This window comes from Lagenorhynchus albirostris, chromosome 1 (assembly GCF_949774975.1).
Source record: "Lagenorhynchus albirostris chromosome 1, mLagAlb1.1, whole genome shotgun sequence".
Classification (NCBI taxonomy): Eukaryota; Metazoa; Chordata; class Mammalia; order Artiodactyla; family Delphinidae; genus Lagenorhynchus; species Lagenorhynchus albirostris.
The window spans coordinates 186560823-187714255 of record NC_083095.1 but is presented as its reverse complement, the minus strand read 5'-3'; the positions used below and the strand labels follow the sequence as shown (position 1 = coordinate 187714255).

The 1153433-nt window shown below is 41.4% G+C and overlaps 8 protein-coding genes across 18 annotated transcripts; 6 read left to right on the top strand and 2 right to left on the bottom strand.

Moving 5' to 3' along the window:
- Nucleotides 1–82788: 82788 nt before the first annotated feature.
- ST8SIA6 (ST8 alpha-N-acetyl-neuraminide alpha-2,8-sialyltransferase 6) lies at nt 82789–214171 on the top strand. The gene is made up of 8 exons (XM_060121722.1): nt 82789–82889; nt 83343–83441; nt 157649–157738; nt 179555–179641; nt 205899–206043; nt 209887–209999; nt 212412–212504; nt 213703–214171. The coding sequence occupies exons 1-8, from the start codon at nt 82789–82791 to the stop codon at nt 214169–214171; spliced, it is 1197 nt and encodes a 398-aa protein (XP_059977705.1).
- On the top strand, nt 103972–104268 carry LOC132504356 (small ribosomal subunit protein eS26-like). Its single transcript, XM_060121708.1, has one exon. It carries the CDS (start codon nt 103984–103986, stop codon nt 104266–104268), a length of 285 nt encoding a protein of 94 aa, XP_059977691.1. The 5' UTR covers nt 103972–103983.
- Nucleotides 214172–273464: 59293 nt separating the features above from the next.
- Nucleotides 273465–281151, bottom strand: VIM (vimentin). The gene is made up of 9 exons (XM_060162650.1): nt 280430–281151; nt 279733–279793; nt 277244–277339; nt 276994–277155; nt 276354–276479; nt 275767–275987; nt 275266–275309; nt 274644–274729; nt 273465–273826 (listed from the first exon to the last, which is right to left on the bottom strand). The coding sequence occupies exons 1-9, from the start codon at nt 280990–280992 to the stop codon at nt 273785–273787; spliced, it is 1401 nt and encodes a 466-aa protein (XP_060018633.1). The 5' UTR covers nt 280993–281151; the 3' UTR covers nt 273465–273784.
- Nucleotides 281152–306917: 25766 nt separating this feature from the next.
- TRDMT1 (tRNA aspartic acid methyltransferase 1) lies at nt 306918–368547 on the top strand. Of its 6 annotated transcripts, none has more exons than XM_060121649.1 (11): nt 306924–307019; nt 340985–341094; nt 350610–350686; nt 353118–353189; nt 353780–353845; nt 354595–354664; nt 355148–355231; nt 356633–356991; nt 359813–359870; nt 360925–361054; nt 368049–368547. In XM_060121649.1, exons 1-11 carry the CDS (start codon nt 306956–306958, stop codon nt 368147–368149), a joined length of 1191 nt encoding a protein of 396 aa, XP_059977632.1. In that variant the 5' UTR covers nt 306924–306955; the 3' UTR covers nt 368150–368547. The 6 variants fall into 6 exon arrangements, with proteins under 6 accessions (XP_059977661.1, XP_059977632.1, XP_059977651.1 ...); XM_060121658.1 differs by lacking the exon at nt 306924–307019 and adding an exon at nt 340085–340125; XM_060121678.1 differs by lacking the exon at nt 350610–350686 and having other exon boundaries at nt 306918–307019.
- Nucleotides 368548–385843: 17296 nt separating this feature from the next.
- Nucleotides 385844–651186, top strand: CUBN (cubilin). Its single transcript, XM_060162639.1, has 67 exons — nt 385844–385957; nt 386436–386565; nt 388179–388274; nt 388825–388863; nt 391372–391473; nt 392122–392225; nt 398453–398579; nt 399534–399696; nt 402028–402159; nt 403330–403425; nt 405404–405522; nt 405957–406143; nt 407268–407380; nt 409921–410155; nt 414170–414351; nt 416204–416366; nt 417422–417609; nt 430681–430825; nt 431053–431231; nt 434461–434626; nt 434977–435193; nt 437973–438103; nt 447583–447775; nt 449259–449419; nt 449845–450026; nt 450775–450931; nt 453855–454042; nt 474930–475080; nt 497165–497346; nt 502013–502187; nt 503609–503778; nt 523641–523800; nt 526040–526153; nt 527876–527986; nt 529376–529504; nt 530496–530628; nt 546907–547112; nt 548343–548527; nt 550164–550356; nt 556231–556428; nt 559515–559661; nt 562153–562343; nt 562505–562688; nt 567012–567186; nt 568379–568557; nt 569713–569922; nt 570573–570713; nt 571400–571581; nt 574424–574595; nt 575690–575896; nt 577679–577828; nt 579655–579776; nt 580323–580548; nt 582062–582249; nt 587712–587868; nt 589300–589449; nt 601672–601872; nt 604514–604643; nt 608191–608408; nt 627516–627724; nt 637921–638083; nt 638447–638652; nt 640022–640169; nt 641080–641261; nt 644842–645007; nt 646710–646945; nt 650673–651186. Exons 1-67 carry the CDS (start codon nt 385845–385847, stop codon nt 650778–650780), a joined length of 10863 nt encoding a protein of 3620 aa, XP_060018622.1. The 5' UTR covers nt 385844; the 3' UTR covers nt 650781–651186.
- A 5080-nt stretch (nt 651187–656266) lies between these two features.
- On the top strand, nt 656267–1012542 carry RSU1 (Ras suppressor protein 1). 6 transcript variants are annotated; one of them, XR_009542922.1, is made up of 10 exons: nt 656267–656403; nt 656648–656759; nt 680065–680115; nt 699425–699545; nt 708171–708289; nt 710143–710225; nt 710498–710612; nt 762131–762263; nt 933830–933935; nt 1012016–1012542. XR_009542922.1 is itself a non-coding variant. In XM_060162590.1 (9 exons), the coding sequence occupies exons 2-9, from the start codon at nt 656651–656653 to the stop codon at nt 852261–852263; spliced, it is 834 nt and encodes a 277-aa protein (XP_060018573.1). In that variant the 5' UTR covers nt 656267–656403; nt 656648–656650; the 3' UTR covers nt 852264–852871. The 6 variants fall into 6 exon arrangements, 4 of the variants coding, with proteins under 4 accessions (XP_060018573.1, XP_060018599.1, XP_060018581.1 ...); XR_009542923.1 differs by having other exon boundaries at nt 1012110–1012541; XM_060162590.1 differs by lacking the exons at nt 933830–933935; nt 1012016–1012542 and adding an exon at nt 852161–852871.
- Nucleotides 916473–923468, top strand: C1QL3 (complement C1q like 3). The gene is made up of 2 exons (XM_060121639.1): nt 916473–917060; nt 923083–923468. Exons 1-2 carry the CDS (start codon nt 916473–916475, stop codon nt 923260–923262), a joined length of 768 nt encoding a protein of 255 aa, XP_059977622.1. The 3' UTR covers nt 923263–923468.
- Nucleotides 926199–955320, bottom strand: PTER (phosphotriesterase related). The gene is given in 7 exon segments (XM_060162577.1): nt 926199–926699; nt 933045–933071; nt 933073–933177; nt 953155–953174; nt 953176–953421; nt 954887–954979; nt 954982–955320. Coding segments are annotated over 7 exon segments (1041 nt in total). The 3' UTR covers nt 926199–926488.
- Nucleotides 1012543–1153433: the final 140891 nt, after the last annotated feature.

The following is a 1153433-nucleotide window of genomic DNA, read 5'->3' as shown; positions in this document are numbered from 1 at the left end:
GAAGTTTAAAGGGAAAAAAAGAAATGGAGAGAAAATAAAAATGTGAAAGGAATAACATGCACAGTCAATTTTCCTGGCATTGTTATAATCTTGAATAAGCATGCATAAAATGTATTTGGTTTTGAAAAATGAACAGCATATCCACAGAATGGCAAAAATATTGCAAATCATATATCTGATAAGGGACATGTGTCCAGAATATATAAAGAATTCTTACAGCTCAACAAGAAAAAGATAAATAACTCAATTAACAAATAGGCAGAGAATTTGAATAGATATTTCTCTGAAGAGGGTATGCAAATCATTAATGGTCACATGAAGAGAAGTTTCAACATCATTATGATTAGGGAAATGAAGATGAAAACCATAATGAGAAACCAGTTCAAACCCACCAGGATTGCTATAATTTTAAAAACAGACAATAACAAGTATTAATGAAAATATCTGGAAATCGAACTCCTCACACATTGCTGGCGGGGTTGTAAAATGGTGCAGCCACTTTGGAAAACAGCTTGGCAGTTCCTCAACATGTTAAATATAAAGTCGCCATGTGACCCAGCAATTCCACTCCTAGGTATACACCCGAGAGAAATGAAAACGGTTTCTACACAAACATTTGTACACAAATGTTCACAGCAGTATCATGCCTCATAGCAAGAAGTAGAACACCCTAAATGTCTGTCAGCTCATGAATGGATAAATAAAATGAGCTGTATCCATTCAATGGAGTATTATGGGACATAAAAAGGAATGAAATACTGATTCACGTTGTAATGTGGACGAACCTTGAAAGCGTTACGCTAAGTAATAGAAACCAGTCACGAAAGACCACATATTGTATGATTTCATTTAAGTGCAATATCCAGAGTAGGTAACTTCATAGACAGAAAGTAGATTAGTGGTGGCCAGGGGCTGGAGAGATGGGAAATGGGGAAAGCCTGCTAACGGGTATGGAGTTTCTTTTTGGGGTGATGGAAATGTTCTAAAATTACATACTGGTGATGCTTGCACAACTTCGTGAATATACTAAAAACCATGCATTTGATATTTACTTGAAAAGTGTGAATTTTATGGTACATAAAATATGTCAAGAAAGCTGTTATAAAAATTGATAACAATTAAATTCAGATTATAAACACAGAATTTCTAAAGAAATGGTGCTGTTAGGGTTCTCGATTCATATATCATGTTTGCCTTCTCTTTTACTATTATGAATAACTGTACTACCTTTGTCTACTTGACTGAATCATGGAAGTGAAGTGATACTCTTCCATCTGACCAAGCTAACCTTGGTTTTGCTTTCATTCATTTATTTCTGTCTCATTCATTAAAAATTAGGAAGGAACATGTTCTACTTATTTGTTGAGATAAAGGAAACGTATTTCCTATTTTTCCGTTTTAATTACTGTCTTTCTTTGTGTGTTCCTATGAATCTCAAATCTTCCCTCCTCCCCCGCCTAGAACATACCGTTAAAGAAAATGATTGGCTAGAGGTGGAATGGTGAAAGCATCTAGTATTATCCTGCTATTTTTACAAAACTTTTTTCACATTTAACCCTGATTGTCTACTCCATGTGTACATTTTTATATGCCATATAATTTCAGTTGCTTCAATTAATGTTGTATTAGGAATGCTTTTCCTTGTTTTGGCATAAATTTCCCGATGACTGAAGTCGGCAGAATAATCGCCACCTTCTCCTCTACTATGTCCATATCCCAATCCTGGACCCTGTGAACGTGTCGCCTTATGTGGCAAAAGGGACTTTGCAAATGTGGTTAGGTTGGGCATCTTGAGATAGGGAGATTGTCCTGGAATATCCTGGATTATCCAGGTGGGTCTGATATAATTACCATAGTCCTTTAAGGGAAAGGAGGAGGTGGGAGAATCTGAGGAGATATGACCTTGGAAGCAGAGATCAGAGTGAGCCAGGGGACCAAGAACAAGGAATGTGGGCTACCTCTAAAAGACGGAAAAGCCAAAAGAAACAGATTCTCTTCTAGAGCCTTCTTCCAATCCATTTTGGATGTCTGACTTCAGAATTGAAGATAATAAACATAAGTTGTTTTTAAGCCATTCAGTGTGTGGTAATTTGTCACAGTTACGATCCGGATCTAACACAATCGTCATTTAAAATTGCTTCCTGTTGTTGTCACAGTGGACCATAGCTTCCCAACTCATTTCCTTGTTTTGAAAGAGCAAGCATTCTGAAACAGCAGTGACATCAGTGTAGCCAGATCTGCACGAGGAGGTTTGGTCTGTGCAGACAGAGTGGTCTGTCCACTGCCACCATTTCTTCTCTCTGAGGGATGCTTAACAGTGAAGAGGACTACAGAGCACCTGGCCCCATTGCCATCAGAAACACTTCACTGCAGTCTCGGGTAGCATAACTCAGGTAATGTGCAGCTGGACAGTCGTGGGCCCTGAGTACAGAAACCATATTTTCTGAACCAAAAGTTGAAAGACAGAATATTGAAAATTGGGCTTTTAGGAAACTTGGAACCTGTGACTCTCAGATGTATGGCTCAGTGAGTGATGGTTTACGGTCTCTTTAGTTGGCGGATAATAACGTAAGCATTGCAGAGGGCAGAGCTCCTTCTTTTGTGCCTTCTTAATTAAGTACCATGAGACAATGCCAAACAATTTCTTGTTGAAACACCGGCCGTTTCCATTTTGTCTTTCGAAGTTAGCCTGAGTTCCAACAGATGGAAGGGCAACAGGGCAGCAGCATTTGCAATGGATGACCATGGAGAGAGACATAAACAGAAGCAGAGAACCAAGATTAAGTTCCCAACCGTGGAAAGCGCAAAGCTTCCTAGAATTCAACATTTATAGGGGTAAACAAAATTCATGAGGCGAATGTTCCATTAAAGTCCATAAACTTATGGGTGGATAGGGTAGGTTAGGCCACATGAGCTATAAACTGTGATGATGGTATACACTGTCCAGTTAAACTGAGTCCATCTGACATATGTGGTGGTCTAGATCGTTGTTAATAGGCAGCATGGTGGAAACGGCAATTAGGGAAAATGGCAATGCGTTCACATGAATGACTTAATTAGTATTATTTGTGCAAAGAGCCATTTTCAAACGCTTGTTTTCTTCTTTTCATTTTCTGAGTTCTCTTGCACCGGGAATCAGAATCACTGTTTTCTGTCAATCGAAGCTCCATTTTCCATCCAAATCATCATCCATGCCACTGTGCAGGGCAAAGTGCTGAGTTCCCCCAACATTTGCCCTGCATCATCACCCAAGGGCTGAGGTTCCCGACACTTTATTTTCGTGATTCCGTGCTCTACCCAGCACTTCTTCCATTCCCTGCACTGAATGTTCTGCACAGTGAAACTTGTGCTAAGAGGCTTTGACTTGCTTTCCACACACTGGGGTGGAGGGGGATGTCAAGGGACATTGAGACTAAAGGACAGGAGAGGGCCAGTAAACATGTTCTCTGAAGTTCAGGAGTTCGCCCAGGGCATGGCAGTGGGAGCAGCCAGCCCCGGAATAGGCAGTAAGAGGATGTGTTGTCTGTAGAGAAGTGGAAAACAAAACTGGCTAAAAGGGGAGAGAGTGCAGACAATCCCATACAGGATAAATCCAAGGAGAAACATGCCAAGACACATATTAATCAAACTACCAAAAATTAACTACAAAGAAAAAATATTAAAAGCAGCAAGGGAAAAACAACAAATAACACACAAGGGAATCCCCATTAGGTTAACAGCTGATCTTTCAGCAGAAACTCTGCAAGCCAGAAGGGAGTGGCAGAACATATTTAAAGTGATGAAAGGGAAAAACCTGCAACCAAGGTTACTCTACCCAGCAAGGATCTCATTCAGATTCGATGGAGAAATTAAAACCTTTACAGACAACCAAAAGCTAAGAGAATTCAGTACCACCAAACCAACTTTACAACAAATGCTAAAGGAACTTCCCTAGGCAGGAAACACAAGAGAAGGAAAACACCTACAATAACAAACTCAAAACAGTTAAGAAAATGGTAATAGGAACATACATATCGATAATTACCTTAAATGTAAATGGACTAATGCTCCCACCAAAAGACATAGACTGGCTGAATGGATCCCAAAGCAAGACCCATATATATGCTGTCTACAAGAGACCCACTTCAGACCTAGGGACACATACAGACTGAAAGTGGGACTGAAAGTCCCTCACTGAAAGTGAGGGGATGTAAAAAGATACTCCAAGCAAATGGAAATCAAAAGAAAGCTGGAGTAGCAATTCTCATATCGGACAAAATAGATTTTAGAATAAAGACTATTACAAGAGACAAAGAAGGACATTACATAATGATCAAGGGATCAATCCAAGAAGAAGATATAACAATTGTAAATATTTATGCACCCAACATAGGAGCACCTCAATACATAAGGCAAATGCTAACAGCCATAAAAGGGGAAATCGACAGTAACACAATCATAGTAGGGGACTTTAACACCCCACTTTCACCAATGGACAGATCATCCAAAATGAAAATAAATAAGGAAACACAAGCTTTAAATGATACATTAAACAAGATGGACTTAATTGATATTTATAGGACATTCCATCCAAAAACAACAGAATACACTTTCTTCTCAAGTGCTCATGGAACATTCTCCAGGATAGATCATATCTTGGGTCACAAATCAAGCCTTGATAAATTTAAGAATATTGAAATCATAGCAAGTATCTTGTTCGACCACAATGCTATGAGACTAGATATCAATTGCAGGAAAAAATTGGTAAAAAATACAAACACATGGAGGCTAAACAGTACATGACTGAATAACCAAGAGATCACTGAAGAAATCAAAGAGGAAATCAAAAAATACCTAGAAACAAATGATAATGAAAACACGATGACCCAAAACCTATGGGATGCAGCAAAAGCAGTTTTAAGAGTGAAGTTTATAGCAATACAATCCTACCTCAAGAAACAAGAAACATCTCAAATAAACAACCTAACCTTACACCTAAAGCAATTAGAGAAAGAAGAGCAAAACCCCCCCAAAGTTAGCAGAAGGAAAGAAATCATAAAGATCAGATCAGAAATAAATGAAAAAGAAATAAACAGTAGCAAAGATCAATAAAACTAAAAGCTTGTTCTTTGAGAAGATAAACAAAATTGATAAACCATTAGCCAGACTCATCAAGAAAAAAAGGGAGAACACTCAAATCAATAGAATTAGAAGTGAAAAAGGAGAAGTAACAACTGACACTGCAGAAATACAAAGGATCATGAGAGATTACTACAAGCAACTATATGCCATTAAAATGGACAACCGGAAGAAATGGACAAATACTTAGAAAAGCACCACCTTCCGAGACTGAACCAGGAAGAAACAGAAAATATAAACAGACCAATCACAAGCACTGAAATTGAAACTGTGATTAAAAATCTTCCAACAAACAAAAGCCCAGGACCAGATGGCTTCACAGGCGAATTCTGTCAAACATTTAGAGAAGAGCTAAGACCTATCCTTCTCAAACTCTTCCAAAATATAGCAGAGGGAGGAACACTCCGAAACTCATTCTGTGAGGCCACCATCACCCTGATACCAAAACCAGACTAAGATGTCACAAAGAAAGAAAACTACAGGCCAATATCTCTGATGAACATAGATGCAAAAATACTCAACAAAATACTAGCAAACAGAATCCAGCAGCACATTAAAAGGATCATACAGCATGATCAAGTGGGGTTTATCCCAGGAATGCAAGGATTCTTCAATATATGCCAATCAGTCAATGTGATAAGCCATATTAACAAATTGAAGGAGAAAAACCATATGATCATCTCAATAGATGCAGAAAAAGCTTTTGACAAAATTCAACACTCATTTATGATAAAAGCCCTCCAGAAAGTAGCCATAGAGGTGAACTTACCTCAACATAGGCATATATGACAAACCCACAGTCAACATCGTTGACCATTTCCCAATGGTGAAAAACTGAAACCATTTCCACTAAGATCAGGAACAGGACAAGGTTGTCCACTCTCACCACTGTTATTCAACATAGTTTTGGAAGTTTTAGACACAGCAGTCAGAGAAGAGAAAGAAATAAAAAGAATCCAAATTGGAAAAGAAGAAGTAAAACTGTCACTGTTTGCAGATGACATGGTACTATACATAGAGAATCTTCAAGATGCTACCAGAAAACTACTACAGCTAATCAATGAATTTGGTAAGGTAGCAGGATACAAAATTAATGCACCAAAATCTATTGCATTCCTATACACTAATGATGAAAAATCTGAAAGAGAAATTAAGGAAACACTCCCATTTACCACTGCAACAAAAAGAATAAAATACCTAGGAATAAACGTACCAAAGGAGACAAAAGACCTGTATGCAGAAAACTATAAGACACTGATGAAAGAAATTAAAGATGATACAAACAGATGGAGAGATATAGCATGTTCTTGGATTGGATGAATCAACACTGTGAAAATGACTATACAACCCAAAGCAATCTACTGATTCAATGCAATCCCTATCAAACTACCAATGGCATTTTTTGCAGAACTAGAGAAAAAAATTTCACAATTTGTTTGGAAACATAAAAGACTCCAAGTAGCCAAAACAATCTTGAGAATGAAAAATGGAGCTGGAGGAATCAGGCTCCTGGACTTCAGACTATACTACAAAGCTACAGTAATCAAGACAGTATGGTACTGGCACAAAAACAGAAATATAGATCAACAGAACAGGATAGAAAGCCCAGAGAGAAACCCATGCACATATGGTCACCTTATTTTTGATAAAGGAGGCAAAAATATACAATGGAGAAAAGACAGCCTCTTCAATAAGTAGTGCTGGGAAAACTGGACAGCTACATGTAGAAGAATGAAATTAGAACGCTCCCTAACATCATACACAAAAATAAACTCCAAATGGATGAAAGACCTAAAAGTAAGGCCAGACACTCTAAAACTCTTAGAGGAAAACATAGGCAGAACACTCTATGACATAAATCACAGCAAGATCCTTTTTGACCCACCTCCTAGAGAAATGGAAATAAAAACAAAAATAAACAAATGGGACCTAATGAAACTTAAAAGCTTTTGCACAGCAAAGGAAACCATAAATAAGAAGAAAAGACGACCCTCAGAATGGGAGAAAATATTTGCAAATGAAGCAACCGACAAAGGATTAATCTCCAAAATATACAAGCAGCTTATGCAGCTCAATATCAAAAAAAACAAAAAACCCAGTCCAAAAATGGACAGGAGACCTAAATAGACATTTCTCCAAAGAAGATATACAGATTGCCAACAAACACATGAAACGTTGCTCAACATCACTAACCATTAGAGAAATGCAAATCAAAACTACAATGAGGTATCACCTCACACCAATCAGAATGACCATCATCAAAAAATCCACAAACAGTTAATGCTGGAGAGGGTGTGGAGAAAAGGGAACCCTCTTGTACTGTTGGTGGGAATGTAAATGGATACAACCACTATGGAGAACAGTGTGGAGATTCCTTAAAAAACTAAAAATAGAACTACCATATGACCCAGCAATCGCACTACTGGGCATATACCCTGAGAAAACCATAAGAGTCATGTACCATATACCCTGAGAAAACCAAAAGAGTCATGTACCACAATGTTCATTGCAGCTGTATTTACAATAGCCAGGACATGGAAGCAACCTAGGTGTCCATCAACAGATGAATGAATAAAGAAGATGTGGCTCATATATACAATGGAATATTATTCAGCCATAGAAAGAAACGAAATTGAGTTATTTGTAGTGAGGTGGATGGACCTAGAGTCTGTCATACAGAGTGAAGTAAATCAGAAAGAGAAAAGCAAATACCATATGCTAACACATATATATGGAATCTTAAAAAAAAAAAAGGTTCTGAAGAACCTAGGGGCAGGACAGGAATAAAGACACAGACATAGAGAATGGATTTGAGGACACGGGGAGGGGGAAGGGTAAGCTGGGACAAAGTGAGAGAGTGGCATGGACATATATACACTACCAAATGTAAAATAGATAGCTAGTGGGAAGCAGCCGCATAGCACAGGGAGATCAGCTTGGTGCTTTGTGATTACCTAGAGGGGTGGGGTAGGGAGGGTGGGAGAGAGACGCAAGAGGGAGGGGATATGGGGATATATGTATGCATATAGCTGATTCAGTTTGTTGTAAAGCGGAAACTAACACAACATTGTAAAGCAATTATACTCCAATAAAGATGTTAAAAAAAATTAAAAAATAACAGTAGTAGCTACGAGTTTTTTATAAGACACGTTTTTTATCAAATTGAGAAAATTTCCTTCTGTTACGGGGTTGCTGTTGGTTTTTATCTATGACCTTGCTATTTTTATCTATGATCCAGTATTGACTTTTATCAAGGCCTTTTTCTTTATCTACTGAATTAATTGCATATTTTTGCTCCATAAATCTGTTAATGTAGTGAATTACACATTTATTTGCTTTTTGAATGTTAAGCCAATTTTGAATCATGGAATAAACCTCACTTGTTATTGTAGTACTATCGTTTTTATATATTGCTAAATTTGATTTGCTTATATTTTATTAAGGATTTTTGTGTTTACATTTACAAGGAATATTAGTCTGTAGTTTTCTTGTAATGTCATTTTTAGGTTTTGGTATCAGTGTTATAGTGAGTATATAATATGAATTGGGAAATGTTCTTTCTTCCTTGTAAACTGAAAGAAATTCTGTATTATTGTAATTACTTCTTCCTAAAAGTTCAGTAGCATTCACCAGTGAATTCTGGGCCTGGTATTTTCTTTCCAGGAAGGTTTTTTAATTAGGCATTCATTTTCTTTAACAGATATATTACTCTTTAATTTCTATTTCTTCTTGAGCTAGTTTTACAAAGTTGTATTTTTGAAGGAATTTGTTCATTTCTAGGGAATTTCTCAAATTTATAGAGAAAAGGTTTTTCATAATGTCCTTTTAGTATTCCTTTTATGTCAGAGATCCAGAGTGATGTCCTTGTGTTCATTCCTGATATTTTTCTTTCTAGGTTTTATAAATTTTGCTAATCTTTCAAAGGGCCAACTTCTGCTTCATTGATTTTCTCTATTGTTTTTTTTTCTATTTTAGGAGTTTCTTCTTTTATCTACTATTTCCTCCTACAGTGTTTTTGGTTTTATTTTCCTGTTCTGTTTCTAGCTTCTTCCGGTGGAAGCTTCCTAGATCATTGACTTTGAATATTTCATTTCTAATACATGCATTTAAGTTACATAACTTTTTTCCAAGCACTAATTTTGTTCCATCCTATGGATTTTGATATGTCATATTTTTATTATTATCTAGTCTGAAACATTTTCTAATTTCCACTGTGATTTGTTCTTTGATCCATGGCTTATTAAAAAGTATGCTTCACCATTTAAAAATATTCAGGGGATTTTCTAGTTACTTTATTATTATCATTATTGAGTTCTGGTTTAATTTATTGGAATCAGAGAACATAGTCTTATAATTTCAGTCTTTTGAAACTTATCAGGAAATTCCTTTGAAAAAGCATATGATCTATTTTGTTAACTGTTCTCGTGCACTTGCAAAGAATGCATATTCTCCAGTTTTTGGATGCAGTATTCTGTTGACTAGCTTGAGTTAGTTAATAGCGTTGTTCAGACCTTCTACATCCTTGCTTGTTTTTTCATCTGTTTATTCTATCAATTACTAGGACGTGTGTTAAAATACTCAACTATGTTTATAAATGTTTGTGTTTCTGTTACTTCTATCATTTTTCACCATGTTATTATGTACATGCAGACTTAGGATTGTTTTGTCTTCCTGATGAATCAACCTATTTATCATTATGAAATATCCTCTTGATCTGTGTCTTGAAGTTTACTTTTTCTGATATTAATATAGGCACAATAGCTTTCTTATGACTGGTGTATGCAAGGGATTTTTTCCCATCCTTTTACTATGGACCTATCTTATGTTTAAATTGTATCTTTTGTAGTCAGCAATGACTGGACTCTGTTATTTATCTAGTTTAACTATTTCTTACTTTAATTAGAACATTTAGTCCATTTATGTTTAACTACTGATGTAGTTAACGCCATCTTCATACTTGTTTTCTATTTATCCCACTTGCCCTTTGTTCCTTTTTTCCCCTGTCTTCTTTTAGATTAATCAAGTAGTTTCTAGTATTACATTTTATCTCTTCTATTGGCTTTTAGCGATGCCTCTTTGAATAATTTTAGGGATTACACAGAGGTTATAAAATGCAAGCTTTGCAAACTGAACATATCAAAATCCATCTGGAATACCACTTACTAGACAATGTAAGAAACCTTTGCAAACTATAATTTAACTTACTCCCCTTTGTGACTTTTATGGAATTATTGTCATATATTTGATTTTGCGCATGTTAAAAATCCCATACTACCTTATAGTTATGGTTGTTTTAAAGACGTTAAAGAAAAAATTTTGAAGCATTAAAAAGAATTTTACATCTTTACTTACATATTTACCTTTTCTGATGCTCTTCATTCCATCTAGGCTTTTATTCAGGATCATTTCTCTTCAACCCAGAGGACTTCTTTTGTATTTCTTATAGTGCAGGTGATGAATTCTCTCAGACTTTGTTTGCTTGAAAATTTGCTCATTTTGGCTACGGTGTTGAAGGACCTTTTCACTGAGTATAACAATCTAAGTTGACGGTTTTTCTTTTGGCATGTTAAAATGTCATTCCTTTGTTCTAGTTTTCATTGTTTTTGAATAGAAGTTGTTTTCTGAAATATAAAGTATCCTTTTAATCTGGATATTATTAAAGTTTTCTCTCTAGGTTTGATTTTCTCTCTATTATGTTTTTCAGCAGTTTGGCTATTACATGCGTAGGTGTAATGTTCTTTCTTTGTCGAACAATTTTTGTTTGGGGACCTGAGATTCTTGAATCTATAGGTTGATGTCTTCCTTCACTTTTGAAAAACTCTCTGCTATTATCTCTTCACATGTAGCTCTGCCTTGTAATTTTCTCTCTTCTCTTCCTGGGTCTCAAATTACATATCATTCCATAATTCTCTGAAGATCTGTTCGTGTTTTCACTTTTTTTCCCCATTGTGCTTTAGATTAGATAATTTCCATTGACCTGTTCAAGAACATTTATTCTTTTTTTTGCTGTGTCAAGTTTGTTATTAAGCCTTCCCAGTGAATTTTTCATTTTAGATATTATATTTTTTGTTATAGGATTTCTATCTGACTCCTTTTTAAGGCTTTTCATCTTATAATGGAAATTTCCTCTCATTTTGTGCACCACTCCTTTAAAGTTCTTTAGCATATTCGTGATTGTTCTCTTAAAACCCTTGTCTCTAATTCTAACATCTGGGTCATCTGGGGATCTGCTTCTAGTGATCATTTTTTTTCCTGTTGATTTAAAGTCACATTTTCCAGCTCCCCTTCATATCTGTAACTTTCAATTGCATATCATTCTGTGACAAAAGAGCATTAGAGGGGGCTCCCCTGGTGGCGCAGTGGTTGAGAGTCCGCCTGCCGATGCAGGGCACACGGGTTCGTGCCCCGGTCCGGGAAGATCCCACATGCCGCGGAGCGGCTGGGCCCGTGAGCCATGGCCGCTGAGCCTGCGCATCCGGAGACTGTGCTCCACGACGGGAGAGGCTACAGCAGTGAGAGGCCCGCGTACCAGAAAAAAAAAAAAAAGAGCATTAGAGATTGAAGTAGAGAATAATTTTTTTCCAGAAAAGCCTTACCCTTTAGGGTTAGAGGTTGATTTCTTTTCTCAGCAGTAATTGAGCAGGGTCAGGATTGCATTGCTGCTTTACTTACTTTCAGTTTATTTCTGGTGCCATTTGTTTTGAGAATGAGATCAGAACTGAAGAGTCTATTAACAGACTGCTCTCTGCCTTCCAGCCCCATTTTCATCTTCCCCAAGGTGCTGTTTACTCAGCATTATTGCTGAGGCAGGCAGGGACAGCTAGTTCTGTATCTGGAGAGCCTCTAAATTCTGCTCCACTAGACCAGCCAATGTAATCCTAGCTTCACTCACCTCTCGGCTACCGCTGTATCTCTACCACAAGTCTGAGGATGAGTGTTTCTTCAGTTCTGTTTTCATACTATATTGTTTACAAATGTATAAAGTCTGATATTTGCATTTCATGTTTTGTTCTGACTTAAAACCAGCTAGAAAACAAACTTACAGTTACCAGGGAATAAGGTGGGGGGAGGGATAAATTGGGAGATTGGGATTGACATACACACAGCTATATATATAAAATAGATAACTTATAAGAACCTACTGTATAGCACAGGGAACTCTACTCAGTACTTTGTAATGGCCTATATGGGAAAAGAATCTAAAAAAAGAGTGGATATATATATGTGTATGTGTAACTGATTCACTTTGCTGTACACCTGAAACTAAGACAACATTGCAAATCAACTATACTGCAATAAAAAAATTAAAAAAGAATACTTGCGGGCTTCCCTGGTGGCGCAGTGGTTGAGAGTCCGCCTGCCGATGCAGGGGACACGGGTTCATGCCCTGGTCCGGGAAGATCCCACATGCCACGGAGCGGCTGGGCCCGTGAGCCATGGCCGCTGAGCCTGCGTGTCCGGAGCCTGTGCTCTGCAACGGGAGAGGCCACAACAGTGAGAGGCCCGCGAACCGCAAAAAAAAAAAAGAATACTTGCATAATGAGGATGTTTAGAAAATGCTCACACCACCACATGTGTTATTGGATGCATAACTGTATTAACAGAAGAAGCTTACCTGGCTACTTTCTAATCATATTTTGAAGTGATATTAAAGTGATGTCTACACATTTTGGGGGTGTGTGTGCATGAGGGTGTTTCTGTATGAGATTAGCATTTGAGTTATTGGACGCAGTGAAGCAGATTGCCCTCCCCGATGCAGGTGACCAGCGCAGGTGAGCATCAGCAAATCCACTGAGGGCCTAAACAGAGCAAGAGGCAGAGGAAGGTTGGAATCACCATCCCTCTGCCTGACTGCTTAAGCTGAGGGAGGAGGGTCTTCTCCTCCCTGGGACGGGGAACTGCATCTTCAGCTCTTCTGGTTCTCAGGTCTTGGACTGACCTGTAACACCAGCTTTCCTGAGAGTCCAGGATGGCCGACTGTGGGACTTCCATAATCATGTGAACCATTTCCTCATAAGAAAATCTATCTATATACGTACATATCTTTATCTATCTATCAATCTATCTACCTACCTACCTATCTATCTATCTATCTATCTATCTATCTATCTATCTATGTCTTATTGGTTCTGTTTCTCTGGATAACCCTGACTAATACATGGTCATTACATGTATTAGTACTAATACATGGTAATCAATAACTGAAAATGAGAAGGTCCTAGAGTTACCATAGTGGAAGTGACAGAGGTAAGATGCCTGAAAAAATCAATAGAGAAGAGGTGTTCAAGGCAAATGAGAGGGGAGAGAATCGTCCAGGTGCAGCAGCGAGGAGCAAAGAGGACACTTAGCCCATCTGTACGTCCAGTGGGTCAAGAGCGAGAGGTTGAGTCCCAGTGGCCACCACTTGGAAGAGCTGGAGAGGACACAGCGTCCTCAGGGGAAAGGCGGCTTTGGGGTTCTGAGCAGGAATGGACTAGAGTCAGTTCTCCTGTAACACTTGTTCTGAAATGGGAATTTGTGCAGCACAGTTGACATGTTAGGGAACCATTTGAGTCTAAGGTGAATTGTGCATTTGCTTAGATGCAATTTCATCTGTGAGCAATACTAAGTGAAACTCAGAAGAGCTCGCCAGGGTGACTGGAGCACCCTAGGCAGACACGAAATGCATACCCTCCAGCCTCCACCAGGGCCTCGGTTTCCCACATGCGTTAGGATCCGCCCTCACATTAGGTGTTACAAATTCCCTCTGGTTTCAGCGGGCCCTTCTCCCACTGCCTCATGACCACCCACAAGCTGCAGCCCGTCGACATCCACTTCCACAGGCACCTGGAAGTCTTGTTCAAGGTAAAATGCCACGTTCTTTGGAACGTATATGACTTTCTTCACTATTTCAGAGGTGTCAGGTTGTGCTACTGTTTTTATTCGATTCCTGTGTTTTTCTAATATGTCAGTTCTTGAATGTTTTGCCCCCATGCTGTTTTCCCCATAAGCTCTGTGGTTTTTATAGGGCAGTGTTTTGGGTTTGTTTGTTTGTTTTTATTTATTTTTGGCTACGTTGGGTCTTCGTTGTGGTGTGCAGGCTTCTCACTGCGGTGGCCTCTTCCCGTTGTGGAGCACGGGCTCTAGGCACGTGGGCTTCAGTAGTTGTGGCACGTGGGCTCAGTAGTTGTGGCTCGCGGGCTCTAGAGTGCAGGCTCAGTAGTTGTGATGCACGGGCTCATTTGCTCCGCGACATGTGGGATCTTCCCGGACCAGGGCTGGAACCCATGTCCCCTGCATTGGCAGGTGGACTCCCAACTACTGCACTGCCAGGGAAGCCCTATAAGGTGGTTTTAAATAGCACAGTGATTTTTGTTGTGTTACCGCAGACCTGTGTTTAGAGATAGGCTGCCATTGAGTGGATTTTGCTGATGAATGGACCGTACGCTCCAGAGAGCATCGTGGAAGGGTTTTGAGGAGATAAGGAGGTGCAGGAAGAGAAGACAGTAAAGGGATTATGAGAATGCAGGGTGTAAAGTGTGACCTGGGAGTCTGGAGCTGCTTGGGGATTAAACAAAAGGCAAAGGGTACAGTGGGATTAGCGCTGTGGTCTCCAGGCTCACAGTGACAGCCAGGCTGTGAGTGTTGAAGTTGGCAGGGGGGTGGGGGAGGTCGGGGGGGTGTGGGGTGGATGACTTTCTGGGCTCCTTGTTCTTTCTGCCAAAGGAAGCAAAGAAGTGAGGAGGTGAGGGGGTCAGGGTGGGTGGGATCTCTCTGGGCACAAGGGGCTCCCTGAGAGAATCAGTACTTGAGTTTGAGTAAATTCAAGATACAAATGAGATAATACTCATTATTATATCTGTTTGGATAGGAGGAGGGGATTTTAAAGTAGGAAAAGTCAAGGCCTGAACATACAGGTGGAGTGGAGAAACTTATTCCGGTGCGAGAGGGAGAACGTAACAAAAAGAGGAGGTTGGAGACACACATAAAGAAAAATGATTTCACAGCCTTCCCGGTTTTGCCTCAGTTTATTTTCAGTGTCTGAGCAGGAATTGTGGTGAGGAATTGGTATCATTTCTGTCGAAACTGTCAGGTACTTTATGAAATGGTTTGAGGAGGGAGGATAACTTTTTGAATAGAAAACATTCTTATTTTATTTAAAAAACAAAGTTAATTGTTCTTCCAATGGAAAAGGGGGTGAAGTGCTGAAAGTAAAAGAAGAAATAAAAAATCTCATTCTCCACCAAGGAGTAGAACCACGTCTAATATTTTAGTGTATTTTCCTTTGAATATTTTCAATATTCCATCTTTAATGTGAGTGGACCCCAAACTAAAAGCATGTACTAAAAGCAATAGTGCATATTCTAATTCTAATTATTTTTAAAACACTGCTTTCTGATTTTAAAAACATTCATCTCAACATAAAAGTCATGACATATAGAAAAGTATGGCAGAAAACTGAGTGCTAAGAACTCCATCACTCAGAGTTTTATGTATTTTCTGGAAGGTTATTTTACTTACAGTTTAATTTCACAATATCCCGTGCATGGCATGCTTATCCCAGGTCTATTTATAAGTTCTACATCTGTGATTTTCAAGCTGTAGTCAGTGGGCCACCTGCATCCACAACTCCTGTGAGCTTGCTGAAATGCTGATTCTTGGGCCAGGAACCAGGACCACTTAGTTGGGATCTCCAGGGGGTGGGCCCAGGAGTTAGCATTTTACAACCTCTTCAGCTGTTTCTTACAGTAAAGTTTGGAAATATGATCTAGGTGGGGGACAATATAAAGAGAAACTTAGGTATAAATATCTGGTTATTAGCCTCTTGCAGTTAAAATTGAACCACTGGAGTTATAGTCAAGAGTGATAACACCAAAGTTTGTTAAGCTGTGATGTGCCAGGTATTTGACATATGAAACCCCAGTTTTCCCAGGACTCTGAGTACAAATTGAATCACATTAAAGATCTTGTTTCATGCATTTGTGCCCTTACCAGCATAATAGAGTTCAGCCCTTCTCCGACCTTCCCAGGCAGGTCTGGAAGCCCGTGTTGTGTGTCCTCCGTGCCCTGGAAGCACTCACTCATTGGTGGAGCTTTAGTAATTCCACTGGTATTTCTCTAATTTACTACTTCCCTTGCCTGGCCAGTTTCGCTGGTACCTGCATGCCTTAGGATTCTGCAGAGAAACAGAACAGATAGGATGTATGCACGTGTGTATAAAAAGAGATTTATAAGGCCTTGGCTCACCCAATTAGGGAACTGGTCCCAAGATCTATACGGTGAGTCAGTGAGCGGGATGCCCAGGGGAGCCAATGGCGTAGCTCCAGTCTGAGACCGAAGGTCTGAGAATCAGGAGAACCGATGGTGTGTTTCTAGTCTATAAAGGCTGGCAGACTCGAGACCCAGCAAGAGCTGATGTTCAGTTTGACCCAAAGGCAGAAAAAAGCTGATGTCTTTGTTTTAGTGAGGAGGAATTCTCTCTTCCTTGGGAGATGGTCAGCCTTTTTGTTCTATTTCAGGCCTTCGACTGATTGGAGGAGGCCCACCCACACTAGAGAGAGCAATCTGCTTTACTCAGCCTACTAATTTATTATTTTAAAAAATTTTTATTTTATATTGAAGTATAGTTGATTAACAATATTGTGTCAGTTTCAGGTGTACAACGCAGTGATTCAGTTTTACATATACAAGTATCTACTTTTCAGATTCTTTTCCTATTTAGGTTATTACAGAATATTGAGCAGAGTTCCCTGTGCTATACAGTAGGTCCTTGTTGGTTGTCTACATATCAATCCCAAACTCCCAATCTATCCCTCCCCCACCCCCTTCCCCCAGTAACCATAAGTTCATTCTCTATGTCTGTGAGTCTGTTTCTGTTTTGTAAATAAGTTCATTTGTATCTTTTTTTTTGATTCCACATATAAGCAATATCATATGGTGTTTTCTTTGTGAGACTTACTTCACTTAGTATGATCATCTCCAGGTCCATCCATATTGCTGCAAGTGGCATTACTTCATTCTTTTTAATGTGAACCTACCAATTTAAATGTTCATCTCATCAAAAACATCCCCACAGAAACATCCAGAATGATGTTTGACCAAATATGTGGGTGCCACGTGGCCCAGTCAAGTTGACACATAATTAACCATCAGGCTGTGTCTTTCGTATTCAATCCAGATGGTGCATGTGGTATTATATGAATAAGTTAAATAGTTTTTATATTACAACCTAATTATTAGAGATCACATATTGTTATGTACTAAAACGCTAATTCAGGGTTTTAAAATAAAACTATACTTTCACAAGCTAAATTTAAGTATCAATACAATAATTCAGTCTAATATGAAAGGAGAGGCATTGCAGTTGGGAATATATTCTGATCCTTAAATTATTTTACTTTTTTTTTAATGGAAAACATTATCTTTGCCTATTCTTTTATTATTTGCTTGTGTTATTTTATTTATATGGGTTTCTTGAAAATAGCATATTCATTCATTTTTGTTAACAAGTATTTACTGAGGTCTTTCCTATATGTAGTCACTGTAAGCACTGGAGAAACTCCTGTGACAGGCATGGAATTGCAGACCAATTGGGAAACACATATTAAACAAATCATTACATAAGTAACTTCTAGTAACACTTGTGGTCTGAAAGAAAAATGCAGGATGTGACATATAACGGGGCCTCTGTCCTAGAAATGAGGGTTTATGAAGTTGTAGAAATTTCCTCAAGCTGAGGCCATAAAGGATGATCTAGAGTTAGCTTCGTATTGGATGGAAATAAAGCTATTTCAGCAAACAGAACATGCAAAGCTTCTGAGGTAAGAAAGAGCTCAGAGCATTTGGACTAAGAGAATTCTAAGGTGGTGAAAGCCGAGAGGAGTCCGTGTGGACCCGTGCAGGCTTTGTTGAGGGTTTGGGATGTTTTCTTTCTTTCTTTCTCTCTATTAATTTTTATTGGAGTACAGTTGCTTTACAATGTTGTGTTAGTTTCTGCTGTAAAGCAAAGTGAATCAGTTATATATATATATATATATCAGTTATATATATCAGTTATATATATACATATATCCAGTCTTTTTTAGATTTCCTTCCCATTTAGGTCACCACAGATCATTGAGTAGGGTTCCCTGTGCTAAACAGCAGGTTCTCCTTAGTTATCTGTTTTATACATGGTAATGTGTATATGTCAATCCTAACCTCCTAATTTATCCCCCCGCCTTTCCCCCCTTGTTAACCATAAGTTTGTTCTCTATATCTGTGACTCTGTTGCTGCTTTGCCAATAAGTTCATCTCTAACGTTGTCCTAGATTCCACATATAAGTGATATTATATATTTGCTTAGTTCATCTGTAACATTGTCCTAGATTCCACATATAAGTGATATTATACATTTGCTTTTCTCTTGCTGCCCTATTTCATTCTGTATGACAATCTCTAGGTCCATCCACGTCTCTGCAAATGGCACTATTTCATTCCTTTTTATGGCTGAGTAACATTCCATTGTATATATGTGCCACCTCTTATTTATCCATTCCTCTGTCGATGGACACTTAGGTTGTGCTTCCATGTCCTGGCTACTGTAAATAGTGCTGCTTGGGATGTTTTCTTAAAACACATGGGAAGCCTCTAAAGGGTTTTAGGCAGATGCTGTGATTGGATGTGCAGTTGAGAAGATCACTCTGGATGCTCCCTGGAGGTTGGACTAGGGGGAGGGGGGAGCGGCTGTAAGGAGATGCTTTGGAAGCCATGGAAGAAGGGAAGGTGGGATGACGGCTGGACACAGGGTGGTGGTGCTGACGGGCAGCAGTGGATACTTTCAAGGGAGTTTGAAGACACAGAATTGACAGACTTGGATGTGGATGAAGGAGAAGGAGGAATCAAATCTTGCTGCCAATTTTCTAGGATCACTATCGGAGTGGGTGATTTTGCCGTTTGTTGGGAGAGGGCCCACTGGAGGGATAGCAACTTAAGGGGGAAGATTTTGAGCTCGCTCTGGACTTCGGATGTCAGCGGGATTGCCAAGTGTAGTAACATCAAATAGACAGTTTGGAGGGAGGGAGGAGGGTCTAGGCTACTGGTGTATAAATGCTTTGGTTTTGACCCGATCTGGGCAGATGAATTTTCTAGAATGAAAAATACTGCTTACAGACCTCCACTTACTTTTCTGCCCAGCTGAGTCTATGGTGATTCCAGTCTCCAAATGGATTTTGGAAGAGAGGAACCACTGGCACTGGAGTAGGGGGTGCAATGGAGGTGAAGAAAGGCCAGGAGTATTCTGAGTATATCAAAAGGGCACTCAGGCAGAAGAGTAGCAGCTGCCCACTGCTCTCCGTGGAGCAGAGCTTCTATCATCAAACCTGGCAAATGATCCTAAGGCAGAAATAAAGAATCTTTCCTTATTCCATTCAGTAGGTCAGGCTCCTTTGGTTGCAATTCCATTGGACTTATATTAAGTTGAAATTATCTCCAGTACTAGATTTTTCTGGTGGTTTTGGTTTTTATTTTCTTCTGTTTTTGTGTGGCATATTTTAAGGGGAGTTTGGAAAGCTAGGTCAGAGGTTGCTAGACAGACATCGTTTTTAACCAGTAGTCAAATTTCTTCTTTTCTTTTATTTTGATTTGTTTAAAATTTTATTGATGTATAGTTGATTTACAGTGTTATATTAATTTCTGCTGTACAGCAAAGTGACTCAGTTATACATATATATTTTTTCATATTCTTTTCCATTATGGTTTATCACAGGATACTGAATATAGTTCCCTGTGCTATACAGTAGGACTTTGTTGTTTATCTTATTTTCTGATTAAAGGAAATAATTTTGTGTTTAGTTGATTCTGTATAACGGTATCACCACTGTCTTGTTTGGGGCATATTCTTTTTTTTTAATTGAATAAAAGATTCAATTAAATTGTATAGTGCTTTGCAATTTTCAAAAGTTTCACACACATGATTTCTTATAATCCCATAATAACTCTTTTTTCCCCCTACACCTATATTGCCACTCCCAGTTTCCCTCTCCCCACTGGCAACCACTAGTTTGTTCTCTATATCTATGAGTCTGCTTCTTACTTGTTTTATTCACTAGTTTGTTGTATTTTTTTAGATTCCACATATAAGCAATATCATACAGTATTTTTCTTTCTCTGCCTGACTTATTTCATTTAGCATAATGCCCTCCAAGTCCATCCATGTTGCTGCAAATGGCAAAATTTCATTCCTTTTTATGACTGAGTAGTATTCCATTGTGTATGTGTATATGTATGTGTATATATATATATACCACAACTTCTTTATCCATTCATCTGTTGATGGACACTTAGGTTTCTTCCACACCTTGGCAATTGTAAATTATGCCACTATGAAAACTGGAGTGCATGTACTTTTTCAAATTACGGTATATTCTTTTGAATCTAATCAGAAATACATGAAAATGATACTATGTTTTAAGTAATTTCCCCAAATTTTTAAAGACAGAAAATGAAAGATAATACTTAGAACTCAACAAACTCTTCAGTTTTTAAAATTTCTAGTTTAATGGATCAATGTTTAGCATGAATCAGATGTTCCGTTTTATCCCATTGGATAATTTAGAACCCAGAATAAAAAATATAATAGTAAAATAATGGACTATTGTGTTTCCTTCAAATCAGGGAATTTGGCATTGTGTTTAGGTCTTGGTATTTATAGAGCAGCAAAAGAATTCTATCCTTACCTAAGGAATAGTTATTATTGTTATTATTACTATCATTATTATTATTATAGTTTTTAAAAATAATTTGTTTTATTTACATTTGGCTGCATCGGGTCTTAGTTGCGGCACACAGGATCTTCGTTGAGGCATGCGAGCTCTCTGTTGTGGTGCGTGGGCTTCTCTCTAGTTGTGGTGTGCAGATTTTCTCTTCTCTGGTTGTGGTGAGTTGGCTTCAGGGCGTGTAGGCTCTGTAGTTTGTGGCACGCAGACTCTAGTTGATGTGTGCGAGCTCGGTAGTTGTGGCGCACAGGCTTAGTTGCCTTGCGTCATGTGGGACCTTAGTTCCCTGACCAGGGATGGAACCTGCGTCCCCTGCATTGTAAGGAGTATTCTTTACCACTGAACCACCAGGGAAGTTCCTATTAGTATTATTTAGGCACTTTTTCTTTCCTACATATCAAGAGTACTGAGTGTAGCTTTCAACCTAATTCATAATTAGTGTCTAAGTCAGTTGGTTGGGAGATTGCAAAAGATGGCATAGGCTGAAATGAATCAGGGTTTCCTGAACAAAAACATAGCAGACATAGTACTTTATTCATTTTTCTTGTTTCCCTGTACTCTTTATTTTAAAACTCTTGAAAAAAATATATAATTATACCATGTAAAGTATTTTGGGGCATCAACAGAACATAAGCACTATTTTGATGAAATATCAAGTTAAGTCTTTTAGTACAAACATAAAGCCATCTCCCTCCCTCCCTTCCTTCCTTCCTTCCTATTAACTGCTAGGCACAGAGCATTTTGTCTAAATGTATGGAGAGTATGTAGCTGTCTACAGCATGATGTTGGCCTTAAAAGACTTAACTTCTTGTTTTAAAGGACAGATATATGTGCACCTAATAAAACAGGGTGAACTAAGAGGTGGAGTGAGCTGGATGTGCATTAAATGGGGAAGGAGCCAAGCCCTGCATTCTAAATGGAAAAACTGGGTTCATGGTTTTGGCGGGGCCGGGAGCAGGAAAACTGGCCAGATGGAAAGGGCTCTTTAAAATCACCTGAGTGACTGGATCAAGGGATTTGCTAACAAAATTCCCAATTTGGCACTAAAAATGAGGATGTTTTTTTTTATAAATTTATTTTTTAAATTTATTTTTGGCTGCATTGGGTCTTCGTTGCTGCGCGCGGGCTTTCTCTAGCTGCGGAGAGCGGGGCCTACTCTTCGTTGTGGAGCTCGGGCTCTAGGCGCGCGGGCTTCAGTAGTTGGGGTGCGTGGGCTCAGTAGTTGTGGCGCGTGGGCTTAGTTGCTCCGTGGCATGTGGGATCTTCCTGGACCAGGGATCAAACTGTGTCCCTTGCATTGGCGGGTGGATTCTTAACCACTGTGCCACCAGGGAAGTCCCCAAAATGAGGATTTTTATGATTGAAAAATTTTATGAGTAAAATTAGAAGCCATTAAAAGCAACATTTAGGCCCAGATGACTTAACTAAGGGCCAGAATGCCTTTGTGGGTCACAGTTGCTAATGTGAATAGTACTCAGAGGTGAATCTGGAGCCAGCACAGACCGAGGCCCAGTTGTTTCTTCTATAAAACCAGTGCCTCTAAGTGAACCAGCTGCTGTGCTCTGAGCCTCTAACGTTTTGAGCTGTTCTCAAGTGTAGCTGCAAGTAGGGGGAATTCAGACTCCCTATTGGCAGTGGTTCACTCCGCACTGTTAGGGACTCAAGGTGAAAATGTCGTCTGGGCAAATGAGCTTGGGAAACATTGAGTAAAACAAAGTTAAGCAAGGTTTTCTACGGCAGAACCTCTCTAAGATTTTAACACCCTTATTCGGACTGGGAACTTGCAACAATATTTCCCAAGTTTATTTGTCCAGCGAACTCTTTTTCCTAGAGCATCTTCTAAGAGTTGTGTTCCACAAAATATGCTTTGGGAAACATTTTATGGGACTAATCTTTGACTATAGACTGTAGCTGGGGTAACCATATAATTTACAATATTATCCAAAGTGGGAGTCTTTGAGAATAGGCAGGGAGTTATTGGTAATTATGTTTGACAGCAACATAAACTGGGACTGCCTTGGGCAAACCAGGCTGGATGGTCCTCCTGGATCATAGCTAATAGGGTGTGTTGCAGTGGCAAATATTAACCTCTGGACATTGCATCATAAAAGCAACAGAACATAAATAGGTTGGGTCAGTTCACATCCTCTGAGAAGCAGGTCTCAGGGTGAGCTTAGATATGCCAGAGATTTATTGGGTGACCCTCCAGGAAAGGATGCAGAGGGAGGGAGGGAGGAGGAGGGAAGAGCTTCAGACTGTGATTCAGGTCCGATCCCTGTGAAAGGACAGAGGAAGGAAGGGAAGGAGGGAGGGGGAAGGATTGGGTAGGAAGAGCCTCAGATTGTAACACAGTACTCAGAGAGACTTGATCAAACGGATGGGTCCCAAAGCAAAAGGTGCGTGTTGAAGAATTCCACCTCGGACAGGAACGGGCTAGCTCTGGTGCCCTCGCTTTCGGAACCAGACAGGGGAAACTTGGCTTCAGCAAAGATACCATGCCAGGTCCCAAGGGTGGCAGCTAGATGCTCCCTTCAGTAGGTTCTCTTGAAGGGGATATGAAAGGCTCATCTCAGTGGCCACCACCTAGGTTAACCTTCCAAACATCAAATACTGAATTACCATTATAACGATTTCAGTTCTATTATTTTGTCCAAGGACAATATCCAAGGACCTTGGCCCTTGGCCCAGATCCCCACAACCCTGTAGAAGAGGCTGACATTTCTTCATAATTGGGAAATCCCTTAGCTACTGAAAGACCCCTATCCCAAATGGGCATTCATTGGAGAAGCTTTTAGATGATTCCAGAAGATGCAATTCATCAGGTGGGGGGATTCCATCCTGGGCTTATTTGCAGTCTTGTTTCCAATGAAATGCTATTACGATAGATGTGCTGTATTGCAAAGGCAGCAGTACTGTCATCACTCCATGGTTTATGGGTGCGCGGATGATTCCTGTTCTTGGTAGATTCCAGCAGACAGAGGAGAGAATTTCAGCAACTTTGAATTCAAGGCTCAAACCTTTTCTGGCCCTGACTTGGCTGTTGAAACATGGCTCTTGGAGAGTTCCGTGCACTCTCTGAGACAGCGTGAGTGTATTATCAGAAGTGGTGGCCTGCACAATGGATTTCTCTGTGCTCCTCTGTGGCTGCTTCTAGGTGGAGATGGATTTTGACCCAGCAGACCAAAATGGAGCATTTGTCTATGACTGTATTTCAAAAACCCAAGCGATCAATTGTGATTATGCCTCTGTGACGGTTAATTCTATGTATTGACTTAGCTGGGCCACAGTGCCCAGATATTTGGTCAAACTCCAGCCAGTTTGTTGCTGGGAAGGTGTTTTTAGCTGTGAGGAACATTTAACTCAGTAGTCTTGAAGTAAAGCAGATGACCCTCCAGAATGTGGGTGGGCCTCATCTAATCAGTTGAAGGCCTTAAGAGAAAAAAGACAGAGGTTTCCTGGGGAAGAGGGAATTCTGCCTCCGGACTGCCTTTGGACTGAAGCTGCAATGTCACCTTTTCCCTGGGTTTTCAGCCTGCTGGTCTACCTACCCTATGAGATTTGGCGTTACCAGCCCCACGAGCCAATCCCTTAGAATAAATCTCTGTCCTTGTGTCTCTCTCACTTCCTCTTTCCCTCTCCCCCTCTCTCTCCCTCTCCCCCTCTGTCTCCCCCTCTGTCTCCCCCTCTCTCTCCCTCTCTCTCTCTCTCTCTCTCTCTCTCTCTCTCTCTCTCTCTCTCTCTCTCACACACACACACACACACACACACACACACACACGCACGCACGCACAGACTATTGGTTCTGTTTCTCTGGAGAACCCTGCTCGTTACAGCCTCTTAACGGAGAAGAGCCATGATACGCTTCATCCGAAATGGTGACCCATTCAAGTAGTTGGTATTTTACTTTGAAAAGCACTCTCTGCTCTCCCACCTTGTGTATCATCCTGTTGGCGAGGGAAACAGTAAATAATAGCATTGGCAGTGGGAGAGATCACGCTCAGAGTGCCCTCGTGGAGTCCTGAGTACGTGCCTGGTGGTGTTCTAGGTACCGCCCATGTATTAACACTTCGAGGTCACATTTAACAACCCTGTGAAGCGAGCGTGACTGTTCCCATTGTACACACGAGACAACCGAGGCACAGAGAGGTTATGCAGCTTGTTCAAGGGCCACAGCTGGGAAGTGGCAGAGCCAGAGTGCCGACTGGGGGTCCTGCTCACGAGCCCGTGCGCTTACCCACTGCAGGCTATGCTTCTCGGGAGGCGCTGCACACGGCATGGAAATCCTGCTACTGCAGCTGCCGGTCTCCTCCACTCAGCTTGGTCTCTTGGTCCGCACCCATCGAAGAGCCCCAGGCCTATGCGCTCCTCCCCACTTCTCCAGGGGCCCAGCACAGAAGCAGCACCACACACCTGCCCTGTCCGGCTCTACCTCTCCCCGCCCCTCACAGAAAGCTGTGCTTCTGTAGTGATGAATAGATGTCACTGCTCTTCTGTCCAAACCCATAGAGTGTGAAACACCAACAGTGACCCCTAATGTAAACTGTAAACCTTGGGTGAGGTGTCAGTGTAGGTTCGTCGATTGTAACCAGCGTACCACTCTGGTGGGGTCTGTTGATGATGCGGGAGGGGCCGGGTGTAAACGGGAGCTCTCTGTGCCTTCTCACTTTCGCTGTGAACCTAAAACTGCTCTAAAAATCAAGTCTTTAAAAAAAAGACATATTGAAGCCCTAACCTCAGAACGTGGGCTTATTTGGCAATAGACTTACTGCAGATCAGTTAAGATGAGTTCATACTCAGGTAAGATGGGCCCCTGAACCAATATGACTGGTGTCCTTGTGAGAGAGGAGAACACCTGCAAATAGAAGCATGTACAGAGGGAGGATGGTGTGAAGACACGCAGAAGTCGGCCATGGGACTGGAGGGATGCAGCTACCAGCCAAGGAGCACAAAGCACTGCCAGCAAACACGGGAAGCTAGAAGAGGCAAGGAAGAGTGCTGCCACAGAGAGAACATGGCCCAACCCATGCCTTGATTTCAGGCTTCTAGCCTCCAGACTATGAGACAATAAACGTTCTTTTAAGCCAAGAAAAAAGAAAATAAAAAAAAAAGAGAGAGAGAGAGAGAGAGAGAAGAAAGGAATGCTATACTTTGATTTCTAAACCTCAGGTTCTGGAACTTTCTGGGGGGACCTCCAAATTTGTTCAGCTCTTTCTGGACCCTCTGAATGGACCTTAAAGATGGACGATAGCAGCTGCTTCTTCACGGAATTAATGAGGCCAACTCCCAAGGGATGGGATGCTCAGAGATTGTTTGAAAGGGATCCAGGCTCTGCAACATGAGAGAGAAATGCATTTTATTTTATTTTACTTTATCTTATTTTTGGTCTGTACATGAATACTGTTGTATTTTTTATGTTTTTTATTTTGTATCTGAGTATAGTTGATTAACAGTGTTGTCTTATTTTCAGGTGTACAGCCAAGTGATTGTCATACTAAGGGAAGTAAGTCAGACAGAGAAAGACAAATATCATATGCTATTGCTTATATGAGGAATCTAAAAAAAATGATACAAATGAACTTATTTACAAAACAGAAACAGACTCACAGACTTAAAGAACGAACTTTTGGTTACCGGGCCTGTGGGGGGTGGGGGGGAAGGGATGGGGGAGGGATAGATTGGGAGTTTAGGACTGACATGTATACATGGCTATATTTAAAATAGATAAGCAACAAAGACCTACTGTAGAGCACAGGGAACTCCACTCAATATTCTGTAATAACCTAAATGGGAAAAGGACTTGAAAAGGAATAGATGCTTGAGAAATGTCTCTATGAGAAATATCATATCTATTCAGGTATCTGAATCATCTTGTGCCTGTGAATGTCTCAGAATGTTTCAAAATGAATTAAATATAAGATTACAAAGGACACCAATAATATTTTTACCAAACTATTAAATATGGTTACCAGACTGTTGAAAAATAAATTGCAATTTAATAATATAGGTGCTTTGTTATTAACATCATACCTCACATGATTTAGCAGTGAATCTCATAGTAGAATTTCAAGGTAGTAACTAGGTTAAGTGATCTTTTGGAATCTCTGAGAACTGTTGTGATATGAAAATAGATGATATTGCAACTGGTCACAGAGTCCCCAGTATTGCTAATACTATTGTCGATTGTTGCCCACATTTATACTTGATGAAAATATTAGATTTTGGTTAAAAGATAGTGAAAATAAAGATGCAGGTTTTTTTGTTTTGTTTTTGCGGTACACGGGCCTCTCACTGTTGTGGCCTCTCCCATTGTGGAGCACAGGCTCTGGACACGCAGGCTCAGCAGCCATGGCTCACGGGCCCAGCCGCTCCGCGGCATGTGGGATCTTTCCGGACCGGGACACGAACCCGTGTCCCCTGCATCGGCAGGCAGACTCCCAACCACTGCGCCACCAGGGAAGCCCAAGATGCAGTTTTTTTCCATGCAAGTTTCCGTGTTCAGAACTATTGTTTTAAAAGTTTCCAGATACTTCTTATCTAGGTAGAGACCAAAAATTCACCTTTGCTGGTGACTTTTCTTCTTTATTCTTGGAAGGGCTGGTTGGGTGAACTCTGCCTACTCAGACGGACAGGGGCTTAATTGCTCCGCAGAAAGGATCATCCCGTACATTTTGTTGCTTGACAAAGTCTCTGCTCTAGAACTGGTTAGGTATTGGGGGGCAGAGGGGTGGAGAGAGAGGGACAACCTTACCCAGGACTCAGGGAACTTCCAGGAAGCAAAGAAACTTCAATCTCTTCTGTTCTGATTTTAAATGTGATGTGGTTAAGAGCACAGAATCTGAGCCAGACTTTTAGGTTCAAATCCCGCTTCTTTCTAGTTACTAGCTGTGTTACCTTACTTCTCCATGTCTCCGTGCTTTCATCAGAAAAATGGGGCAAAAATTAATATTTACTTCATAGCATCTCTATGAGGGTTAAATGAACAAAGCGTTGAGAACAGACCCCAACTATTCATTATTATTATTGCTTCTGTTATTAAAGGTCAATATATCAGAACCTCTTTGAGGATTGACGGGGTGCTGACTGATGTCTGCTTGGCTTGCAAGGGTACCAAAGATTTCCAAGATGGAGCTCACATCAGGGAGAGGATGTCTGGAGTCGGGGCCACAGATTCCCCATGGCTCCTTGGGTACGGTGGGCTGGTTCCAGCACGACCTCTGGATGAGGCTACAAATCTCTTGCTGCTTCTGCTTGCCCGGGTGGGCTTGGGCCACAGTGGCAGAGAACATGAATGCAGATAAAATAACCACATTCATAAGAGCCCCGTGGTGAAGCACCATCAAGGGAAAGGGGTCTCTCTCATTGTAAGAAAACTTACGGCTCTGGATCCCCGTGGAATCATTTAAACAGTGATCATGGCACGTGACCTTTGAAAAACTGGTAGCAACAAAAGCAATGGTGATGAAGTAAGGACTGATCAGATGGATAATTCCCTCTACCTGCTATTTGAAAGCCAGACTGGATGTTTTATTGCAGTAAGATTTTACGGAAAAAAGCCCGAATGAACTTTTTGGCCAACCCAACAGAGTGAAGAAACTTCCAGAATTCTTCCACAATTCCGGGCAAGTCGGTATTTGAGTGATGAATTTGAAAATTACAGAGGTATAACCTTATCTGTTTCTGAAGGTAGCAAGATAGTCATGCTACCAAAAATATTCTTTTGATGGATATTATAATTAATTCCAATTCTATGAGTGTATATCGACTTGGAAGTGATACCCAGATTGGGAAATAAAGGAGGAATCAAATCTAAGGTTGAAAATATGCTTGAGACTTATTTTACAAATAATTTTGTATTAGCCATTGTTTTGAAATACTGCAAACCATTTTCTAGTCCTTTGCAGCAGTACCAATAGTCCAAAATTAATTCCAGTTCTCCCCTGCAACCTTCAGAAACCGATGCAGAAATTCAAAGCATAATAGATGCTTTCCAAAGTGTCAGTGAGTCATATCAGAAGGGCGAGAATCAGGAGAGGTGGGCTGAACAAATGCGTAGTCACTCATCTGATGGACTGTGCATCTGATCACGTTGAAGTTTGTCCTCCAAAGGGCATTCTTGTTTTCAAACTTATTTTAAAGCACATGGAAAAAAGCTGTCTCTTTTTGACTAGTCTGTGAATTGCCAGCATCCTTTATGGACCTTATATGTCTATGCTGGTTAGCTGGTGATCAGTGACTTCACCTGTGCATTTCCCCCAACAGGCTGTGTCCTCTCGCCCCACCAAGATTAAGAGGATGGCATCACATTGTAGAAAGGATCGGGGTATGTGGAGAAGAAAGAGACAGGTCTTGTTTACTCTGCACCACTTCGTGGCCATATCATCTGGGAAAGTTACTTACCCTCACTGGGTAAAAAATGCTGTAGCTACTCAAAGCAGGAACTGGATCAGATAATCTTAGGGTCCTTCCAAAAAAGGCTATTTCTGTACAGCTGTTAAAATTTTATACTGTATATCTGGGTATAATTATTGTCTTTTAAATTTTATTCTGGTTTTTGCATATTATGCAATGAGTATTTATTGCTAATTAAAACTATTAAAAAGAATTTGCACTATTAGTATTTACGTTTTCCCAGTTAAAAAATCGTTGAAATGTTATCATTAAACACTTAAGAAATTTTGCTGACATAACTCTGGTCTCTGTATGTTATTTTTAAATTGTACTGGAGTGTGATCTTCATCTTAAATCTTTAGCAACACTGTCAACCTGACGCTCTGGGATAGAAAAGAGGAAATTGTCTCTGGTGTTGCAAAGGTGACCAAAATTCTCATTTTGAGTTAACACTGTGAGGATAAGCTGAGGGGTCCCACATTCCTTGTTGGTTGTGAGACAATGGGCCATCTTCTTATTCTCTCTTTATTGCCATCTGTAAAATAAAAGTTGCTGTACAGATTAAATAATGATCCCAATACATTATAGATAGCATCACTCTGTAAAAAGTAGATGTTTATTAGCATTTTGTAAGTTAACTGTGCTAACAGAAGGAAATTCTGCTCTTCAGTATTTTTTGTTTGTTTAAAAGTATTTTTGTCATTTTTCAGTTACGGTGTCTGACAATGAATTGCCAAACGTAAGCTATTATTTAATATGTAACAAGTTTTAAGTTGTCTTGGGCTTCCCTGGTGGCGCAGTGGTTGAGAGTCCGCCTGCCAATGCAGGGGACACGGGTTCGTGCCCTGGTCCGGGAAGATCCCACATGCCACGGAGCGGCTGGGCCCGTGAGCCATGGCCGCTGAGCCTGCGCATCCGGAAAATGTTTTAAGTTGTCTTAAACTCATATCTCAATAGCACCATGTGTTTGTTTTGTTTTTATATAATTATAAATAATTTTTATTTATCTTATAATAGCAGGACATAAACATTTTCTAAGATAATTGAAACACTTAATGAACATATGATTGACTGTCATATTCCGTTGGACAGATATGCCATTATTTACTTAACCAGCTCCATTGTTGAATATTCTGTTTCTCAGTTGTTACTATTATAAATATTATTTTGATGAATATCTTTTTTTATTGTATAGTTGACATATGACATTATATTAATTTCAGATATACAACCTAATGATTCAATGTTTGTATTGATATATACTGTGAAATGATTACCACAGCAAGTCTAGTTAACATCTACCACCATACGTAGTTACAAATTTTTTCTTCCTGTGATGAGAACTTTTAATATCCTCTCTTAGCAACTTTAAAATATGCAATACAGTATCATTAACTATAGTCACCATGCTGTATATTAATTACATCCCCATCACTTATTTATTTTATAACTGGAGGTTAATACCTTTTAACTGTAAGCTCAGTTTTTTTTTTGTTTATTTTTTTAGATTCCTCATATAAGTAGGATTATATGGTATTTGTCTTTTTCTGTCTGACTTATTTCACTTAGCATAATGCCCTCAAGATCCATCCATGTTGCCCACAAATGGCAAGATTTCCTTCTTTTTTTAATGGCTGAATAATATTCCACTACATACATATATATGTAGTGTAATACATACATACACATACATACATATACATGCCATATTTTCTTTTTGTTTGTTTGTTTTTGTTTGGTTTTGTTTTTTGGGTTTTTTTGATGTGTTAATTTTTTTAAACATCTTTATTTAAGTAAAATTTCTTTACATTGTTGTGTTAGTTGCTGCTGTATGATAAAGTGAATCAGCTGTACGTCTGCATATATCCCCATATCTCCTCCCTCTTGCGTCTCCCTCCCACCCTCCCTATCCCACCCCTCTAGGTGGTCACAAAGCCCTGAGCTGATCTCCCTGTGCTATGCGGCTGCTTCCCACTAGCTATCTATTTTACATTTGGTAGTGTATATATGTCCGTGCCACTCTCTCACTTCGTCCCAACTTACCCTTCCCCCTCCCTGTGTCCTCTAGTCCATTCTCTACATCTGCGTCTTTATTCCTGTCCTGCCCCTAGGTTCTTCAGAACCTTTTTTTTTTTATTCCATATATATGTGTTAGCATATGGTATTTGTTTTTCTCTTTCTGACTTACCTCACTCTGTATGATAGACTCTAGGTCCATCCACCTCACTACAAATAACTCAAGTTCGTTTCTTTTTATGGCTGAGTAATATTCCATTGTATATATGTGCCACATCTTTATCCATTCATCTGTCGATGGACACTTAGGTTGCGTCCATCTCTTGGCTGTTGTAAATAATGCTGCAATGAACATGGGGATGCATATGTCTTCTTGAGTTAGTGTTTTGTGTTTTCTTTGGATAAATACCCAGAAGTGGAATTGCTGGATCATATGGTAGTTCTCTTTTTAATTTTTTGAGGACCCTCCATATTGTTTTCCATAGTGACTGCCCCCAATTTACATTCCCACCCAGAGTGCACAAAGGTTTCCTTTTCTCCACATCATCTCCGACACTTGTTATTTCTTGTCTTTTTTTATAATAACCATTCTAACAGGTGTGAGGTAATAGCTTATTGTGGCTTTGATGTGTATTTCCCTGATGATTTGTGATGTTGAGCACCTTTTCATGTATCTGTTGGCCATTTGTCTGTCTTCTTTGGGAAAATGTCTATTCAGATCCTCTACCCATTTTTAATCGATTGTGGAGTTTTTTTGCTATTAAGTTGTATGAGTTCCTTGTATATTTTGGATATTATCCCCTTATCAGCTGTATGATTTACAAATATTTTCTCCCATTCGGTAGGTTGCCTTTTCATTTTGCTGGTCGTTTCCTGTGCTGTGCAGAAGCTCCTTGTTTTGATGTAGTCCCAAGTGTTTACTTTTGCTCTGATGCTTTTGCTTTTTGCGTCTGATTCAAAAAAGTCATTGCCAAGACCGATCTATGTATCTGTCATCTATCTATCTATCTGTCAATAGATGAGCATATTCATCTAACTCTCTCACAGCTGGGCCTGCACCTGAGGTGATGTATTTTGTACCATTTCCCAGAGATTCCCAGTCTCCAGCTCTGGTAACTAACTTACTGACTGGCTGCCTTCATTCTCTGTATCAGTTTTCTCCCTCACCTGTCTGTGTTCCTTATACCACCTAGCAAACTGCTTTCACTCAAATCCTTGCCTAAGGGTCTTCTGTGGAAACCTAAACTAAGATGTCCTATAACTGCTTCCTTTTATTTTTCAGGCTGGCCTGAGAAACCTTGGGAAGCAACTGTTTCTGTTTAGTATCACTTAGATGTCTGGGATTCCACCACACGGCCGGAGTTTAACAGTGTCCAGGAAAATCTTTCAGCTCAATTCTAGTTTGTCCACCCTTGCTTCATCCTGTCAGAGCTGGTATCAGCCTTGTTGTTGCTTAGATTGTTAGCTTCTTATTTCCTCCCTCCAGCAAGCCACTTGCTTCCACAGAAGTTGTTCACATAAGTAGTTTTCTCACCAGTCCAGGCATGTATCCCTTCATGGTCACTGGGGACAGAGAGTCTGTCTCGGTCACCCACGTATTACTCAAAACTAGCTTGAAACAAGAGCCACTTATAATTTCTCACGATGCTCTGGGTTCTCTGAGCTCTGTTGAGATGCTCTGCTCTCCACTTGGTCTTGGCTGCGTTCAGCTGGGAGCTCTGCTGGCTTCTTTCACATCTGGTGCCTCAGCTGGACTGGAATGTCTGGGGCTGGCTGGCCTCTCTCTCTCTCCATCTGGTGCCTCATCATGGTTATAGTCTAGCCCAAGCTTCTTTATATGGTAGCTGGCTTCCAAGAAGGTGAAAGTAGAAGCTTAAAGCCTTGTCTCAGAAGTCCGAGTGAAGTCCCATCACTTCCATTGTTTTCTCTTGGTCAAAGGAAGCCATTAGGCCAGCCCAGACTCAAGGGGGAGGGAAATAAGAGTCCACCCCTTGGTGGAAGGAATGGCATGCACGTGGACAGATGGGAGGAATCGTTGGCGCCCGTCTTAGGAAATGATGTACACGGCACTTTTTTCACTTTCAGGGTGATACCATGAAGCTGTGGTCAGCATCATGTTTCACCTCCTGTACCGGTGATGTAGCCTCACCTGGCCAGAGATTTTCTTCCCATTTTCATTGGTTCTTCCATCTACCAATGCCAATCCTTTCTAGATAATATGCCTCTTTACACATATTCCACAAGGCACAGCAGAGCCAACAGCAGAGGTATCTCTCATGGAACAGTGTTGGTAGTACCCTTGGTAACACTTGCAATAGTACCTTTTGTCCTTAAGAGTCAAATTAATTATTTGAAAACAGAACTTTGCAAACATCTGTTCCAAATCTCTCCCAGTACCTGGAAAAACTGGCATGGCTCTTCAAGTGTTCTTGCCATATACTCCTCTTCTTGTTATTTTATAAGAGGCACATGGAACAGGAAGTCTGAGTTGGCTATTTGCAAACTTAGCCTCCTTTTCCTAGAATTGTAATGGGTGAGAAATCTAAGAAACTTACGGTTGTGCTTTCGGAGCTGCCACTTGAAGGTTGTTGGCCTTGTCCTTGGGGAGCCCTGTCAAGCAATTCTGTCTCATTATGTTCCAGAGTTTCTCCCAATGGAAAAGGACCACAAATCTTAACAGTCTGCCCTTCCTCCCCAGCCCCGCTCCTCAGAGAGTACTCGAATTAAAAACCAGCGTGAGACTAGTCTTTGGGTGAAAAGCTTTTCTTCCTCTTATTATCCTCCTTCTTTTTGTTATTTTTTTTCTGGTTCTGTTAAAAGATTGCCCTAGAGCCAGGAGAAATTGTGGACAGTGTTGTAGAGATTAAAAAGTCACAGTTTCTGGATCTTTAGTGTTAAATGAAATGAAAGTGTTTACAGTTTGCCCTCTTCTCAGCAGGGAGATCATTACTCCGGTGACTGAAAGCTACGTCCTTTCACCTCATTTTACAGATATTTTGAAGCCTCTTTCTGCTTCTCTAAGGAACAGTTCAAGGAGCAAAGGAATTTGCATATTTAATTTGTCATGTTATAACTGTAAAATAGAACCATCTGAGGAGGTTTTCACCCTCACATTGCTATTGTTTCATCCCACATGACTTGCGCAACTAGAACAAAACACGTCTCATCTGCTGGATGGGGCAGATGCTGGGAAAATTCCAGTTAGGGGCAGGATACAGTATTCTGAGGGGAGAGCAACCCAGTGGCAGGCAAATTATTAGTTAGGGGGTCTGGCAGAGGTGTTTGAGTGCTCCAGAAGGCTAGCTGGCTCAGTGAGGGAGAGCACGGACACAAATTTTGGAGCCCTAATTGTGGACCCTTAGAGTTAGGGAAGTCCATCACAGCTAGTAAGGCCTCCAGCCACTTCTCAGGGGTTTAGAAGGAGGTTAGAATTTTCTAAGCAGTCGATTAGGAACAGCAAGGCAGGACCTTAGTCCAAAAAGAGCTAAGATTTTAGGCAGGTTTTCTAACTGGGAAATGATGTGAAGACCATTGATCAGACATGGAACACAGACATTCTTTTTTTTTTTTAACTTTTTATTTTATGCTGGAGTATAGCCGATTAACTATGTTGTGATAGTTTCAGGTGCACAGCAAAGGGACTCAGCCATCCATATACATGTATCCATTCTCCCCCAGACTCCCCTCCCACGCAGGCTGTATGACATCCCTTATATGCGGAATCTAAAAAGAAATGATACAAATGAACTTATTTACAAAACAGAAACAGACTCACATATGCGGAATCTAAAAAGAAATGATACAAATGAACTTATATGCAAAACAGAAACAGACTCACAGACTGAGAGAAGGAACTTAAGGTTACCAGGGGGGAAGGATGTGCAGGGAAGGGATAGTTAGGGAGTTTGGGATCGATGTGTACACGCCGCTGTATTTGAAATGGATAACGAACAAGGTCCTACTGTATAGCACAGGGAAGTCTGCTCAATGTTACGTGGAACCCAGGCATTGGAATGCTGTCAGTGGCTGGGCTAGAGCTCTTCAGATTCCGTCTACGTAACATGCCTGCAGTGGTCATTTTGCTTCAGCCATGGGAAGGTTAAGACTTCACAGGTTAGAAGCTAAGCCAGCCTCATCCTCTCACCTTGTATTATCTCTTGCACCAACTGTGACAAGGTCTGTGAGAAATTAGGGATTGTTTTAATCCAATGTGATTTTGCAAATCAAAGCCTTTCTTACTCGTGATCCATATATCCCAAAATTCTAGGTGGGGTTTTGTCTCCAGAAAAAAAATTTTTAAATGGTTTAGGTACCGAAATTCCTCTGGAGAGTCTTTGACAATGAGAGGTAGTAAATGACAGTAATGGAGAGAGGATGACAGTGACAAGGCTGGATTGTGGAGAGGGTTTGAGAGTATGGGAGAGCAGATGAGGAGGGAGAAAACCTCACATAATTCAGAGTTGCAGTGAAGGCTGGCATAGATCTGGACCACTGCATTATCCATGTCCCTTATTTGCTAGCCGGTATCCATCAATCCATCATTTCCCAACTTAACTATTTATTTATTTAATTCAAGTATAGTTGATTTACAACGTTGTGTCATCATAGGATATTGAGTATAGTTCCCTGTGCTGTACAGTAGGACCTTGTTGTTTATCCATTCTCTGTATAATAGTTTGTATCTGCTAAGCCCAACCTCCCACTCCATCCCTCCCCCACCCCTCCCCATGGCAAACACAAGTCTGTTCTTTATGTCCGTGATTCTGTTTCTGTTTCATAGATAGGTTCATTTGTGTCATATTTTAGATTCCACGTGCAAGTGATATCATATGGTACCAAATTAACTATTATTCACTGAATGCAGGTACTTATAGTTTTCTTACCTTAGACTTAGTGGAGAAGACAAGAATTAAATGAATTGCACAATCTGATTTTTTGCTGAGATAAATTTTAGAATTTGATAGACTGCTACAGGGAAAATTATTTCTTTTGATAGCATTTTTAAAAATTTCCTCTCAGGTGAGGAAAATGAGGTTGTGATTTCTCTGCAGCTTCATCTTTTCTGTCCTCAACTCTGTAATCACTTCAAGTCAACGAGTATATATTAGGCATCTCTTATATGCTAAATATTTTTAGCAAAGCCCAGTAAATTGATGAGTTAGCCCTTGATAAGTCCCATTCACTGAGGGTTTATTTTGTCAAACACCAAGCTTGTTGCTTTATGTACACGTCTCATTTAATCCTCATAATAATCCTTTGAGGTATTGCCGTGCAACAAATAATCGCAAAACTTGGCAGCTTGAAGTGACCATTTTATTATGCCGACAGATTCTGGGTTAAGAATTTAGACAGAGCACAGAGGGAATGGCTTGTCTGTGATTCATGAAGTCTCAGGTCTCAGCAGTGACAACATGAAATCTGGGGCTGGAATCACCTGGACGTGTCCTTAACGTATCTGGTAGTTGATGCTAGCTGTTGGCTGGGGCACCTACACTCGGCCTTGCTGTGTGGCCTGGGTTTCCTCAGAGCATGGTTGTCTCAGGACCTCCAAAAGTGAGTGCCCTGGCTAACAAGGAGGAAACTGTATTGACTTTCATGAATAGCCTCCAGTGCCATTCATCACTATTTGAAATGCATTCTGTTGATTGCCAGCGAACTGCAGGTCTGCCCTGGATTCACAGAGAGGGTGCGTAGACCCCACCTCTTGAAGAGAGGGAGTCAAAGAATTTTCAAACATGTTTGTGAACAGCTACAGGCACAGTTTTTGCTCATGCACAATAGTGTCATCAGGCTTAGGCTTGAGGTATAGGGTCTCCTTATAAAAATCAAGTCCATACACGGATGAGACTCAAGTACAGTTTCTCAGGTGTGGCTCTTCAAGACTGGTTCCTCTTTATCTTAAGACCTGAGGACTAAAGAAACAAACTACCCAGGCCTTCCCTGGCGGTCCACTGGAGAGGTCTCATTCTCATTCTGCACAGAAAGACTGTATGCAAACTGGTGAACCACTCATTTTAAAACATTTTAGTGGGTATTTCATGTGAGTTTGTAAGTCTTTTGTTATGCAACATATTTAATTTATAACATGTAAGAAATTAAAGGACCTGCTGATTTATTGATTGACTTGGAGCATAGAACCCTATCAATGATGGTACCCTAGCTGCAAATTTGACTTTATAGTAGAAATCATTCCGAGGTCCATGGGAAGAGGCGGTTTGCTTACAAAACCAAGGGCGTTTCTGTGCTTGTTCTGTGAATCTTTGCCGGCAGGGTAGCTTTCATTAGTATTCATGCCTTATTGCTTGTGTCTTTACTTTTTTCAATAAACATCTTATTTTTGAAAAATAGTTATTCAAGGCAAATGGCCAGGGATAATTTTCAGGGAAACATGCTTAAAACAAGACCTTTGATGGCCCTGAGCTGAGTCGTAATGATTACGCAGTAGGTGGCACTTTGAGTCTCTTGATAGACAGATTTCTCTCATCAGAAAAACAGCCTGTATCATAAGCATCTAACCCAAACTTCATCGACTCTTTCCATTTGTAGCAAGGACAATTTGGTGCCTCAACTTATGGCTTGCATTAAAAGCTTAGGAATCTGAGATCCATAGTTTGAAGTGTACTACATCACTGTTAATATCTTTTTTTTCAAAGACTTCAAAGGAATGCTTTTTTCTCCCCCCCCTGTAATTTTTCCAGTACATAAAGTGCTTTGGGTTTGAGGTAGGAGAATTCAATTCTATAGGTAGGAGAATTCAATTCTATAGTGTATTTCCTAGATTCCTACCTGCCATGTGCAGGAAGCCACAGACAACAAAGCTGAGACAACAAAGGCTTTAGTTCAGGAAATGGATCGTCCAGTAAGAGCTGTGACAAGGACACGAACAGTCACACATCAAGGAGGGTACCAATGACAATGGACGGTGGAGGCGTGGAGGTGGTTGCTTGCATTCTAGGAAGATCCCATCCGATTGGCGTGAGGAGAATCAGGAAAAGTTTTCTAAAGGTGGTGAGACGTTTGGTATACAGAAACTTGAGGAAAATTGGCTTATCACACTATCAACACACAAAAAATGGGTATCTAATACTTAGGAAACATCTTCAGCTCTACTACAAACTTAACACCCGACCAAATTTTAGGTGAATAGTAGAAGAAATATTTCCTTGGTAGAGTTACGGAAGCCCATAAATGGAATGTCCCTTTGAAGTGCTGTTGGGGAGAAAATGTCGGATTCCTCTTTCTGGATCAACTTACAACTTTGCCTGGAAGAGAGTTCGGTTGGAGTCATTGTATCTGCACCTCCAGGTGTGTAGCAGCTCAGGAGGGCACTGCCAGGTAGTCATCTTTAAGTAGCAGGTCAGCGCTGCAGTGTTTAAAAGTCGGGAAGACTGTTGCAACGCATCTCTCGGCATCCATCTTTCTATTCCCCCCTCACTTCCCAGTACTTCCAGTCATGGTAGCTTTCAGGTGTTTCTTGATCATCTGCAATTCAAGTAACGATTATGCTAGGAATGACCCTACTTCGATTGAATTTTCAAGGGAAGATGAATTCACAGTCCAAGAGAGTGTGACCTTTTATTTCAAATATGTCATCCAGTTGAGGCAATTGCTAAGGGAAGCTTTACCGATTTCTTGAGAAACAGCTTGTAAAGAAAGCTTTAGCTCATAGATCCAAAGTAATAGAAGGATGACAGAAAAGAGAGTATGGTGCACATAAAAATGAGTAAGAACACTTGCTGGTCTTTATTTTAACAAGTCATTGACTGACAGGATATTCATAACCTTAACACTTTAAAAAGAAGGCTTAGCATGAGAGGAATAGCTTCTGTCTAAGTTCCATCTGTTGGAATAATAGGAAAAACCCAAAGGAAGACCTGAAATCTTAAGCTGTAAGATAAACAAATCTGGACAAGTCCCCAGTCTGTGTTAAGATTCCTTATTGGTTCGAAGGGAAGCTAAAATGGTCAGAAAAGTATCATGTGATGGGAAAAGGAAGGTTGAACAGGAAGCCAGAGACTCTTTTTTGCATTCATTTCCTTTGCCACTCTTTGAGTTCAAGTTTTCTCATTTGTAAAACAGAAATCATCTAGTGCCATAAATCTCACAAATCTCTCCCAAGGCTTTTGTTGGAATAACATCAGATAAAAAATGCAGGAGCTTCTTGGAGAAGGGTGAAGAATAAGCTAATAATAATCATTACCATGTATATGCAGAATGCTTCACATATACCAGACATAGGCTTTCAGTGTATTATCTTAGCCCCAGAACAATCTTGAGGCAGGTATATATATATCACTATTCTATCGACTAGGACACTGTGGTTAAGAAATACTAAGAATTTGCATATGATCATGGCAATAGTAAATGGTAAAGCCAAAATTCTCTGACCCAGTTGCTAACCAATTATGTATCTGGTTTAGAACTGGGAGCATCTGATGATGGGCTGCTTTGTTCAATTCTGTTTACAAGGTGTACCAGTTTTCATTCTAAATCCTATTTCTTCATTTTATACCAGCTCCGTTCCTCAGCACCACTGAACTTCATCTTGGTCCAAACACTCCCCCACTCTCCACTCTGATAATTCTTAAACATCTTTCCAGTCTCAATTCAAACACATCACCATGAGGATGTGATACTGCACTTACCACTGTATTCCTAGCGTTACCACAAAGCTGGTCGCCTAGTAGGTACGTAAATATCCATTCAATAAAAGATTGAATGAAGGAAACAGACGCAGAGAAATGAAATGAGTGGATCAGTGCCATGTGGCACAACGGACATCCAGACACCCAAATCTACTGTTCTTCCTTCTTTCCCACTGGGTAAGTTTATTTCCTGTCCAAAATAATGGATTTTGAAGCTGAATACTTTAATTATCATCCATTAATTAAAACTTCAGGGATTCCCTAAATTAGCCATGCACTGTAAAAATAGAATGAGAGGGCTTCCCTTGTGGCGCAGTGGTTGAGAGTCCGCCTGCCGATGCAGGGGACGCGTGTTCGTGCCGCGGTCCGGGAAGATCCCACATGCCATGGAGCGGCTGGGCCCGTGAGCCATGGCCGCCGAGCCTGCGCGTCCGGAGCCTGTGCTCCGCAACGGGAGAGGCCACAACAGTGAGAGGCCTGCGTACCACCAAAAAAAAAAAAAAAATAGAATGATAGTATTATTTTGGTTAAGAAAAAAATCAGCGGACAGGAACGTGGAGAGAGCTAAAACAAGATTTGGGACAAATTAATGAGATGAGAATGAGAAGCTAGAAGCAATATGCAGATATTAGAGAGAAGGCTCAAGGCTACTTCATATTAATTTTTGCAGCATATGGGATACTTCGTGTCAACCCAGTTTGAAGAATATAAAATTCTTCCTCCTACTTAACTGTGCAATGTTCAATTTCAGCTGCTTCCTGGCAGCACACAGTGCGGTGAAAATAAACAAACTGAAAGGTGAAAAAAATGCAAGAGTGAAAATTACCATGTAAAGAGAAATTTTAATAAATTACGTTTAGGTGAGCTTGTAATGCAGAGGCAGAATAAACAATTTAAGTGAAAAGAGGTATTTTTGTCTGTTAAGAAATGGGATAATTTCAAAAAGTGATGTCACCATGCCATAGCATTGATAGATGGTATTCTCCATGACAGTGGGACAATCCATTTCCTCCTTTGCCTCTTTAGTATAAAGCAATCACTATGACACCTAGTGTTTATTGAAATCGTTGACAAATGATATATGCCAGCATGAAAAGAAGTGTGTCACAACATTTATTGTATGATTTATTTTTTCAACTTAGGGCCATTTTCAAGTGGCTTGGTAACCTGAAAGTTAATCTAACATGCTCATTGTAGATGGACTGGTTCAGATGAACTTGGAATGAAAAAAAAAATGATGATGTGTGTTTTTTAAATTCTTCATGATGGAAAATTTCAGACATACACAAAAATACAGAGAATTATACAGGAACCCCCGTTTCATCACTCACTTTGAACAGTTATCAACTCAAGGCCCGTCATGGCCCATTTATACTCTTCTCTCTCAGTAGATTGTTTTGAGACAAGTTCATTTAAAAAAAATTTATTGGAGTATAGTTGATTTATAGTGTTGTGTTAGTTTCAGGTGTACAGCAAAGTGATTCAGTTATACATATACATGTATCTATTTTTTTCATATTCTTTTCCATTAGGTTATTACAAGATATTGAGGAGAGTTCTCTGTGCTATACAGTAGGTCCTTGTTGGTTATCTATCTTATATATAGTAGTGTGTGTACATTAATCCCAAGTTCCTAATTTATCCCTCCCACCCATGTTTCCCCTTTGGTAACTTATAAGTTTGTTTTCAAAATCTCTGAGTCTGTTTCTGTTCTATAAATCAGTTCATTTATATCATTTAAAAAACTAGATTTCACATATGAGTGATATCATATGATATTTGTCTTTCTCTGTCTGACTTACTTCCCTTAGTATGATAATCTCTAGGTTCATCCATATTGCTGCAAATGGAATTATCTCCTTCTTTTTTTATGGCTGAGTAATACTCCATTGTATATATTTACCACATCTTTATCCATTCCTCTGTTGATGGATATTTAGGTTGCTTCCATGTCTTGGCTATTGTAAATAGTGCTGCAGTGAACATTGGGGTGCAGGTATCTTTTATTAAAAAAATAATTTTTTTTTTTTGGCTGCATTGGGTCTTCGTTCCTGTGCACGGTCTTTTTTCTAGTTGCGGACAGTTGGGGCTACTGTTCGTTGCAGTCCACAGACTTCTCATTGCAGTGGCTTCTCTTGTTGTGGAGCACGGGCTCTAGGCACTTCAGTAGTTGTGGCATGCAGGCTCAGTAGTTGTGGCACGCGGGCTCTAGAGTGCAGGCTCAGTAGTTGTAGCGCATGGGCTTAGTTGCTCCACAGCATGTGGGATCTTCCTGGACCAAGGATCAAACCCGTGTCACCTGCACTGGCAGGCAGATTCTTTTTATTTTTTTTTTTAATTTTTATTTTATTTATTTATTTTTACAAAATTGTGATAGTTTTATTTACATTGATCTAAATGCCTTCAATAGACCAATATTCTTTAATACACACATTATCTTAAAATTATCTTGCATATAATACAATCTAGTAGAGTTTTACTTGCAGCATAACGATAAGAGTATTATTAATTAAAGCCATTATAGGTGTTGTGATCCAATACTGAGACACAGTTTAAAATTGTATAACGAGGGCTTCCCTGGTGGCGCAGTGGTTGAGAGTCCACCTGCTGATGCAGGGGACACGGGTTCGTGGCCCGGTCTGGGAAGATCCCACATGCCGCGGAGCGGCTGGGCCCGTGAGCCATGGCCGCTGAGCCTGCGCGTCCGGAGCCTGTGCTCTGCAACGGGAGAGGCCACAACAGTGAGAGGCCCGCGTACCGCAAAAAAAAAAAAAAAGAAAAAGAAAAAAAAAAGTGTATAACGAATGTCTTCTTTCAATACTGTCAGTGGTTGTATCAGTAAGGATCTGGCAGGTGGATTCTTAACCACTGCACCACCATGGAAGTCCCTCATGTATCTTTCTGAATTGTGGTTTTCTCCAGATATATGCCCAGGAGTGGGATTGCTGGATCATATGGTAGCTCTATTTTTAGTTTTTTAAGGAACCTCCATATTGTCCTCTATAGTGGTTGTACCAATTTACATTCCCACCAACACTGTTAGGAGGGTTCCCTCTTCTCCACACCCTCTTCAGCATTTATTTTTTGTAGACTTTTTTGATGACAGTCATTCTGACTGGTGTGAGGTAATACCAAACAACCCAATTAAAAAATGGACAGAACATCTAAATAGACATTTCTCCAAAGAAGACATACAGGTGGCCAAAAAGCACACGCAATGATGCTCAACGTCACTAATTATCAGAGGAATGTAAATCAAAACTACAAGCAAGTTCATTGTTTACTGAAGCAAATCTTCCAATGTTCTTGATATTCTTTGATCCAAAAGTATGTTAGTTGCATCCCTAAAGCATAAGGAGCCTTTTAAAATACAAGCAGAACATCATTAGTAAGCCTAAAAATATTAACAATAATTTCTTAATTGTATCAACTATTCAATTAATGTTCAAATTTGTCTGAGTCATAATTTTTGTACAGTGAGTTTGTATGAATCAAGAACCAAATAAGGTCCATACATTGCAACTTGTTGATACATTTTTAAGGTTTTTTAATCCATAGATTCCTCCTCTCTCTTTAATTGATTATAATTGATTTCTTAAGGAAACCTGTGTACTTGTCTGCTAAACTTCCCATATTCTGAAATTTTCTAATCACATCCCAGTAGTAAATGGTTTAACATCTTTCTCTTTCTTGCATTTCCTGTAAACTGAGTAATGAGATTTAGAGCTTTGATCATTCAGGCTCAAGGTTTTGATGGTAATACTTCATGAGTGGCTTTGTGTGCTTCCATCAAAAGGCAGCTTGTCTGGTTGGCCCTCTATGATATCAATAATCATTGATCATTGCCTAGATCAGTGATCAATAATTGGTGATCATTGCCTAGATCTAGATTCCTTAACTCATTAAGGTTTGCAAATGTGGTGGTATTCTAATTTTATCACTCTCTTCATTTCTTATCTAAAATACTTTCAAATTTCCCCTCTTTGATGATTGTCCTGAGACAACTACTTGGCTTCATTTTACCCTCATCAGTTTTCAGAATAACCAATTGATTCTTTCCAAATGTGACTGCCTTCCAAATGTGACCAATGAGATTTGTTTTAGTATCACTACTGACGAATAGATTGAAACACGTTTGACGTGTTTCAATTCATTGCAGTTAATATTTCTTTGATGCTCAAATTGTTCCCTTTTTGGCCAGTTGAAGACTCTTCAGTGTCGTTGACATGATGTTTTAGGCTCATTTTGGCATTACAAGATATTTTAGGCTCATCTTGTACATTTCTTTCCCTAGACCTGGAATCAGCCATTTATCCAAGAAGTCCTGGTTTCTTTTCGTACAAAATAGTATTTATAGGCTATAACCTGGACTCTAGGGATGCTCTTTGCTACCTTACTGCTCTTAAGCCCTTTTAATGGACAGAAATATGACAAATATGTGCATATGTATATATTTTAAAATTTTACTAATTGTATATACAGTAGTGCATTTCCAATCAAAATTTTAGATTATCGAGTTTTAACTTAATTCCTTTATTTTATTTTTTTTCTCATGCTGAAAATCTTGGATCCTAACAACATTCATAGAATTACTTATTAGATTTCTCCTATAGAATATAAAATAGCTGCAGAATATCAATACCAGGATTATTACTAACAATAGTTTAAAATTTATTTTGTTTGTTTTTAGGGTATATACCACGAGGGGTGAAGCACCAGACTGCCATATTTTAAAGTCACTTGAAATACTTCTTCTTTCTATGCTTTTACCATCAACTGGATGAACAGTTAGGCTTCATTTCGTTTCGCTTGGATTTATAGGGATTGCTTTTTTTTTTTTTTTTTTTGCGGTACACGGGCCTCTCACTGTCGTGACCTCTCCCATTGCAGAGCACAGGCTCCGGACACGCAGGCTCAGCGGCCATGACTCACGGGCCCAGCCGCTCCGCGGCATGTGGGATCTTCCCGGACCGGGCCACGAAGCCGTGTCCCCTGCATCGGCAGGCGGACTCTCAACCACTGCGCCACCAGAGAAGCCCTACAGGGATTGCTTTTTAAAGAAAGTTTTGAATTGTAAGTATTTACAGTTGTGCTGTATCATATGCCAGTTATAATCTACACAGTCTTCCTTGGCTGTCACTTAGTGTTAGTTTTACGTATTAATATATATTCGGTGCTCACAGCCAGTCACTATGCCAATTCTTCTTCAGTCATTTGGTCGTCAGAGTCATTTTCTAGTGGACTCTTCAGGAAGGGCACTTGAGAACCACACTCTTGAGTTCTTGCATGTTCATAATAGTTTGTATATGACTTTAAACTTGAATGTCTGTCTTACTGGATATAAAATCTTGGCCACATTTTCTTAACGTTTGTAATATAAATGTTACTCCACCGTACTGTGGCATAAAATGTTGCTATTGAGAAGTCTCATGTCACTTTATAAACTTTCCCTAATGAGGGGCTTGCTCATTTTGCTTTGATGTCCAAAGGGTCTTTTTTCTCTTTTATTTAAGTTTGACAGATATACTAAAATATGTCTCATTTTGGCCACTCTGGATTGATTTTCCAGGGTCCTCACGTGACCTTTAAATATGTAGATTCAGATCTTATTTATATCAGGAACGTTTTCCTGAATAATCTATTACTTTCTCTCCAGTCCTTTTTACCTTTTCCTTTATTTCATTTCTATTTTTATTTTTTATTTTATTTATTTATTTATTTATTTATTTTGGCAGTACGCAGGCCTCTCACTGTTGTGGCCTCTCCCGTTGCGGAGCACAGGCTCCGGACGCGCAGGCTCAGTGGCCACGGCTCACGGGCTCAGCCGCTCCGCGGCATGTGGGATCTTCCCGGACCGGAGCACAAACCCACATCCCCTGCATAGGCAGGCGGACTCTCAACCACTGCACCACCAGGGAAGCCCCCATTTCTATTTTTAATTTTCTTCCTATTCTAGCTTCTCTTTTCTTATGATGTTGATTTGTCCTTGTGCTCTTCTTACTTTTGTTCATTTGTGAGATTATTTCTTTGTTTTCTTTCTAATTCTTAACCTCCCTCAGCCCACTTTTCAAACTTTTCTTTTGTCCAATCATCTCATTTTTCTAATCCTGACTTATGGCACTCTTCCATAGCTTCTATCATTTTCTCAAATTCTCTTGGCTCATTTGGAAATATAAGGTTCAGGTATTTATTGTTTTATGGTCATGTCTTTATGGCATGATTTCATTGTCTATAGGAATAGTTCTCTGTCCGTTATTAACTTTCTTTCTTCTTAAAATAATATCACGTGGATTCAACCCCAGTCACTGCTGTAGATCACGTTTGTTCTGTGCTCTTCCAGGGGAGGGTGTCTGGAATATCTTTCCTAGATCGAACGCTCTAGGGCTCCATTTTCTCTTGTCCTTTGGTGTGTTCAGCTCTTTCTGAGCTATGTTACTTCCTACCTTAGTCCGACTCTTTTCTTCCCTTTGCCCTTAGCGTCCCTGATGTGTTCCGTTTACAGGCAACGCCCAGCAGTTTCTCTTCCGTCTGGGGATTTATCCTGTAGTCGCTTTAGGAAAGTGATGCTGAGTATTTGAGGGCAGAAATATCCATACCTGTCGTCCCTTCACTGTGAATGTTAGCTTTTAGAATTACAAAGACTTCTTTATCTTTTTAAATGCGTTGTGATCTGAGCTATCTGAGAGCTGGCAGGGCACCTGGAGCCTGCCTGCAGAGCCCCTTCATGGTTTGGGCTGCCCTTACCCGATGGACCTGAAGAGCTTCCCATGCTGAGAGGGACCTCTTCCTTTTGGGAGTGGGTACCTGATGGCAATCCGGTTTCTGGGCTGTTGGTTGGAAGCCCCTTGTCTCTCTGCTTCCTTCTGTAGTTGTCAGCACCCATCTTGTTGCTGCTACAGTTTTGACCCCTCCTGCTTATGGAAATACCTTGTCACTTTGGTTGCAGACGTTGGTTGTCTGTGGGTTTTTGTTTTGCTCTCTCCATTGTTCTGCCTATTTTTGTTGGGGGTAATTCAGGGAAATTGAAAAACTGTGATTGCCGCCACTGCTATCTTTCTGCCTCTGGGTGATTTGGGAGCAAATGCGCTGCTGTAGATATTTTAAAACACGTAATACCCGAGGTGAGATTTTACTTGTTTTTCTTTGTAATGGCTTTGTTCCTTTTTCCCCTTTAAACATATTAGATAATAGACATCATACTGTTTGAAAATACAATGAAAATCATTGATTGGGATTTGGAAAATATCAAGGATCTCAGGAGAAAATGCTGTTTTGTCTGTGTTTGTAATATTATGGAATAAATCATTCCAATCCCCTTCAAAATAAATACTGAGAATTATGACCTTTTTTCCTAAGCTAAGCCTCTCAGAAATTCAAGCTCACCGAATGTATGAATAATAAGCCAAGAACCACAGACTGGAGGAATTAAAAGGAAATGAACTTCCATTTTTTTTTTTTTTTTTTTTTTTTTTGCGGTACGCGGGCCTCTCACTGTTGTGGCCTCTCCCGTTGCGGAGCACAGGCTCCGGACGCGAAGACTCAGCGGCCATGGCTCACGGGCCCAGCCACTCCCGGACCGGGGCACAAACCCACGTCCCCTGCATCGGCAGGCGGACTCTCAACCACTGCGCCACCAGGGAAGCCCTGAACTTCCACATTTTAAAGATCTGCCTGTTGTTATTCTGTCACTGTGTAGTGTGGGACTACCAAAATCTTCTATCACTTATTTTTTATTCAAAGTGATTAATGGCAACTTCTAATTTCTTATCACATGGTATAACAATCAACTTATGTAATTGATTTCTTTTTTAAAAAAATTTCTTTGTCTGAAAAGGATCTGATTCATTTCAGGAAGTAAGTATAATATGCAACACACAGAGTATTTCAGACAGAAACAGACTCACAGACTTAGAGAACGAATTTAAGATTACCAGGGAGGATGGATGGGGGGAGGGATAGTTAGGGAGTTTGGGATTGACGCGTACACACGGCTATATTTAAAATAGATAACCAACAGGGGACTTCCTGGGCAGTCCAGTGGTTAATACTTTGCCTCCCAATGCAGGGGGTGCGGGTTCGATCCCTGGTCGGGGAGCTAAGATCCCATATGCCTCGTGGCCAAAAAACCAAAAACATAAAACAGAAGCAATATTGTAACAAACTCAATAAAGATTTATAAAATAAAAAAAGGGCTTCCCTGGTGGCATAGTGGTTGAGAGTCCGCCTGCCAATGCAGGGGACACGGGTTCGTGCCCTGGTCCGGGAAGATCCCACATGCTGCGGAATGGCTGGGCCCGTGAGCCATGGCTGCTGAACCTGCGCATCCGGAGCCTGTGCTCTGCAACGGGAGAGGCCACAACAGTGAGAGGCCCGCGTACCGCAAAAAAAAAAGATTTATAAAAAAAAAAATGGTCCATATTAAAATAGATAACCAACAGGGACCTACTGTATAGCACAGGGAACTCTGCTCAATATTCTGTAACAACCTAATTGTGAAAAGAATTTGAAAAAGAATAGAAACATATATATGTATACCTGAATCACTTTGCTGTACACCTGAAACTAACACAGCACTGTTAATCAACTATACTCCAATATAAAATAAAAAGTTAAAAAAAAGAATCATTTCAGTTAACAACTTCTCTTGTGTATGCAGCTAGTGCCAAAGTCTCTGACTTGTCAAAGGTTCCTTAATTTTTAAACCAAAAAGACTCCTTAAGGTGTTTTTTTTCCAATTAAAATTCCATTTCTCTCTAAAATACATGAGCAAATGGTCCCCCTCCCTCAGCACACTTCACCAGCATTCTTTCCTGAAAAAAAACTACTGATTTTTTTTCCTTTTTATGTATCAATCTTATATTTATTAGTGGTTTACTCCTTGCAAGGCACTATACCAGGTACATTTCAGGTATTTTTCTACATTTCCTATTCTCTCAACTATGCAATATAAGTATTACTATCTCCATTTTACAGGTGAGACACTTGGGGTTCAAAGACTTGCAGTATTTTGTTTGAGGTCATAGAACTAGTAAGTTGGTGAAAAAATTTTAATTCAGTTCTGACTTCCAAATCAGGGCACTTGACATTGCACCAAGTTGCCTCACTTAATTTAGCCTTTCTTGACTTCTTTATTCCCGCCCTTCCTCCTGCCTCTCTCTGTCTGTCTCTTTTTTCCCTCCCCCTTCCTCCCTCTTTCCTTCTTCCCACATTTACTCTAAGTCTGGCGCTGTTCCAGGTGCTGGGAAAACAGCAGGGAATACACCATCCCTGCCCTCGTGAAGCTTACATTTGAGTTTGGATTGTGCTTAGAGACAAACAAATAAGCAAATTTGTATATGTGTGTTCAGTGTATCACATGATGACCAGTTTAGCACTCTCCTTTAGCACTGGCCTACCACGCCCCATCCTCAAAAAAAGACAGCAGGATGTGAGAAGTAGAGTGCTTTGCAGTAGAAGGTTGCTGCTTTGTGTGAAGTTCACGTACCTCCATGTAGCATAAGACCCCACACATACACTATTTACAGCAATTTAAACTCCTCTCCCCCAGCTTCTCTTGCAGACATATCTTTACACGAGTGAAAAATAATTTGTTATTCATATCATTCTTTACTCAGAAAGTTCTAAGTGCTTTTAATGAACACGTAGCAATATTATTTATGTTATCTTCTGTTCAATGCTCCCTAAATATTGCCTAGGCAACCTGTTGATCAGACAAAGTTGACTGCTTACCACAGTTAGGGGCAACAGCATCTCAACAGAGTTTTTATAGGGTCTCAAGGGAGGGAGGGAAGACGGATTTTATTAAGAATCTGAAGCTTGGTTTAAGGTGGGGCTCTCAAAGCAGAGGCTTGATAAGGATCGTGATGTAACAGTTTAAGATTGGCGGGAACAGTGAAGCCAGAAATCTGAGGCAAGGACTTTAGAGTCTCTCGGAAGCAGAAGTAAATGGTGACGCTTCCTAGGGAAACCTTGATGGGTCTTTCCAGAGTTTCCTGTAAGGATCAGTCAAGTCATATCTGGGCAGAAGTGTCCTGGAATAGTAACATTATGCGAATAAAGTTATAAAGACCGGTGGGGAGTGAAATCTCGTTAAAGCAGACCCTCTGATTATATACGTTAAATACATAAAATCAGGGTTAAAAATCTTATGTGATTCCCACACATCATAATATGGATAGTTTTTTTTTTTTTTTTGCGGTACGCGGGCCTCTCACTGTTGTGGCCTCTCGCATTGCGGAGCACAGGCTCCGGACACGCAGGCTCAGCGGCCATGGCTCACGGGCCCAGCCGCTCCGCGGCATGTGGGATCTTCCCAGACCAGGGCACGAACCCGTGTCCCCTGCATCGGCAGGCGGACTCTCAACCACTGCGCCACCAGGGAAGCCCGGATACTTTTTTTTAATTGTTGAAAAGATGGATTTGAAACTTATATGAAATGTCCCTATTAGAAATGGTAGTCAGTTTCAAATTTGTTTTCTCTATTTTCTGTTCTGAAATTTCAGTGGTGTTTTGACATCCATTCTTTTCATCAACTCACCCCACCGTCTAAAATAGGGCAAGAATTTTGTTTCTGACCCATCTTAAATCTGTAGGGATAAATTTCATGGCAGTCCAGTGGTTAGGACTCGGTGCTTTCACTGCCGAGGGCCCAGGTTCAATCCCTGGTCGGGGTTGGGGGGGGAAGTTAAATCCCACAAGCTGTGCGGGGCAGCCAAACAAACAAAAGAATCTGTACAGACAGGTTACATGGAAATATATCGTTCGATTTGGCAACATTGGCTCTGGTTCCAACAGGGGAGATCCTAGGCCAAAAGATTTTTCTTTGCAACTTTGTCATTTGGTACTTGTTCATGAGGTCTTTACTTCTCATCCCCCACTCCCTTTATAAACATGGCCACAGTTTTATACACTGCTTCCTATAGATGTGGTCGGCAAGTTCCCCAAAATACTTTTAAGACGCTCTGGCCAATTTGGAGAAGTGGATCAGAATTCATGTGGTAGACTGGCTCATTCATCCTCTTTGATACATTTCAGCTACAGCACAGCTGTCAGGACAAGGGAGTTGTAAATCTACATGTTAGCATTCACATTTGAATTAATATTAATGGGCAAAGCTGTCTCTAGGGGCAGATGATACGATAAAGAATGAAGTCTGTCAACTTCAAATCCCCATACGTTCTGGATTGAAGTTGAGGTGGAATATGCTGAGACTGCCGCGAAAGCACCGAAAAGCCTGCTTCCATTGCCAGCGTCCTGTCTTTGTGGAGCAGGGTTTTCTGCAGGGACAGCAACCAAACCGAGATCACTGAGTAGATGGGACATAAGAAACGCACTTCGGATGTCACTGTCTCCCATCCACCCCAGATGGGACCATCCAGTTGCAGGAAAACAAGCTCAGGGCTCCTACTGATTCTGCATTATGGTGAGTTGTATAATTATTTCATTTTATATTACAATGTAATCATAATAGAAATAAAGTACACAATAAAAGTAAAAAAAAAAAAAAGAATGTAGTCTGAGAAGCAGATGATAAAGGTAGGGTGTAAAAGTATTATTTCTGAATCAATCCAGGTTGACTGCCAACAGTGTTACCCTGTGTTGATGTTGTCCAGATTTTGCTCTTTAGAATGGCCTTACCGTGGTTTGGGTTTGGGATTTTCTAATGTTTAAAAGACCAGACGTCTCTACCTTTCCGTTAGAAAAGGCAAGAGAACAAACTCAGACCCATCAGATTGCTCGGGCAAGATTTTAGAACTTTTACTCTCATCCCTGACATCCATCAGTTTAATTGTAGCCCCAGACAGTTTCTTTTGGGCATTGAGCTAAGACAGTGCCCAGAGGCTGTGATTTCTAAATGGTCCTTGGGTTCAAAGTCACGTGGACTCAGCAGCAGTGAGCTATGCAGGCATTAACTCATCCTGCACTTTTACATGTAAAAAGGCAGCCTAAATGATGACCTCCCTAAAATCCCTAAGACAAGTCTGTATTTAGATAATGAACAATCCCTGCAGATTTCAGGAGAAACAAAAGCAGAGCACATCCAGGACTGTCTTATTTCAGTTGTGTTTAATGTGCAATATTATACACTGATGGGCGGTAGAGAAGAAAGCTTTATTTAACTTCTCTTTTTAGCTGTTCACCACCAGAACAGTCAAAGTGAAGCCTGATGAGGTGACTCTCCAGGGAATTTCAAAATGTTGATCTACTCTAGGTCACGTCTTTCCCCAGAGACAGCCTCACTGATGATTTGAGTAAACTTGTACCTACCTATAGGGTATGAATAGACTGTTCCAGCCAGGTCCTATTTGGTTTAATTTATCTTTCTTTCCAGAATCTACTTAAAGTCTCTTCCCTTCCTTCCAGGTCTAAAAGTTTACTGTTAATAAGCCACTATCTCCCTAAGGCCATTAAAAACTTCCCATGTCTGATTTTGGCTTCCTGTTAGATGGTGAGCTAGGATGTTGGCTTTCTCTCTTCAAATCAACCTTAGGGAAACTAGAAAGGAGAAGAAATCATGGATTTGAGAAGCTAACAAAAATGGCATGAACCTTCTGGGGAGAGTGAATGAATGGTGTGGCGACTCCTGTGTGTGGGTGGGGTCAAGGTGGAGGGTGAGTTGGAGGGAACAGGGTTAGTTTGAGGAGGACATTTCAGAAGCAGTAAGAGGACAGGCTGGAGAAGAGCTCTTATGTTCTGTTCTTGCTTCTTCCTCACATGACCTTGGGTCACTAGTTGATGGATCCTTCATCAGAGAAATCAACTTCATCAGAGAAACCAACGCTTCATCAGAGCGCCCAGGTCTCTAGTGCCAGGGCCTTTGGAGTAATATCAGGGCAGAGCGAAATCCTTACAGAAGTGGGGAATTTATAAAAATAGACAAGGAGTGCCAGACGCAATGTGCAACTGTCTTCACTTCTGTGCTTCTAAACCCCCAGGGCTAGTAGATTACAGCTGAGGGAGATGATTTATCACACTGCCTATTTTTAAAAGGAGTTTAAAGACGAATCCCTGACCAGCACAGGTGCCTCATAAAGTGCCAAGTAGGATGTATACAATAAAAAGCAAACAAGAGCAAAGCCCCTCACACCTAGATGCTAGAGTCAACTTAAGACCACCAAAGACAAAGCGAATTATAACAGTTTCTAGAGATAAACAGAAGATCGCCTACAAAGAAACAAAAAGCACACTCCTCAGTAGCAACCCTGGATACAAGAAAACAATGGCTTAATATTTCAAAGTATTGAAGAGAAATGAACGTTGAACCAAGAATTTTATATTCAGCTGTTTTGGCATTTAAACTTGAGGGTATAAATAAACATTTAAGTACTTCTCCCAAGGATGTTGTTTGTGTAACAGCAGTTCAGGACTAGTAGGGCAATTTCATGGCTTCTGGGGGCCCAGGCTCCTTCCATCATGTTGGTGAGACACCCCTTAAGGTGCTGGCCTCAACTGTTTGATCCCTGATGGCTACTCCAGCCATCACCATTATGTCCATATTTCAGCCGTCAGAAATGAAGAAGGGAAAGCCATGCCATTTCCTTTGCTTTTTACAGTTACAGCTAAAAGATGAACACATCACTTCCACTCATATCCCATTGACTGGAACTTAGTCACGAGGTCATACCTAGCGGCCAGAGAGGCTGGGAAAGGCAGTCTTAATTCTGGCTGTACGTGAGTCCAGCCCAAAATTCAGAGGTTTTGGAACAAAATGGAAAAGGGGAAAAAGGAAAAATTTTTTTTCTGCCACCATTATATATCCCAAACCAGAAATACTCCTTTTAAGGTGGGGAAAAGACAAGAATGTCTACTAGCACCACTACTGTTTGACATAGTTCTAGCGAATGCTATTAAAAAAGAAAAAGAATTGGTTAAGAAAGAGATGAAACTTTCATTACTATAGGTGATGTGATTTACCTAGAAAAAAACAACAGAATCAATATATAAGCTACTAGAACAGTTAAGGGATTTTAGGATGGTTGCTGGATATGTCAATTTACAAAAATCAGTGATTTTTAAATGCTTGTGTTAACGGTCTAGAAAAATACAATAAAAAATAAGATGTGATTCTTAATTCCAATGTAATTTAAAGATACTTAGGTTTTAATAAAGAATACACAAAACCTTTTTGAGAAAAATTTTTAACTGAATAAAAGGCAGAAATAAATCTAAATAAACTTTTAATGTCAATGGATATTAATATTATAAAGATGTCCTCCCAAATTAATTCTATAATTCTTCCCCAATTAATCTGTATATTCAAGGAATCTCAAATCAAATTCTTGGTTGAATTTATTATAAAATTTATGTGAAAGATTAAGGGTCCATGAATGGCTATATTAGTCTTTAGAAAAGAGAGAAAAGAGGGGTTTCTCATCTGACCAGATATTGACATACTGTGAAACCACAGTAATTTTTTAAAATTCAAAATTTTAGAAGGCGATATTTGCATAAGAACAAGCAAGTAGATTGTTGGAATAGAACAGACAATTCAGTGACTTAATATACGATAAAGATGTTGCTAGAAATTAGTGAAAGGCTGCATCTTAGATGATATTGGGAAAACAGACTCCCCATATAAAGAAAAATGAAAATGAAACTTTCTAATACCACATGCAAGGGTGGGACTCCAGCTGGATTAAAGACCTGAATGTGAAAAGTATGCATTAAAATGTAATAGAAGATAATGTAGGAGAATATCTTCTTTTTTTAAAAAAATTATTTTATTGAAGTATAGTTGATTTACAATGTTGTTTTAATTTCTACTGTACAGTAAAGTGATTCAATTATACATATATATATATACATTCTTTCTCATATTCTTTTCCATTATGGTTTATCACAGGATATTGCATATAGTTCCCTGTGCTGTACAGTAAGACCTTGTTGTTAATCCATTCTATGTATCATAGTTTGCATCTGCATCTGGGAGGGATGTTGGAAGGATGAGAGTGGGAAGGATAAACAAAGGGAATCGATAGATGAAAGGAAAGAGGGGCCCGGCAGAGACCCCTACAGAAGCGTTTCTTTTGTTTTCTTCATGAAAACATTAGAATGGATGGGTCCCTCAAGGTTCCTGGCCCTGAAGGAGCAGGGCACAGAACGTTTCAGTGAGGATGGGCGGGAGAGACGTTGATTTGACACAGGTGGAAGGGGGAAGGGACCACCTGAAGAGGAAACTGCTACTGATGAGAATCTCAAAGGTGAGAGTCGGATGCCAAGGAGAGCACCATCTGTCTTCCTAGTTCTGTCTGCTCTTCCATAAGGAAAGTGCATAACATTTGGATTAAAAAAAGAAAATCCAAGGCCAAGTACCAAGCCACATGGGGGCATTTTCCTCTTTGAGAAAAAGAAGCTCAAGTGGGGTACACGGTGCGGACACCCAGGCTCACTTCACCGGGGAGTTTCTGACTCCACAATTAATTGGCTCCTACTGGACTGATATCCTCAGGTGTAATTTGTGTCCATAAGAGGCCAACCTTTAAACTCTCACAGTGCATCAAATGCGGCAGAGAAAGTGAAGTTGAAGAGGAAAAAAAGTCATCCAAATTTTAAAATCATCTGTTAAATAGTGGTAAATGGTACAATACTTGTGTAATGTTTTATCTGCTTCTTCAGATTCCTCAGAAATGCTTTGTGTTTATACTTCAAAACTATTTTAAATCTTGTCTCTCAAAAACCTCCCTAAATCCTAAGATGTTATATTTTTAGAAAGCTCTAATTTATTTCTTCCTAAAGCTGTGTTTTTGTTTCTGGTTTTGCTATTGAGAATGATTGCAAATTCTAAGTCACAAACAAATGGGATAAAGTAACATGATAAAAACATTTGGAGTATGGCTGCAATAGAAAGTACATTTAAAAACACAGTGGTTCTATAGGATGCATCTTATACAGAGATTTAGAAATACTAAAATCGATATTATTCCATTTACTATGAATAAAGATAGGATGGATGCTTTGTCTTGAATTCAGAAAAAGATACATCTTTAAAGTGAAAGTTTCAAGGGAAGAGTTGGTATTCAAGGTAGAATTTGAATAATGGGTAGATTTTAGGTGGAGAAAAGGGCACAAGGCAGAGGGAACCATTTGAACAAAAGACGAGGAACGATAAAAGAGGAGACATGTTTGGGAAATGGTGAGCGGTCCCATTTTTAGGTTATAAGGTGGGTTGTAACAAGAAACACCGATAAAAATACATACAAAGTGCTTGGCACTGTTCTAAATGCTTAATGTATATTAGTGCATTTCATCTGTTCACAACCCTAAGAGGAGACTTTTCAGGTGAAGACACTGAGGCTTGGAGAGAGGTGACCTGAGATCACCCAGGTAGTAAGTGACAAGCCCAGGATGCTGAACCCTGGTGTCCAGGTCCTGATAGCAACAGTAGAGTGTAGTTTGGGTGTTGACAGTAGAGTTTCATCTCAATTGGGAGGCACTTGAGAAATACTGAAGATTCGATTTTGGAACAGCAGTATGGGATGACCTACGTACAACAAGTTTAAAGAAAAATATTTGAGTAGTGACATAGGATAGACCAGAAGTGCAGCTAAGTGAAGTCAAGGAACGTCTTCTTTTTTTATTTTTAATTGAAGTATAGCTGATTTACAATGTTGTGTTAATTACGGCTATACAGCAAAGTGATTCAGTTTGAATCACATACATATATACATATTCTTTTTTTAAAATATTCTTTTCCATTATGGTTTATCATAGGCTATTGAATAGAGTTCCCTGTGCTCTGCAGTAGGACCTTGTTGTTTATCCATCCTGTATATACCTGTTTGCATCTGCTCATCCCACACTCCCATTCCTTCCCTCCCTCTCCCCCTCCCCCTTAGCAATCACCAGTCTGTTCTCTATGTCTGTGATTTTGTTTCTGTTTCATTTGTGTCATATTTTAGATTCCACACATAAGTGATACCGTATAATATTCGTCTTTTACTTCACTTAGGATGATGATCTCTAGGTCCATCCGTGTTGCTGCAAATGGCATCATTTCGTTCTTTTTTATGGCTGGGTAGTATTCCACTGCATATATGTACCACATCTTCTTTATCCATTCATCTGTCGATGGACATTTATGTTGTTTCCATGTCTTGGCTATTGTAAACAGTGCTGCACTGAACATATTTGGGGTGCATGTACCCTTTCAAACCATGGTTTTCTCCAGATATATGCCCGGGAGTGGGATTGCTGGATCATATGGTAATTCTATTTTTAGTTTTCTGAGGAACCTCCATACTGTTTTCTACAGTGACTGCACCAGCTTACATTCCCATGAACAGTGTAGCAGTCAAGGAACCTCTTCTGATGTTGTACTGGGGGAAGGGGGTGACAGTGGGATGGGGTTGAAGAGGTGGGAAGGGAGGGGAAGACATTGAAGATGAATCTGGGAAATCAAGGCTCAGCGGCCTGCCAGTGGCTTGATCTTGTCCTCACAGGGAAGAAGGAGGCCACGAGGAAGATGTGGTTTGGGAGGAGAAGCAGATAAACTTGCAAGAAATCAAAGGGGAGCTATCCAGCAGGCTTCCAGAAAGAGGACTTTTCTCCTGTTTAATAATGGGAGAGGACAACGCCCATCAAATTTAGGAGTTCGTTAAGGAGGAATGGAGCTAATCCATGTGTGCGGATGTTCCCTGAGGACCACGGTCCAGGGGAAAGGACCGAGGACTGAACATTAGGAGAAAAATGCCTGCTTTCTGCAATGTTATTGACCTTTCTTCCACCCCCAAAACCTGAGACACAAAACATACCCATGTCACTTAACAGAGCCTTTAACTGATTGTCCTGAGACTCACATTGGGTTTAAGATAAGGTAGCATAACCAGGGCTATCGTGAAGGCCAGCCACTCTTGGTTGTTGATAATTAAACCCTCTTGTTTCTGTATGAGAATCATTCCTTTTCTGCTTCCGTCTGCGCAGTGCTCAGGTGTGGTTGGCTGTGGATTCAACGGTGCGTTTGTTTCTCCCAGTGGTGGTTCTTTATCGTTTCTTCCAGTGGTGGTAGCCTTTATTTCCTACTTTCTGGCTTTCCTGTTCCTGAAGGAATGCTGCTGATACTAGTGCCACCACTTCTAAGACAGATCTTGTCTCATTTCCTCAGTAAAAATGACATTTTTGTCTAGCTTGCCAGTGGCCTCAGAAGAAAATACTTTGCTCTGTGTGTTTGCTGCTCTAGTGAATTCCACAGATCTGCTCTTTTCATATTCAAGAAGTCACTTCGTTTTGTAAAAGCTCAAGATAGTGTGAAATCTATTCATGCTTGGAAGACACCATAAGAATGCATATTTTGCAGGTGAACTCTTAATCTGTGTTTTTATATATGTCCTCTCATGTCATTCATTCTGCAAACATTTGCTGTCACCTACTTAAGTCACTGTGTGGTTCTCAGTGCCGGGGACAGAGGGTGAACAAGGCAGGTAACACTCCTGCCCTCAGGGAGCTTGGCCTTCCAAACAGAAAAACTATGGGCTTTATATATTTCCTTAAATGAAAAGCACTATTAAAAAGGACATAAGAAAAATCAGAAATTTTAAATTTCTTAAATATCTAGAAACATAAAAATCAGTGAAATAAGGTTAATTGGTCATTCCTGGAAAATAAAGTGTGTGAGAGCTATCATTTACTATTGTGTTTGGTGTAAATTAATTCATGTCAGTCCAATATCTGTATTGAAACATTATAAATTCTGAAAGTGTGCTTTATTAAAAATTAGCTGATCTGGGAATTCCCTGGTGGTCCAATGGTTAGGACTTGGTGCTCTTACTGCCGGGGCCCAGGTTCAAAGCCTGGTAGGGGAACTAAGATCCCACAAGCCACGCGGCCAAAAAAAAAAAAAAAAATTAGCTGATGAGGAATTTCCCTTCCCTCAGGTGTGTATTGTATGGTCTTGTTTCATAGCAGAGGAATCTTTCCTACCTGTGTTGGATGGTATTCATCTGTTCAGCTCCGCTTAAACCTGATGACTGACTATAAAAAGGTGTATTCTTAAAATGGCAACTCATCCTTCATCTGTCATTTTAGATTTTGCAATCTCTTGTATTAAATTTTACTTCTCTAGCCATCCTTGCTTTTAATTAAATACCTAGACATTTTTCGGAGGCACTGGCCTATATCTCTATCCCTGTATCACTGACAAATCCTTATGTTAGACCGACTTAAAAAAAAAAAAAAAACTCAGAGTAAAAATCTTTTAATTTTTAAGGTATTTTCACTGAAAATATAAGCTCCAGTCATGCCCTAATGTTTTTGTATGTATTTAACCTCTTTTCTGGAACAGATTTAAAATAATTAGGGCAAAATCAGTCCTTCCAAGGTGGAATGTAATCAGTAACTGCAGCAACATGCAGCTGATTTCAGGAAGGAGCGTGGAAAAATGTGTCCTTCCAACTCCATGGCACATGGGGTAATATCTAATGAGCACCCACGGAGACAGCAGAGATTCCTGGGTCCACAGCTGCTAATAACTTGCTTTGGGACTAGGAACTTGCTTTGGGACTAGGGAAAAATCATTTCACTTCCCACTGGCTGGGCTTTTGCAGCTGGAAGAGAAAGGATAATTAGGCTGCTATTTGGATAAAGCAGAAAAGAGAATCCCGGCTCTGCTGGCGGGGTTCCAGTAACCCAGACACAAAGCACGGTATTGGCTCCAATGACCTGAGTAACTCCTTCAAACTTATATTTTATGTGCACGTTGGAAATTTAACTGAGCAGACCAAAGTGGTCAAAGAAAACTGTTAAAGAGAAACAAAAGTGCCTGAGGAAGAAAAACAGTGAAGTTAATTGACTGCGAGGGTCAGAGTTAGTACCGCAAGCTCCTGGGAGAAACCACAAAAAGAAGACCAAGTTGTCTCGGCTCCATAATTTTAGTTATAATATAAATTTGATTAAATTTATATTTTAATTACATATCCATAAATGTCATTGAAAGGTCTTCATAGAGTTAATAAAGTGATAAAATAGCTTGCAAAACATCAGTGATGTGGAACATGTAAGGTCCATGATCAAAGTTAGTGAAATATAAGTGTATCCTTTCTCTAATCCAGGTAATCAACCTCTCAGCATCAGGTGCCTTTGAACACAGGTGGAAAATGGGACTCATTCAAATATGCAAAACATCATTAAAGGAACATTTTCCAAGGGAAAACTAATTAAGGTGGGTAAACGTATGGCTATCTCCTAATTTAAAGGTGAAATTACCATTGGCACATCATGTAGACTCTGAAAGAATAAGAATTCTAGTTTACAACGTCCGTGAGTTGGAATGGTACAGTGGTCCATGTATTTGGTCTGGAGCCATGCTAAGTCATTCCATGAATGTAAGAGAATAAGAAAATGTTCTCTTAAAGGATGGTGACTTAGAGGTGAAATATGAATATTAAGCAGGGGCCTTCCCTACCAGTGAATACTATTTCCATGTCCATATATAGCAGAATGGAAAAGACAATGACTAAAAAAAGAAAGAGTCTGTAATGAAGTGTTTTATTCATCAAGGATTTTCTTTGTTATCAGAAGTTATCAGAATGGTTTTGACTTAGAAATTTCAGTGCTGTTCTTGTGACTAGATCACAAGACCAAAAATGCTTCCAATTGGTAATTTTTCATCCCCTACTCTAGTAGAGTACAGAAGAATAAATACTTAATTTCTGTGCTATTTTCTAATCATACTAGTGCTATTTGCTAATCCCTAAATGACTACCTTTGATTTTTCCGTGGAGACGTCCAGTTTTTCATACATAGCTTTTGGAACAGTTAGGTCTCCTGTGTGAGTGTTGGCTTTCACTGAATTGTGCTTTCCTAGGACCTCAGGATTGCTTTTTAAAAACATTGCTAGTGATCCAATAAACCTATTTTACCTGCAGAAAGAAATGGTGAAATGTACTGGACTGTGAATAATTTACAGTATGTTTTTAGAAAAAAAAGTAAATATTTTATATACTTTACGGTAAATAAAACATGTATTTAGAAGAACAACATAAATACTTGATAGGTTCCTGGGTTTCTTACTTTGGAAGGCCTTTGCACAGGATGAGTTATATATTTAGATCCACAATAGTTCATGTATTTGCTTCTAATGAATATCTAACCTGGAGCGGTTTGTAAGTCACTGTGGCTTCTGTATTTCACTAGTTCCTCTAGGTGAATAGATTTTTCTTTTCCAAAGAGCTTTGCTTTCCACGCCACATTCAGTTTTTCCTTTCCCCTTTTGGTACTGGAGAAAGGAGCAAGAAGACATTTGATGTGGAGATTGGGTTAGTGAAAGGGCTGGTGGGAGCAAAGCGTGGAGAACAACGCGCAGATGTTAAGCAGGTGATGGTTAACGAGCTAAAGAAGCTATTACAGGCCGTTGTTCCCTAGTATGTAAAAATGAGGGCTATTCTCGAAGTACTGAAGAATTGCTTTCAATTTTCAGAATGATTAGCTCAGACTGGACCACCTGCACCTTGTCTATCAATGTTCAGAAATGGAAAGGGTCCAGGTCTCTTGTTCAGTATTTATTTTGCACTTATTAAAAGTTAAATTGTGGGCTTCCCTGGTGGCACAGTGGTTGAGAGTCCGCCTGCCGATGCACGGGACGCAGGTTCGTTCCCTGGTCCGGAAAGATCCCACATGCCACGGAGCGGCTGGGCCCATGAGCCATGGCCGCTGAGCCTGCGTGTCTGGAGCTTGTGCTCCGCAACGGGAGAGGCCACAACAGTGAGAGGCCCGCGTACCACCCAAAAAAAAAAAAGTTAAATTGTTACAACTTGAGGTATAAACATAAGCACCTTCGTACTTTATAACTTTTCTTTTTTTCTTCTTTTTTAAAATTTTTATTGGAGTATGGTTGATTTACAATGTTGTGTTAGTTTCAGATGTACAGCAAAGTGAGTCAGTTATACATGTACATGTATCCACTCTTATTTAGATTCTTTTCCCATATAGGTCATTACAGAGTATTGAGTAGAGTTCCCTGTGCTGTACACTAAGTTCTTGGAGATAGGCAATCTACCAAAATAGCTCTGTTTTTATGATAGCACTCTTCCCTTATTGTTTTCTCCAGAAATGCCTGATGCCACCCCCCACCCCCAATTCTCTCTCCTTTACGCCTCTCACTCACAATCAGAAATTCTTTTCCTAAGTACAGTCGACCCTTGAACAACGCGGGGGTTAGAGATGCCAACCTCTGCACAGTCGAAAATCTGCATCTAACTTAAAGTCAGCCCTCCGTGTCTGAAGTTCCTCTGTTTCCTATGTTCTGCACCCAGGATTCAACCAACCTCACATCGTGTAGTACTGTAGCATTTACTATTGAAAACACCCCACATGTCAGTGGACCCGTGAAGTTCAAATTCGTGTTGTTCAAGGTAAAATAGTTTTAAGGTAAACTATAAAATATTGGGTGATCTACCTGGAGAATGTACACCACCAGGGGGCAGAAGGAGGACAAAGACACCGCCCCCCACCCCGACCCCACCGTCTCCCGGGGCCACAAGGCGGGGCACAAGACCTTGGTTAGGTAATCACAGCTCCTCTTATGAGATAGGTGAGCTCGTGGCCCAAACTGGGTCCTGCCTGAGGAGTTTTCTAACTGCAGCTAATGTCAAAAGGGTCTCTTCGTGAGGCTGTAGTAAAAATGCAGCTATGGAGCTGCCTCTGACTGTGTTCCCCGTTCCCTGCTTGTGGAACAGAGTCCTCTGGCAAAAAGAGAGAAGGAAGTTTACATGCAAATGGGGAGGATTTTAGGCAGAGACAATAAAGCATGTCCAGAAGCAGGAGGAAACAAGCCGTGTTCGCCCAACGGCAGGAGGCTAAGTGTGGCAGGAAGGTAAGAGGAAGGTGGGCCGGTGAGCGTGCTCCATCCCAAAGCAATAAAGGGCGGGTGGTAACGCGAGGCCACCCGAAGTGAGAGGAGGGCTTGTAGGAGTTGGAGGGGCCACGTGTTTCGGGATGTGCCAGGCGGTGCTTTCGGTTGCCGGCATGTGTAATTGACACGGGCAGGGGTGGAACTGAGTGGAAGCATCTTTATCGGCTAGTTCTGGAAACATCAGGAGGACTAGAGAACAGAGCTTGGAAAATGGATATGAACCAATAGAGACCAGGAAGCAGGGACAGTCTTGCCAGGGCTTTGCAATCGATACCATTCCTCACGGATGCCACTGCCACCATGCTGAGTAATTTCCCAGCTGTCCCTGCAGCTTGGTATGACTTCCTCAATATGTCTTGGAGGTGAGTGTGTGATGGGCCAGACCTGGATCACAGGCGCATAAGAGGCTCCTGCAATAATCTAAAGAGAGGTGGTGGTGACCAGGGTCACAGAAGTGGCAGGTGGCAGCCTGAATGGAGAGAGAAGAGTGGATTCAGGAGATGTTCATAATGTAGAACTGAAACGGTCTATTGATCAGGGGCACGTGCGGTGGTGGTGAGGAAGAAGTGTGAAGGATGCCACGCGGTTTCTGGCTTGGGCAACTTGCTGGCTGATGGTCCCCTCCACTTAGAGAGCCCAGGAGGAGGAATAGAGTCCATATTAGCTTCGTTTACCCTACTTTCCGATGAAGCAAGCCAGAGCGGTTAAGTAGCCTGCTGAGAATCACCCCCAGTGAGCGGCAGAACCAGGATACACACCAGATTGGTTTGAATAAAAACCTCATGTTCCTATTCACAATAGCCAGGACATGGAAGCAACCTAAATATCCATTGACAGAGGAATAAAGAAGATGTGGTGTGTACACACATACACACACACAATGGAATATTAGCCATAAAAAAGAATGAAATAATGCCATTTACAGCAACATGGATGGACCTACACATTGTCATACTGAGTGAAGGAAGTCAGACAGAGAAAGACAAATATCATAAGATACTGCTTATATGTTGAATCTAAAAAAAGGGTACAAGCAAACTTATCCACAAAACAAAAATAGAATTACAGATGTAGAAAACAAACTTACGGCTACCAGCAGGGAAAGGAAGGGGAGGGATAAATTGGAGATTGGGATTGACATATACACACTGCTATATATAGAATAGGTAACTAATAAGGACCTACTGGATAGCACAGGGAGCTCTATTCAATACTCTGTAATGGCCTATATGGGAAAAGAATCTGAAAAAGAGTGGGTATAACTATATGTATAACTGAGTCATTTTGTTGTACAGCTGAAACTAACACAGCATTGTAAATCATCTATAATCCAATAAAAAATTTTTAAAAACCCTCATGCTCTTTCTCTTATAGCAGAGTGCTCTGAGTATCAGAATAGGAGGATCAGGGAGTGATCTATTAAAATGTTAGTTCTTTATTTACATATTGTCATCTTTTCCAAAGAAGTATTTCCAACTGAAATTTTTAACGGGAAGAAGTGTTTTCATAGGAAAATAACTTGCTGAAAAGTTCAGTCTGTGGCCAGTAGGCTCGAGGCTTTCATTATACTTTATTCTGCACTGTTTAGTACCTAAATCTTCTCCTTATATTTTGTACTTGTATTACTACTGTTATCGTGCCCAGCATTTCTAAAGACCACTGGAATTTTTAGCAGTAGTTGGGTTAGCTACAGAAAAATGTCTAGATACTCTAGAATTACATGCATTTATTTAACAAATATTTATTTTGTACCTTCTGTGTGTTCTAGGCACCTGGAATGCAGGAATAGGGCAAAATAAGCAACGTCTGTGCCTTTATGAAGCTTCTCTTGTAATTAGGAGAGATTGACAATCTACAAATAAATTATTATGTATTTGGTGGTGATGAGTACTGTGGAAAACATAAAGAAAACGAAGGAGGTAAGAAGTGCTGGTCATCTGGACCTGAGGGGTAGTTCTTATTTTATTAAGGTAACATTTGATCAGACTAAAGGAAGAGGGAGTCAGCCATGGGCATATCTGAAGGAACAGTTTTTCTGGCAGAGGGAACAGAATTGCCAGTGCAAAGGCACTGTGGCCAAATCATTTCATCTTGTGTTTCACAAGTGTATCGTGTGTACAGACGGTCCCAGGCTTACAATGGTTTGGTTAAGATTTTTTGACTTTACAGTGGTGCAAAACCTTCGAATTCTGAGCTTTGATCTTTTTCCCAGGCTAGCGACACATGGTAGATATTCTCTCATGACGCTGGGCAGTGCGCCCAGTCAGCCACGCGATCACGACAACCATTCTGGACCCAGACAACCATTCTGTTCTTCACTTTCAGTACAGTATTCAGTAAATTACATGAGATAGTCTACACTTCATTGTAAAACAGGCTGTGGGCTAGATGATGCTACCCAACGGTAGGCTGACCCACGTGTTCTGAGCATGTGTAAGGTGGGTGAGGCTAAGCTATGGTGTTTGGTAGGTTAGGGGTATTGGATGCATTTTTGACAGGATATTTTCAACTTAGGATGCGTTTATCCGGGATGTGACCCTCGTGTAAGTGGGGGAAGACCTGTGTCCCCTTCATCACGCTGCAGCAGAAGAGGGCTACAAAGGAGACAGGAAGGAAGTTAGTTGAAGTTTATTTTAAGCCTGATTCCAAAATATTTCTAAATATTTTCTCTCAATTTTGAATTATAAGACCATGTTCTAGAGACACGTCTGGGAGAAAGATGCCCTTAAGGATTCTAACGTGCCAGTGAAAATGAAAGCTGACTCACGTGCGCCAATACAGCTAGAAACATTCTACTACGTCTAAAATCTGCATGAACGTAGACAGGGATCAAACTGGTGATATAAATGAGTAGTAAGGAATAGCATTCTGCTTAATTGCTACTGACTGTAAAATCAGACTTATTGAAAAATTTTCTCTTCTCTAGTTTTAGAGATAGCTATAAAATCAATCCTAATGTTGAGTGCTAAATATCAAAATAGAACAACAGATAACTTGCCGTAGATACGGGTTTTTAAACTATGGATGAAAGTGTTGAGTATTTTTACATGGTTCCATTTGGGTTCAAAGTTTTTAACTTTTTTTTTAGCGTGTTGAGCAGTCAATTGACATGTCAAGAACCTGCACAGGGTCACAGATGTGCTTCACTCAGCAAATATTTACTGAGACCTTGTCTCATTCCTGATTAGAGAGAAATTGTTTTTATTAAACAATTAATAAACCATGAGGTTGCCTTTTGATTCATTTATTTTTTCTATCATTTTCCTAGAAGCTGCTGTCAAATCCTTTTACTAAGGGTTTTTTAAAAATCTCAGAAATGTTGCTAAATTTTATTAAATGCCTCATTTTCCTTGGCCAAGATGATTGTGACTTTCCTGCAATAATCGCATAATGTGATAAATAAAATTAGATTTTCCTCGTGGTGAACCATCCTTCCATCATGAGAATAAGTGCCAGTACTTTTCTGTAAAAAAACAGACTTCATATATGGATTTGTTTTTAAAAGACTTTTTTGTTAAAGCTCTTTTAGGTTGAGAGCAAAGTTGAGAAGAAGGTACAGAGATTTCCCACATACCCCCTGCCTCTCCCATTATCAAAATCCCCCACCAGATGGTATATTTGTTACAATTGATGAACCTATATTGACACCATTATCACTCAAAGTCCAGAGTTTACATTAGGGTTCACGCTTGGTGTTGTTCATTCTATGGGTTTAGTTAGACAAATGTGTAATGACATGTATCCATCATTATAGTATCACACAGAGTATTTTCACTGCCCGAAAAGTCCTCTGTGCTCTGCCTGTTCATCCTCCCTCCTCACTAACTCCTGGCAACCAGTGGTCTTTTTAATGTCTTTATAGCTTTGCCTTTTCCAGAATGTCATAGAGTTGGAATCATACAGTGCTAATGGTTCTTTTAATGTAGTTCTTGAGATTTATGGTATGTTGCCTTGTTCATTCATTTTAATTGCTGAATGAGTAACTGACAAAATATTTATCATTCTCCTCCTGAAGGGCAATTAGGCAGTTTCTCCTTTCTTACTTGGTATAAAATCCTAGGTTGGAAATAGTTTCGGCTCAGAATGTTGAAGCTGTTAGTCCGTTGCCTTCTAGCTTCCTTGGCGGCGGCTGAAAGTGTAATACCAAACACATAGCGAGTGTGTGATACGCCTGGCATTCTCCTAACGTCTTTGCATAATATAGCTCATTTAAGCATTATGAAAACAGGCTGACGTAGATACTATTATTATTGTTTTAATTTATTTTTATTTTTGGCTGCGTTGGGTCTTCGTTGCTGCACGCGGGCTTTCTCTAGTTGCGGCGAGCGGGGACTACTCTTCGTTGCGGTGCGCGGGCTTCTCATTGCGGTGGCTTCTATTGTTGCAGAGCACAGGCTCTAGGTGCGCGGGCTCAGTAGTTGCGGCTTGCAGGCTCAGTAGTTGTGGCTCGCGGGCTCTAGAGCGCAGGCTTAGTAGTTGTGGCGCACGGGCTTAGTTGCTCCGCGGCATGTGGGATCTTCCCGGACCAGGGCTCAAACCCACGTCCCCTGCATTGGCAGGGGGATTCTTAACCACTGCGCCACCAGGGAAGTCCTGATACTATTATCCCCATTTGAAATAAGGAGAAATTGAGGCACAGAAAGACGAAGTGTCGTGCCCCAAATTCTGTAGCCGATGAGTAGGACCCAGGTAGTTCACCTTGAAAGTTGTTTCCTAACCACTGGATTTCATCACTTCGCATCACGGGTTAATTCCTGATCCTTGGATATGACACGGTTTGTTATCTGGCACCCGCTGCTGAGATTTCCATATCTGTGCAGGTGTGGACTTAGTTGCTCTATTGTTTCCTGTTATCTTCCTGGGTCGTCTGATGCCAGGGTATGTGGCCCTATTCCTGGGTCGTCTCTGACGCCAGGGTATGCGGTCCTATTCCTGCTGGAACCCACCTACTGCTCACTTCCATGCAACCCGAGAGGGAGCTTCCAGCTCAGGCGACGACCCTTGACAGACGGACGCAAGCTGATGAATAAACGCGTCCCGTGCCTGGCCTTCAGATGGACCATTCTCAGGTGCATCTCAGATGGTTCCTTAGAGAGTGCCTGCCGGGATTAAGCGCCAGAGTCCCGTAGAATGGACCAACCAAATCATGGTTTCTCTTTCCACATCCCTTAGTACTGCTTCTGGGGTCACTTCTCAAATAAGCTTCTTACTTGCGAGCCTTTGCCTCGGGCTTTCCTTCAGGTGGGCAGGATGGTGGGCAGGTCAAGAGTTGGCATCAAAAGTGGCCCTAGAAAACATGAACCACTTACTAGTCAGACAGTAGCAGGGACCCATTTGCTGGTGGTAGGTGGAGTGGGGAGCCCCCTTGACATCACAGTTACCCAGACACTCACTGCAATGGCTTGGAGCAAAGCACAGGTGAAGATGAAGCTTTCACTTAAGAGACAGGTAAGGCCTTTGAATAGTATGTGGCATGAATCACAGATGGGCTGGTTTGGGTTAATGCTTTAAGAGCTAACTGTCAACTTAGTGCAGGCTTTGAAAACTGGAGCACCTCATGGCAGGATTTAAAGAAGATACCATCGCATGCACCCCTATGTTCATAGCTGCAATAGCCAAGACATGGAAACAGCCTAAATGCCCATCAACAGATGAATGGATAAAGAAGATGTGGTACATATACACAATGGAATATTACTCAGCCATAAAAAAGAATGAAATAATGCCATTTGCAGCAACATGTATGCAACTGGAGATTATCCTACTAAGTGGAGTAAGTCAGAAAGAGAAAGACAAATACCAGATGATATCACTTATATGTGGAATCTCAAATATGACACAAATGAATTTATCTATGAAACAGAAACAGACTCACAGACATAGAGAACAGACTTGTGGTTGCCAAGGGGTGAGGGGTGGGGGAGGGATGGAGTGGGAGTGTGGGATGAGCAGATGCAAACTAGTGTATATAGGATGGATGAACAACCAGGTCCTACTGCAGAGCGCAGGGGACTATATTCAATATCCTGGGATAAACCATGATGGAAAAGAATATTTAAAAAATATATATATATGTATAACTGAGTCACTTTCTGAACAGCAAAATTAACACAACATTGTAAATCAACTCTACTTTAATAAAACATAAAAGAAGGTGTCATCCCTTGTGGCTGCAGAACGTGTTGGCCCAGGATTGAATCGTGTGGGTGGCAGAGCTGCAAGGAGGATTGGGTCCACAGCCCCGACAGGCTTCCTGTGCAAATGCCAAGCTCATGATAGGAAAGGAGTAGGACGTTGAAAGCTGAGAATCTTGAACCCCCAGGTTCCCCTAAACCCTCTGGGCTGGCAGAAGCAGTCCTCCTCCCCTGCCCTGCCACCCCAGTAAGAGAGGGGAGCTTCACCTTGCCTAGATGCAGGCGAAGACCTCGAGAGAGGCAGATACCTCTCATTATAATGTTCTTCCTCCTTAAGCTCTGCCCTTGCCCCCATCATTGCCTCCAGACTACTAACCAGGGTCGAGTCACAGCATGGCTTAAGCAAGAAAATACAAGTCTGTACTTCAGGAGGAAAGAGCATACATATCAAACAAATTGCAGTACCTACTGGCAGAAGCCAAGGGAACACATTTGGGAGTGGATCTTGAAAATGCCGGAGCAGACAAGGCAGAATATACAATGGAAGAAGGGAGAATTTATTAATAAGGGAGCACTCTCCTGTGATGTGAAGTCTGGTGGGGTCTGGGTACCACTGCAGGGCACCTGTCACTCATTCTGTGCAATCTGAAAGTGCACTGTGCAACAGGGGCTGATGGAGAAACGCCAGCCCTCCTCCAGGTGGACAATACAGTTGGTCCACATCTGTGGGTTCATGTATTGAAAATTGATCTGTATGAGGGACTTAAACATCGCATATTTTGGTATCTGTGGGATTCCTGGAACCAATCCTTCCTGGATACCGAGGGACGACTGTACTGAGACATGCTATGAGGTTCATCAGAAAACCCCTGGTATGATCCCTACATCCACAGGGGTTCCCAGTTCAGTGACGTACTTTTTTTTTTTTTTTACAGAAAGTATTTCTTTTTAATTTTTTTTATTGTGGTAAAAGTCACGTAATATAAAGCATACTATGTTAACCATATTTAACTGTCCAGTTCAGTGGCATTAAGTACATTCACATTGTTGTGCAACTCTCACCATCATACATCTCCTGAATTTTTCACCTTCCTAAACTGAAACTCTGTCCCCATTAAACACTAACTCCCCATTCCACCTCCCCACACTATGAAGTAAGTCAGAAAGAGAAAAACAAATATCATATATTAACGCATATATGTGGAATCTAGAAAAATGGTACAGATGAACTTATTTGCAAAGCAGAAATAGAGATACAGACGTAGAGAAAAAACATATGGACACCAAGGGGGGAAAAGGGGGTGGGATAAATTGGGAGACTGGGATTGACATATATACACTACTATGTATAAAATAGGTAACTAGTGAGAACCTACTGTATAGCACAGGGAAAAAAACAGAAGGTACAGTCTGTTTGTAGGACATATATTAAGTTAACCTTAAAAATGCATTCCAATATACATTAGGTGCAGACAAATACTATTTGATTCCACTTATACGAGGCACCTAGAATAGTCAAATTCATGGAGTCAGTGATATACTTTTACACTGGCTTTCTCACCTCTGCTTTACTTTCCCAAGTTTCTCCCTCCTGATCCCAGGGATTTATTGGGTTTTTTTATGAATACTTATTTTTTTAATTTAATTTTATTTATTTTTTTATACAAAAGGTTCTTATTAGTTATCCATTTTATACATATTAGTGTATACATGTCAATCCCAATCTCCCAATTCATCCCCCCCCACCACCACCCCCCACCACTTTCCCCCCTTGGTGTCCATACATTTGTTCTCTACATCTGGAATACAAATTGGAAAAGAAGAAGTAAAACTGTCACTGTTTGCAGATGACATGATGATACTATACATAGAGAATCCTAAAGATGCCTCCAGAAAACTACTAGAGCTATGAATTTGGTAAAATTGTAGGGTACAAAATTAATGCACAGAAATCTCTTGCATTCCTATACACTAACAACGAAAGATCAGAAAGAGAAATTAAGGAAACAATCCCATTCACCACTGCAACAAAAAGGATAAAATACCTAGGAATAAACCTACCTAAGGAGGTAAAAGACCTGTACTCAGAAAACTATAAGATACTGATGAAAGAAATCAAAGATGACACAAACAGATGGAGAGATATACCATGTTCTTGGATTGGAAGAATCAATATTGTGAAAATGACTATACTACCCAAAGCAACCTACAGATTCAATGCAATCCCTGTCAAATTACCAGTGGCAATTTTTACAGAACTAGAACAAAAAATCTTAAAATTTGTATGTGTTCAGACTATACTACAAAGCTACAGTAATCAAGACAATATGGTACTGGCACAAAAACAGAAATATAGGTCAATGGAACCGGATAGAAAGCCCAGAGATAAACCCACGCACCTATGGTCAACTAATCTATGACAAAGGAGGCAAAGATATACAGTGGAGAAAAGACAGCCTCTTCAATAAGTGATGCTGAGAAAACTGGATGGCTACATGTAAAAGAATGAAATTAGAACACTCCCTAACACCATACATAAAAATAAACTCAAAATGGATTAGAGACCTAAATGTAAGACTGGACACTATAAAACTCTTAGAGGAAAACATAGGCAGAACACTCTTTGACATAAATCACAGCAAGATCTTTTTTGATCCACCTCCTAGAGTAATGGAAATAAAAACAAGAATAAACAAATGGGATCTTATGAAACTTAAAAGCTTTTGCAAAGCAAAGGAAACTACAAACAAGACAAAAAGACAACCCTCAGAATGGGAGAAAATATTTGCAAATGCATCAACGGACAAAGGATTAATCTCCAAAATATATAAACAGCTCATGCAGCTCAATATTAAAGCAAACAACCCAATCAAAAAATGGGAAGAAGACTTAAATAGATATTTCTCAAAGAAGACATACAGATGGCCAAGAAGCACATGAAAAGCTGCTCAACATCACTAATTATTAGAGAAATACAAATCAAAACTACAATGAGGTATCACCTCACACTGGTCAGAATGGGCATCATCAGAAGACCTACAAACAAATGCTGGAGAGGGTGTAGAGAAAAGGGAACCCTCTTGCACTGTTGGTGGGAATGTGGATTGATATAGCCACTATGGAGAACAGTATGGAGGTTCCTTAAAAAACTAAAAATAAAATTACCATATGACCCAGCAATTCCACTACTGGGCATATACCCAGAGAAAATCATAATTGAAAAGGACACATGCACCCCAATGTTCATTGCAACACTATTTACAATAGCCAGGTCATGGAAGCAACCTAAATGCCCATTGACAGACGAATGGATAAAGAAGCTGTGGTACATATATACAATGGAATATTACTCAGCCATAAAAAGGAACGAAATTGAGTCTTTTGTAGAGATGTGGATGGATCTAGAGACTGTCATACAGAGTGAAGTAAGTCAGAAAGAGAAAAACAAATATCATATATTAACGCATGTATGTGGAACCTAGAAAAACGGTACAGATGAACTGGTTTGCAGGGCAGGAATAGAGACACAGATGTACAGAACAAACATTTGGATTTATTGTTAAACAAACTAGCTGCACAAAAGCTGCTGTCTCACCTTTGCTTTTGGAGATTAAGGAGAAAGACCTGGGTTAAGATAACCTATTATTTGGAGAATAGGTTCCTTTGATTGATCTATCAGTTTTCTCCATTTTGGCTTATATTTCACAGCCTTTGGGTTTACTCTGCTTTGTTTCCCCAACATCTCGATTTGGATGCTTAACTCATTGGTTTTCCTTTTTTTTTTTTAAACTTTTTAATATGTGCATTTAAGGCTGTACATTTTCCTGCTTTCACTACAGCCCACAATTTGGTATGTTGTCTTTCATTATTGGTTTTGTCTAAATATTTGGAAAATTTGTTTAAGATGATTCTTTGACCTATGAATTATTTGAAAGCATTTTTAAGTGTGAGGACAGTTTTATTAGTCTTTCTTTTATTGGTTTCTGATTTTCCTGATTTGCGATCAAAGAGAGAATAAGATCTCTGTAATACCCATTCTTCAGGATTTGTCAGGACATGTTTGGTGGAGTAGAATGTGGCCAGTTTTCAGAGGTATTCTGGATTAGATTGAGAAGACTGTATTTTTTCAAATTGTGTTGTTCAATCCATTTTTTTTTCTAATTTTTTTGTCTCCTTTAGAAAAAGGTGTGTTGAGTGTATCAAATTTGTTTTGCATAGTTTGAGGTTATGTTGCTGTTTGTTCTTTATAAATTCAGGATTTTTATTTTTACCTAGAGAGTTATGCCTTTTATTCTGAAACAACTTTCTTTTTCTCTAATAGTACTTTCTATCTCTGTGTCTGTTTTGTCTGATATTTTTAAGCTTTCTTTTGGTTAGTATTTCTTTTGTATATCATTTTACACACTGTTATTTTCATCTTTTCTGTGCCATTTTGTTTATTTTTACCTAATCTGTGAGTTTCTTTTAACTGGTAAGTTTTATTCTATTTATTTTAATAACTGATATGTTTGAATTTATTTATACCATCTTATTTTTGTTGTTGTTGTTGTTTTGTTTGTTTGTTTGTTTTTGCGGTACATGGGCCTCTCACTGTTATGGCCTCTCCCGTTGTGGAGCACAGGCTCCAGACGCGCAGGCTCAGTGGCCATGGATCACGGACCTAGCCGCTTCGCGGCATGTGAGATCTTCCCAGACCGGGGCACGAACCCGTGTCCCCTGCATCGGCAGGCGGACTCTCAACCACTGCACCACCAGGGAAGCCCTATACCATCTTATTTTGTGCTTTATTTTTGACTTCTAGTTACTTTTTCTTCCACTCCTTTTCTGTCCTCTGTTGAATTAGATGATTTTTCTCTATTCTCTTTTCTCCTCCACTAGTTAAGAGTTATCATATTTTTACTTTATAATGGATGTCTTTTTTCCCCCAGCTTTTTTTTTTTTTTTTTTTTAATTTATTTATTTTTGCTGTGTTGGGTCTTCGTTTCTGTGCGAGGGCTTTCTCCAGTTGCGGCAAGCAGGGGCCACTCTTCATCGCGGTGCGCGGGCCTCTCACTATCGCGGCCTCTCTTTGTTGCGGAACACAGGCTCCAGACGCGCAGGCTCAGTACTTGTGGCTCACGGGCCTAGCTGCTCCGCGGCATGTGGGATCCTCCCAGACCAGGGCTCGAACCCGTGTCCCCTGCATCGGCAGGCAGATTCTCAACCACTGCGCCACCAGGGAAGCCCCCTCCCCCAGCTTTATTGAGGTATAATTGACAAATAGATTTGTAATATATTTAAAGTGTACAACATGATGATTTTTAATATATTTTACATTGTGAAGGATTCCCACAATTGAATTAATACCTCATGTACTACAGTGGGTGTCTTAACATTTAAAAAATGCATATTTGACTTAACAATGTATAAAAGTAGTTACTAATTCTACTGACCTTCTAAATGGTTTAATTCTGGTAGCTCCTGTTCTTTCTTGTTATTACTGTCTATTGTCTTCATTCAATCTCATTTTGTAGTTTCTTTCACAGATGAGTCATCATTATTTTGTTTTATATAGTCACTGTTGGTTTGCCATTTTGCTTCTTCACCATTATTCTTCATCTCCTTTCTTCTGGGGTCAATTTCTTCTTTTCTGGAATATACCATTTACAGTGTTTTGTTTTGTTCCCAACAAAGGTCTGTGGGTGGTAAATTTTTTCAGTCTTTTAAAACACTTTTTAGTTTATCCTCATCTTTGCATGATAGTTTAGGCAGATATAGAATTTAAGAATGACAGTATTTCCCCTGGCACTTTGAAGATTCAGTTAGCTTAGGTATTTATTTTTGCTGATAGGAATATGCTGTAATCTAATAACCATTTCTTTGTAAGTTACATGTCTTTTCTCTTTGATTGCTTCTAAGACTTTTTCTTTGGGGTTCTGAAGTTTTATTACAGTGTATCTAGATTTGGTTGTATTTTTAGTCATCCTGGATGGGGGCTGGTTGCCAGGGGAACCAACCACGTGATTGGAGGTCTGGAACTTTCAGTCTACCTCCAACCTCGGAAGGGGAGAGATGATAGAGGTTGACTCAATCACCAATGGCCAATCATTTGACCAATATCACCTATGTAATAAAGCCTCCATAAAAACCCAACGGGATGGGGTTTGAAGAGATTCCGAGTTGGTGAATGTGTAGAGGTTTGGGGCAGAGGGGTGCACTCAGACTGCATGGAAGCTCTGTGCTCCTTCCCACATACCTTACCTTGTGCATCTCTTCCGTCTGGCTGTTCCCGAGTTATATCCTTTTATAATAAACTGGCAATTTGTAAGTAAAATGTTCCTCTGAGTTCTGTGATCTGCTCTGGCAAATTAATCAAACCTCAGGAGGGGGTTGTTGGAGCCTCTGATCTATAGCCAGTTGGTTAGAAGCACAAGGGACAACATGGACTTGCTGTTGGTGTCTGAGGTGGGCAGTTTTGTAGGCAGTCTTAACCTGTGGGATCTGATGCTGTCAGGATCTGATGCTGTCTCCTGGTAGACAGTGTCAGAATTGAGTTAACTGCTTGGCGGTGTGGAAAAAAGAACCACACACACACATTGGAGTTGGTGTCAGAATTGGTTAGAGTCTAATTCCTCTCCCATTGAATATATGCTAGGCTTGGGAACTTGTATGACCAATAGAATCCAGCAGAAGTAATGTTCTGACACTTATGAGACTAGATCCTAAGAAGCTTGCAGCTTCTGCCCAGGCCTCTTAGGACATCTTTGATGGGAAGTGTTGGCCACCAAGTAAGAAATCTGGCTGCCCTGAGATCACTGTGCTAGAGAGATTAAGTATGTGGGCACTCCAGCTGACAGCCTCAGCTGAACGCATCCTTTGAATTATCCCCATCAAAGGGCAAGACGTGAGTGAAGCCACATTGAACCCTTCAGACCACATTTGACACCATGTGAATCACCCAGATGAGAACTGTCTGAATTCCTGAGCCACAAAATCTTTAGGTATAATAAAATATTATTGTTTTAAACCACTAGGTGTTGGGATGGTTTGCAGTGCAGAAGTAGGTAACAGCAATATGGGTCTTCTTAAGCTTTTCTAAGGTCTTTTAATTTCTGTTTCAAGGTTTCCAACTCTTCATCTTTCAGTGGATAATTTTATCAGAATGGTATTCCGGATCATCGATTCTCTCTTTAGCCATGTATAATCTTGTCACTTGACCCATCCGCTGATTATTTTGATATCAGTGACTATACCATTGACCCTTGAACAACTCAGGGGTTAATCTAAGTATAACTTATGGCCGGCCCTCTGTATTGGAGGTCTCTCCAGATCCTTGGATTCAACCAACCATGGATTGTGTAGGACTGTAGTATTTACAGTTGACAAATATCCATGTTTAAGTGGATCTGTGCAGTTCAAACCTCTGTTGTTCAAAGGTCAACTGCATTTTTTCCCTCATAGTTCTACTGGTTCTTTAGATAAAAGTTTACTTCATTTATCATCACTCTTTTCTCAGTGTCTTGATTCACCCTTTCATGTCCTTCATGATGTTAAACTTGCTTATTTTATGTTCTCTTTCTGATTATTGTTTAATAATCCTTCCATTAGTTGTACCTACTGAGACATATTCATGGTGGATTCCTCAAGTGTTTTGCAATTTTTAATTTTATGCTCATTCTTAGTGAGATTCCTTTTCTTTGAGATTTTTATGGAACTAGAATAGCTAGCACTTTCCTGCCATGTTAGCAACATTAGCCAGGGACCAAGCTTTATCTTAATTTTAGTACCACTTAGGATGGGTAACATTTGGGTAAACCCAAATGAAGCAATGGTTTTAGATTGAAATTCTTTCACCCAGATCTCAGGCAGAGACAAACAATTGCATTGTGCAGGTGTGTGGGTCTTTGTTTTTCTAGTTCACATATTGAGTTTTTAACAACAAAAAAAGCTTTATGCAGGAATTCTAATTCCAACTCTGTCTCTCTGGGAACCCAGTGTGCCTCTTTCATTCCCTGCTTAGAAGTCAAAAGCAAACTTCTAGGTTACCAGGATGATAGTGTATTACAGGTGAGCTGCTTTCAGTCAGAGCACACACTTCCTGCTCTTTTTTTTCAGTATGTTCCTCATTTCTGGTAACTGGGGCTTTCCCTTTCTTTACTGAGAACTTAGCTATGCATTCCTTTTTTATCATTAGATTTTATAAAACATTTCTAAGTGTTTGTAACAGGTTCAAGTATTGCTTGAATAGGTATTCTTTCTATCTTTAGCTAAAAGGTCTGAGTTTCTTTTTCCCTCCTTCTTTGGAAAACATTTACATATATATTCTCTTTTTAATCTTGTTTTTGTGTGTGCAAAACAATGATTATTTCACCCTGAAAGGCAATGAAAGTAATGTACTTTTACTACATCCTTTACTCTTCTTATTTTATATTTTCCACAATCTGCCATGAACTGGAATTTTCCTTCCCAGGTTTATAATATATTTATAATATTTCTGTAGCAATTTTTAAAGAAAATGTAACAGTTTTATTGTGGAATTCTATTATTTAGGCTCAATTCTATTTTTAAAATGATCTGTTGCTTATCTGAGTTCTTTCTGATTACAACTTCTTCATTGTGAACTTATTTTGATTCATTTTATGATCTGATTATAGCTCAAGTTGATTTTTTTCCAGGATACATATAGAAATATTATATATTCTGAGTTCTTAAATATTTGAAAATTGCATGTGCTTTTATATATAAAACTATCTTAGTTGGGTATGGAATCTTGGGGTCACATCTTTTCTGCTCAAAAACACAGTAAATATTGTTTGTTCTTTTGAGTCTAATGTTGTTGAGGGGAAGTCAGAAACAAGATTAATTTTTACCTGTTTCTTCTGTCGGGATGGTTTTAGAATTTTTTCTTTCTTTTTAAATAATCTCTGCAAGAGGATACATCATAAAGTTAATTGTTCTCTATTAAATTTCTCTGGATCCTCATGAGTTCACATAATGAGTTCAGACAATGAGAACACAAAACATCTGCGTATTTAGATGTTTCCTTATTTTGGTAAAGTTTTCTTCTATTATATCCTTAAATGTTTCAATACTTCATTTTTATGCTTTTAAAAAACAACCCCTAATCTCTGCATGATATATATCTAATATCTGTCTTTGATACATATGTTTTCCTAATCAGTATATTTTCCTTGCCCCTTTCCTTTGTGTTTTCTGCAATTTTCATCAGCCTAATCTCTGTGGCACTAATTGAGATTTTTGCCACCTAAATTCTCTTCCTCAGTCTTCTAAAGGTAGTTCTAAATTCTGCAATGGTTTTTTGTGTTTTGTTTTTTACTGTCGTCAGCTCACTTTCCTTCCTATTGCCTTGTTATCTTGTCTTTCAGTTTTTCTTCTTTGGGTTCTTCTTTCATAGTGTTTATATTATATTTCGTTTCCTGGGGAGTACAGAGTGATCCTTGCTTAAATTTTCTGCTGTTTCCTGCAGTAAGACTTGTTTCAACATATATTTCTCATTTGCTTTTCTGTTGGTTACATTTCTTTCCATTCGTCAAATATTTTGCAGAACTTTTGCATAATTATTTTTCTGCTTACTCATCTTTGAAATAAGTTAAGCCTGTTTCTTTCTGCTACTTGCCAGAAATATTATGAATGGAAAATCTTTGGCAGTTCTTCCTTTTTATTTGCCTACTTGTTGAAATTTAGTTTTGCATTAAGGACTTGCTATTGGATATTTTTGTTTCATTATTTATCTGCTTATAGTCTAGGTTGTATGGAATGAAGAGGTGGGGAAGAGAAGTTGAGGAGAGAAATATGGCAGGCTCGGGTATATTATCTTAGCACACACAACACCCACCCTCCAATTTTGTTGAAACAACTGGAGTTCTAACCAGTCTTGCAAACTCTGGAATTAGGCAGGATAGTCTGGGACAGGCTATTTCGGTATAAAAACCAATGTATCAAGGGCCATTCGTTTATTGAATAGGTGCTCATTTTTCTTTAGTAAATTGACTTTAATCGTTAGCTGGAAAATTCTTTAGCAGCATCTCTCTTCAAGATTAGCAGTATCTCTAGGTCATCATTCCTAAATGGAATGGCTAGAAAGCTGTATTCAGTGAAAAGCAGAAATATTGGTCACCATGTTTCTTTTAACATGGTAGCCCTGGCCGTTCCCACTGATGGCTACTCATCTTTGCTGGGTCCTACTCCCAGCCTTTGCTCTTCCAAATTGAGTGTTAGTTGGACCTTCAAAAACTTTTCCATTTCTTTTCCACAAGTCTAAGTCATAAATAGGGGAGATGAGTCGTGAACTTGGTACTCGCGTCTAATTAGTTCATCTTTAGTAGGCATTCTGGGGGCTTGTGGAACGGGATTGTGGCCATGTTTTAGTTTCAGGATAAATGCGGAGTTTCCATCTCTCTTTTTTGGTCCTTTATGATCTTTTAAGTGGACTTCAGGGAAAGGAGATTTAGACGTTAAGATGTTTTATATATTAACGTCTATTTTATACTGTGAATAATAACTTTATTTTTTTGTTTTATAATTTTAGTTATACTACCAATTGTGTTTTATATATATATATATATATATATATATATATATATATATATATATATATCCCAAATGGAATTTGTATATCATCCTAGGTGTTCTTATCTTTAAAGTGACTTTATACATGGAATTTCTTCAATTTTTAAAATATTCAATTAGTAACGGGAAAAATCTGTAACAAAACATATTTGAAAATGTAGCTCCCCCCCCACAAGGTTGTTGCTTTCTTGAAGTTATTTCTAGTTTTATTTATATCCTCTGATTTACTGAAAATATGTAGCCTTGGTTACACTATCCTTATGAATTTCCTCCCCCCCCAAGGAGTAGTTTAATATTTATGAATGTGCCATCGTCCTGCAGTCCTCACAAATCTCTAATATTACTAAAACCAATCAAGCAGGCTGAAGACATCAGAAAGCATTCTTTCTAGACATGTCACCCAAATGTCACCCAAATGCATGAAGAATTCTTTGGTGCATCAGTTTTCTCTGTTTCTCACAGTACTCCTTCCTTTCCCTGTATTGAAAGTTTCCATTTGGGTATTCTAGTAGATATAGTAGACACTTGATATTTGGGATTTTTCATGAATCCTCCAAGCCATGCATTTGAAAATATTTAAAACCTTATACCCCAAAAGTTGAGAAACCCCAACTTCCAGGAAGATTTTCAATGACTTGGACATTTTTTATATATCAAAACTTTCCAGTATTCTTTTGGTAAGTTATTTGATGAAAGTAAAGGCACTCCTGATGACAAATAAATAACAAAGGCAAAATGAGAGGCAGATGCTGGGAAAACTGGGAGAGTTAGGTAGGTTCACACACCAGATGGGGCTTCTGCACACCAGCCTGAGTTTCTGAGGGTTCAGATATTTGGGGCTGCTGGTCAAACCTATGAATGTTAAGTGACCAAATGCACATTTTCCCAGTATTGGTTCTGTGGCTGATAATATTTAAAGAATCCTGTTTTCGTCAGGTTCTTTGATCTCTCAAGGATAAGCAAGATAATTCTTATTTTACCAACCCAGGTCTTCAATGACAAACCTTGTGGTAAAGATCCCTACTGTCAGATTTTAACACTGGGCTCAGAATTCCCATTGCAAATTTACACTTGGTTTTCCAATTAAAATGGGCTTTTGCGAGTCCCCTGCTGCTAGCCATTGGCTTGATAAAAAGGAACTTCATTTGTAGAAAGGGTGTTTAGGGAGCCCAGTGCAAGGCTGACTCTTCTGCTGTTGCCTTGAGCCCAGTTGTGCTGAAAATATGAAACTTTGGTAAATTAGGTGAAATTGCAGCTTCCTGGCTGATACAATAATGCCCTTTACTTTTTTTCTGGAAACCATCTTCAGCGTGAGTTGTCTGCACAGTGCTTCAGCTCTAAGAGAAAGCAAATCCAGACAACCTTTCCATTTTCAAGATAATTGTGTCCTATCCCACTTATCTAATAGTGCTTGTACTTTCAAACACATAGAATTGGATTACTTTATTATTTTAGCACCAGCTGAAGATAGCATTACTTTATCATACCCATCCTCAGATAAGCGGCTGGATCCCTAAAAATGTCAGTCTTAAGGAAAAGTAGCAACTTTTCCTTTATTGATTAATACATATTTTAATAGGAATAGTGAGCTATGGAAGGAAATCCTACTTCTAGTCACGTTTATTTTCAGGTTTTTTTTCTTTTTCTCTTTAAGAAGAGCATTAATTCTGAGGCGTTTTATTCACTGACCAAACATTTATTGATCAACTGCTATGTGCAAAGTTCTGGTGCGTTTTCACCCAAGTATTTTAAACTGGAGTAAATGCAGAATTAGTAGAAAGGAATTAGGCAGCCTTGCATGTCTCTTCTTGATATATGCTGTGATTTCTTCTGAGATGAAATCACTGGCGACAGCTTTATTGAGCTGTCTGGGCTGCTGGCTTCTCAAAGGCTCTCACATTGGTTTTTCAGGTTAAGACCTTATGCGTCTAGGAGAGTTCAGTTGAAACATATTTTTGTTACTAAGGACACTAAAACCTTTGAAAGCACCTTTACCAAGGTCTTCGCAAGGTGGTAGAGTCCAAGGGTTGCTTTTGGAAAAATATCTACAAAAGCAGATGGAATAGTCCAGTGAGCCCCCATATAACCACCGTGGAGTTTAGGGTTTATGGATGTTCCTCCAGGGTTCAGAGGCAGGGGCAAAACCCAGGGACGTTGCACAGTGAGCCCTGGGGCCATGCGCAGACAGAATAGCTTAGGGCCGAAAGAGGGGAGGCCCACGCCCAGATAAATAGCTGGGAAGCCAGACTGTATCACGCTGTCATGGGATCACTCTCCTCTAGTATAATACATGAGATACTAACTAATCAATGAGATGCTAACCAACATGATCCAGCCCAATATGAATTAGAGCAGGGGTCTGACAGCTTGTTCTGGAAAGGGCCGGAGAGTCAACATTTCCGGCCCTCTGATCTTTGGGACCACGACTCAATTCTGTCCTTGCAGCGCAAAAGCGGCCCTAGATCAATAAATAGAGCCACACGCGGCCATTGATAACACAGAGGAATGGGGCAGGCAGTTGGTCCAAGGAAGCTCTTCACAGAAACGGGCAGGGGACGAGTTCGGCCTGCGGACGGTAGTTTGCCCGACCCCTAGGGACGGCCTGGCCCCCGGAAATCCATTCGCCGTCCCTCTGAATCTGCCTTCAAGCAAGGGGAGGTGCTCGGAAGTCCCTTGCAGCCTCTGCGCGTGGGACGATCCAGCAGAGCGACTACTCCGTTTTCAAAGTTTTGGAAGTGGGCCCTTCCCTCCCTGTTCTTCCGCCTCTCCGAGCCCTCGCTCTCCTCCGCAGGGGCGCAGAGCCAGGTGTGGTCCGCTTGGGTGGGCTGCGTGGGCTTCGGGGAAGAGCGCGCGGCCTCCCAGGGGCAGGTGAGGGCGCAGGAAAGTTGGAGCCCAAGCAGCACGGCGTCCAGCGCCCGAGCCCCAACCTTCAGGTGACCCCGCGCGGCGGCGGCGGCGGCGGCGGCGGCGACGACGACGACCAGAGCCCGCAGCAGCGCCGAGCGCCTCCGGGAGGAGAGGAGGCGAGCTGGGCGCCTCGCCACCGCCAGCCGGGCTGCCACAGCGATCCGGGGCTGGGCGGGAGCCGGGGGAGAGAGCCGGGCCGCGGCGCCTACCTCTGCCCGCTGAGAGCGAGCGGGCCGGGCCAGGCCGGGGGCGCGCGCCGCCGCCGCCCCTCCCCGCCGCCTTGAACGCTGGAGGTGTGCGTGGCTGCGGCGGCGGCGGCGGCGGCGGCGGGAGCCGCCAGTCGGGTCCGCCCGGGCTGTGCTTCGCCGGGGCGGCGGCGGCGGCGACGGCGGCGGCGGCGGCGGCGGCGGCTGCGGCTGCGCCCGTGGCTCAGGATGCGGCCGGGAGGCGCGCTGCTCGCCCTACTCGCCAGCCTCCTGCTGCTGCTGCTGCTGCGCCTGCTCTGGTGCTCGACCGACACGCCCGCCCGCCCCAGGTAACCCACCGCCGCGCTCCGGCCGCCCCCTGCCCCCGTTCCTCTCGGGCGCGCGGACTTTCGGCCGCTGCGAGGACGAGCCGACGGGCAGCGGCGGCCTGAAGGTGGGGCGGGACGGGGGCGTCCGGGAGGCGGCCTGGGTGAGTGGCGGGTATCGGAGGGGCGACGCTAGCCGCGGCCAGGCACCGGCTGGGGCGCCGGGGGACCGGTCAGAGCGGAGAGGGAGCTGCGGCGCCGGACCTGCCGTCGGGTTCCCCGTCGGTCACCCGGGCTCTCCCGGCGGGTCCGCGCTTTCCCTTTCTTCCCGCCCCGAGCCTCTTCGCAAACTCCGGGGTTTGGGAGCTGCGCCGGGAGCCAGGGCGCGCGAGGATGTCCCGGCCGCTGGGCTGCGAGCGCGAGGCCGAGCCTGCCAGCCAACTGCTCCCCAACTTAGTTTGCTTCCCGGCTGTGCAGGTTCTTCGTGGAGGAAAGCAGGGAGGCCATCCACGGCACCCGCGCCGCGCCGAGGACGCCCGGGAGCCCGCCGACCCGGCCCCCGCGCACCACGAACAGGTACCCGCAGCGCCGGGCGGCCGGAGGGAGGGCCGGAGGGAGGGGGCGCCGCGGCTCGGGGATGGGGCGCGGCTGCACCGCGGGGCTCGCTTCGAGTTGTCTGGTTGGGACCACACGATTGAGTGGATTTGAGAGAGAGAGAGAGGATGTGTGTGCCTACGCGCGCGTGTCACTCTCACACTCCCTCAACCTCCCCTGTAAAGCCTGTCCCTCGATGTGGATGGTCTTCGAACCAAGGGAGATACGAAAGCAGCTGCACTTTGAAAAAAATGGGTGCTGAGTTCCCCTCGCGATAATGGTGTGCTGGAAACCTCGAGAAGCAGCTCAGCCTGTCTCTCGAGAGGTTTGGTTGGTTTGCTTTGTGTCTTTATGCTTTCAAGTGCACCGGTGTAAGATTCACGTTTGGGAGCGTGGAATTCTGTGCTCAGTGTTGAGAATGTTTTTGTCCTTACTGAATGGAGACAGATTTTTTCTTCGTCACTCCTAGGAGTATTTATCCATGTGCAATAATTATTTGGGTTTTATCTTTTCTTTTTAACCTGTCGTAAAAGTAATCCATTCTTAGTGCAGAAAGTTAGATGATATGAGAAATGGATTTAAAAATATTCACTCGGAGTCCCACCACCCAGAGATCATATTAAGGTTTTGGTTTATATTCTTCCAGGAGTTTTTCCCATGTACATGTATTTGTGAAATATACTTAAGATTGTACATTGTATTTTGTTCTGCCTTTTATCTCTAAAAAATCAGACATATATGTGTTATTACAATTTTTTTTGCAAAACATTGCTTTTAATTGTTGCATAATTCATCGTATGAATGTGCTATAATCTATATAACGTTTTATTTTTGGACACTTAGATTGTTTCCTGTTTTGTTTTGTTTGCTATTAATAATTCTATGAAGTATATCCTTGTATGTAAATCTATCTGCATTTTCAGTTCTCCGAGGTGGATTGATAGAAGTTGAATGATTAGATCAAAGAGTATGTACATTTTAGGTACTGAATACATTTGGCCAGTTGCTTCCTGGATGGGTTGAATCAGTTTACATTTTCACCAGCAGGATCTACTGCTTTGAGCCTCAGCCTTGCTACTATTTTTGCTTCCTTTAATAAACTTATTTTATTTATTTCTTTTTCGCTGCATTGGGTCTTCGTTGCTGCCCGCGGGCTTTCTCTAGTTGCGGTGAGCGGGGCCTACTCTTTGTTGCAGTGTGCAGGCTTCTCATTGCGGTGGCTTCTCCCATTGCAGAGCACGGGCTCTAGGCGCGCGGGCTTCAGTAGTTGTGGCTCACGGGCTTTAGAGCACAGGCTCAGTAGTTGTGGCGCACGGGCTTAGTTGCTGTGCGGCATGGGGGATCTTCCCGAATCAGGGCTTGAACCCATGTCCCCTGCATTGGCAGGCGGATTCTTAACCACTGTGCCACCAGGGAAGTCCCTGTTTTTCCCATTTTGTATACTGTCTCTTTTCCTCTATGTCTTGTGAATCCCTTTTCCCCTATGTATCTTTCCGTGTATTCTTGGATCTTGGACCATCTTAATTTTCTGAGTGCATGACTTAAGGCTCTGGTGTAGTTCCTGCATGACCATCAGAAGGGTTTGGGGGATCCCAGAAGGAATCTTGAAGTACAGCACGACATTGCCTTCTGCAACCTCCTACTGGTATCTCACAGCGTATCAGGGGCACTGAGAGATCCTGGGGTAACAAAGCTTTAGAGAAAAATATTAGCCTGTACTTTTACTTTATGCAAAGTTGTGTATTATAGGTAGTAGTTTTCCAGTGAATTGGGGAGCATTGCATCTTTTTCCAAGTCCTGGTACTGTTATACATTCTGGTGTTGTCCCTTGGGAAGACTTAGAAAGAATGTACTAGTTAAATTATCTGGTCATAGGCCTTTTTGGAGGTAATTCTTGGATGAATTTTTCAGCTTCTCTTGGCGTACTTCTTTCTACTTGGCGTACTTCTTGAGCTAATACAGGTAATTCATATTTTTTTCGGAATGTGGTCCATTTTCTTAAGGTTTTTAATTTTGTACCATTCTGTTGTATTTTTCAAAACTTGTCTTTTGATCTACTTTATATCCCCTTTATCATTGATTATTTATGTGGCAGGGATACAAATTTTAATCCATACCACTCGGTTGTGGAGAGAAATTATAATTTTGATTTTTCTGTAGCTGGTCTGATCTTCTTCCAAGAGCCCCAGCTGTAGGTAGAAGGTATAAGTAATAGTATAATAACAATACTAAAAGCAATAAGGATAGGCAGCACTTACTGAATGCTTACTGTGGACACTGGTCTAAGTCCTTTACATCTATTAGCTCGCTTAATCTTCAAAAAATACTAAGAGAAACTCTTAAGATCCTCACTTTACCGATGAGGAAATAGGCACAGGCAGATGGAGTCAACTGCCCAAAGTCACGGAGCTGACAAACTGTGGACCCAGGAGTCAGCCCCAGGCCATGTGGACCCAGAATCCCACACTCTTAATCTCCCTGCTGTGTAGTCTTCCACAGGTGCTGGGCACGGTGGAGCGTGTGTGTGCGTGTGTGTCCAGGTTAAAGCTTAGTCAGATGTGCCAACTTAAGCAGCTCTTCTGGTATGTTTATTCTCTCTGGGAGCAAATGCTCACTCTTTCAGATTGTTTCCACCATCTTTTCTGACTTTCAGATAATACCCAGATCTAAGGGGGAGAGGGGCTGAGGTGCGGTGGTAGAGTTAAGCGGTGGGGTTCATGATCATGGTATCCTTTGACCCTCTGCTCTCCAAGGGGATGTTTTCCATTTCCCGTCTGCTGGGTGGGTACCCTGGTGATAGCCAGCGATGGATGCTGCCTTTTGTGGCTCATTCTTCTCCCTCAGGCCTTCCACCTGCTGGTAGTCTCCACTGTCTTGGTCTCACCTGAGGTCCCATTAATGCTACATGTCAGGGATCTGCTGAAGATTCTCTTTGAGTTCCATCCTGAGTTGTCCTCTGCAACATTTGCTACAATGCTACTTCACCCAGCTCTAGCTGGCTAGTTCCAGTCAGTCTGCCCACTATTTTGGGGCCCTGTCTAAACATACACGGACCAAGGCTGGTTCAGGAAACTTAAGTATCAGGACCTCCCTCTATTTGCCCCACAAAGTGGATGTGACCCTGTGTTAAGTTAGTTTCACGGTGGAACACTGCCCAAGAAGTGATCTTTTTCTAGAGTCCTAACTGGGGGAGGAGACAAAGCCCCATCTACCCTTGTTGTTACCCTCACGTTTCTCCAAGCCAAAGCTCTCTCTTTCCTTTCTTTCTCCTCTTTCCATCTTTGCTCTAGGCTGGAAATGTGCAGGCTTCCCCTGCATCATAGTTTCTTTTTTTTTGTCCTGACTCAAACCTGAGCCTTAAGGGTGCATTGTGGGGACTGGGATTAAAAAAAAAAAAAAAATTGGGAAAGCTCCAGGAGCTGAGTCTTGCAGGTAAGGTAGTTAATGTGCTAAAGAGGCATAATGGGAGGAATTTAGAGAATCTTTTCTTGGGGCTGTAGCAAATCCTATTTCATTTGTCCAAAGCTGAACATCACCTTATTCTTTCTCTTTGCATTCTTTTAGGAAAAAGGCTTTATCTCTTTATACTCCTCCAAAGAATGCTTCAAAATAACTAGGGAAAAGTCATGTCAAAGTCAGAAAGACAAAAGAGAAAAATATACTAACAATTCTCAAAATATGACCCCATCACAATGGATTGTTTCTCTTTCTAGTAAACTTTGTCAATATGCGTCATTGGTTTGTTTGTTTTTCAAACAAACAGCTCTTGGATTTTATTTCTCACTTCTGATGTATGTCCGTGTTTTATTTCCTTTATGTGTTTTTTTTTTTGGTTTGTTTTTATTTTCTTTGTGTTTTTTTAATCTTAAAATATCATTCCTTTTTTTCCAACTTAATGTTTTGAAGTGAATGCTTCATTTATCGATTTTTCCCTTTTTCTTTGTAACAACAATATTTAATACTATGCATTTTCCTTTGAATGCAGCTTTGCACCTGTTCTATAAATTTGGATACGTAGTGTTTTGGTTTTTGAAAATATATTCTAAATTATTTATAATTACATTAGAACATTTTAGTTTTACGTCCATAGTTCTTTAGGAAAGTAGTCTCCCCCACCCCCAGAGTAGCAGTTTTAACTTTCTTCAAGAACTTTTCCTTTGCATTCACAGCTTGTCTGTTTGGTGCAAGAGGCCTAGCTTTCAGCCTGTCTTTTAGGAGAGTACTTGTAAATTTCCAAGTGGTTGGAATTTTTAAATATTAATTTAATATGTGTTCTTAAATAATATTAATTTCATTTTTGATTATAAAAGACACCAAATAAAATCCTGCCATAATGTTATAAGTGAGCTCCCAAATATTCAGTCATTAGACATGAGAGATTGGATTATTGTGACATTAATGACATGGCCAGAGCAAGTGTGTGTAACTATCTGGCTTGGAATTCCAGGGTCCCTCCATGGGAATTATCTAGGTCTCGGTTATGGTTTGCCATCTTTTAGTGGCAGTGTCCATTTTGGCTTTAATATCCATGGTGATGATTCAGGATCCTGTGGCTGGCTGGGACTTTCTGGATAGAAGCCACTGTTCTTTGAAGGTCCTGCTGAGTTGGTGCCCCTTTCACTGTCCCGTCTGGAAGGACTGGACTACAAGTCCACCAGAGTTGTGGTAATCCCACCTCCACTTCTCTGCTTTCCTAGAGAGGTTCGCCTGCTATTTCCATTAATGACCTTTCTTTCCATTCCCTGTGACCCTTTCTCCCTGCAGTAGAACTTGATTTGTCTCTCTTGAGAACTGGGGTTCAGTAAAGGGCAGACCTCAAAAGACAGTCATGTTATATCCCAACTCATATTATTGTAGGGAGCATTACTGCAGAGATGTTATTGTATGTTTTTAGATGAACACACTGAAAAGGAAAACCACCTGTCATTTCAATGTTGAAAAAAATGCTAGTGTTCATATTTTCAGTAATTTTATATGCACATATCTAGTAATTTTGCTATGCATATTTTGGTATGGATTAGTAACTTTTTTTTAACAACATCTGAGCTTTTCTTCATGTCATTAGTATTCTTCTGCAACATAATTTTTAGAGCATGGTGTTTGAACGTATGCACATACTGTAATTTATTTATTCTTCCCTTTGGTCACTTCCGTTGTTTATTATTTTTGATTTTGATGTGTATTCTAATATGAACAAATTTATAGCCTTACACACAATCTTGATTATTCAGATAAATTCCTAGAAGTGGAGGGGCTTGATCAAAGAATATGTGAAAATGTTAAAATGTTGCTATGACTTGTCCAAGAACAATAGTTGTTCCAATTTATTCTTTTGTAAGCAGTATATGAGATTGACCATTGTCTCAAATTCTTGCCAGTTCTGTGCATTAGAGTTTCTTTTCACTTTTTAAAATTTCATACTCAAGAATAGTATTTCACTATTGTCTTAATATGTGTTTTTTGTTTACCATTGTGTTTAATTTTTAAGATGTTTGTTGACCATTTACATCTTCTTTTAAATATTTTATTGTTTAAAAATTTTTTAAAATTGAAGTATAGTTGATTTATAAAGTTGTGCCAATCTCTGCTATTCAGTAAAGTGACTCAGTTTTACACATATAGACATTCTTTTTTTAATATCTTTTCCATTATAGTTTATCCCACTAGATTGGATATATTGATAGTTCCCTGTGCTATACAGTAGGACCCTGTTGTTTATCCATTCTAAATGTAATAGTTTGCATCTAGCAACCCCAAATTCCCAGCTCATCCCTCTCCCCACCCCCACCCGTGGCAACCACAAGTCTGTTCTTTATGTCTATGATTCTGTTTCTGTTTCGTAGATAGGTTCACTTGTGCCATATTTTAGATTCCACATATAAGTGATATCATATGGTATTTATCTTTCTCTTTCTAATTTACTTCATTTAGTATGAGACTCTCTAGCTGCATCCATGTTGCTGCAAATGGCATTATTTTGTTCTTTTTTTATGGCTGAGTGATATTCCATTGTATATATGTACTGCATCTTCTTTATCCATTCATCTGTCGATGGACACTTAGGTTGCTTCTGTGTCTTAGCTATTATGAATAGTGCTGCCATGAACATAGGGGTGCATGTATCTTTTTGAATTATAATTTTGTCTGGGTATATGCCCAGGAGTGGGATTGCTGGATCATAGGGTAAATCTATTTTTAGTTTTCTGAAGAACATACTGTTCTCCATAGTGGCCGCACCAACTTACTTACATTCCCACCAACAGTGTAGGAGGGTTCCCTTTTCTCCACACCTTCTTCATCTTCTTTTTTTAAATTGGCTGTTCATAGCCTTGTCTGTTTTACTATAAAGATATTCTAGTTACTTGTTGATTTACAAGAGGTTTATAAGCATCAAAAGTATCAAACTTTTATTTATCTTGCATTTAAATTGGCTTTCTAATATAGTTGACATTTAATTATGTCTGTGGTTATTTAATCTGTAGAAGTTTTCAACTTTTCTGTATTCGTGTCACTTATACCTACTTTTTATTGTCAATTCTGCTTTTGAATTGATTAATTTATTGATATATTTAGTACCCCGAGATAAGTGGACATCTCTCACTTTAAAATATTTAAATCTTTCCTCCTTCTAGAACTTCTTTTAGCACATGGCAAAAGGGCTGGGCTTTTTTATTAAGTTACTATTATTCTATTATATACTTTCTCCTTTGGAAATGACTATTTTTTAAATTTGAATTAAACGATTGCTTACAAATCTAAAAATACCATTTAGATTCTCTTTTCCGTGGTTGACATTTGTCTCTAAATGATCCTCTCCTCATTTCTTTAGTTCTTTGTTTCCATTCCTTTCTTGGTCAGTTGGCATGTCTGCTTTCTTCTAATAGTTTTAGCTATGGAATGTGGATAGTAGTGTTTCTGAAACTTCAGATATTTAAGAATGCAGTTCTTATTTTTCATCCATGAGTCGTGAATTATTGCATCACAACTCCACTTTTTAAACATTTTCATCTTAAAACTTTTGTAAGATGTTCCTCTATTTTCTGGCTGTTAGGACTCTGAGAGAGAAATGAAGGTAATATTATTTCTTCAAAAGTAACCTATTTGATTGTTTTACTGGATCCTGTCAGGATTTTTTCTTAAACTGAAAATTTTAAAAATTCACAGTGCTATCTGTGTCTTTGCAACTACCTCTTTTGATTAATTTTGTGTATAAGCATTTTTAATCCACTGACCAGGTTATTTTTAAATTTTAAAAATTGTGTAGTATACCTTTGATTATTCGATGTGTTCCACAGAGAAGAAGACACTTCCTATCTTCTGTCACTATACCTCTTACCCACCACTATTTTGAGAAGACACTTCCTATCTTCTGTCACTATACCTCTTACCCACCATCCCTGTCCTATGTAAACAACTTCACTTCTCTTTCTGAGTCTGCTTTTCTCTTTGTCCTTTTCCTCTGCTCTCTGGTATGGCTTCTCAAATTTGTCCTCTACATTCCTGAATTATTTTTCTCTTCGTGTCAATTCTGTTTTGCCCTGTCTGAAACAGTATATCTATTACATTTTTAGATGTTACAATTTTTTCCTTCTTCCAGCCTGCTTCTTATCAACTCAGTTTATATCTTAGAAAGCATCTAAGTCACATTTTAAACCCCACCTTCCAGTTCTTCATATTTTCTTGTATATTCTTGAGAACATGAAGCAAATGCTTTCTAAAGGTTTCTTCTAGTAAATGTTTTTCTGAAGTATGATTTTTCTCTGCATCTTAAGAATAATGTTCTATCCCTAAGTTAGAGAATCTTTTAATAAGATTTATAATTTGGGAGGCTTTTTTTACATATGTTAATTTATTTATTGCATGCAATAGAACGGATGAGGTAGGTATTATTCTAATTCCTATTTTTTTAGCTGAACTATAGTTGACTTATAATATTGTGTTAGTTTCAGGTATATAGTAAAGTGATTCAGATATATATATATATATATATATCTTTTAAGATTCTTTTCCATTATAGGTTATTACAAGGTATTGAATATAGTTCCCTGTGCTGTACATTAAATCCTTGTTGTTTATCTATTTTATATATAGCGGTGTGTATCTGTTAATGCCATCCTCCTAATTTATCCTTCCTGGGGGGCTTGCTTTTTAATTTATATATCCCCAAATGAGGAGTCCTTTCTCTGGCCTTGTGCTCATCAGAAAGAATGCCTTAGAACCCCTAGTGGCTCCCACCAAGGGCTGAAAGATCCTGCTTCTTAGAGTGTCCACCAGATGAGAGACTGAGCCATTTAGCCCTTAAACAAATGTCTGATTTTTTAAAAATTTGAATTGAAAAACAAATCTGGCAAAATACAGGTAACATAAATTTTACTAATTTGACTTTTTAAATACTGGACCTTAAAGCTATCTCTTGCTCCCATGTCTTGACCTCATGACTGTCAAAAAGTGTATATTCCTGAGTGGTCCTAATCAACCTGGACTTCCGCGGCTGCCAGGGATGGTGGGTGACATATGTCACTGGAAATCCAGAAATGGCCGGGCTCCTGGGGCTCTCCCCATATCTGCCACCCCCTTCACATTCCAGGGTGTGTGAGATGGCTGATTCCCTTTCTATCCCCTTCCATTCCCTCAGTGCTGCTTTATAAATGATACAATATGATATGATATGATATGGAAATGATATGGTAATGATACGGTATAGTATGATATGATAGAGTGCGGAATGATGTGATATGGTATGGTATGATAGGGTATGGTATAATATGGTAATGATATGGTATGTTATGGTAATGATATACTATATGGTATAGTACGATATGCTATGATATGCTATGCTATGATATGATGGTGGTATAATCTCAAGAGGCTGTAGAAAGGCAGCAGTGCATAAGCAGTGGTACAGCAGCACCCAAACCAGTTTCTGCTGCCTCAGGAAGCAGGTCCTTCCTGTGTGGGAGCAGCCCCCTGATTCTGTGGTTGGGGCAGGCTCTCCATGCTCAGGTAGATAAAGATAGGCAGTGGGAGGAAGATCAAAACCGCTCTAATTTTTTTTCTCCCTAGACCTGCTCTGTTTCAGGGGTGAAAATTTACATCAGCTGCTGGTAATTTCTCCATGTGATGCCCTATTACTAATAACTTTTCCTCTCCCAACCTGACACATTTCTAAAGCAGCTATCTGTTGCCATCAAAATGTGTGGCTGTCATTTTGTGTAGACTTGTGTACTTCCGTAAGAGTGTAAATAGTCTGGAAGAGGGAGAATCAGGCCTTGTGGACTCGCTCCTGTCACACTGGGCTCATAACTGCGAGCTTCAGAAAATTCAAGATGAGCATGAACTAGAGGTTGTAGAAAAAGGCTGTAGAGCTACACATAACTCTGGAACAGCTGGTTTTCACCCTTTTACCCCTTTCCTCTGCACCCCGCCCTCCAAGTAGATGAAGGCTATTAAATTTTACTTTTGAGAATTGGTATCTTTGCTTCTTTGCTTTTAGAAGTAATGGTACTCTGTGTGTCCTGATGTTGAAAATTCAGTATGTTTTAAAGTTGCTTGGAGTCCGCTTGCTGGGTTCATTTGAAATGAGGCTTTACATCTTGCATTCCGCCTCCTTCCCTACTTCCCAATCCTATGTGTTAATTGCCCCTCTTCTTTTAAAAGTATACAGGGGGTTCTCCTCCATTTCGGCACTCCTGGTGTTCGCTGTTTGAAAATGGATGTATGGTGCTTCCCAGCTTGACATTTTTTCAGTCCCTTCGTTCCCTGGTGCCTGTGTCATGTCTTTGGCTGCTCTGGTCTGGTGTAAGCTGCAGGGCACAATTGTCCAGGGGGAGGCAACCCAGAGAGAGGGCTTCAGAACACAGCCGTTAGTCCCTGCCAGCCTTCTGTGGGCACATTGACATGTGGACAGCAAAGCCAGGATGAACCTGCAAGACATGAAGAAATGTTCTGCTCTTTCCTTTGCTTTGTAGGGTAAGTGGACAGGGGATCAGGAGTTAGGAAGAAATGGCGTGTGATTGGCCCAACTCTCACTTCAGAGGTGGTTGGAGATGAAATTTAATTTTCTGTTTCATATCACTCCATTGCCTGCTTGGCAGGGCCTCTCTTCACCAAGCGCCGGGGTGTTTCTTTTAAGACTTCAGAGCTGACATTAGGCAGTCAGCAGACAATACTGTTTGCACCCGGTGGTTCCATTGCAATGTAAATCAAGGTGGCCTTAGCGCTGTCTGGACTTGTGTATTAATTCACTGTGCCCTTCATAGACATATTCCTTGAACCAGCAGGCATTAGGATGAAACAACAGAAAAAAAGCCTCACTGCCTGGGGAAAGAATAAAGTTGTTTTTTTTTTTTTTTCAGGAGTTATAGAGAAGCACAAACATTTTGAAGGATTAGGTGCTAACAGAGGAAATATTGAGAGGTGAGGCTAGGACACAGCAGAAGGGATGTGACGAGAAGAAAAGGAAATAAATATATCTCCTCATCTGCTAGGAGAAGTTACTCTTTTTAGAGCCACTAGCAGAAGCTGCTCTGTGGTTTCAGGGTGCAATGGTTCTGCGACCTCTCATTTGGGTGCCGAAAAAGAGGCTCTTTAAAGAGCGCTCGATGCTTTGAGTAAACTTTAGGGAAGTGTTCTTGCATCCTGGTATCTTGTTTCATGTCTCCTTTTGCCATTAAGAAGATGGTTATGGCTTTAGCATACTTATCTGTACTCAGTAAGAGAGTTAGCTTATCCAGGGCAGTTAAATCTATCTTGTCTGTACTTTCAGATTTAAAAAACTTTATTTTGTTCCACGAAGTACTAATAATACATGCTGTAGATAATCAGTCAGTAATTTCTTGGGAACAGTCATATCCATGGGCATATTATTTCTAAAGATAATTTTATAGGGCATAACCTGAGCTTCTGAAATTATTGAAGAATAATTTCCTTTATCTTGTTAGTTACAGTTCTTGGTTCTAAAAACACTAGAATTCTCTAACACATAATTTTTAAACTGTGGTATTCCAGAAAACTAAGGTTGTAGGTTGTAAAGACCATTAATTTTGAAATTGATTAAAATCTCTCACTGGTTCCTGGAATCTTAGTTGGATTCAAGTGGTACCCTCACGTGCTGTCTCGGGAGGATATACTCAATATTCCATATATTCTTTTTGAGATTATACCTCATTATTTCCTCACTCTGGGGGATATAATGTGTGATCCAAAATTTTGTGTCTGGCGTGTATTTTTTTATAGCATATGTGCTACTTTGTTATTTCAGGGGAACATCCGTATTTTACATGTTTATATTTGTCACCATAGCGTTACTATTTGCACATTAAGTTTGTGGGCACCTTTTTGTGTTTCTGATTTGGGAGTTTATCCAATGCTCCCTGTTTATTTTGGGGCTGCAAAATACTCATGTTTTCCATGTCTGGGGAATTTTATTCATGAGATAGATTGGAGTTCGGTGAGGTCTGTGTCTTGTCTGTTTCCTTCACCACAGGTATCTGGAACCCCCAGTGTGTTAGGATTTGAGTCCTCTTGCCTTGTGTCAGTAGTGGTACTAGGTTTCTGAAGGTACATGTGACCATGTTGCATTGCAAGAGAGCCATTTCACGAGCTTCCCTTGGTAAAATACCAATGTTAGCAAAACCTGATTTATAATTGTGTGGTTGTGTGTGATTATGTCAAATAAAATTTTGTAATTGGAGGATGGATTAAAACTGGAGGATTGAAAACTCATATCTGCAATCATTTCTTAAAGGGAGAACATACTGATACATTAACAAAGAATTTGAATAAGTAGACGGGAACTTTTATGATACTTGTACTCTTAGGAGAATTTTTTTCTAATAAAAAATGTAGAGATTAGTGATCATTTATCTCTGCAGTCCATCATAGAACTGCTACTTCTGTGGGGTTTTGAGAACTCTGAAAACTCACAGAGCATTGGAAACTTTTCATAGAAATGTAACTTTAGGTAAATAATGATTTAAAAAAATGCATGGCCAGAGCAAAGATTTAGCGTTCCTCATAGTTATGCTGGACTGCTGATGGAAGATCCTTTAAAACCAAGATGCATATTCTAAGCTAGAAGGTCGCCACATAAACATTGATTGTATAGTGTATTAACTACTCAAGTTTGTGAACTGTAGGCTGGTTTCTTAGTAAAGCTCTAGCAATCTGAAAAAAGTGTAGATTTTACAGAATTTTGAACACTATAGGATTTCCTCCATTTTTCTCAAGAGTGGTGAGAATAAGACATGTATCACGTTTAAAAGATTGTTTTATATCATCTTTACTATAAAAACAATAAAGTAGAGGGCTGGTGTTTGGCGTAGTTTCAGATGTGGAACTTTCAGGGTTTTTTTAATAAATGTAATTAATTTTGTAAATGTAATCTAGAAATCTATGAATTTTATTCAGTGTAACAGACTCTTTAAAATGAAACTTATTTAAATTAATTAACAAGTTTAGAGGCGGGACTTCCAGATGGTGGAGTGAGGGTAGTGTCTACATGCCCCTGGATCTCTACATGCAAAAAAATGAGTTTAGACTCTTACCTGACACCGTACACATAAAATTAACTCGGCATGGGTCATAGCCTTAAGGGCTAAAACCATAAAGCTTCTAGAAGAAAACACAGAACATTTTCGTGGCCTCGGATTAGGTAGAGTTCTTAGATACAACACCAGAAGTGTAATCAATAGAGGAAAAAGTTGATAAATTATATTTTATCAAATTAAAAGCTTTTGTGCTTCCACATACACCGCTAAGAATATTAAAAAGATAACCCACAGATTGGGAGAAAATATTTGTAAATTGTATATCCAATAAAAGATTTGTATGCAGACTATATCAAGAGCTCTCACAAGAAGACAACTCAATTTAAAAATGGGCAGAAGATTTGAATAGACATTTCACCAAAGAAGATATACAGATGATAGAAGTGGCCAATAAACATATTAAAAAAATGTTTAACATCATTAGTCATTAGGGAAATACAGATCAAAACCACAGTGAGGTCTCCACTCCACACCTTTTGTGATGGCTCTTCTAGTAGTTCCACCATGAGTGGGGCAGCTCCCTCCTGAAGCTCATGACAGTAGTCCTTGTTATGACCCAAGAAAGGTTTATTACACAAAGTGGGATGTCCCGAGGTGGGGGAGGGGAGGATGGCTCTCCGGGAAAAGTTCAGGAACAGAGAGAAAGAGAGGGAGAGAATAATGAGTACACAGGAGTTTTGTAGACGCCTTATGAGTCCACAGGTAATCCTAAGACCCTGAAGCAATTTACATTTGAGGAATTATTACAAGAGTGACTGAAAATCAGTATCCCTTTGGCTCCAGGAGTTGTAATTTCTCATTTTTTCTTATTATGAAAGCCATGAGCTTTGCCATCCTGAGTCCTGTAACAATCCCTCATTCAAATTGCCATAATCAGTGGAGCCAGAGCTGACCTCCTATTGAAGAATGTTGGCGCTGGGAACAAAGTTAAGATCTTTCTTTCCTCATAGAAAGACACACACAGTGACAGGGAATGTTGAGCCTGTGTTTTACAGTTGAAAATACGTAAACGTGTGTCTGTTATACCACAGAGTATGATGAGACCCACTGTTATAGTTTAAAGGAAGGCACCAAGACATCTGTTTCCTACAAAGGGGGACCTGTAGTTAGCTAACCTTTAAAAAGGTCATATCGGGGACGGGGGAGGCAGCAGTCTTTGGCAGACAGCTTTCTTAAGGCATATAGAATAGTCTGTTTAGGGGGGAAGGTCCCTCATTTTCAGCAGGTCCCATTTTTTAATCTGCCTTCATCTGGGCTCCAGGTTTGAGAAAGGATGGCAGAATGGGCAGGTGTTATTAAGTGGGAAAGGGAATTCTCCTTGGGTTTGATAGATCTGTTAGGTGAGTAGTGTTCGCTTTTATGGCTGGAATGAGGAGAAGAGGGACCCTTGTTATATTTTGGTAGGATGTCATAAGACTTAAAAGTCAAGAGTTCCAGGTAACTATGGCAGAGGGCAAAAGAGATTTATCTGGGAGACCACTGTCCATTTTGTAATATCATGAGGGTGTCTTTGAATAGGTCATATGCCTCTTGATTAGGGCTCTTTATTAGGACTGCTGCCTGTAGACAATAGGAAGAATGGAATTCCCAGTGATGCCTGTTGTAAGACACATGACTACACTGAGTGAGTAGCGTGTACCCCGATCAGAGTGGATAATATCTGGGGACCCAAAGGGAACTAACAGAGTTTTGGTGAGACCTACAGTAGTGGTGTCAGCAGTAGCATACTGGGAAGGATAAACCCAAAGTAGGCCCACATAAGTATTAATCACTGTGAGGCCATAGTGACTTATGCCCACAAACTGGGGCAACAGCTCAATACAATCAATTTGCCAATGAATGAAGGGACATTGGCTCCTTTGGTGTAATCCTCATTGGCCACGATGCCAGGACAGAACAGGCCACAGAAATCGCATTGGGAGGCTAAAGTTTTGGTTACAGCCAGTGGCATTGGGATACCATGGTGTTTGAGACCATGTTTAAGAATCCAAGGTCCACAATGACTGGGCCCTTAGAGCCAAGGAAATGGGAGTGCTATATGAGTTTACTTAATAAATGTGAGCAAGTTGGTAGCTATGGCATTAAAGTGAGCCTTTTCCATGGGACCTTTAGAAAAATGAGCTGAGTCATGGGAGACTTTAATGTAGTATATTAAAGCAACAGTATATTCCCGGTGTGGAAGGCCCCATAGGGAACAATCCTGAATATGAAATCTAGTTTGTGCTTGTTGGTTAGCCCAAAGAGTGGACCCATTAGCTACCACCAAGGAGTCTGTAAAAATATGGACAATAAGCATACATTTATTGAGGGACTCCTCCAGTGCCCATATGACTGACCTTGTGGCCCATCCTTTATCTACCATGTCTTGGCAGTGGGATGGAAAGAAGTAACTCTCCGGTGGATTCCCATGGGATGGTGGTGCTCTTGTCCATAAAATAAATGGATTCCCTTTCTCCTGGACTCAGGGGACCTTGCAAGTGGCCTGTGGGGCCAGGTGAGGGGCCATCTTTCTCGGGCAAGGAGACTCCAGAAAGCATGAGAATGAGTGTGTAGAGTTTCCACAGTAAAGAAGCCACCAGATGCCACTGGTGGCATTGTTAGCTGGGTGGCTTTTGGGGCGGCCTCCAGGGCCTGTCATTGGGGTGGCCTCCATTCAGATTGACCTGATTTTCTTGTGATTGCCTAAATAGATCTTAATGAAATGAGTAGATGGGATGTATGTTGCTTCCAGTAGCCAAATAGGCAAGTAGATATTGGGCTTGAGAGGCCGGGAAGTAGGGTTATTGACTGGAAATGGTTTGGAGCAGCCTTCTGGGGACCAAATGATGCCCCCAAATTAAACTGACGTGGTAGAGTCTTGGATCTTTTGGGGTGCGGTGACCCAACTGTGGTTAGTCAAAATTTGGACCATAGTTTGAATGTCTTGTGCAGTAACTTCATGAGTTTCTGGCCTCGGTAGAATATTGGCAGTCAAAGGTCATAGCTGGTGTTTGAGAACAGAGCAAACCCATGAAGGTCCTGTCTGCATACGTGGTGGGGACATATATATATATATATATATATATATATATATATATTTTTTTTTTTTTTTTTGGCTACACCCTGCAGCATGTGGGATCTTACTTCCCCGACTAGGGATTGAACCTGTGCCCCTTGCAGTGGAATCGTGGAGTCTTAACCTCTGGTCCACCAGGAAAGTCCCCCATGGTGGGGATATTGATGTAGCCCACAGGTAATTGAGTGAGGGTATATCGGGGCACCGCATAGATAGATGCAAATTGCGACTGTGAAGCTGGAGAAATGGGGGCAGAATAAACTGTATTAGTGAGATCAGTAACTCTGGGGATCTACCTCACGGAGGGTATCCTACCACCCCTCTACCCACCGATGATATTTATAAACTTTCTTGCCTAAGGAGTCTTACTCTCAATTGTCGGGATTTGAGGTTTCACCCTGGGGCTTCTCTTTAGTGCAGAATTAATTTGTGAATTTTCCTTTTTAGGGTTTAATAAGGCTGTGACATGTTGAAATGCTAGAGCATTAAGAAGGATTCATAGTCTCTGTCGATGACCTTTAAGAATGCATTAGGTTTTTGTTTTTTGTTTTTTGGGTCTTTAGGAGGTGAGAAGATAAAGCTGGTTAACATTTGAGTTTTAGCTCCTGGATGCCAAAGGCGAGTCCCTCTGTGCCCCTGAAGGTCAGGATCTTTATGGCAAAATCAGGAGCAGGAACAGCTGCAGATGTACTTGGTGTTCTGAGTGTTCTAATTAACCATTTCCCGTTGGGAAATGAGCCTCAGCAGGCCACAGAGGGATAGCTCTGCATCCCAGCTCACCTGGGGCCCCCACGGCTCACTGGGGCAATGGTGGGGGTGGAATCAGCGAGCACCATCACGGTTGTGCGGGAGGCGACAGACGCAGGTGGGAGATGTGACTTGGAGACTGCTGGCACTAGCCAGTGACCAGCGGAAGTGCAAGTGCTATGACTTTGAAAAAGAGGTTGAGGGGGACCTTTGAGATGGCAGAGGAGTAAGACGCGGAGATCACCTTCCTCCCCACAGATACACCAGAAATACATCTACATGCGGAACAGCTCCTACAGAATATCTACTGAACGCTGGCAGAAGACCTCAGACCTCCCAAAAGGCAAGAAACTCCCCACGTACCTGGCTGTGTGGCTGAGAAGGTCTTGGTGCTCTGGCTGGGTATCAGGCCTGAACCTCGGAGGTGGGAGAGCCAAGTTCAGGACATTGGACCACAAGAGACCTCCCAGCCCCATGTAATATCAATTGGCGAGAGCTCTCCTAGAGATCTCCGTCTCACCGCTGACACCCAGCTCCACTTGACGGCCAGCAAGCTCCAGTGCTGGACACCCCATGCCAAACAACTAGCAAGACATGAATACAACCCCACCCATTGGCAGAGAGGCTGCCTAAAATCATAATAAGTTCACAGGCACGCCAAAACACACCACCAGACACAGTACTGCCCACCAGAAAGACAAGATCCAGCCTCATCCACCAGAACACAGGCACCAGTCCTCTCCACCAGGAAGCCTACACAAAGTGAACCAATCTTACCTACTGAGGGCAGACACCAAAAACAACAGGGACTATGAACCTGCAGCCTGCGAAAAGGAGATCCCAAACACAGTAAGTTAAGCAAAATGAGAAGACAGAGAAACACACAGCAGATGAAGGAGCAAGGTAAAAACCCATCAGACCAAACAAATGAAGAGGAAATAGGCAGTCTACCTGAAAAAGAATTCAGAGTCATGATAGTAAAGATGATGCAAAATCTTGGAAATAGAATGGAGAAAATACAAGAAACGTTTAACAAGAACCTAGAAGAACTAAAGAGCAAACAAACGATGATGAACCACACAATGAATGAAATTAAAAATACTCTAGAAGGAATCAATAGCAGAATAACTGAGGCAGAAGAACGGATAAGTAACCTGGAAGATAAAATAGTGGAAATAACTACCACAGATCAGAATAAAGAAAAATGAATGGAAACAATTGAGGACAGTCTCAGAGACCTCTGGGACAACATTAAACGCACCATCATTCAAATTGTAGGGGTCCCAGAAGAAGAATAGAAAAAGAAAGGGACTGAGAAAATATTTGAAGAGATTATAGTTGAAAAATACCCTAATATGGGAAAGGAAATAGTCAATCAAGTCCAGGAAGCGCAGAGAGTCCCATACAGGGTAAATCCAAGGAGAAACACGCCAAGACACATATTAATCAAACTATCAAAAATTAAATACAAAGAAAAAATATTAAAAGCTGCAAGGGAAAAACAACAACATACAAGGGAATCCCCATAAGGTTAACAGTTGATCTTTCAGCAGAAACTCTGCAAGCCAGAAGGGGGTGGCAGGACATATTTAAAGTGATGAAAGGGAAAAACCTACAACCAAGATTACTTTACCCAGCAAGGATCTCATTTAGATTCGACGGAGAAATTAAAACCTTTACAGACAAGCAAAACTAAGAGAATTCAGTACCACCAAACCAGCTTTACAACAAATGCTAAAGGAACTTCTCTAGGCAGGAAACACAAGAGAAGGAAAAGACTTGCAATAACAAACCTAAAACAATTAAGAAAATGGTAATAGGAACATATATATTGATAATTACCTTAAATGTAAATGGATTAAATGCTCCAACCAAAAGACATAGACTGGCTGAATGGATCCCAAAACAAGACCTGTATATATGCTGTCTACAAGAGACCCACTTCAGACCTAGGGACACATACAGACTGAAAATGAGGGGATGGAAAAAGATATTCCATGCAAATGGAAATCAAAAGAAAGCTGGAGCAGCAATTCTTCTATCAGACAAAATAGACTTTAAAATAAAGACTATTACAAGAGACAAAGAAGGACACTACATAATGATCAAGGGATCAATCCAAGAAGAAGGTATAACAATTGTAAATATTTATGCACCCAACATAGGAGCACCTCAATACATAAGGCAAATGCTAACAGCCATAAAAGGGGAAATCGACAGTAACACAATCATAGTAGGGGACTTTAACACCCCACTTTCACCAATGGACAGATCATCCAAAGTGAAAATAAATAAGGAAACACAAGCTTTAAATGATACATTAAACAAGATGGACTTAATTGATATTTATGAGACATTCCATCCAAAAACAGCAGATTACAGTTTCTTCTCAAGTGCTCACGGAACATTCACCAGGATAGATCATATCTTGGGTCACAAATCAAGCCTTGGTAAATTTAAGAAAATTGAAATCGTATCAAGAATCTTTTCCAACTACAATGCTATGAGACTAGATATCAATTACAGGAAATAATCTGTTAAAAATACAAACACATGGAGGCTAAAAAATACAGTAGTAAATAACCAAGAGATCACTGAAGAAACCAAAGAGGAAATCAAAGTATAGCTAGCAACAAATGACAATGAAAACACAACGACCCAAAACCTATGGGATGCAGCAAAAGCAGTTCTAAGAGTGAAGTTTATAGCAATAAATTCCTACCTCAAGAAACAGGAAACATCTCGAATAAACAACCTAACCTTGTACCTAAAGCAGTTAGAGAAAGAAGAACAAAAAAACCCCAAAGTTAGCAGAAGGAAAGAAATCATAAAAATCAGATCAGAAATAAATGAAAAAGAACCGAAGGAAACGATAGCAAAGATCAATAAAACTAAAAGCTGGTTCTTTGAGAAGATAAAGAAAATTGATAAACCATTAGCCAGACTCATCAAGAAAAAAAGGGAGAAGACTCAAAACAGAATTAGAAATGAAAAAGAAGTAACAACTGACACTGCAGAAATACAAAGGCTCATGAGTACTACATTTAGCTTTTTAATTAATTTATTTATTTATTGGCTGTGTTGGGTCTTTGTTGCTGCGTGTGGGCTTTCTTTCGTTGCGGTGAGTGGGGGCTACTCTTCGAGCAGGAGCTACTCTTCATTGCGATGTGTGGCTTCTCATTGCAGTGTCTTCTCTTGTTGCGAAGCGTGGGCTCTAGACGTGCGGGCTTCAGTAGTTGCAGCTCACAGGCTCTAGAGCGCAGGCTCAGTAGTTGTGGCACATGGGCTTAGTTGCTCCAAGGCATATGGGATCTTCCTGGACCAGGGCTCGAACCCGTGTCCCCTGCATTGGCAGGTGGATTCTTAACCAGTGCGCCACCAGGGAAGTCCCAAGCTTTCTTGAGGCCCCAGGAGGGCTTTTGGGGCCCGGAGTTAGGTCAGGTTGGTTAGGTGCTCTCTCCCTTAGAGCCTGAGCCTGGCTTGGTGTCCAGGAAGTACTTCATTGCTCTCCATATTTGCTACCACTGAGGGAAGACTGATCTCCAGAGGGCCAAAGGAGCAAGTTGGTGGATTCAGTATATGGTTGCCAAACCGATTTTCCAGAGTGAGGCATAGAGATTTTTTCATCTTGAGCCAATTTTTAAAGCTATATTAAAGTATAATTTACATGTACTAAACTGCATACGTTTGAAGTATTACAAGTTAATAAGTTTTCACCTAGGTATGAACCTCGAAACCATCATCAGAGTTCTGTTAATGCCTATATTTACCTCATGTCCTATTATTATCTCTTCTTGCCCTTCCCACCTCTCCAGGTAACCACTGATGTCCTTTCCCTTAGAATAGATACGTTTGCATTTTCTTGAATTTATCTGATTGGACTCATAAACTGTTTACTGGGTTTTTCTTCTGGTTTCCTTTGTTTCATAATTATTTGAGATTCATCAGTGATATAAACGAATAGCTCATCTCTTTACTTTTTGATGAGTAGCATTCTTATCTGGATGTACCACTGTTAGTTTACCTGTTCATCTTTTTATGGACGTTTAGGTTATTTCTAGGTTTTCACTCTTGAAAATAAGCTGCTACAAAAAAATATATATATATATATACACACACACACATATATATATATCAACAATATTTAAACCTCTCTCACCTCCTCGCTTCCAAGATGACCAAGAAAAGAAGGAATAATGGTCGTGCCGAAAAGGGCCGTGGCCACGTGCAGCCTGTTCACTGCACCAACTGTGCCGGATGCGTGCCCAGGGATAAGGCCGTTAAGAAGTCCGTCATTCGGAACATTGTAGAGGCCGCAGCGGTCAGAGACATTTCCGAAGCGAGCGTTTTCGACGCCTGTGTGCTTCCCAAGCTGTATGTGAAACTGCATGACTGCGTGAGTTGTGCCATTCTCAGCAACGTAGTCAGGAATCGTTCTCAGGAAGCCCAGAAGGACTGAACACCTCCACCCTGATTTAGACCTGTGGGTGCCGCCCTGTGACCTCCGCCAAAGCCCATGTAAGGAGCTAAGTCCTTGAAGACTGAAGAAATACTGTCCCTGGGAAGACAATAAAGTGGAAATTATACTTTAAAAAAAAAAAAAGATAGGTACTGTCTACCTTTTTTTTTTTTTAATTTTTCAGATCTTTTATCTGTTATGTAAAATTCACATTTTAAAACTGTGGATACAGGAATTACAATCACAATTCCTTGGCACCGTGGTAGCATTACTGTGGTAGTGCTCCTAGATGAGGGAGTGGTATGTGAAGTTCACAGAGTACAAATTGACATTTCTGTAACATAAACTCCAACATTAGTAAAATGATTTTTAGATGAAAGTCAAAACAAAATGGAGCAACTTGTGTTACTGTCATAGAAGCCTGCCTACCAGAAGCCCAAATCAATGGCGATGACGAGTTTTGAGTGGCCAAGAATTTAAAGGGGGACTAAAAATCATGGTTTATTTGTTGAATGAAACCAGCCTTGGAATTTAAGAAAATCGCATTTTAAAGTTCAAGCACAGTTATAAAAAACAGTCTTTGAAAATTTTCATTTTTGCTTATTCTCATTTTCAGCAATCATAAAAATGTGAATCCAATCCCATCAGTACAAGACAGTTCCAAGAATATAATTCATGTCTCAAATATTCCTATCAGAGCATTAAGGACCACCCGTAAATCGGTATGTCAGTTCTAACTGAAAACCGAAAACTGGATTAGGGAGAAGATAAATCTGAAAGTAAAATAATGGTTTCACACTTTGGCAGTTTAGAAAATTAAATAATTTTAAACCTCAATGGAAGAATGTACCGCGAGGAAACAATCCTAACAACAACAACAACAACAAATCAATATATTTTTTTTCACTTTTACGATTCAGTTTATTTGCTGTTTTACAACTTATATTTCCAAAGGCTTTACAATGTCATGTTTTCTTGTTTTTTGATATAATGCTTTAATAGTTCAATCAAGAGAGATACCATATGATGCAATATTTAGCTCTTCCTTGAAGCTGGAACTCGGCAATTTGTTTCCTCTAGAGCTGCTGGGTATTGCCTAAACTTTATAACATCTGCCTCGAATCTCTGTTACTTTGCAGGGGAACTTGGTTTTTGAGCTCTCACAGTTACATTCCAATGATTTGTGAGAGGCTCTCCTGGACTCCAGTCCCTCTGGCTTGGTCATAGTGTGTTTTCTTTGGAGGCTGTCGTTTCAGCTGGTAAACCACAGGGATGACGCGCTCATATTCACCACCATCTCGTAATAACCTGTACTTATTTCTGGTGGGCCAGACCATCATCTGGGGAGGGACAGAGCACCCAGGTGGCATCCTGATTATCCTTCCAGCCTTGTGGTAAGACCTTCCTTTGGAAGATGTCAGAGGGCCCTGTGGACTCACTTCTTCAAGGAGGCATTCTACCTCATCCATTTCATCTTCAACTTCCAACTCAAGAGTCTTCTGAATCCTCCGCCACCCCATCAGGAACATCAGCGACACCAGCTCCTGCCAGGTCAGTGTTCCACAGAACCAAGTCATTCGGAAGTCAGAGCTGAAAACGGACGCTGGGGAAGAGTGCTGAAGACCCCAGGGGATGGCAGAGTGCTGCCATCTGGCTTCACTTTTTGGACCAATTCTCCCCGCCTCCAAGGGCAAAAGGGTATGATGAGTTTTCTGAAAGGTTCTCACTATTCGAGACTGGCCTGACTTGAAGAGCAGATTCCAGTGCCAACAGTGACATAAATGTCTCTGTTTACCCACAGTCCTACAAATGCTGAATTAATTTACACTGACCATCTCAACAGGTGTGCTGTGCCACCTCAGCTTTCACCTGCTGCTCTCCTTTCTCCTGACGTTGAACCTTGAACCTTCCCTCTGAAGTGCTGTTAACTAAGCCCTGTGAGGGCCCCTTGGAGCCCCTTCCTCCCTGACAGTGTCAGCTCTCAGTTCCGCTCCCTCTTTTCCTCCTGTATGAGTTCCTCTCCTAAGTGCAAGCCTTTCCCCAACTTCTGTTCTCGGCCATCTTTCCTCTCGAGATCCCGTGCACATCGACGATTTCAGCTGTCTTCCTCTGGAGAAAGCAGTGCGGTCAAACAGAAGGTAACTGTCAGGTCGGAGGTGAACGTTCTGGGTTGAAGCCCAGCTTCCCGACTTCCTCCTTGTCTGCCTGGGTCAGGTCTGGCATCCTCTGTGCCTCAACTTCCACATCATTAAAGTGGGTTTGTACTCTCTAAAAAAAAAATTAAGTACTTTTAAAAAATTTTATTTTATTTTTGGCAATGTTGGGTCTTTGTTGCTGTGCGCGGGCTTTCTCTAGTTGCGGTGAGCGGGGGCTACTCTTCGTTGTGGTGTGCGGGCTTCTCATTGCGTGGCTTCTCTTGTTGCAGAGCACGGGCTCTGGGCATGCGGGCTTCAGTAGTTGTGGCACGTGGGCTCTAGAGCGCAGGCTCAGTAGTTGTGGTGCACGGGCTTAGTTGCTCCACAGCATGTGGTATCTTCCCAGACCAGGGCTTGAACCCGTGTCCCCTGCCTTGGCAGCAGATTTTTGACTACTGCACCACCAGGGAAGCCCCATAAATGAGTTTTTAGAAGTTGATTTTCCTGAACTTCACTGACCTTCATGGCTGTGGATTATTCTGAAATCCATAGAAGTCCTGGCAGCATTTCCTCTAAGCTCAGAACACAGTGGTGAGGTAATAACAACCGTACCTTTGCTACTTTTGCAACAGTACTCTGGAATTGAGCATAATAGGTGGAGGAGGTGGTAGGGGAATCACCTCTTCTGCCTTCTTAGTTTGCACAGTAAAGTGGAAAATCCCGGGCTCAAATCCAGGACGGTCTGACTAGAGCCCACTTCAACCACTGAACTCCAATAATTTGTTTACACGTCTTATTTAAGTCCGTGTAAGTCAGTTGAGAATCATGTAGTACCTTTGTCCTACTGGCGCAGCCCAGCACAGCGTAACGCCAGGTGAGGAGCTTAGCCACGCAGCCCAGCACCTTCCAGCATTCTCAGGACCAGGTGCTCGCTGCTGCCCTTGCTCTGGCTGCCGAGCAAAACACAGGCACCCCTGCCTCCTACACGCTTCTCATCTTTCCCGTTGGAGGAGGTCGCCTGAAGATCCAGGCTGGGCCTTACAGGCTGCCCAGTTGGAGAGTCAGTTGTGGGTTGGGCCCCACCTCACCTCTTTCCTGCTGTCAGCTGGAGTAGGTAAACAGCAGATGGTCATCAGAGCAGCTAAAGCCTCAGTTTCCTTAACTGTTAAAGAGAAAATTTTTGATGGAGCTCATCCTCCAGTAGCTTCCTGAAAAAGGATGCATAAAGTGTTCCAGTGAAGGACCTTTTCCAGGACACTCAACGATGACAGTTGCCAAGTCCTGTAGTAGGTCCTGGGTGAGGAAGCCTTGACTCATGGGACATAACAGCATTGCCGGATGCCTGGTACATTTAAGAAACCTGACTGCATAAGAAGCACTCTACTATGGGCACAGGATGTTACCTGGAATCAGAGAACTAAATGATCCTGACTTTTCTTGATTTTAACTGGTAAAAAGTCTAACTACTTTTTGTAGCAGTACTCTGTACTAATGATGGTCAGCTATTTATTTTTATTTGTATTATTAATATTCACAACTTATTTCCTAATTAAATATTTAAAAGTTCTCGTGCTAATTCTGGTGTTAAAAACTTTTAAAATCTCTATAAATCTGGTTTTGAGACAATTGATAGTAATTGACTTTGTTAGAACCAGTTGCTGAGTAATAAAATGCACTTTTCAAAACAAAACAAAACAAAATCAAGAGGTTTAAATCTCGGTGATAACGCAGTTGTCTGTAGAAGCAACTCTATGCCAATAAAATGGACAACCTGGAAGAAATGGACAAATTCTTAGAAAAGCACAACCTTCCGAGACTGAACCAGGAAGAAATAGAAAATATAAACAGACCAGTTGAGACTGTGATTAACAGTCTGCCAACAAACAAAAGCCCAGGACCAGATGGCTTCGCAGGCAAATTCTGTCAAACATTTAGAGAAGAGCTAAAACCTGTCCTTCTTAAACTCTTCCAAAATACAGCAGAGGGAGGAACACTCCCAAACTCATTCTACGAGGCCACCATCACCCTAATACCAAAACCAGATAAAGATATCACAAGGAAAGAAAACTACAGGCCAATATCTCTGATGAACATAGATGCAAAAATCCTCAACAAGATACTAGCACACAGAATCCAACAGCACATTAAAAGGATCATACACCATGATCAAGTGGGGTTTATCCCAGGAATGCAAGGATTCTTCAATATATGCAAATCAATCAATGTGATACACCATATTAACAAATTGACGGAGAAAAACCATATGATCATCTCAATAGAATGCAGAAGAAACTTTCGACAAAATTCAACACCCATTTATTATAAAAGCCCTCCAGAAAGTAGGCCTAGAGGGAACTTACCTCAACATAATAAAGTCCATATATGACAAACCCACAGCCAACGTTGTTCTCAATGGTGAAAAACTGAAACCATTTCCTCTAAGATCAGGAACAAGACAAGGTTGCCCACTCTCACCACTATTATTCGACATAGTTTTGGAAGTTTTAGCCACAGCAGTCACAGACGAAAAAGAAACAAAAGGAAACCAACAGTGACAGGAGTAAAACTGTCACTGTTTGCAGATGACATGATACTATACATAGAGAATCCTAAAGATGCTACCAGAAAACTACTGATGCTAATCAATGAATTTGGCAGAGTAGCAGGATACAAAATTAATGCACAGAAATCTCTTGCATTCCTATACACTAATGATGAAAAATCTGAAAGAGAAATTAAGGAAACACTCCCATTTACCACTGCAACAAAAAGAATAAAATACCTAGGAATAAACTTACCTAAGGAGACAAAAGACCTGTATGCAGAAAACTATGAGACACTAATGAAAGAAATTAAAGATGATACAAACAGATGGAGAAATATACCATGTTCTTGGATTGGAAGAATCAATATTGTGAAAATGAGTATACTAACCAAAGCAATCTACAGATTCACTGCAATCCCTATCAAACTACCAATGGCATTTGTCACAGAACTAGAGCAAAAATTTTCACAATTTGTATGGAAACACAAATGACCCCAAACAGCCAAAGCAATCTTGAGAAAGAAAAACGGAGTTGGAGGAATCAGGCTCCCTGACTTCAGACTATCCTACAAAGCTACAGTAATCAAGACAGTATGGTACTGGCACAAAAACAGAAAGACAGATCAATGGAACAGGATAGAAGGCCCTGAGATAAAACAAATACTGTATGGTAACACATATATATAGATCTATAAAAAAAAAAGGTTCTGAAGAACCTAGGGGCAGGAAAAGAATAAAGATGCAGATGTAGAGAATGGACTTGAGGACGCGGGGAGGGGGAAGGGTAAGCTGTGACAAAGCGAGAGAGAGGCATGGACATACATACACTACCAAACGTAAGGTAGATAACTAGTGGGAAGCAGCTGCATAGCACAGGGAGATCAGCTGGGTGCTTTGTGACCACCTAGAGGGGTGGGATAGGGAGGGTGGGAGGGAGGGAGACGCAAGAGGGAAGAGATATGGGAACATATGTATGTGTGTAACTGATTCACTTTGTTATAAAGCAGAAACTAACACACCATTGTAAAGCAATTATACTCCAATAAAGATGTTAAAAAAAAAAGAGTTTGACAGTTTCTTAGAAAGTTAAACGTAAACTTGTCATATGACCCAGGAGTTCGACTCCTATGTATCTACCCAAGATCAATAAAAACATAGGTTCACACAAGTGACTTGTATGTCATTGTTTATACCAACATTATTTATAATATTCAAACAATGGAAACCATCCACATGTCCATCAACTGGTGAAAAGATAAACAAAACAGTGTATCTGTACATGAAATACTGTTCAGCAATAAGAAGGATGAAATACGAATATAATATAATACGCTACAACACAGATGAACCTCAAAAACATTATGCTAAGTGGAAGAAGTCATACACAAAATAACATATGAAACAGACACAAGTAGATCAGTGGTTACCTGGGGTGGAAAGTGGGGTAGAAATTAGCTACAAGGAATCTTTTGGGGGTGATGGATACATTCTAAAGCCAGGATGTGGTGATGGTTGTGTAAATCTATACAGTTACTAAATATCGTTAAATTGTGATATTTAAATATCATTAATTGAGGTTTTTATGTTCAGGAAACTTTGTGAGAACATACATGTTTTCATCCACAGTGCTTTGCGCTATGTGTAAGCTTTATGTAGTGTGTGTGTCTGCCTGGGTGGAAGCTGACGCATGTAAATAATGCTGTACTGTTGGAATGTGCAGAGAAGTATTTCTGAAGAGCACCAAGTTTAAAAAGTCTTCTTAGGTAATCTACGTAGTTACCCACAACATTGAGAAATAGACAGATGTGCAAAGTTCCCCCTTAGTGGTGGGGGTGTGTGTGGGAGGTACAAACTATTGGGTATAAAATAGGCTACAAGGATGTGTTGTACAGAACAGGGAATATAGCCAGTATTTTGTAATAACTGTAAATGGAGCGTAACCTTTAAAACTTGAATAAAAAGTAAATTAAATAAATTAACAACAAAAAAACTCCAAAGTTCCCCCATTAGCATTCAGATTTCCTACACTTTTTTTCATGTTTTCTAAATAGTTCATCAGGTTTGAAATGCTGTTTATTTAAGATAGAGAATAATCACCCAGATGTGAGTATGTATGATGCGTAGGTTGTTGTATTAAGCTCCACAAAATCAAGGAGGATTTTTAAAAAATTATAGAACAGCAATTATCGGGCTGCTCCCAGGTGATGGTCTTGGCAGCTTTATCTGTACGACTTCACTGAATTCTCACAGGGACACTCTTCTGGAGGACTCTTGCTATTCTTGTACAGAAGGAGACACTGAGACCAGAGGGCTTAGTCACTTGTCCCAGGCCACGTAGCCAAGAGGGGCAGCTGATGGACCTCGGAGTCTTTGCTCCAGATGGAGAAACGGGGGCTGGTCACACTGCGTCCCATGTTGAGTGCAGGGTGATCTTTCCAGAGATTTAAGGGACTGTGGGAGGAAATGTCAGGGAGTGGTCATGAACGACTGAGACATGTGGGGACGAAGGGCCTTGGGGACATGTGGGGATGAGAGCCTGGGAGGCAGGGGACCAGCCCAGAGGGGACCATTGAATCCCTCCAGACCGCAAAGGCAGAGTAATGAGCAAGGATGCAAAGTAGACCAAGCACGGAGAGTGCGGCTTTAACAGCTAGCCAGAGGCCCATGTCCCTGTGCTCCAGGATGCTAAGCCAGGGCCCACGATGCTAGACCCCAGGATGCTGATCCAGGCCCCAGGGTGCTAATCCAGGCCCCAGGGTGCTAATCCAGGCCACTCTTGAAAGGAACCCGCCCTCCCCCAAGAGCTTGTTCAGCGTGGATGGGAGATTAGAGCCAGTTCCGTCTGTGTGGGTGAGCAGAGTCTGTGCCGACCTCAGGGACGGAGGCTGTCTGCCGGTGGCCACCTCCAGAAAGTAGCCCTCTCAGTTTACAAGGAAAACCACAAACCAGGTCATAGAAAGTACACTGAGACTCCACGATTTACTTTACCCAAGTGGGAACTAACCAACACAGATAGCTTACTTCTCCTCAGGTTTATTTAATTGTGTGTGTGTGTGTGTGTGTGTGTGTGTGTGTGTGTGTGTGTGTGTGTGTGTGTGTGTGTGTGTGTGTGTGTGTGTGTGTGTGTGTGTGTGTGTGTGTGTGTGTGTGTGTGTGTGTGTGTGTGTGTGTGTGTCCCACCTGGTACATCATGTTTGCGAGACTGTACTGTACATTGAGGAACATCCGAGGAACACACACACCCACCACCCTCACCACGCATTTCATTAATAGCAAGTCTCCTAAGAATGAATTGGTATCCAAACGATTCTCTCCTGACTCACCCACAAAAATATTTCAAAGAATCCTTTGAATATTTGAAAATATTCTCCCTAGCAGTACTGCTTCTGGAACCCAGTTGAAGGTTCCTAATGGCTTCCTTCATCCATCTGGCAGATATTCACGCTGTAGGAAACTTCTGCTCTTATCTCAGAGCTGGATGGATATGCAGGTGGTACCTAATTTGACTTGGATGAAAACAGCCTGCTTTCCTTAGGGAACAGTGGCTAAGTCCAGCTCAGCGTTTGTGGCAAAGCACATCAATCCTCTAATTCCAGGTGTTTTCTGAGGCTCCACTTTGGTCAACCAGGGGTCCCGGATCTGTGACAGCCCTGAATAAGCATCAGTCTCTGCTCTCAAGGAGTCCTCAGCCCAGGGGGAGCGGCAGCCACCTGTGATGCCCATCCAGTGTAAGTGCCGTCATGGAAACACGTCCGGGGCAGCGTGGCAGCCCAGGGACGGTTGGACAGGTGAGGGTGTCAGCGTGGAGTCTTGAAGCCTAAGTAGAAATCCCACGAGCACGCCAAAGGGGAAGAAGACATTCATGACGTGTGAAGGCTTGGGGGTGTACAAACAAGATGTCTTTGTGAATCGGAAACTCTTTTAGGGAGGCTGGCCCCGGGGGTTTGAGCTGAGGAGTGGTGGGCAGATGCTAGAAAGCTGGTGTGTGCTTGCCTGTGGGCATACCGTCCATCCTTAACCGTTAACTTCTCCCTCCTGGTGGGGCTTTCAGTCTCTGCGGAACAGCTCGGAGATACTGCTAAGTGTATCCCTTGACGGGGAACCAGGACCCTGCCCCAAGGCTGCACAGTTGTTTCCTGGCTTCTCCTCCCTTGTCCCTGCATCCCCTCCCTTCCCTGATGAGCAACTGTTTGAACCTGCTCCTTGGAGCTCAGGGAAGGTCATGGAGACTGAATGAAGCCTATTTGCTGTAATCAAAGAAATGGGGGACACAGAAAGGCTTTCGTGCCCAGGAACCCCACAGGGTCCTGCTCGGTATCAGGAGGACCACAGCGCTGGCCCCCTGCCCTGTCTCCCAGGGACACCAGAGGCGGGTTACCTGGTTGAGCAGGTGCCTGCACTGTGGGGACCTTGCCTGGCGCCAGGGGCCCAGCATCTGTGTGGTTGGGGTCTATTGTGAACATCCCCCCAGCACCGTGCACATGATGGAGTGAAAGGGGAAGGAACTGAGAAACAGGCAGGAGACCATCAGGGCCTGACCTAAAACCCACGTGATGGGAGTGGATGGGAATTTAAGGAGAAACATGGTAAGTTTGGATCCTTGGTGTTGGTGATTGAGTAGAACTGGGGGGTGAAAGGAACCTGGGCAAGGTCACGGGTGTGTGCAGTTATGGACGGTATTAGTCTGCTGCGGCTGAGGTAACAAAGTACCACAGACTGAGTGGCTTAAACAACAGACATTTATTTTCTCTTTCTTTTTTTAATTGAATTTAGTTCTGGAGGCTAGAAACCTGAGATCAGACTTGGCAGAGTTGTTCTGCTCTGAGGGTGGTGAGGGGAAGGGTCTGTTCCAGGTCTCTCTCCTTGGCTTCAGGTGCCCATCTTCCCTGTGTACCAGTTTCCTCTTCTTGGAGAGACACTGCTCATTGCTGGGTTAGGGTCCACCTGACTGGCCTCAGTCTCACTTAATTACTGCTTCAAAGGCCCATCTCCAAGTAAGGTAACATTCTGAGGTGCTAGTCAGGACTTCAGCGTATGAATTTGGGGGTGTGGGGACACAATTCAGCCCATAACACGAAGACGTAGACAAAGCTGTGAGCAGTGTAAAGTGTGAAGTTGTTCATTCTGAGGAATCATATAACGAGGTTTGCCTGTACTTCCAGTGACCTGAATGGGTGTGTGTTATCTGTGAGGTGGAAGGGCCTCTTCCAGGGAAAGAATCCCCTGACCTGAATGGAGGCAGCAGGCCTTTTTTTTTTTTCCAATATTTTTTTAAATTGAAGTACAGTTGATTTACAATGTTGTTAATTACTGCTGTAGAGCAAGATGATTCAGTTATACATATATATATATATATATGTTCTTTTTAAAAAATATTCTTTCCTATTATGATTTATCATAGGATATTGAATATAATTTCCTATGCTATACAGTAGGACCTTGTTGTTTATCCATTCTCTATATAAATGATTACATCTGCTAATCCCAACCTCCCACTCCATCCCTCCCTCAACCCCCTCCCTTTTGGCAGCCACCAGTCTGTGCTCTATGTCTGTGAGTCTATTTCTGTTTCATAGATAGGTTCATTTGGGTCATATTTTAGATTCCACATGTAAGTGATATCATATGGTATTTATCTTTCTCTTTCTGACGTATTTCACTTAGTATGATAATCTCTAGTTGCATCCATGTTGCTGCAAATGGCGTTATTTCACTCTTTTTTATGTCTGAGTAGTATTCCATTGTATATATGTACCACATCACATCTTCTTTATCCGTTAATCTATTGATGGACATTTAGGTTGTTTCCATGTCTTGGCTGTTGTGAACAGTACTGCTATGAACATAGGGGTGCTTGTATCGTTTTGAATTATAGTTTGTCTGGATGTATGCCCAGGAGTGGGATTGCCGGATCATAGAGGCAAGCAGGCCTTAACGTAGTTCTGGAAATTTAGATTTTCTCAAGGTGAGTGCAATTCCTCTGGCTTCTCATAGCTGATGTCTGGGAGAGACTAGCTGAGGGTCAGTGGGTTTCAGCAGGATATTTCAGGAGTGGTCATGGTCTAGTGGTTGGAGCTCTGGATGGGGTGTGTGTGTGATAGATTATTTTGAGCCAAAAGGAATAAAACTGCTTAAGAGGCAGGGTGGAGTCAGACAAACCCAAATTTTCATCTCTCCTCAGCCCATCTCTCTTAGTCAGCTCAGGCTTCCGTAACAAAGTACCATGGACTAGATGGCGTAAACGACGGAAATTTATTTCTCAGAGTTCTGGAGGCTGAAGTCCAAGATCAGGGGCCAACATGGTCGGGTTCTGATGAGGGCTCTCTTCCTAGCTTGAAAACGGCAGCCCTTCTCACTGTGTCCTCACGTGATAGGGAGATAGAGATAGAGACAGAGTCTGAGACGGAGAGAGAGAGAGAGAGAGACAGAGTCCGAGACAGAGACAGAGTCTGAGACAGAGAGAGAGAGACAGAGACAGAGTCCGAGACAGAGACAGAGTCTGAGACAGAGAGAGAGACAGAGACAGAGAGAGAGACAGAGTCTGAGACAGAGAGAGATAGAGTCTGAGACAGAGAGAGAGAAACAGAGACAGAGTCTGAGACAGAGAGAGAGACAGAGCCTGAGACAGAGAGAGAGAGAGAGACAGAGTCCGAGACAGAGAGAGAGAGACAGAGACCGAGACAGAGAGAGAGACAGAGAGAAAGACGGAGTCAGAGACAGAGAGAAAGACGGAGTCAGAGACAGAGAGAGAGACAGAGTCAGAGACAGAGTCAAAAACAGAGAGAGACAGAGTGCAAGACAGAGAGACAGAGTCAGAGACACAGTCAGAGACAGAGTCAGAGACAGAGGTAGACAGAGTCAGAGAGCTCTCTGGTGTCTCTTCTTATAAGGGTACTCATCTCATCAGAGGGTCCCACCTGCATGAACTCATGTAACCTTCACATGGGAAAGGGGCTAATGGTCTCTCTGGAGCCTCTTGTATAAAGGCACTGATCTGTTTCCCAAGGGCTCCACGCTCATGACTTCATCACTTCCCAAAGGCCCCATCTCCAAAGAACATTGCACTGGGGGTTTGGGTTTCAGCATATGAATTGGTGGAGGGAACACAAACATTCAGTACGTAACAGAATCCTAAATGTGTGACTTTAGACTTTTACCTGCCTTGTCACTGACACCCTACATCTATCTCTCAAGGTGGTTGGAAGGTTAAATGAGATAACGCGATGCACTCAGATAATGCATTTATTCTACCACATTTCATCAGAGCCTGGCATAGAGGAAATATTCCATCAGTGAGTCTCAGTTTGTATCACGGTAGAACTCACAAAGCCAGTTCTTCCCCATTATTATTTGTCTGTGGTGTTCCAGATTATTAATGCCATGTGCTCTAATAAGAATTGAACTTTACCTTATAATTTAGAAACACCTAAATCCTGTGTGTAATTAAATTATATAGTTTGAGAGCCTCTGTGCCCTATTTTTAAGTCAGTTTTTATTGTTTTCTAAGTTGGGTATTAAATAGTTAGAAAACCAAAGGGGTTCTATTAAATAATTTTTCCTAGAAAAAAGTATATGTGTGGTTTAGACTACTGTTAGTGTCTGGTACCTATTAAGTGCTATTTATGTAAGTATTATCTATCAACACTAAAAGACACAATGAAAATTAGCAATTCTCGGCCCTATTTTCCCCACGCCCTGTGGCAATAACTTCCAATCTATTAGCTATTTTTCTTATATTTACCTCCATATTTCTTCATAAAGTGCTTCAACTTCTGCTTCCTGATTTTTAAAGTTTAATGAATTTTTAAAGTTTTTAAAGCGGCATTTCATAATTGAACTTTTACATTTAATTATTTCTTTGAAGTCTATTCATGGCAGAAATAGATTTAATCCTCTTATTCTCCATGTGCCTCACCAAAAGACAGACAGATGGACACACGCACCTCTTTTTTTTAAGATTTATTTATTATTTTATTTTTTGGCTGTGTCAGGTCTTAGTTGCGGCATGTGGGATCTTCGTTGAGGCTTGAAGGATCTTTCGTTGCGACGCGTGGGTCTCTATCTAGTTGTGGCGCACAGGCTCCAGAGCGTGTGGGCTCTGTAGTTCGTGGCAGGCAAACTCTCTAGTTGAGGCGCGCAAGTTCAGGAGTTGTGGCGCATGGGCTTAGTTGCCCCGCAGTATGTGGGATCTTAGTTCCCCGACCAGGTATGGAACTCGTGTCCCCTGCGTTGTAAGGTGGATTCTTCACTGCTGGACCACCAGGCCAGTCGCCACACACACCTCTTCACAGCTCATTCCCCCACTTCCGTAGTAGAGTTGAATCCGTTTTTCAGTTAATTCTGTATTCAGTTTACATTATCATGAGTTTGTAAATATAAAGCTGAGCTTTATTCTGGACTGTGATTCCATTTCCTTTTTGTTCCCCTTGTGCGTGTTTTAAGTCTTTATTTTTTAAGAGGAGTTTTAGATTCACAGCAAAGTTGAGAGGAAGGTACAGAGATTTCCCATATACCCCTTGCCTGCCCTCCCCCCAACACACACACACACACACACACACACGCACACACATGCACGCACACACACGCGTGCACACACACAATCACATGCGCACACACGCAACCACACACGCACACACACGTGCACACACACGCAGCTTCCCTCATTGTCAACATTCCCCACCAGGTGGTACGTTTGTTACAGTCAATGAACCTACGCTGACACATAATTACTGAAAGTCCACAGTTCGCATTAGGGTTCGTGCTTGGTGGTGTACGCTCAGTGGGTTTGGACAAGCATGTAATGACATGTATCCAACGTTATGGTGTCTTACAGAGCATTTCCACTGCCCTAAAGATCCTCTGTGCTGTGGCTGTTCATCTCTCCCTCCCTCCCCTCAACCCCTGGCGACCACTGATCCTTTTACTGCCTCATTATTTTTGCCTTTTCCAGAATGTCATATATGTAGTTGGAATCATACAGTATGTAGTCTTTTCACATTGGCTTCTTTCACTAGAAATATGCATTTAAGCTTCCTCTTTGTCTTTTCATGGCTTGATAGCTCATTTCTTTTTAATGCTGAATAATATTCCACTGTTGAATGTACCACAGTTTATTATTCATTCACTTACTGAAGGAGATCTTTGTTGCTTCCAAGTTTCAGCAGTTATGGAAAAAAACACTGTTAACATCCACGTGTAAGGTTTTGTGTGTCTTCTTGTTTTTTCTGTTCCTGCTTAATTTCTGTTTGCTTAGTTTTGTGAATAGCTTTCATAAATTTTACTCCACATTCTCCAAAGGAGCTGTAAAGTCTCACTCAATATAGTCCAACCATCAGCTAATCTGTCACATTCATTTCTTTTTCTAGAAAATTTACCTCTTGGAGCTGCCTGCTGTCCTACTCCAGTCAGGACTTATCCCTCTAGGCCTGCTGCCCCGTTGTCGTGCTAGAATTTCATTTCAGGATCATTCTGTGAATTCTCCTAGTTGCTGCCTTAAACGGGGGTCCCTGTTTCCTGAATCTCAAACTCTTTTTTAATATACTCCCTCATTTTGGTAGATACATCCTCCGATAGATTCCTCAGAAAGGGTTCACGAAAGATAAACTCTTTGAGACTTCGCAGGTCTGAAAACATTTTGATCCTTCCTTACCATTTCATGAAAGTTAATCTAAGACTAGAATCTAGGTTGGAAACCACTTTCTTTTTTTTTTTTTTTTTTTTGCGGTACGCGGACCTCTCACTGTTGTGGCCTCTCCCGTTGCGGAGCACAGGCTCCGGACGCGCAGGCTCAGCGGCCATGGCTCACGGGCCCAGCCGCTCCGCGGCATGTGGGATCTTCCCGGACCGGGGCTCGAACCCGTGTCCCCTGCATCGGCAGGCGGACTCTTAACCACTGCGCCACCAGGGAAGCCCTGGAAACCACTTTCACTCAGCCTTTCAAAGGCATTGCTCAGTTGTCTTCTAGCTTACAGTGTGTCATTGGAAAATCTGGTGTCATTCTGATTGCTGAATCATACATTTATTCATGCATTCATTTTTTTTTTCATTCAACAAGTATCTCTGGGACTGTTTCTACACCTACTATGTGCCAGGCTCTCTTCTAGGTTATGGGCAACCAGAACAAAACAGATAAAAGTTTCTGACTTTATTCCAGAGCTTACATTCTGATCTTTTCTATTTTTTTTTTCCCTCACCTGAGGATACTCCAATCCCCCACTCGGGGGGTATAAGCTTGGCGGTCAGCATTCTGAGAGTCCAGTGGAGGGAGGGTGTATATATGGTATATATACTTGGTATATACTTGGTATATATACTTGGACTTTCACTTCATCATCCCTATTTCCACTATAGTGCCTGACTGCACCCTCCTTTGTCATGGATGTCTTCAAGTTTGTAGATTCTCTGGCTCCATTTATCCAGAGACCATCAGTCACGTATCTTGCTGGTGTGCAGGACGGATGGGTAGAGAGGAGCTAGGGTCCTCCGGTGTCACCTGACCCCCCGGTATACAGGGCCCCTCTCTGCTTTCTGGGGTTCCTCATGCTCATAATTCCTGTGCCTTTCTGAGGTTCTGTGCTTCAAACCAGCATGTTTCTTATTGGTATTCCCCTCTGTAGGCATAGGGGTTGGAGGTTTTTTTGCTTCGCGAAGTCCGTTATGATTCACCCATCAACTTTTCATCTTCCAAGAAATTGTTTAAATCTCATTTTCTGTCTTTTAATCTCTTTGTGCTTATGGATTTATTCCTTTGTTACTTTGTTATTTCTTTTGAAAAAATTAAATGGGAATTTAGAAGGAAGTGGAGAGTAAATATAATGCATTTATTCCACCATGTTTGATCAGAAATTGTACCATATCTTTCCAAAATTTTAAAGTAAATGAATTTTCATGTTAATACATGTATACTGTTTTAATTTCAGAAGGGATTGTTGGGCCATTCCAAGTTTTTAAAAAGTGTAACCTTTTACACATTAAATTTCAAATTACCTGGTGTGTATATGTCTGAAATCATCTCAGAACAGCAACCCTCATTTCATTATTTTAGTTTTCCTGATGGGGAGGTATACAAGGAGGTATGTGTTTGCAACTGAAGGCTTACTTTACCCACTCCAAGGAGACTGTCCAAGATACAGAGAAATAGTATGATAGAACTTATACTCAAGGTTGATCCCTTTTCTTTTATTGCATTCTATGTTCTTATATTAATTTTAACATAGATGTTGTATATTCATTTAACATCTAAGACTCAAATGACTTTTCCACTCTGTTGGATGATGTGTCACTACTAGTCTCTTTTGTTGCCACAGAAAATGTCAAAAGTAGCACTAGCTGCTCCAATCAAATTTGTCTTCTTATTTTATATGTCATTTCAGACAAAGGGTGGTGCCCACACAGGACAAACTGGGGGCTTCATAGTTAAAAAGAAAACCAAACATAGAAACAGAGTAAACCATTCTCTTGTCTGGAATTTCCTCCCTGTGACATCAAGAAGGGCTTGCCCTGGGGTCTGGAGCAGGGAGCAGCAACTTCAAAGTGCTGGGGGGGCTTCCCTGGTGGCACAGTGGTTGAGAGTCCGCCTGCCGATGCAGGGGACACGGGTTCGTGCCCGGTCCAGGAAGATCCCACATGCCGCGGAGCGGCTGGGCCCGTGAGCCATGGCCGCTGAGCCTGCGCGTCTGGAGCCTGTGTTCCGCAACGGGAGAGGCCGCAGCAGTGAGAGGCCCGCGTACAAAAAAAAAAAAAAAAATAGATGTTTAGTGTTTTTATTTTGTTTGTTTGTTTGTTTTTAGCTGCACTGTGTGGCACGTGGGATCTTAGTTCCCCAACCAGGGATCGAACCCTGGCCCTCAGCAGTGAAAGAGCGGCGTCCTAACCGCTGGACCGCCGGGGAATTCCCATAATTAGATCTTTTAAGTGACTGCTCTTCCCTTGGCTAAGACTTCCATAATTGAGTCATTGTCTTTAATTTCTATTTTTCACTATTATAATCCTGACCTCCATCTTTTCACTTTCATAATACTTCCCAATGTACGATATGTTATATATTCTATTTGATGATTGACTGTCTGTTTCACCCTGCAAAATGTAAGCTCCAAAGGGGAAGGATTTGAAGTTTAATCACTTAAACTTCCACCCCTATACTCAGTACCCAGAACAGTATCTGGAACAGAGCAGATATTCCATAAGTGTTTGTTGAATGAATAATGAATGAATGAACAATGCAGTGAACATATTTATGCCCATACTTTTTTCACTTTACGGATTCTTTTCTCTGGGGTTGATTTTAGAAGGATAATCCCTGTCAGCAGATACTAACAATTTTAATGCTTTGATACCTATTGATATTTTGTCAAGTCTGGAAAGATTATGCCAACTTAGACTCCTATTCCTATAAGAGTTCTTGTTTCATCAGACCTTTCGTACCCTAAGTATTATTATGTTTTTATTTTTGTTAGTTTGGTGGATGAAAATGATATCTCTTTGTTTAATTTGAATTTCTTTGATGATGATGATGATGATGATGATTATTTTGCGGTACGCGGGCCTCTCACTGTTGTGGCCTCTCCGTTGCGGAGCACAGGCTCTGGACGCGCAGGCTCAGCGGCCATGGCTCACGGGCCCAGCCGCTCCGCGGCATGTGGGATCTTCCCAGACCGGGGCACGAACCCGCATCCCCTGCATTGGCAGGCGGACTCTCAACCACTGTGCCACCAGGGAAGCCCAATTTCTTTGATTATTAATAGTTGAATATTAAATCTATATCTTAAAGCTTCAACCTTATGAACAAATTGATGATGCCCTGTGATTTTTTTTTTTTTTGGTCATTGGTGTTCAACAATTATTAAATTAAGCAAGTTTTTCTCTGTGTGTATGTTTAACAAATTGACGTAAAAATGTGGTTCTTTCTACATCATAGAGAAAAGGCAGAGGTTATTATTATTTTTTCTAGATGTAGAATGTTCATTAGTTTCTTCTTATTTTTTAAATTTTTTATTGAAGCGTAGTCGATGTATAATATGTTACAGGTGTACCATATAGCGATTCACAATTTTTAAAGGTTATACTCCATTTCTAGTTCTTATAAAATATTTTCTATATTTCCCATGTTATACAGTATATCCTTGTAGCTTGTTTTATACATAATACTTTGTATCTCTTACTTCCCCACCCCTGTGCTGCCCCTCCCCCTTCCCCACTGGTAACCACTAGTTTGTTCTTTATATTTGTGAGTCGGCTTCTTTTTTGTTACATTCACAGTTTGTTGTATTTTTTAGATTCCACGTATAACTGAGATCATACAGAATTTGTCTTTCTCTGTCTGACTTATTTCACTTAGCATAATGCTCTCCAAGTCCATCCATGTTGCTGCAAAGGGCAAAATTGCATTAGTTTCTTGAGTCATATGAAGAAGCCAGAAAAGTTGGGATGTGACCATGGTCTCAGACATCTGCTCCCTTGGGCCAGTAAGCCTGGTGTCCATTCTTTGACAAGCTGAAAAGTGCATCTCCATCATTGTTTATGAGCTCATAATACGAAACTGTATTTGTTGGCTGTATTTTTTTCTGCTGGCATGTTTTTAGCATACAGGTCATAAACTGACAACAGTAATAAGCCGGAAATGCATGCGGGGTTTTGAAACCGAGGCTTACATGCGTTGCATCATGGCAAATTGGTGGGGTAGAAAAGGCCCACATCCACCCATCTGTCTGGATGGGTGTAATTGCCCAGTGCCCAGTGCCCTTCTAGAGCGGAGTCTTAAAACAATGAGCTGAGGGGTCCTTTTCCCTGTAAACCCTCTCCGCATCTCGCTCAGAACAAGAGGCAAAGTCCTTGCAGTTGTTCATGAGGCATCATAAAACCTGGCCCCGTGGCCTCCATGACCTCATCCGTTTCAAGTCTCCTCCCAGCTCACTGGGCTCCAGCCACACAGAACCCCCGGCTATTTCTACAGAACACGCTGTGCTCTGGTGCCTTCTCCCGACTGCATCCTCTGGCTGGACCGCTGCTTCCCGACCCTCACCCGCAAATATCCACCTGTCCTGTGCCTTCCCCTCACTTAGACCTTCTTCCAAGTTGGCTGCTCGCAGAGCCAGCCCTGTCCACCCTGTTGGCCACCGAAGCCTCCACTTGCTGACCTCACTCTCCTGTCGCTCTTTCCCAGCCGTGTTGGTCTCTGTGCCGCTTTTCACCAATGGCCTGAGGTACGTTTTCCTTCAGGTTTTGTCTGTCTTCTCTCGCTCAGAAGTCAGCTCCCCGTGGGCAGGGCTGTGTGCCTCTTTTCCTTTCCAGCCAGGCCTGGAATAATAGAGGCTGACTCAACATTTGCTAGTCCATTCCTGTTTTACAGCTGAAGAAAACGAGGCCGGTGGAAATGACTTTCCCACCATGACACAGGGAGTGTGTGTGGGGGGGGATAAGCCTGGAGATCTGAGTTGGAACCCCTGCCTCCAGGGCTGTACTTAAGGCTGAAAGGGGCACAGCACTGGCTTTCTGAATTCTTCCTTTGTTTTTACAATGGGCTTTGCTGTTGTAGATTCTCCTTGCTTCCTGGTAGCCTGGATAGCCTCTCGCTGTCAAAAATCCAAAGAAATCTAAATTACAAGCCCCTCCCCCCTTTAAAACTGTCATTGTTTACTAAGACGACCGCCTTGAAGGGATGTGCTTCAAATACCTTTGTAACGGCACTGGGAAGAAATCCCTTTTATGGAAAGGTTGTAGATGTGCTTTAAAATAGATGCCCCGACTTGCTTTTCTTTATCCTCCATCTCCAGGTGGAATCTACCTGACCTTCAGAACCACAAAGGTTTCCCCTCATTTATGTGTCATTCTGTGAAAGTCACATGTCTTCACTGGGCTGGAATTAAGAGGCCACTTGGCCTGTGATGCCAGGACCCTCAGGCGGTCTCAGAGGAAGGTGATGGGGTGAGGGGATCCCGTGATACTGCGGGTTCCCCACTCTGTTTCCGCCGGAGATGTGTCTCTTTCATCATTTCATGTATTAAGCATTTGTATTCAATCTTATTAGCAAAAAAAACAAAAAAACAAAAAAAAACAAAAAGAAAAACGATGTTTCACAGCAAAAGAGTTTGAGAACCAGGTGGTTAGCCATTTTACAGCTGAGGTCCAGAGAGGCCCCACAGGCAACAAGCTTCCCCAGCACTCAGTCCCGGCTCTCCTTCACCAGCTCGCAGCTTTTATGCCCTTCAGCAGTTTTAACACTGGGAACCACATGCATAATTTTCACCTGAGGCGCTCATTGAAGATCAAAAGTCCTGGACCCCACTTCGAATCTAGGGCATCAGAATCCTGGGTCCCAGGAATCTGCATTTCTAAACAAGCCAACTGCCCATGTTTGTCCTGGGGCTTTCTCTCAACATACGCCCCCCCTCAGCACAGCCTCAGGCTGCTTCCTTGTTATCAGGGCCCCAGGACCCTGCCTGCTCTGCACTGGCCACTGTTAGACCTTGATTTCCCTCCCCTCCCCTTACCCCTCCCCTACCGGCCCCCTCCTTCGGTAACTTTATATTAATAGGGGGAGGGGATAAGCCCTCTTTGGCAGGTGTGACCCATACAACTGTATACTTTCTCACCCAGGGGAGTGTCTGGGTCCTTCTGTGGTTTTCACCCGGAAGTCAAGAGTATCCAGAAGCCGTCCAATCGGACTCCAGGGTTGTCGGATCGGAGGGCTTCTCAGCAGAAGCTGTGGGCGCACTCAAGGCAGCAACAGGGCTTTATGCCCCTCGCTTAGCAAGAAGCCCTGGGGGAGCAGACCAGACTGGTGTCACAGCTCCCCAAGCTCGCAGAGGCCCAGGGTCCTTCAGCCCCTCCTTTCCACCATCCTCAGCGTGTGTTTCTCATCCTCACGTCTGCAAATCGTGGCTGTCCCTGGATGGTCTGCATTTGCAGTTGGGATGAAGACGGAAGGGCTGAGGGCAGAGAAGGCTCTCCTTTCCTAATGAGGCTTTGCCTTTATACTTGGAAAGGAAATCCCTGCCCGTAATTGTCACATGCCCAGCCTGGCCGTAAGGAAGTCTAGAAAGATACCCGTTCTGGCTTTCCCACCCTGAGTACTAGAGGAAGACAAAGGAAGGGGCTTGGTGACTGGCCGGGGAGCTGTCAGTCTGCTTCCTGCCACAAGGGGGAGCTCCCAGTGGTTGGAGCAAGTATTTTGTGTAACCCTATTGATACAAAGTATCTACAAAGAGTACAGGTGCTTGGGAGAGGAAGGGAGTACATTCATAGATACTTTGCTACAGGAGCAAAGGATAAGATGCTAAATGAAGCCTCAGTAAGACGTGAGGTCCAGATGAAAGTGGAACAAATACACAGGAGTATGTGGAGGTGTGGATAGTGGGGTTAGCGGTGGTAGTGGTATAACTCTAAAGGGGAAAACTGGTTGAATAAACGTGTAAGGGGTCATAAATTGCAGTGGCAGGAGATGTACTCAAAATATGGAATATGGATGCCAAGGGACCTGTCTGCAAGTCTCTAAGCCAACAGCGGTGCACCTCTGGACTTACTATTTGAGATGCTTGTGAAACCATGACTTCCCCACAGGACACCAGGTGGTGGGGTGGCAGTGCAGCTCGGGTGACAGAAGCCACAGAGCACATTTGGGCTCTGCTCCAGTTCACTTGCCAAGTTACCCCAGACTCACTTTGGCCCCTGCGGCTCTCTTTTCGCCGAGATGATCAGCAACGACGTAGCCAACGAACACTTCTCCATCCCTGGCTTACTTGCTCCGTCAGTTTGCCCATTCCTTTCTCCTCTGGATGGTTTTCGCCTTTGACTCCCATGATGCCAGCGTGGTGACTGTCCTTCCGTCATTCAGTGAATGTCTGTCGTTCAGTGTTGCCTCCCAGCCCCTTTATCGAGCCTTCAGAGGCATCCTAGCTCTGCCCTCTGTGCCTCACTCTTGCTTTTCATTCCGCTCCCTCGTCTGCCTGGCTGATTCCTCAGCTTTTCCCGGGAGACCTAGCTCAGCTGCTGCTTCCCCTAGGAAGCCCTCCAGACTGCCTTTCCTCCCTCCGTGTTTCTTTGGCATAACTTGTTATCCCTGGGGGAAATTGACTCTATTTGTCCATTTGTCCATCTCCTGGGTAGACTGAGAGCTGTGTGAAAGCAGGGGCTGGCCATCGTGTTTGTATCTCTAGCATTTACTGAGTGTCATCTCACAAATGTTCGTTGAATGAATGAATGAAAGTATTAGGATCTATAAGCACTCTAACTCTACAGAGAGCAAACAATCATCAGGACAGCTAATGAGGGGGACAGGATGTGAGAGGGGAGGGAAGGGAATGATGGCAGGTCACACTCAGCTCCAAGGAGACAGGCCCAGCTAGATACTTTTTACGTATTGTTACCTTTATCACTACAACAGCCTATAGAACGCATGTTAGAGCGTTTGTGTTATGGTATTTAAAGAAATGGGCATTCAGAAAGATTGAGTCACTCAGCTAGTAAGTGAGGGCAAACTTGTAGGGATAATACTAAAAGTTAATAGAGCTTAAAATGAAGTCACAACAATGCCTCGAAACACTGACAATAAGCAAAATGATCTTGTACAAGGAGAAGGGTGTTTCACAGGCATAGAGAAAACACGCCCCACTGATTCCATCCCTAGTTGGGTCTGCCTTTTGTTTATTTTGTTATTATTTTTTTAAAGTTGTAAATTGCGTGCCATTCTTTTTTATTTATTTTAAATTAATTTTTATTGGAGTACAGTTGATTTACAGTGTTGTGTTAGTTTCTGCTGTACCACACAGTGACTCAGTTATACATCTACCTATATCCACTCTTTTTTAGATTCTTTCCCATATAGGGCATTACGGAGTATTGAGTAGAGTTCCCTGTGCTGTGCCTTTTGTTTAGACTGACCTCCTAGAAGGTGTCTGGCTTTGCCTCTACGGGGCCAGGCAGCAGGAAGATGCACCCTCGATTTAGAGGCAAGGTTGTGAAACAGACCATTCAGAGACTTCCTTCCTAGCTGCAAGCACCCTGTGCTCCGTGGCCTACCTACCACCCCTAGGTGGTACTGTTTCCAACTGGTTTTTCGGGTTCTGCGCTAAAGTACCTCACCTAATCCTGAATTCTCACTGCTTCTCCTCGTGTGTTGTACCCCATGTTCCCCACCATCAAATTTCTTTTTCCATATCAGACCCTTATGGCTCTGTGCTGAGCCATCCGTCACGTGGCAAACTGTATCATATGTTAATTTCCACCGAGGGGTTCCTGCAGGATTCTAGCTCAACGTTGGGCATACTTGCCAGCCGTATTACAGTCACTGGGAATCTCTTCAAGACCCAGTGCCTCACTGGGAAGGAGTGACTCTGAAACTAGAATTTCAAAAGGGTTGGCGCGGATCTGCTTGGATATATAGGGCACTTGCAAGAGTTTCTCAACCCTAACAGGCTGTGTATTCTGAATACACTCTTGAAGAAGGCCTGATTTTTTTTTTCAAATTTTATTTTATTTATTTATTTTTTATACAGCAGGTTCTTATTAGTTATCTGTTTTATACACATCAGTGTATACATGTCAATCCCAATCGCCCAATTCATCCCACCCCACCCCACCCCCCACTGCTCTCCCCCCTTGGTGTCCATAGTTTGTTCTCTACATCAGTGTCTCTATTTCTGCCCTGTAAACCGGTTCATCTGTACCATTTTTCTAGATTCCACATATATGCGTTAATATACGATATTTGTTTTTCTCTTTCTGACTTACTTCACTCTGTATGACAGTCTCTAGGTCCATCCACGTCTCTGCAAATGACCCTATTTCATTCCTTTTTATGGCTGAGTAATATTCCATTGTATATATATACCACATCTTCTTTATCCATTCGTCTGTCGATGGGCATTTAGGTTGCTTCCATGTCCCGGCTATTGTAAATAGAGCTGCAGTGAACATTGGGGTGCATGTGTCTTTTTGAATTATGGTTTTCTCTGGGTATGTGCCCAGTAGTGGGATTGCTGGGTCGTATGGTAACTCTATTTTTAGTTTTTTTAGGAACCTCCATACTGTTCTCCATAGCGGCTGTATCAATTTCCATTCCCACCAACAGTGCAAGAGGGTTCCCTTTTCTCCACACCCTCTCCAGCATTTATTGTTTGTAGATTTTTTGATGATGCCCATTCTGACTGGTGTGAGATGATATCTCATTGTAGTTTTGATTTTCATTTCTCTAATGATTAGTGATGTTGGGCATTCTTTCATGTGTGTGTTGGCAGTCCGTATGTCTTCTTTGGAGAAATTTCTATTTAGGTCTTCTGCCCATTTTTGGATTGGTTTGTTTGTTTTTTTAATATTGAGCTGCATGAGCTGTTTATATATTTTGGAGATTAATCCTTTGTCCATTGATTCATTTGCAAATATTTTCTCCCATTCTGAAGGTTATCTTTTCATCTTGTTTATGGTTTCCTTTACTGTGCAAAAGCTTTTAAGTTTCATTAGGTCCCATTTGTTTATTTTTGTTTTTATTTCCATTACTCTAGGAGGTGGGTCAAAAAAGATCTTGCGGTGACTTACGGCAAAGAGTGTTTGAAGAAGGCGTGTTTTCTCTCCCACTAGAGGCTCTCAGTAAGCATTTGAAAAATGAAAATTGTAGGTATGATGAGACTGGCCTTTGTGGCCCATGGTATTAGAAGCTAGAGCTTTCAATTCTTTGGGGACTGAATTCTGAGTTTCAGTAGAGATTTTTGGGGAGGAACGACTTCCTTTTCTCACCTCCCTGAGAGCTTTGTGATGGGCTTTTGTCGCCTGATGGTGAGATTTCAGGGTTTTGTTGTTCTTTCTTTTCCAAACAGTAGTTGATCTGGGAATAATAGCTTCTTTTTTTTTTTTAATTTTATTGAAGTATAGTTGATTTACAATGTTGTGTTAATTTCTGCTGTACAGCAAAGTGACTCAGTTTTACATATATATATCTTTTCCATATTCTTTTTCCATTATGGTTTATCACAGGATACTGAATATAGTTCCCTGTGCTCTGCAGTAGGACCTTGTTGTTTATCCATCCTTTATATAGTCATTGGCATCTTCTCATCCCAAACTCCCAATCTAGCCCTTCCCCACCTGGCACCCCCTTGGCAACCACAAGTCTCTGTGCCTGTGAGTCTGTTTCTGTTTTGCAGATAAGTTCATTGGTGTCGTATTTTAGATTCTACATGTAAGTGATGTGATATGATCTTTGTCTTTTTCTGACTTACTTCACTTAGTATGATAACCTCTAGGTCCATCCATGTTGCTGCAAATGGCATTATTTCATTCTTTTTTCATGGCTGAGTAGTATTCCAGTGTGTGTGTGTGTGTGTGTGTGTGTGTGTGTGTGTGTATCTCACATCTTTATCCATTCATCTGTCAGTGGACATTTAGGTTGTTTCCATGTCTTGACTATTGTGAATAGTGCTGCTATGAACATAGGGGTGCAGGTATCTTTTTAAGTTATAGTTTCGTCTAGATATATGCCCAGGAGTGGGATTGCTGGATCGTATGGCAACTCTTCTTTTAGTTTTTTGAGGAACCTCCATACTGTTTTCCATAGTGGCTGCACCAATTTACCTGATTTGGGAATAGCTTCTTGAGCACTGGAGTTCAGAGGCAAAAAGACGAAGCGCTAATCAGGGTTATCTTCTTTCACGAGCAAGTGGGTTTCCATGAGACCAAGACACTAGGCTAATTCCAAAGGCAAAACCAGACTCTTGTTGGACTAAAGGGATAAAGGCAAGTGCAATGTATCCCCTTATCAACAGATAAATTCCCACTGGTTGCCTGGGAAAGTGGTTCCAGTTGTCAGTGGTGTCTCCTTTGGAAACCCCTTGTCACTTTGTTCATGGAGAGAAGGTCCACGTACACTGGGACCTTGGGTGAACGCAGGTTCAGCTGCTGTCCTATGTGCTTTTCCCTGGACTGTCTCCTTGACCTCGATCTATATAAGGGAAATCATCACCTCCTCTAACAACAATACAGCAAAGACAAAGCTGTTGATTCTTTTTCTATTATTTAACCTCATGCTTTGATGGTCCATCCTATTTCTGAAGAGGTCTGTTCTGGCATTATTTTGACTATGTCACATCCTTATCGCTCAGCACAGGTCTCCATAGCTCCACACCTGAGGACCTGTGGTGGCAGAGCCTTGGTCTCGAGCCCGGTGTGGTCTCTGGACCTGCAGTGTCAGCGTCACCGGGGAGCTCGTTAGAAGGGCTCACCACGTAATGAGAGACTCTGGAGTTGAGACCCAAACCCTCCACGTGGCGTGGATACGTGCTAAACCCTGAGCCCCGCCCACCCGGGATGCCTCCTTTCTAAATGCTCGAGGTGAAATGAATTGGCATCATACTTTATCAAACCATGGCATTCAACACTTTCCTTTTTGTCCTTTAAAACTCCTCCTTTCTTGCATAGAACTTTGTACTAAAAGATGGAGTCTTTTGTGTGCAAATTAATAAATTTTGTGGGAAAAATTGGGAACTGACAGGATTTGGGCATGATGGACCATCTAGCTTTCACACTGTATGCCCTCAGGCCTTACAGCTGTGGTACCTGTGGACCCACTTCCATCTGCAGGCCTCGGTCTCTCAGGCTGAGGGCTGTCTCTGGCGGCTTCGTCTACTTCACCCATTCGTAACATGCCAGCTCTCAACTGGTGACGGACAGGTGGCTTGAAAACACCCAGTTCCTGTACACACGGGGTGGGTATCTCTGAAGCCGGCTCCGCACTGGCTCCTAGAATTCTCCAGAGGGTTTTTCCCGCAGTTACCCAGTAGTCACGGTAGTAATTTGCTTGACAATGCACACTTTATTAGATGCGTTCCCTTCTGTCTCCGTTTTAATTTTCTCCTATTGTCTTCGCTGGCGAGGCAGGGATGCCTGCCCTAGGGTTATGGAGATGACCGGACGCACATCACCCAGCGCCATACAGATGAGGTCACCCGCGTTTATGAGCCACCTGTGCTCCCAGCCCGGGGGGGACGCTGCGTGCCACACAGGGTGGCACGGAGGCTGCACTCTGGAGCGCTGTGACCAGGCAGGGGCTCTGAGGCAGGCTCTGTAGTATCAAGGGGGTAGGGTGCCTGCTGGCTCTCACGGGATGATGAGGTCTGTGTGAATAATTCTGCGGGCTGGCAGGGGACTGAAGCCCGCTGATAAGGGATAAACAGGAACGGACCCTGATCCTGTGACGACGAGGGCTCTTTGGCTAAGGGACCTTACGTGTGGGGACAGAGTCGGGAGGAGAACGTACGGTCAGGCCATTCAAGGCCCCCAGTTGCCCCCCACACATTGAGGCGCACAGAATGCTGGGCTCCGTCTGGGGTGATAAAGCACAGTATCTCACTCCCCTCCCATCTTCCCTGGGGTCATCTCCCCAGCGCACTCTCTTACATTTGAATCTTTATCTCAGGGTCTGCTCTGGGGAGAACCTGAGCTAAGACAACCATGTGTGGACATCAGGCATGTCCTGCTACCAGAGCATTAAATACTGATCAGCGGTTTCCAGAATTTCTGCAAGTCATCTTGTTTTAGCACACATTCCTAGGTCATTACCCCAGTTTTGAGTCTCCAATAACTGGTGCAAGGAAGCTAGTTCTGTAGAGCACGGCACATTTATGGTAACACTGGGGATGTTATATTTCTTTCTTTCTAAAAGAAAAACAGTAAAAATTAGTTTGATGGACACAAGCTGGGGGTAAAAAGGAAGATACTGAAATAACTGTGAGTAAATGGAATGAGAGTTACTCTCAGGTTAGACCTGTTGAAATGTTTGCAGAATGAAAATCCATTTTTCCTTTTTCTGTAATTGACAATAAGGCAAAGTCTTAAAGTGAATAAATCAATAGATGACAGATACACACACATTTCGGGGGTACAGGCAAGACTGAAATAGAGTGTTAGAATGACAGTCAGGCAAAAGCAGAGCTCGCAAATGATGCTGTGAAGGTTGTTAAGGGTAAGATATCAGCGTAAAGCGTGAGGGGATGGAGGGGATGTTGCTTCAAAGCAGAAAGGTGGAAAGTGTGAGAATGACCGTCACTGGACCAAAGAATCCACTAACAATTTGTTAGATCCCTGTTTGTGATTTTGGATAATTTTGTAATAATTGGCACATAGCAGGTACTCAGTTAATACTTGTGATTTTGGCATCACTTAACTGTAGAGGCCTAGTAGAATCTATATGGTGTTGCTCTGAAGATAACTTCAAGCAAAGATGTAGTAAGATTATTGCTTATGGAAATCAGGACCCATCATGGGTGCCTGAATGCGCGTGGAACAGTGGTCTGTTTTCAGTGTGCAAAGAGGTGGGAGAAGTGGGCCCCATTCCTGGACATGTCATCTTGTTTTCGGGATGCTGTCTGCTGTTGTGTTCTTATCACAGTGGTAGCAGAAGAGAAAGTGAGAGTGTTGACAAAGCTAGCAACAACCAAAAAGAGACAAAATAAACCACTGATGTGTCGAGAAGATTATACACTCATTTAAAAAGTGTATTTGGGGGGCTTCCCTGGTGGCACAGTGGTTAAGAGTCCGCCTGCCAATGCAGGGGACATGGGTTCGAACGCTGGTCCGGGAAGATCCCACATGCCGTGGAGCAGCTGAGCCTGCGAGCCACAACTACCGAGCCCGCGTGCCACAACTACTGAAGCCCGCGCGCCTAGAGCCTGTGCTCCGCAACAAGAGAAGCCACCGCAATGAGAAGCCCACGCACCACAACGAAGAGTAGCCCCCCGATCGCCACAACTAGAGAAAGCCCGCGCACAGCAACAAAGACCCAACGCAGCCAAAACTAGATAAATAAATAATTTATTTAAGAAGAAAAAAGTGTATTTGGAGAGGTACAAACTACCAGTTACTAAATAAATAAATCACAGTGTTGTAATGTACAGCACAGGGAATATATTCAAGATTTAATAATAAAAAAAGGTTTTTTTGGTAGTGAGCACAGCATAGCATACAGAAGTAGAAATATAGTGTTGTACAAGTGAAACATGTCACGTTATGAGCCAGTAGTACTTCAATTAAGAAAAAGGAGGAAATTAAGGTACAATGAGGTCAGATGGGTGGATCCTAACCCAATAAGACCCTTATAAGAGGAGAGATTAGGACACACACATTTGGGTACTCAGAGAAGGGATCATGTGAAGAGAGAGAGAGAGAAGATGGCCTTCTACAAGCCAAGGAGAGAGGTCCCTGAATGAAACCAGCCCTGCCCACAACTTGGTCTTGGACTTCTAGCCTCCAGAACCATGAAGAAATAAACTTTTGTTGTTTAAGCCCAAAAAAACTCTATTTACACTATAGTGTAGTTTATTACATGTGCAATAGCATTGTCTAAAAAAGCAATGTACCTGCCTTAATTTAAAAATACTTTATTGCTAAAAAATAAAAATACATGAAAAGTACTTTTGGAGCACCCGTACGGTATCACACACCCCGCTAGGCATGCAGGGAACCAAACAGTGATGGGGTCTCTGGCCTCGTGGAGCTGACAGTCTGCTTGGGGGAGGGAAACATTAATCACAGAACCCCAGCACTATTAAGTTATAAGAAGGAGAAGAAAATAGGAGGCTGTGAAGACGTAACAAGGGGACCCACTGTGGAGGATTCCAGAAGATTTCCTTGAGGAGGTGATTGGGATTTGGAGAACAGGAAGGAGCATTTGTAAATATAGTAAATTTCACAAGCTTCCACTTACCTGTTTTACATGGTTGGACTTTGTGGGATGGCTTCTGCTTCTGGTGTGGTTTCAGTATTTCTAATTACCTGCTAATTTGCCTGCATAATATGTCAGGCACATATTTTTTGTTATCAAACACCCTCTGAGTGTCTCGTTGGCTTTGATGCTGCCAAATGAATGGCAACAATATTCTATTAACAGTTGCTCCCATGCACATTTATTTTCTGTTGGGTTGAAAGGGATTTTCATCACTTTCCAGTTGGCTCTATTCAATGTGAAATTACAATTGTCTATCATCCTGTCTGGTCCATATTGTTAAACAATTTCTATATTTTCACTCATTCCCTTCTCTGTCTCTTAGCATGCTTAATCTTGTCCCATATTTGTTTATTTTTGGGGGGGAAACTTATAGCCAAATTTAGTGGATTTAAGTGGTGTTGAATCCCTGAAACCTAGGCATTTCTGATCATTTTCAAGTCCCCTTGTCTGTAAAGATACAGCACTGCCATTAAAGTAGGAGAAGATAAACTGTTGTCCCTGAGAGTCAGTAAAATAGGTTTTTTTACAGTCCATTTCACTAAGTGTTTAGAATGTGTATTACCTGATTAATCAATGTGTTGCAAGATGTCAGGACCTCGATGTATTTCCCTGTTCCGCCAGGGGCGGGGGGTGGGGCCGGCAGGAAGGAGGAGCAGTATTATTATTATTTTATTTTATTTTATTTTTTTCTGTACGCGGGCCTCTCACTGTTGTGGCCGCTCCCGTTGCGGAGCACAGGCTCCGGACGCGCAGGCTCAGTGGCCATGGCTCACGGGCCCAGCCGCTCCGCGGCATGTGGGATCTTCCCGGAGCGGGACACGAACCTGTGTCCCCTGCATCGGCAGGCGGACTCTCAACCACTGCGCCACCAGGGAAGCCCGGAACAGTATTATTTAAGGCTCTGTTTGCCATGGAGCCGTAAGTTATCTTCTGTTAATCACGAGAGTAGCTGTTGGCTACCCTTTGGTAATGAGAAGATCAGTATCGTGGGAAGACAGAAGGCGATATATACATTTTGTCTTCGTGATTCACAGTAATTGCCTCTGACTGGCTAAATTCTGTCCCATAAAACAACTCTTAATTACTACTTGTGAGGAGTTTCTTTAGGGAAAATGATAACCCAGAGCATACTTGGAATATTTTGGAGATTAAAAATGATATTTCCTAAAAGTTTAGAGTGGTTGACCCTTTCAAATACGAGCTTTCTCCCAAAGTTTTTTTTTTTTCCCCATTCATTTTATTTTTAATACCAAACTTCTTCTCTTGTGGCATGATTTGAGACTGTTTCTGTTGGCTTAAAGACTCTTGGTCTCTTGATTAATATCATTGTTAGGTGCTCTTACTTCCTGTAAATAGATTTAAGATGGAAATTATCGATGTGCATGAAATTATAGATTCTGAAATATTAAAATTAATAAAATATCTAATAGATTCTGAAAAAGAAGGTATAAACCAAGCATTCTCCGCGTCTTTAAATTTCTCCACCTGTTTCCTTTTTACTTTAGGGGCTGGACACCCAAAAAAGGAAATAAAATTCAGTTTAAGACTTGTTCTAACTTTGTATGCATCCTTTAAATTCTTGAATCTTGCTTATTCAGGTCTAGTTAATTGGACAGTTTATATACATGATTTTTTGTGCATACCAATTAGAAGCACAGATGAATTAAGCTACATGCTACATAATTTTTATCCTATTAGGGATCGTTGGAAGTTGGGTTCCCTGGGAAATAGACTCTGGGATGGGGCTTTGTGTATAGCAAATTTATTAGGAAGTGCTCCCAGGAACGATGCCAGTGAGGGTGTGAGGGAAGCAGCGGCAGAACTTACACTTTAACGCTCCTGCAACGAAGGTGTTGGCCACAGGGAATGGGAAGCTGGAGTGTCTCCTCTGAGTCGGGCTGAACTTAGGTGAGGTAAGGGGTCAGACCTTGATCAGTCATTGAATGCAGGCCACACCTTTGAGAAGGCAGCTTCTTCACCCGAAGATGGTTCCTAGGGAAGGACCCATGTGGGCATCAGCAGAGTCCCAGCAGCTGGAGGGATGCATGTGCTGGTTCTGAAGCCATCGCATCCTCTAGACGTGTGAGCACTAATTTCATAGCATCTGAATATTTAAGCATTTAGTTTTTGTAACATCTTTATTGGAGTATAATTGCTTTACGATGGTGTGTTAGTTTCTGCTTTATAACAAAGTGAATCAGCTACACGTATACACATGTCCCCATATCTCCTCCATCTTGCGTCTCCCTCCTACCCTCCCTTTCCCTGAATATTGAAGCATTTAAATTGGTTCCAAGAAGTATTCATCAGTATCTGTTGGCAACAATATTCTGTTAATATTGTTGTTCCCCCAATCAACAATAGAGGGTCTTGGGGGATGATCCCAAGTGATTCAAGTAGTCGCATGATTTCATTCAAGTAGTCACATGCTACCTCTTTACAAAGCATTTCAGAGTCCTCTGTCTTTGAGATGATAATTCTTAAAGAATGATCTATCTCACGGTTATCATTTTATAACCTCATCTTTATCTGTTTGGAAAACATATGTGTCTATTTAAGGCTTGCCAGGTGGAAAAACTCTTTAAAAATAAGATGCTGATGATATAGATGCAAATGAGAAAAATTGGGCGGCGTCTTGTAACGTAGTGTGAGTGCTGATCTCAGGTTCAGAGAAGGGGCGTGGAAAGTTAACGTCAGGGTGTGTAACAAAGATGCGTGCAAGAGAGTGGCGTGTGAGAATGTTGTGGAAGAGGCTGAGAAGTAGAATGAACCTCTGATGTTTTTCAGCAAAACACAAACAAAAAACCAGATATGCTTGTTGCAAATTGGGTATTGTTCCTTGAAGTTGGGGAAATCGAACTGCTCCATTTCTATTTTGTTTCTAACTTCCCTTTCAAGAACAGTGATCTCTGAAAAGGAAACATCTGGCACAGGAAAGAGAATGGAAACCCAAGACAGGTAAAGAGCGAGTCAGAGATCACCTTGTCACTGCAAGTAAATTCTGTTGTCCAGATGGAGACAGTTTATCCGCCAGGAACTACGTGTTCCTTATCCATGTAATTGTGTACCCACTACTGGTCATCTTTAAGGGATTTCAGAGAAGAGGTGATAGAAAACTAAGAAAGGAACAGATGTTATTTTGATATTTGAAGAGCGCATACAGATATATTTTGGAAACCATCAATTGGTGAGTTTGACTCACATTACCCCAAGCAATTAGAAGGGAAATGGTAGGAAATCTCCCGGCAGTCCAGTGGTTAGGACTCAGTGCTCTCACTGCAGGGGGCCCAGATTCAATTCGTGTTCCAGGAACTAAGATCCCACAGGCCATGAGGTGCGGCAAAAAAAAAAAAAAAAAAAAAAGGGAACCGGTAATAGAAGGTGCATTGTTTGCTGGAAACAAGACATGGACAGTTAACCTCCTTTCTTGTTTTGGAGGAAAGCAGATGTGTAGGAATATAAGCCTAGGCCCTGCAGGCAGAAGTCCTGGCTCTGAATCATCATTTTGTCACAATTAACTGAATGAGTGTGGTTATGTCACATAATCTCTCAGAACTTCAGTTTCTTCCTAGGTACATAATAACCCTCTTGGAATCATATGGGCCCATAGAGGTCAACCTTAGGCTGGTCCGAAAGGAAGCACAGCTCAGAATGCAAAAAAGAAATAAAAATTGCATTCTTATTTTCCTTTTTTCTTAAAATACATAAAAGGGGATCCAATTCAGAACCCTCAGCCATGCTGTTCATATCCCGTTTACTCTGCTCAGTTTTTTGTCCCTCAGCCGCTCCAGAGACTCAGACTTGACAGGTGCTGAGAGAGCTCTCTCCCTTACACCTAGACCACGTGGATTTTCTCCCCCTTTTCAATGCTGCCTCTCCTCATCTACTCACTCAGACCTCTATTCTTTATTATTTCTGGCTGACAACCAATTTCTCCAAGTCTTTCCCTTCCGTAGCCTTTCAGATCTATCTCCCTCTGTTAATTCTCTGTCACTCTCTGACTCTGATGTGCGAAGAGCCCAGGACCGGTCTGGCTGAGACAGCCCTCCTTAGGAGACAGATGGGGTAGGGGACACATGGGCGATTGGGGAAAGCCATTAGGGCAGCCTGGCGGAGGGAGAGGGTCAGTGATCAATTTCACTCTTTCAGTGAGTTTTTAGTATATACCAGGCAGGTGCTTGGTGCTGGCGATAGAGCAGGGGGGCGACAGACGAAAGCTCTGCCCTCTTGGGCAGATACGTAGTGATAAGCAGTTTGCAAAAACAGAAGGTCGATGCTAGAAATGAGAGTAGGAGAAGTCACTTGGAGGGGCTGACATTTGAGTTAAGACCTGAAGGACAAGAAATAATGTTCCAGGCAGAGGGGACAGCAAGTGACCAGACCCTGAGCTTGGTGTGTTTGAGAAGCAGAAAGAGTGGAGCATGGGGAGGGAGGGGGAGATTTCTCGGAGCGATCTGGTAAGTCAGGTCACATTGTAGGACACAGGCTGTGGTGACAGTTTTGAGTTTTATTCTAATAAGTGAAATCACTGAAGGGCTCGAGCGAGAGAATGACAAAATATGATTTACACCTTTGAAAGCTTCCTCTGGCGGCTGCATAGGGAGTGGATGGCCGTGGGGCGAGGTGGAAGCCCAAGGACCATTCAGGGAGGCCCTGGCTCCAGTCCAGACAAGAGAAGGTGTGCCTGGAACCTGAGTGATAGGAGTCGAGATAAAGAGAAGTCGATAGATTTGGGGCAGAGCTGCTAAAAGCCTGGATGGGGGAAATGAGCAAAGGGGAGAAAGCAAGGATGTTCCATTTGGGGCATCCACTGAGATGGGGAAGCCTGGAAAGGGAAAAGGAAGTCAAGGGTTATGTTTTGGATATGCTACATTTGACAAGACTATTAGACGTCCAGGAGGAACTGTCAGCCAGGCATTTGGAGCATATAAATGAGTCTGGAGCTCAAGGGGGAGGTCAGAGCTGCGCGTATAAATTTGGGTGTCATCACCAGAGAGACGGGATTCAAAGCCAAGAATCGGGATGAGCTCACTTAGCATTAGAAATAGCTGGAGAAGAGGAGATGAACCGGCAGCAGACAGTTCTAGGGCACGCCGGTCTTTGGAGGTTTGCGAGAGAGTCGAAGCAAGCGTTAGGAGACCGGGAGAGTATGATGTCATGAATCCGATAAGAGGAGGGTTTTCAGGACAGAGGGTGTTCAGTTGGGTCACGTGTTGCTGAAAAATCAAGTAAGATGGAAAGAGAGATGTGTGCATTGAATTTGGAGTATGGAAGATGTTTAAAAGCGTGAGGCAAGCAGTTTTAGCCAGATTTGAGTGGTCTGATGAGTGAATAAATTGTTGAGGAAGGGGAAGCAGTGAATTTAGAGAATTCTTTCGAGAATTCTTGTCTCCAAGGGAGGTAGAAAAATGAGTTGGGAGGTGGAGAACGTGGAGTCAAGGGAGGAGGACCTCTGAATTCTTGGAAGAAGGATCCGCAGGAGGCTCTGTTTACACAGAAGGAAGAGATGGGTGGGTCAGTGATTTCCTTAAGAAGGTGCTAAGGGCTGGGGACCCAGAGCCATGGGGGGCTACCGGCTTTTGATGGGAGCAGAGACTTGGTTTCTGTTGTGACTCATGGTAACCTGAAGAAGATGGGCAGTGTTAAGGACTGATCTGTGTCTTCACCAAAATTCATATGCTGAAGCCCTAACCCCTCAATTTGACTGTGTTTGGAGACAGGGTCTCTAGTGGGGTAGTTAAGATTAAATGAGGTCATAAGCTTGGGGCCCTCATCCAATTGGACAGATGCCCTTATAAAAGGTGGAAGAGATGCCAGAGAGCTCTCTCTGCACGTGTGCATGCAGGAAAAAGTCCACGTGAGGGCACAGTGAGAAGGTGACCATCTGCAAGCCAGGAAGAGAGGTCTCATCAGAGACCAATCCCAGTGGCCCCTTGATTTTTAGCCTCCCAGACCGTGAGAAAAGAAATGCCTGTTGTTTAAGCCACCCAGCCTGTGCTGCTGAGTAGACTAATGGAAGCCCAGAAGGCGAGAGGTTTTAGATATAGTGGAAGATGTACGAAGGTGTTGCCCTTTGTGGGTTTCTGTTTCTGCAGTGGAGTACGAGGTAAGGCTATGAGGTGGGAGCGTAGGGGTTAGGGAGTGTGGGAGGTTGGTACAGAGGGAAAAAAGGAAGTAATGCTTTTGAGAGAGGAGAGTGAAGATTATTAGGGAAACATAGTAGACTTGCCAAACTTCAATGCCCACTTGAAGTTTGCAGAGCTGAATTTATTTTCACTTTATCATTTTTTTATTGAGATGAAATTCACATGCCGTAAAATAATCACGTAAAACACTTAAAATGTACAATTGAGGGCCTTCTAGTACATTCAAAACGTTGTGCAACCATCGGCACTGTATAATTTCAGGACATTTCCATCTGCCTCAGAAGAAAAATCTGTAGCCATTCATCAGTCCCCGTTCCTCCAGTCCTTGCCAGCAGCTAATTTGCATTTTGGTTCAGTGGATTACCTGTTCTGGAGATGCCCTGTCCTTGAAATCATATAACATGTAGCCTTTTGTGCCTGACTTTTTTGTTCTCCTCTTTCTTTTTTTTTATTTTTTAAATTTTGTATTGGAGTATAGTTGATTAACATTGTTGCGTTAGTTTCAGGTGTACAGCAGAGTATCCCTGTACAGTTCATATACATATATGTATTCTTTTTCAAATTCTTTTTCCCATTTAGGTTATTGCAGAGTAATGAGCAGAGTTCCAAGTGAAGTCATTCAGCAGAGTTTGGTGATTTTTCTCCAGTATTTGGCTGGTCCAGGGTTGGCCCAGATGGCAGAGAGTTGGGTGCATCCAGGGCCCCACATTTGCCGGGCAAGGGCGACAGAGAGAGAGAGTGTTTTTGAGGGTGGGAGCTGGGGAAGGAGGGAAATGAAGACAGGAGTTTGTGTTGGAGGGAGATCACAATGAGATGGTCACTGCAGAGAGAAATACTGGAGGAAGTGAGCTGGGCAAGTAGAATGTATTAAGTTAACAGCGGTCAATTTGATTTATTATGTGAAACTGGTGGTTAAGACCCTTCCTAGCATTACAGTAGCAAGGTCATGGGAGCAATGTAAATGCCCATCGACAGAGGAATGGTTAAAGAAGATGTGGTACATATATACAATGGAATATTACTCAGCCATAAAAAGGAACGAAATTGGGTCATTTGTAGAGACGTGCATGGACCTAGAGACTGTCATACAGAGTGAAGTAAGTCAGAAAGAGAAAAACAAATATTGCATATTAACGCATATAGGTGGGATCTAGAAAAATTGTACAGATGAACCGGTTTGCAAGGCAGAAATAGAGACACAGACGTAGAGAACAAACGTATGGACACCAAGGGAGGAAAGCGGCAGGGGTGGTGGTGGTGGTGTGATGAACTGGAAGGTTGGGATTGACATGTATACACTGATGTGTATAAAATGGATGACTAGGGCTTCCCTGGTGGCGCAGTGGTTGAGAGTCCGCCTGCTGATGCAGGGAACACGGGTTCCCAGTCTGGGAAGACCCCACGTGCTGTGGAGCGGCTGGGCCCGTGAGCCATGGCCGCTGAACCTGCGTGTCCAGAGCCTGTGCTCCGCAACGGGAGAGGCCACAGCAGTGAGAGGCCCGCGTACGGCAGGGAAAAAAAAAAAAAGGATGACTAATAAGAACCTGCTGTATAAAAAAATAAAATAAAATTCAAAAATTCAAGAAAAAAAAGGATCCTTCACAGCACTATTCCAAGGATTAAATGTAAATACTTGGTAAGCTGTAAAGTGAATTATTAGGCTGGTAAAGTAATATCATAGATATATCTTGATTTCCTTAAGGTACTCCACTGTAGCTGTCACTCACAAGCTGGATTGATGAGTGACTAATTGCATTGTTGCAAAAACATTTTTGATTCTGCTTGTTTTTAGCTCTGGGCCAACTCCCTTGGCAAAATGGTCAGTACTTCCATCTCAGACAACCCTTAAGTAAGAAGTTTCAGGTGGGACATTGGATAAGTAAGGCTTTTTGGTGTTTTCCAGAAGCCAGAAATGACTAGATGGAAAAGATATCAAAGAATCATAATATTAATTTCAGGAATCTTAAGTGAAAAGTTGCAGGAACTCTGAAGGAATACATGCAGACAGTACCTTTTATACTTAGAATTGCTCAGGCAGAATGAGAATGTGATAGGACTTGTAAATTCCAAATTACATTCAGTTGTAGGTAATAAAGAGATTTAAGAAGTTGAGAAAATACGTATTATTACTGGGAAAGAAATAGAAGAGTTGAAAAAAATGATAATAAGTAGTTGGATCAGATGGACGCATTCGTTGCCTAAGGAAAACCCCACAGCTTTAAGAAAACTAATCATTCTGAATATTATATTTCTTGAATTAACAAATGTACTCATGTTTGGATAGAATTGAAAAAAGAATGTGAGATAATAAAATGCTAGCACTGTGTGTGCATGTATCTCAGCTTTTACTGGATTCTCTTAATCAGGCAGACCTCATTTTATTGCACTTCACAGATACTGCATTTATTACAAATCAAAGGTTTGTGGCAACTCTGCGTCCAGCAAGTCTGTTAGCACCATTTTCCCAACAGCATCCACTGATCACTTCATGTCTCTGTGTCACATTTTGGTAATTCTCGCAGTATTTCAAACTCTTTCCCCTAATGTTATATCTGTTATGGTGATCTGTGGTCAGTGATCTTTGCTGTTACTACTGTGACTCGCTAAAGGCTCAGATGATGGTTAGCAGTTTTTCGCAATAAAGTATTTTTTAGTTAAGGTGTGTACATTGCCTTTTTAGACATAATGCTGTTGCACACTTAACGGACTACAGTATAGTGTCAGCATAACGTTTATATGCGCTGGGAAGCCAAAAAATTCGTGTGACTTGCTTTATTGTGATATTCACTTTATTCGGTGGTCTGAAACCAAACCCACAATGTCTCCGACGTGTGCCTGTATTCATATGCACTTAATTCCTGTAAAATTCTTGTAGATAATGTTCCCAAAAGGTCTATATATCAGAAAAATGCAGGTTCAGACCAAGGGAGGATACCTCGACGCAGCTGTTTTGATGTCACAGTGCTTGGATTTCCTAGGCTCAAATTAAGGATTCACAGCAAATTGGTCTTCACTCAGGGTCATCCCTGTGCGTGATTTTCTTAGGTCACACCTTAGCCCCCCACGTGGCCTGACAGTTATGCAAGAACGGGGGGTTGCATGGTGTGGCTTGAAGAGCCCATTTCTCTCCAAAACTTGGGGCCTGCTTCAGATGCCAAATCCCTATTTAGGGCCTCTGCTTGGGTGACTCACCCTCTCTGAATCCCAGTTTTGAGTTCCTGGGGCTGGCTTGGCCAGTGGTCAGTCCGTGGGGTGTGGGTGAGGCTCTGAGCAGCCGGAGCGGGGGCTGGGAGAGGGCAAGTGTTGTCCAGGGCAACAGAAGCCAAATCTCGGTGATGTGAGGGCGCTCACAGTGATTGTGCACCACGTCCAGGAGAGATCCCCAGGGTGAAAACAGGGAAAGGCAAATCTATCCAGTGGGAATCGGGTGGGAAGTTGAGAATTGGGTAGCTGTATGTACCCCCAGGGGAGTAAGAGGGGCCAGAGCACCTCCAGAGGCTCAGTGATTCAGTCCTCAGTCTAGACCAGAAGGGGGCTGTCTTTGCCACCAGGGTTGGGTGATGAGGGCAGAAAAACATTCCTTAAAGACTTCTCAAATTTTTTTTTAATTGAAGTTGATTTACAATGTTGTGTTAATTACTCCTGTACAGCGAAGTGGTTCAATTATACACATATATACATTCTTTTTTTTAAAATACTCTTTTGCCTTATGGTTTATCACAGGATACTGAATATAGTTCTCTGTGCTCTACAGTAGGACCTTGTTGTTTATCCATCCTATAGATACTCGCTTACATCTGCTGACCCCATCCTCCCACTCCATCCCTCCCCGATTAGAGATTTTTTTTTTTAACACAGGTATGTTCATTGTGAAGTGTGGTCCATTAAAAACTCATTAGAACTCATTACCACGTATGATCCTACTCCCAAACTCTAGTTTTCCAGATGCGTAGCAGATGGGACTAGGAATTAGCCGAAGAGCGAGAAGGACCATCCTCCAGGGGGAAGGTGTGTAAGGGGGACATGAGATGATGCAGGAAAGAGGCCCTGTGACGAACAGAGGCACAGAGCGTGAGCCCTGCTAAGTGGCAGAAAATCCAGAACCAGACCCAGTAGCTCTGACTTAACAGGATTCGGATTATTCCAAATCTCCGTAAAATAACATCAGGACATTTTATCAGCTGGGAAATTGTGAATATGCAGATATGAGATTAATACACCATAATGTAATCAAGAGTTCAGTGTTGTTGAGTATTGCTCCTGAGTTTCGTGAAATGAGACTTGATCGACTACACTGCTCAGAACCCAACACCTCATTGGAGTAATCGTATTTTCTCTTTTCAAGGATTGTTACATTGTGCTGTTTCCTTGTTGAATTTCATCTGTGATTACATTGCTCCAGTTTGAGATGGATCGGTCTCCAAGGACACTGTCATAACCCTTCCTAATTATGATTTCCCTAAGCACAGTACATTTGGTGAGCCAGCTCTCTGACACTTTCATTCATTATTAATGAGAGCATTTTGACATCATTTTAACTGCAGTAAAATCTCAATTAAAGAGAATGGACAGAGACTGGGTTCTTCTGGTTAATTAAATCTTATTATTATCTGGGGGTTAATCAGAAGATCCTTTTGGTTCTAATTCTTCCTGTTGACTTTTATTTTCCTAGAATTTTATTTTACTTTTCAGTCTGATCAGCTCTAGAATCTCTTTTTCCCTGGATAAGTTATCATCTTCAAGTACCTCAGGTTCCTTGATCATTTATTCATTCATCCATTTGCTCAAATTTATGAGGGAGCTACTAATAGGTAAGGAAGACGAAATCACGTCAAAGGCAGACATAGAAATGTGTCACAGGGAATCAAGGGAAGATTCTGGAGGTTGCTTTTTGAACAAATTCTAGTTTATAGTTTTTTTTATGAGAACAAAGGGAGCTTTAGAAGATCAAATAAAAAGTATAAATAGTGAGTCAGACAGCACATGAAGTGGAGATTCCAACATTCGTTTTTTGCTTATGTTGCTTTTAATGGCATTTGAGATTAAAGGTCAAATAGAATTCAACACAGTAACCCTTGTAAAGCTTAATAATCTATATTTGAAGATTCTAACTATTCATCTCTTCACCCAAAACGTCACTTCTCAACAAGATGTGTCTTTATTGCACTTTTCATGTCTGTTTACCTCAAATCCTAACCAGCAAAATGGGTACTTTAATTTTTTTATTTTTAAATTAATTTTTATTGGAGTGTTGTTGCTTTACAGTGTTGTGTTAGTTTCTGCTGTACAGCAAAGTGAATCAGCTAAATGTATACATATATCCCGTCTTTTTTGGATTTGCTTCCCATTTAGCTCACAGAGCATTGAGTAGAGTTCCCTGTGCTATACAGTAGGTTCTCATTAGTTATCTGTTTTATACATAGTAGTGTATAAATGTCAATACCAATCTCCCAATTCATCCCACCCCCTCCTTCCCCCCTTGGTATCCATAAGTTTGTTCTCTACATCTGTGTCTCTATTTCTGCTTTGCAAATAAGTTCATCTGTACTATGTTTCACATATAAGCATTAATGTACAATATTTTTCTCTTTCTGACTTACTTCACTCTGTATGACAGTCTCTAGGTCTATCCACATCTCTGCAAATGGAGCTATTTTGTTCCTTTTTATGGCTAAATAATATTCCATTGTATCTATGTACTACATCTTCTTTATCCATTCCTCTGCTGATGGACACTTCGGTTGCTTCCATGTCCTGGCTATGGTAAATAGTGTTGCAGTGAACATTGGGGTGCATGTATCTTTTTGAATTATGGTTTTCTCTGGGTGTATGCCCAGGAGTGGGATTGCTGGGTCATACGGTAGTTCTATTTTTAGTTTTTTAAGGAACCTCCTCACTGTTCTCCATAGTGGCTGCGCCAATTTACATTCCCACCAACAGTGCAGGAGCGTCCCTTAGTTTACAGTTTTTTCATCATTGCCTTACACAACATGGGTCACAGAAAAAAATCTTTATTGACAGCCAGATTCCGGTGAGCTTTCTGTTGACTGAATGAAGTAGTTCCCCTCTTTACATTTCAGAATTTCAAATATCATCATTATTCTGTGATAGGGCCTTCTGCCTCGTTTCACATTTATAAAATTGCCGCAGTGAGATGACATTCCACTTGCTATTTTATTTTATTATGACACACTCTTCTCATAATTTTATTTCGTATTTCAGGTGCGGCGAAATGTTTGGACATGATTTCTGAAAGATTTTCTGCACTGATTTTCATTCTGATGACACTAACCTGAATTCCACAACTAAGCCCAGACAGCCTTTGTAAGATCCACCAGTTTTGATTAGATCAGTAAATTAAGATTTTGCTCGCCGACCAGATGTGTTCAGCAGCCAGCCTTTGGGGTATTTCTGTCTTGACAGCATATATTTCCCTGGAGCCTCCGCACTGACTGGGTAGCTTCTCCATACTGGAGTCCAGTCTTGGCATCAGTTTTCATTGCTTCAGATTTCCCTTGCTCTGCTGATCGGAAACCATCGTACCACCCTATTAAACTTTGTTCATTTTGTTATTTAAGAAGATTCCATTCAGTTTTCTACACGAGGTCCCCAGCGTTTGACCCTGATGTTATCAAACCAAACTTGGGTCTCCTCGCCCGCCACGCAGCAAAGCCAATCTGCTGAGACCAGGTTGTGGTGGAGGAAAATACGGCGTTTATTGCAGGGCCCAGCAAGGAGAACGGACAGATAATGCTCAAAAGACCTGAACCCCCTGATGGCTTTCAGGGAATAGTTTTCAAAGGCAACATTTGGGGGAGGGCTGCAGGGTGCATGACTCTCTTCTGATTGGTTGGTGGTGAGGTAACAGGGTGATGTTTCCAAAATCTCAGTCATCGACCTTCTGGCTCTAGCCAGTCTGGGGTCTAGTGTTTGTGGTCAGTATGTAGTCACCATCCTCCACCTGGGTGGGGGAGAGGTTCCTGAGGAAGCCCACAAAGATGTGCAGCAGACTATCATGCATATCCCTTGAGGAGGAATTAGGACTCTGTTTTATCACTGGACTCTCGTCATGACTTTTCTTGTTAAACTGCTCTTCCTTTGTTTCTGCGTTCGCTCACTTTCCTAATTAGTAACTGCTTGTGCCTGCTCTTTGGAACTCAGGGAAGACCTAGGAGACTAAAGCCTTTTTCTACAAACTAGTAATGGGGAGGAGGGGCAAGGAAGGGCTTTTGTACCCAGGAGGGCCCTGCAGGGTCCTGCTCGGTTTCACTAATGCTTTCCTGAAAATGAGTATGAAATACGAATATATTAAAATGAGCTATGAACTTACAGGTTATAAGAGGGTCTTTGCTCTTTGATGACTAAACGTTTAACAGTGGTTATGGTTCTAATATTTAAGTATTTTTAAATTATCAAGTGGTGTCTCACACAGCACCAGAGAGTCAGTACGGAATGTAAATAAAAGTTATTTTCTCATTAAAGGTCTTATCTCAGAATTCACTTCTACAAGTTTTATTGAAGAGATATTTAGTTGCCAGAGGAATTTCCTCATTTGTTTTTTGGTTGGGACAAAGAACTTCATGACCGGGGTTGCATAGCTGATATGGACACTTAAGTGTGGATTTTACGGACATTTTAGAGATGTTTCCAACACATGTCCATTGGCCTTTTTTCAGAAGACATTGCATCCTCCAGCTACATCCAGTTTGCTTGAATAATGCCCGTTGGAGCAGTGTGTTTGACGGGCTGGTTAAGCCTGAGTGAAGGTGTTAGGGATGGTGGGTGTGTGTTCTCTGTTGCAGAGCTCCCAGGAGGATGAACACTGGGTCTGACTCAGGAAAGCAATTATGTTAAATATTCTCAGTACCGTACATCTCCTCTTACAATATTTCCTTGGTTGAGCTCTTCAGCTGAAAAAGAAAAAAAAAAAACCTCTTCTTTAGTGACCTGGTAACTTAGCTCATTTTACTCTTGTAATTCTGTCAAGTGTTGCATTGGTTTCTCCCCACTCATGCTTCTGGCCATAGGACAGGCCCACATTTCTTGAAAGTCTTACTCTAGACTATTATGAAAAATCTATCAGAGCAGATGAACTTGATCCAGGAGGCTTATAATGCTTTGTGAAAGTGTGATCCTCAGTCTGGCAGGATTGGCGTCACCTGGGAGCCGGTTAGAAATGCAGACTACCAGGCCCCATCCCAGAGCTGCATTTTAGTAAATTTCCCGGGTGATTCATGGGCACGTTGCAGTTTGAGAAGCCCTGCTTCAAGAGCCATCCCGTGATCTTGACGGCCGCCTTGAGCACTCCTGCTGAGCGCTGCCTAAGTGGCTCTCTGTTCCAGTCACTGCTGAGCGTTCTTTATGCATTCTCAGTTACAAACTTTGCATCAGATCCGTCAAAGAGATAGTATCACCCCCGTTCTGCACACAAAGCTGAAAGCACAGAGGGGCTAAATAATTTTTAAGGGGCTAAGCATCGAGTGTGTAGCAGAGTAGGCATCTGAACTGTGATGTTTGCCACCAAAGTTTGTCCTCTCTATCAGGTAGTGTTTATTCAATTTGCAGATGCTTCCAGCACGCTCATTCAGAGTGTTAAAAGATAATTTTAAGAAAAAGGTAAAATAGTGGCTCTCATACAGATATGAAAATGAACACTTTTAAAATTTTATTTAACTCATCAGTGAGGAAGCTGGTATGGGGTGACAGCCAGTCCAAAGGAACAGACGCATTTATAGGTCAGCAATATTGAGATGAACAGGGCAAGGGAGACAAAACAGATTTTCCCACTGTGGGGAAGGGTTGTCTCTCCACTGGACGTAACGCATTTGCATGCCCGTAGACAGGAATCGTTTTATGTTGCTATCACTTAACTTCAATACATAGAATTGCAAAATAGCTCTGTTAAAGGACAGGCAGCAAGGCAGATTTTATTCAGTACTACTGAAATGGGTGTAGGGACCCCTGCAGTGGAGTTTTGCTGTAGGGGAGAGAGATGGGACTCAACTCTGAATCCAACAAGGAAATGTGGGAATTTATAGCCAAGGAGCAGGTGGGGGTCAGTGGAGGGAACGTCAAGGGGTAAGGGATGATTCTCGCCAAACCAGCCTGCTAGGAATCTTGCCAAAGGCAGACCAGGGTGATTGGATATCGCCTGGAGGATGGTGGAGGTTGAGGAATTTGGTCAGATAGCAAGGGTGGTCACACCTGGAGGATGGGGGATTCTGGATGAGCTGACTTGGCAGGGTTCTTGTTAAAACTGGTCTCTTAAGGACATGCCCACAAATGGGTCCTAGTTGAAAAAGACCTCAGAGGAACTTGACTAGAGTTTGGTCAAGGAGAGACCATTTGTCAGTTCCTGTAGACTCAGAATCAGGTAACCTGGAGTGACGAGTGCTGTAGACAATGAATAGCTCTCCACTGAAGAACAAATTTTTCCTTATGAGGGGAGGTAGAAGAGCACAGTGCCTAAGAACACAGACATGTAGTGGTCTGGGTTCAAAACTCTACTCCAGTTCTAACAGAGTGACTACGTATGTTCTTTAATCTCCAGTGTCTTATTGCTCTCATCTGTAAAATGGGCACAGTCCCTACCTTGTATATTCATTGTGAGGAGTATATGACACGTGAATAAAGTTGACAACAATAGATAGAGTTGCTGTTATCGTCTTCATGTCTAACCAGGAAAGCATATCAGAATTTTTGCATCAAGGAATGTGGATCTTAGTATCAAAAATATACTCAGTTTATCCAGGGTTTGCAAAATCAAAGCACATTAAAGAAAGGTCAGAATAATCTTGGCTGTATCAAGTAAGAAACTATTGTTGGAGGTGGGTTTTAAAAGACTTGGAAACACTGTACTGAGAGCAGTTCCATCCTGTCTACACTTTTGAGTTGATCTCAAGGCCCCGAGGATCTCACACTTCAGGACCAGTGAAAAGAGGCACGGCTGGTCCAGCGCTGGTCACTTGTTTTCTTCCGTTTGTTCTCAGTCTGCTCCTATTTTATTTTGCCTCTCCTGTGACCCTCCTCTTGCCCATCTGGACTTGAAGTTTCAGTTAGCCTCCATATCAGACTTGTCCTTCTGGTAACCCTTACTTCAACCTGCTTAGGTAAGGCGGTGCTCTCTGTGTGCCTTGGAGGACTTAACCAGGTCCACCTGTTCCCCTTGGGCAAGCTGTGGAGTGGAGGAGCCTGCAAGTTACACGGAGTGAAAGTCTTTTAGGTTCAGTACTCTTGATCCTTCCTTTAACTCTATAGTGGGAGGCAGTGATACTGTTAATGGTTTAGGGGAAATTGCGTGCTTCCGTGGATACGCTGGCATCGTTCAGATCACACACCTCTGCGTTAGCTGATGCCGATCGCCTGGGAACAATTTTACAGCTCTGCAAGCTGTAGTTAGCTCAGAGCCACACAAACTAATTCTTATCTCGAAATATGCAAATTACATCCTATCTGGTAGCAGTCCAATGGACTTCCTTCTATTTGCACATTCGTTTCAGTACTTCTGATCTATAAGTCTGTGTGTTCTGTGGCTTCTGCTTTGAACTGGTTCCCTCATGGGGAATAAAAGAAAATCTTTAACGCATGTTCATGTCACATCTGTATGATATTGATGATTGTCCATTTTTGAAAACTATCTTTCCACAGTGGTGGAGGGACCAGAATACCTTAGGGTAACTGATTTAGTAAGAGAGTTAGCTGATTAATCGTTGTCAAGGGCAACCAAAGACAGGTAAAAGTCAAAGTGAAAAAGCAAGTTAGCAGGGATTACTTGTAGAAATTTCTGCAAGTTAAGGTGGCTGCAGTGTTCCTGTATAAGAAAGTGAAATTCTAATGTAGCCATTTTCATAGCAGTTCTTAATATTTTGAATTAAGTGATGTCCACCGAAACACAGATTCATGGTTTCTTGAAAGTAACGTGATGGTGGGAATCCACCAAGCCAGCATCCATTCTGCAGACTCAGCATGGTAAGCGTGTGCTTGTCTGTCCTCTGCACCAGACTCTTTGCTCCAAGGCGACAGGGACACGGTCTTGTCCCCGTCCTTCCTCCAGTAGCCATAGTTCTCTGTGGCACAGATGCCTGGTGAGTGACTGAACAAAGAGGTTGGCCAGGGTCTTCCCCTCATCTCTGTAGACACCAAGACTTGATTTCATCAGTTCTTGGGTCTGATTTCACAGGCAGACTTGTGTTCACCACCCGCGTAAGCCAGAATATTAATTTGTCGGTTGAAAAGAGTAATCAGACTCTCCCGGTAGGCTGGGATGCTTGCCTCTCTCCCTCGGGGAGCTTGCATGGCACGGGGTGCACATGATAGTCGGGTGTGTGCTTGATGACCTTGAAGTGAGCACAGCTGACCCCTGCCCCCTCTGTCCTAGAGCTGGCAGGCCAGCTGTCACACCAGTGGACGGGGGGGTTTCTGCCGATGGTCAGGACGCACTCCTGTCTCATCAGCATCTCTTCCCAGGAACGGGGAAGGAGTGTGCAAGGTACGTAGATAGAACGATTCCTATTCTTTGGACTTCCCATTTTTAGGCTGTGTTAAGAAATTCTTTCTTCAGAGAGATAAAGTTGATTCGGTTTTAAGCTTTTCATTTAGATTCACAACTCAGTTTGTGCCCCCTTTCTGGCCACTGTGAATAGAATTTGGATGTCCCAAGAACTTGGGACTTCCCTGGTGGTCCAGTGGTTAAGGATCCACCTTCCGATGCAGCGGACATGGGTTCAATCCCTGGTCGGGGAACTGAGATACCACATGCCACAGGGCTACTGAGCCCGTGAGCCACAACTAGAGGGAAGCCCATGCGCCACAACAAAGAGCCCACGTGCCACAACTAAGACCCAACACAGCCAAAACTAAATTAATTAATTAAAAAAAATAATAATTTGGATGTTCTTGGCACTCGTCAGTAACTTACAAGCAAATTATTCTTTGGGATGTTTTATTTGTCCGGGGACTGAATGCATATTGCATTAATTAAAAGTCTTTAACTCTGTGTTTTAGTGGTCCTTGTGGATACTGACTAAATAATGATGACAGGGCTTCCCTGGTGGCGCAGTGGTTGAGAGTCCGCCTGCCGATGCAGGGGACGCGGGTTCGTGCCCCCGTCTGGGAGGATCCCGCATGCCGCGGAGCGGCTGGGCCCGTGAGCCGTGGCCGCTGAGCCTGCGCATCCGGAGCCTGTGCTCCGCAACGGGAGAGGCCGCGGCAGTAAGAGGCCCGCGTACCGCAAAAAAAATAAAAGATAATGATGACATTACTTTGTAGGGACTGAATCACTTGTTCTGGTTAAGAGATATTCTTTGCATTTTCAGAGCCTTAATTATTATTAGTTTTCAGTACCCATTGTAGTCTCTAAGCTTCTTGCTATATTGTGAAATCTTGCCAGTTGGTTTTCAACTCAAGTCTGACTTATGAAGATAGAATTTCAGATCAGCCACATAGATAACAATGATAGCAGAAATGCTTGTTTTTGTGTATCTTTCCCCTAATCTTATTAAAGATTTTTTTCCCCCGTGACATACTGAAGTGATGAAAACGTGCCTGAAGGCTTGGTTGCCGGTACCAAAAAAATAAATCCTATAATTAAGTAATAAAAGCAATCAAAATCCATAATCTAAGACTCGCAAGGAATGGAAAAAGAGGAATTTGTACCACTTAATGGTTAGCAAACAGTCAGTAAAAGATGAGACTGGAATTACGGTCCTGGATGGCTCTGTGTGTCCCTCTGAGGCTGAGGGGGGACACGGAAGGGAAATGACACGATCAAATGTGTTAGCAGGACCACCCACCTGGGGACCATGAGGATGAATCAGAAGGGAAAGGGCCTAGCTTACTGGACACCATGTATTTATCAAGGCACCAACCCACCTACCTGGGTGATTTTGTTCCTAGCAGTCCTTGGGGGCAGGTATGGGAATGCATTAGGCCAGATGCTGTATTGCTCCATTATGGCAGATTTGCAAGGTGGATGTGACAGAATGTTGAAGGAGCAGGAACTTGGGCATGCTGGTGAGATGCTACCCATGCTACTCATGAGCAGACAAGCAATCTTGTCTAGTGACGTGCAAGCAGAGATTGTGATCTTGTAATGGAGCAATTAAAGAGACGTTGGCAGGGCAGTTGTTAGAGCCATCTCAGCTCTCTGGTCTGGGACGCCTCAAGCACTAACTTGGTTCATCAGGTTCTAGCAGATCTCCAGGAGGATGGCCACCGTCCCTCCATGACTTGTCCTGGGAGGCTGTCTCCACTGTGTATTTGGCAGATGGTATGTGGGGTGATTCTTTTCTCTTCTTTGGCTAATTCTGGTAAGAAGTTCTTTAAAAGGGCTTTCACCAGCAAATTGAAATTAAAAAAAAAAAAAGAGCTATCAGAGTTGATGGAAAGATAATTATTATCTTTATAATAGATAATTATCTATTATCTTATTTTGAACCCATGAGAGTCTGGCCCCAGAGATTTTGGTTCTTAGAGGTTTTTTTTTTTTGTCTCCCAGACCCAACTGCTCAGACCGCCAAATTGAGTTAGTTTGTGGGGGGCAGGGGTCCCTCTCCGTTCATATCCTAGACTTCTACCTACAGCAGCTCTGATGTGCTTTCTCTGCTGCTTTCTTTACCATTTCAAGTTCTCCCTGAACATCCAGTCCTTTTGGATGGGCCATTCCAACCTGATCCCCAGTCATCCTTCCTCAGGTTATAAATCAGCCCACACGACTTGTAGCCATCTCATCTTCTGCCAGGTTACTGTGACCCCAGGTCTTTGGATTTCCTACTTTCATCTCTTTGTATTTCTCTCTGTCCCCTTTGCCTTGTCTGAGAGATGCCCCCAAATCAGAAGTTGAGGAGGATTTATTCTAATGTCTTCGTCTGTGGTGGATGCCATCTTCTCAAATAGGATCATGACCTCTCTCAACTCAAACCTGGGAAGGTTTCTTCTTTTCCTCTCTCAAGAGCAAGTAACTCCCTTGTGGTTTTCCTCATGAGCTCAGATCTAAGGAACGTCTAATTCTCACTTATTCCCACAACGGAGAGGACTGATGGTCTAGCCCTCTCCCTGGAAGGTCTAATGCCTTCCACTTCTCCACGGGTCCTGGCATCTCTTACGGTGTCAGGTCTTCAGGCATCTTAAAACATGGCGGTTATATTGTTAATTTGTATTTCTGTCACTTTGAATAACAAACATTGTTGAAAACAGCATGAACTAGGAGTCTTGTCTAAGAGGCAGTGAAAGGGGCTATATTGGCCAGATGCCTAATGTAGACAAACATTTGAAGTTTATGGGTTCCACAGGTCAGTGTTTTAGCATTTTCCTAGGAAGATTTTAATGACATTAGATGAAAAAGAAGAAAACTAGGAAGATCCTTTGAATGAAAAGGGGGCAGGAGAGAAAGAGAGAACTCAAGGGGCTCCCCTTTCTGTTCCTTTTACTGTGAAATGACTTCTGTGGGTGGGAGAAGTATTACCATACCATCCCCTATTGTAATAACAACAACTGAGGAAACAACACAGAATGCATTTAGGAGAACAAGAACACAACATTTATTCAGTAACTTTTGTGTATCCGCTGTTTTTATACCCATCCCATGTTATCCCTTGTCTTGGTCCATTCAGGCTGCTAGACCTGGACCAGGTGGCGTATAACTACCAGAAATTAATCTCTCACAGTTCTGGAGGCTAGAGGTCCAAGGTCATAGGAGGCTAGAGGTCCAAGGTCATAGCATGTACAGGTCTGGTGTCTGGAGAGCCCACTTTCCCATAGACAGCCATCCTCTCATTGTAACCTCACAAGGCGGTAGGGGACCAGGAAGCCCTCTTGGGCCAATTTTATAAGGGCACTAATCCCATTCATGATCGCCCCCTCCTCATGACTTCATCACCTCCCAAAGCCCCACCTCCTAATCCCATCACCTTGGGGGCGAGGGTTTCAACCTATGAATTTTGGGGGGACACAAACATTTAATCTGTAGATCCCTATAAACTATCTTATTGAGTAAATATTTAAAAAGGAAACTCTTGGATTTAAAGGCCAAGGTCAGAGAGTGGAGCCCAGATTCAAGGCTGGCCCTGCTGGCTGACACCTAAGGCCCCTTTTGTCCCTCCGGCTTCATTCTTCACTCTCTCACCTCCACTTCCCCGCAGGTACCCTCATGTGCTTTCCATGGGCCTTCTGTGATTTCAGTTGGGCAAAGCTGTTTGGACTTTTTATTAACAAGGATACTCTCCGATTTAAGGAAAGTGCTCTGACACCAAACCCTGGGTACCTGTTTGTCACAGTTTCACAAATTCAGTCTTGCGAAGCCATCAGAATTCAAAGCACTGCTGGCTCAGTAATTCACTTCATTAACGGTGCTGCCTGAAAAAAATACACAGCAAATTAGAAATAAACAAATCCTTGGAAAGTACGGTAATACATTCAGAAAGCACAGAAGGTGAGGCACGTAGACAGAAGGAGGACGGAAGTGGGGAGGGGGGGACCTCCCTGGTGGCGCAGAGGTTAAGAATCCGCCTGCCAATGCAGGGAACACGGGTTCGAGCCCTGGTCCGGGAAGATCCCACATGCCGCGGAGCAACTAAGCCTGTTCGCCACAACTACCGAGCCTGCTCTCTAGAGCCCGCGAGCCATAACTACTGAGCCTACGTGCCACAGCTACTGAAGCCTGCATGCCTAGAGCCCGTGCTCCACAGCAAGAGAAGCCATGGCAGTGAGAAGCCCACTCACTGCAACGAAGAGTAGCCCCTGCTCACCGCAACTAGAGAAAACCCGCGCGCAGCAACGAAGACTCAATGCAGCCAAAAAAAAAAAGATAAAGAGGGATTTTGTGAGCCCATATGTATTTTGTGCACTGTCTTTTTTAGACAGCACTTCCGGAGGATTAATTATGAATCTCTCTTGTTTGTATCTTTATCTTGATACCTCCTGCCACCTCACCTCCCATATCCAACTTATTATGAAGTCCTGGCAGTTTTACCTCCAGAATAGATCTCAAATCTGTCAGCCTCTCTTCCTGCCGATGGGCAAGTGGATGTGGGCTTCTGGTCCACTCTTGGATCCTGATTGCCTCTTTCTCTGGCCACAGAGGATGATTGCCCTTTTCTGACAACCACTGTGCAGTCAGGTCGGGCATGCAGCTAGTTCTGGCCAGGCTGAAGCATCCGGATACAGAGGAAGACCTTCCAGCACTTTCTTCTCCTGCCACAGCGATTATGGAAGTGGGTTGTTGAAAGGAAGGTGCCCCAAGAGCGCAGTACGCAGTATTCCTAGATCGCGGGGAGCACGGCCGCCCTAGAGAGCTACCCAGTGTCTAGTGGGCATTTCTTGAGTAAGAAACAGACCTTTGTGATGCAAAGCAACTGCCGTTGGGGGATGTCTGTGAGCGCATCATAGTCTGTTCCATCCTGGCTGGCAAAGCAAGTTGCCGTCCTCTCTCTCCTGGAGCCCTGCAGAAGCCTCCTAACTGTCCCACCTTTTCTGTAGTCCTGCTTCCTCTCGTTTCATTTCTCAGTCAACTACTTAAAGCGCACCTGAGGCCAGGCCCATCCATCACTCCCTGCCCCTAACCTATTGCTCCCTGTGTCCTTAGGGTCCATTCTAAACCTGGTTCACCAGGCCTGTGTGCTCTGGCCCTTACTTACTGCTCCAGACACCCATTAGCCTTTCAGCCTTGAGCCCCACCGGCCTCCTTTCAGCTCCTCACACATTCTGGGGCCTTTGCACATGCTTTCCCCTCTATCTGGAATGTTCCCCCCTCTTCCCAAAGTAACGCCCTTGGATTACCCTGGGGATCTGCACCCAAATGACACTTTCTCAGAGGCCCCCCGCCCCCAGGGTGCAGGCAGCTCCCCATGGTACCCACTGCTGTCTTCAGGATCCTAATAAGCACAGATCAGGATTCGGTATTCATTCCTGTGGTTGGTTGGTTGATATACATCGTTCTCTTTAACCGGACTGCAGGCTCCACTAGGGAAAGGGACTGTGTGCTGTGTTATCCAGCTCGGTATCCTGAGTCTCCTGTGCGTGGCTCCCAGCACATATTAGATCCTCAGCAGATACCTTCAGGATGATTAAATAGACGCACTACCAGGAAGTTGGAGTTGTGTGCATGTTTTCGAAGTGTAGGGAAAGTGGTGGTTGATATATTTTTGAGCATTTACTGTGGTAGGCGTGGTACCAGGTGCTTTTCATTGTTCCCTCTATCGTGTATATATCATGACAATAGCACTATGGGGTAAGGACTAGAGATGCAGAAACAGAGGCCTCAATCAGTTCAGTAGCACACCTGTCCGCAGGGCTCGTTAGGCAGCCCGACTCCATGACCCATTTCCTTAACTCGCTTGATTTGGTTTTGTTCCAACTCCAGTTCTTCCAAGTTCATAAAACAATAGCAACAGACCCTTATATCACAGCTACTGTAATAATCAAAGGCCAGATTTATCTTGCCTTCTTTTGGGAGAGCATTACAGATGTCCTGTGTCTGCATGCTTCCTAGCTGGAGACATCTTTTAGAAATAAAGCCTGCTTACACACACGATGATTAAAACTATTCAATAACTTGTTCATTGTACATACTAACCTAAAGTATGAGAACATGAAAATACAGTCCCCCATGGAGTGTTCTTTTCTGTTTGACTTTATCATGTCAAAAAAAACTTTCTTTTTTCTTTTTTCATTTAGACCCATTGTTGCAGGTGAAAATATCAATTTCCTTTTCCACAGAGAAATCCAATAAAGGGATGAAAATCAGACCTCAATTGGGCCCCCATTATCAATTCAATCTGCTTTTTGTTAACCGTATCTCATAAGCTCTCCTTTTAAATCAATCTCTTTTTGAATCTCTTTCACAAAACAGCACATATCTGAACGAGAAGTTCCTCCCACCGACAGAGAGATGCCAAAATCTTCAAGCCGGCTTGGAGACTTTATCTAACAAGACGAGAAAGTAAGTTCTATTCTTTGCCTTGAATGTAATTTTTTTTAAAAAATGGAACTTTATTTATTTATTTATGGCTGCACTGGGTCTTCCTTGCTGTGCGGGCTTTCTTTAGCTGTGGTGAGCGGGGGCTACGGGCTCTAGGCGTGCGGGCTTCAGTAGTTGTGGCTCGCGGGCTCTAGAGCACAGGCTCAGTAGTTGTGGCACACGGGCTTAGCTGCTCTGCGCCATGTGGGATCTTCCCGGACCAGGATCGGCAGGCAAACCCTCAACCACTGCACCACCAGGGAAGCCCGAAGGTCATGACTTTTGTTAAGTGTCTCTCACTCTCCTTTTTCACTTCATTCCCTCCACTGGACTCTTCAGCCTAGGGGTGAGCTCTTAATGGTTCCCTGATACTGTATTTGGATTTTCCTACATCCAGCCCAGGACTTTGGGAAAAGTGCCTTCTTTAAGCTTTTCTCAAATGACTCGGTTTGAGCAAGCCACTGTTTTTGCCGGGACCCTGGCTTATGGTAGATGGGCCAGAACTAGCAGTTGCAAACGCTTCTTTTCTTGCACAATAAATACATTGAATTTTGAGGTGGACGTAAAGCAGCTCACGCATTATAGATGGCACTGCACGTCTGTGTTGATCATATTCGAGCCATTGTTTTGCTTGTTGTTTGCTGGAAGTTTTCCTGAGGGACTCAAATTCCACATGTCTTGCGGCACCACGCCTCGAGAGTAGAACTTGGAAAAATTGGTCCTTGCTCCCCATTCCCTGCGACAAGCCTGTTGTATTCCTTGCCCGACATGTGAGTCAGTGTGTGAAAGCTTCAACTGACTCTCTTCATCTCTCTCTCTCTGATACGAGCTGTCTTTGTTCCGCAGAGTGACAAAAGTGCTTAACGTAACCATGACCCGTAGCTGTACTTGGGAGCAAAGCGCTTGAGTCAGCGTGGCGGAAGGTTCTTTCATCACGGACGTCCACAAACGTGGTTAACTGCGGCACGCGAATGAGATGGCCTGGGCATATGGTCTCACGTTTGCTCTCACTTTGTTCCTATTGGTTTGGATTTGGCGCTAAGACCTTTTCTCGGCTGTTCTTTAGAGAGATGCCTTTTCATGACCTGCACCGTTTTCAGCCAGCTCGTGCAATTAGCCTGCACTGTTATTCTGTTCCGCAGAGGTCTAGAGAAAGTAGGCATGAATTACCCATTGTTATGAAAGTGTTATTTTGCACTCAGGAGACTAATTTGTTCAGTTGTATTGTCTATTGTCCGGAACCGTGCGTTCTGCGACCACTGTTGTTACAGACGTACAGGGGACAATCAGGAAAGCTATTCGGTGCGTGGTGATAAAAGGCAATTTCATTTTCTTAGAAATAATGATTTAACTCTGTTTTTTTTTTTTTTTTTTTTTTTTTTTTTTTTTGCCTCTGTGTGGCACGTGGGATCTTAGTTCCCTGACCAGGGATCAAACGGGCGCCCCCTGCAGTGGAAGCATGGAGTCTTAACCACTGGACCGCCAGGGAAGTCCCTAGCTCTGTTTTTTTCATGGTCTGTTAAAGAGTTAGAATTTTCTCTTTCCCCAGCCAATTTGTCCATTTCAGATGCTAAAATGGAATTTAGGAAGAGGGCACTAGAGTGGGAGGGAAATGGTGCTCTGTCTCCCACTGGTCTTGACTTCATTTTTCAATAAAAGGAAGTTAAACAGTTGCCATTGGGAAGACCATCGAGATGGGGTACCTTGTATCACAAGTCTTTATTTTCTGTTTAAGACTCTGAGCTCCAAGACCATGAGTTTGTGGTTCTGTCCATGGTGCCTGTCACAGGGCTCAGCACATAGTAGTTGCTCAGTAAGTATTTGTGGGATTAAACTAATGAATAAATAAATATACCTCTTAGATCCTCAAAGCATTTTCTCTACCATATCTAATTTGTAGCTCTTAAAAAATTATCCATAAACTTCAACTCATTTTTGAAACCTATCTTTCACTTCTCTGGCTCTGTCTCTTACTTTGAATCTGAAGTTTTCTGGTTTTTCCTATCTCATTCTTTCTCCCTGAATGTTTCTCTGGGTTTCTCCATCCCAAACCTTTTTTTACCAGGTGTCTCCCAGATAAAATATTATCATGAACTAAAATGCTACCTAGCCGGGGCTTCCCTGGTAGCGCAATGGTTAAGAATCGGCCTGCCAATGCAGGGGACACGGATTCTTGGTCCAGGAAGATCCCACATGCCGCGGAGCAACTAAGCCCGTGTACCACAACTACTGAGCTCACGTGCCACAACTACTGAAGACCACAAGCCACAACTACTGAGCCCACATGCCACAACTACTGAAGCCCACACGCCTGGAGCCTGTGCTCTGCAACAAAAGAAGCCACCGCAATGAGAAGCCCGTGCACTGCAATGTAGAGTAGCCCCCGTTCACCACAACTAGAGAAAGCCCGCGCGCACAGCAACGAAAAGTAGCTCACCGCAACTAGAGAAAGCCTGCGTGCAGTAACGAAGACCCAATGCCGACACAAATAAATAAATAAATAAATAAATTTATTTTCTAAAAATCTGTAACATACTACCTAGCCATCTTATCACTGCTAGTTTGCATTTTTCAGTATGGCAAAGATTATTTGTAATCTTTTGTGCTATGTGTATATGATTGTAAAGTGTTGACCGTATGAATATCCAAGTTGTCCGTCTTAGTTCACATTGTTTCAGACCAATGAGCTGGTTTTTCAAGAGGAGATGCTTCAGAGGGGCTGATCCCAGGAAATGAACTCATTCCTCCCCATCTTAGGTTTTGCTGCCTCTGTTCCTGTGCCTTTTTCTTCCTGTGTTCCTCTTCCATTTTCCCAGATGATCCTGGATCCCAAGAAAATGTCCATCTACATTTCTTCAGTTTCCACCACCTGGTCAGGGTAGATGAGCTACTCCAACAAAATCTCCCCTAACGCAGTGTCATAACACAGTCTTGTATTCTCTCTCACGCAGCATTCAGTATAGATGTTCCTTCCTGGTCAGGCAACTGTCCTCTGAGTACTGACTCAGGGATTCTGGCTCTTTCCATCCTATGATGCAGGCATCTTCAACAGGTGACCCCAGGGTTGCTGCTGAAGGAGAGGGTGCTATGGAGAAAGCACACCCAGCTTGGAGGGGACACACATCACTTCCATTCACGTTCCACTGGCTGGAACTAGCCTACCTAGATGTTTCGGGTCATGTGACTGGGCTTGGCCAATAGAACGTGAGTGGAGCTGGTGCGTGCTTGGCGTGGGGGAAGTAGTTTCTGGCTGGGATGCCGCTTACAGCAAAAGCTATGCTATGGAAACGGAGCGCCAATCAGTGACGTCAACCAGATATTTCTGCGCCATATGTATTAAATAGCTCTGCCGTTCCCATCATTCTGTTGACTCTAGGCCCTTCAGGTCTTCCTTAAAGATGGAAGGAAACATTTTTCTTAAACAACCGCAATCTCTTATATCTTCTGAACACTTGAGTAGTTTAAATAGTACTTCTAGGGAAAGGAGATATTTAGAGCTCTTCTTAGGGACAGAGTGTAAGCCACTGCCCTGTAACTTCCTGCGCAATCACCGGGGCATGAAAAAGTTGCTTGTGTTCAAATAGCTTTTCTTGGTAAGATTCAGATTCTCAGAATTAAGGTTTGGAAGCCAGGCTTGCATAGGCTGGGTGTGGCTTGAACCATACACTGCTTGGTGAGTGTGTATGTCTGATGAGCTACTTCATGCCGTACCATTTAAAATTACTGAGAACAAGAGAATTTTCTGAAAGGATCATCTTAATGGGGCATCCTAAAGATGTCTGTTCGAAGGCTCTGTTTTGCAGGATGAAAGGCAAAGTGAATTGAAGGCTGGCCCCAAGCGTTCTTCCTGTTTATTATCTCAGAGAGCACAGCATGACCTGAATTGCAGCTTGAAAAGAAGAAGTATAAATTATGGCAGATCAGGCTTCAAAAAACCTGACTCTGAACATACCACTTGATAGCCTGTTAACAAAGCAAGTATTCCTAAGTTTTCACTTGTCTGTCAGGAAAAACAGCTTGTGGTCATTTACAAGATTTTCTCGGCATAGAGTGATGTATGACTTGTTCACCTAGCTTTAAATCTATGGTGCTTTCTTTGCTTCTTAAAGAGATACCCACAGTTTTGTCTGTCTTTTCATCTCTGACCCTTTAACTTGCCTTTTGTGGTCAGCTTTTAAGGACTAGCCCTTAAAATCTAGCCCTACTTCCTTTCCTTGGTATTGAGATCAGAAAGAAGAAGTTAACACAAAACAGCCGTTCATACCAACTTGGTATGTTCTTAATATCTTGTGATGTATCTCTTGGTAACCAAAGGAGTGGCTGTGTTTGCTCGTATAAACTTTTAAGTTGGGGCAGGTGAGCTAACATCGAGGCTATGATAGAAGTCTCTGAAAAGTTTTTTTTTTTTGCAGTTGTGTCAAGTCTATCAAAAGGTGGTTTAGCCATCATTCTGTGCCTCAAAGAATACATAAGAAATAAACCATCATACAATTTAAGAGCTTGAAGGAATAGTCTCTTAAATTCTTCTAATCTGTATACTTTTTTATGTGTAAGTTTTGTTTTTCTAAAAAATCTAATTTCCTCAGTTTAAAGATAAAAGTGGGATCATGCCTTGTTCAGAGTGAGGCAACCAGTTAAAGACAAGGTGGGAAATAAAATATTTTGTGTGTGGTTGTTGATGCTAGAAGGGAACTGGAGGAATTCTAGTCTGAATTGCTTAGTTAATACGTGGCAAGAGTTGCTTAGTATCGTTTGTTACCATGCTGAAGATTGGAATCGTGAATTATTTGATTATAAGTGTTTGTTGGTGGAAACAAAACCGACTTTTCCCTCAGAGGAAAACTGAAACACTGACTTTCTCGTTATACTGCAGTCTTGATTATGTATTCACATTAGGCATTCTTTCCAATTTTAGAAGTGGGATGGAGAAGGAAAGCAAATCTGTCATTGATACTTTTGCCCACCACTTTCAAATACGTTAAAGGTATCGTTTCTTTACTATCTGTGGTAGCCAGACTTCCAAGGTGGCACCCAATGATCATTTCCTCCTGGTATTTACTTGCTTCTCCCCTGCCTCACTGAATAGGGCTGCCCTGTGTAAACAATACGATACCGCAGAAATAACGATGTGGGATTTCAAGGCCAGGTCTTAAAAGGATTTGATAGTTCTGCCTTGCCTGCTGTTGGATTGCTCGCTGTGGGGAAAGCCAGCTGTCGTGTCATGGGGACACTGAGAGGTCCACATGGCAAGGAACTAAGATCTCCCACCAACAGCAGCACCGCCTATGTCAGTGAAGCTCCTTGGAAGTAGATACTCCAGCCCCGACCAACATCTTGACTTTACATCCTAATGAGCTGCTGGGCCAGAACTATCCTGCTAAGCTACTCATGAATTCCTGACCTACAGAAACTGTGCAGTAATAGTTTATTGTTGTAAAGCAACTAAGCCACTAATTTTTTTCATAATTTTTCACATAACCACGGATAACTAATTGACTACTCAATTCACAATCTTTATGATATTATATTTTTATCATAATGACAATTATTATGATTACCAAAATTATCAATAGTGGTAATAACAACTACCATTTTTGTGGACCTACTGTATGCAAGATAATTTAAGTATATCTACAGTCTTTGCAGTATTTCTTCAGAATAGCTTTTGTTATTCTAACTCCACAAGTGAAAGAGATGAAGTCGGAGGGTTAAATGGCTTGCAGAACATCAGACAGTTAGAAGAGGCAGAGCCAGGGCTTGGATGACATTCTGACTGTTTTTTTCTCACTACTGTATGGTTCGAACCTTAATGAGAACAGAATTACAAGTCACAAGTACAGGAAGAGAAAGGCATTTGACTTTAAAATGCGAAGCTACTTAAAAGCAATCTTCCTCCAACATACCATATACTTTCCTCACTTTTTGTTACTTATTTTACTTAAACATCCGTAATGTAAATATACACAGGTAGCTTTATCGTGTACAGCAACCGCTGTACCCTGATTGTAACTCGGGGACCAGTGTGGCTTTTCTTGGTAAGATCACGGCGGATGGCTAATTATTGTCATAGTTCAAAACCAATATCTGAAACCTTTGGGTGTTTCTACATTCTGATCATATATTAATTTTCAGTTTCAGAAACACACAGCAACTTCTCTGTGTCCAGCACTATGAAAGGCACAGAGACAGTTATTCTCCACCTGGAGGTGTGTATCATACTCCCTGGGAGCTTTTTCAAAGGATGCGTGGTTAAGAACGGGTTGAGAATTCTTGCTTAAGGAACACAATGATAAAGAAATTATTTCTACTCTTTTAACAGCTTGCAGTATATTAAGAAAGTCAGGGACTTCCCTGGCGGTCCAGTGGTTAAGACGCAGCACTTCCACTGCAGCGGCCGCGGGTCTAAGATCGGGGAACTAAGATCCCGCATGCCACGGAGCGCAGCCGAAAAATAGAAAAGAAAACAAAACCAATGCAACAAAAAAACAAGTCAGATAGTTACAATACTTTAGTTTCTCCTTCTCAGTCTTTGTAGATTCCTCCGCATCTCCCCTCACTTTTGACACTGGAGTGTTCCAGCGCTCAGTCTTCAGACCTCATTTCTTTTCATCCTCAGACCTCAGGGGCCTCATTTAGTCTCATGGATTTAAATACCGTCTACATACTGATGATTCCCAAGTTTGTATTTCCGGCCTAGACCTCTTTCCGGGTTTCTATGACCTCTGCCCAGTGATCACCTCCCTGGGGTGCTCGTGAGGAATCTTGTGATCCTTATAAATCTCACGGGATCTCCTGGATCCACCCCCCGAACTTTGTACTTCAGCACTGTTCTCCATTTCAGTTAATGGCAAGTCTATTTTCCCAGTGCTCAGATCTAAATGCTTGGAGTTATCCTTGACGCCTTTCTTTTTATCCATCCCATTGTCTGTCATTAAATCTCACTGGCCACCTTGAAGTCATACCCAGAAGCTGATCATTTCTTACTCTATCACTTCCAGCCTGGACCGCGCCATCTTTATTCCACTCCTGGGTTGTGGCCAACATCTCTAAATTGCTCTTCCGGCTTTCACCCCTGCTCTCCTAGAGACTCTTCTCAATGAAGTAGACAGTGGGAACCTTTCTAAATGTAAGTCAGACCAGGTCACTTTTCTGTTCTAATGTTTTCGCATTTCACTCAAAATAAAAGACAAAATTCTTAAAGCAGCCTACTACAAGGTCCTTAGAGCACTTCTCAAATATACATGTAATATATTTGCCAGCACAAAGGAGCTGTTATGTGTGGGAGCAGAGTTGCATCAGGCTAAGGAAATGACTACAAATGGTAAAGTAATAATTATAACAATGTGTAATTGGGTTTATAACATTAATAGATGTAATATTGTATAACAAAAATTCCACAAAAAGAAGAAAAAGGGGAGAGACTGATATAAGAGTAATATTTTTATATATTAGAGCAATTAAGCTAGTATAAACTGAAAGCTGATTCTGATAAGACGTGTGTGGTAAACCATAGAGCAACCACTAAAAAGATAGTTAAAATTATTAAAGATGTCAAAATGGTACATTAGAAAAATTCACTTAAGGCATAGGAAAGCTGTAAAGGAGGAATAGGGGAACAAAAAAATACATGAGACGTAAAAAAACAAAAGTAAAATGGCAGAGGTAAATGTAACTGTATCAGTAATAACATTAAATATGAGTGGACTAAACCATGCAATCAAATGGCAGAGACTGTCAGACTGGATTAAAAAGCATGATCAAACTATGCTATCTACAGAAGATACATTTTTGTATTCAAATACACACACAGATTGCAAGTAAAAGGATTTTTAAATGTATATCTTGCAAACAGCAACCACAAGAAAGCTTGAGTGGATATATTGATATTAAAATAAATAAACTTTTAAAACAAAAAGTGTTAGTAGAAATAAAGCAGATCCTATCATCATAAAAGGGTCAATCCAGCAGGAAGATATAACAGTTCTAAACACATATACATCTAATAACAGAGCACCAAAGTACACAAAGGAAAAACTGACAAAGGGAATAAATAATTCAGCAATAATTGGAGATTTTAAATACTCTATTTTCAGTAGTGGATACACCACCAGACAGAAGATCAACAAGGAAATAGTAGAATTGAACAACACTGTAAACCAGCTAGACTTAACAGACATCTATAGAGTACACCACCCATCAACAGAATGTACATTCTTCTCAAGTGCACACAAAACATTGTCCAGGGTAAATCATATGCTAGGTTATAAAACAAACCTCAATAAATTTAAAGAATAGAACTAACACCAAGTATGTTGTGTGACCACATTTTAATGAAATTTAAGATGAATATTCAGGAAAAATAATTGAGAAACTCACAAATCTGTAGAAATTAAACAACATACTCTTAACTGTGCAGTGGGTCGAAGAAGCAATAGAAAGGGAAAACAAAATACTTCGAGATGGATGAAAATGAAGACACAGTAGGCCAGCGTTTATGGGATATGCAGGAGGTGATAGCTAAAGTGTACAAGACGTCTTTTTGAGATGGTAAAAATGTTCCCAAATTGACTGTAGTGATGGTTGCACATATCTGCGAATACTCTAAAACCCACTGACTTCTCTGCTTTAAATGGGTGAGCTGTATGGCATACTAATTATACCTCAGTGAAGCTGTTAAAAACTTTAACAGGTCTGCAAATCTTTTGAGGATTTTATTTTAAGACAGAGTCTGATTCTGTAGGTGTGAGGCAGGGCCCGAGAATCTGCATTTCTAATAATCTTTCTATGTGATGCCAATACTGCCAGTCTGAGGTCCACACTTTGAATAGCAAGGCCTCTACCATCAGATTTCCTGCGACCTTTCTGGCCTCATCTCCTGCCACCTTCATGAGTGGATTCCTGAGTGACTCGTGTGTGATTTCCAACCAACCTGACCATCTTGCTGTTCCTCAAGCATACCGTGCCTACCTCTATCTCTGGCCTTCACACTTGTCCTTCCCTTTGCATAGAATGTTCTTCGCATTCCCAAACCCCCATATGTGTATTGCTTACTTAATCCCTTTCTTCAAGTCTCTGCCCAACTCTTACCTCCCAGGGAGATCTTCCCTGACCACCCCACTTAGATTGCAGCCCTATTTCACATACTTTCTTTCCCTCTATTCCTGCTTTATTTTTCTTCACAGTACTATAAATACATTATACTTCAACATGATTTTAATTTATGTATTATTTGATGTACAGTTTCTTAGGGCTGCCATAACAAATTACCGTAGACTAGGTGGCTTAAACAAGAAAAATTTATTTACTCACAGTTCTAGAAGTCTAAGACCGAGGTGTCAGCAGGTTTGGTTTCTCTGAAACCAAAACCAAGTCTCTCTCCTTGCCTTCTTGCTGTATGTATGAAGCGTACATACATGGTCTTTTCCGTATGTATGGTCTTTTCTGTATGTAGGCCAGCCTCCTGGTATCTCTCTGTAAATAAAAACTTCCTTTTCTTATAAGAATCCCAGTAGATTGGACTCGGCCCACCCTAATGGTCTCATTTCAATTTAATCCCCTATTTAAAGGCCTTATTTCCAAATATAGTCATATTCTGAGGTACTGGGGATTAGGGTTTCAACGTATGAGTTCGGGGGAACACAGTTCAACCCATACATTGGGTTTATTGTCCATAATCCCCTATTACAATATAAATTTCATGAGAATGTGGATTTTTTTAAGAAAATTTATTTTGTTCACTATTTTTATTATTGGTCTCTAGAACAATATCTTGCACGTAACAGATGCCCAGGAAGTACTTATTGAGTAAATACATGAAAACAAAAGGTAAGTGCTATAGAGATATTTAGTGGATTTAGGGTGGTGCAAAGGACATGGGAGAAAGAGATCAACTCTGCTTATGTGAGTCAGAAGAATTTAAAAGGCAAAAGGTTCATAGCCATTCATATATGGTTTAAAAATCTTACCAGGTGTAATATCCATGCTAGCTCCTTCACTCTTGTAACTCACTCTAACTATATAATGTTACTCTTTAAGAGATGGAGAACACTCAATTTATTGGTTCTTTCTGATTCCTTGCAACATATAGGATCCTAGTTCTAAAAATTGATAGTATAAGATCACTAAACTGTTATTTTCAACTCTGGATATCATATGTGGAGATTTCTTTCCATAAACTTGAAAAGTGGGTCATCTTTCTTTCATCTTCAGAAATCATACAGCAGTAGTGTTGTGAGGGAAAACGCGGGAATCTTCAATAGCAGCCTCAGTCCTTGTTTATTCATTCTTTCCATCCTGGTGATGTATTTGCATGTTGCAGATATTTGTGAAGGGGATACTTTTTAAAAAAAATATCTTTATTGGAGTATAATTGCTTTACAATGTTGTGTTAGTTTCTGCTGTACAGCAGTGTGAATCAGCTATATGTACACATATATCCCCATATCCCCTCCCTCTTGCGTCCCCTCCCACCCTCCCTTATCCCACCCCTCTAGGTGGTCACAGAGCACCGAGCTGATCTCCCTGTGCTATGCAGCTGCTTCCCACTAGCTATCTGTTTTACATTTGGTAGTGTGTATAAGTCCATGCCACTCTCTCACTTCGTCCCAGCATACCCTTACCCCCTCCCTGTGTCCTCAAGTCCATTCTCTACATCTGCGTCTTTATTCCTGCCCTGCCACTAGGTTCATCAGTACTGGTTTTTGGGGATTTTTTTAGATTCCATATATGTGCATTAGCATACAGTATTTGTTTTTCTCTTTCTGACTTACTTCACTCTGTATGACAGACTCTAGGTCCATCGACCTCATTACACGTAACTCAATTTCCTTCCTTTTAATGGCTGAGTAATATTCCATTGTATATATGTGCCACATCTTCTTTATCCATTCATCTGTTGATGGACATTTAGGTTGCTTCTTAAAATGATATTTTTTGTTGGACTGTGAGGTACTGCTTGACTTTGGCATTATATCAAATTAGTCCAGTGAAGTAAATTGTTACCCCAAAATAATTCTGATGAATAGCACCATGAATAGCTTTCCACTTACGCTACGTATTCCTATTTCACCTTCCAGATCTACTCTCTACCTTTTGCATTCTTGCTGTGTGCTCCAGGAGGCTGATTTCCTTGTGCTACGTTGGTTGGATTCTCATAACTTTTGGCTTCTGGTCAGGGTCACTTTCTGGAAGTCATTGGTATGAGAGTAAAAAATGGGAAGAGAGAAAGTTTGGGGTATTTATTCCCCTGGATCCCTCTCTGCGGGAGTGGTTTAGGGATGACTTCATCCTCTACCAAAGGTCACCTCTGCAGTCTTGTGACCTTCTTCTACACCTCTAGCCATAGCTCTTTCTGGCTAGTGTATGGACTTAGGGTGGTAAGCTTTCCTCCTCTACCCCTATTGTAGCCTTAGTGTGCTTCACCAATCCGTGTAGCCTTTCCTTTACCACGTCCCACCCCTTTGTAAATGGAAACCTCTTTCCCTCTTGGTTGGCTGAAGTTAGTCACTGCTTGCAGTATTTCCTAGCACGTGTCTTAAACATACAGTTACTGTCCAAACCCCAAAAGTTAATGATCCAGGACAGAGAAAGTGTTCTTTAAAAAAAACAATCAATATCTGACTTTTTCAAATGTGGCAATTTGGAGATTTCAGTGGCACTGTGAGGAAGAACATTGGCATCTTTAGGAATTCATTCCTAAAGCTGTTTTGGAATACTTACCTTGTCTGAGGGACACTAAAAGGTATGCAGAGAATAAAAGTTTGAATCCCTTTCTCCTATGCCAAGTGACAATAATCACAGCATTCTAATTAGAAGTTACCATCACGCAGAGTTAAAAACGATGTAAATAGAATTCTCCTGCTTCTAGTGGTTGAAATGTCAGTAAGTCAGTACCATGTGTATCTCAGTTCAGTCTGCTTGCTACATATTTCTCTTTTTTGGCTGCCACACATTCATCAGCCATTCCTTTAGCATTTGCCTTACCTATTGAGGTGCTCCTATGTTGGGTGCATAAATATTAACAGTTGTTATATCTTCTTCTTGAATTTATCCCTTGATCATTACGTAGTGTCCTTCTTTGTCTCCTGTAATAGTCTTTATTTTAAAGTCTATTTTCTCTGATATGAGAATTGCTACTCCACCTTTCTTTTGATTTCCATTTGCATGGAATATCTTTTTCCATCCCCTCACTTTCAGTCTGTATGTGTCCCTAGGTCTGAAGTGGGTCTCTTGTAGACAGCGTGTATACGGGTCTTGGTTTGGGATCCATTCAGCCAGTCTGTGTCATTTGGTTGAAGCATTTAATCCATTTACATTTAAGGTAATTGTCAATATGTATGTTCCTATTACCATTTTTTTAATTGTTTTGGTTTTTTTTTTTTTTTTTTTTTTTGGGTTTGTTTTTGTAGGTCTTTTCCTTCTCTTGTGTTTCCTGCCTGGAGAAGTTCCTTTAGCATTTGTTGTAAAGCTGGTTTGGTGGTGCTGAACTCTCTTAGCTTTTGCTTGTCTGTAAAGGTTTTAATTTCCCTGTTGAATTTGAATGAGATCCTTGCTGGTTAGAGTAATCTTGGTTGTAGGTTTTTCCCTTTCATCACTTTAAATATGTCCTGCCACTCCCTTCTGGCTTGCAGAGTTTCTACTGAAGGATCAGCTGTTAACCTTATGGGGATTCCCTTGTATGTTATTTCTTGCTTTTCCCTTGCTGTTTTTAATATTTTTTCTTTGTATTTAATTTTTGATAGTTTGATTAATATGTGTCTTGGCGTGTTTCTCCTTGGATTTATCCTGTATGGGATTCTCTGCACTTCCTGACTTGAGTGACTATTTCCTTTCCCATATTAGGGAAGTTTTCAACTATAATCTCTTCAAATATTTTCTCAGATCAGCCATTCCTTTAAAAAGTATTGCCCAGTGGAAATGATTGGCTGTACTGACTGAAAATCTTATACCGCCGTATTGACTTGCAGAATTTATTTCCATGTAGACCTGAGCTCTTCAGGGGTTTTATAGAAACTAATTACAAAAGACTGTTTGATCTACACAGGATACCACTTAGAAGCCTAGTGACTTAATATTATTGGGGTGTCTCCACCCATTTCAGTAGACAAAAAGATTGGCTTTCACCATGAAGAGATGTTATAGGAAACTAAATCAGTACCTCAGCTGTTTACATAGGACTGATAAATGAATATCTTCAAGATAAGGTCTAGGCATCTAATAAGTAACCAGTAAATATTTAATGGTTAAGTTAACTAACCATAAATTGTGCCTTTTGAAAAGTCCTGTTTATATCTTAATTGAAATAAAACTGGTCATAGCATGTGGGTCTTCATCTCCAAAGACACGTCTCTAGAAAAACATTTTATTATTATTCTTTATTGAGGTATAGCTGATTTAAAATATTATGTTAGTTTCAGGTGTGCAATGTAGTGGTTCACAATTTTTAAAGGTTATGCTCCAGTTACAGTTATTATAAAAGAGTGGCTATATTCCCTGTGCTGTACAATATATTTTCATAGCTTATTTATTTTATACACAGTAGTTTGTACCTCTTAATTCTCTACCCCTGTCTTGTCTTTCCCCCTTCCCTCCCCTCACTGGTAGCTACTAGTGTGTTCTCTATAGCTGTGAGTCTGTTTCTTTTTTGTTTCTTTTTTGTTTTTTTTAGATTCCACCTGTAAATGATATCATACAGTATTTGTCTTAGAAAAATATTTTAAATTTTAATATTATATTTACCTAGTATCATTTTTATATGTTATTTATAATCTGTACCTCATTTTGAGTATTATTAATAATGACTGAAATAGATATTATTTATTCTTTTGAAAATAACTTGCTGCATTATTTAGTATGATTTATTATATGTCTTGGTACCAGAAAATACTTCTGATGGGACTGATTTTCAGTTTCATTCTGAAAATAGATGAGATGCAGCATGATATATTGGAAAGAGAGCCAGAGTGTGAATTAAAAGATGTGAGTTGAATTCTTAGTTCATCTGCTTACAGTACAACATTGAGCAAGCTGTTTATCTTCTCAGAACTTTTAGTTTTGTCATCCATAAAAATGGGGGTGATATCATAGGGGTGGCTGCCTCTCACAATTTTGGGGTGAAGACCATACTTTGCAACTGAAAACCAACTGTAACTGTAAATTTGCAGAATGTATGATGTGATTCAGAGCATTTTACTCAACAGGAAAATGCTATAGAGGCACGTTTCTTTCACAAATTGGCCCACACTCGTAGCATCCATGGGATTTTTCCTTCTCTAGCCACGCTTCCACCTTACAAATCATGATGGTGCTGTGGTAGTCTTAATTATCTCAAAAAGCTGGTTGGTGATTTATTGTTCAGTAGAAAAGGACCAGCATATAGGGGAAAAAAACTCTCTTTAACTTTCCTTATTCTTTAGTCTTCCCCTTTATAATACCAGAGGATAATGCTTCATTTCTAGACATAAAAAAACATTCTTTGAACACAGCAACTCCAGGAAGTAAGTAGCTTGAGTACTGTCTTCTGATTATAAAATGGCCAGGAGTATTTCTCCTTTTAAAATATTGATACATATGTCTGCTGTAATGTGTTTGACTTGGTTTTAAGTATCAGGGACTATAAAGTCAAAAGCCCTTCTATGCAGCTAACTTACTAGTAAAATCAGCTACATTATGATTGGCGTCTTTCAATATTAAGTTACATTGGAGCCAGCTACAATTTATTGGGAGACATACATCATGAAAACAAAACGTTTTTAAGACTATACATCCTTTACAATGAACTTTTATTCTAACTGGCAGTGGGTGACAATTTTAATGTTCTAGACTAAGCTTGATATAATGGGAAGGATGATTGTCAAAATGACACGAACTCTGCTTTTCAAGTACGCCAAAGTTAAAGTATAATATACATAAGAGTGCTTAAAACCTTTGGAGAAATAAAGTCATCTGTAATTTCCCAAGCTTGTAGTTGCTCCTTGCATCTAATATGATAGTTTTGTTTCACTGAGGCTTAGGACCCCTCTGAATCAGTTTTCTTGATGAGTCAGGTGTGGTAGCAAACTCTTACCTGGCCTTCTTGGCCAGCCTCCATAAGGCTCAAACTGGGGGAAGACTGGAAAGTTCTGAGCCAGTCTCACAGGTTGTGGAACAGGGGTGGAGAAGGATAGGGGCAGTGGTGTGCTCATGTTTAACAACTAGCTTGTGGAGAATGCCCTGACTTGTCACATTTGCTGCTTCCAGTGATGTAAATTGTCCCACCTTGCCTAATTTCAAGCTACCAGTGGTTTAACAACCTGCTCACAACGTTGCTGGACATGTACCAGGCAGTTCTTCCAAGCTTGTATGAGCCAGCTCTAGTACAATAATGAGAAAGAAAGTATGGAGCTAGGAAGAGAGTTCCCCACACCCATCCTGTGGCAGCAAAGAGAGTTGAGAAAAGAGCTTACTCTCAAGTCCAAGAGTTGGCCAAAATGAGATAGGGATTTACTGTGTTTTTTGCTTTTAAAAGTTGCACAGGTTAGATCTCTCACAACATAACCCCTTTCCTCTATTTCCTGTGTGAAATCTCAGCAAATTCTGCATTGAACACGATTGAGGGAGTTCAGAGTCGAAGATGGAGGCAGTCATGGGTTATTCATTGCAAAAAGGGTAAAAGTGTAACCAGATACGCACACGTGCACACTCATTTTATTTCATGCTAAGAAATTGGGGGGCTTCCCTGGTGGCACAGTGGTTAAGAATCCGCCTGCCAATGCAGAGGACACGGGTTTGAGCCCTGGTCCAGGAAGATCCCACATGCCACGGAGCAACTAAGACCGTGTGCCACAACTACTGAGCCCGTGTGCCACAACTACTGAGCCCGTGTGCCACAACTACTGAGCCCGCGTGCCACAACTAGTGAAGCCCGCAGGCCAAAAGCCCATGCTCCTCAACAGGAGAAGCCACCGCAATGAGAAGCCCGTGCACCACAGCGAAGAGTAGCCCCCGCTCGCCGCAGCTAGAGGAAGCCCGCGCACAGCAACAAAGACCCAGTGCAGCCAAAAATAAATAAATAAATAAATTTATTAAAAAAACAAAAAGAAAAGAAAAGAAACTGGGAAAGTAGGAAGGATGAGTTGGGTTAATGGACTGGCTGAAGTGACTGACTAGCTACTGAGCTCTAATCTGAGGCTCTTCAGGCAATATGCTGAGGAAGGGGTAGGCTTTAATATAGGGGTAGGTGAGTTGTGAACAGGTCAAGGGAGTGCAAGTCAGCACTGGGGAATGTTACTGCGTAGAAGCCATAATCTGTGGAGTAAGGAAATATTGCTTTGAACTTACAGTAGTTTATGACCTCATTACATTTTGTATTTATAATTAAATTACTCACGTATTTCCTGGGTTAACAAGAATAATCAGCTTGGTCTGGGATTGTGTTAGTCTAGAAATGCTTAGCCATCGAGGTCCTATGGGGAAAGGCATGGTCTAGAAAGGCAGCCAATGTGTAAACACGGAATGAAATTCAATGTGAGAAAGGCTATTATAGAAGTATTGGTCTAAGGACTCTGAGAACACATAGGAAGTAGCAACTTCTCAGTTCTTTAAAAAGCATATTCAGGGCTTCCCTGGTGGCGCAGTGGTTGAGAGTCCGCCTGCCGTTGCAGGGGACATGGGTTCATGCCCCGGTCTGGGAAGATCCCACATGCCGCGGAGCGGCTAGGCCTGTGAACCATGGCTGCTGGGCCTGCGTGTCCGGAGCCTGTGCTCCGCAACGGGAGAGGCCGCAGCAGTGAGAGGCCCGCGTACCGCCAAAAAAAAAAAAAAAAAAAAAAAAAAAAGCATATTCATTTAAATATACTGTAGGTTCAGCGTGACTAGAATTTTGAATTTTAGATATTTGGTCCTCAACAATGGCCGATGTATAATGCTCATTATCGTATTTATATCACCATGGAAAATACAACTTTTTAGCCCAATATGAACATTTTAAAAGTTTTTTAAGGGGTAAATGATGTACAATATACTGTAACTTAAGTGTGCGGTGTGAGGAGTCTTGGCATATGTGTGTACCATTACTCCAGTCAGGATTAGGAAGGCATCCATCACCCACCAAAGGTTTCTCATGCTTTTTTGTCATCCGTTCCTCTCTACCACTGCTGCCCCTCTCCTGCCAGCCCCCATTTCCAGGCAACTCCTCACGGGCTCTCTGTCACTGTAGGCTAGTTTTCATTTTCTGGAATGGAATCTACGTTGTGTACTCTTTTTTTGTCTATATTTTTCCATCCTTTGTAAGTAGATGCCACCATCTGTTCATCCATTCACCTCTTATGGATGTTCACATGATAGTTACTTGGGGCTGTTACACATAAAGCTGCCATACAAGTCTTTTTGCGGCTGTAAGTTTGCATTCCTCTTGGAATACCTAGCAATGGAACGGCTGGGTTGCATGGGGTATATGTAGGTTTACCCTTTGAAGAAATTACCCAGTGGTTTTCAGAAGTAGTTGTAGATTTTCGTTCTCACCAGTAGTGTAGGAGAGTTCCACTAACTCTGCTCCTTGCCGAACTTAGTGTGGTCTGGCTTTTCAGTTTTAGCCACTCTAGTGGATGCATAGTAGTATATAATTGTGATTTTAGTTTGCAGTTCCCTAGTAGCTAATGTTGTTGAGCATCTTTTCATGGGTTGATCTGCGACCTGTTTATCATCTGTCGTGAAGTGTCTGTTCAAATCTTTGGCCCAGCTTTTAACTGGGCTGTTTGCCTTATTGAACTTTGAGTTCTTTACATATTCTGGATAGCATTCCTGGTACTGCAGATTTGCTGGTATGAATTCCTTTAGCCTTTTTATACCTGAAAAAGTCCTTATTTTACCTTCATTGTTTGAAAGGTTTGCTCACTCTCGAATCCTAGATCGACAGTCCTGCCAAATCCTGTACTGTATTTTAATGACATTGTTCCACTGCCCCTGACTTGCATTGTTTCCGACAAGTGTGCTGTAATTCTTATCTTTATCTCTGTGTACATAATGTGTCTTTTTCCTCTTTTAAGATTTTCTCTTTATCACTGGTTTAAAGGAGTTTTTTTTATTATGTGCCTTGGTGTAGTTTTCTTCCTGTTTCCTGTGCTTTGGGTTTGTTGAGCCTCTTGGATCTGTCGGTTTACAGTTTTCCTTGAATTTGGAAAATTTCCCACCGTAATTTTTTCAAAATTTTTTTGGTTTCTTCTCTCTTTCTAGGACCATAATTTCTCATTTAGGCCCCTTGAGGTTGGCTCACAGCTGAATGATTCTCTACAGCTTTTTCATTCAACCTTTTTTCCCCTTTATGTTTCATTTTTAAGTTCCTATTGCTGTGTCTTCAAATTCACTAATCTTATTTTATTATACATCATGAGAAATTAAATTTCTTTTTAATTTAATAAATGAAATTTAAACAAAACTTTAGACTCTGACACATTTGGTTTTTATGATAGGATAATAATTTCTCATTTACTGTACTTTTCATGATATGTTTTATTTTGATGACTTCAGATACAGTTGCAGTTCTCATTGGTTTAATTAGATATTTGTATTTGGCCCTTCCCTTTCCATTTCTCTTTAGTTGAGCTTTGTGAGACAACAACTCTTTTATAACTTTTAAAATTTTTTAATTGAAATGTAGTTGATTTACAATGTTGTGTTAGTTTCAGGTTTACAGCAAAGTGATTCAGGTATATACATATATACATATACAACATACATATACTTTTTCAGATTCTTTTACATTATAGATATTACAAGATGTTGAATATAGTTCCCTGTGTTTTATCTATTTTATATAAAGTAGTGTGTATCTGTTAATCACAAACTCCTAATTTATCTCTCCCCCCCCACCCTTTGGTAACCATAAATTTGTTTTCTATGTCTGTGAGTCTGTTTCTGTCTTGTAAGTTGATTTGTATCATTCTTTTAGATTTCACATATAAGTGATATCATACGATGTTCGTCTTTATCTGACTTACTTCACTTAGTCTGATAATCTCTAGGTCCATCCATGTTGCTGCAAATGGCATTATCTCATTCTCTTTTGTGGCTGAGTAATATTCCAGTGTGTGTGTGTGTGTGTGTGTGTGTGTGTGTGTGTGTGTGTGTGTGTGTATCTCACATCTTTTTTATCCATTCATCTGTTGATGGACACTTAGGTTGCTTCCATGTCTTGGCTATTGTGAATAGTGCTGCTATTCATTGGGGTGCATGTATGTTTTCAGATTAGCATTTTTGTCTTTTCTGGATATATGCCCAGGAGTGGGATTGCTGGATCACATGGTAACTCTATTTTTAGTTTTTTGAGGAACCTCCATACTGTTTTCCATAGTGGCTGCACCAACTTACATCCCCACTAACAGTGTAGGAGGGTTCCTTTTTCTCCACACCCTGTCCAGCATTTGTTATTTGTAGACTTTTTAATCATGGCCATTCTGACTGGTGTGAGGGGATACCTCATTGTAGTCTTGATTTGCATTTCTCTAATAATTAGTGATGTTGAGTATCTTTTCATGCGCCTATTGGCCATCTCTATGTCTTCTAGGGAGAAATGTCTGTTTAGTTCTGCCCATTTTTTCGATTGGGTTATTTGGGTTTTTGTTGTTGAGTTGTATGAGCTGTTTGTATATTTTGGAAATTAAGCCCTTGTCAGTTGCATCATTTGCAAATATTTTTTACCATTCCATAGGTTGTCTTAGGTTCATTTTGTTTATGGTTTCCTTTGCTGTGCAAAAGCTTGTAAGTTTGATTAGGTCCCGTTTGTTTATTTTTGCTTTTATTTCTCTTGCCTTGGGAGACAGACCTAAGAAAACCTTGGTATGATTTATGTCAGAAAATGTTTTCCCTATGTTCTCTTCTAGGGGTTTTACAGTGTCACGTACTATGTTTAAGTCTTTAAGCCATTTTAAGTTTACTTTTGCGTATGGCGAATGGGTGTTTTCTAACTTCATTGATTTACATGAGGCTGTCCAACTTTCCCAACACCCCTTGCTGAAGAGACTGTCTTTTTCCCATTGTATATTCTTGCCTCCTTTGTCGAAGATTAATTGACTGTAGGTGTGTGGGTTTATTTCTCGGCTCTCTATTCTGTTCCATTGAGCCATATGTCTGTTTTTGTGCCAATACCATGCTGTTTTGATTATTGTAGCTTTGTAGTATTGTCTGAAGTCTGGGAGGGTTATGCCTCTTACTTTGTTCTTTTTCCTCAGGGTTGCTTTGGTAATTCTGGATCTTTTATGATTCCATATAAATTTTAGGATTATTGGTTCTAGTTCTGTGAAAAATGTGAGATGACAATTCTTTTGTTACTTTGCATGATGGACCCTGGTACACACATTGCTCTGATGGTTGTCCTGTTTCCAGGGTGATCAAAAAACCATGCCTTGGTGGTAGATAAGACTTCTCCAGGCAGGAGAGGATAGTCACAATGTCACGTCTCTCTCTTGAAGAGCCAGAAATTGAGAGAGCCTTGAGTAGGCTGCTGAATGTGCATGTCTTCTTTTGTTTTCTTTTTTTTAGCTTAATGCTGTTTTGCAGAAGGTCTTTAGATTAACTCTCACCATGTGGAGGCAGGTGATCCTCACTTCAGCTGGGAAGTGCCACGTCTAGTCAAAGCTTTGGGGCTAGAGTATAGATCTCTCGAGTCCCTTGGTGACAAGACTTGGGGCCCATGAGAGTGAGGTTAAATGGTTGAGGTTGGAAACCTGTATGCAAGTCAAACTATTTTTAATCTCTCCTGTGGTAGCTCTTTGCTTTGTTCTCCTTTAGTATTTTGCAAAGTCTTTCAAGATTTTCAGCTTTTCTTAGCTGGTCCAACGGGAACCAAGAGAAAATATTTTCGATTAATCTTGGTGGCAACATTGACAGGCGAGATACCCAAAAGGTAGGTAAATTTCAAGGGCAAAGGAGTTGATTGGTTGACTACCTTCCCCACCTATAAGAAATACCTCCTTTTAGAGGCAGACTTTGGAGCATCTGCATTATACTGCATGGGGGTGGATGGAGAAGGTCCTTTTCTGACAAGATTCTTTACTGCCTTCCCCAGACACTCATCAACATATACTCTATCTTTTTATTGCAAAGCCTTGATCTCAAGTAGCTGGCAACTAATGACTATGCTATTAACTGAAAGGAAATTTAAGGGTTTTTTCACTCAAAAGGATATATGCATTTTAATTGATAACCGTTAAAGACTAGAGGCTGTTTTGTGATTTAAGGGAGTTGTTACTTAATGATGAAATTTCAGGTAGAGGGAGATCTACCAGGGACTGGGATCCGGCCAAACTGTACCACTATGCCTGTAGATTTTTATGCCAGTATACATCTCTTTTAACCTGGCCCAATCTGGTTTTTTAATGTACTGTTCAGAATTAAAATTTAAGATGATTATTTTGTGGAAATGTTATCCATATATCCCAAGGTAAATCTATCAACTTAGAGTCTGAAAAAGATGGTAAACTATATATTTATGGTAAGTGTCTATAAAAATGTATTTATTTGTTAACTAGCCATAAGATACGCACGTGAATTAATGTGCTGTCGTGGTTGGTTCGTAATACTCCACTGGACTTATGAATGTGAAAATTACATGTTCCTAAATCAACATAATGATTCTTTGTGAGTCGCATGCTCCTAGAAGTTTTGAAATGGCTGTGATGTTTACTTCCTTCTACATCACCTTATTTCAGAAAAGATTTAGAGGCTAACATGAGTAGATCATAAGTGTCCTTTAGAAGACTTACATATTCATTTAGCAATAAGTGAGATCTTTCTTTTCTAATTTCATTGACATTTGGCTTGTAGGTATTCAGAGGATGACTATCTTCAGGTCGTCACTAGTATCCAGAGCTGTCCATGGAAGCGACAAGCAGAAGAGCATGAGAAGTTTAGGTAAAAAGTTTCTTCATAAATAATATGAGATTCGAAAATGTTTTGTGCATTCGCTTTGTCGGTAAAATAAGCAATGCGCTGTTAAAAAGAAGCGTAGAAGGGGCCAAGTGACCATGAGGGACTTTTCGTTCTGAGATCCTCTCATGAGACACAAGGCCCTGTATCCCCAGCTCTTAGCTAGAAATTTGCGATTATGTTGCTGGAATTAATTACAGAAATCCCAACTTCAAAAGGAAGGTTTTTGTTGTACTTTTTATCATACTTTAGAGGATGCTGCTGCTTCTTCGTACCATTTGTATTTGACGTGTATTTGTAACTAACATGTAGCAGTGTAAAGGAATTTTGGAAAACATAGAAAGAAAAAGAAATCACCTGTGGTCCCAACGCTCTAGAACAAAAACTATGTTCCTTTCTGCATATTCCCTTCCCGTTTTTCTCATTAGCTTTTTAATCTCAGCACCATTCAGGAGCATGAGATGCTGCAGGTCATAACCCAGGAGGCGCCGTCAACCTGACAAGACCAGGTTATCAGTGGATGGTTACAGAGCTGTCTTGTGCTTGAATACCTGGGAGCCCACCCAGACGGAAATAAATTGTGTCAAAACAGTGCCCTGCGGGGGATGCCTGGGTCGTTCTCTGGCACTGCTTCCTCCCATTATCTGCGCATAGGGTGCAGCCAGGCATCTCTGTGCCTGCCTGGGCTACCTTGCTCTGCTTTTCTTTGCCACATTCTGATTCTTTGCTTTGCATCAACACAGGTTTTGTCTTGTGCCAGGTTATTACAGTGCGGTAATATGTTTTTATCTTTACTGGTTCCTGTTTTCAAAATTTACGTTAAGCATCGACTCTTCTAAAAACCTTATTAAAGAGACTTGGCCTTCGCCTGAGATTCTCTTAATGCTGCTCAGTTCTGTTTGCTGTAGGAAGCCAGTTCTTCTGCATGCAGGGTCCTTCAGTCAGTACATGCTGGAGTCATTGGACCAGCTGTCTTTGATCCTGGTGCCACTGGAGACGGGTTGTGGGCAGCTCGCATTGGGTAAGAGAGAAACTTCCTGATCGGGTTAAAGCTGAAAATGAACATCTTTCCTCCACTGGGTAGACGCATGGTTGTCATGACCTCCTGTAGGACTCCACTGTCTTTCCTAACTGGCAGTTAAGAGTGTGGGATTCCTGTGTAACTATTTCATCTCCAGGACATTTTATGCTAGGTCGTCCACTATAGACTGAACTTGTCCCCTCCAAAGTCATAAGTTAAAAATCTAATCGCCAACAGGATGGTATTCGAAGGTGGGGCCTTTGGGAGGTAGGAGGTGATTGGGTTATGAGGATGGAGCCCTCATGAATGGGATTCACGACCTTATAAAAGAGACCACGTACTGCTGTCGCGCCTCTTCCATCATGTGAGGACACAGCAAGGAGACAGCTGTCTGAGAACCCAGAGGTGGGTTCTCACCAGACACCGAATCTGCCAGCACCTTGGTCTTAGACTCCCAGCCTCCAGAACTGTGAAAATAAATTGTTGTCTATAAGCCACCTGGTTTATAGCATTCTGTGATAGCAGCTCAGATGGACTTAGACACAATCCTACCGAAGACTAGATTTGAGAGATTCTCGTGACAGGAAGACCTGATAGAAAGTTGCAAGGGCAATTGTAACCTAAGCGATCACAGGGTCAATGAGTAGCAGAAGAGTCTGGTTTTGAGAGACCTTTCTACAAGTGCAGAGTAGGCAAAAAAAGAAAGAGAGACCTATGGAGGTATTGAACTATTGAGGATTAATCCCAGATAATTAGCTGGAAGGACTAGATGAGTAGTGACACCAACAATTAAAGTCGGGATAAAGGAGCTTCCACTTCTGGCGGTAAAGTTGATTCAGGGCAAACCTCCTGAGAATAATACAAACAAAACGAAGTATATGAAACACTTCTTTTGAGGGCAGTGGAGAGCTACCAAGGCAGGGGGAATTTCCAGGACTAAGGTCCAGAAGAAGAGAGAAGCTGAAGGAGAAGAGACGCCTTTGGAGCTGCGTTCCCTCACAAGGAACTTGCTGGATGCCAAAGCAGAAGCATGGAGGAGAGGTAGAGACATAGAGCAGGGCTTCCAGCATGCCCTAGAAGAGACCCGTTCTCTAAAAGACTGAAGCCCAATCGAAGTCATTTCCGTCCTCCCTTGGATTTAGGTCTGCCCTCAGCCTAGATGCCTGATAAAAACAAAATAATCCTGGGGCATCATTTAATCCATTGAGGGTCCCAAATAGAACAAAAAGGTAGACAGAGGGCAAACGTGCTTCCTCTGCTTGAGCTGGGACATTCATCTTCTCCTTGGCCATCAGCCTTTGGACTCCTACTGGGACTTACACCATTGGCTCCCTTGGTTCCCAGGCTTCGGATTTGGGCTAGAACTATGCCACTGGTTTCCTGAGCCTCCAGCTTGCAGACTGTCTATCGTGGGACTTGTCAGCCTCCGTGATCATGTGAGCCAATCCCTCATAATCAACGTTCTTGCTACATATCTAAATTACAAGAAAGAATCCTCTCTGGAAGAAGGTAACCTCCTTCTGAGCCTCGAATGATCTCTGCAAGTTTTTACACACAACGTCTAGCTCAGTTAAAAAGAGAATTCTTTTTAAAGGTTTTTTTCCTTCTTTCCCTCGTGTGTGTGTGTGTGTGTGTGTGTGTGTGTGCGCGCGCGCGCGCGCGCACGTGCACGCACTAAAAATCAGGAGTCTCTTTGAATCCAAAGCCGTATGAAAGTCACTGGTGCAAGTGATAATGGATAGATGCTGTACAGATGGCTGGTATGCAGATTGGCCACTTCTCCCTTAGAACCATCTCAGTATAAAAAGTGCATCCGTAACTGTGACGATTACCCCATGGTAATCATCTATCCCTTCAGGGCCAATTTAAGTAAACATCTGGGACCGTAACACTTATTGTTTGTTGTCTTTCAAGAGAACAGTCATGGTGACATTTATTTACTTGAATATGTATTATATTGGTACATTCTTTTTATGGACGTATTTGTGAACTAGATTATATAAACCCTCATCAGAAATCTGTGCAATTAAATCATAGTAAGCCATTCACTCTCCTCAGTTTTTACTGATATAGCTGGCCAAATCTGGGGAGTTTCTGGCTTATTTATAAAGCTGGCATTATAGAAATGTCCCCTATTCTTATAGATTTCAAGTAACTAAATAGTATTCTATTTTATTGTATTTATTTATAGCAGTCTATACCAAATTGAAGAAAAGTGAAAGGTGGTAATATTCTTTTAGCAGGAATAACAAAAGTTACATTAAATTCTGAAAAAATGTGAGCAAGTGAATATATTCTAAATCCAGCTGTAGCCTGATTGTTGAAACTCCCAAAAGTTGACACCTAGGGGCTATTTGAAGATTATGGGACTTCGTGGCCACAGGATCTCAAAATCAGCTTTTAAAAGCTTTCCTTAGATAAATAAGCTACTTGCTAGCATAGGGCATGCATTTTATTTATCAATAAATATTTGTTTCGGGATTACTCTGTCAAAGCACAGTAGACTTAAGCCTGTTACACAGGCTTAAAGTAGAACCTCAAACACAAACCTCAGGCACAAAGCAGAACCTCCGTAAATATGTGTTAAATAAATGGCTGCATGGAAACCAACAAGGGAATGGAGGGTTTTCTTACTGATTTCAAAGGAATTGAAACAGTTTGGAGAGACAAGAAATAAAAGTGTGAATATTTATGATTTAATGTAAAAATGAGTGATGTATACAAATACCGTAGTATATCAATGCTCGGTCACTGTGGGATGTAATTTCTTGAAACGTTTTGTGGAAAGAGGCAGGGCTTGAGCTGAGAGAGGGAGAGACCAGGAGCGATGGGACCAGGAATAAACATGAGTGAGTTTCAAGGCCAGCTTCACCGTTGCAGTGAACTTGTACTAGAGGGTGCTTGGGATGTAGGGGAGACTTATAGGTAGATGGGGTCGGCCTGATGATGCACAAGACTCTGATTATCAGAGTAAAATCCTTCCACAGGCTTTCTGTAGATACCAGGAACCCAGGAGGGATATTGCCAGCAAGGGAATTACGTGATGAATCTATTATTTTAGGGAATGCCTTCAGTCAGCAGAGTCTTAGGAGGGAGTGAATAGACTGAAGGAAGCCAGAGCAGTCAGGGGCAGAAAGATGACTCTGCAATATGACGAAGATCTAAAACATCACTGGTAGCTATAGAAATAACGAGGCAAGGACACTTGGCTGTGAGCTCCTTGAGGACATGTTTTATTGTTTTTAATCTTTGTATCTCCTGTGACCATCACATAGATGGTACCCAATAAACAGCTGTAGTAAACGAGTGAAAAAGGGGCAGGACTTGGTGGCTTATTGATTCCTAGTTTTCTAATTGAAGGAGAAAGAAAAATAGAGTCAAAGACCCATGAGAAAATGTGGGTCTGGTCGATTGGGGTAATAGTGGTGCTAGTGACAAGTAGAAAGATTTCAAGGGGTAATTGCTTTATGAGAAGATAAGCCTATTTGGGGCAGGCTGTGTTTGAGATGACTTTGGGACAACCAAATGCAGAAGATGTTTCCTTGGTCTGGGATTAACACGGAAAGTGTTGAGAGAAAATGGGCTCTCCCAGAAAAGAAAGTTTGAAAGCTACGTTACGTAAGAAATATGGCCCTGGAGAAGCCTATCTTCTCAGCAGTCTTAATTTTTTTTCCAATTAACAATGTTTGTCCTCTTTTCATAGATTCTTAATGTCATTCAGTAATTTAATTGTGAGTCTGAGAACTTGTACCTGGGGTCTGAGTCCCTAACTTCCCTCAACCTTTACCTGGAAACATCTGAGATCTATATTGGTGGTTCCATGAAGCCCTTGAAATTGTATGTGACACTTTGCACATGTTTCTGGGGAAAAGATCCCTAACTTTCATCAGACTCTCAAGGAGCCTGGGAGCCCCAGAGTGGACTAAAATATTTCTAAGAACTCTTCCAGACCTGAGGCTCTGTTTGCTTTGGGGTTTGATCGTTTGTTTCACCTTCCATGCTAAGCATGATTATCGTTAAGTTTAGGTGTGGCTATAGCTCAGATATATCCATACTTGTAATTCAGTTAATTAATTAAATTAATTCTAGACTTCAGTTATGAATTGTTATTTCCGTGAGATCCTCAAGAGGGATTTGAGTAAGAGCTGAAAATGTCCTACTGCCTTTTTTCTCCCTTGGCGTATAATTTCATTTCCGTATAACTGTACAAAGTTAAGAATGTCAAGCTGTCTGCCTTCTGCTTTCAAAATCATTAATTAATTTTCCTATTACCATTATTTTCCCCAAGCAGGAGTTGGTACACGTATACTGATTTGTGGAAAATCTAACCTGGATTTCAGTTTAAGAAATTATAGATGGTCCCCCATTTACGATCGTTGGACTTAACAATGTTTTAATTTTATAATGGTGAAGAAACAATAAGCATTCATTCGAGACTGTACTTCACATTTTGAATTTTGATCTTTTCTGTAGTGTCTGAGGACAGAGGGAACAGAAAGTGTCCACCGAACTGAGAAGGTATCTTGAGATTGAAGAATGAGGCAGGCAGCGCCGTATAATCGGTGGATCCGTTTCTTATATGGTAACTTACATACAGGGTAGGATCAGGCAGACGTTGATCCAGAGCATATGCAGCTGTGCTCTGCATCTCCGGGGGGCAGTTGGGACAATTTTATAGTTAACCTAGGGCATGGGGGTATGTGTTTGCAGACAGCAAGTGCATTCCTACGTCAAGATTTATGATGGGGAGCTAGTCTCATGGGTGCCAGGAATATGTCCGCGGACGAAGGTCTTTACCACTGTTTGGAGACTAACACAGCACAGAAACCACCTGGACCTAATGATGATTAAACAACATCTATGAACTACAAAGCCCTTGACAACAAAGAAGAGATTTACCCCCAGTGCAGTCCTAGGTAAGGTCATTGGAAGGACAGGAGGAACCGAACAGGCCTGGATGGCATCAGTATGCTAACAGCCATGCACCAGGATAGCAATACATACCTGATATTATTCCGTGATGCTGGGCAGCTCCCAGGCAGCCTGGTGGTCACGAGTGTGAATAACCCACGCGCTGACAACCATTCTGCTCTTCATCTTCAGTACAGTATTCAATAAATTACAGGAGATATTCAACACTTTATTATAAATGAGGCTTTGTGGTAGATGATTTTGCCCAGCTGTAGGCTGATCTAAGTGTTCTGAGCACGTGTGAGGTAGGCGAGGCTAAGCTGTGATGGTCGGTAGTTCAGGTGTATTAAGTGCATTTTCAACTTAGGGTATTGTACACTTCTGTTGGGTTTACTGGTGTAATCTCATGGTAAGTGGAGGAAGGTCTGTATTGGTTTCCACACTGTCTCCCTGTCACGTTTAGAGATGGATAGGTAATCATTTGCTTGAGCAGGACGCTTGGATGTTTGAGAATAATGTTACCGAGTCCAAGTTTGTACTTCTCGCCATGCAACAGGCCAGTAAAGTGAGAGATGAGTTGTTGCAGCGAGGACGATCGCCTTTATTTGGAAAGCCAGAAGGCTGAGAGGATGCTGGACTACTGTCCCAAAGAACCGTCTTGCCCGGGTTTGGACGCTAGTTCCTGTTATTGCTGCAAATATTTTCTGGTTCCTTCCAGACTCGGGAGGGGATGTGTTAATCCCTTTTTTCCTGCAGCCACTCACAGGTGGGCCTGGTCAGGATGTTTCCTGTGAGTGAAACAAAGGTATTTTAGCTTAAGCCACAGGCATGCGAGGCAGGGTTCCTAGAGATGGGCCATACTTTTACATCCCTTTAGTGATGCTCTAGCAAAAGCAATAGAGCAATGGAATACAAAGGTTGAAGTAAAAGAAACAGATCCAGTATGGAATCAGATGTGCTTTTCCCTATTACAATAACATCGAAATACTTAAATTTAAATTAAACGTTTTACGAAAAGCTCCTGACTCCTCTTCCTCGTCTTCCTCTGCTTCGCCCTTGAAAACTCTTTTGTGAAGCTCTGGAAACTTTTGGTTAGCAGGTTTTATCCCAGCAGAAGATCTTTTTTTTTTTTTTTTTTTTTGCGGTATGCAGGCCTCTCACTGTTGTGGCCTCTCCTGTTGCGGAGCACAGGCTCCAGACGCGCAGGCTCAGCGGCCATGGCTCACGGGCTCAGCCGCTCCGTGGCATGTGGGATCTTCCCGGACCGGGGCACGAACCCGTGTCCCCTGCATCGGCAGAAGATCTTTGAGCTTCAATAATCAGTCTTGGATTCCCTCGGTAACTTGCATGGTTATTACTGCATTAGCTTTCATGAATTGTTTTCTAACTTAAAAGAACTGTGTTCATTTGTGTAATCAATTATAGAAAGCTAACAGGTATACAAGCAACAGAGCTTAATTTTTATTTTACTTTCACTTTTTTTTTTTCCAGAAACAGTTGCACAATTATTTTGTTTGGGGTTTCTTTTTGAACCTCTAATACCATTTGATTTCTTGAGACATCCCTGTGTTTCATGGACGTGAGTTTGAATACAAAAATGACTGAACATTATCGGTATTTACTGAAAACATAGTGGCAGAAAATGGTGCTATTGTATAAAGGCACATGTTTATTTTAAGGCTCATGCAAATGAGATGCGTTTCAAATTACTTGTAAAACAGGTATTTTGTACCTGATTACTTTGTTACAGATAACTATTACATGGTAGCAATTTTAATAAATCTCAAATTATCCCCTCAGGTTTCGTTCAATTAAAATTTCTTGAAAGTAACTTTGTCTTTCTTTGTGTTGGATATAAAAGATTCCATTGCTGTCTTAGTAGATTCTTTGATATTTCTAAAATAACAGCCGATGTGTTGCTTTCATTTTTATTTGAGCTCCTTGGACAAAATACAGTGTTAAACAAAAGAAACTTACAGACTACATATCCCATACGTTAATTTTTTTACTGTGTGACACTTACATGTTTGATGATTTAGCTATGTGAAAGCCTATAAATTCTGCAAATAAATAGATGGATAACTTAATCAATATTTTTCAAGAAATCGTAAAACTGAGCAACCACACTTAGTTTGACCAACAAAGTTTTGAACTATTTTCTAAAATATGTCTCCAGAAGCAATAGCTATGGTTTGATTTCGGATAGCATGTGGTGAGCTTACTCCCTTTTTTTTTTTTTTCATTCAGTCAACAACACTTAACATTATTAAGTCCCAGACATTTTTGTCTTGTAGCATAGATTTCTTGGAGAAAAGCAAAAGTCATCTCTATCAGGGGCTACTTTTGATTATACAAAACCATGTTCATTTTTCTGAAGCTCCTCATACCCTTTAAATTGTCTGCTGCTTACGATTCATGCAGGGTGACTCTGATGACAGCTCAAAGCAATACATATTTTTTAAAAAATTTAACAAGATGTTTGCACTTTGTGATAGGTGTTTTGGGTCAGCTGTCAGATTGAAAAAGCTGCTTTCCCTCGTTTCCTCTGCCTCGAGACCATTTTTCAGTGTTAATATTCTGTCATATCATTTTCTATTTGTCATGCCATACAGCCTGCCTGTGCATTTAGAAAAGCAACAAAACCCACACCATGTCATTACACCTGCTGTATTTAATAACAGAAACTGTCTCTGTACATTTAGGGACTAGTTCCTGTCTTAGTCTACAGAATATAAACTTCGCCATAAAAGTGCATCAAACCGCATGGGATTCACTGATCTTCTAAATTTTATTTCAAAAACGTATCTCCCAAGTTGTACTCGGTATTAACCATATTGCTTTATGCTCCTAGGTCGGAGAAGTCTTCTCGACCGCCCTGCCTTTCAAGCCCTCTGCTCCTTGTTACGTTGCTTGGGGTATCTTCATTGGTACATTACGTTGTTTAAACACTGGTGCAATGTCCCTGTATACGCAGAGGTCTTTCTCCAGTGTTTCAACATTATCTCCTTCGCTTCTGAGTTAACATTTCAGTGGAGTTCCTGTCCTTTGCTTTGACAGTCATAGTCTTTCATATTCTAGTTACCTTGTTTTACTTATATTCTACTCAAATAGATGAGCTGATCTTTCATAAACGTCAAAATATCAGTGTACACATATAAGGGGAAAACTCAGTCATCTGAAATGCGGATGGAATTTGGTCTTTATTCGTTTTCTTCCTTAACCTGAAACCTGTGTGAATCCCACATTGAACAGGGAATCACACACCCTCTTGGATCTTCCTATGGCTGCCAGGTTATGAAGCAGAACCTTGAGTGGGTTGAGGTAAAGCTAAAATTGTGACGTGTGTGAAACTGTCCATTTATTGTATATTTCAAAACGTATTGAACACCCAGCTCTGGGTCGGGTGCCTGGGCTTCCTTCCAGCCCGCCTTTTTGATCTTCTGTAAATTATCCCAGTTCCTTCCTCATTTCTCTCTTGCTTCTCAATGCGATGCCTCAGGGTCCGGAGACACGATGGGATGTCAGGTTTCCAGGTTCCCAAATGTTTTCTCCCTCATCCTTCCTCAAAACTCCACTTTCTCTGTGCTAGACCACCCCTGCCATGGGACGTACTAATTCATGTGACGATGTGAATGATGAATGGGTGGATGTTTTGAACGCCATGCCTCCCATTCTGTATCTAACTGGATTCGTTAAGGACAATCACCAATGTCTGACTTTCTAATTCCAAATGTCTAGGCCGTTCTGCCATCGTACTTTTGTGAGAGAGCCAAGAATTGGAAAGTAACACTCTGTGTGATTAGTACCATGAATTAACCTGAATCAGGGAGGACTGTCAATTCTCCCATCCTGTCTTTCAGTGTGATGCCAACCGGATAATCCCACAAACTAATAACAGATCCACGCTGGGTTGCTGGAATTTCTCCCAGTGGTCTGGGAGGCTAGTTCAATCTCACGGGTGGTTCTGTTTTAATTTAGGTATAGGCATATTGCTAAAAGAGGTAGTGTCTGTTTGAAGCCCTTAGTTCTTTTGATCTGTTGGGGCTGAAACAGAATGTTTTCGTGCCTTTTGAATCCCTGCGAAGCCCTGGAATTCTTAGATCATTGTATTCTTTAAAAGCAGCCTGTTTTTTGGACTTCCCTGGAGGTCCAGTGGTTGACTCCACGCTTCCAGTGCAGGGGGCGTGGGTTGGATCCCTGGTCGGGGAACTAAGATCCCACATGCCGCATGCAGCCAAGAAATAAAAAAAGGAAAAAAAAAAAAACAACAGCAAAACCAATCAATGTTTTTAGTGTGAAACGTATATTCATTGTGAGCCAGTTGATTCTAAAATCACGGTATTTTGACCCGCCATCTTGATTTGAGTTTTCATTTCACTTCTTACCCAAAGCCCCTTCTCCACTGCATAACCGAACCCTGGAAAGAGTTGTCTGTACTCACTCTGTCTTCCACCCACATCCTTAACGACAACATTTCACCTATGTCAGCAGTGACCCCACATGCTAAATCCAAAAGGCATTTTCCCTTCCCGTTTTGTTTGAGCTCTCACCTCTTACCAGGATCTGGAAATGAGAAACCGTTCCTCGCTCCTTGAAAGATTCTCACCCTGGGTTTCTGTGTTGCTCCATTTGTTCTTTTGGCTCCTTCCCCCTCATCCCCATATCAATCCATCCCCGAGTCCTGTTTGTATTTTAGAAATGTCTCTGTAGAATATGGGAATCTTTGCTGGTGCATAGGAGACACTCTATGGCTGACTGTGGTCGGGAGGACTCTGCTTCTTCGCTGTTTCTCCTTTCGATTACTGCAGTGACCTTCACAAGGGTCATCGTCCATCATGCTGGTACCCTTCTCCTCCGTTCTCCATACAATAACTGGATGGCTTTTTCACAACGTTTTATTGGAGTGTGGTTGATTTACAATGTTGTGTTAGGTTTGGATGTACAGCAAAATGATTCAGTTATACATATATTCTTTCTTTTTCAGATTCTTTACCCACATAGGTTATTACAGAATATTGAGTAGAGTTCCCTGTGCTCTACAGTAGGTCCTTGTTGGTTATATATCTTATATATAGTGGTGTGTGTACGTTAGTCCCAGGCTCCTAATTTATCCCTCCCCACCACCTTTCCCCTTTGGTAACCGTATGTTTGTTTTTGAAATCTGTGAGTCTGTTTTATAAATAAGTTCATTTGTATCATTTTTTAAAGATTAGATTCCACATGTGAGTGATATCATATGGTATTTGTCTTCCTCTGACTTACTTCACTTAGTATGACAGTCTCTTGGTCCATCCATGTGGCTGCAAATGGCATGATTTCGTTCTTTTTTATGGCCGAGTAGTATTCCATTGTATATATGTACCACGTCTTCTTTGGATGGTTTTTTTTAATGGAAATTGGGTGATAATGGGGGGTCACAACTCACTTCCACCAAGCCTACCCCTGCCCCAACCTGTTTGGAATCCGCTGAGTGTTGTTGTTGTTTTGCGGGGCCGGAGGGGGGGGATGCATTCAAAACTGAGACTTAAACTCCCTTAAGGCCCTATATTTCCTGGCCACTACCTACTTTTCCGGCCTCACCTCGCACCACACACCCCGCCTGGCTCTTTTTGCTCCATTGCGTTCGTCTTCTGTCTCATCAAATGTCCAATACTTGCTTCAGCCCCGGAGGCTTGACAGCTCTGTCCCTTCTGCCCCTCATGCCCCTGTTCATGTGCACCAACCTTTCAGATCCCACATCCACCATCTCTTGTTCAGGAAGGCCTTCCCTGAACACCCTGATGAAGTCATTGCTGCTGTCCTGTGATGAGATTCTCCTTCAGAACACTGATCACAAGTATGGATTGGAATTTTGTGTGTGGGATTAATTTACAGCCCTGGTTACCTGTGATCCACGTATTCTATAGAGTGCAAAATATTGATGGGAAAACACTTTCATCAGGAAGAACCACGAATCTTTCTAGATGGTTCTAAAATGAGTCAGGGCTCAGTATAGGAACCAGGAGTTGGAAATTATACTCAGGTTTCTGGGACTGAGCTTCCCATTGGCTTCATGTGTCTTATTTGATTGACCTTTTGTTTGTTTTCCACAGTCATTGATTTTATGTTATATTTGATCTCCCTGTGAATGCTGAGTTCCCACTAGGGACCATTTTACCTTGGACAAGAGGCACCTGGGCAGTCGGTCATTTGTAGCCTCATTATCGTTCTTATTAGGTTAAGTCACTTCTCCCGGCCCGTCTCTTTATCAGTTTGATAAAGATGAGTAATACCTTCTTTCATGAGTTTTTATGAATTTTCAATACATAGAATGTTCAGTACAGAGTCCGTTATATGTTAAAGTCTCAATACTTGATCACTATTATTATTATTGTCAGTTTAATATCATTTTCCTAGCTTACAATGAATATTTTACTAAAAATAGTAGGTTGCAGTCTTCCTGTGCACCGTCTGCAGTAGAAAAGGACTTACCTTTACAGGAACTGTCTGTGGCTTGTCCCTCCCTTTCAAGACGGCTGGTCAAATCGTGTTTGGCAACACGCTTCAGAGGTCCAACAAGGAATGACTTTGAGTTGCCTGAAAATTAACCAGCCTAATTCTAGGCAGTGCACAGAGTTCTGCATCCCGTTCTTTCCCCAGATTACTTAGCCCCTCAATGGGGACAAAACCCTAACCGTAACGCTAACCCTAATCCTACCCTGGCAAGTTCAGGGTAGGATGCCTTATCTATTGGGCAAAGCCTGAGGGCAGAGATGAAAAGTCAGGATGTGGAGGGAAACCAGAGGCCAAAAGCAAGAAAATAAGTGCCCAGGTCCCGGAGGCCAGGCAGACACAGAAACTGAGCTTGGGGCTGTAGCCAAAAAAAGCAGAAGATGGTGAATTCCTCAGTGAGCCATGGGGGCTGACCTGGAAGAGTGCCTGAGAGGTGAGCCGCTGTGGTGGCTGCTGGGAGCCCTTGTGGCCCATTTGTCCACGTGAGTCAGGCTCAGAAATGATGATGGTCAGAACTGGCCTCCTACCTGTCCCTCCATGTGTGCAGGACGGCGACTCCCATCCCTAGCACAGAAGGAGCCCTTTGCCAGACACACGCATCGCTTGTCACTGAAGCACACGATTAGGCCTTGGTCAGTTTAAAGGTCATGAAATAATGGGACCTTTTATAAAAGAAAGTAGTGTCAACACAAAATATACGGGCAACAGTTTCCTGAGGAAATGCTTCACAGACCAGCACGCTGGTGCAATTACGCGTGAGATCGATTCAGCCTTGTAACGCTAAAACTCTGTCTTCGTAGGGTTCAGAGTGTTACTCCGGGATCTTAAATACATTGCCAGACGGTGTCTGCAACAAGGAAAAAAAAGTTTCTTACTCCTTTTTTTCCCCCCTCCCAAATATCTAACTAAATAGAAGTAGAAACGAATGGCTTATTTGCATTTTCTTCACACACTGAGTAATAATGACTCTGACCTGGAGTTTTTCTTGTTTTTTCTTTTTTGGTCTGCAAAGTAAAATATATTCCAAAATCTTAACATTCACCTTAACAGCTGATTCTGTATTTTTGGAACTTGTGTTTTCCACACTTACGTAATTGGCTGTTAACGTTAATAGAACAATGTTTGAAAGTCAGGAGCCAGTCCCGCGATGGGGCCCTGGGAGAGACTTGGGCAAGTTCATTTGGTCATAGCTTTGTGCTCATTCAGAACGGCCTCTGGACCAGCCAGACGACTGAGTCTCTCTTCTGTTTTCAAAGGCTTCGCAACCCTCCTTCTTCACAATCTAACTTCTCATTCCACTGCTGCCTGCCATGTGATCTCATTCTCTCCTTAATGAGACCTGGGATGAGTGAAAACAACGACAGGTTACTACAATACCGCATGATGCAAAGGCCATCCCCCCATCTTGCTTTTGTTTAAGCTGCTCCCTGTGTCGGGAAAGGCATCGCCCCCTCCCAGTGGCCCCCATCAGCCTTGACATCTTCCCTTCAGTGCCCATTTGCCGTTCATCACCAAACTTTCACGGTTTCACATCCTAAGCATGTCGCAAAGCCATCTCCTCTCTCTCCTCCACCAGAACTTGGGGCTGAATTACCGGGCTGGTTAATTTTCTGTGTCCCCTTGACTAGGCTGTAGTGCCCAGTTATGTAATCACACGTGAGTCTAGGCATTGCCGTGAGGGTGTGACTTACATCTACCCTCAGTTGACTTGAAGTTAAGATGATGACCCTTGACAATGTACGTGGGCCTCCTCCAATCAACGGAGGTCCTTTAGGGCAAAAAGTGCGGTTTCCCAGAAGAGAAGAGATTCTGCTTCAAGACTGCAGCATCACCTCCTGCCGAGTTGCCATCCTGCCCGCCTGCCCTGCAGATTTTAGACCTGCCAGCTCCCCTGACTGTGTGGGCCAATTCGCTAAAATAAATCTAGATAGGTAGACAGACAGACATCAGTATTGATAGACTCCTGGTTCTGTTTCTCTGGAGAGCCCTAACTGATAGAGCTGCTCTAATTATCTCTTAACTGTTACCTAGTTATTAACTGGTGTTCTGGTTATCTGTTGCTGCCTAATAAACTGCCCCAAAACCTGATGATTTGGGACTTCCCTGGCAGTCCAGTGGGTAAGACTCTGCGCTTCCACTGCAGGGGAGCACGGGTTCGATCCCTGGTCAAGGAACTAAGATCCCACATGCACGTCCAAAAAAAAAACAACTTGATGACAAACGCGATGATTTCATATTCTCTCACAGTTCTACTGGCTGACTGGGCTGAACTGGGGGCCTCTTCATCAGGGGCTTTCATATGGTTTGTAGTCCAGTGGGGGGCTGGACTGGACCTCCAGGATGGCTCCCTCCCACGTCCGGCAGTTGACATTGGCTTTTGTAGGAGCTCAGGTCGGGCGGCCAGCGACAGCACCTGCAAGGGAGCCTCTGCGTGTGACTTACGCGTCTGACAGCGTGGTGGCTGGATTCCCTGTCCAGAGAGTGAATGTTCCAAGAGACTCAGGCAGAAGCCCCAGGACTTTTATGACCCAGGATGCCACTTGTGCTGCGTTGTCTCGGTCACGGGTCACAAAGTTCAGCCCAGATTCAAGGGAAGGAGCTTTAGGTTTTACTTCTTGACGTGAGGAACACCTCGCGTGCGTGGGGAGAGGAGGAGGAGGTAGCGGGCATCTTTGGAGACCATCTCTGATACTGGGTCACTGCTGTATCCTCCCAACTGATGGTACCGGCTTATTCAAACCCCCCCATCTGTCCTCCCCACTGAAGCCAGGGCACACACCCTAAAATCTCATTGTAACGCTGCTGTAACTAGACCTTCCCTGACTCGTCCTTTCCCACAGGAGGAAGCTGAGTTGTTCGCCCCGTCTTGCTTCTAAGACTTGTCATGGTGCAGTTCTGCAGCGTTGCCCGCCTAGTACACCACCCACCAGGCCAGACAGAGTTCCTTTCAACATTTCGCGCGTCCCACGTTCTCTCTTCTCCCAGCTTGCACACTCCCTGTTTTCTGTTTCTCAGTGTCTTCCTCCCTCTCTTTCTCTTGCCTTACCTGGCTCCCTTTATTCACCTTTTGGTTCTCAGCTTAAACTTTGCTTCTTCTAGGGGCGCTGAGTCCTGACGCCCCAGGTTCAAATGGAACACCTTCCCCTGGGCTCCCGTCCGCAGGGTCGGCCCAGATCTTGGTTTTGCCTGAATGTGGACTTGGACTCAGTTAGACTCGCTTTCACTTTGCTTTATTACTGAATCAGCAAAATGTAAACACCAGGTTAGGGGATTCAGGTGAGCGGATTGTCCCACTCAGAGCAGCCCCTAAAGTTCTTGTAGTTTATACAACCCTTGGGCGGTGAGTAAGCTCACACCACAAACTGTGGGCTCCCTACCTTACGCTGACAGCGGGCCAGTCTCAAAGGTTCACGCTGTTGTCACAAATGGAGGTTCCATTGGGCTACAGTCTCACCCTTCCAGGTTCCTTTTCTTACGCATCAGTGGTACGCGGCAGGCCTGGCATCAGTGGTACGCGGCAGGCCTGGCTTGGCCTATCCCAGCTCCTGACCCTCTGCTGCCCTCGTCACAGGACTAATGTCACGATGCTGTCATTGTTTGCTATCATCTCTGTCCCACTAGATTACAAGCTCTTCGTGGGCATTTACTCTTTTCTCTGTTATATCCCTGGTACTGAGAACAGTACTCAGAGCTTGATTTGCTAAATAAATATACCTGTGAATGAATGAAATCTTCAGTTTACCCTAAACACTGTTCCATGTCACTAAACTTGATTCCTGACTCTACCCTCTTGGTATTGGCTGTTCATATCTGTCCTCTTTAGTGTCAGACCCTGCCATTGTCTTAGCAGTTCTGTTTTGGTTCCCAGCCCTAAGCAGTCTGTTGCCTGGGCAGAAATTTTGACCTTGGCCTTGACTCCATGGACCCCAGTTCCCAACCCTCAGTGCTTTAACATGTATCCAGCTGGGTTTGCCCCTGAGGAAGGGAATTGGATGCTGTTTCATTCTTTTTTGCATAGTTGTGGAAATTCAGCACAGTTTAAAAATATTTAATCATAGTTTACAAAACATCTTGAGTTGTATATTCCCATGAAGGTCATGGAATTTATCTACATGTCTTGTGACAGTGGCTGTGTGGGCTGTGTCAGTGGCTTTATTCCCTCTGTGTGTCTCTTTTATGGTTTATTTGTGTATAATAAGGTGACATTTAGCGAGAGAATAAGGCACACAGACATTAAGACTTAGGTTCAAATCTCAGTCACCAGTTACCAGCTGTGTGACCTCAGGCAAGTAGCTTAGCCTCTCTGTGTCTCAGTTTCCACATCTGAAAAATAAGAATAAAAAGTAGTGATGATCATAGTGTTCACCTCATGGCACCTTGATGAGGATTTTATAAGTTACTATGTAAAGTGCTTCAAAGAATGTCTGGGACAGAAATAGAGTCACAGATGTAGAAAAGAATTTTATGGTTACCAGGGGGGGATGGGGGAAGGGATAAATTGGGAGATTGGGATTGACGTATACACGCTACTATACATAAAACAGATAAGCAACAAGGACCTACAGTATAGCACAGGGAACTCTACTCAATAGTCTGTAATGGCCTGTATGGGAAGAGATCTAAAAAAGAGGGGACACAGGTATATGTGTAACTGATTCACTTTGCTGTACACCTGAAACTAACACAACATTGTAAATCAATAAAACAATAGAAGCCCCGCCCCAAAAAAAAGAATGTCTGGGACATAGTGGGCACCATGCACGTGTTTACTATCATTTACGCAGGAATATTCTTGAGCCACAAACTCACGTTTTGCTTTTTATGTTCCTGTCGGGGCCTCTGTCTTGTGGCTCCTTCTGACCCCTCTTCTGCCGAATGTGCTGTCTGTGAACCCGGGTTTCTGCATGATCATGTGAGCACGTTGCTCTCTGGATCCTTACGGGTCTTGATGTTCTGGTTGTTGGCACGTGACTGTCTCTCACTTTCTGTCTTCCTCTCCTCTGCTTTCCCCGGATTTCACGTGTACGTGTCTGTCTCTCTTCTTTTCCTTCTTGGTCTCATGCTCTGTCCATGTCTTTCTCTTTTTCCCTTGGCTTTAGCTTCCTCTTTCTCATTAACCTGGCTCCCTCTCTTCTGCAATTACCTGTCACAGGAGAACTGAAAATTGAAAAATATTGTCTGCATTGATTAAATAGCTTTCCATTCTTTTTCAGGAATTTAGAAGCTTAGGAATACGATATTTTCCTTGCTCTCCAGAGGGGGCATTACATTGTCCTTTGCTTATACAACCTTCTGAGGACAGACTTTCCTTGCAATTCAGTGACACTTAATACAAAAAAGACCCCCCTCTTGAACAGAGGTGAGCAACTGTTCATCACCTCTATTGCTTTGCCTGGAAGGCTTCTTCCAGGTTCTACTTCTGTGCTGCTCCAAGTTCCAGATGACAGCAGGGACAGAGTCTCTTTTATTCCTTGAGCTGTTCCCAGGGTCTAGCGCGGTGCCTGAAACACAGGATGCTCTCGACGAATAGTTGTGAAATGAGTGAATTCCCCTGGGGAATGTTGAGGGTTAGGGGGAGACCGACAAGAGCATCGTGTGACGGAGTCATGGTTCTGTCTCCCGTCAGCCTTACTTTAATCTCTTCGCTTCGTTCTTTCATCTACTCAGTAGATCTCAGTAGGTCTCACATCTCCCCCACCCCACCCTTTGCACCCTCACATCACTTGCTTTCTGTGGGCCCTTTCAGTCTTTCTTTTTTTTTTTTTTTTTTTTTTTTTGTGCGATACACGGGCCTCTCACTGCTGTGGCCTCTCCCGTTGCGGAGCACAGGCTCCGGACACGCAGGCTCAGCGGCCATGGCTCACGGGCCCAGCCGCTCCGCGGCATGTGGGATCTTCCCGGACCGGGGCATGAACCCATGTCCCCTGCATCGGCAGGCGGACTCTGAACCACTGCGCCACCAGGGAAGCCCTCGGTCTTTAACTAGGTGAACTCTAACAGCAGTTGGCTTTCCTCCCTCTGGTCTCCTTCCCTTACTGTCCAGTGACTTGCCCCAAACGTGGGTTTCGTCACTCACTGAACACATATTTATCCTGTGACCCCTATGTGCTGGGCATGTACTAACACCTTCTTGGAACCTTCCCCTTGCCCCCAGGCTGGTTCAAGCGCCCTTCCTCTGTGCGCTTAGCACAGCCTCTTCTGATGTCTATCTGTATCACGTTGAAATTATATTGAAGTACCAGTCACATTTAGTGTCTGTCTCTCCTGACGTAAGTAAACTCCCAGAGGGCAGGGTCCATCCATGCTTTCCTCATATTTAAGTTTTAGTGCTCATGACCTTGAACTATGGCCATTTCTCAGTGGGTGTCGGGTAACTACGGGCTGAATCGTTCTACGCTTTGGTCCTGGTTCGGTATCTCGAAGTTACACAAATCTAATTCCTCCCAAGTCCGTACAGTATTTGAAGAAAGCTACTGAATCCCTTCTTCTCCCATCTGGACAGTATTAGTTCCGGACAGGCCCTGGTTTCTCAAGGTGCCTTTGGAAGCAGAGTTTCTACACCAGACCCAAGCACAGTGAGTGTGGCCTTGAGCATCAAAGAGTAGAAGGCATCTCTCCCCTCTCCTCCCAGGTCACTATTCTTTTATTATATTGTTCAGTTCACAGTGGGCTTTTTTAGTGAGCCAGTGTTCACTGCTGAGTTATACCAAGTCAATTTAAAACCTGGGAATCTTACTCCTTAAATGGCTTATGTCCAGGGATGACTTACTCCCAACTTCCACCACCAAATTATTCTTCCTCTCCTCCCTTCCCCCGGCCCCTACACCACAGAGCTGCACACACAGGCCCACGTGCAAACACACGGACTCACACAGAGTCCAGTACGGTCGCTGGGGCGTGATGACTGTGCACGGAGGCTGGGCTGGGGTCTTGTACATGACGTGACATCAACACCTACACGATAGAAAGGGCCCTTTGAGTCCATTGCACCCTCTTGTGTTTTGTAAGTGTGCTTTCAATTTTGAATTTGTAGATTCTGTAAAAATCTTTTGGGTAGTGAGATAGGGTGGCTCAAACGAGGACATTTTACTCGTTAAGATCATAAACAGCGCAAAGGCAGAGACAGCGCTTATTTTATTCACCAGTGTGTAGACGGCACAGTGCTCAGTGCCTGCCTACATGCTAAATAAATATGAGCGAATGAATGAATGGGTGAGCGAATACATGTGTGATATGTGACCGGCTTACCTTTTACAAGCCTGAGTTGTCCTCAGTTGGAAGGTATCAGTGGAACCTATTTTGTAGGATTATTGTATCGCCTGAGACAATATATGTAAAATATTTAGCACATAGCGAGAAGGCACTAAATATTTGATATTGTTACGATTGGTCCATCAATAAATTATATAGTGTGGGGTAGGGACAGAAGAAGGGCAGAAAAGGGAGCGTCCACAGAAGAGAGGCGATGGGTGTATTGCTTGGCCCAGGTATGTTGTGATTTTGGTGACAGAAGAGAAATGTGGCCACGTTAGAAAACACAGGAGGGTAAAGTAAGTCCTTCGAATTTGTGCAGGTGCTTAGGTTTTAAAACCCCTTTTCCTAGGACCCTCATTAGAACCTTAGGGAATGGATGCCAGAAACAAGGCAGCTCTTTAGTAATACTTGGAAAGTGCCTTTAGCCTCTGCCGCACCCTGACTGCCACAGACTCATTGGGGAGTCTCCGGAGTTTGATAAACAGGAGAGAGGCCTGTGAGCCCTGGGCTGGGACGCTTAGGTGGTTAGTATTCAGAGTGTCCTGTGGTGTCTTGTGCACTGCAAGCCTTAAGCCGTCCTTCACATTTCATGGAAATCCAGGAAGCATCCCGCTCAGAACTGAAGAAGAATTTTGATCTGGGACTTGAAATGAATCAGAAAGAAAAGAAACAAAACAAAAAAAAAAAAAGCAAAGATAAAAACCGAGGAAGCACTCAGCACCTAGGGTGGCAAAGAAAAATGAATTTCTACAGTGTGAACAAAAATCTCTCTCAAAAGTACTTCATTAGACCAACTGTGATGCAAAGATGACTTTGGACATCTTCAGATTCTGTCTTTATAGATCAGGGCTAAACGTATTAAGCCAGATTCTCCCAGGACCAACCTACTTTTTTTTTTAAATAGATCTTTATTGGAGTATCATTGCTTCACAATACTGTGTTAGTTTCTGTTGCACAGCAAAATGAATCAGCCATATGCATACACATGTCCCCATATCCCCTCCCTCTTGAACCTCCCTCCCACCCTCCCTATCCCACCCCTCTAGGTGGTCACAAAGCACCGAGCCGATCTCCCTGTGCTATGCGGCTGCTTCCCACCAGCCAGGTATTTTACGTTCGGTAGTGTATATATGTCCATGCCACTCTCACTTCACTCCCATCTACTTCTTGAGAGTTAAGCGCTTTTGAAAGAATGTGAACTCTTTCCGGTTCTGGAAATCAATGCAGTACAGAGAGTCCCCATTCATTTCTGGGGGGGTGGAAGGGACTAGATTTCCTTTTGGAACTGGATTGCATAGAGGAAGTTGCTGAAGGTGTGACACAGCAAGGGTTAGATCATCAGTAAACCAGGGGTTTCTTTTCCATTAAATCCTAGGACACATTGTCTGGACCACTTGACAACCTTGATCCCATCCATCGGGAATCATGTAACCCTCCATGTAAAATAAGAGCCTTGAATGTCTCAGTTATATAGAGGGTTTGGAATATTCACATGTAGAATTTTTTGCAGCCTTTGAAATATGCCTGGACAAGCTGTCAATGGGGTGCTACCAGCATAATTTTGGGAACTGCTATGTTGTTTGGTGCCATTATGGAAAGCATCCCAAAGGAAGAAGCTCAAATGGCAGCATTACCCACCCAGGATACTGTAGTGTAAACTGCAAAGAAGTGAATGTCAAAAGACATAAGCTGGAGTCACGAACAACCTGGGCGCCTTGGTTCTAACCCATACACTCTCTCAACTCCAGTTTTCTCATCTCTAAAACGGGAATGGGGGCTTCCCTGGTGGCACAGTGGCTAAGAATCCACCTGCCAATGCAGGGGAAAACGGCTTCCCTGGTGGCGCAGTGGCTAAGAATCCACCTGCCAATGCAGGGGAAAACGGGTTCGAGCCCTGGTCCGGGAAGATCCCACATGCCGCGGAGCAGCTGAGCCCGTGCACCACAACTGCTGAGCCTGCGCTCTAGAGCACGCGAGCCACAACTACTGAGCCCACACGCCACAACTACTGAAGCCTGTGCACCTAGAGCCCGTGCTCCGCAACAAGAGAAACCACCGCGACGAGAAGCCTGAGCACCGCAATGTAGAGTAGCCCCCCGCTCACCACAACTAGAGAAAGCCCTCGCACAGCAACAAAAACCCAACGCAGCCAAAAATAAATAAATAAGACTACTTACTACTTTAAGAAATAAATAAAATGGGAATAATTGTATTTTCTCTCTCGCTGGTTGTTGTGGGCATCAGATGTCATAATAGGTGTGGAAATGCTCTGGAGAGTGTACAGTGCTTTACCAGGGTGCAGTTTGTGAATGCTGGTCTGGTTGGATATTTACTATGCATTGGAAAGGGTGAGCTTTTTGACTCCATCTACCGATCCAAATGCTAATCCTTCCTGAAACATCCTCACAGACACCCCAAAAATAGTTTTACCAGCTCTCTGGGCATTGACTTGGCTCAGTTGACAGGTGAAATTCACTATCACATCTAGCGAATACCAAGTGTCCTTCATTTCTTAATGTCTCTTGCTCTTTTTACACAAGAAGGGGGAAATGGCCATGCCCATCATTGTGAGCACATCTAGTTGACTTTGGAGTCACCAAGGATTAGAACTCACTCTGTTTTTAGGGATGATGGGAAATGGAATAATAGAAATAAAATTCCATTTTGTTTTGTTTGTTCTAAGCATCTCAGCTCTATACTAACACTGGCTATTATGGGGATCTTTACTGCAGATGACCTGGGAAATGACAAAGAGCATAAATTTATAATTCTGCCGCTAACTATAAAGGCTTAAAATGTCCCATTAGTCAGTGACCCAACATAGGCTGCAGAAATGACATTTTGGATAATTATTCCGATGTTTTTCCTGGGATGTTATTAGGAGTGATTAGGTATTTAACATTGATTTTTGATAGTGATTTCTTTAAAAGTGCAGGGTGGGGGGGCTTCCCTGGTGGCGCAGTGGTTGAGAGTCTGCCTGCCGATGCAGGGGACACGAGTTCGTACCCCGGTCCAGGAAGATCCCCCATGCCACAGAGTGGCTGGGCCCGTGAGCCATGGCCTCTGAGCCTGCGTGTCCAGAGCCTGTGCTCCGCAACGGGAGAGGCCACAACAGTGAGAGGCCCGCGTACCGCAAAAAAAAAAAAAGTGCAGGGGGGATGGCTAAATCAATTCTGGTACATTCAGACAGTGCAACACTACTCTAGCAATAAAAAGGGATAAATTACTGACACACATGGCAACACACATGAATTGCAAAAACATTTATGCCAAGTGCAAGAAGCCTTACACAAAAGCGTATATACAATATGATTCTTTTTTAAAAAATTAATTAAATTTTTAAAAACATTTTTATTGGAGTATAGCTGATTTACAATGTTGCATTAATATGATTTATATAGATTTATATTTATATAGATATATGTATATGTTTATATAGATTCTGGAACAGGCAATACTAATGTTTGGTAAAAAATAATCACACAAGTGGTTGCCTTGAGGTGGGGGTTGGCTGGAGGTGGACTGGGAAAGAATTTGAGGGAATTATCTGGTGGGGTTGGTAATAGTCTATATCTTCACAGGGGATTGGGTTACAGGGGTATATGCACTTCTCAAAACTCATTGAATGCACTTGGGGTTTTATTGTATGTAAATTCTACCGCAAAATACAAAATAGTGATAAACATGCTGAAGTATTTAGGGGTGAGGTGTACTGACACCTGTCGTTTATGTTGAATTGCAATAACTATAACAACAAAAATGGATTGATGGATTAATACACAACAAGGCAAATATAGTAAAAACTTACTTGTAGAGTCTAGCTGGTCATTATTCAAATGCTCTTGTCCAATTCTTTCAACTTTCCTGAGGGTTTGAAAATTTTATAATATAATAATTGAAAATAATTTCAGAAAAAAACAATTTTTTAAAAAAATTTTGGCCACGCTGCACAGCTTGCAGCATCTCAGTTCCCTGCCCAGGGACTGAAGCCGGGGCCACAGTAGTGAAAGCGCCGAATCCGACCCACTAGACCACCAGGGAACTCCCAGAAAGAAAACTGTTTAAAAACCCACAAACGGTACTTTGCTTAGTGGTTTTTTTTTTAAATAATTGCATTTTTTAATTTTTATTTATTTATTTTTGGCTGCGTTGGGTCTTCGTTGCTCGCACGGGCTTTCTCTAGTTGCGGCGAGCGGGGGCTGCTCTTCGTTGCGGTGCGCGGGCTTCTCATTGCGGTGGCTTCTCTTGTTGAGGAGCACGGGCTCTAGGTGCACGGGCTTCAGTAGTTGTGGTGCGCGGGCTCAGTAGCTGTGGCTCACGGGCTCTAGAGCGCAGGCTCAGTAGTTGTGGTGCACAGGCTTAGTTGCTCCGTGGCATGTGGCATCTTCCTGGACCAGGGCTTGAACCTGTGTCCCCTGCATTGGCAGCCAGATTCTAAACCCCTGCACCACCAGGGAAGCCCTGCTTAGTGGTTTTTTTGTGTGATGCAATATTCTTTCAAGCACCAAATATCCTTAGAGAAATTAAGTTACTTGTAAAAGGTAAATGAGAATCTATTCCATTGCCTTTCTCAACATGCTGCATAAAAGAGACATTTAAAATTATAAACACATAAGGATTTCTGAGTTTGCAATATGTCACATGAATTGTTATGAAATTAAATTTATAATTTCAAATACTTAGTATCATGTTTTTGACTACACATCATTTCATTTTCAATTTGTTCTTTTGTTGGTCTGGTCTCCATGAGCTATTAGAAATGGTAGGTTCTGAAATACAAAGAGAAATAATAAGCAGGTGATAGAATTCAAGTAAGAATGTACTATTTTAATAATATCAGCTAACTGATATGAAGTAATTTGAAAATCTTGATTTTTAGGGTACAAATATCACAGCACTGACTTTTCATACCCTGAGAATTACTGGCATTCACGGAGACTGGAATATAATTCAAAATGACTATGACAGCCTAGAGCATTGTATTCTTTCAAAAGAACCAAATTCAGTAGGAACATGTATAAAAGTACACCCTTCAGGACCAAAAACCAATAAAAAAAAATATGCGATGGGAAAGGACCAGTTAGGAATTCAGGGTATCAGTACTGACCACAGTCAGCTCTGTCTGCTGAAAAGTCACTGTTCCTTGTGCTATGGTGGGATCCAACTTTAATATATATTTTTAAGTAAAATGGAGAAATTAGTAAAGGTTTAAAGATGAACAAGGTGACCTTAATGAAAAAACTGGTCTCATGGAGAAAATCTGAGAGAAGAGGAAATTCTCTAAATGCTTCAAAATTGAAAAGGTTCAAGTTGTGCTTGATGATTACCGCTTTCAATTACATGAAGTGTTTTTTATGGAGAGATTCTATGAAAAACTAACCAGGGAGGTGGATTTAACTGAAGAGAGTTCAGTTGTGCAAATCAAAGAGTCTCTTGACTTCCAGGTTGATTAAACTGTGGAATAATTATCAAGAGACGCTATGGAGTCTACACCCCCGGAGAATTACATAAGCAAAATATAAATTCTGAGTGGTTCTGAATTCACCTGCCAGAGGTTGGGGGCAAATTCCAACAACCCCTGGCAGGACCTTTCTGGGTCTGCATTCTGACAATAAGGTTTCACTCCATAGGAATAGTTTGGAAATAGAGTTCAGTACTAAATTACATTTTTCTGGGCTTTCTGTAAAGAATGGCAACTTGAAATTCACGTCATTTAAAAATTCGGTCCTTAAAGTACAGCAGTGTAGTTGTCGTTAGCAGTACTGTATTGCATACTTGAAATTTGCTAAGAGGGTAAATCTCAATTCTTACTATAAAAAGAAGAAGAAAAAGGAAAAAGATAACTATGCGAGGTGATGGACATGTTGATTAGCGTGGTTATGGTGATGATTGCACAGGATGTATGCATATTAAACCATGAACATAAACAATTTGTGAATTTTTTTTTTTGCCCGCACCACGAGGCTTATGGGATCTTAGTTCCCCGACCAGGGATAGAACCCCAGACCCCCTGTTAGGAAGCGCAGAGTCCTAACCACTGGACCGCCAGGGAATTCCCCATACGTATTTGTGAATTATACCTCAGTGAAGCTCAAAAAAAATGACTGTGTTGAATGATGCTTCTTTTCATTGAACTTGTCTCATAATAAATGATTACATATTGTTTGGGTGATGATTTGTGACACTGGTCTTAATTTAGCTTCTGTACTGTTTAATAAAATAATTAGAAGGTATTCTGTCATTTTCTCTGTTGTTACAACATTATCATGAGAAAGAAGTCTTTGTATTTAAACCATTATATAATCAGTATTTCCTATGGGTGACTCGGTCCCTGCCTGAGTGTAAGTACGTTAATGTTCTTTGCTATTTAGTCCTACCACAGCACTCTTGCACCATCCAGGGACAGTTAGAATGGAATGAGATAAAAATGTCATCTTTGCGAATGAGGTATCTTCTCTCTGAAAGTCAGTATGGCAAAATCCTCTTCTGCGTTTTCCATCGTCGTCTCTATTTTGGGTTTCTTAATCTCATTCCTTGACTCACTTTTATCCTTATGCTTTGCAGAGTGGAACTTGCTTCGTGTTGTGATGCCGTTCAAAACTTCATTGTTTCTCAAAATAACACTCCCGTCGGGACTAACGTGAGTTACGAGGTGGAAAGTAAAAGCAAAATCCAAATCAGAGAGAACATTTTTGATATGTTGCCAGTGGTGAGTGAGAATTTCTTGTGGTTTGTGTCAACATTTAAGGTGAATGTTGGCTCAGATTAAGATATAAGAATGGGGGCTTCCCTGGTGGCGCAGTGGTTGAGAATCCGCCTGCCGATGCAGGGGACACGGGTTCGTGCCGTCCGGGAAGATCCCACATGCCGCGGAGCGGCTGGGCCCGTGAGCCATGGCCGTTGAGCCTGCGCGTCCGGAGCCTGTGCTCCGCAACGGGAGAGGCCACAACAGTGAGAGGCCCGCGTACCGCAAAAAAAAAAAGATAGAAGAATGGAGCAGTTAATTCATTAAAATGCCACACTCTGTTGTGTTGTGTAAGATACGTATGGCAGTCCAAGGCAGTTTTGAATACTTGTGGCTCTGCGGGGAATGGTATTTATATCTTAAATGATAAGCTCTTCCAGCCCATGAGTCTTCATGACTCATTCTTGAATGAGATGAGGTACTTGGGCTTTCTGCATAGTAATTACCAGGACTTGGGAAGATGCCCATTTTTCACCTGCAATAAGACTCCTCCAGTTGTCAGTTTCCGTGACTAAATCAATTCCTTCACAAAGAACTGTAGGTTTATGTGACTAGTCTTTGGGAAGTAAATACATAAGAATTTGCGGTCCGTAAACATAACCTCCACAAGAGAGGGATTTTTATCTACTGTGTTCTTATGTATCCCAGGCTCCTAGGGCGTTCCCCAGTGCACAGATGCATTCATTACATATTCGTTATTTAAACTAATGAGTAATGATACTGTATCATTACACTATAAATCCAAACTTGGGGGGAATTTTTCTCCTGAAAATATCCCACTGCTGATGAACTACACTCTCAGGCATCTTTTTTTTTTTTTTTTTTTTTTTGGTGGTACGCGGGCCTCTCACTGCTGTGGCCTCTCCCATTGCGGAGCACAGGCTCCGGACGCGCAGGCTCAGCGGCCATGGCTCACGGGCCCAGCCGCTCCACGGCATGTGGGATCTTCCCGGACCGGGGCACGAACCCACGTCCCCTGCATCGGCAGGCGGACTCTCAACCACTGCGCCACCAGGGAAGCCCTCAGGCATCTTTTTATGATTTGATGAAAAGCAATTAGGCCAAGTCAGTGGTCAAAACGGGATCGCTTTATATATGCTGTTTACCAACTGTAGACTATTCAGTTCTTACAATTATTTCCATTTTGCTGGACCTTTGACTTGTTTCAACTATTTTATTGTCATGTACGTTGTTCCAATTTTTTTTTTAATATTACAATTCAAAGGAAGTATAATTTTCTGGGAATGAACGAAAAATCAATACACAATGTTAGAGAAAAAATATTGCAGATTTTCCGGAAGGGAACGGGGACCAAAAAAATAACTCCTACGGCATTCTGAAAATCCCCTCGTGATGCACCGAAATTACCAATAGCTGAAAAGATAACAACTAAAGAATATTTCTGTCCCTTATCAGGGAAGACCTTCCACAGAGAGCGACTCTTTCACTCTTGCCATTGTTGCTAGTGTTGTCCTTGCCTTAGGCTGGTCAGAACAGAGGAGCTGCAGGTATTTTTTTGCTTCTGATTTGGCCCCTTGAAAAGAATAACTTAGCAGCATAGGCTTGTTAATTCTGGATGCAATTAGCAACAGCATCCACTTTCCAAATTAATACTGACTTTTTAAAACTAGGGGGAGGAAATTCCGAAGTTAATACAGTAACAGCTGCAAAGCAAGGTCACTTTTCTGTGTTTCTTCAACATCCCCTTCCACAGACACAGCATCCGAGGTTGCTTCCCACACCCCAACCCTGCTTTGTTCTGTGGGGCACACAGCGAGCAGATCGCAATAGATGCTTTGGGTGAAATGGTGTGAAGTCACTTACTCCGAAGGTTTGCCTAGTTACTTGAAAGGAAAACAACGAAGCTGGTTTTCAACCAGAGTTAGCAACAAGCAGGCAGTTAAGTGGCCCAGATTTGCGTTTTCTTAGGACCCTTATTTTAAGGAACGTTGAAATTGTCATTTATTTGAACTCTTACTGAACGTAAGATAGCAAAGCATATGGACTTTTTCCTCCCAGTTGACCAAGAAACCAGAGAAAAACGTTCGTTATTTTGAGTGCTTAATTGGAGATACGTTCCCCTCAGTAATCTTTTGTACCATAAAGAGCCTATTTGCATTCTGCCCTGTCTGTAAAATTCAGAATTTACTGTGGTATCGGTTAGTAAACACGGTCTGAAAATATCTTGCGCTAGGAGTTCAGTGATTTGAAGTAGCCCAGGGTCTGTGGGAACCATTCATTAAAGAGCCAGACACTCTGCTGGGGTCACATCTGTGCAGGGAAATAAGGCACATCCTTCAGTTAACCTTTTACCCCTTGAATGACAAACAGCACCTGTATAATGTGTTGTGGTTAAGACCATGGACTCTGAACCAGACTGCCTGGTTTTGAATCCCAGCTCTGCTGCTTTCTAGCCCTTCCTTAAACTCATGCCTCCGTTTTCCCATCTGTAAAATGCTCGCAAGGTTGTTGGATGGATTCCACGTGTTAACAAGTTACGACTCGGGAAAGCGCTTCTTGCACCAGCAGCGCAACATGAGTTTTCATTTTCATGGACAAACGCAGACGTGCTGGAAGAGAGTTCTCGTCACTTGCTTGGCATCTCCCAGTGCAGATTCAGGAGCACGCGGCAGTCAGGGTGATTCAGGATCTGCTGGGCAGCTCAGAACCACACTGGTCCTGGGGCGTTGCCAGTGGGGCTGGTACACTGGGCAGGAGGGTTCCCTGATTCGTAGCAGTGTAAATATCCCCATCGTGGCGATTGTAATTTACCAGTGGTTTCACAATCGGCTCACAAAATTCCTGAATATTTACCAGTTGGTGCCCATAAGCTGGTACAGCTGGGTTCCAACGTGGTGCTGGGGGTTGCACCCAGGTGGCCATTGGGCCAGTCGTCACCCATCAAAAAGCAGTGGTCCTCTAGGCGAGGTCTGCAGTAGAAGACAGGGGAAATGAAAAGTAATAAACATGCTCTCTGCCCCTGAGGACCTACACTCACGTTCTGGAGGCAAAGCAGGTGAATCAGGACCTCATCATCGCGGAACTCTGAGCTGACACCCTTGCTGCTGGTGAAGGTCACATCCTTACTTCCGGAAAAGTGACCAGCAAAGGCAAAGTACACTATCAAATTGAAAAGTTATGTTTCAGACCGCGGAGGATTTGGTAAAAGTGGGAAGCCTTTTGGGATCGGCCAGTTGGGTCCTTGGAGGAAACAAAAATGATTCTGGCCTTAGAAATGGATTTGAAACAAATCAGCACAGAGTTACTGGGCCTCCCTGGAGCACCCTGGCTGGTCATGTACAGAGGTCGCAGGCATAAATCTGTCATCACTGAGCCTGAAGGTCTACCTGCTTAGAAGCACAGAGAACTTTCACTAAATTATCTATTAATTTTATGGCCAAGAATAGAGAATTGAATGCTACTTTGGAATTGCTTTCTTTTCTATTTTTGGCTGGAAATGGTCCTGTTAGTCCGAAAGGCCCATGTGGGATTTTCTCATCCTCAATTTATTTACTTAATTATGTGATGTAAAATACGTTAAAGTACATTTTAAGAACAAGTGTATTATATTTTGTATTATTACATTATGTTTATCTATGATATGCTATATATTCCTCTCGAGAAATGAAACAGGTTTACAGGATTTTTTTATGATGTCGTAAGTTGATTAACATGCTGTGGTATTGCTTCTTGTTCTTTTTCTTTCCTTAGCATGTGTAAAGATTAAGCTACTTGAATTAAGCTGATGATGTTTATGGTTCTAAAACTAAAGCTATTTTATGACAGTTTTTCCCTTTCTCCTGATAGACTCAGCCTTTTGTGGGGTACCCTTACAATCAGTGTGCGGTGGTTGGAAATGGGGGGATTCTGAATCAGTCTCTCTGCGGAGCCGAAATCGATAAATCTGACTTTGTTTTTAGGTAAGCTCTGTCGAATTGGTTTCTTTGACATCCAAGATCAGCTGGATATTTTAAATGAATAGGCTAAAGATACTCTGTGTAAATTTTGACCTTTGAACTCTGTTGCTTAAGCCTGCAATTTATCTAGTGTGTTTCCAAAAGTGTTAAATGGATCATGAGTTCCTCTGAATGTTGCTATGGTCACTTAACTTTCCAGAAACCCTGCATGAGATCATAGTCAAAGAGGGTCTTCACTGCAGGACTTGTCAGAGCCTTCAGTATATTAAGGATACTTTTTTTTTTCTTAAACAGAGCATTTCAAGAACACTTGGTTCTCAGGTAATACTTGTGAAAATGCTGACTTAGATATTGTATAGCCACACAACATTGATGTTTATTTAGGTTTCTGGGCTGAAATTTTTAAAAAATGTGCAGCTTCTAAATTCTGATCTTTTAAAATGTTTATATCTCAATACAAGCTAGCTTGCCAAAACAGAAACAAAAGTAGTTTCTCTGTGTGTCTGAACTAATAACACAAGCCACAGAGCATCTCCACTTTCAGAATATGATGGAAAGAGGATTCATCCCTGTGAGGGTGGATTTCAATTGAAATGCACCTTTTTATAAAGTCAGTTGAAATCCGTTTCTTCCTATTTCAGGAGCACAAATTGCATACATCAGAGGAGATCCTTTGAGCTTTATTGATTTAATGCTGCCCATGAAAAAGAAACATGTTTCTGAATCAGTAGCTCCCCCTCACTTTAATCTCATTTAGAATTTTATGCTGAAGATAATAACAGAACAACAGACCTGGCAGTCCAACCATTATTGAATGTGTTCGTCATGGTGAATGTGAAAATGGCCAATACCTGCATGATTTAGCCATTTTGTTAAAGTACTCAGTATGGAAAAACCATAAGGAAGATAAATAATTCTTCTCGTAATAGACATTTTTATAGACTGAAAATTCCCAAAACATCTGGGGTGAATATTATTCCTAAACATCCACTTTACTTTATAGCAGATATAAGAAATACAAGTTTAGGTTTAACAAGCAGGGGAAAAAACCCAAAAAACTCAACAGCTACTTAATTTATAACTCTAAAATAAATGCGTGTATTTCTAGATTCTGCATTTGTTGATGCCAGCCATTTTTCTGAATATAGAGTTCCTTTTGAAGTTAGCCTTCCAAACTGAAAGGTCAAATTGGGGCTGTACATAGTTGGTGTCATTAAAATTTATTTAATTTTTAAGCCTATGTCTGTTTTGGTTGTACATGTTTCATAGTTTATAAAACCATCTGGAAGCTGATTCTCTTTTTTTTTTTTTTTTTCATTTCAGAAGATTGGGAGCTGTCAGTTAAGTGTGTAAGGAGCAAAAATAGGGGCTGAGTGGCTTTACTGTACTGTGTATATACAATACCCAATATTTCCCCTAGGGGTCTCCAGTGATACCATATTGGAAAGCATCTCTGAGTCTTCAAAAGAATATGAGACTGTTCTAGAAAGTAGATTTGTTACAGGAAGCCCACTAATGAAGACATTTCTGTGGCCTCTTATCTAAATTAATATTTATTTTTCCCAAGGTGCCATATTTGTTTTCTGATGTATCTTTTTTTTATCAGTGAGAGAAGTACATGTTTCATTTATCCATATATTTCATAGAGCATGGAATAGAATATTTCAACCTCATCTTACAGAACACATCAAGTTTAAACAGCCTTCCTCAGAGATGCTCCCTTTGTATGTATAGCTTTAAAGAAATGGTCTACTTGAAATTCTGAAATGATACTTTCTCTTTTCTGTGTGACAAGAATACACGTACTCAGAATTACAATTCTTAATTTGTTTTCCAATTTAAAAACAAAATAGTGCTCAAAAGAGGATGAGAACATCAATATGAAAACATCATTGTAAGAATGTTAAGGCTTTGTTTATTAACAGCTTAATTTGTTGGAAAAACAGTCCATATGGGAATCAGGAAATTTTGATTTTTTTTTATATAGTCTTTGCTTCTGGCAGACATTATAACCTTAGTCGCAGTGCCTCAATTTTTTAAAATCTGTAAATTGGTGATATGCCTCTGTGGGAATCTAATTAATATAAATAATAATTTTAATAAAAGGAACATGAACTCTTCAAAAGCTAGGCAAGGTGTAATTGTCATTTCTAGTTTTGTTACTTATAAAGGTCTTACATAGTACTGAAAGCATTTATCAAATTCATTTATTTTATCCAGTGTTGAAATGCCAGCTAAGAGTTCAGTACTTATTGTTTTTCGATGGAAATCAGATGAATTCTGAGGGTCCTCTTAACAACAATAATTTTCTCCAATAAAATGAGAATGATCACATGTATATGTGTGGATGTATGTGGATGTACATTTTTTTTTCACAAGTTATATTTTGAGAATAGTTTTCCTTCCAAATTTCAGGTGTAACCTCCCCCCAACCACAGGAAATGTTACCAATGATGTTGGCACTAAAACCAACCTGGTGACTCTAAATCCCAGTATCATAAGACTAAGGTAAGTACCTCAAATTACATAACTGTTCAAGAACATTTTTCTTATTATTTAACCTGTTTCTTAGTCTGAGCACTAATCTTGTTGCTGAGACTGACTTCTGATACAGCTGGAATGGCTTTTTAGGAAAATATATAAGAATATTTGGTAATTTAGGTTGTGGCTCAGAAGAGGTATGTCCAGTTGTACTTCTGATGTCATAAGCTGAATGTTGCTAATCCAATGAGAACTTTTTAATAGTGAAGTTCCTTTTTTAGATTTCCTTTCAGAATTTTAGTGTTACTCTTGTCTCGATAGCGCTTTCCTGAAAAAACGTAGTCTATTTAGAAGCTTCAGAGAGTAACCCTTAGGAGAACCTGGCAAAATCAAGTTTTCATTTCGGGCAGTTTATTACTAAAAAATAATTCGTGTATTTTATTTTCCACAGTGTAACTACTACAAAATGTTGGCTGTTTAATAAAAATCCTATATATAGTTTTATTCAACTATTTTCATCCGAAGTGACTAATAATTGTTATTAGTAGAATACACCCCTCAAATAGTTCTAGTATGGCTTAAGAGAATATAAAATATTGTACCTGTCTCCCCAAGGCTTATTTTCTAAACACACGCGGTCATGCACACCAGTATATTTACTGAGGTATTATTTAAATTAAACACATAGAGCTGTCACAATCCATGGAGGAAATTTAAGATGTGTGTGTGTGTGTGTTTTTATGCATATAGATATTTTAGACTTTCTAAAGGAAACTGTTATTTTATAATAACATGTATATACAAACGTACAGCTCAATGAATTTTTTTAATGTACAGATATTTTAAGAGTGTGTTATGTTTGAGAAAACATTTCAGCATTATACATTTGGAAGGTAATTCATCATTAAAAAGCAACCTTAGGAAAAAAGGACTGAGTTGGAAGATAAAATAATATAAAAAATGTATGTCCAGTAAGGGTATTGCCCCATAAGAAGGTAGGAATGAGAGCCTAGATGTGCCAAGAAAGAGAAATGAAGACCTCGCCCCTGATGTTTACAAGATGCTTACTTAATGTGCGTTTTTTCTGAGTCTGCAGTTTGTCTCTTTTAGATACAGTGATATAAATGGTTCTATTTTTTGGCCAGTGGTGCATTCAGCCTCATGTTACCAAAACTGCTCCTTTGATGATTACTGTTAAAATCATGATGTTTTAAAACTTTGGCAGATATGGGAACTTAAAGGAAAAGAAAACAATATTTCTGGAGGACGTTGCAACCTATGGAGATGCATTCGTCCTTCTGCCAGCATTTTCCTTCAGGGCCAACACGGCGGCCTCTTTTAAGGTGTACTACACACTGAAGGAGTCTAAAGCAAGACAAAGAGCCTTATTTTTCCACCCCAAGTACCTGAAAAACCTTGCCCTCTTCTGGAGGACTAAGGGTGTGACCGAGTATCGCCTGTCCTCCGGCTTGATGATCACAAGCGTGGCAGTTGAACTGTGCGAGAACGTGAAACTCTATGGATTCTGGCCCTTCTCTAAAACTGGAGAGAACACACCTGTCAGCCATCACTACTACGACAACAGGTTACCTAAGCGCGGTTTCCATGAGATGCCCAAGGAGTACAGACAAATTCTCCAGCTTCACGTGAAAGGAATCCTCAGATTACAATTTAGCAGATGTGAAATAGCCTAAACCAGATGTCTTTAAACAGGAATCATGTTCACACAATGCAGTAGGTGAGTGTCAGTGTTCCAAACACCGGAAGAGGGGGTTGTAGGGAGTCGTAGGAAGGGTCCCGGAATTTGGTTGGATCAACGCTCCGGCACTAGGTTTGCAATCTCAGCAACTCATTTCATTGTTCTGATCTTCAGTCCTCTTCCTGTAAAATGGGGACCATGATCTCTAACTCATATTAGGAGAATCTGATAATCTGTGAAAACTTTCCGCAAGTATTTAGCCTGAGGTAGGGACTCCATAAATGTCTCCTCGCTGATATTTTTAACAGCCGTTTTCACCTTCACCAGACATAATAAAAAGGCAGGCTGTCTTGAAGCCTCTTTCTGAAGAGAACAGCTGAACTGCCAGTATCCACTGGAATTCTTTCTCTGTCAGGAGCCTCTATTATCCGTAATATCGTTCCCACCTTGCTTCCTGTCTTAAAGAGGGCATATAAGAAAACTGTGTAATTGAACAAGAAACCCGTGGTTATGCAGGAATGAACGCCTTACGCCTCTAATTACATTCACTTGTGTCTTGAGCTGTGCCGGTGTCGTGGTTGGATTTAGGCCAATCCTTTTCCTCCTTTATCTACACTTAAAGATCACTCTTTAATATACGTATTAACTTCCTGTCTCACTCTTAAGCCTTTTCCTCTCCCACTGACAGGATTTACTTCAAGGGCAGGAATAGTTACAATTCTACTTACCTGTTGTCTGTGGCGGTCACTCATACAATTTACTTTGCTAAGGTTGTTGAACAGCTGCTTCATGCTAGACCCTTTCCCAGGCTCTGCGAGAGGGATATAAAAATGACTAAGTCCTGGGGACTTCCCTGGTGGTCCAGTGGTTAAGACTCCACGCTGCCACTGCAGTGGGCCACGGGTTCGATCCCTGCTCGGGGACCTAAGATCCCACAAACCGTGCAGCGCAGACAAAAAGAGAGAGAAAAGAAAAAGACTAACTCGTGCAGGAATAAACAGATGTGTGTGCTGTGAACAATGAAAGGGTGTGCTCAGTATTCTCACAAAAGCTATGGGGAACAGAGGCAGGAATCATTCAGTCAATTTCAGTGGAGTCTGTTTCAGAGAAGAGCTGGTTTCTGAATTAAGCCTAGAAAGGGAGTAAGGCTTTACCAAATGAAGAAGATTCTAGGTAGAGGGAATATGATGGGGAGAAGGCTGTCCCCTTGATTCTTGTTTTTGGCTGCGTTGGGTCTTCATTGCTGTGCACGGGCTTTCTCTGGTTGCGGCGAGCGGGGACTGCTCTTCATTGCGGTGCGTGGGCTTCTCATTGCGGTGCTTCTCGTTGCGGAGCACGGGCTCCAGGCGTGAGGGCTTCAGTAGTTGTGGCACCTGGGCTCAGTAGTTGTGGCTCACGGGCTCTAGAGGTCAGGCTCAGTAGTTGTGGCGCACGGGCTTAGTTGTTCCGCGGCATGCAGGATCTTCTCGGACCAGGGATGGAACCCGTGTCTCCTGCATTGGCAGGCGGATTCTTAACCACTGTGCTGCCAGGGAAGCCCTGTCCACTTGATTCTGATTCGTGAAAACGAAGCTGTTTGAAGGTAAATCATGGTCTTTGCCCCACAATCTGCCCTGTGAGGGTAGGATATAGCACATGGCGGTGGTGGCTTAGGCCCACATATGTGAAATGGGAATAATACCAAGCTGGTTGATTTCATAGGAAAGTTGTAAGAACTAAAGCACAGAGAAACTTAATTCTCATAAGGAAAAGTGTACATTTACATGAGAAATAAGACATCAATATAAAATAAAGCTTAAGGAGACATTGAACATTAGCATTTTGCAAAACTCCCTTACATCCTGATGATACATGTTAATACAGGTCATAAGTGCATCCATTGCATAAGGTATTTGACTTAAATAAGTAATCACGTGCACACTTCCGTGCTCGTCTTTGTACCAGCACGAGAAGAGCAGAAATAGGAACAGAGCAGACTGAGCATGGCAAATTAATCACAAATGTAATTCTGAATTCTTACCTTAGCCAGATTATTGTTTTATTCAGGGTTCACTTGTAAGAACACTCTGCCGTAAATTGCTTATTTTGATAAACTACATCTTTGATTCAATTGTAGTTGCCGTTTGTGATGCCATTCTTAATTTACATTTTCATTTGTTCTTCTTTAGCAAATGAAACCTATTACCACCATAAATTGATTTCAAAATTCACATGTGGATATTTTCTAAAAGGAATGTGTTTTTAGTTACATAAAGTCTAATTCATTTTTCTTTCTTTCTGTAGTGACGAATAAATGACTGCTTTCTACTGATTCTAATGGGTTTAATTAATTTCTGAAAATCTGCTATCAGGATTGATAATGTTTCTATCATGTTACTAGCAATGATTATGAAAAATAGATTGGAACACTCTAATATTTTATAGTATAGTAAAACGTTTCCCTAAAAATGTTTTCTGCTGGGTAGAGACATAAACTTTGCTTTTTGATGACATGGGAAATATATGATTGATGAGTAAAAATAATAGAATATAGTGAACTAAATCATTAGATATACAATATGGAGACTTTATAAGTTATTTAATAAAAATTACATATGATTAGGACATTTAGAGCCTACTTAAGTTTTTCCCATATAACTTCCCATTTTAACCTTGGATATTTTGTCTAGAGTATCAAAACATCAGTAAAATTTTCAGTGTCACTGATAAGGATTTGGGAAATATTCAAAATGGTGGGAGAGCAAGGAACATTGTCCTAATGATACCCATGTTCCGGTTAAATGTCAGTAGAAAAACTTTTAAGTTGTGGAGAACATTTGTAGATCTTTTCCCATGGACACAACCAAAGTTGGTTTCTTGTTTAACATTTATATTAATGTTTGTGTTGCCAGCCTCAAAGCATGTTGACGTTTATACAGCCGTCCCAGCTAGGTTCACATTAACCAAAAAGCCTAGGTCACAGAGAACACGTGCGCTCTTTCCGTCTCTTTCCTGAGTTGAAATCACAAGAGCTTGCAGTTACCTGCCATTGCGTGAAACTCTCCTTCACCATCTGTAGTGTCCCCAGGGTTTCTTTATTGTGGAGAAATAAAAGGAGTGGGAGGATAGAGTTCATGTGACATTATCAAAATTCATGTTCTATTATATTTTAGAAAGTAAGAAACAAAATCTGTTTTGGAACAGAAGAACATTACTGGTGCATCACAATGGAACACGTGGAAGGTCATCCTCCAGCAGAGAGGAAATGTTATAATGTAACCTATCAGCTATGTGAATTGGAAATAGTAAGTCACAGTTCTTTAGATCCAAACAAAAAGAGAAACTCTGAACTCCATCCTGTAGATTTAGAGATTAACCAAGTCTAAGCATGACACTCATGAAATCCCTGGGTGTAATGAGCACGGGTTAAATCTTGTTACATGGATGGATTTGATCTTCTGCTCTTTAACTTCAAGTACATCTATAGGCATGGAAAACGGAATGTTTGAGTACGGGTGCTAGCCAGTACTAAGCTCTTAGTTAGGACTCCAGCTCGTAATACCACCCGCCACCAGTTTCTAAGGGAAATACTGACTTGCGTGATTCCATTTTCTACTTGTTGTTTAGAATCAATGGGGCAATGTAAGTGAATAACAAGAGTGCAAAATAGTTTCTATTGAAATCCAAGGGTAAGGCAGAAACATTTATTGAAGCATATAATAATGCTGTATGGCCCCGGGAGGGGCTCCATGAATAATTGCATGGAGTTAAGTTTTATACACTATAATAGTCCTTGAAGTCTCTGATGCTTTTTCCTCCTAACGAAAGGCAAATGCAAATAGATCATGACTTTCACGAAGGAAGATTTCCTTCTGCTTGTAAATTCCAACCCAGGGAATATGTGGGCACTCAGCCAGGTAGTCAGCCAAGGACATTGTTTTGAGGACTTACTATGTATAGAATACTGAAGTAAGCCGTAAATCAGACCCGTTTGGGACAAGATTTTTCCTTGCTTACAAAAATGTACCAGTTAAATACTATATCATGTCAAGCACCCTAAATCATTCCATGAATTTCCAAAAGCTTTGGGAAAATTGGAAAGCTTTGTGGATAACAGGTCTGCTCACATTCTAAACAGCTAAGTGTGATGCAATATGTAGTATAGTTATGACACTAAAAGCATTTTATGTATGTAACATGACACGGAAACACATTGTTTTGCTACTAAACATTGCAGGAATTGCAGGAATTCACAGGAAATATCTGAAGCACTTGACCTAATAAGACTATTTCTTTCTTTATTCTTGTTTTTTAAAAATCCCTTTAGAGCCCCTGGGTGAGTTCAAGGTTTCCTACTTGCATGTGGCTTCAGAAGGCTGAATCCATAGTGAGCAGTCACCATTGCCCTCCTGAAGATGGAGGGCCAGGGATATTTTTCTTGCCCATCTCATCTGGGTCATCACCCTTCCAAGAGCATTCTTCTTTTTACCAAAAAAAGTGTGATATATGATAGAGATGCATCACTTCATTTTATATAATGGAGAAAAGATCAACTCTTTAGCAGATGGTATTGCAACACTGGCTCATAATAGGGAGAAAACCAAATTCCTACATTGCACCATAGAACAAGTTGGACTCCAGGTAGATTAAAGAGGGATTAAAAGATGACTGCAAAGCTAATAGAACAAAATGTAGGTAAGGGGCTGTACCCCTTAAACATAACCCCCAAATAATGTCTTAATCAGGTTGAGAAATGATGGCTATGGCTACATTAAAATGTAGAATTTTCTAGTCAGTGAACAACATCTTAAAGCTAATTGAGAGTAACAGACTAGAATAGCTTTTAGCAAAGCATAAAATTCATGACGTTACTATAGAAACATTCCCAGGAACTACAAATCAACAAATGAAAGACAGGAAACTCAATATAAAAATGAGCAAAGAATAAGAATGTGATCTACAAAGAGAAAAGCTGAGTAGCTAACAAGAATAGAAAGTGATGCTCAAACTTACTAATAGCTGAGAAATGAAAATTAAAATGAGATATATTGCTAAGAATTCATAAGATTGTTAATTCCAAAAGCCAGTAGAAGTATAAACTGATGGAGCCATTTTGGAAAGCAGTCTCGAAGGACTGAGTTAGTCATGTTAATTATTTGGCCTATGGCCCAGCAATCCCACCTTCATACCTATGTCCCAGAGAACTTTCTTTGTAGGTCCACAAGGAGACAAGATTTAAGATATTTATTTCATTATTGTTTGCGGTAGCAGGAAGTTGGTTACACAGGTACCCATCTCTAAGGGAGTCAATGAGGTAACATTGGTAAACACATAGTGTGGAATACATCAGTTAGAAGTAACTTACTGGATGTGTATAGAGCTAGGATGAGTCCTTAAAATACAGCAGAAAGGGGAAAATAAGAGCTATAGCATAATGCCATTGAAATATACGTTAAAGCATATATATATATATATATACTTACATATACACATGCATACATGTGTACATACGTATTAAAGGGCATATATTAAATACTAGAAGAGTGCCAATTTAGGAGGGCGTAATGGGAGTGGGTTTAGAGATAAAGGAATAAGTAAAGGGATAAAATGAATAAATAATTCAAGAAAAGGAGACTCACTCCTGTTGTTTGTGCGTCAATAGTTTATTCCCCTATTTACTGAGTAGAAATCTGTTATATGGATGTACCATGATTGGTTTATCCATTTACCCATTGAGATACATTTTAGTTGTCTCCAGTTTTTGGCTGTTACAAATACAGCTATCATGGACATTCATGCACAAGTCTTTGTGTGGACGTATATTTTCATTTCTTTGGGGCCAATATCTAGGGTTGGAACCACTGGGTCACATGGTCTGTGCCTGTCTAATACTTTTTAAAACTACCAAACTATTTTCCAAAGTTGTTGTAACATTTCATGTTTCTATCAGCGGTCTATACCAGTTGTAGTTACCCCTCATCTTTGGTAAAATTTTGTATGGTCAATCTTTATTAATTTGAGACATTATGTTGGGTGTATAGTTGTTTCTCATGATTTTAATTTGAATTCCCCTTTGATTATCTTCTCAGATGTTTATTTGCCTTCTATGTGTCTTCTTTGGTGAAGTGTCTATTCAAATTTTCTGACTATTTTTGATTGGATTGCTTTATTATGGAGTTGTAAGAGAATTTTTATAAATTACCAATACAGATCTTTTGTTAGATATATGTTTTGCAACTATTTTCTCTCAGTTTGAGATTTGCCTTTTCATTTTCTTAATAGTGTCTTTTGAACAACAAAAGTTTTTAATTTCACTAAAGTCTAATTTATGGATCTTTTAATTTTATAGTTTGTACCTCTTGTTTCAAATTTAAGAAATCTTTGACAAACCCAAGGTCACTAAGATCCTCTCCTGTGCTTTCTTAGAAGGTTTTACATTTAGTCTTATGAGCCACTTTGAGTTAATTTTGTGTGTCTGTTTATGGTGTGAAGTAAGGGTCATTGGATTTCATTTTTATAGTTGCTTAAGGTAATTAATATGAGACTTTTTTTTTTTTTAGAAGATGTTGTGGGTAGGAGTTTATTAATTTATTTATTTTTGCTGTGTTGCGTCTTCGTTTCTGTGCGAGGGCTTTCTCTAGTTGGGGCAAGTGGGGGCCACTCTTCATCGCAGTGCGCGGGCCTGATTATCGCAGCCTCTCTTGTTGCGGAGCACAGGCTCCAGACGCGCAGGCTCAGTAGTTGTGGCTCACAGGCCTAGTTGCTCCGCGGCGTGTGGGATCCTCCCAGACCAGGGCTTGAACCCGTGTCCCCTGCATTAGCAGGCAGATTCTCAACCACTGCGCCACCAGGGAAGCCCCGAGACTTATTTGTGTTTTTAACATGGGAGTTTAATGCTGTAGATTTTCCTCCAAAAGCTGCTTTCCACAAATTTTGATATGTTATATTTTGTTCTTCATGCAGTTCAGAATACTTTGATTTTGTTTCTTGTTTGTACCAAAAGTTATTTAGAAGTATATTATGTACTTTCAAATATTTCTGAATTGTTCCAGATATATTACTGTAGATTATTTTAAATTAATTTCAGTGTGGTCAGTGAACATACTTTGTATGATTTTAATCCATTTAACTTTATTGAGACTTTTATTTTTATGGACTAGACCATGGTCTTTCTTGGTAAATTTTCTGTGTGCACTTGAAAAGCATGTGTATTCTGATGTCACTGGGTGCAGTGTTCTACTAATGTCAGTTAGGTCAGGTTGGTTGATATTGTTATTTAAGTCTTCTGTATCTTGTGATTTCCTGTAGCTTGTTCTGTCAATTAATGAGAGAAGAGTGTTAAATCCTTGACTATAACTGTGGATTTAACTATTTCTTCTTGCAGTTTTATTCATTTTTGCTTTGGTTCTCTTGATAAATGACCTCATTATCATTCTGAAATTATCCTCTTTATCCCTTGTAATATTATTTTTTTTTTCTTTTTTTTTTTTTTTGCGGTATGCGGGCCTCTCACTGTTGTGACCTCTCCCGTTGCAGAGCACAGGCTCCCGACTCGCAGGCCCAGCGGCCACGGCTCACGGGCCCAGCCGCTCCACGGCATGTGGGATCTTCCCGGACCGGGACACGAACCCGTGTCCCCTGCATCGGCAGGCGGACTCTCAACCACTGCGCCACCAGGGAAGCCCCCTAGTAATATTATTTTCTCTGAAATCTACTTTGATATTATAGCCACTCCAGCTATTTTTAATTATATAATTAGCATATCTTTTTTAGCATATCATTTTACCTTGAACTTATTTGTTTCTTTATACTTAAAGTAGTTTTCTTATAGGCAGCAAATAGTTGGGTCTTGCTTCTTTATGTAATCTGAACATCTGCCTTTTATTGATGTGTTTATATCATTTAGATTTAATGTCACACATTTTACTTCTACATATATTATAAACTGCACATATTATATTTTTGGTTTTAAACTGTCAGTTACCTTTCTGAAATTTCTTAAGGAAAATTTTTTATATTTACCCACATATTTAATAATTTTCAGTACTCTTTATATGTAGATCTGCATTTTCATTGGGTATTATTTCTCTGAAGGATTTCCTTTAATATTTCTTGTAGGGCTGGACTGCTGGTGATAAATTCTTTCTGTTTTTATATGTTGGCAAAAGTTTTTATTTCACCATCTTTAAAAAAATGTTTTTTGCTGGATTGACAGTATGTTCTTTCATTACTTTGAAGATGTTGCTCCACTCTCTTGTGACTTAACATTGTTTCCAATGAGAAGTTTGTTGTCATTCTTACCTTTGTTCCCATGTACGTAATGTATCTTTTTTTTTTGACTAAGAGCTATGTAGCTAGTTTTATTCATAAACACATTTCATATCACCTTCACAAATTTATTTTTTTAATTAATTTTTATTGGAGTATAGTTGATTTACAATGTTGTGTTAGTCTCTGCTGTACAGCAAAGTGAACCAGTTATACATATACATGTATCCACTCTCTTTTAGATTCTTTCCCATATTGGTCACTACAGAGTATTGAGTAGAGCTGGCAAAAACTCCTCCATAATCAACATTATCTGAACTCATCTACACACCTGATGATCCGTAGCCATTTAAAAATGTATAAGAGCTAATTTTAGTGACCAAAGTTTTGTATCAAAAATATTATCCAAATATTCTTTATTAATTTATTAAATTGAAAAGTTTAATTTAAAAATTTTAAAAAGTTAAATTTAAAAATTTTAAAGTGCCATGGTCGAGCTTCCCTGGTGGTGCAGTGGTTGACAGTCCGCCTGCCGATGCAGGGGACGCGGGTTTGTGCCCCGGTCCGGGAAGATCCCACATGCCGCGGAGTGGCTGGTCCCGTGAGCCATGGCTGCTGAGCCTGCGCGTCTGGAGCCTGTGTTCCGCAACGGGAGAGGCCACAGCAGTGAGAGGCCCGCGTACCGCAAAAAAAAAAAAAGTGCCATGGTCTTTTTTTTTTTTTTTTTTTTGCCATGGTCTTAAAGTTAACAAAATATCTATAAATTGCACATTCATTCAGTTAAACACAATTTTTTAAAATGTCTTTATTGGAGTATAATTGCTTTACAATGGTGTGTTATGTTAGTTTCTGCTGTATAACAAAGTGAATCAGCTATATGTATACATATATCCCCATATCCCCTCCCTCTTGCATCTCCCTCCCACCCTCCCTATCCCACCCCCCCATCCCACCCCTCTAGGGGGTCACAAAGCACCGAGCTGATCTCGCTGTGCTATGCAGCTGCTTCCCACTAGCTATCTATTTTACATTTGGTAGTGTATATATGTCCATGCCACTCTCTCACTTCATCACAGCTTACACTTCCCCATCCCCGTGTCCTCAAGTCCATTCTCTACATCTGTGTCTTTATTCCTGTCCTGCCCCTAGGTTCTTTAGAACCTTTTTTTTTTTTTAGATTCCATATATATGTGTTAGCATACAGTATTTGTTTTTCTTTCTGAATTACTTCACTCTGTATGACAGTCTCTAGGTCCATCCACCTCACTACGAATAACTCAATTTCACTTTTTTTTATGGCTGAGTAATAGTGCATTGTATATACGTGCCACATCTCCTTTATCCATTCATCTGTCGATGGACACTTAGGTTGCTTCCATGTCCTGGCTATTGTAAATAGAGCTGCAATGAACATTTTGGTACATGACTCTTTTTAATTATGGTTTTCTCAGGGTATATGCCCAGTAATGGGATTGCTGGGTCATATGGTAGTGCTATTTTTAGTTTTCTAAGGAACCTCCATACTGTTCTCCATAGTGGCTGTATCAATTTACATTCCCACCAACAGTGCAAGAGGGTTCCCTTTTCTCCACACCCTCTCCAGCATTTATTCTTTGTAGATTTTTTGTTGATGGCCATTCCGACCAGTGTGAGGTGATACCTCACTGTACTTTTGATTTATATTTCTCTAATGATTAGTGATGTTGAGCACCCTTTCATGTTGTTTGTTGGAAATCTGTATATCTTCTTTGGAGAAATGTCTATTTAGGTCTTCTGCCCATTTTTGGAGTGGGTTGTTTGTTTTTTTGATATTGAGCTGCATGAGCTGCTTGTATATTTTGGAGATTAATCCTTTGTCAGTTGCTTCATTTGCAAATATTTTCTCCCATTCTGAGGGTCGTCTTTTCTTCTTATTTATGGTTTCCTTTGCTGTGCAAAAGCTTTTAAGTTTCATTAGGTCCCATTTGTTTATTTTTGTTTTTATTTCCATTTCTCTAGGAGGTGGGTCAAAAAGGATCTTGCTGTCATTTATGTCATAGAGTGTTCTGCCTATGTTTTCCTCTAAGAGTTTTAGAGTGTCTGGCCTTACATTTAGATCTTTAATCCATTTTGAGTTTATTTTTGTGTATGATGTTAGGGAGTGTTCTAATTTCATTCTTTTACATGTAGCTGTCCAATTTTCCCAGCACCACTTATTGAAGAGGCTGTCTTTTCTCCCATAAAGTATCTTTTTTCCCTCTGGTTCCTTTTAATTTTTTTTTCTAGCACTAGTCTTAAGCACTTTTATTAGTATGTGACTTGGTATAATTTTCTTTAAGTTTTTTGTACTTGAGTTTCTTTGAGTATCTTGCATCTGTGGACTTATAGCTTTCATCAAATTTGGAAAGTTCAGGCAATTATTTTCAAATATTTTTTCTGTCTTACCTCCTCCTTTATTTTTCTGGTCTGTTTTTCATTTTCTGTAGTTTCTATTCCTGCATCTTCAAAGTCACTAATTTTTTTGTTTTACAGTGTCTAAACTGGTATTAATCCCATCCAGGATGTTTTTCATTTTAAACATTGTAGAAGTTCTGTTTGTGTCTTTTTATACCTTCCATGTCTATATTTAGTATGCATATATATTTATCTTCTTGAACATGTCAGATATACTTATAACTGTTTGTGTCTTTTTGTACTAATTCTGTCATCTGTGTGATTCTTGAATCTGTTTCTACTGATAGATTTTTCTCCTCAGTATGAGTTGTATTTTTCTGCTTCTTCAAACATTTGGTGATTTTTTAATTGAATGTCAGGTATTGTAAATTTTACTTTGGTGTGTGTTAAATATTTTGCGATCCTGTAAATATCTTAAGATTTGTTCTGGGAAGAAATTGAGTTACCTGTAAACAGTTTGTTCCTTTTAGAGGCTTACTTTTAGTCTTTGTTAGTTGGAATCATAGCAGCGCTATCCTAGAGCAAATTTTTTCTCACACTGAGGCAATACCCTTATGAACACCCTACTCAGTGTCCTACGAATTACAAGATTTTCCTTTATGTTTGGTGGGGACACGAATTATTCCTGGCCTTTTTAAGTTTCAGGAATTTTTCCTTCTCTTTTCTGGTGATTCTTTTCCCAGATTCAGGTAGTTTCCTCACTTAAATGTGCTTGTCATTCCTCAGCTGAAGACCAGAAAACACCCTGCAGAGATTTCTCTCCATGAAGCCTTCTCCACTCAATATGTACCTTGGCATCCCCAGACTCCTAGATCTATAACCTCTATTCTCAGAGACCACTGGACTCTGCCTGGGTTTCCCCTCCCTGTGCTGTGGCCTGGAAACCATTTGGCAGTAAGTTAGGGCAATTGTAGGACTCAACTCATTTGCATCCGCTTTTCTCAGGGATCACCATCCTGAGTTGCCTAATGTCCAGGTGTCTGAAAACCATTGTTTCATTCGTGTCGTCTGCTTTTTTTTTTTTTTAAGTTGTTTCAGGTAGGAAGCTAAATCCAGTACCTGTTACTCTATCTTATCCAGTAGGAGTAATTCGATATGATTTTATTTCTATAATGTTTGCCACCTGTCTTTTCTTGGAGTTGCTGGAAATGTCTTTGAGGATTTCCCTTTGCCCATCTGAAAATTGGGCTGCTTTTTAAAACCCAGTATTCTATAATAGACTACCAGATGTCAGTGAGATCCCTTGGAACTAATTTTATTATGTGAATGCAATTAACATATTTAATTTAGGGCTTACTATACACTGGGCACCTATACAAGAAATTGGCTTACGTTATCTTATTAAAACCTAAGTCTGTGAGGTAGATTATATTATCTCCATTTGATATATAAGAAAACGGGCTAAGAGAGGCTAAGAATCTTGCCCAATGTTATATAGTATACAGGTGTCAGAGCCAGTTTTCAGATTTAGGTTGTATACCCAAAGCTTGTATGTTTAATCAATATTTTAACCTCTCTTTAGCTTTATTATCGTTGATGTTGTTTTGTTAGGGGAAATAAGATTATCTAAAATTTTTAGATTTTAGAATTTTACCTTCATTACATTGGGTCATTTTTAACTGTCTTATCCTTCTCAGTGAATTCTAAATTTTAACTTTTCTAAATTAAGGAATTATGATTCAAGCTTACATTATAAATTTTTATATATTCTACTATATTCATTTTAAAGTTTATTGAGAAGTATCCAGTATGTTAAATTCCCCTGAGTTCTTTTTGAAATGAGCATTTAATGTGATAAATTAATTTCTTTTATCAGCCTGATTCTGTTTTCTTTGTTTTGAGATATGTGTATGTACCTGTGTTGTGAAATCCAATAAAGTACCAATGGCATTATTATTCTATTCCTTGTCTTTTGGGACCTCAAGGAGATTCAGAATCCTTACCTCAGCTATATCATTGGCAGAGGGAATAAACGGGATTCAGGGTTAACCTTTATAATTAGTCCTATCCCTGAGAAGCATGGGCTTCAAGAGGGACAGGTGTGTACCTGAGCAAATTCAGGGTTTTGTTGGGAAGGAGGAAGAAAAGATTTTGGATGGGCATCTAACCGTATTTGCTACAAGCAATTTTCTCTGTGTCACTCACCTACTAAGTGATTGAACTAGAGTATGAACCCAAGTAGTTGTGACTCCAAATTCTATGATCTTTCTCTCAAGCCCTAGAGACTTTTAGTATGCCATTCTGTTGATCATAGAGAAAATACACTGTGACATTAAAAAAAAATTTTTTTTTTGTATAATCAGTTACTAGGGATTGAATGCATTCACTTCAGAAGCAACTCTTACGTTAATGACTCCTTTTCCATTTTCGTTTTGGGCACTGATCCGTCTTCTCTATTCGTCAAAAAGTAATACGGAGGCTCCCGTACTCTTATTTGTTTTACTCGTGAGACAATGAATTGATTCATGTTCATCAAATACGTGAAATGAAATGTTTCATGTGTGAAGTCTTAGCAATAGCTATGAAGACTTTTTACCTTAGAGTAGACTTTCTGTGCTTCCTGATCTTTGGGTAAATAGAGTGATATTTTAACAATTTTGTCTAAAGAGCCCAAACCTGATGGTTTCCCAGAAGGATATTTACCCATTAATTATTTACCCAAGTTGCTCTTCTAAGAATCATGAAATTCCCTAGATGGTAGTTATGTTCATAGAGTCTAGTTATAAACATCTCTGAAGAGAAAGATTTCTTCCATTTAGCATCTGAGGCAATGAACTAAGGCAATAGTTCGTTGAAAGTTTATTCTTAATAATAGTATGTCCTGGTTTGCCCAGATGGTCCCAGTTTATCCCCCTTTATTCTCAGAAGTGTCCAGTTTGAATGGTAACATAGTACCAGATTCTTGGAAATTAGAATTTCTTACACAGGATTCGGTGGGGCTGTAAACCATATACTTTAGTCCAAAGTTTAAAGTTCAGGTTTTAAAATCTTAGAGGTGTAATGTTTCCACCTCTCTGGAATATTATTCCAGTGACAAAAAGGATGGCGCACATGTTCCGGAGCAGACATTAGAGGGGGTTATGTAACACTGTGAATGTACTTAGTGCCACTTACATGGTACAATTTAAAATAATCAAAGAGTTAAATTTTAAATGAACATTATAGCATAAGCAATTTAGTATATGTAAGAAAAAACACATATTAAAAATGGGCTTGGAGAGGAGGGAAGGGATTCTCCAGGGCTGCTGCTAGCACTGGGGCAGCTCATCACCTGAGAGTCAAGAGAGCCATGGTACCTGGTCCCACTGGAGTGTGAAGTTCACAAGAATTGCTTGGCTTTTGAGTGCTTGTTGTCTCCACGGAGAATGGATTTTGTTTTCTGCATGTGTAGCGCGCTCTCTAGACAAGGACATAATTAGAAGGTTATGCTGTCATTTGCAATAGTCCCTGAGTCCATTCTAATACTAGCTTTCTTTTGGAGCTGTGAATATATTTAATCTCCTTTTCCTGTGCTAAGAAATGTGGATAGAGGTACCTGTCCCATCATAGATTAATGGAATACTGTTAATGGAATACCATCATAGATTAATTTGCTCAGTGTTTTAAAGGCAGAGAACCTATGCTTTTAACTTTTTAACATACTTAACTCTCGTCAGTTTGTCAAAATATTTCTAGGTGGGATTAAAGGTAGACATTGAAGTTGCTCTCATGAGGGTAAGGAAAATGATCCATTGTATGAAAAAAGCACCGGTCTTAAATATAATGCTGGTACCAGCTTACTCAAGAGGAGGTGTTGATACTATTTTCCCCACTACCTTTTGACACAGTGATAGCAGTAAATGGCTTCATTGACAGTAAATGCCAAAAACAATTATTAACATTTCGACTGTATCTAGGAAAACTTAAGGAAACATTTCGTTGCTTCCTGTGTGTGTCTGTCTCTTCTGTTTTTGTTTTTGAGAAACTGCTAAAAATTCCACAGTTTCGAAGTAAATTTTAACGTCTGTTAAATTTCCAATGCATTCAGTCCCATTTCGTAAGTATCTTTGGATGTATGTAGTTGTTTTATAATTAAACAGAGCACTTCAATGGTAGCCTGCTTTATAATGTTTGCAGTTACAAAAGTTGGATGTCGTTGAGCACTGATGATTTTTTAATAAGGATAGCATCAGCATACTTCATTATCATAGTGGATGGCATGTACTCAGCTACTTCCAGCTGGCCAAAACCAAAATGCGTGATCGAGCATGAGCAGAAAATAACTTTTAAGATTTGTGTCATTACTGCCTTTTTTGAGTTATCATTCCATTGAGTTCTTTGACGTTCTTACCAGTATCATTCTCATTTTACAGATGAGAACACTGAGGTTTCAAAACGGCAAGTAACTTGAACTAGATTATACAGCTGAGAAGCAGAAGACTAGAGAAACTACTTTTTAAAAACTTTTTATTTTGAAATATTTCAGTTTACAGAGAATTAGCAGAAATAGTATAATGAGTACCCCAGTGACCCTTCACGTGGAATCAACTGTTGATCTAAGGGTAAAGTGGAGATCTCATGATCCTTTGTCCCGAGTCAGCATGTATTTTGTAAGAACCAGCACAAGTTAATTAGTAATGGACTTCAGGAAACAAATTTCCTTCTTGACTAATATGCTAGATTGTCTCCCCAGTCTCGATGAAGAATAAGACTGTTATTTACATATACCGCCACTGAGTCTGTGCACAGATTTTGTTCCTTAGAATAACGTTTTCTAGTCTTGTTTTCTAGTTTTTGCTGTCCTTTGGCATATTTATAGTCAAACAGTGAGTTGTCAGTAAACGCAGTCTAACAACCGATCACAAAGTTCTTATTATTATCATTCATTTTGAGTGGTTTTTTAACAGCCTGTGTGGCCTTTAGATGCAAATGAGGAGACAGAGTAAGAGAGGGGAGTCCTCAGCTTTCCTCTCCCACAGTTTTATCCAATAAATTTACTGCTGTGGATCCAAACAGAATCCCTGAGTCTTCAAACATCTCCACCTCCTCTGTGCCTTCAGAAAACGTTACCGTCGTTCATTCGGTCACAGGCTTTCTGAGGGTGATGACGAAAGACTGGAAGGTTTTATGTTTCCCCCATCTTCACTCCCCTGCCAGAAAGGTGTGCCTCCTTTAAATATTTCCTTGAGCAGGGAACTCTGAAAGCTCTTAAGGCATGTTCTGGGATGTTTTCCTTCTGCTCTGTAGCATATGTTGGAACTAGTGAATTGCGACCCTTGTGACTTCATACAATGTCCTGAGTCAGCCACACACTTACTGCATTTTGTGATCTCTTGACATTGGCACCATGGCAAAGGCAACTCCCCGCAGAATTCATCACAAGTGACAAATTTGGCTTTTATTTCAAGATCCTCAGTTGATACACAGTAAAAGTGCCTGTATGATACCAGATGCTTGGAAGTGTGAGCTGTCAGTCTCTGAGATACATGGGATTGCAAAGCACCTTTTGTTTAATAGTGCATAGCATGAAACGGCATTTTTAAGAAATATTTTACCGAAGTATAGTTGATTTACAATGTTGTGTTAATTTCTGCTGTCAGCAAGTGATTCAGTTATATATATATATATATATATATATACTTTTTCATATTCTTTTCCATTACACTTTATTACAGGATATTGACTATAGTTCCCTGTGCTCTACAGTAGGACCTTGTTGTTCATCCATCCTATATACACTAGTTTGCATCTGCTAATCCCACACTCCCAATCCACCCCTCCCCCACCCCTCCCCTTGGCAACCACAAGCCTGTTCTCTATGTCTGTGAGTCTGTTTCTGTTTTATAGATAAGTTCAGTTGTGTTGTATTTTAGGGTCCACATATAAGTGATATCATGTGGTATTTGTCTTTCTCTTTGTGACGTACTTTGCTTAGTATGATCATCTTTAGGTCTATCTATGTTGCTGCATGAAGTGGCATTTCTGACACTAAACGTAACATCAGTCTTTCCTCAGACACTTCATACAAGGTAGATTCCTGAGGAGACAGTGATCTGACATATTTTTCACATATGTAAGATCTCAAAGCTTAAAACTGTCGCATTCTTTGAGTTTCCAGTGTTTCTGTTCTATATCAGGTCCACTGAAGTTATGGACGTGACTCCCTCCCCTAACTGGCAATCTGCCAGGTCTCAGCAGAGGTCTCAGGGATGCATGCTTGTAGGGGTTTGCTGTCCTCACTCTAAAGTTCTTTACTTTATTCCCCCCAAAATCAGCAAACCAGGGAAGAGTATTTTGTCCAAGACAAGAAGAAAGAAACCAACCCAAAAAAAGGGACATTTTAGAAGCAAGATAGCACTTGGAATAATTTTAGATACAGCTAATTATTCAAGTTGCCTTTAAAACTTTTGGAAGTAATTGGCTCTAAGCTGTAAATATATATTTTTTTCTTCAATATTAAATGATCTAAGAGCTAAAATTAGTCCAAACTTGAGGAAATGAAGAATTCAAACTAAAATAAGAGAGCATATTGTTTTTTTACTGTTAACTTTGTCTTAAGATGAGACATGTGATACTGTTTCATGCCAAATAACCATACGTAGTTCAACTCCTGGGACTTCATGATAAGGACACTCTTTTAGAAAGCTGTCTTTGATGGTCCATTTTCCTCCATTTCCTATCAGCTGACTTCTGAAATGTGTTGAGATTTTGGTTCTCAAATGTGATTGATAGAAAACAAGTTTTTTGTGGTTTTTTTTGGTGGTATGCGGGCCTCTCACTGCCGCGGCTTCTCCCGCTGCGGAGCACAGGCTCTGGACGCGCAGGCTCAGCGGCCATGGCTCACGGGCCCAGCCGCTCCGTGGCATGTGGGATCTTCCCGGACCGGGGCACGAACCCGTGTCCCCTGCATCGGCAGGCGGACTCCCAACCACTGCGCCACCAGGGAAGCCCGAAAACAAGTTTTTTAAACGTAGCATTGTTTTATAAGAGAATTAGTGTCCCTTTCACTAATTTGCCAGAAACTAGTCGAATGTCCGTTATGGGCTGCTTATAGGGATAGAAATATGGGACAGTTTGTTCTTTAAAAATTCAGGTTCTAGCAGAAGGACTAACTTGTTAAAGAATTACAACATAATGCAGTGAAACACTCAGAGAGCTCTAGAAACGCAGGAGAGGTGCCCTAACTATGCCTGGTTGCTGGTTAGTAGCTGAAGGTCTAAAATCCATGGAAAGGCACATGCCCAGGTATAGGCAGAGGTTATAGACTCTTGCCAACCTTAATTTTACTTCTTTAATACTTATTAGTGGCACAGGTGTTATGTGTCTTTTCAAAATGAATTGATTTTAATCCTACCCCATAAAGAGAGTCTCTGGTATAGGTTTCACTTTCTTAAATTATTTTTTCTCCTCTCCCTTTATGACCCTCAGTTTCCTTATCTCTAATGTGAGAAAAATAAAAGTCAGGACCACCACGTATGGCTTTGGGCACCATTTACATGGACCAATGTGTGAATGCTCCCCCTGGAGTTTGCAGCTGTTATTAATAGTACTCACAGCGCTGTGGGGAGGATTTTTTTTTTTTTTTTTTAACCAAGGTGGAATCCAACTTTTTAAAATTGAAGTATTGTTGATTTACAATATTAGTTTCAGGTGTATAGCAGTGATTCAGTATTTTTACAAATTATACTCCATTAAGTTATCACAAGATAATGGCTATAATTCTCTGTGCTGTACAATATATCCTTATTGCTTATCTATTTAATACATAGTAGTTTGTATAAATCTTTTTTTAAATAGCTTGCTTAATCCCCTACCCCTATCTTTTCCCTCTCCTCTTCCCTCTCCCCACTGGTAACCACTAGTTTGTTTTCTATATCTGTGGGTCTGTTTCACTATATATATTCTTTTTATTTTTTAGATTTCACGTATAAGTGATATCATATAGTATTTGTCTTTCTCTGTCTGACTTATTTCACTAGGTATAATACTCTCCAGGTCCATCCATGTTGCTGCAAATGGCAGAATTTCATTCTTTTTTACGGCTGAGTAATATTCTGTTGTATCTATACAACACATCTTCCTTATCCATTCATCTGCTGATGGACACTTGGGTTGCTTCCATATCTTGAATCTTGTAAATAGTGATTCTGTAAACGTTGGGGTGCATGTATCTTTTTGAAGATTAGTGTTTTGATGTTTTCCTACCTACCCAGAAGTGGAATTGCTGGATCATATGGTAGCTCTGTTTTCAGTTTTCTGAGGAGCCTCCACACTGTTTCATGGTGGCTGCACCAGTTTACATTCCCACCAACAGTACACAGAGGATCCCTTTTCTCCACACCCTCTCCAGCATTTGTTATTTGTGGTCTTTTTGATGATAGCCATGCTGACAGGTATGAGGTGATATCTCACTGCGGTTTTGATTTGCATTACTCTAGTGACATTGAGTATCTTCTCATGTGCCTGTTGGCCATCTGTATGTCTTCTTTGGAAAAATGTCTATTCAGGTCTTCTGCCCATCTTTTGTTTGGGTTATTTGTGGGGGTTTTTTGATAATGAGTTGTATGAGCTCTTTATATATTTTGGATATTAACCCCTTGTCGGTCGTATCATTTGCAGATATTTTCTCCCATTCCAGAGGTTGTCTGTTTGTTTTGTTGATGGTTTCCTTTGCTGTGCAGAAGCTTTTAAGTTAAATTGGATCCCATTTGTTTATTTTTGCTTTTACTTATTTTGCCTTAGGAGACGTATCCAAAAATATCACTGCGATTTATGTCAAAGATTAAATGATCTATGTAAAGTGGTAAGCAAAGTGGAGAGCACATAAAGATTCAATATGTGTAGCCATTGCTGCTATCATTATTATATTATTATTATTATTTCACATACGTTCTTTTTATATCCTTTAAAGATGTGAAACGGAGATCTGTCAGTGAAGAAATCCTGAAAGCTGATGATACGCAAACATAATTTCTAATGAGATAAAGCCAATATTATGTATTTAAAGAGGTGTCACTGCAATTATATTTTCATTGCAGTTAATCATGACAACATTGTAAAGTGTCTTATACCTTTTTTGTGGTACATAAATGATTGTCTTCTATTCTTTATTTCCAAGTGGAGGAATTTTAGTAGGTACCCTGAGCTTCTCCTACACTATTTTTGTTACGGTATAATCGACCCTATAATAGCTGCTTCTCATAGGTTTTAGAAATCTATACTTGAATTAAGTTATTTTTCAAAATAAATGAATAGTAACTCGCCTCAAAGACATATTAGGATGACTGGGTTTTTAAAATATTAATGTTTTGTAAGAGACAAAATGCATCAGCGCTTGCTTTTAGAATATAAATCTGATATTGTTAAAATATTTCAGTAACTATGCTTTGTGTGTAAATCCTTGAAGAGCTATGAAAATGCATTTGCTTTATTATTGATCATTTCCTTACAACTCTGTACCCATTATTGATATTTTAGTATCTGTGTTTCATAATAAAGATATGCTGAACACATTTTCGTGCTTTCATTTTTTGATGTAAATTCTAAAACAGCATATTTGTCTAATGAATTTCTCCAGGTATTTAATTTCAGGGACTGTTGCTAGGTAGAATTTACATTTCAGGAAATTTCTGACATGAAGCACATTCGCTTTTATCAGAAAATTATAAGAAAACGTTAAATGAATTGGGACTATTAAATACTGATATAGGGTAAAGATAAGCAAGTACAATCAACAAACCTCAAGATGTGTAATGGTTTAAAAAATACTGAAGTTTATTTCTAATGTTTTGTAAAGTCAATAGTAGGTGTTCCTTCCTACACTGTTGGTAGGAATATAAATTGGTATAGCCCCTACGGAAACAGTATGGAGGTTCTTCACAAAGCTAAAACTAGAGTTGCCATATGATACTTCAATCCCACTCCTGGTCATATACACTGAGAAAACCATAATTCAGAAAGACATGCACCCTATGTTCACAGCAGCACTATTCACAATAGCCAAGACATGGAAACAACCTAAATGTCCATCAACAGATGACTGGATAAATATGGATAAAGAAGATGTGGTACATATATACAACGGAATACTACTCAGCCATAAAAAAAGAATGAAATAATGCCATTTGCAGCAACATGGATGGACCTAGAGATGATCATACTAAGTGAAGTAAGTCAGAAGGAGAAAGACAAATGTCATATGATATCACTTATAGGTGGAATCTAAAATATGACACAAATGAACTTATCTGTGAAACAGAAGCAGACTCACAGACATAGAGAACAGACTGGTGGTCTCCAAGGTGGGGTGGGGGAGGGATGGAGTGGGAGTTTGGGATGAGCAGATGCCAACTGTTATATATAGGATGGATAAACAACAAGCTCCTACTGTACAGCACAGGAAACCATATTCAATATCCTGTGATAAACCACAATGGAAAAGAATATGAAAGTGAATGTATATATGTATATAACTGAATCACTTTGCCGTACAGCAGAAATTAACACAACCTTGTAAATCATCTATACTTCAATAAAATAAATTCTACAAATATAGCAGGTGTTCCTGATTGGTAGGAAACTCACCTCCAAGTGGTAATTCTAAGACCCTGACTCACTGCGTTTTGTGTTTTGCTGTCTTCAACACATGATATCTAAATTTGTCCATCTACATATATTCAGCAAAAAAGAAACAAACATGGAGAAGTACAGTTTTGAGTATTTTTTATGGGCCAGATATAAATATGGTGCCCAGCACTTTTGCTCACGTATCATCCGATGGTGACCTGGTCATACCTAACTGCACAGAAGGATAAGAAATGTCATCCTTGTTTTTAGGAAGGAGAGAGGTTGAGGTGAGCAGCAGAAAGTCCTTAAAAATCAGACATCTTTTGGGCACACTTTTTTTCCACATGTGGAACACACGGTCTCCCCAAAGAGGACAACCCAAAGCATCATATGTATAGTGGGTACTGTGGAATTCCTCTTTGGTGGTTGTATTGCTTTTTTAAAAAAATTAATTAATTTACTTATTTATATGGTTGCACCGGGTCTTAGTTGCAGCAGGCGGGCTCCTTAGTTGCAGCTCGCCAGCTCCTGAATTGTGGCACCTGGTCTCCCTAGTTGTGGCATGCAAACTCTTAGTTGTGGCATACATGTGGGATCTAGTTCCCTCACCAGGGATCGAACCCGGGCCCCCTGCATTGGGAGCATGGAGTCTTATCCGCTGCGCCACCAGGGAAGTCCCAGTTGTATTGCTTCTGTAGTCCACTTCCTACTTGTGTAAATTGAGGAGATGAAGGACAATGTTAAGGAACGAGCAGTCAAGGGCATTCTTTTATTCTGGGCTCATAATATTCCTCTGGCACTGTGATTCCTTCCAAAACTTAAGAAGCCTCTGATTTTTTTACTTCCATTCCGTTTTTTGTGTTAGGAACCAAACCCACATCTTTCCTCGATGTAATCATCAAGACTAATTCTTTTCGCTTCCTCTGTGGCCTCTTTCTCTCACCTTTTTGGCGTTCCCTGAAGGCCATGAGAAGCAGATGTAGCAGGCTGGAAAGACTTGTTAGGCAAAGCTGATACTGCGTCAGCTGGGAAAGCAGACCAAGTACCTGCTGAAGGCCTGGCTCCAAGGCAAGAATTAGGAAAACAGTGTCAGGAGTGTTGGTTGTTGTCACTTATATTTAGCAAAGGATCACGAGAAAGAGGGGCGTTCCCGTGAGAACTGGCTGGTTTGAGACACAGACGGCAGGGATAGAGTGAGATCATACATCTGGTGACTCGAACGATGGGAAAGCCCCTGCTTTGGGACCCTGTGCAAGCAGTGATAAGGCCCAAACATTTTTTCTGCAGTTGCCACTAGCCAAACATCATGGTTTTAAAGTATTGAATGCAGCTGCTAGCTTCTCAGTTTTAGGTGAAACTTGTCACATTCATAAAAATAACTTGTAATCCCCAGTTTATTTAGTGATTGTATAAATAGCATAAGCATATGATGAAATCTAATGTAATCTTCATTAGATGATATTCAACTGCCCTTATTAGTAATCTAAATTCGATAAGTGATGAAAGTGTATTATCTTCATCTACGCACACACACACACACACACACACACACAGACACACACACACACACACACACACACAAGATCCCAATGGCCCATTAGCTGGACCACTGAGGAAGCATATTCTGGGTTACTAGGAAAGTATGTTAGCATAAATTAAAACAACTGTGTTTTCTACCAATTTACTACTGTTTTCCTCTAGTAACATACTTTAAAACCTCTCTCCAGTATTTGTCTTTACTGCAAGTGTATTCCCATTTTACTCATAGGGAAAGTGACAGTAACAATGGCCATGATTTATTGGACGTAATTGAGCTGACGTTTTACTTAAATCACAATGCTCACAGTTCCCTCATATATAGCTACTATTATTTCTATAGTGGACGTAGTTAGTTGGATTTTATTGGCAGGAAATTCACATTAAATCTAAAACAGAAGAGGGAAAATGACTGCAATGTACCGTCTCCCTCAAGAGTAATTTGGACGCATGTGAGATTTAAAGTAAGAAGCGGAAAGCCGTTGGGTACCCAGACAGCCATTTCTTCAGTCTTTGCTCCCTGGTTCTGAATGACATTGACTTGATATTCCTCTCCCTGGCTCCTAGTTTCCTTCCTCTTTGCTGTCTTTCTCCGCTTCCCCTTGCATGTGCTACCCCACCATTCTCTGGGTCCAGCCTCAAGCAGAGACTTGTTGACTGGTACTCCATCTGAATGATAACTTCTAGAGTGGAAATCTGATGGTCCGGGTTTCGGTCAAGTATCCACTCCAGGCATTAGCCCCAAGTATGACCACTGATGCCCCAGTTTGAGGAGGGGCCTTGAAGTGGGGAGGGGTGTGCTCTGGAGAAGAGTGCTGTCCGGTGCTAGCAGACACCGTAAAAGATGTGCGCTACAATAACGTTCTTAAAATAAGGAAACTGAGACACCGAGAAGGTAATGATTTAGCCAGAGCTGCTAATAAGAGAAGCCAGCAGGATTTCAACTCAGGTCCTTGTACATCCAGATCTCATATTGTTACATTTTGCTACCAGCTTACTGTGTAGAGGATGAATCGGCAGTTCTTTGAATCACTGTCTCTGCTTCCACTGTCTTTGTTCGGGTGTATATAAATCCTTAATGAATAGATAGTTCATTATGGTCATAATAATAATCATTAGAGATCTTAATCATTTTCAATGACCTGGTCTTCTCCTTTAGGATATCTCCAACACTAATACATGCTGAAGATATAAAGTAACACCTTCAAGTCTTTCTAGTCATTTATTTTCCCATTAAGTTCAGTTTATTTCCCAGAAATTCAGTGCCGACAATGTTTAATTCATCCCTAGGCAGAAATCTGAGACTCCTCGAGTAGATGATGTGGTTCCCCATGAGATGACACTTTTATTCTGGAGGCAGGTTGTTGATTATTGTTGGAGCCTTGTAATTCTCTTTTACCACCAACGTGAAGGAATGCACTTTGAACCATCTGGTTTCCTAGTTAGGATACTTCTGTTCTGCAAGGGAAAGTCAAGGTGAACAGAGGGTGACATATTTGCTGTCATCAGCAAACAAAGATTTTATGATTCTGGGAACACAAAAGTAAGAAGGGGAATACCAGGTAAAGGATTGGGTTCACAAACGTTTGCACTTTTAATCTAACGAGGAGAGAAGTGATTCTGCTCTGTGGTGCTTAAACCTGTCTAAATGGAGAAGACTGTCCTATAAAATCAGCACCAATTCATATATACAGTGGCTTTTTGATACGGATTTACTAGCCTGTAGGGCCCTCTAGGGACTGCACTGTCATCTCCAAAGCCCGATTCAATCAGACCCATGAAGGAGAGGTGAAACAATGTTTCAGGCCACGCAGGTCTTCACCTCAATCTTGCCATCAAGAGATTTTCTTCAATATGTTATTTGACTTCATTCACTAAGTGCATAACAAATATTTGAGGGGTGAAGGAAGGGAGCACAGTCATATCTTCTTAAAGGATGATTATTTTTTAGCTGAGAATAGCTATCAGGGGACAGACTTTCATAATCACCACCATCTCCTCATGCACTGTGGCTAAATCAGATTTGCTCTCCTGAAATAAAGGATTAGCAGAACTGCAGGTGCTGAAATAGCAATTTGATGTCAGCTTCAATTTTCTGCAGTTTAAAAGAGGTGAGAGTAGGGCTTCCCTGGTGGCACAGTGGTTAAGAATCCGCCTGCCAATGCAGAGGACACGGGTTCGAGCCCTGGTCCGGGAAGATCCCACATGCCACGGAGCAGCTAAGCCCCAACTACTGAAGCCCGCGTGCCTAGAGCCCGTGCTCCACAACAAGAGAAGCCACCGCAGTGAGAAACCCGCGCACCACAACGAAGAGTAGCCCCTGCTCGTCGCAGCTACAGAGAGCCTGCGTGCAGCAACGAAGACCCAACGTAGCCAAAAATAAATAAATAAAATAAATTTGAAAAAAATTAAGAGTCATGTACTTAAAAACAAAGTGAGGGTGAGAGTAGTTGGCACTCTACAGAACACAGGGTGTCCAGTCAAATGCAGAATGCTGACAGCTGTCTGGAAACGGATCTGCTCTAGTAGATGATTCTTTCTTGAACACAGAATGCTACTAACAAGCTCCAAACTCAGATTGTCTAACAATTGGCACAGCTACTTCTTAGACTGCCATATTGGGACTCATTAAGAATTAAGCCATGCTCTCCAGATTGCAAACTGGAAATTGCAGCTTTTGATTTTCAGAGATTTCCGAAGATGTTTTGCTTTGCTCTGGGCTCAGTGCTCCTTTGTGGTTCACAGGAAAATGACATTCTCGCCTCCGAGAAGTGGGGACAGTTTTACACCCTCAAATAAACGTGCACTAGTGCTTTGGCTTTTATAAAGCCTCCAGGATTCATAAATTTCAGCTCATGTGATTTTTACTGTAGACAATTAAGAAAATTCTAGCCTGGATCTCTCTTATGAAATGGGTATTCTGTGTTATAAATGATTTACTGGGAACTAAAAAATATTTATTGATTCATAATTTCATGATGGGATGCAAGTGATGGGGGAAAATGAAAGAATACGTGTTTCTTTTTAAATAAAAGAGCCCTCAATAAACAGTTAGTTTTCTTTCCCTCCTTTCTCAGGCTGGACATTAATTCTATGATGCTCCTGTCATTCTGAAATACAGTCGTTCAAAATAAATCTTTCTTTCCGTGCATATATGTGTGTTTGAATGTATGTAAGCCACCATCTTTGTTTTTAACTGATTCTAAATGTTACTGGCAAATCGGTAATAGTACATGCTGCAGACAGCCCTTTGACCAGAGTGAGTAATATTGACACCAGATTATAAAAAAGAATAATCACTTCTTATCCTTTAATTCTTTCTAGGAAGCCTTCAGGGTGGCAGCTCTTAGTAGTTAAAAGAACAACTTTTATATTTTGGATTAAAAAGGAAAAACTAACTCTATACCACAGCAATACTGACCCAATATTATTTGAAAGGACTGTTGACAGGGCAGATCATTTAGACTTGCCCAGTGTACGCAGCAGCAATCTGTTCTTGCAGACTGTATTTTGCGCCTACCACGGAAGTATGGGCATGCCTCGTTTAATTGCGCTTCACTTTATTATGCTTCGCATGATAGATTTGCATTTTCTACAAATTGAAGGTTTGTGGCAACCCTCCATTGAGAAATTCTGTCGGCACCATTTTTCCAGCAGCACTTGCTCGCTTTGAGTCTCTGTGTCACATTTGGGTAATTCTCAAAATATTTCAAACTTTTCCATTATTATTTTATTTGCGATGGTGATCTGTGACCAATGATCTTTGATGTCACTGTTGCAAAAAGATTACAACTCACTGGAGGCTCAGGGGGTGGTTAGCATTTTTTAGCAATACTGTGTTTTTAAATTAAGGTATGTACTTTTTTAAAAGACATATTGCTGTTACACACTTAATAGACTACAGGAGAGTATAAACGTAGCTTTCTATGAGCTGGGAAAGCAAACGATTCCTGTTACTCACTTTCTTGTGATATTTGCTTTATTGAGTGGTCTGGAACCGAACCCTCGATGTCTCTGAGGTCCGCCTGTACAAGAAAAAGTTGAATTTGGTTTATTCAAACTAGAAATATTTATCAAGTACCTTCTGTAGTCTGCATCAACTATATATACATCTAACTTGAACTCAACCGAGTTTATCGTGTTGAGGTACCTATCTTCTCTTCCTAGTGTGCTGAGAGTTTTTTTGGTGAGAGGATGTTGAATTTTGTCAGCTTTTTTCTGCAGCTAATTAGATGATCGTATGATTTTTATCTTTCAGTCTGTTAATAAAGTGTATCACATGAATGGGTTTGCATATATTGAACTATCCTTGCATCTGAGGGATAAAACCCGCTTAATCATAGTATGTGATCCTTTTAACGTACTACTGAATTCAGTTTGCTAGTATTTTGTTGAGGATTTTTGCATCTGTGTTCATCATCAGGGATCTTGGCCTATAGTCTTCTTTTCTTGGCGTGTCTTTGTCTGGCTCTGGTTTCAGAGTAATAATGGCCTTATAAAATGGATTGGGAAGTGTTCCCACTTCTTCAGTTTTTGGAAGCGCTTGAGAAGGGTTGGTGTTAATTATTCTTTAACTGTTGGGTGGAATACACCAGTGAAGCCATCTGGTTGTGGGCTTTTCTTTGTTGGGAAGTTTTTGATTACCTTTATCAATTATTCAAGGTTTCAATATTCAAGTCTATTCAAGGTTTCTATTTCTTCATGATTCAGCCTTGGAAGGTTGTATGTTTCTAGAAATTTATTTCTTCTATGTTATTCAATTTATTGGTGTATAATTGTTTGTAATAATCTCTTAGAATCCTTTTTATTTCTGTGACATCAGTTATAATGTCTGTTCTCTTTCTTTCTTGATTAAGCTCATGAGAGTATCTGTTTTATTGGTTTTTGGAAGAACTGGCTTTGGGATACATTCAACCTATTATCACGTATTTTTTTTCTATATCATTTTGCTATCTTAATTCCTTTTTATGCTCTTTTGTCTTTGATTTTGTTTCCAATTTCTTAAAACTAGCATTACATTTCCTTAATTTAATTTTTTCTATAATTGTGGAGGTATTTGTGTAGGAAAGTGGTAACTCAGCAGGTCTGGCCGCTTAAGCTCTGCACATTCCCAAGAAAGATCTGTCTTCAGGACTGGCCCTTGGCTGGCTGCTGGGAGATGAACTCTGAGCCTTTAGAATATTCTACCTAACCAGAATGTTTTTGCATATCTGGAGCCTTAGGCCATGCAATACAGTTCCATCAGTTTATTCTAACTGTGATTTTTTTGTGAATGCCTGTCTTTGCTCTGGGAGGTTGGAGTCTGAATAGCTGAGGTCAGTCATGCAGACACTATGTGCCTTTGTTTCTGACCTTGAATAAAACCCTGGACACCAAAGTTCAAGTGAGCGTCCCTGGTTGACAGCACTTTGCATGTGTTGTCACACGTCAGTGCTGGGAGAATTAAGCGCATCTGTGTTACTCTACAGGGAGAGGACACCTGAAAGCTTGCACCTGGTTTCTCCTGGACATCATCCCATGCACCTTTTCCCTTCGCTGATATATATTTTTTAAATAAATAAATAAATTTATTTATTTATTTTTGCCTGCGTTGGGTCTTTGTTGCTGCACATAGACTTCCTCTAGTTGCGGCGAGCGGGGGCTACTCTTCATTGCGGCGCACTTCTCTTTGTTGCGGAGCACGGTCTCTAGGCATGAGGGCTTCAGTAGTTGTGGCTCGCGGGCTCTAGAGCGCAGGCTCCATAGTTGTGGTGCACGGGCTTAGTAGCTCCGCAGCATGTGGGATCTTCCCGGACCAGGGCTCGAACCCGTGTCCCCTGCATCGGCAGGCTGGTTCTTAACCACTGTGCCACCAGGGAAGTCCCCCTCTTTGCTGATATTAATCCCTATTTTTTTCCTGCAATAACTGTGAGTATGATAGTTTTCCTGAGTCCTTCTAGTGAATCATCAAGCCTGAGAGTGGTCTTATGGTTCCACCGAATACAGTTTTCACTGTGTCCCGGAGGGTTTAGAATGCAGTGACCTTGCTTTCATTGCTTTCCCTATCATTCATGATTTTGTTTTGATTGTTTTCTTCTGTCCAAGATATATTTAGAAGTTTCCTATTTTCTGAGTCACAGAGGCATATTTCAATCTTTTATCTCATTTTACTGGATGGTGACCAGTCAACGTGGTCTTTCAAATTTCAGCTTTGGAAACTGTTAGGTTTCTTTCTCTTTGTAAAAAGTATATTCGTGGGGCTTCCCTGGTGGCGCAGTGGTTGAGAGTCCGCCTGCCGATGCACGGGACATTGGTTCGTACCCTGGTCCGGGAAGATCCCACATGCCGCAGAGCGGCTGGGCCCGTGAGCCATGGCCGCTGAGCCTATGCATCCGGAGCCTGTGCTCCTCAACGGGAGAGGCCACAACAGTGAGAGGCCTGCGTACCGCAAAAAACAAAAAAACAAACAAACAAAAAAAAAACAAAAAGTATATTCGTAATCAAACATCATTTCTTTACTATTATATGAAAATAGGATATTATTCCTTTATACTTTGGATGCTCTATTTTGCCACTGTTTTGCCCCGTGCACCAGAAAGATGATAATTTTTGAATACTTTTAATTTTACTTAACCCTCTCCTGTCCTCACCTCCTAGTTTTGTTGAATTCCTAACTTTTTAGCATCAGGTTGTCATTAGCATGTTACTCACAGTTTGTGGAAGAAAGAAACTCTGCTGTACGTGGATCAGCTCTATCAGAGGCAGCTTGAATGATCTCTGTAGCTGTTGAGGAAAGAACTGGTTGCGGGGTGGGTGAGGCTAGCTTTCTGAAAAACAGGAGAACAGGCAGTGTCATGGATTCATTATCACAAGGCCGGAAAGTTCACCTCCTGAGTGGTAGGTGGTTTTTCCCAAGTCTGATGAGTTAACTTACAGCCGAAGTGAACGAAATCAATTTCCTATAACAATGTTTTCAGGCTTTGTGGTTAAACCATTGTATTTACAAGCCTGCTTGTCAAATACTTGTATTTCTCAAGGAGTCTTGTTTTTTCTCTTAATTATCAGTAAATTTCAGGACAGCATCTCTTCCTGAGTTAGTTTAATCTCAAAGACCATGGACCCTTCTAGGTAGTTTCCAGCACTGTTGGTTTGTTTATTTGTTTGTTTAGAGCCTCTGGTAGTCACCAGGATGTAAATAGTTTTCATCATTCTCCTTCTTGTCTTCCTAAGAAAAGCAATATCAACACAGCCCATGAAGACTTACGTCATCAAAGACCACTTTCCTCTCAAGGATTCTTATCAATTAAAATCATAAATCAGATTTCTATAATTAAGGTCAGTCAAATAAATGAAGCCTCTAATTTCTAATCTTCATATTCTACCACTCTTCCTTTAGATTGAATGATTTATAAATTTCAAGGTTCATTACTGATCACCATTTTCTCTTTTTATCTTTCTGATCTCTATTCTGAACATTTGGTTGTGTGGCTAAAAGTTGTTTCTCAAATATTGTCCTTGGATGAGGTTCATGGAATATATTTTTAGAATCCTTGCATATTCATAAATAATTTATTTTCCTTGATAGGTGAATGGTATCTTAAATGGACATGTTTCTTGGATTTCAGGGGTTTTCTTTTTCCCAAAAGTCTATGGTCATCTCCCATGTTCATTCTACGGACAAACTAATGCAAGTCTGGGGTGTGTGTGTGTGTGTCTGTCTGTCTGTCTGAGAGAGAGAGAATTACTATATTTCCTGTCTAAAATCTTGTAAAAATTTGTTTTTAGTTTTAGACTTCAGGAATTTTGACAGGATACGCATAGGGATGCCTCCAGAATTCTAGACTCAGATAATGTGGTAGGTAGAAAAAAGGCCTCTCAAAGATGTCTTAATCCCCAGAACCTGTGACGATGTTATCACATCAGAATTAAAGTGGTAGATGGAGTTAAGGTTGCTAATCAGTTGACCTTGAGTTGGGTAGATTATCCTGGACTGTCTGGGCGGTCCCAGTGTAACTGCAGCAGCTCTCTTAAGTGAATGAGGGCGGCAAGAGGGTCAGAGTCGCAGAAAGACTGAAGACATTAGTACACTGCTTTGAAGATGGAGAAAGGGGGCCGTGAGCCAGGGAACGTAGGCAGCCCCTAGACGCTGGAAAAGGCAAGGGCACGGCGGATTTTCCCCAAATGCCCCCCCAACGGTTTTTGGGCCTGCGACTCCTTGATTTTAGCCCAGTGTGACACATTTTGGACTTCTGATTTCCAGAGCTGTAACATATTCATGTTGCCTTTAGCCACTAAACTTGTGATCATTTGTTTCAGCAGCAACAGGAAACTAATACAGTTGACCTCTCATCAAGAGGAAAAAAACCCTGCCTAAGCTTTTTCCTGTTGGGCTGGTCAGAGGTTTTGTTTATATCCTCCAGGACTGCTCATGGATAACAGGCTCTGGAGAAACAGCTGGAAACTGCAGTTAGGAGGGGAGGAGACCAGGAAAGCACTCAAGTTCCAGCTTGCTAAACTTCTCACCATTTACCCTTTCAACCTTGTGTCCTGCCACCTCAAGCACAGTACCTTCCCCTTAGGCTTCATTTCTCTAGTAGAGCTGGGCTACTTACTGTTCTTTTGTGTCCTTTGTTTGAATTTGAATGTTCTATTAGGTTATAAATGTAGAGGTTGCAGACGAAAGAGAGAGAGAGAGAGAGAAAAGAACTAGATCTGAGAAACAAACAAAGCCATGGTCAGGGATAGCTTTCCTTGTCTGGGAGGTATAACACTAGTAGAACTATGGGTCAGAGAGTGTGACGTTCCCTGAACTCTACAGACTAAGAGGTCCTCTACCTGCAATAAATGCATAAGTTAGTGAGAATAATTAACCTGACCTATAGTACAACTGAGATGAGACTCAAGAAAAGAACTGACTGGATAGGGATAAAGCCAAGCCTGAGACTTCCAATCGGGGAATTAAAAGGCAACAGATCAAATTAAGTAATCCGTCACACCATTTAGAATTTAGACTTTGCTTGCTAATTAGAAGCCTTGCTCTATTTGGCAATAATTACTCATGACTGGAAAATTTACAGGTATAGCAGTACTCATTTAATGGAGGAAATGGGCTGTCACTTAGGAAATGCACTTCTCTAGTGAAAGTGTGAAGATAGAAATAAGGGGAGAAATAAGATAGAAGACAGAGGAATATGTTCCATGATATCAGACTGGAGGAAAACAGCCATTTAAGACATGTAAGTAATGTAACATCAGATGTTCAGGAAAGAATGAAATATGTATTGGGGAAGTTTTGTTTGGAGGAGAGAGGATGGTGTATCGCATAAAAGGAGAGAAGGCCACCAGAGATGGGCCAAGACGGGCTGAGCTGGGGAGGGGTCCTGTCTGAGTCTGAGAAAGGGTTAAGGGCTAGTTAGAGCCCCTGGGCCTGATCCAGCCTGCTTGTGGTTATAAATAAAGTTTTATTGGAACACAGCACGTTCATCCATTTAGGTATCGTCTACGGGTGCTTTTGTGCTACAGTGACAGTTGAATAGTTGCCACAAAGACTGTACAGCCCAGAAATGTGAAAATATAATTTGGCCCTTTACAGAAGAAGTTTGCTGATCCCTTGGTTAGAGGAAGCTCTCAATGGACATAATGGAAATGGCCATGAGGTGCATTCTGAGTTGCAACTCGTAACAGTTAAATAGCCCAACTTGGCAAAGGATTTACTTTTTAAAAAATAAAGTGGAGTGTATTCAACGTTATCCCATGAACAGCTCTGGTGTGTTGTCTGTGGGAAAGAAAGAGTTACGGTCACCAAGCAGATTTCATGTTTCCCGGGTAACCCTGCGAGTGAGTGGCATGAGAGACAAGACTCACATCTATCACAAACATCAGTTGGAAAGATGAACTTGAAAACTGCTGGCCTAGAGAAGCCTGTGTTAAGAGATTAGAGATTTTTAAAAATGTTTTAAAGATGTCAGTGATGAAGAGACCCTGCATCTTTCTCCTTCAGCAACGCAGCCTGGAATATGACTCTACCAGCGCCCAGCCCCATCCCCATCCCCATCCCCATCCCCATCCCCATCCCCATCCCCATCCCCATCCCCATCCCCATCCCCATCCCCATCCAGCCTCCTTCAGCTCTTACGGTGGGGGAGGGGCGAGGGGGAGGGGTGGGTGGGGGATGGGTGGGGAGTAGTCCTGAAATTGCCTTTTTGACAGTCTCCTTCCCTAGTGGTCCATCCAAAGTTCAGCATCAGGTTTTCCTTTAAGCCAGTAGAAAATGCCTCATGTGATTTCAGGAGTCCCTTGGATCCTGAAAATGTTCTACCCCCCACTTTTTTTTTTTTTTTTTTTTTTTTTTTTCCGATTTGCGGGCCTCTCACTGTTGTGGCCTCTCCCATTGCGGAGCACAGGCTCCGGACGCGCAGGCTCAGCGGCCATGGCTCACGGGCCCAGCCGCCCCGCGGCATGTGGGATCCTCCCGGACCGGGGCACGAACCCGTGTACCCTGCATCGGCAGGCGGGCTCTGAACCACTGCGCCACCAGGGAAGCCCTGTTCTACCCTTTCTGTTGGAAGTTTTGGGAGGGGAGGACGGTAGGGAGGTTAGGGGTGGGGGGAAGCATAGGGTAAGAGATTTAAAGAAAACGTAGTGTTGAGTGGAGCAAACATTTTCGAGTGGATTGCTTTCAGCCAGAGTCTCTGTGTGACTTCATGGTGGAACCTTCCCAGTTTGGGCGGTAGGGAGAAAAAGATAAGAAAAACAGTACATGAAATGCCTGAAAAGTAGAATATCACGACGTTTCCCAAGGCGCCGTGGGTAGGTGCTGAGGGCAGAAACCAGGGAGAGAGATTTGGAGCGCTTTATACGATTATATCATATATTATACAATATATAATAATAGTATAAAGTGCTGGCCTATTTATTGGCCCAGGGCAAAGAGAAACTTTATGTCGAAATATGTCATTTATCTACAAAGCAGACCCTCTGCTTTACATGACTTAGAAAGATACTTGGCTACGTATCTTCATCTACTTCAGCACTGTTTGTTTTTCGTGAAAGTGTATTCTAAGTACCTTGAAGGCTAGGGATGCCACCTTTTCTCACATTCAGTGCATCTCTTCTGGTGTTTGTATAGCACTCCGTGAATTCGTTAATTGCCGTTAATCACAGGAGCCTCACAAATGATCCTTTAAGCAGAGCCAGTAATGCTTGTCCAGGTGGTTACTATAGAGAAAACTTTTTATTCCTTAAGCAAGGGGGAGATTACTATTTCATTTGTAAGAACTGGAGTATTTTTTGGTGTCTGCCTCCGTAAAGGTATTGTTCCAAATTTTCCCTTGAATTTATAGCCTAAGAAAGCAAAAAGTAAGAATTCAGTATATATATATATTTTTTGAGTTCATGTTAACAGTATTTTAAGTGACCTTGGAGGGCAGGGTCTTTGTCTTGTTCACTGGGTATCCCCCCTGCACTTAAAATATTGCCTAGCGCACAGTAGGGACTAAGTATTTTTTGAATTTTACTCATGGATTTTTTTCTTGTGATCATCTTTCTATAGCTTTAAATTTTTGAGTCAAATATTTTGATTTTCGAACATCTTCCTATGAACATCTTCCTACAACCACAGAGAACTGTTTACTGGATATTAATATGCATATCAAATTTCAGATACTAATGAAACAAGATTGGAGTAGACTTTATATATTTTGGGGGGGTTTACTAAATAGAGCATTTATTCTTTTTTTTTTTCTCTTTTTACATCTTTATTGGAATATAATTGCTTCACAATGTTGTGTTAGAAAAGACAACTGAAGCAACTGGCAAAGGATTAATCTCCAAAATATACAAGCAGCTCGTGCAGCTCAATATCAAAAACACAAACAACCCAATCCAAAAATGGGTGGAGGACCTAAATAGACATTTCTCCAAAGAAGATACACAGATTGCCAACAAACACACGAAAGGATGCTCAACATCACTAATCATTAGAGAAATGCAAATCCAAACCACCATGAGGTATCACCTCACACCGGTCGGAATGTCCATCATCAAAAAATCTACAAACAATAAATGCTGGAGAGGGTGTGGAGAAAAGGGAACCCTCTTGCACTGTTGGTGGGAGTGGAAATTGGGGTTGTCTTTTCTTGTTTATGCTTTCCTTTGCTGTGCAAAAGCTTTGAAGTCTCATTAGGTCCCATTTGTTTAGTTTTGTTTTTATTTCCATTACTCTAGGAGTTGGGTCAAAAGGGACTATATATTTGATGTCTCAATGAAGCTTTCATTTGCTCGCTTTATGTTTCATCTTATTTTTATTCGTTTTCTTGTGTCAATTCTAATATACCTTTTCCAGTGTTTATTTTCATAGGAGAGCCCATGGGGTTTGGGTAGTTATTGCTTATTTAGGGAACAACAATCAACAACAACTACAACATATTCCTTAATTTACACAAAAATCTGGTGTAAAGAGAAAGTAAGTAACATATCTGAGGGCATTTATATAACTCTTGGGGCTGAGGTCCTAAAAAGTAATTTTCTCAGGCTTCCAAGGAATCATCACTTTAACAGGAAAAAGTATATAAAAGTGGAATCTATCATAAGGTTAGTATTTTAGAAGTATTGTGATCCCATCTGTTTGGTTAGAGGGGAATAGGACCACCTTTCACATTTTAAAAGTCCTTTTGAAAGGACTTGAAGTGAGTGCAAGAACGTTAATGGACTTCGTAACTTTGATCTACTACAAGTAATAGACATTTTAGGGTTCTGTAAGAGGAATGACGTGTTCCAGGGCCAAGTGTGCGGAAGCAAAAACATTCTTTCACAGTCATATATAGTGCTAGCTTACCTCCAAATCGGAGATACCCATCAACCTGTTGACCGTTCAAGATAGCTGGAAGGAACAAGAATCAACAAAAAGATGGAGATAAATATGGAATGACTGTCTTATGTTTAGACCAATGAGTGGTTAAGACCTCAGATTTGAAAGTAACCAAACCTAATGTAACCGAAAGTGGGGTCTGGCTGCCCCCCCTCAAAAGGTGGAGAGGAGAGGTTGCTTTATTCTGGATGCCAGCCAGCCGACTCCCCACCCTGATCCCCCCACCCCGACAATTAGGAGGCAAGAGCTTCTATAGGCGGAGGGAGGGGGCTGTGTGCAGAAACAGCACGGTCAGCTCTGCCAGTCATCTTAACATTGGTCATCGGTGGTCTGACCAGCGTCATCTTGATTGTCTTAGGTACAGTTAATCTTCAGTTCCAGGGTCAGTTTGTTTCCATTTCTTTGCAACCAGTTCTCAGAATTGTGGCAGCTTAGATCATCGCTACAGTCTGGTCACCGTGGAGTTCACTTCTTCCACCTGGTGAGGGTTTCGGTATCTGTACGACAGCTCACAGGGTATGGCTCAGATTAGTATCTATAGCCCTTGAGAAGGAACTAAAAGGCCTTGACTATGCTTGATGACTAAACTGTTATTATTTGGTCTCCTTTGACTGTTTTCCTTTGTTTCTGCATTTTCTCACTCTCCGATTAAACTTATTCTTTGGCCAAAGTTTTTCCACAGACAAAAGGCAGGCAGAGGACCTAGGGGGCAAGCACCATAGGGTCCAGCTCTGTTTCACTAAGGCTAATAGGATTTATTTATTTCTTCTTTTCCATGATGGTTTATTACAGGATATTGAATATAGTTCCCTGTGCTCTACAATAGGACTTTGTTGTTTATCCATCCTATGTATAATAATTTTCATCTTCTAAGACTACTAAGATTTAAATGCAAAATTGGAGAACATAGGATGAATTTTAAAGAACAGAGTAAAAGTTCTCATTTCCTTTAATAAGTTGTAAAATGCTTACATTTCTAAATAAAAGGTTACATTGTTATTTTACTTGGAGTTTTTCTGATTGATCATCCCCAACTGAACTCTTTTTGGGGTATCAAAATAAAGCGGGAATTTGAGTCCTAGATAAGCCCAAGATACTGGGCTTTCTCCATTTGCAAAATAAAGAGTTCAAAAGAATTGTAAAGATCATCTCATTCAACCTTTGAGATTCATTTCATTTGCAAATCAAATGGATCTCAAGTTTAAGGGAGCGATTAGAGGGTCTGGAGGAGAGGCAGGAAATAGCTGTTGTGACTGAGCCAGATTCTTTCTGAATAATGCCATCCTCTGGATTTAATCTTCTGGCAATGTAGTTTATTATGCAGTAGGCTTTAAGGCTTTCTCAAAATATTGGATATTTTTATGGAGTTCTTCATATGCTAACTATAGATTGTATATCATGGTAACATGGTTTTTATTTCTTAGGTTAAAATGAAACTCTTCTTCTTGAAGAAAGAAAAATTCATCCTGTTGATTCTTTTTTACTCCTGCCTTAAGCCCTGCACCATCATAGTAAGACATGCCTGCTTCATTTTTTAATATCAGGAATGTTTTGCTATAACATGCCTTTAATTATCCAAGTAATAGAGCAGCAGTGGGTTCTGACTGGAAATGAGGCTGCCCAGCTTTCTCACGTGCGTTTGATAGGAAAGAGTTGCAGACCCTCCCCATCACCTCAGCTAAATGGATTTTATCTCATTTCTGGGATGCGTTACATACCACAATCACATGGAACTTGAAAGGGACATAAAAGTTTACCTGCACTGGCAAGTCTCTCTGTCCTTGGGTATTTAAGTCTCTCTTCCTCATTAATTTCCTTCTGTGAGTTTTCACTCTTCAGGGCATCATAAATCAGTCTTTTCTTTCTGATTTACTAATCATCAATAATAATAAGATATTATGGGGTGTGGAACATTGTCATTTTGGTGATTTTCTGTATATTGTCACCTCAGTGAGCCCACTGCTGTGCCCTTCTCCATTTTGCAGAAGGGGAAGCTGCCCCTTGTTGAGGTTCAGTGACCTCCATGTCAATGCCAGAGGTGATGGATGGCAGAGCCAGGACCAGTGCTGAGTTTTTAAGATGTCCACTAAAAAATGCCTGCAACGATCGTTGATATTAATCACTATAGACGCTGGTCTGAATCTTTCTTTAACTTTCTAGTAGCCTTGCCTCCAAAGGAGCACTGCTGTCTCGTACAAGAGGGTTCTATTTCATCTCTCAGTTGTAATCCAAGAACCAGAAGTCTTCATCCTAGAGATCCTCCAGAAGATCCGAAATTCTTTAAATCACAGGAAAGCTGTCCGGAGAGAGCCACCAAGCCACCTGAGAGATGAGTCTGATGTCGAAAAATAACAGCGTGATTTGCTGTATTGAAATGACCACATTAGCAAACCAGGTACAAAGCTAAGAAAGCCACTAGCACCATGGTTTACTTTTGGAAATTGGGGCTCTTGACCAGTTGTCTGATTTCTATCCTTCTGAGTCTGCATTTCTCCCAATGCAGGGGTGGACCGTTTCCTCTTTGGGAAGCCAGCCAGCGTCTGCCATCATGCCGTGCCCTTTTGTGCTATATAGTCCCATTAAAGGGACTCCCTGTTTCCTACCACTAGACTGTCTCTTTTCTTTAGAGGCATCTAATACCTTAATTGTTGTGATACATGTGCACTTTGCCAATGATGAACTCTGCATTTTTCAAAACAGATGTGTCACCATTGTACACTCCCTGCCCTGCTCTGTTGTTCCTCACATGTAGTATGGGTAATAACTGTCAGCTGACTGGTGATTCATCTAAGATTTTTCCAGCTCCTAGTGTCAGGCACAGACATAAGAAAAGTTTTAGAGATTGAGGGGGAGATAATCATTCTGACATCAACTCTGCAGTCAGTGAAAGTGAGGTCAGGAGAATCCAGTTCACACAGCTTTCTTCTTCTCCAAGAATCATTTGTTGACTCATTCATGAGTGTTCTTCTCACAAAGGATCCATCCATCGGAGATGACTGTCCTTGATACTTTTAACTTGGGGGAGCACCTTTTGCAGAATTAATGTCTTGACATTAATTTCTAGGAAATATCAGCTCTGAGCCTGGGTGCACCCCAGACTCTGCACAACAAAAGATGAGTAAAAATGAAAGAAGCAGTTGAGGAGAGGATTCCTTGAATAACCCATGTCATAAATCATCCTGCGAGACACCAGCTGAACTTCGAGACCTGAAAGCTCTGAAGCTGACCTCTACACAATTAGATATTTCTACCCCCTGGAGTCCTCTATTAAAGCAGAAAGAATGGAAAAGAAACCAGATGAAGATGAAACTCTGGCTAGCTCACCAGAGGTAGAAAACCAACCTTTTTTTATCTGATTATCCTTTTTGAAAATCTTGAGCAGAATTTCTTTTCAAAATGATCATTCCCTTCTGACAAAATCCATTTCCAGGAACCACAATACATGATACATCAAGATCATGAAATTCAAGAGTCCCTAAAATTTCCATGAAATTCAGAGATGAACTTTTTTTTTTTAACCCTCAGATTGCAGTCACAGGATTTACCCTTCCCTTTAAGGGAAAGAAGAATGGTGAGGAATCCCATCTATGAAGTAAGGCCTCAGTGAGGCTGGCCGTGTGCTGAATGCTTTCATATGCCTTTGTTTTTAAGGTGAAGAATGAGGCTTGAAGGGATAGAATAAGGAAAAATAACCAGGGTGCAACATGCCTGCTTGAGTTTATGGCTTTATTGCAAGGTACAGGGTATAATCTTAAACTAGAGAACAATCTTTCATATTCTTCCCCTTTCTGAAATACAATTTCTATTTAGACAACTAATGGTCCTTAGGATGTCTCATCAAGGAGGCTGCACAACATGTTTCAAACGTAGGGTTGTTTTCCCGTTCTTTTTTTCCAGGTAATAAACACTTGACATTTAGGAAATGCCGTTCTAAATTTACGAAGCGCATAGCACTTCTCAACTACACTCGCTGTATTGTAAGTCACGTCCATAAATATGCCTCATCGAACAGATTTTCATTTATCAGCGTGGTGGTACATTTTTAGAGAGGGACGTGAACGCCTGACTCACAGAGAGTGACGTAGCATTCAGATTAAAATGTTTATAGGAAGGGGAGCTACATTTTAATTCTTTAGCCAGCCCTTCTTTGTGCCTTCTGTATATTGCACAATTGTGAACGATGGTGTGAATTGTGTTTGCTCAGCGCATCACAAGAATCTTGGCAGTAGCTTTAGCAAAGAAGAAAATGTTAAATGGATGTTAATTTCTCCTGTAGTTAGTCTGGGTGTTAGTGGCAAGCAGCAGAGTTTAATTCTGGCTTTCTTCAACATAAAGGGAACTTATTGGGATGACAGCGGAGCTGGAGGACCAAGCTTGGGAAAAAAGCCAAGAAGCACAGAAGCGTGAGGAAACTAGACAGCAGGAACCATACAAGAGGTCACACTGGAGTCCCGTCCACCATCATCAGTAATGAGGCTGTGCCTATGAAGTCCAGCCATCCCTCTGCTTTCCTAACCCTCACCGAGACCCTGAAGGCCAAGGAGAGTCTTGGTTCCCTGACTGCTTTGCGGTAGAAAGAGGAAAGATCTGCTCGTGTAGGCTTCAGGAGAAAGATTTCCATACTATGGGAGATTTCCTAGAAGGGGGAATAGGGACTTCCCTGGCGGTCCAGTGGTTAAGACTCCACGCTTTCCCTGCAGGGGGCGAGGGTTCAATCCCTTGTCGGGGAACTAAGATCCCGCATGCCAAGTGGCATGGCCAAAAAATAAAATGAAAAATTTTGAGAAAAGGGAGGATCGGGTGGTAGAAGAAGGGTCATGTGAATGTTGGACAACCGTTTGGATGGCATGAGTCCCCAACATTCAAGGACAAGCTGATCTAAAATGGAGACTATAGGGCTTCCCTGGTGGCACAGTGGTTAAGAATCTGCCTGCCAATGCAGTGGACACGGGTTTGAGTCCTGGTCCGGGAAGATCCCACATGCTGCGGAGCAACTAAGCCCGTGCGCCACAACTACTGAGCCTGCACTCTAGAGCCTGCGAGTCACAACTACTGAGCCCACGTGCCACAACTACTGAAGTCCGCGCGCCTAGAGCCCGTGCTCCGCAACAAGAGCAGCCACCGCAGTGAGAAGCCCGCGCACCACAACGAAGAGGAGACCCCGCTCGCCGCAACTAGAGAAAGGCCGCATGCAGCAACGAAGACCCAACACAGCCAAAAATAAATAAATATATTTAAAAAAATAAAAAAATTAAAATGGAGACTATAATGTATGCTTACATTCCATCTTATCTCTTTTCCTCTGCCAATGGCTACCACCCTTATGACCAGTTAGAAAGAAAAAGAAAAAGAATCAGCTATTATCCAGCTCAAAGTCTCCCTTTTACAGCTCACGTGAGGCTCTGAGAGAGGGTGACTTGCCCAGCGTCACCCCCAGAAAGTAGCAGTGCCGGGATTTAAACCCATGTCCTTCGAGGCCACCAACAGTACCTTCATCAGTTGGTCGTGGTGATCAAAAGTCACAACCATCCAATGTTAGGTTGCAATTTTAGTGGCGAAAACATGAAGCATTTTCATGAGCTCACTTAAATAGTACTTTTTGCTTCCCAAAATCTCTAGTATCATTTCGGAGAGAGTAAGGACACCTGAGTTTATTTATTTGTTTATTTGCCAACTCCACGGTCTCAAACAAGCTACTTTACCTTTCTGAACCGCTGTTCTTCTATCTGTAGAAAATGCAAATATACCCATCCTTATGACATGGTTGTACAAAATAATTGTGATAATACATAAGGAAGGCATTCTGTGTACTTTAAGAATTGGCACGGGACTAAAAATATTTTAAAATACAATTTAATGGGTTACATTAATTAACTGGTTAAAATAAAAATAATTTTAAAAAACCTGACTCACACAGTTACCTTGTAACCAACAGGTAGGGCCACAATTCCTGTCTGCATCTGTAGTTTACTAGCCCAGGGATATTCATTGCTTTGACTAAAATGCTGTGTATTGAGGTAGGAAAGTCAGAAAAATGAGGAATTCTAGAACCCAAGTCTTCTGATTCAGAATACGGTGTTTTTCTCCTTGATATTAGTAACAGTTGGTTTTAAGGGCATTTTATTATGTATAATAAACTAACTCAACTAACATCTCTAATTCTCAGACCACCCAAGTAAACTATAATTGCGTATTGTGCAGTTGGACCCTGAGGCCCAGAGATGTTATATTACGTTGCTGGAACTTATCCCAGCTGGTGGTGGAACTGGGATTTAAACCAGCGTCTTACTTTCTCCAAAACCTCATTCTGTGATGTCCCACTGACTTTTCTAACATCCACTTCCCCACAGTGGCAGCACTATATTTAAGAAACAAGAGGAAATGTCAGCTGTGCAATTTTGTCATGAAAACAATAATAACACTATCATTTATTGAGCGGTGTATGTGCTACAGTCGTATCCGTATTATCTCGTTTAACTTTCACAGTATACTCTGAGAAAACTACAGCTTAGACAAGTTTAGGAACTTGACCGAGACCTTGCAGATGGCAAAGCCAGGATGCAAACTCCTTTGTGACTCCAAGGCCCATGACCTGAATGACTCACTGAGGCCAGATTCTGCAGAAAGCCCAGAATTGCAACATAACAAATTAACTGCTGGGCTTTAATTTGCCAAACCCCTCTTATGGGGGTAATTTGATCAGAAGCAAATGCCTTGTCTCTCTTACGAGAAGTGAAATCCATAAACTGGAAAGGCGTGAGGATGAAGTTTTCAGTTTTTCTACATCAGCCAAATTCATCTCCATCCAGAGTACTTTAAGGCACTCTGTCCATGTATTGGAATGACTGAAGTTTTCAGAGATACTTACCCCCATCTTAAAAATTCCCTCCCACCATATATGAAAATAAACTCCAAATGGTTTAAAGACCTAAATGTAAGACCTGAAACCATAAAACTCCTAGAAGAGAATATAGGCAGAACACTCTTTGACATAAATCATAGTAATATTTTCTTGGATCCGTCTCCTAAGGCAAAAGAAATAAAAGCAAAAATAAACAAACGGGACCTAATTAAACTAAAGAGTTTTTGCACAGCAAAGGAAACCATCAACAAAACAAAAAGACAGCCTACAAAATGGGAGAAAATATTTGCAAGCGATGCAGTTGACAAGGCGATAATATCCAAAATATACAAACAGCTCATACAACTCAGTATCAAAAAAACCCAAACAACCCAATCAAAAAAACGGGCAGAAGACTTGAATAGACATTTTTCCAAAGAGTACATACAGATGGCTAACAGGCACGTGAAAACATGCTCAACATTGCTAATTGTTAGAGAAATGCAAATCAAAACTACAATGATGTATCACCTCACACTGGTCAGAATGGCCATTGTCAAGAAGAACACAGATAAATGCTGGAGAAGGTGTGGAGAAAAGGGAACCCTCATATACTGTTGGTGGGAATGTAAGTTGGTGCAGCCACTATGGAGAACAGTATGGAGGTGCCTCAAAAAACTGAAAACAGAGCTACCATAAGACCCAGCAATTTCACTCCTGAATATACATCCAGAAAAAATGAAAACACTAATTCAAAAAGATACGTGCACCCCAGTGTTCAGAGCAGCATTATTTACAATAGCCAAGACATGGAAGCAGTGCAAGTGCCCATCAACAGACGATTGGTGGATTAAGAAGATGTGGTGTATTTACACAATGGAATATTACTCTGCCATAAAAAAAGTGAAATAATGCCATTTGCAGCAGTGTGGATGGACTTAGGGAACATTATGCTTAGTGTAATGAGTCAGAGATAGACAAATATATGATATCACATATGTGAAATCTAAAAATAATACAACTGAATGTATATGCAAAACAGGCTCACAGACATAGAAGACAAACCTAGGTTTACCAAAGGGAAGAGGGAAGGGCAGAGGGACAAATTAGGGGTATGGGATTAACAGATATGAACTACTAGGACAGATAAAGTAGATAAGCAACAAGGATATAGTGTATAGCACAGAGAATTATACCCATTATTTTGTAATTACATGTAATGGAGTAAAATCTGCAAAAATACTGAGTCACTTTGCTGTACACCTAAAACTAACACAATATTGCAAATCAACGATGCTTCAATTAAAAAAGAAGAAATTCCTTCAGAGAAGAAGGCAATCAATAGAGGCGGTCTCAAAACTCCTGACCACCAGAGGGCGGTAGACCCCATAGATCCTTGCTACTCTGTAGCGTCCTGGACCAGCTGCACCATCACCTGGGAGCGCGCTAGAAATTCGGTATCTCAGGCCCTGCTCCTGACGGATTGAATCAGAATCTTCGTTTCAGCAAGATTTCCTGACTATTCGTGTGCAAGTTAAAGTATGAGAAGCGCTCTCCCAAATTGCAGCTTGGTCAGTCAGGAACCAAATGGCCCCAGAAAGTTTCCTGTTCTTAAAATACGATAACATCTCCATTATTGAGTATTTAATGCGAGCGAGGCACTTCGTGTTAATTGCCTCTAGTTGTCATTCCAGGTAGGTGTTCTTAATCCTCTTTTTCAGCTGGGAAGACTGAGATTCGGAGAGATTAAGTAAACTGGTAGAAATGACAAAGCCAAATGGAGCTGCCTGGATTTGAACGCAGGTGTATCTTCCAACTGAGCAATATTCCCGCTGTTCTTGCTGCTCTTTGAAGCACTGTTTTTGAAGAGGTATGTTTTGGGATCATGAAAAGATAGAAAGGGGTTTGGTTCATTTGACTCCTGACTGGGCTTCTCTTTAGCTTAATGTTTCAAGTATAGGGGTTTCTATCTAGCTGGTAGATAAAAGGACTTTAATAAATAATAGAAAAATTCAGAAATAGTCTTGATGGTCATAATAAATTCATCTTTTACTTAGAATAGTTCTGAGCTGTGTCCAGTAGATATTAATCCGTCCACTTCCATACCGCTCAGTGTGGCCCTTGGGAAAGCCCTGTGATTTCTAGACCTACCAGTAGATGTCAGTATGTCTTTGGGCACCACGATGGCCATTTAGGTATTTGCCCTGCTGTTCTCTGTCAGCAGTCAATTGTCTTGAAGAATAGATGGGTTTTGTTGTTGTTGTTGCTTGTTTGCTAGCTTGTTTTTACATTTTCACGTAGTTGGAGCAGTCTTCTTAGCCTAGTGTCTTCAAAGGCGTTAATGAGCCAGAAGCAATTTTCTCTATTCCTCTCTCTCTCTCTCTCTCTCTCTCTCTCTCTCTCTCTCTCTCTCTCTCTCTCTCACACACACACACACACACACACACACACACACACACACACACACACACACACACACACACACACCTTTTTTATGGAAAAAGATTCAAATAAAGGATTTTCTCCCAAGGAGATCTTTCTGTGAAGAAGTTGGGAAAAGACGTTGGAGGATACCAAAGCCAGATTTCATCAGGCCTCTGGCTTGTGAATCAAACACACCCCACTCTCCAGGAATTAAGCAACTACCGCCATGTTCACTGCCAAGCCCAAAAGAACTGCCCCTTGAAGAAAACAACTCAGAAATCAGCAGGACAGGTGGCTCACTTTGTATACTTCCATCAGAGTCACCTCGGGTAAGAGCATAGCCTCCAACAAGGCTTTATTTATTTCTCAAATTATATTTTATTTGCAAATGTTTTCTGGGACCTGTTTTCAGAGCTTTATTAAATGTGTAAGAAGGCTGAATAATTTATCGGGTTAACAGAAGACTGAAAATTTAGGTTGACGCGCATTTGATTTTAGAAGCTGGTGTTTGATTTGTGTGGCTTTTTCATGGTCCTGCCAGCAGGGGGTGTGCTAAGAACAATTAGACTCTTCCCAGCTGAGGGCTTTTTCTTGTTTGCTTTCCAGAATGAGATGGATCCTTTTTTCTAACCTTTGCTTTAGATTAACCACAAAAAAATCATTTGACAGGTATCTGAAGAGACTAACTTCACTGACCATGGAGGTTATTTGTAGCTTCTTGGTAAGGAAAAAATCCTGAGAGGGATTAAATAAGAGTAACTGAGTCATTAGGTGCTAGACAGGTTAGAATACCAGGAAAATACGCTGAAGCATTCAGTCTGGCACCAGGTAATGACTCAGTGATTCTCTGGATTTTCGATATTCTGTGTGGAACATTTAAGCCCTTCTGAGGCCTGATAAGTAAACAGTTTTAGTTCACTTTGCAAAAGAGGACGTAATCAGCTGTTCGTTGGCAAATTTCGAAGTGCTTTAGGGTTATTTCATGACTCCTCTTTTGTGATTTAGCTATTATGTATCAAATTGATGGTGAGAGTCATTCTGTTCAAGAAGTTTGGAAGTGGAGCTAGTCTAGTGTTTCTCAGAACTCATCTATTTACAAGCTAGGTTTTGGGCTTTTGTTGTTGTTCTTAGTATTCTATAGTGGCTGAGAGCACACACTTTGGATTTGGATTCAAAGCCCACCTTCATAATTTACCAGCTGGATGACTTTGTATTACTTAACTTCTGTATAACCTCAGTTTACTCATCTGCAAAATGGGTATGATAATCCTTGATTTATTATGATATTATTGTGAGATATCCATAATACAACTAGAAGAAGACATCTTTTCTCTGTCCCCATCCCCTACTCCAGGGACTAGTTTTAGACGTGTCTGGGGAGGTTGGTCTGCCTAAGATTTGACGTACTCATTTAATCGTCATATATTAAGCATGTACTGTGTGTCAGGCATGTGTGTGCTGAGTACTAAAGATATGACAGGGAACAAGACAAAGGGGGTCCCATCTGTCATGGAGTTTACATTCAAACAGGGGACACAGAAAACTGAACAACAAACACACAAATACAGAATAACATTAAAGACAATAATAAGTGTTGTGGAGAAAAATATGGTAAAGGAACGGAAAGTGAAGTTAAGGAAAGAAAGTTAAGTCTCTTTGAGGAGGTGATCTTAAAGGAGAATAATCATTTAAAAACTTGAGCAGGGCCTTCCTGTAGCTAAAGAGAGGCCGTCAGGAGATGGATGAGTAAGCGATGGGTTTCTTTTCTCAAATGCACACAGAGCCAGGACACCGTCTGAAAAACAAGAGAATGAAAGAGGGGCAGACACTGCTCTGTCTAATAATGTAATCATTTCTCCTCATTGGAGGGTGAGAGGAATCTTTGCAGGTTATGTTGCCTCTAAGGAAATATCCTTTAACAAGAATTGCTGCGTGGTCCTGGGTGGGGTGACCGCAATGGTTCAAAACTCCCTTGGAGAGAAGCCACTGTGGAATGCAGCTCGTTGACTGTCTCCAGATGGCACTTTTTGGGGTCCACCTCTCCATTCATTCTCAATCAGTGCTGCCATGAGACCATTCCCAGCCAACGGCTGAGCATAGCGTGTGTGCTAGAATAGGACCATTTGTTGGATGCAAGTTTCTCGAAAGGATGCCTTTTGCTCAAGACTCCCCATTGGTCTGGCCAAGAATTTTCTTAGAGCAGAGCTGTAATCTGAGCCTCTTCCTATCCAATTCTTCCTTCCCTCTCTCCTTTCACAGACGTCAGACCTGCCCTGTGGTCTGAAGCTTCTCCCTCCCTACTTCTCTAGCTCCCTTTGTCCTTCATAGGTATTTCATCCAACAAATCTTTTTTTTTTACAATGTCTTATTTTATTTATTTATTTATTTATTTAATAACGTTGTGTTCCACGCTGTGTGGCATGTGCTATCTTAATTTCCCGACCAGGGACTGAACCCACGCCCCCTGCGATGGAAGTGCTGAGTCTTAACCACTGGAACACCAGGGAAGTCCCTCATCCAACAAATCTTTTGTATAGCGATTCCTTTTTGGCTTCTACTTCTTAGAAGACCTGAACAGACACAGTTGGGACCAGGAGTGGTCAGAGAAAACAGGTGGTAAGATGAATCTGCCGGCCAGTGCTCTGTGAGACAGACACAGAGCTGGGTTTGTTAACAGACGTAAGGACGGAGCCAACGTTCAGATCTAGAACACTTTGACTCTAGAGGTGGCCGTGCCCCTAGAGAAAGAACCCTGAGATGCTTCAGCAGTAATTCGTGCAATTGTCCCCAAGTCCTTCCTCTAAAAGGACCTGCAGTTGTTTACTTGAGTGACTGTACTCCGGGGGAAGAGGAGTAACCAGACTTTTTGAGGGCTTTTGGACACAGGGCGTGCATTGACAACTCCATGGCCTCCTTGCTGGAATGGAGGATTATGGGGTCCAGGAGATGCATAAAGTCCTGGATAAAGTCCAGCTCACAGTGGGTCCACTGTGTCTACAAGAATCACCCACTGGTCATTCTCCCAGCCCCTGAGTGTGTAATGGAAATGGACATACATGACAGTTAGAGTAGTCACCTTGGGACTGTGGTGTACGAGGTGACAGCTGTCATGGTTGGGAAAGGCCAGATGGAAACTACCCCTCTCCACCCTCCCAGTCAAGATATTAAATCACAAACGATGTCGTTTCCCAGGGGGCTGGCAAACGTAAATGCAACCATTTAAGACCCAAAGAATACAATGGTGGTGGTTTCTAGCATATCTCCATTTAATTTACCAGTATGAGCCCTGCAGAAACTCGCTGGATCCAGGAAGATGACTAAAGACTACCGCTTGCTCAGCCAAGTAGCACCCCCAGTTTCATCTGTACTGGATGCTGCATTGTTGCTAGAGCAGGTTAATAAATGCCTCAGGGAAATGGCATGCAGCCTTTGATTTGACCCAAGCGTAGTGGGGCTATTTTCTATTCTTATCAGAAACAATTTGCATTCATATGGAATGGACAGGAGCAGTCATTTACAGTTTTGCTCCAGGCTTCTATGCAGTCTCCCACCCTCAGTCATGATGTAATCCAAAGAGACCTGGAGATCCCTAGGACCATCACGTGGATCCCCTACATCAGTGCCGCCATGCTGATCGGGCCAGGAAAGGAAGACGTGGCTGGTACACTGGAGACCTTGGTAAGAAATGTGCGCTCCGGAGGGCGGGGGGTAAACCCTGTCAGAGTCAGGGACCTGCCGTTTCAGTAAGGCAGTGGGCTCCAGTGGTCAGGGACAAGCCTGGATATTCCCTCCAAAGTGAAAAGCTGTTACTGCATCTTGCATCTTTTTTCCGGAACAAGAGGGCGCATTACCTGTTAGATTTCCTTGGATCATTGAGACATATTCCACATGGGAATGCTGCTGTGGTCCAAACACCAGGTAACACACAAGGCTGCCGGCTTTGTGGAGCCCACAGCAGGAAGAGACTCCGCAGCAGAGTACCAGACCGTGGTACAAGAGCCTTGAAGCTTTGGCCCTGAAATCCAGCCGACTCTCTCGTGTTGGAGGAGGCTGTAGTTTATGGAGAGCCCTGGTGGGAGAACTACTACACAGACCCCTGTGTTCCAAAGGAAGGCCATTGCATGTGCAATGGAGAATTATGTCTTCTCATCATGGACCCTAGAAGAGCTGGAAATGGTACATCCAGGGTCGAGCAGGAACAGGAGAGCACAGGCAAGCTGCAGGAGCTGGCAGCCCACACACCCACGTCGCCGTCTGTGCTTGTATTAGTAGGCCTTCCCCTGCTCACCTGTGGCCATCTGGGGGCGAGGTGCCGCACAACCAGCAAAAACTTGCACTTGGTGTGCAGACGGGTTGGCTCAGTGCGTGGGCAGGCGCTGAGCTCCTTGGTGCTCTACTGCAGCCATGTTCAGGCGTGGCCTTGAAGGCTAGTGGCGAGGGCAGAGACCTTCCTAATGAGCAGGGGTGCAAGTGACGCACCCGGCATAGAAGGTGAAGCAGCCCGAGATGAGACTGTGTAGAGATTCCTGGGCCGAGACCCCCAGCGCGGCAGGCTGGCCAAGTCCCTGGAAAGAAAAGGACTGGACTGTTAGACACAAGGAGGGCTGGGGTAGAAGCATAGGGACAGGAATGTGGGAGATGCACGGTGTGAAGTTTTTTGTGTCAATTAACACCGACCAGAACACATCCCAGTACAGGAGAGACACCAAACATACCAAGTAGACAGAATGACTCTGCAACTGACATTAGCCAGCCATCGTTAACCTCTGTCTTAGAACTGGAACAATAGTCACATAAATGGAGTGGCCACAGTGGCAGACTCAGAGGCTACACGCGTGACTAATGGTGTGGACACCCATTTACCAAAGGTAATCTAGCTACTGCGGATTCTGGTTAGTACATCCAGGCCATGTTATAGCTTTGCGGGTCCTCTGCCCTTAAAATGCATGCTTCTCGGTGCAGCTACTATGGAGGACAGTATGGAGGTGCCTTAAAAAACTAAAAATAGGGTTTCCATATGATCCAGCAATCCCACTCCTGGACATATATCCAGACAAAACTATAATTCAAAAAGATACATGCATCCCTATGTTCATAGCAGCATTATTTACGATAGCCAAGACATGGAAGCAACCTAAGTGTCCATCAACAGATGAATGGAGAAAGAAGATGTGGTCTATATATACAATGGAATATTACTCAGCCATAAAAAAGAATGAAATAATGCCCTCTGCAGCAACATGGATGGACCTAGAGATTATCATGCTAAATGAAGTAAGTCAGACAGAGAAAGACGAATATCATGTGATATCACTTATATGTGGAATCTAAAAAAATCTAAAAACAAGGACCTACTGTATAGCCCAGGGAACTCTATTCAATATTCTGTAATAATCTAAATGGGAAAAGAACCTGAAAAAAGAATGGATATATGTATATGTATAACTGAACCACTTTGCTGTACACCTGAAACTAACACAACATTGTAAATCAACTATAGTCCAATATAAAATAAAAATTAAATTAAAAAAATTAATTTTGTTCATAGACAGTGAACTATTAGGTATGGAATTTGTGAAGTGTCAAAGAAATCTTTGACAACTCATAAAGGGACATTAAAACCATCCAGTTATCATCTCTTTTTCTCAAGGAGATGTTCATTGCTTCAAGTTCAGGAAGGCAATAGCTGAAAGAGAAGATTGGGTCTCTATTACAGAAAGGCTTCAGAAAAAGTTTTGGATATACAATGGTGCATCTCCCCTTCAAGGGTCCTTCTCAAGATGATTTTCCAATTAATGTATGTTAGAACAGTGCTCACTCTATCATAAAGCAAATTTCCATATACTTGGTGTTATGAACTGAATGTTTGTGTCCCCTCAAAATTCATAGGTTGAAAGCCCTAAACCCCAATGTGAAGGTATTTGGAGGGGCCTTTGGAGGTAATTAGGGTTAGATGAGGTGATAAGGATGGGGCCCTCACAGTGGGACTAGTGCCCTTATAAGAAGCAACCAGAGAGCTAGCTTTCAATCTCTCTCTCTGTCTCTGCCATATGAGGACAAAGGAAGAAGACGGCCATCTGCAAACCAGGAAGTGGGCTCTTACCAGACACCAAATCTACCAGCACCTTGATCTTGGACTTCTCAGCCTCCCAAACTGTGAGACGTAAACGTTTGTTGTTTAAGACACTCAATCTATGATATTTTGTTATAGCAGCCCAAACTAAGATCCATGGGTTTATTTGGGGGTACTCTATATAACAATAAGTCCCCTACATACTAACCTTCAAGTTGCGAACTTTCAGTTGCAAACGTGCTGTGTTCACATGTCCAGTCACGTAAGTTAGTTCACGTGTCTGCCTGTTCACTCGATGCCAGCCCCTGGATGCCGGCTTTTGTACTGTACTATTGTACCTTTCAAGGTACTGTACTGTAAGATTAAAAATGTTTTCTTTATTTTTTGTGTTTGTTTTTTATGTATTATTTGTGTGAAAAGTATTATAAACCTATTACAGTACAGTACTATATAGCTGATTGTGTTAGTTGGGTATCTAGGCTGACTTTGTTGGACTTACAAACAAATTGGACTTAAGAATGCATTCTCGGAACAGAACTCGTTCGTATGTAGGGGACTTACTGTGTATTCTCTTGATGTCTATCTCTACACCAATACTACACTATTGTATTTTACTATAGCCCTATCTGGTAAGACATGTCTTTCTAATGTGGTGGTTATTTTATCTAAAAGAGTACCTTATTTCTTCTCAACCCTTTGCTTTTCTTTGCACATAATTTATCTGTAGATAGTTTTGGGTTTTCCAAATAAGCAATTATATTATTTGCAATTAATGACAGTTTTATCTTTTCTTTCTATTGCTATGTTTTAAATTCTTTTTCCCTGTAGTACAGTATTGAATAGGAGCAGGGATAGTGGATATCCCTGTTTTTCTTGATCTTAAAGGGAATAATTATATTATTTCGCCATCGTTTTTTATGTTTACTTTTGCTTTCTTATAGCTACCTCATATTGAGTTAAGAAATATTCTCTATGTTCTTAGATTTATTTATTTTTGGCTATGTTGGGTCTTCATCGCTGCGCGGGCTTTCTCTTGTTGCGGCGAGCGGGGACTACTCTTGGTTGCGGTGCACAGGCTTCTCATTGTGGTGGCTTCTCTTATTGTGGAACACAGGCTCTAGGTGTTCAGGCTTCAGTAGTTGTGGCTCGCGGGCTCTAGAGCACAGGCTCAGTGGTTGCTCCGTGGCATGTGGGATCTTCCCAGACCAGGGATTGAACCCATGTCCCCTGCATTGGCAGGCAGATTCTTCACCACGATGCCACCAGGGAAGTCCCTCTATATTCTGATTCTTCTAAAAGTTTTTATATTAATTAGGTGTTGACTTTTATGAAACTTTTTTCTGTGTCTATTAAGTGAATCATATGGTTTTCTCCTTTCATATGTCAGAATGTTAAATTATGTTAATCAGTTTTAATATTAAAATACTCTTGTATCCCTGAGCTATATGCAACATTTATTATTCTTATATGTTTAGAATACATAAGTATTGTTTTTAAATATATTGCTTGATTTGTGTTGTGATAAGGAAGATACATCACTTACATCTCCTGTTTCAGGAAACATAATTGACTCATGGCCCTACTGTCATCCCTCTGGATTCACCACCACATTTGGGTCAAGGACACACTTCCCCTGGGATGCTCCCAAACCAGTGACTGAACTTGTAGTACTGACCCAAGATTGTAGTACTGACCCATTCCTGTGGGACATGGGACTCTTCTAACCAGCCACTGACTTGAGGAACTTCCATAGGCTTTGCTGAAACTTTCGTAAATCAACACTGCAGTCTGAGGCTACTCCTACGATTCCGTCCTTCCCTCTCTCCTTTCACTGGTGTCAGACCTATACTGCAGCCTAAAGGCTCACCTGTCTCTTCCTATGTCTTCCCGTTCATACATCAAAATAAATCTCTTGTGCATCTAACTCCATCTTTTGCTGTTCAGAGAACCTCAGCCACACAAGTTGGTGTGCTGATGTTTTGTGAGGGTATTTGCATCTCTATCCGTGAAGAGCGTTGACCTGCCGTGTTCATCTCCTGCTGGGTCCTTGTCTCGTTTGGGGAGTAAGGTTATGCTTTCTTCATATAATGAGTTAGAAAAGGTTCTCTCATTTTTATGATTTGAAAATGTTTGTGATGATTTGGAATGTGTACATTCCATATTTGGTGGAATTCAACTGTTGGGATATCTGTTCTTGATATTTTCTTTTCTTTTTTTTTTTTGACGTGGACCATTTTTCAAGTCTTTACTGAATTTGTTACAATATTCCTTCCGTTTTATGTTTTGGTTTTCTGGCTGCGAAGCATGTGGCATCTTAGCTCCCTGACCAGGGATCGAACCCGCACCCCCTGTATTGGAAGGCAGAGTCTTAACCACTGGACTGCCGGGGGAGTCCCCTGTTCTTGATAGTTTCTTTTAAGAAAGACTATTCAGGTTTTTTTTATAGTCTTAAGTCAGTTTTGATTGGGACTTTTGATTTCAGCCTCTGTGGCAATGTGTATTTTCCAAAGATGGCCACAACGTTCACTCTCATTCCCACAACGTTCGCTCTCATTCCCACAACGTTCGCTCTCATTCCCACATGCTCTTCTGTAATGTGACCTTGCCACTTCCACGTGGAGAGGTAGAGTCTAATTCTCCACCCTTGAATTTGGGTGGTCTCTGTGGCCGGTTTGACGGATAGAATGCAGTGGAAATTACGCTGTGTTATTTACAGACATAGCCCTTATCAAACCTGGATATTTCTGCTTCCTGCCTCTTAGCCGTGGGTCACACTGTAAGAAGTATAACTATCCTCAGACTACGCTGCGAGAAACCTAAGCCATGGATTATGAGACAATATCTGGAACGTGAAAGAAGGCAAAGAACACTGAGGCAAGAGACTTAAGAATGAAGAAGTCATCTTCTTTGTCAAGTCCAGTGAAGGCTTCAGAGGACCCCAGCCTGAGCTACCGCCTGACAGCAACTGCATGAATGATCCCAAGTAAAGTCTCCCCAGCTGAGTCTGGTCAACCCACAGAATCATAAATTGTTGTTCTAAGCTGCTGAGTTTTATAATTGTATGGTTCATAGTGGTAATTGATAACTGAATACCTGTGTACTCCATGAAAATAACTATAATAGCTGGAGCACACACATACACGCGCGAGCAGACACAAACATGCACACAACTGTGTAATTATTTTGAGAGCAACCAAGACAGTCAAGAATGGAGATTAAGGGCTATATTCCTTCGGAGAAGCAAAGACTCCAAGGTGAAATCCACATTCGCTTGGTTTTTCCCGTGAGGGCCGTTTCTAAATGGGGGAGAGAGCTCAACATAAAATGGTGTTCTTCCTAGGCTAGGTTGACAGAGAAGCATCCAAATTGTTGGCCATCTCCTGTGCTGTATATGTTCAGTGTGAGACTCCAGGAAACCCAGCAGAAAATAGTAGCAAACAGACTAAAAGCTGAGCAGGCTAGAGTGTCTGCCGAAGTGGAAGGGCTTTGATAAATGCATCCAGGCCATAGCTGAGATCCAGAAATGTCCTATCCTGGGGCTAAGGAACACATATGAAAGGTGAAGACCAGTACTAAGATAATGGAGTTAAAATAGACAAGACCTAACAAGAACTGTAACTAACCCTTACCAGGATCAAGGTGACCCACTGGTACTCAATTTGCCTGTAAAAAGAAAACTATTCTTCCTTTTTAGAGAATGAAGACATTGCCCAGAGCCTAAACAAGCATTCATTTAAAATGTTCAGCATGCAGTAAAAAACTATGAAGTGTGCTAAAAAAAAAAAAAGGACCCAATAATCAAAAACCAAAAGAGAAAACAGACACTATAAACAAATTCACACGTGATTCACATATTGACCTGAGCAGACAAAGACCTTTAAACAAACATTAAGAAATAATAGGGACTTCCCTGGTGGTCCAGCAGTAAGGAATCCGCCTTCCAACGCAGGGGACTTGGGTTTGATCCTGGGCCTGGGAACTAAAATCCCACATGCCACCAGGCAACTAAGCCCGCGCACCACAACTACTGAGCCCACATGCCTCAGATGAAAGCCTGCGTGCCGCAGACTACAGAGCCCATGTGCTCTGGAGCCCACGCACCACAACTAGAGAGAGAAAAACCTGCACACCACAGCTAGAGAGAATCCCACATGCCGCAACTAGAGAGAAACCCGCGCACCGCAACTAGAGAGAAACCCGCGCACCACAACTAGAGAGAAGCCTGCACGCTGCAACGAAAGATCTTGCATGCTGCAACAAAGATCCCGTGTACCTCAACTAAGAACCGACACAGCCAAAAAAATAATTAATTAATTAATTTTAAAAAATTAAAAATAAAATAAATATTTTTTTAAAAGAAATAATTACAATTAATGTGATAAAATACAGGAAAATATATAGAGAATTTCATATTCTGGAGAAACAGGGGCCCATTATTGAATTCTGATCATCGTCAGGACTAGAAGCCACGGTCTGAATGCCAAGGACAGAACAGGAACTTTCTCCACCTTAGGTCAGCCTGAGTAGAGCTGAATTGACCTGAAGTGACCTGTGTAGCCTCTTTGCAACATTTGGGAAGTAAGATGCCTCCAGCACCTCATACACAACATCCCCTGTTTGCCTTAGTTCAGGCTGCTGTAACAGAATACCGTGGAGTGGGGGGCTTTAACAACAGAAATTTACTTCTCACAGTTCTGGAGGCTGGAAGTCCAAGATCAAGACGCCAGCAGATCTGGCGTCCGCTGAGAGCCTGCTTCTCTTTGTAGGCTTCTCGTGGTATCCTCCCAGGGCAGAGAGCAGAGCAGAGGGAAAGCAGGTTCTCTGTGTCTTTTTAAAGGGCACTAATCCCATTCATGAGGGCTGCACCTCCTAATGCCATCACATTGGGGGTTAGGGTTTCAACATATGAATTGGAGGGGGACACAAACGTTCAGTCCATAGCACTGTTCTTCCCCAACGAGACTGGTAGACTATGAACTCAGTAAAGGAGCAGACTGTGGTTGTCCAGCCAACACCCAGCACAGTGCCTGATACATACAGGGAACTCGAATGTTTAGACTGGTCTTCTTGGACCGTGGAAAATCTTCATCTGAGAGCAGCCTGTGACCCTCCCAGAACCTTCCATGGCTGTCTCCTCACCTCCTACCGTGCCCTAAAAGAAATACTTGCCTTACAGGGTAGCTGTGTAGAGAAAGTCTCCAGAGCATTTGTCTCAAAACTGTTCTCTACCTTGAGAGGGGAGTTAAGAAAACGGAGAAGTTGACCAGTCACGAATGGCCACAAACCTTTAAGCAGCGTATTAACCTTCAGTGACTTTGCCAACTTACGGCCTTTTGAAAATCTCCATCACAGACCTAGTTCAAGTACAGACAAGGAGAATGTTCTCCAAATGTTTAACTATGACTACTGTTGTGGGCTGAATTTGTGTCCCTTGCCCCCATGTCCCCCATACCCCCTTCCCACACCCGTGTGTTGAGTCTTAACTCAGAATGTGACTGTATTTGGAAATACATGGGGTCTTTAAAGAGGTGATTAAGGTACAATGAGGTCATTTGACCTAATCCAATATGACTGGTTTCCTTACAAGAAGGGATTACCTAAGGGGAGAGGCCTCAGGAGAAACCAACCCTGTCAGCACCTTGATTTTGGACTTCCAGCCTCCAGAGCTATGAGAAAATTAACTTCTGCTACTTAAACCACCCAGTCTGCGGTACTTTGTTATGGCAGCCCCAACGGATTTATAGAGACCCTTTGTTTAGCTGAAGCCTGGTAGGTTGGGGAGAGAGCCTTCTCTGGGGCATAGGGTCTGCTTCAACCTCGTTTTCTTCAGGAGAAGACCAGGAGAAGCTGATGTCCTCCCACCCGTCCCCCATCACCACACACAGTTCCTCCTTTAGTCCCACAGCCTTGGAAAGGAGAGTTCCTTTCCCAGCGCCTTTGTCAGAGAGGCTGGTCATGGGAAGGCGGACCTCACGATAGACACGCTGTAACTCAGTCAGACGTTTGTCTCTGTCACCAGCCACCTAGTCCATATATCACGACGGTGAGAGACCGTAGCAGGACTTAATTTTCACATTATTTCCACAGACTGCACTGTCCCCTTGGTAACTTTTCCTAACTTCACACTCTATGCCATTGTTTTCTTCTCCCCATCCCCTACTTTTTTTTTTAATCTCTTTTAATCTGGGATTAATGTTGTACATAAAAGAACCAAGCATTTGGGCTTCCCTGGTGGCGCCGTGGTTGAGAGTCCGCCTGCCGATGCAGGGGACACGGGTTCGTGGCCCGGTCCGGGAAGATCCCACATGCCGTGGAGCGGCTGGGCCCATGAGCCATGGCCGCTGAGCCTGCGCGTCCGGAGCCTGTGCTCCGCAACGGGAGAGGCCACAACAGTGAGAGGCCCGAGTAATGCAAAAAAAATAAATAAATAATGAAGGGTTATATGCTTGAAGAAAACTAATATGGGGCCAGTGTCTCGATCCTCCTAAGCCAAAGGCAGGGTAGAGGTGAAGAGACAGGAGTCGTAGGACTGGGAGGCTGAGAGGAATGTGGTAAAAATGACCAAAGAACAAAAAACAAACCCGAAAATCAAATAGAAGAAGTTTCTTCAGGGCCCAAGCCTCGGGATGGATGTTTGCTCTGGCAATACTGATTATGTAACTTAGCACATCAGTGTTCAGATATGGGGGTGGAGTGAGGGTGGGGTGCAGGACCACTCAAGGAGTCTCAGCAGGAATGTCCTTTCCTATAAGATTATGCTAAGGGTAGGTACTCAGTGCTCTGTGGTGAACTAAATGGGAAGGAAATCCAAAAAAGGGGATATATGTATACATAGAGCTGATTCACTTTGCTGTGCAGCAGAAACTAACACAACATTGTAAAGCAACTAGACTCCAATTAATTAAAAAAAAAAAGATTATGCTAAGGGTAGGATGACCAGATAGAAGCTGTTGTTCAAATTCGTACACTTGTGAGTCTGAAAGGGGCATTATTAACAAGTAAGCATAAACCAATACCATCCTACGCAAACTGGGATGTAAATCACCTGACTAGGGGTCACTTCCCTGGGCCAGTTCTTTCTTTACTCATGTGGTACCCACAGTATCAAAAATGATGCAAATCACAACTAATATTACTTAGCACAGTGTCTGGCATTTAGTTAAACGAAGTGTAAACCATCTTACTTTCCCCTGAGCAACTCTACCGAGAGGTAGATGCAAACACTTAGAAATTACAAGGAGGGACTTCCCTGGCGGTCCAGTGGTTAAGACTCCATGCTTCCACTGCAGGGGGCTCAGGTTCGATCCCTGGTCGGGGAACTAAGATCCCGGGTGCTGCGTGGCTCCCCCCCCGCAAAAAAAACACAAAAAACAAGGAATGCCTACCACATCATTCCTGGAGGAGAGGGAATCCTAGTAATACAGGAAATTGGGACTCAAGTCTAGGAACTTCTTACTCAAAGGAAATTTCCCTCCAGAACATACATTGGGCCATTACAACTCTATTGCTTCCAGGCCATACCCTCCCTCTTTCATTTATTTGACTTTCTCTCTCTTCCTAAACTCTGCTCACATTGTGTGACCTGTAGGAAGGTTTTCATGACCACAGCACTTCATTCTCATTGCTCCAGGTTTTAAAAGCTGATCAGAGACAAGCATCATTTTACCACATGACTCACGTGTTAATTTCACCTCCCAATGAACAGGTAAGGATTTTCCTTTATTTTGTGTCTAACATCACTCCCCCAAAGCACAATTCTTTAAAAATATCTGTAGGTGGATATATAGATTTAGATATCACATATAGGTATAGATATACACACAGAAAAGCAGGGTAGTTTCCCATGTTGGAACTAAATGAACTTGTCCCATTTCTCTGCATCTTGCTAATGGAAGATGCAGCCGTTATATCCTGGATGTTGCCCTACACCTTAACCCCCGTAGTGGAGTTTGTGCCACGTATCTGCTGCACATACCAAAATGCAGTTTTCATTTTAGTCAGTTTTTTTAATTTTAGGAGGTCTATTTGTTAGAACTGAAATCACACATGGACATGGACCCAGCTGGATTCATTTTATGAAAAGACCTATCACCATTTTGTCTACAAATTATATAACATCTATTTATGAATTTTAAAAATAACTTGATTGAAAAGAAGCGAGGTCTATCTAAAATGACCAAATTAAGAGCTACGCTTCAAGCATAAAGTTGAATTTCTCAAGTTAACCTAACCTTGATTTTGTGGGAACTTGACCAATAAGACCAAAAAATATTTAACCCAAACATATATTGTCATAAAATTTAGAGAATTGTTTAGATATCAAATAAGCAAGACACCCAAAAGAGTTTTCCAAAGATTTATTGAAGCAGAAACAAGTTGGTCAGATACGTGATGGAAAAAAGCAGTTTTAATGGTATTCAAAAATACTTCTTAAAAAGTATTCTAGCACAAGGCGTCTTCGGTAAACTAGATTATGTTGTAAACTTTTTTCTAAATCTTTTACGAGTGTTGGTTCTCAAGAACTAGAGCTTATTCCTATTTCAAATCTATCTTGCACTCCTGAAAAAACTGCAGAAAGGCACTTGAAAGCTGTTTCTTTAAGATACGGATTTCTTTTTTATTCTCACTGGTAGTATTTTGCCGCATGGAGTACGTGCAGTTTTTATTCCAGGTCATCGTGATGCTGGGAAGTTTCGTTGATGACCTGTTGAGAAAAACAGAACTCAAATCAAATATAATACTACACACCAATGGTTAAATTACCCCATAAAGCCTGTCAAAGAAAAATCCTAGCAAAGGCATATCATTTATTGTGAAAGTTGGAAGATCACGTTGGTTCTGCGTGACCAAGGGTCACAGCGAGCAGGGACAGATACATAGGTAAGACGTGCTTCACCTGTAGGCAAAATATGTATCTGATAGAATGTTATGACTTAAAAAAATAAACTTGAAAAATACTGTGTTTATGAAGAAGAATGCTGTAATAATCATAGGCAGCAAAGTTTAAAAGCAATTAACACATATTAAAATGTACAGCAAGTACATTTTATGTGCAAGGGAAGATTACGATACATTTTGACCATTTCTTTCCTGGCATAGAGAGGTAATGAGAAACTACTCGATCGTATGGCATGTCCTTGTATTACATCATGACAGGGTCTAGCAGTGTCCAGGGAAGGCCATTATGTCCAGGATCAAAACATTCCTGCTATTGAGGCAGTCTAATGAAACTAGTTTAGGAAGTAACTTACGGAAGCGGTACTCCTGTTTCAAATCAAGCACCAAAGGAAATCACTAATTTTAGACAAAGGCAGACTACTGTCCCACCTTTCCATCTAGGAGCCAAATAATTAGATGGCTGTGTGTAGTGCTGGAAGAGGTCGACCTATTCTCTTTTTAGGAGGCACGAGTGAAACTGAAACCTCCCAAATTAGCTAGCTGTATCTGAGATAGACTTAGTGATCTAAAAGTGTATCAATGCCTGTCTGAAATTACTCCCATTTTGATTTAAAGATACCAACCTGTCCATCTCTGGTTTCAACCGTCTTAATCAGAAGTGTCCTTTTTGAATGGGTGTCAACCAGAGGGAGTGAATCCAGATTGGTTTCTGAATAAAGAAAACAGGTCCAAAATGAGTAAAAATGAAACTTTTTAAAAGGCAAGAGATGATTTTGTCCAAAGAATTATGATTTTTTGTTCATGATTGTTTAAAGCACTATTCCCAAAATAATTCTAAAGACTATCACCTGTTTTAAAACCCAGAGGCTAACAACACTAGCATCAGGATGAGACGGACTACTTCAGTGTATACTCCCACAGGAGGGAAAAAAAATGGAATTTCACTTTAACTGGACATAGAAAATATAAGACAGTACTTGTTTGAAAATTATGCCTATCTTAGAGAATTTTCTCTTGTATGGCATTTTTCAAGTATCATTTTAAAAATGAGTGCTTTATAAACAGAATGGTTACAAGCTGCTAACATTTTTCATAGGGACTTCCCTGGCGGTCCAGTGGTTAGGACTCCGTACTTCCACTGCAGGGGGCCCGGGTCTGATCCCTGGTGGGGGAACTAAGATCCCACATGCCGCGCAGTGCAGCCGAAAAAATAAAATATTTCATAAAGGAGAATCAAATGCTTACCCCTCAGGTTCAGGGAAGAAAAGTTTGGAAGAGGCAGAGCAATCCTAGAAAGAGTTTATGAAGAAAAACAGTAACCTTTTCGGAAAACAACAAGGAATACATTTATACACTTCGTATTTTCATCAAATAAGAAGATTTACAATCCACAGGTGAGGGATTTGCTTCAGAAGCATCTACCTATGATCGGTCTCATTAGTACATTTAAATATTTTACTCCAAGCATTTTCTCCAAGGGGCTGGAGGTGTGACAGAGTGACTCTCGGTTTTCACAGAATCAATCGTAGGTTGAAATCCCAGCTCAGATATTGATTAACTGACTAGGACAAAAGAACTCAGATCTCCAGATCTGAACGAAAGGTTCCTCATCTGTAAAAAGTGGTAAATAGCTACCTTGAAGCAAGGCTCTGAAGATGAAATGAGATGATGCATGGAAAGCAAGGGGCATAATACCTCAACACAGGGCAGCTTGGCATTCACTCCCACGAGCCCCCCGTTCCCCACCTGCTCTCCTCTCCTTCCAGCAGCTTCCTGTAGGTGGCAATCTCGATGTCGAGAGCCATCTTAACATTCAGCAGATCTTGGTATTCACGCAGGTGACGAGCCATCTCTTCCTTCATGTTCTGAATCTCGTCCTGCAGGCGGCCAATAGTGTCTTGGTAGTTAGCAGCTTCCACGGAAAAGTTCTCTTCCATTTCACGCATCTGGCGTTCCAGAGACTCGTTCTGCAGGAGAGATGAGAAAGGCTGTTTATTTCCCAGAAACAAACGAACAAACAGAGCTATCCCCCCAACCATTTCCAGACCATTTGCAATCCCTTTCCCTAGCAGCAAATGGGGAACGCTCCCATTTTCAGTGGAAAATACGAGTACCGAGTCCCCTTCCTAGTGGAAGCAATAATATAGGTAAACTAAAACCTTGGGATCTCCAAGTTCTTTTTGAAAATGTCTTGACAACTCATTTTAGTCTTTGGACTAAAATGTAAACTTTTCTCCCTTTGAGCAAAGTTTTCTTCCGATAGCACCCTGAGCTTGGCCACCTGAAATGGGTCCAAGCTGGCGATTGGCCCTCTCTTGCGCTGTGATACTCACGGTGCCTTTGAGGGCATCCACCTCGCAGGTGAGGGACTGCACCTGCCGACGGTACTCGTTCGACTCCTGCTTGGCCTGGCGCAGGGCATCGTTGTTGCGGTTAGCAGCCTCGGAGAGGTCAGCGAACTGTCAGGGAGGAAGCAGAAACCTGGGTCACCCACGTGCCTCGTCCACAAGTCCCCTGAGGTTCTACCTGGCCCGGATAATGGAGACGGCTTAAAGACGGCAGACAGACAAATACGTAAACAAGGCATGATACCAACCAACTTTTACACTCAAAGCTCAAATTGCAACATGTTCCAGGATACGCCTAATTTGTTTTGAAAACCAAAGGAAATGAGGTGGAAGGCCAATGTTGAGATTTCCAAGTAGAAATTCCCTCTGTTTCCCTCGTTTTCAAAGGGTGGAGGTCAAGGGCAAGAGGGTGACCTGGAAGTACGGTGACAGTGGGGCAGTGGCAAGGGCGTCTGCTATCCTAACGGAGGGGGCGTGAGTTGCGGGGAGGAGGCAGCAAGAGATAAAACTCGCGCAGGAGGAAAAGCCAGCTAAACGTGGCAGTACTTAGGAATCACAGACAGGTACAGCGTTTTCAGAAAAGAATGCTTTTCTTCCGATCCAGCCACACTTGCTCGTTTCGCACCTTGGACTTGTACCACTCCTCAGCCTCCTGGAGGTTCTTGGCGGCCACGCTCTCGTACTGCTGGCGGACGTCACGCAGGGCAGCCGTGAGGTCGGGCTTGGAAACATCCATATCGATCTGGACGTGCTGTTCTTGAATCTGGGCCTGCAGCTCCTGGATTTCCTGAGGAAAGAAAAGGGAGAAGGTCAGCCGTGCCAAGTACGGGGGGCAGCTTCACCCACAGTGGTTCACACACTGTGATTCCTCTTACCTCATCGTGTAGTTTCTTCAAAAAGGCAATCTCTTCTTGCAAGGATTCCACTTTACGCTCCAGGTCCAGACGTGCCAAAGAAGCATTGTCAACATCCTGTTTCCAAAAGAGAAAAGACAGGGCATGAAGGAGGATGCTAACGTCTGTGGCCTATCCCATGTATTCATTTCAAATGAACTCTATGAACTTATGTCTCTTTATTATAAAGAAGGGCACTGACGAATTTTATACCCTTCGAAGAAGTTTGTAAATCACCCCCATGCTACAGCATACTGTTTTTTTTTCCTTCAGTAACAAATTTGAATTGCGGTCTGCTGAGTTGTACTCAAGGTGACCAGTAGACAATTTTAAAATAAATAAGTAAGTGTATGCCAACATGGTAGGCTGCGGTCAATCCATTATTATTGAATCCACGTTACATCAGTGAAGTTTCTATTACTTTTTTAAATCTAGGAAATCAATGCCACAGCATTTGGGGGGTTCACATCATGGAACAGTAGGATGATGGGAGTCCGTCAGGTTTCACAACTTCGCGTGTACGTGAGAACGTGCAGAACAGAAATTAGTGCTCCAGAAGTGTCAGCAGATAGTACATAAGCTCTTTTATCCCCGCCTCTACTCAAACCTTTTGAAATTTATCCTCGGGATCCCAAGCAAGTCATCTGGTACTCAAGCTACAAGGCTAGATTTATACTCCAATTCAGGATGTGCTCGGGCACAAACGCAGTTCAGGCAAATAAGGAACAAGAAGTGTAACCCCGAACTGTATTTGCTTTGCTTCCTCTGGTAGATTTTTCTCCTGGAACTCCCCTATCTCATCCCACAAGGGTGTGGCCACATCTCTTTCACTTAGCTCTGTGTCAGTTTGGTTCCTCAGCTTGTTTCAGAATGACTGATCAAAATGCATACGGTGTTAACTGTATGTAAAATTTTTGCTGCTCTGGTCTCCTTCTCTGTTTCCACAATCTGTAAACTGCTACAGCCCAAAGATTTAATTTCCTCTGAAGGGAATGTCATGAGGATTTTTATACCTCTTATCTTGTAAGCAGTTATATTTGGAGTACAGTTTATAGCTTTACAGTCTTAAAATATTGACATGCTTCTATCACCTTCATGGAAAAATGAGTGAGGAGTAAGTGATAAAAAAAGATCAGCCTTGGAGAAAAAATTTCATTTTTGCTTGCTGTTAAACCCTACAAAAGATATACAGGATGATTTACTCTATAGAAAAGTTCAGTGGGTCACATTCTACTTCTTCGAAGAGAATGTGAGGGGTCTTACCTCATCCCTAAATAGGGACAATTTATACTAATATTGTTTTACATGAGGTTGCTACTGGGGGTAGAAAACACTACAGACATGATGATCAGAAATGCCCCACGACTAAAATAAACTACTCATTGCTGTGTTTAATTTGGTAAATGTATTTCTGCCTCAAAATGTTATTCTAGACTGTTCGTGTGAAGGAGCTTTTATAGCCGTCCCAGTAAGTGTTCAGGAGAATGCAACTATGCTGGCGACTCTTCCTGCTTTGGGATTCCAATTTTAAGTTAAAAATCATTTAAGGCCATCTATCTTTGGAGCAAGAAAACCTTTTACTTAAAACCCCATTCTTCATTTTCAGGTTTATGCTTTATGGAGAGGACATGCTAAGGAATACAAAGGTTCAAAGAAGAAAGGCCTTTCCACATGTGAGGTATGACTGTAGCTTTAAGAAGTCTTCACATCGCATACTTGGAGTCTGGGCCAGATATTAGATAACGGATGTTAGCAAATACTTGTGTCCAATTAGAACGGTGCTTGCATCATTACATAGTCAGTAAGAATGCAGCCTGTTGCAAAGCGTCTCTGGGAACACAAAGACTCCTATTCTTTCCAGCCAGAACGGCCCCACTTGCCAGGATGTCTGTATCTACATTCCACAGCGAAGCCTGTAGAAACCATTAATACCTTTCAGCCAATAGTTGTGCATAGGGATACTGCTATCTAAGCTTAGGGCCACAGTAGAACTTGCAGCGAAGCGAAGAAAAGAAACTTGCTGGCTTAAGTCCAGTTAAACTAAGTTTCTTATCCTCCAATACATTTTACATTTGAAACTACAGGGCAGAACTGCGCTTTTGGGGGCCTTGTAAAAGGAAGCCAACTTGACTTTGGCAAACCGCCATCTAAATCAAACTGTAACTGTTCGAGATCAGAATATCAACGTGTTGCAAAAATGAAACGGAAAAAATGATTTGTTTGGGAAAAAAATCTTGAAACAAAGTAAAAAGTTAAAGACTTCCCTTTATGTCCTAGAGAACGGTTTGATTATTCAAGGGTTTTTGTCCGGAGCAGCCCGAACTGCGGTCTTTCTGCCACTAGGGGGCTTGGAGCGCAGACGTGAAGTTTGGCACGATTTATACTTGGGTTAAAGCAACTTTTAGAACTGCTCGTGGGGCGCGTGGGTGGGTGGCGTCCGGTGGCTGCGAGTGGGAACAGAATCTACAAACCTGTCTGAAAGACTGCAGGGTGCTCTCGGCTTCCTCCCTCTGAAGCATCTCCTCCTGCAACCTGAAACAGGCGCGCGTTAACCACAGGGGCACGGGGAAACCGCCAGGGGCGGGGCGACCACACCCAAACACCCCGCCGTGGCCGCCAGACCAGCGCTGCTGCGCCACCTCCGCGGGCAGCCAGCGACCGCGGCTTTTGGGGCTGCTGCCCTCGGCTAGTTTGAGCGGGGCCTTGGCCGCCGCGTGGAAAGGCAATCACGGTTGCCACCATGACCTGCGAGACGACCGCCACCACCCCACCCCGGAGGAGACTCTGCAGTCCCTTTGTCTCGCTCCCTGCACGGCCCCGTGGCTGGCAGCCCGCCGTGGGAGGGGTGGGAAGGGCGGGCAGGAAACTTTCTCAAAGTTTGGGGAAGTCGCACGCATCGTTTGCAAGGGGCTTCGAGGACAGACAGAGCGGTAGTTTTAAGAAATCTGAAACTTTCTGAGACAGGCGTTCTTGGGCAAATGAGTGGGGCTAGAGAGGAAACGCTAACTTGCAAGATCTGGGTTCAGGGCGGGGCCGCGCCGCAGCAGTCACAGCCCTGCTCCCCCGCTGTCCCCCGGGCAGCCGCCGCCCGGGCCACATCCCCAAGGGCGTGGCGGCTCCGCTTCCCCTCTCCTTCCCTCCCGCGGCCCCGCGTGGGCGCCTCCTTACTTCTCCCGGAGACGCATGATGTCCTCGGACAGGTTGTCGCGCTCCACCTCGACGCGGGCTTTGTCGTTGGTGAGTTGGTCCACCTGCCGGCGCAGCTCTCGCATCTCCTCCTCGTAGAGGTCCCCCAGGCGCGACTTGCCCTGGCCCTTGAGCTGCTCGAGCTCGGCCAGCAGGATCTTGTTCTGCTGCTCCAGGAAGCGCACCTTGTCGATGTAGTTGGCGAAGCGGTCGTTCAGCTCCTGCAGCTCCACCTTCTCGTTGGTGCGGGTGTTCTTGAACTCGGTGTTGATGGCGTCGGCCAGCGAGAAGTCCACCGAGTCCTGCAGCAGGCGCACGCCGGGCACGCTGCTCCGCAGGCGCATGGCCGCGGAGCGCGTGGCGTACACGCCGCCCGGGGACGAGGCGTAGAGGCTGCGGCTGGTGCCGGGGCGCAGCGCGCTGCCCAGGCTGTAGGTGCGGGTGGCCGTGGTCACGTAGCTCCGGCTGGAGCTCGGCCGGCTCGCGGTGCCAGGGCCGCCGAACATCCTGCGGTAGGAGGACGAGGACACGGACCTGCTGGACATGACTGCAGAGGGCGGCGGTGGGCTGGGCGGCTGCGGTGGCGCGGGCTAGCTCCGGGAGGAGAGGCGCGCGAGGGCGCGGTGGGTGTGGGCAAAGGGAGCGCTGCTGAGTCTCTGGAGCGGAGAGCCCGGAGCGAGAGTGGCAGAGGACGGGACCCCGCCGAGGGCGCAGATTTTATAAGCCGGTTAGGAAGCAGGGTCCCCTCCCACTGCCATCCCGGAGGCAGAGTGCGCCAACCAATGGGGAAGGCTGGGCGGGGGGTTGGGGCGGGGGCGCCCTGGAGCCTTGCTCCTCCCCCGTCCTCCGCCCTGGGGACTGGGTACAGTCTCGGTTACTTCATGGCTGGGCTGGGGATTTCGGGGGCTTTCCTGATGGTGGCCCGGGCTCTGCTCACCTCTGGGTGCTGAAAAAGGCGGGGTCGCTCAGTGGTGGGGGGACCCGCCGGGGACTGGACCGGAGGGGTCCCGGGCACCGAGCCAGAGCGGCGCGGGAGGGGCGCGCAGCAACGGGGCTGCGGTCCGCAGGGAGCGGGTGGGTGGGGAGACCCGCGGGAAGAGGGGGAATGCGGGTTCCAGCAGATCGGAAGGCGTGGACAAAGAAACAAAGAGGGTCTGGGATTGGAGCGCGAGGTGGGAGCGCGCACAGCCCGGGACGCAGGGCTCGAGCCCCCCGCGCAGCCTTGCGCACCGCCTGCTGCGGAAGGGGCGTCGGTCGGGCCCCATCTCTCTTCGCCCTCTAGTCTTGGAGAGCCCTCTCCGGGGACCTGACGGGCTGGGTCCGGCTTTGGGCGGCGGGAACTGCGAGGAAAGCCCGGGGGAGATGGGTGGGGTCGCTGAGTCACTGGCGGCGAGTCATTGCGCCGGGCCGTCCCGCCGAGGTCGGGGGCTGCTAGCGGTTCAGGGAAACCGTTAGACGAGGTTGACCCAAGTCTCCCCGGGCGCGCGCGCGCGCGCGCATTTGTTGGAAGTTTTACACAACTTCGAGCTGGGCCTGCGCTTTCTTGTGTGCAGTTCGCCTGCGTGGAGACTAGGACGCCCGTAAATTCTTAAGAACTCGCCAAAGTCTGTTGATTTTGCTCCAATGTGCAGACTTCTCTTTAGTAAGAAACTTCGGCCTGGCCTCTATAACCGCCAAACGCGGGTCTGCGGCATCACAAACGCACTCCGGGAAGGTTCGTCTTGCAAAGTTCCCTCCCACCCTTCCCTCCGGTCTCCTCTCGGCCTACCCCTGCCCCCATAAAACCACACCCGGCTTTTAACGTGATGTGGAAGTTTGGGGTGAAAGAGGAAACTCAGCGTCTGCAGTGGCAAAATCAAATTGTTCAATGGTTTTTCTGCTGTAGCGGAAGTCATTAAAGGTATAATCTGCATCAGTTATAGAATTAATTAGGTATTACTTTAAATGCTGAATTCGATGCATGAAAGGCGATTTTATACCTCAAATGATAGAATGTTTGAGGGAAGTAGATTTATGTGTTCGTTTTGGCTCGATTTGGCATTGTTTTGAGCGATGGTGCTCACTGCAGGATTCTGGTGACTTGTCTGGGAAATGTCACTGGTCCCTTGGCCTGTTTTCCAGAAGAATTCTTGCAATTGGTCTCGGAGTGAGGGAGATAAAACTTGTCTACAGAGCAAAAAACTTTTGGTCTAGGGCACCAAGAGAGTGTTCAGATTCTCACACCAAAACCTTCCAGGTAAATCACTCAACAGGGTTTTTGTTGCGATATTAGTAACATGCAGAGCAGTGTGGTTACCCCCAAATGGAGACGAAGAGAGCCGATCCAAGCCAGTCTTTTAGTGATATCTGTAGCAATGTAAAAATCAGAGGGTTGTGTTTTCTTTTGTATTTACAAGACCGAAGGAGTATTGAGAGGATTAGCCCCCAAACCACCGTAAAAATAAAAGCATCTTGATTCTATAGTGAATGGGGGTGGGAGGGTAAGGAGGAAGTAAAAATTCTTCCGTTTTTGTTTTGTGTTTTGGAAAGGGGGTGCTGGAAGTTACCTGGCATTTAAGAAAAGTAGTTTAGAACCAAATGAAGGGTTTATTCCAGCTTCTTTGTACAAGCCTCTTTTAGGCAATATTTTGTTTACTGCATTTCAGTTAGTTCTGGCAAATGGGGCTGCCAAGGTCGAAAACTGCAGGACCCCTTGCGGTACAGCTCCCCTGCTGTGGACTTCCTTAATTCTCTCCTTCCCTGGGAGGCTGCGGGTCCCTCCCGAGCATTCCTGGGGCGTGGTGCCCTGGCAGACCAGCTTATGCTCCATGTTACCGTCTTGCTCTCAGAGCGCCCTTTATTCAAGCCACTGCTCAACAAATGTCACCATTGTGAGTTTGCCTGGAACCCTTAGGAGGAGAAAAAGCCATCTCCCTCTAGGGGGAAGGGAGGGTGGACCTTACGCCCACCTAAAATGCTGATCCCAGGGCAACAAGCTGGTGCTGTCAGAGGACTCTTGCTGACTGACTCACTACGGAAAATGAGGGCAAGGCTCTGGTGCGGTGTGGCAGGGTGCCCTGTTGGTGACCACAGCAAATTCCTCAGGCCTGTAGCGACTTCCTCTGGGATGGATGCTGGCCCTCATCATCATCTGGGGGTATCCCTCCTCCTTTCTAACCTGTCCCCGATCTGTATTCTCAGGACTGTGATATGTTCACTTGCTGTCCTTCCTAGTCAGCCTAGGCTGCTATAACAAAATACCATAGACTGGAGGGCTTAAGCAACAAATGTTTGTTTCTCCCAGCTCTTGAGGCAGGAAGTCCAAGATCAAGGTGCCAGCTGATGTGGTGTCTGATGAGGGTCTGCTTGCTGGTTTGCAGATGGCCACCTTCTTGCTGTGTCCGCACGTGGCAGAAGGAGTGCATGTTCTGGTCTCTTCCTTTTCTTATGAGGACACTAATCCCATCTTAGGGGCCCCACCCTCATGACCTCATCTAAATCTAATTACCTTCCTAAGACCCCACCTCTGAACAGCCGCAGATTAGGGCTACAACATATAAATTTTAGGGGTCACAAACATTCAATCCGTAATACTTGCTATACACCACGTGCACACACACACACACACACGCACACACACACGCACACACAGACACAGTATCCGATGTGTCCTTCCTATTAGAAATTGCCATAGCTTGGGGTGCACTGTAGAGTGTAGAAAAGCGAAGGTTACAAAAACACTATTACTCATTCATATAGAATGCATGAGATTTTGGAAAGAATTCATTTGATTCTGAGGTAAAGTATACACCAACCAGGACAGTGCCTCAACCAAGGAGGACTAGTCATCGATGAAGGAAATCAATATGTCTGAACTAACATCCTTGAGCATGATAACTAATCCTTCTCTGTCTGTGCCCCCATGTTCTTAGCTACCTTTTGGAAGTAAACAGTATGTAGACATAGATTTCTCGGTTTTCATATTTATTTTTTGATTGATGTGAAAACCTATTTCCAGAGTGTTTTCGAACGCTGGACCCTGAAGCATCTTCAAACACTGCCTACTGCAAGTTGTATATAAATAAGGACACAGTGGTACAGTGTGTAGGCCAGGCGTAAACATTACCAAATCTAAAGTACTAACAGTGATTTTGGAATTTGCAAGCTGTGGTGATGTCAGTTGAATCAGGCGATTTGAACTGACGGACCAGCCAGCCATGCGGAGAGGAGCTTAGTGGCCTGTGGAGGCTTTAGGAGAGCTGGTTGGCAGGAGGTCATGCCAAGAGGACAGCTTCTAGCTGGATCGCCTGGACAGAATGTCAGCAATGAGAAGGTGGATAAAGTGAGAGGGTGAAAATCATGGCAAAATCTAAAGGGCATAGTATTAAAGATAATAATAATAATCAATAATAGAAGTGCTTTAACTTCTGTGTCTGCTGGAGGACAGGAAACTTGTATGTGTTTAGTTTAACCTAATGCTCTCCTAGCATCCTGCGGGATAGATGAGATCATCCATTTTAAACACTAGGCAACTAAGAAGCAGGCCAAAAACCTGCCCATGGTCATATAAGTAGCAGTGGAGGCAGGAAGGGTGGAAGCATTTGAATGGAGCCCTTTCTGATTCCAAATGCACGTTTCTTTTCTCTTTGTCTTGATAAAATTTTGCTTGCTATTAAGCAGTTTAATTCACAAATATCATTTAGGGGCATACTGTGTTTCAAGAGCTGCAGAGGGAGGATAACTGCCCGATGGTGTTGTGAAGGAGCAGATTCCTAAAGGAATTTGGGGATAGAATATCATGTTTTAAGTTATTCAAACAGTGTGATTCATAATAGATAAGAAGGGAGTTTGGTTTTTACCTGACTCTAAATCCTTACTTCGAGAGTGAAATATTTTCACCTGGACTCCTTTCTGTCTCTTGAAAGGAGTTATATCCAAGGTTGGACTTAGCTCATCTCACACCCTAAACCCCACCAACCACAGGAGCTTCCCCTTCAGAACTCCCCTGTCTATTTAAGGCAACATAGCAAACTAACAAGATTGGAAGCTTTCATCATCCTTGCCACCTCCTTACCCTTCGATGGCTCAGATCCCGTGTGTGTCCTGTCCGTTGCTTTCTGCACACACTCCTCTGTTATGTTGCTGTGACTCACATCCAAGCCATTTTTTACCTCATCCCAGCAGTACTGCAATTGGCTTCCCTTCTTCCAGGCTCTGCTTACCCCCACCAGTGTGTCTGACTTTGAACCAAAACCTCTTTTTCTTAACAACTGCATGCTTGAGACTCCCTAAAGATCCAAAGTGAATCACTCATTCCCTTGTGAGAAGGTTAAGTTCCAGGAGGGTAGAGACTTTTCTCTCTTTTGTTCACTGGCCTATCTCCAGTGCCTGCAGAGAAGCCTGGTGCATTTGTTGAATGTATGAATTAGTGCGTTTGCAGTTCATAAAGGGAGGGAGGGAAGAAAGAGGAGACGAATATTTACTAGTGTCTATTATGTTCAAGCAGTGTGCTAGTCATTTTAAACATGACGTCCTCTAATCTTTAAAGGGTATTATGATCCACAGCTTTTAGTAACTGACTCAAAACACATGTATTGAATATTTACCATGTTCCAGGCATCCTGCTAGACAGCAGGGAACGTGAACAAGGCAGGTATAATCCATGTGCTCTTGGGACGTAGAGCTGAGTCCATGTGTATGTATGTGTGGTACAGAGAGACAATACTTAAGTAAAGGAACAAACCAAAGAATTGCAGTTAGTACAATTACAAGTAGAAATTTTGCTTCAGCGGAAGTTGAGGCTCATAGTTTGACAGTGGCCTTTGAAAGCTAGGCTAAGGATGTTCCCATCCATCCTGAGTTCCCACTGCTCCCACCAAGACAGCAACTTCAGTGGGGCCCTAAGTTCTTTTCTATTCCATGAATACACCACATTTCCCCCACCCTCACGTCTTTCCTCACATTCCGTTCATCAGGCAGGGGAACTCGTTTTCTGCACTGCCTGCAACACTTCTTAGTATACTCAGGTAAGTTAAGAAACTTTTCATGCCTCTGGGGAGCTCACAGCCTTGAAAAAATTAGGAACCACATAAAAGAGCTGTGATACATAGCAGAGTCTGGTGAGTGAGTGCGCTGAAGGGTTTAGATGGAGAAATGATCATGTGCATTTGGGGGAGATCAGAAAATGTATGCAGAGAAGGTGGTATTTGAGCAATGAGTATGATTTCTACAGCTTATCCTAGAGAAACGATGCTCAAAGTTGATGAAACAGTATAAGCAAAAATTGCGTGTGTCCGACTTCTAGGGACATGTAGGTAATAGTAAGAATCCCAGTGTGGCTGATTATGGAGCAGTTGTAGGGGAGAAAGGGAATGGAAAGCTAATATGGGATCATGTGTTGGAGGACTAAATGCCAAGGAGAGGAGTTTATAATTAATGTGGTGGGCAGTGGGAATTCACTGTGATTTTTGACTAGGAGAAAGACGTGCTTGTGGCCGTGTTTCAGGAAGATTGTTCTGGCCTGTTGTGGAGGATGAACTGGGGAGACCCATCTGAGAGCTGTTTGCAGTAGATCACGTGAACGGTAAAAGCCTGATCTTTCGGGAGTCTTAAGCATGCAGTTATTAAGAGAAAGAGGTTTTGATTCAAAGTCAGACACACTGGTGGGCGTAAGCCAAGCCTGAGGTTGGAGAGGAGGAACAAGTCGAGGGCTCTGAGCTTCCCGGACAGACTAAGAGAATGGAATCCTCACAGGTGGAAAACAATTGTTTCTTGGTGGAAAATTAATCTGAGATGAAAGATAATTCACTCAGATCCATTTCCCTGGAAGTATCTTCCCTCCTCTAGTCTATATAGAGCAAAACCTCATGAAGAAGGTGGGGTATAAACCCAAGGGGTCATGCAGTTTTACTCCCTACAGCATTCTAGTCTGTTCACATAAATTAATATGGATTGCTTTAGATTGTTCCATATGCGATTTGCAGGTGTTGGTCTGGTTTTCCCCAGTTGGTGCAAAATCAGGGGCTTTTTCAGTATCCTCTAAAACAGTTTTGAAAAGTTCAGAGACACGGAACACTTACATGCCCATCATTTTTGTGTCTCAAAAAAAAAAAATTCAGAGAAAAAGAAGCTTAAAGACAAACTTCTAGAATTTTCTTTGATACTTTTGTGGGGAAAGCAGATGATAGTTTCCCCTGAAACTACATCTGCTTCAACAATATTATGGAATTTGAGCTTAATATAGATTAAATATACTTTTTTCATATCACAAATTATGAAAATTTGTTCTGAAACAATATTGTAATGTATTCATCTGTCATCTCTAGAACTTTAGATTAGCATATATATAATTTATCTTTTCATCAAAGTCTAAGGTACTGTCTCTGACTAAGGAAAGAGAAGGTGGTGAAGATGTAGGAGGAACAGGGAATATTAATTAATATACTGAGGGAAAAACCTAGTGCAAAAAAGAAACCAGTTCGAGTCCATGTTAGACAAAGACGTGAAGCTACATTGTCATTACTGGTTCACTAGATCCAAAAAGCAAGACAAAAGCAGTCCAGTTATAAAAACCAGACCTTATTTGAAAGAGAGCTAAGTGATACCGTCACCGTTCAGTTACTAGCCTAGTGAGACCTTAAGAAAACAAGCAGGTTTTGCCCTGTGTCCTATAATGTTGTTTTTACCATTTTCAGGATAGAGAAGAAAGTCATGCCAGTGCCAGAAAATTTGCCAAGTGCTTTGGCATCCTGGGAATTTATTCAGCTTATTTTGAGGAGGTCATCAAGTTCCCAAGGGGCAGACTTTTTTTTTTTTCCAGAAGATATTTTGGTAATGGGTCTAATTATAATAACTCTGTTTAATAGCATACTTTTCTTTGAAAGAACTGAAGAATTTTTTAAAAATAATATTTGGTTTCTTTATGGTAACCTGTGAAGTTGGGAAAGGGATATTGATTATCTTATAGCCATAATCTCTTTTCTTTATATTTGGGAAAAATAAAGGAACCCCATCCCACTTACCTCAAAACTGACTAATGAATCGACCAATCTTTCCAAAAGTCTGGAGAAGCTTTAGCTCTGCTGTATCACATTCATTTAGCCAGTGAAATGATGTTCTTCAGAATCTTGAATATTAAATTTAATTTTGACTGTATTTGATAAACTCAGAGTTGAAAATATACCCCATCAAACTTTGGTCTCTGTGTATATGCTGACAGAGATCAAGGTGATTTGTAGGGGTTAGAGATGGAAATCAAAGACATGCTGAGGGAAAAAAAGTCCAATACAAAAGATGTGAAACCATGTTCTCCTAATTACAAAAAACAAGACAAAGTGTTAGGAAAAAAAGTGAACTTATAAATCAGAGTAGCCCTAAATGGAGCTATGTGGCCAATGAAAGGACCTATAAAATGGCATGAGGATAAAACTAAGCAAGGCAAAAGGATTAAGAAATTTCATTGGAATGGGAAGTAAGTTAAGAAAGACCATTCTGAGTCAACTGTAGCAGAATAAAGGGATTGGCAGCCCTCTCCGTGATTCTGCTGCAATGGTTCCTAAAATATTGAGTAAGGCTTTATGATTCTAATTAGCTAAGTACTAGAAATATGCCTTCTAATGGGACTCGTATGGCTATATGGAATAACTGCAAAAATATGGGGTTTGAGCTTAATATAGATTAAATATACTTTTCACATCATAAATTATGAAAAACTGTTCTAAACAAGATTGTGATTTATTTATCGGTCATCTCGAGAGCTTCAGGGGGTTGGACATGTGTGCACAGGATACAGTGCAGTGCTATTTGCATGTCTAATCAGGGTTTTCCTTGTGCTGACTTTGGGTTGGTTTTCACAGTCCTTGATTAGTGAACTCTAAACAATGGTAATGATAACCAGGCATAACTTTGATGTTGTTCCTTAAGTTAGCGTGTGGCCCAGATAGGAAAGCTCATGGTAATCGTAATGATAGCCTATGTATATTGACTGCCTGCTGTTTGCCATGTGTTAACTTATTTAATCCTCACAACAACCCTACTAGACATATGAAGAAACTGAGGCACAGAACAGGTAAGTAACTTGCTCAGGCTCACACAGCCAGGAAGTGGCAGACCTGGGATTTGAACCCAGGACTTCTGGCTGTAGGTCCCACACTCCAAACTCCACTGCAGTGCGGTATTGCCCATGCTGTGGTATTTTTTGTACTGCTGCTGGTGACATCCCCAGCTCTCTGGAATTCTAACCATGGTGTCTTGTCTATCTCTTTGGACTTTTTTCCCCCCCTGTTCTGATACAGCCACAAGACCCCTTATGATTCAGAGAATATGGTGCCCTTCATGAATCATCAAGACGTCCATGGGCATTTTGGGGCTTTTCTGTGGAGATCTCATTTCTTAATTCTGACTCAGCCCATCAGAATGATTTGATGGTTATGACATATCATCCCTGCATGCAATTAAATGAATAACAATCCTTTACCCACACGTGCTAGTGGAAAAGAAAGAAACTGACCACATTTTTGGAACACATTGCCTCTATAAGTAAGAACAACTTCTCCCCGTACTTACTCTCTCTGAGTTTGAATTTTAGAGAGATTTGTTAACATCTGGAATACTGATATTACATAGTCCAAGGATAATGAGAGACGGGTGGTTTAGTGAATGTGTGAGTGAGTGAGTGTGGTTTAGAAATGAGAGGTTTAGTGAGCTATCCGACCACCAAGATTCTTGAGGCCAAACTCAGGCAATGTTACTGATAACACATTTGACCTTACTACCCAGTTTTAAACATTTCTTGCCCAATACTAATCTCATTGCCATTTCATCTCAGATTGTTCCAAGAAATGCTCCCTTGTCCCAGCTCTCTGTTAAAAAAGAGCATTGGTAAAGTGCTTCATATGAGTACAAGGGCAAGAGAAACCAATATCACAGCCCCGTTGTAGATAGATGGGGAAAAGGATGCATGAAGACATAACAGCCTGATGAAATCCCAACTCAGCAGCAGTGCTATTACTTAATAGATTGGAATATTCTTAAGAGAAGCAGTGACCCTGTTCAGTCAATGCATTTTGAGTCCTCCTGGGGGCCAGGCTCTCTTCTGGGCTCTGAGGACCCAGAATTGAATAAAGCACCTTCCTGGCCCTCAGAGGGCCCCTTAACTGACTCATCTCTTCTCTGTTAAATCCTTTTGTCTCTAAGTCTTGCATAATCATGCTGTCACACTGAGATCTAGTTCAGTAGTTTCATGATGTCCCCCTCAAGTCAGAGTGAAATAAGAGCGACTCTTCCTCTGAAATCTATGGAAACGTTGAGTTTGCTGTTTTGTTCTCCTTGATAAAATAGAGCATAATAACTAGTTGCTGGGTTACTACAGAAAACTCAGGCCCCAAACGGCAGCCGGGAAGAGCAGTTAGCAATTAAGTAAAGGAAATGATTAGTGGGTTTGAAACCCAACCCACTGCCCATGTACTTCTTAGCAGAATCAGGCATCTAGGTTACTTAGGCAACTTTTATCACTAAGGAAGTAGTTTTGGTGACTCATGCTCAAACAGGATAATTTCTTTTCAAATCTGTGTATTCAGTGACCTTACCATCATCCTTATGTTTTTCCTTCTCTTAGCACTGGGACATAAAGACTACATTTGGATGGCTTTGGTTCATCACTTATTAGTGTTATCCTTCACTGGCTGGCCCGTAGTTTGAAATTTAATGGACTCATGGTGATCAGAGTAAAAGGGCAGTAGTTCCTGCAATATATTCCTATATTAAAGGTAGAACTAACAGCTTCTTTTCTAAGCAGAAATGTTGTATCTTGTAATAACAACGTTTCTTGTCAGTTTTTATTTATGGAACAGTGCTGTTTAAAATACTAGCCACACTTTTGAAAAATAAACTAAAATACTGAAGTATTTTATACCATAACATAAAATGCCTTCATTTTCCCCAAAGAGATGCAAAATGGAATGAAAATCTCCCTGAGAGCTGTCTAGAGATGATGATCACAAAAATAAAGGAAGCTGAAGAAACCTCCTTTGCCAGCTTCTCTCTGCAGATTTTTGATCTACCTGATGGATGTTCCAACAGTATCTGTTTGTGGACAGTTAACATTTTTTTTCTGTTAAAAGAATAGTAGAGACGGTGTAGAAAAAAATGAGTAATGAAAAGTGTTATAGGTTGATGATGTGTTTGGAGAATTGTATGCAAGAACTTACTATTGACAGAGAAGAACAAAACCAAACCAACTTGGAAGCCAAGTGTCTGAGATGATTCTGGGTTAGGACAGGAGCAGCCTGGCTTGGTCTCCAGGTTTTTCTGGTAGCCTCAGTGGTGACAGCTTTCAGTGTGGTCAGCCTCAGGATCACGTGAGTCGTTATTAGGTTTTTTTTCTTAACCCCAGAAACCATGCCGTAAGTCAAAATTTAGACAGTTTAGCTGTTTTCATTTTGCTTTCAATCTAGTCGTTTTCTGTTTTTAATTTTGTGCCTGGAAAAACTTGAAAAAGGCCATGAGTCATGACAACTGTTTCCTTTTCCTCCAAATAGAAGCCTTAGCAACTGAGCGGTTTTCAGTGGGGACCCTTTAAGGGAACGTTTGGGAGAAATACGTATCCGGGGGTTCTCCCAAAGTGTGGTACCCAGACCAGCAGTGGCAGCATCCCCTGGAAATCTGTTAGCAGTGCCCACTGTCAGGCACCACTCCAGATGTGATTGAATCAGAGGCTCTGGGGAAGGAAGTCTGTGTTTTAACCAGACATCTAGATGGTTCTGAGCAACGCTCAAGTCCGAGAACCACTGTGTTAGTGAATTGTTAGTAGTTATGGCTATTGAGAGTGTGAAAAATATAGTGGTTGGAAGGTGGGCATGTTTATGAGTCTTTGCTTGTGAGGAGATGAATCATAGAGAGAAAAGAATGCTTTAACTTTTGGAATTCAAAAAAGAAAGAGAAAGCCTGGAATGTAATTAGCAGGACTAATTGCTTGCATGAAACTTTGCTCTCTCAGAGAACAGCGATCCAGATGACTAGGTTACTGTGAAATATAGTGGCATGGTTTTGAAGTTCTAGAAGAATCTCTCTAGTGAGAAAAGGCATGCCTTTCCATATTAGGACATAAATTCAACTCAGTTTGGTAGAATCCTATAAGATTCTTGTATCCCAGTGACTTGGCCAGCTCCTTTACTTCTTGAGGCCCTACTTTCTACATCTGAAAACCATATGCTTCGTTAGTTGCCATGAATTATCTCATTGGAATGAAGTGAGGGATTCATTATATGGAAGAGGATTTGTGAGGCATCTTGATTACTGAAAAATGGAAACCATAAGGATCAAGAGTGATTCATATAAATCTTGATGCAGCTATGAGTTGATATGTCAACTTCCCTTTGATATGTGCTCCCCCTTTTAATTTATTTATTTATTTTGGCTGCACCGGGTCTTAGTTGCGGTGTGCGGGATCTAGTTCCCCGATCAGGGATCGAACCCAGGCCCCCTGCATTGTGAGCTCGAGTCTTCCCCACTGGACCACCAGGGAGGTCCCTGTTCTTTGCTCCCTTTAGTCTTGACTCTCATGTATTCATTTTTGGTGTTAAACAAATCACAGTTTTTAAAAGCTTTAATCTTCATCTCCTCATGGAAAACTTAGTATTCATGATACCTACTCCCAGGATTGTTGTGAGAAGAAAATTAGATTAAAATAGGAAAAGGCAGTCTTAAAGCTGAAACATTACAAATTTTAGGTATTGTTGTTTTGATTGCAGTTATTTCATGTCCAGATTGAGAAAGCTTTGTGATTGTTGACATAATGATATCATCCAGGAGTTTGGAATAAGTGTGTACATCAGCGGATTTTATGATTACAAAAAATAGCTATGTTTACTTTTCTACTAATTCTCCTTCAGTGGAATGTTCCCATTTTCTCATGAAGTGGGGGGAGATCCACGTATGTTTTATTAAAGAAAGCAAGCCTCGTATTTTTTATCCTTTGAACTGAGAGGATACAGGTTATTCATTGTTTTCGAGTCAGGCTACCTGGGTAAATTCCCAGTCCTCTACCTACTTGCAACCATGGATAAACCTCAGTCTCCTCATATGTAAAATAGGGGTGGTAATAATACAGATTCGTATGAAGATGAAATGGGAAATGTATGTATAGAATACATAGCAGAGTGCCTGGCGCAGAGTAAGCATTCAGTAATGTGGGCTGTTGTTGTGACTATCATTATTAAACTGTAGCATGAAGAAGAGGAAAAAAGGTTGTGTGTGAAAGTCAAGGGCAGGAGGGAATAAAAAGACAAGGGGGACAGCTTTGAAAATGGTCTGATCATCCTGCAAGTGACAATCCAAGCAATTCCCACGACTTTGAAAATCAAAGACTTCCCTGTTGCTTCCAATGAGAAAATGAACCATAGTCATTTGTAATGTCCACGTTCCTGTAACAATCAAAATCACAATCTTGCTTGAAAGTTACATGTCTTCCCTTTCCCAGCATGAGCACGCAGAAGGCAAAGAGCTGTAGGAAATGGGAGTCCTCGCCTCTCTCTCTCTCTCTCCCCCTCTCCCTTTCCCTCCTTCCCTTTCCCTCTCCTTCTCTCTCTCCCTCTCTCTCTCTCTCTCTCTGAAGTGCTCCTACTTCTTCTCTATCTTGGTAACTGAAGTTTCTTGCTGCTCTAGGGCTAGAGCTCATAGCAGAGAAAAGGTCGGGGAGATAAGAAAGTTCTTACTTGACAAGGACTGTTGATGATGCAGTACTTAAAACTGGCCCTCTCCATTTGGTCTGTGTTTAAAACTGTCCCTTCTTCTAGCAGGTGCTTCTTTGTTTCCCAGAGCTCCCTTGACCTGCAGAAGTGCATTTGTATTTGGTCATTCACAGTCTCAAGGAGTCATTCTGAAGTACACCCCTTGCTGCTTTTTGCTCTGATACCTACTTGCCAGCGGATGATCCTGAACAGGATCTAAGACAGCTAGCGCTATCTTGCATGGCTCAGATCTGGTCCAAGGGAAATACTTTACCTTCAAAAGCTCAGAGGATAATGAGGATACAATTTTCAATCCCTGGGTAGCCCTTTGAAGCTCTTTGCCTTACACTTGCGGTAAGCAAACAACCCCATAGATCTTCTGGTCAGATTCACACAGCATGCTGGCAACTTGCTCCCAAAACCTTCATCTTCAAAAATCTCCAACTCTTTTTGCCTCTGACATGGATAAATGGTTATAAGAGTTACATAACCTTCCTGGCATGCTTCCTTTGAAAATGTTGCTTTATACCGTTGTATTTCCCTTTGGAATGTGGTGTCTAGTGTTCAGTACTTGAGTCAAAACTTGCACTTTAATTCAAGGTAAAAGGGGGAGAGGACCGCTTTGGGGATGCTTTGATTTCACAGACCATCACCCCAAAGGTGGTGGTGCTGCAGAGGAAAAGATGGTTTACGCATGCAGGTGTTATTGGGAGTCTCATGAATGCCCACCCTAATCACAAAGTAAAGGTGTAAAGGTGAGTAGTGGTTTTTCCTCATAGGCAGTTGTTTTGGTTGTGGTGGTTGTTTTTTTGTTAAAGCAACTGACATAGCACTTGGGACTGATTTATGTTATGACTTTGGGAGATAAAATGTGTTTAAAAATAGTGTTCCCGTGAAATTAAAAAATGGTTAACTTTCATCAGTTGTAGGATGATCCTAGACTACCATGTGTGTGAAACTTGTCTCAAGACAAATTAAACAAAATATATTATGTACTGTGTTTAAATGTGTTTTTTTGCATTTCAGGTATAACTTTTTAAAATGTGAAAACACACATCAATAAATGTGTACAGATATCTACAACTCTGAGCTCATGCCAAAAATGTGTGTGACTGCCTTGTGATAGTTTTGGAGGTGGGTATCTGAATGATATGAATCTGATATGAATATGGGCTTGTCACTGGAATGCCATGGAAGCCTCCTGTGCTTGTTTTTGTAGATCCTAGATACTATTGTGAAAATTGTACAGACCTATCAAAACTTGCTGAGAATTTGAAAACTTGATATATTATACATTTCTCTAATGATTCTTGATGTCAGTTTGGTTGTTTTTTAAACTATGCTTGATTGGCATGGCAGATTTAGGGTAGTCAAATCGTGAGATAATAAAATACCTATCTACGCATCCATCCACTCAGGGGACTCCTGAAATATTAGAAGTTAGTACTAAAATTGCCCTTAATTAAAAATAAATAATAACAATAATAAAAACCGTGGCATTAATTTGAATTGAAAAATAAAGTCTGTATTTTCGTTCCTAATTAGGAAAAAGGAGAGAAAGATTTTGTCTTGAAATTTTTTCTGTTTTATTACTTTTTTTTTTTTTTTTGCGGTACGCGGGCCTCTCACTGCTGTGGCCTCTCCCGTTGCGGAGCACAGGCTCCGGACGCGCAGGCTCAGCGGCCATGGCTCACGGGCCCAGCCGCTCCGCGGCATGTGGGATCTTCCCGGACCGGGGCACGAACCCGTGTCCCCTGCATCGGCAGGCGGACTCCCAACAACTGCGCCACCAGGGAAGCCCCTACATCTTTATTATAAGTATATGGGGGCAATATTAGTGAGGCCAGGGGCCTTACACCTTAGTGATTTTTTTTTCTTTTCTCTCCTCTCATTTTGTCGTCCCTCCCCTCCACGCTTCTCCTTTCCTTATCTTTCCTGATAGCGGGTGATGTGCTCCAAAGAGATGAAAATACCTGGCAAGATTCTGTGGACCAGTCAACTCTGAGCCAACTTGAGGATATGGGGGCAAGAGTCCAAAAGGAAAAGAGAGAGAGAGAGAGAGAGAGAGAGAGAGAGAGAGAGAGAGAGAGAGAGAGATGGATTCTTCTAAATTTTGTGCAACACCCATTAACACCCATGTAAATAGGATTTAGCATTTAAACACATAGCATGGTGCACCAAGGTTGGTGAAAGGACGGTGTACCGGTAGGTCTGAAAATGGGGGAAGTGTGTAATAAGTGCTACATTAGATGAAGCAAGGTTTAAAAGGATGTTATTGAATTGGAAGCATCAAAATGGACTTATGACTTTAAAAAGCCCCCCTCTAAAGCTGAAAGAGTAGAAACGGTCCCTGGCATCGCACTACCTACAGCCACAAGGTATGTGGGAAAATCTAACATGTCCTCTAGGCGCTGGGTTTTGATCTCTTCTGCTCTTCTCACGGAAAGGAACTCAGAGGATAACTGGTACCAGATCTTGGGAAAATATTGAAAGGAGCTAAGAATGGGAAGGCATAGCTAAGAAATGTTTGCCAAAGAAGAGGAATTGTGATGCTTCCTACCAGATGTGAGAATGTATTATGAAGCTTGAGTACTTAAAAGTGTGGTTCCCCAGCAGACTTTTCCAAGAAGGGATACCCCGCCCCAATGCAGATCACACTAAATTAGAACATAGTGTGTAGAACCGGAAGTATTAAAAAGCAATGTGAAAGGGGAAACTAGATTTTTAGAGGAAAGTTGGGTTAAAAACCTCACCTTGCATACTGTATCAAAGTACATTTCAAAGCTGAAACATAAGGGAAAGAAGAACATGGAGATGAATTTAGCTTATTTTTTTCTAAGTAAAGGACTCTCTAAGCCTAAAAAGATACAGGGTAAGTCACAAAGGAAAAATATGTGTATTTGGCTGCAGAAAATTAAGTACTTTTGTGTCATAAGATATTATAAACCGAATTAAATGGAAAATGTGGAACTGGGAAGTGTTTTTGTAATACATGTGGCTGATAGCTTTAGAACTAACAACAAAAATCACATTTGTGATAATTCAATAAGAAACGCATATTAACCCAGTAGAAAAAGGACAAATGTCACAAATAATTGACAAAAGAAAAAATTACAGATGACTAATAAACATATACTTAACCCTAAACGTATAAAAATTTAGGTTTTTATGTTAATCAAAAAAAGGGAAAATAAAAAGGCCCTACTCATTTGTGACCAACGAGATTGACAAAGGTTACAAATGGCAACACTTCGTAAGGATACAGCAGGAGAGCATTCCAGCCACTGCTGATGGGAATATGGGCTCTGCAGTCTTTTTTGGAGATGACTTTTGACCATCTGCATAAAGGACTTAGGTCATAATTATAAACTTTTTACCCAGTAACCCCATATTAGACTCGATCTGGTAAACATAATAAGAGAACGTTTGAATATTAATATGCAAGAATATACATTACACTCACCATTGATGTGAAAAACTAAAACCTCTTAAGTGTTCAATACTGAGAGAACAGAAAAATAAATTATTGTTTATGTACTTATGTATTGTTAAGGCAGGAAAGGTTCAGTAAAGTGTTAAAACTGGTTGTGTTTTAGGGGTAAGGATGGAATCAAGTTTTATAGAAGGATGTATCTTTTTTCCTTTTTATACTTTTGTAATTTGTTTTACCTCTCAAAATTAGTGTGTATTATTTCTAAAATTCATAAAAATGTATATCTTTTTATATATATAATGAAGTGCAGAATTGGTAATGATAAAACGTTAGGTGAAAAAAATCAGGGTGTAAAATACATATGTGAGGGGCTTCCCTGGTGGTGCGGTGGTTAAGAATCTGCCTGCCAGTGCAGGGCACACGGGTTCGAGCCCTGGTCTGGGAAGATCCCACATGCCGCGGAGCAACTAAGCCCGTGCGCCACAACTACTGAGCCCGCGTGCTACAATTACTGAAGCCTGTGCGCCTAGAGCCCATGCTCTGCAACACGAGAAGCCACCACAATGAGAAGCCCTCGCACCGCAACAAAGAGTAGCCCCTGCTCGCCTCAACTAGAGAAAGCCCGTGTGCAGCAGTAAAGACCTAATGCAGCCAAAATAAATAAATTTAAAAAAATACATATGCAATAAAATTATGATTTTGGTAAAATATAATTTGTGCAAAGACTAGCAGGATAAACATCAAAACATCAGCCATAGTTCTTTCCTTCTTTTTATGTATATTTGCCTATTTTCCCAATTATGCTTTAAATATTTTATTTATTTATTTATTTATTTTTGGCTGCATTGGGTCTTCATTGCTGCACGCGGCCTCTCTCTAGTTGGGGCGAGCAGGGGCTACTCTTCGTTGTGGTGCCCGTGCTTCTCATTGCAGTGGCTTCTCTTGTTGTGGAGCACGCGCTCTAGGCATGTGGTCTTCAGTAGTTGTGGCACATGGGCTCAAGTGTTGGGCTCGCAGGCTCTAGAGCACAGGCTTAGTAGTTGTGGCGCACGGGCTTAGTTGCTCCGCGCCATGTGGGATCTTCCCAGATCTGGGCTCAAACCCGTGTCCCCTGCATTGGCAGGCGGATTCTTAACCTCTGTGCCACCAGGGAAGTCCCTCTCTGGGTATTTCTAATGTATGTTTATCAGGTCTCTTTCACTTTTGGTGATAAACAAAAATTTATTTTCCAAATAATAATGTCTCATCTCTAGGGAACTAGTATTTTGATGAAACTGCAATTTGAAGCTTTTGGATTTTAAAACTGTAAACTCTACAAGGATATATAAAGACTGCTCTTTGTTGCATTCTTCTCCCACCCTATTCTAGGATTTAAACCTAAAATGAATGGAGTAAAAAAAGATATGACATGTAGATTCCAGACATTCTTTCCTAACTAGAATGATTTTTAACTGCTAATGTGAATTTTTCCTCAAAATATGCCAACTCTCTTATTTATTACTTGATGCCTTCCAGACTTTTTTTTTAAATACTCTTACTATCTTCTAATTTCTCTTCCTTTAAAAATGTGCTTCTGTGATTTGTAAATTAATCTGTTAACCCAGAGAATATTGTTTTATGTGACACTGAGCAAGTCATGTGAAGTTTTCTCTTTTTTATTCTTTGTAATAAAGCAGAATATTAAAAAAGAAAATCTGGGGCTTCCCTGGTGGCGCAGTGGTTGGGAGTCCGCCTGCCGATTCAGGGGACGCGGGTTCGTGCCCCGGTCCGGGAAGATCCCACATGCCGCGGAGTGGCTGGGCCCGTGAGCCATGGCCGCTGAGCCTGCGCTTCCGGAGCCTGTGCTCCGCAATGGGAGAGGCCACAGCAGTGGGAGGCCCGCGAACCGCAAAAAAAAAAAAAAAAAAAAATCTGATAGTTCTAAAATAGATTAGTAAGCATTTTAAACATTCATAAAGTTCTTTGAAACTTATAAGCCTATGTTATCATGTATTATTGATGTTATCCTATTATTAAAACATACTTTTGCCATCTACTGAAATATAATCTATTTCAGTCATTCCTATTCTCTGAATGACTAAACATAGAACAAATCCCTTTGGGACTTGTACTGTATTTTAACTTAGCAGTAATTACCTTAAATGGAAATGAAACACTAATAGTCTTGATCTGCAGGAATCAGTTTAACTCTAGAATGCAAGGGTTAATGGCCTCTGGTGCATCACAAGTGTGAATAGAAAGTTTGGGGGATAAGTTGGGCTTGTGTTGTATAATATTTATGGAAGTGACTTTGAAAGCTAGTAAAGTCAATTTTAACCATTTTAAATAAATACGAAGTTGATTTTTTTCCTTATACAGTGAATAAATGTAGTAAGTGCAGTATTATGGGACTGTTAAATTTCATTTATTTTTATCACTATTGGATCATATAAGAATGATTCTAAGTTCTGTCATGCATCTAAACCACTACCTAACTAGCAAGGGTAAAATGAAAAATCCTTGTATATGATTCTTCTCTGGCTTTTAGTTTGTCAGTATTGATAATTGTAGCAACTTTTGAAAAAAAGACTATGAAGAATAATAAGGGCTTTTATGGAGTGTGTGTGTGCATGCAGGTGTGCCTGTGTATGTCTTTCCCCTTTTCCTCTTCCTGATACTTCTGGTTTGTGTGATTTGGTTGTGCCTCAGACAGTTCTAGATATTCAGGTAAATTACTAGGGAAAAGGAGCAAAGTAATAACAGCTCTCAAAGGCATTACATTTTCATCTCCTCTATTCATTGAAGGCTGTAATAGAAGACGATGAAGACATCTTGTTGGATAATAGGCAAACTAGTCTCCTGGTAATATAACTTTTTTGAAAGCACACTAGGAAAATAATTCTCTCTATGTAATTGTTAGAAAAGAATGGCTTATACCTTACGTTATAATTTGTAGTTCAGCTGTTAACTGAACAAAGCTCAAACGGAACAAAGTGGAAGGAAATCAGTGTCTATTGTTCTAGGCATATTACTGAGTTTCTCTCTCTCTCTCTTTATATATATACATATATATATACACTCACATATACAGATATGTATATATGTACAAATTAATAATCGATTGGATACAGACGACTACCTTGCTAGCAAATATTACCCTTCTTTCATAGATAAAGTGAGTATTAGAGTCAGGATTCACATTAACCAATTTATTTATTTTTCTAAAATAAGCTTTGGGACCTCCCTGCTGACTCAGTGGTTAAGAATCCACCTGTCAATGCAGGGGACACGGGTTCGAGCCCTGTCCGGGAAGATCCCACATGCCGCGGAGCAACTAAGCCCGTGTGCCACAACTACTGAAACCCTCATGCCTAGAGCCCATGCTCCGCAACAAGAGAAGCCACCGCGATGAGAAGCCCGCGCACCGCAACGAAGAGTAGCCACCACTCGCCGCAACTAGAGAAAGCCGTGCAGCAATGAAGACCCAACACAGCCAAAAATAAAAATTAATAAAAAGAATAAGATTTATGTATAATTGTGCAATAAAATTAATCAATTCTAATGTATAATTTTGACAAGTGTATACGGCTAAGTAAGCATTATCACAATCAAAACATAAAGCTTGGGGACCTCCCTGGTGGTTCAGTGGTTACAACTTCACCTTCCATGGTAGTGGGTGTGGTTTGATCTCTCGTTGGGGAGCTAAGATCCCACATGCCTCGCGGCCAAAAACCCAAAACATATAACAGAAGCAATATTGTAACAAATTCAATAAAGACTTTTAAAAATGGTCCACATCGAAAAAAAAATAAAGCTCTTTGTATCACCCCCAAAAATCCTCCTATGACCCTTTGCATTCAGTCTCTCCTTTGCGCTGGCCTCAGGAAACTCCTGATGTTTCCATGGCATTAGTTTTGTCTTTGTCATATAGCACGTAGTTCTGTGTGTCTGGCTTCTTGCTCTTGCATTATTCATTTAAGAATCATCTATGCTTCAAGTATATCAGTATTTCTTTTTGTGGCTGAGTAGTATTCCTTTGTATAGTTATACCATTTGTTTATTCATTTGTTACTTGAGGCACATTCGGTGTGTTTCCAATTTTAACCAATTTATTTTAAGGACCGTGTTCCTTACCCTGTATCAAGCTGCCTTTGCAGGAGTGACTGGGCGGGGAATCTATTATAAATGTTAGTAATGAGTCTTGAGATTGATCCTCTTTGGTGAAGCAAAATTAACCTTTTTGCCTGACCTTTAGAACATGCATCGCTGTATGGGTTCGGGTTCGCTTCACAATTCTCCAAAGTTGCCTTTATTCCTCAAGCCAACCTGTTCTCAGGAAGCACCATATTCTGGTGACTAGGGCTGCTTTTGTTTGGACCCCTGGGCTTTTCATCTGGGGTTAGGGGCCTAGCAGGCATGGGACAGCAGAGCCGATGAAGTATCTTTTGTACTAAGTTATGGACTTTCCAGTGAGTTGCAATTCCCTGTTCTCCACCTACCTGTGGGCCTGGGCAAGTTACCTAATCCCTCTGGATCTCTGTGTCTTCATCTCTCAAACTGAGGTTGGATGAAATCAGTCGTTTACAATCCATGTCCCACCAGGTCACTTAGACGCAGCTACGGAGACCAATGGTAGTAGGAGAGGTGCTTCTGGGCTGCTTACCATCCATGCTTCGACAAGAGGACAGCTGTGTGTGTGTGTGTGTGTGTATGTTTGTGTATGTGCGTGTGTGTGTGTATGTGTATGTGTGTGTGTGTGCGCACACCCTCACTCTACGTCTCCCTCTCTGCCCTGATTCTATACTTTTTTCTTTTTTAAATTTTTTGCCTGTGCCACGTGGCATGTGGGATCTTACTTCCCTGACCAGAGATCAAACCCTGAACTCCCTGCAGTGGAAGCGCAGAGTCTTAACCACTGGACTGCCAGGGAAGTCCCTGCCCTGATTCTAAATGAGATTTTGTTTGAACAAAATATTCTACATCTAAAACTAGTTGGAAAAACACTGGACCAAATAGTCCTTAAGGTTCCTTCCTGCTCTAACTTTCCATGAGCACATGAAAGCAGTTTTAAAGATAGAGAAACTCACTGTTTTTAAGTTAATTAAAATGTAATCTTTAAAATTTGCTGCAAAACATTGTTTGATTTGAAATTTCAGAAAGAGCCTCAAAGAGAAAAATCCGGGTCAAAATCTATGACTGAGTCCTTGGAAATGGCAAAGCTATAAGGCACGCTGCGTGGCTTCTATGCTTTTCAGCAAAGAAAATCTATCATGGGGCTTCCCTGGTGGCGCAGTGGTTGAGAATCTGCCTGCTAATGCAGGGGACACGGGTTCGAGCCCTGGTCTGGGAGGATCCCACATGCCGCAGAGCAACTAGGCCCGTGAGCCACAACTACTGAGCCCACGTGCCACAACTACTGAAGCCTGCACTTCTAGAGTCCGGGCTCTGCAACAAGAGAAGCCACAGCAATGAGAAGCCCGCGCACCTCAACAAAGAGTAGCTCCCGCTCGCCACTACTAGAGAAAGTCCGTGCACAGCAACGAGGACCCAACGCAACCAAAAATAAATAAATAAATAAGTTAAAAAAAAAGAATGGCCATCATGGAAACTCAAAGATGGTTGCAATAAGTATTTTAAGCATTTGGCAGGCTAAATCATTCAACTTATACAATGAGCCCTTAAATAATTCAGAGTAGGCTATTATTATTATTATTTTTTTTTGCGGTACGCGGGCCTCTCACTGCTGTGGCCTCTCCCGTTGCGGAGCAACAGGCTCCGGACGCGCAGGCTCAGCGGCATGGCCCACGGGCACAGCCGCTCGGCGGCACGTGGGATCCCCCCGGACCGGGGCACGAACCCGTGTCACCCGCACCGGCAGGCGGACCCCCCAACCACCGCGCCACCAGGGAAGCCCAAGGCTATTCTTTTAATATAGCCCTTGGTATTATATTGTACCCCTTAATTATTTCTGATATACTTCATATGTGCAAAGTGTTAACTAGCATTTTGGTTTTTTAACAAAGTGTATTTTATGTTTTGAAGGAGTATGCAGTGAACATCCTAAAGTTCAACTCTTGATGTTTGTATTTTCAAAAAGTGTGTTGAGCTTCTCTGATTAGGATATCAGCTCTATTGGACATATCATTGAGGATAACTTTATGGGAAACTATAGGATTAGAAAGCCCTTTTCCTCCTGAACGAACATTTAAGAAGGAATAATCAATATACATCTCTTTTTTTTCTTTATCTGCCCTGCCCACATTCCTCCTTGGCTACTCCCGATTGGGGCACCCCCAGCTCAACAGCTTGTGCCGGGGTTTGGAAGAGAACGTATACATAATCTGATCCAAGGGGGCTTAGTGTCTTACAGTTGCTTCCATGGAGAGAGCTGTAAATTATGATTATGGAGCAAGTTTCTGTTCTTGAAATGATTATCACGCATGGTCAGTGTTAGAGAGGAAATACCAGGTAAAGAGAAGAAGTGGCGTATATGAGGTGACAACTGGGCTAGAGCGAACTGAAAGCATTTAGTGATAGGAACAGGTGGGATTTGTATTTCCGAAGACTGGGAGGCAAGTGGATTGGGGAATTGAAACAAGTCGTGGGTTTCCAGCCTGGGAGTCTAGAAGGAAACTTCTGCTCGAAGTATGGGTCTTGAAGAAGGTTAGGATTTCTAGGCAGGGTAAAGAACAGAAGGGGAACCTCAGAAATGAAGGATGTTTGGGGGATTCCGAGTACTCTAGTTTGTAGCAGCATTAAAGAAGGGGAGAAAGCAAAGTTAAGGCAGAAAAATGAGTCTGGGGTTACATTGTGAAGACCCTTAAGTATCAGAGTGAACCGTTTGTAATCATCCCGTGTGGGGATGGGGCTCTACTTCTCTTCCTCTCAGGAAGCTGGTATTTTTCATGAACTCTTCCGTATATTTGTCTTGTCTCCTACAAGGTAAGATCCTCGGTCATATTTATTTTGATTTATAGCACTAATGCTAAACAGATGCTAGATTTATTTAATGTATTGGTTCTTGACTATATATAAATCACTGTGACTACATAGCTCCTTTTATATTGTATGTCCTGATATATATTTATGGTACTAATATTATGCAATAAATATTAAAAAATTTTGTTTCATGCATTATATACATGATGTTAGCGTGTGTATGATTTCTATAGTCTTAATTGGTTTAAAAGCATATTTGCTTAAAGCAGATTTTTAAAATGTCTTCTTTCAAGATCATTTCAATTTGAGCTGGTAATTAACATGTGGCCCAATCAGGACTCATGTTTTCAAATACTAATTCAGCCTCAGAATCTTAGAGCCACAGGGCCCTCAGCAATCATTTCCCCTTCTTTCTCGTGCTTTCTTTTACAGATGAGGAAACCAGGCTCACCGCCAAGGCACACAACTGGTTACTGGCAATGCCAGGGTTAAGACTCCCTTCTCTGGTATCTTTCTACACACCACCCCTCTTATCTGAAATAAGTGACCAATAAAAAAACATTCAGGGACTTCCCCGGTGGCACAGTGGTTAAGAATCCGCCTGTCTATGCAGGAGACACGGGTTCGAGCCCTGGTCTGGGAAGATCCCACATGCCCGGAGCAACTAAGTCTGTGCCCCACAACTGCTGAGCCCACATGCCACAACTGCTGAAGCCCATGCACCGCAACAAAGAGTAGCCCCCGCTCACCACAACTAGAGAAAGCCGTGCGCGGCAACAAAGACCCAATGCAGCCAAAAGAAACCCCCCAAAACAAAAAAACAAAAAAAAACATTCAAGGGCCAATACACATTTACTGTTAAAAAATTTCACAGGACACATCAAAATGGATCAGTCAGTTCCATAATGGAGACACAGTAGGCATACTTTTATTTGTTAACAGCATTACATTAGCACATGTGAATGTTTCTATCAGTTATTATTACAAGTGGTACTCCACAATTTCTCCCAACAAAAGTGAACATGTGTGGGACTTCCCCGGTGGTCCAGTGGTTAAGGCTCTGCGCTTCCAATGCAGGGGGCCTGGGTTTGAACCCTGGTTGGGGAACTAAGGTCCCACATGCCAAGAGGCCAAAAAAAAAAAAGTGAACGTGTGGTGGTAACCGGAACAATAGAAAAACAGTTCACAATGAGACCATTTCTTCTCCTGGGTATGACCACGTTTTCTTAGTTTGTAATCCAGCTTCTAACAATTTGGTCAGTGGATCATCTTGGAGAAGCAAGGCCCTAGCACTTGGAGGGCCATAACTGTAACCGAGCAGGACACTATGGGGCCTTCCTGGGACAGACCCCCTCCCCCATAGCTTCTGCTTTAGTTCCTCTCTGAAGTACCCAGATATTTTGTATCTGATGCGTATTTCCTGAGTCTTTCAGATGCTAAAACCACTACCAAATGGAAGAAATTAACTACTTGATGATCAAGAGCATTAGCTCCAGACCTTCTGGCACCTAAGGATTGATCACCATCAACCAATCAGAGAACTGTGCACGAGCTGATCACATGCCCTGGGACACCCCTCCCTCACCTGGCCCTTACAATGGCTTTGCTACAGTCCTTTGGAGAGTTCTGGGTTTTTGAGCACGAGCTACCTATTCTTGATTCACCCTGCAATAAACCTTTCTCTGCTCCCAACTCAGACGTTTCAGTATCATTTGGCCTCACTGTGCGTCAGGCACATGTACTTGCATTTGGTAACTTAGTTTTATGAACAGCATATCCAATCTTGGGGGTATTTTCCAAGCTAAAACAGAATGAACCTCGCTAACAATTAAGCAGGCGTCCTCTGTGTTAGTTCACACCGGATCTCTGGGGCACGTGTGCTGACTTCTGCACTTGTAACTCTGGGCGAGAGGCTGATTTATCTCCATCGCTCAAGCTAAGGCCCAACACCAGGCGGTACGTGCTCAAGGCTAATGGAAGAAAGGTTTGGACGCTTTAGGCTTCCAAGGGACAGAAAAGCAGCATGCCTGAAAAATAAGTTTTTCTGGATTCTAACCCGTGTTAATTCACTTTGAGGCAAAGGCAGATTTCGCCCCTCTACTGAGCCCCAGATTTTCTTTTTCCCTCCCAAGGCTCCTGAATACACCTTAAAAGGAAGATGGAGCGTAAATCAGGCCAAGGAGTGGCTGCCATTCACTTGGGAGGCCTTGGTGCTTTCTGCCCTTTGTCCACCTGCTTATCTCTGCCAGCCTCGGGCCCCGCGCTGGCCTGTGAAGCCGTGAGCCTGAGCTTTTAAGAGGAGGGGGCGGGGGGGGGGGGGTGGTACTGAAAAGCGGCGGAACCAAAGGCGAGGGAGCGGCGCTGCCGGGGGGGAAGGAGGAGCCAAGGGACCGGCAGGCCTAGTTCCGAGGCGGAGGCGGCGGCGGCGGCGGCGGTGGCGGCGGCGTAGGGATGGAGCCCCTGCGGGTCCTGGAGCTGTACAGCGGCATTGGGGGTATGCACCAGGCGCTGAGAGGTAAGGGGGCACAGGGCGCCTCCTCCCTCGCGCGTTTTTGGTGGTCAGAGCTCGGGCTCCTGGGAGGGGCGGAGCGGCGAGACACTAGGGGCGGAGACTGCAGGGGAAACTGTGTATGTGTGTGTGAGTGTGTGTGTGAGTGTGTGTGTGAGTGTGCGTGTGTGTGTGCGCGCGCGCGCGCGGGGGAGTTGCTCGGTTGTCATAGAAACCGTCGGCTCGGCGCCCCAGCCGCCCCTGCGGGCGGAGACTCCCTCCCTCCCGCCGCGAGCCTGGTCCCAAGGGAGGGCGGGGCACCTGCCAGGACCCAGTTTGTGAGTCCAGATCCGCAAGGCTTGGATGTAAAGTCAAACCAAAACGGTACCGCCAAAGGGGGAGGGGTGAGCCCCCTGCCCTGTGCCAATCCCCAATTCGGTATGGCTGTCACCAGCGGCGTGGAAACTAGGTCCTTCACCCTCGAGGAGGTCACAGCGGGGGAGGGGAGGTCACTGGGCTGGGTTCTGCAGGTGAGGGACGAATCTTCAACGGGATAACTACAGTGCCACAGAGAAGTTAGTGAACACTCAGCAGAACTGTAGGGGAAGCCTGGAGGAAAATCCCGGTCAGTTCTGATCATTGAAAAGAAACATCTTGTCTTGTTACTTCATGTCTGGGTACATTTAGGCGCCAGAAGCCCTGAGTTCAAACTTAGTTGCAGTGTGACCTTAACATTTTTGAGCCTGTTTCCTAGTTTCACAACGTGAAAAGTAATTCAGAGATGGAGAATTATGAGGATTAAAGAAAAAGTGGGTAAAACCTTTAATAATGCCTGGTACCTTGTAGCCACTCACAATATTATAAAGTATTGTCACGATTTTATGTATCTTTTCCATGTTGAGGTTTTTAAATTTCTTTGGTCCTAAGTTGGAACTGCAAGGTTTATTTTCAGTGACATTCACTCAAAAATATTTATTGAGCTCCTCTTATGTTCCAGGTACTGTGCTAGGCACTGGAGGTATAGAGTGACAAATAGATTTGGAACGCACATGTTTATTCTTAAATTACTATGACAACCGCAAAACTGAAACTTCCCTGCTTCCTTTTTTTTAGTACCAAAGATAACAAGAGACCAATACCGTAAGATACGGACAGTATGTAATGAGTTGAGCACATACATTTTCTGAGCATATATATTGAGTTTTGATTCTAGAAGAGGTTAGTGATTATTAAATTTTTCTTGCCTACCAATTATTTGATGACTCTCTATGTTCAGTTCGCATTCCAAAATTTACCAGCAGGAAAACAAAACAAAACTTTAACATTATTTGCTCTCTTAGTTAATTTTCTAGGATTGTATAATGTCAGCATTTTCTCCATATCTTGAAACCCCTTAATGAACATGATTTTAATGGTTATGTAGTGCTTTATCACAAGCTATAATTCAGCTACTCCTTAAGTGTTGAATGTTCGATATTTGCCCCCATTTTTTTGCAAGTATAAATGTGCTGCAATTAATTATTCAGCATAAACCTTGATTTTTCTCTTTAGTGTGTTTTCTAGAAGTCAAATTAATTAATAAAAGACTATGTGCTAGGTACTAAGTCAAAAATTATGAGAATATTTAAAGACTTTTGATAACGTAGCAAATTGCTTCGCAGAGGTTTCTGAGTGCCTCCTCAAACTACATATTCCTCAGGGTTTGTATTATCCATTTTTAACCTTTGTGAATTTGATAGGGGAAATTGTATAATTTTAATCTGCATCTTTTGGGGGGTTAATTAGTTAGATATTTTCCCTCGTACTAGCCAATGCAACCTGAATTTGTACACATATTTCTATTACTATTGCTACCATCTCGAATCTAAGCTATATCATCTTTCACTTAAATTATTAAAACTAGTTTCCCAACTGCTCCCCTGCTTCCTTCCCAACTGCTTCCACTCTGCTTTCCTACTCCATCCTTTCTCCACATAGCAACAAAGTGATCTCTTACCCAGTAAACTGGATCGTGTCACTTTGCTTCAGTGGTTTCCCTCTGAGGTTAGAATCACAGCCCCCTCTTCTTAGTAGGCCTGTGAGATCTGGCTTCTGTCCACCTCTTCAACCTTATCTCTCCCCTGCTTCTCTTTTCCAGGCTTGCATGTCTCCTTTCTCTGTTTCTCAAACTCTCAAAGTTCCTGTTATGTTCTGGCCTTTGCTTGTGCTGTTGTCTCCACCCAGAGTGCTTTAACTGTAGACTTTTCCACTGCAGCTGCATTTCATCTTCCATGGCTTAGTTCAGAGGAGCCTACCTTGACTGACCCTGTGATCCAGAGTAGCCTTCCTGCTGCCTCTCTACCTGGACTCTCTCTCATCTTTTGCTTTGAGGTCGACGTACGTACTAGGGATATTGCGTCTTAATCACCCTGCATGCTTCTCTTCCAATGTTCATTTATTTTATTATTATTATTATTATTTTTGGGTTACGCGGGCCTCTCACTGTTGTGGCCTCTCCCGTTGCGGAGCACAGGCTCCGGACGCGCAGGCTCAGCGGCCATGGCTCACGGGCCCAGCTGCTCCGCGGCATGTGAGATCTTCCCGGACCGGGGCACGAACCCGCGTCCCCTGCATCGGCAGGTGGACTCTCAACCACTGCGCCACCAGGGAAGCCCCAATGTTCATTTATTTGATGTGCCAAAGTTTAAAATTTTTCTGTAATAAAATGCATTGCTGTTTTCCATGGGGTTTTTTATATAATAATACAAACTAATAACAATGCCGATTAACTGCAACAATTACGTCAGGCCCTGTTTTCAGTATGTAATAAGCTAGTTAATGGTAGAGCCAGTATTATAACCTAGGTCTCTCTTTTTTTTAATTAAAAAAAGTTTTTAAATTTTTTGCCCACGTGGCATGTGGGATCTTAGTTGAAGCCAGAGTCCTAACCACTGGACCACCAGGGAAGTCCCTGTAACCTAGGTCTCTTAACCCGACCTCTTAACCATGCTATCTATGTTGCCATTTTTCTAGTTAGATCCACTAATTGAATCTATATCTTAAATAATAAGAAGCAGCCAACAGGAATAATACTGAATTTAAACTTTGGCAAATTTCCAGATAAGGTTTATGACTGAATTTTTTCTGCAGTAGAATATGCATAACAAAATGTGCCATTTTAACCATTTTCCAGCGTATTCGGTAGCTCAAGTACTACATTCACAGTGTTGTACAGTCATCACTATTGTCTGTTTCCAGAACTTTTTCATCATCCCCAAAACAGGAACTCTATTCTCTAAATAACAACTCCCCATCTCCTCTCCCCCAGCCCCCGGTAACCACTATTCTGCTTTGTCTCTACCAATTTGTCTTTACTGGGTACCTTATATAACTGCAATATACAACATTTGTCCTTTTGTGTCTGGCTTATTTCACTTAGTGTGATGTTTTCAAGGTTCATCCATGTTGTAGTATGTATCAGTACTTCATTCCTTTTTATGGTTGAATAATTGTCCATTATATGCATGTACCATATTTTGCTTATCCATTCATCTGTTGATGGACCCGTGGGTTGTTTCCACCCGTTGGCTATTGTGAATAATACTGCTGTGAACATTGGTTTATATGTATGTGTCTGAGTCCCTGTTTTTAGTTCTTTTGAATATATACCGAGGAGTAGAATTGCTGGATCATATGGTAGCTCTGTGTTTAACTTTTTGAAGAACCAGTAAATTGTCTTCTTTAGTGGCTGCACAATTTTATATTCCCAAGGGCAATGCATGAAGGTTCCAATTTCTTTATTTCCACATTCTTGACTTGTTATTCCCTTTTTCTATTTTTTTTGATAATAGTTATCCTAATGGGTGTGAAAAAATATCCCATTGTGCTTTGATTTCCATTTTCCCTAATAACTAAGGAAGTTGAACATGTTTTCATGTGCTTATTCGCCATTTGTGTATTTTCTTTGGAGAAATGTCTAAGTCCTCTACTCATTTTGGAATTGGGTCTTTTTGTTGTTCTGTTGTGTGAGTTCTGTATGTATTCTGGATGTTGATCTTTTATGAGGTATATGATTTATAAATATTTTCTCTCACATAACTGAATTCTAGTAGTTATCAAAGGTATATTTAATTTCTTTGGCAGCATGACAGATTTTCTTCAAACCCAATAGACCTTTTAATACATCAATAAACATTTTTCATCCTTAGCTGTATAGGCAATATGCTATTGTATTGTTGCAGTAACTACATAGATGCTTCTGTATCTTCTAAGTTTCTTTTAACTTTATTTTATATCTTCATGTCCATGTGTTAACTTAGTCCTCGTTCTGTGGTATTTTTCTTTGTTCCTGTACCACCTGTAGCACAGAAGCACACTTGTGACAGGTTTCTCTGTAGCAGACTATTGAGTTTATTATTGAATTGGTATTCACTCTACCATCACGTTGGTAAAACCATAGTTTGCTTAGTCCAAATTTTTGTATGATATAAAATTCGTAGTTGCAAACCACAGAATCCACTCTCTAGCTAACATCAGCAGAAAAAACAATTTTAAAGGGCATTTGGAAGCCCACAGAATTTACAGGACACCCAACAAACAGGTCAAGAGAATGGGAGCACCACTCGAACCACATTCCGGGTACCGGCCCCACGAGTCCTCATACTGACATCACAGCTTCCACCAGTAATGCTGGGGACTGGAGGTGAGAAGTGCTGTCACACTTTTGCCCTGAAAGGGGCATCTTTACCACCTCTCTTACCAAAAAAGATGAGTTTTCTCATTTGCTTTCTTACATTGCTATTTCTGAATTGAAGTTAGGTGAGAATGCAGTTGGTTGGTGGCCATTAGATCCCATTGCTAGACTAAGAAAGCTGGGAGAGTGAGTTCTGACTTCAGTTTTGGGAAGAAGGGACTCGTAAAGTGGCAAAATTTTGAACAACAGGAAACGTAGGCAAAGATTCTAGATGGCCACAAGCATAGTAAATGTCATTGCATTCTTTAATACATATTTGCCCCTGTACAGGAACCACTTATTACCACTTTGATTTTATTTATGCCTTCATAGCCTGTAGAGTTTTGGCTAGAGAATCTTCCAAGTGAAAACATTTTTCAGAAAGTAGTGGAAATAGTAGTTTCATGAGTTAAATAGCGGTGGAACCTGCAAGGACACCTGCAGATATGAATGGTTAGCAAATAAGAATCTGCTTTTCTCATAAAATATAATACTAGAGAAAGAGTAAAATGTGGTTTAAGGTGGTGAATAAGGGAAAGCTCTAGCTGATTACTATTATATATCTAGTCAACTATTGGGACAGCCTTAAAAGCAAAACGTCTTGCCCTCCCAAATAATTTTGAAAGGTCTTTCAAGGTGTTGGTTTTGAGTTTTAGCCACATAATACTTATTCATATTTAGTAAGAGTTACCCAGCCTTAATATTTTCTGTTAAAAGGATAGGCCTGTCATAGTTATTCATTTTCTGAATCTCTTTTGTCTTTATTTCTCAATGATTTATATTCCAGCTTGGGATTCTACCAAACTACTTTGTGTGCTTATAACTGAATGGGATAAGTACATTATGATGAAATGTAGAGCTGAATGTCACCAGGGGTAGTTTTGAAACACCAGTTGTAAGGGGCTGAAATTTGAACTGCTTAACTTTTTTTCTTTTATATTTATCCTTTGAGGTTGTAAAAATGTCCTCTTTATGCCTATTTTCCCACAGTTATTCTTGTATGACTTACTGTCAGATTTAAAGTAAAGCAAGGCAAAAATGTGTCCCATTTAAAAATATGTATCATTTGTTGTTTGGTATCTATGGGAGTTATTAGATTGTTTTTTCTCTGAACTTGAAATACAAGGAAGAAATATGTAGAATGAATTTTTTGTATTCAAAGAGGAGCATCCCAACTTTCCATTGGATGACAGAATTACCTTTCTTTTATGTGATGAAAAATGAATGCATACTTCACTGCAGAGTATTTATTACAGTAAGTCCTCTACCTACAGACCTTCAAAGGTGCAAGCTTGCATTCACATGTCCAATCAGGTAAGTTAGTTCACGTCCCTGGCGTACATTGTCACGTGTGTGCATCCTCTACAAGTGGTTGTGCTTTTGTGTACTTTACTGTACTGTATAGAGTACAGTAGTGCAGTATCTTTACTTCAGGCCCAGGATGTCTGGAAGCAAGTGTGGAAGCAAGCGTAAAAGCAGCGGTGTTGTAGCTGGTACTGCTAAGAAGCGCCGAGCGATAACAATGGAAACTGTACTGTAAGATTAAAAATGTTTTCTTTATTTTTTGTGTTTGTTTGTTATGTATTATTTGTGTGAAAAGTATTATAAACCTATTACAGTATGGTACCATATGGCCGATTGTGTTGGGGGGGTACGTAGGCTAACTTTGCTGGACTTATTAACAAATTAGACTTACAAATGTGCTCTCGGAATGGAACTCCTTCGTATGTAGCGGACTTACGGTACTATATTCTACACATCAAATTACTTCTCCCATGTTAATGAATAGATGACCAGTTTACTCTGTGTTAGGACCTATCTATTGGGTGTTTTTAGGGAGCTCAATAAATAGTACCCCTCTTCTTAATTCTGAACAAAAACAGAAACAAAACAGAAGAATAAGGCAAATAGGAAATCAAAATCTATATGATTTTTATTACGAATGAAGGCTGAGTTGGAGCATGTAGCTTAGTGAGAAGGCCAAGGGGGTCAGCTCATGTGCAACCAGAGAAGTCGGCAGCTTACCTTCCGGGCACAGCTGGAGAAGCAAGCAGAATGTGTGTTCCCTGTGGGTAGCGCATTCCCAAGAGGAGGGGGGTTCTGAGCAGCCCTGGCCAGTTTATTCTTCCCAAATTAGCCAGTTGGAGAAGTCAACTAAGAAGTCCACTGAAGAGAGCAAAAGGATAGGATAGGGGAGGAGTTTAGAGTGAATAGAAACCACTCACTTGGAGGAAACAGCAGTAAATGCCTCCCATTTTACATTAACTTTGCCAACTGCTTTTAGGAATCCTTCAGGTATTATAGTTTTTAAAAATTTTGCAAATCATTCTTTTTAATATTTGATACTTCAACTCTTTCTGGCAGTCATTTGGTAGTGTCCAATCATTTGAAATTGGATAGCTTGTTTTTACAGCAGCTTGGTCTTAAGTCCTTGTTATTTGGCTCCATGGGAGAGTAACAGTGGACAGTGTTTATGTAGGAGCGGCTCAAGGAGAAGCCTCTCATTAGGAGCGCAGTTCTGTCGTCAGAAGGGCTTCCTAGCTGCGTGGCCTTGGGGAAGAATGAAGCTTTCGGTGCCTCAGTGTCCTCTTCTGTAAGAGGATAATAATAACACCTACCTCGAAGGGGAATTGTGAGGATTGTGAATGAATAAAAATAAAGAAGTAAATAGTGCTTGGAACACAGGAAGTGCTCAGTCAATGTGGGCCACTATTCTCAGAAGTCATAACGTTATAGAAAGTTATTACATGTTGTTAAAAATGGCCTTTAGAAGAACCTGATTATTAAATGTTTGAAGTTGTCAAAGAGCTTTCAGACTAGATTTGAATTATACAGGAATAAGTTGGTGAAGGAAAGAATCATTTACAGCTACTATAGATGATACGGAATGAAAATGAAGATTAAAAGAGAAGGGCATTGAAGAGAGTGGAATATTCCGTTTTGCCCTGTTGACTCCCTAGGAAGCTTACCTTCTCTACTAGAGAACAGATTTCCTAGCCTGGATCCACTTCACGTTCGTTTTCGTGGCACCTGTCCCAGTGTTTTCTGAAATACTCCGTGTGTTTCTCTGAGTGATAAAATTAATGCCATTATTTAGGAATAAGACAGGTCTGTCACATACTAGCTGTCTAAATATTGGAAAATTATTCAACTTTCTGGGCCCAGGTACCCTGTATGTGAGATGGATATAATACCTCCTCATAGGGTATTATGAATGTAAAATGAAACAGTTGATGAATGAAAAATAATGTGGGTACTCAGTAAATCTTAGTTCCTTTTCTTATTCCCACATTAATTGTAACTAGCCTTTTTCTTGTAGTTGTGTTGGATTCCCTTATTGATAAAATTGGGATAACAATACTAACTTTATAGGCTTGTTAGGATTTAATGAAACAATGTATACATAGAGCTAGTATAGTTCCTGGTACATAATATATAAATAGTACTGATGTTGTTACTTAGGAAGTTGAACATTTTCATATGCTTGTTATTTGTGTTAATTTTGTGGCTTGTGTATGTTTCCATTGGTATATTCTTTTTTATAATTGGCGTTTGTGGTTCAATTTTGTTATGATATTTTTACCAAGCAGGATTTTGAAGGATGATTGGGAGTTTTCCAGAGAGTAAAAAAGGGAAAGTATGTACCAGACAAAAGGAGGATTCTGTACAGACATACAGGCATGAAATAGCATGGTCTATGTGGATACATACAAGTATTAAGATATTATTGCAATATAAATGCTCCAAGACAGTAGAAGGTGTTTACAGGCTACCAAATCATGAAATGCCATGTATAACCTGATAAGGTGCTTGGATTTTTATCTTCTAAGTCTGATTAGTGAAGGAAGGTTAATGAACCTGTTGGGGTTATGTTCTAGAAATTTTACCCTATGACCACAGGAGGGGTGAGGCGATTAGAGGCAAGGTGGTCAGTTAGGAGGTGATTGTTGAGAGATGATGAATGTAGGCAGAGCCAATAAATGGAGAAGACTTTTACTCACAAGATATATAAGATCTGAAAGGCAGCAAAACCTGGTAGTTATTGGGATGTTAGGTACCCAGATTTCTGACTTGGATGATTTAACAGATGGTACAGTCAAGGTTGGGGAGAAATAATAGGTTCCATTTCAGAGTTACAGAGTTTGAGTTTTCCTTGGGACCCATGGAAATTGTGCATTTTGGGCTGAGGGAGAGAGGACTGGAGACGGGGATTTATTTCTCTGTATATGCGAGTATACAGAGAAGAGGACCAACAAGATGGAACACCGAGGGTGCTGTTTTTTTGTGGCTAGGTAGATAAATACAGGAGGTCCCCTACATACGAACGAGTTCGGTTCCTAGAGCATGTTCGTTAAGTCCAACAAAGTTAGCCTAGGTACCCAGCTAACACAATCGGCTATATAGTACTATAATAGGTTTATAATACTTTTCACACAAATAATACATAAAGGACAAATGCAAAGATAAAGAAAACATTTTTAATCTTACAGTACAGTTTCCATTGTTATCGCTTGGCGCTTCCTAGCAGTATCAGCTACATCACCTCTGCTTTTACGCTTGCTTCCGGACATCCTGGGCTTGAAATAAAGGTACTGTACTACTGTACTCTATACAGTACTGTACAGTAAAGTACACAGAAGCACAACCACTTATAGAAGATGCACGTACATGACAGTGTACGCCAGACACGTGAACTAACTTACGTGATCGGACATGCAAATTCACATGTTTGAAGGTTCACAACTTGAGGATTTGTGTGTAGGGGACTTACTGTAGTAGTCAAGGAGAGAAACTGAGCAGGAAAATTAGAGAGCAAGAAGTAGAACCAAGAGAACATTGTGCCATGAAAATAGAGAGAGGAGGGGATCTAAGGACTGATCGGATAATACCAGCCAAGTGAAATAAGGATTAAAATGAGTTCTTGGATTAGTTGCCACTTCCTGGCTGATATCCTATGCACCAGTCTTCTGAGGAATTAATCGGTGTGCCTTGATGGTTAAGTAAGTTCAGAAAACTTCTCATGACTTTGGCCCTTGAATCATTCTCAGGACGCATTAATGTATCCCAGATGTTGAGAAGCCCTGCAAAAAAGACGCTGTTTGGCTTAAAACAGCACTTCCTCACACATATGAGCAGGGTGTGCTTTTTTTTTTTTTAGCGAGAAAGGGGAGCACCGTTAGCACCCTGTGTAATAGCATTCCTCAGCTGTCTTGGGAAATGCCTGATGGGCAACAAGAGGGCACCGATGGGGGGAGATGCCGGTGAATGAGAAGGGCTAGGGCTGTCTGATTATATCGACAGCTTTGACTAAGTCTAAAGTAAGCTTCTCTGTAGTTTTTCTACGTGGCGGGATGTGTTAGTGTTCCCGTTACCCCTGTTTTGTTGTAAAGACGTGCAAAACTGAGCTCTTGTTCTCCTTACTTCTCCCAAACGTGCCCCCCTTGCGGCCTTCCTCATCCCAGTGACAGGCGTCCCCCTTCTTCCAGGGGCCCAGCCCTAGGTCTTGGAGTCATCTCTGTGTCTTCTCTTTCACTCACATCAGCAAATTCCATAGGCTCTACGTTCAAGCTGTATTTATAATTCCATCCTTCCTCTCCGTCTTCATCTGTACCACCCCATCTCTGTCCTGTTTCGTCAGTCTCCTGGGCCCTGAGCTGCGTGTTCAGTGTCGCCCCCGATTCTCCTGCTCTTGCTTCATCCCGAAACACTGCCAGGGGGTCGGGGCTTGGCTCTCATCCTCAGGATGCTCAGTTTCTCTGCAGTGTCTGCACTCAGATGAAGCACCAGGCTGTGGACCTGGGATCTAGGTGCTCCAGCAGCTGTCTGGAGGGGTTGGATACCATGACTCTAAGTGGAGAGGAAGGGAGGGTCATACGTGTGAAACAGTAGGGGGGAAAAATACACACACACACACACACACACACACACACACACACACACACACACACCTAGTTCCTAAAATCCTTGTAATTTCCTCAGTGATAAGAGCACTAGGGGCATCTTTTGTTCTAATATTTGGTCTTTGACTCTGGTTCCTGACACAGAGCTCCTAAATCTCTTAGAATTCCCTGGGTGACAGGAATGTCTTTTGTACTAACAAGATGGCTCTTGTTGGGCTCCTGGGTGGCTTCAGAATGGGAACTGGTCACCAGAAAGATCAAGTGATAATTAGAAGCTTGGAACTTTCAGTCCTACCCCCATCCTCTGGGAAAGAGAAAGGGGCTGGAGATTATCACTGACTGATCATGTTTCCATGATAAAGCTTCCATAAAAATCCTAAACGTATAGGGTTTGTAGACTTCTGGGTTGGTGAAGGTGTCCACGTGCTGGGAGGCCTGTGCACCCCAATCCGTGAGAACAGAAGCTCCAGCACTCGGGACCCTTCCAGAACTTGCCCTACGTATCTCTTCATCTGGCTGTCTATCATCTGTATCCTTTAAAATATCCTTTATTATATAATAAACTGGTAAACGTTAAGTAAGTGTTTCCCTGGGTTTTATGAGATGTTCTAGAAATGATCAAATCCAAGGAGGGGGGTCATGGGGACCTCTGATTTGCAGTTAAGTTGGATAGAAGTTGTGGTTAACCTGGGGATTTCCTATTTGAAACTGGTGTCTGAAGTGGGGCAGTCCTGTGGGGCTGGGCCCGGAACTGGTGGGGTCTGAAGCTGTCTTCAGGCAGATACTGTCAGAATTGAATTGAGCTGTGGGCATCCTGCTGGTGTCACAGAGAACTGCTTCGTGTAGGGAAAAAACACATCTTGTGTCAGAAGTGTTGTGAGTGTGGTCGTAGTCTGCGACTAGAGGGGACACAGGAGTACTGTTCCTGGACACCCTCATGGGGTGACTAGACCACAAAGAGAAAGGCTGAGGGAGGGCTCAGCAGAGGCACCGCCTCGCCTTCCTCCCCCACCCGTGTCCCCGCCCAAGTGCAGATGGGCGTGTGGGACGTGCTGCTTGGGGCACGTTGCGTCTTCGCTGCAGGGCTTCTGTCCCCTGTGATGCGTCCCTCCCCCAAGACAGCCTGTCTTACCCAGGCCTTCTGAGAGCGCGGTTGGCTGGGCTTTCTTGTGAAGCTGTGACATTTAGTAAAGCACTGCCTTTTTTTTTTTTTTTTTTAACATCTTTATTGGAGTATAATTGCTTTACAATTGTATGTTAGTTTCAGCTTCACAACAAAATGAATCAGTTATGTATATACATATATTCCCATATCTCTTCCCGCTTGCGTCTCCCTCCCTCCCACCCTCCCTATCCCACCCCTCCAGGCGGTCACAAAGCACCAAGCTGATCTCCCTGTGCTATGCGGCTGCTTCCCACTAGCTAACTACCTTACTTTTGGTAGTGTATATATGTCCATGCCTCTTTATCGCTTTGTCACCGTTTACCCTTCCCCCTCCCCATAGCCTCAAGTCCATTCTCTAGTAAGTCTGTCTTTATTCCTGTTTCACCCCTAGGTTTTTCATGACATTTTTTTTTAAATTCCATATATATGTGTTAGCATACGGTATTTGTCTCTCTCTTTCTGACTTACTTCACTCTGTATGACAGACTCTAGGTCTATCCACCTCATTACAAATAGCTCAATTTCGTCTCTTTTTATGGCTGAGTAATATTCCATTGTATATATGTGCCACATCTTCTTTATCCATTCATCCGATGATGGACACTTAGGTTGTTTCCATCTCTGGGCTATTGTAAATAGAGCTGCAATGAACATTTTGGTACATGACTCTTTTTGAATTATGGTTTTCTCAGGGTATATGCCCAGTAGTGGGATTGCTGGGTCATATGGTAGTTCTATTTGTAGCTTTTTAAGGAACCTCCATGCTGTTCTCCACAGTGGCTGTATCAATTTACATTCCCACCAACAGTGTAAGAGGGTTTCCTTTTCTCCACACCCTCTCCAGCATTTATTGTTTCTAGATTTTTTGATGATGGCCATTCTGACTGGTGTGAGATGATATCTCATTGTAGTTTTGATTTGCATTTCTCTAATGATTAGTGATGTTGAGCATTCTTTCATGTGTTTGTTGGCACTCTGTATATCTTCTTTGGAGAAATGTCTATTTAGGTCTTCTGCCCATTTTTGGATTGGGTTGTTTGTTTTTTTGTTATTAAGCTGCATGAGCTGCTTATAAATTTTGGAGATTAATCCTTTGTCCGTTGCTTCATTTGCAAATATTTTCTCCCATTCTGAGGGTTGTCTTTTGGTCTTCTTTATGGTTTCCTTTGCTGTGCAAAAGCTTTTAAGTTTCATTAGGTCCCATTTGTTTACTTTTGTTTTTATTTCCATTTCTCTAGGAGGTGGGTCAAAAAGGACCTTGCTGTGATTTATGTCATAGAGTGTTCTGACTATGTTTTCCTCTAAGAGTTTGATAGTTTCTGGCCTTACATTTAGGTCTTTAATCCATTTTGAGCTTATTTTTGTGTATGGTGTTAGGGAGTGATCTAATCTCATAGTTTTACATGTAGCTGTCCAGTTTTCCCAGCACCACTTATTGAATAGGCTGTCCTTTCTCCACTGTACATTCCTGCCTCCTTTATCAAAGATAAGGTGACCATATGTGCGTGGGTTTATCTCTGGGCTTTCCATCCTGTTCCATTGATCTTTCTGTTTTTGTGCCAGTACCATACCGTCTTGATAACTGTAGCTTTGTAGTATAGTCTGAAGTCTGGGAGCCTGATTCCTCCAGTTCCTTCTTTCGTTCTCAAGATAAGCACTGCCTTTTGTTTGCTTTCCCTCCTTCCCTTCCTCATTACCTTCACTTTTGCTACTTTGAGGTTTTACCTCCCAGAAAAAGCATTTGAAGCCAAACTTTGCCTTGGGTTCTTTTTCAGGAAACCTGACAATTATTGCAGTCGCCTTTTTACTGGTCTCCTTGCTTCTGCTCTATCACCTCTAGTTTATTTTCAACACAGTGGTCAGCGTGATCCTTCAGAAATATGTCACAGAGGGCTTCCCTGGTGGCTCAGTGGTTGAGAGTCTGCCTGCCAATGCAGGGGACACAGGTTCGTGCCCCGGTCCGGGAAGATCCCACATGCCGCAGAGCGGCTGGGCCCGTGAGCCATGGCCGCTGAGCCTGTGCGTCCAGAGCCTGTGCTCCGCAACGGGAGAGGCCACAGCAGTGAGAGGCCCGCGTACCGCAAATAAAAAATGATGTCATAGAAGTCACTCCTCTGATTAACACTTCTGAGAGGTGTCTCATTTCACTCAGTAAAAGCCAGAGTCCTTAACCCACAGACCTCCTTGATCTGGAGCCAGCCCCGTTCTCTTTGCCCGCATCCCCTGCACCTCTACCTGCTCACTCCATTCCAGGCTTGCCCGCCAGCTGAGTCAGTCTGAGCAGCTCTAACAGAGTACCAGAGACTGTGTGGTTCATAAACAACAGAAATTAATTTCTCACAGTTCTGAAGGCTGGGAAGTTCAAGATCCTGGTGGCAGCATGGTTGAATTCTGGTGAGGGCCCTCTTCCAGGTTGCGGAGTGCCGCCTTCTCATCATGTCCTCACTTGGCGGGGAGCAGAGGGGAAGCAAGCTCTCTCATGACTTTTTAAAGGCACTAATCCTGTTCCTGAGGGCTCCACCCTCATTCACCTACTCCTAATTCTAATGACCTCCCAAAGGCCCCACCTCCTAATACCATCACATTGGGAGGTAAAGTTTCAACACATGGATTTTCAGGGGACATAAACATTCAGTCCCTAATAACAGTCTCTTGCTGTTTCTCCTACAATACAAGCATGCTCCCATCTCTGGACCTTTGCAGTATCTCTTCCTTCTGTTCTAGAAAGTTCTCTCATATCTGCCAGACCTGCTCCCTCGTTTTCTTCAAGTTGCTGCTAGTGAGGCATTCTCTAACCAACATATATAAAAATTGAACCAGTTCCTTCTCCCATACTGTCTGGCTTAACTCTGCTTAATTTTTTCCCATAGTACTTTTCATTGTTAGGCATATTATATACTTACATACTTATTTATTTGTTGTTTGCCCCCGCACTAGAATATAAGTTCCATAGTAGGATAGATTTTGTCTAGAACATCACTTACGCGTATTTGTTGAATGAATGAATAAATGAACAGGGGTCATGTTTGCTATGAAATATGTATAGCTTGAAGTAGACACCATTATACTGTGACAAGCTTAAGCTTAGTTATTAAGTCTGAATCATAAAGGTCTCTCTCTCTTTTTTTTTTTTTTGGATGAGCTAAGTCAGCATTTCCCAAAGTTGGTCCATGGGTAGTGTTTTGAGGGATAATAGGTGTTATGCAGGACACAGAACAAATGTATATATGTGTGTGTGTATGTTTGTGTGTTGGAGAGTGGCCAAACAAGTAGAATCATGAAAGTTTTTTGTATGCATAATTATATGTGAAATTTTAATAGATAATAGAGAGTTTTTTCTGTACCACATGATAAAACATTTCTCAAAATAATCACATCTATTGAGAATAAGTTGGTTTTAACTCAATGTAGAATTTTAATCGTGTGTTAATAATGAGATATGGTGAAAATAATGAAGTTCAAGTGTTTTATTTTTATCCTTTTATTCCTGTCAAGAAATGTTACCTCTTTGTATGGAAAGTTGAAAGGAAGAGTTGATTTGTATGACAGCAAATCTATAAGTGATTACAGAATGATTGTTATCATAAAGGTGTATGTGTTTAATGTTACATGTAGAATTTGGTGTTTGTTGGTGTCTAGAGCCTTCTTAGGATTTCTGTTGGCTTTTTGCTTTGCCCTTGGAAAATTATCAGGAATATTTCTAAAACGTGCTCTTCAGAAATAGTGCCAATCAGCTTTCATCCTGCCTAAAAGCTAAAAAAAAAAAAAGAAAAAAAACATACATCTCAGTTTTGGAAAATAGGTAGATTGTATGTTGAGATTAAAAAAATACTATAAATACCATTAGTTTACCTGGTTCAATAGTTGCTTTTACTTTTATCCACTAGTTATTTTCATTCGGGGACTTTTAATCACCACAAACCTAGCAAAAAACCTTAGACTAAAGTAAAACAACTCTAGGGCTTCCCTCGTGGCACAGTGGTTGAGAGTCCGCCTGCCGATGCAGGGGACACGGGTTCGTGCCCCGGTCCGGGAAGATCCCACATGCCGCGGAGCGGCTGGGCCCGTGAGCCATGGCCGCTGAGCCTGTGCGTCCGGAGCCTGTGCTCCGCAACGGGAGAGGCCACAACAGTGAGAGGCCTGCGTACCGCAAAAAAAAAAAAAAAAAAAAAAAAAAAAAAAAAGTAAAACAACTCTATTAGAGAGTTAATCATAACAGTTCTTAAGCATCTCTTAGTGATTTTTGTTCAAACTTAATAGCGAATTTAATAATCCCTTTGTACTCAGTGAATGAGACTTAATTTAAGCAACAAATGCCAGAGCCTTTTAACACGTACATGACCCTCATAGGCTCTGGCATGTGCCTTAATTATAGGTGAATTTCGGTCCAAAAAGAATCCATAATTCAAAGGCTTTACAGTTACACAATTCTAGTTAGAAGTACTTCAAACTTTAATAGATCAAATAAGAGATACTAAATAAGTAATTTTACCTTATTTCAATTTTTTTCCTAAAATCCCTGAGATTCAGATGGTAATAAAGTTCCAGAGTAATTTCTCTGTTTCTTCAGAAGGCATTTTATTTTTGTGGCCTCATTTTACTTTTGTGGTTATTATTTGCTGAGTTGATTGTTAAAAAAAAAAAATGTTTGTGGATTTTTGCTTACTACTGATCATTTATCTCTGCTTTACTCTCCATCCAATGAGATTTCCTCCAGTTAATTTTGAACTGTCAGAGTGTTGGTGACCATGCTTGAGGGGAAAAGATGTGAATCTATAATTTTACAGATTTTTTTGTGGGTTGGCATTTCAGTATCTGGCTAGGGAAACATACTTAAAATCCAGAGGTCTGTTTCTAATACGAGAGTCTTTTGCATTTCTCCCATGATTGTAACAACAAAGGGCTTCTGATTTCATTATTTAAAATAAAACCGAAACCAAAACCCAAACATATATACATATGCCCTTAAAGACATATTTGTCATAAGACACATTTGTCTTATGACATAAGACATATTTGTCTTCAATGCAATATATTCATTTTTCCCCCAAAAATTATAGTACTCCAAAAAGAGGATGTGACCTTATATTTTAGTTCTCATGAAGGATCTTCATATTCCTCAACTACTGTATTTCGAACAGCAAAGTAATAAAATGCTGCTTGGATAAGTTACATTAGCCTGAAAAAACGTAATACCAGTTTAGGATGCTTGTTGAGGTCACTTGATGGAATTGATGAAAAATCATACAGCTGAATTTAGAGGTAATTTTTGGGAGGATGACCTGACCATTACAGGTATTAGATATCCTTGTAAACAGACCTTCTAGAAATTACATTAGAAAGCAATACAGTACAGGGTTACTTTGTGGAGATCACAAATAGCTAATGGGTGTTTGTGGTTGGCATGAAATTTCCAGGGACATTATCATACATGAATTCAAAAAATGCTGGATCTTAAGTAACTCTGAACAGAAGTTGATGTGCTTCTGAACACTGTGTTAGATAACTTGAAAAGTGGCTTTATGGATGATAAAGACCATGATTTCAAAGATGCATATAGAATAAAATTGTTTCATGAAATTTGAGTGGAAAAAGTAATAGTTCTAAATGAACATAATAAGACTGTTATTTAAAATATGTTTATATAACGAAATTAATAAATTATATAATATGAAGTCATTTCCTTTCATTGTCTATATAATGGAAATGGCTGTACATCTAATTTTGGATATTCTCATGTGGAAAATGGGCAACTGGCTTTTATGCTAGTTGTCTTATATTCAGGCACGTACGTACAGTATGTGTGTGTGTGTAATGTGGATGAATGTGGACACAGAAATAGGTCGGGGGGGATGCACATTGTCCTGCTGTCAGCATGAGCTCCCGGGAGTGGAGTGGGGATGGTGGTCTTGCTGTCCTACGAGCACCAAGAACATTCCTGTTTCAGTGCGGTTGCACTTGCTGCTCCCTTGCCTGGTATGCTGCTCCCCACACAGACACACACCTAGTCCTTCGTGTTTACTCTAATGGCATCTTCTCAGGGCTTCCCTGGCCAGTATCCAAAACTGCACCCTCTGCCCTGCCTCCCTGTACCCCTTTCTGTTTGATTTTTACCCTCAGCACTAATTACTGCCCATCGTACTATCTGTTTTACTTGTTTATGTTTTTAATTGCCTCGCCTTCTAAAACGTAAGCTCTATAAGGTTGGGATGTTTTGTGTCGGAATTTTGTTTTGTGTGTGTAAGGATTTGTTTGTTTTGTTCTATTTTGTTCACTGTTGTATCCCTGGCATCAAGAATAGTGCTTGCACAGAGCAGATGCTCAATTAATATTTGTTGAATGAGTGAATAAGTTATAGGGCATGAGCATTTTAAAGATTGATGATATTGTCAAGTTCCTTTTTAAAAGGACATACCAGTTAAATCTCATAGTGTTTGTGTGACCACAGATATGCCAATATAGTATTTAAGACTATAGAATTTACTAGGTGAAATTGTTATTTTAATTTTTTGATTACTAGTGAAGTTGAATATTTTGAAAATATCATTTTGAAGGACTTCCCTGGTGGTCTGGTGGTTAAGACTCTGGGCTCCCAATGGAGGGGTCATGGGTTCGACCCCTGGTCGGGGAACTAAGATCCCACATGCCACATGGTGTGGCCCCAAAAAAAAAATCATTTTTACATTTAGTGCTCTTTTTATTTTTAACTGTATCTATAATACATTTATTAAAAATTGGGAAGTACTGAAAACATACTCATTTATTCATTCAGGACATAATTATTGACTGGTTTCTGTGTCGGTTACCGTGCTGTGTGACGGGGATACATATAGACATGCCGTATTCTTTCCTCCAGAGATTATGGTCTGCGCAAGTACTGATGCTACACAAATGAAGAAGAAAATTAAAAAATAAAAATCATATGTGATGTTCATGCAGGGATAAACCCTGCTGAGGATTTAGATGATATGTTTTCAGTCTGCATTCTGCATGTGTCCATGAACATTAAATTATAGCTTTCTTTTTTCACTTAGAATATCTTGAATTTTTCCTTGCCATTAAATGTACTTTTGTAAACTTGTTTTTTTTTTTGCGGTATGCAGGCCTCTCACGGTTGTGGCCTCTCCCGTTGCGGAGCACAGCCTCCGGATGCACAGGCTCAGCGGCCATGGCTCACGGGCCCAGCCGCTCCGCGGCATGTGGGATCTTCCCGGACCGGGGCACGAACCCGTGTCCCCTACATCGGCAGGCGGACCCTCAACCACTGCGCTACCAGGGAAGCCTGTAAACTTGGTTTTTAATGGTTGTGTGATATTCCATTTTATGGAATTTCCACAAATAGGTTGCTTGTAATTTTCACTATTATAAATAAAATAACATTTATGCTTTATGTGAACCTTTTCTCTACATCTCTGTATTGCCTTATATATTAGTTTTCTATTGCTGCTATAACAATTTACCGTAAACTTAGTGGCTTAAAGCAACACAAATATATTATCTTACAGTGCTGGAGGTCAGCTGTCTTAAAATCAAGGTGTCGCCGGGGCTGGTTCCTTCTGAAGGCCATAGGAGAGAATCTGTTTCCTGGCCTTCTCCAGTGTCTTTGGGTCACCCTACAGGTGGCTTATGACCCCTTCCTGCATCTTCAAAGCCAGAAGTGTAGCATCTTCGAATCTTTCTCTCTGACCTCTGCTTCCCTCATCACATCTCCTTCTCTGACTCTAACCCTCCTCCATCCTTCTTGTGATTACATCAAGCCTATCATCTTAAGCCAGGATAATCTCCTCTTTTCAATACGATCCTTAGTCATATCTGCAAAGTCCCCATTGCCATGTAAGGTAACATTTCACAGGCTTCAGGGGTTAGGATGTGGACATCTTTGAGGCGTCAGTATTCTGCCTGCCATATCTTAGGATATGTGCCCAAAGATAAGATTGGTAAGTCCAAAGCAATTTTTAACACTTTGGATACATACTGTCAAACTACTCCTAAAACACTGAATCCTCACTTGATGTTCATATCTGTAGTGAGAATTCCTATCACACCTGGTTTTTCTTAGCATTTGATATTCTTACTTTTGATAATAATAATAGCAAATGTTTACTGAGTGATTACTGTATGGCCAGCACAAATGTAAGAGCTTCATAGGTATTAATTAATTTAATCCTCAGAAGACTATGACGTAGATACTTTATTATCTCTGTTTTACAGGTAAAGACACTGAGGCATAAGGAGGTCAAGGAACTTGTCTAAGTCACACAGTTGGAAATGGTGGAGCTAAAATTCAAACACAGGCAGAGAAAGAGCTAACTCGTTAGATATCCATATTCTAAATCGTACTTTCTCGGGACACATAAAAAGACGCACACGTGTGCACACACACACACACTTTGAATAAAAGATCTCTGTAGGGTGTGCCTGTGACAGCCTTGATTTAAAAAAAACAATGATAGATAATATTTGTCAACTACTATGTGACTTAGTGGAAAAAGGTTTGCATATACTAGCCAGGAGGAGTATGGAGGAGGAAAATGAGGAATGAAGTAATTGAAGTGCATTTTCCTTTGAGGTCTTAGGACCAGCCTGTACTTTCTGGGCTAGTGCAGAATTCTGAAACTTAATTCTTCATTTAGAAGTGCCTATAGCAGAAATTCAGGATAGGGTTTAAAACTTCATAAAGTTTATAATGATGAAAAATACAGTATAAGCTTTCAAGGAGGGTTTACTATAAAGTAAAGAGGAGCTCAATGGCAGGAGAGACGTTTCTAGTTTAATCTTAGGGATCTTTATGATTGATAACATAATTATATTTTTACAAGTCTTTTTTTTTCATTCACAACTAACTAGGTACAGGGTACTGTTGCTTATATCACTTGTCATTTTTTCATTGACTTTGTCAGAATGACCATGTCAGAAATTGTCATCTTTTAAATTAGGAGAAAGCATCACTAAAAACTTTTCAACATTTTATAGTGATGAACCATTCATAGATGTTCATCTACTCACAGCAAATTTATGTAAAATAGTCTTTGTTGTTTAAACCTGTAATAGGCTGGATTACATGTGTTTATTTAGATAAATGTGTTTGTGCCCTTAATTTAAGAGCTTAAGGTGAAGGTCTTAAATGTCATGAGAAAAATGGAGAAGACAGTTTTCTATCCCTTGAATTCTATTAAGTATTTAAATAGGTAGCTTTCAACTCATATTTTGGGCCATGTGCTAATTCTTGTTGATCTCTAAAAAAAACTATGTCAGTGTAGTTTAATTCTTATTGTTTTTTATTCTTTTGACTATTGTGTTGATGGGACAAAATAATGCATTGAGTTACAACTGTTTGCTGGCGCACACCTCTACCATCAAGATACAGCTCCTGTCAACATTTGCTGTTTTTCTTAACGTGCATACATATACATATACTTTATACTTACTTCGCTTAGTATGATCATCTCTATGTCCATCCATGTTGCTGCAAATGGCATTATTTTGTTCTTTTTTTTTTTAACATCTTTATTGGGGTATAATTGCTTTACAATGATGTGTTAGTTTCTGCTTTGTAACAAAGTGAATCAGTTATACATATACATTGTTCCCATATCTCTTCCCTCTTGCGTCTCCCTCCCTCCCACCCTCCCTATCCCACCCCTCCAGGCGGTCACAACCGAGCTGATATCCCTGTGCCATGCGGCTGCTTCCCACTAGCTATCTACCTTACGTTTGTTAGTGTATATATGTCCATGCCTCTCTCTCGCCCTGTCACAGCTCACCCTTCCCCCTCCCCATATCCTCAAGTCCGTTCTCCAGTAGGTCTGTGTCTTTATTCCTGTCTTACCCCTAGGTTCTTCATGACATTTTTTTTCTTAAATTCCATATATATGTGTTAGCATACGGTATTTGTCTTTCTCTTTCTGACTTACTTCACTCTGTATGACAGACTCTAGGTCTATCCACCTCATTACAAATAGCTCAATTGTTCTTTTTTTATGGCTCAGTAGTATTCCATTGTATATATGTATCACATCTTCTTTATCCAGTCATCTGTCGATGGACATTTACATTGTTTCCATATCTTGGCTGTTCTGAATAGTGCTTCTGTGAACATAGGGGTGCATGTATCTTTTTAAGTTATAGTTTCGTCTAGATATATGCCCAGGAGGGGGATTGCTGGATCACATGGCAACTCTATTTTTAGTTTTTTGAGGACCCTCCATACTGTTTTCCATAGTGGCTGCACCAACTTACATTCCCACCAACATTGTAGGAGGGTTCCCTTTTCTCCACTCCCTCTCCAGCATTTATTATTTGTAGACTTTTTAATGATGGCCATTCTGACTGGTGTGAGGTGATACCTCATTGTAGTTTTGATGTGCCTTTCTCTAATAATTAGTGATGTTGAGCATCTTTTCATGTGCCTGTTGGCCATCTGTATGTCTTCTTTAGAGAAATGTCTATTTAGTTCTGCCCATTTTTGATTGTTTTTTTTTTTCGTTGCTGTTGTTGAGTTGTATGAGCTGTTTGTATATTTTGGAAATTAAGCCCTTGTCAGTCGCATCATTTGCACGTATTTTCTCCCATTCTGTAGGTTGTTTTAGGTTCATTTTGTTTATGGTTTACTTTGCTGTGCAAAAGCTTGTAAGTTTCATTAGGTCCCATTTGTTTATTTTTGTTTTTATTTCTGTTGCATTGGGAGACTGACCTAAGAAAACATTGATACGATTTATGTCAGAGAATGTTTTCCCTATGTTCTCTTCTAGGAGTTTTATGGTGTCATGTCTTAACGTTTAAGCCTTTAAGCCATTTTGAGTTTATTTTTGTGTATAATGTGAGGGTGTGTTCTAACTTTATTGATTTACATGAGGCTGTCCAACTTTCCCAATACTGTTTATTGAAGAGACTTCCCCATTGTATTATATTCTTGACTACTTTGTCGAAGATTAATTGTCCATATGTGTGTGGGTTTATTTCTGGGCTCTCTGTTCTGTTCCGTTGATGCATATGTCTGTTTTTGTGCCAGTGCCATGCCATTTTGATTGCCGTAGCTTTATAGTATTGTCTGAAGTCTGGGAGGGTTATACCTCTTGCTTTGTTCTTTTTCTTCAGGATTGCTTTGGCAGTTCTGGTTCCATATAAATTTTAGGGTTGTTTGTTCTAGTTATGTGAAAAATGTCATGGGTAATTTGATAGGGATTGCCTTAAATCTGTAGATTGCTTTGGGTAGTATGGCCATTTCAACAATATGAATTCTTCCAATCCAAGAGCATGGAATATCTTTCCATTTCTTTGTATCATCTTCAGTCTCCTCTGTTAATGGTTTATAGTTTTCAGCATATAAGTCTTTCACCTCCTTGGTCAGGTTTATTCCTAACTTTTTTGTTTTTGTTTCTTTTTTGGTGTGTGTGTGTGTGTGTGTGTGTGTGTGTGTGTGTGTGTGTGTGTGTGTGTGATTTTAAAAGGGACTGTTTTTTTACATTCCCTTTCTGATATTTCATTGTTAGTGTAAAGAAATGTAACCGATTTTGTGATTTTTGAAATGCAACAATCTTTAAAAAGAAACAAGTAATATACTTCGGTAATTATTTTAAACTCAGAATCCTTGCATGTCTGTTTTTGTTGAATACTTTTATTCTTAATTAAACTATCACGTTGAATGAAAAGAAATAGACATTAGATGTATTCAACTGATCTTCCATTTCACAACTAGATGTCAGTGTTAACATATCTGATTAGATGTTTCAGATGTGATTATAATGAGGTAATTCAAGAATTACTCACCTATATGAGATACAGTTCACAAAAAAAAATAAAGAAGGAAAAGAAGAAAAAAAGCTACTTATTTCAAAGTAGGCCAGTTAATTTTATATTTACATTTAAAAATATTGATTTTCTTCCCCACCTTAGCTATCCATGAACAATTAAACTGTTTGATGCATTTGGTTAGGAAAGGCAGGTAGCGTGTGAACTTGTACCTTTTTACTACTACCAACCAGATGTTCTCCCCTTCAACTTTTCCAGAAAGTGTGATCAGAAAAAGAAGGAAAATAACCATTATTCAAAGGTGGGGTGTGTGTGTGTGTGTGTGTGTGTGTGTGTGTGTGTGTGTGTGTGTGTGTGTGTGTGTGTTTCTTGCTCACTTTAATAAGAAACATATTTAAGAGCAGGAATTATGCATGTATTTTCAGTGACATTTCTTTTTTGTTTTTTGGGTTTTTTTTGTATTTTCTCTATCACTTTTATTTTTTAAAAAATTTATTTTATTTTTTATACAGCAGGTTCTTATTAGTTATCTATTTTATGCACATTAGTGTATACATGTCAATCCCAATCTCCAAATTCATCCCCCCCCCACTTTTCCCCCTTGGTGTCCATATGTTTGTTCTCTAAATCTGTCTCTATTTCTGCCTTGCAAACCCGTTCATCTGTACCATTTTTCTAGATTCCACATATATATGTTAATATATGATATTTGTTTTTCTCTTTCTGACTTCACTCTGTATGACAGTCTCTAGGTCCATCCACATCTCTACAAATGATCCAATTTCGTTCCTTTATATGGCTGAGTAATATTCCATTGTATATATGTATGACATCTTTATCCATGTGTCTGTTGATGGGCATTTAGGTTGCTTCTATGACCTGGCTATTGTAAATAGAGCTGCAGTGAACATTGGGGTGCATGTGTCTTTTTGAATTATGGTTTTCTCTGGGTATATGCCCAGTAGTGGGATTGCTGGGTCATATGGTAATTCTGTTTTAGTTTTTTAAGGAAGGTCCATACTGTTCTCCACAGTGACTGTATCAATTTATATTCACACCAACAGTGCAAGAGGGTTCCCTTTTCTCCACACCCTCTCCAGCATTTGTTGTTTGTAGATTTTCTGATGATGCCTATTCTAACTGGTGTGAGCTGATACCTCATTGTAGTTTTGATTTTCATTTCTCTAATAATTAGTGATGTTGAGCAGCTTTTCATGTGCCTCTTGGCCATCTGTATGTCTTCTTTGGAGAAATGTCTATTTAGGTCTTCTGCCCATTTTTTGATTGGGTTGTTTGTTTTTTTAAATATTGAGCTGCATGAACTGTTTATATATTTTGGAGGTTAATCCTTTGTCCATTGATTCATTTGCAAATATTTTCTTCCCATTCTGAGGTTGTCTTTTCGTCTTGTTTATAGTTTCCTTTGCTGTGCAAAAGCTTTTAAGTTTCATTAGGTCCCATTTGTTTATTTTTGTTTTTACTTCCATTGCTCTAGGAGGTGGGTCAAAAAAGATCTTGCTGTGATTTATGTCAAAGAGTGTTCTTCCTATGTTTTCCTCTAAGAGGTTTATAGTGTCTGGTCTTACATTTAGGTCTTTAATCCATTTTGAGTTTATTTTTGTGTACAGTGTTAGGGAGTGTTCTAATTTCATTCTTTGACATGTAGCTGTCCAGTTTTCACAGCACCGCTTAATGAAGAGACTGTCTTTTCTCCATTGTATATCCTTGCCTCCTTTCTCATAGATTAGTTGACCATATGTGCGTGGGTTTCTCTCTGGGCTTTCTATCCTGTTCTATTGATCTATATTTCTGTTTTTGTGCCAGTACTATACTGTCTTGATTACTGTAGCTTTGTAGTATAGTCTGAAGTCAGGGAGTCTGATTCCTCCAGCTCTGTTTTTTTTTTCTTAAGATTGCTTTGGCTATTCAGGGTCTTTTGTGTCTCCATACAAATTTTAAGACTTTTTTTGTTCCAGTTCTGTAAAAAAATGCTATTGGTAATTTGATAGGGATTGCATTGAATCTGTAGATTGCTTTGGGTAGGAAAGTCATTTGCACATTATTGATTTTTCCAGTCGAAGAACATGGTATATCTCTCCATCTGTTTATATCATCTTTGATTTCTTTCATCAGTGTCTTACAGTATTCTGAGTACAGGTCTTTTACCTCCTTAGGTAAGTTTATTCCTAGGTAATTTATTCTTTTCGTTGCAGTGGTGAATGGGATTGTTTCCTTCATTTCTCTTTCTGATCTTTCATTGTTAGTGTATAGGAATGCAAGAGATTTCTGTGCATTAATTTTGTATACTGCAACTTTACCAAATCATTGATTAGCTTTAGTAGTTTTCTGGTAGCATCTTTAGGATTCTCTATGTATAGTATCATGTCATCTGCAAGCAGTGACAGTTTTACTTCTTCATTTCCAATTTAGATTCCTTTTATTTCTTTTTCTTCTCTGATTGCCATGGCTAGGACTTCCAAAACTATGTTGAATAATAGTGGCGAGAGTGGACGTCCTTGTCTTGTTCCCGATCTTAGAGGAAATGCTTTCAGTTTTTCACCATTGAGAATGATGTTTGCTGTGGGTTTGTCATATATGGCCTTTATTATGTTGAGGTAGGTTCCCTCTATGCCAACTTTCTGGAGTGTTTTTGTCATAAATTGGTGTTGAATTTTGTCAGAAGCTTTTTCTGCATCTATTGAGATGATCATATGGCTTTTATTCTTCAGTTTGTTAATATGATGTATCATATTGATTGACTTGCATATATGGAAGAATCCTTGCATCCCTGGGATAAATCCCACTTGATCATGAGGTATGATCCTTTTAATGTGTTGTTGGATTCTGTTTGCTAGTGTTTTGTTGAGAATTTTTGCATCTATATTAATCAGTGATATTGGTCTCTAATTCTCTTTTTTTCGTAGTACCTTTGTCTGGTTTTGGTATTAGGGTGATGGCGGCCTCATAGAATGAGTTTGGGAGTGTTCCTTCCTCTGCAGTTTTTTGGAAGAGTTTGAGAAGGACGGGTGTTAGCTCTTCTCTAAATGTTTGATAGAATTCACCTGTGAAGCCATCTGTTCCTGGACTTTTGTTTGTTGGAAGATTTTTAATAACAGTTTCAATGTTATTACTTGTGATTGGCCTGTTCATGTTTTCTGTTTCTTCCTGGTTCAGTGTTGGAAGGTTATACCTTTCTAAGAATGTGTTCATTTCTTCCAGGTTGTCCATTTTATTGGCATAGAATCACTTGTAGTAGTCTCTTATGATGCTTTGTATTTCTGTGGTGTCTGTTGTAACTTCTCCTTTTTCATTTCTAATTTTATTGATTTGAGTCCTCTCCCTCTTTTTCTTGTTCAGTCTGGCTAAAGGTTTATCCATTTTGTTTACCTTCTCAAATAAACAGCTTTTAGTTTTACTGATTTTTGCTATTGTTTTCTTTGTTTCTATTTCATTTATTTCTGCTCTGATCTTTATGATTTCTTTCCTTCTACTAACTTTGGGTTTTGTTTGTTCTTTCTCTAGTTCCTTTAGGTGTAAGGTTAGATTTTTTATTTGAGATTTTTCTTGTTTGCTGAGGTAGGATTGTATTGCTATAAACTTCCCTCATAGAACTGCTTTTGTTGCATCCCATAGGTTTTGGATTGTCGTGTTTTCATTGTCACGTCTCTAGGTATTTTTTGATTTCCTCTTTGATTTCTTCAGTGATCTCTTGGTTATTTAGTAACATATTGTTTAGCCTCCATGTGTTCGTGTTTTTTACGTTTTTCACTTGTAATTTATTTCTAATCTCATAGCACTGTCATTGGAAAAGATGCATGATATGATTTCAATTTTCTTAAATTTACCAAGGCTTGATTTGTGACCCAAGATGTGATCTATCCTGGAGAATGTTCCATGTGCACTTGAGAAGAAAGTGTAGTATTGCTGTTTTTAGATGGAATGTCCTATAAATATCAATTAAATCTGTTTGGTCTATTGTGTCATTTAAAGCTTGTGTTTCCTTATTAATTTTTTGTCTGGATGATCTGTCCATTGGTGTAAGTGAGGTGTTAAAGTCCCCCACTATTATTGTGTTACTGTTGATTTCCTCTTTTATGGCTATTAGCATTTGCCTTATGTATTGAGGCGCTTCTATGTTGGGTGCATATATATTTATAATTGTTATATCTTCTTCTTGGATTGATCTCTTGATCATTATGTAGTGTCCTTCGTTGTCTCTTGTAACATTCTTTATTTTAAAGTCTATTTTATTTGATATGAGGATTGCTACTCCAGCTTTCTTTTAATTTCCATTTGCATGGAATATCTTTTTCCATCCCCTCACTTTCAGTCTGTATGTGTCCCTGGGTCTGAAGTGGGTCCTTGTAGACAACATATATACGGGTTTTGTTTTTGTATCCACTCAGCGAACCTGTGTCTTTTGGTTGGAACATTTAATCCATTCACATTTCAGGTAATTATCAATATATATGTTCCTATTACCATTTTATTAATCGTTCTGGGTTTGTTTTTGTAGGTCCTTTTCTTCCCTTGTGTTTCCCCACTTACAGAAGTTCCTTTAGCATTTGCTGTAAAGCTGGTTTGGTGGTGCTGAATTCTCTTAGCTTTTGCTTGTCTGTAAAGCTTTTGATTTCTCCATGGAATCTGAATGAGATCCTTGCCAGGTAGAGTAATCTTGGTTGTAGGTTCTTCCCTTCCATCACTTTAAATATATCATGCCACTCCCTTCTGGCTTGTAGAGTTTCTGCTGAGAAATCAGCTGTTAACCTTATGGGAGTTCCCCCTGTATGTTATTTGTCATTTTTCCTTTGTTGCTTTCAATAATTTTTCTTTGTCTTTAATTTTTGTCAATTTGATTGCTACATGTCTCGGTGTTTCTCCTTGGGTTTATCCTGCCTGGGAGTCTCTGCACTTCCTGGACTTGGGTGGCTATTTCCTTTCCCATGTTAGGGAAGTTTTTGACTATAATCTCTTCAAATATTTTCTCGGGTCCTTTTTCTCTCTCTTCTTCTGGTACCCCTATAATGCAAATGTTGGTGAGCTTAATGTTGTCCCAGAGGTCTCTTAGGCTGTCTTCAATTCTTTTCATTCTTTTTTCTTTATTCTGTTCTGTAGCAGTGAATTCCACCATTTTGTCTTACAGGTCACTTATCCATTCTTCTGCCTCAATTATTCTTTTTTTTTAAATTTTTAACATTTATTTATTTATTTTTGGGTATGTTGGGTCTTTGTTGCTGCACGTGGGCTTTCTCTAGTTACGGCAAACGGGAGCTACCTACTCTTCATTGCGGTGCGCAGGCTTCTTGTTGAGGTGGCTTCTCTTGTTGTGGAGTATTGGCTCTAAGTGCACGGGCTTCAGTAGTCATGGCACACGGGCTCAGTAGTTGTGGCGCATGAGCTTCGTTGCTCTGTGGCATGTGGGATCTTCCCGGACCAGGACTTGAACCTGTGTCCCCTGCATTGGCAGGTGGATTCTTAACCACTGTGCCACCAGGGAGGTCCCTGCCTCAATTATTCTGCTATTGATCCCTTCTAGTGTATTTTTCATTTCAGTTATTGTATTGTTCATCTCTGTTTGTTTGTTCTTTAATTCTTCTAGGTCTTTGTTAAACATTTCTTGCATCTTCTCAATCTTTACCTCTATTCTTTTTCTGAGGTCCTGGATCATCGTCACTATCATTATTCTCAATTCTTTTTCCGGAAGGCTGCCTATCTCCACTTCATTTAGTTGTTTTTCTGGGGTTTTGTCTTGTTCATTCATCTGGTACATAGCCCTGTGCCTTTTCATTTTGTCTATCTTTCTGTGACTGTGGTTTTCATTCCACAGGCTGCAGAATTGTAGTTCTTCTTGCTTCTGCTGTCTGCCTTCTGGTGGATGAGGCTATCTAAGAGGCTTGTGAAAGCTTCCTGATGGGAGGGACTGGTGGTGGGTAGAGCTGGGTATTGCTCTGGTGGGCAGAGCTCAGTAAAACTTTAATATGCTTGTCTGTTGATGGGTGGGGCTGGGTGGGGCTGGGTTCCCTACCTGTTGGTTGTTTGGCCTGAGGCAGCCCAGCACTGGAGCCTACCTGGTTCCTTGGTGGGGCAAATGGTGGACTCTGGGGGGGCTCACACCAAGGAGTACTTCCCAGAGTAGTTACTTGTCCCCACGGTGAGCCACAGGCACCCTCGCCTCTGCAGGAGACCCTCCAACACTAGCAGGTAGGTCTGGTTTAGTTTCCTATGGGGTCACTACTTCTTCCCCCTGTGTCCTGATGCACACATTACTTTGTGTGTGCCCTCCAAGAGTGGAGTCTCTGTTTCCCCCAGTCCTGTTGAAGTCCTTCAGTCAAATCCCGCTAGCCTTCAAAGTCTGATTCTCTGGGAATTGCTCCTCCCATTGCCAGACCCCCAGGTTGGGAAGCCTGATGTGGGGCTCAGCACCTTCATTCCAGTGGGTGGACTTCTGTGGTATAATTGTTCTCCAGTTTGTAAGTCGTCCACCCAGCGGTTATGCAATTTTATTTTATTGTGATTGTGCCCCTCCTACCGTCTCACTGCAGTTTCTCCTTTGTCTTTGGATGTGGGGTATCTTTTTTGTGAGTTCCAGTGTCTTCCTGTCGATGATTGCTCAGCTGTTAGTTGTGATTCCAGTGCTCTTGCAAGAGGGGGGGAGCGCACATTCTTCTACTATGCCATCTTGAACCAATCTTCATTTTCCATGACATTTCTAGCATTTCACCTAGGACATAATTAAATCTGCTGGGTTTTAGTTTAGATCTCATATAAATGGGAGTATGATACCCCTTAAACTTTCCTTGTAGATCTAATCTGACAATCCTTTAAAATCATTTATGTTGCATTTCTTTTTTCTATTTTTTAAAAATTTTTATTTATTTGTTTATTTATTTATTTTTGACTATGTTGGGTCTTCGTTTCTGTGCGAGGGCTTTCTCTAGTTGCGGCAAGCAGGGGCCACTCTTCATTGCGGTGTGTGGGCCTTTCACTATCGTGGCCTCTCCTGTTGCGGAGCACAGGCTTCAGACGTGCAGGCTCAGTAGTTGTGGCTCACGGGCCTAGTTGCTCCGCAGCATGTGGGATCTTCCCAGACCAGGGCTCGAACCCGTGCCCCCTGCATTGGTAGGCAGATTCTCAACCACTGCACTGCCAGGGAAGCCCCCAATGTTGCATTTCTCTAACTGGAATGTCTTAGTATCTATGCTTCTTGTTGATAAATATGCAGTCCAGAATAATAACTGAAATACCGTGAATAAAATCCAGGTAAAGCAATAGATCAAAGTGTTGAAAACCCATCCTCTCCTTCTACTTCCCCAGAAGATCCTATGGGTCCCATTTCCCCAATTCTCTCTCCCCTTTGAGAATTACTACTCCTGGATCAGTTAAGTGATGGAGCTCACTTAGGCAAAAATCTGTTGAATTATATTTTTTTGGTTATTTTTAGTTAAACATTTTCAAAATCTGTGTGTACAGCTTAACAAAGATTTTTGGAGGCTACAGATTTAAAGTGTACAGTAAGAAATATCCAAACAACTTGTCTTTGGAGCTCAATTTAAGATTTTGATAGAATTGAAAGGCTTGATTTTAAGAGTATTATTTATAAGTTCAACTTTTTCCTTGGTTACACACTCATACCCCAAAACAATCTGTTTTGAAAAGGCAGGTTGAATTAGTGTCAGTAAGGGCTTAGTATGTTTATTTTTCGTCATGGAAATAACTTTTTAGGTCATGCGGTAGATCCTATTTTATAACAGTCTAAAATATGTGCAAACAGTGCACTTGTTTATTGACTTTAAAAATCTATTGTTTCCTGAGAAAGAATTTTCGGTTCATCAGTTCTTCCATCACCACATAAAGCACTCATTTGGCAGTTGAGTTTTATCAGTTTTTATGTCTTCCAGGCACTTAATGCAAGAACATAAAATTAATTATTGATTACAGTAGAGATTTGGCACATCACTGTGGATTTTCAGTCATCCTGAAAAAGGAGAAAAATCATATCAAATCAACTAACTCCAGGCAATCCCAGCTTGCTGTATATATAACAGAAAGACAAGCATCATGCTAATTACAACATATCTGATTTAGCAGAACAGTAGAATAGTTCAGTGAAGTTATTTAATTCTGAGCTGTCTTAAAATGATTAGTAGTTGTATAGTTCTTGACCTGGATTATAAGGTTTGTGATTTTGCAAATTGATCCTTATATACTAATTTTTTTTAGTTTGTTTAAAAACCTTGATTTATGTTTCAAGATCTCTCTGATGCCTTTGACAGAGAGATAATTTAGAACTTAAATTGACTTTATACAAAGGCAAGTAAACTAGTTATTGAATTTAAACTCACTTAGAGGCAGCTGCCTATGATATTACTAACTGGACCTTGAAGTTCCAGTGACCTACATACAAGGCAGCAGGGTACCTAGAAGATAACTGATCCTAGCCCAGGGTCTTGAGCCTAGCTAGTAGTATACATGAAGTAAATATTTACTTGGACACATTCATCCCCTGTTTTCTGTCTGGCATTATCTTTTGTAGGCCTCAGTGTAGGGTCGTGATTGTTTCCTGAATGTGTGTGCGCTTCCCTCCTTGCCCCATCTTCTGAGATCTGGGTTTTATTTCCAGGTACCTGCTGCATGAAGCCTAGCTCCTCACATCCTAATATTTTCCTTTTTCATTTTTTGATATTTGGGCTGCCTAATTTAACTATGAACAGAAATGGTTATTAAAGAAATAGCTATTTGGAGTTACTATGTAATTTTGTAACATTTTCTCTGATGATTTTCCTAAGATGTCTCAAATACTTTTATTTTAAAAACTCTTCACATTTTCTACTGATTTGGGACAGGGTTTACACATAATTGGGTTTGTATGTGTTTGGGGAAGAAGTGCAAAGAGGGTGATAATTGCCAAATATAACAGCAGCTACGTGTACATGGTTGAAATTTTGACTGCCATTTAAAGACTATGACAAAATTTTCTGAATCTGAAAGCATTATGAAAAAATGCCTTTCTTTAGCAGCAAGACAGATGGGCAGTGAAGGAAGACATGCCCTTGTAATTATTTCTCTTGCTCTTCTCACCTTCTCTCTGTCAAAATTTTTAATTTTTAGTCTGTGAGCTTTCTACATTTGGACACCAATTAATTTTTCATCTTCTTTAAAAACTTACCTAAACTTTCAACAGGTGAATTTTGTGATATATGAGTTGCATGTCAATAAAGCTATTTGAAAACAAAACAAAACAAATTTACGTGAAACTTAGCAAAACTTACCTAAAAGCATTTTCAGTGGTATTGGGAAGCAGCATTGTATTAATGTTAGAAGTTGAAGAACAAATGTTAGTTAATTTATTTATAAATTTCCAAGTGATGTGGCTTTTTTTTTTTTTTTTGCGGTACGCGGGCCTCTCACTGTTGTGGCCTCTCCCGTTACGGAGCACAGGCTCCGGACGCGCAGGCTCAGCAGCCATGGCTCACGGGCCCAGCCGCTCCGCGGCATGTGGGATCTTCCCGGACCGGGTCACGGACCCGTGTCCCCTGCATCGGCAGGCGGACTCTCAACCACTGCGCCACCAGGGAAGCCCAGTGATGTGGCTTTTAAGAATATATAGTAAGTCCCCTACATACGAACCTTCAAGTTGCGAACTTTCAAAGATGTGAACGTGTGTTCTCATGTCGAATCCCGTAAGTTAGTTCACGTGTCTGGCGTACATTGTCACATGTGTGCATCCTCTACAAGTGGTTCTGCTTATGTGTACTTTACTGTACAGTACTGCATAGAGTACAGTAGTGCAGTATCTTTATTTCAAGCTGAGGATGTCCTGAAGCAAGTGTAAAAGCAGTAGTGATGTAGCTGGTACTGCCAAGAAGCACCAGGCGACAATAATGGAAACTGTACTGTAAGATTAAAAATGTTTTCTTTAGTTTTTGCATTTGTTTGTTTGTTATGTATTATTTGTGTGAAAAGTATTATAGTACAGTACCTATTACAGTACAGTACTATATAGCCGATTGTGTTAGTTGGGTACTTAGGCTAACTTTGCTGGACTTACGAACAAATTGGACTTACGAATGTGCTCTCAGAACGGAACTCGTTGGTATGTAGGGGACTTACTGTACTTCACTTTTCTGTTTTTGGTTTGTTTTAATTTAGGAAAACTTTCCATTCGACTCATAAATGTGTATCTTAATGGAGGAAGGAAAGAAAATATGAGATAATGACTACAATATTTAAATCTTATTTTTAGCATGAGAATGCTGTTGAGAGAGATGAACCAGAGGCACATAAATATTCTACTTCGCGCCTAGCTCCTCCTGGCTTTGTTGTCCACTGACAACCTGAGATCTGGCCAGATAATTGAGGAAGTGAGGAAATGTACTACAAAATTCTGTTTTTTTGGCTTCTCTCTATGATGAACAAATTGTTGTTAAGGACTTTACCTTTTAAGTTATTCCACTTATCATTACAGAAAGCTGTATACCTGCACAAGTGGTGGCTGCCGTTGATATAAACACTGTCGCTAATGAAGTATACAAGTATAATTTTCCTGACACACAGTTACTGGCCAAGACAATTGAAGTGAGTAACAATATTGTTTTAATAAGTCTATATATAGCAAGGAAAATATAATTGAATACTGTAAGATACTGGTTTCTGGTGTCTTCATTTGAAGATAAGTCATATATAAATGAAAAAGTTTAGGAGAAGGGAATTAAATTAACATTTTTTAATTCTGTCAGAAGATAGTGTGTTATTTTTTGCCTTTTTTTAAATTTCTAGCTTTAGAAAAAGAGGATCAATATTTTGGTCTCTGAGAGAAAGAATTGAAATGTAAGAATATGCTTGACTTCTAAATTCTTGGTTCTGTAATGATATTAAACTTTACTTAATTCTTTATTTTTAAGCATTACTTGTGTAATATATATATAGCAGGAGTGAAAAAAAGAGAGTAAAAAAAGTAATTGGATATTACTTGTTGAATGCTTCTTGTTGAAGCCCATCAAAGTTAAAGATACCGTTTTGCCTGTGATGCACTCAGCAGAAGTGTTTTAACACTTTTGTTATTTTTAAAATAATATGAAATTATGTTTTTCTCCCAATTTCACGTCGTAAAAAATTTTACACACAAATTTCTCATGAAGCCATAATTTATATACAATAAACTGCCCTCATTGTAAATGTGTAGTTTGAGTTTTGACCAATATATACTGTGTAACCACAATTGAGACTTAAAACATCCATCCATTAAGGAACACCCTAAAATGTTCCTTAATGCCTCGTTTTACTCAGTCTCTGACCCCAACCCCAGGCAACCATTGATCTGCTTCCAGTCATTACAGATTAAATTTTCCAGTTCTAGTCATATCCTAAATAGAATCTTGAGTGTAATTTTTTTGAGTATGACTTCTCTTGTTTAGTGTAATGTTTTTTTGCATTTACCCACATTGTTGTTATCTATCAGTAGTTGGCTCTTCATTATTGTTCAGTGATATTCTAAGTACAGTGGAATATTTCATACTACAAAATGTATATCCATTCACACAATGTTTGACATTTAGATTGTTTCCAGTTTTTGACTGTTATAAAAAAGTTGCTATGAATATTCATGTACAAGTTTTTGTGTGGACTTTGTTTTTACTTCTTGTGGATATATACCTGGGAGTAGAATTGCCATATCATATGGCAAATTTCTTTAACTTTATGAGAAAATGCCAACTGTTTTCCATAATGTTCATACCATTTTACAGTCACACAATCAATGTTTAAGTGTTTCAGTTGTTTCACATCCCTACCAACAATTGCTGTTGTCAGTATTTTAAATATTAGCTGCTCTTGCGAGCATACAGTGGTATTGTGATTTTAATTTGCATTTCCCTGGTGACTAATAATGTTGAGTATTTTTTTCATGTGCTTATTATCCATTCTATGTTTTTCGTGATGAAATTTCTTTCCCAGTTTTTATTTGGTATGTTTGTGCTATTATCATTTAGTTTTAAGAGTTGTTTAAGTTTTCTGGATTGAAGTTGTTTGTCAGAAATATGTATGACAAATATTTTCTCCAAATCTGTAACTTGTCTTTTCATTTCCTTAACTGTGTTCATCAAAGTGCAGAAGTTACTTATTTTTTTTTTTTATGGGACACTTTTTTGTGTGTCCTAAGAAATCTTTGTTTACCCCATTTTTTTCCTGTTTTCTTCTAGAAGTTTTATAGTTTGAGCTTTTACATTTAGGCTTATGACCCAGTTAAAGTTACTTTTTGTGTGTAGTCTGAGGTAGAGGTCATTTTTTTTCCTAAGTGTATATAAAACTGGTTATTATAGCTTTATAATATGTATTGAATTCAGGCAACGTAAGTTCTCAAACTTCTGATTTTCTTTTTCAAGATTATTTTGGCTACACTCTCATTTACATTTCTGCGTAAATTTCAGAATCGGCTTGCCAATTTCTACAAAAAAAAAAGATATTTTGATTGTAGTTTCACTGATTGGTTTTGGAAGAACTGATATCTTCATAAAAGAGAATCTTCCAATCCATGAACATGGTATCACTCTTCACTTATTTAGGTCTTCTTTAATTTGTATCAGCTATATTTTGTAATATTTATTATACTAGCCTTACACTTATTTTTATTTATTAACCTAGTATCCTGTGACTTTGCTGTATTTACTTATTAGTTCTGGTAACTTTAATATTGATTTTTTAGGATTTTTTAACATGTACAGTTATATTCCCTGAGAAAAAAAGAGTTTTACTTTTCCCTTCCAACCAGTGTGACTTTTTTTCTTGCCTTATTGCATTGTCTAGGACGTTCTTTATAATGTTGAATAAAACGTGTGACAGTGGGCATCCTTGCCTTCTTCCAGATCTTAGGGGAGAACATTCAGTCATTTATCATTTTGTAGATGTTAGTCGTATATTTTTCATAGATGCCTTGTATCAAGTTGAGGAAATTTCCTTTTATTTCGTTTTCTGAGAATTTGTATTATGAACAGGTTTTGAGTTTTGTCAAATGCTTTTTTTTTTTTTTGCATCTTTTGACATGATTATATCATTTCCCTTGTATTCTGATAATATGGTGATCATATCAATTCCTTTTTTGAATGTTAAGTCAGTATTGCATTCCTGGGATAAATCCTACTTGTCATGATATACCATCAGTTTTATGTTATGCTACATCCCACTTGTTAAAATATTGTTAATTATTTTTGCATTTATCTTTGTAGGTGACTTTTGTAGTTTCCTCATAACATATTTGTATGGTTTTTATATTTATACATAGCCTTATATTTTCTGTAAGAGTTTGTGAAGAACAAGTATCAGTTCTTCTATAAATGATAGAATTTCATCAGTGGAGCCACCTGGGCCTGGAGTTTTCTTTGTGGGAAGGTTCTTAATTATGAATTTAATTTATTTAATTGCTATAAGACATTATCATGTTTCTTAGCATTGTAGTAATTTTTTATGAGGAGCCTAACATTGTAGGTTTTACATTTTTGAGTGTTGGAGTTTACTGTAATCTTTTAAGGACTGTTGGATATTGTCCTCAGAGGCAGTTAATTTCAGATCATCTTGATTCTTTTGAGGCTTATTGTTAAGCATTTCAAACTGGATCTGGAGTAGCTTTTACTGTAAGGCTAGTCTAATCTTACTGTTAATATATGACCTTTCTTAGATTGCTATTAAATGCCCCATGTACTCAACTAGGTCTTGCTACTCTGGATGTTAACTCAAATGATTGCTAGCCCAGAGATCTGGGAATTTTTTGGCTTGCAACTTCCCAGTAATTGTTCCTTTTCCAGCAGTTTTTCTTTGCCCTCCCTCAAGGCGTTTTGCCTGATGCATGCACAGGTTGATACTCAGCAAGACACTCAAGGGGAATGTTATGCAGATTTCTGCATCTCTTTCCCTGTGCAGCTTCTTTTTGTCTGGCACTCTGCTCTGCAAATTCTAGTCACTTTGATCTTGAGCTCCAACCTCTGTCTTCAACTCATCTACATTACCAGGTACAGTTTGGATTTCCTTTCCCTTCACTGCTGTATGGAAATTATCTCTAGGCAGAAAGTTGAATTATCTTCAAGTTTTTTTTTTTCCTTTTCTAAGGAACGGCAGTCCTGCTCTGTCTGTGGTCCAATTCCAATATCTGAAAACAGTTATTACATTTCTCCCAATTTTCTAGTTTATTTACACAACTCACAGGCAGAAGCAAAAGTCTCACAAATGCTTTTTTCAGTGAGATACAATTCACGTCCCGTGAAGTTCACTGTTTTAAAGTCTACAATTCAGTGTTTTCTTGTTTTTTTCATTTACTTACAAAGTTGTGTAACCATTACCACTTTCTAATTCTAGAATGTCTTCATCCCCCAAAAGGTAATCCTGTAGCCATTAGCAGTCACTCTCCATTTCTCCTTCCCCCCAACCCCTGGCAACCACTAATCTACTTTCTGTCTCTATGGATTTGACTATTCTAGACATTTCATATAAATGGGATCATATGATATGTGGCTTTTTTTGGTCTGGATTCTTACAATTAGCATAATGTTTCCATACATCCATGTTCTAGCATGAATCAATGCTTCATTTCTTTTACTGGCTGAGTAATATTCCATTATATAGGTATATCACATTTTGTTTACCCAACAGATTTGTTTTAAGTTTTCTTTCAGCCAGTATGAAATGGGAACATTTCCTAGCTCTATGATTGGGTATCCAAAAGGTAGAAATAATCTACTTACGTGTTGAAGAACGTCTATCCCTCGTATTGAGAACAGAATATCTTTCCCCCTGGGCATCATAGAGAGGAGGACTATGGGGACATCATCATCTTTCCAGTCACTGGTAGCAATGCATTTCATAAACTTCATGGCAATGTACAGTCAGTCTACCTGTCTCATCATGGACGTAGGGCAAAAATAAATTCGGGGTCAGAAGAAAGATACCTACAAGAAAGTAACTTTGACTTGACTCTAATAGGCAGATGATATGCATTTAGGTTCCAGAATTTCTCTGACATACAGTATGATAGCAAAAGTTATTTTATTAGAAAAAATTAATCTAAATTTAAATTTAATGTAAATATTTAAAAGTTGATGCAGCCAAATGTCCAATTCAGCAAGAGTTTTCTTCCACTAAACAAAGTATAAAAAAACAACAAAATCTCAGTAAAGCACCCATTATGTTCACCAACTTAACCTTCCTTTCTGATTTACCTTCTAAGAGAAACTGTGAAATACTTGACATATTTGGGGACGGATTGGCATTCCCGGCTACATGCCAATAGAAATTTGGGGGCATTTAGAATAATACATCTGTGTCCATTTTTCTAGTGGTAATTCTATTTCAGTACCAGTTTTAATAGGTGGTAATAAATTGTATTATCTGCATATGATATAAGAACACTAGGGAGAGGGAAGAATGGAGGTACCTCCAGGTCATTTGAAAGGAGAGAATCAGTTCATTAAAATGGTGTCTATAAGACAAAAGACAGTCTACCTTCCCACGGCTTTTAGTCTCTTCTAGGATGTTCTCTTCAACCCTGTTCTGATGTGGAAAGAGTGTACCATGTCCAGGTCAAATATATCAGAACTACCTTGGGGGTCATGTTTAAAAAGGGGGTGGAAGGTTAATGGAGAACTTGGGAGTAATGAGAGACTTCAGGGATTTTAAGTTTCATGAAGCAACATATTCTGATCATTTGAACATTTACTTCATGCAAGTTATTGAGCCCTTAGAGGGAGCACAGATATGACTGAGAGATAGTCTTTACCTTCAGGAACTTACTATTTAGTGCATAAGTTGGACTTGTAAACAGTTTTCTTTGGGACCTCTGATTGACTGTGGCATAAAAAAGATATTTCTTTTCTAAAACTCTATTTCTTTTCCTAATAGAAATAAGAAAAGAAAAGAGGGGATGGGAAACCATTATGAATGAAAATAGGATTTAGCCATAAACCAAAGCAGAAAAGGAAACTGGGAAGAGTAGTGTCAAATGCAGTGGTGATGAGACACAAGTGAATGAGGGTGGTAGAATTTCATGCAGACCTCTCTGTGTCCTGTGCAGAATTGAGAAGGGAAGAAGGACAAGGGAGCAGGCAAAGCAGACCCAGCAATTGCTTGTTCAAAGTCAAGAAGAGACAGTAAAGAATTCCAACTCACTGGGCTGAAAGCATCATTACAACCTCTGCAGACTTCCTGCTCATCCTAAATGCGAGAGCATGGGTTAGGGACAGAGGCATGGTCTTAAGTTAAAGGCCTTTGTGGGTTCTTCCCAGAAAGTGTGGTGACCAATACCTGAATAGAGCTACTGCTCTTTCTTTCGCCTTTTTAGCAAACTTCTAGATTCAAGTGATCTCCATTAAAAAATGAATAATTAGAAAGGAGCCAGTTTGAGACTCTCTTAGTATAGTACTTTTAAAAGGAAGTAACATAAACAAAAAAGCAGAATATACACAGAAAAATCATATTAAGAAGCAGAAGAAAATTACAAAAACATGTGCTTGAAACCTTAAATAAAACTCAGTATCTTTAAAACAAGAACTCAAATAAATGTATACATGAGATCAAAAAACAATAATAAGACAGTAGATTTGAAGAGTGTCAGTGGTCTGGGAAAAAAAAAACAGATGAGAAAAATAAAACCATTATAGAAATGAAAGTCCTGTCAGAATAGCAAACAGAAAATAAAACAAACAGGACAAAAATATTAACAGAAGTAGATGAAAAAAATTCCTAAAATAAAACCTCCAACAACTCATGAACTGTAGTACCCATGAACCCTTACTGAAAGAATGACTCAGTCACTTAATCTAACTAAGCAAGAGATGAATCAAAGTGGAGAACCCAGGAATAAAGCTGCCATGTTAGGAAAGAAATAATGGTCGGGAAGCAGGGTGAGAACGTTATAAATCTTTGCAGTGTAAGAATAATAATATAATTGGAGTAGGAAGGAAAAGTGAGACTCAAAAAATATGTCTGTTCTTTGAAAGATAAATGAAGCTATAGATTTTTAGGACATTATTTAATGTTGTTGCCAGGAGCTCAGCTGAGCTGTCAGGGATCAGAGTAGCTGATTAAAGCAACAGGGCAAAAATAAAAGAGTGAAGCCTTAATTACTTCCTGTGGTGGGAAAAGCAAGTCTCTAAAAAACAGAGAAAACGCCAACGCCCCCTGTTCCGTTTCCCCAGGGGACAGCATCCTGCTGGAAGGTGGGGTGATCAGCACAGACGTGGGGGTCAGCTCACTGTTGAGGAGCCCCTGGCATTGGGGGAGAGAGTGCGGGCAGTGGTGAGAAGGCTGGGAGTGATAAGGGCCAAGCGTTAGTCATAGCGGGGGAAGTATCTTCAAGGGTTCCCCTCTTCCTGCTAGACGGAGGCCTTGGCAGAAATAGATGGCGCCTGAAGAGGGCTTTGTGCAAGGCCTCAGATAAAGAGACCTAGGAATGCAAATATACGAAGAACATGAGCTGCTGGGGGCCTGAGAGCTCGCACCCGCCCTGCCCTCGGAGACTGCAAGGTGCTGGCCTTGCACCAAGTCTGGAGCCGGGAGGGTGCTTTCCCCTGACACCCGCTGGGTGAAGCCCTCCTCGTTGCCTATAGTCAGGCCTGAAAATTGTCTTTGTTGAATTTGTTAACAATATTTCTTCTGTTTTGTTTTGGTTTTTTGGCCCCAAGGCATATGGGATCTTAGCTCCCTGATCAGGGATTGAACCCGCATCGCCTACATTGGAAGGCAAAGTCTTAACCACTGGACCGCCAGGGAAGTCCCTCATGTAGGTTTTTAATCAGGAGCAGGATTCACCAGTTACAAAGATAAATAGTAATAAAACTAAAATCTGTAATTTATCTCTGAAGAAAATGGAAAATTACTAGACACTACAATATAAATATGTGAGCAGAAACCTTGTCTGGTTTGTTCATTGTTGTATTCCCAGACTAGCACAATGCCTGGTGTGTCGTAGATGCTCTGAAATATTGGTGGATTAATTAGGAACCTTGTTTAATGAATAACACATTGTGCCTAAAAAATGAAAAAATGTCAGGCAAATCATAACAAAGGATAACAGGGGTTTCAGAACTGATATGTATTAGGTAAGATCTGTCTGAAAACAAAAAGCATTTACGAGTCATAGAAAATTACTTTATAATGATGATTCGTACAGTGATCAAGAAAGATCTGATTGTCATGAGTATTCATGAACAAAATAACATCAGAGTTCATAGGGCAGGAAATGGTAGGAAATATCACTAACTTTTTACTGAAGACTTACCTTTTGCCACAAAATTTTATTTCTCTTTAGATTAACAATAAATTCACTAAAATAGTCAAAAGTTGTTGTTTTCTAATCTACCAAGGTCTTCCTAAAGTTTAAATGAAAATTAAGTATAAGAATAACCAGGAAGCTTTTTGAGAAAAGAAGTAATAAAACAAGTAGGGGGACAAACAAAGTTGCTCATCAACATGTGATAAACAGTGTTACCACATCGAGTGGATCTAAGGTTCTCTGAAAGCAAGGATGTTTTTATTAGCTTGAATGGCCTGTTTATGGAAACAGAATTTGATTTCCATTAGTGTTAAAATATCAAATTATTAACGTTAATCCATGCATCTCTGTAACTACTTTCTTGAATCCCAACACATTCATTGACCTAGAATGCTAGGTTAAAGACAGTTGTGAATGGTTTAATTGAGCGATTATGTTTTGCATAACTGTTCTGTCATTTGGGTTGTACTGTAAAAAAAAAAAATCACTCTTTCCTAGAATCCTTTAAAATTGTAAATTTTTTTACGTCTAACAGTATTGGAGGCATTAACTCTGTTTACTTCCTTTAGATTCTAGACTTAAGGATTCTCCTTATGTAAAAGATTGTTGTTTGATTTTTATTTTCATTTTAGGAATTCAGCTTTAATCTGTTCACAATCAGTTGTGAGATAAATAAGTTGCTTCTCCTAATAGTCCTGTGCTGACCAGCTGTGTAACTTGAGTATGTGTGCTAATCTTACTGCCCTGCCCCAGGGTTCCTGACAGACTGTTGAGTGTATGATTTTCAGATTGTTTTCTTTAGAACTCTGGGATCCAGAGGTGCTTCAGGAACTTTTCAGTATTTAATTTTTATTTCTTTTTACATATATGTCTTAAACTACTTAAAAAACTGTGATTTAAAAACGATAGACATGTACATTCAAACTTACAATACAGTAGAGAAAACTGATGTGTTCCCCAGGTTAAGTCACTCTTTTCAGAACTCAGAATAAAGCTTTTCCTGCTTTATTCACGAACTCAAACTTCTTAGAAATGTGTTGTAATTAGGAACGTTGTGATTCTGGGCTTATGGCTTTAAATTCCTGGGTAAGAGTGTACACTAAGAGAGCTTAATGAGAATTGGCAAACCCATGACTTGTATTTTTCTATGTTTGTCTTCTGATAGTGTATATAAAATAGGAGCAAAACAGTACATTTTAAAACTATTCAGCCCAATAGGGATTATTTTGATTAATCTTATCTACAATCTTTTGAGGTCCTTTGACTACCCACAACTGTAAAACAGTATAGTAATTGTGGATATCTGAAAATGGGACCTTTTTCCATTTGGTGATATATTGACAGAGACATACATGAAAGGGATGGTGACTGGTCAATACATCACGTTTTCTAAATAAATAATATTAATAGAGAGGTATTAAAAAATTCCCTAGATCCTTTGCAAATCATTAATTATAAAATAAAGTTTTCCATGTTTGATTCCAGAAATCACAGCAGTCTTGGACTTGAGGTGTCATAGAGGCACAAAATACTTAGCATCTAGGAAACTAGCTTTCCAGCTCTGCTTTGGCTGGCTCTCGAGTTTGGGGGAAGTTACTTAATTTTTTATAGCGTCAGCTTACTGCTCGACTTTCTTCACAAAATTGCTTTGGAAAATGAGTTTAACTAAAGTTTATTTAAAAAGTAGTAGGTGTTTTATAAACTTTTAAGTGTTATAAATGAAGTTAAGTGTCACAATTTCTGATGTATTTACTGGTAATTACTTAGCATTTTTCCTCTGCCCCCTTCTACGCATGTTTTTATATTTTTTCTTTCCCCCCACATGTTCGTTCCTTAGGGTATTACACTAGAAGAGTTTGACAGATTATCTTTCAATATGATTTTAATGAGCCCTCCCTGTCAGCCATTCACAAGGTATGTATAATAAATATTTCTCTGTTAGGAAGAGTACTTTTGAAGGACTCGTTCAATCAAATCACACTGTAATTTCAAGCACAGACACTTTGAAGTCCATCAGCTGCATTTCCCTAGTCTTGAAACTTTTCATCAATAATTCCTTTTCTCTACACACGTTTATAATTCAGCATTAATCATAAAGAAAACAGCAATTACTGCCAGATGAACACAGTAATTTGGTCAATAGTAGGTATGCAGAGACTATATGGTACCTCCTTAATACCTACCAAAGAAACAGTATTTATTTCTGACCCAAATTACCTTTAATTATTAAACTAATGAGCATTCAGGAATATCTTCCGAACACTGATTAATCAAAGTAAATTTCCATAGTTAATATTCAAATCCTAAATTACTTACCTGTAAAATTTTAAGGCTAGTCAAGAATGCATTTGTAAAAAATAAAAAAAAAAAAGAATGCATTTGTGAATTTAAAATTTCTCGAATTGATAGGTACATTTAATAATACATACAATTAATAAAATGCCTTTTTAAAGCTTTGTTCCAAGACAGCTTTTTATTATATGGTGTTTATTTGGCTATGTATTTCAGGGAATTATATTTTAGAGAAAATCTTGACTAATCCCTCTTCATTTAGATACTCTAAATAATAATATTTCAATTATTTTAAGTAATAATGATAATAGTGGTAACCCTCTGAGTGTCTTACTGGAGTATGTCATTTAATATAACAAGCTTATGGGATGGACATTAGTATCATCATCATTTTACAGGTGAGCAACTGAGGCATAGAAAGGTTAAGTAACTTTCCCAAGGCCATACCATTAGAAAATGTCAGAGCCAGGACTTTTTGATTATTTTATAGTCCTATTAATATATAGGACTATTAATATATAGTCCTATTTAAACACATAATGTGATTTTAAATGGGATATAACATGTAGTAAAAATTCTAATTTAAATAAATATTCTCATGCTTAATTTCCATCCAAGTTTTGATTTATATCAAGTTTTCTAGGAAATTAATTCCCCAGGGATTTATTGTGCACCTACACGTGAGGTATTGCTTTTGATGCTGTAGTTCCCATCCTTATAGAACTTATAGTCCATGGGGAATGACTGACAAATAATTATCTTATAATGTGATTTAAGGAATATAATAAATGAATGTTGAAACTGCCATGAGAGCATGGAGGAGAGAGGTGTTATGTTGCTGCATATACCAGGAGGGACGAATTCTTTTAGAGGTGATATCTGTATTGTGTCTGAAAGCAGGTTGGGAATTTATCAGTGAAGGAGGACGTTCCACGTAAAGATGGCTCCTAGCCTGTGCAAGTGTATTATGGCCTTTTTAACCACAGTAAGTGGGAGGTTCAGGACAGAATGCAGCCCCAGTGCTGTGATGCCTCAGATATCACTGCAGTGGGGCCCCTGTGTCTTCCCTACTGCTGCTCCCACTCTGTATTAGCCCAACTCCAGCTGCTGACGGCTGCAGTGTCTGATCCTGTAGTACGATCATCTTTGGAACTCTGAGAGGAAAGGGACAAAATGAGAGGAAACCAAGATTTCTGAGGAATCTATTCAAGTCCACTCTAATCTCCCATCTGAGCCTCAGATCCACTGATGATTTTGGTCCTGCTGTCAGGTGTGAGGAAACTGATAACTGATGTCAAGTAACTTATTTTAGACCACGAAGCTAGTAAGTAGCAAGGCCTTAAACCCTAGTCTTCTGTTGCTACGACTCATGCCCAATATAAGTCTTTTCTGCTTGCTTCTTGATCATATCGAATGTTACTTGCAAGATTTAACTGCTAGTCCAAATTCTGCCTGTTCACGTGACCTGTTTTGACTTACTTAGTCTAGCCAAGTTGCAACTCCTTCGTGTAGAATCAAGCCTTCAGCTTCAGTCTCTCCTGTTTACATTGGACAAGATAGTTCTAGTTTTACCTGCTACCTTCATCTGCTTAGCTGGTGATTACTTACCAATGCCATCAACTCTACACTGCCACCCTGCCCAACCAGCTCATTCATCTGAACTTCTGTTGTCTCACCTGGGGCAGGGCAAAAGGTGTCATCAGCTAATTGTGTGTGTGTGTATGTGTGTGTGTGTGTGTGTGTGTGTCTTTCCTGAACAAAGTGATTTTAAGAGGATAATTGATTTTATTCTTTGTGGACTTCTTGTTCTTCTTTGCCTCATGCAAGTCATCTGGACATATTATCTTGTATTGATAATAAGTGTATTTATTAGACAGGCAAGGCTTTTTTAAACTAAATGAAAAAATATATTTTTGTTCTCTATAGCAACAGAGATGATCAGATTTTTTGTGAGGACCAACTAATTTTAGTTCTCTGTTTTGACTTTTTAAAAGTGATTTGATACCTTTATGTAAGATTCTTGCTGAACTTATTTACTCTCCTTACCCTTTAGAATCGGCCTGCAAGGTGATGTGACTGATCCAAGGACAAATAGCTTCTTGTATATTCTAGACATTCTCCCAAGGTAAAAACTTAAATTCCGGTACAAGCTTACCTTAAATGTAAAACTTTACATCTGGAAGAACGTGATGTTTGTCATTTTATAGAGATTAGCATCTTATACAGGTTCTGTGCGAATCATTTATCTTCTGTCGTGACTGATAGAGTAACTGCAAATGTTTGTCGGTTCCACAGTTGCCGCTAAAAGTGAGTGACAGGGCGTTACAGCCTAATAGCTGAATTCTGTTGCCTCTGCTCGGTATTTGTGCGAATGATGCTAATGTTAGTGAATGCTGTTGCCCATGGCCTGGAAACTTGTGCTGCCAACCCTAAAAGCCTCCATTCTATGGAAATGTCAGCCCTTTGAGCTGTGCAAACCTGTTTTCATTAAACTTCAATGGAAATTAACATTTCAAATGTTAACTTTATCAGGTGTGCCTTGTTTATGGGGGAAAGGAATAAAATATGAGTTGTCTCCATCCCTTATAAAATTCTTTCATAAAAAGAGTTTGGACAATTACTTACCTCATATTTCCCACAAGTAAGGATTTTCTTTACTTCTTACTTCTTAGTAATGAGATGTTTAGAATTCCATTTGTTTTTGTTTTTTTTTAGGTTACAAAAATTACCAAAGTATATTCTTATAGAAAATGTTAAAGGTTTTGAAGTATCTTCTACAAGGTAAAAAAATGTATTTGTCCTGTGTTCATCTTAGACTTGGTATATTTTATAATAGGAGCTGTTATGAAATGAAGATCTTAAAAATAAATGTGTATATTCCGACATTTTATATATGTTATGAAGTTTACTCGTTAATATTGATTTTGAATAGTTAGTAACGTGAAGTATCACAAAGTTAGGTTCAACTGATTCTTTCCCATTTTGATATGTTTGAATTTTTCCGGAATGATTTCTCAATTTTAGCTGCTTACATTGGTGCCTGTTTCTTTAGAAGTAGGAATGTTTTCGGTAAGAATTTGTCCTATTGACAGGCGTTTTCTGTCCTACAGTTGGGTTGAAGAAGCAAGCCCTGTGTCAGGCCCCTTTCAGACAGTAGCCCAGCTGGAGAGAATGCATCCAAGTCCTTGACTGACCTGCTGTCTATGACAGTGTTCCCCCGTCTGATTGGCTACAGATATAGTTCCATTCCTATAGTAAGCTTATCATGAGAGGATTGGCGATTCTAACTCACTAGTTTTATAAATTATCTGGTAGCTTTATTTATTTATAATAGGGATTATCTCTTTTTTGAGAAATGTAATTTTTCAAGTACTGGACTTAAAATAAGACCTAGGATTATCCTTTTTCTAAACAACTTAAGTGGAGGTACAGTTTTCATGTAAAATGAAGTTTTAGGTATAATATTTTATATAAGAACCCTATTTTGAACTGTAGAGTGAAAGCTTTTTTCTTTCCCTTTGCCTTTTCAGAGACCTGTTAATACAAACAATAGGAAATTGTGGCTTTCAGTACCAAGAATTTCTGTTGTCTCCAACCTCTGTAAGTACTGCAATTGTAAATTCTTATACAAATTTTCCCAAAGGGAATTTGATTCAGTAAAAAGAATGGCTCCATTTTGGATAATATTATAGGTAAATCTTGCAGTTAGTTCTGACATGGTTATTACTTTCTCTATCTGAATTTTATAGCTATATGTGAATTTTATTTTTTTATGATTACTATACTATTCATAATGAATGTAAGAATGTCTATTTGACTTTTTACCTGGGAAATATAAAATGAAAGTGACTCATAGACATATGATTCATCTGATTCTATCTTTATTTCATTCAAATAAAGGTACAGAGTGACAGTTTAAAAGGTTTAAGAACTTGCTACAGAGAAGTCTTCCACAAATTGATAATAGAATTTTGTCTGGCAGAAACTAATGTATAACTGTATGAGTTTTTTTACTAGGTGCTAAAAGTTGACACAGATCTCTTTAATATCCTATAGCAGCTAACTGCCCTGTTTCACTTGCAGCTTGGCATTCCAAATTCAAGGCTACGGTATTTCCTTATTGCAAAGCTTCAGTCAGTGCCGTTCCCTTTTCAAGCCCCTGGTCAGGTATTATTATTATTATTGCTGTTATCATCATCATCATTATTTATCTGTTGTAAATATATCTCAGTCTGCTAATTTATTTTCAGGAACTACTTTGCAGAGGTTTTTTTTTTTTTTAACATCTTTATTGGAGTATGTTTACAGAGGTTTATGTGTGTCCTCTTGTGCCTGTAATTTAGACTATGCCTGAGGTCTGTCTTGTAGGCCTTTTCACCCTCCTGATGCCACTTTAATTGCTTGAAACAAAACCAGAAACTTTTCTTTCATCATTAGAAAAGAAAATAAGTTAAAAGTAAAAAAAATTACCATTAGTGTTGTTATCCTTCTTTTCCTCCTATAATTTCTCTTCTGACCATTGACTCTTTTGCATCTATTATTTTTCTCCCTCAGTAGAAGCCATTGACTACTTTTGATAAAATGTATACTATCTTAAAAATGGCTTGAGTATTTTCACACATCAGTTGCATTTTATTTGAAATCTATGCTATTTAGCCTTAATTGATTAAAAAATGGTAATGATTAGCACAAGCTAGAATAAAATGCTCAATTGCTATATATAGGATCTCTCATTATGCTAACAATTTTATATGCTTCTGCTGAAAATTGGTGTGGATAACAGAGTTTCAGTGGTCCAGTGAAGCTCTCTATAACCCTCACAGGTAAGAACTCAAAAGTCATGTCCTACTAACAGGGCTTCAGTAGTATCATTTGAATCCCCCGTAATACAATATCAGTATTATACAATACTGTGTTATATAATAAAATAGCAATATATCTCCCTTTAATAGTGGGCAGTTCCAAAAACGGTATATAAAGTGTGTGAACAAAGACGTCATCATTAAAAATTCCTGGAACTGTTTTTTCTTTCCCAAAATAGGACTTTATAAATGGTTACCTGTTTTGCAGGAACAAGTTTTTCCTGTGGGACTCAGGGATAGAAATAACCTTTCAGGGTGAAGAGTGCTTTTCATTTTTAATTACTAATTTTCCTTTAGATCATGGGTATGTTCTAGTTTTTTTTTTTTTTTTAATTGAAGGGGAATGGCAAACTTTGATCAAAAAACACATTTTCTGGAAATGTTCCTGTTGCTTTTTCAACTTCTTTTCCAAATATAATGCTGTCTCTGTATTCAACATACTTCCTATTACTTTGTTGAATGGTTTGTTAATTCAGAAAGCAGTAATTTCATGAAATAAATCATCTATAGCCTGATGCCTAACACTATATGATGAAAAACTTGTAATAACTTGTATAAATACTAGTAAGCCTCAATTTCTATCTTTTTAATGACAACTCAGTAAAAGTTAAAGAATTTTTTTACATAATGTTGAATGGATGTTATTAATATGTCTTTTATTTTTAAGAAAGCTTTTGAGAGTTTGTGTATTTTTACTTAATGCCAGGTACTGATGGAGTTCCCCCAAACTGAATCTGAACATCCACAAAAACATGCGATAGATGCAGAAAAGGAAACTGAAGAAAAGAAAATTGAAGAAAAGAAAATTGAGCCAAATATTTGCTTTGATAGCAGCACACAATGTTCTGGAAAAGAAGCCATTCTTTTTAAGCTTGAAACTGCAGGAGAAATTGACAGGAAACGTCAACAGGACAGTGATCTCTCTGTGCGAATGCTAAGAGATTTTCTTGAAGATGACGTTGACATAAATTCATACTTTTTACCGCCAAAGTCATTGCTGCGATATGCTCTTTTGTTAGACATTGTTAAGCCCACATCCAGAAGGTCCACATGCTTTACGAAAGGGTAGGTTTTAAAGAGTCTCTGTTCGTGGCATATCCAAAATAACCAGGTTTTCATAACTATTGTTTCTCTTAGTTCTTCTCAAAACAAGGAGCATTTTATAAAATGTTTCTGCTAGAATGATTTTTTTCACCCTTAATCGCCTGCTTCCGTGTTCCAGTAGAATGCACAAGTGAAAATTCCTTCTGGCAGAACGTGATGTGCACAGCCCACAAAAGTGCTCATAGAAGACACTGCCATCGTTTGGTGACCTTCGTAGGAGCTTAGTTACCCACAGTGGAGACATGGTTTCTATAGATGGTGAATTGCTAATTGTTTAGCACCTTTCTTTTTATGGTACCTCAAAAATTTCTGTCCACTTTCATGATCAATGTACAAGAAGAAATTAAATTTTAATATGAAGAAATAACATTGAATGTCCTGGAGCACATTATAGCATATTTAACTTTTATTTAGTTTTTTGAATTAGTAGTATATTCTTATAGTTCAAAATTCAAAAGGAACTAAGATTGTAAGACTCCCTTCCAATTCTGCCTCTTGTTCATCCAGTTTCCCTCCCTATGTGCAACCAATGATTTCAGGTTACTCTCTAGTCTTCCAGAAGTATTGCATGTGAGGTGTGTTTAAATATACATTATATTTTTACCCCCTCCTTTAAGTAAATGGTAGCATACTATATTCATTATTATGTGCACTTTTTTTCATTGTGCAGTATAATTTGGATATTATTACCTATGGGTGCTTAAAGAACTTTCATATGTTCATAGTATAGGTATATCATAATTTCTTTTACTGGTTACCTGTTGATGGACATTTAGGGGACATCCTTTGGATTATTTCTCAAGAAATAGTGTTTTTCAACTTTTTTTTTTTTTTTTTTTGCAGTACGCGGGCCTCTCACTGCTGTGGCCTCTCCCGTTGCGGAGCACAGGCTCCGGACGCGCAGGCTCAGCGGCCATGGCTCACAGGCCCAGCCGCTCCGCGGCGTGTGGGATCTTCCCGGACCGGGGCACGAACCCGTGTCCCCTGCATCGGCAGGCGGACTCTCAACCACTGCGCCACCAGGGAAGCCCCTCAACTTTTTTTTTTAAACCTAGGAAGAAGGGGGGAAATTAGACCCTTCAAGAAAAATTTGTAAAAGGTCCATCCCTACCCCTGTTTGTTAATTTCACTGAAGCGCTTTTGATAGGTAGTTGTATGATTTAAAAATTCAAGCCTTCGGGCTTCCCTGGTGGCACAGTGGTTGAGAATCTGCCTGCTAATGCAGGGACACAGGTTCGAGCCCTGGTCTGGGAGGATCCCACATGCCGCGGAGTGACTAGGCCCGTGAGCCACAACTACTGAGCCTGTGTGTCTGGAGCTTGTGCTCCGCAGCAAGAGAGGTCGTGATAGTGAGCGGCCCGCGCACCGCGATGAAGAGTGGCCCCTGCTTGCCACAACTAGAGAAAGCCCTCGCACAGAAACGAAGACCCAACACAGCAAAAATAAATTAATGAATTAATAAACTCCTACCCACAACATCTTCTTTAAAAAAAAAAAAAAATCAAGCCTTCTCTCTTTACCTACTAGCTAGTTGTCTTACACAAGACACTATGCCCCCGACGTAATCGTACCAGGCTCACCCTGACTTTATCATACCCTGCCCTTGTACTTTCAGGGGAATGGGTTTATTGCTTTCCATTACCTTAAAAGACTTCACTCAGCTGTTGTATATTTCCAAGTCTGCTAGGTTCTGTTTAGGACTCTCATAAAACAGGGGTTATCAATTTTGTAATAAAAAACAAATTTGAAATTCTTTTATAATTATAAAAATGGTATAAAAGAAGCCTTATTGTAGAAGTCTATTTTAGTGTAGATAATATAAGCGCACACACACACACACACGTGATATATAAGAAAACAGCTTTTCTTTGATGGTGACTTTCTCTAATTTCTATTTTAAATTCATCTATTAGGAAAAAATGTCAAACAGCCAGGTTGGCAGTGATCTTAGGGAAAGAAATATTACTAATACCTTGCATTTCTTTAGTGTTTGGTATTTTTAATATATTTTTAACAATAGTCTGATTGTTTTGTGATAAAGAGTAAAAACATACAGTGTTACAGTAAGAGGCAGATGCACGTTTGGTGGGCCAGAGTTTGTCATGAGACTGGAGAGTACGGTTTTGGGTTCATGAGAAGAAATGATGGTTCAGGCATTATAAGAAAAGAGCAGCAATTTATTTTCACCTACATAACATTTGGTCTAATGTGGCAGGGATGTCAGTATTGAATAGCGTTTAGATATAAAGTCATAACAAATGCATACTTTCTGTGCATTTAAATGTGATGAACATTTAAAAAATGACAGTAGGGCTTCCCTGGTGGCGCAGTGGTTGAGAGTCCGCCTGCTGATGCAGGGGACACGGGTTCGTGCCCCGGTCTGGGAGGATCCCACATGCTGTGGAGCGGCTGGCCCATGAGCCATGGCCACTGGGCCTGCACGTCCGGAGCTTGTGCTCCACAATGGGAGAGGCCACAACAGTGAGAGGCCCCCATACCAAAAAAAAAAAAAAAAAAAAATGACAATAATGTATATGCAGACTAGTATTTATACAACAAAAACTATGCCAAGTTTAGTGTCTGAGAATTTTCAACAGACTGATCTTATGTCTTTCACCTGGTAAGTTTTTTAATTACAAAGCATATTTATGTGATATTATTTAGAATATTTCAGAAGAATGTATTAACAACTATGTAAGATTGATTCATTCAAGAAATATTTAAGAAATTTAGCATTAGCAAATATATTAGATGCTACAAAATATTTGTGTTAATTTTTTAGTTATGGACGCTACATAGAAGGGACAGGATCTGTGTTGCAGACTACAGAGGATGTGCAGGTACTATGCATGCTGCAGAACTAAAGTATTTGAAAATTATTTTAAATAAAATTATCTTTAATACTTAAAATTTGAGAATGTTAAAATAAGTTTACATGTTCAACTGGGATGAATATGTGTATATAATAATTATTTACTATAGAATAAATCTTCTTCTTGTTGCTAGATATGAGTATATGTACAAAAAGTGTTTTATGTTTTTACTTTCTTTTTTTCTTCTTACCTTTTGTTTTTCTTTCTATTCCATAAAGAGTAATTTGAAATGCAGAGTACAGTACTTAATGTTCTCTAAAACTATGCATAAATATCTTAGTATTGGAGCCTTCCTTTGGAGCACATACTATAAAAATGCCTGTTAGGGAAAAAAATCTATATTTTAGGAAGGCTTTTTATTAATACTTCAATTGCTAATTCTTTACGGTATCATGGTTGAATACAAGCTTGATACATTGAAAGTTTTATATACTTCTGAATAATTTTGAAGTGAAATCACATTATCTTCTTTTATGCTGATTTAAACTCTTACTGTTAATAAAATTTACCCTTGCTAAAAACCCTATCAGAGACAAATGAATGTCTGGATTTGAGAAGTCATATTTATTAAATATATTTTATCATTTTAAGAAAATATCTTAATTTGATAAAGTTGGTCATAAACAGTAAACATTTTAATGGCTGCTTATTTGCTTTGTAAAGTCGACTTATTGGTTGACCAAGTTTCTTTTTTGTATCTTTCACTACATTTCTTTTATGTTATATTGTCATTTATTATTTCTATTCTTATGAGTTAATTTTTGAGGGACCAAAAATGACAGATACACTGAGAGTATCCTGATCTATTCAGCATTAAGGTTTTGTTTGTTTTCTGAGTTTACCTGGCCCTTGATGAGCCAGTTACACAGTTCATTGCACAGAGATGTTTTTACCCTGTGCTGCCATGTGTTACAGAAGACTATGCGTCCATCATTTTTAAACTGTCTCACAATAGACGATATTATCTTAACGAGTCTAATTGCACTCTACTTTATTAGTTATTTTGGATGTTTTCCTACAGATTGAGAATATCTACAAATCCCTTACCAATTTGTCACAAGAAGAAAAGATAACAAGATTGTTAATGCTTCAACTTCGATTTTTCACTCCTAAAGAAATAGCAAATCTCCTTGGATTTCCTCCAGAGTTCGGTATGTGGGATACATGCAGACCCCAGCTTTCACTGATTAAAGGTCTCAAAATTCATTAGGGACTCGTGCACAGTTTATGAATAAACCCTTGCCCAGGCGGATGTGAGAGCGCTTCCTTTCCTGATTGTGCCATCTTTGACATCTTCCTTCCCTCCTGTGTCTGCTTTCTTCATAACCTGCCCCAGTCCATTCCCTTCAGACTCAGTTCCCCTTCTCCTTTCACTCCAGTAATGGTTCCAGGTGCTTTGCAGGAACAGAAGGTCCAAATCAGCAATTCCTCACTTCTCCCTACAGATGGTTGTTAATAGCATCTCTTTCTCGAGTTTATTTTTTTGCTTCTAGGAGTACTACTCGAATAACCTCACACTAGATCTTATGAAAGAATGCCTAGAATTGTCTTTGTTTTAATGAAGAAATTAACAGGCAATTGAGGAATTTATTTTTGTGTGGTGGGGAGGTATGTATTTGTACTTCTACTCCTCGGAGATAACACTCTTATCAATTATATAATTGATATAATTGATTCCTTCCCTACAAGGTTTCAGTGGAGAAAAGAAAAAGTGGAGAGGTGGTCTAGAAAGGAACTTTCCTAATGGAAAGTAAGGGTGACTCAGGAGCACAGATGCCAGAATTGACACGAAATTAGGGAATCTGAAGATGGACTCTCAAGAAAAATGAAGATACCACTGCCAAGGGAGAAAGACAAGTAATGAGGAAAGCCAGGGATTGTTGCTATTAAGAGACTGGACACAGCGCTTTGCTTCTTAGAGCACCCCGCCCCTCCCTGGTCCCGCTTCCTTGGCGCTGCTGCTCTTGCTGTGTGGATGCCATCGGTTTCCTGGGCTGCGGTGGGTGTGTTCCTAGTACCTGGCTCATGGGAAGGGAGAGACACAGACCTCCCTCACATGCTTCCAGGGCTGCACAAGGAGGAAATGTGCTTTGGATAACTGATTGGGAGCTTGAATGCAGAAAAGCCAAACTTCACTAAATCTAATGTTGTTGTAATATTAATACAGTCCTATTCTTGAAGAACATCATGGGTTAAATAGACCATGTTTTAAAATCTAAATAATGGATTTACAGTTGAGGTTTGGAAAGCATCTTTTTGTACACTGGGAACCAACTGCCAACAGAATTTGACTACCCTCTTGGTAATTGATTCTCCAAGCATAGTCACAGCAACCAGGTTTATTTTGTACTCTCTGCCTTTTTCTTGGTGATCTCTTTCAGTCTGAAACATCCCGGGGAGTGTGTTTTAAGAAAACATAGACTTTCCGTGTCTTAGTTTATGTCACAAAGTGAGTGAGAACATCAGTAAAACAAAGAACTGAGAATTGGACTCAGGAATTTAATTCCCAGTCTACTGTCGTGGTTACTTTTTTTTTTTTTTTCATATTTTAGGATGAGCAATCAAAGGTATTTTCTGTACTACTACAGAGAGAAAAGAGATTTACTGTCGAGCAGCAACTCATTTCTAAGTTTTATTTGAGTGCTTATTTTTTCAAGCAGTAGCAATCACTTTGGTAATAGTGAAATTTAGCATAGACCCCAGAGTCAGACTGACCGAGTGTGAATCCTAGCCCTACTGAAGCCACTCTCTGCCGTAGTTCATGCATCTGTAAAATGGGGATAATTATAGCACCGACTTCATAGAGCTGTTGTAACAGTTAAGTGAGTTAACGTATGTCACATGCTTACAACCTATCTGACACATAGTATAAAATTCGTGCTTTTATATTTTAAATGATAGATGTTATAGCCTTTACTTCATAAATATTTTTTCTCAGTATTTAAAAACATCTAAGGGAAAAAAAAAAACATCTAAGGGGTAAAATAGGATTTTTCGAAGTTCTCTGAAAATATATGTATAATACATGTGAGAAAGCCTTTTTCATTGCTTTACCGTATTTTATTTTATTTTATTTTTTTTTCGGTACGCCGGCCTCTCACCATTGTGGCCTCTCCCGTTGCGGAGCACAGGCTCCGGATGCGCAGGCTCACGGGCCCAGCCGCTCCGCAGCATGTGGGATCTTTCCGAACCGGGGCACAAACCCCTGTCCCCTGCATGAGCAGGCGGACTCTCAACCACTGCACCACCAGGGAAGCCCTACCTTATTTTAATATGTGACATATGTGTATAGTCAGTGCCCTGCTGTCACCACTGAGCAGCCCTGTGACAGAACTGTCCTGCACGTGTGCCTCTGACGTCACGGACCCTGGGTCCAAAATGGGCATTCTTTGAGTTGCTTGTCCACCGGCCATGATGGATTTGCATTGATTCTCCCACACATTTTGCCCTGGTTCTCTTTGTGGCCAGTGGCACGCATTCATGAGACAGCAGGCTTTGGAAGAGACAGACACTAACCGACACTTACTGAATAAAAGCTGCTCTCTTGACCTTGTTAATTCTAGGTTTCTTTGCTTTTGAGGATTATTATTTTTAATGTACCTAAGTTTTTAAAAAGTCACCTTTTAACTTTACAAAATTATGTAATTCTTTCCACAAGTGAGTTTAGATTTTAATATCTATGTATAAAATACACACATGCATATGTATATATGTGTATATATGTATTTGTATATATATATAATTTTTACAAATCTGACTTGTTTGTTTTCAGACATCTCTTCCCCTCTGATATAATCTTGGTATCTCAAGGCATCATCCTAGGGGTAGTCTAAAAGTTTGTAGGTATTTCTGCCTCTGGCTACTTTGAAGTAAATAATTTGAGATGACTAATGTGCTTGCCTAAGACATATTATCTTTATAATAGCAATTTTATGATCATGCTCAATTGCAAATATCATTTTATTATGGTAATCACTGTTATTTTATTGCAGTAAGTATAATGTCTAGTGTTGATGAAGCAACTTTATCAGGTTTTGAAATTTTGCTATTTCTAATTCTCTTTAATTATTTCCTTTATTACCTGATTTGCTTTTCCTATATTTAATTGCTATGCCAAAGGATTCTGAATGTGAAATTCTGGAATTGTAACTAAGATTCTGGCATCCACTCTTACGCATGGACAGTCTTTTACGGTGGTATGTGCAAGATTTTATTCCAGCAAATATAGTATCTGTGGGCCCTTTTGTTTTGCAAAAGAATGTAGCAAATTGAACTTCAGTATGAGAATGTCAGTTTGTGGAAGCAGAATGTAAAAAAGCAACTCTGAGGGACTTGTATCCAGAATATATAAAGAACTCTTATGACTCAACAATAAAAAGAAAAATAATCCAGTTTAAAAGTGGGCAAAGGATTTCAATAGACATTTCTCCAAAGAAAATAGATAAATGACCAATAAGCACATGAAAAGATGTTAAACATTATTAGATATTAGGGAAAGGTAAATCAAAACCACAGTAAGATACCACTTCACAAAAAGACAGACAATAACAGTGTTAACAAATTGTGGAGAAATCAGGTCCCTTGTACACTGTTGGTGGGAAGATAAAATGGTGCAGCTGCCTTAGAAAGCATTCTGGCAGTTCCTCAAATGTTAGACACAGAGTTACTGTATGACCCCACAATTTCACCCCTAGGTGTATATCCAAGAGAACTGAAAAAAGCTTAACACATACATATATACGTACGTACATGTTCATAACATCAATGTTTATAATAATCAAGAAGTAGGGAAAAAGCCCAGATGTCTATTAATGAATGAATGAATAAATAAAATGTGGTATATCCATAAGATAGAATATTATTCAGACAGAGAGAGGAACGAACTATTGGTGCATGTTATGAGCCATTTTTTCCCTCGGATCAGATAATTTTTACTGATGTGCTTGATGTTTGAGTTACACTATATTTTATAGTCGTATTATACAACATACATAATATTGTTAATACATAATGTTATTATAAGGACTAAGATATTAAACATAGAATACTTTGCTTTTAAAAAACATTCCAGAATCAACACGCATGAACCTTGAAAGCACTACGCGAAAGCAGCCGGAGACAAAAGACAACATATTGTATGGTTCCATTTGTATGAAGTGTTCAGAATAGGCAATCTCTAGAACGGAAAGTAGATCAGTAGTTGAGGGGCAGGGAGGGGACATGGAGAGTGACTGCTAATGGGTGCCAGCATTCTTTTTAAAAAAAATTTGTATTGAAGTATATAATTAACATATAGCATTGTATTAGTTTCAGATGTACAACATTACAACATAATGATTCAACATTTGTATACATTGCAAAATGATCACCCACCATAATAAATCTAGTTAATATCCATTACCATACATCGTTACAAAATTCTTTTTTCTTGTGATGAGGACTGTTAAGACCTCTCCTAGCAATTTTCAGATATGCAACACAGTATTGCTAACTATAGTCACCATGCTCTACATTATATATCCCCAGGACTTATTTATTTTTATAACTGGTAGTTTGTACCTTTTGACCCATTTCACCCATTTTTCCCCCACCCGTGCAACCACCAATATGTTTTCTGTATCTATGACCTTGGTTTTTTAAATTTGTTTGTTTGCTTGCTTTGGTTTTTAGATTCCACATATAAGTGAGATCATACAGTATTTGTCTCTCTGACTTCGCTTGGTATAATGCCCTCAAGGTCCTTTTCATTCTTTTTTATGGCTGGGTAGTATTCCATGGTGTGTGTATGTGTGTGTGCATTTTCTTTTTTCATTTACCCATCGATGGACACTTAGGTTGTTTCCATATCTTGTCTGTTGTAAATGATGCTGCAATGAACATGGGGGTGCACATATCTTTTCTACTTAGTATTTTTGTTTTCATTGGATAAATACCCAGGGTGGAATTGGTGGATTATATGATTGTTCTATTTTTAATTTTTTGAGGAACCTCCATACTGTTTTCCATAATGGCTGCACCAATTTAAATTCTCACCATCAGTGCATAAGAGTTCCCTTTTCTCCATGTTCCTTCCAGCTCTTGTTATTTCTTGTCTTTTGGATAATAGCCATTATAACAGATGTGAAGTAATATCTCATTGTGGTTTTTATTTGCATTTCCCTGATGATTAGTGATGTTGAATATCTTTTCATGTGCCTATTGGCCCTCTGTATGTCTTCTTTGGAAAAATTTTTATTCAAGTACTCTGCCCATTTTTTAATCTGATTATTTATTGTTTTGCTGTTGAATTTTATGACTTCATTATATAATTTGGGTACTAAACCCTTATCAGATCTATGATTTGGAAATATTTTCTCCTGTTCAGTAGATTGCCATTTCATTTTGCTCATTATTTCATTTGCTGTACAGAAGTTTTTTAGTTTGATGTAGTCTAAGTTGTTTATTTTTGCTTTTGTTGCCTTTGCTTTTACAGTCAGATCCAAAAAACCATGGACAAGACTGATGTCAAGGAATTTACCACCTACGTTTTCTTCTAGGAGTTTTATGGTTTGAGGTCTTATGTTCAGGTGTTTAATTCATTTGGAGTTAATTTTTGTGTGTGGTGTAAAATAGTGGTACAGTTTCATTCTTTTGCATGTATCTGTCCAATTTTCCCAACACCATTTATTTAAGAGACTTTCCTTTCCCCATTGTATATTCTCAGCTCCCTGTCATAAATTAATTAACCACATATGTGTGGGTTTATTTCTGGGCTGTCTATTCTGTTCCTTTGATTTCTGTGTCTTTTTATGCTAATGTCATACTGTTTTGATTACTTTAGCTTTGTAATGTAGTCTGAAGTCAGGGAGCATCGTGATGCCTCCAGCTTGGTTCTTCTCCCTCAAGGTTACTTTGGCTACTTGGGATCTTTTGTGATGCCATAGGAATTTTAGGATGTGGTTTCTATTTCTGTGAAAAATGCCATTGGAATTTTGATAGGGATTGCATTAAATCTGTAGGTTGCTTTGGATAATATAGACATTTTAACAATATTAATTCTTCTAGTTCATGAGCATGGAGTACCTTTATTTGTGTCTTCAATTTTTTCATCAATGGTTAAATTTATTCCTCAGTATTTTATTCTTTTTGATGCGACTGTAAATGGGATTGTTGTCTTATTTTCTCTTTCTGATAGTTTGTTGTTAATGTACAGAAATCAGCAGATTTCTATATATTTATTTTGTATACTGCAACTTAATTCATTTATTCTAACCATGTTTTGATGAAGTCTTTAGAGTTTTCTATGTATAATATCATGTAATTTGCAGATGGTGATAGTTCTACCTCTTCCTTTCCAATTTAGATTCCTTTTATTTCTTTTTCTTGCCTAATTGTTCTGGCTAGGACTTCTATACCATGTTGAATAAAAGTGGCAAGAGTGGGTATCTTTGTCTCGTTCCTGATCTTAGAGGAAAATTTTTAGCTTTCATTATTGAGTATGATGTTAACTGTGGGCCAGCTTTCTTTCTGAGGTGATGAAACTGTTCTGACATTAAATAGTAGGGATGTATGCAAAACTCTGCAACTATACTAAAAACCACTGAATTGTACCCTTTAAAAAGGTGCACTTTAGGGAATTCCCCAGTGGTCCAGCAGTTAGGACTCCTCGCTCTCACTGCCGAGGGCCCAGGTTCAATCCCTGGCTGGGGAACTAAGATCCCACAAGCCATGTGGCATAGTCATAAATGAATGAATGGATAAATAAATAAATAAATAAGTCTCCCTTTAAAAGAAAAACTGCATTTTATAGTATGTGAATTCTGTCTCCTGAAGGCTGTTATTAAATAACTGAAATAATGGTAGCCACTGCTTTTCCTAAAGTGTACTAGTGCTCAGATTTCTATTAGTTCTGTGGATGTTACGTGTGTACATGTGTGTACTGAGCAAATATGATAAGTGATATGATAATATCACGTTGTGTAAGCAATGAAATGTTATATAATATTTTTGGCTCCAAATTCTCATTTGTTACTTGAACTTCATGGATACCTTAGGGACTTATTTATGTAAATAACCACGCTGCTTTTACCAAAGAATACATCCTTTTATCTCTGGAAGTTAATATTGCAAGTGATTGTATTATAAATTGTTACCTTTCTTTTCTAGGATTTCCTGAGAAGACAACAGTCAAACAGCGTTATCGTCTACTTGGAAATAGTCTCAATGTGCATGTAGTAGCTCAACTAATCAAAATCCTATGTGAATAATTTTTAAGTAGCTCTGAAAGATGGTGGCAGTATTCCATTATATCCAGATAATAACTCTGAAATTCTTTTTTGAATTAATTTTGACAAAATTCAACTAAATTATCTTATTCTCTCGTTAATAAGAATTTGGATTTATCAGGAAAATGCCGTTTTGTTTCCTTAAGTTTATATTACTGTGTTTTGTAAGGTGAAAATTATTGTTATTCTTTAGGAGAATATCTTTTTATATGAAATTGTTAAATATATATGTAAAATATTCCCTTTATAATATTACGGTATAGACAAATTGGGGAACATTAGAATTTTAATGTCTACATGAATATTTTGTAAAGTGTCATAACAAGTGTACTATATGAACTTGAGAAACTGTATATTGTGTATGTTAATTAAAGAAGTTGCTTTATGAATCTATTACTTTTTTAAAATAATTCTTCCTGTTTCTAAAATGATGATTCTAATTCTGCCCTGTTTAAAATATTGAGTGTTTTACTTAATTTCAATTTTTTAAACATTCCTTTATTTTATCTAAACAAATGTGTATAATATTTTAGACCAAATTATCATCATTTACCTTATACAACAGTCTGAAGAAAATCTCAGAAATAGTAATGCTAATTCTTGATTACCTCTCCATCGGTATGCCATAGAAAGTGTAGGTGCACATTATTTAATTATCTTTAATTCTACTTCCTTCTGAAAGACAAAACTCACTGTCCCTTTTTCATTTATACGTACCTACCTGTAGTTTGCTATCTTCAGAGCTTGCTTTTGTCTTCCTTTTCAGCTTCTTGTTGTAAGTTGAATTTGCCATCATGATCTAAGGAATGTAGCACAGCATTAAGATTTTAGGGAGGGAACTCTGCCCTCTGACCCCATTCCACATACCTATTCTGTGAATTAACTTTTATAACTTTAACTTTCTCTGACTCTCCCTCTCCATAGACTTCTTGGAATTAGGACTCTAATCAGACTAAATCTTGCATCATAAATCCTGTGGTTTTGATTTTGGTGATAAGATCAAGTGACAAATAGAAGAGAAATGAAAAGAAATAAGATGAGAAATTTTGTCACAAATTTTAATTCATATTTTTATTCTTAAAAAACAATCATCCTGATATGGAAAAATTGGAACCCTATGCATTACTGATGGGAATGTAAAATAGTGCAGCCTCTATAGAAGATAGATGATAATCCCTTTAAAAAAATTAAACACAGAATTACCATATGATAAAGCAATTCCACTTCTAGGTATATACCCAAAAGAATTGAAAAGAGGGACTAAGATATTTGTATACCAATGTTCATTGCAGCGTTATTGACGATATTCAGCTGTAAAAAGGAAGGAAATTCTGACACGTTACAACATGGATGAACCTTGAAGACATTATATTCAGTGAAATAAACCAGACACAAAAGGACAAAGTCTGTATAATTCCATTTATATAAGGTATGTACAAGAGTCAAATTCATAGAGATAGAAAGTAGACTAGTGGTTACCAGGGCTCAGGAGACCAGGGAAATGGGCGTTCATGTTTAATGGGTGTAGAGTCTCTGGGGGAGGTGCAAAACTTCTGGAGGTGATGGTTGCACAACAGTGTGAACGTACTTAATGGCACTGAATTGCATGCTTGAAAATTGTTTAAATGGCAAATTTTATGTTATGTGCGTTTTATCACAATTAAAAAAAAAAAACATTCCCCACCACCATTTTTTCAGAAGAACTCATAGATAAATATGGGAATAGGGAAGCTGTAGGCCAATGCATATATGTATAACTGTCACTGTCTACATTTTGTGTATGTGTTTAAAGATAAACCTTAGTACAAGTCTCATAAATGATAGTATACAGCTATCTGAAATCACTTTGGCACACTTTCTCTGTTTTCCTCACTGATGAAAAGATTCTTACCAATAAGAAGGTTCAGAGTTTTACTATGATTATGCTATAATTATAGTGTCCTGTGCCCCACTGTGCAATGATACAACAAAATGTGTTGAGTTACAGTGCACCAGGCAGAAACATATGAAGGCTCTGTGGCGACATGTGCGTACAAACTAGGAGATAAAATACAGCTTTGTGAAAAATTTTTAATTATTGAAGTACATCCATGGGCAGATTGTGATTCTTGCCCTTAATTAATTATGTATAATAGCAAGCACAAAGTTCATACATTAATGAAGATATATTTACCGGAGTATCCCTTAATTAGCATATATACACATCTTGGAAATTCTGATATTTGGACTTACTGTAAGCTTATTCAACATTTTGGAAAATATAGGCTCTCCTTTTAAAAAAACAATAATTAAATCTTTGCCATTTCTAACAGGAAACTGATTTTTTGTTCTCCCCTTTGTGTCGCTTGTGCTCTTTTATTTCTTTTTTTAATTTTTAAAAAATATTTATTTATTTATTTTGCGCATGGGCTTTGTCTAGTTGCATCGAGCAGGGGCTACTCTTCGTTGCGGTGCGTGGGCTTCTCACTGCTGTGGCTTCTCTTGTTGCAGAGCATGGGCTCTAGGCGCGTGGGCTTCAGTAGTTGTGGCACGTGGGCTCAGTAGTTGTGGCTCGCGGGCTCTAGAGCTCAGGCTCAGTAGTTGTGGCGCATAGGCTTGTTGCTCCACAGCATGTGGGATCCTCCCGGACCAGGGCTCGAACCCGTGCAACCTGCATTGGCAGGCGGATTCTTAACCCCTGCGCCACCAGGGAAGCCCCCACTTGTGCTCTTCGAAATGGTTTGCCAAATAATCATAAATTATCTATTACCCTGCTTCATATTTTTAGTAAGTTTTCCATACCTAAATATAATGCATGAGACAAATCAATTTAAGCCGAATGAATCATATTGGAAAATGATTTTGAAGAGGAGTTATGTAGTCATAGGAGAAAGAGCCAGTGCTTGATCATCTTAATCCTTAGTGGCAGGCAGTAGAGCCAAATGATGAGGGCGGTGAGTCACCCTGTTACTGAGGGATCAGCTGACCCTCTGCAAGTTCAGAGTCCCCTGAACATTGTGTTCTGGCTAGTAAATCAGACCTGCACGGTAGGCACTGCCCTGTGCCTTGAAAAGTGAGAAAATACCACTGACTATCAGCCAACTTGCTCCCCCTCACAAGACAGAGCCTTTTAAGGAGACGAAACCAGTAGTTGAGATTGTGAAAGTTGATGGGCCACCTAGCACTAAAATTATTTTTTTGAGGTATTGGGCAAGATTCTTTAACAAAAATCACAGTTTGTCTTTTGTTCTAACCTCAACCTAATTTGGGTCAGAAGTTGTTAAATTGTAGGAGGCTCTTGAGGATAGATGAGTGAAGCTAAGCACCAATGAAACTGGTTTGATTCTAGCTCTAGCAGTACACAGTAAAGAAGCATCCGCCATATGAGCCAGCCTCAAGCACGTGCTGAAGGATGCGTTCTGTGGGCCAGCTGCCGTGTCTGCACCCAAACTAGAATGGCTCTGGTTGCTCGTTGTTGTTTTTTTTTTTTTTTGAGGTACGCGGGGCTCTCACTGTTGTGGCCTCTCCGGTTGCGGAGCACAGGCTCCGGACGCGCAGGCTCAGCGGCCATGGCTCACGGGCCCAGCCGCTCCGCGGCATGTGGGATCTTCCCGGACCGGGGCACGAACCCGCGTCCCCTGCATCGGCAGGCGGACTCTCAACCACTGCGCCACCAGGGAAGCCCTGCTCGTTTTGTTTTGATAACTTTATAATTTAAAATCAAAAGTTAGAATCAACAACTTCCCAAATAAGCCAAGATAACACAATAAGCCCATATAGGTAAAGTAGTTAAAGGATGTTTTTCTGAGTTGGTTATGTTGTTGAAAAGGTTAACTTTTCATAATTTGGTTTTCGGCTTGGAACTATGCCTGTTTGAGGCCACCAGTTGTAAACTGACTTGCTAATAGCGTTGGGCTTTGAAATTGAGTGAGTGTTGTAGGTTTCAGCAGTTTCTTATAGACTGTGATTGACCTGGTTATATAATTTTTCAAGACAGCCTTGGAACTTCCCTGTACTGGAATTCTCTTCTTCTCAGGTTCTACTGTCAAAATGTGCTACATACAGCTGTCATATCACCTTCTTAACATGCATCTTTTTTGACCCACCTCCAATCCAACCTATTCTTTCTCCATTCATCATACTCACCAGGATGTCTAGTTATGCCTATAATACCTCACTTGGCAAAGTTCCTTTGCATATTTTATTAAAGAGCAGTAAGAATTCCACATATGTTCTTCAACTTCAGATCATACTGGTCAGTCTTTCTTTACCATTTTTCCTCTCCTGTCATTCGTTCACTTTGCTGCTAAAATTTTAAACTTCGTTGTTTTTTTTTTTTAAATCCATTTTCCTGACCTCTCTCCTTGACTTCTAAGAACATTTTACACTAAAATACTCATGCTCTTCAAAATCTTACACAACCACGACCCAAACTACATTACTATTTTTGTCTTGATTTTTGAGTTTATTCCTTTTAAAATTTATTTGTTCAACAAATACGAGCATGTGCAAAGAACTTTTTTGGCTTCTTATTCCCCAAGTTCTCAAATAAATTTGTCATATATTTACCGTAGGTTCTGAGTGTTATTTTCAATTACATCCAACACTTATAACTCTCCCTCAAGTATACCATACTTGATTCCTAAAGCTTCCAAAATCTTGTTTTTTCTACAAATCTGAATTTAGATAGAAATTTTCAGAAAAACTAGGAGATAGGAAGTTACTTTTCTGATAGAACTCTTCTTTATAGCCCTAGGGTGTTCTCATTTATCTTCTTATACATACTATGGTTTCACTGTTTACTTCAAGTATTTGCTCTGTATTTTATTTTGTTTGTATCTTTATTCATATCAGGGCAGATTTAAATTATGAGTGTAAATATGGAACATGTTTATTTAGCCAAGCTGGCTCTATAATCAGATGAGATCACCTAAAGAAGAGTCTAAAGAGAGAACAGAGAGTGGTTTGGAGCTGAACTTTATCGGTTCCTGAAGATGCAGTCCTCAGATTTCTCTACCCTTCAGTGACCAAGCCATTTTTCTCAGAGATCTCACCCTTTTCTGTAACTACTTTTTTGCCCACAACACCCAGAAAATATAATTTTGACTCAAATAGTTGTTATTTTGCTTACTTAGCTACTTAGGAACTTAGCTAGTTCCTTACACAAGTACAGTTAAATTTTACACACAAAAAAAGATTGAAAATACCTACTGGAATGTGATACTCCTTGTATAGTAGATACAGGTTGAGTTTGCTATTTGAGAACTCATCCTATCGATGAATAGACAATAAGCTTGATAGTTACTATACTTTGAATTGGTTTAAAATGAAAAATATTCCATGGTTTAGAGAATGTAAACTTCCAGGAGGGCAGGGATTTAATTTTTTTTTTTTTTTTTTTTTTTTTACTGCTACCTTCCCAGTGACTGCAACAGTACCTGGTGCAAAGTAAGCACTCAATAAATATTTGTTAAATGAGTGAATATAGTCACTATACTGGATCGATATAGAAAATTCCAAAGGCTGTCATACTGTGGAATTTAAAGTGTCTTTAAGTCACTTTAATTGGTGTTATCGCCACTTCCTCTATTAACAGAGGAATAGCCAAATTTACTCAAGTTCGGAATATATGATTTAAAAAATAATTCTAGGATAGAACTTGGGGTTTTGGCTTTGAGGGAAGCTGTGAAGATATAAATTTTTTAAAATACTGTATTCTGACTTGTCCAGACAAGAGGGAAGACTCATTTTTCCTGCTCCTTCCTGATAAGTACAATTATCAATTCTGGATAAGTATGATTATAAAATAATGCAAGAGACATCAGAAAGAAAACTCTGAAAGGTGTAAGGAAGAAAACAAACCAGCTAAGTACTCCCACAAATGGAGGGGGAACATAGTTACAGGATGTCTTATCACCTCCCACCCAACAGAAGAAGGTAGCCCAGGCTTGGTGTTTCCTGACCACCAAGCTAGCAACATAAGGGAGCCCAGGATGGAACAGGGGTCCTGCTGACAACACCAGGTGGGTCTGATACAACCCTCAAGGGCGTTGTATAGGGATCCCCACTGGCAAGTGTCCAGGGGAGGCATTACTCCCCTGGCAGGTCCAGGCTCCTCTCACTTGTTGAGAGACACTGAGCAACCATGGAGCCCTGACAAGGGGCATTCTGCTACAGGAGTGTCTGACCTAGAAGTTTTCATCACCATGGGCAGGGGGCTGTCTTTCCCCAACCTAGAGGTACCAGGTGACTCGTCTTGGGGAAAACTTCTTTCCCCTAAAGTAACACCATCAAGGACCACTTTGAGCTCCACCAGCACCAGATGGACCAAGTTAACACTGCAAAGGCTCTGAAATTTAAACTGCCACTGGAATCATAGACCAAAAGGTAGGCCAAGGCCTGCATGCTAAACATAAACATAGTGACTGCCTGCTTAAATAAAAGATTAAAATAGAACCCAGACTCTTCTAACATAATAGACGAAGTATCCAGGATATAATCTAAAATCACCTGTCATACCAAGAACCAAGCAAATCACAACAAATAAGAAAAGACAGCCAACTGATGGTATCTCCAGGATGAGCCAGGTGTTGGATTTATCTGACAAAGATTTTAAAGCAGCCATCATAAAAATGCCTTAACAAGTAGTTACAAACTCTTTTGAAGCAAAAAATAGAAAGGCTCCCCAAGGAAATAGTTAACAAAGACTTTTTTTTAACGTTGATAAAAAAACCCACTATGATGTGCATTTTTGTCCCAGTTTTTTTAAAAAAAGAAATAAAGGCAATTATATAACTGAAAAATACAATAGCCAAAATAGAAAACTCATTGGATGGGTTCTATAATAGAATGAAAATGACAGATGATAGAATCAGTGAACTTGAAAATAAGCAATAGAATTAGTAAATCTGAATAACAAAGAGAAGACTGGGGAAAAATGAGACTCAGTGACCTCTGAGACAGTAATAAAGAGCCAACATTCATATATTTGGAGTCCAAGAAGTAGAGGAGAAAAAAGAATAGAGCTGGATGAATGTGCAAAGAAATAATGGATGGAAACATCTCAAATTTAGCAAAGAATAAATATGCAGGTTCAGGAAGCTGAGTGTACCCCAAACAGGATAGTCTGAAAGAAATCCATGCAAAGACACTTTATAATTAAACATGTGAAAACTAAAAACAAAGAAAAAATGAAAGCAACCAGAGAGAAGGGACACATTACCATAGCAGAACACAGTTTGAATAACAGCAGATTTCTCATCAGAAACCATGGGGGCTAGAAAGAGGTGGCACAACTGTGCCGAAAGAAAGAAACTGTTAACTGAAAGTTCTGTGTCCAGACCGTCCCACAGGAATGAAGGGGAGATAATGGTATTCTCAAATGAAGCAAAACTAAAAGCGTTTGTTGCTAGGAAACCTACCCATAAACAATGGCTATTGGACGTTCTGCAAACAGAAATGAAATGATAAAAAAAAGGCATCTTGGAGCATCAGGAAGGAAGAAAGAGTAATGGAAAGAGCAGAAGTATGGATACTTACAATAGACTCTGCTTCTCCTCATGAATTTTATAAATCACATTTGATGATTGAAACAAAAATGATAATACCATCTAATGCTCGAGACAATATTTAAAAGTGGAGAAATTCAAGGAACCTAAATGGAACTGAGATTTCATTTCACTTAAAGTGGTGAATTGCTGATAGCAATCAACTGTGATGTCATGTACGCACAGTATATCGTTATGCCCAGAGCAGCAGCCGCTGCGAAGACTGTGCAAAGAAATGCACTCAAAACCACTACCAGTAAATCAAGATGGAATCCTAAGAAATATTTAAGTAACCCACAGGAAGGCAAGAAAAGAGAGAGGAATGTGAAGCAGAGGAAACAAACAAAAATGATTAAATGGCACAAAAGCTCTCCCAGATCGATAAATGTCTTAAATATAGTTGGTCAAAATACAGTATTTAAAATACAGAGATTGGTAGAGTGGATTAAAAAACATCATTTAATTATATACTTTGATAAGAAACCTGCTTCAAATGAAATGATTTAAGTAGGTTGAAAGTAAAAGATGGTGAAAACAGACCCACCATGGGAATCTGCCTTAATAATGTAATTCAAAAGGACGGCAGTTTATAGGGATGAAGATATTAAACATAGTGAAACTGGAAGCAGATTAAATGTGTTACAATAAGACAATGCTGAAATACAAGATTGTGAAACCAATCAATAAAATATGCAACGAGCAGCTCCTTTGACAAACAGTTTGGTAGTTCCTCAGAACATTGTGTTACTATGTGACCCAACAAGAATGCTCGTAGGCATATTCCAAAGAGAACTGAAAACATATCCACACACAAACTTGTACATGAATGTTCATAGCAACATTATTCATAATAGCCAAAAAGGGAAATGACTATTGTGTTCATCAGTTGATGAATGAATAAACAAAATGTGTATATCCGTACAATAGATTCAGTCATAAAAAAGGATGCAGTACTGATACATGCTACAACACAGATGAACCTTGAAAACATCATGCTAAGTGAAAGAAGCCAGTCTTTGAATATTCCATTCAATGTAATATAGTTATATTACTTTTATAATTAAAAGTATTCTTTCTATCAAAACCAATACTCTATTCCACCTCTACCATGGGTAATCTAGCTTTCAAGTCACTACTTCATTTGCAGCCTGATGGCATATAATACCATCTCCTCCCCAGACTTCTTTCCTCCAGGACAAAGGCTGTATCTTACCCAGTTCTGTCTCCTCAGTGCCTCTCTCAGATGCTGACAATCAGGGGGTACCTAACAAATAATTGTCCAATTAATCTGACTTGAATATGAATATGCTGAGTATTGTAGCAGAATCATTATGTCTTTCATGACTTGGGGAATTGCTGGAATAATTCTATCTGTCAACCTAAACAAGAATAGCACATTAGATGTTATAAGAAAAGTATTTAATACCACAATTGTGTGTAACTCCTAGGGGATTGTTTATGCCTTCTCTAACACAGTTTAGCAATTGTTGGCAAAGCCTGATTTAGTAGTACTTCTGTAATAAATACAGCCCAAGCCGCTATTTTAAAAAAGAAAAATACAAAGGGACAAAGGCTTTGGTTTTTACAGATCTTAGAATAATGGCACTGAGTGAGTGAGAAGTGCAGTCATCCCAGCCTTCTTCCCGCCCTTGGTGACAACACCTTACATGTTCCCACAGGTCTGCGTGGCACTCCAATTAATGCATCCCCTGGGAATGATGGCCCTTTGTAAGGCATCAGCCTTGTTAAAACACTCCTCCTGTCATCGATCACATCAGTGGAGCAAAGCCTCCCACCACCAGATAAAGATGCCTCTGTGAGCTGCTTCTGTTTGTATCTCTCCAATTAGAAGTTCACCACAAGAGGCAGTTCTGTAGCTGCCAAGTATCCCTAGACTCTTTTGTTTCCCCTCATTTTACCATTCTCTTTATTTTTTTAATAGATCTTTATTGGAGTATAATTGCTTTACAATACCGTGTTAGTTTCTGTTGTATACCAAAGTGAATCAGCCATATGCATACATATATCCCCGTATCCCCTCCCTCTCGAGCCTCCCTCCCACCCTCCCTATCCCACCCCTCTAGGTGGTCACAAAGCACCGAGCTGATCTCCCTGTGCTATGCGGCTGCTTCCCACTAGCTATCTATTTTACATTTGGTAGTGTATATATGTCCATGCCACTCTCTCACTTCGTCCCAGCTTACCCTTCCCCCTCCCAGTATCCTCAAGTCCATTCTCTATGTCTGCGTCTCTATTCCTGGCCTGCAACTAGCTTCATCAGTACCTTTTTTTTTTTTTTTTTTTAGATTCCATATATATGTGTTAGCATACAGTATTTGTTTTTCTGACTTACTTCACTCTGTATGACAGTCTTTAGGTCCATCCACCTCACTGCAAACAACTCAGTTTTGTTTCTTTTTATGGCTGAGTAATATTCCATTGTATATATGTGCCACATCTTCTTTAGCCATTCGTCTGTTGATGGACACTTGGGTTGGTTCCGTGTCCTGGCTATTGTGAATAGAGCTGCAGTGAACATTGGGGTGCATGTCCCTTTTTGAATTATGGTTTTCTTAGGGTATCCCTAAACTCGTCTTCCTTCCCTCCCTCGCATCCCCCGCAGTGGTGAATTTTCAGTTGCTCTCTTCCTCTCATCAAATACAAAATACTGTTACAAAAATGCATTTCCCCCTTTTCAAAAGGTTAGAGTAGCAACTATTTGCCCCTACATGGCTACAATCACTTACATGATAGTGTTAATACAACCTGGCATTTTCTTTGATTATAGTATGAAAGGTGTCTAAATCTTTCACTTCATTGCCTTGTTCAGGGAATTTTAGGAGTCACAGAGTAGAAAACTTATTTTGTTCTTTTTAGGTTACCTTGGAAAGGGATATCAGGTGGGTTTACCCGTGGTGCACATCAAAGATAACCTCCGCTTTATGGCTTCACACCTTCATGGAAATCAAGCTTGAATTCATCCAGCAGAGGTGCTGCAGTCCTGGGGTCTTGAGCTGTGGGAGGTAGGGAAAGCTGTATTGTGTCCCCCCTGGCTTTTGGAGCCATGAATTCTAGCAATGTATGCCCTCTGCTGTGTGCTCTGTCTGTCCTTAACCAGTCTCTGTCTCACAATGACACAAGACTCCCCAGTACACAGACGCTGTGTGTGTGTTTGTATATATGCCATTAGCAACCTCTGTTCCTTATGTGAAGCTTTGTTCCTCTATTACATTCCTCCCTCTGGATATGAATTTTCTGATTATATCCTCTTTGTTTATGTAAGGATTATTGCACTTAAAAAAAATTCTGAAAAAGAAAAGCAAAGAAGTCCTCCAAACTCTCAATAATGAATAACAAGATCTACCTCCTCAGGAAAATCTCTGCCAAACCTGAATTATTCAGATGGTAATGATTAACCCATAATGCTTTTTCATTCTGCTCAAGGATAATTGCAATCATTGTAGTAATGAGCATGGAGAACAAACGTCTGGATTGTGTTCCCTGAGTCAAGACCACACTGCATTCAAAAAGGTCAGTTTTTCGCAGGAGTGGATTTGGTAATTTACTAGGAGGTAATGCATTTTCCATGAAATGAGCAAATGAATAGTTTTAAACTTACATCAATTTCCGTAATTATTTTATGTGATCCTTCATGGGAAATGAATAGACAATTGGAACAATATTGTATTGTTCAGACATTTTGTAGAAAATCACAAAAATTGGTGTATGTAAATGTACCTTTCAAGCAATGTGAGTTCCCTGAAAAAGAGAATGAGTTAAGTGTCATAAAGGTTGAGAGAGATCATTATATTCACAGATGTTTCCATTAATGACTAAAACACAGATTAATTCCACAATATTCTGTTTTAAACTGATGTAAAAATGAAAAGGGACCAAAGAAAGCACCAAAGCCACACTGAAGCTATAAAATGAGATGGGAGCTAGAATATAGGGTATGAGAACCTTGCCATTCTTCCTCCAAGGCACCTCTTCATGTCAACCCTCTCTCCCTCTTCTCATGACTCCTCCACTGATCCAGCCCTCCAGATAAGTTCAGCTGGCCTTCTGGAAATTTCACGTAAGGATTATTTAACTCAAAATACAAGAGCAGCTCCCCATTAAGTAAAAAAATTAAATCAAAATTCTTCAACGGGCCACTTAAGGCCCTTCATCAATGCTGCCACCTTTACCCAACCACCTCTCTCCAAAATGACCCTCCTGGATTTGCAGAACCACTACAGTATGCCCAGACTGGGTTCAGGACCTCTTTTTCAGTTTGGTTCGTGCTGTTTTCCTAAAAGCATTTTAGTATGCACTTTGTCTCGTGTGTCTTACCCATCTTTATAATGTTGCCTTATCACAGTGCTCTAGATTTGTACATATGCCTATATTGCAAGCCAGAGAAAGTCATGACGTTTACTTCTTTGAACTTCCCTCATTGTTGAGGATGTCATATGTCTGCAGTAAATGCTTATTAAGACTGTAAAACCATGGGATTTAGATGAAACTAGTAGGAATGAAAAGTAAACCTTTGTATATGAAATAAGTTACAGGGATTATATTAATACAGAATTGAGGTACTCTCCAAGAATTTGGAAAAAAAGATGGAAGACAAGGGGCTAAATAAAGTCTACACACTTAGCATTAAAATTTCCAGCAAACTTTCCTTATCCAGGTAGAAAACTGGTGTATTTTTTTTTCTGAAGAAATTGTATGTCCCCAGGGGAAAAAATATCTTCAAAAATTGACAGTTGGTGTTCGCCCAATGGAACTGTCAGCTTGCCATTCAACCACCCATGATAAAGTTTGCTAGTTACGAACACCGTCCATCACCGTCCATCACACAGAGCTTATCATCCACTCTTTAGTGTTTTATTCTTAAATTTAAATGAACACATAAGGATAAATAGGTATTTGAGGAGAGCCTCTGATATGAAATAGAAAGATCTAAACAAGCAAACAGAAGAAGAAGAACTTAGAGAAATCAGAGACCATGCAGTAAACTTCAAAAAGCAGCTATAATATTTTTAGAGTAATAGGAGGAGATGTTACAATACAAAATAAGAATGAGTTTTTGAAATTAAAAATATGCCAAAAATTAAAAAAATCAATATACATTTTAAAAGATAAATAACAAAGATTTCTTAGTAGAACAAAAGAAGATAAAGAAATAGGAAATAGAAAAGGAAGTTATGGAAAATTAGAAGACCAATCTAAGAAAAAATAGAAATACAGATGCACTTGTGGAGACCATGTGACTCTTTTCTGGAGTGAAGGTGCCTTCACCCCCTGGGTCAGAAAGAGAGGGTCTTTGTAAAATGTAGATGTGGATTCTGTAGGTCTGAGGTTGAACCTGAGATTTTTGCATGTCTGACAAGCTCCCGGGTAAAGTCTGTGCTGGGTCCATGGACCACACTTTGAGTAGCAAGGCTGTGGTCTAGGCCATCTCTGGATCTTCCCTACACCCACCACTGATATCTAAACCATTTGCAGAGTGGGGCCTTGAGGCAGCGGGGCAGGACAGGGGCGGGGTGGGGTGGGGAGGAGGTGAATATTCCTCAGATCTCTGTGCACCCAAATCTGAACTCTTTACCTTTTCTCCAGAACCTCCTTCCCTTAATTATTCTGTCTTAATCAATTATTGACACCTCTATCCTTCCAATTTCTCAAGCAGGGAACCTGTGCATCACTTCCCTCCTCTCTCTTAACTGCCCTAATCTATTTTTCTGTAGATCCTGTTTCCTAAATACCTCTCTCACTGTCTCCTGCTCTCTCTGCCACTGCCTTCAAACAAGGCCTCCCCAGGTCACACCTTAGCTGTACCACAACTTCCTCACTACCTCTGGGTCTGAGACTTGGCTCTGCAGGGATGCTTGTAGAATGCAAACATGACCTCCTATGTAAAATACCCTCATAATTCTCCATTATTTAAAAATAAAATAAGATCTAAACTCATTAAAATAACATTTCCTGGTCCTTCTGGACCTGACTTCCTTTCCCTTTAAAAAATTTCATCTCCCACAAACACACACTGTTGCAGCCACGTTTAGCTCTCTTGTAATTGGAAAGCTTTGGATGTACCATTTTCTCTGTCTGAGACTCCCAATCCCCCTACTTTGCCTGGAGAACTCCTATACATTCTGTAAGACTCAGCTGGCTCTTGGGAAGCCTGCATTGCCCTTCCCAGGCAGAGGTAATTCTGTTCTCTATTGCTTTTGTTGTTGTGTTTTTGTTTTGGTCCTTATCAACGTTCTGATTACAGTGACGCCTTCTTACCCAGCAATTCCCCTCATGTGAACTTCTAGTATACTGGAATTTACTTTCGTATATACTTTTGATGACCACAAAATTTTCCTTTGTGAACTGAGTCACTCATGAATTTCGTTTGTGCATTGTGTTGAGGATTATTAGAAATGGTGGGGGCTGAGGATTCAAATAGAAAAAGGAGGTGAAGTGAATGGTACAGAAGAAGCAAGGGGTGTACAAAGATGTCTTAGAAAAGTTAAAGGAAGAAGAAAGGAGAAGATAATTCTGATTCTTTTCTGTAAGGAGGGAAGGAGGAAGAGAAGGGAGCTGATAGTTCTGTAAGAAGAGCTAAGAAGCTGGGAGGAAGAGGAGGGAGGAAGGTGACACCAGGGGGCAGGGTTGGGAGCACAGGTCAGCAGGCCATGCATTATTGATTAGTAACACACTGCCCATGCAGATGGAGAAGCAGAAAAAACCCCAACTCCACGTACCATGTGTAACATCTGCAACAAAGCAAAACACATTGGCATGCACCTTGTTGTAGATGCCAAAGACTGGAAACCAAGAGTGCAACAGACCTCTTGACAAACTTAAGATGTGTAAGTGTCATGGATATTATTAGTGTTCTGAATTAATAATTTTATTTTAATGAATGCAAAAAAACCCGTGTATTACGGCTTTCTTAGGTGTACTCTCACACTCGGTCCCCTCCCATGGAGCAGCTCCTAGAGCAAACCCTCCCTTTCTGTTTTCTCAGCTCCACCTCGAGGAGGAGTTTGTTCCCTTTGGCTTGCCTGCGCTTGGAGACTCTAGGATTTAGATCGAATCTTGCTTCCCACCCATCCGTGGGGAGCTGTTCCCTGCTTCCTGGCACGACCTTGCCTGGTTCTCAGACATCAGTTTGCTTTTGCCTCACATCCCCAGCTGCAGGTCAGATGTCCCCTTCCTCACTCAAAGTCCTCAATGCATGTCTCTGTTCTGGAATCCTCTTCCATAAAAGGGGAGATTAGACACCCCTGATATTCCTGGTGCCCATGGTTTTTAAGTCAACTGTGGATTCTTCTATCATTTCTTACTTTAAGAAACCCAAGTTCAAGTGTAGAAGAAGAAGGAGGGTTATACTTATTTACATGATAACCACAGTTTACATTTAGTGGACACTTATCAAATGCCAAAGACCGGATGTGTTAAACATTTTGTATACTTTCAGTGCTGTTATTATTATCTTTCTGCGATGAAGAAACAGGGCCACATGGTCAGAAAGTGATGGAGCTGGATTTTGAACCCACATGAATGATCTTCCCTAGACCTGACTTTGGAGGGGAAAATCTGCAACGTATTTCACTTTGTATTCCTACCATTTTGTAGAATGGCTAATATGTAAAGGGCACATGAAGAATCTTTGTGGAATGCATTCTGAATTAGGGAGGAAATGGGAGCTTTGCCAGCCAATGAAAGACAGGGTTTCAGGTTAATAGAAGATTTACTCTGGGAAAAGGAGAGAGGAGAATATTCACCTTCTAAGTCTGAGGTCATGGATTCTAAAACTATCTTAATTTGTCTTTGCTGAAGAAATTCCGAATAAGGCAGGTAAACAGGATGAGTGATAATGGTGTGGAAACAGCGACTGATTTTTATATTGCTTCCACCGAATCACATGCAGACTGTCTGACTTGTCTATTGATCTCAGCTAGAGTTGAGCAGGTGGGCTGGATGTAAAATTCCCTAACTCGTCATTCCAAAGTCAGTCAGACCTTGAAAGCACATTTCTTTCTTTTCCTTCTAGCATGAGGGACAATTAGGAATTGGATGGCTAGATTGGGAGCAGAGAAATTATCTTTACTTTGTTTAATAATAAACACATTAGTAACACAGGAAAATTCTGTTAAAAAAAAGTAAGTTCTTACTGAAATCATGCTGGAGACATCTGTTATTGCACTTAACAAATTTGCTGAGTGCAAGTAACCTTTAAGAAAATAGAATCATGAAAATAGTTATGTTCAAAGCTCAGAGTTAGAATTGTCCTTTGTGTTGGAGGATTCTAACCCATCCTATTTTATCCTATTCTTAAAGTTGACAAATATTTCACGAAGACAAGATTTCCCTCCACCGCCCCCCCATACCAAACTGTTAAGCTTTTAAACAAAGCTTGAACTAATGAAACTTTAAAAAAATGTATTCAACTTGAAATGCGTTGTGGTATGACACCTGTTTCTTAAAACGAATAACAGAATAACAAAAAACTCATCAGTTGACTTCAGTATCACCTCAAGAAAATAGCAGCTTGCCCGCTAGTTTTGCTAGTTTTGTTCTTGTGGTTGAATAGAACAGGTGTAAAACAGTGTTACATCTCTCCATAATATCAAGTTGCAGAGCCTACTTAAGGGAGTAATTTTTAAGTTCAATGGTATTACATACCTTCACATTGTTGTGCAACCATCACTACTCTCGATCTCCAGAACTTTTTTTCATCTTTCCAAAGTGAAACTCTGTACCGATTAAACAATAACTTACCATTCTCCCTACGCTGCATCTCTGGAGACCACCATTCTACTTTCTGTCTTTAGGGTCTTCATATGAGTGGAATCATGCAGTATACGCCCTTTTGTGATTGGCTTATTTCACTTAGCATAATGTCTTCAAGGTCCCTCCACGCTGTAGCATATGTCAGAGTTTCCTTCCTTCTTAAGGCTGAATAACATTCTGTGATATGCATGCAACACATTTTGTTTTTCCATTCATGTCGGTCAGTGAACACTTGGCTTGCTTCCACGTAATGCTGCTATGAACATAGTTGTACAAATATCTCTCTGAGTTCCTGTTTTCCATTCTTTCGTGTATATACCCAGAAGTAGAATTCCTGGATCATATGGCAATTCTATGTTGAATTTTCTGAGCAACTGCCACTGTTTTACAGTAACTGTACCATTTTACATGCTCACCAACAGTGTACAAGCGTTCCGATTTTTTCACATCCTCACCCAGTACTTACTATGTTCTGCTTTTGTTTGATAGTAGCCATCCTATGAGTGTGAAGTGGTGTCTCATTGTGGTTCTGATTTGTATTTCCCTGGTGATTAGTGATGTTGGGTATCTTTTCGTGTGTTGTTTGGCTATTTGAATATCTCCTCTGAAGAAATGTCGATTTTCTTTGCCCATTTCTTAATTGCTTTATTTGTTTTTTGCTGTTGAGTTGTAGGAGTTCTTTACATATTCTGCATATTTAACCTCTTCTCATATATATGATTTGCAAATTTTTTCCCATTCTTTGAGTTGCCTTTTCACTCTGTTGATAGTGTCCTTTAATATACAGAAGTTTTTCATTTTGAAGCAGTCCAATTTATCTATTCTTTTTCTCTTTTGTTGCTGTGCTCTTGGAGTCACATCAGAGAAATCATTGCAGAATCCAATGTGATGAAACTTCCCCCTATGTTTTTTCCTAAGAATGTTATGGTTTTATCTCCTATATTTAGGTATTTGGTTAATTTTTCTATATAATATAAGGTCAGGGTCCAAATTTATCCTTTTGCATGTGGATATCCAATTTTCCCAGAAGCATTTGCTGAAAGGTGGCTACTTCTTAAGCAAGAATTGTTTTAGTGGATGTTTCCAAAGCAATTTCTTACCATTTCAAAGGTCAAACAGATAATGATTAAGTTGTGCATCACTTAGAAGTAGATTTTGACCTCTCACGAGTTGAAGAGTCCTGAAGATCTAAGATCATTTACATCCCTCAGGAAGAAGAAATAACGTAGCCTTCTAGGGCAAAGAAGGAAGATATGAAAACTGCAGGACATCCCACTGGTCAAAGTACGTCTGCCTGGTTTGCTTTTTCCAAACGGCCACACTCAGTTGGGTAGAGCGGCCTCCCTCCTACCTGACAACCTTGGAGGTTGGTGAGGAAGATGTCCTCACTTTTTCTTTGGAGTTTGGTTATTTTATTGACATTTGCTGAATCATATGGTGAAGCTGGAGGACTTGTGCTGCAGAGACAAAAAAGAAATACTGACCTCCAACAGTAAGTAGACACATGGATTATTTCTGCTGATGGACTAGGGTGGGTCCTCATCCGTTTTCACAAATAACCAGGTAAGCAAAGGTGTAATTTTTCTTGAGGAAAACAATGATGTTAAAAACAGATAGGGGAAAACAGTTGTATGGATGTATGGAAGTATCTTTTTATACACAAACGTTCCATTTATCATTTTGCAAATTAGGCAAGCATACAATTCCTAGGAGATATCTCCAGGAAATTTGCAAAGAAAGAAATGGCAGATGGGCAGGGAGAATTTGGGTGAGTTAACCACAAAGCAAAGGAGATGTCTCCAGGAAATTTGCAAAGAAAGAAATGGCAGATGAGCTGGGAGAGTTTGGCTGAGTTGACCACAAAGCAAAGGTGTATGCAGTCTGTAGTTAGTCGCTGAGAAACTCTGTTCTTTAGACTTCAAAGCTGTGTGCCATAGTCACCAATACATTGTCTGGCTTGGATTATGCAGACCTCGAATGACTGCAGAGAGAGGGAATTTAGTGTTTCTTACTGGAGCAGCTCAAAACATTGAATTTAGAACTGGATCCCGGGGGAAAATTAAATTAAATGATGAAGACCTTGGCGAATGTTTACATCAGGTAATACACTGGAAATGCCTTGAAGTAGTTTTGTATATTTGTATATGGTTACTTGATTGAACAGGCCTATGGGGTTGTTTTGGTTTTTTAAAATTTATTTTATTATTATTTTTTATACAGCAGGTTCTTATTAGTTATCTATTTTATACACATCAGTGTATACATGTCAATCCCAATCTCCCAATTCATCACACCACCACCACCACCCCCCGCCACTTTCCCCCCTTGGTGTCCATACGTTTGTTCTCTACATCTGTGTCTCTATATCTGCCTTGCAAACCAGTTCATCTGTACCATTTTTCTAGATTGCACATATATGAGTTAATATATATTTGTTTTTCTCTTTCTGACATACTTCACTCTGTATGACAGTCTCTAGCTCCATCCACGTCTCTACAAATGACCCAATTTTGTTCCTTCTTATGGCTGAGTAATATTCCATTGTAGATATGTACCACATCTTCTTTATCCATTTGTCTGTCGATGGGCATTTAGGTTGCTTCCATGACCTAGCTATTGTTAATAGTGCTGCAATGAACATTGGGGTGCATGTGTCTTTTTGAATTATGGTTTTCTCAGGGTATATGCCCAGTAATGGGATTGCTGGGTGATATGGTAATTCTAATTTTAGTTTTTTAAGGAACCTCCATACTGTTCTCCATAGAGCTGTATCAATTTACATTCCCACCAACAGTGCAAGAGGGTTCCCTTTTCTCCACACCCTCTCCAGCGTTAATTGTTTGTAGATTTTCTGATGATGCCCATTCTAACTGGTGTGTGAAAGAGGCCTATGTTAATCTGTACTTTGAATCTTTAGCACAGGGAACATATCGGAGGTGAAACAAGTCCTTGGAAAGAACAGTGCCCTAGGGTTAATGAGGGGTACAGGTAGTATTTCTAGCAGGAAGTGGCTCACTGTGTAGGCTTATTTGCACAGAAGGTGCAGAGGGTGATAGTGGGGCCTCTTTACAAGGGGACCGAGGATGGAGGGGGACCATAGAAAATGGTAGATGTGACCAGTTTACTTTTGCCACACAACAGGCTTGGCCAGTTATTCTCCTGTCTTACTGAGTGCTTTCAGTGCTCATTATTTTCTGCATCACGCAGGCCTGTCCGTCATAATGTTAGAAGTTGGTATTTAGAGCTTATTATGGGCTATCCACTGTGCTCAGCACTTTATGCGCATTGTCTCCTCTAACCCTCACAGCTGCCCCATGAGGTTGGCGTTACGATTACCCCTTCAGTAAGGGAGGTAGAGGATCTCTGCGGCCACATGTCCAAGGACATACATTAAATGGCTGAGCCAAGATTTAAAACCTGAACAGTCTCATTCCAAGCCAGGCCTCTTTACGTGCATTCTAAAGGGAAAATATGCAGATGGAAAATTCCTTGATATATTGTCACTGAAAGGGTAAATGGAATTATGCCACGGCCATTTTAGTCCAATGTTTATTATACGTGGCATTGTTCTGGTTTTTCTAATAATGGGCAAGACCTCGGGGCTTAAAATAGAATATACTACTCAAATTTTAAAAATGTTATTCTTATATACATGATTCTTTCACTAGCGTTCTCTTCCTCCTCCTTTTTCTTCTCCTCCTTTTTCAAATTAGATCCAGGAAAACAAAGATGATATTACGAACTTAAAAAGAGGTGCAGTTGGTCTGCCTCAGAATATTTCCAGTCAAATCCACCAGCTCGATTCCAAGGTGAGTCTGACCTCCCCACCCTCAGAGCAAATGGGTTCTCCTTAATTCAACCTTGTAAATAATTCTTTTTCAGAAGATATACCAAACGTGTATCCTCTTTAGAAATGTAGTGCTGTGATCGTGGGCTTTTTGGTTAAATGACCCAGCTCTAGTAGAGGGTGTAGAGGTGGTGATGGACCGCGGTTGGAAATTCTGTGACCAGAGCTTGTGGAGTAAGTTGGCTTTGCTCACGTGCTGATAGCACAAGGTGGTTGGATCACTGTCACTTAGGAAAATTCCCAGAGTCACCATGCACAGAGAATCAACGAAGCAACTTATCATTGGGTTGTACTTCTTAAAAAAAAAAAAAAAATGCATGCCGTGGAAGAGAGTAGGAAGGAAGGGAAGCCTGGAGGGGAGAGAAAGGAGGAGGGAAAAGGCAATAAGAAAAGGAACAAACAGATAAAGAAAGTCCGCAGCAGAAGGTATTAGGAAAATATGTCACAGGCTAACATTATATGTGACGTGCCTTTGAACCAGCTAACGGATGTTTTCTCCTCCCCACTGCTAGCTCGTGGATCTTGAGAGAAAATTTCAAAGGTTACAGCAGGTGAGTCCCGTACCTACTAGAGAGCCAACATCTTTCATTGAAAATACACTAGAATCATTGATGGAGCTGGTATTCTTAAGGTGGATGGAGAATCAATATCAAGGACTTTGCTTTTTCCATGATTTAATTCTCATCACAATTAAAAAAAATTTTTTTGGAGTATAGTTGATGTACAATGCTGTGTTAGTCTCTGCTGTACAGCAAAGTGACTCAGTTATGCATCTACATATATCCACTCTTTTTCAGATTCTTTTCCCATATAGGTCATTACAGAGTATTGAGTAGAGTTCCTTGTGCTCTACGGTAGGTCCTTATTAGTTACCTGTTTTCTATATAGTAGTGTGTCTATGTCAATCCCAATCTCCCAATTTATCTCTCCCCCGACCTTTTCCTCCTGGTAACCATAAGATTGTTTTCTACATCTGTGACTCTCTGTTTTGTAAATCAGTTCATTTAATTCTCATCACAAGTCATGCTTCCCAGGACACAGATGAAGCAAAGTGAGCCTCAGAGAGATGAAGGTCGCTGGGCATGTGAAGTCCTCTGACTCTTGAGTTTAGCCGTCCATGTGCTCTGCCTCTTCTGGCGCTTTTTAACCGTGCAACTTCAGGCTGAAGCTGGCCAGCTAGTGACCACCCAACTTGCCGATTCTGGCATCCAGGCCTCGGCTTTCCAAGGCCTTACATTTTCTCTAACGTTAAACTTAGAAGTCTAGGATGTATCTCAAAATATTCCAAATCTTAAAAGTATATTTGCTGGTAATTAAATCTGAACAATTGATTAGAATAAACCTTCCATAACTTTACTACATGCTTGTAAACTAGTCCTTGTGATTTTAGACTTCTTATCCCTTTTGTAGGGAGCTGACATTTTTGAGACTTTCATGGGAGCTGTAAGCTTCCACGCAGAGAAACGCATAGAAGGTCTCCATATTTTAAATTTTGAAAAGAAGCAAGGGAATTCCAGGTTAAGAATCCCTGCTCCAATATTCTTGGTCTGTTTTTGATTATGCTTCACATGTTGTCCTCTACTTTGGTGTTTTACATTTGGTGAACAAGTTCATGTATTCTTTTTGCTGGCTTTGGTAATAAATTGCCCTCTCAGCCTTTTATCTTTTTATGGAGTAGCTGAGGAATTAGAAATGAGCAGGGCACAGCACGAGAGTTTTCAGTCTCCTAGAGTGCTTCTTCATTCCCACCAAAGGTCAAGAACTGGAGGCCATGGTCCAATTAGCTCAGACTGTCCTCCCTCTGCCCATCCCCCTGGGAAGAGTTTTTAATGATTTAGGAATGGAGGTGCCTGCCTGCCTTTGGATGGGGCAAGTGCGCTCTGGGCACCACAGTCCCCCGAGTTCCCTATTGTCTTCCTCCTGACTGCTTGAGGATCCCACTTCCTGCTGGGCCCCCGTGGGCTTTTGAGTTTTTCATCCTCAGCGTTGTCTTGTATGCCAGAAAAAACTCTAAATAAGTTTGTGGTTAATTTTTAATAGTATCCTGTGATGAACAGAGCTAATTGTGGTACTGACACAAAGATAGACAGAATAATGCAAGAAAACAGAGGCCAGAAAGAGACCCCCAAAGGTATGGGCACCTGACTTATTACAAAGGTGGAGAGAGAATGGGCTTTGCACTAAATGGTGCTGAGTCAGCCTGCCATCCTCTGCTCTCAGTTTCATCTGCAAACGGAGGGAACAGACTTCATTTTCTCTCTGAGTCACCAAATATTTTTTTTTAATGTGAAGAATAATTTGCCCCTATTTTAATTTTTAAAACAGAATTAGACAAAGATTAGGTGAAATTAACGGGATAGCTTTCCTTGCATAATCACTTGTCCTCTCTAAAGAAGTTTCCTCTGCCCCCAAAGGCATTACATATCTTACAAGACTGGAACTGGTAGCTGACATAGGGTAAGATTCCCCAGGTTCTATAGACAAAGGCAGGTCTGTCTGTGACTCTGGTCTGAAAGCAGTCATGTGAGCACGAGACTGGAGGGTGTATCTAACAGGCCACATTTCCAATAAAGGGTCCTGGAGTGAAAAGAGTTCAGTTATCTTAACCCAGGGGAGGAGGGGTGGCAGCAAAAGATGATCCTATTTCAAATGCTTATCTGGAGGCACCAGAGGTAAGAACAACAGCAGCAGAACCGGAACAAGAGGAACGTCCGTGTGATTCCCACAGCTGAAATCTGGACCCGTGTCCACCAACGTACGTTTGTCAGGTGAACAATGCTTTTCCAAAGAGTAGAGTGAGAATCCTCGCCTGCCACTCATGCCTCATCCCATCCCTGGTTAAATGCACGTTAATAGTGAAGGAATGTGAATAGGCCTGATGATATCAAACGCTTTGTTTTTTCCTAAGAGAGTTGATATGAAGAAGAATTTAAGTAATGGATTGAAAGTCTGGAGGAAGACCCTCCATTGATCAGGAGTAAAATGTAGTTTTATACACATACCCGCTCTGGAACACGGAAAGCACGATTGTCTCGCTGACCCTCCTGTCTTTGTTTCAGACACATGACAGAAAGGTCTGCAGCAGCAATCCGTGTCAGCACGGGGGAACCTGCCTCAATCTCCAGGATTCCTTCTTCTGTATCTGTCCCTCACAGTGGAAGGTGAGTCACTCGGGCTTTGGTTAAGGATGGTGAGTCAGCATCGGTGGTTTCCTTGGAGTCCTTCAGACATATTTAATTCTCCATCCAAGGTTTCTAGGATTCTGTGGTCTCCTGAATCAGAATGAATGACACCATGTACGCCAGCATCCAAACAGCGGCGGGCATGATTCTATCCCCCACTGAATACTAAGCCATCTTAAGGAGGGTTCACTGGATTGGATACTACATGTTATTCGGGCTAGCATGAATTTAAATTGTTCAGCCTTGAAAGTACTGAACAAATCTTGATATAGCCTGTACATTTTCCTGCCCTTTTCTATTAATGGTGAACATGTTCCTGACATGTGCATTAAAAAGAAATTATGTGACTATTCCCAGGCAGAGCTCCATAGTGAAATGAGGGTTAGCCTGTATAAGGATTCTTCTCTTGTGACTGGTGTGATCCGCGAAGAGCTCTTTGTCTCTGTTGGGCCATACCTGAGTTCCAGAGGAAGGATGACTGGAGACCAGTCTCAATTTTAATGTATTTGGCTCGACCAAGGATTTCTTTCCTGTCCGTGTTTAAATCCTTCATCGTATCCTGTGAAGACTGGCCCCGGATGCCTCTGTGACCTGCGACACTTGACTTTGTTCTTTGTCTGAACGCAGGGTCCTCTGTGCTCCGTTGACGTTAACGAATGTGAGATTTACTCAGGAACACCCTTGGGCTGCCAGAATGGAGCCACGTGTATAAATACAGAAGGAAGTTACAGGTAACTTTTTTTCTTTCCTTTTTTTTTCTTAAACCAGTAAGTATTTATTTTTCATACTCACAGGTCTGCATATTAGCCACGGTGGCTCTGCCTCATTTCGGTTTGGTCTGCAGGTCTCGTTCTTAGGTGTGGGCTGGAGGTGTCCCAGCTGCCTGAGAAATGTCCTTCTCATGGCCAAGGTCAAAAGCCCCCAGAGAGTTAAACAGAAATATGTAACGTCTCTTAAAGCTTTAGCTCAAAACTGTCACTTTTGCCTGTTTTTTTGTTTTTTTAAAAAAAATTAGGGTGTGTTTTTTAAGGACTAAGACATCCCCTGGTTAAAAGTGTCCAAGATTAAGTATCTGTATTACCAGCAAAATTAGGTGCTCCCTGGGGAAGTCACGTGGTGCTCATTGAACATACACATAGCTATTGACTTAGATGGAAGAAAGCTTGTGTGACCTCAGCTCTCACCCCATGAAGAAATTCTTTCTCTGGAATCTCTGAGGAATGGGAAGGAGGCCACCATGGCTGGGGTAGAGTGAGGATGGCCCGGGGCAAGATGAGGCTGAAGGGTTAGTAGGAGTCACAGCATCAAAGCGGCAGCCACTGAGGAGCCTTACATAGAAGAGGGAGGGACCCCCCCCACCCCCCGCATACCAGCGAGCCCCTGCTGCCCTCACTCCACAGAGCGGAGAGCTGACAGATCACATCAGGACATCTCCATTCAAGCGCTAAGTGCAGTGTTAGCCGTAACCAGAGCAGAGATTGAACCGAGGTTTTCTTCACGCGGTTAGCGCTCACTGTCTTTCTTCAGTTGGCCATCAGGCCCTCACCACAGTCGTCAGGCCTCCCCCATCTTCTCTTCTGATTGCCTCTGTCACATGGCTCGTCCGCAGCACTGTCGAGCTCCACTGAGGCATCGCCCTCTGCAGGAAAACTCCCCTTCCCTTACGAAGCCGACTCAGGTATCCCGATGCGTCCATGTTCCCATCAAACTCTAGGAATGTTGGTCTTTAAAGCTACACTGGCTGATGCACTATCTTGTTAAATAATCAAGTCCAAACATGTATGGCAGGTCAATGTCAGACTGTTTCTGTAGTTTCTTAAAAATCACTTTAAAAAACCCTCAAACCTCTAGACATTATCTTTCCCTATAGTTTGGTGGATCTCCTATATTCTGTGATTATTAAAAGATAAAGAAATTGGTTCTGTTATGACAAAATCTCTGGGTGTGACCTCACTGGAGTAAAGAGCAATTATTTACTCTCTCGCTAGTGTCCCTGATGTCTTGTTCTTCAAGTCCCTTGTAACAATCCATTCTGACCTTTCCAGCAAAAATGAGCACAGTAATTTTGGTTTTGGCCTTGTCATCTGTTAACACATGATTTTCTCAAAGAGCAACCGCAATCTTCCTCTTTTTCATTTAGTTGATCCTTTTGTTCTTTTGACCTGATGTTAAAAATGTTTGCTCATTGCAAGTTACAAACTTAACTCATTCAGGCTTCTGGTGGATGTGTCTGTGAGTTTAAGTGTCACGCACATTCTACCGCCTGTGATGTAAATGAACTATTACATTATTAAAGAGCCTTTTGCTCTCTGGATTTTGTTTCTCATTTAAAGGAACCCCCTGATCCCTGCTTTTATAAACATTCAAGCTTGGGCCAGATCCAGAATGCAGGTCTAATCTTTCATTGCCTTGAAAGCATTATCTCCTCATTTCTGTTTATGGGCATTTATCAATGAGAATTGCTGCTTGCAGATATCAGTGGCAAATCACTCCTAGCATGAATCATCCCGCCTTCCCGTTACTGAGGAATGTCCTGGAGATTAGTTCTCACTCTTGATCTTGTGTTATCATCACTGTCTTCTGGAGTCTTGCAAGTCAACACAATAACAGATGTGTGCAGCAGGGAGTGGAGACCCATAGACGAAGCCAAAATCGTTTTTTTCCCCCCAGGACAAACTTGTATTTTTACCCCTGCAAAATGGAAAAGAAAAGAAAAATTTTAACACAAGTATTTGCTGCATGTCAGAGGTTAATTTTTCCAGATACAAACGAGAAGGAGGGAGGGAGGGAGGGAGGGGGAGAGAGAGAGAGAGAGAGAGAGAAGGGAGGGAGGCCATTGTATTTGTTGAGAGCTGCCTAAATGGCAGATTCAACTGGATAGGGCAGCACTGAATTATTTCCTCTTGCACCGTCCTATCAAAGAAAGCCCGGGGCCTGATTGTGCTGACCCTGGGAATGGTTTTGGTTTCTAGTTTCTGCCCTTCATAGCGTTGCTGGAGTACGCTAGGGAGCACAGCACTTCACTCTGGTTTCTTCTTGCTGTGGGGATGCTTTATGAAGCCTCACAAATTCCAGCTGATTATCTGTGACCTAAATACTTTCATTCAGGCATATGATGAAGTCTTTCTGAAGGAATAAAAGAGCATATATCGAAAAATGTACATGAGCATAAGATTAAACGCTTGCTCTGTGGAATCTATGTGGAATGAAACAAAGATCCTTTAGATATTTTCTCGAGTTCTACTGATTACGTGAGGTGAAATCCTTGTTAATCAGTAGCTTCCCTGAGACTAGAAGCCCCTTCTGGAAACTTCTGTGGGCAGTGGATGAAGGCCAGCTTGAGACCCTGTCGGATAATCTGGGTGTGCAGACATGTGTCTGTGGCGAGCAGGGTTTGCTCTGGATTTGCAGGCTTCTCCATTCTCTGACTCTTAGAGCCCACTCACTTGAGGGAGACAAAGGAGTCTTTATTTACGGGGATTAATAACTTTTAATTATAAAGACCTTTGAAAGACAAAGCGCTATGCAAATACTAATTCATTGGAAGCCCCATTTCACAGAAAAATTTCTGGTAAAAATTCTTTCTTGGAGTAACGAAAGTAGAGCAGGAAAAACCATCGTCTGTTTCCCCGACTCCTGTGGCTCGTGGTCTTGTCCCAAGCGCTCAGACAGCTCACAGGTAATGTTTTGCCAGTTCTCGATACTGTTATTGCCTCTTTATTCTGAAGAAGTGATTCCTATTGTTTCCTGCTGACTATGGGTGTAGGACAGTCCGTGGGATCCACGTTTGCCATGGACGGTGCATGTTATATACCTCAGGCTCAGATCTAGAAGGCTTTCTAGGGCAAAAAAAAAAAAAAAAGTTGAGTTTTTTGTTTTTTCTCCAAGAACACAATGGTGTTTATCATATTTTATTTTACTTATTTCCATTCTTATCACTGGTAGATTTTAAAACAGGCAGAGCTTATGATGGAGGATCATCTGGTTTTAGCTCAGATTGTAGTTAAGTATTAAACGTATTACATCTTTTAGTTAGTCAGTTATATTAATATTGAACCACGGAACCAACACAAGTTAAACTATGACCATGAAAATATATGTGACCTCGTCTCACCTGCCAAATGCACCTGCAGCGTTTTTGAAGATGGAAAAGCCTAGTTTTTCTTCTGCTGGGACCAAATCAGCCATAGAAGGTCGTTACAAAAGTGACTTCTTCAGGGAGGCATATAATTCACTACTCTTATCCCTGTACTATTGTTTTTCCACATTGCATTCCCATGTTCTGAAAGGGACAGTTAGTTGAAGACTTTCCATTTTTACATGTCTTTTTAACGTAACAGTGTTTGCATGCAAAATGTATATTCTCAAGGTGTCTGGATACACCCTTAAGGAAAAACACTGACCTATGTTTTAATTCATCTTCTGCCAATTGCTAATTCTGTGCCTTGGGCAATTTGAACCTTGCCAATAAAATGGGATTAAAAATATTTGTCTTTGAGGATCATAGTAAGGAAATTGCTCTTGTATTTGGCTTCCTTCCTCCCCTTAGGCTTTCTTCTTCTCCTCATGTTATCTAAACTTAATGAAAGAAGTATACGTTGTAGCTCATTAGGGAAGTGCTGTAGGATTAAAATATATTCTTCTCCAAATGACAATAGCAAGGGAGAAGGAAGAGAGAGGATTTAACTGCAGCTCTTCTCAAATTTCAAGTCCTTTTCCAATAGTAAAGCACTTAGTGATAAGATAAATGCACACTTTCCTGAGCACTTCCTACAGGAAAATGCCTTTAGACCCCAAGGTGAAAATAGTGTTCATAGATTGGCACTTATATTTTACAAGAAACAGAGGCAGAGGGAGTTATTATTACATGGTCTAAGGTGAAGAGTTAACAGGAAGGGTCAAGACCTAGGCAGTCTTGTCCCATGGGTTCCTGAATACTCAGACTTCTCATACATCACAGACTCAGAAAGCTAGTAATAGTTGGTTTAAAGATTAAAAAAATTTTCTTTTGGTGGGTGGAGGTGCTGGTAAAATAAACTTTTAGCCAGGAAGCCACCTGGATCAGATCCTCAAATGTGTGCAAGAGATGGTCCAAAGTCCTGCCATCTCCAAGAGTCTAATTAAATTGTCTGAAAGAATATTCTGTGTAAGGCTGGGAGAGTGAAGAGGAAAGGGAAGAGAATATGAGAGGGGAGTGTGGAAAAAGAGAGATGAGAAGACGATAAACAGCTATGGGTAAGGAATGAATAATTGAATTTCTTTTGAAGTTTAATCATATATTGCTATCAATCTATGACCTTAATGAGAAAGGCAACCTTGGAATGCTCAGAAATGTGATTTATTAATGGAACAGGTTTTACAGAATTAGATATTGATGTTGCAAATTGCATGGGACACACTTATACCAAAAAAGTATTTATCTGAAATGCAAATTTTAAACCAGGCATCCTGTATCTTTATTTGCTAGGCCTGGCAACCCCACATGTGAGTGCCTGAATGGTATTCTCCATACTCTGACTCTCCATCTCTGGCCACATTCGTTGGTGTCTTTCTTCCTTAGAACCCACTCGAAGGTGCCACCACAGCAGTTGTTTCTGGGGCCTCCACGGCTACACAGAGTACTGTGCCCAGAGTGTGGCTCCTAGAGCTTCTCCAACATCCAAGCTCCCCTTTCCCTCACTGCCAATCACACATTTGTTTTTATCCATGGACATCAGCTGAGCTCTTTGTGCCTCAGCACGTATCGCTAAAAGAGCTTCCTTAGGGCTTCCCTGGTGGCGCAGTGGTTGAGAGTCTGCCTGCCGATGCAGGGGACATGGGTTCGTGCCCCGGTCCGGGAGGATCCCACATGCCGCGGAGTGGCTGGGCCTGTGAGCCATGGCCGCTGAGCCTGCGCGTCCGGAGCCTGTGCTGCTCCACAATGGGAGAGGCCACAACAGTGAGAGGCCCGCGTACCGCCAAAAAAAAAAAAAAAAAAAAAAGAGCTTCTTTACCAGGTAGACTGGCCCCTTTTCCAGAACACTCAGAAACTAGTTCACGGTCCATGGCCACACAGGTCCTCCTTGTACCTTGACTCTGCCCTCGGCCCCAATGGCCAGCATGGCTCAAGTCAGGCAAACAGTGCCCTGCGGGCCTGGCTCTCACTCCATCAGCTGTGCTCAGACCTGTGTAAAGAAGTGTAGCTCAGTGATTCCTCTACCTCCCCCACCCACTTCCCCCAGCCATCTCACACCGTCCATGTCCACGTTCCCTCTGAAGCTGCAGGACAGATATAAAACTAACTCAGCAACTTTAAGATTACATAGCTTAAAACAACTTTGCTTATTTGATTATTACTGAACTGAAATCTCATGACAAAACACCCACAGCTAGTTTAGGTAATATGTGTTAATTACATCTTGTGAGTTACAATGTGACAATGAAAGAAATGTTACTATGTTAACTCCTGTCTTAGGGATAGAAGTGTTGCCCTTGTAGTATAATCATCATCATCATAGACTCTGAGATGTGGATATACCACTGTCCGTGAGGTTATGCAAGCCTAGAGAATATTCGGGAATTTATCCGTTCAGTCAAGGTCACCTGTGCTTACTGGCGTGTCCAGCTGGTTGGCCTATGAACGGCTGCGATGATCTCTCCCTTTACCGTCCTGATGAACTCCGTCCCCCTTAGTTTATAGATGGCTGACCTTTGAAAGCACTGTTTGATGACCTGATAGCAGAAGAATTTATAGTGGTAGTCGTGCCCTCTCACCCCATATTTGAGATGATAACACGTTTACTCAATCTGCCACTTAAAGAAGCACACGGTGATTTTCTCCCAAGACGCCAGCCAGGAAGTCTGGTTTGCTGGTTTATGATTCCACGTGAAGATCACTGACCCGCAATCGGAATTACTGCTATTTTTTTTATTGACGCTAAGAAACAGGTCCTGACGTTGTGCTCTGTGTGACCAACAGTTGTCTCTGCTCGCCTGACACCCACGGCCCCCAGTGTGCATCCAAATACGATGACTGTGAGGGGGGTTCCCAGGTGCGCTGTGTCCACGGCATCTGCGAGGATCTGGTCCGAGTGCAGGCTGGAGAGGTGGGTGTCTTCCGGAGCGGGACCCCTCGGGAGAGGCCTGGGTATTAGTTCCTCGCTCTGCGTAGCTGTGTACAAGCTGGACCATGTGGGGCTGCAGAGGGGAGCCACGTCCTGCCCTTAAGCTGGCCTCAGATGAGGAAGGTTGTGACCGTTGTCTATAAATAAACAGAAAACGGGACCCAGAGGTTGATTTCATTATATAAATCCGAGCTTTCTTTTTTTATGATTCGTCCATGAATCTCCCTGTGAGGCATGACCTTCTCTTGGCCTTGTGAGTTTTAACGTTGACAAGACATGGCAACGCAAAAGGCCTGCCCTTGTTTGCAGCCATTTTAAGGGGTCTGGCTTTTTCTGGCCCCTGAGCCCCTGTGACGGCTGCAGACTCCACTTCCCTGAGCGTCCCCTGTGCTCTGGGTCCGGGCGGCCTTGATTCCTGGCCTGCAAGGTCACCCAGCCCTGGCCCACTTGGCCTTGCTGGAGACCTTCCGGTCTTTATTTTTAGTTCTATTTTTCTGCCCATGTGATGGAAAATGGTTCCCTTCCAGCCGTGGTGAGAGGGTTGGTGGTGGGTGGAACCTTCAAAAAGGAAACAAACAGAATTGACTTTCCAAGGTCTGTGCCTACATGGGTGTTTTTCCCTCTAAAACCAGAGCAGCCTGAGTTGATTGACTTTAATTATATTGACTTATAGCTCTTGATTGTTGTTACTCTTTCCCAGGCATCTCTGGGGGCAAATGACAGGTTTCCCTTATTCTAAAATAAAGCCGTTTCTCTTTTTTTCATGGTCTGGTCTAAATGCTTAATCATATGGGAAGAAAAAGAGAAGCCACTCGATTGGTCTCGTGGAAATGAACGTTAGAGGAAAGATCAGCTGTGGGCTCGGAGAGATTTTCAAAGGCTTTTCATGCTCATTTTCCTTGATTGCTTTTTCTCACACCCTTGTCGTCCTGCCAGCCCAAGTACAGCTGCCTCTGTGATGCCGGGTGGACGGCCCCGTCGAACAGCACGGCCTGCACGCTGGACAGAGACGAGTGCAGCCTCTGGCCTCCGCCCTGCTCAGCGCTTGTGCAGTGTTTCAACACGCCGGGCTCCTTCTATTGTGGCGCCTGTCCCGCAGGTATATGGACGTGTCCCCACCCGGCCACAGATGCCTGGCAGCCAGGCAAAACGCCAGAACCAAGTTCCTTCCACTGCCGAGGGATAAGAATGCCATTTTCAGGACAGCTTCCGATCCAGTTTCATGTCCTGATGCACTAAATCCCGCTCCAGGCCATCTTACTGCTGCAGCAATTCAACAGAAGAAATGGGGGGTTTGTCCCAAAGTGTGCCGGAGTCAGATCTCGGGGCCAGGGTTAGCCATAGAGTTCGGGAGGTCAAACGTTTGGTTGCTATGTCTGTGAACCGATTAGACTTGAGATCAAAAGACATGTGCTCTGGTCCCACGTTTCGTATGAACCAGATGATTGTAGACTTGGGCAAACTGAGCTCTGACTGTGTTCACTGGAGTCCAGTAGTCCTCACCTGGGTGTGTCGTTAGAAGACCCTGGGGCCTGGCTGTAAATAGGGTCGTCCAGCTCCATCACAGGCCCAGAGAGACCGAACCTCCAGGGTAGGTCCCTGAGAATGTGGACTCAGGGCTCAGAGACTGCCTGGGTTTGAGTCAAAGCTTCATTTCTTACTGTGAGATCACCATCCTCCCTTCAAGGCATGCTTGCAGAGCACCTACTGTGAGCTGAGCACTGCTCTGGGTGCACTGGTAAGCGATCGACCAGACCCCAGAGAGTTTACAAGGCCCGTCTGCACTCCCTGGGTGTTCTTAGAAAGCGGAACCCAAGGAGAATATAATAACGGCAGCTATTCCTTATGAGAATGTCATTAAGGCACTGTGCTAGGCAATTTCTAATTCATGCAGCTACAACAGAAACAAGAAACGGTAGGAATTAGTATTATTCCCATTTCGAAGTGTAAAAACTTGAACCTCAGAGAAGGTAAATAACTTGCCCAAGATCTAAGAGCTTAGCCTCAGTCAGGATCCAAACCCAGGTCTGCTTGGCTCTGGGTGAGAGCTGAGCTGCTGGGTTCTCCCTTATCCTCTCTTGCCAGGGAGCCTCACATGCCTGTTGGTTCACTTAGCAATGTCTGGTTTAGTGACTTTCTTCATCTTACATGTTTAGATCTTATACAACTAGAAAGACACCGAAGAAAACATGTCAAGACCTTTTCCTTCTTAGTTCTCAGGGGCAAGCAAAATGTGCAAATAATCATGTTCTTGAAGGTAATTTGCCAATGACAGTCTTTAAAAACTAGAAATCAGAAAAGTAAATCATTTAAAGTATAACCTGGGCAAAGGTGTTCTTACATTTTTCTTTTCATTGTTGGAGAGGAAAAAGAGAAACACAAACTTTTTGTTTTCCTGTCAGTCACCTTAGTTTTCCCTGAATATCAAAGCAATATATGCTCTTAAAAAATATAAAGAAACTATAAAATTATGAAAAAAACAACAGAAAAAAAATATAGTCATCACTCAGAACCACCACTAATGTTTGAACGTATTTCCTTCCAGCTTTTTTCTATGCATTCAATTATTCACCCACAAATACGATAATTTTCTTAGGTAGATTTTTAGAAGGGGTCCCTACTTAGATCAAAGAAAATAAATATTTTAAAGGATTTAAAATGTTTTAAAAATTCTTATAATTTTAAATCATTTCAATTGAGTAATAAAACTCAACAGTTGAATAAAACAGCTGTGTCTCAAGTAACATGATAATCCCTTCCTTCTTCAAGCCCCTTCTCCTGATGAGACCACTCTTAGCAACTGGTTCTCTCCTCTTCTGCCTTTTCCTTCACTCATACAAACACACAGACCTATATGCAGGTTTAAAAACAATTCTTTCCCCAAACTGGGATCACAGCTCTGCATATATTTCTAAAATTTGGTATTTTCAATTAAAATACATAAGGGAAAATTCTTTCAATGTGTGTGCACATGTTATTAAAATAGCTTTTAGCATCCAGTGGTATAGATGAGTCATAATATTTTCAGCTGTGCTCCTATAGACCATTGAGAGTTTTTTTTCCCATTAAACAATGCTGCAGTAGATACCAGCTTACCTACATCTTTATGTACTGACAGTTTTATCATTGCAGAAAAAGTTTTAAGAAGTGGAATTGTTAGTCAAAAGGTATGTATTTTAAAATTTTAAATGAATACTCCTAGATCTCTTTCCCGACAGGTTTTATTAATTTAACTTCTGACTAACAGCATATAAGACTACCCCATGTGCCCACCTCTTTGTCGGAATTTGATCGTAAGTATTTAAAACAAGTTTTGCCAATCTGATAGGTAGAGTATATCTCATTTTAATCAGTGGTTCCTTACACAGTTAAGCAGGTTTTCATGTGTTTTTAACTATTGAAGAGCTAATTTTCAAACCTGTTTTTCTAGGCTGGCAAGGAAATGGATACATTTGTGAAGATATCAATGAATGTGAGATAAGCAATGGCGGTTGTTCTGTGGTTCCACCTGTTGCGTGTATAAACACACCTGGCTCTTACCACTGTCATCCCTGTCCACCAGGTGCTACACCAAATTTCCTGATACCCTTACAGGCAAAACATGCATTTGAAAACAGGCTCTTGTGTTCCGTTGTAAATATGACTTATGTCTAAGGAGACAAACTGAATAGTGCAAAAAGTTTTACTTAACTTATGGATCCAGGGCACATTAGTTCAGCTATGTTATAAGAAAGAAAGAAAACATATTTTGAATATCAATGGAACACAATAAGCCTTTACAAACTGTGAAACAGCCTCTTGAGATAATGCAGAACTTGACAGATTTTCTCTATGGATCACAGACGTTACCACAAATAATTTATTAATATAATGAACTCATGAGATGTTTTCCATATAAAGTTTACTTAATAACAGACATAATAGTAGGCATACCATACATGTGAGTTTCCCTTCTCTTCCGGAAAGAAGTCATGACTCCTATTCTCTAATCTAAACTGAGTTACTATCCAAGAAGTTCAGGGAGTTCTAAGGGGTAAACTGAAACCCTGTATGTTTTATTAACATGAAATAACAGTACTTTGGACTTTTAGAATAATTCAGCTCCAAGATCTTCAAAGTCACTGTAATTAAAAAATGTCAACTTCCTTAGTGTCAGCACTTTCTAAGTCTCCCAGTAGTTTCATTTGTCTTCTTAGTTTTATTTGTGTCATTAGAAACAACCCTGAATGTTGTTTCTGAAATCAGTTTCCTAATTCTTGTTGTCCATTTTATTTTTTTAATATTTATTATTTTATTTATTTATTTGGTTGCACTGGGTCTTAGTTGTGGCTCGTGGGCTCCTTAGTTGTGGCTTCAGGCCTCCTTAGTTGCGGCATGTGGGCTCCTTAGTTGTGGCAGGTGGGCTCCTTAGTTGCGGCTCGCCAGCTCCTTAGTCATGGCCTGCGAACTCTTAGTTGCGACATGTATGTGGCATCTAGTTCCCTGACCAAGGATTGAACCCAGGCCCCTTGTATTGGTAGTGTGGAGTCTTATCCATTGCGCCACCAGGGAAGTCCCTGTCCATTTTCTTAACTATGGAATTTTATTTATGACATATTACATTTACATTTTCTGTTTTGATGGTAGAAGATCTGTGGTTGGTCTGGTTCCTGTGATACTTGATTCTCAGATTGGGATTCTTCTTGCATATTCCTGACGTTGCTTTTCATGCCCCTGCTCTTGCTGTGATCAGGGTACCAGGGCGATGGAAGAGTCTGCGCCCTCATAGACCTCTGCTCGGTCAATAACGGAGGCTGCCACCCACTCGCGTCGTGCTCCTTGGTTCTGGGTAATGACTTATCTCTCCCTCTGGTTTGGGGTATTTTAATATGACCTTCTAAAGCAAATCAACATTTTAAAATCAAAATCCTCTATTTTCAAAATTCTTACTTTGGTCTTCAAACCAAAAATTAATCCATGTTCTAAAACTATACATTTGGATTTTAAAAAATGCAATAGGCTATGCTCTTTTATTATCTGGTCTAATTTTTGCAATTATTTCCCAAGATAATTAAGCCAGCTGATAGATGCATGACTGTATTCCAGCAGGAAGGAGAAAAGGAGGAAGGAGGACCTGTCCACTCTCTTTAAGGACTCCCCTTTCTGGGCCTTTGGCTCCACTGAGCCTGGCTGCAAGGGAAGCTGGGAAATGTAATCTTTATTTCAGGTGCCCATGCCCCCAGTTAAAATAAGGAGTTCACTACTAAGGAGGGGCAAATGGATCTAGGGTGAAAACCAACAGGGTCTGCTGTGCTGCATAAAAGAAGCTTCACCTCCTACAATTTAAAAAATACATACATATTACTAAATTTCCTCCCAGAAAATGTATCAGTTTATATGCTCATTTAACAGTGTGTGAAAATATACATTTACCCCACCCTTGACAATAAGGGGTACTATTGCTAGTTTTCGTTTTGGTCAATTTTATAGGCAAAAATTGCCTTCTCATTATTTTAATTTTGATTAAATCAAAAAACTTTCTGATTACTAATAATTCATAATGAATACTTTTTAGATATTTACTGGCCCTTTAAAACTTTTCTTTCATGTCCTTTGTTCATCTGCTTTCTTATTGATTTGTAACATTTCATTAGGTACTATGAGGATATTATCTCATTATCTTATGTTTTACATGTACTTTTCCTGGATGTTGTTTTTATTTTAATTTTTTGGTTGTATTTTCTATTTAGAAGTTTAAAATTTTTATGTAGTCAAAAAGGTAAATGTTTTCTTTTGGGGTCTTCCCTAAAGACCCCAAGAATTTGGGGAGAATTTGGTCTTCCCTACCAAACTCTTTAAAAATAGTCAAGTACATGTACTCTCATTTATTTTTAATATTAAAATCTTTGATCTTTTTAAGATTTGTTTTTATCTTTAAATTTGGGGAGAATTTGGTCTTCCCTACCAGACTCTTTAAAAATAGTCAAGTACATGTACTCTCATTTATTTTTAATATTAAAATCTTTGATCTTTTTAAGATTTGTTTTTATCTATAGTGTCAAATAGAGGTCTAATTTGATATTTTTGTCCAAATAGGTGACCCCAACTCCATTTATTGAATAACGTATCATATCTCTCGTTATTTCAAAATACTACTTTTACTTTTGCTAACTTGTCATATCACATATATGCAAGAATATATGTGTGTATATATGCATGTATATATGTGTATAACTCTTTAAGTGTTTATTAAATGACTAACAGCCCACTGAAGTGGTTAGGAGCATGAATTCTAGAAGACTGGATTTTACTTTTCCCGTGGCTCCACCATGTTCTAGCTGTGTGTCCCTGATGAAAGGCACTTGATCTCTCTGTGCTTTGTCTTCATCTGTAAATGGAAATTATAACAGTACCTATTTATAGGGTTCTTGAGAGGATCAAGTTAGTCAGTATGTGTACAGTGCTTGCAACAGACACTGTCCTCAGAGGAATGCTCTTTCCTGCTGTCAAGCCCTCCATGATAAGAAACTCCCCTTTTCCTTGGCATGCCTCCCATTGGTACACAACTCAGGACCATGACATACAGGCTGACAGCACCAGTGTCAACCTGCAAATAAATATTGAAAATGTGTCATGTCTTTCTTATTCTTAAGATAAAAACTAGAAAAAAAAAGATTCTCGTATTTTCTCTTCACACCTCGCCTTGTCTGCCCCTGGGGACGTGTAGACTTTGACGACTCCTTGTTTAGAGGACAGAGCCTGAGCTTTGTTACTGGGTCAGAATGGAGGGGACCTGTATTTACGCGTCCATTTGTATTTCTAAACAGGTTCCTTACCTGTCTGCACCTGTCTCCCGGGATATACTGGAAGCGGTTATGGGCCAAACGGATGTGTGCAGCTCAGTAACATTTGCCTGAGTCACCCCTGTTTAAATGGACAGTGCCAAGTGAGTCCTTTGCTCTTCCTGGGGAAACTGCGTACTGGAGAGTAATTTTAGTTTCACTTCTGAGAAATATGTTTTCTATGATTCATAGATTTTAAGGTAATGATTCAAACTTAAGATAAAGAACTGTCAATAACTTTCGGGTAAAAGGTAGGTAATAACTTTAGTTCCCAGGAAAAACCAATGAGTTCATTTTTTCTCTCAGTGATTTACAAAGTGGTAAAACAAAGCCTGCAGTTTGACCCAAATACATCTGATTTCTTATACTTTGCAATTACCGTTTAAATGAATCAGTACAAGTTAGGCTACTGGAAGATGCTTATGGTTTGACACCTTCTACACAGAATACACAGCACTGCTGTTCTTTATCATTTGGCTTGGTTCAAGTTTATTGTCTATCCCTTTGTTCTATGACATTATGTTTCTTCTTCCCTTAGGAAACAGTCTCTGGTTATCTTTGTAATTGTGAATCGGGTTGGGCAGGTATCAACTGCACAGAAAACATCAATGAGTGTCTGAGCAACCCCTGTCTGAATGGGGGAACCTGTGTTGATGGCGTTAATGCTTTCAGTTGTGAATGCACACGTTTCTGGACTGGATTTCTCTGTCAGATTCCCCAGCAAGGTATGCTCAGCATTTCTTGTACGACAGATGCTCACAGGTTAGAAGTATCATCCTTGAGTGTGTCCTGCTACAGATTTTGAACCTGCTTTCTTGTTCCGTTGCTCAAAGGCTTAGAACTAAGTCTTCCCTTGCAGAAATGGTATGAAATTCACAAGGTAAATATATATTTCAATTTAAGCCATAAAAACCTTTTCATCAAAGGAAAATTTAAATCCATATTTGCCACTTTCATTATGTCCATTTTGAAAACAAAATATGCTAAAGGTATTGTAGTTCTCTAAGAGAGTTTTCTCTATAGCAGCCGTTTTATTTCCCGGGAATATTACACGTAATCATGTCATGCTCCCGCTCTCAAATACACAGTGGCTCCCTCTTGTCTGTTAAATAAAGTTTGGGACTGTTTTTCAATCATCCTCTATAACCAGGCCTCACCCTATCCATCTAACCTTATTTTTCACTGGTTCCCTAAAAATACACCTTTCGAGCCAGACAGATTTCCTTCTCTCTTGACCCCATATGCTAGTGCATTTCGGCTGTGTTCCTTTATCTGGGGAATTTCTCTCCCCAAACCTCTCCAGATTCTTCTTTGCTTCCCATCCAAATGTATCTGTCCCTCAGGAGTACTTCTTATTCAGCCTCCTCCGTAAAACCTCCACCCCTCCCTCATTCCTCCTGATTCTGAATCGGGACATTTATTGAGACTGCTGTGTGTTTACAACTCTAGTAGAGCCTGTGGAGAAATAAGCAAGCAGAAAATAAAATAGTCTCCACCTATTATCAGCTTACCTTCCAGTTGAGGAGACAAGACGATACACAACGGCCGAGGAGAGACGGGAGCTAAAGATAAGAATTAAAGTGTGTCAGGTGTCACAGAGACAGAGGGAATGGGTGCCGGAGAAAACCCCAAGAGGCAGGGAAATTCAGGCGGAGATGAGGAGACATCAGCTGGGCTTTGAACACGAGGTGGGATTTGGGTGGATGTTGAAGGGAGACGGGGGAGAAGAAAGAATGGCAGGGCTTTTGTCTCCAGCGAGAATTACTCAGAGTTCTCTGAAAGCTTCGGCAGCAGGGCGAGCCTCTCCAGAGCGTCTGAAAAGCACAGTTCATCTTCTTTTCCTTTGCAGTTTGTGGAGGGGCCCTCTCAGGGATGAATGGAAGCTTCAGCTACATGAGCCCTAATGTTGGTTATGTCCATGACGTTAACTGCTTCTGGGTTATCCGAACTGAAGAGGGAAAGGTAAATACGGTATCTCCCATCCAAATGTACACTTCATTCATATGATGAACATGTAGTATGTGTATATATTACATAAAATACACATAATGATACTTCAACTATATGGTAGTTGAATTATCTGTACTATATATATATACTAATTATCTACAACTATCATCATACCTTATATTGAGGACTTTCTAAGTATCAGGCATTGGGCTGAGTATTGTGCAAACCTTTCTCAAAACTTTATACTAATTCTTTGAATTAAAGTACTAGTATCCTCATTTTATAGATGAAATAATGGAAACTATGAGAAGATAAGTAATTTTTTAAAAACATTCCTTAGCTGGTAATTGGACTAGTTGGATTTCAAAGCCAAGTTTGTCTTTCAAAGTCCATGCTTTGTCCACTACGGATGCTACATGGGTTGGCCGACAGCAAGCCAGTAATTTGTACAGTCATGTTGCTACCGAGACGGTAGCAATCACTCAGTGTTATGTTGATTATTATTAAGGTGGTTTCCTTATCCAGGTTTTCTCTGTGGCGTTGCTTGTGCCGATGTGCTGTGCTAATTGCTTCACATACAGTTAATCATCGCAGTGTAACTCTCATAACCCTGAAAGATAAGAATTCTTATCCTCATTTTACCCTTGAGCAGCTGAGAAATCTGTCCAGGGGTGCGCGGTCTGTAAGTGGCCTGCAGGGACTTGAACCCGGGCCATTCGACTCCAGTGGTGGAACTGCCGTGCAAACACTCTTCAGATTAAGATCCGAGCCCAAGGATTTTAGTGCTTTTATCCCCAATAGTAATTACTCAGACTTTTCCAAATATTTATTTCTCAACCAACACATGGACTCGTTAAAATAAAGTTGTATGTCTGAATAGCTAAGGCTTTCCCTTGAAATCCTATTAATTTTTCCCAGCAAGCTAATGTTACAGAGGTCATTGTACAAGGTCAGAAATATTTTTTCCCTTGAGGAGCAAGGATTCTTTGGGGCCTGGTGACCCCACAATAGAATAAACTCCAAAATCAGTCTCCCAGTGGGTATGTTATGTGAATTTCCTTCCTTCCATTTAGTTTTCATGAATTCTGTTTCCTGACATTGAAAACATCTTTCTTTCAAGAAAAAATCACTTTGTGAAAAAATTTTAATGCATTTATTGTGAATCTGTAAAACACTTCATGCTGTTTTTCTTGATTATTGTGATTTTTATATCTTCTTATCCCCATCAAAGTTTACATAATACAGTTTACATAATATTGAAATAAGGGTAGTTCAATTCATAAACATTTATTTGATTTTCATTGAAATTGCTTCAAGGACAAACATGATGTAATGTTGAGTAACAAATCTTAAAAATACCCTAGCACAGAATTTCAAAAATATCCTGATACCCTTTTCCATGAGCTGAACGCTGTTGTGGTTTTAGATCATAAATTAGATTCAACAGCCTCCTTTTGGTAGTTTGGCTGTTTTAAATGAGGTTGTCAGCACAAAATCTTTTATGGTTCATTAATTATATTACTATATTTAAGTCTGCACATTCTAATATTTTAACTTGAAGATACATTTGTATGTTTATTCTCACCTACTTGCATACTCAAAACTTTTCATGGTGCCTTTCCCATGATGTCCACTCTTGGTATTACCCATCTCTCAAAGACACCGAACCACCAAAGACTAGCACACTTTACACTTGCCTACACCGTGTCTACTGTCTACACCTGAGGTCGTCCATCCAGGCTGGGCATCAGTTGAGAGGTTCAGAGACCCCTGAGGAATCAGCATCTCTGGGGGTCACTGATGAACTGTGGGTATGCTACACGCTACAGGTTATGAGTCAGTTAAATTTAATTCAAGGTAGATGTTTAAATGTTATATTTTACTGATTTGGAAGCACTGTTAGCTATACATTTGGAGTGCCTTTGTTTAATGAAGTTGACAGTTTACTGAAATCTATTTCATTAACCCATTGAATAACAACTCAACAGGTATAAAGTTTCAGTTACAGTAAGTGAATAAGTTTTAGAGATCTGCTGTACAACATAGTGCCTCGAGGTAACAATACAGCATTGTGCACTTCAAGATGTAAGAGGATAGATCTCATGTTGTGTTCTTACCACCGAGAGAGAGAGAGAGAGAGAGAGAGAGAGAGAGAGAGAGAGAGAGAGAGAAGGAAACTGGAAGGTGTTGGTTATGTCTATCACATTGACTGTGGTGATGGTGTCACAGGTGTTTACATATGTCTAGACTTCTCAAACTGTACACATTAAATATGTGCAGTTCTTTCTATATCAGTTATACCTCAGTAAAGCCGTTAAAAATCTATTTCACTAATATTAATATTTTTGACATTAGCTCAAGTTAGGTCTAAGCAATTTTTAACACAAGTCATTTTAATACATAGAATTGTCATATGTATTTGTGAATACTTAGGAAATTATAGATCCAGCTCTTGAAAGGGACTCTATATAAATGCTTCCAACTAGTAGGAGAAACACCTTAGAACTAACATAGACATGAAAAATAGTCTCTTGCGACCTTTATATTTTTAGGTGCTGCGGATCACTTTCACTCTTTTCCGATTAGAATCAGTGAACAATTGTCCACACGAGTTTCTTCAGATTCATGATGGGGATTCCTCTGCGGCATTTCAGCTTGGAAGGTTCTGTGGCTCCATCCCCCATCACGAACTCCTCAGTAGTGACAACGCCCTCTATTTTCATTTCTATTCTGAACATTTAAGAAATGAGAGAGGCTTTACAGTAAGATGGGAAACACAGCCACCAGGTAAGTGTAAACATGGAGAGAAATAAAGCAAATTCTTGAGGTTATTAAATTTTCTTGATCAGTATTAGATTTTTGGATACGTTAACTGTTTGTTTGTTTTTTTTCCGGTACGCGGGCCTCTCACTGTTGTGGCCTCTCCCGTTGCGGAGCACAGGCTCCGGATGCGCAGGCTCAGCGGCCATGGCTCACGGGCCCAGCCGCTCCGCGGCATGTGGGACCTTCCCAGACCAGGGCACGAACCCGCGTCCCCTGCATCGGCAGGCGGACTCTCAACCACTGCGCCACCAGGGGAGCCCATGTTAGCTGTTTTGAGATCTAATGATATATGATTTTTATAATTATTTTAAAATCAAGTAAATCTAAACTGAACTGGACTTTCATTTTGTGTTCAGAGATAATACAATTCAGATGAATTGAAAGAGTTTAAAGTACATGCGTCTTTAAGCATCCCCTGTGAAACTACTGAACATTATCTTTATAGCCCCTGCTAGTATATACTGTGGGCGTTGGGGACATTGTCTCCTCCTTCACTTAGTATTTTTTATCTTAATGTCACATGATGATTTGTTCCTTCTGTTGTTATTTGGGTTTGGGTACTCTTTTTTAAACTTTTTTACTATGAATTTTTTAAGCATATAAAAAAATAGAGAGAACCACACAGTGAACCTCCGGTTCGCCCATCAGTAAATCCGTGGATCTATTTCTGGAATTTCTCATCTTTTCTGTTGGCTTATTTATCTATCCTGTGCCACATTGGCTTCGTACCGACGCTTGAAATCTGGTAGTGTAAAACCTCTAACTTTGTTCTTTTAAAATAAGCTAGATCCTTTACATTTCCATATAAATTTTAGAATCAGCCTGTTAACTTCCCCCAACAATCTACTGGAATTTTGTTGGCATTGTATTGAATCTATAATCAATTTGGGAAGAAATGACCTCTTACAAATGTTGACCCTGACAATCCATAAACATAGACTGTCTGTATTTACTTAGTTCTCTTCTAATTTAGCAATGGTTTATAGATCTCAGTGCTTAAGCATTCCGCTGCTTTTATTAATATTTTCTCTAGCTATTTGATGTTTTATGCTATGTTCAGTGATATTATTTTTCTAAAATTTTATTTTTCATTTTTTGTTAATACATAGAAGTATTCTATGTATAAATATTTTAAAATATTCTGTTTTGAATCCAGCCGCATTGCTCAATTCATTCGTGAATTCTAATCATTTTCTTTGGTAGAGTCTTTTAGAATTCTCTACATACACAGTGATGTTACCTACGCATATGTTATTTGTTTTCCAACTTCCTTGCCAATCTTTGTTAACTGTTATTCCTCTTCCTTGACTAATTTATCTTCTTGGCTAGGACATCTCATATAATGCTGAATAAAAGTGATGGAGTGGGTATCATTGTCTTGTTCCCAACCTCATGGGGAAATGTTCAATATTTCACCTTTAAATATAATGTTTTAGCCGGAAGTTTTTGTAAAGAACTTTTATGACATTAAGAAAGTTCACTCTGAATTATTATTGCTGGATAACAAATTACCCACAAATTTAGTGTTGTAGAGCATTCATCATTTTCTTATGTTTCTGATTTTGTGGACCAGGAATTTGGAAGGGTCCCAGCACGACAATTATCACTTGATCTCTTAAGCAGTTACAATGAGATATTGGCTGGGACTGTAGTCATCTAAAGGCTCAGTGAGGCTGGAAACCCAAGATGACTCACTCATAGGGCTAACAGCTGAGGCTGGCCTCTGGGTGAGAAGTCAGCCAGGCTGCTGACTTGAGTGCCTACGTGGAGCCCCTCTCCTATGGTGGCCTTAGAGTAGTGCAACTTCTTTCATGGCAATTGGCTTCTCTCAGAGCAAGCATTACAACAGAACCAGGCAGGGGCTGCATAGCTTTTATTGACCTATCCTTAGCGGTCATATTATGTTATTTCTGCCATATTTTTCATTGGTTGAAGCAGTCACGGGAATTACCTGGCGGTCCAGTGGCTAAGAGTCCACGCTTTCACTGCTGGGGGCGTTGTTTCAATTCCTGGTCGGGGACCTAAGATCCCGCAAGCTGTGCAGTGCGGCCAAAAAACAAAAAGAAAAACATTTGTTGAAGCAGTCACAAGCCAACCCAGATTCAGGAGGAAGAGACGTAGATCCCATCTCTCAATGGGAAAAGTGCCAAAGAATTTGTGAACATTTTTAAACCATCACGCCTTTTATTCCTAGCTTGCCGAGAATTTTTATTATGAATGGATGTTGAAACATTAAATACTTTTTCTAAGTCTTTTGAGATGATCATGTGGTTTTCTTCTCTGCTTCTGTCATTTCTTCCTCCCTCCTCTCCTGGGACTCAAATTACACACAAAGGTTTTGGCTTTGTCTCCTAGTTTCTGTTAGTCTGCAGTCTTCCCCTGTGTGTGCACAGCTTAGCATTCAGCTAAGGACCCAAGGACACTTGTGTAAATTTTTTTTGGTGCTATTTTCATGCAGCTGATTTCTCTATAATACCCTGCTCCAAAATCCCAGCCACTTTAGTAGGCCCAAATTCTGAGTTCTGTTTCTTTCACCCAGCAAGAGTATTGCTACTCTTGTTTGGGCCCCGCTGCCCTGCACTGCAATTTGAGCAATGCACACAGAGAGAGTTTGATCATATTCAGTTTTGTTTTGTTTTGTTTTTGCAAAAATAATTACATCAGGAGGTACTTTTCACTTTGCGGTGAACTCTTTGTTTATATCTCTTCTTTTTAGAAGCTCTTCGTATTTTAGAGATATTAACTCTTTGTATTATATACTACACTTTTCCCAGTTTGCCGTTAACACTTTACTTTGCTTATGGTATTTTAATTTTTTTACCCATATGATAATTTTTTTTAAGTACTAAGTTTTAAAACCCTTTTCTTCCTCTGAGCAGCTGAGATGTTTTCTCATTAGGAATAGTGAGAATCATGTAGCTAAATGTGTTTTACTTTTCGCCTTGGTAGCAAAACTTGTTTTAAATAACCTGCATAGCTATGTAAATATCATTACCTGCACATCTAAAATGTCACTTCGTTTTATTTTTTTTCTAATGTATATTTACTGCAGTCTCTTATATCTAGATTTCTGTTTTCCTATTTTACAGTAGCATACAGTAGCCGCCCCAGATGGTATGCAACTTCAGGGGGCTGGCGGGTGGTGGTGCAGTGGGTGTCAGAAAGCCTGGCCCTATCCTCCCCTCACCCCATTCCTGGGAAAGTGGCTCAACCACCCATAGATTTGAATTTCTTCATTTATAAAATGAACGGTATAACTATATCACAGTGTTAAGAAACCTTCTCAAATGAACATTACGTCACACTTAACTCTTCTAATGTATAAAATTACCTGGTTTGTTGAAAGGCATAGTGGCTGATAGAAGTTCCATAACTTCTTAAGAGTTAATGTACAATGGGGTAGGGGAGGGATAAATTAGGAGTTTGGGATTAACAGGTACACACCACTGTACATAAAACCGATAAACAAGGATTTACTGTAGAGCACAGGGAACTATACGCAGTATCTTGTAATAACTTACAATGGAAAGGAATCTGAAAGAGAATATATATTCATATATTCTGAATCACTTTGCTGTCTACCTGAAACTAACACAACATTGTAAATCAGCTATACTTCAATATAAAAAAAGAGTTAATGTACAGAAATTAATCTCCTTCAAAGCGAAAAAATAAATCTGTCATCCATTATTCATCTTTCAGACAGTGCAACACTGCCTGTTGAACCATGTCACCATGAGATGGCTAATAAGCACGGAGCCCGACGCATGGGTGATTCACTTATTTATCAGTCGGTACTCCTGGATTTATAACTTTATCAAACTGGAAAGTAGAAAGTCTTGCTTAACTTATGTGCGTGTCCAAAACTGCACATAGTTATTTAAACACAGCTTTTCTTCTTACAGTAAAGGCTGTGGTAATTCTATGTGAATTATAACTTGTATGCCAATGTAAAGTTATTTTTTCCTCTTATTTCAGAGTGTGGAGGTATACTGACTGGAACTTATGGTTCTATTAAGTCTCCGGGATATCCTGGGAAGTATCCCCCAGGAAGAGATTGTGTCTGGAAAGTGATAACTAGTCCTGGTCTCCTGATAACATTTACCTTTGGGACCTTGAGCCTGGAGCACCGTGATGATTGCAGCAAAGATTATCTTGAGGTAAACAATTGTATTTAGATAAAATTTATCATGATGTGATTAGAACTCGGAACGACGATTGGTGCTGCCCTTGGATGACCACAGTTTATTAGCAGTAGTTAGATGTATTCTTCAAGAGGCAGGATGCCAACTCCCTATTCCCTCAGCAGTGAAAGCACGGAGCTCTAACCACTGGACTGCCGGGGATATCCGCTAACTCCCTATTCTTAACTGTTCCAGCTTGTTGCTTCTTGTGGGTTCCATTTAAATCTGGGAAGCAGACTGCCCTGCCTTCCCCTGTCATTTCCTGGAAGCCCAGTCTCCTACCATGGGAACAGCAGAATTTACGAAATCAACACCCAGGAATGGCTGTCTTCTCCAAAGCAGACTCAGATCTTCAGTTGTCTGTTGTAAACTGACAAGGTGTTTCACAAGTTGCCTATAGTGTTCCATGAAGAAAAACAACTTAATAGCAATTGTGTTGAAATGGATTGCTAAAGGGTGTGGCTCACCGGATGTATTGATAATTGTCACTGGAAAGAGAGGAGTCACCCTCTGCCCCCCCCAGTTTATCATTAGTAAAAGATTAAAATGTGGAAGAGGAAAAAAGACTGTTATATTCAAATGCCATAAGCATGTAGGTCTATCAAAGATGCTGCTCTCCATTTGCAGACTGAAAATATCATTGAGAAGATGGAGTTCGTATGTTGTTCCTGTCTTGTTTATCATCATAAATCTCACTACCCCTTGCAGTAGTGATAAAAGACAATATGCGCTCCCAAGTCTATTAGAGAAGAATGGAGTGCTATGGAATTATTCAGAAAGGATGGAAGGGTATTGCTGTCAAACAGAAATCTTCACAAGTTAAAGTCATTAGTAATTTAACACGTGTAATGGATTTGAAACCTTTGGGAATGACTGGAAAATCTTCCTCTCTGGAAAATATCAGGAAGATAATCCTTTAAATGTTCACATTAAAGTGAATTTTCTTGAAATTAATTTCAGTATATTCTATCAAATTAAAATTAGAGGCATTTTTTTCATTCCTACATATTAATTCCTGGATATGTATAATGGAAAGAACCAATCATTCCAATAATATTGAAATGCCTCTCACCTCTCAAGAGTATTTCAAGGAGCTAGTTAAATTACAGGAACAAAGTCATGCTGCCCTATAACTTGGCTTCCAATAGAACCATTAACTTGAGTGGACAAAATTGGCCATATTAAAATATTATTAGTTCATTGGTACCTTGGTGTTCTATGCAGTACAGAATTTGCAGTTACAATAGAATCATAGAGTCGTTGGCACAATTATTTAAGAGATTAAAACCCAACAATTAAAATGGTTTTCTAAGGTCACATCGTCATTATTGCAGTACTTAATTACTATCAAAGTTTCGCTTTTTAAGTTCATAAAACTGTTTTCTTGTTGTATCTAATCTAACTTTACTTCCTTTTCCACTTCTGATCCTCCTGAGTATTTAGACCAAGCTGTGCATCAGTGACATTGCTGTCATTCCTTTTCTGTTTTCTTTGCATATATCCATTTCTTCATCTAGATCATTAGGAATGTATCATTCCAAAACAAACATCTGGGGCAGGGGAAACCTAGGAAAGGAAATATTGAGAAAAATTCAAAGTGTACACCCAGCCTCAGAGTTAAAATTCAGAGAGAACGGAAGGCATCAGCGATGGGTGGGAGGAGATTACCGTTTTCTGAACCCCAAGCATGTGATAGATACATAGGTGACAGGAGAGCCTCCCAGAGTCGTCACTTGTAAAGATGGGTTTTCTGACGTTACTGTACAAAACGACTGGGTTTGTTAAAATCTGACCACTTTGAACTTAATGATCCCTTCTCTTGTTTTAGATTCGAGATGGTCCTTTGCATCAGGACCCGGTTCTTGGGAAATTCTGCACCACTCTGTCTGTCCCACCACTCCAGACTACAGGTCCCTTTGCCAGGATTCATTTCCATTCCGACAACCAGATTAATGACCAAGGGTTTCATATCACCTACTTAACATCACCTTGTAAGTAACTTGGTAACTGGGAGCTTAATATAAATATGAAGGACAGTGCTATGCTTATAGTTGCCTTGTACTTTAATGTGAGGCTGCAGATGACTGACTTACACTGATAATGTGTATTTATAAATATTTCTCTCATTGTTCCAAATTTTTTCCTTTTTCTTCCCAGAGTTCTATTATTAATGCTATAATATCCCTTGGTCTCTAAATTCTGGGGTCCACATTATGGTAGATATGTGTCAGGTCCCTAAAATTAAATAATTCAGACATCAGTTCCCTAGGGGTTATTCCGTGTTTTGTTGGGAGAGATAGGAGAGAAACGCAATCTATCTTGAGGTGTGTCAGATTTTATAGCTATCATGCCTTTAACTTGCACTGACACCTTAAAATAAACCAACAAATGAACAAAAAACAATGAAATGCTCTGTGACTTTTATTTTAGGGCTGTAGCGGATTTTGTTCTCAACATACATCATTGTGCCCTGATGAGAATTCACAGGAAAAACACTTTTTAAGTCTCAATATCAGGAAAAATAACAATAACATCTTTTCACTAGTCTTCTTTCTCCATTTATTTCGGCTTCAGGGTGAATCTGCAGCCGACCTTCTGTAATTTGTGTAGTCACACCTGTTCTCTCTGCATAGCAAGTTTCCCCTGACTGCGTCTTGCTATTCTGTATTCATTATTCCTTTAATCTGATTCATTTTTCTAGTCATATATTTTATTTTGTTACATGTATTTTATAAACTGCCTCAGATCTCTTTGGAATGAAGGAGAGCATAAATGCATTTAAAAAGCAATTTGTCGAAAAGGATGTCAGATTGGTAGTTAGATCACACATTTCTACAGCTATTTCCTTAGGCACTACGTGGACGTCCCACAAATAAGTGTCAAGCTGAAAACTCTTGTCACAAAAGGCATAAGCCCGTAGAGGGTGAATAGAGTGGGTGTGTGATGGTGTGTGTGTGTATAATTTTTAAAAATTGTATCTCATGCCTGGGAGCTGGAGGAACGGCCATCCACGTGACCTTTCCCTTCGCTTCTGTGTTCTCTTCAGTGGATCTGCAGTGTGGAGGGAACTACACAGACCCAGAGGGTCTCCTCTCTGCTGACTTGTCTGGACCTTTCACACACAACAGACAGTGCATCTATACCATAAGGCAGCCGCTGGGAGAGCAAGTCCAAGTCAACTTCACCCACGTGGAGCTGGAAGGCCAGAGTGGCTGTTCTCAGAGTTACATTGAGGTAACTTTTGCGACTTAGTGGCCCTCAGATGATGTTTATCAACATTTTTCATATTCTGTAGAGCAGAGGTCTTCACACGATTGCTGGGTCTGCAGCATCCAGATCTCCTGGATGACCTGGATGCGGGTAGTGTAGTTCTGGGTCCTCTCCCAGACATACCGCATCAGAACCTCTAGGGCACAGGCTCAGCAATCTGTGTTTTAACAGGTCCTCTCCTCCTCCCACCCCGCTGATTCTGATGCAGGCTAGAGTCTGAGAACACCTGTCCTAGAGAATATGAAAGAATTTGCCAAAAATAGATCTACAGATGGTGAAACAGGAGATTGGTAATAGAATAACAGAGGACAAAAATGAAAGCTGAGTCTAGAAGCTCATAATAATGATAAATTACAAGCTATTAAACTGAGTCCCAATAATAAGCCCTAATAACTAAGGTGAATACAAATGAGTAAGACTAATAGCATTTACTAATAGGATACAGATTTCAGAGATTGTCCAGGACAGTTATATATGTGAGGGAACTCACCCCAGAGAAGTAAAAGGATTTGCCCGGGGTGAGCTAGCTAGTCAGTGGCAGGGAGTTAAGTTAAAGCATTGAATAACCCTTGTTTTAGAGTTTAGGGATTTTTTCCCTTCATCAGTTCTGCTTGCTCTCCCACAGAAAACTTTAATTTAAATGTGTGTAATGGTTGTAATAAGAAGAATATCTGAGACAAAAAGGCAGTTTTTATCTGCCTCCCCTGGTATTTCATTTGTTTAACTATTGGTCAAGCCACAAATTAAAGTGTTGAGCAAGAGAAACAAAATACTTTTTGTTGGGTGCAATCATTTTGTATAAACTCAGGGAGGCATTGACAATTTTGTTTGCTCATGTTAAGTTAGACCAGTTCATTTTTCCAGGAAAAACCCATGTAACCTCTTACCCTCTTCCCTCCTTCACATGTAGAGAGAGGAAGCATAGAATTTTAGCATAAGGTCTGAACCTAGCTCAATAATGGAGCAGTGCATTGACCATGGTACCACAATAATATATTTTTTTAATCCAGAAGTTTTAAACTCAGATGATAAAGTAAATGTGTATATTCATTCAGTTTATGTTTTCTAAAGTCTCTCATAAGGTACATTAAAGTTTTTCATTATGAAGCAATTTTAGATATTTTTATATAAATAAAAACTAAATTTCCAACATCTGTTTTTCTACTTTGAGAATAATAAAAATAGCTCACACTTAGAGAGTACTTACTATGCACCAGGATTTTGAGTCTTTTTTTGTGTATGGTGTTAAGGAATGTTCTAATTTCATTGTTTTACATGTAGCTGGCCAGTTTTTCCAGCACCACTTATTGAAGACACTGTCTTTTCTCCATTGTCTTGCATCCTTTGTCATAGATTAGTTGGTCAATATAAGTATGGCTTTGTTTCTGGACTCCCTTGTCTGTTTTTGTGCCAGTACCATACTGTTTTGATTGCTATAGCTTTGTAGTATAATTTGAATCCATGGAGTGTGATACACCTAGTTTTGTTCTTTCAAGATTATTTTGGCTATTCATAGTCTTTTGTGTTTCCATACAAATTTTAGAATTATTTGTTCTAATTCTGTAAAAAAATGCCATTGGTATTTTGATAGGGATTGTATTGAATCTGTAGATTGTCTTGGGTAGTATGGTCATCTTAACAATACTAATTCTTCCAATTCATGAGCACAGATATCTTTCCATTTGTTTTTGTCATCTTCAGTTTCTTTCATCAGTATCTTATAGTTTTCAGAGTATGTCTTTTACTTCTTTAGTTAGATTTATTCCTAGGTATTTTATTCTTCTTGATGCAATTGTAAATGGGATTGTTTCCTTAATTTCTCTTTCTGATAGTTCATTGTTAGTGTATAGAAATGCAACTGATTTCTGTATATTAATTTGTATCCTGCAATTTTACTGAATTCAGTTATTAGTTCTAGAGTCTTTTGGTGGTGTCTTTAGTATTTTCTATATGTAGTATCATGTCATCTGCAAACAGTAGCAGTTTTACTGCTTCCTTTCCAATTTGGATTCCTTTTATTTCTTTTTCTTATCTGATTGCTGTGGCTAGGACTTCCAATATTAGGTGGCATAAAAGTGGAGAGAGTGAGCATCCTTGTCTCACTTCTGATCTTAGAGGAAATGTCCTCAGCTTTTCACTGTTGAGTATGATGTTGACTGTAGGTTTGTCATATATGACTTTTATTATGTTGAGGAATATTCCCTCTATAGCCGCTTTGTTGAAAGTTTTATCATAAATGGGTGTTGAATTTTGTTAAAACCTTTTCTGCATCTATTGAGATGATCATATAGTTTTTATTCTTAAATTTGTTAATGTGGTATATCACATCAATTACTTTGCAAATATTGGACCATCATTGCAACCCTGGGATAAATCCCAATTGATCATGGTGTATGATCCTTTTAATGTATTGTTGAATTTGGTTTGCTAATATTGTCTTCAGGAGATCTATTATTTTTTTTTTTTTTTGTGGTACGCGGGCCTCTCACTGTTGTGGCCTCTCCCGTTGCGGAGCACAGGCTCCGGACGTGCAGGCTCAGTGGCCATGGCTTACCGGCCTAGCCGCTCCATGGCATGTGGGATCTTCCCGGACCGGGGCACAAACCCATGTCCCCTGCATTGGCAGGCGGACTCTCAACCACTGCGCCACCAGGGAAGCCCCAGGAGATCTATTCTTTTTAGTCTTAATTTCATTTATTTACGTCCTGATCTTTATGACTTATTTCTTCCTTCTACTAACTTTGGGATTTGTTTGTTCTTCTTTTTCTAGTTCCCTTAGGTGTAAAGTTAGATTGTTTATTTGAAATTTTTCTTATTTCCTGAGGTAAGCTTGAATCGCTATTAACTACTCTCTTAGAACTGCTTTTGCTTTGTGTCCTACATTTTGGATCATTGTGTTTCCGTTTTCATTTGTCTCCAGGTATTTCCTTATTTCCTCTTGATTTGTTTAGTGACCCATTGGTTGCTTAGTAGCATATTTTTTAGCCTCAAAGATGTGGATGTTTGTATTTCTTTTTGCAAGGTTTTTTTTTTTCCCTGTAGTTGATTTCTAATCTCATACTCTTGTGGTCAGAAAAGTTACTGATATGATTTCAATCTTGTTCAATTTACTGAGACTTTTTTTGTGGCCTAGCACGTGATCTATCCTAGAGAATGTTCCATGTACACTTGGAAAAATGTGTATCTGCAGCTTTTGGGTGGAATGTTTTATATAATCTATCTGGTCTAATGTGTCATTCAAGGCCAATGTTTTCTTATTGATCTTTTATCTGGATAATCTGTCCTTTGACATAAGTGGGTGTTAAAGTCCCCTACTTTTATTGTTACTGTCAACTTCTCCCTTTATGTTTGCTAATATTTGCTTTATGTATTAGGTGTGCCTATTTTGGGTGCATATATACTTGTAATTGTTATATCTTCTTGTCAGGTTGATTCCTTTATCATGTAATGCCCTTCTTTGTCTCTTGTTACAGGCTTTGTTTTAAAGTCTATTTTGTCTTATCTAAGTATTGCTACCCCAGATTTCTTTTCATTTCCATTTACATGGAACACCCTTTAACATTTCTTATAAAGCTGGTTTAGTGGTGCTGAACACTTTTAGCTTTTGCTTGGTTGTAAAACTCTCTCTCTCCTTCAAATCTGAATAATAGTCTTGCCAGATAGAGTATTCTTGGTTGTATGGATTTTCCTTTCATCGCTTTGAAGATATTGTTACTCTCCCTTCTGGCTTGAAAAATTTCTGCTGAAAAGTCAGCTTATAGTCTCATGGGAGTTCCTATGTATATAACTAGTTGCTTTTTTCTTGCTGCTTTCAATATTCTCTCTTTATTTTTTTTTCTGTTTTAATTACAGTATGTCTTGGTTTATACCTCTTTTGTTTCATCTTGTTCGATACTCTCTGTGCTTCCTGGACCTGGCTATCTGTTTCCTTTCCTGGTTTAGGGAATATTTCAGATATTATTCCTTTAAATAAGTTCTCTGCCCCTTTCTCTCTCTCTTTTCCTTCTGGGACCCCTTTAATGTGAATGTTAGTACACTTGATGTTGTCCCAGAGGTCACTTAAACTATCCTGATTCTTAAAAATTCTTTTTTCTTTTTTCTGTTCAGCTTGGCTGATTTCCAAGTTTGCTAATTCATTGATTCCTTTGAGTGTATCTTTTATTTCAGTTATTGTATTCTTCAGCTCTTTTTGGTATCTTCTCTGTATTTTCTAACTCTCTGTTAAACTTCTCACTGTGTTCATCATTCTTTTTCAGAGTTCATTGAATATTTTTAAGATCATTACCCTGAACCCTTTATCAGGTAGATTGCTTGTCTGCACTGCATTTAGTTCTTTTTCTGAGGATTTGTCTTATTCCTTCCTTTGGAGCATATTCCTCTGTCTCCTCATTTTGCCTAATTCTCTGTGTTTATTTTTCTGTATTAGGTAGGTAGGTTACATTTCCCAGTCTTGGAGAAGCAGCCTTATGTAGAAGATGTCCTATGGGGCCCTGCTGCGTACTCGCCTCTGGTCACCAGAGCTTTATGCTCTGTGGGTGCCCCCATGTGGGCTGAGTGGCCCCTTCTGTTGTGACAGAGCCAACTGCTGTGGGCACACTAACAGGTGGGACTGGCCCCTGATCCTGTTGGCTGTGAGGCCTGCCTCTTGAGATACTGCCAGCCCACTGGTGGCCCACTGCTAAGCCCCAGTGTGGCTGGTCACATGGCCTGGGGCATCCTGGGGCGGGTGCTGGGCCCACTGGTGGGTGGGGCTAGGACCTGGCATGGCTGGTTGCATGGTCTGGTGGGGGGTGTCTCAGGGCCGGTGATGAGCCTGCTGGTAGGCAGGACTGGGTCCTGGAATGGTTGGCCACATGGCCTGGGGGGCTCCTGGGGCTGATGCTGGCCTTCTGGTGGGTGTGATTTAATTACACAGGATAATAACTGTGGTATTACCCATACTCAGTGTAGCATATCTTTCTTTTTGTTTTTTTAACACAAGAAACACACATTTATGTATTAATTCTTGGATTTATACAGCTCTCTCAAAGTTTCTACTTCTAAAAAGATTTGTCACCCATGGGTGATGTGATGTGGCTGGTAACAAAAGAATAAGTATAGGAAGAATAGATCAACTGTTCATCCATCTGTCTTTGTCTAAGAGAGCTTTTAAACTGTAGAGAATAGTTCAATGAATGTGACAGAACTATCTTTCCAGAATAAAAAGCAGCCCCTCTCATTAATATTTCATAAGTGATTTAAGCCGTCAGAACTCTGAGTGAAGGACACATAAGGTAGTAATGAAAGTTTAATTTTTAATCCCAGAGAATGTGAGTACTAGGCTGAATAATAATTTCAGAAGCTTATGTGATACTAAGGCCAGGGCTTGAAATAGGATGTGGAAGGAAATGAACAGAATTGTTCACCCCACCAGATCTCCTCGACCCATCCCACATCATCTGTCCCACCCCACCAAAACTGGGGAAGTCGAAAGGGAGCACAGAAGAGAGACTAGTAAGGGAAGGGGGAGGAGAGGGACCTTGTGGGGAAACAGGAGAGCTTCTGGGGAAGTTGTTCCCTCTTAGAAGAGGAAAGAGAAATAAACAGCAGAGAAAGATTGGTAACTATAATTAATAAGATAGGGAGAATACATTACACTAAATTTGGCTTCTGAAATCTAGGGAATGTGTACCCATTCTACAAGTCTCATTGAATGACAAATTAATCATATTTTAGACCTCTTGCCAATCCCAGTAAATTCACAACAGAAATTGTACACACATCTCTTTACAATGCGATGCAAGTAGAAATTATAAAAAATTTTAAATGTCCAACTTCTTGGAAATCTGTAAACTTTCTCCTAAATAATTACTGGGTTAAGGAAGGAACTAGAAAATGAAATGAAAGACAATGTAGGAAAATGCTATATATCAAAACCAGGTAAAAGCTCTAAGATTTTAAAGAAAGAACCAAAAAAATGGGAAAGCTGGAGAGCACAGTAAACTGGAACACTGAAGATCTTTCTTCCCTTGGAATCTGGGGTGGCGGGGGAGGCAGGGTGCTGCACAGCTCTCCCACGTCCCCACAGGTCTTTAGATGAATTCAAATTCACACAGTACTTCCTTTTGCTCTTTGTTAGGCAGTGAAGCTGTTCAGCTCCAGCCTTGGGATTGGGTGAGAGAGGGCTGTGACTTCCGGCCTGCCTGAGCACACTTGGTACCCTCAAGGGGACGTGTTGGTCAGAGTCTCATGACTGTGATTCACAGAAAAATTCTTAAGGATATAAACCCAAATGGCAGAGAAAGAATAAGCCCTCTGACAACTGAAGCTGGAATGTGGCTGCAGGAAGCACGCTCACCAGAGTAGCCTGAGGAGCATTGTTTTCCAGTTAAGCACACGTTGGAATTAACTTTAGTTCAAAGAAATGTCTTTCTAGAGATGGCAGGAAAAAAGGGGACATGGTGAGATGTTCAATAGTTTTCATTCTTAGCATATTGGATTTGGAGTCTGGGCAGAGACTAGAAACATTTGGTTAGTTTCTTAGCACTTGTTGTCAACACAGTTTTTCCAAAATTCCTCTGCCATCCTGATGCTCTTTAATGAAGTGATAAAATGTGCTATTGCTCAGGTGAAATTATTCTATAGATTGGCGTGGTGGGGGCCAGGAGATAGAGTGAGGTGGTAGAACCGCCTAGCTTTGGAGTTGTGAGGATCTTATAGCGTAGATCCTTCCTGTGTGTAAAGGAGTTGCATGTTTACGTGGACATCACAAACCCCATGGAACAAGTGAGACGGAGAGCAGTGAGTGAGAAGAGGAAGCTATGGAAATCGGGGTAACCAAGAATGCTCCAGACTTCTGGGGCAGATCGAGAGGATGACCCATGCTCTCTGGTATAAATGAGAACAATATTGCATGAAAACATGACAGAGGACTTCAACTCTCTGTTTCACTGAAGGCATGATGTTTGACATCAGTAAGCCTCGGTTTCCTCATCCATAATAGGAATAGTAATACGACTACTGTTTACAGAAGGATTAGAAGAGGTCGTTCACTCATTTATCTATTCATTCTCTGAATATTTATCAAACAACTTGGATGCCAGGCACTGTGTTGGGGATGGGTACGTAAAACACAAGAGATATTAAGTAAGCACACAACTACGTAGTTTCAAGATGGGAAGAGTATTGTGAAGGAAAGAAAGTACGTGAAAGAAAATAACAGTGCTGATGACTTTGGTTGAATGGTTAGGGGTATCTTCCCTAAGGATGTCACAGTTTGAGTCTGAAGATGAGAAGGGTTAGCAATGCGAAGAGCTAAGAGAAGGAGAATTCCCGCTAGAGGTACCAACATAGCCTTAGACACTGAACTGAGAAAAAACATGGCAAACATGAAGAATTGAAAATAGAGTAGTGCGGCTGGAATCACAAAGGAGAGGAGAGAAACAAGAGTTAGGCAGGAACTAGATCTTGTAGGGCTCTGTACATGGGGGTAAAGAAGCTAGCTTTGCTAAATGAAAAGAGAAACAATTAGAACGTTCTTAGCACAGTGCCTGGATCACCAGGAATGGTTGGTAAAAGTTAACATGACGGTGAGTCCGATGATGATGATGATGATGGTGGGGGAGGAGAAGAGAGGTGGAAGCAGGTGACATACTGGAGTTGGCAGTCATGTAGGAACACACTTCTAGGTAAAACTACACCTGTAGTCCTGATCTGAGAAAAGCAGATTTTTTTTAAAAAAGCAGATAAAGGATAAATTTACTCTATTGATAGAGATATTAGAAGCACCACTGTTTCCAGAGGCATAAAAAGCTTTAAAATTTTGACTATGAAATCATGAAACGTAATAATGAATAAAGAAGGATAACAACCTAAGAAGATAATTTTTAGTCCCTGTGTGGCTTCTCTCACCTCTTACCCCTCACCCTTTAGTCTCTCATTTGGAATGGGGCCACATCACCACCCCCCTTTCCCCCACCCCGGCTCCTGTGTACCCAGATGAACCCAAGGCTGGTCTCCAGGATCAAGTCTTTGTTTAGCTAAGGGGCATTTCAACCCAACACTCACTTCACAAGAAGCCACATGTTAAACATTACTGTATGGTAAGGTTCTGTTTTCAGCCCTTGGTTGGACCAAGCCTAAGTGCCAAAGTATTTCGTTTGCTTTGAATTATGATTTAATACTTAATCAAATTTTTGACATTGTTATATAAAAACAAATCTGTGTATATAGCAGATATGAACAAATGAGCACATATATTAAGTCCTGGCTTTAGGACCTGATCCATTACAGATGTTAAAGCTTACTTCTGACTCGGCTTCAGATCCACCTAAAATTTCAGATAAACTGTGTTTTACAGCCCAGTTAATTTTAGCTCTTTCTACAGGCTCCTTTATAAGAACTATTTTTCATTTAAAAAAAAACTTCTGTATGAGTAGTTTGTCTTCAGGAACCAGATCCATCTGCTGATGTTAAAGATCGGAAGCATTTGGGCTATTCCATAGGGTTAAAAACCATGGGTCACAGATTATCAATTGGATCTCTGAGCCTGAAACCATCAGTGTTTGCTGAATGAATAAAGCAAACAATGAAAAATCTGGGCCTGGTCCCCAGAACACTAGAATTTGGAATGGTCCTTGTCATTTCTTTGCAAATGTGATCCACAGTAAAGAATGAATTTGGCGTGGTGATGCAAGTGACCATGGCATGAGTTCAGCTGACTTCTTAAGAAACAGTACAGACCAGGCTGAAATATGAGTCATCTTTCTCGATTACACCGCAGTAACAAACAGTCAATAACAAGAAAACAGATCAAAAGCAATAACAGAAAATTTCTGTGGCTTACAGTGACATATGTTTATTCTCCACTGGTGTTAACATGCTAGTCTGGTATCAGTGGCAGTTCTGCTGATCTGGCCCCTGTCCCATCTGTCCCTGGGACCCCAGCCCTTGGTCTTGTGAGAGCAGAAAGGAAAAGACGGTTGAATCGTGCAGTGACCCCCAAAGCTTCCACTTGGAAACTGCACATCACCTCTGCTCACATTCTTTAGGGCAAAGCGAGGCCTGTGGCCAAGCCCAGAGTCAACGGGAAGGATAAATATTAAGTCTCCATAGGGAGACAGCACAAGTCACAAGGCCATGAGCTTGTGAGATATGCAGTCTCTTACAGGAGGAAGTTGAATAGGGAAAACGAAAGAGGTTTTTGTTGCCGCTGAGGGGGCGGAGGGAGGCATGCAAATTCACAAGCCCTAAGATGGTGAATACAGGATGCGCTGCCGCATGATCTGGGGTCACTTTGGAGCACTGAGGGATTGTGATAGTATTGCCATGCCTGGGTTCCAGGGAGAATATAGACTTTCAGAATTAATAAGGTTTCATTTCCACCGGGAGAGAGAAACATAGCCAAAATCAATTGTACCTTCTAGGTTTAAAGCCCTCGAGCCCTATAAGTTCCTCTTAAAACATTTGGACTGCAGCTGCCTTTCTCCTTGCTGGAGTCCTTGAATTTCATTAGTGAGGCCCAGGGGAACGGCCTGCTTTAGCGTTTGCTCTGCTGCTTTTGGACTGTGTTTCTTCCTCCTTGTCATCTGCTAATGGGCAAAATAGAAAAGAGAGATGCTTGCTACGGTCTTAGCAGAAGCGAAGGGCACCCCAGAGGGTTCAAGAACAGGAGGACATCTTACTCCGTGTTTCATGCTTTCCGGTTTCCAAGAACTGTAGCATGCCTGCGTCTCTAGCAAAAACTGAACCGTCATACCACGCCTTAAAATTAATGAATCAACAAGTGTCTGTCCGACACCTATTTGCAAAGTTGTTAGATGCTGAAGGTGATATGGAAATTTTCTCTTCCTTCAGAGATTTGCTGTTTGGTTGGAGAGCTGTGTAGCATAACTTTACGGCTGTGTGTGAAATTTGCGTTCAGCTCGTAGAAAGGAACTGGTTTGGGATGAGTCAGTGGAGAGGCATGCGATTGCCAGTGTCTGTGTAAGACTCTGTCATATGGCTGTACCATGATTTATTTAATCACCCTCCTATTATTAGACGTGTGGAATATTTTCAATTCTTGTGTCTATAGAGCATACGCTGATGTGGAACCTTGTGTGTCTTTGTCTGCATCTTGAATGATTTCCTTATGACAGAGTGTGAGAAGTGAAGTTACCGGGTCCAAAACTATGAACATTTCCAAGACTCCTGATACATATTGTCCAATTATTTTCCAGAAATTTATACTTCCAACCAGTTATGCATGGGAGTAATATGTTACCATATCCCTACCAGCTTTGAGGATTATACTTTTAAGCTCTTCCCTTTACTGCCCATTCCCTTTGACCTGGATATTCTTCCAAGTTTCAACTTAAAAGTTACTTCTGCTGAGAAGTATTCCCTCATTCTCTGTAGGAGTTCAGAGTATTTGGTTAAGTTAATGGTTCTCTACACTTTAAGACCTTCTTATATCAACCTTATGCTATTCTGAAATGAAATTCATAGATAATATCAGCTCATATTGTATACATACATTATATAAATAAAAATAAAATTGTAAGTGTAAGATTTAGGAGAAATAAAGCAAAGTAAAAAAAAAAAAAATTATGGGGACTTCCCTAGTGGCACAGTGGTTAAGACTCCATGCTCCCAATGCAGGGGGCCTGGGTTTGATCCCTGGTCAGGGAGCTAGATCCCACATGCATGGCACAACTAAGGAGCCCGTCTGCCACAACTGACAGGGCGCAACCAAATAAATAAATTAATTAAATGAAATTTAAAAAGTTATGACAGTATGTTAAAAGCCTAGGCAAGCTGCACGTGAAGACAGAATGAAGTCGTAACTTGTTTGCCCCCTAAACCCTCTCAACGCCGCACTAAAAACGCAGGCCGACATGGCTACGTAGGTTGGTGAATTTTCTGAAATGGCGACCAATTCTTGGCAGATTTCCAGGAGGAAAAAAAGAACTTCTTTTGATTCACACTCTACTTGTAATCCTGGAAAATCGGGTGTGTGTTAGAATTGAGCAAAAGTATTTTGCACTTGGTATATAAACCAGAGCTAGATTTTATACTTGTAACTGTCACTGCATTGAAGGTCACATAGGAGAGAGGAGAATCCTCATTGTGTGTGACTGTCTCTCACATTTCAGGGTGTTTAGTATCTTGGGTCCCCAGCCACTAAATGCCAGTAGCGCCCCACCCCCATCCTGTTGATAATGAAAACAAAACCAAACATGCCTTCACGGATTTCCAAAATGCCTAACTGAGGTACCCGTGGAGCCCCATTGTGTTAAGTAGTAAAAGAGCATATTCTCTACTTCCCTGAACGTGACGCTCACGCTTTTGAAAAAAAAGTGCTTGCTTCTTGTGAGTTCCTGTGAGCAGTGACTGTCTTTCACAGCAATATCGCCAGTACAGGCCCTGGTGTTTGTTGATGCCTTGAAGATGTTAGTCGAGGGAATGGATTAGTAGGTGGATGGCTAGCTCTTCCAAAAGAATTCTGTAGAACAAAGGTAGTATGAATATCCATGGAAGAATTCCTGATTTGAGTGAGGAACTTGAGAAAGGTCAAGAATAACGATAGCTATTCTTCAGTCCACCTTTTCTAGCACTAGGCATTTCGCTAAGGAATTCACACGTTTGTTTCACCTGTTCGCTCCAACTGCTTGAGCTTGGCTTAGATTTAGTGACTTGTTCAAAGTTACTAAGTGTGGAGGTTTGTAAGTGACAGAGGTGGGAATTGAATCCAGTTGACATGACTGTAGACCATGCTCATGGCCACCACACTATAAGATACTGACTATTGATTTAAAATAGGTGGTCTTTATAATATGAAGGAAATTTTCTTTTGCTCCTGACTTTCTAAGAGTTTTGTTTCTAATAATAGGAATGCTAACAAACTTTTTGACATCTATAGAGATAAATAGTTTAGCTTATTGGATCTATTAGTGAGCTTAATTTATAATTTGAGAGTTATCTGTAGTGAGGTGGATGGACCTATAGTCTGTCATACAGAGTAAAGTAAGTCAGAAAGGGGAAAACATATACTGTATGCTAACACATATATATGGAATCTAAAGAAAAAAAAGTGGTTATGAAGAACCTAGGGGCAGGACAGGAATAAAGACGCAGATGTAGAGAATGGACTTGAGGACACAGGGACAGGGAAGGGTAAGCTGGGACGAAGTGAGAGGGTGGCATGGACATATATACACTACCAAATGTAAGATAGATAGCTAGTGGGAAGCAGCCACATAGCACAGGAAAATCAGCTCGGTGCTTTGTGACCACCTAGAGGGGTGGGATAGGGAGGGTGGGAGGGAGATGCAAGAGGGAGGAGATATGGGGATATATGTAGATGTATAGCTGATTCACTTTGTTATACAGCAGAAACTAACACACCACTGTAAAGCAATTATACTTCAATAAAGATGTTAAAAAAATATATATATAATTTGAAACAATTCTTGCATTACTCTTAACCTCATGTTTTATTTGATATATAAGCCTAACAATGGAGAGAATTCATTTTTCTAGAACTGTGTGTAGGATTTTTATATCTATATTAATAGGTGAGATCTACCCATAGTTTTCCTTTGTATTATCTATGTTGGGATTTGGTGAGATGGTTCTGAGACAAATTATTTGGGAATTGCTCCATGTTTGAGGGTTCCTTAGAACAAATTATATATGGGAATTATCTTTTCCTTAGAAGTTTAATATAACTTACCAGGTAGAGCATCTTCTAGGAGTTTTTTTGGGGGGAACTAATTGTTTGTATTATATTCAATTTTATCCATGGCTTATTGCCTATTCAGATTTTATTTTTCTTCTTGAGATAATTTTAGTAATTTATATTTTTCTGGAAATAACCATTTCAAACATTCAACTATATTAACATAGTGCTGTACATAGAATTATCATATTAAACAAGTGTTTCAGTATCTGTGTATTTGTATCATGTTTGTCATTTTTAATTTTTTGTATTTGTGCTTCTTTTCTTTCTTTCCTTTTCTTTATTGATTAGGATTCTTGATTAGGATTACAGATCAATTTTCTTCTTCTGTTTAGGTTCGAGATGATCAAACCTTACTTGGAAAAGTCTGTGGCAGTGAAACCCTCTCTCACATTAAATCCATTACTAATAGTATCTGGATCAGGCTTAAAATAGACGCTTCTGTTGTAAGAGCTAGTTTCAGTGCTGTTTATCAAGTCGGTAAGAAAACTCATGCCTTAATTTTTAAATGTCTCATTTGCCTGATTATAACATTTTCATTTCTTGAAATAATTGAGTAATTTTATGTCCTCCAGTGGTAAGGGAAAAATTCTAATAGTAGTGTTACATTCCATTATGTCCTTCTGCGGAGTGAAGCTTTGCAGTAAAATTGAGGGCAACGGTCATTTATCTCTGGACAAACACTACTGTCTTTTTCATACTTACAGCGTGTGGAGGTGAATTAACTGGAGAAGGGGTCATCCACTCGCCCTTTTATCCTAATGTGTATCCAGGAGAAAGGATCTGCAGGTGGACCATCCACCAACCCCAAAGCCAAGTGGTTCTTCTCAACTTCACTGCCTTTGACACGGGAAGTTCTGCCCACTGTGATACAGATTATATTGAGGTGAGAGTAAAACACTTTGGAATATTTGCACTTGATTGGATATTATTAAAAATATTATGTCACGTTTTCCTCAAATCAGTTACATGAAACAAAACTAGTTTATAGGTGCAAAATTCTCAACAAAATTCTAGCTAACTGAATCCAGCAGCATATAACGAGGATTATGTACCATGACCGAATGGGATTTATCCCAGGAATGCAAGGTTGGTATCTGTCCAAAAATCAGTCAGTGTAAAATAAAATAAAGGAAAAAAACACAAAAACACCCACATAATTACCTCAATAGATGCAAGAAAAAAAAAAGAAAAGCATTTGATGAAGTTTCATACCTTTTCATGATAAAAACACTCAACAAACCAAGAATAGAAGGGAACTTCCTTAATCTGATAAAGGGCATCTGTAAAAAAAACCCCACAGCTAACATCATATTTAGTGATGAAACACTAAATGCTTTGCCTCTACGGTCAGTAAAAAGACAAAGATGTCTGTTCTCACCACTTGTATTCAACATTATACTGGAGCGGAGCAGTGGGGCGGCCTCGGGGTCTCCCGGCCCTTCCCGGACTCGGCTCTGGGCTGACAGTGCCCCGCGGCCACGTTAGGGGTTCCCTCTCGGCCGTTTAGGGAGGGCCGCCGGTGCCCTCAGCTGCCTCACCTGGACACGAAGGCTGACCTTCTTGTCTTGACCACGAAACCAGGAATAACCAGGTGACATGAGTTAGTCCCTCCTTTCAGAGGAGTAACCTGCCGTTGCTAGAAACCGCAGGACGGTTCCTACGCTGATGTGGACCCAACCCCAGGAGACACTAAGTGAAAGAAAGCGAAGAGTGGAAAAACGTGTGAGGATGTGCATTGGTGGCAGGTTTGGGGTGTTTTTTTAAAAGACCCACGAGGGTAGAGATGTCCACGAGCTCGCACAGGCAGAGTCCCTCCCGAAGGGCCAAAACGGGCAGTGAGGAAGCCAGCAGAGATGGGAGGATGGGGACAGGGGCGGGGGAAACAAGTTTGGGCATATTTGAGTGTGTGATCTAAACACACAAAGTCCTTTTATGAGGTTATCACATCATAAAGCGAGGAGGCAACGTTAAAAAAAGAAAAGTGGGCTTTTTCAGCTGGAACCGTGATAGTTAATAGATTCATGAGATTGAATTTGTGAGGATAAAATGTTAAAGGTCAGTACTGGAGTATCAATATCTGCTGCAAAGGTTTCGAATCGATGAGACGACCTGAGTCTTGGAAGCGAGATTGTTTTTGTTTTTGAGGGGAGGAGGGGGAGCCCGGCAAATAGAAGGAGCTCAAGCCCCTTTTGTTGAATGAATAAATAAATGCCTTTCTGCTACAAGAAAAAACAAACAAACAAACAAAAACCTAGAAATTCTAGTTAGGACAATTAAGCAAGGAAAGGAAACAAAATGCATCCAGAATGAAAAGGAAGGAATACAATTATCTCAATTCACAGATAACATGATGTTGTATATAAAAAATCATAAGGAATCTATACACAGACACACACACACTTAAACTATTAGAACTAATAAACAAATTCAGCAGGTTGTGGGATATAAGATCAAAATATGAAAGTCACTTCTTTTTTATATACTAGCAATGAACAATTTGAAAATGAAATCAAGGAAACAATTCCAATTACAATAGCAAAAAAGAATAAATATTGAGGAATATAGCTTTAAAAAGACATGTAAAATTTGTACTCTGAAAACTACAAGATGTCATTGAAGGAAATTGAAGATCTAAATAAATAGAAAGACATCTCATGTTAATGGATTAGAAGACATAATAATGTTAAGATGGCAGTACTCCTTAAATTTATCTAAAGATTTAATTCAATCTCTACCAAAATCCCAGCGGGCACTTTTGCAGAACTTCACAAGCTGATTGTAAACTTCGATGGGAAATGCAAGGGAACCAGAATAACCAGAAGCATTGTTGAAAAAGAACAACATTGGTGGAGTCACACTTACGATTTTAAAACTTAGAACAAAACTATAATAATCAAGACAGTGTGTTATTCAGGTGAGGATACAAATATGGAGCAATGGAACAGAATAGAAAATCCAGAAATAAATTCATACCTTTATGACCAATTGATTTTTGAAAAGGGTGCCAAGACGATTCAATGGGAAAAAGTAGTTTTTTCAAGTGGTGCTGAATGTGCACATGGAACTGGACTCCTTCCTTATACTATACACAAAAATTAACTCAGAATGGACCGTAGACCTAAATTTCGTAGCTAAAACTATGAAACTCTTGAAGAAAACATAGGAGTAAATATCTGTGACCTTGGGTTAGGCAAAGCCTTCTTAGATCTGACACAAAAAAATGCAACAAAAGAAAAATTGGACTTCATCGAAATTAAAAACAATCTAATTTTTTAAATGGGCGAAGAATATGAATATATATTTCTTTAAAGAAGATATACAAATAGTCAGTAAACACATGAAAAAGATGCTCAACATCACTAATCATCAGGGAAGTACAAATCGAACCACAATGAGATACTGCTTCACACCCGCTAGGATACTATCATCAAGAAGTCAGATAATAACAAGTGTTGAAATTGGAGCCCTTTTACACTTACACACTACTGGTGAGCATTTAAATGGTACAGCTGCTTTGGAAAACAATTGGTAGTTCCTCAAAAAGTTAAATGTAGAGTTATCATTTGATCCAGCAATTCCACTTCTAGGTATACACCAAAGGGAAACGAAAATACACATCCACACAAATATTTGTACATGAATGACTTCAGTCGTTATTCATAGTAGCCAAAATGTAAAAACAACCTAAACGGCCATCCATTGATGTGTATTAATAAAATGTGATATATCCATACAGTGGACTATTATATGGCATTAAAAGGAAATGAAGTAATGACACATGATACAAAATGGATGAACTTTGAAAACATTATGCTCAGTGAAAGTAGCTAGTTACAAAAGGCCACATATTGTATGATGATTTCATTTATTTGAAATGTCCAGAAGAGGCAATCTTATGGAAATAGAAAGTAAATTAGTGGCATCCTGGGGCTGGGGTTTGAGGGGGATGGAGAGCTGCTGCTAAGGGGGATAGAGTTTCTTTCCAGGAGACTAAAATATTCTAAAATTGATTTTTACTATACTAATAAACATTTTAGAAAAAATTATTTTTGAAGCAGTTTTCCAAAATAAATATCTAACAAAATAAATTTGAACATATCTTTTTTACTTAGATTGGTAGCAGTTCCATTTTGGGTTCTCCTGAAAATAAAAAGTATTGTGGCACAGACATACCTTCGTTTATAACATCCGTGTACAATTTTCTTCATGTCATATTCGTGAAAAGTTCTTCTGCTGAAAATTATGGTTTCATGGCTAAATATAGTACTGCGGCTTTGGGTAAGAGATTGATTCCCCTACTTTGCCTCTTGGACTTGTATCAGAATAAGTGAACAATGGAAATAAATTATTATAGAAATTTAATCTACACTACAGATGTGTAGTCATCTACACTGTAAAAAATTTACAGTACACGCAAAGGCAAAGAAAATATATATATTTCCTAATCAGCACATGTCAGTAATTAATTGATGTCTATTAATAAGAGAAAAACTAGGTTATCTTTGGTGACATAGAAGGAACCTTTTTCTTTTTGACCTTTTAAGGGATTATGATCAGATTATTTTATTTGAAATTATTTATTTGTTGGTTACTTGTTCTGATAATTATTATTATTTTTATTTCAACAGCATGTGGAAAAGTTCTTACAGAGTCAACAGGAAGCATTCAAAGTCCTGGCCATCCAAATATCTACCCCCATGGTGTCAACTGTACCTGGCACGTAATAGTCCAACCTGGTCACCTGATTCATCTGAGATTCAGGGAATTTCATCTGGAGTTTCATTACAATTGCACAAAGGACTATCTAGAAGTTTATGACACTGGTTCTCGGACATCTCTTGGGAGGTGAGATTATTTTTTTTTTCGATTATTAACACAAAAACTTCCTGCTTTCTTGCACTCCTGCTTCAGTGATGGATTTAAAGTCCATCATGTTGTGTTATAAAAACCAGGTGAGATCAACACACTTCTCAGTGACCATTTCTACATCACTACTCACTACTCTGTAGCCTTGGCCACTAGTAATTACCTTTCGGCATGTGGATATACCCACGAAGCCCTCACCAAAATCAAGATAGTGCACATATCCTTTACCCTCACACCTTCTTCCTGCCCATTACAATTCCTCACTTTGTTCCTCATCCCCAGCCCCAGGAAACCATGAAACTGCTTTCTATCACTGTAACTTAGTTTGCATATTCTGGAATTATATAAAAGTGGCATCATTCTGTATGTGCTCATTTTTCATCTGAGTTTTCTCAGTCAGGCTAGTATTTTGTTGAGCTCCTTTGACCTGAGGCTTTACAGTTTTATGAAATATGAAACATTTTGGACCACTAGTTCTTGAAACGCTTTTTCTGTCTCCCCTCCCCTTGGGACTCTGATTACATGTATCTTAGGCCATTTGATGTTGTCCCAGAACTCATTGATATTCTCTTCATTTGATTTTGTGTCTTTGTTCTCTGTGCATTTCCTTTTGGAAAGTTTCTATTACTCTGTATTCAAATGCACTAATCTTCTTTCCTACAGTGTCTATCTGCTATTAATCCTACCAAATGCATCTTTTCATCTCAGACATGGTAGTTTTCACTTCTGGAAATTCATCTGGGGCCATCTTTTATATCTTCCACATCTCTACTTTACACATTAATTTTTTGCCTCTAGCTTCTTAAATTGGTGGGATACAGTTATAACTATTTTTATGTCTTTGTCTGCTAATTCAGTCCTCCGTGTCATTTCTTGCTACATTTAGATTGATCAGTGTTTCTTCTCATTATGGGTCATACTTTCCTCCTTCTTTTCATGCTTGGTAATATTTGATAGGATGACACACATTTTCAATTTTGTGTTTGTGCACTGGACACTACTGTATTCTTGGGCTTTGTTTTGGGATGCAGTTAAGTTACTTTGATGCAGTTAAGTTACTTTGAAACAGTTTGATCATTTCCAGTTTTGCTTTTAAACTCACTTGTCTCCTGTCTCTGAAGAGTCATTGTCCTTCACTGCTTGATAGCCAGTGTCTTGAGAGCCATTGTTCTATCTATTTTTGTCCAGATTTTCAGTTGTTTCAGATACAAGATTATGTAAATCCAGCCCCTGTTATTACCTCTTTGTTGGAAACAGATATCTCCTGATTCCTTTTTCCCCTTCTTTTTGTATTTCATTTTCTTTTTCCTCATCCATTTTGTTGTTGTTGTTGTTGTTTTGTTTGTTTGTTTTTGCGGTATGTGGGTCTCTCACTGCTGTGGCCTCTCCCGCTGTGGAGCACAGGCTCCGGACACGCAGGCTCAGCGGCCATGGCTCACGGGCCCAGCCGCTCCGCAGCATGTGGGATGTTCCCGGACCAGGGCATGAACCCGTGTCCCATGCATCGGCAGGCAGACTCTCAACCAGTGCGCCACCAGGAAAGCCCTCCTCATCCATTTTTTAAACATTTTTCTTTATCCATTATTTCCTTGAACTTATTTTTTCCCCCAGTTTTATTCTCCCTCGTCATTTTTTGATCTTTCTTGTCTTAATCTTTAAGTTTTTAAAATTCCTTCTTTTTTTCTATTTCTTTTTTATACTTGACTTGTAATCACTGAAAAATACATAATTTTTGCTGAATGACATAAACTACAATGATCTAGTCCAAATTTGGCAGACATGGGCATATAGAGAGACATTTAGAATATTAATTAATTCATCTACCTTTGTTTTGATCAAGATATTGTCATTTTTAACACTGAAATGGTATTATACACCTTTTCTTCTCCTTTTTCTTTTACAGAAATTAACTCATCTATTTCCCATATTTAATACTCTGTCTTATTTTGGTTTCTATTTTTTTCCCCTGTCATTCCATTAAGGTACTTTTACCAAGTGTTCTCTGAATTGAGATTTCTGTTTCCTAGCCACTCCTTCTTATAAATGTTTCTCTAGATAAAACTCACGACATAATGTCTTTTAGCTTTACTACAAGAGTTTTTCTGAGTAAAATTGTTTTCTTCAACAAAAACTTGACATGGTTTAGTAAACAAACTCTTACCTCTGCATAGGCCAGCTGGGTAAAGACAATAGATTCCACCTGTATAAGGCTTACTCTTCCAGGCACTGTTCTAAGTTCTTTATATACAGTGTATTAACTCATACAATTCTCAGAACAACTCTATGAAGTAGGTGGTGTCATCACCCCCATTTTACAGATGGGAAAACTGAGGCATAGATGTTGAGTCCTCTGCCCAAAGTCATAACGCCTCTAAGAGATAGACCTGACTCTAGAGTCTGTGCTCTCTGAGTTTATAATACATGGTTTTCCTTTGTTGCATAAGTGTGTTGATTACATTTCTGTGAATAAGTTCAGTAATGTGCGGTATGGTGACTCCTATAGCTCGTAGTTTCTAATTTCATTGAACTTCTGTTACAAGTCACACAGCTAAGCACATACATAAAACCATCTAAAGGAAGTAATCATGAATTGGATGATCTTTAGCAACTTTGTAAATGGTTTGTGCTTGAAATGTACTTGTTTTTTAAGGTTAATAGAGGATATTATTGTTTTTTTTTTATATGTCCTAATTTGGGGTACATCATTTCAAGCATACTGAAAGTTTTTAAACCTGTGTTCTTTCTTGGTTTCAAATAGATATTGTGGAAAATCCATCCCACCCTCTCTTACCAGTAGTGACAACTCATTAATGCTTACATTTGTGGCTGACTCTGACCTTGCTTATGAAGGCTTTTTAGTAAACTATGAAGCAATTGATGCATCAGCAGGTAATAAAATAGCATTGTATGCTTGGTTTCACTTACTGCATTAAAGGGTAGTACTGTGAGAATACTTCATGCCAAAATCTGTGACATAATGAAAGATGCTTTTAGAATAAAGTGTAGTGACTTAAGTGCCTTCCATATTAAATATAGAGTAATGAAAAGGTAAGAGTATTTTATCAATGTTAAATTTTCTAGTTTTGGTAATTGTACTCTGATTTTGTAAGAGAATGTTTATGTTCTTAGGAATAATAAAGCGATGGGAGCAAAATATACGTATGTAGTAAATCTGAGTAAAAGGAATTTGGGAGCTTTTTCTTACAACTTTTCTGTGAGTTTAAAATTCTGTCAAAATTAAGTGTTACAAAAGAGACCAAACGCTTATTTTAAGAAATTAGAGAAGGGGAGGGTGGGACGAATTGGGAGATTAGGTTTGACATAAATACACTACCGCGTGTAAAATAGATAGCTGGTGGGAACCTGCTGTAGCGCACAGGGAGCTCAGCTCGTGCTCTGTGATGACCTAGATGGGGGAAAGGAGGGGAGGGAGGTCCAGGAGGGAGGGGGTATAGGTATACATATAGCTGATTCACTTCATTGTACAGCAGAAACTAACACAACATTGTAAAGCAATTTTAGTTTACTCCAATAAAAAAAAAAAGAAAGAACTTAGAAAAAGGACAACAGATTAAGAAACTACTACATGTAATTCTATGGCAGAAAATGAAAGATTTTTTGTCAAAATGTGCATTTCTAAATTTGACTTAATGAAATTGAATCTTTTCAGCTTCTTTCCTTTTAGTGTATTTTTCCTATTACTTAATTCTCATCATTACTCTGCTCTTTGCAAATGCAGTGTGAGAAACAAACACCCTTTGCCAGCAGGGTCTTTGAGCTCATGTATAAACCAGAGGTGCTCCCAGCCCCAGAACCTATGGGATTTAGGAGGGTGCCATGTTTTCTTAGGCTCCTGTTCCCACCTGGGATGTGTACCTTTTTAGGGAGTCTGGGTTTTCCTTTTGCATAATATTTAGAAAGATAGTTCATGGACCAAAATACTATGCAGTGTAGACATACAGGGGGTGGGGGGGGTGTGACTGAGCTTCCCAAGCATTTCACACCTTTGATTGTCCCAGAAATATGTAATTCTCAGAAGCTTAAGAAAGTACTGAGAGCGTTTCCCTGTACCAGATGTGCTCCCTCTGACACCGTCCTGCATCCAGAACTCCCCAGCCTCTCATCTTTTAAAGCCCGCACTCCCTTAAAAAAAAAAAAAAAAAAAGGTAAATTAATCTTCCCCTTGGAGTTTCCACCAATTTCTCACTTATTTCCTCTCAGAGCAGCTGGCCACTATTGTTCATTTCAGGCTGTTCTCTGTAATAGTTCAAGTTCTGTTTTGGAAGCGTGGCTTTAGATTTCTCCAGGATCCTGAGTGTGAGAAAATCATACACCTTTCTCTCCTGTGGGCTCCACTCTCGAGATAGTTCATTATCCAGCTCCAGCACCTGGGAAATTGGATCCCCAGCAGTTACAGTTGGTTATGTTATGTGATTGACATGTTTACTGGACTTCGTTCAGATTTTTCACATCCAATGACCAATACCGGCTTCTCAAGAAATTCTAGTTGCACACAATTTTCCATACTTTTGTGGTTTTATATGCCTCATATTTTTGGCCCAAACCACAGCTGAATATTAGATTAGGATTTGGAGCAAGTCACTTGAACTGTCTGGGCCATAGTTTTCTCATCTGTAAAATTAAGGGATTGGATCTGATGATCTTTGGGATGTCTTCTGCCTTTAATCAACTATGAACACAAGTTTAATTTGCTGCATGAATAAACTAGCTGTAACTCAGATAACAAACGATACAGGTGGGACCTCCTAAAATATTATGGAAATCTGTGTAACAATATGCAGTATCTCTGCAATGACTCACACAGCCTCGCTAAAACCACGCTGTTTTGTAAAGCAGTATCTAGTGCAATAGGAGTAATCTGGCAGGGAGGATGATAAATTTTAATTCAGAAAGATAAGATACAGGTAAAATAAAAGTAAGTTCTGAGAAAGGAAAGAAGCAAGGGGGACAGAAAAGAAAACTGACAAAGAAAAGACAGGTGATGAGAGAGAAGGGCATCCTGAGGTGGCAAACCCTAAAGGCTCTGCAATCCGCCTCCCCGTGAGGTCATCGCTACTCTGGCCGTGTTTGGTCCAGACAGGGCTGAAATCACAGACAAGGAAGCGTTTGCTTTCCACCCCTTGGCTGAGCCTGGCTGGTCTCTGTGCGCCTGCCCTTTGCTGGATGATTTCATCAGCCTGACTACCACGGTCAGATATTCTAAACAGCAATCTAATCACTGGATCCGGGAGGCCGTAGTACGGCACCCTCATCTTATCATTTAGGAGCCCGTCTCAGTTTCCCATAGAGGAGGACACGAGGGATGGGCTCTCATGAACTCCTGAGGGCGCCCCTGAAGGACTGCTCAGGGGAGGACGGCTCAGGAGACTGATGTGCAGGTCGGGCTGGTCACAGCCAGGCGGGCAGCCCGAGTCTTGAGTTCGCTGCCCACCTGGAAAGAGGGGGGTGGTGGGATGCTTTCTGTTCAGCTGTCATCTTATTTTTGACATTTTCTGCAGTGTTAGGGAAAAGTGTCAACGGACACTCAGTCACTGGCCCTCACCCTGTCTTACTGCTTTAGCAAAAGTTATCTTTAGGCACTAATGACAGTCCTGGGTTGTTGGCTTTTAGTCCATTGGCACCACAGGTGTGAGTTTCTCTGCTGTTTCCTGCCTTCATCTGGTAAAGGTTAAATTTCCTGACTTGAATCCAGTTACTTTTCCATCTGTAGTTGTCCCATGGGGCTGTGATGTCAGCCCCTAAATATGTGTGTGGGAGGAAAGAGATTGACTTCTGCTCCTTGCTTGACTCCCTCCCCCATCAGCGTTTCTGCTTTCATCCAGATGTGCCTGGGGCAATAGAGACAAAGACCTAACTAGAAAATGCTGGCGGCTAGAACCCCTTAAGAATTTCTTAGTAACTGATTTATGAACCCGGGGTTTACATGTTTGCTCATTTAACGTACAAAATATTTGAATTCGGAGACAATATACTTGATTAGTTAGCTTTAATTTAAACTGTAATTTTATTGTCTATCAACATCTACTGCATATATGTCAGTATACTCCTACCAAGAGGGGACTTTAAACGGATAAGAAAGAATAGAGAGACGTACCTGACACGCTTTCCACTTTAATATTAGAAGAAAACCTGTATAACCTCTAGTCTCGTGTTTTTCAAACGTTGAAGCATTCATGACTCCTCAGTGGGTCATGATATTATCTTATCAGATTGCTACCTACATTTGCGAAAAGTATGGAATAGAATAGAAAAGAATAGACTAGAAAGTATCAGAACGTACCATGCAGGCTTCGGTGTGGCGCCGTGCGACCTTGCAGGCTTCGGTGTGGCGCCGTGCGACCTTGCAGGCTTCGGTGTGGCGCCGTGCGACCTCTCTGCATGTGCGCATGTGCGCGCATGGCTGGTGTGAGTGTATCCCTGTGCTATGCCAGAAAGCTCCCAACACTGATCGAGTCCCGTGACCTTATCGAGTCCGCTTTCCTTACGTTTCAAACGAGGAAAATTGAAGTCCAGAGTTGAATTTATCCTCCCAAGAATACACAGCTAAGTTGCTTTAGAAGCCACACACAAGCAGTCCAGTTCAAACATGGAATTCATTTGTTTTACCAAACCTAGACTAGTTCTTAGAAAAGCTCTCGATGCCCTGCACATGGGGGTGGCTGGTAACATTCCATTCAGAGCTACAGTAGAACGGCAGTGGGCTTTTCCTATTTTTTGCTAGGGGAAGAGCTTTACAGTTGTTTAGGGAAATGTCCAGGAAGTATCAGAAGCACATCAACATTAGGTTAAAAGTCGGCCCTGGGCTTCCCTGGTGGCGCAGTGGTTGAGAGTCCGCCTGCCGATGCAGGGGACACGGGTTCGTGCCCCGGTCTGGGAAGATCCCACATGCCGCGGAGCGGCTGGACCCGTGAGCCATGGCCGCTGAGCCTGCGTGGGCTTTCGCGTCCTTCTCATTCCCCGCTCAGAGTTCCCACCTAGCCGGCAGTGGGTGTTTAGTGCTGTTTTTCATCCAGCACCCTGGATCTGAGCCCAGAAGAGGCATCTAAGACTGAGAAGTCAAGAAATGATTACCAGAAGGGAAAACGAGGGTTTCTTTAGAAGAAATGCATAGAGGGAGTCTGTTTCTATTTTAAAACTTCAATCCGGCAGAGCAGTGTTCTCAAACTCTAGTGTTCATTGGATGCTCGAGGTGGGGTTTTCTTGTTACAGATTCAGGTATCAGAACCCCACCCAGGTATTCTGATTCACGTAGGGCTAGGGTAGGTTTTCACCAAGCAATTCAAGTGGTTCTAATGAAACTTTGCATTTCATCAGAGACGCTGAAAGTCAAGTCCTAGCATATAAATTGCTGTAGAATTACAACTGAGGTGTAATGGTGGATTGGGCTGTAACTGCTCATGGGGGAAAGTACTTTCTATTATTCGGTGAAAGAAAGGCTGAAGGTGAAGTCAGAGCCTCGGTTCTAGTCCCAGCCTCGCTGCTAACTTGGAAAGCTTTGGGCAAGTCACAAGCCTCTCCGATTCTTTCTGTCCAACTTGAATTCTGTATTTTCTGCTCTGAGATATTCAGATATTTTTAAGGATTTTTAAGTACGTCTATTGATCTCTTAAAGATTTACTTTCTCATTGGTCAGTAGTTTCTCATGTTTTTGTAGATACGGGTTTCCCAGCACTTCCCAGCTCAGTAGATTTATCTTATTTAATTTATCACATTTCTCAGTTCTTAGAATAAAAATGCTAAACAGAACATTGTGATATTCTTAGTTTTCTACTCACCTTCATTTCTAAACTGACATTTCATGCTTAGAGAAACCAGGGATTCATAAAGACCACAGGATTTGGAAAGGAAGCACTTGGGGTTGAATTTTATCTTTGTCGTGTCTGAACTAAGTGATTTTCAGAGCTTAACCTCCAGGAGTCTCATATCCTTCACCTGTACCTTCATCTGTAAGAAGTGGAGGTTATAATGCCTGGCTGTTTCACATAGTTGGGGAAGATAAAATGAGACATTTTCTGTGAAAATTATGTAATAGGTGTAAACCGCCATGATTGTGTCAGATTTACAATAGAATTACTGCTATCCAAGTACAGTTTTACAATAGCTGCTCTAGTGATTTAGCTTATATTCATGTTCATTAAAATTGGTCATCGATATGGGAAAAGAAAAAGCCGTGACCGTGACCACCTAGCAGAAAATTGTAGGCAAATGTTAAATTTGGGTTAGGGAGGCTGCTTCTTTCCTCGTGAAGAAATTGAACCTGTGATTTTATATTCTCTCAAGTCTTCACTTTGAAGGTTGTTAAACCAAATATGCCAATAAAAGCAGATGGCGGTTCCGGGGTTCATTAGAAAATCTGAGGTCATAGGTATTCACGTAAACACAAGAAGTGATTTCAGAAAGCACCACCTATAGGTGGATCCCTAGTGTGATTGGCTAATCACAAAAGTTATCTCACAAGCCAAAGCAGGGAGGTGGTGGAGCAGCTACCCATAATCCAGGGTCTCCCTAGGAGACACATTCTTCTATCTACAGGGTCAGTTTATCCTACTCCCATCACCCAAATCGCATGGGGCGATACCATCATTGCTTTTTGAGTTGGAGGATTATCTGTGTTTTGAATTTTCCCTTGGATAATGAGCTGAATGCTATGTTACTAACACTTATTTAAAGGTGCTTAGTAGAGGCAGACACACCTTGTGATTTTTAGAAAAATACGGTTTTGTGATTTTGTAGTGGTCCACAGCAGATGTTTGTGTACTTCCTCTTTTCTTTCTTTTTTCTTTTGAAGTTGGTCAGAAAGAAAGATGTGAGAGGCCTACTAATAGCTGTCTTTGATCTTCGGAGATGTGTTTTTCCACTGCTAGTTCAGTTGAATTTAGTGGATGGAAGAAATCTACTTTTCTTCTTCGTCTCTTTGTAAATGTTGTTAGACCATAATAAAGGGCAAACTGCCATTGGATGTGAGTTTTCCTTTGGCTACATAAGATATAAACAAAAGGCATTTTTCATGTTTGTATCTTGTGTCGATGTAAGAAGCATCATGGCAACACGTGAATATCCTTTTATGGGAATATATTCAACTTTAGTTATTTGTGGTTTATTGCAAAGCATAAGAGGAAGCCAAAGTCTAGCGTATTCTCAGTATACTGCCTCAGCATAAGCCTACTGATACTTCCCAGTATCAATATTATTCTATAAACAGCAGTTTATACTGTCAAGGGAAGAACACGTGAACATTGTACAGATTTCAGAGTTAGATAAGAGGACTTACTAACCTTTCAAGAAACAAGTACATTAAGTTTAGAGAACCATTGTTTTTCTCTCTGTAATACAAATTAGATATGTGAAGCTCATAAAACTACAGTCAAATTTTCACATTAAATATTCTATCATTTAATATTTGTAGCAGGTGTACCTGCTCCAGCCTAGCAGGAGCTACCCTCCTCTGGCATGACTTTCGAAGTCTCACCCCATGCTTGCCCAGTCCAGGCTCTGGCAGGAGTTCACAGGGAACTTTCCGCACATGCCTGGTTCCCCTCTCTGTAAGTGTCTTCCTCACTGGAGCAGCGCCAGTGCCTTTGGAAGCCCTATGCTCTGATCCCTGCTTCCTCAGCTCAACAGGACTGTCATTCACTACTTTGGCTTCAGCTGTGGTCAGAAAATTCTTGGCCCAGATAAAAAGCCAAGGAAATCAAGACTCCTACCTCATGAATTTTCTTTCTGTCAAGGATTGCAGTCTTGGACTGCCTGTGGTCCAGTGCCTCCTATATTTTGTCCAGTTTTATAGCTGTTATGGAGAGGGGCTAGTCTAGTATTAGTTACTTGCCATGGCTGGAAACAGATTCCTATAACTTAAATTTAGTAAACATTATAAAATATTAAAGAATCACAATATACCCAGGAGAGAGGACAGGGGAAAATGAGGTGAGAAAAGTGGAAGGAGTAGGGATGGCGTAGAGACAAGGGTAGGAAGTTAGATACTTGTCCCCCACTTCTTAGTTTTCAGCACATCAAGTAATATAATTTTAACAAATATTTATTAGATGTGATCTGGGCCGGGTACTATGGTGACAATTAATAAAGGTTAACAAGGTCCCATTCATATCTCAATGAATGAGAGGAAAGGCTTAGTAGAGGAAATATACTCACATAAACACAATCACAGTAAAATATATATTGGGGGTTCAGATTGCAATTTGCATAAAGTTTTATTGAGCACAAGGACATTAATTCTGTTTGATCAGGAAATGTTTCACAGAGGAAGTGATATTTGAATTTGACTTTGAATGATGGGTAAGAGTTTATTTGTTATAGGTGTGTTGGGGAAGGAGGGCAGTTGTCAGATACAGCGTGTTAAACAAAGTGAACAGCGTGAAGATCATTTGAATACCTCAGGGACCGTTTTTTACCTTTGTGCCAACAATGGAAAAGAAGCGTGATGTGTAAACCAGAATTTCAGTAGGGATTCACACCCACCTACCCGTTACAAGTACTACAATAATCACTTGCATATGGACAAGGTACAGGGAAATTACTCAGCATTACCTCTCAAAATTTTTCATTAAAATTTCCTTTACTTGGGAACCTGATTATACAGACCATTCTCCTGCAGACTCATTCCAAGTTGCATTGAAAATACTCAGTGCAATTGTATCTCCCCTCTGGGGGTAGAGTGGGAAAGCAAGGAGCAGTATCATTTTAAGAACAAGTGAAACGGGCAGAGAATTCGCTCTCGATATTTGATTTATTGGCTAAAGCTATTTGACTGCAGGGGTGGTCAGTTAGTCTGTAAGTTCGTCAGCTCAGGGAGACTGGGTCACAGCCTTCACTTACTGTCCATTTGATCCATAAATTTTTATCTTAGTAATACTCATTAGTGGATCTGAAATACTTAATATACCATCTCTTCACACACATTCCTGCCCCTCTCCTGCTCTCCCCTGCTTTTTCTCTGCCTTTTCCCTTCCTTGTTTTCTCCCTTCCTTCCTCCCTCCCTCCCTTCCTTCTTTTCTTATTTGACCCTTGAAGAAATATCTTGGCAGACTGTAGAAAAGTATAGAAGTATATACAACATTCATCCCTCAAGTTAAATATCACTGTCAACTCCTTCAATAAATTAAGCCTTGATTACTTGCTGTTTAAAATCGAGTAAACCAAATGCATGGTGAATGCCAGTTCTCTGAAGGCTGTACATAGGTAGGAGAACCTGTAGTATTTCCTGTGCATCTCTGTGCTCTCAACGCCAGTGGTTCCTCTTTTCTTTTCTGAGTATGATTATACAGCTGCAACTGGGGGAAATAGCACACCTGAACATCCTCATTTTCTTTTTTTTATTCATCATAAAGTATAATAGTTTATTCTCCTCCAAAACCTGTCAGTCAAAGACCTGTGTCTACTCCTGGATCCTAGATTTATGTTATTACCGGATCCAATTGAAGATACATTAAGAATGCATTGAAACCAGACTTTCTTTGGAAAATATCTCAGATTTGGAGGCATTTGGAGTGGGTTGGTTAGTGACTAGAGGACTGAATAGGTCAACGGTTAAAGTAGAACAGTTAGTCGTTATCTAGGACATAAACGTATCCAGGTACTATCTAAACGTTTCATATGAGCGATCTCATTTATTCCTCACAGTTATGCTCTGCTTTTCTTACACTTTTCTGTTCTATTTCAAAGCATAATTATGGTCACTACCATTTACTGAGCACGTAGCACGTCCAAGTCCTTTAATTGCATTATATCTCTGACGCTTGGGTGTGCACTCAAAGATAGTTACAACTCCGTCTTAGAGATGAGGGTCAGAGAAGTGAAGCAACTCGCCTAAAGTTGTACAGTTTGTCATTGTTTGAGCTGGGCGTTGATTCAAGGTCACTCTGATCCCTGGGTCTCATCTCCTATTTATCACCCTGTGGCTGAGTACCAGCTTTGTCATTTCTCATAAATTCATGCTTTGACAAAAACCATTTTGAAAGAAGGGTGCAAAACGAAGAACAGAGCTGAATTATTGCTAGACCTCCCCCTGTGATTTCTGCACTTGAGCCTAATTTTTAATGTTTATGATAATTTGCATGGATTAAAAAAATTATAGCACTTCCAAGAACCAAAAAGTCGCGATTATATGTAACAAATTCCACTACACAGCTTAGGTTTACTATTAGTAATTGTTTCTGCCTTTGAGACCAAAAACTTTGTTCTGAAAGAAAATCATTCTTTGAACATCCCCGAATGGCCTATTGAAAATCAAGTATTTTGGCAAAAATTAATGAAGTGTATATTACTGAATGTCTGGTAAATGTAGTATAATATTTTTTATTTCCTCTCTTGTGATCTGTTTCTTTTCACAGCATGCTTGGAAGACTATACAGGTGAATCTGGGACTTTCACTTCTCCAAACTTCCCCAGTAATTATCCCAACAACTTAGAATGCATTTATAGGATCACGGTGAAGACCAGCCAACAGATTGCATTGCACTTCACAAACTTCTCCTTGGAGGAGGCCATCGGGGGAACTTGTGTAGCAGATTATGTGGAAATCAGGTGAGCACCTTTATTTCGTCATAATTTGTTCGTTATTTATTTTCATTCATAATCTTTCTTGGAAAGGTTAAGGAAAAAATATAGAAATTTTCTGTAAAGCTCCCTTTTGTGCTCTTTCTTGCAAGATAGACAGTTTGTCATTCTATCCTGCTGAACTGAATGAATAAGCATTTTCAGAACTCTAATGGAAAACTGATGAACTCATAAAAGTGCTAACAAAAGATCAAGATTAAAAAAATGAATTACATGGGACTGAGTGAACCGATGAGGACGATTATAATTTTTGTGACTTTCTGTTTGAATAAAAATAAATAAATAAAGAATAAAGTTTGTCATTTGGAACCTGGCTTAACAGTAGGAAAAGAGAAAATTGCATAAGATTCAGTGGTTATTTAGAAGTGATTATTTTATTGGGAATATTTAAAAATAAACTCTGAATTTTATTTGGGCAGAGTAAACAGATATACTACTGGTCTGAAATTAGACACTTGCAATTCAGGTACTGAATACCTACTTTATGTAAAATCAATTTAAGTTTTAGGCTGTTTACTGTCCATTTAGTTTAATTTGTCATAAAAGCGATGGTAAGATAAAGTTTTCACAAAGTTTTTTTGTGTTCAGATAATAAATTCTAGGCTTGTGAATTTCAGTGCAAGGCTTTATTCTTTAATTCTTTAGTGCTTTGAAAGAATGGGTTTTAAAAAGTTATATTTGCAGTAAAGGTGAGTTAAGTTATACATTAATATCTCCCCAAATCATTACATTGAGTTAAATTAGACTAATCAATTAGGTGTGCATCTGTGTTAAATTTTTTATTTGGCATTTCAAAAGCCTAGAATCTTATACTATTTTACAGTAAATTTTGTTCTATGATGTAAAGTAAGGTACTAAAACAATAAAGCATTATCATACCATGTAATGCTAAAACAACATAATTTTCAGCAATCATTGGACTTCAATGTTGAGTGAATATTTTTTTTCTAGGCTTGAAAAAGCTATAGATTATAAACTAGATTTAAGACCCTAAAAGTTCTTGGGGAAAGAATTATTTTCAAAATTTTGCTTAACTATGTCAAATATATTAAATTTTGAAAATTTTCAAATGAGAAGAAAAAAATTTAAGTTTTCTCTATAAAATTAAGCAAAATTCGTTTGTACTGTTAATAATTATGGTTTCTTTATCCTTTGTTCTCTGACCCATTTGCCAGATGCTTTATTTGAGAGGGAGAAGATTAAACACTTTTTCTCCATTTGCAACTGGTTATATAAAATGTCATGCCAACCATACATGATGGTTATTCTATGTTATTATTCATATATTATTTAATGAAGTGAAAACTTGAAATTGTTTTTAGAATATTTGAGAGAGAGGTTGACTGACAAACTGATCTGTTTTTGATCTCAAAGTTCAATTAACGTTAAATGTTTATATCGTAATATTATCAATACCCTAACAAATGATCACATCTGTATTTTGTCACAGGAATGGAGGCTATGAAACTTCACCACCCCTGGGGCAATACTGTGGCTCAAATCCACCTCCAAGAATCATCTCCCACAGTAACAAACTATGGTTAAAATTTAAGAGTGACTTCTTGGGCTCAGGGCCTGGATTCTCAGCTTACTGGGATGGGTCCTTAACAGGTAAATGGCCAAGACTTGTCTTTTATTGGAGAGTCCAGTCTAACTGGCATCTTGATTGTTGGATTGCTGTGCTCTTATCTGTTTTTTTTCCAGCTGTATTTTGTCAGTACTATTTATAATAAACTTCAACATTGTGAATATTTCTGAATTAACAGTAGCCGTTTTGTTTTTATTTTTGAAGGACAAAGTAAGGGAAAATGTTCTAGTTCCCTGGTATAGTTCATCAAGCTGTTCATCTTGGTTAGGAAAAGGAAAGTACATTGACGTGAATTAGGGTTACAGGCTAGCTACTCTCTGGTGGTGCAGTTTTGTTTTGCAACTTGGTTTAGAGGGGAGTGACCGTAGCACCAGTTTGATATAGACAAGAAGGTGCAGTTTTACCAGAAAGAAAAGGATGTGTGTCATCCCATGTCTCTCTCCCGTAGGTTGTGGAGGCAATCTCACCACTCCCACCGGCATGTTCACATCTCCCAACTACCCGATGCCCTACCACCACGGCTCCCAGTGCCACTGGTGGTTGAAATCCAGCCACGGCAGTCCGTTTGAACTGGAATTTGAAGACTTCCATTTGGAGTACCATCCAAACTGCACTTCAGATTATCTGGCCGTATGTATAAGTTTCACTTGTAGCCTCCACTGCTTCCACCTTGCCCAACACACCTTAATGCATCATTTTTTATTTTTGAGATTCGGGAAAGGGGAACATTTAAACAAAAGATCCATATTAAAAACTGAAACAGAATAAAAAATTAAAAGAAAATTTGATGAGAATAGCCTTTTAAGTACAGCATATATTAATGAATGTCTTGGTACACTAAGTACTTAAAATATATTGAATATGCACTGTTAAGATATGGTTAAAATCTCCTGAAAGGGGTTGTGAAATTTATCATAATTATTATCTACATAATTTCTATATATACACGGAAAACTAACAATCTAGAGGATGTATTAGAGGGTGAATTAGAGAAGATAATTGAAGTCATCGAAACAGAACTTTTTACAGTATCAGCAAATCACCCTCGTCCATTGAAAAACCATCTAAATAAAAAATGTATTAAAGTGCAATAAATTATAAACTATGAACTAAAAAAGCAAGGAAGGCTACTGATAATAGCTATGGTCTCCAAAACATGTAATCATCCTTCATTTTCAATCTTTACATTTCAACCTGGGTTCTGAGTTCATGGTTCAAGTTTATAGACATTTAAATATAATTTTAAAAGATATTTTGATTCAGGACTTTTCTTTTGTCATATCATTTTGTATTTCTTCCCCACTTCTTAAGAAATACAGTGTCCTTTAGATAGTGTTTATAGCCATAATCATCTGACATTTAAAACATTTTCTTAAAGGTATATGATGGGCCAAGTACCAGCTCTCATCTGCTAACCCAGCTTTGTGGGAATGAGGAACCGCCTGTCATCCGTTCTAGTGGAGACAGCGTGTCTTTAAAACTGAGGACAGATGAAGGTCAGCAAGGACGTGGCTTCCTGCTTAAATACCACCAGAGTAAGTGTGTATGCCGGTTGCTTGGTGCCTATAGTGGGTCTTCAATCTCTGGATGAATGAAGCAAATTGAAATAAGTGTAACCCATTGGTTTGAGCAACTGAAAGAAATCTTACCTCCTTATGAAAAAAATTTAACTCTATCTGAGGGAGAAACGCTTACGCCTTGAATTTAATGTCATGCAACTAAAGCACGTGGTAAGCTACAGAAACTTGGAAGCGGAATATGCTCAGACAGTTGCAATTCAGCTAAAGATCAGTGTAACAGGTTAGCAGCTAATGGGTTTTCATTTGGATTAAACATTACAAACTTCTAATTAGACATTATTCCATTGTACCGAAGTGTATCGAACACGATTGCTTTTGGCTTCTATCTCAAAAGGTACTTAAACTTTATTAAGGGAGACTATGCTTATGAATCATATGTGAAGTAGGCACATTCTTTGCTGTGGAAAAATCTGGTCATTGTAGAGATGCCGTTTTAAAATCTGCTTTCCCTTGAGGCAAGATGGTGGAACTAAAGGAGTATTGAACAAAGAGTCAAGGGTCCCGGGTGTTTGTCCTGACCCCCAAGTTCCTCGGAAGTTCACTTGTTTTCTCTGGGGTTACATGACTTTCTCATAAAAAAAAGATTACATTAGTTGATCAGGAAATCTCCCTTCTAGCACTAGAATTAAATACTTCCTAAATTTAGTTTCAAAATGAAAATTCAAGAAAATAAGTTTTCCTTTAATTTATGTTATTTAATAAACAATTTATTTGTGTTTTAAAAAGTAGTTCGTTGCCCCACCAAAGCTAAGTTTATCAATAATTTTGGCACAATTACCTAAAAATGGAATGAAAATTACAAGATCATAATCTGAACACACAGATTATACCCTTTGGATTAGTTGAAAGAGTATTAATATTTAACCTTGAAATGTGTGAATTTGAAGGCTCACATTCACTTACTTCTGAGAGTTAGGCTACATTCTAGGTAGTTTTGAATATTGAGTTTTAATGATACATGGCTTTGTTCTTCAGAAATTCATTGTTAGTGTATGAAAATCTCTCCCCAGTTTTATCAAGGGATGTATCTGTTTGGTTGAGCATAAAATCATTCTCTAATATTATTATTGCTGTGATCATTTGTTTCTTGATTATAGTCACATTGATTATTAAAGGTCCCTTCCTTTTCTTTGTATTCCTGTGATATTTTGTTTTTCTCTAATAATGTCAGAACACTGAAGGAGTAACGTAGTGCACATGGATATAGGTCCTTAACGGTAGAATCGGAGCTAACCGGTGAGATTTTCTGTGCAATCTGCCATTTGAAATTGGAGGTTTGCAGATAGTATGATGCCTGAGAACTGGGAGACAGCCCATAGGGTTTAATGGAATATATTTTCCCCTGCCCTGTTGTGTAGTCATTGAGGCCCATGGTACCTACCTGCCTAATAGATGTAACTTCTCGCAGGCACCCAAAACAACAAAATTCTTCTTTAGAAATCCTTGGTGGGCAAAAATGTGACCTAAATATTTTTAAGAAGAAAGAGTTTTATTCCCGTGTTCCAGCAAAGGAAGATTTTGAAGACCCACAAATGTAGGCTTGTCCATACCAAAGCTTACAAATGGTGTCCCAGCCACCAGTGGAGAAGCAGTGTAGTAGAAATGCATCTATGAACCACATTTTTCAGAGACAACGTTTTTGATGTAGTATTTATTTTCCCATTCTCTTTTATTGCACATCATACAATATGAAAAAGACTCGAGAAGAGGCCTGCACAGGCCTTATTCAAGCCATTAAGTCTGGCGGAATTTGGCGCTGACTCCCAGGACTACCCCGTACCTAGAAGTCCCTAGCATGGTTTTGTTGAAAATTCAGCTGACGGAAATGCCACCACTGGCTTGAAGACTTTATTCAGAATTTAATGTTTTTATTTCTTCTTCAAATCCTTTACATTGCTTCTTTTTTTTTGATACTTCCTGATGACTAACTGGAGGAATAACAGAGTCTTTATTATGAATTTCATGCTGACTTTTGAATGTTCAACAAAGCCATGTTGTTATTCATTTTTAGCCCTCACACAGGACTTTGTGTTTTTAAACTGTTGAATTTAAAGGCCAAGATTTCTGTCCCTTCCAAATGCTAAAGTTAGAAAAACAGAAGCATGGAATGTTTAATACACTTTTCTAAACAAGCAAATTAGACTGATGTCTGAGTCGTGCTAAGCTATTCTGCTCTGCACCAATTCACAGGAATCTGATGCCTGTTTTAACGCAGGCAATTTTCATGACACTTTAAGGTTTATGAATTCACTTAAGTATTATTTCACATTTGTTCTAAATGGCAACCGTTTCCCTATAAAGATGCTGTACCAACTACATGTATATATATGCATGCATGTGTGTGTGTGTCTGTATACTCACATACATATAGGTTTCTCACACTCACATACATATAGGTTTCTTTTTTTTATAAATTTATTTTTTTTTTTTATTTTCATTTTTGGCTGCGTTGGGTCTCTGTTGCTGTGCGCGGGCTTTCTCTAGTTGCGGTGAGCGGGGGCTACTACTCTTCATTGTGGTGCACGGGCTTCTCATTGCAGTGGCTTCTCTCGTTGCAGAGCACGGGCCCTAGGAGTGCGGGCTCAGTAGTTGTGGCACGTCGGCTCAGTAGTTGTGGCTCGCGGGCTCTAGAGCGCAGGCTCAGTAGTTGTGGCGCACGGGCTTAGTTGCTCCGTAGCATGTGGGATCTTCCCGGGCTAGGGCTCGAACCTGTGTCCCCTGCGTTGGCAGGCGGATTCTTAACCACTGCACCACCAGGGAAGCCCCATAGGTTTCTTTTTAACCTAGCTGTTTTCCTAAAGGAAAATCTCACACACATCTTGGAGCAATTATGATATATATGACGGTGGTTCTTAACAATCATTATTATTTTTTCCAGCATGTGAGAACGTGGTGATTGTGAATCAGACGTATGGCATCTTAGAGAGTATACATTTTCCAAATCCCTATTCTGTCAATCAGCGTTGCAACTGGACCATCCGAGCAACAACTGGAAACACTGTGAATTATACGTTTTTAGCCTTTGAATTGGAACGTCACACAAACTGCTCCACCGACTACTTAGAGGTATGTGTTCTGAAGCTAAATAAATCACTGCATTTTCAGCTCAAGTTAGCAAGCCAAGATAAAAGTCATCATGCTTTGTAGAACCGAATCTCTCACTCTGCCCTACATGTCTGTAGTATGCCAACTACCCATGGTATTTGAACAGGTATATTTCATGTCTCTTTCACTGCATCATCTTGATAGTAAGGATATTTAATCTACTAAATTATATTCACAAATAACTATGTTTTTAGGTTTCAGTGTAACTTCTGGACTGAGTAATCTCATATTACTTAAATAATGCAGAAGTAGAAGGATAGCTTCTGGTTTTTGTTGGTTGTTTTTATGTTCTCTGTAAACAAGAAATCAGAAAGTATTTAAGTATCATGGCTTTATTTAACACTTAATTTACCTGATACTGGGAATCATGATATTGATTCTTGTTTTTTATTTTAAACCTAAGTTCATTTCAGTTAATTTTTCTTTTTGTAAAATGGAAGTTTCTATGTGTTACAATAATGACCACCAATAACATTTATTGAACTTTCCATATACAATGCTATGTGATAAAAGTTGCTTGAGAATTAAGTAACCCAAAATATGAGGTAATCTGCTACTTTTATGATAAAATATTTTATTTACCAAAGCTTTTTTGCTAATTTGCATATGCAACTTTGTAGAGATATAGATTGAACAGGTAGGCAGCTACTTACTTTACTTTACAAATGTAGTTATACATTCATATATAAAATTATATATTTTATAAACTATTAGTTTAGAATATTATTTTCCACTTTCACACTTCATGAAACGATTTTACTCAGGCTATTTACATATATTTTGCCATCTAGTTTTCATCATTAATAAAATCACTTTTTGAGTCCTCTAACACGTCATCTTTTATCTCTGTCTACGTTGCTAATATATAATACTTCTGAATCTACGTATGATGTTTTCACTAGAAATCTTTTCTGAAGAGACAAGTACCCACTCTGATAACGTTAGGACATTTCCCCTCATCCCATCTATCCAAACACAATTGTTTAGTGTCTTTCTCTTTAAGATGGTCAGTGATTTTTGGAAGTCTTGCTTGCAAAGGCTTCCAACGGTCAGCACATGTAACTTTGAGGACATATTCCCAGGGAAAAAACCATTATCTTTGTAAAAGTTTCTTAACCCTCTTTTTTACCAATTCTTTAAAACAAACTAGCGTTGATCGAGGTCATTTGAGTTTGACATATTTTTTTCAAATTGTACTTTTGTTCAAAACGAAGAAGAGAAAGCTTCCCGTACTCTGAGAGACTTTGTGAGGTGCTGAATACACGGATTCCCTTTTTTGAAGGATACTTTCTTTGGGTAAAAAAAAAAATCTTGCTTTATATTTAGAAAAGCTCAGTATCATAGAAACAGTAAGCATAGTGTTTACCCATCAGAAAGTTATATTTACTAGTATTCAAAGACAATATGAGACAACGTAAAACAAACATAAAACAAGCATGAAACTGACAGTGGTTTAAAGTCTCCTTTCCTTGATCTAGTGCTCAGGTGGTCTTCACAAGCATAACAATGGCATGTTTGTCTCATTCCTTTACCTGCAGTGATCACCTTTTTCTTTTCTTCACATGGTGAGACACTGTTCATTCTTTAGGGAAAAAAAGGCACAGGTTGCTTTCAAAGCTACGTGTTCATACCACAAACCCAGCAGTCTATCATATCATGTTTGTACTTCTGTGACTGTGTCCACATGCCCTACTGGACCATGAGCTTTCTGAAGGTGTGAGCTGTCTCTGATTAACTTTGTAACCCAGGCACTGATTACAGAGTTGGGATCTTATAGGGGTTCAGTAAGTTCAGGTTAAACTGAATATCGCAGTCATATTTTAGCATCAGCTTAAGGAGAGCTATTAATTAATGAGAAAGGACTGAATTCCAAACTGGCCTTTTTGTATAATCTCTACACAGTCACTGCAGTTCAGCCACTTCAAGCACAACCCAAATACAATTCATGGGCGTGAAGAGTGTTGCACATTTAACAATCTGCTGGGTGCCTTACTTGATAAAGCACACTGGAGAGAGCAGGGAGGGGAGGAAGCTTTTGAACTGGGTTTTAAAGGAGGCTTTGGCAGAAAGAGTGGGGAGGAACTGAGCTGAAACCTTTCCAGGGACCAGACTCCAGTTCTTTGGACTTACTTGAGGGTGGAATGGTAACAAAAAGGCCCATCAGATAATCTTTGGAAGTGCTCGAAAACTGTCGAATGAAAAATACTTGTTCCAACAATGGCCGAGCCACTAATCAGAGGGCGTCCACAGATGATGTGTATCTTATGCAACATTGATGGTGAAAGCAGCAAAAACACAGAATGAGAACCAGAAGTTCAGCAAAGCCTTCCAAAGAATCGCACTGTTGCCAGAGAGAGGAGAGGTTTTCCATTTCTGTAAGCCAAGGGGCAAGACCAGAGCAATCGCTACAATGGCTGGTTTATGATGGAAATTTTAAAAGCACAAATAACCCCTTAAGGAGAGAAGAGCCACAAACACAAAATCTAGTTTCCATTATTTTAATAACTTCTAGTTCAATGGTTTTTTCAAGTGACTTAGCCAAGACCAAAGTGAGTAGCTATTACTGCAGCCAGAATTGAGTTATTTTGAATTAACAGAATTGAAACTATGAAAGGACTTGATTAGGTGCTGGTTGGACACTGTGCCCAGCCTTGCTGAGAGGTGTGGGTTGGTAAAGATCCCACTGGGAAGCGATTCCATCCTTTATTACTTTGTCCTCTGGGCAAAATGAAATGATTCATATTTGGAAATAAAATACTCAGTGGGAGGAAGGGTCATTTGCTTAAAGGAGTAAGACCATATTGCCCATGCAATTTGGGAAAGTCAACCTTAAGGATTTCTTTTGTATTTTATAAGTTGATTTCACTTTTTCATTTTTATTTTGAGTCTGAGACTCTATGTGGAAGAAGAGATTTTTCATAGGTATTGAATATACAAACAAAAGTGATGGATTTGGGAGAAATCAGCACAGAGAGGTACAGGAAATCCAGAGCCAGTGTTAGGTCAACTGGGAGCATGTGGGTGGGGAGAAGAGGAAGGAGGAAAACTGGGAGCATGTGGGTGGGGAGAAGAGGAAGGAGGAAAACTACGAGCATGGAAGCTGAGGGGAGAGACTGTGACACAAGGTGACAAGGAGAGATGCTGCCAAGACGTCCAGAAAGATCAGCTCTCATGGGATACCTTCCTCTTCGTGTTCTCTTGTATGTCAGTGTCTCTTAAAATGTGGCACTGGATTGGATTCAACGCTCCGACTAACCTGGCATTGGACCATATTATCTGGTTCTCGTGCTCTGGTATTGTAGGTTTTTTTGTTAGCCAAGTCGTAATGTTGGATGATATTAAACACCTGTAATCTCCAGGTCACTTTTACATGAATGGCAATGGCTTCATAGCCAGACATAGGATATTATTTCTATTAAGTTATATTTCACTATTTTGCCTTAGAACTCCATCTCATCATGATTCCTCTAAATCCTGATTCTCTGGTCTTTAGAGCATTATTCATTTGCATATAAACTCATTGGCCATTGGCCTATGACTTCTCCAAAAATAATTGATAAAAATATCAGAAAGATGCTACCTGTTTCAAATACTCTAAAATGATAGGTTTCTCAGATTAAAATGCATCTGTTATTGAACATTTTCGGGATAGCACTATTCAAACAACTTGGTAATAATAATAGCTGGTATTTATTGAACACATAATTTGCTAGGTAATTCTCGCAGCAACCGTGTGATGTAGGAAATATCATTTTCCCATTTGACAGGTGAGGAAATTGAGACAAAGCCAGGTTGTCTGTAGTCACAAAGGTTATAGTAGCAAAGCCAGGCCTTCCACCAGGCTCTGTGGCTCTGGACTGATGCTCTGAGCCGTGACACCACACATACTCCATGCGTGTTCTCTTCCGTAATTGTCACTTTCAGAGGTGACAAGAGGGGGTTTCCATGGAACCCTCAGGTTGACCCCTCTAGTGACACTGTCACCAAGAGGAATTCATGTTATTTAGCATGACATTTTCATAGGGAAGCAGTGGTCATTTGCTATACCTTTGCTACATACTGACAACTTACGTTCAGTGTCCAATTTAGAATTTTTCCCGAAATTACCATCAATCTTACTCATCTGTGAGATTCCAGGATAAATCTTTCCCACATTTTGGAAGTTGACACATTTTCCCTTCAGGCCTCTGGCAGTCCTCCTGTTCTGCCTTATACGCTTGGTTGCAGGTACACGCTCAAACTAACCCATGGAGGAAAGATGAGTGTTTGGGAAAGGGCTGTTCCTCTAAGAAAGGGAGACGCCTCATGACACACGGCAGCAACTGAAAAGCCGGGAGGGGGCGGGAACCAAGGGGGCTCAGCAGCGTCTCCTTTCTTTCTCCTTTCTTCTGGCTTTGTTGCTTCTCCCTGCGTACGTATAGTCCGTTTCTGCCTTTCGTCCCTACAGCTTCCTCTGAGTTTCTGCAGCCTCTCAGTTTTAGCTTAAATAAGGCCACCCCAGCCATGACACTACGTGACCGTGGACCTCAAGTGCTCACAACCACCTAGACTTGCCCTTGACAAATTACAAGGACGGGTGGTTCATCTTTTTCAGTCTGAGAGCAAGGCATGGATCTAGGCTGCCTATGGATGGGCGCCCCTCTGGGGGGCATGGCCAGCTCTGCCCAGGAGCGGTGAGGTCCGGCCCTCTGGCCTGCATTGCTCAGAGTTCACGTCTGTGGGAAGAGGCAGAACCTTCCAGCAGGGAGGAGGATTCCGCCAGCATGCTAAAGCATTGTTTTGTTCTTTTTTCTTTTCTTTTGTCCATGCCCTGCGGCTTGTGGGATCTTAGTTCTCTAACTAGGGATTGAACCCGGGCCCTTGGCAGTGAAAGTGCAGAGTCCTAACCACTGGACCACCGGGGAACTCCCCTAAAGTGTTGTTTTGAATTACCCATAAAGCAAGCAAGATTACAAAATCAGTTCTGCAATGACCGCACCTCTCAGTTCAATAGGATGTAATGCACTTGAACCTGGAAAAATTCAAGTAAAGGAATTGACTGTCTTATATTCTAAATTGGATTTCAGTGTTTCTTCTTCCAGTTTCAAAATCATACAAGGAATCTTTCTACTTCATCTTCACCACATTACACTATCTTCTGTAAGCACTGGTCCAACTCACATTTTCATCTTTCTTTTGCCCCAGTCATAGCTTTAAAAAATAGACATTTTTTTTTCTAATTGTACCATATCCCGAAGTTTAGCTAATTTGTATGTGTGCTCATAAAATGGTCAGAAGGGTCCTGGGTAGCCCCATGGTTTTTTTTCTTAGATTGAGTTCTTCTGAGGTTTTCCCTTTTACTGCTCCGCAAATTTTTCCTGACTTTGTGGACAGAGTTTAATTTTTTAAGAATTTGTCATTTTTCTTGAATTTCCTTTCCTTTATCTATTGTTTTTCTTTGTTCTTTTAAAAAAAATTTTAAAAGATTTTGGCTGTGTTGGGTCTTCATTGATGCATGTGGACTTTCTCTAGTTGCGGCGAGCGGGGGCTACTCTTCGTTGCGGTGGGCAGGCTTCTCACTGTGGTGGCTTCTCTTGTTGCAGAGCACGGGCTCTAGGCATGCAGGCTTCAGTAGCTGCAGCACGTGGGTTCAGTAGTTGTGACACATGGGCCCTAGAGTGTGCAGGCTTCACTAGTTGTGGCACACGGGCTCAGTATTTGTGGCTCACTGGCTCTAGAGCACAGGCTCAGTAGTTGTGGCACACAGGCTTAGTTGCTCTACAGCATGTGGGATCTTCCCGGCCCAGGGATTGCATTGGCAGGCGGATTCTCAACCACTGCGCCACCAGGGAAGTCCCTAATTTTTAAATTGTTTTTGGTCCCTGGGCTCATATCTCCTTGCAAAGTCTCAGTCTCTCAAACCTCAAGCTCATGACTGATGTGTCCCATCATCACAGGCTCTAGGGAAATTGATCGCTCTCGCCTAACGTTTTGGTCACTTCTACAGTAACAACCACTTCTCTGCTGGTCAGGATTAGTCCATGAGAGCACTTCTCGTCACTCTTTACTTTCTGACAGAGGACAGCATATAAAGAATTCAGCAAATGCTATGCTTTTTTTAAGAACAAGACACGAGAGGTGTCTGGAAAGACATCTGCCCGTTGCCATTCCTGTGTGTCTTTTTGCTCCACTAGTGTTGATATGCTTCCTTTGCAAAAAAAAAAAAAAAAAAAAAAAAAATTCTGCTGAGGGAGAAGCTGATAGTGGAGGATAAAGCCCCCATAACTGGCTGCTAAATCTGGCTGCCTTCGAGAATCACCTGGGGATCTTGTTAGAAAAATGTACTCACAGACCCCACCCCAGACCCACTCAATCAAAATCCCTGGGAATCCCAACAGAGCAAACCCCACCTAAGCCTTAGTCCAGGAGCTGAGGCCACTGTCTGTCATTCACTTCCATCGTGACAGCACATTTTATCCTCACTTCAAAGCTCTCTCCTGGGAAGCTGTAAGTATTTTAATAGGTATCTTCTTAACATATAACTTCGAGTGCTATTACATGTTTCTTTTTCAGTAGGTCTTACTTTTCCATTGCTACAGCTGAATTATATGCTTTGACTCACCAAGGCCTGGTGATACTGTTATGTTTATCTCATTACATAAAAATGTCAGATTCATTTTACCATGTGTGAATTCTGATTCTAAACTTTCTCCTCCACTTTCTTTATTTGGCATCTTTGCCACTATCATCTTGCATGACATCCTTTCATATCTTTCTGATGCCTTCCCCTGTCCACTTATGTCCGTTTCAAGTCCCCTCAGTTATGTCAGTGACTTCTGTCAAATGCATTTCCCTCTAGTCTTTATAAGATTCACTTCATGTCTTGCCAACTCCTCTTTCTGATGTCATCCTGTTCACCAGATGTTTATATCATTGCTTATTGCACTTCCATGTCCTCCTTTCAGTGACAAAATAAGCCTCTGCTAATGAAAAAAATGCATGAAAACATTACTAATGTCCCTCAGTCTTCCAGTGCTATATCCATGTTGTCTAAGTCTGCAGCCTGGGCAGCATTTTCCATAACTGCAACTGTGCAACATCAGACCCACAAGCTATTGTAATTAGTTAAGGAATACTAGCTGTTTTATGGAGAACTTGGAAATTCTTAGATGCTTAGTACAATACAAGTTTATTTCTCAATCATGTTACAGACCAATGTAGGTATTCCTTTGCTTTCCACATAGTGGTTCAGGAAGCCAGACAAAGGGGAAGTTGATTTGGGGAAACCACTTAGCTCTCTCTGCCACACGTGTTGACAGATGTTTTACAAACAAAGAGACCTAAATTCTAATAAATTTGGGAAATGCTGAATCAAACACAATGTAACAGGGTCAGTTGTTTTGTTCTGTTTTTGCTGTAGTACTTCCTCAGGCTATTACCATCCTACATATGCATCATTCATTCATTTATCCACTCATTCAGTCATTCAAGTATAATTTAGACCCATAGGCTGTGGAAATAAAACCGTTCTAGCATCAGTTTTTCTTGTTTTCATGGAGGAGGCAGATCTTAATTTATCACACAATACAAAGTTAGTCACAAGCCCTGTGAAGTGCTATCGGGGAATATTATCGGAAGCTCTAGAGACACGAAGCAGGAGGACCCGGCTCGCCGTGGGCCAGAGGAGGCATCCCTGGGGAAGGGTAACTGAGCAAGGTGTCAGGGAGCTGTAGGTTTCACTAAGGCAAGTTGTGTTTGAGGAACTGTCAAAGGTAAAGAGAACCAGACACTAGTTAAAGTGGAAATAACTTTTTTATTTTTTTTTTTTTGCGGTATGCGGGCCTCTCACTGCTGTGGCCTCTCCCGTTGCGGAGCACAGGCTCTGGATGCGCAGGCTCAGCGGCCATGGCTCACGGGCCCAGCCGCTCCGCGGCATGTGGGATCTTCCCGGACCGGGGCACGAACCCGTGTCCCCTGCATCGGCAGGCAGACTCCCAACCACCGCGCCACCAGGGAAGCCCGGAAAGAACATATTTTAATTAGCGTTGTGCTCCTGCAATAGGGAAGCAGGTCCAGCATGAACTGAACTTAACTTCAATTTGTACAGAGATGACCGGGTGTTTTAAAGGGAGAATCAGGGAGCTGGGAGGGGACCAGCGGGGCCTCGAGCAGAGTCAGGGATGTGAAAAACTAGCGAGCGTTGGTCACTATGAGCGTGGTTAGGCCTCTGTGTCTGTATCTGGCAGTGATGGAGGTAAGGATTCAATCCTCTCACAGAGACTGGGAGGCAAGGGGCCTGTCCTTCCTAATGGTTTCATTTCAAAGGAATGGAGTTTAGATCCTTGAGAAAGACACTGTGAGTTGTAGGAGATACATACATAATACATCTCAAAAGGACAGCAGAAGGAGTCACAATTTTAAGCCCTTTTTAGTATGTGCTCCAAGAAAGGGTGGTCCGGGGCCTATCCTCAGGTGTTGGCTGGAACAAACAGTAAATCCTTTAGGCGGCCTTGTGCTTTCTCAGGCGGGCACTTGGAGGGGGCCTGGGGTCATCCTGGGGATGTGACCTTGAGCTGTTCGTGTTTGTTTCGGTCCTTTGATTTGGGGAGAATAAGTGGATGAGATCATCTGCGCTGAGACTCTGCATTCCTTATAGGCCAAGGTTGAGGCTTAGTTGGGAGGAAGGCTCAGAGGAGCTTGGCTCGAGTCGGGTCGAGGAGAACATCTGTCAGAACCGAAAGGACACAGCGTGTCTGAGGCCAAGGCTGTGGCTCCCAGCCGGGCAGGGACCTGCAGGTTAGAGCCCTGTGCGCAGGTGCAGAGTTCCAGTGACCGCTTGGGGCAGCAAGAGATCTTCCAAGAGTGAGCAGAGACAGTGTGCTGGATTGGCACTTTGCCACAGTCTGGATTCGAGGATAAGTGGGAGGGTAAGAGGAACTTTGGAGATTCAGAAAGAGGATTGCTGCAGCTCGGGTGCGAGATGGCCAGCCCTTCACACGGCTGTGGAGGGAGAATGTGTCAACGACAGGGGATGTGAGAGCACCTGGGGGGTAGAATCAACCGCACTGGACGAACACTGGATGGAGTGGGCGTGGTAACACAACGAAAAGAAAGACATCAGGATACAGCCTGATAGAACTGCGTGCAGAGCAACAACCAGGAGAGGCAGAGGGGCCTCCCTCAGGGTGGAGACACACGGGGACACGAAAGGCAACATTCCAGATGGATTCCATCTTGGCCCAGAATTCTAACACCTATTGGACATTTGTAATCCACAGAACATTCTTAGGGAAACATTATTCTAGAGATGTTTTCCAAAATTTTTTTCCCATTTTTATTCTCATACAAAGAAGCAAAATGTTCAAGTTCATGAGAGATTATAAAATTCTCCTTCACATCTCAAACGTCTCTTTTGAGAATTACAGTAATCATAACACATTTTAAATCAGCTATACTCCAGTAAAAATTTTAAAAAAAAGAATCACAGTAATCAGTGTCTACTATGTGCCGGCCACTCTTATAGACACCTTGATAGATAATTATTGCTTATCTTCAGGATAATTTAGCAATTGGGTGGTTTTGTGATCATTTACAGACAGGAGGACTGGGCCGCAGGTAAGCAACAATACTCACTCTAAGATCACGCTGCCAGGAGGTGATGGACCCAGGTCGCAATAACCGGCAGGCTCTGAAGTCCACTTGGGTTCAAAGCTTTGCTCTTTCTCACTGGCTGTGACCTTGGGCACAGAAGTTAACCTCTGGCTTCCTCGGCTTCCTCATGTATTAAATGGCAAACATACTTACAACTACTCACGAAGTTGTTGTAAGATCAAACGAAGCGATCTGCACAGCTGGCAAGTATGAGTACTCCAGAAATGTTTATTATTCCTCCCCCATGCTCACCCCACAGAGAGGATAACTCCCTCTTGGCCATTCAGATTCTTCCTCCTACCTTTCAGGACGCTGTCTCTCCATCTCTTGGACGAGTCGTCTCCCTTCCTCGTGACTCGTCGGTTATGAGTGGCCGTTCCTCCCTCCTGAGGTCCGACTTCCACTCCCAGGCACAGCCTGGGTCTGTTTGGCTCCAAAAGTTCAGAGTCTGTTCTCTTTCTCTTCCAAGTGTCCTTCCTCCACCATTCAGCTCTTGGGAGGACTTTGACTTCTTTTATCCTTTTAAAGACTTTGCATCCTCTCTAATGAGCAAAGTGTCCACAGATGTCTGTGTTTTCATCACTGCTGGTCTCATGAAGACACAGCTGTTTCTGTACAGATCTCACACACAATGACCTCAGTTTCCCAACGTTTTGGTTTAAAGGTAAACCACAGTTGGAAGCGGCTCCAGACGCTGATCCTTCTGTTGTTCTTGGGGCGTTCCCTGGAATTTGAACTGCTCAGGCCAGCTCTCTTCTATCTGCAGGCTATTGTGGATGTTAATAAGAAACGAAGATTTAGCACCTCACCTTGCTCACTCACTGGAGGATGTCTCGCAGGCACTCAGTCTCCGTAATAGAGCATGAAATCTTGCTCAGTAGTCTCGGCACCTGTTTAGTTTGGTATAGTATAGACTCTGAGCCAGGTAGCCTGGGTTTAAACCCGGACTTCGCCACTAACTAGCCAGGAAATGTTGAGCAAGTTATTTAGCTTCTAAGTGGCCCGCTTTCCCCATCTGTAAAATGGGAGAGTCGGCACAGAAGAGTTTCTATATATAAAGAGACTGGCACGTAGTAAACACGTACGTAATGTCATTTTTTTTTTTTCCTTTTTTGCGGTACGCGGGCCTCTCACCGTTGTGGCCTCTCCCGTTGCGGAGCACAGGCTCCGGACGCGCAGGCTCAGCGGCCGTGGCTCACGGGCCCAGCCGCTCCGCGGCATGTGGGATCTTCCCGGACCGGGGCGCGAACCCGTGTCCCCTGCATCGGCAGGCGGACTCTCAACCACTGCGCCACCAGGGAAGCCCACATAATGTCATTATTTGCCCCAGCACCTTAGTTAGGTATAAAGAAATTCCTAAATAGAGAGCGTTCAGTTCTTTAGGCTGAGATATAAATAACGGTTCATTTCTCAAGACATTTAATTTTCCTCTTGCTTTCTGTCTACAGCCTGCTTCACTAATGCATTTGACAATTCTCACAAAGGGTAAATGATAAATGAGAAAGCCAACATTTTGGTCCACTTATTTTATTCCAAGCTCTATTAAGAAATATAGTGAAGAAAATGTTGATTCCATTGAATAACAGGAGTTTTGGGTATTATCACTGTTACTTAAAAAATTATTTGTGTTACTCTCTGTTATCACAGAGAATAAGGACTTTGCTGTATTTTTGAATTTAACAATTCTTTTTTTAAAAAAATAATTACCAAGGAAGGAAACAAGAACAATTCTTCTTGAGTTGTTGATGCCTTTCAAAATGCTGAATTACCTCTCTATACCTGTTTCCAGAATTCTAAAATGGGGATAAAAAAAGTTATCTGCATTATAGAGCTGCTAGGAATTTTATTTCATTATTTAAAAAAATTAATTTATTTATATATTTTTATTTTTGGCTGCATTGGGTCTTTGTTGCAGCACATGGGCTTTTCTCTAGTTGCGGCGATCGGGAGCTACTCTTTGTTGCGGTGCGCGGGCTTCTCATTGCTGTGGCTTCTCTTGTTGCGGAGCACAGGCTCTAGAGTGCAGGCTCAGTAGTTGTGGCGCACGGGCTCAGTAGCTGTGGCTCGCGAGCTCTAGAGCACAGGCTCAGTAGTTGTAGCGCACGGGCTTAGTTGCTCCGCCGCATGTGGGATCTTCCCAGACCAGGGCTCGAACCCATGTCCCCTGAATTGGCAGGAGGATTCTTAACCACTGTGCCACCAGGGAAGCCTCTAGGAACTTTAATTTTATTAGGTAATAACATGGAAAGGGCTTAGAGTGATACTCAGCACAGAGTAAGTGCTAATAAATATTATTTATCATTTTCTTCAACATAAACACAATTTCATGGGTTATTTGATTTCCAAAACAGCCTTCCCAGCGTGATTAGCGTAGATTGGCCCCACCTGTTGAAAGCAGGGCTCCCTTTCCCTGGCCTCACAGATTTCCTCCAAAAGCCACAGGGCCTGGGTATCCGAATCGAAGAGTGGAGTAGTTAAAATCCTGTTTGCTGGCTGGAGAAATGCAGAGAAGCAGAGGAGATCTGGTGTCTTAGCAGCGATTGATCTGCACTGACTCTGTTATCATAGCACTTCCACGGCACACTTCCTGGGCAGATGAGTCATGTTTCCTGGAACTGTCTGTCAGAGGAAGTTCGCTTCTAGGACGCCTGGCATTTTGCTTAGAATTCAGATAAGCTATTTCAATTCTAAGGACAACCGCTGTTCAAAACCACACGTAAAAAGTGAAAACAGTGTGCCAAACGATTCAGTTGAAGACTCCCTACCGGATATGAATCTAGCCTTGGACGAAGCAGGATCATGATTCACAAGGAGTTTAGAATGAAGCATATCCATTGGTTAATTAAGCCAGATACTTTGTAGTGTCACTAAGTGCAACAAGAAGCATTTTAGAAGAATTTTAAGACTCCCAAGTAAAATGCCCAAGTAACATGCGAGTTTTTTTAATTGCAGAAAATTTAAGGGAGAGATGTTTATCTCAGTGTGATCAAAATCCCTTTCCTCAAAGGCAAATGCTGATCACTTGTCACCATCCCTCACAATGAAGAATTTTCATGTGATATTGCATTAATTTGCTGCAGTTGAGGCAAATACAGCAGCCTTCAAAAGAGAGCCTTTGCTCTCAGATTCAAAAGAAACTGTGTGTTTCCCCTCTCAGTATCCTCTCAAACATGAAGGACAGGATCAGGTTAAATAATAATCAGACCTACCAATAATTTCCACACTACCCGCAAGCCAGTGAAAATTCCATTTGATGCTCAAAACTTGAAATTGCTCTATCCACACTTCCTTTCCTGGTGGTCCTCACCGAGCTCTGCTTCTCAGACCACAGGCATCGGGTGCGTGCAAGGTCTCTTCCATCATCCAACAGACACATGGCACGAAGCAGAAGGCTAAATTCAGAAATTGGTGGTCATTGTTGTGGATTTCAGTCAATTACACTGATTGACTATGTTTTACAATGGGAACAATTTCCACCTGCAACATTTCAGAATTTTTTCAAAAATGCCATCTTTACCCTTCAGTTCGTACATGTACTTATGTACTGAACAGGCTTTCTTCTCCCGCCCTCCCTCAGTTGGGGAAGAGTCTGCATGGCAGGGCTTTCGGTCCTTCCAGCTCCAGGTTCTAAGATTTCATGCTGTGCTATAGGTCCCTCCCTGTTTCTGAGTCCATCTGTAGCAGATGGTTAGGCTTTTAAGAGGCAGAATAATCTTTTTTAAATGTTGAGTGCTTCACATTAGCGGTAGAGTTGGCAGAGGGAAGGCTGCGGTTCATGGAATTAAATGTTCATGTATATACGAGGGAGAATATGCTTGGCTTTCAAAGCATTTCACTTCCCACTAGGGAGGGAATTAGGCACTTATTGGTCCATCAGTGACTATCAAAACTTATGTTTGTGAGAGCTTTTTAGTCCCTGAACATCTGAAAGAATGATTTTTTAATAACGAATTAGTCTAATTAATAATAAAAACCTAGTTATGATTAAAAAAGGAAGCATTGGGGACAAAATATGGTTTTAAATTAATGCTGGAGGAGATTACTTTATATAATAACATTTTAATGGGCTAATTTTCATGGATAATCTTGAGACACATAAAAATGATTATGGAGACAGACAATATAATATTTTTAGTAGACCAGCTGGGTATCTGAGAACCTAAAAGCGTATGGAATTCTGACACTGGAAAAACATTACCAGTGCACATCTACTTTGCTATGTCAGTAGGTCCCCAGAGACAATGCTTTAAAAATAAACTTACCTGATTACACAGGCATACAGTCATTGCAGACATTTTAGAAGATATAGAAAAACCTAGATAAAATAAAAATAACCTAAATTACATGATTACTGATAATATTTGGTGGTACTTATTTCCTGTAGTTCCATCCTATATATTTATTTTATTTTAATATTTGAAGGGGATCATTTTGTACATACTGTCCTATAATGACTTTTTTACATGTAACAGTAGCTTGCGAATGTTTCTCCTTGTTACTTATCTCCTTGTTACACCACAGCATTTGCAACATCGAATGTTCCACCATCACAATACAGCCACCCATTCTTGTTGTAAAACACATAGAATCTTTGCACATTTCTACTATTATAAACAATGCTGAGATAAAACATCTTTGCATACATCCATGATTAAACAATGATTAACCAAACAAACAAACCCAAATCGGCCTTTGTGGCTTCTAAAATAAGTAATATGTAGAAAGCAAAAATAAATATCAATGCGCTATTAAGAGGGGACAGCAACCAGCCACCCCAGGGAAAGGAGACTATATGGTCTGTGTTTGAGACAGACCTGTAATTCAGAGTGACACAAAATAACTCAGCATGTGGTCTTTCAGTGGTGTTTCTTTGTCTCCTACAAAGCCCAGCACTGAGTCATTGTTTCCTTTTAGATGGTACCTCATGCTTCCGGCTGCAGCCTGCAGCACATGGCAGTGCATTTCCCGGGCCGGGGGAGACGTGTGCCTCTGTATCCGAGGGCACTGTGAGAGCGCCCGGTGTCTCACGGGGAGGCTTCACCTCCAGGGCCATCACGGCGCCCTCTAGAGCCTACCGCGCTCTGCTGATGTGCTTTCCCTTAAACCTTTGCCTAGTTTACCTCCACAATTGGATTCCTTTTTTACCCCGAGGCTCTTCTCACCCACAGTGGGAGCCTTTTACCCTATTTGATGAATCTTGCTTGGCAATTTCTCCTATTGTTACAGGAACATTTCAGAGCCCTTCAAATTTAAGGTAAACTCTGAAAGCTCCAAGTTTATCCAGGAGATTTGTTTGTAAACATTGAATAACAATGATCTCAACAGCTGTTCTAATAAAGCGGTTCCCATAGTTCCTGGTACACTTGTTTTTTGGGTGGGGAAAATCGGAAGAGGTGCTCCAAGAATTCACCAGTTCCCACTCCTCTGGAGTTCCAGGGGCCAAGCAGCCAGAGCTGCAGCTGGCCGGACGGAAAGGGGAGAGGAGGCTGCAACAGGAAAAAACACAGGTAGAGCCACTTTGCTTACCGGTGGTCTCTCCCTGATCCGCTCACCAGGGCAGCCTTGACAGATTTCCCAGTGTCCTCTTCGCCACCAGCCCTGCCGTGATCCACCATCTCCCTCCACTCAGACACACACTCCATGGTCCATCTGCCCCACTGTATGATCTGCACTGGGCTCTGCACCCCACACACAAAACCAGGTCGTCATAGCAACACGCTGCCCCTGACGGCCATCCATCTCCTCGCAAGTGATTCATTGATTTGTTACTTCCCCGTCTGGTCTGCCAGGGATGATTTCTGAGAAATATTTTATGTGAGTCAGTTCAAGTTCTTTCTACCTACCCATCATATTTTTTCTCTCACAACTATTTCTGTTATGGTTTCTTTAGAAACAAGGTTGGTTCCCTTTGCCTCTGACCAAGAGTTAGAATAACATTTGGGGTACTTTCCATATGCCAGGACTCATCCTCAACCTATTACCTGGTTTGTCTCATTTGCTAAGCACAACAACCCTATGAGATAAGTACCATTAAGATGCCAAGTTTACAAAGAAATCTTAGCTTACGGAGGTTAAGTAATTTTCACAAGATTATATTCTAAGCCAATTTTAGTGCTAGACTGGACTTTGAATCTAGAGCCTGACACTGACCACATTGAATATACTCTAGTGTGTTCCTACAGTAAAATTACTGTCCGGCTCTCAGTTGAAATATAATCTTCTACTAGTGACATTGACTTCAAAAAGCCACTCTGTGAACTCACTGAGTATAGTTCTCAGAAATGTAACTATCTTCTTTACATTGACCAGAAGTTTTGCTCTGTAAATCTATCAGGGATTCTCTACTATACCTAGAATTCTCCCTCACGGCAGATGAATTATTTCAATTACATATTAAACTCTAAAGGATAAAGTTCTTTTGGGGTTTTTAGAGATTTGTTATAGGAACTGGACCAAGATTTTTTTCTGGAAGTTTCTCCATATTTTAATGATACCATTTCAAAGAAACTCTTGATTTAATTTCTTTATATGGACTATATTTAATTCTTACGATTAAACCTCCACTATAAAAATGTTTTTCTTCCAGAAAAATTTCAAGTAAATAGGAAAAACAGTAGTTAGAAAAAGTGTGAATTCGATGCTGATCTAAAATAGAAAGGGCTAAGTTTTAGTTGTTACTCACTGTGATTCTAAAGTGGGTTTAGAAAAGAAGTCTATCTATACATCCCAAACTGAGATAGGAGACAGTTATAATTTCATTCATTAGGATCACAAATTTTCAAAATCATAAAACCATTTAGCAACAAAGAGGCCCTTGAAAAGCACACTTTTGTTCTGAGAGTTCTTGCAGTTCATAAAGTTGATTCTTGCTGAGGGAACAGGTTACACATTAGCTGACCCTGGGTTTCTCCAGACTTGAGTTCCAGTGATTCGTAAAGTACCTACAAAAACCTTAATCTTAAAAAAATCTCACTCTGTCAGTGATATGTCTTTGGTTTTCTGTCTTCCATTTTGTATGCGTGGGTCTGTACTATTTAGGAGTCCACGGATCATTTCACGTTGCAACCGTAGTCAGAAATCTCTAATGGTCTCATCAACTCTGCATGCACCGAATTATCAAACCCATGCAAAGGAAGTAGATAGAAATTGGCAAGCGAGACTTCCGCAAGAGATTTCCTTCCTCTCCGAGTGTTGTAAGAGTGGTTGAGATGTCTCAGGGTGGCGCGGGGGTGGAAGATCTAAAACACAAAAACCCTAAACGAATCTTCTCCTGAAGAGGATAACTGAAAAGATTCTACACAGCAGGTTTTGTACATATACATATCCACATCTGAAGGTACATTAAATGGCAACTTGAAAATGTAAACAGCATTTCAATTATTAAAAAAAAAAACCAAACCTCTAGACACAGTTATACAAATTCAATCTTCATATTCAAAGTAAGAATCTCAGTCTTTAACTTCTTAATTTCTGCTAGTCCCCTTCCTATGGACTCAAGGCCTCAAATACTGTTCAGATGGGGTAAATCTTGGGGCTTTCTAAAAGCCGGGAATGGTACCCTTAGCGGAACCAAGCCACATGCTGGCCAGGAGTCCCAGTGAGTCACAGCTGGGACGGCCTGTGGTTAACATTCTGCTCTGAAAACAGAATCAGGAACAGAAGGCACCCACTGGTTTCCACGGTAACCGGTATTTGTGTACTTTGAAAAATGACTGTTCCTTTTTGGGTGGTAAATTTAACTAGGGAATGAATTGTTGAGGTGACCTTAGCCATCTGTGTGAGTATAAACAAAAACCCGTGATTTAATTAAGTGTAAATGTTAGAAAGACATAAAATTAGGGGTGTGGGATTTTTTTCTTCTAGAGAGGTATTTTTCTACACTAATTAAGTCATTAATTTATTTGACATTATATGTAAGTATTTTCATCAACGTCTATTTGATGTTTATTTCAACGTATCATTCTCTTCCCTCCAAAGGCAAAAAGAAACTACTTGTTATTCACCACTGTTCCCCCCAGACCCACTCCCTTTGCCCCCAACCCCCATTCCATCCACAGTGTGTTATTTAAGAGCCACTGGGATCAGGGGCTCTCCTTCAATGAAGTAATTCCATCCGAAGGAAGAAAAAAACATCCCCTGCAAGTCATGTGAAAGTGTCACGTTTCTTAACCTTACTGAGCTGGGAGGCAAAAGCACTATACTCTTTATGACCGTGCACAGCATCTAAACTAGGGCTCCTCAAAATGTTGCCACCTAGTTTTTCAGAAGATCCACGAAGCTTAAGGCAATTATAGTTCTAGAGAGATCTTACCTCATGTTTTGTTGGATAAAGATGAAGTAATTAAAGTTTTGGTCACTGCAGTACAATCCAAAGTTTAGAATGAGCCTTTTGGACTGGAAACCAGTAGAGCGTTTTCTTGTTTATTATGCTTTGGCGTGAGAACAGTATGTTTATTTTTGTACTAATTAGTCTTGAATTGGAATTCATACCCTAGGTTTAATAGAAACTCTGTGGCTGAAATAAATACCCTGCAGTGAAGCAATAGTTTAGGAATAAACAGGTTACCATACAGACCTTCTTCCCCCTCTACCTCCTGCAGTGGGTGGTGGGTCTGGAGACGGGGCGTGGAGGGCTGTTTTTGTTTCCTCTTCTTTTTATGTGGCTTTATTCTTTCTCTCATTTTTGCTCCCCCTTCATGTCTTCTGTCAACCACCTACAGTATTAGAAGTTTGATAATAAATACATATATCCAAAGCAGCAGTATTTAAAAAATTAAAAGGAAGCTGCAGGGACAGGTCTGAAAACTAAACCTCATCTTTATCATTTGCATAAAATGCTTAAGCTTAGTACTTAAGAGTGAGTGATATAATGGACTTCTGAGTTTCTCTTTTTAAATCTCAACTGACCTTCCCCGCGTCGCACAGAAATGTACGGCGGATCAGCTGCCCATTTTGAGAACTCAGTGAGACGACCCAAATTTAGAAATCTGTGATTTTTATTATGACCTTGAACAAGGCCCTTCTGCAGAGTGGCCACAAAGGATGCAGACCTTTTGCTGCCTGAAAGGAACATGCTGAAGTTTAGGACTGTAAGACCCTAACATGTATCTAACTGTGCAGCGTTAAAGTAACAATGCAGATTAAGTGCCATTAAAATCAATGCAGCTGTCGGGGAGATGGCTGTGTTCCTTCTCTGAAGCTGTTGTATTGGGAACCTGCCCTGGACAAAGCCCTGTGCTAGGCTGTGAGGGGATGTAAGAGGTAGTCTGGGCTCTAAGGAAACTCGTAATCAGTAGGGGAGAGAGACACACATGCCCATCACCAGAATGTGCCCATTTCCACAAAGAAGCACGAATGAAAAGCTGAGGGGTTTCAAAGGAAAACTAATTTATGACCGGCTACAGGGATTAGGGAAGGCTCCGTGGAGGGGCTTTGTAGAATCCGATTAAGAAGCTTTCCATCCTCGAATCAACATGCTTCAAACAGTATTTTCTATGATAACATTTCAATAAATAAAAATAATTTGGTCAGTGTGGAATTTACTGAATCCGGATGATACATTTACATACAGATACACACAAGCACATACACTCACACGTGTGTACTCGCCAAGAGAATAATAAAGGAAGTGCATGATCAGACATTTTCCATTTTTTTACAGTGGGCAGCTCATCCCAAGGGTAACTGGAACAAAGCATTTAATGTGGACATTTGGGGATTAAAAGAAAATGTAGTGGCCTGAGTCATGAGGAAGCCAATCCTTTTGGATTATCATTATTTTTACCAATTGAAGAGATACGGCAAAGGTGTTTATTTTTTTAGTTTGGAGATATGTATCTGATGAAATTAGGCAGATAAAAGGTACCCAACAGGATGTATAAGTACCTCAGTCGGGAAATGGGCAAAGACCTCAGCAGAAAAGTTGCAAGAAAAGAAAAAGAAATGCCCAGTAAACATGAAAGAAACTTCAACCCCAAAGTAACAACTTAAGACAATTACAAAAAGAAAACAAATTTTCACTATTAGCCCCAGTTTTTAAAATAATGGCAGTCATAAAATATTTCCATAAACTGCTGGTGAGAGAATAAATTGGTATAAACTTTCTGGTAAGAAGTTTAAAAATATATATCCAGAGCCATGAAAGATCATGGTCTTTAATTCATTCCCTTTATAGGAATCTTTCCTAAGAGAAATTTAAACTATCAGGCAAAGACTTATATTTATTGGCCCCCAGACTGGAAATATCCTAAGTGAACAACAGTAGAATTATAATGTAAATACAGCATATTCGGAACAGAGGGCTTCCCTGGTGGCGCAGCAGTTGAGAATCTGCCTGCCAATGCAGGGGACATGGGTTCGAGCCCTGGTCTGGGAAGATCCCACATAGAGCAACTGGGCCCGTGGGCCACAACTACTGAGCCTGCGCGTCTGCAGCCTGTGCTCCACAACAAGAGAGGCTACGACAGTGAGAGGCCTGCACACTGCAATGAAGAGTGGCCCCCACTCGCCACAACCAGAGAAAGCCCTCACACAGAAACGAACACCCAACACAGCCAAAAATAAAAATAAATAAATAAATTTATAAAAAAAAAAATACAGCATATTCGTAGTATTTTGTGCCACTATTAAAAATGTTTACATAGACTATTTAGTGAAAAGCAGGGAACACCATTAAATGTGTAGCCCAACTTGATACACACACATATTCCCCTGCACACATATGTGTATATGTACGTATACAAACAAATGAAAAAAATGTTGATAAGAGAAGCTTCTGGTATTAACAAAATATTAACTGTGGTTCTCTTCAGTGGGATTAATTTTTGTATCTTCCTTTCAGAGTTTTCCAAAATGTCTAATTGTTTATAGATAGTATTTATTTTAAAAATTTATAGCTTACAGTTACAATACTGTTATTCACTGAACATCTCTCACGTGTGATTCATATGTGAACCCATCTCCCCTGGCCCAGCATTTCCTTCTTCTGTGCCTGGATTATATTGGGTTGGCCAAAGTGAACTTTTTGGCCAACCAATAATTTGGAGGGACCTCTCTGTATATAATTATCTATTTTTAATTCCTGCACTCAACCCACCTCAGTAGATTTACCCGTAACTTTTGAAGCAAGGAACAGCTTTTGCTGCACGAGTGGACTTTGCTTTTTCCATCTGACAAGCCTTGTAGGTTTTCACACTGGGAGGTCTCTCTCTGATTGCAGCTGTATGATGGCCCACGGCGCATGGGGCGCTATTGTGGAGCAGACATTCCACCTTCAGGGAGCACCACGGGCTCCAAGCTTCAAGTGCTGTTTTATACCGACGGGGTCGGTTACCATGAGAAAGGATTCCAGATGCAGTGGTTCATCCAAGGTAAGCCCTCTGCTGATCTCAGTTGTATTTGGTAGTTGCTATTTGACCAAGAACCGTTCCCTTTGCAATTCTATATTTGGAAACAGTACCATTCACGAATAGTGGAACTGATCTTCGGTGGCTGTGGGGTGCCCATGGCTGTGGCAACTTGAAGCGGGATCTCAGTTCCTCGACTAGGGATTGAACCCAGGCCGCGGTGCTGCCCCGGCTCTCGTCTGCTTTGTAAAAAGAATTTTAACAAAGAGGTGGAAAACAGTGAAGCAGTTAAAGTGTTTATTAGGAGAGGAATACGTGTGGAGAAAGCACGGGTGGGCTTAGGTTGAGAGAGAGAGCTGTGCCTCTGGGGTCGTTTAAATCACTTATATGGGGCAGTTCTTCCGGGTCTCCTCTGGCCAATCATCTTGCTCTGTCTGGCTCTGAGTCCGTATTTGGTCTGACTCGGGGCCCTCCCCTGTGTGCGCCTGCACTTCTTAGCAAAGGTGGATTTCAGCTCAAGGGTCTCTGGGAAGTTGACATATTATGGTCTGAACATATTATGGTCTGGTGCCCCCTCCCTTCTCCGAGTCCTGAGGACCCTTTCTGTGCATGTGTAGTTTGCGAGGTCTCCTTGACCTCAAGAATGGGAAATAGGGCTTCCCTGGTGGCGCAGTGGTTGAGAGTCCGCCTGCCGGTGCAGGGGACACGGGTTCGTGCCCCGGTCCGGGAAGATCCCACATGCCGCGGAGCGGCTGGGCCCGTGAGCCATGGCCGCTGAGCCTGTGCGTCCGGAGCCTGTGCTCCGCAACGGGAGAGGCCACAGCAGTGAGAGGCCCGCGTACCGCAAAAAAAAAGAATGGGGAATATATGGTCTCTCTATCTTCTCTCCAAGCAGGGCTCAGCTCCTCCTTGCTCCTTCCATTCTCTTTATCATGGAGCGTCTGTCCACAAGGGACAGCTTCCAGCTGCTCAGCCTGGGGCCCATCTATCTCCTGCCTCAGAACCTGCGTGGCAATCTAGTGCCCAGCCTCAAAAAGTTTTCTCAGACGTTGGTGGCCCTTGGAGAGTTGAATCCTGTTGGAGTTAAGACCAGAAGTGAAGTCCACGTGGACAGGATTTGGGTAACTGCTTCAGGAGGTGCAGCCGTAAATTGCTTACGAGAAAGGAGGAAGCAGAAGGAAGTTTCTAGGGGGGAAGGCCTGTGCCTGGGTGTGGCAAGCAGGTCACAGGGTGCGATGGAGTCTCTCGGGGGAGTGGAACAGAATGAGATTTAAGACTCACCCTGACACTGAGCAGAGAAGGAGTGACGGGGATAGAAGGGAAGGAAGGAGGGTCGATCAGAGAGAGAAGGGGGAGGGAGAGGACTGGGCTGTGAGGGGGACCCGAGCAGAAAGCTTGAGCCAGTGATGCCGTAAGCCAAGGACAGGGGTCACATCTGCCAAACGAGTAGGGGCAGATGAAAGCCTGCCTACGACCTGGTGGTTCCAAAAACAGGTAGGGATCACCACTCCTCTGAGGATGAAAATTCGTTTTAAGCGCAAGTTCTGAAACTTCTAGACTGACCTCATGTGGGTCAGTCGAAAGGCAGAGGACCGCAGGCAGTGCTTCTCAAACCCTGGTCCCCCAAAGCAGCAGTAGAATTTGTGAGAAATGCAAATTCTCAGGCCCCATCCCAGAACTATGGAATGGCAAACTCTGAAGGGAAGCCCAATAATCTGTGTCTTAACTAGTCTCCCTGGCGAGTACAGTTGAGGACCACTCTCCTAGAGTGATCGAGACCTGAAAAGTATAGTCCTCGTGAATATTGCACAAGCAGTTCTAGGCCAGGAGCTTAGGGCTCACTACTATGATTCAGTCAGCTTGAAAGAGGAGCGGAGCTGCCGTGTTACACCTGGAATCACACACAGGCATTCTGAACGGTGGTCCTGCTGTCACAATCAGGGGCGAGCCCAGGGTGAGCATACGTGAATGTGTGTTGAGGGTTTTTAACGTCATGGTACAGGTATTATATGCATTGCAGCGCTTTACACAACTGAAGAACCCTATCATACACTTGAGAATGTGCAGCGTTCTATTATTATGAACTGGAGCCTGAGTATATTTCGTTAAAATATACGTATAGGGTTTTTCAGTATTTAAAAATATTCAGTGGTAATCCACAGCTACTTATAACTTGAAATACAGATTATAAATTCCCAAAGTGCACGAGCTTTGATAATTAAGCTTGTGGAGGTTCGGGATTGTCCTTTTCATCAAATAGGTAGATTTAACCTTGGAATGTCAATTTATTGATCTATGAAATGAAGGAGCTGGATTGAGTCGTCTCTGTAATACAGCCCGTCTCTGGTATTGTGTGATTCAGAAATAGCCTGACTCTGAGGGAACTGCAGACAGTGTGGAAAGACCTAGAAGAAACAGGAAAATCTTGGGACATGGCCCAGATTCTGAAGGGCAAAGGGTATTTTCCAGAACCGTGTTTCTCAAGCTTCCACGTGGATATGCGTCACTGGGGATCTTGTTAGGATGCAGATCCTGATGTGAGGGCTAAGGTAAGGCCCATGGATCTGCATTTCTGAAAAGCTCCCAGGTGATGCCGTTGGCGGGTCTCTGTAGACCACACTCGGAGAGCTTTCTCTTCTCTAAACTCTGAAGCGGTGAGGTTCTTTCTCACTGGGGCCCCAGCCCTTATCCTACTGACACTGAGCCACAGAGTGGAAAGTAAGAAATGCCAACCAGGAGACCGAGGCTCGGGGCCTAGGGGCACGGTCCTCAGCCCGAGATACACGCAGGAATTGCCTGGGAGTTTTCACAAGTACCGGTGCCTGGGTTCCAACCCAGGAGATAGGATTCCATTGGTCTGCGGTGGGACCTTGACTACTGCTAATTTTGAAAAGCTCCCTAAGTAATTCTGCCATGCCGCTAGGACGGAGCATTTTAGGAGAAGCGATTTATTTTGCTGGTGATATCTTTCTCCTCAGTGCGCTGCTTCCTCTCCCCTCCAGGCCGTTGTAGCCGTACTAGTCCAAGGCCACACTAAGGACTTCATGGTCATTATTGGCTACCCTGGACGACTGGGTTTCTCCAGCCAACACACTAGGCACGGCTTTGAGTTTTGGTTGGGAAAATTTTTTTCTTCCAGTCCCATTTGGAATCTGTTTTCATTTGGGAGAGTCAAAGACATCCTCTGTCTATTCTCGTAACCTGTTTACTATTTCAAAACTTACCCCCAATTGCTGAAAACTTGCTAAGCTTGGAACCAGAGTTGTGCAACAAAATTTTGCCAGATAGGACCAGAACTGAATAAATTTTTTTTTTAACTCTGTGCCACTAGATGTAAATTATGCTTGGGAAGAACCTTCTGGAGGGAGACTGTTAGTGGTCTAGATCTGTGCAAAATTAACTGTCATATACTATAGCCACGCAATGCTGAGTTTATACTCAGCGTCTGAACTACGTCTGTAACTCGAGACAGCTGAGAAGAGGGGCCGACAGAAAAGAGAAGGGTCAGGGAGGAGGCCTCCAATGGAAGAGGTTCCCTCACTTCTCACCTGTTGTTGGTAACCTGAAGACATAAATCTGATTTCTAGTCATCCCTGTGTTCCTTCCAGAGATACTAAGGAACTGTTAGTGTGTGACTCCTGCCCCAGGCCTGGTTCCTACACTCTGGGAGCTCACAGGCGACTGGGGGAAGGAGCCATCCAGCCAAGGGGCACATAAATAGGCATGAAATTAGTGGTGTGATGATGTCACAGGAGCATACAAAAGGGGATTCAACCTGCACAGGAGGCCAGGGCAGTCCTGCGTGAGGGTGCAACTTTTGAACTAAAATCGAAGAATAAGCAGGAGCTAAGGAGGCAAATAGGAGAAGGAAAAGGGTTCCTCGTAGAAGAAAGACCCTGTGGTGGGAGGGGGCATGGTGCGCGTGGGGATCCACACGGCCAGGGCGGCTGGAGTCCAGTGTCACAGGTCCAGCAGGAGGGTCCAGAGAGCGAAGCAGTGGCCTTTGGGTCTCTCACTGTTAGGGGCTCGGGCAGGGATGGGCTCATACCCTCTCTTTCCCGTAAACCCTTCAGATTTCAGAGAACTGTAAGTTTTTTCTTCTTTTTATGCATCTTTATTTGGGAGATTATCTGGACTTGAGCTTTGAAGCATTTATGACCTTGAAGTATCACATGTGCATACCAAAAAAACATGTTTACTTGAAATAAAATGTTGGTTTTCAGTTCCTTTTTTTTTCGTCATTTAAAAATTTATTTTTATACAATTTTAAAGTTTACTTTCCATGTACAGTTATTACAAAATATTGGCTGTCTTCCCTGTGTTGTACAACACATCCTTGAGCCTGTGCTACACCCAATAGTTTGTACCTTCCACTCCCACCCCTATACTGCCCCTCCCCCCTCCCCACTGGTAACCGGTAGTTAGTTCTCTCTATCTGTGAATCTGTTCTTTTTTGGTTATAGTCACTAATTTGTTGTGTTTTTTAGATTCCACGTATAAGCAATATTACACAACATTTGTCTTTGACTTACAGAGAAATGAGTTTTGAGTGGCATCTGGAAGCACTGAAGCAACGTGGCATGTTGTGGGATCTGAATACAAAATATTCAATAAGTAATATTCATAATAATATTCATAACTAAATATTAAACAGATACAAGGTCCAGAATACACTTAAAAATTAGTCTCAGTTTTAAATTAAAGAGAGATATTCCTGAATGTGCCTGTGTGCACACGCATGTGTGTCTGTGCAGGTAATTCAGAAACGTCATCTGAGCGCAGCCTCTTCAGATCCGCATCTCAGAGTCAGGCTCCAGCGCTGGGCCGGGACACCCAGGCTGACACTGGCCGGGAAGCTGCTCTTCCGCACGGGCCAGAGAAAGTGCCTTTAAACTCTGAGCCTCTTTTCACTAGAATCAAATCTCCTTTCAGACCCTCTTTCCCCTCCCAGTCTCTTCCAAACTATGCAGTGAGAAGTCCAAAAGCCTCTTCGTTGCAAGTTCAGAGTCTGCAGTGGCATCATTTCCTGACCGTTGCTGCCGAAGAGGCTCCCCACGTGCTTCGTTCGTGAGGCCAATTAATAAATAAACCCGCTCACAAAACGTGCCTCTCAGTCGCCCACACAGATCTTCTATTTGCTTTGAGAAAATGGACCTACAGTCGGGCTTTCTTTGTGGGTACTTCTTTAGAGTTGTGTTGCGGGTGTGAGATTAACCACACTGCGTCGCCTTTATGCAAAGCATCAAAGAGAATCCCACTCTGCAAAGGAAGAAATGGCCACAGTTGCCCTGTCTGGCTAAACGGTGTGCGGTATTCAGCACTGACAGCATTGTCTGGGGGCTGCATTTGGCCTGGCCTCGGGGACCTGCATCTGGGTTGCTGAAGGGAATATAGAACTTTCTGCGAGCTGCGTGAATAGGGCCTCCCGGCCAGCTGCACAAAGCCCTCGCCTCTTCTGATCACGCCTCCCAGGGGCCCTCTTTCACTTGGCAGTGGAATCCGGCAAAAAGCAAGGTCAAGGAGCTTTGTGAGTGAAAGGGTGACATTTGCAAAGGGAGAAAACCCCTGAACTGGGAACAGCAGAGGAAGGGCGAAGTGCATGGATCAGGGGGTGATGTCACCCTGGGCTTTCACAAAGGAGAGAGTGGCCTTTTCTCTGGGGAGATAGATGACATCAGCCTCTTGAATGGGGGCTGGTTCCATTTTCTCATCTTTTCAGCTATTAACGAGATTTCTCAAGCCTTGAGGGTTTTTCAGAGATCAGCTCGGGGTTTATAAAAACTGTATCCGGATCCTGCATGGCTGGCTTGGTTTGAACATGAGCCAGCGCTTTCTTGACCACCTGTGGAGACGCAGCACGGTATCAAAGCGCTTCTAAAAGATGCATTTTGAGAGCCCTGGCAAAGAACCTCCTTGAGGTCAGCAACATTTCTCGTAAACCTTCCCTCAGTTCTTTCCCTCCTCACATGGGCATTTCAGTAGTCTTTGCTATTGTTGGTCTTTCAGGGGAATTCCATCTAATTTGTCGTTTTTTATTCCTTTTGTGATTTAGAGTATCTGTGCTGGGGTTTCTGGGAGGCTCACCCTTTGAGGACAAAGGTTTTATCTTTTGTAATTCAAAGAACAGTTTGTGGTTCTGCATCTTGTGTTAGTGATTACTTGGGGCCTCTGTGATATGTATTGAGGACATGTTTTCATTCAGTCATTCATTCAACCAACCAACCAGAATATATTTATTCATGACCGGGTTCTGGGCTTGGCGTTTATGAAATGTAGAGAATGTATTTGTTTTCTCAGGCTGCCATAACAGAATACCAGCTTGAGTAGCTTAAACATCAGAAGTTTATTTCTCACAGTTCTGGAGGCTGGAAGTCCAAGATCAGGTGTCAGCAGGTTTGGTTTCTCCTGAGGCCCCTCTGTTTGGCTTGCAGACTGCAGCCTTCTCGCTGTGTCCTTACGTGGCTTTGTCTGTGTGAACCTACTGATGGCTCTGTGTGTCCAAATTTGCTATTCATATAAGGAGGCCAGTCGGATTGGACTAGGGTCCATTCTAGAAGCCTTATTCTGGCTTCATCCCTGCCGTAGTAGCCCAATGTCCGAATGCAGTCACATTCTGAGGTACTGGAGGTTAGGGCTTCAGTGTGTTAATTTTGGGGGAGACACAATTCAGCCCATAACAGAGAAGAAGGAGACAGCATCCTTGACTTCAGGGAGTTGGTCAGTAGTAGCGGAGACAGACAAAGCAAGGGCAGAATCCATGATCCGTGATGCTGGGGGGCCGGGGAGGAGACCTAGGCTGGCCGCAGGGACTTTGAGAGGCCCTCCAGGCCGATTTGATACTTGAGCCGAGTTTTAAAGAATAAATAAGAATCAGTCAAATCTCTGGGAGAGGGAGGCATTTCTAAGTAGAAGCAGGGAGGCTTGGGTTGATTATGGCAAAGGCTTTCAACCGTAAGTATTTCGGCTAAAGCACACGCTCCCAGCGCCCACACCAAGGGGGTGAGAATTGCTTCTTGGGAGGGTGAAAATATTTTATGCTTCATGTATAAAGCACTCATACAGAGAGTACACGGCAGATATATATTATATCTGTGATATTAAATTATTTGAGCAATCGGGAAAAAATATCTAAAAAGCCTCCTTAGAAGGGCAATAATGAACACGATTGAGAAATACGGAGCTAAAAGGAGGATAGAAGGTAAGGCAGGACAAGTTGTCGAAGACCAGTTGATGGGAGCCATCGCGAGAACTTGGCTTTTATTTCCCGTGTCTGTCCCGAGCCCTGCTCCTCACCATGCAAACATTCACGGGAACCTGGAGGCGCTCGCCAGGAAAGTGATTTATTTTATTTTTTATTTTTATTTTTATTTTTTTTTGCGGTACGCGGGCCTCTCACTGCTGTGGCCTCTCCCGTTGCGGAGCACAGGCTCCGGACGCGCAGGCTCAGCGGCCATGGCTCACGGGCCCAGCCGCTCCGCGGCACGTGGGATCTTCCCGGACCGGGGCACGAACCCGCGTCCCCTGCATAGGCAGGCGGACTCTCAACCACTGTGCCACCAGGGAAGCCCCAGGAAAGTGGCTTTTGAATTGTGGTCAGCAGAGACTCTGCGGCAGGCTCATGAGGCCAGGGTGTGAATCACGCAGTCTGGTCCTCAATCAGGCAGAGACCTTTCTCTCTCCTAGTGTCACTTCCTGCTGGGCAGTGATAGAAGGTCACAGAGAAAGAAGTGGTAAAACACCTCTCCCACTCTGCCTGTAAGGTAACTTCAGCTGCGATCAAGAATGTGCCCTTTGTTCAGTAAATCTGTAAGCAGGCTCTTGGTAAAGACAGATGGGGGAAAACAGACTCCTGTGATTGTTTTATGATGTTGTGTGATATGAGATAAAGAAATCTTGTTCAGTGTGGGTCAGAATTTCAGTAAAAGAGAAGCTTTTAAGAAACATTAGTTCTGTCTAATTTAAAAGTTACTTCCCTAACTGCTAATTAGGCTTTCTCTCACATGTATACATGCTCTATCCCGTCCTATTTATTCTGGCCACTTCAGCCTATTTGATATTTTGGACTTTCACCTTTGTGTTACTCTCAGAGAACGTTTAAGCCTGGAGACTGAAAGCGAGTACAGTCTTTGTGGAGAACCAAAGCACAGATTGCTGTATTATGATACTGTGTCTGATTTTTATGTATGGCGAGTTCTCACTTAACATCTTTATTGGAAAAAAGTTCTTAATGGATGATGCTAATGTAAAAAAAAAAAATCTGTTTATAAATTTGTAAAAGTGGGATGATCACGTACTAAGAAAATCCTGCAGTTCTTTTCGCCTTGGTTTCACAATTTTTCCAGCAAGGTCCTAGTAACCAGAGGCAGCATTAAACCTAGGCAGACATTTCACTATGAGCGGAAAAGCTAAATTCTGACATTATTTGCCTCCTTGACGACAAAGGAAAATACACACACACAGAGTTGACCTTCATGTAATGTTGGCTCTGAGTCTCGTATCCAGTGGCAACCTTTTAGGAGTCTGGCATCCCAATTCCCACGTCACTACCGTTTGCAGAGGTTGAGCTCTATTTCCATTGCTACTCTTTCAAACAGTTGTGAAAAGAAAAAAGTAACCCTCAAACAACCATGACCTTCCCAAATCATATATTGCACAATTTGTAATAGTCCTTGAGACTTGGGCCAAAAAGAAGGGCTTTCTCGAACCTTCTGTTTGTGTTCTGGTTCCTTAGCAACAACACCCCTGATAGATATTGCACATACTTTCCAGGGGATTCCACACTTTTCTGTACAAAGTGCAAAAAGAAACCACGTATTTTTTTCCACAGTTTCAAATTTAGCCCCAAATGACTAAACCAACACAGAATAAACACGATGTTCAGTGTAGAACATAATTTTTGTCCCCAGAGATTTCTCTTTTTGAGCGTTTACTTAAATAATGCCGTACTTATCTCTGACATTATGTATCCGAGGACTTGTTTTTTTGGATATGCCGCTGGATATTCAGAGAAACTAAAGCCAGCCTTCCGTGGCCTTGACTCACAAAACCAAGAATGAATCTCTGGTATAAGATAGTAATTACATTCTAGTAATTTAATCTAACCTAATTTAACCTAATTCTGTGTTCTCTGTATAAGTGATGACATTGATATACCTTATCCCTGATTTTTTTCTCCTTCTAGTTATACTTTCAGACTACTCATAGGCTAAATAATACAGATTTATCAATACTACCTAAATGCAATTTTACATTTATTTTAAGACGTTAATGGTGATAAAAATAAAACCACGTGACCATGTTAAGAGCGAACGAAAATATGATTTAAATGCTTGGTGCACTGACTTAATTGACACCTCATTTATTACTACTGGACCAAGTAATTATTTAAAATGTTGATATTATAATTTTGGAAAAGTTGGTGTTATCTTTCTGCCATGTGCTGGGCCTTTGGCCAGCATTTTAAAAATACGATCTCTTGTCTTCTCCTAATAATACTCTGAAATCAGCATCGTCGTCCACATATTATGGGTAAGAAAACTGAGGGAGGAGTCAGAGAAGTCAAGTAACTTCCCCAAACTCAAAGAGGGAATGAGGACACACAACCAAGTGTGTGGTGTCGAACTCCCAAGTGTTTACACAGCTGCACTCTGCCTACAAGCAAATGATTTTTCCCCACAATTTTTCATTGCAAAAAAGATGAGATGATATTGCAACGCAGAGAAGGTCAGAGCTTATAGCAGGTAATTTTGCAGCTAAATTCCCACTGAGGATAATGGCTGTTTTTGAAAGAACGTGTGCTGTCTTTCCCAAGTAAATAATGTTCCAGTTCCAAGGTCTCCCCGCTGAATTGCACAGCTCCTTCATCCATAGCAATGATGAGGGTGAAGCGCAGTACTTAGCCAACAACTAGTTCAAAATAGCTGAGTTTGCTTGTCTGTCCTTCAACACAGTATCTGCTTTATTCCTCATTCGTAAAGTGTTCTTTCTCTGGAGTGGCTACATATGGTTGCTGTAATCATACAGTTTGAGCTGGGATAGACCACAGAGATCATCTAATCTGTTACCATGGCTTAGTTATGCAAAAGAGCTTACAAGAGAACTGCTATTAAAGCGAAGGATAGCTACCCCATAATAGATTGGTTGGACGAGGGTGGAGCGCTTGAGGGTTTGGTTAATTCAGGACCCCAGTCAGAGGGGACGTGGGCTGACTGGACGCCCGAGGCATGTGTCCTGTGAGGGACCAGCACCCTTCCTATCGTCATCACAGAACATCGTCTCATGGCTCAGGCTCGGACAGAGCTTGGAGGGTCAGAGGACACCACGACCGTTGGCATGGTGCTGCCTACACTTGTCCATTGGTCCATCAGGGGCAACCTTTCTGTGGAAGAAAGGCTGGGGGTTGGGGGGGGTGAGAGGAGGAATGGGGGTGGGTGAGGGTGGGTGACGCAGAGCCCTGTGGGGAGGCGGTGAGCTTCTCTCCCTGCAAACACACTGTGTACCAAAATAATTAAATGGAAAGAGGGACTTCCCTGGCAGTCCAGTGGTTAGAACTCGGCCCTTTTACTGCCAAAGGCCCGGGTTCAATCCCTGGTCGGGGAACTAAGATCCTACAAGCTGTGCAGCATGCCCAAAAAAATAAATGAAATAAATAGAAACAAAGCCGGATTTGAATGAATACTTAGTATGAGTGTTGAACTTGGAAATCACATAAAGAGAACATGTTTCCTCTGTCTTTGCCTGTTTGGGGGATTTCATGAAGTAGCTCTTGGTAGTCTTATGCATGACTACTTACTTTAGGGGAAATTAGTCCAGCTGCCTTGGTCTCATTTCATTTCCTTGGAAGATGTTTTTATATATTTTGTTCAGAAACCTTCAATAATTACAAAAATGTATAAGAGAGAGAGAATGATTGATTGATTTCTCCTGAATTGTAAGCAAAGAATTTCTACTGGGAAACCATTTTTCAACTTGGTTGGAATGAGTAGATTAGATGAAAAAGGATATAGTTAATCAAAATGAAAAGATGCCAAGATCAACTATACTTGTTTGGGTCAAAAGGAAAGATTTTTAAACTTTCATATAAAGGAAATTAAAATTTATATTATGTAAAGAGTCCTAAAATATGGGTACATTGGGTTCATGTCTTTTTAATGGTATACTAAGGTGAAACACTTCAATATTCAGATTCAGAACATCTCAGAGAGTCTGATGGCTATGAAAATATTAATTTTGAATATTAATGTGACATCTTACATGGTAATTTAAAAGTCATTTTATAACTGTGGTTGGCATTGATTTTTGAGCTCCTTGCATCCTTATATCTATTTTCCAAGTCATTAACTGCATGTTATGACCTTATTCTTTCACTCTTTTTTTTTTTTTTTGTCCCTACCACTGAAAGATAGCTCTACTCCGTATCCATTACTGTATGGAATACATTTAGACAAAATGATTATCACAAAGTCTGGGTCTGGGATGAAATCCCTATGGAAGATGAAACTTTCTGAACCCTCACCCTAAACCCTTGAGTTGGCTTCTCCTAATGTGATACCGAGCTTAAGTTTGTCTCTAGCTTTCTCAACAATAGACTTTGTGCTGAGTCTGAACGTTTATGTCCCCTCAAAATTCATGTGTTGAAACCTAACCCCTAAAGTGATAGTATTAGGAATGGGGCATCTGGGAGGTGATCAGGTCATGAGTGTAAAGCCCTCATGGTTGGGATTAGTGCCCTTATAAAGGGAGCCCCAGAGGGACCCCTCGCCGCTTCTGCCATGTGAGGTCTATAACCCAGGAGAGGACCCTCAGCCCCACTTCCTAGGCCTACTGTAACAAAATACCACAACTGGGCAGCTTAAAACTACAGAAATTTATTTTTTCACAGTTCTGGAGTCTCAAAGTCGAAAATCAAGGTATCAGCAGAGCCATCCCTTCGAAGGCTCTAGAGAAGAATCCTTCCTCGCCACTTCCAGCTCCTGTTGGTTGCTGGCCATCCTTGGCTTTCCTTGGTTTGTCCATGTGTAACTTCAGTCTCTTTCTCAGTCTTCATATGGCCCCTCTTCCTTTTGTGTGTCTGTGCCCAAACCTCTCACTTCTTAGAAGGGCATCAATTATATTGAATTTCGGCCCCCTCTAATCCAGTGTGACCTCATCTTAACTTCATAACATCTGCAAAGACCCTATTTCCAAATAAGGTCATGTTCACAGGTTCCAGGCGGGCATGATTTCTGGGGGACACTATTCAAGCCAATACAGGAGGTTCTGCAGCTTTGACAACTTTCCCCTCTCCTGGAGTTACCTGCTTTGTCTTCTTTCTTTTTCCTCTGGAGAATTTCCCATTCCTTGGCCTTTACATTACCTGGTTTTCGTCTCTGATTTAATCTCCTGATTGCTCCAGCTGGTGCCCTCTCTGTCCTCACAGAATCAGTCTAGCCCGCAAAATCCCCCAGAATATGAATCTGCAAATCCTTAAGATCAGGTGAATTTGGGCGCCCCACTCATGGCTTTGTCTTCAGAGAGGGTGTTGACCTGACTTTAGTCTCCTCTCTTGGGAGGGATACCTATCACTTGCCTTTCTCCTATACCTCGGGACTGTGCCACGCACTTTTAGACTGTTGGGGGATTAACTGGTAAAACCAAACCAGGAATTGCTGACCTTTTGTGGTTCTTATACGTGCCATGGTCACCATAAGACAACTTTGTCCGTTTTAAGGAGCTCGTATCTGTCTCCACCTCCATTCCAACCTAACCTGAAAGTTTCTGTTCAAAATTGCTTTAATTACATTATTTGCATGTCTCATAGGTAAATCAGGCAATCCGACCCCTGGGCATATATTCAGAGAAAAACATTATTTGAAAAGATACACGCACCCCTATGTTCATAGCAACACTATTTACAATAGCCAAGGCATGGAAGCAACCTAAATGTCCACCAACAGATGAACGGATAAAGAAGATGTAGTACATATATGCAATGGAATATTACTCAGCCATAAAAAAGAATGAAATAATGCCATTTTCAGCCACATGGATGGACCTAGAGATGATCACACTAAGTGAAGTAGGCCAGACAAAGACAAATACCATATGATATTGCTTATATGTGGAATCTAAAAAAAATGATACAAATGAACTTATATACAAAACAGAAATAGACCCACAGACATAGAAAGCAAACTTATGGTTACCAAAGGGGAAAGGGGGGGGATAAATCAGGAGTTTGGGATTAACATAGACACACCACTATATATAAAATAGATAACCGACAAGGACCTACTGTATAGCACAGGGAACTCTACTCGATACTTAGTAATGACCTATAAGGGAAAAGAATCTGAAGAAAAAAATGTATATGTAACTGAATCACTTTGCTGCACACCTGAAACTAATACAACATGGTAAATCAACTATATTCCATTTAAAAAAAAAAAGTGAGGCCTGTGTACCGCAGGAAATAGTTGAACCTTGTTTTGGGTCGGGCTTTCCCAAATTCTGAGCTCCTAGTTACCGTTTCTCATTATAGCACCCCATGCCTGACTCCTATGAAAAGAGTCCTTACTGGTAACTCCTCCTCGGGACCCTGCCCCCTTCGCCTGCTGCCCTTTTGCATGTCAGAGGGGAATTGGACAGACCAGTGAGTCTCCTCTCAAGGTCCTGCAGAAGAGAAGGTTTTTATTTTTACATTATAGAAAAACTATTAAAATATACATCATTCATTTTGATGAGGCATCGTCATTTATTATTTAAAATTTATTCTTTTACTATACTTTGGCTTTTCAGCTTCTTTTTCACATTTACCCTGATCTCTCAGACATTTCCCTCCAAAATTAGAGGATAAGGCTGTGAGGATGTCCTGTTTGGGTCCGTTCTCTGTTCCTTTTCCTCCAGCCTCAGGGGGCTTTGGCCCAGAGTCACTTCCAAGCGGGCAGGCCCTCCCAGTGCTGTTGGTTTATGGAACATAGTTTCAGGAAAATGCCAAGTGTCAAGAGGTTTGAGCAATTGTAATTGCAAGAAACACAGAATGTGCTTTTAAAACTTTGGGCTTCTAATTCCATCTAGCCGTTTCATTGCTAATTTGCTTTTATTAAAACCAAAAAACAAAACAAAAAATCAACAGCCACCCTAAACCTTGAGGATAGAACATACGTAGACTATGCTTTTTGTTGTTGTTGTTCTGGAATTTTATAACTCGTTGCTTGTTTTAGATCAAACAAAAAGAAACCCAGAAAAAGTGTTAGCAAAGCTCTTTTTTTAATTTAATTTAATTTTATTTATTTTTTTTAATTAATTTTATTTATTTGCTTATATATGGAAAAGATTTAAGTTATCTTCACAAGTAAGCAGGTTTAGTAACAACTTTTTTTTTTTTAACATCTTTATTGGGGTATAATTACTTTACAATGGTGTGTTAGTTTCTGCTTTATAACAAAGTGAATCAGTTATACATATACATGTTCCCATATCTCTTCCCTCTTGCGTCTCCCTCCCTCCCACCCTCCCTATCCCACCCCTCCAGGCGGTCACAAAGCACCAAGCAACAACTTTTAACTCTTTCTCGTTATGAGTTCCCTAGATCAATGTGCTTCCTGCTGATAACGTAAGTGCTTCCTTTCAGTTGATGGCTGCGAGTTTGGAGGAAGGTAGAATCAAACAGATTATCAGTCACCAGCACTAAAAGTTTTATGAAGATTAACTAATTAAAACTGAAAAACATATGATTCTCTTCAGGACATTATTTTATTCCCGTTCAGCTGATATCTGATGATGTTAGCATATTAGATTTGTCAGATTTGTCTCAAATTAAATGGAAAAGCATTTTGCTTTATTTTTTTCTGGTTGCTATGGTGACTTTTTTCCTCAGTAGATGGACAGCACGGTAATGAGGGCGGTGTTCAACACTGCTGTTCCAGGGCCTTAGGGCTGAAACGCCCAACGAGGCACAGCGGAGAGAAGGCAGAACTGCGAGTAGGGGCTTGGGGGCAGGAGGGGCTGGCGGGGGGGAGGTTGGCCCCAGATCCGCCGTTCACTGTATGAGTTACAAGTCCAGCAGCCTTCTTGAGCCTCACTCTGCTCATCTCTAAAATGGGCCTGATATGATCACTCTTGCCTACCTCGTAGAGTTGTTATGAATTTCAAATAAGATTAACGTGCTCATTAGAAGCACATTGAACAACTTTGCACTGCCATACAGATATGAACTATCTTTATTGTAGCTTCGTGAACAATTGATTTCTTATGTCTTATCGGGTGGTCATGATGGCTCTTTAGCTGGTGTGGTAATTCCTCTTCCAGCTCCAGGTCTTTCTCTCGTGTTATCCCAGATCTGGATAAACTCCTGTTGAGTTGTAATACACAGTATATATGGAGTGATTGTCATATGCAAGACACTTAGCTAAAAACCTTACTTTGGACTTTTCATTTAATCTATATCACAACCCTATGAGGTTGAGTACTAACACTGTTACAGATGAAGACATTGGGGATTAGAAAGGTTAAATTAGTTATCCAAAGAGTAGCATAGCCAGGGCTGGAATGTTTTGTCTTATGCCATGGCCTATGCTTTACTTGGTATATTATTATATTTCCAAAAGTTTTGCAACTCTGAAATCATGTCTCCTCCATGAAAATCTTTTCTTACCAGTTGGTGCAAAGAGCCCCTATCTCTATTTCTTCTGAATATGTATCCCTCAGAGCTCTTTATTCATCACTCCGTGCTACTCCTTGGTTAGTATTTTCATCATTTAATTATTTTCTCCATGTAGACTTCTGAAGTGCCTTCCCAAATCATTGTCTCTGTTTAGGTGACTGAAGCCCAGTTACAGAAAACTTCTCTGTTTTCCTACATTTGATTATTCATTCAACCAGACAGGTAACGTGATGATGACGAGGATCTTGGGAGTCTACCCATCACCTCCTGTGTCATTTCCCATTGGCTCTTGGTCGATACAACTTCTTTCATCTCCAGCCTTGTCTGTCCTCCCTTTTCTACCCTTCTTGTGACCCCCTGGTCACTCATCCAAGGTCACAGACAAGACTGACAATGACATGATTTTTTTTAAACTTATTGCATAGCCTGCTAAACTGTGTTTTCTCCACAGTTTCATTTGTTTTAATATTTGCAGGTGTGTCTATACCATTATTTCTACTCTAAATAAAATGTCAGCACCTGAGATTTTCTGGAAGCCTTGTTGTTTCCATCTCCAAAGTAGCTGGTTGGATTTAGAAAGAGATTTTCTTCTGTGACTCACCCAGGAGAAAGTGTATTTTAACAAGAGACCATCAAGTCCTGAATCTCACACCAAGGGAGACAGTGCAGCAAACAAACAGTTTTTCTCTTTCCTGGCCCCAAGTAAGCTTAAATTTACTAGGAAATTAAAATTAGGATGTTTGTTTATGTGGAAAGGTTTTTAGTATTAGACATCAGAAACACTGGGGACCGCTCCATAGGTAAAGCAGCTTTTACCAAATAAGTAGACTTTTGAATTCCACAAAATAAATTTATTTATTTATACATTTATAATAAATTTGTTTATAAATTTATTTATTTTTGGCTGCACTGAGTCTTCGTTGCTGCGTGCGGGCTTTCTCTAGTTGCAGCAAGTGGGGGCTACTCTTTGTTGTGGTGCGCGGGCTTCTCACTGAGGTTGCGGAGCACGGGCTCTAGGCGCGCCGGCTTCAGTAGTTGTGGCACACGGGGTCAGTAATTGTGGCTCGCGGGCTCTAGAGCGCAGGCTCAATAGCTGTGGCGCACAGGAGCTTAGTTACTCCACGGCATGTGGGATCTTCCCGGACCAGGGCTCAAACCCTTGTCCCCTGCATTGGCACGTGGATTCTTAACCACTGCGCCACCAGGGAAGTCCCTGAATTCCACACTGTTTATTAAAAACAAAGCAAAACCAAAACTTGTTTCTACCACACAAGGTGCAGAAATAGTAAATCAGAGAAAATGAACAGCTTTGCTATTCAATGTAAACAAGATATTGTTGATGAGGCAGAATTAAATTATTTTGCTTTTGATTCATTTCAGCGTTTGGAACATGTTTTCTCTCCTCTAGAATTAAACACAATAGGAGTTTTTGGACTGTCTTGCTATTTCCTTTAACTGGCAGTGGGACAGTATGTGTTGATATAGGTTCCAAGTCACATTTCCTGTGTTGTAACCAGTCTCTTTTTCACAGCTAATTAAGTGGAAAATGATGTATAAATACAATTCAAAAGATTCACATTGTATACTCTTTAAAAATATCTACTATTTACTGTGAATTATAGTTTTTGTTTTTCATTTATAATTTTAAAAACTCAACTGTTGGTGTGAATTTATTATTTTTCATTTTTATCTATAATTATCCAATTCCAAATTCATATTCTAATGTTTCACTGTTAACCTAAAGATAGCTTGAATTGGGCTTCCCTGGTGGCGCAGTGGTTGGGAGTCCGCCTGCCGATGTAGGGGACACGGGTTCACGCCCCAGTCCGGGAGGATCCCACATGCCGCGGAGCGGCTGGGCCCATGAGCCATGGCTGCTGGGCCTGCGCGTCCAGAGCCTGTGCTCCGCAATGGGAGAGGCCACAGCAGTGAGAGGCCCGCGTACCGCAAAAAAAAAAAAAAAAGATAGTTTGAATTTATGAAGCAAATTATCAAATAAATCATTACATATTTCATTTTTTTTGGTTAATAGAAATGTTCTCAATTTTGTTATGAATATGTTGTCCCTTGTCCCTTAAGGAGAGCATAGAAAAAATAGACATTCATTTTTTCAGTTTTTGGGTTTTTTTAAACATCTTTATTGGAGTATAATTGCTTTACAATGGTGTGTTAGTTTCTGCTTTATAACAAAGTGAATCTGCTACACGTATACATATATCCCCATATCTCCTCCCTCTTGCGTCTCCCTCCTATCCTCCCTCTCCCACCCCTCTAGGTGGTCACAAAGCACCGAGCTGATCTCCCTGTGCTATGCGGCTGCTTCCCACTAGCTCTCTATTTTACATTTAGTAGTGTATATATGTCCATGCCACTCTCTCACTTCGTTCCAGCTTACACTTCCCCCCATTTTTTCAGTTTTTTAAAGATATATTTTGACATAAATTTTTGTTTTGCTTGATACCAAGTACACATTTATTAAAGAATTTCCAAATCCAGGAAAAAGAAATGATACCCAGGAGAGTGAAGCATAACTGCCTAAATGCTGATAAAAGTCTCTCATCTGTGGAATGAAATTAGTATCGAAAGAGAATTATGCCAACGCTGTACTATTGAAACTAGCAAATTCTAAAATATCTTTTGGCAACTCGACATAATGATTTATTTATTTTTATTTATAACTTACCATCAATTAGCACGTGAAAGATAAAATAGAATTCACTATTTTTTTTCAAATCAAAACTTATTAAAATTACTCTTTGCAAACTGAAGGAAAAGCAAAAAGAATTTAACGATTTGCAGGAGGGCATGTGGTAATAGCACTTTTTTTATGTCTACAGATGGATTTTTTTTTTCCCCAGGGACATTAAATATACCTGGCTTCTCTAGCACTGCCTGTACTATGGCATATGCTCAGTAAATATTGATTGAATGGATGGATGGATGAATGGGAATTGGAAAGTTATTTTATGTCGTTCAAAATTTAGAAATAGAGGGAGTTAAATTTCTACCATAATTATCAGAATTAACTTTATATTTCAGTACGTTATAGTTTTTACCATAAAATACCACTGAATTAATTTGTTCTATTTTGCGTTTGATGTGAACTGTTAAATCAAAGTTGTTACCTTTTGGTAAATTAAACTTCAGAGATAGTGAGATTATGAAGGAGAAAAAGAAAGCTGCAAAGAGTCTTCAAGCTCCAGCAGTTTCTTTGTCTCCTTCTCACAAGCACACAGTATTTTTTCCCAGTATGGTATCACTTTTAATAATATTGGAATTTCTCTTTAGGAGACGCACACATAAGTGCTATTCATGAGGAAAGAGCATGGCATACCTAAAAATAAAATTGTGCTTTGTTTTTTTATAAACCTTGTTTATGTTTATTTTAAACCTTAGGGAAAAGTACTCTATGGGTCTCCAGAGCTGTAAGTGGGTAAATAAAAAAGTACTGTAATTTTTCAAAGCGTCATTGACTGCCAAGAATCTGATATTATCATTCCAGCTTACAGCAACTCAGTTAAGGGTATTAGTATCCTGCTATTTGCAAAGGAATTTACAAGGAAACCTAAAACAATTGGAAAAGACAATGGAAAAATAGTATACAGACTTTTAGATGAATCGACTATGATTTTAAAAAAAGAATTAGATTATCTGATGAGCTGAATCTAAATAAAAATGCAGGTGAGGTATCCAAGCTTCCATTTCCTTGTTCTCTTTTATATTATGTGACCACAAAGTTATTTTCTGCCGAAGGTTTTTTTTTCATTGGCTTGCTTATTTGATACAACTGATACTAAGAACCATAGGAGCTGAAAATGTAGGTTGAAAAAAATGGGGGTAACAGACTGGCTTTGCTTACCTATCATGTATTTTAGTAAGAGATGCTTTCCATGGGCCACTGTGTCGCACAGCTCCAGGGAGCATCGTCTGATGGAATACACTGTGACTGGTGCCCCCTGGGGTTGTGCAGTGGTGCTGAGCACATATACAATCTGTGCTGATTTTGGCTTCAGGAATGTTTTCCATGGATGGTTGTAGTAGGAAAAATATTTTTGAATCTTCACGCACTTATGTTTTTTTAAACATTCACCACAGGCTACAAACAATGTCAACACGTCTAATTTTAAATAGCTTTTTCGCAGGACTTTAACCAGAAATAAGAGTAGAAACTTGATAGGAAAGATGCTGTCCTGTGCAACAAATTTAAAGTCTGAAAACACAGAGGTTTTTCAAATGGAAGCAGGAAACTGGCCATTCAAGAAGATGGTAGCGTGTTGAGCTGGAATCCGATTTCTTTACACAATCAGGATTCTTCTTGGAATTCTCAGCTCTTTTCAGTTAAGTGGAGATTCTGTATGAAAACTCTTTCTTTTGAACTTTTGTAACACTTTCTTCTAATTCCCTGTACAGACAAATAAATTTGCAAAGGTGGATAGTAGACATGACCTCAGCTTTAGTGTCTTAATGTGAAAATGCACATACATTCACAATGGAGTGAGGAGGCATTGTCGTTTTTAAACATGAGAAGCCTTGACTTGACGCTCAGTAAGGGAAGGTGCTTGGAAGAATTTACCAACTGGTAAGAATATTCTGGAAAATAGAAAAGGGAGATATGTTAACAGAGCAAACAATTTTTTTTTTTTTTGCGGTACGCGGGCATCTCACTGTTGTGGCCTCTCCCGTTGCAGAGTACAGGCGCCGGACGCGCAGGCTCAGTAGCCATGGCTCACGGGCCCAGCCGCTCCGCGGCATGTGGGATCCTCCCGGACCGGGGCACGAGCCCGTGTCCCCTGCATCGGCAGGTGGACTCTCAACCACTGCGCCACCAGGGAAGCCCCCAAACAATTTATTTTAATCACCAAAAATTGCTTTTGGAAAACAAAAGAAAAAAATTTAGAATTTTTAGGAAAAAAATGTATCGTTTTTTCTAATTTTATCTTTATTTTTTTCTAATTTTGTCTTTAAAATTTGAGCCTTCCTCAAGTTTTACTTCTTCCATAAATTTTTCTCTCCCTTTCCATTCTGAAATCTCTGAATTCTTACCAACTATGTGAGTCTGTGGAGTGTAGTAGTTAAGAACCCCACATTGCCGGATTGCACGGATCGGTTGATAGTGGGAGATTCTGCGCATGGGTGGCTCCACCCCTCACGACTTAGGTACCTTGGACAAACCACTTGACCTATGTTTGCATTGATTTGCTCATTTGAGAAATGCAGATAATAATGATCCGTGTGGTTGTTATGAGCGTTAAAATAGGAACTATCTGTAAAGTGCATCTATGCGCTCAGTAGGCAGTGGCAGTGTTTTACTGTATACCACGTGTTGTAGCATTTGATTATTTGTTATAATGACTTGCCTTAATTACTTTCTAAGGCATGATGTATACATTCATAAAACACATGCTAGAGTCTTTTTCCATGCTTGGGTTTGATACGTCAGTTTTTTGTTTGTTTGGTTGGTTTTTAGATGTACGTTTCCCAGGGCCAGGACCTGTATCATTTTTGTTGTTGTTTTTATTTATCATTCACTTTATTTTTATTTATTTATTTATTTATTTATTTATTTATTTTTTTGTGGTACGCGGGCCTCTCACTGTTGCGGCCTCTCCCGTTGCGGAGCACAGGCTCCGGATGCGCAGGCTCAGGGCCATGGCTCACGGGCCCAGCCGCTCCGCGGCATGTGGGATCTTCCCGGAGCAGGGCACAAACCCGTGTCCCCTGCATCGGCAGGCGGACTCTCAACCACTGCGCCACCAGGGAAGCCCTCCTCCATGTCTTTTTGTGACTTGATAGTCCATTTGTTGTTAGTGTTGAATAATATCCCATGTCTGGATGGACCACAGTTTATTTATCTAATTCAGCTCCTGAAGGACATCTTGGTTGCTTCCAAGTTCTAGCAGTTAAGAATAAGGCTGCTATAAACATCTCTGTGAAGGTTTTTTGTAGACATATCATATATATATATTTTTAAATTTTCTACAGTCTCTCATACAAAGGTAAGGATTTTTAGCACATAGAATTCCACATCTGAGGTCTGAAAGGACTTAGAAATAACGCATTAGATACAAGGAAACTGAAGACCAAGCGACCTGGTGTCGACTGCGCGTGCAGTCTATTGTACTTCCTGCCAGGAAATTCTTACCTATATGTAACGAAGAAGATCTAAAAATTAGGTTGACGTCTTGAAAATATTACCAAAGGTTTGATGTGGTGAGCATAAGAGCTGAGAATTATCGCCCCGAATGATATAATCAATTTTTTTTAAAGAGTGAATTTAATAAGCTGTAGCCATGGTTTTTTCTCATTGTTTTATAACTGATCATTATAACTTTATTATGACTTTATAATTTCTCTCCTAAGCTAGGCATTGTGCATTTTGAGTTATGTTTTGCGTAGCTGGCTTTTTGACTTTTTCCCAGCGGCCGATGCCCTCTTGGAACTGACTGAGCCTTGCTCTTTTCACAGGTTGTGGTGGAGAGTTGTCTGGGGACACGGGCTCCTTCAGTAGCCCCGGCTACCCTAACAGATACCCTGCCAACAAGGAGTGCATCTGGTACATTCACACCGCCCCTGGGAGCAGCGTTCAGCTCACCATCCATGACTTTGATGTGGAGTATCACGCAAGCTGCACCTTCGACGTCCTGGAGGTAGGAAATTAGATGGTTTTCCGCACGTTATAGGATTTGGGGGCTAGAACTGGAAATCACTCTGCAGAAAACGCTGAATTCTTTCCAGGGGCCAGCAGTGTTCTATTCTTAGACGTTTCGATGAGTATCAGCCCTTGGTGAATGATGCTTGCAGACAAATGGGGTTAATATCTCAGTTTGGCTTTCCCTAAAAGCAGTGCCCGAATGGCTGGGTGTAATTAGAAGGTGGTACCAGGCGGCAGAAGGGAGGGAACCATGGGGGGAGGCTGAGGAGAGAGAACCAAGGAAGGGAGCCCCTGTGGGCGACGTGGGCTTAATCCTGCTGCAACCCCCGAGGTCCTATGAGGTCTGCTGCTCAGAGCCATCCCTCTAAGGACACAAGGCATTGGTCCCCCAACTCCCATCCCCACTGATGGAACCTGGTATCATCAGTGCCCCACACTTCCAGCCTGAGAGAGCTCCCTTGGGAAAGGCAGTGGGCGGCAGAGTGTAAAGAAGACGTGGATACTCGGGGTAGGACAGGGCAGGGAGTTGAGGAAGGGGCTGCAACTTTTCCAACGCTGCTGCAATGGCTTTATCTTGGGTAATTAAATGGCCCTTGAGAATCGGTTATAATCAGCTGTTTGTTGCAGGAATCTAGTCATTAGATGATTTCCAAGTACACATGAAATTCCTATTGCCTCAGCGACAGGGACTGCCTCATGACAAGGTTCTGTATCTAGTAGAACTTAAAGTCCACGAAGGCTGGGTATTTGTGTGATTTTGTTCTGTTTTGTTTTGTTTCACTGCTATACCCCCAGAGCCATAGAGCACTTGGCAAATAGTAAACACTTGATATATATTTGTGGGATAAATGAAAGTGTCACATCTCCAGTTGTTGTGCAGTGATAATGTACGTTTATGGTGATTTGCGAAGGGATTTCAACATCCATTTTCCCGTTTGAATGTTAACGGATCCTGTGGGGTAAGAGGGGGATTTTACCGCTCCCCACTTCACTGTTGTCAGAACGGAGGCTCAAAAAGATTGCTGGGTTTTTCCACAACCATAAGGATAGTGAGTGGAAAAGCCGAGAACTGAATCCATCCCCGCCGCACACGCCACATCAGCCAGTGTAGAAGGACAGATGTGGGCAGCGTGCAAGATACTGAAAGGAGCGCCTTGTTGACAGGCCTGTATAGGAAACTTTAAAACTAAAAGCCTTATTTAATTACAAACCAAGTTGTCTCCTTGAAAAGAAATGGGGTTCTCAAATCATGTCCTCACTGAGTAGACGCAGCGTCACTAGGAGTCACATTGAGCAGCTCGAGTCTGCAAAGAAGGACGATGCTGCAGTAAGTGGGACTGGAGACAGAGCCGTTGAGTCCTTGGGTTCAACCCAAACCCTGTCTTCACGTAAGTCCGGCTGCCCAGGCGTGACTCCAGCTCAGAAGAGGACCAGTTTCTTCCGAGGAGAGAATAAGGTGGCTCCCGAAATTCACGAAACTCACGCGCAGCTCAGTCTGTGAAGCAGTAATGTCGCTCACGTGGGGAATGTCGAGATGCTCCCTCCCGCGGGCGAGATTCCTCCGTCGCAGGAAAACCCTTAACCCGTACAGAGGGCTGGCAGCAGAGTGTTCCACGGTAACGTGACACGTTCGTCACCCTTCATTTTCATATTGCAAAGCTCGTGTGATCGTTGCCTACTTGGCAACATGTAAATAGGGTTCATTGTGCTTTGGTTTTGTCCCACCCATTACGTGAGAGAGCAAAGAGCAGGCCTGTTCCCTGTGAGCAGCCCTGGGGACAGAGAGGCAGCACAAGGCCTCTGGGCAGCAGCGTTCAGACAGGGTCCTGCACAGAAAGGACCGTGAGAAGAGGCTGCGGTCTGCTTGGGGCTTATCTGTGTCAGGACAAGGTGGGCTCCCGTGTCCCATCCAACCAGGGTTCGAGGGAATATATTGAAGCCCTTAAATATTTGGGCAAGTTTTTTTCTTAAGGCTGAAGTGAGTTAACCCCCTGACTTTTTCCCTCCAAACCTTGTTGGACGTCTCTGCAAATACTCAAGAAGGTGCTGTCATCAATTTGGGTTAATGACAATAAAATGATTTTTTTCCATCCCTATCACATGGATGCCGATAACATGTTAACAACAGGTTTCACAATATTTTACCCCAGGTGGGTGTGTGGCCTGGAAACATCGCTGACTTTCTCCACCCATCTGTCCCCGTCCTGTTTGTTCATCAGCCCGTCCTACTCTGAGCCCAGTAGGGCCTCACTGTCTCCAGGTATCCGGTTTACCTGAGTTTCACCTGATCTAACCAAGAGCCCATCTATTTTTCTCTCAAAAAGCAGGTGTCCGGAGGGTGGCCAGCTGCATCAGGCAACAGCCGTTTGGTTACTCATAACCCTGGAATGCTGACTTGATTGTAACAGTAAATGGAGCTAACAGAGCAGAAAGAACTGTTCAAAACAGATTAAAACCATAGGCTTTGAAATGTTCTATATCCTGAGCATTGGCTAAAAACACATTTTTTAATCTCTGATCATCAGACCAATTCTTTTCCCCACAAAGTTGAGTCATATGCTGTAATCCAACGAAGCACACCCTGAAATTCTTTCCATCTTTTTCCTCTTTTGAAGAGTCATGTGCTAACTATTGGTTTTAATTTGTGGAAGCGGAAAGTACCATTCTATTGTTTGAGTGAGAGAAACGCTGGCTGATTTCACTTCAGTCCTTGAGAAAGGAGCCTGAACAGCACAGAGCAGAAAAGGGAAGCCAGTCCTCGACGCAGGAGACCCAGACGGTTGCCTGGTGCGGGCAGTCAGCCTCCCCTGGTCTCTCCCCCGCTGTCTTTGTGGAGGGAAAGCAAAGAACGTCAAAAGCGGCAGTGTTTACTCTTCTGGAGGCTCTAGGCCCGCCGACTCATACCCACTTTGTTTGCGATCTCAAGGGGACCCTGAGCAGGGAGACCAGAATATTTTGCTGACGTGCAAGTTTTCTTTGTTAGAACTAAACGCTTGCGCTCAGCGTTCTGTCCAAATATGTGCTGCTCGCGGGGTGGGCGACTGGGGCCCCAGGCTGTGGGTTTCAGGCTCTGAGCTCCACCCCAGGCCCGGGGGCAGGGGAATCTCAAGGGTGCTAAACCAGAAGCAGCCTGGTTTGTGCCATTTGCATATGTGTACCTGGGAAGGGCCACACAGGGCTCTTCCTCCAGTCCTGCCTCTGATGGGACTTGGGGGCCTCACACAAACAGAGCTCTTCCAGGTGAAAATCAGCTCGAAGCGGTTGGCTCGCTTCATTCCTTTGCAATTACAGCCCTTGCGCTCGGCCCTCCCGGAACAGTGGTTTCATTCATTTCGGCCTTTCCCGCATGGCTGGGGGAATTAATCAGACAAAGAAATCATTATGGATTCAGATCACACACTCCTCACCGAAAGTAGGCTGCTTGTTCTTGCTCTCCCTCCCCGGAGGACACTTGAGTGAGGTCCACATCAGTCATCAGTCGGCAGCCGCCCTGAGGGGGCGTGGGGGGGCAGGGGCTCGGGGCCTCAGGCTGGGGAGATGCTCGGGTGGGAGAGGGCGCAGGTCAGGGTGGGGAGGGCACCACTCGCACCCACTGGGCCACCTTTCCCGGGTCCGGTTCCAGCCGGGAGTGGGGAAGGGCACAGATGCCAGTGTGCCTGAGAACTGTCACCAAACTGGTCGTTCTTGCACTAACGCAAGTGTGGCGAGATTGACGGTCGGGGGTCTACACCTTCTGTGGGATTCTTATCTTCCCCCAACACCCCCGCACACGGGTTATCCAAGGGGCCCTTGAGAAACCTGTGTGTGAGGCATCCTGGAGGCCCCCGTGGGCTGGGCCAGACCTCCTGCAAGATGCTGGATGTGAGATCCAGGGGACAGTTGCCACGAGGAATGTGTCGCCGGGGTATCGCATCCAGCCAGATAGCTGCAAATTGCAGCAGCCTAGGAGATCTCGGGACAAGTGAGATGGGCCTAGCGGGGCAGAGTCCAGGGGGATTCCTGAGCAGAAGGTGAACGCTCTCCGTCTTGCTCCTGTGAGCGTCTGTGCCAGGAGAAGGTACAGAGGGGGCTGTAGGACTCCCTCCCTGAGATGCCGCAGAACACACTGATAGAGGCTACATTTTCACTCCCTCTGAAGGGGCAGAAAAATCATGTTAAATGCCTAATCTTGTAAAGCATTCGGGTTGCAAAGTGGAAAATCCTAAAAATGTAGCAGTGATCAGTAGCCTTCGGTGAACCAACAAAATAGCTTTATGCTAAGGCTATTCCTGTGCGCCCAGAAGAGTCAGAAAATCAGACCTGATACTGGATTATCTGCCACAGGCCTCTGCCAAAGAAAGCAGGGGATCCTATGTGGACTTGGAAGAGGGGAAGGGGAGATCGGGGAGAGTCTGGGGTAATCTACTCAGTTCAGCTCTGCAGCTCTGGCTGAGGGGACAAGCAGGCATTTTGTGGGCGGTTGAACTTGTGTGTTACGAGGGCAGAGGGAGTGCCTTGGAAAATCCAGCTCAAGTTTACAGTGTGCCCCCACATGGGGAGGCTGAGATTTCAATCTCTGCTGATGATAGGATCCAAACGCTGGTGCTAAAGGGGAATCAGCGGAAGGCTTGTAATTGCTTAAATCTCTCTCTCAAGTTCTTTTTTTCTCCGTCCCATCATAGATCTATGGAGGCCCTGATTTCCACTCTCCCAGGATAGCCCAGCTGTGTGTGCAAAGATCGTCTGAGAATCCCATGCAGGTCTCCAGCACTGGAAGTGAGCTGGCAATCCGATTCAAGACTGACTGGTCCATAAATGGGAGAGGCTTCAACATCTCATGGAGAGCGGTCCCTGGAGGTGGGTGAACCTAGGAGCTGTCTCAAAATCCTTAAGCTGAGCCCTCGTTAAACTTCATGAAGTGTTTAGAGAGCCATGTGACGGCTACATCCTCCGTCACAGCTCTGTGACTTCTCTAATGGCACATATGCTTCCCTGAGAAAGAGAGTTTAACTTGCAAAGAGTCACCTCGTATGTGAAAACCAGCCCATGCAAGTGTGCACATCCATGCTGAAAGCAGAAGCAGGGTGGTTGGTCAGACTCGCTTTCTGTCCAAGGGACTTCTGCCTGTTCACCAGCCTCAATTTGGGCATCAACAAAGCGCTAAATTACTTTATGCCACACATGTGGATGCTTGGCAAATACCCAAACTGCAAATGTTAAATTTGTGAATTTCAAGGAATTATTACCTTTTGTTATATACTGACTTTCTGCCCAAGATCTTTGGCTGTCTAAATAAATTACCTGTTGCAGAGTTTTAAAAATAAAGTATTAATGCACAAAATCTTTCAGCAGATGTTAATCTATACAGCTACTAATAATAGCAATGTTTATTGAACGCTTACTGTGTGTCAGGCATTTTTCTAACTAGTCTACAAAGACTCTCTCATTTAATCCTCACAACCACCCTCTGAGGGAAGGTTATTTCTTGTCCTTATCTTACTGATGAAGAAATGGAAGCTTAGAGTAGTTAGTGGCCTGTCCAAAGTCACACAGCTAAAAAATGCCAAAGTGAAGACATGACTCCAGGCTGCCTTACGGCCCCACTTCTGTAGGCCAAAGGTGATATAGTAAGTATACTAGAGCTTTCCTAAAGTTAATGGTGCATGAATTTAATGAAAATTATATTTACATGGTGTTTAGATTACCTAAAAATGATTCTCAATTATCAGAAAATAATACTGAATTTTCCCATTATTAGTTTATATTATCATAAACCCAAGAAATGATGAATCATAGAGTTAGACATTGATAGATATTTGATTACATCATAGGAATTAAAAAAACGGAATGACTGTACAATGTCCAGAATATTAAATTTTAAAAGACAGATGTTAAATAATTTATAGAAGCGTACACTACTGAATTATCAAAATTCTTAGAAGGAGATGTGTTATTCCTACAGTATGTTTTATTTTTAGAGAACAATGAAGAGGCATTTCATGGCTTTGTGAAAATATGATTTTATTTGCATTACTTTTCAGTATTTTTAAAATAACCTTTGACATCAGTATTTGAAGCCTTTTCCTAGGCATACTTCTTCATTTTGTTGGGATGCCTGAATTAATGGCGAAAATTCGGTTCTTCAGGATGTTTAGCACAGACTACATAAAAATGGTGGTCAAACAATGTAGCATATCGTTCTGTGCTCCCGGGTAACGGTGTAAAGTTTTGTGCATCAGGGATTCCTCTCATTATTGAATTGGGTCTCCCATCTGCAGGTTGTGGTGGCATTTTCCAAGCTCCCAGTGGAGAGATTCATTCTCCAAATTACCCCAGTCCTTATAGGAGCAACACTGAGTGTACATGGGTCATTCAGGTGGAAAAACATCACCGTGTTCTCTTGAACTTCACTGACTTTGACCTTGAACCTCAGGACTCTTGTATTATGGTAAGTGACACAAATCTCAAGCATTGTCTCCAGTCAAACCTGGGTCAAAACACTGCCATAAGAGCATGTTTAGTGGATGTATTAGTCATGAATGTTTTCTGTGTCAAATCATGGGAAACTCAACTATTAGCAACTTAAAATATAAGGACATTTATTTTTTACCTAAATATAAACCAGGAGGTTTGTTTAGCAACTCAGTCTCTGCTCTACCATTCTTAGTGAATTGGCTTTTCATTTTGTGGTTGTTACCTCATGGTCCAAAAATGGCTGCAGCAGTTCGGAACATCCTAAGTTCAGATCTGAAGAAGACGGGAAGGAATAGTGTTAGTTGTTTCTATTTTGTATTTTTTTAAAATCAAGAATGCAAAATTTTTACAGAAGCCCCCTTACAGATCATTGGCCAGAAGTGGTTGCAAAAGAGATTAGGAAAGTTTAGTGGATTATGATCATGGATTTATCATAACCACTTTAAATCAATTATTATTAACTCGCTGGGGGTTCTCACAGCGTTCTACTTTTCTTGAGATCAGGATATCTTGATCTGCTACTTGAACAAATCAGTGTCTGATAGAACAGACTAGATGGGGAGACAAGGGGTGGAGGAAAAGGGATATGACTGTTAGTTGGTTCAATGACAAAAAGTTTCCATCACTACCAACAGCTTTAATACATTTTCACCTGAAACTAATGCTATATGTTTAATGTAAGAGTGAATGAGGTTGTATTGCAAAATTTTCTTTTTTGTCTTTAATTTTTTTGGTTACCTGACTTTTTTTTTAGCACAAGGTTTTCCATCTTTCATTTGTATTTAGAGATATTTCATTCAAATATAAACCAGATCCTCTTGGCTAATGGATCTTTCTCTTTTAGTTTCCTGACCGTTTCTTATACAAATTCCAACTGGCTAGCTTTCAAACTTAACCCAGGAAAATTCAAAAGTTGTTTCATAATTTTCAAAGTAGTCCAGGCTAACAGTATGATTTCAAGTATTGTTTTACAAGATTAAATCATTAATCTACTTAAAAGTTCAGTTGATTTATGGTTCTGTATTAACCTTTTAACATGAATCTTCGGAGTCTAAATTGGCAGAGCAATATGTCCTACACCAAACCTAAGTTGTGGGGCATCCACTTTCCATGACGGTAACTCTGCTGACAGAGATGATTTTAAAACTTCGGATGATATTTTACAACACTTTCCTAAATGCAACAAGGAACTCACAAGGTAGTGTGAAATTTCTGAGTTAATATCCAAGAGAGATGTGAGCTTGGTACTTGGAATTGCTTTTGCCCGTGGGGCATTTGCCGATCCAGAAGGAGTTAGTGGCGCTTCTCAGAGCCTTTCAGGGCAAAGAGGAGCAAAGTTTGAGTCCAGGACCTGAGTAGGGTGTGGGTCCTGGTAAACTCTCCTGAATCCTAGGTAAAGTGAAAGTAGCAGCTTTCAGGAAGACCGCATCCAAGCGTCGATTCATCTGAGTGGCCTCCCTAAATCTCCAGCCATGGAATAATGAGGGGAACCTTGCCTTGCTAATGCATCTAGGCCTTGGACATCTGGCCAAAGCAATTTAAACTCTTCTTCAAAGGGAGATGAAATCATCCCAGACCTCACTTCTACCAATAATTTTCATATGCAACAGCAAGCACACTATGAAAGATATTTATATATAGGAGGAGAAGTGCAACATAAATGAGTTATAGCATGAGTAACAGACAATGGAAATAAACACTGATAGGCACAGGTTAGTAAACAACTATGGTTACTAAGCTTATGGAGATAAAAGTCAAAATTAAAACTTTCAGCAAGGACTGCAAATCATAAAAAGTGACATTGCAAATATATATATTTTTAAAGCTGAAAAATTTAAAGTGGATAAACACAGAAGCTGAAATTAATATCTCAGTGGAAGGGTTTGGGGTGTTTTGCTTGTTTGTTTTTTGTATATTAGGCAAATTAGACAGAGATGAGAGAACAAATGAATTGGAAGATATCAGAAGAATCTATCCAGAAAAAAACAAAAAAAAACAAAGCAAAAGAAGGGAGATTAAGACAAATATAGGACACATATAAAAGATGTAACATACATGTATAAATGGAGCAGGAACAATATTCGAAGAGCTGATGACTAAGACTTTTCCCAAACTGATGAGAGACATCAATTTACAAACACAAGAATCCCAAGGGACCCTGTATACAGCCAAGCAAGGTAAATAGAAAGACATACTTATCTGAAAAAACTTAAAGATTTTAATCTTTATCTAAAAGATAAAGAAAAAAATGTTACAGTCATCCAGGAGAGTAGGTGAGCGGGTGAACAAATTATCTTCTAGGAAGTGGCAGGCTGAGTGCTGACTTTTCAACAGTGAAAACTGGAAGGAGAAAAGACAGGAGTTGGTATCTTAAATTTGAAGGAAGAAAATAACTATCAGTCAGGAACTCTGTACTCTCCTAAAATAACCTTTAAACACGAAGGTGAAATAAAGCATTGAAGCAGTAGAGGTAACTTCAAGAGGAGGTCGAATGGGCCAGAGACAGCTTGTCTGCCTTACAGTTTTGCCTCTGGTGGGCAATTCTCCATCACTTTCTCCCAGTCTGTATGGTTCCAGGTATAGTTTCTTCTCTTTGGTAAAGTCCCTAATCCATAAGATTCAACATGCAAAGGTGTGTGAACCAAACAAAGCCTAGGTCAAAGCCACACCCAGCATGGCTGCATTATTTCCCTCCTGTGGTCATGAGTAGGATTTTCCACCTGCATGAGATATAAATACACAGACTGGGTTTTCTAGTAACCAGTGCCATATCTCAGCACACAGCTGGGCTTGACTTCACAAACCGTAGCCAGAGGAAACAGACAGGAGGAAGTAAAACCTCAAATATAATCTGGTCATTAGGCATGGAGATAAGAAAATAAACCCACATACAGGTGCCGGGAGGAGCCCAGTCTGGCAGATATGGTAAAATACAAAATGTAATCGTCCAAACAAGTTGCCAGGATCAGGGGATCCTGTGTGAGGTAGTTGGGGTAACCCCGCCTGCGGGGAGATGCGAGTATCAGAAGCAGGTGCTGCTAGGCCCTTGAGCAACACATGGATTCAAAAAGCGAACTGCACCAGCAGTGTGGGTCGCCACAGTGCCGTGGTTAAGAAATCCAGCTCTGTGGTCGGGTGGCCCTGGGGCCGAGCCTGAATTCTGCCATTTTCTGGTTGAGTCGCCTGGGAGAAAGCGAATCTTTCAGCTTTGGTTTCCTTAATTGTGAAATGGGGACAGTAAGAGTATCTGTGTCAGATTTGTTGTTGGGTTACTGGAGGTCATGTCGGTGACGTGCTTGTCACATAGGAAGCCCCCCATTCGTGCCAGCCCCTAGTCACAATGACACTGACGGTGAGCGTCCCCAGAGAGGCCTGTTCCGGGGGCAGTGGTGGAGGAGGTGCTGTGGAATACGAGGACGAACAACCAACTTAGGGTGCTGGGCCTCCGGGTCTTCAGTAAAAGAAGACCCTGTTTATGAACCTTTCTGCTAGCACAGCGCCAAGCATTTCGTGGACCCAGGACTCAATAAACTGCAATAATGATCACGAGGAAACAGGAGTGATTCATTTGGGCCTGGAAGCCAGAGCAGGTTTCACACCAAAGATGACATTTACGTGGCAGAATTTCACTAGTAGACATGTGGCACAGAAGCCACGGGAGGAAGCTCTGGGGAGAGAACAGGGTAGATTGTGTACAGAAGCGCGAGCGTGCACAGACATTTGGGCTGTAGCTCTGTGCTGGGGAGCGTGTGGAGACCCAGGGTCTATAGAAAACATCTGAACTGGACAAACTCTTGTGCTCTGTGAAGAATTTGAAATTATCCTATAGCCAGTTGGGGAGTTGATGAACGTTTTCTGTAATGTACTCAAAACTGTGTTTTATGATAATAACAGCAGCCCTGTGAGGCTAGGTTCGTCAGAGAAAGAGAAGGATGGTATAAAGGCTGATTGGAGAGCTATGGAAAAACCCTGGGCAGTGGCCTTCGGAGTGGAGAGAAAGGATGTACCGGCAAGCACATGTTGGTGTAGCCACCGATACCTAGAGGCTAATTACACCGTGGAGGGTCAGGGGGAGGGGTGATAGAGATGCAGGGGTTAAGATTATTTGCTTGAAGAATGGGTAAATAATAATGTCATTGACTAAGAGAGTACTAAAGGGATAGACTACTCAGATTGATTTGGAAACTTGAGTTTGAAGGTCTACACTGCGTCCCTTATAGAGTTCAACAAACGGGTTCAGTGCTCAGGATGGGGTCTGAGCTGGACAAATCCACTTGAGGATAATTTCTGTATACTTGGATGGTTGTTAAAACCACAGAAGTAGATGGAATCCTATATATGAGTATTTTGTAAAGAGAAAAGGGCCAAGTAAACTCTTGGCCCTAAATCACCATTTAGGGGGAAGATGGAGAAACAAAGGACAAGGAGACTGCAGGGTACTCAAGGAGATGGGTGGAGAAGCAGAAGAGAATGGTAGCATAGAAACCAACAGAGAAGTCAGTTTTAAGAGTGGGTGGGCAAAGGTGTCAAATCCAGCAGATGAAGCTGAAATGAAGCCACCAGATTCAGTCTTTGATGACCTCGTAAGAAGCAGGACCGGTGTGGGTAGTACCGGAAGACTCCAGATCACGATGGGTTAGGACATACAGGAGCTTCTCAGCTTTTCCCCAGAATTATGAAAGTGAATGGTATAGAGGGATAAAGGGCCATAACCTGTGATAAGTCAGGATCGAAGGAAAGTTGTTATTACTATTTGTTTTAGTGGTGAAGAAGCTTAAGCATGCCAGGAGAGCAGGGTGCTGGTGACAGAAGAGCAGCTGAGTGTAAGAGATCAATGGAGTAAATGATGAAGCCATGTTATCAGGGCAGAGACCTGAGGAAGGGCCAGATTGGTTTTATAAATTTCATATTTTCAGAATGAGAAATTTGAACCCATGGCCAACCATAAGTTTCCTTTTCTGATTTGCGAATGTCTTTATATTGAAAGTTGCATAAGTCATATACAAGCTAAGTCATTTTTGTTTGTACAGTTTGTAACTCACCTTTACTAAAAGATAAATAAATGCGAAAAAGGACTATTCGCATAAGTTGGGGTGGAGATCTGCTGTGTACGGTTGCCAAGTGGACCCAGTTATGGGGATGGAGGTCTGCAGAGGTTTAGAAACAGGCAGGCAATGCACTGGCGAGGCTGGGAGCTTGGCTCCAATTTAGAGTTCGCTGTCCAGGGGTTCATGAAGGCAGGCGTTGAGGCACCAGCCATCTATCTTTATAGCTGGATGGACACTGGATGCGAAATGCCCCCGAAAATCTAGTATCTTACATAAGATCTCTGCAGTTTAAGTTCATACAAAGCCAGTCATTCATTTTGGAGACATTCAAGTTGATTTCTTGGTCCTGCTACTTAGACAGAGTCAGTAGCAAAGAGAAAAACATTCAGCTGCCAATGCTGCTGCCAGATAATGTTTGTGTTCATGGGATTTTTAATAGAGCTCAAGTGTATTATTCAATACCAAGGTAAATTGTGCTTGGATAGGACCAGCCATCAGGGTTTTAAACCTCCTCTATCAGTTTAGATTGCAGAGTCCCATTAGAGACCCAGCCATCTCTCAGAATTATTTGTAAGGAGTAGGACAGGATGCAGGGAATAGTGTTAGGAAGATATGTGTGCATATGCCAGAGAAAGCCATCCCAGCCTTCAGTGGAGAACTGCAGACGGCTCATTGGGGAGTGGGTTGAGTGGACTTTACTCCCTGGCATGATTATTGATATTCGATCTCAGTATTTTGAGCCACATGAGAACTTAGATAACATCGCAGAAGCATGTTTTCTAGAATTTCATGCTGCTGTAATAAAAAAAGAGAGAAACTAGATTTTTCTGACTGCTATTGAAGTGGTGATGGCATCATCTGGAACTCATCAGAAAGCTCAATTTACACTCCGGTTTCAACTAATTTGGTAATACGTGTGCACTTTTTGCTCAGTCCCTGTGAGTGGCTGGCGGCGTTAACCTCTGGCTCTCCTGAAGGACACACTGTGACTGCTTCTTGCTACGGCAGCAGCGGGACCCACGGGCTGCACAGAACTTGTATGGTCAGCATGAAAACGGCTCCATTAGGTTTCATTTCACGAAGGCCTAGTATTAAAGTGACCTCCAACTGACAGCCTAATTGCTTAATTACAGGCTCTTTCCTGAGCCTTAAATTCACATAGCTCTGCGAGCTCTTATTGATCTAGAAATGCGGGTTCTAGCCCAGTGTGAGAGGGGAAGAGAGAAATCAGATCAGCGGCACGACTGGCCCCCAGAGACCCCGGGCCTCTGATTTCCACATCCTCTTTGCTCAGCACAATGGAATGTCTGCCTGGTGAGAATCAGTGAGAAACAGATAAAAGGAAGCAGACCACAGTCCTGGTCCAGCCTCTCATCTGGAGAAAGTATCCACTAGGGCAACAGGCCCTGCTACAAAAAAACAGGCACATCGTGAGTCACGGTCTTCTTTCTGAAGCTCTTCGTGCTGCTCTAGGAGAAGGAAAGCAAAGTGTTGGATTTGAACTGAAGAAAACCAGATTCCCCCCACGCCAAAGCTGCAGTGCCCGTTGTTCACACTATCTGTCAGCAAGGCACAGGGTGGGACAGGGCAAACGTAAAACACAGTATCCGTATTTCGTTTTATTTTTTTAAGACACTACCTATGATGTGTTTCCTTTTAAAACATTGATCATTTCCAAACCTGAGCAAATAGACCCAGGAATAATAGAAGTCAGTACTTCAAAGAAACAATTCTTAAACAGTTCTTCTTTAAATATGTACTGTTTTACAAATAGATCCATGACAGAAACCAGTCTCTTTCCCTCTCTTTCTCTCTCCCTCGCATATCTTCCCTTTTTCCTTTACTTCTCACCACAGAAAGCTTACCTTCCGTTTGATACTTGAGGAAGATCTCCGGTAATCTCTTTTAAATGTTTTATTTTGTGGCTTGCTTTTGGTAACCCCTTAGCCATTTGGCCTTCCGGTGCCAAGTTAGTTACCAAAAGCCACGCTGATACTTTCCATCCCCAGAGCAAAGAATCATTGAATTGGAGCCGCTGTCCGTAATCTGCGGACACAAGCTTTGTTTCTGTTTCAGCTCAGAATCTCCTTAAATGTATGTTTATTCATGAAAATAAAATGAACTTCTTGGATTTCTTTTCATACCAACGTTTCCAGTAATCTTTGGGTCCCTGCTTGCAACAACTGCAAATTATGAGAGTTTCTTGTCTCCTGTAAAATTTGGAACTGGAGTGCCACCCTGTAGAACAAAGAAACAGGAGTGACAAGAGTCCCGACACGAGATGTGTGCTGTGAACTGGGGATTTAATTTCAGAGGCCCGTTGCTGGAAAATATCACTGACGGAGGAAACCGATGCGTCCTCCACCCTCCGCCCTCCACCCCCAAGAAAAGCTGCTCTAATGAGCAGTACTTCCCTTTCCTTCCTTACCTAAATTTATGACTTTAACAGCTTGGATAATTTCCTGGTGGGGTGCGCTCCCTGTCACTTAGTATTTCCTCCGCCTGCAATTACCGTTCCAAACACGGGGGCTCCATTAGCAGCTATGCTGCCCTCCTCCCGTTTGCCACACGTGAATGCATTTCACGGACTCTCATGCTCCAGACGGACTTGGCAGCCTGACGTGAATGATGTCTTCTCTGCCCTGAGATCTTATCCACCACATGTCTTGACCCCGATACACTTCAAGGCAATCCAAGCGGTAGACACGTGTTGCGAGAATGAATTAAAAATGAAGTAAAGGGGAAAGACCAGGTTGAAAGCCAATAAGGCCAGGGGCGAGGTGAGCAAAGACGCCATGCTAGTCTAATGAGACTGTGGTTAGACCAGGAAGGGACAAGGAGTGGATGTATATCTGGATCCAAGACTAGAGCCGAGTTAGGAATCGGGGATTTGGGTGTTAGGTTTAGTGATTGGTCCTGGGCACTGTGCCCGCTTTGTTCCAGCCGGCTCAGTTAGCACGCTGGGAATCCCGTGCGTGTACAGTGGGGTGGAATGCATGACAGGTGCCAGCCACTCCAAAATCCACAAGGGCCCCAAATAAGACTTTCTGAAAGGCCACTGAGGATGCTTGCTTGCACGTCTGAAGAAGAGAGAGGTGACTTCCACTCTGTTTCCCCGGATTTTCTTTCCAGATGACGACGGACATGTCACTAGCTTCCTGGAATCATGATCTCCCAGTATTCTATTGTCAGTGAAGAAAACTTGATTTTATCTTTTTGGTTGTTTTAGTGATAATTGATCAGAGGCCAGACGGATGGGGTTCACATGCTGGCTCCACACCACCCAGTGTGTGACTGTGAACAGTGACTTATGTCTTCTGCGCCTCAATTCTACCAGCTGCAAAAAGGAATTGTAAGAAAGATGGAACTTTTTTAAAGACCTAAATGTAAGGCCAGACACTATCAAACTCTTAGAGGAAAACATAGGCAGAACACTCTATGACATCAATCACAGCAAGATCCTTTTTGACCCACCTCACAGAGAAATGGAAATAAAACCAAAAATAAACACCTAATGAAACTTCAAAGCTTTTGCACAGCAAAGGAAACCCTAAACGAGATGAAAAGACAACCCTCAGAATGGGAGAAAATATTTGCAAATGAAACAACTGACAAAGGATTAATCTCCAAAATTTATAAGCAGCTCGTGCAGCTCAATAACAAAAAAACAAACAACCCAATCCAAAAATGGGCAGAAAACCTAAATAGACATTTCTCCAAAGAAGATATACAGGTGGCCAACAAACACATGAAAGGATGCTCAACATCACTAATCATTAGAGAAATGCAAATCAAAAGTACAGTGAGGTGTCACCTCACACCGGTCGGAATGGCCATCATCAAAAAATCTACAAAGAATAAATGCTGGAGAGGGTGTGGAGAAAAGGGAACCCTCTTGCACTGTTGGTGGGAATGGAAATTGATAACAGCCACTGTGGAGAACAGTATGGAGGTTCCTTAGAAAACTCAAAATAGAACTACCATACAACCCAGCAATCCCACTACTGGGCATATACCCTGAGAAAACCATAATTAAAAAAGAGTCATGTACCACAATGTTCATTGCAGCACTATTTACAATAGCCAGGGCATGGAAGCAACCTAAGTGTCCATCGACAGACAAATGGATAAAGAAGATGTAGCGCATATATACAATGGAATATTACTCAGCCATAAAAGGAAACGAAATTGAGTTATTTGTAGCGAGGTGGATGGACCTAGAGTCTGTCATACAGAGTGAAGTAAGTCAGAAAGAGAAAAACAAATACCATATGCTAACACATATATATGGAATCTAAAAAAAAAATGGTTCTGAAGAACCTAGTGGCAGGACAGGAATAAAGATACAGATGTAAAGAATGGACTTGAGGACACGGGGAGGGGGAAGGGTAAGCTGGGACGAAGTGAGAGAGTGGCATGGACATATATACACTACCAAACGTAAAATAGATAGCTAGTGGGAAGCAGTCGCATAGCACAGGAAAATCAGCTCGGTGCTTTGTGACCACCCAGAGGGGTAGGATAGGGAGGGTGGGAGGGAGACGCAAGAGGGAAGGGATATGGGGATATATGTATATGTATAGCTGATTCACTTTGTTATACAGCAGAAACTAACACACCATTGTAAAGCAATTATACTTCAATAAAGATGTTAAAAAAAAAGAAAGAAAGATGGAATTTTAAAATATATGCTTAAAGCATTAATCACAGTGTCTGGTACAGATAAGTGTTAGCTGCTGCTCCTGGTGTTTCTATTACTACTATTACTGCTTCTATTACTACTATACTATGTTAAAGGTCTAAACTTATCTTTTTGAAAATTGTGAACCTTAGGTACACAGACCTGGATCCATGATCCTTAGTTCATTGCTATCATGATTAGTTTGTGAACAGGCTTATTTTATCTTAAAGTATTTTTTTTAATCTTAAATAATATATTATAAAAATTTTCACACACTGTTCGCTATATCATCTCGTTAAATTCTTTTCACTTCAGAAGTGGCTTGTTTTGATACCTTCTAGAAGATTCACAAGTGAGTTAAGAAGGAAAAAAGTGATAGTGCAGAAAATGAAAAGAAAAGCAAGTTCATATACGTTTATAATTTGTTTGCATGGAAAGCTTAGCTCTGAAGTTAAGGTGAAGCATTGGCATACTTTGGGGAATGTAAAACATGCTGTGTGTTTTGCTTTTGAATTGAAATGCTTTCTTCTTACTCCAGTTTATACTAATTTTAACCCACACATATAGTTGGTTTATTTTCTCCCTGAGCAAGATGAAACTTAGTAAAAGAAGAAGACAGTAGGAATATTTTCCCGCCTCCTACTCTCCAACGATCTGAGGGAATATATTCCAGTTTCTAGAAATGAAAATACAAACATTACTGAGGAAGCTAATGTTCGTTTTCCCCCTTCATCATGTGCTTTGGCCTGTGAGTGATGAGTGTTTCAGCGAGGGGACCATGAGTCACTCCATCACCAGGGCTTTGACCCTGGGCGAGGGGCTACTCGCCGCACCCCTATCAGCCACTCTTCTTGGTTCTCAGCAAGGCATCCGTGATGGCTCGTCTTTATTCAGTACAGTTTTAAAATGGATCGGGACACTCCACCTTCCTTTTGTATTGGATTTTACATTTTAGAAAGCTCCTTACTCAGGGGTAGTTGTTTGGAGACTGAATTAAAGGGGGACACAAATTCAGGCAGGGGAAATTTTAGGCTCCTTTAGTGACGTAGGCAAGACAGCATGAAGTCCCACAGCAAGACACTGCCGGGCAGGTGGAGGGAAGGGGTGCAAGAGACACGTCGGAGGAAGAGTTAACAGAACATAAGGATCCATTCCACTGGGGGATAAGGGAGGGATCTAAAAAGGCTTGGCAATTGGGTACATGCTCTGGCATTTACTGAGGCAAGAAATGAAGCTGGGGCTTCCCTGGTGGCGCAGTGGTTGAGAGTCCGCCTGCCGATGCAGGGGACATGGGTTCGTGCCCCGGTCCGGGAAGATCCCACATGCTGCAGAGCGGCTGGGCCCATGAGCCATGGCCGCTGAGCCTGCGGGTCCGGAGCCTGTACTCCGCAACGGGAGAGGCCACAACAGTGAGAGGCCCGAGTACTGAAAAAAAAAAAAAGAAATGAAGGTGCAGGAGGAATTAGGGGGAGGGGGCGATGATTTCAGTTTGAGACGTTGACTTCCAAGGTTGATGGAACATACCAGCAATGGTGTCTTGGAATGCAGTCAGATAGCTGAGCCTAGAGCTTGGAGAGAGGGCTGGACTAGGGTTGTACGTAGTAGCCAACTAACACGTGTCCTGGAAATCTTAAAACAGAAGCCACATCCTTGATACATTCCGTCAGGCAGCAGAAGGCTAGATTAAATGGCGTGAATAGCCACCTGGCTTAGATACTGCAGTACAGTTATATGAGTAGCATAGTTTCCTGTCTCTGTATGGGGTCATTTACATGTCTGTCTGGCTAAACACTTAAGCACTTTAAATATACATGTTATTTTAAATTTTTATATGCTCCTCATACTAAGCTTCTAAAATACAGAAAAGAAAAAATAAGAAATTAATGGCATCCATAATACTGCAATACAGAGACAAACTATTAACATCTTGGCTCACTTCCTACAGAAACACACACATGCACACTTACACACACAGACACGAAGAGAGTTAATATAAAACTGCGTATAGTTTTGTATCCTGCCTTTTTTCACTTAGCTATTTAATATGCTTCTTCTTAAGAAGAGTTTCTTTGGCCCTATAATCAGTTACATGGACACCGTAGAATTGAGTTAAGCACTAGCTTATCACTGATCACTTAGATTACTTCTCTTCTTTTCTTATTATAATAATGCTCTGAAGAGCATATTTATATGTAAATCTTAGTCTGTATTTCCCATTATTTCCTTTATATAGATTCTCTTTTTCTAATTGAAAACTCTATTATGAAATATTTTAAGTCTACAGAAAAGTATCAACTACACAACGCATGTAAAGTATAGCATGAACAAAAACATCCTACTTGCTAAATCTCAGTATTTGGCCATATTTGCTTCAAGTTCTTCGTTTGTTTTTTTTTTTTTTCCCCCAAAAGAAATGCATTCCTTTTGAGGCCCCATGTGTAGCCCACACTGTTCCATTCCCAGCCCCTGGCCCAGAGGAAACCAATTTATGAGAAAGTGTGTTTACAATTCCCATGGCTATTTTGGTACTTTTTCATGGTATGTGTGCATCTGTATACAGTATGTAATGTTATTTTGCATGTTTTACAAATGTGTGTTATGTTGTATTATGTACATCAAGTAAATGTATTATGTTCAAGTAAATAAATTATTATGTATAATTTATTTATCTGATGAACATAATACAATATAACACATATTCTTCCATCCACTCTTTTCATCCAACAATCTGTTTTGAACGTTTTTCTACGCTGCGGTGCATTCAGATCGAATGCATTCTTTTTGCCACCATACAAGATTCCACTTTATCAACATCCCATGAGTCACGTACCCATGTACTGTTAGTGCACATTTCAGTTGCTTCTGATATTGTACTATGGCAACCCTCAGCAAGGAACGTTCTTGTCCACATTTCTGAATGCAGTCATGCAAGAGTTTGTCTCGGGTAGACGCCCGGAAGTGAAAGAGCTAACTTTTACATTTCCTGTGTTGCCAAATTCCACTAAAAAATGTGTGCGTGAGCATTCCTATCATGAAACAGGAGAAACTTACCTTCATATTATCTACCCCCATTTTTAAGACGATGAAACTCATAACCAGAAGCTTCTGAAGTGCAGGAACAAACAAGTATCCCAGACGGATCCAGGACTGGAGTCTAGGTGTTCTGACTCTAGAGTGCTTCCAGGTGTTCCGATCACAAGATACCTGTGCTTCCCAGGTGTTCTGAACCTAAGATCACTGTGCTCTCCTCTGGGCCTTAGTCGGTCAGATGGAACATGTCAGATGGGCCGAATCCCGTATGTAGCCTGTCAGTGAAGGCTGAGCACTGAGAGGCCGTGAACAGTGCGGTTTGAGACGAGTGTGAGTGTTGACATCCACTTAGGCTCCGCTTTTTAGACATTTTTGAAGCTGTGCTGTGAAGCCGGGTTTGGTGTTGTAGGGAAAATGATTGGAGAGGAACACAGAGATTTTTTAAGAAATCACTGTTCTTCCTGAACTAGACCAGATACTTTGTCATCCCTAACTCAACCTGCTGCATTAACGATCTTATGAATTCTTGAACAAGCTGTGATAGCTTTACTTTCCAAAGAACTAAGGAAGAAACAAGGAAAGAAAACAAGGGCGTTCGCCATCAGGGTAACACATTCGCTGAATGCGCATCTCACGCCAGGCAGGTCACCGTCACCACGGTAGCTCCTCTGGGAGGGCCAGTGGTTCCAAGGACAGTGGAGATGCCGCTCTCTCTCCATTTCTTCCCTTTGTGTACACAACTCAGCCCACCCCCCGGCTGCCCCGTCACTACAGCCAGTCACCCCTTAGACCTCAAGTAATTTCCAAGTCACTAAGTTCCATGAATGACTTGTGGTCCCTTCAGTGGAAGGTGACACAGGGGGTCGCTCCAGGTGAGGGAAAGGAGACTCAGAGGCCTGGGAAACCCACCGTCCCATAATATTTCCAGGGACTCTTGTGTGGAGAAGTGAGGCGGGTGGGAGTGGTCACCCAGATGTCCGTTTCTTGTCACTGTTTACATTTCAAGGCCTCTATCTCTTGCTTCTTATGGCCGTTCCCTTTCTCTCTACCCCTTTTTAAGAAAAAGTTGGGATTTAGACCTCTTTGCTTTATTTCTCCAAAATACTACACACGTGAGGCTCTTTTATATGGTAGACTGCCTAAATATTGCAGGTGAGCTAAAATGTGATATTAGACATCCTTGCCCTAAAAATTCCAGTGTGCATTCCTTGCTCAGTCCCTCATTTCACACCCCCTGGATTGGTTATTTGTTGCTGCCTACAAACGTATCCCCAAACGTAATAGCTCAAAACAACAATAATTCTAGTTTCTGTGGGTCAGGAACCCTGGTGTGACTTACCACGTGGCCGTTGGCAGGATTTGGTTCTTTGCAGGCTGTGGCTAGAGGCCTCCCTCAGCCCCTCGCCACGCGGCCTCTCCGCAGAGCATCTCACAGCACAGCAGCTGCTTCATCAGGGCGAGCAGTACAGGGCGCAGGGGACAGTGCCAACAAGAGAGGCTGCCAGAAAGATGCAAGGGTCCATCTGTCCCAACCGAGCCATGGCAGTGACACCCCTCACTCTGACCTTGTCCTGTTTATCAGAAGCAGGTCGTTAGGTCCATGCCACCCTCCGGGGAAGAGGCTGCACGGGGCATGAAGCCCTGGGGGCCAGGTCAGAAGTTGCCACCCTGTGCTCACCCCACCACCCCAGCTGGGCAGTTTTCATGGATTATGTCTCCAACTCAGGCTCCCGTCGTGCCGGATGAACCCCCACCTTTGGACCTCTTTTTGCCTTTGCCTGCCTAGCTTTCCCATTCCCTCCCTACGATGTTTTGTCCATTTCTTAAGCAGCAATTTAGTGATGTCTTCATCCCACCTTAGTAGCAGAGGCTAATAGCTGTTCAGTGCTTGGCTGTGTGCCGAAGCGGCCCGGGGCGCCTGTAACTTACGCAATTCTGACCAACGGTGTGGACGATATTCTCACGTCAGTCCACTCTTACAGATCAGGCAGCTGAAGGACAGAGAGCAGAGAGACCCGTCCACAGTAAGTCACGTAGCATCTCTCCCCTGGCAGTCGTTCGCTGGGAGCCTGCGAGGGTGTTTTGCTAAATAACCACCTTCTGTTTTTTTCTCTTTAAAAGGAATTCTGCCACCTGCTTGAAAAGAATGCATGTTGTTAAATAATACATATTTCCATCATCAGTAAGTATATGGAAAGGCGAAAGGTTCCCTTTGCTTGGCTCCTTTATTTTCTCAAGTTGCCGGTCCCTGGACTCTGACCACTGGCCTCTCTAAGCATCATCAGGAAGGGGTGCTGGTCTCTCGTTTGAATGGTTTGCCTCCCCGTCACTTGGCGCTGAAGTTGACCCGTGTCAGCTTTGAAAAGGGGTTGATATTTACTCAGATCTCCTTAACATTATAAAGCATCAAGTATTAAAGTTCATAAATGTTTGGCTCAGTTCTACCCTCTGGCTACAGCTCAGGGTATATAGAGGGTCCCCGGTGGTACCGTAATGTCGTGTGTCCCGGGTACTCTGGGCCTTGGGGGTCGGGCCGGTGCCCCCCACCCACCTTCCGCCCTCCTCCTCCTCTCGCGGTCCTGGCGAGGGGCTGGCACAGCCCGTGAGAGGGCACCTGGCCGCTGCGTGTGTGGCCTGGCCCCTGACCTTGATGGGAGCCTCCTCCACTGCCCTCTGGGTCCGGAAGGCAGCTCCGCTTGACCTCTTTCCCACGGTGAATAACCTCTTCCCCGCCGTCATGCCTGCTGTGCGCTTGTGCTGCCCAGTCCACGAGACAAGAAGCAGCTTTCTTTCTTAACTCTGGGTTTTCCTCAGCCTTAGTCTGTTGTTCTCAGGGGTCATATACTCTTTATACACGATATTTACTTACTCATTTGTACGTCAGACGTTTATTGTCTGTTATGTGCCTGGTTCTGTTCTTTTAAAAAGTCTCCTATTTTTGTATGATAGAGGTAAATTCAGGTATTTTTAACGTATGTGCTGGTATCTGGAAATCTGACAGACTCTGAATACTTTGTAAAGACACTGATTAACTTTAGCGAAGAAATTAGATTACTGCTTAACTCCATCTGCCTGTCTTTAGAGCCCCTGTAGTTGGAACTCCCACGGATGGTGGCTGCTTTTTCTTTTGTGGATTCAATTTCAACATTTTATTTTACTGGAGTTATCTAGAAATGAGTTAGTCGCCATGTGCAGTTTTTTTTTTGTTTGTTTTGTATATTTCTCTTTTTACCACCTAAGCAACAGATCAGAAAATCAATTCCCAGGCCCAGGAAACTCTTGGCAGTAGACTTACATAAGGCTTATATATCTATAAGCTATGTGAATATGTTATGTGTATAGCCAGTAATAATATAATTTGCTAGCTCTGCCTTAGGAACTAAATGGAAGTAAAGGAAATGCATACTGATAATTTTTATGACTTTAGAATTTAGAAAAATAGCAACAAGATTTCTCCTATTTTCTTCCCTGCAGTTTTTTCCTTATAGTTTTTTTTTTTTTGCAAATTTTACATCAAGTTTATTTTCTTCCAGGTTTATTGAGATATAATTAACACACAGCACTGTGTAAGGTGAGGTGTACAGCATAATGATGTGACCTACGTACAGCGTGAAGTGATGACCCCAGTAAGTTTAGTGAACACCCATCATCCCATGTAGACACAAAAGAGAAGAAATAGGGAAAGTATTTGTCCCTTTGCAGAGAGCTCTTGGGATTGACAACTTTCTTAACAACTTTCCTGTATAACATACAGCAGTGTTGATTCTGTTTATCATGTTGTGCGTCACATCCCTGGTTCTTAGTCATCTCGTAACAGCAGGTTTGTACGTTTTGACCCCCTTCCTCACCATGCAAAAATACCACATTATTACTGACTGTGTTCCTCACACTGTATGTTTCACCCCCATGACTCATTTGTCTTGTAACTGTCCCTCTTAATCTCCAGTAGAGGGATTGCTGGGTCATATGGTAGTTCTATTTTTAGTTTTTTAAGGAACCTCCATAGTGGCTGTAGCAATTTACATTCCCACCCACAGTGCACCAGGGTTCCCTTTTCTCCACAGTATCACCAACACTTATTTGCAGTCTTTTTGATGCTGACCTTCATTCTGCCAGGTGTGGGATGATACCTCATTCTGGTTTTGATTTGCATTTTCCTGGTGATTAATTGTCTTGAGCATCTTTTCAAGGACCTGTTGGTAAAATCAGCATTTCAATGTGGGATTATGGCAAAAGAGAATCATATTGGGCTCGGAGCTTGATAACTCAGTGGAGGTTGGATTCCTTATAATTTTATAAATTAAAGCTTAAATTGATTTGATATTACTCTCAAATAAAAGGACTGCTATTCCAAACTGTTAAAAAAAAGAAGACCCCAGCTGTCTCCTTGATAACGTGAGGTCTTACACTTTCATAAAATGGTAATTGGGAACATATAACTTAATAACTATCATACACATTGTAAAGAGAAGTAACATGATATAATATAGAATTTGGAGAGAGAAGAATTAAGTTCCTGGTTCTGCTACTCAGTAGCTCCGTGATCTTGGGTCACTAGCTCCCATTGGATGAGACAATAGTTTAATAGCTAGCACACTTGTGAAGTCTCACTTTCTTCACTAAAAAAACGAAAAACATCACATGCTGTTGAGGACTAGTTTTAGAGATGTTTGCACTGGTGCTTGTAAAATTACAACATGCTAACCAAATGTAGGGTGACATTGGTATATAATTTTGATTTAGGGACATTGGAAACCTTCTATCTTGGATCTGTTCCTTGTGAAGTAATGCCCCAGGTGTATGGATTTCAGCCAGAGTCCTGTGATTCCAGGATCTCGGGGGTAGGAGGGGCTGGAAACATGTAGACCTCCTAGAAGATGTGTTCTTTTAAAGAACCTCCAGGGAAATGGTTCATTCATGGGACTTTCTGAATGACTTTCGCCTTCACTTTCTACCTTCCTTATTTTGCCTTAAGAGGATTTCAACCATTCAGAGAGAAAAAGACAACTTAGAAAGGGAAGGAACAGTATCTACTTACTCCCTAGCCCTCTGAATTTGGAGAGAGAGAAAGGAAACTAGAGGAGTCTTGGCTTTGTGAGTTCATGGACTTGTAAAAATCCTCTGCATGTGTGTGTATCGTTGGGTGTTGTTTGTTGCTTTTTGGGGGGCGTCTATAAACCTCATAGAACCCATGTTCCACTGAAGTTTAAGAAATGCTCTTTTAAGCAAACAAACCAGTCACCTTGAGAGAAGCAAGTGGTCTTGTACAAGCAGTCTTGACCAAGGGTCGGTTGCCATATTCCCCAGACCCCTGGACCCCAGATGTTCTAAGAGGGTAGTCTTTAAAGCAAGATAGTATTAATATAACATTACTGAAATCCTACGTTATTATAGCTATAACCTCAGGAAAGTTTAAAACCAAGTACAGAGATAAACAAATCTTGGATTAAACCCATGGTGGTAATACTTGCGAGTAGGTTGCAGTGTAAATGCAGTATAAGAGGTTGTGTAATGATGGCGTGTGTGTGGGTTTGGCTCCTATTCAAGGTATTCAGAAGAGGCAGTCACACTAGATTGCAAACTATATTTTGAATTGGTTGAGAATATATCACTTAGTTTTTAATCAACCTTCAAATGTTGAGTGAAAATCAGTTTTAACGTTTTATTGTATATATAGATTTAAAGATTAGGACATTGAGGGAAACAAAGAAAAAGAAAAAAGAAGTGACGCTCCAGAGCATTTATGTGAAATTCGTCATCGTAAAAGTTTTCGCCCCTCCTTAGAGTTAAAGGTCCTATTGATGTTTGACTCATGTGCTCATACAAATTAAACTGAGAATAGCCTCCCAGTCACACTTACGTGCTAAGGAGAACGCTGACTGTAATCACTAGGTATTCTAAAGTCACTTGTGCGTACCTTCCTTGTGTTAAGTTCCCGACTTTCTGTTTTCTCCCAGGGCTTTCTTATGAAACGTCAATAGCAGTTTATTTTGCCTGAAACAGTCATATTTTAACCTCATACTTTGACTCCCACCCTGGCGGTTGGCCAGCTGAGGCATCTATCTTGCTTAATTGAAATCTTGCATCGGACAAAACGGAAGGTTTAATTCTGGACTCCAGAACCTAGCTGTCTGGTTCACCGTGTCCTGCTCCCTCTTAGGAACTGTGTGTCTTGGTCACATCAGTGAGCTCTCTGTGCATCCGTTATCCTCTTCTTGAAAATGGAGGGAATCTGGGGAGGAGGAAGCTGGAGAGTATATGTGAAAGGCTGAATCCAGTTCCTGGCTCATAGTAAACGTTTAAGGAACTGTTGCTGTCATTATTATTATCGTCCAGAGACAAAGAACTCATTTCCCCCCAGTTTACACATTAGAGCATTCAAAGATTCACACCAGACACACAGAATCCCAAGAAAATGCGCAAGCTTCGAGTTCACACACCAGTACAGCAATTTTGGGGGTCTGTAATGTAAACCCTGTTCCACCGGCACATATGGAAGGAAGGTCAGCTAAGTCCCAGCGCAGAACTGGGCAGCACAGAGCCCAATATCTTTTTTAAACTAATGAGGTAATTTTCTAAATCAGCCTCACATCACTACGTCATTTGAAAGAATTCTACCATTTCTCTTCCTCTTGACCATGACCCCATGAAGAGCATAAAGTTCCAGCAAAGGCTGGGTTTCTGAAAATGAATGATTCCTCCTCATTATTTCTTATGTATTTGCTCCATGTTCATTCTTGTGTCAGCACATGTGAGCATGGCCCATGATGTAACTGCCCTGGAGTCAGGAGAGTTAGAAAGCAGAGAAAGGCCTGGCATTTATAAAGACATCCAGGGATCTAATGGCGAGTTTCTCGGGCACAGAAACTCCTACTGAAATCCCTAGTTTTCCTAGAAATGACCAAAGACTCAGACACTCCAATGGACCCGAGTGACAAGACAATAAAATGAAGCACTGGATTGCAGCAAATGTGTTTTCTACTAGGTCACCGATGTGCAGGTACTCCACGGAACAGGCGCCTTGTACAGGCAGATCTGAAGTTCTGAACCACTGTGTTCCCTGTTGTTTCTTTGTAGGCATTTGATGGTTTAAGCTCTGCAGCCCCTCGCCTTGCCGGTGTGTGTGGAAGACAGCAGCTGAGGAACCCCTTCACCTCTTCAGGAAACAGCCTCTTCCTGCGATTTCAGTCTGGCCCTTCCAGACAGAGCCGGGGGTTCCGCGCTCACTTCAGACAAGGCAAGTTCCGCGCGGGTCTCCCGGAAGCACAGACCATCTGTTCTTAAGTGCCCCTCTTGGTGCTGCAGTAAAATGAGACCGAAATCGGTCCCAGCTTTCTACTTAACATGCGACAATTTCAGTAGAACAAAGGAACCGTGGTTTGCAATGATTCCAACTGTTGATACTTTTAACTTTTCCTTTGTCTAACTAAGGTGACGTGAACTTCCTTGGGATTTCTGTATCTCTCAAGCAAATTTTCAGAATAACACTTAAAAGTGCCTTTAATATTAGAGACACTATTAAAGAAGTGTTTATCCAGATTCATTTATTCACAGATATATTATCTAGTATTTATCCAAAGTTTTATGCTAAGAGATACGCTACTATAAATTACAAGACTTTCTTGTAATATAAAGTCAGGTTCTAACCCTCAAGGTAGTGGTTGCCCTCCACCTGAAGAATCAGTATTGTTTTCCATTGATTTCTTCTTTTCTCTTTTCTTTTTTTTTTTTTGGCCGCACTATGCGGCCTGCATGGAACCCAGGCCACAGTAGTGAAAGCGCTGAGTCCTAACCACTGGACCGCAAGGAAATTCCCCATTTTTTTTTCTTAAAGCACCACTTCCTACTAGACCTTTTCACCCATTGCCTTTCATCTGGGAATTTTAGAGATTAACCCTTTATTCCACTGTCAGAGATGGAACCCAGAGTTGGGTGGGTTGTTGTCCCCTTAATACGCCTTTGATTTTTATTGGGAGGATCCTTGTCATTTCAAACAAGTGTGGTCTATTTAGTCATTTCATCTGTTTCAGTGGACTTGGCTTGCCCGGATTCTGCAGTAAAGAGCCCTGGCTAGGAAGAGTTTCTGGGTTGAGGTCTCCCCAAGGTGCACTGTAGGCTTTGGAGCAAGAAGACGGCGAAGTTCTTTCAAAGAAAGAACAGCTTCTTTTTTTTTTTTTTTTTTTTTCGGTATGCGGGCCTCTCACTGTTGTGGCCTCTCCCGCTGCGGAGCACAGGCTCCAGACACGCAGGCTCAGCGGCCATGGCTCACGGGCCCAGCCGCTCCGCGGCATGTGGGATCTTCCTGGACCGGGGCACGAACCCGTGTCCCCTGCATCGGCAGGCGGACTCCCAACCACTGCGCCACCAGGGAAGCCCAAGAACAGCTTCTTAACACTCTTTCTTTTCATTTAATTAATCACTTACGTTTTGCTTCATAGCAAAGAAGTCCCCAGCGGGTCTTCTCTGGGCTGCTATAGCAGCCTCCCGGCCTCACCTGCCCTTCTCCCATATTCCTCCAAAGTCAACGTGCAGTAGCGAGTTCTGATTCTGACCTTCAGTGCTCCATTGTCTGTCCTGCCTCCACACCGACCAGGGCGTGGAGCCCAAGCTTCTCCACACAGGCACAGAATCTGCCCTGCCCTTTTTCCAGCATCGCTCGACCCTCCTCACGCGCCCCATGCTTCGGCCAAGCGTGTGTGGCGCAGCCCGTGCCCTCCTCTGTCTTTGCTCGGGCTGCCCTGGGCCACTCTCCCTCACCCCCGAATCCTCCTTCAGCGCTGTCTGCGCCATGAGATGCCTTGTACACCACCCCCCCCCCCCCCCCCGTCTTCTACGCCCACAGGGCTCTGCACGTCCCTGATGACACACAGCCGCCCTCTTTCAACTGAATATTTATTTTCCTAAAAAAGAAGTCAGTCGTGGGGCTTCCCTGGTGGCGCAGTGGTTGGGAGTCCGCCTGCCGATGCAGGGGACACGGGTTCGTGCCCCGGTCCGGGAAGATCCCACGTGCCGCGGAGCGGCTGGGCCCGTGAGCCATGGCCGCTGAGCCTGCGCGTCCGGAGCCTGTGCTCCACAGCGGGAGGGGCCACAACAGTGAGAGGCCCGCGTACCACAAAAAAAAAAAAAAAAAAGTCAGTCGTAAAAGAGATTATCCCTATGTCTGTAATTTGCAAGCGGGCAGAGTAAGTGAATCAATGCCAGCGTTTTGTTGAATGATTCAGGCAATTCGTAGCCGTTTACTCTGTTGTTCTTTGCCACTCCCCACTTCCCGTAACTGAAGAATACTGTCACAGATGTAGAGTATGTTGCCACTTTCTCAGGGTTTATGTGCAGCTTTCTTGGCAGAGAACTTCCTTGACATGCCTTTCAGAAATAAGGAAACATCATTTATGCTTTCATTCTTCAAATAATTGTGTTGGAGAGTCAGCAAAAATCAAAAGTGTGTGACATTATGTGTGCGCTTGTGTGTCCCTCAGCCTGCGGCGGCTACATCCTCACCGACTCCGTTGATACGATATCCTCTCCCCTGTTCCCTGCCAACTATCCATACAATCAGAACTGCAGCTGGATAATTCAAGCCCGGCCTCCGTGTAAGTAACAAAGATAAAAGAGAATCCAGGACGCTTGGTGGCTGTGGGAAAGTCCAGCTGTGACTCATGTTCTTATCTCCTCGGTGGTAACAATTGATGGCCTTCCTCTCCTGCTTTTGGGAGCCCCATTTCCTGATGTGCACAAGAACAAGGGTTTCCTAATCTGGTAGGAAGTAACTTTTACTGTTTATTCTTCATTTAATTATTTTTTAAATTTCAAGGCCTAGCAAAGGAAACGAAACAAAGCAAAAAGCTGTAACCTAGTTGAAATGACAGGCGTGTGAGACTGGGGGTAAGCAAAAATAGTGGATAAATAAATAGTTTTTGACACCTGTGCCTTGAGTGCAGTAGATGCTCAAGGCAGTTGCTGAGTGAATAAATGAACAATAAGAACCATAGACTGGAAAATTAATAACTCCTAGTTTGGAGATGCAGTGCTATGAGCATATTGGTCTTCAACCAAGGTGGAAGTTAATTACAAAACCTGGTCTCTCCTGTGATGCACGTATTTAAAAAAAAATCCCAGCATAGGCCTTAAGAAACATGGAATCCGCGCTTACACTCTGTTCTTTTTAGAATCCTAGAAGCTTGTTTTCTGCTCTGGTAGTAAGGATTACTGTCCACATTTTACAGAGAAAGTGAAGAGTTTCCTAAAGACTCAAGCAGAATGACCGCGAAGAGGGTGATCGCAGGGCCGTTAGGAATCCCGTTCCAAAGGAGCCCTGCCCTTCCTTGAGGTTTTCAGGAAAAACGGATGATTTCAGACGTCCTGTGGGAATGGCATTAAGTTCTTTACTCCGCTCTCTGATTAATGACCTGTGTGGTAATAGGAAAGTCACTTACGCTGATGAGGCCCCATTAGCTAATCTGAAAAAAGAAGAGTTTGGCTTAAATATTCTCTAACATTTTTCCTAGGCATGTTAAGCATTAACAGAAGGGTATCTTGATTGCCCTGCATGTCATTTGGGGGTCAGTGATGTAATCCTTAGGCAAAGAAAGTAGCCAGGAACTTAGCCTTGAGTAAAGAAGTCCCCTGCCTCGAGTTCCACAGTCTGGCACCTAAGGGTAATTTCTAAACCATTCTGAAGCATTTAGATGAAAGAGGTCACTGGTATAAAGACAGCAATAGGGAAAGATCCTATTCGGAAGATTTGGGACCCTGGAAGAAAACAAAAGGAAAATGTACCCAGGCACATACCTTTCTGCAAGTAATTCAAAGCTCTCTTTATAAACGAATGAACTTCCGTTTCCCGGGTTCTGGCCTTAAAGTAACACCGAGAATGCTAGGATACGTGTGCCGGAGAGGAAAGTGTCTTATATACAAGCACAGGTAAAGAATTAGAATTTAAGGAAACTATTCTATTAAGAAAAATACTTCTGCGAGGAACACAGCAACAGTGGATGCATTCCCCATCGTCCGTGAAATAAACCCACCCAAGGGCCCTTCTCCAAGGGTTCTCTTCCCAGTACCAGCGTTTCAGAATCTACAGACATTTTCGAAAGCATGGATTCAATTACTCTTCAAAGGAAAGTTTTTAGCGGAGCGGTTGATACTTCTCCTCTTCACCCCCCTCCCCCATCCGTCCCCCTGTGCACATCTGCCAGATTCATGGCTCCCCTGCTGGAGAAACAGCAGGAGAAAGGATCAGAGGTGAAATAGCATTCCCTGTATGTTTTGTTTGCCAGAACGTTATTAAAGAGTCTTCTCTTTTTCCCTTTCAGTCAATCATATCACCCTCTCCTTTAGCCACTTTGGACTTGAAAGCAGCACAACGTGTACTCGAGACTTCTTAGAGATTTTGGACGGCAGTCGTGATGACGCGCCCCTCCGAGGTACTGCCGCGCTCACTCGCTCACATCTGTGGCCTTGGCTTTTTACACTTTCTGTGCTTACGTGTGTATGTGCTGTCATTCCGGGTTAGAATGTTTCCAATAACTATGAAGAGCGTCATAAGCCATGTAAAGATAACGAGAGGCTAAGAAAGCAGGATGTAATATGGTGTTCAAGAAACTCAGCTTGTTCATATTCAAGGACATGAATAGTTTATATATGTATTTTTTTAACTGAAAGCTGCGATTGCTTTAGACAGTAGTGAAATGCAGTGCGTTCCAGCATTAAGTAGCATTCTCTGAGAAATTTCTTATTAACATTTGACCACAGTGCTGGTATTCAAATTAAGCATGTTTCTTTTGGTTTTGTCCTCAGTGGAAACAAAAGAACAGATAGATAGAGAGATAGTAGATAGGTAATCTAGAGTTCTGTTTGTAAAACATCCCAGTAGAAATTAGGGATTGCTGCTAAATAGTTTCTGAAATGTTCTCAAGCAAAATAATCTCAGGTTATTTAAACATTCTCCATGAGTCACTCCTGAGTTAGGAGTAGTGTCAGGGCCTTAGTTAGGGACAGTGTCAGTGCCTGAGTTGGGAGTATTTGAGCTTTGTCATCCAAGGTTCTCATCCTGCGCTAGAAGACAAGCTCCATCAGAGAAGGGACTTTGTTTTGCCCATTGCTTTATTCCCAGTGCCCAGAACAGTGCCTGAGTTGATAACAGGCAATTGAGGAATACTCTCTGCTCTCTGCAGACTTCCGATTGTATTCCTTGAGATTTTTGTCTATAAGCACTTAACTGAGGTTGAGGCTATATTATTTAATGGACACTTATATAACACCTTGTGCTGAGTGCTATCCTAAGAACTTTATAAACAGTAACTCAATTAATCCTCATACCCTTACGATACAGGATTTCACTGTTATCAATGGTCCCCTCTCTCAAGTGGGGAAACTGAGGCACAGAGCACTTAAGTAACTTGACTCAGGTCACGTAGCTGGTAAGTGGCAGAGCTGGGAGTTGAGTTGAATCCAGGTGTTTTGGTTCCAACATCCACGTGCTTCTCTGCTCTTATATGTTGCTTTTAAGAATTAGCACGTTTATTTGCGCGAGTCCCTACTGCACGGGAGAGTTTAGCATTCGTTACATTTGGCGGTCATCTGTATTACTCTGCCTCCCCCTCACATTCTTTACCATGCTTATGAATCACCTCCCCTATGCTTGCGTTCATAGCTTATTTTGAATTATCAGGCATCATCCCCAACACTGACCCGGATTTAAATGTTTCTCCTAATAGTGTTTTCTTCTGTTTGCTTTGGTCTCTTGTGATGCTAGTAAAATACGTGTTTACTTGTCATCGTTCATTCTCCTTGTCATCGTCTTCATTATTTAGGCCGATACTGTGGCCCCTCCATGCCCCACCCGATCACTTCCTTCAGCAATGCTCTGACACTGAGGTTCGTCTCGGATGCTATAGCGAATTTTGGTGGTTTCCACGCCACGTATGCTGCATCAACATCAGGTAAGAAATGTTAGCAAATGGCGCTACTAGGTTAAGAGAAATGTGTAGAACATCCTTGGTTTATTATGTGGGATTCTTCTGCATTCAGCATTCGGAGCTAGTTTCCTAGATCACCTCTATGACTAACCTCACTATCTTTCATATTAGGTCAACACGCTTGTAAAGTCTAGCAGTAGTGAACTCTGTACCACATCTTCTTTATCCATTCGTCCGTCGACAGACACGTAGGTTGTTCCCATACCTTGGCAATTGTGGCTGACGCTACATGGATGAGCTCTGGAAGTGGGGAGAACTGGTTGGAATGATCTTGGGAGACTATCTTGTCGGTGTCTCCTTCATGATACGTTTGTTAAGGGAGCCCCTGATGGACAGTGTCTGATGGCATCTCTTATGGGGGGACAACTGCTGTTCTTTAGTCTCCCTGGCCTCACAGCTGCGCTCAGGCAGGGCTGGGTGTTGTCACTGATGCAGGATGGATGGTGGCTTATGGGGAGGAGGGGAAAGAGGGGCACCCAGTGCTGGGGCTCTGAGCCAGGAGAGTGCTGCTGGCTCCCTTGTTATTAGCAGCTAAAAGCCTTAGAACACCAAGGAGATGTGTGCATGTTCCTGTGCCCTCCTGAGAAGGAAAAGCTGAAATACTGCCTTCTGTTCTAGGCCAGGGGTGCAAGTCATCCTGGTCAGAAATACCGAGGGACTACAGAATTAAAATGAGTCTTTTATTACATAAAGTTAGAGTTCACAGGGAGAAAAGGCTTTTAGAAAAGAAACTACTGAGATTCCTTCTAATCCACCATACCCTGTGGCTTTTAGTTTTCAGGTTTCAGAATCTTTTCCTTATTATATATGATATGGATTTTTTTTTATTATGAAATGAAAATGGCAGATCCTTTGACGCTGCTAACAGCTGTTCTAGTGTTCTTTCTCCTTTATCTTATGGTGTCTTGTATTCAATATTTAATCTGCCACTCACTTCGTTTCTCTTTTCTTCTAGCTTGTGGTGGCATCTTCCACATGGCTGAAGGCATCTTCAACAGCCCTGGCTACCCAGAAATTTATCCCTCTAATGTGGAATGTGTCTGGAACATTGTCAGTTCCCCTGGCAACCAGCTCCAGCTGTCTTTTATGTAAGTCCTTTTTTATAGTATATTGTTTCAGGGAGAATGACTCTGCAGGAAGGAAGCAGTGTTACTAATAGGATGGACAACTAATAGCATATTTGTCCAAACAACTATTAGAGAATACGGTGGGAACTTCAGGAAGTCTGTTTCCATATTTCCTCTGTTTTAGTCATAGTTTAGGTTATAAATAGCATTAAAATTCTCTTGCAGTGGTTTTAGAGTCCTGCCTAACATTACCAAGAGTACATGCCTGAGCTCTCGCTACATTACTTTTTGGAATTCTCATTTTCAGAGAACATTAATTTTATCGTTTTTTTAAAAAAATTAGGAACATTTAGATTCTTTCAGAGCATCACTAACATTCTTTCTTCCAGGAGAAATCCCCATCTCAGTTAAGCCTCCTTCACCCTTATGTCTTATCCCCATGCTGATCCACCATTGTCAGAAAAGATGGGTTTATTTGGTATCAGCAGAGAATTGCAAAGATGAGTTTATTTAGGATCAACAGGAAATTGCAAAGATGAGTTTATTTGGGATCAGCAGAGAATTGCAATTTGGGGTCTGCAACCATGGCAAGACACGTGCAAGTCCCTGTATTGTGAGAGCAGGAGAACACTTCTATAAAGAAGAAAAGGAAGTTTAGAGGGTTATAATAAACAGAGAATCCAAGGCTTCTCATTGGTTGAGCCCTTCAGGAAAGAAGAGAGGCCTTTCTTCTTCCTGTTGGACTCTGCTATTTCTGCAGGGCATGAGAGCTCCCCTTTTTGGTATCCTGACTCTATTTAATTGAGGTTTCTGTTTATTAATTTTTTACATTTCCCCCTTTTTATCATAATCTTTCTCTGAAATCATTGCTGATCTAGAGTCAGGGTTTCTAGTTTCAGTGGATTTTTGTGTGTCAATGTCAGGAAGGACCTTTCCTGGTATAGTATTTCATGTCAGAGAGAAAGTGAACAGATTGAAAAATCTATTAAGGTCATGTCTGAGTAATTAGGAGGGCTAGGAGGGAGAACTCTCAGGTGCTTTTTATCTAAAGTCCATATGATATCAAGATCATAGACATTGGAGATCATCTGAAGCCTTATGTCATCCTCAAAAGTATATCTTGGGAAAGCTGTCTCGTCAGATGTCGTCTGCTTCAATTCCAGAAAATGTTTACTTTCAGGTCACCAGGTGATGTACAGGTACAGTCAGGGTTCAGTGATTTCTTTAGGTGTGCTACATAAATCCAATAGTCTGTTTCGCAGAGCTTGGTGTCACAAGGGTTGGTTAGCAGTCCCTGATAGGGACCTTTCCATGAGGTTGAAGTGAGTTCTTCTGGAGGACTCTTTTGCAATAGACAAAATCTCTAGGTTGCAAGATGTGGTGCTTAATGTCTTCATCTCCCAAGGGTACACTATGAAAAGATCGCTCTATTAAAACATGGTTATTTTTAATAGAGGCAATTAATCCTTTGCAATGTTGGAATATCTCTCCTTTTATCAGTCGTGTGTCAAAAGAAGTGGGAACCAAGTGCATTGGAAAGTATGTGACTATCTCAAATGGTAAGAGTTTATGAGTTCCAAAAGCAGAAGATCCAAGATTTAGAAGGACAGATGGCAGTGCTTTTGACCAAGATGTTTGGAGGGTCTCTATAAATGTTGCCAATTGAGTCTTAATGGTGCTGTTAGTGTGTTCGACTAAACCAGAGGAATAGGGGTGGTGAGCACAGTGAAAGTGTTGTGAAACGAGCCAAACAGAGCAGACTTGTCAAAGTACCTGGCCAGTAAAATGGATTCCTTGATCGCTATGAAGTTTGAGATGAGTCCCCAGGTAGGGATCATCTTTTCCAAAAGGACTTTTGCCACAGAAGGGACAGTAGGCTGTCTGCAAGGGCAGGCTTCAGTCCAGTGTGAAAACATATGGACCATGACTAAAACATATTTACATCCATTAGAGGAAGAAATTGTATGAAATCCACTTACCAGAGCTTGAATTGTCCATTAGGCAATTTACAGTGTCTGGGAGCAGTATGAACAGGCTTCCCTGGTTCTACTTTGGACAAGTGGGACAAGTGAGGGTTGGCACTTTTTTCAGCCTTGTTAATGTTTCTCCTCTAATATTGATTCATGAAGGCTATCATCTTGTCAGTAGAACAATGGTTTAATGCACGTACAGCAGTGAGGAGTGGGAGTTTTAGAGTGTTGGGTGGGAATAGGTTGTTATTTGATGCAAACCAGAGCTTTCCCTTTTTATCAGACCAACAATTATTGAATTTCCAATCTTTTTTTTTTTTTTTTTTTTGGTACACGGGCCTCTCACTGCTGTGGCCTCTCCCGTTGCGGAGCAACAGGCTCCGGACGCCCAGGCCCAGCGGCCATGGCTCACGGGCCCAGCCGCTCCGCGGCATGTGGGATCCTCCCGGACCGGGGCACGAACCCGTGTCCCCTGCATCGGCAGGCGGACTCTCAACCACTGTGCCACCAGGGAAGCCCAGAATTTCCAATCTTGTTTTCCTTTTTCTGAGGCTGATTGCTGGGCTTCTCTAGCCAGTTTTTCTAAATTTCCCTTTGGACCACGACAGAAGTTTGGCTGCTATTGGTCCCTTTAAGGGCAGCATTCCTTACGGAAATATCAGCAAGGTGATTTCCCTTCGCTTCCAGAGAGTCAAGTTCAGAATACCCCAGAATCTTAATAACAGCTGAAGTGGCAGGTGAAATTATTGCATCCAATAATTCCTAAACACAGGGGCCATCTTAAATTTTTTTTCCCACTGGACGTAAGGAAGCCACATTGCTTCCACAATATTCCAAAATTATGAGCTACTCTAAAAACATATCTACTATCAGCATAAATATTGGCAGTTTTGTCCTTGGCTAAAGTATAAGCCCATGTAAAAGCATGTAATTCAGTCTGGGCTGAAGTAACCATAGGTAAAGATGCTGCGTCAGCAACATCAAAAGGAGTCTTAATAGCATACCTAGAACTGTATTTGCCATTATCACCTTTTAAATGAGAACCATCAGTGAACCATGGGAAGTCAGCATGACCCAGTGGAATTCCCTGTAGGTCATCCTGAGGAGTCAGGAGGTGGTGCATCAGTGTTAAGCGCCATGAGGGACTTTGCTGGTGATGGAGGGAAGAGGAGTAGCCGAGTTAAGGTTATTACAATGGAAGAGAGTTATGTAAGGAGCAGTTAACCAAAGGACTTCACAGGAGGTGAGGTGGCTGGCTGGGAAATGTTGAGTGTGATGAGAAGTCAGAACTTCTACTGTATGAGGTACAAAGATGGTTAAAAGGGATCTCACAATAATTTTCTCGGTGATCTTAACCAAAAGGGGAGTGGTTGTAATGGCTTTAAGACAAGGGGGATATCCCCATGCTACAGGGTCCAGTTGCTGGCCATAATACCCTATGGGTCAATGGTGGTCCTTGTGTGTTGGGATTAGTACCCCAAAGGCATTCCCATTCTTTTCATATACAAAAAGGAAAAAGAGAATCTGATCATTGGGATGGCCAGGGGCAGGTGGATTCACCAAACTCTCCTTTAGGGCCTCAAAGACTATGTCATCTGTTTCTTCTCTTAAAATTGCATTGAGGTTTTGATTGTTGAGTACAACGTACAGAGGTTTAGCCATAGGAGAGAAATTTGGAATCCAATTTCAACAATAATCAACTAGCTGGAGAAAACGTTGCAGTTGTGCTTCGTTTGGGGTTTGGGGAAACTTAGGTCACCATGAAGTCTATCTGGATCTAGATATAGCCTTTGTTCTGATAGCAGATACCCTAAATATCAAACCTGGGTTTGGGCAAACTGCAATTTTCCTTTGGCTACCTTGGGTCCCTTTAAGGCTAAAAGCTTTAGCAAGTGGATGGAGTCTTCCTGTGAGGAGGCCTGAGAAGGAGCTCAAAGAAGCAGGTCATCCACCTATTGCAACGCAGTAGTTGAATCTCTAGAGAATTTTGTATCATCCAGGTCAGCCTTCAGGGTTCCTGAGAAATAAGGACTCTGAGTAGAACCCTGAGGCGTTACTGTCCAGGTTAATTGGTTTTCTTCCCAAGTAAAGGCAAAAAGGTATTGGCTAGCTTCCTAAACTGGAATACTAGAGAATGTACTACATGAATCAATTACAGGAAAGAATTTGCTTCCAGTTGGAATGATGTCAGTATCATATAAGGGTTAGGGACAACAGAATGTCAAGAGAGAACAATGCTGTTGATTGTTTTGAGATCCTAGATAAACCTTCACCTTTGACCTGTAGGTTTTCTCACCAGTAAAATGGTAGTGTTTCAGAGCACAGTACAAGGGATTATGAGGCCTTGAGCCTTATACTTTTCTATTAGGGGTTTTATGCCTTGAAGATCTTTTTTTAAAAGGTTTTTGATTAATTCTGGGAAGAGGTTTTGAGAGGCCTACTTAAATCTTGATGGGAGGTTTGTTGTGAATTTTGTTGTTGTGAATCTCCAGCATAAGTTGGAGATTTTGCCCATAAGGAAGGTGGTAGCTGATTCAGTGGAGGCAAATGATAAGTATTTCCAGCATCAGCTCTAGTACTATCAGAGGCAGAGGCTGCTTTATAGTAATGGGGTTGAGCGCCGAGAGTGTGGCTCTGGTGTCAGTTAGGACCGGAAGAGCGTCATCCCCGATCTAGAGAAATGTTCCTCCATGCCGACTAAGAGGGAGAATTGGGAAAAATCCCTGTAGAGCCCCATCAATGAGAATTGGGAGGATGTTGAAAGGCTGGTTAGAGGGCTGAAGGCACCTGAAGCACTTAAATTTGTAACAATCTCTTCCAATGTCCTGGCTCTTTGCAATAATAGAAATTAGTAGGGTTTTGGTTTCATTTAGGAGCCTTCATTTGCTGGGGCTGAAGATTAAGAATTCTGGCAGTCTTCCTCTGAGGTGCCTCATCTAGAGTTTGAGAGAGCTGGTTTGCCACATTAACTAAATCTGGAATAGATATAGTTTCCCATTCCACCCTGGTCCTTTTTCCTAGAAGGGAAAGGTCTCAGTTCAGCCCATTAATAAACACAGAGTTAAAAACTACCTGGGTAGAATCAACATCTAAAGGAAGACCAGAATTTTCTTTAAAAATAACCTGAAGTTGATTGTAATAATCATGAACAGTTTCATCAGATTTTTGTGTGTATGCCTGGATTTTGTTCCAATCAACAGGTTTTGGAGAAACCCTAGGAACTGCTTGATGAAGCTGCCTAGGGATTGGCCAAGCCTGATCATATAATAAGATAGCAGGCTGGGGACTTTCTTGGTGGTACAGTGGATAAGAATCTGCCTGCCCATGCAGGGGACACGGGTTCGATCCCTGGTCTGGAAAGATCCCACATGCTGTGGAGCAGCTAAGCTCATACGCCACAGCTACTGGGCATACGAGAGCCCACGTGCCACAACTACTGAGCCCACGTGCTGCACCTACTGAAGCCTGAGCGCCTGGAGCCCATGCTGCTCTGCAACAAGAGAAACCACCGCAATAAGGAGCCCGCGCACCGCAACCAAGAGTGACCCCCGCTCGCCACAACTAGAGAAAGCCTACGCACAGCAACGAAGACCCAACACAGCCAAAAAAATAAATTAGATTAAATCTTTAAAAAAAAGATAGCAGGCTGGTCTCCCAGCTGTAATTCTAGAGACCTTTTAGGATTTCCCCCAATTAGTGGTTTTCATCCAATGCTGAGCCTGGCCCTCACTCACCAGCATATGAACTAGCTGATATAAGTCAGAGAAGCCAGGTTGACAAGTTTGAATGACTATATTAAATTGTCCAGCAATTTGTGAGCATCTCCAGTGACTTTGGGAAAGCCTTTGCCTATGGATTGCAGTTCAGCTTTAGTCCAGGGAGTACAAAAAACTAAGGGCTTAGCCTCTGGGTTCTCAGAAGGCTTATGTTTATTTTTTTTAATAGATCTTTATTGGAGTATAATTGCTTCCCAATACTGTGTTAGTTTCTGTTGCACAACAAAGCGAAACAGCCATATGCATACTCATGTCCCCATATCCCCTCCCTCTTGAGCCTCCCTCCCACTCTCCCTATCCCACCCCTCTGTCATTGCAAAGCACTGAGCTGATCTCCCTGTGCTATGCTGCTGCTTCCAACTAGCTAACTATTTTACATTCGGTAGTGTATATATGTGGATGCAACTCTCACTTCACCCCAGCTTCACCCTCCCACTCCATGTCCTCAAGTCCATTTTCTATGTCTACATCTTTATTCCTGCCCTGCAACTAGGTTCATTAGAACCTTTTTTTTTTTTTAAGATTCCATATATATGTGTTAGCATACGGTATGTGTTTTTCTCCTTCTGACTTGCTTCATTCTGTATGACAGACTCTAGGTCCATCCACCTCACTACAAATAACTCAATTTTGTTTCTTTTTGTGGCTGAGTAATATTCCATTGCATACATGTGCCACATCTTCTTTATCCATTCATCTGTTGATGGACACTTAGGTTGCTTCCATGTCCTGGCTATTGTAAATAGAGCTGCAGTAAACATTATGACACATGACTCTTTTTGAATTATGGTTTTCTCAGGGTATATGCCTAGTAGTGGGATTGCTGGGTCATATGGTATTTCTATTTTTAGTTTTTTATGGAACCTCCATACTGTTCTCCATAGTGGCTGTAAACAGACATATTCTAACAAGTGCAGAGGAAACAGGAATGGGAAGAGCTTCAAATGGGGAAGCTCATTAAGAGAATTAGTATGGGGGAATTGGCAGTACAAAGGAGGCATAGGTGGTGTAGCAAGGAAGGAGGAAGATGGCCCCGGAGATGAGGTCTGACCATGAGGAGCCAATGGAGAGACCAGATGGTGCTGGAAGAAGAGCCTGAGGCGTTGGGGGCCATTTTATCTCATTAATTATGTTTGCCTCAGTAGCCTTAAAATCTTATTTTGTAGAGAGGCAATTCTAGGCTCCAGATAATGTTGGGAAGCCTCAAAATACCAAAGTAAGTAAGTATTCCACACATTTCTGGAAATTTTTGAGCCATTGTAGTCTACTTTGGTTCTAAGAAAGTTAAGTTTGGGGATTTCAAAAGTTCCCCACAATGGCCATTGATATCCTAAATTGCCTTTTTTTTTTTAACATCTTTATTGGGGTATAATTGCTTTACAATGGTGTGTTAGTTTCTGCTTTATAACAAAGTGAATCAGTTATACATATACATATGTTCCCATATCTCTCCCCTCTTGCGTCTCTCTCTCTCCCACCCTCCCTATCCCACCCCTCCAGGCGGTCACAAAGCACCGAGCAGATATCCCTGTGCCATGCGGCTGCTTCCCACTAGCTATCTACCTTACGTTTGGTAGTGTATATATGTCCATGACTCTCTCTCGCCCTGTCACAGCTCACCCTTCCCCCTCCCCATATCCTCAAGTCTGTTCTCCAGTAGGTCTGTGTCTTTATTCCTGTCTTACCCCTAGGTTCTTCATAACATTTTTTTTTCTTAAATTCCTTATATATGTGTTAGCATACGGTATTTGTCTTTTTCTTTCTGACTTACTTCACTCTGTATGGCAGACTTTTATTGGGTTGGTCCATTTAGTTAGGAATGTGCATAAGGAAGGACTTTAGTCTTAAACATCAGATCTGCCAGAGTCCCTGTTGGGGGTGTGGGTACTCTCAAAAACTGGGCTTCCATTTCTCAGAGGTTTTTCTCTAAAGTAAAAGAACAATTTTCAAACATTTTACAACACAAACAGCTCAATTCAAACAGCTCGGAAGCCTGAATAACAGCCAATTCTAAGGAAACGTCTTGGTCCTAGAGGAGCCAGGCCAAAGGTTTTTTCAGCCAGTGTCCAGAGAATAGCCCTTTGCAAAGGCATATGCTGAAGGCTGGACAAAAACTGGCACAGTTTCAGTGAAACAGCCCCTGCTCCTGAAGGAATGGGTCGAAGTCTAGCCAGTTTCAGTTGAAACCGCCTGATCTCAAATCAGATAGAAGTGCCAAGTGAATACTCATGTACAGAACAAAGCATTGACCAGAAAGATGAAGCTTTGAAACAGATTCCGAATAAAACCTGGAGAGCTTCAAACGCTAAGAGAGTGTGAGCTTGGATCCAGGAGAAGGACATACCATTAAACTCCAGGGCTGGCAAGAAAAACAGTGAGTGACAGTGGGCTGGATTTGTGGGTACCATACCTGTTTGCTTATCAAACCAATGCAATGTTGATCTGAAATAAATAGAATGCCAGATACTTCTCCATCAAAGATGGGTTTATTCAGGATTGGCAGAGAATTGCAATTCAGGGTCTGCACCTATGGTGAGCCCCTGCAAGTCCCTGCACAGCAGAAGAAGGAGGATGCTTTTATACAGGGAAAAGGAAGCTGGGAGGGCTTCAGTGAACAGAGTCCATGGCTTCTTATTGGCTAAGTCCATGCCAAGAAAGAAGAGGAGTCTTTCTTCTTCCTCTTGGGCTCTGCTACCTTCACAGGGTGTGAGAGCTCCTTCTTCTGGTTTCTCAGCTTTGTATAACTGAGGTATCTCTTTATTAATTTTTTACAGAATTTAGTGGTTGATTTGTAAAATCACTCTCATGTTCCTCGTTGAACTGTAAGCCTTTTTGAATATGAACTATGGACATGCAATCAACAGTAGGATCCTGCCACATTCTGAGTGGTCTTAGGTTAAATTAAACAACAATAATATATTTTCTGGAAGTTGTTAGTGAAAAGCACATGGTAAGTGAAATGGGACCTTTTAATCCCATCAGTAGAGAGATACTTGTGACATGCCACACTGGTAATGAGTGCTTCATAAACATTGGATGATAAGACATTGGTATTTATTTATTTATTTATTTATTTATTTATTTATTGGCTGCATTGGGTCTTCATTGTGGTGTGTGGGCTTCTCATTGCAGTGGCTTCTCTTGTTGTGGAGCACAGGCTCTAGGCGTGCGGACTTCAGTAGTTGTGGCTCATGGGCTCTAGAGCGCAGGCTCAGTAGTTGTGGCTCACGGGCTTAGTTGCTCCGCGGCCTGTGGGATCTTCCCGGACCAGGGATCAAACCCATGTCCCCTGTCTTGGCAGGCAGATTCTCAACCACTGCGCCACCAGGGAAGTCCCAAGACATTGGTATTTAAATTGCCATTTTAAATTAAAAATTATTTGTTTTACTGTGTCATAGATTATTGGGCTTTGGTTGGGGTTGATAATTCTGTCTTGAAAAGAATATAAGAAGTAACTTGCTTGGAGAGAAGAAGATTGTTTTGGAGACACTGCTCTGTTTATTCAAAAAAGTCTTGCGCCTCTTCTAGGCATGCCATTCTGTGCATCAAGAATGGATTTTTAAACATGAAAGAGAAGTCCTATTTGTGGACCACATTCAAACATCTCAAGTTACTTTGTTTTAGCCCATCGATCAGACAGTGCCTCTTCAGGGTCCAGCTGGCATTGTGTCAAAACAAAGACACCCTCTGAACACCTGAAAGGCAATACAAATTTAAGTTGCCACGTGGGAAAGAGGTTTTGTTTGCTTTTGTCTTTACTAAAAGCACAAAGTTTTATATGGGAAAAAAAATATATATGTGACCATATATATATAACTATATATATATAAAACTATATATATATATATTTCTTTGTTCAACAGATATTTATTAAGCCCCTACTTTATACACATAAGCACTGTTGCACCCTTGCTAGATGCTTCATATATAAAGCACATGTTACTCCCATAATTGATGTTTTATATCCAGTGATGAATAAACCATGAACATCGTTCTTATGATAAAGTTCAAAGTCCTTCACACGGCTTAATAGGCCTCATAATTGCTAGATCAAAGGGCTTTTCTGGTCTTTTTCCTCTTGGTCTTTACCACAGTCACATTCTTGAACAATCTGACGTTCAGTGGTTCTCAGGAACTGGGCCAGGTACTGGGAATGTTTAAGACAGACAACATCCCATTTCTTGTTAAGTTACTAATAAGTTAATGTCAAGAAGCTATTTGTTTAAAACCTAAAGAGATTCATTTCATCTATAGGGGATAATCATATCCATATAGGGCCATAGGTGTGATCAAAGATGTTAAATTTTAAATGTGTACCACAAAGCTGATGCACACCTGATGTTCAGTGAATGTTAGATTCTCTCACTCTGCCATTTCTAAAGTATCTTGTGTGGCAGTTCAGAGTCAAATCCAAATGAACAACACTGGGCTTTCCTCCTAGAGGGTGGAAGATAAACACAAAAAGCCAGTGTCATTCATTTTACTCTTCAATGGACAGTAAGTCCTGATTATTGCATAAGCAAATCTTAATGCTTCATCTTTTTCCTGTCTCATCCATAAGAAGTTAATTTTGATTAGTTTGTGTTCCTTGCTTGAGTTTTATTTTTAAAGTGTAATCTGTGGAATGCAAGATGCTCCCCTCTATGCAGATGATACTGAGAAGGGCTTTATGGCCAGGCCTCTGAGTTATTTCTGCCCTGGTCTAAACTATATCCAGATGGGTGCTTGGAAACTTCCCCTGGGGTGGGTGAGAAGCATATGAAAAACATATGGACTATGTCAAGTTCTAAAATATGGGGTTTGGATTGTGGACACGGCGGTGAAATCGAGTAGGGAGAAAAGCTGGAGAAATTATGGTTGCATCTATAACACAAAAGGAGGGGGGAGAAATAAAACCCCCAAAGACATTTTTTTATAAAACAGATATTTAAAGGAATGAACAGAAAATGTATTTTATGCTGGCAGAGTCCTTTTCAAATGCGATTGATCTAGGTTCAAGAATCAAAATGAGATAATGAGAAACAGTGACTGTACTATTTTTGTTCCACATCATATTTTTACCAGCAGATCTGAGCCAAAGTGTTTGGCAAGAGGATGGATTTGCTTATAAAATGAACCGGACTAAACGAAAGACTTCCAAGAACAACAAAACGTTTTAAAAAGTCTAATTTGATTCTTACAGGTATCATCCTACCATCCTTTCTGATGAAATGTCTTTTGTGACATCTAGCATTGGATTATACCAGTCTGGTACAAAAAACAGAAAAACCTTGCACTTAGTGATCTTCTCGACCATTGGACCAGACTTTCTTGTACATGTTGATCACCTGGGATCTTGTTAAAATTCATATTCCGATACAGTTGGTTGGTGGGGCCTGATGCTTCGTTTCAAACAAGCACTGGGGTGACGCTGATGCTGGTAAACCACGTGCAGCGTTTTGAGTAAAGATTTCGGGGCAATTTCATATAAGTCGCCTGCTGAGGAGAATGATCACCCCTTCTTCCTTCTTCTGAAAATCAGAAGAACACAGTTTTAGCATATGGTACCTTGTTGATAACGTTCTGATATCATAACAAAGCTGAGCCTGAGTTTAAGAGCCCAACTTGACAGCTATTCTAAGGGTGGATTCAGAACAATTATTTGCCAGAAGTGATGGTAGTTCTGAACTTTGTCTCATGAAGCATTAATTTGTCAAGGAGGACAGTGGAGGTAAGACAACTGTGTGGTTTGTTTAGCCTGATGTGGGTCTTCCCCGATCTCCTCTGTGCTCGGTTATCAGTCACAGCTTGCTGCTAAGACTAAGTCTGAACTATAGATCCAGAGGATCTACACTGTAGTAACCCACCTTGGTGGGATCGTGAGAGCCACAGACTCACCGTCTGGCTAGAGACCTACCGGTGCTAGTATATGGCTTGAGAAGCCAGTGGTAGAGCAGAGCTGACCGGTTGGCTCCAGGGCTCTGGTCGGCAGTGAAGGCTCAGAGGTGTGCCTGATACATTGATCCCAAAGTGAGCAGTGAGGTCCCAGAACCTCCAGGCTGGTCAGCTGTACCTTAAGCATCCTAACCTGTTAGCTGAGATAGAGCCCGGGGAGGGCGCTGTACTTACCATCATGTGAAGTCTTGCTCACGTAAGGTTGAGCAGTGACTGAAAGATACACAGCGAGGAAGTAAGTTTTCTATTCTCAAGACATTTTTTTCCCTTCCCAATGTTTTTTTTTCTATAGTCCTACTAGACCATTCTTTCTTCTTCTCTTTATCTTGTCCTTCTTCTTCTCAGCAAAAATTTCTTTCAGTTACTTCTGAAAAAAAGAATTGTTTGCACTCACTTCATTTACCTTAAAAAAAATTAAATTGCTTTTATATTTAAAAATTAATTTTAAATAAATAAAATATTACAGGGCAGCATCACATTCCCTTACCTTCTCATCACAGAGATGACCCATATTCTGAATTTTATGTGTATCACGTCTATGCATGTTTATATCCTTTTATTATATATATATCAATAATATATACATACATGTCTCCATACACACTACCTAATATTGCTTTCTGTTTTACATTTTACATAAATGCAATCATACTTACTGATTTTACTGGAAATACATTGAATTTATAGATTAATTTGGGGAGAATCTTTATTGACTCTTCATACTGCACTTGGAGTATCTTTCCGTTTATTCAGTCTTCTTTTATGTCCTTCACTAAAATTTCGTATTTTTTCCTTAAAAGTCTTATAGATATCATGTTACATTTATTCCTAGCCAGCTTATTTTTTGTTGCTATTAAAAATGGTGCCCATTTAAAAATCATGGATGTACCCTGTCCACCTTACCTAAAATAACCCTCCTTAATCACTTGGTTTTTTCCTCCTGGAGCATATCACTACCTCATTATATTTCTATTTATTTGTTTGTTATCTATCTCTCCTTCTAGAATGTAAGCTCCCCGAAGGAAGGAACATTGTCTGTTTTCTTCATTGTCCTGTCCCAGTGTTTGGCAATATAGTAGAGAGACAAATATTGTTGAATGAGTGTTGACTAAGTTACATCTTGTAAATTATCATTTGCTAGTATAAGGAAACCCTATTAATTTTTGCATATTATCTTTTTTTGTTTGTTTTGTTTTTTCACACACACACACTATATTTTATTTTTGCAAGAGATAAATAGACTGACACCAAGCATTGTAAATTTGCATATTATCTTATCCTGCCACTGTTCCATTCTCTAGAATCGCCCAAAATTTTGTCTCTTGTCTGCTACTCTATCTTCAGTGCCTAGAAAAGGACCTGACATGTTAAGGTGCTCGGTAGATATTTATGAATGAATGCGTGCTCTTGAATATTGATTTATAGCACTTCCTTTCCAATTCTTACAACCATTCCCCCTTTCCCTGTCTTATTGCCCTGGAGAACCCTTCAGTATACTGTGCAACAAAGTGATGAGCAAGCTTTCTTGTGTTGTTTCTTATTTAAATTAAATGTTTAAAAACTTTTACCTCTAAGTATATTTGCTGTAGGTGTTTGGTGGGCAGTTCTCATCCAGCTGAGAAAATTTCCCTCTATTCCTAATTTTCTAAGAGTTTTTGTGATGAATGGGTGTTCAGTTTTAGCGAATGCTTTACTGCAATTGTCACTGATTCTCCCTTCATATATTTTTCCATCTTTTTTTCTCTTTAAATCTTTGTGCGTACATGTGTGTGTTGAATTGTTGTAATAGATCTTTTCATCTTAAACCATTGTGAGTCCAACCTTATTAAGATTTACATATTTTACAGATTGATGGATTGATTTAGCTAATATTTTATGTAAGATTTTTCATCTGCATTAAGTGAGATTGACTTAAACTTTTTCTTTCTTTGACCTCCCTTGACTGATTTTGCTTCCAAGATTATATTAAATTCATTAAATAAGTTGGACTCTGTCCCCTCTTTTCTATTTTTTTTTTTTTTACAATATACACAAGATTAGGATTGGGATATTGACTTATTGAAGCTTTGGTAGAGTTCCTCTATAAAATAATCTGGGCTCAGGTATTTGTTTCCTTTTGTCTGCAGGCAATTTTTAATACTGACATTTTTTGATTTAATGGTATTTTTAGGTTTTTTCATTTTTTTTCTTCAACTAGTTATAGTATTGCATTTTTATAAAAATTGTCTAAGTTCAAATTTAGTGGCATAGGTTTTTAGTAAATTTCATTATAATTTTAAAAATTTCTAGTATATCTGTTGTTTTGTCCTTTTCTTATTAGTAATATTGCTCACTTAAGCTTTCTTCTGTTATTGGTCAGTCTTATTGGAGGTTTATACTTTGTTAGTCTTATCAAAAGAATAGCTTTTGGTTTCTTAATCTTTTCTAGTATTTTCTACATTTCTGTTTCACTAATTTCAGATGTTGTCGTGTTATTTCTTCTACTTCCTTTATGCGGTTTGTATGTTTGTTTTTTGTTTTACTAACTTCTGGGATTAGACATCTAGTCCACTTTTCTTAGTATTAGTTCTTTTTTACCATAAACATTTAAGGCTATAAATTTCCCTCTAAATAATGCTTTGACTACACTCCCTAAGTTTTATGGGCCCAGCACACTTCTACTGCTCAACTCTGCCTGTTTTAATACATAATGTGTTCACTCTCATTCAGTCCTAGATATATTCTAAATTGCCATTATGATTTCTTGTTTAACACATGGTTTATATAGAAAGTTGTTTTACATATCCAAATTGCGGGATCTCTTTGTTATCTCCTTATTACCCTGTTCTAATTTTATTCTATAGTGGTCAGAGAACATGTTTTTTAATAGTTTTAATATTTTCTGAGACTTGGTGTGTTGTCAACTATATATTGATACATTTTTATGCATGTTAATGGGCACATGAAAAATATAAATATAGAGAATTTATAAATTCTAATTGTTGGGTGTTATAGAAAGCTTGTTATTGTCTTGTTGTTATTGTAATTCATCGTCTTATGGAAATCACCAAAAATCATCTAATTTACTCCTTAATATGTGTGAAAAATAATCCTATAGTGGACCCTCTAAAACTGCTCCTTTAAAAGTTACTAATTTACTTTGAGTAACCAAATCCTATAGCCCAACAGTCCCCAACCTTTTTGGCACCAGGGACCGGTTTCGTGGAAGACAGTTTTTCCATGGACTTGGTGTGGGGGGGGTGGGGGGGGATGGTTCAGGCGGTACTGTGAGTGATGGGGAGAGATGCAGAGCAGCAGATGAAGCTTCATTTGCTCGCCTGCTCGGGGGTTGGGGACCCCTGCTATAGCCTGTTCTTAATCCTGGATCTTTCTGTCATATGACACTCTTCATCACTCTCTCCTTAATTTTCTCTTGGCTTCTGTGACATGACACTGATCTTGTTTTTATCCTACTTTCCAGACTATTCTTGGGTTTATTGCTTCCTCTTCCTTTCACTGAACTCAAAATATGGGTGTTCCCTAAGCTTCTGCTCTTATCTCTTCTCTCTCTCTCTATGTATCACTCCCCACTTTTTCATTTCTAAACCCCCAATCTAGCCATGTTTTCAGCTATTTTCATATGCGTACAGGTGATTTCCAAATACAGCCTCAGAGTCTCTTCTGAAGCCCAAACTTGGCACCATGAATTGGGTTGAATTGGCTTTATACTTGTGGATCCTTTTCTGGACCATCTCTTCTGTTATATTTATCTATTTGTCTACCCTCCCACCAACACCATATTACCTTGATTATATCCAATTTTTTTAAGCATTGAGGCCAATTTTTAAAGGCATTCATTGAGCATCTATGTGTTCCAGACTCTTTATATATGTGACTAATGACAATTACATGAGGTAGATCTTATTTCTCACCCTCCATTCCCCCATGTCATCATAATTGCAGAATATAAAGAAGTTGAATATGCCATGCTTGAACGCTAGCCTGTTTTAGTGCAAATGCCATATTTTTTCTACCTTTACAGAAATTAAGTACAGATGCCTTTGATTGGCATTTAAGCTCTCCCAAAATTAACCCATCATACTGCTCCAGCTATGTCTTCTAATGTTTTCTTAAAGGTACTCAGTATTCTAACCAAACGAGACCTCTCACAGATTTCTAAATATGTCCCACTCTTTCTGCATATGTGCTTTGGTTAGCACGCATTCCCTGCCCACCATTTTTGCACCTTAAATCCAGCTTATGTTTACATTTCCATCTGAAAAAAAATCTCTCCATCAAGCTATTACTGAACCTCACAATTGCATGTGATACCTCTGCCTCAAAATAACTCTGATGGCATGATATTCTGTCTTCTATATTCTGTTTTTTTCTATCTTGTTGCCCAATTTTCCCCCAGAAAGAAAACTCCCTGAAGGCAGTGTATTAATTGTCTTTTATCTCTTGAATCACCATTTCAACAAATTTGAGTGTAAGAAATGTTTTGAGTTAGCCAAAAGACACTGTGATTAAAGTTAAAGAAAAAAATTTAAAAACCAAACAGGTCAACCCAGCAAGTGATTCAGGATAATCCCCAAATTTATTTTATCAGTTAAATCCCTAATTTTGTTTTTTCCAATCAGAACTTTCCAGGTGGAGGAGTCTCAAGACTGTAGCAGAGATTTTGTGGAGATCCGGGAAGGAAACGCCACTGGTCGCTTGGTGGGACGGTACTGTGGAAACGTCCTCCCTCTCAATTACTCATCCATCCTTGGGCACATCCTGTGGGTCAGATTTGTCTCCGATGGCTCGGGCAGTGGCGTGGGCTTCCAGGCTGCATTTACCAACAGTGAGTTGGTTCTGTTTTAGTGATGGCTTCCAGAATGTGTCCTACAAACTAGAAGGATAGCAATGTTTTCAGTAATGCATTAAGAACAATTCCCCTATATTTAATGTCTCTGTGGAATTACTTTATTATATACTAGAAAAATTAAATTATATATGAATGACTCATTAAGAGCCAGGGAGAGCATTCTCAGTGGTTCTAACATTCTTTTAAAGCTCTAGTGTCTACCTAATTTTAAGTTAAACATTTTTCATGATATTGCAATAGAGAGTTTTCTAATGTATCATCGTTTCAGTTTGGTATACTTATATCAAATGTGTTTCATTTGATCCCATAATCTCTATATTCCTCAAGTTAAAAATGTTTACTCTGGTACAAATGAACCCATTTATGAAACAGAAATAGAGTCACAGATGTAGAAAGCAAACTTTACCAGGAGGAAAGGGGAAGGGGGGAGGGATAAACTGGAAGATTGGGATTGACATATACGCACTACTATACATAAAATAGATCACTAGTCAGGACCTACTGTATAGCACAGGGAACTCTACTCCAGACTCCATGGTGACCTATATGGGAAAAGAATCTAAAAAAGAGTGGATATATGTATATGTATAACCGATTCACTTTGCTGTACAGCAGAAACTAACACAAATTTTAAATTAACTAGACTCCAATAAAAATTAATTTAAAAAAACACAAGAAACGTTTACTATTACTTTAGGATATTCCTAAGTGCTCAGATATTGTAATAACAGGATATTCTTCTAATAGGATAAAATGTTAAATATTAATAGCTACTCTATATGTTGTTTGAAAATGTCAGTTTCTCTTACGTAGTTAAAGAAAAAAAAAAAACATGTTTCGTTCTTTTTTAACATGAAGTAAAATAGGTAAACCAAAATTATAGAACAGGGCTGGTGATACCCCTTCCCAAGTCACCAAGTTCCCTGGGGTCTGGGAACCCAATTTTACATGGGACGCAATTGCTTGTTTTCACACCATGTGGTCTTCTAAGGAGATGGAATTCCATTCACAATATCACCCTTCTCCAAAGAATTAATAGATAGCAGAGAAACCAAAAGGGAAGCAGTATTTCTTTCAGTGTTCAGAAAAGAAATTGCAGTCAATTAGAAGTCCGTCCTTTTTAACACCCCTTGGCTTTTGTTTCTTTCATTTGACTAAGGAGCTGTTCTAAGTAGGTCTGATTTACTACTCTGTTTTCCTTCCTAGTATTTGGCAATGACAATATTGTGGGAACTCAGGGGAAAATTGCCTCTCCCTTATGGCCCGGAAATTACCCCCACAACTCCAATTACCATTGGATAGTGAATGTGAATGAATCTCAGGTTATCCATGGTAGAATCTTGGAGATGGACATGGAGGCAACACTCAACTGCTATTATGACAAACTAAAGGTGAGTTTCCAAGAGCAACTGATGTTTATACATTTTGGTGACTTGCTATTGGCAACCATAGATCCAAGTTAATGTCTATTCAAGCATTTACAAGTCATAGGGGGTGGTCTACCCTGCATCACGAATACCCCTTCCAGGTTACCTGAACAATGGTGATTCTGGTAGTATAATTATTATCTTTGATTCTGTAACTAACTTTTTTTCCGCATTATTGTAATCTTTCTGTTGGGCTTTATCTAAGCTTGTGTATGTGTCTTAATTAAGAATTTATTCTATCTTATATCCCATTACCCTGTTTATTCTCCTGTTAGAGTGTTAAAAATTTGAACAATCATTTTAAAGTAAGTAAATATAAGTATATAAAAATTGTGGCGATCATTGCCATCCAGACATTGGCAACTGCATCAATTCCAGAAACACTATCAGATTATTTTTTATCCAGTTTTATTGAGGTATATTTGACAAATAAATATTATATATATTTAAGATGTACAACTAGGTCTTCTGATATATGATATTTTACAATTTTACATTGTAAAATAATAATCACAATCAAGCTAATTAACATATCCATCACCTCAAATGGTTACCATCTTCTTTCTTTGTTTCTGGTGTGGTGAGAATACTTAAGATTTACCCTCTTCGCAAATTTCAAGTATATACATGGTAATATTAGCTATAGTCACATTGTTCTACATTAGATCTTCAGGATTATTAATCTTGCATAACTGAAACTTTGTACCCTTTGACCATCTCCCTGTTCCCCACTCCCCCCATCTCCTGGTAAACACCATTCTACTTTCTGCTTCTATGGGTTTCACTATTTTACTCTCAGATTCTTGAGGGCCAAGATTCTGTCTTATTCATTTTAGGTCCACAGTGCTTCACATAGAACCTAGTCCTTGATAGATGCTCAGTAAGTTGGAAAAAATTATTAGCTAATTTGAAATCTGAGCTTATATAGTAGCTTCAATAGAGAAATATGTAATAACACTTATAACGAACTTGTTCAAATTATTTACAAGACGGAGGGAAGGATATGAAATGTAATTGGAGAGATCCATCCACATGTGAAGAAAAAGATAAACATGCTCAAGATTACGTATTTGGGAACTATCAGAAAATATGTCTCTAACTATGTAATCTAACATTTTCAACCAAATGAAGAGATTTCTTGCATGCTTTGAGTATGCTGAGCCCTCACAAGCTGTGATTCTGTTGCTGTTATTAATTCTGCTTCTTTACTTCTTTGGAAATGGGAACTCCTTCAGGATACCTGGCCACTTTCTCTCATTAGACTTTTCCTTTTTCTTGTGACTTTTCCTTTTTCTTGTGACTTTCCCCCTTTCTTCCTAATTCCTCCCTTTTGTGGCCCCAAAGCACATTTCATAGACACTGTTGTTGTGCCACTATCCTGGTTCCTACTTTTCCACCCATAAGTTTTACTGTAAATCGAATAATGAGCTATATCACATGGAGCATAGTTACTAATATAATTCTGCAGGGAAGATATAGATAATTTTAAAACATTTAATTACTTGCAATCATAGTTTATACTTCGTGGTTTTCTATTTATGAGGAAAAATGGAGGTGATTGCCTGAGTTCAGTGCTCTATTATCTGTCCCTTCCATGCAGGTTTATGATGGGGCTGGCATTCATTCCCGCCTGATTGGAACCTATTGCGGTACCCAGACTGGCTCTTTGAGCTCCACTAGAAGTTCTTTGACATTTCAGTTTTCTTCTGACTCTTCAGTCTCAGGGAAAGGATTCCTTTTGGAGTGGTTTGCAATGAATGCCTCTGTTGGACCTTTACCTACCATTGCTACAGGTGTGTTTGGTAATAAATGAAATTCTTTTTAGGGGCTGATATGTGCAGACTAATATTTCAAAGGTTCCTACTAATAAGGGCTAAATACACAAGTGAATAAGAAGAGTAATTACAGTCTCAAAACCCTTCCTCCATATGTTCAGGTGTCCTTTGAATTTCATAAATACTTAGAGATTAGATGTTTATTTCAAAAAAATGCTGGTTTCCCATTATATTTTCCATAATAGTTAAGGGTTTGATGTCCATAAGATATTCTACTTACAATTTCTAGAAATCGCTTTAGAGATCTCTGAAAGTTTGGTTTGTAAATACCACACACACACACACACACACACACACACACACACACACACACACACACACACACACACACACACACACACACACACACACACACACACACACACACACACACACACCCTAGGATCAACTAATGCAAGTAACTGTTTTTCCTCTATGTTACCTTTTAAGTGTGCCTTCAGAAATGCTTCAGTGTGTCCTTAGCTGGTTGTAAACTCTCATGTTTCAAGGTAAAGTTGGCCTAAATTTCAATCTTTCATTTTACTATTTTTAAGACATTTTAAATTCCCCCAGTAAGCTGTGTTTTGGGAGACCGCGCTTTTCTTTTGAAAATTTGTTTAAACACTTTTGAATGGCTCTTGTGAATTTGAGGGTTGACATAGAATAAATTCAGCAGATATTTCTCATGGCATATTCTCACTCCTTGAAATATTTGATTAGGACATATTATCATTGGATCTCATTGAAGAATATTCAGACTTTGAACTTGTTCTAAGACTAAACAGACCCTAAAAGATTAGAGTCTGTTTGCTTCTAGCTTCTTGGGAATTCTGTCCTAAGATGTTATTTTCACCTCTCTTGCAAGGTGCTTTCAAAACATTGACTATGAAACTCTTCCTTAAAATATTAATCTATTTATCTAAGAGCAAAGAGCCATCAGCAAGATTGCCAAATGTAATTTAGAGCTATCCATTTAAGACTGGATAGCTCTTATAAGTAAACTTGAGTTAAGCTTCTTTTATGTCCACAAATCTCAAGTTACAGAAGAAATCACTCATGCAAAACATTATATCAATAAGTATATTGTAGTACTCAAAAAAAAGTTCTCTCCTCATACATATATTCCATAATTATGTGATTGAAGTGGATGAGTGAGTATAGTATAGTATCATAAATCTCATTTCTCTTAATGAAAAACGAGCAAAGGAAAAAATAAAAGGATAAGAAAATTTTATAGTTTACTAGTTACCTGGTTGGTGCAAATGATTATCTCATGATCATAGCACATTCTGACACTTTCATTAAAGTGAAAAAAAAGCTTACTGTTTTAAATTGTATTAATATATTGAACACTGACATTAGCATTCCTTATGCGAACATACATTAAATTTAATTCAACCAATATTTATAGAGGGTTTATTATAGACATGCTGAGGTAAGTGTATACCAACTAAGAAAGGAAACCAAGATATAATCTCTACTCTCCAAGAGTTCAAAAGTAATTGGCAAAGATAAAGCATTCAGTTAAATAATGATATAGTAACTAAATGATTAAATGACAAAGCAAAAAACAGTCAAAGGAAAATAAGCCTAATGTGGACTAGGGTCATGTGAAGGAAATTAAACATGTCAAGTTGGAAAATATTAGCTAATCAGTCAGGACATATTTGGTTATGCTGCAGTAACAAATAATTCCAAACTCCGAATAGCTGAGAAACACAAGACTTCTTACTTGTTCATGTTACCCTCTTGGGTTAACTGGGTATTGGATCTGACATTGTTTGGGACATTACCTGTGATCATGGCAAGAGGAAAGAGAGCCCTGGCATGCCTCAGTCTAAAAGTGTTCAGCTTAAAAGTGACACATGTCATTTTGCTTATGATTCATAAACCAGAACTGGTCAAATGGCCTCACCCAACCGCAGAAGTATTAGGAAATGCAATTTCACCATATGTTTGGAAGTGAGGAAAAATGGAATATTTGACAAACAGCACTAACAGCTTATAGTTAGTATGATAACTGCTTTTTATAAATTCAAGATAAGAAGTATTTTATGTAAAGGAAAATCTTAACATTTGAAGATACTGGATAATATTCGGATCTTATACTTTGAAATTGTTTTTACTTTATTTTATTTTTAAACTTGTACAGCCTATATAGTAATAGGATAAAGTAATTAGGACCTAGTCCTATAAATTTTACATTCATTTCTTGGTGGCCCTAGCAAGATTCAAACATGTATTGTATAAGAGTCATAAACTTCTGCAATGGTGGAGTAAAGGCCTCTGAAAATCTGTTCTCGCAGAAAAACAATGAGAACGCTGGCAAAAAAATTTTAAATCAACTTTTGAGAACTCTGGAAATTAATTAAAAATTGCAATAATCTGTAGAGTGTTTATTCAAGAAAAATGGTTCAGTCTGAGTGACAGTAGACAACTTTCTGGCGTCTTAATTTTCCCTATTCCCATCTCTCTCCCTGTCCTAGCTTTGCAGTAACCTCACAATAGCCTCACAACCACGTTAGCCATGAAAACCAGCAGCCTAACAGCCACTGGAAGGGGTGGAGTAGATCTGGAACTCCAGAAAACATCCTATCCCTAAGGAATTGCTATTATTTAACCTGTCTGGCAGCTTCCTAGAAAAGCTCCATTCTCAGGACTTGTCTTCATCTGACCTGACTCAGTGTGCTCTGCGCAAAAGCCCTGTCTCTGGGGTGTTTTTTAGAAATCATCAGTGGCAAGTTATTTAATATCACAACTGCATGTGGCAGTGATTCCAGTTACAGCTAATAAGAGGCTGACCAAAAATGTAAAAAGAAAAACTGGGGAGTGATATATCCATAGGGGACTTTGAAAAGTTTTGACATATTTCTGGGAACATAGAAGGCTCCACTCATGTGCAGGGCTATAAACATGCCCAACATGAGACTCGAGAAGGCCCCAGTCTCTCACCTCTGTAGGATCTTGAGGCTCTGTGAAAGTAGAAAGTGAATTCTAGGGCAGAGTTATAAACTGTCTTCTAGAGTCATATAGGCATATCCCAATACACACACACACACACACACACACACACACGTGCACACACACAGTCACTCAGAAAAGTGAGAGAATTATTGGTTCAAGACATTTAAAAGGAATCTCTATTTAATCAGTTGTTGATCACTAACCTGAACACAGACTTTCAATGGTTACACACAACAATTAACACAGACATTACAGAATTAGTACACAAAAGCCACTGAACAAAGAGCAGTGACAGCAAACTTTGGGGGAGGGGTTGATTTCCAGAGTTGCCACATTACATTGTTTAAAATGTCTGGTTTTCAACAAAAAATTATGAGACACATGAAGAAATAGGAAAGTATGGCCTATGCAGAGGAATATAAGCAATCCATAGAAACTGTCTTGGAGAAAGCCAAAATGTCAGACTTACTTAACAAAGACTTTAAATAAGCTATTGTAAATATGTTAAAGAACTAAAAGAAATCATGTCTAAAGATTTAACGAAGAGTATGGGAATGATGTCTCACCAGATAGAGGATATCAATAAAGTGATAGATATTTTTGAAAGAAAAAGCAACCAACTAGAAATTTTGAAGTTGAAATTCACTGGGTGGGCTCAATGACAGATCTGAGCAGGCAGAAGAAAGAATCCCTGAATTTGAATGTAGGTCCTTTAGGATTATCCTGTTGAGGAAAAGAAAGAAGAAAATTATACAGAGCTTCAGAGACTATCATTTATACCAACATATGTATGCATAATGAGAGTCCCAGGTAAAGAAAGAGGGAAAGGGAAAAAAAGAATACTTGAAGAAATAATGTCTGTACACATCCCAAATTTGATGAAAAATATTAATCTACACATCCAAGAATCCCCAAAATTCCAGGTAGGATAAACTCAATGAGATCTGTACCTAGACATACTGCTGTCAAACTATCAAAGCTAAAGAAAAGGGGTTATCTTGAAAGCACGAAGAGAAACTCACTTATCTTGTAAAAACAATACTCACCAAGGTTAATATCTCATTTCTCATCAGAAACCATGAAGGTCAGAGCAGTGGGATGACATAGTCAATGTGCTGAAGTAAAAAGTCTGTTGATCAAGAATTCTATACCCAGAAAATGTATCCTCCAAACTAAGTAGAAATTAAAACATTCCCAGATAAATGAAAGCTGAGAGAATTCATTGCAAGCAGACCTATGCTACAGGAAATGCTAAAGGGGGGCTTTCAGAATGAAATGAAATGACCCTAGCATGTCTTTACTGCTAGATAGTAGGTAGTGAAGACAGCTACATATGTAAATATAAAGGCAGTATAAATGTATTTTCATCTGTAGCTCTTTTCTTCTGCTATCTGATTTAAAGACAGCTGCATAAGGCAATAATAATAAACTATGCTGATAATGTTTAAGTATATAATTTTATGACAATAATAGCATAAAAGATGGGGGTGGGTGGGAATGGAGTTATATTATAACCAAGTTTTGTATACTATTAAAATTAAGTTAATATTAATCCAAACTACAATGTCTTAAGATGTTAATTGTAATCCTCTGAACAACCACACAGAAAAAACTCGAAAATATACAGTTAAATAAATAACAAATGAATTAAAGTGATATAATAGAAAATATGTATTTAACACTAGGACGGCTATAATCAGTAAGACAGACAATAACAATTATTGACAAAGATGTGGAGAATCTGGGACCCTTGTACATTGCTAGTGGAAATGTAAAATCCTACAGCCACTTTGGAAGACAGTTTAGCAGTTCCTCAAATATTGAAACACAGGGTTACCATACAATCCAGCAATTCCACTCCTAGTTATATACCTAAGAACATTGAAAACATATGTCCACACAAAAATTTATACAGGAATGTTCATAGAAACATTATTCATAAATAGTGAAAAAGAGGAAAGAACCCAAATGTCGAACAGCTGATGAATGGAAAAACTAAACGTGGTATATCCGTATAGTGGAATACTATTCTGCCTCAAAATGAAAGAAGTATTGATACATGCTAGAATACAGATGAACCTTAGAATATTATGCTAAGTGAATGAAGCCAGTCACAAGAGGCCACATATAGTATGATTATATTTATATAAGATGTCTTAAATAGGCAACTCCATAGAGACAGAAAGGAGGCTAGTGGTTTCCATAGACTTGTGGAGTAGAGAACAGAGAATCAGTGGTAAAGAGTATCCAGTTTCTTTCAGGGTGGTGAAAATGTGTTCTAAGATTAGGTAGCAGTGACGATTGCAGAACTTTGTGAATATACTAAAAACCACTGAACTATTTAAAAGGGTAGATTTTATGGTGAGTGAATAATAACTCAACAAAACTGTTATTTAAAAAGCAAACAACAACAACAACCAAAAAAAGGCTGTTGTTATTATAAGCTCACAAACTTTTTTGAATGCTTCATTTCACCAAATTGAAAATTTTTTTCAAAATTGCCTAATATAAATTACATGATGAATAGCTATGCTAAAAAAAGGTGAAGACTAAAGCACACTGGAAACATGAACAAAGTTCTACCTTGGTAATGATAATAATAGGATCTTCCATATGGACTTACTTCATGCTTGACAGATAATAGGCACTCATTAATAATTGGGTTAAGTGGTAAAACTATGGTGAAAAAAGTAGAATACAGTGTGTTTTTCTTCAAAAAATTATGGAAATCACAGCTGTCTGAATCAGTGGATTTAATAAAATATGTATAAATTTCTTTGAGAAAATTGTTTTAATTGGTTGTTTCAGTATAGAACTGTGGCTTTCAAGTGAAATGCTACCTTCTTTTCTGCCAGAGGTATTTCAACGATGTTGCTTTTCATTCTGCAGGTGCTTGTGGTGGGTTCCTGCAGACAGGAGATGCTCCAGTCTTTCTTTACTCCCCAGGCTGGCCTGAAAGCTACAGTAATGGCGCTGACTGCATGTGGCTTATCCAGGCTCCTGATTCTACTGTGGAACTCAACATCCTTTCCCTGGACATTGAATCTCATAGTACATGCAGCTATGATAAACTTGTGATAAGAGACGGTGAGAAACGTTTAAAAAACAAGATAAAACAAAAAACTACCAAGTTTCAACCCTGACACACATTTAGTTACATTCAATTGTAATCATACTCGTTTACTGCTTCCATCCATTTGCATGGAAATGCACAGGTATTATGGTCAGTGAAAGCATGAGATACTAGAACTGGCCACCATTTCTGCAGAACATAAGGAAAGCATTAAATTGCCTGGAGCAAAATAATCCGCACACTATGTTAGGGAGAGCATTACATTCCCAAGAGGAAACACTCCCTGTGGTTTAAGTAGGAAATTATAATCTGAGTTTCCGGGTTGTGCTGCTTTCTCTTTGAAAGGCTATGGAAATAAATCTTGATATTTTATACCTAGGGCTTTAAGATCCAAGCGTGAAAAGTATTTAAAATTGCAATGTATTCAAGTTTCTATTGTGTACTGAATCTCTGGGTAGAATGGATAGAATTAAGGGCTAATATTTTTTCATCTTTTCCTCTGTACCCAGGTGTGGTATTGCTATGTGATGAGCGAGGGATATAAATAATGCTTCAATGCAAGATGCGCAGAATTGTGGTTCATGATTTGCATGGAACAGAGGAGAATAGGGAGGCCATATCCTCTAGTCAGTGTCTCTTACAGTGAGGTCCCCAGACCGACAGCATGAGCATCACCTGGGAACTTGTTAGAAAGGCAAATTCCATGCCCCACCCCAGACCAACTAAACTAGAAACTTGGATGGGTCCTACATCTGTCTCCGGTTAAGGTTAAGATCAGGGTGAGGAGAGTAAGGCAGGATTGGAGAAAGTACAGAGTCAGATCCTGTCTTTATTTAAAATTTTAATATGTTGTTCATTTTACATTAAATTTCAATTTTTGAAATATTGTACTGAAATATTTTTATCTTGATTTCTGAGGTCTCGGGCACCTCCTTAAGTTTTGCCCCCGATGTGACGTGCTCCCCTCGCCTGACCCGGGTCCCTGCCTCCCGGTGGTAGAGTCTCTGAAGCTGGGGACCCACTGCCCTGCATGACACATATTGCAACCCCAGTGCCTGCCTAGACAGCAGGTGACATCTAGTAAGGTGTTAACCTGGAGGACAGAATCAAAGGGGCAGCTACTAGGAGTGCAGGTTCGTTGTTGTGGATCTTATTTTCCAAGAGATATGAGAAGCATAGAGTTTTCTGTGAACTTCTCAGTTTGTTACATTTTGGCGATTAATGAAAAAAGCTTCAGAGCATTTTTTTTTTTTTTTTTGGACCAAAGCATGTGTTTGATTTTGGCCCACTGGTGGCTAATGGGCATTTTCATGTCCGCCTTATCCCCTTAACCCTAGACCCCCACTAAGTATAGTGAGAAAAATCAAATGGCAGAGGTGCTTTACTTTCCTTCTGTAGGAGCTGGGCAGTAAGTGAAGACTCAAGTCAGTCACACAAACGTGATCAGATGGTAAACCATAACTTTCCCCCTTTTTCCTATCAAATATCTGCTATCAGCACATTGCCCAGAAGAATTATCATCTTTCCTCTTTTTTTTCTTTCTTTAGGAAGGAAACGAAAATCAGTAGACCCAACTCAGTCTCACTGAGAGATAAAATATACACGTGTGAAATAAGTAACAACATATAATAAGCTTCAAAGCTTTGTGATGCAGTTAATTAGAGAATAAGTCAACAGATTTGGGGTGAAATGTGTAGCAAAATAGCATAATGAAGATAAGAATGCAAAAGGAGTCACAGATAAATTTTTGAATGATAAAAAATGCAAACGTTTCCAGAGGTCAGAACCCCTGTAAAGAATGCCTTTCCAAGCAGCGTGTGTTTATAGCTGTGCTGCTACATTTGATAACTTGTTTTCTAAACTAGTTAATAATGAGTAAGTTTTAGGTTGCGGTCAATGTCAAAAAAGAATCATTTTGCTAGTTGAGTGAAAGGACAAATTTCCTCATGTCTCATATTCTATTTTTGTCTTTTTTTAAGTTTCAAATTAATTAATTCTCTGCCTTAGGGAAAAAACAACATATTTTCCCAGCCAAGGAATCTAAGTCCTTGCTCCATTCAGGCTTTGACTGAGACAGTTGTTCTGATCAAAATTTATAATCAAGAGAAAAGCCAGAGGAAAAAGGGCCTTGGGGGTTACCCAGCTCTCATTGATGTCTCTGGAGGTGCACATTTGCCGACACTATCTTTTTTCATCCTCCACACATGGAGAGAAGTGTGTTCTTATAATGGCAAAACAAACAATGAACAACAAAATAATGAAAAGAAAAAAGAAAACCCCTCTGAAGGTGAAGGCAGATTTCGGGGCAAATGACCTTATAACATTAGCATCGGATCTGGGGCTGAAGAATCAAACCTTTTTTTTTTTTTTTTTTTTTTTGATACTTGACCTTCAGCAGTCAGAATAGTTTAGATCAGAATCTACTGCACATATCAGCACTGGTCCTCAGTTACTTCCCAATCTCACGTCCTCTCATTTTGAGTTTTCGTTCCAGGAAGAACTGTCAGCCAGTTTTTGGAAAGGCAGTGGGAACTGGCAAAGAAGTTGTTATTGAAAAGGTTAAAGAAAAAGACAGGCGGCACCGTTACAAACTGGAGACACAATGATGTAACCCCTGGAATGCCCCTTATTTGGTAATCCTGCTGCCTCCTAGGAACGGGGGTGTTTTGAGAATAATGTGTGAGGCGCTTTGGCTGGGTTGCAATGATGGTGGAGGATACTCTTTTTAAACAATTTTTATTGGAGTTTAGTTGATTTACAGTGTTGTGTTAGTTTCAGGTGTGCAGCAAAGTGCATCAGTTATACGTATGCCTGTATCCACTCTTTTTTAGATTCTTTTCCCATATAGGTCATTACAGAGTGTTGAGCAGAGTTCCCTGTGCTATACACTAGGTCCTTATTAGATATCTACTTTATATAGAGTAGTGTGTATATGTCCAGCCCAATCTCCCAGTTTATCCCTCCGCAGCCCCCTTCCTCCCTGGTAACCATAAGTTTGTTTTCTATATCTGTGACTCTATTTCTGTTTTGTAGATAAGTTGTGGAGGAGGCTCTTAAGACGTCATATCTTCACACTGACATTTCCTCTCTTTGGTCGTAGGAGACAACAGCATGGCCCAGGAGCTAGCAGTTCTCTGTGGCAGAGAGATCCCTGGGCCCATCCGGTCTACTGGAGAGCACATGGTGATCCACTTCACCTCGGACTTCAGTGTAACCAGGGCGGGCTTTAATGCATCGTTTCACAAGAGTAATACGTTCTCATGGTTCTAATTCATTTCATCTCATCTTCCTCTTGCTGTCTCCCTAACACACTCTGCTCATGTTTCAATGCCAGGACACAGGTTCTAAGTCAGAGCACACAGGTCTCTGCCCGGCCTCTGGGGATTATCCTGATGTCAGGTTTTAAGTCTGAAAAAAAAAAAAAAGAAAGAAAGAAACTGGCCACATTTGTGAATGGTCCCCCATCTTCAGTTCTTTGGGCAGGGCATCTTCCCTCCACGGTAGGCACAAGAGGAAGATGTTTAAAACAAAATTTCAGCCTAGCGGATGGCTGGAACCAGAAGACAATACATGTCCATAACACATCAAAGAAGCAGTAAGTCAGAGTTATCGTCAACCTAAGAAATAACCAAGGTAATGTAGGAGATATTGTCATAAATCCCTTGGTTGAAATGATTCATTTAAAGGTTGGCAGGAAGAGTTTGTTTGCTCCTGAAATATGAATTTGGTGAGTCTGACAATGTGCATCATATGTGGAAGGCTATCGTGTGGAGTATGATTGAGACTTTCAAAACTTGACAAAATGTGAAGTCCAAACAATCATTTTCAACCCACACTGGATTAAAGTTAAAAAGTAGCCCACAGAATGTGACATTTCTAAAGGCTCTCATATTTTTAACTGAAAAACCTAATTTTACAGTAGATTATCAATCTAGACATGAAAAACGAATGTTTTCTCCAGGATTATGTATGCCTTTTATAGAGTAGGGACCAACTGAAGATAAGCGGTCGTCCTCACAGTCAAGGGGGAGGCAACTGCAGAGTGGTTTAGGAGAATGGGCTTGGGGATTAGACCTAAGGTAAATTTCCACCTCTGCGTTTTAACGAGCCGTGTGAGCTCCCTGCCCTCAGTCACTGATGCTCTGGTCGGTCCCTGACAGCTGGCAAATGAGCGTCTGCTGCATCGCTGTCTTCTCAGCTCGAGCTTCTCCCTCTCTGTCACGTGGCTCGTGGACATGTGCGTGACAGCTCGCGCTGTATGAGTTAATATGTGGGAAACTAACTCTTGCCTCCCACCGTTTATTACCTCCCCCAGCCCCAGGCTTGTTCATTCCACATTCTTCTCGATCTTAGGAAGTGGAAAGTACATTCTTCCAGCTATTTAAGCCAGGAAGCTTGCATCACCGTTGATTCTTCTTTTCTGGCTCCATCAACCCCATTCATCAGCAAACCACAATGGTCCCACCCTCGCAGTATATCCAGAGTCCAACCACTTCTCCCCATTTCTACTGCTGCCACCCTAGTCCAGGCATCTGTCAACCCTCCTTGGACTCAAGAAGTCACCCCCGTACTGGACCTCTTGCTTCTGCTTTGCCCTGCCCTTCCTTAGAGTTTAAGTACTGCAGACAGAGTGAGTCTTTAAAGTGTTAAGTCAGATCATGCCATTCTGATGCTCAAAATGCTTCAATGTGTTCCTCTTCTTACTCAGAATAAGCCCTTGCAGTGTCCTGCGTGACCTACCGGGCTAACCGACTAGAGCTCTCATTTGGCCTCATGCATTCTGACTTCTGTGATGCACCACTAACACAGCAGTCTTCACGCCAGCTGTTTTCTGGACTGCAGTGCTCTTCTCTCAAACAGTCTTATGTTTTGATTCCCCGTCTCTCTTTTTCTTTTTTTAATTTATTTTATGGAAGTATAGTTGATTTACAATATTGTGTTAATTTCTGCTGTACAGCAAAGTGACTCAGTTATACAAAGACATACATTCTTTTTCATATTCTTTTCCATTATGGTTTATCACAGGACATTGACTATAGTTCCCAGTGTTATACAGAAGGACCTTGTTGTTTATCTGTTTTATATATAGTAGTTTGTATCTGCTAACCCCCAAATCCAAATTTATCCCTACCCGCCCCCCCCACCTTTCCCCTTTGGTAACCATATGTTTGTTCTCTTTGTGAGTCTGTTTCTGTTTCGTAGGCAGGTTCATTTGTGACGTATTTGAGATTCCACATAAACATGATAAATGGGATTTGTCTTTCTCTGTCTGACTTACTTCACTTAGGATGCGATCCCCCATTTCAATCAGGTCTGTGCTCGGATATGACTGCAGTAACGTGGCCTTCGCTAACTGCCTCAGGCAGTATAGTTCATTTTCCCTCTCCCCGTTCATCTTTCTTTGTAGAACTTATCACCACCTCACATATTAATTATGTAGGTGTTTGTTGTACGTCTGACTCCTCTACAAAGTAAGCTTCATGAAAGTTAAGGGATTTGTCTCCACTGCTTACTTCTACATCCGTATCTTAGAAACAAAAACAAAATGAGTACCGAGGAGCCTGTGCTCCATCCAAGCTTGTTGCGCTAATTGTTTCCAACATTTTTTGGTCCCGAGTGAGTTTCAAACCACATTTCTATCGCCTATACTTTGAAAATTCTCAAGACAAACAGAAAAAGCATCAAAGTCCAGTTGCGAGTGTTATTTAAATGTGCTGTCTTTGTTTCTTCCTGGGAAGGTTGTGGTGGATACTTGCATGCAGACAGAGGGATTATCACGTCACCCGGGTATGCAGAGACCTACACTCCCAACCTCAACTGCTCTTGGCATGTCCAGGTTCAGAGTGGTCTGACCATCGCTGTACACTTTGAGCAGCCCTTCCAGATTCCAAATAGAGACTCTTCTTGCAGCCAGGGGGATTACTTGGTGGTAGGTGTTGTTTGCTGCTTTCTCTAACTACTTTCTCTACATACTTCATTCAGAAAACAAAATGATGATGTTTCCCCTCCTGGGCTATAAACTGATAGAACTTGTATACCTCATCTTTATCAGTATGAAGGAAATTGTGCAATTTTAATTTGTCTTTCCAGCTAAAAAATGGACCTGATATCTCTTCTCCACCCTTGGGACCCCATGGAGGAAATGGGCGTTTTTGTGGCAGTCGACCTTCGTCCACTCTGTTCACCTCAGATAATCAAATGTTTGTTCAGTTCATTTCTGATAATAGTAATGAAGGACGAGGATTTAAAATCACATATGAGGCAAAGAGTTTAGGTAAGTATTTTCACTGAGAATAATGTCTGTACTTTTCCTGCAATTGCTTGGCCTTTTTTGTTTAAATAGATTTGAGAAAAAAATATGTAAAGTTTTTTTCTGAACTAACAATAATAATGTTAATAAGAGTAGCTACCTATTATCAAGCACTTACTTTACGCTTGATACATTTGATATCTCATCACGACTACATTTTCTTCATTGTGCCCATTCTTCAGATAAGTAAGATGAGGCTTAGGTTGTTCCAAGGCCATATATCAAGAGAATGAACAAAGTGAACTTCTCCATGAGTATAAATTGAGCTGATCTTAATGATTCCCCTGAAATTCCTTAGACTTTTCCATTATGCAATGTCTAATTATGTTACATACAGTTATAGAAACATTATAAGAATGACAATTACATTGTTTTGTAATCATCTGTATGCTTCTTTTTAAATGAACATATAATCCTCTGATTCTATTATTACCCATTTAATTATATATTACAGTAATGATCTTTACTTAATTACCTTGTCTTAATCATACTTGATTGTAATTATATTTAATTCTGCTGTAATGATTTGGTTTTTGTGACATTTATTTTTAGATAATGTTTAATTGCATAAATAAGTAAACAAGCATAGCCTCAAAAAAGGGAAGGAGTGGTGTCTGTAAAGAGTAAGTCTTCGTCCCCTTAAAATTAGATAATTGGGATTTCAGGATAACCCTATGACCTCAATGACAGATTCCTGGACATATTTCAAAATCTGTATCAATCCAAATGAGCCATATGTTTTATCTCACATTCTCCAAAATATGATATGAGAATTTAAAATGTCAGCAGAATGTCTTCATTTGAAGAGAGGAGAGGAAGTACGTCTCCACCAACTGACACAGAAAATCATCTAATGCCTCGAGTAGATTCCATGACTACAGGGAATGTCCTTTCACCACTTCCCAGACCACATAGGTCTGGCGCTTAGAAGGAGCCTTCACCAGCACAGCTTTGTGACCCCAGTACCGCTGCCTTATAGGCAGTGAGTTTCTCATCCTTCCCCATCTCCATTCTGAGCTTTGCTGCTGAGCTGTGAATGGGCAGGATTTCACCTGGTCCTGAGCCTTTAGAGAGCCTTATAGATTTGCAAACACTGTAACTTGTTGCTTTTTTGACCCTCTGTTCATGCAAGAATGGTATGGCCGTTACCATCTCCCCATCTTTCTGCCTCAATATTAGACTTAAAAGTCTTTTGATTTCAAAACCTGTTGCGATATGATCACTCTTTGTTTCTCTCAACTTTCTGATTCAACCATTTCCTATAACTACAGTCAGTTCTACTTCCCATCTATCTTTCCAGCACACCAACTTCTTTGCCACTTCAGCTTCTCAGCTCTTAACACATGTTATTCAGTGAACAACTTGTGGCATCGAATTAGCCTTGTCCTACACCGTCGTTCTCCAAGGACACTCCTTCAGTGCGGTTGATTGAGAGTTCTGTGTCCCTGTGCTCCATGCTTTTATTCTCACTGGATTGATCGACATTCTAATTAATTAATTGAACATTTACAAAGTGCTTCACACTGTGCAAACTACCAAGTCTGTTGAGGAGTTCAGTGCAGAGGGGGAGACATACAAGCAAAGGCACAGGTAGGACACGGTACGATGAGGCTAGAAGGAGGGGCTGTCGGGAGCTATGGGTGGGAGAAGGCTCCCAGAGGAAGGAAACTGACAGAGATTTGCCAGTCAGTGAAGAGAGGAGGTGACAACATATCAATTCTCGATGGCTGTGCAATAACAAGGCATTTCCGTGAATTTGAAAGAGTTCACAACTGCTGGAGAAGAGAGTCAAAAGGAGCTAAACGTCATGGTGGTGAGCAGGCAGGAATCATGAGGGCGGCACCAAAAGGAGTTCAGATGTTCACTGGAAGGCAGTGGGGGCCCTTGGAAGGTTTTAATCCAAAGCACGAATGGTATTATCAGATTAGAAACACCCGTGTGGCCACGGCACTGAAAACACATGGAGGGGGAGAGACTGAGGTGGAGAGAGCAGGTGACAGAGTAATTCAGGGAGGAATTATTAGGTCCTGGGCTAAGGCAATGGCAATAAGCATGCAGAAGACAAGGGATGTTGAGAGAGATTATAAATACGGAATTGAGTGGATTTGGATGTGGGACAGGAGGGTGCTGTAGATGGCCCCCAGGTTTCTGGCTGGTGGATCCATTTATCCCACAAACATTTATTAAGAACTTGCCGTGTGACAGACACTATGCTAGGCCCCGGGGATATAGCAATAAACGAACAAAATCCATGTCCCCATGGAGCTTAGTTTCAGTGTTAAAATGCAGATAATAAATAAGAGATGCAGCATGTCACATGGCAACAAGTATTAAGGAGAAAACGAGGTGGTCAGTAAGAAGATCATGCAGTTGTATACGGACTTCTGGGCGGCGGGTAGGTAGTAAGGGCAGTCTGGGACGTGTTCGGTTTGAAATCTCTGAATGATGTCCCCTCGGGATGTCCAGTAGACCCTGCACTGGACCAGGAGTCTGGAGGTCAGAACAGGGATCTGGGCTGAATCTAGAAATACGGGAACCGTTAGGAGACTGGTTGCAGTTTAAGTCACGAGGGTGGCTGGCTTTAGCCAGGAAATTATTTCTACTGAGAAGATGAAGGGCCTGCAGGGGGATTCCTGGGGACCTCCAGCAATGCCAGGAAAGGCCTGCAAAGAGGCACCCAAGGACCAGAGGAGAAATGGTGAGAGGGATGAAAGGAGGAGGAGAAGAGCTGATGTCCAGGAAGCTCAGGGGCAACAGTGTAGAGAAGGAAGGTGTGGTCAACACGTTAACTGCTGTGGATACAGAACAATGATTTCAAACGTCTTCGGGTAAAGTGACTGTGGGGTGAGGGGGGGCCAGGAAAGGAGTCCTTTCAGAGGGCTGACGAGCGAAGGGGAAGGAGGACGGAAAGAAAGTGGCTGTAAATTACTTGAGCTCGTGATATGTGGAAAGGTCAACGTATCACGGAGGAGAGAGTGGGGAGGGAAGGGAGAGAGAGAGAGAGAGAGAATGAGATTAAAAGCACAGGATAAATGGAGGGATTAAATAGAGCAGGGTCCCTAAAGAGACAGAATGGATTGGGACACCAACCCCGAGATACGTGAAGGCAGCGTACAGGGGAAAATAAAGGAGGGTAGAGATGTAGGTGAATTTTTAAGGATGGTAACAGATAAGGGGTAAAAAATGGAGGGACTTCTCATCTGACTTCTCCTTTCTAAAAGAGGACTCAGAGTAGCGTGCTGAGATGAGAGAGGGAATGGGGAGGACGAAGGGTTTGGGGAGTCGAGTTGGTTTTATATAGCTGTTGTCATCTATCTGATGAAACGGGAGGATGGCTTAGCAGTGTCGAGAGTGGAGAACATGCATGTGTTGTGGCATCAATTTCCATGAATGGTTTGAATGGAACACAACCACCGGATTGGGGTTTTGCAAGGAGCATCTGAAGGAAAGACCAGGAGCAAGGGAGTTAAAGGCAGTCAAAGGAGCTCAACGTCTAGGGTTTCAGAGATGAAGGAGTTCTAGGCAATGGCACAACTCAGGATGTGCCCATAAGCGGCTGAATGATGTTGGAAACAAACATCAATAGAATTTAGCAGATTCAGTATCTGTGAGGCTAAGTTATTGAACAGGTTAACTCCATTGGCATTGTAAGTACCCAGATTGTTCTTACTTGGTTTGTTTGCTGAGATTGCCAAAAAATAAATGTTTATTGATAAAAGGAAAGTATTTTACTTAACACTTTGGGCTTTTTCAAAAAGTATTAAAAGCTCATTATCTTCTCAAAAAAACTGGCTCATAAAATTTCTTATACCATTCATCTCTTGCTCTTCAAATGCACCTAAATCCCAAAGAAACATAAGGAGTGAATGTCCAGAGAGTTGTACAAAGTGTATATCTGTTTAGTCTTTTAAACATCAGTCTATTGACCTGAATGGGCAGGGGGCAGTTAAAGTGCTGGTGCCTTTACTGCTTATCGAAGTGGCGGGCATATCGTTATGCGTCCATGATGTGCTGCTGCACGCACCATGCGCCGTAACCTTTTGGTTGGCTTTAGGAAGGAGTGAAATTTCCAATGAGAACATACGGTTTGGCAAGTTAAAAAGTGATACATGTGGTAGCTCCCTTGATAGCAAATTCAGAATATATTTGCTTACAAAAGAAAAGGAGGATAATTCCAGATGAAGGGAAATTAATATTGGAGGTACAGATGAAGAGACCTTTAAAGATGGAGGTGGCAGTCGCCTGCATCCTCTCTCGGTAGGTTGATTTATCTGTGTTTCCTGACAGCCTGCGGGGGCAATATCTACATCCACGATGCGGATCCTGCTGGATACGTAACCTCCCCCAACCACCCCAGCAGTTATCCGCAGCACGCTGACTGCAGCTGGCTCATAGCTGCTCCTCCCGGGAAGCTCATAAGGCTGCAGTTTGAAGATCGATTCAATGTCGAAGCAACACCCAAGTAGGTCACCTCCGTTTAATTTTCCTCCTACCCAGAGTTAGTATTTTTCAGCTGTCACACCTCAGAACAATTTCCTCCTTCTTCGCTCAGCAGCACATACGGCAAAGGAAATCTAGGGACGGGGAAGGGAAATGCTTAACACCTGGAGCTTGAAAACCTTGCCTGCCGGACACTCACCCATCAGCTGAGCAGATGATGTAAACAGACACTGTCCCTCCTGACCCTGTGCACATCCTCCGAGAGACACGGAGGGTGGCTGGCTGAGATTTATATTATCCGCTCTTCCTCCCACAGGAAAAAGAGAGTGTCTCTGGTAGACGAATATTTATTCGGCCAGCCCCATACTCAGTGTCATAAATGATAAAGTATCTGTTTAACAAATGAAATTTGTGACACCCAGGGTCACCAGTGTCAGAAACAGGACGAAAGCAAGGACAGTACGATTTCCCAATCTCTGTTTAGTAAGACTCTTTAAAGATTACAAACCAGAGCGTTTGTCTGACTATGTTGAACACGGACGGAATAACTACATAGATTGAAAAAAATCTGTATCTTTCTCTTCATTTAACAAACGTGTGTATACATCTGCATGAATACATGCAGGGTGCAAAGCTTAGGTATGAGAGCTTTTGCTTTCCAGTTCTGGACTCCTGATATAATGCCACTCTCCCCTCACTGCGCATTAATTGGCTGGTTGACTTTCTCAAGAAATACTGGGTAAATACTTGTCCTCTTTTAGGGACACGGAAAATTCCAGCTGAGATTCTCCCTTAGCCCCGGTTACATAGCTATCAAGAGAGAGTTCATCTTTGTCATGTGAAATGTGTCATAACATCACGTGAAACAAAATCCTTGTGTTTTGACATTCCTAGGGGTTGATTCGAGAATGATCTTTACATTTCTAAGACCAACAGAATATGGAAGGCGAGTACATATTCTTCATTGTGGTACATGTAAAACCTGTCTTTTTCAGCTACAAACTGGAGTGTATAATTCAGAAAAATATGATATGGCCTTTTGAAGTGACACACCACCTACACTGACCCTGTCATAGTGTCTACGCTGTGTTGTGTACATAGCGCTAGAGAAATGACGATTTAATAATGCCCTTGGAGAAAGTGAAGTCTTTATTATCAAAATATGTCAAAGCCATAGACTTTGCAAACTAAACAGAATTTTCTTTCCACTGTAGCTGTACGTCCAATTACCTTGAGTTGCGAGACGGTGCTGATTCAAATGCACCAGTGCTTTCCAAGTTCTGTGGAGCTCATCTGCCCGCCAGTCAGTTGTCCTCAGGAGAGCTGATGTATTTGAGATTCCGGTCTGACAGCAGCCCCACTCATGTGGGATTCAAGGCCAAGTATTCCATAGGTAACAACATTTTTATATTCAATAAGAAAGTAGTGACAGAATAATTGCATTAAAACTTTTGAAATGATCATGCCATTTTTAAAGAAGCCTTTCTAGCTGCCTAATTTTCGCAGTTATTTTAATGATAGAAGTAAGTTAGGAATGTGGATGTTTAAGACCACAAAGTCATTTATCAATTTTAATTTTTACTTCAATTTCCATTTAAAAATACTCTTTTTAGTAAACTTGAATATTTTGTATTTTTCCCTAACTTGTTAGTGAAAAACATATCCAGTTAAATTCTTGTTTCTTCCTCTTGTCGTGAAATACGTACAATATTAAAATGTAAAACTCTTCAGTAATCAAATAACTATTTTTAGAACAGTGACTTTGACCTCCTCAACATTAATAGATAATCGAGATGTTTTTTCCCCTAAGTGTCTAGCGCCAGGTCATTCATTCAATGTTTTGATTTCCTTCCTTTAAAAAATGAGTAATAAATAGTGCATTCTGAAGATTCACTACAATATGGTCACAATTACATAGAATTTAGTATCTGTTGGGTCTGAACACTAACCAAACATATTTAATGCGTTCAAAACTTGAAAAGCCTAGTTGTAACAATATTTAACCTACCCCGTGGGTCATTTTATAGCCTGAAGCAAATTGTATATAATTCAATCTCCCACATCCAGCTGATAAGAAATAATTGGATAGTAATTTTCAAGGCCCTGAGATACCCATTACTACAGTAACACCTTTGTTTGATAAACCAGAAATGGCAGGCATGACTAATCGACCACAGCATTGTTTTCAGCTGAGCTAGGACTTAGTCTACAGAATCACTAACACAGGGTACTAGGCAGGCCCTTATCAATCTCTCAGTTAGTTCTGGAATGAAACCTCCTTGCAGCTAATAGCTCTTACATAGTGTCCCAAGAGAATTCATGAGACGTTACAGAATGTGCCATTCAACCTCTTTCCGTCTTCCCTTCCCCATTATTAGATTGGACTTGTGGTATCATTTCTCTGTACACCAATAGCAGATTTCATTTCATACCTTTTCAGTATTTTTAAAACTTCAGTTCATGTTCACTTGGCACCTAAAAGCTTTTAAATGTGCTGGTTGGATTAAAAAAAGAAAACCTGTGATAGAATATTGCTCTTTTTCTGCAGCTGAGTGTGGAGGAAGGGTGACAGGGCAAAGTGGAGTCATTGAAAGCAGCGGGTACCCAACGCTTCCGTATGCAGACGACTTGTTCTGTGAGTGGCATCTCCAGGGACCCTCGGGACATTATCTCACCATCCGCTTTGAAGGCTTTAGCCTTCAGGATTCATCTGGCTGTGAACGAGACTTCGTGGAGATCTGGGAAAACCATACGTCTGGTCAGTGAGATATGTCTGCTGTCCTTCGGGGTTATCTATTTTCACAGGTTACTCACTCAGCCTCTGAAATTTCCTCACTTCCAAGTAAGGCAAGACTTTTTTTTTTTTTTTTTTGTGGAGAAGTGCAGATCAGCCAGCTCTGGGCAGTGCCAGCTCCTCTCTCCCTCAGTTCTTACCCATGAAACAGCGGCGCCCAAAGCCCCGGTGTCGTTATATAGCTTATCCTGAGAGCACTGTGTCCGGAAGGCATCCTCTTCCAGGGGGACCTTCCAGGGCTACGCTCAGATGTTTGAGGGGCATCCTGTAAGGTAAGGAGGGAAACGGTAACATACCCTGGAAATATCATGAGGCGGATGCTTGTCACTCTGTCGCCTTGGACCACTTCACTGACCGCATGGGCAGCCTTCCTCGTTGTGCTGCTGCCCTCGGCTCTGATTGGTTGCTGTTTTTGTTACACTTCCTCATATACTTGAATATATTGATTTTTATTCATGTTTGACCTGCTTCTCTTGCCAGAGGTCACCATTTCTTCCTGGCCAGGGTCTTATCTATTATTGTTTTTTTCTTCGCACATGCAGAATTTCTCAAGTAGAGGTGAAATGAAATCAATCACCTGGACATATAAATACTTAATTATTTTACTCTCACAGGTAATCTATTGGGCAGATACTGTGGAAACACCATTCCTGACAGCATAGATACTTCTGGCAATGTTGCTTTGGTCAGGTTTGTCACAGACGGCTCTCTCACTGCCTCGGGATTCAGACTACGGTTTGACTCCAGCGTGGAAGGTATGTTCTTTGATTCATTTTATATATATATATATATATATATATACTTGAGCACCTACATTGGATAGACACTCCTCTTAGGCACTGGTGTGACAATAACTAAACAAAGACACCGTGACCCCTGTCTTCCTGGGCCTTACTAGTTTAGCGGAGAGGCAGACATTAATCAAATAGTCACACCAATAGATGAAAAATCACAACTGCAATCAGTGCTACAAAGGAACGGATCTAATGCTGTGAGGGGTGTCAGGAGGTGAGAGCCGCGTTCCTCATCTTAGAAAGCCAGTCTGTTAGCGCTCGAGTCACTCAGAATTTGCATTCCAAATTCCCTGACAAGCTCATGTGAAATAAAGATCTTGTCTTGAAAAAACTGGATGATGACTTTAGCCCTCTGATTTTCCTGACTCCGATGATTACTGCGCTTACTGGACTCTCATATTTCTTGGGCCATGATGACAAAAGGCTGCCAGTGAACTACCATCTATGGAAGCAGAGATTAAATATTAAATATCAGAGATAGTCCTTGTGTACATACAGTGATAAATAAGAGCACTGATTTTGTCTAGTGGGACAATAAAAAAAAATGCTTTACTTTTGAGAACATTCCTTACAGGATTGGATTGGAAGTTTTCTTAGGCTTTTGGGTTTTGTTTTCTTCTCTCTCTCTTTTTTTTCCCCCCCTTCAGCATGTGGTGGGGATCTCCAGGGCCCTGCTGGGACCTTCACTTCTCCCAACTACCTGAACCCAAACCCTCATGGCTGGATGTGTGAATGGAGAATCACTGTGCAGGAAGGACAGCGGGTGACCCTCACTTTTGACAACCTGAGGCTAGAAGACCATCCATCCTGCAGCAGTGAGCACGTGACAGTAAGTGTCCCCTGCCGTCAGGGATATTATAGTCCATTGTTTAAGGAGTTTATTGACCCATAAATCACAGTCAGAAAACTAGGTCAGGAATATTCCCCTCCGTGCAACTGTATCTCACACAAATTCTAAGTATTTTAGATAGAACAAAGTCACAATAAATGTTTGCCATAATTTTTATAAAAGCTGTTTTAAGAGACTGTTAGCTGTCTCAACCTATATCAGGGTCATAGGCAGGATAAATTTTCAAGCAAATGATCATTACACATGGAAAAACCTGTGTAAACCGAAAAGTTAAGCCTATGATTGGGACCAGAGTCACAGGACAAGCTGCCACCAAAAGTTTGAAGCAGATGGGTGGTCCTGCACCATTACTGTTCTCTGCTGGTTGTGCCGAGTGACTCCTCTGGAAGACCAAGGTCGACTGTCTTCCAGGTTGCCGAGCTCATGCTTTGAGATTATACCCTTAGTAGAATCTCAAATATTATATTTGAGTATAATATTATATTTAAGTATAAGTATAAGACCCTTAGTATTCTTAGCTTCCCTTAGCAAAAGAAAGCTAATGAAATCCGTGAGTGTTAACTGTGAATGACAGATATATATACGTTTATGCTGTATTAACTGTAGATGAATATTAGTATATTTTCCACCCAACTTGCCCTTTCTCCAGTCTTTGTTCTCTCAGTAAATAACTGTTCCAAACTTCTGGTTGCTCAGGTCCAAAGCCCTGATGTCTGTTTTGGAGTTCTTTCTTTCACATCCTTAAACCGTACCCATAAGCAAGCTCACTCGGCTGGACCTTTACAAGAGATCCAGAGTCTAACTCCTTCTCACTACCTCCACTGCGACCGCCATCACCACTCATTTAGATTTATTTTAATAACTTCCAACTGGTCTCTGCTTCCACCCTTGTCTCTCTGCATCTCAACACAGCAGCCAGTGTGATGGGTTTAAACCTAAATCAGACCATAAGGCTTTCCTTGAAAATCCTCTAATGGCTTCTTTTCTCACTCAGAGGGAAGTCCCACATCTTCATAATGGCCCAACTGGACTTACATTATCTGCTGCCCCTTCCTTCTTCTACCCATGTGTCTTATCTCAAACCCCCCTCCTCTTTTGCTCACTAGGACCCAACCACACTGACCTCTTTTCTGTTCCTTGACTGACACCCTAAGATGCACCCACAAGCACTTCCCATGTCGGGTTGCCTCTGTCAATGGGATAAAGGCCGTTGATCATGGGTTTTGCACATATTCCATCAGCCTTTTAGTTGTGAATAATCCGTTTTGATTCTGGCAGTGTGTTGCCCGTTCCTGTTTTTAGAATTATTGAAATACTTGTCACTTTCTGTTTCCTTATGCATTACTTCATGGTTTGGAATCAGGGATAATTTGAATCCCAATTTTATTACTACTGGCTCTTTGAACTTTGGCAAATTGCATAATCTTTCTGAATTCTAGTGTCTTAATCTGGAAAACAGGGGTAATATCATATGTCTGAGAGGTTGTTTTGCTAATTGGATAAGGTAATCCCAGTGGGTTATTAGCAGAGCCTGGCATTTTGTCCATGCTCAGTAAATGATAGGAAGCTCTGTGTCCTGTCCTATGAGCCGGAAGTCACTTTAAACCAGAAGCCCCCGAAGAACAAAATTTAATGATCAATTACAGTAAACAAAAAAGCGTACAGCTCTTGTTATGGAATACATTATCCTTCTCCATAGCTCTTAGTGTCCCACTCTGCCTCATTATTTCTAATTGTAAGCCATTCAAGTCCTTTTTAGAAACAGGACTATCACTCGCTCAATCTATTATTGTTTAGTTACTTCTGGATCTTTCTTGAGCTGTGCTGAAATATTCCCTTGGATGTGTAAAGAAGTGGAATAACATTTTGCCAATTATCATGACTATGTGCATGACTGGAGTTGTTGAATATTTTGGAGTCCACAATACTCTAGTCCATTAAAAAAAATTCAAACCAGAAAGAAAATTGAAGCTTTGAATGCATGACTAATTAGGAAAGAACTATTATATTGAGATTGATTTTTAAAATTACTTGGGTGGGAGGGAAGTCCAAGAGGGAGGGGATATATGTATACATATAGCTGATTCACTTCGTTGTACAGCAGAAACTAACACATTGTAAAACAATTATACTCCAATAAAAAAATGGCATTTAAAAATATTTGAGTTCTTGGGCTTCCCTGGTGGCACAGTGGTTGAGAGTCCACCTGCCGATGCAGGGGACAGGGGTTCGTGCCCCGGTCCAGGAGGAACCCACATGCCGCGGAGCGGCTGGGCCCGTGAGCCATGGCCGCTGAGCCTGCATGTCTGGGGCCTGTGCTCCACAGTGGGAGGGGCCACAACAGTGAAAGGCCCGCGTACCGCAAAAAAAAAAAAAAAAAAAATTTGAGCTCTTCTATACTTCAGATCATCAGAGATTAACATTTAAGCCTTCTTTCCAAATATCAAAGGTCCTGAGGGATTGTTAAACAAAACTGTTCCCCAGTGAACCGTGTGAACTAAGATGTGAGCGTGTTGGCATAGCTTCTTTACATTTTGATCACAGTTTCCAGTTGCAAAGAGCACAGCAGTTTTTCACTTGTCACCACATGGCAGGAGGGCATGACTGCAATACTTCCATTTTAGTGCAATGACCCTGAGGCCACAAAATGTGCTCCAGGTAACGTGGTGGCTTGTGGCACTGGGCTAAGTGCCCATGTTGTTAAATAATTCATTTTAGCACAGAGTTTTCTTAGAAGGAATTGTGTCTGGTCTGGGAATGTAACCTCCTAGGAAATAGTCAGATGGACTGTGTCTAAAGGTTAAACTATTTTTTCTGACAGGTATTTAATGGCATTAGAAGTAACTCACCCCAGCTAGAGAAACTGTGTAGCAGCGTGAATGGTACCAATGAGATCAAATCTTCGGGAAATACAATGAAGGTTGTTTATTTCACTGATGGATCCAGGCCATATGGAGGCTTCTCTGCCTCCTATACGTCCAGTGAAGACGCAGGTAATAGAGGATGTTACAAATACACCTGTGTTATCGTCTGCGCTGCAGGTGTCCCACAGCTACTGCCGACAGCAGTGGAGCCATGCATGTCCCCTTTAGAGATCAAAGTCACACCTCGGATCTTCCACAAAAGACAGACATAACCAGATAGAAAACCCAACCACAAAACCCCCAAAACAGAAGACAGAAACCTCTAGTTTTGGAAAGAAAACTGCTGTTGTGAATTAGAAAATTCAGAAAATGCTGTTAGAAGAGCTTCTAGCTCAGTTCCATGCAGTGTCGCCATAATAGTTGGTTGCCGGTCCCGCAGCCCTTGGTCAACTCTTTTATCCTGGAAGAGGATAACTACCTCTTGAGGGGCAGCTTACTCCCGGAGAGTAAGTAAAGTAATTGAAGCCACACGGATTTTATTGTTTCTTAGGCATCCATCCATCCTTATACAGATTTCCAGCGTACGTGACTGAGGGGTTCACAGACGATACAGAGCATTTAAAATTAGCAAGATGTGGTCTTTCTATTGTAAATATCCTCCTACTTTCTGGATCGTTGTTATTATCTAAGAGCTTTAAAATTTAGGAAGAGTGGAACTGAATATTTTTTTAAGACCTTTAAGTTATTTCATTGATACAAGGAGCATTCGTTCCCTATCAAAAAGGAACCAATTCACTGGAATGCCAATGTTATATTATCTGTTTTATCCAATTAAATTCTAAACTAAATTCTAAGCAATAGCCATCGGGACCACCATTATATTTAGATGTTGCTCTAAATTGAATGTTAATGAACAACAGGCTCACGTTAGGAGATACTGACACATCGCTAAACCCCACCCACCTAATCTACATCTTCAGGAAAATAAAGAAGCTGCTTATTCTTGTACATCTTTCTTTCTAAATCCACAGAAACCACTTCTGTAGGAGGCATGAGGAGGCAGCCCCTCACCCACAGCCCTGACCTGACTTCATCTAGAGAAACAAATCAAAGCAATAAGAAGCTGCTGTGGTTGCTGTAGTTATTTTTTTCTGTCTTCTTTGTATCTTCTGCTATGGCATGGATCTGACAACTACTTTCTCTGTTGCCTTCTGTTTTCTCAGTGTGTGGTGGGTCCCTTACAAATTCCGTTGTGGGAAACTTTACTTCTCCTGGCTACGATGGAGTCAGTAATTACTCAAGAAACCTAAACTGCGAATGGACGCTCAGCAATCCACACCAGGGAAACTCCTCCATTTACATTCATTTTGAGGATTTTTACCTAGAAAGTCACCAGGACTGTCAGTTTGATGTCCTTGAGTTCCGAGCGGGTGAGTCCCATCAAGGAGCACGTTCTCCCATTCACCTGCAGCCTTCTTCTTATGGCTGGAGGCCACCAGCAATGCAGGGAGACATAGGGCTGTAAATGTATGTATTATATATAAGATCCAGAAGAGCACTGTTCAGACCAAGCCATCATTCTGCACGTGCCCGGCTGGGGACAACATGCCTTATAAACAAGGAATGAGATGGATCAGTGTTTTCGACTAGACCCTGTGTCTCAGTTGATGTGACATTTACCCAGGAGAGATTCCGGTTTGTCTTTGCTCTGTTAATGCGTTCAAGTGGTCCCTTCAACTCTCATCTACTCAAGACTTCTTTCTTCAGAGACTAGAACGTAACATGGTCAGAATGTGTGCTGGTGGTTTCCTGAATTTACAGGATTCACAGAAGAGGCCGTGGAATTCTCCTTAGGCCTTAGAAGTCTAAAGAAACTTCGCAATGCATTAAACGGAGAAGCACATAGAAGCTGGTTAGGAAATTATCCCCGAAGCAGTCAAGTTTGTCTTTGTTTTCATAATAGAAATGGATTTATACCTGGTGAACTATAATCATCTTAAGAATTTTTTTAAAATCTGCATTCATGGCTGATAAATCCATTTTAGTTCTTTCCTATAGTGGAAGCACAGGTTATCCATTGAATTGTCCCCAGTGTTACATTGGCACTCTTTTCCCCCTAAAGAAAAAAAAAAAAGAGGGAGAAAAGTAACAGTATATCAATATATCAGCTATGCTGTCTAAGGCTCACTGGGTTCCATGTTATTGCAAAATTTAAAGAAAAGGAGGCTGAACGCTAATGCAGTTTGCTGGTGACAATGTACTGGGGCAACTGTAGAAATTGATGCTGGCTTTGGGAACATGGAGGGCAGAAAGAGAATTTGATAAAGTTTATGGTCACAGACCAACTGCCTCAGCAGAAGAATCATCTGGCCTCTTGGAGGTAGATGAACCTAGAAAAGGCTTATGAGGGAAATGGAAGTTGTAGTTTGAGAATGTTCTGCACGGGATTCTGATAAATCCTCAGCCCCTCTGCTTGGTTCAAAACCACTGGCTTATAGAATCAAACAGAGCAGCTATCTATCAAATTTCATTCAGTTAAATGCAATCTTCTCTCGATTCCCTCATTTTAGAGACAGTTAGAATACTATATTTTGTTGACTTTTAAGGTCAGTGATGTTGTCTGACAGACTAAACCGTGAGGAGATAAGTGTGAGCAGTAAATGATCATCAAATTACTGTGAAAATAATATTCACAAAAATACCTCCAAATCTGATAGTTCTTAGCTTGAGTATGGAATATCCCATTCATTTTAGTTGATTAAATACAGTGAAGAAATTATTAAAATTTTAGGTAATTATCACTTTTATCTTGCTGATGTATTTTGTCACTATTGGTATTGTGTTTTTTACTCCTTAAAAAAAGAAAAAAGCACAGCCAAAAGTTTTTTTTTAAGTTTTTTAACAGTTGTGTCTCTGTTTAGATATGCTAAACAATAATTATGAAAACATGAATTGGAACAAAATGACACCTATGATAGAGAAAGAGGCCCATACCGAAAAAAGCATTCTTTTTTACCCATTGGAGGCACTCTTTCCTTTGTAGTTGAGAAAGATAGAAAGGAGATTTGTGAAATGTCTGCTATTAAACCAGAATTTAAATGTGCATCAATGTAATAGCTTAAAATTTTTTTATTATTTGTTCCCACTGAATTCATTGGATATATTTTTCAAAAGATATATATATGGTGACACTGGTGTGTTATTCTGCTCAGGTAATGCTGATGGGCTTCTGATATGGAGACTTTGTGGGGCTTCAGAACCTAGCATGCCACTGGTTATACCTTATCCTCAGGTATGGATACACTTTGTCACCAACGAACGTGTAGAACATGTTGGATTCCATGCACAGTATTCCTTTACAGGTAAGACTTATGATAAGCTCTCCAACTCTGGCAATAACATAATACATAAATTTTTTAATGACATTTTCCATAAAGATCTCGCATATATTTTGTTAGATGTATTTCTAGGTTTATTTATTGGTTTTGTTGGTAGTGTCAATGAGACATTTTTAATTATACTTTCTAGCTGGTTGTGGCCTATATCTAGGAATTTTTAAATTTTAATACATCAATCTTTAGCCCACAGATCTTGCTAGACTCTTATTAGTTTTAGTGTTTTGTCTATAAATTACCTCTGGTTTTTCTGTGTAAACAATCATATCTTCTGCAAATTGATAGCAATTTTTCTCTTTCAATCCCAATTCTTGATTTCTTTTTCTTGTCTTATTTCACTAGCTAAGGCCACCATCATAATGTCAAATGCAAGGGATGACAGCATCTTGTTTCTGACCTTAATGTGAATGACTGTAACATTTCATTGTTAAATAAACTGGCTTCTCATAGGTTTTCAATAAATACTCCTTATCACATTAAAGGAAGTCTCTTCAATTCATGGTGTACAAAAATTTTTTTTTTTTTTTTTTTTTTTTTACTGTCAGATTTTAGCAAATGGTTTTTCTGCATCTATTGAGATGATCCTATTTTTTTCCTACTTTAATGTGTTAATGTGAAAAATTGTATTAAAAGATTTTTCTCTTGTTAAACCATCTTTTCATTTCTGGGATAGACCCTACTTGGCCATCATGTGTATTTTGGACATATTACTAAACAACATTTGCCAATGTTTTGTGCTAGATTTGTATCTGTGACATTCAGTTTGTACCTGAAAATTCAGCCCAAGACAGACAGTACTCCTCCTTGCTGCTTCTCTGGGCCATTAGAGTCTTCCTAGTCCATTTCACTAATATGGCAGTCCTTTTAGATTCCAAACTTTATGTAAAAGCCCTTGCTTTTGTGGAGGTCCAAGGCCATATGTTCTCTTTTTGCCTGATCATCAAACCTCAAACCACAACTCCTGGGGCCCACATCTTGATTCTATATCCTCTTAGACTGACACACTCTCAGTTTAAGATACCCCTTGGAATTTGAGTACATTTATTGTTTGTAGTTCTTAGAGATCTCCTTTCTTTCCATTAAGTTGGGCTGTGAATCAAATATATTTTGGTTATAATTTTATTTAACATTTCTTTGTGTTATAACCAAATGGTTGGTTGGAGAAAAGAGTGAGATTGATGATCTATTCAGTCAACCATGTTGCCAGCTGGTTTTTCTTTCTCAGATTGAAAGAAAAGAGTCAGATTTCAGGAAGCAGTATTATTTGTGTGGAACATCAGACCATACCATGCTTTGGAAATGTATCCATGTTTCAACTTGCTATACTAATATACACTTTGGTAGCTGATTACAATATATGTGCTTGTTGTCAAACGACAAAGTCTTTAGTTATGGTCCTCATCATATTCTTCAAGCTTACATTTATTTTCACAGGCCTAGTGTTTTGAAGAAAGGCAATGTTCTTTCCTTTGTCCCTAGTGCATTTACTGTCAGTTCTATGCTCATCTAATTATTCTCCATTTATGGTTCAGATAATCTTCCTTCTCCTTTGTATCAAACTTGAGCCTGCCTTCACTGTGTGATTCCATTTGATTAACACTATATGGGATTCTGTTTATTTCTAATCTTCCATCTAGTTTTACTTTGCTTTCATACGGTTTCATCTATTTGTTCATTTATTGTCCTTTTTTTAAATCATAAAGTACGATGGCTATAAGTAGTATTTACTTTGGCTTTACAGAATTTGGTGTTTTTTTTCCTTTCTTATTTAGAAGTTTACAATCTAATTTCAGACTGTGGTGGAGTACAGATAGGTGAAAGTGGAGTGATCTCAAGCCCCAACTATCCAGCCTCTTACGACAGGTTGACCCACTGTTCTTGGTTGTTGGAAGCCCCACAAGGCCACACCATCACTGTGAGTTTTGATTAGTGGGTAAAATAATTCTGAAATTATACAACAAAAGTACCATGTCCTGTGTGGAAACAGAGTTCTTTCAATAAGCAAGTGATTAGAATAGGCTTTGATCCAGGTCATCTTCTCCCTAAAATTCTCTGCTTAGCGTATATACATTGGCATCTACAAGTTTACAACTAATGAAGAATGAAATATCTTTCATTCTTTTTCAATCACAGGAGAAGCTCTCTATAGAAGACAGTTCCCCATTCAGAAAAGAGATGTATTTACATTCTTGATATGAGTTGCCATCCCAGCCCAGGGGACTGAGGGTGACCCCAATGACTCCCGTTCTGGGAGAAATATCCCTTCTCAAAATTTCCAAGAGAAACTTCAATGAGAAAAAAATAGAGGAGGACAAGGGAGAATGAAATAAGAGACATAAATACCAAATTATATAAATTAAAACAAAATAAAAGGGTGTGTAAGGACTTCAGTCGAACTCTACGTAGATAGGCTCACTTACAGCTCAGAGTGTTTCCTCATTTCTTCCCTTTTCTCCTGCAGCTGACATTCAGTGATTTTGACATTGAAGCCCATTCAACCTGTGCTTGGGACGCTGTCACGGTCAGAAACGGTGGTTCCCCCGGATCACCCATCATAGGACACTACTGTGGAAATTCAAACCCCAGGACAATCCAGTCGGGTTCCAACCAGCTGGTGGTGATTTTTAACACGGACCGTTCGGTGCAAAATGGTGGCTTTTATGCTACATGGAACACAGAGACTTTGGGTAAAAGAAAGAACATTCTCTGCGCTTACTGTCTTTTATCATCGATGTATTTTTAAAATTTATTAACTAGCCCAACAAGTATACCTTTTGTACCTACTCTCTGTCAGACTCAATTCTAAATGTTTACACATGACATCTCATGAAGCAACCTTGTAAGGAAGACACAGTATCAGTGCACATTTTCTCCACTTGCATGGGTGGAAACAGGAGAAATGGGTGGATAATTTGCCCAGTTCGTGGAGCTGACGATCAGCAGAGTCAAGATTTGAATGAAGACAGCAGAGCCCAGAAACTTTGATCTTAATACTTCACTGTGCTGTCTCCACAGGCAAAGGGCCATGGTACAACTAGGGAATCACAAGTAATAGAAAATATGTGTTGGAATCACAAGTAGTTGAACATATTTGGACCATGGAGGCAGAATGCTGAGTGGTGAGCTGAGGGCAGGAAAATAAGTAGTCCACATCCTGGAGAGCCTTGGCTTCTATATTATCCCTCGAGCAGTGGGGAGCTATCTGAAGAGTTCTGAGCAGCAAAGTGACAAGATAAGATTTGTGACTTAGAGTGAATGCTGTGTATGGGGCAAAACATGATAGATTCTATTTCAAAAGATTACTTGTTGTACCTGCAAACGATGACATTTCATGGAAATTTCATTTCATGGAAACTCCCAGAAAATATAAGCCTTGCATTGGACACTTTTGTCAGGATCTCATATAGTCTTGCAGCATCACACAGGGCAACTATTTCTAGAAGAGTCAGGTGTTTGGGGAGCTCTCTGAGCGCTGCTGAAGCAGAGGGGAGCTGAGGTGAACCATTGGTTTTCCAAGGGTTTAAAAGCAAAAGATACAGGGAATACTCTTTAACTTCATTTTGTTTTGAGTCCATATTTTTTTTTCTTTTGCCATCTCTTAAGAACATACTTTAATATTACAAAATAGTTCTAGATTTTTCTTTCTTTCAATCCCTGTAATTTATTGTTCATCCATCAGCATTTCAATATGAACGAACCAGGTTACTTAATGGAAGATTAAGTGATCTTAAGATTTAATCTTAAGATTAAATGATCAAAATCATTTTCTCCCGTCCAGGATGTTAGCATAAAATTGCAGATGAGTATAGACTTGTATTCTCAGGTGTTAGTGGCAATAAAACACAAAGCTTGAGATTGTTGGGCCACAAATACTACATAGCCTCAAGGGGAGTAAAAATTATTGCTCTTATTTGAAGACAGGATAGAAGTCTGTCCTCTTCATGGCAAGGATTAATGGTCTCAGGTGAGTTCAGTGTAGGTGTAACGAAACAGTAACAGCTGTAACCTCCTGTGGCTTCAGTGACCTTCCATTTGCTGAGAGTCCTTGTTGTGGACCTGCCCCGAAGGTCAGAGACTCATATGTAAGGAAAGACACGCTGATATCTCACATTTAGAAATGTGTCCTCTCCAGAAGTCTTCAGTTACCAAAATTGTTATTTTCATCACAAAGTAATGACTTTTTCCATGACAATTTTTCAGGTTGTGGTGGAATACTTCATTTAGACAATGGTACAATCAGATCCCCCCACTGGCCTCAGAATTTTCCCGAGAACGTCAGATGTTCCTGGACAGTCATTACTCACCAAAGTAAACACTTGGAACTCAGCTTTGACAACAACTTCCTCATCCCCAGCGGGGACGGACAGTGTCGGACCAGCTTTGTGAAGGTCAGTGCCCTTGTATATTTAATTGGAGCCAAGCTGGTTGCAGGAACGTAAACGTTTAGACTAGAAATGACTCACTGCCTCTCAAAGGAGGAGAAGGACAATTTTGCTGCTTGGATTTCTTGAATGAAAAAGTGAGAAACCTCAACCACTAGGAGTTAAAATTTGGACCACAACACACATTGCCCTGTGACTTTCATTCACTAATACATAAGCAAAGACACTTAATTTAGGAGATTGTCTCGCCTTATTAAATTCTCATGAGCATTTACGGTTCTTCCTTTCTACAGAAACTAAAGAGAGAAAGGCAGATTTCTTTCTTCCTCTCTCTTTCTTTCTTTCTTTCTTTTTCTTTCTTTCTTTCCTCCTTCCTCCCTCCCTCCCTCCCTCTCTCTCTCTCTCTCTCTCTTTCTTTCTCGTTTTCTCTTTCTTTTCTTTTTTCTTTCTTTCTAATAGACCCTCAAGGACAAAATGAATCAAAGTCACCATGACAGGCCACATTTAGAGTATCCTATAAAAATTACAGAAGGCTAGACATGCACTAGTGCCAACCTTCACCTGAGCCTTAAGCGCCCACAAGCTGACCAGACCGTGAGGGACCCATCCATGTAAAATCATGACCATGGGTCAGTCAGTAAGGCTCTCTTCCTCTCCAGTTGTAAATACTGCTCCTGTGGCACTGACATCACTATTCATTGACTTATGAGCGTGATAACTGTATTACAAATTTATTCCATCTGTGCTATTTTATATCTCATGTGTTCTATGGCTAAGAGGATATACACCTTTTAGGGGAAAGAACATTCACCTGGGCTCCGCATTTCTTGCATTTACCACCTGAATGTTTCTCTATGAGCCAATTACACATTTGGGCTTTAAATTACTCAGCTGTAAAATGAAGAGAATAATTCCTACTTTAGTAGGACTGTTTTTTAAGCATTAGACGTAATATGATATAATAACATAAATAGTGCTCAGTACTTGGAATATAAAACCACCTAATGAGTAGAAGTGGATTGTATTGTCGATGTTGTTATTATTTTACATGATCTCTCAAATTATGTTTTATATCTAACTGATCCATGCATGCTGTTTCAATAAAAATCCTAGACTTGTATATAATACATGTAAAACAAAACATCGTATACACTTTTCCTAATTGCTTTTTTCATGAAACAAATGAACTCTCTCAGGAATTGAGTCAACATCAAATATATAGACAAAGTAAAGTCTTTCAAGTTCTTCATTGGAAAAATGGAATGTGAAAAGTTATTCAGTCCCGTTTCTCCTCTGGATGGAATGGGAATCCCTCTGACAGCAGGCAAGGCTGAACCACTGGCGGGTGGGATCCATCTGGACCTCTGACAAAACTCAGTGGCCTGGGAAACACACTCTTTCTCTGCTGGGCCTGAGACTCCAGTTTTTGCCAAGAGATACTGAGGTGGGTAAACAAGACAGGCAAGAGGGGCTCAGCTCCAGCAAGCAGCCCTTAACCTCAAACCTTATATAAAAATTAACTCAAAATAGGGCTTCCCTGGTGGCACAGTTGTTGAGAGTCCGCCTGCCGATGCAGGGGACGCGGGTTCGTGCCCCGGTCCGGGAAGATCCCACATGCCGCGGAGCGGCTGGGCCCGTGAGCCATGGCCGCTGAGCCTGCGCGTCCGGAGCCTGTGCTCCGCAACGGGAGAGGCCACAACAGTGAGAGGCCCGCGTACTGCCAAAAAAACAACAACAACAACAAAAAAGTCAAAACAGACCATGAACCTAAATGTAAATATACAGGTATAAACTTTGAGGAGAAAAAGAACAGAAAATCTTTGGGACCTAGAGATAGATGAAAAGTTCTTAGACTAAACCTCAAAAGAATAATCCGTAAAAGGAAAAATTAATACATTTTACCATATCAAAATTAAAAATATGTTCCTCTGTAAAGAGATGAAAAGACAAGCTACAAACTGGGAGAAAAGATTTCCAAAGCACTTACCTGACAACAGACTACTATCTAAAGTATAGACAGAACTCTCACACCCAACAGTAAAAATACAGAGTCCAATTAGAATATGGGCAAAAGATATGAACAGATATTTCACCGAAGAGGATATTCGGGTGGTGAATAAACATACGAAAAGATGTTCAACATCACTACATAGCCATTAGGAAGAATGAGACTTAAAACCACAACGATTGCCACACACCTGTCAGACTGCCCAGAATAAAAACAGCGACAGCACCAAATCCTGCCAAGCCTGCAGTGAAGCTGCATCCCTTATTCGTTGCCAGTGGGAACGTACAATGGCACACCACTCTGAAAAACAGCTTGGCACCTTCTGATAAGACTAAACGTGCACTTACCATAAGATCCAGCACTTCTCCCAGAGTACTGTAAACTGTGTCTGCACAAAAACCTGTGCACACATGTTCAGAGCAGCTGTATAGGCAGTAGGCAAAGACTGGAATCCGTGCACATGTCCTTCAACAGGTGAATCGTTCAGTGAACTCCGGTACCTCCGTACCGTGGAGTACAAGTCCTCGGTAGAAATAAACTTTTGACAGGCTAACGATCTGAACAAATCACCAGGGAATTAAACCAAGTGAAAAAAGCCAATCCCCAAAGGTTACATACTCTATTGTTCCATTTACATAACAGTTTTGAAATGACAATGCTTAGAAACGGAGGACAGACTACCAGAGGTTAGCAAGATGTGAGTGTGGGCATGAGTCGTGTGTGGCTATAAAAGGGCGACTCCAGGGAACCTCGGTGTTGGACCTGCTTGGTGTCTTGAATGTGGTGGTATAAGCTTGCATGTAACCAAATACACACACACACGTGCGTGAGCCTGGGAAACTGAGTAAGACGGGTGGACTGTGTCGAGTCAGCGTCCTGGTTATGATATTGCATTACAGTTTTACAAGCTGTCGTTGTTGGAGGAATCTGGGAAATGGGTACAGGGGATTTCTCTGTATCTTACAACTGCGTGTGAATCTGCAGATACTCAGTAAACGTTCTTTTTAAATTGCTTGAGTGATAAAATATCACCTAAAGCCAGGCTGAATTGTACAAACCGTAAGAAACGTCAGAAAGTTTTTGACAGTTTTGTAACGTTTTGTAGGTCCGATATCATTTAAATGAGTTCTAGGTCATAGAACCAATGAAATGAGGTCTTGACTGACAGGTATTGATGAATATTTAACAGGTCTTTACCATGATTATCATTATAACGCCCGTGTTCTTGAGCCACAAGGTAGAGATGTCAGATCCATAATTAATGGCTTCAGAAAAGTATAAGCCCGTGAGGATTCTTGAAGTTCTCTGTTAAAGAACTGGAGATTCTTTCCTAAAAGTTTAAGCTCTTATCACTTCACCTCTTGAGTGATGTTTGTAGAAGTAGCATATGCAGATCTGTCAGTAAGTCATGTTTACAATTTAACAGAATGTGGTTAGAAAACTTCTGTATACTGTTTCCCGGGATAGTTAAAGGCAGGGGGTCAGGGGACATAAAGGGGATATTAGGGAAAACAGGGGGTGTGCACTTCTTTCCTGACCTTTTTGTTTGTTTGTTTGTTTGCGGTACGCGGGCCTCTCACTGCTGTGGCCTCTCCCGCCGCGGAGCACAGGCTCCGGACACGCAGGCTCAGTGGCCATGGCTCACGGGCCCAGCCGCTCTGCGGCATGTGGGATCTTCCCGGACCGGGGCACGAACCCATGTCCCCTGCATCGGCAGGCGGACTCTCAACCACTGCGCCACCAGGGAAGCCCCCCTGACCTTTTTTTAATCTTTTGATTTGGCAGAATATCTTTGCTTTTGTTCCAGTCCCAGGCACCTCCCATATCTCATAAATGGCAAATATAATTGGACTTCAGTAAGATGATTAACAGCAGGATTCGCAGTGTTTGAGAATCAATTGAAATGATACGACTTTAAAGAGCTGATGGCGCCCTGAACTGGCGTTACCTCACACCTCTTCCCCTGCGCTGATTTGCTCATAGAAACGTTTGTAACAGCTTGGTGTGTGATTGCTTTGTTTGAGGAATAGTCCTGAGAGTGATATGTTCAGAATGAGTAACTTGATGTGAAGGGAATGTTGAACAGTTAAGTAAGACTAATCCAAACCCAATTACCTTCTTGCCTTCCCGGGCTAGATAATTCTTAGTTGGGGGTTTGGGGAGGGGCATCACAGGGCGCTCAGCAGCTCCCCTGGCTCCTGCCCACTATATGCCATGCCCACACCAAATGTGACCATTGAAAACACTGGCAGACATCACCAAATGCCCCCAGGAAGGGCAAAATTGCTCCCGGTTGAGACTCACTGGTTAAACAAGTTTAACCGTCCTTTTCCCCCAATAATGTGCATTTATCACCTAATATCAGTATTTTCCTTGAGTGACTCAGCACTGTAGATACCACGATCTCTTGCCTGAACTACTGCACAGACTCCTGGCTGATCTCCCAGTGTCCTCTCTTTTCCTTCTCGTCTCCACTGTGAGCTTCAAGCCTCCTGGAGGCCCCTTGCCACGTTCAGGATGTGGCCCGGACCCCTGACCTGCCACGGGGCTTGCACTGACTGCAGCCCGCCTCACTCCTGACTCAGTTTTCGCTCTGTTTGAACTAGCCCTGCCCCTTCCTGCCCCTGGGCCTTCTTCAGGCCTCTCTTGAAGTCAGGCAAAGCCCCTCCTACACACTCAGCAGCTCCACAGCAGCTCCTTTCGCAGTTGGAATTTGCATTTAAACGTGATTCTATGATTAATATCCTTCCCTAGGTTGGTCTGGGATTGGTTTGATCAAAGTTGGAATTTTGATCCTCACAATCTATTCCCCAGCAACTATTTCTCAAATGAGCGTATCATCATTTGCTTCTTGTAAAGTGGCCAGGGTCTACCTGGGAGTTGGTGACGCAGTCTTTAGTGAATTGCAGAGAGACTGAATCTCATCCTTTCTTCAAAATGAACCTTAAAATCCAACAGTGCCAGGAAGTCTTCCATGATTTATCCCAATTCATGCCAATTACATGTAGACCTGGAATTCATATCCACTTTCTTCCCATGGGCTTCGTGCTTGGTAAATCTTCTCTACTTGCAACCCACAATTTGCCAGCCATCCAGGACAAATGGTAAACCCCACAGCAGCACACATGCTGCTCTGTTTCCCCCGGCATGTAGCAAGTTGAGCTAGATCAGGTCAACTAGGAAAAAGCAAGAGGAAACTGGGTAGTGATTGAGGGTTGTTTTTTTTTTTTAAATCACTGCCTAGATACACAAAAATGAACAGTCTCCTTGCAAGAGTCACGAATGGGCTATACTATAAAAAAGCAGCCTAAAGAAATGGTTCTCAAAAGAAAATATTGCTTTATTTACTATTACGTTTAGTCTGTATACACCTGAGTGCTATTATTTTCCAGCCTGAGCACAAATTAAACATTGACGAGGGAAAACCTGGAGCGCTAAGTCATGTTTCTGGCTTTGCCAGGTGTGGGCAGGCACTCAGGAGGCCGACCAGGCCCTGTTAGCCTCGAGCTGCGGGAACGTGGCCCCGGGTCCCGTCATCACGCCCAGAAACGCCTTCACTGCTGTGTTCCAGTCGCAGGAGGTCCCAGCTCAGGGCTTCTCTGCATCCTTCGTTAGCCGTAAGTAGCACCGAAAACCAAACCCAGGGGCCCATGGAAGGGCGTGGCTGCCACAGGCAGGCTTGGGGAGAAGGGGTCTGCTCCAGGGTTGGCTGGTCTGGAGGTCCATGGGGAAAGTCTGGGTGGGCCACCTAATCCTGAGTGCACCCTTCCTTGCAAATCAGCAAGAATGGAACCGAATCCAACTGTAGGTCAGTAGAGAAATGATGTAGAAGGCCTGAGTGCCCCTCGCTAATGTCTGAAATTAACCCTAAAATCTGCATGGGGCAGGAATTGGGCAGAAGCCCAGGAGGCCGTAATTAGTAGACAATCAGCAGGGCGGGCCTGAAGCCATTGCCTGCCTGCAGCCATTGCCTGCCTGCATGGAACTCCCCTGGGGCTGTAAAAACACAGTCATCCCCCCAGGCCTGTCGGAATGCAGGACTTGCACGTGTGAGCTCTCACCCAGGGGATTCTCACGGCTCAGTCAACCTTGGGGGCTGCTTTCTTCGGGTTTTCCCCTTCCTTCTCCAACGACTACTCACCAGGTAGAAGAGTGGGACGTGTAGTTTTCAAGTCTGAGACCCAGTGGTGTGTGTGCTTGTTGGCTGAATTAACTCAAGTAGCACCTATTTGCAAGCCACTGTTTAGGGAAAAGTTTGACGAAAGGAATCAGAGGAAATAATGCAGTGAACAGGTATTTCAGACGTGAATAAGAGGGTGGTGTAAAGGCAGTAACAAAAGACCACCGCAGACCTAATTTTAGGCCTTCACTTGGTTCGTTGTGTCTGTGTATGTGTGTGTTTTAATATCAGTTTAAAAGGATACGGATATTTTGTATCGATGTGATAGATAGGGAGTGTGTGGATTAACTAGTTAGTGGTTAGATAAAACAGATGTCATTTTAGTGGTAAAAAGGTAGTTCTCTTCATTTCTGACACCTGGGAATCATGTGAGACTTTTTTGAGTTGGGATTAGTAAATTCAACCATTTTTATAAAGCAGGTATTATTTTTATAGCCATATTACAATGGTAATGAAAAGAACATATTTTTCTATAATATAATGTTTTAAAACTGTTAAGTGTATTGACCTGGTACAGATCACTTTTCATTAGTTTTATTTCTTTAGCTACATGAATCCTCTTCAATCTTTGCTAAGTTATTCTTCCTTTAATATCTTAAAATTAAGTGATTTGCAATGGATTTGTGGTAAAATTTCTACTTAGCCCAAAACTCTGCATCATTTTTCTAAAAACTATATAATATTATGATTTTGCATATTTATTTTTAAATCAGAGCTCCATTCTTTTAGTTATTGTTACTTCCATTTGGAGTAGCTCAGAGAATATGTTTCTAGAGAGCTTAGGAAAGTTGAGGCTTTCCCTCACTGATAAAGAGAGATTTGTCTGGGAGAACAAATGTTCTAATAATGGCTTTTTCTTCCCCCTAAGGATGTGGAAGGAACTTCACTAATCCTTCAGGTTACATTGTTTCTCCAAACTACCCAAAGCAATATGACAACAACATGAACTGCACCTACATCATAGAGGCCAGTCCTCTGTCCCTGGTCCTCTTGACTTTTGTGTCTTTCCATCTGGAAGGTAAGTTTATTCTTATCTAAATTACACTTGGTTCTTAATAAATGAATGAGTGATAGATAAGCAGAGGCAGAGATTGTCTAAAATCACCATTTGAGGAAAATATTAAAAATGTTGCAGAGTGGAGTTGATGTAAACTTGATTAAAACTCCATCCAATATTTTAAGAACACAAGTATCATCCTATACATTCCATCCAGAGGTTAAAAAATAATGCAAGAGCTTTAAGAACATGAGCATCACGTAAACGGCCTAAAGAAAATAAGTCTGAAATCTATTACATGTTAATCATAGTTTCTAATTTATTCATTTGTGTTTATTCTACACATGTACAGGTGCTTTCACACAGTCTCACACACACACACACACACACACACACACACACACACTATAAACTAGCAAGAGAAACTTCACTTCTGAGTCAAAGTTAGGTGCTCCATAAATGTTGAATGAATTAATTAATAAAATTACTACTTTCATTAAATCTGACTGTGGGATACTCTCTCATCTTCTTTTTCATTTTCATCTTCATCAGTACCACAGGGACTGGGAAATCCCTAACCACAGTGCCCCTCTGGGTTCATTCCCTGCCTGTTGGCGAAGGGGACAGTAGAGCTGCTGGTCTGGGCTGGGTTCTGACTACACTGGACACAGCTCGATGTTTACCCAGGCGGTATCATATGGCAGAGAAAATTTCCCTTCAAGTGGATGGGCATCTCCAACCACTCAGTCATTTTAATATTTTTCACGAATTCACTTTTCATTTCTAAATTACAATTAACCTGTACGTTTGCCAAGCTTCATCTGCCCAACCAAAATTTCTTTCTATTTGGGCTGGTCTCCCATGGCGGTGAAAAGTTAAACTTAACAAAGTGTTCTGCAGTATTCAGCATCCAGGAAATTTATGTTTCATAAAAATAAGAATGACACATCAGTTCTCATAGGGTGATGAATTATATAAAGGCTCTCCCTGGGAGCACTTTCTGGGACCTCCTTTTCCTACATCTCTACATACTGTAGGTTTTGGAATGTGTTTGCTGGAAAATGCCAGGTATGGACTGATGTTTGTCACTGTACGAATGCACTATGAGGTCAAGTATAATCTTCTCAGCATTTGCTAACACAAACTTCCAGCAATATAAGAAGATGTTCATGATTTATAAAGTATTAAGGGAAGGTAAAACAGTTTATATAAGAGATCCTATTTTTTTATTTAAAATAAACTGTGAATAAAATCTGTAAGACTATTAACTGGTACTTAAAGACTTGTTACTACCGTGTCATAGATTTATAGGTGATATTTATTTTCTTCTTTATATCTTTTCTATTATCTTATAATTAAGGGAATGCTATTTTATTTTATTTTTTTATTTTAATTTTTATTGAAGTATAGTTGGGTTACAATGCTGTGTTTGTTTCAGGTGTGCAGCAAAGTGATTCAGTTATACATACATATATATATTCTTTTTCAGATTCTTTTCCCTTTTAGGTCATTACAAAATATTGAGTATAGTTCCCTGTGCTATATGGTAGGCCCTTTTGGTTACCTGTTTTGTATACAGTAGTGTGTATATGTTACTCCCAAACTCCTAATTTATCCGTCCCCCCACTTTTCCCTTTTGGTAACCCTAAGTTTGTTTTCTCTGTCTCTGAGTCTGTTTCTGTTTTGTAAATAAGTCCATTTGTGTTAATTTTTAGATTCCACGTATAAGTGATACCATATGGTATTTGTCTTTCTCTTTCTGACTTATTTCACTTAGTATGATAGTCTCTAGGTCCATCCATATTGCTGCAAATGGCATTATTTCATTCTTTCTTTATGGCTGAGTAATATTCCTGTGTGTGTGTGTGTGTGTGTGTGTGTGTGTGTCTGTGTGTCTGTGTGTGTCTGTATATCTCACATCTTCTTTACCCATTCATCTGTCAATGGACATATAGGGTGCTTCCATGTCTTGATTGTTGTAAATAGTGCTGCAATGAACATTGGGGTGCATGTATCTTTTCAAATTATAGTTTTCTCCAGGAACTATATGCCCAGGAGTGGGATCCGTGGATCATATGGTAGTTCTATTTTTAGTTTTTTAAGGAACCGCCATACTGTTCTCCATAGTGGCTGCACCAATTTACATTTCCACCAACAGTGCAGGAGGGTTCCCTGTTCTCGACACCCTCTCAAACATTATTATTTGTAGACTTTTTGATGATGGTCATTCTGACCAATGTGAGGTGATAGCTCATGGTGGTTTTGAATCATATTTCTCTAATAATTATCGATGTTGAGCATTTTTTCAAGTGCCTGTTGGGCATTTGTATGTCTTCATTGGGGAAATCTCTGTTTAGCTCTTCTTCCCATTTTTTGATTGGGGTGTTTGTTTTTTGATATTGAGTGAAAAAGTTATCTTAATAACAGGGGGAAACACGTGGCTTGGATTGTGCCTTTATATGTGCATTTGTCCTCACTACATTACATAAACACAAGAATATCATATGCCAATATTAATTAGACTGAAAAAGGAGATACTGGTAAATGTACTGTATAATATAGCCACAGAAAGCACTGCCTATACCAATGGTGCATGTATTATTAGAAGGGAACCTATACTGACACCGCACAGTAGCTCCCTGAGTTTAGTTGACAGGTGGGGTAAAGGGGCGAGCATATTCTAGACTACCTGACCTGGGATGGGGTAGGGCAGGCGCGGTATTTTAGGACTGGTCTCAATTCCAGATTGGCCACTTACTAGTCACATGACTTTGTACAAATTACTTAATCTTTCTGGTAATCACTATAATTTTTACAAAAATATTGATATAAAATAGTAGCTGTGAAAGTCAGATCATGCCCGTAGAAACATACCTTGTGAACCATTGTTTTGTTATTTTTGCTGCCACCAGTCAGGATCTCCAGACACGCCCTTTAACACAAGTCGGCTGTGAACAGATATTTGGTTTTGCCAGATTAAGTGATTTCTTTTTTTTTTTTTTTTTTTTTTTTTTTGCGGTAAGTGGGCCTTTCACTGCTGTGGCCTCTCCCGTTGCGGAGCACAGGCTCCGGACGCGCAGGCTCAGCGCCATGGCTCACAGGCCCAGCCGCTCCGCGGCATGTGGGATCTTCCCGGACCGGGGCACGAACCTGCATCCCCTGCATCAGCAGGCAGACTCTCAACCACTGCGCCGCCAGGGAAGCCCTTAAGTGATTTCGTTTTACTAATGGATTTGCTCGTTCTCACCCAGTTGAAGAGACTGATCTTTTTATAAGATAATATCCTTATGATAATATCTTGTGAAATTTCCAGTGTTACATGTACTCAGCGTTTTCAAACTGCTAAGTGAGTATTTTCTGGCTTAGATTAAATGAATCATGATGATTTCCTAAAAAGGGCAACATTAATCAGATTTATTTTGTGGTTAGATTCTTACCACTAATCATATCAGTGCCGTTCATGGAATACCATCAGCAAGTTAGAGATCCACTAGCTACAGTAAAAATCACCTTCCACCCCTTAAGTGAGCCTGAGGAATTCCTGTGCAGTGCACTGTGATAAAACCGAGTGAGAGTAGCGCTCGAGAAAAATCACAGCCTGTCTGCAGGAGCGTTGGTCTTCCTGGCTGCCAGAGGCCATAGACCTCTTTCTGAGAGATTCTGTCCAAATGACTAAGTATTTCTGAGCCCAAGCGGCCAGCAGACCCTGCGTTGACCTGGGTGGAGATGAAAGTTCTGGATCTGCTTTTTGTGGTGGGCCATTGGCACAAAAGGTGGATTTATCAAGAAGAAGATGGACTGATCCAGGCTACAGAATACTAGAGGGAAACACACTTGTCCATACACCGTGTTTACTAAACACTGACAACGGGTTAGGACAGGTTTTACTATTCAGGCTAGTTTATTGGTTATTGACCTACACACTGGTGCTCTTCCTGCAGGGAAGTTACAAATGTTCAGTGACCTACCTTCCACTAAATACGTTGCTCTGAAATTACGTTATGGTGTTTTATGTTGGCCTAAGTTTCTCTTTCTCCTTATTATTACATTTCCAATGCTAGTCATTCTATGAAATACAGACGTATGTTTCCTATATAATCCCTACTGAACTATACAAATTTCAGGGAAATCAAAAGTCATAGAAGGAAATTCCATTTGAGCGTCTACAAGACTTTTTAAAGTTACCTCAAGACTAAAATGGCTCTTGGTATTCTTAACAGCGTCTTCCAAAGTTGTGAAATAAAATAGAGATTTGCCAAATTCAAAATGTTACTTTGGTCAAAAACAAAATGGCAAAAATAGACAAAATATAAGGAGAAAGCATGGGGGAGAAACCATCACTGTCTCCAAAGTACTTATTCTGGAATCAGATGTCATCAAATAAATACTCATTTTATTTTCCCCAATATTGAACAATCTAAAAGTATATTTTTCTGTTTTCGTTATTCATGTGGCCAAGTAGATGCCTCCAAGTTACTGGGAGGATTAGAGGTCTTTTTTTTTACTTTATAGATAAAGAAAACACTTAACAGATGAGGTAACCTAAGACAAGCCAGTGCCTTCTATGCCTTGATTTTGCTATCATTAAAATTGGGTAATGGGGCTTCCCTGGTGGCACAGGGGTTAAGCATCCGCCTGCCAATGCAGGCGACACGGGTTCGAGCCCTGGTCCGGGAAGATCTCACATGCCGCGGAGCAACTAAGCCCGTGCGCCACAACTACTGATCTGTGCTGTAGAGCCTGCGTGCTGTAGCTACTGAGCCTGTGTGCCACAACTACTGAGCCCGTGCACCTAGAGCCCGTGCTCCGCAACGAGAGAAGCCACCGCAATGAGAAGCCCGCGCACCGCAACGAAGAGTAGCCCCCGCTCGCCGCAACTAGAGCAAGCCCGCGCCCAGCAACAAAAACCCAATACAGCCAAAAATAAATAAATTAATTAAATAAATTTATTTTTAAAAATTGGGTAATAACATTGATTCCCCCTGGTGATAATGAGGGGGTTAGAATTCTTAACTAAAAAATCCTACATCTAGGCAAATTCTAAACTCAGTTTTTCTCAGATCCAGAGTATCTCTTGATAAGAACTGGATAGAGAGTAGTCCCTTGGCACAGAAAATGGGGGAGAACCAATGCAAATGCATTTTGTTTACTGTCCTCTAGGGATAGCCTCAAAGGCCCCGAGAGGAATAGGGCTAGATTTTCAGAGCAGCCGCGTGGCAAGTCCTACGTAATATTTGCCTGAATTCTCCTTCGTTAACTTAGAAGTCCTGCTTTACAGGGTACGCCTAATATAAAGCTAAAAGGAAAAAAGGAAGAAAATTTAGTTTTAGATTTCTTTTTCCTTTTGCCCTTTTTTCCCACCAAGAAACATGATAACTGAGTTTTGGCGGTCTTAGTTCACATTTCCTCTCCATTTAATCTAAGTTGTTTTTTTTTTTTTTTAAGTGGCATCATGCAGCTACTTACCATTTCCTTTCTTTACTTCCTCAGTTGTTTCTCAAGAAATCAGAAGGTAGGCCCATTTTGCAATCCATTATTTTAGAAAGCACTGGGCAAGGGTTCTTTTGAAATAGTTCTTATTGATATTTTATTCAAATTGGCCAAGCCCCAGAGGAGACGATTTAGTTGTGTGAGATTCCTTGCTTGCCTGTGTTATAATACAAGACCTTGGCTTTCACACTCTGCAGAGCTTAGTTCTATATGAGCACCTGCTTCTCCCTCTCAGGGAATCATCCTCTACTGGGGAGTCCAGTCTCCAGGCTACTCAGAGCTGCCCCCCAATTCACATCCCTCTCCCTAGAACCCTTTGCTATTTTACTGAAAGGACTTTATCGTATCTGCAATATTAAAATATTTCAACCAAAAGGATTTCCCACTATTTCTAGTCCTCTGGCATCTTTGCCTCTCCATCTATGACTCTGAAGGAAAAGTGCAGTCGGAATCTAAATTCCACAAGTTTACATTATTTGCTGAATTGCTCATCCTTGGCTTCCCTTTCAATTCTCTCCAAGTTCTTGGAATCATGATGAAACCCAGAATCGAACATTGCTCTCTGTAATGAAGATATGTGAATAATGTGATAAAAATTATTTTTCACTATGTTGGATACAACCTTACCCATTTAAAATAATAAATGTGTCTTACAGTTTTTCAGAAGGATGGAAAATAGTCATAAAAACAAATCATGGAGGATTATTTTACACCTCTGAGATTTCAACAGTAAATATTCATCAAATCAGTTACTGAAGATAGGATTAAGAATGACTGTAGCCACTTGTCCCATGACGTCCGTGGAGAAAGTATTATTCAATTTCAGGGTACCGCTCTTCCTGACGAGTTCGCATGTGTCTGATTGAATGCTACCTCCCAGCCATAAACTCAGCTATGATACACATCTTGCTTCTTGAAGAACTTTTTTTAAATCTTGACGAAGTTCTTTTCTCTCCCTAGAAGACAATCATCCTAGTTGCATTTAATTATATTCTACTTGAGAATTTTGTGTATATTTTGATTGCAATATAAGATATCACAGTTGGTTCCCCTATGATTATGGAAAAGTGTTTACTATCATTATTTTCTTATGCCTGTGGTTTTGTCACCAAGTGTCTTCTCACTGAAGAATCAGACTGATATCTTTGGTCTAATGCAGTGAGGTGATGTGTACAGCTTGAGAAAAAGATGTATGTGTGTGAATTATTTGATGCCTGCTGACATATTTATAGCTCATTTTCTTGTGCATTACCTTGTTTATGCTAATCCTTGATATGTTCTTAGACTTTAGGTAACTTCACCAATTCTGATATTATGTAATGTTTGATTTCTTATGGATAACATTTGGAAGAGCATCCCACCTTAAAGAAATTACTACTGGAAATGACACGAGAATGTTTTAATCATTAAGCAACTTGCCAAATATCACAACTTTCATGATATATTGAGTCAGGCTTTGAAAATGAGCAGATTGTCTTGAACGGTTTGCTTAGTTATCTGATAATATATTGCCGTCTACAAAAAAATTAAAATACCCTCTCAGCTTCCTCTCTTCCCCTTATTGTTGATACAGACCTTTTATAAACAACTAGTGCATTTTGGCTATGTCTCAGTATAGATATACAACTGCTATTTCACGACTGATTTTTCTGCAATTAACTTAGTTCCTTTAATTTTTTTGAAACCTTAGCAAGTATATGACATACTTTACCTTACGTTTCACAGCCTTTCCATAAGTTTCTAAGACAACCACCACTGTGATAGTCTATATCATCAAAGAGTTAAAAAACGAACTCTTTAGTACTTAAAGGATATCTGCATAGCAGGTCATTCGACCAAAGTAGAACTGAGATTTTAATCTAGCATCAGCAATATTTCCTTTCATTCTGTGATTTTGCTTTTACAACTTAATGTATTGTTGCTGGCTAAAGATATTTTTATAGCTAATTCATACTATTTTTTGATTCTCACGTTCACCTCCTCTGAATGTTTTAAATTCCAATAGAGCTCTTGGAACAAGAAAAATTCTAAGGCTATAATTAAGGTACACAATTTGGCAGTATTCAAACTGTGAATCTGAGTTTAATGTATTTCTTTTTTGTCCTGTTTTTCCAACATCATATTGTTTCTTATTACATGGTAAGGTCATTAAAGTGAAGTCTTTAACATTTTTAACTTGTAGATTTATTCCCAATTAGAAGCATTTCTATTCCAGGATTTTCAAAATGAAGGAATCCTTTTGGCTTACTTTAATAAACATATCTTGAATTGATACCTCAAGATTTCTTCAGTTGTATAAAAACATAGCTAAAATGCCAAAAGTGTTCCTAAAATGACTTAAAATTTAAATTGCATAGATATTTTCTGATAAAAAATATCAATTTTCTTTAAGATAATACAATTAAAAGAGGAGGGGGCTTTTAATGTACAAATGTATTAAAAATGCACACATCAAGATTCTTTCAGTTAAAAGCGGTAGATTATCTTCAAGTTTGCTTAGATGTAGAGTTTATAGAAAGGATACTGGGTTATCTCATCTCGTCAAAGGAAGGTTTAAAAATAAGAAGGGGACTAATAGGCTTCCAGAACATGAATCCTTCAAAATGTACTGTCTTTCCCCCTCTCTTTCTGCACGACAGCTTCATTTCCTCCTGTTACAGCCTGGCTTCCTACCACAGTCAGGAGACCGCTGCTGCTGATTTCCAAGTTGAACATGTTTGGCTCCCACTGTTGACTCCTTCTTACTCAGTTACAGTTTGAACACATCTGATTGGCCTAGATAGAGTCTGAGATCCTACCTTGGAGTAATCAGTCAATCTATCAACAGTGCTCAGGACGGTGGGGTTCCAATAATTGCAACCATGATTATGATTATGATAATCCTTACTATATCAATTAGGAATTTTTATGGCACTATTAACAGGAAACTTAATTCAACCTGGTTTAAACATAAAAGGGCAATTTATTGGCTTTCCTTCTAGACAACCTCAAAGTTGGTGGTCCCTCATATCCGCTTAATCTAGCATTTTCATTTTGTCATCAAACGTTTTACTTTTTCTGTTCTCACTCTGTGCTACTCCAGTGTGAGTCTCACCCTAAAGCTGGCTTCTGTCTTGGCTGTAGGGTAGCTTCCCTCACAGTGGGGCTTGCATATCCCTCATGCATGTCTAGGAAGAGAGAGGATGTCTATCCAGTGGCATGCTGGAGTTGGCTTGCAAGAGACAGTCATGCTCCTCTGGTCCAAATTCTGCATCTAAGGACCTCGCGTTGGTAACTTGACATTGGCTATAGTGGGAGTATTTCTACCACAGAAATTGGAAAATGCTACAAATAAGGGTGTGCCTCTTTCCCTTGAAGAGCTGGTTGTCCTATTTACCAGCACACTACTGTCTATTCCAGATTCCAAACAGTTTACCTGAAATTTACTCTCAATGGATTGGCCTAGGTCACATGCCCACCCTTGAACCAAGATCTATGGCCAGGGGATTTGAAATTATAAAGTAAATGTATACCATAGTTTCTTTAATGTATAAGAATGTTCTAACAGCAGACAGGCAGTCTGATTGTAAAGTCCATTATGTCATAGTATGTGCTTGTATAAGAGATTGTAATGTAGTTTTGGGTAGTTCCGATGGGGAATTTTAAGTAGGTAAAGTGTGTGTGTGTGTGTGTGTGTGTGTGTGTGTGTGTGTGTAGGTGTTAGGTTCATGTTCAAGTTATCATCTAGATGAGATAAAAGTGTTTTCTTTTGCTTTTGTAAATGAGAACATGAAAAATATTCTATATCATTAGCCATCAGAACAATAAATTAAAGATCACAATGAGGTACCATTTCACACACAACAGAATGGCTAAAATGAAAAAGACTGACAATATCAAATGTTGGCAAGCATGCAGAGCAACTGGAAGTTTCATACATTCCTCATGAGAATAGGTACTGATATAACCACTTGGAAGAATTTGACTGGCAGTTTCTTATAGAATTAAATACATACCTTATTTATGACCCAGCAATTCTACTCCCAAGTATTTACCCAAGAGAAATAAAAATTTACGACCATTCTAGTATCTAGAATAGAAAAGAGCTCTTAGAACTGAACATTAAGAAACATATATCCCAGTTTAAAAATGGCAAAGGAGGGAATTTCCTGGTGGTCCAGTGGTTAGGACTCCTCGCTTTCACTGCCGAGGGTCTGGATTCAGTCCCTTGTTGGGGAACTAAGATTGAGCAAGCCACACAGTGTGGCCTAACTAAATATTTTTAAAATGGCAAAGGATCTGAACAGATATTTCTTCCAAGATATACAAATGACCAATAAGCACATGAAAAGATGCTCAACACCGTTACTCATAGAGACATGCAAATCAAAACCACAATGTACTACCATTTCATACTCAATAGTGTGGCTAAGTTAGACAATAACAAGTGTTGGTGAGGATGTGGGAAATTAGAACTCTCATGCTGGTTCTAATTGCTGTTGTGATGGCAGGATGGTGCAGCCTCTTTGGAAAACAGGCTGATAGGTCCTCAAAACATTAAACATAGGGTTACTCTACGAGTCTGCAATTATGCTCCTACTTATTTACCCAAGAGATTGAAAACACGTATCCACACAAAACCTTGTACGTGAATATCTATAGCAGTGTTGTTTATAATAGCCAAAAGGTAGAAGCAAAACTAATGTCCATCAACTACAAAATGGATAAACAAAAATGTGGTCTCTCCATACAATGGAATACTATTGAGCTTGGAAGGAATGAAGTACTGACACATGCTACAACATGGATGACCCTCAAAAACATTATGTTAAGTAAAAGCAGCCAGTCACAAAGGGCTGAATATTATATATATATATATATATATATATATATATATAATATATATATATATGATTCTGTTTATGTGAGATGTCCAGAGTAGACAAATCCACAAAGACTGAAAGTAGGTTAGTGGTTGCCTAGGATTGGGAGAACAGTAAAGGGGGAGGATGGGGCGTGACTGTGAATGGGTACAAGGTTTCTCTACGTGGGGATGAAAATGTAGAAATGGGGGAAATGTCAGATATCTAAAGTTCTGTGGAACTGTGAATTGGTAACACTTTTCCAAAGGACTGTTTGATAAATCTGAAAAAGAATTTTACCTTAGTACCAGTAACTCAACTTCTAAAAATTTATTCTGATGAAATAATGAGAAACTTCTGCAAATATTTATATATAAAAATGTTTGTTTCAACAGTATTTTTATCACAAAAGCTAGAAAAGGTAGAATTACTAAGCTGTAGGGGATGAATTGAACATAGCATGGCACATCTATATATTAGAGTTCGATAGATGCATTAAATTCAGTGTTTTAAAAGATATTTAATCATATTAAATGCATGATGTTATGTTATTTCATGTTAATAAAAATTAGGTTACAAAAGATCCTACGCAGGATGATTCCAATCAATGTTTTTGTTTTGTTTTGTTTTGGCTACGTTCGGTCTTCATTGCTGCGTGCGGGCTTTCTCTAGTTGTGGCGCGCGGGGGCTACTCTTTGTTGCAGTGCGCGGGCTTCTCATTGCGGTCGCTTCTCTTGTTGCAGAGCACGGGCCCTAGAGCACGCAGGTTTCAGTAGTTGTGGCTTGGGGGCTCTAGAACGCAGGCTCAGTAGTTGTGGCACATGGGCTTAGTTGCTTGGCTCATGTGGGATCTTCCCAGACCAAGGATCGAACCTGTGTCTCCTGCATTGGCAGGCGGATTCTTAACCACTGTGCCACCAGAGAAGTCTCCAATTAATTTTTTAACTATATGATTCACCCATAAAAATGATTGGATACATTGTAGTAACAGAAGTCTTCTTAACTATATTTAAAATAGATAACCAACAAAGACCTACTGTATAGCACAGGAAACTCTGCTCAGTATTCTGTAATAACCTATATGGGAAAAGAATCTGAAAAAGAATAGATATATGAATCACTTTGCTGTACACCTGAAACTAACACAATATTGTAAATCAAAAAAAAAAAAAAAAACCCCAAAATATGCAAATAGAAAACATCCCATCACCAAAAAAAAAAGTTTTTTAAATTTTTTGTTTTTCTGTTTTGTATTTCTCTTTAGAATGGGTTGGAGTATATATCTGTTTTATAATTAGAAAACAAAACAATGATATATATTTTACAGTCACTAAACTCTTAAGCTAATATTGTTTGTGTGAACATTTGTAACATTTGTTTAATTAACATTGAGATTTTAATGACGTCTCCGTGGTAGGAGTCCTTTATCTGTGGGTAAGCGTCACTGTTAAATGCAAGGTTTCTCACTAGCAGCACGTTGGCGTTTGGGGCTGGGTCATTCTTGTTGTGGTGGAGGGCAGGGGGCCTGGGGCAGCCCTGAGCATTATAGCACGTTTAGCTGCATCCCTGGCCTCTGCCCACTCCGTGTCAGTGGCACACCCCAGCATGACAGCAAAACAATGTCTTCAGGTACTGCCAAATGTCCCTGGGAGGCAGAATTGTCCCCAGTTTATAATCACTGAATTAAAGGAGTCATTTTATAGGGAAGAAAATTCTGGATTGTTTCAAAGTAGGATTCAACTGTTGTGAAGTTCTCCCTGTTTCCTCACCCCTGTGCTTGTTTTGTAACTAGGGTGAGGGTTGTTCATCAGGAAACCAAATTGCGTGAATCGTCCTCACATTTTCGTGTAATAATTTATGTTGCTTCTGATTATTACTTATGTTGCTTCTGGTTGTTCCGTGCCCTGTTCAGCTCGCTCCATTGTAACGGGAAGCTGTGTCAACGACGGCGTGCACATAGTCAGGGGTTACAGCTTATCTTCCACGCCTTTGGCGACGCTGTGTGGGGATGAGAGCCTGTCCCCTGTCACCACCTCTGGTCCCATGCTGCTTAACTTCTACTCAAATGCACACACCACGGACTTGGGATTCAAATTTTCCTATAGGATAACCCGTGAGTAGCCATAATGATGTAGTTTGGAATTTTCTTTTTCCCTTGAGCAATTTCCATAAGGAGATTTAATTGTATTCACACATCACCAAGTTGAAGACTCAGAGACCTTAAGGGAGAAAATTATTAATTAGGTGCATGGTCATAAAAAAAAAAAAAAGGGAGGCCCTTTTTCATGAACTTTGGCAGAACTACTCTTTGAAAATCAAATGGAAGATTGAGATTTATTTTTTTATTTTCATTTTTTATTTTTTATTTTTTGTGGTACGTGGGCCTCTCACTGTGTGGCCTCTTCCGTTGCGGAGCACAGGCTCCGGACGCGCAGGCTCAGCGGCCATGGCTCACAGGCCCAGCCGCTCTGCGGCATGTGGGATCCTCCCGGACCGGGGCACGAACCTGCGTTCCCTGCATCGGCAGGCGGACTCTCAACCACTGCACCACCAGGGAAGCCCTGAGATTTATTTTTGATAATTTAAGTTAGAACGAACTGCTACCTTCAGTTGTTCGTACATTGCGTAAAGTGACTTTTTGGCCTGGACTGTCCAGGTGACTGTTTCATTTTCCCAAGTCACTCTGTTGAAAACCAATCCTTTATACATTTAGAAAAAATGTAAGAGACTATCTTTATGATGTTCTGGTAGGAAAGAATTTTTTAGCAATATGCAAAAAGCACAAGTCATAAAAGAAAAGATGGATGTATTCAACTACATGATAATTTTCAGCATCTCTGTATCAAAATCAGGGTGAGACAAGCCACCGAGTGGACAAAGACCTTTGTAGCTACCCACATCGTTTCATTTTTTTGTAGAGTTTGATCCATGTTTGTTTGAAAATCGTAAGATTCTATTTTCCTACTTTGAATGGTCTTTTCTTCTCCTGCAATAAACTTGGCTGGTTTGCTGACAGCATTTTTTTTCACATCATCCCAACTTCAGTAACACGGGCAAAAAAAGATCTTGCAAAATGTTTGTTTGATCTTTACTTGACATAACCCATTGCTAAAGGTAGAAAGTCAAATTGTTTTCTTTCAAATAAATTATTGTTCCCATCCCCAGAAGAGCCTGAAAATGTTTATTGACTCATGAAACAGGCCTTCGTGGTTTGTGGACGTTAACTGCCCCCGAGGCCTGGCCCCGTTTGTAACGCATGATTCTGTGTGGCCCAGGAATTCTGTTAAGACAGACAGAACATTCCTTCCCCCAGCTGTCTGTTGGATAAAGAGAAGGGGTGACTTGTTTTATTCTTTTGGTACAACTAGTGTTATGGAGAGTTTCCTCCCCACTTTATATTATTTTACTCTTTAATCCCTCATTTTCCTAAAACACTGTATACAAGGGGCCACATTATCTACTATGAGAGTCTCTTTTAAAGAGGGTTGATATCGAAATTTCAACTCCTGACAATGTACAAATTTGGGAGTTATTTTAGGCATTGACAAGCTTTCAGAGACCACATTATTGTGAACAAGATGAAATAGAACAATGGCTACACAAATCTAACATTTAATTCACTGCAGATGTACCCAGGGGCCTGAGCACAGGAATGATTATGGGCATAGAGAGAATAGCTTTCCCTGCAATGTGGGCTCAATTGAGACAAAATAAACAAACAGACAAATAAAAAATTACCTTAATAACCTTAAATGGCAGCCACTATCTGGTTATCATTTCTAAGATATGTAAATGGAATATATCCATTGATAGTATGTAAACCATAAAAATATCATCAAAGTATACTCACGTTACTATAATTTTAGAATCATAAAGTAAAATAAATATAAACCTTTCTCACTGCTGTGAGAATAGGGCACTTTCCATCATTGCATGGCACAAAGTAATCCTCCTGATATGCAAAGCCAAGCGAAAAAATTAAAATTCTATATTTTGTATAATGGGATTTCATTCTCTTTTTACGGCTGTTGTTTTATTGACTAGTCGTAGTGACTAAGGGCTGTGGGCTGTTGATTGCTGGACTCGGGGTGGGCCTACCTTCCTCATGCTTGTTGAGGATTGGTAATAAAACTTGGTCAAGTATGGTCCTTACCAGTCTCACGACCAAATAGAAATACGCGAGACTCAAGAGCTATGCATTTGAGCCCACAGAGGGAACTAAACTCCATTATTTCAAAAGTGATTTCTCGAATTTCACCTTACAGTCGTCTATCATGGACACAGGAGACTCCAATCCATATTATTTAAGATCTTTAGATCACAGCCCTTCCTGGGTTCATAAGCCCACAATGTGCCTTGGATTCTGCTCACCTTTTCTAAACTTCCAGCAATCACTGTTGTCCCTCTGAATCTGTCACTGCTTTATAGAGAAAGGACAGTTATATTCCAACATGGGAAACGTTTTCTCTCATCATTTTCACTGTGGCCATTATTTTGGCTCAGACTTATTCCATTCCAAGAGGTGCCTTGAAACATTATTCCCTGCTTCTACCCCTTACTGTCTTTTCCCTCTACCTTGGTGGAAAAATCTGAAGCATTTGTAAGCACGGTAAAGAGAGGTTTACATTGCTTTAAGACAAAGAATTATCATCTCTCTTGGGGAAAAAGGTACCATAGTAAAGAATGTCTGGAAATGACTTTCCTCTGCCATGAGTCATAACCATTCTCTGCCTGTTCCCCGCCTTCTGTTGCAGCCTGTGGTGGTGTGTTCAACCTCTCCACCGGGGTCGTCAAGAGCCCTTTCTATTCCTACTCTGCGTACCCTAACAACATGCACTGTTTGTACACCATCACCGTCAGGGACGACAGAGTAATCCAGCTCAAGTACGTAAGGCCCATTTACCTTCTTAAGAAAATCCTCCCAGCTCTGTTTACAGAAAAGATGTTCATTTAATGATGCAGAGCACTGATTCTCATCAGAGGCACATACAGGAATCCGGAGGAAGGGGAAGTAAGCATGTGGTGTGATCCCGTTCGCCTGGGAAATGGGTCCCCTACCCTCCACGCAAGCCAGTGGTCATTCAGGGGAAAAAGAGGCACTCACTCCACCGGTTCAAACAATTGTTGTAGTTTTCCAACAGTTTTAGAGTAGCTTCATATACTGGGGTATAAAGTTATAAGCCTATCTTTAAATCAAAGGGCATGGGGAAGGCAAGAGAAAGTTTCCATTTGGGGGGCATGTATTATACACAAAGAACTTTAATGAACACTTCCACCATTCTCTTATTTAGTTCTTGAAACAGATGAGGTATGTATTATTAATCTCACTCTACTGATGAGAAAACTGAGGCTCAGAAGTGTCACATAACTTCCCCAAAGTGATATTGTATTAAATGAAGAGTCAAAATCAGAATCCGGATCAGACCGATCTCCTCCCCAAACCAGGTCCTTCATACTTCCCTATGCTCTCTCTCCATGGGTGAATTTTCTAAGTACTTAAGAAATTCCTTTTTATTCCCATATCAGAACACCTCTAAACTGGTGCTATATGAGATATCTTATATCATCAGGAAAATTCTCCCCAATCCTGCATACTTCCAATAAGACTGATGAAGGGAAAGCAACCTCCAGTTCTCTGAGTGACAGAGTTCACTATTGCTGTCATCTGAGATGATGTATTTCTAACTCCTGTGTTTCAGTGATATACAGCATATGGTGGAAAGCTCTGAAACTCAGCATATGGTGTAGTTTATGGCAATATAGAATTTTCTATAGAAGCTTAATGGGCTAGGACCCCTCCTACCTCCCTTCCTCCTATATGTCAGTGATCACATTCTCTCCCCCCAATCATAAACTCTCCATAATTTACCTCCAGGGACCTCATATGTAAATGGGTCCTTGGACTGTAAGACACATCTCACCAAGCCTGGTTTGCTTCCTGTATCAGACAGTGAGTGGTCTACAGGATGGACCCTGGAGAGCTCTGCAGGTCCCACCTGAGACTATTTGTAAAGGAGCTGTGCCCCAAAGCCAAAAAGTCCTTTAAGGCCCAGGAACAAAACAATAAACAAAAAGTGCCCGATGGCCAGGAGCAGGAGACCTGGGAAGGGATCACCTGCTCCGAATGGACACGTAAGGAACGGTTCTTGTCATTTGCTGTCGTGGCACAATACTTGGTTCTTACACGTGTAGGATTAGAGCATACGCTATGATATGTGTATATTTTTTGCCCTTGCCTGGGCCCTGGGGCTCACCATAGTCAAAGTTCACATCCACATGCTTGGAAAATTATTACATTCTTTCTAAGAACCTACATTCTGTGAAACAGATACTATTCTAGGTACTGAAGAAGTTGTAGACATTAGTAACACATAAATCCTTCTAGGCTCTCCAAATAGGCCGGCCTCATGACATTTTCTGTTAATGGGCTTTTGCAAATATTTTCTGTGCTGTCATGGGAAAATGACGCAAAGCCAAAACAGCTCTGAGTCCTCTTGGAAACTCAGATGTTTATCTTCATGGACTCACGTTGTGGAAAGTAAATGTGTTGTCTATAGAAAATAAAAATGAAAGTAGTGTTTTTGGAAATTAGCTATTGTTTTGCCTTCTTTTATTATAGGAACATTAAATGTTACATGTGGTTAAAGAAAATTAAGAAATTTTTCATCTTAACCTTTATCATCAGTTTGAAAACATTCAGCCAATCAAAACCTGTTTCAAAATATTGTATCATTTTTTTCTTAAGCCTCTTAAAGGAAATATTTTAATCACGAGATATTTTCAAATTATTCCATATTATATGTTATCTGTTACAGAGGCTAGCAAAAATACCAAAACCCAGAAAACAAAAACACCTGAGAAAGAAGAACCTAGAAAAATGATGACAGGACATCAAATAATTTAAACAGGTTTTTAAAAAATAAGCTATAATAAACCCACCATAAAAATCCTTAAGAAAATCCAGGTAGGAAGTCTTGCTTGTTTGGGAACTCTGGGAATAGTTACTTGAAATGACAAAGCATAAGACCTGGATTGAAATATGGTGTTAAGGAGCTATATTCAATATCTTGCAATAAACCATAATGGAAAAGAATATGAAAAAGAATATATATGTGTAATTGGATCACTTTTCTGTACACCAGAAACTAACACAACATTGTAAATCAACTATACTTCAATTTAAAAAAAGGAAAGAAAAGAAAAGAAATACTATGTTAGACAATGAAAGAAAAGTCAGGGATGTGTCTGTCAGGATAGGTTATAAGTGGTAACAAACAACCCCAAGGCACAGTAGCTTAACTCAACAAGTTTATTTCTCACTTGTATGAGTGTGTCCAACGTGGCCTGGCAAGGAGTCTCCTCTCATCATGGTCACTTAGCTGCCCAGGTTGATGGAATCTCATTTCTACATTTGCTTCCATGATCATCACTGCAGTAGAAGGCAGTGTGGCAAACTGAATAGTAGTTCTTAAAACTTCTTCCAAAAGTAATACGCATGACTCCCGCTTACATTTCTGTGGCCAGAGCATGTCTCAGGGCCACATCACACCTCAAAGTGTGCACAGAAAGACAATCCTAACAAACGTCAGGAAGGCTGAGCGCTGGGATGAGTGGCGACATGCCCGTGATGACCACAGTGACCTGAAATGTGAATTTCTGGTTATAGCAGTTAAATAAGACTCAAGAGAATTTAGTTCATTCTTTCCTACCATTGGTTTTTTAATATTTGTTATTTCTTTTATGAGGAATAACTATTTCTTATTCCTAGTTTTCAAAATCATAATAATAACGATCATTTGTTGGGTCTGTCCATTTTTTTTGAGCATCTACTGTATGCCAGTTACCATAATTTGGATTTTACACATTGTTTCACTTAACCTTAGAATAAACTCCATTTAAAAAGAGGGAAACAGACTGTGAGAATGAGAATAAAGCTCTGATTCTAAAACCAGCATTTCTTCCACTCTATTATATTAGCATTCTTCCCATTAATAAAAATTAGACTGATAGTACCACTTGATCTCACAAAAATAACAAGGGAACAGAGTAAACACCCTATTTTTAATGAGACTGAAAAACTAAAGTGTTGCTGAAATGATAAATAAATATCAGTTCAACTTATCAAAACTTTTATGTCAAGTAGATTTAATATATCCTTGACTGTAAACCCCTGGAAATCCAGGACTATATCTTACTCATCTTTATATCGCCAGAGCTTATGACACTCCTTGACATATTCTAGTCTCTCAAAAACTTTCCTCTAAACTTTTGAACTGATCAGTAAAATAGTATACTGTTTCTACGTTTCCTATCAAGTGAAACTTGGATGCTGTTGGCGTTTGTCTTGTCTTTTTTTTTGATAAGAACTAAATCTATAATTTAATGGAAACCCGAATGGAGAACATTATTATTAACAAGGTTCATTTCACAGGTTCAATGATTTTGATGTGGTTTCCTCCACCTTCTGCTCCCAAGACTACCTGGCAGTTTACGATGGTTCTAACATCAGTGATCCCCTTCTTGGCAAATTCTGTGGTTCCAGTCTTCCACCAGGTGTTAAGAGCAGCAGTAGTAGTATGTTCCTGGTGTTCAACACAGATTCGTTTCAAACAGCAAGAGGTTGGAGGATATCTTTCTGGCAGACATTGGGTAAGAATTTTGCGTGTGTAAATCTGTTTTTCATTACTGTTAGTTTTCTGCTTTGTTTAATTTTTTTCACCTGTCTAAAGTTGCTCTTCATTTAAGTTTAGAGGAATATGTCACATAAAATTTTGGTTTTAAAAATTACATATGGTGTATTTTGAGTAAAAACAAAAAATCACTCAACATATGTGTCTCTCTAGTATTTAAAGACAAAGTCTGTCTATACCACCATCTCAAATGAGACCTGAGTCTCATTTTATCACCCATGGAAATGGTGGAAGTTAAGCCTATAGGTAGCAAAGTCCAGATCAAGAAAGAAGGCCCTGTAACCTCTGTTGACTTTATCCTTAAAATGGTGAAGAGCCTGGGAGACTTTTAAGTAAAGAGTGCACAGCCCGACTGGACTTCTGGAAAGATCATAGTGGTAGCAGGGTGGAGGAAGGTGGAAGGAAGAAGCTTATCACAGAATTCCAGATGAGAAAGGTTGAAGGCTCAAACTAACAGAGTGGGAATAAAAATAGAAGAAGGGTGGAAATCTCAGAGATACTCAGAAGGTAGAATACCTTGGAAGTACAGTGTTGGGAACTTCATGCTTATTACATGAGGACAGGAGTTGAGGATGACTTCTATGGGTGACTTGTTGGATACTCATGCCTTAGGAGGCTAAGATTCAGGGAAGAAATATTGTATTTGGTTTGGGTCATTTTGGGTTGGAGGGCCTATGAGATATCTAAATGGAGAAATAGAGGAGGAAACTGAAGCTTGAGAAGCAACTTGGGCGGAGGAGGTGATCTGGGAGTCATCTAGAGGTAAAAGGAAAAACTGGGTGAGAGGATCAATCAAAAATAGCACCCCCGTTTATTCCCACTGCTTCTGAGAAATAATTATCTATATAGAATTAACTTGGAACTTTGAATCCTTTAAAACAGCAGTCCCCAACCTTTCTGGCATGGGGGACCGGTTTCGTGGAAGACGATTTTTCCACAGATGGGGGTGGGGGGATGGGTCAGGTCGTAATGCGAGCGACGGGGGAGCAACAGGTGAAGCTTCGCCCCCTCACCCGCTGCTCACCTCCTGCCGTGTGGTCCGGTTCCTAACAGGCCATGGACCGGTACCAATCCACGGCCTGGGGGTTGGGGAGCCCTGCCGTATGAGTTAGCTGGTCTGTTCTCTGTTTATCCGTACTCGTAGCATCAGTGGCACAGTCTAAGATAATTTGTATTTGACTCTGGGAAGTGTTTCGAGTCTTCCATTTGAATATAGAAGTGAATAATGTTCTGAAAACAAACCGCTCACACAACGAATCACTTACTGTGAAGACTCAGAGAAACCTGGGAGGTTTGCTACAATAAGAATCCCGACTCACTGTTCAAACTCTTTCTTCCTCTTTACCCCATGCTGTGGCTGACCTTCAGCCCTCTGAGAGAAAGCAGGGCTCACCTTCGCCTTCTTTACATTTGGTGTGTGATTCTTTTCATGCATTCCTTGAGGGGAACAATTAGACATTTGTGTTTTGACGGCTTCCCAATAAAACGCAGACATGGTGCAAATTGTATCAGAAAATCACTTTGCCACCTACCCTACTTAGCTGTATCAACAGTGACTTGAAAGCAAGTCTCATGGGCAGACAGAGAGCATTGCCTTAATGGAATTGCCCAAGTGAAGTGGCGTATAAAACACAGAGGGCTATTTTGAAAGAAAAATTAATTTTCCTTTGGAGACTTTTTGCACAAGAGAACTTGTTTATTCGTGCCGTTAGCACACTTTAGAATCAAATGACACATAATTGCATAGCTCTTGCTACCTGCTTTCAAGTTGTTTTTCTTTTTCCTAATGTATTCTCACATGATCATTGAAATGATCCTAAAGTACTCCACACGGCTGTCACCTACGTGAAAGCTTCCACATTAGCCAGTGTTCCCTAACCTCATTGATATTACATTTTTCTGAGCTACAAAAAGACATTCTCCAACTGAAGTAGCACAGAAGGAATAATCTTACGCCGTCAAAGGCCCCGCTCATCTATAAGCATTGGCCACTTTCAGTGAATAACTGTTTTCCTCTGGTCACATGCAGAGAGCAGAAATAGGGTCTCATTCCTTGCCTCCCAGTGTGCTACCCCTGCATGCCTCTCACCTCTTCTTCACGTATAAATGCTATTGGCCACTTGGGAATATTTAAGAAGTAATTTTAAGTGATCGTTAGTGGTATTTTTTTTTTGCTGAACAACCGATTGTTATAATTTTGTACTGTTTTGGTCTTACAAACCTTTCAAGACCACTCATATAAATTCACTGATCATTCTGCATAGCTTTTCAGTTTGGTTTGTTTTTTGTTGTTTATGGTGAGGAAAAGGGGAAGAAACAGTAAAGAGTACGTTGAATTCTAGTGTTTATAGAGTCTTTTTCTTACAGATCTGTACAAAGCACTTAAACTTGGCTAATAAGATGCACTTTTCCCCTCAGTCTTGTCCATTTTAAGCTGCCCTGGGCGTCCTGTAAAGAGAGAAGAAACAACTTTATGGGTGGGACAGTGAATTTTAGTTTCCAAAACTGTCACTTTAGCCTGGAAGACAGTATCTTCCCTGAATAAATAATTGATGTGAAGAGGAGACCATTTTAGTCTGTGACATCTGTTTAGCTTATCTTGACCTGAACACTGGAGTTTTATAGATTCGCTGTTTTGATTCCACACTTGACAATACTTTATGCACATCTGCTTTAATTTTTCCGAAGTCAGTGAAGAGCCGGCTCATACAATAATATAATTATTAGATAACTTCTCCTTGGGCATTTGTTATATTTGTATTGCTAAAGGCTCAGAACAAATTTGGGGAAAATATCCCTCTAGTTTGTCGCTAATGAATTATGTGGTGAAATCAGGTCTCCTCTTATATGGAACTTCTGCTATGAAGGGCCACCTGCACAGGATGGAAGGTAAGGAGAAAGCAAAAGCCAGCACTTCCCGGGAGCTGATACCTACCTGTGAAGTACACCTGCCTTCCCGCTTTCCCCATCTCTCCTCCCCTACATGAATAATTGATCCCCGATAACTGATAACCAGCGGAGTACTCGTCCTGGGGTCTGTGAAACTCTGAAATTATCTGCAGATCTCAGCGTTTTTCTGGAGAGTATGCAACTTTCACCCGATCGTCAGTGGTGTCCATGATCCTGTGAAGCTCAAAAAGCCTTCAGTCCTATGGATTTGGCCCAAGTGGGCAAGCTCCACGGTGCAGAACTAACACTGATGAGTACCGTTTATTCTACCCACTTCTGCTTGCTGAGTTCCTGCCCCTCCTTTACCACCAGAGTCTGCTTCAGCTCTGGCTGTGCTCATCTGTGTCACTCACAGAGCATTTCAGACCTGCAAACGTGTTTTTAAGCCATCAAAGCCCGCATTTCTTCTTACTGTACTGGTCTCACGCCAGAGTGCCTCTCAGTCAGTCTGTTTTTTTGTTTTTATTTATTTATTATTTTAAAATTTTTATTTATTTTATTTTATTTTTTTGGCTGCGTTGGGTCTTTGTTGCGGTGCACAGGCTTCTCACTGCAGTGGCTTCTCTTGTTGCAGAGCACGGGCTCAAGGCACGTGGGGTCAGTAGTTGTGGCACCTGGGCTCAGTAGTTGTGGCTCATGGGCTCAGTAGTTGTGGCACGTGGGCTCACTAGTTGTAGCACGCGGGTTCAGTAGTTGTGGCTCTTGGACTCAGTAGTTGTGGCTCACGGGCTTAGTTGCTCTGTGGCACGTGGGATCTTCCCAGACCGGGGATCCATCTCACGTCCCCTGCGTTGGCAGGTGGATTCTCAACCACTGTGACACCAGGGATGCCCCCTTTCCCAGTTCTGTTTCTCATGACAGCTTCCCACAGAGACACAGAACCTGAGTTAACCCCCCTTCCCCACCCCCAGCCAGGGGCACTTCCTGTCCTGGGCACTGCTCAAGGAAATAATAAAGCAGTTATTTCTTACTTGAAGCCGTGCATCTTGGAGGATGGGTGAGAGAGGAAAGAACATTTATTCATGCAGTTATGTTCCAGGCCCAGTCAGTCTGTTTTTGATGTGCTCATCCCATTAGATACGAAACTTGTAGATACAGGATTAGATCAGGGGTTTAAACTATGTTTATTGACTGTGTTGGACCATAGTAACTAAACTTGTTTTCTTAAGTAATTATCATATAACCCTTTAGCAGGGTCAAAAACTGAACTTGGCCCAGTTAGTGTTGAGGTCTGTGGGCATTTGGATCAGTGGGCTGTCAAGGAGAAAGTAAAGCATGTCTCCTTCAGGGTGACATGTCCCGGAAGGGCAAGGCCATCACCCTGGAGAAGATGGCAGTCTCAGGGACAAGAGGACGTCACTGACCAGAGGTTCACGGCTCCAGAGGCTGTAAATCCTGAACACATGACTGAAGCTCCAGCCCCCTGTTGCCCACAGCTCCTGGGCTGAGGATGAGGGCTACTCTCTGTGTCCCTCTGCCCGGGGTATTTGCCACATAGAGAATGAGTCAGGTGGCATTAAGGTCAGACTCACAGACCCTTGCTATGAGACAAAGGCAAAAATACCAAAGCACATGTTTAACAAGGACAAAGGTGGAGACATGCCCAAACGGGCAGAGCTGTAGACCAGGGAGCAGGTGACGAGACCAATGGCTCTATTACATCATTGCCCAGTGAGATGCCTTAGGAAAGTCCTATAACTTTGCTGAGCTCAGCTTTTGTCCACTAAAAACGTTCAATTTGAAGTATTACTACATTCTATCTTTTAAGAATGCGATGGGGATGCAGTAGGTAATTTCTGTAAAGTACCTTAGACGCCAAAGAGAAAGACTGATATGGCTCAGAAAGTAATATTGAAGACCTGGATTTCTACAGGGCTCCATGACCCACCCCACCCTCGCTGTAAGGCAGAGGAGCGGGAGAGAGGGGTCATTATTATCAACAGGACGGCTGCAGGGTGCGCTGAAATCTAACCAGCAGACCCTCAAGTACATTTTATAAGTTAAAGCCAAAATCAAAAGCTAAATTCCAATAAAATTCCAAGGCCTCGCAGACACCTAGCACGTAACTGTTACTCCATCAATCCATCGATGTTGGCTGTGTGAATGAATTAAAGAATAAATGGATAAATGATCCTTACTTTATAATCACATTATATTATGTATAATATGTATATGTTATACATCGTATCTAGATTCGCCTCATTCTCAATATGCAGTCGTGGTTCATATAATTCAGCTATTACTCGGGGTGGTAAATTGGATGACTTTTATCCTTAGAGAATTAGGAATACAGGGTCAGACTCAACATTCAGGTGGTGTGTCTGGTCTCTGGATTTTTACGTGCTGCCTTAACATCTGGAAACTGACTCTCAGACATGCTACAGGAAGACAGTTGGCAGTGGTGGGAAGAAGTTGAGGTGGCTCAACAGGAGTTTACTTGTAAGAGGGGATGGAGAAGAAGGAAAGGTACACAGAAAGCTGATGCCAGTTTGGGGCCCCAAAGATGGAAAATATAACCACAGCAAATGGAGGAAAATGTAGCAACATACCAAATTCAGACTTCTGGTTCTAGTTATTTTTAAATTTCACAGTTTTGGTGTTAAGTTTGGACTTTGGGAGGGGCATTCTAAAGTTCTATAGCTAAACATTAAAAAAATAAACTCAAAAACATTCAGTGACACTAAATATCGATGTGTCTATGTTGTGCTTCCTAGCAGGCTGGTGTTAGCTGCCAGACGACATTACTTTTAAAAGTACAATTGCAGTAAGGTAGTTGAATTATAAAGTGAATAATTTCCGAAGTCACTGCTCAAATAACCCTCAGTTTAGCGAATATGGGGATATTACTTGAAAGCAGTGTTGTCTGTCTGTTCTCTTAATGTCATTTGCTCCCTCTGATGAAGTCTGACAGTGAGATGAGCTGAAATTGTAAACCCATTTGCAGAAAACTAGACTAAGCTTATTTCCGCTCTTTTTAAGTCTTGTAACTTTCACTGCTGATTAGGCATCCCTTGGGAGATGATGCCAAAGACAAGGTTATCTGCAGTTTCTCCTTTGTGGGTTTTACTGACAAGGGTTTTTTGCTGAGCTGAGAATGTGATAAAGAAACTAACAAATGCTTAGTTCACCAAAACCTTACAAAAGCAGTAGGCAGGAGTAAAATTCCAGATCAGCCAAAAGAAAAAGAAAAGGTTTTTATGAAAATATATTCCAATATCAGTCTGTGCTCTACCCCACTCACCCCCTCCTTAAATGACCAGATTGCTGCTCCTGGTCTTGAAGGATAGGGTTGTCATTGGAAAAATGAAACCAGATGGTACTGTGAAGACCAAGCTAAGTGATAAAATTGAATTAGTGGTAAATTATAAGATAACACTTTGAAAAACATTGAAATAAACAAGAAGCTGGCAAGCAATTATTCTGCATAACCTAAACAACACCAGCCCTCCTAAAAATGCAACTCATCCAGCAACTGGATGTTTAGGATTAAATTATTTATAAGCATAGATTCCCTGTAATAATCATTATCCTTATTCATTGGGCCTGGCTTTAATGTAGTGTTTCCAGCAGCATAAAGACTGGTCAGCATTAAACACTGAAAAAAATTCTTTACTTGTAAACAGTTGTTTAGAGATAAAACATTATCAGGGACTATATTCTTCTCTTTGTTCTGAGATGTGAAAAATCCGCTACCTTTGTGTGGTAGCTTTAATTTCAGTTCACCCCCAGGAGAAGATGTCAAGGATGCCCAAGGCATACAGATAAGGACTGCCTGTCACTGAGCTTCTATGGGAGGGACTTTGCATGGATTTTCTCATCTAATCCTCACAACTACCCCTGAGACAGGGATTATCCCATTTTACAATGGAGGAACAAAGAAGTTAGGAGATTAGGTAATTTGCTTGCAGTCAAAGGGTTTATAAGAGGTAAAACCAAGCTTGGAATCAGGTAGGACCATCTCCCAAATTCATCCTTTTCCTAAAATGCCCATATCGCTTTTGTAGAGATCAGTGAACACACTCAGGACGATGAGGGATTCTGGGGGTGACTTTTCTCAAAGGCAAGTCATTTCTTTTCTAACTCTTTGGGGAGATAGAGCTACTTTTCTCCATTCTCATCTTCTCCTTTGACACTGCCTGCTTTCCAATTTGTACCTAGTCCTAAATAGTGCCTTTAATTTACTGTTACTATATAAATATTGCACATAACTGCAGCAGTCACTATTTCCTCCTTCCCATAAGGAAAGGAAAAAAATATTTTTTAGTAAAATATACTATTTATAAATAATATAGCATAATTATATATTTATAGTATACTTATATTTATGATACAAATATATTTTATATATTATAAATATAATATACATAAAATATATATGTTTAGTATTTATATTTTAAGTAACATTTATATTTACAAATAATTTATATATATATGCATACATATACACATACAGTAAAAGCCCATTTTCTTTCTGCTATTGACAGACAAATGTCACATCTATCTTCACAGCTTTGCATGATATAATGGTAAAGAATTAGCACAATTATGTGGAGTATAATTCCATTGGAATATAAGGGTAATAAATTTCTGTATAACAAAAATCTCTAACCCCAAATGATGGCCTCCAATTTAGTAAAATATCTTAAAATTCTATCAAAATTAAGGAATTTGGGCATTTATTTTTATGTTGTAATCCTAGTTGGCATTCTCATATATTTTACTTTACAAATTGGGGAACTGAGTCACACAGAAATTAAGTGACTTGCCAGGGCCTCTTAGCAAATCTTGAGCAGAACTGGGAAAATAATCCGTCTCCTCTAAATCACACTGCCACCAGAGTCATAAAATTTAAATATCAATAGCACAACGTGCAACCTAATATATTAACGAGAACAACAAAACAATTCCATGCCCTTGTTTACATTATTAAAAACTATTGTATACTCTGGTTTGATGAATTTCATATCTTTTCTAATGCAACCTATTTTATGACAATTGAATAGCACATTGCTATTAATCCTGCTCTCTAAATAGAACAGTTTCTGATTTTTGCTAACTTTTGACTTTGTAATTGTCAATGATGAGAGAAAGTCATTCTCCTATATAGTGTGCTGCACATTAGAGTGTCTGGAATTTTACAAATTTTTAGATTTGCTCTGCCTTCTGAAATCCAGCACTCAGAGATCAGATTTTCTTAAGTAACAGAACTAACATCATTTATAATTGAAAATTTTTAGCTAAACAAGCGTTTTCCTACAAAAACAAAAAAACAAAACTCCCCCTTTGGCAGTGTTTTCAATCTTTTGGTGATATTTGTGGTGTCGTTCTGCTGATTGTTTCTTCACAATCAAATATGCCACAAAAGTCAACTAACTCACCTTTGAAACAGGTTAATACATAGGACCAAAAACTTGGTCCTGTGCCTGTGTGTGTATATATGTATATATATATATAGACACACACATATATATATATACACACATATACAGACATATATATAGACACACATACACATGCACATGTACATAATATGCTTATTGCATAGTAACAACTTTATAAATCAAGAAATATATTTAATCCCAAGAATTCCCTTATAAACTTAGACTAGAAAGCAAAGATCCCTCCAGTAAGAGCTATCTATATATTTTCTGTGCTTTCCTGAATTGCTTATTCAACAGTATTCACCAGCTACTTACTATGCAGGCAGTGATCTTTTCTCTGGGGATACGAAGACGAATTCAACAAGATCTCCATTTCTGAGAAGCTTACTCAATAGTCAGCAAATAATTGTAAATTCTGATAAATGCTTTTGTCAGAAGTATGTGCAGAGGACAGCAGAGGCAGAAGCAATCTGAAGTACTTCGGCACTGAGTAAAATAAAAAGGACACAGGAAAAAAAAGTTCGCGAAAGCACTGCAGGGAATGTGAACCGTGAACTGTCGTTAGTGGTTTGTAAATGTATCGCACGCTGTGGGGATAGACTGTCGAGGTTCAAACTCAGCCCTGACACATCCCGGCAAGTTTGACCTCGGACAGTTACTTATCCTCTTGATTTTCTCATCTGTAAAAGGGGCCCACTAATAGTAACTACCTCATAGGGCTGTGGGGAAGATTAAACTAGAACATTCCCTGACACTCTTTTAGCACGCACTAAATTTTAGCTATAAATCATACTCACTCGGAAGGCTGAGAAGGCCTTCGTTGGGAAAGCAGGCATTTTATGTGCAAAGTTGCAAAGTCATATCCCATTTCAGAGGCCACACACTGGCTTGCACATTGTTACTACCGCTTTGGGTTGTCAGGTAGAGAGCAGTAGGGGCTGAAACAGGAGAGACAGGAGGAGGTGGACAAGGTGGGCTCTGCATCGGTTGCGGATGGAACCGTTCATCGTTTGGAGGCTGGAGAGTACTATGATCTAATCAGATGTGGTGTAGGAAGCACATGCTAGCACCTGTGAGGGTGATGTTTTGAAGCAGGGGCAGCATTTTAGACAGAGAAAAATTGGGAAAGTATTGCCATCATTTAGGCAGGGGATGAGAGCAGTGACAGTGTGAAAATAAAGAAGGAACTTGAAAGGAGAAGCACTTAAGACACAGGATCAAGAGGACACAGTAGTCTTTGAACAATGAATTGAGGGAAAAGGGAAACATGATGACCCTAAGGTTTCTGGACAATATCCCGCGATACCGCTATCTAAATGTAAGTTTACAGGAGAGGGCCAGGTTTCATAGGAGAAAGTAATAATGTTTGGTTTTGGTGCGGAATGTTTGGTGCCTTTAAGTCATCCAGCTAATTTTCAGTAGGTAGTCAGATACAAGAATGAGAAGCTCAGTAGAGAGATCAGGGCTAGAATTCTGGTCTTATTTTCCTTAGAGACAGTGTAGTGTGTAGCACATATACGTTTAAAATGATTATATCTTCCTGGTGAATTTGGTGAATTGACTCATGTTATTCTGCAAGGTCTTTTTTTGGTTTTTTGGTTTTTTTTGCTTTAATGTCTACTTTTTCCGATTCAGTATACAGCTTCCCTAGCTTTCTTCCAGTTCATGGTATATTTTTCAATCTCTCCACTTTCAACATTTCTCTACCCCAAAGAATGTGTTTGGGTTTTGTTTTACTTTGTCTTTCAGTTGGAGATTGGACCATGTTACTAATAAAATTACTAACATTATTGGATTTAAATAGACCACCGTATTGTTTTCTGTTTGTTCCATATGTTCTTATGTTTCTTTAGCCATCTTTGTGTTTTTGCCTTTTCTGAATTAATCAATTGTCACTCTCTTTTAAAAATCATTACTGTCCGGGCGGCGGGACAGGCGGGCGCGGAGGTCGCCTGTGCTGGGCTGCGTGCAGCGAGGCTCCGGCGCCTCCGCGGAGCATCGCGGATCTGGGGAGCATCGCGGGTCCGGGGAGCATCGCGGGTCCAGGGAGGGGCGGCGCCGGCCCTGAAGCCTTGAGAACACGGCTAGGCAGCCGTAGTTCAACGGAGAGCTGGCCTAATGGGAGCTAGGCGCCTGCTGGCGTCTCAGTTCTTGGTGGGCCCGGGAGCCCGCGGTGGCCAGGCCGGGGACGATAGCAGGTAGGAGTGAGCCGCCGGTGTGGTGACGAGCAGGGAAGGGAGGACACTGGCTGTCGGCCTGTGAACCCAGGCAAGAAGCAGCAGCCGACACAATCCAGACCCGGGTCCGTGGGCCCAGCTCGGTCCTGGGCGGCCGGTCGGTGGAACAATCCAGACCCGCAGGTGTGGCTCTTGTCACTCTAGGACTGGCTTCGGGACAGATCCTGCCGCTGAGCCCGGGGCGCCGTCCTCAGTTCCCCGGGAGAGTGGAGTGGAGACCGGGGTGTGCGCGACTCAGCACTGCGGCCACGCACGTCCAGGCCACCGGCAAGGGCAGTGGGGAGCCTGGGGTAGTGGTGGCCTTGGGAGTGTCCTCCGATGGCAAAGAACCTGCAGGCTTCTCAGATAACTTTGGTGTAGAACGTCGCTGCGTTGAAAGGCAGTTCTGTGTGCTTTTCCCCCCTTGGCATGTATCAGCAGTGCTGAGGCAGCAGGTGTGATGCAGAAGCGCGAGCAGAGACCGTCTAGAATCCCGAGACTCCGGGGAAACTAGAGGGGACAACCAGCCTAGGGAAGAGGGCCCTTGCCTCAGGGCCCTAATCCTGGCTCCAGCCGGGGGGCTGAGGGGAGCTGCAAAGTCTTCTGGGCGAGCAGAGCCCCCAGTCCTGAGCTGTTCTTCGCTGTGTTTGGGTCATCTCCCTCCATCCAAGGGGAGAAATCTAGAAGAGGTTTAAGAATCAGTGCTTTAAGAATGTGGATCTCGCAGCTGAAACCTTGGAACACGTGTTTTCAGCACAAGGTGTTAAAGTTAAGGGAAGGATTTAATGCTTTTTCAAGGAGGGTGTCTCCATGTGGGCAGAACTAGAGAATAAATGGGTCTTGAATAAAGAAAACAAAAATAAATAAATAAAAATCATTACTTATATAGTCAGTTACTCTTAGGGATTATAGCATTCACCTTTGACTCATTAGAATCTAATTTAAAACTAGTCCTGTTTTTGGTGGGGTGGGTACGCGGGCCTCTCACAGTTGTGGCCTCTCTCGCTGCAGAGCACAGGCTCCGGACGCGCAGGCTCAGCGGCATGGCTCACGGGCCCAGCCGCTCCGCGGCATGTGGGATCTTCCAGACCGGGGCACGAACCCGTGTCCCCTACATCGGCAGGTGGACTCCCAAGCACTGCGCCACCAGGGAAGCCCTAAAACTAGTCCTTTTACCATATCATGATAAATGCAACATTTTAACTCCATTAATCTACTTCCTGTCTTCCGTGCTGTTAATATCAATTATTTAAATTCTACATATGTTTTAAGCATATAAAATGTTTTTATTGTTTCAGTTAGTAATTATGTATACTTACCATTGCTTTTGTTCTTTCTTCCTGAATTTCTGTGCTTCCATCTGAGATCAGTTTATTTCTTTTTGAAGAACTCCCTTTAGTGTTTTTTTTTTTTAAATTTATTTATTGCAAATCTTCTAGTAAAAATGTCTTTTGGTTTTTGTTTTTCTGAAAATGGCTTTATTCTGTCTTAAATTTTGTGGGATTTTTTTCTCTGAATACAGAATTCTAGTTTGGCAATTATTTCCATTCAGCACTTTAAGATGCTATTTCATTGTCATCTGTGTTCTGTCATCTTGGCGAGAGAGTCCTTATGGAGTCCTTTCTGTGCTATCCACACTTGGGACACCCTCACCCTGGTCATTCCATTGTGGTATGCGGTATTCTACAATGAGCTATCACTCGTGTGTGTGCGTGTGTGTGTGTGTGCGTGTGTGTGTGTGTGTATTTTAGCCATTCTGATAGAAATGTATTCATATCATTATGGTTTTAATTTACATTTCCCTAATGGTGAACAATTTTCATGTGTTTTTTTGGTCATATGTGTATCCTCTTTGGTGAAATAGATGTTCATAATTTTTTCCCATTTTTTAATTGGATTACTTGTTTTTCCACTATTGGGTTTTGAGAGTTCTTCATATATTCTCAGTAGTAGTCCTTCCTCAGGTACATGGTCTGCAAATATTTTCTCCCAGTCCATAGGTTGCCTTTTTGTCCTCTTAACAGGGCCTTTCTTAGAACAAAAGTTTTTAATTTTGAAGAAGTCCAGCATATCAGTTTCTCCTTTTATGTATAGTGTTTGGATAACAAGGCTAAGAACTCTACCTATCCTGAGGTCTCAAAGATTTTCTACTTCGATTTCTTCTAAAAGTTTTATGGTTTTACATTTTTCATTTATGTTTACGATCCATTTTGAACTAATTTTTGTTCAAGGTCTGAGGTTTAAATTGGACCTCATTTTTGCCCCTGGATGTCCAATTTCTCTATCACCATTTGTTGAAAGACTATCCTTCCTCCACTGAATTGCTTTTGCATCTTTGTAAATAATCACTTGGACATATTTGTGTGGACATATTTCTGGGTTCTTTATTCTTTTCCATTGATCTGTTTGTCTAACACTCCACGAATATCATACTATCTGGTTTACTATAGCTGTATAGTAATAGGTAGATTGATCCTTTCCAGTTTGGTTTGTTTTTTTTTTTTTTTTTTTTTTTCAGTATGCGGGCCTCTCACTGTTGTGGCCTCTCCTGTTGCGGAGCACAGGCTCCGGACGCGCAGGCTCAGCGGCCATGGCTCACGGGCCCAGCCGCTCCGCGGCACGTAGGATCTTCCCGGACCGGGGCACGAGCCCGTGTCCCCTGCATCAGCAGGCGGACTCTCAACCACTGCGCCACCAGGGAAGCCCGATCCTTTCCAGTTTATTCTTTTTTGTCAAGATTGTTTTAACTATTCAAGAGCCTGTGACTTTCTATGTAAATTTTAAAATAAGTTGTTTGTTTGTTTTGTTTTGGTTGGTTGGTTGGTTTTTATTAAGACTTTATTTTTTATAGCAGTTTTAGATTTATAGCAAAATTGAGGGGAAGGTACAGAGATTCCCTTTATGCCCTCGCCCCTCACGTGCACAGCCTCCACCATTGACCACATCCCCACCAGAGAGAGACATTTGTTACAACTGATGATATTCAGTGAAGCATCATAACCACCCAACAGCCATAGTTTGAGTCACAGTTCACTCCTGGTGTTGTACATCCAATGGATTTGGACAAATGTGTAATGACGTGTATCCAACGTTATGGTATCTTACAGAGTATTTTCACTGCCCTAAAAATCCTCTGTGCTCTGGCTGTTCATGCCTCCCTCCCTCCCTCCCTCCCCCCAACCCCTGGCGACCACTGATTCTTTTACTGTCTCATTAGTTTTGCCTTTTCCAGAATGTCATCTAGTTGGAACTGTACAGTATGTAGCCTTTTCACATTGGCTCCTTTCACTTAGTAATATGCACTGAGTTGCTCCCATGTCTTTTCATGGCTTGATAGTTCATTTTCTAGCCCTGAATAATATTCTATTGTCTTGATGTACCACAGTTTTAAAATAAGCTTTTTTAAGTCAACAGAAAAATCTTGCTGGGGCTTTGGTAGGAATTACAATGAAAGCTGTGCATCATTTGGGGAATAACTGGCATCTTTACTAGGCTGAGTCTTCCAGTCCGTGAATACGTACGTCTCACCATTTATTTAGGTCTTGAATTTCTTTCATCACTTGGTAATTTTCAGCACACAAGTTCTGTATACATTTCAGTAAGTGTATACCTAAGTATTTTATTTTCTTTAGAGCAATTGTATTTTTAACTCTGGTTTCCACACATGCATTGTGAGTTTATAGAAATGTGATTGCTTTTGTGCCTTGTTCTTCCATCCTGGATTCTTGCTGAACTCATTTGTTAATCTAGGAACTTTTATGTAGATTCCTTGGGATTTTCTGCATCTGCAGATAGTGGCAATTTTATTCCTTCCTCTCCAGTCTGTATTTTTTTTCTTGTCTATTACAATGGCAAGAGTTTCCAATACTTTGTTGAATAGTGGTGAGAAAAATGTCCTTGCCTTGTTCCTAACCTTAGGAAGAAAGCATTTAGTTGTTCACCATTAAGTATCATGTAAGCTATATGGTTTTTGTAGATGCTCTTAATGAAGTTGAGAAAAGTCCCTTCTATTCCTAGTTTGCTGAGAGTTTATGTCATGATGTGTGTTGGATTTTGTCACATCCTCTTCTTGCATCAGTTGACATGATTGTATCATTATATATTGCTTAATAAGTCATTTTTAAAATCTCAAAGTTGGTGAGAATGATTTTCATGAAACGCCATAAGACTATTAATGCATACATAGGGTGTTTTCAGTAATACCAAAATAATGCAAAACAAATTAAAAGTTAATTATATAATTTTCCCGAGTTCTTTATACATTGCATTGCTCTTTTACTTGTGACTATAGCTCCTGATTAACTGCTGAGATTACCTTTCTTTTAGTATTTCAGTTTTATGCTTCCCAAATATTACCAGACTAAGTACACATTCTAAGTTAAATTAGGCTGGGTCTCAAATTAGGATGTTTAAAGTGAGGCAAATTGAGTGACATTACTGAAAACAAACAGAAAAACATAACTCAGGTTACAAAAGCCATTAAGAAATGTTTTCCTTGCAGATATAAATATGATACTTAAAAGGTGGTGCATGTTTAAGGTTAGGGAGTAGAGAATAATAACTCCAATTCACTTTTAGCAAAAAAGACAAGACGTGTTCATCTGAAGCTTAGTTGAACTTTTTAAATGAATTCACTGCTTTAGGGCAGCTGTCTACTGTAGCTTTGAAAATCACAGCAAGATTTACTCAAAGAAAGGATTATGGAACTCCCATTTCCCTAAGGAACCAGCCTTAAATGCATTTGTGTTCTGTTTCCTGTGCTTCAGTGCTGCTTCCTTCAACTACATTCAGCTACAGCCTGAAGCCCTAGCTGGCTCACTGGGGAACAGGAAAATGCCTGAAGTCAGGCCGATTGTTATCTGAAAGTACAGCTAGCCAGCCACCATCTGTCCAAGTAGCAGTTGTCCAGGGATGGACGTGGACATCTTTTATTTGACTATTTATTCATATAATATTATTCATATAGAATATGAGTTGTATAATTCACTCATATAATGTTATACTTCAGTTATTTGACTATTTTAGCCAGGACTATCTGATGATAATTTTAGTTCTCCTTTATTTTTTTACTTGTATGTATATTTTATGAGTTCATCAATGTGCTCTATTACAGTTTGATAATTCAAAAAAGCTATTTTTGTATTTGTCAGCTATTGCCACAATAATGCTGTATAACAAATGATCCAAAATGTGGTGGCTTATACCTAGAATATTATTTTTATCACTTATGGGTCAGCAGGCCAGTTTGCCTGCCTGTTCCAGGATGCAGGTTGACTGTGCTTGGCCTACAGTACAGCCTGGAGTCAGGTCTGCTCTCCACGCAGGTACCCAGGGTGTGAGCTCTTGGTGGATCATAGGAGGACAAAACTCCAAGCCAAAAAACATAAGCACATTTAAGGCCTCTTCCTACTCCATGACCATTAATATTCCATTGTCTCAAGCAAGTCATATGGTGAAACCTAACATCAAGTGACAGAAAACATACAGCTAAGTCCCCTACCTATGAGTAAACTCTGTTCCGAGAATGCATTCCTAAGTCCAATTTGTTTGTAAGTCCAACAAAGTTAGCCTAGGTACCCAACTAACACAATCAGCTATATAGTACTGTACTGTACTAGGTTTATAATACTTTTCACACAAATAATACATTAAAAAAAACACAAAAAATGAAACATCTTTACTCTTACAGCACAGTACCTTGAAAAGCACAGTAGTACAGCACAACAGCTGGCGTCCAGAGGCTGGCATTGAGTGAACAGGCAAGAAGAGTTACTGACTGGAGGAGGGAGGGGAGGTGGGAGATGGTAGAGCTGAAGGATCACAGCAATAGGAGGTGGAGGGCGAGCTGCCATTTCGCTCACACCTGACGTTGATGCAATGCACGTTCGCATCTTTGGAAGTTTGCAACTTGAAGGTTCGTATGTAGAGGACTTACTGTACTCTGTCCATTCTGGGGCCCTGCAAAGAGAGATTCTGAACAGTTAGGAATCATGCAGCCCCCCACTCAGTGCCAGTGCACACCAGCGATCTGCAGATCCTTGCTCTGGGTTTCCTGAGGGGCGGCTGTCTCTGTCTTAGGGCATTAGTAGCAGAAGCAGCAATGATAGCTGCAGCAGCAGTCTTGTCTACTAAGTGTGTATAATGGCACTCTTGGTGCCCAGTACAGTTGTCATTCTGCCCTTATTAACTTATTAGCAACAATTAATAAGCAAGGGGTGATAAAACATATAGCTTGAATTTTTAAAAATAGCATTTAGTTTTTGCAGCTGATGCGTTAGTAGAATAAAGCCCAGTGGTCTGGTTTTCCTACATGCAGACCTCCAGCTCTGCACTGCCCCTTGCCTCCGCCAGCCTGGACCACAGCGGTGTCCTTGGGCCTGGCTTCATCTCCTCCAGGCCCTCCCTTATGTGTAAACGTGACCACCAGATGCATCTCTAGGTCAGACTTGACGAGAAAGTGCATTCATTCTGACCCTACCACTCCTCTGATCAAAAACCTTTCTAGTGGATCCCTATTACCCAGAGAATAAAGTCTAAAGGTCAAATTCTATACATGTAAATTCTTGTCCACTTAACCTTTGGTTACGAGGTCTTTCAACCTGGACTTGCCAAAACCAGGCAAGTCTACATGGTCTCGTCCTATTTATCCTTTAAGATGCAGATCAACTGTCACCTCCGCCTTGAACATTCTAGGTCCTCTTAGCCTGAAGTAATAATCTCCCTTTCTTGCAAAACTCACAAGACTTTTCCTGCCTCTTTCATGGCACCTATCATTTTCTAAATTGTATCATTATTGTTGATTTACGACTTATCACTGCTATTAGACTACCATTCATCTTCTCCCATCTCAGTACTAAATAAAAAAATAGATAACTAGTAAGAACCTACTGTATAGCACAGGGAACTCTACTCAGTACTTGGTAATGACCTATATTGGAACAGAATCTAAAAAAGAGTGGACATGTGGATGTGTATAACTGATTCACTTTGCTGTACAGCAGAAACTAACACAGCATTGTAAATCAACTATACTCCAATAAAAATTATTTAAAAAAATACTAAATATATTTCCTTGGCAATATTTAACAGATAAATAATTTTCTCAATTCATTAATACCCTGAGTAATTGTTCTTCCCTGCTAGGCGTGTCAATAAGCTTAAGTGGTTGCCTTAGGTAACAGTCAGTCCACACTGGAGTGAAAACTGTGCAAACCCCACTTCTTCATCTTGCAGGCCTGTTTCATAGGAGCAGAGTCATGAGCATTGCTTTGGTTTCAGAATAATTTTGTTCTAGATGCCACCTATGGATATATCAGGGACTGGGCCTTCGGAAGCATTTCAACTCCAGGAAACATCGGACTGTGCAAATACTCTGTAGTTTTACTTGACTTAGAAGCTATGACAGGGTAGCCTGACCTCCTAAGTAAGGCACCTATCCTGGAAAACGCTCCGCGCATTTGATATCCTTTGCATCCGAGGTTGGCAGCCATTGTTTGCCTTTCCTGCCAAGAGCGTTTCCTGAATCATAGCGCCCCCTAATGTTGAAATCAACCCTTTCACTTTTAACAGATCAATTAAATGGAATGAGACTGTGAATTTAACTGCGGAACTTTTAATGACGCACATTTGTGTAGAATGCAAGCTTTATGAATACTCTTTTGAACGCCTATTTCATCTCTATTCCTACCAGGGCTGTTCTGAGCTTAATTCATCCTCATGTATATCTTTCGAAATTGTCAGTAAAGTTTTTCTTCCTTACCAAGGCATCACCTTAGGCTGTGGAGTGGAAGAAACTAAATCCCGTGCTCTGAGGAGTTTGTGCCGTATTTTTTTTCATAGTTGAGTACTGAGAGTATTCTTTATCTCTCTTTTGTATTTTTATTCTGAATTTCAGAGTTTTCATTTCAAAGTAGATATTTTTCTCCACTAAAGTTCCTCTTCTTCAGCTTCCCCTTATTTTTGGAAAAGAAAAAATTCAAATATAGAGTACAGTTCAATATAAAGTGGATTGTAGTGTTATATGCCTCTCATCCTCCTTCTACCAGATTATTTAAATAAAAGATTTGTTGAGAGCCAGTTTTCTTGGGATGTTGGGTAAAATCTTCTTAAATTCAGTTTTCAGTCTGATAGCGTTCATAAAAGCAGAACATAAAGGTAAAACGGGTTCACAGTTTCCATCAGTTTTGTTATGCAAAATACTTTGTATAAAATTGGATTTTTCAAGAATAGAAAAAAGCTCCAATAAATCCCATCAAGAGTTCCAAAAATGCATATAGAACCCTATCTGTTTACCCACTTTTCTAGGCAGCTAGATGTGAGCTGGTAGAGATTGGTGAATTGGTGGTTGAAGAGGAAATAATAGCGAAGAAACTAAGATGAGGGGCAGCAGTCTGATAATGTTCATCAAAGTGTGACAGAAAAAAGAAACGATATGATTTTTAAAAACCCTCCTCATAAAATTTCAGTTCCATTCTTTTTGCTCTGCATCGTGATGTGTCTTTTTTTTTTTTTTGAACACAGGGCCTCAGCAAGGATGTGGTGGTTATCTGACACGTTCAGATGGTACCTTTGCCTCTCCTGATTCTGATTCGAATGGAAGATATGACAAGAATTTAAACTGCATATGGTTCATGACTGCCCCTGTAAACAAACTAATTAGACTCACCTTCAACACATTTGCTCTGGAGGCAGCAACTAGTTTGCAAAGATGCATTTATGATTACGTCAAGGTAAGGCTATTATGTTTCTTAACAGAGTCTTCTAATACAGACTTTTTCATGGTGTATTCTAGTTTGTACCACACAGGAAGTCCTGAAAGTTGTGAGTGCTGATAATTTTTACAGAAGAGCTCTCTCTTTTTTTTTTTTTTCTGCACGTGGGCCTCTCACTGCTGTGGCCTCTCCCACTGCGCCACCAGGGAAGCCCCGCTGATAATTTTTAAAATGACCTTTTCTTCAGTGATATAATGTATAATATTACAGATGCTCTACCTTCACATCAAAATAATCTTTAATACAAATGACTCAACATGTTTGTGCAGCTTCTAACATTAGCTTTAAGATTTACTGTTCCTCCAAGCCTTGTCAAGAGATGATCTATGGGAAGATAGGTTGTGTGGAAAGAGATACTCAAAGGATCTTTGGCAAAGTCTAAAATAAATGACAGTGTCTGTATGCAAATCATCACTCCTTACTTTATGTTCAAAGTTTGTATATTTACTTATATTACTTTTAGATGTGAAAAATATCTGAGTTCTGAAGTCCCATTAGAAGTAAATCAAGAAAAGTTTCCATTTTTAAACGACTCTTTAATATTAAATCATTGCCTCTCTCAGGCTATATGCACTCAGCTTAAACATGCTAAGGAGCATCAATCAGTGTAGACCACTACCCTCCTGGGGGAAGACATCAAGGGAAGCAGCATTTCCGCTCACAAGGAGCTTAATTTTTTTTTTTTATTAATTAATTTATTTATTTACTTTTGGCTGTGTTGGGTCTTTGTTTCTGTGCGAGGGCTTTCTCTAGTTGTGGCAAGCAGGGGCCACTCTTCATCACGGTGTGCGGGCCTCTCACTATCGCGGCCTCTCTTGCTGCGGAGCACAGGCTCCAGACGCGCAGGCTCAGTAGTTGTGGCTCATGGGCCTAGTTGCTCCGCGGCATGTGGGATCCTCCCAGACCAGGGCTCGAACCCTTGTCTCCTGCATTAGCAGGCAGATTCTCAACCACTGCGCCACCAGGGAAGCCCAGGAGCTTAAATATGATTGCAGAATTAAGGGGTGACACATGCAAGTCAACACTAGGTAGTTCAGGAGAGTCAATATGCAAGTGCATTGGGCACAGGCTTGAAGCCATGTGCAAGTTTAAAAGGGAGGATGATTCATGATCATCTGCTGTGAACAAGAAAGACTTCATAGAATGAGGGGACACTTATTCAAGTCGGGAGGGAGGGCATTCTAAGCAAGGCGAACGTACAAAAAAGGCATTGAAGTGGAAAGAGTGAAGAGGCTGGCTTTATCAGAGCAGAATATTGTTACAGCGGAACAAGAAATAAGACCGGCTAAGTGGAGAAGTATCCAGATTGCACAGGCTCTTGAAAGTCAGGCTAATGGCATTTAGATTTTAGGCAGCTGGAAATAAGGAGTGATTGCGGGTTTTCCAATGAGTGGTAAGTTGAGAGCAGTATGTAAGAAAGATGACTCTGGAATCAGCGTTCTGGGTGGATGGTCAGGGGAGACTCTGGAGTTAAGACCCCAGAAAGAAGTTACCGTTAGGTAAGAAGGGTACAGAGACGGTGCAGATGACAACCTTGGTGTGAGAGAAACTTTTAAGTTCAAAAATTATCTTAAATTTTACAGAAATGGGTTTTAAAAGTAAGAGAAGGAAAAGTCATAGCAAAAATACACATTTGAGCACTTCATTACATATAGACTGCCTTACGTTTTCACTGCGAAAAGAACCAAGCTGGGAAGACCAAAAGAATGTCAGTACTGGGACTTACTGGCGGGCGGTCCAGTGGTTAGGATTCCACCCTTCCACTGCAGGGGGCATGGGTTCCATCCCTGGTCTGGGCCTGAGAATGTTAGTACTCTTAGGAGGAGGCCATGGGTTTGTAAGTATTGGTTCAGTCTGGGTGACAGCAGAGCAGACAAGTGAAATTTCCCCGGGGCAGAGAATGGGAGGAGCCTCGGCAGGAAGACAGCAGCCCAGACAGGAGGCAGCAAAAGAGCGTTTCTTTTCTTTTTCTTTTCTTTTTTTTTTATTGCGGTACGCGGGCCTCTCACTGCTGTGGCCTCTCCCGTTGCGGAGCACAGGCTCCGGACGCGCAGGCTCAGCGGCCATGGCTCACGGGCCCAGCCGCTCCGCGGCATGTGGGATCCTCCCGGACCGGGGCACGAACCCGTGTCCCCTGCATCGGCAGGCGGACTCCCAACCACTGCGCCACCAGGGAAGCCCCCAAAGAGCATTTCGTACATCAGGAGAGAGATGCTGTCTTTGAGAGAGGCTGCATGGCGCTAGAAGGCCTGGCTCCCACTCAACTCCAGGAAAGGTACAGCGTGAGGCAGCCAGGGAGGACAAAGCAGAGGCAGGAGGAGAAACAGACGCGTCATGGAAGACATGGACAAACCAGGAATAATGCAGTTACCATGGAAGGCGAGGGAGAAAACTCTTTACCAAGGATGCACGGTCAGTGCTATTAAGTTGTAAATTAGAAGCCAAGAAAGGTGAAGATAAAGAAAAAATTCATTAGATAGGATGACAACCATTTAAATAAAGTGTTGGCACAGAAGCCAGATCAGAGGGAGTTCACGAAGGACTGCAGATAACAAGGAATGTCCGTTCGGGTTGAATTCTTCTTGTCTGAAATGAGACCAAAGGGGCCAGAGCAGCAGTGAGCTGAGGTTCAAGACTATTTGAGCACTACCTTGATTTTACAGAAGAGTAACAGGCTTTTGAGGCCGGTAATATGGACTCAAACCCAGCGTAACCGTACCAATCTTGCAAGGCTGTTTTGAGCATAGAGAGTATTCAGCACTGTGCCTGACATATAATTTGTAAATACATTTCTTTCCTTTTTCCCCCCTTTGGGTAATATGAGGGCTATAGAATCTCCTTTTTAAAAAATATGATGAATAATTAAGTTAGATATACATTATTATAAATACAAATTCATGTGGGATGTTTAGAATATGGTCCTGCCAGGGGGAGGGCTGATTGGATTTATTTGCAAGATTCATTTCTATGTGTGATATGATAATATAATCAAAAGAGCTATTGGGAGTTCCCTGGCAGTGCAGTGGTTCAGGCTCTACGTTCTCACTGCTGAGGGCCCGGGTTCGATCCCTGATGGGGGAAACTAACTAAAATCCCACAAGCCGCGTCGGGTGGCCAAAAAAACATTACAAAAATAAGTAAAAGAACCATTAATTTTCTAAATGTCCTCAAGCTATTTAGGATAGACATAGCAATATTGAAAACAAGGAGTTATCCTCTAGCTTCAATATAAAATGTCCTTTTTTAAAAAAGAAATTCTGTTCAAATCTGCTTTTGTTTTCCTTTTTGGGAAAGCAGTTTCCCTCAGTTGGCAACTTCTCCAGCTTATACTAAACTGGCAGATCACCGAGCAGTTCTTGGAATGTGAGGCCGGGAGGTACCTTTATTAAAGAGATTCTCTGTGATAAATGGGACAGTTGACTCATTTGAGACTGTTTCTTAGAAATTATAATCAAATCACTTTTTTAGAAAAGTTAATTTAATTCTGTAGGTAGATATACAGGTGAAAACATGCCAAGTCCATTATTCATTATTGTTTTCGAAAGGGTTGACTTGGAAAGCCGTTAAGATAACTGCAGTGGGGAAATTCCCTGGTGGTCCAGTGGTTAGGACTCAATGCTCTCACTGCTGAGGGCCTGGGTTCAATCCTTGGTCAGGGAACTAAGATCCTGCAAGCCGTGCAGTGTGGCCAAAAAAACAAAGTGAAAAACAAAAACAAAAAACAACAACAAAAAGATAAACGCGGTAAATAGGGAATTGTGTATTTCACTGAGCAACTGCTGTTGAAATGGACATCACATGCATTCCATGAAGAGTCACGTGACATGATTGTATGCCAGGCATTGTGAGATAAGTTTCCTCACGGAGCTGTAAGTGGACGAGACTGACAACATGACAAAGCCAATGAACATGAACGACACCGAAAAGTAGAGCAGAAGAGGGTATGAGTGACGTTACTCCGGGGTTCAGAAGGGCTTACTGGATGGATGGCTGAGCTGGGTTTCAGAGGAACAGCACAAAAGTGTGCTTCCCGTGGGGTGCGGGAGACTGGCCACCATGGGGAGGGGGGTAAGGAGGGGCGGGAGCTGCCTGCCGTATGCCCAGCAGTTCAATCGTTGCTCTGTGGAGCACAGTGAGTGAGACAGCAGCGGGGGCTCCCGACCAGGACCGTAGCCGACGTTGCTCTGCCAGCGAACGTGGGAACTGGCAGAAAGGAGGCGCCTCCTGCCTAGCACTGCCCAGCTTCTTCTCAATGCAATCAGTGCCCCTTGGAATAGCCAGTATTTTCTAATGATTCTTTGACCATCTGAAGTGAAAGGTCATCTATGCCATAGCCTAGCCATATACATAATTTCAATTTATAATTATGCTAAATACAATGAAAAGGAGAAATAAAAGGAAAGCCCGTAGAATAGTGTGTATTTCAATATGTAAATGCTCTGATACAGCTATGCTAAGTCACTAGATAAAGCAGTCAGATTCTTCTAATATGTGGACTTGTGGCAATGCACAGGCATACATTTAAAGTGCTACGGGGTAGCTCTGTTTGCAACTGAAATGCCAATAGCAGCGCCCGTCCACAATATGAATTTCCAGAATGGTGGAAGACTCAAACCAAATGGTTCTAAACAGAACAAACTACAGACTTCCCTCAACTTACGCAATAGTTGCCTTCTTGGAAATTTGGTATATATTAAAACTGTGCAAAATATGTTTGTGTTTATATACAGAATGGGCTTAGGCCCTGGGATAAAGAATTTTAAACAGTTTCATTACACACATGTCTGGTGGGACATTCATAGGTACGTAGGACCTAGAATAAATCTTCACTTTGCAGACGCGTCCTGAATTTTGATGGGATTCCGCAGCGTGGCTTCTAGGTGCTAAACGCCAGCTATAGCCTCAAACTATTGTGATGAGCCCAAAACACCACACTTGTGCAAAACACTCCCTAGGGGATGGTACTGTTCCCATGGAAAACTTCTGTCTTAACCCACTGGGCTTAACCATTCAGTCTGTGATCGGCCGTGGGAGGAGGGCTGTTGATCCCTGGGGATGCGTCAGCAGTTATGGAGGCATCAGATCCTTATCCTTATGGGGTAGTACCTACTGTTCATTCATTCCATAAATGTTAATTTGAGCACCTACTATATGCCAGACACCGGAAAAGAGCATTGAGATTACATAATAGTCATATTAATAATATAAATGATTTCATACGATAATACTACTTTTTATTGTTATATAAAAATTCCTGCAGTTAGAGGTGATTCTCGTCATTGCCCCTTAGTGGACCTTCCTGAGATCACTGGCACCAAGAAAACATTTTCCCAAAAAGTTTCTGTAAAGGATCAGAGTTCAACCCCAAACCTAAAAAATCACTCTCTGCTCTCATTCTCATCCCAAATTATGCCCAGGCCTGCTGTCCAGTGGACCCTGTCAGAAGTCCCACAGTACAATCAAAGAATTCATGAAGACACTCTGAGATGCAATGTAGAGATGCTTCAAATAAGACTACCAGAATTCTCCCGTTATCACATTCCCAGGGAAATGTTAAACGATAAAGTCCTAAGGAAACTAATGTCTAAAATTACGGAGTTAAATTTTTTTTCAATTTATTTATTTATTAATTTATTTATTTTTGGCTGTGATGGGTCTTTGTTTCTGTGCAAGGGCTTTCTCTAGTTGCGGCGAGCGGGGGCCACTCTTGATCGCAGTGCGTGGGCCTCTCACTGTCGTGGCCTCTCATTGCGGAGCATAGGCTCCAGATGCGCAGGCTCAGTAGTTGTGGCTCATGGGCGCAGTTGCTCCGCGGCACGCGGGATCTTCCCAGACCAGGGATCGAACCCATGTCCCCTGCATTGGCAGGCGGATTCTCAACCACTGTGCCACCAGGGAAGCCCTGGAGTTAAATTTAAAAAGAATTAAAGCCCAGTATCAAAGCCTATTGCCTTCATGCATTAAAAGTTCATAGAAATTAAAACCCCAAAATGTCCTTCCCTACTTCCTTTAGCTGCTCCAGTCGATGGCTGAGCACAGGAGAGGATGTGGCAGAAGGTGTAGTCAGAGGCTCTCTTCCACTAGATTATTTGTGCAATTCCTTCCGGGCCTTAACTAGATTCTAATATGTGCCACTGTTAAAGAGGTTTACAAGCCGAGAAAACACAAAATTCCTCTCAGCACTTATCTGCGTCCACAAGACTTAAGACTTAGGACATGATTCAAGCCCCGGGCCCAAAGCCGTCATGGCAGCAGTGTGTGCTCCCGGAAGGCACTACGCAGCGGCTGGTGACGGTGCCGGTCCCGGCACCATTTGCCTCCTAGTGCGCGTAGGGTTTCGCATCAGCAGCGTTGCTTAGGGTTCCTCCTGCCATTCTCTATAAAGCCACCCTGCTCAAGGTCATGGTGGAGGCGTCAGGGATGGGAGAGCAGGGGAAGAAAATCCTGGCCTCGGTTACACAGAAGGCCAGGAGCCTCCGTCAGCTGTCTTATTTCAGCTCCATTAGGAGAAGTTTTATGGTAGCAGTGAGTGAACTAATGCAAACGCCAGCTCGAGGCCGGGCATGTAGGACATTTCCTTCCATCGTCCTGACCAGTCACCTATTTAAAACCCACATTAGATCTTACAGCTCACGTAGGAGAAGATACAAAGTCCTTCGCGAGAAGTGTGGGACACGTCAGTCTTGTCCCAGTGAACTTTCCCAGTCCCATCTCTGTTCTCTCACCCTGATCTCCAGGTTGGTCACCGTGTGGGCAGGTGTTGACACATGCCGGGCCGTTTTTATTTCCGTGGCCTTCCATACCTTGTCCATCAGGGTGGGATGCCCTTCCTCTCTTCTAGGTCTGGAAGGTCTCTACTTACTTTCAAATACCAGTTCAAATGTCCGTGTGAGGTTTGTCCTGGCTCGATCATCTGGGTTACCCTGATACATTGAATTTTTCTCCTGTAGCACTTACGTTTCTCTCTTTTATGTATAATTCACACACACATATATTTAATTTATGAATCTCTCCCTCTCATTATTCGTGAGTCAAATTAGTGTCTGGAAAGTGCTTTATGCATCCCTGTATACACAGAACCTTGGCTGGAGGCCTGGCACACAGTACATAGGATAAAAGTGCTTGCCAATATAACGTGATCATAGAGGCGGCAATGGTTATAACATTTTAACTTGTTTACCAGAAAAGGTACATCACCTAAAACTTGGCAAATCTGCTCTTCTATAAAATGAGGGGATTAGATCACTCACCTCTCTGGTTTCTTTTGGCTTTAAAATTTTACTAAATTTTACGAAAATCGTTTAAGCGGGAGAAACAGTGCCATCTAGTGGTAAATTTGTTTGGTGTTTATTTTGACTTGACTGTTTTTAACCATTTCTATTTTATGTATTCCCAGCATTTTAAAATAATGTCAGCGGTAATGGCTATGCTGAGGTTTATAACCCACCATGGTCCTGTTATAAATTCAATATTTGGATAGGCAAACAGGTACTTGTTTTAGAAATGCAATAGAGATTACTCAGGTGAAGAACACTTTTTTTTGTTTGTTCTGAAAATTTGATGTTAGAGGTTTTTTTTTTTAAAGGTCAAGTCTTTATTTATTTATTAATTTATTAATTAATTTATTTTTGGCTGCGTTGGGTCTTCGTTGCTGTGTGCGGGCCTTCTCTAGCTGCAGTGAGCAGAGGCTACTCTTCGTTGCGGTGCGCGGGCTTCTCATTGTGGTGGCTTCTCTTGTTGTGGAGCATGGGCTTAGTTGCTCCGCGGCATGTGGGATCTTCCTGGACCAGGGCTCGAACCCATGTCCCCTGCATGGGCAGGCAGATCCTTAGCCAATGCACCACTAGGGAAGTCCCAACACTTTGTTTTCTAGTAATGTGTTTGAGAGAAATCCAAGCACTCGCTACTTCAATGGACATTTGCTGAAGGTTCTTGTGCCTGGGAATTGCTCTGGGTGCTGGCGACACACAGTGAATAATCAAAGTCCCCTGCCCGTGGGAATTACATGCTTGATGGGTGAGAGACCAGAAGAGGTAAATAAGCAATAAGCAATAAATAAGGTACGTTTTTGGGCTTCCCTGGTGGCGCAGTGGTTGAGAGTCTGCCTGCCGATGCAGGGGACACGGGTTCGTGCCCCGGTCCGGGAAGATCCCACATGCCGCGGAGCGGCTGGGCCCGTGAGCCATGGCCGCTGAGCCTGCGCGTCCGGAGCCTGTGCTCTGCGGCGGGAGAGGCCACAGCGGTGAGAGGCCCGCGTACCGCAAAAAAAAAAAAAAAAAAAAAAAAAAAAGGTACGTTTTTATCATCGTAGGGAAAAAGAACAGGAAGATATTGGGGAAGCGCCCATTAGATAGGGTTGGGCTCTCTGAGGAGGAGATGTCTGAGCTGAGACCCCATGATGCTGTCCAAGGGCTGAGCAGAGAGCTCCTGGCAGGAGGGGCAGCTCAGAGAGACTTTTCAGGGCCTGGGGGAGTTACAGGAATGTGGGGAGGGGGCGACGGCCCAGAGCGGCCCAGGCCAGACCAAGAGAGAGGCTTGTAGGCCACGGTAAAGAGGGTGGAGTTTTACTTCAGATGCAGTGGGGATCCACGGGGATATTGTAGGCCAGGCAGGAGCATATTCTACTCTAAGCTTGCAAATGTTCAGGCAGCTCGGTGGAGAATGCTCTGTGGAACCAGAGCTGTCAGGAAATGTTACAACAATGCAGGTGAAGGAGCACCGTGGGAGCAGTGGACATGGAACCCTTGGGATAGATGTTGAAGGTGGAGCAAAGTAGATGCGGGGTCAGGAAGACACTGGGAGGAATCAGGGTGGCTGAGGTGTTAGGCTTGAGCCCTTTACTGACATAAAGACGACTTGGGGAGAGCAGGCTTGGCAGGGTGGGTAGCGGGAGAGAGGAATCACTTTTTCACTCCTTAGGTATTTATTGAGTGCCTTTTGTGTGCCACTCTTCTGAACACTGGGGACCTAGCAGTGAATAGAACAGGCAGCAGCCTGTGCTTTCATGGAACTTGTATTCTCTTCAGAGGGGAAGACAGTCAATTAAATTATATATGAATATATACATAAGTATGAGGTAGAAGGGAATACGTGCTCTGGAGAAAAAGTGAAGCTGGGAAGGAGAAAGGGGATATTGGGAGAGCTTGCATGTTAAATAGGGGCGTTCAGGGAAGGCTTCAGTGAGTTAGTGGTATCTGAGCAAAGGCCTAAAGCAACAGAGGGGAATGAAACCAGGAGGATAAATAGGAGGGCATTCCAGGCAAAGGGAACTGCAGACGCAACAGCTGGGATGCAGGAGTGCCGGGATCGCGCAGGGAGCAGAGCAAAGAACGTGGCAATGAGAGGTCATATGGGAAAGGCCGGGAATGGGGCTGGGAGCAGATCCTATGAGGCCTCGAAGGCCGTTGTAACGGCTTTGAGTGGATGAGAAGGAGTGAGGAGGGTTCTCGGCAGAGCAGTGACCTGCTCTGACTTACATTTAAACTGTAGCTTCTGGCTGATGTGCTGAAGACAGCTTCTAGAGGGTCAAGAGCAGATCAGGGGGACCCAGGGGGAGGCTGCAGTGAGAATCAGGCGAGAGACCGTGATGGTTTGGAGCAGCGCGGCAGGGAGGGCGGAGGTGACGGTACGATGGGTTTGCTGGCTCTAACGACACATCATTTTTTAAATCGAATTTTACTTTCCCAATGAGAAAAAAAAAAACTTCAGGCAATATACCAGGTTTTTAGTAAAAATCATTATAGTATAATTGATTCAATAGCAATTCTGTTCCTAAATTAAAACTAGCTTTAAGAACATTAGTGTAGGGACTTCCCTGGTGGTGCAGTGGTTAAGACTCCGTGCTCCCAATGCTGGGGGCCTGGGTTCAATCCCTCGTCAGGGAACTAGATCCCACATGTATGACGCAACTAAGAGTTCACATGCCGCAACTAAGGAGCACACGTGCCACAACTAAAGAAGCCAGCGAGCCGCAACTAAGGAGCCCTTGAGCTGCAGTTAAGACCCAGTGCAACCAAATAAATATTTTTTTTTAAAAAAGAACATTAGTGTAAAATTCTTAACCATGACCTGTCGTAACTTCATGTCCATTTTAGTGTAAAATATGCAGCTTCTTTGTGAATAATGGATAACTAATGAGCTGTTTTTCTTTTCAGTTATATGATGGGGACAGTGAAAATGCCAACTTGGCTGGAACATTTTGTGGTTCCACCGTACCTGCTCCATTTATTTCTTCTGGGAACTTCCTTACAGTTCAATTTGTCAGTGACTTAACTTTAGAAAGGGAAGGATTTAATGCTACATATACCATCGTGGACAGTGAGTAAACTGAGACATTTTTACATAGTGTGAAAGACATGTGTATTTATGCACTAAAAGTACTGCCATGCTTATATCTATACTCAGTGTTAATGACTAAACTCAACGTTAATTACTGTGCTCAATGTTAATGACTGTCCAAGTTCAATGTCAGTTACTAAACACCACGTTAATTACTCCGTGTTTAATCCATGGTACAAATTTGGTACAATTCTTAGTCAAGAATATAGACTGTAAATCCTTCATAGAATGATGTAAGTATAGCTCCTTTGGGCTGGAAGAGTAAGGAAAGCAGAATTTTAAATATGTGTGATGAGTTACAAGTAAAATGTCTTCTAAGTTGTTTCTTTCTTCCCATCTCAGTGCCTTGTGGCGGAACATATAATGCAACTTGGACCCCACAGAGTATTTCGTCACCCAATTCATCAGACCCAGCTGTCCCATTTTCCGCCTGTACTTGGGTCCTTGAAGCTCCTCTACATCAGCAGGTCATGATTACTGTGTGGGCACTTGAGCTGCACTCACAAGACTGTGACCAGAACTACTTAGAGTTTCAGGACCCACCAGAGGTAACAATTATAGGATGAATGACCGTCACATGTATGACCTTTTCACCAGTATTTGCAAAACACTTGAAGTAATGAGGGCATGACTAAATAAGATCTCAGAGTTACTTCCAGCCTAATGTGGTTTTCAGCCATTTACAAAACCCTCTATTTATAGGCATTAAGAAACCTGAACTTGGTCTGTAGGTCATGTGCCTAAGAAACATCTGGGTGTCTTGGTAAAAGTGCCTGTGCCTGGGCCCCCCCTCAGAGACCAGTTCCCCTACTTACGCCCATTAACCTGCATTTCTGATGAACTTCTCTGGTGTTCTGACAGCAGTGCTCCATGGAGAAGCACTTCTGCAGTCAATGGGTTGTGTGTGTGGAATGAATTGAAAGGAACAGTTAAGAAGGCATTTGGTACCAGTCTAGTGGGACTATATTCATGGTTAAAAACATAGAGCAAAGCTCTGTTTGTTTAAAAAAAAAAATGATGAGTCTGAATTGCCCATGGGGTTAGATGTTGAGGAGACTGTTGACCATAGCAGTGTGATGTCGACAGAATGCCTGAAGATCAGGGCGTCATCATCATGTGAGTAGGTAGTCGCTGTACGTGAGCAATCAGATTATTCCGGGAACGTGTGTAGAGGGAGGGCTCCTGAACTGAGGGTGACGCCTAGCGGGGGCTCCTGGGAACACCCGGGTTGTCTCTCTCCGGATCGAGGAGGTCATCCACTCCAGGTTTGCTAAGCGGCGGTGAGGCAGGGCCAGGAGCGGTGCTGGTTAGCCTTACAGAGTTCAGAACAATGGAGAAGCCCCAGTAGAACTGTGCTGAGCTCCTCCGACAGCCTGGATGCGCTCTGAGCAACGGCACAGGCCTTGGATAGGAAGCGGAGTGAGGGGGAAGGTCTTTTTTTTTTTCTTTTTTGTGGTACGTGGGCCTCTCACTGTTGTGGCCTCTCCCGTTGCGGAGCACAGGCTCCGGACGCGCAGGCTCAGCGGCCATGGCTCACGGGCCCACCCGCTCCGCGGCATGTGGGATCCTCCCGGACCGGGGCACGAACCCGTGTCCCCCGCATCGGCAGGCGGACTCTCAACCACTGCGCCACCAGGGAAGCCCCGGGAAGGTCCTATTTTCAGTAGGCAGGCGTCCACCCCATGGTTTCAGCGGAAATGTGGCCCCCCTACCTCCCACCCACACCCCTCGAAGACTGCGAGACACCTGTAGATTCCAAGGCCAAGGTGAAGTCTTACTGCAGAGTGCATTAAGCTCTGTAACTGGTCTCCACGGCTGAATATTTAAGCCATATTTTTGTGTGCAATTTAATCTCTGCTGCGGCCTGTTCTCTTCTGTTACTAAATCCACCAGCCTTTGGCTTCCGTTTCATTTCAGAGTAATGGAAGTCCAGGAATTCGGTTCTGCGGCAGGAATGCTTCAGCTGTACCCACATTTTATTCTTCCATGAGCACCGCAATCGTCACTTTTAAATCGGAAGTTTTTAACATAAACTCTAGAGTGGGTTTTACCTATCAGATTGCAGGTGAGCTCTGGGGTTTCATCTTTTATTCAGAAAACCTGCCATTATTACAATTACAGCTAGAATTGACCCCCTGGAGTAAATTAAGGTTTGTTGACATAAACCACACCCACATGAGGTGTGGTTTACTAGAAGCCAGGCCCAATTTAGCAAATTACTAAGGTTGACTTCTGAAGAGGTGAAGCGAATAAAATATTAATTAAAGTGTCGAGAATGGCAGCATATCCTTCAAAGTTCATGTCATTAATTAAAAAGTATACCAGTTATTGTATTAATTCTTCACTTAACCATGTAGAAGAATCACTATACCTTAGAAAATTACTTTGGAAAAACCAAGGAGCCTTGAAAGAATTACTTGCTTCTGTCACTGAGAAGTTTATTTCCAGAGAACACTTTATGTAATGTTCATTTCAAGCTTGATTAAAACCAAAGCTGCCTTTGATTAAAACAAACAAATGAAAACGCTCTGGGTATTTTTTTTACCAAACATGGTCAAGAACTGTAAGTTGCCAGTTCTATCAGAACAAATAATTCATCAAAGGATTTGAAGAAAAATCTTCACGCAAAACTGTCTTGGAGGTAGAGCCTTTATGCCCGAAGAGTCTAAATGTCATCAGAAAAGCATGGAGAATGCTAGAATGTTTGTCCTCACAGGAGAGGGTGCACATGTACTCATTTACTATCTCACACGGGGGTGTTTTGTGTGAAGACACTGCACTGCATTTGCTCGGTGTGCCGTTCGCTGTAAGTCTTGGGATCTCAGTAATCTCAAAGGTGAATGAAGGGGCTAGGTTAGCTTCTTTTCTGAAGTTTGTTCCCATTTAATAAGCTCTTTGAATTATTCCTGTCAAGTTGAAGGAGCACTAAATACTGCGCGGCATACGTTAATTACGACTGTTGTCTTTCCTCTAAGATTGCAACCGAGAATATAAGAAGGCATTTGGCAACCTGAGGAGTCCCGGCTGGCCGGGCCGCTACAGCAGTAACGTGAACTGCACAGTTGTGCTCACAGCCCCTCGTAACCACACCATCTCCCTCTTCTTTCACTCCTTTGACATCGAGGACTCAAGTGACTGCACATGTGATTTCTTGGAGGTAACATACATTTGAATATCATGTAAATAAATTATTTAGAAGATAATGGATCCCTTAAGATTTTTCTCGTTTTTCTCTGCTACTGCTAATCATATCCCTTCCTCATTTCATTAAGTTATTCATTATCCTTCCATTGCCTAAATACTTAGGCGATTGCCAACCATCTCCTAGGTCCAGACACCAGAAATCCAGGAGGGAACAAGACATATTCAGGGTCCCCCGGAGGCTCACACTTCCGTGGGAAAGACAGACAGGAAGTTGTCCATCCTGTTGACTATCAGAGCCAGCACGGTGAGGGGCACCTAATTAGTCTGGGAACAGAGAAGTTTTCTTAAAGGAGCTAATGTGTGAGTTGAGACCGGAAGTGAGGGAGGTCCAAGTGCAACGTGCTAGTTTTGGACACAGATGAGAACTCTGACTTAAGTGTGCCTGGTGTCGAGGTAAAAATGAAACTACGTGAGACTGAATAGTTGATTTCCCTGCTGGCCACAGTAAGTCTGGAGCAACTTCAGTGTTCTCTAATGAGAGTCTTTCCTTGACGCGCGTTGGGCAGAGGAAGGTAGAGTGGTCTGTTCCTTCCTCCCCATCTGGATGAAGAAGCACCTTTGCCGTTTGCCTGTCCCCCGCCCCACCGAGAGAGAACCCTCCTGTGTCTGGAACTCACTGCCCATATTTTGCCATAAAAACCCTCCAGCTCCCTCCAGCGTCCTTTGCAGACTCTGTTGGAAATGTGTTCACTCTTAGGAAATAAACGGAGGTGCCCTGTCAGGCTTGTATGTCCAAAGATGCTGAATCCCTCTGAACTGAATTCACATCGAAACCTTAACCCAAGACACCCGAAGTCGGCTTTGTTTCGTGTACATGCGAAGCTTCCCGTAAGGTTTCCAAACAGCTTGTTTTCTCCTTTATGCCTGTTACAGAGTTTTGTTATCCTGGAAAGCTCCCCCTATAAAATTCATCGAAGTCCTTTGTTAACGACTATTTGCAACCTCTAGTGCAGTAAGTACTCAGGAAGCTCATGCCTTTTCATGGGGGACCTCAGCCACAGTAGGAGACTGGGGAGGACACAGATGTACCAGAGAGGAAATGAGGGAGAGACAGGAGTGTTCGCGTCAGTCAGGTCATTAGACTCACACCTACGCGCCTCACCCACCATGGAGTCTGAACAGTGACGTGGAGCATAAAGCGGACACGAGGGGAGGGGTGGGATACGGAAGAATCAGCCTGACGGCCCCTAGTCACAGCGCAGCTACTCGGGGTTCGCCTCAAGCCTGAGTTGACCCTGATCGACTGGAGTTAACTTTTTTTTTTTTTTTTTTTTTTGCGGTACGCGGGCCTCTCACTGTCGTGGCCTCTCCCGTTGCGGAGCGCAGGCTCAGTGGCCATGGCTCACGGGCCCAGCCGCTCCGCGGCATCTTCCCGGACCGGGGCACGAACCCGTGTCTCCCGCATCGGCAGGCGGACTCCCAACCACTGCGCCACCAGGGAAGCCCGAATGGAGTTAACTTTTTTTTTTTTTTTTTTTTTTTTTGCGGTACGCGGGCCTCTCACTGTTGTGGCCTCTCCCGTTGCGGAGCACAGGCTCCCGACGCACAGGCTCAGCGGCCATGGCTCACGGGCCCAGCCGCTCCGCGGCATGTGGGATCTTCCCGGACCGGGGCACGAACCCGCGTCCCCTGCATCGGCAGGCGGACTCCCAACCACTGCGCCACCAGGGAAGCCTGACTGGAGTTAACTTTGCCATTTGCCCCTGGATGCTGGGGAGCAAGGGCTGACTCTCCAGCCCCGAGGGGTGACAACTGCCCCCCTCCACCCTGCTGCCCCGCCTTATCTCATAGAAACGGGTCTGAAACTTCCTGTGCGATAAGCAAAGACAGGAGACTGCGACTCAGGCCTGTGAAGCACCGCTGTGTCTGGTTTTCGGCGGGAAGATTCCGGCACGGCTTATTGCAGCGTCAGCATTCCATTCATGTACACGGCGATGGGAACAGAAATTTCTCACTGAGGACTCTGACCGTATCATACATACCACGCGAACACCAAGCTCTGGACCCCGTTTGGAATTTGCATTTGCCTTCACTTCCCCTTCCAGAGTCACCTGAAGTCCCAGAGGTGCCCTCTGCTCTCCTTGTTCCATTCCTCCTGTGCAGAGAGAAAGGAGAAGGACCAGCCGTTAGCGCATCAGTGGGGATTAATATCTCGCTTCTCCTCTCCGAGCACCAGCTTTCTAAAGAGGACCAGAGGAAGAAGACCCAAGGCCAAGGCTGTCGTGGGGCAGCTGGGCGTTCTCGACTACGGCAGCCCTCGCTGTCTGCCAACGGCTAACTGGCTCTTCCATCCACGGCAAGGCTACTTTGTGTAAACACTTAGCAGAATGACCCAAAAAGCACCAGAAAGGCATTTTCCTCTCCCACTGGCTACTCCATAGACCTAAAAGGAAACTCTCCAGGGAATTCCCGGCGGTCCAATGGTTAGGACTCCGCACCTTCACTGCCAGGGCCTGGGTTTGATCCCCGATGAGGGAACTAAGATCCCACAAGTTGCGGGGCACGGCCGAAAAGAAAAGGGCTCTCTGCAGATCAGCACAGCCCAACAAGACGACCCACCACACCTCTGAAGACACCGGGTGACTTAAGACAACCGGCAAGTAACCACATGTTAAACTATGGGATTAAAAAGGGACTGGAGGGACTTCCAAGATTCTAAATACATGTGTCAACATAGAGTCAGCCTCCATCCATGCGGAGCTGGTTCCAACCCTACACTGCCTGGATCACGTGTCTGCAATGCCCCACGAGAGTCCTCCTCCGAGTGGGGCTGTTTGGGAATGTGCAGCAGGAGCAGGGCTTGAGGACAAACCGTGGCTGAATTCACAGTACGCTTACCTGCATTCACACACCAACACGTTTCCTGTTTTCACACGTGTATACTCCATGCAGTGAATTAAAAAAAAAATCTATTCAGCTTCACAAATTGTTTTTAAAATAAATCCAAGAGTCAGAAATTTTAAAGACTGTTTGAATTATGTCCTTTTCCCATGTAGAAATTCCTTTCGTTTTGAACTTTGTCATACTTTGGACGTTGTTTTTTCATGATCCCTTTAGAGCCAAGCAATTTTCAACGGGAGATAAAAACATAAATGCAGTATGATGAATAAAGTAGAACGGAGTTGACTGGAAACAAAGCAGATAATATTTTTCTCCCCCGACCCATCTTTTTAAAATTCACTTTAGCTACCTTCTTCAAAGTGTCTCCCCAAGAAGAAAGATAAAACTAGTTTGTTATACACCAGTCAACTAGCTGGTTATAGAAACATGCTGTCGTGTTTTAATTACTGGAGATTAACAGATATTTCTGAATCCAACTGTAAATGGTTTTTGATCTACAAATTGGTTTCTCTCCTTTGCAAGTGAAGGGGACTTCTGTGTGTATTAACCCTCCACTGAGTACATAAAAAGACCAAGTTTTCCCCAAAAAAGTGGTCATTCCAATTGTCTCACGTCTTAACGTACAGTGATGATAAATCAGAGAAGAAGGTACAATAGGTCTAAGTGTGATCATTAATGACTCGTTTTTAAAGGTAAGAAATGGAAGCGAGAGCACTTCGCCATTGCTGGGCACGTTCTGTGGGACTCTGTTGCCGAATCCCATTTTCTCCCAAAGCCGTGAACTATACCTACGATTTAAGAGTGATAGTGCAACTTCCGGTCGTGGATATGAAATTATCTGGACCTCATCACCCTCTGGTAAGACCCTGGCGCTTTGTAAGGGAAAGTAATGCAGCTGAGAAAAACATACAGCGTTCTAATAGAAGACAGTTAAAGTGACCTTTTCCCCAATCTGTGTACTTGATTATTTTCCATTAAAAATAGAGATTTTTTTTAACACTGAAAGTATAGAGATTTAAAAAATGCTACTTTTATTCATTATTTCTATATATTAAAGGATATATATTTACATATAAAGCACAAATAAGGTACAAAGATTTTTAAGTTCCTTTATAAATTCTGATTTTGTCATTATTTTTAACTTTTGGTTTGATCATCAAGGTAGTCCTCTGAGGATTTTTTTTAAAGTTTGCCAGAAAGCCAAGTTATGAACGCATACTTGCGTACGTATGAGCAGCTGTGCTCCTTGGAGGCCGCGTTTCATTTCTTGGCAGTCCTGGAGGTTAATGGCTTTTACAGGGCAGTGAGCAGCACCTTCCTGCAGTTTTGATTGGCTGTTTACCAATAAGTGAAGGAAATTTGTCATGTCAATGCACTTAACTCGAGAGAGAAGGGATCTCTTTATGAAATGTCCCCCCAAATATCTAAAATCTTTCAAAATAAGAATGATAAAAAGAACTCATTTATTTTATTTTTGCGGTAGGCGGGCCTCTCGCTGTTGTGGCCTCTCCCGTCACGGAGCACAGGCTCCGGACGCGCAGGCTCAGCGGCAATGGCTCACGGGCCCAGCCGCTCCGCGGCATGTGGGATCTTCCCGGACCGGGGCACGAACCCATGTCCCCTGCATCGGCGGGTGGAATCTCAACCACTGCGCCACCAGGGAAGCCCAGGACTCATTTTAAATGTACTAGAGGACTAGAAGAGGATTCTATTAAGACAATTGTAGATAATGATTTCTTGGTACTGCCCAAAGTAAAAGATGATCTCTATGCCCTAATTTTACAGACAAGGAAATAAAACACCAAACTGATGCGTTGCCTAAAACGCACAGCTAGATCGTGGCAGAGGCAGGACTAAACCTCCCGTGGTCAGAAACCCACCCCAGTGCTTCTCAATTATACTACGCAGTTTCTTCCTATGCGCGGGATATCTGGATGCCCATGGCTGTCTGGTCTAAATAACGATAGCTTTCCTGTGCAAATGAACGCATCGAACAAATTAGCACCAATGCTTAAAGGGCTTCGGCTTGTTAAGCATCTCAGTCTTGGAAGTGTCAGTTATCAGCCTGGTAAAGTCACTTTGAGAATCATGACTGCCAGAACCTTAAATAACACACCTCTTTCTTTGGTTCTTCCCCGGAATTTCCCTTTGAATTTTACTTCACCCATATCCTCATCATCTCGCTCACTGCCTCTGGGGAGCGCCACACCATCAAAAGCACCCGAGATCAACCTCACTCTCTCCTGCAGTTACTTTCCCAAGTCCTGGTTTTCCCGTTGTGCTCTCAACCCACTATTTTCAAAGCAAAGATCTGGAGGAAGCCCTTCCTAAGCCGTGAGAAGCGGGGAGGGATATTTGGTGGAGGTGGGAGCGGGGCAGGTAGTGAGGGGCTGGGGGTACAGCCCGCAGGAGGGACAGGAGAAGGGTTCCTGCCCCCGCTTTTCTTGCAGAGGGCCTCAGCACCTTGAGAGAACAACTGTCTCGTTGCCTGAAGTGCGCTAAAGCGCGCTGATGGCTTCTACTTGGTTGACTGAAGCTTCGCGCACCTGTTTCCTCGCAGACTGCGGCGGGACGCTTTACGGAGACAGCGGCGCGGTCACCAGCCCTGGCTATCCCGGCACTTACCCAAACAACACTCACTGCGAATGGACCATCATTGCTCCTGCGGGAAGACCCGTCACCGTCAGCTTCTACTTTATCAGCATTGACGATCCCGGAGAATGCGTCCAGAACTATCTCCTGCTCTACGACGGCCCGGATGCTGACTCTCCATCGTCTGGACCGTATTGCGGCGCAGTGAGTAAAACAAACTTTTAAAAACTCCCAATTGTTACTTTTAAATAATGAAAGGAGCTTAAAAAGGCACCTTTAAAGGCAGACTCACGCAGTTAGAGAGTACACGGTACTTTTACAAATTCAGGTTTCTGACTTTCCTTTTTATTTTGGGAGCACAAGTGCCACCTAGTGGGCATTGAGTTAAATTAATAGTAATAGTTAACCAAACTTGACCAGTTAATCAAACTTGTGCATCAGAATCACCTATGCAGTTGTTTAGCATCACAGCCTTCCAGTCCCCACTCAACCTACAGAATCAAAATTTCTGGGGGAGTATCTGTGGCATGCTGTTTTTTGAAAGCTCCGTATGTGATTTCAATGCACCGCCCAGGGTTGACTATCCATGTTATTTCTGCATGAATAGAACTACAGTGTTCCCTCCGCATCTGCAGGGGATTGGTTCTGTCGAGCCCCCACGGATACCAAATCCTCGATGCTCAAATCTCTTATAAAAACTGGCCTAGGGACTTCCCTGGTGGCGCAGTGGTTAAGAATCCGCCTGCCAGTGCAGGGGACCCGGGTTCGTGCCCCGGTCTGGGAAGATCCCACATGCCGCAGAGCGGCTGGGCCCGTGAGCCATGGCCGCTGAGCCTGCGCGTCCGGAGCCTGTGCTCCTCAACGGGAGAGGCCACAACAGTGAGAGGCCCGCGTACCACAAACAAACAAACAAACAAATAAACAAAAACTGGCCTATGGACTTCCCTGGGGGCGCTGTGGTTAAGAATCCGCCTGCCAGTCCAGGGGACCAGGGTTCGAGCCCTGGTCTGGGAAGATCCCATATGCTGTGGAGCAACTAAGCCCGTGCGCCACAACTACTGAGGCCGTGCTCTAGAGGCCGCAAGCCACAACTGCTGAGCCCACGTGCCACAGCTACTGAAGCCTGCACGCCTAGAGTCCGTGCTCCGCAACAAGAGAAGCCACCACAGTGAGAAGCCCACGCACAGCGATGAAGAGTAGTCCCCACTCCCCGCAGCTAGAGAAAGCCCCACGCGCAGCAACGAAGACCCAACGCAGCCAAAAATAAAAATAAGTAAATTAAAAAAACCAAAACCTGGCCTAGTGTGGTGAATACAGTCAGTCCTCATATCTGCAGGTTCCGTATTCGTGGGTTGTGTATCTGCTGGATTCTGTGGTTGGCTGAATCCGCGATGTGGAACCTACCCGTACGGAGGGCTGACTGTATAGAAACTTTGGATGCCCGGCTCCATTTCATTCACTTTTTGCTGAACATTGTAGGAATTCTTTGAAGAAATGCACAGGGATATTAACAATTAGCCTGGGGACTAACAGTTTGTTTTTGTAGATCTCCACGTAATAGATCTTCCCTAAACATCAAGTTAGAATTCTGATGTTGACTCAGTGCTGCTTACATCTGCCCTCAGTGCCCTCCCATTTTTATGTGCAAGTAGATGTTTACAGAGCTTTCATGTAAGGGAAATGTGACTACTGATGAGAAGTTACCTGTTTCTTACCATTTTGCTCTTTACTCATTTGTGCTTTCTAATCAAACTGACAGAGAATTACACCTGCTGGAAATCGAGGGAGCTTTTAGAGTATAACTTACAGTTCGTAAAATTGATAAATGTTATTTTCAGAAATATCAAAAAATAGATAACATTTTTCTAAAACCCTGAGAATCCTCCCATATATTCTTCTAAACACTTTCTTTTCAATATGTTTGCCTATGCACAGGTACTTCATATTGTTTTGTGGTGTGTTTTTGTCCACTGACTGATACATCATTAACATCTTACCATACCATTAAACAAACTGGTATATCGTATTTAATCATTGGGTTGTTTTGTGTTCTGGGTGCAGCCTAATTTATTGAATGAGCTCCTCTGGTTTATAGACAACCCTTCAATAAACTCTCTGGTAGCTCTGTCCTTATACACAGAGCTAATTTTGGGGGGAGGAATTTGCATCACCTGATCAGCAGATACTGTCTTGCAGTTGTTCACAGGGGCCCACAGAAAAGAGACCCCAGTAAATGTATCACATGCCAGATTTAGAAGCTGATTAAGTCTTAGACATTCAGTTGAAATTTGTAACAATTTCAAAAAGAGACATTTTCACAATACCATTACTGTATGTCCGTATGACTTTTTTTTTTTTTTTGGTTTTCAGTGACTTTCAAACATACAACCCCATTTGATCCCCTGGACTTTGCAGATAAGAGAAACTGAGGCACTGAGAGACCTTACTGCCATTGAAACCAATGTCACATAAATTCAAGTCTATAACTAGATATGTCAGTTTTTCTTAACTATTGGTGTTTACAATATTTTCCCAGTTTTAACTTTTATTTTATAAATGTAGACATAGTTTCGAGTGCAATTGTTTTACTTTTTAAAGATACCACTGACTTCTTTAGCATTTCCAGTCTAGTGAAGGAGGTTTATTTACAGAATGATGGTGGGAGCTACTCCTTAGATGTCGAATCATACGGTGATTTGAAGATGTTTTCTTTTACGATAATTGTCATTGTTCATGGGCATTGTTCTCAGTTACAGAATCCGAACATCTAGAAACATGAAAGAATGGCAGGAAAATTAGGAGAATCAAACGGGAGTTTAAAACTTCTGTTATCTGCTCATACTAGTTTGTCAGCATAGAATACCAAGTAGAAATTTGGGAGCAGGTTGAAATGGAAGGAAAAAGTGCATGTGCACAGGAACGTACAATATTGTGTATCCCTTGATATCTCTCTTAGGAAAAAAATCCCTCTGCTGTACTCACCTGAATAATTTACTGTCTTGGAAATAAGTCCGTTTTTTGATGACTCTTGGGTAGGAGCAAGGCAGGGGACCCGAGCAGAACAGAGGAGCATGTCCCCAGACTGCAACCTTGACCCTGCGTGATGTGCTCTGTCTCCAGGACAATCCAACCTACTGTGCATGTTACTGACTTATTTGCTTCCTGCTTCACCTCCTCCCGTTAGGATGTAAGATTCGTGAGAACAGGACTGTTGGCGTGTTTGGTTCATTTTTTATATTCCTAGTGCTAATAATAATACCCACAGCATGGAAATCTCTCAATCAGTATTAAATGAATGATTTAGGAGTGAGAGAAAACAGAGACCCATCTACCTCCCACCCCTTCTGCCCCCCACACACACCCTGTTCCCCCAAAAGATATGAAAATCAACCCCAAAAGAAAAGTACAGATGTTAAGGGGGGAAAATAGTATATTTTACTCATATGCTCGTTTTAGTTGCAGGTATAAGTTGTGTGTCCCTTCAGAAAAACGAAAATTTCAGTAAGACCTTGAATTGGAAATTGAATTTTTAGTGATGGTTTTATTGAGACATAACTCACATACCATAGAAATCATCTACTTAAAGGGTAAGATTCAAGAGTATTTAGTCAGTTCCCGGAGCTGTGTAGCTGCCGTCACCACAGTCAGCTCTAGAACCTTCTCGTTAGCCCAGGAGGAAACCCTGTGCCCACTTAGTCGCCCCCCATTTCTCCTCGTCACCTCCACCAGACCCAGCAACATTCTTTTGTAAAGTCTCTACGTCAATTCTTAGCAAGGTTACTTCTAGAAATGTATGCAGGTTTACTGTCAACTCTAGAAGGCTCCTTTATGTCATACTTCTTTACTACACCTGACCTTCTGGAGAAACCTTCAAATCTGTGAAATATATAATTTGTTACTTCTCTCTTTCTCTTTCTTTTTTCAATTTTAGGACACTGACATAGCTCCCTTTGTGGCCTCGTCACATCGTGTCTTCATAAAATTTCATGCGGAGTATGCAGCCCGACCGTCAGCAATCCAGTTAACCTGGGCCAGCTAACCGCAGGAGGCCGGGTCTGCTCAGCACTTTGATTTTTCTGCAGGGCCTGGACCCTCAGACCTCACGCTGGACGGGATTCTGCCATCCTGATACCTGTCCCCCCTGCCTGTGCCACTGAGAATAATCTGAACTTCGTTTTTCATCAAAGCACATGTGGAATCAATATTTGTATACATTTTTTGCACGTAGAATGTAGCTTCTTTAATATTTTGAGCTGAAATTTTCTAGAATCCCTTAAAGGGGTGGAAATGATTGCGGCTTATGTGCTGTACATTTTCAAAAGTTAATAAAATAGAAGTACCGTTTTCACTGTGAATGTCAAATTGGGGATGATAAACACTACTGAAATGTAAACAGTGATGCTGCGTTATTTTTTTAAACTCATTAAAATTTGTCTTTCACTGTGGGGTACGTGTAAAATTTCGAGTAGAATATTTCCATTTAAAAAAAGTACATGAGTCCTTCAGCATAGGAACTCTGGAGCCAAGCTGCCTGCGTTTGAATTTTAGCCTTTCTAGTTAACTTCCTTAACTCTCTGTGCTTCAGTTTCCCCACGTACCACTGTTGTCTGTTCGCAGTTTAACAACACGAGATGCGAAGTTATACATAGTTAAGCAATGCTTTGACCATGTTTTCTGCTGCCTTTAACCAAGAGACGTTAGGTTAAATAGGCAAAGTTAAATCTTACTAAGAACATGGGGCCCACTGAATGAAAGACGCTATCGAATGTGTAACTGCATCTTCCTGTACTACTCAAATGCCAGGGAAACGATCTCTGCACAGACTACGAGCCACATCAATGAGATATTCTCACCGTCGCTCTACCATGGATGGATGCATCAGCTTCATGGAGGACACTCTGTTGGAAAGAACAGTGAACGCAATGAAGAGACCATCAAACCCAAGCGTCTTGACAAAGCTGGAACAATGGACCAAAGCCCTCAAGATGAAGTTTGATAGGAGTAGATATAAGACCTAGCTCTTTTATCTAAAACTGAATCACAAAGTTACGGAATATGGAGAAAGTTGAACAGTAACCTATGAAATAGTTGTTTTATCTGAAAGCAAGAGTAACACATGCAGCCGTCAACCAGTAAGAGATGATTTGACCTGTGGTTGCGTCATTAGAGTAACAGCGTCTACAAGAGTCCTTTTCAGAGAGACATGATTCCTAGGAGGCCCATGAGAATATCTGGAAAGTGTATCTACCAAGATGAAGGCAGCATAGTCAATATTAGTATGTCACTTTTACACTAAAAACTGAAAACGGAAAATAAGAATATTTTCTCACATTCTGTAGGCCATAAGTAGAATCTGAAAAGCCATGATATAAAATGAATGGTCTCGAGGTGGGGGTGAGGGGAGGTCTTACCTGGAAGCCAACGGAGCCCAGAAGTCAGGGAGCTGGGCTTCCACTCACCACGTGCTCTTTCTACCCCTCTCCTTTTCTGTCTGCCTGAAGAACTGGGCCTCGGCAGGAAGAACAGAGCACGGCCTGGCCAGCACCGGCTACGGTTAAGTTAGCCATTGCTGGCCAGAGCTGCTCTCGTCTGACCTTCAGGGAACTGCCTGGGATAACTCAGCCAGAGGCCACCACAGGCCAGGAATCTCCGGGCACTTCAGACATTTGTGAAGAACGCCCCAGGGGGTGCATGGGGCCAATGACAGTTTGGGGCTAGGAGATGCCCGGGTTCTGGGTTCTACTTGTCCTAATTTCCTATTAAATTTCAACTCCATTTAATTAATAGGAATTTGTTAAAAATCCACCCCACACTCCCCTAGGGAGTAGTAACATGGTTAATTTTATTAAGAGAAAGGAGAACTAACATCTATATAACATTTGCTCTCTGCCAGGCATCACTCGTGGAAATGGGATACTCAGAGCCGCCACCTCCATGTTACAGTTGAGGAAAATGAGGTGCAGAAAAGCTTGTAAAACGTGAGTGACAGAATGTGATTTTAACCTCAGCAACCGCTGAAGAGAGTGCCTCCCTTCCTGCCAGAGGGATTAAGTGTGAACTTAGTAATATGACAGCCCAACTATCTTCATAGATCTAGTGACATTATTAAAAAAGACTGTCACTGTTATATGACCTAGAAAAAAGGCTGATGCAATTCTTGTTATTTTAGTAAAAACTTAGAGATTAGACAGAGTCAAAAATACCATTAATGGAAGAAAATGTTTAATTTATTGAGACCTCAAGTCACTCTATGGCTATCAATTTAATGGGGAAGTTATTGGAAGAAAAATGATATGATAATTTTTGGATATTTAATGAGAAATTTGCTTTTCAAAAAAATTTTTTTTAATTTCTGTTTTTTTTGGCCATGCCACTTGGTCAGCAGGATATTCCCCTAGTGGAATCCTAACCACTAGGCCGCCAGGGAACTCCCTGCTTTTCACATTTTAACTTGGTAACTTTACATGTTTCTTCATAAGTAGTTTATTGGAGACAAAGGCATTTTTTAAATGAATGATTTATGTAATAATTTACGTGAATTTACCCACTGTTGTGGTACTCTGGAGTGCTGATACACAGCAGGACCCTATGAGGCTCCTGGGCATGAAGGCCTTCCTGTGGCCCCCATTTCTTCATCACAGGAAATAGGCTTCATTCAGCCTCCAAGACCTTCCCTGAGCTTCAATGGGCAGGTTCAAACAGTTGCTAATTAGGGAACGGAGGAAAAGTCAAAAGAAACAATGGTGCAGCCTTGGGGCGGGGTCCTGGTCCCCCCGCCCCAGGGATGCACATCACAATATCTCTGGGCTGTTCGGCAGTTACTGAAACCCCTTCCAGGTGGGAGAAGTTAACTGTGTGCTGCCCACAAGCACGGAGGCCCCAGACCGGTTGGAACCAGAAGGTTGATGATGCCGACTCCCACTTACTTCCCCACCAACCAATCAGAAGAATACCCACGAGCTGACCACACCCTCTTTGAACCATTACTATAAAACTCCTCGATATCCACTCCAGGTTGGACACACAGTTTTGAGGGCAGCAGCCCACTGCAGCCCCGTTTGCCTGGCACAGTATTAAAGCTATTCTTTTCTACTTCACCCGAAACTCTGTCTCCGAGAATTAATTCGGTGTCAGGGTACAGACGCAGGATTCGGCTTTAGTGCCTCATGGGGACCAGGCATTTTCCGTGCTCTGTCTTTGCTTGGCCCCCTCTGGGCTCAAAGGCAGGGATAGTACATATTCTGCCAGAGAGAGGTATTGAAGCACCTGCTGTGTGTAAGCATGGTGCACTTGGCCGTGACACTGCAGAGGGGATCTTAGCTCTGATAAATATTGACTTTTCCTTGCAGGAATGGCTACATAATTTGCAGGGCCCCTGGTTCAAAAATTATTAACCATTTCAAGCTGGTGATAGCAGAACAATAAACTACCCATGGGGCCCATCTAAGGCTGGAGCTTTGTGTCACTGCACACAGTTTGCATATCCAGGAAGCTGGTCCTGTTTCCAGGTTATAAAAATCTGGAACTTAGGGACACATTTCATTAAGAATGTATGGCTAAAAGTGAAGAGAATGAAAGATTATAAGGGAGTGAAAACAAATTGAAAAACCATAAGTGACTGCAAGCATGGGAAGGCAGCCTTGTGATTATAAAACTGGGTTCTAACCGCTGTAGAAACTTAACAAACAGCCCAGGGAAACTTAATGCTAACCTAGGAGGGAAACAAATACACATCAACAACAGAGGAAGAAAGAAACCACACCAGCTATCTAGAAAAATCAGCTCAGACTTCATGCTTAAATACAAAAGGACAACCAGACAGAGGGAGAGTTACAGCAGCCTGAACGGGAAAGAACGGGATAAACTAACAAGAAAGGGACATGAGAAAACAACTTAGTAAACACGAGAGGTTTAAAAATTGTTATCCTCAGATAACAATATTTGAGGGGAGTGTGCATTCATGAAGCAAAAGCAGGGCGCTATTAAACAAGAAGGAGCTCTTAAGTATATTTCATTAATAGCCAAAATAATTTTTTAAAATTTAATAGAGCTTTGGAAGATAAAATAGAGAAAATCTCCCAGAACATGAAGTTAAAAAACAAACAAAAAAAAAAAAGGAAAGGAAATATATGAGGGGACAAAAATGCCCAGCTATTGAAAACCAGCCCAGGAGGCTGCCATCCAATAAGATTTCCAGAAAGGGTGATAAATCAGAGAAAACGGCAGGAAAGAAATTTCAAAGGATAAAGAGAAAACAATTTCCCGAGAGGAAGAGAGAAAAGAATCGTCCTCTGAAAAGGACCCAATGAGCCCTAAACAGATTAAGTGAGAAAAGACACCCCATCGGAGATATTATGGTGACATTTCAGAACATGACGAATGATAAAAAGATCACAAATGCTTCCCAAGGGAAAACAATAGTTCCCTGCAAAGATGAGGAGACCAATATGTTTCTGGGCATCAATACTGAAAGCAGAAGTCAGTGGAACTATGCCATCGAGATTTAGGAGAAACTTCTTTTGAACCTAGAATTCCATGTCAGGCAAATTATCAAAGGTGCGGGCAGAATAAGGACATTTAAAAACATGCAACTACTCAAAATTTGTGCCTCCTATACATCCTTCTAGAGAAAGTTACTTGAGGGTAGTTACTCCAGCAAGATGCCTGCAAGAAATGTCTGTCTCAACCCAGGGACCATATGAAAAGGAATTATAGATAACTTCTCAGCTGGAAGGACAGAACAGATCACTCTAAGTTAGAGCAGTAAATTAGAAGGTTCCTAAAGTCTTCAAGAAGTCATTGGATTTCAAGAGTAGCGAGTAATGAAAAGCTTAAAGATTACAAGAAGAAAAGGAAAACAGAAATTCTAGTAAAAAGAACAATGAAAACTGTATAAGAAAATCATCATTCAATAGAAAGCTAACTAAGCTATGTCACATCATAAGAACAGAGAAGTCACGTATTTATCTGGTATATTCCTCCTCCTGTGAGCCAGGGGTCCGTGACTGCGACCTGGGCGTTGGGGACACACAGACCACCAAGGAGTTCTTGCTTTGAGAAGCTCACAATATAGTGGGAGGTACAACCTGTGGGGAAGGGACTCAGGGCAGCAACTTCCAGTAAGTGGAACCGCAATTAAAGAAGCAGCACACTGAGAGAAAATTTACTTGTAGCTTCCCCGGGACCCATCCTGGTGTACCACCAGCCCTTCGCAGGCGCTGCCCAAACTTCCCAGCTTCCGCCCACACCACTCTGGCTTCCACCTACAAACTGAGCCTGCGCCGAACTAATGCGCACGCGCCGACTCCAGTCCAATCGGAATCTCCAACGGGAGGGAGCTAACCTCGGGTGGGGCGGAGTCCCGAGGCCGAACAGCAAACGTGATTGGTCGGCCCCGGGGCACGCGTTCTTTTGTGGGCGAGGTCTCGCGCTAAGCCACGTCTAGTAAGCTGTTCTCCTAATTAGGGAACGGTCTGGCGCGGGCGGGGCGAGGAGCTGAGAGTGGCCCGGTGTGCGCCTGCGCCGAGTGCCGGGACAGGGCGTGTTCCTCGTTCTGGTGCTCGTTTTGCACAGACCGAGTGGAGTGCATCTCTCGCCGCCGGAGTGAGCCCTGCAGAAGCCTGTTGTTCCCACGCGCAGCCTGTTAGGTGCAGCCCTCCGCAGTGAGTATGTGCGTGGCGTTGCCCTTGTGTTTGCTTCTCTCTCCGCGGCGGGAACGGTGCTGGACCCTTCCCACTCCCTGTCCCGCCCTCCCCATCCCCCTCCCTGCCCCCGCACCCTGCTTGCGTGTGCCCACTTTCCAAGGCCAGGCGAAAACTGGAGAGTGCCAGCCGGGGGTTTCCTCATTTCTCTCTCTGCAACCTCCTGGCCGTCGCCCACGTGCTGTGTTGTTGTCGTTTGGTACAGGTCATGTCCAAGTCTCTGAAAAAGTTGGTGGAGGAGAGCCGGGAGAAGAACCAGCCGGAAGTGGACATGAGTGACCGGGGCATCTCCAACATGCTGGACGTCAACGGCTTGTGTAAGTTCTCCGGAGGGCCTTCTCCTCGGAGGAGATGGACGGGTTTATGAGTTTAAGAAGTAGTTGCTGGTGGCGGTGCGAGACGTTGTAGTGGTTTACATCCCACCCGCTACTTGGCTGCTTGTAAACAGCACTTGTCGAGGGCTCAGCTCGGAAAGCTTGCAGTCAGAGTTTGTTCTGTCCCAGCTGGAAAACGGACACGAGAGCCAGGTTAAGAATCCCCGGACCGTGGTTGTTGGACCTCATCAGTTCTCCAGGCTGATTGATGGCCTTCGGGTGGACTTACCACACAGTTTACTAAAGAGCCACTTGGTGTTTGTTTTATTTTTTAATTTATTTTTATTTTTAATTTTTTTTCACTTGGTGTTTTAATGGAAAATTAGTTCTGAATCATTTTTCCATTCTCTTAATATAGTCTCCTATGTAGCCTTGAACAAGTGCCCCACGGAAATTACCTGATTAAGTGTTTTTGCACCTGGAGCAAGTTAAACGTTTCTTGACTCATTACCTTTTTCTCATTACTCATTACCATCAACCCTTTTTCTGGGTTTATTGTCCTCACTCAGTTCGGGCTTTTGTTACTTCCCGCCTGTGCTCTTGTAATGTCTTTCTAACTTTCCCTCTTGCCTCCAGTTTTACTGCCCCTGTTGCTTCCTGTAACATGCATCTTACTGCAACTCTCTCCTTTAAACCGGGGATTGCAAATTCAGCTGTCTTCAGGGGCCAGGTGAGGATGGTCATGAATTCCGTAATAGGTATCTCATCTGAATGATGAGATACACCTGCTGCTTAGATCCAAACAGTTGTCACCACTTGGGAACGTTGGCCCAGTGTTGCCAGATTTTTTTTTCTCTATGAAGCCAAGAATCCAGATTTTTATATAAAATTTTCTAATTTTTAGATATTGACAGTTAATTCCAACACATTAGAGGTGAAATCAAGCTCTTGTTCAGGTTGATTGTGGCTGAAGTTTGGACCTTCTGGTTGTCCATTACCAATGGTAATGCTCCGTGTTCCTTGCGATGACCTGTTCCTTTCTGAATCTGACTACAGCCTACCTTAGCGCCTGTTCCTTCCATGCATCTGGCATCCCAACCATAATGAACTGATGGTCCTTTCTGAGCCAGGGCATTCCTTCTCGTCTTTGTGCCTTTAGAAGTATCGTTTCCTCCCTCTCCACTCCCTTCACCCCAGATCCTTTTACTTACCTGTCAAGAGTCAGCTCAGACGCCACAGCCTGTGTGAAGCCTTCTCAGTGAAGTTTGGACACACTTTGCTTCATGACCCTTTTTTTTTTTTTGGTCGCACTGTGTGGGGCCTGCGGCATCTTAGTTCCCCGACCAGGGATCGAACCCGTGTCCCCTGCAATGGAAGCTCGGAGTCTTAACCACTGGACCGCCAGGGAAGTCCCGCTTCATGACACTTGTTACACAGGATTGTGATGTGTTCTTAATCCAGATGTCTTTCTTCCCCACTGGGAGGCCGAGGGGGAACGAAAGCAGTGCAGTATTCCTGTGTGCCTTGTTTATTCTAGTGCCTGGAACACAGTAGGTGCTCCGAAATGTTTGACGGATGAAGGAAAGAATGATGGATTAGGCCTGCGAGCTGATGAGATCCAGACGAGGATGTGACACTGGAGAAGAAGGAGGGATGTCCAGGAGACCCTAAAAGATGACGGATTGCTTGTTAGGCCTGGAGAGAGCAAAGTTAGCGTGAATCCGTGGTTTGCGCCTGGGACAGAGATTGGTGTTGGTGCCATTGATGCATCGCTGCAAAAGGCAGGGGGATGAAAAGCTGTAGGTGATTTGCATTTGGTAATCCTTAGGAAGACACCTGCCCTTAAGTTTAGCTTTTGTACGAATTAGCATTTCAGTCCCCTGGTCTGTGCTGGCCTCTCTCAGTAGTTGTGGCTTCGTGGTGGCAGCAGGTGTCTCAGGTGAGGGACTGGCAGTTGCAGATCTGGATGTGTCCCTGTACCGCCCCTGCCCTGCTGGAATCGTGACGGTCCCTGGGGGCACAGCTGCGTCAGAGGAAGGGGATGGGGGGAAGAGGATGGAAGCAGGAGGCCTGGCTCGGCTGTGCCCTTGGTCCCACGGGTTTCTGCCCCTCAGGGCTCTTTCTTATGGGCTTGAAAAAAGGTTGCTTTCACTAGAGGAACTTTGTGCTCCTCAGCTTTGAAGAGGATTCTCTATGTAATATTTATAAGTAGGGAGAGTGGTGTAGCTATTTCAGTTCAGTTGCTTTATCTCTTTGAAGCCTTGGCTTTTATTGAAGAAGAAAAGATAGCCACTTGCTTCCTGAAAAAGCTCTTTCTGGTGTAATATTAGGTGCTGGAAAAGCAAGGTCATTCTTAATGTTTTCCCAAAGAAGTCGCTTCAGGAAGAGCAAGAGTGCTTCTTGGGGAGTTTGGTGGAAGTGAATTTGGAAATCCCACCTCCGCAGGCCTCTGGAGTGTGGTAGACCCAGGGAAGGAGTAAAACTCCCCGACTTCTGGACTCTGAGGGTCCCAGGATGCCTTCAGAATCCCATCCTCCACTGGGGCTCATTTATCAGTAGTGTACATAACGTTATATGTTTTAATATATATTAAAGTATTTGGCATGATCCCCTTAGCTGTAGTATAAGGATTCCCATAGTCTTTTACTTATAAAATTTTAACTGTAATCCTCAGGTTTTATTTATTTGTTGTTTTTTTTTTTTGGCCGTGTGGTATCTTAGTTCCCCAACCAGGAATGGAACCCGGGCCTCAGCAGTGAAAGCACTGAGTCCTAAGCCCTGGACCTCCAGGGAATTCCCTGAGGTTTTATGTACTAGTATCAAGATGGAACCCAGGGAACAGCTTATTCGCATGGACAGAGAATGGTACTGTATGAAGCCTTCCCTTCATTATCGTTGCTTTGTTTAGTTTCTCCAACGATGAGAAAGAATTAAGCTTTGAAGCTAAGAGTGGTAGTTGTGTACCTATTCTAAGCATAGGAAACAGGCTCCACTTCTGCTTGGGAGAGTTGCGTCTTATAAACGTAGCCCTTTTATTCCTCTGAGACAGTAAGTTGCCTTTAAAAAATGCTTTCAGGAGTTGAGGTACCAAAAGCTTTCTGGCGGGGAAAACTTCATAGGCTGGAGCCAGACATCCAGCAGTCTCAAAGTTTTCTGTCAGTCCAGCCAGGTTCTGGAGATGCTCAGATCCAACCCTGAGAGGCAGACGTAGTCCAGCGCTTACAAGTGGGACCTGGAGTTGAGTAGACTGGGTTTAGATTGTTCAGGTTTACTTATCGCTGTGTTACTTTAGAGAAGCTGCGAAACCGTTCTGGGCCTCAAGTGCCTCATCGTTAGATGGAAACCTAAGTACCCGCTTGGGGGCATGGGTGTACCGCCGAGTGCACTGCTTCCTGTCGAGGGCTTAGCACCGAGCCAGTACTCAGCGCACAGTGAGTGTTAACTGCTCATGTGAATGTCCAGAGAGTGCGTAAGCCTCATACGGAACCAGTCCCAATGCAGTCGATGACCTCAACGGGGAATAGCCTGCTTAGTTGAACTGGGAAAGGCATCTGTGTGTGTTATGTGTTGACGTTTTCTGTGTGGCTTAACAGAACCTGGTGTGTTTGGCCCTCTTGCCTAGGGTTCCCATAGATTTCGATTGCTGTTTCTTTAAAATGATCGCTCATTTTATTTCTTTTCCTTCATTTTTTTTTTTCCTGCACAGCATGTAATCTGTTGAAAGCTTCTGGGAGGAATGGTACCAATTTTGTACTTTATTAAAGAGACTTCACAGCAGAAACTCTCTCTCATGCAGCAGCTCTTCACCCAGATGATAAAGTTGCTCTTGAAGGGTCCTGTCATCAGCTTCCTGGGAGCAGAGACTCCCATCAGCAGCCAGAGAGACTTTTTTTCATTTCTTTTATTTAAATCTCTCTGACTTCTTAATCTCTTCACATTTACTGCGCTCTGGGTGTCAAACCTTTATCGGTTTTTTGTTGTTGTTGTTGTTGTTTTTCTTCAGGTTAGACTAAAGTATCTCTCAGATAAATTTTATTTTATTATTATTTTAATTTTTATTTTATATTGGAGTATAGTTGATTAACAATGATGTGTTCATTACAGATGTACCACAGAGTGATTCAGTTATACCCATACAAGTATCCATTCTTTTCCAAATTCCTTTCCCATTGAGGTTATTACAGAATATTTTAAAAGAGAAAAATCAGCTGCCTCTGAGGTAGTTGTCTTTCTGAAGGACCCTGCAAAAGAATCAACAGACGTAATCCCGGGTTGGTTATCTGGAGGGGCTGTTAACCCAGGAAGTGGTGATGCCTGCTGGGAATTTTCATCATGATAGGACTTCTTTGGGGGAATGATAGGAGAGCTGGGAAGACCATGTCCCTTTCACTGTGATCTTTATTAAGACCTTTTCTTTTTTTGCTCTCCTGACTTGTGTGTTTAAGCCCACCTTTGTGTTTTTAAACATCTTGGCCTGGGCAGTCCTTACCCTTTCTCTCTCCAGCCACCCTCCTCTCAGCCTTGTGAATTAACGCTTGTTGAGGGTGGAGATGACTTTCTGTCCATGTGACTCCATTCACATGTGTCACCTCCTCCGGGAAGCTCCCCAGGACTAAATTTTAACCCACCATCCCCTCCAGCCTGGCTTAAACGTCTTTTCTGGGCTCTGCGTGTGCACCTCTGTTATTTTTGTACTTGGTGTTTGGGAAAAATTTATTGAAGAAGGTTGCTGTCCTTCTCAGTTAAGAATTCAGGTGCACTGGGGTAGAAAGCGTAGCACAGGAGAGAGGGGGCACACCCTCTGGCTTCATTGTAACTTCATCACCTCTTTGAAGGTCCTGTCTCCAAACACAGTGTCACTCTGAGGGCTTCAACACAGGACTTGAGGGGGCCACAGATCAGCCCATCACGTCTGCATCAGAGATTCTGAATGGTACACATGTGCGTGCTTACATGGTGTTAAGTGCTTCTCGCGTCAGCCTTTGGCGCAGATAATAATCAGCGTTTTACAGATGAGCAAATAGAAGGTCGAGAAAGCCCCAGCATCACACGTTAGACACACCGACAGCTTTGTTCTGTAACCCTGTGCAGTGTGGTTTCCCACCCCTGGCTCAGGCCTTAAGGAGTGATGCTTTCCAGGGCTAAGCGGGGCTGGCGGGCCTCACCTCATGCCAGTCAGTTTCAGAATTCTTTAAAAACACTGTGCTGGGGGCTTCCCCGGCGGTCCAGTGGTTAAGGCTCCACGCTTCCACTGCAGGGGGCGTGGGATTGATCCCTGGTCGGGGAACTAAGATCCCGCATGCCGTGCGGTGTGGCCAAAAAAAAAAAAAAAAAAAAAAGATGTGGTATTGGTATAAAAACAGACATATAGACCAGTGGAATAGAACAGAGAGTCCAGAAATAAATCGTGGCATTAAAAAAACCCAAAAAAACAACACTGTGCTAGGCTAAGAAAAGGCATCATTCTTCCAGTCTGCCAGCTTGGAAGCTTGGGTTTATCATATCGTTGCAGGGCTTTAACTGTCAAAGAAAACAGTAGAGGCAACTTGGTCTCTATCTGGTCAGAGTTAACTCTGAACCCTCCCCGTTTCCTTAGGCTTTTCTGAAAAACTATTAATTTTAACTGGGTTTAACGGCAGATGTGAGATTTTTTATACTGTACATTAATTCATTTTTTTCTATCTTCAAACTTAGAACATTAGCTTAAAACCCTCTATGAAGTATGGTGCTGGAGAAGGTTCTCTTGGGGCAGTATTGGTTCATGTATCGCAACAGAATAAACCTGAGTTGAATGAAACGGTAACTGTGGTTGTAGTTTACCGGTACGTCATAAAGAGCCTTTGCATTTAATACGTTTCTCTGTGTACCTGTTAACAATTCCTCCGGACTCAGAATAGTTCTTAAGGGTAAAGTGGGCCCAATGAAAGGCACACCTCAGACCAGGTAGTAAACTGGAGGGGGTCTTGGCCTCTTGGTTTCTCAGAGCACAGCACAGAGCAGAGATTGGTGACATGGTGTACACCCTCAGTGTACAAGTGGCTGTTCTGCAGATGTTTACATACACAGTTGGTTTTTCAGAGCTGTAAGTATTTCAGTCTTCAGGCCTTGTGAAAGATGCCTATTTAACCTGTTGGTACTCTACAAATTGTGTACTCTATATTAGAAAAGGATAAAAATAATAGATAATTTTAAACTCTCTATATGGAGCGCATTAATGCACACGCACACGTGTGCCGGGCACTGTACGTGGCCCTTCATGTGGATTATTTCCTTTAAACCTCACAGTTATCATCATCGTCGTCATCCTCGTCACCCATTTTATAGCACAGAGACGTTGAGAACTTAAGTACCTTTTGCTCTAGGTCACACACTAAGTAGCAGAGTCAGGATTTGCAGCCAGGCACTCAGACTCCAGAAGCTATGTTGTTACCTCCCCCCCCGGCCCCGTACACGGGCCTCTCACCATTGTGGCCTCTCCCGTTGCGGAGCACAGGCTCCGGACGCGCAGGCTCAGCGGCCATGGCTCACGGGCCCAGCCGCTCCGCGGCACATGGGATTCTCCTGGACCGGGGCACGAACCCGCATCCCCTGCATCGGCAGGTGGACTCCCAAGCACTGTCCCACCAGGCGAGCCCCTGCTCATGCTTTCTTGCCTTACTCATGTCACTAACGTTTTTGACAGTCAGGTGCACGTACGAAGGTACAGCCGCTAACTCAGCAAGCATCCACTGAGTGCCTCCTGGTGGTCTGGTCCCGAAAGCCGCGTCCCTGCCCTGTATGGGCTGCTGAGTCTGTATCCGTTGAGGAATGCGTTCAGGGATGCCGACCCTCCTCTGCTCTTGCCCATGGGGCCGAGGAAACAGGAACCTTCTTCTTCCCCAAACACTTAACACACTCTTAAAAAAATCCATTTCAAGAAGCCTTTACTGAAGGCTATCCTATAGATAAGCGCACGTATAACTGTACAGTGTGACAGATTTTCAAAGCAAGAAACAGAACACAGTGGGCATGTCCCAGGCACTAGCCCCTCAGGACAGGGTCCTGACTGACAGCATAGATTCCCTTTGCCTGTTGATGTGCATCGTTCAAAGGAAAGAGGGTTTACAGTGCACACTCTTTACTCTCTGGTTCTTAACGCTCAGCATCTTGTTCACGAGCTTCATTCGTGTCGTGACACTGGTGACAGATCCAGGGTGTGACTGCCAAGTTCAGGCGTCCGTTCTGCTGTGGATGGATGTTCGTGTCGCTCCCAGGCTGGGGCTGCCACCCGTAGTGCTGCTGTGACCATGTGAACACACGTATTCCTTTCTGTTGGTTACAGACTAGGGGTGGAATTATTGAGTCATGGGGTGTGCTCTTGTGTACGCTTTAAAATGGAAGCGGGAATCACCGAAATGGGGAAGACATTTGACACTTAGATGTCAGGCAAAGGCTTAACGTTCCTGATGCAGAATGAGCTCTCGCAGAGGTGCTGGTCAGGCCTCCCGAGGTGCTCACTCAGTGCATTGCCCTCTTCCGAGAGAAATCACTCACACCTCAAGCTTTTCTCTGAGAATTAGCTTGCTCACAGGTTGGTATCATCTATACCAGCTGCTGGCAAACTTGTCTGGTTTTTAGACTCACCTAGGGAATGTTTAAACATTGCAGTGCTCAGGCTGCACCCCAGACCAGTTCAGGGGGAAACTCTGAATGTGGAGACAGGTGTCAGAAATTTTGCTCTTTAAAATAATATGTTTTCGGACTTCCCTGGTGGCGCAGTGGTTGAGAGTCCGCCTGCCGATGCAGGGGACGCGGGTTCGAGTCCCGGTCCGGGAAGATCCCACATGCCACGGAGCGGCTGGGCCCGTGGGCCATGGCCGCTGAGCCTGCGCATCCGGAGCCTGTGCCGCGCGACGGGAGAGGCCGCAACAGTGAGAGGCCCGCGTACCGCAAAAAAAAAAACAAGTTTTCATCCATGCACACCACAGCCTTGCAGCCATGGTCCTTGTTCAAGTGCAAACTGTTCATTTTTGGCCTGTGGAACTCTTGTTGGCTCTCACATCCAGTGGACGTGAGCAAAGTGTAACAAGCTGTGCCCGGTGTGTCTGTGAATTCCTGTCCCGGACCTGGAATCAGCTGTCCTCATAGAAACCCTGTTTTTGTTTGTCTGTCTTAGTGTGCAATATTTTGGGACCACAATCTGGGCTCCAGGGGTGCTCATTATTCCTGGGTCGTTCATGGTCTTTAGGCATTTTTAGCGGACACAGCTAAAAAAAAAACAGTATACACACACACACACGTGTCGCAATATATGTATCTGTAGATATATACAGATACATATATACACATATATGAAGATTAAAATATCTAACGAGCTCATACTGGTAGGTCCAATTCAAATATGGGACTGTAAGGCTCTTCCTTAACTTCCTTCACACTAGTCTCTGCTTTTCTTCCACTCTGAGGATCCTGACTGTCAGGGATACACGTGATGTTAGACTATCTCACAGTTACTTATTTGGTACATTACACACAAATAGCAATGCTGCTATTACCAGCGCCGGTATTGCTGAAAAGAGTCGTTTTGCGCGTATTCTATCCCCATTCTCCTCCTTTTTTTGTTTATTATACTTCACTTTTTTTTACAGCAGTTTCCCCTGTTAACATCTGGCATTCATTCGAGTGATACTTCGGTTGCAGTTGATGAAGCAGCATCGATACATTATTATTCACTAAAATCCACAGTTTGCATTGTTGTCCGCTGGTTGTGCTGTAACACACTATGGCTTTTAACAGATGCATAACATCCTACAGAGTAGTTTCACTGTCCTAAATACCCTCTGTGTGCTACTTATTTTTCCCTCTCTTCCTCATTACCTCCTGTTGAACCCCAGGCAACCACTGAAATTTTATGTCTCTATAGTTTTGCCTTTCCCAGAATGTGATATAGTTGAAATCGTAGAGTACGTAATCTTTACAGAAAGCCTTCTTTGACTTAGCAATATGAGTTTAAGTTTCTTCTGTGTCTTGTCTTGGCTCCGTAGCTCGTATTTTTTTGTTACTGGTTAAAATTCCGTTGTCTGAATGCACCACAGTTTTTTTGTCCTTTCACATATTGAAGGACATCTTTGGTTGCTGTCACATTTTGTCAGTTTGCCGCTATAAACATCCATGTGCAGATTTTTGTGTGAACGTAGTTTTTTGACTCTTTTGGGTAAATGCAAAGGAACAGAATTGCTGGATCATATGGTAAGAGTGTTTTTGGTGTAATAAGAAACCACTGTCTTCCGAAGTGGCTGCACTATTTCGTACATCCCCCGGCAACGAATGAGAGTTCCTGTGGCTCCACACCCTCGTCAATGTCTGGTGCTGTCAGTATTCTGGATTTTGCCCATTCCAATAGGTGTGTTTTCAATGGGCAGTTCCTTAATGGCGTGTCATGTGAAAGATCTTTTCATATGCTTGTTTGCCCTCTGTATATCTGTTAAGTTCTTTGGCCCACTTTTTAATTGGGATGTTTGTTTTCTTATTGTTGGATTTAAAAAGTTCTTTGCGTATTTTGGAAAGAAGTCCTATATCAGATGTGTGTTTTGCAAAAATGTTGTCTTAGTCTGTAGCTCTTGTTTCCCTTTTATTAACATTGTCTTTCATAGAGGAGAAGTTTTTAATTTTAATGAAGTCCCAGCCAGTTAACACCTTTTTTTTTTTTTGATAGTGCTTTTGGTGTTGTATCTAAGAAGTCATTACCAGATCAAGGGCTGCCTAGGTTTTCTCCTGTGTTGTATTCTAGGACTTTACGCTTTTGCATTTTACACTATGAACCACTTTGAGTCAATATTTGTCAAAGGTGTAAGTTCTGTGTCTAGATTTTTTTTTCTTATGTAGATGTCAAATTCCAGCACCGTTTGTTGAGAAGATGATCCTTTTTCCGTTGAATTGCCTTTGCTCCTTTGTCAGAGACCAGTTGACTCTATTTGTGTGGGTCTGTTTCTGCGCACTCTTCTGTTCCAGTGATGTCTTTGTGTTTTTCAATTAGTGACTGTGGATTTATATAGTAAGTTTTGAGTTGGGACGTGTCAATTTTCTGAGTTTGTTTTTCTTTTTCAATATTTTATTGCTATTTTGGGTCTTCCCATATAAATTCTAGAATCGGTTTGTCGCCATTCACAAAATAAACTTGCTGTGGTTTTCATTGGGATTGCACTGAATCTCTAGACCAAGTTAGGAAGAACGGGGTAGCCAGGGGCGGGACTGAACGTTCCAGCCCTGGCAACCAGCCCCCATCCTTTAGAAACTTCTGAAAGTCAACATAACAAAGACACCTTTGTTTAGATTCATTGTGGTAAAGCCTCCTGTTTGGGTGTTGTTTAATACCTCTAGAGTTGATATAAGGAGAGAGCATTGTGTCCTGACTCAAAGCACCGACTTTGGAGCGATGGTCTTTATTAATTATCCCACTTTGCCGTTTATTTGTAACATGCCCTTAGATCACTTCCTGTCTTTGTACGTCAATTTCCTCATTGATAAAATGGGAAAAATCCGCCCCTCAAATAAAAGATGAGTCTGTGTAGTACCTGATGCAGAGTAGGTACCTCAGAATGATCCTCAGGGCCAGTCGTTAGGACATTTAGCATTTGTTACGCTGAGGCACAGGCGGTTCTCTGGTGGGGCAGCGGGTTGGGGGCTGAAGAGTCTAATGGGCCTTTGGGCGGGAGTGGAGGCGTGGATGCCCTCAGGGGCACATCTGTTTGCTGGATCTGCGTGTGTGGCCGGGGGAGAGGCAGGTGGCAGAGGCTGGGGCAGGATTGTGGGAAGAGATGGAGGGGGACCCCGTGGATGATCAGAAAACAGGTACCGAGATTTGAGTGGGGAGCAGCTGATGGCAGGTGTCAGTCCAGTAGACTAGGGATCTGGGACTGGACAAGGTAGCCCTTGGAGGTCAGGGTAAGGGGTGGCTTGGGGGGAGCAGACGATGGTCGGGGCGAAAGCAGTGAAGGGTGGCCTGCAAGGCCACAAAGCGTGCTGGGTGTGGGTGCCGGCTGGTGGCCCAGCGGCCCTCAGACACGCGGTGCCTGTCAGAGGACCTACAGCGCTTTGAGCTCGGAGAGCCACCCGGCCCTGTGGAAGAAGGTCAGAGATTCTGGGTCTTCCTGCTTCTGAAGCCACCAGGGAAAAACATGGCTCTTGGGTTGAGGGTAAGAAGCGTGGAGGGAGGTTGATCAGGGGGCAGAGAGAAGCCCACCCTCAGCTCCCACGCAGCGGCCTTCTCTCTTGGCAGGAACACAGGGAAGGTGAGAACAGAGCGGTTGGTCTGAAGTGGAAGGTGTGCAAGTATGACGTTGCCCATCTTCATTTTGGGGGAAAAATGAACCAATGGACTAAGGCTCCTTTTTATCTTATTTGTATTTGCCTAGTAGAAAAATACGGTCAGAACTAATCAGATTCTTGTTGGGAAACAGCTTTTAAAGGGTCCTGTCTACTTACTAGTGCTGAAACCTCAGGCAGGTTACCTAACCTCTCTGGGCCTCATTTTTCTCACCTAAAATTGGGAGGGAGGGTGGGCTTCCCTGGTGGCACAGTGGTTAAGAATCCGCCTGCCAATGCAGGGGACAAGGCTTCAAGCCCTGGTCCGGGAAGATCACACATGCCGCGGAGCAACTAAGCCCGTGTGCCACAACTACTGAGCCTGCGCTCTAGAGCCCGTGAGCCACAACTACTGAGCCCACGCGCCTAGAGCCCATGCTCTGCAACAGGAGAAGCCACCGCAATGAGAAGACCGTGCACCGCAATGAAGAGTAGCCCCCACTCGCCCCAACTAGTGAAAGCCCGCACGCAGCAACAAAGACTCAACACAGCCAAAAATGAATTTAAAATAAATGCAAAAGAAGAAAACTAAAATTAGGAGGGAGGCAGAGAGTAATAGTGCTGTCTGTTAGCATTATTGTGAGGAATACATGAGGTAATAAAGTTCTTAGAACCGTGGCCGCCACATTTTAAGTGTTTGGTAAACATTAGCTGTTGTGGTTACTCTTTTATTTTAACATTTTTTTAACATCTTTATTGGAGTATAATTGATTTACAGTGGTGTGTTAGTTTCTGCTTTGTAACAGAGTGCATCAGCTATATGTATACATATGTCCCCATATTTCCTCCCTCTTGCATCTCCCTCCCACCCTCCCTATCCCATGCCTCTAGGTGATCACAAAGCACCAAGCTGATCTCCCTGTGCTATGCGGCGGCTTCCCACTAGCTGTCTATTTTACATTTGGTAGTGTATGTATGTCCATGCCACTCTCTCACTTTGTCCCAGCTTACCCTTCCCCCTCCCTGTGTCCTCAGATCCATTCTCCATGTCTGTGTCTTTATTCCTGTCCTACCCCTGGGTTCTTCAGAACCATTTTTTAATTTAGAGTCCAGGTATATGTGTTAGCATACAGTATTTGTTTTTCTCTTTCTGACTTACTTCACTCTGTAGGACAGACTCTTGGTCCATCCACCTCACTACAAATAACTCAATTTCATTTCTTTTTATGGCTGAGTAATATTCCTTTGTATATATGTGCCCCATCTTCTTTATCCATTCATCTGTCGATGGACACTTAGGTTGCTTCCATATCCTGGCTATTGTAAACAAAGCTGCAGTGAACATTGTGGTACCTGACTCTTTTTGAATTATGGTTTTCTCTGGGTATATACCCAGTAGTGCGATTGCTGGGTCATATGGTAGTTCTGTTTTTAGTTTTCTAGGGAACCTCCGTACTGTTCTCCATAGTGGCTGTATCACTTTACATTCCCACCAACAGTGCAAGAGGGTTATCTTTTCTCCACACCCTCTCCAGCATTTATTGTTTGTAGATGTTCTGATGATGGACATTCTGACTGGTGTGAGGTGATACCTCATGTAGTTTTGATTTGCATTTCTCTAATGACTAGTGATGTTGAGCATCCTTTCATGTGTTTGTTGGCAATCTGTGTATCTTCTTTGGAGAAATGTCTATTTAGGTCTTCTGCCCATTTTTGGATTGGGTTGTTTGTTTTTTTGATATTGAGCTGCATGAGCTGCTTGTAAATTTGGAGATTAATCCTTTGTCAGTTGCTTCATTTGCAAATATTTTCTCCCATTCTGAGGGTTGTCATTTTGTCTTTTTTATGGTCTCCTTTGCTGTGCAAAAGCTTTTAAGTTTCATTAGGTCCCATTTGTTTATTTTTGTTTTTATTTCCATTTCTCTAGGAGGTGAGTCAAAAAGGATCTTGCTGTGATTTATGTCATAGAGTGTTCTTCCTATGTTTTCCTCTAAGAGTTTTATAGTGTCTGGCCTTACATTTAGGTCTTTAATCCATTTTGAGTTTATTTTTGTGTATGGTGTTAGGGAGTGTTCTAATTTCATTCTTTTACATGTAGCTGTCCAGTTTTCCCAGCACCACTTATTGAAGAGGCTGTCTTTTCTCCATTGTATATTCTTGCTTCCTTTATCAAAGATAAGGTGACCATATGTGCGTGGGTTTATCTCTGGGCTTTCTATCCTGTTCCATTGATCTATATTTCTGTTTTTGTGCCAGTACCATACTGCCTTGATTACTGTAGCTTTGTAGTATAGTCTGAAGTCAGGGAGCCTGATTCCTACAGCTCTGTTTTTCTTTCTCAAGATTGCTTTGGTTATTTGGGGTCTTTTGTGTTTCCATACAAATTGTGAAATTTTTTGTTCTAGTTCTGTGAAGAATGCCCTTGGTAGTTTGAGAGGGATTACATTGAATCTTTAGATCGCTTTGGGTAGTATAGTCATTTTCACAGAAAATCCAAGAACATAGTATATCTTCCCATCTGTTTGTATCATCTTTAATTTCTTTCATCACTGTCTTATAGTTTTCTGCATACAGGTCTTTTGTCTCCTTAGGTAGGTTTATTCCTAGGTATTTTATTATTTTTGTTGCAGTGGTAAATGGGAGTGTGGCCTTAATTTCTCTTTCAGATTTTTCATCATTAGTGTATAGGAATGCAAGAGATTTCTGTGCATTAATTTTGTATCCTGCTACTCTACCAAATTCATTGATTAGCTGTAGTAGTTTTCTGGTGGCATCTTTAGGATTCTCTGTGTATAGCACCATGTCATCTGCAAACAGTGACAGTTTTACTTCTTTCCAATTTGCATTCGTTTTATTTATTTTTCGTCTCCGATTGCTGTGGCTAAAACTTCCAAAACTATGTCGAATAATAGTGGTGAGAGTGGGCAGCCTTGTCTTGTTCCTGATCTTAGAGGAAATGGTTTCAGTTTTTCACCATTGAGAATGATGTTGGCTGGGGGTCTGTCATATATAGCTTTTATTATCTTGAGGTAGGTTCCCTCTATGCCTACTTTCTGGAGAGTTTTTATCATAAATGGGTGTTGAATTTTGTCGATAGCTTTTTCTGCATCTATTGAGATGATCATGTGGTTTTTCTTCTTCAGTTTGTTAATATGGTGTATCACGTTGATTGATTTGCATATATTGAAGAATCCTTGCATTCCTGGAATAAACCCCACTTGATCATGGTGTATGATCCGTTTAATGTGCTGTTGGATTCTGTTTGCTAGTATTTTGTTGAGGGTTTTTGCATCTATGTTCATCAGTGATATTGGCCTGTAGTTTTCTTTCTTTGTGACATCCTTGTCTGGTTTTGGTATCAGGGTGATGGTGGCCTCGTAGAATGAGTTTGGGAGTGTTCCTTCCTCTGCTGTATTTTGGAAGAGTTTGAGAAGGATAGGTGTTAGCTCTTCTCTAAGTGTTTGATAGAATTTGTCTGTGAAGCCATCCGGTCCTGGGCTTTTGTTTGTTGGAAGGTTTTTAATCACAGTTTCAATTTCAATGCTTGTGATTGGTCTGTTTACATTTTCTCTTTCTTCCTGGTTCAGTCTCAGAAGGTTGTGCTTTTCTAAGAATTTGTCCGTTTCTTCCAGGCTGTCCATTTTATTGGCATAGAGTTGCTTCTAGTAGTCTTTCATGATCCTTTGTGTTTCTGCAGTGTCAGTTGTTATATTTTAACATTTTTCATTCTAATGAGTGGTTATAAAGTCCCCAGTGTTGCATATTGATGTAGGAGGCATTACATGTATATTAGTTCTTTCTTTTCTTCTCTCTTCTGTGTTTCTCACAGAATCGAATTCAGGTTTTCATTTTAAACATGAGGAACTGCGCTCTAGAGAAATCCAGCGATTTTTTTATTTTCCTCAGTATTCTCGTGGAGTTACAGTCTGGGCCTCACACTGCTTTAAACTTGGTATTCTAGCTGTGCTTGAGGCCCTCTATGTAACTGTCATATCTCTTCAGGATAGAAAGGACTTTCCACTCTGGTTTATTCTCTTTAATGATAGGCATTTCCACCATCTTGAAAAGAACACTCCCCCGAGGTGTGAATATTGTTTTTCCAGTTTAGGAAGAATAAGCTCAAGAGGTAGAATCTGGAAGCCTTGGTTAGAGTCTCAGTTCTGATTCTGGGGGAGTGGGGAGTTTGTGGGGAACCCTAGGAAAATCACTTTACCTCTGGGCCACAGTTTCCTTATCTGTAAATTGAGGAGCTGGAGCTTTTTCCTATAACTGATTTCTAAAAGTACACCTATTTTAGGTTACACAATTAAAACAGTTTATGCTAGAAAAATTATTCAATACAGACAAGTAAAAAAAAAAAAAAAAAGCTGGGTTATGGGGAGAAGGTAGGTATGTGGATATAGAATAAAACTGACTCTGGACCTGGAAGCTCTTACTCACCCTGAAAAAACTTTGCAGCATTTGCCTTTTTTTTTTTTTTTGCGCGGTACGCGGGCCTCTCACTGCTGTGGCCTCTCCCGTTGCGGAGCACAGGCTCCGGACGCGCAGGCTCAGCGGCCATGGCTCACGGGCCCAGCCGCTCCGCGGCATGTGGGATCCTCCCAGACCGGGGCACGAACCCGCGTCCCCTGCATCGGCAGGCGGACTCTCAACCACTGCGCCACCAGGGAAGCCCTGCATCATTTCCCTTTTAACAGGAGTTTCGAATCCGCTTACCTCCTTGTGGTGCTGACATTCTGCCTTGTGTTGTGGTTTTTTATCGCCTCCCCTCATTACAGAGTAAGCTCCTTGACGGCAGTGCCTGTGTCTCACGCGTATTCTGTCTTTGTCAACATGACTAAGTACAGTGCGCTGCAGTTTGTAACTCCCTGAGCCTTCCTTCATGTCATCTTCCTCATTCCCCAAGAGCAGTGAACAGCCGTGAACCTTAGGCAGCTCACTGTATTTTGCTGTTTAATTCTCCCAGACATCTTCAAAATTAAAAATTTTTCTTTGTCCTTTTTCCTGAAGGAGAGACTGTAAAGCGATGTGTTTGGATGGGAAGGATGTGGGCTCCATGTCGTCAGTAACACGGTGCCTTGGGTCCAGCGTCTTTTGACTTAATGTCCCAGTAGACACAGAAGCCTCAGTCAGTGACCAGCTCATGGCTGTTCTCAGCACGTGTGAATTCTCTGCTCTTATTTACGTAAAGGAAGACGTATCACATTGTTAAAAATCATCACATATGATAAATTGCTTTCTGTTGAATGAAAAAGCAATTAATCATGCTTGAGTGACCATTTATGTGCACATAGGACTCAGTCAAGTAACCAGTTTTGAAAACTTGCTACCAAAGAGTTTCCACCTCACCACAGTAGTTGGTTGGGGAGGAAAGGAAAGCTTTCATACCCTGGTGATTTTTTTTTCCCCCTGAAGTTTTAAATTATGAAAAAAATTCAAAAGAAATGTTCTTTTGTGATTCTGGGTGTGTTGATGAATACGATATTTGTATTACACCTTGGTATCAAACGTTTTATTGTCTGCCTTCACTTAAATATACTGTCAGAAGCTGCGTGCTTAAGATCTGAATCTGCATCCTTCTAGCAGGGGTGCAGTAACTTCAGCGTGTGACGTGGGCAGGCGTTTCAGTCATGCATCTTGGAGACACGGGACCCAGAGTGGTCAGCGTGGCTGCGTGGTGCTCACGTGCGGCCTCTCCCGCAGCCCCGCCGAGTCTCTGAATCTGGGTTACTTAGGGCTGTCGCTGTTTCTAGCCTACCGGGAGCCCAAATGGAAAAGCCTTTGGGATCATCCTGTATTTTCAGTTCAAATGAATTCTTCTTTGTAGTCAACAACTTTGGGAGGAATTGAATTCACAGAGGGTACCGTTTGCAGTGTAATCTGCAGACTTGCCCCGAATTTGAAGGCTGCCCACCCTGGAATTGTAACACAAGTCAAAGGTGACCCTCTTTGAACATCCCAGAGGGTATGGCTGTTCTCCCACTGCAATATTTGATAGCTCAAGAGCTGTCAAAAAAGGGTAAACTAGGGACTTCCCTGGCAGTCCAGTGGTTAAGACGCTGCACTTCCAATGCAAGGGGCCGTGGGTTCGATCCCTGGTGGGGGAACTAAGATCCCGCATGCCAAGTGGCGAGACCAAACAAAATAGTAAACCGTTTGTCTTCTGAGGGTAGTGGTGTCTTTCCGATTGCTTCCATGGGAGCGCAGCCTGTGAAATGAGCTGACGGTTACAATCCAGGTTTTGGTGGCCAGTGTTCTAGAATCTTTCATCGGGAACCCAAAGATGCCCAATTCTGACCTGCGACGAGGCGGCAGAAACTTTGAAGTCCCGTTACCACTGTGTGCGTTTCCAAGTCTCGCTCCCCTTGTCTCCCCTGGCTGTTTTTTCCTCTGGATAGCAACGTCACTCCGTGAAGCTGGAACTTTTATCCTTTCTAACGTGCCTCCAGAGGAGTAACTTGCTTCTGATTGCCAGACTGGAGACTGGAGAGACAGGCACATCGCTGTGATATGGTGGGTTCTTTTGAAGGGAGGTCCGCCACGTCATCATCTGGTGCTGCGGATTTCATCCTGCTTCCTTTCCTCACACGGTCTGCTTGATGCTGGAGAAGAAGGAAAGAAAAAAAAAAAGACTGTGTCTGTTTTAAAAAATAACATCTGCTTCCACGTTTTATCTAGAAACCATGATTCTTTTTCTAGGAGTGTTAGCTAGTCCTTTGATTTTTCTGAATATATTCCATTCCAATACCGCCTGCTCAGTCCAGGCCCGTGTCTTCTCTGTTTTCCATCTCTTCACTCAGGTAAGCCTAGAATTGCTTCCATAACCTCCAGTTTCCATATATCCTCCGAGTCCAGTTTCAGTGCCTTAAAGCATTTTTGGACGTGTCATCCCACAGTAAATGATGTCTCCTTTTTTTATTTTTTTTGACTGCACCCCAGGGCTTAGCTCCCCGACCAGGGATCGAACCCTGGCCCCCTGCAGTGGAAGCGTGGAGTCCTAACCACTGGACCGCCAGGGAAGTCCCTGTGATGTCTCCTTCTAATATCCCATTATCCTTTCCGATACGCTTCTCTTGTGCCCACGATCCTTTTATATTTTGCAGTTTAGGATTTTGGTGCTTATTCTGGGTTACCTAAGTTGAGGGACTGTGTGGCATATCATGCAAACCAGGGAAGTTTTGAGAGGGCAAGTGGGCGTAATCCAGGACTGTCCCAGTCTCATGAGGATGTACTGTTGACGTTACTTCTAACAGAATCTCCAAGGAAGAGACCATTGACACTCTGAGCGTGCCTGGTAAATATCCGGTTGTGGCTCGCGGGCTCAGTAGTTGTGGCACGAGGGCTCAGTAGTTGTGGCTCGCGGGCTGTATAGCGCAGGCTCAGTAGTTGTGGCGCACGGGCTTAGTTGCTCCGTGGCATGTGGGATCTTCCCGGACCAGGGCTCGAACCCGTGTCCCCTGCACTGGCAGGTGGATTCCTCACCACTGCGCCACCAGGGAAGTCCCCACATACCGTTTCTAAAGGCTGAAGACAGAATGGTATCCGAGGCATGGCAGCAGTCAACTGAGTATGCCAACGCGTTTTCTCAGTTATTTAGCTGACTTTTGGAAGTGCATTCGACTGAGAAAATGCCCGGCAGTGCATGGTTTAATATCGCTTTAGGAATTTTAGTAACAGTTTGTTGTCACTGTCTGGTGCCACTGCAGCCTGACAGTTCCTGGCTGGCAGGACCGTAAGGTATGATATTCCTGCAGCGGGAGATTTCCCAGTGTGCGGTTAGGGTTAGCAGGGCAGGTCAGTGGGGACAGCCTCATTCCATTTCACCCACATGATTGACTAGGGTGGCTATTGTACTTTTAAATAAGCCATTCTATTCTGCTAGACCTTTTCTCCTTTTTTAACACTGCAGTTTCCATAGGAAACCCACAATGGACTCACCATGGCCAAGTGGAGGGGAGTGGCAGGTTGCATGAATATGTCCGTTGGTCCTTGGTCTTTGCCTGTCGCAGGCTTTGTGATTGATTCTGTGATTTCAATTCTGTCCAACTTAACTGCTCTCCCCGCAGACCCAGCCTGGAGTCCTTTGTTGCCCTAAACATTTCCTCACAGATCTTTTATTAACTTTTTCTTTTCTGCTCTAATTTTTCTCCCTCTTACCTACTTTAGCATGTAGCCCTGTAACAATAATGAGAAAGAAAAATACATCTCTAGTGGTGTGATCAGGTGAAGCAACAAATGCACTTCTCTTCTCTATTAAAAAAAAAAAAGGACTTTCAAACTTAGTGATTTTCTCCCCGGCTAAATGCTTGTAGAGAAGACAGAATGAAAAGATTGCAAAGGCCCAATTTTTCCTAATTTAATCTTTCATTGTGAATGTTAGCTGGGAGAAGAGCAAAGTTTTTTCCTCTTTAATTATGGTCGTTGTGATATTTTAGGAAAGATTACGGCAGGAGGCGATCAGATTATCAGGGGTTTTTTGCTTTTGTCATCAGAATTGATTTCTGTGACTCTCAAATGGAGTGGTTTGCTAGTGTGAGAGGCTGCTAGTTGTCTGTTTTGGTTTGCCCCGTCTTTGTGGGTTATAAAACCCCTAATTGTATCTGGCATGTGGTCACTTGGAATCCAGGCTGCGTTTCCCCACCTCTTTTGCATCTAGGCATCACTGTATTACAGAATGTTGATTAATTGCTTGTAAATGGAAGTGCCGTGTGCAATTTCTTGGAAGAATTGTGAAGGAGGAAGGCTTTTTTCCCCTTTCCGTCTTCCTAAGGGGAATGCAGGCATGATGGCTAAGCTCAGGCAGCCTTTTTGGAGCATGAGATGGGATCCATGAATGGCTGAGCAACAAGATACCAGGAACCTCTGGACTGCCCGTGTGTGAGTGAGAGAGAAACTCTTGTGTAACACCTGTTATTTGTGGTTTGTTCTCCTATGATACTGACCACTGTCTTAACTCGTATATCTCTGAATCTGTTTCATCTGGTTTTGTATGAGGACACCTCTTGGAGATTTTTTGTTTTCATATCAGACTCTATGCCTCAGAGGTAAAGGAATGCTTTATCTGGTGGACAAGAACAATCTTAACTCCTATAAATACAAATGTGTGAGATGTTCTGCAGTGTCTAGAATCTAACTTGTCATGTAAGAAGCCATCATGGTGATGCTTTTAAAATCACAAAAATGCTCTTCCCCTGTGCTTTGCCTTTCTCTTCCTCCTCCCCTAAGGTTTCAATCCCGAAGCCGGTAAGTGCAACAGAAAAAGAGGCATTCAGGTGTTGGGGGGTGGGCGTGGTGACCCAGAGCAGGGTGGGGAGCCTGGCTTGGGGGGTCCAAGCCCCAAAGCAGGACCAGGGCCAGGAGGTTGGAGGTGCAGGTGAGGAGGGTGAACTGGGCAGGTGTCCAGGTAGGAAGAAAGAGCATGGGGAGATGGGTTCCTGCATTAATACACGGGTGCATAGTTGAAAGAACCCAGAAGGTTCCTCAGAGCCCACTCACCCAGGGAGTTAATGAGGGCACAGGACATAGCTTAGCAGGGGTTACAAAGCACAGGCGAACGCCAGGGTTCCCAGGAGCTCACTGGCGCAGCCCCCCAGGCTCGTTTCTTGGTTGCTCAGGGCATACTTTATCTCCAGGTGAGAACTTTCAAGACATATTCAACGAGTCTGGGTGTTGGGAGTGCATGGGCAGAAATGTCTAGCGCTGTCTTCTGTGCCCGACTGGTCAGGTGCCTCTAACCAGGTATAAGCCAGCGACCTGCACATTCCTGGACATGTGAACGTGCTGGTCCTGGAGCCTCCAGGTGTTTGCAACTTTGAACAGGACATGACACATCTCGAGCTCATCTACTCATCTGGATCTTGACCCAGAATCAGTATCAGACTTCCAGGTGTCCCTGCAGGTCAGCATAGAGCCATCCCAACACGGCTGTAAGATAACCCTGCTTCACGCAGTTATATGTAGGGGTATCGATGGCGTACGTAAGGAGGTTAAAAATAATGGACGCCAGAGTTCTCGCTGTTAGAGAAGGGAGTTAACAAATAGGAAACGGAGAAAATGAGGATGAACCATGCAGTGTTGTATTGGAATCCATCTATTGGTGTGAACTTGGGATTCAAGTTCAGATGTGTGTGTGTGGGGGTGAGTGTGTGTATTCTCTCATCCTGTGCACTGAGAATACTGAGCCCCCAAGTAACAACGAGCACATCTAGCGCCCAGATTTTGGCTTGTAAGTACTATTTTCCATAGAATCAGCTCATTGGAGAAACGGCTGATTGATTCCAAGCCTGCGGCAGCAAGACTACAAGATGAGCTTGACTGTCTCTTGCCAGAAAGCAGGGAAGTCCTCAGTGATGGGGACGCGTCGGAAGGACACCGGGACATTTGCTGAAACTTGGGGGCTGAGGATTAGATGGTAATGAAGTATCATGCTCAGTTTTTGACTTTGGTGATTATGTTGTGGTTTTGCGGGAAAATGTCTTTGTAGGAATACCCTAAAGTTTATGGGACATCAAGCCAACAGCTTAATCTCAAATGGGTCAGGGCAGAAAAGCAGGTCTTTGCATTGTATTTTCTCTATCTTTGTGGGAGGTTGAACAAAAGAAAAACACTCAAAAATTGTGGTCAGCGATGATACCTGTTTTTTTCAAGGATGCTGGGGTCCAACCCTGAGACCCTTCTTGAGAAAAAATATTTGTCTTATTATTCCTTTATGGAAAAAACTCTGTTGCATTAAAATAATGCATTAATAATAATAATAATGCACTAATGCAACTCTGTTGCATTAAAGTAGCGTTCTTATAGAAAGAATATTGGAAAAATTTTTTAAAAATTTTAAATATGTTTCTTCACTAATACATCTGCGTTTAAAATTGTAATATAAAGTATACTGTATAACGTATACTGTATTTAAATAGTATATTTAGTATATTGTGTAAAATCATTTAGATTTTAATTTATATATAAATATTTAATTTATATAGATAGGTGTGTGTATATATATAATTTATATATATACCCACAAAAATAAAATATACATATAGCTTGCTGACTATGCAGTGAAGTTTTAGAACCCAAAGTAGAAGGCAGGTCACTTTTTTCCGTCTGGGTTTTTTTTTTTTTTTTTGCGGTACGCGGGCCTCTCACTGTTGTGGCCTCTCCCGTTGCGGAGCACAGGCTCCGGACGCGCAGGCTCAGCGGCCATGGCTCACGGGCCCAGCCGCTCCACGGCATGTGGGATCTTCCCGGACCGGGGCACGACCCCACGTCCCCTGCATCGGCAGGCGGACTCTCAACCACTGCGCCACCAGGGAAGCCTCGTCTGGCTTTTTTTTTTCCTTTTCTTTCTTTTCTTCTTCTTTTTCTTTTTTAAATGGATCTGTATGTATATTTTCTTTCTTGGTAGTTGGAAAAACCTGTTTTTCTTTTAAAGCAGACCTAATCTTTTTCAGCAGATTAAGCCTCCATGATAATGTTCGAAATTGGTGAGCAATCTGCTGCTGCTTTGAAATGTCAACCAAAACTTGTAGAGAGGAACTTGTGGAAGGTTCTTACTGGGATCAGCTGAGAGCCTGTAGCAGCGGTTCGGGGTTGACCGTGGGCTCAGGGGCGGTAGGGTGACGTGGTCCCTGTCTCGACGCGGTGGTTTGTTTAAGCGTGTGGGGAAGTGGGGGAGGAGCTGTCCCTCCCCGGGCTCTGGGCCGGATCTCCTGACCGGTCTCCTTAGTGAGCTGGGCTCTTGAGGCTGGACCAGTGGGCCTGGCCGCCGAGCGGCACTAACCGGGCCTTGTCGCGTTTGGCCCTGCGACATTAAGGCCGTCAGTGCTGACTCGCTCTGCTCTGCTAATTGCATAGCTTTTCCTGATTTGGTTTAACATTGAGCAGACAGCCTTCTGTGAACCCCTGCTTCTGTTTTTTCGAGCGATAACACTCCCACCTGGGAAAGTAGCGTAGCGCTTCACCTTGTGGGCGTGTGGGTGTACTTTGGGCACATGAACTGACTGTGTGGTTTCTCTTTTTTCTTTTACAGTCACCCTGTCCCACATCACACAGCTGGTCCTCAGCCACAACAAGCTAACGAGTAAGTCGGCGCCGTCCTGTTACACAACTTCTGACTTGTAGGGACTGTGGCGGTACTGCGGATTCTTCTGTCTTCCTTTACAGACACTAATGACAAGTGATTATTTAGGCAAACCGAGAGGTTACTTGGGTGACACTAAGGCACCTGAGCAGATGGTGGTCCTGTATTTTGTGGTTTGCTCTATTTTGAGGATTCTTCCCTATCATGTGTGTAAACTGCAGAAAGACAGTGACATTGTCTGGAAATGGTCCCCTTAGGGCATGGTAATTGCTACAGTGACCTGAAATGCTGAGACTTTCATTATTATTTTAAAAAAAAACAAAAACTTATCAAAAAGGGGAGGGCTCCCCTGGTGGCACAGTGGTTAAGAAGCCGCCTGCCAGTGCAGGGGACATGGGTTTGAGCCCTGGTCCGGGAAGATCCCACATGCCGCGGAGCAGCTAAGCCCGTGCACCACAACTACTGAGCCTGTGCTCTAGAGCCCGTGAGCCACAACTCCTGAGCCCACGTGCCACAACTCCTGAAGCCTGCGTGCCTAAAGCCCGTGCTCCGCAACAAGAGAAGCCACTGCAATGAGAAGCCCGCGGACCGCAACAAAGAGTAGCCCCCGCTCACCACAACTAGAGAAGGCCCGCATGCAGCAACAAAGACCCAACGCAGCCAAAAATAAATAATTAATTTAAAAAAAAGTTAGAATAAGAGTTCTTTGCTTTCATTTATACTTTCTCCTCAAAAGGGGAGGATGTAACTGTTGCTATACTTTTCTTCCCTGCTTGATGGGGGGAGAAGAAAAGTCCAAAATTGTAAAAATTATATAAACTTGCATCTGCGTTTTTCAAGTTCTTGAGTCTGGTTTCCAAGGAAAATTGTCCTGGGCGTTGGCAGTGGTACGGTTAACATATAGTCGATTTCATACCTCTTTGTAACGTATCTTCTGTGAATAATTATGGGCCATTTTATTTATTTATTTTTATTTATTTCTTTATTTTTTTGTGGTACACGGGCCTCTCACTGTTGTGGCCTCTCCTGTTGTGGAGCACAGGCTCTGGACGCGCAGGCTCAGCAGCCATGGCTCACGGGCCCAGCCGCTCCGCGGCACGTGGGATCCTCCCGGACCGGGGCACGAACCCGCGTCCCCTGCATCGGCAGGCGGACTCTCAACCACTGCGCCACCAGGGAAGCCCGCCATTTTATTTTTAAAGCTGTGGCTTTAAAGTTTTTAATGACAGGGACCCACTCTGCCATCTGATTTCTAATTGACGGTCACTTCTTTGTGCTTGCCATATTTCCTGCAGACTTGAATGATTTTTCTAATCATGTGGCCAGAATTTGTTAGGGAGCTTTCCACGTCCAGTGAAACGAAGCAGAATGTCATGTTGAGGGATTTGTGTCGGCATTTATGTGTGTGTGTGCGTTACATACAGCTTGAAGCAATGTCACAGAGCTGTTGATTACTGAGAATCGAGTGGCAGTTAGGGCCCCTCGTGTGCAGCAGACAGGCATATGAGTTCATTTTTAGCAAAAAGCACATGTTTGTATGGCAAGGGCAGAGGGGCACAGTTGTCATGTTTGCGTATCGGGGGCTCCAGCAACTGAAAGTGAGGCTGACAAGTCAATGTGTGATCGTTATTGTAACAGGTAATATGCTGCCACTTTCATTGTTTTTGTAATAAACGGTTCTGCTCTTCACTGAGACCCTAATCCCAGTTCAGAGGGGATTTGCAGTTTGTTTTGGAGGGGGGACTGCATGATCCCTAAATGACCCCAGATTTTATGAGCAGAAATTCCAGAAGCTGTCTGTCGTTTAGCTCATGAACATATTTCTTAATTGCCAAGCTTACTACTGTTGTTAGATCTTGCATCATCATCAGAGCAAAAGTTTCCATTTAAACAAGAAAGCCAAACATGTTTTATTCCTATTATACCATTAATTGATCCGGTCCTTAAAAAGTCTTTCAGGTGGTTGTAGTTTATTTCTTTTTAAATGTCCACAAAGAGAGAAATCTCAGGGATCAGGGGATCAATTTGTGTTTCCGGGCATGCAACATGAGATTAATTTGGGTAGGCATAAATACAGTTAAATTGTGTCTGCTGCTGAAGAGGTTCGCTGTGAATGGATGCAAACTTTTTATTTATTTCTTCCTTTTTTTTTTTTTCTTCCCCTTTCTCCCATTTGAGACACTCTTGACCTAATCCAGTAAGCTCTAATTAATTGTCTTGGTAAATTCTGTTTCAAGCCACTGTGAGTGGTGTCAGTGGCACCCGATCTGTTCCATCCACTAAGGTCAAATTAGCATCTTTTACTGTTTTTCTGGCATTTAAATGAATGGCTTTGCTATGGTTTTTCCAGTGTTTATAGTAAATATGTCCATTTGATGGAAATATAAATATGCATTACACGGAGGTGGGTGTGCCCACCCTCCTGTCACTTTTTATTGTAATCAGTGTCTTTCACTTTCCGTGGTCTTTAACGGGGACTGGCTGACAGCACCGCATTCAAACTCAGACTCAAAAGGTAAACCCCTCAGCACTGCTTTCATCTTGAGAAAGTATGTGTGTTTTCTCTTCTTGCGCCAGTTACACTGTCGTGATATCTCCTCTTGTACTTAGGGAATGGATCACCAGCTTCGTCACGCTGGGACCTTGATCTGGGGACAGCTCTTGACTCCACGGACCTGAGTCGGTATCTGTAGGGCCGTTGGAACAGTGTAGCACTCGCACCTTTTCCTGCTGGTGGTTTTGACATCAATGGGTCCACTCAACGCAGTACAACTGAGGCCATGTGGAAGGGGGAAGCGGGCTGATGACCCCTAAATTCCCCAAGATTTTGTGAGTGGAAATTCTTGACGTTTTCAACACAAGAGTTCGTAAACGTCTTTCAAAATTGTCAGTGTGATCGCTGTTAGAGGTTCCTCATGACAGCGACACGATTGACGATTAAACCTGGGGCTTGGGGCCCTGCTGATGGATTTTTGGTGCAGTGATTGCGGGGTGACCCTGCCGGCAGCAACTTGCCCAGGTGCACGTTCCCACGATGCACGGAACGAGTGGGATGCCGAGTTGCGAGTGAATCTTTTCCTTCTGCGTTTCTGCTGTGACTGGACAGGTAGCTCTCTGGGCACCAGAAGGAGGTGCTTTTCTGGCTTCAGAGGAAAGCTGAGGTTCTGACGCCAGGCCGCCCCGCCCCTCCCTTCCTCCCTTGCCTGCCCCCCCCTCCGCCTCCACCCTCCGCCCACCCTCCTCCCGCACCCCTGCCCTCCAGGGCCAACCGGAACTCTCTCTTCCCCCAATGCCTGTTGTTCGTAGACTCTTGACACCAGCGTGGCCCTTCCTCGTCCTCCTGTTGCTTCTTGTTCCTTCCTCTCCAGATATATCTTAAGCTTTGTTGAAGGCAGGGACCATGTCTTGTTCTTTTTTTTCCCTTCATATTTATTTATTTATTTGGCTGCGCCGGGTCTTTGTGGCCACCTGCGGACTCTTAGTTGCAGCGTGTGCACTTCTTAGTTGTGGCATGTGGACTCCTTAGTTGTGGCATGTGGGCTCTTAGTTGTGGCATGTGGGGTCTTAGTTGTGGCATGTGGGCTCCTTAGTTGTGGCCTGCGGGATCTTAGTTCCCCGACCAGGGATCGAACCTGGGCCCCCTGCATTGGGAGCACGGAGTCTTAGCCACTGGACCACCAGGGAAGTCCCTCTTATTCTTTAAGGCCTGATGCTGAGTGCACAGCAGCTTCCCAGTCAGTCCTCATAGAAAGCAATAGTGGTTGATGGGAGGGGGCAGAGAGAGGACCAGCAGGGCCGGGGGGGAAATAGCTGGCTTCCGTGAAGTGGTCAGTGTAGGAAGCTGATAGTTTCCTCAGGATCAGCTGGTTAATGGACTTGGTTAGCTGTGACCACTACACACTTCTGTTTCTTAACTACTTATAGGCTCACTTCAAATGTGCTGAACTGTGAGTGCTCTGAAGAAACAGAACCTCAGGTCCTAGAAATTGCTGTCTGTGTCCCCTTTATAGGGGCCCTTTCATAGGTAAGGGATGATGTGCTGACATGGTACAGGCAGACCTCGCTTTATTGCACCTGGCAGACATTGCGTTTTTGTGGGGGAAATTGAAGGTCTGTGGCAACCCTGCGTCGAGCAAGGCTGTTGGCACCCTTTTTTTCCTACAGCATTTGCTTACCTTGTGTCTCTGCATCACACTTTGGTAACTCTCACAGTATTTCAAACCCTTCACCAGCAAAAAGATGACAGCTCGTTGAAGGCTCAGATGATGATGGTTTGCACTTTTTTTTTTTTAGCAATAAAGTACTTTTTAAGGTATGTACATTGTTTTCTAGACATAATGCTTTGCACACTTAATAGATGACAGGATAGTATAAACATAACTGTTACAGGCACCAGGAAGCCAAAAATTGGTGTGACTCAGTTTACAGCAGTAATCTCTTTATTGTGGTGGGTGGTCTGGAACCAAACCTGCATTGTCCCCAAGGTGTGCCTGTGCTCCTCGGGGACACCTAAGGACCCACGGTGGGGAGAGCGGGCATCATGACCACCCATGGGTGCTTTTTTCCACCCAGCGACCCTTGTGGGCTCAGCTGAGTTTCACTTCTCCAAAGGGAAGTGAAGACCTATACTATCCTGTGTCTTCGGGTTTGGAACCTGCTACTCTTTCACTTAGTTTTATATATTTAAGATCCCAAATGATTTACTAATATTTTCATACAGTGAATTGTGGGTTAAGTTTCTTGAAATTAGGAGCCCTGTCATATGCTTATATATGTTGTACCATCCCACAGCAGTGCTAGAAGTGTGCAGAACATGAAACAGACACTCAGTTAATGCCGGTTGATTAGTGGCTTGGTAGGTGGTACGTTTTGCTAAGTCCCAGCAGTCCGAGATGATAGACTCAAGGGCTTGCTTGCTCTCAGTGTGTCTAAGATGGGGACACAGCATTATTTCAAAGGTGATCTTCCTGTGTCCCTGCTCTCCTGCCTTGGTGATGACCCTCCCTTGTAAATAAGCCAGGGTTAGATGAGTCTTTTTCAGTCTGCGCCTTATCTGATCCCTGGTTTTTATGGTATTTGGGAGTTTTAGCTTTGTAAATGTTTTTCTGCTTGTTTGCAGTCTTAAAGAGGAATTTCTTTCTGAGACAACCATTTTAAGCCTTGTCCACTAGAGGTCACTGTTGGGATACGTTACTTTTTTTTTTTTTCCTCCTCATTTTGTACTAAAAGATTAGAAATCAAATTTGTGTTGTCAGACGAAATTTTTTTGCAAGTTTCTCGGCTCCGTCCAACAGGGATGTTACTACTTCCATTTACATAATGCAGTTTTGCCATAATTAATGTAGATAAGGAGGTATGTTATTTTTCTGTTTGGCTCCCCAAATTTAAGTATACATTCAGTGTCACGTGTCATTTTTAGTGTTTATTATGGCTACTTTCTCATGTTAGAAACTTTTCTTCCAGTCTGTTTAAAGTGAGAGGATTTTATTGCCTTTTATAGTAATTTTCGTATTGAGTATATATGAGATTTTTTTTCTCCTGTGGAAGAAAGAAGTTTAAAATACGTATGTATGTGACTAGATTTTAATTTAAAAATAACCGTGCATTTTGTGCATATTTAAACTGATTCTTCTACTGAATGCCACTGTGTAGGGAAGAATACTATGCGTTATGAAATGAATTACATTCTGTGTCACTGATAAAACAGTCTCTGAGCATCAATTTTTCAATGTGATGCTTTTCTTAATTTGAAAAAGAATTTTATTCTTACAGCCAAACCTATGTACAAATGTTGCCAGCACCTTAAATGTGACAACAGTATTTATTTTCATTTTGTGACCCATGCATGTTAAGGACTAAACCCTCATCATTTTCTGCAAGATGCAAAGGAGGTCTTTTTGCTTTGTGCAAACGCTGAACAACCAGCTCTATGTAAACCTTTCATAAGTGTGGGTCTCTGAATGTAATTGTTTAGTTTTATACTTTGAACTTTTAACTGTCATGTAAAACATTCTCTTGAGATATTAGCAGCTTTGCCAGCCATAACTGTGACCCTGTCTTGTCATTTAATGTGTCGGAAATGGCTAGGCAGGCAGTAAACCTAAGTGTGATGGCAAAACTTATGTCTTTTTTTTAACAGGCTATTTCTTATTAGTTATAGCTTAGCTATGAATTCAAAATTATAATGAACAAGAAAATACTAGGGTATTTTCTTTAGTGATTTCAGTAACTTCTTTATAAAGATAATATTCTAAACACATGGAAGCTAATATAATGTTTTAAGATTTTATGCAGATATATATATTGATAGTATCTCTACTGTACGTCTTATTATAAAGGAATTAAGGAACATGTTTTGCATGAAAATATTGCAGTCTCAAAATATGCAGGTCCAATTATAACGAAGAAAAGTGAGCAGTTTTTAAAAAGCATAATAAACTGAAACCCTTTTCGACAGACATAATAGATTGTTGAGACGAATGAGAAAAATTAACTGTCCCAACTTGTAAGAATGACCTTCACCAGTCTTCCAGCACCTTCCTATTGCCAAATGTCTAGTTATTTCCTCTTTCATAGATTATTTGTCATGCCTTATGCAAAAGTTCTTGTGCATGGCTTGTATGAAATTAAACTATGAGGGAGAATATGCAAAATAAATCGCCTCTCTGTCATGAATTTACCTTGTGACAGTATCAAAACAACTTGCTGTTTGCATTTTAACAGAGTACAAATGTATTTATAATACAGAGGCTTTGATCAATAGCTTATTTTTTTAATTAGTGCACATTCATCAATTTGTTCCTGTGCCATCATTTGAAAGATTGGATTCGAAAAAATGTATACATAGTTTTGAGCCAGACAAGCTATTAATCGAACAGTATCTTTCCGGTGGTGCCACTGGTTAGGTACCATTTAAAAAATCGCCTGTAGTTGGGAGTTTGTTATTTTAGGTTTTAGTAAGGAAGCATGCAGGGCCGTCACATGGAAGCATCTGTTGGCCCCATGGTCCAGAACCAGCACAGTCCAAGACCAGCGGGTTAAGTTGGAGAAGGTGGGTTTCGATGCAGTTGTATCCTCCGCTCAGACACTTGTCATCCTCTGATCCCTTTCATGTCAGCCCCACCATCCCAAATGTACCTACTCTAGAATTCCTCTTCTTGGAGTCCTGCCCTGTGCTAAGAGGAAGCAAGCTAAGGGTAGTGTGTTAATTCTTCCACAACAGATTTTTAAAGGGAACGACTTCACTTATGGGAATTTCAGAAAGGTGGCAGGCTGTGGAGATCATTATGTGCGAGCTGATGGAACCTGTCACTTTCCAAACCCTAGCTCACCCACCGTGGGGAGCTGATCTTGGAAAGGGTTTCTTTTACTATTTCTTTAAAATTTAAAAAATTAAAAAAAAATTTTTTTTGGAGTCTAGTTGATTTACAGCGTTGTTTTAGTTTCTGCTGTACAGCAAAGTGAATCAGTTACGCATGCACATATATCCTTTCTTTTTTAGATTCTTTTCCCATATAGGCCATTACAGAGAATTGAGTACAGTTCCCTGTGCGATACAGTAGGTCCTTATTAGTTATCTATTTTGTATGTAGTAGTGTGTCTATGTCAATCCCAATCTCCCAATTTATCCCTCCCCCCGTCCCCTTCGGGTAACCATAAGATTGTTTTCTACAGCTGTGATTCTATTTCTGTTTTGTAAATAAGTTCATTTGTACCGTTTGTTTTAGATTCTACATATAAGTGATATCATACGATATTTGTCCTTCTCTGTCTGACTTACTTCACTCATTATGACAATCTCTAGGTCCATCCATGTTGCTGCAAATGGCATTATTTCATTCTTTTTAATGGCTGAGTAGTATTCCATTGTATATATGTACCATATCTTCTGTATCCATTCCTCCATCAGTGGACATTCGGGTTGCGTCCATGTCCTGGCTATCTTTTACTATTTATAATAGAACCCTCAAACGGAATTTATCTACCAGCAGAAGTTTCTATGTAAATCATCTGCTGACTCCCTTCTAGGTAATGTGTGTGTACATGTGTATCATGGTGGCGGGGGGAGCAGATATTCTAAAAGGTGCAATACTTGGTGATATACGTTCTTTTAGAGCAGTTCTTGACATTTCATAACTCACCGCTTTTAAGAATAGGGTGAAAGCCTTGTCCATGATTCCTAGAAAATCGCACATAATCCTTATAATTTCAGCAGGTTTGTAGATCCTGTTAAAACCATCCATGAATTTTTTAGGGGCGCGTGGAGCTCAGATTTAGAAACCTTGAGTAGGGAAGGGATAACATTAGTATATTTGCAGTGTGGATACACCAATCCTGTATCTTAGAGGGGATGTTTCCTGGAAATATGTGCAGAACTTCAAAAAGGTAATTTTAAGGCATGTGAAACTCCTTCTTTTTGTGATAGCTTCTAAAAAGTGCTCATAAGCTACATCTGATTTACATGCTTCAACTTAAATTTTATGAAATGAGAATTTGTAATCTACACGGGCCTCTCACTGTTGTGGCCTCTCCCGTTGCGGAGCACAGGCTCCGGACGCGCAGGCTCAGCGGCCATGGCTCACGGGCCCAGCCGCTCCGCGGCATGTGGGATCTTCCCGGGGCGGGGCACGAACCCGTGTCCCCTGCATCGGCAGGCGGACTCTCAACCACTGCGCCACCAGGGAAGCCCCTAGAATTTGTAATCTTGAGTGACCCACACATGCAGGCAGACCTCCTTTTATTGTACTTTGCCTTATTGAGCTTCACTGATACTTTGTGTTTTTACAAATTGAAGGTTTGTGGCAGCCCTGCACTGAGCAACTCTTTTAGCACCATTTTTCCAACAGGGTTTGCTCACTTCGTGTCTCTGTGTCACGTCGGCAATTTTCACAGTATTTCAAACTTTTTCTTTATTATTAAATCTGTTAGGTGGTCTGTGATCAGTGATCTTTGCTATCACTGCTGTAACTCGTCGAAGGCGCAGATGATGGTTGGCTCTTTTTAGCAATAAAGTATTTTTTCACTAAGTTAAGTTTTTTTTTTTTTTTTTAGCAGTAATGCTGTTGCACACTTAATAGACTACAGTATAGTGTAAACATTTGTACGCACTGGGAAACTCACTTTATTGTGGTGGTCTGGAACCGAACCCGCAGTATCTCCGAGGTATGCCAGTAGTGTGTGTATATTATATATATATATATATATATATATGTTTTCTTCAACTCCAGTAGAACATTGAGAAAGCCTTTCTGTTCTCAGTTTTTCTTTCCCGTTGTCAGTCAGCTTAACAGGACAGAACACCGCTCTGGTACAATGGACCACGAGTTAACAAACTCGTCGACCCGTTTTCTCCTGCTTTGGATCTGAACTTTCTTGTCTAACCTTCTGCTGTGCCTTTAGGCTTTTCCCGCCTGTGTAGCCTCTGTTGCAGTCGCCTGATTCCTAGCAGAAGTGCCCGCCCTTCTCTCCCAGTCGTGCTCATCCTTCCAGAAGTTGAGACGCATTCTCATCTTTCTCCGTAAAGCCCTTCTTTCCGGCCAACTGTGCGGGGACTAAAGGATAAGGTGTCCACAGCTTTTTCGCTTCGGAAGACCACATCCCCCAGAGACCGTGACCTGAGTGTGAAAGGAAGGGTTGGTTTTGGAGGGCTTGCTCTGTATCTGGGGGGGCGGCAGGCTTCACATGGTTGAGGAACCTGAGCTGGAGGTTGGGGGCCTCACTCTGGCTTTGAGCCTCTGTGCTCCCCCTTCCTTCCCCTGCTGCCTTCCCCGATGATGTCCGTGTGCAGTAATGCCCCGCTCCAGGGAATCTCGGAGCTCTGTGGACCAGACGTTGGCCCTGGACCATCACTTGTTCAAACAGAAGAGCAGGGAGCCTCCCCAGCGTTAAAGGCATAGTCATGATCGGAAGGGGAGTTGACAGAGGTACAGTGTGGGTTTTCCAGCCCCGGGAATCTTCCTCCACCCCCTTTCCTTCTGCCTCGTGTACTCCTTCATCACCACCGGAACGTAAGGCAAGGAAGGAAGAGAAGCAGCCCTGTGTGGCTGCCCTCTTGCTGAAGTCATTCTTTTTTTTATTTTTTATTGAGGTCTAGTTGATTTACAATCTTGTGTTAATTTCTGCTGTACAGCAAAGCGATTCGGGTATGCATAGATATGCATTCGTTTTCATATTCTTTTCCATTGTGGTTTATCCCAGGATATTGAATGTAGGTCCCTGTGCTCTACGGTAGGACCTTGTTACATATCCATTTGTTGAAGTAATTCTTAATTGTGAAAGAAGACGTGAACTGTTGGCAAAGCGCTGTGTGTGTGTGAGAGAGAGGGAATTGGATTTGTCCAGTCTCCCTCTTAATAATTGAGGATTGAGAGAGTGTGTGTAGAATACTACATTGTAATAATTTTTAAAGTTTAAGAGCCTAGATCGCTCCTTCTGTGTCCCTGAGCCTGCTTTCTGCATTGATGGATTGAAATGTATTCAGTGGTCTTTTCTTTCTCGCTCTTTTCCCGTGTTTCCAGACTTCTTAGGCATCTTTGCTAGAGGACGGAACCTCCACCCTTTTCTGGTCCTTCACTGGGTGTCACCTCCTGCCAGGCCCTTGAAGGTCACTGCCTTTCCGCTTGGCGCTGCTGCTTCAACCCAGCTCCCAAATTAAAGCTATTTCTTGATGTCCTGCCTGGTTGCTGCCGTAGCCCCTCTGCGCTGGAGTGTGATTTCGCAGGTGTGTTCCTAAAAGAATTCACGGTCTGGGAGGACACCTGGAAACTGCATGGACCATTCCTTGGTTCCTTCTGGGAACTTTAATGCAAGATTCAGACATCAGCTAACTTTTGCATCCTCAGAGGAGCAGAAATCCATCTTGTCAGCTTTTTAGAGGATTTGTTTGGCTGTGTATACACACTTTTTAGACCCCAGGGGTAGATATTTTTGCATGTTAGACTTTATACTATAAAATCTGCCTTACTGCTTGCTTGTAAGTTTTTTCCCGTAATTTTTGTGTACTTGATTATTCTCATTGTTGCTGAAAAAGTGGGACCATTTTTTTTTTTTTTTGCAGTAAATTAAGTCAGGGATAGTTTTGGTTACTAAAACTACTTGAGCTGCAGAATCTTATGGAAGCCCATGATAGGATACACTAAGTATGTCCTTCTGGGTGTGGGTGCTCGGGAAGTACCGTTGATTAATGGAAAGCATCATTTTTGTCACTTATTATGCTAATAATATTTGGGGCATCTTGGCCATTGTTGGGTGGCTCTTTAGCTATTTCATTTTTACCTTGAACATGTAGATCCTGTTAAATGAGAATTTGCTTTACTGTTCCATAATCTTTATGTTTTTAAATAACCTGTAACTCCCCTAATTCAGTGTTTTAATAGCTGCTCTGGGGGAGATCCCGTAAAACCTATAAAGCTGGTTATCATCAGTATACCTTTGAACTTCAGATTCTTATACTAAGATATAATTAGTTCATTATCCGCCTCGCGTCTTTGGCCAGAAAACAAAAGTCATTAATCACGATAGGTACAAATGACCTTTTTTTTTTTGCATATAAAATTCTGAAGAGCGTAATTATTTGCAAGAGTGAGGAGATTCTTCTTTACGTGCAGTCGTTAAAATGGCATTCAGGACAGTGATTCCCAATTTGCTGAGAGAATTGGCATCTATATAATTAGCCTAGACATTACCTCTGTGGTGTGAGTAGACTAGTGTCTTCCAGCTAGTGTAGCCAAGGATGAAGAGGGCTTTCCTTTTACTCTGACCAAGAATGGCCCAATTCAGATTTCACATAGTTTGACATTTCATATAGTTTCTGTTACTTTGGTGTCTTCCCACCAGGGTGAAGGGGGATGGTGGTTAGCCAATATCATATTCATCAAATATTGGGGCAAAGCAGTGTTTGCTCTCACCATTGCTTCTCAAATGGTGTTCTTCCCCCACTGACTGCCTAACACATAATCTCACTCATTTTCACGTATGCTGATGTTTTCGGTCATTTTTCTAATAACTTCACTGCAGCAGTGTAACTCAAGGATCAGCGTAACGGGCCCCATTTGAATTTTCTTCTACCCTCCCTTCCTCCTTTGTTAAAGAAATTTCATACAGCAGCAGAAGCATGTAACAATCTGACTGGGCATTTTTATTTGTTATGACGACAGACAAAAATCTCCAATTTTTTTTGGCTACATCGCATGGCTTGTAGGTTCTTAGTTCCCCAACCAGGGATTGAACCCGCACCCTCGGCTGTGAAGGCTCTGAGCCCTAACCACTGGACCGCCAGGGAATTCCCTCAGATCTCCTATTGTTAGTATAAATATGTCAGGTTTGGGGAAGCAGTGCTATTGAATTTATTTTGCTTTACCTTATCCCAGGTGGGATCTTTGGGCATTGTTTGGCCCGTGGGTCAGGGGCACTTTGGTGTTCCTGGAAGTGAGCCCGAGGTGGTAGCATTTCACCCCTGGCAATGCAGGGCGCGTGCCCATCACCGGGTTGTGTCCTAGTCTCCGTCTCGCTGTGGGCCGTGGCTCCCATCAGGTCCCTGCTCTGAGGCTCCCTCTTCTTGCACATGGGGCGACCGGCATCCCACTGCTTTCCCATGAAGGAGGCAACGGCTGAGCCACTAATTTGGGGTTTCAAAGAGGCATGCGGGCAGGGACCCCTGGTTTCCACACGCTGGTCTAGTTCTGCTCCTTTGCAGGAATCGTCAGAGCCGAAACCAGTCTGGGTGACGCTGTAGGAAGAGCTGTCAGGGGAGTTCAGTGGAGACAGTGGGGAGACTTCACAAGAACCTCCATGTGTTCCAGCAGCTTCCGGGCTCCCGGCAGCTGGGGCCTGCTCTCTTCCTCCCCTCTTGTAGCTGAAGGGGACCCTGTTTTCAGCGCCGACCAGATGGTTCTAAAGACCAACGCGTGACCCCCCGGCCCTTCCGTGGGCTGCGCTCGGGCGAGCGCCTGTCCTTCTGGGTCGCGTGGTGCCTGTCACCCTTCACGGTTTAGTTTCTTTGCCTCGGGGGCCGCAAGATGCTCTTGCCGGATCCGCTGCAGCCCAGCTGGGTTGCCTCTGCCATCGCTGGTGCCCACTGTTCTGCAGTGACCCACAGGGTTTCCGAGGCCAGAGGTACAGCGAGTGGTACCTCGCCGTGGGAGCACACGCGGGTGTGGTGAGCTGCTGCCGGGGGACTTGGTTCCGTGGATTAGGGGATGCGGTGCTTTTTCCCCCTTGAGCGTCATCCGTACTACCCCGCACTGATTTCGTGGGAATGAGCTGTGTGGGAAAGCAGACGGTGATGGGACGTGGTTTGATTACAGCCCCCAGGTTGGGTGCTTTCGCCACCTGAAGTGTCTTTCGTTTTTGTTTTTTTCCCATTTTATCAGCCCCTAGTCTCAGTAGCTCACTGGGGTGGCAGATGAGTCCTAACTGGGATCCGATTGGTTATTATAACCTTATTCCTCATGAGTGTGTGCCGTAAGGGACGTACGTATTGGATTCATGATTTTCATGTCACCACTGACTTTAAAGTTTTCTGATCCAAAATAGGGTTCCCAGACCAGCATCGTCACCATCCCCAGGGAACTTGTTGGAAATGCAGATTGTTGGACCTCACCCCAGACTACTGAGTCGGCAACTCTGGGGTACCCCCCCAATATGTGTTTTAACAAGCCCTCCAGTAATTCTGATGTACATGAGAGTTTGAGGCCCACTGCTTTATTTATTTATTTTAAAAACTTTATTGGAGTACAGTTGATTTACAGTGTTGTTTCACGTGTACAGCAAGGTGGTTCAGTTATACATATACACTTATTCATTCTTTTTTAGATTCTTTTCCCATGGAGGTTATTACATAATATTGAGCAGAGTTCCCTGTGCTCTATAGTAGGTCCTTGCTGGTTATCTATCTTATATACAGTGGTGGGTACGTGTGGTCATCCCAAGCGTCTGGTTTATCCCCGCCACACACACACACACACACACATTTCCCCTCTGGTAGCCATAAGTTTGTTTTCAATATCTCTAAGTCTGTTTTTGTCTTGCAGATAAGTTCATTTGTTTCTTTCCTTCCTTCCTTCCTTCTTCCCTCCCTCCCTCCCTTCCTTTCTTATTAGTTTCCAGAGGCCCCCTGTGTTAGAGCAGTGCTGTCCAGCAGAAGTTTGCAGTGAATGGAATGTTCTGTATTTGTGCTATCCAGTATGGTAGGCACGAGCTACATGTGGCTGTCAAGGTCTTTCAATGTGGCTACTGTGACCAAGCAACTGAATTACTGATTGTATTTCATGTCAACTAATCTAGGTTTAAATTTATTTCTTCTTCTTTTTTTTTTTTTTTTTAAATACCTTTATCCAGTTTCCTCAGCTCCTACCCCACCACCTCAAGACCGCTGGTGACCACAAATCTGATCTCTTTTGCTTTGAGGTTTTCTGGTGTGTTTTTGTTGTTGTTTTGTTTTTACAGATTCCACATGTAAGTGAGATCATACAGCATTTGTCTCTCCCTGTGTGACTTACTTCACTTCGCATAATGCCCTCAAGGTCCATCCATGTTGTTGCACATGGTAGGGTTTCCTTTTTTATGGCTAAATAGTAGTGTGTGTGTGTGTGTGTGTGTGTGTGTGTGTGTGTGTGTGTGTGTGTGTGTGTGTGTGTGTGTGTGTGTGTGTGTGTGTGTGAGGGGGGGGAGAGAGAGAGAGAATGAATGTCTATGTATCACATTTTCTTCATCTGTCGACAGACCACTAGGCTGTTTCCGTATCTTGGCTATTGGGAATAATGCTGCAGGGGACATGGGATTGCAGGTACCACTTTGACATAGTGATTTTGTTTTCTTGGACTAAATACCCGGAAGTGGAATTGCTGGATCATATGATAGTTCTATCTTTAATTTTTTGAGGAACCTCCATCCTCTTTTTCCCTAGAGGCTACGCCAACTTACATACCCATTCTAGATTGATTGATCCATTCATTGATTTACGCATTCATTCACGCTGAGCCTCTCGGCATGCGGAATCTTGGTTCCCTGACCAGGGATCAGACCCATGCCCCCTGCAGTGGAAGCGTGGAGTCTTAACCACTGGACCGCCAGGGAGGTCCCCCCACTCTAGCTTTAAGTTGAAATAGCCACACATAACTAGTGGCTGCATCCTGGCCCGCCCAGCCCCAGAGCATCTTCTGCTGTTTATCATTGTGTGAATTAACTCCTAAAAGCCTTTAAGAAAATATGTTACTGATTGTGCGATGGTTAATTGTATATTCTAGAACAAAATGCTCTTAGAGCGAAGCTCCAGTTGCTACAACGATAGTTGATTTAGGTTCTTACGTTGGAGAAATGGTTGGCTGCTGTTAGCTAGTGGGGGAAGCATGTTCCTGAAGGTGACATTGATTTTGTGAATACGCTTCATCTGTGCAGCGTCCGGTGGCTGTACCTCTCCTGCATGTAACCGAAGAGGACAGATACATGTCCTTTTAGGAGGAGTTACGCGCTGTTCACGAGTAACGCTGGGTCAGTGATTCTTAGGGTTGGACCTCTGGTCTGTCTGCTGTGTCCATCCAGTGCCTCCTGCCCCAGGGAGCTTTGTAAAGAGATGTTCATGGAGAACAGGTGAGCCCCGTTTTGCCCGCCGTCCCCGAGCCCCCCAGGCACTTCAGGTTTCCTGTCGTGGAACCACTCAGAAACCGTGCAGTGGCTGATTGCTGAGTCTGGGCCGGTACATGGTTCTCTAGAAGAAACTCTAGAATAATTTTCAGGTTGTTAGATTGAGAAGGACTTGAAGGAAGAGAGGGTCTTCCTGGGCTTGTTAGTCTGAATAATTACAAATGCCAGAAGGTATGCCGAGATCAGTCTCTGGGCATACGTAGTTCCTGGGGGACGTGACGTCACCTTTGTCCCCTTTCGCAAAGCACAGCAGGCGCTCTGGGCCTAGAGCATCCCCAGCGGTCACCGATCCTCTGACCAAAGCAGAGAGTGGCATGTAGGAGACAGGGCACACCTAAGAGTCCTTAGGGGCCTTTCTGCAACCTCCTCTAGCAACTGAATTCTCAAAATTGAAGCAGCCATCGTTGGTTAGACAGAAAATGATACTGAATTCTCTGTCATAAGCAAAGTTCTGCATGGCGGAGCTTCCTAACTGAGGGCCCCGTTTGTTGCATTATTTAAACCCATATCATTGATTTTCACAATCTAGCTCTTCTTAGAATCCTAGAATGCTACAGCCAGGCGGAAGGGAATGTAGAAATGGTCATCATCCAGTCTTCTTTTTTTGACTGGAGGAAACGGATGCCCAGAGAGGTTGTGAGTTGAGTTAAGGACACACAGCAAGTTCAGGGCTGATAGGGGAGTACAGAGCCAGCCCGGAATGAGCAGGCCAGGCCTCCTGGGTTCTTCCATTACACGGCCCCTCTGTTTCTTTTGTGGACTCAGCTCCTTGTTGTCTGTAGGCTGCGTGTGTACTGCTGGGGGGTCATGGTGAGAAGCTGGACAGATGGATGGAAAAGGAACATTTCAGATGCATGATAAGAAATATATTGATGCTCACTGCTTAGTTATATTGTATTTATTTTTATTTATTTTTTATTTTTGGCTGCATCGGGTCTTCGTTGTTACACTGGCTTTCTCTAGTTGCAGCAGGCGGGGGCTACTCTTTGTTGCGGTGCGCGGGCTTCTCATGGCGGTGACTTCTCTTGTTGCGGAGCACAGGCTCTAGGTGCACAGGCTTCAGTAGTTGTGGCTCGCGGGCTCTAGAGCGCAGGCTCAGTAGTTGTGGCACACGGGCTTAGTTGCTCCGTGGCATGTGGAATCTTCCTGGACCAGGGCTCGAACCTGTGTCCCTTGCACTGGCAGGCGGATTCTTAACCATTGCGCCACCAGGGAAGTCCCTGCTTGGTTATATTTTAAAATGCTGCTTCTTGCTAGCATGTCACGTAGCAGTTTTGAAAATTCCACCAGGATATTCTGACTGGTGACACATTGCTGCTCCCTTTTTATAATAGCTTCTCGTAAAGTGTTCGTGGATCTGTGTGTATGGTTTAGTTACTGCACAGCTGTTACTCATATTGTTAACTGGTTATTTTTTTGTGGACAGTTTTGTTGGGATTGGTTTGCTTTCCAAGCACTAGACCTGTCTCCATTGATGACTCTGATACCCCTTCTTTTGTAACTTACTTTCTTTAAATAGCATGCCTCTGTTACTTTATCCCAAAAGTATTGAAACGCTAGGCGCTAAAAGTTTATGCTTCTGTGCACAGAATAGCCTTCTCTAAATGTTTGTTGAAAGAGCAAAGGTTATCCCATCCAGATAGGTCTGAAGGTTAATTTCTTTTGGATTTAACTATGGCTGGGGAGGGGGCTGGTTTCTGTAGTTTAGGAAGACTTAGCTGTGTAAGTTTTTCCCCTTCTCATTTGAATGGAGTCTTAGCAAAAAATTCACATGCGCACCAGAAATCTGGGAGAGGTTGAGTAAATCGAACGTAGGGTTATTGTTTGTGTCCACAAAACAAAGCCCTAAATCACATTTAGCATAATTTGTGGTTTTAAATTGGACTGATTTAGCAAGGAGAGTGAAATAATCTCTCATCCTGTCAAAAAAGGCGATACCTTCGGACCAGCATTTAATTGCATTGGCAAAGTAACTTCAGGAAGGTGGCAGTAATTCTGGCTGCATTATTCTTGGTTTGTGGTTAAATTGAGACCATCATTTTCTCCTGGTTGCACTAACTTTCTTTATTGCTCTTCAGACTAATTAGATGAATGCACAGGGAGAGAAGCTTAATGGTAGCTGGAGGGTGAACGGGGAAAGGGTGAAGTTTCTGAGCAGGGCTGTAACCATCTGTAGATTTGCACTTGACACACTTCAGGGTCCAGGTAGATAGAACAGGTAAACGAACACCTAGAAACCTAGGAGGTACAGCCTGATGGACTTGTTCGCGGTCGTTTACACAAAGTGAATACCATTCATTCCCGCAAAAGTGTGTTATTGATGACACAGCTAAGGACATATGCTTTTGCGGCTGTATCGTACAGATAGGGCTCACCCACATCCACGACGCCTTAAATATCTCAGGTGTCTGTCTGGAAATGTTACGCACACCTTGGTCGTGGTTCTAAGCAAAGTGCCCCCAGGTTTCCCCAGTCTTCTGGGGCACCCCTGGAGGGGGGTGTTGGGGTGGGAAGAAGATGTACTGACATAAGACATAACACTTTCTTCTCTTGTACCCAAGGCCTTTGTCCATGGTTTCAGTTACCTGAATAGTCTTGGTATTAAGAATTTACATGAACTGTGGATGAGCTGGTGGCCCGTAACCAGTGTTTGTAGAAAGACTGAAGCAGCGAATGGGGTAGATGAAGTACAGTCTGTCGCAAGGCTTTCCGCTGAGAGTACTTTTGAGGTAAAGATGCCTTTGGCTTTTACATTTGTATTGGCAGGTGTATACTCTAGGGAGGGAAGAACCTTTCAGCTCCCCCATGGTTTATAAAATAAACCACTCTTGACCTGCAGACTCATATTCATATCGTGCTACTGAGTTCATTTTTCATACGGCTGTATAACAGTGCCGTGATACGTTGCCAACCTGACATAAGGGTGTGTGTGTGTATTGATCAACGTGCGAAGGCCAGAGGCCAAAATCAGAAACTAAGTAGGTTGACTGTTTCATCATTCACGGTTGAGTTTAAAAATCATTGTGGTTGAGTCCAGTGTTAAGAGAACAGCTCTTCAGATAACAGATTATTGAAACAGCTGGTGCTACATTACTCGGGAAGGGATTTGGAGTTTGCTGACTCTCATTTGGTGGAGATGTGAGGAAACCAAAAGGAAGAAGACAATTAGTAGTCATTACATGACAACAATAAAAGTATAATTTTACATCTAAGAGAGTAAATCTTAAGAGTTCTTATCACAAGGAAAAACATTTTTTTCCTTTTTCTTTTCTTTTGTACCTTTGTGAGATGATAGATGTTCACTAACCTTATTGCGATAATCATGTGTGTAAGTCAAATCATTATGCTGTACACCTGAAACTTATACAGGGCTGTATGTCAGTTGTATCTCAATAAAACTGGAAGGAAAAAAATTAAAAAAATAGAAGTATATAATGCTCTGTAATGTTCACTTATAGACTGTTTATGGCACAGAAATTCTCTTCTGCCCTTTAAAGAAACATTTCTGTGTCTACCGGGTGGTGAGCTACTACCTAAGAAACACCTACAGAAATTAAGTAAGATGTATATACGTGAACAAGATGGTCATGCTGGAGTTTCATCTTTCTCTCATTTGAAAGGAAAACAAATGTTCCTGCATTCACACTCAGCGTTTCTGTCTCCATAGCTGTGCCGCCAAACATAGCAGAACTGAAGAATTTGGAAGTGCTTAACTTTTTTAATAACCAGATTGAGGAGCTGCCCACGCAGATCAGCAGCCTTCAGAAACTCAAACACCTGAACCTGGGGTGAGTCTCCTGAAGGGGAAGGGAAGCTGAGAAGAGGAGGGGCTTAAAAAGGGGTGTGGCCAAGGGCGAGGGCGGGGTTTGCCATTTATAGGATTACATAGGAGAAGCTGATTTCTAATTTCTTTCTGTACTTTAGGTTTTTAAAAATGTTTTATTGTTTTAATACATCCTTCCAGTGGCCTACATTAGCGCATATCCGCGCACTAATTGAGAAGCTAATTGTTGCAATAAGGGAGTCTTTTTTTTTTTTTTTACTGTATTTTGTTTCCAACAAAATTTTATTTCCGTTATGTTGACCGGGAAGGGACCTATTTGCGTAGCTAGCAGGAACTGTGCAGACCAATTGTAATATGCTTTATTTTTTTCTCTCTGTGTAGTGTAGAAATAGTGTCCAAAGCACCTTCCTTATCTACGGACGGGAGGATACATTTCCCAACACTGCTTCATTGATTCTTACAATTCTTCTTTTTTACAGTCGAGATGTTATAATCCTGTGTTTCTCTTTATGCAAAGGTGAAGAGAGGAGTTTTGATCCAGCTGAGGTTGCAGAATCAGGGTGCAGTGAATAATAATAATACCTTGTGTTCTTATAATGCTTTACAGTTTTCAGAGTCTTCATACTGGTATTTGACCCTCTTAACAATTGGGAAGGAGGAAGGGTAGGCATTACCGCCTTCATTTTGTGGAAGGAAGCCAAGCCCTTTCCAAGAGGTTAAGTGACTTACTGCTGATTGCCCCTGAGGTTAGTGGCTGAGCTCGGCAGAGAACCCCATTGTTGGGGGGGCCATGCCTTGTCCGTCAGACACCTAGATGGTCCCCAGAACTCGGACCTACTGGATTTCAGCTTCATTGTTGTAGCTCTTCAGGGAAACTGCCCACTCTTGCCTCATCCTCCGTGTAGAATAATATGTTCATTAAATTATGGCCACTAAGCGCTGTGATTCCATTCGTGATTTACATGGCGCGGCTATAGACGTGGGCCAGGTATTTATCAGTTTACTAGGAAGCAATCATGAAAAAAAAAATCATTCATGGACTGATTTTTAGTTTATGTTTTTCCACCAGGGGTCTGGTTAGACACCCTTAATTTGCGGTTCACTCTGGTTGAGAGACGCCCTTTGTAAGCTCCGTGAGCATTCTTTTCTCCCAAGGTCTGAGGGGAAGTAGGGTTTAGAGCTTGATATCAGATAGCTTCTTCCTCCTACAAATAGAGAGACTGTGTACCCATCTGGCAGAGCAGAAAAGAAAGGACCCTCCGTTTACATCTCTGATTTGAAAATTATGAAGTCCTAATATTTCATTTGCATATAAGAAAGAAGCTAAGACAAGATGTATGTATGAGACATGTGTTCTTACTGTTAATCTCCTTATCATTTACTAAGTGAGTTAATAGTTATAGGTAAGGTCCAAAATGGCGCAGAGTCGACTTCCACTAGACCTTGAGCCTCCGTAAACATCATTGTAACACATCAGCTAAATGACACACCTGCAGGCATCGTGATAGTTCTGAGGCAGACCATAAAAGGCCGAAAAGTGGGCGGGGGCCCAATTCCTGGAAATCCCCGCCCCTTCCGCCAAATAGGTGGGATACTCTCCCACTCACTAGCCTCTGAAATTACCCACCCCTAAAAAACTGACAACCCCGTACCCTGGCGCCTCTTGCCTTCTGAGATGACCCACACTCTGTCTGTGGAGTGTGTATCTCCCTGAATAAAACCTTCTTTCACTAAAAAAAAAAAAAAAAAAAGTGCTAGGAATAGTACCTGGCACATAGTAAGCCACACCTGAATGTTCACTTTTATCATCATCATTGTTTTATTTATGGGTTCATTTATCTCGGGACTATGTAATTGCCTTTTTTTTTTAAAATTTATTTCTGGCTGCGTTGGGTCTTCGTTGCTGCACGTGGGCTTCTCTTGTTGGCAGAGCACGGGCTCTAGGCGCGTGGGCTTTAGTAGCTGCGGTGCACAGGCTTCAGTAGTTGCGGTGCGTGGGCTTCGGCAGTTGTGGCTCGCGGGCTCTAGAGCGCAGGCTCAGTAGCTGTGGTGCACGGGCGTAGTTGCTCCCTGGCACGTGAGATCTTCCCGGACCAGGGCTCGAACCCGTGTCCCCTGCACTGGCAGGCGGGTTCTTAACCACCGCGCCACCCGGGAAGCCCTGTCATTGCCTTTTCTGCATCAGAAGCCTTGTTTGTTTGGGGATTGGCGGTGAAAGTCCCAGTCCCTGGCCTTCAGGATGGAGGCAGAGCGGCTGTCGAGGAGCAGGGCCGGGGTGCAGCTGGCTCGCTGAGTGTGGCCGCCGGAGAGAGCGACGGGGGCACGTTAGCCTTCAGGTGAGATTCTCGGAAGGGTTCCTGCAGGGGGTCGCGTTGGAGCCGACACTCAAGGCTGAGAAGACTCACAAGGAGGGGACGGCGTCTCCGACTGCAAGCAGGACTTCCGCTCCAGGAGCTGCGAGTTGCGTGGGGTCGCTGAGTGTGAAGGGTGAGGCGGGGGGAGGTGAGGTGGGGGGTGAGGCCAGGCAGAGAAGCACACGGGTCTGCCGTGTGTTCCATGAGCGCGTCTTGAGCTCTCTGCTCTGTGCCAGGAGCCGTTCAGGTGCTGGCTGTCCAGCCCTCAGGGAGCGTACGTCACAGTTTGGGAAACAGCCTGTAGAGAAATAAATGTGTGTCGTGGCAGGGAGTTGAGTGCTAGTGGAGGGCGTGTGTGTCAGATGAAGGAGTTCTGGTCTCGCCCTGCCGTTGGGGAGTGTGCACAGGGAAGCGGCGGACGTGAGACGAGGTGAGATGATTTTCGTATGAAGATCACGGGGAGGAGAGGTTAGAGGAGACCCGTGAGGCTGCCAGGCTAGCGTTCCTGGTGAACTAGGGCAGGGACAGTGAAGGCGGGGGAGGGATTTTATATGAAAAATAGATAGCAGTGGTAAAATCGATAGACGAGGCTGTACGGATGGGATGGGATAGCTGATATGGAGGGATGGGTGGAGACAGCTTTGAGGGGGAGATAATGAGCACAGGTTTTGATTGGCTGGGTTCAGGACGCCTCAGGACAGAGTTGTAAACTTTCCTTTTTTTTTTTTTTTTTTTTGCAGTACGCGGGCCTCTCACTGCTGTGGCCTCTCCCGTCGCGGAGCACAGGCTCCGGACGCGCAGGCTCGGCCGCCATGGCTCACGGGCCCAGCCGCTCCACGGCATGTGGGATCTTCCCGGACCGGGGCACGAACCCGCGTCCCCTGCATCCGCAGGCGGACCCTCAACCACTGCGCCACCAGGGAAGCCCGAACTTTCCCTGTTTTATCAATCACATCTGAGTTGCCTCTCTGTCGTCTTTGGAGCTGTTTGCATTTTTGGCTCCTGGTGATTTGCTGATTGTGTAGCACTTTCTGTGTTTAAGTACGTAGCTACGCAGATGGGGTTGTCAGAGTTTGAACGCAACTCTTAGTTCTCTGGGAAAGGAATTAAGATGAGTTTCCACAAATGATACTTCTGTCCTCGAATGGCGTGAACAATTATACCTACATACCCCTGGTTAAGGCAAGGCACAGAGGACTCCTTAGAATAAACAACCAGAATAATAATTAAAAAAACCTACACACAGGAGACCCTACTACAGCAGAGCAGTTAGGTCACGTATAGGCATGATCCAAACTGTGCGTTCAACCAGAAGTTGATTTTAAAGTTTTATATCCTATTTGCTATTTATTCTGATGATCTCGAAACTGGAAAGGGGGGCTTCCCTGGTGGCGCAGTGGTTGAGAGTCCGCCTGCCGATGCAGAGGACACGGGTTCGTGCCCCGGTCCAGGAGGATCCCACATGCCGCGGAGCGGCTGGGCCTGTGAGCCAGGTCCGGAGCCTGTGCTCCGCAACGGGAGAGGCCACAATAGTGAGAGGCCCGCGTACCGCAAAAAACTGGAAAGGATTTTTAGGCCATCTGAATAAAGAGCGGAAAGTTGAATTATGCTCTTCATTCTTTCAGTGTCATTCATTGTGCTGAGTTATTTGACGAACAATGTAAAGCTGCATAGGGTCCAAGTTGATCATCATTTCGGGGATAACCTCACGGCAGGAGCATCGTGCCCGCTATTCTGGAATAACTTTTGACCTAGTGAGATGATGAAGCTTATCTCGTGAAGACGTAGAAGTTTTCACTAAGCACAGTGTTCAGTGTTCGTGCGTTTGTTTTTTCTGTTTGTTTGTGTTTTTGGCTAAGTATGTGAGCACGTCATCTGTGGAGGAGAGAAAAATACTTGCCTTTCAGGCAAGGTTTTATTGAATCAGGAGAAGCCCCAGAGGACCTCTGGAGATGAGGGTGCTCCAAAAGGGGAGTGCTCGTATAGGTCTTCCCGTAGCTTTTGAGGAGGAAGGAGAAAGAGTGCCGAACAGCCTCTGACCCTCCGGTTTTACAAAGTTCTCCACTGTACGTGGGCGTCTTCCCATTTCCATAAGCATTTGGAAAATGCTCACCTGCAAACAGGAGAACTTAAACCATTGGGCGTGGTTGAGTCCTAAGCAGCTTTATCTTTAACACCTGAATCGATTGGAAATTAAGCAGATGGGGAAACCATCCTTGATGGTTCAGGCGCTCCACGGTCTCCTCAGGTGAGCTCGCCTCTTTGAGGCGGGATCACAATTTCTCTCAAACTTCCTGAGAACTAGTTGTAGTTATAGCCATCGTTTCTTGAGAACCTACTTGGGAGCCAGGAATTTCATCAGGGGCTTCCCATGTCTTCTCTCTCCTCTCCTGGAAGTCCTGCTGGGAGGGTATCGCTACCCTCCTCTTAGAGTTGAGCAAATTGGGTCTCAGAGAAGCCGAATAAGTTCCCCAAGGCCACCCAGCCAGCAAGAGCTGGAGCTGGACCTCCATCCCAGCTGTGTTTTTCCCCTCCCCTTGCTGTCACCTCTCAGGGCAACCTTGAGTGCTGGAGCTCTCAGAGGGATGCCCTGAAAAGAGGCAGCTCCCAGGGGGAGCGATACATTTGGGAGACTGGGATGGACATAGACACACTACTCTATATAAAATCGATAACTAATAAGGACCTACTTACTGTAGAGCACAGGGAATTCCACTCAATACTCTGTAGTGACCGATATGGGAAGAGGATCTAAAAAAGAGGGGACATATGTAGATGCATAACTGATGCACTTTGCTGTATAGCAGAAACTGACACAACATTATAAATCAACTAGACTCCAATAAAAATTGAAAAAGAAAAAGGCAGCTCCCATGTGTAGCTGGAGATGGACGTGAGCGCCCCCTTCGGGGTAGGCAGTGCATGACAGTGCCTCCCTTGACAGCGCCAGGGACCCGGCTGTACGGTCGCTGTGTGTGTGCTGGTGTCCAGAGGAACAGGTCCTGCGCTCCTGGCATTGCTGGCAGTGGAACCGACTCTGCTTCCAGGCCTTCTGAGGCATTTAAGTTAGGGCTTCCTTTCTGCCCTCCGGGTTAGCGGGCCCACTGCTGTCACTGCTGCCGACTGCACAGGGGCTCTGCTGAGTTCCTGACAGGTTGGGGGGATTGGTTTCTCGCTCAAGGAGAAAGAGAACCTGCTGTTTAGTCGATTCTTGCCACCCGGAGAGGGGGACAGGCTCAGGCTCGCTCTAGGCTGGAGATTGGACAAGAGCTCTCTCTTTTTGGTGAGATGCCTCTTCCTGCTAAGAAAGTCTAAGCGTGGATTTCCTGCACCTTATGTTTCAGAAGTGTATTTCTGTGTTTGGAAAGAAAAACTTTATTGGTCGTTTTCAAAAGTGGGTAACTTAGAGCAAGGCTTAAAGGAAGAAGCGCCCGATGTGTACTTCTGTGCCTTTCTCACTGTCTCTGATTCTTCTCCTTCCATTTACTCAGCATCCTCACATCGGGGTCCAGGGATTAGGGGTGCCTTGGCCTCCACGAGTGCTGGGTGCTCTCAGATACCTGTCATTCTCATCAGTAGAGTCAGGGCTCCTTGGTACTTAACCTGTCTTAACCTGTGACTTAATCGCAGAATTCCAAGATCATTATAAGTACTGTCCTGCCGACATTCCACGATAGTTCTGAAGACCCAGGTGAAGCACTTGACATAAGTGTGCTTCACAAATTGTGAATTCATAGAAAATATTAGTGGTTAGCAGTATAGTAAACTGTAGTGGAGGTTATTTTGCTAACTGTAAAGCTAACCTAAGGTTTTATACCCATCAAGAGGTGGACATCGCTTTTTTCTAAGTTTCTTTCTCCGCTATCAGCTATTTCTTCGGAGGCCTGGTTGGTGGGTGTGAACAGGGTTGTATCTCATGTGAGAAGGATTGGTGTCTAGAATTATTTTTAGTGTCACAGTCCCTCCCACCTTTCAATATTTGTCAGCCTTATTAGATTTAAAAAAAGGTTTTTTTTAAATTGGGTTTTCAGTGTGTTCAAAGAGAACCACATTAAGAAAAATAAGAGTCTTGAAGAAAATACAACATAATAGGAAAATATTTTCCTTAGCTTTCCTTAGCTTTCATTGGAGTGTATACATATATTTAAAAACTTTCCATTGTGATAAAATGCACATAACATAAAATACACCATTTTAACTATTTTAAGTGTATGATTCAGAAGCATTAAATATATTCACATTGCTGTGCAGCCAATCTCTGGAAGTTTCTCATCTTGCCAAACTGAAGCTCTGTACCCATTAAACAGCTCCCCACCCCCCTCCCCCAGTCCCTGGCAACCTTGATTCTAATTAGAGATGATTTTGAACTACTATTAGTAGTTGCAAAACAAACAAAAAAAAAGTGATTTTTTGCGGGGGGGGGTGTGTCTCCCATTGAGAGGAATACATGAAAGCAAATGAAGCAGAAGTGTGAAAACCATGAGGCTTCATATGTACCTTTTTTATATATATATAAATTTATTTATTTTTGGCTGCATTGGGTCTCCGTTGCTGCGCACCGGCTTTCTCTAGTTGTGGCGAGTGGGGGCTGCTCTTCGTTGCGGTGCGGTGGCTTCTCTTGTTGCGGAGCACAGGCTCTAGGCGCGCTGGCTTCAGTAGTTGTGGCACATGGGCTTCAGTAGTTGTGGCTCGCGGACTCCAGAGCACAGGCTCAGTAGTTGGGACGCACGGGCTTAGTTGCTCCCTGGCATGTGGGATCTTCCCGGACCAGGGCTCGAACTCGTGTCCCGTGCATTGGCAGGCGGATTCTTAACCACTGTGCCACCAGGGAAGCCCTTTTTTTTTTTAAATAGATCTTACTTGGAGTATAATTGCTTCACAACACTGTGTTAGTTTCTGTTGCACAGCAAAGCGAATCAGCCATATGCATACATATATCCCCGTATCCCCTCCCTCCCACCCTCCCTATGCCACCCCTGTAGGTCGACACAGAGCACCAAGCTGATCTCCCTGTGCTATGCAGCTGCTTCCCACCAGCCGACTATTTTACGTTCAGTAGTGTATATAGGTACATGCCACTCTCACTTCGCCCCAGCTTCGCCCTCCAACCCCGTGTCCTCAAGTCCATTTTCTGTGTCTGTCTCTTTATTCCTGTCCTGCCCCTAGGTTCTTCAGAACCATTTTTTTTTAGATTCCATATATACGTGTTAGCATAGTGTATTTGTTTTTCTCTTTCTGACTTCACTCTGTATGACAGACTCTAGGTCCCTCCACCTCACTACAAATAACTCAATTTCATCTCTTCTTTTGGCTGAGTAATATTCCACTGTATACATGTGCCACATCTTCTTTACCCACCAATATCACTGATGAACATAGATGTAAAAATCCTGAACAAAATACTAGCAAATAGAATCCAATAGCACATTAAAAGGATCATACACCATGATCAGGTAGGATTTATCCCAGGGATGCAAGGATTCTTCAGTATATGCAAATCAATGTGATACACCATATTAACAAATTAAGGAATACAAACCGTATGATCATCTCAATAGATGCAGAAAAAGCTTTTGAAAAAATTCAACACCCATTTATGATAAAAACTCTCCAGAAAATGGGCAAAGAGGGAGCCTACCTCAACATAATAAAGGCCACATATGACAAGCACACAGCCAACATCGTTCTCAATCGTGAAAAACTGAAAGCATTTCCACTAAGATCAGGAATAAGACAAGGATGTCCACCCTCACCACTGTTACTCAACATAGTTTGGGAAGTCCTAGCCATGGCAGTCAGAGAAGAAAAAGAAATAAAAAGAATACAAATTGGAAAAGAAGAAGTAAAACTGTCACTGTTTGCAGATGACATGATACTATACATAGAGAATCCTAAAGATGCCACCAGAAAACTACTAGAACTAATCATACGCACCTTTTGAGGTCCTATTATTGCTTCATTCGTAAGGAAGTTTTCCTCTAGAAGGATGGATATGTTGTGATGTTCTAATTTTCTGTGTAAAACTATGATTGAGCATCACCTTTGGAGAAAGTGACAACTAGGACATTTTCACATGTTTCCTGAACGTGTGGATTCTCTGACTAGAATTACTAGGCTGGTTAAAATCACGTAAAGTGGATGGAATTATGGCAGTCTTCTGAGCTTTGAGCCTCTCACGTGCGGCTCTTAGGCCCGTGACACAGAGGTGATTGGAGTAGTCTGTATCAATACACGTTTTGTGTGTGACGTCTTGCATTTTTTCCCCCTAACAACAGCATGAATAGACTCAACACTCTGCCTCGAGGATTTGGATCGCTCCCAGCTCTGGAGGTCCTTGATTTGACTTATAACAACTTGAATGAAAATTCTCTCCCCGGAAACTTCTTCTACCTGAGTAAGAAACTTTTAATTCTATAAATCTCCTTAAAATGGTCCTTTGCGTTCTAAATGGGAAATTTATTTGCCAGGGCCCAAACTCCAAGAGAAATTATTGGACAGATACATATTTTTCCCCTTCAGATTCCTTTGAATATTCCCTCATAGCTCAGCAGTATGTATACTTGATATATCGTGACCCGACACCATTGCACTCAAGTGGACTTGGTAATGTCATATTAACTTTCTGAGAGAGATTTTTACCTAAATGAGATCAAGTCTCACATTTAGCTAAGAGAACTTGACTTTCTTTTTAAAGAGCATGCAAAAGACGTAATGTGTGTCTTCTTCCTGTATTGCTGTTAACTCTTTGTAGGCTTTTTGCCCAAAGATATTCCAGTCAGTTATTTATAAAAATATCTATTAATAAACCACTAACAGAATCTTAAACATTTCTAGCCAGGATTCTTGTTTAAGCCTTTTAAGAAGTGTTTTTATTGACGTAGTCTATTTTGTCTATAGCATACCATCAGACATTAAGAAATTGTTAGTCACACATGAACACACTTTATCCTTTTATACGCAAACACATTTCTTGCTGCAGATGCTTGTGAAAAATAGGAAAAACTGGTTTTCCCGAGGACTCGTGAACTCTTTAGGAAAGAGTTGCTGTCTTTAGGTAAATGTTCTGCCTCTCCAAATAGTGACAAGCTGGCCTCGAGAAATTCTGACTTTGCTGAGTTAGTCTTTAATGTTTCATTTTTTACCTTATGTATATCCTTTATCCCAGACTTTGTCAAGCACGTGAAACCAACTTTAACACGTTTTCTTGGGCCGTGGAAGAAATTGTTTTTCTTATGTATATTAACATACAGTTCTGTCGAATTTTAAGACATTAGAATGTAATTGAATACCCGTAAACAAATTCAACATACATCTGATTGTACTTTTCCCTTTTGGTTAAGGATAAAAACGTGCCTTAGGATTTTTGCCTTCAGTAGTTTGGGGACTGGTATCAGTGTATAATATCGTGAACAAATTTCTGATTACCGATATGATGCCTACTCCACTTCATTATTTTTTTGTTTTTGTTTTTTTGTTTTTGCGATACGCGGGCCTCTCACTGCCGTGGCCTCTCCCGTTGCGGAGCACAGGCTCCGGACGCGCAGGCCCAGCGGCCATGGCTCACGGGCCCAGCCGCTGTGCGGCACGTGGGATCCTCCCGGACCGGGGCACGAACCCGTGTCCCCTGCATCGGCAGGCGGACTCTCAACCACTGCGCCACCAGGGAAGCCCTCCACTTCATTATTTTAACGCCTTCGTCTTCATTTATTTTTGTGTTTAAGGCTGTAGAAACAAGTAGTGATAATTAGTCTGATGATAGAAACAGTGTACGGTGGTTTTGGCCTCCATCACCAGACAGCCTTTTGGTTATTTATTTATGTTTTGACCTAGCTGTGTTCACACGAATGAGCCCTCTGGCCCCAAGCATTGATAGAAGCGACACAGTGGTTTTCTTGGTGTCACTGTGGATGCAGATCGAGGCGTACATGTGAATCGGAAGTAATCGAAGAAAAATAGTTACCTTTTCTGAAAGCATATTAAAGCATTCTGTACCAGAAACCGCTGGTGCCCATACATCGTTAATTTCCTCAGTCCTCCTGGATATAGATGTTTTCCTGAACGCACCAGCTGCACAATAAGGCCGTAAATCTAAGTTTGACCCGCTTGTTATTATCCCGAGCCCTAGGTGTGTCACAGGCTTTTCACCACGCCAGGGTTATTAATCAAAGCTGACTCCCTTGTATCGATCAGACCTCAAACAGTCGGGTTCCGTGCCACCCTGTTTATATATCGCTGTTTAACTTGCAGCCACCCTGCGCGCACTCTATCTAAGTGACAACGATTTTGAAATCCTGCCGCCTGATATTGGGAAACTCACAAAGTTGCAGATAGTAAGTAATTTATCTAAATTCTTAGAAAATCACTTCACTCCTGCAGCCCTTGTAGGGGTGGAATCAAGGCAATTTGAGCCAGAGTGCGGTTTATTTTGGAATAAAACCACTACCCCCTGAGACCGTTTTCTTGCATGTCTGCAGACACTTGTAAATAAATTGAAAGGACTGAGCCTTCGAAGAAGAGAGGGCAGGGGCGAGGAGAGAGTTTCTGTCGAGCGCCTCTTCACGTGAAAATTGTCTTGACAACCGCTTGTTTCTCTTCTGTTCAGCTCAGCCTTAGGGATAATGACCTGATCTCGCTGCCTAAGGAAATCGGGGAGCTTACTCAGCTCAAGGAGCTCCACATTCAGGGGAACCGTCTGACTGTTCTGCCCCCGGAACTAGGTAAGGTGGCTGATGAATGGTCTGAGTTCTGGCTTTAATGAATAATAATGATCCCAGTGCAGCAGCCCTGAAAACCCCTCTCTCCTCTTCTCAGCACGAACCCTCCACCGAGGCACCCAGTTCTGATCCTTCCTAGTAGCATTTGTCATTGACCGGAGTTTAGCTGTTCTGCGTGTGTCCTGCCCCGATGCTCTGTTGAGCGGCTGTAGCTCCCAGTGTCTTGAAACTGCTGATGGAAGATGACCCAGCTCGGCTGCCTGCCTGGTGCCGTGGAAGGAGCCTGGGATGAGTAGTAATGGTCTAGGCTCCTCCTTTACCAGTGGCGATGATGGCTTTTTTTTAAAAAAAAAATCTAACCATCACTCTTATTTTTGGGGGGAATCTGTTAATTTTTTATTAACAGATTTTATTAAAATAAAAAATCTGTTAATTTTTTATTTTAATCCCTTGAAAGCTTTTACCAAATAGTGAAAGTGTTTATGACAGCTGCTTAAAGATACCATTTGCAGTCATGAATTGGGTTCTCTCCTGACGCCATCTCCAGTGGGATTGGCTAAATGACGTTCTAGCTGGGAGCTCCTCGGGCCTACCGCCACGGCCCCTGAATCTTCGTACTCTGGTCCTTCACATGGCTCTGGGTGACCTTGTGGCCTTCCTTGGAAATAACGTCCAAACCAGTTATTCTGTTACTGAGGTTATGCCGCCCTTCTGGAAAAGTTTCACGAGTTCTCCTCTCTTTTCTCGTGGAGACTCTGGGTATCCTCCCATTTCTTCAGTACATGGAACTGTATTGCTTCTCAGACTATGACTGTTTGCTTTTTTGCTCCAAAAGAAAACAATTTTATTTATTTATTTATTAACTTTTATTGAAGTAGAGTTGATTTACAATATTGTGTTAATTTCTGCTATACAGCAAAGTGACTCAGTTATACACATATATATATAGATAGATAGATAAATAGATAGACAGTTATCTTCTTTTTCATATTCTTTTCCATTATGGTTTGTCACAGAATAGTGAATATAGTTCCCTGTGCTCTACGGTAGGACCTTGTTGTTTATCCGTCCTATAGATACTAGTTTGCAGCTACTAATCCCACACTCCTATTCCTTCCCCGCCGTCCCCTTGGTAACCACAAGTCTGTTCTCTATATCTGCAAAATAACACAATTTTTCAAAACACATTTGACCCAACCTTCTTTGAGGAAGTACCTCAAATGAGTCTGGTGCTTTTAAAGAGGGCAGTTATTATAAACCAGGTTGTGAGCTCCGTGAGAGAGGGGGTTTATCTGTGTTCCCTGCTGTGTCCCCAGCACCTCCCACGTGCTAGGAATGAGGTAACTTCTCAAGGGGTAAGTACTGAGTGAGTTCATGAAACAGGGACTCAGATAGCAAGGTGCTGGGAAGGCTACAAGCGGGCTGAGTTGGGCTGCTGTCCAGAGCTGGGCTGTCCGGTTTGGAAGCTGTGAGTCACACGTCAAGGGTTCGGTAGCCACACGTGGCGTGTGGCTTCCTTACAGGAAAATGCAGATATAGAACATTTCCGTGGGACAGAAAGCTCTGCTGAGCTGCATTAGTCTGAAGGGGAAAGCATTCACCCGGTTCCACGGAACAAACACAGAGTTTCATCCCTGCATCCCCATCTTCTGTAGCTCCTTTGTTGCTCTAAAAGGTCTTGAATTTGTACTGATTTTAAGGGCTGCAGAGTAACTCGGCACCGTCCGTCTCTTCACTGAGTTATGGGTCATCCAGTCCTGCTTAAGGAGCAGGCTATGGGATCAAGAGAAGAGGTTTACAATGGCAAAAAACCTTCTCGCCAAAAGAGAGATTCTAGGCAGTGATTGGCCAACCATAGGTGTTGGCACTAGTAATTCCTGGGGAGCTTTTGCAGAATATAGATACCTGCTCCCTCCCCAGTGTACTGAGTCAGATCTCCACGCGTGAGACCAATTCTTGTGTAATTTGATAAAATTCACTTAGCGCTTCTGACATGCGTCCTTGATTAGTGTGACGAGGAGAAATGAAAAAAAAATGTGCGTTTTGTTTTATTTCATTTTTCAAACAGTGAGGCGGTGTAGGGCATTGGATTAATCAGTGATTTCTGTCCGCTCATAATTTGGTAGAAAAATACCTAGTTGAACCTCCACATACCTGTGTACCTTTCTATTTTTAAATTTCACATTGGTCTTCCTATTTAAATACTGCACGTAGTCACATTTCTCTAACATTTCTGTTATGCTCTCCAATACCAAATTATATGTATTTTTAATTCAGGACTAGAATTGAGGAGAAAGTCTTTAAATGAGTTTATTTTTGCTAGCCTTACCTGGAAAAGCTTCGTCTCAGCATCTGCCTGGTGGCACTCTTCCCAAACTGCAGGCAAACACTTAGCTGGAAGTAAATGGTAAACCCCTATCTAAGATGGAGACAGGCGTATTATTTTTGAACAGTGATCTTTTTTTTAAGTCAAGAATACTGTGATAGATAGGACTATAATAATAGCTATTGTAGGAATATGTATTAAGGCCTCGTGCGCCAGGGCACTGTGTTAAGTGCTTTTCCTGCATTGTCTCCAGTAAGTGTCCTAAGAACAGTAAGTGGGCTTTTTAGAGGTGAGGAAACTAAGGCTTAGAAAGGGTTGGTGACGTGTCCGTAGGGACACAGTGAGTCACGGAGGCAAGACTTGCATCCTGACAGCCCCTTTTGCAGGTCCGTGTCCCTAACCACTGTGGCTCACTCCTTCCCATCTGTGTACCAGTGAGAGGATTCCTAGAAAGCAGATTCCAAGTGTGAACGGAGCACAACACCTGCTCACTTCCCCAGATGCTGGCAGAAGGAGAGGAGATTCAGTGTGGCAGCTTGTATGGCTGGCTGTGCCGGTGTGTGGGCAGCAAGGCCAGAATAACCCTTGGCCCAGTGCAGAGGAGGTGACCTCTGCGGAAGGAATTGCTGTTCTGCTCTTCCGTTCCAAGCCAGCTGCATTGTTGCTCTGGTTCTTTCCCCCGGTAACCACCCGGCTGCCGTAGGAATGTCTTCGTTTGTCTGTGTACCTGGTACCCAAGGTGGTCGTCTGGAGCTGCCCTGGCTGGCGGCCGAGCAGTGCTAGGGACTGTGGACTTGAAGCTTCTTATAATCTGTCCCTACAGCAGGGTCGCTTCTGGATGTGTTTTAAAGGGTGGATGACGCTCTCTCCCCTGTATGTTCACTTTTTATATATCTGAATAAACAAGGTAAATGCTTTTGAGACTTCTGTGGAATTTCCTCTGAAAGTAAATTTGGAGTTTATTAACTTGAAACCTTGTTGGTAAGGTTTGAAGCAAGCAAGGGAATCTGGATGAATTCTGACTTGTCAGGTCTAAGAACGTTCAGGGACACTGCAAAATAAAGTCAGGGGCTGGGTTGGAGTTTTAATACGTAATTGTATTACTTTTTTTCGTTGTACATCCTTGAATAAGTTACTTTAACTGTTACGTCTGGTTCCTAAACAGTAAATCACTTGATTTTATGTTAATCGGTATACCTGTAGAAAATTAGATATAATGTGGGTCTGTCATTTACCCATCCATTTCCTCATTCGTTCAAATGTAATTAAGTTCCTACTTTAGGCCAGGTTTTGTTTCCAAGGAAACAAACTTTTCCAGTAACGTAGAATTCACTTATCCAGCCACTGTTTACTGAGTCCCTACGTCATGTTTTATTTCGGGGGGTTATACAACAAGAGACAAAACACCCCTTATGACATTTTAGTGGGGGAGGGAGGATGGACGGACGGATGGATGGATAGATAGAAAGCATAAGAGATAATGTTAAATGCCCTGGGGAAAAAATAAGAATGGAAGAGAGTGTTTAAATGGGAGGGGGGGGGGCGTTACTCTATTATTGGGTGTCGGTAAAGAAAGCCCCGTCGTAAGTTGGTGTCATTTAGCCAATGACCTAAGGCAGGGAGGGACCTTTCCGGGTAGAGGGAAAGGCCGGTGCAGAAGTCCTGAGATGGGCTTGTGTGTTGAGGAACAGCGCCAAGACTAGTGTGGCTGGAGCTGAGTGAGTGACGGGGAGAGTTGGAAGAGGGGGGCTTAGGCAGAAAGTGGGGACCCGACCACCTGGGACTGTAAGGGCACCGAGTGAGACGCTCTGGTAGAGGCCGAATGATGCCCTCCCCGCCTCCATCACTGGAATCTGGGAACAGGCTAGTTTGCATGGTAAAGGGACTTTGCCAACGCAAGGTCGCATCTTGAGGTGGGGAGATTATCCTGGGTTCCCCAGGTGAGCCCGGTGTAATGGTGAGGGGCCCTCGGAAGAGGGAGGCGAGAGGGCCAGGGACAGCAGCGGGCGTGATGACGGAATCACGAGGCTGGAGTCGGGTGTGGAAGGGGCCGTGAGCTGAGGGCTGTGGGCAGCCTCCGGAAGCTGCAGGAGCCTAGGGCACGAGCTAGGCTCGTGGCTGGAGTCGGGTGTGGAAGGGGCCGTGAGCTGAGGGCTGTGGGCAGCCTCCGGAAGCTGCAGGAGCCCCTGAAGCCTCCAGAAGGAAGGCAGCCCTTCCGCTTTCATCCAGGTGGCGGCAATGGTTAGGGTCTGGTGTGTTTCAGAGGCAAATCTAGTGGGAACTGTCGATTTGCATGAGGGGGATAGAGCGCAGAGTGACTGAGGTTTGAGGGAACGGAAAGGACGGGGACGATGGTGGGAAGGGTGGCTTAGGGAGTTGGAGGACGGGAGCTGGTCGTGAGCTGAGCTCTGGGCACCTTCAGTTTGAGACGCTTTTTGGATATCGAATCAAGAAGGCAACTGGATGTTAGAATCTGCAGTTCAGAAGAGAGGTCTGGCGGCACAGCTGTGAGCATCGTCAACATAAACACAATGCCACAGGTTGGATGAGGTCCCTGGGACGTGACCGTAGAGGGCAGAAGATAGAGCCGTGAAGCACCCTGGTTCCTAAACCCCAAAGCCAGAAGGAAGGATCAGGGACCTTCAAGGGTCGGGCTGGCTCTTAGGCCAGTCTCTGTGGCCAGGTCAGGGACTGTGGCGTCCCCACTGTTAATGCAGTGAGAACGTTTTGGCTTCGTAGGAGAAATTTTTTCCTGACACGTGCAGCTAACTCTGCCAGTGAAGGGGTGAAACAGACAGGATTGGCATCTTCTGCTGAGCCTGCCTGAATCCTGAAGTCTTTCGGACCAGCCCGTCTCTCTTTCTATCAGTAAAGAGCAGCACGGTGACTAAGTGAAGTGTCAGCCCCTTTTAATGAGCAGAAGAAGTCATCAGTGCAGTGGAGACAAGGCCTGCGTTGGTGGGGGACGAGGGGGGACAGACAGCCTGACCGGTCCTCAGAGCAGCAGATAAAGCCCCCAGGTAGACAGCCTAACGGTGATCTCAGAGCCGGCGGCTCCGCGAGCAGTAGATTCTGTTCCGATCTTGTATTTTCTCACTCACGTGTGAGACTTCTGAGTCTTACGAGCTGAAGATGTGAAGTGTATGTCTTTACCTGGTCTCTCCTTGCGAAGTTTTCCAGGATTCCGTTCCTTGCACATGGTGGAGTCATTTCTGGTTTCTTGGCTTCTAGACAGTCCTGGGACCTCTCCTCCTGCATGTGTCAACCAGATAATTAATTGCCTTTGGAGAAGGAAGTCGTGTTGGTCAGCCAGGCGTGCAACAAAGCAGTGTTTCTAGATGTCAGAACCTTACCTGCAGCAATTTTCACAGCGTACGGAAGGGATGCGTGCGTTGCTGCACATACCTGGGCCTTGCTGGCTTAGTCTCTACTCTCTGCACCACTAATCAAAAGCAGTTTGTATTACAGAAATACGAGACGCTTATGGTATTGTTTCTAGCATATTTGTGAAGAGTAGAAGCAAATATTAATCCCATTCAGAGAGTACGTGGTGTCATGAGTTGTGAGTTACTTTCTAATTGGATTCTCCAGGGTGGACAGACTTAAGAAAGAGGGGGGGCACCCATCTCAAGTCCTTCCCGTTACACCTGTTAATCCTCTTCTTAATAATGTTGAGAAGCTAAAGAAAAATACTTCCTCTCCTGTGGCAGGAGAGAAGGAAATACAGTATGCTCTTTTTGGTCAATTAAGTCTCTGATGATACGTGTCTTATGGCTTCATGTTATTGCCACTCTGTCGGTTGCCAGTTATCTTACCCAGAGGGTTAAAACATGTTTTAATTTCTGTAGTAGGTTATAGTTCATCTCATCACTAGGCTTCGGTTCAAATCTCACTCTCCCAGTTCCTTGCTCTGCGATTGTGGACAAGTTATTTTACCCTCCATGCCTCCTGTAGAATGAGGGTAAGAGTAGTCCCTTCTCATAGTATTGATGTGAGGATTAAAAGAATAATAAACACACACACACACACACACACACACACACACACACACACACACACAGTGGATTTTTATACTATTAAACGTTGACTATTTAGAGGCTGAGTACTTGGTGAGAGGCACTGGCTGAGAAAGTCCAAAAGCCAGCCTCCAACACACTGTGATGAGTTGGATAAAAGAAAGCCTGAGACGTAGCCTGCAGTGGGAAAGGTGAGAAAAAGCAAAGGGGTGTCACAGAAGGGACTTGCAAGGGAAGAGAAGTGGGGAGGAGAGGGTGAGGACTCCACGTGGCCGACACGCATGGCAGACAGGAGGTCTGGCAAGAAGGGTTTCACTGCCATCCTTTCAGTCCCATCGTCATCATTTTCCTGATACACGTTTGATTTCACAGATGATTTTCCAAGCTCTGCCCTTTCTGTGAGTTTTATAATTGAGGCTGGGAGCAGGTCACCGGGTTCTTCTACTCAGAAATCTCTGTGGTTAGCTTGTTGCTTGGTTGCTTCATTCACTCATTCATTCATTCACTTCTTGACTTTGGATGTCCTTTGTAAGACTGTGAACTCGTCCAAAGTATTGAACACTTAGGCATGCTTGCTCTAGCTCCCTTCTTCATCCCATGGTAAGATCTTAAACTGCCTCCCTGCTGGGGATAACTTGGTTTTCCAATGGTTTAATTTCTCACTGTCTTATGTGACCTTTTGTGACACTGCTCGTTTCATTGACGATTTTTTCCTTCTCCCAGAAATCTTGATAACCACCGTTCTAATTGTTTTCATTTTTTAACATTACTGATGTGTGCATACACCATAATCCTTTTGTCACTTGTCTACGTATTAGTGATTCATGTTTGAAGCCCCTTAAATAAATCCATCTTTCTAAATCTTTCTTATTTTGTTATGCATTAAACACATTAAAGATCTAGAACAAAGGGAGACTGTTGTGGACCTGGGCAAACTAGTTTAGCTATCATGTGAAATCTTTTAACTCTTTTCTTGAGAAAAGATGTCATGGGGGCTTCCCTGGTGGCGCAGTGGTTAAAAATCTGCCTGCCAATGCAGGGGACATGGGTTCAAGCCCTGGTCCAGGAGGATCCCACATGCCGCGGAGCAACTGGGCCCGTGAGCCACAACTACTGAGCCTGCGCGTCTGGAGCCTGTGCTCCGCAACAGAAGAGGCCACGATAGTGAGAGGCCCGCGCACCGCGATGAAGGGTGGCCCCCGCTTGCCACAACTAGAGAAAGCCCTCGCACAGAAGCGAGGACCCAACACAGCCAAAAATAAATTAATTAATTAATTTTAAAAAAAGAAAAAAAAAAAGATATAATGGCAGTTACAAAACCATCTCCAGAAAAATCAGATACCAAGAGCATGATAAACAAATTTTTTTTTAGCCCAGATTCTCTCTTCTGGATTAGCAACCTCATATTGTTATCAGAATTGGTTTACTCTGCCTAAATTCTGTTATTTGTGAGAGGTAGAAATAGGTCATGGTCTGTCTGATTAGGTTAAGTAAGAAGTAGTACTGCTGAATTGGCCCTCTTTTCTACTTCTCTTCTTGGTTTTGTTCACATGTCCGTCTTAAGACGTATGAATGAAATCAAGACATGGGACAGCATAGTTGAGAGGGTGGTGAGTGGCGTCCAGTGGTCTGGGTCACCGTCCTGTCTCCATGCATCCTAAGACAGATGACCTTGAGCAAGTCACTTACCCACATGTTAATCACTGGCCATAGTGATAGCAGCTGGCTTTTTTCCAACTGGGGAGCACTTTCTAGTTCACCAAGATCCTCACCTGAGCCTCTGAATATTCCTCATTAAACAGAAATGGAGAAATTATGTAACAGGGTTATACAGTATTTTGTATGTTTTGCTTTCCTTTTAAAATTAATTTGTTAAGATACAAAAATAAAGCACAACGTCGGTATCCTGTGAGTCAGAACAATTGCAGGCTTTATAAGGTTTAGTTTGGAATGCTGCCCGCGGCGTGGTCTGGAGAGCAGTGCACAAGTTTCAAATGACATGATAAACATACTCTCATTTCAAACTCACTTTATGTAGAAAATATCAAGAGTTTGAGACTTTTGGAAGCGCCCGTCCCCTCACTCACGTTACTGTTTCTTTTGCTTTTCTCACTACATTGATTTCACTGGCCCCTGTAGACACTTGTGTTTGCAAAGCCCAGGTTACTTCTGGACGGACCCAGATTTGTAACGTGGAAAATGCTGACCACACACAGTAGTGCGGTGAGAGGCACACCGGGGGTATTTGGTATAAGTTGGTGTAACTCACCTTACCATGGTTGTCAGTAAAGCTCTTGGCCTCTCTCTCTGTCCCTTGGAAGAGGTGACTGATTCTGCCTCTGAGTCACCCCCGCCAGAGCCTTCGGGAGAGTGTCCTCCAAGGCCCGGGTGTGATTGTGGAGTCTGGTGCAGGGCCGTGTGCAGCCGGGAGAAGTGGATGCAGGTCTGCTGAGAGGAGCCAGGAGGGTCACAGGTGCCGGAGCATCTATTTGCGTGTTTAACGTCCCTTAGGATTACGTATCTTATTATTTTGTTTTTAATATTGTGGCGTTTCTGTGTTGGTCCACAGAAGCGAAAAGCATGTAGGAGGAGAAGGCTAAGATTTACTGAGCACGTAAACTGTTCCATTAGGCATTCTCTACATAGTTCCTCAGGTAAATCTCGCAACAGGTGTGCGAGGTTGGAGGCTTTCTCCCCATTTTACCGACGGACACATGAAGCTCTGAGAGATGTAGAGTAACCTGCTGAGGTCACACGGCCAATTAGATGAGGAACCAGACGTAGAACTGCCACAGTCTGGGGTAACTCTTGCAGGTTCACTATAGGGGTGGGACCATTTGCCGCTTTTGTTCCGTGCCCCATTCTAGGACAAAGCAAAATATAGTCTATATAAAGAAATAGGACTTTTATGGAAAAAAAGCACTGTAGATGAGATAGTAACAAAGATACACACCTCAGAAGACAAAATTGGTAGTCTGTGAAGTGGTTGCCACGGCCCGTGATATGTTAGCTTAACGAGCACTTTCCTACAGAACTAGAAACTGTGTTTCGTGTACAAAATTGATTTTGTCAGTTGATCATGAACATTTTTGAAGTTACTTTTAAGCTAGATAGATTTCCAGAAATACTTTGGTTTTTTACACAAAATACCATGATTTATAAAATGGTGTCGTGGACTTCATCTCAGTTCTATATTATAGACAAGGAGGGCTTTTTGGCCACTTCTTAAAGATGGAGAAACCAAGGTGTATAGGGAGATGGTGACTTGCCCAGAGCTGCCTTATGGACGTGGCTTGTTATTGACAGCATCTGATTTTCAGTTCAGATCTTTTGACTTCAAAAATAGATATTCCTCCAATACTACATCCATAAATGTATCAATACTGAGCCCGTGAAAAGGCATCATTTATCATTAGATGACAGCAGTGGTTCCAAACATATGCCTTAATTTTATTCTTTGGAAAATAAAGAAAATGTGAGGGATAGAGAAATCTTTCCCCGACTTTGGAGTTTTACCTTGAATTATATTACGTGCGCTCACATTTTATTTCTGTGTTAATATTCCTTTCGCCATACTTCACGCAAAATAACATATCCTGTTCTTGGATTCCCATGGCCTTAGTTGATCATCAAAAATGGCTCCCACGAGGTCTTCCTACATGTTATTTTTTAACAAGTTTCGTTTTATATATTCTGTTCCAGCGCATCTTTAGCCCCGGAAAATGCTTTAAGTGTGGATTTTAAAAATGCTAAATGAATTATATTTCTGCCTGGTGAGTTACTGCTTTAAAGGGGGTGGGAAGTTGCAACACATAAAACGTTTCCATTCTGTATTATAAATTTCTGGAAGCCCAGTGTCAGGTTGGGTGTGATTGAACGTGTGCATCAATCTTTGTTAACACCAGCTGGTAGAGCGTGCCACTGTTTCCAGTGGACCGTCCTTTGATTTAATAGGACGCTAAATGTATTCTTGCCCTGGGAGAAATGCCGGCAGTGCTGAGCTTCCAGATTTAATTTTTTTTTTTAATTCCAGAGGCATATCTGTAAATACAGTTCCTATCACCTGAATACATATATAATATCTTACATTGATGTAGCATGTCCCGTAAAGCTTCTCCTATAATATTAGCCCACATAAAAAAATAAGTCATGTTCTACTGAGCCAGACCCAGGTGGTATTACATGTGGGAGTGGGAGTTTCTCTTGGGGGTGGGGTGGAGGTAGGGAAGGGGTGAAGTGGGGCATGAGGTTCCTCATGGTGTCAAGGCCAGCAGTTTAGTGACAGACCCCAAATTGTGCCTTGTCACAACCCATCATGGGTTCACCTGTCTTTTTTTAAAATTTTTATTGGAGTAGAGTTGATTTACGATGTTGTGTTAGTTTCTGCTGTAAAGTAAATCAGTTATACATACACATCTGTCCACTCTTTTTAGATTCTCTTCTCATATAGGTCTTTACAGAGTGCTATCCAGTAGGTCCTTATTAGTTATCTCTTTTAAATATAATAGTGTGTCTATGTCAATCCCAGTCTCCCAGTTTATACCCGCCCCCTGCCCACTTTCCCCCCTGGTAACCATAAGTTTGTTTTCTACATTTGTGACTCTGTTTCTGTTTTGTAAATAAGTTCATTTGTACCATTTTTTAAGATTCCACATATAAGCGATATCATATGATATTTGTCTTTCTCTGACTTCACACATATGACAATTTCTGGGTCCATCCATGTTGCTGAAAATAGCATTATTTCATTTTTTTTATGACTGAGTAATATTCCATTGTATATATGTACCACATCTTCTTTATCCATTCATTTGTTGATGGACATTTAGGTTGCTTCCATGTCCTGGCTATTGTAAACAGTGCTCCGGTGAACATTGGGGTGGGTGCACGTATCATTTCGAATTATGGTTTTCTCTGGATATGTGCCCATGAGTGGGATTGCAGGATCATATGGTAGCTCTATTTTTAGTTTTTTTAAGGAACCTCCACACTGTTCTCCATAGTGGCTGTACCAATTTACATTCCCGTCAACAGTGTAGGAGGGGTTCCCTTTTCTCCACACCCTCTCCAGCACTTATTGTTTATAGATTTTTTGATGATGGCCATTCTGACTGGTGTGACAGTTAGCCTTTATCTATGTTTATTTAGACCTTTCTAGAATTGTTCATGTTTTCAACCAATACTTTCATAAGTTGACTGCCTACTGCAGGAGAGCATCTAATGGTGCCGTCTGTGCTTCGTAAAGTTTTGGCTGTAGCCTGCCTTCTCATATTGGTAAACAAGCCCATGTGCATTCTTAGCATACTTTAGGGTTTCACGGGCCGCAGTGCTCTCTCCCTGTTGCCTTCCTATTTGCTGTTTTAAGGAGGTGGCTCTCCTTGGACAGCACCTGTACCATATCATGCCAGGTTCTGACCTCCAGTCTCATAGATAGTCATTCCTGTAATCTCTTGGGTTTGGAGAGCAGCGGTAAACAAAATAGACGTAATCCCTGCCCTCATAAAGGGAATCTTTGAAAAAAAAACAAGTCAACAAAGAGTTGAAAGGGACAAAATAGAAATTACAGCTAATACCCAAATCTGCTAGAATGTCAGCTCCAGTGTTATCTGTGAGCTTCCATCCTGGAGAGAGGACACCATCCTCTTCTCTCACCTGAGTTGCTCTAAGAGCCTCCTCCCTGCTTTCCTGCTTCCTACCTGGCTTTTTCCAATCCATTCTTCATGCAGTGGTCAAGGCCATTTTATAAAATCATAAATTGGATTACATCATTTCTGTGGTTAGAATTCTTGAATGTACTCTGTGGAGCTATAAGAACCCAGATGATCTGGCCTCCTTTTTTTTTTTTTTTTTTTAAAGGAAACTGTTACTACAGCCCTTTTATTTATTTATTTGCTTGTCTGTTCACTTATTTATTTTTGGCTGCATTGAGTCTCTGTTGCGGTGCGCGGGCTTCTCACTGAGGTGGCTTCTCTTGTTGTGGAGCACGGGCTCTAGGCACGTGGGCTTCAGTAGTTGCGGCATGTGGGCTCAGTAGTTGTGGCTCGCAGGCTCAGTAGTTGTGGCGCTCTGGCTTAGTTCCTCCACAGCATGTGGGATCTTCCCGGACCAGGGCTCGAACCCGTGTCCCCTGCATTGGCAGGCGATTCTTAACCACTGCACCCCCAGGGAAGTCCCTGGCCTCCTGTTTTTTACGCTACTCTTCCCACTCGTTCACTCACAGGCTACTCTAAATGGCTTTCATCCAGTCCCTTTTCTTTTTTTTTGGGGGGGGTGTGCCACACAGTGTGTGAGATGTGGGATCTTAGTTCCCCGACCAGGGATTGAACCTGGGCCCTCGGCACTGAGAACACAGAGTCCTAGCTGCTGGACCACTAGGGACTTCCTCATCCAGTTCTTCATGATCTTTGCTCTCTGCTTGCAGTTTTCATCTCCTGAGTATTTGCAGAGCTGTTGCCTTCAGGTACCAACGCACATGCTTTTTTTCCTCAGTGAGCCCTTCCTGACCGTTCTGTATCCCAAGAGTTTCCTTCCCGTTATTTTCTACTATGGCGTGTTTTTTTCCTCATGCATAGTTCTTTTATTAAATATTTATTCACCACTTATGTGTTTTAAGTCTCTTAGGGGAGGTATCAGCGTGTTTGATGGTAGAGAGAAGAAAAGAAAAATCTGTGCTTTCATGGAGATACAGATCCATGATCAGCACAAATTAAATTTTGTGTATGTTAGAAATTTTTTTCCATATAAAAAATTGGTCCAGGGAATTCTCTGGCGGCCCAGTGGTTAGGACTCCGTGCTTTCATTGCTGAGGGCGTGGGTTTGATCCCTGGTTGGGGAACTAAGATACTGCAAGCCTCACGGTGCAGCTAAAAAAGAAAGAAATAAATAAATTTTTGAATTGGTCCAACACCATTTCCTTTTCCTATTGAATTGCTTTGGTGCTTAGTCACAAACCAATTTACTGTACAAGTGTGGGTAAATTTCTGGGCTATATATTATGTTCCAGTTTTCATACTTTTATAACAGTACCACATTGTCTTGATGACCATAGCTTCATTAGAAGTTTTGAAATCATGTAGTGTAAATCCCCTTTTTCAAAATTGTTTTGGCTATTCTAGATCTTTTCTACATGCATATACATTTTAGAATCAGCCTGCTAGGATTTTTATTGAAATTTGACTGAATTAATAGATCAATTTGGAGAGCGTTTGCATCTTAACAGTAGAGTCTTCTACTCTGTGAACGTGGTATATTTCTCCATTTGTTTAGGTTTTTCAAATCCAGCAGTGTAGTTTTTTGTTTTTTTTTTTCGGTACGTGGGCCTCTCACTGTTGTGGCCTCTCCTGTTGCGGAGCACAGGCTCCCGATGCGCAGGCTCAGTGGCCATGGTTCACGGGCCCAGCTGCTCCGCGGCATGTGGGATCCTCCCGGACCGGGGCACGAACCCGTGTCCCCTGCATCGGCAGGTGGACTCTCAACCACTGCGCCACCAGGGAAGCCCAGAGTGTAGTTTTTACTTGCCTATATTTTGTTAAATTTATAGTTAAGTATTTTATGTTTTTGATGCCATTGCAAGTGGAATTTTTAAAATTTCATTTTTAATTAGTATTTAGAAATGCAGCAGTTTTTTGTAAAATGTCCTTGGTTAGTATGGTTTTCCTTATTTACTTATACAGTCTTGTAGGGTTTTTTTTGTTGTTGTTAATGTTGTTTATTGGTTTGGCTCTTTGTGTGTGTGTGCAGGGGAGCGTCTTCCGTAAGATGTTTTATATGCACAGTCGTGTTGTCTGCAAATAAAAATAATATTTCTTTTTTTCCAATTATTATCTTTTTTAATTTTTCTTTTTACACTTGCTAGGCCCTTTAATACAGGGTGAGAAGCAGTGAGTAGGAATATCCTTGCCTTATCTTGATTTTAAAAGTATTGTTGTTCATCATTAAGTGGTTACTAACTGTGTCTTTACAAAATACTGTGTATCTCGTTGAGTTTCCTTCTATTCCCAGTTTCCTCTTAGTTTTTATGAATGAGTATTAAGTATTCCCAGATGCTGTTTCTGCATGTATTGAGGTGGTCACGTGATTTTTCTCCTCTGGTCGCCTGACTCCACTGTGGACCCCAGTGATCCTTGCATTCTGGTACTCACACCCTTGTGTGGTCTCCTCCTGTTGTTCTCCGTGTCCAAGTGAGAACAAGAGAGAAATGATGTCACTTCTGAGGTTAGGTTATAAAAGCACTGCAGCTTCCATCTTGGGTGTGCTCTCTTGTTCTCTCTCACATTCTGCCTTGGATCACTTGCTCTTGAGGAAAGCCAGATGCAGTATTATGAACAACCCTGTGAACTGAACAGGAAAGTGGATCATCCAGCCCCAGTCAGGCTGTTAGAAGACTGCAGCCCCAAACTGGCAGCTGGACTGGGTCCTGAAAGACCCGATTCAGAGCTGTCTAGATAGGCCACTCGTATATTCCCACCCTCAGAAATTGTGTAACACAGCAGTAGCTAACTAATAAATCACGTTTATTTGCTAATGTGAATTACGTTGATTGTTCACATGTTAAACCAATCTTGCGTTTTTATACTGAAGCCCACTTAATCATACTGCATTACCTGTCCTTTATTTGGTAAAAGCTTTATTGAGATATAATTCATATACCATACAAGTCACTCATTTGAAGTATACAATTCAGTGTTTTTAGTATGTTCAAAGAATTGGGGCTTCCCTGGTGGCGCAGTGGTTGAGAGTCCCCCTGCTGATGCAGGGGACACGGGTTCGTGCCCCAGTCTGGGAAGATCCCACATGCTGTAGAGCGGCTAGGCCCGCGAGCCGTGGCCGCTGAGCCTGTGTGTCCGGAGCCTGTGCTCCACAATGGGAGAGGCCACAACAGTGAGAGGCCTGCGTACTGCAAGGAAAAAAAAAAGAATTGTACAGCGATCACCACAATTTTAGAACTTTTTCATCAACTTTAAAAGAAAATCTGTACACTTTAGCTCTTACCCCTCAATTCCTCCATCTCCCCCAGCCCTAAGGGCATATTCTTTTTCAAGATTATTTGTTCTGTTTTTGTCCTTGACTTCCTGTATGAACTTTACGATCAGCCTGTCAGTTTCTACAAAGAAGCCAATTGGTATACTGATAGGTATTGCATTGAATCTACAGATTATTTTGAAGAGTATTGCTATCTTAAAAATATTGTTTCAGATTCATGAACATAAGATGTCTTTTCATTTACTTAGATCTTCTTTAATTGTTTTCAGTGGTATTTTGTCAACTTCAAGCTATGTGTTTTGCACTTCCTTTTTAAAATTTATTCCTAAACATTTTATTCTTTTTGATGCTATTATAAATGAAATTGTCTCCTGGATTTATTTTTGATTTGTTTATTGCTAGTATATAGAAATGCAGTTGATTTTTGTTTTGGTCTTGTATCCTGCAATGTTGCTTAACTCATTTTGTTTTTTAGTAGATTTCTTAGAATTTTTTCCATACATTATCATGTCATATACAGCTGAAGATAGTTTTGCCTCCTCCTTTCCATTCTGGTTGCATTTTATTTTCTTGCCTAATTGCTTTGGCTGCAATCTCTAGTAAAATAGTGAAATTAAGTAGTAAGAGCAGACATCCTTGTTTTATTCCTGATCTTAGGGAGAACATACTCAGTTTTTCTCCAATAAGTATTATGTTTTCTGAGGGTTTTTTGTTTGCTTGTTTTGTTTTTTTTTGTGTTATGTGGGCCTCTCACTGCTGTGGCTTCTCCCGTTGCGGAGCACAGGCTCCAGATGCGCAGGCTCAGTGGCCATGGCTCACGGGCCCAGCCGCTCCGCGGCATGTGGGATCTTCCTGGACCGGGGCATGAACCCGTGTCCCCTGCATCGGCAGGCGGACTCTCAACCACTGCGCCACCAGGGCAGCCCTTTCTGAGTTTTTTGTAGATGACCTGTGTCAGGTTTAGGAATTGTGTTTCTATTCCTTGTTTGTAGAATGATTTTATCATGAAAGGGTATTGGATTTAGTTAAATGCTTTTTGCATCATTGAGATGATCATATGGTTTTTGTTTTCTATATTTTCCTTTTTATATATTTCTGGATTTGATTTATTAATATTTTGTTTAAAATTTTCTACCTTGTTCATTTCATGAAGGGTATTGGTCTATAGTTTTCTTCTTTTCTTTTAGCATCTTTGTATGGTTTTTGTATCAGGAATATCCTGATCTTATAAAAGGTATAAAATTGATATTCTTTCTTAACTATTTGAAAGAGTTCACTAGAGAAGCCATCTGAGTCTTAAGTTTTCTTTGTGGGAAAGTTTAGATTATGGATTCAGTTTTGTTTTTTTCCCATAGCTGTAAGACCCTTTACATTCTCTTTTGGTGTCATTTGGTAATTTGCATATGTTAGAGATTTTGTGTTTCTTCTAATTGTTCTATACTATCTATTATGATGTCCCCATTTTTATTTGTCGTACTAGTAATTTTTGTTTCTCCTCTTTTTTCTCCACTTTAAATCATCTAGCTAGACTTTCAGTTTTATCAGTCTCTTCAAATATCCTGTGTTACTGTTTCACTGAGTTCCTTTATTCTTTGTTTTATATTTCGTTGATTTGTTTTGCTTAGTTTGAGTACAGTTTGCTCAGATTTTTCTAGCTTCTTTAGGTGAAAACCTGAATTGTTGAATTGCAATCTTCTTTTCTAATATAAACGTTTAGAGAACTAAATTTCTCTGTAATCATTGTTTTAGCTGCATCCCACACATTTTTTTGTTTTTATTATCATTCAGTTCAAAGTATTTTCCAGTTTCTCTTGTAATTTTTTCTTTGGTGTGTGTGTTATTTAGAAATGTTTTATTGTCACATATTTGGAGATTTTATAATCTTTTTGTTATTGATTTCTTGTTTAATTATGTTATGATCAGGCATCATAATCTATTTGACTCTTAGCCATTTAAAATTGATTGACTTGTTTTATGGTTCAGCATATTGTCTGTGTTGACAAATTTTCCCTGTGCACTTGGAAAAGGTTATGTGCCCTGCAGTGTTCTGTAAATGTCAGGGAGTATTATGCATATAATCTTACATGTTACTACAAATGTTCATTAAGGCCCTTTCCTCCTTTGTCCTTGGTATTTACCAAGTTTTTAACCCCCCAGAATAATCTCTTGGTCTTTATTGCCTTTTGAATTATCTTCTTAATCCACTGTTGTAACTAAGACCAGCTATATAAGTTTTCTAGGGCTGCCATAACAAAATGGGTGGCTTAAACAACAGAAATTTATTTGCTCACAGTTGTGGGGACTAGAATGTTCCAGATCATTGTATCAGTAGAATCAGTTCCTTCTGAGGGCTGTAGGGAAAGATCTGTTCCAGACCTCTCTCTTTGGCTTGTAGATGGCTTCCTTTTACCCATGTCTTTATGGTCATCCCTCTGTATGCATACATGTTGGGTATCTCTCTGTATGTCCAAATTTCCTCTCCTACTCCTAGAAGTTCTCTGGTCATATTGGATTAGAGACAATACTAATGACCTTATTTTAACTAAACTGCCTCTGTAAAGACCCAGTCTGCAAATACAGTCCCATTCTGAGGTACTGGGAGTTAGAACTTCTACATGAATTTTTTGGGAGAGGACACAGTTCAGCCCTTTAACACAAACGATTTCTCTCTCCTCTTTATTTATAAACCTTGGTGTAAAACTTGATGTCCCTTGATATTGTTTCATTGTTTACATGCTTATTTCTGCCTTCACTTTCTTTTATTTTGCAACAAAAGGTCCCATTCCTATAAGCCAGCATGTTTAATTTTTTCAAGAATCAGTGACTCCTGGACTTCCCCGGTGGTGCAGTGGTTAAGAATCTGCCTGCCAATGCAGGGGACACAGTTTCGATCCCTGGTGCAGCAAGATCCCACATGCCGTGGAGCAACTTAGCCTGCGCGGTGAGGTCCGCGCGCTCTAGGGCCTGCGTGCCGCAACTGCTGAGTCCATGTGCTTCAGCTACCGAAGCCCGTGTGCCTAGAGCCCGTGCTCCTCAACAAGAGAAGCCAGCACAATGAGAAGCCTGCGCACCGCAATGAAGAGTAGTTCCCACTGGCCACAACTAGAGAAAGCCTGCATGCAGCAACAAAGACTCAACGCAGACAAAAATAAATAAATAAAAAAGAATCACTGAGTCCTTTATGAAGCCAGTGAAACCTGTAGAGGAACTCTCTCCAAAATGTATATTGTCACATACAAACTTTTACGTATAATTCAAGGAATTTTAAAATATATATCCAGATATATCCATGGACCCTTCAGTGTTGAATTCTCACCCCAATATTCCTTCTGACTCCCTAATCTAGGTTCTGTTAGCTGACCGGTACAAATGTCATTTATGTATATCTCCCAGATTTTCCTCTGAATCACATGCAAATAAAGACAATGACTGAGCCCAGGATACATGAGTGGCTTGTGCGTGAAGTGACAGCTACGGACAGAAAAGAAATCCATCACTCATTTGATTGGTTCTCCTTCAAATCTAGTTCATAGGATATAGCGGTAGATGGTTCTGTATAAACTTCAAAAAGGTCTTGGCTTTTTACCCCTTGCATTTAAAAGGTTATGTGCTACAAGGTGAGACAAATAAATCATGATTCACTACAACGACAGCACTGCAGTCAGTTACATAAATTGCTAGCGAAACACTAAATCTGTCACTTTGTGTGTTCTGACCATTTAACAGTCAGAATAGTGTTGGAAAAGAGGGCTGCCTGGAAACAAAAGAAGTATAGTGGCAGGTGCAATTAGCAAGATCAATGGTTGGTGTTCAAGGTTCATTGTTTGGTCATTTCAGTTGACCCAAGTGAAAGCAATTGCTATCCAAAAGACTTTGCTAGCTATAATTTGCTGTGCAAGAATGCAGGAAAGTGAGTTGCCCAACTTTACAACATCTTTGGAGTGTGTTATTTCTCAGCTTACTGTGTTCCTAGGGCAGTGACCAAAAGATCAAGCTTGTTCTTTTCATTCATTCTTTTCATTGATACTCCACAACTTTTGCTCACTTAGTATACTTTTTTTTTTAAGCAATTTTTATTTATTTATTTATGTTTTGGCTGTGTTGGGTCTTCATTGCTGCACACGGGCTTTCTCTAGTTGTGGTGAGCAGGGACTGCTCTTAGTTGTGGTGTGCGGGCTTCTCATTGCAGTGGCTTCTCTTGTTGTGGAGCGTGGGCTCTAGGTGCGCGGACCTCAGTAGTTGTGGCTCACGGGCTCTGGAGCACAGGCTCAGTAGTTGTGGCGCACGGGCTCTAGAGCGCAGGCTCAGTAGTTGTGGCGCACCGGCCTAGTTGCTCCGCGGCACGTGGGATCTTCCCGGACTAAGGATCGAACCTGTGTCCCCTGCATTGGCAGGCAGATTCTTAACCACTGGGCCACCAGGGAAGTCCTTGCTTAGTATACTTTTTAAGTTCTATCTCTTCACTGACTTCCTTAACAAAAATCTTCTGGTCTGTGTTTGAATCCTTCATAACAGGACTTCGAGCCTCAATTTATCACACCTTATTTTTCTTCAGGCTGGCATATTTTACACTGTCAAATGATAACCCCAGGAGGACTACTCGAACTGTAGCAAACACCACTTTGAATAACATTGCATTTTTGTGTTAATAGGATTTTTATAACTTTTCATTTGATTGTCTTAAGCTGATCAGTTTTTATCAACGAATAAAGTTGAAAATGTGTCAGTAATGATAATGATAGTAACAGCTACCTTTTATCAGTGCTTCTCTCTCCTAAATAAGATATTTAATCCTACATGAGGTATTTAAAGCCACTTTCAAGTCCATTGATGGAAGAATGGTTAAATAAACTATGGTAGATTACGAGAGATGCTTACAACAGCACAGTATGAGGTTGAATTTACAGGGTGAGTCCAATTACAGAGAATATTTACATAGCTACATAAAAGTGAGTTAATCAAAAATTACTGATTAATGTCTTTCGGATTCTAGGTCATTTTTATTTTTCTATTTCTAAATTTTTGAAAATTTCTGCAGTGTATTTGTGTTAGCTTTTATACTATACACAGTTATAGTTTTTACTGAATAACATAATAATAAACTACCCTAAAACCTGGTGGATTAAAACAAAGCTGTTTTCTTCACTCATACTTCTGTTGGTGAGATCTGTCTCAGCTGATACTTAGTCAGCTCCGTTAGGTATCTGGGGTCTGCTGCGGGTTGGTTGATGGCTGGTGATCTAGGCTGGTCTCACTCACAGGCCTGGGGCTGGCAGGCTGTAAGTCAAGGCTCTGCAGGGCCTGCATGACACTTTCCAAGTGTCTTCTTGGTTCATGTTTGTTAATCTCCCATTGGCCAAAGCAAGTCACATGACTAAGCCCAGAGTCCATTTGCAAAGGCCTAAGGGCATGGTTACAGGAAGAGGGATAATTCAAGCCATTTTTGCAAGCAGTCTTAGACGTGAACAGTGAAATGCATGCCATTAACAAAATGAGAAGAAACCCCCTAACTAACCTCAAGTCCTGACATAACCTCCGAGAGTCATAGTATCTTGGTTTTAATGACTTTAATGGTCTCCCGACCTTTTCATTCTTTTGTGGCTGTGAAGAGTAGGGAAGAGAGTCTTGAGCAGGTAAACTCACATACAGTTAGTTTTTCTCTGGTTTTCTAGCCTTCATCCCCCCCCATCACTCCCATCCCTACTCTGAGTAGCCAGGAGCTTGGGCTTATCCATTCACTTTTCTTCTTCTTTGAAACTTTATACTCTGCACAGAAGACAGCCAGTAGAATAGATTTAAGAGGACCTTCAAGATGGTGGAGGAGTAAGACGTGGAGATCACCTTCCTCCCCACAGGTACATCAGAAATACATCTACACGTGGAACAACTCCTACAGAACACCTACTGAATGCTGCCAGAAGACCTCAGACCTCCCAAAAGGCAAGAAAATCTCCATGTACCTGGGTAGGGCAAAAGAAAAAAGAAAAACAGACAAAAGAATAGGGACGGGACTTGCACCTCTGGGAGGGAGCCGTGAAGGAGGAAAGATTCCCACACACTAGGAAGCCCCTTCACTGGTGGAGACGGGGGTAGTGGGGGGGAAGCTTTGGAGCCACAGAGGAGAGCGCAGCAACAGGGGTGCAGAGGGCAAAGCACGGAGATTCCTGCACAGAGGATCAGTGCCGACCAGCACTCACCAGCCCGAGAGGCTTGTCTGCTCGCCCGCCGGGACGGGTGGGAGCTGGGAGCTGAGGCTTGGGCTTCAGAGGTCGGAACCCAGGGAGAGGACTGGGGTTGGCTGCGTGAACAGAGCCTGAAGGAGTCTAGTGCGCCACAGCTAGCCGGGAAGGAGTCCAGGAAAATGTCTGGAACTGCCTAAGAGGCAAGAGGCCATTGTTTCGGGGTACACAAGGAGAGGGAATTCAGAGCACTGCCTAAACGAGTTCCAGAGAGGGGTGCAAGCTGCGGCTATCAGCATGGACCCCAGAGACAGGCATGAGACGCTGAGACTGCTGCTGCCGCCACCAAGAAGCCTGCGTGTGAGCCCAGGTCACTATCCACACCTCCCCTCATGGGAGCCTGTGCAGTCCGCCACTGCCAGGGTCCCGTGATCCAGGGACAACTTCCCCGGGACAACACACGGCATGCCTCAGGCTGGTGCAACGTCATGCCAGCCTCTGCTGCACAGGCTCGCCCCTCATTCCAATTATAACTACTGTACCCCTCCCTCCCCCCCGGCATGAGTGAGCCAGAGCCCCCTAATCAGCTGCTGCTTTAACCCCCTCCTATCTGGGTGGGGAACAATTGCCTGAGGGAGACCTACACACAGAGGTGGTGCCCAAACCCAAGCTGAACCCCAAGAGCTGTGCGAACAAAGAAGAGAAAGGGAAATTTCTCTGTGCAACCTCAGGAGCAGTGGATTAAATCCCCAGAATTAACTTGATGTACCTGCATCTGTGGAATACCTGAATAGACAACAAATCATCCCAAAATTGAGGCAGTGGACTTTGGGAGCAACCGCAGACTTGGGGTTTGCTGTCTGCGATGGACCTGTTTCTCATTTTTATGTTTATCTTAGTATAGTTTTTAGAGCTTGGTATCGTTGGTGGATTTGTTTATTGGTTTGGTTGCTCCCTTTTTTAAAAGTTTTTATTTTTTTTGTTTTAATAATTTTTAAAAGTTTTTTTTATGTTAATAGTTAAAAGATTTTTTCTTTCTTTCTTTTTTTTTCTTTCTTTTTTTTCTCCCTTTTCTTCTGAGCCGAGTGGCTGACAAGGTCTTGGTGCTCCAGCCTGTTGTCAGGCCTGAGCCTCTGAGGTGGGAGAGCTGAGTGCAGGACATTGGTCCACCAGAGACCTCCCAGCCCCACGTAATATCAGTCAGCGAGAGCTCTCCCAGAGGTTTCCATCTCAGCGCTAAGACCCAGCTCCTCTGAACGGCCGGCAAGCTCCAGTGCTGGACGCCCCATGCCAAACAACTGGCAAGGAAGGAACACAATCCCACCCATTAGCAGAGAGGTTGCCTAAAATCATACTAAGTTCACAGACACCCCAAAACACACCACCCGATGTGGCCCTGTGCACCAGAAAGACAAGATCCAGCCCCACCCACCAGAGTGCAGGTATGAGTCCCCTCCATCAGGAAGCCTACACGAGCCACTGAACCAACCTCACCCACTGGGGACAGACACCAAAAACAACAGGAACTATGAACCTGCAGACTGCGAAAAGGAGACCCCAAACACAGTAAGTTAAGCAAAATGAGAAGACAGAGAAATACGCAGCAGTTGAAGGAGCAAGGTAAAAACCCACCAGACCAAACAATTGAAGAGGAAATAGGCAGTCTACCTGAGAAATAATTCAGAGTAATGACAGTAAAGATGATGCAAAATCTTGGAAATAGAATGGAGAAAGTACAAGAAACGTTTAACAAGGACCTAGAAGAACTAAAGAGCAACAAACAATGATGAACAACACAACAAATGACATTAAAGATTCTCTAGAAGGAATCAATAGCGGAATAACTGAGGCAGAAGAATGGATAAGTGACCTGGAAGATAAAATAGTGGAAATAACTACCGCAGAGCAGAATAAAGAAAAAAGAATGAAAAGAATTGAAGACAGTCTCAGAGACATCTGGGACAACATTAAATGCACCAACATTCGAATTATAGGGGTCCCAGAAGAAGAAGAGAAAGAGAAAGGACCCGAGAAAATATTTGAAGAGATTATAGTTGAAAGCTTCCCTAACATGGGAAAGGAACTAACTCCAGGAAGTGCAGAGAGTCCCATACAGGATAAATCTAAGGAGAAACACGCCAAGAGACATATTTATCAGACTACCAAAAATTAAATACAAAGAAAAAGTATTGAAAGCAGCAAGGAAAAGCAACAAATAACATACAAGGGAATCCCCATAAGGTTAACAGCTGATATTTCAGCAGAAACTCTGCAAGCCAGAAGGGAGTGGCAGGATATATTTAAAGTGATGAAAGGGAAAAACCTACAACCAAGATTACTCTACCCAGCAAGGATCTCATCCAGATTTGCCGGAGATATTAAAACCTTTACAGACAAGCAAAAGCTAAGAAAATTCAGCACCACCAAACCAGCTTTACAACAAATGCTAAAGAAACTTCTCTAGGCAGGAAACACAAGAGAAGGAAAAGACCTACAATAACAAACCCAAAACAATTAAGAAAATGGGAATAGGAACATACATATCGATAATTACCTTAAATGTAAATGGATTAAATGCTCCAACCAAAAGACATAGACTGACTGAATGGATACAAAAACAAGACCCATATATCTGCTGTCTACAAGAGACCCACTTCAGACGTAGGGACACATACAGACTGAAAGTGAGGGGATGGAAAAAGATATTCCATGCAAATGGAAATCAAAAGAAAGCTGGAGTAGCAATTCTCATATCAGACAAAATAGACTTTAAAATAAAGACTATTGCAAGAGACAAAAAAGGACACTACATAATGGTCAAGGGATCAATCCAGGAAGAAGATACAGCAATTGTAAATATTTATCCATCCAACATAGGAGCACCTCAATACATAAGACAAATGCTAACAGCCATAAAAGGGGAAATCGACAGTAACACAATCATAGTAGGGGATTTTAACACCCCACTTTCACCAATGGGCACATCATCCAAAATGAAAATAAATAAGGAAACACAGGTTTTAAATGATACATTAAACAAGATGGCCTTAATATTTATAGGACATTCCACCCAAAAACAACAGAATACACTTTCTCCTCAAGTGCTCATGGAACATTCTCCAAGATAGATGATAGCTTGGGTCACATATCAAGCCTTGGTAAATTTAGGAAAATTGAAATCGTATCAAGTATCTTTTCTGACCACAACGCTATAAGACTAGATATCAATTACAGGAAAAAAAACTGTAAAAAACACAAACACGTGGAGGCTAAACAATACATTACTAAATAAACAAGAGATCACTGAAGAAATCAAAGAGGAAATCAGAAAATACCTAGAAACAAATGACAATGAAAACATGACCACCCAAAACCTATGGGATGCAGCAAAAGCAGTTCTAAGAGGGAAGTTTATAGCAATACAATCCTACCTCAAGAAACAAGAAACATCTCAAATAAACAACCTAACCTTACACCTGAAGCAATTAGAGAAAGAAGAACAAAAAAAAAAAACCAAACCGAAGTTAGCAGAAGGAAAGAAACATAAAGATCAGATCAGAAACAAATGAAAAAGAAATGAAGAAAACAATAGCAAAGATCAATAAAACTAAAAGCTGGTTCTTTGAGAAGATAAACAAAATTGATAAACCCTTAGCCAGAATCATCATGTAGAAAGGGAGAAGACTCAAACAAAATTAGAAATGCAGAAGGAGAAGTAACAGCTGACTCTGCAGAAATATAAAGATTCCTGAGAGATTACTATAGGCAAGTATATGCCAATAAAATGGACAACCTGGAAGAAATGGACAAATCCTTAGAAAAGCACAACCTCTGAGACTGAACCACTAAGAAATAGAAAATATAAACAGACGAATCACAAGCACTGAAATTGAAACTGTGTTTTAAAATCTTCCAACAAACAAAAGCCCAGGACCAGATGGCTTCACAGGCGAATTCTATCAAACATTTAGAGAAGAGCTAACACCTATCCTTCTCAAACTCTTCCAAAATATAGCAGAGGGAGGAACACTCCCAAACTCATTCTATGAGGCCACCATCACCCTGATACCAAAACCAGACAAAGATGTCAAAAAAAAAGAAAACTACAGGCCAATATCTATGATGAACATAGATGCAAAAATGCTCAACAAAATACTGGTAAACAGAATCCAACAGAACATTAAAAGGATCATACACCATGATCAAGTGGGGTTTATCCCAGGAATGCAAGGATTCTTCAATATAAGCAAATCAATCAACGTGATACACCATGTTAACAAACTGAAGGATAAAATCCATATAATTATCTCAATAGATGCAGGAAAGGCTTTGGATAAAATTCCACACCCATTTAAGATAAAAACTCTCCAGAAGGTAGGCATAGAGGGAACCTACCTCAACATAATAAAAGCTATATATGACAGACCCACAGCCAACACGTTCTCAATGGTGAAAAACTGAAACCATTTCCTGTAAGATCAGGAACAATACAAGGTTACCCACTCTCACCACTGTTATTCAACATAGTTCTGGAAGTTTTAGCCACAGCAATCAGGAACAAAAAAGAAATAAAAGCAATGCAAATCAGAAAAGAAGTAAAACTGTCACTGTTTGCAGATGACATGATACTATACATAGAAAATCCTAAAGATGCTACCAGAAAACTGCTAGAAGTAATCAGTGAATTTAGTAAAGTAGCAGGATACAAAATCAATGCACAGAAACCTCTTGCATTCCTATACACTAATGATGAAGAATCTGAAAGAGAAATTAAGGAAACACTCCCATTTACCATTGCAGTAAAAGGAATAAAATACCTAGGAATAAATCTACCTAAGGAGACAAAAGACCTGTATGCAGAAAACTATAAGACACTGATGAAAGATATTAAAGATGAGACAAACAGATGGAGAGATATACCATGTTCTTGGATTGGAAGAATCAATATTGTGAAAATGACGATACTATCCAAAGCAATCTACAGATTCGGTGCAATCCCTATCAAACTGCCAATGGCATATTTCACAGAACTAGGACAAAAAATTTAATTTGTATGGAAACACAAAAGACCCTGAGTAGCCAAAGCAATCTTGAGAAGGAAAAACGGAGCTGGAGGAATCAGGCTTCCAGACCTCAGACTATACTACAAAGCTACAGTCATCAAGACAGTATGGTACTGGCACAAAAACAGAAATATAGATCAATGGAACAGGATAGAAAGCCCAGAGATAAACCCGCACACATGTGGTCACCTTATTTTTGATAAAGGAGGCAAGAATATACAATGGAGAAAAGACAGCCTCTTCAGTAAGTGGTGCTGGGAAAACTGGACAGCTACATGTAAAAGAATGAAATTAGAACACTCCCTAACACCATACACAAAAATAAACTCAAAATGGATTAAAGACCTAAATGTAAGGCCAGACACTATCAAACTGTTAGAGGAGAACATAGGCAGAACACTATGACATAAATCACCGCAAGATCCTTTTTGACCCACCTCCTAGAGAAATGGAAATAAAAACAAAAATAAATGTGACCTAATGAAACTTAAAAGTTTTTGCACAACAAAGGAAACCATACAGAAGACAAAATGACAACCCTCAGAATGGGAGAAAATATTTACAAGTGAAGCATCTGACAAAGAATTAATCTCCAGAATTTACAAGCAGCTCAGTATGAAAAAAACCAAATGACCCAATCCAAAAATGGGCAGAAGACCTAAATAGACATTTCTCCAAAGAAGACATACAAATTGCCAACAAACACCTGAAAGGATGTTCAGCATCACTAATCATTAGAGATGCAAATCAAAACTACAGTGAGGTATCACCTCACACTGGTCAGAATGGCTGTCATCAAAAAATCTAGAAACAATAAATGCTGGAGAGGGTGTGGAGAAAAGGGAATCCTCTTGCGCTGTTGGTCGGAATGTAAATTGATGCAACCACTATGGAAAACAGTTTAGAGGTTCCTTAAAAAAGTAAAAGTAGAACTACCATGTGACCCAGCAATCCCACTACTGGGCATAAACCCTGAGGAAACCAGAATTAAAAAAGAGCCATGTGGGCTTCCCTGGTGGCGCAGTGGTTGAGAGTCCGCCTGCCGATGCAGGGGACACGGGGTCGTGCCCGGGTCTGGGAAGATCCCACATGCCACGGAGCGGTTGGGCCCGTGAGCCATGGCCGCTGAGCCTGCGCGTCCGGAGCCTGTGCTCCACAACAGGAGGGGCCACAGCAGTGAGAGGCCCGCGTACCGCAAAAAAAAAAAAAAAAAAAAAGAGTCATGTACCACAGTGTTCATTGCAGCTCGATTTACAATAGCCAGGACATGGAAGCAACCTAAGTGTCCATCGACATATGAATGAATAAAGAAGATGTGGCACATACATACGATGGAATATTACTCAGCCATAAAAAGAAACGGAATTGAGTTATTTGTAGTGAGGTGGATGAACCTAGAGATTGTCATACGGAGTGAAGTAAGTCAGAAAGAGAAAAACTAATACCGTATGTTAACACATATATGTGGAATCCAAAAAAAAAAAGTTTCTGAAGAACCTAGGGGCAGGACAGGAATAAAGACACAGATGTAGAGAATGGACTTGAGGCCATGGGGAAGGGGAAGGGTAAGCTGGGATGAAGTGAGAGAGTGGCATGGACGTATAGACACTACCAGATGTAAAATAGATAGCTAGTGGGAAGCAGCCGCATAGCACAGGGAGATCAGCTCAGTGCTTTGTGACCACCTAGAGGGATGGGATAGGGAGGGTTGGGGGGAGACGCAAGAGGGAGGAAATATGGGGACATATGTATACATATAGCTGGTTCACTTTGTTATAAAGCAGAAACGAACACACCGTTGTAAAGCATTTATACTCCAATAAAGGTGTTACAAAAAAAGGAATGTCCATTTTATGGGTCTGATATAGAAGTGTAAATATTTGTTTTTGAACTGTTGCTAATGATGTTTTATAGCTTCTGTAAGAATGTATAAACATATTTAATTTGCAGACTTTCTGTGCGAAGCTAAACGCATGCTATATTACAGTTTGTAACAGGAGGTAACAACTTTCATAGACATTTTATGAACAGTAAGTACATTGAGGCCTTGAAAAGTTTACTAAGTGGAAGAAGGTGACATTGTGAATAGCTTCAAAGGGCCAGTGCAGTTCACCAGAGTATCTCTGCGTAGTGTGTTGATTTCCTGTTGGTGCTGTCGCAGAGTGCCTTAGCACACCAATTTCTTCACTTACTCTCTGGAGGTCGGACGTCTCAAATCACTTCCACTGTGTTAAAATCAAGGTGAGGGCAGAGTTGGCTTCTTCAGGAAACTTTCAGGGAGAATCCAGTTTCCTTGCCTTTTTTCAGTTTCTAGTGCTTGTCTGTGGTCCTCCGTATTCAAAATGCGTCCCATCCACCTCTGCTTCCATCATCTCTGCCTTCTCTCACACTGGTTCCTCCTCACAGCAGGACCACTGTAACGACATCAGGCCTGCCCAGATACTCCCCCTGCCTCAGGTTCCTTAATCACCTCTGCAAAGTCCTTTTTTGCCACATAAGCTGACATTCACAGGTTCCGAGGATTGAGACATTGACTATATTTGGGGGCCGTTACTCATCCTTATCACACATAGTGACGGACACATGAGCTTTATCATGCAGTTACATTCGTGAAAATCATTCATTTCACCTCTCATCCTCCAGAATCGTACCAGCTGGCTGGTCAGGATCCTAATTCTACTGGGATTTGGGGCTACATTTGATGTAGGGTGTAGGTGTCTGCATGATTTCGTTTTCATTATTCATTTGGGGGAGACATGAAGTTTGTATGGCTTGCCTCCCTCATTCTATATATTGATATTATGATGAATAGCTTTTGACACAAAAACTATTTTGAAATGGGACTCTTCGGTGACGTACTTTGACAGCAACCATGTCATGCTTTTAGCTTAGCTGCCCTAACTGGACTTCGTTAGGGGAAGGACTAGTTTAACGTTCCATACACCTCAGTAATCAACCCAAGACGGCATGTCCAGAAATATCACTAAAATGTCAACCACAAATCTCTTTAAAGTAATCTCATTCAGAGGATGAGAATCTTCCTTCCTTGCGGTTTTGAAATATCAACTTTTGTAAAGACAAGGAGTCCTGAGTTATTTCTTTTTCCGAGATGCCAGATGGATGTTGAATGAAGTCCAGCTTTCAGCTTCTCTTCAGATGATTTTTTTGAGTTTGTGGTGGTGGTCTGGATCCTTATCAGTATATCAAGTGTGCTTTTCCTCCTCCGGTCCTCCACAGCTCCCCACAGCCTGGCATCGGCGTGGTTGCCTTGGTACCTGTTCCTGAAGGATGTCTGCAGTGAAATCTGGTTGTTTAAATAGCACGACTTGTCATCTAAAAGTAGAAGTCATTAGCACGACGCCGTTTGGCTAGTGGTGTCTTGAATACTGTTTTAATTTCTCTCTTATTTTTATCACTTTACTGTTAATGTTTACTCATGGCACCACTGGAAGTTTCAGGGGCCCGTGCACAGTGTGGATCTGGAGTGAAAAGGCAGAAAGTTCTCCTTAAGAGTCTCCTGAAACCGGTGCCCAACACAGTGCCCTGAGTGAGACACTTAGCGTATTTGAGAGATTCAAACTTTGGAGTTCCAGCTCCACGGTCACCCTGCCTGATCAGTAATACTTTAGATGTTTGTAACCGTGATCCACCCTTGAACAGCCTACTGCCGTATCTAAGGAAAATGAACTGTCAAATTCTTACGAGCTTCTGTTTGAATTTTAATTGGTCTTCGTTGTGATCTTGAATTTGCCGGAAACATGTACTGATCTCAGAATAGGGAGGGTTTGTTTTTGTTTAACATGGAAATTGAATTGGATGCTCTGGGAGGGCTTGCATCATTTGTCTCCATTCCAGTTACCTACTCAGTGTCATTATTACAAAAGATGCAGCCAGGTAGAACATCTTTACCTGCCCACCCAGGTGAGCTGAGTCTCAAGGCAGTGGCTGGTGTCACCGCAGTTGAGAGGGTGGCAACCTGCTCCTTCACTGGTGGCCATCTCGGCGGAAATCACCGGCTGACAGCTTGTGCTGGAAGGGATGTGCGTTAATTAGTTGCCGGAAACTCTACCCTCGTTAACTCCAGGCAAGTTGTTAGGGAAAATGATCTGGAGTTCAGAGTGTTGGTTTGATAACAGGAAAACAAGTTTAATCATCAGAGTGTGTCATCTTGTTTGTAGAGCAGTTACATCACATGTTTCTTTCCTCTTGGGGGATCCTGTTTTATCTGTTTTGTTGGCACCTCATCTTCCTTGAACCCTGTGGCTCTCTTCACCCAGTGGGTACAGATCATAGAGAATGAGGTCTATGCTTTAGGTACATTAAATTTTGCAGGTTTTTTTTTGGTGGGGTACGGAGGTTGGTGAACAAAAGGAAGGGTCTACTTTTTCTGGCCCCAGCTAATTCACTTTGGGAAAAAAAATACTGTGTTGCTTTTATACAGTAATTTATGTTCATTATCTTAACTGAAACATTTAGAAAGATCAAAAATTCACTCGAAACCTCACCAACTTGAAATAACAGTTATTATGGTTCAGTGACTATCATTCAAGATATGTCTCTGATACAGACAGAAGAGTGGGTCAGGAAGTAGAAAGGCAATTATATTGATAACTAAAGAACATAATATTTTTTAAAGTGTTAAATTTTATTTGAATCTAAGAAAGGAAAATCAAGTGAAGAAATTATGGAAGTTTTACTATTTGAGACAAAGAAATTTAAGGTATTAATTCCTAAAAGATCACTCTAAGTAAAAATTAAAATTATGGGCAGCAGCGAGGTGTTTTATACACAGATGTACATTATACACATCATATATATATATTTTTTTATATATGAATATATGTAACTATATATATTTTTTGTTTGTTTTGTTTTTTGGCCATGCTGTGCACCTTGCGGGATTTCAGTTCCCTGACCAGGGATTGAACCCGGACCACGGCAGTGAAAGCCCAGAATCCTAACCACTACGCCACCAGGGAACTCCCAGTAACTATATTTTTAAACTATATTTTTCAAAGTAGGTTGATGGCTTCTTGGTTTTTGCTTAATTACCTGGATTTAATTGTCAAGTAGCTGTTTTTCTAAAAGCCTTCTTTACGTCCTGAGTTCTTGCCTTCTTGAGAATGTCTGCTCTTTCTTGTTTGATAGATAATTTGTCTGGGTGTAAAAGTCTTGAATAACCTTTCCTTTTACGAGCACTTTGTAGACATTGTCTGTTGACATGGAATGTTGCTGGAGAGACATCAGAGGCCAGCCTGATCTTTCCACTTACTGGGTGATTTTTTTTTTCTGCTAAGATGCCTATAGGATTGCTTATTTATTTTTCCTCCCTCCCTCCCTCCCTCCCTCCCTCCCTCTCTCTCTCTCCAGTGTATTTATTAAAGCATAACACACAAAGATAAAAGTTCATACAACATAGACTTATAGCTCAGTTAATTATCACCCTGCAAAAGCTCACAGGTCAGGGAATAGAAGACCACCAGAGTCAGAGTTCCCCCTTAGCCCTCCTTCCAATCAACCCCTAGGCTTTCTGCCCCCGAGGTAACCAGTGTCTGTACTTCTAGTGTTATCACTTAGTTTCGCTGATTTTGAATTTTGTATAATTAGAGTTATTCAGTATGCATTCTGGCTTCTTTCACTTGCCATTATGTTATGAGATTTATCCATATAGTTGCATGTAGCTATATTTCATTCATTTTTATTGTTCCCATGATATGAATTATCTAGCAACAGCTCGATTTCTCATTTGAGCTATGTATTTGCTTAAGCAAGATCCCTCTCCCTTTTCAGGTCTTCCCCGTTCAGGTCCAGCAGTGGAATTAGAGGCTCTCCGGGGGCTGATGTGGCCTCAGTGCATCCTCTCCCTCATTCTTCTCACGTCCTCGCTCACATAGTAAAGGTGTTCGCTCTTCGGCTCCTCTTGTCGTTTGCTGTGGAACGAGTTTCTCTGGGGATACTCACTGTTCCCCCTTTGCTCCCAGCAAACCCTCACACTTAGATATTAACGCTTCAACGAAGGCTCACTTGATGGGGCTTTTAGGACTGTTAAAAACATCTGTGATCACATTTAAGTTCTAAGGAGCTCTGTGTCAACTACCAGTGTTCCCCTCTTTTGGGATTAAATTTCCCTGAATTCAACTACTCTTCATCAGAGTTTGTGATATTAGATGGGGGTATGTTTCACTTAAGAAATCATTCTCTCCCTTCTCCCAGTGGATTTTAAGGAAGGGGAGTACACGGAAATGCTTCTATTCCATCCTGTTTAGCTGGATGTCTCAACAGTTACTTTAGGAGTAAGTACTTTTAAAATCTGAGGCCGGGGCTTCCCTGGTGGTGCAGTGGCCGAGAATCTGCCTGCCAACGCAGGGGACACGGGTTCGAGCCCTGGTCTGGGAAGATCCCACATGCCACAGAGCAACTAACCCAGTGTGCCACAACTACTAAGCCTGCGTTCTAGAGCCTGCAAGCCACAACTGCTGAGCTCGCGAACCACAACTGCTGAGCCTGTGAGCCACAACTACTGAGCCCACGTGCCACAACTTCTGAGCCTGCACTCTAGAGCCCGTGAGCCACAACTATGGAGCCCGTGAACCACAACTACTGAAGCCTGTGAACCTAGAGCCCGTGCTCCACCACAAGAGAAACCACCACAATAAGCCCACGCACTGCAACGAAGAGTAACCCCTGCTTGCCGCAACTAGAGAAAGCCCACACACAGCAATGAAGACCCAATGCAGCCAAAAATAAATAAAAAATAAATAAATATATAAAATCTAAGGCCAATAGGGCAGATGTACTGTGACGGGAGAACAGCAGATCAAATTTCTGCTTCCTTTTGGTGCATCTCATTCTGCCTTGTGCACCTGTGCCCTCCAGCACTGTGTCTCCACCCTCCTGTGTCCATCTTTTTTTCAGGTTTGTCTCACTTCCATTCTGCTTTAGCCCTGACATCTGCCACCTTTGCTTCTTTGAGGCTGGTTGTCACAGAAGAGTGCTTTAATCAGAGGGGGGTACATGGTGGTATGAGGCTAGCTTTATGTTCCCTTACAGGATTTTAATATCAGGGAATGGAGAATTATTGTAGGCTGCCTTTGAGTAGGAGCTTAATATTATCATTTGTCATCAAAAAGCATCTGAAGGGCTTCCCTGGTGGCACAGTGGTTGGGAGTCCTCCTGCTGATGAAGGGGACATGGGTTCGTGCCCCGGTCCAGGAGGATCCCACATGCTGCGGAGCTGCTGGGCCCGTGGGCCATGGCCGCTGAGCCCGCGTGTCTGGAGCCTGTACTCTGCAACGGGAGAGGCCACAACAATGAGAGGCCCGCATACCGCAAAAAAAAAAAAAAAAAGCATCTGAAAGCTGCCATCGGAACCCCTGCTTCTCAGCGCCCTTGAACCGTAGGGAGGTGCTCTTTGTTCCACGGTGTGTAATTTGGTGCCAACGTGGAGCCCCCTGAAGACTGAGCCCTAACAAAGGAGAGGCCCTTCCTTAAAGAGTATGCACAGTTTGGAGATTTCAAGTGACACCAGCGTTTTTGAGAAACTATTTAAAGGATGAACGAATACGGGATATTGTATAACTAAAGAGAAATTTAACCTTTTTGTCTGATTATCTCCTTCTCTTTCTGATCTACCAAAGTGGTACCCGTAGTGGAAAACGCAAAGAAGAATGATAGAGTCAGACTGCCATGCCCTTTATTCCCCTAACTCAAGTTATGTCAATGAATACGATAAGTCGTATAATATTCTATATAAGTATACAGTAGTTTGAGTTACGTCAAAGTAATGTGCTCTTGAGAGAGCTGAATTTCCTTTAACCTCTGCTGCCTGTAATTTTGTCTGTTTGGCCCTTCTATACATGTTTAATTTATGATTAATCAGAACCAGATATGTAGGGCCGACTTTGTGCTATTCCAGTTACTCGACTATTAAGAAAATGAAGATAGTGGCTGCTTTGGGCTGAATTCGGTCCCCCCTAAAAATTCATGTTTTGAAGCCTTAACACCCAGCACCTTAGAGTGTGACTTTGTTTGGAGATAGGGCCTTTAAAGCGGTGATTAGGGCCCCTTAGGAGGGGCCCTAACCTAATTTGACTGGTGTCCTTATAAGAAGAGGAAATTTGGATGCAGAGAGACACCAGGGTTGCACTCCAAGGAGGAAAGACCATGTGAGGATGCAGTGAGGAGGTGGCCGTCTACAAGCCAAGGAGAGAGGCCTCAGGAAAAAACAGATCTGCTGATGCCTTGAGCTTAGACGTCCAGCTTCTAGAACTGGGAGAAAATCAGTTTCTGTTGTACAGGCCGCCCAGTCTGTGGTAGTTGATTATGGCAGCCCCAGCAGACCAACGCAGTAATGTATAAACTAACTTCTAAAAGCCAGTTTGCTATCTGGAGGTGTGTGTGCAAGATATTTTATAAGATAAACTATATGTTTTGTATTATTATCGTGGTTATGTGCTCTTTTAGGCATAATCAGCCGGTTGCCCTGATCCCAACACACATCAGAGTACATTTGCCATTGTCACTGTCCTTTTTTCTGTAAAAGGGAAGGGAGGGGAGGGATGAAGAATGGGGAAGAATTGGGAGAAGGAAAGAGAATGGGCAGACAGACTGGTCCTTTCTTACCGTTGACTGTGGCAAGTAGGAAGGAGCAGACCTTGGTTTGAATCCGAACACTACCGTTTGCTGGCTCTGTGGCCTTTGGGAAAGGGAGGAATCCTCTCTGAACGTCGTTTCCCTGAACTGTCAGGCACCTTCCCAGTTTGCAGGTTCCTTTGAGATCGTATGCATAAAGCATCTAGGCTAGTCTGTGGTCCATACATGCAAAAAAAGCATTTTCTCCATTTTAAGTTATTAGTTTATCACTTAAGCCAAACATTTTTGCTTTCTTTTTCTGAACAGTGCATCCTGAAAGTAAACACTAACAGTCTGCCAGTTCACCCTGCCTGTTCATGCTTGCTGCACTGCTTTCAGCCTTCGCTCTCTCCCCTCCCGGGCAGCTGGTTCCACGGCCAGCTCACTCACACCTTTAATGTGTGGGTCACTACTGTCACATGAGGAAGTAAAGGGAGACATCTCAGTATCTGTGGTGGGAGCTGGATGAGATGTAGGCAAACAAGTGTTCAGTTATTTTTAAAGCCCTTTTCCTTTAGGTCATATGATAGACACCCTTAAAGGGATCAAATCTCATCCTCGTTGAGAAGGACACCCCTATCCTGTACGGTGTACAAGACACCTGAGAAAGACAAATGAGCAAGACGAAATTCCCATCTTATTTAATGAGGGATGCTGAGATGGAAGCAATTTGGTTCTAATTCCAGTTTGGTTATATAATGGAAGTGTAGACACAGCAGTCAGGTCTGCAGGAGGAGCTTGGAAAGGACTTCAAGAATGGGCGTTTGAACTGGTGCCAGGCATCACTCAGATCAAGACTGTTATGGCCCCTGTGTCCATGGAGCTTACAATGGAGTTGGAGAAACAGACCACAGGAAAAAAAGCACAGCAAAGGAAATAATTATAAAATGTAATAAGTACTGTGGAACAAACAAATAGGTGCTGAGTTAGTCAAAAGTCACAGGGATCGACTTTCAGTGGAGAAATCCGGGCAGGCTTCTCTGAAGAGGTGACATTGAATGCGTTACATTTTATCAGGAAGCACAGGGGAGAGGGCATTTAGGTAGGTGCAGAAGCAAGAAAGGCCATAGTATGTTTGGGTCATTGCAAGTAAGTCACAAACTGTATGATGGGAGGTGCATCTAGATGTCCTGTAAATGATTTTGCATGATACTGTTTTTAAAGTACAGTCGTTTGAAAAATGAGGCCACGGTTCTGACCATTATGTGAGCCTAGTATGTTTATGCTATATGTCACCATTTAGTGTTTCACATTTACGTTGTCAGCTAGGGGGACCTGGCTCTTGATTAAGCAATAGGACACCATTTGTTCTTATATGCTGACGTCAAATTATGACCAAACAAAACTATTTTACCCTTGTGAACATTTCTCTAGATCTCCAGATCATGAAGATTAAATAAAATGATAAGTGTGAGTAATGTATAAAAAGTCACATATAAATTTGTTTACTCCATAAGGGTGTCATTTAGTCTATAAAGCAACTCTTGCCTTTGAAAATACATTAATTCTATTTCTCTTTTTTTCTGGTAAGTTATTATGATAATGATAAGGAATATCAGGCTACTCTGAAATTTGACAGCCACCTGGAATCTTGGGATCGATAACACTGCGTAAACCAGTAACAATCAGAGGAGTTGTTTAGAAGTACCAATTCCTGGGTTGGCTAATTTGAGCTCTATTTTTTGGTAAATAAATTGAGTCTCTGAAACAGCTTCACATGTTGAAAGCGATTTTGTATTTGTGGATTGTTTTTTTCCCTTGAGTCAGAGTATTATAGTACGTCCTTTCCTTTTTTATTGTTTAACTGTGACAGTATTTCATATTTTTAACCCAAGACAGTTGGCTTTCCAAAAATACTGGAAACCAATTCATGATGTAATCGTCCTCACCCAAATCCCAAATTGTGGAAAAACTCCGTTTTCTCACTGTTATTTATAGTTAATGCTTTTTCACACATGAAGACTTGTAAATTGTCTAAGTAGATCCTTGGGAGGTGCGGTAGACTTCTATCCCTTGAGTTATATAGTTATTTTGCTTTGGTTTTTCTTAGAGCTTAACGTTAAAGTTTTTAAACATACTAGGTTACGTCTGTGGCCTGGGCTTGACTATGGACTAATACTAGACTAGATAGTACTCTTGTGTATAGTAGTTTGGGATACTTATTTGCCTTTTATCACTTATACTGAAAAAAAGTAAATAGTTATAAAAGTAGAAACATCAATTTTTTTCTTCTTTATTTTCTACTACGTCTTTCCTGCTATAATATGTAGTTTTTGCTTTTATCATATTTCTTAAGTCCTGAAGTAGATGAATGTGTGTATATGTGCATGCACGTGTATTTGCACACATGGAAGTACTGTTTTCACACAGTTGTGATTTTCCTTCCATTGCATCTTACTTCTGAGCTATAGTTGTTAAACTTAAGGGAAAGTAAGTTTCCTCAAAACGCATTAATGTGGATTGTTAATACGTAACCTGAAACACATTTGGCTTTTTTTGCAGCATGAATAATTTTGAATTCGCTGGAAATTAAGTGACAGTTGTTGCAGTTTTATTCATGTAGACTTAGCATTTGTGTCACTCACAATTCTTAATTATCTTAGTACATATTTTATATGGCACAATACCTGCACTCTTACCATCTCCAGCCTCCGCTGAGAGCGTAACACACGGCACCAAAGCAATAAAAATATAAGCTCTAGAGTGAGAAGCAAAGCCGTAACAAGCCGTTTTTACATATAACTTAAGTTTAGGTTCTGTGTAGTAGGTTGATCCCTTACTTAACCTTCAATAAAATTGGATTTGAGGGTATTTAGATATAAATAAAAAATAAAGTTAATTTTGTTTCATAATTCCATATGAGCAGGTGCCTAGGAATGTATTACAATGACATTTAAACTTCAGCATTAGTCCTATTGGCTGAAAAATTGCTTTGCTTTTTAAGCAACTGTTTTTGAGGTTAAGCATTAAAAAGCTAAGTTGTTGCCATTTGGGAAGGTTATTAAGATGATTATTACTAAGACTATGTGATCATATCTGTACTGATTGAATCTGCCTGTATTTGACCTTTAATCTCCTGCCAAGTTATCTAAGAAGTCATTTCCACTTTTTACATAATTTGGAAATTAAAATTTGTTACAAATCTGGATACGTTTAAGACTTCATCTCCACAAACCCCTCATGCCCTGCAAACTTCCCTTAATGGGCTCTCCAGTTGTATGTGCGTCTAGATCGAGGTCAGATTCTTTGTGTCAGAATGTTAGTTAGCGTATTTGTACACACGGAATCTCCAAGTACGGTTCCAGATGTTGGGTGAAAAGGGAGGCGTCTCAGCTCAGCTGGCCGCGTCGGCCTGTGTCTTCACTTGGTGCAGTTATGGTGGTGTCCGGGGGGTGGCGGGGGATGGGAGTGAAGGGGGTATAAATCTCCTTCCCTCCCACCCCTACCCGCCTTCCCCAGAAGGCAGCCTTTTGAAACCATCGGAGACACGTGAGGCACTCAGAAGTGCTTTGAATCAGCCCTGACAGTTGTAGAAGATGAGTCATGGCTGCTTCTCTGCAATATATAGACGTTTCCATTTCAGATAATAAAGATCAATTGAAATATACCAACATCCAGACCCCGGCCCTGGCACGCACCACGTTTAATCTGCTCCTGCTGCCTTGCCTGGGATGCCCCACCCAGATTGAAACCTATTCGGCCTTTTTCTCTGATCAAAATTTCCCCAGGATAATTTCAGTTCTCATCATCACATAGTGATTTTCCTGAACAATTCTGACTTAATGAAATGTTATTATTTTAAAAACAATGATTTGTTCAATGCATAATTACACGAGATTTTATTCTTTTTTAAAAAGAAATACATGATATCGCTTATATGTGGAATCTAAAAAAATGGTACAAATGAACCTATTTACAAAACAGAAATAGAGTCACAGATGTAGAAAATAAACTTATGGTTACCAGGGGGGAAAGGGGGAGAGGGGAGGGATAAATTGGGAGATTGGGATTGACATATACACACTACTATATATATAATAGATAACTAATAAGGACCTACTGTATAGCACAGGGAACTCTACTCAGTACTCTGTAATGACCTATATGGGAATAGAATCTAAAAAAGAGTAGATAGGGCTTCCCTGGTGGCACGGTGGTTGAGAGTCCGCCTGCTGATGCAGGGGACGCGGGGTCGTGCCTTGGTCCGGGAGGATCCCACATGCCGCGGAGCGGCTGGGCCCGTGAGCCATGGCCGCTGAGCCTTCGGGTCCGGAGCCTGTGCTCCACAACGGGAGATGCCACAGCAGTGAAAGGCCCGCGTACCGCAAAAAAATAAAAAAAATAAAAAATAAATAAAAAAGAGTAGATACATGTATAACTGAATCACTTTACTATACTATAAGGTATCAATTGAAGCAACAAAGAAAAGAATCCCTTGACTTTGTGTTTTGACTCTTGAATAAGGAAGTGCATGCCCTATGTTCATGCAACCTGTTAAAAATATTCACTCCGTCATACTAATGAAAGTGTATCACCCTAATACGTTACTCCGCCAGGGTATTTTAATTTAGAAAGAAAATTCCTAGAGGTAACAGTAGTGATTCTAGATCATGGTTCTGATGAAAGGATTCTGGGCCCTGTGAGAGAGGTAAGGGATGTATTTTGTTTATGCCTCCCCAGTGTTCTTTAAACCATGTCAGATGGTTGACTCTTCCGACCTCAGTGCCTTTTTGCAGGAAGAGGAAAATGTTTTCAGTGTCCTGTACGCAGAAGACCAAGAGCTTTGAAAGAGTCAGATAAGCTGGTCTTTGACTCCCAGCTCTGCCATTTACACTCATGCAACCTTGAACGTGGGACTCAACCTCCCTGAATGTTAGTTGTTTCTTCCTTTTTAAATGAGATAATAGTGATACTTTTCCATGCGTAAGTGTTGTGACTCCTTGAAATAATATATGCAGGGCTCTTGAAGCAACACCTGGTGCATAATACATGCTCAGCAGTTAATAGCTATTACCATTATGATGATGAAGATGGTAATAATAGTAAGCATTGACTACTCTATGGAGGTTTTTTTTTTACATCCTTAATAGAACTGGTAATAGTATCTGAAAATTCAGATTTCTTTGTCAGTACTCTAAATAGATTTACTATTTGGGGGCTGCTTTATTTGTTTTTTTTTTACTTTTTTGTGTTTTTTTTTTTTTGGCTGTGATGTGTGGCATGCGGAATCTTAGTTCCCCGACCAGGGATCAAACCCGTGCCCCCTGCATTGGGAGTGCCAAGTCTTAACCACTGGACCACCAGGGAAGTCCCGGGGCTGTTTTATTTAAACTTTTAAAAACATTTAATTGCTTAAATGCTTTTTTATTGTTACAAATAAACAGGGACTTTTCTAAGTGTGGTCCCTGGACCAGACATCATCATACCCTAAGAACTTGTTAGCAGTGTAAACTTCGGGTCTCATCTAGGTCCTCCTATATCAAAAACTCTGGAGGTTTTCCCAAGGCCTCCAGGAAATATTGATGCCCATTCAAGTTTGAGAGTCACTGCTTTAGAATATATGGGAAACACAGTAAAGGGTGACTTTCATGATCCTACCTTCCGGAAATAACCACTGTTAAAATTTTATTTCCTTCTAGTCTTTTCTCTATTTATGTGTGTATATATACAATGTGTATGTTCTTCTAGTCTTTTTCCTATGCATGTGTATATATACTTTTTAAAAAAACATAGGATCATATTGTACTATGTGGGTTTTATAGTCTACATTTCCACCTTCAATATTATGTCATGACCATTACCCCCGTCATTAAATTTTATTTGAAAACATTTTTAACCATATGACTACATATGATACCATTCTGAGTGTCTCATAATTTATTAACCAACCCCTTAGCCATTTGAGTTTCCAGATGTTCTGGAGGAACACAGCAGCAGAAGTGAAAATTTGTATTCGTAAATCACTGTGAATATCTATGATTGTATCCTTAGCATAAATTTATTGCAAGGGTGGAATTACTGGGCCAAACAGTATGAGCTTTGTTTTAGCTCTTACTGTATATTGTCCAGTCATCTTTCAGAAAAGAGGTCCCAGTCTGTACTCTTACCGGTTAGGGAAAGTGTGCATTCCCCAAAGCAACTCTAGGAATTAGTCCTTTTGAGTGGGTGTCAAGTTTGATAGAAGAATGCTTTATGAACTGTAAGTCAGTAAGATATCAGTCGACATCTCCTAGTCTTTGTCTTGGCCTACACTTTTGTACTCAGAAACATCAGTGGTGGGTGCTGTCTTAGAACTTGTCTCTTAGATGCTAAGGTTGATTTCAAAGTTTGCTCTTCCCATATTGCCTGCCCTTCACCTCACACTGACTCTACAAGTTTTCTTGAGAGGGTGTTGGAACTCTTCTCATGTGTGCTGTGGAACAAGCCTTCTGGGCAACATGGGTGTCATGGTGATCCTGGGTACCTAGGGCTGTAGGGATTGAGAAGGGCTAGAAGGCCTTCTAGGAAGAGAACAACGAATTGCTTTTGTCTGTAGTATCGCAAGACAATTCAGAAACACTTCATATTAAATCTTGCTAGAGAGGGAATTGTGGAAGAGACCTGAGATCGAATGTGAAGTAAGTGCTAAATTAGTGGAAATAATGTTTTATCATTACGGAGGATATCCTGTATTCGTTCAACTTTAATAGCTATGGTGAAGGCTGGTTTGTGATACCTTTATTTTTTCTTTTTTTCTAACTTTATTGAGATATAACTGACATACAGCACTGTATAAGATGTGCAGCATAATGATTTGACTTACATATATCATAAATAATTATCACAATGTGTTTAGTTAACATCCATCATTTCATATAAATACAAATATTTTCTGAATCTTGCAGAATTAAAAAAAAAAATTGTGGGACTTCCCTGGTGGCGCAGTGTTTAAGAATCTGCCTGCCAGTGCAGGGGAGATGGGTTCAAGCCCTGGTCCGGGAAGATCCCACATGCCGCAGAGCAACTAAGCCCGTGCGCCACAACTACTGAGCCTGCTCTCTAGAGCCCGTGAGCCACAACTACTGAGCCTGCGTGCCACAACTACTGAGCCTGCGTGCCACAACTACTGAAGCCTGCGCGCCTAGAGCCCGTGCTCCGCAACTAGAGAAGCCACCGCAATGAGAAGCCCGTGCATCACAAGGAAGAGTAGACCCTGCTCGCCGTAACTAGAGAAAGTCTGAGTGTAACAACGAAGATCCAACACAGCCATAAATAAATAAATTAAATAAATAAATTTATTTGAAAAAAGTTAATTGAGTTTGATACTGGGAAGAGATCTTAGAACTTATCAGTTCTTTTTTTTCTTTTGCGGTACGCGGGCCTCTCACTGTTGTGGCCTCTCCCGTTGCGGAGCACAGGCTCTGGACCCGCAGGCTCAGCGGCCATGGCTCACGGGCCCAGCCGCTCTGCGGCATGTGGGATCTTCCCAGACCGGGGCACGAACCCGCGTCCCCTGCACCGGCAGGTGGACTCTCAACCACTGCGCCACCAGGGAAGCCCCAGTTCTGATACCATTATTTCACAGATCAGGAAGCCAAGGTCAGGAGTGCTTCAGTGACTTGTTCAAGAGTATATAACTAGTTAATGAGAGACCTAAGAGTTGAAGCCAAATGTGCTGACTTCTTTTAATTTTTTTAAATTAATTTTTATTGGAGTAGAGTTGCTTTACAGTGTTGTGTTAGTTTCTGCTATACAGCAAAGTGAATCAGTTATACGTATACATATATCCCCTCTTTTTTTAGACTTCCTTCCCATTTCGGTCACCACAGAGCATTGAGTAGAGGTCCCTGTGCTATACAGTAGGTTCTCATGAGTTATCTATTTTATACATAGTATCAGTAGTGTATATATGTCAATCCCAATCTCCCAATTCATCCTGTCCCCTCTTCCCGCCTTGGTATCCATAAGTTTGTTCTCTACGTCTGTGTCTCTATTTCTGCTCTGCGAATAAGTTCATCTGTACCGTTTTTCTAGATTCCACATATGTTCTGACTTCTTTTGAGATCAGTTCTTCCCCCCACTCACATCCTGTGGCTCTTCATAAAATGAGACTTCACAGTACGAGCTTGGAGGATACCTGTTGGTGTACAGTTTCCCTAGGGAATTCTCCCACATCTGTACTTGAAATGGATTACCAAAGGGTGTGATACTGTCATTGATCCTATGAGAAGTTGTGATTGCTGGAACTTATTCTTTGAACATCCGTTTATTTTAGTTTATGTTGTATTATACAGGGACGTCTCCTGGGGAGTCTCCAGGGTAACTGGGGCTCCCTCGGTGCTGACATTTTCAACTTCCCAGGCAGTCAGAAGGTCGTCCTTGACCTGGGGAACTTGAATGGAAGGACGTTGAGGTTTAGGAGGACGCTGAATGACCCAGTGCACTCCGGGAACCGACCCCTGCGGGGTGCTGCAGACTGCCACCATTTAGAAATCTTCAGTCTTCTAGGAAATGAAATCAGGCCTCCTCAATTTTATCTTGGCCCTACTTTTGATCACAGACCTCTGAGACGCTTATGAACTTGGGGGCCCTCTCTCCGGAAGAGCGCCACCATGCAAATGTAGATTGATTTTGCATTCCATTTCAGGAGATTGTGAATCCCCTGAGTGAACCTCTGTTTTAGGGAAACTCTTTTCCAGTATACGTTTTTCTCTCCTTTGCAGATTTCATTTAACATAATCATGAAAAGAGTATTTTATTTTATTTATTTTTTTTAATTTATTTTTTTTTTTGAAAAGAGTATTTTATATTTATGTCGTGCTTTCCAATGTAGAGAACCATTTTGTCCACGTTTGGGCCCCTGTCCACAATCCTATCAATCTGTCCTATTCTCCCCACTTGGCAGATGAGAAAACTGAAGCTCAGAAAACACAAGGATTTCCCGAAAGTCCTTTGGTCACAAAGCCAGTGAATGGTACGCGGCATCTGGAGCCAGGTCCTCTGGCCAGATCCACTGGGCTTTTGTCTGTACTGCCTGACGTTACATCAACAATAACATGGAAATCTGGCAAGCAAAAATAAGATTACCTCCCACATTTAGAAGAATGATGGGGAAACCCTACGCCAATGCCAGGTTTACAACGTGAATTATTTATGGTGCAGCCATGGAAAGGGACTTGCAGGGTAAAGCAGCGATGGTGGTGTGCATTGGGGAGGCCCACTGCTCTGTTGCTGGGTAATCCTACTTACACGTGACTGAGAGACCCTTCTATTCCATCTTATCCTGGAACACAGATATCAGATGGCCAAGAAGGGCAGCAAGGGGAAACTGTAAAATGATACTTTTCTTCGTGGGTTAGAAGGGCTTCTGGACTCGTTCACACCGACACACATAAATCAGATGCACTTCCGTTGGAGCCATTTGACAGGGTGTTTGGCTTCCTCAAAAAAAATCTTTTTCATTTAAATTGTGCTCTTCCCTCGACGAGATCAGAAGAGTAACAGTTTTAGTATGTTTCACACAGCAGCAACGCTTTGTATGTATTAAGTGAACAAAATGCGTGTTTTAAAAATGTGTCGCCAGAAGGCTAAGCAGACAATTGCCAGAATGACAGTGTGGCCTCGAATTCCCCGCAGAATAAATTTGAGAGCTGTCATGAGACATCCCAGCTTGCTTTGATTGCATCGATGATGCACCGAAAAAGAAGCAGCCTCAGACCCCCCCTTCTCCATCCAGTTAGGGTTTAGCAGATCATCGTCTATAAAGCGTGCTGCTCCCTGCAGTAGGATGATGCTGTTTTAGATAAAAGCCACTGCCTTTGTACTAATTAGCGCCCATCATGTATTTTGAATTGTTTCTGATGATTTCCTTTCCAGGCACCTTATTCTTATTTAATTATAAAAATAATCCGTACTTGTAATCACATGGAATTCTCGAAAAAGAAAATTAACGGTTTACCCTTTATTCTGCTGGTTCAAATCCCTTTCCCACCTTGCGTTCCCCTCTTTGAGGAAACCAGTCTTAACAATTTGATACGTATCCTACTCTTCTCTTTTTTTCACGTAAACATTTCCTCATATACATAATATGGGATTTCTTTCTTCTGTAATTTTTCAATAATGAAATCGTAGCAAACTTAGTACACCCTTAATTTTTAAGAATTAGAGTGTAGATCTCTTTCTAGGTCAAAACATACAGGTCTATGTCATTCATTTTAATAACTGGAAACATTTCGTTGGGTGGCTGTAGCATCCATTATTCTGCTTCTTACCTATTGGTGAACATTCTGGTTGTTTCCAGTGTTTTACTACAGCAAACATTTATTATTACAATATGAGCATTATTTTATAAGCTTTATGATCATTTTCCATTCAGTGAAGGATGTTGCTAAAGAAGTGAACAAGGTGGAAACCTTCCATCTCCAGCTGTCATCTATAATCATGCGCTTCTGTAATTGGTAGCCTCTTCCATAGTAATAAAATCTGAGAGGTTTACGTGCAGGGTATCTCTTTCTATCTGGAGCGGCCCTAGAAGCAGCTTTTATTTTGCGTTGGAGTCATTTGTGGTGAGCTTCTGTGTATGGACTCACTGCAGAGCAGAGGTGATCTTTCAGCTGTCATAATGTCCCATCTAGACCCCTTCCACAGTGAATCAATTCCTTGGGTTTGGGCAAATCCAGTATACTGATGATAGACTACCCAATCAACCATGGTTTGCTAGTTTTACCTTGTTAGACTATAGCCTTAGATTTTCCTGAGTGAGAGAGCCTGGGTTTTAGGGTGAATTAATTTAAAAAGCGTTCTGTGGTATTTTGGAATTAGGGAGGGAGGGAACGATGCTCTGATGACGTGAAAAATTTGCCCAGATCGCCTCGCTTGCTTAATATCCGATAAATGATGTTACTGGGCACATGGTTCCGGGTTTTGAGTACTCGGGAAGAATTCTTATCATCAGTGTGATTATGAAAACAACCAATTTCCATACGTGAAAACCAGTGCCTGCTTCTTAATGGGGCCACAAGGCCTGTTGCATCCCATCACACGTATAACTAGCGAGGAGAAGGACCGTTTTGCACGATTGTAGCCTTTACAAAATAACAGTTGCACGACAAAGCAGCTGTACTCGAGGCTCTTGAAAGAAGCATACATGGTCCTTTTGCAGGTAATAAAATGGAAAATCCAATTTGCAATTGCAGAAGCAGCCTCTGAGTGACAAATGATCTTCAGGGCAGCGCCGGCCAGAGGGTCACCACTAATCACGGCGCAGGCTGGCTCCCCGTGTGGCCCGGGCCTCCCCAGTGGAGAGGGAGTGGAGGGAATCTGTGTCGGGGAGTCAGCCAGCGTGTCCGCGGATGCTCCGCTTTCTAGCTTATTAGATCCTCTTTGTCACAGTGCTTAATCCTGCCGTCTGATCCTTGTTAGAACGGCACCAGAGCGCCCGTTCAGGCTTCTAATCAAGGAGGTGGGCGAGGGCTCCTAACTAGAGCCAGCGAAGCGTGCGGCAAGTTAGGGCTCCTGTAGCCTGACTGACGGGCTGAGATGCCTCCTGCATGTTATTACCGGAAAGGGAACCCACCTCGGACAGCTGACGGAGGGGCTCAGCTGAGGCCAGAGTAACTTGTTGCTGAGCCCATCGCGGGGACAGGTGTCAGCTTTTCCCACGGGATGATGGCCGAGCTCCACGCGTTATCTTAGCCCTCTTCTGAAATTGCCAGCCTTCAGAGCGAGGTGAGAGAGCCAGAGACACAGAGCCGACTGGCAGGGCCATAGCTGCACAGAAGCAGGTACTGTGTCCTCCACCAGTGACGTGAGCTCAGAAGACAATCAGCACATCCTGTTCCCCCGGGCCTGCTTGTAGCTAGGAAGAGTTGGCACTGGGTTTGGCTTGTGAGGTTTCCAGCTCTGCCATCTGTAATAGTTGCCTGCGTTAAGGTGTGCTGTGGGCATTAAGCATGGGTTTCATGGTGCTTTGTTAAAAAAAAAAAAAACAAAAAAACTGCACAGCATCAACCACAAAGCTACTGTTTGCTTCCTGCCCCCGCCATCGTTCTTTTCTGTTAGGCTTCCCAGTTCTGGTATTCTGTGAAGCACCTGTGAATCTGAAGTCTGTCTGATACTAACTCTGGCTTAGGGTTGTTTGATAATAAAATAAATAAATGGGGGAGGGGAGGGTAACTCCTCTCTCCACCCTCCCCTCCCTCAGCTGGGATGTACAGATGAGGTGGAAGTGATAGAAATGAAATTGCTCGTGAAGAGCCTCTGGTCCTTTGTGCGTACCCCAACTTCCAGACATCAGTTGAAGACCCCTTTGCCCCGAAGGGAACGTGTCCAGCTCCCATCCTGCGTTTGCTGCGTGCTCCAGTTAGCAGCCGTCACTAGCCTTCCCCTCTGCCTCTGCTGTCTCCATGGACAGTGCTGAAATAGAGACGTTGCTAGGCATTGACAGATCTCCGGGGGGTTAGAGGCTTCAGACGAGACGGCCCAGGGAACATAGCTGACCTTTCTTGACACCGTTCCCCCAGGTCTGTCCTGCACGTGTGGCAAGCGGGGAGCATCGAAGTTGAGCGCGTTATTCTCAGAGGATGACCGCTAACAAGCCTGCCGGCTTAGTCAGAGGCTGTTACTGAGTGAGCAGGAGGCCGTGTACATTCTAACGTGGGTTTGTGGGCTGTTGGTGAGAGCATGCAGGCTCTTCCTCTCTGCACCTGTATGTAAATCTCAAGGATAATCCATTAAAACCTGCTCATAATGTCGGTACTTTTGGAGTAGTGGGCGAAGCTTGGACCTGGGTGGGAGGAAGCTGGTGATGCAGCCTGGGAAAGAAGAGCGGGTCGTCCAGGCAACCCTGGAATAGCTGAGGCTCATCCTTGAGGTCCTTCCTAGACCCTTTCCCTGGTCCACGTTGCTCTCATATTGACCCAGAGCCCTGAAAATACAACGTGCTGAGAAATCCTCTGTGCTTCCAACATAGCCACCTCCCCTCCCCTTCCCACCCTTCCTCCCCAGAGTTAAAAAAATATATATATATATTCCTGTGATACCCATCTGAACCAGAGGTTAAAAGGAAAACAATCCAGTTGAGTAAATTCGTGGTAATATGTGAATGACAGGGAGTCCTGGAAGCGTGTTCAACAGATACAACTCTACCCACTGGAAATGTAGACCGGATTTTTCATTAGAATAACCAATTTGTTGGGGAATGAAGAGGAAAGATGTTTAGAGCAGAATCGCCTTTATCAGGGAGATCCCCTTTGCTTAGGAATTGGATATGCTTTCCAGGGCTTTTTTTTTTGAAAACATATCTTTTTTCCAAAGGTCTCATGGATTATTTCTTTTTGTAGTTGATTCCATGCTGATATCAGTGGGCAGGGCCTGGAGGCTGGAAGATGATACTGTGTAAGCGTAGGTTGTCTAAGAGGTGAATGTTTTAAGAGACATGCTTTTACCTCTAGTGCCTCCGCCTCCAACTTTTTAGTGAATTGCTTACCCCGTGGTTACTGTCACCTGGTAGCTCAGCCATTCCCTCGATGACCATGCTTCCTAAGAATAGTGGGCAGCATAACACACTCTGTGTTTAAAACAGGACACTTCAGAAATACAGACTTGTTTTAAATAGAAGACTTTTTCTAGGAATTTCTATTACATTCATTTTTAGGAAATGTGGAAATAGGACAAGAAGTAATGAGAGAATGATGTGGACGACAGGACATAGAGGAAATGAGAATTATAGTGAAATTTAACCAAGCGATCAGTTTGATTCTCGGGAAGCTGAAAACCCCTTCCTTTCTCCAAGTAAAGATAAAAACAAAATATCTAAATGGCAGTCCATTGCCAACAAGGTTACACCCTGGTAGGATACTCAGCTAAACCGAATATGTGCGATGTTTGGATTTCCATTTACCCCAAGCAATTTTCTGACTCATGGTTGAGAGAATAAAGCTCATTAATTTCTCAAGTGATTTAATATCTGACTAATGATGTTTAACCATTAAGATGAGGAAACTGACAATATTGATAATCTTGGAGAGAAATGTATCTGCTTATTTTCGTACTTAACACCAGCAGATTCTAAGTAGCTTTGGAAAGATCATGATGAATTACTTGCTCTCAATATTTAGTAATATCTGCTATCTTTAAAAGCATTTCATGAAATGGTAATCACTTTTATATTGGTCTTTTCTTTCTCCATTATTCTGAATAGTTGCAAGTTCATAGAGGCACACCTCAGAGATATTGTAGTTTGGATTTCAGACCACCGCAATAAAGCAAATATCACAATAAAGGCATTCACGCCAGCTTGTTGGTTTCCCAGTACCTATAAAAATTATGTTTACACTATACTGTAGTCTGTTAAATGTGCAATAGCGTTATATCTAAAATAACAATGTACATACTTTAATTAAAAAATAATTTATTGCTAAAAAATGCTAACCATCATCTGAGCCTTCAGTGACTTGTAGTAGTGACATCAAAGATCACTGACCACAGATCACTATAACATATATAATAATAATGAAATGGATATTGCAAGAATTACGAAAATGTGACACAGAGACACAAAGTAAGCAAATGATGTTGGAAAAATGATACCGGCAGGCTTGTTGGACATCGGGTTGCCACAGACCTTCGCTTTATACAAAATGCAGTATCTGCGAACCACAGTAAAGTGAAGCATGATAAAACAAGTTCCGCCTGTGTAACAAAAAGAAGACGGATTCAAGGTATTGATTCTTTTGTTTTAAGAAATGCTACGTCATCCTGGTAAACATTTTCTTTTCATTCCCAAAGCTCGGATTAGCTAGGAAGTTGATGGGCTTTGTGCGATGCTTGCATCCTAGAATATGTTTTCCTTATCCTGAAGTTATCACTTATGACAATATTGGCCGTAGAGCCTGAGAACAGGACAGATATGGCACTTTGGTTGTGTCCTGGGAAGAATAAATTGCTTGGTGTCTTTGCTCAAAAAGCCTTGGACTGTAGACCAGGGGTCTGCAAATGGACTTCCTCCGTAGGACTTTTAGGGAAAGGATTTCGGTGAGTCTGCCAAGTAAAGCACATACGGCTCTGATGTGTCACATCTGTCCCTGTGTCTTTCTTAGGCAAGCAGGTTCTAGGAAGCTCTTTCTCACGCTGCCTTTTCCATGTTTAAATATACCAAACAGAAAAACAGAGAGAGCTGACTGACCCGTCCATCAACAGGTGGTACCCAGATGCTGGCTGCCTTCATTAACTCATCCTTGGTTGATCTAGGTTGACATGTAACCTGATAGCTTCACCAAGCATTGTAGGAAAAATAAGAGATTTGGAGTCAGAAGCCTTAGATTCCAATCCCTACTCTGACATTTTCTGATCTTGGACATATTACATAATTTCCCCCCAAGTTTCCATTTCTTTGTCTATAAAGCGATGTCAATTACTGACCTTAGGGATTGTTGGAGAATCAAAGGTGGAAATGCTTTTTACAGGTAATTTGTCAACTGGTAAGGGCTGTAGTGTGTGCGTTTTTACCCTCAGCATGTTGATGAGACTCATTTAGTGCTGATTCCGAGGTGTGTTTATAGTACCCGAATGAGGCGATAATCATTCTACTTGGGCAGTATTCTTATCTTTCTTCACTCGTGTCCTGCTTTGATGAAAAGTGGTGGTGATTGGTTCAGGTTTATTTTATTTTATTTTTTGAATTTAATTTTATTTATTTTTTTATACAGCAGGTTCTTATTAGTTATCTATTTTATACATATCAGTGTATACACGTCAATCCCAATCTCCCAATTCATCACACCACCACCACCACCACCACCACCACCACCCCTGCCACTTTCCCGCCTTGGTGTCCATACGTTTGTTCTCTACATCGTTGTCTATTTCTGCCCTGCAAACCGGTTCATCTGTACCGTTTTTCTAGGTTCCGCATGGGTCAGGTTTAGATCAGATTGGACAAGTGGTGATGCACACTGTCAAGATGGAATTTGGGGAGGTTCTGCTATTAATGGTTCTCTCGATCTTGGAGGGCCATTGTCGTTTCTGTAGCAAATACTTGGAAAAATGAAGCAAATGCTTCATTTGCAAGAATTCCAAGTTTACTTCCTTCTTACATCTTTACTCCCTCTCTCCTCCCTCCTTCCCTCCCTCCCTTCCTTCCTTCTTAATTTCTTGGGCCAGTGTACAATCGCTGACATGGCATGTATATCAGTGATGACTTTTGGTAAAACTTTTTAAAAGAAATTAAATGACTCAAAAAATGCTTAAGGTTGTGCTATGATTACTGAGCAGGAATTACTTCTTAGATTTGATTTCTGTTGGTTGGATGACCTTCACCTTTTTTTTCCCCCCTCCTTCTTTTTAGGAAACTTGGATTTAACTGGTCAGAAGCAGATATTCAAAGCAGAGAACAACCCCTGGGTTACCCCCATTGCTGACCAATTCCAGCTTGGTGTGTCCCATGTTTTTGAATACATCCGCTCTGAGACGTACAAATAGTAAGTAGACTATGATTTTCTGAAATAGTTTGGTTTTACAGTAATTATGCCGTTTTTAAAAACCTATCGTGTGATCTTGTCATTGGCGGCACCGAGCTCAGAGCATTTTAAAATTTTATTAATAACCACAGGTAATTGTCTCTGTTATTTATAGATTATTTTTAATTGATATTTTCAAAGGGAATTTATACCAATTTTGTTTAGAAATCTCTTAAGGTATTAAATTGGCTGACTATGCATGGCACTAAGGAGATTCACCAAATACACGAAGATCAGAACATACTTTTTTCTCCTTTGAATGTAAAGAATAACAAATGTTATGAACAAAATTGTTAAGTGGTTTATTTATAAAATCAGTAGGGAATACTAAGAAGACATCATCCTATTCTTCAGAAGCTTTTACTCTAGTGAGATAATAATCTCTCTAAGAGAAGAGATAAGGCAGAAGACAAGGAGGAGGAATCAGCTAGCTTAAGTCGTAGCATCAAAACCTCTCAAGTCCTCCCCTCTGGTCAAGGGCACCTGTGGGGACCCAGCCTTAAAACCAAACTATTCCCACCTCTTTCTTCCTTAGTTTGTCCGGGTTGGAAGGAATTCTGCCACCCCCCACCTACTCTGTTGTTACTATTAATCTTCTGCCATTATTTCTCCCTCATCCACTCCCCAGCCCCAAATTGAAGTGAGCATTTCTCTCAATGCTTCAGGGACCCCTAACACCAAAATCCCGTCACCGCTAGTTTTAAGCAAATGCAAATGACTTGAAACAATTCATAGTCAGATTTAATCTGTTCCTGTGTCTGGTACCAACTTTTGAGAATTTAATATCCCAACTCTTAGAGAAGACCTAGGAGATCGTTAAAAGTTACATTCAGTTTGGAGTCTCCCGTTTTTTGGTATCAGAAATACGCTCCCCCCACAAACTCAGCACAGCTCTCTCGGAATCTGTGTTGGGACAGCAGGTCAGACTTAACTGACGGGGCAGAGTCCTTGCCTCTGAATGGCCAGCTGTGGCTCTGGTAGCACATGTCCCCGTATGCCATGCTCCTGGTTACACATCTGGGACTCCTTATGGTATATTTCCATCTGACAGAATCACAGAGAAGATGAGCTGTGAAAGAAGAATGGTGTTCAGGGGAAATAGACTCAAATTGCCAAAATGATGGCGTATCCTCATATGCGAACGCAGTGTAAAGCATGGTTTAGATTTCTTCGAAGATGATACCTTAACATTTTTTTTGATACCTTAACATTTATCACATGTCATAAGACTTACCTTAAGAGTAAAATGAGAGATGTATAGGCTGTGTGTTATTGTTTCATGAACTACATAGATACGTGCAATTATTATAGATACATAGTTTTTTAAAAAAAGAACGAACATAGTTCAGCCTTGAAAATTTGTTTAATTATAAAAATGTGTGAAAATATAGTTGCAAATGAACCGTTTATTGTTCATTCGGTTTCTCTTAAATTGTTAATCGTTGCTAGCATTGGCTTTAGTTAAGGCTCTAATTTTTCGTTAGTAAATGAAGGATTATGTAGGCCTTGGTTTGTAGGGTATGGTTTTAGAAAACCATTGTATAGGATACCTACAGAAAAATAAATAAGGTCCTGTTATTCTAGAATTGGGGGAAATAGTCTGTTGTTTTCTCTGGTTAACAGTTTTTTTAATTTACCATTCACGAATTTAGAATTTACAGAGAATTAGAATACATTGTGTATGAAAGTGCTTCTAATTGTAATTTCATTTGAAAAGATGACATTGTGAATGTGTGGATTTCGTATTACCTTTGAGTCATTAGGCTATTAATCACCATTATATGCTGTTACAAACTAGTTCCGTTTATTTGAACATCGTTGGGATTCTGGATGAGTGAGTGGTGTGTTGCATTGGTTGAGTTTATTGGTAAGTTATTTGAAAGGGAATCTGTGACATTTTAATCTGTGACATATTTGATGTATATATTCTTCTCTGTTTTATTAGCATCTTATATTTAAGGATCAGAGTAAGCTGTTTGCCTATTAGCTTATTTTTTATGTGTTTGTTTCCTCGTGGAGAATTATCTTTTGTCCAGTTAAATCAACATTAGAAAGCTTAAACAAGCGTGGGAGAGCCATTGTCCCCTTTCTAGGGGGACCAATCAGTACTCTGTTCGCTGCTTTTAGAACATCTGTGTGAGCCTCTGCTGGGAGAATGCACTTGACATTAAACTCCTGGGGCCAGGGACCTCCTTAAAGTGAATTCCCTTAGAGTTTTCCCCTTCTCTCCTCCTTGGGAAAGAGAAGAATGTGAACCACTTCCTGTATCCCAGCTTTCTGCCCTCCTGTTCTCCCAGTGAAGTAGTTACCTTCATTCCTTGATCAAACATACCAGCAGAAACATGGACTGTGAACTAAGTAAGACACTGCCTCAAGCTCTTCGCCTTTCAGAAAAGATGCTTGTACAAAAATGCCACCACTATGTTTCACTGACGTTTTAAATTTAAGGTCCTCTTTTACATGAATAGGTATATGTTAGTATATCCTCATGTAACTAGAACCCAACTTAATTCTTTCATTTTTTTTAAGCAGCCCCTTCATAATTAGAGGACTTTTAGTATCCTTCTCAACTCTCTGAATAAAACCCTCTAATTAGCAGATATTTGGCTACTTTTGTAAAGCTGTACATGTGAGGACTTGCAAGGAGGCAATTTATTCGTTACACCTGTATTTTTTTAAACAAGGCCAATGTCTCAATCAGTACCTTAGTCTTAGATCCTTTATTCTGAAACCTGTGGTTTCTAATCTTCACTTCCTTGTTTCTTTTTATATGTCACATACATCCCTAACAATGAAAAAATCCTTTTTTAATATTGATCTTTAGCCTGTCATAAAAGCATATTTTTATTTAGTTAGTTTTTAGATATTTATTTATTTTTTGGCTGCGATGGGTCTTCGTTGCTGTGTATGGGCTTCTCATTGCAGTGGCTTCTCTTGTTGTGGAGCACGGGCTCCAGGCGCACGGGCTTCAGTAGTTGTGGCACACAGGCTCAGTAGTTATGGCTCACGGGTTCTAGAGTGCAGGCCCAGTAGCTGTGGCACACGGGCTTAGTTGCTCCGCAGCATGTGGAATCTTCCCCGACCAGGGCTCGAACCCATGTCCCCTGCATTGGCAGGCCGACTCTTAACCACTGCGCCACCAGGGAAGCCCATAAAAGCATATTTTAAATTTTTATTCTGTTACTTAAAATACCAGTGAGTCTCCTTTCTCTTTTTTCTTTTTAACCAATCGACCCATTACCTAAATGAGAGCATTGAGAACTCACCAGCGCATTTTATATCCCTTCATGTCCATGGTTGAAGTTCAAGGTGACCTTCCTATGCTAAGCACATCCTGAGAGGCCTTCCAAGTCTCGAGCAGCGACAGGCAGGAAAGATGGATGATCTGATTTCCAGACTCTAACGGACTCCAGGAGGAGACGTGGATGTTTGAAACAAAACAGGGAAGCCGGTGTTCAGGAAGAATTAAAATACTTGGCAGTGATTTAAGCTGATGAGGATGAAGCAGGAGGGGATGTGGGCAGGTGTGGCTGGGAGGATGCCAAGGTGCGATTCTTCAGGAGATTGTTCTTTTGAGTACATTCGGGGCATTCATCACATCCTCATCATTCCTCAGATGGAGGTTGCTCTTTGTTCATTTATGGTACTTTCAGCAAAGGGAACATATTGGCTGGTGTCATCGCTTTGCCCGCTCATTGTCACTTATTCCCTCTGTTAAAATAATTTGCTCCGGGCTTCCCTGGTGGTGCAGTGGTTGAGAGTCCGCCTGCCAACGCAGGGGACACGGGTTCGAGCCCTGGTCTGGGAAGATCCCACATACCGCGGAGCAACTGGGCCCGTGAGCCATGGCCACTGAGCCTGCGCGTCTGGAGCCTGTGCTCCGCAACAAGAGACGCTGCGATAGTGAGAAGCCCGCGCACCGCGATGAACAGTGGCCCCTGCTCGCCGCAACCGGAGAAAGCCCTCGCACAGAAACGAAGAGCCCATGCAGCCAAAAATAAATAAGTAAATAAATTAATTTAAAGTAATAATAATAATTTGCTCCGTCTGGTGTTGAGGATCAAACCCTACAGGTGCGTTAGCATTTTCGGGCTGTTGTTGAGTAACTTCTTCTAGGCAGAATTATGATGGGATAGTCACCGCTTGTTAAGTTTCCAGAAGGCAGATTTTTTTTTTTTTTTGTCCCCGGGAGAAGTCGGATTGGAGTCAGGATCCTTGACAAGATGCTTTGTGAAAGGGAGTAACTCGCACTTTGCACATTTCCATCAAGGAAGGTGGATAGAAACCGCAAGCCATTTTAAAAACTGACACGTTAACTCTTCACAAAAGAAGAGGTTTGACAAATGTTAAGCTGAAAATGTGTCAGTTGAAAGCGACGTTTGGAAAACAGGCTTCCTCATGAAGGCTGCAATTTGTAAGGCATGGCAGCCCTAAAGCCTCATCTCCAGCCTGGCATGACTCAAAAGGGGCTCCCCTATCATTTCTCCTGTCTTGTGACTTTCTTTGCACACCAGAGAAAGGTGCCACACTCACTTGCTTTTCTGTCTCGTGTTTTAGTCTTAAATGAAGATGTTCCTACTATTATTAATATTACTTAACAGAAACATTTTAACTAAGCAGTGTTGGGTGAGTGGTGAGCACTGATGGGAAAAATGCTAGCAATTTCTCCTGCCTGGAAGTCTAGCAAAATAAATCATCCTGTCGAGCTGGCTTGTGAGGAGGAATAAGTGCTTTGATTCTGCTGCATACGGTTTCTCAGGCTGTTTTACTCGTAGAATTAAAATGAAGTGATGTTTTCTTGTTTTCTGCAGTATGGGCAAACCTATTAGAGGCTGGAATGGGCATACATGGGCTTTATTAAATAACTACGATATCCCCTAGTGGCTGCTGACTCAGAAGATCCTTAAGTAACAGATATATCTGGTCTACCAAAAGGCTAAAGAATTTCCAACTTCATAAGTGATCCCATTTATTGAAGACAGCCCTTTGCAGAAGGAAATCCTGTCTAACGAAACTCCTTAAACCTTATCTTTCTGGTGAAGTATAACTGGATGCACAGAACGAGCATGGCTTTATAAATATCACAGAAGGCTGGAGGAGCCAGGTTAATGTGCCCGGACCTTGCTAGCAGTTAGTGGATTTTTTACATAGTGACAGTAGGTGGGCAAGATGACAGAGACTTTCCTCTTTCATTACTGTATCCGAAAATAGCTCCAGGTAAGCCAGAGAAACACAGTATTTCTTTATAGTAGACATGAAAAAGAAGAACCAATTTTTCCTAAAGCTTTTGACATAAAGATTGCTTTTATTTTTAAAAATTGACTGTGTACTGTGCTCCTGCTAATTTATATTTCCTTTATAGATGCTACATGTGTATATTGCGGTTCTTTCTTTAAATTAATAAATGTATTCTCACGTTTCCTCCATAATACAAAATATGATTCACACTTTTGACATCTCTGCACCTGTTTGCATACACATGTGCTGCATTTAACGAACCTTGCTATGAAATATCAAAGAGAAAAGGGAAACCCATAAAATATGTTGTATATCAGCTAGTATTGTGTCATACCCCTCATTTCATGTTCACTTTAAATGATAAAACTTACATAGCATTCCTTTTTCTCCAGATAGTATGTTACCAGCGTAAGGGGTTGACGAATGTTAATTCCACTGAATAGATGTAAGTCACGATGGGACATAATAACAGCGTTGATCTTTGACTTGGTCCCTCACCTGTTTTCTTTGTGTGGCCAGGAGACATTAATTGCCCTGGTAAATTAATCCTTCCCCTCTGAAGGGAACAAGAGGAAGGCAGACTGTTTGAGGAAGAGTGCATAACAGTTCTCTCTTCCAAATTTTTTGGTAGATTGCTTAATGTAATTTACAGTTAAAAGGAGTTTTTCTTTTCCGCTTTTTACTTGCTTAGCACTGTTATTCAGCTGGACTTCAGAGGTCATCAGTATTTTTCCTTTTTCTTAGTGCATGTTCATCCTTTCGTCAATACGTGGAGTTTTTACATGCCTTTTAAAGCTTTACTTCCCTATAATTTGTTAGCCCATTCAAAACAGTTCAGTTTTTTAAGTGGGCGGTGCTTCCCGTTTGACATTTCCAGTGTACCTGGAGTCCGGGAGGGTGGCAGTAGGGAACTTGCACCCCCTAAACCTATAAAGGTCAAAAGTAAACTCTGTCAGGGATTGAAAACCAGCTTCAGGAGGCTAAGCTGGGATTCCTGAAGGCCTCTAGGAAACCCCATCTTACGCGTATTCTGGAATGTCTTTCACTCTGATGTGCCTTAGATGCAAATGCAGACTTGGGAAAGGCTACCTCACATAGGCACATTCATTCTCTGGTCCTCCAGTGCAGTCACGCCTCAGCCACGCTGTGCTGGGTGAGCTCTGTGAGATCAGGTTTGACCAGTGAGCTGGAACTCTGTCAGTCTTTCTGCATTTTATTCCATGACTAGGGCAGGTATCATTAAAGAGTTGCGAATAGGGCTTCCCTGGTGGCCCAGTGGTTAAAAATCCACCTGCCAATGCAGGGGACACAGGTTTGAGCCCTGGTCCGGGAAGATCCCACATGCCACGGAGCAGCTAAGCCCGTGTGCCACAACTACTGAGCCTGTGCTCTAGAGCCTGCAAGCCACAACTGCTGAGCCTATGTGCCGCAACTGCTGAAGCCCGCGCACCTAGAGCCCGTGCTCCGCAACAAGAGAAGCCACCGCAGTGAGAAGCCTGCACACCTCAACGAAGAGTAGCCCCTGCTCACCGCAACTAGAGAAAGCCTGCGTGCAGTGACGAAGACCCAAGACAGCCAAAAATAAATAAATGAATAAATAAATTTGTTTAAAAATAAAAGTAGGCCTTGTACTAAACTAAAGAGTTGCAAATAAATTTAGATGGGCAAATGGGAAAGATCACAGCTGCGCCGTCAAAGGGAGAAGAGTGTTGTTTACTCTGAACCTCTCCCTGCAAGAGGTTTGTACATGTGATTTTAAAGAGCAAGACAGTCATGTCTCTCTTCCCCCCACTGTTATCTCCTCTTTCCTTGTATGTCGACTCTGAAGCGTGCATTCAGCCTGTGTTGTGCATCATGTAATGTATGATGCATTACAGTATCCATTTAAGGTAGATGGAGTATAGATAATTGGTCCCTCTTGACAGAAGGAAAACAGACGTAGTCTAGACTCCATCTACACTCCGGAAAAGAAATGTGTCAGGTTACTTCCTCTTCCGAAAGAGCTATTTTGAGTTCCATTTTTAGCTGATACTCACTTGAAATAATCATATCGAACTGTTGAATATTGACCTACTCAAAGACATGGTCCGCCCTACATATTGATAACCTTTGTTAACTCCCAGCAGTGTTCAAGTTCAATGCTGGATGCTTTCTGTCCAGCTAAGATGAGTTATTGCCTGCCTCTGCTGTTTCTATTTGAGAGAGAAATTAGTAAGTGGTACTTTATAATCAAACGAAAGTGTCTGGTTTCTGTTCTCTACACGGTAATATCTTGTTTTATTACGTGCTGTCATTTTATTGAGCTCTGGTCTCGTGTTCTGGTCAGGCATTGTTGGAGGTTTTGTTTTTTGTTTTTTGTAATTTTTGGCAATAAAAGGTTCTCCTATAATGTCTTAGAATGCATTTAGAATGTGTTTAGAAGGCATAATCTTATGAAGAGCATTTTAGTCAACTTTATTAGATAGGGTAAATGTGAGTTTTGTGTCCACTGGCCTTTATTGATGCCCAATTTGTTCGTCAACCGTTAAGGAAATAACTCTCCAGATTTTGTTCTGTTGTGTTTGTATATCATCTCATATGTATTTTTTAAGACGCACGTTGTAAAAAGCTTGGGGTCAAGAAAACACTGTTTTCCACTATCATAGTTAATTTTTAAATAGTCTCATTTGGAACCCATACAGTTTTATCACCTTCACAATGTACATACTTTTTTTTCTCCATCCAATTAGTGTTTGTTTAGAAAATAAATAAATTATTATTGAGGTTTTGGTTACTTTACTTAGCAAGGTTACTAAATAAACGCCCTGCTTTTTTTTTTCCCTTGCTGCTACCTAATTTAGGTTTTTTAAGCCACCCCGCAGAAATTTATTATCTGACAGTTCTAGAACTCCAAGATCAAGGTGTGAGAGAGGTTGGTTTTTACCGAGGGCTGTCGGGGAAGCATCTCTTCCAGGACTTTCTCCGTGGATTACAGATGGCCGTCTTCTCCCTGTGTCTTTACATTATCATCCCTGGAAGTGTCTGTTTCTGTGACCAAATTTCCCCTTTCTATAAGGACACCAGTCATATTGGATTAGGGCCCACCCTGATGACCTCACTTTAATTTGATTACCCCACTAAGACCCTAGTACCTTTCAGATACGGTCACATTCTGAGTTACCAAGGGTTAGAACTTCAACATGAATTTTTTTGGGGAAGATTCAGCCCCTAACACTATTGTTACCCCAGTGCACTCAGATCACCCTGTCTTTCCTCTCTTCTCCCATAGCCTCCCGCAACCTGGGGGGCAAATTCTGTTTATTCGTAAATGTGTTGAAATTACTCTGGAAGGTTTAATCCACCTCTCCGCAGCCCCTCCACCATGTCTTTCTTACGCATTTAGCTTTCAGACTTAAAGGTTCCTTCAAAAAGTGCACATTCACCATTGTTCCGTTTTAGGGACACAAAGGTTAGGCTCTTTTCTCGGCAGATGGGTCAGTGTTTTTAATTTCTAATCATCCCTTAAGAGCGGACTATGTTAAAACAGAAGCTGGTTAGAATTTGAAGATCCCCTGGGAGTGAAAGGCACCTTGCAAAATCTCCTGCTTTGTCGTGGTCAGCTAGAGAATTGAAAATGGAGAGTTCCATAGAGCACCCACCACTGGACCCCGTCGTGTTCCTTTCACAAGAGTCTTATGGCCGGAAGATGCAGCATGGGGGACCTTTGTGCCACCTGGCAGCTTCTTGCACTGGGACGCCCACTAGTAGGTGTGGAATCTTCCGTCTCTGACTTTGTGGACCTACATCGTAGCTCTCCATGTCTTGCCCTGTAAGGTGTGGAGTCAGGAATTTCCCGTTCCATCTTGGGGTTCCAGTCACCACATCTGGAGCCCTTAGGACTTTTATTCCATTTTCCAAGCTTGTCTCAGGAGATCTCTGGAGTCTTACTGGGTGAGACGGAGACTACCAAGAACGGGGCACTGAAGTCTCTTCTCGTGTAACTAAAGCTGGTTTGCTTCCCCAGCGTGCAGACAGACATCAGAGATGGAGAGTGGTTTCACACGACGCACCGTGGCGTAGAGACTCGGTCGTGGGCTCTGCTGGGAGCCGTGAGGAACGGGGAAAACAAAGTCTGTCCTTAGAGCGCCGGCCTTAGAGGTGGTTCCCAGCCCCAGTTCTCTCAATGGCAAAGGACCTCATCATGCTTACTCTCAACTTCCCCATCTTAAAAGCAAGAGGTTCAAACTAGGTCATCTCTTAAGAGTCGTCTCAGCACCGATTTCTAATCCTGAATCCTCTGTTTTTCTGGGAAACATGTTTTTTTGTTTTGTTTTTTTTCCCATGGAAAACCCCTCTTGTTTATTTGATGAAACAAAAATAAAATAAGCTACATAGGAACAATTTTAAAGTCCAAAGAGACACCAGCTTTGTTTTAAGGCTGCAGTAGCTGACACAGCATCTCCTTGCTACCTTCTCCAGCCTTCTCTGTGGACCAGAGCGATACATTCAGAAGCCTGTTAGCTAACACAGGAGTTTTTGAACACTTTTCCACTGGTCCTTCACCCGCTCATTGCCTGTCATGCCTGAGGCCTGCAGTATCATTTAAGATTGAAAAGTAAAAGTCTAGAGGGCAGGAGAAAAAAAAAATCCACCCCAAACAAAAACCTACCTTAAAGGTTTGGGGGAAAAACCTTTGTTTCTCTGGGAAACATGTTTTATTGTCTATACCAATTCATTGTTTTTTTCAGATTTAGTTTAATTCTTGAATTTGCCCCCCACGTGGATTTCCCTCATTGATTTTTTTTTGTAAAGGCCACGGAAGATGATGATGGCCCTGAATATAAATGGTTACAGGAAAATAGATACAAGATAAAATTACGAGATCCACCTTTTTATTCTATATTTTATGGAATACCTAATATATATTTGGCAGTAACTTATTCGTACACATGAATTCCTGACACTTTCGATCCTTCAGACTTATTAATCAGTGTAGCCAGCACCAGAGCAATTTTATGAGACCTACCAGTCATCAAAAATTTATTATCAGATAAATCACAGAAACAACGAGCATCTTAATAGGGTAGAGAAAGTGGCATGTAAAGGATCGTTTAAGACTGTGCTTTTTGTTGCTTGTGTGTTAATATTTACAGCCAGTATCTGCGAGCTTACTCATAATTTCATGCAAAGACCCAGCAGGGTGATAGTTATCTTCTGAGGTAAAACCTTTTTTCTTTGTTTTGCTCCAGTAGAATACTGTGTTTGGTCTAACTGTAAGACAGAACACTCAAGGTACGGAAGGTAGGAAAATCATGTTCCAATGCTAAGCTCATAGCATTTCTTTTAAAACGGTGTCTACGTTTTCTTCCGAATTTCATTACAGCTGTCATCCAGAGTTAAGACTTATCAAGCCTCAGTCCTTTCCTTTGGGACAAAATGGCTAAACTTGAACTCTGAAATGGCATGCGGAAATAGCAGTAGACGATTGCCTTGCTTGGGGATGGGCTCCACGTGTACCCACCTGGCAACTGTGAGGCACAGGCTATGTCTACTGTGTTCCTGGCAGTGTCTTTGAAGATATAATGATTCTGATGATATAATAAAAGACTTGGGTCTTCGTCGCGTAAGATGAGCTGCTTGGAGGGGAGTTTTTCTGTCCCTCTAGCCCTGTCCTGAGTGTCCCAGAATCTCACTATGCTCTGGGACAGGAGGATCATGGCAGTGACCCAGATCAGAGCTGAGCTGACACTGGGGAGCCCTGGAAGAGATCCACTGGGAACGAACCCAGAACTACAAGGCCGGGTTACTTCCCATTAAAGATACAGCCTGCTTCCTACCTCAGCTCTCCATAAGTGTGGTTTTCTCTGCCTGGAATGCTCTGTCCTTGTATTGACATACTGAATGCCTAATTATTCTTCAAGTATCATGTTCAGTATTGCTTCCTCAGAGACCTTTTTGCCAAGTGTTTCCCTACTGCCCATTTACTCTAGGTCCCTTTTACTGTCTTCCTTCTGAGTCTTTTACCTTAGCAGCAATTTTAATAGCAGTAGTAGTAATAATAATAACAACAACAACAATAATAATAAGCAATGATTGTTTACCACGTGACAGGTATTATGCTAAGCTCATTATATGTGCTATTCAGCATTTTATAACTCAATATTTATTTCAGTGAATATCTTGCAGATTTGGGGGGAGGGGATAAAAGTGCATGTTTTCTCTCCCTTTAAGAGACTAATCTTTTGGGAAGCAATACTGAAGATTCCCTCATTTCTGAGCTATGCACACGGCACCCTCAGTGTCCTGTATGAATGAGCCGTCATCTCATGCAGAGGAGCCTCCGACAGGTTGCCCTGATTTCTGAAAGAAAAAACCATTCTGGAGTCCAGAAGAAACCGTGCTGTCGTTCTCAGCTTCTGCTGGTACAGGGTAAACAAGACTGGAGACATTAAAATGCATCCTCAGCCTGTAATATTAAGGCAAGATTCTTTCTTCGTTTGTGTTGATCTCTCTCTCTCTTTTTTTTTTTTTATAAATTTATTTATTTAGTTAGTTATTTTTGGCTGCATTGGGTTTTCATTGCTGCGCACGAACTTCCTCTAGTTGCGGCGAGCGGGGGCTACCCTTCGTTGCGGTGCGCGGGCTTCTCCTTGTGGTGGCTTCTCTTGTTGCGGAGCACGGGTTCTAGGCGCGCGGGCTTCAGTAGTTGTGGCACGTGGGCTCTAGAGCACAGGCTCCGTAGTTGTGGCACGCGGACTCAGTAGTTGTGGCTCGCGGGCTCTAGAGCACAGGCTCAGTAGTTGTGGTTCACGGGCTTAGTTGCTCCATGGCATGTGGGATCTTTTGCCCACACGTCTCTCATGTTGGAAATGAAACAGTTCCTTAACTTCACAGATAAAGGAATTATGTTTGAAAAGGAGACCTTCCTCTCTATGAATCCATGGGTCTGCGTCTTCTCTTTGTCCATCAAGGGAGTGTTTTCACGGGGCGTGTGGAGTATGTGATTGTGTTTGTGAATGTCTGGAATGTAGCTGAGGAGGACAGAGTAACCGGTACATGTGGATATTCTGAGGGGGGGAAAGCAAGGAGGGAGGGTACATTCTTTTCATTTTTCACCCTTTGGTATGTATCAAATGTTCCATTTTGTACATGTATTCACTGTTGAATAGGTTATTTAAAAAAATTAAACCTATAGAAAAAAAAGGGACTTCCTGGCGGTCCAGTGGTTAAGACTCTGTGCTTCCACTGCGGGGGGCGCGGGTTCCATCCCTGGTCAGGGAGCTAGGATCCCACACACGCCACACACAGCAACAACAAAGTTAACTAGAGAGCCCGTGAAGTTAAGAAGGAAGAAGCCACAAAGCACGTAGCTGTGTAATTGGTTTTGTCTACTGTATGTCCCCTTTCCACTTGTTTATTTAGATTAAGTGGAATCATCCCTTCTGATCAGTCTCTCTCTAACCAGGTACCCTCAAAACCTTCAAGGTGACATCACCTCTCAAAATGTGTCCTGAGTCTTGGAAAAGGACTCTCTAAATGTGAGCTCGAGAGAAGGGGTCTCACTCCACACAACCACCCTTCCTTTTCCTGGCTGAAGCACTGTGAAATCGTGCCTTGTGTATAACACCTCTTGGATGATGTCAGCCTGTCCTGCACCCTCGGAAGGATCGGTAACAGTCCAGCCTTCCTGCAGAATCCAGCAGGACATGGGAAAAGGGGGTCATTCGCAAAGACGTAGCAAAAGAGAAAGAGGAAAATAAACAAACAAGACGTACTTCTTCATTGAGTTTCTTTAGGTAGGAGTATTTTCTCACCTAAGGTTTTAAGCGATTGAAAGGTAAGCTTTTCTATATTTTTGAGATCTTGAGGGCTTGACATATGGAAGAATGGATGTTGGAAGAACTGATTATGTTAGAGGAAGAGACTGGGCCTCAGGTTTCCATAATATATGAAACATGGGCTTTTTGTTTTAATTCTTCTCTCTTGTTTAATGCTTTTGGCTGTAAGCAAAGATGACGTGTGTGTTTCAGACTATTTACGTGAGATCAGGAGCATTTTTAATCTGTTCTCATGCATTCTCAATAGAAACTGTGTGAGTGGTGATCTTTTAATAGAATGTCTTGCAACTAGCAAATTTGTTTTGGTACTAAATTCCAGATAATTCCTAAGGAATGTAAATCTTGTCACTAAAAGTTTTTGTTTTAGAAATACTTACCACCTCTCAGATTTTGTTGTTCTGGGAGCCACTGCTTTGGGAAGATCCCTGCTGTTCTCCTTACTTGCTGCAAGTAATAAATCCTTCCTTCTCCTGTTCTTTGGTGTGGTTCTGTCTTTTGACACCCACAAAGAGGCAGCCCCCCCCCCCAAAAAAGAAAAATACTTAAAATCTCGAAACTACATAATTTTAAGTTTTCTGAGGCCAGACTCTGCTTCATCTTCACAAGTGTAATCAACAAGACAGGGCAACAAGAAAGGTACTGGTCATCAAGCCGATTGAGTAAAAAGATTCTTTTCAAATTTTATAGTGGAACATGGTGAGAAAAGAAATGATGGCATGTGGGGAAGATGCTCCTTCAAGAATGTATCATACAAGATGAGTTTTGGCTTTACTGTGGTTGAAATACTAAGAATCTTGCCAGCTTTTTCTAGAAAAATTCAGATGCATGATAGAGTCAGATACTTTCAGTATCCCTCATTTTTCTTATACGCACGCACTAACATCCAGGTGGAGCAGTGAGTAGTGACAGAAGTCGTCTCAGTTGCACTAAGGAGAGAGAATTGACATTCATTGACTTCCTGCCGTGTTCCAGGACCTGGTGGGTTCCTTGCAGGCTTCATCTCCCGTGATCTCATGATCCCATGAGATGTAGGTGTTCGTCTTGCTTTCAGATGAGAGAATGAAGAGCCTCAGGTTAGGTAAAATGGCCAATAGTTTACCTGAGTCATAGAGCTAGAAATGAAACTCCATTGACCTGTACACACGACTATATTTACAATAGATAACCAACAAGGATCTACTGTATAGCACAGGGAACTCTGCTCAATATACTGTAATAACCTAAATGTAAAGAAAGAATTTGAAAAGAATAGATACATGTATATGTATAACTGGATCCCTTGGCTGTACACCCGAAACTAGCACAACATTGTTCATCAGCAATGCTCCAATATAAAATAAAAATTAAAGAAAAATAAGAAGAACACTGTCTTATATTCACCTTGTTGCTCTTGGGTAGCATCAAGGAAGAAGGTGAGGAAATGCTGAGTTTATGCTGAAGTTCTCAAAGGGAAGTCAGTGCATGAGGCTTAAGGGTATGTTCGCAATCATTCAACTTCTCTGGTTCTTGAATCAAATCAGCCTCCTGTGAAACCATGTCCCCATCCCGTTATCCCCTTCAGAGGTCCTGAAGTGGTGTCTCTCTTGGCCAGCTATTCAGTCCCTGAAAGCCAGCCTTCCTGAATCAACTCTGATTCTGAGTTCGTCCCCTGATGTGGGTGGTTCAGAATGACATACAAATGTGCGTTCCTGCCAGCCACCCTTCTGGCTGCGTGGGTGTGTGTTCATCCACTGAAGGCTGTACGTTTATGTTGTTTTGCACTTGGTCTTCAGTTAGTGCGTCTTCAAGGCTGTGACCTCTCTCAACCATACTTTATACTATTTATCTCTTTGGGCATCTTATGGACTCTGGGCCTTTCTCAGCTCATCTTGTACCAGTGACTGAGATCGGATTGGTGGTACAATCCCTCCCAAGCTTTCTGCGTCCTCTCTTCGTGTCTTTGTTTCTTACTAGTTTTGGTGCAGTCCCAGGTTTTAATTTCTTTGCCCCAACAAAGAATTGAGTCTTCTCCACGGAGTCCTGGTTCCTTTAAGTGGAAGATAGCATTGGAGTCCAAAACTTGAGGCCCAGCAATGCATGTTTTCCAAATAAGCACCAAAGGTAAGGTAGGGTGGCATGAGGTCTGACAGCCAGTATAGCGACGAAGCAGAACCATTACCTGGATTCAAAGAGCCAGGTAGTTGCTTCCCATTTACCTGTTACACTGTTTGTGTTGCCGAGCTGTACATACAAAATCATTCATGTGTTTACGTGGTTAGTGATCCCACATTTGTGTGTCCTCGACTCAAGTGTTTGGAATTAACTGCTAAGTGTGTAAGTTCAGGAAATCTTGTCAGTGTCCCTAGAGCACCTGAAAAGAAAAAAAAAAAAATCACCACCTCTTTCCAGGTTTTGTACTGAAGAAACCAAGTGTGTGGGCCACTCAGTAATATAAAGATGTAGATCACCTGATATCTAGATAGAATCTCATTCGATTAAGAGGCAATAACAGCGAAGTAGGGAAAACATACCAATACAGGCCCAACTCGGAGATATTGCAGGTTCAGTTCCAGACCACTGCAATAAAGCAAATATCCCAATAAAGTGAGTCACGAATTTTTGGTTTCCTAGTGTACATAGAAGTTATGTTTACACTCTACTGTAGTCTATTAAGTGTGCAATAGCATTGTTGCTGTTGCTAAAGAATTAATGTACATACCTTAATTAAAAAATACTCTACTGCTCAAAAATGCTAACCATCACCTGAGCCTTCAGCGAGTTGTAGTGGTAACACCAAAGATCGCTGATCACAGATCCCCGTAACAAGTATGATAATGATGGAAAAGCTTGAAATAGTGTGAGAATTAGCAAAGCGTGACCCGGAGACATGAAACGAGCAAATGCTATTGGGAAAATGGTACCAATAGACTCGCTCGATGCAGGGCTGCCACAGACCTTCCATTTGTAAAAAGTGCATATGTGAAGGGCAGTAAAGCAAAGCGCAATAAAACGACGTCTCCCTGGGCAGCCTTTTGAGGTTTCGTCCGTTCCCTCTTTATTTTCTTAGGCACTGACATTTGTCTTTTAACACGAATAGCTCTACCCTTATATGCAGTTTCTCAATGGCCTTCGGCTTGCCCCTTCATGTTATTTAAGTTCAGCACATTGTCAGTGAAGCCCTTTCCATACCACTCTACCTAAAACAAACCTCACCTCCCTCCCTGCCCCTAACTTTATTTGATCTGCCTCCTTCTAGAATGGAGGTCCCCCCCAAGAGCAGGGACTTTGTTGAGAGCACCTCTGTGTCCCCAGGAGCCTCAGACAGTGGCTGGCACCTGGTCAGCCCTGAAAACACGGGGTGACTGGGAGTTGCTATTCTTTCAGCTGTACATTTTAGCCTGCGGTTCAGACACTTATGCTGGAGGGGATTTTCTTTAAACCGTGCGTCGCACGTCCGTTACGCATTTTCCGTCTTTCCCTTTTCTTCTTGCGTCTGCGGTGCTTTGATTTCATGATATTATTAGAGCCTCTTCCATCACCCAAGAAGTTTCTGTGATGTTGCCAAGGCTGCAGCCTTCCCCAGCCAGCTCTTTCCCACCCCACTAGCAGCTCTTTTTAGTTAGGCTGTGAAAGGAACTCCACACATGGAAGTTTAGGAGGTCATAGGGGAAAAAATACCGAAGCTGCAAGCTGGTATTTGCCATGGACTTAGCCCATCAGCCTGGTTTTGGTGTTGGTTTTGCCATCAGCCAGGCCTCCATCCTCGGACACCTCTGTGTGTGGGACCTGGATACTGACTGCTTTACCTTAGGATGCAGGTGTGGCTTTGTCCTCCATCAGGATGGTGTGACTATAGAAGGTGACTTGGCAGACTTTGAACTCTAGTAATTACTTAAAAGTAAACAGCCAGGGGGAGGGGAGAGGATAGGAAGCAGCTCCTCTGCCCAGCCTTCAAAATATGTTTTGTTGACAAGTCAGAAAAACAATTCAGAACCTGGTCTCTGAACCTAAAAACCTTGAATGTGAAAGGCCAGACATCACTCAGACGTGAGGAACCAGAGGACTCCTGATCAGCTGCGCTGAGAAGGAACCCTCACCTGTAGCAGGTTGTGTGTCATTACTTATCTCCCCACCTGTGGCATTTTGAGGTGCAGTTGGACCTGTTGGGCTCAGGAGACACCCAACACAGGTGAGGAGGACTGATGTGGAGAAGTGGGGTGTGCGTGAGGAAATACTGGCCCCCATCTACACACAGGAGGACCCTGTGTGGTCAGTACACCACTTCCAAATGTGAAATTAAATTTTCTCACAGGTTGTATTAATGTTCTCTATTTCTAACAAAATCCTCCTAGTGAAGTGTTCATTGTTAACTAAGTGTTAATGACAAAAGATGACATTTTAAGTATTTTTCCTAAGATGTGGAAATCGTGAGGATTAGTGTTTTTTTTTTTTTTTAATTTATTTTTGGCTGCATTGGGTCTTCGTTGCTGCGTGCGGGCTTTCTCTAGTTGTGGCGAGCAGGGGCTACTCTTCGTTGCGGTGTGCGCGCTTCTCATTGCGGTGGCTTCTCTTGCTGTGGAACACAGGCTCTAGGCACGCGGGCTTCAGTAGTTGTGGCTCGCGGGCTCTAGAGCGCAGCCTCAGCAGTTGTGGCGCACGGACTTAGTTGCTCTGTGGCATGTGGGATCTTCCCAGACCAAGGCTCGAACCTGTATCTCCTGCATTATCAGGTGGATTCTTAACCACTGCGCCACCAGGGAAGCCCGTGGGGATTAGTTTTAATTATGTGCAGAGAGAGAGAGGGAGAGAGGGAGAGAGGGAGGGAGAATGATTGCTGCTCTGTTTACATGATGCCAAAATTTCTGCTTCTGAAAATCAGCCTAGCCTCCTCCTTTACAAAAGAGACCAGAGGGTGCAGGGGTGGTCAGGCCATAGCTAGTGTCGTCCAGCTTCTGGTCTCAGAGCCTTTCCGGGTCCTGAAGGGCATGCTTGTGCCGGCAGAACTTGAAGACTCAGGAGAGGCATATCTCTGGGGTCAGAGGGCTTCTGAAAACCCTCAAAGGAAAAGTAAATCAATTGTGAAATGCCCCAGGGAGTTTACCTGGGAGTGAGCACAGCCAGAGTGGGGCTTAGCCACCTAACATCAAGCAGGATAAGCTAGCTCCAGGAGACACGTGGGATTCCCCTCCACAGTGTGGACCTGTAGGTGTGGGAACCGGCTCTGGACACAGGCTGCCTGGGTTCGAATCCCACTCTTCCCTTTTGCTAGTTTCGTGGCATTGAGTCAGATTTTTCTTTTTAATTTAACATCTTTATTGAAGATCAGTTGCTATACAGTAAACTAAATATTTAAAATACACAGTTTGATACATTTTTTGACATGTGTATACTTGTAAAATAGTCACCATGATCAAGATCGTGAACCCGAAGTTTTCTTGTGTTCCTGTGTAAACCGTATCCCTCCCTCCTGCCCCTCTCCACCTTTCCCCCAATCCCCAGCTTCTAGCTGTACATTTGTTTGCATGTTGTAGCACGTTAACATATGGTGTGTACTCTTTTTTAGAAGAAAGCATCAAACTCCTTTCATTCAGCGTAATTACCTTGAGTATCCTGGTTGTTGCGTGTATCAGCGATTCATTTCTTTTATTTCTGAGTAGGAATCCATTGAGTGGATATGCCACAATTCGTTTCTCAAGTGGACTGTTGATGGACATGGGGGTTGTTTCCAGTTTGGGGTTACTAAAAATAAAGTTTCCATCAGCTTTTGTGTACAGGTCTTTGATGGGACATGTTCTGTCACTGTAAATCCCTAGGAGTGGAATGGGTGGACCATATGGTAGGTGTAGACTTACTTTCTTCAGTTCCTGCCAAACCGTTTTCAGCGTGGTGGCATCATTTTATATACCAGCCAGCAGTGTCTGAGAGTTCCAGCTCTTTCACATCCTTGTCAGCACTTGATATGGTCAGTTTTTTCAATTTTATTTTTTCTAGTAGGTTCTCTGTATGCTTTTAAATTGCATTTATCTGATGAATAATGATGTTGAACTTTTGTGATTCCTGTATCTTATTTAGTGAAATTTTTGTTCAAATCTATCCATTTTCGTAAATGGAATAGTTTTTCTTATTATTGTTTTGAGGTTCTCTATATGTTCTAGATATAAATCCTTTACCAGATGTATGCTTAGCAAAGCTTTTCTCCCTTTCTGTGGCTTGTCTTTTCATTCTCCTGGCAGTGTCTTTTGAAGAATAAAGCTGTTAAATTTTGTTGAGTTCAGTTTATTAATTTGTTCTTTTATGGATTGTACTTTTGGTGTCACAGCTAAGTATTCTTTGCCTCATGCACATTCACAAGATTTTCTCCTTTTCTTCAGTCCAAACTTTATAATTTTAGGTTTTACATTTGGGTCTACAATGTGGTTTTTTTTTTTTTGCATTACACGGGCCTCTCACTGCTGTGGCCTCTCCCGTTGCGGAGCACAGGTTCCGGATGCGCAGGCTCAGCGGCCATGGCTCACGGGCCCAGCCGCTCCGCGGCATGTGGGATCTTCCCGGACCGGGGCACGAACCCGTGTCCCCTGCATTGGCAGGCGGACTCTCAACCACTGCGCCACCAGGGAAGCCCTACAATGTGTTTTGAGCTAATCTTTGTATATGGTATGAGGTGTGGATCAAAGTTCATATATTTGCGTATGCATACCCAGTTGTTTCTGTACAATGTTGGTTGACTGTGTTAAGTCTTTTATATCCTTACTGATTTTTCTGTCTAATTGTTCTATCAGTTGTTGAGACAGGAGTATTGAAATCTTAGACTATAATTATGGTTTTATTTATTTCTCTTCAATTCTGTTAGTTTTTACTTCATATATTTTGAAGCTCTGTAACGAGATTTATAAATGTTTGAGTTGTTTCTGTCCTCTTGATGGATTGACCCTTTTCTCATTATGTAATGAATTTCTTTAACTCTAGTTATATTCTTTGGCCAGAAATCCACTTAGTCAGATATCATTATAGCCACCTCATCTTTATTTTGAGTAGTGTTAGAATAGTATATAATTTTACATTCTTTTCCTTTTAACCTGTTTCTATCTCTATATTTAAAGTGAAGTTCTTATAGACAGCATATAGTTCTTGCTTTTTCATCTCCTTTGACAGTCCTTGTCTTTTAATTCAGGTATTTTGACCAATTAGACTTAATGTGATTAGTTATATAGGTAAGTTTGAAACTATTCCCTTTTTTTTCCTGTTTCATTCCCCACCCCACACCCCACTTCTTTTGTGTCTTTTGAACTGTGTATATTTTACATTATTTTGTCTCCTTTGTTGGCTTATTAGCTATAATCTGTTTTGGTTTTTTTGGCTGTGTTGGGTCTTTGCTGCTGCGTGCAGGCTTTCTCTAGTTGCGGTGAGTGGGGGCTACTCTCGGTTGTGGTGCGCAGGCTTCTCATTGTGGTGGCTTCTCTTGTTGGGAGCACAGGCTTTAGGCATGCAGGCTCAGTAGTTGTAGCTCACAGGCTCTAGAGCGTAGGCTCAGTAGTTGTGGCATGTGGGCTCAGTAGTTGTGGCTCACAGGCTCTAGAGTGCAGGCTCGGTAGTTGTGGTGCACGGGCTTAGTTGCTCCGCGGCATGTGGGATCTTACCAGACCAGGACTCGAACTGTGTCCCCTGCATTGGCAGGCGGATTCTTAACCACTGTGCTGTCAGGGAAGCCCTATTAGCTATAATCTTTTATTCTTTAATTTTAGTGTACACTTTAGGGCTTATACTTTACAGCTGTGATGTTTCACAGTGACATTATACCACTTCACGTATATTATAGGAACCTTAAAATAATGAACTTTAATTTCTCATCTCCCAGGCTTCATGCTTTTGTTGTCATACATTTTACTTCTAATATTATAAACTCCACATTATATTTTTATTATTTTTAACAGTGAAATATCTGTTATACAGATATGATTAAAAAATACGGTATTTTAGTTACAATTCACTGTTTTTAGTGCTCTTCATTCGTTTGTGTAAATCCATGTTTCTGTCTAGTATAATCTTCCTTCTGCCTAAAGGGCTTCCTTTAACTTTTCTTATCTTTTAGATCTGTCATGTATAAATTCTTTCAGATTTTATATATCTGCAAAACTTTATTTCACCTTCATTTTTGAAAGATATTTTCACTGGGTATAGAATCTTAGTTACGTCGTCTGATACTTTAAAGATTTTGTTCTACTGTCTTCTCCCTTGCATTGTATCTGACAAGAAATCTGCTGTATCTTTATCTTCGTTCTTCTGTTTGTAACCCTTTCCCCACCTTGGCTGCTTTTAAGATTTTCTCTTTATCGCTGGTTTTGAGCAATTTGATTTTAATGTGCCTTAGTGTAGTTGCCTCATGTTTTTTATAATTACATAAATAATTATATTAATTATGTTTACGTCATTTGGAACTAGGATTTTCACCCAGAGAGAAAGGAGATACAAAATGAGAGAAGGTAATTAAGTCTTAGAGTCCTAAGTTTGAGTTTGGAAATATAGTGAGACCTCATGATGTATTTTTTTTTTTTACTTAAAAAAAAAAAACAGTGTTTTTGTTTTCAGTTCCCCAGATAGGCCTAGAAAAAAAAAAGACCAACATAGTAGCTTAAGCTCCTGGATCTTTTTCTTTAAATACCATTTCCCACTAAAACATCTCTGGGATCCTTAGAAAAATGGCTAATTCCAGGTCCTGAAGGATCTTGTCCATCCCGAAGGGAAGGAAACTGTCAAAGACTGTGTCAGAAGAACCCAGGATGCCAGCTTAGAGGTACTCATTGGCCAAAAATGTAACAGTTTGACTATCAATAAGAATAATAACAGTGTATTAATACAGTGTATTAAAACATCTCCAACATGTTTTTAAAAAATCTCATTGAAACAAACAGGTGTAAAAAATTTTTTGAGATCGTCAGAAAATTTAAATACTAGATATTTGATGATATTAAGGAATCATTAATATTTTATGTGATAATAGTTTGTGGTTATATACTTAAATGTTTATGGATGAACTAGTATAATTTCTGGGATTTGCTTCAAAAGCATCTAGTCGAGCAGTGGGGAGGGGGCAGAGAGAAGTGAAAATGAATGGAAGAAGACGTACTCCTAGTATGTCTACATACTCCCAGTATGGGGACTTCCATTATTCTCTTGACCTTAGTGTATGGGTAAAATTTTCCCAAATAAAGTTGGAAGTATTTTAAATATAATAGAAGACTTCTGAGTGCCAGTATCATAGTGCTGTGAGGATAGTGCCTATAAAGTCACTATCACGTTACTTGACCTTAAAAAAAAAGGAAAGAAAAACAGCTCAGATTCCATTCCCTCCATCCCACGTGTTTTCCCCAAGCTATAAAAGATTCTTTCATTTCAGTCCTAATTGGAGCCAACAGCTCCTGCAGAGCTATCCATGGTGCTGACCAATGGAACACTGAAAGAAAAGGAGGAGACAGGGCAGGAGGCCATGAAAGATGAGTTTGGAGGCTTCTGGATACCCCTCAGTGGAGAGATATCTATTAAGGAAGAGGTTTTATGGGCTAGAATGCAGGAGGCCAATTTAGCGTGGAGGGAAGAGTTCATCTTCCTTTTGACTGAGTCTTCTCTGGACCCCCTGCTCTGTCCGGTCACCAGCCTGTCAACTCCACCTTGGCGCACAGCCCAAGGCTTTGCCGCGACAGATTATTCTAGATGCTGGACGTTTTTGCTTTGAAGAGGTAGGATATCAGCTTATCAATTTATGTCTGTTTTTGTGCATTGCTAGCTGATGTAAGGAATTTGTCTGTCAGAGGTTGAGTGCCTATATTTTGAATTTTACAATGGAATAAAAAAGAGTGCTTGGCATGTACAGCTGTGTAGTGAGCAAGGGGAACATTGAATGAGCTCTCTTTCCTCTCCTTTCAGGTGCCAAGCCAAATCCGCTAGTCCCTGTGCTCTCCTCTATAATTTAAAATATATCAAAATTTTCTTCCTTTACTGGGCGCCAGCATAAGCAATGGGAAGCAAGTGTCCACCTGGTCAGCTTGAGAAAACAGTTCACTGACTTGACTTGTAATACATAGGCCTCAGTAGGAGCTGCTCTATCTGGGCCTTAGTTTTATATTTTAACATTTTGATCTAGAAACCTTTTGTGATCAGGGTATACTTTCTAAGGACCTCTCTCAGTCAGTCTGTGAGCTAATAATACTGGGTGCTGTTAAACACCAGCCCTTTTGCCTTGCTCTGACTGCTGGTGTACAGGCAAGACTGAGGAAGAGAAGATGAGGAAATGGCTGCTTTTACGAGTACAGTGTCGCTGTTAGACGGAGGGTGCCTTCGCTTTGATGAGTTGAGAAGTAGACATCAGCTTTCCCTGGGGCGAGTAAAGCAGTGTGTCAAACACTGTAAGATCGGCAGCTTCTGGAAGTTCCAGAATGTTAGTTAATGACAAATGCATAAAAAGCAGTGTAGTGATTTGAAAAGGAAGAAAGAAAGGGAGGGAGGGAGAGAGGGAGGGAGGGAGGGAGGAAGGAAAGAAGAAAAGGAAAAGAGAAAGGAAGAAAGGGAGGGGGGAGGGAGGAAGGAAGGAAGGTTGTTTAATTTTAAGAAGACACTAAAAAGAGAACTTGCATGGGCTTTTTAGAGTGAGGTAAACTTGGGTTTGAATCACAGCTCCGCCGTCTGGGTGGGCACATTATCATGAGTTCGTCATTTAAATGCTCTGATACGTATAGGTATAACTGATTCACGCTGTTATACAGCAGAAACTAACACACCATCATAAAGCAATTATACTCCAATAAAGATGTTAAATAAATATATAAGTAAATAAATGCTCTGAACCCCTTTGACCTTGGTCACGTAGTAAGGGCTACAGGATTATGAGCCAGACTCTGGAGTAACGCTGGTCTAACATCTGGTTTTGAAAATAAGCTCTGATTGAACGAGCGCCACATACTCTGAAGTTTGTACCAATGCTCACCTTAAGCAGTTGAAATTTGCAAATCTGTCTAACAGACTAGGATGAAGTAGTGAGGCTTGAACTCCTGCAGAAAGCAGTACACAGCAGTGTTGATGGAAAAACCCACTGCCTGGCAGTGAACTGATATGTTATGGCCATAAAGAGATATGATGTTATATCAGCAGTTTAGTAAATTTAAACGTGTTTCCAGCCATGTTTGTACACAGCAGACCTTTCGATAGGACATAGCCGCCTGGAATCATGTCCATGCATGCTACTCCTGGAGCAGGAAATTGACGTGACCGTGGAAAAGTGGAAACCACCTTCAGAGATAGAAAACGAGGTCACTGCAGTGTGATTCCTTTTATTTACAGATGTAGGAACATTAATAATAAGGGAGATCAGAGCAAGGGGGCTAGAAAGGAGATAAAATGGGGATGTTCTTAAAATTTACATCTGAGGACCTTTTGGCTGCATTTAGAACCAGGGAAAGGAGTCACACATGTTCAATTAAAGTCCATTTCAAATGTTTTATTGTGTTCAGATTTGATGGAATTTATAAAAATCATGAAACCAGAGAGATAATCTGATTTCCCTCCTTAGTTTTCAGATGAAGAAATTGAATCCCAAAGTGATTAAATGATCTAAGGTAACCTAGCTAGATAATACCATAATACCATATGTCGCTCATCAAATCTTTTCAAGTATTTTTTTACCTCTGCCTGAAACATTGCTCCTGTCCCACACCTGTCCTCTTCTATTGCCTGATTTTAGGTCATTTATCACTTTCTCTCAGGAATCTACCCTGACCATTGCCCCCATCATCAAGGTCAAATCATTATAATAGCAGAAAATAACCACAACTGTTTATTGAACACTTACTGAATCACTGTAGCAACCCTATGAAATAAGTACTGTTTACCTCCATTTTTTATGGAAGGAGAAACTGCTCCAAGGGGGATTAAATAACTTGCCCAGGGTTACAGCTGATCCACGGTAGACCCAGAATTCAAACCTAGGCAGTCTCACTGCAAAGTCTGAGCTCACAGCTCACCACGTTATTCTACCAGTTATCTGTTATCAGGATACCTCGTCCATCTCTTAGCACTTACTGTTCTTGTTAATGTTACATTTATTCGTGTGATTATGTGATACATTTTTTCCTATTAGATCGTAGCCTTCAGGAGAGCTCAGATCAGTACCTTTTGATTCACCACTTTTGCTTAGCTCTGAAGTACCTCCCGACGAGCAGGCTTTACATATCTTTTTCAATATGTGAAATGGAGTTAATAATGATCCATTTAATAGTGTTAATTGTTGTAATTGCACCACGCTGTAATACAATTGCAATGTTAAGAGAACTACGTGAGAAAGTGCTCCAAAAGTGCTCACTGGTTCCTATCACTTGGTAAGCACTCTAACTACAGAGCTATAATCAAAATAAACAGCCTTAGAGGTAACTTAAGACCGCGAGACAGGATCTGAACTCAAGTGTTTAGTGCTCTTCACTTCTACTCTTGTCTTCTTTTTGTATCTATAATGAAAGTAGTTAGAAAAGTCTTGGAAAATATATTGCATTCCAGAGCTGATTTCCTAACTAGGTAGGCAGCTAGCATGTGAGTTTCATTCTTGGTAAGTGTTGGTTTCATCCAGGAGACCAAGACAGATCCAGAGTCTTTAGGATACAGTGGTAGTTAACCCATAACTTCCTGAACCAGACTCCCAAGCATGGACCACTAGTTAAGGCTACAGTAAGTAGTTGCCATGTCCCTGTTCAGTTACAGCAGCCGAGTATGCACTTCATTAGCTCTTCTTTGGTCATTTAGATGCCTTTGTTTCTGCATGTATTCCGTGTCTTCCTGTCTGTATCTGCTGGGCTGCAGATAGGATTTATTATTTCCAATCATGTCCTTGAAGTCTGTTCAGCAGTGTTATGTCTAGGGTATAGAGATGCCCATGGCAAGTGATCAGCAATGTATTCTATGCAGAACCTAGCCGCAGAATAAAAATTGAGCTATAAAATTAATCTATAAAAGAGTCACAGACAAAATGGTGAAGAGACCAAAATTAATCTTAAAAAAAGCACAAGACGAAAGGCAGGTACCCTAGAATCAAAAATCGTGGTATTCATGAAAGTGACGATTAATTATTTAATTCCAAGGACAGACACATTATAGTCTACAAATATATTTCAGGTTCACAGCTGACTAGCTATTTTATGTGGCCGAATACCAGCTTTGCATATTTATTAAAATTATTCATAACTGTGTCGCTGCCGAGATGAACTGTTGAGCGCTTGTTTCTTGATCCAATATATTATCTTGTCCATTTTATCATGGAACTATAATAGAAATTTGTCTAAATTTTAGAGGGATCCATGGAATATTTTCAGTATCAGCATCTCCTAAATACGTATTTCATCATTTCCATTTTGCCTGATGTGATCTTTCACGTAGGTTAGAAGAAATCATCCATCTCTACAGAAAATTTGCAGGATTTTTTTTCCTTTGGGGAATAAATTGTAGGCAAAAATCTTTATTCAGTATGAAAAGTTATAATATTAGTATTTAGGTATCAAAGTATTCCAGTTACCTAAAAATTTGGACAAGATGTGAATTCTTTGGAATAGTAGAACAGTCCCAGGTCACAATCGTCATGTGGAGTTTCTGGAGAACTGTGTTTGGTTAGGGGCTACTTGTTGAGTATTTAGCATGTTGCTGTGGCCATGGTAACAGTGTGGCTGAGAAGGTGAGTTCAGTTCATACCCTAAGTCTACCACTTATTATTGATTGTATTTAACTTTTTGAGCATCACTGATCTCATCTGTAAAATTGAATGATAATAACGTCTACTTTATAGGGTTGTTAAAGAAGGTTCTATGAGATGAGGCGTAGAGAGTGCCTAGAACCGGATCAGGCACAAAGTAAGTGCTGAATAGATATCAGGTGCTGTAAGTGTTATAACAATAGTATGTCCTGGAATGCCACAGAAAATGGGGGCTAGGGTTTTAGAGAGAATATATGTCAAAGAGATGTTTATCTCCAGGAACGTATCTCTAAACTGGTAGAAGTTAGATGATGATAAGAAAGAGTAGATGAAACTTTTAAATCTAGATTGTTAATTATAATATAGTTCAAAGACACTTCAGATGATCTAGTTTAATTCCCTCTCTCTGTGCATGGGTGGAAAATGCCCCTCCAAAAGGTGAAGTGACTCCCCAGGGTGACCCAGGCAGGACAGCTGGCTCTCACTCTTATTGCCTAGCTCAGTTCAGTGCTCCAGCTGTTTTAAAGCACTGGCTTATCAACAGAGGAAGCATTCATTGAATCCCTCCTAGACATGGTCATTGTTTTAGGAACTAAGTATGTGACATCTAGTATATAACACTTCCTTGCTCCTCTTGGTTTGGTATCCTCGCGATTATGAATCCTCTAGAAGTATCTTTGCATACCCCTAAGAGTCATGCAGAAAATGACTGACTGTCCCGGAGCCAGCTCCATCCTCAGTGAACATGGGCGGCTCTGTGTGCCTCCGCGGGGTGGTGGCTGTAGCCGTGGGGAGGATCCAGAAAAGGGAACGTCCGCCGAGTTTTCCAGAATTTCCCTTGAGAGCTCATAAACTTCTAATAGTAAAATGAAGCCTTTCTCCCTTATGAAACAGAGTCATGAGTTAAAGGGGATGCATTAAACGCTTCTGAGCCGTAAATTTCAGTGAGTTCCATAAAATTCTCAATAAAGGAAAGGTCCGTGTTTGTACTGTAAACAGTGTTTTCAGAGGCGTATTTAACCCCAGGCCCTCTCATGATTCCCAGAGTGACTCGTAATTGGGCTGCTGTCCTTTGAAAGTGCCCCATTTCCCATCACCTCCCCAGAACGGCCCTACCGCCACCCAGGCCCTCTCTTCCTCAGTGGTACTAACTACCCCAGCTCCGGGGCCAGCCTTTCACCAAAGGAGAAAATGAAAAGGAGCGATTTCCCCTCCATCACATCCCAGCGTGGGCTTAGGAGCTTCCCTTAGGGCTTGGCCGCAGTTTGTATTTGTGGTTAAAGTGAAAAGATTGTCGTCACACCAGTTCGTGGGGTGTGCCGAGGGCAGTCCTTCTTCTGTGTTTTCACGGAGACCACACGTGAAACTAAGAAAGACCCATGGGTGACCTTGGCTTCGGACGACGCAGGGAGTGGCGATTGTCCACCAGCCTCCGTGCTGCACCATGGGAGAGCAGATGGTACCACCGGGCAGCGCTGAGGCTTAATTGAAGAGTATTTTTACCCCATTAGCAAGAGCATTAGGAGGAAGTGTTCAGAGAGTGTGGATGCCGCTCTTTCCATTGAAGAACAGAGATTCCCAAATAAGCAAAGTACAGCCTCAAAGAGTAATCCATCTTCATTTTCAATCCCTTCATCTTTCCAGGATAAGGACTCCTCTGACTCAGGGTGTAAAAAAGGGGAGAATGAGCTAGAGTCTTAAAAATGATTCTTCCCCCTGGTGTCCATGAACACCGAGCGCCCCTTGTTTAGAACAGGATGACGTTGAGTGGGCCTTCCTGAATCAGTTTTTCAGCACGAGAGTGAACATATCTGCCAGGCTGGCCGGGCACATGCAGATCTGCCTGAAGCCTTTTAAATGTATAGAGGCCATGGGATGTGAAAACAGCAGTCCGAGAAACATGAATGCGCTTTTCTTTACATCATTATTTCTAGCTCCTTTATACTCGGTTTTTATGCTGAGCAAATACGCTTTTCACTACAGCTGAGGTCTTAGTCATGGATTATAGTCACATTTAATCTTTAACTTCACAGAACGGTCATCTTTTGCCTGATTTCTTTGATTATTTTGTCTCTTAATGTTAAAATGGCAGGAAAAAATGGTTCCCTTTTTTTAAGTTAAAATAAGTCTTTCTGCATTAGCATCTGAAACTATCAGAGAATGTCTAACTGAAGTCTGAGAGCTCTCTTGGTTTTAAAGACACAGAATTTCAACAGCATTTTCACTTACGGATTCGTCTTTCCTGTACTCGGAGATTTTGTTTTTTGAAATGTGTTTCAGGTCACCAAAAATATACTTCTAAAGCTGTGACTAAAATTTGCCAAAAGTAAGACATTTGAGAGTCTATTAAGAGTTGAGACAGGCTAGAATGTATACATGAAGGATGGTCCAAAAACGGCAGTGTGATTTTATTAGGAAAAGTGTGCAGAGAGAAGTCTCCTTGGAATCGGTAAGAAGCTACATTATATATTTAACAAAAATAAAAGGAAACTTCTCTTTCAAGTATGTAGTAGTAATTTTATACCTCTTAAATAAATATTGGTTCACAAGGATCGCCAGTCTTTTGTTTCACCAGAAATTCATTCAAATAATTCACCCATGTTTCACAAAGAGAAGTGCTACCTGTAGACCCCATGGGCACATGGGGTGAAGTGGTCAGTGAAATGCTTTTTCTTACACTCATGAAAATGGGAATGTCAGCCTGAGAAATGTATTGGATTATACCAGCTATATGGGTGTCGCAGACTGCTTTTGGTGTACATTTTATAATATACAGAAAGGCTGTTATTTCAAAATCTCTTCTGACTACTTGTAGGGTCAACTAATTTTAACCATCTCTAAAAGGCACTTGCACAAGGGAAAAGATGCCCATCTTGGGGGGGTGTGGGCAAAAAAGAAAATGTAGAAATGATAGTGTACGGGAGGGAACCAGATATTCTGAAAGCCTTCTCACCATGCAAGACTAGGTGCAAAATAAATCAGAGAAGCATATTTTTTAGATGAACTGATGAACTTGTAAGAGAGTAGGGGAGATTCTCCAAGGGGCAAAAAGTCTGGACAGTAATTTGAAACCAAAGGAGTGTGGAAAAGAGACCAGGACTGCCCCAGTGCCAATGCCTGTATAAGGAATTCAACAGCTTAGGTACCATGGGAAAGAAGAGATGATTGGGCCTGGCATCTAGGTACAGCTGGAGGGCCAAACGTGAAACACTCTCTCAAAGCCGGAATATTCACAGAGGCTACACCTTTACTGAAAGTCAGAGCTGAAAAAAAATTAGCTCACCAGGAAAGGGAACAGATGAGGAAATCTCTCTGTCTCTGCTCTTACTCTAAGGAAAACCAGTAATGATTGTAATCATCATCTCCCCTAAGAATTTGCTACTATAAGCTTAATTTTGGATGAGTCTGGGGTGGAAATTTATAATTCTTACAGGGTCATGGAAACCTCAACCTAAAACACTTAAGTAACACGTTTCCAGATCAGCGGAACCCTCTGGCACTTGGTAGAGATAAGCATAAACCGTCTCTGGAGGAAAGCATTAGCAGTCCGGTTCCCTGAGAATTCCTACAGACGCAGCTTATATGAGGTTAACATAAAACATAGCCAGCCCTCAACAAAGCAATCCAGAAATTACCGAACAGGAAATGGCATAAGCCAAAACACAAGAGCCAACGGAAACAATAAACCAACAGGTTTAGATCCGCCTGTGCCTCACGACACTAGGGCGCTGAAAACTGCATGTGAAACAAATGCATGCGAGATATATAAAGAAAAAAAGCTGAGCAAGGAATAAGATCCCATCAGAAATGATCAGCAGGATTTGAAAAAGAGCCCAGTAGAATTAGAAGAAAGAAAAAATACAATCATCGCAGCTTAAAGGAGGATTACACACAGCTGAAGAGAGAATTAGCAGACAGGAAGATCATGAAGAAATTACCCAAGGTGAAACAGACAAAGGAGTTGAAAACTAGTGGAGGGAGTAAGACGTAGGAGTGATAGGACGGAAAGATCTCACATATATCAATTTGGAATTCCAGAATATTAAAACACTGAAAACGGGGGATGTCAAGAACCTGCTCCCCAAATCCCATGCAAAGACAGGGTCACATCCAAAGACACCCGAGCTTAGGAACCCCACTCTTTTATTTTAAAACAGACTGGAACCACATCTGCTCTTTGCCCAGGAGAGAGACAACGTCTTTACTCTCCAGGCCAGTAAACAAACCTACCCTCTGCTCTAGGGGGCGACTTTATCTTTTAAGGTTGTTCACTATGCAGACATCTTAGAAAAGTCATCCCAGAACCAAAGCTGTCAGTGCCTCTGCTCACAAAACATGAGCGTGCTGTGGAGAATTATTTCCCCATAGTGGAGAGGTGGAGAGGTTTAAGGTGTAAAGACAGAATTTTCCAGAAGTGTTGAAAGATTGGAATCCTGCGCTCGAGAGAACGCACTGTATACCAAGCAACAGAAATAAATACATATTAAGACTTATCGTGGTAGAACTGTAGGATACCGAAGACAAAGAGGAAACATTAAAGGCAACCAGAGGGAAAAGTGAATTCAAATTGACGAGCTAGTCCTACAGCTGTTCAGAAGAGCGAAGGGTCCAAAATAACCAAGTCCTTCCTGAGGAAGAATCAGAGTAGGAGAGAAGGGAGTGTCTTGCCTTATAGAGACCAAGGTCTGCTATAAAGCTACAGTAATTAAGACAGTGTGGTATTAGTGTCTTAGTGTAGCTGTAGACAAAGAGGCCAACGCAACAAGATAGAAAGCCCACACACAGTCCCACGCACATGTGCAGACTCCATGTATAACAAGATGAGTGTTGCAGATCAATGGGGGGGGATAAGCTATTCCATAAATGACACCAGATTATACATATGGAGAAAAAAATGAAACCAGATTGTGACATATGTAGAAAATTAGTTCCACATAGGTTAAATATTTGGATCTTTAAATCACAAACAGAAAGCTTTAAAAGGAAATGAAAACTATAAAGCGTCCAATGAACCAACCCCCCCCCCAAAAAAAAGGAAGAAACAAAGAAAGAAAAATAAGAGAATATCTTTATGACTCCAAGCTCCTTGGGAACTTGAGGCATAAAATGGCTATAAAGATGGTGTTGCTGAATGTTCTACAGCTGTATGGATAGATCCAGGCTTGTCAAACGGGCACACACATCGTGAGAGTAACTGTTAATGGAGATGAGGCTGAAAATTTCAGACCCAGGCCAAAGCCAGGGGGTGGAGAATTTGTGGAGGTGCTGTCTTCACTAAAGAATGACCTGATGCTGAAGAGACTCGATGCTGTGGTAGCTGAAGAACATCGTACGACGTGGATGTGGACACAAGAGTCTTGTTCCTGAGCTCTGGTGGCAAAACATGAGAACACGAAGCTGTTTGAAAGGACCTTCCTGAAGTTTTAAGGCCAGAGGACAGTGGTCATGTGTTTTTGTAAACGAGACCACCAGGCCTCCTTCATTAAGACTTTGTATTCAGCTTAGTTTAATGTAGATTTGAAATTAGCTTTTTCATAAAACGAAAGCAATGCAGAATGCAAAAAAAAAAAAAAAATAGGGAGGGATTTATCCAAAGGATACCATTAACAAACTGGAAAGACAGGTCACAACTGGGAGAAGTTATCTGCAGCGCGTATCGCTGATGGATTAGTATCTAAAACAGACAAAGCAATTATGTGATAAAGTAAAAATAGGTAAAAGGGATGAATAAACATTTCAAAGAAAAGAAAACGTGAATGGTTAATAAACGTGAAAAATGCTAAACTTCGTTAGTAATCAGGGAACTGCAAATTAAAAGCACAGTGATACCATTTTATATCTACCCCGTTGGCCAAATTAAAATTTGGAACAGTACTGTTTGTGGGTAGGGATGCAGGGCCACGGGGCTTCTCAAGTTCTTATAATCTCATTCCATTCAAAGACCCAGGCAGAATAGTAGAGTCTAACTTTTCCTGCACTGTATCAAACATAAGGGGAAAAGAAATTTAACAAAAACGTTACTCTGTTTTTCTTAATAAGCACCAGTTTATCTTAGAAGATCAGGTCGCACCTTGTCATAGTGGGGAAAGATTACAGAACTTGATGACCACGATACGAGAGCCGTCTGTAGGGATGACTTCAGGACAGCTGAAGAAGATTGTGGGAATGGGAAAATAGAATTTCCTGAGCTCTCCTTTGATGCAAGCAAACACAAAAGTCTAAGTTAGAAGAATAAAATCTAACCTAGGATTGTTCTTTTTGTTGAGTATGAAAGATGTATGATGTTATTTTAAAATGTGGGGGAAAACCCCACAAAGCTAAAAACCTAACCTAGAATAACTATGTGGATGACGTTGCCTAATTTTCTCGGTCTCTAGTGAGGTGCACGTCCATACTCTTATTCTCCAACGGACTGTTTACGAAAAATTCGTAATGCTTGAATTAAACTAGATAGTTGAGATAGTTCATTGATTAGCCCGATAAGCTGAAGGAAGTGCTAAAAGTTACCATTCGTGGGAGAGACTTCCCGGCTCAGATTTGAATCCACGGCCAGCTTTGTGGCAGGAGACCAGGTCTGAATCAGTATTTCTGCCTGGAAGTCACATAGCCTCAATGAGAGATGAATGGGGTTACTTCTGGGTTCCGTGTTCCTCATCAGCTAAGTGTGTGCACTTGTCACTCAAATTTTGTTTTCAGCTTGTTACACGGACAGAAAAATCTCTGCAGAATAAAGAACCAGTTTTCCAAGTGTATGAAGCTGTATTGTATTTGCATATTTCCAGGATGTAAAGTGAAGGGTGTTTTTTCCTTGAAACATTATTTATCTGTGTGCTTTTTTTTTCTGATTGTATGGTACTGGAAAACATTATTCACAGCTACTTAGATGTCTGTCTCATTGTGTTTGTGCTGATTGCTCATTTCATTGATTCAATAGCACAAGAAATAAGGACATTTTCCTTGTATTAAACAACATATTTCCAAAAAATTTTCTTAAAAACCCAGAGTGAAATTTCTGGCTTTGGTTAAAGCTACTTTCCTTTTTGTATTATGTAGTGTTGATGTAAGTACACGATAAAGCAGTTGTTGAGGTCAGGTAACTCACTCCAGTTTTAAACTCTGTTAATTCAAGCATGATTGGGCGTATGCTTTGCACTTGGTTGCTCAAGGATTCATGATGGGAAGGAAGCCTGAAGTTACCAAGAAATGACTTGTTCAGACGCATTGATTTCAAAAAGACCCCACCCTACAGCCACTGGCTAAAACCTTAAAGGAAATGGAATTCTTTAGCTAGTGTTCACTTTATGTCGTATATGAAGTAATAATCCTCTTAACAAGTAAGCAAACAAAAAGTTGACTTCATTGATAATAGCAACGATTGGAAATAACAGATATATGATTGAGTCAATAGTCATGCAGCCATATGATCGAATGCTAAACAGCCATTGAAAGTTGTAGACTAATGACTTTGGAGAATTTTCATAACATATTATAAGTTTAAAAAGCAGACTGTATACCTGTGGTCTACAACGCTTTGAAGGATACACCTTAATCATTAATAGTAGTTTTCTCACATGGTAGGCTCGTCTGTGGGTTTTCAGCCCCTACCCTGAAGCACCACACTCTTCTGTCCTTTATTTTTTTGGTGGTGGTTATATCTTCGCTCTGGTTTGGCATTTATTGCCCATTTCTGGTCTTCCATTTCTCATTGTGGAAGAAGATACAAATTTCATTTGAGAGAAAATTTGAAGGATTGTCAGAATTGAATTGAAACAGATGGTTCACACCTCTGTTAAATCCTTAAATATCCACTGACTAGGCATTCGATTGCACTTTGCATATCTTATTGAATAATGCAAAATGCATTTTTCTGTTTAGGAAGGAAAAGGTACATGTGAGTTGTTTCAGTGATTTATGATTTTAACATGCACGCTAACTCATTTCCTTCATTTGTGTGTGTGTGTGGTCTGTCTGTCAAGTTGGGAGTAAGCCCAGTGAGCCCAGTATGGCAAACCATTTGTGCTTCGAGGTCACGGTGACCCTCTTAGGCTAGGCAGTTGGAGTTACTGGAGTGTTTCTGGAAAAAAAGGCACTTTTTTTTTTTTTTTTTTGGCTGCATTGGGTCTTTGTTGCTGTGTGCAGGCTTCTCATTGCAGTGGCTTCTCTTGTTGCGGAGTGGAGCACGGGCTCTAGGCGCACAGGCTTCAGTAGTTGTGGCACGTGGGCTCAGTAGTTGTGGCTCGCGGGCTCTAGAGCGCAGGTTCAGTAGTTGTGGCGCACGGGCTTAGTTGCTCCGCAGCATGTGGGATCTTGCCAGACCAGGGCTTGAACCCGTATCCCCTGCATTGGCAGGTGGATTCTTAACCACTGCGTCACTAGGGAAGCCCAAAAAAGGCACTTTTATACAGAATCTTGCTTATGTGTTCAGGAATCCAGGGGTCTAAGTGAGAGTACAGCTTCCAGGACCACCCAAGGCAACCATTAGCTCCGGTGTCACATTTAGGCCTCCATGAACTTCTATGAAACCCCTTTGAGAGTACCATTCTCCTGCACTTTTTATAAGATTTTTCAAAAAGCACATCCCAGTAATTAATGCACAGAAAATGCAGTCTTGCGTCTGGCCTTACCTTTTTCCTGCTCTTCTGAGATCAAGTACAACTAACTTCAACCAAATCATAATGAAAATTGTACTAAGATAATAAAATTGTACTCTATTTCTAGTCAGAGAGCCCTGTCGTGAGAATTTAGCCGATATAAACTTGCCTACCCAGGTGTACCTTGTTGCAGATTTTTAAACCAATGAATGAATGAATAAATTCTTGGTTGTTTTAGTGCACGTGCTTATTAGTTAGTTTCCATCACATTGATACTCATCCGTGCAGGGTGGAGGCAAGGCAGGCAGCCCCATCACTAGTGTACGAAGCTAACAGGGGCTTTACTTTTTATGTTTCGTACACCGCACACACAAGATGCACATGGAGTATAGTTTTATGAGATGAATTGTGTGTGGGAGTCTTAGAGATCTGTTTGTATCCTGGCTGTCTCCTAATTGTGTATCCTTGGGCACATCACCAAACTTTGTATATTTCATCAACTTTAAAATGGGGGTATTGTGAAGAGCCAACTCTAACACAAATAGCTTGTTTATCAAATGTAGATAATATATGTCAAGAGCTATGCAAATATGAGGCGTTATTCCTTCCTTTTTTTCACTTCCCCCAGGAATACTCTTTGAGGCTTTGGAAAGATATTTTTTTTTCCAGTGGTGACTCAAAGTTCAATGGTTTGTTTCTCCGCTCCTTTCCTATTTTCTCCCTAGATTTCCTTAGCTCTCCCTTTTATATTTTTCTATTAAGAAAATTTTCTTAAAAATTATTAACAGAAGACTCAATTTTGCATCTAATACCTTAAAACGAGCATAGGCTTGGCACACAGTTATGACTGTTTCCGTTGTAGTAACTTACGTGTAATGCACAGACCCTGAGTCTTCTTAGTTCCCTGAGTTTTGACAAATGATTATATATCCATGTAACCTGCTCCCCAGTCAAGATATAGAACATTCCCATCACCCGGCAAAGTTTGGCAAAAGCTCCTCTACTTTTGGATATGGTTCCGTTCTCCAGATTCTTATTTGGTTTTATTGCCTGAGGGTGTGTGAATCAGCTCTTCATGTTGTCAGGGTCCTTCCAGAGCTTCAGAGCAGCATTTCTGAATTAGATCCTTTTGCTGACGACATGCTTTTTGAACTGGAGAAAGTTTGCTTGCTTTTTCTATATGAACTCTCCTGTGGGTTTTTCTTTTTTCTTCTTCTCATGTCTCTCTTCCCATTTCTAAGTGCTACTGGCAATATATTTTATGGTTTAGCACCACTGTGAGCCAGTCTCACAAAAAAGGTTATTTAAGGGTTCCGTATCAGACACGCTTTACTGTTGTCTCTGAAATTTAGCTTACATTGTCTGACTCCAGCCATCGCTCAGAATTTCTGTAGTGTTTATGTACATAAATGTTTTCTCCCCCTCAAAACATTGAGTCAAATGTAGTAAAAGTCTGGGTTATTGTCAACGGTAGGAAATTCAGCTCAGTGGCACGCCAGCCATCCTTGTGCCGTGGAAATATTTTGCTCATTTTCTCCTTATTTTTTTTCCCCCTCTTGCAAATAGATGATTCTTGGTTACTTTGCAACTCTCCATCTTCTATTTTAAGTCGACTCTTTGTGATATTTTAAAAGCCTTCCTTACAGGTAGAAGATACCCATAAGTAAAGTTTTTAAAGTACTGTTGAAAGTTGCCAGCCATCATTGTTTTTATTCTGTGATACCTGAACCTGATATCTTTGGAGTAATATTTCAAATGAGCATTGCTTATTGGAACTGTTGAAAAAAGTATCTGAAGTATGTTTGTTCCACCTTCCCTGTGTATTTACACCTCTTCGATGTTACTTTACGAGCAGAAAAAGCAAACTGTCACTATTTGCTGTAAATTGAAGCTTTTAATAACTGTGTCTCTTCTACAACATTCGTCAGCTTTGAATATTCTGTCAGTAGAAAATAAAAATAGCAGGGAAACTGAGCAGCAGTGACACTGAGAATTTATGCGCTTATGCTAAAGGAAGGTAAAAAAACATAATCTTGAAGGGTGAGTGTTTGGCATTTTCCCTGCAAATAATGTAAATTTGAACTGACTCTTCCTTGCATAAATTTTAGATGAAAAGTTGGCAAAATAAATGAATGTTTCATCATTAAACACAGAACACCTTTAACCTAGAAAGAAAAGAATAAAGAGATTACTTCAGATCACTGATTCAATCATATATGCCTTGTTTGACATAAGCTTGAAAAGTAAGTTTTATAAATACATGAAACATGATAGCTCAGTATAAACACTTTAATGCATATAGTGTTTAAATTTTTAAACTATTTCGTAGTAAAAATTCGTGTGCAGAAGATTGTCTTGGATATGTGACAGTAAAAAATTAATTTATCTAATAAAGATGATTGGAGTAAATCATATCTAAATAAATTCCATAGTCCACATTTTTGTTAGTAAATTGTATGTGTCAGTTATAAATATTAAAAGCATGAATGAAATATATGTTATGAAAAATTCACTGCTCTCTCTTTTCAGATTAAAAACATAAGTTTTTCAGGACCCCTTATTGTTAAAGTCTGTTCTTGCCCTTGTGCCTTTCTTTAATGTACCTGTCTTCTTGTAAGAGTCTCTTCTCAAAAGATATCCATATCATTATCTTTATCAGTAACAGTAATATAAACACTTAGCAAGCACCAGCTACGTGCCCTGTTTGATAAATATTGACAATAGGTCAGCAGTGTTTTGAGTAGGAAGAAAAGTGTTGTTAAAATCCTGCTTAGTGATGCAAGAGGGAGGGGATATGGGGATATATGTATATGTATAGCTGATTCACTTTGTTATAAAGCAGAAACTAACACACCATTGTAAAGCAATTATACTCCAATAAAGATGTTAAAAAAGAAATCCTGCTTAGCGGTGCTACTATGCAGTCTTCATTTAAACCTGTACTGTAACACAAAGGCGATTAATGAAGCTATGAGCTTGCTTGTATCCCTGTCAGCCTTATGACGTATCTGCAAATATAGGGAATTTGAAAAATAACCACAATGAGCTAAAGGGATGGTCTTTGCTTTTACAGAATGGCCATGCCCGCATGTTTTAATTTAGTTTTGTATTCATGTTACTCCACTATTATGGATGGAGCCTGAGGGAAGGAGCAAATTAATTATTGTTAAAATTAATGAGATAATTGCATATGTGTAATTTTGCAAAGCGCTCTGCAAGTATGTTATTCCGTGATGAGAAATGCCTGGTCCTAATTCGTCCTTTGGAGAGAGTGGAATTTGAAGAGTTTTAAATTGCAGGGACGTGTCTTGTTTGGTTTTTTAAACAGAAGACCTAAAATAGTGTTAAATCCTCTAAAAGGTTTTGAGTTGGGAATTTACTTTACCACTGTGTGTGAAAGGGTTTGTTCGTTTTTTCCAGGAAATGTGCTTATGTCTCTTAAAATGTTATCTCAATCAAGATTAAGGAATGATTTTCAGTGAACTTGGGATGTGAGTCAAATATTAATGATTTGTGAAGAGAGTAGTTGCATTTTTTTTCTGTAGAGGATTTTCATACTGAATTCAGTTCATCTGCCCCACCACAAAGCTCACTTGCCTGTAAAGAACTTCATAGGGAAGACAGGAGATGATCATTCTGTTTGGCATTTTTCCCTATCCTGATTTGCAAGATAGTGCTTACAAAGCCTTTGATTTAGTTTTCTTTATTTTTGTGCCTCTCCCATGGAGGAAAGTTAAAAGTTTTGTTTATTTTTTCTTCTTTTATTAGCTCTGATTTTAAGTACCTCTCAGGATTTACAAAGCTATGTCGAGGGTTCTTTCAGGTACAGTATTTGTTTTTAAGTACTGATAAGATTCTCTCCTTTGAATGCGCTTTTTCTTTTTCATCCTTTTTAATTTTGTTAATTGATTTGGATACATCAGTTATCCCAATTGTTTGGATATTGAAGAAATAAGATGGATATCTCCGAGAAGGAGAGTAATTTAATTCCCAGTTTTTACACATGCTGAATATTGTGTCTTTGTGATTCACAGGGGCCAGTTGTAATCTGTAATTTTGGTAGGGTATTTGTCTTGTTTATGAATAAATTTGAGTGAAAACCTTTTTAAGTTAAAGCTACATGGATGGTTCAGATAAAGATGAGATTGTTTAAATCTTTGATTAAGCAAGTTCATGAGGTTCTCATGGTATTTTTTGAAGAAATGTTTAAGGGGATTTCCCTTAACTATTTAAAAAGTCTCAGAACAGAATCTTATTTTAAAGGATATTTAGTGGAAAGAGGAAAATGAATATACAATAGAAAAGTCTTTCTTTGTAAATAAATCTAAAAGTCATCTGCCATAACTACTGCTTTTTTTTTTTGCCGTTCGCGGGCCTCTCACTGTTGTGGCCTCTCCCGTTGCGGAGCACAGGCTCCGGACCCGCAGGCTCAGCGGCCATGGCTCACGGGCCCAGACGCTCCGCGGTGTGTGGGATCTTCCCGGACCGGGGCACGAACCCGCGTCCCCTGCGTCGGCAGGCGGACTCTCAACCCGCTTTTATACTTAGTGACTTGGGCAAATTTAACATTTTTCACCCCACTGTTTCCCATTTTTAAATAGTTAAACAAAACCAGCAATTCAAAAACAGTATCTTGCTTTTCAGCAATAGACTATGAATTATAGAAACTTGTTCTAAACCTTCTGTGTATATTCCAAATACATTTAATTCTTTGTAAGCCGTCACTTTTAGGTATGAGAGCACATCATTGAATTTCCTACTTCATTTCACACACACAAAAAAAGAAAAAAGCAATTTTGTTTGTTTTAGCCATCTGGATAACTCCCCTTGCTGCAGTATTCTTTCTTTCCTGCTTCCTCAAACAAATTAGAAACTTGACTAATTGGAGATTTCATCTTCGACTCCTATAAGTGTCTCTAAGTTGGAGGCTCGTAACAAGCTTTGACATATCTTCATGGGCAGTAGGAGGGAGAACAGTAATAAGCAGTATAGCCAGAAAGTCAGCAAATTAGTGAGCATCTGAGACATCAGAGTAGCTGACCTTGATTGATTTGATGGTCTTTAAACTGCCTTAGTTTCCCCAAAATGATCAGTCTTTGAGGGACTAAAGAAAAAAGTGATTCAGAGAGACTTCATTCTGATATAAGCCCATAGTGGACTGACCATTCCAGTTCCTCCTTATGTGCAGGTCAAAGAATAGTCCAGGGATCCCATGTATTGGTAGGGTTTTTTAATGGCTTTATTGAGATAAAATTCACCCACCCTACAATTCACCCGCTCAGACTGTACAAGTCTGTGACTTGTAGTATATTCATGGTGATGGCATCCATCATCACAAACCATTATAGAACGTTTTCACTACCCCAAAAAGAAAACTCACACCTCTTCGCATCATCCTCACCCCTTTCCTCAGCCCAGGCAACCACTAATCTTCTTTCTGTCTCTAGACATTTGCCTACTCCGGACATTTGATATAAATGGAATCATATAGTACGTGGTCCTTTGTGGCTGACTTCTTTCACTTCAGCATAATGTTTTCAAGGTTCATGGTCCATGTTGTATGCCATGTTATTAGTAATTCATTTCTTTTTATGGCTAAATACTATCCCATTGTATGCTTAAACCCCATTTTATTTACCCATTCATCAGTTGATAGGTGTTTACGTTGTTTCCACTTTTTGGGCTCTGATAATGCTGCTGTGAACACTAGTGTGCACGTTTTTGTGCAGACATAGTTTCCATTCTCTTGGGTATATACCTAGGAGTAGAACTGCTTTTAACCATGTGAGGAACTGCCCGACTGTCCTCCAAAGCTCCTGCACCCTATTTTATTCCCATCGGCAGCATCTGAGGATCTCAGCGTCTCCACGTCCTGCTCAGCGCATGTTGTTATCTGTCTGTCTGAGGATAGCCGTCCTAGCGGGTGTGAAATACCATCTCACTGTGGTATGGATTTGCATTTCCCTGATGGCTGTGATGCTCCTCTCGTGTGCTTAATCTCCTGCTTTAATATTGTTAGTTACAGCATCTTACAGATTGATGGCCGCTACCATGGACCCTGATGAAACTAGGACCCAGAAGTATCAACTAACACGTGCCATGTCTATACTGAGCCCTGAAGCTGGAAAGATCTTTGGGCCCTGCCTCAGTGACCTACAGAGTAGAAGGAAGGAAAAAAAAAACATGATCACACGTATAGGAAGCACAGTCTTTGGGCAAAGAACATTGGGATTATAAGGGAGGAAGGGTTCAGGATTGCTAGAGAGAAGGGGATTGATCGGGGAAAAAAGTCATGGAGGTGGTATTGTTTTTGAACAATTATGTCTTAGGCATTGAACCAAGAAGGGGGATATAAGGATGGAAAGACTTGGCTCCTGACTGTTCTAAAAGCGATCACTGGGCGCTGTGGGTCTTCGTTCTTGACAGTTCCGATGGTTTAGGCCAGGGTTTAACATATTTTGTTGTTGTTATTGTTGTTGCTTTGGAATGCACATGAGAATCCCTTTTAGCGCCAGGTTGATATCTGGGGGGAAAAAAATCCTTTTGGAAAAAAATGTGATTTGTAATCTTTAATTTAGGACATATGAAATGACTTCCCTAGGTCCTTTGCATACGTGAACATCTTTTTTCTTTCAGAAAACACAGTGCCATTTGGACTTTCAGGTGGTTTTGTTTGTTTTCAGTATTCTTTCTTTTTCTGATAGCTTTTATGATGATTTTGGAGGAAAAGATCAGCTTCTGTGAAGCAGGCACGTAAAACCACGTTCTGTGCTAAACCTCACCTAGAGCGATTCTGCCTCTCAAAGACTCTCCAAGGTGGTCTCTAAAAGGTGTCCGGGAGAACTGACTTTCGGCATCCTTGACTGGCTCAGATCCTTACTTATATTTACAGGCACACCTTGGAGACATTGCAGGTTCGGTTCCAGACCACCACAGTAAAGTGACTTATCACAATAAAGTGAGTCCCACCAGTTTTTTGATCTCCCAGTGAAAATAAAAGTTATGTTTTTGTTTTGTTTTGTTTTTTTTGCGGTACGCGGGCCTCTCACCGTTGTGGCCTCTCCCGCTGCGGAGCACAGGCTCCGGACGCGCAGGCTCAGCGGCCGTGGCTCACGGGCCCAGCCGCTCCGCGGCATGTGGGATCCTCCCGGACCGGGGCACGAACCCGTGTCCCCTGCATCGGCAGGCGGACTCTCAGCCACTGCGCCACCAGGGAAGCCCAAAAGTTATGTTTATACTATACTGTAGTCTATTAAGTGTACCGTACATTTTGTCTTAAAAACTGTGCATAACTTAATTTAAAATGTTTTTATTGCTACAAAACGCTAACCATCATCTGACAGTGCAGGGTTACCACAGTCTTTCTGTTTGTAAAAAAATGCAGTATCTGCCACGAGCAATACAGGACAGTGCGCTAAAACGAGGTCTGCCTGCACTGAATTTCCAGCCTGTACATGATATTCTCAAAAGCCATATAAAACGAATGTTTTCTCATTGGTTATGATGCTTGCTTGATGCGTCAAGGAAGAATAGCTTTGTATCTTGAAACTTCTGGAACCTTTCCAACATCATTACTCCTAAAAAAAGGGTACTGGCAAATCAGAGCTATTAAAATTGTCCCCCCAGTTTCTTTGATTTTATTTTCCTATAGGTAAGATTAGATCAGGAGCAAAGGGTTTTCTGATATGCTGGAGGAATTGCAGGAATGCCACGAAATAATTAAAGCTCAGTTATTTGCACCAGTGGTTTCTTAAATGGATTTAACATATCGTAACATGTATTTTTTGCTTTAAAAATCACTTTTATTAATTGCACTGGGAAAACTTTCATTCCTAGTGCTATGAATATCCCTCTGCGGTTCACCATAAATATTCCTTCTCCTTCTCTTCTTTCGGCAGACCCACGCAGCACGCACACATTGGAACTTTGCACTCCGAGTGACAGTTAATTCCACTCGGAGACACAGAGAGTCTGGTTTTGATTTTAGCACCATTTTTTAGGTGTATGACCTTGAGTCGTCCTTTAACTTCTCTTACATCTCTTTTGTAACATGTAAAAAAAAGTACATCTACTTGCATCCCAAGGCTGCTGTGAGGGATAAATAAGAGACTGTATGGAAAGCACAGGGCAGAGCCCCTGGCACATGGGACACACCAATCATGGTGCCTACAATTACTGTCTTTGTGGTTAAATCTTCTTAGTGGGAAGAAGGAGTGTTTAAATTCGGATCCCTCAGACTATCCAGAAACATTTTGGTCGTGGTGATAACTCACTCTGAAAGCATGAACTTCCTGTATAATTTGTCAGTCACCTGCATCCAGGTGTGTAGTGGTAAGCTGTCGATAATAATCACCGTAGCTTCTATTTATTGAGGGCTGGGCTGTACCAGGCACTGCTGGGGGTGGAAGGAGAGAGCTATGCTTGTGTTTTCCAGGTTAGCCTACGGACAGCCGTGGAAGGCACGTGCTCTTACTATCTCTGTTACTAGATGTGGAAGCTGAGGCACAGAGAAGTTAGGTAACTTTTCCAGAGTCACATGGTTAATACAGGTTGTCCGAAGATGAGTAACTGTGGATCATTTTACATATTGATCGCGTTTATGTTATTTGGGTGGGAATGAACCCTGATACAGAAGTTTGTTATAATTCTTGGAAGGAGGTCGAATAAGGTAACAAGGGTTCACCGTATACTTACTTCTAGCCTAGTGTTTTATATAATATAGAATTCATATAATATATTTTTTAGTCGTTCATTTTTTATCATACGTGCAACTTTGGTCCATAAAGTGCTAAGCTAACTTATTTAATGAATTCTTTAATGAATGAGCTTTATTCACATCCTGAGGATAATTCAAGTGTCCACTAGAAATCTACTCTGAAGTAATAGGTAGCCATCATTTTTAAGGCAATCGTGGTGTTTCTCTTCTCAGTAACAGATCACACCTGTTATCCTTTCCTATAAATCATTGTTATCCGTTTGACATTGTCCAGACAAATCTATATGATCCACATGGTCAGGCATTATTGGACTCACTTCTCACACTCTGTCTTGATTCTTAATGATCCCCCATGGTTGTATCTCTGTATAGCCATCCCGTTGTATAAATCGCTTCATAATGAAAATACTCATCACTTTTTTTGGCCTCCTGAGTAAATTAAGCAATGAACGCATGCACTGATCAAAAAGTTCTTTTTACCATTTCATCCCTTAGAATTAGTGTTTTGATTTTAAAGTACTGATACATTTTTATTTGGGCTTATTGTTTAAAGAACAAGCATGGGATTCTACTGTGCATAAATTATATCCCAGTAAACCTGACTTTTCAAAAGCACAGAAAAGCATAAATATTTGAAATCTCAAGCCTAGCAAAGAGTCATATATAAATTCAAGATGGAGAATCCGCAAGGGTTTTGTTCTGTATGGTGATCAGTCTTTTGGAAATAGGTTTAAGATTAGTGCTTTTACGTAATAAATTATTTCCGGGTCCTTTAAGAGAATATCTGTATGAAGAGAAAAGAACGTTACAGCTTGGGTTTCAAGAATAATGGTCTTACATTACACTGATATTCCTCCAAAGCCAAGAATGATGTTTCTTCGTTTATTTACCATATGAAAACGTGCCATTCTGGATATAATTAATGGCCAGAAAATTTAAGTCAAAGGAAAGTGGCTCAGCACACAGCAGACAGTCTGAAAAATCTATGATGGAAGAAAGTTAGAGACCCAGATTCTATAGCTGGTGGTAGGTTTCTATCGCTCACCAGAGCCCACAGTCGAAGGCTGTCTTTGGGCAGTTTTACCTTTAAGATGCCCTCTGTGCATCTTCTCAGAGCAGTGCTTTGCTATCTTACAGCTTCTCTGGATTTTTCAGGGCTGGGTTTTCCAGACCATCTATGTCCTTGTCCCTTGCTTCTTCCCCTTGTCCCCTACCTGCCGGACTTTGCAGGTCCCATCTGGTTGCTTCTCAGTAACCTTATCAGAGGAAGTGAATATAGTAATGTTCTTCTCTATCACCAGGTAATGTGTTAGGTGACAGAGGAAGACAGAATTAGACTCCAGTCAGCCTGCTGTCCAAGATCAGTTCCATCCCTGTTTCCCTGTCCACGAAAAATCAAGAGCAGGATGTGTGGGCTCCATTGTGGGAAACAAGAATGCCAAGTTTATAAGAGAGCTGCGTCTTAGGCCGTTAGAGCTGAAAGGAATCACCTAGGACTTTTGTGGGATTTGTAGAGGCAGTCAGCTTACAGGAAGCCCCTCTGCTGGGCTGGGGACCCCCTGGCCCTCTGCCATGGGGGGCATGTTAGTGGTCTCTGCCTTGAGAGCCAGGTCCACTCATCGGCACACCCAAGTCCTCACTCTGATTATTCTAATACAGATGTGCAACCACCACTGCCGTGTTTAGGACTGTGTGTGTGTGTGTGTGTGTGTGTGTGTGTGACCTTTTTAAATTCTATCTGATAGGATAAACAATCAGTAGGTGGAAGGTTGTCCTGTAAAGTGCCTCCTTGTGTAGCTCTGCAGAGCCCTGACTTGTGTGGTGCTGAAGTGGGAAGGACATGAGACGTCTTTCTGCCTAGTATTAACGCAGGGAGAGGACCCCTTGTTGAGCTCCGTTCCTGCCTCTGCGCTGCTGGATCACCTGTTTTACATTCGTGATGGGCCATCGGCTAAGGGATTCAGAGGTGCCTGAAGTTAGCCGTGTCCCCTGCGCACATGACCTGCACAGTGCAGTAGGGGAGTCACACCCTGATCACGTGGGCTTGTCAACAGAGGCGTATCACACCCAGTCGTGAGTGTGGGAAAAGGAAGTGCACACTGTGCTGTCCGAGTTTGTACCAGGACACCTGACGGCTGAATAGCAGCACCCACCAGGTGAACGGACGAGGAGGGTGAAGGGTAAGTGGAGTCCTGGAAGGATGTTCCTGGCAGAGAAAGCCACACGTGCAAAGCCCCTGTGGCCTCAGAGAGCACAGCCCACTGGAGAAATTGACTGTGCTTGGAGCCAGGAGAGGGGTCCCGGGTGAAGTCAGAGTGCTGGGAGGGGGGCTGCCTCGTGCTACCTGCTAGCCCACCTTGAGGATTTTTATGCGGGCCTCTCACTGCTGTGACCTCTCCCGTTGCAGAGCACAGGCTCCGGATGTGCAGGCTCAGTGGCCATGGCTCACGGGCCCAGCCTCTCCGCGGTCTCCCGGACCGGGGCACGAACCCACGTCCCCTGCATCAGCAGGCCGACTCTCAACCACTGCGCCACCAGGGAAGCCCCACCTTGAGGATTTTTATCCCAGAGCAAAGGGAAATGCCAAGTGTGAAAGGGCAGTGGTGTGATCAGAATTGCTTTGGGAAAAGATTGCTTCAGGTTCCACGTGTAGAACGGGGGAAAGGAGCCAGTAGAAGCGGAGAGACACGCGGCGGGGCCATCGGGGGCCTGGGTGAGAGACGTGGTAGCCTGGACCAGGGGACTGATGCAGAGGTTGAGAAGGTTACTCAGGGCTGAGAACTTGGCAGTGCTGCTGGGATGACTGGACGCGAGGGCTAGTGACGTGTCAAGGGTGGTTTCAGGGCTTGTGTTCCCACGCAGATGCAAAATAGATGCAAAAGGTCTGAAATCGAAGGTGTGTGTGTGTGTGTGTGTGTGTGTGTGTGTGTGTGCGCGCGCGCGCGCGCGCACAACTGAGTCACTGTGCCGTACACCTGAAACTTAACACAACATTGCTAATCACCGATACCCCAGTATAAAGTAAGAAGGTAAATAAATAGGTAGGTGGATAGATGGATAGGCAGGTAGGTAGGTAGATAGATGGATAAATAAAGCAATTCAAGATGGCCAGAATCGATCAAGCCGTGTGTTTTGCCCCTCCCCCGCCCCTCGCTCCTCATTCCCCTCCCTTCCCCCCACACCTCTCTTTCTCTTTCCTCTCCCCCTTCCCTCTCTCTCTCTCTCTCTTTACCCCCCGCTCCTCTCTCCCTTTCTCATGATTTTTGCAGGTGTCCTATGCTAGATCAGTTCCTATTCATATGAAGCGGGAGGTTGATATGAACCCTTCCTAAAATATAGTGTCTCATTTGTATGAAAAGCATACAGCTTGAGAGCGCTTATTTTGAACTCGCCAGTGAGATAAAACGTGAGCTGGCTAGGTGGCTTCTAGGCACTCAACCGCGTGTCTGCATCTATTGCAGCATCGCTGTAAATATTTCCAGGCACAGACGGGTAGACGCAATAGGAGAAACCTGAGCGAATTCTTAGGGTACCAGTATTGCCCCCAAATGCCCCTGCAGAATGAGCTTGTTGGACAGAGTGTTTCCCTGGTGACTTGGCTACAGATAGAAATGTCTCCAGCAATAAAATGCCATGCTTGAGTCTTCACCCTGCACTCATCCGTCAGCAAATGACATATCAAGGATCTTTTTGCGGTATCAGTTAATATCTGGCAGAAATATGGGAAACATTGTTATTCCCTTCGATTTCTGCACATGGATTTTTTTTTCTGCCTTTAAACACCCATTAATTTTACCAAAATATTTGCCAGCTATAAATCTATGACTAATCAGTAGGGTTGCATTAGGACAGAGATCAAGTGTTTTTTATCTGTTTATTTTTTATACATTTATTTATTTATTTATTTTTGGCTGCATTGGGTCTTCATTGTTGATGCGGGCTTTCTCTAGTTGCGGCAAGCGGGGGCTACTCTTCACTGCGGTGCGTGGGCTTCTCATTGCAGTGCTTCTCTTGTTGCGGAGCACGGGCTCTAAGCACACGGGCTCAGTAGTTGTGGCTCGTGGGCTCTAGAGCGCAGGCTCCGTAGTTGTGGCGCACAGGCTTAGCTGCTCCGCGGCATGTGGGATCTTCCCGGACCAGGGCTTGAACCCGCGTCCCCTGCATTGGCAGGTGGATTCTTAACCACTGCACCACCAGGGAAGTCTCTCAAGTGTTTTTATTACAAGGGTTTTTGTATTAGTTACCAGGATTCGAAGACTTATAATTGCAAGAGCCGCCGTTCAGCCATCATTTGCAAACCGTTTTGGGGAAATTTAAGGGTTGGTACGGCAATTAGCGATGAAGCATATTTTAATTATAGTAACTGGATAAGCTGCATACAGCTTTATGAATTAATACATTATTGTTTAATAGGTCACAGTCACGTGTGATTTTAATCACATTTCTTACTGTAGCCACAGTTTTATTAGCAGTGGTGTTTAGAACTTAATAATTTATACGTAATGAGTTCAGAACTTCCATTTGCGTAATACCGAAGAAATAATTTACCCCAAACATTAGCACTCATCAAGAGGAACAGAGTCCTTCAGGGTCGCATCCGAGTATCTGTCCAAGATCATTTTGCATCAAAGGAGACTTTTAATAATGAGGTCATTTTACACTGCATCGTGTTATGTCTGCGGAGACCACGTCTGGGTTTCACAGAGTCATTTATGAATCACAATAACTTCACACGTATTTAATAAGCACGATTCATCCCGCGAGGTGTCTACATCTATTCTTTCAGTTGTGAAAACTGTCAGCGATTTGAATTCATGCTCTATTGTAGCATTCTCTTATCTAACCCACGCCCCCACCCACAATCCCACCAGGCTGTGGAGCACGTCACAAGCTGTTATCCAGACTACATTGAGCCGTGTGTATTTTAATGGCATGTGTGTCGTACTTCATCTCAGGTTTTGCGAAGCTCCTGGGCATCCTCACCCTTGGGCATCCGTTGCTGTTTCAGAGAAAGCCGTTTTCATCCCATCCAAAACTAATCTCGCCCAGGGCTCCCCTGAGAACACCCTGGGCCCCTGTCCTTTCGGAGAAGCCAGGAAACTCACACTCAGTGACTGAACCCACTTTACATCAGGCACGGGTCTAGTTTATACTTGTCATTTCTATAAAGATTTCATGTTAAAGCATAAACCCACTGGGGCTTCAGTTTTGGAAAGTCTTTTGAGGTCAGGAAGTGATGTTGGAGAAGCTTCAGGCTAGAAGGATCTGTGTGACATGCAAAGATATTAGTAGGCTCTAAGCCAAAAAAGAGTGTTTTATGTTCAGACAAGCTTGAGAAACCTTGGGAAAACTGTTCTGTGATACGCAAGTGTTCATCTCTGGTGTAGAGCCAGGCCATACAGGGTGCAGCATTTCCCAAACTTTATTGACCAGAGAACCCTCTTTGGAAGAGTGTCTTACCCTCCAGTTTCTTTCTCCGTAAAATAGACAAATGAAAATACCTAAAACCTATAAAAGTGTGTAGTTACACTGTTCTGTCCATGACACAAATTTTCTCAGGGTGGAAGAAGAAATAATGTACATTCCTGTGATTTTCAAGCCATAAAATACCATAAACATGTAACAGATAATGGTTATTTTCTTTTTTGGTCTTATTGTAAATAGAGGGTCAAAGAAATGACGTGGCTTATTCTTTCATTGTTCAGTTTCTAGTGATCTGAATACTGCTCTCTGCATCCTTTATTCTTCCTACCCCACTTTCCTTTATGCTGGGAAAACCGCTTCTTTGATTGAGGGTCTGTTACTAATTGCAAAAAATGATCATTACTCTACGGCTGATCTGCGCGTTCATCTTAAGTGGTTTCACCAGTTGTGTTTATGCCGTCTTACAAATGTGCACTGTTGGTCATGAGTAACGCCTAGAATGACTTTTCTTTATATTAATGCAGACCTATAATTATTTGTATGGTCCCTCTGTTTTCCACATTCAGCTTTTCTAGATTGGTCTAAACTTTTAAAAAACTTGGAGGGGGAGGGACACATTTATGGTTATCAAAGGGGAAATGGGGGAGGGATAAAGAAGGCGCTTGGGGTGAACGTACACACACTACTGTATATAAGACACATAAACAACAAGGACCTACTGTAGAGCACAGGGAACTCTACTCAGTATTCTGGGATAACCTATATGAGAAAAGACTCTAAAAAAGAATGAATATATGTATAACTGAATCACTGTGCTGCCCACCTGAAACTAACACAACATGGTAAATCAACTAGACTCCAATAAAATTAAAATTAACAAAAAAAGTGGGCGGAGGGGAGTGAAGTTCACGGCAAGTTCCCCACTATGCAGTTACGTAGACAGCCTGCCCTACAAGATGCCTTCTTCTGGCGTCAGCTGCCTGATTTTTCCTCTTTAGCTAGTTCGTGCTCACAGTTGTAGATCCATCAATGTTTATTGAATTAAGAAGTCACTTTGCGTACCATAAATGCGATTTTGATGTTGTGTGGAGGCAAATTGAATTTCTTCATGGTTTCCTTCGGTGCTGTTGACTGTCTTAGGGTGACGTGGAGAGCATAGAGCTCTTCCGGGTGGTCTGAGCTCATGGTCTCAGCACGTGCGGATAATGTAACTTATCAATAATACCTTCGCTGCAGGAAGTCGAAGGAACATGTTCCACTCAAGACAAAGCATGATCTTCTTTTTATTATTCACTAAGTCCCTCAACCCCTATTTATAGTGTCTGTTACTTGCCCTGGGTCCAACAGGGAATAAAATACAATCCGTGTCCTCGTGAAGTTTGTATTCTGGTGCGGAGAGACCATCAGTGAACAAAAGGATGGGGGCGAATTTAGATGGTGATAAGAGGGAGGGGGTGGAAGGTGTGCAGGTGGCCCCAGAGACCTGAAGGATGGGCCGAAATTGAAGGGAAAAGGGCTCCGGACAGGGAGACCCGCCCAGGGAGAAGCAGGCTCTCGGCACAGCAGGGAGGCCACTGTGAGGTCAAAGAATGTGACAAGAACAAGAGTTTGGTCCTTATTCTCAAGGAATGAGAGAGAAAAGGAATTCAGGGCTCCCAACACAGATGCACTTTGACCCAAACAGCTCTATCTGTCTATACATTGGAGCTTGGTAAGAGATATTATTTGAGAACACATTCCTTCTACCACAAAGTTAGAAAACCATCCACTTACCAGCAGCAGGTCTTAAAATGGTAGCCCAGGGACCCCATCTGGGGGTCCTCAAGACCCTTTAAAGGAGTTTGCAAGGTCAAAACTGATCGTATACTAACATCAAGTCATCATTTGCCTTTTTACTCTCACTCCATCATGTGTATATATCGAGTATATGTTCTCAATGACACTGGAAGCCACTGGTGTGTTTTAAGCAGAAGAGCTACAGGATCTGGTCAATCTCTTAGAAGAATCACTGCTACCAGGAGGTGAAAGGGGAGCCCAGAAGACAACTCAGAGGCATTTGCAGTAACCAAAGCAGGAGGAGACGGTGCTGGGCAGCGGCAGCAATGATGAGAAGTACTAGCTCGCTGGTTATTTATTTGAAGGCGGGGAAAGGCTGATAGAACTTGCCGGTGAATCGGATGTGGGATGGAGAGAAGGAAAGAAGTCAGAGGTGACGTGGCCTCATAGCTGAGCACCTGGAAGAATGAAGTTGGCAAGTGCAAAACGGGGACCCCTGGAGGTGGAACACCTGAGAGAGGGGGCAGCGTGGGGATGGTAAAGGGGGAAGCTGCCCTCGGGCAGCCAAGGGTGATCTCGGGGAGACAGCCGTGGGCGGTCCTGAAGAGAGATTTAGTTCCCTGCCCAGGAATTGGACCTGGGTAGCCTGGATGAAAACCAGGAATCCTAGCCGCTGGTCCACCAGGGGCTAGAGGCTAGAAGCAGAGTGGCCCTGGCTCTTTCCCCCATTTGAAAGCAAGAATGTTTCAAAGAGGCAAAAACTGTAAAACAGGTACAAAGTTTACTATTAGAGACACAGAACACTAAGTGGGAGAGCACACGGAGAAGCAGTTAGTTTCTTTATTTAAGTCAGAAGCAAGGCAGAAGTACACACCCAGAGAGAAAGGGTGTGCGCGTCCTCCCTAATGAGGAGCTCAGTAACCAGGTGATTTGAATCACTTCCATAGGACAGTCCTTCCGGGTCTTTGTTTACCTCTGGCCAATTATCTGGTTTCTTTTTGCACACCTGCCCTGCCCTAGGGCCCTCCCCAACATGCGTGCGCAACTTTTTGCTAAGATGGATCCCACCGCAGAAGCCTATGGGGGTGTGTCCACACTGATGATGGGGTGGCGCCCCTCCCTTTGTGACCCCCAAGGAGCCTTCCTGTGCATGTGCAGCTGGGGAGGTTTCCTTGACCCCAGGAGTGGTCATCGCATCTCTTGACTCCAGCAGAGCTCAGCTCCTGCCACTGGCTCTGTCCCTGGAGTGTCTGGGTGAGAACAGAGCTTCAGGGTCACTCCACTTGGCAAGCACCTGCTGCCCGGCCCAGGGGCCCATCTCTCTCCCCACTCAGCAGGAGGGTGTTCATCGGGCAGACGGCTCTCCAGGAGGCAGGACGGGGGTCTTGGCTGGAGATACAAGCTGTGTATAGAATGACTGCTAGTCATGTGTATCCAGGGCGTGAGTGTAAAGAGCAAAGAGGTCCAGAGCCTGAGCCCCAAGGCTCCCAGTGTTTTAACAGTCATTACGAGGAGGAAAAACCAACACAGGAGACTGAGAAGGAGCTGCCAGTCATGGGGTGAACTGAGAGGTGGTTCAGAAACCTCCTGAATTAACTGTCTCAAGATGGCGGACGTGGGCTTCCCTGGTGTTGCACTGGCTAAGAATCCGCCTGCCAATACAGGGGACACGGGTTCGAGCCCTGGTCTGGGAAGATCCCACATGCCACGGAGCAACTAAGCCCGTGTGCCACAACTACTGAGCCTGCGCTCTAGAGCCCGTGAGCCACAACTACTGAGCCCACGTGCCACAACCATGGAGCCCGCACGCCCTAGAGCCCGTGCTCCGCAACAAGAGAAGCCACTGCAATGAGAAGCGCGTGCGCCGCTACCAAGAGTAGCCCCCGCTCGCCGCAACTAGAGAAAACCCGCTCGCAGCAACGAAGACCCAGCACAGCCAAAAATAAAGTAAATAAAATAAATTTATATATTTAAAAAAAAAGATGGTGGACATGATCGGCTTTGCCAGTTGCCGTTGATAACTGGAGTAATATAAGATCGAGGTTGGCCTGTGGAGTTAACATGGTGGAGGTCTTATCAAAGCCAAGAGCTTGCCTTGGTGCTGAAGTGAGGTTGTCATTGAAAGCTTAGCCTGGAATGGGTTCACCAGAGAGAAATCTTCTGAGAGTTTGCTCCAAGTGAAGGCAAGGAGATGGGCAAAGCTGGAGGAGGATGTTGGGTTAAGAGCTGGTGTTTTTCGGAGACAAACTCACAGACGTGGAGGACAGACTTGTGGTTGCCAAGGAGGCGGGGCAGGGAGAGGGATGGATTGGGAGTTTGGGGTTGACAGATGCAAACTCCTACATTTAGGATGGGTCAACAACAAGGTCCTACTGTAGAGCACAGGGAACGATATCCAGTCTCCTGGAATAAACCATAATGGGAAAGAATATTTTTTTTAAAAAGTGTATATCTGTATAACTGAGTCAGTTTGCTGGACAGCAGAAATGAGCACAATATTGTAAATCAACTATGCTTCAATAAAAAAAAAAGAGCTGGTGTTTTTAAGATGGGCGGTAGTACAGCATGTTTTATGATGATGTGAATGACTAGTAGGGTGGGGAAATCGGATGAGGTAGAAGAGAGGGGCAGTTGCCAGTAATGTCCTGGTGTAGGTAAAACAGACGGGTCTGCAGTGGAGGGGAGGGATCCGCCTTGGCTGGGGGTCCGGGCACTTCCTCCAGAAGCGGCGGCAGGAGAGAAGGCAGAGAGTGTGGGTACGAGCAGCGGGGAGGTTGTCGAACCTGTGTTGGGACTGGATGGAGCTTCTCTTTGGAGTGTTTGAATTTTCTCAGCGAAATAGGGATCAAGGTTATCATTTGAGGGGGTGGAAGGAAGTATTACAGTATTAGAGGGGTGTTTCTTTGTTTTCTTTTTCTTTTTTTTTTTTTTTTTGCGGTACGCAGGCCTCTCACTGCTGCGGCCTCTCCCGTTGCGGAGAACAGGCTCCGGACGCGCAGGCTCAGCGGCCATGGTTCACGGGCCCAGCCGCTCCGCGGCATGTGGGATCCTCCCGGACCAGGGCCCGAACCCGTGTCCCCCGCATCGGCAGGCGGACTCTCAACCACTGCGACACCAGGGAAGCCCTGAATTTTTAAACTTTAAAAAGTTTTTTGGCTGCACCGCACGGCGTGCAGGATCTTAGTTCCCCAACCAGGGATCAAAGCCGAGCCCCCTGCAGTGGAAGCGCGGAGTCTTAATCACTCGCCCGCTAGGGCAGTCCCAGAACTTTCTTCTCTTTCTTCTTTTTGTATCAGGAAAGCTTGCCCAGGGTATCTGCAAAAATAACCACTATTCAATTGTAGAAATATACCACCATTTATTTGAAAATGTATGGCTGGACGTTAATGTCATTTCCAATTTGGGGCTGTTAGGAATGCAGCTGCTACGAACACTCCTGTGCAAGTCATTTTATGGACATACGTCTTCATTTCCCCTGGGTAAATTCCTAGAAGCAGAATCACTGGGTCGTAGAATAGATACATACATCTATTTAACTTTGTAAGAAGCTGCCAGTTTTCTAAGTGGTTCTGCTAAAGTAACCAGGCAAAGGCTTCACCTTTTGGGCGGCAAAGAAGCTGTAATTAATGGGAAGTGCAAGGTAATAGAAATTCAGAGTCTCAGTTATTAATTTCAGGAATGTCATTGAACTTCTGCGGACCCAATTTCCCCAGAAGCTACATGGAGGAAGTGAACTAGGTAATCTACAAGGCCCCTTCCAGTCCCACATTCTGTGAAGTTTGGTGAAATTCAACTACATGGTAATAAACAGACAGAAAGGCACATCTCTGCAAATTTTTATTCCGTGGGAGCTGAGGAGTATTTAATGTACTGGACACGGGAAGAAAATCTAGAACATAAGGTGCAGAGGCAAAAGGATGAGGCTTTTGTGAGGCACACAGATGGGTGTGAAAATCACATACTCTTTAAAGGAAAACGCTGTAAGGTGGTACAGGATTCTGCTCAAAATTTAATATAAAAAGTTGTATATCTATGAATCGCTCCCATTTCTGTTTTAATCAGAACAAATTCTCGGAGATGAATGGTTTAAGATGGGTGGTTTAAGAAAAAAACTGCTTACAAATCCACTGTTTGGATTGCTGCGGCATGCTTTGAAACTAGAGTGAAGAAACACCGGCCTCTGTTACTTTGGCAAAACCACTAGGCGAGTGTTCTGTTCACCTGGGCTCCCCCCTGCCGAGAGCAGAGAAAACTTCCCAGTTTCCTTCCAACCACAGGAGCCATAGCCCCATTGCCGTCTTGCAATAGATCTTGTCTGTAAATGGACATAAATGTATGTTGGTGCAAATCTCCATCTGACTTCCTGGCTGCCTGTCCCCATACTTCAGCACTGCATGGGGAAGGGTACACTTGGGCAAAGACAGAGGGGCCACGGTCCACTGGGTTGAATCCGTGTGATAAATAGAGGATGCTAGAAAAGACAGATTGAACACCAGCGTGAGATCACACTCTTCTGTAATTTGTCTTTCGGGTTACTGAGAATTAGGAGTCGGGAGGGGAAAACCAGTTGGAGATAGCTCCGAACCAGGTGGGGAACCTTGACTCATCTGTGATTGGTGGGGAAGGTAGAGACGTGCAGTTGGTGCCCGTCATCCCTAGGGGTCCTGGGGTTGTGAGATCCTGACCCACGTAGGGCGGGACGAATGCCTTTGCTTCTCACAGCTTTCTCCGGAGGGACCCTGAAGGGGGTCTGAGCAGGGAAAGGCTTTCATAGGCGCATGGCATCTTGGAGTTGAACGTTAGAGGTCAGGTAGCCCAAACGCTTGTCCCACGCAGGGTCCCTTCACAGCATCCCTGGCCTGACTGACGGTCACCTGCCCTCCACCTGGGCACCTACAGGGACCTGGGACTCCCGCAGCACGTTCACTGTAAAACACACGTGCTTTTCACGCCATTCCCTCAGGGACCACTTCACCAAGCCAGTGCCCAGTAACCTCCAGGACTCGAGGAAAGAATCTGAAAACAAAAGCAAACTCACAGCTAGCATGCGGCGGCGGCTCTTTTTCTCTCCCCGGGCGGGGATGGCTTACAGGCACCACAGGTATTTTATTTCTGTCCTTTCTGGGTGATCTAAAGACGCACCAATAAGCAGTCTCTTCCTTAGCTGGACACCATTGTGTCCTGAATGGCCCTGATGGATCTCTGCATTGATCTGTAAAGATGATTTGCTCGTCACATTGGGCTTCTAGTCTTCGTAGCTGTCTGAAAGTCCCTTATTTATCGTTCTAAAGCAGTGATTCTCAGGTAGGGCAGTCTTGATCGGCCAAGGACACTTGGCACTGTCGTGAGACATTTTGGTCGCCACGTGTGAGGTGGGGCTGCCTGCCCCTGGTATCTAATGGGCGGAGGCCAGGGGTGCTGCTAAAGATCCTGCCTTCCGCAGGACACTCCCCCCCGCCCCCAACAACAGAGAACTGTCTGCTCCGACTGCCTTTGCCCTGGGATGAAAAAACTCTCGTCTAAAGGAAGCAGTAGTTGCAACCAACCAGTGGCACCATCCGGTGGTGGCACAGTTGACACGTCTCTGTTCTGGCATACAGCTTTGTTTGTATCTAGGAAGATTCGGGAACGGCAGTTTCGAAAGCAGAAGAGCTTCCGCGTTTATATTTGTCTTCAGGGTTCTTTCAGGCGAGTTAGAGTAGAACCAAGCAGTCTGCCTTAGAAAGAATTCATTGAGAATCACTCGTTGGGCGTGTGGTTGTCACAGGATGCTGGTGGCAGTACAGTTCGCTTGCTTTAATCTGTAACTTTGCTCACAGAGTGGTTGATATCTTGGAATCCTGGGTAGGGACTTATTTTTTAAAATCCTCCCGGCCTTTTAAAGATACGTCCAACTTATTCATAATACACCAAGGAGGTATATAGCTTAACCTCCAATTAAAAGAGAAGCGTGAGCCCTCAGGATCAAAGAGTGTTACAAAGCTTTGCTTTCAATAGTTCATTCATCGAGTTTCAGGAAGCAATTTGTTTTCCGTAGTTGACATAGAGTTCTAAGTCTGGTGTATCATTTATGAAATGGTGAGGGTTTTGTTTCGTTGGTTTGTATAGTAGGGGGGAACGAAAGAAAACATTTTTGAAAGGAAATCAGGTGAGTGTTTTTTCTTTTTCACATTGTCTTGAGAAGGCAAAAGCCATGTCGATGCAAGTTTTGATATGTGCTGGTCATATAACAGACATAAGCATTGCATAATTTCCCTCCCACCCTTTGGGGGGTGGACCCCATGCTGAGAGGAGACGCTTGTCAGTCAAGGCAACAGCTAATTAGATTAGCTCTGGTGCTTCCTTGGACGCCTTCCAGATGCACACGCCCTGTCACACCTGCCACGGGTGTCAGTTCAGGCTCCCACTTCCCCCGCTCCTTCGACTCAAGCCAGTCCACACTTGGAAATGGAGGGAGTAGACATGTCTGGGGTGGGGTACCCACTCAGGGCTGGGCTATCTGTGCTGCATGGGGGGTATCAGAATGGAAACCGGAGCGCACATTCTGCAGGGGCATGAACGTAGGGGCAAGGAGGGGGTACCAGGCCCACAGTGAATGTAACTCGGTGAAATAATACACGGTCTCGCCCCAGCCATGTAAACAAAGGACTGTGGGATTCGGAGATGCCCTACCAGGTGAATTTCTGTTCTTCTTTTCCGGCTTGTAAGCATGATCATTGCGTGACTTTCAAATGAAAATGGCCAAACTAAAATTCGTGAGCTGTTGGTGAAGTAGTGGTGGACCATTTGGAGTTGGGAGGTGTTCTAGAGATCCTTCTTTGGTAGTGCTATTTATTGACAGTAAAAAATCACCTCCCTCTACTTTCCTTTAATTGGGAGGCTCCCGGAAACACAGGGCCGAGGTCCTGATGGCGGGCTGTACTGGGCCAAGGAGTCTCTCTGAAGGGTGAGCGGGCCCCCTGCGAGCTCGCGGGACCCAGCACTGCTGTGCCCTGGGCTTCAGTCATCTCATTGCTCTGAATTCTTCCCTCCGGGGACGTGCTCTGAACCGTCTCCCACCGCTGATGGCATTGCAGCTCCATGCAAAAGGCTTGTCTTCTGATTTTCTCCCGTGGAACATGACAGTTTCCTCTGTGATGGCCGAATTAATTATCAGAACTGGTTTGCCGGCAGACAGCTGGATGCTAATTATGATTGGTACCTTTGCAGCCCTTAAACCCAAATCTGTTGATGCGTGTTGGGGTGGGAAAAATGAAAAACCGTGAAATATGAAAAAAAAATTTTTTTTTTTTTTTTTTTTGGAACAACTGAAAGCAATGCAGATTAGGCCAGGAAACTTTGATGGCGTTCACTGTGACCTGAGCCAAAGCTACTCAACCTGGTTCTGGGGAAAGAGATTGAAGAAATGGTTAATTAATTGTTACTTTCTGGTCCAGAGTGGTTTGAGTGTGGATATATCAGTTTCAAAAACTGGCAATGATTAGATCTGAGGGGACATTTGGGGAGGTGTTCCCAGAAGGTCAAAATCTGATTATCCGATGTGACCTCACGCTGTGCACCAGGTTTGTGAAATCTTTCTAGGGGGTTCCACCTGGGAAGAATTATTTTCAATTAAGTGGATCTGACCATTGGAGAAAGAATCATGAAAGGCCCCTGCGGTGTGGGGTCGTGTTGTGAACAAAGTTGCCCAGCTCACAAAGGGACAGCTTGGGTGTCAGCCTGTCTCATACTGGCTCTGGGTATCATTTCACTTTCCCATCAATGGTTACCTTAATGAGGTGTCGAGAGGAAGGCAGGTGGGTGCTTTCTGGAGCTGTGTGATGCAAGGAGGTTGATGCTGTCTCTGACTGTCATGGGGGACAAGCAAGGAGGAGGCCAACAGACCCTTGATCCTTGGAAGGGGTGATAATCTATTGGGAGGTCATCAGAAAAGTAGGAAGGGGATCCAGTATTAATGGGGAAAGCAGAAAAGCAAAGAAAATAAGACCAGGAAACTAATTTCATGTAGGTATGTGCGTGGGCAGGCTTTCTTTAGCAAGGCTTACGATATGATGCAGGCAGTGTTCCAGCATGTGTTCTAGAATAATCTTTAATAAATAAGCAAACAGTGGGCACTCATAAATACTTTTGGGGAATTGCAGGGCTTGTTTAAATAGGTTTTTTCCCTCCGGGAAAGTTAAGTGATTCATAATGTCTTGTTAAATTAGGTGGCTGATATAAAATACAGTTTTTTAAACATTTTTGTCTAGTTAATGTTGCACCTCAGCCACTAGTCATCAGATAAGACTATCTGGCAGAAATAGAAATTTAACTTCAGGTTTTACCTGGGCTTGCAGCAGTGCGGTGAGTCCCCACTCATGAATTACTCTTAGCACAGCTTCCTTGCTCAGGGGAAAATCGACACAGATGCAAAGACAGATGCATAAAAATCAACTGCCTCGTTCCATGGAAGAACAGGGTGTGGTTCAGGACCCAGTTCTGTTATAAAGGCAGTTTTAAAGTCCCTGCCGTTTTTCTCTAGTTGCACTTTGGGCTGGATTTCCTGATACATTTTCTTGCTTCTAAGGCACAGATGCAAGCGAAGACGAACGGGAAGTTTAAGGGAAGTATACTTACTAAGTCTCATTTCTCTTTGCCTTTTCCGGTGTTTTCTTGATCATTTTAGTTCTTACCGTGCAGCAGTTCAGGGACCTCTGTTCTCCCTCTCATGAGCCAGGGAGGAAAGCCCTCAGTGTTAAAAGAGACTCAGAGCCTCCAGTCTGTCCCAGTGCTGCGCTCACCAGGAGCTGTGCAGAGCAGAACTCCGCCTGGCAGAGGGAGAGGCTGGCCATTCAGCTCAGTTGGAAGAGGCGAGGAGGGTAGGTACTAAGCCCATAGCACGAACACCTGGATTTGTTCAGGAGTTTTCATGTTTCTTTATTCACACTCTCTTTCACTCGTTAACTGGTTCACAGAAACTTGCTGAGCGTTAGAGAATGCTGGGAACCAGACCCATCATCACCAGGAAGGAAACTTGGGCCCCAGCCTCACGGTTCAGTTGCCAGCAGTGCATTCCAGCAACGGAGGTGGGGGGGGGCATTAGGACCTCTCCCACCAGCAGCTTCCTTGGAGGCAAAGCACATAGGAGCCAAGTTCATACAGCCCAAGAGCTGTTTTTACCAGCTGGGCGGGTGTGTCCCTTTTTTAAGTGGACACAAGAATTAGAACTTTACACCCCCTAGTTTTTGAATATTAGAAAACCACACTCTAACATCAGCAGTTTCATCGGGGGGTATCTCTGGATGCTGTCAATTTAGCTTGAGACCTTCTGGGTGACGTTACAGGGAGTGATGCAGGCAACCTGAAAAGAGCCTGGACCGGGGCTTCGAGTAGGTTTTGAGTGTGCTTCTGCCACTGGTCACCCCTGTCACCTTGGCCCACTCACATGCCCCAACCAAGCCCCAGTTTCTCATCTGTGAAACAGGATGCTTAAACAAAGTGAGTTTAGGTCATCCTAACTTTTAAAATCTATGCTTTTTTGCTTTAATGGGTAACAACCCAGAAGTTTTAAGGTTTAACCCAATGATTTTGTTACCAAAACGGGGAAGAAAACCCAACCGAACTTCTTTTTTCCGTTAGGACAAGATGCGTTTCAAAAATATCATCATCTGAGGTCAGAGGGCATGTCTCAGTAATAACAACCGCCATTTATTGAGTAATGACAGTGTGTCCAGATTAACAGACGTGATCTCATTTGACCTTCACCACAACCTTAGGAGGGAGGTTCTGTTATTACCCTTGTACATGTGTATGATGTACATACTGTCCCTGTTGTGCAGATGAGGGTGCCAGGACTCAGAGATTAAGCAACTCTTCAAGTTCACACAGCCTGAATGTTAAGATGGGATTTGAATTGAACCTAGATCTTCTATATGATTCAAAGACTCACTAGACTAATATTCTCATTACGTTTGTAGCCACAACGCCTGTCCCACAGGGAAGGCTCAGCAGTCAGTGAGTGCATGGTGGGTGGAATAGGTTTGAAACTATTCATGTGATCACTTCGAAAACAGGTACTCACGGAGCCCTTCTTTTTATTTCCCATTATTGAGTATTTTGTTTGACTATGCAAAGAGACTGCCATGTTCCCAGATCATTTTCATGCCAATGGGTCTAGTTATAACGCTTCACTGATTAAAGTGACATGATCCTCTGGCCTCCTGATATTCAAGTATTGCCTCCTGGCCAGCGGCATTGGCATCACCTGGTAACTGGTCAGAAATGCAGAATCTTGGGCCCCACCCCGGACCCACTGAAGCAGATTTTGCACATGCACAGGTTACTGGGCGACTCCTATGAGCACTGAAGTTTGGGAGCTCTGCATGGTCAGTGGGCCCCCAAATGATCCCTGGGCTGCTTAACAGAGAAAAAACACTAGCATATTGAGTCATGATAGCAACCTTCATGGTGTCGTGGGCAAGAGTGAAGCATTTGAGAAATATATATACATACGTACATACATATATCTATATATCTATATATATGTATATTGGACGTACATACATATATATATATGTGTGTGTGTATATTGGGTTGGCCAAAAAGTTCATTCGAGTTTTTCTGTAGGATGTTCTGGGAAAACCCAAACGAACTTTTTGACCAATCCGATATATACATAAGGTGCTGAAGAACGTGACAGTTGGGAGGAATGAAAAGGACCTGAACACAAGAGAGACTGGAAAAGTGAAAAACTCTTTCCGTGGACCTTGCTTTTTATGTAGTTGAGGAAGAAATGGGCTTTTTCCTTTGGAAAAAATCATTCCAGATTGTTTGGAAGTTCCATCAATCAAGTCCAATTAGTAAAGACTAAGAATTAATAAAAAGAGAGAAGACGAAAGCTTAGTTATAAACCAAACTTCTCAAGGTTCTCCTTTTGAAGTAACTGCAGGGCTCCTGGCACCTTTGTTTTTTCACCTTAAAAGTTCACATTTCTCATAAAACAGCTCCAAAGTGAAAAGTCATACGTGTCATATAAAATAATCACTCATAATTGTTGTTAAGAACAAAAACACAGTGTGCAGGAACAAACGCCTTTTCTGCCTGTCTCCTGCAGCTGTTCCTTAAATGCACAAAATTTTATAGAACAGAGAGTAAAAAACGTAACATTTCTTTGCCCTCAGTTTATTCTAATCTTAGCTCATGTAGAGGAAGTTATATTGTGTGTTCAGTGAAGTTTTAAGGATTTTATTTTGAAAAAAATGCAGCATTAGGTGCAAAACATAAACGAACTCTGAGGCTGTTCGGATATGCTGTGAAATGTTAGGGTGTAAGTGTGTTAATATGTGTGTGTACATAATGGTTTCTAAAAGAAGACGACGGCTAACTCTTTGATTGGATCATGTGTTGATATTTCACAGAAGGTTAAAGCAAGTGGAAGTGCGGCAGGGATTTCCAGAAACATCCATCTTCACTTCGAGGATCGTGTTCTCCAAACTGCTAATTAATGCAGAGTCCGCTTCATATATTGAGATGTTTAATCAATTGGCAGATTGCTGTCAATAAATATGTGTCTTAAGTGGTTTGTAATAGACAGGCTAATGAAGTGTACTCTGTGAGCGTCAGAGCTATCGGGAAAAATCTCTCTCCCTTCTGGGCATCCTGCCATAGTTTATTAGCCTCCCTCTGATGCAGAGAAGAATGCCCTTGACTGTTGCCTGCCTCACCTCTGGATAAAGTATCTGGAAAACCAGACAGTGGGTTGCACTTTATACCAGCGGTTACTCAAGCAATGAGAGGGGGGAAAGGGTGGTCACTGGTGCTATCAGTGCTACTTATCGTAACTAATATTTCTTCAGCGGCTACTACACGCTGGGCTCTGAGTCCTGTACTGTTTCCAGTTACCTCATTTATCTTCCCAGCGACCTGTGAGAATGGACAGTTTCTCAAACCTCTCAAATCCTTGATGGAACCAATGTCTTGTCAACGCCACTGAAATCCTGAAATGGATTTTATCAATAACATAACCTCCTCCACAGGTAATTCAAGAAGTCATTGTAATTCCCCAACTATAACAAAATGGAGAAATAAAAGGAATACGACTTCTTATTGAGGGCATTCACCGTATACTGCCTGCTCCTGGGTAAACTGGGCGAGAAGAAGTAATAGTCGATGTTTGCACCTGTGCCTGGAAATTCTCTCCGTGAATTTGACAGCTCTAACTGCAGACCCATGGAGATGGGGATGTGCTCGCTACTCGCATGCTATAAGTGGTCTCCATGTTGGTGACGTGATTTTCCGAGATGGTGAACAATTCTTAGTAAAGCTCCAAAACACACACAAAAATACATTCCCACCTCGATTTGCACAGAAAATGCCTTGCTGGACTCACCCGCGTACAGTGATACTGGGCAGAAAATACTTTGTGTTCATACGTAAAGGGTTTCTTTCCACCTCCACAAATGTCTGCTGGACACAAGAGGTCGTGTAGCCTGCGAGGCGACTCTTAATGCTGCAGGTCTAGCCTGCTTCTTGACAGACACCTGGCTTCCCAAACCTTCATCCAGTCAATGCCAGTAGAGCCCCCCAGTCATTAGGACAACCACAGACACCCTCACGGAGTTCCATAAAGTCCACAGGGGATCACTGCTACCCCACAAGGCAAGGGGACTGTGGTTCCACCACCCTCTCTCACAGGGGCCAACTTGAAGCTTCAGTAGTTTCCCCAAAGGCAGGTGGCCAGGAAGTAGCGGAGGTGAGATTCAGACTGTACGGTCTGACTCCAGAATCCTGCAATTAACCCACTGCTCCATCTTCCCCAGCGCATGGAGACAGGCCAGCATCGCCACGTGAGAGCAGGTGTGGAGATTATGGTCCTTAGAATTATGACGTCAAAAGGAGGAGGGTCTGTCGAAGTGTATTGAAAACCCATGGCTCGCCCTCTCCTGTGTCCAGATGCTTTGCACGTGTTATCTGAGGTCCACAACAGCCCTGCAGTGTAGTTGGTTTTATTCCCTTGTCACGAATCAAGAGGCTTGAGTCTGAGCCCCAAGGTCACCAGCCTATGAGGAACAGGACGGGGTTTCACATTCGTGTTGACTTCAAGGGCGGCGAGCTCTTGTTTCCCCTCCCACGAGCCCGAAGGGGCCCGGAGGACGAGGAAGTATGTGTAACCTATCGAGACCATTCTCCCACCTCTTCCTGATTTCCTTCAACCTTCTCATTACCTGAGAAGTAAGGTGACCAAATAATTTATTGGCCAAAAGAGGAGACACTTCTTCATTTTTTTCGGCTGCACTGTGCGGCGTGTGGGATCTTAGTTCCCTGACCAGGGATTGAACCCGTGCCCCCTGCAGTGGAAGCTCAGAGTCTTAACCAGTGGATCACCAGGGAAGTCCAAAAGGGGACACTTTGGAGAGTGAAGCAGACACTGTTTTACCACCACGTGGGCGTATGTGAGTCACTCGGTGATGCCCACTTCAGGGCCTCAAACAAGGGACCCCTCACCAGCGCTTCACTGATGCTCATGCCCAGAGCTGGAAAAGACCACGTGCTTCCCCATCAGTACACACAGGGGCCTCTAGTCTCACGGGAGTACTTCACTGCCCCCAAGGACTGTGTGACCATCTTCAAGGGCACATTAACTCTTCTCTTTTAAGGTCTTTTCCACTTTAAAGAGTTCACACCCCACCCATCCCGTGAGTACAGGGGGCACAGATGGGCAAGCTTTGACTGTTGCGTCTCAGGGCATCAGGAGAGCGGGTGAGCTTGGTGCGGACCCACTGGACCCCCAGGGGACAGAAGCTGTCCATAGGTGGTGACTGGGCGGGAGAGCCCACCTCCTACGTCAAATCTGGTCCACGTCCTCTCAGAAGCAGATTACGAGAGAAGGCTTCCTCCAGTTTCTATGTAAAGCTGGTCCAAAAGGAGTACCACAGACTCATTCTGCCTGAATTTCCCCCAAGCTGCTGCATTTGCCTTTGTTTCTTGTATTAATAAATACTGTGCAGCCAATGTTCCCATCTGGTAGGGCAAAGAAAAAAGAGCAGAAAAATGAAGTTGTGGTTACAGCTCTTCAATACTAATGAAGGTGATGCCTACTTGGCATGGTAGAAAGGTGGGTCTGTGAGAGTTCTTAATTAAGAGCTGGCAAGTGACTAATATTAATTAGGAAGCCAGCTGTATCCTTCAGTTTCCTGGTATATTTCTTCTTACTAACGTGGGAAGGGAGTTAAGTCTGAGCCGATTTAATCAATCAGCCCATGAGCAATTAGGTATTAAGTATACTCTGTGTATACGGGACCAGGCTATGCGGACAGAGATTTATAAGATGCTGTCTTTGCCTTCAGGACTTCTACCTAGTTGAAGCGTGCACACCAACCCAGAGACCGAACATTTCGGGACAGTGAAGTAAAGGCAGGCTCTGGGGAGTACTGGCGGCATAAAGGGAGCATGGCATTGCCGGGGGAGGGACCTTTTTGAAACTACACAGGCGCCCTCCCTCTGCCAGGGTCGAGGGAACCAGCCAGCGTGAGTGATGGGAGGGTATCGTATCCCCAGCTGTGGCGGGGTGGATAGAAGGTTGAGGACCACCCAGCAGACTGGGAAGCTGGAGTTCAGAGGAAGGAGTGACGATCGTGGGCAGAAATAGTTGGGATGACTACAGCTGGGCTTTGAAGAGGAGGGACAAGGTTTCTGATGGGTGATGGGTGATGGGTGGCCCACAGAGGTGGAGGAAAAGGAAGTAAGGGCATCATGCTGGCATGACCGCTTCAGCTTTCCAGTGCCCAGTCTCCCACCAGCGGCTGCATGGTGAATTTTTTTTTTTTTTTTGGCTTCACTGTGCAGCTTGCAGGATCTTAGTTCCCCAACCAGGGATTGAACCCTGGCCCTCGGCAGTGAAAGCGCCGCGTCCTAACCACTGGACCGCCAGGGAACTGCCAACTGCGTAGTGATTCTGTTGGCATTGCTCACGGTTCCCCACACACTTGAGCATGGCCTCCTGCAGGGACCTGGTTCCCTGAGCTGGAGGTGCAGGGAGTGGCTGAAGCAGGAGCTCAGTGGGCTGTGTATTCCTGGCACGAGTTGCACTTACAACAAGGGGCTTAGTATGAAGCACCTCAAAAACTCTGTCCGCGTTTTCACATTCTAAGTCTCAACACTGAGGTGTTAATATCCATTGAATTGTAGTTCCTTGAATCACTAGCAACTGAAGAAGGATTAAGTGAAGATTAAGTTCTAACGTACTTTGTTTTGACTTTGCCTGATAGAGACTTAATTTTTGCAGGTTTTTTTTTAAACCTAAACTCGAATTGTAGTTCATTTTGCAATCCTTTCTTCATTTCACACCCAGAAACTCAAGAGTGCTGAGTTGTATCTGTAGGTGGACAGTTGTGTTAAATCACCTAAAAGAGGGCTGTGGTTCTTGTGCAAGGGGCTCTGAGTGCAGAAATCTGCAGCCCACCATGTCCTTCACGGACTTTCTTTTTTGAATTGAAGTATAGTTGATTTACAGTGTTGTGTTAGTTTCAGGTATACAGCAAAGTGATTCAGTTATTATGCATGTATACAAAGCTAATTTTTTTTCAGATTCTTTTCCCTTATAGGTTATTGCAAAATACTGAGTAGAGTTCCGTGTGCTATACAGTAGGTCCTTGTTGGTTACCTGTTTTATATATAGTTGTGTGTATAGGTTAATCCCAAACTCCTAATTTATCCCTCCCCCTTTCCCCTTTGGTAACCATAAGTTTGTTTTCTGTGTCTGTGGATCTCTTTCTGTTTTGTATATAAGTTCATTTGTTCAATTTTTTTTTGAAGATTCCACATATAAGCAATATCATATGATATTTGTCTTTCTCTGTCTGGCGTACTTCACTTAGTATGACAATCTCTGGATCCACCCCTGTTGCTGAAAATGGCACTATTTCATTCTTTCTAACGGCTGAGTAATATTCCATTGTCTATATGTACCACATCTTCTTTATCCATTCATCTGTCGATGGACATTTAGGTTGCTTCCATGTCTTGGCTATCAGACTTTCTTAAATATAGTTACTTTTTCCTTCAAATTATCCCGGGAGAGCTCTGGGTCAAGAATCCTTACCTTTGAGCTGAGTCATGGTCGTGCACAAAGACTTATTCTCTTAGATTTAGACTCATCCTAGGGAGCTATTTGATGTGCTTTTTCTCTCTGCCGACTCTGCCGTTGAAGTCTGTCTTTACACATCGGTTCCAGTGGAGTGCTAATTTTTCTTCTTCTTGCACCTGCGTGAATTGGTGTAAACCCTCCCTAGCCTTAGTTTATAAACAACTTTTTTCAGTAAATCTTGATATTTTTCCCAACTAAGAAGCTTTTTCACTGAGCATTTTCTAGAGCCCTACCTGCTGCTTTAGATAAAGTTCTGATCAGTTCCCATCTTTGGAATGCCGTGGTTGTGAAATCCCTGGGTATTACTACAAGCAGAGTTCCTTCCGGGAAAAAGAAACCTTAGAACGAGTGGATCTGTGCTTTTCTTTTCATTTTGTAACTTGGAGAATTTTACTAACCTAATGTCATCCTCAGCATCTAATTGAATCTGTTCAGTGGCTTCCTAGGAGTGTGATATCTCTACAAAAAACAAAATAAGTACAGAAACACTCCTCTGGAGGAGTGATTTTGCCGTATCCAGATAGCACCTATGTTGTTACGAGGTTTAATATTTTTCTTTAAATCGATTCACAGTCTAAAATTTCTCTTTAAAAGAGCCCGTCTAACATATTCTAAACGATAAATTGACATCATTCGCAATGAAGAAAAATACATGGTAGCTAAAATTTGAAGTTGGCATCCGTACCTGTAGTCATTTCACAGAACACCTTTGGGAGACATCCCTTGGGGGAGATGTGATATCGGGGAGACTTAGGTGGGGTGAGGCGAACAGACCCATATCTCCCTGGCTTTAATATTCAGTAAGGTTTCATTTTACTTGTGAGCTGTTTCCACCATGGTTTTTCAACCTCAGTAGGATGGATACTTTTGGGACCAGATGACTTTCTGTTGTTGGAGCCCGTCCTGTGTGTTGTAGGATGTCTAGCAGCGTCCTGGTCTCTAACCACTAGATGCCGGTAGCGCACCCCCAGGTGTGACAACCGAAGGTGTTTCCAGATACAGCCAAATGGCCCCTGGGGGAGGGCAGAACTGTGCCTGGTCGAGGACCACTGTGTTATATGTTAAGTCATTGTGTTGCCTTCCCTGTCATTGTGACTGTCTTAAATTGTTAACTTTGTCAAGTGTGCTTATTTAAAATAGGCTGCAGGTTTTGAGACTGTGTTTCAGCATTTTTATGCCTATGCCTGAAACTCCTCTACCTCCCAAACGGAAGTGGCCGGCGGCCGCTCCCGAGCCCTGCTTGAGGCACACGGAGTCCCTTCGCTGGAGGGTTGGCTTTCCCCACTGATGCTCAGTTCCCCAAGGACTCTGCTTGGTGAATGAAAGGCTGGAACTTCCCTACCCTCCTCGTGGGTTTCTAGGTTGTATGCAGATACGCTTCATTTCAAGACAGTCCAGTGAGAAATGGTGTCGTGTGTTACCCACTGTTTACATCAACGGAGGCTTACGTTTCTGTCAGATGCCACTTCCTTTCAATGTATTATCTCCTAACTTTCACAAAAGTCTAATGATGCTGGTTAATATTACTTATCCCTTTTTTTTTTGTCATTGAGAAAAACTGAAGCTTAGATAGGTTAAATGGCTTCCCCAAAGCCACACTGGTGTCCCAAAGAAATGTTTGCATTAATTATGAACCACAGCACAGATTTATAGATAGCCCGTCAGTAATTGTGTTTACAATTACGTGGCAAATACTGATGCCATAACTTTGGATTAAAATTATAAACCTAATTATAAAATTATGAACTATGATTATTGCTGTTTAACAAATATTCTGGATGAAAACTTGAAAGAAATTTACCCAAATACTCGTGGAAGTTATGGTTAAGTAGGAGACTTTTGGCAGTTTTCTTTTTAACCCACTTCGGAATTTCCAAATGGGTTGTAATATATTTCTTTTCAGAAGGAAATGTAGAAGTTAAAAAATGAAAGAAGATATAGTTTGGATTACTGCCAGAGTTCCTCTTTCTCTACAGTTCTATCTAAGAAATGTCCATGTTCTGCACATGTACAATTAAGTGTCCATATGTCTGGCGTCAGCAGTCTTTCAGAGTTGATTTGCTGTGTCTTTGGGCAGAAGGCTGGCCTAACACCTCTTGTTGAAGGAAGGACGTGCCCAGGATACCTCCTTGGGGCACCCAGCCAAAATCATAGGTACTAATGAAAGCAGGCCGTGGGTCTGCTTCCTCTGTTTTGAGGAGGTTGCTTTGATTGCTTGTTTGTTAAATGCAGACGCCTCTGGGATGAGATTCAGCCTTACCCATGTTATTCTTGATAGCAGACTGCGTCACCATCAATTTCTTGACTCATAACTGGAACCAGATTGACAAGACTGAAGTGAAAACATGGTGCACTGTGACAGAAGCTAAGTAGATACTTGCTTGCCAATAGGACATGGAGATCATTCTTTTTTTTTTTAATTTATTTATTTAGTTTTGGCTGCATTGGGTCTTTGTTGCTGTGCACAGGCTTTCTCTAGTTGCGGCGAGCGGGGGCTACTCTTCGTTGCGGTGCACGGGCTTCTCATTGCGATGGCTTCTCTTGTTGCAGAGCACGGACTCTAGGCGTGCAGGCTTCAGTAGTTGTGGCACGTGAGCTCAGTAGTTGCGGCTCGCGGGCTCTAGAGCGCAGGCTCAGTAGTTGTGGCGCACGGGCTTATTTGCTCCGCGGCGTGTGGGATCTTCCCAGACCAGGGCTCGAACCCGCCTCCACCGCATTGGCAGGCGGATTCTTAACCACTGCAACACCAGGGAAGCCGCAGATCATTCTTTATATGAGTGTTATTTCAGATGATCCTCTTCCTATGTAAACATCCTTCATAGATGTCTTTTCATTCGTTTTTTAATCCATTTTTAAAAATTGAAGTATAACGGGTTTACAATGTTGTGTTAGTACTTCATACTAGGCAGATGCACTTTGAGTGGAGTGTTTGGGTAACGACTGTGAGCCTTTGTTCCAGAGGAGTCATTTTCAGGTGTGAAGTACCTGACATTGAATCCTCATAACCACTTTGTTAGATGGCAGGGCAAAAGCCCATTTTATATATGAGTAAGATGAGTCTCAGACAGATTAACAGTCCCCGCCTCTGTGGTTCTGTGTGGTGACGGACTCCTTAGCGATTCCTCTGGAACGTGGTGTGAATCTATTTAAGTGAGCTTTCGTTTTGGCTTTGGGTTCTTGTCAAATGCTAGCAGTTTCTTGGTTTAATATCTACTAACGTTTTCTCAGGCCTCTTGCCTCTTTAGTCTTTACGTGTGTTACACCTAATTTGAAATTGAGAGTTTGGTTAATTACTCTGCATGATTATTTCCCTGAAGCACAGGGGAGCTCTGTTTACCAATTTTGTCCTTCTTGTTCATACTGTTACAGTGCCTATGGCTCATCTCAACTTTAAAGCAATCACCCTCCTTACCCATATTTTGAACTCTTATTTTCTGGCCTGATTCTATGCCCACCCTCCCCACAATTACAAAATGCCCAAGAAATATGACCCTGTTTTATGTATGTTTATAGTAATATGTGATCTTCATATCCACCAAGTCTTCTGCAGTTACCAGAAACAACAGTGTCATATCTGGAAAAGTATTTCTTTTACTGTTGTTTTTAAATAGCTGTAGACATTTTAATAAAAGTTTCTTCTCAGCTTTTCTCTGGTGTGTGTCAGGAGAAAAGTACAGTATCAGAGAATAGGGCATCCCAGTGGCACAGCTGTCTGCATACTATCCAGTTCATTGAGCTAGAGAGTTCCCTGAAAAGGGAGCGTTCTCAGCCAATCTGCCCTTAAAAAGACACCCAGGGTGGCAAGCCCAGATCTTTGGGGCTTGCAGGTACCATTTCCTTATAGTTAGTATTCTAATTATCCTCTGGCATCATGGCAAACAGGATCAAATCTAATGGTCTAAGGAAATGTAACAATGCCCAGTATCAGATGGGGATGCGCTGAAGCCTCATACTCAGTAAAAGTGGGAAAGCCGGCAAGTGTTCACGACCAGAGGCCAACCCACGTGGTCTCCGAGCCTTTGTGCTTGTGACTTCTGAGGCACGGCAGTGACGTGGTCTCTCCAAGGACTCACAACCTACTTACAAGCCATTCCAAGAGCACGGAGCACAGAGGCGTATGGAAATTCCACTCTCAAGCTTAATATACGAAATGCAAAATGAATTTTTCATATTGGGCTTTTCAAAATTGGAAAAAGTCCAGCTTCCCCTCCACTAGTGTGCCTTTTGGAGTGAGTGCACTTTAAAGCAGCCGGAGGAGGGAACGATTGTGACGTGAGCAGAGTGGTGTTTGCAAGTGGGAGCTGTATGAGAGGTGATGATTGTGGAAAGTCTGGTTGTCGAATTGAACAAAGAGTCATCGCTGAAGGAAAAAAAATATCCAGAAACACGTTGTTAATACTCTCTCAGACTGGGGCGCGGAGAACAGTGCTGTAGATTGAGTGGAAAATAAATAGAGAGAAAAATGCCAAATTCAAGGGACACGTAACGAAGAGGAGCGGGGGGTTGCCAGGAGCAGGGGGAGAGCACATAACCAGCGTCTGATGCATTTCCTTAAGTATCAGTGTGTTTGCAAATCGCTCCATTGTATCTTAGCAGAATCTAATCTGAGTAACGAAAAGCTGACTAGCAAACATAGTTGGATGAATTCCCTCAGTACTCCTGAAATATAACAGAGCTAGGGACAGTATAATGAAAAACAATGGAGAGAATAGCTCAGAGCTTAACTTATGATCAGTGTTCATTACAACAAATGACACTTTCACTGCAGAGTTACCATAAAGATTATTGAGTCTTACGTAATGTGGTTCCCCTCTGAATAGACTCCAGAAGAGCATAGCCTGTGAACGGGAGGGCTGAAGCAAGAGGAGGACCGGAGGCGTATTCAGTACCAGTATGCATTCATTTTTCCTAATGGTGCTGGTGAGCCGCCCATTCAGAACCCTGGACAGAGCAAAAGAGGTGGAACCTTCCTGCAGGAAGACCCTCCATGATCATCTTTGTCATTGACGAACGTGGTTATATGATCAATTCAGTGAAGACCAGGCTCCGAAAGTGACTAAACTTGTTGGTAGTTTTATAGCCAAGGTCCTCACCTTATGTTCTCTGACATTTGCAACTTTTCTCCGTTATACAAATGATACCATTTAAGAAAATAACGCAAGAGGGAGGGGTTATGGGGATATATGTATACGTATAGCTGATTCACCTTGTTATACAGCAGAAACTAATGCAACATTGTAAAGCAGTTATACTCCAACAAAGATGTTTAAAAAAAAAGAAAAAGAGAAGAACTCTTTGGAAAGAAACTGTGTTTTGTGCAAAACTTAGGGCACACAGCCATAAGGCATTTTGTAACTCTGTGGCTTCAGCCGAGTTTGGAATGGACAAGCCCAGTTCAGAGCTCATCGTGTGTAAAAGCCGTGTTGAATAAGCATGTGTTTGGTACCTGCTAAGCACTTCATCTTATTTCATCCTCCTAATGACCCTATGAGGTATGTACTGTTATTATTATCCATCCCATTTGCCGGGTGAGAAAGCATGCTCAGAGAGGTTAAGTTCTCCAAGGCTACCCAGTTATCATAGACGAACCTCAGAACCAGGTCTAATAGTCTGCCAGACATTTTAACTTCCATGCAGGTGCTGAGCATAGACAATCTCAATCTCTCTCTCTCTCTCTCTCTCTCTCTCTGTCTCTCTCTGTCTCTCTCTGTCTCTCTGTCTCTCTCTGTCTCTCTCTCTCTCTCTCTGTCTCTCTCTCTCTCTCTCCCTCCCTCTCCCTCTCCCCCTCCCTCTCCCCCTCCCTCTCTCTCCCTCCCTCCAGGCTGGATTTTGAAATTGGACAAATCAAGGCTTGGACCTTTCCTTTCCCATTTGTTACGAGATCCTGCAAAGGTGACCTAACTTCTCTTAACAGTGGTTGTAATGAAAAAAAAAGTTCATGTTTAATGTGTGGCCAGACGCAGTGGTAGGCTTCTTACGTGCTTTCCCCATTCATTGCTCACAGTTGTAAGCAGTGTAGGTCCGATTATAATTTCCGCTTTACAGATTGAAAAACTGAGGCTTAGCGTAAGTATCCCAGACTGCACAGCTGAGAGTCTGCCCAGAATCCTTTCATTCAGCCAGTACTCAAGAGTCATACCAGCCTTCCTCCTTGTGGGCAGTTTCAAAGTCAGCTCTGTAAAGTGTCCCCATTAGAGCGTTAGCCAGAGGCAAAGGTGGCAGCCCTGTGACCTGAGAGATACAAGCAGAGCAAGGGAACTCAAAAGGGGTAGCAGGTGAGAGGCTGTGTCATTGCAGGGAATAGAGCACTGGTATTTGAGAACAAGTCAACAGCCGTCAAAAGGATCATGACAACACCTGTGGGAGCGCAAAAGCAGACAAGCCTTTGGATCCCACCCGTTCTTTCGGTTTCCATTGACTTTTTCTGAGTTTGGGGGAAAAAATACCTGGACGAGGAATGGAGAAAGTAACGACAGCCCTGATGTGGCAGCAGGTTTCATATTTGTCCCCTGTCTCTCGTACGCACGTTGTCTTCTCCTTTAGAAAAGCCTGACTGTGCTGTTCCCCCCTCGTGGCCACCTGCAGCGAGCTTCTGTAGACCTCCATGGAGGCGGGGCCGGGGATGGAGCAGGGTGAAGGGCCTGAGCCTGGATTTAGTATTTGCCACTTTGAAAGGCGCACCGCTGGGCGAGGACGCCTGGCTTGCCTGGAATGTGGCAAAACTCGTGAGTGCACGTGGTCTAGAGCTGCTGCTGCTGAGCCCCAGCCTGGGTGGTGCCCTCTGGCCGGCTGCCAGCGGAGCTTCTTTGGCTCTTAAAGTTGTTTTTAGGGGGCTTCCCTGGTGGCGCAGTGGTTGGGAGTCCGCCTGCCGATGCAGGGGACACGGGTTCGTGCCCCGGTCTGGGAAGATCCCACGTGCCGCGGAGTGGCTGGGCCCGTGAGCCATGGCCGCTGAGCCTGCACGTCCGGAGCCTGTGCTCCGCAACACGCGAGGCCACAACAGTGAGAGGCCTGCCTACCGCAAAAAACAAAACAAACAAACAAACAAAAAGTTGTTTTTAGGTTTCCTTGCTTTGGGGAAGGAGGGACTGACTATACTTTTCTCCAGCCAAGTTCATGGGCTTTAGGAGTTATATGTGTTGGCCTGAAGACCTTTCCAGGCTCATATTCAGAACTACTACAAACAGTTAAACATATTGGAAGACTCTCTAGGTAAGTGGGATTACTTTTTAAAAATATTACATAATTTTATATACATATGTAAGTATATATGTTTTACACATATATAAAATATATACATATATAAAATGTATATATAAATATATATCCATCCTTTTTCTAAAGCATTAAAAGTAACCATGTGGCAAGAAAGGGTCCATCAGCTTTCAAAATGCCCTTCATCTGAGTATGAGATCGCTCGATTTCACCATTTTCAAATGGTCTCTATCTGTGTTGTGCAACATGCTAACTGCTAACAACTCTTATTTTAACAAATTTATTTATTAATTAATTAATTTATTTTTGGCTGTGTCGGGTCTTCGTTTCTGTGCGAGGGCTTTCTCTAGTTGCGGCGAGCGGGGGCTACTCTTCATCGCGGTGTGTAGGCCTCTCACTGTCGCGGCCTCTCTTGTTACACAGCACAAACTCCAGACGCGCAGGCTCAGTAGTTGTGGCTCACGGGCATAGTTGCTCCGCGGCATGTGGGGTCTTCCCAGACCAGGGCTCGAACCCGTGTCCCCTGCACTGGCAGGCAGATTCTCAACCACTGCGCCACCAGGGAAGCCGGCTAACAACTCTTGAGCCCTTGAATTACAGCCTGTCTGATTGGGATGTGCTATCAGAGTTTTCAAATACTCACCAGATTTCAAAGACACTTAGTACAAAAAAAAAAAATCATTACATTTATGATATTAAATCATTTATCTTTAGATTAAGGATAAGATAGACCATTCATCATGTTGATATGGATTACACATTGAAATGGTATTTTGGATCTGTTGGGTTTAAATTAAATATATTACTAAAATTGATTTTATCTATTTCTTTTCACTTTTTTAACGTGGCTGCTAGAAAGTTTAAAGTTAACTTGGTGGATCTCCTCTTTTGGACAGAACTATACATATGTGAAAGTAGAGAATACGTCTCTACCAAGTGGAAGGACTAATATGTGTTTAAAAATAAAACTTTAAGAAAAGCTTCCTGAAATATTTATGAGAGGAGACATGAACCTGCTGCAGGTATTCAGTGGACTAAGAGGGGCTTGTTTTACCATTCCAGGCAAAATATGTTGGACAGAAATCTTCTTGGTTAATAGCTGTCCGGGGGGGGGTGGAGGTGGGGGTTGGAGGGACATATTTTTCCATGAGAAGACAGGTCAGTTTGAGTCATTTGTTACAGAACATGGTTTGTGAATATTGGACATAACTGTTGTGCACACGTTCCCTTTGTGATTTTTCACCCAAGTGTCATCACGTGGCCACATCGTGACCACAGCCTCTTGATGTAGATACTGTGTGTTCCGTTCCAGACCGCGCGCCGCACTCCCCGGCAATAGAGCAAGTATCGCGATAAAACGAGGCCCACGACATTTCTGGTTTCCCAGTGCGTATAAAAGTCACGTTGACATTATAAAGTGTGCAATCGCCTTATGGCTAAAATAGTGTCCCTTCCTTCATTAAATAGTTATACCGCTGGCCCCGATTAACTTGCTGGATGCAGGGTTGCCGCAACCCTTCCATCTGTAAAAAAGGCAGCTTCTGCGAAGTGGGATGCGACGAGGCCCGCCTGTACCGGAAACGGAGGCAGAAGAGCAGCCTCAGGCGGGATCGCACAGAAACCCCGGGCCTCTGGCATCTCTACCTCACGCTTCTGCTTCTGCCTCACTTCCGCCGTCTGTGTTTAGGGCTAACGCCTTCCAGGAGTGTTGCGCGGGTGAGACTCGTAAAGGGAAGGCTTGCGATTCTTGGATGAAAAGGCCTGTTGTGACAAGCTCTTCTCTCTCCACCCACGGCCCCAGCTTTGCTCTGAGTCTGCAAGACCCGTTGGGGGCATCAGAAGCTAAAGCTGGAGCCCAAGAGAGAGTCCTCTCCTCCCCTCAGATTCCCGGGATGCCCACTCAGATTCAGGGCTGATGCACGGAATCGTCCAGTAGATCGTCTTTAACGTTCAAGCGGAAACCACAGACATCTTAATTTTTAACCTTTTGGCACTTGAAAACCATAAATTTCTCAGAGACTCTTAAGAATCTGATTTAACAACAACAACAAAAAACTAGGAGGAACTAGATGAGATATATTAAATCTGCTGAGTACATCAGGGCTAATTGTTTTTAATAAATCTATTTTATTTTATTTTTAAAATTTTGGGCTGCGTTGAGTCTTCGTTGCTGCGCGCGGGCTTTCTCTAGTTGCGGCGAGCAGGGGCTGCTCTTCCCTGCGGTGCGCGGACTTCTCATTGCGGTGGCTTCTCTTGTTGCGGAGCACAGGCTCTAGGCACGCGGGCTCAGTAGTTGCGGCTCACGGGCTCTAGAGCGCAGGCTCAGTAGTTGTGGCACATGGCTCAGCTGCTCCGCGGCATGTGGGATCTTCCCGGACCAGGGCTTGAACCTGTGTCCCCCGCATTGGCAGGTGGATTCTTAACCACTGCGCCACCATGGAAGTCCCAAAGGTATTTTTTTTTTAATCCTCCATTCCTTTTTGGAATATGTTTTTCCCCAAAACTCAGAAACATGAAAGTGAAACTAAAGGAAGATTGGGATCTGTAGGCCCTTGTACTCTTGAGCTCTCCTAGATGTTTTTCTCCATTATTTTCTTGACAGTTGTTGGGCTTATTCCCAAGTACCACTTTGTTTCTTTGCACACAAAAGCCTGGCTCCTCCTCTACTGCCAGCCTCTCCTTACTGCTAGTCAGTAGTTTACATATTGCAATCAGGAATGGAGGGAAAGCACAGATCAACTGGATATGCCGTGTTCCAGGGATGGTGGCGTTTGGCACTTGAGAGAGAGCCCAGCCTAGGTGAGGGAATTCGGCTTTGCTGGGGAAATGGCAAAAGGCAATGACTAGAATTGACTTGTAGGTGCTGCTTCCTGAGGTCCACCTGGCGAGAGCCTCATGGCTAAAGCGCCGCGTGGATGCATCCACCCGTAGGTAGGTGGATGTTTTCTGGTTTTGATTCCTAAGGTTATTTTTTTTTTAATCTCTTTGCTGTGGAAGTAGAACTTAACCTCACAGAAAATCCATGGACAGGGACGAGAGGCAAGTCGTACAGCGCTATCTAGAATCTCAGGCGTCATGCTGTAATCTAACCCGAACGTAGGAGGAACCTTGGAGATGTGAGGTTTTATTTAACATGATTTTGCTTAAGGGTAAATGAGTTCATTTAAGCGAAGTGCTATACAAGTTTCATGTGTAAAGCGTGCAGGTTCCATTCAGATGCCCAACTGTGACCAGGTTGAAGCCATTGCTCGTGGTGTTTGATCTAAACAGGTTCTGGTGCCTTCTGATTGAGTGTCCATTCAGGGAGCGAGGTAGGGGGTGGGTGGCAGCATACATTGCCTGTCTAGGGAGACACAGATTACCCAGTCAACGGATTAGTTCCAAAGCCTTCTGCATCCTGATTCAGTGCTATCTGCCACGCACTCTGCAATCTGTAGGCTAGCACCTAAAGAGCCGTCTCGCTTTCCATCGCCCTGACCGTGAGTCACCTGCCATGGTCACATCATCCAGTCACCTGGCCTGAGAGAAACTGAGAGGGGAAGATGGCCCCGGGAGCAGGGAGTCCAAATTAATAGCCGCAAAGAGGAAGAGGAAGAGGACGAGTAATAATACCTCTAGATATGCTCTTACCATCTGTCCGCATCTGAAAAACAAAAGAAAGACAAAGAAGAGGCTTCCCTGTTGAGACTCTAGTATTCCAGTTGTGTGACACTGGCTCTGTATTTGTAACATCATTTATATCTAGAACCACAGGACAGATGTGCACCCCTGCATGGTGTCTTGCGTTCAGACTCAAATGAGCACATACAGAAAACGCCACGGAAGCTTCCCGTGGAAATGCTGTTGTATAGGGTGTGCTCCCTGAGTTTGGCTATTACGATCACTAGCTTAATAACTTAAAAGGTCGTTAAGGCTGAGCCTTTCCTCAAGGAACCACGTGTGGCCAGGAAAACACCTATCTTTCCATAATAAAAATCCATTCTGATTTTTAATTTGTCCAAAGGAAAGGAAGAGAACCCCAGTGTGTTTATAATGTTCATTTTAACTTAATTCTCTCTCGTAAGCTATTCCTGTGTTCAGCTAGTTATTACTAATATCAAACGATGGTTAATATTCAATAAAACCCACTGTACTGTAGAGGAGTTTAATGGAAACCCCTGGTCACACAGTACTTTGGAAGAGAATCTCCCCAAGAAGCAAACGGACTGGGCCCCCAAACTGGCGCCATGATGCATTTACCGCTCACCCTTTCAGCCTCAAAGCCCCTGCAGAAACTGGGGAAAACACATAAGAAACTGATGTAGGACCAGAATTTTGTAACAGAGGATAACTGCCCCTAAAGAGTAGAAGACTTGCCTTGGCCTTCACATCTTTTTCCAGTGGACAGCTCTAAATGGGAAGCATGTCTGTCATCGCTTGATGAGTACGGAATTGAGGAATGAATCAGGCCATGTTCCTTGGCTAAGACACTCTTTCAGTCCACCAGTAAATGTTTATTAGGTGACTCGTGTGTGGCAGGCACTGGAGGAACAAAAGGATTAAGACAGTCCCTGCTTCAGAGGCGCTAATGATCTAGCTGGGAGGATACTTGCGTAGTTGGATATTTCAGTACATCCTAGTAAGTACAGTGATGTATGCTTTCATTCAGTCAGTCAACAAACGTTCATCATGTGCCCATGGCATGCCGGTCGGAGAGGATACTCAAGAAGACAGACAAGGTTCCTGCTCTCTCGGAGTTCATCTTCCATTCAGGGAGGTGGCAAACAAACAACAAGTAATCAAAATAATTTTATGTGACTGTGGGTGGGAAGGAAGTGAATGTGGTTAAAGAGAGAGAATGTGGGCAAAAAAGACCTCTGTTAGGAACTCACGTTCCAAGTAGACCAGAGTGATGCATCAGTCAGGACTCAGCATTCCTTGGATTGCAAGAAACAGGAAGCGTAAGAGGAATGGAGATGATTTATTTTATACTACTAATAATCCAGCAGTACAGTAGACTTCAGGCATGGCATGATCAAGGGCTCAATGTCGCTGGACTCCATTTCTCTCCATCTTTCAGTTCTGCTTCGTCTGCTGGTATGTGTTCCAGGCAGGCTCTCTTCACAGAGCTCACCATGGCTGGCAGCAGACCTGGGCTCCCAATTCAACTCAAACAGAAAAGAAAGGACTTTTCTTCCCAGCAGTGTGCGCTGAGGTCCTAGGTCTTTCTCTGGTTGGCGCAGGTTGGCTACAGGCTCATGTATGAACCAGTTTCCGCACCCAGAGTAAAGGGAGAGGTTTGAGACTGAGTTGTTCTGACACCAAAGTTGGGACAGCATAGCCATTCACATCCAAGATATTGAAGCTCTCTCCGTCCATTCCCTCACCTGTGAAATGGGGATAGGAAGAGTGCCTATCTCAGGGAGAGCTGGAGAAGAACGTTCAGGCAGAGGGAGTAGCAAGTACAAACCTCAGAAGTGGGCAGGGGCCTGATTTGTTTGTCTGTGTGCTGGAGACTGGGAACATGGAGGGTAGTGGCTGAAGAGCGGAGAGAACTGGCCGGCGGCTGGACCGTGCAGGAGCGGGCCAGCCTTTGAAGGGTTGTGGTGGCGTCACGTTTATTTTCTCTGCTTCCACTTAGAGACGGCGTCCTATCGGGGCGTCCACAGAACTCCCAGCTGGGTCCTCACCGCCTTTCTCTGGGTAGTGCATAGGTGCCCACTGCTGGCATCTACCCCACTGTTCGAGTCGCTGATCAAAACCACGCTCTTCTGATGGGCAGGGTCTCCAGCTTGGCTTCCAGCCAAGTCCGGCTGGCCTGAGTTGTGCTGGCGTTATTTGGGGTAACTTCCCATGTTTCTGCTTTGGTTCATTTTGTGTTGACGCTATCATTTAACACCTGGAGGGCGATCTTACTGTCTTTAAATTCAGGTTTTCGGGTGGTGCTGCACTCTCGCCCTGACCGTCCTGTCTCTCCAGCCAAGTCCGTATTGGCAGGATATGGAATTTAAAGTGGGTTGTATGAAATGGACAAAAGCAATAATTTGTGATTTCTGCAGTATTAACATCCAGCTGTCCATGTTAATGAATCTATTAGATAATTACTGTTCAGCTTGTGAGAGCCAGATTCAAGTTAGTGAATTTTAATCATTGTGTTTTCTTAGGAATAATTTTTGGAGGGATTAAATGCACATATAGAAAGATTTTCTCCGTTCCTTGTATCTATAAGTAGGTTTGTATATCTGTGTGTATGCTACAAACACATAGACACATACATGGTTGGATGTCTCTTTTTCAATCTCCACATACTATATCCCAAAATAATTCTTGTCATAAAAAGTATTCCCCAATACTCCATGTCTGAAGTCTATTAAGGAAGTAGCTTGTTTAGAAAATTTACCAATGCCCTTCCTCTTGTTTCCTTTGCTTTTTAGTTTATTCTGTAAATTGCAACATTTAGCACTTTGCAGTTTAATTTAAAAGGATTACCTATTCTCTTAAATGCTTAAGCAGGGAAGCGAGTTGCAGTCATTGATTTTTCTCTGCATGTATTCTGTGAAAGCTGTATTTGCTCCTTCCCCAGGGAGCGTACCCCCTGAACCGCATGCTTGCTGGTGACAGCTCAGACCTCTGATACATAACCGAAGACCTTGCCTAATATCCTTGCTACTGCTCGGGGAATTTTTATTAAGTAAAAGCATCATCAGAGTAGACAGGATGATGAAGTTTAATGAGCATCTTTTGTGCATGAGATTGTTAGTTTTGCTCTGCCAGAATCCTCCTTTCTCCCCTCCGTGGGGCAGAGAGCGAGTCTAGAACGTATGGGGTATTTTTAAAATCTGCCTTACATTTTTGTATAGCTTAATATCTGTCCTAAGCCAGCTACAGATTCCTTTTGACTATCTATACAGATGCTGTTTACCACACGTATGTGGATAATTTCTTCTTACACTGTGTGTTGGGGACAGAGAACGGTGACGGTTATAATGGAGGCGAATGTAAAAGACACATCCTGGTGTTAGTGAATTTCACGGAACCACCTCTTGGAGGTCTGATCTCAAAAAATCACTGCCTTTTGAATTAATGAGACTGCTCATGGGAATACGGTAACTGTTCTTTTTTTTTTTTTTTTCTTTAAGACTCAGCGATTTATGTGCTAAGGTTCTGTCACCAGCCCCTCAGAAGCTGCTAGATGGGATAAATAAAGATACTGCAAATGCTTATTAATAATCTAGGCTTCACACTTTGTCCACAGATTCATTTGAGGAGATTTTAAATTTAGCATCCTACCATAAGATTACAGATTAGACACAAAATGATTTCTCTCCGTTATTGTCACCGGCCATATACTTAGATTTTTCAAATTGGTTCTTTTCTTGGTCTGTATAAGGACTTTCCATGGAAACACCCAAAACAACAGGAGGGAGGCATATGACATGAGCAAATGACTTAAGAACAGCATATTGCACCTCTCACATACCTGGCATTCTGAAACATAATATTTACATAGCACACAATGTGTTTCCAGCAGCTGCCTTGGGTACGTAGAATACAAAAGAAGTGAAGTCCGCAAGTCCCCGCCCTCAGGAAAATGGTGGGCTGTTGAAGAGGACAGAACTGAGAAATCCAGAAAGATGGGAGACAAGATCACTTCGCGCCTAAAGAGTTTGAACTTTGGAGCTGTTGCCTGGGTTTGATCCAGACCTTTTGCTAAGCCTCAGTTCCTTCATTTGCAAAGATAATAAGATAATAAGATAAATCCAACTACCTTGGCTTGTTGTGACAGTGAACGCTGATTGCATGGTTACCATATCCACCAGGTGCCCTGATCCAGGTGCTCTACTGGTACTTGGAAGTAACAGCCGAGAGCAGAAATCACTTTGTATCTTATGAAGGACTTAATGATGAAATCCCAATAAACCCTCTAGTATTTGGCGAAGGCGGAGATTGGACCGGGGCGGGCGGCAGGGCAGAGAAAGCTGTGAAAGGCCGAAAGATGTGGCTGCGATCTGAACTACAGAGAGGGTGGAGGCTAGGCGTTTCAGGCAGTGGCAACACAGACCAGCAAAACACAGAGACCGGAGGGATCCTGGCTGACGGGAAAGACGAATCCCAGGCCTTAGATTGATTTAGTGTTAAAAATTTTCGCAGATCGCCTGCAAGGTAGACGGTATACGGATATGACCGTTTTCCAGTGAAGATAACAGAGGTTCTGGAAAGCTACGGGACTCTAAGTTTACTTAGCTAATAGGTGGCAAAACTCACACTCTGCCCACGTTTCCTACAGTCCACGCGGCCTTCCTCCAGACCAGCCTTTCTGCGCTCGGATGGTGAGCGAACAGGGGGAGATGAAGGTGGGTTAGTTAGGCGTTACACGGCATGTTCTGGCTGCTCTCTGATACAGTGGGTAGCGGACGCTGTTTTCCATGCGTAAACCGAGGAGAGAGAATTCCGTCAGTCACGTGTAGGACGCATTGGAGGAAGGAAGGAATCGGTATCAAGGAGACCAAGAAGAGGGAATTCCCTGGCATTCCAGTGGTTGGCACTTGGCACTGTCACTGCGGGAGCCCAGTGTTCGATCCCTGGTTGGGGAAGTGAGATCCCACAATCCCACAAGCCACACGGTGCGGCCGGAAAAAAAAAAAAAAAAAAGACCAAGAAGGGACCTGTTATAATAATCTAATGGCCATGTGGTGTAGGCCTATTTTAGGGTAGAAGAAAAAGAATGAATAAAATCATAAGATGATGGAAAAAAGAGCAAGTACCGTAAAGCAGCTTGTTAATCCACTGAGTCACAAACCTTTTGAGAAGCTGATGAAAGCTGTGTTCGCCTTCTGCTGAAAAATGCACATATAGCTTTGCTTGGAGCTCAGATCCTACCCTGGCCCCGGGCTGAGACTGAAGAAAGAGGCAGGTGCCAAAAAGACTTCATCTTGTTGATCCTGGAGGTCTGGAGACTTCAGAGGGACAGACCTGAGGAACTGGGCTAGGGAACTATTGCATGCATTTGGTTGGCTATAATAGCGAAATGTCCTAGTGGGAATTACGCATAGCAGGGGTTGAAGATGGTGGTGACTTGGAGGACTCCTATTCAGAGATGATCACAGAAGCTACAAAATCAGATGCTCTTTCTAGGGAAGAGGATAGAGAGAGCTAAAAGCAAAACCCACAAGGGCTGCAGAATTGTTTGGAGAAAGAATAAGTACCAAGATAGTGCATTGGAGCCAAGGGAGGAGGTTTTTCAAGAAGGAAAGCCATGGTCCCCAGTGGTCTTCATCACTGCAGCCATGAAGCGGTGTGAAGGTCTGCAAGAGACCCTTGGATCCAACAGAAACAGTAAGACTCAAATGGATTTTTTTTCCCCAAAATGCAGATGGCCGTATTAAATAAGATGCACCTATCAGCAGTAGAAAAGCGTACATATCATACTACTCAATATAGTGTTTGTTGAGAAATCCACTCTGATTCTGGTGGGCTGGAATTGTTTGCTGTACCATCTCAGGTGTCATCAGGCAGGGTGTTGAGTTGCGTGGAGTTTCAGGGGGCCAGTGCGCAGGCAGCTTTGATAGGATGCCTCTCAAGTGACCAGTCTGGTGACCTCTGCCGTCCGTGGCATCATTTCATGATGATTTCTCCAGAGCTGGTCTTTGGCTGGGATTCTGCAGACGGCCGCTCAGGGCAGGGCCCGCTCCCACAGGGACGAGAACGAGAGCCCTTGTGAGCCGAGTGATGGTGCCTCTTTCCTCTCCCACAGCACAGAGCATCAGCAGGCATCTCACCTTGGAGGAGTCCCTTCAGCAACAGAAGCCTGTTCATCAGACACCTGAGCGTAGTTGATCCTGTCCTGTCACTTTAGATGGTTCTCTGTTCATTTTTCTGCCCTCCTCGAACATCTCCCAGTTATCCTCTATAGACCTCAGATTTCAGGGGACAGATTTTCCAAGACCCTGTGCCACAGCTTCCCTCTATATGCTGAGTGGATCACTTGACCCACCAGCGGCTGTGGCCTATCAGTGACCGTGAGCCGGGTTCCTCCGTCAGTGCTCTCAAGCCGGCACGGTCAGATTTCAGTGCCCACCAGAAACCTCCCCGAGAAAGGATCTCCCCACAGGCTCATGGGGGCAAAGTCGATCCCAGCTGTGCTCTGTGCACGTGCAGAGCCAGGGTCTGAGAAGCAGGCGGAACTGGCCAGCATCGCCTGAGTCGCGGGCCTTCGTGAGAGGCTGAAGGAGCAGCTGCTGCCCTGGAACACTTGCCCTGAAACCCCTGCTCTGAGCCTGCGCACACAGGACCTTGTCCACGTCTGATTACTCTCCCTTCACAAGCCCTGCAAGGTAGCAGTGTCCATCATTTTGCAGATGAGGACATCAGACTGTGACAGAAGTTAGTCACCTTCTCAATGTCACATGTCCTTTGGGGCAGACAGGGTGCAGGAATGCAGAGGCGAGTGAAGCCCCAGGTCTGTTCTCCAGAATCCCCTGTGCAGGACGCCAGGGCTCCTGTAGGGCGGGATGGGTACTGTCTGAGCAGAGCACTGAGGGGATGTGCTCATCCAGAAAGCACCTCGTGCCACGGTCTGAAGGGTAGTTGGGACTCTTCCAAGGTCGAAGAGGTGGAAGGTGCGTCACGAGAGGAGAGTATGGTGTGATCACAGGGACGGAAATCCATCCTTAAGGCTGTGGGCTGTGTTGATCTATCCAACCAAATGCATACAATAGTTCCTAAAGGCTGTGGGCTGTGTTGATCTATCCTGTTTTCCACTTTCTCTATTTTATGATGCTTTGGCATCTTGGGGGTCTTGCTGTCTGGGGAGACTCCCAAGCTAGCTCATCCCTAGAGGAGCAGACAACTCATCTGTTAGCGCATCTTTTCGTATCCAAGCCAACCAACCCCAAACCCCTATCCTAACTACCTCTTTTCTCTAACTCACGTGCACCAAGCCAGTATTCCCCATGACCCAGACCCAGGTACTGGATAACTAGAGATCACCTCTTTAGCCCTGGGCTCTGAAATTTTAATCACATCATGCACTTCTAAACTCGCTCATACCCTGCCTCACCCCTTCCTTTTTGTGAAACCACTATAAAGGCTCTGGGCTTTGCTCTCTCCTGAGCGCCTCTGCCTCCTAACCAGCCCCTGTGCTTCCCCGTGTGGCCCTGCACACAGCTGCATGTAACAAAACGCTTTCAAAGGCACAGACCTCTCCGTCTCCTCCCTGTCACCTCTATGAATTAAATCCTGGGGACATCTCAAGCATGGGCCATGACTCTTAGCTTCAGAGCATGGAGAGAGCCAGTCCCTTCCTGTCTCATTGTGGCAGAGAGGGGACAGTTGACCTGCCCATTTCCTCTCCCTCTAGTGGAAACAGCACCCGTTTTTCCTTGGGGACACTCCTTTGCGCCCTCTCTGCAACTTAGTTTTTAACTTTTCCTTCTTTTCAGTGAATTATTACCCCCGAATTTTTTTTTTTTCCCTGCTGAAATTAAGCAAAATCCTCACAGACAGCCCCAGAGAGGCTCACTTACTGTATCGGTTCCCTATAGCTACTGTTAACAAATGACTGTGATCGTTTTTTGTTTTTTTTTAACATTTTATATTGGAGTATAGCCAATTGACAATGTTGTGATAACAAATTACCATGATATTAGAGGCCCAAACCATAACCAGTGTACTATGTTACAGTTCCGGGTGTCGAAGCCTGCAATTTAGGCGTCAGCAGGGTTTTGCCCTTCCAGAGGCTCCAGGGGAGAACGCGTTTCCTTGCCTTCCTAGGGTCTAGAGTCTGCCTGCATTCCTTCCACGTCAGAGCCGGCAGCTGAGCCTGTTCAGATCTCTGACTCTGGCCCTCCAGCCCCCCTCTTAAAAGGACCCTTGGGATTACTTTGGGCCCACCCAGATAATCCAGGATAATCTCTCCATCGCAAGATCCTTAACTTAACCAGCTGTGCAAAGTCCCTTTTGCAATATAAGGTAACATAGTCACAGGTTTCAGGGATTTAGGATGTGGACATTTTGGGGGGCCATTATTCTGCCTGCTACACTTAATTGCCTGGAGGCCCCGTGGCTAATAGCTGGTGGAACCCAAGACTGGGGACCCTGAGATGCTTGTCCTTACTGCTCTTCCAGAGCCACGTCTCCAGAGAGGAATGGCCGCTCTCATGTATCCAGTCTACAGATGAGAGTCAAGTGCCGGCTCTCGTCCGGCCACACAGCTGGAGGAGGGAAAGCGTCCCGCAGCGCAGGGCAGAGTCATCCCGGCTTTGCTGGTGACTCACAGAAGAAGTGGGGCAGTGCATTTAGCTCTGCCTTAGGTGCCTTCTTCAAAGAGGATTCGAACCTTTCTTCCAGAGATGCTTGGGGATTTGGCGTCGATAAAAAAATACCGTATTCTTGTTCAGAGGAAAAAGCCCTAGAGAAATAAAGTAATCATATAATTATCTTCTTTTAATCACTCTGACTATAACCCCACATCAGTCTTGTTTTTCCACAAGCCCTCGTGGGCCACGTCCAATAGTCCTGTCCTGGTGTCCTCATTTCACCACCATGGCCACCCTGTGAGAAAACGCATCATTTTTTAACAGATGAAGAAACTGAGGCACGGTGGGGTGAGGCTTGCTAATCATTTGCCCAGAACGAACAGTTCGTAAAGTGGCAAAAGGAGGATTTTAAGCATCAAGTTCAGGACTGCTATCTCCCGTCCGGCCCTTTGTAGCGAGTGGCTTGCTGCGTAGCCCCAGGAAGGCCGGGCACGCAGTGGGGTTTGAGTCCGAAAAGGCAGGCATTGAAACGTTGGAACATTCCAGTTCCTTCCTGAAAAGAGGAGCCTTGCTGAGTCCCGAGCAGCTTTTGCACCGCCTTCTGAAATGACTCTGCTGGGTTACCGCCGTCAGGGCCCCGCGACACTGCCACCCTCTCTGGGAAGGCTTCCGTGCCTGTGTGTTCAGGATGTGGTCCCCAGCAGGCCTGCATCAGGTCTTTCATCTCTTCCCCCTCCTCTGACCCCTTTATTTCTTTTGATATCACTTTCCCAGCACCTGAGTCTTGCCGGGTTTCCAAATTCGTGAGCGAAGGAGTTGTGTTTCTGCAGATTTTTGTAATCCTTAACATCTGATGCTGTCTGCGAGTAAAAATGTGTATACTTCTTTCCTTTATGGGGATAAAAGTTTGGAAAATAGAGGAGAGACACGTGAAGCTGTAAGGAAGCGGTACCATGGGAGCAGGTACTGAGACCATAGGTGCCCGTGTGAATGCACAGAACAGGGTAGTCAGACCTTGGCTTCGTGCCAGGCGGGAGGAGCTTGGAGCACATCCCACTGGAGCGCTAAGCCCCTGCTCTGGAGGAAAGCGGCATCCTAGGAGGAGACGGGCAGACGCCATGAGAGGATAAGCTTGTCTCAGAGAGTGTGTTGATAAAGGTGAGGAACGTAAGGGCCAGCTCTGCTTTGGCTCAGGGCTTCCTCTCCCTGTCTGGCGTATCTGGGAGACACGCTGGAGGGGCAGGGGAAGGGGTGCACAGGTTGGAGCCTCCCACGTAATGCAAGGTAATCTTCCTGTCTCAGGATCCTTAGTCTCACCTCTGCAGAGTCCCCTTTGCCCTGTAAGGTGACAATAACAAGTTCCGGGGGTATTAGGACAGGGACATCATTGGGGGTTGGAGTGGCAACAGTGGTGAAGCCGGACTGGCTGAACCTTCCTTTCTGCCTAAACCAATGTTTCTTTCCCTGGATCCAGGAACCCCAGGTGTCCAGGGCACAGAACCAGCCGCTCTTTTTAAAGTCTAGGGGAGGGGGTCCTGTGTTGGTTTGAAGCTCCGTTTTCCTGGGTGGCAGGTTCTCCTGGAGAGGAAGATGTTTCTGCTCAGGGGTGCCGGGGAGGACTGGGCCTGCGTCTCCATTCAATTAGCCAGCAGTCCTCTAAGGGAACTTCTACAGACTTTGAACGCTGACTTGCAAGTGCTGATATGACCCATCTAGGACATGTGGTACCTCCTTCACCCTCCCCTTTGCCCGGAGAACGTTCCCAGCACCTGGCTGGGCTTAACATTCTTCAGCTCGTAGCTCTGTCTGCTGCCACGTCCTGCATTCTAAACTCCTCGGGAGCAGAAACCCATCTTCGTGACCACTGTCGGTAGATGCTGCTTGTTACTGCTTCTGAGGAGATGCTTGGAAGCCTCTGGAGAAGATAGACTACGTCTGACCTGTCAAAACCCAGTGTCCAGCTTTCCCTAAGCGTCCAGTCAGTTGGACAGCTCCGAGCACCAGGTCCCTCCCTCGGCCTGTCAACCACAGCGTCGGTGTCATCAAGAGCATCAGTATATGCCCAGTGCAGGAGAGGGTGTCGATTCCCTGCGTGGATCCTAGAACACGGGACACCTTGTACAGGAAGGTCAGTCTTTGTGTCCGCCCTGTTCAGTTAGCATAAGGCAGTTGCACCAAGTGGGGTCAGACACTGCCTTCCCTCCGGAAGCACTGAGACACCCACCTGCCTCTCTCAGCGGCACAGTTATATCAATAAGGGGAGTTAGGGTTGAGCTGTATTTATCTTAGGGTGGCTTTTAATTTCGTTTAATCAGAGTTACTCATAAATTACCGATTAATTACTACCTGCTGTTGGGTTCCAGCCCCTCAGCCGCGGAGCTCACTCTGCTCTGCGAGGGATGCCATGGCTGTAATCGTAGGCTACTTTGTCAACATTTAATCAGCGGCACTTATTAACATGGCATTGATGGGTGGTCGCCACCCCAGCGCCATCCGTCACGGGTGAGCAGCTAGCGAGGGCTCGGACACCATCGCTCTCTGTCACGTCACCCGGCCCTGGGGTTCTCGGGCCGGAATGCTGTTCCCTTTGCACTAAGTGGACACTCCATCTTTTCAGTTCGGCCCAATTTCTGTCACTGTCGACTTCAGCACTCGTGGCCCGTGGAGCTGCAGTCCGGATCGGCCAGGCTAGGCGTCATGGTCCCCCTAGTCCTGGCTCTCTCTTCCTTTGCTGATTTCACACTTAGCCCAGGGAGTGTAGGATTCCAAGAGACTTGTCCAGAATTGGACTTCATGGCATGGTGGGGAGAGAGAGAGAGAATGTGTGTGTGTGTGTGTGTAAGACAGTTTATAGTTCTTAAATCCAGCATATGACCCAGAGAAAACAGAAATGACCTTGTGGTGTTCTTTGGCTTCCTGAATATTCCTAGAGATGAATCTGTTGATGAAAACGCTGCCATAGAAGCATATCTTGTGTTCACAAGGTAGATCTCACGGTGTCCCCTCCTCTCTCTTTTCAGCCTCTACGGCAGACACATGCAGGCAAACCCAGAACCGCCGAAGAAAAATAATGACAAATCGAAAAAGATCAGCCGGAAACCCCTGACAGCCAAGAACAAATAAGGGGTTGGCATGGGCTGGACTCCTGATGGCTTCTCTCCTTATTACTTCGGTTCTCTCTTTTTCTATCTCACAAATGAATACTGTGTGTGTTTGTTTTGCTTTTTCTCTTTCTAGCGCTTACCACCTTACCTTTTAAATTCTTTTGGTGGGTGGTAGATTTTTCATAAGTTCTTCAAACCATTTCCATTTGTTTCCTTGAAATTGCCAAAGGCAGGCTTAGTTCAGCTGCAAATTCCATATGAGACACAGCTTTCAGCTCCTTGAATAGATGTTCACAGAGTTGCTTATTATGAAAAGAATAATTAAAATCATGTAATCATTTAAATGCTACAGTTAACACTGTTTATTCACAGAACTCATTATTTTTGCTTTATTAACAGTTTTCCTTCACCGCCGAGATTTTATGTCAACTTCCAAATGATTTTAATAAAATCTTGACTTCGTGTCACATGTTGCTTCTTGAATAAAAAATCTGATCTTGGGTATACCCATTTTTGTTTACTTTTCTCCCCAAAATGATCTTATCTACTTTTATTGGTTGTCAATGATAAACTCTGAAACTTTCCATGAAAGAAATGCAGCATTAAATCAGAGTTAGTTTCTTCTCACATCGATTTGTCAGTTTTTTTTTTTTTTTCCTTTGAGGACTGTTTCTAAATTAGGAAGGAGCAGAAAAACAAATCTCTTGGAGATTTTGCCAAAAGATTTTGGAAAGCAGCATTGCTTAGCTGAAGGAATGGTGACTTCTGCCAGTGGCTGGTCGACAAGAGCTGTGAAACAGAGAGAGAAAAATACTCAAGTGTGTTTCTTGTCACTGCAGAAAATCTGCTCATATCAGAGCATCCTCCTAAGTGACTGTGATGATGCCAAAGAAGTTGTGTAAATGTGCACACTCTATACCACACCCAGTGTAGAAACTGCAGCGGCAGAATCATTAAACAAGTAATTATTTACCTCTGTGGTAGGCAGCTTTGCTCTTATCTACAGTAATGTGTATGTCAGTGGAAACACATCCAAGCAGAATGTTTGCGCTAAAGGGACTGCCAACCCTGGAATGTCTTAAAAGGTGTGTGAAGATGTAACATTGTCTCAGGTGGATCGTCTGTATCTACCCCTGCATCTTCTTGTCTCCCATCTCACAGCTGAAACCCTGAGACCAAGACCACTGGAACAGAGGAAAAACCAGAATCAAAACACAGCCAAAAATCCTGAGTTACTTAGGAAATGGATGCGTTCGAATCACAGAGATCACTACTGAAGGTCTACACTTCTTGTTTCCGGATAACTTCCTGATAAAACATTCACCGTGGGAAGAAGAATTCCCAGGTGCCATCACCTGTTTGGGGATTTAGTTGATGTAATTTTTCTAGGTGCAATCTTTGCCTCAGCCTGAATTTTGTTCAGTTTTTTTTAGCTTGTGAAATTAACAGGAGGAAGAACAATACCTCTACTATTGGTGATTGGAAAGACTTCATCTAAACTTAAACTAGCAACAAAGCTTTAGTAAAACTACCACAATATAGTCTTTTGAATAATTTTTTTTTAAAAGATGAACACTCTAGATAGACATAAGGGCAATACATGAAAATTCACCGGGAGGAAATATCCCCAAGAACCATGGAAAAAAAAAAAAAGTCCAGCCTTACTAGTAGCCAGAAAGATATAAATCAAAGCAAAAATAAGACAGCTGTAATAATGAGAAATGTGCATATATTTTTTAAGCTAGTGTTAAGTGCTAGAGGGAGTAATATGACATAAACATTCTTATACGCTGCTATTGGGAATATAAATTTCTCTCCAGAAAGGTGGTAGGAATTTAATGGTAACTAGCAAAACCTTAAGATGGGAAAGGAGGGTTAACGGTGTATCCACATGATAAACTTTTATGAAGACATTAAAAATTATTGAACGATATCTAGGGGCAAAGGGAGATAATCATATCCAGTTAAGTAAAAAAAAGTCACACTTAAAAAACTATGAGTGGTCCCAACAGTGGAAAAAGGAAATTGTGTTTATAATATGTATGCACAGAAAAATGGAAATGGACTTGGATTTTATGGCTGATAAATTATTTCTGTATGGTAGGTTAAAAATTTTTAAATTCCTTTTTATACTTATTCTGTACTTTAAATTCTCTGTAATCAGCATGTATATTTTTATAATCAGAAAATATTAAATGTATATCTTTTCAAAACAGAATTGGTATATTATGCAGTCCAGAAAATATCATATATGTAAGTGCAAGGCGTAATGTAAAACCTCAAGGGGGTTTTCTGCTTTTTCTTTTGTCACCAAAGTGTGTTTTCACGTCTTTTCATACAGTCTTTTCGGTTACTTGATAACTGGATTTACAAAATATCTACTTTTCAAAAGGTAGCACTTTTTTTCTCCCAGTCTTATTGTGATATAATTGACAAACACTGTATAACTTGAAGGTATACTTTATAAATGACTTGACTTTGACATGTTGTGAAATGATGACCATGGTAAGTTTAGTTAACATCCATCATCTCGTATTAGTACCCCCAAAAAAGAAAAAAGAAAGTTTGTTTTCTTGTGATGAGACCTCTTAGGATCCATCCTCTTAACAACTTTTAAATATGCAGTACAGCAGTGTTACGTGATATCCTCAGTACTTAGTTATAACTGGCAGGTTATACCTTTTGACCACCGTCATCCAGTTCCTCCAGCCCCACTCCCTGCCTCTGGTAACTGCAAATCTGATCTCTTTTCCTATCATTTTGTTTTTTAGATTCCAAAAGTAAGTGATCATACAGTATTTGTCTTTCTCTGTCTGCCTTACCTCGCTTCGCGTAATGTCCTCGAGATCCGTCCATGTTGCCACAAACGGCAGGATTTCCCTCTTTTTATGGCTGAATAATATTCCATTTATATAAATATAACACACTTTCTTTATCCAGTCATCCTTCGACGTTGTTTCTATGTCTCGGCTGCCATGAATAATGCTGCTGTGAATGTGAGGGTGCAGATATCTCTTTAACATAGTGTTTTCATCTTCTGGATATATTCCCAGAAGTGGAATTGCTGGATCATATGGTAGTTCCAGCTTTAATTTTTGTGGAACCTCCCTAGTGTTCTCCATAGTAGCTGTACCAATTTACAGTCCCGCAGACAGTGCACAAGGGTTCCCTTTTCTCCACATCCTCGCCAGCAGTTTTTCCCTTGTCTTTTTGATGATAGCCATTCTAACCAATGTGTGCTGATTGTGGGGTTTTTTGGTTGGTTTGTTTGTTTTTGCGGTACGCGGGCCTCTCACTGTTGTGGCCTCTCCGTTGTGGAGCACAGGCTCCGGACGCGCAGGCTCAGCGGCCATGGCTCACAGGCCCAGCCGCTCCGCGGCATGTGGGATCTTCCCGGACCGGGGCACGAACCCGTGTCCCCTGCATCGGCAGGCGGACTCTCAACCACTGCGCCACCAGGGAAGCCCACTGATTGTGGTTTTGATTTGCATTTCCCTGCTGATATTGAGCATATTTTCGTGTACGGTTGGCCATTCATGTATCCTTGGGAAAATATCTATTCAGGTGTTTTGCCAGTTGTTTAATTGGATTATTTGTTGCTATTGGGTTGTATGAGTTATTTATATCTTTTGGATGTTAAGCCCTTATCAGGTATATGGTTTGCAATTCTTTTTGCCCGTTCCATAGGTTGTCTTCATTTTGTTGACGGTTTCCTTTGCTGTGCAGAAGCTTTTTAGTTTTGATTTAGTGCAACTTGTTTATTTTGTTGCTTGGTGCTTTAGTTGTTATATCTAAAAAATTATTGCCAAGACCTATGTCATAGAGCTATTTTCCTGTGTTTTCTCCTAAAAGTTTTAGAGTTTCTGGTCTTATATTTAAGTTTATACATTTTGAGTTAAATTTGGTCAGTGGTATAAGTTAGAGCTTATATCACTTCATTATTTTACACATGAATGTTAGTTTTCCCAGCACCACTCATTGAAGAGACTGTCTCTTCTCCACTGAGTATTCTTGGCTCCCTTGTCAAATTTTAGTTGACTGTACATGCATGGGTTTCTTTCTGGACTCTTGATTCAGTTCCATTGTTCAATGTGTCTGTTTTCATGCTAGTACCATACTGGTTTAATTATTGTAGCTTTATAATAAAGGTTGAAATCAGGAAATACGATGCCTCCTGCTTTGTTCTTTCTCAGGATTGCTTTGGCTATTTGGAGTCTTTTGTGGTTCCATGTAAACTTTATGATTGTTTTTCTACCTCTGTAAAAAAAAAAATGTCATTGGAATCTTGATATAGATTGCTTTTAATCTAGGTATGGCTTTGAGTAGTATGGACATTTTAACATTAATTCTTCCAGGATACCTTTCCATGTTTTTTTGTGTTCCTCAATTTCTTTTATCAATGTCTTGTTTTCAGTGTAGAGATCTTTCACTTCCTAGTGAAACTTATGCCGAGGTATTTTATTGTTTTTGATGCTGTTGTAAATGGGATTATTTCCTTTACTTCTTATTCAGATAATCCATTATTATTATATAGAAATTTTACTGATTTTTTTTAAAAAATTTTTATTTATTTTTGGCTGCGTTAGGTCTTCGTTGCTGCGCACGGGCTTTCTCTAGTTGTGGCAAGCGGGGGCTACTCTTCGTTGCGGTGCACGGGCTTCTCCTTGCGGTGGCTTCTCTTGTTGTGGAGCACGGGCTCTAGGCACGTGGGCTTCAGTAGTTGTGGCTCACGGGCTCCAGTAGTTGTGGCTTGCGGGCTCTAGAGCGCAGGCTCAGTAGTTGTGGCGCACAGGCTTAGTTGCTCCACGGCATATGGCATCTTCCTGGACCAGGGCTCGAACCTGTGTCCCCTGCATTGGCAGGTGGATTCTTAACCACTGCGCCACTAGGGAAGCCCTCTACTGAGTTTTGTATGTTAATTTTGTATCCTGCAGCTTTATAGAATTCATTGATTCGATCTAACACTTTTTGTGGAGTCTTGAGGATTTTCTCTATATAAAATCCTGTCATCTACAAAGAGACAATTCCATTTGTTCCTTTACAGTTATGATGCCTTTGTTTCTTTTTCTTGCCTGATTGCTCTGGCTGAGACTTCCTGTATTACTTTGAATACATGTGGTGACACTGGGCACCCGTGTCTTGTATTTGATCTTTGAGAAAAATCTTTCAACCTTTTACAGTTGAGTATGACGTTAGCTGTGGGTTTGTCATATATGGTCTTTATTATGCTGAGACTTGTTCCTCCTGTACCTAACTTTTTAAGGGTTTTTATCATGAATGGATGTTGAATTTTGTCAGATGTTTTTTCTGCATCTGTTGAGTTGATCATCTGATTTTTTTTCTTTCAGGCTATTAGTGTCATATATGACATTTATTGATTTGTGTATGTTGAACCATTCTTGCGTGTCAGAAATGAATCCCATTTGATCATGGTGAATGATCCTTTCAGTGTGCTGCTAAATGCAGTTTGCTAATATTTTATTGAGAATATTTACATCTATATTCATCAGGGATATTGGCCTGCAGTTTCCTTTTCTTGTAGTGTCCTTTTCAGGCTTTGGTATCAGGGTAATGGTAGCCTCATAAAATGAGTTTGGGAATGTTCCCTTCTCTTGGATTTTTTGGAAGAGTTTGAAGAAGATTGGTGTTAATTCTTTTTATTATCAGTAAGTATAGTTGATTTACAGTACTTTACAACATAGTGACTCAGTATTTTTATAGCTTATACTCCATTTAAAATTATTATAAAATATTGGCTATATTCACTGTGAAGAATATACCCTTGTTGCTTATTTATTTGATACATAGTAGCTTGTATCTCTTAATCACTTGCCCCTCCCACCTTCCCTCTTGCCACTGGTAACCACCAGTTTGTTCTCTATATCTGTGAGTCTGTTTCTATTTTGTTATATTCATTCATTTTATTTTTTAGATACCACATGTAAGTGATAACGTACAGTATTTATCTTTCTCTGTCCGACTTATTTCATTGAGCATAACACCCTCCAGGCCCATCCATGTTGTTGCAAATGGCATAATTTCATTATTTTCACGGTTCAGTAACATTCCATTGTGCATATATATACAACATGGTGTGAATTCTTGTTTAATTGTTTGGCAGAATTCACCAGTGAAGTCATCTAGTCCTGGGCTTTTCTTTGTTGGGAGGTTTTTGATTACTGATTCAATCTCCTTACTAGGACAGTCAGTCCCCCCATCTGTGAGCTCCACATCTATGGTTTCACCCAACCGTGGAGCAAAGCTATATTTTCTTAAATTCCAGAAAGTCCCAAAAAGCAAAACTTGAATCTGCCACATGGCAACAACTGTTTACAAAGCATTTAAATTGCATTTACAACTATCTACATAGTATTTACATTGTATTAGGTATTATACGTACTCTTGAGATGATTTAAAGTATATGGGAAGGCTGCGTAAGTTATATGCAAATACTCTGCCATTTGATATAAGGGACTAGAGCATCTGAGGATTTAGTATCTGTGTGGGGCCCTGGAATGAATTCCCCACAGATATTCGAGGACGACCAGTTCTGTTCATATTTTCTATTTCTGTGATACCCATTGTAATGTCTCATCTTTTATTTATAATTATGTTGATTTGGGTCCTCTCTTATTTCCTAAGTTAGCCTAGCTAAAGGTTTGTCAATTTTGTTTATGTTTTCAAAGAACCAACTCTTAGTTTCGTAAATTATTGTTTCCCTCCTCTCTGTTTCATTTATTTCTGCTCTAATCTTTATTATTTCCTTCCTTTTGCTAACTTTGGTTTCAGTTTGTTTTTCTTCTTCTAGTTCCGTGAGGCATAGGGTTAGATTGTTTACTTGAGATCTTTCTTGTTTCTTAATGTAGACGATTATTGCTGGGAGCCACCTGGTTAGACTGCGTTGGCTGCATTCCATAAGTTTTGGCGTGCGGTGTTTCCATTTTCATTTGTCTCAAGATACTTTTTAAAATTTTCTCTTTAATTTCTTCTTTGATCCATTAGTTGTTCAGGAGAGTGTTGTTTAATTTCCGTGTGTTAATGAGTTTTCCAGTTTTCCACCTGTTATTGATTTCTAGTTTCATTGTGATCAAAGATACTTGGTATGGATTCAGTCTTTCTGAATTTGTTAACACTTGTTTTGTGGCCTAACATATGGTCTATTCTAGAAAATGTTCCATGTACCCTTGGGAAGAATCTGTATTCTGCTGTTGTTGGATAGGATGGTCTCTATATTTCTAGGTCCATTTAGTCCGTAGTTTGTTCAAATGCACTGTTTCCTTATTGAGTCTCATCTCTCCATTGTTGAGAGTGCCATATTAAAGTCCCCAGCTATTATTGTATTGCTGTTTATTTCTCTTTTCAGTTCTGTTTTTGCTTTATATTTGTAGTTGCTCTGATGTTGGGTGCCTAAATATTTACAATTATCATGTAGTCTTGAGGGATTGACCCCCCCCCTTATCATTATATAATAGCCTGCTTTGTCTCTTTTTACCGTTTTTAGTTTAACGTCTATTTTGTGTGATGTAAGTGTAGCTACCCATGGTTTTGTGTGTGTGTTACCATCTGCATGAAATATCTTTTTCCATCCCTTCACTCTCAATCTGTGTGTGTCATTAAGGCTAAAGTGAATCTCTTGTGTGCAGTGTAGTTTTTTAATCTATTCATTCTATGTCTTTTGATTAAAGAATTTAATCAGTTTACTTTTAAAGTAATTATTGATAAGTCAGGACTCATTATTCCTGTTTTGTTCATTGTTTTTCAACTGTTTTGTAGATCCATTGCTCCTTGCTGCTTCTCCTGCTGTCTGTGTGTGTGTGTGTGTGTGTGTGTGTGTGTGTGTGTGTGTGTTTTGATGTCTTTTGGTGTGAATATGCTTTGACATCTTTATCATGTTCATTTTCGTAATTACTACAGGGTTTTTTTTTTCCCCTTTTGGTTACCGTGAGGCTTACATAAAATATTTTAAGCTTATAACACTATTTTAAACTGATAACAAGTTAACTTTTATAGCATTCCTAAACTTTATACTTTTACTTCTCCTCTCCTTCACATTTTAGGATATTGATGTTACAGTTTACATATTTTTGTATTGTATATCCAGTAACAGATTATGGTAGTTATGTTTATTTTTACTGCATTTGCTTCCTAAGTTTTAAACAAGACTTGTGAGTGAACTATTCACCACTATTTCCATATTACACAATTGAACTTTGGTATATTTACCATTACCTGTGAGTTTTATGCTATCTTCTTTAATTTTTATGATGTTAATTAATTAGCACCTTTTTACTTCCTCCCTCTCAAAGACTCCCTTTAGCATTTCTTGTGAAGTAGGTCTAGTGGTGATGAACTCCCTCAGCTTTTGTTTGGGAGTCTTTATCCTTCCTTCATTTGTGAAGGACAGCTTCACCAGGTATAGAATTCTTGGTTGACAGGTTTTTTTAAACTTCATTATTTTGATTTATATTATTCCATTCTCTTCTGTTCTCCAGAAACAGAAAATTTTCCATTGAGACATCTACCAATGGTCTTATATGGGTTTCCTTGTATGGAACTTTTCTCTTTTCTCTTGCTGCTTTCAGAATTATTTAATTTGTTTTTGACTTTTGACAGTTTAACTATAATGTATTTTGATGTAACCTTACTTGGATGCAGTCTGTTTGGAGTTGGGTCTCATGGATCTGAATGTTCATTTCTTTCCCCAGGTTTGGCATGTTTTCAGCCACTGTTGCTTTAAATACACTTGCTGTCCCTTTCTCTTTCTCTTGTCTTCTTGGAATTCCCATAATGTGGATAGTTTCTTTTGATTGTGTCCCGTAAGTCTTGTAGGCTTTCTTCACTCTTTCATTCTTTTTTCTTTTTGCTCCTCTGACTAGATAATTTCAAATGTCCTGTCTTCTAGGTCATTGATTCTTTCTTCCGCATGGTTAAGTCTGTTTTTGAAACTTTCTGTCGACTCCTTCAGTTCAGTCGTCGTATCTTTCAACCCTAGGAGTCCTGTTCAGGTTTTTCTGACGGTTTCTATTTCTTTATTGAGCTTCTCATTTTGTTCATGCATTGTATTCTTAGTTCTGTTCAGCTGTCTGAGTGTTCTTGCAGTTCACTAAACTTCTTTCAGCGGATTATTCTGAATTCTTTGTTCACAGAGGGTCAGTCATTAGAGCTTTGTTAGTTTCCTTTGGTGGTGTCATATTTACCTCCTTTTTTTGTGATCCTTGACTCCTTACATTGGCGTCTGTGCATTTGAGTAATCCGGCTCCTCTTCTAGACTTTATGGGTTTGCTTTGGCAGGGGAAGATCTTCACCAGTCAGCTCAGTTTGGGCTTCTGGGTGTGTCTTCGCGTAATATCCTTGGACAGGTGGGGCCTGCCATTACGGTCTTTTTTGGTACGAGGCAGCTGCTGAAGCTCTGGAGATAGGGACAGGGGGCGTGTGACACTGAACAGATGGATAGAACTGCTGACTTGTTTTCCTGCTCAAGTTAAGCCATAGGAGGGGGTCCCTGGGGGCCTGGCGTCTCTCGTCAGGCTTACTAGTTGGTCTGGATTGGATCCTGTACTCAGCAGTAGGCAGGGCTATGAATTATGAATAGTTCCCCTGCCCTGGCTGCACAGCAGGATGGGACCCAGAGTCTGTACGGCTTATTGTTTGGGGGCCCAGATGAGGCCAGAGTGTACACTGAATAGCCTGGTCGGCGAGGCTACCAGGTTTGCTCCGCAGATGGAGGGAGCCACAGGCGGCGCTCGCTGCTCAGGTATCAGTAGAAGCAGGGCTGTTGAATGGGCTGCACAGCTTCCCGTGTGTTCTGGTCAGCTTCCCTGGTGAGACAGGCTGAAGACTCTATTCAGCAAAGAAGGGGCTACAGATGAGATCCGCTGACTGGGCACCGCAAGAGAAGCAGCTCTTTAGCCAGTAAAGCTGTTCATTTGTTGTCTTAACTCAAGCCAACCCGCACCCCAAGTTCCCTGGCCGAACAGAGCCACTGGCTTTATTCTGCAAACTATTGGTTCTGCCTGTCCTTCTCTGGGCTCAAGTGCCACTGAGTCATACAGCTTCCAGGAGTTGTCCCTAGCCCTTCTGGTCAGATGGGGCCAGATGACACTCTCCACAAGGCGGGGGGACTGTGATTCAGCTCCCTGCCTGCACACGGGCCAACCAGGCTGTACGGCCTGTAAAACTCATCGTTTGAGGACCGGAATGAGGCAGACTGACTGGCACCCTGCCGCGTCCCCTGGTAACGCCGTGCGCCCCCCTTGGTTCTGCAGATGAGCAAAACCACAGGTTGGTACTACTGCTTGGGCTCTGCAGGTAGGAACTTTGTTTGCCGAGATCCAAGTGCTGGTTGTTGAAAGCCCCTCCCCTTGCTCGATCACAGTCACATTCCCAGTGGTGGAGCCCTGCAGATTCCCCTGAGTTCTCCATGAGGTAAGACCAGAGTGGGAACCCCCAGGAAGTGACCTACAGTGCAGGGAGAGCTGATGTCCCCCCAGCTCTCTTTTCTCACTGGAGAACCGTAGGCTCAGGGAAGACCTCTTTGTGTGGTGTTGTGCTGGCCTGGGGGAGGGACACCGTGGTCAGCGTGTAGCTGCCCCTCTTATCCTTCTCATGCAGTCTGTCTTGGTCTCTGTGATGAAGGGGGTGCTGCAGCCTTACCCCCATTTTCTAGAATTTTCTCAGTGGCATCATGTCCATGAATAGCTTTTAGTTCCTCCTGTGAGGTGGATGAAGTTGGGAACGACCTACGTCATCATCTTGGTGACATCGCTCTCTTCAAAAAGGTACCTTTACAACAAAGATGACCTAACATTTTAGCACAATGGTGAGACTGGTTGTTGCTGAGGATACCCTCCAGGCTCTAAGCCTATGCAGGAACCCATGATCTTTTTTTTAAATAAATAAATAAATTTATTTATTTATTTAGACTGTGTTGGGTGTTCGTTGCTGCGCACGGGCTTTCTCTAGTTGCGGCGAGCGGGGGCTACTCTTCCTTGTGGTGCGCGGGCTTCTCACTGTGGTGGCTTCCCTTGTTGTGGAGCACGGCCTCTAAGCACATGGGCTTCAGTAGTTGTGGCTCTTGGGCTCTAGAGCACAGGCTCAGTAGTTGTGGTGCACGGGCTTAGTTGCTCCACAGCATGTGGGAATCTTCCCGGACCAGGGCTCGAACCCATGTCCCCTGCATTGTCAGGTGGATTCTTAACCATTGCACCATCCGGGAAGCCCCCGTGGTCTTTTTCATTCCTTGTTTGAGGCATCTTTCCTTGGACTTAACTTTCTGTGAAAGACTGATCGTGCCCATGTGCTGGGTACTTTAGAGGTCATGTGCAAAATACTTGTGTATAGAGAGTTGCGTTCAGTCCTTGCCATTGCCTTGTGAGATAGGCAGGCCAGGATTATGTACGAATTCATTGTCGAATGGTTCTTAGACCTAGCAGAGACATGTTTCTCTTCCTTTACTAGAAGTTAAATGTTCTGTTAATCACGAGTGTATTGATTTTCTTCTCAGTTAAGGTAGAAGCAAGTAGGCAAGGTGGAATCAAGTGGAAAAAGTTGGGCTTGGGAGGGATGTTCAGGTTAAAGAGTTGTTGTTCTTTTGGGTTTTTTTGTTGGTTGGTTGGTTGTTTTTTGGGTTTTTTTTTTTTTTTTAATGCCAGTGACTTGTACACTTTGTTTTTGGCAACGCCACATGGCTTGTTGGATCTTAGTTCCCCGACTAGGGATCGAACCTGTGCCCCCTGCAGTGGAAGCATGGAGTCCTAACCACTGGACTGCCAGGGAATTTCCTGGTGTTTGTTTGTTTGTTGGGGTTTTGTGGTTCTTTTGCTTCAAGGTCACAGACGCTTTGCCATTTTAGTGTGCATTTGGAATCTCTGAGAGGGTGCTGTGGTATGCAGGGGCATCTGCGCACAGAATCCCTTTTCCACTAACCACTGTACCACGCTTGTAGTCTGTGGAACCCACATTGGGATACGTTCTCCACAGGATCGAGCGGCTAGCCTGAAGTCACGTCAGTTTCGTCCTGTAGCGCTAGAAACTACTTGTAAACCATTTAGCACAGGTGAGTCCTCACTGTGGTAAGTTGAAATAGATACAGAACGAAAATCATACGGATCCAGAAGGAAGTGAGTTGTCTCAATCGTGGTTCAAATATCAGTTGCTGGAAATATAAAACCAAAGTTGACTCTAACTTGCTATGTTTTTACTTTTACTTACCCTCATACACTATGTACTAAATACTTGCTCATTGCAAAGTTAAGTTTCTAACAGGGAAGTTTCTAACAAAACTTCCTAGTTGTACTATCCTGCATGGACCTTGAGAAAATCTTCTAAGCTCTACCTTCAAAATATCATCAGAATTGCCGACTTTATACCATCTTCCGGCCACCCTCGCTTCTCACCTGGGTTACTGCAGCCTCCTCCAGTCGGGCTGCCTGCTGTCCCTCTTGCTTTCTTACAATCTATGTCCAACAGTGATCGTTTTGGGACTTCCCTGGCGGTCCAGTGGTTAAGACTTCGCCTTCAAATGCAGGGGGTGCAGGTCTGATCCCTGGTCGGGGAGCTAAGATCCCACATGCCTCATGGCCAAAAAAACCAAAACATAAAACAGAAGCAGTCCTGTAACAAATTCAATAAAGGCTTTAGAAATGGTCCACCTCAAAGAAAACTCTTTAAAAAAACAACAGACGATCCTTTTTAACACAGCCCTCAGAACCCACTTCTGCTTGCCATCTCCTGCTGGCGTCTCCTTTCACTCCGAGTAAAAGTCACAGTTACCGTGGCCTCCACGGTCGTGTGCGCTCTGCCCTCCCCCCCCCCCACCTCTCCTCCTTTTCTCACCTGATCTACTCCAGCCACCCTGGCCCTCAGGTTCTCCCTACTTCAGGGCTTCTGTGCATTCCGTCCTTTTCCTAGAATGTTCTCCCACGTATAATTCCCTCACCAACTTCAAGTCTTTGTTCAAAAATCACTTTCCCAGTAAGGCCTACTCTGCTCAACCTGTTTTAAACTGCAGTTTATTTTGTTTATTGCCTGTGTCCTACCCCCAGAATGTAGGTTCCATCATCCCTAGAATGTAGGCTCCGTGAGGAAAAGAGTCAGCAAAATGTGGGCCATAGGCCAGGTGTGGTCCATGCCTTTTTTCGTAAATAAAGTCTTCCTGGAACACAGCCACTCAAGTTCATTTACTTGATGTCTCTGGCTGTGTTCGTGCTGCCACGTTCGTGCTGCTGGCTGGTTGTGACAGAGACTGTCACCTAGTTTGGCCCACAAAGCCAAACATAGCTGCTATCTGGCCCTTCATAGAGAAAGCCGGCTCATTTCCCATTAACTGTTCTATCTCCAGGACTTAGAATGGTGCATTGATTTCTTCTGTAGCAGCTTGAACTTGAAGGGCCCTGTGCCTCAATTGACCTGTTATGAGTCCAGAGGAAGGGCCCAGGAGGAAAATCCAAAATGCTCTGGTCAATGTGAGTCAATTTGAAAAGGATCTTTACCAAAATATACTTCTCTGGGAAATGATGTTTAAGGATGGCAGCTAAAGTACTACTGGTCTACCTGGACACTCTCTAACCTCAAATCAGGCATTAATCATTCATGTGTATATCTCCCCATCTAGAATATGATCGTAAGGTCATCCTCCATTTACTACACATTAATCATGTGTACAGGATTAATCATATAATCACATATCTGTATGTATATATATGTACATATATACACACACATACGAATATACATATGTGTATGTGTATGGGTGTGTGTATATATATATATATATATATATATATGTATGTTATTGATCTTCCCATCAGTAACCTGAGGAGATCCTATGCATTTTAGAAATAAGTCAGGGTTCTATTAACACTGCATGTAAATACGTTGTGATATTACCTCTCACCACATGCTCATTTCATACGTCACAGAATGTGGTAATTTGACATTGCCTAACTTTGTCCTTAATTCATTGTGTATTACTAATAGCACTTATTGAGGGACGTCCATATCTCAGATACTTCAGTTATGCCTTCTTTCACTCTTACTCTGTGGTTGTCTTCATTGTACAGGAAATTTGACCTCAGATTAAGGAGCTTTCCTAAGGGCCCAGAGCTAGTGAGTGGCAGAGCTAGGATGTAAAAGAAGGTTCTCTTGGTTCTAGAGCAAATGTCCTTTCTTCGGTCCCAGATTGCCGCTCTGCCGTCAAGCAACACTTTCTTAGTCTCTCCAAAAGGCAGCGGTTTCCCTTCCCTCTGTCTCTTAAATTGAAGTTTCTGCTTTCGATCTCTTGAAATCCTCCTTTTATTGACACATTTAAGTCGGTGCGTGATGACAGCCAGGTTAGTGAAGCGTCATCCCACTTCTGTACATGCTGGGCCGTTGGTGTCGACTCTGTCTCTGTTCCCCACGCTTGGTAAGGTGACAGCATCTCTCTGATGGCCAAGTGATGTATTGACCGAAGCAGGTAGACCCCGCTCCTGAGAACAGCTCTGCCCTTTTCCTGTCTTGTCCAGAAATGCAGCCCTTCACACACTAGCCCATCAAGGGAATATTTTACTCCCAAGGGGATTCTCTCCCATGCCCCACCCAACAAAGGGCAGGTGCCTTCCTGAAGCAGGTGGCTTCAGGTTTCATTTGCAAGCAGTTCCGGCCGGGCAGATGCAGGCCACCTGTGACTTTGGTTTGAGTAGATCACAGACCAAAGAGAAACCCCATCTTATTCACCCTGATACCCTGGTATCCTCCTTCTGGGCAGAGTGCCTAGAGTATATTGCCCCCCGAATATTGTTGGGTGAATAAATGCTGTTTCCACTGGACATTTCTAACGTCTTGTTACTATTTTACTGAATCATTTATACTCACTTTCTAAGTGGAGAGGCCAGGTCTCCTAATGGGATATCTGCAGACTTTCTGAAGAATCAGGCAGTACCTCTAAGTTTGCACGCTTAGGAATTGGGTGTGAACTAAGTAAACAGGATTGGGTGAGAAGGTAGTGTTACCAGAAATGTTAGTGTTTACTTAGGAAAATGGCCCATCACCTGCTACTTACAGGGTGTGTCAGCCCGTCACGTGAGAAGCAAACAAGCCATTGGTCACACAGGTGACAGTACACACAGTTCCCTGAGGTCAAGACTTCTGCTCTTGGGCTTCCCTGGTGGCGCAGTGGTTAAGAATCCGCCTGCCAATGCAGGGGACACGTGTTCGAGCCCTGGTCCAGGAAGATCCCACATGCCGCGGAGCAACTAAGCCCGCGAGCCACAACTACTGAGCCTGCATGCCACAACTACTGAGGCTGTGCTCTAGAGCCCACGAGCCACAACTACTGAGCCCGCGTGCCACAACTACTGAAGCCCGCACGCCTAGAGCCCATGCTCGGCAACAGGAGAAGCCACCGTATTGAGAAGCCTGTACACCGCAACGAAGAGTAGCCCCTGCTCACCACAACTAGAGAAAGCCTGCACGCGGCAACAAAGACCCAATGCAGCCAAAAATAAATATATATATATATATTTTTTTTTTTTTAAAAAAGAATTCTGCTCTTGCACCCCGGAAAGTATCTGAGTTTCCGCAATCACAGGACCAACTTGGTCTCTGGAGGCACCGTCTTCTTGTTGCTTTTGCTGCCCGGCCCGCTCTGAGATTGGCATTTTCTGTGTACAGATGTTGTCAGCAAAACTGGCTCCTTCCTGCCTCAGGAGGAAAGCAGCTTCCACTGATTGCTGGCTGACAGCTGAAAGCAGGGAAAGAAGCCTGATCCATTCATAACTCCCCCGATGTGCTACCTAAAATATCCCTGCCACTCCAGGCGGGTGGTCTGGCTGCTCGTGTGGGCTGCTGTAATTGTCACTGTGCAACCAGGATTTTAACAAAGAGCCATTTCTTAAACAATGCAACTACTAAACCAAAGTTTCCGTTAGGGAAGAGACCCCTTTTGAACGCTAGGTCCGGGCTCCGAGATTGTCTCACCATTTAGCAGCTCCAGTGTGGGCTGGAGCTTTGCCGTTGCTGTTTTGTTAGGATCAACGACAGAAAGGATTTGGATGTAAGGCAGTCAAAATCACACCTGACCTAAAAACAAACGGGACGAGAGAGAGATGGTCTAAATTGCAGGTGTGTGGAGGACACACATGAAGATGCCCAAGTTCCTGTGAACCAGGAAGAAACTGCAGTCGGAGGGAACCGTCCTCGTTGATGCAGGTGTTCAGATGGGCGCAGGCTTTGGCTGTTCTTGCACACTGGTCATCTGCCTGCCTCGGGTACCAGGCTGGGTTGAATAGTGTCCCCCCTGCCAAGATTCACATCTACCTTGGAACTTCAGAATGTGACCTTATTTGGAAATAGAGTCTTTGCAGATGTAATTATTTAAGTTAAAATGAAGTCATACTGGATTAGGTGTGCCCTAAATCCACTGACTGGTGGCCTTATAAGAAAGCCATGTGGGACTTCCCTGGTGGCACAGTGGTTAAGAATCCACCTGCCAATGCAGGGGACATGGGTTCGAGCCCTGGTCCGGGAAGATCCCACGTGCCGCGGAGCAGCTAAGCCCGTGCACCACAACTACTGAGCCTGTGCTCTAGAGCCCGCAAGCCACAACTACTGAGCCGACGTGCCACAACTACTGAAGCCCACGTGCCTAGAACCCATGCTCTGCAACAAGAGAAGCCACTGCAATGAGAAACCTGCTCACCGCAACGAAGAGTAGCCCCCGCTCGCTGCAACTAGAGAAAGCCCGTGCACAGAAGCGAAGACCCAATGCAGCCAAAAATAAATAAAATAAAGCCATGTGATGGCAGAGGGACACGTGGGGGAGGGTATGTGACAACGGAGGCCAAGATTGGAATATTGCAGCTACAAGCCAAGGGGTACCCAGGGGTGCTGGCAACATCAAAAGCTGGAAGAGGCAAGGAAGGGTCCTTCCCTGGAGCCCTCAGAGGGAACATAGCCCTGCTGACACCTTGACTGTACACTTCTCACATCCAGAACTGTGAGAGAATATAGTTCTCTTGGTTTAAGTTGGCGGGACTTTGTTACAGCAGCCCTAGGAAATGAATACAGGCATCTATAATCAGCTCAGAACAACCCTTGGCTGCTTCCTGGGCGATGCCAGCGAGGACCAGAGAACATAATGCACGGCCGGCAGCGATTGCCCCGCTGATCAGAAGAGAGCAGACCTGCGCCGTCTGCGGCTTTTGTCCCGTGTTGGCGAGCCCAGAACTACATGCGGCCAACAGCTTAGGAGCCAGCATATCAGCCTGGGCTGTGAGTGCCAGGATTGCCTAAGGAGATGCCTTTCCCCGTCTCTGGCTGTGCGTCAGGTTCTCCAGTTAAGAACCCGAATGATTCCTGTTTCATCAGGTGGCTTCTGTTGCTGCAGAAAAGGCTGAAAACGGAATTCTCTCTTTTGAGGAAAGAAAATCTTTTTGGTTACCTCATTAAAGAAATCTTGTCTCTTTATGGGCATTGGGTGACGTTCTGTGCTCATGCTTATTTTCTGATCCAGAGCGATAAGCAAAGACAGAATCACTCTGACAAGGTTTTTTTTCTGAGCTGGCTAAATTATGTTACTTTTTCTTTGTTGCTTCGGTAAGGCTTACTTTATATGGTTTTATACACCGAATGAAAAGTCTCACAGTGAGTTCGTGATGATGGAAGTGATTCATTAATTCATTCGTCAAAGAGCATTTATTGGCCATATCTGAAAGATGTGTTGATTCCCAGAGATTCTCTCTGGAAGGACGTATAAGTAACAGCAAAAGTTGCTTCAGGTGATGGAAACTGGGGACCTCCTCTTCACCGTCTACCTTTTTTATCTACATGTATTGAGTATTTGGAATAAATAAATAAAAATTTAATTTTAGCATGCCGTTGGATTTTCTAAAACATGTTTAAAATATCTATTGGGCACTCATTACATACAGACACTGTACTAGTTATGAAGCATACAGTTTTAAACAGAGCAGACACAGTCACTGCCGCCATGGAACTTAATAGTCTAAAGGGAGAAACCATCTATGACCTAATATTCACGCAAATAATTATATAATTACAAACTTGGTAATCCTCTGAAAGAGAAGAATTTGGTACTGTAAGAAAGAATAATATGAGGGACACAATAAGATTGGGGCATCATTGAACACCTGAGGGGATGGTGGTTTACCTGAAGGAAGATAGAATTCACTAGCTAAGAAGAAGGAAACGACTCATGCTGAAGCCTGGAGCAGAACAGGAGCTTGGCATGCCATTTCTTGAACTTGGAAGCGGCCAGAGTGGCTGGGGAAGATGAAGAGAGAGGTGGGGTGAGCAGGGGCCAGATGACGCAGGATTTTCATTCATGCAACAAGCGATCAAGTGCCTACTTCATGCCCGGTACCGTCCCAGCACCAGAAACACAGCAGTAAACAAACAGAGGGCTTTCTCAGCCGTTTATGGAATTTGGATTTCCTCAAGAGCCCAAAGGGATTCCACCGACGTATTTGAAGAAGAGAATGTATATGATCTGATGTAGATACTTACAAGACCACTTTGGAGGAGAGGAGAATACAGGTACCAGACTCCCTTGGTGCAGAAGCACCCGGGTAATGAGCTTTGTCAGGTTACTAGGCTGCGTACTAGATGCCAGGATAACAGTACAATATTTATTTTACCTATCTCAGGTAGCAAGATGGCGGCCATTCACTTCCGCGGCAATGGAGTGTCCATTCTGCAAAAGTCTCTGAAGGACACCAAAAACTGAGAGGGTGGTATTTAATCTGGTTATTTGTTTTGACCACTAACTTTTCAAAAAGGTAATAAGCTTCATTTCACCATGAAGAGCAATGAGCACAAATTAAGTTCCCCATTGCACCGTCATTTAGCGAACTGTCATAAACTCAGGGCTATATAAAGGCACCAGCATAAGACTCAGCACCAAATCGTCACACTAAGTCAATGAATATTTCTGTTATAACTTTTATTTTGCCATTTTACTCTTCAAAAGCACTAAATACAGCCCTCCCAGCAGCTCTCTGGTTTTTTTCTTGATAATTTCTGACTGCAAGAGAGCAGAGGTCATCCGCTTTATAAAGTGGCGGTCATATGTGTGCATTATAAAGGAGTTCTAACCACATTTACATTTTTCACATTTTCCCAAGGAATGCTTCCTTGCATACAGTTAGCAACTTATGCCGTCACATATGGAGAAAAGAGTAGAGAGATGTAAGCTCCCTATTCGGCCAATTTTGTTTAATCAAAGCTTTGGGAAATAAAATATTGCCATCTAATCCACATTCCTCCTCCCCTTAAAGGTTGAGGCATGAAAGCAAGATGCCAGGGAACCTTGGAGGGGTCATTCAGGCAAGGTCTTTGGAGACCATCTCATCCAACGCCAGCATTTGGCAGGTAAGAAAACTGAAGCCCAGAGAAGTCAAGTGATCCCAGAAATTCAAGTCTCACAGCAAAGTAGTGGCACGATCAGGACAAGAATCCGGATGTCCAGACACGATCCAGGGATCATTTCATAGAACGCTAAAGGAGAGAATAGAAACGAACCAACAAAATGTAGGCCAACGTGGTCTGTCCTTGAAACTTGCATCATCCTCATACGTCAATGCATCTCACTTCACTCTTTCGAAAAGTGAGAATGACAACACCCGTATCTTCTGTCTCTTCCAGGAGGAGTTGAGTGAGTGAGGAGATCTGATGTCCAGGGGGTGCTTGTAGTCACCAAAGGCTTCAGCAGAAGGCTGAGAACATGGCATCACAGTGACTCTACCATAGTTCAAAGCCCTCAGCTCCACGACCACATGTGGGGCCAGACCACCCAAATCAAGTCACAGATGTGGCTCAAAGGCCACATGGCAAAGCTCCCACCTATAGCTGTAATGAGATGTAACAGGAAGTTTATGTGGATAATCCCAGAGTTTTGTTTGGAGTCGGGGGAAACACAGCCCCAAAGAGCCAAAACAAATACTCTTCACTAGTTATTTGAGAAAAACAGAGCAGAAACACTTCCAAAGATGAGCATCGTTGGAAAAACCTAGAGAAAGATCAAGTATGATCAAGTGCTAGTGAAATGGAACTGGTGGTTTCATCCATGTTTTGAAGAACTATATTTGAGTAAAAAAATCCATCTAGCCGAATTTAACAGAAACCGAAACTGTCAGCAGGTCTCTCTGGGCCAATATGTTCGTGTCAGGACTAGATTCCCCTCCCAAAGTAGCAAAGAGGTAAAAGGTAAAGGAAAGGAACCATCTCTCTTTTTACCTGACTTCGGAAATGTGCCTGGATATTGGTGTGTGTTTCACTTACATTTAAATAATCCCAGCATAATATGATAATGTTAAATAGTAGGTTTGCATATGTCAGTTCACTGCTCTGTTTCACTGTTCCAAGATGGCTTAAATTTTTTTTTTAATTTTACTGGAGTATAGTTGATTTATGATGTTGTGTTAGTTTCAGGTGTACAGCCAAGTGATTCACTTAAATACGTATACATATATCCACTCTTTTTTAGATTCTTTTCCCATATAGGTCATTACAGAGTGTTGAGTAGAGTTCCCTGTGCTATATGGTAGGTCCTTATTAGCTATCTATTGTATATATAGTAGTGTGTCTATGTCCATCCCAATCTCCCAATTTATCCCTTCCCACCCCTCATTCTCCCAGTGACCATAAGTTTGTTTTCTACGTCTGTGACTCTATTTCTGTTTTGTAAATAAGTTCATTTGTACCCTTTTTTTAGATTCCGCGTATAAGCGATATATTTGTCTTTCTCTGCCTGACTTCCTTCACTCAGTATGACAATCTCTAGGTAAGATGGCTTAAATGTCAAACCCAGTTGAAATGCGCAGAAGCATCTTTCCATAGCTTTGCCTCCTTTGCTCTCTCTTCCAGCCCTTAGCACCCTCCATCTCCTCTAAGAGACGGTTACAAGCCCTAGGCAGCGCACCCTAAGTAAGAAGGAGGCTGAGTAAACAAAAAACAAGGAGTGATCAGAATAAATAAGTGTCTAGAAAATGTTCAAGTGAGGGCCCTTGAGTAGGCTGGTTCTTGGACATCAAAAGCCTTAGAACTACTAGAATAAGATTGAAGGGGGAAAAAAAAGGTAGCAGAAAGATGTTATGCAGAAAAAATCTGCATCACAGTAAAATAATTGGGGTCATTAACACCTGGAATGATGGGATTCGTATTTTCATTTAGTATTATTCAAAGTAACAATAAATAATAATTAGGTCTTCATCACACTTCCATTTTGGACATGCAAATAACGGTAAATTAGTGTCAGTTTCCAGCCATCTCAGCTGAAATCCTCTTGTTAAGGGACACACGGCACTTTATAAGCATGGTATTAGTCCTCCTCCAGGAGTATGTAGCACTGCAGTGTACTTCTATCCTCTTTTTGACAGCAAAGTTTAAAATGGTGGAAGTTTTTAGGGTGGTGTTGTCCATCATAATTTTATGCTTAGATCTGTATATGGCGCAAGTAGTTGTTAAGCATCAGTAGAGGCTATAGCTAAATTCCACGAGTTAAAAAGGTTCCTAGGGGGTGGGATCTGAAGCCTACAGAGTCACAAAAGGGTTCTGTGCTCGATGGAGGTGTTTATATTACGGAAGAGTCTGTTATAGATGTGAATCTGTTGCTGTATTTCAAAGGCTGTGTTTCTTGAAACATTTTAATGTCCTCCCTCCGTTGGAATCATCTGTGTCCAAAATAACAAATGATCCCATACTTTCCCCCCTCTGTATCTCAGGTGGCTTGCTTTTTTGAAGTAGATGGAAATTGGTGTGGAAATCATGAGGGAGGTCCAGAGACAGCTAAAATCAGCCATTCAGAACTGCTGGTAACCCCTGGACCCCCCTCTAAATTGCTATTTCCATGTCACAGAAATTTTTTTTTTTCATTTTAAAACATTCTGAGATATTTTCATGGTGTTGTGGCTAACCATTTTTAGTCAGTTAAAAAAATGCCTTTATCACCTCCCACCAGGAAACTCATGGAACACACTGTTGGAGATGCTAAAACTTTTTTCATTTCTCCTTAAAAAAATATTAATGGTAAGCATTAAAAAGAGAAAGGAAGAGTCTTTAATTTGGTTTTTCAGAAAGCTTGACTTGAAATTAAAAATCGTACCTACAGCTGAATAAGACATCTGCGAGTAATCACAGTGAACAAACCTGATCATTTTAATTGAATGGCAGGGCATATGCCATGTCTCCATCTCACCGAGTGGGTGCAGGGAACGTGCCAAGGTGCAAGAATGGCAGCAGCTCTGGGATGGAAGGTCCAGGTTTGCAAAATTAAAAAGCTCTAGTTCCCCAACACTAGTAGATCCAGTGGAAAGGAAAGATGAGGGAAGTGGGAGGGAGACAGGAGCTGGGTGAAGGTGCTGATGGCAGACTGCTTCTCAGCTTGTCAAAACAAAGAAGCCTGCAGTCCTGCTGAGGAACAGGAGGGAGAGTCCCTACTAGGTCCCCTCTCAGCTTCCCTGTCTTTCCAGAAATGAAACCCAGCACTCTCCTCCATCCAACTTCCCTCCAGGCCCAGGACAGAGTGACTGTGGCCCCAGGTGAAAGAAGGGCGACTGTCCAGATGGTCTTGGTGTTTCCCTTGAGCAGCCCAGGGCGCTCACTCAACTTTTAGTAGCTTACAAACTCTTCCTGCACCCAGGAGAACGTGTAACTTGGTAAAAAAGTATTATGCTTTGTTTTACTCTGTGGTCTACATAAACCATGGCCAAATTCCAGGTACAGTCTCTACCAGAGGAGAAGGACGGCAGCAAATAAGAATATATTCTGGTAGACTCTTGGCCATTGGTTTTCTTCCCCATATTGGGAAGAAATGCAAATGAATACAATAGGAACTTTTGGCTTTTCTTAAAAAGAGCAAGGAAACAAATGAGATGAAGTTGGAGGTGGAAAGAGTAAAGGAAATAAAGCCTGGGGAAGACAACACCATTACATAAAGAGCTCAGTATATGCAAAACTCCCCACGAAGGCTTTCACCGCCAAGTGCATCATAAATCAGCCCACAGTCAGAAAAACGGAATTTGCAACCTAGAAGGGAGATCTAGTACACGAACACTTGGCCAAGGTCTTATTTCCCCGCCTTTTTTCTATCTCTGGATAGGTCCTTTAAAAAGCATTGTTAAAATAAAGATGTTCGCACTAAAGCACACTGATGAGCAATGTTATGGGTTGAAATTTGTCTCAACCCCAAAATTTGTATGTTGAAGTCCTAACCTCCACCACCTCAGAATGTGAACTTGTTTGGAAATAGGGTCGTTATAGATACAATTAGTTAAGAAGAGGTCATACTGGAATAGAACGAGCCCCTGATCCACTATGACTGGTGTCCTTATAAAAAGAACACCACTGAAGAGAAAACGATAAGGAGAGAGAAGATAATGTGAAGAAACAGAAGGAGAAGACAGCTGTCTGCAAGCCAAGAAGAGAGGTTAGAACAGATCCTTACTTCACAGCCCTCAGAAGGAACCAGTCCTGCTGACACCTTGATTTTGGACTGCTAGCCTTCAGAACTGTGACACAATGCATTTCTGTTGTTTAAGCCACCCAGTGCGTGATACTTTGTTATAGAAGTTCTAGCAAACTAATACAAACAGTTTCTCTGGAGCAAAATAGTATCACATAAGGTCACAAAGTAATAAAAACTAATATCCGTTGAGCCATTTCTATGTGCCAGGACCTATGCTTTATATATGCATTACTTCTCTTAATCCTCACAGTTTCAACCTGTGGTTGCCTCAGGATGTGATAGCTGGAGCTGTGGCAGCCATCTATATCCATGAAGCCAACAAACTGAGGATGTCAGAAAGACAGAAAATACCTGGGTCTTTCATGACAACATGGGGCCACTGAATTAATCAACCCTAGGATCTTCTATCTTAAGACTTTTTTTGACGTGAGATCATAATATCTTTATTATGTAAGCCACATTTTGTTGGATCTTTTGTTACTTATAATCAAGAGCGTCCTAGCAGATACAGTTCCCTCCAATTAAGGTGGTATTTTGTTTTGTTTTGTTGCCAACTTCCTCCAAAGGTAAGGGTTATGGTGCTCTCAGTTTTACATTTCTCCATCCACCCACAGAGACCAGCATATGGAGGTAAAAGTCAGTGTTTGTTGGATAAGTAAATAGATGAGTGTATCCTCAAACAGATAATATCAGTGGCATTTAACAGATGGAGAGATGCAAACCCCACGAACTGAACTGATTTGCTAAAGATCATTCAGTGATTCAGTGAGGGGGAGGGGGATCCCTTGACCCCCCCCCCCTCATTTTCACATTGCTTTGCCCTCAGTGCCATTTTGTGTGATTATGGAATTGTCTCCCCAGTATGACTTTCTTCCCCCATACTTTCAACTTGTACATGATGTGCACTGTTTAGAATTTTTTATTCTATCTGTAAATGCTTTACCTGTTAGTATAAGTATGAATCTAGAAGTCAGGGACTACATCTGTGCTGTTATCTTTGTGTGGTACCTGATAGAGCTCGAGTTTAATTTGGCAATAAATAAATTCCTCTGGTTGGTGATGATATCTGAAAACATAAAATGAACTCCTCAGAGAAATAATCTTCTCAACCTGTATCTTATATGCTTTTCAGGAGGGAATGGCTCAGTAAGAAATTAATAGAACTGGAGACAATTTGTACCTGTGGCCTGGACCACATAGGTGTTTTGTTTTTAAGTTTGTGAGGTCAAATTCTTTATACAAGCTGTGTTTGTAAGGAGGAAGAGAGATTCGCAAACTCAAAAGCCATCCACAAACTTGGCCTCACCATTTTGAGGTCATATCTCTACTCCTGGGACTGGTAAATGTGGAATGATTCTCTTAAACCACTCTGGTCTTTAGCTCTAATTGCCTGGTGGTCATTACTCTTTGGGTATCTCATTGTGACCTCAAATTCAACGTGTATATGAAGAAACCCATGATCACCTATGAATGAAAATTGGCTTCCTTTCTTGACATTTCCATTCCTGTCAGTTTTTTTACCCCATCCTTGTGGGCACCCAGGGTCTGAGACTGTCTTCTTCCGTTCATTTTTCTCCTTCCCCTCCCATATCAAGCCCCGTCCAGTCCATGTTCCCTATAAAGTATATCTAATCTATTATCACTTCTTTCTGTTCCCACCCCTTCCACTCTCTTAGCTGCCAATGAGTCTGTTATTGATATTTCTTGTCACCACCCCTTCCACTCTCTTAGCTGCCAATGAGTCTGTTATTGATATTTCTTCCCAACTTGTTTCCCTGAATCCAGTCAGACCCCCATAAAACCTTTCCTTATGTTGCACAAAGCCAGTCTCCCTAAAACATTATTTCACCATGACATTTCCTTATTCAGACCTCACAATGGCCTCATATTTCCTTTTATGTCTCAGTACATCTGTATTTCTAGAGTCTTGTCCTACTTTGCCTATGTGACTGTATTTTCCACCATTCACTAATAAACATTGGTTCCCTCAGACTGGCTGGTTTCCTCCCCGTGCCGCCATGTGGATAGTGTGTTTTACCTCCTTTACCATCTTAATTCTTCCCTCTTCTCATAATCTATCAAAAGTCAGCCTGGTCTAGTACAGTGTTCTCAACTGAAGGTGATTCTTGGCAGTGACATTTTTGATTGTTACAGCCGGGCAGGGGAGTATTACTTGCATGTAGCAGGTAGGGACCAGGGATGCTGCTAACTGTTCTGCAATGGTTGGGACAGCCTTTCACGACAAAGTATCAGTAGGGCCGAAATTAAGAAAATCTAGCCTAGTAGAATGGGTACAAGAAACAGGAGTTAATCCCAGCTCTGCTGAGTAGCTTCAATTATCCCCCTAAGGCTGGTGCATCTCCTGTTTCAGATGAGGCAAGAGGGCCACGATGCCATGAACTCTGTCCAACCCTCTTCTTTCTTCTGACTCTGCTTAGTGCCTATAATGCTCTTTCATTGGTAACAAATACTTTAACCCTTCAGATGTCATGATGGGTGTTGTCTCATGTTCCATGAATGTATATTTCTCTGCTCAGTTAGATCCTAACCTTCACCCTGAAGGAGAGGACCGTGTCTCGTTCTTGTCTTCTCCCCACAGCACCTTGCCTACTGAGCAAAACAAAAGCCCACGAAGTCTGTGTTGACTGATTGGATGAGCACATTCCCAAACAAATACGTCCGAGTCATCTGAGACATAAGAATATGCCTGTGTATATTCAGAAAACCAAACACTCCATTGTGTTTGGTCAAGCCAAATGTTTTAGGTTGAGAATGTGTTGTTTTGCCTAATGAGGCAAAAGAACATCCTATTCCTGCAGTCTGTCCCTTTGGGGATGGCTAAATAGAGCCAAATTCCAGAGAGAAGGATGTTTCTCCAGGGAGTCACATAATTTGTGATGATTATAAAAGTAATACATATTCATTAAGGAAAGTTATAAAATGTAAAGATCTATGCAACAGAAAGCTAAAAAGAAATCTTAGTCCCACCATCCAGAGATAATCATTGTTACATTTTGATGTATTTACATGTATTTTTTAATGAATATGTATACATCTATATAAATATATTGTAAAAAGTAAAGAGCAATGGAAATTCAAATACTTTGCTTTTATGTAAACACAGAGACACATTCTCATTGCAAACATCTAGGAGTACCTAAGATGGCAAAAGTTTCCTCTCCTCCTTATCTCATCACTATTTTACCACAGGGATAACCACTGTTAACAGTTAACATGTATCCTTCCAGATTTTTCTGTTCATACATCTTTTTCTTTTTGCAAACAATAATACACATTGTTGTGCAGCCTATGTTTCCACCAAATATTTTTTGGATAACTTCCCATATCATGTAAATCTCCCTCTTTCTTTGAAATCTACGTAGTAAGGTTATTTTTAAAATGTAGCAAAACTTTTTAAACCATTCTTCAGTGATGCTCCTTGGGTTGTTTCAAATTTTGCTCCTGTAAGAATGTTTGCAAAGAATGTTTTTGACTATTTGTGTTTTGATACTTGTGCAAGTTTACTGCAAGACGGATCCTGAAAGTGGAAATGCTGGGTCCAAACTATGCGCAATCCAAACTTTATTAGATGCTGCCGATCTCCCCTCCAAAATATTTGCTAATTGGCTCTTAGAAATGAATTTATTGGTCAACCTTATTAAAAATTAGTAGAGTTTTGGTAGAGGATGAACATATATCACCGATATTCTTATGTCAATAGCTTTGCAATATATTGCAAGGTCAAAATTGAATACCAGATTGACTTTTGTTTTTTTATTTTAATTTTTTTATTTTTTGGCCACACTGCATGTGAAATCTTAGTTCCCTGGCCAGGGATTGAACCCGCGTCCCCTGCATTGGGAGTGCAGTCTTAACCACTGGACCGCCAGGGAAGTCCCCCAGAATAACTTTTAGGTTTAGTAAGAGCCTATTGCTTATTCTCTGTACAGAATCTCTCTCCTGTTGAATGCGGTGAGACCATCCTTGATGTCTCAATAAGCTATTGAAGTCTCATTAAGCAGGCGCTGAGTTTCCCAGTAAGAAAGCAGAATGCCTTGGTGACTTTGGAGTCAGTCAGATTACACTTGATTCCTACCTCTTCTGATTGTTAGTTGTGTGTCCTTGGGGAAATTACATAACTGTGCTGAGTCTCAGTTTTCTTTTCTGCAAAATGGAAAAACAGCAATAGAGACTACTTTGTAGAGAGGTTCAGAGGATTAAATTAAAACTCTTTCTACAGTGCCTAGTACTTGTTGGTTCTTTTTGTTGTTGTTGCGGTACGCGGGCGTCTCACTGTTGTGGCGTCTCCCGTTGTGGAGCACAGGCTCCGGACGCGCAGCCTCAGTGGCCATGGCTCACGGGTCCAGCCGCTCCACGGCATGTGGGATCTTCCCGGACCGGGCACGAACCCGTGTCCCCTGCACCAGCAGGCGGACTCTCAACCACTGCAGCACCAGGGAAGCCCCATGTTGGTTCATTTTTAAGGAAGGGTTGGATGTGAATCAAGTAAGAATGAAGTCTTTTACTGAATATGATCCAAGAAGAAATGCCAGGAGGTAAATGCCAGAACAGAAATCCTGCTTTCTACATCAAGTGGGGTCTCGGCCATAGTTAATTCTAGAAGAATTTCAATTCATCCTTATCATTGAGTTTCCCTAATTGCTGCAAATAAAAACAAAAGGGAAAAGGAGGTCCTCAGGACTGCAACCTGTTGTATCTTGGGTCCAAAGGGAATCTTTCCACCACATGTTGGTTGACAGGGTTATTTATAATCAGCACGTTTAGGATGAGCCAGACCAGGAACATTCCACAAGGATTAAGGCAGCAAGGGAATGTCGTCATTCTTGGCTAACTGAAGTCTGTTATTTTTCTGTAACCAACACACTCTGCAGTAGCGAAACAATTCTTGTTCCCTGTGGATACACTAGAGCTCAAACTTGTCATGAAAAGGTAATGGCAAGAAATTCCACAAAAGAATGAGTGACAGTAATTGGAAATAATTTGAGTAGAAGGGAGTTGAAAAAGTAGCTTTTTATTATTAATTCTCTTTTTATAATATAAATGATCATTTGTAACACATTTATTTTGACAGTAGTCTAAGACTTTAAAGATATTCCCATGAACCAGTTATAAACCATGATAATCAATTTCTTGGAGATTATACTGATTAAGGAAATTATTCATCTACTATATTTTTCATCTCAGATATTTTTCAAATGTCACTTAAGTGTCTGAAGCTTCAAAAACCTTGCTATTAACCAGTACGCACAGTAAATGTAAAACTGGTAGCGCAAATATTATGAATGGTACCTCTTAGGACAAAATTTGATTTGTTTGAAGGCAGATGACATTATAAAGGATAGTCAAGATGTCAGTAGAGGGGTTGGTATCCTGCTTGATTTACTTTAGCATCTTTGTCACTTTATAGATTGAGATATGATTGATGGTTACATTAATATAGAAAGTATGTTAATATTAGAACAGGCTTTAAGATCCCCTACTAGAAAATTCTCGCCCTCCTCAAATTGATATAATTTGGAATAAAGTACCCTAAGGATGCAATGCTTCTTTTTTTATTTTAGTAAATTTATTTATTTTTGGCTGCCTTGGGTCTTCGTTGCTGCGTGCGGACTTTCTCTAGTTGCGGCGAGTGGGGGCTCCTCTTTGTTGCGGTGCGTGGGCTTCTCACTGCGGTGGCTTCTCTTGTTGCGGACACGGGCTCTAGGCATGCGGGCTTCAGTAGTTGTGGCACGTGGGCTCAGTAGTTGTGGCTTGCGGGCTCTAGAGCGCAGGCTCAGTAGCTGTGGCGCGCGGGCTTAGTTGCTCCGTGGCATGTGGGATCTTCCCGGACCAGGGCTCGAACCTGTGTCCCCTGCATTGGCAGGCAGATTCTTAACCACTTTGCCTCCAGGGAAGCCCGACGCAATGCTTCTTAGACTGCAAGCCCTTTGATATAGAGATTCTTACTTTATTTTTTATTTTTTAGAAAGTTAAATCAATTTTTAGAGGTGTGCTTTATATATAATAAAATGCACCCATTTTAAGAATACATTTCAATAAGTTTTGACAAACGTATACTGTCTCATCAAGGTCTGAGACATTTTCATCGCCCTAAAAATTCTCTGTTATCTCTTTCCAGTCATCCCGCACTCCTCCTCAGCCCTAGGCAACTGCTAAACTATTTTCTGTCACTATAGACTGGATTTGTGTTTTCTAGAATTTCATATAAATCAAATCTTATAGAGTATGGTATTCTGAGTCTGACTTCTTTCAGCATAATGCTCTTGAAATTCGTCTACATTGTTGCATATATCATTAATCCATTCATTTTTTTTTGGCTTGTTATTATTCTAGTCTATGAAGTTAGCATATGTGTGTATCCATTCTCCATACACTTGATGATGGACATTTGGTTTGTTTCCACTTTTTGGCTATGATAAATGAAGCTGCTTTATACGTTCATGAATAAGTCTTTGTGTGAACATATGTTTTTATTTCTCTTGGGTAAATATGCAGTAGTAGTATGTGCTGCATGCCTAGTAGGTGTATATTTAACTTTATAAGAAACTGTCAAACTGTTTTCAAAAGGGGTTGAACAATTTTATACTCCCACCACCAGTTGTTCTATATATTTGCCAACACTTGGTATTGTCAAGTCTGTTTAATTTTGGTCATTCTAATGGGTATGTAGTGAAATCTCATTGTGGGTGATGACTAATGATGTTGAGCATCATTTCATATGCTTACTGGCCATGCATATATCTCCACTTGTGAAGTGTCTATTCATATCTTTAGCTTATTTTTTAAAATGGGGTTGTTCATCTTGTAAAAGTTTTTTATATTTTGTATTTTTATACTTTATATTTTTAGATATAGATATTTTCTCCAGTCTGTGGCTTGCCTTTTCATTTTCTTAACATTGTCATTTGAAGACCAGAAGTTGTGAATTTTGATGAAAAGGGACTCTTTCTAATACCTGCTTGTTCTCCTTCACCACTTTGAACTTTGAATAGAGCATTTTGAACACAAAAGTAGACCCTTAGTGAACCTTTGTTTATTGACAAAGTGGGAAAAGCAAAAACGTTAGCTCTGAATTGAGAATTCTATTTTAAATATTGACATTCTGGCTTCCATCAAGTAAGTTATGCAAATTTTTTAAGCAATCTTCAAGGCAGAAAAAAAAATATTGCTGCTCCCATTTTATAGAAGAATTATCTGAGGTGTGAAAAGCTGAAAAACTGAAGTACATGACCTGAGGTGGTGAAAAGTGGCTGAGGCAGAGCAGAAAAGGGGGTGAAGCTAATTGGCCACAGTGATGGGTCTAATCCAAGCCCTTCGGGGGCCATCACCTGGTGCCTCAGCCCATTGAGCTAAATAATTACAGCCGGCGAGGCCTGAAGGGATCCACGCCTGTCTGCTGGTATTGATCCTTTTCATCTTGTTTTGTTTCTTGTCTTTCCCCACCCTCCCTCCCTTCCTTCTTCCCTTTTCTTCTTTCTTTTTCCTCTTTCTCTCTCTTTTCTTCCGGCTTCAGCTCCGTATGTGCTTCCTTCAGCTCTGCTTACTTTTGCAGGTCTTTCTTCCTCTTTCTCTCCCTCTCTGTCTTCTGCTCCTTCCTTCCTTCCCCACTCCCCCCCTCCCTGCCTCTCTCTCTCTGCCTGTCTAAAAGGAAGAACTCATCTTTTATAACTAACCAAAGCCCGATTTCCAAAGGGCGGAAATGCTGACTGCATAGATGAATCAAGTAGGGGGAGGGGCAGAAATTCACCTTGTTGCAGATGAAAGCGCTGGTATGTTCTTTTTGGGTTTTTGGTTTTTTTATTGGAGTATAGTCAATTTACAGTGTTGTGTTAGCTTCTGCTGCACAGCAGAGTGAATCAGTTATACCTATATTCACTCTTTTTTAGATTCTTCTCCCATACAGGCCATTACAGAGTATTGAGTAGAGTTGCCTGTGCTCTACACTGGGTCCTTATTAGTTATCTATTTTATATATAGTAGTCTTTTTGGTTTTGTTGTGACTTATCTTTTAAATTAAGTTTACTCACAATGATTATATTCCTATCACTAAGCCTCTGTAACACAGTAGCCACCGGGGTCAATTTTTAAAGGAGTGATTTTTTTTTAAACTCTGTCCTCCCTTTTAATTTTATTTTTAATTTTTTTTACTTTTCGAGGAGTGGTCTTTTTATTATAGAAATCTCATTGTATTTCTCTGCTTCAAACTTGGATAAAGTGCTCAACCTTAAAGCGGCCGGCAGTGTCCTATATAATCACGATCTCTGGTCCTCAGCTCATCTCTGGCTACTCCCTCATGTCCCATTGTTTTTGTTTGTTTCTTTCTTTCTTTCCAGGCTAAGCCCTTCCTGCTGCAGGCTGTTCCCTGGAATTCTCCACTGTGTGTCAGAGTTTCTCCCCACCTCCATCCAGTTGGCCCTCCTCCTACCCTTCTCCTCACCCTCCTTCATCTTCATAATAACTCTGTGTCTTTACAAAAAAGCGTACATGCTTGAAATAAACTCAAGCAATACAGAGAAGTTCAAAATATAATTAAAAAAATTAACCTACCACTAACCTACTCACTTTTAACATTATTGAAAACCTTGTTTATATATATACACATATATACAAATACATATACATATTTTATACGTCTATATATATGTTCATATATACACATACATGTGTATAATAGGTATGTTATAATATGTAATTATGTTATAAAACATGTATCATATACACATAATATGTATTATATATAACAATACATTATATATAATATATAGCATATTATATAATGTATGCTATATATTATAATATAATATATGCTATAATATTATAATATCATACATATACACAAGTAAAATGTACTTCGTGTATTTTTTTACATGAATGACAGCATAGAGTCTTAAAACTTTATTAAAATGGGATTATATTATCCGTAGTATTTTAAGTTGAGACTTTTACATTTATTTGAATTTCTAAAAACATAAAAAGGAAGCTGAAAGAAGAGCAAAAGTTCAGATACAGGCTTCTTCCCCATAAGGAATATTACTTCCTAGAAAACCTTTCTAAAGTTAATAAAAGCACAAAATAGCAATAGAATCGTGCTGCTTTGAAACAGCTCTATTGAGGTATAATTGACAGATGAGAAACCGCACATACTTAAAATGTACCATTTGGTAAGTTTTGCCTGTTTGCACACCCATCAAACCATGACCACACTCATGATAGTGAAAATGTTCTTCACCCCCAAAAGTTTCATCACGCCCCTTTGCAAGCCCCTTCCTTTTGCCTCTCTCTGACTTCCTTACCCAGTCAAAACGATATGCTTTCTGTCATAGTTTGAATTTTCCAGAGTTTTATATAAATGGAATCATACAGTATGTATTCTGTTTTTGTCTGGCTTCTTTCACTCTGCATAATTATTTTGAGATTCATCTGTGTTGCTGTGTACATCAGTAGTGTATTACTTTTTATTACTGCCTATTATTCCATCGTATGTACATACTGCAGTTTGTTTATCACTGCCTGTGATAGGCAGTAGGGTTGTTTCCAACTTGAGGCTGTTACAAAGATAAATTGGACTTCATCACAATGTAAAACTTCTGCTCTTCAAAAGACATGTTAAGAGACTGAAAAGAAAAGCTACAGATGAGGAGAAGGTATTTGCAAAGCACATATCTGATAAAGGACTTTTGTCCAGGATCTAGAAAGACAACTCAAAACTCAAGAAAACAAGCAACTTGTTATAATTATTTAAACAACATATTTTGATTTTAACAGAATCTTCTGACTCCTTCCTACAAAAGATGAGGAAATTAGCACTTATACTTTCTCCTGTGATTTCTCACTCCTCTTCCTATTTTTGTGGTTATATTCGTAGTTTTTATGTTGTCACGGTTTATAAAATTTTTGTTCTGGCCTGTAGCCATAATCCCCACTATATATATTCTTAGTCCTTTATCTAAATAGATTCAATTCTCATGGTTAATTCTTCCACCATGGCTCCCTAGTTTTTTTATTATTATTAATTTTTATTGGAGTTTAGTTGATATACAATGTTGTATTAGTTTCAGGTGTACACCAAAGTGATTCAGTTATACACATACATGTATCCACTCTCTTTTAGATTCTTTTCCCACTACAGAGTATTGAGTAGAGTTCCCTGTGCTATACAGTAGGTCCTTATTAGTTACCTATTTTATGTATAGTAGTGTGTATATGTTAATCCCAAGCTTCTGATTTATCCCTTCCCTCACCCCATGTTTCCCCTTTGGTAACCATAAGTTTGTTTTCTACATCTGTGACTCTATTTCTGTTTTGTAAATAAGTTCATTTGTAGCTTTTTTTTAGATTCTACGTATAAGTGATCTCATATGATACTTGTCTTTGTCTGACTTCCTTCACTCAGTATGACAGTCTCTAGGTCCATCCATGTCACTGCACATGGCATTATTTTGTTCTTTTTTATGGCTAAGTCCTAAAGTTTTCACTTTTATTAATTTATTACTGGCTGGGTCCTGTTAGCAAGCAACTTTGATCTGAAAGGGCTGATGGCATGTGCGCCCTGAGTTCTTGTGTGCTTGGTCATAGCTTTCCGTCGCTGTTCTTGGTCATTGGTTGTGTCTGCCTGCCTTCCCTTAGTTCTCAGCCTAAAACTCAGTGTCTTTTAAGTGAGGTCTTCCATGACTTTAAGATGAGGTTAATACCCTTGTACTTTTCCTTTAAATTCAATGTAGTTAATGAAATTAAAATTAACCAAGTGTGTGATTTTCGTTTAGTGGTCCGCCTAGACAATGTAAATCGTAAGGGTAAAATTCACGTCTGCCTTATGGTAGTGGTGACGTATCTCCTAGCACAGTTTTTATGGCTCAGAATAGGTGCTCAGTATGTTTGTTCTTTTATTGTAATTAACAAATATTTATTGTTTGAGGAGCTGGAAATATAGCAGTAAGTAAAATAGACTAAAAAAATTTAAAAATCCCTACCCTCATGGAACTTACATTATGTTGGGGGAGGGGAGAGGCAGAAAATGAGGAAGTCAATGTATATAGTATTTAGAGCATTGTAGAGAAAAAATATATATATATATAAATTTTTATGTAGATAATTTATATATAAAAAATATAGTATGTAGAGCATTGCAGAGAAAAATAAAGAGGTAGAGCTTATGGTGATCTGAGATAAGGGGTGCTGAAATGTTTTGGCCAAGGAAAGCCATATCATCACAGTGGTATTTAGGAAAAGATCTGGAGGAGGCAGTATTCACTTAGGAGCAGGATGAAGATGGTAAAGGGGGAAAGAAAAACTGTAACTGATGAAAATATGAGGAGGAAGAAGTCAAGTTTAGAATGAATTGCTAATCTCTCCCTCGTTACACAAGTCTGTGTTCAATCAGGAATTTGTACTGAACTAAGTAGCAGAAATGTAGTTTCGATTTTCTGATTCACTTTTTCCCTTCCACCATCCCTGTGCTTGACCAAGGAAGGGAAAGGTGTTAGAAGGCACCTTCAGGCTTCTATTGAGATTGCCAGACCTCAGTCACAAATTGGGAATAAAAAGTAACAGGAAACTCTGTAGAGCAAGGAATTTTTATGAGACAGCTCCCCAAAGGTGAAGAGCTTCTATTTTCTATTTATTTCAGAATAAGGTACATGGAGAGGGCTTACTCATTCTTTCAATAAGTATCTTTTGAGCATCTACCAGGCACCATGAACTGTACAAAGTCCTGGGGGTGCAGCATTTAGCATGGCGGATAAGGTTCTGTCTTGCCCTCATCAAGCTTCCGGTTTAGGGATTAACATTTGAGGATCACATGCTAAGATTTACACCACAGAAACTGGCAAGCACAACCAATCTGAGCTTGACTTACTGTTCTCTTGGTTTTCTGCACTTAAGATTAAGTGATGGAGAAAATGTTAACCATGCAGATGGAACTTAAGAGTTTGTTATATTTGCAGCTACTACACTGTGAATAGCACAAAAAATGGAGGTAGTATTCTCATATTCAAAAATTATTACCTGATTCAGCAAAGAAGTCACTTATGTCACTGATAAACGAGTGAAATTCCAACGTATGTCTTCTTCGTCATTTCAGTTTTTTCTTATTCATTAACATAAACGAAAAGATCAACTAACATTCATGTCAGAACTCTGCTCATTTGTCATTTGGGGCCATAGCTTGTCTACGGGTACAGGAATTCATCAGAAGTCAACAAAAGCATTCTCTACAAACAGTCGCCTCACTTTTGAATCCATTCTTGTTGTTTCCATACACAGCATCGTGAAAATCAAAGGTCAGAAAGGTAAATGCTCTGTATTGCCTGTTGATTTGTAACCAACCATCTTCTCATGTGGGCATCTCCATCATCGTGGCCCGAGGTGGGGAATGGCAAAACCAACTGATGCAATAGCGTTAATGAGTCTCTGTAGCAACACTGAGTAGCCAGCCAGTATAAAACAAAGCTTGCAGGGACTTCCCTGGCGGTCCAGTGGTTAAGGCCCCGCGCTTCCACTGCAGGGGGTGCAGGTCCGATCCCTGGTTGGGGAGCTAAGGTCCCACATGCCACGAGGCGTGACCAAAAAATTAAAAAATAAAAATAATTAAAAAAAAAGATAAAGCTTGCGTATCAGGGGGTGGCTGTAGTGATCCTCCATTATACGTTAGATCCCAGTGAATCGTTCTCCCCTTCTCTGTCTGCCTAATGCTAACGCTGACTGCTGATGGGTGAGACATCTGACTACGTCCCGTGATTGAGTCAGCATTTATATTACAGCTTTACCTCTGTGAGAGATGGGGAGCCCATATGGAGCCCTAATCCACAGTCCAGCCGCCCACTGGCTCTTTTTTTTTTTTTTTTTTGCGGTACGTGGGCCTCTCACTGTTGTGGCCTCTCCCGTTGCGGAGCACAGGCTCCGGACGCGCAGGCGCAGCGGCCATGGCTCACGGGCCCAGCCGCTCCGCGGCATGTGGGATCTTCCCAGACCGGGGCACGAACCCGCGTCCCCTGCATCGGCAGGCAGGCTCTCAACCACTGCGCCACCAGGGAAGCCCCCACTGGCTCTTTAATGCACACACAAATGTTAAATAAAAGGATGGTGCAGCAGCGTCACTTTTGTTGGGTTTTTGAGCCTTTGCACCTAAGTGTTTCTTCCTCTTTTTTTAAAATTATTTTTTATTGGAGTATAGTTGATGTACAGTGTTGTGTTAGTTTCTGCGGTACAGCAATCAGTTGTACATGTATCCAGTCTTTTTTAGATTCTTTTCCCATATAGGTCATTACAGAGTATTGAGTAGTGTTCCCTGTGCTATACAGTAGGTCTTATTAGTTATCTATTTTATATACAGTAGTGTATATATGTCCATCCCAATCTCCCAATTTATCCCTCTTCTGCCCTTTCCCCCCTTGGTAACCATAAGTTTGTTTTCTACATCTGTGTGAGCGTCCCTTCCTCTTAACATTTTTTTTGTGTGTGTGAATTTAAGCCATAAATAGCATGCCATAAAAGGGGCAAGAAAGTTAAAATTTTGTAAAAGTCTGGGAAGTCACCTCTTTGAGAAAGTGTCTACACTTTATAGCAGAATTTGCCAGCCTGACCAAAAATGAGCGGGTTTCTGAAATGTCTTATTTGATTATGGGTGAACTACGTTGTTGGAGGACCAGGACACCCTGGGGACCGCACCTTGCTTCCAGGGCTCGCTAAGTCTGGGCTTTGTGAATTGAGGCCAGCGATGTCAGTCCATATCGGAGCCATGAGAGGCTGGTGGGGGAGGAAGAGGAGGTAGACTTTTTCTTCGTAGTCCCTTTAACTGGCTCAGCTTCTGGTACAGAAGACTAAGGACACCCAAAGATGTGTGATGTCACAAATTAGACCGCAAGGCTAGACCGCGCATTCCCAATTAGATCAAAGAGCTGTCTGTGAAAGCTCTCAACATGTCATTTTACTAAATGCAAGCAAATGTGGTTTTTTAGGAAGTTTATTAACCAACGTGAAAGCATTCTGGAAGTGGTGATAGTCCATTGAATCTGCTTTGGGTCATTCTTTTACTAAAAAAATTTCATATGTATATGTGTGTATTCATATATATGTATACACACAGATAATATATATATATATACACCTATACACATGCATGAGTAGGTAGCTAAATAGGCAGACACACATGACTCATGGGATGGTTTATCAGTTAGGGTCTCACCAGGAATCAGAAACCATTTGAGTTTTTTAAAAAGAGGGACTTTAATGCAGGGAGTGGGTTACCCAAGTGTGGAATGGCGGAGAAGCTAAACCACGGGGTAGGGGGTGAGATGAGTGAGAAATTGGCAACCTCAGGGAGCGAGAGGGACAGTAGGGGAGGTGGAATTCCCGGAGTCTGCAGTCAGGGAAAAGTGTGATGAGGTTTTGCTCTATTCCCCCACCTTTGTCTTCCTACCGCTCTTCTGATAGCGGTTTCTGATATCTCTAACCATTAGAAGAAGGGAAAAGAAAGAAGGGGGTGGAGTGGGTGGGGGAAGACAGTTCCTACCCGACAAGTCACCTGTTGGCAGATGGAACCACCAAGGAAACACAACGACCATCTCCGAGTGCATCCATGGCAGAGGGACAGGGAACGCACCCTGGTTTCTTCCCCCTCGGCACTTCCATCTCTCAGCAGCACCTGTCACTGGCTGAACCCAGCTAGATCTCAGCTGACGTGGGAACCTGGGACAATGGCCTCTCAGAATCAAATCTCTTGGATTAATTTTCCACACCTGTGTAGCAGATTACCACAAAGCTAGAGGCTTCAAACAACACATATTTATCATTCCATACTTTCCCTGGGCAACAGAACAGGCATAGGTTAGGAGGGTCTTCTACTCATGGGCTCACACGTTGAAATCATGGTGTTGGCCAGGGCTGTGGTCTTATGTGAAGCTCTGGTTCTCTTCCATGCTTGTTCAGGTTGTTGACAGAAGTAATCTCCTTGTGGTTGTAGGACTGAATTTCCTTGCTGGCTGTGGGGTCTAGAGCGGCCCCTAGAGGTCGTACTCAGATCCTAGCTCCCTGGCCCTCTCACGACATGGCAGCCTTCTTCCCTCTCCACCCTGCTAAGGCGGAGTCTTATACCACGTGGCCTAATCAGGGAGGCGACTGTCCCATTACTTTCACAAATCCTGCCCCCATTCAAGGGGAGGACCTTGTGCAGAGCATATATACCAGCAGTTAGAAATTTGGGGGCCACTCTAGAATTCTGCTACAACAGCCCTGAGATAATAAACAGAGTGGGAAGGGGGCAAAAAAATGGATCTGGGGGAAGCCAAGCCCAGGACCAGCACAAATGCAAAATCAAAGCAACTTTATTTCCCTGTCACTTCCGTTTCGTTAGTGAGACTCCTGAATTGCTTACCTTGGGTGAAAATGTTAGCAGACCTGCTAACTTCCCTGATCGTTCTGAAGTCAACACACCGAGGCAGTTTAGGGTTTGAGAAGGTCCGGTTGTGAGTGAGAGTCAGTACTTTTCAAACTGATCAAAGTTGATGCTTCTCTTCCTTCTCCCAACTTGGGCCCAGTGGAGCTTGGAAGCTGCCGTTGGGGAAGATGGTGGGATCATTCTTTGCTCTGTTTCCTTACTTTGCTCATCTTCTCTTCCCCATGTTGCCAAGGGCAGGTTCTGAGACTGCCACCATAGGAGCAGAGGGGAGAGAGGCCCACTGGGTGAGGGTGGAAGGCGGGCAGGAATGTCCTCCTGTGTCTGGGGCTGTCAAATGTCGGCTTCACGCTTTCTGGGCCTGACAGAGGTTGAACACTTTCTCCCTCTTGTGAATGCTTCTGTGGAGACATCTTCAGGACTGTCCCACCTACAGGTTCCTTAATGAAGGAGGATGAACCTCTCTTCCCACTGGTCCCTAATGGCTCTTTCCTCAACCTCTGTGAGTCTGGACTCATCTCCAGCCTCTCTGTGCTGAAGTCCCTTCGCCGGCTATCTGGCCATCTTAGTCTAGATTAAGACCATCTCTTGTCAGCTCCCCCCCCACATGACCCTTCTCCAGTTACAAGAGACGCTGGTAGATCCTTTGCTCTCAGAGATTCTCACAGGCAGGGCGATCCTCAGCTCAGCCACCCTTTCTTCAACCAGCCAGCCTGCTTTCCACCCTTCAGGGGGAGGAATCGGATTCAGGTCCACTGAGCCCCACCATGTCATTCTAACCGTGGAGTTCTGGATGGAGCCCCACTAGGCTTGAAGTGCAGGGCACAGTCTCGCCCCCCTGCTCCCTTGGGTGGGTGTGGTGAAGTGGAGTTTAAAGCACCCCAATAGCTCTCTTTTCCACCCTTTCATTCCTTAGATGTGGGTAGGGGCTTAAGAATCATGTAACAATTTTTGGTTTTCTCTTTTGAGAAAACTTGCATCTTGGCCTGGCACCCGACTTAGGAATATTATCTGATTAACTCAGTGCTTCATTTGAAACTTTATTTTTCCAGATGGGGAATCTTAAAATCAAGGGAATGCCCAGATTGCATAGAGAGGACATACCCATGTTTCAAGGGAAACTGATCTATCTTCCAGCCTCCACTTTTTTCTCCCATAGAGGGACTCAACTATCGTGAGAAGCTGTCCCAGATACACACCTGGGAAGATCATTTGATTTTAGAGCTGAGAATCCAGCATCATCCTCAACAGCTTTCAGACCTATGGAGTAATTCTAATAAACTTATTAACTTGGACAAGTGTCTGTGAACATGACAAGTCATCGTTCATCAGCAAGTTGTCAGAAGCAACTTGAGTTGACTTACAGCCCAAGAAAAGGAACGGAATCAACTTTGTTTCCCTGCAGCTCTCTTGTTCTGCCGTTGGTGTTTCAGTGATTTCTCACGTCTCAACATTGAAACATCCATCTCGACTAATGGCAGAACTACACCCATGGGGTTTTACAAAAGATAAAAATTTGTCCTCATCGTCTATCTGAGGATTCTCCCAGAATGTTTAAGTCCAGCATCTCCAGAACACCATGTGTTCTGTGACACCGTGTGACAATGTTTATCTACGTAGACCCTCTGTGATTTTTTTTCTTCCTGTTTTGCTGATAAAATTACAAATGAAGACGTTTTCCATGCTACAAATTAAGATGGAAAATATCAAAGTTGTATCAGGGGAAGAGAAGCAAGTTCTTCACCCAGGAAAGCAAAAGCCCATCACAAAATAAATAAAACACACTTAGAAAGCGGTTGTTTCACAATAAACTTTTTGTTACCATAGGCACAAATCCTTCTTTCCAGGCTTCTTCTCTGCCGTCCTCGTATACGTCTCTTGACACTCACAATTTCACATCTTTCCCAAATATCCATTTTCTATCAGATGCCCCCAATTCTCAAAGATGTTTCTGTCCTCTTCGAATGCCATTCTCTGTCATTGCCCGATAGCCAAGACTTAATTCAAATGTCTACCTCTGACCTGTAGACAGAGGAGTCGGTGCCTGATTCCTTGTAATCCCCTAACACAGAGCACAGAGGTTGGCAAACTACAGTCCTGTGGGTCAAATTCAGCCTGTCACCTATTTTTTTATAAATAAAGTTTTATTGGAACACAGCCACCTCATTTGTTTATGAATTATCAATGGCTGCTTCCTTGCTACTGTGTTAGAGTTGAGTTATTGCTAACAGGGACTGTATAAATATTCAAAGCTTAAATATTCATTATCTGGCCTTTGGCCCTGCCCTAAGACATTTGCATATATAGAGCAGGGTCCTTGCCATCTTGGATGGAAATTGTTTGCTTATTTACCCGTTTGCTCACCCACGTCATCTTTGTCTTAGTCCTTCAAGGTACAGACCTTGAAGTACAGGGGCTCTGGAGATGGACTGCCTGATTTTAAGTTTTAGCTCTGCCACTAAACGTGTGATCTTGAGAAAATTACTTCGTCTGTCTGGATCCTCAGGTTTCTCATGGGTAGAACAGGGATTATAATAATAATAATAATCTCACAGGGTTGCCATGAGGATTAAATGAGATATTACAAAAGTGCTCTGAATAGTGTCTGCAACAAAAAACGTTCACCTATAAGTCATCTTTGTATCTCACATGCCATTCAAATGCCTCTCATTGTTAGAGTGCCTGAAATCTAGTGCTTTCTCCGTAAAGGTTTCTTGCATTTGTTGAAAGAGTAAACGAAGGGGAAAAAACCCATAAATATTCCTGGAGACTTAAAATAAGAGAAAATACCCAAAGTTGTAGACTGATTCCACGCACAAAGCCAAAGTTTAACTCAGTGTACTTAAAGGAGGGGCAATAAAGCAAAGACATAAAAGCCTTCACAGAAGAAAGAGAAAAGGAACAACTGGAAACCTTTTGTTAAATAATAGAAATTCTCTGTGTGTTACGTAGTTTTTTAACAAAAGAAAAATATAGAAATGTTGTAGGAAAGCTTGCCCTCCTCTATTCTGTTGGGTTTGAAAGGAAGGAAGTTGTGACACCAACATAACCTTCACCCACAGTGTATAGTAAGGGAGGAGCTTTTCTAAATCCTTATGGACCATGACTGTGAAATTAACCAAATATGTACCTACAAGAAATACCTACAATCTGGCCCCCATTGGGACTAGATACTTCTCTAGCTTGTGCATATCCGGGACCTCAACTGTGCATCTCTTTCCAGAGTCAGTGTTTCCTATGCTCTTTTTAATCCTGTAGCTTCTAAGCTGAAGCCAAAGCCATAGTGCTTTCGCTCTGTCACTGCTCCGGGGAGCTGTGCTAATTTGCCATGATTAGAAAACGTTTGAAGGTCTTTGCCAGTTTTTATCAAGGCATAAAAAGCAATTATTACAATTAATGCAATTTACCGTGTGTCACTCTTCCAGAAAAGCTATTTCAGGGTAGGTCTGCCATCTGTCCCTTTCAGAGTTATAAATCTTATAATTTAACTCTGTCCAGAAGCCCAGGTTTTGCATGTAAAACCTCAGAGAGCATCCTCAGAGAAGTCAACTCCAGCATTTGCCTGTTGGGCTGTCCAAGGTCTCACGTTCATGGGCTCACCTTACCTCCATTGTGGGAAAGACTTTCCTGGCTGGGCAGGGTGATGAAAGAATCCGGCCTCTAAATGGATATTCAGACATTTGTTTCTGCAGAGGGAGAAACAGCCAGCAGAGGGAGCCTCCTTTTTGCCGTCGACAACCCTGTCCCTTAATACAACACTGATGCTTGAAGATGCAGTCCACCAGCACGGGCTTCTGACAACCAGGAAATAGGGAGGAAGCCTCGTAGATGGCATATGCTGTCACCCAAGCCAATAGAAAAGAGAAAAATGCTTTGCCGGAGGGATCCAGGCTGAGCAGAAGAGAAAGGAGGAAAAAACGTGATTCCTAGTTTGTATACCATGTGTTTTTAAAAAAAATTTAAGGTGGACATCCAAGATCAAAGTTCAGCTGTCAAAGTTCAAGATAAAATGTAAAACAGCTATTTGTTATTGTTATCCTTTGGGGGAGGGAAAAAAAGCTTTATCTCTGTCTTTATCTTCCTTTTTAAATGCTTTGGGGTTCTTGGGAAATACGAAGCGATATGACCCATTTTAAAAAGCATGGTGCCAGCCACATGGCTGGAAAACTCGTACTTTGCTTCTCACCAATTTTCCTCCTCCTTCCTCTGAAAGAAATCTGGCTGCAGAGCTGCTAAGTGTGTAGTGAAAAGAAAAACGGGGCAGTCTTTTCCCAGTGAAAACAGGATTCCCAAAGACAGTGAGAAGCAAACCAGCTTTTCTCCCTGTTCACGCATTTGGTGGAAGCTGCCATTTCTCAGGTTTGGCAGCTCGCTCTTTTCCAATAAGCAGCAAGATTTTATGTAAGATGTTTGTACATCTATAAAATACTATCTGTATGGGTTTTTTTAATGGCTAAATTTTTTTTAAAGTAATTTGTTTTTATTTATTTATTTTTGTCTGCGTTGGGTCTTCATTGCTGCGCGTGGGCTTTCTCAAGTTGTGGCGAGCGGGGGCTACTCTTCGTTGCGGTGCGTGGGCTTCAGTAGTTGCGGCACATGGGCTCAGTAGTTGTGGCTCGTGGGCTCCAGAGCACAGGCTCAGTAGTTGTAGTGTGTGGGCTTAGTTGCTCCGTGGCATGTGGGATCTTCCTGGACCAGGGCTCGAACCCGTGTCCCCTGCATTGGCAGGCGGATTCTTAACTGCTGCGCCACCAGGGAAGTCCCTTAACGGCTAAATATTTTTATAATTTTTTTTATCCCGATGCCTTGGCTTGTACATCTTTTTTTACTGAGATCCATGTAGCCCTTGGGTTTTTAAGAAGTTGCTGGAAAATAAATTAGGTTCTTTAAGATGACTTTTGGAACCTTCAGAATTTGTTTTTCAGGAGACAGACTCTTTCCTCCTCGTCTACCTTCAGATGAAGCCAAGGAATTGGGACGAGGACATTTGTCTGAGGTGTAGCGACAAATTCATCCTTCTTCAGTCAAAAGGGCTTGGAGGTGCAGGGAGTTAAACTTACTGTTGCTGGAAACTTTCCATTTTCCTCAGATCACATGAGCCAATTTCACGCTCTCACCCACGTGGCAAGGGAAATAGAGACATCAGTTTTCAATGTCAGTTTCTTAAACATCGTGTACCTGACAATGTTTTAACCATGTATTTGCTGTCACATTTTATATTTGCTGTCAGGCTTTAGTTTACAAGTTAAGGTAAATATTGAAAAATTGCTATCAAGATGTTGTGCTCAAGATACATCTGAAGATTTTACACAAGATTGGGTTTTACATATACTAGCTCATGTGCAAATATATAATTTGCAAAGTAAATGAAATACAGTTAGTAGATATGAAAATAGCCAATAAAGAGATCATCATTGTTATCTTAAGCGATGGCCAAACGCTTTTATACCATTTCAGACTGTGAGCCTTAAAGTAGAACTTCGGTGGCAACTGAGATTCACGTGAATGGAATGCAAAAGCAAAGCAACCCGACATACCTGTCATGGTCACAGGCTCTCCAATGACTCCTTATGGAAGAGTGGGCTCTGACCGGACCAGTGGTGTGCACGTGGTCCACCGGCAGCCCCAGAGTCTCTGTGAGAGGGTCTGATGACCGGAGATGGCCTCATACAAAGGACTCTGCCCAAAGTTACTATAGTAATGAACTAAGCAAAGAAGACCAGGTCCTTCCAGAGTCTGAGAACACACAAAAGAATGATCAGTTAGGACCTAGAGGAGAACTGAGCCCACACACAGAATAAGGAAAACAAGAAGAGATACTTAAGAGACAACATAGACACTAGAAAATCAAGCCAGTCTTAGAAGGCATCTTACTTCCTGATGGGTTTTGCTCTCGCGCATGGATGTTTTTATAATATACGCCCTTTTGCTTCCGTTGCTAAAGTGAGCCTTAGTTCCTTCTTTCAGAATAATCCTAGTATGAGAGGTACTACTACAGATACTACTACTGCAGACTATTATAAATAGCCTAGTTTAATCCCTAGGACAGATATTATTGTTATTCTTAAATATCTCATAAATATACTCTTAAACCCAAATAGAACAAAGATGACCGCTCTTCACTTTCACATGGTACTATGTAGACTTGATTTCTGTATGTAGAACCCTTCTGCCCTCTACAGACAATTGAACAGTTCTCCAGAGAATGTAGGTCCCTGGCACATACCACCTAGTGAACCAGCTGCCCCTATAGATGCTTGGAATGGTGAGAAAACGTGAATATCTGTTTGCTTATGGCTGTTCCTTTTATTTAGGCGTTGTTTTTTAAAAAAATAACATTGGAGAAAATAAAAGTAGAAAAATTATAAAATTTCAATGAAAAGGAAACCTCAGGGAGAATGTGACATTTTTCAAAACTGTGGAAGATACAGGCACCTAGACAGGACTGGTTTTGGTTGGTGTTGACCTCCATTCCCTGTGAATTGTTCATAAAAAATAAAGGAAAGTTATGAGGTGATTCTCACCATTCACCTGCGGACAAGTGGTACCGAGATTTGTAAAGGGACCGGGAGTAGAAAATGGACAGGAGGTAGACATACATGGAACAGCCAAAAGCCACAGGTGTAGTTCACTTACTCAACAAATATTTACTGAATTCCAGACATTATTTCAGGTGCTGGGGATAGAGCAGTGACAAGAACAAAGTCCCTTCCCTCGTGGGGCTTATATTCTAGTTCGGGGCATCCCAAAGTGTGACTTACAAACTGCTAGTCTGTGGAGGGTCAGTAGTCTATAGTAGAAAGGGCGTCCTCTGATTTTAAATGTTGGAAAATACTTGGTTGAATGAAATCAGGTAGATTTTCTTATAGCAGGTCTTTACCGCTGTATTGCTTTGTTAGGGCTGCCATAACAAATTACCACAGACTGGGGGCTTAAACAACAGCAATCTATCATCTCATAGTTCTGGAGGCTGGAAGTCCAAGATCAGATGTGGGCAGGAAGAGGCCTCTCTCCTTGGCTTGTAGACGGCCGTCTTCTCCCTGTGTCTTCACATGGTCTTCCCTCTGTGTCTGTGTCCTCATCTCCTCCTCTTGTAAGGACACTAGTTACATTGCATTAAAGCCCACTCCAGTGACCTCATTTTACTTTAATTATCTCTATGAAGAGCCGATCTCCAAATACAGTCACATTCTGAGGCACTGGGAGTTAGGACTTCAGCATATGAATCTTGGGGAGAGAAACAGTAGGACCAGTAACAACACTTTTGTGAACCTGAGTCTTTCAGAATTGTAAATCAGATCATGTCAGTCCCATCCCCCTGCCTGTGCTAAGACCCCTTTAATGAAACAGTGAATCCTAATGTAAACTGCAGACCAGTTAATAAGAACGTATCGCTATTGGTTCATCAGTTGTAACAATTGCGCCACACGAATGCAAGGATATTAATAAAAGGGAAAACCATGTACGGAGGACAGATGGGGTATATAGCAACTCTGTACTTTCTACGCTAATTTTCTGTACACCTAAAACTGCTCTTAAAAATATCAATTTTTTTAAAAAAGACAAATCCTATATAATCAGCCAAGAAAAAGACCCTTTGAATTACCAGAGATCTTGGGGTGCTGCCCCTTCCCCCCACCTTCTTTCCCTCCTTTCCCTCTGTTCCAGCCATACTGACCTTCCTTGTGGTTCTCAAGCCTGTCAGTCTTGTTCACAAGGGAGGGTGTTTTGCTAGTTGTCTCCTGAGCCTGGATTAATTTTTTTTCTCCCCATATTTTCCCGGTCTCAGTTTATCTATCATCTCCTCAGAGAGGTCCTCCGAGACTACGTCTAAGGTAGCCGACAGGGCACTGTCCCACCTCCCTGCTTTTATCTTCTTCACAGAATTTATCCTTGCCCGGTTCATTCTATTCTTGTGTCTATGCTCTGTTCCTTCCCTTTTGGCCCCCCGGGTTCAGTTCTCACTGATCCCTCGCTGACTCCTTATCACCCTGAGACCTCCTGGTCCAAGCCTCCATCTGACCTGATCTATTCCAGCAGCCTCCTAACTGGTTATCAATAAGATTCAAATGGGGCTTCCCTGGTGGCGCAGTGGTTGAGAGTCCGCCTGCCGATGCAGGGAACACAGGTTCATGCCCCGGTCTGGGAAGATCCCACATGCTGCGGAGCGGCTGGGCCCGTGAGCCATGGCCGCTGAGCCTGGGCGTCCGGAGCGTGCTCCGCAACGGGAGAGGCCACAACAGTGAGAGGCCCACGTACCGCAAAAAAAAAAAAAAAAGATACAAATGAAGATGGGTGGGAGTCCTTGAAGATGATTCCAACAATTTTGTCCTTTCAGTCCGATCTGGATTTAATTTCATACACAAGGATTTTCCCGCCCCCCAACCTTTTTCTCTTGAACAGTGTAGCTGGAAACACATGGAGAAAATAAATAAATAACTAAATGCCCTTCTTCCCATAAAGATCTTTGTTTAGCATTTCAGATTTAACATCTTGGAACTGTTAGGGTAACCACCTGAGTTGATCTCAGCTGGTATAGTTGAGAAAGGTGATCCTGAGAACAGCAAGAATTTATGAGGCAATTTAGAAAAAGATAGATTTAAAAACATAGAGTGTTCCTGGTAGACTTTGGAGCACAGGTGTACCTTCTTCTATTCGGAAAGAATTGCAAAGCAATACTGTCCAACACTGTACATGAGCTGATGCATGGCAGCAGCTCCTCAATTACCTGGAAGTAAATGGGCTTTAATGGATGATTTAAGAGGTACAGGAAGGGGCTCAGGGACTTTTATGCCTCATTCTCTGAAGGGAATTACCCCTACATCTCAAAAAACCATCACGGGGTGAATGCGTCAATGGTTTTGTTTTTTGTTTGTTTCGTTTTATCCTTGTGTGTTTTGCTTTGTTTTGCAAACAACAGAAACAAAACAATTTAAGCCAAGATGGGGCAGGGGAGGGGGGAGTTGGTAACAGAGACACAGGGGAGTCTCCTGGAAATGATGGGCAGAAAACGGAATCTGGTTCCAGAAGGCTCCCTGTCTCCCTTCCTCTCTGCCTGGCTGCCTACGCCTTAGCTTTCTCTGCAAACTGCCTTTCCTTCTCTGTGTCACAAGGTGGGCACCAGTTGCCCTCTTTCTGTTATCTAAATGGACAAAAATAAGTCTAGCAGCTGCAAGAGACCAGCATGAGTCTCTCGGTCTCAATCCAGATTCCTGGGAGAAGTCATCTCAGCGGCACAGTGTCCATCTCTGGTCCAGTATCTGTGGCCGAGGGGAACAGGGCAGAGACTCACGGTACAAACTCGCCTCCTTCCACCTCCGTGCTCTGTACATTGTGAGGGAGGGATGGGAGGTAGGTAGGGAAGTGAGAAAATCCTCAGAGAAGGGGAGTCGTTGGGAGCCAGACTAATACTCCCCCAGGGTTCCACAACACATGTATATTGGTCATTCAGTCATTGAAGATTTATTGAGCTGCTACTATAAGAGGGCAGACTTGCAGGTACTGAGAACAATCCCTGCCCTCTAGAAGCTGGGAATCTAGCCGGGAATCAAAATATACGTGTATGGAAGTTGTCAGGAAACATGTAAAGAGGACTAAACATGTGTAGGGGTAAAATGTTCATTGAGTACCTGCACTTGTAAGATGCTACAGAATGTTAGGGAGTGAGGGTACTAAACCCCCTCCTCCCTGCCCAAGTTCAAGACCAACTGAGAAATAATATAACGGAAACAGAGACTGAAGTACTACCTTTATTACCAATAAAGGCTAGGTTTTGGGGAGGTATAGTTTTTATCTGCCAGCCAACGGACTTCCCCAGAATTAGGCAGAGATGGTGTAGCTGGGCATATAAAATGGAGTTCCAAACTTCATTTATGTGAACACCTACTATATGCCAGGCCCTAGGCTCTAGATAATGAAGATACAGCAGTGAACAAAATTTAAGTTTCTGCCCTTATGAACTTGACTTTCCAGTAGAGGGAAACAGATCCAAAACAGTAGGTAGTAATGTATACACCTGTATTGTTAGTACCGCCATTACAAAGTATTATGGACTGGGTGGCTTCAACAACAGAAGTGAATTTTCTGACAGCTCTGGAGGCTGGAAGTCTGCAATCAAGGTGTCTGCAGGGGTGGTTTCTTCTGAGAGGCATGAGGGGAGAATTTGTTTCAGGCCTTCTCCCCTTGGCTTGTTAATGGCCATCTTCTCCCTGTGTCTTCACTTAGTCTTTCCTCTGTGTGTGTCTGTGTCCTGATTTCCTCCTATAAGGGCACCTGTCACATTGGATTAGGGCCCACATTAATGACCTCATTTTAACTTTAGCACATCTGTAAAGACCCAGTGTCCAAATACAGCCACATCTGGAGGTACTGGGGGTTAAGACTTCAACACAGGAATTTTTGAGGGGGGACATAATTCAGCCAGTAATGAAAAACAAAGGAGCATGATAGGATGCCAGTGGACGGAACATCATTGTAGACGGAATGGTCAGGGAAAACATTTCTAAGGAAGTAAAATTTGAATACAAGTTTTCTCTCCTTTTGTAAAAAAAATTGTATTGGAATATAGTTGATTTACAATGTTGTGTTAGTTTCAGGTATACAGTAAAGTGAGTTAGTTATACATATACATATATCGACTCTTTTTTCAATTCTTTTCCCGTATAGGTCATTACAGAGTACTGAGTAGAGTTCCCTGTGCTATACAGTAGGTCCTTGTTGGTTATCTGTCTTGTATATAGAAGTGTGTATATGTGAATCCTAATCTCCCAATTTATCCCTCCCCCTTCGCCTTCCACCCCCCATAACTATAAGTTTGTTTTCTACATCTGTGACTCTATTTCTGTTTTGTAAATAAGTTCATTTCTACCATTTTTTTAGATTCTGCATATAAGCGATGTCATGTCGTGTTTGTCTTTCTCTGTCTGACAAGTTTTCTTTTAATGAATGATAAGTCTCTTGAGACCTGGGGCCTTTGGAGATATTCCAGATGAAGTAATGTAAGCAAGGACTTGGGCTTGGAAATGTGTGTGAGATACGTGAGGGGAAAGCTGAGGAGATTGATCTGTGGGGATTCACAAGAGGGGTTTGGTTTGGTTTGGTAGCAATAGGAATTAAAGTCATAAGCATACACTTAGCATGAAGTTAGGAATTTAGGATTTATCTTGAGACAGCTAAGCTGAGAGAGAGTCCTTTGAAGGTTCCAAGAGATGGGAGGAACAATGAACGGTGTCTCTTGGGAAGAAAAATCTAAGCTCGGTACATACAGGGAACAAGAACCGAGCAAGCTGAAGGCCAGGAGATCGTGCAGGAAGCTATGATGAGGGTCCTGGTATGTGATCATCAAGACCTGCTTTTGATAGCAATTGGGGGAAGAAAAAATCAAAATTAGAGATTGTTTCTAAAGAAGAATCAACTGAGTCAGAATTGACATTCAAATCTCATAGTTACTTGAAAGAAGTCGTACTCATTAAACTCCCTGGAAATGGTAACCTAGAGTCAAGCTATGCCCATGTCTGTAGTTCATCTGTTGCTGCAATTAAAATGAAGAAAATGCAGCCACGCTTGGATTGGAAATGCTGAATAGGTCTCCAGTCTCAAGGGACGGCAGTTCCCCAGCTGTGCTAACAATTGGAATTCTCAATGTTCCTTTGTCTTTTAGGCATATCCGCACTAGACCATTAGTTATGGACTGAATTGCGTCCCCCACAAAATCCATATGTCCAAGCCCTAATCCCTAGTATCTCAGAATGTGACCATATTTGGAGATAGAGCCTTTAAAGGGCTAAGTAACAAAATAAGACCATATGGGTGGGCCCTAATCCAGTGTGACTGGTATCCTATAAAGGAGATAAGGGCATAGTCACACACAGAGGGAAGACCACGTGAAGACACAGGGAGAAGACGGCCGTCTACAAGCCAAGGAGAGAGGCCTGAGAAAAAACCAACCCCGCTGACACCTCAGTCTTGGACTTCCAGCCTCCAGAACTGGGAGACAATGAATGTCTGTTGTTTAAGCCACCCAGTCTGTGGTACTTGGTTACAGTAGCCCAGCTGATCCACCATTCTATTCTGGGGGCCACTTCTGAGTATGCCTGGGAGTTCCAGGGACCTTCTTGGATCATCTTTTTCTCAGGTTTGGCTCACAGCCCACGTGTAGCCTCCTTGCTTCAATTAAATCCATTTCACTTGTTCTGTCCTTAAATAGAGAAAAAGGATTCCTAACATTCTCATCATACCGACCCATCCAGTCCACAGGCACTAGTCACCTGTGGTTATTTCAACTTAATTAAAATTCAATGAAATGAAAAAATTCCGTTTTTTTGTTGCACCAGCCACATTTCAGATGCTCAGTAGCCGCTCGTGACAGCACGTAGATCAAACATTCCTATCATCACAGTAAGCTCTATTGGAGCAGTGCTGGTACAGAAGAGAGCTTAACCCTCCCTTAAAGCCCCAACCAGGTTGCGTGTGTTATGACTCTCCATTGTGAGCAAAATAATCCCACTTGAGGTAGAATAAGTTAAAAAAAAAAAAAAGAAGAGTAGAGGGATAGGAAGGTGGTGGTGGGCCTTCTTGGAAGATATAAAACATCCCACAGGATTAGTAGGACAGATAAAAGAACCAAGAGCAGCTCTAACAAGTTTTGCAAGAGGCCTTTGTGGGCCTTTCTTCAGTAGTGCTGTCAATTTCCATGTCTTTCTATTCCACATCTCAAAAATCAGGAAAGAGAAGCATTTCCGTGGCCAATTTTGAGACAAGGTTCTGCTCAGCCAGACATGGGTGGTAAAGAGATGGTTCCTCAAGGAAAAACATGGTCACATGATGTCCACCCTGGTTTCTTCCCCTTGATCTGAGGGAACAAGGAGTCAGTGTGAGTGGGACCACCACCCCAATCAGGGTCCAGTCCTCTGGATAAACGTATCTCTTTAGTTGTTGATTCAGAACCTTCCGTTGCATAGTAAGCCTTGTATATGCCTTGATCTTTCAGTAAGTCACAACCAGCAAATAAGATGGTTCTCTTTACCTGTTTTGACAAACAATTATCGAAGACTCGCTTGGTACCCAGGTGCTGGTGTGGATGCTATGGGAGATATAAAAGGGAATAGGATATCTTTTGTTAAAAATACATCTAGTCCCTTAATACAAACTCGTCTGTACAAAACTGGGTAATGTGAGAGAACTGAAAGGAGGCAGGTTTCACTGGATTCTTGGTCTCTTACTTCACCAACCTGAAGAAATACTTTTATCCTTTTTTGGCTTCACCAGTATGAAAAATCATACAAAACAAAACAGCCTTCAAAGCAAAGGCTCTCCCTTCCAAAGCAACCATCTCATCTACTTTCACTAGCTCACGTTGCCAAGATCAGCTGTAATGACATCTTGCCAAAGCCCAACATTTTATGTGAGTGAGAAAAATCCTGTAATTTTCCATTTTCATGAATAGTTTACTCCAAAAGAGTTTTCCGACTTGAATCCTGTATGTTTTATTTAAGTCATCGTATATATATCCCCCAACCATCCTGCAACACTGAGCTCTATCATTGAAGCTAAATTCCACACAAAGATTTCAAACCCCTTTAAAATATGCTTTCTACCATAAAGAGGCCCCTTCATTTTGAAGAACTCAGTTGAGATTGAATTCTCTCCTACCTGAAATTAAAAAAACGTTACACGAATGAATCATTACAATAATTGCGTTTGTAGTTGAAAAATTAAATCACTAATGAGTCCAAAATTAATAATCAGCAAACAAAGGGAGGAGTATATGGAGTTGATGACAGCAAAAATGAATCTCCTGGCCAAAAAAACAGGGGAGATTTTAATCTGGAGTTCCCCACGCCCAGCTGTCAAGTCCCTGATGAATGTGAGGGACCACAGTTTATCACGAGGGCAGAGTGCCAAGCGCATCAACGGATTTTGACTTGGTAAAGGAAATAACAGACACCTGTGTGGCGAATCTCCACCGTTCCTGACTCCTCTCTATTCCTTATTTCCTGTTGCGCTGATAAATACCGTAATTGTCTTTCCCCAAGGGTTCCCAGTTCTTTGGAAATGCTCACGTTGCTTCAAAGCTTTCCATGACCACGACGAAAGGTAAACGTGGAACTTAACCGTGCTGCCATATTTGAAACTTGAGTTATTTGAAGAAAGCTTGGTTTGTAAAGCCCTCCAAGAAAGAAAGCCAGCAAGTGATTTTTCTCTCTTGTTCAGATTCTCCTTTACTAGTTTAAACCACCTGTATTTATTCTGTCATTTTTATCTCCCTGGCGCCATTCCCTTTTGTGTTGTGGAAGAGTATTTACTCTCCCCCTTTGTATTACATAGTGTTTATTGCTTTGTAAGAGCAGTTTGCCTTTTGCCTTTTATCTTTTGCTGATGGGAGAATGTTGCCTTCTGAGTGGTTTCTGAACCCCGGGTATTAAAGCACTCAGCACAGGGCTGGCTTTACCATCCACTGAACCCATTTCAAGTTCATTTGCATTGCCCGATACATATTTCTATATTTGTGTGTGGCTCTAAGAGGAGCTGAAAATCATTAAAATTCACACTATACTGCATGCTCAAAAATCTTCAGAAAATTCATTGGCTGTCTCAGGAGTACTGGCATGCTTTTACCTTGCATACACTTGTCCATATTTTAGAGATTGTGAGTAAACATCCAGTGTCTTACTCGAGGCTAAATTAAGGAGTTGTTGGGATTGAAATAAATACGCTTACGTATAAATGACCAGTTGAATGTGAAGGGAGAAAAGTGATTTTTTCATCTGCAGCAAGTAGATCAGTGTTTGCAGTTCACGAGTGCATACAGTTGTTAATTTTTTATATGGGTAGTTCCTGGTGTTCATGAATATCATTATCAAATAGTATATGCAAGCGTTTTCTATTTACAGAATTGGAGATTTACGTGTGATTCAGTCAAATTCCTATCTGCTCAACGTTGTTTTTATAATACGAGTAACACTTTTATATCTGTCATAATTCACAGGTCAAAATATTGTAGTCATGACTTGGGAACAACTCTGCCAAATGGTTTAACTTTTTTTTTTTTCTGTAGCTAATCACATTTGACTGATCTTTTCAAATGACACACTAAAAGGAAACAAATGTAGAATTTATTTGCGTTTGTTTTCGCTGAGTTTTGTCACTCCAGGGATAACGTTTACTGCACTTTTGATTTTTATTTGAAAATAAGTCGTCACCTCTTTTGGTTGAAACTCCACTCTCTGCTCCTTCTCCCATTCATTCTGTTCTTGCTAATGACGTGTTTTCTGGGAGCAGTACTTGCGTCTTATTCAATATGTCAGCTTTCTTTGAATGAATTTCAAGATGTTCTAGTAAGTTGAATAAGATTTGGTCTACTTTAGTTCTTCTTTGGGGAATAGTTCTTCAACCACCTTGACTGTTATCTATAATATTAGTTCATACCCCCTTCTTGATAAACTCTTCTTAGAATTCTGTGAGAGGAAACATTCTCTTTCTCCTGAAAGACTGATGTTTCTTTTAACAAATCATGAGCTAAAAGTAACTCATGATGTTTCCCTTTTTGCCTTGGCTATTGGGGAACACAGAAGTATTTGATTTTCTATAGAGCAGCTACGGTCCTGGATGTAATACTTCTGCTGCAATTTTTTTCTCCCTTGCCTAGCCCTTCTTTCAATCACATAGCTCTAGTTCTCATATTTTTATTGTAAAGGAACTATTTTATATGTCTTTTTCTTTCCTTGTCAGAAACTTCAGATACTTCTTTGGAAACAGTTGAAGTTTAAAAGAATTGATATGATCATCTGTATTTTAGAAGAAATATATTGTCTCTTTTTAAAAAAATTTTATTGTAGTGTAGTTGACTTACATTGTTGTGTTAGTTTCTGCTGTACAGCAAAGTGAATCAGTTACACATATACACATATCCACTCGTTTTTAGATTCTTTTCCCTATGGATAGGCCATTACGGAGTATTGAGTACTGTGCTATACAGTGGGTCCTTATTACCTATCTATTTTATATATAGTAGTGTGTATATGTCAATCCCAATCTCCCAATTTATTCCCTCTGCTTTTTCCCCCCCGGTAACTGTAAGTTTGTTTTCTACGTCCATTGAGCCTATGTCTGTTTTGTAAATAAGTTCATTTGTACCATTTTTTTAGATGCCGCATGTAAGCGATATCATATGATTTGTCTCTGTCTGACTTCCTTCATTCAGATTGACCATCTCTAGGTCCATCCAGCTTGCTGCAAATGGCATTATTTTGTTCTTTTGTATGTCTCTGTTGACAGCAAACAGGGTACAGGCAGAAAATGTTTCAACACATCTTAAAGAAAGGAGGGGATGAACCCCATAAAAGATACACTGGAGGGGCTTCCCTGGTGGCGCAGTGGTTGAGAGTCTGCCTGCCGATGCAGGGGACGCGGGTTCGTGCCCCGGTCCGGGAGGATCCCACACGCCGCGGAGCGGCTGGGCCCGTGAGCCGTGGCCGCTGAGCCTGCGCGTCGGGAGCCTGTGCTCCGCAACGGGAGAGGCCACAGCAGTGAGAGGCCCGCGTACCGCAAAAAAAAAAAAGATACACTGGAGGATTTAGCATAGGTGATTCATATGGCCATGCTCTCAGACAGAAATCCCTGGGGAATGCATGTTCCCCTTCGGTAATCACAGGAGAATTTTTGCTCCCACCATACACATGTTATAAAGTGTTTTGAAAATACGATGGTTAAACAAACCTAATAGTGTTTTTAAACTATCGGGACTGGTGCTAAGTATCAGTGAGTCCACCATTATCACTTCCTGCAGAGAAAACACATATTAGGTCTGACATCTAAGGCCCTAATGAGTTTCGAATCCCAATTGTACAGATTATTTCTCAGTTCTGTCGTTTTTTTTTTAATAATGGATACTAATCTGGTTCTTAATCTAACATTTTGGGCAGTTTAAAGAATGTTCAGTCCTTGGAAATGTCTCATTTCCAGTCCAGGCGTGTTCGGTACATCCAGATTTCCTCAGTCTTAGAAAGTTCTTTTGCAAACCCTGCTGCTGATTCCCCAATTCAGCAGTTCACATCAACAAACATGTATTTAGCCCCTAGTAAACGTGTCTGTGGTGCATGTGGGTAGGGGGAGGGGAGGGGTGGGAGGCCGAAGATGAAAGACCTGGACTTTCTCGCAGTCACAGGAGAAAGGACACGGGCCTTTGGCAAAGCAGAATGAGATCAGTGCTGTAAGAAGAAGGAAACTCACGGAGCTTGGGAGAATGATGCCGTGGCAGGAGGGGAGGTGGGTGGTGGAGCCATTGGGAGGACAGAGGCGGCCCTGCAGTGGGGTCCGCGGCAGGTGCTGGAGGAAGGTGCCTGCAGGTGCTGCGCGTGAAGCACTTTGCAGGTGGGAGAGGCTGGAGGCATAGGAAGGGGACAGCCAGTCCGGCTCTCTTCTGGCCTGTTTTCAATTAGATTAAATTGAATTAAATGGAACACGTTAATGAGAAGATAATAGAAGTGGCTTATCCAGAGACTTCATTCTAACTAGTACCATCAAATGCCAGATAAAACATTAGATCAGCCCCTTCTGAGCTTGCTCTGAATTTCTGAGGAAAAAGTTAATTATGTAGCTTAGACCCAATGCATGATTTTCTCTGAAAGACCACCCTTGTCCTAAAATTCCTTCTAATTAGCTCCTACTTTTTTCTTCTTCTCTTTTCTGCCCAAGGCCTTTGTAAAAAAGGACCATGTGGATGCCTCCTTCAACCCTGAGGGAAATGGGTAAAGAGGTCCAACCAGTGGTCTGTGTAATACAAGGACAAATGCTCATGTGTCCCGGGGTGTCAAGGTCATGTTCTGGGGCTTTCAACAAAGAGAAACCACCATGGGTGGTCCATAGCTAGCTCTCATTATCTGACCATGAAGACCTTCTGCCCACCCACGAAAACAATTCCTTAAGAGTAAATGTAGGGCTTCCCTGGTGGCGCAGTGGTTGAGAGTCCACCTGCCGATGCAGGGGACACGGGTTCGTGCCCCGGTCCGGGAAGATCCCACATGCCGCGGAGCGGCTGGGCCCGTGAGCCACGGCCGCTGAGCCTGCGCGTCCGGAGCCTGTGCTCCGCAACGGGAGAGGCCACAGCAGTGAGAGGCCCGCGTACCGCCAAAAAAAAAAAAAAAAAAAAGAGTAAATATAAAAAAATCGTATATATATGTATATATATATATATTTACATACACACAAATATATTGATATATAAATCATATATATACATATATGTATTATGTATATATATATGTACCTGTATTACGATAATATAATAAATGTGCCATATTTAATATATATAATTGCGATTTTATATAGAGAGAAAGGCATCTATTGTATAATAGACATTTTCAGTTAATCCCTCTAATTCAGCCAATAATTTTAAATTTTCCGCCACGAAAATTTACCAGAAATTCACAAAAGCAGCCGTTGGTAGTAAAATGAACAATCTTGTCTGTGTTCCCACCTCTGTGAAGTTGCTGGCTTTCTGGAATGGTCCCAACAAGGCAGCAGTGGGCAATACACGGCTAACACACCCAGAATGATTAACATCACACTCAGAATCTGCTGGTGTGTGTCAGAAGGGCCTGAGTGAAACCAGAGAGCCTTTGTGGATACAGGAAAAAGAAAATCACAAAACCCTGGTCTAAGTAGGATCGACTTTTGCTGACTTTTTCCACTTTCCAGAGCTAAAGATAAAGTAATTAATTGCATTATGAATCATTACAGGTTCTTTCAATGGGAAATATTGGCGTATTCACCTCCTTATATTGAACACGCAGCTGCCTCCGATAGGTTAATTTTGGTTCTTCTTCCTTCCAGCTTATTACAAATCTAAACTACCTTCACAATTTATTTTTAGGATTACGGTTTGAAATTCTGTTTTTACACCGTTTAAAACTATTCCCAAGAGATTGCCTGCATTAAGGAAAAGCTGATATGTCTGTTCACATACAGATACCCAAGGGACACAGTATTTCTTCATAGGACACATTGTTCATATTTGAAGGTCAGTTGCCCTGGGAGGAGTAGCAGGGGGGAGTGGGCCCAAGTGCAGCCTCACTTGATGATCACGCCCCCTGCAGCCTAATTACTCTTAGAGCTCGTTTCTGGAATACTGGCTGCTCTCCGCAGGGTCTGGTTCCATCTGAAGCTCTCTGTAACCTCTCCTCTCAGAAGGCGTGATACTGTAGATTTTTTAAAACAAAACAGCAAGACTGCCTCAATTCTTATCACTGCCTGACCAGTTCATCTGTCTGGCGCACAGCTTCTGAGCTGTGTCCCTAGGATGTATCTTCTGCTGGAAAGTTCCCCGCAGTCTCACGGCAGCCACTTTTAGTTTTTTTCTTAAAAATTTTACTGGAGTCTAGTTGATTTACAATGTTCTGTTAGTTTCAGGTGTACGGCAAAGTGATTCAGTTATACGTATACATAGATTCATTCTGTTTCAGATTCTTTTCTCATATAGGCTATCACAGAATACTGAGTAGAGTTCCCTGTGCTCTACAGTAGGTCCTTGTTGGTTATCTATCTTATATATAATAGTGTGTGAATGTTCATCCCAAGCTCCTAATTTATCCACGTTTCCCCTTTGGTAACCGTAAGTTTGTTTTCAGTATCTGAAAGTCTGTTTCTGTTTTGTAAACAAGTGCTATTAGTTTCTTGAGTTCATTCATCTACCTTGTATGACTGAGTTGTCCTGAGCATAGCTTAGGAGGACTCGCTGATCTCTTAGATCTCATTCTTTGTAACATTTCAATTCTACATTAAGTAGAGTCATAGGGACCATAATATTTGACCCATGGCAAGTCGAAAATATCATATCCATACTAGAGATTTCATCCTTCTATGGAATGATATAGCAAGAATTGGAGACCAAGTTGAAGCCGTACATTGTAACGGAGTCTTACGTCATGTGCTGGTTACCTCCCATTTTCTGACAGTAGATCTGCCAAGCTAGCTGTGCAGCTCACCATCTTCAGTGGAGAGTTTTGTGTTGAGAATTGTCTCCAGAGTATGTTTATGACTTAGGTCCCCAGCAGTGTGATCGCTCTTCCGGCTGCCTGTACAAAGCCGCCCTCTCTGGTATGTTTGCTTTGTTGAGAGTCATCCCCCAGAGGCTCAGGTCCTGAATAACTACCTCAGTGATTTTTAAATACACTTGCCACTTGGGATTTGGAGAACTTTCCAGAGGACAAAAAGCACGTTCTAATGCTGCCCTACTAGGTTCTAAGTCTAAAACCTTGGTCTAGCAGACTGCCGTGAATTCAAATAACCTGGCTATGAAACGTTTTCTTCCTTTGGAGAAGAGTAAAGTGATCTTTATTTTGAGTTGTGTCTTGCTTTGTTTTAGAACACAGAAGGCTGCTCTCCTGGAGAACTTCTGTGTGCTTTCTCGTTCTGTCTAAGTCTGTAATACTTATTGCCCATTGGATGTCATTTGTTTCAGGTCTGACTCTTTGCTTTAACTTCCTTGAGAGCCTTGTGTTCTACCATCAAGTTCATAGACATACACACACTACTCAGTAGACCTACAGTATACTAAGATGAAAGCTGACATTTACTGGGCTTTTCTTGGGCATTGAGTATCATTGTAATTATATGCATTAACTCAGTCTTCGCAACAATCCTGATTTAGGTATTTCACAGAAAAGGAAATTAAGCCTCAGGAAGTTTACAAGTAACTTCCCCAGCTACTAAATGTGGAAGCTAAGATTCAAGTTAAGACTCCTCTGATTCCAAAGCTTCCCTACATAACTCCAAGCAGACCCTGTATGGCTGGAAACCTCCAATTCTTCAGTCAAATGAGTGTGTGTCCTGAAATACAATTTTGAGACCCAGAAATTAAAGATAGCTGATCCGGCCCCCATTTTTTTTTTTTACATTCTTAATATCTATTTCTTTAGATAGCCCTTGGGTCTGTGAATTCATTATTTTTTTTCCTGTTATAAGAAATGCTATTTCTGTTGAAGTGCTGCTGGATTTGGAAATCATTCTCATGACTAAATATTTGTTTGCCTTGGAAGAGCCCGGTGTAGGGCTATGCTGCCAGTGGGTGCTCAATAAAGATTAATGGGTGGCCACGCACGTCTGTGTGGAAGTCGTGTGTTTAGGATCTGCTCAGTTCTGCGAAAGAGACAGAAATGATGTGGGAGAGGTGAAAATCACAGGGGCATCACCCAACCCAGATCATGCGTTTCTGTTTTTTTTTTTAATTAAATTTATTTATTTTTATTTATTTATTTTTGGCTGTGTTGGGTCTTTGTTGCTGCGCGCGGGCTTTCTCTAGTTGCAGTGAGTGGGGGCTACTCTTCGTTGTGGTGTGCGGGCTTCTCATTGCGGTGGCTTCTCTTGTTGTGGAGCACGGGCTCTAGGCACACAGGCTTCAGTAGTTGCAGCACGCGGGCTTCAGTAGTTGTGGCTCACAGACTCTAGAGCACAGGCTCAGTAGTTGTGGTGCACGGGCTTAGCGGCTCCGCAGCATGTGGGATCTTCCCGGACCAGGGCTCCAACCCGTGTCCCCTGCGTTGGCAGGCGGATTCTTAACCACTGCGGGAAACCCAGGGAAACCCCTGGGTTTCTGTATTTGACTTTATTATTTAATGGTCCCAAAGGCCCAGGGGCAGAAGGAATGGGAAGATGGAGCCTGGTCTTTTCTTGAGAAATGATCGAGAAGTCCTGTGAAAATGAGATTCCAGGGCCTGCTTCCAAAGCTAATATCGACTGTGAGAGAAAACTTGGTCCTCTGATGAGGACTGAAAAGAACCAAATATTTTTTTAATTGACACATTTTCTATTATTATATACATATAAAGATGATGAGTAATATGCCATATCAGATGGTTTATTCAGACTGTCAGAATAAGGGCTGAAGCGTGAGTAACTTTCCAAAGAACCTTCTGGGAAATTCAAGCAGTGAAAAGTGGCAGGAACCAGCCATGAGTTCATCTACAACCCAGGCATCCCTGAAAATCTTGGGGGAACAAAGGAAGTTTCTCCCAGAGTACAAATACTTGGTGGGACATTTCATTTAAACTTCCTTCACTAAAAAGCCAAATGTCCATGCACTGTCGAGGTGCGTACACTCGATGGAAAGACGAGGGTCAGCCATGTGACATGGGGGATGCTGTCCTCACTGTGAAGGATGACGATTGAGCACCAAGGCCAAATCTCAGCAGAACTTTGAGATGTTAGAGCCCTCACTTGGAAAAATCAAGCTCTGCTTTGGCATTAGAGAAAGTAGAAGGAGGAAAGCCTGAATTACTAGGAACAGTACCGCAGGTCTTGGGCTGGGCTGGGCTGCGATGTACTGATACTGTGTTGTAGAGGAAGGTGTACCAGCAAGCGCATGGGATGACCCTGATTCTACTCGAGGCTTATGGGTCTCAGTCTCACCATCTGCCAAGTGAGCAGGTAGAGACTTGCTTTCCAGGGTCCGTTCTAACTCAACTATTTCAGCCTTGATGGGTTCCTTTATGAGCTGAGGCTTCGTCCATGTATCTTGAGGGTTTTGATGAGAATTTATTTATACAATTCTACCTTTAAAAAACCTTTCCTTTTATCCCCACTCAACTCTCCGTAGCAATAGAGAAGTCTTATGACATTTGATCATTTGGTGTATCAGGGAAGAGCCTGTTTCATTAATATATTACCCTCCACTGCTGACACCATGTGTTACCATTTTGTACCCCCCTAAAGAAAGGTGACTTTGACAAGCAACCCGGAAGAGATTTTAGGAAAACAGGTGTTGTAGCCAGGAGAGAACTTATTATGTGTTTGCTGCTTAAACACATGAAAATGATGCAGCTCGTGTGAACAAAAATAGTGTGAAATATACGTGTCATTATGCCCAAGGTAAAGAAAAGCACCCCCCTCAAATAAAAGTTAAAGGTTTGAGAAGTGAGAAGGACTGTGTCCCAGTAGCAGGAGCAGGGCCTGTGTCAGCATCCAGAGAGAGGGAGAATGGAGACGGGGGAGACCAGGGCTGGGCTGGGCCTCACAGCCCAACGCCTCAGTGGTGATTCTCCCAGGAAAGACCTGACGAGCTGCTGACATTTCTCTTAGAAGAATCAATGAATCTTTGTTTCCTTCTGCCTCCTCATTTGACCTTATTTTGTTCTGAAACAGAGAAGGAGGAAAGAAAGGACTGAACTGGTGGGTTGGGGATAAGGGGTGTAGGCCGAAGGCTGAGCGGAGGGGACGTCCGTCCATGCTGTGGAGCCCACGGACCAGACCACAGGCCCCTGATTGGCGCTGGGGATGTTATTGTTTGCTTACTGTGTAGTCTTATTTGTTTCTGCTTCTCATTTCAATTCTCGCCCTGGTGTGTAATAAGTCACCATCTTCCCAGCCATCATCCCCGTATTGACAAGCAAATGTCACCCACATTTGAGTGACATCCGTTGCTCCTGAATATGCAAAAGTATGATGTACGAATCAATTCTGCTTGTTTATTTAAAGCCCTTCTTGTGTGTCTTATATATTTGTTGGTGGGATACCTTGCCTCACGGCTACTCCGGGGGCTTTCCGTTAATATTATAAATCCAGCCTGTTCCTTCTCCTGTTTGCCACGGCAGATGGGAGCTCTCCTCTCTCATACTTTGCTTCTGTTCCCCCTCCCCCAAGACACACGCGGGAGATATGCTCCGAAACTTACAGGACTCTTCTATACCTTAGGAAAATATCTTGCTCAGTACTTTGGTGAAAGCTGCTTGCTTTATCTGAAGACTTTTGAAGGCATCTTGACAAGTGCCTATTTCTCATGCCTGTGGCACCTTTAAGTGAATGCAGCTTAGGTCAGTGGCTGAATCTCCTGAAAGGCTGCTAGAATTGTAAGCCTGTAAATAAGTGTTCGTATGTATACACCCACCATCTGCAGCGTTAGTAGAAAGAAGCAGCCCTTCCCCGCTTTGATGCGGTGGGCACGTTCATTTAAATCATTGAGAAGCGGCCTTTGTCTCTTCAACACACCTTACTGTTCTCTGGGAAACATCTTATTTCATTTTGGAAGGCTGGTGAGGAAAACCATAAGGTTAAAAAAAAAAATCACATCTGCCATCTGGAAAATTCTAGAGGGCTCTCCTTATGTTAAAAGTGGCATTTTGAACAAACACCTGAAACGCTGATGGTGGGTGAGCCATTAGAGAAATGCTGTCGACCCAGCCACCCTCCTTTCAACCTTCAACTGCACCCTCCGACTGGGGCTGCAGGCAGTGGGGAAACAGGGGACTTAGGTGTGACTCTTGAGTGCTGAAGGCTACAGCACGTCTGTCTCACTCCCCACCCCCATCTGTCCAGCGAGAGCGCCGCCATCGGCTGGGCTCAGCAAGGGAGTATTCAGAATCTCACTGTTCATCCATGTGCAGAGGGTGGGGGGAGAAGAGAGGCCGAGGGGGGGAAAAATCCCACATTGTCAGAGTAATGCCAAACTCCCTTTGAGTGGGATGAGAAGAGCAGATGCCGCAATGAGATGCCAAAGCGGCTCCCCTTCCTCTGCGCCTTGGGTGCCTATAAATTGCTCCGGCGCGCGTTTGTCAGCCTCCTCTTCTCCTGGCAGGTGGTACCCAGGCAGAATTCTGCGTTCAGTCTCTCTCTCGCTCCGCTCCCGGCGGTGAGGCGCTCGCCGCTGCCCGCCAGCCCCTCCGCTCCAGCCCGGAGCCTCCCCGAGTCGCCGGTGCCCAGCGCCGCCGCTCCGCGCCCCCGGGGGGCGCCTGGCCTCAGCTCGCACGCCCGGCGCGGGGTTTGGGGGATGCGCATCTATTAGAGTTTCTGGTGGTTGCCGAGGAGGAAAAGAAGAAAACAAAAACAAAAAAGGCAGGAGGAGGGCGATCCCAGCGAGCGAAAGAAGAGGAGGCAGGAAAAGGCAACTTCAGACGGAAAGTTGGTGCGAACTGGCGCAGTCGGCAAAACCGGCAAAGTCGATCGCGGGCGGCGGCGGAAAAGTGTGAGCGGCCCCGGCGAGCGCGAGGGGCTGCGGCGGCTCTGCCCTCCCGGGGGCCGCGCCGGCGCCGGCGGCAGCCACAGGTGCGAAGGGGCTCGCGGGCGGCGAGAGGGCGCCCCGCGCACCCCACCCCCTGCTCGGGGACTTGCGCGCAAGTCGCCGGGCGTCCGAGCTCCCTCCCCAGCCGCAGCCTCGGCTGGGGGGGAGCGAGAGCAGGCGAGGAGCGGCCGGCGCGCGCGCCCGCCCAGGGGACTCGGGGTTCGCAGGGGGCTGTTTTCGGCTCTGAGGAGGTCCCCGCCCAACCTTCAAAATTTTGTCCAAAAGCAGACAAGAGGATCGCCCCGCGCTGAGCCGGCTGGTGGGCAGCAGGAGGCGCCTGATCGCCGCCGGGGCGCTGGGGGTGGTGATGGTGCTTCTGCTGGTCGTTCTCATCCCGGTGCTGGTGAGCTCGGCCGGCACGTCGGCGCACTACGAGATGCTGGGCACCTGCCGCATGGTCTGCGACCCTTACGGGGGCACCAAGGCGCCCAGCACGGCCGCCACGCCCGACCGCGGCCTCATGCAGTCCCTGCCCACCTTCATCCAGGGCCCCAAAGGCGAGGCAGGCAGGCCCGGGAAGGCGGGCCCGCGGGGGCCCCCCGGTGAGCCCGGGCCGCCGGGCCCCGCGGGCCCGCCGGGCGAGAAGGGCGAGCCCGGCCGCCAAGGCCTGCCGGGCCCTCCCGGGGCGCCCGGCCTGAACGCGGCCGGGGCCATCAGCGCCGCCACCTACAGCACGGTGCCCAAGATCGCCTTCTACGCCGGCCTCAAGCGGCAGCACGAAGGCTACGAGGTGCTCAAGTTCGACGACGTGGTCACCAACCTCGGTAACCACTACGATCCCACCACGGGCAAGTTCACCTGCTCCATCCCGGGCATCTACTTCTTCACCTACCACGTCCTGATGCGCGGAGGGGATGGCACCAGCATGTGGGCCGATCTCTGCAAAAACAACCAGGTGAGCGCGGGCTGGCGGCGGGGAGGGCGGGGAGGGAGCGCGGGAAGGTGCAGGCGAGAGGGAGGAGACCCCGGGCACGGGGGTGGGAGCCCGCGGAGGAAGGGCGCGGCAGCCCCGCTCCCGGGAGCCGAGAGCGAGGGGCAACGCCGTTCTACCCCGGGAAGGCTGGGGTCGTACGCCAAAGAGCGCCCGGCGGCCTGGAGACTGTGGTTCCCGAGCCCGGGACCGGCACTTGGTGCGCGCGACCCCCGAGGGGTGGAAGCCGGGGTTCGGTCCCCGGGACAGTTTGTGCACCGCGGGGAGTCCCGGAGCAGCGAGCGACCCCCGGCTGCGGGGTTCTCAGCCGTGCGGGGTCACTGTCAGGCCCTGGCGGGGATGGGAGGGCTGGGGGAGCCAGGAGTGGGCGTGTCAGGGTGACAAACCCGGGGGAGAAAGACCGGGGCCCAAGGGAGAAAGAAGGGGCGCGGAGTGAGTCCGAGCCGGGCGCGTCCAAGGCCGAGGCAGAACCACGGGGCCGGCGGTCGCAAGGTCCCTGCGGCGTCCCAGACCCGGGAAACTCACAGATAGTCAGATTCGAGATGCAAAAACTCAGCTTTAGATTTCAGCTGAAGAAGGGGGAGATGTCATGAGTGCTGCTAACAAAAGGAAAAGTTGAGACTCTGGGTTTGTGCCGTAAAGCACGCTCGCAGACACAGAACCCAAACTCCACTGGCTGGAGGCGGAGGGCGCACGGGCAGGTGGTCGGGAGGCCGGGCGGAAGAGCCCAGCCCCGGGGCTCTGGGCCTCACCGCCAGCGAGCCCCAGGGCGCCTGCGTGAGGGTCTTTCCAACCCAGCCTTTTGCTCACAGGCGGCAGTGGCCTTGGCCTTGGCTGTGAAATAGCCTCAGATCAGCCCTCGGCCAGAGGACCTGCTCTCCTGAGCCGAGATGACCGGCGCTGCCACAAGGGCCACTGGTCTGCAGTGTTATGCTGGGGCCACTTCCCCGTTTGCTTGAGAAATTCGCGGTCATTGCAAAACCAAAGTGTGTCCCATCTCTTCATCGGGGGAGGAAAGTAATATTTGTAATTACCTCAAAGTGTAATCAGACCCTCTGCAGGCGCTGAATCAGCAGCCGCTGGGGGAGACCTTGCAGCCTGCAGTCTGGGTTGAATGCCTGGGCTTCAACTTTGCTTATTGGGTGGTCCAGGGAGTGCCCCCACCCCACCCCGCCGTGGCCAGCTGTAATTTTACAAGGACTCTCCGGCTTCAGGTCACTTCTCCCTCGAATTCAGACCTTTCTAGCTGTAACCCAGGTTTCTATTAGCAACATTAAAAGCAGAATTTATTCCAAAGTCCTAATTCACAGTATCAGAATTCTTCCAAAGTGAAAGACAAATACCCTAAACGTATAAGAGGAAGGACAAAATATCCTGTCCCTCCCGCTACCTACCACCCCTCACTTCTAAAGGAATTCAGAAGTAAGTAGCTTAAGGGACCCTAAGGTCACATAGAACAAAAAGAGGAAAAATGGCCACCAGGAGGCACTGACAGGGTTGTTTATTATAGTTCTTATACACGAAAATAATATTAAGATAAATAAAAATTATTCACAGAGCAGTGGGACGGTTATAGGTAAATGGCTAAAAAGGCCATGACGCACTGTACCAAAATAGAGCTATTGTGTCACCCTAACAAAATGACTTGTGAACAGCCCCTCAGCAGGCAGTGATGAGGCACCCATTTATTTACAAATTGGCTGTCTTCTGACTCAAAGGTTACGTCTGGCAGATACTGTCAGGCTGGAGAGATTGTTTTCAGAGGTATTAATTCAAATAGAATAAGATTCAAGTTTTATCAGTGTATAAAAGCACACTTCTTTAAGTATGTGGAAATTGCAACTGCATGAAAAGCTAGGGAACAGTACATTTCAATTAGTTTAAATGTTGATGCTGAGGCCCAGGTAAAGATTCCAAGGAAACCATTCCATATACGTTTTCTGTGTGCATTTTGGTTTTTTAAAATGTTTTTCATTGTTTGGAGTGTAGCATGCATCTTTGTATCATCCTAGCATGTACATTCTATGAGGATGGAGGGGGAAGAAAAAAAAAAAAGGCACAACAGCTGACCTTAAAATGTCTCATGCTTTGCATTGGCATATTAAGCTGATACTTCTACAAAAGGTGAGCAACAAGTTATTCAGAAAAACAAATATAGTAGAAAACGATATATTTTCTAGTTCAGCACAGACTGTTTTGCAAAATGGTTATTGCAATATTACTGTTAAGGAATTCTATATCTAGAATAGAACTGTTTTGTAAAGTCTGGTCTGCAGGCGTTGCAGATGAGAAATCTTTACAAATCCTTTTTTAATTAATATTAAAGAAAGAGTTTTTCCTTGATTTTCAATTTTGCTCTTGTCTGATCACTTCTTAGTTGGCAGGCAGTTCCCCCCTCTGAGCTGACCTAATTTGTTTTCATAAAACAGAAACTCAGAGATCCATGTCAGCGTAATGTTCTATGGATTAAGTGGATTTGGGAAGCACAGAAAAATTAAACTAAAAATGCAGTTCACTCTAGGATAGAGGAATGCCTCTGGACGATAACCACATGAGAACCATTTTATTTATGCTTTGTGTTTGAATGCAGGATCACAGATGGAAACATCAAAGGCCAGTAAATTAACCTGATGCGCCACTTAACCTTTTGTTTATGATTCCACAGAAGTACAATGAGAATGAAATTATGAGAGCATCAGTAGCGATTAATTAAATTAGCAAATGTTACCATAAATATTGTCTCTAATGACAAACCCTCCCTAATAAGATAACGCTAAGGCAGCATAGGCTGTTACATCCTCACAAACACAGCACTAAAAGGACCACGGTTCTCAGATTCCCCAGAAAACCATCAACCTAAATTTAATCTTACCATGTCTAAAAAGCCCATGACAGTGCATATTAAAGGCAAAAGTTGGACTCAAATAGCTTTCCATAGAGACTGGAAATATTTTTTTAAATGTTTGTATACATTTAGCAGGAAACCTGAATAAAAAATATTGCTATTTGAATCCAATCACTGTAATACCACTCTAATAAGCCAGTCTAATAAAAACTAAAACTGGCTTAAGGTTAGAACTATAAAATAATTAAAGACTAGTTTTTACTCTAAGAATTTATTAGTTATGGCACCATTGAACATGACATATACTGGAAACAAGACAGTTTGCGGGCTGTTATTCATTTATTAGCAAGATTAATGAAATGTCAAATGAATTATCTTTTTAGGGGCTGTGAAACGTGCACCAAAGATCAGCAGAATCTAAATAGTTAACTTACGAGATGGAAAGGTATTAGAGTACATTTAGGTAGAAATGGGTATATCGGGCTAAGGAACGGGTGCATCATATCGTCAGAGAAAAGGCTGAAATCTGTGTACATTTAGGAACCTGAAAATAGCCTCCAGGGTGGACGCATTACTTTCCTCAATAGTCTGATGGCTTAAAGGAAGAATTGTTGGAAGTTACTGGGCTGGATACTACAGCTTGAAATTTCAAGTCCCATTATACCTTTAGAGTGTGATCAGGTGAGCAGGCATGCTAAAATCACGCAAGGTACTCTGGAGTATGGCAGGTATTTTAATTGGGAGAGTCTTATGGTTCAAATCTTAGAGAATCACTTTCATTAAAAAGCAATCACACTGGCTTTATCCAACAAAGGAAGTGAAAACCATAAGGGTAACCTTCCAGTCTGTGGGATCGTAATAATGCATTTGCAGGGTTTTGTGGTAACACCTACTGAATAAAAATGCTAACAATTTTGTGGGCTCGTGGTTATATCCCACGGGATAAAAATTGCATTTTATATATACATATATATATATGTATATATATATATATATATTTAAGACTGTTGTCTCTAAATCAAGTGATTTTAATGAACCCCAGTTCCCAAATGCCCTCATGTAGAAAACAGTGTTAAAGCGTAATACCCATAGAACTTAATACTAAATACCTAAAGCACTAAATAAAAATGTGTGTCTGGTTATTAATCATAGGTGAGAAGTATATCATAGATTGATAATTAGTTAATATATTACTAATATAGCTAATTAGTATTTTATATTTTAATTTTTCTCACCCATTAAAAATCCACACATTAAGAAAAAAATCAGGTCCTAAGAGTACGGTTCTTTCTCCTTGTAGATTTTTTTTTCCCTGGGAACTAATGACTAGATGAAATTAATGAATCAAAGCATCCAACTCCTATACACTAGTGATTAATTCCTAGGAAATATTATGACATTAAATTGTATTATTACTTAATGGTCAAAACAGATCAACTCACCAAGTCGGTGTATACATTTAAGTCAGTGCTTGTGAGCGTAATTATATTTTGCTTTCATTTTATGAGTGTCAGCACAATGTTAAGAAATTCTGAATCTTTTAAGCCCTTTTCTCCTTTTGCTATATGATAGCCAGGAATAAATTTTTTAAATACTACTCAAATTACTTTACAAGTTCAGCAGTGTCAAAGAGTCTTCTCCTTTTTTAACATTTCAGCATTAATGTGAGAACGTACCACATGAAAATTTAATTTGAAAACCAATCATTTAAATTTTGATGTCTCATTTCTCTCATTTTGCCAAGTGATAAAATCTCACATATTGCACCCCAAGTCATGCATTATTACGTAGTGCAGGTTTACAAAACCACTAAATCACTTGCTGTGTTATTCGGAGAAATATCATTACAGTGGAAGAGAAACAAGCCACAAAGTAGATGTTTTACTGAAATAAATCAAGTACACGTCTGCCTATTGAAAAAATTTTTTCCAAGTCAGAATCAAAATAGAGCTAAACGGATATGAAGCCTAATTGGAGTTGAGGATGTGACAGAATGTCCATATTACTTGATATGATGGGTGGGCAATTGGACTGTTTGCAAATGTCTGTCAGCTCACTAATGAGATCACGGGCTCAACCTGAGTGGATTAGAAGCCAACCTCCATCCTCAAAGCAAACCACACATTTAGAATCACCTCAGTATAAAAGGGTATTCAATGAGATCATTCAAAAGAATTTAGAAATTTTAGAGACTTCAAATTATAGAAATGTAGCTCCTTCTATAACTTGTAGATGTGTTGAAATTAAATAGCTTATTTACGTGCACACATCACAATTAAGTGATAAAAAGGCACAAATAGAAAAAAGAACTCTGAAGACTTTGAAACCAAAGATGTTTTCATTGAGTTAAGCTTTGGGTACAGGGGCTTTTCCTTGAATTAGATTTCGAAAGCCCAAAATCAAAATGATTTTTCTTTTTTTCTTCCTGTATAGTAGAGTTACAGGAGTGGGATTTCTTTGAGTCTGTACGTACTGTGGATCTCAATTTTCTAATAATCATGGGGACCAACAGAAATTTGGATTGAACTTCTGTGCTCAAACAGCTGGTTAGGATATCGCTGCTTGGCTTTCATTAAAATGCAAAAAAGTGGCCATTTCAAGAAGTGATTGGGCACAGAGTCACAAGGAATTAGAAAAAGTCATGATTTAGGAAGAGAATAGAGTGGTATGCATTGCTTACCACATATAGTAAAAAGAAAAACAAAGACTGTTAGAATCACCTTCAGGAAAGCACTATTTTCTCCTTTCCAATAACATAGTTGAAACTGTTACAAAGATATCCTCATAAAGCCCCAAGGCCAAGGTGGACTTGGCTGTGCTAAATTCAGTGCCATGGCAGCCAGTCTGCTTATGATGCTGTGTGAATGACAAAAAAAAAAAAAAAAAAAAAAAGAAAGAAAGAAAAGAAAGCCTGAGCTTTGTGACCACCTAGAGGGGTGGGAGAGGGAGGGTGGGAGGGAGGGAGACGCAAGAGGGAAGAGATATGGGGATATATGTATATGTATAGCTGATTCACTTTGTTATAAAGCAGAAACTAACACACCATTGTAAAGCAGTTATACTCCAATAAAGATATTTTTTAAAAAAAGAAAGCCTGAGAATTCTCTCTTACAAATTCTAATTCTTGTCTGTTTCACGCAGGTGCGTGCTAGCGCGATCGCCCAAGACGCCGATCAGAATTACGACTATGCGAGCAATAGCGTGGTTCTTCATTTGGAGCCAGGAGACGAAGTCTACATCAAATTAGATGGTGGGAAAGCCCACGGAGGAAACAACAACAAATACAGCACATTTTCGGGATTTATTATCTATGCTGACTGATCATGCAAAAACTAAGCTTATTACTCTGAGTTTGGACACTGGATTCGTGTGGCTAACGTCAGTGAATCGAGGACCCCAGGGGATGCCGGATGCGGGGCGCCTCAGCTGTGTGTATGTGGGGAATTCAAATGCTACCTGACTCACATCTGTATACTCAGAAACATTATGTAAAAAAAAATATTAAAAGCAAGATAAGCAGATGTTGATCACTACCGCCAAAGCAAATATTCCTATTGTTCGTGTCGATGTGAATGAAGTCCTATATAGATCACAGATTTTTATAGAAAAATCTAAGACACTGAATTATTTCTTCCATATATATGATACTTTGGTGTACTGTGATCTTGCTGCTCTTAACCATATGTCAGCTTTGGTTCTTGTGAGTTTACCTGCTTATTATGATACTCGGGGTCCATTCATAGTGTAGGGAAGAATGATTTTTACCCTGCAGGAGGAGGTCTCATTGACATAATGCTGCTTTGTCCCCAAAGAAATTGTCTGCCTTGTACTCCTGTTAACTTTAGAGCTAGACCTGGGAATGATTCAACTTTAAGCCTTAACCTGGAATTTTCTGGATTTGAGGGAATTCCCAAGCCTGTGATCATGTTTCACATTCTTTTTCTTAGGAATCTTCTTTCCTCTCTTTTCGGGTGATAGTCTTTAAAAGTAGAGATTGAACTTGTATCATAGGATTACCCTCTAAGTGTGTAAATGTGTAATTACGTATGGTATTTAGAAAAATCCCCCTGTGTCCAGTTTGTCAATAGAATGCATTTAGGTTTACTTGGAAAGTCAGAGAAATTTATTCTTTAGTGTTAAATCAGACTGAGGCTTTTGCCTTCTTTGGAACAAAAGATTATTCGTAACCCAACGCATATAGGTTTAATTTGCGCTGGTGCATGCGTCACCAAGGGGACACTAAGTAAGGCCTTCAAATAGTTACTACAAGTCATGGCCTGAGGTTATTTCAACGTGAACAATTTCACATATAACCAATACGACAATAAAGTGTATATATTTTATACAAATAACCTGCTACATATATATATGTATGTGTACATATATATATGTTAGATGAAATATATGTATGGCTTCAGACCATAGGCACAATGGCTGTATAGCCCCAAAAATTTAATTTAAAGAAGTGTACGTGTAGGCACACACACAAACGTGTGTAAGTTATTTGACTTATCTTGGATTGAAATATATTTTGGAAGACAAAAATATATGAAGTAGCAAAATAATTTAGATGACTTCTAAGAATTATCCAGAAAATTAAATTTTATTAGGTTAAAATGCCCCGGAAATCATGTGTCTGTAAATTAGGTCTGTGGCTTCTTTATTACCATATGCCAATCAATACTTTCACTGCGTTCTGTGGCCGACTGTTACTGTTAGGACTGCAGAGATGAAGTAGCTGTCCTTTGCAGTGTTTATGAAATATATGCATTTGAATGAGCAACGTTTTTCTTTTTTCTCAGGTGGACCGAAGCTGACAGTAAAGTAGATTTTGAGAGCAGTGCAAATCCTTCCTCTCCGGTTAAAGTACACTGCCAAAAGCCATCTCTTTAATCTAAGAAAAAGATTTAAAATGCATGTTGATACGTCCTAACTATCAGACAGCTTCCACTATTACAATGAAAAATCTGTTCCACTCTCAGGTGCCTTTGAAGACTCTTTGAGAAGTAGATTTCAAAAACAGAGATTGAAAAATCTGCCTGTTTTACTGGCGAAGGACATTTGCATTTTTTTCATTTAAAGGAATTAGTTTGTTCTGTTTGGCTCATTCCTCTTGCATACTTTCTGTTCTAATACACAGAAAGCTTGATCATCGTTGATCCATGGAAATATCTTTTATTTAGCCAACCTCAACTTTCCAAAAGAGTTATGCCTGGTGTTCCCATCTGAATGTGCTGTTTGCTTGGTTTAAATGCCTTGGTCTGAGTAACTCTCATGATTTATATGATTAAAAACATGTAAGCCCGTTTATCAAGAATAATGGCTAATTCTATTTGGCCTTTCTAATATGTAAGATAACTCATGACGGAATTGCAGTGGATTTTATTTCCATTTAACAATATGTATTTATCAAAGAGGAATTAGCAGTAAGGGTTTGGAGATTTTTTTTTAGGTGACAAATCATAGTAAAGGATTCAACCAAAAGATTAGCTTATAAACAGCAGAACAGGTCAACTGAGAGTTTTAAAAAGGCTTTATTTACACAAAACATCAGGGCTGGGTGTCTTTTAAAGAGCTGGCTCTAGAATCAGACTGTCACTTCTAATAGATCTGACATTTTCTTCAGATAAGTAAGCGTTATTTTCTCTGTTCAGGCCCAAGGAAAGACAAATAAAAGGTAAAGGAAATAAAGAGAATATATATAAGGCAAACATTTCTCTTTTTTTTTTTTGCATTCTATATTATTAATTAAATTGTGGCCTTTGTTACTATAACTGTAATGATTCATTAAACTATATTATGTAATATATTTTGACTTTTATGATTGAATTTTTCTAATTGAGTACTATGTCATGTGTTCATGTCCCCTTGTACAAATTTTTCAAAACACAACAAAATTTATAGGAAAACTGGATACCAGAAAGCCACAGGCAACAAAACTGATGTATTATCAGTATATATAGATAGGTGAACAGCATATAATTAACCTTCCACAATATTTTTACCATTGTGAGTTGGTAATTATATTACAGTATCTTTTGAAAAAACAGTCTCAAAATTTGACTCCCCTTGCTGCAGAAGCTATTTTGTCGTGCCATATTATTCATTAAGCATTAATTAAAGGACAGCAGGATAATTAGTAGAATCATCAATATTACAGGAAACATTAGATTGCTCCAGAAAGGGGTAATTTAACTAGAAACACTTTAAATTTTCTCATGCAGTGCTGGTGACAGATTAAGAAAACAAAACAAAAGGAAGCAAAACTCCACTAAGGGGATGTAGACTGTAAATCGTTGTTTGGATATGGGTACTTTTGTCTTTATTTTGTTAAGGAAAAACAATAGGGCTTAATAAGGCTCGGTAACTCCCTAAAGGTACAGATGTAATAGCCAGTTTCTGAGAAGGCAGAAGTCTTCTAATTCTCCTAAAAAGGAAATGCTCTGTCAGTCCAATGTAACTCTGATTAATATCTCACAGTGGGTTTGAAATCCCTGTCTGTTCCCTGCAAGCTTTATACTCAAGGTATGAATTCAGAACAACCGTCCTATTTGAAAGTTAGCCATTGCTTGGGGTTCTCTGTCAGTATCTTATCAAGTGCAGCCTCAGTTATGCCTCTAAACAACATTTTAGGAACAATGTTGGTAGGTATATGAGAATAGCCGTGACCTCTGTATTTCGTCAGCCGATGCTTCGTAGGTATGTCATGTGCCATCAGAATCCGACCTTCATAGCCCTCATCTACCAGAAGACGTACCCTGTGAAAAATGTTAACTCATTATGTGGCATCGGTCTCACGTTTACAGTTTTCAGGGTGCCTTAAACTTTTTACTCATAAACCTATTGTGTTGTCATAAAGATACCGTCTTCCCTTGCGGCACGTGTCCTGGGAGACCCTTAATAAATATTGCGTGGTGATGATAAAGATATTACCGCACCCTAGTAGGAACATGATCCTTATTCCCTGCACACAGAAATCCCCAGCTTGTGATATTTATGACGATGCCTGGCAGTCCTGCATTAGACACAGCTTCTAACAGGACACGCCAGTTTGCATAAGTGGCCACTTTAGCGTTTTATTAAACACCTTTATTCTGGATTTGTACCCAGCTCTCCATTCTAAAATGCCTCGCTTAGTCGACCCATTTTTCAGATTTCATTCTCTCTGTCTCTCCTTTTTCTCCTAGCAAATAAAATCAACGACTGTTTGTGATTAAAATAGGGAAACAAAAGGAATCCTTGTACAAGTAGAACATTCTGAGAGTAAAATCAGTTGGTTTGAAAATGAAGGGCATATGATGAGCTTGATAGTTATTTTTAACTATCAAGTTAAAAATTATTTTTAACTATTATTGAAGTATAGTTGGTTTACAGTGTTATGTTAATTTCTGCTGTACAGCAAAGTGACCCCATTATATATATATATATTCTTTTTCATATTCTTTTCCATTATGGTTTATCACGGGGTATTGAATATAGTTCCCTGTGCTATACAGTAGGACCTTGTTGTTTATCCATTCTCTGTGTAATAGTTTGCATCTGCTAAACCCGAACTCCCAATCCATCCCTCCCCCGCCCGCCACCCCCTTGGCAACCTCAAGTCTGTTCTCTATGTCTGTGAGTCTGTTTCCGTTTCGTAGATAGGTTCATTTGTGTCATATTTTAGATTGCTAGTCATTTTTAAAAGGTCAGTTACGGTCCCTCTGTGCTAGTCCTTTTGAAGCTGATGGGAATTTTGACTTAGTAGTAGTCTGGGAGCATTGCATTAAATTGGCCAATAAAAATTTACTCTTTCTTCCTTCCATTTCATTAAGATTGCTATAAATAATGAGCTGTTCCTTTAAATTTATAGTCAGTTGACTACAGAATGGCTTCCTGCCTATTGTCTAAACATCTAATCCTCTTGGCTTTGTTAAGTGCTGTAATCTGTAATGTGAGTCGGTCACCTCTGACAGCCACCATCTGTATAGGTCTGGACCCTGGGCAGTGTCTGCCGTGACTTCCATGGGTCTCTGATGGCAGGAGATGCAGCTTGGAGACCATGGCTGTTCTCTGGCATTTTCTGTCTTGTCTTGTCGATCCCTAGATTTCCAAATGGATCTAGATGGATGGGTAGCGCCTTCCGCCAAGGGCTAATTATTTGAAAGGTACCTTTTTTGTTTCAGTAGCATTTCTCGGCATTCTAGTGCATGAGTCATATTTAATAACTACTACAGCAAGCAAAATGTGGGCCACTGCATCAAAAAACTCGAGCACAAAGCCTTGCCCTCTGAGAACATACATTTTAAAAGAAATTACACTTCAAGATTAGATCTTATATTTGCAGGCCAAAGGAATGCCAGAAAAGAGCCAACCTGGGTGTTTTGTCTAGAAATCTGCATTCACATCACACGTACCTCATGTGTGTCCTAAGAATACTTAGAGTGCTAGCTGTGCCACCACCATTATTTGCTTCTTTCTTTCTTTCTTTTTATTGAAGTATAGTTGATGTACAATAGTATATGTTACAGATGTACAGTATAGTGATTCACAAGTTTTAAAGGTTATACTCCATTTATAGTTATTATAAAATATTGGCTCTATTCCCTATGTTGTACAATATATCCTTGGAGCTTATTTCATACATAATAGTTTATACCTCTTAATCCCCTACCTCTGAATTCCCTATATGCCTACCTACCCCTCTATAGGGGTAGGGCATTACCTGCCTCTCTGAGATTTGTATAATGTCCAAAAGTCCTGATCTGAAGTTACTTGTGGAACGAACTCTCTTTAAGGGAATTATTTAAGGCAGTTATATGATCGTCTATGAAAAGAGAGAAAGATTTGTCAGATGCATGCACAGTGCTGAAACTTAGTGTGACAAACCTTGATCCGCAACTGAAAAGGAGTATCACCTTACAGGAAATTTTAGGGTACACTTTCCCCTGTGTATTTTCTGAGCATTTCTCAACATTTTTGTCTCTTTTCCTTGTCTGAGAAGAAGAGATATCTTATTACTACAGAGGCACATTTGTGTAAACAAATTCCTGTAAGAGGCCTGTGTCATATCCTGAAGCACAAAGCCACTGAATTGCGCAGTAGTATGGACAGATACTCATTTCAAAATGGGAACCCTTAGAACTCATTAAGTCAAGAATCTGGAGACTAGTTATCTCATGAGAAAGAGAATGTTCTGGCTCTAGACACATAATTATATCCTGACTATCAGGAAAACTGCCTGGTCACTCCTAAAATAAGAGATCGTCTCATATGCTGCGCCATTGTGTAGAAGAACAGTATTTAGAGAGAGACCGCCAGAAGGAAGGAACCAATACAGAGGAGAAGACAAAAAATCACAGTAATTATAGCAATACAAATGAGTTAGTGTTTTGCAAACAAATATTAGAGAGAGACTACAAAGTGTGAAAAGGCAGAGATATAATAAGATTGAGAAATGGAGCATAAGATTGAAAACAGGTGTTAGACACAGAATTTCTGGTGCTGAAAACCAGAGGTAGGCAGAAGCGTGCTTCTCTGTTCTTGCACTTCAAAGCTTTGAGATTACTGAGGCTCAGAGAAGGACTGCTGATGAATGATGAAAATCAGGCGCCCAGGAGGTAGGGACAAGGGGATACACACACAACCCAAAAGTCATTTAGTAATTACCGTGAGCTGTACTTGAGTCCAGGGACTTAACGCATGGTTTTAATTTACAAAGATTAAGGATGCGTACATACACAGATACATAGACATACACAAACACACATGCACATATATATACTTTTTGATGTATTTCCGTACATCTAGAATGTTTACATTTAGCTCAGTGAAAGCTCATATCCCCATAGACCTCCCTCTGCAGATTCCCTCTTTTATTTCAGGTCTAGGAGTGTCATGGAAAGCATAGGGGTGGAGAAGATACAGCTCACTGCCGTAAACGGGCTTAGAGAAACAAAGCAGGTCCTGGGAGCAAACTTCCTATTTCCAAGATGAATTGTAAAACGTGTGTTGAGGGCATTCATCAGGAAATCATGGTTTTGAGGTCATGAAAGATGAGGAAGGTCTACACAGCACCCCATTTTAAATTCCAGAGAATATTCACCTCTGAGTATGGTCCAAGCAAGTAGGACTCTTAGGAAACCTGTTTGCCTGTATTGAGTGGTACTCCTGGGCAAGGAAATTAAAATCATAAAACAAAACAAACAAACCAACCAATAAATCTGTTTATCAAAGAACTGGTTTGAGTAGTAAAAAAACAAAAAAAAGCCCTAGGGATTCTGGTCAGAACAGTCAAAGCAGTTTGCTCGTGTAGAGCTGAGTGTCTCCATATTTATATACAAAACTACCGTAACGTCAATCAACTCTGTCTGATGATATTAAACTTGAAGCCTATTTTACTGTTAATAAGCTCAGCAAGGAGGTCTGCCAGTACACAGGGACGGTAGAAGGCATACGTGTAAAGATAGGCTTCCCGGGGGAAAGACCCTAAGGCTGTCTGAGCTGTGGCCACTGGCTCAAGACCTCCCCATCAAACCCAACGTACACGTGTTCAACTCCTGCTGCTTGAGCCCCACAGTTTCTGGACATCACTTCTCTGCTCCAGTTTGGCTTTTACTCCCATTCCAACCAGTTTTCTACAGTCAGAACCCTGTTCTGCTCCGTGTCGCCATGGAGAACGACTTCCACTCAACCTTCCTTTCCCCACTCTGACCAGGAGTTCCATCCTTCTACTTTTTCGCTCATCTTCTTCCACTATCTGTATTCACCCATCTGCTTCAAGCATCCAGGGATTTTCCCCTGCTATGTTATTCCTGGACATCTCTCCATCTCTCTCTACACTTTCTTCCCTCCAGCTTGGACCTCGTGACCCTCATCTCAACCCCTCCGTGGTCCCCCCAATATCAACCACGTTTTTCAGACAGAATCCCAACGCTCAAGCTCTCTGTCTCCATCTTCTACTTCTATTCACAAAATTTCTTTGGTCCTACTACCGAAACACAAAACATTTTTTAGGAAAATAATCACCAAATCATGGACATTGGCGCCAGCAGACAGTCATGCAGTCATGGTCTCTGGCCTCCACTGGGTCTTCCACACAACAGTGTCTCTCATTCATTCACCATCCACTCCCAGCCTTTATCCTCCTCTACAAGGTCCTGCCCTGCATCCATTCCTTCCTTCTCAGGAGATGACCATGTCTCCTTCACAGGCGCCCTAGAGATCACACGGGACCATCTGTCCTCAGTTTCCTGTTCCTCTCACCAAAACACCGTTCTGCTCTCACTCCATTACCTGCCGCACCTGCTTTCGTTTCCATGGAGACAGTATACCTCCTTTCAACCAACTTCCTATTTGCTGCCCAGATTCCATCTCTTTGTCTCCTCAGGAACCTTCCTCTGTATCTCTTACCTGTCCAGATTTTTTTTCGGTTAACATTGATGGACCACTTCCATAGTCTACCCCAGACACTCAGCTAAAAACCGCATATTTTATTTCATATAAATTCTATAATAACCCTGTAGATTAGGCACCACTTCCCTGGATTCATTCTGTCTGTCTCCTAACAAAACCTTCCTTTGGTCCTGTCTGGACTTCTAGCTCCAGCGCTCCAGCCCTGCTTCCCTTTACTATCAAGCTTCTTGAAAGAGTAGCCTCTGTCCTCTTCGTCCCCTTCTACTCGTTCCTCAAGCCTTTTCTGCCAAGACTGCACTTATTGACTGAAATAAAAACTTCCTGGGCTTCCCTGGTGGCGCAGTGGTTAAGAATCCATCTGCCAGTGCAGGGGACACGGGTTCGAGCCCTGGTCCAGGAAGATCCCACGTGCCACCAAGCAACTAAGCCCGTGTGCCACAACTACTGAGCCTACGCTCTAGAGCCCACGAGCCACAACTACTGAAGCCTGTGTGCCTAGAGCCTGTGCTTCGCAACAAGAGAAGCCACCGCAATGAGAAGCCCGCGCACCACAACAAAGAGTAGCCCCCGCTTGCAGCAACTAGAGAAAGCCCGTGTGCAGCAACGAAGACCCAACACAGCCAAAAATAAAATTAAAAAAAAACAAACAACTTCCTGATTGTGAAATCCAATGGATACTTTTCAGTCTTTATCTCACTTGATATCTGCCACATATTAAAAGTGTTCAAGCCCTTCTGCTTTAAGTATTCTTCTCCAACAACTTTCATAAAAATGCATTTCTCTGATATTCTTAACGCTTTGAAAATTTCTCAACCTGTCTCTGAGGGTCTGTTCCTGAGTTCATCCCTTAAGTGTTGGTGGTCACCAGAGCTCTGTCCTTATTCTCTTCTCTGAGTGATCTCATTCATTCCCACGCTTCCAACTGTCACATGCAAGCCAACAATGTCTAGATTTGTGTCCAAGTCTCTGTCCTGAGCTTCACACCCTTATCCCAGGGCCCCACCAGATAGCAACACGATATTCCCAAGATAAAGTCATCCTGTCAATCCCGAATCTATTTCTCCTCCCACATTCCCTAACTTGGTGCATTCAGTCTTCATATCACCACGTAACCAAGACAAACCAGGTAGCATCCAGCCTTGACTCCGGAAATTTTCCACTTGGTTGCAGAGAATGACTTGTACAATTATTTGCTTTCACCCCCAAAATATTGGACAATTTTGAGAGGTTGGATTTTATGTAATGTTTGACCTTTAGACATTATACTTATAGCCTGTACGTTGCAGTCACCTCCTTAGTGAATATTTTAAGTAAAGCATTTCAAAAATTAATTATAGGAGGTTAGGACCTCAGGTGTGGCCAACCTGAGAAAGAAACAGCTTACTTCGTTAAGAGTAAAAAAGAGGGAAATGTCTTCTGTTCTTTTATTGTCAGAGCAGAGATTGAGTATTGTCTGTATTTCTTATCAGCTGCCCATCTGCACTGAACTAAGGCTTTGCGAAGCTTCTGCCTACTTAAGCTGATTCATTTTCTCCTCAAAATAATATATAGAGATTTGCCTTCCTGAAACAGCATTGGTATATTTTTCTCTGCAAGTCCCTGGTTCTGCCTGCTTACTGTTTTCTGAATCTTTGCTAATACCCACCCAGATAAGAAAATCCAAAAGAGATGGTAAAAAGAAATACCATGAGAGATTTCATCATGTTTACCTTTCAATTCTTTTATTATCATTGGGCATCCGGGTTGAACTGATAATGGAAAAGTTCAGAACCAAAGAGATCATATTCCAAGTAACAGCCAAGTTGAGCCAACTCCAGTAGTTCCCTCTTGTCAAGGAGAGTCCTAGAGACAATGAGACAGACATATTGTTACTCTTTGTTTGTTTGTTTGTTTGCGGTACGCGGGCCCCTCACTGTTGCGGCCTCTCCCGTTGCGGAGCACAGGCTCCGGATGCGCAGGCTCAGCGGCCATGGCTCACGGGCCCAGCCGCCCCGCGGCATGTGGGATCCTCCCGGACCGGGGCACGAACCCGTGTACCCTGCATCGGCAGGCGGACTCCCAACCACTGCGCCACCAGGGAAGCCCCATATTGTAACTCTTAAGAGCATATTTTCCAGGTACTTCCTTGGTGGCCCGGGGGTTAAGACTCCAAGCTTCCAATTGCAGGGACGCCAGTTTGATCCCTGGTGGGTCGGGGAGCTAAGATCCCACATGCCATGTGGTGTGGCCAAAAACAAACAAAAAAACAAGAGCATATTTTTCACATATACAGATTCAAAGTTTTAAGCACACCATGTACTGGAATGTAGTTGAAATCAAGTAAAAGAACTTTTAAGTTGGCTTTTATGATGTGACTATAAAATAGTTCAATTTGTTACCAGAAATTAGGGAAAATTCCCATCCAAAAGGGGGTTTTCCCATCTCAAGGACTTGGGAACTATAGACATTTTAATTATGCTGCCATCTCCAAAACAATTTTGTAATTCTTTTTCAGAATTGTCTTCAGGATATGCTCCGTATTCCTTTGAAAATCCTTAGTGGGACTGCTGTGAACTGTGGAAACTATCAGAGGAAATTTGGCATCAGGACTGGAGAATTAGGTGAGTAATACTGATCTGGATAAAACAGGAAGCCAAGGTAAGGTAACAGGGCGATTTTCTTGTGAGGATCTGTTCTAAAATTAATTCCAAAGCATATGTGAATATCATTGCGATTTTTTTTAGAAAAAGGAGGGGCAATACTCCTACAGATATTTATGTTCTGGTGTGTTTATTTTTTAAACAGAATTTATTATTTTATGATAATTTTACGGCTATCTTCTCACTTCAGTAGAGATCATAGTAAAAATATCACTCTTTGTAAGACTGTGTAAATGAATGGGAAAAGGAGAAAAATATAGGATGAGTGCAGGCTACAGACAGAAGAGTTGAGTCTGGAACCAGTAGATTATCTCAAGAAATTGAGACTCTAACAAGTAAAAAGGAGGCCTAAAATTAACTCCCAAAATGCCATCGTAGAGATTCAAGCACAGAGAGAAATAGGAAAGAAAGAAAGAAAAAATCCTACCAGGAGGCAATATGGAAAAAATGTGAGGGAAAAAATACACCTCATTAAACATTGTGTGAAGGGAGTTAAGGACCTAGAGGAAGGAAGTGATTGTTTGGGATCCAAGATGGGCTTGGAGAAGAGTTGCAACGTCAGATAATCCTTGTCTTATTAGGGTTTTATCCATTCTGATATCCTATTACTTTGGCAATGCCAGGATGCAAGGATTAAAGCACTATTGTATGTCTATAAATCTGCTTCTAAGGGGTCAGAAGTATTTTCAGAGCCTCTGTTCCAAACCCTAGGAGGACCAATTAAGCCTCTGTGTCCGAGTGTGAGAGGGCTCTGCTGTCCTGGGCTGCTGCCGGAGAGTAGGTCTTGACCTTCACTCAGCCATCATATCGTAGCTGGCTCGTTTTTATTCTGTTCACCCGTTTAGCGTAACTTAGAGTTCACGATGTTGTTTAAGGCAGGGAGGCTAAAAACGTCTTTCCTTTATGCTATAAAATGCACATTAGCTCTGTGCTACCTTCTATTAATACCACTCCTTTTCTATCTTCTTACCATGGAGACCATTTTTGCTTCCAAAATTACTAGGCTAAAAGAATATGTGTTTTACTATAGTAAACATATTCTGTTTTCCCCAAAGAACCATGCTTAAAAATGAAATATACACAATTAAAATAACATAAGGGGGAAGAGATAAGTTTAGTATTTTTTTCCTTTTCTAAAATTTTTTATTATTTTTGTCTGTGTTGGGTCTTCGCTGCTGCGCGCGGGCTTTCTCTAGTTGTGGCGAGGGGGGAGCTACTCTTCGTTGAGGTGCGCGGGCTTCTCATTGCGGTGGCTTCTCTTTGTTGCAGAGCATGGGCTCCAGGGTGCGCGGGCTTCAGTAGTTGTGGCTCGTGGGCTCTAGAGCGCAGGCTCAGTAGTTGTGGCGCACGGGCTTAGTTGCTCCGCGGTATGTGGGACCTTCCCGGACCAGGGATCGAACCCGTGTCCCCTGCATTGGCAGGTGCTTCTTAACCACTGTGCCACCAGGGAAGTCCCAGTGCTACATATTTTATCCTCAAAGGACATTTTCCAGAATTACGTTGACTTTGTGTGCACACTGTGTGTTTTAATTTTTATTTTGAAATGTAGTTCCCTCCCCGCAGTACCCTCAAAAACTGCATTTGAAAAATGGAAGTTATCCAAAAAAGTAAGAAAGGCTTAGTTTGTGGAGGTCTTCAATCAGTAGCTCAAAGCATAACGACATATAATAGACAGGATTTGACCATTACAGGTATTTTGGATATTTCTAATAATATGGTCAGAGGAGGAGAAGGAACTATATTCATTGTGACCATTGCTTACTTTCTTACTAGGAGCCTTATGTTGCTCTAAGCCTCTTACAGATACTAAGTGGCACATATTAAGGGTCTTCTATAATGAGGTCCTCTGTCCTGAAGTTCAGACCTGCATGCCTAATTGCTTGCCATCTCTACTTGGTTGTCTAATAGGCAACTCAAGCTTAACATGCCTTGAACTAAACCCCTCATGTCCTGCCCCAAACCAGCTGCTCCAACTAAGTTGATGGCAACTCCATCCATCCAGTGCTCAGGCCCAAAATCCTGGAGCTTTGTCCTCTTTCTTCCTCTGAATCACTCTACATCTAGCCCATCAAGATAGACTTTTGGTTTGACTTTCAAAATAGGACCAGAATCCAAATGCGTCACCACCTCCCCTGCTACCCTCCTGGTCCAAAACACCATCTTCTCTTGCAGGATCCCTGCAATAGATTCCCAAGTACTCTCCCTACTTCTCTGCCTTTCCTCTGTTACAGTCTATTCCAATACAGCAACCAAAATCTTATCTACACACCTAAGTCAGATCAGGTCTCTCCTCCACTCACAACCCACCAATAGCTCCCCATTTCCCTCCGAGAAAAAGCCAGGGCCTTAGCAGTGGCCCACGAGGCCCTAGGTGATCTTCATGGATGTGGTCTTCCAAAAACCTCATCTCAGAGAGGGCTGGGGAACGTAGGCATCTAGATCTCCAGATGTCAATTATATATAAATCCTGCCTGTACTGGAAATGTTATCGGAAGAATGGTACCATAGGTAGAGATCACCTTCTAGAGGAAGACGAACATGTTCAGTAAGATTCATCTACACGTGGAAGTTTCAAATGTAATCCCTGGGAATTCTTACCCTGTAGAACAGCACGTAGAAAGGAGTGTGTCTTTGAGGGAAATGGTCCCTCTGTAAAACACTCTTAAAAATTTCACAGTCATATGTAGGCGAGAAGATTTCAGAAAAGAAGCAGTTAAGCTGATTTTGACCATCAGGAGAATGCTGTTTAAAAAGGAGGCAGACAAATTTGCTGTCGTTAGAAAGCCAGGATAAATATACACACATACATACATACATACATACGTACACATACATACAGGTATGTACATACATACATACATATTATTATTATTAGTGACAGTTGATGATGTGACACACCCTAGATAACTGAACATTAGTGTGAAGGCAACTAAGATATGAGTGCACTTAAATTCTCCCTATTGAAGGAGGAAACATAGTATAAAATCCATGGGAAAAAGTAGGTCAATGATCAGACATACTTTTCAGAAGACAGCCCTGAAAATAAAATGAGTTTGGTATTAGATATTCATGAGGCGGTAGGATGGAGAAGTAGGTGAAGCAAGAAAATAAAACAATAATCCTCAGGCAAAATAAATGGCCCTTTCTCATTTAATCTTTACAAAAACTACATGAGAAAAGTATGATCATCCCCATTTTATAGATGAGGAAACTAAGTCTCAGAAAAGCTTGTAAGTCTCAACTTCCCACAGGAGGAGGTGGTGAATAAATGCAAATTGCGTTCATCTGCAGAAGCCATGTTCTTAGACCCTGCTGCCCCTTTTGTGATGACGTTCACCCGCCTCAGCTGCTCCATTCCTTACGTCAGCACTTACCTATGGAGAAATACACCCCATCACAAAAGTATCTCACCTTGCACCGTGAATGTCTAACAAGGTGACTTAACTACATTAAACTGACATTCAGCTGGATGACTTCCAGGGATTGTCAAGGTGCTACTGAAGTTGCATTTATGCATGTGAATTTTTTTTCACTTGGAGAAAGGATTGACCCCAGATGTCAAAATGGTACCAGGGGAAAATGTACTCTGCCTGACGTCTGTCAGAAGAGGATTAAACGGAGGTCCTGCCCCTCAATGATCTCACAGCACTTCTTATAAGAGCGAAGGTGTCAACCGCAGCTAGTTTTCCTCATTGCATATTCTATATCCATGAATAATTATATTCTCTCTTATTCCAGTCTTCCCCAGCCTTTAAGGTATATATCTTTCACCTCTTGCCCTAAATAGTCAATGAGGTGACTCTGAGATGCAGAAGAGCTACTGCATTTCACACTGGAGAAAGTCCCTTCTTCCAGGTGAATGAAGTTGATTGCAATGTCATTTGTAAAATGTCCTGAGATTTCCCAAGAGGAAGATGAGGGGCTTGAATCAAGTATTTGTTCTTGTTATTCATACTATATCATTTCTTTTGTTGCATGTTTGACACTTTTGCTCTTCAACCAGTAAACAGATTCTCTCTATGTAAGGAACGGGCTTATATTTATGACACATATATTGCTATTAACTAAGAAAATGGTTCTCTGATGCCATTTGGCTATCTTCATTTTCAGAATATGGTTATCACGTACATACATGTTTTAAGGCCAGTATTAAAATGGAAGACAGTTGATTCTGTTTTTCAAACCTTTTTATATTCTAGATCTGATCCAAGAGCTGAGGGGTGTAGTTTAATGTCAAAATGCACTCTGAGTGGGAACAAGGAAGTCTGTGTGAAGAGATAATTTAGACAAGGAGCTTTGCGCTCTCTGGGAAGCGAGAACTAAGAAGCAGAGGAAAGGATATAACACGTGGTGTAATCAAGATGATGACATTACCTAACATTTGTCTTGGGTTTTTACAGTTTCAAGATACTCGCAAATACATGATTTCATCTCATACATTCAAGCACACCTTCATGAATTAATGCAGCCAACATTTACTGTCTTGTGCTATCACCTACCCCGTGCTAGCCTTTGTGCTGGGATACTCCTATGAATAAGAAATTTAAGCTGCTGTCTCAAAGAACTGAAAGTCTAGGGAAGGAGATAGATATCTAAATTAATAATTACAATTAAATGTGTTGAAAGCTTTTTATAGTACAAATACATACAAAGTATTATGAAAGAATAATGAAAGAGGTGACTCCTTTGAGTTGAGTCTTGAAGAAAACTATTTAGATGTAGGTTGGTGGGGTTTAAGTGTCCGGTGACGGATGGATAATCCAGGAGGACACCTATTGAGAGGTAAAAGAGCTTGTCATTTCTAGAAGATAAGGCTGTAATTTATCAGAGCTAAAGTGCATGAGGGGAGACGCATCTATCCATCCATCCATCCATCCATCCATCCACCCACCCACCCATCCATCTAATAAGAAATTGTTGATCATCTACTTACTATGAAGTATGAGCTGGGGAAAAAAAGACAAATAATACAGGGTCTCATCCTTCAAGAAGATCAGTGTCTATTAGGGAAAAGAGACGTGGAAACACAGAATGGCTTTTCAGACCTTAGCAAGTCTAAGAAAGTACTACTAGGAACTGGGTTGACACAAAGAAGGAGATATCAAACACTGCTTGGCTCATCCAGGAAAAGCTTCATAGAGAACAAAATCTCTGATGAGTTGTATATTGAAGAAAGACTCTGCCTAGTAGAGCAGAGAATAGGGTATTTCCACCAGACTTACTAGGTTGGAAATAGGTTACTCAAAGTCACGGGCAGTGTGGCTTTAGCCCAGATTCTGCCTATGCACTAGAGAGGGTGGGAGATGAGATGGAGAGATGGGTGGGGACCAGATGACCAAGATGTTTGGATTTTGTGCTGAAGGTGACACAGAACCACTGAAGGATCGTAAATCGGGGTGGGGGATGTAATCAGATGTGTGTTTGCAAAGATCCAAATGATGGCAATTTGGAGGCTAGATTAGGGAGCAAAGCTAAGGGGGTGGTTCCTGTTTGGAGACAATTACAGTAGTTCAGGCGACAATGAGGACCTGAATTAAGTGAACAACAGAGGAATAGATCAGAGGGGCTGTATTTGGAGATCTTAGTGTGGTAGACAGGTTTTAACATGTGGGGCTGCAGAGGGGAGGGGACTTTAGACTAACATCTGGGCGAATAATACGGTCATTGACCAGAATAGGGCAAGAAGGAAGAGTAAGCGGTGGGACACGGTCTCCATAGTGACAGAAGTGTAGAAGGAGAATCAAGGGCCTGCCATGGGCAGTTCATTAGCTGTTGGCATCATTAAATGCTACCACGAGCATGGAAAGGGCAGGTTCTGAAACTCATAATGAACTGGTGAAATACTGATGCTGCATATGAACACGATTGCAGAAATGAAGAAACTAAAGCTTGGATCTTTTAAGTGATCAAGGACCCAGGAATTCCAGGAACTCCTAGGCTAGTGCACTTTCCATGATACTGTGCAGTGACTTTGTTGGAATTCATCAGCTCCTCCAGTCTGTGAATTCCAGGGCCTGGAGGGTAAGCACTGTGAGTGTCTCTGTATTTTGAGACTGGACTAGCTCAGGGCCTGACACATACAGAAGCACAGAATATCTTCAGTGCCAAAACTTACGAACTCGACCAAGTAATTAAAAAAAATTTTTTTAACTTAAAAATACGATACTAAGGAGATGCTTATATATAACCGATTTATTTAAAACAATGTTTAATTTCAATGACTGATTATTATAAAAATTGTTTACCACAAAAGAACTCCAAAAAAGTCCTGTCTCCCTCTTCACTGAATTTCTTAATTTAAAACCAATGAGTATTTGTACAGATAGTGTCATGTGGGATTCTTTATAATTTTATGAGAGTTCTTCAACAACCACTTAAAAGAATTATTAAACTCACCTAGAATTGTTGATGTAACAACCTAAAATAACTTTTAAAATAGTTGTAATACAATGTTTAAAAGAAATTAATGTATAAATTACTATAACCTAATAAATTCAATGTTAATATAATTTTAAGACACTACGTATATTTCTGTACCATTAACGGCAGTTGCAACTTACCTACAAAATCTGAAAAATTCTTAATTGATGAATTTCAATTAATTTATTTTTTAATGTCAAAAATAGAAACTGAATAGAATGAAGTAAGTTTTTAATGTACGGCCTAAACATCGTCTATGGCTAGAAAGTGTAATTTATTATTTCAATTAAATATTTACCAGGAACTCTGGTTTCACACAAACTCAAAGCCATCAATTCAGATGGTGCATTCACATTAATATACTAGTTTATTCCCATATATGTAGGTATTTTAAAGATTCTTTTGTCTTTTTTAGAGGATTTTTTTGTGATAAAGCATTACTTGTATGGAACAGTCTTTTCAACTGTAGAGAGTAACTGGGAATGAAAAGCAATAGAAAAATAATTCCGATTGCAATGTATTTATTTTACATATTCCTCATTATCTGTATCTGAACAGGCGTCTTCCTCCCACGTGATTCAGTTCTCTTCTTGGGTCTTTATCGAACAGACATGTTTAATGATGTCATAGGAGGGAATGACGTCACATTTTCAATATTATGACATAAGTGTAGGCTTGAGGAAAAGGAACAGATGGCTGCAAGAGAAAAAAACTCTTGTTTAAATTACACCAAAACCAGAAGTTGGCTCTGAATTGCGAAATGTAATTAAAACCTCATTTTAAAATGGATTTCACAGTTTATCCACCCTAGGAAGAGCTTTTTACCATATGAACTTTCCAGCTACCACGGAGCACAAAAGAGGTTGCGTTTTTCATGTAAGCGATACACAGTTCAAGGAATGATGGTATTGAGGAGAGTGAAGATAAATCTCATAGACATGGCAATCCTTTTTGTTATAATGTCACATTTCACGGGAATGGTGTCAGAGTCATGAAAAATGTCTCTAGAAGAAAAAAATTACTTGTGGAAGCTTTTGGTGGGTATAATGTATCAGAGAGAATACAGGACTGGTGCCTTCGTTTGCTCTTGACATTGGGCTGATTCGCCCAAGTGTCTTCGTTAAAGAGTGCGATTTAGGATACTCAACACATACCAATTACCAGCATAACTTAGTTGCATTTTATTCAGCACTTTTAGGTATATTAAGTAGTTTTGCTCCATTTCAGTTTGTCCAGTATTTGCCTGGATTTTCTATTTCTTTTAGAATAAGTTTTGCAATGAAAGGAAAACCATGATAAACGATAATCGGGGAAATTTGCCTAACACATTAAGGGTTAAAAAATAAGTTTTCTTAATGCCTTTTGACAGATGAGCAAAAGACTGGAGGCTTAAATGACTTGCTGACGGTCACTTAGCAAGTAAGTGCTGGTGTCAGAAATAGAATCAGACACAGTGACCCCAGCACTCCCTTTCTCCATTGTCCCAGGCAGACATAGAATAGGCACTGCATTCATGAAAGAATAGCTGTGGCCAATGTCACCACACGACATCACACAGAAATGTGTTCAAGGTTTGTGTTTCTTTGTCACTGAGTGCTCTCTACAAACCAATGTAGACTTTAAAAAAAAATTTTTATTGGAGTATAATTGATTTACAATGTTGTGTTAGTTTCTGCCATACAGCAAAGTGAATCAGTTATACATATACATATATCCACTCGTTTTTAGATTCTTTTCCCATATAGGTCATTATAGAGCACTGAGTAGAGTTCCCTGTGCTATACAGTAGGTCCTTATTAGTTATCTGTTTTATATACAGTAGTGTGTATATGTCAACCCCAATTTATCCCTCTCCCCCTTCCCCCCATAACCACAAGTTTGTTTTTCACATTTGTGACTCTATTTCTGTTTTGTAAATAAGTTCATTTGTACCATTTTTTTAGATTCCACATATAAGTGATATCATATGGTATTTGTCTTTCTCTGTCTGACTTACTTCACTCAGTAAGACAGTCTCTAGGTCCGTCCATGTTGCGACAAGTGGCATTATTTCATTCTTTCTATGGCTGAGTACTATTCCATTGTATATATGTACCACATCTTCTTTATCCATTCTTCTGTCGATGGGCATTTAGGTTGCTTCTGTGTCCTGGCTATTGTGAATAGTGCTGCATTGAACATTGGAGTGCATGTATCTTTTCGAATTATGATTTTCTCTGGATATATGCCCAGGAGTGGGATTGCTGGATCATATGGTAGCTCTATTTTTAGTTTTTTAAGGAACGTCCATACTGTTCTGCATAACGGTTGTATCAATTTCCATTCCCACCAACAGTGCAAGAGGGTTCCCTTTTCTCCACACCCTCTCCAGCATTTGTTGTTTGTAGCTTTTTTGATGACGGCCATTCTGACCATTGTGAGGTGATACCTCATTGTAGTTTTGATTTGCATTTCTCTAATAATTAGTGACGTTGAGCATCTTTTCATGTGCCTCTTGGCTACCTGTATGTCTTCTTTGAAGAAATGTCTGTTTAGATCTTTCACCCATTGTTTGATTGGGTTTTTTTGATATTTGATTGGGTTGGTTTTTGATATTGATCATGAGCTGTTTGTATATTTTGTAAATTAATCCCTTGTCTGTCGATTCATTTGCAAATATTTTCTCCCATTCTGTGGGTTGCAGTGTAGACTTTTAGGTAAACTTTAGCTACAGTCATACCTAATTCTATGCCAGTAGCCACGATTGTATGTTTAAAAACATCTCGTTTTTCTTACATTTTCCTGTCTCATGCCATACGGGTAAGAGAAGAAATGTCAGTGGATATTAGGAAATGAGAAAAGGGCACTGTTACTAGTAACTATTTTCTCTTAACAATTCTCACGTGCTTATCAGGCCCCTACTTTGTTGCCTGAATTAATGTCTTTAATTTCTCACTCCGTAGTTGGATCTGAACTGATATGACTAAGTAAGTTGTCTTTACTATATATAACATGTACAGAGTATATACTCTACAAGACGTACTCATTCCTCTCACCACACACTGTGCATTTTGCACGTAATGCATGCCTACCCAAGATCCTAACAATGAACTGTTAAGAAATACAGCACCGTATGCAGAGGATTCTAAGTGTTATAAACCATTTCATGCGCAAAACATTCCAATTGTTCTTTTTTTTTAAAAAAAAGTACCTCCACGCTATTTAAATATATAAAAATATTTTGGTCAGTTTTAAGTTTGCCAGACTTTTGCCTGGAATTGTTTTTGGATGGTTTCACATCAATTCACTAGTATTCACAGGAATTAAAACTGTACAGCTCAAAGGATACCAGATGATTATTTGTTGGTGCCTTTACAAAGACACCCTTAAGGTTAAGTCACCATAATTATAATGAAGTAAGCATGTTGAAGGCAGAAAATGGGTCTTGTCCCCTGCTACATCCTAGTGTCAGGTATATGGTAATTAGGCACTTAACAAATATTTGTTGAATGAATGAATAAATGAAGTGATTTTCCACTCACTCACTTTATCTAATTAAGAGCATGAAAAAAAATGTATCTAAATTGTGTCCTTTAAGGAGGTGGATGAATTTGGCCTGAATAATCAGGGGTAAAGGGCCCATCCACTGCAATCTGCCTTCTCCTCTTTCAGAAACCCTTGGGTCAAATTCCTCTCCCTTCCACAGGGAGAAATTTTCAAAGAGAGAGATGTGCTATGTTCCTGCACTTAATTATCATTGTGCCTCTAGTCAAACTCTAGGCCCTGGATTTCCATGAAAGCCCTTTGGTTTGTTAAATCGGTAAGTAGAAGAAAGATTGAGGCATAGCACCTGTCTTTGGCCGTCCCAGTGGCTCCGAGTTTGATCAGTAAATAGTTAGTCCCCAAATACCTTCCGGCCATGTTGCTCTACCCAACTTGCCTTGGTGATGACAGAATTTTGCTGTCATAAAAATACCTACAGCTACTCTATAGTACATTGCAGAGAAAATTCCTTGGAGGCGGATGGCAAAAACTCTCTCCATGGGTTATCTTCTTCAATCCCGTATACCCTGTATCAAACCAGGGGCAGAGGCAGTGCTGTGATCATATGCCACCTGGAAATGTGGCTAGAGTTTTAACAGGTAGTCAAGTTTTAATACGTGATTAAAACACATAAAGCCTTTGTGGATTAAAAGCCCAAACGGGAACACATAAGTGCTGGTGTTATTTTTCGACAAATGTTGACTTTGGGCGGCTGTAACTGTCAAGGGCAGCCCCCTACAATGTTCCCCAGGGTTACATCCACCGCAGTCCACAGGCACTTCCACAGGCCTGTATTTCTTAAAGAGAACAGATGGGGGCTTCCCTGGTGGCGCAGTGGTTGAGAGTCCGCCTGCCGATGCAGGGGACACGGGTTCGTGCCCAGGTCCGGGAAGATCCCACATGCCGCGGAGCAGCTGGGCCTGTGAGCCATGGCTGCTGAGCCTGCGCGTCCGGAGCCTGTGCTCCGCGGCGGGAGAGGCCACAGCAGTGAGAGGCCCGCATAACGCAAAAAAAAAAAAAAAAAGAGAACAGATGGTTAGGGGAGGGGCCCAGACACAGAAGCAGATTTATCTTGTCAGGCTGTGCTCTCCAGGCAAATGACCTGAAGCAGGCCACAAGTGGTCACATGACAACAGTGTGGTTCAGAGGTGTCCTAAGGTGCTGGCCATTCCTTAACTCTTCCCTCTCAGGGTCTCAACTGCTTCTTTTGGATAGGCACATAGCAGTTTTGTTGTTTTATGTGTGTGTGCATGTATTTTAAGGTAAAATGCCTTATTATGAATGCTAGTGAAGATTTATATATCTTTAAAAATATTTAATTGTTGGTACTTCCCTGGTGGCGCAGTGGATAAGACTCCATGCTCCCAATGCAGGGGGCCTGGGTTCAATCCCTGGTCAGGAAACCAGATGCTACATGCACGCCGCAACTGAGAGTTCACAAGCCACAACTAAGGAGCCCGCGTGCCGCAACTAAGGATCCCTGGAGGCGCAACTAAGGAGCCCACCTGTCACAACTAAGACCCAGTGCAACCAAATAATTAAATTAAAAAAAAAAAAGATTAGAAAAACTTAAAAAAAATTTAATTGCATCAATGGATTGTGGACACCTGGAGATATTTTGTATTCTCAAATGACAGAAATCCTACCGTTAGGGGGATGAATGAACAGTTTTACAGGTAGTCAAGGCTGAGCGGCAGTCCGGCTAGAAAGCCCAGTGTCCTAAAAAGAGTTGCAGGACAGAGCCAGCATCTTACCTTGCTACCCACAGTCACAGCAGCCTGTGGGTTCAGAACCTTCTCTTTCAAGCCTAAAAATTCCTGTTGTTTTCCGGGAGGCCTTGTTTTCAGGATGCTCTTCTTTTTGTGTGTTGTATGTGCATTTTGTTGCATGAAATACATGTTCTTTTGTGATTTGTCCCCATTATAGAAGCTGAAGTCCTTGCCCTTTCAGTACAGGTCAGATTGTGTATGCAGCCCAGCAGACCTCAGAGAGTCTGTGAAAGGCTGACCTAGTCAAACGCCAGCCTGGCAACTGTCTTGCTGTGAACACTCACATCAAAAAGCTAAAGTTGCCTGCCTCTGCCTCCCTGAATTTTTTTTTCTGTTACTTTATTTGGTTTGTTTTTCCAAATGCACTCCTTTTTCTAAGGCCATTTTCGCTAGTTGCCTGTCCTCTGAAATGTTCATACTTCTAGGTATAGTATTTCAGGCCTGGACCCCTGAATAATCCATAATATAGGGACAGAATGGCTGGCTGTCCTAGAATTGGTCTCAGGATTTTCTAGGATGCTCTGAGTTTGTTTGATGTCAGTTCAAGCTCTCCATTCCATCCTGGGCCATTTTAAAAGGAGGCATTGAAATGGCAGCCAACGAATCTCAGATACTGTAGCTTTATTGTTTAAAAGAAAATACATATACATATGTATTTTATGTACCTATACATGTTGTTTGATTTTATGAGCAAGGAGTAAACATACACACACACACACACATAGAGTTTGATTTTATGAACAAGGAAGTCCTACTGTTGTAGAAGTTAACGTTTATTTCACAATTTTCAATGAAAGGTTATGTTCTATTAATGCCAGCCCTCATTTTCTCACTTACCTACATGTCTAAGTATAAACAAATAGAGTTAGAAAGATTCTTCTTTAAGAATTAGTTTGAGCCAGTTCAAGCAGTAGGGCAGGCTAAACGTTCACAGGATACCTTGCCAACGTAGTACATGTAAAATAATGAATAAAATGAAAGGGGACAAAATATCATATTTTTAAATGCCTGGCTAAGCTGGTAGGAAAGTAAAGGACTTGTTCAGGGGGCAGAAACAAAAGAGAGAGCAGAGAAAATAAGGAGTAAGGGGTGACCTAGAGCAGCCGTTTGCATGTTTTTGTTTTTTTTTTTACTGAGGTATAATTGGTATACAATATTATGTAAGTTTCTGGTATACAGCATAGTGATTCACAATTTTTAAAGCTTATATTCCATTTTTAGTTATTATAAAATATTGACTATATTCCCTGTGTTGTACAATATATCCTTGTGGTTTATTTATTTTATACATAGTAGTTTGTACGTCTTAATCCCCTTCTGCTATCTTGCCCCTCCCCGCTCCCTCTCCTCACTGGTAACCACTAGTTTGTTCTCTGTATCTGTGAGCCTCTTTCCTCTTTTGTTATATTCACTAGTTTGCTGTATTTTTTAGGTTCCACATATAACTGATATCATACAGTATTTGTCTTTCTCTATTTCATTAGCATAATACCCTCCAAATCTATTCATGTTGTTGCAAATGGCAAAATTTCATTCTTTTTTACAGTTGAGTAGTATTCCATTGTTTATAGACATCACACCTTCTTTTTTTCTAATTTTTTAATTTTTTTTACATCTTTATTGGAGTATAATTGCTTTATAATGGTGTGTTACTTTCTGCTTTATAACAAAGTGAATCAGTTATACATATACATATGTCCCCATATCTCCTCCCTCTTGCGTCTCCCTCCCACCCTCCCTATCCCACCCCTCTAGGTGGTCACAGAGCACCGAGCTGATCTCCCTGTGCTATGCGGCTGCTTCCCACTAGCTATCTATTTTACATTTGGTAGTGTATATATGTCCATGCCACTCTCTCGCTTTGTCCCAGCTTCCCCTTCCCCCTCCCTGTGTCCTCAAGTCCATTCTCTAGTAGGTCTGGACATCACATCTTCTTTATCCATTTACCTGTTGATGGGCACTTAGGTTGCTTCCGTATCTCGGCAATTGTAAATGATGCTGCTGTGAACATTGTATCTTTTTGAACATGTATCTTTTTGAATCAGTGTTTTTGGCTTTTTTGGATATGTATCTAGGAGTGAAATTGCTGGGTCATATACTAGTTCTATTTTTAGTTTTTTGAGAAACCTCAGTACTGTTTTCCACATGACTGAATCGACTTACACTCCTGCCAACAGCGCACAAGGGATCCCTTTTCTCCACACCCTCACCAGAATTTGTTATTTGTGTTCTTTTTGATGGTGGCCATTCTGACAGGTGAGAGGTGAGATCTCATTGTGGTTTTAATTTGCATTTTCCTGATGATTAACGATACTGAGCATCTTTTCATGACCATCTGTATGTCTTCTTTGGAAAAATGTCTGTTCAGGCCTTCTGCCCATTTTGTAATTGGGTTGTTTGTTTTTTTGATGCCTGGGGGGTTTTAAAGGACGAAGTGAGAAAGAACTGGGGCTGAATAGAAATAAATCAGAGACATAGCCTCTGCCAGCACATGAAGGGAGTACTCCTCTCACCCAGAACAACACCCATGTGGGTGGACTCAGTGCAAATCTGGCCCACAGAAGGAGTCTTTGGAGATTATATGTCTTCCTCAGTCTTGTCTTCTGGTGGAGGGGAGGCAGTTGGGAAAAAAGTCTTCCGTGAGAATCTCTAACCACAAACCTGCACTTACTGACTTTAGGGGCCAGAATTCATAGCACCTGTGTGGTTCTAAAACCCTCAAATGCTTAAACAGTCACAGAAAGATAAATACGGTATGATTCCACTTGTATGACGTACCTGTCGTCACATTTGTAGAGACAGACAATTGAATGGCGGTTGCCGTGGGCCAGGGGTGGGGGGATGGGGAGTTGATGTTCAGTGGCTATAGAGTTTCAGTTGTGCAAGTGAAGAGAGTTCTAGATATCAGTTGCCCAACAACGTGAATGTACTGAACACAACCAAACCTGGCATTTCAAAATGGCTAAGATGGTAAATTTTATGTTATGTGTATTTTACCACAATAAAAATTGTCTTTTAATTTTTAAAAATTTAAAGTAGTCTCAGGTTGGTAATGCCCCCTGACTGCCTATAAGAAACAAACATAGCAAACAAACAAAAGGCCAGGAAAAGACCTTCCCACCCAGGATTTGTAATAATTCCCAAGGAATCTACGATCACAGTAATATTTTACAAGGAAATAATGAATGAGGGCCAGAAGAACCAACAAACTATACACTCAGAATAAAAAGACAGTGGGAATTAGATTTATTAAGTACAAGGTTAACATTGTATGCTTAATTTTTTTTTTAAAGATGAAGCTGAAAGCATGTTGAAGGAAAAAGAAATTATCAAAATTAACCAAGGAGATTTGAAAAGTAACCAAATAGAACTTACAGAAGAAAAAATAAAAACTATAGTTCTTAATATTATAGACCAAATTGATAGACTAAGCAGCAGATTGATTCCACTGGAGAGAGAAGGAGTAAATAGGAAGATGAAACTGAAGAAGTTACAGCTCAAAGATGCAAACGGATGGAAGTATGAAGTGCAGGTATTAAGATCCTACCTATATCAACTTATAGTTTACAATGTAAATAATCTGGAAATATGGGTGAAGCAATATTTGAAGAGACAATGGCTGAGATTTTCCAGAAACAATGAAAAATACCCTTCTACTGAGGAATTCCAAGCATACAAAATAAAAAGGAAATTCACACTGAGATAGGTCATGAAAATACAGAATACCAGAGAAAAAGATGCTACAAGTCATCAGAAAAAAAAAAGACAGGTTACTTCAAAGGAAGCACAATTACTTTGAGCTGATATAACAGCAATAATACATGTCAGATAAAAATGGAAAGGGCTAGGAAAGAATAACTTTTAAATAGAATTATCTATTCTAATTCACTATTATAAATTATCTATTATATTAAATGATCTCTTATGAATGAAGGAATAAATGCATTTGCAGACACATGAAATCTAAGCATTTATTACCAAAACAGACCCTCAGTAAAGGAACTTCAGATGATGTACCTCAGGAAATAAGTAATAATTTAAGGATAAAGGTCTGAGATGTGAGAGGAAATGATAAGCCAAGAAAAAAAGCAAAAAAGTTCATCTAAATCTACATTAACCATGTTTTTTAATAATAAAATAATCTCTTATCACTGGGATTAAAAAAAATCAAGTAGGGAATTCCCTGGTGGTCCAGTGGTTAGGACTCCACGCTTTCACTGCCAAGGGCCTGGGTTCGGTCCCCAGTCGGGGACCTAGGATCCCACAAGCCGTGCAGTGTGACCAAAAAAAAAAAAAAGAATCAGGTAGACCCCACATCCTGGAAAATATAGCCTAAGACTTAGATGGTGAGTAACTGAAGTTTCTAAAGTTCTTGTATTACTAGGAAGGAAGGAAGGTAAAATTGTTTACTTTTTTTTTTTTTTTTTTTTTTCCCGGTAACACGGGCCTCTCACTGTTGTGGCCTCTCCCGTTGCGGAGCACAGGCCCTGGACGCGCAGGCTCAGCAGCCATGGCTCACGGGCCCAGCCGCTCCGCGGCATGTGGGATCTTCCCAGACCGGGGCACAAACCCGTGTCCCCTGCATCGGCAGGCGGACCCTCAACCACTGCGCCACCAGGGGAGCCCTGTTTACTATATTTTAAAATGTTTAAATTTGATGTGTTAAATATACATGTTAAATTTTCTACTATAACTACTAATAGGATATAAATCGTACACATACCTTCCAAAGAAGTAAAGAGGATAAATAGAATATGGAGGTGGAAAAAAAAAAAAAACAATAAAAAGAAATCAAGAAATTTTAATGATAACTATGATAAAAAAATGAAATAAGCATGTCAGTAAACATAGTCAATGCAAATAAACTGAATTTAGCATATAAAAAAAGAGAATGGGTAAAACTCCAAACCCAGCCATATGCTTTTTATACAAGACACATGTAAATTATAAAGACAAACACAAAAAGACTGGTACAGTCACATTAACATCAGATAAAACAGCTTTTAAAACACTAGTACTGGGCTTCCCTGCTGGTGCAGTGGTTAAGAATGCACCTGCCAATGCAGGGGACACGGGTTCGAGCCCTGGTCCGAGAAGATCCCACATGCCGCGGAGCAACTAAGCCTGTGTGCCACAGCTACTGAGCCTGTGCTCTAGAGCCCGTGAGCCACAACTACTGAGCCTGTGTGCCACAACTACTGAAGCCCACGTGCCTAGAGTCCGCACTCTGCAAGAAGAGAAGCCACCGCAATGAGAAGCCCGCACACCTCAACAAAGAGTAGCCCCCGCTCACCTCAACTAGAGAAAGCTCACGTGCAGCAATGAAGACCCAACGCAGCCAAAACTAAATAGAATAAATTTATTTAAAAAATAAAAAAAGTAAAACACTAGTACTTACACTGCAAGATAAAACAGCTCCATATATGTTGATATAAGTTTCATTTCATCAGGAAGATACAATAATTTGTATGCATGTGATAACATAGCTTCAAAATATATGAAGCAAAAACTGAAATATGTACAATCAGAAACTAAAAATCCACCATGAGAGATTTTAACATACTTCTCATAGTAACCAATAGATCAAGCAGTCAAAAAATCAGTAGGAATATAGAATATTTGAACACCATGATTAACAACTGTAGTCTAAGGGGCATATAGAGAGGATTTATATAATAACAGCAGAATGCAATGTTTTCAAGAACTTAATAAATATTTAAAAAATTTTAAAATATATATTATCGATACTCTTTTGTATGCCTGATATACTTCACACTGTTTAAAAAGAATCAAAAATCATCCTTATTGATTAAAGGTGCTACATATATTCCATATCATACAAAAGTATATTATCAAATACATTATTTTAAATTCAAATGAAGCTACCCAAGATTGCATAGCAAATGGTAGAGGCAAGATTTAAAAGCACATGTCTCTGGGTCCAAAGATTCTATTCTTCACACTGCGATGCACTACCTCTGTGACCAGTATCCAGAAACATCCCTCTGTTTTATCAGTACAACCGGAAGATTCCTGAAGATAGCCAAGTATTGATCTCAACAGCAACCCAGCTGCCAGGACAACTGCCTTTACCTTGAGGTCCCTCAGGTTCCCCGTTAACACTGGCTTTTCTGTTCTGCCACAATTATAATATGTTTTTTTTTTTTTTTCCGCACAGGATTTTACAGTATTTTTATTAAGATGAAGCATTTTACCAATACGTTCTGTAGGAGCATTCGTTTATTAAATAACAGACTGTCGGGTCTGATGATCAGGATTTATCAGTCTGCTAACATGGCTGTATTCCACTTTGCAAGATAGAATTAATTGTAACGTATTATCAGTCTCATCGGTACTGTGTTAATTCTTTCATCAGTTCAACGTAAAGGCCGATGTCTAGCCTCTGCAGCATTATTAGGCTTCTTCATACAAATAACTGCAGCCAACGTCTATTTATATAGTCAGTTATTTTGCTGAGCCCTACGGATCTAATACAATATGAGGGGCTTGAGTGGTGGACCTCAGAAAGACATGTCCATGTTTCAGCACTCTGAATCTCTGAAAGTGACCCTATTTGGCAAAAGGGTCTTTGCAGACATAATTGCGTTAAGGATCTTGAGATGAGATCATTCTGGACGATCTGGGTGGGCACTAAATCTAATGCCAAGTGTCCTCATAAGAAGCAAAAGAGGAGACACAGACGAGCAGAAGGAGGCCATGTGAAGACAGCAGAAATTGAAGTTAGGCTACAAGCCAAGGAAAGCCTGGAACAACCAGACACTAGAAGAGGCAAGGGACCCTCCTCCTGTAGATCCCTGGAGGAAGCGCAGCCCTGCCAACACCTTGATTCCAGACTTCTGGCCTCCAGAGCTGTCAGAGAGTACATTTCTATTGTTTGAGGCCTCCCAGTTTCTTATAATTTGTTACAGAAGCCATAGGAAACTAGGACATAATACCGCCAAACAAATAATATACATATTACTATTATTTTTTTAGCCATGCATTTTCCAAAATTAAGATGATTCAAACCACCAGTCACAACAACACACCTCAACACTTCTATGTGTGTGTTTATTCTCAGGGTGAAAGCCATTCAATTCCCCTTCCCTTTATATTTGCAGATAAATGTATTACTCTTAACTACTGGCAAACACTGAGCATGTGGAATTAGCACCAACTGTGACATCATACCCTGAGACAAAGTGGGGACACCAACTGTGAAGCATTATGAAGGATTAAGTAAATTAAAAGCAATGCCTTGTGCAAAATACCTAGGATACTGACACGGGGTAGGGACACAAAAATGGCATTGGTGATTTTTATTAACGTCTATGGTAAAACTTTATAAATACTGTCTTCCAAGTAGTTCGTAGTTTTTTTCTAGTGCTTTATTGATCTGATGATTTTATTTATTTGATCATTCATGAATCTTGCAATGGTTCGCACTAATTGGTAGATGGTCTGCTTACCTATCAAGGTGTGACCTAACTTGTTTTGGAGGTGTCTGCTCCAGCCTCTTGCAGCACTCGGATAATCTGAAATGGTGCACTTCGATTCCTTCCCAGGTGAATAATAACAGGACAGCCAAGCTGAGCCTGAGCGTGAGCTGTTGCCTGTACAACCTTTCTTTCACTCTCAGTCAGAGGCCAGGAGCAACCAGTTTCCCCATTAACGCCACACTTGATACTGGTTCCATCAGCTCCATGGAGAATTTCATTAACAAGGACATCAGTAAGCTAAGGAAGAGAATGAAAATTGATAGACTGGATTTTATCAACATAGAGTCACCACAGTATGTGAATGAATTTAGTCATTCAGTCACTCATTCTTTTAAAAATGTATCCAACATTCATTCAGTTAGTATTGGTCAATGAGAAAGGCATTTTACTGACCAAATCTCAAATTCAGCAAGTTACCGTAAAAGAATTTGAAAAAGAATCGATAAATGTATATGTATGACTGAATCACTTTGCTGTACACCTGAAACGAACACAATATTGTTAATCAACTCTACTCCAATATAAAATTAAAAAATTTTTTAAATCAAAAAAACAAGTTACTCTAAATCAACGAGTCCATAAAACTGACTGTGATTATTTACCAAGAAATTCATGGCTTTAGGAAGCTGCAGGGGAAAAAGTGACTTAATGAGAAGTACATTCATTGTACATTCGTTCATTGAGATAAAAATCTGTATTTTAACCTAAGGGGCACCCAGAATGTAAAAAGACTGCCTCTGAATCTATGTCAACTGTAGCAAGTAATTCTTTAATTTTCTCTTATTCATTCTGTCCTTTATCCTATACAGCAAAGCAAATTCACAGCACACACAATAATACTTATATTGAGTGGTTAGAAGAATGTGTAATCCCTGATATCAGAATAGTCTTCAAATAATATAAATGTGTAAAAGGGAAAGGCCTGACTGGAAAAAAAAATGCAGATAAAATTTTGAAATATTAAGTATTTTAAAGATTAACTGACTCTTTGCAAAGACTGCAGCTGACGTTCTATGCCTATGAAACAGGCAATGGAAGATACATATAAATATATACATATATGTGTAAACACACATCTAAATGTATATTCTGCGTATATATAGAAGGAGAGCACACACACATACAAAAGGGCTTCATGGCTTATCCTTTCTTTTTGTCCCTGAAAGATTTACTTTTCCTTCTGCCCATTCTTGCTTAAGATCCTATTATGACAAAAACAGGAAAATGGATTTTCTTCTACCCCTCCTGGTTTGTAAAAGGAGAAGGAAACATATTCGCAACTGTGCCAAGTCTCTGCCTGCCAGGTTTCACCCGACAGTGAATTTTTATTGCTGGTTATTATAAAATCCAGAAAGAAAATTGCATAACTGAAGCTTCTAATGGAACACTGAGGTTTACACACAGACTGTGCCACCGCTACTGCGCACCATGATATACATGAATCTAAGTATTAACCCATTGGGTCTTCCGGTGACCAGTGCATTAAGATCTCCTTCCTGGATGTTTTTTCTTTATGAAGTGAAATGTTCCTAATTTAGGTCCCATTGACAGATGCCTTTGCTAGCTAGCAAACTTCTACAGCGTGCCTCTGAGCCAGTGACATTTCCAAATGTAGATGACACGTAGGGATAACCCACGGTCTGAAGTTCTGATGATTCTGAATTTACACGCAAATATTGTCCAAGAAATTAGGGCTTTTGACCTGCTCCTCTGACATGGCTCTGGTCTCTGAAGAGTGAGTTACATCCACATAAAACCCAGTTCCGGATGTGATGTGGACGCCAGTCTCTTCCGCAAAATCCGCTTTAAGGTCTGCACATCTCAGCTGATCCCAGTGGTTGTGTTTTCCACTAAAGCTCCTCCACCTTGGGCTTTAAAATCCAACAATTCTTCCTTGATGCCTTTCGTCTCCTGATTCAACTGCAGATTCTCTCTATGGGAATAAGGGTTTTTCTGGATCCAAAATAAATTTTTCATTGTAATAGGTTCATTGGAGATCACTTCACGGCACAGAGGAGGTGGGTAGTAAGAGCAGTCAAAAGTCATTGTCAAGGGTTCGTGGGTCAGGGTGCAGCCCAGTTTGCTTGGCCCCACAAGGCTCAGAACAGTTTGGACTTTCCCACTTAAGGAAGACATTTCTGATGAGACCAGGAGATGCTCTAAAAAGAGTGTTTTCCGGAAAAAAGAAAACCGTAATCAGAAAATTTAACACACACATAAATTCTGTCCATAGGGGATGTGAAGCTGTGAACGTATACCGGTATAAGAGAGAGAATCAATGAGACTAGAGATACGATCTCACTTATCATCCTGCCAAAGTCAGAGTCTGCTGCTTGTAAATTGCTTAAGTTCACTGCAGCTCTAAGTGACATGCGTGGCGTTAAATGTCCCCCAACCACTTCCACTGGGACTCCTCTGCCTAATTTCATCCCAATCTACTGGAAGTATCTCTTGGTATTCAGTTCACATTTTTCTTTTGCTTAATTTTACCTCATTAGTCATAGCTATGCTGCCTTGGATAATTCAAAAATAATCTCCGTTAAAGAAAACCAAAACTTCATAATCAATAACTTGTCTCAAAAGCAGCCACGTATCAGAACTGTTTCATTTGTCATTTTTCGGCTAAATTAAATTTACTGAAGCTACTGATCATTCCATGACTCATTCACTATCCACGTGAACCAATTTCTCTTGAAGGTCCGCCATGTAGAAATTGGATATATAAAGAGAAATATGACAGAATTTCTGACTATGACGTCAGAGATTTTGTCCCCCCCAAAACAGCTGGAGGGACTACATCTAGGTTGAATAATGAAAAAGAAAAACAAACTCTCCATTCTAGATGTTTTATTTTGCCTAGGGGGCATCTCAGAAATACACTTCAAAAATACTGAAAAGCAAAAATTCTTAGGCGTAATGAGCGACTGAGTTACTGAAACTGAAGTCTGTTGTCTCTAAAAAGAGCAAATACCTCTCTGTTTATCCTCTGTTTACTTTCATTTGTGACACAAGTTAAGTGTGCACCAAGTTTCTATCAGTGACAGCAAGGACCCGATTCCAGTGCTTTTCATTTCCTAAATGAAGGGATTTGGCTTGGGAAGAAAAAAGACGATCCTGAAAGTGGTGAAGGTACATAGTCAAGGGCAAAACCACAGCCAGAGACAGTGTCCCACTGGAGCACCAACCAGACACACCCAGACGGACGGTGGAAAACAGTCTGCTGGGAACTGAGTAAAACAGTGTCTTTCGAAGCTCTCACATTGTTCCTTTTTCTTTTTTCCTCCTCTCCCCTCTTTTTAATTGTGGTAAGATATATATAGCTTACAATTTGCCATTTTAACAATTTTTAAATGTACAATTCAGTGGCATTAATTACATTCACAATGTTATGCAACCATCACCAGTATCTGTTTCCAAAACTTTTTTCATCACTCCAGACAGAAACTCTGTAAACATTAAGCAATGATTCTCCATTCTCTCTTTCCCCAAGGCTCTGGTAACTACCAATTTACTTTCCGTCCCTATGAATTTACCTCTTTTAGATATTTCATTAAATATTTGTTCTTTCACGTTGTTCCTTTAAAAGACATTCTGTGACCATTTTCCCCCTTTGATGGGGGAGGCACATCCCTCTGATGGCCTTCTGTGACTTTCTGAGAATCAGTTTTCCCATCTGTAAATTAGAACAACAATGCACATTTCATAGGCTGCCATGGGAATTAAATTACATAGCACAGGTAAAAAGACCTGTAAGAGTGTCTGGCACCCAGCACACACCTTCAAGAAAACAGTAGCTTTGTTATGCTCCTTCTGGAAACTATTATATACGTCCTGGGTTATTTCTTTCTAGAGGAAGTGGTTGACTAGAGAAGCAATGGGTATAGCACAAGTCTGTAATGGGTGTAGCGCATACATAAGACAAGGTGAAAATAAATCAAGGGTGGAGAAAGAGGAATACTGAGTTATGGGGCCAATTTACATCCAGCCACTACAATTATCTGGAATGCAGGTGTTTGATATATACTAGCGTGCAATGCATACGTGATTGATTTAGACTGTTTGACAGAGAACTTTAGGACTTGTGGCTAGCATGGCCATTCATTTTTGTCTGAGAGTGCTCGTCTGCAAGCCAGGCTTCCAAAAGCTAAATACTTCACGTGGCGGGCACAGCAGAAGAAGATCGTATCTATTTAGAGAATCAATCTGTAGCTACCAGTCACTACAGACAGCAATATTTTCCACTGATGATGTCTAGGGACTCACTGTTCGATGCCTTATTCCTTGTTACTGTAGCTAGTTCTGAAATCAAAGTACCGTTAATAATAGACTCAATATCCCATATGGGTTCATTTGTTCTTTCCCTCCTTCCGGCTGATGGCCTCACCGATGTGTTCCTAGAGAATTGCCAGGGGCCAGAAACTTGGATAAACTGACGAAACACTATCACTTTTACTAGAAAAGCACCACACTGCATATTTAATTGATATAGATTTGAAAGAGCAATGTTGGTAAGTTTCAAACTCACAAGCTGCGAGTCTTCGTGAAAAAAACATCACCTAGGAAATGTCATCTCCTCTGGGAAATTCCTCTAACACTCTCAGGCACAGCTAGTTGGTGCTTTCTGTGATCATATACAATGTAACCCACACTTAAAAGATAAACGATTAAAGAACTATAGCCAACACCACTCTCTGCTAGAATGTATCTTTTAGTGGATTAAAATATGCAGGTAGATCTCCTAGTTCCTCTGCAGTGACGGAGCCCTTTTGGGTCTATATTCACCCTGGAACTTGTTCTCTTCTCAGTCAGCAGGCAAGGGGCTATTAATGGCCCTCCTCCATAGAGAGAGTGCATAGAATACAGACAGTAAGTGGGCAGTGAAAGCTGCAGTGCACAACTGTGCAAACAGGAGTGACCCCCCACCCCATGCAAAACGGAGGCTTCAGGCATTTTACAGAGCATCTGTGGCAAGCTGCCACACTGTATACACCTGCACAGAAGGTAGCGGGAAAAGGGTTAGCCAGAGCTATGAACACATCGGCCACAAGCTTTGTTGTACTTCAGGTATGAAATCTGAGCAGTCAGAGAGACTGAGGACAATCTTCAATTACTATGACAGCCTGACCAGAGGAAACAACTGTTCCAATTCCAATGGGTATGGAATTAAAAAAAAAAAGAACATAGAAATTTAAAGAAAAAAGAAGAGGAACAGAATCAGAGAACAGCACTACTATACCACTGAGCTGGCAACCGGAGACAATATGCAGGATTGGTCTTTTTGGAAAATATATGCATAAATGAACTTTTATAAAATGTATAGCAGGGCTTCCCTGGTGGCGCAGTGGTTGAGAGTCCGCCTGCCGATGCAGGGGACGCGGGTTCGTGCCCCGGTCCGGGAGGATCCCACATGCTGCAGAGCGGCTGGGCCCGTGAGCCATGGCCGCTGGGCCTGCGCGTCAGGAGCCTGTGCTCCGCAACGGGAGAGGCCACAACAGTGAGAGGCCCGCATACCGCAAAAAAAAAAAAAAAAAAAAAAAAAAGTTTAGCAAATTGGCTAAATTACTGGAGTTGGGTGGTGAGTAGGTAGTTTGGGAGCAATTTTAGTTTCATTTCACTGAAATTGTGCCACAGCTATTTCACCCTAGCCATTACTCTTAAGAGTTTTTTCTGTCTACCTAGGGTGGAGATCCATTTCAATTATATCTCATATTTCAGAGAGTAGGACTTCTGAACCTCTGAATATTTAACATATGAATGTGTGGAATTTCTTTAACAGCAATATACTGTCCAATTTCACAGGCATAAGCCCTCTTCCTGCCCCTACATCCGCTGTACCAGGTCCTAGACCAGATTGGAGATACACGATTTATAATTTTAGAAGCAGTGGTGAAATTGGCAAGTTGATGTTGGATGAGCTGATTTTCAGTTCACTTGTTCAACAACTGTGTGAGTTCTAAGCTCTGTAATACACCCCTTGGTCCATTTCACTTATAGTTGTTTCCTTTCCCTAATCAAACCCTGACGGATTAAAAACATGGGAAAGCATTTCAGAGTTTTATGCAGGAGAAGATATGATCCGAATAACCTGGCAACGGTGCGGAGAATGGACAGAAGCGGGGCCGGTGTACCTGCAGAGACCAGCGGGGTGTTGCTAGAATCTGGACAGAATCCAGTGGTGGCTTAGTCTGAGCTTGACGCCAGCGGAGATGGTGAGACAGCAGAAGCAGAAAGAAGTACAACAGATGGAAGTTTCTCACTGGCCTTGCTGGTGCTATAAAAGTAGTATCCCCCAAATAAATGGGCTCCTTAGAGAAAAGTGCTGTCTCATGGAAATGTGTGGGCACTTGTATTTTTTTATGGGTTACATCATACGGAGGGAGCAGCCAGTACTCCATAAACGCTGCACTTAAAGCTGACATTCGATTTGTGACTAAAATATTTTAAACACCGCATAATACTTTTGGAAGCTGGTTTGAATACTTCCGTCATGTGCAGGTTCAAGCCTTTGACATGCCTTCTCTCCGACAGCATCCATCCGGTGGCCGAACAACAGTGACACGAGGCATTTCTCCTCACACACGTCCCCACATGTCCACTTGCCCAAATATTTATGGCGAAGTGGTTCTCCTGCGTGGAGATTTATAACTTTTCGTATTAAACACTGTCCAGAGATCAATAGCCATGTCTGAATAAAGAGAAAGACATCCAGCCACCTCAGTACACAGAACAATATGGGGACCCAGCAAGCTCTTCAAACTGTGACATAAATAAGACGAAACTACTCAGAGATACAAAGGAGCAGCTTGTATCTGGAATTCAGAGGAAAATGGCGGGTTTCATCCCCAAGTTTTTTTGTTTTTTGTTTGCTATTTGACTAAGGAAGTAAGAGAGACAAACTCGGGATATTTCCAAATCTCAAACAACAAATACGAAGATGGTGGCAGAGATGTACACAGGAAGTGACATTCCTAGAAAAATGCGGTCACAGGCAGGTGTGCTTGGGAAAGACGCCCCCCCCTCCTCGGGCTCAGCTCGGCGCTTCCCCATCCTGTGCTCCTTGATGAGAACGGTTCATCTAAACCGCTAGGTCAAGTCATTCAAGTGTTTATTAAACTCAGGAATTACACCGGGCTCTTCACTGAAGGGATGGAGCTTGTGGCTTCGTTGACTCTTTAATTTAGTCAACCATGTGCTAACTAGTCAACCCTTCAAGTCATACACACTGTAACTTTGGTAAATTGTACTGCTGGCTTCTTGAATCCATTACCTGTTCAGTCAACAAACGGTAAATATTTTCTCCTCAGTAAAAGAAAGAGAGGAAGGATGTGGGTGTAGGGGAAAAAGAGAGGGGGGAAAAAACAACATTTCTTTCTATGGAGGTCAAAATACGATATTGCTTACTACTTATCATAGTAACATAAGTAATCGTTGTGCAATGTTGGCAAAATGCTGCTGTCTGCAGAACTGAACGGACCTTCATGTTTTTCTTCATTTGAAAAGCTAAGATCTTAGCTCATCTTAGCCCTTCTTATTCTCAGAAGAAGGTTCCATACTCAGTGCTTTGAGGATGTTTGATGAGACTTTTTGATTTTGCTAACATGGAGTCCTGGAAGAGAAACATACACCAAGTTACTGGATACAATAATTAAAACTTCTTTTTCTTCGTAAAGAACTCTGAGGTGAAGTTAGTTCTCAGCTTATTATAGAGGGCTTTTTTTTTGGGTTTTTTTTTCTTCCATGGATTCCTAGCAATAGGTTGTCTCCTGGAAACAACAATATTTTGAGCAAATTGCACAGCTGGTCCTTAACTGTATTTAGTCATTAAGGATCTTAAATTTTGTGCTAATTTTAATTCTTGGCAAATCAAATTAATGTCTTGTCCACAAAATATCTATATTCCTCACACAGTTTCATTTGGGAGGCTATTCTTGAGGTGGCCTGGTTTAGTTGGAAGAATGGTCCGGTCAGAGTCAAAGCTCTTGGCTTTTTCTCTAAACAGCTGTGTGACTTTGGGCAAATAACTTAACACTCTGAGGCTATTTTCCCATCTGTGAAATGAAGGGGTTGACCAGATGACTTCTGAATGACATCCATGCTTCTGTGATAGCCTTTAACTTGAAATGGATATTATTGACTTTCTAGAAATCATTATCAATGAAGGTTGTACTTTAAGAACAGTTTTTAAAATGTGTATTTTATATAGATATGCATACATACATATAATAAGAGGGAATGAATTTCATCCATTAAATATCAATTTCACTTATTAACTATGAATAAAGGCTGTACTTTAAGAACGTTTTTTAAAATGTATATTTTAGGGAGGTCCCTGCTGGTCCAGAGGTTAGGACTTGGTGCTTTCACGGCCGTGGGCCCGGGTTCAGTCCCTGGTCAGGGAAGTAAGATCCTGCAAACCACGCAGCCAAAAAAAAAAAAAATGTACATTTTATATACATGTGAATACTTACATACATGGAGAGAGAGACAGAGAAAGAGAGAATGAATGAATGAATGAATGAATTTCACTTTCAGCTACTTCTAAGCTTAAAAGAGAACTCTCCAAGAGGCTAGGAGGGACGGATGGTTTGAAAGAACCCTGAACTTGACGTTCTGGCTCCAATGTTTCCTACCTGTGTAATTGTGGAAAATTTTAAAGCTTACAGTGAGTTGAGTTGATTTCCTCACTTGAAAACTGCAGTAGATCTGCCTGATCTACTGCTTTAGATTTGAAACGAAAAGCAAATAAGATAGTACCTAAAAGCGTTACCTAAATTATAAAGCCCCAGACACATGTCCTGAATTATTATTATTTGCCAAACTTTGAATTCTTTTCCAAATATTTGCTGAGTATCCTTAGGCAAATGAACCTAAACTTGTTCTCTAAAAAAAAACTAACAATAAGGGGTTGGAGTTGATGAATCAAACTGAGGCTCTAATTTGCTTAGAAAGGAATTCCTTCACTTGAGGCCCATGATTTTTAGAAGCAGATTGACTGTTTCAATTGACATCACAACTCACTGGACTTTTGGAAATGACCCACTGAAGTGACTACAGCTACAGGAGGCCTTCATTATCCACAGAGAACTGGTACTGGAAATGCCTTTTTAAATGAAGGGACTTCCAACAGTGTATTAGCTGCTTTCCATAGCTGGCTTTCAGTGAACTGTGCTTTCCAATATTCCTGTCCTGGGGCAGCAGCCTCTTTCCAGACTGAGCTAGCCTGTGACTGGCTTTAACCAGTAGTGATGCTATGTCAGTTGGGGAACCAAAGTTTTGGAAGTAGCTTCTGCTTTTGTGTTTGGGGGAACCTTGAGCTGCAATGTAAGAAGTCTGGCTACCCTCTCATGTGGAGAAGGAGGGACCCTAGGACTACATGGATAGTGGGAGAGGCTCCCGAGTCACCCCACTGAGCTCAGCCTTGTGGCCGTCCCTGGGAAGGTACCAGACAAGTAAGTCATCTTGAACATCTGAACCCAGCCAAGATCCCCCATGACTGCAGGCCTAGCTACAGCTAACCTAGCAGAGTCTAGCCAACCCACAGGGTTATGATTATGGGAGATAATAAAATGGCTGTTACGTGAAAACTGTGGTTTGGGGGATGGTTTGCTACACAGCAGTGGGTAATCAAAATGTACAGAGACCAAAGCTGAATAGTAAGTCATATTTAAAGGACTTGATTAAAATTTCAAATTAGAAAAATAAAATATTGTAAAATAAGTCATAATTATCAGTGTGCCGTAACTGTTGGAACAAAAAATTAATTGAATGTTGGATTTTAAAAAATTAACTGAATGTATAATTTTTCTGATGAAAGTAGGTGATATGACATCCTTTACTTGACTTTCACACCCCAGTTATGAAAAAGGTTATTTTTGCCAAAATATTTCTGAAGACTTTATCATTTTTTTTTTTACCCAGGTCCCCTGTTAACCAGTTTTATGCTGCGTATTCTCTTTTGAAGCACTAATCCATGTTAATTTCTCCTCTTGGGTTGTTAAAGGTCTAATTCTGTCACATCCTTATTTTGGGTTTGTATGTATTATAGCATTTCTCCAATATCACTTTTCTCAAATCATGACAAACTGCATCTTTTTTTTTTTTAATTTTCAATTTTACTTTGCAGTCTATTTGCATCATATCCCTTGATACTGATGACTATTTACAGCAGTCAGCAGAGTTGAAGAAAAAGATACTCAGATGCTAGGCAGGAACAGAAATTAGGATTAAGGAAACAGGAATGCTAAAACGGGAACTAGTTTTTGAATGGTCATTTCATTAGTGCATAGATTTGGTTTATCTAAACCTCTTAATGGTGGGGACGGTCACTCATAGTGAGTATATCATAGAGTGAAATTTAAAAGTATATCCCAGCAAATGTCACATTGTACTGAATTGATCTATTAAGGGATTTGTCTCCATTTGACTAGGTGCTCTGTGTGTGTGTGTGTGTGTGTGTGTGTGTGTGTAGGAGGGGAAAGAGGGAAATCTCTCTTTTCTCCCCTATACTTACATAGTACCTAGCATTTGGTTTGCACCTGTGAAACTGGACTGAACTAAATAGAGTCATCTGTTTATGCCCTAATGAGTGAAACAGCAAAAAGTTTCATCCTAAAATGAATAAAGGAAAATTTACTATAACTCTATCATTCCAATAAGATTAAAATCCCCCCCTTTTTGTTGAAGTTTGCAAGTAGAAAGGGCACATAATATGTACAACTATACTCCAAATCCCAATGGATTATCCCACAAATAGTTACTTTTTCTTTTATATACAAACAAATGTGACAGTCTAGTTTAAATTATGCCTTCTTAGTGAGAAATGAAGACAGAAGTGGCTACACATATAAAATTCTCAAGCCTACAAACTAAACCTCAAGCATGATGTATTTTTTAAAAATAATTGCCAATGGATACAACATAATGGAAAACTGTCCAAATATCAAATAAGATACTTATTTGGAATTGCTGCCGCCGGGTAAGCTCTAAAACATGGTGGCAGAGAGGGGAGCTTGGTTTCAATTTTGTGTGAACAATGCTTAATAATAAAAGTACTTAAAATGTATACCACATTTAAGGAACTTAACTTACACTTGAAACACAGCTAACCATTTGGAATTTGTCATAGATAGAAATCTAGCTTCACATTAAAAAAAAAAAAAAGCTTTCCATTCTAAATGGCAACTGAGTCCTAAAAGTTAGCAGAAGTGGGCACATTTTTGGGAATCCAGTAGAAAGTATGAGTTGGGAGATGGTTAAAACACAGATGGCTCATTCACTGTCTGGCTTGTGAGAGATGAGTAATAGCATAGTGAACATGGTGACATATGGCTCTCCTATACGTAACCCTAGCAAAGTGCCAACTTGCCCAACTTTTCTGAAAAGCAGTTTAGCAATATGTAGCTAGAGTTTTTAAATGTTATAGTGCTGCTGGGGATCTGTCTTCAGGAAATATTTAGATACCTGTAAAAAATATTTATGCCCCAAGTTTTCTTTTTGGCATTATTTAGAATAGTGACCAAAATATCCAGTAATACAGGAATGTTTCCCTCTGTGATGGAACATTATGCAAACATTCAAGTTAGAGTTTCAAAAACTATTTAGGGATAGAAGAAAATGCTCTCATAACATGTGAAAGAAAATACAAAACTGTAAATTTATGGTGAATGTATATGGCTACATAGGAGTGGAACTTAAAGTGTATTGTGTATCTTGGGCAATAGACAGTAAAGATAATTTTTTTCTTCATTACAATGTAATGTTATGTTCCAGTTTTTTAAGGTATATCTGTTGCATTTATATCATTAAAAGGGAGTAAAATGAGAAAAGGTCAATCTTACCAGTGTACACCTATACTATCGTATGCCTATGCTATTGTCACCTGTAAAATAATAGGGTATAGATTTTGGTTTATTTATGTATTTATTTTTATTGAAGTATAGTTGATTTACAAGGTTGTAGTAGTTCCTGGTGTACAGCAAAGTGATTCAGTTATACATATATATGTATATTCTTTTTCATATTTTTTCCATTATGGTTTATTACAGGATATTGACTATAGTTCCAGGTGCTCTACAGTAGGACCTTGTTGTTTATCCATTCTATATATAATAGTTTGCATTTGCTGATCCTAAACTCCCAATCCATCCCTCCCCCTTTCCCCCTCCCTCTTGGCAACCACAAGTCTCTACGTCTGTGAGTCTGTTTGTTTCGTAGGTAAGTTCATTTGTTCATCTGTGTCATATTTTAGATTCCACGTATAAGTCATATCATATGGTATTTCTCTTTCTCTGTCTGACTTACTTCACTCAGTATGATAATCTCTGGGTCCATCCATGTTGCTGCAAATGGCATTATTTCATAGAATATAGATTTTGAATCCTCAGCTAAGACACACAAAGATTTATTAACTCAAGAGCTATTTCTGCTTCTTCTTTATTATCACAGAATTGCTAATTGCCAGTCGAGCCTGAGATTTGATATTGTTCATGTGCAAATACTTCTGATCAAATTACATGCCGTTGCAGTGGCTATGGTTCGCTTTGATTACATTCAAGCTCTTTGACCGAGCCCTTCATGGATTGAACTTGACTCTCGTTGAAATCCTGGAGCCCAACGAGAATTTTGGAAAAGCTTCAGCAGCCTGAATAAATGTTATCACAGTCAAGCCACTCAAGGACCACAAATCCCACTATGCAATACACTCCTGTGTGTGGTTAGGGATGCAGATGGGGGCATAGTCAATGAGTCATTTCATAGGAAATGTCAGAAATGATGAAGTATGGGTCATCATTTATTTATAAGTGAAAAAGAGGGATCAAACGATATAAATTTTAAGTAAAGATAAACCATATAAGGACAAAACCATAAAATAATCTTTTTTTCAAGGAAGGTTAACAGCCTTTGACAGGTTAGCAGAAAAACAAAAAGATGAAATAAACATAGTTATCTATCCACTGGGTCCCCCTCCAACTTGTTCTCCATAGACTAGGGATCCTGATAAAACATAGATTTGATCATTTCTGTCCCTCCTTCAAAATCCCCTGGAAGTTTCCCATTGCCCTTGGGATACAGTCCAAAATACTTGGCATAAGCTATAAAGCATAGCGTGATCTGGTTCCTTCTCCAATCATTTCACTCCACTCTACCCTTTCTCCCTGACCCCTCTCCTCCCTGGCCTTTCAGTTACTCAAAAATGCCAGACTCTTCCACTCACGATCTTCCTACAGACTCTAAAGTTTGTGTTGTTTTCTCCCCCACTGATTTTGTGGCTAAATTCTCAACTCGGTGTCATTTCCTTAGAAGCTTTCTCTATTTTCAAGCTTGTGTGGTCCTGAGGGCACCTGAGACTTGGTCCTAAGTACATTCTCCTTGCCTGCCCCTCCCCCCTTGTCACAATGCACTTCAGGTACCTTCTGCCATAGCCCCATCCGCCTCTCTGCAGAAACCTCCACAAATTAACCCTTTCACATCCAGCTTCTCCATCCTTTTAAAAAAAGCCAGTTATCATAGATTCCATAAATATTTCTTGAGCATCCCTTAAGTGTACGATCCTGTGCTTGGCAGGTAGAGCCTATGGGAGATACTCAACATGTTGCACCTGTCTCAAGTCTCTGACTGTGTTTCTGCCTCTTTTTTTCTGAGCTGACAAATCCCACCTACTCCCACTCTACTTCCTCAAGCCTTTTCCTGTCCTGGCCAACTTGTACTAGGCCTTCAGGATGAGGCTTTGGCATCATTTCTATCTTTTCTTTTTAATAAAAGGACCTTGAAATGCTGAAAATAACAACCTTTTTTTTTTAAGTATCTTAAAATTTTTTAAATTTATTTTTGGCTGCCTTGGCTCTTAGTTGCGGCATGCAGGACCTTTGTTGAGGCATGCAGGATCTTTCGTTGCGGTGCACGGGCTTCTCTCTAGTTGTGGCATGCAGGTGTTCTCTTCTCTAGTTGTGGCGCGCAGGCTCCAGGGCACGTGGGTTCTGTAGTTTGCGGCACACGGGCTCTACTTGAGGCACACCAGCTCAGTAGTTGTGGCGCGCAGGCTTAGTTGCCCCGTGGCGTGTGGGACCTTAGCTCCCGGACCAGGGGTCGAACCCGCGTCCCCCGCATTGGAAGGAGGATGCTTTACCACTGCACTGCCAGGGAAGTTCCTTGGCATCATTTCTAACTGGAAGGTTTTCATGATGTTCCTCCTTGTTGCTCAAGCATTCTGGATAAGATGCCCACTCTAGGTGCTCTCATAGTCTGAGTTTACCCTTGAAACTCACATCTTGTGTTAATGTCTGTCCATCAGACTTTGAGCTCCTTGAGGGCAGAGCCCATGTCCTGGCTCTCAGTCCTCAGCCCCTGGCAGTGCCTGGCACATAGCAGTCCTTAATTAAGAGCTATATGCTTGCTTGTTTGAGTCCAGCCCTATTCAGCGAAGGATTTGAGGTAACTTACACAAAAGACACATAAAGCAAACAAATATTAAAGCCGAAGCAAGGAAATTGTAAACGGAAGTAGAATCAGGACCAGAAAAGAAGAACAGGTTCATGGTTGTTAGAAAAGGGCTAAAATTTTTTTTCCTGGCATATTTATTCATATGCATCTAACAATAAATAATTCTAAGATCATAGCATGTCCCATTTATAGTACATCACGTTATTTCCCTAAATCAAAACCACTAAAACTTATTTAAAAGCATGGAAAACTGTTTTCCCAAAGGTTTTGGGGTTATGGATTTTGAGGCCATGTTTGTTTTTTCAACTTTCCTGTATCTTTGCACTCTAAACTCTCAGAAGATAGTAAACATGCCATTGTAGCTTATCCTTCTGCACCCAACACGGTACTACATGGGAATACATATGCTCTTTTTGTTTTTTTGTGGTTTTTTTTTGCGGTACGCAGGCCTCTCACTGTTATGGCCTCTCCCGTTGCGGAGCACAGGCTCCGGACGCGCAGGCTCAGCAGCCATGGCTCACGGGCCCAGCCGCTCCGCGGCATGTGGGATCTTCCCAGACCGGGGCACGAACCCGTGTCCCCTGCATCGGCAGGCGGACTTTCAACCACTGCGCCACCAGGGAAGCCCACATATGCTCTTTAAAAAACAAATCAAAACAAAAAAAAACTTTCCCTTACGAAATAAGAGCAAGACTCTTGAGCATATAGAAACAATGTCAAGTGATTTCATCTTCAAGGAAGTTCCTACCTGAATTCGTAGACACCAAATATAAATCCAGAAACTAAAAATACTCAGTAAAAGTACTGCAGGTGATTCATAGCAGTAACCGTTCCTTTATAAGGAGTAAAACTGGATAATGACTCTTACAGCTAATTTTTTAAATGTACAGACCATCCCCCCCTAATTTCTTTTTAAGAGAGTTTAATTTCAAAATAATTCTCCTGGAATCCCAGAAAGCCTTTCTACTGCACGAGTAGCTACTATCTAAAAGGCATTTCCCACAAAATCATCCCAGGTTATTTATTTTGAAGACCACACAGTAGACTGTCTTCGAAAAGTCTTGACTTTCACTATCCTGTTTAGCTGAATTAGCTAAGCTTAAAAAGAATCAGTACCACGTATGTGCTTTTAGATTGTCACATTTAGCCTGTTTGGTGTAAAAAATGGTAGGCCTGCCAGTTCTCCTGCAGAAAAAGGTCAAGGAGAGCCAGAGGACTCTTCACCTGATTGTAGCCCTCCTTGTCTTGTTCTAGAGACTTCCAAAACATGATCTGTTTTCTACCCAGATGCCTATATGAGAAATGCCACCCATGCTTGAGGAAGAGGATTTATACATATAACTACTTTTGCTTTGAACACTACTTCCCACACACGCAGAAGTAGGTACCACCTCTGAGCTATATTAGTTATGGGCAAGAAGCAGATGCTCAAAAAGTGTCTGTTCAACCAATGAACAGCTTGAGTTCCATCCACCCTTCAATTCCACACTGATGGAACGTAATTTCAGCCGGAAGCAATCTGATGTTCTCATTGGCATTGTGGCCTCGTTCTAGGCTTGTGACCAGCTACTGTTATAATTTTCGAAATACTAAGAAAAGTAACTTTGATTTGTAGGTTTGAGGGGATAACTTGGTCCTTGAATTCTCAGAGCATAGGAAGGCGACATAAGGGAGGCTGCCTCCCAGGCATGCACAGATTTCACCTGAGTACATTTCAATTTGGTGTTACAAACGTTTGCTGAGGATCTGCTGGTCTCCTTTGGAGAAGGATACTATGGTAAACAAAGATGAAAAAGGAGCACTCCTGCCTTAGGAAGCTGAAGCGTTCCAACACAAGTGCCTGACATAGGGTGAGCTTCCAATGTCAAACTGATATTTTCTGTGTATTGGTGGGACAGCTATGATATAAAGCAGAGTGCAGTAAATGTTCGAAAAGAAGTACAAAGCAAGTGCTCTGGGGAGTATTGTCTTGACAACATTCATCAGTACTGGAGGGGCTGCGAGGGCTTCCTGGAGGAGGTGACATTTAGGCAATGCTGCAGAACATTAAGAGGATTTTCGCAAGGAGGCATCGGGTGGCATGAGCAATGAGCAATGTTTTGGGATTTGTAAGCAGTCTTTAGAGGCTCATGCATGGATTGCATGGCAGGTCTGTAGTAGAAAATACTGACGCATGGGCTGGCCCCAAAGGATGAGACCTGTATTAGGATGATAATTAAATGGGCAGTGTGAGTATAGGCTGAATGCTGGAGACTGGAGGCTAGGATGAGTTAGGAAACAAAAGCGAAGTTTCATTGTTCTTCAGGGATTTTAAGAGCAGGAGTACGTTTCAGGGGAAAGGAATCCTGGATGGGTATTCTCTTTTTTTCCCGCTCTCACTTACAGAAGTGTTAAAATGATAGCTGTGTAAAGTACTTTTCCCAATCATAGTTTGAAAACACAACTGGAAAGTCTTAAATGTTGACTGAACATAGCATGACTTGAATACTCATTGATCTCTCAAACATGTTACTTATTGATGGGAAAAATTAAATCAAAATACTTAGAACAATTAGAAAGTTCACAGTAATTGAACTCTCAAACCCCACAATGATGACCACTATGAACATCACACAGTATGAATGTGTCTTCATAAAACTCTAACTGCATTGAAGCCCCAGCTCTCTATATTGCTGGTTTCATTACTTTCAAGAGATTATGGAATATCAAAAGTGTGATCTACAATAATAACGTCGTGTGTTTCTCTGAAGAGCTCAGGACGCTCTTTACACTTTAATTAAATCTCCTAATGTCCTGGTGAAATAAGCAAGGGACCAGTGAATGTGAGTCACCGAAAAGTACCCAACTAGACTTTGGACCATGGGACATACTTTTAGATGAAATCTGCTATTACTGTTATTGTTCCCATTTCACCAATGAGGAAGTAGGGTTTATTCAGACAAGGATCTTCCATTTTCACTGAAGGCAGAATACACTGTTCTAGGCTCTGTAAGCATCCCTTGGGAGGCCTTTAAAAATAGTATAAGATCTCTGAGGTTTCTCCTTTGAGATTCAGCCAGTACTTTTTTTTTCTTTTTTCTTTATTTATTTATGTATTGGAGTAGATTTACAATGTCGTGATCGTTTCTGCTGTACAGCAAAGTGAGTCGGTTATACATATACATGTATCCACTCTTTCTTAGATGCTTTTCCCATATAGTCAACCTGCACTTATTAATGAACACCTAAATGCGCACCAAAGAAAATAGACATCCCCCTTTTCTTGCCAAAGAACACAGGATGAGAATCCCAATGTGTCATGATATGTAATCTCTTAGCTCTCATTGGCTGGTTTATCAGGAGCTTGGCTGAGATGTCTCACAGCTGCCTTCCCTGTATCCGTGTCCTTCCCACAGCAACAGAGAGATGAGTGGGTACCAGTCTTAAGGGGGTTGATTGTGTTAAAGACACGGTACAAACTGCAAGAGCTAGGAAAAAAGAAGGCTAGAAAACGGTAACTCCTGACTCTTGGTTCTATACTTAGGATAGTGGTATAGATTCTAAAGTGAGACTCTGAAAAAGAAACAGACATGCAGTTATCATACATGATCTAGTTTATAAACCAAATCCACTTCTTAGGAAGGAAATTAAAGGACCCAAACCATTTTAACCAGACTGTGGTACCACTGTCTCAGTCTTACCACCTCCTGACATCCTACAAAACACAGGCACGGCTCCCAGAGAAACAGAGATCCCAGTTTGGGGGAGAAAAAATCAGAAAAAAAGATAGATGCTGTCTTGGTTTTAGGTAATAATTTCTTATCATTGAAGTCTGAAAAACAAATGGGGATACAAATAATGAAATTTTATGGCAATATTTGGTTGTAAGATGCTTATAATGATCCGGACTATGCTTACAATTGTTTAGATTATCATAAAAATGAAAACGCAAAATCAAACATCTTTGTTGAGAATTCGTGCCTCCTCAAGTTTGAGAAAAATTGCTTTAGAGATAATTTTTACTGATGGGTCTAGGAAAGAAGGCAAGGCAACAAATTTTGCCTCGTCCTAAGAGACTGTGGCACCTGACACAGAATCCTCTTTTGGGGAAAGACAGGTATTTGATGTACTAAAAATAAAGTAACAAACAGCTTATTTCTACTCCTGAAAACTGATTTCCGGCAGAGGCACCAAGGGCAAGTCTGTAATAAATACATGTGTCATGGAGCAATAATCACTCTCTCCCAGTCTTTGAGATGGCAGGAAAAAAATGCTCTAAAGGAATTCTAAATTCTCAAGATAAAAAGCCGCACAAAATTAGGAAAATTCCCTACAGCCAACTAACAAATTTTTAATTAACCAGTCCCTAGTCATATATATGTATTTAAATATAAAGGGAATGTAATGCTTATTTATTTTCCTCATAAAAATAAGGTACCCTAAAAGATTTAGAAAGGTTGTCTCACATTATATTTTAATTTGGTACTTCAGTCACTGCTGTTACTTGCTTCGTAAGAATTCACAGAAAGTCGTATATTTGAAAGACTATTCAACACAGTATTTATCTATGTACTAGTACAATTATGAAAGCAGAAGTTTCCTTTCACTGTAGTTCTAACTGTACTTTAACAAGTATGGGTATACCAAAGCACTATAATTTTAATCTCTTCTTTGGATTAGATTTATATCTGCAACTTTAATAATTTTCATCAATTCCCTAAATAAAAAAAACATTTTAACTCAAATTACAAGTCTGCTGGAACATGTCAAATTATTAGATACATCTAAATAAGGTATGGTTTTGAATTTAGGTTAATGGTTTTGAAGCAGGTAAAATAAATTTTTTTATTAATATTAAAATGCACATTTGTAATTAAAATATGAAAGTTTCAATTAATGTTAAATACTCTTTGTTTGCAGATTTTTTTTTTTTAAGAAAATAAAGACCTACTGTATAGCACAGGGAACTCTACTCAGTACTCTGTAATGGCCTATATGGGCAAAGAATCTAAAAAAGAGTGGATATATGTATATATTGTTTTTGAATTTTATTTTATTTTTTTATACAGCAGGTACTTATTAGTCATCAATTTTATACACATCAGTGCATACACGTCAAACCCAATCGCCCAATTCAGCACACCACCATCCCCACCCCACCACGGTTTTCCCCCCTTGGTGTCCATATGTTTGTTCTCTACATCTGTGTCTCAATTTCTCCCCTGCAGACCGGTTCATCTGTACCATTTTTCTAGATTCCACATATATGCGTTTTGAGCTGGAAGGGACTACAGAGCTCACTTAATACAAAGACTTCATTTTTAGATGCAAAAACTGAATCCTTACTTTTTGAAGGCCAGATAACCTAGACCAGAACGCAGTCTCCCAACTTGTTAGTCCAGTGCTCACTTTATTTAACCACGTAGATATTTGCTATAAACACCACGTTAAGTTATCCTGGTGTCCATTTATATGGGAACAGTATTCAGAGGGAACATCACTCATTGGCCTAAGGAAGAAGCTACAATTATCCAGGACCAGAAAATCAAATCCCAACTCCATTGTAGACTGCATGGCATGAAGCAAGCCATTTAAGTGCACTCTGCTTCCCTTTTCCTAAATATTAAAAAAAGAACTGGAAAAAAAAAAAAAGGACTGGAGTAATTTAAATGTATCTACCTCATTGGTTGTCGCAAGAAGTGGTAATAAAAATAATGACAAAGCGTACAGAATCTCTAAGTGTGAACTAAATAACAAAAAACTCATCTTAATTATATTTAAACCAAACAGTAATAACCACTTTGAGTCACTATTAGGAGGGAGTGTATATTAGCTATTGCATGTCCTTATGCCATGCGAACAAGCTAATGCAGGGGTTTATCTAACAAGTTCAGCAGCTCCTAAACTTTCCTAGTTTTCCATAATCTGTCTTTATGTTGACCTAAGCCATATAGTAATTATCAATCAAGAACAAACTAGCACTCTATGACTTATCAAATGCCCTACTCGTTACTAAACAGACAGAAGTGTTAATGAAGCCTTTGTAGTGTTAACACTGTGGAACCATCCTGTAACATGTGCAGAGCATAAACCCCGCCAAATACTATTCCCTGATAACACAATATAGTTTCCTGGGTGACATGTAAAATCATCCAGCTTGAGCTGACCTTAAAAAACAAAAACTTATCAACTGGATTCTCTGGGATAAGAAATAGATCTTGCAGGGGGGACCTTCAAGATGGCGGAGGGGTAAAACGTGGAGATCACCTTCCTCCCCACAAATACATCAAAAATACATCTACATATGCAACAACCCCTACAGAACACCTACCTGATGCTGGCAGAAGACCTCAGACCTCCCAAAAGGCAAGAAACTCCCCACGTACCTGGGTAGGGCAAAAGAAAAAAGGAAAAACAGAGACAAAAGAATAGGGACGGGACCTGCACCAGTGGGAGGGAGCCGTGAAGGAGGAAAGGTTTCCACACAGTAGGAGCCCCTTCGCGGGCGGAGACTGCGGGTGGCGGAGGGGGGAAGCTTCAGAGCCGCGGAGGAGGGCGCAGCCACAGGGGTGCGGAGGGCAAAGCGGAGAGATTCCCGCACAGAGGATCGGTGCCGACCGGCACTCACCAGCCTGAGAGGCTCGTCTGCTCACCCGCCGGGGCGGGTGGGGCTGGGAGCTGAGGCTTGGGCTTCAGTCGGAGCGCAGGCAGAGGACTGGGGTTGGCGGCGTGAACACAGCCTGCAGGGGGTTAGTGCGCCATGGCTAGCCCGGGAGTCCGGGAAAAAGTCTGGAACTGCCTAAGAGGCGAGAGACCATTGTTTTGGGGTGCGCGAGAAGAGGGGATTCAGAGAACCGCCTGTTAACCCCATAAGGTTAACAGCTGATCTTTCAGCAGAAATTCTGCAAGCCAGAAGGGACTCGATGGACATATTTAAAGTGATGAAAGGGAAAAACCTACAACCAAAATTACTCTACCCAGCAATGATCTCATTCAGATTCGACGGAGAAATTAAAACCTTTACAGACAAGCAAAAGCTAAGAGAATTCAGCACCACCAAACCAGCTTTACAACAAATGCTAAAGGAACTTCTCTAGGCAGGAAACACAAGAGAAGAAAAAGACTTAACAAAAACAAATGCAAAACAATTAAGAAAATGGTAATAGGAACATACATATCAATAATTACCTTAAATGTAAATGGATTAAAGGCTCCAACCAAAAGACACAGACTGGCTGAATGGATACAAAAACAAGACCCATATATATGCTGTCTACAAGAGACCCACTTCAGACCTAGGGACACATACAGACTGAAAGTGAGGGGATGGAAAAAGATATTCCATGCAAATGGAAGTCAAAAGAAAGCTGGAGTAGCAATTCTCGTATCAGACAAAATTAGACTTTAAAATAAAGACTATTAGAAGACACAAAGAAGGACACTACATAATGATCAAGGGATCAATCCAAGAAGAAGAGATAACAATTGTAAATATTTATGCACCCAACACAGGAGCACCTCAGTACATAAGGCAAATACTAACAGCCATAAAAGGGGAAATTGACAGTAACACATTCATAGTAGGGGACTTTAACACCCCACTTTCACCAATGGACAGATCATCCAAAATGAAAATAAATAAGGAAACACAAGCTTTAAATGATACATTAAACAAGATGGACTTAATTGATATTTATAGGACACTCCATCCAAAAACAACAGAATACATTTTCTTCTCAAGTGCTCATGGACATTCTCCAGGATAGATCATATCCTGGGTCACAAATCAAGCCTTGGTAAATTTAAGAAAATTGAAATCATATCAAGTATCTTTTCCGACCACAACACTATGAGACTAGATATCAATTACAGGGAAAAAAACTGTAAAAAATACAAACATGTGGAGGCTAAACAATACGTTACTAAATAACCAAGAGATCACTGAGGAAATCAAAAAATACCTAGAAACAAATGACAATGAAAACACGACGACCCAAAACCTATGGGATGCAGCAAAAGCAGTTCTAAGAGGGAAGTTTACAGCAGTACAATGCTACCTCAAGAAACAAGAAACATCTCAAATAAACAACCTAACCTTACACCTGAAGCAATTAGAGAAAGAAGAACAAAAAACCCCCAAAGTTAGCAGAAGAAAAGAAATCATAAAGATCAGATCAGAAATAAATGAAAAAGAAATGAAGGAACAATAGCAAAGATCAGTAAAACTAAAAGCTTGTCAAAAATAAAACTAAAAGATGTTAGAAAAAAAAAGAAAGATCTTGCAACTTGGAGGGAGGGGGAGAATTAATAAGTAGATTTTACTTATTACTGTATAGTATAGTACTTATTACTGTATAATACAAAGTTTTAATGGAAAACAATGTGTACCCTATGCATAGGAAATAGTCTGAAAAATAAGGAAAATACCCAGGGATGCTAATACAGTCCATTTTGAGGGGTAGAATTTTTTTTTAGTTGTTTTTTCTTTTTCTCCTCTGTGCTTATCTGTTTGGATTTTGAACATAATTTTGTCATATATTTAAAAAGATTACTTTAAATGGAAGAAAAATTGCTTTAGTCTCTTGTTTTGAGGGAGGTAATGTACTATCATGCCCACTTCAAAAATGAAACCAGAACACTTAAAATGCTAAGTGATGGCAGTGATAGAAATGGGAGTTGGGTCCAGGGTTCTTGTGTCCTGATGCAGTTTTTGGTTACTTTCGGGGACCAGCAGAGGGGGAGAAAGTCTGGGGAGGCCACTTTGAGGTGAGCTTTCACCCCAAGTAAGTACCAAAGGACAGAGTTGTAAATGGTTCTAAGCACTCCTAAGCATGCCTTCTTTCCCACCATTTTCATTTCTGGATTGTACGTCTCTGTCTTAAATTTAAACAAGCATTGCTTTCAGTGTTTAATTACAATTTAATGGAAACACTACTTGCCTTCAAATTAGCTTTTAGTTTTCACATCATTAATGTACATCCAAGTTATTGTGTCATTATAATCTCATGTTATAATGGCTTCATCATGCAGGTCCCTGCAGAGTTGAATTAGTAGTTTCCTATGGTAATCACCCATCACTAGAATATCATAATCACATAAGCACAGTCCCCACATGCTTCCACTGCAATCATTTTGACATTGTAAGAGCATTTTAATAGTATTAGCATAGATTCTCCAGAGAAATCATCTCATTGTCACTGCATTACCATATAAGATTAATTGTGGTGGAGCCATGGTGTTGTAATAGGAAAGCTTAAAAAATATTTTTTTAAAAAAGTGATGCTCAGCAGTAAAACATTGCACTTCTCAAAAGGTCAGTGCATCGTGCAGTAAGGTTTGCCTTGCGACTCTTAATGGAAGAGATGTCCTTTCACAAGATGTAAGGTTTTTGTTGTGGTTTGGTTTTCTTTTTGTTTGTTTAGGACTCATACAACAGTAATAAAGGAGGTCAGTTCCCTCTCTGTGGTGTAGAAAGGAAAAGCAGACGTGGTCCCTGTCTTTAAGGAGGTTATCATTTAGTCAGGTTTACGGCAAATTATATGCAACATGTAAGTAAAACGCAATTAACACTCTTATGCTAAATTTTGAAGTAACTGGCGTTACATAGCTATGACAGCAAGCAAACAAGGTGCTCCTGAAAAGAAAATGTTTGCCAGTTAATAAAGGGCCAAACAAAGACTGTATGGCAGGAATGGAGTCCAGGTTATCAGCATTCATAAGAGTCTGCCTGGCATCTTTGTAGTCACTAACTCTGGGAAGAAGGAAGGCCACCAAAGACACTAGTAGGGGACACAGCCAGAGTCCCACACAGGGACGAAGCAAAAACAGGTTGTGGGCAGGAAACCTCTCCTCTGCTCGGATCTGAGCAGGGCATGGAAGCTGCACCTTGGTCTTTTTTTTGTTTTTTAGCATCTTTATTGGAGTATAATTGCTTTACAATGGTGTGTTGGTTTCTGCTGCATAACAAAGTGTATCAGTTATACATATACATATGCAGTGTATATATGTCCATGCACCTTGGTCTTTATCGCTGAGAGAGGAATGAGTGGAGATGCTCTCTGCAAGCGTCAGAGTAAGGCTCAGAAGAGCACCGCCCAGCCCCCGACACTCTCCTTGGTTTGAAGCCGTGGTGTAAAGTGAGTATGTTGTGTCAGTGACAAATGGCACACGCTGCAGAGCCTGGCCAGGCGCTGTGATCATTGGAGAGCCCTCTAATCCTCTGATACTCTCTAGAGACACCACAGGAGAACTGCAAACGGATTATCCTAACTCTCACGGAAGCCTCCTGTCTGCTCAGTGTTAAGTGAGAACCGCGTCACAGCCAGCATTTAGCATCGTGACTGACCCATGGCGGGCGTTCTAGAAACGTTTATGGATGAGAAGTCAATTAACGTGACTGGAGAGAAGGCACAGGCTTCAGAGCTGCTGTAGGTCTGAAGCCACAGGGAGCAGATCTGGAATATGGACTCTCCGGTAGCATTCACGGCAGAGGAATTACCAACTGGCAAATGTCTCTTGTGTTATTAAGACTTGCCTGCCTTCTTGGTGATGGCAAATCACGGCATTCAGCGGGTAATGGTCACTAATTTTCCCTTTCTCGAATTATGTGTGCCTGGGAGATCTCAGAACTACGCCGTGGCTCAGTTTCCAAAAAGAACTAATAACACTTTTTTAATTGGAACACAGCGCGGATACAGATGTGCTTTCTAAGTGCTCAAAGATGCTTTTGCCGACAAGCTGTGGAGCGACAGAAACTTATTACATAAACAAAATTAGCTGTTCCTCCTTTAGAAGTGATTTTTAATTTCATAAGTAAATGCTATGGCCCTTGCTACCCTACTCTAACGCGAGTTCTTGCTTGGGCGTCACATGAAATTAAACTTCCACTTCTTAGCCCTATTCTTCACAGTAACTCACTTCATACATTTTTCATTATGAATTCATATCAAAACTTACTTTTATTACATCTGATGATGAGTTTTCTATTATTTTGTTGTTATTAGACATAGATTAAAAATCAAGAACTCAGGGAGGTTTGAATCCAAGAGCACTAACCGTAAGAACAGAAGTTTTATTTACTACGGAAAATAGACCTTGACGCTGCTTAAAAATATATCAGTTTCCCTCTCTTGTTCCAATGTACTGAAGGCAACAGATATCGTTCCTGATAATATGCAATAGGTTAATCTTTCATTTGATAGAAACAAAAGTTAGAAGCTATATATCACTTATATGTGGAATCTAAAATATGACAAAAATGAACATTTCTACGAAGCAGAAACACACTCACAGACATAGAGAACGGACTTGTGGTTGCCAAGGGGGAGGGGGTGCAGCGGGGGGATGGACTGGGAGTGTGGGATGAGCAGATGCAAACTAGTATCTATAGGATGGATGAACAACAAGGTCCTACTGTAGAGCACAGGGAATTGTATTCAATATCCTGGGATACACCATCATGGAAAAGGATATGAAAAAGAATGTATCTATCTGTATAACTGAGTCACTTTGCTGTACAGCAGAAATTAACACGACGTTGTAAATCAGCTAGACTTCAATTTAAAAAAAAGCTAGGGCTTCCTAGCTTTTTGAGTGGTTGAGAGTCCGCCTGCGGATGCAGGGGATGCAGGTTCGTGCCCCGGTCTGGGAAGATCCCACATGCCGCGGAGCGGCTGGGCTCGTGAGCCACGGCCGCTGAGCCTGCGCGTCCGGAGCCTGTGCTCCACAACAGTGAGAGGCCACAACAGTGAGAGGCCCGCGTACCAAAAAAAAAAAGCTAGAAGCTATAAAATACCTTAAGTGCCGCCAAAAATTAATGTTAAGTTACTGTTTTAAAAATGGAAGAATGCACACAGATGGGACAACATCCTACTTTATGAAAATATCACTATTTCCCCAAAAGGAGGAAAAGCTACAAGTTTACCAACTACTTAAACGTTACCAAAAAAAAAAAAAAAAGTTGATATGCTCAGAGTGTGTCTTTGGGTAAATCACTTAGTCTGTGGGCCTGTTTTCTCATTAATAAAACAAAGGAATTAACAAGCAAGGTGATTTGTAACGTTCTTTCCAGATACAACTTCTCTGATTCTATGGGAAGAGGCGTCAAATGACCTCTAAACTGGTTTTGCAGCCACTCCCAGGAGTTTAGACATTAAACAAATGGGGATATACGCGTAGTAGAAAATCAGGCACAACATTGCTATACAAGGAATGTAAAAACTATTGATATCTTTCTAATTCTATTCTGATCGCCCATCAAGGCAAACCATCCTTAACAAACCACATTACAGTATTTACTACCTTTTTAAAATATTTATTTATTTGGCTGCAGCCACGTCTTAGTTGCAGCACGCAGGATCTTTTGTTGCGGCAGGCAGACTCCTAGTTGCGGCGTGCATGTGGGATCTAGCTCCCTGACCAGGGATCGAACCCCGGCCTCCTGCATTGGGAGCGTGGAGTCTTAACCACTAGACCAGCAGGGAAGTCCCTTACAGTATTTACTATTAACTTCAAATTATTACTAGCAGATGAATGAAAAATATTTCACTACCCGGATTATTACTTTTCTGTGATCACCCTTTATACTGCTTATGACTAAAAGCAAAGTGGAGGCACTAGTATAAAATAATGGTGGTGATTAGCCCTCAAATACATGATGCTGATTGTCTAAGCAACTGAAAACTTTTGCCTCTTTCCTAAATAAAAGCTGAAATGACACATTACCTGTGTATATGTGTACTTAGATACACATACATACATATGTATATACATTTTCTAGTGTTTTCACAGTTTCTAATCATCACAGTACAAGTACAGAAACTATTCTGAAAATGAGTCTGTGCTAGCTTTACAACCAAGAACTATTTTATTTTTTAGTGGTCAGTGAGGTAAGTAGAAAAAGTCGATCTGGTTTTTTTTGTCAGTGTTTTCAGAAGGTGTGATATATAGTCCACTGGTGTTCACACTGATTTTAGGTGATATATGGGCATTTAAAAAGTTTTAAACAACTATTTATTTTAATGTGTCTTAGAAAAAAAGTAGTAAACATTGCAAGCCTGTGATTTCATGGATATCTTTGCTTAGGATGAGGCTGAAGGAGAACAGTGAGTTGGTTTAAAAAAATATATTAAGCAATTAGTAGTGAAGGTAGTACATAGGCATAGCAAACACCCTTAAAGATGATACGAGAATGAATCAAATTTGACAAATTTGAGGAATACTAATGAATGATAAATGTATTCCTCCACTCTGATGAATATTACATGGAGTTTATGAAAACTAAAAGGCATTTAACATCTCTGCAATGTCTTGTAACAATTTATTTTTTCTGGCCTATTAAGGAACTAACTCCTGTTCTGGGGATAACATCCCCCAACTCATCAGAAATATAATCTTGACTTCTAATTAGGCAAAGAAAGCTATTATCCAATTTTAACTCTCAGACCTTTTTACTGACCCTATAATTGTTGACATTATTTTAAAGGATATTGATTTAAAAATATAAATATGATATTATATGGTGTAAAAGAATATGGATTGAGACAGTGTGGTCAGACATAGTACAACTACTTAGTAAGCTTTCAAATTTTTATAGAATAAAACTCTAAAGTTTAATACATCATTCTTTTTAGAGAAACAAAATATAAATAAACTCTCCTTTAGTGCCAGTGTTGTAAAATCACATTATATAGGAATAACTAATGAAAACTTATTTTAGCCAAGGTATTACTAACACAAAAATAAACATAAGTAGAAACAGGTTCACAGAAAAACACAGTATCCCTACATAATGCATTTTGAAAACTCCACATTAAAAAAAATCTTTTGCAATTCTGACTTGGTCTATTAGAAAGCAACGGAATTTAGAAACTAATGGTTTTTGACCTCACTGTAGCAAGAATAAGTAATAGCAAAGGCCCATGAAGTATCCCTAATGCTAGAAACTATATATATTCTTTTACATATCTTAAATCTAACAACCAAATGACATTCAATGGACAAGAATATATAGAATCTTCACAGAGACCATTTTAAACTTGCATCTCTTAGCCTGAAATATTTTAATTTATCTACTGAAATATCCTGATAGACAAAAAGTGAAAAGACAGTGCCTGGGAGGAATGAAGAAAGTCAAAAAGGAGCACTGCAACTGGATTTGCCGGAACCTTCTCTCTCCCTGGACGCCTAACAGGTCAAATATGGCTGTGTAAGGTCAAGGTCTCAGTCTTATTTAAAACAGCAGAATCTTTGCTACTTATGCACTCAGCGGCTCCAAAATATTTAGTTCCACAGGAGAAACAGGAACCCTTGGAATTTGTTCTTTTCTGGATGATAAGGGGGCAAGTTCAAAGCAACAGAAGCAGAGGGGAATCAATGTAAGGCCTTAGATTTGCTTTGGAAGCCAGTGGTCTCTTCTGGAATTCCTGTGTTAAATGGATTTGTGCAGTGACAAATGGAAAGTCTCTAAAGTTAAAGACTGGGGACTTCCCTGGTGGCACAGTGGTTAAGAATCCACCTGCCGATGCAGGGGACACGGGTTCGAGCCCCGGTCCAGGAAGATGCTACATGCCATGGAGCAACTAAGCCAGTACACCACAACTACTGAGCCTGTGCTCTAGAGCCCGTGAGCCACAACAAGAGAAGCCACCGCAATGAGAAGCCCACGCACTGCAATGAAGAGTAGCCCCTGCCCGCCACAACTAGAGAAAGCCCACGTGCAACAATGAAGACCCAAAGCGGCCAAAAATAAATAAATTAAATAAATAAATAAAGACTGAACTTGCAGAAACCTCAGCCTGGGAAACTCTATAACTCGCAGAAGAGCACTGACTCATGAAATGATAAGACGTGCCGTAGACCAGGGAGCAATAAATAAAATCATGTCAAATAACCTAGGTTAAAAATAGCAAAGACATCCTTGTAGCCTTTCCCAGAGAAAGGTTTCAACAATACTTTTCTGTGGAGTGACTGGGAGTGAAAAACCACATCCTACTTACATGTGAACTCTCTTACATATGCATGCAAATTTATTTGCTTACTATTCACATTTAATCTGTCCCTGAAAATTTGATGGTATCAAATTTTGCATCACAGAAGTATATATATAATTATATATAAGAAGAAATGAATTTTATATATATTTATATAATTATATTACATAATTATATTTGTCTAATTGTATATATAATTCAGTTCTTTTTGTAAAAATCAATTCTTTTATTTAAATTTTTTAATATGGACATTTTAAAAATGTTCACAAATGTCGAGAGTAGTATACTGAACCCCTATGTATCCATCACCCAGCTTCCACAATAATTCCAACTAAAAACAGTTTTTGAAGGGAAAAATGTTTCGCAGCTCATTCCAAGCCATCAGCCAATTATCCCATATATTATGAACATACTCTTATAAACCCACGTAACAATCCTCTAAGGATTTCTGGCTCTCAGTTTACTGAAAAAGACATTTTAAAAAATAATTTTTAAAAAAGGCTACTTCAGACTGTACTTCAAAGCTACAGTAATCAATACAGTATGTACTGGCACAAAAACAGGAATATAGATCAATGGAACAGGATAGAAAGCCCAGAGGTAAACCCACGCACATATGGTCACCTTACCTTTGTTAAAGGAGGCAAGAATACACAATGGAGAAAAGACAGCCTCTTTAATAAGTGGTGCTAGGAAAACTGGACAGCTACATGTAGAAGAATGAAATTAGAACACTCCTTAATGCCATACACAAAAATAAACTCAAAATGGATTAAAGACCTAAATGTAAAGCCAGACACTATCAAACTCTTAGAGGAAAACATAGGCAGAACACTCTATGACATAAATCACAGCAAGATCCTTTTTGACCCACCTCCTAGAGAAAATAAAATAAAAACAAAAATAAACAAATGGGACCGAATGAAACTGAAAAACTTTTGCACAGCAAAGGAAACTGTAAACAAGATGAAAAAACAACCCTCAGAATGGGAGAAAATATTTGCAAATGAAGCAACTGACAAAGGATTAATCTCCAAAATATACAAGCAGCTCGTGCAGCTCAATATCAAAAAAAACAAACAACCCAATCCAAAAGTGGGCAGAAGACCTAAATAGACATTTCTCCAAAGAAGATATACAGATGGCCAACAAACACATGAAAGGATGCTCAACATCACTATTTATTAGAGAAATGCAAATCAAAACTATAATGAGGTATCACCTCACACCAGTCAGAATGGCCATCATCAAAAAAATCTACAAACAACAAATGCTGGAGAGGGTGTGGAGAAAAGGGAACCCTCTTGCGCTGTTGGTGGGAATGGAAATTGATACAGCCACTATGGAGAACAGTATGGAGGTTCCTTAAAAAACTAAAAATAGAACTACCATATGACCCAGCAGTCCCACTACTGGGCATATACCCTGAGGAAACCATAATTCAAAAAGAGTCATGCACCACAATGTTCATTGCAGCTCTATTTACAATAGCCAGGACATGGAAGCAACCTAAGTGTCCATCGACAGATGAATGGATAAAGAAGATGTGGCACATATATACAATGGAATATTACTCAGCCATAAAAAGAAACAAAACTGAGTTATTTGTAGTGAGGTGGATGGACCTAGAGACTGTCATACAGAGTGAAGTAAGTCAGAAAGAGAAAAACAAATACCGTATGCTAACACATGTATATGGAATCTAAAAAAAAAAAAAAAAAGCGTTCTGAAGAACCTAGGGGCAGGACAGGAATAAAGACGCAGACGTAGAGAATGGACATGAGGACATGGTGGGAGGAAGGGTAAGCAGAGATGAAGTGAGAGAGTGGCATGGACATATATACACTACCAAACGTAAAATAGATAGTTGGTGGGAAGCAGCTGCATAGCACAGGGAGATCAGCTTGGTGCTTTTTGACCACCTAGAGGGGTGGGATAGGGAGGGTGGGAGGGAGACGCAAGAGGGAGGAGATATGGGGACATATTTATATGTATAGCTGATTCACTTTGTTATAAAGCAGAAACTAACACACCATTATAGAGCAATTATACTCCAATAAAGATATTAAAAAAAAAAGTCATGTACCCCAATGTTCATTGCAGCACTATTTACAATAGCCAGGACATGGAAGAAACCTAAGTGTCCATCGACAGATGAATGGATAAAGAAGATGTGGCACATATATACAATGGAATATTACTCAGCCATAAAAAGAAAAAATTAAGTTATTTGTATTGAGGTGGATATGGGAAGCAGCCGCACAGCACAGGGAGATCAGCTCAGTGATTTGTGACCCCTAGAGGGGTGGGATAGGGAGGTGGGGACGGAGACTCAAGAGGGAGGGGATATGGGGATATATGTATACATATAGCTGATTCACTTTGTTATACAGCAGAAACTAACACATCATTGTAAAGCAACTATATTCCAATAAAGATATTAAAAAAAAAAAGACTACGATTCTATTCCAAAGCTGAATATTGTAAAGTTTTCCAGAATCAATTCTAGTCTGCATGGTAGATACGGGCAGGTCATACTGAGGTCTTTGAGGCTTTCACGTTCCCAATATTTCTGCAAATTTAAGAGCTTATCTAGCTTCCTCTTGGGCTCATCATCTTTCTTCAGAGACTCTTTGGCTTTCATAGACATTTTCAGTTGATAATATTGAGGCAGGAATTCAGAACACGTCGAACAGCAGGAGCACGAGATATCACCCTCTCGGGAGAAGATGTGCGATAGGACCAGAGTGTATTTTATATCCTGTTGCCCTTCTTGATGGCATAAGTATGCAGACTAGTCACGTCACTTTTTTGATTTTAGGTAAGAAACATTTGTGAGTTGTCATCATAAATATTTGGATGATTATAGTTCAGACAGCAAGGTAAACTCGCTTACGTGCATTTTATGGTTAACAGCCTAATAAACCTTATATTTGGGTTGGCCAAAAAGTTCGTTCGGGCTTGTCAATGACATCTTTCGGCCAAACCCGAATGAACTTTTTGGCCAACCCAATAGAATTCATTTAATAATGTTGCTTTGATTTTAATCTAGTTAGTTCAATCTTTTAAGTCATAAGCATAAAACTCTCCTCCAAGTAATGTTAAGAAGTTCCTGAACTGAGTAGACCTTCCAAAAGATTTGTAGTTATCACTTGATTGCTCAAATTTGATTAAAAAAAAAACTCTCCCAAAATGATAGTTTCTAGAGGCCATTATTATTGTAGGCTAGTATGATGGGCTGAATTGTACCCCCTTCAAACATTCTTATGTTGATGTCCTAACCCTCAGTATCTCAGAATGTGACAGTATTTGGAGATAGGGTCTTTAAAGAGGTAATTATATTAAAATGGGTTTGTTAGGGCAGGTCCTAATCTAACATGACTATTTTGTGTAGTTATAAGAAAAGATTAGGACACAGAGAGAAGACCACATGAGGATGCAGGGAGAAGGAGGTCATCAGCAAGCCAAAAAGAGAGGCTTCAAAAGAAACAAAATCTACCAACACCTTGATCTTGGACTTCTAGCCTCCAGAATGATGAAAAAAATCAATTTCTGGTGTTTAAGTCACCCAGCCTGTGCTATTTCATTATGCGGCCCTAGCAAACTAATACAGTCCGTAATAGAGGTTGTGTAGTCCCCAAGCCACGGAAGTGGCCTTTAATTAAACCAGGGGGCTCTGGGTCTATAAAGTGAGTAGAAAATCTGTCTAAGGGTCTGGCTGGGCATCTGCAATATAATCTAATCCTTTTTGACAAATGTTGATGCCAATGAGGTGACAGCTCAGTGTATGGACTCTGAGTAAATAAATGATTATTGCAGTGATTTGTCAGGGCTTAATAGGAAAGCTTGCTGAAAAGGTAAGCAGATACCATACACAACAGATGCAGCAGCTGTATGATGTGAAATACCCCTGAACTGGGGAATCCACTTTATATTTCCTCCAAACTTTTAGAGTCCAAGACTAATGACATCTAACCTTTCAGAGACATAAGGAATGTAGGACATAAGACCTAGAAATGTGACAGTATAAACCTGATAACTTTGAGAGTGTATGAAAATACTTTAAATATTTCAAAAATCAATACATATACAGTTTTGAAAATAGTAAGCAATATTAAGAAACACACCTTTGTTGGTACACAATAATACTAAGGATTTTGTGGTTGCAGTGGACTTTCAATTATACAACAGAGCATTAAATTCATAATATTTACCAATAGTCTTTTCAAAGTGCTTTCAAACACTAAATAATTACCCAGTTAAGCCATTGCAAGATAAGCTGTTATTACTCTGGATTTAGTGGAAAGGACTAATAATTATTATTTTAACAGTTTCCGTGAAGAAAGACTCAATGTTTACCGAACGCAACTGTGAGAACAGCTCAGCCTTTTCGTGAGGAGGAACAGGAAAAAACAAAAGGTTGATGAGCTAAGTGAATTCAGGGGAAGACAGAGATGATTAAGAATTAAGAACCATGACCTGTGAAAACAGAGAATTTAATATGCAAAGCAGAGACCAAAATTGGCAGAAAGCTACTTATGAAAACTGCCAACATTCAATGTTGTCGACAGACAATGGAGAATCTTTGGTCGTGCCCTGAACGACATAATTCATCACACCAGAGCTCGGGGCAGTCATGTCCAAGCAATTTATCATCATCATATCACTCGTCTGAGTAAGAGGGGGAGAACTTTGATTGTTAACCTCTAGGGAGAGTGGATTTATAGCCAACAACCCTAAGAATGCAGCATGGCTCTGCCCTGAGCTAAATGCTCCTGCTTCACTTTTGTTTAAGTCAGAGGAAAAGAGGGAACACATTGCTTCCAGGATGGGGAGCAAAACCTAGGTCTGATCCTCTTAGATCCAAAATAAGAAAGCCAAGAAATCATACTTAAATTACCCTTCGAAGCTGCTTTCAAAAAAAATTAGATATTAGTCAATGGTAAGTTTGGATGATTCACTTCAAGTGTCCCTTGATGACAAAGTAATTTCTGAAATGCATCCACTGATATAACTACATCTGGAAAGAATTGTGTGTCTTAACAATGAATCCATAAACATTCCTTTATATTGGAAAACTTGGAAGGATGCTAAAAATTTTGTTTTATTTTTTAAATTTCATTTATTTGGGGCTGCATTGGGTCTTCATTGCTGCGCGCAGGCTTTCTCTAGTTGCGACGAGCAGGGGCTACTCTTCGTTGCGGTGCACGGGCTTCTCATCACGGTGGCTTCTCTTGTTGCAGAGCACAGGCTCTAGGCATGCGGGCTTCAGTAGTTGTGGCACATGGGCTCAGTATTTGTGGCTCACGGGCTCTAGAGCGCAGGCTCAGTAGTTGTGGCGCACAAGCTTAGTTGCTCCGCGGCATGTGGGATCTTCCGGGACCAGGGCTCAAGCCCCTGTCCCCTGCATTGGCAGGCAGATTCTTAACCACTGCACCACCAGGGAAGTTGGAAATTTTTAAATATAGGTAGACAGGCAGACAGACAGACAGATAGATAGTGTTTTTCAAAATGAAAATGAGAGCCTTAATTCCTATCCCTTATGGACATTGAACCTTTATGTACTTTACTTTAATACTGGCTGCCCTTACAGAATATAATTAAACATCTAAATGCCATTTTTTCCACCTTTGATTAAAATCACGATGTTCCAGAGCATTCTGGAAACAAGTCCACCCAGTAAGAGGGACAGTGGTCACAACAGCACACTTCTTATAGCATCCTCCCTCTTTTAGGCTCCCAAGGAGACCAGTAATTCTTGGAGACGTGTGGCTCAGACCCTGAGTGTCTTAGTCAGGATAGGCTAGGTTATGTTGCTTTAACAAACAAGTCCCCAAATCCTGGGGTCCAAACACAACAGAGGCTGATTTCTGGCTTACACTATGTGTCTAACACAGAGTGATGGGGGCTCTTCTGATCGTCTTCATTCCATGACCCAGGCCAACAGAACACTACTACCTAGAAAATTGGTGGTCACCCTGGCAGAGGGAAAGAGAGTGGGGTGCACCTCTCATTGGCTTTTAAAGCTTCCACCTGGAAGTGACACAGGTCACTCCACTTAAATTTCATTGACCAGAGAAAGTCACATGGCCATGCCTCATTGGAAGGGGACAGAGGTGGGAGCCAGGTGACTAGGTGGGAGCAGATATTTTATTTTTCTTCTTCCTTTTTTTATTTAAGTGAGGGAGAGACATCTATGAATGAGAAGGCTTTTTTAAATGAAACTTTTTTTTAGAAAAACATGAACCACTGAGTACAGAAGAACGAGGTCATGTTTGGCATATTAAAAAACATATTCAACAACCATCTCAGGTTCTCCTATTAACAATGAAGTTCATAGAGCAGAACACAGCTTAAGGGCTTCTCAGCAATGTTACTGTATGGTTCACTGGGGTATTTAAGATATTTGAGAAGGATGAAAGATTCCTCAGATAGTAACACTTTAAAGCATATGGAAGCAAGAATGGATATTTTCCATTCTATTTTCAGTAGCTCCTCCCATTCTCTGTAGTTCATTATTTTGTCTTCAGGCTTAATTCTGAGAGCAACCTCTGCAAGCCTTACATAGAGGTCCTCTACCTAGTATAATCCCAGGGGTCTCAGGGCCAAGCCCCCGACTGAGAAGGCAGCAAGTACACTAGCACAGACTTTTCAAGACCCTAAATGATCTGTTGCTCTTTGCTCCTGTCTGGGTCAAAATTTAACTATGCACACTGCAAATTGTCTTAAGTTAGTATTATCATGTACAGAGCTCAGAGAAGACCCCTGGTGATTAGCTTTTACTAACTGTCAAAAAATATAGGCTTGGGGCTTTCTATTATGATTCTAAGATCAAGGAATGGAAATAAAACGTTTTTTGCTATTCTATTCCAAAGATCTACATTGCATACATTTTAGTCACTTTTATAACAATAAAGCAACATCTAGTCTCCACGAATGAATACAGAATTTCACAAAGTAGCACTCTGAGTTCTTTGTTCAAATTATCCTCTTTAAAATTAATTTGCTATCTTATTATCAACAGTCAGCAAGTTGATCGCTTTCTCTTTGCCCTGTACACTGTTTCTTTTTGAGAGGGGGTTGGTTATTTCTGGAATTACATCAGACCTTCAGGATAATGGCTGTACACTCCTACCGCCCATGTAAAATAAAATGTAACCGGCCAAATCCTAAGTCTTAGGGCTCTTTTCTTACTGACGTTCATTCTATATGACAGTGAATGTGACGATCCTTTAGGATAGGAGTCAATGCTTCCTATCTCCAGTTTCCTCCACTGGAAAGGTGATTTAAAGACGAATAAACTCGTATGTCCAACCAAGGAGTTAGTTCTCTAAACGCAGCCCCCGCCCCAGGTGTCACTGCACCTGAGGTGTCTTCACAAATGTCACATCGTGGCTGTAAATACCATGATCATATCCGCACCCAAGTGTATTTGGAATCTTTACGACAGAAGGACCATGACGGTAAAATCAAGGCGAAAGCTGAGGCCCAAGGCTTAGAGGTATGATTTCAAAGCTTATTAGAGGAGCGTGGAGTAGGTGCCACCCCCGACCCGTCATCCCAGCACAGCGGCCCAACGACGACCCCGGAGCATTTCGGTCGAGCAACCCTGAGCTCGAGCCACGCGGGGCCCTCGGGCCTCGCCCCGCGCCGTACTCTGAGCCTCGGGCTTCAAGTCAGCCTTTGCAGGACTTAGACCTCTGGGCAACCAGCCAGCTGCAAGCCCAGGCCAGCCTCCCAGGCCTCGCAGCCTCACGATCCCCGTCTTTGCAACACCCCCCGAGCGCCAGGAGAAAGGCAGCAACAAGCCAAAGCCTTAGGGACTGCTTTGACTCTTTCCCAGGGCGGACCTCCGCCGGGGTCCCTGCAGGAGTTAACGCGCCCAGCTCGGCAGCGGCCCCATTCTTCCTACCGGGCCCACAGCTCCCGCGCCCGCTCCGGCTCCCGGGCTCCTCCCCTCCACTCGTGGCGCGCCGCCTTCTCCCCGGGGACCCTCCGCAGGAACTGGGCCTTTGACGTCTCCCCAGTCTCCGCCCACTTCACCTTTCGGTCTAGTGTTCTCCGCGCCCTAGGGCCCCAGGGCCACATCCCACGGGCCCCGGCTACGCCCCACCCCTTCCTTAGGCCGCGCTAGCCAGGCGCCAGTCGAATCCCTCTAGATTCGGCCACGCCCAGAAGGTTCCTGCCAGGCTCCGCCTTCGGCCCTAGGCCACGCCCATCGGGCCCCTACCCCTGCCCCTGCCCCGCCCCGCCCGCCTCCGGGCTGTCTGAGCTCCAGGCTCCAGCGGCCTGGCCCTACACTTGAGCGGGCAGAAGGCGTGTAGCCTCAGGATCCACTCAGCGGCTGGGCTGAGAACCCACTCCCTGGGCGCAGGTCTGTTGTAGGTAGCCGCCAAATATCCTGCCAGGAGAGGTTTCTCTTCTCTTTCGAGTGCGGCTGAGTCAAAAGGACTAGGGGCTGGATCCTCCCAGGGAGGACGGAAGCCGCTGCCTTTTCCCCAGATCTCAGTTCTCCGTGGAAAAGCCTGCAACGTGGAGGCTTTAGCAGCTATTTTAGTTTCCTTCGGGGATAACAGGTCAGAGGGCGTGCACAGGCAATTCGGTGGCACGAACGGGATTTGGGTCACCATCCTGAACACAGGCAACTCTCGGTTGATGCCTTTTTTTTTTTCCCTCCCAGATGATTTTTTTTTAATTGTGGTAAAATACAGATAACATTTACCATTTTATACGTATTAAGGTGTACAGTTAGGTGGCACTTAGTAAATTCACAATATTTGGCGTCAGTTTAGTGCTTCATTGTTTCATACTCTTGGGCCTGAGGCTTCTCATCTTTAAAATTAGGGTCTATACTATAAGCACTGGCCCCAGCCATTCATGTGACAAATAGCCTATTTGAATACCCGTGAGTCAGCCTAGGAAACACGGTGCTAGGAGCCGTTGCCGCAGGACAGAATTTAAGTGTTTAAGTGTATTGAATTAATGTTATCCTGAATTCTGAGAAAAAAGTTGAGTAGTCAGATGGGAAGAACCTCCAGGTGTCATTTGAAAGGAAGTCATTTAAGAAGAGTAATAAAAATAATAGAAGATGTTTCCTGAGGCCTCCTCTGCTGCTCTAGATACCTACCTCTGTTATCTTAATTTTTAGAGCAATCTATATGTGTTAGGATCAATTTCTCCTCTGATAACAGATAAGAAAACAGAGAAGTGCCTTGTGCAAGGCCGGGGCTAGAACCCAGTTTGGTGATGTCATAGCACCTGCCCTCCTAGCAGAGAGCAGGGAACTTCCATAGGATGCCAGGAAATACAATAATATATTTAAGTGAGAAAAAGAGGAGAAAAGGAAATAATGGGGGGCTTGTTTTTGTTTTACAAGGAGGGTAAAAGTATGAGAAGTTGGTTGGTAAGGGATAGGCAGGGAGAAAATACTGGGAAAGCAGTGGTCCTTAAAGATGGTGGCTGCTTTAATCCTAAGAACAGGGAAGGGGATAAAAATAGCACCCAGGAGTGGGAGAGACAAGAATAAATGTACAGGTTAAGAACTCCAGGGGCATGAGTATTGGGACAGTTGAATATTCCTAAGAGTGACTGGGGCTCATACGGAGATTGTATAATGAATAGATGGGTCAAGGGAAGCTTCTAAAGTGATTTCAGTGCTGCCTGCCACTTTGATTGCCTGTACGGCAACCCTGAAGCCATATAAATGTGTACCTGACAGTGGTTGTTAAGGTGAGGCCTAAAAGTCCATTATTTACAATGTTATGTATTTTACTAGTCCATGCTGCCAGACATGAAATTATACACAAGATTCATGTTAAAAAATGACTTCTGGGCTTCCCTGGTGGCGCAGTGGTTGAGAGTCCGCCTGCCGATGCAGGGGACACGGGTTCGTGCCCCGGTCCGGGAAGATCCCACATGCCGCGGAGCGGCTGGGCCCGTGAGCCATGGCCGCTGAGCCTGCGCGTCCGGAGCCTGTGCTCCGCAACGGGAGAGGCCACAGCAGTGAGAGGCCCACGTACCGCAAAAAAAAAAAAAAAAAAAGACTTCAGTTTTCCTTTATGGAAGTTACTAAATTCTCCACTGTCCACATTACACCCATTGTGCAAGATTTGTGATGGATTTCACACGCAGCCTCTTCCTTCTAGGGCTTTACACCTTGAAAAGATAGTGTCAAAGAGAAACTACTCTAGATTTTATTTCTCTTTGAAAGAAGTAGCTTCAAGGAAACGTCAAATTAATAGGTAGGAGTTTTATTTCAGGAATTTTATCAAACTATTGTGAATACGTGTGTTCAAACACAGGGAGAGAAATCCATGCAAATTCAAGGCACAACATTGAAAAACCTTGATAGTGTATGGCATTTGAATATAGACTATAATTCCATTTCACATCATACGTGATGTAAGCACTCCTGTTGGTTAAGCACCAAATGCTATCCTATTTAAAAATAATTAAAATAGGGACTTCCCTGGTGGTCCAGTGGTTAATTAAGACTCTGCACTTCCAATGCAGGGGGCACAGGTTCGATCCCTGGTTGGGGAACTGAGATTCCCACATGCTGGGCAGTGAGGCCAAAAACTTAAAAAAATAAATAAAAATAATTAAAATAAACATGCTTCAGAACTGGCCCCGAAATCTACTAGCCCTGATGATAGGCAGACACGAAGGGGTGAAAGACGTCTTTTATGATGTCCTGCCGTCAAATATAATAATCTGCCAACAAACCTTGTACCCAGTGTCATCTTCCAGCCTTTCTTCCTGGAAGAGCTTAACTTGCAGATATTTTTTGAAACCTAGAGTATTACCGTACCATCATCTCTCTGTGATGAAATAGTTGAGTTAAAAATCATATTATTAAGGAAGCAAAGTTTTCCAAATCAATCTCCCTGTTAAGGGTTTAGTTCAAATGCACTCTCATTTCCACAGTCCCTGCTTTTCATTTTCATAGTATCTTTGAATTTTGACAGTACCTGTACTCAGAAACACTAAATTGGCAGAGAGAATAAAATCAAACCCAAACATCCAGTACCCCTTGCTGTTTGGGTTAAACTCCTGGAAGGCACTCAGGTTTTCATCACCCTAGTTAATTTTTTAAATACTTATGCAGAAATGAACTATAGAAAAAAATCTGGAGAAGACAAAATATAAAGTTATCCAGATGCTTGTCCGAGGGGCAGCAGGGGAAGAACACAGCTGATGATATCAAGTCTTAAATGGTGTTGCTGTCAGGTTTTAACTGTTAATTGGAAGTTAAAATTTACAGTGCTACAGAGATTTTCTCAGATTAATTTTTAGTCATGGTGTGATAAACTAGTCCCATCATTTCTGGGAAATCTATTAGATACCAGTGTCACATTAGAGATAGGACAGAGCTTTCAACACACATTTTTGTATCAAATTCCTATTCTTTATAGAGAATACAACTAACTATTCAATGTATTTTATTACTTAGTGGCAAAAGGAAAAGTGAAATTAAAATATTCTAGTTCTTAAAGAGCTAAATTGAAAACACGTAACCCCCTCCCCAATCCAGAGAACTTTTTAATAGGGACTATACCTTTACAAAGGAGTCATTACAACCATTTGTAGAAGCCAATCACAAATTTGTCTTCAAAAACTATTATGACTTTACAGCCCCTGTGGAAAACAGTAGATCAGGTCCTCAAAAGATAGTGTTAGCAAATGATCCAGCAAACCCACTTCTGGGTATAGACCCAGAAGAAGTGAAAGCAAAAAACCGAACAGATATTTGTACACCTATGTTCATAGCAGTCTTATTCACAAGAGCCAAAAGGTGGAAACAATCCACATGTTCACTGATGAGTGGATAAACAAAGTATGGTCTATACGTACAATAGAATGTCATTCAGCCTTGAAAAGGAATGAAATTCTGACAGTGCTACAACTTGGATGAACCTGAAGACATTATGCTAAGTGAAGTAAGCTGGACAGAAAAGGACAAATATTGTATGATTTCACTTACATGAGGCGCCTAGACTAGTGTAATTCATAGAGACAGGAAGTAGAATAGTGGTTACCAGGGGCTGAGGAAAGGGGAATGGGGAGTCAGTGTTCGATGGGTACGGAGTTTCAACCTGGGAAGATGTGAAAATTGTGGCGATGGATAGTGGTAATAGTTGCTCAACAGTGTGAGCGTACTTAATGCCGCTGAACTGTACACTTAAAAATGGTTAAAATGGTAAATTTTATGTTGTGAATATCTTACCACAACAGAAAAAGACTTGATTTCAGACAGCTGTTTGTAAATAGCTTATAAAAGTTGACTTGAATTTAGAACACCTGTTACTCTCGCTTTGCTAATATAAATAAAAGGTCATCATTTTTAATTGTATCATTAATTTAAAAAATAAAACTTTTAAAGTGAACTGCCTGGGGGTTTCTTTAGGTTTTTTTTTTTTGGGGGGGGGAGGGAGGTTGGGTTTTTTTCTTTTTCCTGGCCTAGCAATTTCTTTTGGTATTTGTGACAGAGACTCAGTGATGTTTGGTGGTTAGGTGCTCACTAAACCCATTTCCTTCTAATCCTCTACCTGCTGGACACATCACTACACTACATTTCCCAAGCTCCCTTGCAGTTAGATGTGGTCCTGCCACTGAGTGCCAGCCAATAGGATATGGTATGCCTTCTAGAACTGGCCTCTCAAAAACCTCCCACCTACCCAACATCCTCCACTCTTTCTCCACTCATGGGCAGGATGGAGAGAATTTCTGGAACCTGCAGAGTGGAGCCCCAGGCGAGAAGGGGGCTGTATCTGAATGGCCATGTGAAGCAGAGCCCTCCTACCACCCTTAACTATGAGGAAATGTGAGTGAAAAGTGTCCTTTTGATGTCTTAAGCCACTGAGATGGGTTTATTTCTTAAGCAGATAGCCCACCCTGATTAATGTAGTATTTGTCCTGGTAAGAGGGTGAGGAGATTCCATATGCAAATTGAAAAGCACCCTCATTTAGCCAGCCATTAATAACTAATATGAAATGCCTTCCATGATGGTTTCCAAATCCTTTAGAGAATTATTTGTGTTAGAGGCATCTATCAGCACAGGATAATGTGATTATTGATCTCTAATATTAAATACAGCCTTGAGAGAAACAGAATGATATTAAACCCCACTCCCCCAGCTCAAAAAAAAAAAAAAAAACCTCAGCACGGAAGCTCTTCATTAACTCTAAGTCCAGGCATGTGTGTCTGTGAAGAACGCCAAATGGTAGTTTTCTCAGTGTTGAAAAACAGAACAATGTGGGTTTGAAGCAAACATTAAAAGGATGACTTGAATGTATAATTCAAATAACTCGACATTTTTTTTTCCCCTTTAAGTAATATGAATAATTTCTGTGTTTTTATTTCAGGATCTTTTAAAATTTTGTGTGTCTGTAGTTTTTTTGCCACAGAGTTAGTTAAAATTGCTTTCTAGAAACCTTGTTTAAATACTGGTTTTAAATATTTTGTGCTATGTAAGGAACACAGCCTGTGCAACCTTGCGCTAAAGAACTCTTTCCTATGAGTACTTGGCAAAATTGTGTATTGCTTAGTAAATATTGTTAAGAGAAGTAACAATATACTAGGGTATGTAAAAATCGTGTTGTGGCTAAAATAACTGAAGAGAAGAGTTTGCTTCCATCTTCTAGCTAGAATAAGGGGGGAAATCAGGGCCTTCTGTTGGAACGAATCTCCAGACAGAACGTGCTGGAGGCAGCTCCATTCTCTGTGAACACAGGGAACCAGGTAGAACTAAACAGTACCTTCAGCGGTAGCTCTGGAGTCTGTTAAACCTGATTGCAATTCCTGGGACCTCTTCATTTCCCTGAGCCACGGTGTCCTCATATAAAATGAAAACACAATTACCTTCCTTGGGCAGCTTGCTGGTTGTTCTTAAGATCCGTTCTCCTTTTCTTTCATGCTAATAATTTAGCAGGGTTTATGGCCACCCAATTAAAGATTACACTTCACTGGACTTCCCTGGTGGCACAGTGGTTAAGAATCCGCCTGCCAATGCAGGGGACACGGGTTCGAGCCTTGGTCCGGGAAGATCCCTCATGCTGAGGAACAACTAAGCCCGTGCACTACAACTACTGAGCCTGTGCGCCACAACTACTGAGCCCGTGTTCCACAACTACTGAAGCCTGCGAGCCTAGAGCCCGTGCTCTGCAACAAGAGAAGCCACCGCAAGGAGAAGCCCACATACCATAACAAAGAGTAGCCCCCACTCGCTGCAACTAGAGAAAGCCCGCGTGCAGCAACGAAGACCCAACACAGCCAAAAATAAATAAAAAACTAAATAAATAAAATTTAAATAAAAAAGGTTAGACTTCACTGCCTCTCTTGCAGCTAAGAAAGGCCATGTGAATTAGCAGATTTCATTTGTGCCCCATCCCACTGGGAGAAGATGGGAGTTGAAGAAGCTGTCTTAGGACCAGAGATAGAGTTTATGTGTTGAAGATGGCAGAGACCTTGTGTCTTCATAGGGTTTGTATGTGGATTAAGTGATACCCTATATGAAGGTGTCTTACCTGGAGTCTTCAGAATAAGACTGGGAGGTTTGCTAGACAGGAGAGGTAATTATGGTTGAAGTATAGAGAAGTAGTGGTGTAGGTCAGTTAGACTTCAAGAACAAACAAACTCAGAAAAAGAGATCAGACTTGGGGTCCCAGAGGTGGGGAGGAATCAGATGGAGGGGGTCGAGAGGCACAGACTTCCAGCTATAAAATAAATAAGTACTAGGGACGCAATGTACAACACGATTAACGTAGTTAACGCTGCCGTATGTTGTATGTGAACATCGTCAAGAGAGTAAATCCTAAGAGTTATTTACAAGGAAAAACTATTTTTTAAATTTCTTTAAATTTTGTATCTATGTGAGATGATGCGTGTTCACTAAACTTTCTGTGATCATCATTTCATGATGTATGTAAGTCAGATCATTACGCTGTACACCTTAAACGTCTCCCGTGCTGTATGTCAATTAGATCTCAGTGGAACTGGAAAAAGGGGGAAAGAAGAAACAGTAAATAGAATGAAGTAAATAGTGTGTTTTCAGATGAGAGCGTAGGTGGGCCTCAGAGTGCAGTACTCTAAGAGACCACCCGTGTGAGGAGCATCAGACAGAAGCCCAGGAACCAAAGGGTCAGGAGAAGGGATTCAAAACCCAGGCGGGAGGCAGGAAAATCCAGTATCAGAGCCTTGGGCAAGACGCCAAGGAGCAAAAACCTAGAAATAACGGTCAGTGTAGCAGCGCTGGCAGTAGGGCAAGTAATAGTTACAGAAATAACTGTCATTTATTGACGATCTGTGTACCAGTCTCTATTCTAGTAGCGCTCTGTAAACATTTGTAAGATTTTTACTTGCATAATCCCCATTTTGCAGACGTGGAAACTGAGGCTCAGAGATGTGACATCTTTTTGCTCAAGGTGTCATAGCTAATAAAGGGCTAAGCTGAGATTCAAATCTAGGACTCACTGACTCCAAAACCCAAAGGCTAAGAACTCACTACCCGGTAATCCGAGTCAGCTTCTTAGCACAAGGCATAGCAGAGGGATCAAGGAATGTTAGCTCTTGTCATTCAGACAAGGGAAAGAGTATGGGGCGCAGATCAGTAGAAGCAGTGTTAAATGTGAGCTGGAGAGGCTGTGAGTCCAGGCTCTGTGTATACTGTGTGTGCGTGTGTGTGTGTGCGTGTTTGTAGGGGAGAGTGTAGGAGTTGGGAGGGCGTAGGGGGTCTTCTGCTGGTTAGTCACACTGGAGAGTAAAGCAGTGAGAAGTCAGGGAGTAAAGTAATTCCTAATTCCAAGCAGTCTTCTTTTTCTTCGATTGTATGGGGAAGGAAGCGATACTTTGAGAACAGAGAAGCTGAAAAAGAAAGCGAACACTCCTTGACTGTCACAGAATCAGAGATGTTTAGAGCCAGAAGAAGATCTTAAAAACAACTTGGTATCCACCCCTCTCCTTCTGGAGGGAGGGAAAGGACATTCACTGGGATTTTTTAAAACATCACCGACTGCTGAGAAAGATGCAAACTCAAAAGGGCTTTTAACTCCAAGAGTTTGAAGTCCCCGAGGAAGGTTTTAACTTGAGAGAAGCAGAGTGAGTCAGAAAGCACTCCATAATCACGGCATGTGTGCGAGATTAAGGTTAGAATATGTGTTAATAGTAACAGATGTAGTCGGAAAACTTCTATTTTAGAAGCTAGCATTCTTTTTCTTAACGTCCCCTAAAATAAAGCATTTCATTATTCTGGTGTTTACGTGGTAATAGGATGTGAGGATGGTATGGTCATTTTAATAAAGAACTATCTTTTTTAACATAAGGTACATAGTTGTGTGGAAGCATTAACAGGCAGTCCTATTTGAATATCAGGCACATGGTAGTTTTAATTGACACAGAAGAATACATTCAATAAATATTATGGAAGGTAAAAAGCCTAGTAATAAAATAAACATCTGTGAACCCACCGCCCGGCATTACCGATACCATAGATGCCCCTTGCACCCTCTTCTATGGTCTCTTTACCTCTCACCCCCATCGCAGGGCAGCCACGCTCCTGAATTTATGCTAATTATTCCCTGTCTATCGTTAGAGACACCCAGTATTTCAGGCACACCCACCATCACCATCTCCTGGATGTAGGATTCCAAAGAATAGGAAAAATATTGCTGTTAAAAATCAGAGTCACAGAGTGACAGCAAATGCCATATTTCTTAACACAGTTTTGCCCAAATATTCCTTGTTTTTTTAAAGTTAGCTAATGATGGTACTTACTTCTCACAGACGAGGAAAATAACTCAGACGTGACTTTAAAAATTCCCTCAACAGAAGATTTAAACACATAGTCTGCTAAATTCCATAACCAATTAATGAGCTTGACTTGGTCTCGGTCTTACAAGAATTATAATTCCCCAAGGAATAATGTCCACAATAGTTACATATTGAGAAGACTATTTTAACGTTAACACTCAAAATTCTCTAACGTTCAGAGCCTGAGCGTACGGAGGCGCAACAGAGTCACAAAACAGGTATTTGCAAGAAGGACTGTTTTGTATTTGGGGGATTTGGGATGAGGGTAATGATGTACTCCACTGCTCTTTAAATCAGAGATCCCAAGCTTTTCCTGGTGAGTGCATACACAGTCCTTCTCACAAAGACTCCCTTTTTATAGGTGGGGTGTAGGGTGAGGAAGTTGTGTAGAGAGAATAAGAAGTTGATAAGAGCAATTCTGGCTTCATCAGCTCGCCTGCCAGAATTAGGGCAGGGGTAGCTCTGGAGAGCCTGAGGCTGGAGGGGCGCCAGGAGAGACTTCGGATCCACTGCAGGTCACACTGGAACCCAGTTAATGCCACGGCACCCGAGGAAGAGCACAGATGGTCAGTGTTCCATCTTCATACTGCTTGGGCTCTCCCAACTGAACATCCTAATCTAGGTCATTCAACAGAAAGAAACCTGGTAACCAGAGGTTCGGACCCAATGGTGATATGAGATGAGAAAGTTTGTGGCTTTGTCAGGAATGGAGTGGGAACGGGGAAGAGAAGACCCTGGAGGCAAGTGCTGGCTTCGCTTTTTGTGTAAAAAAAAAGAAAAAGGCAACGATGCTAATGAACTTGTTTCTTTATTTTGATTGGAGCAGTATTTTGGTATCAATGGCCTGAAAGTAATGTTGGTTGTCTTATTTTGTAACATGTTGGTACATTTCTATGTGCCTTTGATTGTGTGCTCTGGAAACCATGTTCCAGTGATGCCACTGGCAAAGCTTTCAGAGTGGAGATGCTGGTGGTTTCTGTGTGCCTGCCCCAAGACAGTCGTTTATGTCATGCTTTGTGTAAAAGCGGCCAAGTGCTACTGAGAATAAAAAATTTCCTCTGTGCCGTGAAATTCCTCAAAGGTTGCCTAGAACTCCTTTGCCTTGTTCTGGAGTTGTTTCTTGCCCACAGATTGCATGAAACCCTAGGCTGGCTCTTCACTGATCACACGTGACCTTGAAGGTGCACCAGCCCTGAGCGGTGCCTGTGGTTTTGCAGAGACTTGTGGTCCTAAACCAGCGTTATTGGATTATTCTAATCAGTGGGAGATAGGCGAAGAGGAATAAAAGTGGAAAAGACAGGATTTGAGATCAATCAGGGACTTATATAAAAGGACAAGCTACTCTTCGTCACATCATTTATTATAGTAATAGCAAACAACATACTTTTTTTTTTTAACATCAAGCGAATTGAATATTTTAAAATAAATCGTGTGGGAATAAGATATCACTTAGACCCCTCAGAGATGGGACTATTACTTTGCTGCTGGCCTGGGTGAAGTTATGGAAATGTTCATTTCCCTAACTTTTTTGCCTGTCTTCTTTCCTCTTTGAGATAACAGGACAGCCTGACTTATCAGCATAAAAAAAAAAAATGTTTCTGTCGGCATCCAGAGAACCTGTAGTAAGTGTGAAAGGAGAGCAGTTCTGTCAGCCAGCACTTTTAACCTAAGCTGAGGCACCCAGAACTGCACTGAATTTAAAAAAAAAAAAAAAAAGTTGCAGGCTGTTACACTAATTAACAGTTGATAAGGTACAAATATCTTAGCACATCATATAACAGGCAGATGACACCTTTTGACAGGCAGTAGAAAGCTCACATGAAAATATTTCATTGACTGTGAGTGTTAAGGTGGAAAACATGACATTAAGTAGGTGGAAGAAATAATAAATGCTTGCTATGTCAGAACACAGTTTTCCTTCAGCAGGAAAAGGATCCGGTTCAAAGTAACAGTCCCAACAGATATCATGTGTTTGTTGAATATGATGTTAACGTGTTAGGCACGTTTCCCAAATGAAACCTCCATCACCACTGCCTTTTGAACTATCTTCAGTTATAATGAGAGGCAATGTAGAAAAGTGGCTTTTAGGCTCAAGCGAATCCCTCATCGTTTCAAATATTTGAGAAATTTAAAGTTAGAATGGTGCTAACATATTAATTCAGAGTCTTGACCAGAACTTCACTTTACAGTAGAAACTAATATCCCACGGGGAATGAAGATAGGTGCTTCCCCTAGGAGGTGAATCTTTGACTCTTGTTATAGGAGAAAATTCTAAATACAGAATCTAAAATTGTGTGGTTTTGAGGAATGGTTTTAAAATAGTAACTTAACCCATTTTCCGTAGAAGTGGGGAGTTCAAATATGGGTGGTGTTGAACTTCAGAGCCTTGGAGAAGTCGAAGTGTATTGAATGTTAGGCATTAACTTTGTATTCCTGAAGGTCTCCACTCTTTTGCACACTATAATTATACTCATTTATGGATGAAAGCAGAAAGGATTACATTCGGAGGGCTTACAGGCAGGGAGAGCTCTAATAGCTGGCTGCCTCTGGAAATAAGAAATAGTGACATTTTTCTTTCCTGGTAAGGGTAGTCTTAGGCAAAAGATTTCCATGAACCACAATTGCCTTTAATGCCGCCCACTGCTTTCCCTGTTCACTTCTATTTTGGTCTGTTTGGTGATTCTCACTCATGCTCTCTGAACTCCACTTGATGCATTCTTTGCTCTCTCTGGGATTTGGAGTAGTTCTTACTGGGTAGCTCTGCACCTGAGTTTACCTGCCCACCAGTACTCCTCCCCTGCTTCCAGCGCCCTCTAGGTATCACCCATTCTTTTTCAGTCACGCCAAGACGTAAATCTCTTGTCACTGCAAGTTTCTGTTCTCTGCAGCTAATTATTTTGATAGAAGAAAAAATCCAGGCTCAAATGTTCATGAACGATATGGCTTCATAAGTTGTCCATCTAGCTAGGACATTTGCGTGCTATTAGGGGTCATCTGGGAAAGTTGCATTTTCTAATCTGAGACAAAAAAAGCAGTCTAATAAGATACACTGTAAAAAAAAAAAAAAACGTGTCCCATGGTCAATCAAGTTTGGAAAATACTACTTATTTATGTCGCATTATTGGAGATTCAGAACACTATGTGGTTTCTCCAAGCATGGGTAAGTTAGACAGTAAAGACAGCTATTTATTTAAACCTGAAATTTACCCACATTTATGAATATTAATGAACATATAAGTCTATGTGTATATTTTTTTCTTACTATAACACCTATTAATGCTCCATGGAGAGCACACTTAGAGATACACCTCCTTAACCCAAAGTAGTGATTTGTCTGATGGTGTAAATTTCAGATACCATGGTGGCATCTTGGGTAAGTGTTTTGGAATTAGAGTCTTTCAATACTTCTAAACTCGCACTGTGTGAATTGCTATCTTCTCTACCTATAAGTAGTGGGCTTTCTTATCCAGTTTACTGTAATAGATGACCCATTCTGGTGTTAAGTCTATTCAGACAAATCATTTACATGTCCTTTACATCATCACAGATTTTCAAAGCCCTCTGCAGCAGCACATCCAAAACATGGGAGTGGGTGGAATGTGTAGCCACAAAGAAAGGCTTCATCTGGTTTCCCCGTGCCAAACGTTGACCATTTCTGTTCATTTGGATAAAGGAATCTGTGATATCAAGGATTCCTCCTTTGAGCATAGAACTCTCACCAGTTCAGACTCTGTAGGAGCAGCAGTCATTGCTGTGATCTAGAAAACTGGGGTACGTAATATATTTTCCTTGCTGCACATTGGCAAGTGTAGGGGGACCGTGGTAGTGTATACGGTGAGTATGGTGGTATATAGGGGGACTGTGGTAGTGTATAGGGGACTGTGGTAGTATATAGGGGACTGTGGTAGTGTATGGGGGACTGTGGTAGTATATAGGGTATGTTGGTATATAGAGGGACTGTGGTAGTGTATGGGGGACTGTGGTAGTATATAGGGTGAGTATGTCGGTATATAGGGGGACTGTGGTAATGTATAGGGGAACTGTGGTAGTGTATAGGGGGAATGTGGTAGTGTCTAGGAATCAAGTTGCCATTTCAAAGCTTCACTGTCCAAGTCTACACGTAGGTGAAATGGCTTGCTTTTGTTTGGAATGGTTTCTTTCATTATTTGGTGTTAAGATGGAAAGGCTGTGTGAAGGAAGTCACGTATCTCTCCTGTAGTAACAGAGGCATTGTTCACTTAGGATCCATGTTTATTCTCCCATCTGTTTGGAGAACACTCGAACTCTTTACCTAAGGGTTTAGTGTTACCTGGTGAATCGGAACCTTGCTTGAGATGGTGTCAGTAAATTTTTTCTTCTGTGAGTTAATTTGGAAAGGATTGGAAAGAGGAACATTAATAGAAGCATAAATGCTTTTCAGTTTAAACTACTGTAGGATGTATAATATCTATTGAAAAGTAAGTAGCATGCACTGTCTTATAAAAAGAATAATCCTGTAATAATTTACTGAAGAAAGGTACATTCACCATCAGATAGTGCTTTTCTTGAACATTACTTGAGAATTTGGGGAGAAAGATATTGTCCTTCAAAAGCAAACCAAAAGCAATACGAATTAAAAACAAACAGAATTAGAGAAAAAGATACACATTAGAATCTTAGTATCTGTCCTAAATCAATGGAAAAGTATATTTGTTTGTATTTCCTTAGCGTTTAGCATGATATTTTTTAAAAATATTGCTCAGGGCTTCCCTGGTGGCGCAGTGGTTGAGTCCGCCTGCCGATGCAGGGGACACGGGTTCGGGCCCTGGTCCGGGAGGATCCCACGTGCCGCGGAGTGGCTGGGCCCGTAGGCTATGGCCGCTGAGCCTGCGCGTCTGGAGCCTGTGCTCCGCAACGGGAGAGGCCACAACAGTGAGAGGCCTGCGTACGGCAAAAAAAAAAAAAAAAAAAAAATATATATATATATATATATATATACATATATATATATATATATATAGCTCAGAAATTTCAAGTGTTACAAATAAAAGTAGATTAGAGAAAGAGCTTACTTTTTAAAACGTAGCTTTTAAAAATTAAATTTAAAAATACACGGAACTCAGCTAACTAAAAGCTTTGATGAACTCCACTGATTCTCGCTTTACCCCTCTGTAGATGGGAATATATTCTGAGCATATAGTAAGTTTTTTTGGATTATAATGATGTGAAAGTATCTTATAATAGAAAAATACAAAGTAGATCAAGTTGGTATTATTCTAATTCAAGTTGCTTTTAGGGGAAAATTGTAAGAGAGCAAAGCTATTCTATTTAGAAAAACGTAGCAGACCAAACCATGGCTCCATTCCGGTACACCACCAACTCATCTGTGCCTTCTGCAGTCATGTTCCAGCATAAGAATTGGAGTTCTGGGAACTCCCTGATGGTCCAATTAAGTCCAGTGGTTAGATGCTTTCACTGCCAGGGCGTGGGTTCAATCCCTGGTCAGGGAACTAAGATCCCACAAGCCTTGCAGTGTGGCCAAAAAAAAAAAAAGAACTGGAATTCTAAATGCATGTCCTAAAACACTGGCAGACCCTGGATTAATAAGAACAAACTAAACAATATTTTGTTTACCTTCTAAGGAAAGAAATGACTGTATTTTGGAAAGGTGGTCTAATAAGGATTGAAATATAAAGGTTTTCTGCTTAACGTGGAGTTAAACAGAAGTTATTAGTGGTTGATTGTTGCTAAAAATTACCAAACACGTTGAAACTGACCACAATGAGTTTTGGTGAACATTCAGTCTAATCCAGGCAAGTAGTGACCTTTCAGAAAAGGAGTACGGAGTTTTTAATCCTTTTGTTCGACGACAGAAAGTGAAGGGGTGACAGAGCACAGGCAGACATTGGGGATATTGTGGGTTTGGTTCCAGACTGTCACAATAAAGTCAATATTGCAATAAGCAGGTCACACAAATTTCTTGGTTTCCTAGCGCATAAAAAAGTTATGTTTACACTATACTGTTGTCTATTAAGTATACAATAGCATTATGTCTAAAGAAAACAATGTACTTACCTCAGTTAAAAAATAATACTGTTCTGACCAGTGTGAGGTGATACCTCTCTGTAGTTTTGACTTGCATTTCTCTAATGATTAGTGATGTTGAGCATCCTTTCATGTGTTTGTTGGCCATCTGCATATCTTCTTTGGAGAAATGTCTATTTAGGTCTTCTGCCCATTTTTGGATTGGGTTGTTTGTTTTTTTGATATTGAGCTGTATGAGCTGCTTGTATATTTTGGAGATTAATCTCAGTGGAATATTACTCAGCCATAAAAAGAAACGAAATTGAGTTATTTGTAGTGAGGTGGATGGAGCTAGAGTCTGCTATACAGAGTGGAGTAAGTCAGAAAGAGAAAAACAAATACCGTATGCTAACACATATATATGGAATCTAAAAAATAAAAAGGTTCTGATGAACCTAGGGGCAGGACAGGAGTAAAGACGCAGACATAGAGAATGGACTTGAGGACACGGGGAAGGGAAGGGTAAGCTGGGACAAAGTGAGAGAGTGGCATGGACATATATACACCACCAAATGTAAAACAGATAGCTAGTGGGAAGCAGCCGCAGAGCAGAGGGAGATCAGCTCGGTGCTTTGTGACCACCTAGAGGGGTGGGATAGGGAGGGTGGGAGGGAGACACAAGTGGGAGGGGATATGGGGATATATGTATGCATATAGCTGATTCACTTTGTTATACAGCAGAAACTAATACAACACTGTAAAGCAATTATACTCTAATAAAAATGTTTTAAAAATAATAATACTGTTGGAAAAATGACACTGATAGACTTTCAGGGTTCCTACAAACTTTCAATTTGTAAAAAATGTAATATCTGTGAACTGCAATAAAATGCAGTATGACTGTACCCCAATGGCATTAAACAGTTCTAATCTACAAAGTGTTTCCCCAGTATATTTACGAATTAAAGGCTCACTGGTTTAAGCTAATCTCAGAGTGCAAATGCCTGCTGGATGGGATGAACCCTCTAGGTCCTACACAGCTTACAAGTGTGGTTGTTAAACCTTTATTTGTCTTGGATTCCTTTACATTCTTAAACCTTATTGAGGACTCCAAATTGCCTTTATTTATGTCGGTTATCTCTCTCAACATTTATCATATTAGAAATTCAAACTGGGAATTTTTTTAGGACACAAGAGTGCCTAATACACTTTCCGTGAGCTGTCAGAGCAGCAAAGTCATCACACAGCATGTGGTCTCTGAAAAGCTCCACTGTAGGCCGGTAAGAGAATAAGAGAGAAAAAGGCAAATAGCATCAGAGTATTTTTATCAGAAGAGTTTTGGCCTCATGGACTTGCAGAAAGGGACCCAGGGAATTCCAAGTGTCCTAGATCTCAGGTTGGAGCCACTGTCTTCATATAAATGTTTTCTTAATCTAGTCCCTTTTGCATTTTGGAGGCAAAGGAATCACTGGGAAGGGGGGTGGGTATTGATTGAAATGCAGATTTTAGGGTCCCATACCGAGAGATTCTGATTCAGTTGATTTGGGATAAGGTTCAAGAATGTTCCTGATTAAAAATCACGATGCCCAGAATTCCCTGGCGGTCCAGTGGTTAGGACTCAGTGCTTTCACTGCCGAGGACCTGGGTTCAGTCCCTGGTCGGGGAACTAAGATCCCACAAGCTGCAGGGCGCGGCCAAAATAAATAAATCACGACCCCCACTCCTCCTACCCTTCACCACCAACCCCACTCCTTATTATTTTGATGTAGGGGTCTGAAAATGCACTTGACCGACCCTGCCTATATCTCATGGTTGCTAATATTCATTGTTACCAAATTTACCCTGAATATGCACACTGGTGTTCTGGATCAGAGAGGGATTTCTTATTAAATACCTCATAGTGAATAGTAAGTTCATCCGTCCTTCTTGGAACAGTCTTACCCCTGAGGTGATGTGATGAGTGTCAGGTCCCTCGTCCCACTATGGAAATAAACCTCTCCAGAAGCCTGATAGCCTGGGTGTCCCTGCTTTTGTGACCTTGAGAACTCTCTAAGTTCCAGGGGCCATTCCTTTTTTTTTTAATTGAAGTATAATTGATTTATAATGTTGTGTTAATTACTGCTATACAGCAAAGTGACTCAGTTATACATATATATATATTCTTTTTTTGTATGTTCTTTCCCATTATGGTTTATCATAGGATATTGAATATAGTTCTCTGTGCTATACAGTAGGACCTTGTTGTTAATCCATTCTCTATATAAATGCTTACATCTGCTGACCCCAAACTCCCACTCCATCCCTCCCTCATACCCCTCCCCTTTGGCAACCACTAGTCTGTTCTCTATGTCCATGCTTCTGTTTCTGTTTCATAGGTAGGTTCATTTGTGTCATATTTTAGATTCCACATATAAGTGATGTCATATGGTATTTGTCTTTCTCTTTCTGACTGACTTAGTATGATAATTAGTAGTTGCATCATGTTGCTACAAATGGCATTATTTCATTCTTTTTTATGGCTGAGTAGTATTCCGTTGTATATATGTACCACATCTTCTTTATCCATTCATCTGTCGATGGACATTTAGGTTGTTTTCATGTTGTGGCTATCGTGAATAATGCTGCTATGAACATAGGGGTGCGTGTATCTTTTTGAATTATAGCTTTGTCTGGATATATGCCCAGGAGTGGGATTGCTGGATCATATGGTAACTCTATTTTTAGTTTTTTGAGGAACCTCCATACTGTTTTCCACAGTGGCTACACCAACTTAAATTCCCATCAACAGTGTAGGAAGGTTCCCTTTTCTTCATTCCCTCTCCAGCATTTGTTATTTGCAGACTTTTTAATATGGCGATTCTGACTGGTGTGAGATGGTACCTCATTGTAGTTTTGATTTGCATTTCTCTAGTAATTAATGATGTTGAGCATCTTTTCATGTGCCTCTTGGGGGCCATTCCTCTTTGAAATGCAAATATCTAGGGAGCTAGCACTCCTGTCTTCAAGACACCTTTGACTTAGCCTAGAGACCTACTCAAGAGCTGTAACTATTATATTTGGTCCACCTGGGAAGATAAGAAAATATAGTACTCTTTCAAATCAGGGCAATTAACTAGACAAATGGCTACGTATCAGAATCCCCTGAAGAGTCTTAAAAGGCTATGGAAACACAGAAAACTTCCAGGGAGATTTTCTTTCTCCACACCTATTTACCTGGAAGGAAAAGGAGAGAGAAACTTTCTAGCTGATCTAGCTGATCTAACCTGCAGTCACTTGGATTTTGTGATCTAGCAAATTCAAAAGTGCCTGTCGTATCAATGGAATATTGAGATGTTACAGAACCTGTGCAGAACCCTGGTGGATTTAGGTAGTAAAGTGTCCATGTGTATGAATGGATATCCAACAACAAGGATTGTCAGGAAGGTGGGGGACAAGCCCGTAAATAAGGAGTAAAGGGAGACTAAGCAATGAGCAGGACCACAGAAGCAGTCTGGGAAGAATGTCATGGTCACGCTTCTCCTTAGGCAAATGGCCTTTTATAGAGCAGCCGCCATGCTCTCAACACTGTCACGGATAGTGCAGCCTGCGATCCAAGCCAGAGCAGCCCCTGCACCAGGTCCTGCCCTTCAGAGGGCCCCACTTCCTGCACTCACACACGCACGCACACACACACACACGCACGTGCACACACACGCACGTGCACACACACACACACACACACACACGTAAAAGAACATCCAGGCATCCCTGACATGTGGGGTCTGGTGCTCAGGGCTGGCAGTGCAGGACCCATAACTGTAAACATCGTTCTTTTTTAAAAATAATTTTTGGGCTTCCCTGGTGGCGCAGTGGTTGAGGGTCCGCCTGCCGATGCAGGGGACATGGGTTCGTGCCCCGGTCCGGGAAGATCCCACATGCCGCGGAGTGGCTGGGCCCGTGAGCCATGGCCGCTGAGCCTGCGCGTCCGGAGCCTGTGCTCCGCAACGGGAGAGGCCACAGCAGTGAGAGGCCCGCGTACCGCCAAAATAAATAAATAAATAAATAAATAAATAAATAAATAAATAATAATAATTTTTATTGGCGTATAGTTGATTTACAATGTTGTGTTAGTTTCTGCTGTACAGCAAAGTGAATCAGTTATACATACACATATATCCACTCTTTTATAGATTCTTTTCCCATATAGGTCATTACATATTATTCAGTAGAGTTCCCTGTGCTATCCAGTAGGTCCTTATTAGTTATCTATTTTATATACAGTAGGGTGTATATGTCAATCCCAATCTCCCAATTTATCCCTCCTCCCTTCCCCCCACCCTGGTAACCATAAGGTTTTTTTTCTACATCTGTGACTCTATTTCTGTTTCTTAATAAGTTCATTTGTACCATTTTTTAAGATTCCACATATAAGTGATATCATATGATATTTGTCTTTATCTGTCTGACTTCACTCAGTATGACAATTTCTAGGTCCAGCCATGTTGCTGCAAATGACATTATTTTGTTCTTTTTTATGGCTGAGTAATATTCCATTGTATATATGTACCACATCTTCTTTATCCATTCCTCTGTCGATGGACACTTAGTTTGCTTCCATGTCCTGGCTATTGTAAATAGTGCTGCAATGAACATTGGGGTGCATGTATCTTTTCAAATTATGATTTTCTCCAGGTATATGCCCAGGAATGGGATTGATGGATCATATGGTAGCTCTATTTTTAGTTTTTTACGGAAACTCCATACTGGTTTCCATAGTGCCTACACCAATTTACATTCCCACCAACAGTGTAGGAGGGTTCCCTTTTCTCCACACTCTCTCCAGCATTTACTGTCTGTAGATTTTTTGATGAAGGCCATTCTAATCGGTGTGAGGTAGTGCCTCATTGTAGTTTTTTAAAAAATAAATTTATTTATTTTATTTATTTATTTTTGGCTGCGTTGGTCTTCATTGCTGCACTTGGGGTTTCTCTAGTTGCGTTGAGCGGGGGCTACACATCGTTGTGGTGTACGGGCTTCTCACAGCAGTGGCTTCTCTTGTTGCAGAGCATGGGCTCTACGCACGCACTCTTCAGTAATTGTGGCACGTGGGCTCAGTAGTTGTGGCTTGCAGGCTCTAGAGCGCAGGCTCAGTAGTTGTGGCGCACAGGCTTAGTTACTCCACGGCATGTGGGATCTTCCCGGACCAGGGCTCGAACCCATGTCCCCTGCATTGGCAGGCAGAATCTTAACCACTGCACTGCCAGGGAAGCCGCTCATTGTAGTTTTGGTTTTCATTTCTCTAATAGTTAGTGATGTTGAGCGTCTTTTCTTCACATCTGTTCTATCCATTCTTGATGCTAAGACACTAACACTGTTAGTGTCTTTTCTTGACATCCATTCTTGACACTAACACTGTTCAGGCCCTGCGAAAGCACTTTGCATCTCTTGCTCTACATCCTTGAAACAAAAGGCAGGTATTCCTGATAAATGTTTGTGTGTGGCGTCCCTGCCAACATGAGGGGCAGACACTGCTTCAGAGCACAGGGACAATTCCGGCAGCCAAAGAACTTAGGTACAAGAAGAGAGAAATTAACATGTCCAAGCCTTCTCAGATACTATCAGGGCAATATAGTGTTGCATCGGGAAATAACATTTCTTAGCAATGCTGAACATCCTTTTTCCTGCTTCTCTTCTTGTTCTAATTTGTGGCCCTAAAGATACCCATGAATTAATGTGGAACTTGCTGTAGTTGTACATGGCAGCTGAGGAAATTTTTGCAGTATTAACTCATGTTTCTCTTACCTTTGTATATATGTAGCTCTAATCTACCATTATTATTTTATTTATTTTATTTATTTATTTTTTGCGGTACGCGGGCCTCTCACTGTTGCGGCCTCTCCCGTTGCGGAGCACAGGCTCCGGACGCGCAGGCTCAGCGGCCATGGCTCACGGGCCCAGCCGCTCCGCGGCATGTGGGATCTTCCCCGACTGGGGCACGAACCCGTGTCTCCTGTATCGGCAGGCATACTCTCAACCACTGTGCCACCAGGGAAGGCCTAATCTGCCATTATTACTTCTGAAAATTAGATGTTGTTGCCACTGACAACAAAGGATTTAAGTCATTTGCTCCCAATTCAACGTCAAGAGTTTAGGTATTGACAGCTCAAGGACACCTATGTGTAGCAATGCCTGGCTGCAAGGGAAGTGGTGAAAGTGAATATTTGGTATTTGGGGCTCCTATGGTGTCAAGTAGGCTTTGCCTCCTACCAGTTCCCACACGGTGAATATTAGCCAAGTGTAGAAAAATCATCGTATTTTTTCTGAAAATCGGGACCTACGGTCACTTTGAAATGAGTCTAGACACAACCCCTCTTTTAGTATCTTGATGAATTATTCCTGAAGAAAAGAGAAGGTACAAGAGAATGGCAGAGGGTAAGTTCTTTTTTCTTTTGAGGAGATATGAAATATAGGCTGAGGTTAGATGCCCAAAGACCTAAGTGTTCTGTAATCTTGCAAGGGTCCCTTCGTCTACCTAGGGTTCAGGCAGTTCATACATAAAGTGAGAGAATTGAGCAAAATAATCTCTAACTTCTCTGTGTGCACTAAGAAATAATATATCATTCTTTTTCTCCAGGGGAAGTATAAAGTTGAGTCAAAGGCTGAAATGGAAATAAAGCTAGAAGTTCTCTCAAACAACAAGTACTGAAGATGCATTTTTCTTTTTACAGCCAATTTTCCATCTCATGTGGTTTTTAAAATAATGTAACTGGACTATATATCAGTGAAAAAGAATAAAATATCACTGCACACATCAAATTGGATGCATCTCAGAAAATAATATTGAGTGAAAAAGGTCAAGTTGCAGAAGAATTCAGACAGCGATTCCATTTATATCAACTCAGAACATTTGCGACTAAACCACCCACTGTTTGAGAATATCAACATATGTGCCAAAACAAGGTAAGGATAACCCAAGATTCAGGGTAGTGGTTTCCTCTAGGGAGGAGTGGTATGACGTCATGGAGTGATGCACAGAGGCCCTCAAAGGTGCCAAAAACGTTCTATTCCTTATCTTGGGTGGTGGGCACGTGGTGGTCAATGTTATTGTCATTCATTGTACCTTATGCACATATTGTTAATTAAATTTTTGTATCCATTCAGTTTTTAATACGAACAATTAAAACTAAGTTGAGAACATGCATATTTTGATTCAGAGTAAATTTTTCTTCTCTATTGTGTGTGTTTCCATGTTCTTTATTTCTTAACAGACTTTCATGTTTAAGTAAATAGATATTTCACGAGAAACATGAAACGGAACCTTGTGCTTTGGGAGTTCTTCATATAAAAACAAAACAGCATCAACAACACAAGGTGAGAAAACATCAACAAATATGTAACAGGTACCTTTGCTAAACAAGGACTGTATAAATGTGGATTGCGTGAGTTATGCCTTTCTGCAAACAGAGAACTTTGGTCCAGATTTCTCAAGCATCACCCGCTAGAGATATTATTAGCTCCTTACATTTGAATAACACAAATTCCCTTTATTCACAAATATTGAAAATTAGGGCTTACTCGTCCCCATTTCCTTGATCATGCAATTACTCGTTTTTAAATATCATTTTCCAGGCGCTGCTTTGCAAGAACTATTTTGCAAAAGAGCACCAGGTTGTGTGAATGTTGAATCTGGATTTCTTGGCCGCCCTGTTGGACCCGGGAGGCTACTGCTAGTAGATGGGTGACTTTTCAGGCTTTAGTAAATGCTTAGTAAGTCATTAGACCCTTACTGCAGTTGGCGAGGCTTCTCAGCTCATAGACGATAAAGCGTCTCGTGAGGGAGGGAAAACAACAAAACAACAGTGAGGTCTAAGATTTTATTTATTTTTTCTTAAGATTTCTTTTTTTTGATGTGGACCATTTTTAAAGTCTTTATTGAATTTGTTACAATATTGCTTCTGTTTTATGTTTTGGTTTTTGGCCACGAGGCATGTGGGATCTTAGCTCCCTGACCAGGGATCGAACCTGCACTCCCTGCATTGGAAGGCAAAGTCTTAACCGCTGGACCGCCAGGGAAGTCCTGAGGTCTGAGATTTTAGAACTGTGAACTTCCCCCCAAATTTAAACACCATCAACAATGACCATTATGTTCCCTGACATACGCACACTCGACCACACTCCCTCCTTCACCCACCAAATCCCAGCATGATTCAGATCCTGGGGGTCACGTAGGGGTGTGTGTGTGTGTGTGTGCATGTGTGTGTGTGTGTGTGTGCGTGTGTGTGTGTGTGTGTGTGTTTGTGTGTGTATGCGCGCGCGTGCGCGCCTGTGTGCATGCGCATGGGGATGGGGAGGGAGATTGAGAGAGAGGGAGAGAGAGGTGAGCTTCCTTAATCCTGTTTCATTTCTCTATCCCCCAGATTATATACAAAGAAAATAGTCTCTTATCTCATGTGAGTACATAGTAAAATAATTTTAATTCCTTGAAATTCAGTCCCTATCACTAGTCATAATTAAAATATAGTTTGAAAATGAAAATAATTGACTCAGTTGATTTAGACACACACACAATAAATTTTGGGGTTTGTCCTATCTGTGAATGTTTGCAGGAATGCGTTTCAAAGGCCAAAATCAAAGTAGCTCACAGCCATTTAGCCTAGAAAATGCAAAAGAAAGCCGTTTCCTTTCTTATATCTCGTTGCTATGGAAAGTTTCACAGTCGGGATGTGCACCCTAAACTCTTTCAAAAATGGAATAGACAATGCAATAAAAGTGAAATTCATCTTTGTTCTAAACATATAAAACAGAGGCAGCATTTGATAGTAAAATTTATAGGATTTCTTTTCTATTAAGATGGAAAATAAGTTGTCTCCATTTGTAATTTTTATAGAGACAAGATTTCTTTTGCAGTTGTTTGAAAATACAGTGATAAAACTGGATATAACAGAGATAACATACATGACACCTAAAAATGGATACAGAGAAAGACATACATAGTGACTGAAAATACATGCCTGAAAAGCTGTCCACAGAATAATGACTTGAGGAACCTTGTTATTCCGTGGGTTATTGCCAGATTGCATTTGTTTAGACTGAAATGAAAGTGGAGAACCATTAAAGTGTGTAGAGAAACAAGATAATACCTGGTAGGAACCCAATCTTATGTGCAAGTCAAATTAAAGGACCCCATGATCAACATGGTCAAAAGCAGCTGACATTTCTAACACAAATAAGGTCTGAAAATTTTGGTGGAATTGCTTATACTTCTGTTCAGACTCCCTGAAACAGACCCTATTAAGTCAAACTAAATTGTACCAAGTGCCTTAAAGAGGTGCCTGTCTGTTTTAATTTTCCCGACGCTTCTAGCTGGGGCTTTGGTCTAATAGTGATTGTATAGAGCTATTAGGAATGCATCTGATAGGAAAATGCAGTTGTCAGCTACTGCTTTATTATTTTATTCCTATACAATAATTTCTCTCATGACTATTGTTACATAAAATGATATATTGGCTACCAGCTCAGCTTCTAATTAAGCAACAGTGAAATTCTATACTAATATTGGACTTAAAGGGAAGATTGTGAATGCATTTATCTTCAAACTTACCTAATTATTGTTAGTGTACGATTCAGGACATAAAGAAATCCACTCTATGAATGAGTTTTACAGTGCAATGCAGTTTGTATTATTTTTTTGAAATCTAATTCTTTAAACTCATTGGGTTTTTAAAACTTACCTTCCCTTTAAAAATATAGTTTAGAATGAATTTATAGGCAAGTAAGACATTTTCAGGCACTTGTTTTTGCATGTATTTGAAAAGTAGGTGCTATAGAAATGTCATATTTCATTAATAATATGTTTTGATTTGGATGTGATGAATCAATCAGAGAAACATTGAGCAGGTAAAAATTAATCTAAAGGAAATAGGGAATTCTTTTACAAATAGGCGACAGCTTCCAAATTAGCTAGAAATGAAAATAGTTGGTTAGTGAAACACAAGGAAGCAAAAAAAAGAGAAAGCATTGATCACCAATCTATCCCTTGGTTCACTTGTGTCTATTTTAGGCACACGGAGTTTTCTCTCAACACCAGCTCTTTTCATTTCCATCTTTGTACGCCATAATTTGATATTTCCTGGCCCTGACCATCATAATCATTAAGCTGCTTGCAAATGCCCAGGTGACCTCTACCCACCTGAGTTCCTGCCTGTCATTCTGACCACTCATTCATTTCCAAGACTGCTAATGTTCATTCTTATGCTAATTGATCAAATACTATGTCAGCTCCATCTGGCCTCCTGTTGTTACCCTCAAATTGTTTCTTTTATTTTTTATTTGTTTGGCTGCGCCGGGTCTTAGTTGCGGCATGTGGGCTCTTAGTTGTGGCATGCGGGCTCTTAGTTGCGGCATGTGAGATCTTAGTTCCCTGACGAGGGATTGAACCCTGGCCCGCTGCATTGGGAGCATGGAGTCTTAACCACTGGACCACCAGGGAAGTCCCTCACATTGTTTCTTTATGTTTAAGCAATGTATTTCCAACTTTGTAAGCTATCATAAAATAAGTACATCCAGATACTGCTGGGGGCTTTGCATATAATGTCATTTAATCAGCAACATTGCTATAGGGTAAATATAATTTTATTCTGAGTATATATGCATATATATATGGAGAGAGAGACGGGGAGAGAGAGTGCCAAGCCTCAGAAAAGAAAATGACTTGCCTGAAGGTCTCACAGCTTCCAAGTGGCAGAGGCAGGATTTGAATCCAGGACTCACCAACTTTGCAACAAGTGCCTTTAGAGGCCTTAAAACGGTTTGGTGGAGTTGTCAGCCCAGTGCCTAAGAAAGCAAAGCGGTCTGCTCAAGGACCATCTAAAGGGAAATTAAGGGTGGTGCACTAAGGATAGGACGGGTTAGCACATTTTTAAGTGAGGCCTGTGATGTTTGAGAAGTTGGTGATGATGTCAGATGAGTCTTCTGGGGTATCTGAGTGGACAGCAGACTACGGGTCAATGAAAAAAAAGACTGGGTTTAAGGCTGTGGTTCTCTACTGGAGTGATTTGCCTTGCCTCCCTCCCCTGCCTTGGTGAATGTCCGGAGACCCTGGGAAGGGGGTTCCTACTGGCATTTACTGGGTAGAGGCCAGGGGTGCAGCTAAACCTCCCACAGGGCACAGGGCGGACTCCACAACAAAGAATTGTCGGGCCCCAAATGTCAATAGTGAGAAACCTGGGCTAGGGTGATTTGAAGGTATGAGTGCAAGATATTGCTTCACCGGCCTATTTCAGTACCCTGGTTTTTCTTTGTGGAGCCAACTGTTTTCACATAATTATTTCCAGTGAGTCTGATTTCAGTTATTTCAAAATGAATGAAGCGATCTTCACCTTGTTCATTTCTGCTGGGTTGATAGCTGATTCGCTGTTATGCAATAGTTGCAAAGTCTTTAGTGATCTCTCTTCCCTCAAAGTCCTTTGACTCTAATGACTTTGAAGTAACCTCTAACTTAAAAACAGCCCTCGGCTTTGTCTGTGATGGAGAGAACATCCTCACTCTTTCCATTGTTTTTAAACCAGAGGTAATAGAACGCCAAAAAAAAAAAGCGGGGGGGGGGGGGCTTCAGCTACAATCCACTCCCACCTTTTCTATCTGTGTGAAACCCTGTAGAAATCTGAGATGCTATTATAGCTGGTGGCAGGAGACAGTTTCTCAGAATGTGATATCATCAACACTGTCCAGTCTTTAAGTGGACACTTCCTCTTCATTCTCTGTACGGTTCTTTTCAGGACGCCACAATGAAATCATTCCTTTTCACTCCAAGATGGAATCTCAGACATAGCGAAGTATTAGCAGCTTACATATTCATCCGACTTTTTGTTGTTGTTGGAAGATAAGGTTTCTTCTGTGTCGAATATGAAAAGGCATTTTAATGCTATCTCTCTGCCTTATTCTCCCGTGCTTTTCCCTCTACGTGTTACCATTATTCATAGCAATGCCCTCTCTTCTTTTCATTTTAAATAGTGTGGCTTTGAAGCTGGGCAGACCCTGGTGGAAATAATCAGGGAGGATTTCATAGAAATATTGCTTCTATGGCAGCGTTTTCATTCCCTTCCTGACAGACTGGAGGAGAGCAGTGTTTGACGAGAATGTTTACTGCTCTTCTTTATCAGAATCCCCTCCGCTGGAGTACTTGAGAGATGAATCAGAAAGAAAGTATCTTTGTCTCCCCATTTCAGCCCTTGATAAGCCATTCACTGTAAAGGATATTGATTACGATCTCGCATGGAGAATAGAGCAGAAGGACAGAGCGAAGCAGTTCTCGTTGGCGTTGCCCATTTTCCCTCTGACGAGCTGCTGCCTCCACAAAGCAGACCTCGCACGGAGTCGGGGGGGGGGGGGGAGCTCAGTGCCCTCGTTTGCTAGAAAGAACGCCAGCCAACCCTCTGACCACCGCCACTTCCGTACAAGGTACTTGAGGCTCTACAGATAACAGAGCGGAACAGCGACGGGACTGATACCGAGCAGGGCCTTGTGAGGCTCCTGGGCACAAAGCCTTTCTGTGTCCTCCATTTCTTTGATTATAGCAAATAGCTTTCATTCAGCCTCCATGACCTTCCCTGGGTTCCAACGGGGCAGATTCACCCAGTTGTTAATTAGGGAAGGGAGGGGATTTGAGACCAGGGAGAAACAGTTAAGAGAAACAATAGTGCAGCCTTGGGGCAGGGTCCTGGTTCCCCATCAAGGGATACACACAACAATATCTTTGAGCTGTTTTGCAGAGACTGAAACCCCCTCCAGGTGGGAGAAGTTAACTGTGTGCTGCCCACAAGCATGTAGACCCCAGACCAGCTGGAACCTGAAGGTTGATGATGCCGACTCCCACTTACCTCACCACCAACCAGTCAGAAAAATGTCCACAAGCTGATCACGGCCTCTTTGAACCATGACTATAAAACTTCTCACTATCCTCCCCAAGTTGGGACACATACAGTTTTTCGAGGCAGGAGCCGCTGTGTCCCCCTCTGCCTGGCAAAGTAATAAAGCTCTCCTTTTCCACTTCACCCAAAACTCCGTCTCCGAGATTCAGTTCAGCACCTGTGTACAGAGAAGCTGAGCTTTGGGCATCAGGACTACCAGGAAGATCAGCTCTTCAACAGATAGTTATCAAGTGCTCACTAATAACCAGAGGAATGAGGACTGTGTCCAATGGTTCACGTGCAAAGGATGTGGTCTGCTCCAGATTTACACCCATTGTGATTGCCATCATAGTTAAGTTCAAAAGGCCTGCAGCAGTGCACAATATGTTAAGGTCAAGAGGAAGTACAAGACACTTAAGTCAAAACCTTCTGATTCCCGGGTAACCCCAGGAAACTGTCGTCGACAGGAAGGAGCCAGAGCCTGCTGGTGAGGTGTCTCCTGTGCTCTTCCTAACAACTACTGTAAAAGTCACCTGTGTCTACATCCCCCTCTCCCTGGCTTCCCCACCAAAGACTTGTTCTAATCCAAACAGGCACTCTCTTGCCATGTACTGTTTCCCCTTCGCTTGAGGTTTCTCTAGCAGTGTTTCACCTTTGTTCTTCTAATATTTACTGAGCACTAATTGCATACCTGGCTTAAACATCCTGACATTTGCAGAAAGTAGGTACCATTAGTAGCTCTCGTTGCACAGCTAAGAGACTGCGATTTGGACAGTTAGCAGCTTGCCCCGGATCACACACGGAGTAAGTGGTGGCACCAAACTTTAACCCCCGTGGTTTAACTTCAGACTCAGTTGTGTCTACTGGCAGACTGGCTTCTTCTGCCCAACCAGAGACGTGAGTCAGTGTTTGATGGACATCTTGTGCCCCGAACCATCCTGGTCATTATCGCTATGGGGACCTGGAAACAGTCTGAGCCACGTCCTTACTCTCTGGGGTTGTTGAAGGTCAATCTGCATCTGCGTCTGCATCTCAAGTCCATCCTCTACGTCTGCATCTCTACTCTACCTCTTAGAGTCCGTGCCTAGTTCCTTAGTTTTTAGTAGAAAGAGCTGAGCCCTGACTTACAGTAAGGAGTCGTGAAACTGGAATCAAAGTCAAAATTTAGGGAAAACGCTAGGTTCCTTTCTAAAACAAAGTACACCATTAATAAATTAGGGATAGTTCCATTTATTTACAAATTCACGTTTAACATTAGGTAAAAGGGAAACACAGGGGCTCCTAACAGGAGCCTGGCTTCTCTGCTATCCCCATCTTCTAAGAACGAGTATGAGGTAGCTTTCTTCTCTACTTCCTGAGATGCCTTTCCAGTGGTTTCAGCATGTTGTTTTCCGGGAATTTTATTGGAAATGCCTATTCTTTATCTTACACATGTTTATTTCCCCATGATGCTTAATTTAAATGACTTTTTTTTTCCTACTTTGGTCCCTGGATAAACCTTCATTGTGTTTAGAGAAAACTGAAGGCCCCTGTTGCTAAAAATAAGAGAGATGAATCGATAGTTAAACGTATTAAATAAAAACATTATACTTGGCTGAATGTGAGAATAGCAAAACATAAAAAGTACCATTGTAATATATTCCACTTCCCTTAATTTGACACTAAGCTGCTTGCTTTCCTTTATACATAGTCAACATCGGCTCACCAGAAGGATGGTCGTTAAGAAACAAGCTGTTAAATATTAAAGCTGTATCTATGTAATTGAATGTTTTTGGTATAGCTGTGTTCTAAATATATGCTATTAAGATACTGTTCTGCAAAGATATTTAATTACTGACATATAATCATATTACTGCTGTTTCTTTAACCAAGCAAAAATATGAAGTGCTGGAAAGAAAACAGTTTCATTTTCAACAACATCTTATTAATCTCAGCAATAAAACCAAACTCAAATCTCCAAATGAAATCACCCCTTTTTTTTTTTTTTTTTTGGTACGCGGGCCTCTCACTGCTGTGGTCTCTCCCGTTGCGGAGCACAGGCTCCGGACGCGCAGGCCCAGCGACCATGGCCCACGGGCCTAGCCGCTCCGCGGCACGTGGGATCCTCCTGGACCGGGGCACGAACCCGTGTCCCCTGCATCGGCAGGCGGACTCCCAACCACTGCGCCACCAGGGAAGCCCCACCCCATTTTTAAAGAAAGCACTTCTCAATTTGGTAATCCTTGTGTGGTGCTGAGATAAATGGCTATACTTAACGTGTTAAAACGTTCCCACAAATAATGCGCACAATAAAAGTTAATTATGCTCGTTTTATTACATCAAAATAAAATCTAAACTATGAAATTCACAAGGAGAAATATTTCATTGTCAACTACGGAGCACTGTTATAGATGTTTATGACCATAACATTTTTAATACCAGAGACAATTTGGGAAGATGTTAAGGCAATAATCAGATAATAATAATATCTTTCATTTGTATAGCGTTTGCACAAATTCACCAACATTACCTCATTTTATGACAGCAGTGCCATGAATTAGGTGAGGAAGATATTGTTACAATGATTTTACATATGGGGAAGTTGAGGCCATGGAAATGTTTGTGACTTGTAGTTCACATGGCAGGTTAATGGCAGAACTGGAATTATGACTCAAGGCTCTTAATTCCAATTCCTGAGAATGAGAAACTAGGTTAAATGTTAGTAGTTTTATAATAGTGGCTGCTGACGTTCAATCTTAATTTTTTTAATTAAAGGGGTATTATTTAAAGTGATATGGCAAAAATGACCAATAAATATTTTCTCTCACACCAAATATATGAAAAGTTCTAACTTCATGCAAATACCACAAATAGTGACTTGCTTATTTGTTTGCTTGTTTGTTTAAAACTACAAAGCCATCTTTGTTAAAAGGTAATATTTTAGAAAAAAAATTTTTTTAACTTCCTGACTTTTCTTCTCATCCTCATTCTGTTTTCTCTTACAAACAGGTTGATTTTTATCAAAGAGAATTGGATGGCTATTTCTGCCTGTTGCCTGTACATGCGTTCAAAAGAGGCAAGTAGGAGGTAGAAACGATGCATCTTAAATGTTGAAATAATTTTCTAAGGGTGCCATTGTTAAGCATTGGTAAGACAATCTGATCCACATTTATAAGGATGGAGTTAGGAAATTTGAAGTTTGATCAGTGGATAAGAAATTGGAGATGCTGCTGCCTTATCTTGGCTATCGTTAACATTCAAAATATATCAACTGACCAGCTTTATAATTTCATGACTGGATTAGTATGTCAGCCTTCTAATCTAATCGGTAAGAGAGCCCAGCTAAATAGTTGGGTATTCACCTGCCATGGAAATTGAATAGGTGAATCTGGCTTTCAAAATGCTTACTCCAGCCTACCTGGAACAAAATTCTAATTCAGTCTCTCTCATTATCTAGATCAGAAGTCAGCAAACATTTTATATAAAGGGCCAAACACTAAATATTTTAGGCTTGTAGGGCATATAGTCTCTGTAGCGACTTCTCAACAGCTGCCATTGACTCACAAAAGCAGTATGTCAGCCAGTATGTCAAATGGACACAGCTGCGTTCCAATAAAACGTCACTTACAAAACAGGTGGCCACGAGCTGTAGTTTGCCGGCCCCTTATCTATACCTGTGGGGTTTTGTTGTTCTGTGATTATCTATGAGACCTTATGCCAGAAAGCTGAACTGATTGTGTTTTTCCAACCATTTGCTTTGTCATCCTCGTTGATGCAAAAATTCGTTTATTATATTTTTTTGTCAAATAATAGCCTTACAGTTAAATCATCCTTACTTTTTTTTCCCCCCTGAGTTTCTTTTCCACAAACATTCAATTCAATTTATTGACTGCTAAGTAATAAGCAAAATTCTAGGCACTGGAGAAACAACGTAAAGACCTAAAGTACCTTCTGGAAGACTGTTAGGGTGACTTTTGTAAACAAAATGCACTGGAATATAATGCAGCTAATGTGGACATTTGGAAGAGCAGAGTGGGGCTTCAAAAGGAGGGGCTGTAGGCAGAATAACTGCCCCCCCAAAATATCTATGTCCTAATCCCCAGAGCATGTGGATACGTTACTTACATGCAAAAGAATCTTTGTAGATATGATTAAATTAAGGATCTTTTCCATTACGGTTTATCACAGGATATTGAATATAGTTCCCTGTGCTCTACAGTAGGACCTTGTCGTTTATCCATCCTGTACATACTAGTTTGCATCTGCTAATGCCACACTCCCAGGCACAACATTATAAATCAACTATACTTCAATTAAAAAAAAAATCAAGGATCTTGAGCTGGGGAGAGCAGCCTGGATTATCCAGGTGGGCCGCATGTAATCAGAAAGGTCCTAATAAGAATCAGGAGTGTTGAGAGTTGGTGAAGGGAGGGAGCTGTGAGGGAAGCAGAGAGCGTTTGGGGGAGGGGCTACGAGCCAGGAAGTGCAGGCAGCCTCTAGAAGATGGAAAAAGCAAGGAAGTGAATTCTCCCCGACGGCCTCCAGAAGGAATACAGTCCCGCTGACAGCTTGGGTTTTAGGACTTCTGACCTTCAGAACGGTAAGATGATAAGTTTGGGTTGTCATGAGTCACTCCGTTTGTGGTAATTTGCGTTAGCAGCAATCGAAAATCAGCAGGAGGGAAGAGTTCCTCTGCGGTTGGAGAGGCTGTAGAGTGGATCCTGGGGAGCTGGTTTCTCATCTGGGTTTAAAGGACACGTTCGTATCCTGGAGGCACAAGAGGGCGGGGGAAGGAAGGGCCAAGCAGCGCAGGAGCAGACTCAGAGGCACAAAAGAGCTGGACGCATTTTGCGCAGCTTTGAGAATTTGCCAATTCACCTGCTAATTCAACATGGAGGTTCTGCTGAAGCAGGGCTACGGAGAGAATGGGGTGGGACGTGTACGGAGGAGAAGACAATACATTCGGAAGCCGCTGTGGTGACTGGAACGGGGGACTAATCCAGGACCCCTGCTCATTGGTAGCTAGAGTCTGCCTCTGTGTCCCTTGGGTTTCCCACCTTGGTCGTCTCTCAAGTGTAGCTTGCAGCAGCAGGGATTTGGGGAAGAGTTGCAAAAAAAATGTATTCTGATGTTAGTGTTAGTTTATTTAATAAACGCTTTTGGACCAGAAAATAAAGTCTGGGAGCCTTCCCTAAAAGAAAAGATAGCCAGATGCCAGGTGGGGAGGAGATTCATACAGCTGAACTGCTACTATTACTCCAAGCAGAAAAGGCGAAAAGGGATTGGTTTTTGTTTTTTTTTTTGGAACATGTTTATTGGAGTATAATTGCTTTAAACTGGTGTGTTAGTTTCTGCTGTATAACAAAGTGAATCAGCTATACATATATCCCCATAGCTCTTCTCTCTTGCATCTCCCTCCCACCATCCCTATCCCACCCCTCTAGTTGGTCACAGAGCACGGAGCTGATTTCCCTGTGCTATGCGGCTGCTTCCCGCTAGCTATCGATTTTACATTTGGTAGTGTATATATGTACATGCCGCTCTCTCACTTTGTCACAACTTACCCTTCCCCCTCCCCATGTCCTCAAGTCCATTTTCTACGTCTGCATCTTTATTCCTGTGCTGCCCCTAGGTTCTTCAGAAACTTTTTTTTTTTTTTAGATTCCATATATATGTGTTAGCATACGGTATTTGTTTTTCTCTTTCTGACTTACTTCACTCTGTATGACAGTCTCTAGGTCTATCCACCTCGCTACAAATAACTCAATTTCATTTCTTTTTATGGCTGAGTAATATTCCATTGTATATATGTGCCACATCTTTATCCATTCATCTGTCGATGGACATTTGGGTTGCTTCCATGTCCTGCTTATTGTAAATAGAACTGCAGTGAACACTGTGGTACATGACTCTTTCTGAATTCTGGTTTTCTTGGTATATGCCCAGTAGTGGGATTGCTGGGTTGTATGGTAGCTCTGTTTTTAGTTTTTTGAGGAACCTCCATACTGTTCTCCGTAGTGGCTATATCAATTTATATTTCCAGGGATTGGTATTTTTAATCAAGCACACCATGAGGTATTTACTAAAAATAACTGTGCTCATACATGAGGTATATCCCACCAAAAAAAAAGGTAGTCTTGAGTTGCGGTTGTGTGTGTAGAGATTAGTGTGTTTTCAGAGAGATAGGCCTTCCTGATCAGTGATTTTTTCTGTCAGAAAAAATGTGTTAAACAAAGTTTAATTGATCATTTGAGAAATGACTTTGCTCTGAGTATCCTGTTTAGGAAATGAAAGTGGATTTGAACTTTTGCTTTTCAAACCAGGGACCTGGTCCCAGGAGAAAACTTTTCAAGGGGGAACAGCTCTGAATTAGGCAGATACCATCAAGATAGAAGGATGAAGAAAAAGATAATGTATTAGTGTTTAGCTCGGACATATGCTCACTTCTTCTTTATACAGGTGGAGTTCTACTTTCCAAGGTTTATTCCAGTGTGTTGTATTTGAGTGTATACTACTTGAAGGTGAGAAGCATATCTATTCTTCATTGTTGCCTCTTCCACAACTCTTAATACAGTATCTTACACACTCTAGGCATTTAAGAAAGTGAATGAATGAATAAAGAAATGAATTAAGAATAAAGGTAAACTTGGAATGAAGAAAAGAATGGAAACAACTATGGCATCTTAGCCTTTTTACTTACTGCCATAGTTTCTTATCTTTTCCAAATCATCTTGTTGAATTGGATTTCTTTTTTCGACTTGCTTACTTCCTTGTTATAAGACTAGCACCCGAATCTGCCTGCCAAGGCAGGGAACACGGGTTCGAGCCCTGGTCCAGGAAGATCACACATGCCACGGAGCAACTAAGCCCTTGAGCCACAACTAGTGAAGCCCGCTAACCTAGAGCCCGTGCTTCGCAACAAGAGAAGCCACCGCAATGAGAAGCCTGCGCACCGCAACAAAGAGTAGCCCCCGCTCGCCGCAACTAGAGAAAGCCCGCACGCAGCAACGAAGACCCAAAGCAGCCAAAAATAAATAAACTTATTAAAAAAAAAAAAAAGACTAGCACCCTCTTTTCTAGGGACTAGTGAAAAAAAGATCAATCAGGGGCTTCCCTGGTGGCGCAGTGGTTGAGAGTCCGCCTGCCGATGCATGGGACACGGGTTCGTGCCCTGGTCCGGGAAGATCCCACATGCCGCGGAGCGGCTGGGCCCGTGAGCCATGACCGCTGAGCCTGCGCGTCCGGAGCCTGTGCTCCGCGACGGGAGAGGCCACAACAGTGAGAGGCCCGTGTACCGCAAAAACAAAAACAAAAACAAAAAGATCAATCAGGTTCACACCAGGTTCGTAAGGGCTTTAAACAAGAATTCAGTGCAACCCTGGCCAACTATTGAAATTCTGATCTCTTTCTCCATCCAGGTCTGTGCTGTCTGGGAGGATATCATATTGCTGAACTTGTAATAAGATTCAGTCATTCTGATAAATATAAATTATTTATCACTTACTTCCCATTTTATGGCCTTGATGGTATTTAGAATTATACGACTCGGCTTCATAATACTCCCTTTCCCACTGCTCACAGTATCGAGCCCCTCTGCTAAAGGGACAAGTTGGCAAATGCAGCAAAAGAGTGACAGGCTTTTGAACAGACAGATGATGTGATTATATAATTTAATCCCAGCCACTTACTGCATAGAAGCCTTTAGGAAGGAGAGAATCACATTAGCTATTTTTCCCCCTTCAAGGATATAAACAAAGAGACATTAATCTTCTATGATTGAGGTATTGGTTTGATTGGTTGGCAAGGACGTAGCATTGTTCCCCGGGAGTGGAGCACGTAGCATGAGCTATGTGGGTTGTTACTCTCCCATAACAGCCCCTCAGATAGTTCAAATCAGAGACTGTCTGGGAAGAGGTCCCCTGGCAGTGAGCTGAGCATCTAATTCCAGGGAGAGAAATAAGAGTGCACTAGGAGACTGGAGATCAGTGCATCGTGGTTTGCTGAGGTTAACGCAAACACCCTCACGGCTGACCTCCAGATCCCAACATCTGTATTCCTGAAGGTGAGCAGAATTGAGCAGAAACCAGCAATAAAAGCAGAGAGAAAGTAGAGGCTTACCCTGGTTATGTGAGACTGTGAGGGCTAAATTCATTCACTGCCAACGATGCCTGGGGGTCATGAAGAGAGACGCTACCTTAGAAGATACGTGTGTAAACTGAAGCAGTCTTGGAATTGGGATTTGCAAATGTGTTCAAAGTTCTGCTAAAGCAAGGCAAAGGGAGTCAAGGTTCAAGAAGATCACTGAGCCAGAGATAACAGCAGCTACAGGAGTTAGGCAGCTGGTGATTCAGTATAGTGTTGGGAACATCAAAGATGTACACACTGATAGAACCAAGAATACATTCATTAGAAGGGAGGTTCTGGCCAAAAGACAAGAAAAATGAAATCATCAATATGTCAGGGGGAACTCATTTGACATAATGGATGTAACATCTGGTAGGTGGTGACCTCCTCCAAAGAAGTCAATATTGATAGAGTCAGATGGTCATTTGGGGATCTTTAAAAGGGGAGTAGGGGCAGCAAATGTGCCCTTTTTGAATGACTAGACTGCAGTGCTTCAGAGAAGCCAATGAAATCTTAATATGGGATAGATTTCATTGATAAGGAATCTTGGGATTTATTTAGACTGAGAAGTATTCATTCAGGTAATGCCCTGTGCACAGCCATGCTTCCCTCTCAGTCCCCACAGCCCTTTTGACTTTATTCTGTGTTCTCACAGCAGGGGGGAATCACCAAACCACCTCTCGTAAATATCTCGTACTAGAATATAAGCTCTATGGGGGCAGGGATTGGGGTTGGGATTTTGTTTTTCCTTCTGTGTCCCCATTGCCTGGAACAGGGCATGGCACTTGGTATGTGCTCCGGACGTATTTACTGAATGTCTATATGCCCTTTTTGGGTTTTGTTTTTTGCTGCTCCTTGTTTTCTGCACCTTCTCCAGCTTCAACTTGCAGCCCAAACTCTGAGCTAGCTAAGATGAAGCAAATAATAGAAACTTCTCTGTGGAGCTGAAAGCATCTCGGATTTATCCACCCTCCTCTCTGAACAATATCAAGTGAAAGAAAGCATGTTGTAGTAATTCTGGCTGGGTCACTGTTTACTCTGTGCTTGATTACCTTCACAACGGGGAGCTCACTTCCATACTGGATTCTCCATTGCATTTTGGGGAGATATTTAACCGTTTCATTGTATATTCCTGTAGTTAACTTAACACGCCTTCGTACAGCCATCACATAGCCGTGATTTTGCCCAGCAGTGACAGAGTAAGTCTACAGACGATCCGTTATTTGAAGAAAGACAAGCCTTTTTTACCCCTCAAGCTAGCATATGGAGTATCCATTAGTTTCTAGACTCCTCACCATCCGAGCAATCCCCTTTTGGCTGCCTGGTAATTTGAGGATTTCTCCTCTTAAAGTGTTATGCCCAGAAATGAATCTGTTCCAAAAAAAACATAGTTTGATCAGCACAGAATAGAGTAGAACTATTTTCTTCTAAAAAGTGGAAATATATGCACATATAAGAGTAGCATCAACAGCATTAAACTCACAGCATTTTACTGTGGACTCAAACAAAACTTGTATCAATAATACCCTCCTGGGCTTCCCTGGTGGCGCAGTGCTTGGGAGTCCGCCTGCCGATGCAGGGGACGTGGGTTCGTGCCCCGGTCCGGGAGGATCCCACGTGCCGCGGAGCGGCTGGGCCCATGAGCCATGGCCGCTGGGCCTGCGCGTCCGGAGCCTGTGCTCCGCAACAGGAGAGGCCATGGCAGTGAGAGGCCCGCGTACCAAAAAAAAAAAAAAAAAAAAAAATACCCTCCTGAGACAGTCCTGGTTTTCTTTTCTTTTCCCTCATGCTTGCATCAATTCCATGGTCGTATTTGGTTTTGGTTCTAATTCCAGCCTGTTTGGATTGCTGTGTAGCTTGAGCATTACCCTTTTCCAGGCATTTATTCCTTCCTTATTTTGCACTACCTGCATATTTGTAAGCACCCTTCTTAGGTTTCCATGTGTTATTGATAACAAGTTTGAAACAGGACAAAACCAGAGAGCAAGCATTCTGTCCTTCCACTAGAAACTTCGTTTCAGGCATTTGTGGCTCTTAATCCGCCATCTTCAGGAGGATTCTGTTCCTCTGGGCAGTAGATCTGTATGTCAGCTAACATGAAACCACCTTATCCACAAGTATATAAAGAGATCCCTGATCCTGCTGGAATCGTGATATATGTCCGAATGGCATGCCCTTTATCGGCAATTGTGCTAAACCATCATGAGAGAAAATGTACAAACCACTGGCCTCTTGCTGTGGAAGGGAAGGGCCATACTGTCGGTAGAAAATTGGTTTTCTTCTGAGCCAGAGGCAGGAACATATACGGAATCCTGAAAAATACCTAATCAGCTGTTTATTTCATGTTTACTCAGTAAGCAGGTGTTGTCAAACTAACTGGAATTCAGAATCGCCTGGGTGGGGTAGCTTGTCAAAAAGGCAGAAGCCTGACGAAGAACTGATCCTTGCTGCAACACGAGTGAGCCCCCAAAACATCAGGTCCCCACAGCCTGCATCACGAGCCCTCCCCCTAGAACCCTGGGCATCATTTGCTCGAGGCTTTTACGTTTGTTTCCTCAACATTTAAGTCGACCTATCCTGTGATGAGTTAACTTGAAGCCTTACTTCCTAATGTACCCAAGTATGGTACACCTTTAATATTAATGCTGAATCCAAATGTGTCACTAGAGCTTGGTTCTAGCATCTCACCAAGCTTGGTGTGGTGTATTTTAGGATGAGTTAAACTTTATTTTTCAGTTTTATTTTTTATTTGCTTTTCTTGTACCAAAGCCTGGTACACAGTAGATGTTTGGGAAATGACTCTTGAATCAGTGAATGTTCTTTAAAATTGATGGATTCTTTTTATTTGATTTTTAGTTTATACTGGAGTCCAGTTGATTAGCAGTGCTGTGTTAGTTTCAGATGTACAGCAAAGGGATTCAGTTATACATATACGTATATCTGTTCTTTTTCAAATTCTTTTCCCTTTTAGGTTATTAGAGTTAGACTTTGTGTACTCTGTAAGCAATACAACTAGCCTTAGCCTTACCAGATCTAATCATTTGGCCTGTGAGTCTGATGACAATAATGCCATTTGTTGGACAGTTGCTATGGACCAATACCTTAAGTTTATCTTCCTGTTTAATCATCATGCAAGGGTAGGTCCAGGATTTGTGGCACCTGATGCTTACTCACGTTGAGAAGCTCTGTTTAAGAAAAGGAATAAAAAGTAGAAAGACAGTATTAGGTAGAGGGCCTTGAAGACATCCATGCAAGTGAGCAGTCCTGGAAGTTAAGCTTCACTAGCTCCGCGGCAAATCCACCTGGGTCTTTGATAACACTTAGAGATGATGGATATCACCCATAGCACAATTGAGAAAACTGAGACTTAGCAAGTTTGGACACCTTGCCGGCAATCAAACAGCCAAATGTGGTAGAACTGGGATTTGAACCCACCTCTGCCTCACTCCAAAGTTTACACTCCCCTAAGTAACAGCAGACCTCTTCAAATGAAATGCACCCGTGGCTCCCAGCTGCTCTTGGTTTTGGTGGCATCTTGTTTGAGGATGTCTTTGCACACCCTGATTTGAGGGCAATAGGAGAATGAAGACATTTGAAGTGAGAAAGGACATTTAGTTGATTTGGAAGAGAGATATCTGTGATGAGGTTTACAGATGGGTATGTTCTGCCTCACTCCCTCTAATCAATTTCCCAAAGATTCACTAAATTATGGGTCTGAGGATTTAAAATCTACTCTTTTTTGCATATTGTTTTCATGAAATAGCAAATAGAATGAAAGTGGAACTTTATTATTTAAGGATATTTAACATAAGGTCTTTTTTTTTTTTTTCGGCCACGCTGCATGGCATGCGGGGTCTTAGTTCCCCGACCAGGGATCGAACCCATGCCCCCTGCATTGGAAGTGCAGAGTCTTAACCACTGGACCACCAGGGAAGTCCCACAACATAAAGTCTTGACAAAAAGATGGTTCATAAATGGGAGATGTGGGTAACTTATTTTTTGAGAAAATATTACATGCCAAGTATATAATCGTCACCACGAATCCATGGGATAAGACACACAAATCTCAACTTCTTCACTGATTGAGGAAAGAGACTCAGAGATTAATAGGTTAAATCTTTACTACTATCAGCAAAGAAGAGGCTGCTATTTATTTTAAACGGCAGCAGTTTAAAGAAACTTTGTACAAAATGCCGTGTCACATCCACATTTATTTTAACACAAATTAGTTTAACACAAGATAGTGGTTTCTTGATAAAGAAAAGGTGATATTTCACAGATCTGAAATATGATTTATCCTATATGGTATAGCATCATTGAAATTCCTTAATTGCAGTCTATGTAAGGGGTTAGTTAGAAAGAGTTTGAAGGACCTATTAACACCCAGTACAAAAATGTGACAGAAAAGTAAGAGACTAGAACATCCCAACTTCTAATTGTGAAATCATTCTGTGTTTGGGTTCAGTGCGATTTTCAGCAAGCTCATTAAAGTCCTGTAAGGGCCCATCTTTCTACCCAGAAGTGACTGCAGGCAGCCCCCCTGAGAAGCAGTCTGACTACTAGCCCACATCTTTCCTGTCATGTGGGGCTAGATGTCAGCCTCTGACCTCACAAAGGTGGGAAATTTGCACGAGGGCTTAGAAGATATTTCCCTTCCTTGATCATCTACAGTGAACTGTCCCTAGATGGTTCTCAACACTAAAGGAAAGTAAGGGTTGTGAATGCATGTTTCGAAAGCCTTCGAATGCACAGAGTAATAAGGAAAAGTGTGTATGTGCCTTTACAATAGGTAGTAATGAGGATGCATACGCTAACTTCTCCCTGGATCAATATCACCCTAGCTCTGTGCGGTGCGAACGTGCCAACTTCACACAAATGTAGGAAACTAGATTTTTGGTCTTGTTTGGCCCACTGGGCATTTGTTACTATAGAGGTTATACAATACAAGGATGTATTTTCTTTTACACATCTCTCGTCTGTATTTTAATGACATTCTTTTCAGAGGATGTCTCCAACAACAGATGCAAATCTAGCTGAAAGCAATATAGCAGGAAAAAATATCGAAATTAGATCTAGTTCCTCCTTTAATAGTTGTAGGCTCTCCAAAAGAATTGTGAAATCAAACGGTTTATAATTATCATAGGGTTTTGGCGCAGGCTCACGTTCCTTTCTCAAACGTTTTCACGGGATCACGTTTCCTGAATTTTTCTCCTCCTCCTACTGTATTGCTGGTGAAGTGGTTTCCGGATTCAGTCCAGTTGTATTTCTGCAAGTATCCGTCAGTGCTCTTTACTGGGGCTGAGCGGGTCCTATTCACAGAGAGCTGACCCAGACCACCTGAGCAGAGGCAGCTGGGCTGCATCAGAAGTTCGTGTTTCCCCCACTCAGTTTCCAACCATATGCCTGCTTCCACATTCTGGCACTAGCCGTGTGTGTGTGCGCGTGTGCGTGTGCGCGCACACACGCGCAGTTTAATCGGCGGTAGCAGCCTAGTCCAAGGAGGCAGCCCTTCTGAGATAATCAGATATGCTTCCTCCATGGCGCTGTGGATATTACCTTGCCCCTCTGTAGGGTGAGAGCTTCTGATTATTGCCATGGTGATCAATTTGCCCCCGGGGAACTGGCCAGAGACCATCCAACTGCTTCTATGCAGGCCATTAGGTAATGCTGAGAATCTGGGAGCGAATTGCATTTTTGTATGAAAGGAATCCCTGTGGACCACCAGCGCTAGGTTTAATTGGACTATATAGTTAATACTGACTGAGAGGGGACAAAGGGTCTGCAGAAATAGTCACAGAAGTGGCCTGACGGATGGGTTAGTCACATTCTGCTCCATTGTCCTTTTCCTGCCTTTTGAGATATTCAGCAGGAAGGAGGTGAATCTCAGTGTTTTAGGACAAAAGCTAGAAGCTCTTTGCAAGTAATGGATTTGCAGATAACGAATAGTTGGGAAATTTTGAGAGTGCAGCATGTATTTAGGCTTCATTGAGAGGACACCTGAAAAGTAATTGTTGCTTCTTAGAGACCAATTACTGGACATCAGCCCAGCTGGAGAGCCTATTCCCTCCCTCCTTCAGTTCTGGCTGAGATTCTGCTGTAGGGAATGAACCATTCATAAGGGTCATTCTGGACCTTAGGAATCTGGCCCTTATCTTTGCAGACACTACCTAATCAACCCTGCTCTGATACCAGAAAGACCACTGTGGGTTTGAGTGCCACGGCCCTCTGTCAGCTCCTACAACAATCTTCAAACAGTGATATCAGGGAGGATACTTAAGCTGTTGATGAGAGTTTAGGTGGATGCAGAGGCTTGATTGGTTGATTAATTTCTCTGCTGTTAGGTGCATGCTGTTCTATGCTGTACATAGGGACCCTGAAGGAAAAGTTGTCAGTGACTTGCCCTGAGTGGTCATATAAGAGGAGGGGGTGGGCTTCCCTGGTGGCGCAGTGGTTGAGAGTCCGCCTGCCGATGCAGGGGACACGGGTTCGTGCCCCGGTCCGGGAAGATCCCACGTGCCACGGAGCGGCTGGGCCCGTGAGCCATGGCCGCTGAGCCTGCGCGTCTGGAGCCTGTGCTCCGCAACGGGAGAGGCCACAACAGTGAGAAGCCCGCGTACCGCAAAAAAAAAAAAAGAAGAGGAGGGGGTGAAACTAATATTAAATTCTTTTGGCTTCAACCAAATGCCCTCCTTGGTTAACATTGGTTGCTGTTCTTTTCTGTTCAGATTTTCCAAATGCAATGTGGATTGGGCTAGTCTTACATAGTTCTAACCATGCTGACTTTTATGTTCAAATGTTTCCCCCGTGACCTGCCCCCGCACTGGGATTTCGATGCAAAAGAAAATAAGATTGCCAGCAAGGAAGAAGGGTATCACATTCCAGACTATTCTAACCTACCATGGCAAAGCGTTCTTTCTCCTCAATGTGCATTTTTGCAGTCATCTCAGTCTTACCTCCATCTTCCCTGATATCTTTCTATACCTTGGCCCATGCGTGGCTTCCACTTAATCTCAGGCACAGGCATACATAGGGGGTCGGTCATTCACACACCTCCTTAAGCTGGCTGAGGCTCTGCCTAGAGCCCCTCCTCCCTCCTTGGTCCCCCTCCCCCCGACACTGAGCTGTGTCTTTCATTTGTCACTAGAAATGCCCTTGAATATCCTCCTTCTCTCTTTAGGCCTCCCAGAGATGAGAACTGAGCTCACCCTTTCACCTTAAACTCAGTGGCTGTTTGATGCCATCTTGATTATATATGGCCTAAATTCACGTGGCCAAGATGCATTCATTTGAATAACTACTCAGTGACATATTTTGGACCATTTCTAATATTTTTCCTATTCTGTGTTCTTATACATGATCATGTTTGCCAGCCTAACCCAACAACTAGCAAACTATTGTGCACTTAATGTGCACCAAAGTGACATACTAGGTAAAAACTAAGAATGTGAAATTTTCTTGCAAAAAAACCCAAACAGGACCTCCCTAGTCATGCACGATTGGCATTTACTAGATGCTTCTGGAAGATGATTGGTGATGGTTTAAGACATTTGTGATTAACGAATCACACCTGCTCGAATGTGATTGAAAAATTACCTAATTTTAGTTGATGGCCTAAAAACTCTTTGAGTTGTAGATTCTATTGCTATTACTTACTCCATGTTACCCAGAAATTTTTCCCATTTTGTCTCACGTCTGTAAAGTTTTAGTCTTCCTCCTAAAGGTCTGGCTTTCTTGAGTTTTCCCTCTCCTTTATTCTCTACTTATTTTTTCCTTCCCAAGACTTCCTTTCTGTTTCATATTCATTTTACCATAGCTTCAGTACTTCCTGCAAAATGCTTTTGTCATCACTCGGCAACATCCTTCCATCACTTCTCTATATTCTGGTTGCCATAGCGTTCCGTCTTGGTGCAGACACTCTAAGTAGCAGGGGAAGAAACATTCTTCACTCATTGATCATTTGCTCAATGTCCAAGTCACCTGAGCCCATAAGCAGAGGTTAATCATGAAGCAGGTGTCCGTCCATATAGGACAGTGCTCGTGGACAGCGGACACCAGTGAGTCATCTCTGAGTCAAGAACTTTCGTAGATGATTATTTACTTTTCAAGTAAAGGTCAACCATTTGGTCTGGGTTAAACCACTGGTTGTGTCCCACTGCAGAAAGTAATATACAGGTCAAAAAATGGATCAACAATTTAGTAAAATTAGTTTACTGTGGTCTTGGACCCTTCTACTCCTCAGTAAGATTTTTTTCCTTCAATGTATTTTTCTATTTATTTGCAAAGGATTCTTTGGACTAAGGGCAGTTTTAGATAGCCCTGAAGTTTCACTTCTAATAATTCATTAAATCATATTTAAGTTTGCTTTATACCTAATGAGAATCTCCACTTTATGACAATGTCATCGCTTTTTAAAGTTAATTCCATTAATCTTTCAAGTCATTCCTTGGCCCTCTTAGGATATGAACTATTGTTATGAGTTCTTCCCTGTGGAGAAATATGTTTATACCTCTGTTTAAATTCCTTGTTAATTTCCATTGATGTATGCTGAAAATGTTAGGATGTAGAAAGTGTTCATTATCTTTTTTTTCCCTTAAAGCAATCTATATCAGAGATGAAGCTATATTAGTTTTAACATATAGGTTTAAACATTGTAGTCAAATTAAAAATTACAAAAAAATAATTTGAATGGATAAAGAGTTGAAATAGAAATGGAGTTAATGGAGGGAAACTTTGAATAGAAAATGGGAGGCTCAGGTATGTCCAGCAAGCAAAAAAGAAAAAAAAGAAAAAGAAATGGGGTAGGGGGAAAGATGGGAAGATTGAGCTGTGAAATCTAGCAGACATGGACTGGAGTCTTGGTTAAGCCACTTACTAGCTGTGTGACCTTGGGCAGTTGAATTAAATACTCTGGTCTTCTCTTCATTTGTGAAGTAGAGATGATAATAGCAATCCTCATAGGCTCTGCAGTGTGGTTCTGGGAAATAAATAAGGAGGGCGTTTTAGCAGTATGCTTGGCACCTAGCATTACTAAATATTTCATTTTGGGGGCCGGTTATTATTCATTCCCTGCTTTTGTTGATGTGTAAAATCTGGATAAAAGCCACTTGATTGTTTAGAATGCTCATTAGGGTGTGACTCAAGACCTTCCCACAGGTAGAGGAAAAACAACAGGTACAACTCAGTCCTGAGCTCTAGGAGAAGCACCATTTTCATCAACTCTAAGTGAAATTTAACCTAAGCTAAATCTTGGTCAGCCTTGAATAAAGAAGTTTTAAAATAAATTAGAAAAGGAATTTTCCCCCACATCTGGAAGTATAAGCAGAACTTGGTAACAGTCCAAAAGCATATTTTTTAATTTAAATTTTTGCCTAAATAATAAATAATATTAATAGTGCATTCTACTATGTAAGCTGAACTGTAGGGTAGTTGAAATTCAAAAATATCTTATATTTGCTCTGTTAAGCTGTTTGGAATATGGGGTCATAAGCCGAGCATTATTGCCCACCTGATAGTAACCTTTCTGAATTTTAGGGACAGTGGCTGAGAGAAGTAATAGCCTCTGGGTAATACTCTTGAAAACTCAAATATACCAAATGACTGAAAACATCCACTGTTTTTTTTTTTTCCCTCTGGAATTAATTATATATATACAAGTTATAAATTTACATGTATATATAATTAATTCCAGAAAAAAGTGAGAGTGTGTCTGTGAGTGTGTGTGTGTGTGTGTGTGTGTGTGTGTGTGTGTGTGTGATACATATAAGAGATCTGTTGAATTAGAGAAGAAAACACTGATCTCGACATTCAAGCATCAGGGTTTGCTTGAATCGCGTTTTTCGGTTGGGACTGGGTGAGAGCTGGAAGTTATTTCCTGAGAAGCACCTATAAGCACTGCATCTGGAACATACATATTTGTTGTTGTAGAACAAATTATTTTGTATAATTCGGTAAAAGTCTCATAGGATGGGTCACAGTGGTTTCAAGCCTGGCCAAATTTGGCCAGGAGTTTTGTTTTTCTAGCTTTATTGAGGGATGATTGACAGATAAAAAGTATATATATTTAGGATGTACAATGTGATTTTTTTAAGGTGAACAATGTGATGATTTAAAAATGTATACATTGTGAAATGCTTACCACAATCAGTTAATTACGCATCTGTCACCTCACATCGTTACGATATGTGTGTATGTGTGTGTGTATTGAGTACACTTTACAATAAATCTTAAGTGTTTATGAATTACTTTTGAATTTGAATGCCTTTAGGTAGTCCTGACCTTTCTAGTTTCTCACAGGCTCCACCTTTCCTGCTGAGTTAGCCTTCGCCCAGCTCCCATGTTTCTCCAACCTCTGATCTATTCATACAGAAATAAGTTGTGGGGCTTCCCTGGTGGCACAGTGGTTGAGAGTCCGCCTGCCGATGCAGGGGACACGGGTTCGTGCCCCGGTCCGGGAAGATCCCACGTGCCGCGGAGCGGCTGGGCCCGTGAGCCATGGCCGCTGAGCCTGCGCGTCCGGAGCCTGTGCTCCGCAACGGGAGAGGCCACAACAGTGAGAGGCCCGCGTACTGCCAAAAAAAAAAAAAGTTGTGAATTTAGTGAAACAAATCAGTTTAAACTTTTTTCATGGGGGTGGGGTCCTCTAGTCTAAATCCCAGCCCTGAGCTTTAGGGGGCCCCAAATAATCACAAAGACCTGCCACAGATAAATGCTGGTGCTCGGCACCAGCACAGCTGCACACATAATCCCAAACCTCCGTGGTGGTGACCAGCACCCTTCAGGTCCCGGGGAAGCTTTATCCGGGTTTCCTGCTCTCCCTTTGAAGCACAAGTGATTGTACCTGAATGCCTTGAAGGTTTGAGGACTCTGGAGTGGGTGGGAGAAAGAGCTGGGGGCTAGGAACGGGCTTTGAATAGTGGAGGCAGTTAATTAAGGGGAAGACAGATTAACAAACCTTTCCTCTGAGACGGCTTGAGGGCTTCCCTGGCAGCACAGTGGTTAGGAATCCGCCTGCCAATGCAGGGAACACAGGTTCAAGCCCTGGTCCAGGAAGATCCCACGTGCCGCGGAGCAACTAGGCCCGTGCGCCACAACTACTGAGCCGGCACTCTAGAGCCCGCGAGCCACAACTACTGAAGCCCGCGCGCGACTAGAGCCCGTGCTCCGCGACAAGAGAAGCCACCGCAATGAGAAGCCCGCACACAGCAACGAAGAGTAGCCCCCGCTCGCCGCAACTAGAGAAAGCCTGCGCGCAGCAACGAAGACCCAACGCCGTCAAAAATAAAAATAAATAAAATCAATTAAGATGGCTTGAATCCAATAGATTTTTGTATAACAAGTGAATTTCCCAGTAGAACCTACAGTCCAGTTTTGATACCGAAAACTTGGCCTCTGTGCTCCGGTGCCGAATCACATCTTGGAGACAGAGTTTGGGGTGGAGAAAAGAACAGCTTTATTGCTTTGCCAGACAAAGGGGACCACAGAGGGCTCGTGCCCTGAAAAACTGTGTCCCAACCCGGGAGGATATGGTGAGGAGTTTTATAACAGTGGTTCAAGGGCAGGTTGCTGAAGGATCAGGGTGTGGGCAGGGCCTGCACTCCTTTAATCTGGCCTCAGGTGGTGTGGTCTGATGAGCTTTGAGGTTATCAAACTGTGACCTTGTCTCTGGAACATCTTCCATTTGGTGCAGGTTTTAGTTCTGCAGAAAGCTTAAAGATATTGTGATGTGTATCCCTTGAGGCGGAACCAGGACCCTGCCCCAAGGCTGCACAGTTGTTTCTTGGCTTCTCCTCCCTTGTCCCTGCATCCCCTCCCTTCCCTGATGAGCAACTGTTTGAAAGACTTCCGTGCCCAGGAGCCCCACAGGGTCCTGCTTGGTTTCAGTTTTTCCCTTCCTTTTCCAATCCATGGTTATGGAAGTGCTCACAGTTTTGCAGTATTGACAATAGCTGCAGGAGTTGTCAGAGGAACATTTTGTGACATTAAATAGTTCATACCACTCTTAAATTTGTCACTGTGTAGGTCTAGGTGTGTGACGCATGTGCTTTACATTGGCAATTAGATGAACATTGAACCCTAGAATTACAAATAGTTTTCTTTCTATAAGTATATTTGATGATATTTAAATTTTCAAAAAATAAACGCATGTTTAATTTTGCTTAAAAATTTTAGTTATATGAAGCAACTGAAATTGATCAAATAAAAATTTTGATAAACATTAAATGTAATTTGTATTATCCCTTTAATAACTCTATTATAGAAAAATATCTTTTAAAAAGTATATAAAATGGTTGGGGTTTTTTTTTTTTTTTTTTTTTTTGAGGTACGCGGGCCCCTCACTGCTGCGGCCTCTCCCGTTGCGGAGCACAGGCTCCGGATGCGCAGGCCCAGCGGCCATGGCTCACGGGCCCAGCCGCTCCGCGGCACGTGGGATCCTCCCGGACCGGGGCACGAATCCGTGTCCCCTGCATCGGCAGGCGGACTCTCAACCACTGCGACACCAGGGAAGCCCTAGGGGATTTTTTACATATACATTAATTTACATTTTGGATGAAAATATAGTCAAAATTTGTCACTTAAAATCACTACTGTAAATACTTCTTTAGGTGATTACTGACAATTGAATAAAAATTATGAACGTATCTTCATTATAACACATAATTATTGATTTTGTGGAAAGGAAAATATGAAAAATAAACTTCATGAAATTAATTTATGAGTTATATGTCTTTATCTTATGACTTACTGGTGCATCAGCAAAATATCCTGACTTATAGAGAAAATAATTAAATTTAGTCATTTGCTGTTTTATTGATTTGCAGTGTTATAAAAGCCACAGCTTTCTGTACATTTTTCTACTCTGTCATTATGAAGGTATATTTTTTAAGGCGGTAGAACATATGTTTTTCAGTTTTTAGCCTGTTTTTAACATGTAAATGTTTCAACAAATATATGTCTGTATTTGTCATCTTAACCTTCTGTCTTACAAATGTTAAGGGCAGGTCTACACTGAACCAGAGGAGAACATCCACAGGGAAATGATTACTTTCATTCCCCACCTGAGTTCTAGAGATGACTTCATGGAAACATCCTTTATGGTCACACGACAGAAATTGCTTTCTCTATACTGACCTCATAGAAGCTGACCCATGCATCTGTCTATGTCAGTTCATTATGGTCCCATATTTAGGTTCCTTGATCTCAGAAACTTCCATAGCTGCCCTCTCTGTCTTGCAGCCCTTGACTATAGAAACAGATCCTTTTTAGTAGAACTGTGTCAAATACTGATCTAGAGAACAAAGAGGAATTAGAGGGTGGAATTAATAACACGCACTCTTCTAAAAAAAAAAAGTGGAATTGATGTCTTATTGTGGGAAAAATTAGAAACATTTAAATGTCATTTTACCCAAAATCATGCTTACATTTTGTGTCATTTTGGGGATGAACATACTTATGTACTATTCCTAAACAAAAATATTATGCACCTACTTACTGTGGTATTTAAACGAGAAAGGAAGCATTGTAGAAGCATTAGTAATGGTCTTCTCATATGAGGTATGCATCATACGGTTATTACGTGATTTCAGGATAAAAATACATTCAAAGTGCATTCTTTACAGAATTTATATTATAATTTTCTTTTAAGTACTTTAAAACTAAAAACACAGCTTCTTGTACTACGAAAAAAAATTCTGTGACTGTGTCTGTGTTGATGTTGAAGTTTGCTAAATTTTTCTCATCTTACTCTATTTTGTCACTGAAATTAACCTGGAGAGTCCTAGTGCAGGCCCTGTGACTTGCCGCTAGGGAAAAATGTTGAGCTTTTTAGCCTAGCACCTGAGAGCAAGTACCTTTCTCTCCTCCTCCTTCAATTCTCTCCTTCTATGAAAAGGCTCCAAATAAAGAAGGGACCAATTGAACAGCTCTGGGAAGTGAGTTGTTTATTCTCCCCCTTCCTTCTGCAAAAATAAGATAAAGTATCACTGAGATTAACCGATCGATCGCTTCAACCCAACAGCCGCTCCCTTTATGGGAAGATGCCCCTGCCCATGGGTGATGACTGTCATCTTATTTGTTAAACAGTTGGGTTCCTTGACCTTGCTGATTTCTTGTGACCACCAGGGCTCCTCTCTGGGAATCTTCAAGGGTAAAGACTAAGGTAGTAAGTTCCTTAACTCCCAGAGAGGAGGAAGCCCAATTCCACTGTTCCAGGTGTCATAGGGGCAATACTTAGTTCTCTAATAGTCACTGAAGTACCTTTTGCCTGCGGTATTGGCTTCCTTAGACTCCCAGAAATCATGTATTATAAATATTCAATGCTTTTTTACATTCTTAGGTGAATGGAACCTACATATAAGTATTAAAATGTAATTACAAATAGCATCTCATAAAATTTGTGTTTGTGTCCATATTAAAAATTTTACGTGTTGATGATCAGCGCAGAGAGGTAGTTTCGTGCAGTGATCTAATCACTTACTGGTCATCAGGATTACCTGTACAGATTTTAAAAATTCAGATTCCTGGGCCCACTGTTGACCTACCAAATAAAAAGTGGGGGGCAGTGAGAGGATTGGGGGAGTTGGAAGTTATGCTGTATTCCACTTGCCTCTCCACACTTATACTTCAGTCTTTTCCACTCTGCTTTGTATCCAAGAGACTGATCCGTACAAACAACATTACTGAGCGTCCTTGCCTTCCGGCTTCCAGCTGTGTTCAGCAAAGGGGGCCCTAGCAGGAGACAGAGGGAAGGATGCTGGTGAGTCTGGGTATTTGTTCCCCCTCGCCCTTCCCTGCAGGTTGTTTCTAGCTGGAGACCTCCTTCCTGAAGGTCCTATCAAAGCCTAACTCTGCATAGGATTGTCTCTTATGTACTGATAACCACTTCCTTCCTTGTCCCTTTAGGTCTTAAGGTGATAACCTGCCGGGGTACTGCACTTTCTCTTGTAGTTTTCCTATACTCTGCCCATGTCTTTTCAATAAATTATTTTATTTAATAAAAACTAAAATTTAAATTAAGCTTTTCTTAAATTATCTAATTTGAGCGTATCATCCCTTTTTGTTGCTGTAATCCTGAGAGGGAGTTTAAAATATCCGTCTAAAATTTCCAGGATCTCTTTGTTCCTGGAGATAGCACATTGCTGTGTATCTTATGAATACACTGAGTTTATTTAGAATGAGTTTTCATTCTGTTTATCCTTGTAGCTAGTGATTTTCTTTTTTAAATCTTGACTTTTGAAATTTATTGCACCCATTTTAAGTGTACAGTTTGAGTTTTGAAATATATATGTATATATACCTGTGTAATCACCCTAACAATCAAGTTAAAGAATATTTCGATCACACCAAAACGTTCTCAGCGTCTCTTGCTAGTCTGTCTCTTCTCTACCCCAGCCTCAGGCAAAAGCTGACCTGCTTTCTACCACTACAGATTTGTTTTGCATGTTCTAGAGTTTTATATAAATGGCAATATGTACTCTCTTGTGTCTGTTTCTCCAGTTATCGTAATGTTTTTGAAATGCGTCCACATTGTTGTGTCTGTCAGTGGTCTGTTCTCTTTTTATTGCTAAGCAGTATTCCAATATATAAGCATGCCACAACTTGTTCATCCATTCTGGATATCCATAGCCATTAAATGTCCATTAATGTGCATTTGAGTTATTTCCAGTTTTTGACTCTTATGAATAAAGTTGGTATGAACATTATTGGATATCTTTTTGTGGATATTTGGTTTCATTTCTTTTGAGTAAATAAGAGTGGGATTGCTGGATCATAGGGCAGATATATGTCTATCTTTATTAATGACATCTTTATAATATTGATTTTATAATTCATAAATATAACATATGTATCCATCTATTTAAATCTTGTTAAATTTCTTCCTATGATGTCTTGTAGTCTATGCAAGTAGAAATCTCGCATAGCCTTTCTTAGGTTCATCTCCAACTTACGTTTGCTAGTGGTATTGTAAGTGGTATAATTTTTTTTTCTTTTAAGATGTTGGGGGTAGGAGTTTATTAATTTATTAATTTATTTATGCTGTGTTGGGTCTTCATTTCTGTGTGAGGGCTTTCTCTAGTTGTGGCAAGCGGGGGCCACTCTTCATCACGGTGCACGGGCCTCTCACTATCGCGGCCTCTCGTTGCGGAGCACAGGCTCCAAACGCGCAGGCTCAGTAGTTGTGGCTCATGGGCCTAGTTGCTCCACGGCATGTGGGATCCTCCCAGACCAGGGCTTGAACCCGTGTCCCCTGCATTAGCAGGCAGATTCTCAACCACTGCACCACCAGGGAAGCCCGGTATAATTTTTTAAATTCAATATTTTATTTGTTGCTGGTCTTTAGAAACACAATTGACTTTTATATACTGACCTTGGAACCAATTACCTTGCTAAACTTACTTATTAATTCTAATAGTTTTATCTTCTTTTGCACTTTGTATGTGAAGATATCAGCTTCAAATAACAAACACTTATTTCTTGCTTTCTAATTCTTAGGCTTTATTTTATTTTTATTTTTTATAAATTTAGTTATTTATTGCTGCATTGGGTCTTCATTGGTGAGTGTGGGCTTTCTCTAGTTGCGGCGAGTGGGTGCTACTCTTCATTGTGGTGCCCGGGCTTCTCACTGAGGTGGCTTCTCTTGTTGCGGAGTGTGGGCTCTAGGCACGCAGGCTTCAGTAGTTGTGGCTCGCGGGCTCTAGAGCACAGGCTCAGTAGTTGTGATGCATGGGCTTAGTTGCTCTGCAGCATGTGAGATCTTCCCAGACCAGGGCTCGAACACATGTCCCCTGCATTGGCAGGCAGATTCTTAACCACTGCGCCAACAGGAAAGACCTGAGGCTTTATTTTTTCTTGTCTTATTACACTGGCTAAAACTATATGATTTTCAATAGTATTATTAACAGGCCACCTTGCCTTTTTCTCAATTTGGGGAAAGCTTTGAATATTTCACAATTAAATATGGATTTTGGGGAGACATTCTTTATCAGATCAGAGAAGTCCCTTCTATTCTTACTTTTAAAGTGTTTCTTTGTTGTCATGAATGGGTACTGAATTTTCACAAATGCTTTTTTAGAACTTATTTAGGTAATTACCTTTCAGTCACTTTTTACAGATTTGTTATTTGCAGATCATTAATTTTTTTAAGAACCTACTTTTATTTTCTGTCTTGGATAATTTTTTTTTTTTTATGTGGTACGTGGGCCTCTCACTGTTGTGACCTCCCCTGTTGCGGAGCACAGGCTCCGGACGCGCAGGCTCAGCAGCCATGGCTCACGGGCCTAGCTGCTCCGCGGCATGTGAGATCTTCCTGGACCGGGGCACGAACCCATGTCCCCTGCATCGGCAGGCGGACTCTCAACCACTGCGCCACCAGGGAAGCCCGTATAATTTAATTTGACACTTTCTCATGTTTATTTGCATATTTCCCCCAAACTTCAAGAAAACTCTTTTTATGGTGTCCTGAGTAAAAGCAAACAAACAAAAATATTTATTCAATTCACATTTTATAACATTTATAAGCTGATTAAAACCACTTTCAGTTTTCATGCTATTTTTTTTTATGGGGAATGCCCTAAAACGTATGTCTAAACTGTCAGTCTCTTACAATCCATATGAGTTGTTTTATTTCCTGTGAACCTCCAACTCAGGTAGTGATTGCACCTAATTTTAGAACAAATAAAATAAATGTGAACTCTGTGACCAAAATAGGGAGTAAGAATTGGTAAAAAATGATCTTCAGAAAACCTATATCTCCATAGTTAGTTCTTACGTGCTCAAAATGTGAAATTCTTTATGACTTTTGGGATCAATCTGATGTTTATTGTCAGAGGTCACATTCCCTAGTAAGCAGGCTCTGAGATGGAGATGAGATTGCAAAAATTTTATTAAGAGCCATACCCGTAAGGGAGTGAGAGAAGTCAAATTGGAACAATGGGAAAGTCAGATTATCAATACAATGCAGTTATGACAGAGACCTGAGTGATTCCCACAGGGACTGAGATGGTCTTCAGAGTCATCTTACCTTGAGGCAAGGGGTAAAGACTTTATACTCCTCCCAGTCTTATGGTATTGGCTGCCGTCTGGAAGGACATGGGACCTTGGACTAATGGCTCCTGGAGAGGGGCTGAGCTAAGAACTCAGTCACTGAGATTTCAGGCAGCCAGGGAATGAAGGTCTCCATCCTGAAGGGGAGATCTGGACAGCATGCCATGGCAAGTATACTTCTGCGTTTAAGAAGATAGGCTATGGAACCAAATGATCTAGAATTGGGTTGATCCATCTTTCCTGATAATGTTTTGATTTTGTTCACATAGTGCCCTACAGCACAGTTTCAACTTGCAGATAGAGGCTGTTTTTGAGTTTCAGTTCTGCCTTTTACAGCTCTTTGTATACTTTTAAGCAGGGTCACAACTAATTTGCATCTCAGTTTCCTGTTCAGAGAAAATAATAGTATATCTTAAAGTTTAAAGGTGTAAGAAATTAGTTGGTACGCTGTTACCTTATACATTCCTTTTGTGTTTTTGCTGAAGAACTTTCTGTACTCATTTGCCAATTTACTTCAGCTATTCACAAGCTGAATGCATGGAGACTGATTGATTGATTGATTGATGGATGGCTGCATTGGGTCTTTGTTGCTGTGTGCAGGTTTTCTCTAGTTGCGGCGAGCGGGGGCTACTCTTTGTTGCAGTGTGCAGGCTTCTCATTGTGGTGGCTTCTCTTGTTGTGGAGCACAGGCTCTAGGCATGCAGACTTCAGTAATTGTGGCACGTGGGCTCAGTAGTTGTGGCTTGCAGGCTCTAGAGCACAGGCTCAGTAGTTGTGGCACACGGGATTAGTTGCTCCGCGGCATGTGGGATCTTCCTGGACCAGGGCTCGAACCTGTGTCCCCTGCATTGGCAGGCGGATTCTTAACCACTGCGCCACCAGGGAAGCCATTGATGGCACTATTTTAGAAACAGGGTAAAATGGCTGATTCTAAAGACCACTGAGCAAATTAATTAGACTCTCATAGACTTTGACTTGCCCTAAAGTAGATAGAGCAATGGCCATTTCAATAGGACCCCATAAAGAGCCTGAACTTAAACCGCACAAAGAGTTCTGCCCTTATGATTAGCATTACATTTAGTTTGAAAGGAAAAGTATGTCTTGACTAGAAGACCAAGTAGACTCTGAAAACTGATATTATTACTATTGTCAGGGACCCAGACCCAAATGTTAATATAAACAAGGAGAAAAATGGAAAAGACAAGCTAGTGAGTTACTAAATTTCCAGCAAACAATGCCCTCTCAATTTCCCTGTTGAAGAGTTCATTGTGTTTCTTCTTTGAGTCATCATTTCCTGACATGTAGATGCAGTGATTGCTCTTTTCCAATAGGACATATATGGTCTTCCTTCGCTTTCTGTGACCTGGGTGATCCATTCATGAGCAGTGGCTATTTGGTGCTGAACTTTTATTTCCTCTGGACTAAGTTGAATATTTTTCCTATGGCTCAACATTTATGAAGACACTGAACGTGGAGTGTGTAGGTGGGTTGAGAGCGGGGAGTTCCATGGAGGAAACCTACCCGGCATTAAATAACGGCTAGTAGTCTATCGTGACCTTTGTTATTCTACAGGAGTGTGAGATGTGTTGTCTCCTAAAAACTTCACTATGCTGCATTTTTCTCCTCTCCTCTCCCTGCCCCTGAAATGACATTATGTGATTTCCTCTTGTACGCAAGTTAGTTAATAGCTGAATCCAGTCAAAATCAGTTTGTGAAGAAGTAAACACCTCGTAATAAATAACACACTTTCAAAGTACATGTTTTTGGATTGATCTAATATCATCCAATGAGATCTGCCAGTATCATTTTACATTAACTTCTGTCATGTTTAAATGCTTTTATAGGCTAATGGAGCGGTTTGTAATTTTGCTATACCTAGGCCATTTCTCAGATACATGGCACGTAACAGATAAATAAGATGTCTGCAAAGGCATTTGTAGCGAATGTTCACTGAGGGTTTCCTCTCTTACTGCCCTCACATGTGGAAGCCACCCTGGGACATGAATGTACCAGGGTACGTTATCTGGGCCTCATAGAATCTTTTTCAGAAGATTGAAATAAAGTCAGTGCTTGCAGAAGACAAATCAATTGTGACATTTCTGAATAGAGTGCGATGCATTTAATTAGCACAAGACATACTGGCAAATGCTGAATTACCCAATAAATCACTGGCTGCTGGAACCCATACGGAGTGGGGAATCAGCTGTCTTGTGAGATGTACAGCGAGTGATAATGGGGAAGCCTGGCCATTTGTATTGTCACTTCGCCCCATTTTCTGCCACATTTTTTCTATTTTGACATTTGCACATGGAGCCCCTTTAATTATTCGAAACTATCGGTGAACCGTGTGCCCACCCACTCTGAGAATATTTTACAAATATTTGTGTTTGCAGAGGACATCCACAATGGTTGATGTGACCTGGCAGACGTAGCTTAGAAGGACCTCTGCGGAGGAGTGTGAGTGCAGATAAAAGTCCTCAGCACAGACACTCTGAAAGAGCACCTAACAGGGTCGTCGTATTTCAGTTCATTGAAAATATTGAAGGTGTTACTTCAGTCATTTATAAGTCTCACAAAGATACCTACCAGTTTGGCAGAAAAAAGGGCTTAGTTTTAATGTTTGACACCTTTGGTTAGATTTTTTTTTTTTTTAACCTGTAACTTAGAAGCTACTTCAGTCTATCTTTGAAATGCTGCAGCGAAAGAGCATTGAAGCTTAAACCCAACGTTTTGGCTATTGACACTCTGAGAAAAAAAAAATAGAAAATGAATCTGAAATGAGTCTTGTTGGCTCTGGAACACAAGGCAGAACATTCTCTCCAATTGAGGGATATTTTATACATCAATTGGTGGTTCTACTAGTCAGCCTTTTATTGACTAGCTTTCTGTGATACAAACAGCAAGGTAGCTTCCCAGATGAACACTAGATCGTGTGAAAGACCTCTCCCTATTCCACCCCCCCACCCACATTGCTCCCTCCTCAGGCACCATGTTAAGGGTGACATTTCCAGCCCTTGATGGTAGGTAGGTGCAATGTAAGGAAACAAACGGGTTTTTATTTGTAAAGAACCTCAGGTCTGTAAAGCTGGAGTCGGAGTTTCCTGGAGGATAGAAACTCTAGAAATACTATCACCACTTGTCTGAAGTTATCGAAATCTATCTTGTATTGTGTGGCTTTCAACCACAGTGCAGAGAGGAGAGAAGGAATCTCCCATCACCTGGGAAGGTCCCACTGCTTCCCTCTCCCAACATCCTAAAATGTGAATGGGGAAGAGATCCCCTATTCCCCAAGGAATCTATAGGAACAGGGAGGCAAGCACACGCTACAAAATAAAACCCACAGGCATCCAACAATGTCTGCTACACAGACACTACCCATACATCAGCACCCGGTACCTTTCTTCATTGTTCTCCTCATGACTGTGCTTAGGGAGGACGACTTCCCAGCCCCGAGTGGCTGAATCTAGGTTAGGTTAAGCCTGTCATGCCAATGCCATTTCCTTCACCAATGACTGGTTGGGGAAAGGGGGTGTCATACAGTCCTGTCCGATGGGATGTTGGGGAAGTCTGTTGGCAGGTTCTGGGACAGTTTATTTGCTCTGATACGGAGTCACAGAAAGAGTAATAACCAGTTCTGTCTCTGAATGTGTTTGCATGAGGAGAACCTGAGCTGATGGAATCATTTTTAGTGACAAGAGCACAGCCTGAGGGCTGAAGCTAACACTCTAAGGATGGAAGGCTTAAGAGGGGACCAGTCATCCCAGTTGTCCGGACCAAGGGTGTTTCCATGACTTTGGACTTTAAATCCCCAAACCAAGAAATGTGACAGTCACATCAGGACAAGGTGGTTACCCTAGAAAAGAAAAGACTGGGTGTTTGACAGTATCGTCAAGCTGCTGAGTTAACCAACTCTGCGAAAGGTCTTTGGACTTTAATCATTGTGATAAATGTCCTTCTTGTTCACGCCGTTCTGACTTGTGCGTTGTCTTATGTGGCTGAAAGCACCTCAATGACCAATATGGAGGAAATTTTATTCTAAATAAAACCCAACAAAAGTGAGTGGTGCTGTAGTCATAGGAAGATACTGTTTTTTTAAATGTGCACTTCTTAATCCGAAACCTTTCACTTATAGTTGTTAACTAACTCATGGACACATAAAAATTCATTTAATAGGAAGTAATAATCCGCTCATGACGAGCCATACATTTTGACTTATCACTTGACATGGCCGCTCTCTGCTCTTACAGTGAAGTGAACTCTTAGAAATATAAATAACTGGAAAGCAGACCAACTGTGGACTGTTGTTGAAACCGCTTTTACTTCAGTGGCAATAAAAGTCAAGTGAGCAGATAAGAATTCAACAAATGAAGTAAAGTTTTGATTAGCAGCTCCAAATGACCCAAATGGCAAATACCAAAAAACAACAAAAAAGGGGCCTTGATATTATCTTTTTGTGTGTGTGTGGTACGCGGGCCTCTCACTGTTGAGGCCTCTCCCGTTGCGGAGCACAGGCTCCGGACGCGCAGGCTCAGCGGCCATGGCTCACGGGCCCAGCCGCTCCGCGGCATGTGGGATCTTCCCGGACCGGGGCACGAACCCGTGTCCCCTGCGTCGGCAGGCGGACTCTCAGCCACTGCGCCACCAGGGAAGCCCCTGATATTACCTTTTTTAATTAATTATTTTTAGCTAACTGTAGATTCACCATCATCTTCATTGTCTGGAGCTATATTTGTCATTCTGTGCTTCTGGGGAGAAGGGTTACATTAGAAGTCTGTCTCAAAGTGTAAGCAAAGCATTAGACAAACAGACTTCTTCAATTTGCTCCTTACTTGGCTTCATCACAAACACCATTGAGTATTTGTGGAGTGATTGGTGAGTACTGACCTTACCCATGACCTCAGACAATCTGTTCTGTCATCTATTTAAACACAAAAAGAATGGTAGGACTTCGTGCCACTAGCATTGCTTAATTGCCTAAGCATCATGGCAGTAGCAGCTCCGGAGAAAGTGCCAGAAATAATTGGACATCATAACACTTGGCAGTGGAACTGCTGGTCTGCAGGACTCATTCTCAGTGAGTGCCTTGGGGATCCGTTTCCAGCCATCTCTCCTGTTAAATGTGCTGTGATACCACTCAAGAAATGAGGAGATGTTGGCAACGGAATCGTCAGCTTACTGACTACACTCGGCTATTTATCTCCCTTTGTCAGAGCTGGATGGTGGCAGATTTCAATGTCTGGTCGATGGAGGCTCTAAATCAGTGAACTGGCAGGACTTGTGATGCACCATCAGGGATGATGGCCATCTGGGGGAAATCCTCAGCAGACTTAAGGAGGCCTCACGCTCAGTGGAAGGAAATATAATTGCACTTTGTAATCTGTACAACTTTAATGGGTATTTCTCCTTTAAAAAAGACAAGAGTTCTTAAAGGAATCCAAAGAAGCCCTTCTTCTAGCTCCACTTTTTTTTTTTCTTCTTTTCAGGCCAAATAAGAAAATCTGCTAGTGAGACTATCTGATTTCCAAAATAATGTGTTTTCAGAAATTGCCGCTTCACAACTAAGAGTTTTAATTAGTCTTTCCTTGCCTTGTAGTATTGCAGTTTTTTTCTCACAAACACTTTTCTCTGATGAAAAGATACGAGTATAAATGTTTGATTTTGTCACTTTATCATTACTCACTTAACTTGCCCAAAGAAGTTTCACTCTGCTTCTCTATCGGTAAGAATGTACCCACCAAGCACTCTGGGTATGCTTCATAATAAGTAAAGTTTCCTATTTCTGTAAGAGAACTAGAAGTTAAAAAGCAAGTATCAAATCAAATATTGCTTCAGGAAAGAATTAGGGAAGAATCATATAAGTCATTTATAATTTTCTCCAAACAAAATTAGAGGAATCCTGGGCTTCCCTGGTGGCGCAGTGGTTGAGAGTCCGCCTGCCGATGCAGGGGACATGGGTTCGTGCCTCAGTCCGGGAAGATCCCACATGCCGCAGAGCAGCTGGGCCCGTGAGCCATGGCCGCTGAGCCTGCGCGTCCGGAGCCTGTGCTCCGTAACAGGAGAGGCCACAACAGCGAGAGGCCCGCGTACAGAAAAAAAAAAAAAAAAAAAAATTAGAGGAATCCTAAATTTCCATCTAAACCAATGCTCTAGATTTCTTTTTTCTCCCCTTGAAATGAAATAGTGGAGAATAGAAGCTTTGAACTAGAAATTAGAGCAGAGATTTTTTCGATTCTGTGGACTTGGAATTCAAATGTTTGTTTTGCCACTTGCCTGTGTGACATGCATCGTGTTAAACTTTCAGAGCTTCAGTTTTTCTCATTTGAACATTGGGATCATAATATGTATTGCATAGGGTTGTTTTATATTAGATGATGTCAAGCAATTAGCGGGGTGCTGTACAGTTCTTAATAAATGGTATCATTGTAATTAGTAGTAATTTAGATTCATATTACTTCTAAATACACGCATAATTCCTTCACTTCACGTTGCTCTCTCAAGTTTGATGCATTCACCAACCTGCTAATCTCCCTGTCAAACAATCTCCTTTACCTAATATTTTGGAACATTTATTTTTTTCTTTTTCTCTCTCTTTTTTTTTTTTGACTACATTGGGTCTTCGTTGCTGTGTGCGGGCTTTCTCTAGTTGCAGCGAGCGGGGGCTACTCTTTGTTGTGGTGCTCGGGCTTCTCATTATGGTGGCTTCTATTGTTGTGGAGCACAGGCTCTAGGTGCACAGGCTTCAGTAGCTGTGGCATGCCGGGTTCAGTAGTTGTGGCTCGCGGGCTCTAGAGCGCAGGCTCAGCAGTTGTGGCGCAGGGGCTTAGCTGCTTCACAGCATGTGGGATCTTCTCGGACCAGGACTCGAACCCGTGTCCCCTGCATTGGCAGGCGGATTCTTAACCACTGAGCCACCAGGAAAGTCCCTGGAACATTTTCTTGTTGTTACCATTCTTTCAGCCAAAGCACTTTGGTATCACCTTTGACTTTTTATTATTTATGTGTTCACACTTAGAAATTATTCTTTACAGGTACATGTGATAAATACACAAACAAAACATCTTTTCTCCATACTGTAAGTCATTATCAATATCAGAGAGAAAAAGAAAAGAACAGAGACAAATTTTCTTGCTTTTCTTCCATTGGGTTGTGTTAAAGGAGAGAACTAAATACTGTATTCGTTTCCTGGGGCTACCTGAACACATTATGAAAAACTAGGTGGCTTAAAACAACAGTAGTGTATTCTTTTACAGTTCTAGAGGCCAGAAGACCAAAATCAAGGTGTTGGCAGGGTTAGTGCCTTCTGGGGCCGCTGAGGGAGAATCCGTTCCATGTCTCTCTTCTAGCTTCTGGGGCTTCCCTGAACTTAGTTGGCATCCCTTGGCTTGTGTGTGCATCACTCCAGTCTCTGGCTTCTTTACATAGCTTTCTTCCCTATGTTCTCCTGTGCATCTCTGAGTATCTTCAAATCTATACTCGTCACTGGATTTAGAGCTCACCCTAATCCAGTATGACTTCATCTTAACTTGGTTACATCTAGAATCTCTTTCTTAAAAAGATCACATTCTGAGCTTCCTGATGGACTTGAATTTTGGGGGGAGACACTATTCAACTAAGTACAACTATAAACAAAAATTAATTTTTTTAAAAAAGAGGAAATAAAGTGAGTTTTCACTCTCCTAAAAAAGTCTGCCACAAAAGCAGGCTTTTGTATTTGCTCTCCTTTTTAAAATAATCCTCATTGTTACTACCCTAGATAAGGTTCTAGTGCAGAGTTAATAATTTAGAAATACGTAATCTAGTCTATATTGCTTTCTCAAGTCCATGAGCTTGGCCCTGATTGGTTAGAAACATCCCTCTTGTGGGTGACGGTGGAGAGAAGAATTAGGATTTTTACCTGTACAGAAATAATGTCAGCTTTTGACATTCAAAATAGGTCTTTACAGCCAAGATAATTACCTTGTAAGCCTATCTATTTAGTTGAAAAGGAATTTAACAAATTCTTTTGGCACAAGTCTCCCTACATTTTGACATATTAATTGCTAAATCAGGGATTTAGGTCATAGAGGGCCCTCAAAATATATAGTAAATGCCAATAATTGTGATTAATACTTAGCTAATTATTTGTAATTCGAAAGGAGGAGGTGTATAAAAACCCCCTTGATTCCTGGGTTTGGGGAAGGAAATTGGAAGGGATAGGGAAAAGAGTTAAATAAGATATGGGTGCTTCTCTGGTGGCGCAGTGGTTAAGAATCCGCCTGCCAATGCAAGGAACACGGGTTCAAGCCCTGGTCTGGGAAGATCCCACGTGCTGCGGAGCAAGTAAGCCCATGCGCCACAATTACTGAGCCTGCGCTCTAGAGCTCGTAAGCCACAACTACAGAAGCCAGCGCACCTAGAGCCTGTGCTCCACAAGAGAAGCCACCGCAATGAGAAGCCCGCACACTGCAACGAAGAGTAGCCCCCGCTCACCGCAACTAAAGAAAGCCTGCGCACAGCAACAAAGACCGATGTAGCCAAAAATAGAAACAAAAAAAACCCCACAAGCATCTTAAAAAAAAAAGAAAAGATATGAGTCAAAAATGTATCTTCTAGCTGGGCTGAAAAAGTTCATGACAAACCATCACTCCTGCCCTAATAAAATGGATAACCATAAAATCTACATATATTTTAAAGCTAGTATAGTGCTATGGAAAAACAGAAATATAAAGGAACTACATTCCAGAGAAGGGCAAGCCTTTCCTAAGTGAGCAAAGACTGGTAGCCAGTTTCATCCCAGGGGCACATTGTCCTGTCTGGACATGGTTAGGACAATTATTAGGTCTGCCGTAGGAAGAAAGATTTCCTAGGGTAAAGAGATACCAGCAGAACTTGAAACCATCTGGTGATAAATTGGAATGTGGAGCAGCCTCAAATTCATTCCTGTTTATCCTTCCATAGTCACCCTAGAATTTTGCTGAATACAAGGAGATAGGGTAAGCTGAAGGTGGAGTTGGAAAGCAGAGAGATCAGTATACACAGAGCACATCTTGCCTTCAAGCCTTTTGAAATCAAGAAGTGACCAAAACTAACTGATGGGGCAACCCAGCCTCAACCTGGTGCAATTCCTGATTGGATCACAGTAATTAGTCACCCGCCCTAGTTGCCAGAAGAAGAGGGTGTGTCCTCTCCCTGGGGGAAAATACTACTTACTCCAATGTCTACAGTTCTTTAATCAGAGATCTGACATACAGTAAACACAGTATGAAACATGCAAGCAATCATGAGAAAATAACCAACAGGAAGGATAGTTCAAAGAAACTGACCCATAGATGACCTAGATGTTGGAATGAGCAGATTAAAGACTTCAGCAATTCTAATTATTTTAAGGAAGATACAGGAAAAGTTGGGAAACTCAATGAAAAGCTGGAGAATTTTAAAAGAACAATGAAAATGCTATTCAAGAAGCAAACTGACATCCTAGGATTGAAAAATGCAATATCTGCAGTTAGAAATTCATTGAATGGGCTTAATGGCAGATTGGACACAGCAAAAGAAAGGACCAATAAACTTGTAGATTAATAGAAATGATCTAAACTGAAACAGAGGGTGAAAAAGGAATGGAGAAGAAAATAGCGTTGGAGACATGAGGGATAATAAAAGATGGTCTAATACTTGAGGGAGAAGAGAGAGAGAATGACGCAGAATAAACATAGAGAGAGAATGGCTGAAAATGTTCTAAAATTGATGATAAATATCAACCCACAGATTCAAGAAGCTCATCAAACTCCAGTCTGGGTAAGTACAAGGAAAGCTACACACCGGCACATCATAGTCAAATTGCTGAAAAGCAAAGAAAAAGAGAAAATCTTAAAAGCAGCCAGAGGAGAAAAGACACATTATATTCAGAGGTACAAGAATGAGATTGACTTGTCAAAAACAGTAGAAGTCAGAACACAATGGCATGACATCTTCGGATTACTTGGTAAAAAATATGCCTACCTAGAATTCTATACCCAGCAAAAGTAAACTTCAAAATGAAGCTAATATAAAGAAGTTTCCAGATGAACATAAGCTGAGAGAATTTTTTGCCAGATGATCTAATGCTATAAGAAATAAGACAGGAAAAAAACAAATTCAAGCTAATAGAGAAATATTCCCAAATTGAAGCATAGACCTATAGGAATGAATGAAAAATATCATAAGCAGTAATTTTATAGTATTTTGAATATTTTCTATTGACTGTTTATATACTTTATAACATACCTAAAAGTAAAATATACAATAAAAGTAGCACAAAGGGCAGGAGGGTTTAGTGAACTTATAGTTTATAAGGTTCTTGTACATGAAGTAACAAAATAATAATTCATGGTAAACTGAAAAAGTTAAGTATGCATGTAATGTCAAGAGAAACCATTGAACAAAATACAGAAACATATAGCTAAGAAGAAAAAGTAAAATGAAAAAATAAAATTTTTGTTTAATCTAAAAGAAGGCAGACACTCTTGAACAAAGGAACAATTAGAGCACAGATAGCAAGGAAGTAGACTTAAAACAAACTATATCAGTAATTACAGTAAGTGCAAAAGGAATAAATACTCCTTTGTCCAATTCTGTTAGTCTGAATAATAAAACAAGATCCAAATATGTGTTGTTGATAAGAGACTCACTCTAAATACAAGGACACTGATAGAGTGAAAGTAAAAGGATTTAAAAAGTTATGCTCTGCAAACACTTATTATAAAAGAGCTGTTGTGGCTGTATTATATCAGACAGTGTATTTCAAGACAAGGAGTCTTATCAAAAATAAAGGACATTTCAAAACGATAAAATGGTAATTTCATAAAAAATAACAACCTTAAGTGGGTTTGCATTTAATAATGTAGCTCCAAAACTCTGTCTTCTTATGTGAGATATCAAAAGGATTTTACAGAAATTATCGCACATTCCTCCTGGATATCTTTTCTTTGTATAGCTTCCAGGGCAGATACTCTCATGGTTTTCCACTGGTTAATACTCCTCCTCACTGGTTAATACTCTTCAGTACCTTTTTGGGAACAGCTGTCATGCTACTTAATGTGGACATGTCCCAGGGCTCAGTCCATGTCCCTCTTTTTTTCTGCATCTATATTTACTTCCCCGATGTTCTCATCCTGCATAACAGTTTTGTATCTCACTTCACTAACAACTTTCAAATCTTTGATCGGCCGCCCAAATTTCTGTCTCAAATTCTAGACTTGTATATCCAAATGTCTGTTCAAATCTCTACTCAGTTATCTTATAATCATCTTAAACTCAACCTGACCTAAACTAAACAAATTATTCAGCCTGTGCTTCAGCCTTTCCATACTATCGAAGGCACCAATATTCTTGCAGTTGCTAAGTCCAAAATTCTTGGAGTTATTAGTGATTCCATTCTCTTTTTCACACCTCACATACGATCCCTAACGAATTCCTGTGACTCTGCCATCAAAATACATTCAGAATCCAACTACCTGTTACCAACTCCGTTGCTACCACCCTGGTCCAATAAACCAGGAGCTTGAACTGGTTTTGTGCAGTAGAGTTCTAACTGAATTCTACACTTATACGCACTCTACCGAATTCTTTCCATATAGCAGCAGGAATTGTCCGCCCCCCTTTTTTTTTTTCAAGAATGAGAGGCTTACTGATGTATATATATATTTAATTGGGATGAAATTAACATAATCATTTTTATGTGTATAATTCGGTACTATTTAGTACATTCACAGTATTCTGTAACTGCCACCTCTGTTAAGTTCCAAAACATTTTTACCATCCCAAAAGTAAACCCCATACCCATTAGGCAGTCACTCTCTATTCCCCATTCCCTTCACCCCCTGGAAACCGTCAATTGCTTTCTGTCTTTATGGATTTACTTATTCTGGATATTTCATATAAGTGACATCATATGATATGTGACCTTTAGTGACTGTTTCTTTCACTTATCCTAATGTTTGCAAGGTTCATCCACTGTGTAGCTTCTGTCAGTACTTCGTTCCTTTTTATGGCTGAGTAATATCGCACTCTTTGTATATACCACTTTTATTTACCCATTTTTCTATTGTTGGCATTTGGTTTGTTTCCACCTTTTGGCTGTTGTAAGTAGTGCTGTGTGAACATTTGTGTATAAGTATTCGTTTGAGTCCTTGGTTTGAATTCTTATTTTTATTAATTTTTAAATTTTGAAACAATTACAAACTCACAGAAAAGTTTAAGAGCAGTGCAAAGAACATTTATTTTCCTGAAGCATTTGAGAGTATGTTGCTGTCCTTATGTCCCAGTTTTCCCTAGTACCTTAGCAAGTATTTCCTACAAACAAGGACACTCTCCTAAGTGACCGTAACACCACCACTAGAGTTAATGTATTACTACTGTCCAGTCCTCAGACCTCATTCAGGTTTTGTCAATTATCCTAATAATGTTCTTTGTAGCGAAAGGATTCTGTGCAAAATCAAATGTTGTGTTTAGTTGTCAGGTCTTTTTTAGGTTCCTTCCGTGTAAAAAATTTCTGTCTTTGACTCATATAGTGTTGACATGCTTGAAGATTACAGGCAGTGATTTTCTAGAATGTTCCCTGATTTGGAGTGTCTGATGGTTCCTCATGATTAGATTCAGATTATACATCTCGGTCGAGGATGTCATAGAAATGGTGCTGTGTTCTCTCAGATGATACGTGATACCAGCCACTGGAAGTGTGCACTCTTTTTCCATTTGTAATTAATAAGAATTTTGCAGGGGGGAGTAATACAAACTGTGTCAGTATCTCATTTATCATCAAACTTTCCATATTTATATATGTATGTATAATTTTCTATTTTATGAATGAGTTATAATTGGTTCCTATTATTACTCATTGTAATGCTCAAATGGCCCATATTCGGTTAGTGAGAACCCCTTCAAGTTAGCTTCTGTGTCCTTTCAACATGTCATTCTTTTCATCCTTCTGTGCTTTCTAGTAGAAGAAGATATTTTAGATTCATCTTATACATTCCCTGTACCAACTTTGGAATCAGTCATTTATCCAAAGAGCCCTAGTTCCTTATACTGAAATATAATATTTAGAAGACATGATCTGGGACCTAGGAGTGCACATTGCTATTGGAGTGTCACTGTTCCCAGACCTCTCAGTTGGCAGAGTTAGGGAGTGTGTGTGTGTGTGTGTGTGTGTATACACATGCAAATCCACATATAGATTATAGGCATACCTCAGATATATTGCAGGTTTAGTTCCAGACTACTGCAGTAAAGTGAATATTGCACTAAAGTGAGTCACATGAATTTTTTTGGTTTCCCAGTACATTTAAAAGTTATGTTTACACTATACTGCAACCTATTAAATGTCCAATAGCATTGTGTCTAAAAAAAGCAATGTATGTAACAATTAAAAATACTTTATTGCTAAGAAATGCTAAGCATCCCCTGAGCCTTCAGTGAGTTGTAATTTTTTTTGCAGTAGTAACATCAGAGATCACTGATCACACATCAGCATAACAAATGTAAAAATAATGGGAAAGTTTGAAATATTGTGAGACTTACCAAAATGTGACACAGAGACACAAAGTGAACAAATGCTGTTGGGAAAATGGTGCTGGAAGGCTTGTTCCATGCAGCGTTGCCACAAACCTTCAATATATTAAAAAAAGAAAAAAAAAAGAGTGTCTGTGAAGCACAATATAGCAAGACACAGTAAAATGAGGTGTGCCTTTATTTTTATAACTATATATATTGGAAACCAAGGGTTTTTACCAACTGGCTTCCAACACCACAGGGTTTGTTCTGATTTTCTCCCTTTCATAACTCCCTTCTGTAACCATGAGAAACATGGCTACAGTTATCTCTAATACATTTCACTATTTGTAACCACGTTTCCATCTGTACCACCAGCCACTCCCTTGCATGGACACCCTCCTCTCCCAACTTGGGCTGTAATAGCACTTTCCGGGCTGTACTATGTGCCTTCCACACCCAGATGCTCTACTCACCCAGCGTGGGCTCTGGTTCCCCACAGTGGACCACCCTCAGACTTTGATTCTTCATATTGGTTCAACCGTGTGGCTGGTGGCCCTCCCCATTTCCTCATCCTGCTCGGGCTCCAATATCCCCAGTCAGAACAGCCCTCCTTAACCTGCTTGGTCTTGGACACCCTGTGCCGAGCAGGCTTTCTACGTGGATGCCCTCTTCACCTCACCTGGGCTCTGACTCCCATCCTGGGTCACCACGGCCCCATCCCTCTTCTCTGATGGCATGGATGTCTACCCTGCTTTGTGCTACCTCATGGCTTTTGGACTGAGTTGTTCAGGAAGAAAGGAAGGAAGAAAAAACAGAATGATCCTTTTAAAACTGAAATCAGATCAAAATATTTGTAGCAATTTGCATAGCCATCGGTGGTTTATGAAGTATCTCATTCCTCTGTATCTTCCTGAAATGGCTACCCATCTCAGGCAGAGCAAAAGCCAAAGTCCTCATAATAGTATTCTAAGCCCTACTTGACTGCCGCTTGTTACTCCAGTTCCTCAACTCTCTCTTTTTCTTTTTTTTAAATGTTTTTAATTTTTATTATTATTTTAAAATTTATTTATTTATTTTTGGCTCTGTTGTGTCTTTGTAACTGCGCGCGGGCTTTCTCTAGTTGCGGCGAGCGGGGGCCACTCTTCGTTGTGGTGCGTGGGCTTCTCATTGTGGTGGCTTCTTTTGTTGCAGAGCATGGGCTCTGGGCACACGGACTTCAGTAGTTGTGGCTCGCGGGCTCTAGAGAGTAGGCTCAGCAGTTGTGGCTCACAGGCTTAGTTGCTCCGTGGCATGTGGGATCTTCCTGGACCAGGGCTCAAACCCGTGTCCCCTGCATTGGGGGGCAGGTTCTTAACCGCTGCAACACCAGAGAAGCCCTCCTCAACTCTTTCTAACTCCCCACTCCTATTCCTGTGTTCAAACTCTCCTCACACACCTGCTTTACTTGCGGTTTGTCAAATATGTGAGGCAAGCGCCTGACTCATGGTTCTTTGTTATAACTATTTCTTCTGCTTCAAACATTCTTTCCCTGGACTTTCCTTCAAGTATTCATGCAAATCTCATCTTCTTAGTAAAGTTTAACCTGATGTATTAGTTTGCTCGGGCTGCCATAATGAAATACCACAGACTGGGTGACTTTAACAACGGAAATGTATTTGCTCACAGTTCTAGAGGCTAGAAGTCCAAGATCAATGTGTCTGCAGGTTTGCTTTCTTCTTGACTTATGGATGTCCACCTTCTCCTTATGTCCTCCTAGAGTCTTTTCTCTGTGTGTGCACGTCCTGGGGTTGTATGTCCCTGGTGTCTCTCTCTGTATGTCCTAGTCTAGTCTTATAAGCGCACCAGTCAGGATAGTTTCATTTTAACCTCCCTCTTTAAAGGCCATATCTCCAAATACTGTCACATTCTGAGGTACTGGGGGTTAGGACTTCAACATATGAACTTTGGAGGGATGACATTCAGTTGATAACAGCTGACCATCTAATAGTGAAATTTGCACTAACCTGGCATTTCCAATCACCATCAACTGGTTCTACGTTTATATTTCCATAACTTTGATCAATTTGTACCATAGTGTATAATTCGATCCATATATATTATGGTTTCTCTCCTGCTACTGAAATATAAATTCTGCAGGGGCTTAGAACAGTGCTTACTACATGGTAAGCACTCCATGCATCATGTTGAATGAATGAATGACATTGGTTTATCCATTTATTGTTGATGAATATTTAGGTTATTTCCAGTTTGTTGCTATTATGAAGAATGTGCAATGAATATTATTTTAAATGTATCCTGGCATATATGCATCAGTATATTCTATACAGCGTGGAATTGTGGGTTCATAGGATATGTGAATTTTGCTAGCTTCTTAGGACTGCTGTAGCAAAGTGCCACAAATTGGGGGACTTAAAACAACAGAAATTTATCTCTGACAGTCTGAGGGCTCAAAGTCGAAATAAAAGTGTCAGCAGGGCCATGCCCCTTCTGAAAGCACTAGGGAAGACTCCTACCTTGCCTTTTCATTGTTTCTGGTGTTTACATTCCTTGACTTAGGCAGCATAACTCCAGTCTCTGCCTCTGTCTTCAGCTGTCCTTCATCCCTGTGTGCCCGTGCCTCTGCATCTCTATCTCCAAATCTCATTCTTCTTTCTCTTATAAAGATACTGGTTACTTCATTAGGGCCTCCTCTAATCCTGTCTGACCTCATTTTAACTTGATTACTCCTGAGAAGACCCTAATTTCAAATAAGATCACATTCACAGATACTGAGGGTTAGGACTTGGGCATATCTTTTTCAGGGACACCAGCCAACCCACAATACTTATTTATCTAGCATTAGTAGATGGCACAAAAACAGTTTCCCAAGTGGTTGTGCAAATTAACACTGCCACCAGTGGGCCGTGAGAGACCCCACTCCTCCATGCCCTCTCCAACACTTATTATTGTCAGACATTTTAATTTCTCCATTGAATCTGAATGAGAGCCTTGCTGGGTAGGCTATTCTTGGTTGTAGGTTCTTCCCTTTCATCACTTTAAATATGTCGTGCCCCTCCCTTCTGGTCTGGAGAGTTTCTGCTGAAAAATGGGCTGATAACCTTATGGAATTCCCTTGTATGTTATTTGTTGCTTTTCCCTTGTTGCTTTTAATATTTTCTCTTTGTCTTTAATTTTTGTCAGTTTGATTACTTGGCATGTTCCTCCTTGCGTTTATTCTGCGTGGGACTCTCTGCTCGTCCTGGACTTGGGTGACTGTTTCCTTTCCCATGTTAGGGAAGTTTTCAGCTATTATCTCTTCAAATATTTTCTCAGGTCCTTTCTCTCTTCTCCTTCTGGGACCCCTATAATGCGAATGTGGGTGCCTTTAATGTTGTTCCAGAGGTTGTCAGACAATTTAATTTTAGCTAATCTGGTGGTTGTGATAGTATCTTATTGATGGTTTAATTTTCAAAATGCTTGTCAAGTTTCACAAAATCTGCTGTATCTGGATTTTTATTTCATTTTATAAACTGATTTTTGAACCAGTTTGGCCACAACTAATATCTTTACGATAATGCTTTCCAATCCATGAATATGGTATGCTATGCCATTTATTCAGTCTTCTTTAATGTCACTCAATCAAGCTTTATAAGTTTCCCCATTAAAAAAATGATTGAGATCCAAATACTTTCTTCTCTCGTTTAGTTTCTGACAGGTGCAGGCTGAGGCAGCTTTGGGCCAATCTGGAGAGCAACAAATTAAACTAGGTGGCATGACATATCAAAAAGAGGGAGGATGTGAAGTTTAGTGTTCTCATGTATTTTTAGAGTCCTTCCATAGCTATTCTCAGTTTCAGCCTTGTTCAAACCCTGGTGAGAAAGCCATAGCATGCTACTTGGTCCACCACAGCAGGAAGAAGTGGCTGAGCAGAGGTTAGGGGCAGATCACTGGGCAAATAAATTTGTAGGTGGTGCAACTGACATTCAGAAATCTGTAGCTCGTCTGAAATGACACCAAGTCAGCTGGTGTGTCTTTCTGAGTTTTCAGCAGACCAAAAGAGATCAGATCACAAGGCACATGAAAGGCAGACCTGAGCTGCAATTTAGCTGGGCAGGTGACCTACAAATAGAAGACTTCAGCCCTGTGGATGCAGCCGGTACCCACCTAAGAACCAACACAGAGCCCCTCCTCCCCAACGCCTTGGGGACACATAGGTCACCCTTCTTCTTCATACACAGGCACATCATCTTAGAAAAGCAGGGCGGGGCAGACCATCTCAAAAACTGAGTGCCATTGTCCAAGAGATAGTGAGCAATAGGTGTAAGAACTGTTTAGATGATTGGCTAGGAATAAGTTTAAACCAGATTAGGCATTTAGGTTTTCTTTTCTCTGCTAACCTGTGGGTGCAGGAGAAAGGGCAAATCAAATAAAGATCAAATTTAGAAGTATATTTTCTATGCATACGTGAGTCATGATGTGAGTTAAAAAATTGTCGCTCCACTACTAAATCTTCCAGCTTTCTGCCTCTTTTGCCACTGCTCCATTCTGCATTTTGAAGAATTCTTAAAACGTTTGATTATTCTCTTGTTCCACCCAAGTGTCTAGATGGCTCCCTATTCTTAATGAACGGGACAGCAAGTGCAGGCGCAGTGTTATCCATGGCACTGCCCTAGCCCACTTAACTAAGTGTGGTCCCTACAACGTTGCAACAGTATGTACAGTCTACATCCTGTCAGACTCCCCTGCCCCAATGTCCCAAAATATTCCATGTTGGTGTTTCTGTCTGAGTTTATGGTCATAATCTTTTTGCAAAGAACGTACGTAGTATGGTACCGCCTGCTTATGGAAAAAAATCTCTCATCTGGGGAAGAGGCAGCATCCAGTAATCCCTAAGTCTTCAGGATCCCATAGGAACATAGAGTTTTCACTTTGGATACCAAATAAGCATGAGATATTAATTGTCTAAATCACTGAGTGGCTAGATTATGTATGTTCAATTAGATATGTGTATATTTACATATAATATAATATTGTGATTTTTATCAAGTACTACACGACAGTGTGCTATGCTAATACCCAATATTATCTATTTTTGAAAGTTCACCAGATGCTGATCTGTCTTTTTGATTCCGTTTATGACTCCCAATTCAGAAGCAGATTACAAGCTCATTACAAAGTGGGGTAGTACGAGGGCAAACTCAAGAGGCCATTTCAGAAAAAAAGGAATCAAAATTTGTAGCCTTCAAGAGACAGGAAATAGGGAATTCCCTGGTGGTCCAGTGGTTAGGACTCGGCGCTTTCAGTGCCATGGCCCTGATTTGATCCCTGGTTGGGGAACTAAGATCCCACAAGCCATGCAGCATGGCCCAAAGGAAAAAAAAAAAAAGAGAGACAGGAAATAGAAGTTATCTTCTCACTGACTTACCCAGGAGTGGGAGGGGACACACACACCAACTCATTCATGCATGCATTCATTCACTCCTTCATTCATGCAGCATATAAGTACTGAGCATCTATTCCATTCCAGATGCTGCAGCTACAGAGGTGAGGCAGCTGACCATGAGGTTTAGGGTCTAGTGGGGCAATCACTACAGCACACCAAATAACCAATTGAAAGATTTCCAGCTAAGCCAACCCATTGTATAGACTCCTCTATTTCCTCTAAAAGAGTATGCAATTTTGGAATAAAAAGTTCTCTTTAATTTTGCGTGGTTGTTAGATGTTTGGGCAAAACTCAGGGCCAATGTTCATTTTGCTATGTTTTGATTTTTGTACCTTGGCAAGGCAGGGATTTTTGTGGGTGATTATTCTTCTAAATAATGTTTTTCTGGATTAGACATGCCACCTACACTGTCCTTTCAAAATCACCACGTTCTCCTATTAATTTTTGTTTCAAAGTTCTTGACGTATACAGATATATTTTCTCTATTTCGTTATGAACTTATTTATCATATACCCCGTTAGTTATAGTAGCATCATGTAAAATATTCATAGCTTAAAAATACATTTTCCTTTCCTTTCAAATGTAATTTGAATTTGCTGGTATAAATATTTTGTCACAGGGAAAAGCATTTTTAACAAGCAGGTGGCATTTAAACTATTTTATTGAGATGGCATGAGTCCAGGAAGCATGTTGGAATTTGCAAATATGATTTGATTTATATGATTTGACCAAAATTTATATTTTGGTCCTGTGTAATCCAGGGCCAGGAGAACTAATTAGAACCATGACTCCAAGTTATAAAGCATACTTATTGATTCAGATCATGAAAAGACCAGAACAGTCAAAAGCAAACATCCATCTCCCTCTTCATCCAGGGTTCAGGGAGTTAAGTGCTGTTTGTTTCAAATCCTTGGCATTAACGCCACCTTTGTAATGAAGAGGACAATTAATGTCTCTATCCATTCACTGTTAGGATGTGGTATGTTAATTAGCAAAATCACTCAATTAACAACATTCGATGAAACACCACTTGTTGCTCACTTTTCCTCATCTACCTGAACATATAAACAGTTGTCACATTGAAGAAAATGTCTAAAGCCCCTGGAATGCTTACTTATTTATATTTCAGCTGTACTAGGAAACAGGTGTCCTGGTATTTAAAACAGGTGTCCTGGTATTTATTTCATTATATCACACATTTGTAAACTCATAAATATACTTACACAGAAATGTCCTCAGAAAGGTCAACTGCCTAAGGACACATAGCTGTAGTTAGTAGTAAAGCGCAACTTTTAACTTAGGGGCGGGTATCTTCAGAATCTAGAATTTTTTTGCCACTATGGTAGATGGCCTCCCAGGAATGCATAAATGTCACAGAATAATCAGAAATGTGGTAAAATATGTATGAGGTTAGTCATCTTAGCCTTACTTAAAATAGTGAAAAATTAGAAGTAGCATAAATGTCCAACAGTTGAAAACAGTAAAGAATGTATGACATGGGAATATTATTCCACCACTAAAAATCATGTTTTTGAAACACAGAGCCATTTGAAGATACTTATAATGTAATGCAAAGCAGAGAAGTAAAATCAAGTTAACAAGCCAATAGGGAGAATACGAGTCTTTTTCTTTTTTTTTTTTTTTTTTAAGAAAAAATATACATACATAAAATGTACAGGAAAAAAACAAGACTGGAAGTAAATAGACTAAAACATTTTCAGATATTCTTTCAATTTCTTGATTTGGGATAATGAGTAATTTTAATTCTCTTCTGTATAGTTATCTGTATTTTTAAAATTGTGTACAATGAAGATATGTTAGTTTTATGATTAAACAATGCTAAATTTTATTTTCTAAAAGAAATGTACAAATGCAATCTTTAGCTTTTTAAGTCCTTTCTTCTAACCATGCAGCAAATATTTACCAAATACCTACCATCTTTCATGGGCTAAGAATCGAGATAGGATACAAAATGGTAATACAGGGGCTCTGCCTTCAAGGAGCTTCTAATCTAGTTAAGAAAAGGACAAGGGCATACATGTCGGGTATGTAAATCATATGTACTAAATATATATTCAACATCTCCTTTGTTCTGGGTTCTGTGTTAATTACAGTCTCCTTTCATCTGGACCACAGTTCTTGAGGCTGCTGTTTTTATCCTCATTTTACTTAATACATGAGGTGCAGAGAAAGCGGCCTGAAGTAAGCAATGGGGCTGGCTCCAAAACGTCTGCTCCTGTGGCTTCGCAGGTTGAGAAACTGAAGCCCAGAGAGATTTATCTAGTGGAGAAACTAGAAGAGCAGTTTAAATAGAGGTACTGATCAACTTGGAAAAGTTTGATTAACTGATTTTCCCACCTCCCACCCTGGCCCCCATAGGATTAACTGAGTTGACAGGTTATTTTAGTGCCACCTAAAGGCCAGAGATTGATAGGAAATGAGTGAATGTGTGTGTATCTTCTCTATGGCATCTGTACAGTAATCATGGGATCATATCTGATCATTTGCTTGTCCATGTATTCATTCCGTATGTACCTTCCACCTTGTACACAGCAGTAACCAAGCTTGGCACCAGGGATACAATATGTATAAGACAGAATTACCACCCTCTTGATACTCACGGAGGGGGTGATTTTCTGAACAATTAGTTCTGTAATGTGTGTGAGAAGTGCTGGAACAGAGGGGTGCAAATGGGCTGAGACCCCACCAAGAAGGAGGTCACTAACTCTTCCCGGAGAAACTGACTAGATTGTAAGCCCAAGGGCAACAGCTCAGTTTATTTATTTTCCCCCTATCTTTGGAACTCTCAGTTCTGTGCCACAACAGAGGCGCCATACATGGGTGTTAAAGTGTTGAAGTTGACAGAGGAATGAGGAGTCAAGGCGGGTCATCATTTAAGTTTTACATAACCAATATAAGCAGTTTCCACTTGGTCTTCTACTCAGAACAGTTTCCATTCCGCCCCCCCCCCACGACTTCTATCATAGTCTACATCTTCTGATGACGTCTTAAGAAAAGCATCAGATGATCCAAACGAGCAATGACTGCTTCTTCCCTCTTGATCTCAGATCAGTGGCGGAAACAAGGAATATGAAAACACCATGGTCATCCACCCTACTCCATCTGAATTGGGTCCATGGATAGGACTTTCTTCATTTTCTATAAACTGATGTTACCTGTCTTACTCCTATTCCAAATTAAATAACACTTTCTCATCTCCAGCTGACCCAGGGTTGGCACTCTTCCCCATGCATGCCAATGAGGTTCTTACTCCTAGCCTTTGCTTGCATCATTTTTAAGTCAAATGTCCTCTGCTTTCCCTCCTCCCAATCTTCCGTAATACCCACTTTTACTATCAAAAATATCCATAGTATTTGACCCACCATCAGGAATTTGACCTAATGATTTACTTCCAAAAGTTTGTCAAGATACCTAGCTGGGGGTTTTATGGAGGCTTTGTCTGTAAGTTAGAAAATCTGGAGACAGCTCAAGTACCATTCATTGAAGACTGTTGAAGTACATTAGGAAACATCAACATGATGAAGTTCTGTGTAGCCGTTTGCTACCTTGTGTACTTTGAATTGAATTATCTCATCTCACCCACGCCTGGTTTGCATTGTTTAGCTCCCCCCCACAACACACCCTTTTATTAGTTATTTATTTATTTTTAAAATTTATTTATTTATTTATGGCTGCATTGGGTCCTCATTGCTGTGCACGGGCTTTTCTCTAGTTGTGGCGAGCGGGGGCTACTCTTCTTTGCGGTGCACGGGCTTCTCATTGCGGTGGCTTCTCTTGTTGTGGAGCACGGGCTCTAGGGCTCCGGCTCAGTAGTTGTGGCGCACGGGCTTAGTTGCTCCGGGGCGTGTGGGATCTTCCTGGACCAGGGCTTGAACCCGTGTCCCCTGCATTGGCAGGCGGATTCTCAACCACTGCACCACCAGGGAAGCCCCACCCCCCCTTTTAGATATGAACTCTTCTCCTGTTTACCCTCCAGCTACCATGCTTTCCTTTTCCTCTTGGGATACGTCAATCCCATTTCTACCATAAGATACACAGGTTTTTCTTCCCACATTGCTCCACTGCTGACTCTTTCTTGCCATTCACTTCTCAGTTTGAGCATCTCCTTCACAGAAAGTCCTCTCCTGGTCACCCAATCCAGGGGTCTGCAAATTTTTCTGGTAAAGAGCCAGATAGTGAAGAATTTAGGCTTATGCAGGCTAAGAGGCAGTATCTTGAGCACTTTGAGCAACTGTTTTCATGGAAAGCTAATGATCTTTTTTACATTTAAAACTGTAAAAAACATTTTTAGCTCATGGGTCATATAAAAACAAGATGGCAGACAGGACTTGGCACAGCCCACAATTTGCCTGGTCTCTGATTTCATTTCAAGAAGCTTCTCCAGGGGCTTCCCTGGTGGCGCAGTGGTTAAGAATCTGCCTGCCAATGCAGGGAACATGGGTTTGAGCCCTGGTCCGGGAAGGTCCCACATGCCGCGGAGCAACTAAGCCCATGCACCACAACTACTGAGCCTGCGCTCTAGAGCCCGTGCGCCACAACTACTGAAGCCCGTGCGCCTAGAGCCCGTGCTCTGCAACAAGAGAAACCACTGCGATGAGAAGCCCGCGCACCACAACAAAGAGTAGCCACCACTCGCCGCAACTAGAGAAAGCCTGCATGCAGCAACGAAGGCCCAACGCAGCCATAAATAAATAAATAAACTTCTCCGGTTGTTTTTTAATCACAATGCCCTGCTACATTTTTATTGTAGCCAGTATCACTACCTACTATTGTATTTATTTTTTTTTGTCTCCTCACAGTACAGCAAGGACATTGCCTATCTGTTCACTTGTGCCCAAGACCTGTGAGAGTGGTTAGCACAGCTTAAGAAACACTTGTCGAATGAATGGTAAAATTTCGAGGCAGACAATATGCTCTTTGGGGGCAGGGGCCATGGGAGAATCATCTCTGCGTGATTCATAGTACCTAGGGGATTATCTTAAATTTTTGTTCAATGAACGAAAGAGCTCTTCAAATTCAGCCTATGTTAATATGATTTTGCATAAACTCACTTCAAATACGTTGTACTATTTTCTAAGGAAACTAGAGTAGAACCTTTGTCTTCATGAATTTAACATTTGTAGTTGTCGTTTTGCAGGTGTCGTGGAAGTTCATGACATTAAATAATTTGTGATTTTGCTGAGAGATTACTTTGAATCCTAGAGGCTGGTGAACAGGACTCAGTCTCTTAGAGACTAATTTGGTCAGAAGCCAGCGTGCAGCCTAGGATGCATGCATTTGGGGGTGCGGCAGGCTCAACTTATGATCTTGTGTGTGTATGAAAAATTTTTTCTTCTGCCAGAAAATAGATAAATGGTGCCTGAAAGGAAGACAACTTCTAGAATGATGAGGTAAGTGAGGGAGACTAAAAAAGTATTAGTTCTTAGCCAGAAAATAGACCTTTTGGATAAAGAGTGGAATGTTAAATTCATTGGTGACTAGGATCTATGATATAAACAAGCCAGCCATATGTTCGTCATGAAAATTAGAAAAAGCAAGATTCGTGAAATGGATTCAGTAAGTGTTTCAGCCAGGACAGAAGCTGATCAAGTGAGAGTTGGATCATTTGCATATTATTTTGCTGTTATATGAAACTACATTGTATCAGGAAGGTGATAGATGATGATGGACTTTATGAATTTGAGAAATTTTAAGGGTTCCAGGAACTCTCCCTCCTGAGTTAAAGAATCTGCTGTTATTTAATGAGCTCACAGGGAGTTGGCATCTTCACAAACAAGAGATGGAGATTAACCTATAAAAAAATTAATTAGATAGGGTATTAACACTGGCATAATTCAAAGGTAGAGGATACTCTGTCTTGTTGTTGAAATATCCATTTCTCTGCTCTTTCCTCAAAAACCCTTTCACATTTCATTCTCATCACTGTGTACTGTTGATCCTTTCCCCCTCAATTCTCCTATGAGCCATTTTCCCCTGGAAATGTTCTACCATTAACAAATGCCTTACTGTTTAGTGTTCTCTTGGAAAGTTCAGAAAATGACATAGACAATGTCTAATTATTAGCTTGCACAGTGTGACCAGTGTCAACATTGTTACAGTTTGCATAATTTCATGGACCGAATCTGGTTTTACTTAAATATCATCAGACTAATTTACTCTGGATCAGCTGGCAAGCTGATAATAATTATAAGATGATTGTGTAGAAAAGAGCCTACTCCTGGGACAAATCTGTTTCATCAAAACAATCAAAAAGTAGCAGCATAATATTTGATATATTAACTGGAGTGTTTCATTCCTGGCATTCCTTTGCACCTCTCCTCTTACTGGTTGAATCTCCTGATTCAACCAGTGGTATGCCACTGGTTAATAAATTAAAATAGCATCTTGCCACATTTGAATCAGCTGATCTAAACTCAGAGAATTTAGATCAGAGAATAAGAGTATTTTAGAAGCTGAAAACCAAGCATAAAATCTTTTGGTTTGGAAAAATATACAATTAGGCAGTTTTTCTTATTCCTGGAAACAGATCAAGATTATCTGGACTGTAGGATGGAAGAAGATAGTTGGAGAAGAAGCAAGAGAGTTGGGATAGGTGTCTCTGAGAATGAGGACATTACTCTATCCCTGTGCTGGACTGAAAATTCCTGGATGGGTATGACATGGATGAAAGAAATTCAGATAGTTTTTGGGAATCTGAAGAGAGATTTTGCCCAATGCTTCCTGGGTAGAACCTGAGGAAACAGCAAGACCTCAGGTTGCCTGCCCCGTGGGGTTTGTATTTAATCATCCATTCACTCATTTGTCCACTCAGTGTGTATTTTCTCCCAACCTAGTAGGCACTGTATTTGGCACTGGAAATACCAATGTGTAGAAACACAGCCTCAGAGTAAAAGCATCGGGCCTGATATTGTTCAACGAACCTCTTTGCCCACAGTTTGCCCTGTCCAGGTGATGCGAAATCCATCCCTCCCGTGTTCAAGACAAAACCTTGGTGTCGTCTTCAACTCATCTTTCTCTCACACCCTGTATCCGACCCAACAAGAGATTCTGTTGGCTCTACCTTCAAAACACATCCAGAATCCAAACACATTATGGTCTTAGGTGACCTCACGCCTCTGCTCAGAACTCTCCATGAATTCCCCATTTCCCTCAGAGTGAAAGCCTGACCCAGTCCGCCCCTCCCCATTGCCTTTGTGAATGCATCTCTGACCTTTCTCACCCTTGCTCATTCTGTTCCGCCACAGCTGGCCTTTCTGCTGTTCCTGGAACAGGCCTTTTTGTAAAAAATTAAATTTGCATGTTTTCCCCCTGAGCTGTGAACTCCTGGAGGGTAGGAAGTATGTCTTTTTGGCTGAGAGGCTTGTGGGGCCTTAGGTCCCCGACCAGGGATGGAACCCCTGCCCCCCTGCAGTAGAAGTGCTGAGTCCTAACCACCGGGCGGCCAGGGAAGTCACTGCCCTCCGTCCTTTGCACTTGCTGTTCCCTCTGCCTGGAGTGCCCTTTTCCCTGCTTCTCACTTGGTGAGCTTCTCCACCTCTCTCGAGTCCTTGCTGAGATATTGTCTTCTCTATGAGCTCTATTCCAACAAGCCCATTGAAAATGTCAAACCACAGCCCCCAGCCTGCTCTTGTAAATCCTCTTGACCCTCCTCTACTTTATTCCACAGCACTTATCAACTTCTAATATACTATGTAATTAGACTTACTTATAATGTTTGCTATTTATTTCCTCATCCCAGAATGCATGCCTCATGGAGCCAGGGATTTTTGTCAGTTTTGTTTACTGGAGTTTCCAAAGAGTGTAGAACAAGTCCTGGAATATCATAGACACTCAGAAGACATTTGCTGGCAGAGGGGGTGGAAGGGGTTGCTTCCCAGTGTAGTGTAGAAAGCAGTGGAATGATTTCTCAAGCACTGAAAAGTAGAGCACTTGTGGTGGAAGGTCTTAGTTCGTGGAGGTCCCTGATTGGGGAGACATGGAGGAAGGCTCAGAAATGGTTGACAAGGAGTTCATTTTTCCTTTGTGCAAAAGTCAACTTTTCATGTCATCTGCTGCTTTACTTGTTTAATTTTTTGGCTGCGTCAGCTCTTAGTTGAGGCACACAGGCTCAGTAGTTGTGGCATGTGGGTGGCATGTGGGCTCAGTAGCCCCACGGCACGTGAGATCTCTGCGAAACAACTAGCAAGACAGGAACAAAACCCCACTCATTAGCAGAGAGGGTGCCTAAAATGATAATAAGGTTACAGAACTCCAAAACACACCTCCGGATGCAGTCATGATGAACAGAAAGACAAGATCCAGCCTCATCCACCAGAACACAGGCACCAGGCACCTCCACCAGAAAGCCTACACAACCCACTGAACCAACCTTAGCCACTGGGGGCAGATACCAAAAACAATGGGAATTATGAACCTACAGCCTGTGAAAAAGAGACCCCAAACGCAGTAAGTTAAGCAAAATGAGAAGACAGAGAAACACACAGCAGATGAAGAAGCAAGGCAAAACCCACCAGACCAAACAAATAAAGAGGAAATTTAGACTGTCTACCTGGAAAAGAATTCAGAATAATGATAGTAAAGATGATCCAAAATCTTGGAAATAGAATGGAGAAAATACAAGAAACGTTTAACAAGGACCTAGAAGACCTAAAGAGCAAACAAACGATGATGAACAACACAATATATGAAATTAAAATTTCTCTAGAAGGCTTTAATAGCAGAATAACTGAGACACAAGAACACATAAGTGACCTGGAACATAAAATACTGGAAATAACTACCACAGAGCAGAATAAAGAAAAAAGAATGAAAAGAATTGAGGACAGTTTCAGAGACCTCTAGGACACCATTAAATGCACCAACATTCGAATTGTAGGGGTCCCAGAAGAAGAAGGGGACTGAGAAAATATTTGAAGAGACTATAGTTGAAAACTTCCCTCATATGGGAAAGGAAATAGTTAATCAAGTCCAGGAAGCGCAGAGAGTCCCATACAGGAAAAATCCAAGGAGAAACACACCAAGACACACATTAATCAAACTATCAAAAATTAAATACAAAGAAAAAATATTATAAGCAGCAAGGGAAAAACAACAAATAACATACAAGGGAATCTCCATAAAGTTAACAGCTGATCTTTCAGCAGAAACTCTGCAAGCCAGAAGGGAGTGGCAGGACATATTTAACGTGATGAAGGGGAAAAATCTACAACCAAGGTTACTCTACCCAGCAAGGATCTCATTCAGATTTGACATAGAAATTAAAACCTTTACAGACAAACAAAAGCTAAGAAAATTCAGCACCACCAAACCAGCTTTACAACAAATGCTAAAGGAACTTTTCTAGGCAGGAAACACAAAAGAAGGAAAAGACCTACAAAAACAAACCCAAAAACAATTAAGAAAATGGTAATAGAAACATACATATCAATAATTACCTTAAATGTAAATGGATTAAATGCTCCAACCCAAAGACATACACTGGCTGAATGGATACATAAACAAGACCCGTATATATGCTGTCTACAAGAGACCCACTTCAGACCTAGGGACACATACAGACTGAAAGTGAGGGGATGGAAAAAGATATTCCATGCAAATGGAAATCAAAAGAAAGCTGGAGTAGCAATTCTCCTGTCAGAAAAATTAGACTTTAAAATGAAGACTATCACAAGAGACAAAGAAGGACACTACATAATGATCAAGGGATCAATCCAAGAAAAAGATATAACAATTGTAAATACTTATGTCCCCAACAGAGAAGCACCTCAATACATAAGACAAATGCTAACAGCCATAAGAGGGGAAATCAGCAGTAACATAATCATGGTAGGGGACTTTAACACCTCACTTTCACCAATGGATGGATCAAACAAAATCAAAATAAGTAAGGAAACACAGGCTTTAAATTAAACAAGATGGACTCAATTGATATTTATAGGACATTCCATCCAAAAACAACAGAATACACTTTCTTCTCAAGTGTTCATGAAACATTCTCCAGGATAGATCATATCTTGGGTCACAAATCAAACCTTGGTAAATTTAAGAAAATTGAAATCATATCAAGTATCTTTTCCGACCACAATGCTATGAGACTAGATATCAATTACAGAAAAAAAAATGGAAAAAATACAAACACATGGAACCTAGACAATATACTACTAAATAACCAAGAGATCACTGAAGAAATCAAGGAGGAAATAAAAAAAACTACCTAGAAACAAATGACACTGAAAACACGACAACCCAAAACACATGGGGTGCAGCAAAAGCAGTTCTAATAGGGAAGTTTATAGCAATACATACCTACCTCAAGAAACAAGAAACATCTCAAATAAACAACCTAAACTTATACCTAAAGCGATTAGAGAAAGGAGAACAAAAAAACCCCAAGTTAGCAGAAGGAAAGAAATCATAAAGATCAGATCAGAAGTAAATGAAAAAGAAATGAAGGAAACAGTAGCAAAGATCAATAAAACTAAAAGCTGGTTCTTTGAGATGATAAACAAAATTAATAAACCATTAGCCAGACTCAAGAAAGAAAAGGAGAAGACTCAAATCAATAGAATTAGAAATGAAAAAGGAGAAATAACAACTGACACTGTAGAAATACCAAGGATCATTAGAGATTACTACAAGCAACTCTATGCCAATAAAATGGACAACCTGGAAGAAAAGGACAAATTCTTAGAAAAGCACAACCTTCTGAGACTGAACCAAGAAGAAACAGAAAATATAAACAGACCAATCACAAGCACTGAAATTGAGATTCTGATTAAAAATCTTCCAACAAACAAAAGCCCAGGATCAGATGGCTTCACAGGCGAATTCTATCAAACATTTAGAGAAGAGCTAACACTTATCCTTCGCAAACTCTCCCAAAATATAGCAGAGGGAGGAACACTCCCAAACTCACTCTATGAGGCCACCATCATCCAGGTACCAAAACCAGACAAAGATGTCACAAAGAAAGAAAACTATAGGCCAATATCACTGATGAACATAGATGCAAAAATGCTCAACAAAATACTAGCAAACAGAATCCAACAACATTAAAAGGATCATACACCATGATCAAGGGGGGTTTATCTCAGGAATGCAAGGATTCTTCAGTATACACAAATCAATCCATGTGATAAAACGTAGTAACAAATTGAAGGATAAAAACATATGGTCATCTCAATAGATGCAGAGAAAGCTTTTGACAAAATTCTACACCCATTAATGATAAAAACCCTCCAGAAAGTAGGCATGGAGGGAACTTACCCCAACATAATAAAGGCCATATATGACAAACCCACAGCCAACATCGTTCTCAATGGCGAAAAACTGAAACCAATTCCTCTAAGATCAGGAAGAAGACAAGGTTGACCCCTCTCACCACTCTTATTCAACACAGTTTTGGAAGTTTTAGCCACAGCAATCAGAGAAGAAAAAGAAATAAAAGGAATCCAAATTGGAAAAGAAGAAGTAAAGCTGTCACTGTTTGGAGATGACATGGTACTATACAAAGAGAATCCTAAAGATGCTACCAGAAAACTACTAGAGCTAATCAATGCATTTGGTAAAGTAGCAGGATACAAAATTAAGGCACAGAAATCTCTTGCATTCCTATACACTATTGATGAAGAATCTGAAAGAGAAATTAAGGAAACACTCCCATTTACCACTGCAACAAAAAGAATAAAATACCTAGGAATAAATGTACCTAGGTGACAAAAGACCTGTATGCAGTAAGCTATAAGACACTGATGAATGAAATTAAAGATGATACTAACAGATGGAGAGATATACTATTATCTTGGTTGTAAGAAACAACATTGTGAAAATGACTATACTACCCAAAGCAGTCTGCAGATTCAATGCAATCCGTATTAAACTACCAATGGCATTTTTCACAGAACTAGAACAAAAAATTTCACAATTTGTCTGGAAACACAAAAGACCCTGAATACCCAAAGCAATCTTGAGAGAGAAAAACAGAGCTGGAGGAATCAGGCCCCTGGACTTCAGACTATACTACAAAGCTACAGTAATCAAGACAGTATGGTACTGGCACAGAAACAAAAATATAGATCAATGGAACAGGCTAGATAAACCCATGCACACATGGTCACCATATTTTGGATAAAGGATACAAGAATATAGAATGGAGAAAAGACAGCCTCTTCAATAAGTGGTGCTGGGGAAACTGGACAACTACATGTTAAAGAATAAAATTTGAACATTCCCTAGCACCATACAGAAAAATAAACACAAAATAGATTAAAGACCTAAATGTAAGATTGGACACTATGAAACTCCTAGAGGAAAACATGGGAAGAACTCTCTTTGACATAAATCACAGTAAGGTCCCTTTTGACCCAGCTTCAAGAGAAAGGGAAATAAAAACAAAAATAAACAAATGGGACCTAATGAAAGTTAAAAGCTTTTGCACAGCAAAGGAAACCATAAACAACATGAAAAGACAACCCTCAGAATGGGATAAAATATTTGCAAATGAAGCAACTGACAAAGATTAATCTCCAGAATTTACAAGCGGCTCATGCAGCTCAATATCAAAAAACAACCCAATCCAAAAATGGGCAGAAGACCTACATAGACATTTCTTCAAAGAAAATATACAGATTGGCAACAAGCACATGAAAGGATGCTCAACATCACTAATCATTAGAGAAATGCAAATCAAAACTACAATGAGGTATCACCTCACACTGGTCAGAATGGCCATCATCAAAACATCTACAAACAATAGATGCTGGAGAGGGTGTGGAGAAAAGATAACCCTCTTGCACCATTGGTGGGAATGTAAATTGATACAGCCACTATGGAGAACAGTATGGAGGTTCCTTAAAAAACTAAAAATAGAACTACCTTGTAACCCAGCAATCCCACTGCTGGGCATATGCCCTGAGAAAGTCAGAATTCAAAAAGAATCATGTACCACAATGTTCATTGCAGCTCTATTTACAATAGCCAGGACATGGAAGCAACCTAAGTGTCCATCGACAGATGAATGGATAAAGAAAATATGGCACATATATACAGTGGAATATTACTCAGCCATAAAAAGAAATGAAACTGAGTTGTTTGTAGTGAGGTGGGTGGACCTAGAGTCTGTCATACAGAGTGAAGTAAGTCAGAAAGAGAAAAACAAATACCATATGCTAACACATATATATATATGGAATCTGGAAAAAAAATGGTTCTGAAGAACCTGGGGGCAGGACAGGCATAAAGACACAGACGTAGAGAATGGACTTGAGGACACGGGGAGGGCGAAGGGTAAGCTGGGTGAAGTGAGAGAGTTGCATGGACATATATACAGCGCCAAATGTAAAACAGATAGCCAGTGAGAAGCAGCCGCCTAGAACAGGGAGATCAGCTCGGTGCTTTGTGACCACCTGGGGGTGGGATAGGGAGGGTGGGAGGGAGACGCAAGAGGGAGGAGATATGGGGATATGTGTATATGTATAGCTGATTCACTTTGTTATAAAGCAGAAACTAACACAACATTGTAAACAATTATACTCCAATAAAGATGTTTTAAAAACCCCACAGTATCTTCAAAGTGCAATAAAGTGAAGTGCAATAAAAAAAAATTTTTTTAATTAAAAAAAATTTTAAATAAAAACAAACAAATAAATAAATGTAATAGTTTGCCTTTACCAACCCCAAACTCCCAGTCCATCCCTCTCCCTCTCCCTCCCCAACTCCCCCTTGGCAACCACCAGTGTGTCTGTTTCTGTTTTGTGATAGGTTCATGTTGTTTTAAGTCACTTAAGTTTGTGGTAGTTTGTTACAGCAGCCATAGGAAACTAATACACTGTCTACAGGTATATTCAGTTCAACTTCCTCTTTGGCATCTAGGAAGGTACTATATATGTTTCTTCTAAAGGTACAGAGGAGAAAAAAACCCTATCGATTGTTCCCACCAGCAAATTCTTTGTGGAACTCAACAAAATCAGTCCTTAGAATATAAGGCCATTCTAGCTCCATGAGAGTCACTCAGTCTCTCTGAAACCACCAGAAGCAACAGAGCATCCAGACAAAAGGTACAAAGCATCCTGTATCAGTCAGGAACCTAGCAGGGAACAGATGGCTCATTTGAAAACGGCAGTTGAAGAGAGCTAATGAAAGCGACTGTTTGAAAAAGGTTATTGTTAAGAGTAACAAAGCAGGGTTGATGAAGCACCAAGGGACAAGTAACAGAGGGAAGTTCAGCCGGGGACTGAAGAGGGGAGATGTGGGAGCAGCTGCTGGAACTCAGCGAGATCTGATGCTGTAGAGAGGGCTGTCCAGCAGGAGCTGTGGTCTTTGATAGAGAAATAGAGCCTATGCCAACCCCAGACCACAGAGAGAGGGAGCAAGGGAAATAAATCCCTCCACCTTTTTCTCATCCTACACTCTGATATCCTGTCAGTGCCTACCATTGGCTAAAACCTAATAGAAGTCAGAATGTAAGCAAGGGTAGTTGATGTAGTTTATAAAGGTCAGCCCCCCAGGGCACAGACCAGGGGGAGAAGGGAGAGACATGAACCTAGAGAAAATACAATATTGACTTCCCAACTCAAAAGACCCTTCTTCCTTTTTCCAAGAGTATTAGAGGTCAAATAAGTTTTATCTTGTAAAAGATAATGACATGATAAAATGAAAAAATATTTCAGGAGAATTTTATATTTATATTTAGTTAGTTTTCAACCATGCCATGCGGCATGTGGGATCTTAGTTCCCCAGCCAGGGATCAAACCCGTGCCCCTACACACATACCCCGCAGTGGAAGCACGGAGTCTTAACCAGTGGACCGCCAGGGAAGTCTCATTCAGGAGTATTCAGATAAAGCTCTTTCCACTTTTATGTATCCATAAAGTGATTTCAGAAGTAGATACTAATGAAACCTTCTTACGTTAAAAAAAAAGTCAGTACAGGGGCTTCCCTGGTGGCGCAGTGGTTGGGAGTCCGCCTGCCAATGCAGGGGACACGGGTTCGTGCCCCAGTCCGGGAAGATCCCACATGCCGCGGAGTGGCTGGGCCCGTGAGCCATGGCCGCTGAGCCTGCACGTCCGGAGCCTGTGCTCTGCAGCGGGAGAGGCCACAACAGTGAGAGGCCCACGTACCAATGTCGGTACATGTGAGATTGACTTAATAAGGGTGATTACCCTACACTCTCCTCAAAAAAATATTGGTTAGAATCACAGGCAAGGATAAGATGCTGTCTGGCTGCACCACTGGTCTGTCTGACCCAACATGGCATTTCTTATGGTGCTATGATTTTCGGGATTATGATTTTTTTGGCCAAGAAACAACAGAAAATTAACTAAAATTTGTTTATTTAGCCTTTTAATGTTACAGTAAGACAGATTTCCATGGACTTTTCTCTACTACATTGACAGAAAATAAAAGACAGATGGTGAAATTGCCTAAGGATCAAGAGTATGTCCAAGGCCATAAGCTTAACTCATTTACTAGGATTCTTAAACTGACTAGAAGATATTTAACCTTCCTAAAAAACTAGACAACTCCTTAGTCAAAAGTACCATTGATTTTAAAAGATTCCACAATTTCTGACCAACACCCTGGGTCCACATCTACCGTGGTATATACTGTGCCACAGTAGGGGGAGGCGGATAGACTCAACTTGGAATCATTGCAGACGTTTTCCCCCATTGAATACACTGGATCCCTTCAGCATTACTTACCTGTACAAAGGGAAGCTCAAGAGGTGGGAATGTGACATTAGTGCATGTAACACCATCATGCTAAAACATGAACCCTAGAATGTAGCCCTTTCCTTTTCAGCTTCTGGTTGGAGGCAAGAAGCCCTGTTGTCTTCAGTATCCCCGACCATCCCCTCCTAAGTGTTAAGAGACACCAGAGAGAAGGGGCAGAGATCAGCCTGAGCCCTGAAGCCTTGGAAGCCTTTAGCCATCCAGTGGCCATGGTTGTGATGCAGCCATGTCTCATAATATGCAAACAGTCCCCTTTGGGTGGCAGCCAGTGAGAAAGGGTCATGGCTTTAGAGCCCTTGCAAATTACTCTCTAGTTGTCTAGCGGTCACTCATGTCCTTGGGGTTGAGGTCCTATAGCATCAGGTACATTTACACATAGTAACAAAGGACCCAGTTCTGATGGTGAAAATTGTACAAGGGTCATCGAGGACAGAATTTGACTTTGTATCAAATACATATAAAAAGACAAGTTTACCCATATTCCAATTTTCTAATTGTCATTAGTTTCCAAATTGGCTGTATTATTTTCATGCTGTTTTCCATGTAGAAAAATTGACAATATTTATTGTCATATTAAGTGTGACTTCTAGCATTCCTAAATTTTCTGTAAACCTTGATTTGAGAATCCACAAGATATTAAATAATATTGCGATACTTTGTAGAATGCTTTCATTTCCCACTGCAAAATGTTTGGAGAAGGTACTCGGAATCCAAATACACAATGGAGTAAATGAGCCAGAAAAGAGTTTCTGTAATTAACACATAGGTGATATTAACATTAATATGTTCTGAAGGCGTTTGGACCTCCGCTTTCTCCCACACACATTGGCATAGTTTCAGATATAAAAACTTTTGACATTTAATCTACTTAGCAAAAATCTTAATTTTGCTACTAAAATCTTGGTAGTCATCAGTGCTGTTCACTTACATTAATACTTATAGTTTTCTTCATCCTGGGACATAGCAGGCTACATGTCCCCTTGAAGTCAGATAAAACCATCTGACTTACTTTAGCCAATGAAGAGTGAGCAGAAGTAATGTGTACTGAGTCTGGGAAGACACCTATACAATGTACACATCATCTGCTTTATTCCCACCCCCCTGGCACAGATCCCAGTGATACTCCAGTGGGTGGGGTCTCCCTCCATCTGGGTCTCAGAGTGAGGACAATGTAAAGCAGGGCCTCTGCTGACCTGCAATGAACAAAGAGAATAAGTGAGAACCACCCTATCTTCACCCAGCCTACTCTCTCTGCTCTTTCTGGAAAATGACTAAACACTCAGAATCACACCAAAATATGACTGCCTGGCCTGAAGGTCTCAACATCCTTTCATAGCCCACAGTGGCAATTAAGATACTTGGGATGACTGAGTTTATGACCACAGCACAGCCAGGCCTCTCTTGACTGATAAAAGAAACCTTTAAACTTGCACAATTTACATATCTCAGAACAAAGGTTCAGTAGACAGCAAAATGCAGATGGTGCATTTTAGTGAAGGAAGAATGAGTTTTGAAGTCACCTTGAAATCAAAGGTTTATGACTTGCTGCTTATGTGGTCTTATCAAGCCACTTAAGAGAGTTCGAAGTTTACTTAATTCATCCATGAAATGGGATAATACTATATACTTTACAGACTGCCATGAGGAATAAATGAGATAACTAATCTCAAGTAGCTAGCTCAGGATACTTAGTAACCATCATTGTCTATTTTTTTCTCCTTCTGTTAAAAAAGTATTGGAAGAATGGCCAAGCTCAGGGATGGACAAATTATACAGCACAGGCCAAATTTGGCTCATTGCCTGTTTTTGTAAATACAGGTTTACTGAGACACTACCACACTATTAATTTATGAATTGTCTATGGGTTCCTTCACGCTACAAATGCAGAGTTGAGTAGCTGCAGCTGAGACCTGTGTGGCCCAGAAAGTCTAAAATATTTACTAAAATATTTCAGCAAAATTTGGTTCACCTCTGGATGAGATTCGTTCATAACCTGGACCATTCAGTGTCTCATATCAGTCTAGTCCTGGACTTATTTTCCCAGAACAGGTCAATATTGTGTTGTGTACTAGTTGTAACTTATGTTTCCCCTGCACAATGCTAATTGGAAACTTGAGGTCAAATGATCACTGCCTGGGTGATTTCACGAAAGATTTTTTTTTTTTTACCTGATTACATCGTTTTTTTTTTCTTTTTTAACATCTTTATTGCAGTATAATTGCTCTACAATGGTGTGTTACTCTCTGCTTTATAACAAACTGAATCAGCTATACATATACATATATCCCCATGTCTCCTCCCTCTTGCGTCGCCTTCCCTATCCCATCCCTCTAGGGGGTCACAAAGCACTGAGCTGATCTCCCTGTGCTATGCAAATGCTTCCCAATAGCTATCTGTTTTACACTTGGTAGTGTATATATGTCCATGCCACTCTCTCACTTCGACCCAGCTTACCCTTCCCCCTCCCCGTGTCCTCAAGTCCATTATCTACGTCTGTGTCTTTATGCCTGTCCTGCCCCCAGGTTCTTCAGAACCATTTTTTTTCAGATTCCATATATATATGTGTTAGCATACGGTATTTGTTTTTCTCTTTCTGACTTACTTCACTCTGTATCACAGACTCTAGGTCCATCCACCTCACTACAAATAAATCAATTTCGTTTTCTTTTATGGCTGAGTAATATTCCACTGTATATATGTGCCATGTCTTCTTTATCCATTCATCTCTCGATGGACACTTAGGTTGCTTCCATGTCCTGGCTATTGTAAATAGAGCTGCAATGAACATTGTGGTACATGACTCTTTTTGAATTATGGTTTTCTCAGGGTATATGCCCAGCAGTGGGATTGCTGGGTCACATGGTAGTTCTATTTTTTGTTTTTTAAGGAACCTCCATACTGTTCTCCATAGTGGCTGTATCAATTTACATTCCCACCAACAGTGCAAGAGGGTTATCTTTTCTCCACACCCTTTCCAGCATGTAATGTTTGTAGATTTTTTGATGATGGCCATTCTGACTGGTGTGAGGGGATACCTCATTGTAGTTTTGATTTGCATTTCTCTAATGATTAGTGATGTTGAGCATCCTTTCATGTGTTTGTTGGCAATTTGTATATCTTCTTTGAAGAAATGTCTATTTTGGTCTTCTGCCCATTTTTGGATTGGGTTGTTTGTGTTTTTGATATTGAGCTGCATGAGCTGCTTGTAAATTTGGAGATTAATCCTTTGTCAGTTGCTTCATTGGCAAATATTTTCTCCCATTCTGAGGGTTGTCTTTTCATGTTGTTTATGTTTTCCTTTGCTGTGCAAAAGATTTTAAGTTTCATTATGTCCCATTTGTTTATTTTTGTTTTTATTTCCATTTCTCTAGGAGGTGGGTCAAAAAGGATCTTACTGTGATTTATGTCAAAGAGAGTTCTTCCCATGTTTTCCTCTAGGAGTTTCATAGTGTCCAATCTTACATTTAGGTCTTTAATCTATTTTGTGTTTATTTTTGTGTATGGTGCTAGGGAATGTTCTAATTTCATTCTTTTACATGTACCTGTCCAGTTTTCCCAGCATCCCTTATTGAAGAGACTGTCTTTTCTCCATTGTATATTCTTGCCTCCTTTATCCAAAATAAGGTGACCATGTGTGTGTGGGCTTATCTCTGGGCTTTCTATCCTGTTCCATTGATCTATATTTCTGTTTTTGTGCCAGTACCATACTGTCTTGATTACTGTAGCTTTGTAGTATAGTCTGAAGACCGGGAGCCTGATTCCTCCAGCTCTGCTTTTCTTTCTCAAGATTGCTTTGGATATTCAGGGTCTTTTGTGTTTCCATACAAATTGTGAAATTTCTTATTTTAGTTCTGTGAAAAATGCTATTGGTACTTTGATAGGGATTGCATTGAATCTGTACATTGCTTTAGTCATTTTCACAATGTTGACTCTTCCAATCGAAGAGCATGCTATATCTCTCCAAAAACATGATATATCTCTCCGTCTCTTTGTATCATCTTTAATTTCTTTCATCAGTGTCTTATAGTTTTCTGCATACAGGTCTTTTGTCTCCTTAGGTAAGTTTATTCCTAGGTATTTTATTCTTTTTGTTGCAGTGGTAAATGGGACTGTTTCCTTAATTTGTCTTTCAGATTTTTCATCAGTAGTGTATAGGAATGCAAGAGATTTCTGTGCATTAATTTTGTATCCTGCTACTTTACCAAATTCATTAATTAGCTCTAGTAGTTTTCTGGTAGAGTCTTTTTTTGTTTGTTTGTTTGTGGATCGCGGACCTCTCACTGTTGTGGCCTCTCCCGTTGTGGAGCGCAGGCTCCGGAAGCGCAGGCTCAGCAGCCACGGCTCACGGGCCTAGCTGCTCCGCGGCATGTGAGATCTTCCCGGACCGGGGCACGAACCCATGTCCCCGGCATCGGCAAGAAGACTCTCAAACTGGTAGAGTATTTAGGATACTCTATGTATAGTATCATGTCATCTGCAAACAGTGACAGCTTTACTTCTTTTCTGATTTGGATTCCTTTCATTTCTTTTTCTTCTCTGATGGCTGTGGCTAAAACTTCCAAAACTATGTTGAATATAGTGGTGAGAGGAGCAACCTTGTCTTGCTCCTGATCTTAGAGGAAATGTTTTCAGTTTTGCACCATTGAGAACAGTGTTGGCTGTGGGTTTGTCATATATAGCCTCTATGATGTTGAGGTAAGTTCCCTCCATGCCTACTTTCTGGAGGGTTTTTATCATAAATGGGTGTTGAATTTTGTCAAAAGCTTTTTCTGCGTTTATTGAGGTGATCATATGGTTTTCTCCTTCAATTTGTTAATATGGTTTATCACATTGATTGATTTGCAAATATTGAAGAATCCTTGCTTTCCTGGGATAAACCCCCTTTGACCATGGTGTATGATCCTTTTAATGTGCTGTTGGATTCTGTTTGCTAGTATTTTGTTGAGCATTTTTGCATCTATGTTCATCAGAGATATTGGCCTGTAGTTTTCTTTCTTTGTGACATCTTTGTCTGGTTTTAGTATTAGGGTAATGGTGACCTCGTAGAATGAGTTTGGGAGTGTTCCTCCCTCTGCTATATTTTGGGAGAGTTTGAGAAGGATAGGTGTTAGCTCTTCTCTAAATGTTTGATAGAATTTGCCTGTGAAGCCATCTGGTCCTGGGCTTCTGTTTGTTGGAAGATTTTTAATCACAATCTAAATTTCGGTACTTGTGATTGGTCTGTTTATATTTTCTATTCCTGGTTCAGTCTCAGAAGGTTCCATTTCTTCACGGATGTCTATTTTATTGTCATATAATTGCTTGTAGTAATCTCTCATGATCCTTTGTGTTTCTGCAGTATCAGTTGTTACTTCTCCTTTTTCAGTTCTAATTCTGTGGATTTGAGTCTTCTCCCTTTTTTTCTTGACGGGTCTGCTAATGGTTTATCAATTTTGTTTAACTCTTCAAGAAACCAGCTTTTAGTTTTATTGATCTTTGCTATTGTTTCCTTCATTTTTTTTCGTTTATTTTGATCTGATCTTTATGATTTCTTTCTTTCTGCTAACTTTGGGTTTTCTTTTTTCTTCTGTCTCTAATTGCTTTAGGTGTAAGGTAAGGTTGTTTATTTCAGATGTTTCCTGTTGCTTGAGGTAGGATTGTATTGCTATAAACTTCCCTCTTAGAACTGCTTTTGTTGCATCCTGTAAGTTTTGGGTTGTCGTGTTTTCATTGTCATTTGTTTCTAGGTATTTTTGGATTTCCGCCTTGATATCTTCAGTGACCTGTTGCTTATTTAGTAGTGTATTGTCTAGGTTCCATGTGTTTGTATTTTTTATAGTTTTTTTTTCCTGTAATTGATATCTAGTCTCATAGCATTGTGGTCAGAAAAGATACTTGATACAATTTTAGTTTTCTTACATTTACCAAGGCTTGATTTATGACCCAAGATATGATCTATCCTAGACAGTGTTCCACGAGTTCTTGAGAAGAAAGTGTATTCTGTTGTTTTTTTTGTTGGAATGTCCTATAAATATCAATTAAGTCCATCTTTTTTAATGTATCATTTAAAGCTTGTGTTTCCTTATTTTCATTTTGGGTGATCTGTGCATTGGTGAAAGTGGGGTGTTAACGTCCCCTACTATGAGTGTGTTACTCTTGATTTCCCCTTTTATGGCTGTTAACATTTGCCTTATGTATTTACAGTTGTTATAACTTCTTCTTGGATTGATCCCTTGATCATTATATAGTGTCCTTCTTTGTCTCTTGTAATTGTCTTTATTTTAAAGTCTATTTTGTCTGACAGCAGAATTGCTACTCCATCTTTCTTTTTTTTTTTTTTTTGCGGTACGCGGGCCTCTCACTGTTGTGGCCTCTCCCGTTGCAGAGCACAGGCTCCGGACGCGCAGGCCCAGCGGCCATGGCTCGCAGGCCCAGTTGCTCCACGGCATGTGGGATCTTCCTGGACAGGGGCACGAACCCGTGTCCCCTGCATCGGCAGGTGGACTCTCAACCACTGCGCCACCAGGGAAGCCCCGTCTTTCTTATGATTTCCATTTGCATGGAATATCTTTTTCCATCCCCTGACTTTCAGTCTGTGTGTGTCCCTAGATCTGAAGTGGGTCTCTCGTAGACACCATATATATGGGTCTTGTTTTTTTTTGTTTTTTTTTTTCAGGTACATGGGCCTCTCACTGTTGTGGCCTCTCCCATTGCGGAGCACAGGCTCCGGATGCATAGGCTCAGTGGCCATGGCTCACGGACCTAGCCGCTCCGCGGCATGAGGGATCTTTCTGGACTGGGGCGTGAACCCGTGTCCCCTGCATCAGCAGGCAGACTCTCAACCACTGCGCCACCAGGGAAGCCCTGGGTCTTGTTTTTATATCCATTCAGCCAGTCTATGTCTTTTGGTTGGAGCCTTTAATCCATTTACATTTATCGTGGTTATCCATATGTATGTTCCTATTACCATTTTCTTAATTGTTTTGGGTTTGTTATTGTAGTTCTTTTGCTTCTCTTGTGTTTCCTGCGTAGAGAATTTCCTTTAGCATTTGTTGTAAAGCTGGTTTGGTGGTGCTGAATTCTCTTAACTTTTGCTTGTCTGTAAATGTTTTAATTTCTCCATCGAGTCTGAATGAGATCCTTGCTGGGTAGAGTAATCTTGGTTGTAGGTTTTTCCGTTTCATCACTTTAAATATGTCCTGCCATTCCCTTCTGTCTTGCAGAGTTTCTGCTGAAGGATCAGCTGTTAACCTAATGGGGATTCCCTGTGTGTTATTTGTTGTTTTTCCCTTGCTGCTTGTAATATTTTTTCTTTGTATTTAACTTTTGATAGTTTGATTAATATGTGTCTTGGTGTGTTTCTCCTGGATTTATCCTGTATGGGACTCTCTGTGTTTCCTGGACTTGATTGACTATTTCCTTTTCCATATTAGGGGCGTTTTCAACTATAATCTCTTCACATATTTTCTCAGTCCCTTTCTCTTCATCTTCTGGAACCCCTATAATTCAAATGTTGGTGTGTTTAATGTCGTCCCAGAGGTCTCTGAGACTGTTCTCAATTCTTTTCATTCTTTTTTCTTTATTCTGCTCTGTGGTAGTTATTTCCAGTATTTTATCTTCCAGGTCACTTATCCGTTCTTCTGCCTCAGTTATTCTGCTATTGATTCCTTCTAGAGAATTTTTAATTTCATTTATTGTGTTGTTCATCATTGTTTGCTCTTTAGTTCTTCTAAGTCCTTGTTAAACGTTGCTCGTATTTTCTCCTTCTGTTTCCCGATTTTGGATCAACTTTACTATCATTACTCTGAAGTCTTTTTCAGCTAGACTTCCTATATCCTCTTCATTTGTTTGGTCTGGTGGGTTTTGCCTTGCTTATTCATCTGCTGGGTGTTTCTCTGTCTTCTCATTTTGCTTAACTTAGGTCTCCTTATCACAGATGGCAGGTTCATATTTCCTGTTGTTTTTGATGTCTGCCCCCAGTGGCTGAGCTTGGTTCTGTGGGTTGTGTAGGCTTCCTGGTGGAGGTGACTGGTGCCTGTGTTCTGGTGGATGAGTCTAGATCTTGACTTTTTGGTGGGCAGGACCACATGTGGTGGTATGTTTTGGGGTGTCTGTGAACTTAGTATGATTTTAAGCAGCCTCTCTGCTAATGGGTTGGGTTGTATTCCTGTCTTGCTAGTTGTTTGGCATAGAGTGTCCAGCACTGTAGCTTGCTGGTCGTTGAGTGGAGCTGGGTCTTAGTGTGGAGGTGGAGATCTCTGGGAGAGCTTTTGCCATGTGATATATGTGGAGCCATGAGATCTCTGGTGTACCAATGTCCTGATCTCAGCTCTCCCATATCAGAGGCACAGGCCTCACACTCACAGGAGCACGAAGACTCTCTCAGCTACTCAGCTCAGAGGAAAAGGGAGGAAAAAAAGAAAGAAAGAAAGAGAAATTGAAAAATAATGAAGTTATTAAAATAAAAAACAATTATTAAAAATTAAAAAGTAATAAAAAAGAAAGAAAGAAGAGAGCAACCAAACCAAAAAAACATATCCACCAATGATAAGAGAAGCACTAAAAACTATACTAAGAAAACAAACAACCAAGAAAAACGGAGAGACAGAACCCTAGGACAGATGGTAAAAACAAAGCTATACAGACAAAATCACACAAAGAAGCATAAACATACACACTCACAAAAAGAGGAAAAGGAAAAAGATATATATATATCTATATATTTAAAAAAAGGAAGAGAGTAACCAAATCAATTAACAAATCTACCAGTGATAATAAACTCTAAATACTAAACTAAGGTAAACATAAAACCAGAAACAAATTATTTGCAGAAAGCAAACCCCAAGTCTACAGTTGTTCCCAAAGTCCACCTCCTCAATTTTGGGATGATTCGTTGTCTATTCAGGTATTCCACAGATGCAGGTACATCACGTTGATTGTGGGGATTTAATCTGCTGCTCCTGAGGCTGCTGGGAGAGATTTCCCTTTCTCTTCTTTGTTTGCATAGCTCCTGGGGTTCAGCTTTGGATTTGACCCTGCCTCTGCATGTAGGTTGCCTTGGGGCAGCTCCTGATCTTAGAGGAAATGTTTTCAGTTTTTCACCATTGAGAATGATGTTGGCTGTGGGTTTGTCATATATGGCCTCTATTATGTTGAGGTAAGTCCCCTCTATGCCTGCTTTCTGGAGGGTCGATAGCTTTTGTCAGTAGCTTTTTCTGCATCTATTGAGATGATCATATGGTTTTTATCCTTCAATTTGTTAATACGGTTTATCACATTGATTTGCGTATAATGAAGAATCCTTGCATTCCTGGGATTAAACCCCCCTTGATCATAGTGTATTATCCTTTTAATGTGCTGTTGGATTCTGTTTGCTAGTATTTTGGTGAGCATTTTTGCATCTATGTTCACTGATATTGGCCTGCCGTTTTCTTTGTGACATCTTTATCTGGTTTTGGTATCAGGGGGATAGTGGCCTCGTAGAATGAGTTAGGGAGTGTTCCTCCCTCTGCTGTATTTTGGAAGAGTTTGAGAAGGATAGGTGTTAGCTCTTCCCTAAGTGTTTGATAGAATTCACCTGTGAAGCCATCTGGTCCTGGGCTTTTGTTTGTTGGAAGATATTTAATCACAGTCTCAATTTCAGTGCTTGTGATTGGTGTGTTTATATTTTCTGTTTCTTCCTGGTTCCGTCTGAGAAGGTTGTGCTTTTCTAAGAAGTTTTCCATTTCTTCCAGGTTGTCCTTTTTATTGTCATATAGTTGCTTGTAGTAATCTCTAATCATCCTTTGTATCTCTGCAGTATCAGTTGTTACTTCTCCTTTTTCATTTCTAGTTCCATTCATTTGAGTCTTCTCTCTTTTTTTTCTTGATGAGTCTGGCTAATGGTTTATCAATTTTATCTTCTCAAAGAACCAGCTTTTAGTTTTATTGATCTTTGCTGTTCTTTCCTTCATTTCTTTTTCATTTATTTCTGATCTGATCTTTATGATTTCTTTTCTTCTGCTAACTTTGGGGTTTTTTTGTTCTCCTGTCTCTAATTGCTTTAGATGTAAGGTTAGATTGTTTATTTGAGATGTTTCTTGTTTCTTGAGGTAGGATTGTATTGCTATAAACTTCCCTCTTAGAGCTGCTTTTGCTGCATCCCATATGTTTTGGGTTGTCGTGTTTTCACTGTCATTTGTTTCTAGGTTTTTTAAAATTTCCTCTTTGATTTCTTCAGTGATCTCTTGGTTTTTTAGTAATGTATTGTCTAGGTTCCATGTGTTTGTATTTTTTTAGTTTTTTTTCCCCTGTAATTGATATCTAGTCTCATAGCGTTGTGGTTGGAAAAGATACTTGATATGGTTTCAGTTTTCTACATTTACCAAGGCTTGATTTGTGACCCAAGTTATGATCTGTCCTGGAGAATGTTCTGTGAGCACTTGAGAAGAAAGTTCATTTTGGGTTTTTTTTGGATTGAATGTCCTATAAATATCAATTGAGTCCATCTTTTTTAATGTATCTTTTAAAGCTTGTGTTTTCTTATTTATTCTCATTTTGGATGATCTGTCCATTGGTGAAAGTGGGATGTTTAAGTCCCCTCCTATGATTATGTTACTGTCGGTTTCCCCTTTTATGGCTGTTAGCATTTGCCTTATGTATTGAGGTGCTCCTATGTTGGGTGCATAAATATTTACAATTGCTATATCTTCTTCTCAGATTGATCCCTTGATCATTATGTAGTGTCCTTCTTTGTCTCTTGTAGTAGTGTTTATTTTAAAGTCTATTTTTTTTGATATGAGAATTGCTACTCCAGCTTTCTTTTGAATTCCATTTGCTTGGAATATCTTTTTCCCTCCCCTTACTTTCAGTCGGTATGTGTCCCTAGGTCTTAAGTTGGTCTCTTGTAGGCAGCGTATATATGGGTCTTGATTTTGTATCCGTTCAGCCAATCTGTATCTTTTGGTTGAAGCACTTAACCCATTTACCTTTAAGGTAATTATTGATATGTATGTTCCTATTACCATTTCTTAATTGTTTTTGGTTTGTTATTGTAGATATTTTTCAAATATATATTGATAGTCAACAATTCTTCATTTTAGAAAGAACACAATTAAGATTTATTAAGACCTCTGTGGTGGGAAATTTCACATGTAAATTTCTGTTTTTAAAAAAAAATTTTGGTGTATAGTTGATTTACAATTTTGTGTTAGTTTCACGAGTAAAGCAAAGTGGATCAGTTATACATATTCACATACCCACTGTTTTTTTAGATTCTTTTCCCATATAGGTCATTACAGAGTTTTGAGTAGAGTTCCCTGTGCTATACAGGAGGTCCTTATTAGTTATCTGTTTTATATATAGTAGTGTATATGTGTCTGTCCCAATCTCCCAACTTCCCCCTCCCCCCTTCCCCCCTTAGTCAACATAAGATTGTTTTCTACACCTGTGACTCTATTTCTGTTTTGTAGATAAGTTCATTTATACCATTTTTTTTAGATTCCACATATAAGCAGTGTCATACGTTATTTGTCCTTCTCTGACTTACATCACTCAGTATCACACGTATGTTCTAATATTTTTTTTGGGCCATGCTGTGCAGCTTGCAGAATATTAGTTTCCCAACCAGGAATTGAACCTGAGACCCCTGCAGTGGAAGCATGGAGTTCGAACCACTGAACTGCCAGGGAAGTCCCTCTAATTTTAACCTTTGCAACAATGCTGTGCAACTGATATTATTCCCACCAGTTTTATAAATAAAACCTTGGGCTCAGTGAGATCAAATAACTTGCCTATGTCACATAATAAATAAAGGAGTGGCAATTCAAATCCACGTCTTACTCCTTATGATCTTTCCATTATGCAGAAGATGTGGGTAAAGCAGCCAATGTGGGTATCTTTCCTTGTCTAGTTGTTTCGTACTTTAAACCAGCATAATTGTTGTTATTTTTAACCTTGCCTGCCAAGAAGTAAAAATTTCTTAGGCATCACGTTAAGAGGCTATTGTTACCTTTCTTTTCAAGGTCCTTGAGTCTCTCATCTCCCCCAAACCCTCTGGGTTTAGAGAAGTATTCATGAAATCTTTCCATCTTTTCCCTTGCATTATTTCAAACCTTATTTCATTTTTACATTAACACATCCTCTGGTATTATATATATAAATAAACTAAATTCAGTGCTTCTTGTGCATTCTGATTGGTCAGAGCAGATGGAGTGATTTCTGAACTAGAATTGAAAATCAAAACACAAGCGTTTTTTAAAGAGGTGGAAGTTTGGAAACAACTTTTCACGGCAGACTTAGCTTTAATCCTAAGTGGGGTTGGGTTCATTTTCAAGCTGTGTTTGATGATGGAATATTGGAATCTCCACCTTTGAGCCACTATATACGTATCACATCTATATTACCCTTGACAGCTAGAATTGAGCTCTAGATTTTTGCAGGGCAAGGCAGTGTGGCTGTTCTTATAGTCATGGACAGTTGTTTCTGCTTTTGGTTTTTAAGAACCTGTGTGCGGAATCCAAGTGAAAGGGAACACTCTTGCACTGCTGGTGGGAATGTGAATTGGTACAGCCACTATGGAGATCAGTATGGAGGTTCCTTAAAAAACTACAAATAGAACTACCATATGACCCAGCAATCCCACTACTGGGCATAAACCCTGAGAAAACCATAATTCAAAAAGAGTCATGTACCAAAATGTTCATTGCAGCTCTATTTACAATAGCCCAGAGATGGAAACAACCTAAGTGCCCATCATTGGATGAATAGATAAAGAAGGTGTGGCACATATATACAATGGAATATTACTCAGCCATAAGAAGAAACGAAATTGAGATATTTGTAGTGAGGTGGATGGACCTATAGTCTGTCATACAGAGTGAAGTAAGTCAGAAAGAGAAAAACAAATACCGTATGCTAACACATATATATGGAATCTAAGGGAAAAAAAAAAGGTCATGAAGAACCTAGGGGTAAGACAGAAATAAAGACACAGACCTACTAGAGAATGTATTTGAGGATATGGGGAAGGGGAAGGGGAAGCTGTGACAAAGTCAGAGTGGCATGGACATATATCCACTACCAAACGTAAAATAGGTAGCTAGTGGGAAGCAGCCGCATAGCACAGGAAGATCAGCTCGGTGCTTTGTGACCACCTAGAGGGGTGGGATAGGGAGTGTGGGAGGGAGGGAGATGTAAGAGGGAAGAGATATGGGAACATATGTATATGTATAACTGATTCACTTTGTTATAAAGCAGAAAGTAACACACCATTGTAAAGCAATTATACTCCAATAAAGATGTAAAAAAAAAAAAAGTCCTTTTATAGAACAGGTTCTGGGAGCTTCCAAAAAAGTAAATACTGAAGCGTATACATGCTAATTTTCAAGCACTTGCTATGAGCTAGATTCCTTATATTATCTCATTTAATTCTGAGGATAGTCCTATGAAATTAGCATTACAATTACTGTTTTACAGAGGATAATGAGAGTGTTTGGGTCACACAGCTAGTATAGAGAGGAGCTGATTTAAAAACCAAAGTTGTGACTCCAAACCCTCTAATTCATTTCAATACCAATTCTGAATTTTAGCAGTTTAGATTCATCAGTAGACAGATTTCCTGTCATGTAGAGAAGGATGGGCATAGAATGCATCTCTAAGTGAAGAAATCAGTGTTCCATGGTACATAAATTGGGGATATCCAATGTTTGTTTTCACTTTTTACCAAAACCAGACAAAAGATATCACTCAATAGGAAAGTGCAAAAGTCATATGGAAAATGCTGTGACATAATAGTTTATACATAGGATTTGGATCCAGAAAGTTAAGCAAATTACTTACCCTGTCTACCTCTGTTTCTTCATCCATTCAATGAAGATAATGCAGTCAGTCCTCATTATTCATGGGTTCTGAATTTCCAAACTCATTTATTCACTAAAGGTATTTCTTTTTTAAACTATTTTTGAGGTATGATTAACATATAAAAAGCTGTCCGTATTTAATGTATACATCTAGATGAGTTTGGAGATGAGTATACACCTGTGATATCATCACTACCATCGAGACCATCAAGGTATCTATCATATCTATCACCTCCCAAAGTTTCCTCCTGCCCTCTTTATTATTGTTGTTTTGTAAGAACACTTAACGTAAGATCTACCCTCTTAGCAACTTTAAGTACACGGTACAACATTGTTAGCTATAGGCACTGTGCTGTATGGTAGATCTCCAGAACTTGTATAACTGAAACTTCCTACCCTTCAACCTCCACCTCCCCATTGCTCGTTTGCCCCAGCCCCTGGTAACCCCTGATTCTACCCTCTGCTTCTATGAGTCTCTCTTTTAGATTCTGTATATAAGTGAGATCATACATTATTTCTGTCTGGTTTATTTCACTTAAAATAATGCCCTCCACATTCACCCATGTTTTTGAAGGTGGCAATATTCCTTTCTTTCTCATGACTGAATAATATTCTATTTCATATATATACTGCATCTTCTTTATTCATCCACTGATGGACCCTTAGGTTGTTTCCATATCTTGGCTATTGTGAATAATGCTGCAAAGAACATGGGAGTGTAGATATCTCTTCAAGACCCTGCTTTCAATTCCTTTGGATATATATCCAGAAGTGAGGTTGCTGGACCATACATTATTTCTATTTTTAAATTATTGAGGCAACTGCATACTATTTTCCATAATGGCTGTACCAATTTACATTTCTACCAATAGTGTCTAAGAGTTCCCTTTTCCCTATATCCTTGCCAACACTTGTCATCTCTTGTGTTTTTAAAAAATAATGGCCATCTTAACCTCTTGACACCTTATTACGGTTTTGATTTACATTTCCCTGATGATTACTGATATTGAGCACCTTTTTGTATATTTCTTGGCCTTTTTATGTATTCTTTGGAGAAATGTCTATTCAGGTCTTTTGTCCATTTTAAAATCAGATTATTTATATGTCTTTTGTGTTGAGTTTCATGAGTTCCTTGTGTGGTTTGGATATTAACCTCTTATCAGATATATGGTTTGCAAATAGTTCTTCCATTCCATGGGTTACCTGTTCATTTTGTTGATTGTTTCCTTTGGTGTGCAGAAGCTTTTTAGTTTGATGTAATCCCAATTTTTTTTTTTTTTGCTTTTGTCTCCTGTGCCTTTTGTGACATATCCAAAAAAATCATTGTCAAGACCAGTATCAAAGAGCTTTACCCCTATGTTTTATTCTAGAAGTTTCATGGTTTCAGGTTTTAAGTCTTTGATCCATTTTGGGTTGATTTTTGTGTATAGTGTAAGATAAGGGTCCATTTCATTCTTTTCATGTGGATATCCAGTTTTCCCAGTACCATTTGATGAAGACATTATCCTTTCCTCATTGTGCATTCTTGGCACTCTTGTCAAAAATTAGTTGACCAAATATGCATAGGTTTAATTCTGGGCTCTCTATTTCTGTTCCATCTGTCTTTATGTCTGTTTGTATGCGAGTACCATATTGTTTTGATTTCTGTAGCTTTCTAATATAATTTGAATCAGGAAATATAATGCCTTCAGTTTTGTTCTTCTTGGTCAAGATTACTTGAGGATTGATTTTTCTATTTCTGTGAAAAATGCCCTTGGAATTTTGATAGGAATTACGTTGGCTCTGTAGATCACTTTGGGTAGTATGGACGTTTTAACAATATTAAATCTTTTATTCCATGCACACTGAATACCTTTCCATATATTTGTGTCTACTTTAATTTATCCCATCAATGTTTCATAGTTTTTGGTGTACAGATCTTTCACCTACTTAGTTAAAATTATACCTAAACATTTTGTTATTTTTGATGCATATTACCCCCAAAATCAACGCTTGTGAGGCTTTGAGGTTGTAGAACTGCAAATAATGTGAGTTGCCCAATGTGCCTGTTCCTCTTAGCTGAGGCTGAGCAAGGCAATACTCTACCTTCCTGTTTCAGCTCTCATAAAATAAACAAGTGTCCTTTTGGTGGTCTGTTTGGAGGCAAGTTTTATCATGTTTTTGTGCGTTTTTTGGTGTGTGTTTTGCTGTTTAAAATGGCCCTAAACATAATGCTGAAGTGTTGCCTCGTGTTCCTATGTGCAAGAAGGCTGTGATGTACCTTACCAAGAAAATAGGTGTGTTAGATAGCTTTGTTAAGGCATGAGTTAAAGTGTGTTGGCTGTGACTTCAATGTTAATGAATAAATAATACAGTACATTCAACTGAAGGAAGAGGAAATTTACCTATCCATATGTAAGGTCACTCTGGACAGTGCTAAGGTAATACCTATAGTGTGTGAGGAAGCTATGGAAAAGATGGAAATGAGGATAAATTTGTGGATTCATGAGACGAGTTTTAAAAAACCTAGCACCCAATATTCCTTTTAATGGTCAAAGGATACCCCGCACCATTAAATTACTCTCTCAGAGGTGCTTACAATCACCTGTTACCAGTTGATGCCAGCCTGCTCCAGCAGACCACTGAAGAGGGATTCTTTTATATTTGCTAAACATACAATTTGGAAGCCATGAGTTATAAAGCCCTAAGTTTAAAGGGAAGTTTTGATTTAACTGGATAAGATGGACCAGTACCATTTCTTTGGGCATATACCACCGGGGAAAGTTTTGACAGAACTTAGTCCCCTTATCAGGTGGAGAAGTTTGAGCAAATGCCTAGTTATAAACTTTAGGTAGCTATTGAATAAGTGGCTTGGCAAAATGAATGGAAATAGAAAAAATTAAAGTGGTCGTTTTTTATTTATATTACTTATTATTCATAAAGAATCTTTGCTCTGAATGAACTTTGATCTGGATCCCTCCAAACAATCATCATTTGTGTGATAGAATGCTAAAAGGTTTCTGGGAAAGATGTCTTCCAGGAAAATATTTTATTAAAATAATTATAGCAAACCTTTAAAAAACAAAAAAATTACTCTCTCAGATTATAGTATTTTCACCTAAAGAATTTAAAAGTCATTGGAGCAGGTGAATTTATTGGACTAGTTATTCAACACCTGGCAGGGAAGAGCCTTTGGGGAAAAGATTATAGGAAAGGTAGATTTTGGCAAATATCTGAGTCGCTGTCCCAGAGCAGACAGTATCAGTCATGGGGTGGTGATAGGGTGGAGACAGATGGTGCAGTTGGAGGAGTCCGGACACCCAGAAGGGGCAGGAAAACTCTGAGTGCCTATTATGGGTTGGAGGGCACAATTCAGGAGGTGAGTAGAGAACACATAGGTGGGTAATAAGAGTGTGAAAGGGCAAACTTACCTGTTTGCTATATGTTACAGGTTTTCCCAGAGTCTTGATGAAGCTTACCAGAAATTATTTTATTGACATGCCTCTTACCATGAAAATTCAGTGCCTTTGGCCCAGAATAGCAGTCATGATTATTTAGAATGTGTGCTAAATGCTATTCGTGTATCACCAAATTGCTTTATAGTCATTAATTAAACAGTTACTCAATTGAAAATATGTCTCTTAGAAGAATGTTTTAAAAAATCGTAAAGAACATAATCCTCATTAAGAGCTATTAGTCCAATTGAGACAAGCTTTGTTTTGTCTTATAGAAAACAGAGATGTGATGTGGTATTTAGTCACAATAAATGGGTTATGACACATTCCACCCTTTAAAATGTTCCAAAGCTGGTGGGATAAAAGGAGGAGAACTGCAGATGGTACAACTAGCAAAGGCATCTAATGAACCCAGCGCTGCTGCATAGCAACAGCATTAGCATTTCATTTGTTGGAATGAATTATTTGAGTTTTTCACTCTTTCAAAGGGTTTATGCCCTGATCTTTATGCAACGGTGTAACTAATGATGAAAAATGAACAAAGGCTTGAAAAATAGGGCTGTTAATAAAGGTTACAAGACCTGAAATGATTAAATCTGGGAGAAGGCTGATGGAGTTATTTAGTCAGGATTTTTCAGTGCCCGAATGAGGACTGTCCATAAGAGAGTAACTAGCTCTTCTTTTTCTCCATGGACCATATTAATAGATCTCAAAGGATGTCAACCTGAACTACAATAGGAGTTATTGGGGTCAGTTATGGGGAAGAACATCCTGCTTATTTTGCCAGGAAAGACTAAAATAATTTAGCAAAGAAGATGTGTAGTCTCATTCCCCTAAGAATTTCTCCTGTCCCGCCCCCCAAATTGGAATCAATTCTCTTTGGACTGAGCAAGATAGGAATAGTCTTGTCTGAAGATAGGGATCCACTGATGTCTTTTGGGGTTTTTTAAATTTTATTTATTTTATTTTTGGCTGTGTTGGGTCTTTGTTGCTGCGCGTGGGCTTTCTCTAGTTTCGGCTAGCGGGGGCTACTCTTCGTTGTGTTGCACGGGCTTCTCGTTGCAGTGGGTTCTCTTGTTGCGGAGCACGGGCTCCAGGCACGTGGGCTCAGCAGTTGTGGCTCACGGGCTCAGTAGTTGTGGCTCACAGGCTCAGTAGTTGTGGCACATGGGCTCAGTAGTTGTGGCTCACGGGCTCAGTAGTTGTGGCTCACGGGCTCTAGAGCGCAGGCTCAGTAGTTGTGGCACATGGGCTCAGTAGTTGTGGCTTGTGGACTCAAGAGCGCAGGCTCAGTAGTTGTGGCACACGGGCTTAGTTGCTCTGCAGCATCTTCCCGGACCAGGGCTTGAACCCACGTCCCCTGCATTGGCAGGTGGATTCTTAACCACTGCGCCACCAGGGAAGCCCCCATTGATGTTTTGATGTCTCTGTTTTCAACAGGATTGGTTGTTGCAGTCAGTGTACTGTGCTCAAAGCTATATTAGCCTACTGCTATTCTAAGACTGTATGGCTTTATTCTTTTTATAAGAAAGAGCTCAAATTAGAGGTTGCAAATGTAGAAATAAGGATTGCCATAGCCCTGAGGAATTCTTAAAGCATATCCATTTTCCTTGCCTCGTATAACTAAAAGTTCATTATTAGCAAAAGCAATTTTATTCATATTTCCTCTCTTGCTTCCTCCTCCTTTGTCCCCCTCCTTTTCCCTCTCTCGCTTAATCTAACCCATGCAGAGCAGTTACTTGAGGGAAGGGCTTTATGAATAAAGACTGTATCCTTTACTCAAGAGCCTTGGTATGCGATTATAGATTAAAGCTTTCATTTTGAAAGTCAGAGCAATATACAGCCATAAAAATAGCAGTAGCTGCATTATTTTAATTACCACACGTAGAAGCAGAAGAAAGATTCCAGACAGATATGGCACAGTAGCGTGTAGGCTTCCTGGGCTGCACTCTGGCTCATTGTACCAGTGTTCATGCTCCCCAAACAGCCACCTCTTGGGGGAAGTCAGAGAGATTATTCCTGTATCAGATCTTGGTTGCACAGATTCTGTGCTTCTTGTGGTCGCTCTCTTCTGTTTTTGTTTTGCTTGGGATCCCATAGTTATTCACTTCCCACCACATATAGGCACTGTGGCCTTCTAATCCTTCACTACAAGATTTTACCATGTGCTCCTGAACTGATGTTTCCAGGTGATCTAAAATACATGTACCCCATGCAAAATTTGGGACATGCCTACACTAAAAAATTACTTGTTGTTTATCTGAAATTCAAATTTAACTGGGCTTCTGTTCTGTGCTTTCATTTGCTAAATCTAGGAGCCCTACAACTAGATGGCATTTTCATTAACTTAATGGTGTTAAATATGATTATTTCAAATGAGTGGTGTCTATTGCAACCCCATGGTAGTGAATATTAAAAATTCTTCAAGCATAGCAATGTGGTGCAAACGCAAAGTTTGACTTGGAGTTGATTTAAGGGTGAACAGAATACTTTAGAGTGGAGAAGCAAAGTGAGCCATGTTTTGTTGGCTAACCAAACAAGTAGACCAGGAGAATAAGATGGGTGGACTGAGCTTTAGTTTATGGTCTGGCCCATGGATTTTTCTTAGCAGAATAGAAACTTTATGCTATGTTTGTTTTTATCCATGAAACTAAAAAGAAAAGAGGACGTTAGAAGGCAGATGGCTCATTGTGGGCCAGAGTGGGAAGGATACCATGTTGATCATTGAATGCTCTTGCAAGTAATGCAAATGAGGTGTATATCCAGCGTAGGTAAATGTTCTGTGTGTAATTGAGAAGAATGTGGTTTTCACTGTTTTCGTGTAGAGAATTCTCTAAATGTCAATTAGGTCAACTTAGTTGATTTTGTCCAACTCTACTGTATTCTTGTCCAACTTATACTTGTTCCAACAGTTATTGTGAGAGAGGTAGTAAAATATCTGATGATACTGTGGATCTCTGTATTTATTCCTGCAGTTCTATCAGTCTTTGCTTCATAGATTTTAAAGCTCTCTTATTAGGGGTTTAAGTCAGGATTACTATGTCCTCTTGATGAACTGATCCCTTATTCTTTACTCTTTATGAAATGACCTTCTTTATCCTGCAAAATAATCTTTGTTCTGGAACCTACTTTGTCTGATATTAATGTAGCCAGTCCAGCTTTCTTTTTATTAGATTTCAGACTATGTTTTTTTTCACTCGTTTGCTTTTAATCAATTTGTGTCTTTTTATTTAAGATGTGTTTTTTATAGGCAGACCATTGTTGGGGTTTGTCCACTATAACTATCTCTGCCTTTTAATCCAGTGTTTAGACCATTTATATTTAATGTGATTACTGATATGATTATGTTTGAGCTTTTTATCTCACTACAGGTTTTCCCCACAATCCAAAAGTAGAGCATTCCTGTGAAAACTTTTGTAAGCCAAAATAGTGTGAAGCAAGGAAGCGATTATCTTTTTTCATAAAAGTGAAAATCCTCTTTGGATTTCTTTTGGCTAGCAAAAACAGGTACTATCATAGGGCTTTGAAAAGTGAAGTGGCATAAATTGCAATTGTGAAAAGCAGGGGATACTGTATTTGCTGTCTATCTGTGCCATGTCCCTTGGTTCCTCTTTTCCTCTTATTCTGCCTTCTTTGGATTTGAGCATTTTTTATGTTTCCATTTAATATCCTCTGTTGGCTTATTAACTAGAATTCTTTGTTTTTGTGTTTTGATAGTTGCTTTCAGTTTATATCCAATTTAATAGAAGTCTCCTTGGCATTGCCCAGGCCACTAACCATGCTCCCAGTTCAGTACCTTTATTCTCTCTTGTCCTTCTCTTGGAAATGCTCTCCTTATACAGGTATCTCCATGGCTCACTCCCACTTTTCAACTGGTCTCTGCTCAGATACCACTTTATCAGAGAAGCCCTTCCTGACCTCCTAATCTAAGGTAGCTCCCTAAACCTGGACTGACACTCTTTACCTTTTAACCTTGCTCACCTGTTCTTCATAAACCTTATCATCTCATGATGCATATTTGTTTGTTTATTGTCTCTTTCTCCCCACTATGCACTTAAGTTTCATTAAAGCATGGGACTTAGTTTTGCTCACTGTTGAATTTCCAGTATGTAGAAAAGTGTCTGACATATTAAGCCCTTACTACTTGTTGAGTGAATGAATGAATGAAAGATTTAGAGTAGGGGGAGGGAGTAATATCTAGGTTAATGTCTAGTTTGCTCTGCTGCAGTATCTGGTCACCAGTATGCATTTGGCTGAACCAGCTGGGGAAGCAAGTGCTCCTTCGTCCCAGTCTCTGCTCTGCCTGTGACCCTTTCAGAGTTGTACACTTGCTAGAAAAGGGTAACCTTTCTAATCAGAAGAGGAACACCTACTGGTGAGATAAACATTAGGAAAAGGTTTGCAGGACATTTTTGTGTTCCTTCCTAGTCTCTTTGCATTGTGTGGCTCCCAACACACCCTGCCTCTCTTTTTTCGTATTCACACTCTAGATTACTTTTTGTCACAAGTTTTGCAATACCAGAAAGCTCAGAACTTCATCATCTTTGGTATTTGGAGGTCAGGAATTTTTTTTTTCAGAAAAAAATGATATGTGTAAGGAAATAAAGAGGGAGAGAGAGAGAATGATCAAAATGCAGCCTTTGGGAATTCTGGGTGAGGGGACTTAGGAATTCTTTTTTTTTTTTTTTTTTTTTTTGCTGTACGTGGCCTCTCACTGTTGTGGCCTCTCCCGTTGTGGAGCACAGGCTCCAGACGCGCAGGCTCAGTGGCCATGGCTCACGGGCCCAGCCGCTCCGCGGCATGTGGGATCTTCCCGGACCGGGGCACGAACCCGTGTCCCCTGCATCGGCAGGCGGACTCTCAACCACTGCGCCACCAGGGAAGCCCGGAAATTCTTTATACTATTTTTTTTTTTTTACAACTTTTCTATAAGTCTGAAATCGCTTCCAAATAAGAAGTAAAGAGAATAAATTCGGGCATCTTCACTTCCACACCTTCCTCTTATCCCTATAGCAACAGGGTCTCCAAGTCCTGTTGTTTCTAGCTTGTCACCTGACTCTCTACCCCTTGCCTCATTTCATTTCCCTCTGGCCATACCCCACTTACTGTTCCCACTGCTCTCATATCCTCTTACCTGGAATCTTGTAGCAATTTCTGGAACTGGCCTCCTGAGGCAGTCACTCCTGGCTGCTGTCCACCCCACATATGGCCGCCTGAATGCTTGGCCTGAAATACAGATCTAATCACATTGCTCTTCCTCTAGAAAGCCTGTGCTGTCCCCTTGTTGCCCACAGAACAAAGTGCCGGCCCTCGGCTTAGAGCTTAATAGCCCTACACAATCAGCCCCAAATGCTCTTCTCAGACTTATTTCCCACGTGGCCCCTCTGTGTCCATCCCATTTGATTCCCTGCCTTTCCAAGTACACACATTTTCTGTTCTCTTTGCTCTCTCTCCCATCCCTTTCCATCAAGGGACTTCTTCAAATGCTACCTCCTCTGGAGGTCTTCTGCCCAGAGGTTCCCTGGTCACTGGGAATTTTCTTTGGAGGATTTCATGTCTATGGCACTGTGACATATACCTTTGTTATGGAGTTATAGTCTTGGCTTTACCTCTAGTCTGTGAAGACTTTGACAGAAAGAAACATGTCTCATTCTATCTCCCCAAATTTAGAACACCTCTAAATCATTACATATAAAACTAGCAAATGTCTCCTGAATTGAACTCAATTTTTTTTTAGACCAAGGGAATTAGTACGCCACTTTTGTTTTTATTTTATTTTGTTTTGTTTTTTTTTGCGGTAACGCGGGCCTCTCACTGCTGTGGCCTCTCCCGTTGCGGAGCGCAGGCTCCGGACGCGCAGGCTCAGCAGCCATGGCTCACAGGCCCAGCCGCTCCGCAGCATGTGGGATCTTCCCGAACCGGGACACAAACCCGTGTCCCCTGCATCGACAGGCGGACTCTCAACCTCTGCGCCACCAGGGAAGCCCTATTTTTATTTTTTAATTTAAAAACATTTAAAAAAAATTTAAAAAATTTTTGGCTATATCACATGCCTTGCAGGATCTTAGTTCCCCAACCAGGGATTGAACCCAGGCCCTCTGCAGTGGAAGGGCAGAGTCCTAACCACTGGACTACAAGGAATTCTCTGATTTAATTTTGAATCTCATGATCACCACCCTAATGGCTATTTCCACAGAGCCCTGTCCACCAAACTGTTTCATTTGAATTATATTTATTTTTACCATAACTTTCAAAAGACCCAATCAGCTAAATTCTTCTATATGGTACTATGATGTGCAAAGGCACATGAGTGACCAAATGTCTTGACTGCTCCAAGAAAACCACGTGGCAGTATAAGTTGGTGAGCAATTTTGTTCAGAATAATTTAGAAAGATTCCCCCACGGTTGAAATCATGTTTTTGTCTTGTATCCTTAAATACAGGTGCTTATGTAGGTTTCCATCTTTTAAAAGCCTACTATAAAATATTGTGACAAGCACCCTTTCTGTAGGACCATGATGTACACCCTGCATATTGGGGACTAGCTAGTTTCAAAGTGTAAGAAAAACCTTTCATGAAATTTTTGTTTCTTCACTATCTTATTTTAACATAATTTTATTTATTTATTTTTGCCACAGATTACAATCACTGGAATCAGATATTGGAATATGTCTTTTTTTTGAAGGGCGCAAAAGAATGGTATACAGTGATTTCTAAAATCTTTTTACCAATTTTATTGGCTGTGAAGGTTTTCTGTTCCCTAAGTACGTCTGAATGATACTAATTCAAAGAGATTCAAAGCAATGCAACATAGAAAAAATGCTGACATTTGTGCTGTCTGATTCATAGGTATTTTTAATTACTCAGAAAGCCTGACCCTCATTGTTTCTCCCGAATTTTGAAAGATGCCAGAAGTCTTTGTAACTGGTTTCCATATATATTCCTGATCATATCCTCAGTGATGCACAGTTCTGTTCACTGCTGCCATTTTTCTTCTTACAGAGGGGGTCAGTGTAATTCCATAGAGAGGATCAAGCACTTTCCACCGGGCAGTAGAGGCATTTTGTTCAAGTCTCTGGGCACTGAGGCAGCCCAGCTTGGACCCACCACAGACACTTTACTTGTGCAGTTGCTGCTAACAGTTTTACTGGTTACCTAGAGTCTAGGGAACTTTTCTGCTTTCTGAGTCCTTGAATTGCACAGAGATGCAAGGACTTTTCAGAAATTCAAGGACTTTTTTTGGGGGAGGGGGTTAGAACACACATCTAATATAGATACTTTGAATATATCTCAAATAACTACCCTCCAAACTAACTTCTAATTACTCCCTTATAAATACCTTGTCCCCCCCCCCCAACCCAACTTTCCTTCTCACTTATGCTTTGAACCACTTTTTGCTGGAGAATTTAGAGTAATCTAGTAGTGACTTCACAAATTGATGGGAAAGGGCCTCATAGGTGTTCAAACCACTTCGGTTCTTATCTGCCTGCCCTTATGGGATCACATCGTGCCTGTTGATCATCTCAGTCATTGAGATGAGACATGTTACTTGTGCCATGACAATCGTTGATTTCTGCTGATGATCCAAAAGTATATTTTAATAGCAATACACTTATTTACTGGTATAAAAATTCCCAAACTATTGCTTTATGTCCCAGAAATTACACAGAACCATTCTTGTTATATATTATACATATACCATAATGTTCTCAGCAGCCCCTTTCTTTCTGATTCTTTCACAGACTTTGCTCGTTACAGAGCAGGCTAATCATTCCTGTGGATTGTTTTGCCTTTGGGCTCCCTAATATCTGCACAGGCTTGCTCCCCAGCATTCCAACAATCCCTGCACTCTGATATGTAAGCTTTTAAGCCAGCTTGGCTTTCTGAGAATAGCTTGTCCCAGGCACAGACAAGCCCCTTCTCTAAGATCTGAGCCTGTTTACTACCTAGTGAAAGCTAAACCTTCTCACCAGGGAACTCTAGTAAGGACTACCTCCTGATGCTCGTAATTATGACAGCAGTACCATCCTTTTTCCAGTCTCAAGTCTTAGAGTCATCTTTGATTCTTCTTTCTTCCCAAACTTCATATCCAACCATTCTCTAAACTTGACTTCAAAGGTGTAGCTGAAAAAACTCCATGATGGAAGTTGGGGACATAGGTTTGAATCCAGGCTCTATTTCTAATTAACTGGGGACCTCTGCTGTGTGTTCCTGGTCCATTTCTCCCAGTCTCTGTCCTTCCCTGTTGGCCACCCATGCCTCCTGTTAGACTAGCACACTGCTTGCTTAAAGTGCACAGAAAAGCATTATTCAAGGGTGGGCAATTTCCAGAAAAGCCACTCCATGTAACTGCTGCAGGTCACAGGTACAATTTCACGTTACTCAGTTCTAATCCTGAGATGCTATATAGTAAAACCTAAAGTTCTTATGGAAGAAACTGAGATAAAATTTTGATTTTTTTGAAGGTAGAATTCTAAGACTCTGCTCATCATTATAAATTGATTTTCTTATTTTAAATATGTTTTTACACTGCTTTATGGAACTCAGTTCAATACACTAAACTATAGTTTAGTTTATTAGTTAATAAACTAAACATCATCTTTATAGCTCACTTTGTGCATCTTTGCAGTACACAAAGTGCACTATAAGGATGAGAAGGTCATCCTGACATTAACATGAATAGCTTTAGTGTTTCACCTTTAAGAGAGTTTTGCTTTAGGGTCCTAAATAAAAGGTAAAAAACTGCAGTACAGAGGAATATATTTAATTAAAATGTGTCAGACCAACATGAAAAAAGTTACACAATTCAGTCAGTGAACAAAAAAAATAAGGCTTAAATCGAAATACATACCAAGTTGCAAGTAAAAATATAAATTCTCTTCAAATATAGTAATTAATATTTTGTATGTATAAAATTACAGCAGTGTTTTTATTTGTCAGATCTTAAAACATTTTATCAAAAGGAAAAAAATACAAAAATATTTTTAAGTTTTAAAAAAAGAACTCTACTTCATGCACTGTGGTGACCTGAATGGGAAGGAAATCCAAAAAGGAGGGGATATATGTATATGTATGTCTGATTCATTTTACTGTGCAGTAGAAACTAACACAACATTGTAAAGCAACTATATTCCAATAAAAATTAATTTTAAAAGATAAAAATAAATTAAAAAAAGAATATTGAAAAATGAATAACTCAACCAGATATTAAAGCTTATTCTGAAGTCATAATAAGTTCAGGTGTGATATTGATTCAGTCATAGAATGCAGTGTTTTTTGCTGAGTTCTGGCTCTGTAACTCAAGCTTGTCCTTCATGTCACATTCTTTCCTTATTTCATCCTGCTTCCTTTTAATTTCTTCCTGCTTCACAAGCACTTTCCCCCTCCCTTTCACTATTGTATTACCATTGTGTATGTTATCTTGTATTTTATGGTCATTACTTATTTTTTCTTGAAGGGACACATCAAATGCTGTTTGCTTCCAAATCATAAATCTTTAAATGTATTTTTTTCTTTTCATCTCAGTGAGATGTTCTAATTTTTTGATATCACAGATTCTGTTTGTTGATTCCATTTTTTTCTATTTTCTCAATTACAGTGGAAGACTGTAAACAGTGGTACTTCTGCTCGCAGATTGTTTCTAATTGTGAGAATCTTCCTGAAAGATCTTATAGCTGATTCTGTATTGAGGCAAATTTTTCAGTAACAGAAAAAAAAAAAAAAAAAAGTGGGAGAGGTCCAGAGCTATGGGAATTCTGGAAGAGAAAACTTAGTCTTTGTAAGATTTGTTCTGTGTTTTGCTAGAAATTCCCTTTTTATACCAGTTTTCAGTTTTGCCTGGTTTCCATGTCAGGTATGAAGAGTAACTATGTTCAAACAAATGAGTCCTATTGAGAATTCTTCTGAAGCACAGAGGAGTTTTATCCCATGAATAATCTTTCACATCACATATGTTAAAATTATTACTATACAAACATAAGAGTCAAGGACATGTCAACAATTTTTTTTCCCACCCATTTCCCTCACCCACTGCCTGTGGCAACTACCAATCTCTTCTCTGTGTGTATGAGCCTGACTTTTTGTTCTGTTTTATTTTGTTTTTGCGTTTTAGATTCCACATGTAAGAGAGATCATATGGTATTTGGTATGGTATGTGTGACTCATTTCACTTAGCATAATGGCCTCAAGGTCCATTCATGTTGTTGCAAAGGACAAGATCTCATTCTTTTTTATGGCTGAATAATATTCTATTGTGTACATGTACCATGGTCAAGGAAGTTCGCCCAGCTGCTCTGATTTCACCAAAAAGGGTTATTCAAAGCCTCTTCACCTGCAATTCCTGAGCCTTCTATTTTGTCCTAAGTCAGTACATTCTGGGTATGTTACTCTCTCTTCTACAGCTCTCTGGTATGCTTTGGGTTCTAGTTTTTTGGTTTTTTTTTTTTTTTTCTAAAAGCTACATTCTCTCTCCGTAGCATCCTACTTGGATATATTTTATTTCCTTCCTTTTCAGTCTGCAGCAGCTTCATGTAGGGATCCATGATACGTTTGCATCTTTAATGAAAATTCTCAGTTGCCCAGAGAAGTCCCCTCTGTCCTATTTTAACATTCAAATGACAAATTAGACAGAAATCTCAGACCTCTCAGCTGGTAAAGCCCCCCTTCCGCATTTCAGACACATTGGAGCAATCACATTTAGTCTGTGATTTTATGATTTCTAAAGAAGCAAGAGTTCCTTGAGGGTAGGTGTCAAATCTGATAGTTCTTTTTTTCTCAAAGATGGAGTTAGTTCAGTGCGATACTCAACACACATTTGTTAAATGAAGAAGTAGGTTCTAGTCGATTCTGGGTCTTCAGATTTCAACTGTGGTTTGGGGGGTTTTGTTTTCACTGAAGTGGTAAATAAACAGTCTGTTCTTATGAACATTACTGAAACATTTTCCTGACAGGAGAAGGAGGTGAGAATGGGTACGTGTAAAATGGCATGGGTTTGGATTAGAGGGCAGGAGGAGAGAAGAAAGTTAGAGAATTGCAGTGAGCATAGAGGACTTACGTATTTGATGCTAGGATGCACATATGCTGAGTGACAAAGGGAATGGCAAAGGGGAACACAGAGGTGGTGGTGGCTCTGTGTGTGTGTGTGTGTGTGTGTGTATTTGTGAGGGTGGAAGGATAACAGCAAAAAGGTCTTGAGGGCTTCCCTGGTGGCACAGCGGTTGAGAGTCTGCCTGCCGATGCAGGGGACACGGGTTCGTGCCCCGGTCCGGGAAGATCCCACATGCTGTGGAGCGGCTGGGCCCGTGAGCCATGGCCGCTGAGCCTGCGCCTCCGGAGCCTGTGCTCCGCAACGGGAGAGGCCACAACAGTGAGAGGCCCGCGTACCGCATAAAAAAAAAAAATAAGGTCTTGAAAAGGAATCAACAAAATAAACCCAAATGAGATGAAAAATCCATGAGCAGAGTAGTGTGACACAGAAGAATGGAGAAGAGGTGGGACCGATCCTGAAGTAGCCAATGGGATCAGCAACACTACAAACCTCCCCACACTGAACGCTTGTAAGAATAATGAAGGAGTGGAAAAGGAGACTGTTTTAGGTGAGTGACAAAGTAAGAAACAGATTGAGCCCATGTTCATTTAAGGAACTCTCAGAGAGAAATATACAGGACAGAAGATGTACGTAGGAAAAAGGAAATTGGAAATGCCACTAGAAATGAAGACAATATAGAAATCCAGTGAAAACTGGCAAAATGGACTAGAGAGGAATACCCTAATTAAAAGAACAGATGTGAATTTTCATTATTCATTTGCTTTGGAATGAAAGATCTGGTAAAAATGAACATCTCAGGAATGAGGGTAGATAGTTCTATGAAACCAGCAAAAAAAAAAATATATATATATATATATATATATATATATTGCAGTATACATGTATTAAGACAAAAAAGGTAAAACTAGTTCTGTTTTCCAGTAACAAGAACAAAAATCAGAGTAACCCAGCTCAGTATATATGTTTCATGAAAATTGAAAACGGCGACATTGTGAACAGTGGTCCCTCTCCCCCATCATCAGCATCCTCTTGTAATAGTGCAGCGGCCAGATCCTCTGAAGGTGACAGCTCTAGGCTCTTTGATGGGTCTAGTGGCAACTGGTCCGTTTTGGGGTCCTTGCCAACAATCTGAAGTGTTTTACTTTTTTTCTACATTTAAAATTACCTGGACGAAAACACATTACTTTTGGAGTTTAGTTGCCAATGTCCACCACAGAACTCTGTAACTTCACCTCTCACACATCTTGTTTTGTGCTGTCTTTCCCTCTTTTCAATTATTCCACTTTCTCGGTAGAACTTCCTTAAGCCTCTTTGTCAATACATGGTATTCTTCCTGCTCTAAACTTTTAAAAGATAATCCTACTCTGTGAAATCTTTTCAAACACCACCCAAGTCTAATAACCTCAGCACTGGAGCAGTCCCTTTGTCCCTTTAATGCTTCTCAGTGCACCTTATATTCAAATTATGCAAGTATGTGATGGTTCACCAAGAACCACTTTATGTTTTCCGTATCTGCCTGTGATACTGGAGTTCTCTAGAAATTAGGGAAATTAATGTACCACTTATAAACTCATAGAGTGTTGGAATGGGAAGGAAATTTTACAGATCATCTAGTCCAACTTACTATGAGTCATTTGTTAACAGCTCCAAGGGAGTCGTTCACAACAAAAAATATGAACAATTAGGGCCTCTTAAAGACTCTACAATAAGAAAAATTCCCCCAAGAAGGAAATGAAGCTAAGTGTGCTAATTTGGACGGATGCTTGAACAGCATCTCCAACACACGCAGGCACAGATGCAGGGCTATGTTGATTCAATACAGTAGACGAGACTTCAGATCAAACAGAGACATTGATTAAGCATAGCGCCATGATTAAGATATGCCAAGGTATTAGACAAATGAAATTGTGTTCCAGAAATATGAGAGAGACAGAATCCAGCTCACAGTGAAAAACCACAGTTCACGTGGATCAGCAGTCATATTTCCTCTTTTAAATCTGTAGCCTAATATGCTTGGAGCTCAAAGTGTTACTGACCAACTATATCACTGAATGGTATTATAAGGAGACTTTAAAAAAAACATACCTGGTGTATATGGAATAACTTGCTGAAAACCTGGTAGAGGTCTGGTGTAAGAATTTGACTTCCCTAGTTCCTGTTGAGGTCAATGAAATTTATTCAAGTCAATAATTACATTTTCTCCACACGAATTTGACAATAGCCTGGAGCCTAGTACACTATTCTAGTTCTGATCAACGGGGTTGGGTGTAGAGAAGGTCTGTCTGAGCCTTTTCCTGCAGTCTTTCTTTGCAAAAGTGCTCCCAGGGACTTAGTATGGAGAAGTCCACAGTTGACAAGCCCCAGCTCACATTTTGCCTTCATTGGGAAGCCTTTGCTGACTTCCAAAGCCCAGACTGGGCAAGGTCGAATTGCAGTTTTCTCCTTGGAGTTTCATAGCTATTTACTGAGGACCAGTAAGGAGGTGGGGTCCTTGGGCGGTGGTGCTCTGTGTGGTATTTTGGAAATTTGTGAGTTTGTTGAATGAGAGCAAGTAGTTCTGGCATTTAGTGGGTGGGAGATTGTTCTATAGAATAAAGTATTCTGTGCCCAGTATTTTTACACATTAAAAAAATTTCTTTATTGGAGTATAGTTGATTTACAATGTTGTGTTAATTTCAGGTGTACAGCAAAGTGAATCGGTTATAAGTATACATGTAACCACTCTGTTTTTTTTTTAAGATTCTTTACATATTTTAAATTGACTTTTCCAAGAGTTCAGCTACCATATTAACTGAGAGAAGACTGCATATTGTTTTATTTGGAATGTTGCCAAGAATCAATGGTAGCACCACTTGCGATGTTTGAGCCCCAATATCTGTTGCCTCTCTCCTTATGTGCTAATGGTTTTCACAGTCATAGAGAGTCTGTGCATGGGGGCAAGTGTCTGTATCACCATGTCTCTGCTGTAGCCATACTTGAGCATTTATGTATGTATTTTTTATTTTTAGATTCTGATTTATTATTTTTTAACATCTTTATTGGAGTAAAATTGCTTTAAAATGGTGTATTAGTTTCTGCTTTATAACAAAGTGAATCAGCTATACATATACATATATCCCCATATCTCCTCCCTCTTGTGTCTCCCTCCCCGCCCTATCCCACCCTCTAGGTGGTCACAAAGCACCGAGCTGATCTCCCTGTGCTATGCGGCTGCTTCCCACTAGCTATCTATTTTACATTTGGTAGTGTGTATATGTCCATGCCACTCTCTCATTTCGTCCCAGCTTACCCTTCCCCCTCCCCATGTCCTCAAGTCCATTCTTTACATCTGTATCTTTATTCCTGTCCTGCCACTAGGTTCTTCAGAACCATTTTTTTTTTTAGATTCCATATATATATGTTAGCATACGGTATTAATTTTTCTCTTTCTGACTTACTTCACTCTGTATGACAGACTATAGGTCCATCCACCTCACTACAGATAACTCAATTTTGTTTCTTTTTATGGTTGAGTAATATTCCATGGTATATATGTGCCCCATCTTCTTTATCCATTCATCTCTCGATGGACACTTAGGTTGCTTCTATGTCCTGGCAGTTGTAAATAGAGCTGCAGTGAACATTGTGGTACATGACTCTTTGAATTATGATTTTCTCAGGGTATTTGCCCAATAGTGGGATTGCTGGGTCGTATGGTAGTTCTATTTTTAGTTTTTAAGGAACCTCCATACTGTTCTCCACAGTGGCTGTATCAGTTTACATTCTCACCAGCAGTGCAAGATGGTTCCCTTTTCTCCACACACTCTCCAGCATTTATCGTTTGTAGATTTTTTGGTGATGTCCATTCTGACTGGTATGAGGTGATACCTCATTGTAGTTTTGATTTGCATTTCTCTAGTGATGTTGAGCATCCATTCATGTGTTTGTTGGCAATCTGTATATCTTCTTTGGAGAAATGTCTATTTAGGTCTTCTGCCCATGTTCGGATTGGGTTGTTTGTTCCTTTGATATTGAGCTGCATGAGCTGCTTATAAATTTTGGAGATTAATCCTTTGTCAGCTTCTTCATTTGCAAATATTTTCTCCCATTCTGAGGGCTGTCTTTTCATCTTGTTTATGTTTTCCTTTGCTGTGCAAAAGCTTTTAAGTTTCCTGGACACCAAGGGGGGAAAGTGGCAGGGGGTGGTGGTGGTGTGATGAACTGGGAGATTGGGATTGACATGTATACGCTGATGTGTATAAAATGGATAACTAATAAGAACTTGCTGTATAAAAAAATAAAATTCAAAAATTGAAAACAAAACAGCATGGCACATGACAAGTGCTCAATAAATGATCATGATCATTATTTAAAAAAAAAATATATATATATATATATAGTGTTTTTTTGTTCAACATTACATATTTTTTCCAGTCTTGTTTTCCCCCCCAAAAATTGTTGTATTTATCATTAATACATGTTTTCTGCAGGCTTAAAAAAAAAAGCTTTTAAGTTTCATTAGGTCCCATTTGTTTATTTTTGTTTTTATTTCCATTTCTCTAGGAGGTGGGTCAGAAGGATCTTGCTGTGATTTATGCCATGGAGTGTTCTGCCTACGTTTTCCTCTAAGGCTTTTATAGTGTCTGGCCTTACATTTAGGTCTTTAATACACCTTGGGTTTATTTTTTGTATGGTGTTAGAGAGTGTTCTAATTTCATTCTTTTACATGTAGCTGTCCAGTTTTCCTATCACCACTTATTGAAGAGGCTGTCTTTTCTCCATTGTATATTCTTGCCTCCTTTATCAAAAATAAGGTGACCATGTGTGCATGGGTTTATCTCTGGGCTTTCTATCATGTTCCATTGATCTATATTTCTGTTTTTGTGCCAGTACCATACTGTCTTGATTACTGTAGCTTTGTGGTATAGTCTGAAATCAGGGAGCCTGATGCCTCCAGCTCCGTTTTTCTTTCTCAAGATTGCTTTGGCTATTCAGGGTCTTTTGTGTTTCCATACAAATTGTGAAATTTTTTGTTCTAGTTCTGTGAAAAATGCCAGTGGTAGTTTGATAGGGATTGCATTGAATCTGTAGATTGCTTTGGGTAGTGTAGTCATTTTCACAATATTGATTCTTCCTATTCAAGAACATGGTATATCTCTCCATCTGTTTGCATCATCTTTAAATTCTTTCATCAGTGTCTTATAGTTTTCTGCATACAGGTCTTTTGTCTCCTTAGGTAGGTTTATTCCTAGGTATTTTATTCTTTTTGTTGCAATGGTAAATGGCAGTGTTTCCATAATTTCTCTTTCAGATTTTTCATCATTAGCGTATAGGAATGTAAGAGATTTCTGTGCATTAATTTTGTATCCTGCTACTTTACCAAATGCATTGATTAGCTCTAGTAGTTTTCTGGTAGCATCTTTAGGATCCTCTATGTATAGTACCATGTCATCTGCAAACAGTGACAGCTTTACTTCCTTTTTTCCAATTTGGATTCCTTTTATTTCTTTTTCTTCTCTGATTGCTGTGGCTAAAACTTCCAAAACTATGTTGAATAATTATAGTGAGAGTGGACAACCTTGTCTTGTTCCTGATCTTAGAGGAAATGGTTTCAGTTTTTCACCATTGAGAATGATGTTGGCTGTGGGTTTGTCATATATGGCCTTTATTATGTTGAGGTAAGTTCCCTCTATGCCTACTTTCTGGAGGGTGTTTATCATAAATCGGTGTTGAATTTTGTCGAAAGCTTTTTCTGCATCTATTGAGATGATCATAAACGTCCCTAACATGGGTAAGGAAATAGTCAATCAAGTCCAGGAGGTGCAGAGAGTCCCATACAGGATAAATCCAAGGAGAAAGATGCCAGGACACATATTAATCAAACTCTCAAAAATTAAATACAAAGGAAAAATATTAAAAGCAGCAAGGGAAAAACAACAAGTAACATACAAGGGAATCCCCATAACGTTAACAGCTGATCTTTCAGCAGAAACTCTGCAAGCCAGAAGGCAGTGGCAGGACATATTTAAAGTGATGAAAGGGAAAAATCTACAACCAAGATTACTCTACCCAGCAAGGATCTCATTCAGATTTGACAGAGAAATCAAAACCTTTACAGACAAGCAAGAGCTAAGAGAATTCAGCACCAGCAAACCAGCTTTACAACAAATGCTAAAGGAACTTCTCTAGGCAGGAAACACAATAGAAGGAAAAGGTCCACAATAACAAACCAAACAATTAAATAAATGGTAATAGGAACATACATATCAATAATTACCTTAAATGTAAATGGATTAAAGGCTCCAACCAAAAGACATAGTCTGGCTGAATGGATACAAAAACAAGACCCATGTATATGCTGTCTACAAGAGACCCACTTCAGACCTAGGGACACATGCAGACTGAAAGTGAGGGGATTGAAAAAGATATTCCATGTAAATGGAAATCAGAAGAAAGCTGGAGTAGCAATTCTCATACCAGACAAAATAGACTTTAAAGTAAAGACTATTACAAGAGACAAAGAAGGACACAACATAATGATCAAGGGATCAATCCAAGAAGAAGATATAACAATTGTAAATATTTATGTATTATTTTATCCTAATTTACATTCCTTTTATTTCTTCTTCATTTTATAATGAGGACAATGAATTGATTTTTCTGAACTTATATGCAAATATATATTCACTGTCAATTTCATAGCAGGACAATAAAGAAGATATTTAAAAATATTTATTATAGAAAGAGAGCACTGGGTCTGATGGGGATGTGGAGGTGTGGAGAGCATGAGCTTTTCTTTCTTTCTTTTTTTTTTTTGTGGTACGCGGGCCTCTCACTGCTGTGGCCTCTCCCGTTGCGGAGCACAGGCTCCAGACGCGCAGGCTCAGCGGCCATGGCTCACGGGCCCAGCCGCTCTGCGGCATGTGGGATCTTCCCGGACCGGGGCACGAACCCGTGTCCGCTGCATCGGCAGGCGGACTCTCAACCACTGCGCCACCAGGCAAGCCCGAGCATGAACTTTGAGGTCATATCTGGGTTCTAGATTGATCTCTGCCACTTATCAGTCATTTTTAATTGAGAGAAGTTACCTTTTTTTTTTAACATCTATATTGGAGTATAACTGCTTTACAATGTTGTGTTAGTTTCTGCTGTATAACAAAGTGAATCAGCTATACGTATACATACATCCCCATATCCCCTCCCTCTTGCGTCTCCCTCCCACCCTCCCTATACCACCCTTCTAGGTGGTCACAAAGCACCGAGCTGATCTCGCTGTGCTATGCCACTGCTTCCCACTAGCTATCTGTTTTACATTTGGTGGTGTATATATGTCCATGCCTCTCTCTCAGAGGGAAGTTACTTCTTGATGTCACCTTTTCCTCACCTGCCAAATAGAGATAATAGTAGCCCTTTCATAGCCACTGTGATTTATGTAAGTTCCTGATACATAGCTAATGCCCAGTATTTGCTATTTTCCCTTCCTTCCTTCCTTCAACAAATATTTATTTATTTTTGAATTTTATTTTATTTTGTATACAGCAGGTTCTTGTTAGTTACATATTGGTGTATATATGTCGATCCCAATCTCCCAGTTCATCCCAGCACCACCACCCCACAACACATATTTATTGATGACCTTCTTTAGACAGACATTAGTATAGGTGCTGGTATATAAAGCAGTAAACAAAAGAAATATAATTTCTGACCTAGCAGAAGTTGCATTCAAGTGGTGGGACATCATGTAGTATCCCTATATTATGCCTTCTTTTGCTCTTATCACACTGTATTATCGTTAATTGAACATACGTGACAGTCTCCGTGCCGGATTGTATGCTCCTTGAAGCAGAAGTCATGGCCAGTCCTTTAGACTCACTTCCAGCGAGTAGCATCATCTTCTGCCTACAGCAGGCCTTAATAAATATTTTTCAGTTGGATAAGATCACCAGATATTTTCCATATTAAAACTTTAACCATCAGAAAGTCTAAGACCTCAAATTAAGTTTAAATAGTGAAAAACACCCCTAATGGATGTAGTGAGGATCTAGAACATTCTCTGCATGATGCCACAGTGTTTATTGATGGTCCAGCTTTTCTTTTGCTTAGTTCTACCTTAGTTTAGGTAAGACAGTACCCTGCTCTGGCCCTCCTGTGGTGATACCCTTCCAGTGAGGGGAGGAAGTCCATGGAGCCAGGGTTGGGGTAAGGGGACAGGTGTTCACTCTGAGCCTGCGCAGCCGTTCTTTTGGGTTGGGTTAAGTTCTCTGTCTGATCTACCCCATGGCTGACACCAGAAACTATGCAGGCTTCTTCCCAGGTCTGTCTTGTTGTTGGTGTGCTCCCAGGCCCAAAGGATAGCCAAGGGAGAGTCCTTTGAGAGAACGTGGATGGAACTGTGGGTCATTTGAGCTCAGGCACTTTCATGCATGGACTTGAGGTCTCCATGCTGCCAGATGGAGCTGGCAGTGGCAAATCAGGGATACAGACCACAGGTAGGCCATGTTCTGATGTGCACTTCTCAGGAATCCCAGAATCAAAATGGAAACTTTGTAAAGGAAATGAATAGAAATAACTTATCTAAAAGTTTATCATGATTTGTAACTTTTAAGTGTTTCCACATATTATATGAGGACCTCCATATTTAATTTTTCCCTGGGTCCCATAAATGTTAAAGATGGATCTGCTTCTGGTTCTTTTCTTCTAATTAACTTAGAACACATACAGGTGTGTATATCATCATTTTCAAGGTGCTGCTTACAGGAGTTCTCTGATCTTTCTTATTCTAGCAGGAAGGAATGAAAAAAAATTTTTTTTACATACCTTTAAGAGTATTATTTCTTTCTGTGCCATTAATCTAAACTTTTATTTTCCATTAGGCTGTATACAGGTTTCCAGATTTGAATAAAATTGTCACATGTATTTTTCTTTGTTTAATATATCTCCCCCTCAGGATGAAAATATCCCCATACATATATTGGTAGCTCTATTCCTGAGTTCCAGCATGACAGTATATTTTGTGACTTAAGATATCCTTAATATTATTAGGATTTTCTCTTTGAAATTATTTGGGTAGAATCCTCATAAGAGTTTCTTTAAAAGGAAGTATGTGCATTTGTTTATTTGTATTTCTTTATATCCTATCCTGGAATATTTTCTATTTTACATACAAACTAATTATGAAACAATGTTTCTGCCTGGCTACTTGCTATCACTGATGGTTTTTACATAGCTGTTACAGATGTCTTGAAATGGGATGGTATAACTTCTGCTGATTTTTATGTATTTTCTAAAGATATTTTCTGTAATACATATTTTAATAGAATAATTTTAATTCCTATTTCTTTGTATGATAGATTTCCTTTTGACATATTGTCAAAATTTAAAAATTTATATTTCAGCTGTTCCTTTTATATATTATATATTGTATTATAGTATATTGTTAATATTTTTCCTATGTATGCAATTATCATTAATGCTTTATAATTTTCTCTTTTAAGAGGTTACTTAGTTTTGTCTATTTTAACTCTCTGTTAGTTCTAGCATATTATATTAATGTATTTAAATAATTGTACCCTATTATCATTTTTAAAGGACTTTGGAATTTATGTTGAAAGCCATTTAGTGTTATGCATATTGATTCTTTCATATGAATTAATATACTCATCTGACTCTTCTCTGCCTAGTGCAATCAAATTTATCCTTCAAGATACAGCTGACATATTACCTCTGTCATCACTTTGACACTATTCATTCATTTATTCAATAATTCAAGAAAACTTATTGAGTGGCTGTTAAGTTACATGCACAGTTCTAATTTCTGGTAATATAATAGTGAATAAAAACAAACAACCCGTCTGTGTTCCCAGGGAGGACAGATAGTCACCTAATAATCATACTTTCCAGTCTATAAATTCAAACTGAGAAAGTAGCTCTGAAGAAAAGAAACAGGGCTATATGAGAAAGTTACTGAGAAAACATGACTTGGACCAACCCTAGACTGCCCAGGGTGGTAATTGCAGATCAAATCCAACAGCTTGACAGCGAAGTCCAACTCAGCTCTGATAGATTGCTTGTGAAGATGGGTGCCATAACCCCTCCATTCTGAATGCGGACTTCTTTGCACTGTGCCTATGCTATTCTTCCCATGAAGCGTGAAGACTTAAGTGCTATCTTTGACGTTTCCTTCTCTTACTCTCAAATCCAATCATTACCAATCTCTCAATTTCACCTCCTACATATTTCTAAATGTAATCCATTTTTTTCTATCTCAACTTCAATCATCCTAATTATGTGACTTTTCTCACTCTCCTAGATTTTTAATAGAGTTCTAAAAGATCCCAACTCATCTATTTTAGACCACCTTGCTATTCCTCTCCACACTGCAGCCAGTGTTTCCAAAATAGAAACCTGACCCTGCCAGTAAAAAACCTACCACCATCAATATAAACACCTGAATCCCGATCCCCAGCAACTAAAAAAACTTCTCCAGTGCCTCTGTGGATTGGCCCTTCAGACTTGATCATCTTATTCTCCATGTCTAGACAAACTGGCTTTTTCGCCTTATCTTGAAAAATGTCATAGTCCTTCTCTTAACACCATGGACTTAAGTGTAAGCTATTCTATAGGTCTGCACCGACCTCCCTTACTATCTCCTATTTAAAGTCTTCCCATTCTACAGATTTCAGGTCAAGAGGTATTCTTTCTTTTTTAATTGAGATATAATTACATATAACATGATGTAAGTTTAAGGTTTACAATGTGTTGATTTGATACATTTATTTATTGTAATATGATTGCCATCATAGCTTTAGCGAACACTTCTATCATGTCACATAGTTACCATTTCTTTTTTTTGCGGTGAGAACATTTAAGACCTAGTCTCCTAGAAATTTTGAATAGACATTTTTGCAAAGAAGACATACAAATGGTCAATAGGTATGTAAAAAAATGCTCAACGTTACTAATCGTCCAGGAAGTACAAATCGAAACCACAATGAGATGTCACCTCACGTCTGTCAGAATGGCTATCATTAAGAAGACAAGCAGGGCTTCCCTGGTGGCGCAGTGATTGAGAGTCCGCCTGCCGATGCAGGGGACACGGGTTCGTGCCCCAGTCTGGGAGGATCCCACATGCCGCGGAGCGGCTGGGCTTGTGAGCCATGGCCGCTGGGCCTGTGCATCCAGAGACTGTGCTCCGCAATGGGAGAGGCCACAGCAGTGAGAGGCCCGCGTACCGCAAAAAAAAAAAAAAAAAGAAGAAGACAAGCAATAACAAGTGTTGGTGAGGGTGTGGAGAAAAGGGAATCCTCATGCACCATCGGTTGGAATGTAAATTGGTGAAGCCACTATGGAAACCAGTATGAAGTTTCTTCGTAAAAATAAAATATAACTACAATATGATCCCACAGTCCCACTTCAGGGTATGTATATATACAAAGGAAATGAAAACAGGGTATCAAAAAGATATCTTCACTCCCATGTTTATTGCAGCATTATTCACAATAGCCAAGATATGGAAACAAGCTAAATGTCTGTAAATGGATAATGGATAAATATGTGAGATATATATATACACACAATATATGAATATTACTATTCAGCCATGAGAAAGGAAGAAACCCTGCTATTTGCAACAAAATAGATGGACTTTGAGGGTATTATGCTTAGTGAGATAAGCCAGACAGAGAAATATTGTGTGATATCTCTTACATGTGGAATCTACAAAAGAGAATAGAAAGGTGATTGCCAGGAGCTAAGGGGTTGGGGAATTGGGGTACAGACTTGCAGCTAAAAGACAAGTTCTGGAGATGTAATGCACAGCACAGTGATTACAGTCCAGTGTTATTCTTTAGTGACACTTTCTCTGATTCCCACCTGCTCCTATTTCAGGTCTTGTCCCCTTGTTTCATGATCTCAAATAGCAAGCCCTGTCTCTTTGCCGTTTGAATGCTTCTCTCAGTTTATAGTTTTAGATTTGAAAGTGTGACTAGAGGATTAGTCCCTATGTGGAAACAGAAAGACTGGATGGTTTTGATCACCACCATATTACCAGACTTTAGCACTGCCATTGCATACAGTAGGCGCTAACAAATGTTTTTTTGCTAAATTAATGCAAAGGATGGATGCAAGTAAACTTATTAAGAAGAAAGTGATAGGACTCCCATAGAGGTTGGATGTAGATGACTAGATTATAAACTCTTTGCAGCAAGCAAAGCCCCAAAACCTGTTATTAACTAGGTTATTCGCTACACAGAGCCTGGATTCCCATTAAGTATTTGTAGATGAGAATCCACGTAGCACAACATTTGACTCATCAAAGCGTTTGAAGTCTGATTTTAAAGATTACGCTAAGCAGCTATGTGCCATCCCTGCTGACGTTACAATGTTCCCTTTTCTGAAATAAGTTGGGACGTTTCAGATGTTGAACCAGCTGACTCTCAGTGCGTAGCTCTGAAAATTAGTCCAGAATTTCACTTTGGAATTATATTTTCACATTTTGGTTTTTAGAAAGTAAGGGAGAAAAACAAACAAACAAAAAACAAGGAATACTTGATGAAATCTCTACCGTCTGTTGCTCAGGCGAAGGAAAAGAATGAGAGCCTGGCAAAGGGGTGACAGTGAAATCCAGGGGGCCAACATGACACTGTCCCATGAGAAAATAAGCTTAGAACAGTGGGTGGAGAGAAAAATCACAAACGTGAAAGGTAAGAAGAGGATGTGTAAATGTGAAGAGAATTTCATTGAAATAGGCAACTCTTAATAGCGCTCTCCTGAAGGAAAAGAATGGATTTCTTATTTTATGTCCGCCTCTAAGAATCTTTTCAATGAAAGTCCTAAAGGAATAAAAGAATGGCATATGTGAAAAGCATCCTGAGGTTTTTCTGAAGAAGATTGCCAGATAAATCCGAGATGCTATTAGAGATCGTACCGATACAGTTTACAAAATAGAGCAAAGGCCATAGGATACAGCCACGTGAACAAAACCAGCTCATCTGTACCCTAAGGATAACCACCGAATCGCAAGTAGAAATTGTAGCTTAAAGGTTAGATTAACAGGATCATTCTGTCACAGGACAAGTATAAGCAAAGTCTGTGGAAATGTCCTCTTTGCACACCCTTGTATTTTACAGACTTTGTGTCAGATCTTTATTTATTTTTTTAAAACCTAAGGGAAGTTCTGTGCTTCTCATTGCAGAGTTTTCTGACTTTAGGTTAAGCAGCAACTGTTAGATTAGAAGCAGCAGTGGGTGCGAAGCCTTTAAACTTTTGCAGTTAAAAATTAAATAATGTGAACAGATGCTTGAGTTATTCTTCTGATGAAGTGGGGTGAAAGGTCCCTGAGAGGAGCAGCTTGGGACTGGGGAGAAGGCAGGAGTAAACGCAGGACCCCAGGGTCCTGGGGCCAGGGTCCAAGGTGCCAGGAACCCTTGACCAGGGACTGGCTGAAGGCCCCAGGGCCTCCCGTGACGACCACTGTGCTGTGTAGTCAAGACTTGGAGGTCGGGGCACTCAGGCTTCTCACTGCCGTTCTTGCAGCTCCCCCTCTGTGATCTCTTTCCACACCTCCCACGCTCCCCAGCTGCCACTGTAGCAACATAGCTCAGCCCTCCCTCTCTGTGGATGCTTTTTCCCAAAGCCCAGAACCTTCCCCCACCCTCCTCCCTGCCAACCCACCAACATCGCACCCCACCCTGACAGTACCTTCCCCCATCTCTCACCTTTGTTCGGCTCAGAGATCAACTCTGCGAATTTTGCCTCTTCTCATCCTTTAAATCGAGGCTTTGGACCAGGAGGCCACCGTATGTATTTAGGGAGCTACAAGAAGGCTGGTGGGTCAGTTGCCAGGACCTTCAGCCCATCTTTTTTCTTATTTTTTTAATCATTTTTATTGGCGTATAGTTGATGTACAATGTTGTGTTAGTTTCTGCTGTACAGCAAAGTGAATCTGTTATACATATACATATACCCACTGTTTTTTAGACTTTTTTCCCAAATAGGTCACTACAGAGTACTGAAGAGAATTCCCTGTGCTATACAGTAGGTCCTTATTAGCTGTCTATTTTATATAGTATATGTGTATATGTCAGCCCCAATCTTTCAATTTATCCCTTTCCTCCCTTACCCCCTGGTAACCATAAGTTTATTTTCTACATCCGTAACTCTATTTCTGTTTTGTATCAATAGATAAGTTTATTTGTACCCTTTTGTTGTAGATTCTGCATATAAGCGATATCATATGACATTTGTCTTTCTCTGTCTGATTTACTTCACTTAGTATGGTCATCTCTAGGTCCATCCATGTGGTTGCAAATGGCATGATTTCATTCTTTTTTATGGATGAGTAACATTCCGTTGTATATATGTACCACATCTTCTCTATCCATTCCTCTGTTGATGGACATTATCTTAACATTCACGTCTCTCTGTTTGAAGCCATTACTTCAGAGAATATGACACTTAAAACCAGGAGTTAGGAAGACTGGGTTCTCCTCTAAGTTGGTAGTAACCTGGCTTTGGGAGCACCCCGAAATAACTAAGCTTATCTCCTAGCCCTTTCAGCTAGAAAATTCTCTAATTCCCAATTGTTCCTCAGACCCAAGTTCTCTTGCCCCCATGCATCTGGCGTTACCCCGTTACTGGGGAGCAACTGTCACAGAATGGGGGTCTGCCCTGTGCTGGCCAGTCCACCAGATGTTTTGTTCACTGCCCTGTTACTTACTAGCTATATGCATTTTTCTTCTGTTTCCTACTCCCCAGATCCTTGAGTCAATCATTTTAGGGACATTTTTTTTGAGTGCCAGCTATGTGCTAGGCCTCATTTCTGGGTATAAATTAATAAGCAAAAGAGTTGTGTTTTCTGTCCTCACAGAACTTATAGTCCCATGGGAGTGAGGCAGACAGTGAACAAGAAAAAAGTTCAAAATTATAAAACACACAAGTGCTGAGGATGAAACCGACACAGCAGAAATCTTTCCTTATTCCCATATCGTTCTCTGAAGCTCAAGCCACAGACCTTGTAGCTTAATGCAAATTGGCTTTGAGTTTGAGACCCAGAGCAGAGAATCCTGGCACCTTCAGACTGCAGAATCTACGTTTCCACAGCTGTGACCTTCGAAAGACTACTCAAGGTCAGAAATTAATGAGAAGGCTGAGCAGGCCTGTGGACATCTCTCAGGTTTCCCGGATGTTCAAAACATACTACGTGCAGGATACGTTTTGGAATAGGTACAGGCCCATTATCCTCAATCTCAATCTCAATCTCTCTCTCTTCCTCTCTTTGTCTCTGACTCTCTCTGTAACATACTTCAAAATGCATTTTTTTCCGCATACTGTAGCCCATTTATTCTGTCCTCATGGTGTTTACATTCAAGGTTTTCAGTTTCGGGAACTTCGGAGACATAAGTCATACACTGGCCCTTTAAGAGGCCCTCCTAGCTCTCAATTAAGGAGAAGGTAGGAGGATACAGAGCGAAAATCACAACAGCCGGAACCAATGAGCGCCATCCATATAGCGCCCAAGGGCAGTTTGGGTTTGCTCGCTCTTTGACTAGCTGGCTCTCAAGTTACTCTCGAGTTTTTCCCTGCTTGTCACAAGGTCTTGGCGAAAGCTCGAACTTGGTTGTGTGGCTGGGTCCCTCGTGGCCAGCAGCCGTCCGGGGTGGGGGTGACAGTCTCACAAGCCAACAGCAAAAGACAGCAAAACTGAAGAGCCTTGAGGTTCCTGGGTGCACAAGAGGACGATGCCTGGCTAAGGATCCAGAGAGCTTCGCAGCCTTTTAAGGTGGGCAAATTTCTGAAAATTAGGAGGTATAATCTTGTTTTGTTGTCACAGGCTGTTTGGGCTGGAGAGTTTTAGTCTCAACATAGTTGAGAAACTCCTCTGCGGTACGTTTGGGAAAGACATCGGTGTCAACTCCCTCTCGCGTTTCACTGAATATGATTTCATAATTTCCCCAAGGTCACAAGGCAGAGCCGGAAGGCAAGCCTTCTTGCTTGAGGTGCCGTGGTCTACTTATCACTCCTATGACTTTGGTAAATCCTTCCTAATAATTGAAAGGGTGTTGGGAAGATGGGGACGGGCTCCGTGGAATTCGAGGTATCCTATGCTTTTCCAAATTCTCCCACTGTGTTTTGGGACCAAGGATGCAGTGTTCTGGGATACAGTGTTCTCAGCCCTGTTCACAGTGGATGAGTGTCCACAGGCCACGAATAGCGCAGCTGATGTTCATGGTTGCGTATCACCCTGCGGCTTCTCAAATAGCCTGCGAAGTAGGCAGGAGAGCTCTTGGGCGTGGAAGCACAGGTTCTCTGTTCGATTGTATTAAAGCACGAGGAGCTTATACTTTGGTGGTTTCAGACTCGTTCAGATGTCTGAGCTGAAAGTTAAGGGGTGTGGGACTCCAAGAAATCCCGAGGCATGCAGCTCTGCTGAGAGGACCAAGAACAAAAATAGAACAACAGAACATGTGTGCCCTGTAAAATCGTTGCTTGAGTGCCTATGAAATAACAAGTTGAACCTGGTCCTTTTCCAGGGTTTTCATTAACTTTCTTTTACTACTTATTTATTGATTTAATTGTTCCCACCTGCCATCAGTAGTGGTAATAAGCACCAACCACTGAAGAAAGTTTATGAAAGAAAAACTCAAGTGAGAACTTTGTATCCACAAGTTTGGTACATTTCTTTTTCTTTCTGTGACTCAGGTGGAGATTACCACTACTTGATTTTTATGGAAAGATAGAATATCACAATCTAGCTCTGAGAAGATGTATTTTGAAGTCATTGCTGTTGGATCAAGTATAAGTAAAGTAGACCTCAGGAATTTGTAATAATATGGAGAAGGGTCAGTTTGAACTTTTTACTCTTAGGATCTAAATGGTTTGCTAGAGATCCAAGTGGTTGGTTAATTAATGGTGTTAACAGCAAGAGTGAAAGGGAAATTCTTAACCTGTTTAAGATACTCAACTTTCCAAGCACTTTGGACGCAGTTACATATGTCATTTGTGAGCTGTTTTCTCAAACATCTTTTTTTTTTTCTTTTTTTTTTTTTTTGCGGTACGCGGGCCTCTCACTGTTGTGGCCTCTCCCGTTGCGGAGCACAGGCTCCGGACGCGCAGGCTCAGCGGCCATGGCTCACGGGCCCAGCCGCTCCGCGGCATGTGGGATCTTCCCGGACCGGGACACGAACCCGTGTCCCCTGCATCGGCAGGCAGACTCTCAACCACTGCGCCACCAGGGAAGCCCTCAAACATCTTTTTTGTTGATTGCTAAGCTTTGAAAAGGTATACTAAGCGCCACTGTCTTCTTCCTGTATCCTCTTTCTCTAACCCCTCTTCCTTCCCCACTTAGAAGAATCACTACTCAAAACCCAGCGCTGGGCTTCCTTGGTGGCGCAGTGGTTAAGAATCCGCCTGCCAATGCAGGGAACATGGGTTCAATCCCTGGCCCGGGAGGATCCCACATGCTGGGGAGAAACTACTGAGCCCGTGCACCACAACTGCTGAGCCCATGTGCCACAACTACTGAAGCCCAGGCGCCTAGAGCCCATGCTCTGCAACAAGAGAAGCCACGGCAATGTGAGGCCCGTGCACCACAACAAAGAACAGCCCCCCACTTGCCTCAACTGGAGAAAGCCCATGCGCGGCAACGAAGACCCAACGCAGCCAAAAATGAAAACAAATTAATTAATTGAAAAACACAGGGCTTCTCAAAAACCAGTCTGAAAACCACCTAGTAGTTCTTAATTTTCTCAAGGTATGTTGCAGTTTGCATTTAAAATGCAATTCATAGCCATATTACAACCTATTGATCTGTTAACTGGAAAACGCCAAAGGCTGTTCAGTCAGATCTACTCGAGTTGCTAGGTTGCAAACTCTCAGCGGGCAGGGGTCGTGGTCATTCCACTCTGCAACCTATCACCTGTGTCTCACACTCGTGATGGTGTCATTGTAATAATATTACTAGCAACCGTGATAATAACAGCTAAGACTCACAAAGTGCTGCATCCTAGGCACTCTTCTAAGAACCTGACCCACCTGAGCACTTAATTCTCAACAACCAGTGAAGTTAATACTATTATTATCACCGTTTACAAATGAGAAAATACAGGTACTGTCAGGTTGAATGACTTTGTGAAGGTTGGTAAAGGGCAGAGCAGGATTTAAGACCAAGCAGCCTAGCTTCGAACCTGTGCCCTTGACTGTCACAACAGACTACCTCTCGGTGCACCAAAATAAAGTGGCACACCTTATGAGAAAATTGTATTTGATCTCAGCTCTTCCCCGACTGCTCCCCTATTTACATGACGTGTTTATGCCTTTCCTACAGCTTCTGCTCATTTCACCTTAGAATCAAGTTTTCCAATGACCAGGTGCTAAATCACTACGAACCTTGCCGTTTCCCCAAGAGCCATGCTTTGCATCACTCATAAGTCAGACCCAGTTTTTACTTATCTGATTTGGATGAGGTTGGTGCTATGAGCCGACAGGTGAAGGCTTTATTTACCAGACTATTCAGGTTGTGGACATCACTTGTAGATCTTCAGCTGGGTTATTCTTTAGTCTATGAAGCTTAACTGGTATTAAAAAAAAAAAAAAGTGATCAGCTTTAATGAGCAATTTGTACAGCTACTCATAGACCTTTTAATTTCGTTTTATAATTTGCACTCTCAAGCTACTATGGCTGATGTTTTAGGGGAAAAAAAATAACACAATACTAGAGTTTGAAATCCTAAAAAAAGCAAAACTCAAGATTGCTGTTCAGTTGCTGTGAGCCTTCTCAAACTGTTTCCGCCCCCAGTAATAGTGGAAAGTGTTTGAACAGCTCAGAAAAGTAGGTGGCAGGGTCACAAGTTTACTCACACTGATTTTTTTTGGCGGTACGCAGGCCTCTCACTGTTGTGGCCTCTCCCATTGCGGAGCACAGGCTCCGGACGCGCAGGCTCAGCGGCCATGGCTCACGGGCCCAGCCGCTCCGTGGCATGTGGGATCTTCCCGTACCGGGGCATGAACCCGTATCCCCTGCATCGGCAGGCGGACTCTCAACCACTGCGCCACCAGGGAAGCCCTACTCACGCTGATTTTTCTCATCAAGTGTTTACCTGGTTGGGTAGAGGAGAAAACAAAACCCACAAAGAAGCCTAGTCTGATATAAAACAAAGACAAAATAATTTTATCTGTTTATTTTTTAAAATTTTTATTGGAGTATAGTTTTGGTTTCAGGTGTACAAACAAAGTGATTCAGTTATACATATGCATATATCCGTTCTTTTTTAGATTCTTTTCCCATATAGGTATTACAGAATATTGAGTAGAGTTCCCTGTGCTATACAGTAGGTCCTTATTGGTTATCTATTTTATATATAGTAGTGTGTATGTGTTAATCCCAATCTCCTAATTTTTCCCTACCACCCCCCCCCAACTTTTCCCTTTGGTAACCATAAGTTTGTTTTCTACATCTGTGACTCTATTTCTGTTTTGTAAATAAGTTCATTTGTACCATTTTTTTCGGTTCCACATATAAGCGATATCATATGCTATTTGTCTTTCTCTGTCTGACTTCAGTTAGTATGATAATCTTGGTCCTTCTATGTTGTTGCAAATGTATGTTTCTTTAGGTTTAACTTGATTCTTTGGACAACCGCTCAGTGTTTCAGATGCCCTTATGTTCTCCTTGCACTTTTCTAAGGTGGCAGTCAAGAGTATGAGGCAGGGACCACGAGGCTCTGTGGAATTGGGAGGGCTGGGTAGCTGTGATAGCTGGTGTGAACTTAGCTCCCCTGCAGTCCAGTTCTGATCTTAGGTAACCCGTTTATCTGTTATTGAAGTCGTTGGTGGATGAACTCACAGTGCAGGCATATGGTATTTCAGAGTCTGAGGACTTGAGAAAACCCTCTCTGATGACTCAGCCTCCCCTTGTCCTTCGTAGGGTTTGAAGACTCCGTTGAGTCACTGCCCCATCTGTTATTTGGCCTCCAGCTCATCCTGCCCACCCCAAAGCCTCTGCTGGGGGTTAACTGTCCCTGAGCGTGGTGGGCTCCATAAGAGTTTCCCAGACTTTCACCCTAATGCCCATCCCACACAGGAAACAAAGAACTTAGCAAACTTCATCCTCACCTTTTTTGGCATGCCCGCTTAAGTATTTCGGGGCCATCTGAAATAAGCTCAGTGCCCTTTGTACCAAGGCTTCCTCTAAATAGACAACTGGAAAAGAACCCCTCTGCTCCTTTCACATCTTCTCCCTCGCCATTCCTGAAACAAAAGTGATGGACTGACTCGGGGGAGAGAGAAACCAGCTGAAAAGGACACATGAAGAGGAAGATAAGTAAAAGTAATGCTCTAGCTACAAACATGTTTTAGCTAATGGGGGCATTTGAATACCATTTTTTCATGAGTAGTTACAATCAAAATTAGATTGATTCTGAAAATATATGGTAACCAGTGAAAATGGTCATTATTTGAAAACTATTAGGAAACAATATGACTTTGTAGTTTTAATTACAAAATGATCAAGTTGGCATAATTTATTTTCAGTAGCCTCAAATCATAGAATGTTCCTATGATAGGAAATAACTAATATTTATTGAACACCTCATATGCTCTGGATACATTCAGACAGTTTATATATATTATTTCATTTAATCCCCATAAGAAACTTACAAACTTTTAAAACAAATTTGTTAGCCTCTGTAAAATTTTAAAATTCCCTAATGAGGCAACCAGTAAGAAAACAAATGAGCAGGCAAAGAATATTTTAGGAACAGGGATTAGTAAAGACAGAAAAGGAATGTATAAGTACAGTTGCTACATTAGATATACAATTAGTTAACTTTCTACACCTCATTAATTTCAGAGATTAACCTCTAATCTTACTGGATTGGAATTACCTGTGTTTTCATCAGTTGTGGGTTATTAATGCAGTATATGGTAACAACAAAATTATATCTCCAGCAGGACTATCAGAAAATGCTCTAATGTCATATAAAAAGTTAAGCACTCATGATTTTGGCTCTTTTTGAATTTGGAATAATATTTTATTTCACACTATCCTAGGAGTTGGGTAATGATCTCTCCCTTTTATCCGCAAGGAAACAAGCACAGTAAAGACAGATAACCTGACCAAGAACACAGTGTTAGCTACTACTGGGAGACAATTCTCCATGGATTTCTAGCATTTCTGCATGTCTTGAAGGCAGAGTCTTTTTTGTTCTGGACCATCGTTTCAAAGAGAGTGAACTGTATTAGGAGACAGAGGTGATGCTCCTTCCAGAGCAAAGGTTGGTCAATTTGCCGCCCATTATAAAAGACTAGAGTTTGCTAGGCTTAGGGTTGGTTCCTCTCCCACAACTCAACCAACTGCATATACAAGTATCACCTGGCCCTTTCTGTGTGGCCCTACAGGAACTGGGAGTCAGAGAACTAAGGCAAGACAGTGATGATACTTTAGCTATTGCTATTCGTAAAACATTGTCCTTTGTCTCTGACCCAGGAATCTCGTGTCTTCTGCCAATATCCTGGCAGCTGTGACAGGTTAACTTTCAGCTCACGTGTGAAGTCTCAGAATCTTCATAGTTCCTGACACCAATGGTAGTCATAACTAGAACTCAGAGTTCTAAACTCTCATACCTTCTACTCTTTCCACTTTACCATGACCAGCCTCAATTTCCTGTCTTCCTGATTTTCCTGCTTTTTTTTTCCTGGAGGTCTAGTACCTCCAGAAATTCTGGACCACTTGTTCTCTCCTGATTATAAAAGACCACTCCTTCACCTCGGATAGGCTACTCACCACCAAGCCTCTGAAAACTGCCCCTCCTGTCTACTTCACTTGCTTCTCTTTAGTGCAGGAGAAAAATAATATAATAGACAAAAATATTGAAGACTGGTAACTCTTAGCATCCCATTTTGGTGAGTTAAGTGATTTTTTAACCCAGAATGCATGAAGACAGTGCTTTCATCCAAGTGGAATTTATAAGAGGGTGGGAGAAAAGGAAGACGGCATTACTTGTGCAAAGCTTTTCTGGATCTCCTTAAACTTTGCAATTCATATTACATAGGTGTCAATGAAAACAAGGTATTATTGGTATCTGTTCTTTACCCTCCCCATAGCACCAATGATTTTTCCAAATACACCAATCAAAATACTTTATCTCCATTATAAAAGCCTTTGATGGCTCCCCACCACTTAAGCGTAGAGTCAGAACTTATTTGCATGAGCTGCCATTTCTTCCCTCAACTTCTGCTGCTCCCTCTGACTCAGGTCAGGACTCATCATGTTGAACCACTGGCCGTTCCCTAAAACTCTGTACCTTGGTGTGGAAGCTCTTTCCTCTTACACTGCCTATTTCCTACTTGTCTTTCAGATGAAGTGTTCTTGGAAGGCCTCCCCCTGAGGATGGGTCCTTCCTCTCTGCCTCCATTGAGCTCCGTCCTCCTTTTAAGTTATAGCTCTTGATTTGCGATCAAGGGGCTGCCTTGTGATATTTCCCAGCTTGAGTTTTCCCAAAGCACTACAGGTGGCTCACGCTGTTCAAGAGAGTAATGGTGTCCATTCAGCAATGAAATAATTATTTAAGCTATCAAGCAGTAAAGTGATGATCAAAGCCTTTTCTTCCCTTTAAGACCGATTTGTTGGAGAGTTTCCAAGTGTGGAGCGATGACCATGCAGGGCCGTTATTGAAGAACAGTAACCATGACCCAGAGTCAGTAATTCGAATGTTTTATTTTTCAGCCAAACTCTACTACCCATCTTGTGCCAGTGGTCCTTATACAGCTCTGAAGTGTGTGTTTCTGTTTTTATAGGTCGTATGTTATTTACTTTAACTCTATAACAGGCATGATAAATTCTATGCGATACAAGGAAATCTGGTTTTGAAATTCAGTAAATTAATAAGATACAAATGATGCTACGTCTACAAAGTCACTTCAACATGAACTTCGTAAGATCCATTAATCCCACTCATGTGATCGAATGTCTTAGGCTGGACTTCAAGATAAAACCGATACTTCAGAATCAAGTGTTAAAAAGAAGGCATACTGATGATTATTTCCAATTTCATTTTTTACTTTTGGGGAATTAAGACTCTCCCCACTCACAATATGTTATTTACAGAAATGTACTTGCAACTAGGAGTGAAACCTGTTGATTTATTTTTTAAAAGCACAAAAAATGCAGAATTACTGAGTATCAGGTCCTGGAAACAGTTTTTGCCTTTTAAAACAGTCTTAAACGTACAGTTAGGCTTTATATTACATTTTAATATGTATTTAATTCTCGAACCAAACATGTCATAATTCATGTTATATGTTGACAGATTGTTTTTGCTTATGAAGTTTAAAATGAAATATTTGCAGCATGTATTAAATGGAAAACAAGTCAAAATTGATCTGTACTTAATTTGAATATTATTAACGCTCTTTCTCCAGATAGCGACATAATTCATGGTACCATTCAGGCTTTTACTTAGAAGTCACATGTGCAGTAAGGCTTTTCCTGGCCACTCAGTTTCAAATTGCAAGACATCCCTTATCATCTCTCCCTTTATCTTTCTTCTGTGGTTTGGTTTCTCTTTAGCAGTTTTCTCTTTCTTACATACTACCGATTTTGCTTTTCCAAAACTTTGTGTTTCTCATCCATCTCCCTCACTACAATGTAAGCTCCAGAAGACAAGGATCTTGTCTGCCGTACACGCTGCTCTATCTATGGTGCCTAGACAGTGCCTTTGGTAGGTGCTCAGTAAACATTTTTGAAAAAAAGAATTATAACTTTATAATAAAAATTTTAAAAATGTACCAGTCTAGAAGAGAAGATTTTCTACTCAAATACATGTATATATCATTTGCCATTTTTAATATCTTTACATATGCTTCATATTTAGTCATTTTTGTGCAGGTTTGCATGTTACGTATTACTCAAAAGTGTATGAAATGAGAAAAACGCTGAAAAAAGTGCTGTTGTTTTTTTTTTTAGTTTTTTAAAAGCTTTTGTTTTATACTGGAGTATAATTGATTAACAATGATGTGTTAGTTACAGGTGTACAGTGAGGTGATTCAGTTATACCCATACCAATATCCATTCTTTTTCAAATTCTTTTCCCATTTAGGTTATTACAGAATATATATTGAGCTGAGTCCCCTGTGCTCTAAAGTAGGTCCTTGTTGGTTATCTATTTTAAATACAGTAGTGTGTACATGTCAATCCCAAAGTCCCAATCTATCCCTTGCCCCCTCACCCTTTCCCCCTGGTAGCCATAAGTTCATCCTCTAAGTCTGTGAGTGTTTCTGTTTTGTAAATAAGTTCATTTGTATCATAGTTTTTTAGATTCCACATATAAGCGATATCATATGATATTTGTCTTTCTCTGTCTTACTTAGCCTGAAGCTAGTTTAGGTACTTCGAGAAAGTTGTCTCACATCCTGGGCTCCATGTAGACCTTTAGTCAAAATGGAAATACTCAAAGGATCTGAGAGAGATGTGAATCTGTTGTGTAATCTTAAAATTAAAATGATGGTGTGGTGATGTTTGAATCTCTTTAAATAGGCTGTGAGTTTTCATGGTCAATGATGTTTATTCATTAATTTTTTTCTTTGTTTCCTTAGTGCTGCTCGAACTTAGGTCATAGTTGGTACTCAGAAGTGTTTACCAAATGAATCAGTGGTAAAGTTTCAGAGTGAGGTAAACACAAGTTAGTATGAGAATGAATTCCCAGGGCACAGAGATACGGGGCCATGTTATAATAGCTTTGCTGTAAGCCTGATGTCTTAGCATATCTGTCACTGTGTCTAGAGACCATTCACTAGCCACTCTTTGATCTCCTGTTTCCTCTTCCCTGTTCACTTCAACGCCAGAGTCCCAATGTCAGTTAGAGATGTGGTCGTGAGAAGATTTGCCCATTGACGACTTAGAAGTTACTGGACCAGTGGCAGGTGGAGTGGTAGTTACTCAAGGTACCAAGACAGCTGGGGTAAACATGAACAGAAATAAAATGGTAAATGAACAAAAATTGAATACAAAGTGAGCAGAAATGGAGTGGTTCTTTTTTGATTTGGCAAAGTATAGAGCTGGTACCAATCTCAGAGTGAATGGAGAAAAGTGATTATAATGGTCTTATGTCATCGTAGTTACATGGATGAGGGTCAAATGAGTCACTGGGTCTTTCCCATCTTTTTTACCTGCCCAGGACACAACTCGTATTATTCCTCTTTTTTCTTTTCTTACCTTTGTTTATTTTCTTTTAGTTTAATTTAATTTATTTTTTATACAGCGTGTTCTTATTAGTTATCTATTTGATACATATTAGTGTATATATGTCAATCCCAATGTCCCAATTTCCTTTCTTTTAAGTGAGCTACAATTTTTTTTTTAATTTTTATTTTATATTGGATTATAGTTGATTAACAATGTTGTGTTAGTTTCAGGTGTACAGCAAAGAACTTTGACACTCATATCTTTCTGAGAACACCTGTGTTAGGGAGATTGTGAACAGTTACAACATGGGTCACTGGTCTAGCTTGAAAGAAGAAAGGTAATTGTCAGGCACCAATGACTATTTCACCAATAGATGTTGGTCGAGTGAAGTCCCTGTGTCTTGGAGCTGTTCATGTACCTCCAGCCTCTTCCTGTGTTCCCACTGTAGAACCATAGTAAGGTTATATTCTAATTGAAAGCATATTAACTTCGAGATATCACCATAACAGTAGTGGACTATAAACTATAACCATACTAGTTATTTTCCTACCAAGTCTGTTTTTGACAAGATTTCTGCCTCAACTTGTACCATACATCTGTTTTCTGCTCTCAACTGGACAGGCTGCAAATAAAAGGGCATTTACCCTGATATTTAAAAAAAAAAAAACTTCAGCCCTGGTTACCTTCTTTGTATCAATATAAATAACTTCCATGCACAATGATTTTCTTCCCACTTCTCGAGGAGCACTGTGAGGGGGTAATTAAAGCAGTCTGTTTCTCCAGCACGTTCTGTCTGTTTTTCCTTTTCATTATTAGATGTGGTGACACACTTGCCTGTGTGGCTTCCCACAGATGGCATAGAAATTTTGCGATCAAATGGTAGGTAAACCAACTGCCGTTTCAGATCACAGCTTTCCGTGTCGCTCCCCATGTGTAGGAATCTCACTTTAATAAAATGCTTGCCTCCTTTAAAGTGATATCACCTGGCGTGCAGAAGATTGTAAAGTGAGCAAGTTTGAAAAGACAACTGAAAATGTGAATTACTACCTAGTTTTATGCCCTGTGTTTTAACTCTGCTACAAAAGTGACTTAATTAAAATAAGTGCTGCACAGAAAAGTTGATGATTACAAAACAATTAACTCTTATGTTGTTTACAAGAGGTAGAAATAATGAGGAGTTCGGAGGGGTTTTTTTTTTCCTGTCTTTGTGAATTGATAAAGCAATACTGTGGAGTGTTTCTTGATAGCCTTTAGGTTAGGTTCTAAACTTATTTATATCATTAATAGGCATAAAAACCTAGACTCTTAAGCAAGATTTTTTTTTTTGCCTACCAAAAACTGAATAGAGAATCTCCAAAAGACAAAACATGTTGCTAAAGGAGCAATTTTAGCATTTATTAAATAAACCTGAAAAAATTAGCTCTGAGCTTCAGAACTAAAGGCATGTATGTAGAGACTATATATATTTCATTGTAAATGTAAGAAGTATGATGGCTACTCAGTGAATCACCTTGTTTTTATTATTTATTTATTTGGTTGCGTCGGGTCTTAGTTGCGGTACGTGGGCTCTTCGATGCGGCGTGCAGGCTTCTCTCTAGTTGTGGCGCTGGGCCACCAGGGCGCTTGGGCTCTGTAGTTTGTGGCATATGGGCTCTCTAGTTGCGTGGAAGCTCAGTAGTTGTGGCGCGGGCTTAGTTGCCCTGTGGCATGTGGGATCTTAGTTCTCCAACCAGGGATCGAACCCGGGTCCCCTGCATTGAAAGGCGGATTCTTTACCCCTGGACCACCAGGGAAGACCCAGTGAATCACCTTTAATAGTGTGTTTCTTTTGTGTTTTGGCCAAAGGGGTAAATAAATGAAACAGAAGACTCCAAAGACCTATTTAGCATACAAGCCACAGGAAGTAGGTAGGGTTAAATAATGATAATTTGGAGAAAGAGTAGAAGATAAAGGCTGCCTCTCTGAGTGGTGAAGAGAATGGCTTGGGAGCCGAGATGGTTGGAGAAGGTCATCCAACGCCGGGGTGTGGTAAGCAAGTGTTCACATCAATGTCTGTGGTAACTGCTCTGAGGTCAAAGAAGTTTAAGAGAAAGCACAGCCTGGAAGGGTTTAGATTCTAAAATATGTGACTCAGAGTTATATCAAACAGCAGTTGATAACACACGCTAAGTACAGTGGAAGCAGTCGTTGGAAAAAACCTAATATTTGAAATCTATGCTGGAATTCACCACTAAGCAGCGTACTGAGCTTTTGAACAAGTCATTTAATCCCTGAGTCTCAGTTCCTACATGTGTAAAACCAAGGGCTGGATTAGATGGGCTGTCAGATAGCTACCAATCCAGAAGCTCTTGAATCATTATTGAACCTAGATTTCATAGTTTTGAAATCTTAGCTAATTTGCTGCAAGCAATGATTATGATGACTAAGAACAATGTGATATGATGATTAGATTAAAATAACAATAGGAATTCATTGTTAAATGTTTGGGAGTTTTCAATCCTTAGCTGAAAAATGTTGTAACCCTTGGATAGCTAGGCTTGAGAAACAAGAGTGCTGGTTATCAGTTCTCCTGAGTTTCCACTAATCCAGGCTCAAATCCCAACTTGTCCACTAACTACCTCGGTGATGCTGAGAAACTATTTAACTTCTCCTACCTTCACTCTTATCGCCTATAAATTGGGTAATTCCCTTTACCTGAGTCATGAGGTTTTCATGAGGATTAAATGTAGCAACGCAAGTAAAGTGGCTGGATCCTAATAACTGTTAGTGGTTTTGACTGATTCTTGGAGTACAATATGCTCTTGAATTTTTACTCTTCCCTATGTATTTGAATTTAGATTTTTGTATTTGTTTTAATGTTTTTACTGAAGTTACTATAAGCCCTGATTTTAATAAGAGCAATTTGCAATGGTAATCAGCTAAAAATACCTCACCTGTAGGCAATAGCTCACTATCTTGAGATCGTATAGCCTAGATGTAGCATTTACTGGCTTTGTTTCTTGCCTTAGTTTCACTATTTTCAATATACAGTCACTTATCATTTCCAAGCCATTTACTTCTCAGTAGCGTAGGAATTGTGATGAACGTTCTGGCTGGTTTTGTTTTGGTGGTGTTTTTAGTTTAAAATACTTAATCTTTCCATGAAATATAATTTCTGTGGAAGAGATACTTTTTAATAAACACTAACTATGGCATAAGGATAGACATAGAGATCGATGGAATAGAATTGAGTCAAGAAATAAACTCTCAGGTTTACAATCAATCGATTTTTTAAAATAAATTTATTTATTTATTTTTGGTTGTACTGGGTCTTCATTGCTGTGTGCAGGGGCTACTCTTCGTTGTGGTGTGTGGGCTTCTCATTACGGTGGCTTCTCTTGCTGCGGAGCATGGGCCCTAGGCGCGTGGGCTTCAGTAGTTGTGGCGCGCGGGCTCAGTAGTTGTGGCTTGTGGGCTCTAGAGCTCAGGCTAAGTAGTTGTGGCACACGGGCTTAGATGCTCTACGGCATGTGGGATCTTCCCGGACCAGGGCTCAAACCCATGTCCCCTGCATTGGTAGGTGGGTTCTTAACCACTGTGCCACCAGGGAAGTCCCTACAATCAATTGATTTTTAAGAAGGGTGTCAGGACAAATTCAATGGGAAGAAGAATAGTCTTTTCAGCAAATGGTGCTGGGATAACTGGATATTTTCATGTAAAAGAATGAAGTTGGTGTGGTCTGCCTCATTCCATATACAAAAATTAATTACAAATGGATCAGATAGTAAAGTACAATAGCTAAAACTATAAAAATTAAAATAGTCATATATCTTCATGACCTTGGATTAGGCAATGGTTTCTTCAATGTGAACCAAAAGCACAAGAAGAAAAGAAAACAATATAAATTTGACTTCGTCAAAATTGAAAGCTTTGTGCTTTAAAGGACAGCATCATAAAATTGAAAGAACAACGCACAGAATGGAAGAAAATATTTATAAGTTATAAATCTAATAAGGGCCTTGTATCTAGAATATATAAAAAATCTCACGACAATAACCAGACAACCTCATTTTAAAAAGAGGCAAAGAATCTGAATGGATATGGTCAGTAAACACATGGGGAAAATGCACATCATTAGCCATTAGGGAAATGTAAATCACAGCCACAATGAGATACCAGGATAGCTATAGTCAAAAAGATAATAAGTGTTTGTGAGAAAGTGGAACCTCTGTACATCACTGATGGGTATGTAAAATGATGCAGACGCTTTTGAAAGCAGTCTGACAGTTCATTGAAAGGTTAAACATAAAGTTACTATATAACCCAGCAATTTCACTCCAAGTTATATAGCCAAAAGAAATGAAAGCTTATGTCCACGTTGAAAACTTCTACATGAACATTCATATAAGCATTATTCATAATAGCTCAAAAGTAGAAATAAACTCAAATGTCCATCTACTGATGAATAAATAAATGAAACATGGCATATCCATAGAATGGAATACAGTTGACCCTTGAAAAATGTGGGTGTGAACTGCATGGGTCCACTTATATGCAGATATTTTTCAATAGTAAATACTACATTACTACAGGATGTGTGATTGGTTGAACCCACTGATGCAGAGGAAACGTAGATGTGCAGGGTTGACTATAAGTTATACTTGGATTAACACTGTGTTGCTCAAAGGTCAACTGTATTAGTTAGCTATAAAAAGGGATGAAGGACTAATATATCCTTACAGCACTGAAGAACATTATGCTAAGTGAAATAAACCAGTCATAAAAGACCACATATTGTATGACTGCATTTATAGAAAATGTACACAACGGTCAAATCTATAGACAGAAAATAGGTTAGTGGTTGCCTAGGGCTTGAGGGATTGGGGAGGAGTGAGGAGTGACTGCTGATGGTATGGTGTTTCTTCTGGGAGTGGCAAAATTCTCTAAAGTTAATTGTGATGATGGCTGCACGATTTTGTGAATAGACTTAGACCATTGAATTGTGCTCTTAAATGAGTGACTGTACATCTGTGATTTATATCACAATAAAGTTGTTAGACAACAAACAGATACATAAACTATGAGGAAATGTGTCTGAAATATTTTTAAAATTCAGAATTGATGTATTTGAGAAAAAATCTCTGGAAACATAATTTCTCTAGCAAAACACATAAAATGAAATTTAAAATGAAGGAAATCTAGGTAAACAGATGAAAGAAATCTATTTTGAATTGTTATTAACTGTCTCATGGCTCCATTTTACTTTGTGCAGAGTTATTTTTCTCTAAATGTGTGCTAGAAAGTTTTTCCATAGTATAGAATCATCAGAAATATCATTTTTAAAGTTCTTCACATGATTTTTTGCATATGTAATCACTTAATCCTTTCTTTAATTGAAGTATAGTTGATTTACAATGTTGTGTTAATTTCTGCTGTACAGCAAAGTGATCAGATATATATAGTATGTATATATATATATATATATATATATAATATATTCACTCTTTTTAAAAAATTCTTTTCCATTATGGTTTATCATAGGATAGTGAATATAATTCCTGGAGCTCTACAGTAGGACCTTGTTGTTTATCCATTCTCTGTTTAACAGCTTACATCTGCTAACTCCAACCTCCCACTCGATCCCTCCCTCAAGCCCCTCCCTTTGGCAACCACAGGTCTGTTCTCTATGTCCTCTTCACGTGATTTTTAAAGTCCGATCTGTCAAGACTAGTTTCCTCTCAAAGAGCCTCAGCTCTCCATCTGAATCTATAGACTGTACTAATGATGGAATTCATTAAGAACCGTTACATAGTTTTTGGCTATTTGGAAGCTAACCATACTCAACCATGATGCAGAAGGGTGGGGCATTTTCCAGGAGGCTCAGTGTCATAGTTCAGACTTTACACGCTTTTATTGCATGGCCATTGAGTTCATCTCTGTCTCTAGTAAGCAGATATGTAGGTTGGAAAAAAGGGGGCCTGGATGTGATAAATTATTACAGGTTCATCCCTCTGATAGAAAAAATCCTCAGTGAAAAAAATTCAGTGAAATAATTTCAGTAGAAGAATGACAGCACATTATGGTTCCTATTTTGTGCTATTTATAATGAAAAGAGATGCAGAAAAATAGACTGGCTCAAAGGAGAATATAAAAAATATATAATTGAATTAGAATATAGGACCTCAGGAGAAATATTAAAGGAAATACAATTATCTAGACTATAGAAGAATTGTATTTAACCCCCAAAGTAGTAGACACCCTGGCTCATGTGCCTTCAAACCCGTTGTGAACCAGTGTTTTTTGGAAACAAAAAGACATTAGTTTTGTACTGACTGGGTTATAGCCCAAGCCAAGTACTAAAGGGGCAGGACATACTAAGTTACCTCACTCTCAATATTGAAGGTCCTATGTGTATAGAAGATCTGTTTTTTAAGAAGCTCTCCTTTCACTTCAGCAAGGCTGTGGATGGATGAACCCCTTGTGGACGCAACCTAGTCTTCTCAGGGCTGGGCAACACTCGGGCCTCTTTCAGTTTATATCCTGAAGAAGTTGTTTATCTTGATCCTCGCCTCCAGTTCAGCCTGAAGTGAGCTGGTCTCGGATTTACAATCATTCCATTTTCTTCTCTATAAAATGGCTTCAGAGCCATTCTTGCTTTCACTAATCAGGAAGCTGTACCAGAGCGCAGACTTCTGACTGGCAGCGTTGATGGTTGTGTGTATTGCCACACAGTGGTAGGCAGAATCATGGAATCCTTAAAGATGTCCTTCTCCTAACCTTCTCCATATGTGACTATTTTACTTTCTGCAGAAAAAGAGACATTGCAGATGTGATTAGGTTAAGGATCCTGAAAAGGATAGATCATCCTGGATTATTTGGGGGGGCCCAGTGGGATCCAATGGGATCACAAGGGGTTCTTGAAGTACTGTCAGATTCAGGGAGAGAGATTCGAAGATGCTGTGCTGTTGGCTTTGAAAATGATGGAAGAGGCTGTGAGACAAGAATGCAGGCAGCCTCCAGATGCTGGAAAATGGAAGGAAATGTATTCTCTGCTTGTATTAGTCTGCTCAGGCTGCCATAACAATACTACAGGCCGGCGGCTTAAACAAAAGAATATTTCTCATCGTTCTGGAGGCTACACGACCAAGATCAAGGCGATGGCAGGGGTTGTTTCTGATGAGGTCTCTCTTCATGGCTAGTAGGTGGCAGCTTTCTCACTTTGTCCTCACGTGGCCTTTCCATTGCATGTGTGTGGAGGGAAAGCTCTTTGGTGCCTCTTCCTCTTGTTATAAGGTCACCAGACCTATCAGACGGGGACCCCACCCTGGTGACTCATTTAACCTTAGTTACCTCCTTAGAGGCAGTATCTCCAAATACGGGCGCCTGGGGATGGGGGTGTTGGGACTTCAACATAATTTTCAGGGGAACAGTTCAGTCAGTAACATCCCTACAGACTTCAGAAGGAATTCAGCCATGTTGACACCTTGACTTCAACACAGTGAGACTTTCGCCTGTAGAACTAAAAGATAATAAATTTGTGGGTTTTTAAAAAATAGATCTTTATTGGAGTATAGCTACTTCACAATACTGTGTTAGTTTCTGTTGTGCAACAGAGCCAATCAGCCATAGACATACACGTATCCCCATATTCCCTCCCTCTTGAGCCTCCCTCCTACCCTCCCTATCCCACCCCTCTAGGTCATCGCAAAGCACTGATCTCCCTGCTGCTTCCCATCAATCAACTGTTTTACATTCGATAGTGTATATATGTCGATGCTACTCTCACTTCATCCAAGCTTTGCCCTCCCCGTGTCCTCAACTCCATTCTCTATGTCTACATCTTTCTTCCTGCACTGCCACTAGGTTCATCAGTACCTTTTTTTTTTTTAGATTCCATATATATGTGTTATCATAGGGTATTTGTTTTTCTCTTCCTGACTTACTTCACTCTGTATGACAGACTCTAGGTCCATCCACCTCACTACAAATAACTCGATTTCGTTTCTTTTTACGGCTAAGTAATATTCCATTGTATATACGTGCCCCATCTTCTTTATCCATTCATCTGTCGATGGACACTTAGGTTGCTTCCATGTCCTGGCTATTGTAAATAGAGCTGCAATGAACATTTTGGTACATGACTCTTTTTGAATTATGGTTTTCTAAAGGTATATTCCCATTAGTGGGATTGCTGGGTCATATGGTAGTTCTATTTGTAGTTTTTTAAGGAACCTCCATACTGTTCTCCATAGTGGCTGTATCAGTTTACATTCCCACCAACAGTGCAGGAGGCTTCCCTTTTCTCCACACCCTTTCCAGCATTTATTGTTTCTAGATTTTTTGATAATGGCCATTCTGACTGGCATAAGGTGATACCTTATTGTAATTTTGATTTGCATTTCTCTAATAATTAGTGATGTTGAGCACCTTTTCATGTGCCTCTTGGCCGTCTGTATGTCTTCCTTAGTGAAATGTCTATTTAGGTCTTCTGCCCATTTTTTAACTGGATTGTTTGCTTTTTTGATATTGAGCACCATGAGCTGTTTGTATATTTTGGAGAGTAATCCTTTGTCTTCTGTTTCATTTGCAAATATTTTCTCCCATTCTGAGGGCTGTCTTTTTGTCTTATTTATGGTTTCCTTTGCTCTGCAAAAGCTGTTAAGTTTAATTAAGTCCGATTTGTTTATTTTTGTTTTTATTTCCCTTTCTCTAGGAGGTGGGTCAAAAAAGATCTTGCTGTGGTTTATGTCAAAGAGTGTTTTTCCTATGTTTTCCTCCAAGAGTTTTATAGTCTCTGGTCTTGCATTTAAGTCTTGAATCCATTTGGAATTTATTTTTGTGTATGGTGTTAGGTAGTATTATAATTTCATTGTTTTACATGTAGCTGTTCAGTATTCCCAGCACTACTTATTGAAGAGGCTGTCTTTTCTCCATTGTAAGTTCTTGCCTCCTTTGTCATAAATTAGGTGCCCGTATGTGCATGGGTTTATCTCTGGGCATTCTGTCCTGTGCCATTGATCTATATTTCTCTTTTTGTGCCAGTACCATACTGTCTTGATTACTGTAGCTTTGTGGTATAGTTTGATGTCAGGGAGCCTGATTCCTCCAACTCCGTTTTTCTTTCTCAAGATTTTGACTATTCGGGGTCTTTTGTGTTTCCATGTGAATTGTATGATTTTTTTGTTCTAATTCTGTGAAAAAAGCCAGTGGTAGTTTGATAGGGATTGCATTGAATCTGTAGATTGCTTTGGGTAGTATAGTCATTTTCCCAGCATTGATTCTTCCAACCCAAGAACATGGTATATTTCTCCATCTGTTTATGCCATCTTTGATGTCTTTCATCAGTGTTTTATAGTTTTCTGAGTACAAGTCTTTTGCCTCCTTAGGCAGGTTTATTCCTAGGTATTTTATTCTTTTTGTTGCAATGGTAAATGAGAATGTTTCCCTAATTTCTCTTTCTGATTTTTTGTTGTTGGTATATAGGAATGCAAGAGATTTCTGTGCATTAATTTTGTATCCTTCTACTTTACCAAATTCATTGATTAGTTCTAGGAGTTTTCTGGTGGCATCTTTAGGATTTTCTATGTATAGTATCATGTCATTGACAAACAGTGACTGTTTCACTTCTTTTTCAATTTGTATTCCTTTTATTTCTTTTTCTTCTCTGATTGCTGTGGCTAGGACTCCCAAAACTATGTTGAATAAGAGTGGCGAGAGTTGACATCCTTGTTTTGTTCCTGATCTTAGTGGAAATGCTTTCGGTTTTTCACCATTGAGTATGATGCTTGCTGTGGGCTTGTCATGTATGACCTTTATTATGTTGAAGTAGATTCCCTCTATGCCCATTTTCTGGAGCGTTTTTATCATAAATTGGTGTTGAATTTTGTTGAAAGCTTTTCCTGCATCTATTGAGATGATCATATGGTTTTTATTCCTTAATTTGTTAATGTGGTGTATCACATTGATTGTTTTGCATATATTGAAGAATCCTTGCATCCTGGGATAAATCCCACTTGATCATGGTGTTTGATCCTTTTAATGTGCTGTTGGATTCTGTTTGCTAGTATTTTGTTCAGGATTTTTGCATCTATGTTCATCAGTGATATTGGTCTATAATTTTCTTTTTTTGTGATATCTTTTTCTGGTTTGGGCGTCAGGGTGATGGTGGCTTCATAGAATGAATTTGGGAGTGTTTCTCCTTCTGCAAATTTTTGGAAGAGTTTGAGAAGGATCAGTGTTAGCTCTTCTCTAAATGTTTGATCGAGTTCGCCTGTGAAGCCATCTGGTCCTGGACTTTTGTTTGTTGGAAGATTTTTAATTACGGTTTCAATTTCATTACTTGTGATATAGGTCTGTTTATATTTTCTAATTCTTCTTGGTTCAGTCTTGGAAAATCATACCTTTCTAAGAATTTGTCCATTTCTTCGTGGTTGTCCATTTTTTTGGCATATAGCTGTTCATAGTAGTCTCTTATAATCCTTTGTATTTCTGCAGTGTCAGTTGTGATTTCGCCTTTTTCATTTCTAATTTTATTGATTTATGTCCTCTCCCTTTTTTTCTTGATGAGTCTGGCTAAGGGTTTATCAATTTTGTTTATCTTCTTGAAGAACCAGCTTTTAGTTTTATTGATCTTTGCTATTGTTTTCTTTGTTTCTATTTCATTTATTTCTGCTCTGATCTTTATGGTTTCTTTCCTTCTACTGACTTTGGGTTTTCTTTGTTCTTCTTTCTCTAGTTGTTTTAAGTGTAGGGTTAGATTGTTTATTTGAGATTTTTCTTGTTTCTTGAGGTGAGATTGAATTGCTATAAACTTCCCTCTTAGAACTGCTTTTGTTGCATCCCATAGGTTTTGGGTTGTGTTTTTGTTGTCATTTTTTTCTATGCATTTTAAAATTTCTTCTTTGATTTCTTCAGTGATCGCTTGGTTATTTAGTAATGCACTGTTTAGCCTCCACGTATTTTGTTTTTTACAGTTTTTTTCCTATATTTGATTTCCAATCTCATAGCATTTTGGTCGGAAAAGTTGCTTGATACAATTTCAATTTTCTTAAAATTTCTGAGTCTTGATTTGTGACCCAAGATGCAATCCATCCTGGAGAATGTTCCGTGTGCACTTGAGAAGAATGTGTATTCTGCCACTTTGGGGTGGAATGTTCTATAAATATCAGTTAGATCTATCTGGTCTGTGTCATTGAAAGCTTGTGTTTCCTTATTTATTTTCTGTTTGGATGATCTGTCCATTGGTGTAAGTGGGGTGTTAAAGTCCCCTACTCTTATTGTGTTACTGTCGATTTCTCCTTTCATGGTTGCTAGCATTTGCCTTATGTATTGAAGTTCTCCTATGTTGGGTGCATAAACATTTATAATTGTTATATCTTTTTCTTGGATTGATCCTTTGATCATTATGTAGTGTCCCTCCTTATCTCTTGTAACAGTCTTTATTTTAAAGTCTCTTTTATCTGATACAAGTATTGCTACTCCAGCTTTTTTTTAAATTTCCATTTGCATGGAATATCTTTTCCTATCCTTTCACTTTCAGTATGTATGTGTCCCTAGGTCTGAAGTGGGTTTCTTGTAGACAGCATATATATGGGTCTTGTTTTTGTATCCATTCAGCCAGTCTGTGTCTTTTGGTTGGGGCATTTAATCCATTTACTTTCAAGGTTATTATCAATATGTATGTTCCTATTACCATTTTCTTAATTGTTTTGGATTTGTTTTTGTGGGTCTTTTTCTTCTTTTGTGTTTCCTGCTTAGAGAAGTTTCTTTAGCATTTGTTGTAAAGCTGGTTTCCTGCTTAGAGAAGTTTCCTGCTTTAGCATTTGTTGTAAAGCTGGTTTCCTGCTTAGAGAAGTTTCTTTAGCATTTGTTGTAAAGCTGGTTTGGTGGTGCTGAATTCTCTTAGCCTTTGCTTGTCTGAAAAGCTTTTGACTTCTCTGTCAAATCTGAATGAGATCTTTGCTGGGTAATCTTGGTTGTAGGTTTTCTCTTTTATCATTCTAAGTATAGCCTGCCACTCCCTTCTGGCCTGCAGAGTTTCTGCTGAAAACTCAGCTGATAACCTTATGGGGATTCCTTTGTATATTATTTTTTGTTTTTCCCTTGCTGCTTTTAATATTTTTTCTTTGAATTTAATTTTTGTTAGTTTGATTAATATGTGTCTTGGTGTGTATTTCCTAGGTTTTATCCTGTATGGGACTCTCTGTGCTTCCTGGACTTGGGTGACTATTTCCTTTCCCATGTTAAGGAAGTTTTCCACTATAATCCTCTCTAATATTTTCTCAGACCCTTTCATTTTCTCTTCTTCTTCTGGGACCCCTATAATTCTAATGTTGGTGCATTTAGTGTTTTCCCAGAGGTCTCTGATATTGTCTTCAGTTCTTTTCATTCTTTTTTCTTTATTCTGATCCTCGGCAGTTATTTCCACCATTTTGTCTTCCAGCTCACTTATTCCTTCTTCTGCCTCCGTTATTGTTATTGATTCCTTCTAGTGTATTTTTCATTTCAGTTATTGTGTTTTTCATCTCTGTTTGTTTGTTCTTTAGTTCTTCTAGATCTTTGTTAAACATTTCTTGTATTTTCTTAATCCGTGCCTCCATTCTACTTCCGAGATTCTGGATCATCTTTACTATCATTACTCTGAATTCTTTTTTAGGTAGATTGCCTATTTCCTCTTCATTTATTTGGTCTTGTAGGTTTTTACCTTGCTGCTTCACCTGTGACATATTATTTTGCCGTCTCTTTTTATTTTTATTTTTTGTGAGTGGGATTGTGTTCCTGTTTTACTGGTTGTTTGGCCTGAGGCCTCCGACACTGGAGTTTGTAAGCTATTGGGTATAGCTGGGTCTTGGTGCTGAGATGAGGAACTCCATGAGACCTCGCTCTGATGAATATTCCCTGAGGTCTGAGGTTTGCTGTTAGTCCAGTGGTTTGGATTTGGAGCTCCCACTGCTGGAGCTTCGGCCTAACCCTGGGCTCGTGAACCAAGATCCCACAAGCTGTATGGAGTGGCAAAAAAAAAAAAAAAAAAGAACAGTAACAAAGTAAAAAATAAAATTAGAATAGGAAACTAACAGATATGTTAGAAAGAATGTAAAAATAAAAATACAGATGAATCAATAACTGGAAGGTACATCAGTACCACAGTAGAAAAAAGGAAAGGAGAGAAAAGAAAAAAAAAGGGGGGGGGGGGGAAGGCCTTGGCTGTAGAGGGGCCCAGGCATGCCCCCCACCCCTGGTCTCAGAGGGCAGGGGACCTCACCTGGGAGCCCAGCAGACTTCCTGGGCTCAAGTGGGCAGGGCAAACGCCCTCCTCTCCTCTGGTCTGGGAGAGCCCCTCCCACCTGCCTCTCCTGATCTCCCCGGCCTCCCTCCTACGCCCCCAGGACCAATGCAATGGGGGGGGGTGGGAGTGGGGACTTGGAGGGCAGGGGACGGGCCTGGGAGCTCAGCAGGTTCCCTGTGCCTGAGTGGGCAGGGCACTCGCCCCCTACTCCTCTCCCACTCCTCCCAGAGGGCCCCACCCGCCTTTCTCTCCTGATCTCCCCAGTTTGTGTTGTTTTAAGCCACTAAATTTTTTTTTTTTTCGGTACGCAGGCCTCTCACTGTTGTGGCCCCTCCCGTTGCGGAGCACAGGCTCCGGACGAGCAGGCTCAGCGGCCATGGCTCACAGGCCCAGCCGCTCCGCGGCACATGGGATCTTCCCGGACCAGGGCACGAACCCGCGTTCCCTGCATCGGCAGGTGGACTCTCAACCACTGCGCCACCAGGGAAACCCTAAGCCACTAAATTTGAGGTCACTTGTTACGGCTGCAGTAGGAAACAAATACAACTTTCTCATTAGTCTTAAAGCCTATTCTCTTTCTGTGTGGCAGATTCATCATTATTAATGTGGTAACAATACATGCCCACATTAACTAAGGAATAAATGCTAGACCCAGCCACCCTGCCTGCTCTATCGTGTGAATGCTTATGTACTTCCACATATAAATACACACACGGGTTTCTACAGGTTTCCATTCTAAGATGCCTCAGGAATTCTTGCTGACCAACACTTGCATCAGATTTTTGTTACTCTCCTGAGTTTGGAGTAGTCTGTAAACAACTGCTTCATTTGTGAGGAACTGAACGTTTAGGATGCTTTTCTGATAAACAGGTGATGGCTCCAGGTATGTTGGCTTTTTCATTGAACTCTAGGCTTGGAAGATTTTGTCTTAAAAAACTACACAGGTTGCAACTTGGCTTGACTATCTGGGTGGGCCTCCAGAGTAGCAGGGATGCAGTGTCAAGGTCAGTGTCAAGGTCAGGGATACCTGGGACTCTTCAAATGGGCTCCTTAGCCACAAAGGCAAACTGGTTTCTGTCACTCTTGAGTTCCCAGATTTCCAGGAGTTGCAATAGAAAGCAAAGTGTCCAGAGGAGAGGAATGGAAATAGATTAAATGAGATTTCCATTGCGACAGAAAGGTTGAGAACCCTTTAAAAAGGACGTATTATGGTTTCTAGGTATATATTTGGTTACTGGAACCCTGAGAAGAACAGTGGGTTTCTTTGATATGGATTCTTCAGCTACTTTGGTGGAAACTAAGGGAAGATATGGAGGTGTTAGACTGTTTTTCCCTGAATCCCAACAGTATACCTTGTGGAGTCCTTTTATTAACAGAAAAACACTCATATTTTCTGGATCTGTCATCCTACATGGGGTATCCTGCCATCGAAAGGTGCCAAAAAATACCGTGGACAGGGCTTCCCTAGTGGCACAGTGGTTGAGAGTCCGCCTGCCAATGCAGGGGACGCGGGTTCGTGCCCCGGTCCGGGAAGATCCCACATGCCGCGGAGCGGCTGGGCCCGTGAGCCATGGCTGCTGAGCCTGCGCGTCTGGAGCCTGTGCACCGCAACGGGAGAGGCCACAACAGTGAGAGGCCCGCGTACCGCAAAAAAAAAAAAAATACTGTGCACAGTTAGATGGTACTTGGCAATATTTTCACTAGCAGGGAATTTTAGGTATGATGAGATGCCCAACACATTTTTCCAAGAAGAGTCCAGTTCAGCTATTTCACCAGAATTTCACCCCCTGATACTGGAAAATAACTACAGTATTCATAATTCAAGTTTTATCTAACGGAGTTTTTATGTAGGGGCTAAGAAAAATTCCATGAATTTGTGACTTGTTTGCTCAGCATGTGATTTAATTCTGTTGCTTTATGTTTTGACTGTTCCTTTTGGAAGACCAGGAGAATGTACGCTTCCTTATTAATGCAAGTCAACAGAACTTCCTTTGATGTTACCCATCACACATAATGCCCCAAATCTAATCCCAAGTGTCATTGTTCACATGATGTTGTTGGTTCATTTTACTATACTGTGAAACCCAACAAAAAGAATTACTTTCAAAACTCGCAGAAAGTGTTTTCTTTAAAAAGTTTAGAATGGTATTTGCAAAAGTGCTGCAGTTTTTAGAAATAATTCCTTTTTAATGAGAGAACATCAAATTCTCTTTGAAGCTCCCACAGATTTTGTACACAATTTTAATCCATTTTAACTATGGATTTAACAATTTATGCTCAGAGGAATATTTAACAGGGAGAATTTCACTGTGTAAAACCCCAGTATCCTCTTAATTTTTCTCTTTTTGCGAGTTTGGTTCACAGTTACTCAAGCTCCTGATTTTTTGACCATTTGGAAAATAATAAAGGATCATACTTGATATTCCAGTTATAAACACTTAGTTTTTTCTTTAACTGGAATGGTATAACTAGGAAGTAACTTCTGGGTTTCATGTAGGTTGTACATGACAAGAGACGGTGTGTCATATTTACATAGTAGAAAATAGTCCTGCATAAAAAAGGCAGATTGAGTAAGGGTTATGTCACAGTGAACTCAGGTGGAACAAAAGGACATGATTGAATGAAGCAGTTTCCAAATGAACAGTTGGCTTAAAAGTTTTTATTTGTGTTTTATTTTTCACTTTGCCTCCTAATGGTGGACACAAACACCCACTTAAAAAAGAAACAACACATTTTCCCCTTGGATTAGTAGTCCTTCCTATTGTCTATTTCAGAGACGTTGAGGGTCAGGGGAGGGGGAGACATTGTTTAGTCAAGGCCCCCTAATTTACCGGAAGAGAGGTTCTTAAGAGCGTCTTCTGTGACTATAGTGCTCCTTACTCCTGGGCCTCTTTTTTCCCTTTATCTCTTTTCCTATCACTCTTTAACTTCTGACTCTGCACTGGAGACCATGGAGGCATTTCCTCAGTATAACCTCTCATAACAGTTTAAGATGTATTTTTTCCCAGTTTCACTGAGATACAATTGACATACAGCACTGTATACATTTAAGGTGTACAGCATCCTGATTTAACTTACATATGTTATAAAATGATTACCACAATAAGTTTAGTTATATCCATCATTTAATATAGATACAAAAATAAAGAAAAAAATGTTTTTGTCCTTGTGATGAGAACTCTTAGGATCTACTCACTTAACAACTATCAAATAAGCCACAGAGAAGTGTTAACAATAGTCTTCATGTTGTATATTATATCCCCAGCAGTTACTTATAACTGGAAGTTTGTACCTTTTGACCACCTTCATCTATTTCCCTTTCCCAGCCTTACCCCCTACCTCTGGTAACCACAAATGATACCATAATGCCCTCAAGGTCCATCCATGTTGTCGCAAATGGCAAGATTTCCTTCTTTTTTTAAGTAGCTGAATAGTCTTCTATTGTGTGTATATAAACTACATCTTCTTTATCCCTTCATCTGTTGATGAACACTAAGGGTGCTTCCGTAGCTTGGCTATTGTGAATAATGCTGCTCTGAACAACGGGGTGCAGATATCTCTTTGACATAGTGTTTTCATTTCCTTCAGATATATTCCCAAAGGTGCAATTGCTGGATCATATGGTAGGTCTATTTTTCATTTTTTGATGAACCTCCATACTGTTTTCCATAGTGGCTGCACCAATTTACATTCCCACCAACAGTATACAAATGTTGCCTTTTCTTCACATCCTTGCTGACATTTTTTTTATTGCGTCTTTTTAATAATAGCCATTCTAACAGGCATGAAGTGATATCTCATTTTTGTTTTGATTTGCATTTCCTTTACAGTTATTGACGTTGAGCACCATGTTGCCATTCATATATCTTCTTTGGAAAAATGTCTATTCAGGTCCTCTGCCCAAGTTTAATTTAATTTTTTTTGTTATTGAGCTGTATGAGATCTTTATATGTTTTGGATATTAACCCTTTGTCAGATTTGCAATTATTTTCTTCTGTTCGGTAGCTTGCCTTTTCATTTTGTTGATGATCTCCTTTGCTGTGCAGAAGTGTTTGAGTTTGATATAGTCCCACTTGTTTATTTTTTATTTTGTTGCTTGTGCTTTGACTGTAATATCCAAAAAATCATTGTCAAGACCCATGTCAAGGGGCTTTTTTCTCCTGTTTTCTTCTAAAAGTTTTATGGTTTCTGGTCTGAAATATATTTTTAATAAAATGTCCTATCAGTAAGCTTAGGATTTATTATTAAGATTATTTCCTTTTTGTTCAGCAAGATCTAAATGATAAGGCTGATGAAAATGATCATAAGTACTATTTATTGAACATTTATCAGGTACTAGGCATTCTGCTAAGGACTGTTTACAGATTACCACACATTATCCCCTCAACAAGCTTATGATATAGATGCTATTACTGTTTATGTTTTACTAATTGGGAAACAGAAGATTAGAGAAATTAATTTGCGTAAGGTTGTGCACTTACATTGGGCCATAATTGGGACTTGAACCCAAAGTGAGTGATTTTCACTTTCTGGAGATAGGGGTTTTAGTTATGGTTTTACCACTAAGGTATAATGGTCACTTGAATTATTGGCGACTTAGTCTTGTCAACTGTAAAATGTTGGGATTGGATAGATGAGTGAGTAAACAGCAGTTTATAAACTGGAGATGTACTTGATTCATTTGTTTTTGCTGTTTAATATGAAAAATATTCATTTTTTTGAAGTAGGTGCAAACATTTTTTAAATCAAGAGAGTTTTTGTTTGTTTGCTTTTATACAAAAATCTGGATTCTGAGCTTTTCAGGAAAACTCAGAATCTCTCATTCCTGGCCTACATTCTATAATGGCAATGATTGCCTGGAGCTAAGTGGGTCTCTCCCTTTAAAGCAGATGGGTGCTCTCCAATTCATCATGGTCCCCACTTACTTAGGCTATGTCCCTGATTCCTTGTAGGCATTTGAGTTTTGGCTCCAGGATTAGCTGATTCTTTTTTTTTAAATATATTTATTTATTTATTTTTGGCTGTATTGGGTCTTCGTTGCTGCGCACGGGCCTTCTCTAGTTGTGGCGAGCGGGGGCTACTCTTGGTTGTGGTGTGTGAGCTTCTCATTGTGGTGGCTTCTCTTGTTGCGGAGCACGGGCTCCAGGTGTGCAGGCTTCAGTAGCTGTGGCACATGGGCTCAGTAGTTGTGGCACACGGTTTCAGTAGTTGTGGCTCGCGGGCTTCGTTGCTTGGCGGTATGTGGGATCTCCCCGGACCAGGGCTCGAACCTGTGTCTCCTGCATTGGCAGGCGGATTCTCAACCACCATGCCACCAGGGAAGCCCTAGCTGATTCTTAATGTTTATCTGGTTTTCAGTTCTGTGATTCTACAACCATAGTATACAAGCTTATCTTTTTAGCAAGCTAACTTTCCTGTTACCTAAACATGTCTCAGTGTATTGTAACTGGGAATCTGGAGGTTCACGTTATAAATTTATGGAACTAGACATAAAATCCATCTTAAATTCCTTCCTGAGGAAATATAAGTGCCGTAATGTTCCAGTTTCTGCCAAGCATTCTTAGAAACAAATCACACAAAAGTTACGCAGCATCTTAACAGCCGCATTAAAGTGAAAAGATTCTAGAAGACAGTGCAATGTCATGCATGCTTTGTAAGAATATTTTTTATTTCCAAATGGGCTGTGGGTAAAAGACATTTAGAATCTGAATGATGGAACTGGTTGTTCTCTAATTGATTTAATTAAGATGAGAGTTTCCATTGGCTATAAAAAAGGCTCTTGGTGAAGATGCTTGTGGAAAATGTAATAGGATTTGTTTGTTTATTTATAAAATATTTCATAATTCTGGGACATTTCCCTTCTATCCTCATTTTGAATATGATGTCCATTTTTTTTAAGCTGGCCAACTAACTTCTTTAGCCATGCATTCAGTGTGTGTGTGTGTGTGTGTGTGTGTGTGTGTGTGTGTGTTTCCCTAAAAAGAGAGAAGCAAGGTTAAATACACAAAAAAATCGCCCCAGACCTAAGCACGTGACACAGTGGTCTTGTTTCCATTACACACAGAAACAAACAGCTTGTTTTAATAATCAAATACGTTTCCTAAGGGTCTTGTTAAATTGCTGAATGTAAATTGCAATTGGAATTGACTATTAAAGATCTTGGTAGAGTAGGTTAAACATCTGTTCAATTTATTACAATTTTATTTGTACTTCAGCTGTAACTGGGGCAATTAAGCCAATCACAGCAAGCAAATCAAATCTAATTTACACTCTAATGGACTAAAAATGAATGAATAGACACTGTGCTAGTAGATCCAAATGATTAAACATGTCTCTAAGGACTTTTATTCTATTTCGGTATACAAAATCATGGTGTTTATACTATAATTAACCACTTAAGAATCATGTAAATAAATTTGAACATCTCTTTATTTTTCTCCCATGTTTTTATAAAATTGCTAAATAAAATTTGAGAATATAATACACGAGTCCTTTGTAACTTAGACAGGTTTGCTTACCAAATAATTCATTAAATCCAAGTTTGTGGTTTATCTCAATGCTAAAATTTAAATGGAACATACAGCCACTAATTTTGTTAAATAAAAATTTCCATTTTTTTTTGTTTGCCTTAGCCATGGACTGCAATAAGGAAGATTAATAATAGATTTAGTATTGTGAGTTAAGACTTTATTGATCTTTGGAGAGCTCATACACTTTAGAAACAACTTGACAATGCAAAAATGTAACATTCAGGACAGTATCTAGCCAGAGCAAGGTAACATCCATCTTATTAGGATCCCAGAGTCACTACAGCCTCCGAGGGACTATACACTGGAGCATGCATCCCAAAATACAGCACTTTGAGTGCTGCAAAGTGGACACGGTTTCAAATGGAGATCCAGGCTCACCTTACATTAATGTTCTGGAAGCTGCCATCGTTTCAGTTCAGCAAATACCACTGCATAACATGCACTAGATTGAACACTGATGAAATAAATACCGTATAATAATATACCAAAGTGTTGGGCTCTTTCATATACCAGTTACCTTATTTGGTGAGCTAAATTTTCCTCTATTTGGGAAAATAGCAGTAGAGTCAGTATCATATTTTGTCTAATTTGGGGAAGGTGTATTTTTTCACACTCTCCAACTGGTCCTTCAGTAAGTTCACTGGTAGCATTTGCATCATTTATTTGGAGCCCTGGGAGCTTGGTGGAGGCTGTGTAGTCCATCCTTTTACTTCTCATGTCTGATGAAAGCAAGTTCAGCAGGGTCTGTTTCCTCAGAGGAAAGGTCTTACTGCCGTGTGTCTTAGAACACATTGAGTCTGGCTTATCTCACTAAAATCCACCAGATGAAGGAAAGCCACATCCAGCCACGAATAAATTTCTCAGGTATCCTTCAGTCCTCCTAGACGTGCCCTTTGCTGTACCCAAGAAAGCTTTTCCTACTCTGCTCACCCCTTGACTCTGACAATTAATCTTTGCTGACTGCTTTCAATAAAGCAACAGTTATTTATGGAGGACTTATTATAGAGTCATGGGCTGGGTCTTATGCATTCAGGGAATAGATTGTGTTATGTCTGGGCATGTCCCTCCCTCCCTC

Excerpts from the sequence above, each read along its gene's own strand:
- C1QL3 (XM_060121639.1), top strand. The coding sequence starts at position 916,473 with ATGGTGCTTCTGCTGGTCGTTCTCATCCCGGTGCTGGTGAGCTCGGCC. Across the intron at positions 917,061-923,082 it reads ATCTCTGCAAAAACAACCAG|GTGCGTGCTAGCGCGATCGC; the intron begins GTGAGCGCGGGC and ends TGTTTCACGCAG.
- LOC132504356 (XM_060121708.1), top strand. The coding sequence starts at position 103,984 with ATGACCAAGAAAAGAAGGAATAATGGTCGTGCCGAAAAGGGCCGTGGC.
- ST8SIA6 (XM_060121722.1), top strand. The coding sequence starts at position 82,789 with ATGCGGCCGGGAGGCGCGCTGCTCGCCCTACTCGCCAGCCTCCTGCTG. Across the intron at positions 157,739-179,554 it reads TTATCTAACAAGACGAGAAA|GTATTCAGAGGATGACTATC; the intron begins GTAAGTTCTATT and ends TTTGGCTTGTAG. Across the intron at positions 206,044-209,886 it reads TTTTTGATATGTTGCCAGTG|ACTCAGCCTTTTGTGGGGTA; the intron begins GTGAGTGAGAAT and ends TTCTCCTGATAG.
- VIM (XM_060162650.1), bottom strand. The coding sequence starts at position 280,992 with ATGTCCAGCAGGTCCGTGTCCTCGTCCTCCTACCGCAGGATGTTCGGC. Across the intron at positions 277,340-279,732 it reads CCCTGCAGTCTTTCAGACAG|GATGTTGACAATGCTTCTTT; the intron begins GTTTGTAGATTC and ends TTTTGGAAACAG. Across the intron at positions 273,827-274,643 it reads TTGAAACCAGAGATGGACAG|GTCATCAACGAAACTTCCCA; the intron begins GTTGGTATCTTT and ends TTTTCTCAACAG.
- CUBN (XM_060162639.1), top strand. The coding sequence starts at position 385,845 with ATGTCCTCACTTTTTCTTTGGAGTTTGGTTATTTTATTGACATTTGCT. Across the intron at positions 385,958-386,435 it reads AGAAATACTGACCTCCAACA|ACCTCGAATGACTGCAGAGA; the intron begins GTAAGTAGACAC and ends TGGATTATGCAG. Across the intron at positions 580,549-582,061 it reads ATGGAACACAGAGACTTTGG|GTTGTGGTGGAATACTTCAT; the intron begins GTAAAAGAAAGA and ends ACAATTTTTCAG.
- RSU1 (XM_060162590.1), top strand. The coding sequence starts at position 656,651 with ATGTCCAAGTCTCTGAAAAAGTTGGTGGAGGAGAGCCGGGAGAAGAAC. Across the intron at positions 699,546-708,170 it reads CTCAAACACCTGAACCTGGG|CATGAATAGACTCAACACTC; the intron begins GTGAGTCTCCTG and ends CCCTAACAACAG. Across the intron at positions 708,290-710,142 it reads CGGAAACTTCTTCTACCTGA|CCACCCTGCGCGCACTCTAT; the intron begins GTAAGAAACTTT and ends TTTAACTTGCAG.
- TRDMT1 (XM_060121649.1), top strand. The coding sequence starts at position 306,956 with ATGGAGCCCCTGCGGGTCCTGGAGCTGTACAGCGGCATTGGGGGTATG. Across the intron at positions 341,095-350,609 it reads TACTGGCCAAGACAATTGAA|GGTATTACACTAGAAGAGTT; the intron begins GTGAGTAACAAT and ends TTCGTTCCTTAG. Across the intron at positions 356,992-359,812 it reads TCCACATGCTTTACGAAAGG|TTATGGACGCTACATAGAAG; the intron begins GTAGGTTTTAAA and ends TTAATTTTTTAG.